The sequence below is a fragment of the Oryctolagus cuniculus genome, chromosome 13, assembly GCF_051225735.1.
Source record: "Oryctolagus cuniculus isolate XC-2025 breed Fujian yellow rabbit chromosome 13, ASM5122573v1, whole genome shotgun sequence".
Lineage (NCBI taxonomy): Eukaryota > Metazoa > Chordata > Mammalia > Lagomorpha > Leporidae > Oryctolagus > Oryctolagus cuniculus.
Window position 1 is genome coordinate 98,602,370 of NC_142879.1, and position 1,153,433 is coordinate 99,755,802.

The following is a 1,153,433-nucleotide window of genomic DNA, read 5'->3' on the forward strand; positions in this document are numbered from 1 at the left end:
ATTTCTGTTGTTAACTTTGAAATTACAGACAAACACTGATTGCTGCCAGTGGATTAGTGTCAGCAGTGGGTAGGACAGGAATCTTGATGATCGTGTATGTTCTGTTCAGTGTTAGCACAATGGGGGCGCATCTATCTCAGTCCACTTTGTCACCCTCTGGAGCAGTGGCATAAGTTTAAATTCGAGCCCTCAGGCAAATGTTCAGAAAGAGCTCCAGTGGTAACAAACTCTACTCCCAACCTCCCATCAGGGCCAGAAGTAGGGCAAGTGCCCCAGGGTTTACCCCAGGGCATGAAAGCTTTGTGAGGGGAGAAGAACAATAATCTTAAAATGAAAAGATTATGCAAAAATTTCCAGTCTCCTTGCTCTGCAGCTTCATTTCTGGGTATACTTGCTGGCCGCTGGAGATCAGGTCTTCCTGCCCAAAGTGTAACGTGCTGACCAGCAGCATGGGCATAGTAAGAAATGTAGGACCTCAGGGCCAGCACTGTGGCGTAGCGGGGCTGAGGTCCTGCATTTATTTATTTATTTATTTATTTTTAAAGATTTATTTATTTGAAAGGTAGAGTTACAGAGAAGCAGAGAGAGAAAGAGCTGTCTTCCATCCACCAGTCCACTCCCCAAATGGCTGCAACGCCAGAGCTAGGCTGATCTGAAGCCAGGAGCCAGGAGCTTCTTCCAGGTCTCCCACATGGGTGCAGAGGCCTAAGGACTTGGGCCATCTTCTACTGCTTTCCCAGGTCATTAGCAGAGAGCTGGATCAGAAGTGGAGCAGCTGGGACTCTAACCGGTGCCCACATAGGATGCTGGCACTGCAGGCAGAGGGTTAGCCTACTACTCCACTGCGCCAGCACCAAGGGCATGGATACCTTAACCACTAGGCTAAATGCCCATTTTCCAACTCACCTTCTCGATTTGATCAGGCAGCTCTAGGCTCTGCCTTCTTAGAATAATGCCATGGCTTGCCAAGATGTGCTTTCTGCAGCCCTGAACTGCTTGGGTAATATTTCCTGTTCCAAATAAGGGAAAGCACCTTTTTTTAACAAAACATCTATACATAATATCAAGAACTTTTATACAGTGATACTACCTGGCAATCCCTGTTCTACTTTTTAAAAAAATGAATAAGTTGAGAAAAAAAGATGAATAACTTGGCCTGAGGAAAAAAAGCAATCTTCTGAAGTTCAGAGATGGCCGATGGCCGTTTGTCCACTGATGAACACCCACCCAAATCACAGGTGCCAGGTGCACACACACACATGCCCTCCAGCCACGCACAATTCTGACAGATCTCCCCTGCCTCAGTGGCACAGGAACAGGAACACGTTCGCCGTTCGGCCATCTGTCCAACCCCTTCCATCTCTCCCAGCCATTCCTGTCTGGTCCCAGCTGCCTTCACCTCTCACCAGACAGGCTGGTTTCTTTAGAACATGAATCACATCCTACTCGCACTCAAATGCCCCATAGCACATGTAACTCTGAGGATCCTGCAGTGTATTCTAGAAGGTTCTGGGAAGCCTAGCCTTGATTTTTTTTTTTAAATCAGGGCTCCTGTATTTTTAAAATTTTATTTTGTTTGAGATAGAGAAAAGAGAGAAGCACATGTTCCTGTCCATTGGTTCACTTCCCAAATGCCGATAATGACCTGGGCTGGGTCAGGCTGAGACCAGGACTCTCCACATGGAGGGAAGAAACACAATTACTTGAGCCATCACCCCTGCCTCCCAGGGGCTTCATTAGCAGGAAGCCGGAGTCAGGAGCAGAGCCAGGACTTGAACCCAGCCCTCTGATGTGGGATTCAGGCATCTTGAACAGTGTTCTAACCACTAGGCGAAACACCCACTCCTCCCTCCAGTCTTTGACCACTCTCTGTGTCCAGACACATGCCCAGCTTGTCCCTGTACAGGCCCTAGCAGTCCTGCCCTCCAACAAATGCCTCTAACTCCACATCTTCACCGTATACTCCCAGCTTTATTTACACATGGCTTGCAGTTACTGCTCTTTTGTTTATTTTCAGTGGCAGGGCTCAGTCACTCCAGAGTTCTCTGTGACTATTTGTTAAATGAGTGCATTAATTTTAAATCCTATATTTCAGTTACTTCCAAAGCAACTGGGTTCTGGATTCCAAACGGTGTCCCCTTGCAGGATGAGAGCCCCTGGAGTTTTTTTGTTTTGTTTTGTTTTGTTTTTGCCTCTGGGTGCCACATGTTGCCCACGACGTGTTGAACAGCCTGGGGTTTGCTAAGTGCAGAAACTTACACTTGTCTATACAATTAAATCTTGTCAGAAGCAGCTTCTGCATTGTCAGTGTCATCTCCCTGAGTGTGTCACCCAAAGCATGATCCTGCCTCTCAGTCTGAGCTGCCTGAATGTGAGGGTGTTCTCACCTTGCATGACTTGGAAGAGTCACAGTAACAGCTGAGCAGGCCCAGAGGGTCTGAGTGAACCACAGGTCTGCAGTCAGTGCTAGCCGGCTGCATCCTATCCTTTTGTCCCGCCACCACCCTCCAGTACAAATAGGACAGCATAGGCTATGTATTTTTTCAGTTCCTAGTAGCCATATATATATATATATATATATATATATATTTTTTTTTTGGACAGGCAGAGTTAGAGAGAGAGAGAAAGGTCTTCCTTCCATTGGTTCACCCCCCAAATGGCCGCTACTGCCGGCGCACTGTGCCGATCCAAAGCCAGGAAATCCAAAGCCTAAGAAATTAGGTGTATCCCTTTAGGTTTCAGTTTCCACATTCATCATATAGATACAATACCTTCTTTTCTTTTCTTTCTTTCTTTCTTTCTTTCTTTCTTTCTTTCTTTCTTTCTTTCTTTCTTTCTTTCTTTCTCTCTTTCTCTCTTTCTCTCTTTCTCTCTTTCTCTCTTTCTCTCTCTCTCTCTCTTTCTTTCTCTTTCTCTCTTTCTTTCTTTCTCTCTCTCTTTCTCTCTTTCTTTCTCTCTCTCTTCCTTTCTTCCTTTCTTTCTTCCTTTCTTCCTTTCTTTCTTTCTTCCTTCCTTCCTTTCTTTCTTTCTTCCTTTCTTCCTTCCTTCCTTCCTTCCTTCCTTTCTTTCTTTCTCTCTTTCTCTCTCTCTCTTTCTCTCTTTCTCTCTCTCTCTCTTTCTCTCTCTCTCTTTTTCTCTTTCTCTCTTTCTCTCTTTCTCTCTTTCTCTCTTTCTTTCTTTCTTTTTTGACAGGCAGAGTTAGACAGTGAGAGAGACAGAGAGAAAAGTCTTCCTTCCATTGGTTCACTCTCCAAATGATCGCTACTTGCCAGAACTACGCCTATCCGAAGCCAGGAGCCAGGTGCTTCCTCCTGGTCTTCCATGCGGGTGCAGGGGCCCAAGCACTTGAGCCATCCTCCACTGAACTCCCGGGCCACAGCAGAGAGCTGGACTGGAAGAGGAGCTACCAGGACAGAACCAGCGCCCCAACCGGGACTAGAACCCGGGGTGCAGGCTCCACAGGCGGAGGATTAGCCTAGTGAGCCGCAGCGCCGGCCAGTAGCCCCATTTTTTAAAAAAAGATTTTATTCATTTATTTGAGAGGTAGAGTTACAGACAGTGAGAGGGAGAGACAGAGAGAAAGGTCTTCCTTCCATTGATTCACTCCCTAAATGGCTGCAACGGCCAGGAGTCAGGTGCTTCTTCCAGGTCTCCCACGTGGGTGCAAGGGCCCAAGCACTTGGAACATCTTCTGCTTTCCCAGGCTACAGCAGAGAGCTGGATTGGAAGAGGAGCAGCCAGGACTAGAACCGGCACCCAATGGGATGCTGCACCACAGGCAGAGGATTAACTTACTGCGCCATGGCACCGGCTCCCCTAGTAGCCACATTTAATAAGCAAAATCAAACAGGTAAAATTAATTCTAACAAAATATTTGTATTAGAACCACTTTAACATCATTTTAATATGTAATTAGTATAAAATTATTAACCAGCTACTTCATAGTTTTTGTTCTTGGCATAAAGGCTTGGAAATCTGGGGTGTGTTTTACAAGGACAGTCTGTGATTGGCAGCTCTGGTGCTTGCACCGCTGGATCGAGTCCACCACTGCTGTCTTATCCACACCCCCATTCTGTCGCTCCCCCTCTTCGTGGAGGAGCAACACTAAGCCCTGCCTAGGCTTCATATCCGAGTCACGGCACCATTATGTCGCTCCCCCTCTTCGTGGAGGAACGACACAGGACCCTGCACTGTTCTTTCGTCTGCTCGGCCCTCCCCGGGTTTGCTGCTGGTTCTTCCCGGGTTGGCTACTGTCCCTTCCACCTCCGTGGAAGGGCAGTTCCCCCTGGCCACATTCCCCACTTCCGCAGGGGAGCGGCACACCGCCGGCCGGCTTTCTCGGGGGCTGCACGGGTTCCCTTAGATGTTCCCCATAGATGTTCTCGTGCATGCCGTCTCTCTCCTCCTTTATAGTCCTCCTCCGCCAATCCCAACTTGGCTGCCCACACACCGAGTACGCTGCTCTCCAATCAGGAGCAAGTCCTACAGTTTATTGGTTGAACTGGAGGCAGCTGTGCGGAAGCTGTTTACTTCTCTCCCAGCGCCATATTGTGGGAGAGCAGATGCATAGAATAAGTCTTAATTCCAGTAACTCAGTCTAGTCCGGATTGCTCCCCACACCATTCAGCCTTGCTGTTCCCAGAGTCTGCTGTTCCCAACCCCCTTCCAGGTGTGGCCTTCCTCACCTCTCCTGTTCACACCTGCTGTTGCTGAAGAATTCTGCCTCTGGGGCTCTGGCATTCCTTACCTGCAACCCATTTGTGCGCACAGGTGGCCCCTGGAGCCTGTTCTGGAGAGCAGAGGCTGAGGCAAAGGCCTGGCCAATTCACAAGCGGCAAGGGACCCCAACAGGGTTAGAGGTGGGTTCTGAGGGTGGCTCCAGCCTGCAGACTGTGAGCTGATGAGCACCATCAAGCTCTGTTCCTTCCTCCGTCTGCATGCAGCACAGCCCCCTGGATACCTGGGCTGGCAGCCAGCGGAACATGCCCTACTGGCATGGGCGAGGGTCCCCAGAACTGGCATGTGAGGCGGAGCCCTAGGTGACCAGGGTTCACTGGCAGGGGGCCAGCTTCGGCAGTGCTGCACAGCCATGGGGCACCCTGCCTCCATTTCTCCCCATTCCAGGTAGCTTCCACTTGGAGCTGATTCCTTTTGGGAGCTCCCCAGCCGACTTCTTTAAACACTGCAAAGGATGCTTTCATCATTATTTTGAAAAACTCCGAGAAAAAAAAGTTTGGTGCCTAGCACATAGCTCTTTCCCCAATTGCTTCAAAGGTACCTTTTTATTGTTTGTGTCTTCAGATCCAGAGCCACAAGCCCTGTTTGGTTGTTGTATCTCTGAAGGCTCTTTTGATCTAGAGTTTTGCCTCCTGTGGTTCCCAGGTTTTTGTTTGTTGTTGTTGTTGTTGTTTCCATTGACTTGAAGAAATTGGGCCAATTATCCTGCATGGACTGTTCCACCTTCTAGATTTATCTCCTGATAAGGTATGTAGAGCATTTTTTTTTTTTTTTAAGCCAGGAGCCAGGAGCTTCTTCCAGGTCTCCCACGAGGTTGCAGGGCCCAAGGACTTGAGTCATCGTCCACTGCTTTCCCAGGCCAGAGCAGAGAGGTGGATCAGAAGTGGAGCAGCTGGGTCTGGAACCGGTGCCCACATGGGATGCCAGCACTTTAGGCCAGGGCGTTAACCCGCTACACCACAGCGCCGGCCCTGAGAATACATTATTATTGTTGTAAGTCCCCAGGTTTAGAGTAATTTGTTATGCAGTGCTGTTGTTGGAGTTCTGAACAGTGGGATTTCCTTATAGTGTTGTCTGTTTCTACACCCCCTTGTTACTTCTAAACTAATGGCAGATGTAAAGATTTGATCAATTTCCATGCAGTGTGGGGGTGGGGCCAGCTGGGCATGTGGAGAAGTGATTGAGGCAGTGCATTGGCAGGACTCCAGGGTGACAGGAGACCCTGCAGCAAAAAAGATCATGAACCATCCTTGTGAGATCTTGTTTGAAATCCAAAAGCCTGGTCTAGCCGTTCAGATGCTGGTTAAAACTCTCAGGTCCCACATTGGAGTGCCCGTGTTTAATTCCTGACTCCACTCCTGACTCCCATTTCCTGCTGATGGAGACACTGGGAGTCAGTATTCAAATAGTTGGGTGGGAGATGTGGATTGTGTTCCCTGTTTCAGCCTTGACCCAGCCCCCACTATTGTGGGTATTTGAGAAGGTGAACCAGCAGACGGGAATTCTGTCTCTTTGCTTCCCAATTTCATAAAAATAAATTTAAGAAGTAAAATCTGAGGTCTGTTATTTTAAATCCATTGTTTTTGGTTCGTGTTAGTTGATGTGTATGTGCCTTTTTAATGAACTCTTAGTCATTAAAGGGTGCGTAGGATTTTCCTTGTTTTATTCTGTTATAAACATTTAAAATGTACATTCTTTGTGAATGTATTACATTTATTATTACATTTAGTATTAATACATGTAATTTTTTTTGACAGGCGGATTTAGATAGAGAGAGAGAGACAGAGAGAAAGGTCTTCCTTTCCATTGGTTCATCCCCAAAATGGCCGCTACAGCTGGCGCTGCGCTGATCCGAAGCCAGAAGCCAGATGGCTCCTCCTCATCTCCCAGGTGAGTTCAGGGCCCAAGCACTTGGGCCATCCTCCACTGCACTCCTGGGCCACAGCAGAGAGCTGGACTGGAAGAGGAGCAACCGGGACAGAGTCCGCCACCCCAACCGGGACTAGAACCCAGGGTGCCAGTGCCGCAGGCTGAGGATTAGCCAAGTGAGCCATGGTGCCAGCCTAATACATGTAATATTAATCATTATTATACTTAATGATTACCTGTTCCAGTGAATCGATGTCCCATGGCTTATTAATCATTCTCCTATATTTCAAAGTTTTGGTTATATCAAATTTTCTACAACTTAGATAATGCTGCAAAGCATATCTTCACATGTGGGCATTCGTTCTGGTGTTGTGTGATGCAGTGCCTGTGTCCAGTTGTATTTTTAGGGTGTTTTTACACTGTTGTGAGGTATAAAGCCACCTTTCCAAGTCTCTGCAAGTATGTCTGTGAACAATATTGTGCATTTCTTTTGGAATGGTCACTCACATTACATATATATGCATGTGTATAAATTAAGTGTGCTTTAAGAGTCCTTGACTCTTTCTCTCCTGGATTACCAGTGAGTGCAAGTATTTTTCATGTGTTTGTTCTTTTTATTTTCTTTTGTATGAAATACTTGTCCCAAGTTTTCACCCTCTTAATCAGTTGGGATCTTATTATTGGCCTTATGGGTGTACATGATTTCTGGCTCCACTGTGGCAAGCAAGCATCCTGATTTGCTCAGGACTGGGGTGGTAAGGTTGAAATGTTCAATTGAGGAATTGGAAAAAATCCCAGCATGCAGCTGTGCCTTGAACTAGCCCTTCCTGGAAGTCCATTCTATCAGTTCTCCCTGTGGCAGATTCCTGCCTCCCACTGGGTTCTGGTTCCGTGTCACTTCCTCAGGGGACGTCTTGCCCTTAGGTAACCCAGAGCCGTCTCTCCGTGTCTGCTGCTTTTCTAGGATGCTCGTTATGTTTTCCTTGCTGCAGCTTTCAATATCTGAATTTGTGTTTATTTGTTTTACTGGTTTGCTTTCCTCCTCTGGAATATAAGCCACATGGAACAGAGACAGGTCGCTCAGTTGCTGGTGTACGGACTTCCTCCAGAGTCTGACTCCAGAGGTAAATTGGGTCAGCCAATGCTGACGCTTTCCTATGTGTGGATTGGGACACTTCGAGCTGCTCACATTAGACAGTCAGGACTTGGCAGGCTAGACCAGGACTCCTCTGCACACACTGCCGAATAGCCATTTTACTATGTGACACTAGTGCCCCCTTGTTGACTATATACATTAAAGAGATGACCATGAAAAATAACATTTGTTAAGTAGATAGCAATGCCAAGCACTTTTCCAAAAATATTTTAGACAGATTATCTTAATTTATCTAAGAACCCTGTGAGACAGATGGAATTATTAGCCCCATTGTACAGACATAGAAACTGAGGCGTGTGAAAGTGAAGGTGATTTCCAAGTTAGATTGGCACCGTCAGAATCTGAATCTGAGCACACATCTCTGGAGTTTCATCCAACCTTGCTGCTTTTGTGAGCCACGTCGACAGTTCTGCCAAACCTGCACTGATCAGAGACTCTCTCAGGAACTGAGAAGTCTTGAAAGTAGTCAATCATTTCTCCTCACACGCTTGTTTCTTTCTGTGTGATCATGCACATCTGTGTCAGTGAAGGAGTATGGTTTTCTTAGATGGAATTTTCTCAACTTGCTTTCTAATCAACATCATCCAAGTATAATTTACATACAATACAATCCGCTCATTTAATGTAGATGTCCATGAAATTTGATGAGTTATTCACATAGGTAGCTACTGCCACAGTGAAGCTGCAGACCACTTCCATTGATCCAGAAAGATCCCTCGGACCTCTTCTAGGGCAAACTCCTTGAGCAGCCACTCATCTGCTTTTTGTCAGTGTAGATGACATTTATCTCTTCTAGAGTTTGGTATCAAGGGACTCAGAACACTGTGTACACCCAATGAGTCTGGCTTCTTTTGCTCAAATGTTATTTTTGAGACTGTCATGTTGTTGGATGTCTCAGTCGCTCATTTCTTTTTACCGATGTATAGCATTCTGTTTTACGGCCATACCACAGAGCTTTTATCTGTAAATGGATGGACAGTTGAGTTATTTCCAATTTGGAGTCCTCATTAGCAAAGCTGTTATGAACTTTACTCTTCACGTGGATGCACATTTAATTCCTCTCCAGTAAATCCTCACCATTGGAATTTGTGGGTCAAATGAAAAGTATGTATTTAACTTTATAAGACTCTGCTAAACTGATTACCAAATGACTATAGCATTCCCAACAAAAATACCTGGGAGGCCAGCGCTGCGGCTCACTAGGCTAATCCTCTGCCTGCGGCGCAGGCACCCTGGGTTCTAGTCCTGGTTGGGGCGCCGGATTCTGTCCTGGTTGCTCCTCTTCCAGTCCAGCTCTCTGCTGTGGCCAGGGAGTGCAGTGGAGGATGGCCCAAGTGCTTGGGATCTGCATCCGCATGGAAGACCAGGAGGAAGCACCTGGCTCTGGGCTTCAGATCAGCAGCCGCAACATGCCAGCCATAGCAGCCACTTGCGGGGGTGAGCCAACGGAAAAAGGAAGACCTTTCTCTCTGTCTCTCTCTCTTACTTACTGTCTTGACTCTGCCTGTCAAAAAAAAACAAAAAACAAAACAAAAACAAAAACAAAAACAAAACCACCTGCGAGTTCCAGTTGCTCCACATACTCATTAACACTTACTATTGTCAGTCTTTTAATTTTAAGCTGTCTAGTTGTGCTGTTTAGTTGTTCTGTAGTTTTATCTCATTGTGGTTTTAATTTGCATGATGTTAATTGTTTTTCTGGTGTTTACTGACAATTTGCTTATTTTAAGAGCATCTTTCTAAGTATTTTCCCATCTTAAAAAATTTTGTTGTTTTATCATTGAGTTATAGAAGTTGTTTATATATTCTAGGTACATATCCATTGTCAGATACATTCATATGTATTGGATATTTTCTCCTACTTTGGGAGAGCGAGAGCATCCATCCACTGGTTCACTCCCCAAATGGCCATAATGGCCAGGTCTGGGCCAGGCTGAAGCCAGGAGCCAGGAGCTACTTCTGAATCTCCCATGTGGATGCAGGGACCCAAGAACTTGGGCCAGCCTCTGCTTTCCCAGGCTGGGAGCTGGATTGGAAGTGGAGCAGGGGCTGGCACAGTGGTGCAGTGGGTTAAAGCCCTGGCCTGAAGTGCCGGCATCCCATATGGGTGCTGGTTCCAGTCCCTGCTGCTCCTCTTCTGATTCAGCTCTCTGTTATGGCCTGGGAAAGCAGTAGAAGATGGTCCAAGTCCTTGGGCCCCTGCACTCATGTGGGAGACCCAGAAGAGGCTCCTGGCTTCAGATTGGCGCAGCTCCGGCCATTGTGGCCATCTGGGGAGTGAACCAGTGGGTGGAGGACCTCTCTCTCTGTCTCTCCCTCTCTCTGTAATTCAAATAAATAACTAAATCTCTTTAAAAAAAAAAAAAAAGGAAGTGGAGCATCTGGGACTCGAGCTGGCACCCATATGGAATACAGCACTGCAGGACGTGGCTTAACCCACTGTGCCACAGTGCTGGCCCCTCATTTTCTTAATAGAGTATTTCAAAATGCAGGAGTCTTCATTTTGAAGATCAGTTTATCTTTCTTTAGAAAAGGAATTTGTGCTTTCCATGCATATTTATTCTTTTTAAAATATTTATTTATTTATTTATTTTTGACAGGCAGAATTAGACAGTGAGAGGGAGAGACAGAGAGAAAGGTCTTCCTTTTTCCATTGGTTCACCCCCCAAGTGGCCACTACAGCTGGTGTGTTGCGGCTGGCACACTGCGCCAATCTGAACCCAGAAGCCAGGCACCTCCTCCTTGTCTCCCATGTCGGTTGAGGGCCCAAGCACCTGGGCCATCCTCCACTGCCTTCCTGGGCCACAGCAGAGAGCTGGACTGGAAGAGGAGCAACCAGGACAGAATCTGGTGCCCTGACCGGGACTAGAACCCAGGGTGCCAGCGCTGCAGGTGGAGGATTAGCCTAGTGAGCCGTGGCACCGGCCGTTTATTTATTTATTTATTTATTTATTTATTTATTTATTTATTTATTTATGAGAGAGCGAGAAAGAAACAGAGAATGAGAGAGAGAATATCTCATTTACTGGTTCACTTGCAAAGATGCTTGCCACATCCAGAGCTGGGCCAAGTCCAGGAGCTGGGAATGTAATCTGTGTCTCCCACATGGGTGACAATAACCTAACCACTCGGGACATCACCACTGCCTCCCAGAGTCTGTATTAGTCGAAAGCTGGAGTCAGGACCCAGAACCCGGCACTGAACTCAGGCACTCCCATGTGTGACAGGGGCATCTCAGCAGGGAACTTGATGGCTAGGCCAAATGCCTATTCTTTCATGTGTATTTCCTTTGACTACTTTCAAGATTTAGTTTTTTATGGGGTCAGCGTTGTAGTGGGAAAAGTCTCCGTCTGTGAAGCCAGCGTCCCATATGAGGGCCGGTTTGAGTCCCAGCTGTTCCACTTCCGATCTGCCTCCCTACTGATGAGCCTGGGGAAGCAGCAGAGGATGGCCCAAGTGCCTGGACCCCTGCATCCAAGTGGGAGTCCCAGACGAAGCTCCTGGCTCCTGGCTTTGGCCTGGCCCAGCTCCGGCTGTTATGGTAGAGCAGCCGGGAGTTGAACCAGTGCCCACATGGGGTGCTGATGTCACAGGTGATGGCTTTACCTGCTACACCACAATGCTGGCCCTTTATTTCTTGTTTCTCTCTTCATTATGTTATGTGTTCCATTATAATCTTGAGCATATTGCACATATTTACAGTGACTATTATATTTTTCTGTGTGATGATTCTATTAACTCTCATTTCTAGGTATATTTGTGTTGGCTGATTTTTCTCCTGACTAATATTTCACATTTTCTTGCTTTTTTGCATGTCTAGTCAATTTTTTATTAAATGCCAACCCATCTGACTTTTAGATCATCAAACTCTAGATTTGATTATGCTCTATTAAAAGGAATTGCAGTTATTTTCAGTCCTATTAGGTCATTTCACATCTTTTTTTAAGCTATTTTAACCAGGCCAAAATTAGTGTTTCCTAGAGGACTAGTTTAAGCTCATTGCTAAGGTAATCTACTGATTACTCATGTACTCAGCAAAGTCTCTCCACCGAGCTGCAGAGAATACAAATACTTCTGTCCCTTCCTGAGTTCCTAAAATTGCTCTACTTGTAACTCACCAATACTTTTTCTTTCCTTGGAATTATTATTTTTTTTAATCTTGAGAGTTTTGCCCTGATCATGAGGAAATGGTTTTCAACCAAAGACTCCAGAGAACACCTAGGCGTGTAGATCTGAGCTCTTGGCCTACAGTTCTCTGCTTTACAGATTCTTGCTGCCTCAGTCTTCCCCAGACTCCAGTCTCTGCCTTCTCAACCCAACTAAACTGCTTGGCCCTATTTTCTCCACCTGTGTCAAGATCACATGTTGCCTTCAGGTTTCCTTTAGATTCCTGGAAGGCCTTGTCTCCAGTGTTTCCCTTCTCCCAGAGATCACAGTGCTGCGGTCTCTTGTCTGATACCTGTTAAAAAAAAAAAAAAAAACAGACTTTGTGCACCATGGACATTTTGCAGATGGTTTGTTAAATATATTATGCTTCTCTACCTGTTTTAGCAGGCCGACAATTCTGGGCACTGTTGCTCCCACACAGCCAGGAGAGAAGTCAGCTTTCTTTTCTTTTTCAAAAAGCAGCTGTATGGAGATAATAATTCACATATCATACAATCTGATAGTTCTTTAATTTTTTAAAATAAAAACATTGAAATAAATGGAAAAAATAGTTCTTGTTTGGATCTCAGAGTTCTGCAACCATCACCACCATCAGTTCTAGAATAGTGTTATCACATAAAAAAGAAACTCCCTAACTGTTAGCAGTTCGTTCCCATTTCCGTGCTGGACCCGCCTCTTCCTCCGTCACAGCCCCTCCTCCGGCATTGACATCGCTGCTTTGTCTCAGTGTATTTGCCTCTTCTGGCTGCATTTTAAAATACCCCTCCTCCTAAATAACTGCAGTGATACATACGTCACCATCATCTCCTCCATCCTTTCCTCTCCCCTAAACACCCATACCTTTGGTAACCATAACTTAACTTTCTACATCTGTAAGGTCAACTTTTAAAGAGTCCATATGAATGATGTCATGCAGTGTATGTCTTTCTGTGCCGGACTTGCTTCCTTAACATAATGTTTTCCAGGTTTATCCATGTTGTAGCAGATGATAAGATTTCATTCTTTGTTTTATGCATGAATAGTCTTCCATTCCACATTTTCTTTATCTATTCATTCTTTAATGGCCATTTATGATGATTCCATTTCCTGGCTAGTTTGCATAGCACTGCAGTACCTATGAGTACAGGTATCTCATGGATCTAATGATTTCATTTCCACTGGATATTTACCCAGTAGAAGGAGCTCTGGGTCATGTGATAGTTCCACTATTGATTTTTTTGGGGAAAGCCCTGTGCTGTTTTCCATAATGGCTGTACTAATTTACATTCCAGTCAAAAGTGTGAAAAGGTTTCCTTTTCTCCACATCCTTGCCAAAACTCATTTTCTTTTAATTTTTGTTGATGGCCGTTCTCACAGGAGTGAGGTAATATCTTATTATGCCTTTGATTTGCATTTCCCTGATGATTAGGGGATATTGAACATTCTGTCATGTACCTATTGGCCATTTGTATGTTTTCTTTAGAAAAATGCCTAGTTTGGTATTTTGCCCATTGTTTAATTTGCTTATTTGTTTTTTTGCTACTGAGTTTTTGGGATTCCTTGTAAATTTTGGACATCATTTTCTTATCAGATATACAAGTATAGTTTGAAAATGTTTTCTCTCACTGTGTAGGTCATCTCCTCACTTTGTTGGTTGCCTTCTTTGTTGTGCAGAAACTTTTTACTTTCATGTGACACACTTTGTTTTTCCTTTTGTTGCCTTTGCTTTTGAGGTCATATTAAAAAATTATTGCTCAGACCAATGTCATGCTGCATTTCTCCTTTGTGTTCAGACCTTCTGTGTAAGTCTTTAATCCATTTTGAGTTTGTTTTTGCATGTGATGAGAGAGAAGGATCTGACTTCATACTCTTATATGTGGACACAGTTTTTCCAATATCACTTATTGAAAAGGCAGAGCTTTTCCTAGTATCTGTTCTTGGATCTTTGTTGAAAATCAGCTGACTGTAAATGCCTGAAGTTGTTTATGGCTCTCTATTCCGTTCCGGTCTATGATCTGTTTTCATGACAATATCATGTATGGCTTTATAGTATATTTTGAAGTTAGATAGTATGATAATTCCAGTTTTGTTTTGTATTCTCCAAATTGCTTTGCCCACTGGGGGTCTTTTGTGACCCTATACAAATTTTATAGTGTTTTTACTATTTCTGTGAGGAATGCCTTGCATTGAATCTACATATATTTGGGTAGTATGGACATTTTAACATTACTTCTACCAATCCATGAACAAGACATTACCATTTACTTTTTTTTTTTTTTTTTTTTTGGACAGGCAGAGTGGACAGTGAGAGAGAGAGAGAGAGAAAGGTCTTCCTTTACTGTTGGTTCACCCTCCAATGGCCGCGGCACCGGCCACCATTTACTTTTGTTTTCTTCAATTTCTTTCATCCCTGTTTTCTAGTTTTCAGTGTAGAAATTTTTTACCTCCTTAGTTAAATTTATTCCTAGGTATTTTTTTGGTAGTTGTTGAAAATAGGCTTCCATGGCCGGCACCACGGCTCACTTGGCTAATCCTCCGCCTGTGGTGCCAGCACCCCGGGTTCTAGTCCTGGTTGGGGTGTCAGATTCTGTCCCGGTTGCCCCTCTTCCAGGCCAGCTCTCTGCTGTGGCCCGGGAGTGCAGAGGAGGATGGCCCAAGTGCTTAGGCCCTGCACTCATATGGGAGACCAGGAGAAGCACCTGGCTCCTGGCTTCGGATCGATGCGGTGTGCCAGCCGCAGCGTGCCAGCTGTAGCAGCCATTTGCGGGGAGTAAACCAATGGAAAAGAAAGACCTTTCTCTCTGTCTCTCTCTCTCACTGTCTAGCTCTGCCTGTCAAAAAAAAAAAAAAAAAAAAAAAAAAAAAAAAAAAAAAAAGAAGCTTCCTTGATTTCATTTTCAGATAATTCATTATCAGCATATCGAAATACTAGTGGTTTTAGTATGTTGATTTTGTATCCTGTGATCTTATTGAATCTGTGTACTGGTTCTAACAGGTTTTAATGGAATGTTCAGAGTTTTCTATACATAAGATCACGTCACCAGCAAACAGGGACAATTTAACTCCTTCCTTTCCAACCTGAATGACTTTCATTTCTTAAACCTGAGTGCTCAGGCTAGGACTTCTAGTACTACGTTCAATATAAGTGGTGAAGGTTGGAAGCCTTGTCTTGTCCATATCTTAGAGAAAATGCTTTCAGTTTTTCTGCATTCAGTATGAGGTTAGCTATGAGTTTGTCATATGTAGTCTTTTAAAAAAGATTTATTTATTTATTTGAAAGAGTTACACGGAGAGAAGAGAGGCAGAGAGAAAGAGGTCTTCCATCTGCTGGTTCACTCTCCAATTGGCTGCAATGGCTGGAGCTGTGCTGATCCGAAGCTAGGAGCCAGGAGCTTCTTCTACGTCTCCCATGTGGGTTCAGGGTCCATGGAGGCCCTCTTCTACTGCGCCCATATGGGATGCCAGCACTGCAGGTGGCAGCTTTACTCACTACGCCAGAGTTGGCCCCCACATATAGTCTTTATTCTGTTGTGTATATTATACCTAATTTGTTGAAAATCTTTATTATGAGGGAAAGTTGAATTTTTTTTCAAATTTTTTTCTACATCTGTATAAATGGTCATATGATTTTTGTCCTTCATTCTGTTAAAGAGATAAATTCAGTTTTTTATTTGCATATATTGAACCATCCTTGCTTCCCTAGAATGAATCCTGCTTCCTCATCATGGATGGTCATTTTGATGTGCTGTTGAATTTGGTTTGTGTCGCTCCCCGTCTTCGTGGAGGAACGACACAGGACCCTGCGCTGTTCTTTTGTCTGCTCGGCCCTCCCCGGGTTTGCTGCTGGTTCTTCCCGGGTTGGCTACCATCCCTTCCACCTCCGTGGAAGGGCGGTTCCCCCTGCCACTTTCCCCACTTCCGCGGGGGAGCGGCACACCGCCGGCCGGCTCTCTCGGGGGCTGCTCAGATGTTCCTCAGGTGTTCCTCGTGCATGTTGTCTCTCTCCTCCTTTATAGTCCTCTTCCACCAATCCCAGCTCTGCTACCCACACGCCGAGTACGCTGCTCTCCTCCAATCAGGAGTAGGTCCTACAGTTTATTGGTTGAACTGGAGGCAGCTGTGTAGAAGCTGTTTTTACTCCTCTCCCAGCGCCATATTGTGGGAGAGCAGATGTATAGAATAAGTCTTAATTCCAGTAACTTAGTCTAGTCCGAGTTGCTCCCAGTTGCTCCCCACAGGTTTGCTGATGTTTTGTTGAGAATTTTTACATCTATGTTCATCAGGAAAATAGGCCTGTGGTTCTCTTTTTTCTTTTCTCTTTCTTTTCTTTTTTTTTTTTCTTTTGTTGTTGTGTCCTTATGCAGTTTTGGTAACAAGGTAATTCAGGTCTCATGGAATGAGCTTGAAAGAATTACCTGCTCTTCAGTTTTTTTGGAATAGGTTGTGAAAATTTGATATCAGTTTTTTTTTATAACTGGCAGAATTCAGCAGTGAAGCTATCAGATCGAAGAATTTTCTTAGATGGAAGACACTTTTTAAATTTAAGGATTTTTAACTTGATTTGAGGGGCAGAGAGAGGGAAGGAGAGAGAATGTGAGCTTCCATCCACTGGTTCACTTCTCTAATGTCCACAGTAGCCCCCAGTTGGGGCAAAAGCTGGGAGCCTAGGACTCAAACCAGTTATCCCATGTGATTTTGTAGGAACCCAGTTATTTGAACTATCACTACTGCTTCCCAGGAAGCTGGAGTCAGGAGTGGAATCGGGTGTCAAATCTGGTGCTCCTAGGATGATGTGGGAATCCTAGCTGGTGCCTTAATTGCTAGGCCAAATGTCAACCTCTAAGAAAAATGTCTCTAATAGAGAAACCGTTCAGTCTGCTCATGATTGGCCTATTCATTTTTTCTATTTCTTCAAAATTCAACCTTGATAGGTTGTACCTGTCCAGTGATTTATTTGTAGAATTTCTAATGTGTTGTCATATGATTGTTCATAATGGCCTTTTATCATCCTTTATATTGCTATGGTAGTAGTTGTAATGTCTTCCTTTTCATCTCTAGTTTTGAGTATTTTTTTTTCATTGTCTTTAAAAAAAAAAAAAAAGAAAAGACATGTATTTATTTGAAAGGCAGAGTGACACAGAGAAAGACAGAAAGAAGTCTTTCATCCACTGGCTCACTCTCCTAATGGCTGGGCCAGGCTAAAGCCAGGACCCAGGAACTCCATCTAGGTCTCCCACGTGGGTGGCAGGGGCCCAAGTATTTGGACCATCTGACGCTGCTTTCCCAGGCCCTTTAGCAGGGAGCTGGATCAGAAACAAAGCAACTGGGAAATGAACCCGTGCCCCGATGTGGAATTCCAGCATTGCAAGTGGAAGCTTAGCCCACTATGTTGCGGTGCCAGCCCCACGATTCTCTTTTAAAAATCATAATTCTTCATTTCATTGATCTTTTCTATTTTGTAAAAGTCTCTATTTTGTTCATTTCTGCTCTGATCGCTTTTACTTTTTTCTTTCTACTAATTTTGAGTTTAGTTTGTTCTTTCTTCCCCTAGTATCTGAAGGTGCAATGTTAGGATGTTTATTTGAGATCTTTCTTCTTTTTGATATAGGTGTTCATTGTAGCAAACTTCTTTTTTATGGCCTCTTTTGCTGTGTCCCATGTATTTTGGTATTTTGTGCTTCTGTTTCTGTTTTCATTTATCTCAAGAAAGTTTCTACTTACCTTTTTAAATTTCATTGTTGGCCCATGGGTTGTTCAGGAGCATGTTGTTTAATTTTCACGTATTTTTGAAGTTTCCAAAGTCCCTATTATTTTTGATTTCTAGTTGTATAGCATTGTGGTCTGAAAATATACTTGATAGTATTTTGATTTTAAATTTGTTAAGACTTCTTTTGTGTTTAACCTATGTCATATCCTGGAGATAGCTCCAGGTGCAATTGAGAAGAATGTATATTCTATAGCTATTGGGTAAATAGTCTACTAATGCCCGTCAGACCCATTTAGTATGATTGCAGTTTAAATCCAATGTTTCCTTGTTTATTATCTGTCTATTGCTGAGAGTGGGGTGTTAAAGTCCCCAACCTTATTGTATGACAATTTATCTGTACTTTTAGGCCTATTTATATTTGCTTTATATGCTTAGATACTTCAGTGTTGGGTGCATATATATTTATAATTGCTATATCCTCTTACTGACTTGTTTCCTTTATCATTATGTAGTGACATTTTTGTCTCTTTTTACAATTTTAGACCTAAATTTTATTTTATTTGATGTATGTATAATTACCCAGCTTGCTTTTTGTTTTCATTTAGATATGCAATTTTTCTCCATTCTTTGACTTTCAGTATATATAGTGGGTCTTGTTTTTTTAAGGTTTATTTATTTATTTGAAAGTCAGAGTTACACAGAGACAAAAGGAGAGACAGACAGAGAGAGAGAGCTGGAGCTGCGCTGATCCGAAGCCAGGAGCTTCTTCTGGGTCTCCCATGAGGGTGCAGGGGCCCAAGGATTTGGGCCCTCTTCTACTGCTTTCCCAGGCCATTGCAGAGAGCTGGATCAGAAGTGGAGCAGCCGGGACTCAAACCGGCAACCATATGGGATGCTGGCACTGCAGGTGGCAGCTTTACCTGCTACACCACAGTGCCAGCCCCTTGGTCTTATTTTGAGAGACAGAGTTCTTATCTGCTAGTTTATTTCCTAAATGCCCACGAGCTGTGCACTGAGAACTCAGCTACTTGAGCCATCACCTGCTATCTCCTAAGGTGCATGGTAGCAGAAAGCTGGAATCAGGAGCTGTGCCAGGACTCAAATCTAAGTACTTGGATATGGGTTTTCTGAGAAGTGACATCTTAACCATTAGGCCAACTAACTGCCACATGGGTCTTGTTGTTGTTGTTGTTGTTTAATCTATTTAACCATTCTGTGTCCTTTAATTGGAGAATTTAATCCACTTTTGGTCAAGGTAATCACAGATAGGTAAGAACTTGCTACTGCTATTTTGTTATCGTTTTGTAGATTCTTTCTCCCTTTCTTCTTCTCTTACTGTCTTCCTTCATGGTTAAGTGATTTTCTCTAGTAGTGTGTTTGATTCTTTAAGTTTTACTTTTAGTGTATCTATTTTAGATTTTTATTTCTTTGTGCTTAGCATGAGGCTCACAAAAAAACCTTAATGACAACTTTTATTGCATTAAAAAACCCCGATGCTTTAACTTCTTTGCCCCTTCACATTTTGAATTATTGTTACAATTTACATTTCTATATTGCATTTCTCTTAGAATACCATTGTAATGAATTATTTTAATAGGTTTCTCTTTTTATATTCATACTAAAGATGTAAGTGGCTTACATGCCATGATGATATCTTGAACTTGGAGTATTCTGAACTTGACTGTGTATGCACTTACTTTTATCAGTGTTTTATACCTTCAGATATTTCCATGTTACTCATCAGCATGAAGAATTTACTTCAGCTTTTCCTTTATAGGACAGAGCTGGGTCTCCCATGTGGTAGCAGGGCGTTAAGTAGTTGGGCCATCCTCCACTGCTTTCCTAGGGGCATTAGCAGGGAGCTAGATCTGAAGTACAGCAACAGGGACTCAAATCAATGCTTTTATGGGATGCCAGTATTGTAGGCAGTGGCTTAACCTGCTGTGCCACAGATGCCAGCCCTCTCTTAAAGTCTTTGGTGTGTCCATTTTTATTTAACTGGTTTTGTTGTTGAATTGTAGGAGTTCTTTATATATTTTGGATGTTAACTGCTTATCAGATATATAATTTGTGAATATTTTCTCCCTTTCCATGAGTTGCCTTTTCACTTTGTTGATTTTGTCTTTTGATACACATAAATTTTTCATTTAACTTAGTCTAGTTTATCTACTTAAAATAGATAAAAACCTGTTTAAGAAACAGGCCTGGTTTTTTGTTGTTGCCTGTCCTTTTGAAGTCATATGTAAGAAATCATTGCCAAATTCAATGTGATGAAACCTTTCTCTGATGTTTTCTTTGAAGAGTTTTATAGTTTTATTTCTTATGGTCAGATCCATTTCAAATTAATTTTTGTATATGCTGAAAATTAAGGAGCCATTGTCATTCTTTTACATGTGGATATCCAGTTTTCCTAACATCATTTGTTTGTTGCAAAGATTATTCCCACTATTTAATGATACTAGCATGCTTTTTGAAAAGTACTTGACAATATCTGTGAGTGCTTATACCTAGGTTCTCTTTCCTGTTGATCTGTATGTCTGTCTTATGTCAGTATCACATTGTTTCGATTACTGTAGATTTATACTAGGCTTTGAAATCAGAAATCTCCAACTGCTTCCTTCTTTTCCAAGATTGTTTTAGTTAGTGAAGAATCCTTTGAGACTCTGAATTTTAGGATGATTTTTTCTGTTTCTTCCTTAGTTGTTATTGGAATTTTAATAGGGATTTACAGTGAGCTTGTAGTGGAATGTAAATCCAAGTCCAGGTTGGGATCCAAGTCATTTTGTGTCAATACTTTTAGTTGTTGTAGATCTTAGAGAAATGATTTGGGGAATTTTACTCCCTAGAAGTCCTTTTTTGTGTCATTCTGTGTTCATTTCAAATATGAAAGCTCCTGAGGAATATCTGCAGTTTGGAGGCTGTGCACATTGTTTGTCTTGGGAAACTGCATTTTCTGTAACCTTACAATGCAGTTGGGAGATTTGTAGCCTCTGGTAACAAAATAACTTGAAGACTTTTATCTAGTCCTCTCACATCAAGCCTGCATGCAATAAGTTGATGACTCTTACAGATTCAGTTTTGGAAAGTGCATGCATCAAATTATTATTTATACTCTTTAACATGTAAAGGAGTCTCCTTTCCATTCCAAATTTACTGAGATTTTCTCATGAATGGGTATTGAGTTTTACCAAATGCTTTTTTATTTATTGAGATAATCTTAGGCAATTTCTCTTGTTTAATTTATAAAGGTGGTAAATTACATTAATTGATTATGTAAAGTCAGTTTACAGTCAGCGCATATTTAACTTATTTATAGTAGGTGATCTTTCTTTTGCAGCATTGGGTCATGTCACTAAAATTTTATTTACTATTTTATTTCTATGTTCATAAATGATGAGGTGGCTGATCTTCAAGGATGAACCGTTTCTTCCAGTACTTATGCTTTTTCTTTCCCAACCCCTACCCCATGAACCTGGGCTGTTCCTGTTACTAAGCTTAACCTTTGGGATGCAGCAGGGTTAGGGCTGTGCTGTTTCTGAGCAGAAGCCTTAGAAAGGCCTGGAATCTTCATCTTTCTCTCTTTGGGGAACTGCCGGCCGCCTTGCAACAAGTCTTGCTACCCTACTGCGGAATCACAGAAAGCCTGCATGGTGCAGTAGAAATTCTGAGGCCTTGTGGAGAGAGGGAGAGGGAGGGGGAGAGAGATTGATTGATTCAGTCATCCGTGCATCTTAGCTGAGTTAATCTTACAACTGTCACCACCAAGCACCACATATATTATGGAACCATCTTGGAATTCCAGCCTGATTGGCTGTAGCCTCAGCTAACTTCACATCAAATGGAACAAATACCCAGGTGGATCCAATCCATCAGAATAATGAGAGATACTAATTTTTTTAAAAAATATATTTATTTATTTATTTGAAAGGCAGAGTTACAGAGAGGCAAAGGCAGGAAGAGAGAGAAGTCCTCCATCCACTGATCCACTCCCCAAATGGCTATAACAGCCAGAGCTGGGCTGACTTGAAGCCAGTAACTTGAATTTTTTTTCTGGGTTCCCATGTGGGTGCAGGAGCCCAAGCATTTGGTCCATCTTCCACTGCTCCCTCCGGGCACATTAGCAGGAAGCTGGATTGGAAGTGGAGCAGCTGGGACTTGACCCAGCACCCAGATGGGGATGCCTGCACTGTGGACTGCAGCTTTACTTGCCACACCACAGCTCTGGCTCCATTAAATGATTTTTTTAAGCCATTGAGTTTTGGAGTAATTTGTTATGCTTCACCCTAAAACCCAACCACTTTTCTTGTCTGGGTTTTTTATCAAAATTAAATCAGCTTTAAAAAATAAGTTAACAATGTTCCCCTTTTTTCCTATTTCTTTGAAGAGTTATGTGAGCTTGGAATTAACTGTTGTTTGTATGTTTAGTTGAACTTGCCTGAAAACCTTCCTGGTTCTGGTATTCCCTTTGTGGGAACATTTTAAGAGTTGATTTTATTTCTTGATGGATTAAACTAGTAGTTCTCATGCTGAGCTCCGAGGCTTCTCCGTATGTTGCAGTAAACTCGCAGGGTATGTGTGGCAAGATTACTTGCAATTTTAGACGGAAACACACTCATCCCTGATGTCTGTTGGGCACGACATGCACTTCTAACTTGAAGAAGTTCATGGTTTCAACATTAGGTCATATTCCTTTCATTGACATATCTTTAAGAAGCCAGTTTTAATGTGGGTGTGCTGACCAAAAGCATGCAGAAATTAATGTGGAACAGGAAATGAGGGTTGCAGTGATCAATATGATTCTATGGCTTGAGAGCTATGTAATACTCAATGATCCACATACCCCGGAAGTCAGAGATATCACTTTCTTCTTTCAATTTGTATTTTTTTCCTCAAATGACTCAAATTATTAGGACATAATATATGCTTTCTGTTTGTTGTCTATCTGCTAGAGGTTTATGAATCTTAGTATTCTTTGACAAAACAGATTTTGGCTGTTTCCACGGTACCACAGCATTTATTTTTATACTTTCTGCTGGTTTTTCAGTATTTCCTTAGAGCAGCAGGTGCTTGGGCCTGCCTTTGCTACTATTTTGCTGATGTCACTCTTGAGCTTTCTTTGGATAGACTATGCATGATATATCTTTTCCCATTCTTTTACCTTTCATCACTATATTGAAGCTGATTTCTCCTTATATGGCAGCACATAATTAGGTCATTTTTATGTATTTAAACAATCCCTGTCTTTAAATGTCATGTTTAGATGATTTGCATTTAATGTAATTATTGATACTGTTGGATTTGGAGCCACGATTTTATGAGCTGTTTTCTGCCTGTTCCCTGTTTGTTATTCTTTGGGCCCCTTTTCCTGCTTTATCTCATTGTTAGTTAAAGACTTTTAGTGTTCTGTTTTCATGTGTCTATTGTGATTTTTTTTTTTTACTCTTCATGTAGCTTGTTTACTGATTTTTGTTTCTTTTTTTGTTTGTTTGTTTTTGGAATGCTCTAGCTACTAAAATAGTCTAGCTCCATCACTATTTTACCACATTAGGTAGAATACAAAAACTTCATCACCACATAGATCCCTGTATTCCCTAACCCTTTATTTTTATCTTACTATGTCTACATACGTTGAAAAAACTCAATTGTCATTGTTGTTTTCAATTGTCAAACATATCTTAAAGAGCTAAAATTAGTCTGTTATAGTTACCCGGAACTTTCAAGCTTCTTTGTTATCATTTTCCTCCTCTTTAAAGAATACCCTTTAGCATTTCTTTTGGAGTAGGTCTGTTGGCAATAAATTATCTCAGTTTTGCTTTATTTGAGAACGTCTCTCATCTTCATTCCAGAAGGATATTTTTCATTGGATATAGAGTTCTGGGCTGACAGTCTTTTCCTTTCAGCACATTAAATATGTTCTATTTCCTTCTGGCTTCCCTGGTTTCTGCTGAGAAATCCACAGGCATTTGAATCCTTGCTCTGATGCATTACATCATCTCACTCTGGTTGCTTCCAAAGCTCTTTCTTGTCTTTATTTTTCAGCTGTTTAATTATGATGTGGCTGAGTCTGTATCTATCATAGCTGAGGTTCACTGAACATCTTAAACCTCAAAAGACACTGAGATTTAGATCTTTTGTCAAATGGAGATTCTCAGCCATCATTTCTTTAAATACTGGGTTGTTTTTTGTTTTTTGTTTTTTTTTTCTTCTGCATCATACTCTTTCTTCTCCCCTTCTAGGACTCTGGTGGCATGAATGTTAAACATTATAATGTTATCTCACTGGTCTCTGAAACTTTTTCATTTTGCTTTTTTCCAGCCTTTTTCTTGCTGTTGTTGATCAGGCAATTTCTATTGATCCTTTATGAAATTCATCGTCTCTTTCTCTCATCTCCATTCCTTTGCTGAGTGTATCCATTGAGTTTTCAATTTTTCTGTAGTTATATTTGTCAGTTATAAATTTTTTACTTGGTTTTTGTCAGGAGAGGCAGTCTCCTTCATGCAGGCTTGTGACTCTCTTTTGGCTGTGTAAGAATAGACCTTGGGCCTGGAACACTTTCTTTCAAAAAGATGGAGCCCACACAGCCTGTGCCAACTTCATCTAAACCTTGTGTGAGAATATCTTTCCTTGTTTTAAGCTCTGTGTGTGCTACTTTGTTCTGTGTAAGACTGCACATCAGTAGCTCTCAGGATGCTCCAACCCTAGTCTTCAGTATTTCAGACTTCAAGGGTGGAGGGGAGAGGAGCTTCTATGGGGAGACAAGAGGGGTGCGCCCAAGCCAGTTGCCCTGCATTGGCTGCTGGGTGGACCAGCTAGCCATAGGGAACTGATGCATACTCTGTCTGTTCTCTGTGTGAGTAAAAGCCTTGTTCCACCCAGTGCTTACCTGTGTTGCATCTTCTCGGGCAGCTCCAAGACCACGATGCAGGGGGCAACACTGCTTGGAGTTCTATTCCCGGTGGCTGGCACTGTGATGAGCTTAGCTTCCGCAGAGCTGGAATCCTCCCATGGGTGCTGATAACTAGTACATGGTGTTATGCTTAACAGTTTTCATTTATCTCTCCTATTCCTTTGCTGGGATATTCTACCTCTTCACTAATTTCACGAGCTTTCATCCTTCCTGGAGCATTCTCACAACTATTGGCTTAAATTATTGTGAGCTAACACTCGTTTCATCTCAGCATTACTATCTATTCATTATCTCTTTCCATGGAATTTAAAGGTTTTTTTCTTTTTTTAAGATTCATCTATTTGTCAGTCAGAGTCACAGAGAGAGAGAGAAAGAGAGAGGGAGATCTCTTTAGTGATATTTGAAATTCTTTTCTTCCACAGTGTGCCTGTTATTATTTATTTTTCAGAGACTTCAATTAGCTCCTTCATGCATTACCTTGGGTTTTTTAAAAACTGTGCTTAATGGGACAGACAAGATGGAGAGCGTTGCATCAGAACAGGAACCTAGGCTATGGCCCTCTGCAGGAGAAGAGGGTGGTCTCCACACGATCAAGTTTCCTTGTAATTTTTTGCTTGTTGGAAGAACTTGAAGAAGGACAAAAAGCACTTGGCGATGGTACCATTAGCTGGGAATTCCCAGATGAGGAGGATGTGATACTTACAAGGGGGACAGATGTGATTATTGGGCCACCAAGGACAAATTATGGAAACGGAACATACAGCCTAAAAGTGGAATGTGGACCTAAATACCCAGAAGCTCTTCCATCAGTTAGATTTGTAACAGAAACATATGACTGGGCTAAACAATTCCAGTGGAACAGTGGATGCATGGAGCAAGCCAATATTAGCAAAATGACAAAACTGATACAGCATTGAAGTTATGCTTCATGAGGTAAGGTGTCTCATGATGTCCAAAGAAAATATGAAGATCTTACAACCACCTGAAGGACAAACCCCCAGAAACTACTTTTAATGGATCTCAAACTGGCCTTAAATCAACAACCTACTCATATTAATGTCTGGAATAATTGCACAATGCAGGGCCAGCGCTGCGGCTCACTAGGCTAATCCTCCGCCTTGCGGCGCCTGCACACCAGGTTCTAGTCCTGGTCGGGGCGCCGAATTCTGTCCCGGTTGCCCCTCTTCCAGGCCAGCTCTCTGCTGTGGCCAGGGAGTGCAGTGGAGGATGGCCCAAGTGCTTGGGCCCTGCACCCCATGGGAGACCAGGAGAAGTACCTGGCTCCTGCCATTGGATCAGCGCGGTGCGCCGGCCGCAGCGGCCATTGGAGGGGAACCAATGGCAAAAAGAAGACCTTTCTCTCTGTCTCTCTCTCTCACTGTCCACTCTGCCTGTCCAAAAAAAAAAAAAAATAGCACAATGCAGAATACCCACACAGTCAGCAAAGAATTCCAACTGGCACACGTGACCCGGATATCTGTAAGAATATATGTTATATATGTATACTCATTATGTTTGCAGGTAGTAGGAGAAAAAAATGTAGCACAACTTTTCTTTCTCTTGTTGAGGCACTGTCATTTAAACATAAACCTGGGGTGCTCCAAATAGGATTCAGATTTATTTACATGATGCAAGTATGGCAAGATGTCTCCCATGGCAGTAGAAATGTGTGTTTCTGAAAAGTAAAAATCTCAGGGCTGGCACTGTGGTGTAGTGGGTGAAGCTATCACTTGCAGTGCTGACATCCCATATGGGTGGGATGCTCCACTTCTGATATAGCTCCCTGCTGTGGCCTGGGAAACCAGTGGAAGGTGGCCTGAATCCTTGCCCCCCCATCTCTCTCTCTCTCTCTCTCTCTCTTTCTCTTTCTCTTTCTCTTTCTCTCTCTCTGCCTTCTGTAACTCTGACTTTCAAATAAATAAATAAATCTTTTTAAAAAATCCCAGGAAGGACAAACAGTAAACAATAATGGCATGCTTTATCCATCTTGCTTCAGGAAAGAGCTGCAGTTGAAATTGTTCAAAGTATTGTCACAAATTGTGTTAAATTTTGGTGTGGGTACTGACTAGTAGTATAAAAATATGTTCAGGTTTTTTTGTTTTGTGTGGTTTTTTTTTTTTTTTTTTGGCCAGGCAGAGTTAGACAGTGAGAGAGAAACACAGAGAGAGTTATAGACAGTGAGAGACAGAGAGAAAGGTCTGCCTTCCATTGGTTTACTCCCCTAATGGCCACCACAGCCAGCGCTGTGCCAGTCCAAAGCCAGGAGCCGGGTACTTCCTCGCAGTCTCCCATGCGGGTGCAGGGCCCAATCACTTGGGCCATCTTCCACTGTCCTCCCAGGCCACAGCAGAGAGCTGGACTGGAAGAGGAGCAACTGGGACAGAATCTGGTGCCCCAACCGGGACTAGAACCCAGGGTGCCGGCACCGCAGGTGGAGGATTAGCCAAGTGAGCCACTGCGCTAGCCCAGGGTTGTTTTGATACTTGTATTTAAAATAAAAAAAAAAAAAAGCTGGGGTTGATGAATTTCTTCCAAAAGCTGTTCCTGTGTTGTAATAGACATGGTAAATATTTGTTTAAAGTCTTTGTTTAATAAACCATGCAGTTAAGCACTAAATAAAGTCAACAGAAAAGGAAACGGGTATATAGATATGTGGTTTTGAGATAAAAGTCTTAAAATATAAATAAAATTTGTAAATTGTCTTTGAGAGGAAAAAAAAAAGAACAGGAATCTTTATTCTACATCCTTACCTTCTCACAGCCCAGTTACAATAATATTTGAATATTCATATAAAATGTAGAAACTTTGGGGCCAGCGCTGTGCCACAATGAGTTAAGCCATGGCCTGCAGTCTTGGCTGCTCCATTTCCAATCCAGCTCCCTGCTGATGTTCCTGGGAAAGCAGTGGAAGATGGCCCAAGTGCTTGGGCCCCGGAACCCATGTGGGAGATGTGGAAGAAGCTCCTGGTTCTTGGTTTAGGACTGGCCTACCTCCAGTCGTTGTGGCCATTTGGGGAGTGAAACCAGGGGATGGAAGATCTCTCTCTGTCCCTTTTTCTTTCTGTTACTCTGCCTTTCAAATAAGTAAATACATATTTTTAAAAATGTAGAAACCTTACAACTGTATATGTCTGTGTTTCTCTTGTCCTTCATCCTTTATGCTATAGTTGCTAAAAATCTTTTGTTTACAAATACTATGAATTTTATGATATTAATCTAGTGTTTACTTTTTATAGTAATAGGCAGTATAAAGAAATCAAGGACAATTAAAGCCAAAAAATCTTTTGCATTAAGCCAAATATTTACCATTTCTTATGCTCTTCACTTCTGAAGGTTCACATTTTCATCTGATATTAACTTTCATTTTGAAGAACTTCCTTTAGCATTTCTTTTGTCAGTTAGCTACTGACAAATTATTTTCTTTTATATGAAAATATATGTATTTTGCCTTGATTTGTTAAGATTGTTTTTACCACTTGTCATAGGACTCCAAATCCCATTAAGCTTGTTAGTAAAAATACCGTCTTAATTGTTAAAGTGATCATATTAAATGTTAAAGTGAACATATAGAAAGGATTAAGTGTCAAAGTGATCATATAAATAGGATCAAGTGCCTGGTAATAATAATAGATAGAATTTAAAAGGAGAGAATGTTCCAACATGGAAGCAGTCCACACAGCAGACTCATAGAATGACAATCGCTTCAAGTAACACTCTGACCTCAGAATCAGCCATTAAAGCTTCAGTCTGGGTGAAAAACCCGTGACAGCATTTCAGGCATGGAAACCCAAGATATTGTGGCAAAAAATGTTCTATATGAAGGACCTCTGTGAGTGAGACCCCAGCGAAAAGATGTGGCCAAGGAGGAGAGAACTTCCATTTTTTGCTTATGGCCTTGTCCAAATACTGATGGAGTTTGTGGACTCAAAAGGCTGCCATAGCCTAGGCAGCTCATGTCAAGAGCCTCAGGTGGTCACTGACATCGTACATAAGAATGTTAATTGTTAAATTAACAACAGGAGTCACGGTGCACTAACTCTCCATGCAGGACCTTTGTCCTCAATGAGTTGTATTATGAGAATTAACTGTAAAACTAGTTCTCAAACAAGCTGTGGTGTGTGTGTGTGTGTGTGTGTGTGTGTGTACAAATTGTTGAAATCTTTACTTGGTGTGGAGTTGCTCTTCTGTGTACAAAGTTAATTGAAAATGAATCTTAATGGCGAATGGGACTGGCAAGGGGAGAGGGAGGATGAGAAGAGTGGGAATGTGGGTGGGAGGCTGGATGTGGTAGAAAGAGTAACTATATTCCTAAAGTTGTACTTTTGAAATTTGTTTTCCTTAAAAAATAAATAAAAAATAATAACTTAGAAAAAAAAAGATTGTTTTTACCAAATAGGGAACTCTGGGTTGACAGGTTTTGTTTTGTTTTGTTTTGTAACTTTAAAGATGTTATGCTTCTCTCTTCTGGTTTCATTCAGATCTGATGTAAAAATCAGCCAATAGCTAAACTGATCTTCCCCTCTATGTAGTGTGTTGCATTTCTGTTGTTATTGTCAAGATTCTCTCTTTAGACTTGGCCATCAGCAGTTTGGCAGTTTATGATAGACCTCAGCATGTTCTTTGTGTTTGTAAAACATAGTACTTGCTGAAAATCTTTTTTTCCCCTGAAAGGCCTCACATATTTATTACTGAACCAACCCACTTGTCAAAGCCCCAGTCAAACATGCCCACCTGTCCAGATGATGGTGACATCTTCAGCTTGATATGGTTAAGAAGATAGTGACCTTGATACAGCATGGATACATGTGTCATCCATCTCAAGTGCAATTCCTTTTAGTCCCGGCTTGGTTCTTCTCCAATGTCTCCTCTTGTAAGTTATACCCGATTTTATTATCAGTTTTCATCTGAATCCATGGGGGAATGGGAGATTTTGTTTTTGTTTTCTTGACAAGAATCTCTTGATTCTGAAGGTCTTGTGAGAAAACATGGTGAGGAAAGTTAGGTGTACCCACCAGTCTGGCGGAGAGAGGGAGAAAGGAGGGAACAGATTGAAGGATGCATTTAGAAGCTGAGCATCTTGAATCCATAAATTGACACCTTTTTGAAGATTTCAGGAAAATTTCAGTCACTATTTCTTTAAATCCCTTTTCCCCCTCCTTTTTGGATTATAGTTATACTTGCAAGGGGTATTCAAAAGTTCATGGAAAATTCACATTACTGCTTGTTCAACAAAGATGAACAAAAAGTTCATGGAATATGAACTTTTTGAAGACCTGTCATGTCGTATTACCTTACAGATCCCTAAAATTTTATCTTTGTTTTATTCAATCTTCGCACTCTCCTCTTTTCATTGTGTGAATTCTATTGATCAACCATCGAGTTTTATTTACTCTTTCTTCTGCCCTCTCCACTTGACCACTAAACCCATTCAGCAAATTTTTCTTTCATAAATTAAAGTTTTATTTCCAGAAATTTCTTTTGTTTCCCTCTTTCTTTCACTCATTTCTATTTCTCCCTAAACATGTATTATTTTACTTCACTGAGTTCAGTTACAGTGGCTACTTTGACATCCTTGCCTGTTCCTTCCAACATCTGGTTCATCTCAAACTTTATATTCATTTGTCTTCTTTTCTCTAGAGGACAAATTCCATTTTCTGGGGTTTTGTGTTTTCGTATGAGTGTGAGGTAATTTTGGACATCCTGGACATTAAAAATGTTAAATTGTGGGAGACCAGGAAGAAGCACCTGGCTCCTGGCTTTGGATCAGCACAGTGCCGGCCGTAGCAGCCATTTTGGGGAGTGAACCAATGGAAGGAAGACCTTTCTCTCTGTCTCTTTCACTGTCTATAACTCTACTTGTCAAAAAAAAAAAGTTAAGTTGTGAAGAACTGGGATTCTGTTTTTTGGTTTGGTTTGGTTTTGTATGTTGTTTCTTGGTTTCAGCAGCAGTGACCTTGGATAGGCAATGACCTTGAGTCTCAGTTCATTTCTTCTCTCTTGATCAAATCTTCTTTGAGTCAGTCCCACATAAGTGTAGTTCAAAGACCAGCCAGAGAGGATCTGGGGAATCCTTCTCTTATTTTCTGTTCTGGGATTTCATGTGTGGGTGTGTGTGTGAAATTTCCCTGGATTCTGTTTCTAGTCATGCAAGACATGAATGATGCTTCCCCAACAGCACCCTTCGGGTCCTCTGTGCCATACTTGCTGCATCTGGCTCACCTAAAAGCTGCCAGGCCAGTCACTTGGTCTGCACAAGTGTCTTCCTCTGAATGTGGACTCCCCAGGCTATGCATGTGAGTACCATCCCATTCTCTTATACCCAGAAGGAGTTGCTTTTAGCATCATGCCTGAATTTTATGGTTCTTTTCTGCTTGAGTGTTGGTTTGCTAGGTTCTTATTAGTCATTATCAGAAACTAAAGACCTTCTTCATCTCATTATAAAAAGGCTTTGGATTTCTGTCACATTTGCTATTCGTCTTTTTCATTAAATTTTCAACAATGTTTTATATTTTTAGATCCTGCCAACAAAGATAGTAAGCTTGTTCTCTCTTTCTCCCCCTCTTTCAGTATTTTCAAATTAATCATCATTGAGCCGGCGCCGTGGCTCAATAGGCTAATCCTCCACCTTGCGGCGCCGGCACACCGGGTTCTAGTCCCGGTTGGGGCGCCGGATTCTGTCCCGGTTGCCCCTCTTCCAGGCCAGCTCTCTGCTATGGCCAGGGAGTGCAGTGGAGGATGGCCCAGGTGCTTGGGCCCTGCACCCCATGGGAGACCAGGAAAAGCACCTGGATCCTGGCTCCTGCCATCGGATCAGCGCGGTGCGCCGGCTGCAGCGGCGGCCATTGGAGGGTGAACCAACGGCAAAGGAAGACCTTTCTCTGTCTCTCTCTCTCACTGTCCACTCTGCCTGTCAAAAAAAAAAAAAAAAAAAAAAAAAAATTAATCATCATTGCCAGTATAAAGGTATGCTACTGAATTTTAAAAATTCTTCCTGTCATTTATGCCCCCATGTTACTAAAATTTTATTTTAATTATTTTGAGATCTTTTTTGTTTCCAGAGGGAAAAATATACCTCTGTATAGTGATTGTACCTTATTATTTTTATTTCCCTTCATGCTGGAATATCCCATATTTGCTTTCTACTTTTCATTGAAAATTCAAAAATTCAACTTCTCTACAACTGACCTCATATACCTCTCCCAAGGTCAGGCCATGACTTCCCTAAAAATTAAATGAATAGTTTGAAAGGGGCCTTTTAGAATAGAGAGGAATTAAGGCTCATTTTTCTCTTTTCCAACTTTACCAATTTGTTTAAAATTACCAAAAAGAACATATCCAAATACAATGTCTTGGAAGAGGTTTTAGGTAAAACAGTAAGCTCTGGTTTGTTAGAAACAGTCATGAAAGTAGAAGGGGTAGATTAACTTCTAGTGTTAGTTTTTTTGTTGTTGTTAAAGGCAGAGTACACTCTGGGGAAAAAAAAAAAACTAAATGAAAGATCTCTGCAAGTGAGATCCCAGTGGAAAGAATGGGTCATCAAAGAAGGAGGTACCTTTCTCTGAAGGGAGGAGAGAACTTCCACTTTGACCATGGCCTTGTCTAAATATGATCAGAGTCAGTGAACTCAGGGGGCTTCCATAGCCTTGGCAGCTCATGACAAGAGCCTAGGGTGATTACTGAGGCCATAAACAAGAGTGTCAATTTGTTAAGTCAACAATAGGAGTCACTGTGCACTTACTCCTCATGTAGGATCTTTGTCCTTAGTGTGCTGTACATTGAGATTTAATGCTATAACTAGTACTCAAACAGTATTTTTCACTTTATGTTTCTGTGTGGGAGCAAACTGTTGAAATATTTACTTAATGTATGCTAAACTGATCTTCTGTATATAAAGAGAAACGAAAATGAATCTTGATGTGAATGGAAGGGGAGAGGGAGTAGGAAAGGGGAGGGTTGCGGGTGGGAGGGACGTTATGGGGGGGAAGAAAAAAATAAAATTGGAAATGATAATAAAAAAAAGGCAGAGTTGAGCAAATTTTTAAAAAAATTCTATAGTAAAAGTGCAGTGAGAAAAATTAATTTTTTGGTTGAAATGATGAAGTGCAGAATTAAATTACATAGATAAGTCATGTCAACATTTGCCCTTGGAATATCCAGAAAATTGAGTACAAAATGAGGATGTTTTTTCAAAATTTTATTTAAGTTATGCAAGTTTCATGTATTTCATATTTACAGATTTAGGAACATAGCGATACTTCCCACTCTACCTTCCCTCCTGCCCACATGCTAACCTTTCTTCCTCCTTCCTTTCTTACCATTCATACTCTTAATTTTTACAAAGATCTGTTTTCAGTTTACTTAATGATCATAAAGTTAACCCTATAATACGTAAAAGAGTTCAACAAAGAGTAAGAAGAAAAAAAAACACTGTTTCTCATCAGAAGAGACAAGGGCTATAAAAAGCCATTGAATATAAAAATGTCCATTTCACTTCAATACATTATATTTTAGGTACTCCATTAGTTCCTTGAATCAGAGAAAACATGGTATCTGTCTTTTTGGGACTGGCTTATTTCACAGAGTATAATGGCTTCCAGTTGTAAAAGACAGATTTCGTTTTTTTTACAGCTGAGTAGTACTCCACAGTGTATATATCCCATAATTCCTTTATGCAGTCATTAGCTGATGGACTTGTAGGTTGATTGCTAATATAACATCTTAGCTATTGTGAATTCTGCTGTAAGGAACATGGGAGTATAGATAACTCATATGCTGATTTCTTTTGGTTTGGACAAATTCCCAGGAATGGGATGGTTGTATCATACCATATCATATCATATGATACCTCTATGCTGTCTTCCAAAGTGGCTACATAGGCTGGCGCCATGGCTCACTTGGCTAATACTCCTCCTGTGGCACCAGCACCCCGGGTTCTAGTCCCGATTGGGGCACCGGTTCTGTCCCAGTTGCTACTCTTCCAGTCCAGCTTTCTGCTGTGGCCCAGGAAGGCAGTGGAGGATGGCCCAAGTGCCTGGGCCCTGCACCCACATGGAAGACCAGGAGGAAGTACTTGGCTCCTGGCTTTGGATTGGCGCAGCGTGCCAGCTGTAGTGGCCATTTGGGGGGTGAACCAATGGAAAAGGGAGACCTTTCTCTTGTCTCTCTCTCTCACTGTCTAACTCTGCCTGTCAAAAAAAATCCAAAGTGGCTACATGACTTTACATTCCCATCAAAAGGAAATTAGGGTATTTTCTTCCCCACATCCTCACCAGCATTTATTGTTTGTTGATTTCTGCATGAGAGCCATTCTAACTGGAGTGAGGTGAAACCTTACTGTGATTTTGATTTGCATTTCCCTGATGGCTAGTGATTCTGAACATTTTTTCAAGTGTTTATTGGACATTTGAATGTCCTCTCTTGAAAAATGCCTGTTCAAGTCCTTTGCCCATTTCTCAACTGGACTGTTTGTTTTATTGTAGTTGAATTTCTTGAGATAGTTGTAGATTCTAGATATTAATCCATTATCAGTTGCATTGTTTGCAAATATTTTCTCCCATTCTGTCAGTTGCCTCTTTACTTTGTTGAGTGTTTCTTTTGCAGTACAGAAGCTTCTCAATTTGATGTAATCCCATTTGTTAATTTTGTCCTTGATTGCTTGTGTTTCTGGGGATTATTCCAAGAAGTCTTTGCCTATACTAATGTCTTGCAGAGTTTCCCCAGTGAGCTATAGTAATTTGATGGTATCAGATCATAGATTTAGGTCTTTGATCCATTTTGAGTGGATTTTTGTGTAAGCTGTAAGGTAGAGGTATAATTTCATACTTCTGCCTGTGGAGATTCAGTTTTTCTGCACCACTTGTTGAAGAGACTGTCCTTGCTCCAGAGATTGGTTTTAGCAGCTTTATCAAAGATAATTTGGTTGTAAATGTGTGGATTCATTTGTGGAGTTTCCATTATGCTCCATTGGTCTATGCATCTGTTTTTTGCCAGTACCAGGCTGTTTTGATTATAATGGCCTTGTAGTGTTTCTTGAAATCCGGTATTGTGATGCCACCAGCTTTGTTTTTTATGGCATAAGATTGCTTTAGCTATTTGGGGTCTCTTGTGTTTCTGTATGAATTTAAGCATCATAAGAAGAATGTCATTGGTATTTTGATTAGAACCACATTGAATCTATAAATAGCTTTTGGTAGGATGGACATTTTGATGATATTGATTCTTCCAATCCATGAACACAGAATATTTTATGCATTTTTTTGTGTCTTCTTCTACTTTTTTCTTTAATGTTCTTAATTTTCATCATACAGATATTTAATTCTTTTTGCAGCTATTGTGAACAGGATTGATCTTAAAACTTTTTTTCTCAGCCATGGCATTGCCTCTGTATACAAAGGTTATTGATTTTTATGTGTTGATTTTATATCCTGTCGCTTTACCAAACTCCTCTATAAGTTCCAATAGTCTCAGTGGAGTCTTTTGGATTCCCCTATAATAAAATCATGTCATCTGCAAATAGATAGTTTGACTTTCTCCTTCCCAATTTGTATCCCTTTGATTTCTTTTTCTTGCCTAATAGCTCTGGCTAAAACTTCAAGGACTATATTAAATAGCAATGGTGAGAGTGGGCATCCTTGTCTGGTTCCGAATCTTAGGGAAAATGCTTCCAGCTTTTCCACATTCAATAGGATGCTGGCCATGGGTTTGTCATAAATTGCCTTGATTGTGTTGAAGAATGTTCCTTGTTTACCCAGTTTGCTTAAAGTTTTCATCATGAAAGGATGTTGTGTGTTTTTTTAAGAGATTTATTTATTTATTTGAAAGTCAGAATTACACAGAGAGAGAAGGAGATGCAGAGAGAGAGAGAGAGAGAGAGGTCTTCCATCCTCTGGATCACTCTCTAATTGGCCACAATGGCCAGAGCTATACTAATCCAAAGCCAGGAGCCAGGAACCTCCTCCAGGTCTCCCATACAGTTGCAGAGGCCCAAGGACTTGGGCCATCTTCCACTGCTTTCCCAGGCCATAGCAGAGAGCTGGATTGGAAGTGGAGCAATCAGGATTGAATGGGTGCCCATATGGGATGATGGCACTGCAGGCAGCAGCTTTACCAGCTATGCCACAGCACCAGCCCCCGGATGTTATTTTTTATCAAATGCTTTCTCTGTATCCATTGAGATAACCATATGATTTCTTCAGTTTGTTAATGTGATGTATCACGTTGATTGATTTGTGAATATTGAACGATCCCTGCATACTAGAGATAAATCCCACTTGGTCTGTGTGAATGATCTTTCTGATGTGTTGTTGGATTCAATTAGCTAATATTTTGTTGAGGATTTTTCAACTATGTTCATCCAGAATATTGGTATATAGGTCTCTTCACTTTTGTATCTTTTTCTGGGTTGGGAATTAAGGTGATGCTGGCTTCATAGAAGGAGTTTGGGAGGATTCCCTCTCATTCAATTGTTTTGAGTAGCTTAAAATGAATTGGAATTAGTTCTCCTTTAAATTTCTGGTAGAATTCATTAGTGAAGTTGACAGAACAAGGGCTTTTCTTTGTTGGGAGGGTCTTTATTACTGACTCAATTTCCATCCTGGTTATTGGTCTGTTTAGGTTTTCTATGTCTTTACGGCTCAAGTTAGGTAGGTTGCATGTGTTCAGGAATCTATCCATTTCTTCTGGATTTTCTGATTTGTTAGCATACAGCTCTTTGTAATAATTCCTGATGATTCTTTTTATTTCTGTGATGTCTGTTATACTTCCTTTTTTATCTCTGATTTTTTTTTATTTTAGTCTTCCTCTCTTTTTTTGGTTAGTTGGGACAGTGGTATTTCAATTTTGTTTATTTTTTTCAAAAAAAAAGCTCATAATTTTGCTAATCTTTTATATTGTTTTTTGGTTTCAATTTGTTGATTTCTTCTCTAATTTTAATTATTTCTTTTCTTCTACTGGTTTTAAGTTTGGTTTGCTATTGTTTTTCTAGGTCCTTGAGATACATTGATAGCTCATTTATTTGATGCCTTTCTAATTTCTTGGTGTAGACACCAATTGCTATAAACTTTCCTCTTTTTTTTAAAAATTTGACAGGTAGAGTTATAGACAGTGAGAGAGAGAGAGAGACAGAGAAAAAGGTCTTCCTTCCCTTGGTTCACTCCCCAAAGGGCCGCTATAGCCAGTGCTGTGCCGATCCAAAGCCAGGAGCCAGGTTCTTATTCCTGGTCTCCCATGTGGGTGTAGGGGCCTAAGCACTTGGGCCATCCTCCAGTGGCCTCCTGGGCCACAGCAGAAAGCTGGACTGGAAGAGGGGCAGCCAGGACTAGAACCTGGCACCCATATGGGATGCTGGTGCTACAGGTAGAGGATTAACCAAGTGAGCCATGGCGCCGGCCCCAAACTTTCCCTTAACACTGCTTTTTCTGTATCCCGTAAGTTTTGATATGTTTCGTTGTCATCTTCATTTGCCTCTAGAAATTTTTTGATTTATCTTTTGATTTCTTCTATGACCCACTGTTCATTCAGAAGTATGTTGTTCAGTCTCCATGTGTTTGCATATGTTCTAGAGATTCTTGAGTTGTTGATTTCCAGCTTCATTCCATGCAGTCTGAGAAGATGCATGATATGATTTTAATTCTTTTGAATTTACTGAGACTTGTTTTATGGCCTAGCATGTGGTCGATCCTAGAGAAAGTTCCATGCACTGTTAAGAAGAATGTGTATTCTGCAACTGTAGGATGAAAACTTCTGTAGATATATGTTAGATCCATTTGATCTATATTGTCAATTAATTCTGTTATTTCCTTGCTGATTTTCTGTCTGGTTGATCTTCCCATCTCTGAAAATGGATATTTTCAAATATGTATCTAATTTGAAAAGCAGGGCAAGAGTCGGGTGTCTTTCATATGCTGGTTCACTTTCCATTTACCTACAGGAGCTGGATGCCCAATCCAGGTCTTCAATGTGGATGGCAAGGACCCAAGTACTTGAGCCATCATCTGCTGCTTCTCAGGGTACGTATCAACAGGAAGCTGAATTGTAAGCAGTATGGGGACTAGTACCCAGGGACTCCAACAGAGGATTCAGGTATCTCAACCACTGTGCCAGATGACTGCCCCAGATCCCACTTGTTAATATTGAGAATTTAGATTCAATGTATGTGGGCTAGCGGTGTGGCATTGCAGTTTAAACTGCTGTCTGTAATGCCAGCATCCCATAGGCACCAGTTCCAGTCCCAGCTGCTCCATTTATGATCCAGCTCTCTGCTGATGTGCCTGGAAAAGCAGCAGAAGAAGAACCAAGTGCTTGGGCCCCTGTACCCATGTGAGAGACCCAGAGGAAACTCCTGGCTTATGGCTTTGGCCTGGCCCAGCTTTGGCAGTTGTAGCCACTTGGAGAGTGAACCAGCTGGTGGAAGACATCTACCTTCCACCCTTCCTCCCTCCCTCTCTCTCTCTAATTTTTTTTCAAATAAATTAATCTTTAAAAAAAGAGTCCACTTTTATTAAAAAAAGATTCAATGTATGAATTTTGAGGGACACATTAAGACCATAGCACAGCATTCAGAAGAAAGTACATGATATAAATTGATATGGAAATGTTTATTATATCTTAAGAAAAAAATTCACCAAGCAGTATATGCAGTATGTACATAATAGCATTCTGTTTACTAAATTACAAATGTAAAAGTACAGAAAAGATCTGGAAGGATAGACATCAATCAGTTTTTAGTTTCTGAGAAGTTCTATTTAAGGGAGTAACTTTATTTTCGTGTGTGTACAATTAGCATTTAATAATGACTATGAATTACTATTATAATTTAACACAAATAGAAAAATCACAAATGTTAGCAAGACTATGGAGTAATTTGAACCCTCATGAACTGCTGCTTCGAATGAGAAATGGGATGGCCTCTTTTATTTTATTTTTTTTTATTTTGAAGTCAACATGATTTTATTTCATCACAATAGATTTTGACTTCACAGTGGTGCTTATGACATCACAATTGATTAGGACATTATAGTGTTAGGCTTTTGATATCACACTGGTGGTTTGCTACATTCCAATAAATTATAACATCAAAGAGGTCTTTTTTTTTTTTTTTTTTGACAGGCAGAGTGGACAGTGAGAGAGAGAGACAGAGAGAAAGGTCTTCCTTTTGCCGTTGGTTCACCCTCCAATGGCTGCCGCGGCCGGCACGCTGCGGCCAGCACACCACGCTGATCCGATGACAGGAGCCAGGTACTTATCCTGGTCTCCCATGGGGTGCAGGGCCCAAGCACTTGGGCCATCCTCCACTGCACTCCCTGGCCACAGCAGAGAGCTGGCCTGGAAGAGGGGCAACCGGGACAGAATCCAGCGCCCCGACTGGGACTAGAACCCGGTGTGCCGGCACCGCAAGGTGGAGGATTAGCCTATTGAGCCACGGCACCTGCCAATCAAAGAGGTCTTTACATCACAAATCGTCATGACATAACAATGGTAGCATAATGATATCACAATGGATTTTTACAACATCACAATAGACTTTGAGATAACAATCATTTTTAAGATGATGTCACAATTAATTTTACAATCATAATGGTTGTTTATGAGATGACAACTGATTATGACATAATTATGGTTGCTTATGACAACAAAATGATTTTATAACATCACAATTAACTATGAAATCACAGTGGTTATTTATGACATCACAATAGATTATGGTATAACAATTTAATGAGTGCATGATTGATTATGACATCACAATTTAAATATATGACACAGTGGGGAATTATGAGATCACAGTATTTTTTTATGTCATCAAAATAATTATTGTGACATCAAAATTGTGATGTCACAGTAGTAGCTTCATGATATCACAATGATTTTTTTAATATTCTTTTTTTTTTTTTTTTTTTGACAGGCAGAGTGGACAGTGAGAGAGAGAGAAAGGTCTTCCTTTGCCGTTGGTTCACCCTCCAATGGCCACCGCGGCCGGCACGCTGCGGCCGGCGCACCATGCTGATCCGAAGCCAGGAGCCAGGTACTTATCCTGGTCTCCCATGGGGTGCAGGGCCCAAGCACTTGGGCCATCCTCCACTGCACTCCCTGGCCACAGCAGAGAGCTGGCCTGGAAGAGGGGCAACTGGGACAGAATCCGGCGCCCCAACCGGGACTAGAACCTGGTGTGCCGGTGCCGCAAGGCGGAGGATTATCCTAGTGAGCTGCGGCGCCGGCTCACAATGATTTTTAGCTTATAATGTTGGATTATGAAATCACAATGGTTTCATGATAACATAATTCTATATAATAATTATTCTGGCTCTAAAACATATTGTCCATGTAACAATGGGCTACTTCTTTTGTGTGTCTATGATAAACTAAAGGTAAACATACATGATTCAGTTATAATTGCTATACCAAATGCCCAACCATATCCCATTTCCACTTATTTTCCCTGATTATCTGCTTTTCTCTTTAGCATTCTCTAATATTAATGTTTGTTAATTATATTAAATCATAGTTGTTACTAATAGTAAGTATGTCCTTATTTAACATGCTTGTTGTCCATCTCTCCATTGACTAGAATGAAAATTCCACAAAAAGATGGACTTTGTTCATTGGTCTATCGTTAGGACTTAGAATGGTGCATGGCAACACGCTGGCACTGAGTCTCTATTGGTTAAGAGAATGAGGCCATCATACAGTGACTTAAGAGGAGATAGAGTCTATATGCTACCAGACTTGTGCTGATACTACAGGCAAAGGGGCTTAACTGAATAACCCAGTTTTATTGTCATTTTAAAAATAAGTTACATTTCCTTCTATCTCAGAGCCTTACCATATACTCTGTGTTCAGAAATCTGTTCTCATCTCTGCCCAAATCCAGTCTCATCCTTCAAAGCCTCGACAGCCTATCACCTCTTCCTGGGTACTCTTGCTCTCCAGACTTGCTAAGACTTCGGCTTTTTACTTTTACGGCCCCTGAATTCTTAATGACACTCATTACAATTATCATTCAGTAACTAGTAAGTTATTTAGTCAGTTTTTGTACATCTTTCATTCCGTTGTCTCTAGAAACTAGTGCAGAATCTCATACATATGGTTGCTGAAATGATGGTACTGAAGGGAATAGCAAATGAATACAGTGACCCCACATTTGAAGCTTGTGCATTGGAAGAGATGTGGAATATGCACATAAACAGCCATCCTCCATGCATGTGGATGATGAGGCCAAGAGCAAACTTTTCACTTACATTGTTGGCTGTGTTGAAGTGGATGATCTCGTTGGCCATGATCCTAATGTGAGAGTTTGTAATGAGAGTGGCCACTTTAAAGTACAATGAGGAGAGAAAAACAAGGACAATCAGAATAATTCAGAGAACCCTGCTTTTCTTATTTTTCTCAATGGAAAAGACCTCTTATAAATTTATTAAATAAATCATGGAGGCCAGCGCCGCGGCTCATTAGGTAATCCTCCGCCTGCGGCGCCGGCACCCCGGGTTCTAGTCCCAGTCGGGGCGCCAGATTCTGTCCCGGTTGCTCCTCTTCCAGTCCAGCTCTCTGCTGTGGCCCGGGAAGGCAGTGGAAGATGGCCCAAGTGCTTGGGCCCTGCACCTGCATGGGAGACCAAGAGGAAGCACCTGGCTCCTGGTTTTGGATTGGCGCAGCGCGCCAGCCATAGCAGCCATTTGAGGGGTGAACCAACAGAAGGAAGACCTCTCTCTCTCTCTCTCTCTCTCTCACTGTCTAACTCTGCCTGTCAAAATAAATAAATAAATAAATAAATAAATAAATAAATCATGGAAGCTCTGCTGTTACTAGTTTTGTGGCTCTGAAGTTTTCTTTGATAATGGACTTATTACTCATGGCTGGTAGTTTGCTCAGAGCTACAAAGAAAGAAAAATGTTAACCATTTATTAGCATCAAGACACTGAAATTCAAGAGGAGGTCACATATCTGGAAACCAGGAGAAATAATCTGCAGTAAGTGTTGAGACAACCTAAGTAAATGGGGCAGTGTAGTAATAAAAGCTCCAAGAGTTTTTGAAAGCCCTGGAAAGGGGCCAAACGTCTTCTTTAGTCAGTGATGAACACACAACAACCCCCTATTGCAGGAGTCTCTTGAAGCAATTATAGATACTTAATCAAGAAAAATAAATGACCTACAATCTAGTTTTGGTGAAATCTAGAGTGAGATGAATCTGATCCTCAAAGTAGCAAGCACACAGCAAATTCGCACTCTGTGCAGAGTCTATACTGAAAACCCAATATGTACTGCTTAATCCCTCAGAGGCTTTGCAGGTTAGGGACTACCATCAACCCATATTGTATGTGGTAGCACTGAGATTCTTTTTAACAATTCATTTCTTGAAAGGCAGAGTTACGTGATGCAGAGACAGTGAGAGGAGAGAGAGAGAGAGGGAGAGAGAGAGAATCTTCTATCTGCTGGTTCACTTCCAAAATGGCTGAAACAGCCAGGGTTGGGCTGATCTGAAGCCAAGAGCCAGGAGCTTCTTTTGGGTCTCTGATGTGGGTGTTGCGGCCAAGTACTTGGGCCATATTCCACTACTTTTCCAGGGGATGGCCTCTTTTAAAGACAGTCTTGTGCTCCCTCAAAAAAATTAAGCATAGAATTAACATATAATCCAGCAATTCCACCTCTAGGGTGCATATCCAGAAGGATTGGAAACAGGGTCTTTAGATACTTAGACACTGAGTTTCCAAACATCATTATTTGTAATAGCTGAAATTAGGTGCAACCTAAGTGCTCACTGATAGATGAACAGATGAACAACACAAAAGTATAAGCATACAACAGGCTGGTGTCCAGCCCTCAACAGGAAGAAATCTGGACACATGGATGAACCTTGAGGACAGTACGCTCAGTGAACTAAAACAATTACAGGACAAATACTGTAGGAATTCACTTATATAAGAGACTTACAACAGTTTAATTCATGGGGACAAAGTAGAAGATTGTTACCAGGAACTGGGAGGCATGAGGAGGTAGGCGAGAAATGAGGAGATAGTGTTTAATGGATCAAGAATCTCCATTTTGCAAGATGAAAATGTAGGGAGAGGGATGATAGTGATGGTTGTACAGCAGTGCAAACGTACTTAATGCTACAGAATGTACACGTAAAAGTGGCTAAGATCGTAAATTCTGGGCTGTGCATATTTTATCACAACAGCAAAAACTTAAAAGAATAGCCAATGGAAATAAAAGTGATGGATCTTCATTGTAAAATGAACGCAAACACTATGAAAGTGTATCAAGTCAGAATCAAGATGTTCTGGTCCTCCTAAGTCTTCCCTCCCATAATTCACTGGCAGATGAGATCAACCCAAAGTTAATCCTGTCAGGTTTTCTCGTGTGTTCACATGCATGTAGACACACACACACACACACAATTTTTTGTTTTACAGAAAAATGAGGTTGTATTATATACTATGTGTCTATTTGTGTTCATTTCCTGATATACCATAGGTATTTTCTTCCTGTCTCAGACTAAGTGTCCATTTAAATTATTTTCTGAACAAGTCACTAGTCAGGCCTCAATCTCAAGGTGTCCTTCTTGGAGAGACTAGTGTTGTGTCCAACACATAATAGGTAGTGTGGTATGCTGAATCAGTGGGAAACATGTCCTTGGAGGCAAAATGAAAACCCTGCTGTATGTTTAAAAGCTTCTTTACAAGTTAGTCACTCTTAGGGGCAGGCAATGTTGTAGGTTAAGGCACTACTTGGCCTGCCCACATCCCACACTGGAATGCCTGCGATGCAGTCCCACCTCTGCTTCTGATCCAGCTGCCTGCTAATGCACCTGCGAAACGTGGAAGATGGCCCAAGTACTTGGGTTCCTGACACCCACTTGAGAGAGAGCCCCAGGTGGAGTTCCTGGCTCCTGGCTTTGCCCTGGTCTAGCCCTAGCTATTGGCATTTAGGGAGTGAACCAACAGATGGAAGATCTCTCTCCATGTCTTTCTCTCTCCCTCTGCCACTGTCTTTTAAATAAATAAACTGTTTGATAAAGTTACTTAAGACATGTCCGGCACCGCCACTCACTAGGCTAATCCTCCGACTGCAGCGCTGGCACCCCGGGTTCTAGTCCCGGTTGGGGTGCCGGTTCTGTCCCGGTTGCTCCTCTTCCAGTCCAGCTCTCTGCTGTGGCCCAGGAAGGCAGTGGAGGATGGCCCAAGTGCTTGGGCCCTGCACCCGCATGGGAGACCAAGAGGAGGCATCTGGCTCCTGGCTTCAGATAGGTGCAGCGCGCCAGCCGTGGTGGCTATTTGGGGGGTGAACCAATGGAAAAGGAAGACCTTTCTCTCTCTCTCTCTCTCTCTCTCTCTCTAACTCTGCCTGTAAAAAAAAAAAATGTTACTTAAGACAGATGGTTCATAAGCACCGCATTTAGATATTTAGATTCTCGACATAAAAATCAAACCTTATTCTGGAAGGATTCATTTCCCTTGGGGACCCCGCCCCCACCTGCCAAGGCTCCCTTTTGTTGATCAGTGGCTATGCAGAGAGGGTAGCCTAGGGAACTGAAACCTGGAAATCCTCACTCTCTTGCGGGTCTGGGTGCTGAGAGAGTTTTCAACTTTGGAAAAACTACTGTATTTCCATTTTTCTGCCTTGGATGGATAATAGCAACTCTTTCTGAGGAGCTTCCCAGTGCACAGCTGAGAGCCTCGCACACTGCATTTCGTGTCTTTGTCCACCTGGCTCCTTCCTGTCCCTGCATTTCTTCTCCACTCCTGTGTCTCTTCTTTTCTTTCTTTTTTTAAATTTATTTATTTGACAGATAGAATTAGACAATGAGGGAGAGAGACAGAGAGAAAGGTCTTCCTTCCGTGGTTCACCCCCCCAAATGGTGGCTACGGCTGGTGCTGTGCCAATCCGAAGCCAGGAGCCAGGTGCTTCCTCCTGATCTCCCTTGCAGGTGCAGGGCCCAAGGACTTGGCCATCCTCCACTGCCTTCCCGGGCCACAGCAGAGAGCTGGGCTGGAAGAGGAGCAACCGGGACTAGAACTTGGGATGCTGGCGCCACAGCTGGAGGATTAACCAAGTGAGCCACGGCGCCGGTCCTGTGTCTCTTCTTGTCTCCTTCTCTGTCTCCTCTCAGGCCTCTGACAGGAGGTGGTCCCAGGGGTCTTCAGGTGTTTATTACAGGTGAGGATGCATGGTCAGAATCAGAGTGTGCTCATCCCCGGCTGGCCCTCTGCCTGCTGGAGCCAGAGCCTTCACCCTCCCAGCTTCGCCTGGGGCTGCTCCTTCCCCTCTGGCTTCTGGCCTGGGCTCAGCATTGGAGAGAAGTGGAAGGGAAGGGGGCAGGACATTCGCTTTCACTTCCTCGGCTAAAGCACAGCTGTCAGTGGAGGGGGGGGGCCTCCCTTAAAGCTACAGCTCTCATGCTTCTCTCTCATCCCACTACTGTGTGTGTATATGTGTGTGTGTGTGTGCCTGCCTGCCTGCCTATCTGACTCCACTACCTCTTGCCTCTTTAGGCCCAGGATGGCTACAGGTCTCTCTATTTTTTTCCAAAGAAATCTTTTATATAATGAGTACAAATTTCGTAAGTACAACTTTAGGAATATAGTGATTCTTTCCACCATACCCACCCTCCCTCTCCCACTTCTACCCCAACTCCTCTTCCTTCTCGCATTCACAGTTCCATTTCCTATTAAGGAAAAAACAAAACAAAGCAAAACTGTTCCTCAACAGTCAAGAGGAACAGTGTTCAACTCATTGTTTCTTTGTCAAAGTATCAATTTCACATCTACAGATTTCCTTTTAGGTGCTCTACTAGGTATCACAGATCAGGGAGAACATATGGTATTTGTCCTGTTGGGACTGGCTTATTTCACTAAGAATGATGTTTTCCAGATTCATCCATTTAGTTGCAAATGACCAGATTTCTTTCATTTTTTTTTTTTTTACCACTGTATAGTATTCCATAGAGTACATATCCCATAATTTCTTTATCCAGTCTTCAGTTGATGGGCATTTAGGTTGATTCCATGTCTTAGCTGTTGTGAATTAAGCTGCAGTAAACATGGAGGTGCAGATAACTCTTTTATTTGTTGATTTCATTTCCCTTGGGTAAATTCCCAGGAATGGGTCATACGGTGGGTCTATATTCAGATTTCTGAGGTATCTCCAAACTGATTTCCATAGTGGTTTTACCGGTATACATTCCCACCAACTGTGGATTAGGATACCTTTTCCCCCACATCCTCACCAGCATTTGTTGTTTGTTGATTTCTGTATGAAAGCCATTCTTACTGGAGTGAGATGAAACCTCATGGTGGTTTTGATTTGCATTTCCCTGATTGCTAGTGATTCTGAGCATTTTTTCATGTGTCTGTTGGCCATTTGGATTTCCTCTCTTGAGAAGTGTCTGTTTAAGTCCTTTGCCCATTTCTTAACTGGGTCGTTTTGTGTTGTAGATTTTCTTGATTTTATATATTCTGGTTATTAGTCCTTTATCAGTTGCATTTTTTGCAAATAATTTCTCCCATTTTATTGGTTGCCTGTTCACTTTACTGACTGTTCCTTTTGCAGTACAGAAGCTTCTCAATTTGATGTAATCCCATTTGTTAATTTTGGCTTTCATCGCCTATGCCTCTGGAGTCATTTCCAAGAAAGCTTTGCCCATACAAATGTCTTGCAGGGTTTCCCCAATGCTCTCTAATAATTTGATGGTATCATCATCCATTTTGAATGGATTCTTGTGTAAGGTTTAAGATAGGGATCCTGCTTCATACTTCTGCATGTGGAAATCCAGTTTTCCCAACACCATTTGTTGAAGAGACTGTCCTTGCTCCAGGGATTGGTTTTAGCTCCTTGCTCAAATATAAGTTGGTTGTAGATGCTTGGATTGATTTCTGGTGTTTCTATTCTGTTCCATTGGTCTATCCATCTGCTTTTGTAACAGTACCAGGCTGTTTTGATTATAAATGCCTTGTAGTATGTCTTGAAATCTGGCATTGTGATTCTTCCGGCTTTGTTTTTGTTTTATAAGATTGCTTTAGCTATTCAAGGTCTCCTGTGTTTCCATATAAATTTCAGTATCATTTTGTCTACAAATGAGAAGAATGTCTTTGGTATTTTGATTGGTATAGCATTCATTCAGCCTGTCTGTGTCTTTTAACTGGAGAGTTGAGGCTATTTACATTCAAGGTGACTAATGATAAGTAATGACTTTGCCCTACCATTTTTCCATAAATATTCCCATTTTTTACTTTGGATTTCCTTTGTATTTTTCCTGGGAGATTTACTTTCTTTACCATCTTCTGTAGTGATGACCATGTTTCTGTGTGTAGCACATTCTTAAGCATCTTCTGAAGGGCTGGACAGGTGGTGACAAATTCTTTCAGTTTGTTTGTCATGGGAGGTCTTTATTTCACCTTCACTCAAAAATGAGAGCTTTGCAGGGTATAGTATACAGGGTTGACAGGTTTTTTTTTTTTGCTGTTGTTTTGTTTTTGTTTGTTTGTTTGTTTGTTTTTTGGACAGGCAGAGTAGACAGTGAGAGAGACAGAGAGAAAGGTCTTCCTTTGCCATTGGTTCAGCCTCCAATGGCCGCCGCGGCCAGTGCACTGCTGCCGGCGCACCGCGCTGATCCGATGGCAGGAGCCAGGAGCCAGATGCTTTTCCTGGTCTCCCATGGGGTGCAGGGCCCAAGCACCTGGGCCATCCTCCACTGCACTCCCTGGCCACAACAGAGAGCTGGCCTGGAAGAGGGGCAACCAGGACAGAATCCGGCGCCCCAACCAGGACTAGAACCCCGTGTGCCAGCGCCGCAAGGTGGAGGATTAGCCTAGTGAGCCGCAGCACCGGCCTGACAGTTTTTTTTTTTTCTTAAGACTTGTAATATACCTTGCCATTCTTTCCTAGCCTATAGGATTTCTGATGAGAAGTCAGCTGTGAGTCTAATTGGAGATTGTCTAAAAGTAATCTGGCGTTTCTCTCGTGCACATTTTAGAATCTTTATGCTTTACTGTAGAGAGTTTGATTATAATGTGTTGTGATGAAGATCTTTTCTGCTCATGTCTATTAGGGGTTCTATGTTCTTCCTGTACTTGGATGTCCCTTTCCATCTCCAAATTGGGGAAATTTTCTGTTATTATTTCACTAAAAAGGCCTTCTAATCCTTTCTCTTTTTCCATGCCTTCAGAAACTCCTAGAACCTGTATGTTTGGCTGTTTGATAGTATCCTGTAGATTCCCAACAGTGTTTTTTAGTTTTCTAATTTCTTCTTCTTGTGTTTGGTCTGACTGTATTATTTCCTGTGCTTTGTCTTATAAATTGGATATTCTTTCTTCTGCTTCATCGATTCTGTTGTTAAGGCTTTCCACTGCATTTTTTATTTGTTCTGTTGAATTCTTCATTTCCAAGATTTCGTTTTCTTTCATGTCATGTATGGATTTCATTAGTTACTGATTACTTCTGAGTAATCCTATGATCAATTTTTCGAATTCCATTTCTTGCATTTCTTCAATCTCATCATCTTCTCAATCTTGTATTGAGGTGTTGTGTTCTTTTGGGCATGTCATTTTGTCTTCCTTATTCTTGTTTCTTGAATTGGTGTGTTTGTTATTCAGTATTTGTGGAGATACTCATTGGTTTTTCTTTGTTTTTTCCACTGTGGCAGCTTTTATCTTTGGAATACATCTGAGTGCATTAGTGGTGTCTGCTTTCAGGGAATATCTATAGGTGTGTTGTGAGTGAGGCCAGGGAGTTGTGTTCAGTGCTCCAGGGTGAAGGGTGTATCTGAGGTGACACACCCAAGTTTGGTGTGGTAAATGTTCTTCTTTTTTTTTTTTAATCAGAGGGGAGGTTTCTTTTTGTCTATAGGCGTAGACTCGGTTGAGCTCCTCTCCTCAAAAAATACCACTGCCTGGGCACTAGACTCAGTGAGTCTATTATTTGTCCACTCTGCCACAAGGACCACACAAAGCTGTCTGTGCAGTCCTCAGTGAAGCTCAGGTTCCCCAGCAGTGTCCCTCACCAGGTAACCAGGGAGCCCTGATCATGTGGAGCCTCCCACAGTGACTGCCCAGAGTCCCAGCCACACCCTGAGTCCTCCCTTGCAGCCTCAGTGTTTTCACGGTTCCAGCACACAAGCCTCCCACAGTCACAAGCACCCAGCCCCTGTCTGTTCTCCCCACCAGACTCAGGAGTCTCCGCTTGGCTGGTTGCTGGGTGCGGCCATGAGCTGGCGCCGCTGCTCTTATGTATGTCCAAAATGGTGTCTGCTCTCTGTTAGCTTGTTACAGGATCCTTTGCAGGGTGATCCGGGAGAGAGAAAACATGCCCCCTTTGTTTTTTCTCCTCTAGTTTGGTGGGTACACTATCCCACACCGGGCTCCAAGCCAGGTTCCCTCTAGGCTCTTCCTGTATCTTTTTTACCAGTGACTTGAGTTGCTGCTGTCTGGTCTCACCCCACTCTCTAAGGCTGGTGCAGAGGCTCTCGGCTGCTGGGGTCCAGTGTTGTGCGTGTCCTCGCCCTCACATAGGTCCACTCTGTTCCTCCAATTTGTGTAGTTTCCTCTGCTGTTTTCTCCCTCTTTCCTGAGACTGTACTCTCTACTTTTTAAAAAAATATCTTCTCCTAGACTCAGTCAGCAAGCTCCCTCCCTCCTCCGCGATGTTAATCCAGTTCCACAGCTCTATTTTTTGCCACTCCTTATCTCACTGCTCCTGGTTTGCCACCCTCAACACCACACCCTAAGCCGGCCACCTGCTACTCCTTCACCTGGGTGGGATGCCCACATTTTACAAGAACCCTGATGGTCAACCACCTGTCCACAGGTTACAAAGCTACCTGTACAGGGTGGCCTGCAGGGCAAGATTTGCTTGGATGGGTTAGCGGAGGGAGCTCCTAGGAGCAGGTCCTCGGGGAGAGACAGAGATGAACACTGAACCAAGGCCTCCCAGAGCTGTCAGTCTCCAGCCCTCTCAGCAGCTGGAAACTCAGGGCATCTGAGTACCCCTCCTTGCATGTGATCTGCAATCACCTCTCAGCATGCATGTGAAAGTCTGGCCTCTTGGGTTGAGCCTATAACCCATGTTCCCCTTGGTACTACCATTTCTCTGAGCAAATGCAAAGTCTAGCAAACTTCTTAGCAAATTCGGCAGTATACCTACTACAAGTTGGTGACTGTTTCCTCTGTTGTGAGCACTTTCAAAAGATGATTTTTTTTTTCCTGGTAGTGCTGTGGTGTAGGGGGTAAAGCTGCTGCCTGCAGCACCAGCATCCCATATGGGTGCCGGTTCAAGCCCAGGCTGCTCCACTTCTAATGCAGCTCCCTGCTACTGGCCTGGGAAAGCTGTGGAAGATGGTTCAAATCCTTGGGCCCCTGCACCCACATGGGAAACCCAAAAGAAACTCCTGGCTCCTGGCTTCTAATCGGCCCCGCTCCAGCTGTTGCAGCCATTTGGGGAGTGAACCAGCAGATGGAAGTCCTCTCTCTCTGCCTCTACCTCTCTGTAAGTCTGGCTTTCAAATAAATAAACAAATCTTAAAAAAAAAAAGATTATTTTTCCTAACGTTTCACCCATGTATATGTGCTGTGTTCATCCAGGCTTATTAGAGCATTTGTAGTGGAGGAACAGTCATAATGATGACAGACAAGCCTCAAAACTGCTTGAAAACAGCCGTCTTCCACCAATAGGAAAGGTTGTCAACTTGGGATAAAACTACGCAAGAGTCTACTGTCCAGCCCCGGGGCACATCAGAACCTTGATCAAGCAGTTATTTGACAGTTATTGAACTGAGCTGTGATGGGCCCATCCCTGGATGCTGCCCAGTAAATTTAGAAGCCAATATAAATTATGTACTTAGTACTCATTTTCTCTGCCCCAGGACAAACGTCTGGTTGTTTTATTTTTTTTTTTCTTTAGAAAAGTGATTAAGTTTTTCCCGAGTGGGTTTCAAGTCTGGTATTTTGTAATTGACTTGCTATATCCGATTCTTGGATGTACCTGCTGCCTCTGCTATGTCTGGGCTCCTTGTGGGGTCTTTGCGTGTGTCAGCCGCCTGCAGCCCAGAATCCTCATTGAAGCACAGCTCTCAGCTGTGTCCAGACCACAGAGGACACCCTGAGGAATGCCAGGTGCTTCATCCCCTAAGCAGAAGCCGGGGTGAGCATACAGCTCAGGGAGAAGCAGACAGAGACTCTGCCCCATAGCCTGACTCCAGGCTTGTGGGAAAAGACACAGGCATCCTTCCACAAGAGAACCCTGTGTGGCCCTTCTTTTGCTTTGGTATCCCCCATAGAATTCTTACCACCACAGCAATGGATCCCTGATGGCAAACCTCTGAAGCAGAGACGTAGGACTGAGTTAATTTCCTGTGTGACAGCTTAGCAACCATCATGTTTCTATAACTTCATTTCAGCGCAGGTCACGCAGGTTTTGTTGCTCTTTATCTGACACTGAGATAATGGAGGGATATCTTCGCCCATTAGACATAACCAATTTGAGTGATGGTTTCACTGTCTTGGAATTGGGGTATCTTGCCCTTTGGCCTTATGCCATCCTGGGACACTCCCCTGTACCTTTTCTCAGAGGTCTTAGGAGCATGATTGCACTCTCTTCTTTCCCCCTCATCTCTCCCGCTATGTCTTCCTCTTCCACCAATAAGCTGCCCACGTAGAAATGGACACAGTCATGAGCATAATTGAGCTTTTCCACAAGCCCAAAAAACCCCAGCAGTAGGTACCTGTTTTTATAGCATAACACAGTTTGTTTGCACCGTCTCTTCCTTACAGAGTGAGTGTTTGATACTGGTACTAGGGACGCAGGAGTGGACTATGTAGGGCAGGCATTTTCCTCAGCAGTTACAGGACCACCCAGAAGTGCTATGAGAGTGTTTTTCAGAGACCAAAAGGTTGAGTGAGGAGATAGAAGAAAATCAAGCTGTCAGTCATAGTCAGAATACATATACTTTAGGTAGTAGCCAACATGATTAGCCTGGACACTTACACTAAGGGACCAAGAGAGATCCCACAGGAGAAGTGTCCTTGTTATGAGATAAGGCTATCCAGAGAGCTGACAGGGAAGGCCGAGCAGGGGATGGGGGACTCCATGGTCAGCTGAGGAGGACGAGGCCTCAGCCGGATGGGGTAGCTCTATAGTAACTTCCCCTGGGAAGTCCTGTACAAAGTGGCCGAAGCCTGTGCCACCCATTAGCCACCTTGGTGGTACTCCTGTCCTCCTCAGGACCAAGAACGTCCATCACCATATGGGCCATTTAACCACTTTGAGTCCCTGCATCCAACATCATTGGGATCAGCAATTAAAGCCAAGAATCCTAATGCACATCAAATATAATTTGCAATCTTCATTCTTTTAAGTGGAACGATAAAGAACTGGCAAGTAGCGCCACGGCTCACTTGGCTAATCCTCTGCCTGTGGTGCCGGCACCCCAGGTTCTAGTCCTGGTTGGGACACCGGGTACTTGTCCCGGTTGCTCCTCTTCCAGTCCAGCTCTCTGTTGTGGCCTGGGAGGGCAGTGGAGGATGGCCCAAGTGCTTGGGCTCCTGCACCCACATGGGAGACCAGGAGGAAGCACCTGGCTCCTGGTTTAGGATCGGCACAGTGCCAGCCATAGCGGCCATTAGGGGAGTGAACCAATGGAAGGAAGACCTTTCTCTCAGTCTGTCACTGTCTATAACTCTCTCTCTGTCTCTTTCTCTCACTGTCTAACTCTGCCTTGTCTCAAAAAAAAAAAAAAAAACTGGCAAGTTCTCTCTCTCTTCCTCTCTTTCTGTAATTCTGTCTTTCAAAAATAAATATATAAATCCTTAAAAAAAAAAAAGGAGGAGATGGCTTTGTCATGTAGCAGATAAAGTTGCTGCTCGTGGCACTGGCATCCCATATGGGCACTGGTTTGTGTCCTGGCTGCTCCACTTCTGGTCAGCTCCCTGCTAGTCTGCTAGTGGCCTAGGAAAAGCAGCAGAAGATGGCCCAAGTGCTTGGGACCCTGCACCCACATAGGGGACCCAAAAGAAATTTCTGGCTCCTGGCTTCAGCCTGGCCCAGCCCTGGCTATTGAGGCCATTTGGGGAGTGAACCAACAGATGTAAGATCTCTCTCTCTCATTCCCTCTCTCTCTCTTCCTCTCTGTGCAACTCTGACTTTCAAATAAATAAATAAATCTTAAAAAAAAAAAAAAGAAATGGGCAATTTTTTTCTCCAAAGGTCCAGATAAACTTTTTGGCTTTTTAGGTGGTATAATCTGTGTTGCACTTATTTAACTCTGCCATTGTCATGCAAAATAGCCATGGTAATACATCAATTAATGATATGGTTATGTTCCAATAAAACTTTATTTACAGAAATGGGTGGCAGGCCAGATCTGTGTCAGGTTTGCTGATGCCTTGGTGAATCTATTAGTAATTTAACAGCTACTTGTTCCACAGTGTTTCACTGAGTTTTGAAGAAACAAAGCTTCCATTCTGCCAGCAGATGACATCTCTGGTGTTTTGGTTTAGGCTTTCGGGTTTTTTGTTTGTTTAGTTGCTTAGTTCTTTTTTTTTTTTTTTTTTAAGATTTGTTCATTTTATTTGAAAGGTAGAGTTACAGAGAGGGAGGGCGGGGGAAGAGAGAGACAGATCTTCCACCCACTGATTCACATCCCAAATGGCTGCAACAGCCAGGGCAAGGCCAAGCTGAGCCAGGATCCTGAAACTCCATCAGGGCCTCCCACATCGGTGCAGTGGCCCAGACACTTAGACCGTCTTCTACTGTTTGCCCAGGTACTTTAGCAGGGAGCTGGGTGGGAAGTGGAGCAGCCAGGACTCGAACCAGTGCCCATATGAAGTGCTGCTGTTTCAGGCAGTGGCCTAACCTGCAATACCACTGCACCTGCCCCTGCTTAATTCTTCCTGTACCCCACATCTGACCTGTCAGCAAATCCTGTTGACCTTGACTGTGAATGAAGAGCCTGCAGTCTTCCCAAGAGTCTTCCCCCCACTCCCATCCCCCTTGCCTGCATTCCTGTGGTGGCTCCTGCTGGGTTCCACCCAGCGACCACAGGCTCCTTTCCAAATATGAATCAGCTCCTGTCACTTGAGGCTAAGGTTGTCAACTTCCACCCAGGGCATCTCACTCAGCTGTAAGCCAATACCCTCTGGGGATCAACCTCCCCACCCCCATACCAGCCTTGCTGTGGCCTGTCCTGGACCTTGAGCTGCAATGACTGACAGTTTTCATTCCCCTGCCTTGGTGTGTGCTGGTCCTTGGGTGAAAACATGTCTCCACTGGCTATGAGATCTCCACCCTTATTTCTTTCTCCGTCACCAGAGACCTTGCCTGCCACCCTAGGGGAGCAATCCCACCCTGTCTTTATTGCTCATGGACATCATCATTAACAGGCTTCCATCTTTTGTGTTTGCACCCACAGCCAAGTACTAGTCTGCTAGGGCTGCTGGGAGGCTTACACACAGGAATTCGCAGTCCCTGGAAGTCCAAGGTCACGGCATTGGCAAGGTTGGTTCCTTCTGAGGCTGTGAGGTAGGATCTGTTCCCTGTGTGTCTCCCAGCTTCTGATGAGCTGGTAGCAGTCTTTAACACTCCTTGGTTTAAAGACTCAATGTGTCTATCTCTGCCTCCATCTTCATGTGACATTCTCTGTGTGACTGGGTCTAAATTCCTCCTTTTGTGGGGACATCAGTCTTGTTGGATTAGGCCACTCTTCTCCAGTATGACCTCATCCAAACTAAACACATCTGCAGTGCCCTGTTTCCAATTAAAGTCACACTCAGAGGTACTAGGGAATGAATTTGATATGGGACCCGATTCAATTTATAGCATTCCCCAGCCTGGAAGTCCACATGAGTGCAGGGGCCCAAGGACTTCTACCATCATCTGCTACCTACCCAAATGCATTAGCAGAAACCTGGATTGGAAGTGAGACTTGAACCAGTGCTCCTAAATGGAATGCCAGTGTCTTAAGTGGTGGCTTAATCTACCATGTCACAACAGTGGTCCCCTTCTGATCTTTAACCCATGTAAGTGCAAATCCCATGGGGTCAGGGATTTCATATGACTTATTCTCGATCCGCATAACTGGAAGAATGTGTGGTACACCATAGGCATCAGTGAATATTTGTTGAATAAATGAACTCTTCATTCTCATAATTCCTCTGTTTTTTGTACTTGTTTAGTTAAATGGCATAAATGCAACAGTGAAGTACACTGACCTGAGCAGATTTGGGAGCCAACAGAACCAATCATAAGTGTTCGGTGAGCTGGTGAGCAGGGCGAGCTTGACCCCTGGTCTCCAGAGCTGTGGGTGAGTGCCAGCCAGGAAGCCTTGCAGAGGATCAGAGAGCAGGCTTAGCTGAAGAAGCTGGCCACGTGGAGGCTGGATGCAAAGGCGCAGTGTAGATGTCGCTTTCATCTTGCTGCATGCCCTTGCTGGGTGAAGAAGGTTACAAATAGGGGAGGGAGGACAGCGCACGGAAGCTGTGCTTAGAGAACCACAGCTGTCTGCGGTTATCTTCAGTTGTGCCTTTGATCAGCTTTGAGGCAGAAAGAGACTTAACGCTGAATGAGAGGTTAGATTTTTCATTTGAATTTTGCATTTCAAACCCACTGCAGGCTTGGAGGATGAACATTATGGTAAGTCCGGGGAATGGCTGGAGTCCAGAATGGCTGGGGCGGGTCTGATTGCTGAGGGTGGAGGTGATAAAGGTGAGAAGAGGGGGCAAGGTGGACCAGGACCAGTCACGGGCATTCCGTCAGCAGCTGTCGCGTGTTCGGGAACATGAGCTTGCTGCTAACAAGCGGATGGGCTTGACCACTGTATCCGTCACCTGTAGATGGTTGGGAGCAGGGGGAGACAGGTGCCTGAAGGAAGAATGGGGAGCTTGCCAGCGCATGAAGGAGAGCATGGCACACTCAACTGAGAATCTGAGACCAGCTTGATAAACAGGCTGTTTACAAAGATGACCGGACAGAGCAGCAGCTTGGGGTGAAGAAAGAGCAGAGTCTGGGAGCAGAGGGGGAGCACAGGTGAATCTGGAGAGATCTGCATGCCAAGAGCTGTGATCTTTGGTGGACAGAGACAAACCTCGGCCTCCTAGCGGAGAGCAAGCCCAAGAGCGGCCTCCCCCTCCTTCCTCTGAGACGTGCAGGGACTGGTTGGTCCTGTCCTGGTGGGCTAACATCCAGGGGCACAAGCAGGAGAGGAAGAGTAGAGTGAATATTTAGGAGTCAACTGAAATGGAAGTCATGGGCAGATGAGTTGCTGAGGGTTTGAGTTGCTGAGGAACAGAGTCAGGCGGAGACGCAGGAGGTGGTTGGACGCAGGACTCTGCACCTGCTGGAAGAGTTCAGGCTGAGAATCTAGATATGAACCCATGCTACTGCCTATGTGTAAGGTAAAAGCGAGATGTCACAGTTTCAAGAATAAAATGTAGAGAAACATGTAATCATTTAATGGTTAGGGCAGTAGGACTCTGAGAGAGAAAAACCTAAGACGTGGGTTAGAAATCAGAAGGGGCCACTGTTGTAACATGATGGATTAATCCCACACACACACTGGCATCCCATATAGGAGCACCTGTTCAAGTCCCGCTTCCAATCCAGCTTCCTGCTAATGGACTGGGGTAGATAGCAGATGATGGCCCCTGCCACTCACGTGGAGTTCCAGGATCCTGGCTTCAGCCTAGCCCAGCCCTGGCTGCTGTAGCCATCTGGGAAATGAATCAACAGGTGGAAAATCTTTCTGCCTGTCTCTCCCCCACCCCTCTGTCATTCTGCCTTTCAAATAGATAAATCAATAGTATATTTTTGAAAGATTTATTTATTTATTTGAGAGGCAGAGAAAGAGAGAGATCTTCCACCTGCTGTTCACTCCTCAAATGGCAGCAATGGCCAGGGCTGGGCCAGGCCTAAACCAGGGACATCATCCTGGTCTCCCACATGGATGTCAGGGGCCCTAGTACCTAGGTCATCTTCTACTACCTTTGCAGGTACATTAGCAGGGAGCTGGATCAGAAGTGGAGCAGCCAGGACTCAAACTGGCACTCCGTTCTGGGATGCAGGAATCACAAGCAGCAGCGTAACTCACTGCACCACAATGCCAGTGCAATAGTATTAAACATTGCACAGAGGTAAAGGGAACCAGGACTAATGATGCCAAGGCTTGGCAGTGACCCGAGTGGGAACTCAGGAGGGGAAAAGATAAAAATAGAAGCAGCCAAGTGTAGACGACTTTGATCAGCACCAATCTCAGATCCCAACCAGCCGTAGTCAGCTTCTCAATTGCCTAATGGCAGTGAACAATCCAAGGCTCTTTTTTTAAAAAAAAATTTTAATTTTTATTTTACTTGAAGGACAGAGAGACAGATAGATAGAGATCTTCCATATGCTAGTTTATTCCCCAAGTGTCTGCAATAGCCAGGGCTAGGTCAAAGCCAAAGCCTAAATTTAATTGAATCCCAGAATGCAATTGGGTTTCCCACATGGGTGACAGGGACCCAAGTATATGAGCCATCATCTGTGTTCTCTCAGCCTGTGCATTTTAAGGAAGCTGGATGGAAAGCAAAGTAGCCAGGAATTGGACCTGACACTCTTATATGGCTGCAGGCATCCCAAGTACCCACATAATCACTGTACCACCTGCGCACCTCAATCCAAGGCTCTAAATTATGAAGGAAGGAGGGAAGGAAGGGAAGGAGGGAGGGAGGAAGTAAGGAAGACCAGTTCAACCCATCTAAAAGGACAAAGCTAGCTGGCGCCGCAGCTCAATAGGCTAATCCTCCACCTGTGTCGCCGGCACACCGGGTTCTAGTCCCGGTCGGGGCGCCGGATTCTGTCCCGGTTGCCTTCCTTCCAGGCCAGCTCTCTGCTGTGGCCAGGGAGTGCAGTGGAGGATGGCCCAAGTCCTTGGGCCCTGCACCCCACGGGAGACCTGGATAAGTACCTGGCTCCTGCCATCAGATCGGCGTGGTGCACCGGCCGCGGTGGCCATTGGAAGGTGAACCAACGGCAAAAAGGAAGACCTTTCTCTCTGTCTCTCTCTCTCTCACTGTCCACTCTGCCTGTCAAAAAAAAAAAAAAAAAAAAAAAGGACAAAAGGACAAAGCTGAGTTCAGGTTTGTGAATTCTGTCCCCCCACCCCCACCCCCCCAAAAAAGGGAAAACACACATATACATGTTAGACTTGTTTGGTTGGAGCATTTGGAGCTTTTTATTTAAGGCCATAATTGAGTGTGATCAGTCAAGTCTGCCTGGACATCTGCTCTTGGAGTCTCAGTGTTTGAGAGCTAAGCCTTTAGACGGCTGGTGAAACAAGAGGACCAGAAAAGCAAAGGATTCACGAGCGTGTGGCCAAAGGAAGTACTGTGCACGTGACTCCTTTTAGACTTGTTCCTTGAATGGAGTGGAGGTGGGGGATCCCTTGGACATTCTTCCTCCTCAAGCTCAACAGCCCTGGTCTGCCCACCGTCGACTGTGAGCCTTATTGCTGTTGGGATGTCTTTACCCTCCTTGGAACATACGCTGGAAATCTACAGTCCTGCCTTATTCTTCCTCTTCTACATCCTGCACTACTTCTGTGGACCATAACTACCATTTCTTCTCTTTCTTCTTCTTCTTCTTCTTTTTTTTTAAGATTTAGTTTATTTATTTGAAAGACAGAGTTAGAAAAAGAGAGAATCTTCCATCTGCTGGTTCACTCCCCAGATGGCTGCAACAGTCAGGGCTGAGCCAGACCCAAGCAAGGACCCAGCAGCTTCTTCTGAGTCTCCCATGTGGGTGGCAGGGCCCCAAGCAGTTGGGCCATCTTTCCACTGCTTTCCTAGGCCATTATCAGGGAGCTGGATTGGAAGTAGAGTAGCCGGGACTCAAACCGGTGCCCATGTGGGATGCTGGTGTCACAGGCGGCAGCTTAACCTGCTATGCCACAGTGTCAGTATCCCATTTCTTCTCTTGAAACATCCTTAAAGGAATCCCTTTCTTTCTGTTCCTCTTGTCTCCTGGCTAGATTCCTCCAGAAAACCCCTCCTGGCTCACCCTTGTGCGCTGGCTTCTTATTCTGATTTACTGTGTACACCAGTGGCAGAGACATTGTCCAAACGGCCTTGCTCTTCTTTGCTTGCTCTCTCGGTGAAAAAACAGAAGCTTTCTTTTCGTTTCAGAAGCTTCTTGTTTCATCCTGCCCGGCGTGCAAGATTTTCTAGTAAACCTCCATCCACCAAGGCTTTCCAGACTGTGCAAGGCAGGGTTTGTTTTCACTCTGTTCCTTTCCTTAGGTCATCCTCTGTGCTTGTTTCACTTGTCTCTGTCTTGCACCCCAGGATTTCTGCCTTCCACGTGTAGTTGGATCTTGTATCTCCTGAAGCCCTGATGAGTTACTTAGCCTGATATTGGCCTGTCTTCTGCCTGACATTCCTTTTACAACACCTGGCAGCTCACCGTTCCTTAACTGTTTTCGTACATTGGTTTGTCTCCCCAGAAAGATGGATAGCTCTCTGATATTAGTGATCACATATCACGTCTTTCTTATTTATCACAATGCTATGTGCCTACACGTTAGTATTTGCTTCATTTGTTTTGAGGTGGATGGTTCTGAGTGGGATTTTTTCCTAAGTCACCACACATATCAGTTAGTCTGGATGGTTGGGGGCAGATGTCCTTCAATAATTACGGCCCTGCTTAATTTGCATTTTCTACCTTTTTAAAGTCTACAACATGAATAAATCCCAAATGAAGCCAGCCAAAGTGTTGGTTGAAACCATCTTGTAGGCAAATCAACGTTTGCTTTCATTTTTATTTTTTAATGTCTTTTAAATGAAATTCCCTACATTGCATTGAGACGTTCAACAGAAGGAACACTTGGAAAATCACGACAGGACAACCTAGACAACAACAGATTCTTCAATATGGAAAAATGAGCCCAGGAATCCAGGAGATCCTCCTAGGCAGGGCTCTGAAAATTCTGATATGTGATTCAAAATATTGTTCCTACTTCCTTCAGGTCCCACCCTGGACAGAGGTACAGTTCTGTAAACTTTAAAACCCAATAAAAGTATTCTTCAGACTCAAAAACGTTTCAAGTCCCATGTAATTGTTGCCTAAGACAGGAGCAAACAGACTTGTACAGCCAGGTAGCTTTTCAAGATCAAGGAGCGTGATTTGGACTCAGTCACCATGTGACCACGAAGCAGTGAGTCAGAACCAAACACAGAAGACTGTTGGAGGGAGGAGGCAGGTTTTTAAAAACCATGATCAAATATTTGCAGACTTAAGTGCCGTGGGCCCATCTCTCTGCTAGAAGCCGTGGAAGTCCAAACAGCCCGTTAATTCCTGGTTAATTCCCAGAGGAAGTTACCTTTTCTGGAGACATTTTGAATAATGTTCACCAAATGTTAATAGGGTTCATTTCTGTATAGTGCAATTTGGGATGAGATTACTTTTTTAAAATGTTGCTTTTCACATGCAAGTGTTAAATGTGCATGTGTCACTTTTTGAAATGCGTGTGTATTACTTTAAAAAAAACTGACAAACTTCTTACCTTAAAATTCTGTAAGATATAGAGGGTTTTTTTTTAAAAAAAAGCAGACTTTAAATTATGAGGAAATATTCTGGCTTTTTATTTATCCTTAAAATTTGAGCAGGCCACATATTGAAGTTTTCATCTCCATTTCTTGTCGCTTAAAGGATATAAGAATGTGGGTAAAGAATGACTCTCTTATTTCATGGGCTCTGAGATGGCTATACCTATAAGGCATGCTATTATCTTACAAATCACAAATAAAGGGAAAATGCTGCCAATTGAACTATGACAAGTTTTCATTTTAAGATGTACTGAATTTCAGAAAAGTTTAAATGTTTTTTAAAAGCTATTTCGAATCAGAGAAGTATGTCAGATTTTGCAGATCAGAGTAAAACGTGTTTCACCGTCTTTGGATACCCCTTCTGCATAGCACAATACCTTGTATAGACAGGCTTTCAAAGTGTTCATTTACATCAAAGAGTTTAATGAACTTGTGGCAAACAAGTGACTTAAAATCCAACATCCAACTATGATTAATTGTTATGTATTGAATGATATCTAATAACTTTAACAAATGAAAAAACAGCTTATATGGACAAAAGTGTGACTGTTTTTTTTTTCTTTTTTTTTTTTTTGACAGGCAGAGTGGACAGTGAGAGAGACAGAGAGAAAGGTCTTCCTTTTTGCCGTTGGTTCACCCTCCAATGGCCCCCGCGGTGCACTGCGCTGATTCGATGGCAGGAGCCAGGTGCTTCTCCTGGTCTCCCATGGGGTGCAGGGCCCAAGCACTTGGGCCATCTTCCACTGCACTCCGTGGCCTCAGCAGAGAGCTGGCCTGGAAGAGGGGCAACCGGGACAGAATCTGGCGCCCCGACCGGGACTAGAACCTGGTGTGCCGGTGCCGCAAGGCAGAGGATTAGCCTAGTGAGCTGCAGCGCCGGCCATGACTGTTTCTTTCATGAGTATTTTTTTTTTCTTTTCTTAAGCATTTCTTTTTTTTAATTTTTAAAAAATTTTTTTGACAGGCAGAGTTAGAGAGCGAGACGGAGAGAAAGGTCTTCCTTTTCCGTTGGTTCACCCCCCAAGTGGCCGCTATGGCCGGCGTGTTGCGGCTGGCGCACTGCACTGATCTGAAGCCAGGAGCCAGGTGCTTCCTCCTGGTCTCCCATGCAGGTGCAGGGCCCAAGGACCTGGGCCATCCTCCACTGCCTTCCCGGGCCACAGCAAAAAGCTGGACTGGAAGAGGAGCAACCGGGACAGAATCTGGTGCCCCAACAGGGACTAGAACCCGGTGTGCTGGCGCCACAGGTGGAGGATTAACCTATTGAGCCGTGGCACCGGCCTCAAGCATTTCTGCAACATTCTGATTTTTAAAATGCATGAGTGTATGTGTAAGATTATATAGTTGACTGTTATACATGAAATTTCACATATTTTGAGCAACTTCCATATTAATAAAATTGTTCATATATATAATTTGGATGATCTTATCTCATTACATTTTATGAACATAGCATAACAGCTTTAAAAATTACTCTTTGCTGAGAGGATATATGAAGTCTCCATTTCTTTTCTCAGAATAGGTATTTACAAGACAGGTCATTGATTTCCCTTATGGAAGACTCCTAGAATATCATCCTGGACTTCTACAGAATGGCATTTTAGCACTTAGCTTACTAGACACAACTGGTTTATAAAATACTACGTGTTACAACCAGGAAATAACTGGCTTATGGAATACGTACTGTAAAGCTGTGAAACGGAGTGTTCAAACAGAATAGGAAGATGTTCATTTCTGCACATTGTAAGATTTCTTTCAAAAATAAAGAGAAGAATTTTTATTAGATGCTCTTCTTACATTGAGGTCAATTCCTTCCTTTCTGTAAGGGTCTACCATGCACAAAGCATGTTTCATGGTGAAAAAACCGAGAAGAGGAGGCTGCGGGTTTAATATTCATTACAGCGAAACAGCAACGCCAGCCATGTGATTGCTCCCAGTTGTGCCCCCTGTGAGCACAAGGGGACGTCATTCAGAGTCCACCCTGACCTGTCTGCAGAGGCACCTAATTCTTTCCTGTTTCCCCTCTTCTCTCACACTGTGACACGTGACTGGTTTTCTTCTAATTTCAAAGAGAGGTCAAGGGATATGAATCACAGGAAGAACGTGGTCAGAGCATGAAGACGTGAATACAGATAATCATGTGGGGTTTTTGGATGTGTGTGCAAATGTTGGTATGGAGGTAGAAAGTTGATTTTCTTGAAGTTTTTTTTAATGGGGAGAGAAATATTGTTAAGGGACTGATAATCTCTTACTATTTAAGTACTTCACATGAAATGAATTGCGTTTCAGTCCGTCAGTTTGGTGTTGATGGAGAAAATACTGAGGAGGAGGGAGGAATGCTCAAAAACCTGGGTCTTTTAAAAATTATTTGTTTGTTTATTTATGTGAGAGACAAACGCAGAGAGCTCTGCCATCCACTGTTTGACTCCCTGAATTTTTTTTAAGATTTTTTTAGGATTTGTTTATTTATTTGAAAGAGTTACACAGAGAGAGAAGAAGAGGCAGAGAGAGAGAGAGAGAGAGAGAGAGAGAGAGGTCTTCCATCTGCTGGTTCACTCCCCAATTGGCCATAAAGGCTGGAGCTGGGCCAATCCCAAACCAGGAGCCAGGAGCTTCTTCCAGATCTCCCACACAGGTGCAGGGGCCCAAGGATTTGGGCCATCTGCTACTGCTTTCCCAGGCTATAGCGGAGAGCTGGATTGGAAGTGGGGCAGCCGGGTCTCGAACCGGCGCCCATAGGGGATGCCGGTACTGCAGGCGGCGGCTTTACCTGCTTCGCCACAATGCCGGCCCCCTCCCTGAATTCTCGCAACAGCTGGGGCTGGACCAGGCAGAAGCTAGGAATGTGGAACTCAGTCCAGGTCTCTCACATGTTTGGCAGGGACACAAGTCCTTGAGCCATCATCTCCTGCCTCCCAAGGTGCACATTAGCAGGAAGCTAGAGTCAGGAGCAGAGCCAGTACTTAAACCCTGGGCACTCTGATACGGAAGGTGGGTGGCTCAGGCAATGATTCAACCGCTGCACCACACAGCCACCCCAGAAACCTGTTTTTTCAAATGCACTGATTCTGATCTTGATGTCAGGCATAAATGTGACTGTAAGTATGTAGGCACTGCTCTATAGTAGGGAGATTATCTAGTGTTCAGTCTTTGAATTCCAGAAGTAGCTTCATATTTCTCAACCCGCAAGGTTGATTCTTCCAATGACATTTCCCTCAGGTGTCTAGTAAGTTTTAGAAATTTTGCCTTTCAAGTGGCCCCCTCAGCGGTTTTCAGTTCACATTAGCATATAAAATGTGAGAAGTTCTTTAGTCATAAGAAAATTACTCAGCTTTGTTTGAGCTAGCTCATTCAAGGATAGTTAACATCAGAACCACTTTTTTTTTTTTGCTAAGTAGAGTTATACACAGCTCTTGGTACACTCCTTGAGAAGAACTGCTTTACCCTGAAACATATTTTTTAAAGATTTATTTATTTATTTATTTATTTGAAAGAGTTACACAGAGAGAGAAGTAGAAACCGAGAGAGAGAGGTCTTCCATCCACTGGTTCACTCCCTAATTGGCCGCAGTGGCCGGAACTGGGTCGATCCAGGAGCTTCTTCTGGTCTCCCATATGGGTGCAGGGGCCCAAGGAGTTGGGCCATCTTCTGCTGCTTTCCCAGGCCACAGCAGAGAGCTGGATCAGAAGTGGAGCAGCTGGGTCCCAAACTGGTGCCCATATGGGATGCCGACACTACAGGCCGTAGCTTTACTGGCTAAGCCACAGCACCCCTACCCCAACATATTAAAAACAGTATAAAAGGCTCTGGAATCAGACCTCGACCTTACCTTTGTACTTCACTCCTTTAGGTCTCAATTGTCTCCTTTGTATAAGGGGAATAACATTTTCTGTCTCGTGGATTATATGAGGATAATTCAAAGTATCTACATAATGCCAAGAACTGTGGCTGCCAAAGGACAGTGATCATTCAGTAGATTTTAGACCCCTGATTGATCTACATTCCTTTCTCCAAACCCAAGACTTTGGTTCTGAAACTATACATCCTGATATTTTAGTTCTAGAAACCACAGGCCAGCATCATAACCTAGAGACAAACTTTCCATGTATTGCAGTGTGTTTTTCTGTTGCTAACGGCACAATACCACAGACTGGGTAAGTTATAATTTTGGCTCATAGTGCTTCTCAGAGGGTAAGGAACCACGTTTGTTGATGGCATTCTTGCTGGAAGAATCCTGAAGTAGCACAGGGCACCACGTGGCAAGAGACCGAGCATATGGGCCCGGGTGTCTCCTCTGGTATCTCTCCCTCTTCTTACACAGCCACAAGTTTTCAATTGCAGGGTTCCATCCTGATGACCTCATCTAATCCTAATCCCCTCCTCATAGCCCCACTTCTAAATGTCCTGTCTGGATGTCAGTGCCTCCTAATGGGGGTTAGACTCCAACATGAGCCTCTGGGGACAAAACCATACTGAAGCCATGGCACTGTTGGGGTACACCCAACTCTACACCCAACTCTGCACATTGGCGTACACCCCTTCTCTCATTGTAAGTTCCTGGGGCATGTAATTGGTGGCCCTGTGTCTCCTTCCAAACTTAGCACTTAGGTTCTGGCCACTGGGTTGTGAAATTACTACTCAGCTATGCAGAGCTTGGACCAAAAAGTCACCTTGTCCAACTTTGGTGCCCAGAACTCATTTGCTATCGTAGAAAACTAAGGATGTTTGTTGAAATATGGCATAATTTAAATTCTGTGGGAGAGCCGTTGATAATCATGATGAAAATACTGAATAAAGATCAGAGAAACTCTGCCTTGGTCAGCCAATTATACATGGATTGGTTGTTATGGCATCTTTGTGGAAAAAAAAAAAAACACAAAAAAACAAAACAAAACAAAACAAAACAAAAAAACAAGAACAAAGCTGGCACCTTTGTCCTGGCTTTATGTAAGATGTCAACCAGCAAGGGAGCCTTATACTGTATCTATCAATGGTATGTTCCCATCCTTTTTCTTGCAGTGTTTATTATACAGTGCTTGAACTTTGTTTATGATGTGAAGTATTTATGCTATTTAATTAAGCTAAAGCAATTTTAGCTTAATTTTCACTGGAAGTTTAACAAATATTTAAGCTGATGAAAAAGTCAAAATATAAAATTTGGGAGTACTTTCTGGGCAGTTAAGGAAGGCAAGCTTGTCAGAGAAATTGCAAAGTTAATTTTATCCCAAGTGTGGCACAGTTAAAAATAGAAACCAACTTGTGACTTTATTCTGATATATAGTTCTCAGAATGCCCTAAGCTGAGCCATCCATAGTTGCATGCTCTCTGTGGGACATGGTGCCACCGGCCCCCAGTGGCTTACACCAGTGGAATCCGACGAAAACAGACAGGAAGGGCAGCCTTGAAGGGCAAAAGGTACAACAGCCACGTGAGAGAGACCCATGGGCTCGGCTTGTGTGGGGTGAGGTGCCCATGAACCAGGCAATCCTCTCTCTTGCTTCTCCATTCTCCACACACTCCCATATCAGCACCTGTAGAGCCTAGAAAAGCAGAGAACCCACGAAGAGCTCCATCATTCTCTATGTCCGCAAGTCACATCTGGCATGCTTTTCTTATCACAAGGAAATGAAAAATGTAAACTCCTAGGAAAAATCACCTATGGCAGCCCTAAAAAGCCAGAAACTGCACAACAAAATCCTGTAATAGGAGAGGTAGAAGAAGGAAACTTACAGATCATCTAGTGTGTGAGTTCCTGGTCCTGGCTACACCGGAGCAACACCCAAGGAGCCCAGAAAGGAATCTAGAACCCAACCCAGATCAATCATGTTACAGTCTCTGGGGCTGATTTTGTGTTTGAAGAACCCTCCAAGTGATTCTAATGTGTACTCAGGGTTGAGAACTACTGGAAAAAACTCAATTCCATGTTATAAATGCAAATGAGAGAATAGAAGCCAAAAGTATATGGTTTACCCAAAGCCATGAAACTACTTCATTTTTTTTTTTTACCTACAAAAAGGCAATTTCATGGAGCTCATTCAAATATAAAATAATTAGAGCCATATCCCAACTCAAGCATTCTTCCCACTAAGTTAAATGTGATTTTTGTATAATGTTGTTCAAAGCAGATATGGGATCAGTTTTTTTTAAAAAGATTTATTTATTTATTTGAAAGCCAGAGTTATGCAGAGAGAGAAGGATAAAGAGAGAGAGAGAGAGAGAGAGAGAGAGGTCTTCCATCTGCTGGTTCACTCCCCAATTGGCCAGAATGGCCGGAGCTGGGCCAATCTAAAGCCAGGAGCTGGGAGCTTTTTCCAAGTCTCCCATACAGGTGCAGGGGCCCAAGGAGTTGGGCCATCTTCTACTGCCTTCCCAGGTCATAGTAGAGAGCTGGATTGGAAGAGGAGCAGCCAGGACTAGAACCAGCACCCATATGGGATGCCGGCACTGCAGGTGGAGGCCTTACCCACTATGCCACAGCACCGGCCTGGGATCAGTTCTTCCATTTTTAACTGGAACACAGTATCAAAACCCATTTTGCAAAAGCATATCTTGAGGCCGGCTCAATAGGCTAATCCTCTGCCTGCGGCGCCGGCACCCCGGGTTCTAGTCCTGGTTGGAGCGCCGGATTCTGTCCCGGTTGCTCCTCTTCCAGTCCAGCTCTCTGCTGTGGCCCAGGAGTGCAGTGGAGGATGGCCCAAGTCCTTGGGCCCTGCACCCACATGGGAGACCAGGAGAAGCACCTGGCTCCTGGCTTCAGATCAGCGCAGTGCGCCGGCTGCGTTGCGCTGGCCACAGCGGCCATTTAGGGGGTGAACCAACGGAAAAGGAAGACCTTTCCCTCTCTCTCTCTCTCTCACTGTCTACTCTGTCAAAAAAAAACAAAAAACAAACAAACAAAAGCCCTGTATTTGTGCACTTGAAGATGCATCACAAGGTTAAAGAAATTTAAATTCATCATGTAAGGCCATTAAAAAAACAAACAAACAAACAAATAAATGCAACTTCTATGTATATAGCCACAGGGGTTGAGGGAGCACAAACCAGGAAGGTCATTTTAATTACAGATAATAATCATTCTTACTGTTTAATGACTCTTATATTGTTTCAATTTGTATGGCATTGTTTCAGTTCCCTCATAACACAACACTTCATTGTAGAAAAAAATGCTTTCTTGAAAAGTTCATAGGTAACGCTCACTTTAATAATGGGTGGAATCATGGATTGTGCAAAATTAGCTCTGAAGTCCTGTTTGGCACTTGGGCCCTAAATTGAGGAAAGAGTTCTGATGAGCTAGCTCTCTTTTCCACACACTGTCTGGTTAGGGGTCTATTACCCTTTTATTTATTTATTTATTATTTTTGGACAGGCAGAGTTAGAGAGAGACAGAGAGAAAGGTCTTCCTTTTTCCGTTGGTTCACCCCCTAAATGGCTGCCATGTCTGGCACTGCACCAATCCAAAGCCAGGAGCCAGGTGCCTCCTCCTGGTCTCCCATGCAGGTGCAGGGCCCAGGCACTTGGGCCATCCTCCACTGCACTCCCGGGCCACAGCAGAGAGCTGGACTGGAAGAGGAGCAACCGGGACGGAATCCCGTTGTATTTCAATAGGCACATTTAGGGTTTTTGGTATGAGTTCACGTAATGAGAGTGGCTCTTGGTGATTTTTCTTGTTTCTTCTGTTGTGTCATTCTTTTTTCTTTCAGTATTACACTTAAATCTGTCTGACCGAGGAATAAGTTAATAAGCAGTCTCTGTTCCGAATTGACACTCAAAAAGGAGGGCCAGAGAGGTTCATGTATAGGATAAGGAAATAAGATGATCAAAAACAAAAGCAACAAAACAGTAAGTCTCTTCACTTTTCCAGTGAAAGATCATTTAAAGAACAAGATATCAAAATATTTTTAAATTGTCTCAGTTCAATAACATACCTGCTCCTCATCAAACTTGTAAGACATTTGATAAAGAGTAATTTTAGTCTTTTTAAAAAAAAGACTTATTTATTTCTTTGAAAGAGTTACACAGAGAAGGAGAGGCAGAGAGAGAGAGAGAGAGAGTTCTTCCATCCGCTGGTTCACTCCCCAGTTGGCTACAGTGGCTGGAGCTGCACCCATCTGAAACCAGGAGCTAGGAGCTTCTTCAGGTCTCCCACGTGGGTGCAGGGCCCCAAGGACTTGGGCCATCTTCTACTGCTTTCCCAGGCCATAGCAGAGAGCTGGATCAGAAGTGGAACAGCCGGGACTCGAACTAATGCCCATATGGGATGCAGGCACTACAGCAGGCCCCTCATTTTAATCTTAACAGCACATTAATGCAGATACTTGGCAAATCTAAGCCAAATGCATTTCTTGTGTGATGCTATTGAACAAAGGAGGGGGCAGGGCTCAGGTGAAGGCTGCCACTCCAATTCCATTGAATAATAAAGAAATGATATTTCACCCAGAATGGGACCTACTCGGCTTTGCCTCAGAGCAAGAAAATATTTCAGCACAGCTTTGGATGCAGTGCATCTACCAAGTTTCTCAGGGTCAAACAGAGACGGCGATCAGTCCGTTGAATTCCAGGGGACGGGGCCTGTGGTGTGGCATCCGTGCCTGTTGTAACGATGGATAGAGGGAAAGGTGGCTCTCCAGGAGCTTGCCCATGCCAACCGGAAGACGGGAGCATCGTCAGAATGCAATACGGCGAACAATGTGCTCCTGCAGAGCAAAGTGGTGTTGCAAATGCCCTCTAGGATCTTCAGAAGAAATTATCCGTCACCCATGGAACGTGTTTTCTAATGCCATGACCTGTACTTGGTCCAGTAGGCCCCTCCTGTGGGGTCACCTGCTATGGCTCCACACTCATTGCCTGCATTGGCTTTCTTTTTTTTTTCAGGGTTTTTTGTTTGTTTGTTTGTTTTTGTTTTTGTTTTTTGTTTTTGTTTTTGTTTTTTTTTTTTTGACAGGCAGAGTGGACAGTGAGAGAGAGAGACAGAGAGAAAGGTCTTCCTTTTGCCGTTGGTTCACCCTCCAATGGCCGCCGTGGCCAGCACACTGCGTTGATCCGAAGCCCAGAGCCAGGTGCTTCTCCTGGTCTCCCATGCGGGTGCAGGGCCCAAGCACTTGGGCCATCCTCCACTGCCCTCCCAGGCCATAGCAGAGAGCTGGACTGGAAGAGGAGCAACCGGGACAGAATCCGGCGCCCCGACCGGGACCAGAACCTGGTGTGCCGGCAAGTGGAGGATTAGCCTATTGAGCTGCGGTGCCGGCCTGCATTGGCTTTCAATCTCAGACGGTGCATCTCCTTCAGCACCTCTGTGCCCACTTTCTGTGGCGTGGCAGCTGCGGGTTGTTGGGTAAATGGCATCAGGAATATTTCCAGTTGGCCCTCCGCGGGTTGCTAGGAAAAACAGTCAGAGCTGATCATGGGTAGTCTTGTACCGGTTTGGAAGTTCTAATTTTAAACTGCTTCCCAGGGACACAGGAGCTACAGGGCCAACACAAATACACCTGTGTAGCCTGGGTGCTCCAGCCCCATGGATGCTGTTCCAGGGGTAGATATTTCAGGCTGGGGACTTTTTTGTGTCAAATTTCCCAGAAAATTACAATGAAGCGTCTTAGTCTAACCAGAGCAGTATGTGACAACCTTTCTCTGTGCAGTAGAATCAGCTTTTTCAGGAAAAGGCCTTGTGGGATACTGACAGTTTCTAGTGAGCTACAGTGTCCATGGCCCCGTGCCCGGGTGGATCCCCTACCACGACAGGGACACAGTTCGCAGGAAACAGCGCACTTGATGCAGGTGTGGGGTCTACTCATTCATCTCGGGATCTCGAATCCAGCTTCTGTGTGCAGGGGGGGTCCTGGCCAGTTTTCTGGAGGCCAGAGACCCACCCAGCAGCCAGTCCCATGTCAGACACGTGAATGAGGCCACAGGGGGCATCCAGCCACACCTGTGTCTGAAGGGACTAAGTGACCACCGAAGAACTGCCCAGCAATGTGGATCAGCGGAAAGTACAGAATCTCGAGCGTGGAAGTTGGTCGTCTCAGCCCACTCGATTTTGGGGTGGTCGTTACGTGGGAGCAGATATAGATTCAGGTATCTTTTTCTAATTGCACATAGGTACTAAGTGGGCTAGCAGTGGCCATGTCCATAAGGTTGTCACTTAGGAGCCCTTGGAATAAAAATTTGGCAGCTAAAACCATGCCTGGAAAACCTGTGCTAGTTAAATGTTTTGCCTCACCGAAATTTCTAGCATTTGAAATCTGTGGCTGGCGACACAGTCCCTAAAATGGACAGCGTCTCACAGTGGAAGCGCTAAGCACCCCCTGTCCATCTGGCCGTCAGCCTGCCGGCACCCGTGCCACAGCAGGTGTGTGCGCAAGCCTGCGTCAACCGAGCCTCCACTCGATACTGGCACAATTCTAAAGCTTTCCTTGGCTCTGTATACGTTAAGGGTGATTAGTTGGGTTGATCTAGTTCACTTATCAGCTCTGGGTTGGTTTTTTTTTTTTTTTTTTTCATTCTAGACTGAATTTTGTTTTCCCCGTCTGTTCAGATGTTTCTCCCCAAAAGTAAACATTTCAATTCCACCTGGTTTTTTTTTTTTTTCGTAACTGAACAAGAAACAGCCACATTTGTGCCATTGAGGGTTTTATTTATTCATTCAGTCCTTCTTCCCGCTCCAATTCTTACATTAATTTGGTCCACCTGGGTGGGAGCCTTTCTCCTTGGTGCCTTTATGTTCCTGGTTGATGGTGTCAGCTGTTCTCAAACGTCTGTGATTACTGGACGTGGGCACTCCTTTGACTGCCTAGCCCCCTGCAACAGCCCGGTCTCACACCCCACCTGTCCTCACCGAGCGCACACGGTGTTTGAGCCACGTCTGCTTCTGGAGGACAGCCAGGAGGTTTAAAATAACTTCCTTATCATGTCTGTAGATCTAAAGTAGGAAAAATAAATGCAAGGGCAGGCCCGGACGAGCACGTTAGAGCTAGTATGTGCACCTGTCTCTCAGGATGGCGAAGGCGTGTGCAGCGTGCGGCGGGATCACTGGGAGGCTAGGTTGCTGCAGGCTCACGCACACACCTGCTGTGGCATGGGCACCGGTGGGCTGATGGCCAGACGGACAGAGGACGCTTAGCACTTCCGCCGTGAGACGCTGTCCACAGTCTGCCAGCCACAGCAATGGTGGGAGCCAGACTGAGTCGCCCTCAGTTCGCCTCTCCTGCATCCAGGCTGTAGCAGTCGGGAACAATAAATACTTAGCAAATGAATGAGTGAGCAGGTGAGTTGGAATGCATGGTGGGAGAATGTTCTCTGAGTCACAGAGGACAGGGCAGGAGGGACACACTAATCCGGAGTCAGCGTCTACACCGCATTCGCCCCAAAGCAGCATGCGTGGAGCATCCCTAGACGCGAAGGCTGGATTTGTCTCTTTCAGGCCTCCTGCAGCCCCGATGTCTTGGTAGAATGTGCCGAAGCTGCGGTGGATACTTTGTCCTTTTTGCTGGAACTCTCTTGATGGAATTTGCAGACTTAATGTTAGTGTTGGCGACCTTGCTCTTTTGATTCAGTATCAGTTAAAATATGCCACGGTGTCTAGCGGATCACACACAGATGGTGTTTTCACTGCCACAGCACGAAAGGTGAGAGGCACGCGACAGAAGGCGGGAGACTAAAAGGCCACGGAAGCCTGTGGCAATCGGGATTTCCGGAGTGGCCAGCAGGGGGCGACGGCCGGGCAGGGTGAGAACGCCCCGCAGGAGCTCTGGTGACAAGGAAGCTGAGTGGCTTTTGTCCATGGCACTGCAGATCTCAACTAGAATTTTTCTTTTGGAGTAGTAGGTCTTCCAGACTATCGTGCCACTATGCAGATACCCATTGAAGGAGGTCAGTACTCTCCCAGGAATCTGTTAAGTAGAATATTTATGTCCCCAAAAGGCAATTGATTGTCATGAGCCTTCCGACAAGGACCCTAGTGGGCAGCCCCTGGAAGTCCCCCGGACCCGAACAGATCAGAAAGGGTTTGTTTCGCCAATGCAAATCTAGTTAAAACTTTAGTCCTGGGGGCACTGTTTGGCCTGGCAGTTAGGAGACACATGTGGGGTGGCTGCATGCCATATTACAGAGCCTGGTTTCCACTTCTGGCTCTGCTCCAAAGTCCAGCTTCCTGCTAATGTGCGGCCTGGGAGGCGGCAGGTGATGGCTCTAGTAGTTGGGTTTCTGCCGCCCATGTAAGGACACCTGGATTGGGTTCCTGGCTTCCAGCCTTGACCTGGCCCAGCCCGTGCCACTTTGGGTATTTGGCAAGTGAAACCAGCTGGTGGGAGTGTTCTCTCTCTCTCTTCTCTCTCTCTCTCTCTCTCTCTAACAAATTAATAAATAAATTATTTTAAAAACTCTTTTATTTGATTCTGTCCACAGTCCCTTATGATATGTTCACCACCCCTGGCCCTGCATGAGAACTGATCTCATTTTGCCAGAGTTTCTGAAAGAACTAGACAAGCCTTCTATTCCTAAGGATGTGGAGATGTTTAAATATAAGGAAAATACACCAGCATTTTTTTTTCTTTTTTTTTTTGGACAGGCAGAGTGGACAGTGAGAGAGAGAGAGAGAGAGAAAGGTCTTCCTTTTGCCGTTGGTTCACCCTCCAATGGTCGCCGCGGCCGGCACGCTGCGGCCGGTGCATCGCGCTGATCCGATGGCAAGAGCCAGGTACTTCTCCTGGTCTCCCATGGGGTGCAGGGCCCAAGCACTCGGGCCATCCTCCATTGCACTCCCTGGCCACAGCAGAGAGCTGGCCTGGAAGAGGGGCAACTGGGACAGAATCCGGTGCCCCGACTGGGACTAGAACCCGGTGTGCCAGTGCCACAAGGCGGAGGATTAGCCTAGTGAGCCGCAGCGCTGGCCAGCATTTTCACTTTAATCTTCTGAACCTAGATTTTAAAAAGACAGGGAAATTATTTTCTTACTTACCCCATGGATTTGTAAATAGAACTTACATTAAGATTGAATTTCATCTACAAATTTTAAAAGAACAAAACACTCAACATGAATTCACCCTAGATTGATGTGAGGTGATCATTTAAACTCAAAATGGTATGGGGGGGTGCTGGCTAGCAGTTAATATGCTTGCATCCCATATCCCCACTTTGGTTCCAGATACCAACTTCCTGTTATTTAACTCACGTTCTGGGGGGCATCACATGATGTGTTCCTGTCACCCCTGTGGGAGATCCAAGTTCCTGTTCTGGCTTCAGGCTGTTCCAGCCTTGCCTATTGTGGGCGTTTCCAGAGTGAACCAGTGGATGGGCAATCTCTCTCTCTCTCAAATAAATCAACATAAGTTAAGACTGGCCTTTGTTGAGTTGGTAAATGACCTGATTGTGACTCTGAGCTCTGCCCAAGGTGACAGGACTGGGCCTGCTTGAATTTACTTGTTGCATGGCTTGCTCAGGCCAGTGTTGTAGCATGGCCTTGGACACATGCATCCTGGAGAACCAGATATGCAGATAAATGTTGTTGGTGACGCATCTCACAAGAAGCAGAGGCACTGTCATTTTCTTTTTTTTTTTTTCAGCTTTTATTTAATAAATATAAATTTCCAAAGTACAAATTTTGAATTATAGCAGCTTTTCCTCCCATAACCTCCCTCCCACCCACAACCATCCCATCTCCCACTCCCTCTCCCATCCCATTCTTCATCAAGATTCATTTTCAATTATCTTTATATACAGAAGATCAACTTAGTGAATATTAAGTAAAGATTTCAACAGTTTACACCCACACAGAAACACAAGTGTAGAGTAGTGTTTGAGTAGCAATTTTACCGTTAATTTCCATAGTACAACACATTAAGGACAGAGATCCTACATGGGGAGCAGGTGCACAGTGACTCCCGTTGTTGATTTAACAATTGACACTCTTATTTATGATGTCAGTAATCACCCGAGGCTTTTGTCATGAACTGCCAAGGCTATGGAAGCCTCTTGAGTTCGCCAACTCCGATCTTATTTAGACAAGGCCAGAGTCAAGGTGGAAGTTCTCTCCTCCCGTCAGAGAAAGGTACTTCCTTCTTTGATGGCCCATTCTTTCCGCTGGGATCTCACTCACAGAGATTTTTCATTTAGATTTTTTTTTTTTTTTTTTTTTTTTTTTTGCCATAGTGTCCTGGCTTTCCATGCCTGCAAAAATCATGGGCACTGTCGTTTTCACTGCCACATCCCGAGAGATCACAATGACATCCAACAAACAGTAAACACTCATTGAACTGTGCTGAGCATATGAATGAAGTCACGAGAAAATGAGTAAGTGTTACACTGGTCTGGGACGTAGAAGCCCTGGCTTCAAGTTTCTGGTGTGCTACGTGCTGACTGTATGATCTTTGCTCCAAGGCAAGTGAGTACCACCTGACATGCTATACCATATTAGGGTCTTTGAAAAACTCACAAAAAAATGCATGGACTTCAAAAAATGTTGCCAAAGGGTATGGACCAGTAGCTGAGAGAGCATGGCCACGCCTCCCCAACGTGGCAACAGTCACTGCTCAGCTCCTGTAGAAGAGGCCGTCAGCAGAACCTCTTCCCACCCAGCTGTCTCCCTTGTGTTTGAGCGTAAGCCCCCAGTAAACCTCGTGTGGGTTGCACATTAGCCGCTGGCCAAGTTGTACTGCTAGGGAGTCTGAGAAGCGGGGGTCCGCATCACTGCAATCTAAGCTCCATAAGGGAAGTGACTTTATTTTGTGCATTGCTGAGTCACCAGGCCCGACACATCACAGGAGAGACTCAGTAAATGTTTACTTACTGGATGAGGGCCAGCGCCGTGGCTCACTTGGTTAATCCTCTGCCTGCGGTGCCGGCATCCCATATGGGCGCCGGGTTCTAATCCCGGTCGGGGTGCCGGATTCTGTCCTGGTTGCTCCTCTTCTAGTCCAGCTCTCTGCTGTGGCCCTGGAGGGCACTGGAGGATGAGCCCCTGCACCCGCATGGGAGACCGGGAGGAGGTACCTGGCTCCTGGATTCGGATTGGCGCAGCGCCAGCCGTGGTGGCCATTTAGGGAGTGAATCAATGGAAGAAAGACCTTTCTCTCTGTCTCTCTCTCTCTCTCTCTCTCTCTCTCTCTCTCACTCACTGTCTATAACTCTACCTGTCAAATAAAAAAATAATAAAAAATACATGTTTGCTGGATGAATACAGTGGATGAGTCTTGGTCATTTCCTCTCATTTCCTTGTGCCTTGGTTTTCACATTTGGACCAGATTTATAGATGGTTGTCGTGAGGCATTAGGGAAACGTTATTAATAGCAGTGTCCCAAGTTAATGATAGTTAACAGGTGGAGGAAGAAAAGAATGGACCATGGGAATACTGCCAAATTTCCAGCAGTCACAGGCATTTCAGAGAATACTACATGCAAATAGGGAAAAAGCTCAACCTGCATCATCTTCTAATTTCCTCGGCAGTCAGTTGCTTTTATGGAGGTCACTTTCATCAGACTGGTCGGACTATGGTTCTCCTCATTGCCTGAATCTTACGTAAGCAAATGTGCACCTGACACCAGCATTTGTGATGTCTTTGCCGCTCTATTCCTTGTTTTGGCTGATGGCAAGCTGTTGGCTTCCCTGCTGGGGCCATGCTTAACCCACGCTCAGCCCACACAGTCCTGGTGGAATCTGTTTTACCACTGTTACTTAGTGCACGGAGTGCAGACGGCAACACTTTACCTGCACCACCGGACCTGTGCCATGTGATCAGCTCCGACCAAATCTAAGCCAGAGGGAAGGCACTGTATATCAATGGCAAGGGCTTGAGGCGAGAATCAGCCTCTCTTCCTGGATTCCAGAATGAAGTGAGACTCGAGAGATGGAGATAAGCCACAAGTGATGACTTCGTTGAGTTTCTGAGTCACACTTACCCTGAAGCTACCAGCACTGCTAGGCTTTTCCATTTTGTGAAGCAGTCAGTTCTCATTTCCTGGACTCTGGTTTCAGAATGCAAGCAGAAACAGGCAGAAAGCCTAGCGCACAAGGATGCTCATCAGGGAAGGTTTATAATAGCAAGAAACTGAAGCCAAGAAAAGCAAATCACCATGTAGCCATTAATCACGGGTTGAGGGCGGACATCTAAGAGGGTAGTTAACACACAGGTCAGAGGCTGGCACTATGGTGCAGCAGGTTAAAGCCCCAGCTGCAATGCCGCCATCCCATATAGGCACAAGTTCAAGTCCCAGCCACTCCACTTCTGATCCAGCTCCCTGCTAATGCGCCTGGGAAAGCAACAGAAGATGGCCTAAGTGCTTGGGCCCCTGCACGCATATGGGAGACCCAGAAGAATCTTCTGGCTCCTGACTTCGGCCTGGCCCAACCCCAGTCATTGCAGCCATTTGGGGGAGTGAACCAGCTGATGGAAGACTTCTCTCTTTTTCTACCTCTGTCAGTAACTGCCTTTCAAATAAATAAATCTTTAAAAAAAAAAAAAAAGACATGGGTTAGGATGCCCACTTCCTGAATCAGAATGCCTGATGTTAATGCCCAGCTCTGCTCCTGATGACTTCCTGCCGATGCAAACCCTAGCGAGCCCAAGTGGTCAGGTTCCTTCATGCACATGGAACACTTGGTTTGGGTCTCCAGTCCCTGGCTTCAGCCTTAGTTGTGGGCATTTAGGGAGATCCCAGTGGGCAGGTTCTCCAACACCTCTCTCTCTCTCTCTCTCTCTCTCTCTCTTTCCCAAGAGAAAAATGAATAGATAATATGCTGCACAAAACTATTTAATGACTTGGACAAATAGTTCCAATATATCATTTTGGGTTTATTTCATCTTTGGTCCATTTATTTTTTTAATGTAGTTATATTTATTTGAAAGAGTTACAGAGAGAGGTAGAGACAGAGAGAGAGAGAGAGAGAGAGGTCTTCCATCCGCTGGTTCACTCCCCAAATGGCTGCAACAGCTGGGGCTGAGCAGATCTGAAGTCAGGAGCCAGGAGCCTCTTCCACATCCCCAGGGACACAAGGACTTGGTTCATCTTCTAGTGCTTTCTCAGCCCATAGCAGAGAGCTGGATCGGAAGTGGAGCAGCCGGGACTAGAACTGGTGCCCATACGGGATGCTGGCACTTCAAGCACTCAGCGCCGACCCCCTTTGGTCTATTTAAATGTTAGTATTTGCTCAGAAGAAATAGCTTGGTTCTTCCCTGCAATATAAATATCTTTAAATTTTTCCAGCTTTATTGTAGTATAATTGGCTAATAAAGATAAAATATATTTACTGTCTATAGCATGATATGTTGATATATGTAGACATTGTGAAGTGATCACCACAAACAAGCTTACTAACCTGTCCATCACCTCACATAGTTATCTTTGTGTGTGCTTGTGTACATCTGTCTGTGGTGAGAACATTTAACACATTTCAAGTATGCAATATGTATGTATATATATTTAAATTTTATTTATTTATTTGAGAGGTAGAGTTTCAAACAGTGAGAGGGAGAGACAGAGGGCAAGGTCTTCCGCCTGTTGGTTTACTCCCCAAATGTCTGCAACGCCTGGAGCTGGGCCAATCCAAAACCAAGAGCCAGGTACTTCTTCCTAGTCTCCCATGTGGGTGCCGGGACCCAAGGACTTGGGCCATCTTCCACTGCTTTCCCAGGCCACAGCAGAGAGCTGGATTGGAACAAGAGCAGCCGGGACTAGAACTGGTACCCATATGGAATGCCAGTGCCACAGACGGAGGATTAACCTACTGCGCCACGGCACTGGTCCCTGCAATATATATTGTCAGCTATAGTCTTGATGATGTTTATTATATCCCCAAAAGTTATTAATCTTATAACTGAAAATTTGTATTCCTTGACCAACATCTCCCCACTTCCCCCAGCCCCTGGCCACTACCATTCTAATTCTACTCCCTGTTTCTTTGAGTTCAATTTTTTCAATAAAATGTATTTATTTATTTGAAAGGCAGAGATAGAGAAAGAAGAAGAGAAAGAGAGATCCTCCATGTGCTGGTTCACTCCCCAAATGGTCTCAATGGCCAGGGCTGGGCCAGGCCAAAGTCAGAATCCAGGAGCTTCATCCATGTCTTCCACGTAGGTACAGGGGCCCAAACACTTGAGCCATCGTCTGCTGCTTTCCCCAAGTGCACTAGCAGGGAGCTCGATTAAAAGTGGAGCAGCTGATGGCCGGCGCCGCGGCTCACTAGGCTAATCCTCCGCCTAGCGGTGCCAGCACACCGGGTTCTAGTCCCGGTTGGGGCGCCGGATTCTGTCCCGGTTGCCCCTCTTCCAGGCCAGCTCTCTGTGGCCAGGGAGTGCAGTGGAGGATGGCCCAGGTGCTTGGGCCCTGCACCCGCATGGGAGACCAGGAAAAGCACCTGGCTCCTGGCTCCTGCCATCGGATCAGCGTGGTGCGCAGGCCGCAGTGTGCCGGCCACGGCGGCCATTGGAGGGTGAACCAACGGCAAAAGGAAGACCTTTCTCTCTGTCTCTCTCTCACTGTCCACTCTGCCTGTCAAAAAAAAAAAAAAAAAAAAAGTGGAGCAGCTGAGGCCGGCGCCGCAGCTCACTAGGCTAATCCTCCACCTTGCGGCGCCAGCACTCCGGGTTCTAGTCCCGGTTGGGGCACCAGATTCTGTCCCGGTTGCCCCTCTTCCAGGCCAGCTCTCTGCTGTGGCCAGGGAGTGCAGTGGAGGATGGCCCAAGTGCTTGGGTCCTGCACCCCATGGGAGACCAGGATAAGTACCTGGCTCCTGCCATCGGATCAGCGCGGTGCGCAGGCCGCAGTGTGCCGGCCACGGCGGCCATTGGAGGGTGAACCAACGGCAAAAGGAAGACCTTTCTCTCTGTCTCTCTCTCTCTCACTGTCCACTCTGCTTGTCAAAAAAAAAAAAAAAGTGGAGCAGCTGAGACTTGAACTGGTGCCCATAGGAGATGCCAGTGCTGCAGGTGGCAGCTTAACCTACCGTGTTACAACGCTGATGCCTTGAGTCCAAATTTTTAAGAGTACACCTGTAAGAGAGATCATGCAGTATTTGTCTTTCTCCACATGCCTTTTTTTCACGTGGTATAATTCCTCCCAGTCTTATCCACATTGTTGTAATTGGCAAGATTTTCTTCTTTTTCGTGGCCATACAACATTCTAGTATTCCTATATCTCATATATTTATCCATTCATTTAGGTTGATTCCATCCCTTGGCTACTGTGCGTAGTGCTGCAGTAAACATGGCGTTCAGCCATCTCTTCAACATCCTGACTGCATTTCCTTTGGCTGTGCATCTAGAAGTGGGATCCCTGGATTTTGTGAGGCACCTCCATACTGTATTTCACCATGATTGAGTCAGTGTACATCCCCACGATAGTACACACTGCTTCTGTTTTCACTGAATCCTCACCAACACTTGCTAGCTCTTGTCTGTTTTGATAATCACCATTCTAACAAGCTTCCGGTGGTATCTCACTGTGGATTTGATTTGCATCTCTCTGAGAGTCAGTGGTATTCAGCATTTGTATGACTTCTTTGAAGAAATATCTGCCCAGGTCCTTTGCTCATTTTTTAAATTGAACTGTTTTATGGCTACTGAGTTGTATGAACTCTTTTTACATAACAGGATTTCAAAAGTTTTTTGGAAAATGCAATTAAAAGATGTTTATTTTGGTGCCAAAAATTCTTTGAAATCCATTCATAGTATTTTCATAATGCGCTTTTTTCCCATGAACTTTTTGAAGACTGTCGTATGGACGTTAACCTCTTATCATTTATGTAGTCTGCAAATATTTTCTCCTATTCTGTAGGCTGCCTTTTCCCTTGTCGATTCCCTTGCTGTGAGGAAGCTTTACAGTTTGCTGCAGTCCCACTTACTTATTGTGTTTGTGTTACTTGTTACATTATGAAAACAGCGTGTTACTGAACAACTATAATTTACACAATGATGTAAGTCTTCAAATGAAAGGTCTATAGTGATCCATGCTTAACTCCTACTCACAGCCAGACTAAATAGGAGTAAGTGTTTCTTACAGATTGGTCCCTAGCAAGCTGGATACGGGGGGCCGGTGGTATCATACACTCACCGTAAGGTAGCGATCCTGAGGGAGATTATCTTTAAAATGTTGTTTTGATAAGATTTTCTTAACTTTTATTTTGGAAAACATGAAGAAACAAACAGAAATAGAAACATCATATTTTTAAAAGATTTTTTTATTTTATTTATTTGATAGGTAAAGTTACAGACAGTGAGAGGGAGAGACAGAGAGAAGGGTCTTCCTTCCATTGGTTCACCCCCCAAAATAGCCACAACAGCCAGAGCTACACCAATCTAAAGCCAGGAGCCAGGAGCTTCTCCAGGTCTCCCATGCAGGTGCAGGGGCCCAAGCACTTGGGCCATCTTCTACTGCCTTCCCAGGCCACAGCAGAGAGCTGGACTGGAAGAGCAGCAGCCAGGACTAGAACCAGCACCCATATGGGATGCAGGCACTGCAGGCGGAGGATTAATCTACTGTGCCATGGCGCTGGGCCTGAAACATCATATTTGTATGTCTATTTTTCATACATTTGAATAACTAACAACATTTATTAAACTTTGGTTACATCAGAAGGTATTCATTTTTATTTTTATTTTTTTTTTATTTTTTTGACAGGCAGAGTGGACAGTGAGAGAGAGAGAGACAGAGAGAAAGGTCTTCCTTTTGCCGTTGGTTCACCCTCCAATCGGCCGGCGCACCGCGCTGATCCGATGGCAGGAGCCAGGAGCCAGGTGCTTTTTCCTGGTCTCCCATGGGAGGCAGGGCCCAAGCACCTGGGCCATCCTCCACTGCACTCCCTGGCCACAGCAGAGAGCTGGCCTGGAAGAGGGGCAACCGGGACAGAATCCGGCACCCCGACCGGGACTAGAACCCGGTGTGCCGGCGCCGCTAGGCGGAGGATTAGCCTAGTGAGCCGCGGCGCCGGCTACATCAGAAGGTATTCAATAAGTACGTTCAATGTGTGGAAGATGCTTTAAAATCATTTGGGGAGGCAAAGGTTCTTCTTTCTGTGGTATATTATTTGTGGTAAAATCTGGAAAGCAGTCATTTTGATTAAAAACAATATTTTTTCTTTTATCAAAATTTATTGAGCATTTACTATGTGCTGATGCAGTTACACTTGAACTTACTCTGGGCAAGAATTTGACCTCGTGGTTAAGTTGCCCTCACCACATGACAGAATTCCTGGGTTCAGAACCCGCCTATTACTGTGGGTTCCAGGTGCCTGCTACCGCAGACCCTGGGAGGAAGCTCAAGTGGGAGAGCTGGATTGAGCTCCTGGCTCCTGATCTCAGCCTTGGCCCAGCCTTCATTGCTACAGGCATCTGGGTAGTGAATGAGCAGAAAGGAGCTGTCAGTCTGTCTATATCTCTGTGTCTCTGTCTCACAAACAATTTTATTTTAAGATTTATTTTATTTGTTTGAAATATAGAGTTACAGAGAGAGAGAGAGAGAGGTCTTCCATCTGCTGGTTCACTCCCCAAATGATGGCAACAACCAGAGCTGAGCTGATCTGAATCCCAGAGCCAGGAGCCTCCTCTGGGTCTCCCAAATGGGTGCAGGGACCCAAGGACTTGGGCCATCTTCTGCTGCTTTCCCAGGCCTTAGCAGAGAGCTGGATTGGAAGTGGAGCAGCCAGGACCTGAACCGGCGCCCATATGGGATGCCAGTGCTTCAGGCCAGGGCTTTAACCTGCTGCGCCACAGCGCCAGCTCCAAATAATTTTTTAAAATTACTTGATTCCAAATGCCTAATCTTGTAGTCCCATGAATTGTCAGTATGAAGTCAGTCTCAAGCAATAACTTTAATTCTGGTTTTCTTTTTTTCCTACTTCTGTCTCTGTCTCTTTTTATTTATGCAAAATGCCTTCTCAACACTAAAATTGTGGCACTGAGAAGGGAATATTTAAGAGAATTTTATTTCTGACCACACTGAAAAGTTTAATTCATGGCCGGCCCCGTGGCTCACTGGGTTAATCCTCCATCTTTGGTGCCGGTATCCCATGTGGGCACCAGGTTCTGGTCCCGGTTGCTCCTCTTGCGGTCTGTCTCTCTGCTGTGGCCCGGGAGTGCAGTGGAGATGGCCCTGGTGCTTGGGTGCCTGCACCTGCATGGGAGACCAGGCGGAGGCACCTGACTCCTGGCTTCGGATCGGCGCAACACCAGCCATGGCGGCCATTTGGGGGGCGAGCTGGTGAAGGGAAAACCTCTCTCTCTCTCTCTCTCTCTCTCTCACTGTCTAACCCTATCTGTCAAATTAAAAAAAAAGTTTAATTCACTCTTTTTTTTGGTATTAAAATAATTATGGCCCTTACATAGCAGTTCAGAGAACTGGTTGAATCCTCCATAAAGTCTCTGGGTAAAGATAATCTTGTACAGGACCTGTGGATCCTGGCGCCGTGAGCGTCCAGGGTGTTGTGGACCTCCACATCCTATTGTCTACTTACACAGAACACAACCAACCTATACCGGGAGGCTTCACAGACCAATAGTTCACCTTCCGAAAGACTTTTCCATAATACTACAGTCCTCGATGTATGCAAGCTATCTTCTCCCTGGACAGTTCTTTCCTTAAACTTATTTATGACAAGTGTTCACCAGATGACGTCATGCTTTCTGTAACCTTGGTGCAGTGATCTCCATTAGAATGCACAAGCAGGTTACACACGCCAAAAGTAGGTGTGTCCAGAGTCCAACCAACACATAAAAGGAGTAGTGTTTCGATTTGCAGGATCCACTGCCTATTATTTAGGGAATACCTTTCCTGCCTTTTGTTCTTGTTGGTAACGTGTAATACTCGTACACATGTTTTTGTGGGATTCAGTGCAGTATTTCAACATGTATACACCATGTAAACTCATCAAATCAGGTAATTAGCATTTTCATTCCCTTTTTTTTTTTTTAAGGTTTATTTTATTTACTTGAAAGTCAGAGTGACACAGAGAGAGGAGAGGCAGAGAAAGAGAGAGAGAGAGAGGTGTCTTCCATCTACTGGTTCACTCTCCAGTTGGCCGCAACATCTGGAGCTGCGCCAATCTGAAGCCAGGAGCCAGGAGCTTCTTCCTGGTCTCCCATGTGGGTGCAGGGGCCCAAGCACTTGGGGCATCTTCTACTGCTATCCCAGGCCATAGAAGAGAGCTGGATCAGAAGAGGAGCAGCCGGGACTAGAACTGGTGCCCACATGGGATGCCGGTGCTTCAGGCCAGGATGTTAACCCACTGCGCCACAGCGCCGGCCCCATAATTAGCATTTTCATATTTTCTTTATATTTGGAGCCTATCTGCTTCTCTCTTTCAGTTGCCTTTTTTTTTTAAGATTTGTTTATTTATTTGAGAGGCAGAGTTGCAGACAGAGAGAGGGAGAGACAGAGGGCAAGGTCTTCCCTCTGTTGGTTCACTCCCCAAAGGGCCGCAACAGCTGGAGCTGGGCCAACCCAAAGCCAGGAGCCAGGAGCTTCTTCTGGGTCTCCCACACGGGTGCAGGGGCCCAAGCACTTGGACCATCTTCCACTGCTTTCCCAGACCATTAGCAAGGAGCTCAGAAGTGGAGCAACCAGGACTCAAACTGGTGCCTTTCTGGGATGCCAGCACCAGAGGCCACAACATTGGCCCCTCTTGCAGTTCTTTGTGTTGCACAAAATCCATTATTGTGAGCTGGAGTTGCCCCACTGTAGTATGGAACATTAGAATTTATTCCTGTTGTTTTTTGGTACCCATTATCCAATCTTCCTCTATGTTCCTCTCCTTCCACCCTTCCCAGCCTCTAGTATTGACTATTCTAAGTTCTTATTGGCTTTTTAAAAAAAAAAATCCACAAATGAGAGAGAACATACAGTATTTCTGTGTCTGGCTTATTTCACTTGCCATAATGACTTCCCATTCCATCCACCTACTGCAAATGTCAGGATTGCATTCTTTTTCATGGCTGAATAATATTCCATCATGTATCTATACTTCGTTTTCTTTATACATTTAGTAATTAACAGGCACGTAGGTTGATTCCAGATCTTGGCTGTTGTGAATACTGGTGCAACAAACATGGAAATGCAGAGATCTCTTTAATATGCTGACTTCATTTCCTTTGGATATATACCCAGAAGTGGGATAGCTAGGTCATATCATCAGTCTATTTTTAGTTTCCGGAGGAACCTTTATCCTGTTTTCTACAATGGTTGTACTAACTTGCATTTGCACCAACAGTGTGTAAGAGCTCCATTTCTCCCCGTCCTTACTAGCACTTGTTATTTTTGAATTCTTGATAATAGCCATTCTAGCTGGACTGAGATATCGCTGTAGTTTTCATTTGCATGACCCTGATGGCTAGTGATACTGCGCATTTTTTTCATATATTTGGTGGCCATTTGTATTTCTTCTTTTGAGAAATGTCTGACATTTTTTAAGTAATAATGACTTTGGATTCAGAAGGAAGAAAGCATATAGTCTTTCATCATGGAAAAAACTCTACCTGGAGTTTTGCAGGAAAATGGAACAAAAATTCAGAAACTTTGTCTTTTTTTATTCAAAGAACACTGAAAATTGCAAATGTTACAGACACTAAACCTCAGAAATTGAAAAGAGATAAAATTTACTGGCATACGGATGAAGGCCAGGCATAGCTGGAATTTTATTTCTCCTTGTAAGCACATGAGCATATGCCCAATCGTAGATTTTGCTGCTACGTTTGATTTATTCGACAATGTTCCTGATTCCTATTCTATTACCCTTAGATGTACACCTTGAAGATGTTTAAGATTTTTTTCTAAAGTCAGAGAGACACACATACACACAAAAAAACCCTAAGCTTTCAATTTTGATTAATTTAAATAAAGATATTAAGACACTTGTTTATGTAAAAAATTGTTAAAATATGAGCTTGTTTTATCCCTGTGGTCTATCTGATTGGAATGCATGTATGAATTGTGACATTGCACCTCCCTGTAGGACATTGCTGTGAAGGAGTTAGTTTGGCTCGAATAGGCAAAGATAGATTTCAGAGAGTGGATTTGACATGACCAACAAGGATAGCTGATGATTCTCCTAGCTGGTAGTGTTGCTAGGCTAAATCTTCCTGCTGAAATAAAATGACGACAAGAAAAAGACTGCATTTGGGAGGGAAGATGCCATGAAAGCCTTAGGGTAATGTGGGTAAAACCCTTGCTGCGACACTGGCATCCCATATGAGCTGCAGTTCGTGTCCCAGGTGCTCCACTTACAATCTGGCCCCTGCTAATGCACCTGGGAAAGCAGTAGAAGATGGCCCAAGTGCTTGGACCCTTGCACCCCCATGGGAAACCCAGAGGAAGCTCCTGGTTCCTGGATTCAGATCACCCCAGCTCTGGCCATTGCAGTCAACTGGGGAGTGAACCAACGCATAGAAGGTCTCTCTTCTCTCTCTCTCTCTCTCTCTCTCTCTCTCTCTCTGTTTCTGCAACTCTGCCTTTCAAATAAATAAATAAATCTTTAAAAATAATAATAAAAAAAAGCTGTCACTCGCTGAAAGCCCTTGGTGTGTGGGGTGAAGAGATACAGGCAGCAAGGCAGGGCCATGTCAGCACAGGGCTTCCTTTGTGGCCTGGCCCCTGGGAACTCTCAAGCAAGAGGCCTTAGAATGAACCACGTAGGAGAAGGAATGGAGGCTCCTTGAGATGCCGTGGCTGGAGGCCAACCCAGTCAGAATTTGCTCCATTCTTACCATTGTGAAGCATTGTAGCAATAACTCACACTATCTATAGTAAATGAAGGAACGCATCGTGACTTGTGATAGCAGACTAGCACAACCTTGATCCAAACGCCAGTTCAGGACGCTGCCAGAAAAGGAAAATTATAGGCTAATCTCTCTCTCTGTTGACATTCTAAACAAAGCATCACCAAATTGAAGTCAGTAATAGGAGGAAAAACACCTCATTACCAAGTTGGAAGTATTCTCAGAGCAGGTTTAGCATTAGAATAACAATCAGTGTAATTCATTACACTAACATGTTAAATGAGAAATGTAATATCACCTTAGTAGTTTTATACAAAGCATTTGATGGAGTTCAGTATTCATTACATTTTTTAAAGATTTATTTCTTTCTTTCAAAAGCAGAGTTAGAGAGGAAGAGGAAGAGGGACAGAGAGAGATCTTCCATCTGCTGGTTCACTCCCCAAATGGCAGCAACAGCCTGGGCTGGGCCAGGCCAAAGCCAGGAGCCAGGAGCTTCTTCTGGGTCACCCCACATGGCTGGCAGGGGCCCAAACAGTTGGGCCATCTTCTGCTGTTTGCCCAGGCCATTAGCAGGGAGCAGCTGGGACATGAACCCAGCGCCCATATGGGATGCTGGTGTTGCAAGCATTGGCTTAACCCTCTATGCCACAGCGTTGGCCCCTCAGAATTTTTTGAAAAAAGCAAACACTTGTTAGTAAGCTAAGAATGGAGCAAGGGCTTCCTCAATCTATTAAAGAATGGATACACAAGACTGATAGCAACAGCATGCTCGATGGTGAAATGTTGAAAATCTGCCTTTGAGGTGAAAACAAAACAAGGCTTTCAGCTAGCACCACTTCTATCCAGAGTGTGTATCAGAGTTTCCAGACAGTGCAGTAATAAAAAGAAACAAAAGTGATAAAGTTTATAAAGGAATACATGAAACTTTCACTATCTATAGATTATTGTGCATCTAGAAAAACCAAAGCAATTGGTAAGTCACCTTTGAAAGGTTAAGAGATATAAGATAAATAGACTAAAAATTGCATTTCTGTATTCAAGCAAGAAACAATAAACATTTTGAAAATATATTTTTACAGTAGCATCAAAAAGCGTCAGGAATTAGCGGACACAGTGCTACCAGATAGATACTTCCCATTGACTGAGTGATTCCAAACAGCCTCAATTACACTGCTGAAGAATGCTCGGAGGTTAGCACTGTCATCCAAGTTCCTCCCAAACTGAGCAATTCTACTTAGCTTCAATCACACTTCCAACAGGTGTGTGTGTGTGTGTGTGTGTGTTTACTGGAACTTAATTAGCTGTCTCTAGGACATCCATGGACTTGTAAAGTACCATGAGTAGCCAAAATACTGTGAATAAGCTAGGAGAATTAACTGTGCTAATATCAAGCCATATTCTAAAGCTGCATAGCTACGATGCACTATCAATAGACTGGTGGAACAACTGAATAAATAAGAAACCTAGAAAGAAATTCCTTTGCCTATATAATTTATGGCCATTCAGGTTTGCACTGCAGGCCAGTAGAATAACAACGGATGTTTTTCAATAGGCAGTATATTGGAACCATTGACCAACGAGACAGAAAATAGAAGAAAATAAACTCCTTCCTCACAATACATCCAAAAATCAGTAATAGACTAAACACCAAGAAGTAAATTCCAACATCTGGAACCAAATTTTGTGTCAAACTCAGTTTATTTTCTTTTCTCTTAAGAATGTGTTTTATTTCCTTGGTTCTTCATGTGTTTGATAACTTTAAAAAGGGATTTATTTATGCATGCATTTGAGAGACAGAGTTCCCAGCTGCTGGTTCACTCCCCAACACCTGCAATGGCTGAGGCTGGGCCAAGGCTGAAGCCAGGAGCAGGGAACTCAATCCAGGTCTGATGCGAAGGGGGCAGGGACCCAATCACTTGAGCTATTACTGCTGCTTCCCAGAGTCTGCAGGAACCTGCCATCAGGATCCAGAGCTGGGCATCAAGTCTAGGTTCCCCAATGTGGGATGTGAGTATTTTAATCAGTATCTTAGTCTCTAAGCTCACCCTTGGACATTTTGAATAGCTTCGTCATCATTAGACAACGAATCTGTGGTGTTACGGATTCTGTTCTTTCCTGGATGCTTGTGTTTTAGCAGGAGTTTCATTGGCTGGACTTGAACTGCAAACTGTCGCTTGAGTGGCAATCAGTCTGTTCAGATCTTCTGTCTTCAGCAGGGTGACTGAGCCTGTCGCATGTATGCGTGATTCAGGGACGAGCCAGTTATGAAGGTAGAATTTAGAGACCTGTTCTCTGACTTTTGCAGTTGTAGGATTTTCCCAGACTTCAGGCTTGGTACACATTCCTGGCTCCCCTTTTCTGGTTTCCCATGCCAACAACTACTGCACATCATTTTTTAAAAAGATTTATTTATTTATTTGAAAGAGTTACACATAGAGAGAAGGAGAGGCAGAGAGAGAGAGAGAGAGAGAGAGAGAGAGAGAGGTTTTCCATCCACTGGTTCACTCCTCAAATGGCCCAAACTGCTGGAGCTGAGCTAATCCGAAGCCAGGAGCCAGGAGCTTCTTCCAGGTCTCCCACATGGGTGCAGGGGCCCAAGGACTTGGATCATCTTCTCCTGCTCTCCCAGGCCATAGCAGAGAACTGGATCAGAAGTGGAGCAGCCAGGACTTGAACCAGTGGAGCAGCCCATATGGGATGCCGGCACTGCAGGCAGCGGCCTTACCCACTACACCATAGCGCCGGCCCCTGCACATCATTTAACATGGGTTCTCCTCCCACTCATCACTGTGCTTGCTGTGTGGACTGTACTTGGTGTCAGACAAAAAGACCTGAAAACAGAGACGTCTTATGTATCTTGCTCTCCGCCACTGCCAAAGAACAGCAGCTCCCATCAGAGTTTGCTTCATTCATTTACTCGGCAGTTCCTGGAGGCAGCTTCTTCTTGTCCCCCCCCACACACACCTTTTTTTGTAACCTCAGTGTTATAGTTGTTTTCTGCAGAGGGTGGTAGAGTTTCCAGCAGAGCCTTAGCCCATAATTACCAGAAGCAGAAAACATAAAGACCTAAATGTGAAAGTATTTCAGAGGTGAGAGGGAAAGATTTGTCAAACAAGATACAGCACCAACCATAAAAAGAAAAGACTTCTAAATTTAACACATTAAAATTAAGAAATGGATTCATTAGAACACACATAAGAAGAATGAGAAGCTGGACTATGGAAAAACTATTTGCAAAAGGCTTAGTATCTAGAATATGTAAAGGACTTCTACAAGTCAATGAGACCAAAAGCCAAAACGCACAATAGAAAATGAGCTGGGGCCAATACTGTGATGTAATGGGTGTAGCCCCAGCCTGTGGACACCAGTTCAAGACCTAGCTGCTCCACTTCTGATCCAGCTGCCGGCTAGTGACCTGGGGAAAGCAGCAAAATATGGCCCAAGTGCCTGGACCCCTGTACCCATGTGGGAGACCCAGAAGAAGCTCCTGGCTCCTGGCTCCTGCCTTTGGCCTGGTTCAGTCCCAGCCATTGTGGCCATTTGGGGAAAGAACCAGCACATGGAAGATCTCTCTCTCATTCTCTCTCTCTCTCTCTCTCTCTCTCTCTCTGTGTGTGTGTGTGTGCCTTTCAAATAAATAAATAAATCTTTAAAAAAAGAAAAAAGAAACTGAACCAAAAGACTTGAACAAGTATATCACAAAAAAAAAGGTGATCCAAAGGCTAAGAAACGTGATGGTGTTTATCAGCAGGCACAGAAGTATAAAATACAACCACAGGGATAACGTGAAGATACCCTTACCCTGCCATGATACCAATACAATGTAAAATTTGTCACCATCAGCTGCTAACAAGGGTGCAGAACGTCAGGAACTTTCATGCAGTGCCAAAGGGCTCATTATTGGTGCAAACGTTCTTCGTTCTTCGGGAACAGCTCAGCATTTTCTAATCAAGTTGAAGATAACCATACCCTGCTATTCAGAATTCCTACCCTAGGGCAATACCTCAGAGATACGACTCTCTCTGTGCCTGAAGGTGTAAGTACAAGCACGTTTACAGTGGCATTATTTACAGCATCCCCAGATTGGAAGCCACCCAGAATGCACACCAATAATCAAATGGGCACATAAGCTGAGATATATTTATCCATGGAATTCTCTTTGGCAGTGAACATAAATGAATGCCAGATACACACAGCAGCATGGATGAATCTTACAAACGTAATGTTAAAGGGGAGAGGCAAATCCCCAAAGAATACATACAGTGTGATTCGATTTACGTCCAGTTTGAACACAGGCAAAGCTAAAGTGTATATCCTAGGGAGGCACACACAGATTGTAAAACCATAAAGAAAAGAGAGGCAATGATCACTTAAAACGTCAGCTACCCTTTGGGGAATGGTTTGGGGTTGGGAAGAGACAAATGGGGATTTGTAATGTCCTCTTTCCTGTTCCGGGTAGTGGTCACAAGATGTTAGATTTGCCATATTGATGGACTTGCATATGGAATCTTTTGTGCATATTTGTGAATGTCACCATTACACATATGGCAAGAAAGAGATAACTGTGTCTTAGTGTTAAAATCAACAAAAGCAACACATTTTTTCTTTTTTTTTTTTATTTTTTGACAGGCAGAGTGGACAGTGAGAGAGACAGAGAGAAAGGTCTTCCTTTTGCCGTTGGTTCACCCTCCAATGGCCACTGCAGCCGGCACGCTGTGGCGAAGCCAGGAGCCAGGTGCTTCTCCTGGTCTCCCATGCGGGTGCAGGGCCCAAGCACTTGGGCCATCCTCCACTGCACTCCCTGGCCACAGCAGAGAGCTGGCCTGGAAGAGGGGCAACCGGGACAGAATCCGGCACTCCAACCGGGACTAGATCCCGGTGTGCTGGCGCCGCAAGGCGCAGGATTAGCCTATTGAGCCGTGGCCCAAAAGCAACACTTTTAAGTATGTTAATTTGAAAGTGATAGACAAGAGGAATATTTGCAAACCCTTGCCTTTGTTCTTCTGGTCCATAGAATCTCAAAAGCTAAAGGTAACTGTAAGACACAGCCCTGAGCAAGCAGAGAGAGGAAGTTGCTTCTAGCAGAGGCTTTTCTTTGCAAGAAAATCCAAGTCCTTATATTCTTCCTCCTTTATACAGTTCCTTTTCTTCCAGTTGTAAATGTAGAGCTTAAGAGAGAGTCTACTGGGCTAAGAATGGCAAATTGGCAAGAAGGGGGTCTCTGAGCCCTGATGCCATGGCTGGGATGATGGGCTGGCCGCGTGCTTCTACCCAGAGGCTTCCTATTGGATCAGAGAAGAAAATAATATCGTTTATTGTTGAGTTTCAGTTTAGATCAGCTATTACTTGGACAATGGCCTAGAATGGTCTGAATTATAGTTGCAGCTTTGCAGTTTAACACTGCAATTTTAATGTTGAGCAAGACATTGAATTGTGATGGTCCTTATTTTTATTTTTTAAAATCCATCCATTAGTTGGTTCAGAAAATCTCTGAGGTTTATTCCAGCCTAGAGTTCTGGTTCTGTAACCATGATGACTTCCCTGCACTTACTGGGAAGAGGGCTGTGTAGCAGCTTAGGAGACTTGGTGACAAGCAATTCAGGCATGGTGATGCCTACACTTCTATTATCTCGATTCCGTGAACTATTTAAACAAAACAGCAATAAAAACCAACTATGATCTGGAGACCTATAAAACAACACTTTTTAGTTTTTAAAGTGCATGTATTCAGGGAGAAGAATATATTTTAATAGCTATTGAGCTGGATTCCTGCAGAGCCCAAGCTATTCTCTTGGTAATAAGTTAGGCATTTTTAGAAACTACATTAACTCCTACGGTCCATAATCCAGAGCAAATGGAGATAGCAACTTAGAACTTTTGCATGATCGACTGAATCCGTTTCAGTCCCCTTCTCTCAACTGTCCATTAAATGGTGGGAGTCTCCAGGCTTCACTTTTTGATCCACTCAATCTCATTCCACGTGATCAAGCAGCGCAACTTCATCCATTCCCCCAAGCTTTTAGTTACCTCTTATGTGTTAATTAATCTTAAATATTCATCTCTAGTGCTTAGTGTCCTGCTGAGTTGTGGATTTCTGTATCTAATAATCAACTGAAACTTTAGTCATCTCATTTTTTAATTTTTTTTTTTTTTTTGACAGGCAGAGTGGACAGTGAGAGAGAGAGACAGAGAGAAAGGTCTTCCTTTGCCGTTGGTTCACCCTCCAATGGCCGCCGCGGTCAGCGCGCTGCGGCCGGCGCACCGCGCTGATCCGAAGCCAGGAGCCAGGTGCTTCTCCTGGTCTCCCATGGGGTGCAGGGCCCAAGCACTTGGGCCATCCTCCACTGCACTCCCTGGCCACAGCAGAGAGCTGGCCTGGAAGAGGGGCAACCGGGACAGAATCCGGCGCCCCGACCGGGACTAGAACCCGGTGTGCCGGCGCCGCTAGGCGGATTAGCCTAGTGAGCCACGGCGCCGGCCTTCAGTCATCTCAAATGTCACATGTTTCCAGTTGAACTTGGTATCTTGTCTCAGAAACGTGCTTCACCCCTGTCTTCCATGTCTTGGTGATGAGCATCATTCCTTGTCCGAGGAAGAGCCATAGTGTCCAAAGCTGGTTGACCCCAGGGCTTTCGTGTTAACTTGTCAACCAACGGAAGGGAATCAGCATCTCAAAGAGAACCACAGTTCGAGTGAAAATCCTGAACGCATTCAGGGCTAATGCAGGGAAAACAAGACCTCCCATTAGAGCTGGTGAGCAGGTGTAGGGCACAAAGCCAAGCGTCAGGTAGTAGCTGAGGGAAACAACTTTAATGGAAGAGGGAAGGAAGAAGGGCTATGGATGCTGCCACCACCAGCAGCTGCATTGTGACAGCTCACAGAATCCCTTCCCTAACGTGCTGTGCCCTCTAACCCCTCTGTGATGCTGTGCATATTTCATACTCTTCATGGCGCATCCATATGTTTTATTGTGTCCAGTAAGTTCTTCTAATTATTTAAGATTCAGCTCAAAGATTCTCTCGGCTATGAATTGCTACCTAGTCTAACCTCTAGGGGCCGGCGCTGTGGCCAGGTAGGTAAAGCCTCTGCCTGTGGTGCTGGCATCCCATACGGGCACAGGTTCGAGTTCCGGCTGCTCCACTTCCAATCTCCCTCCCTGCCAATGTGCCTGGGAAAGCAGTGGAGGATGGCCTAAGTGCTTGGGCCCCTGCATCCTTATGGAAGGCCTGGAAGAACCTCTTGGCTCCTGGCTTCAGGGTGGCCCAGCTCTGCCCCATTACAGCCAGCTGGGAAGTGAACCAGCAGATGGAAGGCCTCTCTATCTCTTCCTTTCTCTGTAATTCTGCTTCTCAAATAAATAATAAATAAATCTTTTTTTAAAAAAAAGTTTATAAAAAAAAAGAATTTCTACCTAATTAGACAGTCACTTCCTCTACTCTGCATCCATCTTGTATCTGACTTCTTTATTTGAAGGCCTCAGATTTTTTTTTTTAATTTTAAAAATGTATTTGAAAAGCAGAGGAGGAAAAAATAGAGACAGAGAGAATACCCAGTCACTGGTTCATTCCCCAAATCCCACAGTGGTTGATATTGGGCTGGAGTTGGGTTGGGACTAGAGCCAGGACCTATGCGGAGGTAGGGAGCCAACCACCTGAGCCATCACCACTGCCTCTGTATTGGCCAAAACTGGAGTCAGGAGCCAGGGCTAGGAATCTAACTCAGGCAATCCCATGTGGAACAAAGTTATCTTAACTGCTAGTCTAAATACCTTCCCTCTCACATTTGTTAGTGTATGTTTCTATTTTTTAGTGCATGTAAGTTTTATTTTAATACAATTAATGTTTTTTAAAAAAGTCTGAAGTTAAATAATAGCTTGTGGTTTCCAGAAATAGCAGGTTGGATTAGTCAGATTAACTCTCCAGTTAAAAATAATAAGAAGAGGCTGGTGCTGTGGCGTCATAGGCTAAGCCTCTGCCTGCAGCACTGGCATCCTATATAGGCACCCGTTCGTGCCTGGTTGCTATTCTTTCCATCCAGCTTCTGCTTGTGGCCTAGGAAAGCAATGGAAGATGGCCCAAGTGCTGGTGCCCCTGCACCCATATAGGAGATCTCTAAGAAGTTCCTGGCTCTTGGTTTCAGATTGGCCCAGCTCCGGTGGTTGTGGCCATTTGGGGAGTGAACCAGTAGATGGAAGGTTTCTCTCTCTCTCTCTCTCTCTCTCTGTGTGTGTGTGTGTGTGTCTACCTCTCTCTGCCTGAAACTCTAACTTTCAAATAAATAAAATATTTTTAAAAAATGTTATATTATGTAGTTTTTACAACAAGTTTAGAAGAATCAAATATAAGAGAGGCAGGCATTTGATCTGCAGGTTAAGATGTGAGTTGGATGCTCACATGCCACACTGAGTGCCCAAGTTCAAGTCCTGTCTCCATTCCTGATTCCAGTGTCCTGCCAATGTGCACCTTGGGAGGCAACAGGTGATGGCCCAGGTGTCTGGGTCCCTGCCACCCATTTGAGAGATGTGGATTGGGTTCCCAGTTCCCTGCTTTGGCCTGAACCACCCCTGGCCATTGGGGCAAATGTTAAAGTTTAGAATTTGCCTTGGCAGGACCCAGAGCTGGGAATCAAACCCAAGTATTCTAACATGAGATGTAGGCGTCTTAACTGCAAGACTAAATGTCTGCTCCTAAAGGGAATTTTAAAAGAGATTCTCAAAATAAGTGATTGCAGATTGAAGTTTGAAATAGAAAAAACAACAATAAAAAGAGAAATAAGTATACAGGTAAATGTAAGTGAACATTGCCAAATACAATAATGAACAATAATATTTAGAGAGGTCTAGAAAGGAGAGAAGATTCGTAGCATGTAAATGGAGTTTAAGTATTCTAAGTCCTTATGTTAAAGAATAGAGATTTTGATTGCCTTTTTATTTTGTCAATTCAACCTTTGATGTAATTTGAAAGTAACCAACGAAATAAGATATTTAGGTTGTAGTAGAGGAAAACAAATTGATTATAAGGAATTCTAAGCCAATTAGAACATCATAAAGGAGAAAAAAAGATAAAGTCAAAGCAAAACAAGGAATTACAAAACATGAGAGTATATTTGAAATTAAATATCTTAATAATCGCAGTATGTAAATGTAAATGGGTTAAAACTTTTCTTTTTAAGAAGAGGGAGCACAATGGCCGGCGCTGTGGCTCAAGAGGCTAATCTTCCACCTGCGGCGCCAGCACCCCGGGTTCTAGTCCCATTCGGGGCACCGGATTCTGTCCCGGTTGCTCCTCTACCAGTCCAGCTCTCTGCTGGGGCCCGGGAAGGCTGTGGAGGATGGCCCAAGTGCTTGGGCCCTGCACCAGCATGAGAGACCAGGAAGAAGCACCTGGCTCTTGGCTTCAGATCAGCGCAGTGTGCTGGCCGCAGCGGCCGTTGAGGGGTGAACCAACGGAAAAGGAAGACCTTTCTCTCAATCTCTCTCTCTCACTGTCCACTCTGCCTGTCAAAAAAAAAAAAAAAAAAAAAAAAAGAGGGAGCACTTCAATTTTAAAAACTTCAACTATATATATTGTGAGGATATAAGAATAATTGTAAAAGGATTAGAAAAGTATACTATTGTATTTGTAACAGATATTTGGTTTAGATTAACACTGTTCAAAATAGGCTGTAAGGCAAAAAGAAGACATAAGGAAGAACATTTCATGATTATTAAAACTTGAATTTATCATGAATATATGATTATCTAAATTTATATGTGCCTCATAAAAATAGCTCCAAAATATTTAAAGCAAAAACTTGATAGCACTATGAGGAGAACTAGACATTCACAGTTATAGAGGTAAATTTTAGGGTACCCACCTCAGTGGTTGATAGAAATGATCAGAGCAGGAAAAGTCATTTGAAATATAAATGAATGAACAATGAACAGTCAGATTGATGAATATCTTTTGAGCACTGTAACTAACTGCATAAAAGACATGCTTTCTTTTTTTTGGATATTAAGTTCTATAACATCTTTTTTTTCTTTTTTTCCTTTTACTTAATAAATATAAATTTCCAAAGTACAACTTTTGGATTACAGTGGCCTTTTCCCCCCATAACCTCCCTCCCACCAGCAACTATCCCATCTCCCACTCCCTCTCCCATTCCATTCACATCAAGATTCATTTTCGTTTCTCTTTATATACAGAAGATCAATTTAGTATATACTAAGTAAAGATTTCAACAGTTTACACCCACACAGAAACACAAAGTGTAAAGTACTGTTTGAGTACTAGTTATACCGTTAATTCACATAGTATAACACATTAAGCAAAGAGATCCTACATGGGGAGTAAGTGCACAGTAACTCCTGTTGTTGATTTAACAATTGAAACTCTTGTTTATGGTGTCAGTAATCACCCTAGGCTCTTGTCATGAGTTGCCAAGGCTATGGAAGCCTTTTGAGTTCGCCAACTCCAATCTTATTTAGACAAGGCCATAGTCAAAGTGGAAGTTCTCTCCTCCCTTCAGAGAAAGATACCTCCTTCTTTGCCGGCCCATTCTTTCCGCTGGGATCTCACTCACAGACATCTTTCTTTTTTTTTTTTTTTTTTTTTTTTTTGCCAGAGTGTCTTGGTTTTCCATGCCTGAAATACTCTCATGGGCTTTTTAGCTGGATCCGAATGCCTTAAGGGCTGATTCTGCGGCCAGAGTGCTGTTTAGGACATCTGCCATTCTATGAGTCTGCTGTGTATCCCACTTCCCATGTTGTATCATTCTCTCCTTTTTAATTCTATCAATTAGTATTAGCAGACACTAGTCTTGTTTATATGATCCCTTTGACTCTTAATCCTATCATTATGATCAATTATGAACTGAAACTGATCACTTTGACTAGTGAGATGGTATTGGTACATGCCACCTTGATGGGATTGAATTGGCACGTTTTTTTGTTTGTTTTGTTTTGTTTTGTTTTGTTTTTGACAGGCAGAGTGGATAGTGAGAGAGAGAGACAGAGAGAAAGGTCTTCCTTTTCCGTTGGTTCACCCTCCAATGGCTGCCACGGCTGGCGCACCGCGCTGATCCGAAGGCAGGAGCCAGGTGCTTCTCCTGGTCTCCCATGGGGCTGGCACCTTTCTAACTCTACCGTTTGGGTCAAGTCCGATTGAGCATGTGCCAAACTGTACATCTCCTCCCTCTCTTATTCCCACTTTTATATTTAACAGGGATCACTTTTCAGTTAAATTTAAACACCTCAGAATACTTGTGTGTTAATGAAAGAGTTCAACCAATAGTATTAAGTAGAACAAAAAAAATACTGAAAGAGATAAAGTATTAAATTGTACATCAACAGTCGGGACAAGGGCTGATCAAGTCAGTTTCTCATAGTGTCCATTTCACTTCAACAGGTTTCCTTTTTGGTGTTTGGTTAGTTGTCACCAATCAGGGAGAACATATATTTGTCCCTTTGGGACTGGTTTAATTCACTCAGCATGATGTTTTCCAGATTTCTCCATTTTGTTGCAAATGACCAGATTTCATTTTTTTTTTACTGGTGTATAGTATTCTATAGAAAGACATGCTTTCTAATACACACAGAGCATTTACAAACATGACTACAAAGCAAGAATTAAACATTTCAGGGGCCTGCGCTGTGGCAGCTCTCTGCTATGGTCTGGGAAAGCAGTGAAGGATGGCCCAAGTCCTTGGGCCCCTGCACCTGCATGGGAGACGCAGAAGAAGCTCCTGGCTCCTGGCTTCAGAGTGGCGCAGACCAGCCATTGTGGCCGGTTGGGGGGTGAACCAGCAGATGGAAGACCTCTCTCTCTCTGCCTCTTCTTCTCTTTTTGTAACTCTTTCAAAGAAACAAATAAATCTTAAAAAAAAGCATTTCAAAGGATTTAAGTAATGTTCTTCTCTGACCATAATATAATTAAGGAAAAACTCAACAAAAAAGATGGTGGAAAATTCTCATATCTTTTGAAATGAGAACCATTCTACGTAAGTCAAATATGAAATAGTAAATTATAATGAAAATTAAATTTTCAGCTGAATATTAAAATGCTACACACTAAAACTATAAATGAATCCAAAGAAATGAACAGAGTAAAATGTATAGTTTTGTATCCATATATTTACAATTAATAAACTTAATGGTCATCATAGAAATTACCCCAAACAAGGAAGAATAAAGTAAATAATAAAGATAGGAGCAGTCAGTTAATGAAATAAAAACAAGCATACAATAGGAAAGACTGAGATAGACAAAAGTTTATTCTTCAATAGCACAAACAAAATTGGCAACAACCTCTTGTGAAATTGATCAAAAATAGAAGATACAAATACCAATACTGGAATCAAAAAGAGGATTTCATTGTAGATGCCTCATCCCTGAACATATTTGAAAAAAAAAGTATGAATGTATAGATATGGAAATGTAGATGAAACAGGCAAATTTTTAGGGAAGTATGCCAAGACACGTTCAAGAAGAAGCAGAAAACTATAAGAGTCCAAGAAAGATTTAGGGATGTAAATCAGGTAGTATATGTCTTTCCTTATGGGAAAAATCCAGACCCAGCTGTCTTCACAAGCTAACTATTTCAAACATTCAGGGAAGAAACAATTCCATAATTAACAAACTCTTCCAGACAACACACACACACACACAAAAAGAAACACTTTGCAACTCATTTTAAGAAACAGTAAAATTTTAATATCAGGGACAAATGAGAAAGGGATATTTCAGGTTCATTTCATCTACTAATGTGGATGCAAAAATATTCGAGGCCACCACTGTGGCATAACAGGTTAAGCCATATGGGTGCTGGTTCAAGTCCCCCACTATTCCATTTCTGATCCAGCTCCCTGCTAATGGGCCTAGGAAAGCAGCAGAAAAAGGCCCAAGTGCTTGCGCCGCTGACACCCATGTGGGAGACCTGGATGAAGTTCCTGACTCCTGGCTTCAGTCTGGCCAACCCCTGGCCATTTGGGGAGTGAACCAGTAGATGGAAGATTTCTCTCTCTCTCTCTCTTCCTAATAGCTTTGCCTTTCAAATAAAAAAAGTAAGTCAAATCTTTAAAAAAGATGTTTTAATATAGTAAAGCTCCATCATAGTAAAATCCATTGTACAAATACATGTCCCATTATTTTGAAGTACATACATGGTCAATTCAAACTGGAACAGTTCATCAACAATTCTGGGTGTATGGCTTTAGAATTTCAAACATGCCCTAGTCCCTGTAATCATTTTATTGCTATGGATTTTTTTTTCATGTTTTTCTTTTCTTTTTCCTCCCTCATCTTTACTTTATGTCATTTTGTTGTTGTTAAAGTTTGACTTATGTAGGCCAGCGCCGCGGCTCACTAGGCTAATCCTTCACCTGCGGCACTGGCACCCTGGGTTCTAATCCCAGTTGGAGAGCCGGTTCTGTCCTGGTTGCTCCTATTCCAGTCCAGCTCTCTGCTGTGGCCTGGGAAGGCAGTGGAAGATGGCCCAAGTGCTTGGGCCCTGCACCTGCAGGGGAGAGACCAGGAGAAGGACCTGGCTCCTGGCTTCAGATCAGCACAGCACCCTAGCCGTAGCGGCCATTGGGGGGGTGAACCAATGGAAGGAAGACCTTTCTCTCTGTCTCTCTGTCTCTCTGTCTCTGTCTCTCTCTCAGTCTAACTCTGCCTGTCAAAAAAAAAAAAAAAGAAAGAAAGAAATAGTTGATTATCACTAGCTACTACTCCTTTCCCCTGTACAACCTTCAAAGAGGTTAAGCATGCTAATCAACTTTTTAAGAAAGGATAGGCAAAATTTCCAAGTTATTTGGTGGGGGTTATTGATGAGTTGTACTCTATAGAGCAACCAAATTTATCAATCTGTTGAAAGGATGATACATTTTGGCTAAGTCTGATTTATCCCAGGAATGCACAATTGGTTTAACATTTTAAAAAATCAGTTAATGTCATTTTTCACATTAGCTGGTTCATATGCGAATATTATATGTTCATCTTAGTAGATCTAGGAAGTGCATTTGATAAAATTCAATGTTGGGCTTAACAACTGTTAGTAAGCCCCAGCTTTTTAAATCAATTAACGAGGTGCTACCAGAGATTATAATACCTGCCATACTTGACAAGCAGTGGAAAATCTTTCCTTTGAGATGATGGACAAGAAGATGCCTTCGAGAAGGTCCTGGCTACTACAATAAGGAAGAAAAATCCAGACGCTTAGGTTTGAAAATGAACAAATCAAGCTATTATTTTTTTAAGATTAATTTATTTGAAAGGCAGAGAGGCAGAAGCAGAGGCAGAGGCAGAGAGAGCGAGAGCGAGAGCGAGAGAGAGAGAGAGAGAGAGGTCTTCCATCCGCTGGTTCACTCCCCAGAGAGCTGCAACGCCCGGAGCTGCGCCCATCCAAAGCCAGAAGCCAGGAGCTTCTTCTGGGTCTCCCACGAGGGTGCAGAGACCCAAGGACTTGAGCCATCTTCTACTGCTTTCCCAGGCCATAGCAGAGAGCTGGAACAGAAGTAGAGCCATCAGGACTCAAACCGGCTCCCACATGGGATGCCAGCACTGCAGACAGAGGCTTTACCACCACAGCGTTGGCCCCTCAAGCTATTATATTTTTTACAGACAAAATAATTACATATATATCAAATAGAAAACAATGAACAGATAAATTATTAGAATTAATAAGAAAGCCTATTGTTTACTAAGATCAAAATCAGTATAAAATTCTATCGTTTCTATTTAAGAGTAACAAATAAACGATGCTATTTTTAAATCTATTGAGGCAGGTGTTTGGCTTAGTGGTTAAGATGCTGGTTAGGAAGCTGGTGTTGTGGAGTACTGGGTAAAGCCACTGCCTGCAATGCTGGCCTCCCATGTGGGTGCCAGTTCACCTCCCAGCTGCTCCCCTTCTGATCCTGCTCCCTACTAACAGCCTCGGAAAGCAACAATGGAAGATGGCCTAAGTGCTTGGGCCCCTGCCACCCATATGGGAGACTCAGATGAAGCTCCTGGCTCCTGGCTTCAGCTTAGCTCAGCCATGGCCATTACGGCCACTTGGGAAGTGAGCCAGCAGATGGAAGACTTTTCTTTCTATCTCTCCCTCTTTCTGTTTACCTCTAACTTTCAAATAAATAAATAAATCTCGAAAAGAAAAAGGATGTTGGTTAGGACACCTGACTCCCATATGGGGATCCCAGGGTTCAATACTCGTCTATGACTCTTGATTCCAGTTTCCTGCTCATCTGGAACCTGTGAGGGAACAGTGATGGCTCAAGTACTTGGTTTCTTGCTATGCTCTGGAAAACCTGGATTGAGTTCCCAGTTTCTGGCTTTGGCCTACCCAGACTTGGTCATGTGGGCATTTTTTGGGGGTGGGAAAAGGGGGAGAACTAGTGAATGGGATCTCTCTCTCTCTCTCTCTTTCTGTTACCTTGTATCTTTCTCTCTGTCTCTCAAAAAATAAAATTAAAATATACCATTTGCAATAACATTAAAATAATAGAACAGATATAAAAGAATGATGTGAAAGCTGTTTATGAGGACGATTCTAATACTTTTGTGTAATACATTTTGAATCCCTAAATAAATGGACAAATTGCAACGTCGTGGAGATTCAAAGTGCAAAGAGATCATTAATGTCTATCTTCATTTTTAGATTTAATGCAATGTCACTCAAAACTCCAAGAGAGAAATAGATGTGTAGGGCAGTGGTTAGATACTGCTTGGAAAGCGTGAATTCTCTAACGGAGTGCCTGAGTTCAAGTCTTGCCTCCACTTCGGATTCTAGCTTTCTGCTGATACACACCCTGGGAGACATCAGTGACAGCTCAAGTATCCGGGGTCCTTGCCACCGTGCGGGAGACCTTGATTGAGTTCTGAAGTCCTGGTTTCAGCCTGACCCTTTCTGGCTGTGGAAGGCATCTGGGGAGTAAAGCAGCAGATGGGAGATCTCTCTTGCTCTGTCTCTGTCTCTCCACTTTCAATAAATGAATAAATAAATACGTTTTTAAAGATCCCAATAGGTGCTTATCCAGTAGAGACACATGACAGGGTCATTTGAAATATACAAAAAGTCTGGTGAAGACTTGCAATGCATTAAAGCAGAGGAATACCGAGGGAGGAGAGGAAGGAAGGCATTGGGTAGATTTTGTTGTATAAAATGTTGATGTGTTATAAAGCTGTATTCATCAATGTCATGTAATAATGGTTCAGAAACAGATGAGTGAAAAACACTGGAGAGCTGCACGTATGTACACACTAACGTATGATGTAGCAAGCAGTTCAGAACAGTGCAGGAAAGATTCTCTTAAACAGGATATCATATATGTATATGATAATACATCATTGTATATCACATGATTATATTTAATTGTATTTTTCCTATAATAGGCCAAATCTGGAAGCAACTCAAATGTCTATCCACAGTAGAACGGTAGGATGGGTAAATGAACACTAATATACTCATTCAGTAGGTATCTACTAGGGCTAATGTTTGGTGCATTGGTTAAGATGCTACTTAGGTAGCCCACATCCCATATCTGAGTGCCTGTGTTTGAGTCATGGGTCCACTCTTGGTTCTAGCTTCCTGCTGATGCACACCCTGGGAAGCAGCAGGTGATGGTTCAAGTAGTTAAGATCACGTCACCCGGGCCGGCGCTGTGGTTCACTTGGTTAATCCTCCGCCTGTGGCGCCGGCATCCCATATGGGCACCTGGTTCTAGTCTCGGTTGCTCTTCTTCCAATCCAGCTCTCTGCTGTGGCCTGGGAAGGCAGTGGAGGATGGCCCAAGTGCTTGGGTCCCTGTACCCCCATGGGAGACCAGGAGGAAGCACCTGGTTCCTGGCTTCGGACTGGCGCACCACTGGCCGTAGCGGCCATTTGTGTGGTGAACCAATGGAAGGAAGACCTTTCTCTCTCTCTCTCTCTCTCTCTCTCTCTCTCTCTCACTGTCTAACTCTATCTTTCAAATAAAAAAAAAAAAAAGATCACGTCACCCACATGAGACATCCATATTGAATTCCCAGTTCCTGGCTTTTGCCTGGCCCAGACCTGGATATTGTGGGCATTTGGGGAGTGAGCCAGCAGATGAGAGATCTTTCTATCTGTCTCTCTGTCTATCTCTTCTCTGTCTCTCTGCTTTTCATGTAAAACTTCAAAAAATATTTCTTTGGGAAAAAAAGTACACTGAATGAAATAACATGGATGAATCTATCAACCGAAAAGCGAGAAGAAAAAAGATATAAAAATTATACTGTCAGTATAATTTCAATTGCATGTAAAGTTCAAGAGTAGATAAAGTTAATCCATATTTTAGAGAAATATATGCAATGATAAGAAAGGCAAGAATATAATTACCAGATACATCAGAAAAAATGGTCAGGTCTGGTGTTGTTCAAGTCCTGGCTGCTCCACTTCCCATCCAGCTCTCTGCTATGGCCTGGGAAAGCAGCAGCAGATGACTCAAGTAGTTGGGCCCCTGCACTCACATGGGAGACCCAGAAGAAGCTCAACAGCTGTGGCTGTTGAGGCCATTTGGGGAGTGAACCAGCAGATGGAAGATTTTCTCTCTCCCCCTCTCTCTCTCTATTTCTCTTTCTCTCTCTCTCTCTCCTCTCTCTCTCTCTCTGCTTCTCTGTAACTCTGTCTTTCAAATAAATAAATAAATCTTAAAAAAGAAAATGGTCTATTTTGCTATAAATGAGGGTGTTACAGTCAGGAAGGATTGTATGAAGGACAGTTGTTTGAAAATAGTGTTCAATTTCTTGACTTTATCCATACTTGAATTTCTGTTTGCCAAATGCTACTGTTATAATTTGCAATAGAAATGTTTTTTGTAAATAGTGTAATTAGGCTCCCAATGAAAATTAATTTTTATGACCTCACTGAGAGTTAGTTGGATTTCTAGTTATTTGTTAAATGCAAAAACATTTATGTACATTTTTTCACAATAAGAAACCTATAATTGTATAATTAGACTTCCAAAGAAAAACACCAATCACCAGACCTATCCTATTCCATTTACTATAGGCAGACACAGTTAGTGTTTCTGGTGTTTCTTTTGGTGTTTTATCTCCATATTTCTACACAGTAAGTTTATCGTGCTGTCTTTATTTTTCAGCATTAGATACTGTTTGACTATCTACACTCCCAAGATGAGGACTTCGTCAAAGAAGGATATACTTTTTTCTGAAGGAGGAGAGAACTTTCACTTTGATTATGGCCCTGTCTAAAAACCATCAGAGTTTGTGCACTCAAAAGGCCTCTGTAGCCTTGGCAGCTCATGTCAAGAGCCTCTGGTGATCACTGACATCATAAATAGGGCCGGCGCGGCGGCTCACTAGGCTAATCCTCCGCCTTGTGGTGCCGACACACCAGGTTCTAGTCCCGGTCGGGGCGCCGGATTCTGTCCCGGTTGCCCCTCTTCCAGGCCAGCTCTCTGCTGTGGCCAGGGAGTGCAGTGGAGGATGGCCCAAGTGCTTGGGGCCTGCACCCCATGTGAGACCAGGATAAGCACCTGGCTCCTGCCATCGGATCAGCGCGGTGCGGCAAAAGGAAGACCTTTCTCTCTGTCTCTCTCTCTCACTGTCCACTCTGCCTGTCAAAAAAAAAAAAAAGAGTGTCAGTTGGTAAATCAACAACTGTCACTGTGCACTTGCTCCCAATGTTGGACCTCTGTCCTTAATGAGGTGTACTATGAAAATTAACAGTAAAACTTGTCTTCAAACTGTACTTTACACTTTGTGTGTCTGTGTGGGTACAAACTGTTGGAATCTCTACTTAGTATAGAGTTGGTCTTCTGTATCTAAAGTCACTTAAAAATGAATCTTAATGGAAAATGGAATAGGAGAGGGAGTGGGAGGTGGGATGGCAGTGGGGGTGGGAGAAACACTATATCCCTAAAAGCTGCACATATGAAATTTGTATTCATTAAATTAAAACCTTCATAAAAAAAGATGAGGCCTTAGCTTTCTAATTTACCCTTTTCTAAGTTCTCATTCATACATTTTTTAAAAAGATTTATTTATTTGAAAGTCAGAGTTACACGGAGAGAGAAGGAGAGGCAGAGAGAGAGAGAGAGAGAGAGAGAGAGAGGTCCTCCATCTACTGGTTCACTCCCCAGTTGGCTGCGCCGATCTGAAGCCAGGAACCAGGAGCTTCTTCTGGGTCTCCCACATGGGTGCAGGGGCTCAAGGACTTGGGCCATCTTCTACTGCTTTCCCAGGCTGTAGCAGAGAGCTGGATTGGAAGTGGAGCAGCTGGAACTCAAACCGGCTCCCATATGGGATATGCCGGCACTGCAGATGGCAGCTTTATCCACTACGCCACAGTGCCAGCCCCTCATTCATACATTTTATTCTATTCTTCCCCAGCTATATGTTTCTTGTTTATGTCAATTATTTTTTTAAAGATTTATTTATTTGAAAGGCAGAGTTACAGAGAGAGAGAGAGGTCTTCCATCCATCAGTTCACTCCCCAGATGGCCGCAACAGCCGGAGCTGCACTGATCTGAAGCCAGGAGCCAGGAGCTTCTTCCGGGTCTCCCTAGCATTTGGGCCATCTTCTACTGCCTTCCCAGGCCATAGCAGAGAGCTGGATCAGAAGAACAGCAGCTGGGATTCCAACCTGTGGCTATATGATATGCCAGCACTGCTGGTGGTGATTTACCAGCTACGCCACAGTGCCAGCCCCTGGATGCCTTTCTGCCTCATTGTCTCCAAACGGCTCAATGGATACTGTCCCATGACATCTCCACACCGCTGCAGACACACAGTTGTGCCCAGGCACTCTGTACCTCTGCTTTCTATGTCTCTTTGCACATATGGCCTTGGATTTATTATCTTGTCATAGGAGGAGGAGGGTGTGAGCTCTGTGCTGACAGTGGGTCACTTAAAAATTTTTATTTCTTTGAGCCGGCACTGCGGCTCACTTGGCTAATCCTCCACCTGCGGCGCTGGCACCGTGGGTTCTAGTCCCGGTTGGGGCACCGGTTCTGTCACGGCTGCTCCTCTTCCAGTCCAGCTCTCTGCTGTGGCCCGGGAAGGCAGTGGAGGATGGCCCAAGTGCTTAGGCCTTGCACCCCATGGGAGACCAGGAGGAAGCACCAGGCTCCTGGCTTCAGATGGGCACAGCACGCCAGCCGTAGTGGCCATTTGGGAGGTGAACCAATGGAAGGAAGACCTTTCCCTTTGTCTCTCTCTCTCACTGTCTAACTCTGCCTGTCAAAAAAATTTTTTTTATTTCTTTGATAAATAGAGAGAATGAGAGAATTCCTGTCTGCTAGTTGACTCCTCAAACATTTGCAAGAGCTCAGCCAAAAAAGCCATTCATACTCAAACAAATTCAACTCTAATCGCCTTTTACTATGTCAGTTCTATCACTTTGATTTTTCTTTCTTGGAGACATCCATCCAGAATTTCTCATTCTTTTTCTCTAATCTGGACTAGTATTTCCATGACTGTGCTTATTAAAATAGTTTTGATAGGTTTCTACCTCCAATGTGGTAGTAGTCAGAGATGCTGGACCTGAACTTAGGCAGTGGAGAAACCTAGGAATAGAGTTGAAATCTCAAGAAAGATCAAACCTTAAGAGTAACTTACACTACAGAGTAAGGATCATGTCATAATTCAAGTTCTAAACTGAAATACATCCACGCTAACAAAGACTAAGATCAAGGTTGACAAGACCAAAAGTCGATACTGATGATTAAACTGTCTGCCAGAACTAACTCAACACCCCATAAAGGAAGAAAGGATCTTCTCTGCCTGCAACACATGCCCAGCATATGATAAAAACATTACGAGATATGCAAAGACATGGGAAAATATGAGCCATGGTCAAGAGAAAATGCAGTTTAAGGAGCTTCACCCCTCTATGACCTTGACAATGGAGTTAGCAATGAAGCTCTTGCTAGTAACAGTTACAAACAGACATATTTACAGCTGCTTGAAGAGATGGCCACAATAAGTGAAAGGGAAACTCTAAGAACCAAAGGAAATTATCAAGTTGAAGGGTGTAATATATGAAGCGAAAATTAATAGGATGGACTTCACCATGAGTTGGAGATGTTAGCAGATGGGATCAACGAACCATTGAGAATGAGAAACAGAACAATATTGGGAGAAAAGAAAAAAAAACCTGAACAGAGACTTACTGTCTTGTAGGACAATATTAATCAGTCCAACATCAGTGTAAGAGTAGTCCAGAAGAGAGGAAAAAGAATGCAGCAGAGTAAATTGGTTATAAGAATAGCTGGTGGGGGCCAGTGCTATGGTGTAGCAGGTAAAGCTGCCACCTATAGTGCTGGCATCCCATATGGGCACTGATTCAAGTCCCGGCTTCTCTATTTCTGATCTAGCTCTCTGCTGTGACCTGTGAAAGCGGGGGAAGATGGCCCAAGTCCATGGGCCCCTGCACCTGTGTGGGAGACTGGGAAGAAGCTCCTGGCTCCTGGCTTTTTATTGACCATCTGGGGAGTGAACCATTAGATGGAAGACCTCTCTCTCTCTCTCTCTTTCTGCCTTTCTGTAACTCTGCCTTTCAAATAAATAAATAAATAAATATTTTTAAAAGTTTAAAAATAGAATTAAGGCCGGCGCCGCGGCTCACTAGGCTAATCCTCCGCCTAGCGGCGCCGGCACACCGGGTTCTAGTCCCGGTCGGGGCGCCGGATTCTGTCCCGGTTGCCCCTCTTCCAGGCCAGCCTTCTGCTGTGGCCAGGGAGTGCAGTGGAGGATGGCCCAGGTGCTTGGGCCCTGCACCCCATGGGAGACCAGGAAAAGCACCTGGCTCCTGGCTCCTGCCATCGGATCAGCGCGGTGCGCCGGCCGCAGCGCGCCGGCCGCGGCGGCCATTGGAGGGTGAACCAACGGCAAAAAGGAAGACCTTTCTCTCTGTCTCTCTCTCTCACTGTCCACTCTGCCTGTCAAAAAAAAAAAAAAATAGAATTAAAAGCTTGTTAAAAAAATAGCTGATGGAGTAGGGTTTGTGGTACAGCAGCTAAGTCATCACTTGGGACACCCATATCACATAGTGGGGTGCCTGAGATTTAGTCTTTCCTGTTCTGGGTGCAGTACATAATGGCTCTGGTATGTGGGTCCCTGCCACCCACATGGGAGTCCTGGATTGAGTTCTAGGTTCCTGGCTAAAGTCTGGCCTAGCCCCAGCTGTTGTAGGCATTTGGAGAGTGAACCAGCAGACTGTCTCTCTCTCACTTGCTTGCTCTGCCTTTCAAATAAATGGGAATAAATAAATTTTTAAGATTTGTTTATTGATTTGAAAGGTAGAGTTACAGAGAGAGGGAGAGAGAGAGTCAGAGAGAGAGAGATCTTCTATCGCCAGTTCACTCCCCAAATTGCTGCAACAGGTGGAGCTGAGCCATTCTAAAGCCAGGGGACAGGAGCTTCCTCCTGGTCTCCCACGTGGGTACAGGGGCTCAAGCACTTTGGCCATCTTCAGCTGCTTTCCCAGGAATATTAGCAGGGAGCTGGATCAGAAGTGGAGCAGCCAAGACTCAAATCAGCACCCATATGGGATGCCAGCACTGCAGGCTGCAGCTTAACGTGCTACGCCACAGCATCGGCCCCAGTAAATAATTTCTTAAAGATTTCAAATAGCTGAAAATTACTCAAATTCCATGCAAAAACAGCTCAGAAAACCCTATTCCAGATAAAAACAAAGAAAACAGCACTCAGGTATGTCATGGACAAATTGTTAAACCAAAGATAAAGCAAAGATGTTGAAAGCAGCCAATGGAAATGGCAATAATGTGTAAGTGAGCAATGATGCAAATTATGGTTGATTTCTTCTCAGAAACAGTGGGGGCCAGAATATAACAGGACAAGATGTTATTTTATTTGTAAAGATTTATTTGTTTGAAAGGCAAAGTGATGGGGGAGAGAGCTTCTATCACCTGTTCACTCCCTAAATGCCCACAACAGCTAGGGCTCAGCCAGACAGTAGCCAGGAGCTGTGAACTCCATCTGGGTTTCACACATGGGTGGCAAGAAACCAAGAACTTGGGCCAACATTCACTGCCTTTCGGGTGCATTAGCAGGAAGCTGAATTGGAAGCTAAGTAGCCAGGATTCAAACTGGCACTTTGATATGGGTTGTTGGCATCCCAAGTGCTAGCTTACCCCACTGGACCACTACACCTGCCTGGAACAGGAATTTGAAATTCTGAAAGAAAAAAAATTATCAACCCAGAATTCTAAATCCAGCAAGAACTCATTTAAAATTGAAGATATGGTAAAGATATTTCATTGCCAGCATAATTGTACTACAGTAATTCTAAGAGAAGTTCTTCATGGCCTTAAATAGAAATTTGCATCTGTATGAATGAATAAAGAGTATCAAAGACAGTAAATAGAAAGGACTATGCTTTTAATTTTTCTCCTAATTTTTAAAAAGACTTATGACTGCGAGCCGGCACTGTGGTATAGTAGGCTAAGCCCCCCTTACAGCACCAGCATCTCATACAGGTGCCAGTTTGTGTCCCAGCTGCTCCTCTTCTTATCCAGCTCTCTGCTAAGGCCTGGGAAAGCAGTAGAAGATGGCCCAAGTCCTTGAGCCCCTGCACCCACATGGGAGACCTGGAGGAAGCTCCTGGCTCCTGGTTTCAGATCGGCACAGCTCCAGCTATTGCAGCCTTTTGCGGAGTGAACCAGCAGGTGGGAAATGTCTCTCTCTCTGCCTCTGCTTCCCTGTAACTCTGCCTTTCAAATAAATAAATAAATCTTAAAAAAAAAAAAAAAAAGAATGCCTGGAATAGAGAGATGGGGGACAGAGAGAGAGAGAGAGAAAACCACTCCCATTTGCTGGTTCACTTGCCAAATGCCCACAACAGCCAGGACTGGACCAGACTGAAGTTGGGAGCTAAGAACACAATCCAAGTCTCCCAAGTGGGTGGCAGGAACCTCTGTACATGAGCCATTACCTGCTGCCTCCAAGATTGGTCATTGGCAAGAAGCTGAACTTGGGAGCACAGCCAGGACTCAAACCCAGATAGTCTGATACAGGATGTGGGAGTCCCAGTCTGGCATCTTAACCACTAGGCCAAATGTCTGCCTATGCCCTTTGTTATTTCTTGATGTTCAGAAAACAAAATGTTTATCAAAATTTGTTTTTTTCCCATATCAATATCTGTCATTGGTTAAGTTGTGTCTCTTAAAAGAGGCTGTGTTAAAACCCTAAGCCCCAGTCGCTCAGAGTGCAACTTTGTTTAGAAATAGGGTCTTTGCAAGTGTAGCCAGGCTAGGATGAAGTCGATATGGTAGGCCCTGATCCAGTAAGACTGGTGTCCTTACACAAAGCGGAGATCAGGAGACAGGCGCAGATGGAGGGAAGACAGTGCAGTGTCTAAGAGCGGCAGTGTGACAATGGACTCAGACTGCAGGGATGCATCCACAGGCTAAGAACTGCCAAGGATGGCAGAAGTTTCCCAGGCACTAAGAAGAGACAAGGGAGGATTCATTTCTAGCACTGTCAGGAACAGCATGGCTCTGCTGACACCTTGATTGCAGACTTCTGGCCCCAGGATGAGACAATAAGTTCCTTTGTTTAAAGCTACCCAGTCGGTGGCACTTTATGTCAGCCCTGGGAGTCTAATACAGTATCTAATTTGCACTGCAACATTTAAAAACAGCATTTTAGGGGAGCAGGTGTTTGACCTACAGTTAAGACACTTGCGTCCCAGATTGCAGGGCCGGGCTTCAATTCCCAGCTCCAACTGCTGACTCCAGCTTCCCACCAGTGCAGACTCCGGGAGGCAGCAGTGATGGCTCAGCTGGATGGGTCTCTACCATCCCTGAGGGAGACTTGGATTGAGTTCCTGGCCCTAGCCCCAGCCATTGTGGGAATTTGGGGAGTGAACTACCAGTGGAAGCTTTCTTTCTTTGTCTCACAAATAAACAAAAAAAATTTTTTTTTGACAGGCAGAGTGGACAGTGAGAGAGAGAAACAGAGAGAAAGGTCTTCCTTTGCCGTTGGTTCACCCTCCAATGGCCGCCACTGCCGGCGCGCTGCGGCCGGCGCACCGCGCTGATCCGATGGCAGGAGCCAGGAGCCAGGTGCTTTTCCTGGGAGAGACTGTGTCTTTGACGTTGGTGTTGTATGAAAGGCCAAGAGGCAAGGCTTTTGCCTTCGTGCATTGAGAAAGGGCACTGGGGGGACAGGGGATGGCAACCCCAGGGGTTCTGAGGCACCAAGTTACCGCTCAGCCAGGGGCAAGATGGGAAGCTACAGAAGAGCGGAGAGCCAGGCACATCCCACAGAGGCCTTGCTTACAGAGCGTGACACAATGGGCCTGCGCTCTCTTCCACCCAAGGTCTTCACAAGTGACACCTAAGGGAAGAAACACAAGCTGGGCAACATCTGGTTAAACAGAGAGCAGCTGAATCCGCAGCTGCTCAGGGAGACCCCACATTGTACACTTGCGGTGGCGAGAAATTAGACACGCGTGAGGGAACTATTTTACAGCAGACATTTTGGAAAATATGTGCAACCTTACAGACTAACGATTCACTAGGTATGTCTAAAGCAAAGGCCAGACCATAAAGGACTTCCATGAGGCACTCACCTGCTCTGTTTACCGTTGGATCTCTTGCTTGGGCTGCCAGCCCTATGTGAGTGTCAGTTCCTGGAAGTTAGAAAGAACACTCAGCATCTAGCTCACTGCTGTGTACCAACAGCTTTGCAAAACTTATAGGAGTGCCTCGGCTCACTAGGCTAATCCTCTGCCTTGCGGCGCCGGCACACCAGGTTCTAGTCCCGGTCAGGGCGCCGGATTCTGTCCCGGTTGCCCCTCTTCCAGGCCAGCTCTCTGCTGTGGCCAGGGAGTGCAGTGGAGGATGGCCCAAGTGCTTGGGCCCTGCACGCCACGTGAGACCAGGAAAAGCACCTGGCTCCTGCCTTCGGATCAGCGCGGTGCGCCGGCTGCAGCGCGCCAGCCGCGGCGGCCATTGGAGGGTGAACCAACGGCAAAGGAAGACCTTTCTCTCTCTCTCTCTCTCTCTCTCTCTCTCTCTCTCTCACTGTCCACTCTGCCTGTCAAACAAACAAACAAACAAAAAAAAAACTTTATACGAATGACTGGATGCTGTCTAAATTCTTCATGAGTCCGTGCAAAGCAAGGGAAGTCATTTTGAGTAATTCTTTGATTTAATTAAATACGGAAAAGATTAGCATATAAAATGAACCAGAAAACAATTAGATCTAACTTTCTCCCCCTAGATAATACAGATGCCTAGCTTTCTGCGATACTGTTTGCCCAGACAGACTTCCTGGTGGAAGTACGCAACTAACTGCCAAGTGCAGCTTCCCACATGGTGAAGTTGGAGTTGATGCATTGCTCTCCTGGGGTCTGAGCCTGGCTGGGTGCACCTGACCTTAACTGCTGGCAGTGCAGCTGCTCACAGCTCCTAACAACCTGCTTTCTTGGTGGGATGAGCTGATGGGAAGGCCACCCCAATCAATGACCAACTGATACAATGACCAAAAGGCTGTCTGCCTTGTCTCAAGGGCTGACAACGCTGTGGTGCCCAGATGCTATATAGCCAACAGCTGCAGGCTTTGGATCAGGTCATGGTGGTGGTCTGCTCTTTGTCCTTCTCTGCCTTGTTGTCTCCACTAACTTAGAGTTTTTCTGTCACAGCACACCCCCAATAAAGCATAGGTCCCTGGGCCCCTGATTCAGGCCCCATATCTTGGGAACACGACCTAAGGCATTATCCACTCACATGACTATGAACCTGACAAGGACCTGAGACACAGGCACCTCCTAGAGCAAAACCTCCACCGTAACTGGAATCTGGATATTCTGTGATTGCCCATTAGTTCATCCTCCCCACCCAGTCCTGTTCTCAAAGGAAGAAGTTTTTTCCTCTGGTTGTGGGTGGTGATAGCTGGGCAACCCTGGCTCTCTGGTCACTGAGACTTTCTCAGAGGAGTGTAATCTCCTTGGTGGATGGTATACACGTCGCCATCTCTACTTTGACTTACTTTTGTTGGGTATGGATATGAGATAGTACAGATGACTAAAAACATTGTGCTTAGTTAACTTTACAGTAACTAGATTCTGCATTTGATGCAATTTAGGAGTGGGCTTTTACCTGGCATAACAAAAGCCATTTAAGAATTGCTTTACTTCGTGTGTTATGTTTTTTCTGTTTTGAAGGGATTAGGTCAATTTTGATTCATTTATTATTTTTTGTAAAGATTTATTTATTTACTTGAAAGAGTTACACAGAGAGAGAAGGAGAGGCAGAGGGAGAGAGAGAGAGAGGGAGAGAGAGGTCTTCCATCCACTGGTTCACTCCCCAGTTGGCCGCAACAGCCAGAGCTGTGCCGATCTGAAGCCAGGAGCCAGGAGCTTCTTCTGGGTCTCCCACATGGGTGCAGGGGCCCAAGGATTTGGGCCATTTTTTACTGCTTTCCCAGGCCATAGCAGAGAGCTGGATTGGAAGTGGAGCAGCTAGGACTTGAACTGGTTCCCATATGGCATGCCGGCACTGCAAACGGTGGCCTTACCCACTATGCCACAGCGCCGGCCCCATATTGTGTTTTTCATACTGTGGGTTTTTGATGGCAAGATTTTACCCTTCTACTTCAAAAGCTTATGTGTCATTTGTCTCAGCCATTACTTGGTATGAGCTCTGTGAATGACAATTAATTTTAATAATAGCTTAATTAAGCCAGACATTAATAAATCATAATTGGCAAAGGAAATATGCTGCAAAAATATTACAGCATCTGAGACTAAATAGGAATAATTTTTGGAAAATTTCCTATTCTGGGCTATCCATGTCACCATTTGCATAAGTGATTAAGAATTCACTAAAGTTATTCGAGCTATAATTCTATTATTGACAGTTGCATATTGATTTGTAATAACATATACAACCAAATACTTAGGCAATTAAAAGATCTTTTTATGAAGCAGAAAGACATCTGCTGGTTTACTCTCCCCCTCCCCCCCAATGCCCACTATGGCTGGGATTGGGCAGGGAGAAAAGCCAGGGTCTGGGAATGCAAACCAGGTCTCCCACATGGGTGGCAGGAACCCAATGACTTGAGCTATCAACTGCTGCCTTCTAGCCTCTGCACTGGTAGGAAACTGGAGCCAGGGACTGGAGCTGGAACTCAAGCCCAGGGACCCTGATGTGAGATGCAAGTGTTTTGACTGCCAGGCTAAACACCCATTCCCCTTCAGTAACTCGCCCAAGGTAAATTTCACAACTTATTTTTCCATCAGAACATTTTTGAATGACAGCTGAATTCTCAGTATTTCCATCAAAGGCATAGAAAAGCAACTTAATTGTACTGTGGGATTATTTCTTGTTCTGTTTTGTTACCCTACTCGTTCTTAGGTGAATAGGCTGCATGGCTTGTTACTTCCTAAAGAAGACAGTGACCAAAGCAGAAATGAAAGTGTGCATTTGGTTCACCAAACTTAACTACATCCGCATTATTTAGTTAATAGTATACTGGTGGAGAAAACAGTGTGCTACAAATGTTCATGATCTCTAGGACGCATAGACAACTTTCATGCAAGAGTCTCAAGCTGCTTCCTAAATGCTAGTTAATTAAACCCAGCGTTGTCAGATGATTCTTGTCACTTTTGTGTTTTCTTTAAACCCAATAGTCTGCCCAAACTGAATTTCTGATAAGATGAGAAGAAAAATGAAACAACCACAAAACACAAGTTGCCAGGCATAATTCCACATGGAAACTGCAGTTTAGGAAGATTTTTGTCACAACAGGATTATAAGCTGTCACCCTGCCCCCTGTAAGATTCGTAATTACCCGGAGAGCTCCAGCCACAGGATTTTATAGTCAAAGCTTCCTAGCGACTTGGGAAAAGGTAAAAATTCACAAAATTGGGACATACAGGCAAGAGCACAGCCTGAACAAATTGTGCATTAATCTGATCAGGAATGAAATAATCAACTCTTATCAGCAGTAAGACTTTAGTAAAGGTGCAACTGTGAGATACACTTCTGCAAAGGGAGCGATTACCTAAGAGCTTTGCGTTTCCTTCCTGTTAGTTATCTCATGAATAAATAACCCCCTCTGCCTGGCACTGATACCTTTAGCATACTCTGATTGAGCACATTCCTTTCCTACTGTCTTCCTCCTGCAAACAGATTTTCTGAAATCTAGAGCCCAGTTACACACCCATAATTAATTTTTCACTCATTGCAATAGGCTTAGAATGCAATAATGAAAAAAAAAAAAAAAACAGAAAAAAGGAAAGAAAAAAAAAGAGGCGAGATCCTGTAAAGCAAGAAATGGAAATGGGTACTCAAGTACTTGCTGGTGTGTTGACTCATTAATTGTTCAAAACACTGCCTTCAAGACTTGTCTAGGTAAACCTGTGGAGTCGGAACGACAGCTACCAGTGCCCCATTTTAGTGTCTGCTGGACATTTTAGAGAGCCTGCTGACTCCATCCTCCCTAGGTGTTCTCCTTCCTTGTGGCCACCTAACTGTTCTGTATGGTGGCTCAGACCCTGGAACTTCATTATGTAAAGGCTGGCTTGTCGGATAAATTATACCATGCTATTGTGTTAGTAAATGGTGATGGGGTGGGGGCAGTGCCGTGGCATAGTAGGCTAAGCCATATTGGTGCCGGTTCGAGTCCCAGCTGATCCAATTCCAATCCAGCTCCCTGCTCAAGCCTGGGAAAGCAGAAGATGGCCTAAGTGCTTGGGCCCCTGCATCCACGTGGGAGATTTGGAAATCACTGCCTCCTGGCTTTGGATCGGCTCAGCTGTCTCTGTTGCAGCCATTTGGGGAGTGAATCAGATGGAAGATCTCTCTTTCTGTCTCTCCCTCTCTATGTCTGTAACTCTGCCTCTCAAATAAATAAATAAATCTTTTAAAAAAATGCCGATGGTTGTGTAGCCTCCTGCCCAGTGACAGTCACAAGTTTTGACAGTGGTTTTTCTGAGGATAACTGACCACAGTTCAAACACGTGACTTTGATCTCAGAAGGCAATCTCAGGGCCTTTGGCAGAGTGTTTGAAGCCAACAGTCCTGCCTGTCTATTTGATTCATTCTAATAAACATCTATTGGACATCTTCATGCCTGTCGTGACACAGATTTGAACCAGGCTTTTGGAGTTAGAGACACGCACATTTTGTGAGGTCAGTTATGAGCGGAGCCAAATGAGATGAGCAAATCAGCCTGGCCTGCACTTTGAGAAACACTACGCTGTTTATTCTGTCCTCTGACACAAAGGGAGAACTAAAAGATAAGCCGGCTGCCAGATAAGTCACGGTATAAATTACTAATCCCAGGCAAAACAGGTAGATAGAGGGGTGTGTAATTCCAGAGGTAGGAATCTTCCCAGCCAGGAGATTAAGGATGGCTTTCACAGAAGACATGGTGTTTGGCCTGGAACTGGACTGGGTGATGTTGGATATGTGGCCGTCTTAGGTTGTGGGGAGCCGGGGAAGCGACAGGAAAGGACCACGTTGGCAACACACAGACCCAAGTACGTGGGGACCCTCCGCGATGGCTGAGAATTCGTCAAGTGCCAGAAGGGCTATGAGGAAGCAGAGCAGAGTATAAAGTAGGGAAGAGGTTTTGTGACGGGCTGTGACACTTTGGGTGTTAAAAGAGTTCTTTCACGTTGAGACACGGTTGCTGTGGATTGTAGAGCAACAGGACCGTTACGGATTCAAAGTGATTCTTCAGGACAAGAGTGTTCCAGGAGCTGTTGAGAGGGAAGATTGGAAAGGTGTTCTGCAGGTCTGACTAGAGAGCAGCTGTGGGACGGACACGGAGGCGATGGATGCAGAGGGGGTGGGGAAGAAATGCTGCAGGCAGAAGTTATTGAAACCCGGTAACAGGCACTTCTCAAAGCAAGGATACCCAGGACAAAGGGGATGCTAGCCTCAGAAATAACAAACAGGGTGAGAGGACTGTTAGGTAGATGAGTTTGATTCTGGACAAATCTACCACTAGGCTAGATTTCAGGGTAAGAATGTCCATCAGACAATTGGAAATGCTAGCCTACAGCTAAGGGAGTCATGTGTATTTTGTAGGTACACAAACGCCTGCTGAAATAAAGAGACACCAGCTCAAATTCTAAGTATATAGTCTATGGGTTTAATGCAAAATACAAGTCTTCTTTAGGGCCAACACCCATTATATTATCAAACATATATGATCAAGACCCATCCAGTTATTAAAAATGGGATACATGAGGCTGGCGCTGTGGTATAGCAGGTGAAGCTGCCTTCTGCAGTGCTGGTTCGAGTCCTGGCTGCTCCCCTTCCAACCCAGCTCCCTCTAATGCACCTGGGAAAGCAGTGGAAGATGGTCCAAGTGCTTGGGCCCCTGCACCCACATGGGAGACCCAGATGAAGCTTTTGGCTTCTGGCTTTGGCCTGGCTCAGCCCTGACTGTTGCAGCCATTTGGGGAGTGAATCAGCAGATGGAAGATCAACCTCTCTCTCTCTTTCTCTGCATCTGTCTCTCCTCTGTAACTCTTTCAATTAAATAAATAAATCTTTAAAAAAGGAATGCAGGGGCCAGTACTGTCGCGTAGCAGATAAAGCCTCTGCCTCCAGTGCTGGCACCCCCTATGGGCACTGGTTTGAGTCCCGGCTGCTCCTCTTCCAATCCAGCTCTCTTTTTTTTGGCCTGGGAAAGCAGTGGAGGATGGCCCAAGTCCTTTGTGCCCCTGCACCCACGTGGGAAGCCCAGAAGAAGCTCCTGGCTCTTGGTTTAGGATTGGCCTAGCTCCGGCTGTTGCGGCCATTTGGGGAGTGAACCAGCAGTTTGAAGACCTCTATTTCCCTGTCTCTCCATCTCTCTCTGTAGCTCTGCCCTTCAAATAAACAAATACATCTTTAAAAAAGAGGAATGTATGTTTTTATTTTCGACATTATCCTGCCCTAAACTGACTTGATGCCATTTATAGTTTGAAGTGTCTGGTGCTACTTTTCTATCATGACATAAACCCAGGGCTGTGTTATTGGAGACTGGCATTTGAATCCTGAGTCTACCACATTTTATTTCTCAAAAGGTCTTTCATTTGTAACGTGAAGCGGCTGGGCAGATCGTCTGAAGGGCTCTCTAAGTTGGTGATGGGTTTGTTATGAAAAAGGGAGAGATGTGACTATCAGTGTTCTTCACATTTGAGCATAATCTTAAACATATAAAACACAACACCACTCACCAGGTTCAGCAGCACGCAGAGGATAAAGCACCAGGACCTCGGGGTTCAGGTTTTTCAAGCTGATCATTGTTGGTTGCCCACTTCTGTCTCCCAGTTACTCTCTGGAGAAGACAGATCGCGATGACCTGCCGGGCCCTGGACAAGTAGCTAGGTTTGCACTGTAGCCAAGTCCGTGGGAAGTACAAAGATGAATATGGCTTGGCCTTTGCCCTCAAGGAGCTTACACTCAGGGAGTAAGAGAAGGGAGACAAACAAAATGCCAACCAGGATAAGGACAATGAGTGGGAGGAGCACAAAAAGAGAGGGGAGAGATTTTTCCAGGGCTTGTATTAGGGATAGTCAAGGAGCCCAGGAGCAGGGGGTGAGGCAGCCACCCCAGGAGGAAGACGCATCATGAGTGCTGAGCGACCAGGGGTAGCAGCAGGTCCTAGACACCTGAGCATGGAAGAGAAAGGCTTCACCATAAGGTGGAACAGCCTCCAGTCTCAGGCTGAGCTGTGGGATTTGTATTCAATTGACAACGCAGTAGAGAACGTTGCCCGTATTTGAAAGGCGCGTGACTGAGGACTGGCCACAGGGTCCAGTGGGTGATGTGCTGATGGGAGTTGGGGTGGGTAGGACCAGCTGGGAGGTCTTTAGGAAGCCTTAGCATGAGGGAGTGCTGAACTGGGAAGAAGTTACAGGAATGAAAGGAAGCCAGATGATCAAGGTTTTGTGTGGCAGAGCTCAGAGAACAGGGATGTGTGAAGATGAAAGATGGGGACACACAGGGAACTCCATCACCATCTCAAACCTACCACCAAATGAAGGACCTTCGAGAAATAAAACATCATAGAATCAGGATTCAAATCCCAGCCTCCAAGGCAAAGCCCAGGGTTTGTGTCATTACAGCTGCATGGGACTGCACACTCTAAACAATAAACAGTATCAAGCCATTTAAGGGAATGGTGGCAGTTACTGGAAGCAGGTGGACATTGAACGTCAGGAAAGGAAGCCGCCTTCGTTTTGGGTTTGTGGAGCTTAGGGAGCTGGGCGGGGCCAGGTAAGCAAGGTTGCTGAGTGGACAGCTGGAGATGTAAAATCTCCCTCAGTGCTCAAGCCTGCAGATCGAGATTGGGAATCAACCATGCGGAGGTGACCTTGATAGCACACGAGCTAATAACCCAACAAGGGGAAAAACAGAGAGCCAAAGCGACCAGGAGGTTGGGATCAGAGAGTTATTATGGCTGGGACGTTGGGGAGGAAGATGACCTGTCCAGGAAGACAGCAGCCACCCCAGTGTGGGAAAAGAGCTGGCTACCTGGGACAGTGCACTCCGGGACAGAGGTGCCATGCACAGATCAGGTTTCCCAGTGGTCTCCTCAACCGCCCCTCTTCACAGAGGGGAAGCAGAGCCCAGGCAAGAGGCACGGAGCAGCTCAAGGTCATACGCTAGTCGGTTCCAGGTATGGAATTAGAAGCTCGCAGCATAGGCAGCCCATGCTGTCTTGTATCTCCCCTTCTAAAAGTATTCATTAAAAAAAAAAAAAATCAGCCCTCCAACAGCCAGAGCACTTGAAGTTTTAACTGGGGCTCCAGGAGGTATTCTATGCGTCAAGCCAGAGGGAGACCAGGCATTGGGGCTGGGCCGCAAGGGCCCTACCGGACCCGGAGAGATCCCGCCGTTCGGGACCCAAGCCCGGGTCCGCGCAGCCCTGCTTGGCTCCGCGCGTGTGCTGCCCGCCAGGGGACCACCGCGGCCCCGCGCCCTCCCCAGCGCGCCCCCGGGAGCGCGCGCTGCACCCGCGCGCCCCCGTGCCGGCGCGCGCCCTGCACCCGCCCCCGGCGCGCGCCCCCTGTTGTCACGAGCGCGCGCAGCGGCGCTCCCGCCGGGCAGGGCGGCCGCGGAGGAGCGAGCAGTGGCCGTGACCGCGGCGGCCGCAGCGCCAGGAGCCCGCGGAGCGCGGGCTGAGCGGGCCGAGGCCCGCGTGGGGGCGCGCGGAGCGGGCGCGAGGCCGCCTTTGCGGGGCCGCGCCGAGGAGGCGCCTAGGGGAGGAGGAGAAATCCCTGCGCGCCCGCCGCCGCCGCCGCCACCACCGCCGCCGCCGCCGCCTCCTGGCCGCCCGCGCCCGCGCCCGCCGCCTCCTTCTCGGTGCGGTTCCACTGGGCGCGAGGAGCGGCCGCCGAGACCTCCGCCTGCGAACAAAGAGGAGGCCGGCAGGGCGGAGGCGTCTGCGGCGAGCATGGCGGACCGCAGCCTGGAAGGCATGGCTCTGCCCCTGGAGGTGAGGGCCCGCCTGGCCGAGCTGGAGCTGGAGCTGTCGGAAGGTAACCAGGCCCCCGCCCCGCTCCTCTGCCCCGGCCCTAGCGCCCGCGCCCCGCGCTCGGGCGGCGGGCTGTGCCGTGCTGTCACCACCTGGGAGGGCCCGGGCCGCCGGTGGGGGGACGCCTGGGGGCGGGGGGCGCGCGGGGCCTGGGGGCGGGGGCGGCGGCGACCGGGCCCGGGGTTGGGGGAGGCGGCCGGCGGCGTGGTCCCCGAGGCCGGGCCGGGTGCGTGTGCGCCGCGGCCCCCGCCCTCCCGGCTCCGGCTTGGCGTTGTGCAGCCGCGATCCCCCCTGCGCGCTGCGGCGGGGCCTCGGCGCGCAGCGTTAGCACGCAAGATGGAGCAACCTTTAGGGCCGGGAGCGAACGGCCTTGCCGTGAAGAAGTGTGCGTTCTGCCCTCCTGGAGATCCGCGCGTCCTTGATGCTGCAGCGGCGCGGTGCGCTGCCGCCGCCGCCGCCGCCGCCGCCGCGTTCGCTGACTGGGGACGGCCTGATGGTGCCGGCTGGCCTGGTTTTCCTGCGAAACTTGTCGTTGGACTTTGGAGATTTCGTTCCCCGGGGTCCCCCGGGCAGCCTGGCTTGCCGGCGGCCCCGGCGTGGCCAGAGGAAGATAGTACTACTATTGTTCGCGTGTGTTGTGGTGGGATCGTGGAACGTCCTCCCTCAGGCCCGGGGCTTGTGCCTCGCTTCCACCGCGATCCTGTGTGGAATTGGCTGCCTTGATTTCCTGGAGTGTTATCTACGCTTTCTTCTCTGGAGATCATGTGCTCAACTGTCATTAAGTTTGAGGTCGGGTTTTGCTAGGTCTTCCCCCTCAACCCCCCCCCCCCCAAAAAAAAAGCCCTTTAAAGTTCCACAATGTTCAATGTTTCATTTATTTTAGCAGTCACCCTGGAGAGGCCACTCGTAGCCCGTGTGGGGATGGAATGGGTGGGGATAGGCCGACCCCTCTTGAAATTATATTTGGAGCAGTTTAGCATGAACTTTTTTTTTTTTTTTTTTGTAACGGTTTCATCAGGGCTGTTGGCCAGAAAGTGAATTCGTTCGTGCCAGTTTTTCATCAGCAGGGAGGAGCTGATGCCGACTTTATGTTTGCCTTTTGAACACTTTTCCGAGTGTGGGGTCAGCGGCCCATTCCGATGCCCGCGCCCTGAAAATGTTCCCATTTCGAATTTGGCGTGATTCAGCCCGGGGAAACAGGCCGGTAGGAGGAGGAAAAACGAATCCTCTCTGAATTCTCGGCGCCTGTCACCCTCCTGACTCCTGGAAGACCCTGCTGAGGGCATTGCTAAAGGCAGGAGATAGGTGCGCGGTTCAGCTGGGAACAATATTCAGGTTTACCGGGGTAGGCAAAGTGTGCAGCCAGGGCAGGTCGTTTGCAGGGCTAGAGTGACTGCTAGAAACCCTCGGCTCTGGTAATCTGATTTTGCCAGCCTTCAGGTACACATTTCTCCTCCCCTGTGTGGATTTTCTCCGTGGCTTCACCTGGCCCTCTAGCTCTGTTTTCTTTTACAGCATCCCGCCATTCATGCCCTGTCTTACAAACAGGCCCCCTGCTCTGTGTGCACCATAGCCCGGTGAAGTGGCCGTACCCCACCTGTGCTGGCAGAGCACAGGTCTCAGCTCGCTGGGGTGCAGCCCCCTCCCAGTCAGGGAGCTGCCTCCTGTTTCTTCAGAGACACTGCTGATGCCTGGGAATGCTCAGCTTGACTGCACACCCCCCCACCCCCCACCCCACACACCCTCCCCTCCACGCCAGGAGAGACTTGCCTTTTTTGGTGACAATACTCACCTGTCATCTTGCAGTGGCTCTAGGAGGGTGAGCGCTAAGTTCTCACCTGCCGGAGGGCTGGCTGCAAGATCACTTTTGACTAAGATATACTGAGCCTGATTCCTCTGAACACTGTGTGTTGGTACAGCTTTTTTTTTTTTTTTTTTTTTTTTTAAGATTTAATGAGTTTCTTATTGAGTGACTGGGCAGAGAGGGTGTGTATGTGTTCGCACGCAGGAAGCTCCTATGTTTTTGTGTGTAAACCTTGCTGAGACCTGACCTACACATTTAATAATAAAAAAAAATCAAAGAGTTGTTGTGTTGCTGTGATCAGCTCCTGTCATCCCCTTCCTGCCGCCCCTCCCCTTTGCTCCCCCCACCCAGTTTTCATTAGCTCTGCCATCTTGGACTTCCTTATGGAGCGTGGTTTTGTCTGTGTTGAGTTTATAGAGCTGTGCTTTAAGATCATCTGGAATTTTATGTCTTGTAAATACATAGAGTTGTTTTACTAGTTTTAATTAGATGAATTAAGTTGTTTTCCAGGGTGGCTTAATAGGACCCCCTCCCCCCCCCAATGGAGAGATCAAAAATATCACTGTCTCTTTATATTGTGGAACTTTAAAAAAAAAAAAAGAAAACATTTTACCAACACATCTACTTTCAAAGCAAAAACTTAAAACAACTTTTCATGCTGAATTATCTCAGGGTATTGCTTTCACATTTACTCTTCAATCAAAATTTATATGGAGGAAATTCTTTAAGTTGGCTGTCATCATTTTATTAAAATATCAGGAAATATCACAAAAACATATGTGGGCTTTCCAGGGCTCTGTTCCTACCAAGGAGGATGGAAAAGAAATTCCATTTTAAGCACATAATGTAGACTGGGCAAAAAAAGAGTAGAATATTTTCTTAAAGTTCCTATGAAGGCTGCCAGTCTTTAATGCATTGTATATTACCTACATTTCGAAGCGCTGGTCCAGTGTTGGTTTTCACTGTGCACGGGGTGCTGTCTTGTAGACTAATGTTGTTTTTATTTTATGGGGGCCCTTGTTAGTTGGTAACAGCTGCAGAACTCCCAAGTTCTTATCTTCCCGCTCTACTTTCTCCTGCCTTCTCCCTGCTCCTCGGTGTTACCAGTGCGTCCTGCTGCCCTCTCGCTGGGGGACGTGAAGCCTCCGTCGTTTTGGAGAGCTACCCTGTCAGCAAGCTGCCCCAGCTTTCTGTGGGCAGTGGTGGCAGGCAGCCTGGGGGCCACAGGTCCGGATAACTGCAGCTGTGCGCCAGGGGCTGCCGGTCCGCACGTGAGCGAGCAGGACGCCACACCAGCATTTGGCAAGAGCAACAGTGGGGGCTCCTTTCTGCCACCCCTTCTCTGGCCTGCGTTCTTGTTTCATGCAATCACACATTGTTCCTTTTGGCTTTAAAGAACCTGAAAGCACGCATCATCTGGCTTAAGGGAAAATTTTACCTGGGCACATGAAGCCAGTTTGAGAGGAAGCAGGGAACTTCCCAAGGAGGACAGCTTCATGTTGCCTGGAATGGAAAAATGAGCTTCTTGGTTAACTGAGCATTTACTTCTTGGGCTGTGCCTGCACTGCACACACTGGACTTGAATCTACAGAAGGAGCTGCTTCCCAGTCTTTCAGGAGTGCAAAATGGTTTTGGTTTATTTATTTATTTATTTTTGCAGAAGGAATGCGTTTTTTTTTTTTTTAATCTATGCCATGTTTTGCATCTTGTGGCTTTTTAATTGTTAGTATGTCCACGAGTTTCTTCGTGCTGATTAGAGTCTCTGAGTCTATGCTCTGCTTTGCTGGTTAATTTACCAGAGTGCTTCACCAATATGTTGTATTGTACAGTGATCTTCAGAAAGTTCATGGACAATACATATTATAAAAAAACTGCACGGATTTCAGATTTTTTTTTGCACCACAGTAAACTTTTAATTTCATTTTTCATGAACTTTTTGGAACACTTTGTATAACAGTCCAACTCAGTGTTTTCTCGGTGACTATGAAACTGGTAGAGGAAAGCTCACTGAAATGCCAGTTCTCTGTGTTTGTCAAAGAGCCACTGCTTTACATTTTTTTTTAAATGTGGGTTAGGCCGTGACTTGCAGCGCTGGCATCCTGTATGGGTACTGGTTCAAGTCCCAGCTGCTCCACTTCTGATCTAGCTCCCTGATTGTGGCCTGGGAAAAGCAGTGGAAGATGGCCCAAGTGCTTGGCCCCCTGCAACCATGTGGGAAACCCGGAGAAAGATCTTGGCTTTGGATAGACCCAGCCCTGGTCATTGTGGCCATTTGGGGAGTAAACCAGTGTTGGAAGATCTGTCTCTCTCTCTCTGTCTAAGTCTGCCTTTCAAATAAAAAATAAATAAATCTTAAAAAATGTATGTTATATAAAAATTTTTATGTGAGCAGTTTATTTGCATTTTGTATATTACTGTTACCAAAGAGAGAAATCTTAAAGAGATGGCCAATTGGAAGGTTTGTAGAGTATTTTTTTTTTTTTAAATAAGATTCATTTATTTATTTGGAAGTCAGAGTTAGAGAGAGAGAGAGAGAGAGAGATCCATGTTCCATCTGCTAGTTCATTCCCCAGATGGTTACAACAGCTGGGCCTGGGTCAGGCTGAGAAACCAGGGGCCAGCAGCTTCATTTGGGTCTCCCACATGGGTAGCAGGTACCCAAGCACCTGGTCCGTCTTCCACTGCTTTTCCCAGGCCATTAGCAGGGAGCTGGATCAGAAGTGGAGCAGCCAGGACTTGAACTGGCGGCGCCCCTACGGGATGCTGGCGTTGCAGGTGGTGGCTTTTCCTGCTATGCCACAAGGCCAGCCCCCGTTTGTGGACTTTGAGAGTGGTGTTTCAGGCTGTTGAGCTCAGTAGATACACTTTGCTCTGGGACCTGAATTCTGTCTGCCTACCCCCTCCTCATCCTCTGGTCTCGTTGGAGGTGCTGCTGCAGAGTGCCCATCTGTGCCAGAGCTCCAGCCTCGTGGCCACCTTTGAAGGTGTGCTGAGAGGAGACTCAGCTCTCTCTCTACTGCCACCTAAACTTTGTGCACATTATTTTCTTCGAAAGGTAATTAGTTTACTCTGGAAAACAAATGTGTGAACAACTCTTTCTTTCCAGAGTCTCATTGATAATTTGTTGTGCTTGGAGGAGGGAGCAGCAGAGACAGGAAAATAATATCCGTGATGTAACATTAAGCTACTCCATTGGAGTCGGGCCTCAAACTTACCGAAACGTGCAAACTTTGTTATGTCCATCTGAAAGCTGTCAGAGATAGCTGTATGTGTGGTGGTGGATGAAATGGAATAATTGGCATGATAAATTTAAAATATTGTTACCTGCATTAAAAAAAACCACATACATCAAGTGGCAGCGTTGATGTTTGTGTTTTTACATATATAGACTTTAAAGAGTTCTTCAGAGTTATAGCAGTAGCTGGATTTGAATGTTTCTTTCTAGGTTAAGAATTTTAGATGTCAAATTTAGCTGGGAAGCTAGGAAAGCAAATACACACCCACACACACACTAACACCCACCCCCCCACACACACACTAACACCCACCCCCACACACATACTAACACTGACACCCACACACACACATACTCACTCACACACAAACACTCATGGCCAGATGTGTAAGATCGCTCCAAATGCTAATAAGGTATTTACAGTGCTACAGTCATGGTGCTTGGATCTGAACTTTATGAGGTTAAAGCTCTCCCAAGGTTCTCAATTTTGTTTCATGCTGGACCCACTAGTTTTATATTCTTGTTATGGTTTGGAGGCTACAGGCTGTGGGATGTTATGAGTCACTTTTTGCCTTCCTCCTCCCAGCCTTTTTCAAATGGGTTCTCTTTTTTTAGAACTGATTTTTTTTTAAAGCAGTGATTTATGGGATGAGTTGTAGCATTCTTCTGAATTGCAAAGAGAACATATTGAATTATCTTAGTTTTGATGTCATATATATCAACTGACTCACTAGTTCAAATCCTAGTCATATTATTCAGATCATTTCTAGTTCTTATAATTACGCAGGCACCATAAAAAAAGGGAAACTCCTGGTTGGTGTTGTTTGACTTAGTTTTGGCAAGCTGATTTTTTTTTTTTTTTTTTTAATCCGGGGGCTAGGGGACATTTCCTGTTTTGTAAGGTGATTGATCACTCAATCACCTTTTGAGTGATGTGATCAGTTTCCAACCACTTCTTATTGTTTGGTGCTCTTCCCACATTCCACTTTCCTTTCTGTAAACCTGTTTTCAACGTTGCTGGCTTTCATTGCCCTTCTTTTATGATTTTTATTGTGTGCCATGCAAGGTTACCTACTATTGTTGCCAGTGTTCTGTTCTTTCTTGTTGAGGGCCCAAAACCTTGTCACCTCTCAAAAGAAGTAATTGCATCCATTTGTTCGTGAAGATAATAGTGCCCATAAAGAGGAGACTCTAATTGGGAATTCCAGCTGGTAAAGGGGTAGGAAGATAGGGGTGACATGCTGAAGAGGTGAGCGTTAACTCTTCTGAGCATATACCTACCTTCTTTTCTTTCTTCTTTCTTCAGTGTCTAATTGGGGGATTAATTTTAGTAAGGCCTCCAGACAACGTAGGAAAATGCTAAGATACTGAGCTGTAAAATTTTAAATTACAGTAAGCAGTCTGTTTTTGTGAGGGGTTGCCATCTAGGTTCCTTGGATGTCTTGGATTGTTACATGGGCTGTCTGTGTTGTGAGTTATGAATTGAGAGAATTCTTTCCTTGAAGAGCTTTATACAATAGATAGGAAAAATCAGGTATGGAAGGATTCTGTGAATGATAGTGGGTTGAACAGATTTTTTCTTCAGGCTGCTGGATTTAAGTCTCGGTTGTTGCTGTTGTTGTTTATTAGCTTGGAAAGCTGTTTTGTGTCCTGGATTAAAAGGTTGAAATCTGTGGGCCTGACCCACACTATTTGCATCAGCACCAGACAGGGGACTCCTTCCATATTTATGCATGTGCACATTGAATTTTTTAAAAAAATAGGAATTGTGTGGTTAGTTAGATCACATTTTTATCTGTATTTTATTTATTGGAGAAATACTATGACATTAAAATTGTAAAATGCTAAATTATAGATGAACATAGTTCCTCTTCCATTCTAGTCTTTGTAATTTTGAAGTAATCTGAATCATGATGTTTTGCATTCCTTTAGCCTCAGTCTGATTTTTTTTTAATTAAAAATTTTTATTTATTGAGAGGCAGAGCAAGGAGGTGGAGAGATCACTCCCATCGGCTGGTTCCCTTCCCAGATGCTCACAACAGCTGCGGCTGGGTCAGGACAAAGCCAGAGACCTGTAACACAATCTGGGACTTGTAAGTGGTTGGCAGTGACCCAACCACTCGAGTCTCATTTCCTGCTGCCTTCCAGGGCACACATTAGCAGGAAGCTGGACTGGGAGATTGAACCCAGGTACTGCCGTGTGAGATGTGTCTCAAGAGGCATTGTGACCACTGCACCAGCTCCTGCCTTTGCTGTCATTTGTAATTGTTGGACTGATAATATTGCAGTTTACAAGTCCACAGTCATTCCTTGTTGAGTTTTCTTCCTTCTACTCTGAAGTTTGGTTTTTGGCTGGTAGTTTTAATACAGTTTTAAACAGGGCCTTATTTAAAGGCCTGTTATCTAGATTTACGATCCTTGGAGTCTCCCCCTCTGCTTGCAGTTAAACCACAATGAAAATCTACTTGATTTTGAGAATGTCGTGACTCCGCTCTGGTTAATTTGTGTTGCAGATTCAAGGCTGGAAGGCCTCATTGGAGACATCCATCAGCTTTCTCAGCTTAGGGTGCTGAGTGTTGTTGGAGAGAGTGGGAGGGGAATTGAAACCTTTGTGCTCCAGGTTGACTGTCTCATTGTGAAGTGCTGATCGCTCCAGATATGGGATTATCTGAAGCACCATGCTTTCAAGCTCGCAGTTGGAGAATCAGCAAAGATCAGAGTGGATGACTTTATTATATTATTTATTCATTTAACAAGCATTTACACAAACCCAGTCTGTGCTATGAGAGCTTACAGAGTGGCCAACCGGTGGTGGCTGTGTGAGCAGAGCCCTTGACCCCTTGGGTTCCTGTTGGATTCTTGGCTCCTGGTAGGTGCCCAGTAAGCAGTGGGCAGAAGTCCAGAGGCACAGTTAGTGAGCAAGGGCCACTTCAGCAGCACCATTCCTGGGTTCTGAGCCTTTGGTTGAGGAGGGAGGTGTTCATGGGGCTGACTTCTCTTCTGGATACTGGTTCTGTACAGAGAGACACTGTATTTCCACAATCACTGGAGTGGAGTTCATCGAACAAGTAAAGCCTTAGAGACAGGAAAGTCTCACTCCCTGGAGTTTCTGTGGTCACTTCTCCTACATTGCCCAATACAGTCAATCTTTTTTTTTTAATATTTATTTATTTGAAAGCCAGAGTACAGTGAGGGAGGGAGGGAAGAAAGGGGAGAGAGAGAGAGAGAGAGAGAGAAAGAGAGAGAGAGAGACCTTCTGCCTTCTATCTGTTGGTTCATTCTCCAGGTGGCTGCAATGGCCAGGGCTGGGCCAGCCTGAGGCCAGGAACCAGCAGCTACTTGTGGATGATCCCACTTGGTTGGTAGGATCCCAAGCACTTGGGCCATCTGCCTCTGCATTCCCAGGTCATTAGTAGGCAGCTGGATTGGAAGTGGAGCAGCCAGGACATGAACCAGTGCCCATATGGGATGTGGCATTTCAGGCAGTGGCTTTACCTGCTTACGTCACAGTGCTGGCCCCACAGCCAGTCTTCCATCTCAGGAGTTTTTGGATTTGTTTCTGGTTGCTCTTTTGCATTGACATGGGGTCACATTTTTAACCTTGTTGTTCCAGGAAATATATCACCATACATTTTAGATTTCCATTTTGTTTATTCCCTTTCTCACCAAGCTGACATTCACTTCCCTGCCTTGGATGTACCCTGATGGTCTCAGTAAAGAAGTAACGAGAGGCCCAGGAGACTTTGTAGGTTCGTTCACCTGAAATAAAAATGGAAAAGTGAAATTGTGTTACTGAACGTGCTGGAAGATCCTGAGTCTCTTCGCAGGAGCAGAATACTACAGAACGGACTTGTGTTCTCCCTCTTGTAGATACAGCATGGCTGGTTATGTCAGTGTTCAGGTTGCTCACGTGTTGTCAGAAGGTGGCTGGCTCATTAATTCCTACATCAGGGTTTCCAGCACAGCTAGGAGCAGTTGCAGGGCCTGAGGTGTCAGGTGGAACCCTTTAGTTGGCCGGATGTTCTAGGAAGGCCAGGTTCACTTAGGGGCCGTTAGTATGCGGGGCTAGGTTTTTAGTGTACTGGGACGTCACAGTCCACAGACCCATTTGTACATCATGGTTGCTTCTCTGGGTCTTTCTCTAATTCCCTCTCGGAGGAGTTCGTGCCTGGCTCCTGCGACCAGCCTGGGCCGCAGCCCTGGGCCTGTCTCCTGAGGAGCCTCTTTCTGGTGTCAGCAGAGTTCATCCAGGGTCAGCGGGTCTGTCCCAGCTGCAGCCCCCTCGGCTGCCCAGTGCTGTTAGTAAGACCTGCCTTCAGCCTCGGAGGTCCTGTCACAGCCCTGCTTGGGAAAGATCCACTTGCACCTTTCCCCTTGGTGTTGCTGTCAGCTGGGGCCGAGCTCCACTTCTCCTTACCTCTGTCTGTGTTGGGGATTTGAGGGGACAGCGACCATCCTGCAGATCCTAGTAGAGGAGGCAAGTGGGAGAGAGCAGCTTTCCAAGGATCGGGCCTGGGTCTGGGGGCAGGAGGTTGACTGTCACCGGGTTTCATAGGAAATCTTAATCTTTTGGGGCAGGAGGCACTGCTGTTTGTTCTTGGTTCTGTTTAGTCTTTGTAGTTTCTGGGAAAAATGATTCTCCATGAGGTTCCAGGAATTACCTCTGTACAGGAAAAGAGTGACCTCTCTCGAAGCTTCCCTGTTGCTAAGCAGAGTGATTGTAGTCAGTTTTTAAGCAGCCACCGATCACTTATGAAGCAATCAATTTTTCATTCTTTTATGTAGAGTGCTTTTATTCCAAGTTAAGTGCCCCTGCTATTTAATAGTGGTCTCCAGTTCTTGCAGGGATTGGGGCCGTATTTAATGGACGTGAACCTTGCTCATCTATGCCCCTGCCCCAGAGACCTAGAGTCTTAGTAGGAGTAGATAGTGCATCAGTGGGACTTTAAAATCCAGTGTTATACAATGCTGTGAACAGAGACTGTTATCTCTGTCCATCGTGTAACCAGAGTTCTACCTGGTGTAACAGTTAACTTAATGACCACCCATTACTGGTACAAAATGCTGTGAAGATACTTAAGAAAAGAGTAGTCTGAAAAAGATACTGTATTTTCACAACTACAGTTTGCTTATTAAAGTCAGAATTGTGACTCTTTTAAGTTACACTGTTTTTTTTTAGATCCTTGACAGGGAGCTATTTGTTATAATTGTGAAGGTAATCTAATGAGTAGAGAATATTGTTAGAACATATATATTGTCCTTTTCTTTACATGAAAGGAAAAAAAATGTTAGTCCAGGTAAATGTTGGCAGGAATGATCATATTTCAAGTAGATAAGATTTTGGTTCAGCATGTACTTGTCCTGGGGAGAGTGTCTCAAGAAATATTCAAGAGCATGTGTCTTTTTAAAATTTTATTTATTTATTTATTTATTTGAGAGGCAGCATTACAGAGAGAAAGAGACAGAGAGAAAGGTCTTCCATCTGCTGGTTCACCCCCAAAATGTTCACAATGTCCAGAGCTGAGCCGATCCGAAGCCAGAAGCCAGGAGCTGCTTCCGGGTGTCCCATGCATGTGCAGGGGCCCAAGTACGTGGGCATCTTCGACTGCTTTCCCAAGCCATAGCAGAGAGCTGGATTGAAAGAGGAGCAGCTGGGGTACGAACCTGTGCCCATATAGGATGCTGGTGCCTCAGATGGAGGCTTAACCTACTCTGCCACAGCACCGGCCCCGAGTACCTGCTTTTATTCTGACTCATTTCCCCCACATAACCTTATCCTTGATCATTCCTATTTGCCCCAGAATTTTGAATCCGTGTATCTGAGATGTTAATTATGTGTGTGTGTGTTTGTGTGTGTGTGTACGCACTTGTATGGGTATGAGTGTGCCTTTTCTCTTTAATATGGGCTATTTGAATGTTGTTAGGCAGTAACAACTTCTCACTTCCTCAGTTGGAAAATATTAATAAAGACAGTTATGTGAGTTTCAGGAACCCCTGAAGATTTTCCTATTATGTTAAATAAATTCTGAAACAGATAACTTTCTGTATTATGTCTTTACATTGAATTTTATTTGTTTTTTAAGATTTTATTTATTTACTTGAGAGGTAGAGTTAGAGAGAGAGAGATTTTCTGTCTGTTGGTTCACTCCCCAAATGGCCGCAATGGCTGGAGCTGGACGGATCTGAAGCTAGGGACCAGGAGCTTCTTCTGGGTCTCCCATGTGGGTAGAGGGTCCCAAGGACTTGGGCCATCTTCTACTGCTTTCCCAGGCCATTAGCAGAGAGCTGGATTGGAAGAGGAGCAGCTGGAACTCAAACCAGTGCCCATATGGGATGCCAGCCCCGAAGGCAGATGCTTAACACACTACGCCGGCCTCAGACTTTCTTTTTGAGTGGTGTGATTGCCTCCCACATGATAGTTTAAATGTAAAATGTGGAATACTGATTTTGTCTTCAGTTCAGTTTTGCCTATTTGTGATTACACCTGTTCTATAAGCTGTGCATACTGCTCAATCTTGTCCTGGTTGGCATTGTGGTTATCAGAGTTAAGGGAAACAATCTATTTGCTGGTTTTAAGTATTTTAAATCCAAAGTTGCAACAGCCAGGACTGGACCAGGCTGAAGCAGGGAGCTGAGAATTCAACCCAGGTTTCCTACATGGGTGACAGGAACCCAGTTACTTGCACTGCAATTTCTGCCTCCCAGGGTCTGCATTAACAGGAAGCTGAATTGGGAATGGATCCAGATATCAAACCCAGGCATGCCAGTGTGGGATGCAGGTGTGCTAACTGGCATCTTAATTGCTAGACCAAACACCTGTCTACACGCCCACACACCTTTTTTTTATTTTATTTTGAGCAAGACCCCTCTAAACTTTCAGTTACCTAAGTGTCATCAGTTTTGTGGACTATTTGTAGAGACATTTGAGCTTTTTTTTCCTTGGGTTGTGGCTGGTCTTTGCCTGGCCGGGTCACCCCCTCAGTAGTATGTGCTTTAGCTTAGGGAGCCTGTTTCAGCTGTGTTAGATGCTAGATAGTTAGGACCAAGAAATTGCACATTGCCTTCTCAGTAGTCTTGTGTGTTGGTCATGTGTTGTTGTTGTTTTTAAATATTTATTTATTTATTTGAAAGGCAGAGTTACAGGGAGGCAGAGGCAGAGAGAGAGAGGTCTTCTATCTGCTGGTTCACTCCCCAGATGGCCACAACGGCCAGAGCAGATCTGAAGCCAGGAGCCAGGAGCTTCTTCTGGGTCTCCCATGCGGGTGCAGGGGCCCAAGGACTTTGGCCATCTTCTACTTCTTTCGCAGGCTATAGCAGAGAGCTGGATTGGAAGTAGAGCAGCAGGACTAGAACCGGCGCCCATATGGGATGCTGGCACTGCAGGTGGCAGCTTTAACCTGCTGCGCCACAGTGCCAGCTCCGCTGGTTGTGTTTTATTCTTGTGAGTGACTCTGAGGACCCTGGCCTCTGTTTGGGAGTGCCCCACGCCACGGTGGGTTTGACATGTAAAGTTTTTTGTGTTAACTACTCTAATTCATGGGACGGGTAATAAAGATGCTTTTGTCTGAACAGTGCTTGAAAATTAGGACATGCCAGCAACTTGGGTATGGGATGACCCTGTGGATAAAAAGCACTCAGCTTTTGTCATGCCTTAAAAACTCTGCTTCTCCATTTTTCTATTTTACACTTAGAATTTCTGCAGTTTGTTCCAGGAGATATTTCCTTAGAGCGTAAGTTAGCAGTAGAAACGCTCTCTAGAGATTTAATGGGATAAGTTTGCAATATTATGTTTTGGTTTCTATTTGTTTAATATCAAATCTAGTGAGCTTTTCAGTAGCTGAACATGTTCCCTTCATGTTGCTATGTCTTTAGGTGGAAGTGTCCTTGTATGTGTGTGCATACAGATATGCACACATACCCTTAATTAGCACAAAAACATTTGATTACAGTTTATTTGATTAGGTAGAGATGGCTTTCACCCTGTGAGAACTTTTGAATTATCTCTTTTCTTTAAGCATTTATTTCATTAGTAGTTTTATGAATGAGGCTCTCTGTTAGCCACCGTGGGAGTGATGACAACCTGTTTTATAATCCGGAAGGAACTAATACACAGTGTGTGATAGATAGATTCAGTATTGATAGCACAAACGAATAATTGAGTTGGCCCTACTGCAAGTCAGTGTGGAATTAGGTGCCAAATGAGTGGTCTCAGCAAGAAGTGCTCTGAGTTTAGAAGAAGGAACAGCTGGGACCTCTTGGACTGTGGCTGCATGGACTGCAGAGCTGCAGAGTCAAGGTGTGGGGAGCTCGGGATCAGAGGCTGGGGAGCTGGGTGCTGGAGGGCCTGGGGGTGACCAGAGATAGTGATGTCTTGGGGTCGACTGTGTCTGGATGAGGCTGTCCTCCAGGTCTCTGGGCTGCTCCTGCTTCTGGCATCCAGGGTGTTGACCCTGGTGAACCATTGCACTTGGGCCTGGGTGTGTCCTTTCCTGTTTCTCGAAGACACATATACATGATTTGAGACATTACTATTCTTTTTTTAATCTTCATGTATGTTCTGTCCGATGTAGTTGTTGGATAATTTTCAACATTGCTTTTAAATAAAAATTTCGCTCTCTGAATATGACTCTTGAACCTTGGGGATGACTGTGTGTAGCCTTCTCATTTTCTGAGCAAGTTTATGGGGACACAGGGAGGTGTCAGTGGCTGTACCAGTGCAGCCTACCACGCCCTAAGGCAGACTCTACTTTCTTTCTTTCTTTCTTTTTTTTTTTTTTGATTTTATTTATTTATTTGAGAGGTAGAGTTACAGACAGTGAGAGAGACAGAGAGAAAGGTCTTCCGTCTGTTGGTTCACTCTCTAAATGGCTGCAACGACCAGAGCTGCACTGATCTGAAGCCAGGAGCCAGGAGCTTCTTCTGGGTCTCCCACGTGGGTGCAGGGGCCCAAGGACTTGGGCCATCTTCTACTGCTTTCCCAGGCCATAGCAGAGAGCTGGATTGGAAGAGGGGCAGCCGGGACTAGAACCGGCGCCCACATGGGATGCCGGAACTGCAGGTGGAGGTTAAACCTGTGCCATGGCACTGGTCCCCGGCCCCGCAAACTCTACTTTCTAACAAGTGCTGTGAGTACTGCAGCAAATAAACCAGAAACAAAACCTAAAGGTGCTCTATTCAGTATTTTAAATGCATGTGCCTGTGTGTTGCGTGCATATGTGTGTTGTGCATGTGTTGCACATGTTGTATGCATATGTGTTTTACGTGTTGGGTGTGTGTATTATGTATGTGTCATGTGAGCCTGTGTTGTATGTAATTTGTGTGAAACAAGTTGTGTGTGAATTGTGCTGGGTGTGTTTTTGTGAGTTGTATGTTGTGTGTGCTGTGCGTTTTGCAAATTGAGTCTTCCACGGATGTGTGTTTTATACATGCATGTGTAAATTGTGTGTAGTGTGTGTGTGTGTGTCGTCAGTGTGAGAGAGAACGGAGCATCCACATGAGTGTGAATCATGAATTACAGATCATCTTGAGCCAGTGAGTCCTCCTGAGAATTGGGAACAGCAGGTGGGTTTGGTCAGCATCCCTGAAGACCCTGCTGGCCCCCAGATGATTCCCATGGCCCTCAGTTCTGCGTCTGGCCTTCGTGGCCCACTCAGTGCTGCGTTTTACGTTGTCTGCAGATCCGTCGTGGAGCTTTGGCTGTGCTGTCTCCTTGTCTGATTTCAAGGAGCTTCGTCCCCTTCTATCCTTGAGCATCGACCCTCGCTTTGAACTTAGAAGGGAACTTAATGTTCTCTCTTACGCTGCACACTTGTAACTTTATGTTTTTTGTTTTTAAAAGATCTATGTTTTATTTATTGGAAAGGCAGAATTAGAGAAAGAGAAATGGGGGAGAGAGAGAGATTCTATGCACTGGGTTACTCCCCAGATAGCTGCAATGGCTGGAGCTGGGCCAGCCTAAAACCATGTGCCAGGAGCTTCCCTCAGGTATCCCATGTGGGTGCAGGGGCCCAAGTATGTGCGTCATCTTCCACTGCTTTCCTAGGCCATCAGCTGGAAGCTGGATCCGAAGTGGAGCAGCTGGGACTTGAACCGGTGCCCATATGGGATGCTGGTGCTGCAGGTGGTGGCTTTACCTGCTGCACCACAGCCCCAGCCCCAGGGCTTCACTCAGGGAAACCCTCTCAGGGACAGGGATCCCCTACTCCGCATCTCAGTGCCTGCCCTTCGTACCTCCCTCCTCTCCTTCAGTAACTTTAATAGGTCTGTAGCTTTATTACTGCGTGGAACGCTTCAACCTGCAGTTATGCAGCTGGTGAAGCAAACTCTGATATCTAAGATCAGAGGAGATCCCCTTTGGTCTGCGTGCTTTACAGTGAGAAGGAGAATGCTTCTTCCAGGTCACAGTGATCCTATGTCTTCTCCGTGGTGTTGCTGTGAATTTGTGGTGCAATCAGAAGATTGCGTGCTGAGTCAGTAGCCCCTGCCTGGTGTGGCCTGGGGGGTCTGTGCGTGGCGACAGGATGGCTGTGGGGCTGGTTCTGACAGTTCTTCTGTGAGCTGTCAGGTGAGGTAATAGTTGAGAGACCTCTGTGTCTGTTCGTCTGCCCATCCATCTGTCTCAGGCATCCTTGCCTGCTTAGCCTCTGATCCACTCTTGTGTTCCCGCCTGTACCTACAGCTCCCCTCCTCTGCTGTCTGTGGTAAACCTGGCCCACTTCCTCTGCTACAGTCTTGCCTGTCTGCCAAGCTCTGGCTTAATTCTCACCTGAGAGTCCTTTGTTCCCCCTGCTGGGGATATCTGCCTTTTTTTTTTTTTTTTTTAAATAGATTTATTTGTTCATTTGAAAGTCAGTTACAGAGAGAGAGGAGACAGAGACAAAGAGAGGTCTTCCATCTGCTGGTTCACTCCCCAAACGGCTGCAGTGGCCAGGGCTGAGCCTGCCTGAAGCCAGGAGCCAGGAGCTCCATCCAGGTCTCGCACGTGGGTGGTAGTGACCCAAGTGCTTGAGCCATCATCTGCTGCCTCCCAGTGTGTGCATCAGCAGCGAGCTGGCATCTGGAGTGGAGCTGGGTCTCGAACCCAGGCACTCCTACATGGAATGCAAGTGGCTGCTGTGCCAAGTGCCCACCCTGCAAACAGCATTCTCTCTCTCTCCTCTCTCTCTCTCTCTCTCTTTTTTTTTTTTTTTTTTTTTTTTGTGACAGGCAGAATTAGACAGTGAGAGAGAGAGACAGAGAGAAAGGTCTTCCTTTTCCGTTGGTTCACCCCCCAAGTGGCCGCTACAGCCAGTGCGTTGCGCTGATCCAAAGTCAGGAGCCAGGTGCTTCTCCTGGTCTCCCATGGGGTGCGGGGCCCAAGCACCTGGGCCATCCTCCACTGCCTTCCCGGGCCACAGCAGAGAGCTGGACTGGAAGAGGGGCAACCGGGACAGAATCCGGTGCCCCAACCGGGACTAGAACCCGGTGTGCCGGCACCACAGGTGGAGGATTAGTCTAGTGAGCCGTGGCGCCCGCCAAACAGCATTCTCATTGAGAAACTTGTTTGTAGCACAATACAATGTAAAAAAAAAGTTTGAATACACATGAATGTGTAAGCTATGACTGGTGGTTGCCTTTTGGAGAGTGATGTTAGTAGTGAGAACATTTACTGTTTGCCATTGACAAATTTCTATATTTTGTGTTTTCTTTTTTTTTTTTTTTGGACAGGCAGAGTGGACAGTGAGAGAGAGAAACAGAGAGAAAGGTCTTCCTTTGCCGTTGGTTCACCCTCCAATGGCCGCCGCGGCCGGCGCGCTGCGGCCGGCGCACCGCGCTGATCCGATGGCAGGAGCCAGGAGCCAGGTGCTTTTCCTGGTCTCCCATGGGGTGCAGGGCCCAAGCACTTGGGCTATCCTCCACTGCACTCCTGGGCCACAGCAGAGAGCTGGCCTGGAAGAGGGGCAACCGGGACAGAATCCGGCGCCCCGACCGGGACTAGAACCCGGTGTGCCGGCGCCGCTAGGCGGAGGATTAGCCTAGTGAGCCGCGGCGCCGGCTTGTTTTTTCTTTTTTTTAAGTAAAGAACCTTTATGTTCCAGGACAAAAATTATGATTTATGGTATAGAGTCTTCTGACATGATAACAATAATGAAAATTTTGTCAATATAAACTCACACAACTGTTGGTCACTACAAATCAAAGTTGCCATTGAAACTTAAGCAGACCTTGTTTTCTTCCATGACAAAAGGCAATCTGTGCTCCTTCCTGTTTTCCCTGTGGAACCCTTTCCTGTAGCCCTGGGTGCTCAGTTTCTGGCTGCTTTGCAGTTTGGCCTCTTCTCGGGGGTGTCCTGGAATAGTTCTTGGGAAGCTACGTCTGTCTTGTGCCCACGGGAGCCCAAGGGCTCTGATCACACACCTTGATGAAAGTACCTTGCACCTGGCCCCCGGCCCATGTCCAGACTCAACTGGCTATTTCAGCACACATGGCCAGCAGTCCCGGGCACACCCCAGCTGTGACCCATGTTAAGCCTATTCCGTTGCTACTGCCCCTGCTATTCTGTGCCTGTTGGCAGGTACTCAAGCCTCATTTAACTTCACTGTATTTTACCACCAGTTCCAGAAGCCTTGCCACTTACTGTGATCGCCCGAGGAATGGATCCACAGGTGTGGTTTTGCTGGCCCTACGTCAGGTCTCCAGAATTTCAGGCTCAGGGCGATTCCAGTGCAGCTGGCCAGCCTATGGGAGCCAGTGGCTTCTCCACTGTTTTTGAGTTAGTCATGTATTCACGTCACTGTATCTGAGTAGAAAAAAAGCAGGCAAGACAATTCTGGCTTCATCTTGGGTCTGCTACTCCCCAGCTCTGTGAACTTGGCTGAACCGCTAATCTCTCTTGTTTTTCCCTGGAGATTGTGAGCATTTTTGGGGATAGAGGGGTGGTTTCTTTTGCTTCTTTTTCCAGTTTTCCTGGTAGGTACTAAAGGAATGAAAAGGACAGTTTGAAGAGCATTAAGGTTTAGAATCATGTAGGTTATGTGAACTTCTGTTATTTCAAGTAAATAGCCCTACTCCCCCTCTAATGCAGTGGAGAAAGAACTCTAATAACTGTTCTTCCTTTCTCCATTAGAGCCGCACGTCAGGGTGGAAAACACTAGTTAAGTGCTACTTTTCTGCCAGCATTCTGGATAACAGTGGCGTACTTAAATGTTAAAGCTCTGTATGCATGCAGAGGTACAGACTTTGATCATCGATGAAGGGAGGGAAAAACAAAGTGCTGCTTTGAGTGATTTCTAACCTGGTTACTTACCTTGTATCAGCAGATCATTTGCAGGGGCAGGTGAATTCTCTGCAAGACTTACGGCATGTTCCTGCTGTTAGATCCTGTAGGAGAGACGCCTGGCTCTTGTTTTTATTTTGATTTTATTACCTTCACCTCCTTCACTTGATTGATGGGGTTCTCTTTTGGAAAGCCGCTGAAGAGGAAAGTGGTGTAAGATCCTTCTTGGGGTTTCTGCAGTTTAAGATGTGGCTCTGAGGTTTCTGTGAGTCAGCATTTCATATGAGAGCGGTGGACCAGGACTACATCCCAGTCAAATTGTGCCTTGTCACCTGGTGCCGAACATGTAGATTCTCCAAGACTTTTGTTAGAGCAAATCCAGAAGCTCCAAAAACACTGTGTGTGTTGTTTTTCTTTTGAAATCTACACAACTCACATACAGTACTTGGAGTTTAAGTAGTGTTTTTATGTGAAGCTTTCTGGAATCATTAAAAATATGTTCCATACTAAATACTAGATATTGTAATTATTGGAATCGTCTGATTGAAATTCTCGCTTTAAATTACATAATTATTTGTTACTTATTCTCCCCTCCTTTTTTTAGTTAAAATTGTGCTACCTAGAACTGTGCACAGTGCTAATGATGGACAGCATTTAGTTATAGACTGAAGTTAGTAATGAAAAATGGTCACACGTTTAATGCATACACTTGTGTTTTATAAGTCATATGAAGTAAAAAATAAATATTGAGAAGACTCATTTCTCATAACTACAGAGAGTTATGATCTTTTTTTTTTTTTTTTGTATTCCGGAAACCTGAATCTTCAAAGCTCTGTATGTCTTTTTCAAGGTCAACTCCAATGAATATATCTACCCTTCACCGGCCTGAGGGCAGTGAGTACAGGTACTGGATTAATGTTTTTGGGATTTGCTTGTCATGATTCAACTAATTATTATTAGTTGATAATTAATACATTGAGTTTTATGAAAATTCTAGCAGGAATCTGTGAGACCTCTGTTTTGCTATTACAAATTATAATGTGTGTTAAATTAGGAATTTTTTTAAAAAGATTTATTTTATTTATTTGAAGAGTTACAGAGAGAGGCAGAGACAGAGAGAGAGGCCCTCCATCCATTGGTTCACTCCCCAGATGGCCACAACGGCCGGTGCTGTGCTGATCCGAAGCCAGGAGCCAGGGGCTTCCTCCAGGCCTCCCATGTGGGTGCAGGGGCCCAAGGACTTGGGCCATCTCCCACTGTTTTCCCAGGCCGCACAGAGAGCTGGATCGGAAGAGGAGCAGCCGGGACTAGAACTGGTGCCCATATGGGATGCTGGCACCTCAGGCCAGGGCTTTAACCCGCTGTGCCACAGTGCTGGCCCCTTAAATTAGGAATTTTAATTCTTCTGTCCTAATATTTTGCAGTTTTTTTTTTTTTTTTTTAACAGGTAGAGTGGACAGTGAGAGAGAGACAGAGAGAAAGGTCTTCCTTTGCCGTTGGTTCACCCTCCAATGGCCGCCGTGGCCGGCGCGCTGCGGCCGGCGCACCGCGCTGATGCGAAGGCAGGAGCCAGGTGCTTCTCCTGGTCTCCCATGGGGTGCAGGGCCCAAGCACTTGGGCCATCCTCCACTGCACTCCCTGGCCACAGCAGAGAGCTGGCCTGGAAGAGGGGCAACTGGGACAGAATCCGGCACCCTGACCGGGACTAGAACCCAGAGTGCCGGCGCCGCTAGGTGGAGGATTAATCTATTGAGCCGCGGCGCCGGCCAGTGTATTTTTATATGTATATTTGATATATTAAAATTATCTTATGCATTAATATCTTAGAACATTAAAAATATTTTAGAATATATATTTTTTAAAATTTCAAAAGGAACATAAAAATTGGGGTACATAGATTTAAAAAAATTTTTTAATCTATTTATTTGAGAAATAGAATTACAGAGAGAGGGAGAGACAGAGAGAAAGGTCTTCCATCTGCTGGTCCACTCCCCAAATGGCCACAATAGCTGGAGCTGGGCCTATCCGAAGCCAAGAGACAGGAGCTTCTTCCAGGTCTCCCATGTGGGTGCAGGGGCCCAAGCACTTGAGCCATCTTTCAATACTTTCCAAGGCACATTAGCAGGGAGCTGGATTGGAAGAGGAGCAGCTAGGACAAGAACTGGTGCCCATATGGGATGCTGGCGCCACTGGTGGAGGCTTAGCTCACTATGGGCCCCAACTTTTTTTTTAATTTTTGGTACATAGATTTTAAAAAGTCATTTGTGATCTTACAGTTCTAATGTAGTATCAATATATTTTATTTTTCCATAGGATTTTAAAGATGGTTAATCCAGAAGTATAGCAATGATAATGTTAATGCCATCTAGTTTATAACATAGTTTTGTTTATTAAAAAAAATTTTTTTGACAGGCAGAGTTAGAGAGAGAGAGAGACAAAGTTCTTCCTTCCGTTGGTTCACCCCCCAAATGGCCACCACGGCTGGCACTGTGCTGATCTGAAGGCAGGAGCCAGGTGCTTCCTCCTGGTCTCCCATGTGGGTGCAGGGCCCAAGCACTTGGGCCATCCTCCACTGCCTTCATGGGCCACAGCAGAGAGCTGGACTGGAAGAGGAGCAACCAGGACAGAACTGGCTCTCCAACTGGGATTAGAACCCAGGGTGCCAGCGCCGCAGGCGAAGGATTAGCCTAGTGAGCCACAGCGCCGGCCTATAACATAGTTTTACATCTATCATTGTATTGGGTGGTCCATTAACCACATAAGACAGATGGTGTTAGAATAAGTGAGGTTCAAGTTTAGATGTCTCCTTCGGGTCTCAGTGGTGGTGGACATGGAGCAGAGTCCACCCCAGGGCTAGTGATGCTGGAACATAGCAGCATTGATAATTTCAAGTCAAAAATTCCCAAAACTTTAGTGCATCTCCCCAAAACATCCCTTCTGTTCTTCCTGCTGGAGCAAAATAAAGTTAGTAGGTCCCTATATTGTGTCTCATAGAGATTTGCCTATTGCAAGGAACTGTATTTTGCAAAAAAGGTAGACAGAAGTTGACAGGTGAAGATGCCTGTGAGTTTGTTGCAATCATAAAAGGATACTTGTCTGAATCAGGATTTGTCACCTCAGTGCATCGACTTGTTGGACCCAGGAATCCCTGGAGGTGAGGGGGAGTCCTGAGCTTTGTAGGATGGCAGTGTCGTTGTCTTCCACCCTTCAGATGCCATTAGCACCCCTCACTCCCGGCAGAATCTGAAAATCCACCCCAGACAGAAGAAGCCTACCGCTCGAGGTGATGTTGTGAGGTTTGCACATCTTGGTGAACAGTCTTTATGTTTTGAAAATCTAGTTGTAATCATAGTGTCGCATAACTGGACAGCAGTCTTTGGGCAGATGGGCTTCCAGAACTGTGTCTTGGCCTGTCCGTTTATCTTGCCCAGGCCTCAATGTATACAAAACACTGCTTTTCAGAAGCGACAGCTTCTTGACGCATGGATCCTGAAGTCTCTGTGTAGCTATGCTGCATGTGTTCTGAAGTGCTTCTGCCATCTGTGTACCAAGAGGAGGCCGTAGTGTTCATTCTGCCGCAGATGCAGGACTATGGAAATTTCTCTGATGTTCCATGAAGAGTTAAAGGGAGGCAGATTCTGAGCTCTCCCATTGTAAAGACTCTCCCCCCCACCCCGGCCTCCCCACAACCTTTTAGTTAGGGAACTGTCTCTGCTGACATCTCTGCCCACGCCCGTTCTCTCTCTGAGGGACAGAGAATGGCAGACACTGGCCTTGCGTAAGAGCCTCCAAAGCTGTTATTAAGTTCCCTCTTGGCCTTTACTTTCCTAAACCAATTCCAGTCTATCAAAGCCTTTCCTTTCAGGTCTTTCTATTCATTTAGTCAGCGTAGTTGCCTTCTGGATGTAGAATTACAACAAAAACGCAACCCATGCTGGGTAGGGGTTGCCCCAGAATCCTCTCCCTGGCAGGCTACTGCCTCTTAGAGAGCAGTGTTGCCTGGTTTTGCTCTCTGTCTATCCCTGTAAGGTTTAGAATTTTTAAAAATTTTCCCTAGATAGTAGAAACCCTTTTGCCGGATGTGATCAGAAACATAATGTTCCGTAACTAGAAGAGGCTGGAGTTAGGAATCCTAAACGAAATCCATACCTCACCAGAAAGCATGGAAATGAACATTCAGCAGGCAGTTGATGTTGGGCCGAGGCATTTTCTGAGTGTGGTTCTGCCATTGTGGTTCTGAGTGTGATCGGCTGTAGCATCATTCTTGCCTGTTCTGCAGCATAGCATATTGCCTATAGCTCCCAGCAGTTTTGATTTTTCTAGAAGAGAATAAGCAATCAACGCGAGAAACAGTCGTGGTTTAGAGTCTTAGGTTTAAGTGTTTTTGTTATTTCCGCTAATATTTTTTTAAAGATTTATTTGCTTATTTGAAAGTCAGAGTTATACAGAGAGAGGAGAGGCAGAGAGAGAGAGAGAGATCTTCCATCCGCTGGTTCACTCCCCAAAAGGCCACTACAGCTGAAGCTGTGCTGATCCGAAGCCAGGAGCCATGAAGTTCTTCCAGGTCTCTCACATGGGTGCAGGGGCCCAAGGACTTGGGCCATCTTCTACTGCTTTCCCAGGCCATAGCAGAGAGCAGGATCAGAAGTGGAGCAGCTGGGGCTTGAACTGGTGCCTATATGGGATGCTTTCTCTGCAGGCGGCGGCCCCTCCCCTAATATTTTTATTATTATTTCGCCCACTCCTAATTTGACACCAAAAAAAATTTTTAAACTAAAAATAACAAAAATGTTGTCTTCTATCAGATCTTTGCAAAGCCTTCCATTTAGTTTTCGTAGAATCAGTTTCTCCTTTTGGAGTCCTACTTTATTGATTCAAGTAACATGTAGCAAGTACAAATGGCATAAACAGATTTAGGCACAAACACAACTGTTGCATGACCAACAGACAGTTCAGCTGGTGAGAGCAGAAGCTCGCAGGGTCACCAGCTGAGGGACTTCAGCTTGCTGAGGCATGTGTTCGTGGCTGAATGGAAGGAATGGAGTCCCTTGCTCATCGGGTGAGGAATCTTGGGAAGGCAGCGTCCAGCTGACCTGGACTCTAATGGGGCCACTCTAGTGGGTCTAATGGACTCACTCTAATGGGTCTTAACTTGGTTTTGCAGCATTTCGTATTTTTTGACAATGGCACAAAATGATCCAGAAAGTTATTTTTAAAAATATTTTTATTTATTTATTTGGAAGGCATACACTCCCATCTGCTGGTTTATTTGCCACATACCTGCAACAGCCAGGGCTGGGCTGGGACTGAAGCCAATAGCTAGGAACTCAGTCCAGGTGGGAAATCCAATTACTTGAGCTGTCAATTACTTGAGCTGCTGCCTCCTCCTGTGGGTTGCAGAGGCAGGAAGCTGGAGCCAGGAGCTGCTGGTGGGTATTAAACCTAGGTCTCTTATGTGGAATGTGGTCATCTTAACCGTCAGGCTAATATCTTCCCCAAGAAAGTTAATTTTTAAGAATATATGCTCACGATTTGGAAAATATATAGATGTTTCATGCAGCAATTTCAGAAGGAGTAGGGGCCTGTGGGTGAATGCAGATATGATGCTTTTATTTTTATTTTTTTAAAGATTTATTTATTTATTTGAAAGAGTTACACAGAGAGAGGAGAGGCAGAGACAGAGAGAGAGATCTTCCATCCGATAGTTCACTCTCCAGTTGACTGCAACGGCCAGAACTGTGCTGATCCGAAGCCAGGAGCCAGGAGCTTCTTCCGGGTCTCCCACATGGGTGCAGGGGGCCCAAGGATTTGGGCCATTTTCTACTGCTTTCCCAGGCCATAGCAGAGAGCTGGATCAGAAGTAGAGCAGCTGGGTCTTGAACTGGTGCCATTTGGGATGTGGGCGCTTCAGGCCAGGGCATTAACGCACTGCGCCACAGTACCGGCCGCCATGATGCTTTTAATCTCTTTAAATTTTCATTTTATTTGAAAGGTAGAGAGACACAAAGAAAGAGATACAGAAAGATCTGTATGTTCCCCAAATGCCCACAATAGTGTGGGCTGGACCAGGCTGAAACTAGGGCCTGGAACTCAGTCTGGGTCTCCCATGTGAGTGGCAGGGGCCCACAGACTTGAACCATCACCTGCTTCCTCTAAGGATGCATTTATTTTTTTATTTTTATTTATTTATTTATTTATTTATTTGACAGGCAGAGTGGACAGTGAGAGAGAGAGACAGAGAGAAAGGTCTTCCTTTGCCGTTGGTTCACCCTCCAATGGCCGCTGTGCCGGTGCGCTGTGGCCGGCGCACCACGCTGATCCGATGGCAGGAGCCAGGTACTTCTCCTGGTCTCCCATGTGGGTGCAGGGCCCAAGTACTTGGGCCAAAGGATGCATTTTTTGCAGGAAGCTGGATCTGAAGTAGAGGAGCTGGGACTTGAACCAGGCACTGCAATCTGGGATACAGGTGTTCCAGGTGGCAACTTCACTGCTGTGCCAAATGCCACCCTTCCTCCCTTCCCTTACAATCTCTTTGGGCAGGTAAAGTACTTGTGTATGAGAGGGCTTTCAAAAAGTTCAAAGGGTGCATTATGGAAAACCTGTTCGTGGTTTCAAATTTTTCACCAAGAAAAAGCTTTTAATTGTATTTTCCTTGAGCTTTTTGGAAGTACCCCTGTATATCTGCTAGCGTGGGGCCAGGATGTAGGTGTTCTTATTGCCAGTTTGAAGGAGCCCAGGAGGGTTTTTGGAGAGAACCTGGAGATGGTCCATGCCGTGCTGCTGACAGTATGTGTAGTATGCCGTGGCACCAGGAGAGACCTGGACACTGTCTCTGAGGCTGGATACTTGAGTCACGGCAAAAGGAACAAAAAGAAGGAAGCAAGTCAATTGAGAGAGGAAAGTTAAAAACCTGGAAGAGGGGAGTGAAGTTTTGAATCTGCACAGCTGAGGTTAGTGGTGGTGGTGCTCGTTGTTGGAAATCAGGAGGAGGAACAAGGCTGGGATGATGATGATTTGTTTTTTTTTTTTAATTTATTTGAGAGCCAGAGAGAGCAAGCGAGAGAATGAGCACTCCCCATCTGCTGGTTCATTCCCCAAATATCTGCAATAACCAGGGCTGGGCCAGGCCAAAGTCAGGAGCTGGGGACTCAGTCTGGGTCTCCCATGTGGCTGGCAGGGACCCAAGAACTTGAACCATCATCTGCTGCATTCCAGGGTACACAAGCAGGAAGCTGGAGTGGAAGGTGGAGCTGGGACTTGAACTCAGGGCCTCCATTATGGGATGTGGGTATTGCCAACAGAGTCTTCTGTGCCTAACACCTGCCGCCTATTTTTACTCATGAATTGGTTATTATTCTAAGTTCACTGAGTTCTTTGTAGCTTGAAGAAAGTTCCAAAGGGCCCTTAAATTCAGAGGATGCCTTGTGCTTTTCAGAGCATCCTGTTACTTAGATTTTGGTTTATTGTTGATGACTGATTCTTAGCATTTCCTTTGTTGAAGTCTGTGAGAGAGCCTCAACCAGCATTGGAATCCCCACAGTGTCTCTTGGAAGAGAGTGCAACCCCGTGGATCACTCCCATGCTGTCTGGAGGGAGGATACTGTACTGGAGATGTATCAATATGGTTTGGAGTATGTAATTCCCAAGTTGTAACATTCCATGTATACATAAAGTATATGTGTATTTTTGCATGTGCATGTATCTCCATGTATGCATATAATTGTTTTGATGTTTCATACCTAGTTGATACCCAGATAGTAAATTATACTTGCCATACTGAGCCAGCAAACTACAATAGAAAACAACACGTGTCACACTCTCAGATTGTGCGATTGCATTTTCCGTGTTTGCTCCTACTTTGGTGAAGGATAATTGAACCTTCTGCCTTTAGTCCCATATATTTGTCTGTTCCCCTCTGCTGGTAACAACAAATGTAAATTCCAAAAAAATTCACAAAGCCAACCTCAAACCCCCCCCCCCCCAAGTCCCACAGTGCTCCAAATGAAAATAGGAAAGTAGGGGGAGGAAGAGAGTCAGTTTTTGGGAGAGGAGCATTGTTTAGTCCTCTGTGAACAATGCGTGAGCCCTTTTAGGCCTTCCGCAAGGCCCCTTGCTGGGAGGTAGCTGGGCTTAGGATGAGAAGTTTTGCAATGTAGAAGGTATCAACACCTCAAGGAACAGAAAATCGTGGACTGTTTGCAAATGATTAATTGTTGTAACTGTGCTCATTACTATAATTATATGGAAGTTGATGAGGAGTGTTGTTGAAGGAACAAAAAAAAAAAAAAAGGAAAGCTTTTGAAGAACTTTGGGGATATAACTTATGTTCTGATTCCCGGATTTTTGCCTGAAATGCCACTTTTATTTTTGGTTAGGTGTTTTTAGCACTTGTGCTACGGCATTTGGAGCACTATATATTTTTGTGTGTGTGTGTGTGATGTTAGCTGTGAAAGTGTTTAAAATTAGATTCCTAGAAATTAGGTTATAGGAGCTCTTGGCCACACTGCATAGGTTATGTTTTGAGCACCTCGTAGTGGAATCCTGTTGTGAGCATTCCTAGATTGTGTGAGAACATCCTATTCATGATGTCGTAAGAATGTCGTTTGTTTTGTTTGTAAGCCTGAAGTCCAAAGACTTTGTAGAATATAGCTCTCGCTTATGAATAAGCTTTCGTGCGCTTAGGACATGCAAGCAGATATATGTTTGGAAAATTATCCTGCTGTCCTTTGTCTCTAGTTTACTACTCTGTCTATTTCGTCTTCCTGCACAATGACTTCCTGCAGTAAGGAATGCAGGAGGAGAATCTTTGTTTTATACACAGAGAAGGGAGTGAGGCTGAGCGATCTACTCCGATTACATCTGTCAGTTTCTGCTGTGAGAGGGAACCCAGGTCTCTTGACTTTTTGTTTTGAGCATTTCCAAAAGGAATCTCTGGTTCATTCTACTGTGGTATTATTTCTGAAGGCTGTTTCTTTGCCTTCACTTTTGACATCTGTGATTTCGTTTCCAAGATGATGAAAGGGTAGTGAAAAGGGCATGGAAAGAAAAGGCAGGAAGGGAAGAAATTATCTCATGATTTCAGTCAGAAGGAAATCATTCAGACAGAAAAAAAACCTCACAAGTGGGTCAGATCCCAGGAAGCAGGATTGAGTAAGTGGCACCATGTTACACAGCCTTCTTTTACATTATTGTTGTTACCAGGGTAACCGAAAGAATGAGTATTTTTTGTCTTGAGGTCAAGTACGTATCTTTGCTGACGCTGACTATAATTAGCAGAACTTGTTCAATTCAGGTTTGAGGCACCAGTCAAAGCCTTCGTGTTTGTGTGCGGCACATGTGTTAGAGCACGAGTGTATGATTGTGAATGTGTGCATATGTGTTTGTCTCATTGGAATTGAAGAAATGTGCAGTGAAGCAGGCATACTAATTTCAAGAAGGTACATTTGGGGGATATCACTACTTTTTGTAGAATTGAATGATGTAGGCCTCTTCTGAGAAGGGTGTGTGTGTGTCTATGTGTGTGTGTATGCATGAATGTGTATTTGTGTGAAGATTTATGTGTGCATGTGTATGAATGTGTGGATGTGTATATGCACACAAACATACCTGTAGGCATGTGTGTTTGTATTATGTGTGTGCATGCTTGTTATGTATGACTAAATATGAATGTGTATGTATATATTATGCATATACTTTATGTGACTGTGTCCATGTGTGAATGTATGTATTATGTATCTATGTATGTATGTATGTGTCTGTGTGTGCATTGTGTTTGTGTCCATTATATATGCCTATGTGTTTATGAGGATTTTTGTGTTATGTGTTTATGAATATATGTGATTGTATGTATGTATGTGTTTATATATGTGTGTACTTTATCTCTGCGCATTTGTGTATATACAAGTGTGTGTAACTGTGCACTTGCATGTTTGTGCGTGTTGGATCTGTGCAGTTCTCATTGGGTGAAGTACATTACTAGCTAATCTGTGTGTGACCCTCTAGTTGTCCTCTCAAAGAGTGGGAAGAATTCTAAATATTCTGGGGTTGGTGCTATGGTGTAGTAGGTTAAGCTTCTGCCTTTTGCTCTAGCATCCCATATGGGTGCCAGTTTAAGTCCTGGCTGCTCCACTTCCTCTCCAGCTCCTTGCTAATGACTTGGGAAAGCAGTGGAGGATGGCCCAAGTGCTTGGGCCACTGCATGCATGTGGGAGACCTGGAGGAAGCTCCTGGTTCCTACCTTTGGGTAGGCCCAGCTCAAGCTGTGTGGCCATTTTGGGGGTGAACCAGCAGATGGAAGACCTCTCTTTCTATCTCTCTCTCTAACTCTGCCTCTCAAATAAATAAATAAATCTTTAAAAAAAAAAGAATTATTCTAGCCGTTAGGTGAATGTGCCTGAAGTTATGTAAAATCTTTATATAGCATAGTGGTTAAATATATTTTAAATGAGTCCAGAGGTGTAGCAATAATATAATAGTAATAGCATCAATGCCTCCTTGTTACAGGCTTTGTAAACTGTCTCTTGGGCTGATGTTTTCTTATGCTGACATAATTGCAGCAGGTCCTGGTGATACTTGCCAGAAGGTCTGGTTAATGATTCGTATTTCTAATCACAAACATGCAGTTTGAACTTTTCTGGACCTAGAGAGCGTTGCCAACACTGCCCATTTCATCCAGACCTGGGACAGCTGTTGCTAAAATTTTGCAGCATTTACTTCAGTTAGTGACCAGAAATTGCTAAAGACTTCTTAGAAAAAAAAAAGCCCCCAGAAGCCATATAGAATTATATAGGTAATGGCATTGATTACAATCAAATGTATATTTATATAGGGCATAATACATACCACGTTTAATTACTTGATAAAAGCTTAGAAAAATATTGTGAAAGTATCATTGACTGTACTCATGAGTATTACAGTATAGTGGAAACAGCATAGCATTGTATAGTATAGAATAGTATAGTATAGAATAGAATGGTATAGTTATTCTATGGTATGGAACTGAACAAATAGTATAGTGTTATAAAGTAGGGGGCCAGGGGCTGGCGCCATGGCTCACTTGGTTAATCCTCTGCCTGCAGCACTGGCATCCCATATGGGCGCCGGGTTCTAGTCTCAGTTGCTCCTCTTCAGTCCAGCTCTCTGCTGTGGCCTGGGAAGGCAGTGGAAGATGGCCCAAGTCCTTGGGCCCCTGCACTGCATAGGAGACCAGGAGGAAGCACCTGGCTCCTGGCTTTGGATTGGTGCAGCTCTGGCCATGGCAGCCATTTGGGGGGTGAACCAACGGCATGAAGACCTTTCTCTTTGTCTCTCTCTCTCTCTCTCTCTCACTGTCTAACTCTATATATCAAATAAATAAAATAAAATAAAAAATAAAGTAGGGGCCAGTGCTGTGGTACAGTGGGCTAAATCTCTGCCCTGTGCCCATATGGGCATTGATTCTAGTCCCGGCTGCTCCTCTTCTGATCCAGCTCTCTGCTATAGCCTGGGAAGGCAGTGGAAGATGGCCCAAGTACTTGGGCCTCTGCACCCCTGTGGGAGACCCGGAAGGAGCTCCTGGCTCCTGATTTGGGATCTGCGCAGCTCCAGTTGTTGTGGCCATTTGGAGAGTGAACCAGAGGATGGAAGACCTTTATCTCTGTCTCTTCCTCTCTCTGTAACTCTACCTTTCAAATAGATAAATAAAATCTTAAAAAAAAAAAGAGTATAGAATAGGGTTATAAATAAGGTCTTCAAAAAGTTAGTTAAAAATGTGTATTATTAAAAAATGATGCTTAGAATTTTGCACCAAAATAAACTTATCTTTTAATTCCATTTTCTCACAAAGTTTTTAAGGTTACCCTCATAGAAAATAAAATGGACAGTGTATGTATAATATAGTGTTGTGAGCCCTTGATATTTCTTTGATTTACTGAGGATCCAGAGGTTGTTTCTAAGGGGACTTATTTACTTCTTAGAGAGCATTTGATGGTCCCTATTTACTTGGTAATATTCTGTGTGGCAGTCTATGTATTCTAGGTAGAACAAAACAAAACACATATTTTCAAAGATTATTTGAAAGTCAAAATTACACACACACACACTCACACACACAGAGAAAGAGCCAGGGGTGGTGGGGGAGATCAATTTAACATCTGGTTCACTCCCCAGATGGCCTCATTGGCTGGGGTTGGGCCAGACTGAAGCCAGGAGCCAGGAGCTTCATCTAGGTCTTCCACATGGTTGGCAGGGGTCCAAGTACTTGAGCCGTCTTCTGCTTTTCCCAGACCATTAGCTAGGAGCTGGATTGGAGATGGAGCAGCTGGGACTTGAACCGTCACCCACAAGGGATGCTGGTGTTGCAGGTGCAGCTTTACCCACTACGCCACAACGCTGACCCACAAAGCAAAATATTTTGTGTAGACAGCTGGTTCTTGCCTGGCGTATATCAGATTATCAGTGGATTTTAGGTCTTGTTAATACTCTAATTGCTTCTCTTTTACAGTGCTTTTTCTCTTGGAAAAAAGATACAGTAAAAGTATTAGCACAAACTGATTAAAGTCAGAGGCTTTTCATGAACTGGGTTCTGATTTTCACAGAAGTAGAAAGCAAGCCTGCTGTCATTCAGGCTCTCCTTCACGTGCTGAAACTGTAAATGGTTTCACCTGGCTGGCTGACTGTGGAAGAGGACTTCCTGTTTCCTCCTCTTGTCTCCCGCTCTTTCGTCTGGCGGTCTGCTCAGAGAGCCCCTGCCTTCATTGTCAGCAAAGGGCCTGTGAGCGTGAGATCTGGACAGCAGCTATGGAGGATGAAAGGGCTGCCTGCTCGGACAGCTCCTGGGTTGCACCTGATAAGGAGAGATGCTGCTGCTGCTGCTGCTGCTGCTGCTGCTGCTGCTGCTGCTGCTTCTGGTTTGCAGCTGAGGTTTCCGAAGTGGGATTCTCCCTTCGTGCTAACCGCCTTGGCCGTGCACGCTGCAGTACCGACATTTCCTTAGTGGGGCTGGCTGGAGCCTCCTGAGGGGCACAGCGGGTGAGAAGCATAGAATCAGGCACTCGAGAGAAGGCCCTCGTGGGGTTGCCATTTGCAGCCTGCCTCCCAGTCTGAAGAGATCTGTCTCCAGGGCATCTGTTCATCCAGACAAGATCAGCAAAGAGCGTCCCTTCCAGTTGAGAAGTTGGAGCAACTCTTCTGAGTTATTTCTGGCTTCATCCTTCCTCTGAAGTCCTTTACAAAGTGAACCTTGGTTTCTCAAGTCTCGAGAATTAACATCCGGGGCCAGTGCTATAGGGTAGTAGGTAAATCTGCTGCCTGCAGTGCCAGCATCCCATATAGGTGCTGGTTCAAGTCCCGGCTGCTCCACTTCCAGTGCAGCTCTCTGCTATGGCCCACGTTCTTGGGCCCCCTGCACCCTCCTGGGAGACCTGGAAGAAGTTCCTGGCTCCTGGTTTTGGATTGTCGCTGCTCCGGCCGTTGCAGCAATTGGGGAGTGAACCAGCGGATGGCAGACCTCTCTCTCTCTGCTTTTTCTTCTCTCTCTCTAACTCTGACTTTCAAATAAATAAATAAATAAATAAGTAAATCTTAAAAGCAAAAAAAAGTGCCGCCTTTGAAAAAGAGAGAGAGAGTTAACGTCCAACAACAGTTCAGCGGCCCTTCTCAGGTGCTGGCATGCCATGCACAATTTAGGAGCCCTCAGTGGTTAGGAGGTCAAAGCAGTCGGCAGGTCCTTTGTTCTCCATCCCTTTGGTAGACTTTTTCTTATCTAAGAAAATGTATTGTGTTAACGTTAGTGAATCAGGGGATTTTAATGCGAGAGTTAATCACGACTTGTTTCAGAGCGCCACAGATGATTGGTCTAGCAAGCTCAAGAATCAGACTTGTGGTGCAGTTGTTGCAAAACATTGCTTGTGAACACTTAACAGATAATCAACTGCGTCACTGCAGTGGGCTCTAAAGAACCGGAAGTACGTGTGCTTTGCTTAGTACAGCCCCACTTGTCCTGAAAAGGCCCACCCCCTTCGTGACTAAGAGACCTCAGGGCACAGAATGTCCTTGGTTTCGGTTGCTCTTCTAATTGTCATTATGCAAGTTAGATCTTGATGCAAGATTTGGAACCTCTGGAAGGCAGGAATTGTGTGACTCTTCCATTCTGTCTTGCACAGTGCCCAGGGCAGCGCTAGGCAGTCAGAATTTTGGATAGCATTACGATTTTGTGGATGCCTTTTCCTCTGTCCCCATGCAGCTGTCTCTGTGGAGTGCCCTAGCGCTGGCTTGTGCATGGGGCCTGGGACAAAGAAGCACTCAGGCGAGGGTGTGGCTGAGGCTACTGGAAATTTTTGAGAAGCCTTTCGCCTTAGTCAAGATCCTGGCCTCTCAGACTCAGCCCCCTTCCCATAAGGTGATTGTCTAAGGCGGCTGGTTTCCCTGACCTTGATTAAGATGGCACTTGTGCATTTCAGATGCTACCCTTTCTTTTCTATTGGCCTGGAACTGTTAAGTCATTAGTTAGTAGGGAGAGCTGTGTGCCAAGATGTTCTGATAACATAAGCTTTTTTCAGATCATGTTCCCTGAAAACTTGTGTGCAGCTGGAATCGTCCATTTGAGAAAGTCCATCTTCCCCATAGCACCTCCCTGTGCTGTGGGAACTCAGGCTGCGTTGCGTGTGCATAGGGCTCCTGCGTGAGACAGATGTGTTACAGCAATGAGATTTATTAAGAAACCTTTAAAGAAGTTAGTTGTCAAGTACCTTGTGGATTTTTAAGAAACCATCAGGGCTTCCGAGGATGTTCATTGCTGTTAGGATACTTTTGGTCATTTCCTGGGTTTATCCAGTCAGCATATTTTCGGGCAGACTCCTATTAATGGTTGATGGACAGGAGCCCAGTCACATAGACTGTTAACTATCATGTCTCCGTCTCTACCGTCATCCCCAAAGCCCAACTAGGCCATGCTGCCAAGCTTTTCTACTTCGCAGTCCTCTGCCAGGGCTGCTGCTCAAACTCAACCACCATGTCTGACGTTCTTCCATAGGAAAACGCACTCCCGTTCCAGCTGGCTCCTGGGAAGGGACTCCTGAGCCTGGATTGCTCAGGTGGCCTGGATCGGTGCTCAGAGTCATGTCCACACACACCCAGGGAGAGTCCCTCTGAAGCTCCTCTGAGGATGGGGAACTCTTAGACCTTGGGGCTACCTGGAGGGACTTTCTCCTCTTTGTTAAATTAAGGAGGCCAGCGGGAATCAGGTGACTGATCTGTACCAGCAGGGTTAGGACAGTGGCACCTGCCTGCTCCTGGCACCTGCTGGAGCAGCCCTGGCTTGGATCTTGGCTTCCTCACCTCTCAACCTATCAGTCAACAGATGTACTGGAAATCAGCATAATTGTCTGGTATACAGTTAGAGAAACTGCAGCAATGTATCAAGGATGGTATTAAAATAAATCCATTGAATTTGTTCATGAAATGACATGAGTCATACACATTGCTAAGTAGCTGGCGTGGTATGGGTATTTGACTCATAAGAACATTAAGGATTTTCAGATCTTAAGGACATTAAGAATTTTCTTGGGAAATTTTTGGTCTCCAGTCATCCAGATGCTGTCCTTTATCCACACATGAGTGATTTTAAATACAAGGAAACATGAATGAGAGTACACCCTGAGTCTGGAAATATTTAGTATGGAGCAGGGATGCCAAAGCCATACTCCCAGCTCACCAATGGAAGACCTTCCCGGAGAGTGGAATTGTGGTATCATGGCAACGTTGTTTTGGATATTCATCCGGAACAGTAGGAGAGGATTAATCATTTATATTGGAAGAAAAAAAAATTGCATGGCCACAAAATGGAAATGATTGATTGACTGTGTTCTTGCTGAAAAAGCCCAATATCCCAGGGTTTTTAACTGGTCTGTAAATCAACCTCATGTCAACGTGCAGTCTGGAGCATGGAAGCAGGGGTGTCCCCACATCCTCGGAGAGGGAGGGATTGACCTCTCCCCTGGTCCACTTTGCCTGCTGTCTGCAGATCAGAATGACAGATGAAGGCAGCTACGCTGAGTGAGCAGGGACATCGTGAGGAACAGTGACCCACAGGCACAGGAAGGATGTTCTGGCTCCCTTGAGGTTTTCTCTTGGCCATGAAAGATGTGAATGTAGCACTGAATATCTGCCCCCCCGCCCCCTCTACTTAGGGAAGTGCACACACCTACCCTATTCTGTAACTGTTGGTTGTTCAGGATTTCCAGGGACAACTGTGATTCTCTGGGATTACTCAGGCTTGGCAAGGAGATTTCCATGACTCTTTGGGCCGTGCACCAAGCACTGTTAGTTAACAACATGGAGCCGTGATCTTCTGTGTAATCGTCAAGGATTCGAAGCACCTAGAGACATGTTCACAATTCAGCAGTGCTGGAAATTGTGTGACGGACTATGATGGAGCTATTCAAGAAAGGAAGAGCCAGGGTCAGTCTGCTGACATGGAGAAGTGAAGTGCACAAGGAAGTAAAGAAATGGGACAAAAAAGCTTCATTTCCCCTGATGCTGTTACTGTTAATAGTACTCCCTACGCTTGTGGAAGGGCAGAAAATAATCCAGAAAGAGGCTGAAATATTTTTTTAATTAATTAATTTAGTTGAAAGGCAGAGTTGTATGCGCACACACACACACACACAGAGAGAGGTCTTCTATCTGCTGGTTCAGTCCCCAAATGGTTGCAGCTGCTGGGGCTGGGCTGATCTGAGACTTCTTCCAGGTCTCCCACATGGGTGCAGGGGCCCAAGCACTTGGGTCATCTTCCACTGCTTTCCTAGGTGCATCATCAGGGAGCTGGATCAGAAGCGGAGCAGCTGGGATTAGAACTCGCACCCATATGGGATGCTGGTGTCACAGGCACAGCGCTGACCTCCGCTAAAAGATTTTTTTTGTAGCATTAACCTTGAGAAATGGGATGAGTGGGAAGTAGAAAGAGGTACTTATATGTTATTTCTAAACTACTTTATTTTGTAAACCAAATGATTAAAATTAAGCTTGGGGTTTAGGTTTAGCTAAGCTGTGGTCACAAGTAGAATCCAGTATGTCATGGAGTTAGCCTGAAGCGGTTTTTATTTTTAAAATTTATTTGTTTTTATTCATTTAGTACACACACACAGAAAGAGAGAGAGAGAGGAAGGGAGGGAGAGAGAGAGAGATCTTCCATCTGTTGGTTCGTTGTCACAGTGCCTTCAATAGCTGGGACTGGGGCTAGGGCGAGAGCAAAGCCAGGAGCCCGGAACGCAATCTGGTGTCCCAGGTGGTTGACCGGTATCCAAGTAATGGAGGCATCACTTACTGCTTCCCCAGGGTGTGCAGCAGCAGGAAGCTAGAATTGAAAGCAGAGCGAGGACTTCAACCCAGGCTTTCCCAAATGGGATGGCAGGAGTCTCAAGTGGAGTTGATCCCAAATAAGACAGGCTGGTGAAAGGTCCGCGTGTGGGCGGCTGAGACGGACCCTGTTGGCAGCTGTGAGTCCTCAGCAAGTGGCTTTGGAGGACAGCTTAGGAAATGGATGGTGGCAGGGAGTCGGGCGGGTCTCTGGGCTGCTCGAGGGCTGTGGACCTCAGGCCTCCATCTCCGTCACTGCGGGGCTGAGAAGAGTGGTCAGGCTGTTTGCCAGGATGAAGACAAAAGTGTATTTTGGCCGGCGCCGTGGCTCAATAGGCTAATCCTCCGCCTTGCAGTGCTGGCACACCGGGTTCTAGTCCCGGTTGCCCCTCTTCCAGGCCAGCTCTCTGCTGTGGCCCGGGAAGGCAGTGGAGGGTGGCCCAAGTCCTTGGGCCCTGCACCCCATGGGAGACCAGGAGAAGCACCTGGCTCCTGCCATCGGATCAGCGCGGTGCGCCGGCTGCAGTGCGCCAGCCGCGGCGGCCATTGGAGGGTGAACCAACAGCAAAGGAAGACCTTTCTCTCTGTCTCTCTCACTGTCCACTCTGCCTGTCAAAAAAAAAAAAAAAAAAAAAAAAAAAGTAGTGTATTTTGACCCACAGCTGGCGGAGGTCTTCACCTTGGGTGACGTGTAGTGCACTGACTCAATGCAGTAGATGCTGTTCTAATTTTGAATTTTGTTCATTGCATTTTCTGTGCTGGACACTCAGAGACACTGCTGTCCTGGCTGGGTTGGAATGAGTGTCAATTGTGTACTTCAGAAGCAGATTATAATTTTTTTCCCTGAGTTTCTCTTTACACATTCTCTTTCATTACACTCTCACTGCCAATGAGGGCAGATTACCTGGGTGTGGAGTTAGTGGCTCACACGCTCCTGCTGCCTTAGTGGGCAGGCTTTGTTCTGTGTCAAAGATGCTCTTTGGAATAAGGAGAAATTTTTAAAGCGACTTATTTATTTGAATGTCAGAGAAAGAGAGAAAGAGATTGATTTTTCCCATCCGCTGGTTCACTCCCTGAATGCCCACATACCTCCAGGACTGGGCCAGCCCTAAGCCATGTGGGTAGCAGGGACTCAAGTACTTGGGCCATCATTTGTCGCCTTCTCAGGCACATTAGCAGGAGCTCAGTCAGAAGCAGAGCAGCTGGGACTTGAAACCAGCACTCGGGTATGGGATGCAGGCATCCCAAGTGGCTTAACTCGCTTCACCACAACTCCCAGCCAAGGATATGAATTCACTTAGATTTTAGAAGTTTATGTTGTATATCAGGGAAGCATCCTTAAAAACTATACTGAAAGGCACTGAAGCAAAATTAAAGAAATTCTGAATTTTTTTTTCCTGTATAACACCTTCAGTGTGGCTACTTAGGTAATTTTCTTTTTAAGAATTTATTTGAAAAACAGAGTTACAGAGAGAGGTAGAGCCAGAGAGAGAGAAAGAGGTCTTCCATTTCGCCGGTTCACTTCCCAAATGACCACAACAGCCAGAGCTGAGCTGATCTGAAGGCAGGAGCCAGGAGCTTCTTCCAGGTCTCCCACGTGGGTGCAGGGGCCCAAGGACTTGGGCCATCTTCCACTGCTTTCCCAGGCCATAGCAGAGAGCTGGATTGGAAGAGGAGCAATGAGGACTTGAACCAGTGCCCATATGAGATGCTGGCAGGGCAGGCTGGGGCTTTAACCCTTTGTGCCATAGCACCGGCCCCATATAATTTTGATTGTCACGCATGCATTCTACCGTATCTTCTGTCGTTTGTACTTAACCTATTTATTTATTCAGCCCAAGTTTGATTGTTCCACCAAGTTTGGAGGTGCTGGAGGATCTCTGCTCTACAGATCCCCTGTTACTGGGGGAAGCAGACCCAAAACTAAACCCCAAGGCATACTCAGTGATGCCATGCAGGTGCTGATGGGGGAGGGGCTGCGGGGGGCAGGAGCAGGGTGCAGGTGAAGCTGAGTGTGAAGAAGGGACAGCTGACCCAGGGAAGAGGGAACTGCAGGGACTCAGGGAGAGGAGCTGGAGGGGGTGGGGTGGGGACGGAACCGAAGGAGGGGTTGCAAAGACACTGAAGAGGGGAAGGCCGGAACCCTGGCCCCTGCAGGCAGTGGCTCTGGACCCTTGGAGAGAAACATGGGAACTGGCAGTCATACAGCTTCAGGTTTGTTCATAAGCACATCTGTGACTGTAGAGGGGCCTCAGAAATTGTAGGGGGGCTGTTGCATTATGGGGCAGGCATTCCACAAGTGGGGCCAAGGCAGAAGGCTTGAGGTGTGCTGCAGCACCGTTGCGCCTGCAGGCCGGTGTGTCCTGAGGATGTCTGGATTCCGTGTGTACACTGGCAGGGTTTCTGGTTGCAAATTACAGAAAAATCAGCCTGAACTAAATTAATGCAGGGAAAAATAGTGTAAAAATGGGGGCTTAGCCCAGAGCCCCTGGAGGCCTTGCAGATGCCTGGGTTCCTTGTATGGTGCTGTGCCTGGTTCTGCCCCAGGCCCTCTGCCTCTGTGGAACTGCTCTCTTGGGCTCCACCCTCATGGAAGGCGCAGGTCCCGCCCTGCAGTTCCCTGCTCACCTGGGGACTGACTCACTCTCTTGGCTGTGCGCCCACAATTTTAGGGAAAGGACGGTAGTGAGCACCCCCAGGGCAGGTTCCTGCTGGGCCAGGGGCTGTGACAGTGAAGGGTAAAGAGAACACATGGTAGAAGCGGCTACTGGGACCGGAGGCTCTCTGGGAGGATGACCCCCAAATGTGTCGTCGCTGCCTGCCACCTACAGGGACTGCTGTCTCACAGGGAACAGGAAAGGGCCCTGCCTCACTCTGGGATTGGCAGGGACCCTCCAGGGGGACTCAGCGTGGGATGTAGAAGTGGGGGTCTCTCCTCCATCCTGGAACTTTGTAGCTAGCACCTCCCAGGTGCAAGTGGAAGACTGGAAAGTGCTCCCCCAATAAGGAAATGTCAGCCGGCCTAGAGGGCATTAGTGGACGTGCACTTCGGACAACTAGTACTGCACTTCCTTTTCCTTCTTGGTGTGTTACTCAAGGGCCCTGAGCAATGAAAGCAGTGAGGGTGGGTGGTGCGAGTGATCGCCTCCAGGGCAATCCGACTTGTTTAATGTAGGAAAGGCGTTGAGTCTCTTACCTCAAATAAAAAGCTCAATACTTTTTCTAGCAGAAAGAACATGTCCTTTACTTAAATAGAGGATCATTTGGCAAGTGATTTGGGAAATGGGATTAAGCTAAAAAGAAATTAATTTCATTTTAAAGCACTCTGAACATGATATTTGAGTTAATTATTCACCGAGAATTTGAATAGTATGTATGTACAGTGTTCTGACCTCTGATTTCCCTTTAATTCACAGCATTTGCTACAACATGACAAAACTCTAAATTGTAGAATTACTGGATAATGAAAGGAAAGGCAAAGTTGGTTCTCCACTATTTTGTTTCAGGGACTTAGGTTGTTTTATAGTTATTGAATTTCTTTCCATTTCCCATAAGAAAAAGTATTTTTTTATCAGATATGAAGTTACCTGGAAATTAGTAAAAATACATGAAACAGACTCTGAAGTGCATATATTTTTAGCCAAAAAGTATTAAATTACCAGTGTTAAGTATTTGCCCAGTTTCCCCTCTGTCCTTGCCTACCTGTACTATTGGTGCTCATGTTCACATTTGCTCATGAAAAGAAGAAATAATAATTTTTGTAAGTCTTAATGCGATTGTTTTTAACCTAAGGATTCGGCCATGAAAGTGAGTTGGTCTATGAGAAGATTCTGGGTGTGCCCTCTCCCTGTTGAAGTCATAGGTATAATTACCATAATTTTGACTGTAAAATAATTTGACAGTGTAACAGAAATACTGGAGTCCTATAAAAATTTGCTTGCCGCTGGTGCCACGGTTCACTAGGCTAATCTCCGCCTGTGGCGCCGGCACCCCGGGTTCTAGTCCCGGTTGGGGCGCCGGTTCTGTTCCGGTTGCTCCTCTTCCGGTCCAGCTCTGCTGTGGCCCAGGAGTGCAGTGGAGGATGGCCCAGGTCCTTGGGCCCTGCACTCACGTGGGAGACCAGGAGGAAGCACCTGGCTCCTGACTTCGGATCGGCGTAGTGGCCACTTAGGGAGTGAACCAACAGAAAAGGAAGACCTTTCTCTCTGTCTCTCTCTCTCACTATCTCTGCCTGTCAAAAAAAAAAAAAAAAATCTGCTTGCATGTTTGTTTTTCTGTTGCTCAGCTTAACGTGATCAGTTAACGCACCATGAATTGTCTTGTTGTTAGAGTAATTGTTATAAGCGTTACCGTATGTCATAACCAAGTATTCTAAAATTAATTTAACAGCAAAGTAAAGATAAAATTGTATACATTTTTTTCGTAGTGAGGGTTGCTTTTCTCTTAGAACTTCTACCCATGCTTTAAGGCAGTTCAGTGACACGCCCAGATGGATGCAGACCCCCTAGTCCCTGTGGAGTTAGAGTTGGGTGGTGTCTCTGCCTGTCTTGCCATTTGGTTTTTCCAGGTGGCCTCACATTTTCTAGGTTGTGGTGGGGGGCTAAGGGAGTGCGGGGGTCAGTAAAAGAAGAAGGAAGACAGGTGTGGTGTGGCGTCCCTGCAGAACAGTGTTAGGTGAAGAGAGGCTGGAGTGTGGGCCACGGTTTGCTGGAGGTTCCCCCATCTTGCAGAGTGCTCGGAACAAAACAGCTGCTGATTAAGCTTTTACACCTCACCTTTCCAAAAAGTATTTGCGTCAGAATGAATGCTAAGTTTTTTTAATTTAAAAAATAATTACACTTTATGCTGGTTGTTTTAGGGGAAGAAAACCCTAGTTGATTTAAACAGTAAATCAGAAAAAGGGGTGAGAGACTGAGGGCTTAAGTGCTGGTGGTTGCCAGTGGTTCCTAAACTGCTGTTAGTTTTATTTTTCTCATTAAAAAAGTGATGTCTTTGTTAAATATCAGGAAATAGAAGGAAAGCCATTCAGAGATAAACACTATCAACCTACTGATGTACTTCCTCTCACTGTTTTTGTGATCTGTTTTTTAAATGGTATGAAATCTGATGGATATGTAATTCCTGGTAATGACTTTAAAAGCACTTTTATTGTTAGAAATGGTATGTGTGCATTTTGGAAGGCTTGTTTAAAATATTTATTTGAGAGGGAGAGCGCGCTCTCATCTGCTGGTTCACTCCCCAAATGCCTGTAAAAGCAAAGGCTGGGCCAGGACAAAACCAAGAGCCTGGAACTCAGCCCAGGGCTCCCACACGGGTGGCAGGGACTCAAGTACTTGAGGCATCACTGCTGCCTCCAACAGTGTGCATCAGCGGGAATCTAGATTGGGCAACAGAGGCTGGACTTGGGGATACCAGCATCCCAAGCTCCAAACACCTGTGCCCATTGTGGAAATGTTAGATAACATGTTTTGTTTAAAAATGAGCTCCACTACCACAGTCAGTTTATTAATATTTGTGTAATTGTTCTGAATATTTTTATGTACTTTTATAAATAGCAAAAAACCATAATTTTATAAAAAATATTTTTTGGTGTTGAAAATGGAGCAGACGGGAGGCAACAGGGTTCTGGCTAAGGGAGGCCACTTCCTGCCCATGTTTGAGTGTATCTCACAGTGTGGTCAGCTGACTCCTCCTCACCTGAGAGGAACACTTTTTTGTTTTTTTAAAGATTTAATTATTTCTTTGAAAGTCAGAGTTACAGAGAGGGAGAGGCACCTAGTGAGAGATTTTCCATCTGCTGGTTCATTCCCCAAATGCTTGCAACGGCCAGGGCTGGGCCAGGCCAAAGCCAGGAGCCTGGAACCTCTACATGGTGGCAGGGGTCCAAGCACTTGGGCCATTTTCTGCAAAGCATTAGCAGGGAGCTGGATCAGAAGTGGAGCAGCCGGGACTCAATCTGCAGCTCATGTGGAATGCTAGTGTCGCAGACAGTGGCTTAACCCACTACACCACAACGCCGGCCCAGCAAGGGTCACTTAAAAATCGTTTTACACCATGCCTCCTGCACTGTTTATTCTTAGCTTTGATTTCCGTTTCAATTAGAGTACATACTTCGGTAAATGTTTCAAGGGGGGAACTTTGCTATATCTGTGCTGACTTTCTGCTGCTTTCAAATAGGACAGCTCCAGTGATATATGTCAACTTTTCCTTCAGAATACCGTGGATGTTGGTCCTTTACATTTTGGGGTTCAGTGTTGTTGGGGAGAAATCTAAAGACAGCGTGATTGGGGGCCGGCGCTGTGGTGCAGCCAGTTAATGCCCTGGCTTGAAGCGCCGGCATCCCATATGGGTGCCGGTTCTAGTCCCGGCTGCTCCTCTTCCAATCCAGATCCCTGCTATGGCCTGGGAAAGCAATGGAAGATGGTTCAAGTCCTTGGGCCTCTGCACCCACGTGGGAGACCTGGAAGAAGCTCCTGGCTCCTGGCTTTGGATCAGCGCAGCTCTGGTCATTGCGGCCATCTCGGGGGTGAACCAGCGGATGGAAGATCTACCTCTCTGTCTCTACTCTGTAACTCTGTCTTTCAAATTAATAAAATAAATCTTTAAAAAAAAATAAAGACATTGTCAGGAAATCATTGGATTCTAATTTCCTTTAAAAAAACGTGATTTTTGTTTCATAGTAGGAAAATTATATTTTCTTGGGAAAAAAACTAAAGTAAAACACATAGAACTGAAAAAATGATATTTTCTTCCTGCATATTTTAAGATTTTTTTTTCTCTGCCTTTGTTTTCATAATAAAAACAATGTTCAGCTTCATCTGGATTTGGTCTTTTTTTCCCCCCACTGTTTTGTCTGGAGCATCATGACCATTGCTTATTCAGATCTTTAATCCTGTATTTAGTTTCCTTGCAGTCTTTTTCTATCTTATCTGTCTCCATTCTAATCTCATTGTTATTTAAAAATGTTATGCTGGCTTTGTAATGTGGTCTTTGTTCTTGTTCAGGGACACCCTGGTTGTGTGATGGACACCTAGTTGTGTGGCGCCAGAATTTTCTGGCTGGGCGGTGTGTCTGAGACTTTGCAGGTTGTATTTCTCTCTGCTTCTGCAAGTGTCTTTGAGAAGTGTGAGCCCTTCATGAGGGTTGCCAAGCAGATGGTGTCTTAACTGGACCTTCTGCCTAAACCCCTGAGGTGGGAGAAGTCCAGTGGACTGAGGTGGGTTGTGCTGTGTCAGTGTTGCCCACCAGCCCTCACAGGAAGCCTGTCTGGAGCCCACGGGTAGGTTTGGCGATGAGGATTGTTTCCGTCTTGAACGTACATCTTGAATGTTATCCGAGGACTGGTTATAGGCTTTTCAACAACCAGTTTCTGTCTTCGTAGAGACAACCTGCTAACACAGAACTGCGGGGTGGCCGTCTCTGAGGGGTGGGGATGCCTCTGCCGGAGTCCACGCCCTTCCCTTGCACCTTGCACAGCTTGCACAGCGCTGGGCTGCCCTGCCTTTGTCTTGCCCTGTGGCTGCCCCAGGCTTTGTTCTTCTCAGGTGCTCCTCGGGCTTTTCCGCTCAGCCTTAGCGTGTTTATTTGTCTTTTCTCCTTTTAAATAATGAATGAGCTTATAGACTCCCGATCTTTTAAACTGCTTTATCTTTTTAAAACAGCCATAGCTCCCTGAGCACTTTGTGTCTCTCTGTGAATCACTGATTTTTCACTGCTGCTTGAGCAGAGGTGGAATCCCAGGGTTCGGATGGTGGTAAGAAGAGAGGGGTATGGGTTTTTCCATTTTTCTCACCTCTTCCGTGTACTTCTCCTGTAAGTGTATTCCTAGCCCTTCTGTTCAGTTCTTTCCGCTTCTTTAGCCTTACTCCACCTTCAAGTGGGACATTCTACTCATATTTCCCCCCAATTTAAAAGCATGCCGTAGGATTTAATAAACAAATCTATTAAACTGGAATCCTTTTAAAAACTAGAGGGTGGGGGGAACCTTAGGAAGTAATGATGTATGTAACCTTACGAATCATCCAGGATTCATTCTTTCTAAAGTTTACTGATGGCTAGGCATTGGATGACTGGGTTATATATTTCCTGAGTAGGGTGGACTTGATGAAAGGGTACAGATGAAGGCCAGATCCCTCCCTAATTTGATGTTCTGTGATTAGAATAATAAAATCGCTTTTTTAAAAAAGATTTATTTATTTGAAAGTCAGAGTTACATAGAGAGAGAAGGAGAGGCAGAGAGAAAGGTCTTCCATCAGCTGGTTCACTCCCCAGGTGGCCACAACAGCCAGAGCTGTGCCGATCTGAAACCAGGAGCCAGGAGCTTCTTTGGGGTCTCCCATGTAGGTGCAGGGCCCAAACACTTGGGCCATCTTCTACTGCTTTTCCAGGCCATGGCAGAAAGCTGAATCAGACGTGGAGCAGACGGGACTCGGCGCTCATGTGGGAGTCCAGCACAGCAGATGGCAGCTTTATCTGCTTCGCCACAGTGCCGGCCCCTAGTAATAAAATCTCTTTCACAAGTTAGGCTAAAGGTGTTTTGAGTTCACCACACTGCTGTGTTGTACGTGGTGTAGTAACGTGCACTGGGCTGCAACTGTGCTGCACTCCATGGGCCCCTACATTTGATTTGTCCTTAAAAAAAAGAATCCTGCTTCCCCCTGGAGACCCTTGTGGTGGATCTAGAAGTGGAGTTGACATACATTCGTGTTGCATCCCTTTTTTGTATTAGCCTCTTTCGAACACCAGCTGTAGTTTATAGAAGAATTAAGGGCTGAGATGAGTATGTCGTCCTAGGCTGTGGGGACGTGGGGTTCTCTGTGTGATCTCAGGTGTAAGTGTGGATGCCCTGTATTGTGGTAGCTATGGGCATGGGGTAAGTTGTGTGCAGAGCCCTAGCAGTGGTACAAGCCCTTGAGTTTTGACCTTTCAAGCTATTATTCTAAACCAAATTTATTGAATTTAAAAGTGCTTAAATTTTGTTTATGTATTTTCAAGGTAAATACAGAGAGAGAGAGAGAGAGAGAGAGAGAGAGAGAGAGAAAGAGATAAGAGATAGCTTCCATCTGCTTACTCACTCCCTGTCGCTCCCCCTCTTCGTGGAGGAACGACACAGGACCCTGCGCTGTTCTTTCGTCTGCTCGGCCCTCCCCGGGTTTGCTGCTGGTTCTTCCCGGGTTGGCTACTATCCCTTCCACCTCCGTGGAAGGGCAGTTCCCCCTGGCCGCATTCCCCACTTCCGCAGGGGAGCGGCACACCGCCGGCCGGTTCTCTCGGGGGCTGCACGGGTTCCCTTAGATGTTCCCCATAGATGTTCCCGGTGCATGCCGTCTCTCTCCTCCTTTATAGTCCTCCTCCGCCAATCCCAACTCGGCTGAGTACGCTGCTCTCCAATCAGGAGCAAGTCCTACAGTTAATTGGTTGAACTGGAGGCAGCTGTGCGGAAGCTGTTTACTTCTCTCCCAGCGCCATATTGTGGGAGAGCAGATGCATAGAATAAGTCCTAATTCGAGCAACTTAGTCTAGTCCGGATTGCTCCCCACAGATCCCCCTTTTTTATTTTTTGGCGTTGATACGCGCCTGTCTTCGGTGTCCCGCAGCACACACTCTGCTGTACTTGCTAGAGTTGCCACAGGCTCTTACAAGTCCTATCAATCAGGAAAACCGAATCCGGGTCCTCTCTTCGCCATTGTGAGGAGGTTTTTAGGCGCTGATGCGTGCCTGTGTTCGGTGCCCTGCAGCGCATGCTCTGCTCTGCTAGAACTGCCTGCAGGTGTTTACAAAACCTATCAGGCAAACCGAATCCAAGCCTTCTCATTGCCGTATTGTGGGGGAGACTTATTAGTGTTGGTTTGTGCCTATCTTCGGTGACCTGCAGCTCATACTCTGGTCGAGCTTTGCTGGCGCTTACCGCCTTAAATCAGGCAGACCGAATCCAAGCCTCCTAATTGTTGCATTGTTGAGGGGAGGCCTTATTTTTCTCTATTTCTCTATCTCCGGGCATTTCTATTTCTCCCATTTTACTTCTGTCTGCCAACATTCCTATTTCTCTTTTACTTCTAAACTTCTGTTTCTCTTATCCCCGCAGCTTCCCGGCACCTCGCCCCGCCGGCGGGTTCCCGGCTCTGCGCCGCTTCAGCCAGCGCGCCTCTCTCATCTGCGCAGCTTCCCGGCTTTGCGCGCTCCGCGGTCTTCACGCTTAACCCTTTCGCGTCTGAACCACGGCCTACGCCAGCGTTCCCTATCTATTCACGCCCCGTGCTTTCTCTGCACGCGGCGGCTTCCGCGAGTAACACAGCGTAGCTTGCGTCTCCACCACTAGCATTCAATCCAAGTTCCCCGGGCTAGCCTGGCGAATTCAACCCAGCGTACGTCTCCGCCCCACGATTTGGCTTCCCGTCCTTTGCTCCCCGGGCTAATCAGACGGATCCCAATCTGGCTTGCGTCTCAGCTTCTGGTTTTAACTTTTCGCCCCCTATTCCCGGGCTAACTTGAGAATCCCAAAGTGGCTTTCGTTTCCGCCTTGGCCTGCCCCCCGCGGCTTCAATTTCCCTAACAGTTTTCTCTACCCGGTATGTTTCCCCAAACTTTCCTCCAACGATATTCCTCCCTCATTTCTCCTGGCCTCTCCCCACAGTCCGCGTCCGAGTCTGTTTGTTCTAGCTTTCACTTTCGCTTTCGACCTTAGAGATTTCTCCCAGCTTCCCCCCGTAGTCCGTATCCGAGTCTATGCCTAGGCTTTCAATAGCTTCTTCCGGCACCTTTTTCGTCCGGCTTTTCCCTAGGCTATTTGCTAGTCTCTCTCTCCGATATTTTCCCAGTTCTTCCCGTTTCTTCCCTCCTAAGTTTCATATCCGTCCTAAGTTTCCTATCCGAGCTAGGTTTCCTATCCGAGTCACGGCACCACTATGTCGCTCCCCCTCTTCATGGGGGAACGACACTAAACCCTGCCTAGGCTTCATATCCGAGTCACGGCACCATTATGTCGCTCCCCCTCTTCGTGGAGGAACGACACAGGACCCTGCGCTGTTCTTTCGTCTGCTCGGCCCTCCCCGGGTTTGCTGCTGGTTCTTCCCGGGTTGGCTACTATCCCTTCCACCTCCGTGGAAGGGCAGTTCCCCCTGGCCGCATTCCCCACTTCCGCAGGGGAGCGGCACACCGCCGGCCGGTTCTCTCGGGGGCTGCACGGGTTCCCTTAGATGTTCCCCATAGATGTTCCCGGTGCATGCCGTCTCTCTCCTCCTTTATAGTCCTCCTCCGCCAATCCCAACTCGGCTGAGTACGCTGCTCTCCAATCAGGAGCAAGTCCTACAGTTAATTGGTTGAACTGGAGGCAGCTGTGCGGAAGCTGTTTACTTCTCTCCCAGCGCCATATTGTGGGAGAGCAGATGCATAGAATAAGTCCTAATTCGAGCAACTTAGTCTAGTCCGGATTGCTCCCCACAACTCCCTAAATGCTCACAACAACCAGGAAGCCAGGACTGGGTCAGGCTGAAGCCAGGAGCCTCAGTGTGGGTCTCCCATGTCGGGTGGGTGGCAGAGATCCAATTAAAGCAGCACCTGCCACCTCCCCGGGTATACAGCAGGAAATTGGATTGGCTGTTGAGTAGCCAGGACTCAAACCAGGCACTCTGAAATTTCAGGGATCCAACTGTCCAAAGTGGCAACTTGACCGCTGTGCTAAATGCCCACCCCTGCAAACCAGACTTAGGAGCAAGAGGTTAAAGTAAGAATGGCATTTATAGATGGTTGTGTTGGCCATCGTGCTAGGAATATAAAGTGCGGATTTGTTTTACCCTGACTGGTGACGAGTGGAAATTTTGTCAGTTGGTCAGCAGCAAGAGAGAAGAGGCTTTCTGATGTGTGCTGGTAGGAAGGGGTGTTCGTCTTCAGGATGAGTCGGATCCAAATTATGAATGGAAACCATAAGTGCAGTGAAAATGATAAATGAGCTACAGTCCTAAGCAGTGGCAGAGCAAGTTATCGTACCTGGTCTTTGTTAGGGGTGCTCTGGGCGCCTTCATGTAGGCGGCTTTACCCTCTACACCACAGCGTCGGCCCCGTGAGTGCACTTCTTTCTCCTTTGAAGGGCACTCTAGGGACAGAATCAAGCCCCTGACAGCCTAGGGAAAAGGCATCAGCATTGAGTCTGTGTGGCATGTCTGCCTCTAGTTCTTCTGTGCGTGCCGTGTGCCCTGTCAGTTGTGGGAACACTCAGGCATCTGCTGCACCCGTGGGGCAGGGGAGCACCTAGCCTTGCGGTACACCTGCTGGCAGATTCGTGGAACCATATGCACACACTGGCTCACAGGTGCAGTGTGAAAGAACTGCAGGGCACCCGGCAGATGCCGTAAGGTTAGCGGAAGCAATGAACGGAAGCTCAGCAGAGGAAGTATTAACTCGACACATTTGGAAGGAGCTTTCAGCAGCATCACTGGATAATGCCTTGAGTCGGCTTCCTCTCTGATATCCAAACCAAATTCCAGTGACGCCACATATTTGTGTGTGACCTTGGATAAGGCTGTACATTTATTAGGGCCTTGACGTAACCTGTAAAAGAGGCACAGTGTTTCAGAGAGGCAGTGCACCGGAAAACATGCTGTAAACTATTAAGTCAGATGAAAACGTTGAGTTGTGATTAATGAAGCAAAATGCTCCCGAGGCAGGCTTGCCCTGAGTTTACCAACACTGGATGTGAGCTTTATAAACCTGCCAGGAAGTGCTTCCAAAGTGACTTGTGTGTGTGTGTGCATTTCTATGGAAACCACTCAGGTGTTGCTAACATTGAGAGCGGAGGCGATATTCTTACTGTACTCAGCAAATCCCATCGTGTGCATTGCATGCTGGGCGTCCACTGGACTCCCATCGTACTTGGAACTATTAGGATATAAAGTCATTATAAGGAGGTTGGGCCAGTTTTTTTCTTTTTCTTTTTGATGATGAATAGAATAGCAAAGCATAGCAGTCAGTCGGTTGCCTGGGACATTTCTCTGTTTCAAGGTGTTGAGTTTTCCCAGCATTGCTTTTAGCAGTTGGGGGGGTGGGGTGGGTGGGTGGGTGTGTGAAGCTTGAGGAAACACAAGCTTTTCTGCAGTGAGAAGCAGACCTTTTAGACTCGCAACCCTGTAACGTTAGCAGCATTAGAATCATTATTTATCTTTGTAACATAAATGGGATAGTTAGGCCAAAGTGGATCTTCAGCTCTCTCTTTTTAGGGAGGCGAGACTTCTGTCACATAGGCAGGTGATGCCCTAGAAACACACATTAAACTGAATGCAGGGAGGCTTGTTTCAGAACAAGACGGGTAGGCTTCAAGTTTTGCCTTTCTGAGACATGCTAGGGAAGCCAGGGAGGGCACCGCTATCTTTGTGTTTGCCCCTGGTAGCTGTGTGTTTGTATTGAGGACGTTTGGGCCTAGAGAGCGAATCAGAACCTGCATGGTAGGAGATGGTGCGTCAGCTGGCGCTGTTTCCCCCACGTGAGCAGGCCTGTGATTTTACAACACACGTACTTCGGAGACTTCAGATTTTCTGTTGTCCTGAGTGCGTGGAATAAATACCAGGAATGTTCAAATGCCTGTGACTCTGAGACAAGAATGTCACTGTGTACATTTTATTACCAAAACGGGATGTAAGAGGAGACAAGCAGGAGGTTCTTGACCAGAGAAGGCCCTTTTCTTGTAAATCACAATCAAACTTTGTCAGGTTTTAGGTGATACTGCTTAAGGTGACGTTCATTTTAATGTCTTGTAAGTACTGTGTTTCAGGAATTTAAATATTTAGGCGAGATTGTCACCTGATTGAATCGGCACCATAATTTCACTCTTTGTAAAGTCTTTCGGTTTCCCACTAGAATTGTTTACCTTTTCTTGAGTTAACTAAGGCAAACCCTGCTGTCTGTGAAGCAGCAGCTGTACAGTTAGGGTCCCAAACTAAATAGAATTCTCTTCTTTTCCTAAGCTTTCAAGATTCATTTATTCACCAAAGATGTTTTGAGCGTCCTCCATCCTGGTTGTCCAGTCGTGTTCATACATAGAGCTCTGAAATAATGCATTTTGGGTCACGCTCAGAGGTCACTAACTTTTGCAGAGTTTCAGTTTTGCTAATACACATTTTCTCAGACTTGGAGTTCTGGCGATGTGTGGCCCTTCCTCACCTACTGTGTGGACCTGTCTGGGGGCTGTGTCCCGAGGGTGTCACGGAATAGAGAAAGGGCTATTAGGTAACCAGTCCTTCCACATTTCTGTTGGGAAGGATTAATCCTTGGGCAAAGGTCTGGGTATTTTTCAGTAGATTAATTGTTGTGTCCTAGTTGAATCTCCCTTGGTGTGAAGCTTTGGGAAAGATAGAGCAAGTGAATTAGAACAGTGGTATTGGCCTTCCTGGTGGTGAAACACGAGAACAAGAATTTTACAATCAGCCATACAGACAAGGCACACTCAGCAAGTCTTGGATAAAGCGCTGGATGTTTTGCCCTTTTGTGTGAGTTTGTTTCTCTGTAGGCCTCTTTCTCGTCAGTTTTATCTCGAGACTTCGTAGAAGCAGAAGTAGCATCTATGGTTCGGTGGATGGGCTTTGCCAGCAGTGGTACTGTCTGTGGTCTGAACGCATGTGTCCGTCCCAAAGTGCTCAGCTGAAATCCCAAGGCCCGGATGGAGTGGGGCCGCTGGGAGGCGAGCAGGTCAGTGAAAGTGGAGCCCCCGCCACCGTGAGTGGGGTTTGTGCCCTCATAAAGGAGACCCCAGGGGACCGCTCTGACCTTTGATGTTGAGGACACAGAGGTGCCCTTGCCACAACACCACATCTGCTGGTGCCTTGACCTTGGATTTACCGGTTTCTGGAGGCAGTGAGAAAGGCATTTCTGTCATTTATGAGCCCCCCAGCCTATGCTGTTTTGTTGTAGCAACCCAAATGTACTAGCACAGGTAATGACTTTTGTGTCATACTTCAGATACCCGGTAGGAATATGCCACTGTCTCAGCAAATGGGAACCCATCTGGAATCATCTGACCCTGTTCTCATCACCTGTTTTTGAAACTTGGCGCTCTGTTAGATCGACAGCAGATATGAAAAATTAGGGGGAGAAGTAGCCCTGGGGGAAAGCTGAGACCCTTTTGTAGACCAGGTTGGAGTGTGGATAAATGGAGTCCTTGGAGAAGGAAGCCTGCAGGGATCCTGCTTGTCTACAGGCCAGCACTCATCAAGAGGAGTCGCGGTGGCTTTAGCACTTTCTCTTCCAGGCAAGCCCTAAGAGAAGAAAATAGTTACCAAATCTAAGCAGAAACTCAGTTAGTGCTGCAGGAAAGGAATCTGGAGAAAAACAGCTGTTAAGCTTGGGAAAGCTGTAGATGGTAACGCCAGTAGCAGTGGGTGGCCCACATTGGAGTGCCTGAGTTTGATTGTTGGCCTTGGCCCCAGACCCTGGCCCTCGTGCAGACCCTGAGAGCAGTGGTGGTAGCTCAAGTGATTAGGTTCCTGTCTCCACGTGGGAGGGGTGCTTTGAGTTCCTAGCTTCTAATTTCTGCCCTGGCTGGCATTTGGGGAACGAACCATTGAATGGGAGCTAGTGTGTGCTCTCTCTTCCTCTGCCTCTCAAATAAGTAAATAAAATAAAAGAGAATACATAAAATTTTGTAAATCATCAAATGTATGAGAATACTTCACAATGGTTGTGGAAAAATAGAATTTAAATACAAATTTTGGTATAAAAATCTTAGGAGACTGGTACTGTGGCATAGTGGGTTAAGCCTCTGCCTGCGGTGCTGGCATCCCACATAGGTGCTGGTTTGAGTCCTGGCTGTTCTGCTTCCTGTCCAGCTCCCTGCCAGTGGCCTAGGAAAGTAGTGGAAGATGGCTCAAGTGCTTGGGCCCCTGCACCTGCGTGGGAGTCCCAGACGCTCCTGGCTCCTGGCTTTAGATTGGCTTAGCTCTAGCCATTACAACCATTTGAAGACTGAGCCAGCAGGTGGAAGACCTCTCTTTCTGTAACTCTGCCTCTTAAATAAATAAATATTTTTAAAAATTTGAAATAGCTTTTTCATAATACATACTTCTCATGAAGTTTTTGAAGGTCCCTTATTCATATTCATGGATTTTAGACCCATTTTCCATGAACTATTTGAAGTGTCCTATAAGTCTTACTAATATAATGCAGTCACCTTATTACATAATGGGTTTCCACAACAGTAGTTACCTAAGGGCAAAAGTTATTGCTAAGTTTTATGTGTGTGTCTCAATAATGGTTATTACTGACTGTATCACATTGATGAAGTAAGAGGTCACAAGTAAAAAGACAAACCCTTAAGTTAAGAAAAACGCAGGAGGAAGGAGTGTTTATTGACAGAGGCATGACAGCTGGTAAAGGGAGAGGATGTGGGCCAAGAAGAAAAACAGCGTTTTGTGAACTCAGTGTAGTGGCTGATTCAGGCGAGGGTCTTCCCCAGATGCTGCAATGACAGAGGATGGTGGGCAGGGCCTGGCGTCTGCGTTCTGCCAATCCTCAGCCTGCCTGCCTGTTGCTCACCAGTTGAGAGGGGATGGTATCCCTTCACAATGGAGGGGTTTGGTGCTCGCGCTCTTAGCCAGTGTCAGATTCGGGCAGTCTGGTGCTGCCGTGGTGGCCACATCGGCGTGGCTTGGTGTGAAGCCAGCTGGCTTGGCCTGTGTGTGTGTGTAACAGCTCCCAGGCTTCTCTCACTAGCCATTTCTGACGGCGTCCAGGGGCTCCTTAGAGGGGGCAGGTGCCGCACTTTCTGTACTGAAGAATGGTCATAGGGCTGGGCATAGGTGTAAGCATTCGTTCACCAGCCACTTGCCTGCGAAGTCTTCGTGCTCGAAAGTGACAGTATTCAATTGAGCCTGTAGACTTAAGCTTCCTGTTTACAGGGAATTAGGTGGAAAGAGAAACAACTTAATGACACCCTGAGAAAATCGACAAATCTAAAATAAGGAGTGTTCTGCAAGACAGCTGACTGGGACTCTTGATGAAGTGAAGATCCTGGGGCTGGTGTCGTGGTGTAGCAGGTTAAGCTACTGCCTGCATTGCCTATATACCATATGGGTGCTGGTTTGAGTCCCAGCTGTTCCACTTCCAATCCAGCTCTCTGCTATGGCCTGGGAAAGCAGCGGAGGACGGCCCAAGTGCTTGGGCCCTTGCACCCATGTAGGAGACCCTGAAGAAGGTCCTGGCAGCTGGCTTTGGATTGGCCCAGTTCTCGCTATTGCAGCCACTTAGGGGAGTGAACGAGAGGATAGAAGACCTCTCTCTTTCTCTACCTCTCTCTGTAATTCTGTTTTTCTAATAAATAAAATAAATCTTTAAAAAAAAAAAACGGTGAAGATGAAAAAAGAAGAAGTGAGTTGTGTGGAGACTATAGGGAGCTGTTGTCGATGGAAAGAGAATCCCACATGATTGGATTGATTTGGAGAAGAACAGCTAAAAACACATTCTGGGGAGGGTTTGGCTGATTTGCATACGCAAAAGACAATGCTAATATGAAATCGCTTCTGTCTTTTGTGTGATGATGGTCTTGTGGTTATGCTGGAGCCTTGTCCTCGAAACATGTGACTTGGGGGGGGGGCAGGTGTCAGGAGTCTGCCTCTCACTCGTGAGTGATTGGGGGAGAGAAGATAGATAGAGAGGGAGAGCGCTGTTGGATCTAAGTGGAGAAAATTTATGTATTCATTTGTAATGGTCTTTCAGCTTTTTAGTATATATGGACATTTTCATAGTAGCAGTTGAGAGAAAAATAAATAAAAAAATTAGAAAAAAAGGAGTTACTATTCAGCTGTACCTTTTGGATTAATATGCAAACAGTTGCTGTGATGTGGCCCCCACCCTCTCTGTGCTGCTCTTCCCCCTCTCCCTGGCTTCAGTGACTGTTTGTTTTCCCAGCAGCTGCGGCCCATGCTGTGCAGTGGGTTCCTGCCTTGGTGTCATGAACATCCCAGAAACTGGGCTGTCCAGCCATGCCGTCCTGACTCGGACTCCCAGGCCCGGATTGGCTCCTGTGCTGCTTTCTTCTCTTCTCTCTTCTCTCTCTCTTCTCTCTTCTCTCTCTTCTCTTCTCTCTTCTTTTCTTGATTTTATTTATTTGAAAGGCAGAGTTACAGAGAGGCAGAGGCAGAGAGAGAGAGGTCCACTGGTTCACTCCCCAGATGGCCGCAACAGCTGGAGCTTTGCTGATGCAAAGCCAGGAGCTAGGAGCTTCCTCTGGGTCTCCCATGTGGATGCCTGCAGGGGCCCAAGGACTTAAGCCATCTTCTGCTTTCCCAGGCCATCATGGAGAGCTGGATTGGAAGTAGAGCAGCCGGGACGCAGGTGGTGGCCTTACCTGCTATGCCACAGCGCTGGCCCCCCTGTGCTGTTTTCTTCTGGTACAAAACGCTGGCAGCTCCCCTGTCCCCAAGCCCTGGGTCTTTGCACAGGGTCCAGCTGTCCTCCATGTGCCATCTCGACAACTCGCCGTGTTTCTCAGCCTGTAAGGGGAGGCACAGGGACTGCCCAGTAGCCGGTATGTGATGCTGTAACATTTATTTTGTACTTCAATGAGTTCCACAGCTTATAGTTCCCTTATATTAATAGCTTGGACATAAATAGCTGAGAAGTTCAGCTATACTGACTTATAGGTGGATATACCAGAATGTTCTTTTGTTGTCTTTGTTGCTGTCGCCGGATCTTTCTTACACCAAATCAGGAAGACTCACAAATTCTGTTTGTTTGTTCAGCTTTAGTGACTGAAAAATAAGTGAATGTCATCTGCAATCTCCTTTGCCTAGTAGGGCTGAGGTCTGTAAAACCCACTGTTTTGGATCCCGGCAGTTTGCGGCAGTTGCGCAACAACTGGGGACTGCTGTCAAGGTTAATTGCCCTTTAAGACTGTGCTGGGGCAGGTGTTTAGCTCAGTCCCAGCTTGGAGTCTGGTTCCCTTCCCTGCCCGGGATTCGGATTCTGTCTTTCTGCTAACATTGAACCCTGGTGCTCGGGTCCCTGCCACCGTGTGGGAGACCTGGAATGAGCTGCAGGCATTTGAGGCATGGACGAGCAGATGGAAGTGCGGGCTCTCTCTCTCACTCTCTCGCTCGCTTGCACTCCATCTCAAATAATTTAAAATACAAAATAAGGGCCGGCGCCGCGGCTCACTAGGCTAATCCTCCGCCTAGCGGCGCCGGCACACCGGGTTCTAGTCCCGGTCGGGGCGCCGGATTCTGTCCCGGTTGCCCCTCTTCCAGGCCAGCCCTCTGCTGTGGCCAGGGAGTGCAGTGGAGGATGGCCCAGGTGCTTGGGCCCTGCACCCCATGGGAGACCAGGAAAAGCACCTGGCTCCTGGCTCCTGCCATCGGATCAGCGCGGTGCGCCGGCCGCAGCGCGCCGGCCGCGGCGGCCATTGGAGGGTGAACCAACGGCAAAGGAAGACCTTTCTCTCTGTCTCTCTCTCTCACTGTCCACTCTGCCTGTCAAAAAAAAAAAAAAAAAAAGAAATAAAATACAAAATAAAAAAGAGTTTCAGGATTAATCCATAAGCTAGAGTCAGGATAAGTGACAAGTTTACGTAAATCTGGCTTGTTCATGATCATACCTCTGTGTCGATTTAAATTCTGAAGAATTTGGGGCCAACTAGAAATGAAGACTCACGGGTGTGGGCCACTGAGGACAGGATTTTGATCTAATTTTCATTACGTGATGTAATGAAATTCAAGATCAGTTCTTTGGAAGGGTGATGTAAAAGTGTTATATGATGTAATGAAAATTAGGTCAAAATTGTTAAGTAGCGGCCTGCATTTGAACTAAGAGTTTAGTGTTGACATCCTCTACTGCTGAAGGGACTGAGCTGGCGTCCCCGGGTAGAGAGGGAGGGGAACCACGCTCAGGAAAAGCCCTCCTTCTCCAGTGTCACTGTGCGCCTGGAGGCGCTGATGCTCACTGTCAGGACCGCCCTAAGGCATGGTTGCTGCAGCTGTTGGGGACAGGCAACAGGTTTAACCAGAACAAACCACCATGAAACCCTGACTAATAAAATGCTTTTTCCCCCCTCTCTCTTTGCTAGCAGTGTGAACTCTGGCTATCATAAAGACAACAATTTATGCAGAACTTAATATTTTTATTCATGTTTTCCCTCATAAAATGAAAGAAGAGAGAGACCGAGAACGAGAGAGCCAAAGAGAGAGGGAGTTCTCATTCTTTGTTTCACTCCCCACATCCTGTAACAGCCAGGGCTAGACCACACTGAAGCCAGGAGCCAGGAACTTCACCCACGTCTCCTCTATGAGTGACAGGAGCCCATATACTTGAAGCCGTCATCTGCTGCCTCCCGGGGTGTGAATCAGCAGGAAACTGGATCCCAAGAGGAGTGAGACTTGAACCCAAGCACTGTGACATAGAATGCAGGCATCCTAAGTGGTATCTTGAGCCACTGCACCAAGTACCTGCCCCTGGAGAATCTTTTTTAGGGGGAAAAAAAAGGAGAGGGTGCTAAAGCTATCCCTGTCTTTATTTTGGGAATTGAATGCATTTCCCCTGATGGATGCACAGATTTTCTGTGATTTCCCACCATGTACTAGTTCCCCTGCCATGTGTGGGGTAAGGGTCCCCTGACAGAAAATCATGGTGAAATTGCTCCAGTAATTTTAGAGACTGTACTTTCTGGTACCTCGGTGGGATAGTGAGTTTTTCTTCTCTGTGTTTTTGAGTCAGTTTTCTCTATCTACCCTGTCAGTAAGTGCAGTCTTTGTATCGTGTGCAGGGAGCAGTCCACCCATGGGACATTTTGTTCCTTGGAGCTCAGTTTGGAGGTGGCTTGTGATGGCATCTGGCTTAGATGGTGGCTCCTGCCACTTGTCAGTTCAGTGGCTTTGGGGAGGTTACTTGGCTCATGTGGGTGCCAATCTCTTCAGGTGGGTGGTGACAATGCAGGGGTACTCAAAACATTCCATGGAAAACTGGAATTAAAGGATTTTGATGCAAAAAAAATTTTTTTGAAATCCATGCAGTTTTTTTAATAGTATACATTTTTTGTGAACTTTTTTTTCTTGACAGGCAGAGCTAGACAGTGAGAGAGAGAGAGACAGAGATAAAGGTCTTCCTTTTCTGTTGGTTCACCCCCCAAATGGCTGCCACGTCTGGCGTGTGTGCTGATCTGAAGCCAGGAGCCAGGTGCTTCCTCCTGGTCTCCCATGCGGGTGCAGGGCCCAAGGACCTGGGCCATCCTCCACTGCCCTCCCGGGCCACAGCAGAGAGCTGGACTGGAAGAGGAGCAACCGGGACTAGAACCTGGGGTGCCGGTGCCGCAGGCGGAGGATTAGCCAAGTGAGCCTCGGTGCCGGTCTTTGTGAACTTTTTGAAGACCGTTTTGTTTGGATGGATTTTAAATTGTTTTGCACCAAACCAAGCCTATCTTTTATATCCATTTTCCATGAACCTTTTGAAGTTCCCTCATCTAAGCACTTATTAGGATCATTATGAGGGTGGGAGGCAGGGCAGTGTATGCACAGTCTGGTGCATTCCACGTTAGCTTACAGGGGTGGGCAACGTCCAGCCTGTAGGATATTGAAATCATTTGATCTGGCCCTGCCAAGGCAACCATAGACAGGACTCAACATTCAACAAATCTATAGCAGTCTAATTTTTAAGCTGATGATTTTTGTATGGCCTGCAAATGATATGAATATCCAAGTGGCCCTTGGCAGAATAAGGGTTCCCCACCCCAGCATGAAAGCTGGGCCCAGTGGACTTCCTGGCGTGCGTTGCTTCTGTGGGCATTGTCAGGATGTGGTTCTTCCAGGTCCAGAGGCACGTGGTGCCTGGAGCAAGTGCCTCAGTACTCTCTTCACCTTGGGCTCGGCTGCCTAATCTATGGATAGTTGGTGATGGGGAGTGCGGATTCGAACTCTTTTCCTGGGGCATGTGCTCACTGTGATGGCTGTGTTCTGCCGCTTGTGGCTGTCCTCACTCAGCCCATTTGGCCCATTTTTAACTTCTGCTTCCGAGCAGTGTTCCACCGTTACTAAGGAGATGAACAGCATGAGTACCTTTATGCCCCGGGCCGTGAGTCCAGCTGTTACCATAAGGCACGCAGCTGGGATTGTGCAGAGATGCGCGAGACCACCAGCTTGTACTGCCCTCATCCTTCCCAGCTACATCAACACCTTGGTGCTCAGAATGTGGGAAAATGTGCTTCTTCTGCTAGCCAGAGGAGACAAGCCCTGTGTTCTCACGGTTTCATGAATGAAGGGTTTATTGAGAAGAGTGGTTTTGGAATGCATGTCCTCTAGACATCAGGGTTTGTCTGGGGCCAAGTCCTGGTTTTATATGCATGGCAGAAATCACTGTGTGTTGTTTAGCCCACGGAGCATAGAACCAGGCAAGAGAGGTCTTGTTGGATTGAGTTGAATAGTATCTCTGTTGCCTCCCACTGGTTTAGTTCTGATGGGAAGAAATGGAGAAACTCTTGTCATGTTGAGAATGGCGATGAGGCAGGTTTCAAATAGCCGAGCTCAAGCAAGTCCCATTACTTGCCGCCATGGGTTCTCACAATCGCCTGGAAATCACTGGGGTCAATTCTCAAGCTAAGCAGGGCTGGGTAGTTTCCACAGCTCCTCAGCGGGTTCTGACGCGAAGCAGGTGTTGAGAAGCCCTTCTGAAGGCAGCTCAGTGTTTGGGTAAAAGTCAAAACTGCCGCATCCAGGGTGAGCATTACTTTTCATCAGGCTACCAGTATGCAGGTTTGCAAGGAGCCTGATTAGCTCACAGACAGGCCGTCTGGATTTAACTCTTAACTTTTGGGTAACCTTTGAAGAACAGGATTGAGGAGAGGCGGATGGAGGGAATAAGAGGCCGTGGTCTTTGCATGAGAACATGCGTCTGTCCCACTCCACAGGCTCTTGTCTCTGGAGCTGTTAGGTCAGAGTCCTTCTCACGATGCATGCACATCCTTTCAAAGCCCCTGCCTGTGGGTCTCCTCCTCTCACCAGGCGGTAAATGCCCGGCACTTGCTTTTGGGGAAAGAGCTTTGAAAAGCTCATCCAAGAACTCAGGGCTCAGTGTTGTGCTTCGTAAGGGAGGATCCAGCGTGGGGGAAGAGGCTGCCCTGCTTGGGATTAAGGTAAATAAATAGTCGTGGATGTCCCTACTCTTGCCGAGGTCACTGACCCTGGAGGGGAAGAAAGGAAGGTGTTAACAGTGGCCATCAGCCACCTGCTCCACTTATACAGTACTGTTTTTCCTTTGTACTCAATGTTTGGATCCTCGACTATAAAGAGCGTCCCAGGTTTTATTTGGAAAGGGGTACAAAGGCTAGCGAAGTAATCATTGTGGCCTAAACATTGAAGAACTGTGCAGGAAGGTAGAGGCTACTGAAATGCAAGGTGTTTTAAACTAAAGTATTAGAAATAGTTTATTTTATTATTTTTTTTTTTTATTTTTTTGACAGAGTTAGACAATGAGAGAGAGAGAGACAGAGATAAAGGTCTTCCTTTTCTGTTGGTTCACCCCCTAAGTGGCTGCTGCGCCGATCCAAAGCCAGGAATCAAGTGCTTCCTCCTGGTCTCCCATGCGGGTGCAGGGCCCAAGCACTTGGGCCATCCTCCACTGCACTCCTGGGCCACAGCAGAGAGCTGGCCTGGAAGAGGAGCAGCCAGGACAGAACCTGACGCTCCAACCGGGACTAGAAGCCAGGGTGCCGGTGCTGCAGGCAGAGGATTAGCCTAGTTAGCTGCGGCGCCAGCCAGAAATACTTTATTTTAAAAAAAGCCTCTAAAATTTTTTGAAAAAGTCTCCAAAATGTTCTAAAACTTAACAGTACTTTTAAAAAAGTGAAGTCACTTGTAAATGAGATCTGCCCTGCATGGGAGGGTTTCGTTCTTGCCTCTTCAGTGGCCTCTGTGCAGAAACAGTTTCAAGTCCAGCTGAAGGGATGGTTCTGAGCCGTCCAGCATGGTGATGATGGATAATTGTGGGCCCAGAGTCACTTGGGATCTGAATCGGGGCCCTGTGCCTGCATGGTTTTGAGTTACATTGCTGGTCTACATGCACCTTCCTGAGAAGATGGGCACATCTCATTCTCTCTGTCCTCTCACACCTGCTCTCATCCTGGCCTGCTGCCAATTATAGAAGAGGAAATACTAAATATTTTATGGTCCATGTCTACCTTTTGTTAAACCTGATTCTTTGTTGCCTTAGAGACTGCCTGATCTCTTTTCTGATTTTCACTGTTCTTTAATTAAATCACTGTGATTTATATATATATATATATATATATATATATACACTTCAGTCTCCATTCTGTTCTCTAATACATGGTATCCTCAGCTCAAAAATTAAAAGTAACCTTTGATCATATTTAATAGCTTCTAAAGTTCTCAGAAGTTTATTGGCATGCTGGGTGCTGAACATTGGTGGTGCATTTTATGGAAAATTACATTCTAGATAAGAGTATTAAAGTGAAGATAGATGCTTTGAATTTATTAATGGGTCTGTGTGAAAAATATGAGAATGCCTTCCCTTGACTTCATATTTGTACAATATGAAAATGTTGAAGTGCCAAGCTGTATTTTGCAGACACTGACTAGGACTGCATTATGAGGGTCTCTAAATGAAAGGGCTACTCCTTTCTGAAATTTTAGATATTTTTAAAAGGGTTGGCTGGAGAGGGAGTACTTGGCACTGAATGAGTATTTGATAAAAGAATTGAACCAATATAAAAATAGTTTTAGGTCATTTTGGGAGGTGAACCAACGAAAAGAAGACCTTTCTCTGTCTCTTTCTCTCACTGTCTAACTCTGCCTGTCAAAAAAAATAGTTTTAAAAAATGTTAAGCATATCCATTGAAGAATCCTCTTGCAGGAGCTTTGACACCTGGAGCTGCTAAGTACTGACTGTCCTGTCTGTCTCCTAGTTCTGTTATTGCCACAAAATGGCACAGTTAAGTATTGATATTTGTAGTTAGCTATGTATTGTACGTGATCACAAGTGTCACCGTACAATTGAGTGCCTGCAGATGATATATTCTTAGGTAATTTAATTAAAATGGATAGTGCTACAAAAACTGTAATGGTCCCAAGGGACTGATGAAAGCCTGGGAAAATGAAAGACTCAGGAATATTCTGGCTAGCTTTGGTAGAAGGAATGTCACCTTCCTCTAATAGATGGGAAATGCAGTGTAGTATCAAAACAAATGGTACTTTAAAAATTGAGTTAATATTTAAAAGAATTTCATTTATGTGAATGACCCGATTTAATTTTATTTAAATTAAAATAATACTGTTTGAAATCATTTTAGTTTTGTGAGTTATAGGAATTATTTGAGTGAATAAACCAAGTTAGCATTGATATTTGGAATCCTCTCAAGGGCTGGGGGAGAATAGATATGCTTCTCATTCTGTCATTCCCACCTCCGTTTCCCCAGGGTTTAGCAGAAAGTTCCCGCCTGAGGAACCTGCAGCTCACTGAGACGTTAGAGGGAGCTTGCCAAGACAGCTGTGCCCTGCCCAGTCCCACTGCCATGCTAACTCCTATGCCCCCTGTGGTTCTGCAGAGTTCTGAAAGCCAGGTCCTGGCTAGGCCTGGGCCTGTGTAGGGACAGCTTTGGGGAGGTCTGAGAGCAGCTTGCATGTGGCCAGGCCTGGGAGTCCTGCCCTGGATTCTGCTGCTGCTGGGTGTCTTTTCTGGTTGTAAATAAGACTGTGCCTGTACCAAAGAGTAACAAGAGAACTCAGAGCCTGTTAGCACTGCATTCCTGGTCTGAACAGAATCAAAGCAGTGGTGTTAATTATTCATGGTGCCATTTTATCTGTTGTCTTACTCTTTTGTAATTACCAGAGTCTATACAATTAACCTTTCATTTAAAGTACTGAACATTAAGTAAGGGAATAATTGTAACTATTTTAAAAAGTGTATGGAAGAATTTAAAAATCTGTAGAAATGAAACTGCCTTTTTCTGTTCCATAGTGATATAAATATGTGTGTATATGTGTGTGCTGGCAGTGTTCCAGATGGTGATGGTCATACAGTTTTTTTTTTTTTGTTTGTTTGTTTGTTTTTTTTTGTTTTGTTTTTTTTGACAGGCAGAATTAGACAGAGAGAGAGAGAGAGAGACAGAGATAAAGGTCTTCCTTTTCCATTGGTTCACCCCCCAAATGGTCGCTACGGCCAGTGCACTTGTGCTGATCCAAAGCCAGGAGCCAGGTGCTTCTCCTGGTCTCCCATGTAGCTGCAGGGCCCAAGGACTTGGGCCATCCTCCACTGCCCTCCCGGGCCACAGCAGAGAGCTGGACTGGAAGAGGAGCAACCGGGACAGAATCTGGCGCCCCAACCGGGACTAGAACCTGGGAAGCCGGCGCCGCAGGCGGAGGATTAGCCAAATGAGCCGCAGTGCCGGCCGGTCATACAGTTTTATTAGCCTGGTGTTGTGCTCCTTGGGTTAGTGATGGGGGCTGAGTCCATATCTTTGTTTTCTGACACAGATTCCTAGAGCGGGAAGTGAGCTTCGAGGTGACTTAGCACAAGTGTGTTCTTTCCCTGGTGAGGAAGCAAATCGTCTTCAGCCTAAGCAGCCCCTGAGGTGTTGCGTGAGGGGAACAGGTGCCAACCGTGTGTGATACAAAGCCTGGGGTGTGCACTGGACTCGGTCAGGGGTAGACACCAGGCTGCTGCCTGCCATTCAGGTCTCTTTCTGATACACTGCACATTGTGAAGCATGTCCCCCAGGAAAGGGACTGCGGGGTGGTCTTGCCGTAGGTGAACAGCGATTTCTTTTTTTTTTTTTTTTTTTTTTTTTTAATTTTACTTGAAAGAGTTACACAGAGAGAGGAGAGGTGGGGGGTGGGGGGTCTTCTATCCTATGGTTCAGTCCCCAGTTGGTTGCAATGGCTGGGGCTGCGCCGATCCGAAGCCAGGAGCCAGGAGCTTCCTCCAGGTCTCCCATGGGGGTGCAGGGGCCCAAGCACTTGGGCCATCCTCTACTGCTTTCCCAGGCCATAGCAGAGAGCTGGACAGGAAATGGAGCAACCGGGTCTTGAACCAGCGCCCATATGGGATGCGGGTGCTTCAGGCCAGGGCGTTAACACATTGTGCCACAGCGCTGGCCTGGGTAAGCAGTGATTTCATTCACAACCCTGTCACCCCTTCCCCGTTTCTGTCATCACTCGGACTTCAGGACACTCCCTGGTCTTTCTTCAACGTCTGTCACAGAGCCTCACGTTTTGGTGACCTTCAAGCTGTGTCCAGTAATGAGATCAAGTCCAAAGGATGGTGCAGTACCTGCTTCATGCGGCTGATTTCACAGACAGGACTGACCTGTTTTCCACGTGCTGGACACGAGCTGCATCCTTCAAGGCCATTTTTAAGTACCCATCTTCCATGTGTGCCACATTAGATCCCAGATTCGCCTGTGCAGGGGAGACGCTGTGGCGTGCAGAGGACAGAAAGGGAACCATCTTCAGCGTCAGGTCTCCATCTCCCACTTCCTGTTTCTGTAGCACTGTGCCTAGGCGGACTTGATGCCTGCCAAGGAACCTCCTGAGAATAGAGCCCATGGAGTCGAGAACCCAGGCTTTGGAAACTGACCTTTCTGTTCTGTGGGTCTTTGCTGTCTGGTGCTGACTGTTCACCGCAGCTGCAAGTGGCAAACCCATTGGCTTCTTGTAACCCAGTGTCTCCCTTAACCAATTTCTTGCTTATTTGAGAGGCAGAGACAGACAGCAGTGGCAGGAGGTTGGGCGGGGGCTGCAGCTGTGAGCTGCAGACTCCATTCAGGAGTTGGAGTTGGGTCTCCAACTCAGCTATGCTGATGTGGGATGTGAGCATCTTAACTGCTAGGCTAAATGCCTGCCCCTCCCTCAGCCAGCTGGTCCTCTCCACCTCCACCCCTGCCATCATGGCTCCAGCCCTCCAGATGGAAGTGACTGAGAATGGGGTGCTTAGCAATGTTAGCAGACTTGTGGTTGCTAAGACTGGGGCTAGAGGTCCCACCTGCATCTCACGGGGAGAGATGGGGGTGCTGCTGTCCACCCTGACCCCGCCTCCCCCGCCACGGCAAGTGACTTGCCTTTTAATAGCGCCCAGCTTGAGAATAGCACCCAGCAAGCAAATTGTTGATGCCTGCTTGAAAAGGCAATCGCTAATTACATCCTTTGCTTTCTCTGGCAGGGTCTGCCCTTCTCCCTTTTGCTGGCTCATGTTTTTCCATCTCTTGACAGCATCTCCTGCAGCACGGCCTCTCCTCACCTTCCCTCTCCCGTGTTGTGTTGTGCTCCGCGGCCTGGGCTTGTCCCTACAGAGCGGGAGCCTGGGAGGATGGAGTGGTTCCCGTTCGTGTCTTTTTCTCCTCTCAGGACCTGGCACAGTGCCCTTTGCCTGACAGAGGTCTCGGGTTAATTGTCAGCAAGACAGCAGGCCCTAGATGGCTAAAAACAATGGTTTTGGGGGACATTTAGAAAAATAACTGTGTAAAAACTTTGAGGCTGGTGCAGGCAGGTGTCTGGGTTGACAGCCACAGGCTGAAATGAAGAAGTAAATACCAGCCTTTGAGTGGACCCACGGGGGCCACCGTTGGCTCATTTATGTAACACCACCTTATCTTGTCATTTTGGATACCGTTTCAGCCTGGAAAGAGAGATTAGCGTGTGGTTAGATCATTAGTTTGGATCCCAGCTGGTCCTTTTCATTGCAGTTTCCTGCAGTTACTAAAAATTTCTGTGCCTCAGTTTCCCCGCTGGTTGCATAGGAATAATATTAATTTTGAAGGCTACACTGGCTTACAGCATGGGAAATGCTTAGAACGTTAGTGGAATATTGTTCTTGATTCTGTTAATAACTTTTTAAAAAAAAAACATTTTATTTATTTGAGAGGTAGAGTTAGAGACAGTGAGAGGGAGGGACAGAGAGAAAGGTCTTCCTTCTGTTGGTTCACTCCCCAAATGGCCGCAATGGCCAGACCTGCGCCGATCCAAAGCCAGGAGCCAGGTGCTTCTTCCCAGTCTCCCATATGGGTTCAGGGGCCCAAGCACTTGGGTCATCCTTCTACAGCTTTCCTGGGCCATAGCAGAGAGCTGGAAAGGAAGAGGAGCAGCTGGGACTAGAACTGAACACCCCTATGGGATGCCAGAACTGCAGGTGGAGGATTAACCTACTAAGCCGTGGTGCTGGGCCCCGTTAATAACTTTTAAACATTCTGATTCTGCATTTTAGTATCTGAATACTTTTTTTTTATAAAGATGTATTTATTTGAAAGAATGAGTGAGTGAGATAGAGAGAGGAGAGACAGATTTTTTTTTTTAAGATTTATTTTTTATTTATTTGAAAGAGTTACAGAGAGAGGTAGACACAGAGAGAGAGGTTCACTCCCCGGTTGGCTGCAACGGCTGGAGCTGTGCCAATCCGAAGCCAGAAGCCAGGAGCTTCTTCTGGGTCTTCCATGTGGGTGCAGTGGCCCAAGAACTTGGGCCATCTTCTACTGCTTTTTCAGGCCATAGCAGAGAGCTGGATTGGAAAAGGAGCAGCCGGGACAAACTGATGCCCATATGGGATGCCGGTGCTTCAGACCAAGGCTTTAACCGCTGCGCCACAGCACCGGCCCCAAGACAGATCTTTCATCTCCCCAAATGGTTGCAATGGCCAGGGCTGGGCCCGGAGTCAGGAGCTCCATCTGGGTCTCCCACATGGGAGGAGGAAAGCCGCATCCCAGGGTGTGGGGTGAGCAGCAGGAGTATGGAAGCTGGGAGAGCTTTAGCTCATCTTGAGGACTGTCCACCTCTGAACTCCTGTTGCCCATAAGGCGAAGGGATTTTTACATAAGCCACAAGGAGCTTTTCTCTTCCAGCTGCACGAAATCCTGGTACAATGAGTGACCTAATTACACCTGCCCTGAGTGACAGGGAAGACACAGCTGGGAGGAAAGGGATGCATTTTTCCTTGCAATGGTTGCTGGTGGTAATTTAACTGGTCTGGTCACAAATGTCCAGGGCTCTAGTGAAGAGTTTGGGCATAGAAGGCCTGGATTTTAATTCTGTGTTTTACTGTTTGGGTAACCTTACTCCATTCTGTCCCATGTGAGTTTCCGTTTCTCCAAAGGTGGGGATCAACCAAGTGGTCTTGGGGGCCTTGTTCAGCTTTGGTATTTCCTCTCCATGTCCCGTGTCCCATCCAGAATATATTTGGGTGCCTCCGAACATCTTTAGATGAATGCTGTCATTTGATGGGCTCATGGTGAAAAGGAAAGGAAAAACAAAGCGTAAGGAGGGAGACAGGGGACCAGAAAGGGAGGTGAGATGAGGAGAGAGGCGGAGGAGAGAAGGAGCAGCCATTTCTGCAGGTGCTGTTGATTGGGATGGGGCAGCATCCCCACGACCTCGATCCCTGTCACCTGATGGCAGGTGAAATTTTGTCCCTGGAGTCTCACTGCTGGCTGCAGGTCCTGGTGGGGCTCCCTCCCTAGCTTCACATCATTGTCTGTGGACCTTGGGATGATTTTCTTGGTGTATCCTTGTCTCCGTTTGCGCATAATTGTATCTGTGTGACAGAGTGGTTACGGATTGTGTGCAGAGCACTTAACGCGATATTTAGCACATCAGCAGTTGGTGAGTGATTATTATTATTATCATTATTTTGACAGGCAGAGTTAGACAGTGAGAGAGAGAGAGAGAGAGATAAAGGTCTTTCTTTTCCATTGGTTCACCCCCCAAATGGCTGCTATGGCTGGCGTGCTGCGCCGATCCGAAGCCAGGAGCCAGGTGCTTCCTCCTGGTCTCTCATGCGGGTGCAGGGCCCAAGCACTTGGGCCACCCTCCACTGTACTCCCGGGCCACAACAGAGAGCTAGACTGGAAGAGGAGCAACTGGGACAGAATCTGGTGCCCCAACCGGGACTAGAACCTGGGGTGCTGGCGCCGCAGGCAGAGGATTAGCCAAGTGAGCCACGGCGCCAGCTGGTGAGTGATTATTAATATGTATTTTGACATGATTGAAATGTTTAATGTGATTGAAATTTTGGAGGAGCATTTCGTGGCAGTGGTGGTTCCTTATTTATTTATTCATAGCTTATTAGCTGGCTTTACATTTCTAAGAAGTTTTTAAAAGTTTGTGAGCTGTCAAGTACTTTGCCATATATCTCATCAGTTGCATTTATGTTTTCCAGCTTATGAAAATCTCTTTTGACCTTCAATTTGGGAAATAAAACCTCGGTGCCCCTTTTTCAAGGGACTTTAATGATCATCATGACAGTTTTATTCCACTACTTTCTCTAATGCAATGTTCTCCAGTATCTTTAGTTCTTTTAAATCAAGGGTTGCCATTTAAAAATAAATTTTGTAATATTACAGTTTCAGGTTAATTTCTTTAATTTTTTTTGGTCTGTGTTTTAGGCAGTGGTTCCTCATTTGTAAGAGGTCAGAAAAATGCAAGGCAATTTTGAGAAGAGGTGGTGTTTGTGTTTATTTGGAAATAGTAAGAGCTTGTATCCTGGCAGCCTGATTGGAAATGAACAAGCGTGAGACCTTGGTGGCTTATTTTTTGCAGATGTAGGAGTCTTATTTTTTTTCTTTTTCTCCCCAAACCTTCTCATTGTTGCTCATCACTGTGCTGTCTCTCCTGAGCAACAGGGAAGCTGTGCTGAGTGGCATTTGACAGCGTTAGAATGGCTTTTCCTGATGTGGCCGCAGAACGTGCTCCACATCACTGAGCCCCGCGTTTTTTAATCGCTCTTCACAATGGAGCAGAAAGTGTAAGCCTGTTATTAGAGTGATGCTAGCTAAGAAAGCTCTCGGAGCAGGGTTTAATTTAGGAACCAGCTCCTACGAATTGCTCATTTTTAGGGTGCATGTAAATTTTACATGATTTTTTTTTTCCCCTGCACTGAAGCTAGTGTGTGACTAGCTCTTAGTCATTGTCATGGGACCTAATGTTGATTTGACTAGAACTGGCAGAGGGAGGAATGCTGCTTGGAGTCCTTGCCAAGCAGTTCACGAGGCTAGCTGGTGGATGGATAATGAAGGGTTTGTTGTCCGTCGGTTGCAGTTGAGCTGAAGCTGTGTGGTGACTGTTAGCACAGTGACCAAGTGAAGAAATGCCTGTAATTTAAGGTGCCGTGTTGTTGTTTTCCTACTGACATCAGGTACCTGGCCCTAAAGTGCAGGGGACTATCTAGCAAGGGTACAACTCAAGGTAATCTTTCCTGGGCATCTGATTGAAGATGATACAGAGCTGCTGCTTCTGATGGCACATGCTCTTTGAAACCGCAGGTGGGTGGGGCCTGGGTGCTCCCAGGGGGGTGCTCCCGGGAATTTCCAGGATGTTGGAGCGTGCTTAGGGCTTAATTGTTCTCTATGCCCTTGTAATTGTTTCCTCCCCTGTGTTCCCGTGGCAACCTGCATGTACGGCCATATTAGCAGCTTTAGTGCTGTTTCCTGCATTTTCGGTGCCCCCTAGGCGAGCACTTGATGAGGGTTTGTGTTTGAGCCAGTTGTCCCCAACATTGTTCAGTAAAGCCTTTTCGAGCGAGTAGCTTGCTTAGCTATGCGCTGATATACTTACAGTATTTATAAACAGGCCATATCAAGGCTTGGCAGGCTGGATGCTCTGCTGCTTTCATGGCTAACTCCAGAGACAGTCCTGTTGAGAGACTTGCCGTCGGAGTCCTGGAGATGCGTTGGCATGCCTCCCTCGCATTCTTGCTGGCTGGCAGGAACGCCATGCTTGGTGCTGCTCGGGGTGAATGCCAAGTCACTCGAGGGTGCTCTGCTTTTCTATTCATCCACCAGAAAAATCCAATTACATTCACATTTAATAGACTAGTTCTCTGTGCTTTTTTGACTGTAGTACACTCCAAATAGGAAAAAAACACACACACACACAAAACCTTGAGTTTCCAAGTGGAGTTGAGTAGGCAAGTTGGAGTCTTTTCGGTTGTGACATTGTGTTTGTGGTCTGCACTTTCCTGTGGGTGCCCCATCACGTGTATGCATGCTTTCATTTGTTCTTTACAGCCGCTGGGCTGCACAGAGCAGAGCTGTCTCCATTATACAGAAGTGAGGGCGTGACTTCAGTTTTTGGACTCATAAGCTAGGTGTTCCCATTGCATCGCACTGACTCTGGGATTGGTGAGAATGAGCATAACCAATACAAATCAATACCCTCAAGGAGCTTTAGGAAAGCATGCATTTCTTGGGGCTGGCGCTGTGGCATAGCGGATAAAGCTGCGGCCTGCAGTGCCGGCAGTGTCCCGGCTGCTCCACTTCTGATCCAGCTCTCTGCTATGGCCTGGGAAAGCAGTGGAAGACAGCCCAGGTCCTTGGGCTCCTGCAAACGTGTGGGAGACCTGGAAGAAGCTCCTGGTTCCTGGTTTTGGATAGGCGCAGCTCTGGCTGTCGTGGCCTCTGCCTCTCCTCTCTATGTGCAACTCTGACTTTCAAGTAAATAAATAAATCTTAGAAAAAAAAAAAGGCATGCATTACCCAAAACATTTTCAAACAAGTAAAAAAAAAAAAAAAAAAGCAAATAGGGGCTGGCACTGTGGTGTAGTGGGTAAAGCCACTGCCTGCAGTGCCAGCATTCCATATGGCCGCCAGTTCTAGTCCCGGCTGCTCCACTTCCAATCCAGCTCTTTGCTATGGCCTGGGAAAGCAGTAGAAGATGGCCCAAGTCTTTGGGCCCCTGTACCTGTGTAGGAGTCCTGGAAGAAGCTCCTGGCTCCTGGCTTTGGATTGGCACAGCTCTGGCGTTGTGGCCAGTTGGGGAATGAACCAGCAGAGGGAAGACCTCTCTCTCTCTCTCTCTCTGCCTCTTCTTCTCTCTTTGTGTAACTGTGACTCTCAAATAAATACATCTTTTAAAAAAAAGCAAATAAAGTTTTCTTATTACCAAGTAATCTCAACTGTAAATTATTTGGCAAAAGACAAGTAATCAAGCACGTGATGTAACCTCTACTGATATGAGGGAACTTCAAAAAGGTTGTATAAAATAGACTTTGAAGATCAGTGGGATGCCGTCACTGCAGGTGGAGGCTTAGCCTACTATCCCATAGCGCTGGACCTAGTAAGATTTAAAAACAAAACAAATAAACCAAAAAACTTCCGTATTTGTGTGCCTTAAAGGCGGCATTCAGAGGTTCCTCCCCTCCCCTTGCTATCTCAACATCCATTTCTGCATCTCCTGCTTCCTGAAGGGATCTGGGTTTCACACCATGGTTTAAGCTGTCTGTCACTGCTTCCTGAGGGTGGGTTCCGTATAGAACAGCTGTTCAGTTCTCCAGCCATGGGGTCACTGAAGAGTAAGCTGACACATTCCTGTCTATGGCTGAATTATCCCAGGTCACTGAAGCTTTTACTTTGTGATTTTGGTGACCAAGAAAATTAAACTCGAGGTGTGATTCTTGAAGTCCTTTTCAAATCAGGATTCTGGTATTAATGATAATGTGAATATTCCATTGACTTGTTAACTTGGTGATTTATAGACACCCCAGGTACTTTATGACCTTGCTGTTCAACTTAGCAATCCTGGCCTCTCCTGGGAGCTGGTTAGGTGCACACAGTCTGCTGGAGAGAGGACAGCTCCTGTACTTCTTTCTTGCATACTCTGGGGTTAGGTCATAGCACAAATTCACTCACATGGGTGATGACTAACGTAGCAAAGGATTCAAACACAACTCTAATGGCTTTGTCTTCTCGGTCTTGTCTTTAAACATCATCCTGCAAAGTAAACAAAATGAAAACTCAAAGGATTTTTTAATGATTATGCATATCCTCTGTTACTTACAATAGGTTTCTCATGGGAGCAGTCTGAGGACCCACCACACACAGTCGCTTGAACCTTCTTGCCATTGAAGCTGCTTTGGACATTATTAACAAGGGATGTGGAAGCAAATTCCAGGATGCCCAGCTGCACAGCCTGACGTCTTGTGCCTCGTGTTCTCTGGCCTCCTCTTTCTGTCTTCTGCATGGCCTGTTATCTTCCTTCCAGTCTTAAGGTGTTCTCACTGCAGTTCTGGGTCTGACTTATTCCAGTCCCATGCTCCCATGCGCAGTTTCTTAGGAAAACTGCAAGATTCTGCTTGGACTTTATGTCCTGAAAACTACTTTTTTTTTTTTTGACAGGCAGAGTGGACAGTGAGGGAGAGAGACAGAGAGAAAGGTCTTCCTTTGCCGTTGGTTCACCCTCCAATGGCCGCCGCGGCCGGCGCGCTGCGGCCGGTGCACCGCGCTGATCCGATGGCAGGAGCCAGGAGCCAGGTGCTTTTCCTGGTCTCCCATGGGGTGCAGGGCCCAAGCACCTGGGCCATCCTCCACTGCACTCCTGGGCCACAGCAGAGAGCTGGCCTGGAAGAGGGGCAACCGGGACAGAATCCGGAGCCCCGACCGGGACTAGAACCCAGTGTGCCGGCACCGCTAGGCAGAGGATTAGCCTAGTGAGCCGCGGCGCTGGCCATTTTTTTTTAAACTTGGTGAAGCTTTCACAGAGAACCCCAACTGCATCCACTGCTCAGGACAGAAAGATGTCAGTGCCGGTCTTGTCTTTTGTTGTCCTCTGTTATTATCTCCTGTGTTGTTTGAATTCTTCACGTATTTGTGCTTTCTCTTTTCAGCTACTTTGTAAATCCCCTTGGAGTAAAATTGCAGTATTCCATACCTGTTGGAATGCCTCCTTTCAGTCCATTGCATATTTTTGCTTTGCAGTTTAGCTTTGGAATAAAGAAAACATATATTTCAGTATCATAACCATTGGGTTAAAGTTGGGTAATGATCTTAAAATTTTTCATGAAATTGCATTACAGAATTTAATGTGAGCACATTTAAACTTGAGGTCTAATTCATTATCTTTGTATCCCATCAAACCTAGTGTTTTAACACAGCTCTTAGTCAAGGAGCTCTTTTTTTAAAGATTTTTTTTAAAAGAATTATTTTATTTATTTGAAAGACAGAGTTACAGAGAGAGGTAGAGCCAGAAAGAGAGGGCTTTCATTCTGCTGGTTCACTCCCCAAATGACTGCAATGGCCAGAGCTGAGCTGATCTGAAGCCAGGAGCCTGGAGCTTCTGCCAGGTCCCCCACGCAGGTGCGGGAGCCCAAGGACCCGGGCCATCTTCCACTGCTTTCCCAGGCCATAGCAGAGAGCTTGATTGGAAGTGGAGCATCCAGGACTTGAACTGGCGCCCATCTGGGATGCCGGCACTGCAGGCTGGAGGGTTAACCCGGTGTGCCACAGCGCCAGCCCTGAGGAGTTTTTTGTTAATCAGTTATTTAATTTAAACTGAGCTTTAACATCTCACCCAGATTTAGAAGCTAGTAACTGAGCAAGTGGCATGTAAAGCAGTTTTGTCTTATTATGCTAAGAAGTATTCTAAACATCATAATTCCAAGTCAGTATTGGTGTTCAGTCAAATGGACCTCAAGTATAGAGTTGTTGGATTACCGCTAGAAGCATTGTTTGTTTTTTTATTTTTATTTTTTCACTGCTGGAAAGTTGTCTTTGTCTTTCTGACTGTCAGGAGGAGGAGGAGGAGGGGAGATGCTTCAGGAATCTTAATGCTTGGTTGTAGCCAGAATCAACAGCAGCTGCTTAATGACCACAGCAGATGTGTCAGGAAGGCATTACGAATAGTAAAACCCTAAAGTGATGTCTTTTCTTAAAGTATCATAAAGAAAGTTGGAGGACATGCAGAGCTGACATAGGGTATCTGTTCTTAGACAATCCTTTGGTTTCATGTATTTGTTGTACTTTTTTTTGATTGAAAGAAAATTAAATTATGCTCAAGTATATCATTAAGAAGACAACTAGGCTATAGTGTTTAAAAAATGAACAAACCCCCAAAGCAAAACATTGTTTGTTCTTAGGCCTTTCCGGATCAGAAGTCCTATGTTTTAGGTTATGAACTAATGATATCCTTTTGGGGAACTGTGCCAACCTATTATTGTTTTATAATAACAACAACAAAGGAAAGAAAACATTTATTAGGCGCTCTGTGCTCAGCACCGTGGTGTGAGCTTTTCATGCGTTATCTTATTTCTGCTTCTGAAGCAGGTGTCATTGTTATCCAGGTTGAGAGAGAATTGAGAGTTGAGGCTACCTGGGGATAAATAAGTTGCCAGGATCACAGAAGTGGCTGTTACTGATCACGTGGTAAGGAGTGGAGCAAAGGCGTGTTCTCGGTTCCCTATCGTAGTCTTCCTTTTCCCATTTGTGACTCTTGGTCTGGCAGCTACTCTGACAGACTCTATGTGTGTGTCCACCCGTGCTATTTCCTGAATAGTTAAAAAGTGATGCATTTTGCCAGATGGCCTTGCTCTAGTTTTGCATTCTGTCCATGGCCCTCAGGCCTTTGTGCCTCTCAAGTCACCCTTAACTGAACCTGAGTTTCTTGAATTTGAAGATTCTTCTTCTGAAAGTACTTTGGCCTCCTCAGAACCAAACATCAGAACTAATTAACTGAAAACAACAAGAATGGTCACAGAGGACAAACAGAAACACTAGCATAATTTGCCAATGTGGCTAGAGTGCTCAAACCATTAGAAGAGCCAAATTGGTTCAATAGAAGACACATTCATTCAAAATTTCAAACAAATAAACAGTGTTTGCAGTGTTGCAGTTTTATTGTTAAACCTTCAAATACTTGATGCCTTATGCTCTGCTTGCTTGATAACTAGTGTTAAGAATCTCTGCTGATCAAAAGTAGTAACCCTCAAAATTCAGTTCTGATATGAGACTCATAACAACACAGGAAAATATAATTTTTTACATTTTTAATGATTTTTCTTGTTGAGATTTCTTTTTGTGATATTTTCACATATCCCCCCATATATCCTCGTCACTTTGAGTATCTTTTCATACTAAAGAGGTTTTATTCTCATTTTGGAGAAACTGGTGGCCAAGTTTACATGAGTGGTCTCTTTTTTTTTTTTTTTTTTAATTAATTTATTTGAGAGGTTGAATTTCAGACAGTGACAGTGAGAGACAGCTAGAAAGGTCTTCCATCTGCTGGCTCACTCCCCAAACGGCCACAACAGCTGGAGCTGTGCTGATCTGAAGCCAGGAGCCAGGAGCTTCTTCCAGGTCTCCCATGCAGGTGCAGGGGCCCAAACACTTGGGTCATCTTCTACTGCTTTCCCAGGCCATAGCAGAGAGCTGGATTGGAAGAGGAGCAGCTGGGTCTCAAACCGGTGCCCACATGGAATGCCAGCACAGCAGGCAAAGGATTAACCCACTGCACCACAGTGCCAGCCCCTCTGAGTGGCCTTCTCTTAAATACAAAGATGCTGTAGCCCCCTCTCTCCATACCTTGTGCTCCCCTACAGAGGCTCCCTATAAGTAGGTTTTTGAAAATTGAGACCTTCCATAAGGTTTTCTTTAAGTTCAATAGAAGTTTGATGTAGAGGAGCAGACAACAGACCTTTACTTCAAGGTGCTTGTGAAGTAGTTAGTTAAAAAGCACACTTAACAAATCTGGCAAGTTTCTCATTGGCCTTTCAGATATTACTACTCCCGTAAGATAGATGGGAGGAAAAAACCTGCATAAAATTTAATGAAACACAAAAACGTTTAACTGTTTGGTATTATAAATTACACAGTAGAAAAGACACTCAACCCGATCAGCTGGTCAAGTCCTCATGTAAATATGTTTTAGCCATGTGTGGCCCTGATAAGGAAGAGCCCTGATATATAACTGTGATCCAAAATATTTTCAGTGGAGCTACACCCAGGTTGTGCAAGCAAATCTATTTAATTGGGCTCCGTGAAGGTGATTTATTTAAAGCAGTAATGTTTACTCTGGAAGGGGGTGGGGTCCACAGTGTAAACGCAGAGGGAGATTATTAGTTTGGTGATGGGGTTATTCTTGGTGTTGCTCATCTGCCATGTCCGTTTAAACTGCTTTGATCCCATTAGTGAGTAGGTGACTCTGCCGATACCGAAACTGCCATTTTTGTCCAGTGTCACCTGGCAGCTGCAGGACCTGGGCCAGGCCAGGTACTTGGGTCCACCTAGAGTCCGCTGGAGGGGTGAACCTACTTTCCGGGATGGCCATGGATCATGCCTGGTGTTAGATCTCAGCAGGTGGCTTGGACCAATGCTTGTTATTTGTTGAATGATTCACAGGCAGGCAGGTTCCCAGTGAAGGTCATTGCATGGGCAGTGTTGGTGCAGGACCACAGCTGTTGTGTTGAGTGCCCCCCCCCCCCCCCGTAAGTGAAATCTAGTTAAAGTAAAATCGATGGGAATTCGCAACAGGGGCTTGTGAAAAGGGATTGGGAGGGAGGTAGAGGTTGGCTCTGACGCAGAGCCAGCCTACCAGTGTTTTTGTTGAGTGTGAGGGAAGTGGGAGGCTGAAAAGAACCTGAGGGACCTGTGACTGTGGAAGGGGTGGGGGGTGGGGATCCACACAAAGACTCCACCGCCATTGCCGGCTTTGAAAGGGGGCGGGGGTGGATGCTAGGAACCCAGCACAGAATGCAAGCTGGCAGAGGCAAGGGATTCTTCCCAGGAGCCTCCAGAAGAATTGGCTCTGCCAACACCTCGACGTTAGTCCTGTGAGAGCCATCTTAGACTTTGAGTTTCTAGAGTCGTAAGGTAACAGTTTGCTGTCGTTGAAGACACTCAAGTTTGCAGTGATTCCTTACAGGACCGACAGAGAAGATACGCTGAGGTACACGTACCGCAGTGACCCTTGCCTACCAGTTTAATGGGGCACGGTAAACAGCATAGTCAGGTTTTCTGGTGACTGCGTGACTTTATGTGTTTTTTATTTCCTGTATAACTGGAGATATGGGGTGTTACAGAAGGGAGCGGTCACTGCAGTTCTGATTTTATTCTATTTCATGATTTAAAAAAAAGGGCTACAGTGAGAATATGGTCAGAGTTGAAATGAGCTTTTTGAATTCTGAATTGTGAAAAGGGAAATATTTTGATGTGTGTTACCCCCTCTTTGCATATGTACCCGTCCCTTTAGATTTTCTTAAGCTCTGAAACAAGTGAGAAGCCAAGGCAAACTTTTATGAAGGCAAATGTTTCTGGGCAGTGGTGTGGCCTCGGCTGGGATGCAGCTCGGTGGGCAGTTTGGCGGCTCTGTGCCCAGCAAAGCACGTTAGGGTTGTGCCTCCTAATGGGTTTGTATATGCAGTGGTTCTTAGGAAGCCATGGGCTGTTTACTGCTCATCATTATCTGTAAGAGGTTTCCTTGCCCCACTGATGATCTAGTCCGTGGTTGCAGTGTCTGAAGCCCAAGTCTTTTAACGTGGTCACATAAAAGCCAAGGTCACATGGAGTGATGGTTGAAAAATTAATCAGTGGTCATTGGCTATCAATGCATATCACTTACAGTTACAGCTCTGGAGTCCAGTATATTGTTCTGTGACCTGTTATCACCTGTGCTGTGGACGCTGAGAGGATATTTTAAATGTTGGGTGGAAGCCTGTGTGCCTGGCCACTGGGCATCTCAGGGCTCCATGTGACATGTGAGCAGCAGCTGTGCATTTGAGAAATGTGGGTAGGTCAGCACATTTAGCCAGAGGCCCAGTGTGGGATCCGGTGAGGGGTCTGGGACGAGGCCACCTCAGCGGTAAGGACTCCAGCTTCTGTTCAGCAAATGTACTTTTGCCCCTACCAGCCTGCAAGTGTGCCAGGACTTTTGCTTTAGTCGCCTAATGCCAAGAAGAAACGCATTTCTCAAAAAGATCCTCGTAACTCACATTAGTGAACATTTTGAATACCTAGAATATTTGTAAGAAAATGTTTTTAATTAAAATGCATGAAACCTTTCTTCATCTGGTGCATTGGTGACTTATAGTTGAAGGGAGCTGTTAGGTGTTTGTTTCACTTGTGAATTTTTAGCATTTTATGCACAAAATAAATGCCAATAGCTTTATGAAACAGATCACCTGAGATGGAAGAATCATAGAATGGGACACGCTGAGTCCAGAGTCTAGACGTGTGAGTAAGGTGCACAGTTCTTTGTACTGTTGGAGTTTGAGAGACAGGATTCAGTAGGTTTCTGTTTTTTTAAAAGATTTATTTTATTTATTTATTTATAAGTCATAGATTGAGAGAGAGAGAGAGAGAGAGATCTTCCATCTCTGGTTCACTCTTCAAATGGCTGCAATGACCAGAGCTGAGCCAGTCTGAAGCCAGGGGCTTCCTCTGGGTCTCCCACATGGGTGCAGGGACCCAAAGACTTGGGGGCCATCCTTCACTGCTTTCCCAGGCACATTAGCAGGGAGCTGGATCAGAAGTGGAGCATCTGGGACTTGAGCTGGCACCCGTATGGGATGCTGGTGCTGCAGATGGCAGCTTTACGTACTATACCACAGCGTTGGCCCCCTAATCTACTAAGTGATATGTGTGCAGCGCCTGAAAGCAAAATGAACGTCTTTAAAAATGGTATTAGTGCACTGAGAACGAACAGACAAGTTCCCGGGGTGGGTGGGGACGCCGGGGAGCAGGTAGCAAGGGAACACTTTTCCTAAAAGGATGATACCTGGGCTGCTTTCAATAAGAGAATTGTGAGTAGCAATGGGTGCCCCAGTGAGAGAGTGGCTGGCTTCAACAACAAAGCCAACTCAGCAAAGTTCTCAGTGGTAGCAGACTGGCAGCACACCATCTTGTTGGAGCACTGTGGGTGCGGTGGAGGAGAGCTTGGGGAGGGGTGGAGTGGGTGTCATCTATGTCCCACAGCTAGGATTTTATTTATTTATTTATTTATTTATTTAGTACTTAAAGGTTTATTTATTTATTTATTTGAAAGGCAGGGTTACAGCAAGAGAGGGAGAAGCAGAGAGAGAGTAGAGAGGGGAAGGGGGACAGAGGGAGGGAGGGAGGGAGAGGGAGAGAGAGATTTTCCACCTGCTAGCTTACTCCCCAAATGGCCACAATGGCCAGGGCTAGACCATGCTGAGACCAAGAGCTTCATCCAAGTCTCCCACATGGGTTCAGGGACCCAAGCACTAGGGCCTTCCTCTGCTGCTTTCCCAGGTGCATTATCAAGGAGCTGGATCAGAAATGGAGCAGCTGGAACATGAACTGGCAACCATATGGAATGCTGGCATTGCAGCAGTGACTTAAACCTCTGTGCCATAATGCTGGCCCCTTGGATTTTATTCTGATGGTGTGTGTTTGTGTGTGTGTGTGTGTGTTGAAGTGACACAGATTTGTCTATGAGTTCTCAGTGTGTACTCAACACCGTAGCATGGGCTGCACATCTCAGTTCCCCGGCAGCCACATGAGGTTGGTTCTATTATTATTCCCATTTGACCTTTGAGAAAACGAAGGGGAGCTTTTTTTAAAAAAAGATTTATTTGTTTATTTGTAAGGCAGAGTTACAGAGAGAGAGAAATGGAGGGGGAGAGAAAGAGATATCTTCCATCTGTGGTTCATTCCTCAAACGGCCCCAAAAGCTGGAGCTGGGCTGGGCCAAATCCAGGACGCAGGAGCTGCCTCTGGGCCTTCCACGTAGGTGCTGGGCCCACAAACATTTGAGACGTCTTATACTGCTTAAGTATGAAAATTTTTTTGTTTGAGATTTATTTATTTGAAAGGCAGTTACAGAGAGATGGACAGAGATCTTCCATCAGCTGGTTCACTCTCCAAATGTCAACAATGGCCAGAGCTGCACTGGTCTGAGACCAGGAGCCAAGAGCTTCTTCTGGGGTTTCCCACATGGGTTCAGGGGCCCAAATACCTGGGCCATTCTCCGCTGCTTTCCCAGGTGTGTTAGCAGGGAGCTGCATTGGAAGTGGAGCAGCCAGGACTCAAACCAGCACCCATATGGGATGCCTGTGCTGCAAGTGGCAGCATAACCCACTACAACACAACGCTGGCCCCTCAGTCTGAATATTTTGAAGGTGCTGTAGAGATGTTGACTTGACCTCATGGTGAACCACTACTTCCTGGGTGGGAATTCATGACTGCTGAATACTTAGTGTGGTAGACAAAGTTCTCTCTCTCTCTTTTAAAGATTTATTTATTTGAAAGAGCTACAGGGAGGGACGGAGGGGGAGAGAGAGAGAAAGAGAGAGAGAGAGAGATCTTCCATCTACTGATTCACTCTCAAAATGGCCATAGTGGTTAAAGCTGGACCAGGCTGAAGCCAGGAGCCAAGAGTTTCATCCAGGTCTCCCACGTGGTTGCAGGGGCCTAAGTACTTGGGCCATCTTCTACTGCTTTCCCAGGAGCATTAGCAGGGAGTCAGGACAGGAACTGGTGCCCATCCAAGATATCGACGCTGCAGATGGCGGTTTTACCTATGCCACAACCCTGGCCCCTTGTGAACATTTTAAAGCATTGTTGTTGGTTTTTTTTTTTTTTTTTGGCAAGGAGCCCAAGCCTTCAGGCCGTCTTCCACTGCTTTTCTCAGGCCATATAGCAGGGAGCTGGGTCAGAAATGGAGCAACCAGGACTCAAACTGATGGACATATGGGATGCCAGCATTGCAGGCAGCGGCTATACCTGCTGTGCCGCACCTCCAGCCCCCACAGTACCCTCCTTGCGATGACCTGCGTGCTGTGTGAGGACCCTTGAGCATGGCCAGCTTGTTTCTTTGCCAGGGATTTGCTTCCTGGTCCCAAGTTCCAGTACGTTGTACGGCTTTATCCTGCTCAGTGAGGTTGCCAGCAGAACCCTTGGTGTGTCTCACTGCATGGGAGTGAGGAGAGACACGGATATACTCAGGAGAAATATAGGTGAAGGTTCTAGGCAGAAAAGTTCATAGTGGAAAAGAAAATCTTTTATGAGGGAAGCAAATTAATTTGCATTTGACTGAAGATATTGTCACTGCTTGAATAATTGGTTTGTTTGTGAAATCAATCCCACGAACAATATATATGGATTAGTTGGAGTTTTCGTCTGTGTTAGTCTGTAATGTAAATAGGAGCTATTATTGCAGCCCAAATTAGCTTTAGATTTTTCATCCTGTTGTAGTCCAAATTACAAACTACTGCTCGATAATTTAATTGATAAAATTGTTAGAAATTCTGTACTTGTTTCGGAGCCCAGAGTAAAGAGAATGGAATCTCTTCAGTTAGTCTCAAGCGTGTAATTGAGGTGGTACGCCGGAGGGGCGGGGAGACAGACACAAGCCTGAGTGCTTCCATGCAAGTACAAGGACTGCTTTCTGCCTTTCCAAGCAGTAGCCGGGGTGAAGTGAGAAGAAAAGGATGCCAACTGCACAGTAACACTGCAACGCTAAGTTTCTTACCTGTGTCCCGAACAGCTCAGTCTACAACATGATGAGGCTGAGTCAGTGCAACCTACTTGCAAGCCAAAAAATAAGTCGCTTAGAAATAAAATAGCTGATGACGTTTGGGCCGTAGGTCGTATTTCGTCTCCGTAGAGCTCTTTTGGGTGATTTGCCGTGAGTCACTGGTTCCCTTGCTTGAAGGGTAGTGGGTATAATCGGATACATTAGAATGATGCAGATTTTAAACAACAAAGCCAAGGCCCTGGTTTCAAATGGCTACCCTTAGACGGGTGTGTGTGCTGCCTCAGCGCCGGTGTGTCATCGTCCCTGGGGAAAATCTGCTGGTGACATCGGATTGGATGAGTCAGAAGTTCTAGTGAGGGGGCAGACACTTGACGCAGTGGTTAAGTTGCTGCTTGGGATGCCTGCATCCCAAGTTTGAGGCTCCACTCCCTATCCAGCTTCCTGCTAATGCTCACACTGGGTGGCAGCAGCTCTTGTCTCCAGTAGTTCAGTTCCTTCCACATTGAGTTCCAGGCTCCTGGCTTTGTTCTGGCCCAGCCCTGACTGTTATAGGAATTTGGTAAGTGACTAGCATGGAAGATTCTCTCTCGCTCTCTTTCTGCCTTTCACATAATAAATTAACCAATAAAAAAGGTCTAGTGAGAAATGAGCTAAGGAAACACTTCTTAAAAGCTGTATGTCCTGTAGCATCCCAAGTAAATCAACACTTTTAAAAAAAGATTTATTTATTTATTTATTTAAGAGGCAGAGTTACAGACAGAGGAGAAATAGAGAGAGAGGTCTTCCATCTTCTGGTTCACTTCCCAAGTGGCTGCAATGGCTGGAGCTGGGCTGATCTGAAGCCAGGAGCCAGGAGATTCTTCTGAGTCTCCCATGTGGGTGCAGAGGCCCAAGGACTCGGGCCATCCTCCACTGACTTCAGGCCGTTAGCAGGGAGCTGGGTTGGAAGTAGAGCAGCCGAGACTGGAACCAGTGCCCATATAGAATGCCAGCACCACAGGCGGAGGCTTAACCTAACATATCATAGCGCCAGCCCATAAATCAAACATTTTATACACATCGTGTGATTATGCATGTCTTAGAGAATCGAAGCTGGGTAAGTCAGCATCTTTAGCTCTCTTATATTTGTAGATAGATGGCTGTAGATGACTTTGATCCCTCAGTGATGAAAGTTTGAATTTAATGTATCTGAGGAGTCAGAACCGCTCAGTGGCCCATTTCTCCAGTGTAGACAACACGGCTGCTACAGATGCTCTCTGTCTTGCAGATATCAGGCCTTGCAGAAGTGACCATGGTGGTACTTCGAGATTGGAATGAAGACAAACCATTTGATTCCTTCAACAGCTATGCAAGTGATTACTCCTGAAAGGGAAAGCGTATGGAGTGTAGAGATTGCTGGTTTTGTCACCTGGATTTTGGCAGAAGCAGCAGCACGAAGGAGCCCACCTAAGAGCGACTCAGTGTTTATGATTTCACAATAAAATTTCCATTCATATTTCATTGAGGAGCAGAAGATGTGTCAAAGAAATTGTCTCTGTCATTCCTCTTTTGCAAAGGATGAGCAACTGATTGTGTATGGATCAGGCACAGTGTAGCAGGTGCTTTGGTTATATCATTGCCCATCCTGCGACCTGTTCAGGTGGACACTGTCACTCACTGTTCAGCTGAAGAAGCTGAGAGGGGACACAGACGGTGCCTGCGCTCTAGGGTTGGGAGTCACAGCCACTCTGGCTCCAGGGACTGAGTTCTCAATTGCACTGCTGCCAGAATGATACTTGTTATGTTGAATTAGTTGGAAGACCTTAGAGAGGTTTGGGGTATCTACTTCCCACACTTCCTCCATAGAGCTGTGATGTCCAGTATAGGAGCCAACAGCCATGGGCTACTCTAATTTATGTAAGTTTTTATTCTAAATAGATTTGAAAAGTTTATAAATTAAAAACTAAATCATGCAGTCACAATAGCCATGTTTCAGGCGCCCAGCCAGAGGTGGCTGTCGGTTTCTGCATTAGGCAGAGTGGATTGGGACATTTTCATCATTGCAAGAAGCTGGTTGGACAGCTCTGCCCAGGGGTAGAGTGCTTTGGCAGAAGATCCATGTGGGGGCCCCTCAGGGGCTTTGTTGGCTGGGAAAGGGCTTGGTGCACTGGCCTGTGCCTCGTGGCTCTGCTTGCACCTCAGTCATGCAGGTCACAGTGGATTCCTCCTGGGACAGAGCCAGCACTGGTAGGCCTTGGACATTGTGTGTTGAGAGCAAAGTGATGTGGCCAGGGCCAGGGGCAGGGGCAGCAGGAGCTCTGTGTGTGCTCCATTGGCCAGGCTTCATATCAGTGAGTCTCCAGGGAAGACCTGAGCTCATCACCCATGCCTTTTTTTTTTTTTTTTTTTTTTTTTGACAGGCAGAGTGGACAGTGAGAGAGAGAGAGAGAGAGACAGAGAGAAAGGTCTTCGTTTTTTCCATTGGTTCACCCCCCAATGGCTGCTGCGGCCGGTGCACCGTGCTGATCTGAAGCCAGGAGCCAGGTGCTTCTCCTGGTCTCCCATGCGGGTGCAGGGCTATAGCTGAGAGCTGGACAGGAAGAGGGGTGACCAGGACAGAATCCGGCGCCCTGACCGGTCCTAGAACCCAGTGTGCCAGCGCCACAGGCGGAGGATTAGCCTATTGAGCCACGGCGCTGGCCTCATTACCCATGCTTTTGCACAGAAGGCACAACGGAGTTTCTTGTATGGATCATCCAATTGGAATAGAAAGTGTGGCTCAGCTTTGACTCGTAGCCAAGTGGGGGAACTAAAAGCTGTCCATATTATCTGTATGGCCGAAAGAAAGTGTTGTTGCTAACCGGAATTCAGATGTATATCCATTTTTGAATGAGAGTGTCTGTGGATGGCTGCTGCATTAGCTTTTCTTGTCCCTAGTGACTGTCAGAGTGCTCTAGATGACTCAGAGTGATGACCTGGAATGCAGTCACTGGGTTTGGATGACCCGGGTTGCTGGGCCACCTACGTATGGGGGAAAGTCCCTGAGTGTCTTGGACTGGAGGAAGGCAGAGAGTTGGCTTTGGTAACATTTTGGGTTGGGAGGGAGAGGGTCTGGAGCACAGGTGCTGTGCTTCTCCAGTCATAATGGGCGACAGTCTTCAAAGGATCAGTGGTAGGGGCTCTGTGCCTCCTCCCATCTCAGGAAGGTGGGCTGGAGCCCTGAGGAGTGGGTGTGCCATGGGGAGGAACCTGTTGAAAACCATACCCAGGCAACAGTTCCCCTGTCTAAAGTCCATTCTTACTAGGAATCTCTGCCATTGCAATTCAGCAGCAAATTGTGCAATTGGTCTAATTACCTGCTGTTAAGTTTCCATCCCAATTATCATGAATTAGAAACAGTGATAATTATTAAGAGAGGTAAGGAATAAAAGATATCCAGGGTGGGAACTGATGCAGTTGTTGGCCTGGTCAAGTCTTGCCAAGAATATAAAACCAGTGGAACAATTTTAGGTGCCTTGACTTTCCTCCAAATCGGATTCCTTAGCTGGCTCATGTTCCCTCAGCTGCCACAGTTCCTCCTGGGTCTGGCAGGCACATTCCAGGCATTCACAGCTCGACTGAGATGCCAGAGTGTGCTTATTATTTATAGAAAATAACACCATATTGTTGTGTGTTTGAACTGACATTTTATAGGTGTGGAAGCTCAGGCTGAGGGCAGCCACACCCTTTGGTTGTCTGTACATTCTTCTTGAGTGATTGGCAAACGATTTCCGCAGGATAGAACCACACTGGTGCTTCCAGAAGTGCATGGAAGGGGAGAGAAGTTCATTCTCTCACCCTGTATCTGGCAGGAGAAAGTGAAAATCTCTGCCCTGGTGGGTCTGGGCACTGCTGGAGGAAGAGACTAACGAGGAGGTTCCTTGCTCCCAGCACAGGCTCTTTTGTCTGAACTGGCCTATTTGACATGATGGTACAACGTACAAATGACAGCATGTCCTTCCTCCCCTCTCCCTTGGGCTCCGGGTTTGGAGCAGGTGGGCTGTCTGGGGAGCTGGCAGCCTCCTGTAGGGGAATTGTTTCATCATTTCACTTGCTAAATACACTCCACTTTCTCCCCAGCTTTTCAGCAGGGTCCCACATTGAGATACGCCCATCTAGGAACGGGGTGCTCTCACACTGAATGTCCGTTCCTGGCTCAAATTGAGCAGAACTCTGAAGTGACAAGTTTAAAGACCTTTCTTTGAATTGGCTTTAGGAAATACATAGGCGTGACGCTTGTCAGTCACACACTTGTATGAGTTTGAGGATCACCTGTGTTATAACGCAGCTTCCTGGGCCTCATTCACAGAAGTTCTGATTCTGGAGCTCTAGGACGTGGGTCCGAGAATGTGTGTGTTTAACAAGCTTCCCGGGCAGGTGCTGTGATGTAGTAGGTCAAGCCTCTGCTGGAGGTGCCAGCATCCCACATGGCTGCTCCTCTTCCAATCCAGCTTTCTGCTGATGGCCTAGGAAAGCAGTGGAAGATGGCCCAAGTGCTTGGGCACCTGCATCCACGTGGGAGATCAGGAAGAAGCTCCTGGCTTTTTGCTTCAGACAGGCCCAGCTCTGGCCTTTGCAGCCATTTGGGGAGTGAACCAGTGGATGGAAGACCTTTTTTTCTGTCTCTCTTTGTCTCTATCTGTAACTCTACCCCTCAAATAAATAAATAAATAAAACTTTAAACAAAAACCAAGCTCCCAGCAGACTGACGCTCTCCTTTAAGTGGTTCTTTCCACACCATTCTTTCGTTGGCTTGAGGTGCACACCCATTTTTTAACTTTTTAAAAATTTTTATTTATTTATTTATTTTATTTATTTGACAGATAGAGTTACACAGTGAGAGAGAGAGACAGAGAGAAAGGTCTTCCTTCCATTGGTTCACCCCCCAAATGGCCGCTACAGCCGGAGCTATGCTGATCCGAAGCCAGGAGTCAGGTGCTTCTCCTGGTCTCCCATGGGGTGCAGGGCCCAAGCACCTGGACCTTCCTCCACTGCCCTCCTGGGCCACAGCAGAGAGCTGGACTGGAAGAGGAGCAACCTGGACTAGAACCCAGCGCCCACATGGGATGCCGGCGCCACAGGCGGAGGATTAACCAACTGAGCCACGGTGCCGGCCGCCATCCATTTTTTTTAAATTCTTAGGGAACAAAAATTAGAAATCTCTTATGAATTCTTAAAATTTCCTGGTTGAAAATTTTGTTCACAGCAATGTCCTCTGTAAAACCAGAGCTAACGTTACTCATAGATGAGGCGATCACCCTGCAACTCTTCTTATAACCATCCAAAGGCACAGATCTATGAGCCTATTTTCTGTGGCAGCCTTTTTCATAGGTGTAGAAAGTTTTATTTTGAGGAAGACCAAGGAAAGTATGTGGCCCAAATGCATCGCACCTGCAGTCAACTCAAACCGTACATCCGCTGGGAAAGGATGAGATGATTGTTTTAAAATAATTTGTTTTAATACTGAACCAACAAGTGAGACTGTACTTTCCCAGGAACTGTGCTGCTAGTCTAATGTGAACCAATGTTTGTTGACTTTGAAAAAGAGGATGTGAGGCTGGCGCCGCGGCTCACTAGGCTAATCCTCCGCCTTGTGGCGCCGGCACACCAGGTTCTAGTCCCGGTCGGGCACCAGATTCTGTCCCGGTTGCCCCTCTTCCAGGCCAGCTCTCTGCTGTGGCCAGGGAGTGCAGTGGAGGATGGCCCAAGTGCTTGGGCCCCGCACCCCATGGGAGACCAGGAGAAGCACCTGGCTCCTGCCATCGGATCAGCACAGTGCGCCGGTTGCAGCACACCGGCCGTGGCGGCTATTGGAGGGTGAACCAACGGCAAAAGGAAGACCTTTCTCTCTGTCTCTCTCACTGTCCACTCTGTCTGTCAAAAAATAAAAAAAAAAAAAAAAGAAAAAAGAAAAAAAGGATGCGGAATTCTGTGGAGCAGACTATGTCTGAAGCAATGATCAATGTATAAAATTATGATCTTTATTGAGGAGGTGTAGAATTTTTTTCTCTGCAGAACTGACAGGATTAATAAATCTTTGAAAGATCCTACCCTTATGTGAGCAATTACCAGAGCTCCTTAGAGCTCCTGTTGTTGTCTTGGGCCTTTTCAAAGCATAGAGGAATATAAGATGCAGATGGAAGAATTCATATTTCGTGCATCTCTGCCCTTTTGAAATCAAAATTCAAAAAAAAATTGCTTTAATGTCTTATTTCAAGGTTTGTTTTTTTTTTTGTTTTTTTTTTTTTTAAGTAATTTGAGAAAGAGAAACGCAGAAAGGCAGAAAGAGAGAGAGAAAGTGCATGCTCATCTGTTGGTTTACTCCCCAAATACCTGCAGGGTGCGGGGAGGTGACAAACCCCAGAGCTGGGAACTCTGTCCAGGTCTCCCACATGGGTGGCAGGGGCTCACTTACTTCAGCCATTACCACTGCCACTCAGGGCGTCACTGCCTTGTGTGGAAGCTGAAAGTCAAACCCAGGCACTCCAGTATGGGATGCTGGCTAAGCTAACATGTTACTTAACCACTAAGCCAAATGCCTGCCCTTGAAGTTTTTCAGTTATCTAATAACTGAGTCTCTGCCAGGCCATTCTTGAAGAGTTTCTTCCCATTTTCATATCCTCTTTAAAGATACAGTTAATGTATTGAATTAAAAATTACCTCTTTTCATCTTACGATATTTGATGTTTTATGAAAAGTTAATTAGACAAAATGGGTTACTCTTGGTTGAGGCTGATGTAATAGGTTGCTTATTGAAAAAAAAAATCCATGTCTAAAAGTCCTCAAAAGGCTCATTCGGGCAGGGATTTGGACACTGGCTTAATGTCCCAGTACAAATTATAGTTACGAGGGCCACTCGGCCTGTTAGGTCTAGGATGTGTGATGTCATGCAGATGTTTGTGTTTCAGCAACCTCTGGACAGAATATGAATAATAGTCTAGCTAGTATTTGCTGTGTGTGTGCCAATGGGCTGTGCTGTATGCTAAGAGCTGGTGATTCCCACATAAAGAAGAAACAAGAATCCCTGGCCCTTTGGTGCTTGCTTTTTAATTGTTTTTTCCTGGGTGCGTGTGTGTAAAGTAGAAAGCATAATGTGTTTGTGGAGCGTAAGTGAAAGGGAGTGCTCACTTTTTCTACTGATAAGTCCAAGAAAGCTTTGCCAAGAGAAAATTTTAAAAATTGCTGATGAGATAAGGCTCTTGGCAATGAACGTATTTCTGACACACTTCTTGAGAATGATCGTTGGTGATAAATATGATGGACAGATACAGTTTGCCGGAGGTGGGAAAGGTAGATACCCTGGGAACAGCCTTAGGCACTATGGATAGCTCCTAAAAAACAAAACAAAACAGAAACTCTGGGATTTGATGTTTGCTGAGTCCTGAGGCCCTTTCTTCTCACCTACATGTGCATCTCAGCCAATTGCATTGCTGGTTTTCTACTGAAGAGTGTTAGCCACTCTTGTACTGGCTCAGGCCAAATAACCTCCAAGCTTCCTTTCTACACAGTACAGATCCAGAAGGAGCAGAATAGGCAGTTTGATCTCTGTCTTAAGTTCTTACACCAGCCAGCTGGACCAGGTGAGGTCTCGGTGAAAGGGGAAAACTGTCTCACGTGAGAACCTAGCGTGCAGTCCGAGCGTTCCTCCCTTTGATCATGTTTCTAACCTGGTTATCAATGTCATCATCAGTTCATGTTTTTGATATCTGAGAGGTGATAGGTTTTATTTTCTAGAAAGTAAAAGAACAACAGATTGTCCTGTTAAAAGCTCTGAACTGTAGATCTCACTGTTTGAAAGAGTAGTTCTTTGGGACAGAAATTAATTTCCTTGTTTCAAAGATAAAAGGACAACTTATGTTGTTCCTGAATGGAGTCCATTATTAAACCTTAAGAAGTGGTTTTGCAAAGATGCTGTCGGTATGCAATATATTAAGGAGACTGCTCTTGACCTCCAGTTTTAAAACCGTTGGCCTTGATGGAATATGTTGTTAATATGTAAAATCTGCTTCAATATTGCTTGCTAAATTGTAAGTGAATATAAAGGCAAATCTGATCCTTTCATCTCAATGATAGTTTTGCAAAGGAGAAGTTCCTGGATACCTGAAGAACAACCTTCAGCCAGTTTCTTCTGGCTTCTACCAAAAAGTTACCTTGTTGCTCCCAGAATCTACTTCGGGAAAGTTCCTGGAAGGAGAGCCTAGGTAGCAGTGCTTGGATAGTGACTTAGATTTAGGTGGAAATTGTTACATAGTTCATACAGATGTTTGTCTCAGTATTTTTTGTTACATTTAGTACAGCGAGTCATGAAGGCTACATGGGTTCTTGCCGTGTGCTCTCTGATGCAATTCTAGTTGTGTTTATGACTGTTGGCAAAGAATGGTGACAAAAGAACGGTGCTTAAAATCCACAGGCTATTTTTCTCTTTTGAATATAGTGTTAAGATTTTTAGAGGAGCAAGTTAACCATTCTTTTAATAGATACTGTGCTGCGCTTTGAGTTAATTAGTACATTAATTGCATCACTATAATGAGAACCATACGAAACTATTTACTTCTGTATAAGATCTTTCATATGATGAGCTTATTTGTGATGTTACATAAAATCTTTCATCCTGTAAGAAGCATACACAGGGACCAGGCATTGTGGCATATAAGCTAAGCCTCTGTCTGTGGGTGCTAGTTCAAGTCCTGCTCTGCTCCACTTCCGTTCCAGCTCTCTACTATGGCCTGGGAAAGCAGTGGAAGATGGCTCAAGTGCTTGGGCCCCTGCACCCATGTGTGAGACCCCAAGGAACATCCTGGCTCCTGGCTTCAAATCGGCCCAGCTCCAACCGTTGGGGAGTGAACCAGCGGATGGAATACCTTTCTCTGTGTGTCTCCCTCCCTCTGTCTGTAACTGTGCCTCTCAAATAAATAAATAAATCTTTAAAAAACCAAACTGAACAAAGTAGATTTAAAAAAGGAAAAATAACATAAAAAAGAAGCATTTATAGTGGTTTGAAGGAGAGGTTTATCTGCAGAAAGTCTATTCTGAATGGCCACAATTGTATACAATTACTAACATATTTTTTAGATGATCTCTGTATGTGGTGGTCATGGAAGGGAGAAATAGTCAAGATGATATCAGATACACTGTTGGACATTCATGCATTTTCTAGTGAAAATGCCATGAGACTACACTAGAAGATTTGAGTTTTAACAGTGTTATTAGCTGGGAGCCTCGGCTGCCTGCTTAGTAACACCCAAACCAGGGGGATGTAGTAACATTGTTCTTTTCTTTCTTTTTTTCTTTTTTTTAAGATTTATTTGAAAGGCAGAGAGAGAGAGAGAATCTTCCATCCAGTAGTTCACTGTCCAATTTCAACAGCCAAAGCTAGTCCAGACTGAATCCAGGAGCCAAGAGCTTCATCCACGTAGGTGCAGGGAACCAAGTACTTGGGGCATCTTCTGTTGCTTTCCTAGGTGCATTAGCAGGGAGCTGGGTCAGAAGTGGAGCAGTGAGACTCAGACCTATGTCCATATGGGATCCTGGTCTTGGAGCTGGCAGCTTTACTTACTATGCCACAACACCAGATCCAGCATTATTAATTGCATTATTATTATTATTATTATTTTGACAGGCAGAGTTATACAGTGAAAGAGAGAGAGACAGAAAGGTCTTCCTTTCCATTGGTTCACACACACACACACACACACCCCACCCAGTGGCCACTACAGCCGGCGTGCTGCGTCAATCCGAAGCCAGGAGCCAGGTGCTTCCTCCTGGTCTCTCATGCAGATGCAGGGCCCAAGGACTTGGGCCATCCTCCACTGCCTTCCCAAGCCACAGCAGAGAGCTGGACTGGAAGAGGAGCAACTGGGACAGAATCTGGCACCCCAACCAGGACTAGAACCCGGGGTGCTGGCGCCGCAGGTAGAGGATTAGTCTAGTGAGCCGCGGCGCCGGCCCCAGCCTATTAATTGTATTATTGATTCATGTTTCATAGTGACAGTGGCGTGAGCAACTTGGTAACCTGTTTTGGCTTTGGATGCATAGACTGTTAAGAATCTAATCTTGCATAACATCTTTTTTATTTTTTCTTTATCCCTTTTGAGGGTGATAAATTGTTCTTGCCTGAGAAGAGGTAGCCAAAGTCTCTGTTGATGACAGTGGCCATATCGTTATCCCTAAAAGTAGAGACAGTCTTATGTGATATTATAGAGGCGTATGATTGTGAAAAATAACCTTCAGGTATGATTTGCAAACCCATCAGGGATTGTCAGGGATAGTTCCTGGCATAGATGAGCAAGTGTCACTGACTTTTACATGTGTTCTCCCATGAACCTCTCTGTGGTTTTAGCACATCAGATCAGCTGCTTTCTTAGGACAGAATGGTCAAGTGGGTTAGCAATGAATTACTCCTGTGCTTAAGGGTTGTACATATGTTTGCATTATCTTTTTTTTAAAGAAATATTTATTTTTATTTATTTGAAAGAGTTACAGAGAGAGGTAGAGACACAGCAAGAGAGAGAGAGGTCTTCCATCCACTGGTTCACTCCCAGATGGCCGGAGTGGCTGGAGCTGAGCCGATCCAAAGGAAGGAGCCAGGAGATTCTTCCAGGTCTACCACATGGGTGCAGGGGCCCAAGGACTTGGGCCATCCTCTACTGCTTTCCCAGGCCAGAGCAGAAAGCTGGATCATAAGAGGAGCAGCTGGGACTAGAACTGGCGCCCATATTGGATGTCAGAGCTTTAACCCACTGTGCCACAGCACCAGCCCCTGCATTATCTTTTTTTTTTTTTTAATAATTTTTTTATTTGACAGGTAGAGTTGTAGACAGTGAGAGAGAGAGGCAGAGAGAAATGTCTTCCTTCCATTGGTTCACTCCCCAAACGGCTGCCATGGCCGGCGCTGCGCCGATCTGAAGCCAGGAGCCGGGTGCTTCCTCCTGGTCTCCCATGAGGGATTGGAAGTGGAGCAGCCAGGACTTGAACCATATGGGGCACCGGCACAGCAGGCGGCTGCTTTACCTGGTACTCCACAGTGCCGGCCCCTACATTATCTTTTAAAAGGCCCTATATCTATAAAGTCTTCGAAGCACAGCCACCTGGAACAAAGGAGAAATGAAGAAACTTTTAAAAATGATTTATTTATTTATGTGAAAGAGTTACAGAGACTCAGAGGGAGAGACAGAGAGAGAGAGGGAGATCTTCCATCTACTGATTCACTCCCCAAAGCCAGCAGCTTCTTCCAGGTCTCCCACAGCGGTGCAGGGGCCCAAGGACTTGGGCCATCCTCCATTGCTTTTCTAGGTCATTAGCAGGGAGCTGGATCAGAAGTGAAGCAGCTGGAACTCAGAAGTGCATGCCAGTGCTGCAGGTGGCTGCTTTACCTGCTATGGCACAGTGCTAATCCCCAGCACCTGCCCTTGAAGAAAAGAATTTTTAGAGCTTTTTTTCGGGCCGGTGCCAAGGCTCACTTGGCTAATCCTCCGCCTGCGGCGCCAGCATCCCATATGGGCCCCGGTTCTAGTCCCGGTGGCTCCTCTTCCAGTCCAGCTCTCTGCTCTGGCCCTGGAGGGCAGTGGAGGATGGCCCAAGTCCTTGGGCCCTGCACCCGTGTGGGAGACCAGGAGGAAGCACCTGCCTCCTGGCTTTGGATCGGCGTAGCGCCGGCTGTAGTGGCTATTTGGGGGGGTGAACCAACGGAAGGAAGACCTATCTCTTTGTCTGTCTCTCTCACTGTCTATACCTCTACCTGTCAAATAAATTTTAAAAAAAGAATTTTTAGAGCTTTCAGAATCTTAATAGACTTAAGAGCTTTTCTTCCTCGTTGAACGGAAGAACAGAACTGGTGACAAATGGAACATTGAGTGCACCTGCTGCATCCCTCAGCGCTGTACCTGGAGGGAGAAGGCCACACACACTAATCTGTCATAAATAGTTACCTTGGGTTGTAACTTGTATATTGGGTGGTAGTTTAGTTCTGGCATCTGCATGAGAATGGGGGTTGAGCTGTGTGGGAGGGAGGTGTGTATCTTGGTTGCCTGACAAATAATGAGAAACCACAGTTTCCGATTCCTTAGCCTGAGTCACTGTGATAAAGCTCTTTGCCAAAGTCAAAGCAAAATACAATGTGTCAATCAGGGATCCCTCAAATATGCACGTGTGTGTGTGATCTTGGGATGACCGTACTTTTGCTCAGAGTACAGAAGCATTGTTCTTTAAATGCTGGTTTTTTTTGTTTGTTTTTTAAATTTTCGGTGGGGAAGTTAAAAGGAGTGAGATCATCTTGCTAAGTAATGAGAATTCCAATTCCACGAAGGCAATTATGGCAGGAGAAGAGTGCTGCTTGCCTTGAACTACAGTGGCCACAGCTGGTCTCCTGCTGCCCCTCCTGAGTCACCGTGGATGGCGCACGCTGAGAGTCTGAATGGCTTCCTGTGGGAGCAGACTGAGCTTGTTAGCTGAGGAGTGCTGGCTGCTGCTGCTGTTAGCACCCTCAACACCCAGGGCTGCGATAGGGCTGCTCTGCCATGTCATGCTCCGCTGTGTTTCCCCAGGATTCCTTCTGAAGACACAAGTTAGAAACCAGAAACCAACCGGGTTGGTTAGTTTATCTGTTGGTTCTCTTCTCTCCTCCCCTCCCCTCCTCTCCTCTCCTTCCTCCTTCCTTCCTTTTTTATTTTTAAAGATTTATTTATTTGAAAGGTTGAGGGAGGTCTTCCATCCACTGGTTCACTCCCTAAATGGCCCCAATAGCTAGAGCTGTGCTGATCTGGAGCCAGGAGCTTCTTCCAGGTCTCCCATGTGGCTGCAGGGGAACAAGGACTTGGGCCATCTTCTGCTTTCCCAGGCCACAGCAGAGAGCTGGATCAGAAGTGGCGCAGCTGGGTGCCCTATGGGATGCCAGCACTGCAGGTGGCGGCTTTTACCCACTATGCCACAGCGCCAGCCCCTGTTGGTACTTCCTGATGTCTGCCTCTGTGGCAGTCTCCTGAAAGATGATGTTGGTTGGACAGGATTGCAGTGTGACTTTGGGCCATGAATCTGTTGTAGAAACTGGAAGTTTCACAAATGGGACCTTTTGAGATGGGCCCAGCAGGAGTGGTGGGTAGGTGCATCCTTGCAGAAGCTGCTGGAGTCAATAGGGCTTAAAAGGACTATTAAGCAGCCATTCTGTGTTTTTGTTCCAGTTCTCTAGAGTCTCCTACAAGTGATTTCTTTTTGTTGTGTTTGATACAGTACACATTCCCTTTCAATGGCCATACATCACCTTCTAAGTGGTTTTCTTGTGTGCAGTAAGTAGTACTATGATAGAAATTTGTAAGAGAGCATTTTTTTGCACAATCATTGTTATATCCTAGGCTGGATAAGATGAAATGCAAACATTGGTCAGTAAAGCAGGTTTGAAAGGGGACCTATTTCCAAATCAGAGGTGTGAAAATGAAATAAAACACCTGCATGCTTTAGAAGTGTTCTGCATGGTAAATGAGAAATCTGATTTTTTTTTACACCTTCATAACTCAAATTTGAAATGGGCTAATGAAATTGTATGAAGTCTATTTTCAGGGAAGAATTTATCTCAAGGACAATCTTGTATAAAAGCTTATTTGATCTTATCTGTGTAGAACTCCCCCCTGCCCTTTGGTAAAGAATTTAGTCTTTTTTTTTTTTTTTTTTTTAAGAATTTAGTCTTATTAGATCTAGTAGTGGAATCCTGAGTGACAGATTGAAAGGAGGATGAGGGTGGCTGACAGTGTGGCATAGCGGGTAAAGCCACGCTTGCAGTGCCAGTGTCCCATGTGGGTGTTGGTTCGAGTCCCAGCTGCTCCACTTCTGATCCAGCTCTCTGCTATGGCCTGGGGAAGCAGTAGAAGATGGCCCGAGTCCTTGGGCCCCTGCTCTCACGTGGGACCCCAGAAGAAGCTCCTGGCTCCTGGCTTTGGATTGGCACAGCTCTGGCTGTTGAGGCCAATTGGGGAGTGAACCAGTGGATGGAAGACCTCTCTCTCTCTGCTTCTCCTTTTCTCTCTGTGTGACTCTGACTTTCAAATCAAGAAATAAATCTTTAAAAAAAAAAGAAAGCAGGATGAGGAAATCCCGGAATCTGTAGTGAAACCTAAAATCTGTTGTGAAATTAACAGGTCTGGATTTTCACAATCTTCTAATATTTTTCCAGTACCCCACAGTTGAAGACAATACGTAGATGTCGAGTTGAGCTGCCCAGATTCCCCGTGTTAAGAGAACATCACTGGGTCTTGAAAGCGCTCCTTTCTGAGCCCAGGTGACTGATGCTATTGGAATTAACAGCTCTCTGCAGCCTTGGCAGAAACTACAGCTTCATTAACGTCAACATTGTAGCTACATTGTAGCTATGATACTTGGTACTACAGAAATAGGGAATTCAGACTGTATTCTATAAATATTAGGAGTGCAGCAGTATCCTTCAGTGTTTAACTCTTTCATATTGTCTTGAAACACTTTCATTGTTGATGGCTTTGGATTTACCTGCCTGTGGTAGATTTTTTTCCCCCTAGAAATTGGCCCTTTCCAGCATCCTTAAACTCATAATTTTTGAGAGTCTGGTGTCTGAAAAGTACTAAGCCAGTCATTAGTAAGAATGGCTTGGTCGTTAAGTGAAAGTTTGTTTTCCCTTTCCTCCAAATTTTGGTTTGATTATTTAGCAGGGATCATAAGTCTTTTTTCTGCCAAGGGCCTTGTGGATATTTGTAACATCATTCATGGGCCGTGTGAAATTATCAACTTAAAATTAGCCTGCTATAGATTTATTGATTTTAATCCTGCCTGTGGCTGCCTTGGCAGGGACAGACCAAATGATTTTGCAGATCCTAGATGGCCCATGGGCTGGATGGTCCCAACCCATACCAGCTGGTCAAGAGAAAATCATGCATATCTACATCGTAGACAAACCCTCTAAATTAAATATTTCTTGTTTTTCTTTAATACACCTCTTAGTTCACATGGGACTTGTGAATCATTCTGATATTTAAAGAAAAAGCAGGCAGGCATTTGCTGCAGCAGTTTAGATGCTAGTTGGGGTGTGTATATCCCATATTGGGAGGGCCCGGGTTCGGGTCCTGGCTCTGCTTCTGATTCTAGTTTCCTGCTAATGTGCACCCCAGGAGGCAGTGGTAATGGTTCAAAGAGCTGGGTTCCTGCCACACATTTGGTAGACCCAGCTTTATATCTGGGTTCAGACCAGGCTGTTAGGGCTGTTAAGGGAGTGACAGTGGGTGGAAGCTCTCCCTCTGTATCTCTAATGAAAAATAAATAAAAATGTAAGGATATAAATTTATATAGTCGAGGATTTTTTTTAATAAGATTTAGTTGAAGTACTTAAATTTGACAGCTCCTAGGATTTGACTTAAAATGTCAGAGTGTGTAGCGTGTGTGCACATCTGTGTGTTTTCTATAGCACTGATCTCAGCTCTGAAATGTATTAGGTACTCAATATTTTTTTTGAGGGCTAATTTTTAAGTCATATTGTTTGACATCACTTTGATTTTATTGTGATTAAAAGAGTTGTAAAGTGATGTGATATTTGGGCCCTAAATTTAAAGACAGAATTATTTACAGATATCCTGTTAAATAACTTTTGTTTATTGGTATTTGTAGTTGGCAGAATAATGGCCCCCAGAGATGTCCATGTCCTGATTGTCCTAATCCCTAGAACCTGTGAACAAGTTACCTTATAAGGGAAAAGAAAGTTTGTAGATGTGTCTACACTAAGCATCTTGAGATGGGAAGAGGATCCTTTGGATTGGATTATTCGGGTGGGGATGATGTAATTACAAGGGTCTGCATGTAGGAGGAGGAGGATCAGAGACAGAAGGAGGTATGAGGACAGAAGCAGATAGGAGGTGCTGCGGGGCCTGGAACCAAGGCACGTGGTGGCCTCTAGCAGCTGCAAGAAGACCAGGAAACACATTCTCTCTGGGTGTCTCCAGAAAGGAAGCAGCCTGCCGACTCCCTGGCTTCGGCCAGGTCAGGCATCTCACCTCCAGTAATGTAAAGGGAAGGGATTCTGTGTTTGAAGCCATTACCTTTGTGACAGTGTATCACAGCAGCAATAAAAAATTAATCTGGTGTTTCTGTTATTTACCTCTCAGTCTTTTAAAGATGACTATAATCTGTCAGTGTTTGGTGTGCCTTAAATTATGAGACCATTTCTAGGAAACAATAGATATTTAAACTATGGTACAAAAGAAAATTGGACATATGTGTATCTTCTGTGGGTCCATTATTTAGGTCATTGGAAAAATTGGTTCCAGTCCCAGTGTGGTCTTGATGAGTAACACTGTACCTCATGTACTAGTTCACAGCTTGGGGGCAGGGTTAGTCTTAAGCATTCTTTGGTAGGACCACAAAATAAAGCGCATCAGAGGTAGAAGTTGTAGATGAACATTATTCAATATTTGGGTAGGTATTAGGATACAGAATCTGCCCACTTTACTATGTGAAACAGTAAAATTGGTAAAATTGAATAATTTGCTTGTTCTTTCCTGTTTTATATACTTTGTAATAGAGTTCACATAGAGGTCATACACTGACATGTCAGAACTTAAAATATGAAAATCCAGCATTTTCCCAAGAAAATCGGTGGCAGTATGGTATTCTTGGGGCTGGTTTTATTGTGTTTTGTTTTACAGGATGTAGGGCAAGTTCTTGTCTAATTGTCACTGAGCTAAAAATGGTTAAGCAGCAAACACTATTAACTGTCTTAACAGCCCATTTGATGGGTGTTGTCACGGTTGTTTTAGAGATGGAGGGTGAATCTCGGACCCACGCGTGTCACGATGCTGTCCAGCTCCAGTTACCCGCTGCACCAGCTACTCCTTAACTGTAGGTCTGTGCCGCGACCAGGCCCTGTTCCTGCAAATAAGGATCTGTGCTTTGGTCTTTGTAAGACCGCCTTTCCATCCTCTGGGGAATTCTCACTACTTTATTTTATATCATTGAGGTGTTCTGGCCCATTGAGAAATAGTGATTAATGATGTAATCTTGCTGTCTCTGTCCATTCAGGCTGCTGTGACAAAATACCGCAGAGTGGATGGCTGATAAGGAGCAGAAATTTATTGCTTGGTTCTGGAGACTGGGGTGTCCAGGATCGAGGCACCAGCAGATGTAGTGTCTGGTGAGGGACTGTTGCTCAGGGATGACTTCCTGCTGCTGCTTCCTTAGATGGCAGAAGAGCAAAAGTGCCTAAATGCCCCTCTATCAGGATGCTTATAAAGCAGTCTCCAAGGTGGAGCCTCCTGAAGGCTCTCCCCCTTAATACGGTCAGGTGGAGAGTTATGTTTCAACCAAAATTTTGGAGGACAAGCATTCGGACCGCAGCAGTTACTGTGCTGCAGTATTAGGGCTTTTATGATTTTATTACTGCTGCAGAACCATGTCTGTCTTGTCTGCATTCACTATGAAAGGATTATAAAAGGGGCTCGCACTGTGACATAGTGGGTTAAGCCGGTGCCATCTACAGCACCAGCATCATCCCATATGGGCACGGGTTCGCATCCCGACTGCTCCACTTCCCAGCCAGCTCCTGCCGATGTGCCTGGGAAGGCAGTGGAAGGTGGCCCAAGTGCTTGGGGCCTGTCGCCCATGTGGGAGACCCGGAAGACGCTCCTGGCTTCAGATCGGCCCAGCTCCAGCCATTGCAGCCATTTGGAGAGTGAACCAGTGGATAGAAGTGTGCGTGCTCTCTCTCAATCTGTGTCACCTTCTCTCTCTGTCTCTCTCTCTACCCCCCCCCCCCGCTCCCCGCAACTCTGCCTTTCAAATAAATGAAAATAAAAAAAAAATTTTTTTAAAGGAAGATCCAAGCACTTTGTATGAATTAGAGTTAGGTGCAAGAAGCAGAAACCCTTCCGGAAATGTTAGCAGGAGAAACTTGCCACAAGGATTTAAGAACTAACAACCTTAGCACACTGTAGAAGTGCACTCCACGTCAGCAAAACCTTGACGTTTTGATGATGTCGAGCTTTCCCCCAAGCCCTGTGGTTGTGCAAAACTGTGCTGGTTAAAAAAATCCGCTCCCTTGGCTGGCTGCGAAGAGCTTTCTTCCCCATGTGGCTTGGTTAAGACTCCTGAATGAGCCAGTGACGTAAGACAGAACCGGACACAGACCCTCCAAATGCCCATTCTTGCCTCCTACGTGATGAGAGGAACTGCTCGCTCCCGTTGACCAAGCAGAACAAAATATCTGTTAACTAGACTTCGGTTCAGCTTCTCCCGAGAGCAGGTGTCCTCAGGCTCATAACAGCTCTGATTGGTTCCATCAGCCACCCTTTCATCCCACTTCTGGCTCCTTCTCTCATTGCTGACTCCTCTGTATAAAAGAAAAAAACCTCTTAACCTTGAGACGCTTGCAGAGTTTCTGGTCAGAGTCTCAGTCCCCAGTCCTCCCCGCACCTTGCAATCATCCTTCTGAATAAATTTTCTTCTTACCAAGTTTGGATTTGCCTTGTGTGTGTGATTTTTTTTTTATTTATCTATTTTTTATTTTTTATTTTTTTGGACAGGCAGAGTGGACAGAGAGAGAGAGACAGAGAGAAAGGTCTTCCTTTGCCATTGGTTCACCCTCCAATGGCCACTGCGGCCGGCGCGCTGCGGCCGGCGCACCGCGCTGATCTGAAGGCAGGAGCCAGGTGCTTCTCCTGGTCTCCCATGGGGTGCAGGGCCGAAGGACTTGGGCCATCCTCCACTGCACTGCCTGGCCACAGCAGAGAGCTGGCCTGGAAGAGGGGCAACTGGGACAGAATTCGGTGCCCCGACCTGGACTAGAACCTGGTGTGCCGGCGCCGCAAGGCGGAGGATTAGCCTAATGAGCCTCGGCGCTGGCGGATTTACCTTTTACTTCATACCTTGCTTTCCGTGGAGACAGCTGGAGCAGGCAGGGGAGAATTCTCTTCCACGGGTGAGTCTGCATTCCAGACTGTTGGACTGCAGTGTGCACCCTCCTGCCACAGGAGTCTGGGAATGCGTTTTTAGTTTCCCAGCTTCAGGTGGAATTGAGGTGGAGTCAGCCAACCCACTTCATCTGTCTGGAACCATAAACTGCTGTGGCTCTAAACACGGTAATTTCTGTGTGAGATTGCAGAAAGGAAACCACACATTCGGAGTATTGCTATTTTTCTCATATTCATTTTGACATCTAAAATGGGAATGGTGATTTTTTTTTTCAAGCATGGATTATTTCATTCCTGAAACCTTCACTAAACCAGATCCAGGCAGCCTTCTGGGAGCCATGTGTTCCGATGGTTATTGCTCCCAGGGTCAACACAGCCCCTCGCGGAGTGATTTCAGGGTGAAGGGACAGCTCAAGCCCCTGGGTTAAGGGCTATTCAGGTGCCGTTTGTTCCTATTTAACAGGCCCTGCTGGAGGCTTGAGGATCAGCCCGCTACTAAGGACTGGGCTGCGGCTCCCACTGCTGGGGCAATCACTAAGTGACCTTCAGCTGCTCTTTCAGAAGCTTCTAAGTGGAAATAAGACTGATGCAAAACAAAGACCAATTTCTTAAAAATAAAAAAAAAAAGTGGGTAATGTTGAAAGAAAGCCAACCTTTTGGTTTCCTTTTTTGTTGAACCAAACAAGGAAGTCAATAACATAAAATAAAGTGGTGAATTCGTTTTGGGGGACAGCAGGAAGATTGAAGCATCTTCCAGCCATGTATGATTTCTTGCATCACTGTATAACATGCCATACATTTTGGCAAGGCTGGTTCCCAAAGACCAGTGCATCATACAGGGTCACACCTGGGCTAGGGTTAGTGTTTTTGGCAAACATGATTTCATTTTAATTATCCAGCTTTGTTGTGGAAAGGGCTTTGACCAGGAGTTTTCATGCTGTGGTGACTTAGTTATGAAATCGTCTTAACTTTCTGCCCGTTAGTGTTTGCTTTTCAGTAATACTCTTTGTTCCTCGGATCCCACTGAATAGTTGGAAGAGCAGCACGCGACACCATATGGGGCCAGTGCTGTGGCGGAGCAAGTTAGGCCGACACCAGCATCCCATGTTGGAGTGGCAGCTGGTTCGAGGCCTGGATACTCTGCTTCCAATTTAATTCCCTGCTCATGTGGCTGGGAAACAGTGGATGGCGTCCCAAGTAATGTGTGTATGTGTGTGTGTCTCCTCTCTCTGTCTCTGTCACTCTGCCTTTCAAGTGAATAGATAAGCCTAAAAAAAATAAAATGAGATATCGTATATGAAAATACCTCTAGGATATGCAGAGCTGTTAACTTCTTGACAATGGCACAGTCGTGACCATCAGAGAGTGCTGTCTCCTCTGTTTTGCGCCACCTCTGTTTTCTCTTTCCTAGGTTTTGGGCCATTCTCTCATTAGCAACACTGTTTCTTCGATCGGGAGGGGTGATGCCCCTTAAAAACTATTTCAGCATCAGTTTGCTAAAACCTCCACATGTTTAATATTCTTGCACATGTTATAAAATTGGAGTGCTCTCTGATCATTCTGTAACTGTTTAAATCTGTAGTCCACTTTGAATACTGGCTGTATACAAATATTCCTATTTGATTTACTAAGGAACAAAACATACTGGAGTTAAACATGTTACACAACCAGCGCCATAAAGTCCGTATCATTGGTTGAGATCTTTAGTGCTTGAGTTAACTCTGACATAAGGTAACAGGTGGGCGCCATTTGCAATATATAGTCCCAGTTTTGTCCTGTTGCCCATAGCAGCCTGTTATCCATCTTTGGGCAACAAATTACAGATTTGTTGAGGCTTGTTCTTCCTCATTCTTGGTTTCACTGCCACCATTGTCTCCACCTCTGACCTCATAATCTAATGCTTTATTCATTCAGCGCCCCCCTCCCCCCCAAATATGTTGAGATGACTGAAGATCTGAGTCAGGAAGCCTGTGCCAGGTAAGCCGTGGCTGCTAGGGTCTGAAGTGGTGGCTATGAGCGCACAGCACAGCCAAGGTGAGCTGCAGGCTGTCGCTGACCGCGGCTGAGACCTTGTGTGTGCCAGGCACCTGCTCTCCTCCACACACATTGTCCAGTGCCATCCTACGGCTTTGCCATACCAGATGCTAGATCACTGCTGTGTTTCAAAGGAAGACATTGTGATCCAAGAGGAAGTGCCTTAGGCAAGTGCCCGCGGCCCCTAAGGGACAGAATCAGGAGCGGTGTTGGCTGGCGTTCAGCTGGGCTCACCGCCTCTGAGATTCACATGGAAGAGTACTGGGGTTGTGGTTTTTCTTAGTGAGTACTTCATCTGGATTGTCTCTCTTCCTAGGCAAGCCCGAGTCCACCTGTAGCAGTTCTGATGGTCACAATCAAATGTTTTTAGTTTTGTGAGGGAAGTGCTAAAAGCTCATGGAAAAGCAGAACTAAAACATAAGTTCATTTTTGGTGCAGGGAACTTAAATGTATGCACAAAATTTTTTTTTTTTTAATTTATTTGACAGATAGAGTTCTAGACAGTGAGAGAGAGAGAGACAGAGAGAAAGGTCTTCTTTCCGTTGGTTCACCCCCCAAATGGCCGCTACGGCCGGCACTGCGCCGATCTGAAGCCAGGAGCCAGGTGCCTCCTCCTGGTCTCCCATGCGAGTGCAGGGACCCAAGCACTTGGGCCATCCTCCACTGCCTTCCCGGGCCACAGCAGAGAGCTGGACAGGAAGAGGAGCAACTGGGACTAGAACCTGGCACCCTGCACAAGTTTTTTGATACCCATTTTCCACAAATATTTTGAAGATGCTTTGTATTACTCCACTTAGTGCTTCTAGTTCTGGGCCTTGCACTACAGGGCCACTGTGAATCCATCGGCATGCACTTGGTAACAAACAGGTGTCTACTTTGGAACCCCCCTGCATAAGGAAACGTGGCCTGGAGTGAAACTCAGGCTAAATCACAGCCACGCTTGCCCCTTGGGCTGGACACCCGGCCAGCACAAAGGCATGTGGCCGCCCTCTGGTAGGATGTCTCTTCTGAAAATGCTTCTCCTGAGCATTTGTTCTCTGCATAGTCTGTGTGGGTGACGGGACGAGCTTCCATCCGTTTCCTGCCGTGAACAGAGACGCAGTAATGCAAGTCAGCAGCACTGGTCTCTAACATTGCATGCTTGCTTGGAAAAAAAAATGTTTTAATCATGCTTTAAAAATACAGCCTCTTCCTCTCTTCTCAAAAACCAGATGACAGCCATATTTACATCTGGAGTCCTAAGAACATGGTTCATCTCTTCAGGAGAAGAATATGATTTGTGTGTGTGTGTGTGTGTGTGTGTGTGTGTAGGCGCATGCATTCCTCTCTGTACTAATCTTGCCCAGTCACTGCATTTTAAAATATTACTGAAAAATTTAAGAATGTAATTGACATAACTTTACAGCTCTAGCTCCTAAGGAAAATTCTGGAAAAGCTTAGAGAGCACCTAATGGCAAAAGGTGCTTATTTCTATTAGAGGCCCACGTTTGTGTTTTACAGATAGGCAAAGCATTTCTAAACTGTTAAGTTCTTCAACCTGATTTGGGTGGAATCAAAACCTAGATGTGTTGAAATTGGCCGGCAGATTTTGTTACATACTGGTGGTAAGGGGACAGTGGTTGAAGAAAAAAAAATTTTTTTTTTGAGATCTATTTATTTACTTGAAAGGCAGAGTTACAGAGAGACAAGGGCTGGGAGTGGTGGTGGTGGTGGGGGAATCACCATCTGCTGGTTCACTGCACCAGTGGCCGCAGTGGCCAGGGCTGGGCCAGGCCAAAGCCAGGAGCCAGCAGCTTCTTCCTGGTACCCCATGTGGTTGCAGGGACCCAAGCACTTGGGGCCATATTCAGCTGCTTTTACCAGGCATGTTAGCAGGGAACTGGATGGGAAGTGGAGCAGCCAGGACATGAACCGGTGCCCATATGGAATGCTGGCATTGCAGGCAGCGGCTTTACCCACTACACCACAATGCTGGTCTAAAAATAACTTCTTACCTGATGAATACTCATCCTTTTTCTACCTTTGGTTGGTGGGTGCTTGGCTCTTAGTCGGCTTTTGTTTCCTGGGAAAAGACAAAGACAGAATATTCAGCTGATCCACACTATGGTATCTTTTCCCTATCCTGTTAAAACATATTTTCTGTGGGTTCTGAAAACATAAGCCAAATGTTTCTTGACATCTTCTTGTCTGTTCACATAAGTGCCATTTAACAAAAACTGTATTGTAGCTGTTGAAGCTGAATACTCCTTGTATTATAAGCAGATAGAGCTAATTAAGAGTATAATATTTTGTAGGAAGAACTCAATAAGAATGATTTTAGCCATTTCTCTGAAATGATATAACCATTTAATTGTTAAATGTATCAAAGGGATAAAGGAACTAGATCACCCCACCCCAGTGAAAATCTAAATAGTTGAGGCTGAATTCCTTTGGTCTCCTTTTGGAAATGAGCTTTGAGTACTGAGTAAACTGTGTTTAGGTTAATTTCTCAAAGTTTCTCACTATTAACCTGTAATTTTTAGTTTGTGTTTCATGCTAATATCTAAGTGTATTGTAAATCTCCTGAGTTTCATAATCTGTTGTATGCATGAATGCCATGTGATATGAGAAAAGACAAGGCTATCTGGGCTGTAATTTGGGTTTGCCCTTAATTTGCAAAGGAGCTCAGGGCTCAGTGGTTCCACAGGACTCATCTGCCCAGTTAGAAGGCTGGGTTAGGGCACCTGGAGGGTTCCTTTGGTCTCTTAAAATTTTGCCCTTTTGGGGTTAACTTTTTATATATATATATTTTTTTTATTTGAAAGTCAGAGTTACAGAGAGAGAGAGAGATATCTTCCATCCGCTGGTTCACTCTCCAGATGGCCACAATGGCTGCAGCCATGCCGATCCAAAGCCAGGAGCCAGGAGCTTCCTCCAGGTCTCCCATGTGGGTGCAGGGGCCCAAGGAGTTGGACCGTCCTCTACTGCTTTCCCAGGCCATAGCAGAGAACTGGATCTGAAGTGGAGCAGCTGGGTTTCGAATCAGCACCCATATGGGAACTGCAGGTGGCGGCTTAACCCACTATGCCACAGTGCCAGCCCCCAGGGGTTAACATTTAATCAGTGTCTTTGATGACAGTGCCTTTGGGTCACTGACCTGCTAATGAAGAGCTGGCTGTATGGCCAGTTGATGAGGAGTGGCCTGCAGGTTGTATTACTTCCTTTAATTGTAAAGCCAGTAGAACTTTTTTCTTGACCTGTGAAAGTTCCTTTTCGTTTTATCATGATTTTTTTTTTCGTTGCTAGATTGCCTGCTGGACTTATTTCTAAATATTTTATAGCTACTAAGAGAACTGTGCTCAAATTAGATGACATTTGCTTGACTTGCTTTAACCTTTGTTTCTACTGGGTATTTTGTTGAAGTGGAACATTCTGGTGAGTCCCTAGCCCATCTTCTGTGCATGGTTGAATCACTGTTTCATTGAAAAGTGGCTTCTGTTGGGATTGGAGGATGTGAGACGCTGCTATCTGCCCCGAACTAGGGGAAGAGGGACTGGTAGCATCCTCCCGCAGAGGGGAAGTTGGGGTTTCTGACTCTCTGAACGTGAGCACCAGGAAGGGGACTGTGGTTTGTGCAGCCTGTTCTGAGAAGGGCTGACTTCCTATTTTACTTCTGGGTCCTGGTTTCCACACGGTTCTTTGCTGCCTAGTTCATGAAGCAGGGATGATGGAATTAATGCACAGGGACCTACATTTGTGCCAGTTAGGCTATGATGCAGAAACTTCATTGGCGTTGGAAGGTGTACCTTGAAGAGAGCCCGTGAGCTCTCCCCTACTTTAAACAGCAAGCAAATATTTGTGGGCTTTTACCGGTGATATTTTAAAGCAGTCTTACAAATTTAGTGGTGGCGTTGAACCAAAAGAAGATTCTCTTTGTTGTTCTCAAACCCAAGCCTTTTTGTTTAAAAAGCTAACTGTGCTGACGGTGTGGATTTTCTTTGATGCCCCATGCTGGCTTTGAAGAATGATGGACTTCATCAGGGAGGGTGTGTGTGGGGAAGGATCTCTTGGTGGCTGGAACGGGGCTGTGAGGTACTGGGCAGGAGAAGGAAGAAGGGCCTGGGAGCAGGTGTGTTCTGTGGACACTTTGTGCCCATGGTGTCTTGAGTGTGATTTTTGATTTCTTTCCCACAGGAAATGCATATCACAATTTGGTATGTTTTGTAGGAGTAGCCATTGGGATTGAGGTAGAGAATGTCCATATTTGTGATTCCTGATTGACTGAACCCTTGAAAGACAGACTTGTGTCCAATCCTAGGCTTCTCCTGGAGAGGTGGGAAGGTGTGTGCCTTACTGCCCTAAGGACTGGGAAGAGGAGACCTCCGCACAGAAGCAGAGGGTGGAAGCATTCACTGCCGTGAACAGATGCCGCTCTGCACCGGTTCCCCTCTCCTCCTTGTTTTCCTCTTAGGAATACACTGCCCGCTTCTGCATTGACTTAACCTTGGCTTCCTTGGCTCCTTGTCTGGAGAACTTCATAGAACATTCCTCATGGATGGGCTCTGAGAGTGGACCAGTCTTGTTGCTGAGAGTCCAGCAGCCAGGACCTGAGTGTCGTCTCTAGCAGTTTTTATCAGAGGACAGTAAATGCTAGCATGAAGCCAAGCCTTTACTTATACCCTATCAGATTGTAGTAGTGTGTTCTGGTGAGAACCATGGGGTTGAGGGGAAGGGTACTGTGGCAGTTGAAGAACAGTACCTGTGGGGACAGGTGGAAGCATAGTGACCCCAGACAGGTGGGGTATGTCCTGGACCTTAGGGATCATGGGACCAGCTCAAACGCAGTCCTTACTCTTAGTTTCTTCCATGTTTTTATATATAGAAGGGGATGAAATTGGGGTTAGTCATTACCTTATGGGTATAAGTTCTGTCTTCATGTAGTCCCAGCTGTTGTCAGTAATACTATTTATACTCTTCTAACCTTAGGCTTATTTGGTATAAAAATATGAAGGGACAGAAATAGTTCAAGGGCATTTAAAGACTTACATAATCATCAATAGGCCTATTTTTATGATTTCACATGTATTACAAGCAAATAATGAAACACTTAAATTATTTCAGAACCTGTTATATTCACCCTACCGAGTAACAGGTTCTGGTGTGCTGTTCAGTGTGGTGACAACAGCTCATGATAAAGTATTATTATATTCTGTGTAAAGAACTGGTAGGCTGCAAACACAGAAGATAAGGAATCGGAAAGGCTAATTGCCTTGTATAATCAGTTTACACTATGTGCCTTGGAATAGTCTGTACCCCTCACAACGATTACATGCCAATCCCAAAATCTAAAAATAGGAAGAAAAGTTTCAGAAAACCTTTCATTTTCTCTCTCTCTCTCTCTCTCTCTCTCTCTCTCTCTCTCTCTCTCTTTTTTGGTGAGCAACATTGATGGATTCAACACTCTTACCTTGATGCCTTTAACCTCAGTGGGTGTCTTCACACATGCCTCTGTTGAGTGTCCTGCTCCTGACTGGAGTGTGTTTCCTGGCTCCTTTGTGCCTAGAATTGTGTGTGTGGAATGGGGATGAGCGGTCCAGGGCACCAGGGTCTTGGGACTAGAAGGAAACTCGAAGACCACTTTCCAAGTGACCTTTCTTCAAGGAGATAATTTATGCATGTGGAATAATATTTGTGAGTTCCATTGGTCAGAGTTCTTTAGAGAAACAGAAGAAGTAGGAGATACGTACATATATGGAATGAAATGATTGTCAGGTGTTGGCTCATGTGACGGAGAGTGAGCAGTCCCATGATCTGCCATCTGCGAGCTGGAGAAGCGGGAAGGTGTAGGTCGAAGGCCTGAGGACCAGAGAGCCGACGGTATAGATTCCAGGCCGAGTGCGGCCTCACTGAAGGCAGGGGAAAGGTAACATCCCAGCCCAGTGGTCAGCAGAGAAAGGGAAGCCGCTTCTCAAAGGATGGTGCCCTCACACCCTGGGTGGGGCAGTCTGCTTTAGTCCATCCATGGGTTGCAATGCTAACCTCTGCTGCCCCAGAAACAGTGTTTGACCAGCTCACTGGCCATCTTAGGGCCTAATCAAGTTGATACATGAAATTAGCCATGAAGCGTTGCTGTCAGCTTGTGTGTGTTTGTGTGTGTGTGCGTGTTGTCTCTGCACGTTTCCAGGGAGTGCTCTTGTCTCCTCTGTTAGTTGATAAATTTGTTCTTATGTGTCTTTATCACATGCTGGTGGTGATTGATTGATTGATGGTAGTTGGCATAGGTGGACAAGACAGCTACCAACAAAGAAAGCCTTATTTTACAGTCACTCAAGCAGGTTCTGTGAAGCCAGCTGCACCTCTAATGGGATTCCTTAATGGTGATTTAGTTCAGAATTTGTCCATTTCCTGAAGGGTTTACTCTTCCTTCCTGTCTTTACATCTCCTCAAGTTCTGTATTTTTAATAGTTGGATAAACATAGAATAAATAGAATGCAGTGTATGTTGATAAGGAGGAAAAGTCAGTACAGTACCCACTCTTATATCATCATAACGGACTTGTTACATGCTATGTTTGTATATTGAAGTTCATTTAAAAATACAAGACTATTCTATTTGTGGCCCTTCAGGCTCCATAACCCATCCCTTGAATCTTACAGAATGCTTTCAGGGGTGGGGGGAGGAGTGACTGTCTCTGTTGACAGCAAAACTGAGGACCAGATCTTTGGTGCGTGTCTGAGCCCTAGCAATAACTGGTGACCAGTTGAGGCTTAGCACCCTGGGCACTTAGAGTTCCTCTCTGTGTCCCTTCCCTCATAAGATCTTCCATTCTCATTGTAAGTTTATAAAGAGCGGTCCCTCCTTTATCTAGAATTGATGTTAACTGAAGGTAGAAACAATTGTTTTCGGTCTCATAATTACCATATCACAAATAATATGTACTTAATAGCTTGTGTCTTGCCTCATTCTACATGGAATCCAGGGTGGATGAGACATTATTTCCTTCTTTGAGTTTTCTTGGTATAATATGGATGTATGTTCTATTAATGTATATTCTTTTCAATGTATAAAGTCCTGGTGAATAAAAGTGGGTTAATGCTTCAGTAGCAAATTACTGATCTGGAAACATTATGATTTCAGCCTTCATGCTTTAGTTCACAAAAGTTCATGGTCATATTTTAGTCAGTTCAGTCATAGGAAACTGCCAATATTTAATTGTTTTTGATCTACCAAATGGCAATTTCATATGATTTAACCTAACGCGTGAAACTGATAATTAAAAACAAAAAAGGCTTCCGTAAATGGAGAAAATCAGAACCCATGAAAAAAATTGAAGTTTTCTGTAGTGGTACTGTAAGTAACAAATAAAACTGTGGGGCACTAATTTTACAGTATCCCCCCCCCCCTTTTAAGGTTTATTTATTTCTTTGAAATGCAGAGAGAGATGCAAAGAGATCTTCCATCTGTGGGACTCCCCAAATGGCCACAAGAAACCAGGAGCCTGGAACTCCATCTGGTTCTCCCATGTTGGTGGCAGGGGCCCAAGCACTACGTCCGTCTTCTACTGCTTTCCTGGGCATGTTAGCAGGGAGCCGGCTGGGGAGTGGAGCACCTGGGGCCCCAGACTGGCACTCATGGAAGGCCAGTGTCGCAGAAGCTGGCTTAACCAGCTGCCCCACAGCACCAGCCCCTCCTTTTAAGACTAGTAGATAAAAGAGAAGATCATGTTTAATTCAGTTCAGTATATTTGTTCATCTGTTCTCTGGTGTCAAAGTTGATTTACCTAACAAGTAATGGACTATTTAGGATCCTCTATGTTCTAGGTCCCTTCATTCCACTCCCTATACTCCTCCTTTGCTAGTGAGAGGAACTGCCATTTTATTTCATTACCAAAGCACATGTGGTGTGTGCGTACTGTTGGGGCTGATGGTTGATAAGGAAGTTCTCTCTGCTGAGGTGAGGACACATTCTTTTTGCTCCCAGCTTCTGTGTTTGCTCGTCTACATGGAGTTAAGGACTTCTTTTTTTTTTTTTTTTTTTTGACAGGCAGAGTGGACAGTGAGAGAGAGAGAGAGACAGAGAGAAAGGTCTTCCTTTTGCTTTGGTTTACCCTCCAATGGCTGCCATGGCCGGTGCGCTGCGGCTGTTGCGCTGTGGCTGGCGCGCTGCGGCCGGTGCACCGCGCTGATCCGAAGGCAGGAGCCAGGTGCTTATCCTGGTCTCCCATGGGGTGCAGGGCCCAAGCACCTGGGCCATCCTCCACTGCACTCCCTGGCCACAGCAGAGAGCTGGCCTGGAAGAGGGGCAACCGGGACAGAATCCGGTGCCCCGACCCGGACTAGAACCCGGTGTGCCGGCGCCGCAAGGTGGAGGATTAGCCTAGTGAGCCGCAGCGCTGGCCTATAAGGACTTCTTAATACAGTAACAAAACACTTGTTTCTTATTACATGTATGCTAAAATAACAAATGCTTCATTCTACCTAGTTTACTTGCTGCATTTTTTTGTTTTTGTTTTTGTTTTTAAATTCAGATTTAGATTTATTTATTCATTTATTTGAAAGTCAAGGAGGGAATGAGGGAGCTCTTCCATCTGCTGCTTCACTCCCCAGATGCCCACAACATCCAAGGCCAGGCCAGGCCAAGGCCAGGAACTTGATCCAGGTCTCTCCCATGAGTAACAGGGACCCAAGTACCTGGGCCAGCATCTGCTTCCTCCCAGGTGCACAGCAGCAAGCCTGGGAACAGCTGAGTCAACCCTAGGAAAGGCGAAGTCCTGGGCTTTAACCTGGCCTTCCCAGCAGCTTGTAGTGCAGCATCAGCTAACAGGTGCTTATAAAACAAGGGAGTGAAATGACAGATTTCCTAAGGTCTGCCGAGTTATTATATGACATGAAAGCAGCAGCAAGAGAGAGGTGACTGGCAGCCGTCAGAGCACACTGAGTGTTTTAAATCGCCATAGCAAGCTTCATGCCTGTCTTTGTGGATGGAGGCCCTGAGGTCATGGCTTGCAGTGGTTGTTGACAGGTGCAATGAAAACATTCATGGCATTTGTCTTGAGCAGCCAGGCTTCCACCTGGGACAGTGTTCCGGTTCGTGGTATAGGCTCACCCACGAGGAGCTGCTATTTTCTTACTCGGCCAGAAGTAAAAGGCCAAACTCTAGCACTGTCTTCCCCTGGGATATTCCACAACCCAAAGGCATCCTTAGTGTAGGAGACCGCTGCAGCCAGGGCCAGCCCCGAGTCACATCCAGTCTGGGGCCAGATGTTGTGGCCCTGTGTGTGCTGCAGGAGGAGCTTCATCCTGGTTTTTCCTGGACTTTGGGTGGCAGGAGGTGGGGGGATCATAGCATTATGAAAGCCATTTGCTCATTATTCATAGCCCCACTGTTTTAGTTGCACACTGAGTTTCTGTCGCTGATAAACACACTAAGTAGGAAATTCATGGTGAAGGCTCAGGGCACAATAAACAATTATAATTTGTATGACATCTGCATTCAGAGTCTGCTGCTTTGAGTTGAAGACTGAGTTTCCAGGTTTTTTTTTTTCTTTCAAAATGTTTTTTGTTTTCCTTTAATTACTATTTATTTTGAGATTCAAATTCTTTATTTGAAAGGCAGAGTAACAGAGAGATCAGTCTTCCATAGACAGGTTCACTCCCCCAAACGACTGCAGCAGCCTGGCCTGTTGAAGTCAGGAGCTTCATCCAGGTCTCCCATGTGGGTGGCAGGTGCTCAAGCACTTGGGCCATCTCCCACTGCTTTCCTGGGTGCATTAGCAGGGAGCTGGATGGGAAGTGGAGCAGCTGGGACTCAAACCAGTGCCTGAATGGGATGTTGGCATCACAGGAGGCAGCTTAACCTGCTACACCACAACACCAGCCCCTGTTTTTCTCTCTTGAGTAATATTAGAACAGTAACTACTCAATAGCTTGAAAATCTGGGCTTTGTTCCACCAAGCTAGGGGTAGAACCAATGAAAGTGCAAATGGTTTTGCTTTTGGATGTTTAGGTTGAGTGCAAAAGGACCCTCCTTCCTTCTTCCAGGGAATCCTTTGCCTACGTCAAGGACTAATTTGCAGAGGAAGTAAGGAGCAAGAGCTGTCTAGACCTGCACAATAAGGGAATTGGGGGTGCACAGGGTTTATTCCAGGGGTCAGCATTCAAGGGACCCTCCTGCAAAGCACAAGTGTAGTTTCTGTTACTCATTGGGCCTAGAACCCATCCATATCTCGAGCTTGCCGTTTCTTTGCCATGGTCCTGCCTGTGTTGCAAGTGCATGGGTGGCCAGTATGTCGTCATTTAGGGGCTCTCTGCTCCTGGGCTTGGGTGTGTCACATGATGAGGGTAGGGTGACCCCCAGCACCGGTAGCCACACCCAGGCAATAACTGTTGGCATTTTCACTAACGATTTCCTAAGATGCCGTGAAAAGCAGGGACCCACATGTGTTCCTGAACAGCCAGCTTCTTTCCTGCCTGAATCACGGGTTGTCTTAGGAAGAGACTCTGAGACCCGTAGGCCTGTTGGCACTCCGTGTACCTGCTGGCACTGAGCATGGGTAATTGCTAATATTAGTTCTGAAAAGTCACCTAAGAGTGAGTCAGGCTTACTAAACTCACCCTGATAGCTGGCTTTCTCTGAAGATGGAGCTCAGTGCTGTCAGCCTGGCCTCTGGTTTCCCCATTTCTTTTTCTGTCTGGGGAGAGAGGGAGGTCACAGGCCTTGCTCCTCTTTTGGTAACTCTCTTGATGGAGGACAGAGAAGTCTGGACCAGGTTCCTGCCTTACCCTACCAACTGGGGACGTCCGTTTCCTCAGGGGAAGCCTTTCAGACAGTCACAGCGGGAACTCACCAGGCAGGAACCCAGAACTGGTCTTGACGCTCCCTGACCAGAGTCCCCCATAGGCCCTCTTCCCTGAAAGCCCCCTACACATCGTGGTGGTGGTGGGGGTAGAGTTCAGTAGCCAGTGCCCTGTTAGCCCCAGGACCATTCACAGGGAAGGCCTGTATACCTTCTCCCCAGGCCTCTCTCTGCAGCCCCCAGGAATCAGATTCTTGGAAGTAGAGTGATTGACATGCCCAAGGGGAAAATCTCTCTGGTCCTTCCAGGTTACTCCATGGCGAAGCCCAGGGGGCCCAAGGTGATTACTTGCTGCAGTGTCAGGTAGTGACCTAAAAAGGGTAGGGTTCAGATCCTGCTCTACTACTCAGTGTTTCGATGATCTTCAGGAGACACTGCATCGTTTAGAACTTACGTTTTTATTTTTTTTTTTATTTTTTACTTATTTATTTTTTTACTCTGGGAGCAGTCTCACCTGACTTTGGCTAGGGGTGTGGAGAAGAGCTGGAGGGTTGTCATTGTGAGGCAGCAGCACACAGAAGGACTGGAGAATAATACTCCATGCCTTCCAGTGACCTTACGTTTTAAGTATAAAGCGGGAAGGTTTCACGTGATGATGTGCAGTATCTGTTAGCTTATTTTTCCCTTCACACACGTGCTTTGGATGCGAGAAATCTGCAGAACTCACCGTGATTAGAAAGGCCTCTGACATGTGTGAGAACATTGCTTGTAAAGGTTGGCCTACTTCATAATCTCTCTGCTTTGCACTCAGTCCATCTCTGGCATATTCCGCTATAAAAATGCAACAGGGCTTTTTTTTTTTTTTTTTTTTTTTTGCACAAGTTATGTCACTGTATGCAATCAGCGATTCTGTCATCAGATTCTGTGCAGAGACTTGCAGACATATCTAGGACTACTTGGTGAAAATGAACTAAGGAAAACCACGAACAACCCTTAAGGTGGTTAGCATTGATTCCTGAGGGCAGTTGTTCTGCTGTGATTGGAGTCATTAATAAATAAAGCGTGCTGGACTCCTGCCGGAGGTTTGAATTTCAGAGGCCCCTGAACTGCAGCAGGAAGAAGGCGCTGGTGTGCACATTTATTACAATGAATGGCATCCTTTGGAAAACAGTCCCTGAGTCCCCTTTATGTGCCAGGTCGACCTTGCCAGTTTGAGTGACAATCAGGTCTCTAATGGATTTCACCATATCGTGGGGAACCAGATGTAGACAACAAAGCCTAGTGTAGTAATTAGTAAGAATGGAAGTAACTGGGGCTGGTGTTGTGGTGTTGGGGTTAAGCCACCATCTGCAACGCTGGCATCCCATATGGACAGCAGTTTGTGTCCCGGCTGCTCCACTTTTTTTTGCCCCCAAAGAAACCTTTTATTTAAGAAGTACAAATTTCCCAATTACAACTTTAGGAATATAGTGATTCTTCCCACCATACCCACCCTCACACTCCCACTCCTACCCCACCTCCTCCTCCTTCTCCCATTCCGAATCCCATTCTCCTTTAAGATTCATTTTCAGTTAACTTTATACTCAGAAGACCAACTCTATACTAAGTAAAGATTTCAACAGTTTGCACACACACAGAAACACACACACACACACAAAACCTGTTTGAGAACAAGTTTTACAGTTAATTCTCATAATACAACTCATTGAGGACAGAGGTCCTGCGTGGAAAGTAAGTGCATAAGTGACTCCTGTTCTTAACAATTAATGCTCTTACATATGACGTCAGTGATCACCCAAGGCTCTTGATATGAGCTGCCAACGCTATGGAAGCCTTTTTAATCCATAGTCTCTGTCTGTATTTAGACAAGGCCATAAGAAAAGTGGAAGTTCTCTCCTCCCTTTAGAGAAAAATGCATCCTTCTTTGATGGCTACTTCTTTCCACTGGGGCCTCACTCACAGAGATCCTTCATTTAGGTTTGGTTGTTGTTGTTGTTGTTGTTGTTTTTGCCACAGTGTCTGGGCTTTCCATGCCTGAAATGCTCTCATAGGATTTTCAGGTAGACTAGAATGTAATAAGGGCTGATTCTGAGGTCAGCATGCTATTTAAAGGATTGTCATTCTATGAGTCTGCTGTGTGGACTGCTTCCCAATTTGAAACATTCTCTCCTTTTTAATTCTATCTATTATTATTACCAGACACTTGATCTTATTTATATTATCACTTTAACACTTAATCTTATCTATACAATCACTTTAACAATTTAAATGGCATTTTTCCACCCAGCTTAATGGAATTTGGGGTCCCATGGCAAGTTTTTAAACTGTACCCTTAGAAGTAAGTCCATAGGAGTGTATGCAGAACCATACAGCTTTATAGTTACAAACTTCCTCCTTCCTTTCTTATTCCTACTCTTATTTTTTACTGAGATCTACTTTCAATTGATTTTTATACACATATGATTAACTCTATATTAAGTAGGTAGTTCAACAAATAGTATGAAGAAGAAAAAAAAAAACTGTTCCTCGACAGTCAAGACAAGGGCTATTCAAATCATTGCTTCTCAAAGTGTCAGTTTCACTTCTCCAGATTTCCTTTTAGGTGCTCTACCAGTTATCACAGATAGGGAGAACATATGGTATTTGTCCCTCTGGGACTGGTTTATTTCACAAGTATGATGTTTTCCAGTTTCATCCATTTTGTTGCAAATGACTAAATATCGTATTCTTTTAAGCAACTGTGTAGTATTCCATAGAGTACATATTCCATGATTTCTTTATCCTGTCTTTGGTTGATGGGCGTTTGGCTTGATTCTGTGTCTTAGCTATTGTGAATTGAGCTGCAATAAACATGGGGGTGCAGATAACTTTTTTATATGCTGATTTCATTTCCTTTGGGTAAATTCCCAGGAGTGGGATGGCTGGGTCATTTGGTAGGTCCATATTCAGATTTCTGAGATATCTCCAAACTGTCTTCCATAGTGGCTTTGCCAATTTACATTACCATTAACAGGGGATTAGGGGACCATTGTCTCCACATCCTTGCCAGCATTTGTTGCTTGTTGATTTCTCTATGTAAGCCATTCTAACTGGGGTGAGGTGAAACCTCACTGTGGTTTTGATTTGCATTTCCCTCATAGCTAGTGATCCTGAACATTTTTTCATGTGTCTGTTGGCCATTTGGATTTCCTCTTTTGAAAAATGTCTGTTTAAGTCATTTGCCCATTTCTGAACTGAGTTGTTTTGTTTTTGTGGAGTTTCCTGATCTCTTTATAGATTCTGGTTATTAATCCTTTATCAGTTGCATTGGTTACAAATATTTTCTCCCATTCTGCTGGTTGCCTCTTCACTTTGCTGAGTGTTTCTTTTGCAGTACAGAAGTTTCTCAATCTGATGTAATCCTACTTGTTTATTTTGGCTTTGATTGCCTGTGCCTCTGGGGTCCTTTCCAAGAAATCTTTGCCTGTGCCAATATCTTGCAGGATTTCTCAATGTTCTCTAATAAATTGATGGTATCAGGTCATAGATTTAGGTCTTTAATCCATTTTGAATGGGTTTTTGTGTAAGGTATAAGGGGTCCTGCTTCATACTTCTGCATGTGGAAATCCGGTTTTCCCAGCACTGTTTGTTGAAGAGACCATCCTTGCCTCCAGGGATTGGTTTTAGCTCCTTAGCAAATGTAAGTTGGTTGTAGATGCTTGGATTGCTTTCTGGTGTTCCTCTTCTGTTCCATTGGTCTATCCATCTGTTTCTGTACCAGTACCAGACTGTTTTGATTATAACTACCCTGTAGTATATTCTGAAATCTGGTATTGTGATGCCTCCGGCTCTGTTTTTATTGTACAAGAATGCTTTAGCTATTCGAGGTCTCCTATGCCTCCATATGAATTTCAGCATTGTTTTTTCTAGATCTGCGAAGAATGTCTTTGGTATTTTGATTGGTGTCACATTGAATCTGTAAATTGCTTTTGGGAGAATTGACATTTTGATGACATTGATTCTTCCAATCCATGAACATGGGATATTTTTCCATTTTTTGTATCTCCTTCTATTTCTTTGTTAGTGTTTTGTAATTCTCATTGTAGAGATCTTTGACATCCTTGGTTAAATTTATTCCAAGGTATTTGATTTTTTTTTGAGGCTATTGAGAAAGGGATTGATCTTAGAAGTTCTTTCTCAGCTGTGGCATTGTCTGTGTATACAAAGGCTGTTGATTTTTGTGCATTGATCTTATATCCTGCTACTTTACCAAATTCTTCTATGAGTTCCTGTAGTCTCTTGGTGGAATCTTTTGAATCCTCTATGTATAGAATCATGCCATCTGCAAATACAGGTAGCTTGACTTCCTCCTTACAAATTTGTATCCCTTTGATTTCTTTTTCTTGCCTAATGGCTTTGGCTAAAACTTCCAGGACTATATTGAATAGCAATGGTGAGAGTGGGCATCCCTGTGTGGTACCAGATCTCAGTGGGAATGCTTCCAACTTTTCCCTGTTCAATAGAATGCTGGCCATGTGGTTGTCATAAATTGCCTTGATTGTATTGAGGAATGTTCCTCCTATACCCAATTTGCTTAGAGTTTTCATCATGCAAGGGTGTTGTCTTTTGTCAAATGCTTTCTCTGCATCTATTCAGATAATCATATTTCTTCTGCAGTTTGTTAATGTGGTGTATCACATTGATTGATTTGTGAATGTTGAATCATCCCTCCGTACCAAGGATAAATCCCACTTGGTCTGGGTGGATGATCTTTCTCATATGTTGTTGGATTCCATTGGTGAGAATTTTATTGAGGATTTTGGGGTCTGTGTTCATCAGGGAAATTGGTTTGTAGTTTTCTTTCTCTGTTGTGCCTTTTTCAGGTTTGGGAATTAAGGTGATGCTGGCTTCATAGAATTTGGGAGGATTTCCTTTCCTTCAATTGTTTTGAATAACTTGAGACCAATTGGAGTTAGTTCTTCTTTAATGTCTGGTAGAATTCATCAGTGAATCCATCCGGTCCTGGGCTTCTTTGTTGGGAGGGCCTTTATTACTGACTCAGTCCCGGCACACAAACCCCGACATCATGAGCACCCAGCCCCCTGTCCTCTTCTGATCCAGCTACTTGATTCACTGGGAAAGCAGGGGAAGATGGCCCAAGTGGTTGGGCCCCTGACACCCATGTGGAAGACCCAGAAAAAGCTCCTGGCTCCTGGCTTTGGCCCAGCCCCTGCTATTTCCACCATTTAGGGAGTGAAACAGCAGATGGAGATCTCTCTCACCCTCTTCTCTGTCTGTAATTCTGCCTTTCAAGTGAATGAATGAATGAATGAATGATTTAAAAAAAAAAGAAAGAAAAGGAATAATGGAAATAATAAGAATCAGTTTTTAGTTATCCGGCGCTTAATGGATTCAGGAAGTTTGGCTAAGTATTATAACTGTTGTCTCTCCCTAATCCCTCAAATCTGTGTGGAAACTAGACAAGGAAACTGAAATGTGGAGAAGTTAGGGACCTTGCCTAGAGCATCCATAGCAGAGCTGGGATCTGAGCTTTCTTCATTCTAGCCCTGGGTAAGAAGGGAAGCACCGAAAAGGTGCTTCTGATTTTGCTGGAGGAGGTTAGAGATCAGGCTTCCTTCCACAAGGAAGTGGTCCTGAGCTGCCTCCACAGGAAGGAGAGTTAGGTGGTCCCCAAGTGGGCAGAGTAGGACAGCACAGCCTGGAGCCCTGAGGAGAGAGCAGGTGCATAATGCCTGGGGGGTGATGGAGACTGGGGGCATCAAGGGTGAAATGTAAAAGCAGGTGGGTTTTATCCTGTAAGTGGGGAGCCGTTTAATTACCATAATTAAGATCATGCTGGGAAAAGAGACATAAATCAGCACTCTCTGGGGCAAACACGTTCTTAATATTCACCTTGAATGTGTTGTCTTTGGGCTTCAAAGATAGACATGTAGGCATTATCAGACTAGACCTGAGCTCTAGACAAGGATGAGATGACCCAGAGAGAGCTCCGTTACGTGAGCAGAGGGCAGGAGATCCTGGAATTGGCACAAAAGGAAAAGGGCAGAGACCCTGTTCACTTTGCTGAACCACAATGCAAAGCTTCCTTACTTGCTGCTGTTGGATTTGTAGTTACATATGAGGCAGGCACAGCTAATTTTCAGTTGTGATTCTGCCTAGCTTAATTGGAAACTACTTATCCATAAGATTTATTCTCAACCTCATCAAAACAACAGTTGGAGTCGGTGCCGCGGCTCACTAGGCTAATCCTCCGCCTTGCGGCGCCCGCACACCAGGTTCTAGTCCTGGTCAGGGCGCCGGATTCTGTCCCGGTTGCCCCTCTATCCAGGCCAGCTCTCTGCTGGGGCCAGGGAGTGCAGTGGAGGATGGCCCAGGTGCTTGGGCCCTGCACCCCATGGGAGACCAGGAGAAGCACCTGGCTCCTGCCTTCAGATCGGTGCGGTGCGCCGGCCGCGGCGGCCATTGGAAGGTGAACCAACGGCAAAAAGGAAGACCTTTCTCTCTGTCTCTCTCTCACTGTCCACTCTGCCTGTAAAAAAAAAAAACAACAACAACAACAGTTGGGAGCAAAGCTTCAGATTTTAAGAATTTTTACAGTTGCAATTTGCAAATAACTTTAAAATTATGTTTAGGCATTCTTTGCTTTTTTCTTAGATGTAGTCCTAAGCAGAGTTGCTAATGGTAATTTTTAAATCCTAGCATTAGCTATATGCTTTTTCAGCAAGTACCTACAATATATGAATTGTCTCATCAGTTCTATTAATGCATTTGAAATATGAATTTATCTTAGTTGATAGCTGTAGCTCTTGTTTATTTGGTATTCTCTATTGTAGATTGTTTCATTTTGTGAACATACCACAGTCCATCCATTTTCTTACTGGCATTTGGATTATTTTGGGGGAGGAGTATCTAGTGATCTATTTGTAGAGGCTAAGAACATTGTGATATGGTAATATTATGGTAATATTATCTGCCACCAATGTCAACTCTGATTATTGCCATATGAAAACTGCTGTATTTTATTAAGACATTGTATTTAACAAATGAGTGGAGAGCCTAAAGTCATGCGGAAGTCACCTCACATCTTAAAGTTTTTAAACTTCTGTCCATTCTGTGTTATTTATACAGAAATCTGAGAATGTAAAGTTAGACATTTCAAGCAGAGAGAAGTGCATTGTATTACTCCACAAATGTTCTTACATTACCATTGTGCTCTTCACTTCACATGTAAATTATCTTTGAGTATTATTCTCTAGCTCTGTTTCTTTTTAAATTATTTAATTATTTTATTTATTCAGTGAAAAGATACACAGGAAAGTGGCTTTATTTAGGGGAGAAAGAAGTTTCAAAGCACAAGCTGGGTCCATTCCAGGCAGAGAGCAGGCCAGGAGCCACGTGGAGCAGTGTACAGGCAGGAAAGCAGAGGCAGAGAGAACAAGGGGAGGGGCCCACCGTGCTCCAGGCCTTTTATTCACTTCCAAAGGGGAGTGGTTATGTAGTCTGATTGGCAGGTGGATGTGCAGGTGGGGTCAGGTAGGGACATGAGAACACACAGGGGTCATGGGGGAGGGCGTGGTCTTCCAGCTCACAAATCTAATCAATTTAATCCTATCTGCCTGCCCATATCATTCCACCCTCAGAGATTTCAGACCTTAATCTTAAGGGATGCTAAAGGATGTAGAATCATATCTTCTCTGGCTGCTCCTGCTTATCAGGGGGTGTAGGCCCTGCCTGTCCTGGGTCTGGAAGTCTCTTTCCATCTCATCTAATGAATTCACATTATGAGCTGGAGTACTCTCAGTCACTGCCAATGGCCGTGTCTGCTGCATGGTCACTTACTCTCAGAAGTCATTGAGTTCTGACACGTAAGTTTGTCAGTTAGCATCAGCAAAACTGGAACAAAACCAGTTGCAAGTGGTGTGCTCTTTAAGATGGAAAGAACATATCTTACAGACTCTTAGGTAGTGGGTGGCTATAGGTTACCCTTACGCAGATTATAAAGCCATTTAGCCTGATCTAGCTGTGTTTTAAGAATTAAACAATGAAACGAAAAGATTTACTGCACGAAGAGAGTATTCACTGGTGAAGACAATTTCCAACAAGCACATTGCTGCTGTTTGCTGTTAGTGTCGAGCTTCTCCATGATGCCTCTGTGGGCACTGGATGACTTGCTCGCCGTCCACAGAGGTTCCCTTTCATGTGTAGGCCTTGTGAACACAGGAGTGGCTTTGAGAAAGGTCCCTGTTTCATCATCTGGAAGAGGAGAGTAATGAAACCGGGTTGAAAAGCTAGAGGGGAGGCGTGGCTTACAAATCATACAGATAATGGAAAAGTGCATGCATCGTCGGCGACAAGCAGAGCTAACTGCTTCATTTTTAGTGATCAAATAAGTAGAATGCACTCAGGTTTGCAGTATTGATCTTGACAGGTGCAGTCATGGGAACTGGTGCTCCACCCACCTTGAACCTCAGAGAGGATTGTAAGGCCTACCGTTGGAGGGCGGAGTGGAGATTCTGGGACCAAGGGTGTGGTCGTTGTGTGCTGTGAAGAAGGGGGTTCTGCAGTGGGGATGCTCCTGGACTCTGCTGCGGCTCTTCCGGCGCTGGATGTGTGTTGAGACTTTATAACCTGTTCCTCAGGTGTGTGCAGATGAGTGCAGATGTGGGGGTGGCATGAGGGGTGCGGTCACTGAACCTCCAGAGTGTGGGGCAGGGGAGCAGCAGCACACCAAAGGCAGGGAGCACCCTGCTCCCGGAACACGGGGAGCTGCCCATACAACACCTTCCCCGTGAGCATTCCCGATGGTAGAGCCGGAGACAGAGCACAGGGGCAGCGGGTGTTCTGCTGCCCTCCCCCGCTCTAGGATTCCAGTGGTGAGGGGTGTCTGGGCTCACTCACAGGGTGAACTGGGGTGCTGTGTCTTCACTTATGAGGTTCTGAGGCGTGGGCCTGACCAGGTCCCTGGTCCCTGCCACCACAATGAGAGTTTGCTCCATTAAATTGATTAAGGAGGTCAGATTTGTTTTTAAGTTAAAGGTGTTCGAAAGGAATGTGCACAATAAGCACTTGGTATTTTCCCCCCTTCTACCATTTCTTTTGTCCAGTTTATCGACTCCATGTGAAAAGCCAGTCCCTATTAACTTGTGTTCACACCTGGTATTTCCCTCCCCAGAAATAGTTCTCTGTCACTCTTGGCTATTTACAAAAATTTAATCCTCCCAAGAATGAGAAAGTGCTGTTCTTAGACACTATGCACAGCATGTTAGAGTGCTGGTTTGGGGATTGTGTTATTTTACCTCATGCCTGAAAAGCTACCCTAGGACCATACCTGAAGTCTTTGCTATCTGAAAGAATTTTATGAGTTTGTTTTAGACCATTTGAGAGAGAAGGAAAAATTTGCATGGAGAAGAGTTTGAGAAATGTGGATACAGGGTCATTAATTTGTTGGAATAAGTATATATAATTTTCTGTGATGGCTGGTATGTTTGTTGTAAGAACCAATCATGTTACCTGGAGCAGGTTTTCTTAGTGTGGTCAGCATACCTGTCTGTGCTGTTTCATGGTGGGGGAAGTTAGAATTGCAGGAAACAGAAGTATCTGGAACAGGTGATACATTTTGGAGTTCATACTGGGAATGGATCCCCTCTCCTAAACATTTCATCCCGACACTGCAAGTTGTCTGCGTCTCATTTAGTAGAGTTTCTGGATTCCTTTTGCTACTTTTGAATCAGTTCTACCTATTTGAAAGGCAGAGAGAGAGAGAGATCTCCCATCTGCTTGTTGGCTCCCCAGATGACCCACAGACAGCTGAGGCTGGACCAGGTGTAAGCTGGGAACTGGGAACTCAATCCTGGTCCCCCACAGGGGGGCAGGAACCCAGCGCTTGAGCCATCAGCTGCTGCCTCCCATCTTGCACATCAGCAGGAGGCTGAATCCGGACTAGGCACGCCCATGGGGAACGCAGGCGGCCGAACACCTCCTCTCCCCCTCCTCCTTTTCTATTTTTCTATTTTTAATATGGTTTTTAGTGTCTGACGGAAAAGAGATGGAGAATCAGAACCATGCAGGTCACTGGTGCTGAGTGTTAGAGCAGGAACAGACTGTAACCTCTCTAGGCTGTGTTTCTGCTCTGCTCTGATGTAATCAAGACGTGATAGTTCTTAATTAAAAAGCGAGGCCGGCGACACGGCTCACTTGCCTAATCCTCCATCTGCGGCGCTGGCACCCCGGGTTCTAGACCTGGTTGGGGCGCCGGATTCTGTCCCGGTTGCTCCTCTTCCAGTCCAGCTCTCTGCTGTGGCCCGGGAAGGCAGTGGAGGATGGCCTGGGTCCTTGGACCCTGCACCCACATGGGAGACCAGGAGAAGCACCTGGCTCCTGCCTTCAGATTGGCGCAGAGTGCCGGCCGCAGCTGTACTGGCCATGGTGGCCATTTGGGGAGTGAACCAACAGAAGGAAGACCTTTCTCTCTGTCTCTTTCTCTCTCTCTCACTGTCCGACTCTGCCTGTCAAAAAAAAAAAAAAAAAAATGAATGGATCAGATTTGTGTTGTGGACAAAATGACAGATTTTAAAGGAGAAATCCACTGCAGAAGAATTAACAACAGCATCCTCTACTGCACTCGGGTTGAAAGGAGCAGGAGGACCTCGTGTCCCCGGGGTCCTTAGCAGGAGATTATTTTCGTGGGTGTTCCCAGTTTCTGCCTTTCCAGAGTGGCTGTGTTTTTAAGAGCCTGTATTTTGAGTTCACCGCGTACTCCACTTGAGGCAGTGCGCTACTTTAACCTCTTGTTGTTTTGTGCTTCACCTCCAATAATGCCTTACCTCTGTGGCTCTTGTCCCGTTGTTTGAACCCTCTTCGTAAATGGACTTGGGAGTTCATCTGGATGGAGACTTTCACGTGGTAGGACCCAGCCCTGGAATACCCTTATTTAAAATCAGATGATAACCCAAGACATTTTATGTTTTGCATACTTAATTTTTCTAGAAAATTACACATTAGTTCAAGCCTGTCATTTGGATCTCCTGATTGTGGTTGCAAAGACTTCTACTCTTCTTGACTTCTTCCTCCTCCTTTTCCTCCTCCTCCTCTTCTTTTTCTTTCTCCCCCTCCCCCTTCTTTTATTATTGGTGTTGAAAAGGAGCTTTTTTTTTTTTTTTTGGTGAGAAATTAGCATGAGGGTGTGGGAAAGGTTGCCAGGCCCACCCCCTGCATCTCAAAAAACTCTAAAATATGTAGAATCCATCGAGAGGAAACAGCACTGTATTTATAACTAGATGTAAAGTGGAACTGGAATTCATAATTTTTTTCTTGAGTCTTAGTTGAATTGGAAGACAGTATGTTAAAAGCTAATTTTACAGCATGAATTTTAATGATTTTATTTATTACTTGAAAGAGGGGAAAGGAGGGGGAGAAAGAGAGAGCGATTGTTCTTCTATGTGCTGGTTAATTCTTCAAAAGCCTGGGCTGGGCCAGGTTGGATCCAGGAGCCTGAAACTCAATCTGGGTCTTGCACATGGGTAGCAAGGACCCGACAACTTGAGTCATCACCTGCTGCCTTCCAGGATGAGCATTAACAGGATTCTAGAATTGAAAGCAGAGCTGGAATTGTACCCAGGCACTGATATGGGGATGTCTTAACCTCTGTGCCAAAAGACCATCTCTTAAAAAAAATCATTTTAAACAGCAGTACTAATTCTAAGAAATGTTACCCTAAAGTACTTTTTTGAAAAAAAAAAAAGTTTTCCTTAATTTTCTACTTTTATTTTTGTTTATTTATTAATTTGAGAGAAAATAAGTACTCTCAACTGCTAGTTCCGTTTCCGAATGCCTGCTAAGGCCCTGGCTGGGCGCTGAAGCTGGGGGTGGGGACCTCAGTATGGGGGCTGCAGGGCTGCCTCATAGGTGCTCAGTGTCTCCACGCCTTGTGCCGCCATCTCCTGCCTCTCAGAGTGCACACCTGTAGGAAGCAGGGGTCAGGAGTGGGGCCCAGGCCCTGTGATCCAGGATGCGCTTGTTCCAGCAGCGGTCCTCAACGTGTCTTGATGTGGCAAGTTGCTGACTTGAAGAGTCGGAAGTGAACGCGGGTATGGGGCAGGCCGGAAAAAGAGGCGGATGACCCTGTGGTCTGGCGTATTAAACGTAACGTTGAACCAGAAGGCGCTCTCCTCAGCAAACTCAAAATGGGCCGTCAGCCTCAGAGGAGCCCGTGGCTCTGTGCTGGAGGAGGGGGCCACATGTGATGCTCTGGTCCTTGCCCGTGGGGCAGTCTGAGTGCTGGTCCACTTGATAAGGAGGCCAAGTCCTTCTTTGGGGCGGGGGCTGGGGGAGCTTCAGGCCAGCAGCTTGAAGAATATGGGGTTCTGAGACAGATTCTCGGTATCGTCAGCGTACTGACCACGTCCTTGGCAGTGAGCAAGTTTGTTTTGACCCACAAATCATTTTGCCTGGATTCACCTACTAGAAGGATTTCCGGCCTCTCTGTACTTGAAGGCATCCAGACGGGGACTTGGAAGTACATTTCTCTGGTGCACTTGTGCTGCGGACAGCTCTTTACCGCAACACTGAGTTCGGCTGGACTTGTACCCAACCTTACATTCCAGGCCCCCTTCCTCACCGGGGTCAGCAGGTGCAGGAGCTTGTTAAGAGAGACAGAGCCTTGTGTCGTGCCTGACAGCATCTTTGTTTCACGAGATCATTAGGCACACCTTAAGGCCTGAGCAGCAGTGACTGACTCAAGAAATTCTCAAGACTCAGACCTGGTCCTTAGTCCATCCATCCTCAGTCTACCCGGCTGGTGCCGAGGGTCTTGGGGGGTTAGTGGGAGTAGGCTCAAGGGGGAAGGGTCTGCCACACTTCATTATTTATTGGTCAAGAGTTTAAGGATAGTTAGGATCAGTGAATTTTACTGAATGGTAAGGTTTTTGCCTGTCTGCCTGCCTGCCTTCCAACCATGACATAGATTTCACGTAGAGTAACATTGCTCCTGATGGGCCCAGTAGTGAATTCGTCCTCTCCCTGTAATCATCCCATGAGGTAGTGACTTATTCTCTCTTTACTGATGAGTTCCTCAAAGCACAGAAAGTTTAGCATCAAAGTCAAGATCACCAGGGACCCAAGCAGTCTCCCGTAGCTTTAGAATTTGCATCTTAACCATCCCACAAAGTACTTTTGGAAAGTGTAAGATTTGCCTTTTCTGGCTTCTAGGCAGCATTTTACAGTTGGTGACATAGGACCAAGACTTAGCTGTTTAATGAATGAGACAGCAGCATCCTTGGAGAGCCAAACTGTTCAGTGGAACTGCCATTGATCAGATATCAAATAAGAGTAAGTGTAAAAATTCTGCTGAACAGGTGAGTTTTGTGACTCACCAGGAATTCTAAAATAGTATGTTTTTTTTGTGTGTAGCGGAAAGTTTATTTGTAAAAATCTGTTTACTAGTATGTAAACAGGAACAGGTTTCTTGGAGCCATCAAAGTAAATGAGTTGCAATTGCGCAATCAGGGCCTCCCTGGTTCCACACGTGTGAGTGAATTCTGGTGTCGGTCTGGGGGTGGCCTGTTTGTTGGAAGTCTGCTTGGCTCTGTCAGTGATCGAATGCAATTGTTTGTGGAGCTGGTCTGTGTCCGACCTCAACGGTGTGATTCAGTGTGGTGGTGCTGAGGGTGGTTCCTTGGGAGGCCCTCCAGCAAGGCCCCTCACAGCAGGTCTGGAACACTCATGCTGAGTAAGAATTTCACCACGATAGATAACGCGTAATCCTCGTAGTCCTGGTTTCACGGGACCCGTGCATCTTTGCACTGGAATCTCTTGCCAGTTTAGATCAGTTTGAAAGGAAATTCCGAGTTGTGCCTGTGTAAATCGTCTTGGAACCCCACTTTCAGGTATGGTGGACGCTTTCTGTGCTTTCATTTTCTTTGCCTGTTAAAAAGAGGCTTTGTGGCCAGCGCCGCGGCTCACTAGGCTAATCCTCCACCTGCGGCGCCGGCACCTCGGGTTCTAGTCCCGGTCGGGGTGCCGGATTCTGTCCCGGTTGCCCCTCTTCCAGGCCAGCTCTCTGCTTTGGCCCGGGAGGGCAGTGGAGGATGGCCCAAGTACTTGGGCCCTGCACCCAATGGGAGACCAGGATAAGCACCTGGCTTCTGGCTTCGGATCAGCGCGGTGTGCCGGCTGCAGTGCCCATTGTTGGTGAACCAACGGCAAAAGGAAGACCTTTCTCCCTGTCTCTCTCACTGTCCGACTCTGCCTGTCAAAAATAAAAAATAAAATAAAAAAGAGAGAGAGAGTCTTTGCACAGCCTGGTTGTTCTTTCTCTTCCAGAGAAATTTGGAAAATCTGAGAATTAATTAGGTGGCCATTTTGAATTGCAGACATGATGGTGACAAGGCCCCAGGTGACTAGGGAGGATGCCAAGACCTCGACCTTCTGTTCTAACCCCAGTCCTTGGGCTTAGTGCCTCAGCCATTCCTGGAGCAGCAGGGCCATTTCTAGGCTGAGGTTCCTGCTTTTTATCTTATTACCCGACTTTCTGTTGAGTATGAAATTTCCTTGAGGCCTATGGGGATGCTTGAAGAGGCTTTGCTTCCTGGCTGGGCAAATTGCCTTTTCCCTTTTATAGCCAGGGCAGTCAAAAATACTTACTGCAAAACCGAGAGAGGAAGGGAGATTTCCCCCTAGCCTCAAGATTTAATACGCCGGTGAAATGCATTTAAGTGTAAAGTTCATTCTTTAAGGGCCAGCTTCTTTTCTTTTTAATCATCTTTGAGTCATGCAGCTAGTATTTTGATAATTACACATCTGATATTTACTCCATATTCCTTAGTTTTGAATGTTACTCTTCCCACGTGGCACCTCGGACTGGCCTTTGGATGAACCACTGTAGGAATTAGCATACTGCTGGCTTTGCAGTTTCTAGCTCAACCAGTCTTCAGGTCTCTGTGTAAATTGTACCCAGGATTGTTCCCCCGGCTCAACCTGAGTCAACTGTGTCGGATTTGCTGCCTGAGCTGTGGTTCCTGGGGATAAAGAAGGCTGTCATTCCTGGTTCTGTAGAATTATCTACTCTGGGATTATTAAAAATAAATGCAACTGAGAGGCATTTGAGTGCTAGTTACTGAACATAATTTATGCTCACATTCTTCAGAAACACTTCTGCTAAGATGATGCGGCCCCCACTGTATTCTTCAGGGCGTGCCTTTTGGTTCTGTTTACAGATAGACCAGAAGTTTCTTTACCTGAGGATTTTGTTCTCAGGCTTGTTCCGAATTTCCTTATTGTCTCAAGTCCCAAGAGCATGCTGTGGGTCATCCTTGATCTTCCCAGGCTCTCTATACCCTGGAGCCTTTCCTTGTACTCTGGTCTGCAGGTGTTGGGCCTGAACACCTGTAGAATTTATCCTCGGAGCCCCCACATTTCATTTCTTACCCTGTGTCTACTCACCTGAGCCATACTCTGCCTTCTCTGTTGGGTTAGCTGGCTGCGACTGCTTTGTCTGTGTTTTGCAGCAACAATATTTTGGGGAGAAAGTGGATTCTTTCTAAATGTTGCCAGATGACTGTATGAGCAACTAACAGACAAGAGGCTAAGTGTGGGGGTGGATCTCAAGGTGACTGCTGGCCGCCTGGGGTCTAGCATTCCTGGAGGAACCCCGTCTTGGAGGATTGCAATGTGCTCTGAAGATGCATAACCCTGGTGTGCTCACCAGCTTGCATTAGGGTGGGTTTGGATGTCACTAACATGGTCTGCCATAGGGCATTGCTGCCACCAGCTCTGCCTCCACAAAGGATGGTTTGCAATGCGTTGGACAGCAGTAAACACCTCGAAGGCCTCTGGGGAGTAGCTGTTGTTAACATGTCTCCACGAGCCAGGCCGAATGGTCATCCGTGTCATCATGTTCTCCATGACAGCCTCTCTGATCATTTAGCTCCTTCTGGCAGCCACTGGACATCGATGAGTCCACGTGGTGGGCCAGATTCTGCCCCTTGCACTCCATCTCCAACTGTACTGGTACAGACACAGCCACCAACCTGTTCTTCAGGAGCGTGTGGGCACAGGGCGGGCATGGAGGATTCCTCCCTGGAGCCTGGAGCTTTGCATTACCACTCTTCAAGGAGATACACTTTAATGTAAATTGCATTTGAGGTCCTGGTTCAGCCCCTGTAATTTTGATGTTCTGCCATTTAGTGCTGGAAAGAATTGCGCAAAGCCATAGAGCGAGAGAGCCGTCAGCATGGGGAGGTGAATAGTCCATTGCACTCTGTCCTTGTTGCAGGTGAGATCAATCATGTTCTTGTTTCTTTCACCGCCAGCTGCATCAGGCATCCTACAGATGAGGCCCAGTACCTTTTATTTTCTTTGTGGTAGGAAATGTTGTGTTTTCGTTCGCCACATGGCATTATGCAGTTGAGTGTGGGTGAGAACAGGCTTGCGCCTCCTGCTTCTGCCTTGCCTGGTTGCTAGGTGACCCAGATACCTGCCGCTGGTGCTTGGCCCTCCTCCTCCCCACTCCTTGTTCTGCACTGACACGTAGCCCACCGTATTTGGGCAGAAGACAGCTGCAAGGGAGAGGGAAGTGTTTGATTCAGGCTTCCTCCTTCCACTTGGATCTTTAAGCTATTTTTCCACCCTGGAGTTATAGAAATAGCCTTTTGTGTATTGCGAGCCCCTCCCTCCAGCTAAAGGCCGCTGTGCTTTCAGGGGTTCAGAAATGTAACTTAACTCATCTCCAATGTAAAGTGTATTATTAAATTTTAATGTTTAAATTGATGGCCTTTATTTGATTTTTTTTTCTCTTGATTGATTTTTTTTCTTTCCCCCATAAGACATTGAAGCATTTGAAGGGAGAAAGCTAGACACAGTCCCCATTCCCGAGGATCGAAGTGAATTCTGAAAGCCACTCCTGTAGGCAATAAAATGATCAGGGAGCCATTATTACAGTTCCGCCTGTCAACATAAAGCATGCACGCCTCCTGGGGGCAGGGGCGGGCAGAGAGGGAAGTAAACCCTAATGCGCTTGCTCCTCACTCTTGATGAGAAAGTGGAAGCGTCAGTGAGTCAGCTGCCCAAGCTCCCTGCTCTGCGTTCTTTCCCCCTTCCCTATCCAGCTTCTGCAGCCCCCTAGATAGAAGCTCTTCTGTTGGCTTCTCAGGGCTCAGGGCTCGTGTCTGTTGGAGTCCCGAACCCCTGGTCCTCTGTTGTGGCATGTCTGGGCGCACCTCCGCGGTCCCAGTTGCAGCACTTGGTATATGGGGTCAGAAGGGAGAGTTGGACCCACTGGTGCACAGCCTTCATGTGGGAATCAGCCAGGAGCTGATCCACCTAGAAATGAACCAGGGAGTGGTTCTTGTGCTTAGCTCTGGAGCCCTTCAGCTCGTAACCAGACCCTGGGATGTCTAGAGCCTTTCCCGAGAGACCCCCAACAGCCTGTACCTGGGACAGTCGTTCCATTTCCATTTCACATCCTTCTGACTGCACACGATTGCCAGGTTTACCCAGAGTTAGACATTATTGGGTATAAGCTGGTTATTTGTTGGACTTAAAGTGGATATTGGCACCTGTGGCGAGCAGAACGCCGTAGGTAGGCAGGACACGGAGCTCTGATCCTGAGCAGGCAGCTCACCAGCTCAGAGCCTTGTGGCAGAAGACAGCCATGTTTTCAATGCTTGTAGATCTTGTGGGTCAAGAATTTGTTATACAGGGACATTGGAGATGGTAGGTTTCGGCTCAGTGATTTCGGGGACTTCAGGTGCAAAAACTGGAAGGGTGTGGAGTCTTTTTGGTCACTTGTTTGCTACCTGAGTTGTGCCTGTCCTGCAGCTTCTCCATAGTGCTTGGGCTTCTTTATGTCATGGTGGCCTCAGGATGGTGGTACTACTCCTTGGCATCTCAGGGGCTCCAAGGGCCAAGGCTCTGGTCCCAAAAGGAAGAAGCTGCAATTTATAGTCTGGCCTCAAAAGGTGTGTAGGTTCCCTTCCACCCAAGTTGTCCCAAGGCCACCGTGAATCTAGGTTTGGGAATGCACTAGTAGAAAATTTGCAGCTGATTTTAAATGGTTCCCTTGAGGGTTCTGTTACTCTGGTTTGGTAAAGTATATATTTCTTTTCTATTTTTTAAAATATTTATTTAATTATTTGAAAGAGGTACACAGAGAGAGAGGAGAGGCACAGAGAGAGAGGAGAGGCACAGAGAGAGAGAAAGAGAGAGAGAGAGAGAGGTCTTCCATCCAATGGTTCACTCCCCAATTGGCTGCAACGGCTGGAGCTGCGCCGATTTGGGCCCAGATTTTGTGAACTAACATAGTAACTTGCAGGTTTTTGTCTAGTAGAGATGCAGGTGATTTCTGTTCATGGCAAACATACTCTCAAGATCTTCGCGCCCCTGTAGGACATTAACCTGTCTTGTATTTAACTTAGACATCTTGTGCCGTCATCATTCCCAGATTCCTTAAAGAAGTTCTCCAGTGTTCTTTGAACCAGCTGTACCACCTGTTGGCTTCTCATGACTGCGTCGGACACATTTCTGACACATGTTCATCCCATATCTTTGTGTGAGAGCTGTGTTTTTAGATTTCTGAAGATTGTTCTTTGATAAGTAGATCACACAAGTATTTGGGAAACAGCTCTTCTATTTCTGTTTTTCTTGAACTGGACTGTTAATGCTGATGTTGGATAGATGGGAGGTAAAGATTTTCTGTCGAGTCTGGAGGAAGCAGAGGAGAATCTACTTTCATGCTCCTGTTGGCTGATTTTTAGACAGAGTTGCTTGTTATCTTAGGCCTGTGAGTTTCCAGTGCCATCATTGGTTGCTTTCATTGGCCTCCAATGACAGGTAGGTAGCCATAAACTTTGGGTGGGAAGCCTAGGAAACCATTGGGGTGTGCTGTTATCAAAAGGGTCTGAAGTCATTTTGGAAGCAGTGAAAATACCATAAAAGCGTAAATTAGTATCAGGAATCAACCACCCACTCGGTACTAACTACACGAACTACAACCCTGCGTGGGCCTGTGTAGTAGGATGTATATTAAATAAGCAGTCTTAAATCAGAGAGCAGTCACAGGCAGTGTTGAATAACTGCTCTGCTAAGCACAGCCTTGGGCCAAGGAGGCGCAAATGCAGAGAAAGTCCCCGGTAACCTTCACAAGACTGCCTCGAAGACTGAGAAATATGTCGCACGATTGTAAATGATGTGAGGAGCCTTCAGAAAGTTTCCTGCAAATGCCTCTCAGGAATTCTTCACACCCAAACAAGCATCTTTCAGTTCTGTTTTCCACGGACAGTTTGAAGTATTGTTGACCATATGGAACAGTGTGAGACGCACGAGACGTTGTTTGCTGGGTGAACAGAGCTGACGGGGTTTAAGGGCTTCTGTGAACCAGTGGATGGGAAGTGGGCTGTCTCTGTGAGGTTCACCATGAGGGACACCTCCGGTCTGAACAGCCAGACTGACCTGCAGAAAGGCGAATTGAAGAAATTCTACCGCTGTCTGAATTATGGTGACGGATGGTGATTAATTCATGCACAAATACTGCCTCTGGTAGAATTTAAAGAATAGTTTTGTGAAGTACAGAAAACAATAAGGAGAGGAGACTTTGCTCTTATTTTCTAGGAGCGTTCTACACGGTTTTTCATTTCAATTCTTTCGAGCCCAGTAAATCGTTAATGGCATCGAGTCTTCCTACTCTGATGAGTGGAGGTGATGCTGTAGTCGAGAGAGCCAGAGGATTTGCTCAGAACCAGGTTCACCGCACATGGTAGGGAATCTCCCTCCGCAGAAAGCTTGAGGAATGTTTATTTCCTCGACCTTGTGCTACAACTGCAAAGCTAAAAGTAGATGAAGGCCTCCCAGTATGTGGCTGTGAGACCCTTCAGGCACTTGTTGAAGAAGGAAGCGACAGACTGTTGAGGCGCTATTCACAAGACGCCTGAGCAAAGTCACGCGTGGAGGTGTGATTCGTGCCTACCAGGTGCTTCTTGGGAGTTTCTGACACCACTGGGCCACAGGCAGAGTTGTCAGTTTCTTAGATTCCTGTAGTTCATTCAGGAAAACAGTTTTTGCTTTAGATTGCAAGGTCTCCGAGACACATGTTCAAGTAGGTATTTATCAGGGTATTCTGATAAATAATCATTTGCCTATGGAGAGTACCGGATTGTGCCAGACTGGCCATAAAGAATGTCCGTTTGATTTGTTTTATAGCTTCTGTATTTTTAGGAGCATGGTAACTCCTTTGTTTTTTGTACTTATTGACTAAGGTGTAATAAAGTAAGGCGGTAGCAGGAAAACTCTTCAGTTAAAAAATATCCCTTTATAAAATCATCAAGTCCGTGTTGTATTGATTTCACTTGGAATTCGTTAGATCTGTCAGAAAGTGAAGGGAAATAGTTTCCCGAATTGGGCCAGCAGACGTCATATAAAATGGTAATTACAATGACAGAGTTTTCAGCTTTTTAAAAATCCTGGGCTAAAGCAGGATGCAAAGGCGGAGCAGCGCATCCTTCCAGGCTGCCGTCCGTGGTGTGGCACTGCGTGTGAGGAAGCGGGAGCACTTGGGGTCTGGAGCCCCATCCCTGACACCTGACATGCAGCAAATCCATGCGAGGAAGTTGATTGCGTCTGTTGAGTGTAATCTGTTAATAAGCCTGTTGACCCACACATGAAACGGGGTTGATGTCACGTGAGCGTCACAGGGACCCTCGGTTCTAGTCTAAAAGGAACCCCCCCCCCCCCCCGTCACCATCCCTACTAGGTGCAGTGATTTGTCACCGTTGACCAGAAAAATTCCTGGAGCTTAATTCAAAATGTTTGTTTAAGGTGCCTTAGCCCCCCCTTTTTGAACTCTGTGTTTTGTCTGCTTTAACAACAACTATCAAAAGATGAATGCTGAATTTCCTAAGTTGCTTTATTCACGGGGACAAAGAAATGTACAGCTAAAGCTTAATTTCGTTTTCCTTAAATAACTTACAGGTGTGTTACATCCTAAACTGTAGCTCATTAGGATAGGAATTCTATGGAATGGCTTTGTTGTGTCAGTTACCTAGTGAAAGCTAGGTTACATTTCACCCAGTCTTTGCGGGTATCCTCAATCCCCTTATGCTGTTCCTTCGATTTTATGTGGCCTGTGGGGTTTTTTTCTTTTTCTTGAATAGAGAAAACCTGTGTGCCAGCCGAGGCTTTCCGAAAGGATAACGTGGCGCGGAGTTTAAGGGGCTTTGGTGGGTGATTTCCTTAGAGGTGTTTGCATTTTCAGGTGTTACTGCTACATGAGGTGGCCAGGGTTCGTCTGTCGGCTTTTGTAGGTGCCACAGAGGAGGAGGTAGGAGGGGGCCAGCTGGCGGATATTTGTCCCTGAAGACTCGAAAATAGGTGGGAAACCAGCTTTACAGAAATGCGCTTACCACTGTTAGGTGTTATTTTCTGGAACATCTCTTTTCAGTACAGCAAAGTGCATTTATGCTGATGTCTACTAATGTGTCTTGCACAGAGTAAAAACACTCTTCTTGCATATTTTAAGATGAATAGATTTATGAATATCAAGCGTGGTGTGCTTAGCTCGAGTTTTGCCCTCCTAAATAATGGAACAGAATCTATAATGTAGCCAGCCGTGAGTTCAGCAACCAGCCAGGCTTACAGAGAGCTTACCTGCTGTGAACTCCCGTACCTTGCTTGTATTCACTCCCTTCATTTAAACCCATCTGCTAGTGTCTGGTTAAGTTGACGGTCTTACTTCATTTTGTGTCACAATAACAAAATAAATAAGGGTGGAATGCTTTGTAAAGAAAATAAGTTTATATTGGTTCCCAGTTCCGAAGGCTAGATTAGATCGGACAGCCACATCTGGTGAGTCTCCACTGTGTCATAACATGGCAGATGGCGTTCATATATTGGGAGCACATACAGATCACGTGACCGAGGAACACACGAGGCCGTGGAAGAACCAGGCCCTGTCATTGGTGACTGAACCCAGTCCTGCCAGACCGGCATTAATCCCAACATGAGCACAGTCATGGTCCAGGCACTTCCAGGTGGGCTCCATCTCTTAGAGGTCCTAACACCTTTCTGTGCCCTTAAACTGGGGACCAGGCTTCTGGCACATGAACTTCGGGGCACAAAACAGATCCAAGCCCTAGATAGCATTGCCTTTGTGATTTGCTATTTCTCTTCCTACATTCGCCTTTAATAGAATATGAGGATGGTTTTGATTTCACATACTTTGTAGAAAAGGAAATGCATATCTGGAAGTTTTCTTATTATACATTGAAAAATAAACTTGTATGAAATATTTCTGTGTAAACACCCTCAGTATACACAAAGCTTCCTACCTCCACCCCAAGACACATTTACACAGTGATGTTTTATGTTGATGTTAGATCTGTATCATCAAAACTATAAAATCGTAGTTGGCCAATGACTCTTTTTTTTTTCCTTTTTTTTTTTTTTAAGATTATCTATTTACTTGAGAGGTAGAGTGAGAAACGGAGAGACAGAAAGAAAGGTCTTTCACACACTGGTTCACTCCTCAAATGGCTGCAATGGCTGGAGATGGAACAGTCTGAAGCCAGGAGCTTCTTCCTGGTCTCCCATGAGGGTGCAGGAGCCCAAAGCACTTGGGCCATCTTCTCCTGCTTTCCCAGGCCATAGCACAGAGCTGGATGAGAAGAGGAGCAGCTGAGATTCAAACTGGCGCCCATATGGGATGCCGGCTGTACAGGTGGAAGCTTAGCCCACTGTTCCACTCAATATTTTTTTAAAATCTAGAAATAAAATAATGAACCTATTGCTCGGACAATTTGTAAAACTTGATTTAAAAGTTTTGATGTATGTAATGATAACAATTTCTTTTTTAAAAAGATAAAAAACTAGTGGTACAAAGATCTGTTTACTAGGACTCTCAGAAAATTTTTAAATTAAATACGAGTAATTATCTAATTGTTGCACTTTGTTTTCATTAGTATACTGCTTCATTGAGTTCTCCTTAATTATTTGTACTTTTTCTGATTACTAGCTTAATTGCTAGGGAATTAAGAAAAACTTTGGAAATATGTGTTCCATCGTTATATGTTCCCCTTTTAATCACCAAACAGGGAAATAAGTTTTTTCCTAATGAAGTATAAGGGACCATTCTTTTATTCTACTACAACTTTCCTTTTCCATTGTTTATAGAACTCTGTACAAGTTCAATCCCTACTGTCATCTGCCTGTTATAAAGCAGCAGTAGCTTGTTCTCAAGATTGGTGGTGATGTTTCTGTATATTGTACCTTAGAGAAAAACCTCCAGGAAATTTCTAGCCAAGACCTTGCGGTGTCATAAGTCCCAATTACAGTTGTCTCCACAGGTTGCTTTGTTTCTACCTTACTGAGGTAGAACTCTCCCTGTGTGAAGATCTGCGTTCAGCTGATGGTTTCAAGTTCATGTGTTAGATTTTTCTTTATAATACATTAAGCATGAATCTGGTTGATTAAGAGTTTTTTTTTTTTTTTATCACATTAAAAGTTCCTTTGTGATGCATTTAAATACGGACTTCATTTTATAGCTCAATTTTTCATGACTCGTTTCATAACTTAACATTGAATTACTTCTGAAAGCATGTTTGAAAAAATCTAATAATTTTTTTTTATTATTGTTGAGTTTGCTTGCTAAGCCCAAAGGCAATTGTTGATTATTGTGATGCATTTTTAGGCCATGGACAGAAGCAGGAACTAGTCCTTTATTTAATGATCAAGGCTTCTTTGTGAAGTAAGTGTTCTGATTGACATCCTGGACTTCAGGAGTACCAGCGAACCTGTAGCCTCTGCAAGTCCTGGCTGTGTCAGCTGTGCCAAGTTGGGGTTCTGTGCCTCTCCCAGGGTGGCAGTGAGAGCACAGTGACTGAGCTGTCCCTGTGTGAGCTGTGCTTCCTGCAGGTGGGCTACATGTGGGGAAGGAGCTTCAAGACAGACTGCAGGTAACCAGTGTCAGGGTAATTTTGTTAAAGGTTGGATTTCCACCACTTCCCTCTACTGTGAGTGAGCTGCTGGTGTTAACATTGTAGCAGACGTCTGCAACCTCCCTACAGGCCTGGCCAGATGGCTAGAGGGGTTTTCCCTGCTGGGCTGAGTCACTGATGGCCACAACTGGGCCAGGGGCTCGGGACTGCTCTTGGATCTTGTGAGTTCTCCCAGAAACATCAGCCTGTTGGTTTGCACCTTACGACAGACTGGTGGTGTTTTATGGAAATAATAGCAACGCACACTGCACGAACCCTAAACCAACTTCTGTCTTCTCTGGTGGAGAGTTCGGGGCCTCGGGACTGGGCTGGATTGTCAGTTGAGGGGATTACAAGCCCAGGGGAATCTCTCCCAGCCTCAGCATGGTTTACTGTGAGGAACAGAGATGGCTTAGGAGATGGATAATAAATACCTAAGTGAAGCCTGACTTGTGATCACAGCTCCCCCTGGGTGTTAGATGCTACTGGACTTCAATCTCTCCTTGTGTCTTTGTGACTTGATGGGAGTAATAGAGTGGGAAAATGTGAAGCTTGAGGGTGAGAGTCGGCAGTTTGTTGCTTGGGGTGTGTGTATAGCTATGTGTATGGTATGAGTGTCTTACTGTGTAAGCACATGTGTCTGAGATGAAGATATGCAGTTGGTGAAGGGGTGAGAATATAAGTATGTGTGTGGTGTATGTATGTGTGCACATGTAAGTTTGTGATGGGCATATTGTGCACATGTGATTGTATGTCTAAATATTGTGTGCTGTATGTGCACACATGCTTGTACATGGAAGTATTGCATGTGGTGTGTGTAAGTGTACATGTATGACGGTGTGTAAATGTGTGCATGAGTATATATGTAAGTATGTGTGTGGTATGTGTATGTGCACACATGTGTGGGAGGCAAGGGTCCAAGTACTTGAGCCATCATAGGCTGTCTCCCAAGATGCCATCAGCAGGAAGCTGAATGGGAAGCAGAGCAGCTGAGATATGAACCAGCATCCAGTATGGGACACAGAGGAGATCAGTTTGTAAGTTCCTTTGAGTTAGTCTTAAAAACAATAGGAGGCTGGCTCCGCGGCTCAGTAAGCTAATCCTCCGCCTTGCGGCGCCGGCACACCGGGTTCTAGTCCCGGTCGGGGCGCCGGATTCTGTCCCGGTTGTCCCTCTTCCAGACCAGCTCTTTGCTGTGGCCCGGGAGTGCAGTGGAGGATGGCCCAAGTGCTTGGGCCCTGCACCCCATGGGAGACCAGGAGAAGTACCTGGCTCCTGCCATCGGATCGGCGCGGTGCGCTGGTAGCAGCGCGCTGGCCGCGGCGGCCATTGGAGGGTGAACCAACGGCAAAGGAAGACCTTTCTCTCTGTCTCTCTCTCTCTCGCTGTCCACTCTGCCTGTCAAAAAAAAAAAAAAAAAAAAAAAAAAAAAGGAAGGTACCAGTATGACATAAGAAGATTTCTGACATATCACAAATATCTTTTGAAAAGTGTAATTTTTTTGGTAAACAAAACTTTACCACAGACCATTTTGCTACATACAATTAAAAACATCTATGACATTTTGTGAGTTGCTGTATTTTCACAAATATCACTATTTGGACATCTTGTAGATTTACAAAATGGTTTTAGGGATCACTTATTTGATGCATAAAATGTGACACACATAGAAATGCACAATCATATTTCCTCCAAAGGAACACTCATCCATGAGAAACACACAAAAAGAATAGTTGTATTAAAAATATATCTAAAAACACTGTTTCCTTCTGAAAATGAAATACATGTGAAACATTTTTTGCTTATTTAAAAAAATACTTACTTTATTTATTTGAGAGGCAGAGTTACAGAGAGAGAGGTAGAGGCAGAGAGAGAGACAGATTTTCCATCCACTGGTTCACTCCTCAAATGGCTGCAATGTCCAGAGCTGGGCAGATCCGAAGCCGGGAGCCAAGAGCTTCTTCCAAGTCTCCCAAGTGGGTGCAGGGGTCCAAGCACTTGGGCCATCTTTCACTGCTTTCCCACGTGCATTAGCAGGGTGCTGGATCGGAAGTGGAGCAACCCAGTGTTCTTATGGGATGCCAGCATTGCAGGCCGGGGCTTTACCTGCTGTTCCATAGTGCCAGCCCTGAAACACACACTTTGTGTAGATGTTTTCATGTTTTCAAGGTGCACCAAACAGGATCTATTAAAAATCTAAGAACAAGAGGCAGGAGTTAACAATGGCTACACCACCACCTGTAGTGATGCGTCTGATAAGTGCCCCAAGAGCCTTGAAAACCTGTACATTCTCCAGTTGGATCATTGTACTCTATTTTTAACCATAAGGAAGTCACCTACAATGTAAAACGTATATTTTATTATGTACTGTTGAGATAAGCAAAATGTTCACTGTGTTATCAAGTAGCACACCTATAACAGAGGAGTGGTAATGGAAAAAACCATAGCTATCCTTAATATATATATATATATATATTTGACAGGCAGAGTGGACAGTGAGAGCGAGAGAGACAGAGAAAAAGGTCTTCCTTTTGCTGTTGGTTCACCCTCCAATGGCCGCCGCGGCTGCTGTGCTGCGGCCGGCACACCGCGCTGATCCGATGGCAGGAGCCAGGTGCTTCTCCTGGTCTCCCATGGGGTGCAGGGCCCAAGCACTTGGGCCATCCTCCACTGCACTCCCTGGCCACAGCAGAGAGCTGGCCTGGAAGAGGGGCAACCGGGACAGAATCCGGTGCCCCGACCGGGACTAGAACCCGGTGTGCCGGCACCGCAAGGTGGAGGATTAGCCTAGTGAGCCGCGGCGCCGGCCAGCTATCCTTAATATTAAGACATACCAAACTTTGGGAAGAAATCACACCCTAAGACTTTAGGAGGAAGGACAGTGTCATCTTTTTTTTCCCCAGTTTTAAGGAAGACAAAAATTTGAAAGAAACGATTTAGTATTTATAAAGTACATTTTTTTTTTTGTGGCAAGTGATGAAATCACTCCTCTGAAATTACTCCTGTCCTAAGAGCAGTGTTCATAACTTCACCCAGATCAGCTCTTCAAATACATGCTGTCTTCCCAGCAACCCATCTGAATTAGGTAAGAAAGCCAAGTCACTCTTACTCATATCAACCCAAATTAAACAATTCATTCATGGAGAGACATTTATATCTCATGAGTCACATGCACTAAAATTAAGTACATGAACTAAACTTAGGCACAGAAAATACAAACTGATTTTAGCAGTGGGTTATGGCCATTTCAATGGCGTGTCACTGAACGCACACAGGAGGGCTGGCATTGTGCCGCAGTGGGTTATGCCGCTGCTTCCAACACCAGCATCCTGTATTAGGGCATCCGTTTGAGTCTTGGCTGCTCTGCTTCAAATCCAGCTCCCTGCTAATGTACCTGGAAAGCTGTGGCTCCAGCCACCCACATGGGAGACCAGGATGAATTCTTGGCTCCTGGGTTTGGACTGGCCCAGCCTGGATCATTGTGGCCATTTGTGGAGTGAACCAGTCAATGGAAGATCTCTTTCTCTGTCTCTCCCTCTCTTTTGATCACACTCTTTTCACATAAATAAAAAATCTTTTAAAAAAGAAAGCACATAGGAATGCTAAAGAATTCACCATTAGGAGAAAGTATTTACTAAGTATTAATTTGAGAATAACAAAGAAAAGATTTATATGAAATTAATTCCCTCCAGGAGCTTATTTAGTATCCATGCCACAGTAACAGGAAATTCGCTCTTCTACATAAGGTTTCTTTACTGAAAGAGTAAAGATCCTCTTTAAATGGCAAATTCTTCTAGTGAATCTTAATTATTTATTTTATGTGAAAAACAGTCAGAGAACTCCCGTCATTTGTTCACTGCCCAAATGCCCACAACTGGGGCTCAGTCAAGCCCATGCCAGGAGCCAAGAACTCAGTCCAGGTCTCCATATGGGTGGCAGGGAACCAAGTACTTGAGCCATCACCTGCTGTCTCCCAGGACTTAAATCCAGGCATTCCAGTATGGGATGTAGGTTTTCCAAGTAGTGTCTTATCTGTTATTCCAAGTGTCTGCCCTACTCCAGTGAATTAAATAAAATTCAATATACACAGAAAACTCATCATAGGTTAGGAAAGAGTACAAGCTCAGAGGCTAAGAGCATATGCTATGGAGCGGCAGATGGGCCAGAAACCATGTCTGCTGCTGCTTAACAGGTAGTCTTGGATAAATTTATTCATCTCTAAGCCTCTCTTTATGTGTAAGCAAAATGGGAATAACATTATTCACTCTGGTGAGCTTCTCTTGAGATGGAGTTTAAATACATGCAAAATGCTTAGCTCACTCCTAACCCATTGTGAGCCTCCCTTAAGTGGGACAGTTTCTACTCTTACTGTTGTTATGATGATTAACAGGAAAACACCGGATGCAGAAACCAACAGGACATGAGACTTAGCAAAGCCAAAATGTATCTTGTTTATTATCCCCTCGCCCCCAGCAAATAGCTAAAGATATTGAAAAGTATTATCATGAGACAAAAACATAGCCTCTCTAAGGACCTGTATTGATGACCATAGCTAGATTCTTCTTTAGCAAGGGGACACTCAGATGTCACCTGTCATCAGGACTCAGAAGGAGAAGGGCTTTGAGAGAGACAAGAGATTTAATGGAACCAAAGTGTGAAGACCAGGGTGCCGCTGCTGGCTGAGCTGCTGCCTTTTATTTGTGACCTCATTAAAATTGTTCACCTCTGGTACTCAGTATACATCCTAGGAAGAAGTACCTAAATCCCCAATTTCCTCCAGCACTGATTTTGTGGCCATTTCCTTTGAAAATTTTATTATATTTATTTGAAAGGTAGAGTTAAAGGGACAGAGAAGGAGAGAGACAGAGAGAGAGAAAAGTCTTCCATCTGCTGGTTCACTCCCCAAATGGCTGAAACAGCCAGGGCTGAACCAGGAGCCAGGAGTTTTTTCCACATCTCTCCCATGTGGAGGCAGAGACCCAAGCACATGGACCATTTTCCACTGCTTTCCCAGGCACATTAGCAGGGAGCTGGATTAGAAGTGGAGCAGCCGGGGCTGGAACCAGCGCCCCGATGGGTTGCTGGTGTCGCAGGTGGTGGCTTTACCTGCTACGCCACAGCTCCGGCCTCAAGCGCTCTAGTTGCCACTGGTGCAGAGACACTGTTTTTAAATCCTGTTCACTACACACCCATATAACTATCAACAAAAAATAAGCTCTTCAGACAGGAAAAGGAAAGATGAAAACTACATGAACCCCGCCCTGCTCAACAGGCATTTTATTCATTCAGTGAGAAAGCTATGGTAGTCCTCAAAACAGTCACCATTGCGCATGTCCTTTGGAAATATGTCAGCAGACCAGGAACATCTTTACCTGTCATCTGTTTTTTCAGGATGTCAGCTGACAGTTTCCAAAGAATCTCAGAGCCTGCAACCTGACCTTCACCCAAACACATCACTGTTCCCGTGGAATGAGTCTTGGACACTTACCAAGCAGTGAGAAACAAGTTTAGCTGTCTCACTCCACAGTTAAAAACAAAAGTGGACTTTTCTAAGCTCAGTTCATTCAGAAATCTCCCTGAGCTTGTTCCAATAAGCACACCACTGCATCTCGCTGTCCCTCTAGGATGGCAAGGCGTGCCCTTCTGACTGTCCCCTAGCTGAAGACAGAGTTTGAGCTGACACAGTGCCTTTCTTAGTTCTCTATTAGATCTGCTAGATTCATTTAGGAGGTGGTAGCTTAATCCGCTGCATCAAAATGCCAGTCCCGTAGTGGTTTTTTTTAAATAGAATTTTCCATCTTTGAATTGGATCTGGTCCTGTGGTCAGAGGAGCTCTACCAGTTTCCTCCATGCCAGTGAGGGTAGCAGCATCTCTCTCTCTCTTGGGCTGACCTGAAGAGTTTGTAGATGTCTGGGTTAGAAGATCAACCATGTACTTCTCTTGAAGTCATTGTGAAAATAGACACTTTAATAGCCTTATGCGAACCAAGATGTTAGAAGCTCTTTGTACTCAGACTGCACCTGGAGCAGCTAAACTGGAGAAGGTTAAATTTAAAAAGGTGGTGAAGTTGAGGGCTCCTAAAAGACGAGGAAGTGCTGTGGGGACTGGGGATAGGTTTAGCCCACAGTTTAATGACTACAGATTCAGGCACTGAATCTGTCCTCTATGTAGTTTTGCTGCGTATTCACTTACTCATTCCTGCATATTAATTTCATTCATAGCTTCAAATAAGGAATAATGGAGTCCAGTTTGAATGAATACAATTTAAGTTTACCACAAAGACATTAAAATCATTTTGTGTAGATCTTCCAGATGCTTGCATTTTCATTCCTACTATTTGCCAGAGATTTTTTTTTTTTAAATTTCTTTGAAAAACAGAGTTACAGAGAGAGGTAGAGACAGAGAGAGAGGTCTTCCATCCGCTGATTCACTCCCCAGATGTACGCAATGGCCAGAGCTGTGCTGATCCGAAGCCAGGAGTCAGGAGCTTCTTCTGGGTCTCCCACATGGCTGCAGGGGCCCAAGGGCTTGGGCCATCTTCTACTGCTTTTCCAGGCCATAGCAGAGAGCTGGATTGGAAGTGGAGCAGCCGGGACTAGAACTGGCGCCCATATGGGATGCCGGCGCTTGAGGCCAAAGCTTTAAACCCACTACACCACAGCGCCGGCCCCCAGAGATTTTAAAATATTGTAATTAAAAATTCTCTTAAATAACTAAGTACGATTTTGATCACCAGCTTTCAAGTTTGATTAATAGTTTTCTTTAGGCCGGCGCCGCGGCTCACTAGGCTAATCCTCCGCCTAGCGGCGCCGGCACACCGGGTTCTAGTCCCGGTTGGGGCGCCGGATTCTGTCCCGGTTGCCCCTCTTCCAGGCCAGCTCTCTGCTGTGGCCAGGGAGTGCAGTGGAGGATGGCCCAGGTGCTTGGGCCCTGCACCCCATGGGAGACCAGGAAAAGCACCTGGCTCCTGGCTCCTGCCATCGGATCAGCGCGGTGCGCCGGCCGCAGCGCGCCGGCCGCAGCGCGCCAGCCGCGGCGGCCATTGGAGGGTGAACCAACGGCAAAGGAAGACCTTTCTCTCTGTCTCTCTCTCTCACTGTCCACTCTGCCTGTCAAAAAAAAAAAAAAAAAAAAAAAAAAAAAAAAATAGTTTTCTTTAGGTAAATTTTCTTACATTTTGTATTTGCATGAACTTATTTATGTCTGTAGATGACTTTGTGTCTTTTTCAACAGTGACCACTTTTTTTTTTTTTTTTTTTTTTGGACAGGCAGAGTGGACAGTGAGAGAGAGAGACAGAGAGAAAGGTCTTCCTTTGCCGTTGGTTCCCCTCCAATGGCCACCGCGGCCGGTGCGCTGCGGCCGGCGCACCGCGCTGATCCGATGGCAGGAGCCAGGAGCCAGGTGCTTTTCCTGGTCTCCCATGGGGTGCAGGGCCCAAGCACTTGGGCCATCCTCCACTGCACTCCCTGGCCACAGCAGAGAGCTAGCCTGGAAGAGGGGCAACCAGGACAGAATCCGGCGCCCTGACCGGGACTAGAACCCTGTGTGCTGGCGCCACAAGGCAGAGGATTAGCCTAGTGAGCCGTGGCGCCGGCTAACAGTGACCACTTTTTAGTGATAATTTTATGTATAGCGTACTGCTGACATAAATAATTTTCTCATGTAGAAACTTTTTTTTAAATGTATAGACACATGGAACATTTCTCATTTCTCAGCTAATTCAGGAAAAGAGAAAACAGAAAGATAATAGCACAAATGCCATTATCACAAAACTTATTTTGGTGGGTGCCTGAGTGGCAGACATGTATTTTGTCATGGAGAGCTCTACTCGGCATTGATCACATCCTGTTAGTGGTAGCTACTGAAAAAGTTGACTATAAACCTCTTCCTGGGACATGGGTCCTGTTTCACCAGAAAAATTCAGACTAGCCTGACCGAGAATTCTGTAATTGAAGCACTTTAGCTAGAGTTGTATTAAACAAGAAGCTTTGTCTCCAAAATCAAAGTTGAGGACAAGTCCCTTTCCTAGTTTTTGGAAAGAGCAGTTTGTCACTTAAGCTGTTATGTGTATGGGTTTAGTTGTTATGACAAGTTCATTGTCAAGGCAGATTTTTTTTTTAAGGAAAAATGGTTGTACATGCCCCACTGTGGTTTTATCATTGGCTATATCCATGAAGATGAGTTTTACAACTCTGAGTTGTAGTTTGGGGGGAAAAATCACATATGTAGAATGGAGGGTACTTCTGTGGCATGTTGTGGGGCAGTGTTATTCATAGCCCGGTCAGGGTCTCCATGTGTGCATGCTGCGTGTGTGCATGTACTGGGTGTCTGTGTACTGGATGAGTCTTCATATATACAGTGAAACTGCAGAAAATTTATGGGAAAGTGGTTTTTTTCATAGTCAGCATTTTCCATGTAAATTTTGAAGACCCTTTGTATATGTGTATGTATATGTATAGGTACACTATTTGTATATAAGTGTGTACCCTGGATGTACACTTTGTGTTTATCCATCTTATATATAGATGAAAATATACTCATATATACATAGGATATGCATGCTTATGCACATACACTACATGTACGGTATATAGATAGCTGTGTCCGCTGTACAGTAACAGTAATAAGGCTCTGGCAGGTTCCAGTGTCATAGCCCCTGGCTAGTACTGGAGAGTAATGGGCGACAACAGTTGTTCTTTGAAGTTTGGGTTATCATTGGACCTTTGCAATAGTGCGGAGACCAATCATTTCACTGATGCGTGAGTGTGTGTTTGTGTGTTCATTTAATCAACATAGCAGCGCTATGTCGTGGGTTTCCTCCCCAGGTGAGCGAGTAAACTGATACTTAATAGTGACTAGGGAACTTGTGCAAGGGACAGAAACTAAAGTAATATTAATGTCACATTGGCTGTCTTATTCTTATTTTCCTTTAGGAAATAAACTTTTATTTATTATCACCTAGTGAAGTTGCCATCCCTTAGGAAACACCTGTTCATTCTTCTCCTGTTTCTCTTACTTCATAGTTACTCAGTATCTTTGGTTACTGTGTTGTGAAAATCCGTCTACTGGCAATATGAACAGTTCCAAATAAATACAGTATCATACTGTGTTAACATTGCCAATGATATTTATTTTCAGGTATTATTTCCAAGGCTAAGAAAGAAAATAAGAAGGATGAAAGAAGAGTAGAGATCTTTTAAGTAAAAACAGCAAACGTTTCCAAATTTGGGGTTTCAGAATAAGATAACTCACATCTCAGATTATTTATTTGTCTACTTACTCTGGAGTCTTTTAGTTAGTGCTTGCAGTTTTCCATTTCTTGAGTAATTTCACTTTTGATGGAACATTGCTAAACTTTTCTAGTTTTTTTTTTTTTTTTTTTTTTTTTTTTTTTTTTTTTTGACAGGCAGAGTTAGACAATGAGAAAGAGAGAGACAGAGAGAAAGGTCTTCCTTTTCCGTTGGTTCACCCCCCAAGTGGCCGCTACAGCGGAGCTATGCCATTCCGAAGCCAGGAGCCAGGTGCTTCCTCCTGGTCTCCCATGCGGGTGCAGGGCCCAAGCACCTGGGCCATCCTCCACTGCCTTCCCGGGCCACAGCAGAGAGCTGGACTGGAAGAGGAGCGACCGGGACAGAACCGGCGCCCCGACCGGGACTAGAACCCGGTGTGCCGGCGCCACAGGAGGAAGATTAGCCTAGTGAGCCGTGGCGCCGGCCAACTTTTCTAGTTTTTTACAACTAGAGTCCATCACACAGGTGAATGTCAGATTTTCTCCTGGAGAAGCCAGAGTTGCTTGTTCTCTTTTGAACAGGCATTTTTGTGGTTCTCTCCTCTTAAATAGTTAAAACAACAACAACAAAAACCTCTGGGTTTAGTGTCAGTCAAATTCAACTTAATGCTTTATCATACATTTCTAACCAGTGTTCACAGATTTTTACCTTGTCATTATGGCCATTTAATTTTTCACATTAAAAAGGAAATCTTCATTCTAGGTGGATTCCAGTACCTAGAAAGCAGAAGGTTTATTTCATATATTTTATAAGCAACAGGACTGATGATGGGGCTGCCTACACCTGCATGTGGTTCCTTATTCCTTTGACAAACATTCATAGAGTTCTTAGTAAGTGCTAAGCGAGTACCTGCTCAAAGTACAGAGCTGAATGCTTGTGTACATAAGATCACAGTGAACGAAAAAATATATAGATCAGGTACCACCTCATGAACTTTGTATTTTAAATAAATGGAATGTGGACATCAACTAGAGACTAGCTTCTCAGTGACTTTTTTTTTTTTTTTTTTTTTTTTGACAGGCAGAGTGGACAGTGAGAGAGAGAGACAGAGAGAAAGGTCTTCCTTTTGCCGTTGGTTCACCCTCCAATGGCCGCCGCGGCTGGCGCGCTGCGCTGATCCGATGGCAGGAGCCAGGAGCCAGGTGCTTCTCCTGGTCTCCCATGGGGTGCAGGGCCCAAGCACCTGGGCCATCCTCCACTGCACTCCCGGGCCACAGCAGAGAGCTGGTCTGGAAGAGGGGCAACCGGGACAGAATCCGGCGCCCCGACCGGGACTAGAACCCGGTGTGCCGGCGCCGCTAGGTGGAGGATTAGCCTAGTGAGCCGCGGCGCCGGCCAGTGACTTTCTTTTTTTAAAAAATGTATTTATTTGAAAGAGTTTCACAGAGAGAGAAGGAGAGGCAGAGAGAGAGAGGGAGAGGGGGAGAGAGAGAGGTCTTCCATCTGCTGGTTCACTCCCCAATTAGCCACAATGGCCGGAACTGTGCCAGTCTGAAGCCAGGAGCCAGGAGCTTTCTTCTGGATCTCCCACGCGGGTTCAGGGGCCCAAAGACTTGGGCCATCTTCTACTGCTTTCCTAGGCCGTAGTAGAGAGCTGGATTGGAAGTAGAGCAGCTGGGACTCAAACCGGCACCCACATGGGATGCTGGCACTGCAGGCAGCGGCTTTACCTGCTATGCCACAGTGCCAGCCCCCTCGGTGACTTTCTGTTCTAATATATTTGCTATTATTTAATCTCGATTATAGTATCCGGTTTTATTAAGCTGGGAAAAAAAAAAACTGAAATGAACATTTCTTTCCTTCCTACATGCCAAGTACTATGCCGTGTAATTTACGCGCCAGCTCATTTAATTCTCATAGCAGACTCTGAAGCGGGCATTGTTACCACGGGAACTGCAGAGGAGGAAGCTGAGGTTTAGTGGGCGGGGCTTGGTGCACAGTCCTGACCCTCTCATGGTGTAAGGCCAGGCCTGTCTTGCTGATTGTGCTGCGAACCACTTCCTAAAGTCACCTTTCCAACACACACACACACACACACACACAAAATCATCCAAAGCCAGCCATGATTAAACCACACTTTGGTGTTAAGTGTTTTTAATTGGTGGTGAGTCATCATTTACTTTACAGCTTTGTGACGGGTCGTGATCATAAAATAAAAGCTGTCTTCACCATGGAGCCCCATGGAAGTCCCAGGAAGCAAGGCTGTGTCATGAACGTTTATCGGCTATTTAACATTCTGCTAGGTGCTAACATATCTGGAACAGATAGAAGCTTGGCTGACAAACTCATAGCATTTGAAATGTACGTCAGTATTTTCTTGGGCAAACGTGGATTTTTTTTTTTTTTTTTTTTGAGTCGACACGCCAATGGCAGCAGGCCACAGGCTTCTTGAACAGCATTGGAAATAGGCACAGTCAGCTTCCAAAAATTGCAACGGAGGTGGCGAGGGTGTATAGCAGAAATGCAGTCATTAATACGTTAGAAGTGCTGACTCAGCTCTTACGGTGCTAGAGGACGGAGCAAAAAAAGATTGTACCCCATTGTCGCTGATTTCTGAAAACGACCCTCAGTTGAGCTCTCCATGGCCCTGAGGGCCAGCTCGAAGCCGCCACTTGCTCTAGTGCTGCTCTGTGAGGCTGAGCCAGTCCCCCTCACCCCCACATCAGCCTGGCTTTGCCTGCAGCTATGAGATGACAAGTGTGCCTTAGACTCAGAGAAAGCTTTGACAGCTGCCTTTGCCCCATCTCACCGTTATTATCTGTGCGCCTTGCTCTTCTGGGAACAGTTCTGCTGTCCAAGCCTAGCCCGTCTTCCCATCTCATCTCAGGTTTCCTGCATGGAAAGTATGTACTGTTTTCCAGCTTTTGATGGTGCTGACCTAAATATTTGCACAGACTGCCTGTGCCGGTGGAAAGGAGACACTTCGCAGCTGTAAAAGATTGGTCTCCTTGAAGGAGCGCTCACTCATTTAAATTGCCACAGTCCTTTCTTAATGTCATTTGTTCCCCCAGAGACTAACATGAAGTCTACACTAGTGTAGCTCTACTCCATTACTTCTCTCTTCCTATTTTTGTCATAAAAATAATACATTACAGGAGCAGGCCGTGTGGCACAATGAGTTCAACTAAGCTGTCACTTGGGATGCCCACTTTCCGTAATGGCGTGCTTGGCTGGAGCCCACTGCTCTGCTTCGGATCCAGCTCCCTGCTAATGCACCTGGGAGGCCGCAGATGTTGGCTCACACTCTTGAGTCCCTGCCTCCCGTCTCCTGGCTTCAGTGTGATCCAGCCCCAACTATTGTGGACACTTGGGAGACTGAACCAGGAGATAGAGTATCTGTGTGTGTGTGTGTGTGTGTGTGTGTGTGTGTCCTTCTCTCTCTCTTTCTTTTTTATTTTATTTTATTTTATTTTATTTATTTTTTTGACAGGCAGGAGTGGACAGTGAGAGAGAGAGACAGAGAGAAAGGTCTTCCTTTGCCGTTGGTTCACCCTCCAATGGCCGCCGCGGCCAGCGCGCTGCTACCAGCGCACCGCGCCGATCCGATGGCAGGAGCCAGGTACTTATCCTGGTCTCCCATGGGGTGCAGGGCCCAAGCACTTGGGCCATCCTCCACTGCACTCCCTGGCCACAACAGAGAGCTGGCCTGGAAGAGGGGCAACCGGGACAGAATCCGGTGCCCCAACCGGGACTAGAACCCGGTGTGCCGGCGCCGCAAGGCGGAGGATTAGCCTAGTGAGCCGTGGTGCCGGCCTCTCTCTTTCAAATAAATAAACCTTTTAAAAATCATATAAAAGTGGCCGGTGCCACGGCTCACTTGGCTAATCCTCTGCCTGCGGCCGCCAACACCCCAGATTCTAGTCCCAGTTGAGGCGCCAGATTCTGTCCCGGTTGCTCCTCTTCCTGTCCAGCTCTGTGCTGTGGCCCTGGAGGGCAGTGGAGGATGGCCCAAGTGCTTGGGTCCTGCACCTGCATGGGAGACTGGGAGGGGGCACCTGGCTCCTGGGTTTGGATCGGCGTAGCTCCGGCCGTAGCGGCCATTTGAGGGGTGAACCAAAGGAAGGAAGACCTTTCTCTCTGTCTCTCTCTCTCTCTCATTGTCTAACTCTGCCTGTCAAAAAATAAATAAATTAATTAATTATATAAAAGTAACCGTGCCCTTCTCCCTCCCTTTTTCATAATGCTGCCTTGACCAGCTCAAAGAAATTTGTTCACAGTTAGTGCTAATTATTGCTTGTATTTGAAAATATCAGTTAATATATATGACCCACAAAGTGAATTTAAGTTTTCATGAAAGCAACCAGAAAGGGTTTTGTTCATTAAGTGTTCTATGTGTACATTAAGAAATTATACTTGCAATAATCTTTGGTGTCATCTGAGAAATTAGCATTTGTAACATTATCTCCTAGAGTGGGGTTTGTATATATGTATGTGTGTGCTGGTGGTGGTGGTTTGCTTTTTTGGACAAGGTGAAGTTGAAAACATTACAATACTAGATGGGGTGGATCCTTTTACTTTATTTCTATTTCCCTTCGAGGCAAACTGACAGCCAGAACCGATTTATGAGCAGCCAGCAGCAAGCCAGTTCTTTCCTGGGTCTTCCTCCATGGAGCCCATTTTCAGTTTGGTGGTGAACACAAAGAATTGGAACACAAAGACATGAGCTTCGGTCGCTCTGTGACTAATACAGTAGTATGCAGCTGACGTGGTGGTCTATTCCAAGGTTCATGTTGATGTCCAGGATCCAGTATCAGAGAGGCAGAGCCTTTTGAGAAGTCACCTGGGCATGGAGTATCCAGGCTCTGTCTTGGAGGAGAGAGTCACCCTCAGCAGACACCCACTCTACTGGCGTTTTGATCTTGGACTGCAAAGCTTCCAAGACTGAGAGAAGCACCTGTTGTTTATTAATTACCCCACCCTAAAAGCATTTTGGAAAAGCTACCCAAATAGACTAAGCTGCCAAATACATTTTAATAGAGGGATTGTGATAAGCATGTGTGTGTGTTTGTGTGTGTATACATTGCATACTAAAAGACATAACCGAGCCATGAGGCTTCTACTTTGCCTGCACAGAACTTCTGGTGTCATAGCAAATTTAAGATATCTGTAGCCTTGAGTATTTGGGGAAAAAATGATTATACTCTGTGTTGTTTTGAGAGCCTGTGTCAACAATTTTTGGTTATCTCAAAAGTTTGTGCATATTAAGAACTTAATAAGGTTAATACTGGGGCAGATTGTTTTTCCAAAAAATTAAGTTTGTGAAAAGAATGTGTTGGTTTCCCTAATCCAGAAGACAAAACAAATGTTAGCAGTCCTGTCTGGAATGTAGCCCGTCAGGATGCCCTGCCACAGTTACTCATACATTTCTTTTTTTTTCCTGTTTCTCACTTACCAAGGTTGAGTTTAGGTCAGGGTGCTTTAGTTTGTCACATATCATGTGAGGCTGTCACCTGAAAAACCGTTTTCTACCTCACTGCAACTGCTATTTGAAATATTGTTTTTTCAGCATAGTCTACTGAATTTTTATTCGTGTTTGTATAAAATAATGGGATGGTGTTTTCTTCCTTTTTTTTTTTTAATGTGCTGTGAAATTTTCTGAGAACTTTCTGGAAGACCTTTAGAAAAAGGAATAAAATGCCCACAGTGAGGGAAAGTGCTGTCCAGAGGGCCAGGCATAATGAGTTCAAAAACCAAAAGCTTGAGCAAATTTTATAAAAAGTCTTGTTGCTTTTGTTATGTCCACAGTATTACTTTGGTAGGAATTTAAGATGGCTGCTGTTAAGAATAACACATAGTATTTTATTCTTAGCATTTCAGTTGTGATTTTTAGATGTGTGAAAACTCTTAACAGTTTCGTTCTCTGATGAATGACTCTGCATAGTCACAAAATAATTAGAGTGCCTACAAAACTCAGAAGCACTTAGTCATTTTTTTGAAAAAAATTTTGTGTGTGAACTTCCTACTGCTCTTGCTAGAGAAGTGCAAATTTAATATTGTTTTAGTCTTAATTGTATTCAGATTCTGTTCATTTATCATCTTGTTCCATCAGTATACTTTTTTTAAAAAAGGTTTATTTATGTATTTGAAAGTCAGAGTCGCAGAGTGGGAGGGTGGGTGGGAGGAAGAGGTCTTCCACCTGGTGATTCGCACCCAAATGGCTGCACCAGTAAGGGCTGGGCCAGGCTAAAACTAGGAGCTGGAAGCTTCATTGGGGTCTCCCACATGGGTGATAGGGCCCCAAATGAGCCATCTTATGCTGCTATTCCAGGTGCATTAGCAGGGAGCTGGATTGGAAGTGGAGCAGCCAGGACACGAAACCAGCACTGTGCTGCACTGCCACCCCTGGTATCTTGTTTTTAAAGTCTGTATACTTCTCTTGGGCAAGATTCTTGAATACCAAATTGGAATGATTTTCCATATTCCCTGGATATGAGTTACATAACTTGGACTCTTGAAATAATATGCTACCTTTGACAACAAAAAGCAGTACAGCACAAGAATTCACTTAAATTACTAACATTTATGTGCTCTGTGGTACTTTTTTCCTGGAAAGAAAGTACTACCTTTGACTTATTGGTCGATTGAATTGTTAACTGAAAGTGCTTTTATGTTACTGCCTTACTCAGGAGTTGGGTTGTGCCGTTCGTTTGTAGAAAATTCAGGGGGCCTGGAACACCTTGAATGGGTGCTCTCTGTGCTGAGAGATTTAGCTGCTTACTTATTCTAACAGTGGAGAAAGTAGGTTCCTGGCCACTGTGTTCTTTGGAGATTTACCCGGTACAACCTCCCCACTAAGTAGCCATTCTCTCACCTGCATCTGCACATTTAAACCTGGCCTGTAGGTCTATAGTTTTGATGTTTATGAGGGAAAAGTACGTCTATGATCATCAGATGAATGGAATTTATTCTAAAGAGTGCTCACTCGCTCTGGTTTCAGTACTTGGGGGATTTTGTCTGTGGCAGTCTGTAAATCCATTCCCCTTTTACCAAGTTTAGTTTACGAAGTGTTTACTTGTTGAAATTGTGTACACTATATCCGTTTAAACTCACAATTCTTCATGGATGTGTTACTTACCAAAAATGTGGCAAATAACAGGAAAATTATTTTCCTGTTATTAAATTCTCTGTAGGAAATCGGCAATGCTGTGCTTTTGGAAGGGTATGGAAGAAACACGGAGAAAGCATTATCTGTAATAGACTGGCCAGCTCTGAGCAAACCTCTGAGCCAGCTGGAACGGGCACCCAAAGGTAAAAGGGTAACACTTTGTCCTGGAAGTTAGGGTGCCGAGTTAAGTATAGCATAACGGCCAAAAATAAATTAGAAAGAAAGAAAGAAAGAAGAGAGAGGCAGAGAAAGCAGTGATGGTTAACAAATATGAACAGACTATTTGGGGTGTGTTAGCAGTTGTGGCTCACAAACTGTGTGATACCTTGACCCCCTTTGACACTGGAAACTCTGGTGTAGAAGGAAGAGAGGTTCTTCCGGGCTCTAGCTCTCTCTGGAGCAGTGAGTCCCTACCACTCCCACTAGGAAACCATGATCAAAGACTGTTGTTGTTTTTTTAAAGATTTATATATTTTTGAAAGGTAGATTTACAGAGAGGCAGAGACAGAGAGAAGTCTTTATCCGCTGGTTCACTCCCCAAATGGCTGCAATGGCTGGAGCTGCGCTGATCCAAAGCTAGGAGTCAAGAGCTTCTTCCATGTCGCTCCCCGTCTTCGTGGAGGAACGACACAGGACCCTGCGCTGTTCTTTCGTCTGCTCGGCCCTCCCCGGGTTTGCTGCTGGTTCTTCCCGGGTTGGCTACTATCCCTTCCACCTCCGTGGAAGGGCAGTTCCCCCTGGCCGCATTCCCCACTTCCGCAGGGGAGCGGCACACCGCCGGCCGGCTCTTCTCGGGGGCTGCACGGGTTCCCTTAGATGTTCCCCATAGATGTTCCCGGTGCATGCCGTCTCTCTCCTCCTTTATAGTCCTCCTCCGCCAATCCCAACTCGGCTGCCCACACGCCGAGTACGCTGCTCTCCAATCAGGAGCAAGTCCTACAGTTAATTGGTTGAACTGGAGGCAGCTGTGCGGAAGCTGTTTACTTCTCTCCCAGCGCCATATTGTGGGAGAGCAGATGCATAGAATAAGTCCTAATTCCAGCAACTCAGTCTAGTCCGGTTTGCTCCCCACACTTCCAGGTCTCCCACGTGGGTGCAGGGGCCCAAGGACTTGGGCCAACTTCCACTGCTTTCCCAGGCCATAGCAGAGAGCTGGATCAGATGTGGGGCAGCCAGGACTCAAACCGGCACCCATATGTGATCAAAGACAGTTAACTAAAACACAGGTCCCTGAAGGGTTCCTTTCATAGAACAAAAACATTTTTAGAACCCCAGGGTTGATTGTTGCCTTTTTTTTTTTTTTTTTTACTATAACACTGCTACAATATTGCAAAGATAAAACCGGGTATATATTCCAGAATGCTTATAGTTCCTCTGTAACTAGAGATGCAAAGCTGCTTGAATTAAATAACTATATAATCTGTGAAATTCAGATTAACATTGATTTAAATGTTTTGCGAAAATTGCACAGTTGCTTGTATCATGAACATGGTGCTTACCATCATGGGCCTTGGAAAGCTCAGTCATCAAGCCAGTCATCTGTACTGGAAATTGTGTGAAGCTTATGAGGCCAGTTTGCTGGGACATCCTGGCGTTCGCTCAGCCATATGCTTCCCTTGGGAACCACCTCTGTCTTACCATCACTAGCATTGCTGCCAGCCATGCAGTGTGTACAGCACATAGATGTGGAGCTGGGAGGGCCGTGGGTGGTTCCATGGTCGTCATCCAGATAGCCAAAAACATGTTTATTAATTTTTTAAGAATAACCATTGTGATGAAAACACAAAATGAAAGGGAGGAAAAAAAAAAACCAAAAAACCTCTCAGTGACTTGTGAAGTTCTCATCGCAGGAAAAGTAAGGAACAGAAAGATGACACAGAATGGGAGAGCAAGGAAAAGAAGAGAGAGTGGAGGAGAGGACGGGGGAAGGGAAATGAAATCAATGGAGAGAAGTAAAAGATTGAGGAAAGAGATTTTTGTGTTGGGAACAGAAAATGCTGATTAATATGGTGCCGTTGAGAATTGCGGCAGGTGTGTCGAACCTACCCCTCTACCAAAGACCCAGGTAAATGACAGATCTTAAGGGGAATTGGAAGGGGGCGCGTTGCTGGTTGTCATTTGCCATTCGTCGGTGGGAGACTCTTACAGAGTTTGGACATGTACAAAGCTGAAGAGGCTGTTGTCACAGTTGCCATTTTTAATGTCAGTCTGGAAAGAACTCTCTTTAGTGTTCTATTTTTTTTTTTTAATTTTGTGATATTATCGTCATTTAGTTGAGTGGTTTCACCATGGAGATGTTAGGCATTACAAACATTGGTGTTATTTCACAGAGCGAGCAGCCACTTTTGGATCCATGAGCTGGTGGAAAAACCCCTGTCTTGTGTTATGTTCGGCTCCAGCCGGCACAGCAGCCTGGCAGAGAGCAGAGCCACAGCCTCGTGGGGGAGCTGTGAAGCACACGTCTTTGTGGCACAGGTGCATTATGAGTGTCCTGTACTGAAACAAGAAGAGCCTCTTATCATGGAACGCTCAATGAGGAGTCGTATGTTTGTTTGTATTACAACGCAGTCAATGTAGTTTTCAATGACTATGGAAATTTAATTTGTAATTAATACCGAAACCCTGTGCTCTGTTGTTTCTCTTTGAATGGAAGTGCTTTGATGATAAGAATTCAGCAGCTAACTGGCTGCCTCGTTATGTGCAAGGCTGGGCAGGGTATGGAAGTATGGGGACAGATCCCTACTGGTAGAACAGAGACGTGTTACTTCTAGGGGTTTTAGAGAGGCGTTTTGTTGTAGTGTCTGAACTTGGCATTGAAAGAGGAAGTTTGGATAGGTAAAAAGAAGGGTACTTTTTCTGGGCTGTGGGAAAATGTAGGTTGTGGCAACAATTCAGGGTGGCCTGAGGATGAGGCTCAAGTTGGTGAAGAACTGACCTTAAGATTAGGGGGACTACAGGGCAATGGGTGACCACTGGGAAACTGTTGTCAGAATGACATTTATAGAGTTTGTGATTGTGCCGTGCTGGGCAATGTTTAAAACTCAGTTTCCCTGTCTATACAATGAGCCTAATAAAAACACACGTGGTGAAGATGGAAGTGCTGCATGGGGAGTCACCCTTTCTCCATGTCCTGGCACATCACCAGCCGAGTCAGCAGCAGCCACTGGTGGCAGCAGTAGGTTGGATGAACAGTGCAGCCAGATGGGGCGGTGGGATTCATTGGGTACTGAAGGGCTCGGGCGTCCAGAGTCAGAAGGGGCTAAGAGGCTGTTGACACAGTGCAGGGATGAGTTGCTCAGACCCTGAATCAAAGGTGGAGATGCAGAGAAGGTGCTGATGAGAGAAACATGGGTAGGCTGCCCAAACGTGACACATGGATGTAGGATGATAAAGAAGCAGAAAGAAGCCCAAACTGCAGCAGCGTTTGAAGTCTGGAAGAATGGTGCTAGGGTAGAGCTGTTGACTAGGTGAACACGGCCTTGTCTGTTTCTGGCTATTGACTTCCATAGCCTGTGTTCCCGGGCAGAGCCTCTGGCCTCATCTCTCATGCCGTGGGCTTCCTCACTGCTTCCAGGACAGGAGGCCTGGCATGTGGACACCACACACAGAGCAGAGACTATGTCTCCCAGTCCTGATGGCCCGACTGGTTAAAATGATGAATAAGCCCCCCCACATTATTTTTGCAGCGACAGCTAAGTAAACCTGAGGAGCAATGGTGCCATGGTTTGATTTGGTTTGGTTTCGGTAGTGAAGCTGTCGTATCACTGAGTGTTAGTGCCAATTCAACACGTCGCTTTGTGAGGCCAGCACATGTTCCGTTCGTTGTTTTGCGCTTGACACAGGAAAGCAAATCAGTTACTCTGTCGTCCTTGGTCGTTATGTATCTCAGATGGCATCCCTGGCTGGCTGAGTTACCTTTCTTGTTTTGACTTTTATGAAAATCAAATGGCTTTTCAGAACACGATGGTGTATCTCCATTGAGAAGGGTTCCCCCCTACCCCCACCCATCCACTGAGTTTGTTAAGGAGTGTACGCCACAGGTCTTAATGTTCCTGGCATGTTAAACAGTCAAATGATGATATCTTACAGAAAACACTCCAAATGGTAAGTGTTTTATTCTTTGTGGGCCACATGGCTCTCTGGTATATAGTTTTCTTTTTCCAAACTGTCAGAAATGTCAGAATGACTGGCTGTTGTGGGGAGCAATCCGGACTGGACTAAGTTACTGGAATTAGGACTTATTCTATGCATCTGCTCTCCTACAATATGGCGCTGGGAGAGAAGAAAACAGCTTCTACACAGCTGCCTCCAGTTCAGCCAATAAACTGTAGGACTTGCTCCTGATTGGAGGAGAGCAGCGTACTCGGCGTGTGGGCAGCCGAGTTAGGATTGGCGGAGGAGGACTATAAAGGAGGAGAGAGACGGCATGCACCAGGAACATCTAAGAGGAACATCTAAGGGGAACATCTAAGGGGAACACCTGTGCAGCCCCCGAGAGAGCCGGCCGGCGGTGTGCCGCTCCCCTGCGGAAGTGGGGAAAGTGGCCAGGGGGAACCGCCCTTCCACGGAGGTGGAAGGGACAGTAGCCAACCCGGGAAGAACCAGCAGCAAACCCGGGGAGGGCCGAGCAGACGAAAGAACAGCGCAGGGTCCTGTGTCGTTCCTCCACGAAGAGGGGGAGCGACATAATGGTGCCGTGACTCGGATAGGAAACCTAGGACGGATAGGAAACCTAGGAGGGAAGAAATGGGAAGAAATGGGAAAATATCGGAGAGAGAGACTAGCAAACAGCCTAGGGAAATGCCGGATGAAAAAGGTGCCGGAAGAAGCTATTGAAAGCCTAGGCATAGACTCAGATACGGACTACAGGGGGAAGCTGGGAGAAATCTCTAAGGTCGAAAGCGAAAGTGAAAGCTAGAACAAACAGACTTGGATACGGACTGTGGGGAGAGGCCAGGAGAAATGAGGGAGGAGTATTGTTGGAGGAAAGCTTGGGGAAACATACCGGGTAGAGAAAAATGTTAGGGAAATTGAAGCTGCTGGGGCAGGCCGAGGTGGAGATGAAAGCCACTTTGGGATTCTCAAGTTAGCCCGGGAATAGGGGGTGAAAAGTTAAAACCAGAAGCGGAAACGTAAGCCAGGTTGGGATCCGTCTGATTAGCCCGGGGAGCAAAGGACGGGAAGCCAGATCGTGGGGCGGAAACGTGAGCTGGGTTGAATTCGCCAGGTTAGCCCGGGGAACTTAGATTGAATGCTAGTGGCGGAGACGTAAGCTACGCTGTGTGACTCGCGGAGGCTGCCGCGCGCAGAGAGAGCGTGCGGGGCACAAGTAGATAGGGAACGCTGGGCTAGTGCGAGACCGCGGAGTGTGCGCGCGAAGCTGAGCCGCGCAGAGCCGCGAAGCCGCGCAGATAAGAGAAGCGAGCTGAAGCGGCTCAGCCGGGAAGCCGCCGAGAAGCAGCCTCGGGGCGGGCGCCGGGAAGCCGCGGGGATAAGAGAAACAGAAGTTTAGAAGTAAAATGAGAGAAATAGGAATGTTGGCAGACAGAAGTAAAATGGGAGAAATAGGAATGCCCGGAGATAGAGAAATAGAGAAATAGAAAGGCCTCCCCACAATACTGCAATGAGAAGGCTTGGATTCGGTCTGCCTGATTAGTGAGGCGATGAGCACCTGCGGGCGGCTAGCAGCTTATGCACCGCAGGTCACCGAAGACGGGCACGTTATTAACATCAATAGTCTCCCCACAATACCGCAATGAGAGAGCTTGGATTCGGTCTGCCTGATTAGTAAGGCAGTAAGCACCAGCGGGCAGCTCGACCAGAGTGTGAGCTGCAGGTCACCGAAGACAGGCACGTTATCAACACCAATAAGTCACCCCACAACATGGCAATGAGAGAGCTTGGATTCGGTCTGCCTGATTAAGGCGGTAAGCACCAGCAGGCGGCTCGACCAGAGTATGAGCCGCAGGTCACCGAAGACAGGCACGCATCAGCGCCTAAAAACCTCCTCACAACATGGCGAAGAGAGGACCTGGATTCGGTTTGCCTGATTGATAGGACTTGTAAGAACCTGTGGCAACTCTAGCAAGCAGAGCAGAGTGTGTGCCACGGGGCACCGAAGACAGGCGCGTATCAACGCCAAAAATAAAAAGAAAGGGGGATCTGTGGGGAGCAATCCGGACTGGACTAAGTTACTGGAATTAAGACTTATTCTATGCATCTGCTCTCCTACAATATGGCGCTGGGAGAGAAGAAAACAGCTTCTACACAGCTGCCTCCAGTTCAGCCAATAAACTGTAGGACTTGCTCCTGATTGGAGGAGAGCAGCGTACTCGGCGTGTGGGCAGCCGAGTTAGGATTGGCGGAGGAGGACTATAAAGGAGGAGAGAGACGGCATGCACCAGGAACATCTAAGAGGAACATCTAAGGGGAACATCTAAGGGGAACACCTGTGCAGCCCCCAAGAGAGCCGGCCAGTGGTGTGCCGCTCCCCTGCGGAAGTGGGGAAAGTGGCCAGGGGGAACCGCCCTTCCACGGAGGTGGAAGGGACAGTAGCCAACCCGGGAAGAACCAGCAGCAAACCCGGGGAGGGCCGAGCAGACGAAAGAACAGCGCAGGGTCCTGTGTCGTTCCTCCACGAAGAGGGGGAGAGACAGGCTGTGACTTGAGGACCGTAGTTTGAAGGCCGTTGGCTCGGTCTCCCCCATAAGTTTGATCTTTGGAGCGGGAGTCCTCTGCTTCGTTACTTCAGCTAAGAGGTCGGCTTCATGCTGAACTTCACTTTGGAAATATTAAAACATCTTCTCTTTCTGCATAGCCTGGCGTCTCTCAGCACAGCACACGTGCCAGGGCTGCCCGTTTTTATACTGTCGCAAGCCAGATACAATTCAGACTCTGCCTTTGTATTTTGCTATTGTGGCTTCTCTAGAGACTGGTTCTCCGAGATGGGCACAGTCGCATACATTCGCAGAAGGGATTCTGGTAGATCCACTGCCATTGTAAGATCAAAGAAGTGCTTACTTTCCCCAAGCCTGTCACTAAGATTTAGCTTCTGTTGCCTTTCCACCTACTAATCTTGTGTGACTGGGTCACCCTTTTGCACCCACCTGGATCTGTGAGACTTGAAAAACAGACGGCCTCCTTCCCATTGAGAGCTTCAGCTGGGATTCCTGAGCCAATTGTTGTACTTGCTGTTCTTGAGCATTCTGAAGAAACTAGAAACCAAAAACTGCAGGTACTTTGTTTCTCTTCTTCTTCCCGCAGGATGTGGAAGTTATTTAAAGTATAAATACTTTGTTGACTTTTCTGCCTCCCCTGGACTGCCCCACCCTGGACTGCTATCTGCAGCCCCTCTGGAGGGCAGTCCTTTTTGCTGAGCTCCTGTCTGTGTGTCTGCATCCTGCCCCCTACACCAGGGGTCCTCACATTCCCCATAGCAGTGGCATCCCAGTGTGCAGAGAGCTATCCGAAGCCTGTCTGACCTCACAGCAAGACCTCTTGGCTCCCCATTCAAGAACTATCCTGACTCTGTCCATCAGGATTATGAAGCTAGTCACCAGTCACATCGGAAGCTCAGTGGTGAAGTGGATTGTCCAGGGTAGACCTTTAGTAGTGGAAAAATCTAGGATCCGAGTCACATGCCCTGAACCTCCATCAAAACTCTGTTCTCTGTATTGTGGTGATTGATGCTCAAGGCTTGCAGGCCAAGCAGAAAATAATTTGCCAGAAATAGCCAGATGATTTAGGATTTATTTTTGGGGGTGGGGTGGGGGGCTTAAGAGCATCAACAACCTATTTAATTATCTGCCAGGTTTATTCCCTTTGTGTGAGTGTTATCAGAAACATAATCACCTGAGGGCCTGTTGGCCATGACCTTGGGCCAGGGGTTGGAGCTCAAATAAGTGTATTTCTAACAAGTTCTCAAGTGACGCAGGTCTAGGCCCTTGTAGCTCAGTGTGTGTCGTGACTTAGCATGTTTCCGTTTTTTTAGAAGGAACTTCTGTCTTCGCAAATAAGTGAATCCATCACAGAGACAGAGATTTAAACCAGGGGAACATCAGTTCCAGGATTGCTGTGGCATCCTTTAGTGGCTTATGGAATAGAATTTCCTGAGACCTGATGCAGAGACGAGAATACTTGTGGTGGGAGAGAGGCCCAGTGTGTTTGTCTCCTTGGACTTTGTGGGCACAGTTCCCTGTAAAGCTGTCATCCACGTCGCTGTTTAGTACAGTGTAACCTGGGGCCATCTGTTAAATGGGCATGGCTGTGTAAGCGGGATTAAGTGTCATGGGTCCCTGCGGGATTCGTGTTGGGATCCCTCAGAGGGGCTGGTTGTGTCTTTATAAACTTTGCCTCCGCTGATGAGATCCTCAGGGATTCTGAGCCGGTAGTGGTGTGAAGAAAGGCCCGTCTTTGCTGTGCGGCTGCTGGCTTATGGAACCTCACAGCTGCATGAGGACAGAGGATGCCAGCGTCCCGGCTGCCCAACCCCAGCTTTCTGAATGTGTAAACTTCGAAGTCTGCCTGAACTGGGAGTGTAGCGAGGATGCCAGGATGTTAGTACTATCTATTTTTGGTGTGCTGTTTATGAGAAAAGAAAGGCAACCATCATGACCGTAAAGGGTTCGCCTCTTGCTGGCTAGGAGTTCCTGTATCATATGGAAAGATAAATAATAGGGTGGCCTTGTGAAAAGTGATTTATGCAGTTTCACCGTAAATGAGTTAAATGAAAGAGTGTGTAAGAACTGCTGACTAGACTTCTTAAGAAATGGTAGTTATTGCTATAATTTTAACATAGGCAAAACTGCATCAGTTCTTTAGCATAGCTGAAATAACTACTAGTGCATTGTTTTGGCTAAGAATTTTATAAGACAGCCCTGAAAGAAGGCATTGATTTAAGAAGCTTCGGGACCTTCCAACGTGTTCCAATTTTGAAATAGGTGTTTGTTTTCTGACGTGGTTTGGAATCTGTTCACCCTACAATTTCAAAGGTATCAGAACACAGCTCTTCCTGTGCAGGAGTGCAGGGCAGTACACAATGTAGGAGAGCAGAGGAAGTTCCAGGCACCTGTAAGACATCAAAGCAAAGACATGTTCTCCACCAAATGAGGGTTCCCCCTCACCCGAGATATTAGCTAAGTTGTAATCAGTAGTATTTTCCTCATTCAGATTCAGCAATATTTTTATTAAGTTAATAAACTATTACATGCTTGCAAGCAGCGTGCCAAGTTGGAGAGAGTCTAATTCATAGGTTTATGTTTTGTTTGTTTTTGCTATTGTTTGCTTAGCCAATGCAACCCTATTTGTAAGCATGCTTCTATTCTAGACTTTTGAGTAACTCTGCAAGTTTGGAATTAAGTGCTTTTGATGATACGCTGTTAGAAACGAAACTTAACATGTGGCAAATGGAAAAAGCATAGTTTTAGATCTTATTACTTTAGCACATGTGAATGCCATGGCTTTCAATTCTACTAGGTGTAGCTGGACTAGTATTCTGTGGAAAATACTTTCTTGTAAAATGGGAAAAGCTCATGCATTCCTGTGTACGTTGGGCGAAAAGGAACCAAGGTGGAAAAGAGCTTCGGGGTTGGAGATAGCTGAGGACCAGTGAGGTTTGAGTGAGACGGGGATTTTTTGAAAGTCTGAGTAGTGTTGCATGCCAGGGTGTGTTTGTGGCCTGTGTCACTCCTCTGGAACTGAGGTGATGTTTTTTGGGTTTTTAGGAGCACTGTGCTTCCTCCAGTGAATTAAAGCCTTTGGAAGGGCAGTACTCTTTCCTTGTACCTAAAGACACATGTAAATGTACAGCGCTGTGCATTGAGAGCCTGCGCCTCCTCTGAGCAGGGATAATAACATCCTCATGCAAGCAGCAGATGGTGGCTTGGCACTTTCTTCTTTGAGCAGGAGAGAAATTTGTGGTAGGAAAGGGGACCAAAAGAAGTCTTACCCTCTGCTATTCATCCTTGAGAAAAAGGCTTTGTTTGGTTTTGCAGTGGAAAATTGAGCTCCCTGAGTTCCAATGCAGTTTCGTTTGAAAAGGGTGAAGTGGATGGCCCAAAACAAAACAAAAGAGGTTTCCATTGTTCGCATCTTCCAGGAAGTCAGGATGGAAAAATGTTTGTTTTCTAATCTCTATCCACATGTTGTGTGGTTTTTTGTATGACAGATGTCAAAAGCAAATGGTTAGCTGCAGCCAAAGGTGCCTAAATAACAGCTACTTTTTTTGCATGGCACCTACTATATGTCAGGTGTTCTGTGTACCTTGGATATATGCGCGCGTGTGATCTTCATAAACATCAGATGAGGGAAGGACTGTTATTACTCTGTGGTACCAGGTGCAGGAACTGAGGCTAAACGGGTACTTGAGAAAGATTACAAAGCTAAGTGGCAGAGCTAGGTTTTGAACACAGGCACTTTGGCTTCTGAATTGATGGCCTTAACCCTTATGCTATGCTGTGTCTTAATTTGTTGTGTGAATCTTCAGCTTTTAGCCATGATGGAGCAGCAGAAACCGCATCTACCTGTGTACTTGATGCTCCTAAAATGTTGGAGGAAATACGTGAAACAGTGGTTTCTAAGGCTTTGAGCAGCAGTCAGTGGGGGACTGTGAGCTGAGAGAGAAACAGATGAGGGGAGCTCTACGGCGACCCCCTTGGGTGTGTGCAGGAAGGCGGAGTCCAGCCCCGTGGAATCAGTGATGGAGCTCACAGTCCAGGAGGACGAAGGAGCTGACTGTGATGAGTTCCAAAGGAGCCAGGGAAGTTCACATTGGCACTGTTGCTTCAGTAGCATGTAAAGGATCAAATATTTTCCACCACATATATGTTGGTAAATAATGTGATGGGTACAGCAGACCTTAACCGCTTGATATTTCCAAAAGCTCTACAAATCTTCTCAACAAAGTCTTTGTTGTTGTTGTTGTTGTTCCATGCCTTTTACCATGATTCATTACAGAGACAAAAGTGGATTCCACATCAGGTTGCATGGAGTTAGGTTTTCTCCACTTTGAAAGTGTCCTGTATGGCTGGTCCACTCAGACTGTCCATTGAGGTGCTTCTTCAGTTCATTGATGTGAGCCCTCACTCCTCCGCTGAACACCGGCCTGGCAGTGTTGGAATTGCTGGCTCATCAGGAACCGAGGAAAACCCAAAATCATTTGGCTTGTTTCTCAATTGACCGTTGAACAGCCTGGTCCTCTGAACTCTTCAAGCATTCATTCTCACTGAAAGGCCAATAATCTTTAAAAAGTTTATTTTCCTCTGCACACCCCCTGCTAGCTGCTGCCCTCATACAATTTAATTAACAGCGGCTAATGGCTTTCCTTGCTTGGCTAACAAATGTACCTCTGAAACGTTAGCTGCAATCTCATTTTCATGTTTCTGAATTCTGCTGTAACGAAATAGGCAATTAAAAAATTTTTTTTCTGACCTTTGTAAGTAGGGAATATTGTGCTGAGAGCTTCATTTGGCATGCTGATATACCGTGTGCACAGATGGTAACATCACTGTGTGAGAACATAATGCACGCCCCTCCAAATCAATAACTAATTCATATTCCGCTGTGCTTAAAAGTGGGTGTTTGGAGTCCTCCCTTCTCTTTCCGTGCTCCAGACATGGTACATTTAAATAAAATCCTCGGCAGTGGACACTTGCCCATCACTCAGAATGCTGTCATGATAAAACCACTTCACCATAGGCCGGCGCCGCAGCTCACTAGGCTAATCCTCCGCCTAGCGGCGCCGGCACACCGGGTTCTAGTCCCGGTCGGGGAGCCGGATTCTGTCCCGGTTGCCCCTCTTCCAGGCCAGCCCTCTGCTCTGGCCAGGGAGTGCAGTGGAGGATGGCCCAGGTGCTTGGGCCCTGCACCCCACGGGAGACCAGGAAAAGCACCTGGCTCCTGGCTCCTGCCATCGGATCAGCGCGGTGCGCCGGCCGCAGCGCGCCGGCCGCGGCGGCCATTGGAGGGTGAACCAACGGCAAAAGGAAGACCTTTCTCTCTGTCTCTCTCTCTCTGTCCACTCTGCCTGTCAAAATTAAAAAAAAAAAAAAAAAAAAAAAAAAAAAAAAAAAAAACCCACTTCACCATGATTTTTATTTTATTTTATTTTATTTATTTATTTATTTTTTTGTGAGGCAAGACACCATGAGGCGCCTAGTGTCTGTTGACAGCTGATCAGCCCTGCCCTTGTGTGTGAAAACAGCTGTAGACATAGTGTGAGCATGGCTGTACTTCAGTGAAGATTCATTTATGGACATGGGAATTTGAATTTCCTATCATTTTCACAGACCATGAAATATTCTTCTGGTTGTTTCTTTCCATCATTAAAAAATATAAAAAACTATTCTTTGCTTATGAACCATATGAAGCCAGGAGGTTTTGTTCCATAGGCTGCCGTAGTTCACCGATCCTTGACTTACATTAATTTTGAGAAAGTCAATTTTAACCTGACTCGTGGAGTCCTTTTTTTTTTTTTCCTGGAGATTGATCATACCCAGTTTGGTAAATTCTTTTACATTTTTTTAAAGATTTATTTATTTATTATTTGAAAGTCAGAGGTACACAGAGAGAGAGAGAGAGAGAGAGAGAGAGAGAGAGGTCTTCCATCCGCTGGTTCACTCCCCAATTGGCTGCAATGCCCGGAGCTGCGCTGATACGAAGCAAGGAGCCAGGAGCTTCTTCTGGGTCTCCCACGTGGGTGCAGGGGCCCAAGCACTTGGGCCATCTTCTACTGCTTTCCAGGCCATAGCAGAGAGCTGGATTGGAAGTGGAGCAGCTGGGTCTTGAACTGGCACCCATATGGGATGCTAGCACTGCAGGCCAGGGTGTTAACCTGCTGTGCCACAGCGCTGACCCCAAATTCTTTTAATCTTGAGGTTTGTGTAAAATGTAGTTACCGCTGGCACAAGGGATGTTTTTGTTCAGATTAGGAAGATGTTACCATTATCATTGTTATTACCATAAAGGAACAAACACACAAACAGGTACAGTTTTCAGTCTTGATGAATACGGCAGTACTCTTCTGTGACCAGGAAAGAAAATACCGCCCACAACCAGACCTTAGAATGGTGTGAATACCCAAAGCCTGCCTCCAGGAGCTACCAGAAGGACGGCCTGCGAATACTGGGTAACCTGTGTCTTAACATACAGCACGGCCTGCAAGTCAGCATTCCACAGGCATCTACCGACACTGAAGTGATTCTGCAGACATGGATACAGTGCTTAGAGTGATGTTCCAGATAGGGCCCAGGGAGCCTGGTGAGCAGCCACAGGAGCACAGGGGAAGAAAACCCTGGGAGGTCAGACTCCTGCAGGTGACATCTGGAGAATTCTGCCAGGCAGGAGGCCTCTCAAGGCCATGTGCCAGTCGGTGTTCAGGCATGCATATGGAACTGTATTTATCGCGTGTAAGCCGTCAGCCTTGCAGTGTGAGTGTTCGAGTCGCTTCCAGGGCCCTTGCCTGTCACTGCTAATTCTGGCCCTGTAAATGCTCTAGATTCTCTGTGATAAGTGCATGAGGGTACTTCAGAAGGTTCGCCTAGAATGGAATTAAAAGATCAGTTATTTGGGTGCTAAAAACTTGTGGAGCCCCTGAGTAGTTCTTCCACAAGGTTTTTGAAGGCCCGTGTGGTCCCTGTCCATGCGTACTTCTCAGTTTCAGGATATTTCAGGGTGGGCCAGTTACTGATGGAAATGAAACGCCGGTTGAAGGAAAGAGAATGCAATTTATTAGTTTACAGTGAGGGAGAAATTTTTTTAAGATTTATTTTATTTATTTGAAAGAGAGAGGGAGAGAAAGAGAGAGCAAGAGAAAGAGAGAGGTCTTCCATCTACTGGTTTACTTCACAAATGACTGCAACAGTCAGAGCTGAGCTGATTCAAAGCAAGGAGCCAGGAGCTTCTTCCCGGTCTCCCACGCAGGTGCAGGGGCCCAAGGACTTGAGCCCTCTTCTACTGCTTTCCCAGGCCATAGCAGAGAGCTGGATCGGAAGTGGAGCAGCCAGGACTCAATCCGGTGCCCATGTGGGATGCAGGAGCCGCAGACTGGGGCTTTAACCCGCTGCGCCACAGTGCCAGCCCAAAAGAAAACTTTAAAACTCCTCACAAGACCCTATTAAAAATGTTTAGGGAATGTTTACTGTGAAAATTTAAACAGCATTTAAAATGGAAGACATTTTAACTTGGAAATCCTCTGGGGAATGTCAGTTAAGAATCATGGCGGTGAGTATGCCTATGCATATATGTAAAAGCAACAACAACAAAAGAAAGTGAGCAACTGTTAGAAACTGAAATTGTTGGTCTTGGCACTGTGGCACAGTAGGTTAATCCTCTGCCTGTGTTACCGGTTTCCTATATGGTTGCCGGTTCTAATCCTGACTGCTCCACTTCCAGTCCTGCTCCCTGCTATGGTCTGGGAAAAACAGTGGAAGATGGCCCGAGTCCTTGGGCCCCTGTACCCACGTGGGGGACCTGGAAGAAGTGCCTGGCTCCTGGCTTCAGATTGGCCCAGCTCTTGCCTTTGCAGCCATTTGGGGAGTAAACCAACAGAAGGAAGACCTTTCTCTCTGTCCCTCTCACTGTCTGTAACTCTGCCTCGCAAATAAATAAATAAAATATTTAAAAAAAGAAATTGTTTTCTCTTTAGTTGAGACTCTTTTTGTAGGTTGAACTCTTCATGATTCAAGATACGTGAAACTGAAATTATTTAAAAAATGACAATTAGCATTTTTCTTGACAAAGATGTTTCTAAATAGTGAGCCCTAATTCTTCTTGAAATAATAAATCATTTACACAAATGTCCATTTCCAACGTTGTCAAGAACATTTCTCCAGTGAGCTTGGTTTCTCAGACGAAGTATTTTAAAGTTTATCTTGTTGCTGATTGGGGCGCCTTGGTGTGCTTTGAAAAACATGATATTGGTGCCTCGATTTGTTTGGGAAAGCTGAAAAGGCTTGTGAGTAACAGAAGTTGTAGGAAATTTCTTGCAGTAGAACCTTACGCAATTTTCTGAAAAAAGTGCCCTTCTGAAAGTATACTTTCAGCTTATTGATTATTTTAGAACTGCAATCATCTTGATTCTCCGGCTGGCTTCTCTGCCTGCAGTCCATTAAAAGCGGCAATCAGAAGAAGCCCAGGAGCTTGGCAGGTGAGGCAGGCATCCAGCCAGCCCCACGAGTGCCGCGCACGGACACGTGGCTTCCGCGCTGGCAGTCTTGTGCAGAAGATGTTCCTAGATGACCTCTGGGAGAGACACAATTAGTCTCTAAAAGGGAAGAAGTTGGTTAATTTCATTAGTATTTGCTTTCCCCATAGTTAAAACCCTGGTGTGTGGATTCTCTTCTTCTCTCCGGATTGAGGAGTCTTTGGTTTCCAGCAGAAAAACCATAGAAGGCACCAAAAGCAAGGTGCTGTGGTCACTGAATTAAAAAGATCGCCTCCTAGGGAGGTGGACTTCAAGTCTGATGCCCCCCTCCCCTTGCAAATAACAAAAAATAAAAAATAAAAAAATATTGGTGCTATCTGTGGGAAAAGGCCCCTTGGGAAACTTGGCCAAAGCCCAGTTTCAGGTAAGAGGCCCGCCTGCTACCACACAGATCACCAATTCAGAATCATCCCTGTGTTCTGAGTGCTCCACGTGATCTGCAGACAGATTTTGGGAGAAGCAAAAGAAGGAAAAAGTGTGTGACGTTGATCAAGTCAGGGAGCTTTCTTAATGAGATCGTGAATTCAGAAACTGCTGGAGGCGCAGGTCTACCTGTGGGTGACGCGGAGCATAGATAGGGTGTGGGAGAGATCCTTGGAGGTCGGAATCCCCTGTGGCCAGAGACCGAGCCGCCGTCCTGTTGCGTGGGGCGGTTGGTACCTCCTGTTCATCGTGAGCCTCTTTCCCTTCCAAGTACATGAACACAACTGAGAAAAAAAAATTACCAGTGTGGTAATTAATATTTTCTCAAATTAGCTGAGCGTTTTGGGAAGTCAGTGAGTTTTCAAGTATGTTAATTACTGAGTTTATCGGCAAACAGAAAAAAAGTGTATTTTGAAAGCAACCTGAGAAGCAGTGGCATGGTACACGCTGATTAAGGGACCAGGGCTGGCAGCTCACCTCTGCCTGCCCTTGGTGGGTCGTGAGCAGATCCTATGAAGGTCTACACTGCGGGTTTCTGCTACCTGAATGGAACACAGAGGTGGGACTGGGGAAGTGGAGGAGACGGCTTGTTGAAGCCACTTGTGGCAGAAGTTATGAACTTACCCTGATTGGAAACCTCAGTTGGGAGGTGGAGCTACTCTTGGTTTCTAAAACTGCAAGAGGCGTCACTATAAGAACAATACACAGCTGTGGCTGTTTTTAATATTAAAGAAGTTTTCACCCAGCTGTGTTATGGGGCATCGAGGCTCTGGGGCATTAGCTTCTGTTTTGGGCTAGTATGTTCTTTCCTAGAGTAAAACAGATATGAAGAATTCCTGTGGCTGACGGTGGGTATTTTTAAATAGAAGAGGAAGGACTTGCTTTGGGTTTCCTACTGCCCTCACCTGCTGCCTCCCCATAAAGACGGCATTCTAGGCCAAGGCTCCTTTCCCAAGTAAACCATCTTTTCTAGTGTGTGTAGTCCAGAATCAAGGGCCCGATCAGTTTTTTCAATATTAAAGGTATTCCTTTAAGACACTTAACTATTTCACTTTTAGTTAGCACATTGATGCAAACACACAATGCCCGTTAAAGCTCCCCCCAGGACTTGTTTGTAAACCACTGTTGTGGCCCTGCTGTTTGGCTTGGCCTCTATAGAGGAGGATGTTGAAGCATGGGAGAGGTTCGGCAATCCTCCAGGGCCACCCTGAAGACACCTGGCACATCAGGGTCTCGTCTTCACACCACATCACAGGTTAGGCAGCATTGTTACACAGCCTGCTCTTTCCACTGGCCGAGTGCATTCCCTGACATGCTTCAGCATTCTGTTCCAATGATGCCTCAGCTAGCGAAAAATGAGTATCCCGGATAGATTGATGTGGGTCCCCATCTTTGAACTGCAGTAAAATTCTGTGCTCAAAATGCCCTTGGAGAAGTTCAGAACCTCACAGCTAGACCTGGGCATCTTGCTGAACAGACGTGTGTACTATGAAACATCTGATGTCTGCAATGTTAACTTATACCTCATCAGGAACACGCTTTGTTGGAGGCCTTGGGTTCCTACCGAGGAAAGGCCATGGCGAGTCCATGGTGGTTTGTTTATTGGCAGAGGGACTGAACAGAGGCCAGTCCCTGTGCTCTTGGCGAGACTGTTCCTGTCCACCTGGCCCTGCCATCGCCTCTGCCCTGGTGTCTGAATTGAATGTTTGTCTTTAAATTCCATCACCTCAGAGTTTGTCTTGAGTACGTCATGCAAACTGGCTGCCCCCAGGTACCACCCAACCTTAACTCTCAGCAGTTACATGTCTGATTTTGACTTTGACTCTTTGCACTCCTTTCTTTCTAGTGCTTTCCTCCTGCTGGAATGGCAGCTCCTTAGGATGTGGGACTTTGTCTTGTCTACACTGTAAACAGGGTCTGATTCACAGGAAGTGTTCGCTAAATATTTATGATTATTTGTTAGTAAAGAAAGGTTGTGCTGGTTATCGAGAGCTAAGGCTTTTGTCTTAGGCTCCCCTGTTTTCATGGCACTTGAAATCCAATCGTGAGCCAAGGATTCTTTAATGGAGGTGTGTCTTTGTATATGTTATGCGTGTGAGTGTATGTAAAAAGAATACCCACTTTTGGGAAAATGTAATTGTTGGAAAGATAGGAAAAAACTTGTTTTATGGGGAAAAGTGCCTTATAGACCCTCTCTGCAAAGGATACCAGAAGGAACACTGAAAACAAGTGTTTCCCCAAAACTCCAAACACTGAGAATGTTGGAATTAAGTATAGAAAGCAGTACAAGAATCTTCATATAAAGATTCACAAAACAGTAATTCATTCCCCATTTCTAAAGAGCTGGAGAATGAGATTAATTTATCTCACAGATTCACATTGGTCACTTCTCATGGTCATTCATTGACAAATGGTTGAGTTTCCGTGTAGACGTTTGTCATATCAGTTGATGTTACTTTTTTTTTAAAAGATGTATTTATTTACTTGAAAGTCGAGTTACACAGAGAGAAAAGGAGAGTCAGAGAGAGAGAGAGAGAGAGGTCTTCTATCTGCTAGTTCATTCCCCAGATGGCTGCAATGGCCGGAGCTGTGCTGATCCGAAGCCAGGAGCTTCTTCTGGGTCTCCACGCAGGTGCAGGGGCCCAAGGACTTTGGCCATCTTCCACTGCTTTCCCAGGCCACAGCAGAGAGCTGGATCAGAAGTGGAGCAGCCGGGATTTGAGCCAGTGCCTATATGGGATGCCGGCACTGCAGGCAGCGACTTTACCTCCTGTGCCACAGCGACGGCCCCAGTTGCTGTTACTTTAAGTTGAGCAGAGTGTGCCGAGAATCCCCAATGCCCGGGCCTGTGTATAAGTCCGTCACTTATATCTGACCAAGCATCGTTATAGCTGGAGGTGCAGGTGTCACACTTGCTGGTCAGGCCACGGTTTATGACCACAGGCAAAAGTGTCCTTTACACGCAGGCTGAGGAAGGTAATGGGTGAGCAAGGTGTCCAGGTTCAAGGGCGAGAGACATTGCCCTGTGTGGTTTTGCAGCTCTCCTTCACTGCCATTCCAAGAACCGATTGCCTCTAAATGTTCGCAGGTGTTAGTGTTAACCAGTATGTAGCCCCTATTTGCTGACCTCCTGTTAAATTTGCTGCATGAGTCTGAATCCAGGCTCCTCTCACCAGCCTCTCCCCCACCCCCACCTGCCCATGTAGCACCGCTCTTTCTCAGAGGAGCCCAAGATTACACGGAACACCAATGGGATTTGCCACTGTGAAGGAGGTGGCAGAAGTTCTGTTTCTTTAATTAAATAGAGACCGAGAATACCACAGACTCATTACTGTATTAATGCAGTAATTTACGGGAGCAGAAAAATGTCTTCCTGTACACATTTCTGAATGATTAGAGATGATTAGGTTTCGGGGTTGACTTTCTAAAATTCCAAGAGGCAGGAGTGGTTCAGCTACTGACAGATGTGACTCATTTCGTTCCAAGGGAAGAGTAGGAAATGGCACGGGCTTTGAGTCGGCTGTGTGACCTGGGGGAGTTGCTCTCTGGGAGCCTATTTGTTGATCTAGACAATGAGAGTAAGTAATTCCTTCCTCAGCAGGCTTGGCATACACTCATCAAGTGCTTAGTTGTTTTTTTTTTATTATTACAGTTAATACTTTGGAGTTAGTGTAGCTGGCAACAACCTGTGTATTCTTTACAATGTATAAATGATTACATGAGGGAAACTCTGAGATCAGCATGTTGCCCTAATCCACAAGATGGTAGGCACTTAGCTCCTCTCTTGAAGCAACTTTGTCACTTTAATTCTGGCGTGTGCCAGCAAGTCTCAGAACTGTGTGTGAGGTTAACTCTCACTTGTCTTTTTTTTTTTTTTTTAAGATTTTATTTATTTATTTGAGAGGTAAAGCTACAGATACAGAGAGGGAGGGAGAGACAGAGAAAGGTCTTCCATCTGCTGGTTTCACTCCCCAAATGGCCACAGTGGCTGGACACTGGCCAATCTGAAGCCAGGAGCTTCTTCTGGGTCCTCCAAGTAGGTGCAGGGGCCCAAGCACTTGGGTCATTTTCCGCTGCTTTCCCAGGCCATAAACAGAGAGCTGGATGGGAAAAGGAACAGCCGGATTTGAACTGGCACCCATATGCTATGCCAGTGCAGCAGGCAGAGGTTGATTCTGCTACACCACAGTGCCAGCCCGCTCTCCCTTGTCTTAATGGGAGAGAGATGTGGCTGCGTCACTAGGGAGCATTCTCTCCTGTCTCTCTATACTTTGGATGCTCTCCAGTGCTCATGCTCTCGCTCTTTCTCTCTCTCTCTCTTCCTTCTTCTCCTTCCATCTCTCCAGCAGAGGCCCAAACTGATAAATCCCAGCTGGGCCTTTGTAACACTTGGCTGGAAAAACAGGAGGGAAAGGGGCCCGGTTACTACAGAAATACAGAGAATGGAAACAGAATGGGAGCTACTTTTGCATCTTACTTTTTATTTTAACCTAAGTACAAAAGGCAAGTGTCAAAACAAAATTAATGTTAATTACTGTACGTAGTACTCGGAGTCCGTCTGCGACTCCTTTCAGAGTTCCAGTGGTTTCAAGTGTCTTGGCCTGGGCCCACTGGTATTTCTGGCTGCTCAACTACCCAACATTTAGAAGCACTACAGGATGCTTAAAGGAAACATTGAGTTAAAAACTACCTGGTAAAAAATTCAAGAATGATGTTTTTAACAATCTTTTTTATGTTTACCCATAGACAAATATTTTTTTAAAATATTTTTATTATTCATTTATTTGAAAGTCAGAGTTAGAAAGAGAGAGATACCTTTCATATGCTGGTTCACTCCTCAGATAGCTACAGTAGCCAAGGCTGGGCCAAGCCAAAGCTCAGAGCTTCTTTCAGGTCTCCTACATGGGTACAGGAGCCCAATGCCTTGGACCATCTTCCGCTGCTTTCCTCGGTGCATTAACAGGGAGCTGGATCAGAAGTGGAGCAGTTGGGACTTGAACCGGCACCCATGTGGATGCTGGCATCTCAGGCGGAGTCTTTACTGGCTACACCACAACACCTGCCCCGACAAGTCTCAATTTATAAATACTCATGACTGCTATCCATGCTGGATGCCTGAAGAAGGCACAGTCTATTCTAACAGAGGGCAGCCATTGTGCCGAGAGGCAGGTAGAGGAGAGGTTGGCAATTATAATGAATGATGGTATGCAGCGTATGGGCCCAAAATAGTCCTGGCGGTGGTGGGGCCAAGATCCTTCTCAGTGGAGGGACTCCCAGTTCTGCATGATGTCTTGTGATAGGGGTTGTACATCACTCAGGAGTCTTGAGTGTGCCCTGAGAAGTTGCAACTTCACCTGAGTACAGTGGGCCCTCTTATTTGTGAAAATACAAATAAAAATGGGTAAAGAAGGAAACACAAACCTGCAAACTATGCACCTAAATGTTAGGAAACTGGCGCAGTTGGCCACATGGTCCAGCTACCTGAGCCAGGCTCCACCCCCATCCTAATGGGATTGGCTGCTCCTGCTTCCCTGCCCGCCCTCAGGCAAAGTTTTAAAAGGGCCTGTTCCTGAATACGTGCTCTCTCGGTCCTTCTCTCCTGCTCTCTCTCTCGGTTCCTCTCTCCAGCCTCCCGCTCTGGTCTCTTGGTTCTTGGCTCCTCTCTCTTGGCCCCTTCTCTCCTGCTCTCTCTCGGTTCCTCTCTCTAGCCTCCTCCTCTGGTCTCTTGGCTCTGCTCTCCTCTCCCCTCTTCTCTGCTCTATCTTCTCTCCTTGCTAGCTCCTCTCTGTTTCTCTCTTATATTCTCTTTTCTCCCTTTTTTCCTTCGCCGCCCCTTCACTCCGGTCTGTAGGTTGTTCCCCAATAAACCCTCTCCCTTACTCCGGTGTCCGGTGTGCTTTGCGACGGCTAACATTAAGATATAACACTAAATATAATAATATTTTAGTGTATTTAAACATATACCTGCACATTACCTATTCATATCCCTCCCTTTATTGGATCATATGTTGTATTTTGCATATCGCTTTTTTTCCTTGCTTATAATGTGAGCTTGGATTTTTCTGTGGAGAAAAGGAACTCTGGCAGCCTTTGAGGTATGAGGGAGGTGCTGAACTGCCAGAGCACAGATTCTGAGCGAAACCAGCGTGGTGGGCAGAGGCAGACCGTGCACAGTCTGGGGTCTCCCTCATGGGTTGGTTATCTCTCTCTCTCTCTCTCTCTCTCTCTCTCTTTTTTTTTGTGACAGGCAGAGTTAGACAGTGAGAGAGAGAGAGAGAGACAGAGGAAAGGTCTTCCTTCCGTTGGTTTATCCCCCAAATGGCTGCTACGGCTGGCACGCTGTGCCAATCCAAAGCCAGGAGCCAGGTGTTTCCTCCTGGTCTCCCATGGGGTGCAGGGCCCAAGGACTTGGGCCTTCCTCCACTGTACTCCCGGGCCACAGCAGAGAGCTGGACTGGAAGAGGAGCAACCAGGACAAAACCGGCGCCCCAACCGGGACTAGAACCTGGGGTGCCGGTGCTGCAGGCAGAGGATTAGCCAAGTGAGCCACGGCGCCAGCCGGTTATCTCTTGCTGTATAACAGATGGCTCCAAAACTTAGTGGACTTCAGACAGCATACACTTCCTGCCCTATGGGTCACAATTTCAGAAGTGGTTCTAGTGCAGAGTGTGTGTGTGTGTGTGTGTGTGTGTGTTGTGTTGTGATTTAAAAGCAAGATTTATTAGAGCCAAAGACCTCTAGCCAGAGTGGCACAGAGTGGGGCTCCAAGAGAGGGAAAACCGGAAGGGGCAGGTGGTACTGGTATTTTTAAGTACAATTTTGGGTGAGAAGAAAACTTATCAGCTTGACATTCAGTTATAAAGCCAGGATAAAATCCATCAAAAGACCTGATTTGCAATCTTTTATCCTATCTGGCTTGCTCATGATAAAACAAAAAAGCCATCAGAATGGTGGGATACCTAATTTGCTTTATTGTAAACTGGGGTGGGGGGAGCCCAGAAGGAATTGCCACTCCCTGGCTATTTTCTTGATAACATTGGAGATTCCCAAGGAAGTAGAGCAGGCACTTTTGATCTTGCTAAAGATAACTTTGGGCCGAAGAAAGCCTTTTGAACCCTCAGTTTCCACTGGGATGAACCTGACTGCCTATTAGCCTGGCTGACTCCTCACATTCCCTCCCCCAGAAGAATGGATCCTAACTTCTGTTAGGGGAACTGGTCAGTGACAGCTCTGGCTTCTTCACGCTGAGTAGGGGTGGAGTCAAGACAGGTTTCCAGCAGGAGGGGGCTTCTCAAGGGAAAGGCAGTACCAGGTTGCAGACTGTTTCCATCCAAGGTTTCATGTGCACAGCCATCTAGAATTTCACTGTTTCAGGTCTGGAGAAAATGAAGCTAACAAGCAGGTTAAATTCACAGGGTCTAAAACAAAGGACAGTCATTCTTAGAGTGCCTAAGAAAGGAGCTGTCTAAACCATGCAGAAGCTTTCCCATTGAGAGGCAAATAGAAACTGACAGGAGGGGCCTAATAATAATCAGATGGGGTTTATTTATTTATTTTGAAGATTTTATTTGTTTTATTTGAGAGAGTTACAGTGAGAGGGAGAGACAGAGAGAAAGGTCTTCCTTCCGTTGGTTCACTCCCCAAATGACCGCAGTGGCTGGAGCTGTGCCAATCTGAAGTCAGGAGCCAAGGCTCTTCTTCCTGGTCTCCCACGTGGGTGCAGGGGCCCAAGCACTTGGGCCATCTTCTACTGCTTTCCCAGGCCATAGCAGAGAGCTGGACAGGAAGAGGGGCAGCCAGGACTAGAACCGCCACCCATACGGGATGCCGGCGCTGCAGGCAGAGGATTAACCTACTATGCCACGGCTCCGGCCCCAGTCAGATGGGGTTTAAAGCCTGACCAGGAATGAGGCCCAGAATTATCTATCTCTTCACCTGGGGTACCAGAAAAGACATCATAAGGGAGGTGTAAGCCCCCTTAGGAAAGGCACCCTGTTGACTTCCATTACCCAGCTGGACTGGGAGGAGAGCTGGCTTGAATAGAAGGCAGTTGGCATCTCTAACAGGAAATTTGCAGTTCTGCCTGCAATGTTACTGACCCTACTTGGCTGTCCCCTCAACAGCCGTGGTTACTTCGGAAGCCCGGCTGAGTGAAGGGCTTTTCCGCTTAGAGCCAGCAAGGTCCGTGGCTCTGACCTGGGAGTCCTTGACTCCAGGCCAGGTCTGTTTCCAGTGACACAGCTCTTGGCAGGCATAGCTGCCAGGGCTCTGCATAAGCTGACTTCTGCTGAAGCCATGGCTTTCCACATCGAAAACCAATGCCTTTTATGGTGGACTGGCCGGTTGGGTCTCCCTGAAGGCAGATCACTCTGTAAAATAGCCATTAGTTAGCCCGCCACCTATGTTTACATGGCTTCTGCTATCTGGCTTGCTCCTCCTCTTCCTGGTCTTTGGAAAAGCAGACCAAAGGAAGCCTGTAAGAGGATGCCAGTCAAGAGGGTGCTCAGGTTCCATCTCTGATCTTTGGTGGCCTAAGCTAGAATCTGCAGTCACAGACATGTTCTGCTAGTGGTTTTTTTGTGAGGTAGACAGTGCCCATGAGGAAAGCTATGCCCTCACTTTAGCATCAAACATGATGACCACCTTATCTGTAAAAGTTGAAGTCATTAGTAAAATTTTCTCTCCCTTCATTTGGTTTGGAGGGTCACTTACTGTCAATAACTTAATATCAAATGAAAACTTAGCAAGCAGTGTTAACTGTTAAATAACTTATGAAAACATTTACTGCAAGGTCCAATGCCTTCTATAAATTTCAAGACAAGAGTGCATGTTTTGGGAACATTGCTTAAATATCTAACTTAAGTGTAACTTGTTTGGCCGTGTGTGTGTGTGTGTGTGAATGTGCGAATGTACGCGCACGTGTGTGTATGTATTTTAAAGAGAGGAAGAGGGAGAGGCAGAGACAGAGGGGAGAGAGAGAGAGAGAGAAAGAGAGAGAGAGAGAGAGAGAAAGTCTTCCATCCTCTGGTTTACTCCCCAAATGGCTGTAATAGCCAGGGCTGGGCCAGACTAAAGCCAGGAGCCAGGAGCGACTTCTGGGTTTCCCAGGTGGGTGCAGGGGCCAAGCACCTGGGCCGCCATCTGCTTTCCCAAGTGCATTAGCAGGGAGCTGGATTGTAAGTGGAGCAGCCGGGACTCAAACTGGCGCCCGTATGGAATGCAGACAGTGGCTTCACCTGCTGAGCCGCAGCACCATTCCCTGAGAGTGTCTTGAGTTTCAGGGAAGGTGCCAGTCAGGTTCATGGCTATTTGAAGCCTCAGCTGGGCAGGAGGTTCTTTTCTGACTATTGGCAGAAGGTGCACTCACATGGTGGGGGTGGGTGGGTGGGGGCTTGGTTCTTTGCCACCCCAGCATCTTGGAAGGGCTGCTGGATGTGTCCTTACCACAGAGCAGCTGGCTTTCTTCAGAGATGGAGAATGTTAGAGCTAGACTGCTCTAACCTCACAGAGGTGACTGTATTCTGTTGGTCACACTGGCCAGCCCTGACTGCCAGGTGGGAGAGACCCCGAGGTGGGGTGAATACGGGATGGGGATCACCTTGGAACCGGCTCCCATAGTGCGTGAAGAATTTGTACATGATCTTGAAGATAAGCCCCAGTGTGTTCTACATAGGAAAATGACAGTCCGTCACATGGGGAATGAGGAGGGAGGCTACCGCTGGATGTGGGATTGGGCAGTACTGTGTAAGAGCACTCCAGGAGAGGTGAGAGGCTGCGACTGGGCCTGGGGCACGTGGGTGGGATGCTGGGCTTGTCTGCAAAGTCCTTGTTCTAGACCGACTTGGTGCTGATTCAAATGGTGGGCACTTCAGGGTAACTTAGTAGCACATGCATTTCTTTTGGGTATTCTGAGTTTTGTCTTATGTTTTGTTAACAGGGCTGTTTTTGATGAAGAGGTTTTGGGGGATTAGTTGGGGGCTTTCTAGGGACCTTGTTGAGATTCTCTGATGACCTGAAGTGTATGTGTCCACCGGGACCAGTTGATGGGCAGGCTGGTGGCTTCCGCGTGGAAAGGGGTTTGGCGACACCACTGGAATGAGCTGTTCTGGGTGGGAAGAGTTCAGAGGCAGCACCTTAGACACTTCCTGGCGGAGGCATGCCGCAGCTGCCTGGTCGGAAGGAGCTTACGCTCGGGGAATGTGACGATCTGGCTGCAACACCAAGAACGAATGTCAGAGTCCCTGAGGTGGCGCTGTGGAGCTGCCAGAGGGGCCGCCGGCAGAGGAGCAACAGGCACGTGGGGGGTGGGGGTGTGCAGGAGGGAAGCTGAGTGGACACCAGAGACCCTCTCCCCTCCCAAAGCCAGACACTCGCACCTGTGCCCTGCGTTGATGGCAGAAAGCTGAGGTGTCACTAGACTAGGGGACAGAGACTGATGGCAGGGACCCATCACGCTCAGTGACATCTCACTTCCATGCTTGCTTCTTTAATCATTTTGTGTGCTGAGGAAAAACAACTGGGAATTGAAAACAATGTAACGGAGTAGAAACAAGAAATAGGAACGAATGTGGGACAGTTGCAATGAGAAGGATGAAACACCTCACATCTTGTCGGCAAGGGTGTGATGGATGCCGAGTAGGTGCTGCCGATGCCAGTGGTGGCCGTGACGCAGGGAAGCCCCAGCCCTGGGAGGAGAGCACGTGCACAGCTCAGCTCGGCAGTGACTGCACGGCGAAGCCCTGCGTGACGCCAGCAGTGTGGGTTCTGAAGCCGTTCCATCGCTCCAGTCGGTCGTCGTGAGCTGTGACGTTTCCTGTTTGGCAAATGCCCGTTGTGCATACTGGTTTCCAGCGGCGAGTCGGAGGGAGGGTTTGCTGGCTTGCCAAGTCACCTTTCTTTCTGGATGAACTCTCAGACCTCCCCGTGGCCTTCCGGGGTTTTTATTTCAGTAATTTTTTCCTGTAATGGAAGCCCCTTTAGGCTGCCCTCCTCCAGCTTATCCAGGGATGAGAGACTCTAAGCGGTAACTTAATTACCAGCCAGTGTCTAGGTGTAAGATTTCCCAGAACTTACATGAGAACCCAGATTAGAACAGTAACAGTGTTTGTGAGACCAGATTGGGAAAAGCACTTCGAAATGAGCGTTTGGAGAAGGAAGAGGAATTGGTATGGTGAACATGACAATCTCACTCTCCAGTTAGACTTGGGAAATGAGTGTGGGGAGAGTGTAGACATCGGGGGCGGCAGCCTGAAGGCAGTGTGGGGAGAGGCATCCTCCCCCCTTTGCCTTGTTGATGGTTCCTGTTTCCTCACATCTTTTTCTTGGACTGATTTTGCCTGCCTCTCTCACTTGCTGCTAGTGGACACTGGTTTGTCTCTGCACACCTGGCAGATGCTGACTTGGGCTGTAGCTGGGTGCATCCTTGTTGTCCTTCGCTTGATGTTTATGCTTTTTTACACACAACCCCTGCATTTGGCCCGCAGGGAGGTGGCTCCTGGCTGGTGGCTTTCCCAGCACATGGCCCTGGAGCATGGCAGGAGAAGGTGACATACTCCGGGCTTTGCCACCATGCGGGGTGGCGTGTTTGGGGTGGTTGTGCTTGGTGTGGTACTGGAATAATCTCTCTCGAGTTCCCTCGTAATCAGATCTTGAAGACAGGAAAAGGCATATTAAAACACTCTGACAGTTCAATCCTTCTATTTTGGGTTCTGTACAGGTGCACAGTCTTTTCAGTTTCCTGGAAGGAAATTTCACTGTTCTCAGTGGCGCTAAGAGCCAAAACTCACACTGTGGCCAAAAGCGGGAAGGAACGTGGATCTGAGGAGTGGGGCGGGCCAAACGCGGACCCTCCCTGGGCTGAGTTTCCTGTCTTTGGTTGTGGCAGGCAGTCAGTCTGTCCTCATCTAGCAGGGCCTTCTAACAACATCAGCCCCCTGGGCAATGCTAAGGCCAGGCTCCCTGTGTGCCTTCCTCTTTTCTAAACCTATTTGGCCAAGGCAGCCAAAAAGTCCCGGCCACCTGCAGCCTGAGTCACTTCACTAACCAGGATGGTGCAAGCCCTCTTGGGATTAGCTTAGTGGTGAACAGAATCAGCTCATTGAACTACTGATTGGGCCAAACCATTTCCTAAGCAATAGGGGACAGTGTCTTAACAAAACACAGCTGAGAAGAACAGCAGCCCATGAATCAAATTAATAGTTAGTACGTGGTCATCAGCAATAGCCGAGAGCTTGGCTGGCCGTGCCTGCAGCAGAGCGCTGAGTTTCTGTCTCACCTATGCTGTGACCTGGGCAGATCCCTGAACTTCTCTGGGGACCCCGTCATCTCATATGTGAAAATGAAGGTTTTGGTTCAAACATTAATTTACAACCTTCCGGACTGATTCACCATTAGGTAATCTATTTTTTAAAGATATATTTATTTATTTGAAAGTCAGAGTTACACAGAGAGAGGAGAGGCAGAGAGAGAGAGAGAGGTCTTCCATCCATTGGTTCACTCCCCAATTGGCCGCAACAGCCGGAGCTGTGCTGATCTGAAGCCAGAAGCCAGGAGCTTCCTCTGGGTCTCCCACATGGGTGCAGGGGCCCAAAGACTTGGGCCATCTTCTAATGCTTTCCCAGGCCATAGCAGAGAGCTGGATTGGAAGTGGAGCAGCTGGGTCTCGAACCGGCTCCCATATGGGACGCCAGCACTTCAGGCCAGGGTGTTAAGCCGCTGCGCTACAGCTCCGGCCCCCTAGGTAATCTATTAAAGAGCCTTGTACCAGTGGAACCTATGGGGAAGATGCCTTTGCCTTTCACTAGACATTTATGAACAGTCTAATTCTCTGTCAGATATTCTGCTAGATGCTAAAAATAAATGAGACAGTCCGTTGTTCAGAGAGTTCCTGTCTACAGTTCCTGAGAAATTGGCGGGAGAGGACAGTCATATTTTCAAGCACTTGACATATGAGGAAACTTGAAACTGTTCATGGAAAAATGGAATTAAAGATTAGTTTAGGGCTGGGTGTTTGGCCTCACTGTCTGTATGCCACTTGAGACACTGCATCCCACAATAGAGTGCCTGGGTTGAGGTCTCGGCTCTGCTCTTGATTCTAGCTTGCTGCTGCTGTGCACCCCAGGACACAGAGGTGAGGGGGCCAATGATTGGGTCCCTACCACCCATGGGGGAGATGTGTATTGAGTTTCTGGCTACTGGCTTCAGTCTGGGTCCATCCCAGTTGTTGTGGGTATTTGGAGAATGAACCAGAAGATGGGGGATCTGTCTCTTTGACTCTCTGTCAGCTCGTCAACTTAACAAAAATGCTTTTAAAAGATAAATTTATTTTAGTACCAGAAACATGGAAATCAATGCAGTTTTTATTTATTTATTTTGAAGAGTTATTAGAGTTATTTATTTACTGGAAAGTCAGAGTTACACAGAGAGAGGAGGAGAGGCACGCAGGTGCAGGGCCCCAAGCACTTGGACCATCCTCCACTGCTTTCCCAGACCATAGCAGAGAGCTGGATCGAAAGTGGAGCAGCCAAGACTCAAACCGGTGCCCAAATGGGATGCCGGCACCGCACGCTACGGCTTTACCAGCTGCGCCACAGCGCCAGCCCTCATCAATGCAGTTTTTAAAAACAGCACACATTCATTCGTAGTGAACCTACATCTCCACGCATGACTGCCGCAGAGGGCTTGCTCTTTAATTAGGGAGGCAAGTGTGAGAAGTCACTGAAAGAGAAAAGTGCACTGGGACCCCGAGATAACAGCAGTGTTGCCGAGCAGCATGTGGCTGATGGCTTGTGTTACAGAACCAGGGACTGCCGTGCCGGCTATTAGAATTGCCGAAGGGACTGACTTTCATATCAGCTATTGCTTGGGCCCCAAGAGCTACTGAATGAGAATCTTGGGAGGTCCAGCCTGGAAGTGTGCATTTAAGAAGAAGGAGGGTGATTTTGATCTGCCACTTTGGGAGCCACAGATGCAAAGGAGATGAATAAATAAATGACTTGGAGCAGAGGAGGGGCGAGGCAGGAAATACTTGGATGTAAAAATGCATTACCGCTTTGGGGGAAGTCCAATTGTAATTCTTACTAGGGAGAAGAAGTTTATTGGTTTCTTTCCCTCAGAATTGCCAGCTTATATCAGAGAAGGGTTGAGAGATTTCTGTCTAAACTGTACCAGTGTGTACCACCAAATAGGCCACAAGCAGGGACTGGAAAACCAGAGCATGCAGGCTTTTTATGCAGTATTTTGTTGTCCTTATTAAAGAATCTTCGTCATTAGATCTCCACGCATGACAGCACTTCGGTGGAAAAAAATGACAAAGTTGAAATGTGCTTAAAGCAGGAAGTCCTACCTTGCACTTTCTTGGGAAAGGTGAACCTCTGGCCCTCTGTGGGTTTATTTGCTGAAACATTCTTCTCGGGTGGAGCAGCCCTCAACAGTGTGAAGTCTTTCCCCTGGATTGGGCACTTCACTGACTTGGTGGACAGAGCTGGGGCTCAGGCCATTCACAGCCTTGGAGGATGTGAGGGGCATGGAGCAATGCTTGGGCCGAGTAAGCCCCCAGGCAGGTTGATGCTCAGACTGGGCTGAGCTAGGAACTGGCATTGAGCTGACTCTCTCCTCCTGTCCGCCTTGGGGACTGGGACTTGTGGCTTCATTCCAGCCCTTCCCTGCTTTGTAGGGCGCTCTGATGTCACTCACATTTCCAGGGTTTCCTTAGCTGAAAGTGAGAACCCTCAGCCCGCATTGCAGTCTCATGGAGAGGGTTGAAAAACTGAAATGAATTGTGGACCTGACAAATCTCTGTAGGCCGTCATTGCTATAGGCATACAGATAAACTCTGTAGCCTCCCTGGAACGCCTTCCTGTGATATCTGTCTGCTCCAGTCCTTTTCTCCGGGCTCCTGGGGCTCTGTGCTCAGACTTTTCCCTCCTGGGAAGGCCCCTCCATGGTGAGGTGTATGTTAACCAACTAAATTGGAAGTCTCTCTGCCCTCCTTCCCTGCTGTGCTGTCTTCATGATGCTGGCCATGTATGTATTTTTTTTTTTTTTAAGATTTATTTATTTATTTGGAAGTCAGAGTTATACAGAGAGAAGGAGAGGCAGAGAGAGAGGTCTTCCATCTGCTGGTTCACTCCCCAATTGGCTGCAACAGCTGGAGCTACGCCGATCAGAGCCAGGAGCCAGGAGCCTCTTCGGGGTCTACCATGCAGGTGCAGGGGCCCAAGGACCTAGGCTATCTTCTACTGCTTTCCCAGGCTGTAGCAGAGAGCTGGATTGGAAGTAGAGCAGCCGGGTCTCGAACCAGCACCCATATGGGGTGCCGGCACTGCAGGTGGCTGCTTTACCTGCTATGTCACAGCGCCGGCCCCAGAATGTATGTATTTTACTCCTTTTGTATGATGTCCTCCCGCCCAGCTGGATCAGCTGCATGAAGGCAGAGATTTGGGTCTCTCGAGTTCTCTGCTGCCTTTCTAGCAGCTAGGTAAGGCTTGGCACATAATAGGTGTTCAGTAAACCATAGGGCATGAGTAGGTGTGTGAACGACTGTCAGGGAATCCACCCCCCACCCCTGTCACCTGCCCTGTGTGTGGTCCCTGTCCATCACGGGGCAGCATTGAAGTTCTCACCTCTAAGATGGGTCAGCGGATGCTGTGGCAGGTGCTCAGGCCAGCAGGTGTGTGGGAAGAAGGCTCAGAGAAACTCGTCACACTGCGAACCGTGAAGGTAGATGGTGAGTCACCTGTAGGTCAAAGGTGACTGTCAGCTGAACACATCCTAACACAGACTACGCACGTCCATGTTCCTCATCAGGTGAGCTCATCTAGAAGAAAAAGAAAAGTGACAGCCCTCATCGCTGGCCCTCCCAAGACCTGAGATGACATCTGACATACTGGAGAGGAGGGGCAGCGAGCGGGAGAGCATGCTTGCATTAGCCAGAGAGAGGAGAGTCACCTCTGAAATGTAGCTGTTTTGTGAAACAGCAGGTGGATGCTTTAAAGCCAAGTGTCAGAACGGAGGAAGGACAATTGTGAAGGATTTGCACATGTGGCAATGGTAACCTGGAACAGGTTCCAGCATGTTTAGGGCTAGGAGAAATCGCCACCCAGGCAACCTTGGTAGATTCACCAAAACTCACTTTTTTTTTTTTTTTTAATTTATTTGAAAGAGTTACAGAGGTAGACACAGAGAGAGGAGTCTTCCATCTGCTAGTTCACTCCCAAAATGGCCACAATGGCTGGAGCTTGGCTCATCTGAAGCCAGGAACTAGGAGCCTCCTCCAGGTCTCCTACATGGGTGCAGGGGTCCAAGGACTTGGGTCAGGGCCATCTTCTTCTGTTTTCCCAGGCCACAGCAGGGAGCTGGATCACAAGTGGAGCATCTGGGACTTGAACCGGTGCCTAAATGGGATGCCGGCACTGCAGATGGCAGCTTTACTCCCCATGCTACAGAGCTGGCCCCCTGAACTCATTTTATGAAGCCCATACGCAGTAAGCATGGGTTGTGGCTGCTTCCCCACTCTCTTTGGCCTTGAGCTCCTTTTCTTGCTCCAGTTCCTTTATCTGCAAAGTAACAAAAATTGCACCGATCTTTTGGTTTGTTTTGCAGATTGATTACAAGAGAAATACAATGCTCTCGTTCCAACCAAGCAAACGTAGTGGAGCCATGAGTAAGACAGAAGTTAGATGGAAGGAGCTTCTGTGTGATTGAGCTTACTTGTGTGCCCTGGACCAGGTCCATAGGCAGTATTTAAGTGAACTCTCTCAACTTGTCACTCTCAGGAGGGAGGAGTCTCAGGTCAATTCTTCCCAGATGTGTAACAACAATGATCTGGCCCCAGAATTGACTGACTCCCTTCTGGGCCTTCTCTTCAACAAGCTTGGTCCCTTCTTCAGCCTCCGCCTGAGTGTATGCATACTTTCTTGGTCAGGCAAAGCATGCAGGGTGTCACAGCTTTAAAATACGAAGGTGCAGGCCGGCGCCGCGGCTCAATAGGATAATCCTCCACCTAGCGGCACTGGCACACCGGGTTCTAGTCCCGGTCATGGTGCCGGATTCTGTCCCAGTTGCCCCTCTTCCAGGACGGCTCTCTGCTGTGGCCAGGGAGTGCCGTGGAGGATGGCCCAAGTGCTAGGGCCCTGCACCCCATGGGAGACCAGGAGAAGCACCTGGCTCCTGCCTTCGGATCAGCGCGGTGCGCTGGCCATTGGAGGGTGAACCAATGGCAAAGGAAGACCTTTCTCTCTGTCTCTCTCTCTCAGTATCCACTCTGCCTGTAAAAAAAAAAAAAAAAAAACACGAGAAGGTGCTCCGTGTGTGTGTTGAAAAACGTGGGCTCTGATTTTGTGGTTCTGGGATGAGCCTGGCTTCCCACATCCTGGACAAGCTTCCAGGCAACCTTGGTGCCATTCTGTCCTGGAGCAAGGAACTGTCTCTGGGAGAAAGTGAGGAAAGGGAAGGGCTCTTAAGATGTGGTGTTGCGCAGAAGGTGGCCTGGTGATTCTGTTTATCTAGAAAATGAGGACCCAGATGCACAAATCACTGGTGAGTTACAAGAACTCAGTGCCCGTCAGATGCATCTGTGCTGGAGAGTGATGGGAACCCTGGGTATTCAGGCAGTGCTGGTTGTGGTGTTGGGGAGCAGCTGTCACTGTTGACTGGTTCTTCTCTTGACTGCTCTCAGGAAATCCAACAGAAATGATGTTCAGGTTTTTAAAACAAATCAACTGAATCAGGAGTCTCTGAGGCTGAAGCTTCCACATGGATAGCTCTTCTGGGCAGCTGAGGCTAAGCACCATTGTCACCCAGTTCTCCTTAATTCCTTAATTATCTCATTCCTCACCTCTTATCTGCAGAGATTAGGCAGGGCTGTTGGCAACCAAAGCCTCCAGGCAGGGTGGCTTGGCCAGCAGCAAGGTTTATTTCCTTCTGGCTCTCTGATCATCCTGTGTTCTCAACATCTTACCCCTGAGCCGGGCCTGGGCCAGACATCCCCAGAAGTGGCATTTCCTGGTTGTGCTCCAAAACTTTGTTCCATGGTCAAGAAGGCGGGGGCATGTGATTTTGTTCTGAGACCCAGTGCCGAGAGGCTGGGGAGTCTGTGAGGGGACAGTCAGTGACCACTTCCACCCGGCAGGCTTCTCATGCAGGAGGGTGGTGGAGGCAGGGGCGGGGGCAGGTCAGAATAAGCAGAGGTGAATGAATGGTTGCTGTCAGTCCATCTCTGGAGTGGTATTTGCAGCACAAGTGGACCTTTACTACCCACTGTGGTCCTAAGGCGGCCTGGAGCTTCCCCACAAATCTGCCCTTGTTTTTCTTCTTGTGGAATTCTGCCTACAGACAGAGAAGGTGTTCCTCCTGGTCACTTCACTTCGCACCTGTTCTGCTGTCCTGACAGACGGCTTGACAAAGTCCGGTGTAGGAACTCGAATGGCATCCGATCCTCAGAGCCCCCGGTCCAGGAAATGGGCCGCGCTGCTCCCCGAGGACTTTGAGAAGAGAAGCTGCTTGCAGTTTGCTCAGTGAGCGCTGATTTCTTCTGACAGGCTTTGTAGGGAGATGGCTCTCCTGGGATCTGTAAGTCATCTGTGCTGCAAGGTGCTTCGGTTATGAAACATCTTCCCTCCACTTCCCGTTATGAAACATCTTCCCTCCACTTCCCGTCACGTCCCGCATGGAGCCTCCCGCGGGTCGTGCTTCAAGGCAGCACTTCGTGTTGGGGAGGCAGAGCTGGCGTAGGGAGTGAGCATCAGCATGGAAAGGAGGAGACAACCGACTGGAGTAACGGCAGCATTCGCCGAGCCGGGTCGTGGAAGAATTTTCTAAAATGTTGTTTATTGCGTTAGTCTGGGGCGTTTGACTCGGAATCCTGCGGGGCAGACACTGTAAATCCTAAAATAAGCTTAACTAGCAAGTAGAATGATCATGACAATGCACAATGGCCGCTTAGAATGGCAGCCAGAAATTGCCGTCACTCTGTTGGCTTTGCTGACCCGGAAGTGAAACCTTAAGGGCTCTCCGGGCTTCCGGTGGAGTCAGCCCTTGACCAGCATACCCGCCATGTTGCAGTGGAGGACTGTACCCTCAGCGATGTTCTACTTGGTCCGCTTCGAGGCCCTGGGGGCCCTACTGCCCTGTTTCCTTCCGAGTTGGGATGGGTAGGACCCAGGATCTGGAAGAGACCACAGATGCTCATCAGCCTGACAGGTGGTCCTTCAGCTTGTTTTTGACTCCCGGAACCAGGGCAGTTCTCCCTGGCGCGTGGCCTCCGCCTGGAACTTCTCCGCCCTGCCCTTAGAGCCAGCACAGATGATCCCCGCTCGTCTTATCCTGCCCTTCCACGGCCCTCCCCTCTCCAGACCCACTCCAACTTGTTGGCCCGCTCAGCCCCTGGCATTGATTCCCGGTGCGCTGCCATTTCAGTGTGTCTTCAGGCTAAAGTTCTGGGAGGCATGCTAGCTATAGATGAGCCTGTACAGTACCTGCATGCTTGCCGTCATTTGTTTTCCCCTCAGAATGCCGATTGAGGACACCGTCTGGAGAGGGAGGTATGGAGTGTGCGGCGCCCCAGGCAGACTGCTCGGGCAGCCTCAGCCCCAGATGCTGTGACTCTTGGGCCCCAGGGTCCTCTTGGGTACAGCGGGATCACCAATCAGAGTATCGCGAGGATTAGATGAAGCCCTTCTAACAGTCCCTGACACATACCACGTTAACTGAGCATCCATATGCCGTGGTCATTAAACCTAACAGTTTGCAAGTCTGAAGTCCTTTATGTCAATCACAGAATAAGCCTCACATCAGGCCTTTATTCTTACTACTGTAAATCTGTCTCATTTCAAGCCCCTTAGTGTAAATATAAATAGACTCTGTTCCAGCTGCGGCGTCAAAGAGCAGAGAATGCTGGATGGTTTTGCCTTCAAGAAAGAGAGAGAGAGAGAGAGAGAGAGAAAACTCTCATCTGCTGGCTCCATCCCCAAATACCTGTAATGGCTGAGACTGGGCCAGCCCGAAGCAGGAACTCAGGAACTCAGTGTAGATCTTCCACGTGGGTGGCAGAGACCCCAACCACTTGAGCCCTGACTGCTGCCTCCCAGGGTCTGCATTAGCCAGAAGCCGGAGTCAGCAGCTGGAGCCAGGTATCAAACCCACATCCTGGGATGTGGGCGTCTTAACCAATAACTGCTAGAACTAAACCACACACTTCACAGGGACAGTTGCAAAGGAATTTATTATCAAGCAGAAATCTGAAGTAGAAAAGCAACAAAACTGTTGAAGAGTATTTTTTGAGGATTAAATATGTTCAGATAAACCAAGTGAACATACATCTGAAAGTTTTGCCAGTAGTATCTGTGGATGCTGTTGTTGCTGACAATTCAGAGGATAAGGAATTCTGAACAATGAGCGAACACAGTCACCATCCTTAAGACATAGAAAAACTTATTGTAGATGATTTATGGGATGATCAACTTTATCTTTAAGCCCCAGAAAAGCTCTAAGAAATTTTAAACAATCTATATTTTTTCAAACCTAACAGGTCTTTTTTTTTTTTTTTAAGATTTGTTTGCAAGACAAAGTTAGAGAGAGACATTGAGGCACAGAGAGAGAGAGAGAGAGAGAGAAATCGTCCATCTGCTGGTTCACTCCCTAAATGACTGCAACAGCCAGAGCTGGGCCGATCCAAAGCCAGGAGCTAGGAGCTTCTTCTGCATCTCCCACGTGGGTTCAGGAGCCCAAGCACCTGGGCCATCTTCTGCTGCATTCCCAGGTGCATTAGCAGGGAGGTGGCTCGTAAGTGGAGTGACTGGGATTTGAACCAGTGCCCATATGGCATGCTGGGGCTGTAGGCCAGGGCTTTAACCTGCTGTGCCACATCGCTGGCCCCCAAACAATCTGTTTTTAAATGCAGATTTTAAATGGGACATTGTGAACAGCCATAATCTTGGGAAAACTAAATCAGTCCTGATAAATTTAATTTCCTTCTGTGATAAAGTGAATGCCCCTATGCACAAAGAGATAAAATCCACCCAGTCTTTGTTGTGACTTCTGATAGCACCTGCAGTGACACGCTCATCACCAGATAGGGGTAGGGGTTAGATAACATCTGTGCAGGACACTGATTGGAACCATTGTGCATGGGCAGAGGAGCCAGAGCTGCAGGAGCCTCATCCCCAGTGGGTCCCGCTGACCTGTGTACCCAGTGGTCTGTGCCAAGGCCACCCTGAAACTTCAGATGTTGGCCCTATTCTTTACAGGTACATCTGTAATTACTTAAAGGAACTCATGATGACCTTCCTTTTGAGCTTGTGCAGTATACATTCCACTTAGAGCCCTGGCTTGGAAATCGACTCTTTGTTAACTAAAGGCTACCTTAAATTAAGCTGGTTATTGGTTGTTTAACTGCTGGTGGTCAAGTGGTATCCTAACGGTGCTCTTCAGTTGGGAGGCTTGAAGGAGCTAATGTACGTAGAGCATTTAGAGTAGTGCTTGGTGTGCAGAAAGCTACGTTCAGCTGCCGCTGCTAATGGTCTAGTTGGCCAAACCAGGCCTGTTACTCAAAGACTGTTCAGAGTTTTGGTATACCAGATACAGAAGATGTCACAGATAACACGGGATTAGTGACGTCAGAGCCCTGTGTTTCAAAAAAGGTGAAAACACTTTGGACTAGGGTGGAAGGAATGACTGCTATGAACTGGACTTTAAAGGGGCCGGCGTTGTGGTGTAGTGGGTAAAGCGGCTGCCTGCAACACCAGCATCCCAAATGGGGGCCATTTCTGCTCCCTGCTTATGGCATGGGAAAATCAGTGGAAGGTGGACCAAGTGCTTGGGCTTCTGCCACCCACATGGGAGACCTGGAGGAAGCTCCTGGCTTCGGCCTGGCTCTACCTTGGCCGTTGGGGCCACTTGAGTGAACCAGTGGATGGAAGGCTCCTCTCCCTGCAAACCCTCCACCCCTGCCCTGTAACTCTGACTTTGAAATAAATAAGACTTTTTTTTTTTTTTTAAGAGATTTTCATTAAAGGGTAAGTGAAGTCACTAGGCAGGGGTGGTATGAGCAGAGGGGCTCATTTGCCCTGTTCTGTGGACTGTCCCAGCAGGGGTTGAGGGGGCTTAGTGGGAGTAATTTAATTTGCCTATGTTGCTGCTAGTGCCCATGCAGTAGGCTGAAGACTGAATGTTGAGTGACCGGTTCAAATTAGTGTGCCGTGGACAGTTCTGCATGCAAACATCATCTTTTTTCTTTTTTTCCCTCTAATTTTAGAGATCAAAATAATTACCATGGGAGCTTGTTAAGGCCTCACCTTCAGAATGCTTTTATTGAACAGGTCGGAGGCAAGTCCTAGGAATCTGCCACTTCAAAACCTTCCGGGTGGTTCCATGTCATAAGCGGCTGGTCCCTCGACTACTCTGTGAGGGTGCTGCTTTTTGGGACCACCTGGATTTCCCAAAGGTGGCCCTCCCGCCTTCTCCCTGTCTCTTTCCTTTCCTAACTGCCTCCCCTGGCTGGGCCAACCCAGTCAGCCTCCATTGTATCTTGCATGCTGGGAGTAATCCTGCAGGGGGCTGGGTGTGCACGGTCACCTAGAAGAAGAGTTGGGCTGGAGGCCTTTACTGTCAAAAGGCTCCAATATTTCCATACTCTTTGCACTTGTAACAAAATTAAGCTCTTTGATTTTTTTTTTTTTGATGTACTGCTTTGTCCTTATTGATTTATATAAAATTGGTGGTCAAGGGAAAAAACCACTCTGGAAAACACGATGCTGCCCTTTAACCTAAAAACTGATTTTAAACAAGAAAAAACAAAATAGAACAAAAAACAACCCAACGGCCTCTGAAGAACAACTGAACTCTTCTCATGGAAGGAGTCAGGAGTGGTCTAGATGGTGCCAGCTAATAAAATGTCCCTGGAAATACCTGAATATCACATGGCTAAAGAAGTTGTGGTTTCCATTTTGTAGGTCAAGCATTTTTAAGGTAGTATTCCTTGTTGAATGTTGAATTTGTTGGTTGTAATTCACATGCATTTTTTTAATGCCTAGTTTCTTTTTGGTCTAAATGCATATATTAAGTATGATCCCGGGATATTTGTGTACAGTTCCTTCTTGACACCCTTGTACCTCTGAGTCCCATAATCTAAAAGCAAAGGCCAAAGTATTTATCTTCCTGAGCCAGAGAGAGCACACTGCTTGTGTGGCGAGGAAATGGGCTGTGTGTAGCACTCACTCCTGGTGAAGGGGTCCAGGTGACAGGAGATGCCAGTGCCAGTGGCTCCCTCACGCTGCAGGGTGGTTCTGTCCCCCTGGGCAAGGCAGCGGCGCGTCGTGCAGGTCCTGGTCAGGAGTGCGGACACTGTTCTCTGAGCAGGCGGCCTGGCCCTGGAGCTTGGCGCCTTTTCTGTGTCAGCACAGCGCCTGCCTCCCCATAGGCTGTGCCTCCCCTGTGTTTCCCCACGTTTCAGGAGTCACTTCCCTGGAACGTGATTCTTGGTGGCACCTGCTGTCCTGGCTTCTAAAACACACCTTTTTATCCTTCTCTTTTAAGAGAGAGAGAGAAAGGGAGTCAATTTCCAGCCACTATTTCACTCCACCACATACCCACAGCCACTGGAGCTGGGCTGAGGCAGGCCAAAGGTGGGAACCAGGAACTCCATCCAGCTTTCTCATGTGGGTGGTGGGGACCCAACACTTGAGCAGAACATGCAGCATCCCATGATACACACTAGCAGGAAGCTGGGATCAGGGCGGAGCCGGACTCGGTTCCAAGAACTCCCGTATGGGTTGTGGATGTGGGAACTGGTGTCTTTAACCACCATGCCAAATGTCCACCCCCAGAAGCCTACAGTATTTACTGAAAGACTGAATACCCAGTGTGGGTAATGGATACTATAGTTTCACCAAAAGGCTTGTATTTCTGTCATGAGGTAGCAAGGGTCCATGCCTGGCTCTGGGCATCCTGGGTTCTGGAACCATCTCTGAGACCCCAGTCTGACGTGCCCTCTGTTCCTTACTTGGAAACTGGAGAACCAAAAAGAGACAGGGACAATGGGCCTTCACCCTTCCTTCCCTGTTTTTCAAGAAGTCTGGGGAGCACATGGTCCCACTCCCTTCAGCTATTCACAATTGAAAGTTGCACAAATTATTCAAATGATTTTATAACTTGGAGCCTCTCCTGACAGTGATGCATTTTATGTAAACAGCACGTAGAAAGTGATTTAGCGGCCGGCGCCGCGGCTCACTAGGCTAATCCTCCACCTAGCGGCGCCGGCACACCGGGTTCTAGTCCCGGTTGGGGCGCCGGATTCTGTCCCGGTTGCCCCTCTTCCAGGCCAGCCCTCTGCTGTGGCCAGGGAGTGCAGTGGAGGATGGCCCAGGTGCTTGGGCCCTGCACCCCATGGGAGACCAGGAAAAGCACCTGGCTCCTGGCTCCTGCCATCGGATCAGCGCGGTGCGCCGGCCGCAGCGCGCCGGCCGCGGTGGCCATTGGAGGGTGAACCAACGGCAAAAGGAAGACCTTTCTCTCTCTGTCTCTCTCTCTCACTGTCCACTCTGCCTGTCAAAAAAAAAAAAAAAAAAAAAAAAAAAAAAGAAAGTGATTTAGCAAAATCCAGACAGCAAGGAGTATTGCTAGAGAAAATGTTACTTTCTTTTTAGGAAACATTTCTTACCTGCCACAGGTAGAAATCATAGACTTGTCTTCATTTTAGGATCCTTTATAATTAACCCTTTGAGGTTCTCTCTTTTTTTTTTTTTTAAAAAAATATTTATTTGAAAGAGTTACACAGAGAAAGGAGAGGCAGAGAGAAAGAGAGAGAGAGAGAGCTTTCATCCACTGGTTCACTCCCCAATTGGCCACAACGGCCGGAGCTGTGCCGATCCAAAGCCAGGAGCCAAGAGCTGCTTCCTGGTCTCCCACGTGGGTGCAGGGGCCCAAGGACTTGGGCCATCTTCTCTTGCTTTCCCAGGCCATAGCAGAGAGCTGGATCAGAAGTAGAGCAGCTGGGATGCCAGCGCTTCAGGCCAGGGCATTAACACACTGCACCACAGTGCCGGCCCCCCTTTGAGGTTCTCTAGCATTTAACATTGTTTCGTGCTTGGGAGTGTATATTCTCTACGGTTTATATTTATTGAAGGCATGGACTATAATCTTCCTCATCGATTCCATAGTTACTCAGTGCATGCATGGTACTCAAAAGATGCTTGTTTGAATGAGCTAATGAAAAACATAAGTGACTACCTGAAGTGGTATGTGAATCTTAAATGTATTATGTCGAACCATAACTTTTTCAGTTCAGACTTACGCAGTCCTCTGAATAACCTGGACTTTTGCACAGGATGGGTGAAGAATTGCACAACTGATGTGAATCATTGTGTGGCTCTAGATTCGCTGAATAGGTGACAGAACGTAGTAGCAGCGTCTGCACTGTTAAAAATCAGTATCCATTTGAGTTTTTGTCATAAACACGCAAAGTACTGTTTCGCAGGTGGTTCCTTTATGGGACTTCAAATGCCCGAAGAGAGGTGGCAGCTCCTGTGCCTGGTGCCCCAGCCTCACAGAAGGGCTTTGAGGGTGTGGCTGTGGGGCTTGGTATTCCGTGGAGACATCCCTGACTGGGCTTGCCTTGACTGAGGAGAAGGAATGGAGATCAAAGAAGGAATGATCAGAAAGGCTGCTGCTAGCAGTGAGCCCCTGGCTAAACTTGGATCCCAACTGTGCTGCAAAGGTGGGCTTCCTACTTATGGCAGTTTAAAAACAGCTGTGGTCCCGGTTGTCGTCTATGGAACAAAGGCTCGACCCGTGGGGCTTCTGCGATGTACAGATTCCAAGATTTTTTTCCCCCCACTTCTTAATAGCTAGAATCTGGGCTACTGTGGGATGTTTTGTCACCTTTTTCAGAGTTACATTTAAGGGATAAAGTAGCCCAAATAGAATTCTTTATTTTTGAATACTTAATACATTTAGCATGTAAGAATACTTTAATCCTTAATCTATAGAATAATAAGGAAGAATCCCCACCCCGTTCTGTTTCCAAAGCAAAAGCATAAACAACCTTTCACTTGGCAAGGACTTCACTACGTTTCTAAAAAGCCTGCAAGCACTCTTCCTAAAATAGATCCATCTGCTCCTTTGCATAGATCCTATTAAAATCCCTAGCTAAATTTCCATCTTGATATGACAGATTGTAGCATTTTTTTTCCACTGGAACTTGATGATGCTTTCCTTTTAAATATCGAACAGAAAGTATGGACAGTAAATCTCGAGAATTAGTTCTAACTCCTGGGCCTTACAGAGCCGCATTGACAGTCTCCATCAGTTTGAACAGATGTATGGCCCTTTAGCTGTATTGCACCACTGAACCGGGATCATCAAAGACTTCCTGCCCACTTCTCCAACACTGTAGTGCAAGTGGCAGCCGTTATCTGAGCAGATTAGAGAGGGCTTTCCTGCTAATTCCTGGGTGTAGCCATTCTCAGGTCACAATAGCTACAGCCACGTCTCCGAGGACTACCTGGTGGGAAGTCACAGCAGCACACACTAGGACGGGTGCTGCTCTAGTGTATAATGAACCTGGAAGATGCCGCGGCCTGTTGAGGTGAGCCCCCAGCCTGGGGCTGAAGAATCAGAGCAGAGCTATTAGGAAAGGCAGAAGGCGAGAGCTTTGGGCTTAGTTCTATTTCCATGTGTGCAGAAGTTGGTTACATGTACTTGACCTTCTTTGTAGGCTATCTGTACAGCTGTCAGGATCTTGAATCTGTTAATATTAGTTGCTGAGTGTTGTGCTATGTCGCTCCCCCTCTTCGTGGAGGAACGACACTAAACCCTGCCTAGGTTTCCTATCCAAGTCATGGCACCATTATGTCGCTCCCCCTCTTCATGGAGGAACGACACTAAACCCTGCCTAGGCTTCATATCCGAGTCACGGCACCATTATGTCGCTCCCCATCTTCGTGGAGGAACGACACAGGACCCTGCGTTGTTCTTTTGCCTGCTCGGCCCTTCGCGGGTTTGCTGCTGGTTCTTCCCGGGTTGGCTACTGACCCTTCCACCTCCGTGGAAGGGCGGTTCCCCCTGCCACTTTCCCCACTTCCGCGGGGGAGCGGCATACCGCCGGCCGGCTCTCTCGGGGGCTGCACAGGTGTTCCATCAGATAGATGTTCCTCGTGCATGTTTGTCTCTCTCCTCCTTTATAGTCCTCTTCCACCAATCCCAACTCTGCTACCCACACGCCGAGTACGCTGCTCTCCTCCAATCAGGAGCAGGTCCTACAGTTTATTGGTTGAACTGGAGGCAGCTGTGTAGAAGCTGTTTCCTCCTCTCCCAGCGCCATATTGTGGGAGAGCAGATGCATAGAATAAGTCTTAATTCCAGTAACTTAGTCTAGTCCAAGTTGGTCCAAGTTGCTCCCAGTTGCTCCCCACAGTGCTACATTAAAAAAAAAAAAAAATCACTCCCTTTTCTCTGTATCCCAGGGAAGATGGACATGAAACTGAACTTCAGTAAGGCAACCAGCATTTTGAATGTGACAGAAAAGTTTCAGAGTCACGGTGAACACTGAGTAGGGGTTCTGGTTTCCTTTGTAAGAACATGGGGGCTCAGCAAATATTCCGGGCTGAGTATCCTGGTTCATCACGTGGTATGGGTCTTCATTGTCCTTTAAAGGTTTTCTGTTTGGGAGCCTGGCGAGTTTGCTTACGGGGAATGTGTATTGGTGCCTTGCCACAACTCAGCCCAATAGGCCTTCTTCATCTGGAGAAGTTGGCAAAGGAGCCTGGAATCCTTCCTTAGGACACCAAGCTCCCTTGGTGGTTCTTCTTGGAGGGCAGCCTAGCTGGGTGCAGATGTGAAATGCAAAGCCTTGGCCGCAGTTTGCTGTGTGACGTCCTCTGCTGTGGTTTGTCCTGGGCGAGAGAGAAAGTGGGTGCTACATCTGGTGGTGAGTCCAGGCAGTGAGCCCTTGGTGTCCTGGCCCTACCCATGTCTAATACATGATCCTCAGAGTACTCCCAGGGTAGCCCAGCCTGTCCTCCAGCAAGGTGTCTCAGCCACTGCCACGTGCGGGCAGGGAGGGTTTGACCTTGAGAAGAGTCAAAGGTCATGTGAAGGTTGACAGTTGAGGGAAGACCTGGAAAGAGGTGGGGAGGGAGCCTGTGGGTTTCTGGGGCAGAGGAAACAGCTGTATCTTGGCCATAACTGCCAGCAAGGGTGGAGGAGATCACAGAGCATGGTGGAAGCCATGGTTGGTGGACTCCGATCTGCCAGGCTGTACTGCCCCCGGCTCTTGGAACTAACAAGGCCTGGGATTGGAGTGGGGAATGAGAGTGACCATAGGTCTTGCTTGTCTACCTTCTCCATTGCTGCCATGTGTCCTAAGGATGTTTATTCATTGCAACCCTGGCAATTATCCCAAAATGTAAAAATTGTAGGGGGAGGGGATTAGGGGTTTCGTTTTATGTTTGAGGTTTCTGCATCCTTTTAGTATGGATCCAAATGGAGAATCTGTGTGGTTGTTTGTACAGGGAAGCAAAGACTCTCTTTCTTTTTTTTTTTCATTTTAAGATTTATTTATTTATTTGAAAGTCAGAGAGAGAATGAGAGACAGAAAGAGAGGTCTTCCATCTGCTGGTTCACTCCCCAATTGGCTGCAACGGCCAGAGCTGCGCCGATCCGAAGCCAGGAGCCAGGAGCCTCCTCCGGGTCTCTCATGCAGTTGCAGGAGCCCAAGAACTTGGGTCATCTACTGCTTTACCAGGCCATAGTAGAGAGCTGGATCAGAAGGGAATAGCTGGGACCTGAACTAGTGCCCACATGGGATGCTGGCACCGCAGGCTGTGGCTTTACCCACTACAACAAGACTTTCAAAAGAAACTAATACAGATCTGATTGCTGTAACAGCACAGATATTTTTAAATGGGTGAACACTAACATACTCAGTAACTGAAATAAAACAGTAGTGGCTTCTTTACAGAGCTGCTGAGGTTATTTAGAGCTGTCCATAGAACCTTCTACAGTGGTGGAAAGTTGTGTCTGTGCTGACCTCTTAGGTGGGTGGCCACTAGCCAGCCATGTGGTTGTTAAGCACTTGATTAGTGCAAACAAGCAACTGACTTAATTTTATTTAATTAAATCTAAATATCAGGGCCAGCGCTGTGGCACAGCAGGTTGAAGCCCCAGCCTGCAGTGCTGGCATCCCTTATGGGCACCAGTTCGAGTCCTGGCTACTCCACTTCCAATCCAGCTCTTTACTATGGCCTGGTAAAGCAGTAGAAAATGGCCGAAGTCCTTGGGACCCTGCACCATCATGGGAGACATGGAGGAAGTTCCTAGCTCCTGGCTTCAGATCAGCTCAGCTCAGCTACTGGCTATTGCGGTCATCTGGGGAGTGAACCAGTGGATGGAAGACCTCTCTTTCTGGCTCTACCTCTCTCTGTAACTCTTTCAAATAAATAAAATAAATATTAAAAAAAAACATAAATTTAAATAGCTACATGTTGCTCGTGGCTATAGTATGGAGCAGCATGGTTCTATGCACTAATCCTTCTGTGTGGATTATTCTCAAGTATATTAAGTCAGGTGATGTGGGCTCTTTTTTTTTTTTAAAGATTTATTTAGGCCGGCGCCGAAGCTCACTAGACTAATCCTCCGCCTAGCAGCGCAGGCACGCCAGGTTCTAGTCCTGGTTGGGGCGCCGGATTCTGTCCCGGTTGCCCCTCTTCCAGGCCAGCTCTCTGCTGTGGCCCGGGAGTGCAGTGGAGGATGGCCCAAGTGCTTGGGCCCTGCACCCGCATGGGAGACCAGGAGAAGCACCTGGCTCCTGGCTTCGGATCAGCGGGATGCGCCAGCTGCGGCGGCCATTGGAGGGTGAACCAACGGCAAAAGGAAGACCTTTCTCTCTGTCTCTCTCTCTCACTGTCCACTCTGCCTGTCAAAAAAAAAAAAAAAAGATTTATTTATTTGACAGAGTTACAGAGAAGGAGAAGCAGAGAAAGAGAGAGAGAGAGAGAGAGGGAGGGAGGGAGGGAGGGAGGGAGGGAAGATCTTCCATCTGCTGGTTCACTCCCCAAATGGCCGCAATGGCCAGGGCTGGGCAGGTCGAAGCCAGGGGCCAGGAGCTTCCTCTGGGTTTCCCACATGGATACAAGGGCCTAAGGACTTTGGCCATCTTCTGCTGCTTTCTCAGGTGCATTAGCAGGGAGCTGGATTGAAAGTGGAGCAGCCAAGAGTTGAACCGGCGCCTGTAGGGGTTGCTGGCACTGCAGATGGCAGTTTAACCTGCTGTGCCACAGCACCAGTGCCCCCCCTCCGCCCCGCCCTACCCTCCTTTAAGGCAGTGCTTGTCCTGTTGGTGTTGTTGCTACAAGAAGGGTCCTGCCATCTATGTGAGGCAGCAGTGACTGAGGTCCGCCCATGCATTGCATGGAGTAGCGCTTTGTGTTCCTTACGAATAGTTTATAGGTATACATCAGGACTGCTATAATTTCAGGGCAAGGTGTGAATATAAAGAGCAGATGGTGGGGTAGCCTCAGGTGTCCTCCCTGCCTGCCAACCAGTCACCACCAGTGCAGGGCCCGCCTCCTCACTGCAGACCCTCGGGGCTTCCCGGCCGAGGACTGCTCCTCTTCAAGCCTGCCATCAGCCATGTTCCAGGATAGTCCGTCAGTATTTGAGCACAGCTGGTGTGTGTTGCCTCCTCTTCAGGGGCTTCAGAGCGTCATTTCAGGTTTGTTCATTGCATTTTCCTCTTTAGACACTGTGTCTTGCCCATCTACTAGCCTAGATAGCCGATTGTTTAAAGTGGAGCCTGCGTCTCCACACGAGTATGTGTGTATCAGGTACCGTAAGGGGTGGCACTTGGTCCTTGGGGGGTGAAAAAACATAGCTGGAACAATGAATGCACCCCCTAAAGGGCCAGGACATATAAAAAGGTGCACAGCTTGTGTGTGGTATTCATATTTCCAGGTGATTGGGGATAACTAGGGAAAAAAAGAACTAAAAGGCTCTTGGAAGGTAGGGGGGCATTCTTGAAATTCTGCACACAACGTAGCAGGTGAATGAGTCAGGTAGAGGGGAAGTTTGGATTTCAGAGATGGCTGAAGCGGAGGCTTTGTAGGTCTTCCTCCATGAGTTTGTTGTTCCCTACAGAGTGGGAACTAAAATTGAACAATTTTTGTTAAGTCTGTGAACTAAATAAAATCTACTTTGTCTCTCCCCTCTATTCACATCACAGTGGGAGTTGGTCTAGGTGAACTGTAAGAATCTTTTTATTTATATTATTTTTTTAAAAGATGTATTTATTTCTTTGAAAGAGTTATGGGGTGAGGTGGTGGTGGGGGGACAGAGAAAAGGCATGCTTCCATCCATTGGTTCACTCCCCAAATGACCACAATGGCCAGGGCAGGGCCAGGCCAAAGCCAGGAGCTTCATCCTGGACTCCTGTGTGTGGGTACAGAGGCCCAACACTTGGGCCATTGTCTGCTGCTTAGCAGGGAGCTGGATGGGAAGTGGAGCAGCCGGGACACAAACCGGTACCCATATGGGATGGTAGCATTACAGGTGGTAGTTTTACCTACTGCGTCACAACGGCGGCCCCTATTTCTAATCTTCAATGGTTTTTCCTTTGCTTGTTTTTTTATCTTTCTGGAGATGAATTGGGCTGCTCTGTTTTTTTTTTTTTCCTGCCAATGTACTGTTCTTTGGTCTCGGAAGTGAGCTATATTTGTACTGTGCTTTAAATGTACACAATGGATCCAAATTGCTACTTTTCTTTAAAGCGTGGTGTAACATTTTAATTAAAATGTCACCCATAAATCAGGCTCCGGTGAGTCTCCTGGTCTACTCACTTGTCCTAATTCTGCAGTCTGGGGGGTTCTGGAGGACAGCCACTGTGATTTCCCTTCCTGAAAGCCCTCCTCAAGCTCTTGTTCAACTGCTCTTCTTGGGAGTGTGGAGGAGGTTCCGTGTCTTCCTGTTTTGTGTTCATGAATGGGTCTCACAGACTGTACATTTCCCAGGACACGGCTTCCTTCCTTCCAGCAGCTGGTTCCCGGGACTTCTCCGGACAGAGTGTTAAACTGCTTAGACACAAGGAGTGCCTCGCTCTCTCTCCCAACCTCCAGGGTCTTTCCTGCTCTGGGACACAGACTCTTAGGCGTGGATGGAAATGAAATGTCCTTCTGAGAGTAAGTGTAAGCACCCCTGGGGTAGAAGGGAGGAAGCCTGGCCACATCACTGCCTTGCTTTTCTTGGGTCCTGGTCACAGTCCAGCGAGGCAACATGTGTGAAAGCACTTTGTAAACCACTGAGTGTCAAAGCCCTTCGCAAAGTTTGATTGTTACACCATAATAGTTCTGAAAGCCAGACTAAGGTTTTAGGTCAGGAGTGAGTTTGAGGTGTATTTGAAGGAAGAACATTCTATAGGTAGAAATGAAAGACAAGTCAAGAGTACGGAATTAAGATGGGGCTCCTTAAGGGATGGTGGGTGTGGCAGAAGCATGGTGTAGGAGTGGAAGTACCAGTGGGAAAGGTAGGTGGGGTTAAGATCCCTACTCAGCAGAGGGGTGCAGAGACTGCTACCACCTCCCAGGCCTCCCCATTCCTCCCTTCTTCCTTAATAAGAACCCTGAATATTTCTTGGGCACCTTGTTGTCTGGCCACAGAATAGCATTCCATTCCCTTGTGTCACCTTGCAGCTTGCCCTGTGACCCAGTGACCCAGATTTCGCTGAGTAAGCAGAGGTGTCATTTGCTGGCCCTGGGAGGCTTCCCACCCTATGAGCACCTGTGAGCACTTGCTGTTCCTCTGGCTGGAAATCTGTGCTCACCATCCCGACCCTAGGACTAAGGGGCTCTCCCAGAGATGGAAGGGCGAGCTGGGCGGAGCTCAGGTCCTCTGAGACTCAATGGCACCTCGCTAGTTTCACGTATGAACCAGAAAATAGACATGTTTTGTTGAAGCCGTTTGAATTTTTTTCTGTTTTGATTCAGTGAAGCAGGACTTAGGAGATCCAGGTCGTAAAACAAAATGAATTTGAAATCAGCCATGAACTGAGTTAGTGAAGAGCTTGTTAATTAAAGAATTTTGAGGACAGAATTTGAAAGTTACGCTAATCGCAGCTGGTAGGAGGGGAAATCTTCAGCTTCACCTTTTAGGAAGGAACAGGAGTGATGAGCAGATCTTAGGGATTTGCAGCTAATCCAGCATGCATTGGTGCTAAAATCCCAAGCAGCCTGCTCTACAAGATACAGAATTCTCTCAGAACTCTCGGTTAAAACATTTGTGTGTATAGATAGAATTATTTTTATTGATAGGTCACGGGTCATTCACAGCTTTTATCTGGAGGACCATTACCTGGAAGAGAGTCCATTGATTCTTTTCTTCAATTGAAAAGATGGGCCTTGATGGTTTATTGTTTTCAGTAAGTCTGGATGTAAAAAGAAATACTTTTTGGTTTTCTACTGTATTCGTTGGAGCTGAAAGTTGAAATAATGAAAAATACAGGTGTGGAAATAATGGAAAATACAGGTGTGGTCGTGGCGTGCTTTCTACTTTGCTGGCTCCACATCTTTGGGGCCCAGCTCTGCTTTATCGCATTCAGACAGGCGCTCTGTGTGCCTGGGTCCCCTGGCCCCTTGCAGGAGGCCGCTGATGTCATGAACTGGTATTAGAATTGTAAGATACTTGCCTTCCTCCCTGTGGAGGATTTTGACACTGATGCCATTTCAAACAGTGGTGAGCAACACTGCTGGCCTGACTCTCCATGGTAGCACTTAACTCTGCTGATTGTTCCTTACCCTCCTCAGCATCACAGACGCATGGGAAAAAAGAGACCCCAATTCACCTGCAAATACTCCTGATAAAATACCAAAGCATGAATTTCATGAAATCTTAATACTTAGGTACACCTCTTTGTAACATTCCAACAAATGTGAATTTTGTGTGGGGTGCTGCTACCAAATACTGAGCTATGATGATCACCCAAAGTAAAAGTACTTGTGCATTTGTTTGCACACTGAGCTGAACTAGCCACTCTTCCATGCAACAGGCTTTTTTATTTCAGTGACTTAGAAACTGGCTGTTCACACTTAGGTGTTCTGCATGTGCTCGGGGCCCCCTGCCATTCACACGAGGGACTTGGATGGAGTTCCATGCTTCCTGAGTTCAGCTTGGCCCAGTCCCAGCCGTTGCAGCCATCTGGGGAGTGAACCAGCAGCTGGAAGGTCTCTTTCTCTCTCCCCCATCTCCCGCCTTCCTTCCCTCCCTCTGTCTCCCTCTCTCTTGGTCACTTTGCCTTCAAATAAATAAATAAATCTAAAATAATAAGGGGCCGGTGCTGTGGTGCAGCCAGTTGAGCAGCCATGTGCAGTGCTGGCATCCCATATGGTTGCCGGTTCAAGTCCCAGCTTATTTGCAAATTATGTATCTGATAAGAAAACTTACATAGTTAAAAATGTATAAGGGATTTGAGTAGACATTTGTCATAAGTTTGCAAATTGATTGATAACAGAGCCACTGGAATAGTTAAAGTATTGGACAATGACAAGTGTTGTCAGGGATATGGAGGAACTGGAATCTTTATACAACACTGGTGGTAATGTGATACGGTACAGTTCTTTTGGAAAACTTCGGCAGTTCCTCCAAGAGTTAAAAATAGGACAACTTTACTCCCAAGCCTATAGCCACAAAAAGCATTTTTTTAAAAAAATCATAGACAGATCTTCATAGTGAAGGCTTTCATAATAACTGAAAAATGGAAACTGAATGTCCATCAATAGAATGGATAAAAGAAGGTGGTATCCATGCAGTGGAATACCACTTGGCCATAAAAATGAGGGACTTCCCACTCCAGTGTGAATGAACCTTGCAAACATGTGAAGTCAAGGAGGGTAGAACAGTCACATTCTGTTCCCATGGAATGTCCAGAAAAGGCAAATCCATGGAGGTAGTAGATTAGTGGTTACCAGGGCACTAGCCAGGGAAGAGCTCTTTTTTTTTTTTTTTTTAAGATTTATTTATTTATTTGAAAGAGTTACACAGAGAGAGAAGGAGAGGCAGAGAGAGAGAGAGGTCTTCCATCTGATGGTTCACTCCCCAATTGGCTGCAACGGCTGAAGCTGTGCTGATCCAAAGCCAGGAGCCTCCTCTGAGTCTGCCACGTGGGTGCAGGGGCCTAAGGACTTGGGCCATCCTCCACTGCCCTCAGGCCATAGCAGAGAGCCGAATCGGAAGTGGATCAGCCAGGTCTGGAAGCGGTGCCCATATGGGATGCTGGCGCTTCAGGCCAGGGCATTGACCCACTGCGCCAGAGCGCCGGCCCCAGGGGAAGAACTCTTAATGGTAAAACATTACTCTTTGAAGTAGTGAAAATATTTTGGGGATTAGGCAGTACTAATGGTTGTACAATTCTCAGAATGTACTAAGAACACTGCATGGTACTCTTAAGGGTGGGCAGGAGATTTTTTGGCTTGTAAGTAGTACATTAAGATGTTAAAGAACTTCTTTAACGAATTTAGAATATGAGGGTACTTGAAAAGTTTGTGGAAAAATAAAATGGAAAGATGTTGACTTTGGTGCAAAAAATTGAAACCACACATCACTTTTTTTTTTTTTTCTTTTTTGGACAGGCAGAGTGGACAGTGAGAGAGAGAGACAGAGAGAAAGGTCTTCCTTTTGCCGTTGGTTCACCCTCCAATGGCCGCCACGGCCGGTGCTCTACGGCCGGCACACCAAAGGCAGGAGCCAGGTGCCTCTCCTGGTCTGCCATGGGGTGCAGGGCCCAAGCTCCTGGGCCATCCTCCAATGCACTCCCGGACCACAGCAGAGAGCTGGCCTGGAAGAGGGGCATCCGGGACAGAATCTGGTGCCCCGACCGGGACTAGAACCTGGTGTGCCGGTGCTGCTAGGCGGAGGATTAGCCTAGTGAGCCGCGGCGCCGGCCATCACTTTTTCATAATACACATTGTCCACGAATTTCGTCCTGACACCCTTGCGTGAAAGATACTGCATCCGAAATGTGTCTAATTCGTGTGGCTAAAAATCTTCATAGGGTCTTCTACAGCCTTTGAGCTATTAGGTACAGGGAGCCATACTCCTGCTGTATGTGATAGCTCGCATTATTGATTTGTATTTCTCTTAACAACCACACACAGGGAAAACCAAAACATAAATACCAACTGAATACTATGTGAAAGCAAATTCTTTTGCCCAGATGGTCTTCAGTGGTGCAGCAGGAGATGCAGTCATAGCACATTAATTGCATCTCCACGGCAACAGGAGTTTGGCCCATTTAATCACTCGGAGCTTCCTGTGATGGCTCCTAAGTGGGTTCCCATCTCTGTGTGGTGTCTGTGGGTATCCTGTCTCCTGAAATAAGTAAGAGCACCCACACAGTTGCCCACTGAGAAAGATCCATGAAGCTGATGAAGAGCGGGCAAGTAGGGAACCTGCCTCCCAAGAGCCACGCACAGGCGATGTTTTATTGAGAACAGCTTGGGCGACAGAGCACGATCTTTGAGCAGACTGGCAAGGCCTACACGTCTAACACGTGTTCATTTGGGTCTGTGCACTTAGTTACTGGTGCTACTAAAACCATGCATGTTAATGTTGCTGTCAGGATTGTCAGTCCGCACGTACTGGACGTGACAAAAATAGCTCACAGAGTTTGCCCTTTGCTTGATGTGGCGTCTCCCTAAGTGTGGCAGAGCGAGAGTCTGGTGTTCTGATGCTGAGGCTGGTTCTGTGAGGCAGAAGCAAAATACTCTTTCCAAAAAAGAAAAAAAAATAAATAAAAGATGGTATTTGATTATCTGTGCTCTTAAGACAGAAGTAGAACACCCTCCCCCAATCAAATTGGTTTTCAAAAGGCATTGCACTTTGCAGCTTGTTGCTTCCTTTTAATCACAACATTAAAATCGTTTTTCATTTCCTGAGCTTGGTGTGGGACTGGCAGGTGTGTGATTCTCAAAATGCTACAGAGCAGGCTGATGAGCCTCTGCCTCGCTTCCATGCTGTCCATTTGTGGAGCTGGTTTTCCCCTGGGATCTGAAGTCGGGACGCTGGAGCAGTGAGCCACCTTTCTGTGCTGTGCAGCTCAATGAGAAGAGAAGGAGGGTCCATCGGCAGGTGCAGCATCCATCATCACTTCACACGTCGAAAGTCTCAAGGTTGATGTTGCCATCATGGGCTGATAGCCCCGGAGGTTAAGTCGTTCGCCTGATGTCACACAGATAGGAAGTGGCAGTGGTAGGATTTGAAATTCAGGACCAGCTGTGACTTGAGCTTTTCAGTAAGGTGTGGACTAGATAAGTGAATTGGACATAATCAGCCTGGGTGACAAGAGCAGGGCTGGTCCAGGTGGAACTTGGCCAAGCACCGAGCATTTACGGGGTGACAGAGGAAAGAGAAGAGCCCCTGGAGTGGAGGAAGGTGAGTGGTTGGTAGTGGTGGGCGGGTGATAGGTAGCCACACGGCACCGCCAGAACCCGGGGGAGATGGCCTTTCGTGCCTTTCCTGAGAGGGTGAGCCAGGCTCCCACCAATCGAAGACTGGGGTTGCCCTGTGGTAAACTAGCCTGATGCACTGTAAGTCTTCAGGTATACCTCTAGGCAAGCTGCCCCCAGGTGCTGGAGCTGCTGTGTCAGCATATGACCCACAGGGAGAATTCAAGGCTAAAGAAACTGTAAGTCAGTACACACGGGACAGGGTCAAGCACATCTCTGCTTGATTTGAGAGAAGGGCTACTTTTGCACCTAGGTCTCTCTAAGTAGTTGGGAGTCCCAGAGGGGAGGGGGTGGGGAGAGACACAGTGGCTCCTGACCACAGCAGTACTCCTACAGTCACTGGTGTCATTTATGCCACTCTGGCAGAGAACAGCTAGGGCCAGTGTGAGTGTCAGTGAGGATGGTCTGATGCAGGGCTCAGGGATACTAAGTGATGTGTATTCAGTGTCTCCTCACCGTCATCATCCAAGTGTCTTGTGAGCATTGGGTATCTTTTTTTTTTCAAGATTGTATTTTATTTATTTGAGAAGTAGAGTTCTACATAGTGAGAGGGAGAGACAGAGAGAGAGAAATGTCTTCCATCAACTGGTTCACTCCCCAAATGGCCACAACAGGTCGGAGCTACGCTGATCCGAAGCCAGGAGCCAGGAGCTCCTCTGGGTCTCCTATGCAGGTGCAGGGGCCCAAGGGTTTGGGCCATCTTCTGCTGCTTTCACAGGCCATAGCAGAGAGCTGGATCAGAAGTGGAGCAGCCGAGACTCGAACTGGTACCCACATGGGATGCCAGCACTGTAGGCGGTGGCTTTACCTGCTATGTCACAGCGCTGGCCCTGCCACGTGTCCACTTCTAAGTGTACAAGTCGCTGGCATTAGGCACATTCACACGGTGCTGCAGCCATCAGCACCATCCTTCTTCAAAACATTTTCATCTTCCCAAACAGAAACTCAGTACCCATTAAACAGTAACTCCCTGCCTCCTACCCAAGCTTTTCAGCAAGAGAAGGACGGGAGTGGGGCCGGGGCACAGTGGACGACTCAGGGAAAACCAGCTTTAGGTCTGAAGAAGTGTTTTAGGTTTTGGTCTCAAGTTTCCAGTGGAAAGCAGCTGTTGAAGATGCAGGAAGGCAGGAATCTCTGCAGATCCCCGAAGAGCTCAGAATCTGTTGGGCTGGCCGGCTCTCCTGGTGTGAACAAGACACGTGTGCTCCAGTCTGTGTCCAAGGCACGCACAGGAGGATGCTGTGGCACACCCTAAGCTTGTTCTCCTGGCGAGTTTCCTTTCCTGCAAGTACATGAGGTTTGCTGATTAACCTCCAGTGTTTAAGAGACTTAGAATTTGGACATTCCTTTGTGGGTTCTTAGAGCACACTCTTTTAAAATTTTATTTGTATTTATTTGAAAGACAGCACAAGAGCAAGAGCTATCTTCCACTCCCCAAACACCCACAACAGTCATGGCTGGGCCAGGAGCCGGAAACTCCAGCTGAGTCTCCCACATGGGTGGCAGGGACCCAAGTACTTGAGCAGGTTGCACATGAGCAGGAAGCTGGATTGGAAACGGAGGTGGGACTTGATCCCAGGCACTCCCGTACAGGAAGCAGGGTTCCCAAGGAGCCTCTTAACCTGCTGTGCCACAACACCTGCCCCTTTCACGTCTCTATTTGTTCTCATATAGTCTCATAAATATGAAATGCATTGTTTCCTTTTTATTCTGCTAATGTCACATGTTGCAGTAACAGGAGCTGGTACTTTATTTGATTTACAGTTATAACGCAGGCTGCCAGACAGCAAAAATAAAGGGATAAAGGGGAAAGTGTTCCTGTATGCTTTGGAATGTGGAGTTTGTTTCTGAGCTACCTGTTGTTGTTTTAAGCATTTTAGTACTTAGGATTTTTATACCATAATGTGTTTTACATTGTGATTAGCTTGAAAATCATGTTTGTGTGTGTTTTAGATCTGCTTTATCCTGTTACCCTATAATACAGGTGGTTTTCAAAACCCATTGCTTATTTTACTTCAGGAAAGTGGAAAATAGCTCTTACAGGATGAGTGTGATTTCTGTATGAATTTAGTCTTAAAAATCGATTTGTACTTGATAAATTCATTGGGATGGTTGGGCAAGAAGATGAGACTGTGTCAAGTCTCAGGACCAGGAAGGAGTTCCAAATGTACGTGTGATGAAAAGTAACTTCTTAATAAAGCATGGAGGTGGCTGTGATGGAGACCCGTCCTCCTGCTGTTTCTGGCTTTCCTAGACTCTGCCTTGCCTCCTTCCTCCACCACAAGAGGTTTCATGGTGATGGGAATCTACTGGATTGGGGGCCACTGAGGAGGGGAGGTACTGAAGCGTTGAGAGCTCTTTAGGGTTACCAGAATGTACAACAGCTGATTGTAGTAACAGTCACTTATTTCTTGTTCTTTTAGTAACAACATTGCATATATATATATAATTTATTTATTTGAGGGGCAGATTTATAGACAGAATGAGGGAGAGACAGAGCAAAAGATCCTCCATCCACTGATTCACTCCCCCAAATGGCTGCAACAGCTAGAGCTGAGCTGATCTGAAGCCAGAAGCCAGGTGCTTTCTCAGAGGCCCAAGCACTTGGGCCATCTTCCACTGCTTTCCAGGCCATAGCAGAGAGCTGGATAGGAAGAGACGCACAGCTGGGACTTGAACCGGCACCCATATGGGAAAATGTGCTGCAGGCAGAGGCTTAGCTTACTAAGCCACAGCGCCAGCCCAACAGCCTTGCTTTTTTTTTATTTTTTATTTTTTTGACAGGCAGAGTGGACAGTGAGAGAGAGAGACAGAGAGAAAGGTTGTCCTTTGCCGTTTGTTCACCCTCCAATGGCCGCTGCGGCCGGCGGCCTGGAAGAGGGGCAACCCGGACTAGAACCCGGTGTGCCGGCGCCACAAGGCGGAGGATTAGCCTAGTGAGCCGCAGAGCCGGCCCCTTGCTTTTAAGCTTTCTTCACCACCCTCATTCCCCCACCTCCTCAGGTAGCCTCCTTGGCCTTGCACACACTTGAGAGCCATTTGCCTGCCCCTCCTTGATTTTCCCCTTTGTCTGGCCTCACGTTCTGCTAAGAGCAGCAGTTGTGAAATGGGCACTCAGTGCTTCTCCTGTAAATAAAGCAAGAACGCTAACCATTTGGAATTGTTTGTCCCCAGGAGTTGGGAAAGTTGTTTTGAACCAAGCCCACAGCCAGTGAGCAAGGAACGAAGTCCTTCCTGGATGCCACTTGATATCTGAGAAATGCATTGGTCCTAACACCTTTTAATCTATTGTCACATGTCATATCTAATCATTGGGAGCAGGGTTACACGGTGGAATAAAATACCATGCCCAGTAGCAAGTCCCGAAACGTTCTGGGCTGTCACTTGGCTGAACTGACGTAGCCAGTCAGAGCTGGCCATGACTCCCAACTTGTAAGACCTGACAGCTCGTGGCATTGTCTGCACAGCTTGGGCAATAGTGACATGCAATTCGTATCATTGAGAGTAGGTAGATAGTTGGAGGGGTGGGAGTAGGGGGCAGCCAGGATAAGGGCTGCTCCCATGCAGTCATGGGTGAGGAATTTACTTAGCAAAGAAGTGTAGCTTACTTAATCTATAGAAGTTATATTGACACTGAAATGCGATGATTTTGAGCAGCACTTGTCTTGATTATTGAGGAACAGTTATTTTTTCATTTTTCCATAGTATTTGTTGAGCTCTGTACTTAGTATAGGGTTAATCTTAGGAGTATAAAGTTAGTTGAAAATAGATCTTTATATAAAATAAGAATGGGAATAGGAGAGGGAGGAGGAAGAAGGGTGGGAGGGAGGGAGGGCAGGGTAGGAAGAATTATTGTGTTTCTAAGTTTGTATATATGAAATGCATGAAGTTTATATACCTTAAATGTTTCTAGGTAAAAATAAAAGAATAGCTTAACAGGAAGGAGAGTTTATCGATTTAAATAATTATAGGGTAGATGTGTGGTGTTCAGCAGGTAAGCTGCCGCTTGGGACACCCACTTCTTAAATCAGAGTTCCTGGATTTGAATCCTGGCTCTAATCTCTGTTCCAGCTTTCTGCTGAGATGCACCCTAGGAGGCAGCTCAAGTGACCGGGTCCTGTTGCCCATGCAATAGTCCTGGGCTGAGTGCCCACCCTGGCTTTGGCCTGACCCAGCCTAAATTATTGTGGGCACTTGAGAAATGAACCAGTGGATGGGAAAGCTCTGTCTCTTTGCCTTTTGAATAAGTCAATAAATAAATTGAAATAATTATACTACAAGTCTTAAATTATGTAGTTTAGGAATTTAAGTGAGTGGCCCCAGGCTATGTGACTAATTAATGGAAGAAATGGTGAAACCAAATACTGACTCCTTATCACTCTTCCTACCCTGGCACACCCCTTGTCATTTTCTTATAATCAGTGTTTACCATCTTTTGCCTTTTTCCTGCTTTTTCTATCATCTGCCTTTTGGAGTTTGTAGGCGGCCTCTTTGTTAATTAAGCATCATTCAGATATTGTGAAAGCTGCTGTCTATTTTGGGAAATCACTTTCAGGTTAAAACCCTAAAAGGAAACAAGGAAGACAACATGTAAACAATGAGTGTGGTGGTTTGTTATTATTTAATTGTGACAGTATTAAAGGCATGCGCAGCCTGTGGCTTAGAGGCGTTACCTCTTAAATTCTGTAACTTGGAATCAAAGAGAAATGACGTCTTTTTAAAATTATTTTTTAAATATTTATTTATTTGAGAGGTAGAGTTATAGACAGTGTGAGAGAGACAGAGAAAGGTCTTCCTTCCATTGGTTCACTCCCCAAATGGCCGCCATGGCCGGCGCTGCGCCAGTCCGGAGCCAGGAGCTAGGTGCTTCTTCCTGGTCTTCCATGTGGGTGCAGGGGCCCAAAGACTTGGGCCATCTTCTACTGCTTTTCTAGGCCACAGCAGAGAGCTGGATGGGAAGAGGAGCAACTGGGACTAGAACCGGTGTCCCTATGGGATGCCAGTGCTGTAGGTGGAAGATTAACCTACTGTACCATGGCGCCGGCCCCAGAAATGAAGTCTTATTCAAATTGCATTACCTATAAACACCTACTCTGTAAATGCTCAGTACACTGAGTGTGTTGTATGGCAGTGAGACAAGTGTGGGAACCAGCTCTGTATTCCATCTCTGCTATGTACTCGTCTTACAATGCCGTGCTTCAGTTCCTGTCTGTAAAATGGGCATAGTCAGCCTCAACAAGTAACCAGAGTTGAATTGGTGGGGTTGGATTGATCCTCTCTGTACTCTCGCAGAGCTCCAAATCTCGTTAGATTTTAGGGTGACTTGTGTAGTGCAAATCCTGGTTTATGTCTAGGATTCCAAGCTGCTCGTGGTGAAGAGGTATCCATGTGATTAGTTAAACTTGCACATCTCAGAAACTGTTGGTCATGTTCTCATTCCCATTATCTCTGTTGTCTGAGGTTTATATTCATTGGGACAGACAGACACATAGGCAGTGTAATAAGAGTCCGAGTTTCCTCTCTGCCTGGGCATAGGCACAGTCTGTGTAGCTCTGCCTTTGAGCACCTGGGGTTGACACGAGGCCTTGCTTTTGTGGATCCACATGCATGCCACGGGGCCAAAGCATGTGCCTCTGCATGAGGACATCTCAGGAGCTGAGATCAACTCGGAGAGCAGTGAGTGCCACAGACCCACTGCTGCAAAAGCTGACAGCACGTGCTTCCGTGTGATAATTTGTTAATGCCTGTGCTACCTGTCCATGCAACACCTTCTGACTCAAAGTATAGTTGTACGGCAAATATATACAGTATGTCTCCAGTAAAAGTCGTATATTACCAAGGTAATAACTACAGTGGCTTTTCACAGTTAATTGGGTGAAGTTAACCAATACATTGTTGATGCAATTAAATTGTTGGGGTATATGAGTGTTTTAATCTATTAATTATTTATGGCACTATTAGGACAGAATGAGGTTACTGTAACAGACTTTCTCATATGGTAGCTTTTAAAAAACAAAGTATTTTTCTTTTTCGTGTTAACTATTCAGGTAGAAAATTCCAGGCTGGTGATTCCTTAAGGTTATCCAGGGAACCAGGTTCCTTGCTTCTGAGTCATCGCCCTGCACCTGCTATGGCACTGATGTGCTTCTCTGTGGTTGAAGTTGGGTAGCTGTGTTGCAGCTGATGGGAAGAGGGAAGAGAGAGCTTAGGGGAAGTGGCCATCATTTACTTCACTGACCAAATCTACCAGAAGCGGGCTGGTAATAAAGTAGCACCATGTGTATTCGAAGATAAGGACAATAGATTTTTGGTGAACCAGTGGCAGCATCCACCACAGCTGGCATAGTGAATGGGAATGAGAAGAAATGTGGGGGCCAGCGCTGTGGTGTAGCGGTTACAGCCGCCACCTGCAGTGCCAGCATCCCAGGTGGGTGCCGGTTCTAGTCCCGGCTGCTGCACTTCTGATCCAGCTCTCTGCTGTGGCCTGGGAAAGCAGTAGAAGATGGCCCAGGTCCTTGGGCCCCTGCACTCACGTGGGAGACCCGGAAGTAGCTCCTGGCTTCAGATCAACACAGCTCTGGCTATTGCGGCCAGTTGGGGAGTGAACCAGCAGATGGAAGACTCTCTCTGCCTCTCCTCTCTCTGTGAAACACTGACTTTCAAATAAATAAATAAATCTTCAAAAGAAAAAGGTTGATTAGCTTATTAAATATTACCTTTCTCTTCTAAAGCAGATATATTTTTCTTGCTCATTTTTTTTTCTGCTTTAAAGATGAGATCCACTGGCCACCACTGCGGCTCACTAGGCTAATCCTCCGCCTTGCGGCTCCGGCACACCAGGTTCTAGTCCCGGTCGGGGCACCAGATTCTGTCCCGGTTGCCCCTCTTCCAGGCCAGCTCTCTGCTGTGGCCCGGGAGTGCAGTAGAGGATGGCCCAAGTGCTTGGGCCCTGCACCCCATGGGAGACCAGGAGAAGCACCTGGCTCCTGGCTTCAGATCAGCGCAATGCGCTGGCCGCAGCACACCAGCCGTGGCGCCCATTGGATGGTGAACCAATAGCAAAGGAAGACCTTTCTCTCGGTCTCTCTCTTTCTCACTGCCCACTCTGCCTGTCAAAAAAAAAAAAAAAAAAAAAGATGAGATCCACTGTTCTCAGGCTGACCATCCTATTCAGCTCATATTTATTGTTCAGTGCACAGTTGTGCCAGTTTTCAAAATGCCACGAAGTGACGTGCATTTTTCATAATCCGTTTAATCATTGCATTTTACACGTTTGTAACTGTATATCTCTGTGGGTATTTGGCAATCTATATAATATTTATAACAGTGTTCTACTCTGTGGCAATTACTTCCCACAGACCCTTGCTGCTGTTTGCATTTTGAGGGATGTAAGTAGAAAGAATAAAATGCAACAGCATTTCTTTTTGCTCTAGTTTTGCAATTTACTGCCCCCAGAGGCACATGGTAATGGCTGAGATTACAAAGCTTACTAAAAAGCAGTGGCAAGCATCAGAGAGATTTCTGGATAATTCTGGCCGATTCTCAGTGTTCACTGGCTAATGTGTGCAGCAAGGCAACATACCAAGGACCCTGGAAGAAGAAGGATTAGGAGGCCAGGGCTGGCACTTTCACAGGTAACATTCTGTTAGGAAGAAGAGATGGATGCTTAGAAGGTTGATGAACATAATCTGATCTGTCCTTCTTACCAAAGTTCAGAAGTCATTGTGAACTGAGTTAGGAACTAGGCAAAAGCCCTGAAGACGTTAGAGAATCAGGGCCAGGCAGAGATGGTCGAGGGCTGCAGAAGCCCCAAGGATTGGACTTAAGGAGCAGCAGAGCCACCACCAAGTGACATGGTGATTTACTCTTTTCAGGACACCTGTCATCCCACTGGATGATTAAACTCGTACATACTACATTTAATTCATACTACGGCCCTCTGTGCTTAACTTAGTTCCTGCCTTCCAAGGTACAGACATAGCCTAAGTTTATAATTTTTAAAAAGATAGGCTCTGATGAAGGCACTTGTTCCATACTGCCACAGCTGGATAGGGTTGGAGCTAGGTCTGACTCCCCAGCCAGCCCTCCCCCACCGTCATGTCACTGTGTGATTTGGGGAGGGACTAGTGGATGAATCCTGTTGTCAAAGCATGACAGAGACTTACAAGGAGGAGAGTGGAGAAAGGAAGAGACACAAAACATTGGAAAATTAATTTCAGTTTGGTTTTAGTGTTTAGGTTTTGACGTAGCCCACAAATGCCTTTTGGAAATGGAGAAAGGGTTGGTGGCGTAAGTATAGATGGATTCCTGAGTATAGAGAATCCGCAGTGTGTTTTCATTTCAAATCCATTATATGAGGCAGTCTTTTGCAAAAGAACACAGTACCATCTGTAAAAACATTGTAAAGCTAATTTTAACACTTTTTAAAAAATATTAACGCTGTGATTTTTAGTTTTTTAGTTGGGTGGAGTATGTGATGGAAAAATGATGGGTATATTAATACTAATACAGCTGTTGAATCTTGGTTCTGGACTGTAGGTGGGCAGTTGTAGTTGTATGAAAGAGAAACAGATTTTCAGAGGTACAAAAATAAAACTTGGGTAATGTATTTGGCATATGAACACCATATACGTATTTTTATACTACGTAATACATTTTTACTTACATAACTTTATACTTTATATCTGTATCTATTTTATGGATTTGGTATAAAAACAAATGTTGTACAGCATTTTCTCTGCCTGCAACCACTCCGAACTTTCCAAATGGAAGCCAAATTGTTGTGGGTTGAAGGGGATAAGTGGGAACTATTACCCTTTCTGTGAAAGGGGAGCTGTGCCTGTTCCCTCTTTGCATTTTCTTTCTGTTTGACAGTCCCAAGTCCCATTGATTCCGTTTCAGGTAAATGCTTTCTCTGACAGAATTATTTAAGTTTTGCATTCCCTCTCCCTTCATTCTGTTCGTAAAATAAACAGAAGACAAAAGATGGCAGTAGGCAGTTAAGTGAAGTTGAAGTTCCCTGTTCTGCAGTTACAATAGGGGTGGGGTGGGGGCAGGGGGAGGAGGTGACCTCACAGCCTCCCTTTACCTTATCAGAGCCTCTGGGCAGAGCTCACCAGGGGCTTCCTGGAAATGTAGATTCCTGGCCACAGATCTTTTGGGTCAGCATTCGGGCTGGGGTGAAGTGCTGGATTTACCACCTTCCAGGCAGTGAGTGGTGCACAAGTTTGAGAATCGTGGAACTACACAAAACACTGCAACCCTTGAGTCCGGTTTCCTCCTCAGAATACCTACTGCCTGCTCCTTGTGAGGATTAAACCTGGAAAATACAGAGCTGGTACGGGTGCCATCCTAAGTGTTCAGTGTTAGCTTTGTTTTCCTTTCTTTCTTGTAAAAGCTTAGTTTTTAAAAAAGATTCTTTTTTTTTTTATTTGACAGTTACAGACAGAGAGTTACAGACAGTGAGAGAGACAGAGAGAAAGGTCTTCCTTCCGTTGGTTCACCCCACAAATGGCCGCAATGGCCGGAGCTACGCTGACCTGAAGCCAGGAGCCAGGTGCCTCCACCTGGTCTCCCCTGCGGGTGCAGGGCCCAAGCACTTGGGCCATCCTCCACTGCCCTCCCAGGCCACAGCAGAGAGCTGGACTGGAAGAGGAGCAACTGGGACTAGAACCAACCCGACGCCCATATAGGATGCGGGCGCCACAGGTGGAGGATTAAACTGGTGCACCATGGCGCTGACCCCTACAAAAGATTCTTATAAGCATATAAAATCATTCATATCTGCGGGTTACTTTGTGATGGTTCCTTGTGTGTATACATCTCTTTAAAGTGAATTCATCCAAAATCCTGTCTTCTAGAGCCTTTTTTATCCCTTTCTTTTTCAACCTACACAACACTTTTAGTGTCTGTTACTGTTTCTCTGCCCTAAGTAGGCAGACAAGTTGCTCCTTTTTGTTTATAGATGAAGCAACTTGCAAAGTCCTATACCATGATCAAGATCTTCAAAAAGTTCCCTCTCCTCCTGGTTTTCCTGAAATGCTTTTAGTCTGCCTGAGACACAGTGTAGACTTTGCAGTGTTTTGTTGAGTCATTAGTATCTCAAATCCATCACAAACAGTTCTTCTCATTCTGAGGTAGGTTGAGTTAGCCTTTGTAGTCCTGAGGGATTTTATCTGAAGTTATAAAAATTTCCATCAAAAACTGCATTCTAAATAGCTTTGAACATTTACAGTTTGTTTGTTGGAAATTCCCTAAGTCAAATTCTGTCTTAAGTTGAGGTTTTAGGAGCTTTAGAAATTCTGGAAATATAAATTGAAAATGTAGCAAAATTCAATTAGGTGGGGTTTTAAATTTGTTATAAAACAGTTTATTTACCAGTGAGATATTACACTGTGGATTTTAAGGGTCGTAGCTTATTAATACTGCTTTTCTGTAGGTTAGGTTTGTTTCTCTTTGATAGAGATGCCAATCATATTTATTCCGCACAACTTAAAGATACCTGAAATACCTTAAACGTAAATTAGCACAGAGTGGCCTTATTCAGAATATCATGGATCAATTCTTGATCTTCTGACCTTCCTAATGTGATTTTGTCTTAAACATTATATCTAGACCACCTTAATTGCACTGAACACTTGTTCTTGAATATAGAGAAATAGACAATATTATGCTTTGAAGTATTGGAGTCCTTTAATAGTTTTTCCCAGTCTGTTTCTGTTTGAAAAACTGAACTCACTAGTGCTTGAAATAATTAGATATTATTGTTGCATATCTTCAAGTTGGCAACTTACAGAATTTCTACGTGAATGTGATTATTTAAAGTGGAAATTGAAAGGGAAGACTGTAGAACATCTTTAAGATTAAGTTCTGACACTTCAGGTTGTTTTGTTGGTGATAATTTTAAATTTTACATCTCCAAATAGAATTTGAGGATAGTAGTTTGCTTCAGAGATCTTTTTTTTTTTAGTGACTCAGATTTGCAATCTTCCATTTATTTAATTTAATTTCATTTAATTTAATTTTCTTTACTTCTAGCCATATATATATTTGTTTATGGTGTTGTGATTTTACTTTATGACATGATGGTAGGCTTTCTGTTTCATTTTTTTTTTTAATTTGTTTATTTGAAAGAGTTAGAGAGAGAGATATCTTCATCCACTGGTTCACTCCACAAAATGGCCACAGCTGCCAGCACTGGGCCATGCTGAAGCCAAGAGCTTCTTCCATGTGTCCCACATGGGTGGCAGAGGCCCAAGAACTTGGGCCGGCCGGCGCCACGGCTCAATAGGCTTATCCTCCGCCTAGTGGCACTGGCACACCGGGTTCTAGACCTGGTCGGGGCGCCGGATTCTGTCCCGGTTGCCCCTCTTCCAGGCCAGCTCTCTGCTGTGGCCCGGGAGTGCAGTGGAGGATGGCCCAGGTGCTTGGGCCCTGCACCCGCATGGGAGACCAGGAGAAGCACCTGGCTTTTGCCTTCGGATCAGCACGGTGTGCTGGCCGCAGCGCATGGGCCATGGCGGCCATTGGAGGGTGAACCAACGGCAAAGGAAGACCTTTCTCTCTGTCTCTCTCTTTCTCACTGTCCACTCTGCCTGTAAAAAAAAAAAACAAAACAAAACAAAACAAAAAACAAACAAAAAAAAAACTTGGGCCATTTTTTGCTGCTTCCCCAGGCAGGAAGCTGGATTGGAAGTGGAACAGCAAGGACTTGGGCCAGAGCCCTTATGGGATTGCAGGTCGTAGCTTAACCTATTAACCATAATGTTGACACCTCATATTTGGTTTTTAATCCCTCTTCAACATCTGAGTAAGGACCATCGTGCACTGCTTCCTTCTACATTCTCGTTTTCACACAGCACCTTCCGCATTTAGAACAAAAGTTGCCTCTTCTGAAAGCGGTTGGATGCTGGGAATAGCAGGGCATCTGCAGGCTGCTATAGTGCCAGCATCCCTGGCCCTCAAGCCGCACCACCAGTTGCTTTAAGATGGAAGTTAGAGCTTGGCATTCATACTGAAGGGAGGCAGGGTGGGGTCAGAGCCCCAGTTTGGCGTGAGAATTGAGAATAAGACAAGAACAACCTGAGAGGGCCGCAGTCTCAGTGTATACGTGGTGGCCACAGGCCCCTTCACTGACCAACACTGACCCCATTGCCACTAACTCTTTGAGTTGAGTGAATCTCCTTGGCCCCCATTTCTCTGGCTTCTAACATTGTTCAGAGTTTCCTGGGGAAACAACCATGCAGACTTCAAAGCAATGACCCTTTTCTCATTCCAGCAATTGCCCTTTGGCTTCTTGATCAAAAGTCTCAGAGAATGAAAACGTTTGCCCCCAGTGAGTCTGGAATTACATTTTCCTGAGGCTCACCCAGGGATGCTTTGCCAAGAGCTAATAGGAGCTTGCCTCCAAGATGGAGGCTGAGTCTTGCCCAAGTCCAAGGTGGGAGCTTGGCGCAGGTTCTACCCCGAGAGGCACCCGAAAAGCCTTTCTATCCTAATAGATCGTCTTTGTGCAGGTTCTTCTATGGACCTAAGTTTGAAACTCATTCCACTGCTGGATCCTACAGCAAGAGCATGGAAACTCCAGACTGCCCTCCAAAGTGGCTGCCCTGTTCTGCATTTCCACCAGTAGTGAAGGAGAGTCCCACTAGGACAGCGCCCCTAAGCCCCACACTCTACCCACTCGCCCTGATCAGCCACTTCCAGGCGGCAAACTCGTCTACCTTGAATTTGCTGTCATTAGACATGTGTTAGGGACTTAGGATGGACCGGGTAAGATCAGCAAATCATGAAAAAGAGGGAGTCATGTTGGGATGGAGAACGGTGGTGAAGCTGTGGGAGCTGAAAAGCCCATATTCTATATAAAGACGTCTTTAAAAATTAGAACCTTCCTGCTTCTGGAGAGTGAGAGGACAAACTACAGACTGGGAGAAATGTTCGCCAAAAGCCTATCTGATGAAGCACTGTTACCCAATATATAAAGAACTCTTAAAACTCAACAACAGGCCGGCGCCGCGGCTCGCTAGGCTAATCCTCCGCCTAGCGGCGCCGGCACACCGGGTTCTAGTCCCGGTCGGGGCGCCGGATTCTGTCCCAGTTGCCCTCTTCCAGACTAGCTCTCTGCTGTGGCCAGGGAGTGCAGTGGAGGATGGCCCAGGTGCTTGGGCCCTGCACCCCATGGGAGACCAGGAAAAGCACCTGGCTCCTGGCTCCTGCCATCGGATCAGCGCGGTGCGCTGGCCGCAGCGCGCTGGCCGCGGCGGCCATTGGAGGGTGAACCAACGGCAAAAGGAAGACCTTTCTCTCTGTCTCTCTCTCTCACTGTCCACTCTGCCTGTCAAAAAAAAAAAAAAAAAAAAAAAAAAAAAAACCAAAAAAACTCAACAACAAAAAATGAACAACCCAGTTAAAAAATGGACATGAGACAAGAAACCTCACCAAACAAGACATAAAGGTAGCAAATGAGCACATCGAAAGATGCACCACGTCATGTGTCATCAGGAGAATGCAAATTAAGACAAGGAGATACTGCTGCACGGCTGTGACAATGGCTGAAATCCTGAACACTGGCAACGCCTAATGCTGGTGAGGATACGGAGCAACAGGAGCTGACCCTCATTTCTGGTGGGAGTGCAGAACGACACAGCTACTTTTGGAAGACAGTTTGGAGGTTCCGTACAACAGTAAACATATCTTTACCACATAATGCAGCAGCGTGTTTACACAAATGAGTTCAGAACCCCTGTCCACACGAAAACCTGCATGTGGATGTCAAAAGCAGCTCTTTTCATGATAGCCGAAACTTAGAAGCAACCAAGAAAAAGCCAAGATAAACTTTCTGTAGTTGAGTGGATAAGCCGGCTGGCACAATGAGGCAATGGAATATTACTCAGCACTAAAAGGAAGGATGGGGAGGAGTCTCAAATGCATACTCTTAAGATGAAGAATCCAGTTTGCAAAGGGCGCCTGCTGCGTAATTGCAGCTACAGTCCTGGCATTAATAGTAGTAAAAAGTGCTCAGAAATGCATTGTTAGCAAATTTCATCATTGTGCAAACATTGCGTTGTACTTACACAAGCTAAGATAGCTATGATGTTAATATAATATAATCTTTTTAAGACAGTGTGTTCACCTGTGTGGAAGGCAGGGTAATAAACACACACACACACACACACACACACACACACATGAGAGAGAGAGAGAGAGAGAGAGAGAGAGAGAGAGAGAGAGAGAGAGAGAGAGATTCCATCTGTTCATTCACTCTCCAAAAACCCAAAACAAAGGCCGGCATTTCATAGGGGTGAAGCCTCTGCCTACAACGCTGGGATCCCATATGGGTGTGGTGTGAGTCCTGGCTGCTCCATTTTCCATTCAGCTCCCTTCTAATGGCTTGGGAAAAGCAGTGGAAGTTGGTCCAAGTGTTTGCACCCCTACAACCCATGTGGGAGACCTGGATGAAGCTCCTGGCTGTTGGCTTCAGCTTGGCTTGGCCTGGCCCTATCCATTCCGGCCATTTGGAAAGTGAACCAGCAGATGGAGGATCTCGCTGTCTCCATCTCTCCCTGTCTCTTTATAACTCGAACTTCAAATAAATAAACAAATCTTTAAAAAATAAGCAAACACCCAAAACAACCAGGTGAGGAGTCTGGAACTCCATCTAGTTTTCCCATGTGGGTGCAGGAGCCCAAGTACTTGATCCATCTTCTGCCTCCCAGGATGCATCAGCAGAAAGGTGAATCGGAAATGGTGTAGCCAGGATTGAAACCAGCACTCCAGTACAGGATGCGGGTGTCCTAAGCAGTGGCTTAACCTGCTTTGTTACAGCACCTGCTGCTAGGCAGTATGAACTGGGACCACATTGTCTATGTGGTCTGTATTTGAGATGTCATTCTGTGACATGTGAGCACTTGCAATATTGGAGACAGTAAAAAGTAAAAGATTCACGGTTGTCAGGATTAGGAGTAGAGGGGGTTGAATGGGCAGAGCTCAGTATTTTAGGAGAATGAAACTGTTGTGGGGATTGGGACCCCCAAATGGCATTGTAGGGATCGAGAGCTCTGAGTGAGCTTAGACAGACTCCCAGGTACACTTAGTCCAGGTTTTTTGCCTTCTCATGTATAAGAATACGACTGGGAGACATAGAGAGAGGTAAGCAGAAGAGCAGGATTTATTGAAAAGCAAAGGTGCTCAGACATGAGTGTGAGCAGCCCCAGGAGGGAGACTTGCCCTCACCCAGGCCAGGACCATCCTTTTAATAAGAAAAGGAGTGATGCTTGGGGCAGGGTCTGATTGAGTGATTCAGAGGAGGTAGGGCTTGGGGTGGGGCTCTAGCACACATGGTGGTCTCCAGGAAGGCAGTGTGTGTGCCGGGCTGCAGCCTTGTTGAATTAGCCCAGAAGGTGATGGGATTAGGGCACTGCATGGAGTCGGGTGCTGGCAATCCTTAGATGCTTGTCCCTCCCTGACTCCCTGCCTAGGCCACATGAAGACTGCTCCGTAGGATACCCGTACGTGAAGTGTACACTACCGAGAGTGAACCCAGATACAAACTGTCCTTGGGTAACAAAGCTGAGTCCATTTTGGTTGACTGGGGGTAACAAACGCACTGCCCCGGTGGGCTGTGTTGATCACGGGGGAGACAGTGCAAGTGCTGATGCGGCCACACAACATTGCTGTGAACCTGAAAGAGCTTGACAAACCAAAGTCCGTTTAAAAAGGAAAACAAAAGCTGTAGTGTTGTCCAGATAAAAATCTGTCTGAGGCTGTGGCCCATGTTTTTGTGTCCAGGCTTTCTCTGTTAGAATGTATGGATCCAGTGCAGTGCGCCGGCCGCAGCGCGCCGCCCATGGTGGCCATTGGAGGGTGAACCAACGGCAAAAGGAAGACCTTTCTCTCTGTCTCTCTCTCTCACTGTCCACTCAGCCTGTCAAAAAATGAATAAATAAATAAAAATTTAAAAAAAAGAATGTATGGATCCAAAGTTTTCACAATTTGAAACTGAGCGTCAACTAAGGCACTAGAAGTTAATTACAGAGTCCGTGAGCTTGAGAGTTGGCAGGGCTGCTAAGATCAGGTTATCCTGACGACTTACCTTACAGGGGAAGTGACTTCCCGGGTCACTGAGCCAGGAGCAGAGCTGTGAGTGAGCATGAGAGCAGACACAGCGGAGGTGAAATCAGACCTCTGACTGCTTTGACCAGGCTTGGCAAGGATAATTTCTTAACCAGCTTTTCTTTAAGAAGCTAATCCATTCTTTGGCCCGAAGGGTTCCCTAGCACAATGAGGAACCATCAGGACTATCTCTGAGGAGGCTCTGTTTTTTTGGGGGGAGGTACCTTAAAAACAAAGACCCATTCATAAATCCTCCTGTTCAACATGCCTTGACTTAACTATTGGGAGGGCAGGACTCTTGTATTATAGGTTACACCGGCTGGATTTGTCGGTAAGCAGCAAGACATCATTCTGCACTGGTGTTCTACGTGCTGATGCTTTGTTAACCTTAAAATCACTTGTGCATATTTATTTCCTTGTAGAAATTGCAGTTTGGTTTGAAATATTCGTGAATATGTGAGGCAGGCATTTGGCGTAGCAGTTCAGCCACTGATGAGATGCCTGCACCCCATGTCAGACTGTTAGAGTTTAAGTCTTGGCTCTGCTGTCCATTTCAGCTTCCTTGTAATGCACACCCTGGGAACTAGCAGGTGATGGCTCAAGTATTTGGGTCTCTGCCACTCCTAGACTGAGTTCTTGGCTCCTGGCTTCAGCCTGGGCCAGCCTCTACTGTTTGGGGCATTTGGGGAATGAACCAGTGGGTAGGATTTCGCTCTCTCTCTCTCTGCCTTTCAAATAAAATGAAAAATTAAAAATTTTAAAAATTAAAATATTTTGAACATGCTGAAATTAAACTGTTGATGCATAAGCATTTGCATTACATCTGTGGAAGTACTTAAAGCTACAGGATTTATATTAATCCTTTCTTCTTTTTAAGATTTATTTATTGAGAGGTAGAGTTACAGAAAGAGAGAGAGAGAGAGAGAGAGGTCTTCCATGCACTGGTTCACTCCCCAAATGGCCGCAATGGCTGGAGCTGTGCTGAAATGAAACCAGAGACCAGGAGTCTCCCATGTGGGTGCAGGGGCCCAAGGACTTGGGCCATCTTCTATTGAATTCCTGGACCATAGCAGAGAGCTGGATTGGAAGAAGAGCAGCCAGGACACAAACCGGCACCTATATGGGATGCCGGCACTGCAGGCGGCAGCTTTATCCACTACACCACAGTGCTAGCCCCTCAAATAAATCAGTGTTAAAAACAGTTAATGTAGTCAACAGTGCCTGTCCCGTTAATACATAGTAATTATATTATGCTACACATACAGTCTTTAACAGGCAGATATATCAACAAACCACGTAAGTAGAATTAGTGCTGTGTTATCAGAAAAAGCAACATTTCAAAAAGTGCAGGTTTTGTGATTTTCCAGTTTTCTACTTAACTGCCTTGAGAAAGTTTGGCAGAAAACAGTTGAGGGCAGCGGAAAAGGAAGACCACTACATTGCCAAGATGTTGACCAGGCCAGACTTGGAGACCACAGGGGGGGTGTCGGGAAGCAGAGTGGCTGGTGGCAAGTGCAGCTGGCTGAGGATGCCAGGGGATGCCAGGAAAGGCCTCATGGGAGCCACTATAGTCTGAAAAGTGTTAACATATTTCTGGGGAACAAAGTACCGCATCCTCGCTCTTTACTTTGGGTTAGGCATGTTTATGTCAGAGTTTCTTCCTGCTCTCAGGAAGCCGCTGTGGTCGGGTAAACATTTTTGCAATGCAGAACTCAATTTGAAATTTTTTCCCCCTTCCTGTCTTAATCTCTAATTTCTGCAAGCATGTGCAAATCTCAGAAAAACGTGCATTACCGTTGTTTAATGCTGTGCATTGTTAATACTTAAAGATCCCATTTGATGTTTCCATTTCGCTTCTGACAGTTTGGTCAGTGTATCGCAAGACTTAAATGTCACAGGGGAATTCCCAGGGAATCAGCCCACTGTGAGGCTTTGCTAGATGCAGATCTGCGAAACCTGTTTGCTGCCTTAGCTTCCTCACCCTAGCAATCTTGATTCAGTAATCTTTGGGCCTGCTGAGATTCCACAGAGCCTTTTAAATTTGATTGCGTGACTTTTTTCATTTTGGTATTCCTTAATTCTGCAGATTCAGATTGGTGGAGGCAGGGTAGCATGTCCTCCGGGGTTCGTGAGCTTGATTTCTAGCCAGAAGCAGCACTCTTCTCTCTGAAGGGATCTTTCTACTTTCTATATTCCACTGCAACACTGAAGCAAGGTTGTTTTCAGGGAAGAAGCTACCATTGAAAGTACCTCCTCGCTTGCAGCAACTGAGTGGCTAAAAGTTCACATCCTTAGTGTCGGCATCTCTTCCTCTTCCCTCTGAAATAGCATCAGTGCGGCTGGGAGGGGACCTGGGATCTGTCTTCTCAGAGTTGTGCATACTTAACTGCATCATCACTTTGTAAATGGCACATGCAAAGAAAGAACGCTAAAAACAAGCGAGAGACTGTTTCTGGCCGTAGTTAACTCACAGTCACATACCTGGGAAGGTTGGATTTCTGAGGATTACTGAATCCTGACTCAAACCGGCTTTAACACTGAGGGTGATGTGTTGGGCCCCTTGGGTGACCATGCACACCTTCTGTCTAAAGTAGTGTCTTGATAGACTTGTGATGCCAGGTCGTGGCTGTCAGGCTTGTGCGGGAATTGAGGCCCCGTGGGGAGGAGGGATCACTGCTGTTTTGGTTCTTGCCACTTCCCCAGTCCCTTCACAGGTTGGAGCAGCCGGTGAGTCAGAACGTGGGGTTTCCGTGTTGAGTGGGAAGTGGTGGCTTGCTACAGTAAACATCTTTTGCTTATTGAGAAGATTTTATCAGGCAGGGAAGGGCAGTGGAACGTGTCAGTGCTCCAGGCTCGGAACTGACGGGTGACCAAGAAGGGGCAGAGAGGTTTCTAGTATGGCAAAGAGGACCCTCCCTTCAGTGCTGGGGGCACAACCCTCCGCAGCCCCGCAGCTCCACCCACGGTCAGAGTGACCTTGTGCTGACTCTCATAGCAAGTCCCTGTATCTTTTAGAAGTTAGAGAGAAAACAGATATTTTGCCTTTTTGTAATACTCCCTCAAACCCTCTGCTCCCTGCACCCAGACTGTTACAGCTTCCCGGTGTTGTGTTGCAAATGTAGAGTTTCATATGGATATGCAGGAATAGTGTGGTCCCTCCACCCTCAGAGTGCTTTTTTTTGCCAGGCAGAGTTAGACAGTGAGAGAGTTGTAGACAGTGAGAGACAGAGAGAAAGGTCTTCCTTCCGTTGGTTTACTCCCCTAATGTCCGCTAGGGCCGGTGCTGCACCAATCCGAAGCCAGGAGCCAGGTGCCTCCTCCTGGTCTCCCATGCTGGTGCAGGGTCCAAGCACTTGGGCCATCCTCCACTGCCCTCCCGGGCCACAGCAGAGAGCTGGACTGGAAGAGGGGCAACCGGGACTAGAACCTGGGGTGCTGGCACCGCAGGTGGAGGATTAGCCAAGTGAGCCATGGTGCCAGCCGAGTGTTTCTTTTCTTTAAAACTGCACTGAAGACATTTCCAGGTTTCCTTTTTGACATTTTCATGCCACCTGAATGGTGGAGGACACTCTCGCTTGTTGACAAGACACCAGGTAGAGTTGTGATGTCATTGGTGGAATACAAAAATATTGGTGTCATAGAAGTTGGGAGTACAGTGATGGCTATTGTGAGGATGGGAAGGAAGGGGATGGGGAAAGATTGACTAATAAGTACTAGGTTATAATTGGATAGGAATTAAGAAGTTCTGAGGTTCTGTTTGCACAGTAACGTAGCTTTAGATAATATACTATATATAACAGCTGGAAAGGGGCCGGCATTATAGTGTAGTGGGTAAAGCTGCTGCCTGCAATGCCAATATCCCACATGGGTACCCGTGTCCTGGCTGCTCCACTTCTGATCCAGCTTCCTGCTAATGGCCTGGGGAAAGCAGGGGAAGGTGGCCCAAGTGTTTGAGCTCCTGCCACCCACGTGGGAGACCTGGATGAAGCTTCTGGCTCCTGGCTTTGAACTGGCTCAGCCCTGGCCATTGCAGCCATTTTAGGAGTGAACTAGTGGATGGAAGATCTCTCTCTCTCTCTCTCTCTCTCTCTCTCTCTCTATATATATATATATATATATAATTTTTTTCAAATAAATAAATATTTTTTAAAAAGCTGGTGAAAATTTTTCACCGTAAAGAAATGATAAATGTTTGAAGAAATGGATGCATTTATCCTGATTTGAACATTATGCAGTTTATACAGGTATTGAAATATCACATATGTTATTCCATAAATACATACATTTTTATGTGTTAGTTAAAATGCACTGAGAATGGCTACTGCTCATTAGGGTTAATAAAGTGATCTATTGCCACATATAGGGGACATGTTGGGGTACTGTAATGTAGCTGTTTATACTATTTTTTAAATTGATTTTTTTTAAAGATTTATTTGTTTACTTGAAAGTCAGAGTTATACAGCGAGAGGAGGAGAGGCAGAGAGAGAGAACGAGGTCTTCTATCCGCTGGTTCACTCCCCAGTTGGCCGCAATAGCTGGAGCTGTGCCAATCTGAAACCAGGAGCCAGCCAGAAGCCTCCTCTGGGTCTCCCTCGCAGGTGCAGGGGCCTTGGGCCATCCTCAACTGCTTTCTCAGGCCATAGTAGAGAGCCGAATCAGAAGTAGAGCAGCCAGGATTCAAACCAGTGCCCATATGGGATGCCGGCCCTGCAGATTGGGGCTTTTACCTGCTGCACCGTAGTGCCGGCTCCTATAAGTTGTTAATCAGACAGGACCATGTCTCTGGTGGTAACAGGTGTGTTGGGAGGATTGATTTCCTGAGGCTGATGGAAAATGAGGAGTGGCATTCACTGTAATCATTTAAAAAGTCACAGTCTGGGTATAACCAGTGTTCAGATGTGGGAGAAGTGAGCTGTGTCCTCGTGGGAGCTTTCCGAGGGAGGGTAACAGACAAGTGTGGAGGCGGGTCATGGAGGGCAGTGGCCAGGGAGCCCGGGGCTGGTGTGGGTGGAAAGGAAGCTGCCCGTCAGCTCCCCTTCCTTTTTATCTTTCGCTTAACCTCTTTGAAATGGGAACGTGGTATCGTAACTGGCGGTATGTTTTTGTTCCTAGTGTCAGATAACTTAATGCTGTGTCTGGTACTTGACACAGTTCACAGAGCAGATTCGAGTAATTAAGGGAAAAGAAACGGCTTGGAGAGGTGAGGACTTCCATGATAGGAGTCTGGTAGTGGAGGCAGCAGGTGCACAGTCTGGCAGCACGTAGGTGCGCTGTCAGAGTCTGGCACCAGACTATGTTCAGGACATCAGTTACCTCCACCGTGCCACTGTCTTAAAGTCCCCACGGTGAAGAAGAGCCTCAGATAGGGTGAATTATTATTTTTAATAACCATTCCTGGAGAGTGTTCTAGACAGTTCTCTCTCTACATGGGAGAAAGCCCTGGACCTGGGAAATTGGGTCTGTTTTGAGCTTTGCTTGAAGACTTAGGTTCCATGCAGGGTGGAAATTTCTGCATCTGTTTGGATATAGGCTGTTGGGTCTTGGCTGGGGGTTTACCTGAGATCCAGGTGTGGTTTGGGCTGGGCTCAGTGTGTGATAGGTAGAGGCATCTTCCTGGAGGAACTCCGGTGGTACCTCGGTCAAGAGTTGCTGTGTTATCTGTGCACCTCCCATGGTTCTCTTAGACTCTTAGATGTGGCAGTTAAATGTGGCTTCAGGTCGGCGCCACAGCTCAGTAGGCTAATCCTCTGCCTGCGGCGCCGGCACCCCGGGTTTTAGTCCCGGTCAGGGCACCGGATTCTGTCCTGGTTGCTCCTCTTCCAGTCCAGCTCTCTGTTGTGGCCTGGGAAGGCAGTGGAGGATGGCCCAAGTGCTTGGGCCCTGCACCCACAATGGGAGACCAGGAGAAGCACCTGGCTCCTGGCTTTGGATCAGCGCCGTGCGCCGGCCGCAGCGGCCATTGGAGGGTGAACCAACGGCAAAGGAAGACCTTTCTCTCTGTCTCTCTCACTGTCTAACTGCCTGTCAAAAATAAATGTGGCTTCCATGTTAAGGATAGAGGCCATATGCCATCAACTCAGTGACCCACAGTACTGCTTGAGTGTCTTTCCAGGAAAACATTTGTCTTGGGGGGCAGTGGATATAGCTTCCATGGGCGGAAAATAACCGGGTAGCCAAAGTTTCCATTTTTTGTCTCGGTTGCCTGAAAACCTGAAGCCACAGTCACTTCCTCACTGGACAAATTGCCCATCTGAAGTGCCTCTGCTCTTTCTGATTCTGCTGTTTCTCTTCTGTTGAGATGCTCAATCCGTATCATTTGTGTTGATGTCAAATTTAAATTTGCTTCTTCTTTTTTTGAATTGATAAGCTTGTGTTGTTTACTTAACCAAAAATTAAGGGTATCCTGTTTGAGCAGGCAGAATATAACAAGGATGGAGAAGATACTGTTTCCCATTGCTCAGTAATGCACCTGTTTCCCATGTCCTATCCTTTTCTCTTAACTTGCATGTAGTGAATGTTACAGCGTTTTTCACTGACTAATAGTTTGAGGTCATTAAAGATACACATAATTTCAACAGGAACATGATTAGTAATCTGGGGATGCACAGCTGATTTTAAATGGGATTAGGGACAGGTATTGAGTGAGTTATCCCTGGTACTTGCACATGCGAAAGATGAGTCCTATTGTTACAAAATTGTTGGATTTCCCTCATCCTCTGTTCATTCAAATTAAATATTTTTTTAATCTTTTTTTTTTTTGACAGGCAGAGTGGATAGTGAGAGAGAGAGACAGAGAGAAAGGTCTTCCTTTTTTCCGTTGGTTCACCCTCCAATGGCTGCCACTGCTGGCACACTGCGGCTGGTGCACCACGCTGATCCGATGGCAGGAGCCAGGTGCTTCTCCTGGTCTCCCATGCGGGTGCAGGGCCCAAGCACTTGGGCCATCCTCCACTGCACTCGCGGGCCACAGCAGAGGGCTGGCCTGGAAGAGGGACAACCGGGACAGAATCCGGCACCCTGACCGGGACTAGAACCCGGTGTGCTGGCGCCGCTAGGTGGACGATTAGCCTATTGAGCTGTGGCGCCAGCCAAATATTTTTTTTAAGATTTATTTATTTGAGAGGTAGAGTTACAGACACAGAGGGGAGAGGGAGATAGAGAGAGAGGTCTTCCATCTGCTGGCTCACTCTCCAAGTGGCTGCAATGGCCGGAGCTGGGCTGATCTGAAGATAGGATTCAAGAGCTTCTTTTGGGCCTCCCATGTGGGTGCAGGGATCCAGGCATTTGGGCCATCTTCCAGTGCCTTCCCAGGCATGAGCAGAGAGCTGAATCTGAAGAGGAGCAGCTGGGATACGAGCGGCGCCCATATGGGATGCTGGTGCCACCGTTGGAGGCTTAGCCTACTATGCCACAGCGCTGGCCCCTAAGTTAAATCTATTAAAGAGCTCACAAAGACAGCCAGATAAAACCTGACATTGGCCCCACGTGGGGCCCAGAACCCAACTTGCTCTGCCTCCTCTGGGCTCCCTGAAACAACTGTGGAGACTTGGCCTTTCTTCCATGGCTTCCCTCACTTGGATACCAGCTAAAATCACTTTGATGTCCATGTCTCCCATCTTCCATTCTTCTCAGTTGTCACTCAAACCACTTCTAAGGAAGGTCAGTCTAACTGTGGGTTCTTAGCCTCGCAAGACTTGAACACCTGTCTTAAACCTGTCAGCCCCTTCAGGCCTCCCTGGATGATGGCGGGAATCCCACCCTCCTCCTTCCATAAGTCCTCCCACCGCCCTCCTGTCACAGGCAGGCCAGGGAGCAGAAGGGGAAATGGACCCGAGCCCAGTGCTTTCAGGATAACTGCCCATTCTCCTTCGGACCTTACAAGTGAATGCTGTTCTGCTGGCTTGGCTATTTCCTGAGGTTCCCCCTCCCCCTCCTTCAAGTTAAGGAATCTGGGGCCAGCGCTGTGGCTCACTTGGTTAATCCTCCGCCTGCAGCGCCAGCATCCCATATGGGCACCAGGTTCTAGTCCCAGTTGCTCCTCTTCCAGTCCAGCTCTCTGCTGTGGCCCGGGAGGGCAGTGGAGGATGGCCCAAGTGCTTGGGCCCTGCTCCTGCATGGGAGACCAGGAAGAAGCACCTGGCTCCTGGCTTCGGATTGGCGCAGCGCCGGCCGTAGCTGCCATTGGGGAGTGAACCAACGGAAGGAAGACCTTTCTCTCTGTCTCTCTCTCTCGCTGTCTATAACTCTGTCAAATAAAACGCACGCGCGCGCACACACACACACACACAAAGTCAAGGAATCTAGTTTTGAGTATCAATAAATTATTAACATCGTAGCTTTTACAGCTGAACTCAACCTTTGTGGCCAGTGAATTTTGTTTTGGTCCAGTGCTAGTAGATCCTGAGGGCTTTCTTTCTAGCAGTGTTAACTGTGCACCATAGTGTATAGAGAAGAGAGTGAAGCTTTATCTGTTGTGTTGGAATCAGATGATAACCACCCCAGTGTAATTTCTGCAAGGATTTTTATAGATTTTTTTTGAAGTGCCACATTCTTATTTTTAGATACTTGACATCTTTAAAAGCTGCTTTCACATAGCAAAAATTAGCTTGAGCTTGAAAATCAGTCTTGAAGTACACGAGAGGAGACAGATATACCCTCAGCTGAGTAAATAATAACCATGCATATGTTAAAAATAGCAGCCAAAAGTTACCAGAAATAGCATCCTGGTTTGCACTTTATGTCCATTTATGGGTATTCTTTCCTATTAAGATTTTGAAAGAGTTTTGTGATTATTTTATGGAGAAATTACTGTTAAAACTCAGCTGCATTTATGACACTTTAAAAAAACTAATTGGATTACATTATTTGTTCATTTTTCTGGAGGCATTTTGCATAGTTACATAATTAATGTTTATTTCTTAGTCAGGAATCAATCCATTTTTCCCTCCCGGAACAGAAACTTGAAATACTCCCTCACATTGAATGATACCTCACTATGTGATTATCAATTTGTGAATGTGAGAACAAGCTTTCTTGTATCTTTTGGATAATTCTTGCTTATTAATGATAATCCTAGATGTTAGTTATGAGCCACTTCTTTTCTTAAAAATCAGTATTTGTGTGTGCACCAGGTAATAACTGAATGTGCATGTGAAAAAAATGAAACTATATGTAGTTGATATAAAAAGATGTGTAAGAGTCCCATTTTGGTTTTGCTCCCACTGTGGTTGCTTAGCTACAGAAATGAGGTCGTTGCAGACACTAAGAATCCTATCCCCTTCACTTCCACGGTCGGGCAGAGGAGCCTAAGATTCCCATAGACTCCTCAGTATCAGGTCCAGAGGAGTAGGTGATAAATGTGTGTGAGTGTTGACGTGCACTACATGGGAGTCCTCCAAACTCACTCCCAGGCTGCCAGGAATACGTAGCCAGGCCAGTTGCACAAAGAACACATCATCATAGGAACGAAGAAGAGGAAATCAACGGGGAGCAATAGAGAAGTGAGGGTTGGTGTTAGCCATGAGAATGAGAGCAGAGGGGAAACGCTTTAATCCAGTCGCTGTGTCCTGGAGTCCTGGAAGTGAACTGTTGTCTGGAGGGGACTTGGTCAGCCTCATTGTGAGACCCCCAGATGGCCCGGAGGAGCTGCCTCAGGAGTTGAGAACTCTGTAGCCATTAACAGCGACTACGCTGTGGGATGCCGTAAAGCTTCCGTGCAAGGATGGGAGAGATGCTCAGAGCTGTGCCTGACCCGGTGCCAGCAGTGTGTTAGCCGTGGCTCCCGCTGCGGTGATTGCTGAGTGCCATCCCATTGAGGACACTGGCTTCTTTTTTTTTACTTACTTGGGCTGCAGGTGTGTGTTCCGATGCCAATTCAGATGTAGTGAGCATGCAGTGCAAGGTAACTCTTTATGAAGGAACTTCCTGACCCTTTTCTGCAAAAACACTCTCCTACTTAGCAGATCTGAATAGAGCAAAACTTAGGGAAATGATGTAGCTCAGCAGTGTTGGCAGGTTTCTGTGGTGGAGATCAAACACGCATCACTGGGAGTGAATGAGAGAAACGGAACCTCCTGTTGGCTCCGATGTGGCTAATATTGTTATATACGCCCACCTGTGGAAAACAGGCATTGCTGGGGAACTGGCTCATCTTTCTGCTTGCTGATTGTGTGTAGGCAATCTCAGGGTTGCTGCATAATCTGCATCTGAGCTTGTATGCTTTTCAAGTACTTGGCTTTCCTGCTCCAGGGATCAGGGTAAAGGGGCACTTACCCGCCGCTTCTGGACAGGTGAGAGGAGGAGGGAAGCCCCGTCTTCACCGTCAGTGTCTGCAAATGCCTTTTTGTATAAGATTTTTTTTTTTTAACTTGGAAGATCTGATTGGGTCATTTTACTCATGTAGATTGTACAAATTGCCATACGGATGAATTGGCCAGATAGAATCATGAGTTCACGTGGAGTTTTGGTCTGTTGGGCTTTTCTGTAAAGAATAATATAAATATGTGCATGAATGCTGAACATCGCAGGTGGTGGTTATATATCTGCTTTTCTTTTTCTCCTTAAATTTAGTGACACTGACCTTCTGTTAAGGTGTGAAAGGCCTAGTACTGTCTACAGAGAGCTACAAGCCTCAACATGCACTAATTTTGCTGGTTTTTCTTTATGTTGAAAGCTCTCCATCCATATCTGTTGCTTCTAATAAGTACAATATAGTTAATTGGAGACTTTCATTTTCCATGAGAATCATATGCAAACATACAACATACCAACAAATAAACCAGTTTTAGAAAACCAATCTTTGAGCTTCCATGAGGTACAAAAAACTTAATTTTCAAAGTTTAACATTTTTTATTATAAGTCATTACTTCAGTGAAGGCCTGTAAGTCATTAACTCAGTAGCTTAAGTTTGCATGTATGTCTTTCATCTAAAATTGATCATAGGTTCTAAAATCTAGGGTTAAAACGTAATATCATTTTAGGTATATTACCTCTGGAGGAAAAATAGCCTATAACATAAAGTATTAGATACTTAAAATCATAGGACTGCTTTTATTTAAAAAAAAAGAGATTTATTTATTTACTTATTAAGCAGAGTTGGGGTGGAAGGCGGAGAGAGAGAGAGATTCCATCCCCTGGTTCACTCCCCAAATGGCCACAATGGCCAGGGCTGGGCCAGGCTGAAGCCAGGAGCTGGGAGATTTCTTCCAGGTCTCCCATATGGGTGACAAGGGCCCAGGGACTTGATCCATCTTTTGCTGCCTTCCCAGGCGCATTAGCAGGTAGCTGGATCAGAAGTTGAACAGCCGGGACTACAACTGGTGCCCGTATGGGATGCTCGCACGGCAGTGCCGGCCCCCATTTCAAGTCCACATGGTTGGAGTATCACTGCAGATAAGTGTGCATGAGTATGTTAAATTGCTGTGTGCTTTTCTCCCTTTGGTTAAACATCATAGATATCAACACTTTCCTATAAAGAGTTTGTTTTACAGCCCTTGTCTCTTCCATTGAGGAACAGTGTTTTTTTTCCTTCATACTATCTGTTGAACCTTTTCACCTGGTGTAGGGTTAACTACATTACATGAACATTAAGTAAGCTGAAAACAAATCTTTGTGAAAATTAAGAGTGGGAATGTGAGGGGTAGGAGGCAGAAGGGTTGGAGTGTGGGTGGTAGGGAGAAGTAGGGGAAGTATCACTGTGTTCCTAAATCTGTATATATGAAATACATGAAACTTGCATAACTTAAATAAAATTTTTAAAAAATCCAAGAGTTAAGGGTATTTTTAATATAAAGCATTTTTTTCTTCAGCTTTCTGAAAGGCCTTTTTTAACCTTGCAAATGTAGTTTGATTTAATAATATCCGTCTAAGACAAAAACAAAATAGAAAAAGAAACAAAAAGCACTAAATATTTGTGGGCTGCATTTTTAAATTTCCAGTACACTCTGCCTCAGAAAGGCAAACGTTTACAAACAGAAAGTGCACACGGACCCATTAAGTGCACTGGGCAAAAGAGGACTGTGGGGAAAAGCAATCTGTGGGTTATCCTTGTGCATCCAGCATCCTAATGGATGTGATCCTTGGGCGATCACACTTTGACGGTGGGGCCCAGGAGGAAGCTCGGGAATGCTGGACAGGCATGTCCACTGCCCCTTAGTCAGCAGGCCAAGGAATACCTGTAGTTAAACGTAGAAATACTAAAAAGACATTCACTCTATATTTCTGTGGCACAGAGGATAAAACTAGGTTTAATTGGATCTTTAAAAAAAATTTAATACTGTGGCCGGCGCTGCAGTCACTAGGCTAATCCTCCGCCTGTGGCGCCAGCACCTTGGGTTCTAGTCCTGGTTGGGGCGCCGGATTCTGTCCCGGTTGCTCCTCTTCCAGTCCAGCTCTCTGCTGTGGCCCAGGAGTGCAGTGGAGGATGGCCCAAGTACTTGGGCCCTTCACCGGTATGGGAGACCAGGAAGAAGCACCTGGCTCCTGGCTTTGGATCGGCACAGCCATCCACAGCACACTGGCCATAGTGGCCATTTGGGGGGTGAACCAATGGCAAAGGAAGACCTTTCTCTCTGTCTCTCTCTCTCACTGTCTAACTCTGCCTGTCAAAAAAAAATTTAATAATTGTAGTGAATAATACATCCTCAAATATGTATTATATTTTAAATTGTAAAACAGTTATGTATGCTCCTATCTGTGTCTCCAATCTGATACTCTGCATGGAGGCTGAAATGGTATAATTATGATTTTAATGAGGTGACAGCCTGGAGAAGACCAACGCCTTGGAGAAGGTAACTCACCTGGTAAGAGGCTAAACAAGCATCAGGATCTGTCCTCCCATTCTGCTTCTTTAAGTCTTTGTGAAACAGGGACATTAAGAACTTACAAAAGGTATGATTTTAAAAGAGCAAATTCCATGGGGTTTTGTTTTATTTTACTTTTCTGTATTTTAGCAGCATTGTAGGATAAAGCAGTAGTTTCACAGTGTTTTGGAAACAATGTTGCTGGCTGGTTTATATCAGATCTAATAGTAAGGTTCTTAAGGTACAGAATTCTTCCTTAAAAAATAAGGACACTTGCATTCTCCCATGTAATTCTTTATTAAATGTGCCCACAACCAGCTCAACAGCCGAAGCAGTTACAAATGTGAACACAATCTACTTAGGGAGGAGCACTTTGTAGGCAGCAAAGCAGGAGATGAATATCCTTAATGATTTCCTGACATTAGATAAGGCTCTGCTGCCTCTTGCTCTCTACTACACCCTGGTGGCTAACTGAGTAACCACTTCACTAAAAGATGAGCGGAGTGCATACCGGGCCAGGCAGATGCGTTTGTTCTCCAAACCTTGGATTTCAGAAGTGTGTGTGTGTGTGTGTGTGTGTGTGTGTGTATGTGTGTAGATTAGTAGTAAATATTTAAATGTACTGAAACCTCTTAGAGCAAGTTGATGTCTGAAAATGTGCCTAGAAGGCTGCTAGATTTAACTATGCTACAATTAAAATCCAGGAGAAAAATAGTAGGTTCTGATGAAGTAGTTATAAAGGGAACAGAAAAATGAGGACTAAGGGATACCCTGCTCATTCTCCTGCACCATCTCAGAGTTATCAGAGTGCAGACATTGAGTGAAGGTAGCTACCATTGGTCTTTATCAAAACTGTGATCAGGCAGCCATAAAGCCGATAGGAAATAACGATGCAGAAATGAAATCCATAGCTCTATGGAGACGTGTGAAAGCATCCAGCTGTTATGAAAATCATATTAAGATATACTTGCTTGCTTTCTCATTGGTGATTTTTTTTTACCTTTTTCTTCTGGATTTTTATCAGCATTGCAATTTTGAGTTTCTGTTCTATTTATCTTTATCGCTCAACCAGCTTTACTGTCGAAAGTATCAGCCATCACTTAACTTTGATGCTCCAGTGATTTCATTGTGGTGCATTGCCAAGCCTGCTTAGCATGATTGGAAAGCAAAGTAGAAAGAAAGCTCAGAAAACCAGTGAGAAGACCCTGCAAGAGGGAAATGGCATTGTTCTTCCCACCTATGGCAGTGTACGTTTGTTTAGGAAAGAAGAAAGTGAAGTAAAATTAGTCATTGTAAAAAAGGAAAACAAAACCAGTCCTTGGCAGACTCTGGAATCCAGAGCAAACGAGGCCACCCTCATAGACTTGTGCTTCTGTTGAACAAAGCCATGTATGCATAGTAAGGGTGAAGTGGATCCTTAAGCTCTAGGTAGGTAAGGATTCATGAAATAATAGTTGTCATTGTCTTAAAGACCCCCCACCCAAGAAAGCAAATGCCACAGGTAAAGCCATCTGCTGGGTGTTGCTGCACGTTAAAGTGGTAACTTGACTTTAGACTTGGGTGGTGCATTGCAGATCCCTGCTCCATGGAAGGTTCCTGAAAGCTGAGCTGCAGCCTGTGCCCTGCTGGTTGTGCAGTCAGGGGTTACTGCCTGAGGAAGCTCTTTCCCTCCAGCCCTTTAGCGTGCGCAGCAGGAAATGCTGCTGGAAGACCTGCCTGAGGCACACTGTGCAGCCGACGTGCCTCCTTAAGACTAAAATGATGGCGTTTGTTAGCTGTTTTCCCAGGTCCTCCACTCACCATTCTTTAGACCTTTTTTTTTTTTTTTTTAACTGATATCTACTAAACCTTTAATCCCACAGTTGCAGAATACATATTCTTTTCATTGGTAAATGGAACCTTCTCTAGGATAGACCACACACCAGACCATAAAGCAAGTTTAGACCTTCTTAATAAAGGGCCCCCGTTCTACCCATTCCTGCCCCCAGCCACCCTTGGTGCTGCATTTCAAATTCCTTCTCCTGTCAGCCTGTCTGCCTCATCCCCTTAGCTCAGATCACTGATTGCTACTTCATGTGATGACCTGCTACGGTAGGTCGTGGTCAGTCAGAAGTTAATGTGACTCTTCTTGGTAGCAAGCTACCTGGGTCGCACCTGTTTTTGTGCACAGTACCCTCACTCAAGAAGGGGTCTGATGCAGGCAATCTGTAAAGAAACTTTAACCCGAATCTTTAACCCGAATCTGCTCAGACTCTCCCACCACCCTGCCACAGTGAGAGCTTTAGTTGGTGCATAATAGATGGTGTGTTTAAAAGATTTATTTATTTGAAAGGCAGAGTTAGAGAGAGAGAGATGGAGACAGAGAGAGAGACAGACAGACACTGAGAGAATCTTCCATCCACTGGTTCACTCCCCAAATGGCCATTATGGCTGGAGCTGGGCCCATCTGAATCCATGATCCAAGAGCTTCTTCCAGGTCTCCCATGTGGGTACAGGGGCCCAAGCACGTAGTCCATCTTCCACTGCTTTCCCATGCACATTATCAGGGAGCTGGGTTGGAAGTAGAGCAGCTGGGACACGAACCAGCACCCATTTGGGATGCTGGTGCTACAGGCAGCAGGCCCCAGTAAATGGTGTTTAAATTGAATGGACTGCATGTCTGCCTTGTGCAGGACCTGTCCTTTTTTTTTTTTTTTTTTTGACAGGCGGAGTTAGAGAGAGAGAGAGAGAGAGAGACAGAAAGGTCTTCCTTTTTCCGTTGGCTCACCCCCCAAGTGGCCACTACTGCCGACACGTTGCGGCCAGTGCACTGCACCAATCCGAAGCCAGGAGCCAGGTGCTTCCTCCTGGTCTCCCATGCAGGTGCAGGGCCCAAGGACCTGGGCTGTCCTCCACTGCACTCCTGAACCACAGCAGAGAGCTGGACTGGAAGAGGAGTAACCGGGACAGAATCTGGCGCCCCGACTGAGACTAGAACCTGGGGTGCCAGCACCACAGGCAGAGGATTAGCCTAGCGAACTGCAGCGCCCGGCACAGGCCCTGTCTTGACAGATGAGATTCCTGAAGGATATCCTTCCTTCATTCTTTGAACGAAATGGGACTTCTCCCTAAATAGTGGAACCCACCAGTAAGGCAGAAATGGAAAGGGAAGGATCAGGTGGGGAGGTAGATAGGGAACAACACAGCAATAGCTATGCTTTATTGTGGGCTCATTCTATGCCAGGAACACATTCACTACAGCCTCTGTGGAGATGTGCCTTGGGGTCTTGCCCCAGAGTCCACGCAGTAAGTCTAGGTATCAGCAGAGATCTGCACAGGCGGGGTCTTCCCTGTGAATGTGTGCCCCTTCTCAGGCTTCTCTCATCCGGGTGAGGGGTGTATGTTCCGCCGTGCCTGCCTCCCAGATTCCTGAGGGTAGAGGAAGGTCCTGTCTGCAAACTTTGCTGCATGGACTCCCTGAGTCATCCGGCAAGTATGGAAACAGACTATGTTTGGTTTGAGTTTCCACCTCCAGAGGCCAACTCCTCTCCACAAACTGTGTTGGTGGCTGATGCTCAGCCTGCTGTTTTTGTATCAGGAACCATAGCAATGCGGGGAGGAGCTTGACAGGACTCGGGCTGATTCCAAGCGGCCCCGTGGACTCGCTTCTGAGCTTGAATAAGCTCCATCTCTGCACTGCATGTCAGTTTTGTCATCTATAAGACAGTACATCGGCCGGCGCCGCGGCTCTCTAGGCTAATCCTCCGCCTTGCGGCGCTGGCACACCGGGTTCTAGTCCCGGTTGGGGCACCGGATTCTGTCCCGGTTGCCTCTCTTCCAGGCCAGCTCTCTGCTGTGGCCAGGGAGTGCAGTGGAGGATGGCCCAAGTGCTTGGGCCCTGTACCCCATGGGAGACCAGGAGAAGCACCTGGCTCCTGCCATCGGATCAGCGCAGTGCGCCAGCCGCGGCGGCCATTGGAGGGTGAACCAATGGCAAAGGAAGACCTTTTTCTGTCTCTCTCTCTCTCACTGCCCACTCTGCCTGTCAAAAAAAAAAAAAAAAAAAAGACAGTACATCATCACTTCAAGCTGAGGATTTCAATGTGTGTGGGAATGCCTGGCCCATAGAAAATGCTCAGGCATTCTGAGTTTTCCTGCAACTTTTTCTCTGCTACACGCTTGCTGAATCATTATCTGTGGGGACCTCCTGGTAAATTCACAAAGCCAGGCAGCATTGGTTGCCTCCTGGTTTTATGGTCAAGCATCATAGTGTCCTTGCTGGGACTGATCGCTGGTTGTCTTTTGCGTGCTTATGAGACTTTTTTTCCCCAGTACTTCTTAAAATGAACTTGTCCAGAGTATGGGGAGATTGGGTTCAGAGTTTCTAGCAAGGAGAGGTTCAAATTAGAGGGTGTATTTACTCCACTGAGAGGTACCCAGACGAGACATTGAAGACACACAGTGGTCCTGGGAGTCCTGTCCCCTGCAAAGCTACGGGCATTAGGAAATGGCTCTCCAGCGTGGTTGTTGGTGTGGAGCAGCATTTTCAAGTGGCGTCTTCTCGAAGTCATACATGTAATCTCTTATCTCTGGCTAACTTCCTCCATTGCTTTTCTGTCTTTCAAGAAAGTACACCCAGTACAACCTGCATGCAGGATTACACTTCTGTATCACAAAGCAGTAAAACCCGACTGACTATTCATTTTGTATATGTTGACCCTTGCTAACTGGTAGAATAATGCAAGCTATGCAAGATGGACCTGGTTCTTCCTGGACATGGTTTGCAGTCGGGATAAGAGCACTGTTGTCTCCAACATATGGACTTAAATTTTAAGTATAATCTTATTATGCATCACACAGAACTGCCAGCCGTTCATCTGTCCGTATGCCTATTGAGTAGGTAAGTGAGAAGCCTATGTACCTAGGCCTTGATTGGACCCGTGAATGAGCTTTTCTGTAAAGAGCTTAAGGGATCACAGGGAATTCGAAACGAGACACCATAACAGAAACAACACAGCAATAGCTATGCTTTATTGTGGGCTCATTCTATGCCAGATGCCACTCTGAGTAGGTCCCTATTAGTTGAGTACTCTTAGGATTATCCTCCTTTTATTTACTAGAATGTTGAGGCTTAGGGACATTAACGACAGGAGAAAAGAAGAAAGGTATGGAGCAGGGAGCACGAGGACACATGTGTAGGAAGTGGCAGAGTTGATGTTGGGGCCAGGAGCTCTGACCCCAAGTTCCTAGCTCTCAGCGTGTGGCATGCAGTAGGTACTTGAGTGGCAGGACTTGACTGTAGAGACAATTCAGACTGTGTGTTCTGGAGTGGTCGAGAGGGAGGAGGGGTGTGGAAAGCTTGTATCCCAGGTATGAACTGAGGGTTTCCTGTGGCTCATGAACTCATCTGAGCTTCTGGGACTCTGTTTCTAGCCAGTAAGTATGATGCACCCTTCGGTGAGTACTTTGCATGGGCGTGAGCAGCCACCGGTGGCAGAATCAGAGTGCTGCAGGTGGTACGTGTTATCTTCACACACAAGCACAGGTTGGCTTGCGGTTATGCCCATTTTGGTGCAGACTAACTCCCTCCAGGAAGAATAATACTGCTAATGCAGAGCTTTTCTGGGGAGCTCTGTTGACACTCCCCATGCCCAGCGTTCCCAGGCTAAGCTCTGGGGCTCTGACACTGCTCACTGAACAGAGGCTCCTGGAGTGGGGGAGCTGGACACCTGCTGCACTTGATAAGAGCTGTCTCAATGGTGTGTGTACTTGGCCCCAGGGGATGCGGGATGTGAAGGTATGTGCACACCTCTGTGAAAACAGTGCTTGATCCGTGCCTTCTCCTGTCCATTCAGGTGACTACCTCTTCTAGTCCCTCTTCATATTTAAGGTTAAATACCATTGTGAGCCTGTTTCGCGATTGGTGTCCCCTGCCCATGCGTTGGTAGAAGCGCTGGACTCAAGCAACTCCATTCTGCGTCACAGTTATAGGCTGGACTTAAACTATAGGAGGCATGCACACATCAGCAGCTGCGCGGCTCCAGAGACCAGGGTGAGCGGACAGGCCAGGCACCGTTACAAGTTCTGGAGCACAAATCCTAGAGGGAATACCCCCATGGACACCAAGCCAGTGTGCTGTCCCGCTGTGGGGGGAATTCCGTAAGTGTGGGTACCTCTTTAATAGTGGTATTACCCACAGCAGGTTTGTTGGTATGGGAAGGGACCAGCCCCAGGCTTGCACACAGTGTGGGTGCTCTAACAGGGCCATCTGCATTCTAGACCTGAGGGGTCTCTCCCCTAATTGCAATCTTGTTGAAACTGCAGGGCTCTGAGCGTGCTAAAGGGCAGTAGCAGGAAAACAGAATTCCAACCCCACTTCACCACTCTGTTTGGGATGATCAGTGTCACTGTGTTTCCATGGACCTGGCCCAGCTTCCCAGTAGGTGACCATATGAGGCTCAGTGATTACCAGTTTCTCCCATTGTCAAAGATCCTTGTTTCTGGGCCTGTTCCACCTTCAGACGATAGACTCCACAAATGCTGGAGTTCACTACTTTTATAAGCTAAATCAAGGCTTATTTTTTTTTTAATCAATAGAACAAAGAATTCATGGGAATACTTTCATTTTCATATGAAATACATTTCCATATTTTTAAAAGTTAATTTTAGCATAGTTTTAGACTTCGATTGTGAAGATTAGTACCGAGAATTCCATACACCTCACACTCAGTTTTTCCTGTTGTTAACATCTTAAATCAGTGTGATACACTTGTCTCAGAATTAATGAACCAAAATCAATGCATTATAAACTGCAGATCTGCTTCATTCACACTGCCTTGGTTTCTTCATGTCTCTTTCCTTTCTCAGGACCCCACATGACATTAGTCATCAAGTCTCTCTGGGCCGCGGCAATTTCTCAGACTTCCCTTGTTTTGATGACCTTGACCGTTTTGAAGAGTACGTGCCAGATGTTTTCTGGAATGGCCCTTCATTGAAGCTGCCTAATGTTTTATTCATGATTACACTTGCACTGTGGGTTTTGGGAGGAAGACCACAGAGGAGGAGGTCAAGTGCCTTCCTCGTCAACCCAGCTCATCACTGCTGGTGCTGACCTTGACCACCTGCTGAAGGTCATGTTCACTGGGCTTCTGCTCTTACAGTACTGCTTCATCCCTTGCATGCTGCACTCTTACAAAGATAGGATCCAGCCCCTGAGTTCCTATGCATTTACCCAGCTGATTACAAACTTAAATCCACAAAAAAAATACCTGCAGGTTTATTTATAAACATGAAAACACTGACCATGGTGTCCTTCGGTAAGTGAATGGATAAAATGTGCTACATCCACGTAGTAATGAGTGTTCTAATCATACAGAAACGCTGGACGAATCTTAAATGAATGTTGCCCATTCATTTACGGCTCCAAACTCTATGATTATGACATTCCAGGAAAGGCAAAACCATAGAGGCTGTAAATAGATCAGTGTATTTCCATTTTTTAAAATGGCCTTTTCTTTCACTCTGAATATTGTATTATGAATCTTAAGCCTGATTGGGTATGCAGAGAGCTGTTGAGGACCGGAAGAAACTGCAACTGAATTATCAAAAAGGGCAATTTTGTCTGTGGGATATGGTTTGGGGAATACAATTAACCTTAAACTCAGAATAAGATTATCAGATTCTCAGTTTTCCTATTCCCAGAGAATTATCCTTTTTAAGAGCCATGAAAGACTCTACTCTCTGTTTTGTCTCATTCCTATAAGTCTTTATCAGATATTCTAACAGCTAAAATCACATTCAAACACTCATTACCATCTCCCCAAAAACCTTCACAACTTTACAAACATAGATACCTCGGTGTCTCATTTCTCATCCATGTCACAGCTCAACCTGCATCTTTTCCTTAAATTTGATTCAGGCGCAGTATGTAGGAGGTTGATCCTAGCACAAGCGTTCCATCTAGACTTGGAAGGGGAACTCCTGTGGGTTGCCAGATCCGCAGCCTCAGACAGGTGTCCCATAGGCGTGGAGCGTACAGTGTGGTTGGGAGCTGGTGTGAAATGGCTCCTTGTGCCTGTAGACACGTGCGCGCAGGTACAGACATACCTGTTGATGTGTAGGGCTTGCAGGAGGAAATGTTGTTGTCTGGTTTATTTGTGAAGGAAGGGACTCAGCACTGGTGATGACATTACCCAGGGATCATACCTCGCCTTATAAAATTGTAATGGCACAGTGCAAGTGAGTCTGCCTGCCAACTGCGCAAATCCCCATCACAACAGCCCAGGGTGGGGCTGGGGTGTGGAGTGCAAATGTGGGTCCATGGAGGTCTGACATCCCAGTGCTGGAGGTCAGGGTGACAGGTGAGGTTTGTCCTGGGAGAGGAGATGGCAGCAGAGAGTGGCCAAACTTGATGTCTCGAGTTTGTGTAACTCTGGGGAGAGTGGTCCTAACTCCTCTACTCATTCCATACAGTTGCCACTTTGTCAACCGGAAGTGAGCATGCTAGTCACAGGAAGTTGTGTGGAAAATTTGCATTTTAGGCAATAAGGTGAAGGAAAAGATGGATGTGGATTTAGGGTGAGAATAGAGGGGACTCGCAATAGAGAAATTGGTCAGCGTTGGGTGTGGGGATGGGCAGCAGTGTGTGCCTGGGCATCGCATACAGTGGAACTCCAGGGTCACTCGTGAGGATCACTTGCATTTGGAGAGTTGAATGGAGGAGTAATACATTCTGAATGGAATTTACAAAGAGGGGTATTTCAAAAGTATTGCCTTTGAACATCCCATTTCCTGTTGAGTGCGGCTCTCAGATGGTGCTCAAGTACTGTTCACCTGCTGGGCCTCCACTGCCCATGCTTGGAGACTGTGCTCTGGAGCCACCACAGGTGGCTGTGACTCTAAGGAGCCCAAATGCCCTGAGCCTTAGTGTCCTGTACTGTGGGTTAACAACACTGACCTGGCAGGGTTGCTGTCAGATTAATGGACGCACACCTACGATGTCTGGCTCTCAGTAAGCGGGAGCTGGGAGTTTGTTAACATGTCCAGTGAATGTCTGTGGAGTTAATTGTGGTTGACATTCAGCCTTTATCACTGAACGTGTTTCGAGTGTTTGTTATCGAATAGCATGGTTTCTGTCCTTAACCTCTTCTGGTCTTAGTTTGCTTGTCCATAAAATGAGAGTGGAAATAGTATCTCCTGTGTAGTATTGTCTGGAAAATGAAATTACTTCGTTCATTCAAAGTGTTTATTAAAGTGCCCAGCAATATATAAGTAGTAGCAATTATATCACTCCATAGCCTTTAGTGTATTAGAAAAAAACCTTGCACATTAAACATCCAGTTTTTTCAAAGTTGAAGTAAATATTCAGTTCTTTCATGGATCTGACATACATTTCATTTGCAAATTATTAAAACAAAAACTTGACTCAAGCACTTCTGGGAAATCTTGACTTCATAGCGACTCAGAGCCCTTGGTTGGGATGAGATTAAACTGTGTTTGAGCCCTCCCTCATTCACACTCGCAAGTACCATAAGGGCTTACTGTGAGAATCACAGAAAATAACCTAGAGCCTGCTCTAAAAAGTTGCAGTGGTTATTTTATACAGAGGCTACATCGGGACAGGACAGAAGTTCAAGGTCCCAGGAGAATTTTACACAGCAGCCAGTTGAGCCTAAAGCGCTCATGGGTATATTTGATCGAACCTCCCAAGGGAACTACAGAAATTTCAGATGGTTAGGATTTTGTTAAAGATAATTACTTTTGGATAATGTTCATAATCCTAGCTGCTGCCACCCACCCCCCTCCCCCAAAAAGTCTTGTGTTTTCAATGGTGTAGTATAAACGCTCCCATGGAATTCTGGGAGGCAGTCAGCCTGTGTGTGCCCATGTGGACCAGTGATTCTCATCCTGTTCGTCCTGAGACCTCTGCCTCATCCAATGGGTAGGAGGGACTAGGTGGAGCTGGCACACTGACCATATTGATGACGATGTGTCTCTTGGCCAAGATGCTTGGCCAAGATGCCAAGATGGCTGAGGGACATAGTCTCCCCATGAGCTTGGGAGAAAGAGAAGATGGGTTTGTGATCAGTTAGTCCATGTCTGCCCCAAGCTCGGAGGAGTCTGGAAATGAACCTGCCTGAGGCCATCTGTGGTTTAGTAAAAATAAGAGAAGTGAAGGCATTGTGGTTTTTTTGTGTGTGTGTGGCCTTAAGGTTGGTGATTGTTAGGGCTAGATGAGGAGGGGAGTTGGGGTTAATGGACTTTCTTTAATTTGTTTTGAACATTTATTTATTTCTTTGAAAGGCAGAGTTACAGCGAGGCAGAAGCAGAGAGAGAGAGAGAGGCCTTCCATCCATTGGTTCACTCCCTAAATAGCCACAACTGTTGGAGCTGGGCTCAAGTGTTTGGGTCCCTGCCCCCCAACATGGGAGACCTGGATGGAGTTCCAGGCTCTTGGCTTTGCCCTGGCCCGGCTCCGGCTATTGTGGGCATTTTGGGGAGTGAACTGGCACATGGAGACTCTCAGTCTCTGTCTCTCTCTGCCTTTCAAGCAGATGAAAATAAACAAACCTTTAAAAAGAGAAATTGGGTTAGAAATGCAATTGTGTGGAACATACATAAAATGTTTTGGAAAGATACAAAGGAAAGTCATTGTGCAAAGAAGTGTTGAGCTCTGCATACAAGTCATAGTCCCAAATCGGTGTGACCGCGTTCTCCTTGAACTTCTTTGTGAATAGAATGCCTTCAGAAATATGCTTTTAAATAATGTATATATCTAGAAGTGTGTCTGAGGTGGAGGGTCGGGGAGGGGAGAGGGGTCCTCCTGGGGCCTGGCCAGTTGTCTGGTTACTGGATGGTGTGTGTCCACTGCTGAGCCTGTTTAACCCCATGGTGTGAAATGACTAGTCCCCCTCTCAAGTTTACCTTCCTTCTTCATGTCCTAAAACACTGCTGTTTCCCAGTGTTGGAATTACACAAAAGTTACGGGGCTAGGTCAACAAAGTGCTTTAATAAAGTGTGGGTTAAATTTTTCGTTGTTTCCACCCTTTTCTTGTAAAAGTGATTGGCTTCTACCCCGACTGGTTAAGTGTTAGCCTGATTTTCCCATGAGACAGACTTTATTTGTAATACATATTTCATGAGAGAATTTTTGCATGGTTATACATTTCGTAAGTGTCTTCCTATACATTACCAAGAGGCTGATAAATATGCATGATCCAGACAGTCATTTTTTTTCTGAAGGTTTCAAATTTAGGTGCACAGAGACACACACATGCATCTGCAGATACATGCATTCACCCACATGCATATGCACACAGCTTTTTCCTCCTAGGATTTTATACTTCTTTTAATTTTAGTAGCAAACTTGATCAAACGCTGCTGCGCTCCAACATGGGGGCTGAAAACTATTTTAGCCTCGCGTTCCTCTGAAGATATCATTGAGCTTGTCTGCTTTTTGTAAATCTGTTAGTTATGTTAGCATAATGTGAAACCCCACATTCAGGAGATAAAGGAGGTTTGAGTGCAGGCTGGCGTGTCATCCGTGATTCTCTATCCAGCTGTTTTCCAACAAGCCTAGAGTTGATGTAAATGTGTCTTCCAGTGGTAATGAGTGTGGGAAGTGTGCTGAAGTGTGCAAAATGCAATGTACTGCAAGGTGATTCTGTGAGCACTAGTAGCTCAGGCATGCCTACCTGGCATTGTCTAGATGGTACAAATCTGTTTCTTTAAAAAGATTTATTTATTTATTTGAAAGTCAGAGTTACACAGAGAGAGGAGAGAGAGAGAGAGAGAGAGAGAGAGAGAGAGAGAGAGAGAGAGAGAGAAAGGTCTTCCATCCGCTGGTTCACTCCCCAATTGGCTGCAATGGCCGGAGTTGCACTGATCTGAAGTCAGGAGCCAGGAGCCTCTTCTGGGTCTCCCATGCAGGTTCAGGGGCCCAAGCACTTGGGCCATCCTCCACTGCTTTCCCAGACCACAGCAGAGAGCTGGATCAGAAGTGGAGCAGTGGGGACTTGAATTGGCAGTGGATTTACCCCCAGCTACACCACAGTGCCGGCTCCACAATCTGTTTATTTTTTTCACCTGTGTCCCCAATCATCTCCTGCCAGTATGCTCACTTGTCACAGATACTCAGCCCCCTTACTCAAAAAAAAAAAAAAAAAAAGTCTGTCATTCCTTGTGACCCTGCAAGATGGAGGCCTCCTGTTTTGCAACGTTGTACTTGCTCTTGCTTCCCTTAGCAGTGTCTCTCGGGCTCCCAAGATGCCTCACGTTTTGTGGCTACATATTCTTCAGGAGAGACTAAAGGAGTTGATGGAGTGTTACTAGTTCCTTATTTATGAGATGCCAACCATGAGTCATTTCCGTAAGAAGTTTGGAGTTGGTATTGCTCATCAAACATGCTGCTAACCATGTCACCAGTTTTCTTCGACTGAGATAAACATAGTTCTAGGAAGGCAACTGGGCTGTATTGGCGTGGGTATGGATGCATGTCACCAAAATACGACTCCCTGGTGGGCAGGCATTGGAACCCTTGGGGCCTCATGAATCAGGCTTACTGTGTGTTTGCTCAGTGCATGAATTATTAAGCCTAGCCCTGAACATTCGCATGAACGCAACAAAAGAAATACATGAAAAGTGGCTTGAGTAGTAAGAAATGGAAGGCTAAAGAGCTTCCTTGTTTGTTTTGCACAGTACTATTTGAAGTCGGTGCTATTTGAGCCGTGAGGGTTTGCCGTACAATAAAAGGTATAATGTAAATGTGCATATAAGGTGTGATGTTTTAATAGTTCGGTTGTTCCCTGTTTTAAATGTGAATCTGAAAAGGACCAGGTTAGCTGTCACTTTTTGTTGCTCAGCTTCTTAAGCACTCTTGAAAATAAGATGTACTAAATCATTTAGTGGCAAAGTGGCACAACACAAGATACCAGGGAAAAATCTGCCCTCATTCTCTTATTAATAATTTAATCACATACTTTTTCTTCAAGTTTTTTTTTCCCTCTGCATTGGCATTCCATAGCATCAGGATCCCATTTTTAATTTACCTTTTGTTAACTTGATATTAATGTGGTGATGATATAGTAGTAATGATATAGATCTAAAGGCCAAATCATTTGCTGTATTTTCACCCACAACAGGTAAAGGTTAATCATGTTTGGGATTGTTCTGTGGATACAACCAGGGGTCATGAGATCTGGGCCTGGCCAACCTTTTGCCCAAGTGCCCCACAGAGACTTTGAAGCCATCCCAGCCTAGAAGGACCACCTTCCTGTGTGGGGGGAGCAGACTTTCTTGGAGTGGCAGAGGCCCTCTTGCATGATAGCTACGCTTCTGTGTCTTCCAGTGCAGCCCGTGTACTGCACAAAACACTGGGGTCCACTTGTGCCCAGCAGTGATTTCATAGTGATTGAGACCGTGAAGGCCTTTAGCCCAAGGGAATGTTGGCGACAAATCATCTTTGTTGCTCTCGTCCTCTCTGGACAGGTAGGCAGTTGGGTTGAAGGCTGTGAAGGAGCAGAATCCATCCAGCCATAAGAGGAACAGTGAGGGCATCTCTATGGCATTAGCTCTTGGTTCACAAAATTTGACCAATTTTATCATCCCAAAATAAAAAAGAGCTGGCTTTTTAATATATCTATTTTTTATTTTTATTTTTCAAAGATTTATTTATTTGAAAGGCAGAGTTAGAGGCAGAGAGAGGTAGAGAGAAAGAGAGAGAGGGGTCTTCCATCCGCTGTTTCACTCCCCAGATGGCTGCAACAACTGGAGCTGCACCCATCCGAAGCCAGGAGCCAGGAGCTTCTTCTGGGTCTCCAACACAGGTGCAGGGGCCCAAGGATCTGCACCATCTTCCACTGCTTTCCCAGGCCATAGCAGAGAGCTGGATCAGAAGTGGAGCAGCCGGGACTCAGACCGGCACTGATACAGGATGCCGGTAATACAGAGCAGTGGCTTTACCCGCTATGCCACAGCACCAGCCCTGGCTTTTTAATTTAAATGTGATTAGAAATCTGGAATTTAATCCTTTTTTAGTAGAGTACTTTATTTCTTTGAAAGCCATAGAGACAGACAAATGGGCAGAGGGTTCTCCCATCCAGGTGCACTCCCCAAATGTCTGCAACACTCAAGGTTCCCAGGGTTGGGCCTGGTCAAAGCCAGGAGCTGGGAACTCAAACTGGGTCTCCCACACTGGTGACTGGGGCCCAGCGTGCCAAGATACGCATTAGCAGGAAGCTGGAATTGGGAGCAGAGCCAGGACTGAAACCCAGGCAGCATCATAACCACTGTTACCAAATGCCTGCCCCCCTGGCATTTCATTCTTGAGTGAAATAATCACTACTGGAAATGTACCTGTGATTAAGAATTGAAATAAAAAATAGTTGAAATTTGGGAAAAGTCCCAATAAGGGGTTTCCACAAAAAGTCTTATACAGTGTTGCAAAGTGTATCAGGTGTAGGACTTGGATGGAAAATGTAGAGGGGCGGGAGGGATAGGTGACTCTTTCTTGAAATACTTTAAAATTGTGTAAGAAAGCACACCTACGTCTGTGCACAGAAGTCCATCAGATGTGACCCAGTTTTCAGTACAGCAGTTAGGTTAACAGCCACATAATTACTTACAAATTTTCTGTAATTTTCACCTCCTGGATGGTCAGGTGGCTGCAAATCAAAAGATGCATAACGTTCTGCCATCGTGTCCTGCTGACTTTCAGAATGTGTGTGCCCTAGCCCTTGGTTCCATTTCTGTTTCTCCCTCATAGTTTCCTAAATGAATCGCTAGTAAATTGACCCTTTTTGCCATGTCCAGTGCTGTGAATTGTATTGTGCTTATTTGCAAACCATTTAGCCACTCTATTGAAGTGTCTGTTCAAGTCTTTGCCAAGTCCTTAATTGGAATGTTTGTTTTGTTTTGTGGGGTATGTGCTTTGAAAATATTTTTTTTCCCTAGTTGGGAGCTTGGTTTTTATTCTCTTAACAGTGCCTTTTGGCAGAACCAATTTTTTAAATTTTGTAATTTTTTTTTTTTGCTTTTAGGATTCATATTTAGTGTCATATTGTTTCCTAGTTTTATGTTTTACAGTTAAGCCTGCTATTCATTTCAAGTTAAGTTTTGTACAAGATGTGAGGTTTAGGTCGAGGTTTTTTTGTTTGTTTGTTTTTGCTTTATGGGTTTCTAGTTTTCTAGCAGCAGGTTGAATAGATTGTTCTTTTGCTGTTTAATTCACTTTGTTCCTTTGTCAAAAAACAATCAGCCATATTTGTGTGTGTGTGTGTGTGTGTGTGTGTCCTTCTGGGCTTTGTTCCATTTATCTATCCCTTTGTCAATGTCACCGTGTTTTGTTTATTGTAGCTTTATAGTAAATCTTAAAATCAAGCAGTGTGATTTCTCCAGCTTTGTTCCTCTTCAGACAAAAATTTGAAAATTTCTTTTTTTATAACTTTAAAAATCAACTTGTCTGTATGAACAATAACAAAAAGCCCTGCAGGGTCTGTACTGGAATTGTGTTTAATCTGTACATCAATTTGGAGAGAATTTTCCTCTTCATACCGTTTCTCGTACTCCTATGTCTCTCAAGTTATAAAGGCCTTTCACTTCTTCCATCTATAGTTTTCAGCTTGTAGTTATGTTTTAGTGTTAGTACATGTTTTGTGAGATTTACACCTAAGTATTCATTTTTTTCCACGTGGTTGCTGTTTTTTGAGTTTGATCCCAAATATACATCACTAATATATAGAAATATGATCTGACTTTGCAAAACTCAGCTATTAAATCAAAAGATTAATTTGTCCCTTGGGTTTCACTATGACTCATTTTTCTCTAATTTTACTTTCTAATTTCTTTGATTTCTCCTCTACATCATCTTTTTCCTTTTACTTGCTTTGAGTTTAAGATAGAAACTTAGGTTGTACACTGGAGATCTTTCTAATTGCTGCTTTGGTTGCATTTCCCAGATTTTGGTTTTGATTTTTGTTCTGTTGAAAATCTTTTTTTTTTTTTTAATTTTCTTTGAGAGCTCATGGCAGTTTAATATAGTTTGACCAAATTTATTGTACCTAGTGATGAAGATTAAAATTCATGTAGATTTACTTACTGTTTTTCTGTGGTAATATTTTCACATTCTGGGGGCCAACGCCATGGCACAGTAGATTAATTCTCCATCTGCTGTGCCAGCATCCCATATGGGTGCTGGTTCTAGTCCTGGCTGCTCTTCTTCCAGTCCAACTTTCTGCTGTGGCTTGGGAAAGCAGTAGTAGATGGCCCAAGTGCTTGGGCCCCTGCATCCGTGTGGGAGACCCAGAAGAAGCTCTTGGCTCCTGGCTTTGGAGCCAGCTCTAGCTATTTTGGCCATTTGGGGAGTGAACCAGCAGATGGAAGACCTTTCTCTTTGTCTCTCCCTCTCACTGTCTGTAATTCTATCCTCTCAAATGAATAAAATCCTTAAAATTTTTTTTCATATTCTGTAGCTTGACTGGGAAATAATAATAAAAGAGCTTAACAAGACATGATTGGTACATGGTATATTGATGATGTAAACATGATTAATATGTGGAAATTCGAATTTAAGTTCCATGAAAGCACGTAAGTTTTGTGTTTTATATTCTGGTATGACCAGTGCTTGGAATAGTGCTTGGCAATTCATTCAGTATTCTTGAATGAATAAATACCATGTATATGTTCTAGGGCACTGGTGCTTTTAAATGAAATATACTTTAGCTTCCATTTTTATTTTTTTCTATGCTCTGGTTCCTCTGTTTATCTGAAGCGCTTTATAATATGACCACATTTTTTCAAGCTGTTTTTGTTCTTTTATTTAGGCTTTGATTACTGGTTATTTTTTTCTAACTTGAAAGAAGTTTTTCACTCCATTGTCTCTATAATTCGGATATACAGTGCCAATGCATGCTTCGCAGCAAATATTAAACAATTACCTTTAAGCATATTTGTATTCACATGCCCAGCAGAGAGGGAGGTCTGTTGGTAATTCCTACTAATGAAGCGTCACTGAATACAGGACTGTGTATGTTATGTCGTACTTGCCTTGTAAATAAAATGTTTTATTAATCATTTACGCTTGATGGAGGTTGGGTAGAATCTTTAGCAAGTTAACGTTTGTGGTGCCGTGGTCACTGCTATCTAGTTAGGTAGCGGGTTCATCACAGTTTTACTAAGGGCACATTTTGTTCCAGGAATCGTCCCTCTGTTTTACTCCCCGCAGTCCGAGTTCTTTCATCCTGGCCCTCCTCATGGCACACTGGAGTTTCTCCGCTGTGTGCCTTAGCAGTGCTGTTCGCCCCATCTCAGCCACGGCCTCTCCTGTTCCTGCACCATGCATGCTGCTACTCTTTAAAGACAGGATTCTCTCCCTTCCTGATCTCTCTTTGTCTTTCCACAGTCTCCTCTCCTCCCAGGAGACTGCCCCCCTGCACCTGTCCTCACTTGAGGGTGCACTGAGATTTTGCTGACCTGTGTCTGGTGATCTTGTTGTGCAAATGAGTACATGAGGGCCAGGGAGGTGGTGACCTGGCCAGACTCACAGACCCTGGAACCTTGGAACCCTGCCCAAGTTGGAAGGAACATTTCAAGGCTTTTCTTTGACTTAAAGCTAAAACCATAATCCAAGAAAGAAAAGATCAGTTGGTCTTAGCAAAAAATAATTTTTTAAAGATTTATGTATTTCTTTGAAAGGCAGAGATACGTAGAAAGAGAGGGAGAGGGAAAGGGAGGGAGAGAGAGAAAGAGAAGGGAAGGGGGGAGAGAGAGAGAGAGAGAGAGGTCTTCCATTCTCTGGTTCACTCCTCAAATGGCCACAACAGCCAGGGCTGGGCCAAGATGGAGCCAGGAGCCTCTTTCAGGTCTCCCACGTGGATCCAGGGGCCCAAGTATGTGGGCCATCTTTTGCAGCTTTCCCAGGCTCATTAGTAGGGAGCTGGATCAGAAGTGGAGAAACTGGGACTCAAACCAGTGCCTATGTGGGATGCAGGCACTGCAGGCAGAGGCTTAACCTTCTATGCCGCAGCGCCGGCCCCTGGTCTTCATCAAAATTAAAACTTCCACTCTCTGCAAGTAGGAGGATGGAAAACCAGCTACAGAGAAATCTTTGCAACCCATGTATTCAACAAAAGACTTGTACATGTATATACTACATAAAGAAATCTCAAATCTTAATGATGTTAAAAATTTAAATTGTAGGTGGATATAAGACGTGTGCAGCCATTTCACCAAAGTGGATATACTTTTGGAAAATAAACACATGAAAATATGTTTAACCTTATTAGTTATTGAAAAAGTAAATTAAAACCACTTTGAACTACCAGTAATGCAACTATCAGAATGGCTAAAGTGAAAAGTAGTAATGACACCAGATGCGGACAAGGTAGCAGAGAAACTGGATCACTCATATGCTCATGGTTGAGAGTGCTTTCAGCAATTCCTTTTAAAATGAAAGATGATCCGAGCTGAGAAGCAAAAATTTCACTCCTGGACATTTATTCCAGAGAAATGAAAATGAACTTTCACATAGACAGTTCTACACACATGCTCATAGCAACTTGATTCATAATAACACCCAACTGGAAACCTCACCAGATGTCCTTCGGTGGGGAGTGGTCGGGCAGACTGTGCTGCAGCCATGGTGTGGAATGCACCTCAGCAGTGGAAAGGCAGAATTTGGTCCCCACTGCAGCTTGCGTGAACCTCCAGGAAGTGGGGCTGAGTCAACCAGCAGTCTCAGTGGGATGCATGCTGCAGGATTCCTCTCATATTCCGTGTTTATGCAATAACATAATTAGAGGGATGGGGAGAACAGATTGGTGGTTGCTTGGGACTAGGAATGGGTGTGTACCTATGAAAGGATGATTTAAGGGAGTCTTAGTACAGTTGAATATCCTGATTGTGATGTTGGTTACATGAAGTTCCGCATGGGAGTAAATTGCATAAAACTACACACACCATAGACACAGGCACACACTACATACTTGCATGCCACACAGATACATGTTCACAAACACAGCACATGTACATACACACCATACGTGTACACACACACAAGTGTGTGGGCAAGGATACTTCAGAAACTTCATGGAAAATAGCATTATAAGATCAGTTTATTTTGGTACAAAAAGTTTTAAATCATTGCACATGAGGGGTCTTCAAAGAATTCATGAAAATATGGTACAAGAAATCTATGCACGATTTCAAAAATGTTTTACTCTGCAGTAAGTTTACCTTACAATTTCTCTTTTCAAATCCCTGTGTATAAAATGAGAAAATCCAAGTAGGCTCTTGTGTGGCACCAATGTCAGTTTTCTCCTTTGGGTGCTTACGATGTTAACCCTGGGAAGGCTGAGGGAATGATACATGCTGTACGTTGTTTGGTAACTTCATGTGCATCTCGAATTCATTTGGACAAGGCTGTGGAAGCTTCAGGAGCTGCTTGGCCCAAAGAGCTGCTCTTGTTGGTAGCTGTTCCCCAGGGATCTGAGAGAAATGGACCCGTGGCCCACGTGGAGGTGGCATTCTGAGACTTACAGGTGACTGGCTCCTAGTCTTCACCAGGCTGTGTGCTGCTGCTGGCGTGGGGGCTGGGCTCCTCTCCCCTTCTGCTCAACATTGCTGTGACTGCCCCAGAAGCTGCCCCTCCTGCTCGAAGTAGTAGGATCCCTGAGAGCCAGGCTGTTGTAGTTTGTTTAGAACTTTCAGGTTTGTGGTCAGTTGGCTGAGGTCCTTGAGGACTTTGCTTGGAATCTGTGACACTCCTTCCCATATAGTCTCTATTTATTGTGTAATGATTATAAAAACAAGACCAGCATAGCAGTTATATAAATGACATGATTAAGATCCAGAGTTAAAAATTCTAGCTTTGGCTACCAGTCTATAGCACCACCTCTTTCCTCAGCTGTGTTGGGCTTTCTTTACCAATGAATGCAAATTGTGCTCGCATTCAAGGTGTGCAGTGTGATGTTCTAATACGTGTATATGTTGTGAAATGGTAACCAAGTCAAGCTTATCAACATATCCATTGTCTCTCACAGTTAGCTTTGTGTGTGTGCACCTGATGAGAAGCTTGTAGTGTACCATGCAGTAGGTCTCCATGCTGTTTGCTTATGCCTCCAGAGCTTATTTATCTGAACTTTATTATCAGCATTTTAACGTCTTCCTTCAGTCTCCAGAGCTTGTGCCCTTTAACCAGCATCTCTCCATTTAACCTCAGTCCCTGATCTCTAATAACCGCTGTTCTTTCTCTGTTTCTTTGAGCCTGACTGCTTTAACTTTTACCTAGAAATGAGACCTTGGAATATCCGCCTGTCTGTGTATGACTTTTCACCCTGTGTAATGTCATCCAAATCCATCCACGTTGTCGCCCGTGGCAGGACTTCCTTGTTCGGGTTGAATAATGCTCCACTGTATATACATACCACATTTTCTTTATCTACTGCTGGGCACTTAATCTCTTTTGGTGTTTTGGCGGTTGTTAATCATGCCACAGTGAACATGGAGCGCAGATAGCTAGCTCTTCAACACCCCAATTGAATTTCCTTAGATGTATACCCAAAGGTGGATTTTTTTTTGGGCCATGTGGTACTTCTATTTTTAGTTTTGTGAGTAACCTCCAGGCTTACATGACCTTCATGACCTTACATAAGGGCTATACTAATTTACACTCCCACCAACAGACCACAAAGGATTCTTTCCATCCTCATCAGGCCTCATGGAATAGGTTGCCCAGTCACTCACGGTTCCTCTGACACAGGCACGGACGATCTGATAGCTTGTTAGAGCATCTTCCTCTGAGTTTTCCTTTCTGGTCCTACCTTCAGACTGTTGAGGCAGCCTCTTGGATTGCTTTGACTTTTGGGTGCTTTGATTTAAAAGGGAAAGGGTGGGTGTTTGGTGCAGTGGCCACGGAGACACCTGCATCCCATATCCGAGAGCCTAGGTTTGAGCCTCAGCTCTGCTCCTTGAATCCAGTTTCTTGTCCGTGTACAGCCTGGGAGGCAGCAGATGCCTGTGTGGGCATTTGAGGAGTGGACAAGCAGATGGATGACCTCTCTGTGACATTCTGCGCTTCAAATAAATTATAAGAAATGAAGTTATTTTTAAAAAAGCAGAACTATAATCTTCCATTGTACATTAGAAACAAAAACCACAGATGACCTGACTCCTGTCTCACCCTTTCTCTTGCCTCTGGAGGAAAGCGTTCGAGTGGGAAGGAGAGACACTTGCTTTATAGGATTCATGAGCTCTGGGGGACAGGAGGTCCAAGAAAAGCCACAAAGGAAGGGCCAACCCAACCTGGATTCTACTGTCCATCTTAATTTCTGAAATTCTAACTAGCAATAATGAAAGATGGGTTCCAGTGTCCTTATTGAGCCTCTCCCCACTTGCCTTCCGATTCTACAGCAAGGGTGCTTGACCCCTGCAGTGTCTCCTGGGAGCCTCATGTCATCTCCTTGTTATCCAAACCCTGTCAATTACCTTGAGAGGAAGGGGAGGTCCACATTTGTACAGCAGGACAGAAAAAACCACCTCAAACTTTCGAAGCACCTCTATAACCTGTTCAGCATGCTCTCACAGAATTCTAAAATCTTCAGAAATTCTAGTAGAATTCTTAAGATTTGGGGGAGGAGCTTTTTTTTTTTTTTTAACCAAGGGTGATCACCTGATCCTTTAATATTAGAAGCTTATGACCCCACAAAAATGAACTTCTATTGGTCTCCTGTTCTTTTCATGCTTTTGTTTATAATTGGTTGGCCTGCTGGAGTTCTTGACATACTCAAGAGAAAAGCTTCCAGGGACGTCTAAAAATATTTTATAAAATAGAGTAAAACTTAAAGTGATCTGGGACCTCAGTAGCTTTTAATACAGTATCACATCTAAAAATCTAGTTTTTTTTCTTTCCATTTTGTGCCTCTACATGTTTTGGGACATGAGCACGTGCAAAATGAAACAGAGATACATACAGCAATAAAGATAATGACCTTTATTAAGGCAAAATGTGCTCAGTTGTGAAATGCGATTCATAGTGGCCTTCTGAAGGTGGTAGCTCCAGGTTCAGGAAGAACTTGCAGGCTCTGGGACAAGTGTGGTCTTAATCCTAAAAGCAGTGGGGAGAAAGAAAGCCCTCGAAATGTTCTCGGTAGAGAGGCTGTACAGTCACCCTTCTGTTTTTGCCAGTGATCTTTCTGGCTGCTGTGTGTGCAGGTGGACAGGGTGGTTGGTAGCCTGCGGGTTCCGGAGCTCTGGATAGGCTATTTGAACAGTGCAGGGAGCCGTTGGCTTTGGGATCAGGTGATCACACTGGAAGAAAAGCACCTGGACTAAAAGGATGCGATTTTGAGTTGCTGTGGAATTTCTGATGTTGGATATTCTTCCTGCGGCTCATCTCCCAGAGGGAGCTATTCCAACAGCCCCTTCTGGCTGTGCAGAACGCCCTGCCACTTACTGCTTTGCCAATCTACCCGGCAGGTATGTTTTCACAAGTCTTTCTGTCCTACTCAAAGGTCTGTTGAAAGTTCTAATAGGTATCAGATACTGTTTAAGCTCTTGCAGAATTTTTTAAGACATATTTTCTCGCGTGCTTTGTGTTTTCTAAGCCATTTCACATGGTGTGTTTTCAACTGTGGGAGAAGGTGGACAGCTGTTACCAGCTACATTTTATCCATGAGAAAAATGAGACTCAGACTAGGTAGCTGGCCCATCCAGGGCACTGAGCTGTGTTCTTTTTGCTTGGATGAGAAGAGACCCCAGGCCTGCCTATTCTTACCCTGCAAAGTCTGTGTGAATCGTGCAGGCAAGAGCTGCTACAGGAATTATAGTTTCTTTCTAGGGAAAGGAAAAACTGATCACAGAGCTCAAATACGAATCTCCAGCACATGCCCAAGGAGAGTGGCTTCAAGGGGGCTCCCTAAGCCTTATAAAGCGATCAGCTTAGGAGAGCAATGTTGGGAAGGCTCCTGACAGCCATAAAATTCCAAACATGGAAATGATTGCTTTGTTACATAAAGCATTCGTTCCAGCATTAAATAATAAAATAAACTCCTGACACCAGGAATGGAAACCATCACTGTTAAACTGGTTTGTTTACTCTGAGCTAATCCCAGCCATGGCAGTCGCTCTGTGGCGCACACGGTGCATCTTTGAGGACCACATGGCTTCCAGACACCCACAGCACTGGGTGACTCTGCACAAATTTCATTTGGGTCCGTGTCTACCAACCTGGGCCCAGCCTAAGATGGCGAAAGAGGAGCCCAAGGTGTCGTCTTTTGTCATCTTTACTTTTGCATTTGCTGTGTCACTTTGGCTTCATTTCCCTGAGACTCAGGTTTTTGTGCCAAAGCTGTGGACGGCAATGTAAGGAAGAAAAATATTTTTTTTCCATTTTGTTAAGAAAAGAATGCTCCCTTCTGTTTCCTAGGTATTGTTCAACCTCACTCTAATGTTTGCGCTAAGTGTTTTTTTGTTTTGTTTTGTTTTGTTTTGTTTTGTTTTGTTTTGTTTTGTTTTTTTCTTGACAGGCAGAGTTAGAGAGAGAAAGACAGAGAGAAAGGTCTTCCTTCCGTTGGTTCACCGAACTACAGCCGGTGCTGTGCCGATCCGAAGTCAGGAGCCAGGTGCTTCCTCCTGGTCTCCCATGTGGGTGCAGGGCCCAAGTACTTGGGCCATCCTCCACTGCCTTCCTGGGCCACAGCAGAGAGCTGGACTGGAAGAGGAGCAACCGGGACAGAATCCGGCGCCCCAACCGGGACTAGAACCTGGGGTGCTGGTGCTGCAGGTGGAGGATTAGCCTAGTGAGCCGCGGTGCTAGCCAGTTACACTAAGTTTTGTACTTTCCCAGTACCTTTCTTTTCTTTGTGACAGACCATACAACGATTTTAATTTCTACTGCTGGAATTTTAAGTTTTAAGGAACTGACTTGTCTTCCAATAGTTCTATAAATAGAAGTGTTCATACAGTAGAAAGTGTTTCAAAAGATCACTTTTATTTTCTCCTCACTGAGGTTATAATGTCAGCATTTGCTTTTCCATCACACGTTCTTACTCCTAAAATGAAAAGGAATTCAGTACATGAGTATTTTGAGTACTGAAGCATGGAAAATATGCAATTTGGAATTTTATGTGGAAAACACTCCTGCGAGGGATTCTGTGATTCAAGTCTTGGCATTAACAGCTACTTCTGGGGAGCAGAATCCTCTGTGCAGTGCATCTGAGATGCTCCTATGGATTGGAGTTGATTTCTAAATACCCTTGAATGATATTCCCTTAGCTTCCAGGTTCAAAGAATACTAACTCACGTGCTGTGAACCCTGGCTTGTGCCTTGTGGAGTAATAAACATGGAGACTTGCTAATGGAGAAGTGCCTCCTCTCTCTTTGTAGCCTTTATACGTTAGTTTACATTGTTTCGTGGTGAAGACTGTGTACCTATTACAGATCTACCATGAGGAGGAGAGAAAAGAAGCAGCCAAGTGATCATTCAGCCTGAACTGATAGAAAATGAAGGAGAAACATTATGCACTTGCTGTGTTTCCATAGTGATACCATGGCATTGAGGATAGGTCAAAACTTAGAAACCCAGATGGTGTTATGGGAGGAAAATACCCATGTAAAGTCAACCAGCTACTGTTCATCCATCCATCCATCCATCCTATCCTACCTATCTACCATCTGTATCTAACACCTGTCAGTCATCTGTCTGTCCATCTGTTATCCACCTATCATGAGTCTGTCATCTATAACATCTTTCTGTATCTGCCATCTATTATTTACCTATCATCCATGCTTACCTACCAGTTTTCTCTAGCTATCATCTATGTGTCTTTAAGCTTTTATTAGTGCAAAAAAAATCATTGGTTGTTTCAGAAAAGGCAGGACAGAAAGGCTTCCTACTAGAAAGCTTGCTTATAAATAGTGACAGTGAGAGTTTGTCATAGCCTGTTGGACCTCTGTCAGATGCTAAAGTAGTACTAGAGTTAAAAATAGACGGATTTTCTCTATGAACAAGAAGTGGTAGCAAAAGTATTTTTTTTTTGCCTTGATGATTTGGGAGCCTGAATGGACCTAGTTCCAGTACTACAGGCCTTGAGCCCTTCCTGGTGACGTACAAGTGGAGCTGTAGTATTATACACTCTTACTAACCGAACCACACTGTGAATTTTCCTGCTGTTTCCACCTGCTCATAGTATTGGCTGTGCATTTGCCTTCATTGTCATTGCCTCTTGTGTTCTGTCATTGATTTTTTTTTAAATTTATTTGACAGGTAGAAATATAGACAGTGAAAGAGAGAGACAGAGAGAAAGATCTTCCTTCCATTGGTTCATTCCCCAAATGGCCGCTACGGCCTGTGCTGAGCCAATCCGAAGCCAGGAGCCAGGTGCTCTCCTGGTCTCCCATGCAGGTGCAGGGCCCAAGCAACTGGGCCATCCTCCACTGCCTTCCCGGGCCACAGCAGAGAGCTGGCCTGGAAGGGGGGCAACCAGGACTAGAACCGGTGCCCATGGGATGCTGGCACCACAGGCAGAGGATTAACCAAGTGAGCCATGGTGCCAGCCCCCTGTCATTGATTTCTAAGTATCTCTGTGTCAGGGATGGATACTTAATGTTCATTGCTAGTTTGTGTGAGTGGATTCAACAACGTACAGTCCCTGATCTATAAAGTAACAGGTGATAGGACCTAGTTCTGTAGGACCAAGTCCCTCTTGCAAAGGCTTCAAGGATAGGCCACATATGTACCAGGGTACTTTAGAAAGCTTTGGAAAAACAGAATTAAAAGATGAGTTTATTTGGGTGCCAGACAACTTAAAAGTCCACGCCTAGCAGAGGTAGGTATTCGGGAAGATTTATGGAAATGTATTATGCAAAAGCTACGTATGAATTTCAAAGCTTCATGCACCGAAATAAACTCATCTTTTAATTCCATTTTCAGCAGACTTTTAAAAGTGTCCTCATATGTTACAAAAATAAACCACAACCACTCATCCAAGGCACCCCTATGATTTTAGAGAGTTGCTTGCTGTGGGAACTTGAAGCCTGCAGTTGTCCAGGCAGGGCAGGGTCCTGGGCTGGTCTTGAGAAGAGAGCATCAGAAGCAGGTTAGAGAACTGGGTGGCATGCCTAGGGGTGAGACGACAGGAGCAAAGCCAGGGCAGGCCATGCTGCCCCCTCTGGACAGACTGTACCAGTGTTGCCGGCAGTGGAGGATTCTAGGTGTGGTTTTAATAGGAAAAAAAAGCTTTTGAGTTAATCTGTGGTGCTGGGTAAGTACTATTTGGGCTACAGTTTCTCACCTATAAAATCCATTGTTATAAGAATGAAAGAGCTGATGCCATTTGGGAGAACTTTTTTCTAAAGGGCCAAATAGGTAGTTTTGGCTTTTCAGGGGACACAGGCTGCTCTAGCACTCCAAGGGAACAGGCTATGAGCCAGTATAACTCGTAAATGAAAGTAGACTGGAGGCTCCTTTTGGCTTGCCTGGTTTAGTTTGCTGACCCCCGGATTCCAGCAAAGTATGCAGTGTGTGGAAATAAGTATCTCCCTTTCCCTACTACTAGTTTTTAGAGAGTTGGAGAGCTTGGCATTTCTTAAAAGGCTTTTCTGAAGGTTTTCTATGTGCAGATTGTTGAGTGAACACATTTGAGTAATCAAGTCAAATAAAATGCCTGCTTTAACGTATCAAGTTATCTTCCTTTTTTTTTTTAAGATTTATTTATTTGAAAGGCAGAACTACATATACAGAGAGATCTTGCATCCACTGGTTCACTTCCCCAAATGGCCCCACTTGCCACTGCTGGACTGGGCAAAGCCAGGAGCTTCGTCCTGGTCTCCCACGTGGGTGCAGCATCCTAAGGACTCAGGCCATTTTCCGATGCTGTCCCAGACGCACTGGCAGGGAGGTGGATCAGAAGTGGAGCAGCCGGGACTGGGACCGGTGCCCATGAGGGGTGCCAGCAGCACAGGTGGTGGTAGCTTTACCAGCTCTGTCACAGTGCTGGCCCCCCAAGTCATCTTATGTCCCCTCTTCTCTGAGCTTTAGGTCTGAGTCTGTGAGGGGAGGAACTTGACATCCTGTTAGGACAACATGAACATCTTCCGCCTGGAGACAAGAGTTCTGGGATCTGAGACCATAGTTATTCTCTTTTAAGCTTAAGATCTTAATCATCTGAGCTTTTCAAAGGAAGGTAGAGTCCAAGATCCTTTGCTTTGAAGCTGGCCCACCCTGAAAATTGGTAGAAGACCACCACCTCCACCCCCACCCCCACCCCCACCCCGTATCTGTACTTACGTGCTCAAGTCAACACAACCTGAGCTGAACTTTCAGCGCATAACAAAATGTGAGATGAGGCTGGAGCTTCCTGGGGCTGTGGCTTAATTATAGAATTGTGCAAAGCCCAAGAAGAATGGAATGGCCAGCAGAGCGGGCTAGCAGGGGCCACCTGAGTGTTTCCCGAGGCTAGCATCACCTCTTGCCATGAGGCCGAAGTGGGGGCGCCCATGTACTGTGGCTCCCCAGAGGCAGCCTTCCTTCCTGGCCCCTGGCCCTGTTCTCTGTCTTAGATTTTCTTCTCTGGGGCAGCAGGCTGTGGTTTCGAATTTTTACAGCGTGAGCACGAGACAGAAATGGATGGAGCAGCAGCAGCACAGTTAACATGACCACTCGCTTCCTCAGTGGCTCTGTTGTTTTCCAAGGCTTAGGGGGAAACCATATGGTGAAGGGCCCTAAATCAGGGCAGCTTGGGGAGCTCGGAGCAGTTGCCTTGCACGGAGTCCCAAGAGGGCCCAGTGAATGGGACTGGGGAAGTCGTTTCTGTATCGCCACAGTGATCTACCCTTTCTATAAGGGGAGCTGAGAGCTTGTGGCAGCCGGAACCTGCCGCAGTCCCTCTGGTACTTGGGTCCTTTTCATCTCAAGTCTGCCCTGAAGCAGATCCGAGACTCCCCATGGAGCCCGGCCCCTTGGATTGATGGGCGTGGACTTCCACCAATGACTTGACAGATCCTGTGGGCTTCAGGGACTTTGTCTCTTCTAAACATTGATTTTATCCCGTTTCCTCAAAGCCAGACAGTCTCTCTTTTTGGTGGCACAAGTGTGGTGGTCTACAGAGAGAAACTGAAAGGGATCAAATGAGAAAGTAGACTTCATGGGCAGCAAGTTAATGCAACAACTTACTCCCTTGTTTTCCCCAAAAGCAGTAACAACAACAACAACAACAACAACAACAAAAATCCCAGCACATGTGGAGGTTTTTTGTTGAAAATTTGGATGTGCTTTTCAAATTGGGATTCAATGTGGCATCTCTAGGAAGTAACAAAACAGTTTCAATGGTTAGCAGCTACAATCACTACCATTGAGTAAAATGCACCACAAATATAATAGCTGGCCTGAGGCTTCCTATTTGTAGAAATAAATAAAAATTTAAAAAGATTCCTCTGATGGACAGTAGCTAACATATATTGAGCATCAAAAAATGTTTATCAGCTGGATATGGACTACAAACTGTGTCTTTCTGTTTATGGTTTCATGTTTGCAAACGGACCCGTCATTGTTGTGGGGGGCAGATGAGAGTAAGTACAGTGAACTTGTCAGTTCATGGAATGAGCCTTCAGATGCAGAGGGGCACCTGCGATGGTGAGCTGCCATCACTGGAAGCAGCAAGTCCACCCATTTGTTTATTGCAACACAGTAAATTTTCATTTGTTTGTGCTGTTTTAATTTTATAAAATGAAACTTGAATTGTTAGCTCTTTGAGAAATGATGGCTTGGTCAGAATGTTAGCAATAAATAAATAAATAAATTTAACATATTCCAAAAAGATTCAAGGGCAAAATCAGTATTCAGTGTACGGGCACATCTAATTGGAGAAAGCTGTTGCCTGTTAATGAAGATTATTTTGTCCCATACACGTTGTGGCTTAGCATATAGGAAAAAATGTAAACAAAGCTTTGAGCTCCCTTGTCTTCTGTATGTGAATTTGGTCATTAACATTCGAATTCTTGTGGGAATGATAAGAACCTTTCTCATAGGTTCTGGAGTTCAAGAGGCTTCCCCTCACCCCCAGTATTCTTTTGTTTTGTTGAATGATTTATTTGGTCCTAGTCATTGATTTTTTCAAACATATCACAGCAGTTTAAAGCCCTTGTGAGTGACAAGTCTGCTTTAAAAAGAAAAAAAAAATCTCATTAATGGAAGAACATGCCCAACAGTAATGGTGTTGACCAGCTATGGCCAGCTCAGACAGGTGCACACTCCATTGCTGATGAAGTTAACAAGAGCCCTTATAGACTGGGAAGGCTGCCTGCACCAGCAGAGGGGAACAAGATGGCAGGAATATAATTCCTTTTTTTTTTTTGACAGGCAGAGTTAGAGAGAGAGAGAGAAAGGTCTTCCTTCCATTGGTTCACCCCCCAAATGGCCGCTACGGCTGGAACTGCGCCGATCCAAAGCCAGAAGCCAGGTGCTTCCTCCTGGTCTCCCATGCTGGTGCAGGGGCCCAAGCACTTGGGCCATCCTCCACTGCCCTCCCGGGCCACAGCAGAGAGCTGGACTGGAAGAGGAGGAGCAGCTGGGACCAGAACCTGGCGCCCATATGGGATGCCGGCACCTCAGGCGGAAGATTAGTCAAGTGAGCCACGGTGCCAGCCCAGGCATGTAACTCTGTATCAGGTCAGGGCTGACACCAAGCAAGGAGGGACCAGTGATGAGCTTGCGATGAGCAAATGAGTTTTAAGTAACTCAAGTGCTGTGCTGTGTGGTTTCTTTACTTGAAGGGAGGGGAAGAAGTAAAGGTGAGCAGTGTACAATGTTTTCTTTTTGAATTCTGAGACAGTTGTAACTGGACGTCCTAGACTCCATTGAATGAGCAATTCTGTACATTCAAACCATTCTTAGTTGCTTTTTTTTTTCTTTCTCTTGCAGGTGATATCACACAGAAAGGATATGAAAAGAAGAGGTCAAAATTAATTGGAGCCTACCTTCCCCAGCCTCCGAGTATGTAAACCGTGATGAGTAGCATAAATCATGTAGCTTTAAGTTAACTGTGCCATGCAAGAGAATCAACCGAGGGCACCGTCTTTCTTAATCTTGAATTGGCATCAACTCTATCTCCTTAAGTGTGTATGCTCCACACATCTAATTCCTTTGTATGATCACACACATATTTTGTGAATACCGAAGGCACATCAGAGGTTTTATAAATGTGCCTAATAAATGTCATAGAGATCAACAGTCTGTCAATTCCTTTGAAATGTTATGGCTGCAAAATATCAGAACATTTGTTATTTAAACAAGTTTTCGGTTTACTGAGCTAATTATTGCTATTGATTATGGTTTAAATTAATGCAGCGTTTTTGTGCATGTCCTGGAGTACCAGATCGAAAAATATAGAAAAGTATAATGATTTCCTGCCTGGGATTCTGAAGTCGTAAAGGTTGGTTGTGTTTGGAGATGTGGTGAAACCTGTGTTATTAACTCTTAAAAAAAGTTTGAAGCCTGCTTCCTTCCAGCAGTTTTAAAAGGGCCTATCCGTAGAATCTCTTTGCACTTGAGCTGGAATCTGTAAATTTAAGGAACAAGAAAACGGTTGTCACCCTGGAGTTCCAACACCTGAATTCCAGTGTCTGCTCAGTTCAGTTCAAAGGATGACCTTGAAATCCTCTAGGCTTGAGGAATGGCTCAAAGCTAATGCAAGGTGTTTTGTTTTGTTTTTTTTTTCTCCTCAAGAACAGAGTGGCAATGCAAGTTTTGAAAGCTAGAACTGAACTCCACAGTTTTCATTGCTGAAACAGAATTTTACAAGGTTTCAGTCTGCAGCGTCCACACCTGCGTGGACCACAGTTCTGTCTTCCGGTTCCTCCCTGTGGTTCTGAGGCCTCCAGCTGTGTTCTGTTAGCCAGTGGAGCTCATTGTGCCAGGAAACGCAGCGTGTGCCTTGAGTTTCTTCTCTAGCTGTGATTTCGTTTCGGTGTTTTCGGACTGCCTTTTGTGTGTGATTTTTTTTTTCCTCGCTTGGTTCTGCAGAAAGTTGCCGTAACGGGGCCGTGGGTGTGCAGGCCTGACTTAGCCCAAAGGCCAGATTGATGAAAAGGAAGAGAATGGAAATGGCTTGGCTGGAAGCTCCTAGGCGGACGGAGCACGTGTTGTGGGCAGTGCTTACACGGTGGCCCGCCTTTGCTTCTCCTTCCCCAGGGCCGTCCTAGCGGCCCCGGCCCTCGGTGCATGCCTGCCTGCAGGTGAATTCTGCCATCCTGCAGGAAGGCTGACGGGCCGGCTGTAGGCCCCTGCCTTTGTCGGAGTCATAGCGGTCGTGCCTTAACCAAAGTGAAACAGAAGCAGCTCCTCGCTTTCCCGACAGGACGGTCCTCGGGGGTCGGCGCTGGCTCTGGGGGCCGTCGGTGGTCCCCTTGGTGGTCTGTGTGCTGTTCTGCATGGGGTCGGCAGCTCTGCTCAGCGCTGTAACAAATTTAAAAAAAACTAAAGTCTGAATTAATTAGTTTTTTTTCAACTTGTTACAGCAGCGAATGGAGCTGCCGTGGTTCGCTGTAGACTGCAGCACGGCGAAGGAGCGCCGAGGAGAACGTTCCGCGCTGCCCACGTCGGCGTGTGCGACATCCGAGACGCCGCGGCCAGGGAGCGGGCGGCCAGCGCCGCGGGGAACCGGCCTCTGTTTTACTTTCGTTTCGGTGAGCGCTGCTTTGCAGAAGAGAGAGCGAGCAAACCTCGGAAGACTGGCCACCCACCGCCCCGCCAGTCCGCGTAGAGGTGGGGCGAGGCCCCGGGGGACCTACAGGGGACCCTTGTCCAGGCGGCGGCGGCCCAGGCGCTCCCGAACCCCAGACCTCAGTGACTCGGGGCCCAGCTCGCTGTGCGTTGCTTTTGCTAAAACGGAATGTTCTTGCCTTCACAACCCTGTGGCTTGTTGGAACACTGCTTATAAAACGCTGTGGGAGGACGCATGCGTGACAGCTCAGGAAACTTGCTCTCACAATGGTTGGTCTTCTGCTAACTCGTGTCTCATAGCCCAAGATCCAGGCAAAGAAGGAATTGCTGCGTCTTGAACCCCCTGAGGTCTGCTAAAGACCGTGGCGACTCAGAGGTCTAGTATGAGCCCGGTCCAAAGGACAAAAGCACAGGGTTCTGGGGTAGAAAAGTCAAAGCAGTCAATCCCAGAGTGTGTTCTCAGGCGGCGCTCCTACTCGAAAGATCGGGATCACACTGCTGAGCAGTGGTTCACATGCGAGGCGTTCGGGAGGCAGCAAAGATTTCCATAGAACAAGAAAATGACGGTTTGTAGTTGTGTCCTTAGGTTCCCATTCAGGGAGATAACAGGAAACAGTAACCAAGAGACAGACTTCAGTATCACCGCTGGCCGCTGGGGGTCTCCCAAGGAGGTGTGGGAGGCATGGTCTCAGAAGCTTCTCCCAGCATCTGTCCCGCTGGTGAGCTGCCCCGCGGCTGTCAGTGCCTTGCCGGGAAAGGATGGAGGGCTGAGGAGCCCGCGACAGAGGCAGATGTGTGCTCTGAAGTCCATCTCAGAATTTCTGGTCACAGAAGTCACAGGAACAGAACCTACCTGGGAATGTAGGTCCCCTGAGCTCTGGGATACACCTCCTCCCCTGCTGTTCCCCGAAAGAAGAACCCACAGTCCAGTTCTGCATGGTATCAGGTCAGGACTGCATATTCCAAGGCCAGTGCACTTAATTCTAAGCTAGTGTTGTGGTTTTTACCAGTAATCTTTCTCTTTTAAAGAGTTATTTGGGGGCCGGCACTATGGCATAGTGGGTAAAGCCGCTGCCTGCAGTGCCCGTGTCCCATATGGTTCAGGACCTGGCTGCTGCTCCACTTCTGATCCAGCTCTCTGCTATGGCCTGGGAAAGCAGTGGAAGATGGCCCAAGTCCTTGGGCCCCTGCACCCACATGGGAGACCTGGAAGGAGCTGAGAGCTGGACTGGAAGAGGAGCAACCAGGACAGAAAACAGCGCCCCAACCAGGACTAGAACCTGGAGTGCCGGTGCCGCAGGCAGAGGATTAGCCTAGTGAACCGTGGCACCAGCCTCTACCTTTCAAATAAATAAATAAATCTTTAAAATAGTTACTTATTTGAAAGGCAAAGAGAGAGAGACAGAAATCTTCCATCTGCTGCTTTGCTCCCCAGGTCTAGGCCAGGCGGAAGCCAGGAGCCAGGAACTCCATCCTGCTCTGCCACATGAATGTATTGTAAAGGCCCAGACACTTGGGCCATCCTCCACTGCCTTCCCAGGCACATTAGCAGGAAGCAGGATTGGAAGTGGAGCAGCCAGGACTTGAGAGGCATTTCTGTATGGGATGCCAGCATCACAAGTTTTGGCCTAAGTCCCGTCCACCACAGTGCCAGCCCTGATCTTTATTTCTGAGAAGTTGCCATTGGTTATTCATTAATGGCAGCTTTATTCTCTGGAAAACACATGTTTCTTTTCTTTTCTGTTCTTTTCTTTTCCCTTTCTTTCTTTCTCTCTCTCTCTCTCTCTCTTTCTCTCTTTCTTTCTTTCCCTCTTTCTTTCTTTCTTTCTTTCTTTCTTTCTCTCTCTCTCTCTCTCTCTCTCTCCCCCCCCCTCCCTCCCCCCTCCCTCCCCCCCTTTCTTTCTTTCTTTCTGTCTGTCTTAAGATTTTTAGATTTTTTGAGAGATAGAGTTACAGACAGTGAGAGGGAGAACCAGAGAGAAAGATCTTCTGTCCACTGGTTTACTTCCCATATAGCGGCAACACCCGTAGCTGGGCTAATCCAAAGCCAGGAGCCAGGAGCTTCTTCCGGGTCTCCCACACAGGTGCAAGAGCCCAAGCACTTGGGCCATCTTCCACTGCTTTCTCAGGCCATAGCAGAGAGCTGGATCAGAAGAGGAGCAGCCGGGAATCGGACTGGCGCCCGTATGGGATTAACCTACTGTGCCACAGTACTGGCCCTTGCATATTTCTAATGCAGAGATTTTTCTTTACTGGCCTGATTTGGTAAACATGAGATCTGTATGAAAAATATATTGTTTTTCTATTTTAATCATCCCTATGCAAACATACAGTTTCCAGTAAGGGGTTTGTGTTTTGATGAACTTGGCTTTTTGACATTTTTATTTACCATAGAAAATATTAAAATTTCTGTAGGAAAGTATTGTAAAAATATTTCTAAGGTGTTGGGGGATACATGAGTATAAATTAGAATGGCATTTTGCAAAAGCTGATGGCTCAGGCTTGAGCTGCCAAGGAGTGGCCCCTTCCTGGGGGTGGGGACAATCAGGACAGTGTCATCTGCTGGCTTTTCACAGTAGCTCAGGGAGTAAGTGCTGTTATAGAGTGACTGGTAGTGACTCAGATGCCAAAGGAGCATACGTTGTCTTGGGCGAATGCTTTACTGCTGTGTTTTTTTTTTTTTTTTTTTTTTTTTTTTTTTGTTTTGTTTTGTTTTTTTACAGGCAGAGTGGACAGAGAGAGAGAGAGAGAGAAAGAGAAAGGTCTTCCTTTTGCCGTTGGTTCACCCTCCAGTGGCCACTGCGGCCGGCGCACCATGCCTATCCGAAAGCAGGAGCCAGGTGCTTCTCCTGGTCTCCCATGGGGTGCAGGGCCCAAGCACTTGGGTCATCCTCCACTGCACTCCCGGGCCACAGCAGAGAGCTGGCCTGGAAGAGGGGCAACCGGGACAGAATCCGGCACCCCGACCGGGACTAGAACCTGGTGTGCCGGTGCCGCAAGGCGGAGGATTAGCTTAGTGAGCCGTGACGCCGGCGTACTGCTGTGGTTTTGATACCCTTTGAGAGTGTCCCTGAAGGGTTCATATGTTAGGAGCTTGGTCCTCAGGGTGGTGATGTGGGGAAGTAATGTGACCTGTAAGAGGTGAAGCCAAATGGGAGGTGAGTAGTTCCCTACGAGTTCTGTCCTAGGAAGGGACTAGCATAGTTTTCATGGGACCCTAGCTCCCTCAAGAGATTACAAAAAAGCAACACTCGGGGCAGGTGTTTGGCCTAGCAGTTAAAGCCATCCCTTGAGCCATCTGCATTCCATGTTGCGGTGCCTGGGTTGGAGTCCCACTTGCAGCTTCCTGCCAGTGCACAGCTTGAGAGGTAGCAGGGTGGTTCAAGTAGTTGAGTTTCTGCGGCCTACGTGGGAGACCTGAATCAAGTTTCTAGCTTCCAGCAGTGGTCTGATCCAGCCCCGGCTGTAACAGACTTTTGGGAAGTGACCCAGTGGGTGGAGCGCTCGCTCTCTCTCTCTCTCTCTTAAATTCTTTTTTTTTTTTTTTTTTTTGACAGGCAGAGTGGACAGTGAGAGAGAGAGAGACAGAAAGAAAGGTCTTCCTTTTGCCGTTGGTTCACCCTCCAGTGGCCGCCGCGGCTGGCACGCTGCAGCCAGCGCACCGCACTGATCCGATGCCAGGAGCCAGGTACTTATCCTGGTCTCCCATGGGGTGCAGGGCCGAAGGACTTGGGCCATCCTCCACTGCACTCCCTGGCCACAGCAGAGAGCTGGCCTGGAAGAGGGGCAACCGGGACGGAATCTGGCGCCCCGACCGGGACTAGAACCTGGTGTGCCGGCACCGCAAGGCGGAGGATTAGCCTAGTGAGCCGTGGCGCCGGCCCTTTCTTTTTCTTTTTTTTTTTTTTTTTAATTCTTAAACTAAACTAAATTAAAGACTATGTCTTTATTGTTTAAAACACTAAAGAACAAGGGTGGCCCCTCCTTGCCCTCTGTCTTCCTGGTCTCTCCTCCTCACCTGCTCTTCCCATACTCAGTTCCCCGTGGTTTGCAGCCATGGGGGCCCCACCAGAGCTGTGCAGGTGTTTCAAAATTCTGAGCTCTTTTTTTTTTTTTTTGAAAGCTTTTATTGAATAAATATAAATTTCATAGGTACAGCTTTTGACATACAGCAGTTCTTACCCCCATACCCGTCCTCCCACCCCCACTCCTGTCCCACCTCCTACTCCCTCTCACATCCCATTCTTCATTAAAATTAATTTTTAATTATCTTTATATACAGAAGATCAGCTCTATACTAAGTAAAGATTTCAACAGTTTGCACCCACACTGACACACGAAGTATAGAGTACTGTCTGAAGACTAGTTTTGCCGTTAATTCTCTTAGTACAACACATTAAGGACAGAAGTCCTTCACGGGGAGCAAGTGCACAGTGACTCCTGTTGTTGATTTAACAATTGACATCAGTGATCACCTGCGGCTCTTGTCATGAGCTGCCCAGGCTATGGAAGCCTTTTCTTTTCTTCAGACATACCTAGCCTCAAGTATTTTGATGTGACAACAGAAGATGGACTTACACACTTCACTAAGTTAGACGAGGAGGGCTATGCAGGAGCGATGGGGAACTAAGAAAAGTACATATTTTATGAAGAGAGGGTTCAGAAGGAATATGTTGAAAATAATTTTCAAAGAGAAAATAGTACTTTGGGGAACTTATGCATTGGCTGCTTGCCCTCTTGCAGGTTTTTTTTTTTTTTCTTTTTTGGAGGGTCTATGTAGTGTTTCATTCAAAAATCTTCCTTCATTAATCACTAGCCCCATTAAGCTTGTAAAAATAGAACATAAAATCTACCATCTAGCTCCGCTCCCTTCAGGGATATCTTAATAACATAGTGTCAGCCTCGATAGTGCGTCTCCACTGCTTCTATGTCACAGGCCGTGGCAGTGGAAAGTAGTAAAATTTCACTGTTAACCATAAATAGCAAAGCTCTCCTTGCCCAAATATAGTCCTCCTTTCTCAGAGCATGTGTATTAGCTGCATACGACGTTGTAGGTGATCCTCCCTGAAGTGCATCGCAGCCCTGAGCGACTAATGTAGATGCAGTACTCTCCTCCAAGCTCAGCCTGCTTTGTCTTCCACTGCCAGGCAGCTTTATGCTCAGTGACAAGTTATAAAAAATTGGCTGTGGCTGAGATCTCGGTGAATTTGGCCAGTAAGAGCCAGTTGTCAGGTCTGCCTGTCTTCTCGACCTACTGCTCCCTGGCGCCCACCTGGACAGCTTCCCTCAGAGAAGAGACTGCTCCTGGTTAACAGCTCACACCTGTTGCCATTGGAGACCACACGTGCCCCTCTCCCCACACTGGAGCGTAGATTTCATTTGGCGCTGGCCAGGCCCTGACTCTTACCCCGGCCCTGGCCTTTTCTCAGCCCCTACAGCTTTTCGTGCAGCTGAGTTCCCCGGCAAGTTCACGCTGTCTTCCATGTTAGGAATTGCACAGGGGCTGTGTTCCTTGCCTTGCACCTAGGTATTGTTGAAAGCTCAGGCCAAATGCCACTTCCTTGAGATTTTTCTCCTCTGATCCCTCCAGAGAGGCCCAGGTTCCACCCTTAATGCCACAGTTGTGGCTGGATGGATGTCAATGATTATTCAGTGTTCCACTTCCGCCCCCGTTGCGGTTGGATGCCAGCTGTCTGAGGACCCCTAGTCTCCCACACACAGCCAGAGGGCGTTCAACAGAAATTTGCTGAATGGGTGCATCGGTCGACAGGGAGGCACTGTGTCTACTTGTGTTCCTGACAGGCAGGTGGGTGGCAGCCTGGTTAGGTAATTTGCACAAGTTCGAGGTGGCAGAATGGGGCAGTGGCTCACTTTTCCTGAGCCCTGAGTTACCACCTCCAGTCTCCTACTCACTGGGCCTACATCACGTAGGATATGAGCAGCAAGACTACCAAGAGTAGAACAATCAGAGAATGAATCCCACTGAAGGTAAATGCCAGGCTACAGTGCAGCAGTTTAGTTCTGTGTTATGCAAACAAAACTAATGTTGCTTCAGGTATCTCCTCTCTGTGCCCATCAGCTCATTTTTATCGCTGATATGGATAGATTTAAATGACAACTGATACGAAGTGTCAAAGGATAACATGATTTTTAATCTCAGTGTGTTCCAGTCAGCCGAATCTTAGTATTATTCTAGAACTCAGCTTGAGAATTCTAGTATCTGATGCTATAACCGAAAACGAGCTGTTCTGGCCTGAATTCCATTCCTTGAAGTGACTCGCTTTGGCCACTTCAAGTTACTGGTACAGAGAGAGCTTCACCTGAAACGTGCTTGCAGATTGTCCCGCTAAGATTGGATGATTGTGAAGGAGAGTACTGCCCACAGCTGATAGAGCTAAGCGTTTGTGATGTCTGCATGTTGGTCGCATGTGAAATGCAAAACGTTCTTATTTTAAAAGATACAGACTTGAGCCAGAGCAGGTAGGTGTTGGACCAAACCAGTGAAGATGCTGGTTTGGAAACCCATGATCCACATTGGGGCACCTGTGTTTGATTCTTGTCTCTAACTCCTGAGTCCAGTTTCCTGCGAATGCACACCCTGGGAGACAGTGGTGATAGATGGAGTAGCTGGGTCCCTGCCAACCCTGTGAGAGACTTGGATTGAGTTTCCAGCTTCAGCTTCTTCAGCTCCTGGCTCCTGTGGGGTTTGGAAAAGTGAGCCAGGGTCTGGGAGCTTGCTGTCCGTCTGCGTATCTCTCTGCATCTCGAATTATAAAGGAAATTTTGTTTTGAAAAGTAGATCAAATGGCATTTTGCCCCATTATCTTTAGAAAATAAAGCTCACAGGCACTGGCCTGTGTATGTGACTGCTGTCGATCTGTTCTGAGTTTTCATGTTAACAGCTACGTACTTCTGCAGTAGCAGATACACCAGTTTGATTAAGATGTAAGGTCACATTTCAGAAGAGAAGAAATATGAGTACTTAGGTTGGTATTGCCTGTTCGTGGCTGAGAATACATTCTTTCCAGATTGAATTTCTAGAGGATGTGAACTTCCATCAACAAAGGGTAAATTACCTGTCTCCCAGATAAACCATGTATGCCAGATAAACCACGCATGCTCATCTGCTCTTAATTATCTAATACATAGTCTTCTGTCCCAGGCATCTGTTGGTTTGATCAGGTGAACTTCCTTCTATTTTTAGTGGCATTTAACGACAGGTTCCTCATCTCATATGTCAGCTGGTAAGAAGAAACAGAACTGAATCCACTTCTCTGTGATGTGTCTGGAGTGTGAGCAGAGCTGGGTGTGAAGACCTGCTAGGGAGGATGGTGTCTATTTCAGAGCTGGCTCATATATATTTCTGTGAAAAATCTGTGAGGTACAAGAAAAAACATAGAAATGTGAAGTTCCAGCCCTAATGATGAACTTGGCATCTTATCCAGTGGGTCTAAACCAACAGTGAGGACAGTGGATTCAGATGTAAATGTCAGACTCACTCAAGTTCCAGATGGTTTTACATTGTCCAATTTATAATTCGTGAGTTTTTCACTGAATTAAAATACTACTATAGGAAAATTATTAAGCAAATTTATAGTGATTTATGACACATGTCGCCAAAAGATGAGATGAATGACAATAATGAAAGAATTGAGTTCATTTGGTTGGAGTAGATGCTAAAGTGCTTATGATTTGTTTTTACTCTATTTTGTGGCATTCTCATTGAGTCAGTAAAAAGCGAATGTGATTTTTTTTTCTGTACATTCAACAGTACTGTTTATTTCCTGGCAATGTTTTTGATTGCGTTTATTTTTGAAATAAGTGCCAGTATATGAATAAGGTAGTATAATTAGACACTATAAAATATTGGGACAGCATTCAAAATCTGCTTTTGGAGGTACTTGAAATATGGGGGAAAAAATCCCCAGAAATTAAACAAAGTGTCTAAAGCAGGTAGTAAGTGCTAGCCACGTGGTTAAGCTGCCACAGGATCCTAAGTTCCAAGCACATTGTACACTTGCTCTTACGAGCAAGGGAACAGGCCAGAAGACACTGGAGTTACTATGAGTGTCCCCACCCCTCAGTGTTTATGGAAATTGAGGCTTATCTTAAATTCCATGTACTTTTCTGTTTTTTTTTTTAATTATCAATAATTGTACCTATTTATGGCTTCACTCTGATATTCAGTATATGAATATGGTGTATAGCAATCATAGCAGGGCAGTCAGCATTTTCCCTTCTTTGACTTGACTTTATGATTGGAGGCATGGGGAATGTACTGTGTTGTGGAAACTAGGAACTTTCTTCTTCAGACTTTGATTGGTACCCATTATCCAAACTCCCTTTGTCTCCTTCTGCCCCTCACAGTCTCTAATAATCATCATTCTGTGTTCATTGAGAGACTTTTTTCTTCCCCTTTTTTAGTTAAAACTTTAAAATATAAAGGACAACAACATGTGCTATTTGTCTTTCTGTGTCTGGCTTGTTTGATTTAACACGATGTCCTCTGGTTCCATCCATTTTGCTGCAAGTGACAGAATTTGATTTGAATAATATCCCATTGTGTGTATATATACCACATTTTCTTTATCCATTCATCCAATGATAGATACTTGGTTGCTTCCATATCTTGAGTATTGGAAACAGTGCTGCTATAAACATGGTGGAGCAGGTATCTCTTAGATGTGGTAATTTTGTCTTTTGCTTACATACCTATAGTGAAATTGCTGGGTTATGACAGTTGTATGTGTAGTTTTATAAGAAATCTCTGTACTGTTTTCCACAGTGGTTGCACTGATTTTTGTTCTCACCAGCAGTGTATGAAAGTTCCCCTTTTCTCCACATCCTTGCCAATATTTACTTCCTGTCTTTTGAGAATAGCCGTTCTAACAGCAGTGAAATAATAATTCATTGCAGTTTTGATTTGCATTTCCCTGGTAACTAGTGATATTGAGCATTTTTAGATAATATTTTTTCTCTGTTTGTATTTCTTCTTTTGAAAGCTACCTATTCAGATCCTTTGCCCGTTTCTTAACTGGAATGATTGGTTTATTGATGTTGAGGTTTTTTTTTGTTTCTGATATATTCTGAATATTAATCCTGTGTTGGATAAGCAGCTTGCAAATGTTTTTTTTCCTACTCTGTGCATGTCTCTTCACTGTATTTATTGTTTCCTTTGCTGTGCAGAAGCTTTTCATTTCTTGCAATCCTACTTGTGTAGTTTTATTTTTGCTTGATTGCGCTTTTGGGGTCTTACTCAAAAACTCATCGCCTAGACCAGTGTCTTGAAGTTTTTCCCCTATGTTTTCTTCTAGTAATTCCATAGAGTCAGGTCTTGCATTACGGCCTTTGATCCTCTTGAGTGGATTTTTGTATATGGTGTATATATGTGTATCCACTTTTGTCAACACCACTTACTGCAAAGACTATCTCCAGTGTATCTTCTTGGCCCCTTTGCCAACAATCAATTATCTGTACGTGCGTGGATTAATCTGCGGGCTGGCTATTCTGTCCCATTGATCTGTATGTGAGCTTTTATGCCAGTCCCATATGGTTTTCATTACTAGAGCTTTGAAGTCCAGTATTGTGATGCCCCTGGCTTTTTTCCCCCTCTTAGGATTACTTTGGCTATCCTGGGTCTTTGGTGGTTTCATATGAGTTTTAGGATTTTTTGAATTATGCACAGAATCTCATTGATATTTTCATAGTAATTGCCTCAAACCTGTGGATTGCTTTAGGTAGTGTGGGCATTTTGATGATATTTTTCCAGTGAATGAACAATGAACATCTTTCCATTTTTTTGTGTCATTGATGATTTCTTTCATCAGTGTTTTATAATTTTCATGGTAGAAATGTTTCACATCTTTGGTTACATTTATCACTAATTATTTAATTTTTTTGTAACTTTGTACTTTTATAGAATGTTTTTATCCACATATCCTTCATGTTTTCTTTTAAAATTCTCGTATCTTACAAACCAAAATTTTCAGTGTGTTTCTCTTCCTATTTGAATTTAGAAATCTTAATTTCTTCTTCTTCTTTTTTTTAAAGATTTATATATTTATTTGAAAGTCAGAGTTACACAGAGAGAGGAGAGGCGGAGAGAGAGAGAGGTCTTCCATCCACTTGCTCACTCCCCAGATGGCCGCAATGGCTGGAGCAGTGCTGATCTGAAGCCAGGAGCCAGAAGCTTCTTCTGGGTCTCCTACACAGGTGCAGGGGCCCAATGACTTGGGCCATCTTCTACTGCTATCCCAGGTCATAGCAGAGAGCTAGATGGGAAGTGGAGCAGCCGGGACTCGAACCGGCGCCCATATGGAATACCGGCGCTTCAGGCTAGGGTGTTAACCCACTGCGCCACAGCGCCAACCCCAATTTCTTTAAACATTTATTTATTGATTGATTTTTTGAGAAAGAGAGCTATCTTCCATCTGCTGGTTCACTCCCCAGATCACCAAAGCAAGGAGCCAGGAGCTTCTTCCATGTCTCCCACCTGGGTGGCAGGGACCCAAACACTTGGCCATCTTCTGTTGCTTTTGCCACAAGGAGCTACATCAGAAGTGGAGCAGTCAGGACAAGAACCAGCACCCACATGGGGTGCCAGTGTTGCAAGTGGCAGTCTTACCTGCTATGCTAAAAAGGTGGCCCCCAGAAATCTTAATTTTTTTAAAGTACATTTAATACCCTGAATAATGAAATGTTGTCTGTCCTTCCCTTTTCTGACCTGTAGTGCGTGCTTCATTGTGTTAGAGGTGGGTGGATGGCCCTCCTGTGCCTTAGTCTTACAGTTAACAGGAAGATTAGTGTGCTGCCTAGTGTCTGTTTCACCTCTGAGCATTAATAAACTGCTCAACTTCATCTGAAATTGGTGAATTGTTGAGATGATGAAACTATATTGTTAGACATTTGCTCTGGGGAATTCTTAATTCTGCTGAAAGTAGACAATTTCTGATAAGAAAGACTCATTTTTCTGTTTCCTTTCCCTTGGACGTAAGCAGATTTTCACATCTGGATGGAGGAAGAGCACCTGAAGATGGGAGAATAATGGTGGGAGGGGCAAAAATGAGGGACTCTGGGATCTTTCCAGTTGAGTTGGTTGTGCAGACACAAGTGGAAGATAGAGCAGGAAAGGAAGTGGGGGCTGAGGGATCTTCAGTTCAGATGGAGGAGTGTAAGGCTTTGCTCTGCAATTCACAGGCAAAGGAATAAAATTCGGCAAGGCTTGCTTGGAGTAAGTAGGAAGAACAACCGTAGGCACGGAGTGGAGGCAGTTGAAGCCGTAGCATCCCAGCTGCAGATGACATGGCGACCACGAAGAGGAGCCACGTTAGTTTATTAAGCCTCAGGGCAGACAGTAGGGCAGGGGAGGAGACGGGAGAGGCAGTTTGCGAGTTTCGAGATGTGGTGCGTTTGACAGCTGTGTGCATGACCTAGGCAGTCATGGAGGGGAGTGAGCTCAGTGCAGGGGCTGCGCACTGTGCCTTCTCGCTTTCTGTGCTGACTTGCTTGTGCACCTGGGATCCCCTGCATGTCTTTTTGGGAATTGGATTTGTGGTCTCATTGTAATTCTGAGGAAGATAAAAATCTCACTGGCATCATCGCAATTACATTGAAGTCATCTGTCTTCCCCATGAGCCTTGAAAAAAAAAATGGCCCATTGATTGAGAAAGATCTCCTGAGCCTGTCTGTGGGCTGGGGACCGTGTTGCCACTCTTGCTCTTTTATGGACAGGCAGAGTTAGACAGTGAGAGAGAGAGACAGAGAGAAAGGTTTTCCTTCCGTTGGTTCACCCCCCAAATGACCGCTACGGCCGGCACTATACCGATCCAAAGCTAGGAGCCAGGTGCTTCCTCCTGGTCTCCCATGCAGGTGCAGGGCCCAAGCACTTGGGCCATCCTCCACTGTCTTCCCGGGCCACAGCAGAGAGCTGGACTGGAAGAGGAGCAACCGGGACAGAATCTGGCACCCCAACCAGAACTAGAACCTGGGATGCCGGCGCCGCAGGCGGAGGATTAGCCAAGTAAGCCATGGCGCCGGCTGCCACTCTTGCTCTTAACGTGTGTCTCTTTAATAAGAATCCCATCCGACGTAAATCTGTGTCAGATGACCTCAAAAGCGTTTGGATGTTGCGTCATTCCTGGCCAACAACCTAAAATAGTGGTGGTTTCCATATTTTAAGAATGCTGGTGACTAGATAACAAACTGTTGTAATAGGATTGCACAAATGCCTCATCACAGCTTCAAGGTGTAAGCTGGATTTTCTTTGTGTCATGAATAATGATCGTGGATGTAAGTGCTGGACACCACCAGAGGCAGCAGCAGTACGTGGCTGAACAAAACACAGCTCCAGGCCTTACATCATGTTTGGGGAGCAAGGCAGCGGGGGCACCTAGAGTACAGTGTGCTCTGGAGCCAGGTGACCGGGAATGTCTTGTCATAAAGAAAAAGGCAATGACAAGTGGATGTTTGAACACCACTCCAGAGTGGCGCAGGCTGCCTGAGCTCAGATTCCACTTCTGTGCCTATGTTCCCTCATCATTAAAGTGATGGAAGGGCCAGTGCTGGGGCATAGCAGGTAAAGTTCCCACCTACAGTGCCAGCATCCCACATGGGTACTGGTTCATGTCCCAGCTGCTCCACTTCCAATCCAGCTCCTTGATAATGCACCTGTGAAAACAGTGTTTGGGCCATCTTGCCCCCACATAGGAGACCCAGATGGAGTTTCAGGCTCCTAATTTTCACCCTGAACCAGACTCAGCCATTGCAGCTATTTGGGGAGTGAACCAGTGCATGGAAAATCAGTCAATCAATCTCTCTCTCTCTCTCTCTCTCTAACTCTGCCTTTCAAATAAATAGACAAATCTTTTTTTAAAGCTAATAAAAATACTGTGATGGAAATAATATTTCCTATATCATGGTCAACAAAGGAATAATTATGAAGTACTTAGACCAGTGCTGTTAGGCACCAGTTGTTATTTCTGTCTAGAGAGGGAAATGGAACCTTAGGAAGGTGAAGAAACTTGTCCAAGGTCGCAGGTAGTACTGGAGTCAGAACTCCGTCTCAGAGTCTCTGGTTCCGGAGCACAAGATCTCTCCATGGTGCTGTTTTGCCTCTCACTTCACATAGAACCTGGAACTAATTTTGTGCCTAGCACTTGGCCAGCACATAAATGCCTGATAAATGTTCGTAGGAGAATGGATTCAGCCTGGACCCTTGTCATGTTTTTGTCTGAGAAGAATTAGTGTTTTTGTCCTCCTGTGTGTCGTGTGCTTGGGTACAGTCACCCTGTCTCTGCTGGGACTCCTTCCTTCCCAGTGGGCACACGAGCCTTTCTTAACCTTCCCGTAACTTCTACTGTGGGGCTTCTGGTCTTCCTGGGGCTCTAGTAGGAGGGGCTTTCAATGTTTAGACATATTTATGAATGGGAGCAGTCAGCAATAGTGAATCTGAAGCTGTATGATGGTGTGTATTACTTATTATTCATCTGTCCCACCATAGTATTTTTTTTTTAAATTTTATTTGACAGTAGAGATATAGACAGTGAGAGAGAGAGAGAGACAGAGAGAAAGGTCTTCCTTCCATTGGTTCACTCCCCAAATGGTCGCCACGACTGGCACTGTGCCGACCTGAAGCCAGGAGCCAGGTGCTTCCTCCTGGTCTCCCATGCAGGAGCAGGGGCCCAAGGACTTGGGCCATCCTTCACTGCCCTCCTGGCCAGCCATAGTATTTAGTCAGTTCCTGTTGTGATGGTCCAGCAGAGTGATCTCTCAGTTAGCCCAAGTCCTTCAGTGTTGACCAGTTACATTCTAGCCCAGAGCTGCCTGTCCATCTGATGGGGGCATTTTTATTGTCAAGACCTGCCTCTGAAGCCAGCTCAGAGCTCCTTCAGAATGAGGTCAGATGAAGATGGACAAAGGAAATGTGCCAACATTCCAGTTTCTTTTACCTTCTTATTGCTTAGTGACCTATTGAAGCTGTTGTCCTTTCGACTAGTTTTATTCACTCATTAAAAGCTACTGTTGTAAACTGTGCATTCTACCTATGGGAGTAAATATCCATGATGTTTGTGTACAAAACTGGCTGAGGACAGACCGAGGAGGTCCATGTACCCGGCAGGCAGCAGCCTACTCCTCCATGCTGCAGCATCTGGGGACATCAAAAGGAGGTTTAAGGTTGAAAGTAATTCCAGGAAGCTTATTTAAATGAGCTAGATAGGTAATAGAACTGTTACTGAAAGCCTAGCATTGAAAAAAAATCAACCTGGGGCTGGCACCTGCCGTGCTGGCATTCCATATGGGCATTGGTTCAAGTCCCAGCTGCTCCACTTCCAATCCAGCTCTCTGCAGTGGCCTGGGAAAGCAGTGGAACATGGCCCAAGTCCTTGGGCTCCTGCACTCGCATGGGAGAACTGGAAGAGGCTCCTGGATCTTGGCTTTGGATTGAGCCCAGCTCCAGCCATTGCAGCTATTTGGGGAGTGAACCAGCACATGGAAGACTTCCTCTCTGTAACTCTGCATTTCAAATAAATAAGTAAATCTTTAAAAAAAAAAAAAAAGATTAGTGAAACTTGGCAGTGTGAAAATATACATTTACCTCGGCTTCTTCCCAAACTGCTCTAAAAGGTCCCTAAATATAAGGTATAAATCCATGGGATAAGAGAATTTGAGTAATATTGTCAAGTGTTTAGGATACATTAAGTAAAGGAACTGGTGTTATATTACTTAGTAAAAAGTAGAGAAAACCTGTATGTCAACATACTGAAGAAAGCCGTGGATGCCACCCTACTCAGAACTGAACGAAAGGGCATCTAAGGAAGCACATGACCACATATCCCACCCTTCTCCCAGACAGGTTTATCCCCTAGAGAAATGAAATCAGAGGGGCTCCTGATAGGGGGACACCAGGCAGCACAGAAACAGGGACTCTAAACGAGAGCACGACAGTGGAGAGTGGAAACAGCCCAGCCCCCGCGCGGTGTACTTGCCCATGTGAGTCTCAAGGCAGGAGCCAGGGAATCTCATCCTTGGGCGAATGGGCAGCCCAGATAAGAGACCCACTGGGAGGAGCTGTGGTGGTGCACGGCCACAGGAAGGAAAAAGTAGCTTGCAGCTCCTTCAACAGGAATGAAAAAGATATTGTCCCTGCTGACACTGGAGAAAAGAAACAGATACTACGGAAAGATTACTGCATCAAACTTATTTTCATTTAACTTCTCAACAGTAATTGAAAACAATGGCAATGAATAAAAATGATTTCATCTAGAGTTTGATGTCTAGGTGAACAACCCATTCTTATTAGGTAGAAAGACATTTTCAGCCCTGCAGGGCCTCCAAATATTGCTTCCTATTCATCCTAAGTACTCTTAGAAACCATGTAAGGCCTTTTTTTAAATAAAGGTTTTATCTATCTTTCTGTCTGTCCGTCTGTCTATCTATCTATGTATCTATATCTATTTGAGAGGGAGAGTTACAGAGATAGAGAGAAAGCGAAGGAGAGACAGAGAAAGGTCTTCCACCCGCTGGTTCGCTGGAACACTCCTCAAGTGGCCACAAAAGCCAGAGCTGGGTGGATCCAAAGCCGGGAGCTTCCTAGGGGTCTCCCACGTGGGTTCAGGGGCCCAAGCATTTGGGCCATCTTCTACGGCCTTCCCAGGTGCCTTAGCAGAGAGCTGGATGGGAAAAGGAGCAGCCAGGACACGAACCAGTGCCCACATGGGATGCTGTTGCTACAGGTGGAGGCTTAGCCTACCATGCTACAATGCCAGCCCCAGGGCACTTCTTAAAGATAGTAAACGTGAGGAATAAGTGACCTCGTGCAATACAAAACAAAAGGAAGTCTCAGCAGGAAGAGCATCGTACATGGCAATTATGTAGCAGCTCTGGGGACCAAGGTTAGGGAAGGACAGGGCATGCCTAGAACTTGAAGGAAAACTAGAATTGTTCTAAAACATTATTGCCAGTTGTCAGTGTTTGATCATGAAGCGAAAAACGTGGGGAAAAGATTTTTTTGGTTGTGGTGGCAGTATTTTGGAAGGTTTAACAATAAGTACTTGTAAACCAAGCTAAATGAAAAAATCCAAATATTCACTCCGGAATCATCAGAAAGTATCAGAGAGAAGGCTGTTCATAACATACTGCTGTCTCTGTAGAAACCAGTCTCTCTACCTTATCCTGATAGCAGGGATAGTGATGACTGCTGGTGTCAGGGAGCCTGCCTTGTACTGTCTGAAAAGCACAGCTCAAGAAGTAGGCTTATAAGTGTATTTGCATAAGTAGGTGTGTGAATACCGGGCCAGAACTATTTTTCCTTTCTTATTTTTTATATTTGTATTTATTCGAAAGGCAGAACTGCAAGAATACGTGTGCACGTGTGTGTGTGTGTGTGTGTGTGTACAAAGAGAAAGAAAGAGGGAGTATACATACTCTTGCTTCCATTTTCTGGCTTACTCCCCAAATACCCTCAACAGCTGATACTGGGCTGGACTGAATCCAGGAGTCTGGAACTCATTCCGAGTCCCCTACATGGATGGTGGTGGATCCAAGTACTTGAGCCATCACCTTTGGCATCCCAAGACATGTATTATCAGAAATGGAGGTGGGATTTGAACCCTTGAACTCTGGTATGGGATGTGGGCCTCCTGAGTGGTGGCTTAACCACTGTACCATAGCGCCTGCCCCCTCTTCTATTGCTCATACACGATTTTTTTAAAATAAAAAAATTATATTTATTTGAAAGAGGGATAGATAAAGGGAGAAAGAGAGACATCTTTCATCTAGATCACTCCCCAAATGTTTGCAACGTCCTGGGGAGGCCAGGCCAAAGCCAGTAACCTGGAACTCCAGCCACGTCTCCCATGTGGGTAGCAGGGACCCAAGTACCAAGAGGTCTTCATCCAGTGCCTCCCAGATGCATCAGCAGGAAGCTGAGCCAGAAATACTGAGTAGCCAGAACTCGAGCAAGGCACTCCAATAAAGCATGCAGACATTCCAAGCAGTGACTCGACCACTGTGCCACAGTACCTCCCCCACAGATTTAATATTATCCTTTGACTTATAAAGTGTGAGTATGTTTGGTATAAAAGGTAATTTTTAAAGACAATACCCGGAAGAGGTTTGATATCTTTGATATCTTTACATCCTTCCCTGGTGACTTCCATATGCTTGGTGCATAAAGAACTCAGAGCCTAACAATGTGGGTGCAGCATCAAAAGTTGTTCCGAAATCATCAGAATAACAGGAATATTAAATCCAAAGAACCAATAGTTAACTCTCTTGGGAGCCCATCATTGAAAACCAGGGACTAAATGTTGTTTCGTTAGCTTAAAATTCTTACATCTGGCTTATTATTAATCAGATATCACTCTGCTTTTTCTGAATAAGCAACAAGTATAATGGTTCATGGTCGTTGTTCAGCAGTTGCATTTGAACTGCAATGAATAAATCTTTCCCATAGTCCTTAGATCTACATAGATTGCTTTTCCTGCTGCTCTGTTATCTTAGTATAATTGATACTGTGATTGGCAGATTTACGTGAGCACTTGGACCAGTTCCCACTAAATCATTTTCCTGTATTAACATTTCTGGTAACTGATTGAAGCCATATTCCAATAAATTTAAAATAGTTAACATCAAATAGAGTAAGTTTTCAGAGAGTCTATGATTTGGAGTAAACAAGGCTGTTAGTTTATCCTACATGTTGTTTGCCTGAGTTATACTGTAAACTTATCCTGTAGGGTTTATGGTAAACTTAAAATACATGATAAGCATACCTTTCAGTGTCCTCCACAGTTTGCAGGACCTGTAGATTTGTTATATGAACAGAATCCTAATTAGTCTCTATGTCTTGGCTTCAGTGTTCTGATGTAGAGATTTGTGATGTGAGGGCGCACCTGCTGCTACTTCTGCAGGCTGCTGTGTGCAGGCAGAAATGCCCTTCCCAGGACTGGCGGCCCCTAGCCTTCTGCCCCTGCCTTGGTGCTTCTCTGCTGGTCACCGGCTGTGGTACCCTGCTCCCAGCCCAGTTCCCCAGGAGGCTGCAGCTTTTCTTTGGGAATGCAACAAGCCAGGGCTTGATGCCAGCAAAGGGTTTGCTGCACAGAATCAACTAACTCCTGCGACTGATTGAAGCATCTCTCTCACCTGGCTGTTTTCCCTCCCATCCAGGGCTGGACCAGGCTCTGCCTCAGGAGCGCCGGGCTCCCGTCACTCCTTCCTCCGCCTCTCGCTATCACCGCCGACGATCCTCAGGGTCACGAGATGAGCGCTATCGCTCAGGTAAGGCGCCAGATGGGGACGTGAGACTGGGGATGTTGTCGGTCTGTCACTTTGAAAGAGCAGGTGCGTGTTCCTGGCAGCTGCAGGAGGCAGGAGCACAGTTTATTTGGGCTTCCCACGACGACAGCATCCTGTCTTGCACACAGATTTATTCTCTAGAGAGACATTAACATCTCGGAAATAGTAACTCGTTTATATTTTTAACAACAGGATTGTCCATTATTCAGACTTTCATAATTATTTAAGTAATTAAAAATCAGGAGCCAAATTTTTCTGGTTTTTTTTTTGATGATTCTGTTAAATTTGTTTTATTTTGTATGAACACCATGTGTATTTTTTTTTTCTTTTTTAACCTCATTGATTTCTGTTCCTCAGTACATTTTCAAAGGAGAAACACAGCCCTTAAAACTTGGGTGTGTCCTGTGTTTATTTTTTCTTTGTTTATTCTGTTTTACTGCAGTGGTTGCCTGGACTTAGCCAACTTAAGTTTTTTTCATTTGTTTTTGCAACAGAGAACTTATAGTATAATTAATATTTTAATTACCTTTTTTGAGAGACTTTTTCCTAACATGTAGATTAAAATTACTTTTTTCTGCTTCCCTAACTGCGTGTTTCTAAAGAAAATTATCTCTAAGTTTTGTTGCTGTTGTTGCTGTAACTGTAATACCTGGTGAGGGCACATGTAGATAGCTGATGGTAACGAGCTGAATTACATTTGTATGCCACTTAATTTTTTTCAAAGCAGTTTTCACAAGCATTCTCATTCAATTTTCATGGTAAGCAGTATAGTTATTATATACTGTGGTTATAACTAACAATATTGTTAATGTTATTAATGTTAACATTGTTCCTTGTGGCAGTTAATATAATTCTTATTATTATTAACAGTAGTGACAGAAAAATATTAACGGGGCAGAAAAGGAAACTAGGCTAAGAGAGATAGAGTAACTCACCCGATGTGTAGCAGCAGTCAGGAAGATCCTGTGAGTCGCACAGAATCATGTCTAAGGAATCTTCCATGGACGAGACTTACGTGGGAAACTCCCAAGCACAACTTCTGAAGTGGCTCTGTGTGCCTTTCCTGAGCTGGATAGCAGCTTTTGAGGCATCCCTGCTACAGAGTAGAAGAACAGATTGGAGAACCTTAAGAAAATGCTAACTGCTGTTGTCTCCAGCGTTCCTCCTGCCTTCTCAGCAGTTCTCAGGAGGCCAAATGCAAAGGTGTGAGGGTGGGATGCAGGAGGAATTTTGTCCCCGTATGTGGCCTCTGCTATTGCAGAATTATTCTGACACCTCGCACATATCAGGAGCTCTTGTTCGTTTTGGTGTTTCACGGACCCCTCTGGACTAACTGGTAGAGTGAGGGTATCCATATGTGTGCTGTAAAATGTCTCCATTTACTTCCTTGTCTTAAGGCTGGTACACTGGCATCTTATCTGTGTATACACACAAACGCACACGTCTTTGGTGCATTAGTATCTTAAGTTTCCACAGAAACTAAGTGTTCTTATTTTTTCTATAGGTAAGAACATTTTGAAGGTCAGGGAGAGGGAGAGTATGTGATTGCTAATGCCTTCACAATGAGTAACTTGTCAAAATATGGGCAGATATAGCTTTGGCTCTGTAGCATGGCCTCTTATGACATAAGAAGTTATCTATGCCAATTTCTGAAATTTCTGAACTCTCACTTTCTGTGTTAAATGTATTTTTAAATTCAGATGAAGACGTATCTGTAGCAGTCTGTTTGCTGTGTTATAGATCTTTCTTTGCAGTGTTGAAGAAGGATTGATTAAATCTGTTTGTCGGTGTGGCTCTGGGGTGTAGACTTTCAGGTCCTCCTAGGTATGCCAGGAGCAGTTTTCTGTGATGGGTTGTGATCAGCTCACATATTTCTTTGTAAAGTCCCTGAGAGAGAATAACACAGCAGAAGATGGTGCTCTCTCGAGTACATTTCCAAGTCACCCAAGGACCTCACCTCTTCAAGGGCGGAGAGATGTAGGGAGAGAAACACACGTGAAGAGTGAAGGCTGAGGGGGGAAACCGAGGCGGCTGCAGGAGACAGACTTTTCAACAGCTCAGAGAAATGCTGGGGCCCAGTCTTGCTGCAGGCCTCCTCCCACCCTGTGCTAGCCACTGTTCATTTCTCATTAGTGACGTCATGAGGTGGGGAAACAGCTTTGTGTAAATGCTGCAGTTAGTGGCTTTTCTAACTAGAACTCCAGACTTGGACTTCTCCCCCGCTGTTATGGGTGATGCTGCAGCCATATGGGCTCCTCTAAGCACAATATAACCACTGTTCCAGACTGTCTCTTTTCCTCCCCTCTCCGTTTTCCTCTAACTAGGTGTCACTTCCTGTTCACATGCGGACATCAGCCCTTCCCCGTTGGCCAGAGCTAAGCTTCCCTGATAGTGGCTACCTTTGGCCCTCCTGTGGTTCAGCCCTGTGCTCACTGAGGAGCTCAGCCCCCTGCACTTCCCACACAGGTGTCTGGAGGTCCTTGTGAGCGTCAGCACCCAAGGGGTCTGGGCTGTTCCAGAAGAGGCCACGTGAAACTGTCTTCACAGGCGTGCTCTCCACCAGGAACCGAGAGAGCTACTGGAAAGTGACGGGTGGTAGGACTCAGCCCCCAGAAGCTCACAGCCTGAGGGAGGAGTCAGACAGGCTACAGGATGTGCAGCATGTGTTAGTGGCTGCGCACAGACTCCCCCTGGGCCTCTGGGTAGTCCCTTGTCGGCACAGCAGTAGTCATTTCTGCTCGGCTGCTGGGCCTCAGTACCTCCCATTTCACTCAGAATGAGGACCCACCTTCATGTGCACGTGACGTGTCGACCCTTGATCTCCCTGAGCCATCTGCCACCTGCCTCCCGCTCTGTAGCCACACTGCTTTCCCAGTGTTCTCTGAGCACACAAAAGGCACATTGCCACTGTAGGCTCTTTATGCTGGTGGTTCCTTCTCCCTAGGATATATTTTCCTCATATGTATGCTTTACTGTCCCTTCCCCCCCCCTTTTTTTTTTTAATCAAGTTTTTGCTAAGGTATTACTGGCTCTGTGAGGTACTGCCTGACTACCCAGTTAAATTGTAAAACATTATGCCATCTTGTACAGATTCCCTTCCCTATCCTGATTTATTGCCTCCATAGCAGTTATCATTGCCTAACATTCCATCAGTTTATCAGTGTGTCTATTCGTTTATCATTCTACCTATCTACCCACCTATTAATCATCATCTATTTATCTACCTATGGTATCCATCTGTCCATCTGTTAGTCACCTACCTACCTATAAATCATCCATTTCTCTGTGTTAGTCATCCATTATCCATCTATCATCCATCTACCTATCCATCAATCATTTACCTACCAATATACTTATCTGTTATCCTCCTCCTATAAGAGTACAAGGTCTAAAAAGGCAAGGATAGCTATTTTATTCATTCATGTATATCAGGCACCTAAAATACCACCTGGCTTCTTCTTCTTCTTCTTCTTTTTTTTTTTTTTTTGAAGGAGTGAATATTAAAAGACATAGCACATTTGGTGAAGGGCAGAAAATTAGGTGGGAGTGGCCAGATTATAAAATACCTTGTGCACCAGTGCTTGGGAATTCAGACCTAATCCTGAGTTCCACCTGAAGATTGCAGGCAATGGCACATAGTTGTTAGCTTAGAGTTTAAAGACTGCTTCAGGAGTGTTACGGAGCACAGATTGGAAAGGGACGCATCTGGAAGACCCCGAATGCCTGCTGAAGTCACTGCATGTTGACATGATGCAAGTGACCACCAGCAAGATCTGAGGTGTGTTTATAAGATACAGTGGAGCCTCCTGAATCTGGAAGGCTCCAAAATCCAAAACTTGCTGACTGCCAGTATGGCTGCACAGGTATTAAGTCCCACACGTGACCACACATGACAGTGCACTAAAACTACCAGATGAAATTACTAACAGCTGTTTGTGTAAGGTGTATATAAATGGAAACAAATTTCATGTTTAGACTGGGATTCCCATCCTCAGGATAGCTTATTTGTATATGCAGAGACTCCAAAATTTGATACATTTCTGATCCCAGATATTTTAGATGAGTCTACTCAACCTGTAATAGCAGCAGGACCTAGAGGCTGGGTTAACATAATGATACGGAAATCAAGGGGGACTTCGTGATATCCAAGTTAAAGACCTGCATGGTGGCCGGCGCCGTGGCTCACTAGGCTAATCCTCCACCTTGCGGCGCCAGCACACCGGGTTCTAGTCTCGGTCGGGGCACCAGATTCTGTCCCAGTTGCCCCTCTTCCAGGCCAGCTCTCTGCTGTGGCCAGGGAGTGCAGTGGAGGATGGCCCAAGTGCTTGGGCCCTGCACCCCATGGGAGACCAGGAGAAGCACCTGGCTCCTGCCATCGGATCAGCGCAATGCGCCGACCACAGCACGCTGGCCGTGGCGGCCATTGGAGAGTGAACCAATGGCAAAAGGAAGACCTTTCTCTCTGTCTCTGTCTCTCTCTCACTGTCCACTCCGCCTGTCAAAAATAAAAATAAATAAATAAATAAATAAATAAATAAAGACCTGCATGGGTGACAGGCTCTGATTGTGCACCTACTTCTGTGCCTGCAGAGAATTCAGGTTCCTGTTTGTAGATTAAAGATGGTGAGATTTGCCTCAGCCGTTCACTTACTATGAGAATTACATAGGCGTTTCTTGAAATGTCATGTGAAACCTAATGAAAAATGCTGTTATTCTGGTGTGCTATTTTAGTTTCTAAGAATTTTGTGCTCTTCTCCATTTATAATAAATAATGACTGATTGGAAATCGTATTTCAAATGACTTTTCCTTACACTTGTGAGATCTCAATTGGGCCTCCCACTTCCTAGAAAGATCACGAAGCATATGTCACAGCAGCTACCTGAATGGAACATGACAGGAGTGTGTGTATCATTTCAGGAGTTACTTTGGTCATCTTCACTTCCTACTGTAACCTCTGTTTCCTGTTACAGGAACCTTCTCATGAGCTTGCTTAATTTAGATGTCTTACTGACATAATTTACTTTCTCTTAGAGTATATGCTTGTATGTGGTTTAAAAGTGAGGTACATGAGATATGAAGACCTTATTTTAATCTCCTGCCAATGTTTGCATTCCAGATCTTCTGGCTTATTTTCTCCTGAGCCAACAGGAAAGACTTAAGACATTAAGACTTAACACTTAAGAAAAGGACTGTGGCGCCTCTGGAAATCTGGCTCTCTAAAACTCTTTGAGCATTTGTCTTGCAGTAGCTACTTCGATTGTTTCAGTGACCAAATTATATTGGCCAAAAAGGAATCCTATTATCTGTTAGATAATTGACCTAATTAATAGTCAACCTTGTCAGCCATGTAGTGTCACAGTGAATCTCTCCTGGCCACATTTTTCCATTTTGTTTCTAAACTGATGACCTTACATAGTAATGAACTTTCGCTACAATACTTTTTAACAGTATACACTTCTCTTCTTAAGCAGCTTTTGTTCGAACTTTAATTTGGTGTGGAAAGCTAAATGAATGAACAGGCACTTACTGAACACCTAGGATATATCACAGGCTGTGTTAGGCACTTACTGTCTTTACTTGATAAAGTCAAAATTAGAACTTAAATTCTAGTTATTTTTTAGTTTTCCCCCAGGAGGCCCTAGGAAAGAAAACCTTGAGGTTTGTGTTATATTCTTTCCAATCAGGACAGACAGTGACAACAAACAATGTTATAATCAAAATGTGGCAAACTGTTTCATACTATGGTTGCATTGGTTTCATCTTTTTATGAGCCGAGCAATAGTTTTTAAAGCCACGCTTCTTGGTTTGTATGACTCATGGACAACAGTAACAACTCTGACCTCAACTTCGTCCTCCTTTGCAGTAGAATGTAACAGGCCATTATGTTCCTTCAGCAAACCTCAAGCAGTGCAGTGACTCCTGTGGGAACCTGAAACTCCTTCCTGGAAGTCTATGAGACTCAGACTATTTTCTGACCAGCATTTTCATTGTATTGGTCTTTTTTAAAATTTTTCATTCTCACTCTTTCAGGAATGTCAGTGGAGTCTCCCAGAGGCTACAGGATGCATGTTGGAAGTATTGCTCTGTCGTCCAGTGCAGCCTGTGGTTGGGAAGTCTGTTTTATAGTGTTCTTCAGTTTACTTTCCAAATATGTCAAATATCAAAATACTGACCCCAGTAGTGAAAGCTTTTTAGGATTTCAGCAACTTTTTAGGAGCTTAGTGTGTTCTTTGGGGCAGAAAACTTTGAGAATCATTGTTTAAGTGTTGTCTTTTGAGAAAATGGAGAAAAAGATATGAAGGATCTTTTAAAAGTTCATGGAAAAAGTGCATTATGAAAAAACTTTGCATAAATTCCAAAAACTTTTTGTGCCAAAATAAACTCATCCTGACTTGTTACAACATGTCTGAGCAGATCTCATTAGATGCCATAAGGAAAGTCAACCCTGAGTCTGAAGCAGAGCCCCTGCACAATAATATGAGTCCTTTTAAAATGGAAGTAAGGTATAAACATCAAATTTGTGGTGACACTTGAGTAGAAAAATGGTGAAGTCATTGATGTCTTCTGAAAAGTTTATGTGAACAATACCCTAAAGGGGGCAGCAGTTTGCAAGTAGGTGACTGAATTTAAGAAGGCATCGTTGGCCGGCGCCGCGGCTCACTAGGCTAATCCTCCGCCTTGCGGCGCCAGCACACCGGGTTCTAGTCCCGGTCGGGGCGCCAGATTCTGTCCCGGTTGCCCCTCTTCCAGGCCAGCTCTCTGCTGTGGCCCGGGAGTGCAGTGGAGGATGACCCAAGTCCTTGGGCCCTGCACCCCATGGGAGACCAGGAAAAGCACCTGGCTCCTGCCATCGGATCAGCGCGGTGCTCTGGCTGCAGTGCGCCAGCCGCGGCGGCCATTGGAGAGTAAACCAACGGCAAAAGGAAGACCTTTCTCTCTGTGTCTCTCTCTCTCACTGTCCACTCTGCCTGTCAAAGAAAAAAAAAAAAAAAGAAGGTATCGTGTTGGAGATGAAGCTCCATCATATCACTTTGTAGGGAGAATGCTCATCCTGTCCGTGCCCGACCTGAGGAAGACTGAAGCAAAAACAATAGCACCATAGACATCTCAGTTCAAAGCACAAAATTCTAACTGAAAAATTAAAGTGGGGCAGACTTTGTGCTTAATGGATAACAAGTTGGTTGCACCTGCGTCAGCTGTAGACAAGCGGAGAGTTTGCAGTGGTAATTTCCAGTAAGTCACATCAAAACTCCGAAAGCGTTTTTGGGGGAAGATTTGTAATGGGAGACGAAGCACGGCGTTGCCAGTTTAATTCTGGTCTTGTAGGTGAAGCGCTGTCAAAGCAATGGCCACCAAGAGGTGGATCCTGTCCTTTCCAGGCAGAAGTAAACCCAGTCAAGAGCAAATGTCGTGGCAACAGTTTTCTGCGATGCGCAAGACATTTCGCTTGATGACGTTCTGGAGGAGCAAAGAATAATAACATCTACTGCTTATGAAATTATTTTGAGAAGGGTACCCAAAGCTCAAGTAGATAAATATCACAGGAGAGCCTCACCAGAGAGGCCTTGTTCGCTCTGACAGTGCTCTTGCTCATTCCTTTCATCAAATAAGGGTGATTCTGTGAGAGCTTCTGTGGGAAATCATCAGGCCTCACCTTACGATTCTGAGTTGGCTCCTTCTTTTCCTTTCTTTATCTTAAAAAAAAAAAAAAAAAAAAAAGGTCTTTAAAGAGGCACCTGTCTTTCTTCAGTTAAAATAAAACTGCCCATGATGTTAAAGGTACACACAAGTGCGTATGACAGCTTTATTCATAATTACTGAAATTGAAAGCAACCAAGATGTTTTTAACAAGTGAGTGTATAAATTATGGAATAACATGTCAGTGAAATGCTATTAGTCATCAAAGAGAAATAAATTAACAAACTATGAGAAGACGTGGAAGAAAGTTGAATGTCTGTTGCGAGTGAAAGAAGCCAGTGTGAAAGGCTAGATACTGAATTATTTCAACTACTGTGGCACTGTGGAGAGAGTAGAACATTCAGTGTTTACCAGGGGTTCACAGGTGGCTGGAGATAAATAGATGACAGGATTTTTAGGGTGGTGAAACTGCTCCGTGCGATATTCTAATGGGTGTTTGATATCATCATGCAGTTTTCAGATGCATGTGATCTGATAACAGAAGGGAACTCTAATATAAACCGTGAACTTTACCTTTTTAAGATTTATTTATTTTAAAGACAGTGACGGAGAGAAGGATAGAAGGAGGTGGGTGAAGGAGGGAGGGAAAGAAAATGTGAGAGAGGCAGGGGGAGACATTGATGGATTTTCAATCCTCTCACTCCCTTGCCAAATGCCTGTACTAGCCAACGTTGGGTCAAACTGAAGTCAGCAGGCAGGAACTCCATCCACAGCTCCAACTTGGGTGTCAGGAACCCATGTATTTGGGCCATCATCCGCGTCTCCTAGGTGCATTAGGAGGAAGCTGCATTGGAAGTGCCAAGAAGCTAGGACGTAAACCAGGCATGTGAATATACGGAGTGTGGGCATCCCAAGTGGCGTCTTAAGCAGTTGCGCCACAACACCCACCCCTATAATTTAATTATTGATAATGTATCAATATTGCCTCATCAGTTGTAAGAAATGTATCATACTAGCTGGGATAAATGTGTGCATATAGATGAGGAGATGTAGGGGGAAACTTAACCTTCCACTGTTTTGTTTTTCGTAAACTGAAAGTGCCCTGAATGATTTTGTTAAGTTAAATTAAAAGAAATGAATCTAGGCAATCAGCCAATATGATTCTTTGAACATTATGTTGAAAAACCTCAAAATGATGAAGAAAAACAGAAGAACAAATTATGTAAAGAGTTAAAAATGGGACATTAGTACAGATGAATCAAATGAAAAAAGCTAATCACAGTGCTGTGAGTAACCATATGCTGTTAAATTTGAACACATAATGAGATGGAAAAATTATTGATTTTGAAACTTAAAGACTGGAAACCTTGAGTAATCATTTGACCATTAAATAAATATATACCATCACTAACAATTTTCTCACAGTGAGTAGACAGCATCTGCAAAACAGGAGAAAATATTTATAAACTATGTATCTGATAAGGGACTGATAACCAGAATATATCAGGAATTCAAAAATAATAAACACTACTATAAACAACAAAAACTAAAAACAAATAATCCAACTTCAAATCAACACATATAAACAGACATTTTTTTGTTTGTTTTTATTTTTTATAGAAAACTTTTATTTAATAAATATAAATTTCATAAGTACAACTTTTGGATTATAGCAGTTCTTCCCCTCTTACCCACCCTTCCACCCCCAAACCATCCCACCTCCTACTCCCTCTCCCATCCCATTCTTCATTAAGATTCATTTTTAATTATCTTTATATACAGACTACCAACTCTATACTAAGTAAAGATTTTAACAGTTTGCACACACATGGACACACTAAGTATAAAGTACTATGAAGAAGAGTTTTACCATTAATTCTCAAAGTACAACACTAAGGATAGAGGTCCTACATGGGGAGCAAGTGCACAGAGACTCTTGTTGTTGATTTAACATATGACACTCTTATTTGTGGTGTCAGTGATCACCTGAGGCTCTTGTCATGAGCTGCCAATGCTATTGAAATCTCTTGAGTCCACAAACTCTGACATTATTTAGACCAGGCGATAATCAAAGTGGAAGTTCTCTGTTCAGAGAAAAGTACCTCCTTCTTTGATGGTCCCTTCTTTCCACCGGGATCTCACTCACAGAGATCTTTCATATAAGTCCCTTTTTGCCACGATGTCTTGGCTTTCCATGCCTGAAATGCTCTCATGGGCTTTTGAGCCATATATGAATGCCTTAAGGGCTCATTCTGAGGCCAGAGTGCTAAACAGACATTTCTTAAAGGAAGATGGACAACAGGCATATGAGAAAATATTCAACATTACTCATCAGGGGAATGCAAATTAGAACATATGTGAGATGTCAGCTCACTCCAGTTAGATTGGCTGTTATCACAAAAAATAGCAAGTGTTGGTGAGAATGTGGAAGAAGGAAACCCTTCGAGATCCAAGATGGTGGAGTAGGGAAAAGATATGCCAATTTTTTTTCATGGCAAGATAACAGAAGAAAAACAGAAGAACTGCATTCCTAGGGGACAGCTGGAGACAGGTTTGTAGTGGAAATTCTGTAGAAATAAGAGAGACACTGTGGAGCAGTGGGGACAGTAGTTGGTGACATTCCGTCCTCTTGGATTGGGGTGAAAGGAACCTGGAGCAGCCCATGTCACTGGGGCATTGCCTGAGTGAAAACCTCACAGACCCTGCTGACTTTGAATCTGGCCTAGAGCACAGCTGGGGACAGGATGCCCACCTGACCCCGTGAAGGGAGAGACAGTGCTTTCCTCCCATCTCCCCACAAGGGCACCCAGTAGGGAGGAAGTGAGTAGAGGCTGCTGTGGGCCGTGTGACGGGGGGATTGTATCAGAGGGATAAATCCCACTGGCTTTGAGACTTTGTGGAGGGTTGGCGGCGGGGGTAGGGTGCCCACTTAGGCCTATGAGGCACTCCCTTCCCTTACTATATCAAGGATCCCAGACTCAGCGTGGCAGAGCACCAACCAACTTCTGCTGGGTGGGCAGCTGGCTCTGGGAATGCTGTAGCTTTCTTCATGGTGGTGGTGGGGTGTTACAGAGCTGAGACTAGATCCCCTACTTCCTGCGACCATAGGAGCCCTGCATGCTCTGAGTGTGTGATGAGGTGTGGGATGTGGCTGGGTCTTTGGGCAATCACTGTGTCTGGTTTCAGAGGCTCAGAGTTCCCTGAGCGCCTGGGATGTGTCATTGCAGAGGGCTCCATGCTCACATTGAGGATTGGAGAGATCCTTTGTGGGGTTGGTGTGCCTGAGTGGGTAGGGTGTGTGGCCACCTGGGCTTACTCTGTGAAGTTGGTGCACCTTGGCAGAGAGGGGGTGAGGCTGTGATAATGCCAGCTAACCCAGTCATACCCCAGCTGCCACCACACTGACAGCAGAGGAGATTTATCACCACAGACTTGGGTGTCACCTTGGACTCTTGCTTCAACAAACAGTGACTGGAACTCACTGGCTTCACCCAGCACACACCTATGGGTATCCACTCCACTAAGTCTTAGAGGTATATTACAAAGATAAAAGCCATCAGAGGAGGAATCCAACAAGTGTTTCCACAAATGCCAAAAAAATAAACATAAACATAGAAATACAAGAAACATGAACAAGGAAGACAACATGACTTCTCCAGAGAAACACAACACTTCAATGTTAGAATGTGAAGCTTAAGATATTGATGAAATGCATGAAAAGCAATGAAAAAGAATGACCCTAAGATTATTTAAAAAAAAAAAAGAAAAACAAATACATGAGTTAAAGAAATCCATACATGACATGGATGAAAAAAATTCTGCCAGGAGATAGAGATATTGAAGAGAAATCAAATATTAGAAATAGAGAATTCAGTATGTCAAATAAAAAATATAGTGGAAAGCCTTAGTAACAGATTTGGTTGCTCAGAAGAAAGAATATCTGAGCTGGAAGGTAAATCTTTGCAAATATCTCAGTCAGACCAAAAAATAATAAGACGACGACGAAATTAGAGAAATTCAAAATAGTGTTTTGAGTTTATGGGATACTCTCAAACGACCTAACATACATGTCTTGGGAGTGTCTGAGGTGTGCAAAGAGAGACTGGATTAGAAGGCCTTTTTAGTGCAATAGTAGCAGAAAACTTGCATAATAAAAATGGGGACATCCAAGTATAGGGAATGCATAGAAATCCTAACACATGACTAGGAAAGATCTTCACCACAACACATTATAGTCAGACTTTCCACAGTAAAACATAAAGAAAAGACTCTAAAATGTACACTGGAGAAATGCCAGATTACCTTCACAGGATCTTCAGTTAGACTCACAGCTGATTTCTCATCATAAACCCTACAGGATAGGAAAGGATAGAGAGACATAGTCCATTTTAGATCCTGTGAATTTAAACTGTTTATTAGATTCATTTTCTCCAGACTTAGGAAAGTAAAATTGCAGGTGGCCATGCACATGAAACCTCCGATGGAAGCAGTTTCTGCAAGCAGGCACTGCCTCCCTCTGAGAAGCCACCTCCTGCTTAGAAGTCATCTCCTGCTGGAACCCTGTCTTGACCCCCTTCCCAGAGGCCCCTTTTCAGCACGGAGCAGCCAGAGCGATCATCGTCCAGTCACCCCTACAGATGTTAGGGTACATGTGTGTTAAGGAGGGGATGTGAGGAGTCAGATGGGTTAATAGGTAGTCAGGGTGGTCCCAATGGAATTTGGGGTGTAAAACATCTGCTTTCTTCCCCACAAAGGTTATCTTTATCAAGAACAAAATGTCTGCCCTCCTCCCTTAGGAACCTCCAAATTTACCATGGGGCATGGTGATTGTATCTTCCTGAGCTCGGCTTATTGTGAAAACAAGTTACCAACCACCCTTCTAGATGGTTTTTTTGTTTTATCATGAGCAAGCCAGATAGGATAAAGGATTGTAAATCAGGTCCTTTGGGTTTTATCCCTGCCTGGTATCTGAATGCCATTCTGATTATCAAGTTTTTCCCTTTGAAATCATACTTTAAAACCCCCATGCTACAAGGTTCTTTGGGTTCTTTCCTATCTTGGACGCCCCCCACCCCACCTTCATGCTGCTGTGGCTGGAGGTCTTTGACTCTAATAAATCTTTATATATATATATATATATATATATATATATATATATATTGCTGGCAGCATCACAATATCTGACTTCAAGACTTATTACAGGGTAGTTACAATCAAAATTTCTTGGTACTAACACAGGAATAGACATGTAGACCAGTGGAACAGACTAGAAACCCCAGAAATGAATCCAAATATTTGTAACCAACTAATCTTACAAATGAACTAAAATCACTCTCTGGAGAAAGGACATTCTGCAATAAATGGTGCTGGGAAAATTGTGGACTTTGCAGGCAGAAATATGAAACAAGACCCCCCCAACACCCCACCTTACACTCTATACAAAAATCACCTCATAATGCATCAATGATCAAAACCTAACACCTTAAACCATCAAATTACTAGAGGAAGATAGAGGAAACACTTGAAGACATTGGCAAAGGCAAAGACTTCTTGGATAAGACCCCAGAAGCACAGGCAATAAAGGCAGAAGTAGACAAATAGGATTACATCAAGCTAAGAAGCTTCTGCACAGCACAAGAAGCACTCAACACAATAAAAAGGCGTCCAATGGAATGGGAGAAAATGTTTGCAAATTATACATCTGATACAGGATTAATATCAAGGAACTACAATGAGCTCAAAAAACTCAACAACAAAGCAACCAATCCAGTTAAGACATGGGTTAAAAATATTAACAGGCATTTTTCAAAGGATGAAATACAAATGGGCAAAGACGCATGAAAAGATACTCAAGATAACTAGCCATCATGGAAATGCAAATATAAACCATGATGAAGTTTCACTTCATTCCAGTTAGAATGACTGTCATTCAAAAATCAAGAAATAACAACTGTTAATGAGGAAAAAGATACTCTAGTACACTGTTAGTACAGCCATTGTGGAAGATGAAATTGTGGTATAGATACATGATAGAATACTACTCAGCCATTAAAAATATGAAATCTTGTCTTTTGAAATAAAATGGATGCAACTGGAGACCATTATGCTTAGTGCAATAAGCCAGTCCCCAAAAGACAAATCATATGTTTTCCCTGATTTGTGGTAACTAATACACACAGTACAAAAAATATAGTGTATATGAGCGAAATTGACATTTCAAGATTTTTTTTTTGTTTTTTTGTTTTTTTTTTTTTTTTTTTTTTTTTTTGACAGGCAGAGTGGACAGTGAGAGAGAGAGAGACAGAGAGAAAGGTCTTCCTTTGCCGTTGGTTCACCCTCTAATGGCCGCCGCGGCTGGCGCGCTGCGGCCGGCGCACCGCGCTGATCCGATGGCAAGAGCCAGGTGCTTCTCCTGGTCTCCCATGGGGTGCAGGGCCCAAGCACTTGGGCCATCCTCCACTGCACTCCCTGGCCACAGCAGAGAGCTGGCCTGGAAGAGGGGCAACCGGGACAGAATCCGGCGCCCTGACTGGGACTAGAACCCGGTGTGCTGGCGCCGCAAGGCAGAGGATTAGCCTGGTGAGCCACGGCGCCGGCCAACATTTCAAGATTTGATTGTTGTTTACAGCCATCAATATACTCTTTAGGATCAATGATTTTTCTACTTACTACTTGTTGAACTCCTTGGTGAAGGAGTAAGCTTGTGATTCTAAAGAAAATTAAAAGTATGTCATTGTAAAAATTAAAAGACAAAGAAAAGAGGGAGGAAGGGTATGGTGGGAAGTATCATTATGGTCTTAAAACTGTATATATGAAATAAAAAAAAAAGTTATTGCAAAAGTTAAAGGAAAGGGAAGGAAGAGGGGGTTGGTGTGGTAGAAGAAGGGAGGCAAGTATGGTTACCTTAGAATTCTATCTATGAAATACATGGATTCCCTTATCTTTATAGTAATAAAAAATTTTAAATGAAAAATAAAACCAAAACCAGGAAACCCTCACACACTATTGGGAGTGTTAATTAGTATAGTCATTGTGGAAAACTGAATGAAAGTTCTTCAAAACAAAAACAAAACCCAACCACAAGTAGAATTATTTTAAGATCCAGCAATACTGTGGCCAGCACTGTGGTGTAGCAGGTAGAGCTGCTGGCTGCAGTCCTGGCTGCTCCACTTTTTTTTTTTTTAAGCTTTTTTTAAATGAATGCAATTTTCATAGGTACAATTTTAGGAATATAGTAGTTCTTTCCCATACTAGCCCTCCCACTCCCACTCCCATCCCACCTTCTACACTCTCTCCCATCCCATTCTTCATTAAGATTCATTTTTAATGAGCTATATACAGAAGACCAACTCTATACTAAGTAAAGATTTCAACAGTTTGTGCGCACACACACACACACACACACTGATCCAGCTGTCTGCTATGGCCTGGGAAAGCAGTGGAAGATGGCCCAAATCCTTGGGCCCCTGCAGCTACGTGGGAGACCCAGAAGAAGCTCCTGGCTCCTGACTTTGAATGGGCATGGCTCTAGCTGTTGGGGCCAACTGGGGAGTGAACCAGCAGATGGAAGACCTCTCTCTCTGTCTCTCTGTCTGTCTCCTCCCCGCCGCCTCTCCTTCTCCCTGTGTGTAACTCTTGACTTTCAAATAAATAAATAATTCTTAATAATAAAAAAGTCCAGCAATGCCATTATTGTGTATATATATCCAAGGGTAAAGAAATCATTTCATCAGAGATGCCTGCGTGCCCATGTTTATAGTGCCACAGTAGCCAAGACATGATGAGAGGTACTTTGTGGCTCTGTAGCTACCAGTACTGTAATTAAAAGGAACACCAAAAAGAAAATTTGATTGCAAAAGTGGGAAAACAGAGCATGTAAGAAGTTCCACGTTGGTGTTCAGTGTCTAATGACCTCACTGGCTTTAGCAGAGGTGGTGAAGTTAATAAAGTAGGAACATCAGTTGCTACCAGATGAGAGTTGTCACACGTCATTAATAATTGGATGGGATTGAAATACCCACTTTCTCCCAGGTTTTCTGCTTGTCACTGCTCGTCACAAACCCTTCCTGATGGTCCTTTCCCAAACCCACCATGGGATAAGATGTCCATCTTCTGCCCTCGCATGCCTTTTGTCCTTAACACATTCTGTTAATCTTGTTAGTTCCCTGTTCCACATGCCCAAAACAAGCTCTCAGAGAGGTCGGACTAGGTACGTAGTAGGTGATCGGTAAGTAATTGAACACAGTCGTCTATCAGAGTCTGTTTTTCCCTGCTCTACCCTTCCCCCTCAGTGAGCGTGGATGGTCCTGTATTTTGAAGATAAAGATGGCAGAAATCGGAATTCCAGGAAGTTTGTTGCACTGAACCTTTTGGAGAGTGTGGGGGGTTTCTTCCAAGCTTGGCTTTTTAATGTCTTCTTCCTCAAACTCATGTTATATTAGGGAGTAGGATATTATGATTTAACAGTTAAAGGATATTTGCATTTACTACATGCCAGGATCTTCCCCGAGTCCCTTAAATATATTAATTGATTTAATCCTCGGAGCTACCCCTAGGACAGGTACTCTTTATTTTTCCGAATTTGCCCCTAAAGGAACTGAAGCCCAAGGTCTCAGAATTATTCAGACTTAAACCCATGGAATCCAGCTGTGGAACCTGTGATCTTAATTGTTGTACTGTCACAGAGCAAAGATTGTTCTTTGAAGAACTTTTCTCTTCTGTTGATTTACTGTTGCCTTTGAAATTGGGAAGCTGTCCCTTCGCTGTCCAGATATTTGTATGTAGGAAGGCACTTCAAAACGCTTGCAGGTAAAATAGAATTAAGAATTTTTTTTTTTTGGTACAAAAATCTTCTGAAATCTGTGCATAGGTTGTACATAATATATGAACTTTTTGAGAACTCTTTTTATGCATAGAATTCAAAATTATTTGGCACCAAAATATACTTTTTAAAAAAGATTTATTTATTTGAAAGGCAAGGTGATTGAGCTTCCATCCACTGGTTTATTCCCCCAATACCCTTAACAGCCAGGGCTGAGCCAGTCTGAAGGCAGGAGCCAGGAACTCCAGCTGAGTCTCCCTATGGATTGTGGGAAATCAAGTTCTTGGAACTTAAGCAGTCATCCACTGGTTAACAGGGAGCTGAATTGCAAGTGGAGGAGCAGGGACTCAAACTGGCATTCCAGTTGAGGATGTGGCAGGTTAGCCTGCTATTCCACAACAGCTGCACCTGTGCCTAAAGTAAACTTTTTTTTTTTTTTTTTGGACAGGCAGAGTGGACAGTGAGAGAGAGACAGAGAGAAAGGTCTTCCTTTTTTCCGTTGGTTCACCCCATAAGTGGCCGCTATGGCTGGTGTATTGCGGCTGGCGCGCTGTGCTGATCCGAAGCCAGGAGCTAGGTGCTTCCTCCTGGTCTCCCATGTGGGTGCAGGGCCCAAGGACTTGGGCCATCCTCCTCTGCTTTCCCAGGCCACAGCAGAGAGCTGGACTGGAAGAGGAGCAACCGGGACAGATTCCGGCGCCCCAACCAGGACTAGAACCCAGGGTGCCGGCACCACAGGCAGAGGATCAGCCTAGTGAACCGTGGCGCTGGCCCTAAGTAAACTTTTAATTCTATTTCCCATGAACCTTTTGAAATATCCTCAAGTTACTAATTGTGTAATATTGTGAACTCGGAGAATAGCATGAGTTCTAAGAACTGTATTGTGGCTTTATTACTTTAGGATAGAGAAGGGAGGAAGCACTAGCTTTTCTTGAGATTGAAATCCATAGATATGCATAATACTCTAGAATATTAATAGCAGTAGTGATATTAGCATAAAGGGTGGACTTTTATACCAAGCTTTTCTCTAAGGGGCTGAATTTCTAATTCTTCATACTTTTACCCCCTAAATGTCCCATACTGCAGCACAATAGTTTTTCCCAGAGTGAAGCAAGTTGCAGTCTATTTAAAGAAACAAAAAAAGATAGTAAAGGTTGCTATTCAGAATGTTAAAAGCTCACATCTGCCCACAAGCTTATCTAGAATTTTAGTGTAGGGAGTAAAAATGATGGGATTCCCATGAAGAGAGAGGAATTTGATTGTCTTTGGACTTTTATCTTCAGGGTGCTAAACAGGGACCCCGGGTAACCAGCATAGTCGATGCGCAGAGGTCTGAGCATGGCTGCCTTGTCTTCCTTACTGCTTTGTGGATGTGATGTTTGTAGGTTAACCCTGTGGCCTGTGAAGCCACTTTGGCAGAGTGTGTGTGCTCCACGGAGCATCTACTTCGATGATTCATGCTATTAGTGCCAAGTGGACCAAGTGGGATCAGTCAGTAATCTAAGTCCTTTGCTCTTTTTCAGTTTTACACACTCAGTGTAATAAAATTGTTGCTTCAAAATTATTAATAAAAGTAGATATTATTATTGAGTGCTTGTTATGTGATAGATACCTAGTGGTTTGCTTTGTTTATTTTATTCTACCTGATTTTGCTAATGCTGTAATATTGTTTCCCATTTCCAGATGAAGAAAGTAAGGCTTATGGGAATTTCAAAAATCATTTATTCTTTTTTTTAGATTTATTTTATTTATTTGAAAAGTTACACAGAGAGAGGAGGAGAGGCAGAGAGAGAGAGAGAGAGAGAGAGAGGTCTTCCATTCACTGGTTCATTCCCCAATTGGCCACAATGGCTGATACTGTACCAGTTCGAAGCCAGGAGCCAGGAGCTTCTTCCAGGTCTCTCACATGGGTGCAGGGCCCCAAGGACTTGGGCCATCTTCTACTGCTTTCCCAGGCCACAGCAGAGAGCTGGATCAGAAGTGGCTGGGACTCAAACCAGTGCCCATATGGGATGCTGGCACTGCAGACAACAGCTCCACCCTCTACACCACAGCGCTGGCCCCTAAAAAAAAATCATTTATTTATTTATTTTTTTTTTTTTTAAAAGCAAGAGGCAGTTTTATTTCATTTGCGCAAATGGGCCCTCTGCTGCCGCATGCAGCGGGAAAGAGAGGAGCCCCGTGCCCTGATTACACGCAATATTTAAAGCGAAAAACCACACAATTATTATAAATTAATATTCTACTTGGTGTAAATAGCTCATTGGATAGTTCTCAGCAATTGACCTAATATGGCAGTTTGATTATTGTTAATATAGCTAGCTGGTGTCAGAGCCAGGATTCTGATACCAGAGCCTGGACTCTTATTCCACTATTACGTTGTTTATTCATAAATACAAAAGACATGGTGTGTTGCTGCACCCCTTGCTGTCAGTAAGACAGAATCTCAGCTCACAGAACTAAGTGGAAAGAAAACTTCTCAGTGTTTTCTGGTGGAGGCAACAAACCCTAGAGAAACTGTCAGAAGCCTGAGTATGAAGGGGCTCAGTCTTTCATTCCAGCTGAAAGAGAGGAGACTGAACCACCCACAGTGGTTGTTACAGAAAGAGGCATTTGCAGGAAATGGAGATGTATGAGAACTGTCTACATCAAGGTTGAGCTCTGGTGTTAAACCTATACAAAGCCCTCGCAAGAAGAGATGAGGACCGTCTGATGTGCTAAATGATTTGTTGTCATTTGCATTGCTGTTTTGAATTCTCCTGAAGAACTATCTCTTAGCATATCAATTTGTTTACCTCTGTAGGAAGCACCTAACAAACTTTTTACTAGCAGGTACGTTTATTTGCTTACATGAAACTGGTCTTCAATAAATCCTCTCTCTTAATAAGTGAATTAGAATGAAAGGCCTAAAGAGAATAATGCATAAATTATAGCAGAGAGGAAGGAGAGACACATGAGTTAATTGGTGTCATCAAGTATGCCACCATCAGTTTATTGCGCTCAGCCCCAAATGCACCTTTGACTGCCTTCTGTGAGGACAGTGGATCTGAGCCCACTTTTGCTTCATCCAGCTGTGAGATCCGAGGACGGCAGAGACGTTTCAGAGCAGGTTTTACTTCTTGGTCCTGGTGTTCCTTGCGTGCAGGTCCCTGCAGGCTGTGCAGCTTCGAAAGCTCCAGCATTGCCTGACATTCATGCCTACACGGCTTTGTAGCATGCCGCCAATGAGACCCCGCCCTGCCCCCTTTGACGTCTTCTTGTTATGTTCATGCATTGTTGCTCAATAACAATAGAAAAGAACCATTGATTTTCCTATAAAACTGGAGGTGCAACTGTAGAACAAAACTGTTCTCTCTGATAAGTTTTATCTTTTTAAGTCATTTGTATTTCAGGCATTCGTTGGAATTCTTGACATCATCTGAGTGTCTCTGGTGGGATAAGTGAATCTTGTTGGTACTGGGTGGACTCTGTGGCATCTCATTATGAAGAGATCACGGCATTCACATATATGTTGGCTTTGTCAACCTCGTCCATGCCTTCACGCAGATGAGATATTTCTCTTTGTCATTTCTGTTTCATGGTCTCTCATCTAGTTTCTAATTCACATGGCTGAATGAAAACTGCATCTAGGCCATTTGTAATTAAGGTTATGTGGGACACTTAGTCAAGTGCTTTAATGAGTTTCTGATCTGTCACAGCTGCCAAATTTCATTCATAGACTCATTTTCTAAAAATGATGCTGGGTGTTTAACCAAAGATTTGTTTTGGAGCAGCCTAGTTGCCCATGTTACCATATTTTCTTAAGTTCTTATGTGCTCTTTTAGAATTGGTCTTGGTTTTCAGCTAAGAACAATAAACTTTCATTCTTCTTGGCTAGTACTCTCTTTTCCAATCCTACATGAGAAAGGGCTCTCAGGTTGGACAAGGCCCTTCCCTCTGACCTGTAGGGATTGGTTCTGGGAGAATACATGTTTCCTCATTATTCAACATTATTATTTTACTAGAGCTGCTATATTCTTTACTTACACACACACACACACACACACATATATATGCCTCCATGCACATATATGTGTGAGAACCAGTCTGGCATTTGTGCTAGTGGTTAAAAGTCTATCTATTTGCCCCAGTTGAAATAAACATTTCCTTTGTTTGTTGTTCCAGACCAATCAGAAATACTTGCAATTCTCAGCATGTTTCTTTTTTTCTCCTGAGAAGCTATTCCCAGGGAGGAGGTTTGTTTTTCTGAAGTTCTTGACTGAATATCATTCACATTGGGGTATCTGGCAAAAGACATAACCATGGGTGCTATGGCTGCTTGTATGAGGAGCCATGGCTCTCACTGCCATTAGCAGACAGCTGGTCACTAACAAATGTGCATTCCTCTGAAACATAATCCTTGGTGTCATTTCTGCACATTGTCAGTTTTCTTCTCAGTGTCCTCATCCTTTCTTCCAGCCAAAAGATTTCTGGCAAAAGCAGAAAGTGTAGGCCAAGTGAGGAACAAAAGGAAGTGGGCATGACTGACATCAGTTTGTGTTAGAATTGAGCTGTTGCAATTTTTTTTAAAAAGATTTACTTATTTTATTTGAAAGACAGAGTTACAGAAAGGGGGAGAGAGAGAGAGATCTTCCATCTGCTGGTTCACTCCCCAGATGGCCACAACAGCTGGAACTGTACCGATCTGAAGCCAGGAGCTTCTTCTGAGTCTCCCATGTGGGTGCAGGGGCCCAGGGACTTGGGCCATCTTCCACTGCTTTCCCAGTCCATAGCAGAGAGCTGGACCGGAAATGGAGCAGCCAGGACTCAAACCGGAACCCATATGGGATGCTGGCACTGAAGGTGGCGGCTTTACCTGCTACGCTGCAGTGCCGGGCCCGAGAAGTTGCAGTTTGTATGTAAACTTCTTAAATTGTAAAAGTGAATCATGCAACCCAATTCATGACTGGTAATGTCTACATGGAACTTCTTTTCTTTTGGACCCACATCACAGAAGTAGTTTAAATGCAGTGGGCAGTGGACTTCAAACTTTGAAAAATGTTGATGAAATCAAACAACTCTGGTGTGCAGTTTGCCGCCGATCTTTCCACTTACGGTTGTGAGATTCCCATTCCTCATTCCACTTGGTTTCTCCCAAAACCCTTTCAGTCATCCCTTAAGACAGCAGAATCTCACGATGATGTAGTGTTCTCTTTTTTTTTTTTTTTTTTTGGACAGGCAGAGTTAGAGAGAGACAGAAATTTTCTTTTTTTTTTTTTTAAGATTTATTTATTTACTTGAAAGGCAGAGAGAGATAGGTCTTCCATCTGCTGGTTCACTCTCCAGTTGGCTGCAATGGCTGGAGCTATGCCGGTCTGAAGCAAGGAGCCTCCTCCAGGTCTCCCATACAGGTGCAGGAGCCCAAGGACTTGGGCCATCTTCTAATGCTTTCCCAGGCCACAGCAGGGAGCTGGATGGGAAGTGGAGCAGCCGGGACTTGAACCAGTGCCCATGTGGGATGCCAGCAGTGCAGGCAGCAGCTTTACCCACTACCCCACTGCACTGGCCCCTCAAATTTTCCAATTAGAAAAATCATACCTTGACTTTCTTACTCCTCAGCCCAAGGGAAGCCACATAACCACTTTCTCTAAGAGTACCAGAGCACTGTGATTTAGCAACAGATAGTAGTACATGTAAAAATGTGTATTGTATGTGTGTGTGTGTAAGTACATGTCATGCCTTTCATAGGGTCCTTGACAGCAGCAGTACTTAAAAACAAATTTTGGGGGCTGGCGTTATGGATAAAGCTGCAGCCTGTGACATGGGCATCCCATATGGGTGCAGGTTCAAGTCCCGGCTGCTCCACTTCCCAACCAGCACCATGCTAGTAGCCCTGGGAAAAGCAGTGAGGATGGCTCTAGTGTTTTATTTTTCAGTGATTTGATGTTTCTCCATGTGAAAGAATGTACATGAATCTCCACAATAGATTTTTATAACAGCCAAAAATCTGGAAACAATAGAAATATGTATAAACTGAAGAAAAATGAGCAAATGATGATATTTTCATACATTGTACTAGTTCTCCTCAAGGAGAACCTACAAAGTACTGACACAGGTGAAAATATGTTATATTGAGCAAACAGAAGGAGTAAACTCTAGCATGGAGACTCTGTTCATAGAGTCTGTATTTTTGTTGACAGTTGGTATTGACTGGAATGGGACATTTTGTAACTTTGAGGTGATACATTCACAAGAGAATAGCTCAAAAAGTTCATGGAAAATGCATATTATGAGAAAGCTATGCCTAGATTTCAGTTTTTAATTCCATTTTCCACATTTTTTTTTTGAGGCATCCTGTATATCTTGATTGGAGTAGCAGTTCCTCAAGTATATCTTTACCAAAAATTAACAGATGGTCTTCAAATACGAATGTGTCACTGTGTGTCTGTGTTATGCATTTCTCTCCCAACTAGAAAAAAAAAGTCACAAATTTATATTGATTTCTACTTAATGTATTTATTTTTTAAATGGTATTAGTTAGAAGTTCTAAAATTACTTTATTTTCTAGGCTTGGGCAAATAAGTTTAATAAGTCAGTATATACATGGAGATTTCTCTCTTGGATAAGACAGAAATGTGGGACCATTAAGAACTAGAATGAATCTTATGGTGTTGCGTTGAAATAGGAGTCATCAGTATGAACTTGTGCTCTCTCGCAAATAGGAATAGAAGTGCTATAGATATGTGTCTGTGTGTATGTGTCTATGAGTGGATAGGGGTTTATGTTCTGTTTGCTGGCAGGGCCTGGTACCAGGGACAGTGAGCCCACACAGTGCCCAGATCCTGGTTGTAAACACCATTCTCTATGAAAAGAGTCTTGTCTCCTGATTTCAAGGTTGGGGTAGGGAAAGCACAAGATGATCTGGGACATTGTGTTGTTAACAGAAGCTAAGAAAATGCTTTAAAAACAGTGGAGACCTGTCACAAGAACATAAAGGCTGTCTTGAAGAGAATCATATATGTCGAATTTGGGACCATCGGAACCTGAAATTAAAAGTGATAAGTGTGAATTACCACCCATTAAATAGCACTCTGTGAATATACGTGTGTGGGCTGGGAAGGGGAAACAGAGGTAGAAGATCTGTTTTTAAACAGATATAGTTCTGTTGGTTTATAAAGAGTGATGAAGTTAGGAAATCATCAGTGGATGTGAAAACTAGTAGGTGAAAAGCATAATATGAAGAACTTCAGAAACTCATGGAAAAATGAAATTAAATAATTTTATTTTGATGCAAAAATTTGAGACCCTTGTATACAAGGGGTCTTCAAAAGAATATATAGAAAATGCATATTATGAAAATGAAGCACGAATTTCAAGATATTTTTCCAACACAATAAACTTTTCATTTCATTTCCTATGAACTTTTGGAAGTCCCCTTATGCATAGTGTCACTGTATATGCTAAATTGGTTCTTAATGGCAGTTGGAAAGGAGGCATTTTTACTTTGGGAGAATTTGACAGGAACCACCTTAACCGAGCAGTCAAAGTTGACATCACCGATACACATAGACTTCCATGGTTGCCCTGCTAAAATGCATATCTGAGTCTAATCATAGGCCAGCGCCGCGGCTCACTAGGCTAATCCTCTTCCTGCAGCACCGGCACCCCGGGTTCTATTCCCAGTTGGGGCGCTGGTCCTGTCCCAGTTGCTCCTCTTCCAGTCCAGCTCTCTGCTGTGGCCCGGGAAGGCAGTGGAGGATGGCCCAGGTCCTTGGGCCCTGCACCCGCATGGGGGACCAGGAGTAAGTACCTGGCTCCTGGCTTCAGACTGGCGCAGTGTGCTGGCCGTGGCGGCCATTTGAGGGGTGAACCAACAGAAAAAGGAAGACCTTTCTCTCTGTCTCTCTATCTCACTGTCTAACTCTGTCTATCAAAAAAAAACCAAAGAGTATAATCACAAAGAAACATCAAAAACCTGTATTGGTCAAATTGTAAAATAACTGGCCTATATTTTTAAAAATTTTCCAATTTGGGCGTCTGGCATTGTGGCACAGTGGTTTAAGCTACCACCTTCCATGCCAGCATCCCGTATTGGCACTAGTTTGTGTTCCCACTGCTCCACTCCTGATCGAGTTCCCTGCTAATAGCCTGGGAAAGGCAATAGAAGAGGACTTATGTGTTTGGGCCCCTGCCACCTACATGGGAAAGCTCCTGGCTCCTGGCTATGGCCTGGGCTAGTCCTGGTTGTTGCAGCCATTTAGGGAGTATACCAGAAGGTGGCAGACAGATCTCTCTCTCTCTCTCTCTCTCTCTCTCTCTCTCTCATCCTCTGTTTCCCTGTAACTTTGCTTTCAAATAAATACATACATAAATATTTAAAATTTCCAACTTTAACTTATAGATGTGAAAGCCCAGAAACTACTTAAGGTTCTATGGTCCTGGACTGAATCATGGATAAGGAAGACAAAATAACTGTAAGGGAAGTTCCTGGAACCATTGACACTCTTGGTGGAATATGGAATTTGTATCAGATAAAAATCCCATTGTAAGATTTCCTGATTTTTTGAGGAAAATTTGTTACTTAAGAAAGCCCTTGTTTTTATTAAATATCTTGAAATATTTTGGTATAGAGAAGCTCATGATATCTGAAGTTTGTTTTCATTACATTCAGGAGAACTACATGGAGAAGGAGGGATGGAAGGAGAGAGAGAGACCATGAATAGTGGGGTAAAATGCAAATGGCTGAATCTGAATTCTTGTGGATTTCCTGTAATTTTGAAATTATATACAAAAAGTTTCAAAAGACAAATGTTCCCAGTGGAAAGTGCTTGACTTATGGAAAACTAATGTACTCCCTCACCTAAGTTATGAGCTGTTCAGTTTAGTCCCTGAGTGCAGGTTAGACAGTTACTACTTTGAAAAAATGACCAGAAGACTAGGTTCTGGTCTCACGATACTCCGAGCCTGTCTGAGGAGAAAAGAAATCATGCGTAGAACATCTGCACAGACCCCACAATGCCATGCATGAATTGTAGGCAAACTATAATAATGATGTGAGACTTGGGTTAGCAGATGTTTACTGTGAAGGGGCGGAGAGTAAGTGTTTTCAGCTTTCTGGGCTCCATACTGTCTTCCACAGTGGCTGCACTAGTTTACATTCCCACCAACAGTGGATTAGGTTACATTTTCCCCACATCCTCACCAGCATTTGTTGTTTGTTGATTTCTGTATGAGATCTTTTCTAATGGGGGTGAGGTGAAACCACACTTTGGCTTAGATTTGCATTTCTCTGATGGCTAGTGATTCTGAGCATTTTTTCAAGTGTCTTTTGGGCATTTGCATTTCCTCTTTTGAAAAATGCATGTTCAGGCCAGTGCCGCAGCTCACTAGGCTAATCCTCTGCCTGCGGCACCAGCACACCGGGTTCTAGTCCCAGTCAGGGCGCCGGATTCTGTCCCAGTTGCCCCTCTTCCAGGCCAGCTCTCTGCTGTGGCCCAGAAGTGCAGTGGAGGATGGCCCAAGTCCTTGGGCCCTGCACCCGCATAGGAGACCAGGAGAAGCACCTGCTCCTGGCTTCGGATCAGCGCAATGTACCAGCCACACTGCACTGGCCATGGCGGCCATTGGAGGGCGAACCAACGGCAAAGGAAGACCTTTCTCTCTTTCTCTCTCTCTCACTGTCCATTCTGCCTGTCAAAAAAAAAATTTAAAAAAAAAATGCATGTTCAAGTACTTTGCCCATTTCTTAACTGGATTGTTTTGTGGTTGTTGAATTTCTAAAACTCTTTATAAATTCTGGATATTAACCCTTGTTCAGTTGCATGGTTTGCAGATATTTTCTCCCATTCTGTCAGTTGCCTCTTCACTTTGCTGAGTGTTTCTTTTGCAGTGCAGCAGCTTCTCAGCTTGAAGTAATCTCATTTGTCAATTTCTATTTTGATTGCCTGGCGTATGGGGTCTTTTCCAAGAACTCTTTGCCTATGCCAATGTCTTGCATGGTTTTCCCAATGTTCTCTAGTAATTTGATGGTATCTGGTCATAGATTTAGGTCTTTGATCCATTTTGAGTGGAATTTTGTGTGAGGTGTAAGGTAGGGGTCTTTTTCATACTTCTACACTTGGAGATCCAGTTTTCCTACCACCATTTGTTGAAGAGACTGCCCTTGCTCAAGGGGTTGATTTTAGCTCCTTTGTCAAAGATTAGTTGGTTGTAGATGCATGGGTTGATTTCTGCCATTTCTATTCCGTACAAATTGGTCTACCCATCTGTTTTTGTGCGAGTACCAGGCTGTTTTGATTATAATTGCCCTGTAGTATGTCTTGAAATCTGGTATTATAATACCTCCATCTTTGTTTTTGTTGTAAAAGATTACTTTAGCTATTCAGGATCTCGTTTCCATATGAATTTTAGCATCATTTTTTTTTCTAGATCTGAGAAGAATGTCATTGGTATTTTGATTGGGATCACATTGAATATGTAAATTGCTTTGTGTAGCATGGGCATTTTGATGATATTGGTTCTTCCAATCCATGAACATGGAAGGTTTTTCCTCTTTTTTTATGTTTTCTTCTACTTCTTTCTTTAATTCTTGTAATTTTCATCATAGAGATGTTTGACTTCCTTGGTTAAGTTTATTACAAAGTATTTAAATTTTTTTTAGCTATTGTAAATGGGATTGATCTTAAAAGGTCTTTCTCAGCCATGGTATTGTCTATGTATGCAAACAATCTCATCCCAACACACCTATTCAACTTTACTCTGATAGGGTGACAGTAGCCATAGACTATATACACCTGGATGGTGCACCTGTTTTCCAATAATGTTACATACAGAAAAGAGAAGGAGGCTCAGTTTGGTCCATGAGCGGCTGAGTCCTGCTCTGAAGGGTTGCCTGGGATTCCATGGCAGCAGCTGGCAAAGCTCTGGTTCAAGTTTTAGAGACCATCTGGTGAAGGTGCTCTTTATGTCTGGAGGTTTGCAAAAGTCCCCAACAGAAGGGTTAGAGAATAATGATGGCGAGGGCCTTGAGGCACTTGCAGCCAGGTTCCAAGTCTAGCAGTGTTGCTCACCAATTTCATAACCCTCTATTTCCTCACTCATAAAATGGGAATGATGATTCTGCCTCCTTAGAGCAGCTTAGAGTGTCTGACAGTCAGACAGGGTTGTCCTGTCTGGACGGTGGCTTCTAGCTGGTTTCCCAGCTTCTGAGGTCTCTGCAGCTGTCGGAATGATCTAAGGAAAACGAGGTCAGTGTGTGTTTTTAACCCTTGCTTGATATCCACCGCGCTTTCCTGTTGTACTTAGTGTAGATTCCAGATTACTTGCGCTGCCTGTAAAATCTGCATTCTGCTGAGTCTGTCTCCTCAGCCACGAGCCGTCTCTCAGAATGACTGTTTTTGTGGGTGATGTTTTCACAGTTGAGGGCCTTGCATTCAGTTATTGCTGTGTCTTGGAGTTCCTCATCTGGACAGTCAGTGGGTAGTTCATTGTTAGTATTCACACTTCATGTTAAGTGACCTCTTCCCTGGCTCCTCAACAGCTCCTCGGTGCATCTCTGTAGCACCTTGTTTCAATTCTCTGCCCAGTGGGTCTATTGTCTGGTGTGCCGCATGAAACCCAGTGTCTGTAGACCTTGGTAGACCTTGCCATGACCACTGTATCCCACCCCTTAGGATGCTATCTTAGAGAGTAGCCTACATATGTGCAAAGTTAGTACAGTGGGTTAATGTCCATAAAATGCCTACCATGTGCCCAGCCCCGTAAGTGAGTACTTGGTAAGTGTAAGCTGTGACTATTACCAGTGACTTGGAAAGGATACACATTTCCCTCAGCATGGCATTGGAGTAGATCACGAGGCTCAACAAGTGACCTGAAGAGAGATATCCAAAGATCAAGGTCCATTCACCCCAAGAGAAGAATCACAGACTAATTTTCAGCTGATATGTGATTATTTCTATAGATTCTATAGTAATAAAAATAAATAATTAAAAGTCTACAAGTGAATTTTCATGGCTCTTCAGTGGAGCTTTTAAAATAGCAAGTCTAACCTTTTCTTTCCTTGCCCACCCATCCATTTCTCAGAACAGGTGGCGAGGTGAGCGGTGCCTCCGGGATGGCGAGAAAGGGAAACAGCCCGGGCCTCCAGGCTCTCAGCAGACGCCCTCAGTAACTGAGCTCTCTCTCTCTGTTCCAGATGTCCATACAGAAGCTGTTCAGGCAGCTCTGGCCAAACACAAAGAAAGGAAGATGGCAGTGCCTATGCCTTCGAAACGCAGGTCCCTGGTCGTGCAGACCTCGATGGATGCGTACACACCTCCAGGTGAGCCAGCAGCTTACGTGCTGTACTTCGTCCTCTTCCACACGATTAGCCTCGTGCTGGAACTGATTGGCTACCAGCCCAGCTAATCAGTCATTTTAAAAAAATACAGATGTTTGATTTTAAGTTGACACGTAGTAATTGGACACTGTTATGTGGGGCATTGTGACATTTCAGAACCTGTATGCAGCGTGTAACGTCGGATCGGGGTAAATGGTGTATCTGTCATCAAGTGTTGTTTCTTCATGTTGGGAGCATTTAAAATCCCCTGCATTAGCTATGTCCTCAGTTAATTCTTGTTGATCATAGTTATCCTACCGTGCTATATAGGACACGTATTGCTGCTGTCCACTGCAGCCCCATATCCTGCATCCATTGTCTTTCCTCTCTCGCTACCTCCTGCCCTGCCCATGTCCTTCCCACCCTCCGATAACCGCTGTTGCACTGTGTACTTCTGTATGATCAGCATCTTAGCTTCCACATATAGGTGATAACACGGTGTTCGTCTTTATGTGCCTGACTGACTTCATTGAACACAATGTCCTTCACCTCTGCCCATTCTACTGCAGGTGGCAAAATTCCATTCTTTTTACGGCTGAATAATATTCCATTGAAGACTGCAGTCCTTCTAGCTTTCTAAATAATGGTGCTGTAATTGAGATTTTGTGCACCAGAACTACAGAAACAGTACAGGAATTAAACTAGGCAGGAAAATTAGCATCATTATGTCTGTATCAGTATAAATAGGTATTATAGCCTTTTCATCAAGACTCAGAAATACACATTTTTAAAGGCTTAAAAAACTTTGTGTATGTACTTATTCCTATAGAAAAAAAAGTTTGTACGTCTATAGTTCTAATTGAAGCTGGAGGAAAATTTTCTTCTGCTTACACTGGTTTATAAAATAAATATAAATATGCTTTAAAAATATAAATATAGACTTATATAATACAAATTATAATTTATAATATAAATGTGCTGTATTTATAATATAGACATATTTATAATGTTATAAATATGCTGCTTTATAATGTAAATATGCTACATTGCTGTATTGTTTAAGAAAGCATGTGAATTGAACTTTGCCTGCAAAGTACCACATCATATTTTAATTTCTACAGGCTATCGGTCTCTGTCACAACAACCCAACCCTGGCATTTTAGTGTGAAAGTGGCCAATGGCAATATGTCAGTTAATGGGTTTGGCTGTGTACCAATAAAGCTTTATTAACAAAATAGACAATAAACTGGGTTTGTTCCACAGGCCTGTTTATCCCTGGTCTACATGACTTGAGGTAGTATCCTGTTTATTTTTTCATTACATAATCCTGCTTTTATTTAATCTTTCAACTTCTATAATTATGCAAATTCTGTTTTTTTTCCTGCCCAAATAATTATAAACTATATCTCACAACCTTCAAAATCAAAGTGGATCAGAAAGTTATTTGGGTTATCTGAGACATGAGGGATTGATCCTACCTGATAGATTCCTGTGATGTTGGTTCCATCATTATGCCTGTCATTGTTACAAGTCTGTCATTTTTAAATCTTAACTACCTTACATAATGCTTTGAACAGTTTTAAATGCTAGAAAAATGTAAGATGTGGTAACAATAGTTGAATATATTCAACACTCCTTGGAGTATTTTATGTCTTGAAGGTTAACTCTGAGTGTTGGCAAGCAGTGAGGGTATTAGGACCTGCTTCAAATCAGAGATGTGGCCAAGTATCCATCAATATTTCAGTCAACTCAGTTATTGAAGCATATGTTCCTTTAAATGTGAGAGTACTAAGTGTTCTAGGATAGACGTTAAATAGTATATACTTTTGTTTGGGGTTAAGTTTTGGATTTTTTTTTACAGGCAGTGTAAAGAAATATTCCTTATATAAAGAATGCAGTCATCTAGTAGGCAAGGGAATCCTTTTACTAATTCGCTTATTTAGTCTCCTTTCCTTATGCTTAGCCCCAAAACATAATTGGGGTCAATTTTTTAAAAAATCTAATATGCTTGTTCTTGTTTCTTTAGTTTATGGTTATAGTTTACATCATATATGACGTGGAAAAAATTTATTTGGTATGTATTTGTTTAACAAACAAAATGAACGTAACAAAGATAATAATGGCGCTTAAAATATTTTTAGCTGTTTTTTGGAACTAGACTGTTGTGGGGGAATGGGCATTCTTCCAAACCATGTGTTATAAGAGAAAGCAAGTTTAGATTGCAAGAAGCAATGTGATTGTTCATGTATGTGCTCACTGCTCATATTGAATCAACTCATTGAGAAATCTTACTGTATCATAATGACACATAATAAAAGACAGACCTTTCATGATGACAAAAACCTCGTTGTACAAACAGTTTCGCTAAATCTAAGAGAACGTTACTGGAAATGTTAGTAATGGTGAAATATTTGCATTTAATTATTTAACTAGCATTTTCATGTATGCCGTACGTCATATTTTGTACACCATAATGAGGAGCCCTAGTGATAATTTTGTGCTTAGCAGCAGTGTGCGTATTTATTACTGTATTTGAACAAAATATTGGGTTCGTTTTCTCTCTACTATTATCCTTGGTTGCTAGAACTCATCTGAAGTTAATATTCTCTGCATGAAATGATTGATTGTTGACTAGTGTCATAGTTTCTGGAAAAGATCAAATTGTGTGTTGCTTGTCTTCCATTTCCCTTAGGCCTTTACAAATAAAAACATAGGTGTGATTTGCCAAGACTACTGCTTCTTGCTATAGTGAAACAAGTAGTTTCCAACTAACCCACCCATTATAAACAACTATCCAGTTGCATGAAGCAAGTGAGACAGTAATTTTTAGGCTGTGGACCATAACTGATGCAGGAGTACATCTGAGAGCAGGTGTATGAGGTGAACCCATAGGCCGCAATTTCTGTGCCTTCAGACGTAAGCAAGCTGGGTGCAGAGCAGAGCCCAGCCATCCTCCCAGTTTGAAGAAGCAGACATGAATGGAGCTTTCCCACACATTCAGACTAACAGAGAATTAATGCAGGCATGTTCAAGGCAAGATGATAGCGGCAATCACATTGCCTCCTACAGCAAGAATCGGAAGACTTTTGAGAATGATTATCCACAGTGTGTAGTATTCAGTAACTAATCACTAGATATCCAGAGAGACAGAAAGTATAATCTGTGGGCAAGGAAAAAAAAGAGCTCTCAATGGAAAATCAATGTAAGTTGGTCTCCACCGTGCCATCAGCAGTCACTCAGCACATGTGTTCAGCACATGAAATGCGACTGGTCTCACTTGAATTTGCTCTGAGTGTGAAATGCCAATTAATGAGCACTTTTCATTCATTGTTATATTTTATATGTTGAATGGATTACAAAAAATATGAAAAATTCAAGAGGCAGAGAGAGACAGCTTCCTCCCCAAACGCCCACCATGGCTAGAGCTGAGAACACAATTTAGGTCTCCCACATGGGTTGCCAGGATCCACCTGGAGCCATCATGTACTGCCTCTCCAGGGTCTAAATTAGCAGGAAGCTGGAAATTGAACCTAAATAGTCCAAGATGGTGTGTAGGTATCTTAAGTGGATTATGAATATTCTGGCTAAAAAAAGTTACTGAAATTAGTTATACCTGCTTATGTATAATTAATACATTTTGTATTTTTAATGTTTCTACTTAAAGGCTGAAAATTATACGGCTCTCATGTTTCTTTTGAAAAGCACTGGTATTTGATATAGAAGCCAGTTTTTAAGTCTGCAGTTACAGATTATTCAGGGAATCAAATAAAAGTATGCCACAGAACTAGAGGAGAGTATTATTTCAGTGTTTGAGCCGAGCAGACAAAGGGACACATTTTTTAAAATAATGGAGATAAGGGAGTTTCAGGTTCCACACATAAGGAGCTCAGAAGTCACCACTCCATCTGAGCAAAGAGTAAGCTGAACAGACTGAGAAGTCCACAGCTCTTCTCAGATCCTTAAGAGAAAGCTACCCTGAGAACTGGGGAGACAGACGGGTAGGAATGGTGAGTTACAGCATACACGGGAGCCGGCGCCGTGGCTCACTAGGCTAATCCTCCGCCTTGCACACCGGCACACCGGGTTCTAGTCCTGGTCAGGGCGCTGGATTCTGTCCCGGTTGCCCCTCTTCCAGGCCAGCTCTCTGCTGTGGCCAGGGAGTGCAGTGGAGGATGGCCCAAGTGCTTGGGCCCTGCACCCCATGGGAGACCAGGATAAGTACCTGGCTCCTGCCATTGGATTAGTGCGGTGCACCAGCCACAGCACGCCGGCCGCAGCGGCCATTGGAGGGTGAACCAACGGCAAAGGAAGACCTTTCTCTCTGTCTCTCTCTCTCACTGTCCACTCTGCCTGTCAGGAAAACACACACACACACACACATGGGCACCAGAGCAGGATTAGGGAACCCTGAACTGCCACTGACAAATGACCAGAGGCTGGGTCTGGACAAATCCGAGAATGCAAAACCTCTAGGGGGTCCCACACAGTTTAGAGAGCTTTACCTGAGAAACTCAGCCAAGTTCCCAAAGCAAACACCAGAGAGAAACTCTCCCATAACTTTGTGCAAGGCACATGGAAATGGAGTTTTTTTTTTTTTTTTTCTTAATAGACCTGAACACAAGTCTTAATTAGATGTGCCCTCAGGAAAAACCAGTTAACCACAGACTAACCTGCTGAGATTTTTTTTTTCCAGAGCCAAACTAAAAGGGAAAACCCGACTGCAGCCCCTCCCAGCCTAGCTCTGCTGTTTAAAGGGAAGGAGAAAACACTCAGACATTCATACATCATTAGCACATCAATAGTCAAACTAGTTTTTTTAAAAAAAAATATTACAAGGCATACTAAAGGCAAAAAAAAAAAATGTTTAGAGAAACTGAGTAAGAGTCTGAACCAGACATGGCAAGGTTAGAGTTATCAGGGAATTTTTGAACATCTATGATTAATATGCCGTGGACTCTAAAGGATAAAGTGGGAAAGATTCAAGAACAAATGAGCAGTGTAAGCCAAGATGAAAATCTTAAAACCGAAAGGAGGCCAGCGCTGCGGCTCACTTTGCTAATCCTCTGCCTGCGGCGCCGGCACCCCGGGTTCTAGTCCCAGTTGGGGCACCAGATTCTGTCCCGATTGCTCCTCTTCCAGTCCAGCTCTCTGCTGTGGCCCGGGAAGGCAGTGGAAGATGACCCAAGTGCTTGGGCCCCTCCTTGGAGACCAGGAGGAGGCACCTGGCTCCTGGCTTCGGATAAGCACAGCGCCAGCCATAGCGGCCATTTGGAGGGTGAACCAATGGAAGGAAGACCTTTCTCTCTGTGTCTCTCTCTCTCACTCTGCCTGTCAAAAAAAAACAAAACAAAACAAAACAAAACAAAAAAAAAAAACACACTCTGGAGATCAGAACAACTGTAATAAAAGTGAAGAATGCCTTGGTGGGCTAGTGAGTAGACTGGACATAGACAAGGAAAAAATCTACGTCACAGCACTGGCCCCTCTCTTCTGTCCTTTTTATCACTGCTGTCATTCACGTCACTTATAGATAAGCACATATGTATGTGTATGTATGATACAGTCATAAGCATATGTAATCAGTATATGGTTGCTATTATTTTGAATAAACTGTTATGTTTCATCTATTAATAACTTATTTTTCCTTCCCTTAGTCCTTCTTTGATACTCCTCCTTTTTTAAAAAATAGATTTATTTATGTGAAAGGCAGAGTTACACAGAGAGAGAAAGAGAGAGAGAGATCTTCCATCCACTGGTTCACTCTTCAAATGGCCACAACAGCCAAGACTGAGCCAGGCTGAAGCTAGGAGCCAGGAGCTTCATCTGGGTGTCTCGCATGGGTGCAGAGAAGCACCTGCGCCATCCTCTGCTGCTTTCTCAGGACATTAGCAGGGAGCTGGATCAGAAGTGGAGCAGCCAGGACTCAAACCAATGCCCATATAGGATGCTGCTGCTGCAGGCTGAGGCTTTAACCTGCTGAGCCACAGTACCGGCCCCTGTTCCTCCTTTCTTTATGCAGAAATTAGCTTCTGATCTCATAATGTCTTTATTTAAAAAAAAAAAAAAAACACCAAATCTTTGCAAGGTGTATCTGCTAACAAATACCTTCAATTTTTGTTTGAGAAAACCACTACCTGCAGTGCCAGCATCCCATATGGGCGCCGATTCATATCCTGGCTGTTTCACTTCTCATCCAGCTCTCTGCTATGGCCTGGGAAAAAAGTAGAGGAGGCCCAGGTGCTTGGGCCCCAGCACCCACGTGGGAGACCCAGAAGAGGCTCCTGGCTCCTGGCTTCAGATCGGCACAGCTGCGGCCATTGCGGCCAGTTAGGGAGTGAACCAGCAGATGTCCCTGTCTGTCTGTGACTCTGCCTCTCAAAGAAATAAATAAATCTAAAACAAACAAACAAACAAAGACAGATGAGAGAATTGTCATTATTTTGTTATAAGGTACTTGCATTATCCATGAAGCAGTATTGTGTCATTTGGGTTATTTGAAAACTCATATTGCAAACTATAGAGAAACCACTTGAAAAAGTACGTATATGTTTGTGTGTATGTATAAATAGATATATTTTATATATGCTCATGTATATATGAGATGGGAGATAGGCAGTATCTAATAAAATATTCAGTTAGGATCAGAGTAGCAGAAATAGTGTGAAAGAGAAGTAAAGAACAAGACCACAAATAGAAAACAGTAACAAAGAAACCGTGGTAGATACTAATCCAGATATGTTAATCCTTTTCTGCACTGATGTACTAAATACCTATCAAAAGACAGTCTGTCAGAGTGAATATTATAAGACAAGACCCAACTCTGTTGTCTGAAGTAAACAGACTTTAAGCATTCATGTGGGTCAGCAGAGGAGGGGATGGGGAATGGACCTGCTGACACTAAGAGAGACAGTGTGAGCCGCTCTGTTAATTTTAGACAAGAAAAATCATCAGCGGTAAAGAAGATCATTACATAAGAAAGTATTCCAAGAAGGAAGGCTTAGTATTCCTTGATGTGTGAGTACTTGACACCAGCATTAAAAGACAGATAGAACTTCAAGGAGGAATAGACCATCCACTATTCTATTTGTAGTTGAAGACTTCAATACTCCTGTCTCAGACGTTAACCAATTCAGGGATGGACACATGGTCTAGCAATGAAGGTGCTGGTTGCACACTTGTTTCCAACATTGGAGCACCTGGCTTCAGTTTCCAGCTCTGGCTCCGGAACCTAGTGTCCTTCTAATGCGGACTCTGGAAAGCGGTGGCAAAGTAGGTGGGTTCCCGCCATCCTTGGGGAGACCTGGTTTGAGTTTCCAGCTCCTTCCCTTGGTTCGGCCTAGCCCCAATTGTTGCAAGTGTTTGAGGAGTGAACGAGTGGATGGATACTCTTACCTCTTACTGTCTCTATCTCAAATTTTTACAAAGCAAGTGGACCAATCCTGTGGGCAGAAAATCTATAAAGTCAAACTGAATTCAGCAATACTGTCAATCAACTGAGTGTAATTGTCATCTATAGACTGTTCTTCCACCAGTAGCAGATCCACATTCTTCTCAAGCGTACAAGGAACATTTATCAAGACAGACCACAGCCTGGGCTGTGAGACACGTCACCTTACTACATTGAAGAATAGGAATCAAATAAGTATGTTCCCAACCACAGTGGAATTAAAATAGAAACCAGTAACAGAAAGGTAACTGGAGAATACCATAACATTAGGAGATTAGACAACAAACTTATAAATAAAACATTAATCAAAGAAGATATCTTGAGAAAATTTCAAAATATTGTGAACTAACTGAAAAGGTGATCACAACTAATCAAGACTTAAGAGATACAGGAAAAAAGAAAGATCTAAAATCAGTAAACTTAAATCGTAGGAAACCAGAAAACAGAAGAGCAAATTAAGACCTGGCTCACTTGGTTAATCGTCCAGCTGCAGCCCCGGCATCCCATATGGGTGCCGGGTTCTAGTCCCGGCTGCTCCTCTTCCAGTCCAGCTCTCTGCTGTGGCCCGGGAAGGCAGTGGAGGATGGCCAAGTGCTTGGGCCCTGCACCTGCATGGGAGACCAGGAGAAGCACCTGGCTCCTGGCTGTGGATCAGCGCAGCGCCAGCAGTGGCGGCCATTTAGGGGGTGAACCAATGGGAAGAAGACCTTTCTCTCTGTCTCTCTCTCTCACTGTCTGTAACTCTACATGTCTAATTAAAAAAAAAAAAGACCTAAATAAACAGAAGAAAAGAAATAGTGAGAGCAGAAGTCAATCAATTGAAAAATGACCATCAATAGAGAAAATCATATGTAGGTGTATCCATGTCTCACAGCCTTAAGTCTGAACATATAAAATGTGTAAATTTTATATTTGTATGTTACATTTTTGTATAAATTGTGTAAGTTATGTAGAAAGGACAAATTGGGAAAAAAGAATTTTCAGACACCTAGTATTATTGCTTTTCTAATGAATTTCTAACAACTTCCAAAAAGCTCTTAGACAGCCACGGTCATATGAAGGTGATAGAACAGTAGAGTAAATATTCCTTACTATTATTGTTGTGTTAAAAATGATTCCCATTTCTTAAGATTGCCAGTATTCTTATTCTTTGCAATAAATGTTCTAGAGTTGCTCACACGCCTTATTCCTTCTGGCATCTGAAATAATGCACATATAGGTAGGGTCCTGCCATTCTTGCACTGAAGTTAAATAACCAGTGTACCAGTAATTAATTCTTAAGACCCAGGCTGCTAAGTAAAAGAGTTATTAAATATTTTATTAATAAAAAAACCCTGATGTGTATTTATCTCAACCCATGATGTTCAGTTTTCACGGAGAGAAAAATCATGAAACAATTCAGAAATTCTTATAAGAAATGAGTTCTGTAGACCTAAGTAGTTTGAGCACAAAATGTACTGTAGTATAGACTTAGTATCTGCCCCCAAAGGAGAGGCTAAGAGTGAGGGTTGCTACGAAGGTGGCACCTGTTCATTATTAGGTGCAGTTTTTCTATACCGTTTCTTCATCGATATCTTGACCTTTGAAGAGATCAGATAAGTGTCCTCACACTGAACTCTATAAAAATAAACTTCAACTCAGCAGAAACATTTAGGACTAGCAAGGGCTAAACACAATCATGCCTTGAAACACTTGAGAGTATCACATGCAGGTAGCACCTTGGAAAATGCCGCCTCATCTTGTCACTCAGTGGATAAATGTGGAGGAATCATGTTACTTCCCAGTCTGTTAGGTAGAGGAAATCAGTGCATGTCTTTGTCTAAGATTATAACGTCAAAGTAAGTATTTTACCCAATACTTATTTAAGGTGCTCTAGTTGAAGCGTTCATCATACTAAGAATGGTACAAAGTGGTATAACTTCTCAAAAGTGTTTAATAAAGGTAAGTGGTCATTAAGTGTGGGGGAAGTACATGTTGGCAGTGTTTGGAGAGGCACTGAGATGGGTGTTTTCTTGTTGCAGTAGACAAATCTCATCTCTTTCTACATGCAGATACCTCTTCTGGTTCAGAAGATGAAGGCTCGGTACAAGGAGATTCCCAGGGTACCCCCACCTCCAGCCAAGGCAGCATCAACATGGAGCACTGGATCAGCCAAGCCATCCACGGCTCCACCACGTCTACCACCTCTTCTTCTTCCACCCAGAGCGGGGGCAGTGGGGCTGCCCACAGGCTAGCAGACGTCATGGCCCAGACACACATAGGTGGGTGCACTTGGCAGGCTGCGTTTCTGTGTGCGTTTCCCTTATCCTGATGTTCTCCCCACACTGTTTGCATCCTGGCTATGGAATCCATCCCATCGAGAGAACACAGAGCTCTTGGGTGCTTTGGTTTGACTATTTCTGGACTGTTGCTTTACTGATTTTCACCACCTCAGTCTCTGTAAAGGTAAAAATCTCCAGCGCTTTCTGTTCACCAAAGAATGCATTCTCCTTCATTAGGGAAATCTGCTTACATGCATTCTTCTCAGTTGTGCACCTGATGAAATTGTGATAGTACTGGTGAACGGTGGGAAATTTTAACGTGGAACTGCCGTTACTTTGGGAATCATTTAAGGAATCCGGGAGGCTTCATTCTCTGCTGTTGTCTGCTATAGCTGTTCAGATTTCTTCTGGGGCCTTCAAGCGGTTTTGTGTATAGATTCTTCAAGGATGGAGACGCTGTGTATTAGAGGAAGCTCACATTAGGAAGCATTGCCCTGAGACACTTGAGAAAGCAGGTGAATTATTAGAGGCAAAGGGGCAGCGTGTGTTGGTTGAGCCGTATAAAAAGTGCGTGATACATTACGTGTTCTGCTTCCACTTGGGCTCTGTGTATCCATCACTCATCAGGCCCTGGCTGATGGAGGAGAGAAGTTAGATATCCAGATCTGCTCTGATGTATTTTTAGCTGTGGATTAAGATTTTTAAACAGTGTTCAGTAAAAGTTCTTCATCAACTAAACTGCTTGCCTGGAATATGGCTGAGAGTGGTCTTTCTATTAAAATAGCAGTGTGGAGGAAGGATGATTTGAGAAGGCCACCACAGGCGGTCTTGCCACTGACTGTGGAGCCTGGGAGACAGGTACAGACCCTCCCAGCCATATCTGAGCTGTTATAGGAAAACCTCCTGTCTGACCATCTTCAGAATGGGTAAGAATAAGGAGTGCAGTAAGTACACCACAAACAGATAATCCCAAGTGTAGAATTCTAGGACATTAATTACTTGGCAGTCCAAAGAGTTTCAAACTGACATTTGAGATCTGCGCCCCATTAGCACTCGCGGAATGCAGAAGTTAAAAGCATCGACCTTTTTCATGTCCAAAGCAAGACCATTTGTCTGCTGTCCGGAGGACTGCCTCTGCTCTGTTTTCCTGTTAATTACTGCTGGCATCTTGAAGTCATTTCTCCTTGCTTGAGTTTGTTATTGGGGGGGGGGGGGTAGAAGGGGGACTTTAAAAATGATTTCTTTGTATCTCCCAGAACTAGCATGAGTAAAAGGGAGAATATAGGCATATTATTCCAGACTTTTTGGAGGAATACTCCAATGAAAGATGGCAGTTATAAAATTTTAGTTTAACACCTTTTCAGGAGCAGGTTTAGTGGTTGATGTGAGCTAACCACCTCTATTTGAAATCAAAGTAAATTAAAAAACTGACCTGAAATATAAGACCATTAAATATTTTTATAAAATGAAAATCCCTCTTAGGTGTGTTGCAAGAACCCGGGATAGTAGCCGAGGCTCCCTCAGCTTTCTCTGGCACCTAGACTGAGATTTCAGACAGCACCTGTGCACTTGGAAGGATTCATATTCTCTGATTTTATTCACTTCTAAGGAAATGCTTAGGACCTTGTCAAGAGAAACACATATTTCTGACCAAATTAATCACAACTTTTGATTTTCCCTTGGTGAGTTTACACTTGGAATGCTGGAGGAAATTATAGCATGGAGAATTAAATGTATCCAAACTATAAAAGATTGCATTACTCATGTACATCAGGACTTAGTGTAACCTAAATATAGCTCTCAAGTGTGTGACATTTCAGTAATGGCACAAAGACAAGTTCCTAGACTATCTGGGAATTTTCTGTTAGCATAGATTTATTTTTTGAAGAAAGCAGTGGTAGCATAATGCAACTTGACAAGAAAAGAATTAAAGATTCCCGTGGCAAAACAAAAGAAGTCAAGTCAGAGAACTGGCAGCACTTGACCTTTTGTCGAGATCATCAAAAGCAACAAGAAAATAACATGAGGGTGTGTGTGCAATTATTTCAAGGAATTCCAGGCAAAAAAACCCTGAGTTGCATTTGCTGATCCCTCTAGCTGATGCACGTGAGTGGAGCTTGTAGACACTTCTTTTCCCCAGAGAGAGGGAAATGCCAAGGGTCACAGACATACAGAGTCTGTCACAAGGTGAGCCGTTCTTCTACTTCCTCGTTGAGGTCAATTCTCAAGTCCTTTGTGGGTGTTTCTACAAATTGAATTACGCCAGCAATTAAGGAGGAACATCTCACATGTATCTCAGTAGTCAAGCAGGTTTAGCATAGGACACAAAATCCCATTCCATTTTCTTCTTGCTTTTTATCTTACTTTGCTTGCTGTCTGTCTTGCAAGACGTGAGGTATGATTTACTCATATTTAAGAGTACTGAGCGTGAAGCCGCATCGTGAGGATGCCAGGACTAAGATTGTGTACATTGGTAATTCAAGAATATCAGACCTGCCGTTACGCTAATTCTGTGCATCGCAAGTAGGATAATGAATAGGGTGCATGCGTTTTAGGCCTTCGCTCCACAGTATGAGCCTGAATGATTGTTGATCGTTATTAGAAAGTATTTATTCAGGGACTGGCACTGTGGCACAGTGTGTTAAGCCTCCACCTGCCACGCTGGCATCCCTTATGGGCACTGGTTCATATCCTGGCTGCTCCTCTTTTGATCCAGCTCTTTGCTCTGCCCTGGGAAAGCAGTAAAAGAGGGCCCAAGTGCTTGGGCCCCTGCATCCAAGCAAGAGACTCAAGAAGCTCCTGGCTTCAGATCAGCCTAACTCTGGCCATTGCAGTGAACCAACGGATGGAAGACCTTTCTTTCTGTCTCTCCCTCTCTCTGTCTCTGTAACTCTCTCAAATAAAAATAAAAATTCTTAAAAAAAAAGAAAATATTTATTAAGAGCCTTTGTGTACTTAAATTTCTCCAATTAGAAAAGGGACTAACACTTAAATATTTATCAATTTCAAAAGTAAAGGAGCATAATTTATAAGAACAAGTAGATTTGATGGGATGATTTTAAGCTTTAGGAGATATATTTGTGTGGCTTGTGCTTTGGCAGTAATAGGTTAAGCCTCCACTTGTGGTACCGGCACCCCATATGGGTGCCATTTCAAGTCCCGGCTGCTCCACTTCCCATCCAGCTCCCTGCTAATGGCCAGGTTGGCCCAGCCCTAGCTGTTGTGCTCACCTGGGGAGTGAACCAGTAGATGGAAGACCTCTCTCTCTGTCTTTCCCTCTCTCTGTAACTCTGCCTCTATAATAAATAAATATTTAAAAAGAGAGAGAGATTTGTAAAAAAAAAAATTAAGAATAATATAGGCATTATTTAGCTAAGTAAAAATGGGACATTGAAGAGAAACTCTATTCATAAATGTCTAGTGTAAGAAATAACAGCAGGACAGATATCATTGGTGTATACTCTGAATCAAACTTTTTAAGAACTTAGAAATATTTTTACATAAAGCACTCTATTTTTTAGCTTCAGATGTAATGTTAGTCTGTGTGACGTGACAGCATTGTCACAGGGGTTCATCAGCACATTTTGGAAGGTACGTTTTCCTTAACCAGGTATTCAAAGAAATTAATTGCCATTTCCAGAGTATTTTACAGTTCAATTGACAAGAATAGTGTTTTCAGTATGTGCTGTTTCTGGGAGTAAACAAATTCTCATCACACGTCCTGCATTTGTCCCTGCAGACAAGATGGGAAATCAGAAGACCATCATACGCCCCCTGGAGATGAATGCATGATGCGTACTTGCTACAGAATTAGCTGGAGCTTGGCAGTTGTACATTTTGATTTTAGATTTTGCTTAATAGGGAATTTATCCAGACATTGTGATAAATTATCCTAATTTATGTCTGTGTAATCATCCCAAGTATCAGAGAATTCTTTTATAATCTCTCTATTGATACTTTTCAAATATTTATAAACAGCCTTAAAATATCACATACATAATCGAAGATGGCGATGTTGGCCAAACCTTCTGGCTTGGGACTGGGATCTTTGCCGCTTCCCCAGCTGGGGTGTTCTTGCAGCCAGAGCTTTCTAATTTCAGAGCTGGTCAGCACATTTTTCCTGTAAAGGGCCAAAGAGTAAATATTTTGGGTGTCATGGGCCATGCAAATGCCCTTGCAGCTACTTAGCTCTTCTGTGGAACAACAAAAGTAGCTGTAGACAATACAAAAACAAATGGGAAGGCCAATGTGCCTATAATGAAAGTTTATGTATTAAAACAGTTGTTAGGCAAAATGCCACCCATCATGTGCCAACCCCTGTTTGAGAGCTTTAAACCATATTAGTGAAAAGCCAAGCAGAGGGGGAACAGGATCATGCCTTCGATAAGGCCAGGCAGAACGGGGACTGCTGGCAATGCGTGTTTCGCGTGGCTTGTTTGAGTCATTCAGCACCAAGACAAGCCTGGCTTGCAAGATGGGTGACCTCCTTAGCCGTTCTGACCGAGTCCTAGTGCTGCCTTCTGATCTGCCTCCAGCATAGTAGTTTGTAATTAAACTGAGATCTGCAGAAATACACTCTCTGAAACTGAGCTAACGTCGCCAGTTTCCCCACAGCGGCCATTAGGTGTCTTTGACACGTGGTTCCTCTCCAGCTCACTGTCTTCATGTCCTTCTCCACGTTTGCTTTTCTGGAGAACACGCATTCTTCCCAAGGCTTGTGCTTTCATCTTCAACCCCGCCCCCCCTTTTTAAGATTTATTTATTTATCTGAAAGACAAAGAGAGAGGGAGACATTGATCTTCTATCCACAGGTTGACTCCCCAGTTAGTGACAACAGCTGGGGTTGGGTCAGGCCAAAGCCAGGAGCCAGGAGCTTCATCAGGGTCTCCCATGTGGGTACAGAGACCCAAGCACTTGGGTCATCCTCTCAGGCTTTCCCAGGCACATAAGTAGGGAGCCAAGTCAGAAGTGGAGCAGCCAGGACTCGAACTGGCACTGTGGGCGGTGGCTTAACGCACTACACCACAGAGCTGGTCCCCTCATCTTCCTTCCTCATCCCTAATGCTTGTCTGCATCTGACACTCCCCAGGTGAGGTACTGCAGGCTCAGGTGCTGTCACCCTGTCATTTCCTCCTGCCCCCCACTCCCAGTCTCCTCTGCCCCTTCAAATCTGCTCTGCTCCCAGGGGCTTCTCCTCCCTACACGCGCTGCTTCCACGGGTCAAGAGACCACCTTATCTTCCACGACTGCTCATCTACATAGCCCGCCATGACAGCTTTCACCAGCTCAGCAGACCTCTGTTTTCTATTAACAAGGCCCCTCCTACTCCCAGGAACCTCAGCTGTCTTTGACTGCTTCTTGGCCCCATGTTCTATCAGTGTCCAAGCCCTGGCATCCAGCTGGCTCCCAGCCATCACTGGACCCGAGACTTTTCTTTCTCAGGACTCTTACAGTCTCTTCAGTCATTTCTCTCTTTTCCACACTGTCCTACTGCTTATTGTCCCGTGAGTATTGAGGTACTGGCTCGGTCCCTGTCTCTTTTTCCCAGAAATGCAACTCGGAGTTTTCACCTTTCAAACTGATACTGTGTATTTGGATTTTATACTTAGAGCAGTATTTTGCCCCCAAGGTGTCTGAACCCTTCACTCACTCTGAACTTCATTCTGCAAGAGGTTGATGCTTGGATTTTCCAAGAACTCATTGAGTCCTCTCTTACACCTTAATGTTCATAAGAGCAGTGCGTCTACTCATTTCCATGTATTTTTCCAATATTTATTTGCATTGAACTCAAAGTACTAACAGTGTTTACACCTGTATGGTTTTGAGTCTCACAGATATCTTTCTTAGGGCTCTTTACAGGTCACAGAAAACCAGAAAGGAACCATTCCCATCCACCACCACCCTGCACAAAGGGAGCCTAAACCCTATAATAATCTATGTTATTACCATTTGCTTGCAACATCAGGGTACTGTGACATTTATGACTTACTTCCCTCAACCACAGCGAGGAGTAATAGTAGTCTTGTTTTGCAGATGAGAAAACCATAACTTAGGTTCTAATTTGAGTCTGCTGCCCAAGGGCAATCGGCTATCCCGGGAAGGATTGAGGAGGAAGTTCCAGGAGCTTCTTCTCTTTCCCTTCTTTCCATTTGGCCATCTTTATTACAAAACAGAAAAGCTCCTTTTCGGGCAAAAGGACCATCAAATTTTGCAAAAACACGGAAGATGTTAGCCTCTGTCCCATCTCAGCCTCGCAGAATCTTTGGCATGTACTTCATGGTACATGAATTACCATGTGCTTCATGGTCATTGGAGCCTTTCATTGTGAAATTGAATTTGTGGGTTTAAAAAATCGAGGAGCTGTTGTCCAAAGTTAATGATTTCTGTTCTGGTATTAGAACGTACTTCCTGAGATTTATCGTAGCAGTCAGCTTGATGGAAATCTGTGGCATAAACGTAAGAGCACAGTTCCAGATCTGAGAAACCACACAACGCTGTGAATGTTAACCCTGACTTGTCGAACCTTCACTGAGAGAAATATTTGTCTGTAGAACCACAGAGACCTTTCTCTTGGTTTGAGTTTACAAAAGAACTAACTGCCTATTTGAAAAGCAACTATGAATCATGATTGCCAGTGTTTTACACACACACACACACACACACACAGTGGAAAAAATCCATCTGTGGCAGAAGACAGCATGAAACTTTGTGTATTGTCATTTGTTTGAAGATCTATGTTTTTTTTAAACCAAATGTATATATCTAGATAAATCCTTATTTATGTCGTTTATCTCTTGTTTGAGATGCGAGTTACAGCTGCGCTCCATTGCAGCCAGTGGAAGCAGACAGCACTCTTGTGGAGCTGAGAAGCAAACTCTTGTCTTCCGATTAGTTGCCAAGGGAAGACGGTAGTGGTGCAGTAAGCACTCAAGCCACTGGGTCTGCAGCCTCTGCCCGAGGCGGGAACACACACTCGGATGCTCTCACTCCGCACATCACTCGAGATTTCTTCCACCCTGAGCCTTCCTTCATCTCAAGTGTGTCTGATGGAGTTGTGAGGCGGACAGGATGGTTTACACTTGCCAGAAGCCAGTCCTAGTCAGGCTGAGCGTATGTCATTCTGCTGAATGGCTTGGGTCTGAGTTCCTTGGCCATTTTGTCGCCTGCCTTGTGTTAATTGTTGAACCTTTGAGGGAAGCGTTGCGTTCAGCACACCAGAGCAGTCTGTTCTGGGCAAGGTGGCACATTCTGCCCCTTCGCTTTGTTCACCTCCACCTTCTCGTTGGGATATCTGGCTTTTTGTCCCTTCAGAGGGCACAGTCTCTCATCCTCCGGGAAAGAGCAGCTGAGCAGACGAGATGGGCTGAGGGGCCTGTCTCAGAGGCACCCTCCTTTCAGGCAGACCCATTTTTTCTTCCTCATTCTCGGTACACAGCAGTGGTTGAGTTAACTTCTGGAAGCTAGAGATGGAATGTTCTTCATGTATGAAAAGTTGCGTTCCTTTGAGAGCTTTATTCATTATCCATTGTCAATTAGTGAACCACAAGCACATTGCTCGTGATGTAATAAAACCAGATTTTTTTTTTTTTTACTTCTCTTCATTTAGAAGTTATTTGGGCTGAGAAATAATTAACATGGTCTACAAATGGGATCTATCACCACTGACCCCATGGGGCCACCAGTCGTACAGTTAGAATTAAAGAAGGCTGCTTTCTTGGCTTGTGTTAGAACCAAACATTTTATCTGGACTTGTCAAGTATTATATTATCCATTCACTCTTGGTGCAGAGATGATGTAGGCTGGGTATACTTTGGCTTTAGCACACTAATAGGACATTTTGTAACTGTCTCCAGTAGGGAGCTAGAATTAGCAGGTAGTTATAAGCAGTAAATAATTAGGAAGGAGTTTCATTGAGGAAGTAAGGGAATCACCCAGGCGCGTTCAATAGGGAAGTCCAACAAGTATCCTGAAACTGGCTATGGCCAGGAAACAGGTGTTTATATGGATGCACTGTGTTGGCATTGAATGGCAGACTGGAAAACCCATACGCGGTGAGGGTGGATGTCATGATGTAAGGTGGAAACGCCTAGTGCTGATGGAGTCACAGCGGCTTACAGATACTGCCATGAAAGTGGGTGCATTCAACTACCTAATCTTCCTATTGTGCACATCTTGAAGTCCAGATCAGAGCAGCACATGCCAGCTGCTGGGAGTAATAGTGATGCCAGGGGAAATAAGACAGAGCCCTCCCTACGGGGAAGCTCCTGAACTGTTGGGAAAGCAAAGGTAAAGGTATTCCAGATAGCTCTAGGGGCGGGATTCACAGAAGTAACCCCTGACGTGTGGCTCTTGATAGTGAAAGTTCCAAGACACTGATGTAAAGAATAGTTGGCAGTCTTGCTCACAAGATACAAACCCCGTGATGAGAACCCTCAGTCTTCAAAACATTCCTGGTGCATGTGGACTTCTTGGCCTCACGCCTGGAGCTCATGGACGTTTTAGACCTTGAACCTACACTTTGACCCGAGTCCACTGTTTCTTATCCATCAACAGTGTTTCTTGAGTGTCAGCTTTGTATAAAATTCCTTCTCATACTCCTTCACAAGACTCCTGAGAGTCTTGATTTCTGTCAAAGTGAAATAGGACGGAGTGTATCACTACAGCTGCAGAATCTCTCTGGCTTCCTGGCAGAAGCCAGCTGCTGAGTTGATGATCCCACAGTGATAGCATATACAAGGAGTCTGCAAAGCAGAGGGAACGGAGCTGACATAAATAAACTTAGGAAACACCTTGAAGTCACCCGGCTGTCCCTGTTCCCATTTTTTAGTCACACAGATGTATTGGAATTATTATTTTTTCCACCATCAAAGTAGGAACACTGCCCAATGCAAGGATTGATTGGAAATCCCCAAGTACCGCCTTGAGTACACGTGAATCTGAAAGGCATCAAAGTGCAGTGAGCTCAGCTTTTACCTGTCTTTGTTTGAGGTAGCTAATTCCCCCTTTTGTTCATCATGCGTGAGCATCTATTGGGTTTTCATCTGAGAGGTAAGGCCCTGAGGCGATGCAGTTTCAGAGAATTCAATGATGTCTGAAACATGCCTTGCGAAAGTACAGATGGAGTGCGATGCAAAAGATAAATGCAGGGTCTGAAATGGTAAGGAAGCAATTTGAGGGGCCAGCGCCGTGGCTCACTTGGTTAATCCTCCGCCTGCAGCGCTGGCATCCCACATGGGCGCCGGATTCTGTCCCGGTTGCCCCTCTTCCAGGCCAGCTCTCTGCTGTGGCCTGGGAGTGCAGTGGAGGATGGTCCAAGTGCTTGGGCCCTGCACCCGCATGGGAGACCAGGAGAAGCACCTGGCTCCTGGTTTCGGATCGGCGTAGCTCTGGCCATAGCGGCCATTTTGGGGGTGAACCAACGGGAGGAAGACCTTTCTCTCTGTCTTTCTCCCTCACTGTCTAACTCTGCCTGTCAAATAAATTAAAAAAAAAAAAAGGCAATTTGAATGCTTCACTTGGTTCCCTCTCCTGCTTACTCTGGCAATGTGGTCATGCTTCCTCCATCCCTGACACTCAGGGGTCTGCTTCCTTGGTCCCCTCCCGGACACAGGCGCTCCTTGTCTGGGCTGAGATCTAAAACACTGCCCATGAGCGTGCTACTGTGTGAGAGTTGTCCCAACAACGCACCACAGACGGGATGGCTCACGCCCAGACCTTTATTGTCTGCAGCTTTGGAAGCTGGCATCCAAGATCAGAGTGAGCAGGGTTCATTTCTCTGAGGCCTCCTGAGCTAGGAGACGGCTGTCTTCTCCCTGTGTCTTCATATGGTCCTCCCTCTGTGCATCTGTGTCCCAGTCTCCTCTTATGACAGCTCAGTCACAGTAGATGGCAGCCCACCCCATAAGCGTCATTTTACTTTAATACCTGCTTAAAGACCCTATTTCCAGGCGGATGCTTTAGCGTAGCAGGTTAAGCCTCTGCCTGCAACTGCAGCATCCCATGGGGCGGTGGTTTGAGTCCTGGCTGCTGCACTTCTGATCGAGCTGAATGTGCCTGGGAAAGCAGTGGAAGATGGCCCATGTGCTTGGGCCCCCACTTCCACACGGGAGACCCTGAAAAGCTCCTGGCTTCAGATAGGCTCAGTTCCAGCCATTGCTGCCCATGTGGAGAGTGAACCACCAATGGAAGATCTTTCTGTCTCTCTCCATCTGAAACTCTGACTTTGAAATAAATAATCTGCAAAAAATAAATAAATGAATAAATAAATAAATCTTTTTATCCATTTTTTTGTTAAGACTCTATCTCCAAATAGAGTTAAACACTGAGGTACTGCAGTTTGGGGCTTCAACATACAAATCTTGGAAGACACGATTCAGCCCATAACAGGACATATACTTTTAGGAAGGGGAGATGGGGAGTGGGACGCTCACCTTGCTGTTGACCAGTCTTTTCGGGGGCCAGTGCCACTTGTTACACTTTACAAAAGCATTGTAGCATCCAGACCCGGTTCGTTACAGGGCCCACTGCTCGTTGTGTGTTCATCTCACACAACACACTGGTGCTTCACATTTCTTCCTCCAGCAAATATTTGTGTGCCTGATGATAATGGAGTTGAGTGTTTTATATATTTCTTTACCTAATTCCCACCTTACCCACATAAAGTTACGTATTGTTGTGTCCATTTTACAGGACAGGAAACTGAAGTGTAGAAAAATTCAGTTATGGAACTGGTCCCAGGTGGCTTGGGTAGAAGCAGTGGGCCCGGGGACTGTTTGGTGGTCCAGGTCTCATACCTAATCACATTGCATCCTGGGTCAGCATGCCCCGGAACCCAAGGCTCCTGGGGCAGTGCAGGCAAATCTGGGTGAATTGATCACCCTGGACTGCCATGTTGGAAACTCAGCCAGGAACACGGATTAATCCTCACTCAGCCATCAGTCTTACCCAGGTAGGAGTGCATACTATACATAAGCTCATTTCTTGAGACAGCTATGTATTCACGTATTCCATATTTGTGAATTTACCTACTTAAAGAATTTATTGGTAACCTCCAAGTCAATACAGTCATTCTCTGGACACACAAAAGACCTTGAAAAATTTGAGTTATCCAACACACATTTCTACCTAAAGTCAAGCAAGATTGCAGCAATTATTGTTCCTATTTGGTGGAACAAATAGAAGGCACAAAAGAGGTTAAGATACTTTGTAAGAGCTCTCAGAATTTGCAGAACTGGCATTCAAGTCCCAGGTTGCCTGGCTCCAGCATTGAGCACTTACTGCCGCCGCTACGGCAGATGAGAAGATTTGCTCTTTTCTCCATAGACTATTGGAGAACATTGTTGTGGTTCAGATGCGGTTACAACTGGGTGACATGACTCCTGTGTTGTAGTCATGCATCAAGTATTTGCGTTGTTCTGTTTGGAACACTGTAAACCACCTCTGAGCTCATCGTTGTCCTGAGAGTTTTGTGGCAGACTGCTTCACAGTACTCTTACCATCTGATGGTGTATAAAAGAATGACTGCCAGGGGCTGTCACTGTGGCGTGGTGAGTAAGCCTCCACCTGCAACGCTGGCATCCCTTATGGGCTCCAGTTCGAGTCCTGGCTGCTCTACTTCTGATCCAGCTTCCTGCTTGTACACTTGGGAAAGCAGCAGAAGATGGCCCAAGTGCTTGGGCCCCTGCACTCTCATGGGAGACCCAGATGAAGCTCCTGGCTCCTAGCTTCAGTCTGGCCCAGCCTTGACCATTGTGGCCTTTTGGGGAGTGAACCAGCAGGTGGAAGATGGAACTTTCTCCCTCTGTCCCTCTCCCTTCCTCCTTCTCTCGCTCCCTCCTTCTCTTTCTGTATTTCTGCCTTCCAAATAAATAAATGCATCTTTTTAAAAAAAAAAAATAAGAATGAGTTGTCAGGTCTCTTCCTCGGTGGTGGTATTTTTCAGGCCCTGTCATGTACTTAGCTTCAGAATAACTGTCAGTGTGCATCAAAAAATCTTGTACTGTACTTCTTTTCAGAAAATCATTCTGCACCTCCTGATGTAACCACTTACACCTCGGAACACTCGATCCAAGTAGAAAGACCGCAGGGCTCAACCACGTCCCGGACAGCACCAAAGTATGGCAATGCTGAGCTCATGGAGACTGGGGATGGTACGTCTGAAAGATTCTTTCCTTTTCTGTAAGCATTTTCTAACCTCGCCTCCCTGCGCCCGTAGTCCTTTCACTGAGTCGCATGCATCGGATTCTTTCTGAACCTCCCGTAGAAGGTGGCCTAACTACAAGAAAGAAAAAAATGTTCAAGTTGGCCTAGAGTTATTCCTCATCGAAGAAAAAAAATGCAAATGTTGCAGAAATTCAGTCATGAAAAGAAAACTATTTTATAAGGAACTGATGTTTTCGCTAATGAATAATTAATGTTGATTCAGTAATTAAGAAATTAGAGAACATGTGCCAAGGCCAGGAGCCGGTTACTTAGAAGACAAGATGAGGTTAAATGTAAAAGAGAATATTTGACAGATCCAGGCTAGTATCCTGCCTTCAACCAATAGAAGAGAGCCTTTTTGGTGGGGGTGGGTCTGTGTTAGGCAAAAATATCGGTGATTTGATAAAATGCATTGGTGGAAAGGTTTTTCCTATATTCTCTGTATCCTTATCCTTGGTATGTTCTGAATGCAGTGGCTGTTTCTCTTAGCCAATGAGAAGCACCTTGACTCTAGTAAGAACTTTACACTCTGTTCTGCTTTCCTCAAATCTCTGTCCTTCCTTGGATCATAAAAGATAGAAGAGAATATCGCAATAAAATGTTTAAAAATGCCCCTTCTGGTGAAAAGTGGACAGAGAGCCTTGGTCTACCGCTCCTCTGGCTGCGTTCATGTTCTGTGGCACCTGTGTGGTTCCTGGTTGCAGAGGAAGGCCTGGTCTCAGTCGCTGACAGGTTGCACCCCCTCGTCATCATGGGCAAACCCCAAATGGCACCTGTGCATGAGCGATGCAGTTAATATCAACATTTGAGAGCCTCACGAGTGACCCAGTTATCATGTTATCTAGTCAGTTCTTAAACGGATGCCGTGTTCTTTGCTGTAAGTAGTATGTTATAAAGTGGCACTGATTTTTATCAGTCCACATAGATAAATACGTGCTAGTACTGTTGCACAGAAAGCTTGTATTTGGAGACTTTGCAATGGCTTGCTTCTGGAACCCATTGCCTAAGTGGTCTCAAGGACACATAGAAGGGCTTGGCCTTTGTTAGGGGAGGATGGGCTGTGATGTGCTGGTTACACAGCCCGAGCTCCTTGCTCACCAGATTGGTTTGGCCAGCGAAGAGTATCGAGAGGGAGTTGTACCCTACACACCAGAGAGAGCTCCTGGGTGAGACTTGCCAGCATGGTGTGCTCGTGGCCTCCGTGAGGCGCAGCGCTGGGGGTCTTAGGAGAGGCAGACTCAGGGAGGGACTGACTGCACCATCAGCTGCCTGACCTCTTAGAGAGAGGGAGGCCTGAGACCATACGAAGGAGGCGACGAGCCCTTGAGGATGACAGATTCTAAGAAGTAGAGGTGGGGCCGACGCCGCGGCTCAATAGGCTAATCCTCTGCCTGCGGCGCCAGCACACCAGGTTCTAGTCCCGGTCGGGGCGCCGGATTCTGTCCAGTTGGCCCTCTTCCAGGCCAGCTCTCTGCTGTGGCCAGGGAGTGCAGTGGAGGATGGCCCAGGTGCTTGGGCCCTGCACCTGCATGGGAGACCAGAAGTACCTGGCTCCTGGCTTCAGATCAGCGTGGTGCGCCGGCTGCAGCGGCCATTGTGGGGTGAACCAATGGAAGGAAGACCTTTCTCTCTGTCTCTCTCTCTCACTGTCCACTCTGCCTGTCAAAAAATAAAAATAAAAAATAAATAAAATAAAATAAAAAGAAGTAGAGGTGGGTTCAGGGCCTGCGTGTGAGCCCAGGCCTCTTCTTGACCTAAGCAGCAGAACCGTGCCCTCCTAATGGGGTGAACGAGAATCGTTTCTGCCCCAGAAAAGGCTCACTTCCTGTCTCACTGCTCAGCCAGCAGCAGCTTTACTTGGACCGTGAGCCTGCCTGCCTGCCGCGTGGGATGTTCTTCCTTTACAAAGCCTTCCTCTCTTGGGCCTTTGAGGCGAGTCACAGTCTTAAAGGACCCTGACGTGTAGGGCACAGCCCTGGAGACTCAACAGTGATCTCTCACCTCAGGCCATTTCTCTGTGGTTTTGCACACTGACGCTCACTTCAGTTCATCCACGCAGTGGTTCCTTTTTTTTTTTTTTTCTTTTTTTTTTTTCAGGAGTACCAGTAAGTAGCCGGGTATCAGCAAAAATTCAGCAGCTTGTTAATACCCTCAAACGACCTAAACGGCCACCTTTACGAGAATTCTTTGTGGATGACTTTGAAGAATTGTTGGAAGGTAAAAGAAAAGAAAACGCTTTTCTACCTGTTTCTTTCAGATTTCCAATGGTCCCATAAACAATAGACATATTTTTTCTACATTATTTCCACATTCTGGTTGGTATGAGGTTTTTTTCTCTATTTTTAAGAACAGTAACCTAGGCATTCACAAAATGATGGTGATCTAGATGATAGTGTAGGTGCTGTACCCGAGTGGCCAGGTTCCGGGTGCACCAAGCGCTGGCACAGTTGGATAGATCTCTAGAACTTACTGTCACTCTTGCTAGAATTGTGACTTTGTTCTAGGAGCCAGGTCTCTTTTTTTATTTAGACTCTGCAAGATGATAAAAATGCAAGTAAGCTACATAAAACCTGAGCTCCCAATAAAGCAGTTCTTGGGGAATGAGCTTCTAGCAAAGCATGTAAACTACACATGATGGAATGAGTCTGCTCCCCACCTTCTCCCGCCACCCTTTACAGTTGCAGCTGGTGTCTGAACCCCTGCGTGTATGTGAGCTTTTTAATACAAATGACGTAAAGTTGAAACAAAAAAGATCTGCTTGTTATATCAAATCCAAACTGTTTTTTTCTTGTTTGTTAAATCACAACTAAGACAAGGTTGATATCATAGCCAGCAGGTGGAAATTGTCTGGCATAAGCTATGAGATAAAAACCTTTTCCAGAAAAGGGGGAGGGGAACAAGTCGTGTCTCACTTATCTAACTGAAGAATTAGAAAGATTGTATCTTCTTGAATTTACTTTGGCTTTGCTGAAGAAAAATCTTCAGTGCTCTTGTTAGAGTAGTTGTTGCACATTTACATCTCAGTATTTAAGGGCAAGATATAATGGAACAGAATTTCAGCACTGTGGATTCCATAATTACGAATGTATACTGGGAATTTTAAACATGGATGTTTATATCCTAGACTCTAGGCAGGGTACAATGTGGGTTGTACACTTGTTGTCAGTTTACAAATGTACTCAGGTCTTCCTTATTTCTGCATTCCCATATTGCTTTGGAAATTATAAGAATTAAGCATTTTTATGACTTCCTTGAAGCTAGTCCGTAGATCACAGCCCTAGTATGTTTTCTAGTATGTTCTAGAAAAAACATACTTTCTGTCCACTAATAACTTTGTATCTTAAGTAGAAATCTAGCTTCCTTATAGAGAATAAAAGTAGTAAACATGCTAATATGGATGTACTTTCCTTGGAAATCTTTTGTACTCGATTGTATTCAGTTCAACAACCAGATCCGAACCAACCAAAGCCAGAGGGAGCGCAGATGCTGGCCATGCGTGGGGAGCAGCTGGGAGTGGTCACCAACTGGCCACCGTCGTTAGAAGCTGCGCTGCAGCGGTGGGGAACCATCTCTCCAAAGGCCCCCTGCCTCACCACCATGGACACGAACGGGAAGCCCCTGTACATCCTCACTTACGGTAATTCTCTAAGGCTTGGGCTTCTTTCTTTGGCTTATTTCTCTATGTAACATCACCATCTGCACCAAAGAACTATCTTTTAGGATATTGATTTATGTTTTGGGCTGCCTTATGGTACAGAAATAAATGGAATCAAAGGGAGAGTTATTTATTTTTATTTTTAAAATTTTTTAGTTAAAACCAGAAGTGGATGCTTAAAGCACTACACTAATGGTTAAACTCTGGTGAGATGTTAGGTTCTAACTCATGAATATATATATATAGGATTTTCGTCAAATCTGTGCTTTCAATGAGAATTGGTAGTTCAAGAATAGGTGTCTGAATTCTTTGATATGGGTTTGGATTGTAATACTGGAAAATGCAGTCCACCACCCTGCATTTGAAGTCCGAAAAGAGTCAGATCTGGCCCAGTGGGTAAGACGCAGCTTGGGATACCCATATCAGAGTGCCTGGGTTCAAGAGCCAGCTCTGCCCCTGCCTCCCAATGCCTGCTGTTGGGTACCCTGGGAGACAGCAGGCAATGGCTCTGGTATTGGGTCACTGCCACCCACGTGGAAGATGTGAATTGAGTTCCTGACTCCTGGCCTTGGGCCCTTGCCCAGCCTCTGCTCTTGGGGACATTTGGGGAGTGATCCAACAGATGGAAGCTATCTCTGTCTCTGTGTCTGTCTGTCTGTCTCTGGGCCTCTCTGAAAACTAAATAAGTAAATAAATCCCTAAGATATAAAATACCTCAACTCTAGGGGCAGTTATCGTGGCATAGTAAGCTGCTGTGACACCTGCAACCCTATCAGAGTACCTGCAGTTGAATCCCACTTCCTCCTCTGCTTCCAGTCCAGCTTCCTGCTAATGCCAGCCTGGGAGGCAGCCAGATGATGGCTGGAGGACTGAGTCCCTGCCACTCACATCTCAGCCCCAGCTGAGACTCCTGGCATTGGCCTCACCCATCTCCAGCTGTTGAGATCATCTGGGGCTGAATCAATGGATGGAAGATCTCTCTCTTTCCCTCTCTCTTTGTTAGCCTGCCCTTCAAAGAAACAAAATGAATAAATAAACATTTAAAAAATTACCTAAAGTATAAAATTTTGGAGAACAATTTTTAAAAATTCTTTTAAAAGAATTATTTACATTTTTGAAAGTTATTTATTTTGAAAGCCAGAGTTATAGAGAGAGAGAGAGAGGGAGAGATAGCAAGCTTCCATCCGCTGGTTTGCTCCCCAGAAGACCGCAATGGCCAGCACTGGGCAGGCTGAAGCCAGGAGCCTGGGGCCTCATCCAGATGTGCCATGTGGGTGACGGCGACCTGAGCACTTGGACCATCTGCTGCTTCTCTCAGGCTATGAGCAGGGAGCTGGATTGTAAGTGAGGTCTCTGGGACACAGATTGGCACCCATATGTGATGCTGGCATCATAGGCACTGGCTTAACCTGCCTATTCAAGCTCCTTTTATTTATATTTTATGAAAGGGATTTTATTTTAGAAATTTAAAAACACAACAGAACTCTTCCTAGACTGCTCTACATGATAAAATGGGCAGCAGTGACACATAGTTTTGCGATTATAAACACTCATGTATGTTAACAATCACATAGGTGTCATAAGCACACAAACTGTGTGTGACATAGTAGGGTTAAATCTTCTTCGCCTGTGAAGCTAGCATCCCATATGAGCCCTGGTTCAAGTTCCAGCTGCTCTACTTCCAGCTCAGCTCCCTGCTAATGTGCCTGGGAAAGCAGTAGAAGATGGCTCAAGTGCTTGGGCCCCTGCACCCATGTGGGAGACCTAGAAGAAGCTCCTGGCTCCTGGCTTCAGCCTGGCCCAGCCAGCCCTGACCGTTGCAGCCGTTTGGAAGAATGAATCAGCAGATGGAAAATATTTCTCTCCTTCCTCCTCCTCCTCCTCCTTTCTAATTCTGCCTTTCAAATAAATTTTTAAAAACCAAATCTTAAAAAAAAAAAAAAGCACCCAAGTCACATTCATAGTGAAATAGATCAGAAAGCAACATGGCATGAACATATCAGTGTGGTGGGTAATTGCGCACCCAGCTCTGTCACTGTGGCCATCTGGAGTGCTGTTACCAAACAGCCTAAGCCTTTGAGTGAGATCAGTCCAACCAGATGGATCACCAACCCCATGTACTGTGTCCAGAGAGCCCAGATCACAATAAATGTTGTCGTTCATGAATGTGCCATGTGCAAAACAGACATCTCTGCTTTCATTAAGGAAGTGTCAATGTTTTCACGTACGCACAAAGTTTTCCCAAAATCAGATTTGGGGAAAAAAATGCACAAAATGGATCAGAGCTCTCCAAAACATTTTTCTACAATTTTATACCCTCCAGTATTGGGAATGATGCTAAGATAAAACACATAGCGTGGCGAATCATAAGAAGTCGTGCTGACTCAGTGATGGGGACAGGGCCCTGAGACAGCCTGAGGCCACAGAAGGAAACTCCCCCACCCCAGCTCTCGGGCAGGTTTGCTTTCCATGCTGGTGCTCCCCCGCAGAGGGCAGATCTTCTCCACCCTGTCCATTCAGATGCACACACTCCTTTCCTCCCGAAACACCCTCACAGACACATCTAGACCTGCCCTAAGAGGTTTCCAGGTGTTAGTTCTGCCTAATGTGATACGGCTCTGTCTGCATATGCCCTGAAACATGCTAATCCTTTCTCCAGAATGCAGCTTTATACTCCCTCTCTTACATGATCTCCCCCCCCGCAAAAGGAATTAAAAATTTTAGAATTCTAACTTTCAGGATTTCAGCATTTGAGATTTTAATCGTCTGGGGTTCTGAAGTTTTGAGATTTTTAGACTTTAAGTGATTTTATTGTTTCAGAATTTCAACGTTCAGCATGACGCCATGGGGCTTGTGTCTTTTGGGACTGTCATCACCTCCTCTTTGAGGACATGTTTTGCATGAAAAAATCTGAACCCAAGTTTTTTAAAAAGATTTGCTTTATTTATTTGAAAGGCAGAGTTACAGAGAAAGAGGGGAAAATGGAGATATCTTCCATCTGCTGGTCCCTTCACTAAGTGGGTGCAATGGCCAGGTCTGGGCCAGGGCAAAGCCAGGAGCTTGGAACTCCTTCCAGGCCTCCCGGGTGGTTGCAGGGGCCCTGGCACTTGGCCATCTTCTACTGCTATGCCAGGCACATTAGCAGGGAGCTGTATTGGAAGCGGAGCAGCCAGGACAGGAATTGGCACCCATATGGGGTGCTTTACCCCCTGCCCCACAATGCCGGCCCTTCGCTTTTTCAGAAGGCAAGGATAACAAGCTCTCCCTTAATTCTGGATGCAATACAGTTTATGCAGTCTTGAAACGTTTTGCAAATCGTTGACTGTACCACAGAGATGCCTTTTCTTGGCTCCAAAGATAAGAGATTGCGACAGACAAATTGTTGGGTTATTTTCACATTATCTGCTTGAGCTTTGGGGGGAAAAAACCAGCTTAATAATTAAAGACTGGAATTACTCATATTATCTTTGTGTGAGGGTAGATTGCTTTTTTTTAACTTTTAATTGGGGGGGGGGAGGGAGTGTAAAACACACACACACACACACACTTTTCTGACTCCAGTTGGGAAAGCCATCCACGTGAACCATAGAGGTCAAGAGCAAGAGGTTAAAGCAGTATACCTGAAATCATTGCCTCTTCACAGAAACCAGCCAGCATCCATTAGGATACATAAGCATGTACCATGCGTTGGCACAGTACTAAAGGCTAGGAAATCAAAGATGACTAAAACACAGGCAGCCTAAAATCTCAGTTGGAAGAACAGCACCTCTCTACTGATGGAATGTTGGAGTGGTGCTGTTTTTTCCCTTTCCTTCCAAGGTTAAGGTGAATTTAAGGTGTTAGACACAGACTGAATACTGCAAAGGAAAAATGAGATTCATCAAAGCTGCATGCCCACCACTGAGGCATTTCAACTGCTGCTTTCAAATCATCCATATTTTATTGTATTTTCATCTCCTTAGTCCTATGGGGATCAGTCCTGGTTTCTACTCATTAAAGAAACATAAAGAAGCAATGCATTTCCCAATGCAAGATTGTAATTTAAAGAATATAAAATGAAAGTGTTGAGCGACACAATGAGCCATGTGGAAAAGTATTACCTGTGTGGAAACAACAAAATAGATGAACCAATGATTGAATATTCCTGAGAAAATTTAGGACGAAGCCTATTGAATGAGACTTGTGTTAATACTGAGTACTGAAGTCTGCTCAAAGGATTATACTATTTAAAGTCTCGTAGTTTCCTTTCAACCCAAAATTTAACTTCCTGCCAAGCCCTGGAGTAGCAGAATTCCCAGCTGAGAAATTTAGGATCTTTAATAGAAAATACACATGACAAAAAAAAAAAAAAAAAAACCACTGTGAATAAATCTAGGAACGATCGTATGATTGTGTTGGAAATGGAAAGCGGACTCAAGAGTATGCATGGAATTTCATAAATTCATAAAAATTGTGCATTTCCATTAATTTCCTTTTATCATATCTTAACTGGCAGAAGTTTTCAATGACAGTTTCTGTCGCTGCCCTGGTTTTAGGGAGATACCTGTAAATTCACGTTGCCTCATTGCAAGGTACTTCTCGTACTAGGTGCATCCTTTTCTCTTACTCTCTTTTTCTAAATTTACGACTTTGTTTTTATTCCGGATGTTTCCAGGAATTTAGATGTTTGAGCTAGGAAAACACTGGGCAGTGTTTGTATAACTTTTTTACATTGTTGCTGGTGCGTAACTGAATCTCACTTGGCAGTTCCAGGGCCGGGCTCCATGGGCTCCTTGTGTGCTGCCCTTTGTGGATGCCCTGCCTCCCTCCTCCCCAGCTACCCCCTCGGCACAGTTGCCTTGTCCCCATTCAGATTCAAAGGAAACCAGAGCTAATATGGAACAAAGTAGTGCTTGGACCACTTTCACGTCTCCTTTATGAGTCAGTCAAGGAACTCCTGTGTGTCTAATTTGCATCAGCAGTTTATTTTTTTCTGTATGATCAATACACGTTAGGTATGTTTCGAGAGTTTTGCCAAACGTCAGCTTTGCACTTTCCAGATTCTCTATTATAAACCACCATTTTAAGAATTTGTTAAGATTCTCAGATGAAAATGAAGTTGAAACTTTACAAATTGGCAAAGTGCTAACTGAATTTAATTAGTTTGTTCATTTTACAGCACATCGATTTTTTTTTCTCAGTTAAAACAAAATTTTTGGTAGTTGTTCAGCTCTAATAGTTTCCTAATATTCCTCACATTAGAGAGATCTGAAGGTAAAAAAAAAAAAAGGTTTTCTTTAGGGAAACAACACTCTCTAAGTTATTTCTGATGACATAATGACAATTCATAGGGGACGAAAGAAAGCTCCATAGGAAAAAAAAAAAAAAAACTCCAAAGAAAATATCAAATGGTCATGAAGCAGCCTGACATGAAGACTGCAGTATTGAGAATGAGGAGTTGTAAAGAAATGAACTTCATCTACTGAGAGAGGACGGCTCATGTCCCTTCCCTGTTTTAGTGACTGATGGTAGCTGTGCTGATAATAACCTGTGACAACTGCCAGCTCCCTCCATCATAAAGCAAGAGATAGGCTAAGTTTGGGCATGTTTTTCCCTTCATTTTTTCTCTCCTTTGAAGGACGTCTGCTTTCTCTGCTTTCGCTTTATTTCCAGGTTCTGTTCTTGCCCATCTGTTCCCTTTTTTCTTGATGGTCCTTAATTAGTTATTTGCAGATCACATATGCTAGAAGTCAAATGGACACATATTGCAGGCTTTCATTTGGAAAAGTAATACTCTTGTATACTTTAATGTGCACATACGTACATTACTGAAAATGCATGTGTGTAATAGACCAGTTACTTGTGTGTTTATAATTTGTGTTGATAGGTAAACTGTGGACAAGAAGTATGAAGGTTGCTTACAACATTCTGCATAAATTAGGTACAAAGCAAGAACCTATGGTACGGCCTGGAGATAGGGTAAGTGCAGTTTAAATTATTGGATCTGCAAAATACTCGGAGTAGCCATATGTGGACAAGATACCTGCTGTTTTAAACTTCCAGAGTTCAGTTTCTCTTCCTCTCCTGCTCTGGCCCTCACTGTATAAGACTTTCCTCATAGTTGCTGTGACCAAGGAGCAATTATATGCAGCGCCATCATTTAATCTTTGTAACAACTCAGTGAGCCACACTGTAGTATTTCTTTCATTGAATGCACACAGAGACTCAGGCCTATGGAAGGTAAGTACCATATCAAATGAAGGCATGTAACTGGTAAGGGGCATAACCAGCATTCGTATCCATTCAATGCCCAGATTCCCAACCACCATCAGATATTATCTCCTCGGTGGAAGCACACCTGTGTCCTCTACCCAGGCAGATAGGACAATAATACTTGTATTTGGGATGTTTTTGTATGTTAGTGAAACAAACTGTCTTGGCAGCAAAGTACTGATACTGTCACCTAATATACATAAAATTGTTAACTCAAATTGAACACTATATCTCAACATAAGATCTAAAATTGGGGGCTGGTGCCTAGCACAGTAGGTTAATCCTTTGCTTGTGGTGCCAGTATCCCATATTGGTGCCAGTTCTATTCCTGGCTGCTCCTCTTCTAATCCAGCTCTCTGCTAAAGCCTGGGAAAGCAGAGGAAGATGGCCCAAGTGCCTGGGCTCCTGCACCCATGTGGGAGACCCAGAAGAAACTCCTGGCTCCTGCCTTCAGATCAGCGCAGCTCTGGCTGTTGGGGCCATTTGGGAAGTGAACCAAGGGAAGGAAGACTTTTCTCTCTGTCTCTCCCTCTCACTGTCTGTAACTCTACCTTTCAAATAAATAAATAAATCTTTAATAAAAAAGATCTAAAATTGTAAAACTCTTAGAAGAAAACATAAAGAAAAAGCTTCATGAAATTGGATTGAGGAGTGATTTCTTCAAAATAACACTAAAAATCACAGGAAACAAAGGAAAAAATAAATAGGACTCAATCAAAATTTTAAAATTCTTTACATCAAATGGCACTGTCAACAGTGAAAGGCAATCTATAGACTGAGATAAAATGCTTGCAAATCATATATTTGGTAACAGATTATTAATATCCATAATATGTAAGGAATTCCTGCAATTATAATTCAACAACAAAAGACCCCAAAACCAAAAAAAAAAACCTGTTCAAAAATGACCAAAAATTTGAATTGATATTTCTCCAAAGATTGAGAAATGGCCCAGAAGCACTTGACAAGATTCTCATTATCACTAATCACAGCAAACGCAAGTCAGAACCACAGTGAAATGCCTCCCCACACCAGGAAGGACGACTATATCAAAACACGGAAATCAGCAAGTGTTGTCAAGGCTGTGGAGAAATTAGAACCTTTGTGCTTTGCTGGTGGGAATATAAAAATGGATTCAACTACAGTAGAAAACAGTCAAGTGGCTTCTCAAAAAAAAAAGTCAGAATGAATGTTTGATTCAGCAACCTGACTTTTGGATATATATCAAAAATAAATAAAAGCAGAGTCTCAAATGGTATTTATGGACACAAGTTCATAGCAGCAGGATTCACAAAAGCTGAAAGGTGGAAGCAGCCCAAATGACTATTGATAGATGGTAAAAATGTGGTGTGTGTATGTATATATATTCAATGGAATGTTATTTAGTCTTTAAAAGCAAGGAAATCCTGATACATACCACATGGGTGAAGCTTGGAGATACCACGCTGAGTAAAATGAACTAGACACATAGCAGTACATATTGTAGAATTCCACTTACATGAGGTACCTAAAGTAGTGAAATTCACAGAGACAGAAATAACAGTGGTGACCGCCGGGGGCTGGGGGCAGGCAGAGTTGGGAGTTACTGTTTAATGGGGACACATTTTCAGTTTGTGACAATGAAAGTTGTAGAGATAGCTGATGGTGATAGTTGCACATAGTGTGATTATACTTAATGCTACTGAACTATAAACTTTTTTTTTTTTTTTGACAGGCAGAGTGGATAGTGAGAGAGAGAGACAGAGAGAAAGATCTTCCTTTTGCTGTTGGTTCACCCTCCAATGGCCGCTGCGGCCAGTGCGCTGTGGCCAGCCCACCAGGCTGATCCAAAGGCAGGAGCCAGGTGCTTCTCCTGGTCTCCCATGGAGTGCAGGGCCCAAGCACTTGGGCCATCCTCCACTGCCTTCCCGGGCCACAGCGGAGAGCTGGCCTGGAAGAGGGGCAACTGGGACAGAATCCAGCGCCCCGACCGGGACTAGAACCCAGTGTGCCAGCGCCGCTAGGTGGAGGATTAGCCTATTGAGCCGCAGCGCCGGCCTGAACTATAAACTTAAAATGAATTACAGAGTTAATATGCATTTTATGACAATAAAGAAAAGTCAATTGTAATAAAATCTCTCTCTTATCCATCATTTGGTTCATAGTCTTAACAGTTTTTCTTTAAATTCTTTCCTTATGTGGCCTCCAGATTCTGTGCAGTAATAACTACAAAATAATCCTTCTGGGTTCAGCTAAGCTGTCAGTAGGAATGTGGGGGCACAGGAATGCAGTGACAATACATGTCAAGAGTTTACACACACACACATACACACACACACTAGGGGTTTGTTTAGCTTGCAGGGGGGTGGTGACTACTTTTCTAAATTTTTCCTTAAAGACTGCCCATGTGGCTAGCATCTGGCACATGTGTGTGAATATAAGCATGCATAATTATAGTGATCAGTTGATAATAACCTTCTCTTGGAATAAACAGATTTCTTTGTCTGCTTTGAGAATAATTTTTCAACAAAATATAATTTTCCCCAGAATAATGATTGCATCCTAGCATAAAAATTATGGACTCTTTTCCTGTGGGTAACTGTGCCAGTACAGTTTGAATGAAGTATCTTCTTGGGCTTTAGAAACAGTGTTTATAATTCCTGAGCTAAACTGTTTTCAGGATATTGTAGTAGGAGCCATGAAGGATACAACGTTTCATCACACATGCAGCCTGCTTTTAAGAAGTTTGCAATATTAAAAAAAATTACTTGATAATTAGCTTTTATATGAGTTATAAAGACCTCCAAAAGGGACAGTAAAGATACAATTTAATTCCTTAGAAAGGAAAGAGTTCTTTTTCCTTTGGTGTAGGGGAACATATGAAAACTGAGAAGTGTTTCAGGGAGGAAAAAGTAAGCCTGTTTTTCTCAGGTACCAGGAAATAGTGTGAAAAGGAGCTAAGGGGAGACCTCTCATCTGTGGTGTACAAGAGGAAGAACAGACCATTCTCCTGGACAGTACAGCTGGGTATACAAGGAAGAAGTTGAGGATCAGTTTAACATGCAAGGCCCTCATACAGTTCAGGAGTCTTATTATTCAGTCTGGGAATAATTAGGTACAGTGAAATGTCCAAAGAATACATAGAGAAGTCAATGGAAGTAAACTAGGTTTGTAGCAAAGTAAGCATTTTCATATTTGAATAGCATTGCACTGGAATCACCCAGGAGATAACAGTAACACAGGTTTTATGACTGATTCAAGTATTAAAAGAAAACTTAGTGAAAATGATGTAAGTACCAACTTCTCCTCAAAAGAAGATACCAAAAAGTATGTTTTTATTCTAAAAAAAAGTTTGGACGTTTGATCCTTTTCTAATCATTAATTTTTTATTGTTGAGAGCATGCATGCATAGCGTTAAATTCTGCTTTTATTCATTTTACTTTGTAACACTTCACCATATTTCTGTACAACTACAACTGCACAAGATTTTATAATATGGCATTATCAGCATGAACTTGAAATAGTGACAAGCTGGAGGGAGTTTTCAGTCCTGGATGAAGTAGATTTGCAGTTGAGCAAACGTACTAAGAACCGGGATGGGAGCCAGAACTGACTCACTCTTCAGAAAGGATCGATCCACAGCCTGGCTCTGGGAATGTCACTTATCTTCTTTATCCTAGTTGTTTGCCCATGGTGAAGACTTCTGCCTCCTAAGTTAATATTCTAGGACAGATAATTCAGTTTTAGAACCTTATGAATGAGTGCAACCATTGGTTTTTGACTGAACTTCAGTGCCTTCCACATTTTAAAATGCAGTCTGATCAGTTTCCTCAAACTTTTTGATCTACTTCAGCAAAAGAAGTTGTGCATCCGCGGTGACCTGGAAGCCTTGCAGACTCCTAACTGAATATTGTTTCTTCACCAGATAGAGATCTGAAAAGCAGGCTGTCAGCGCTTAGCCTGCCAAACTAAGGCTAATGCAAACTTCAGACGGTTGTTAACTATAACGGGCTGTGGTTTTATATTCATACACATACAAATAAACCATCTTATTCCTTTTCTTATTTAGCTGAGTTTGGTAAATTGCAAGAATGCCATATTGAAAAGAAATCTTCATATCTAAAAGTTAATTGTGTTTCCACCAGCTGGCCTATGTTGCTAAATTGCTGGCATGACCAAATTTAGGGTATGACCTGTTCCCTTCTCAACTACCATTGGAAACCTTTTGTGCCAAATAGATGACTTTGATATTGAGACAACTACATTCTCTTACCTATGCATGATGAAGCTAATAATTTAGGGTGCTGTATTTTTTAATATTTACTTTGTTTATTTGAAAGTCTGAGTGACACAGAGGGAGATAAAGAGAGAGAGAAAGAAAGATCTCCCATCCACTGGTTCACTCCCCAGATGGCCACAATGGCCAGGATTGGGCCCTGCTGAATCCAAGAAATTCTTCTGGGTCTCTCATGTGGGTAGCAGGAACCCAAGCATTTGGGCTGTCTTCCGTTGCTTCTCCCAGGCCATTAGCAGGGAGCTGGATTAGAAGTAGGGCAACCAGAAACCAAACTGGCACCTTTGGGATCACTGGCAGTGGCTTAACCCATTACACCACAACTATGGCCCATAATTTAGTATGTTTTAAACAAGATTCCAGAGTGAGGCACTGGAAACATGATGTATGCATGCAAAATCATAGGATTCTTGTGCTTGTGAAAGCGTAGCTAAGCTTAACAGTCCATAAGGAAGCAAAGCGCTAGTGTTGCAGAACGATACGAGAGGAACTCAGGAGAAAGTAGATGCAGAGTCCTGTAGAACATAGTGGGAATCCAGAAATCAATTGTCTCTTAAAACTGTGTCATAAAAGAAGCTTTCGAAGACCTGAGAATAGGAAGGATTGCTTAGGCCTGTTAGATTAGCTGGAACCAGGCTGCAGACACAGTCAGTCATTATGAGATGATGTTCCGGTTCACTGGACCATGTGAGAGATGCTCCTGTAAGACTGTATCATCTAGTGGCATCGGAGGTGTCTTAGTCTGTGACGTTTGCACAGTGATAGAATCACCTAATGATCACATTTCTCAGGATGCACTCTCATTGCTTAGCAAGGCATCATTGTACTAAAAGAAAAAGTCTAGATTAATTTAAAACTTCACCAGTTTCACTGACCAGAGTAAGTTGGATAAAATATTTGTTAGCTGAGAGGTGATAACGTAAAGGAAAATTGACACATTCACATAAAATGTCACCTCTCTGCATCAGTAAAAACACATTAAAATAGAAAATACCAATCAAGAAGTCTTTCATTAAGTAAACTGAAAATGGATCTTTGTAAAAATTAAGAGTGAGAATGGGAGAGGGAGGAGGAAGAAGGGTTGGATGGGCGGAAGGGAGGGTAGGGTGGGAAGTATCAGTATGTTCCTAAATCTGTATGTATGAAATACATGAAACTTGCATAACGTAAATGAATTTTTTTAAAAAGTCTTTGCATAAAAAATGAGTTAATATTATTATATATATTAAGAATTCAGATTTTAGGGAACTTCGCAAAATGCTAACAGATAAATAGTGAAGGAAATGAAAAATAGTTCTTCAAGGAATAGTAATTACAACAAGATCACATGGAAAATTGCTTCTTATTAGCATGCACCATAGTGTTGAGGACTACCAGAAAATACATTTAGAAATCAGAACACCAATTATTTGATATGTGTCAAATGATGGTATTGTACATTAACTGCACTTTTAGAACTCCGTGATTATTACCCACAAATTCAGTTCCTGAGAGTGGCTGGGCGAGCCAGAGGGTAGATAGACAGGTGGGAACCATGTACAGGCAGATCCTCATCGACAGTCTGTTAACAGCAGGCGGCCAACACAGGTGCACGTGCAGCTACCAATTCTCCCGCCATCGGTACTAATGATCTGTACGTCACTGCTGGTTAAGACTCACGGACACGTGCAGTGTGTCACACACCACGTTAAGCTCTGTAAGTCCATTCTTGCATTCGACCTTCACCCAAGCACGAAATCATGAAAGGTCCTCACAAAGTTTGTGCAAAGTGCTTATTATGAGGAAAACTGTGCAGTATTCCAGACATTTTTTTAACATCAAAACAGACTTATCTCTTAATTCTACTTTTCCATGATATCTTTAGAGTCTCCTTTTCAGATAAGAAAACCAAAGCTTAGGCTAAAATTATGCATACGATCTCAAAGCAAAAAACTGATACGGGATCTATAGTGAGGTCTGTGGAGTCTGGCTTCTAGACTGTTCCCGCAGCTAATGAAGAATTAATTGTGCAACCATTTAGTGAAGAATTGATTATACAACCATGTAACTACAGTTGTATGTATGTATGGAGAAACAGAGCGAGGTGTATTCAGAAAGCATAATGAACCTGGTGAGAAACAAAATACACCATAGTTGCCTTTACATCAAAACTGAGTATGCGGATTTAGAAGATAGTGTGTACAAAATCAGGGTGTTTGCGTTCTGGTGACACTACCACAAGTGACTGTTGTTAATGTTTGCCTTTAATGTGAATTTAAAAGTGATTATTTATTAAAGCACACATCTCGCTAAAATACATCTTTACGCTTGGAACCTAGTTTTTATTCGTTCTTATTTAGAATTTTACTCCTGCTGTCAGTGGAAGGTTGATCCGTTCATGATATTTAAAAGGTAGCCCCTACAAGCTCCTACTGAATGTTTCCCTTCCTCTCTGTCCGCCCCGTCCGTCCAGGTGGCGCTGGTGTTCCCTAACAACGACCCAGCTGCGTTCATGGTGGCCTTCTACGGCTGCCTGCTGGCTGAAGTGGTTCCCGTGCCCATCGAAGTCCCACTCACGAGAAAGGTAAGACTTGTGACTCCTTAAAGCCCGTTAGAGGAAAACCAGCAGGCTCAGTCGCAGCTGAACGTGCTATTATTAGCGAAGAATGTGCAGATGGCAGTTATTAAAATGGCTTTTCATCTCAGCTGGATATGGATCAAGAGGTGCTGAAACTCCGCACTGGTTTTTCTCAGTTAGCTCTGCAAAGGGAAACGTTATTAACACACACAGCATGGCTTAACCGTAGGATGCACACCTTCCCAGAGGTGGCGCTTGAGTTCATCCTGCCCCAGAACATTGCCAGATAATCTCACTCAATGAAGGAGTGTCTCGTCTCTTGTCATCAAATATGCTAGAAATCTGGGTAACTGATAATTTTAAATATATATATATATGTATATATTTTGCACTGTAGCTTAGCTTTTGTTCAAATGTCTGGACATTATAAAATCCCAGGTTTGTCTGTGACTTGTCAGATCTTTTTCTGTACTTAAGATAAATAATGCTATTATAATTATGGTTTAGTCCAGTGTAAAGAAATTAATATTGTACATACACCATACATTAACGTAAATGTCTTTGTGTGTATGTGTATACACACACATATATATAATTTGTTCATCTATAATAAGGGGTTATAGTAACTTTAAGAAAGAAATATAAAGGGAGAAGTCTCTAATGGAGTTACTATTGCTGATTACTGGGGAAAGATGGTCTGAGACTAGAAAGGCGGTGTTGCCACCAGCCAAGAGGAGGGATGACAGAGAGCCACGCCGATGGCCTGCCTTGGACCCACCCTGAAGTTATCCAGGCTTCCTTTGGTACACCTTCAGTGAGGAACCTGGGCGGGATACCTCCTGGAGCTCCAGGACGCAGCGACTGCGTGTCACTCAGGCTGTCCAGTCTCCAGTTGGTCCTCAGGGCTACTCTGACACTAACATGTATTGGCTCTGTGTTTAAGAGAAACCTGCCGCTGCCTCTCAGACCGCAGCGTGGACAACTCTGTTTCCTGGGCTTGTGCAAGTTGTATGATGGCATTTCAGCTCTCATCCTCCAATGGGATACAGGGAACATGGGCTCCTTCTGAAAATGGAGAGGAGAGAGGATTCCTAGTTGAATTTCCCATGTGTGAAACCAAGGGGTCCCATCCTGGGCTTCCTTCCTTGTGCAGGTTCCAGGCAGGGCCGTGGGTGACCTCTGAAGGGGAGAGATTCCTGGATAGCCCCTGACCTCAGAGCTCACTCAGGCAGGGGTGGGAGCCGTGCTGCTTCTCTGCCTGACGGAGAGCCATGGTGGATGCAGGAGTAGCAGCCAGCCCTCCAGGTGTGCATTAGAGGCCAGGAAAGTGCTTCCTTGTCCCCCTGAGCTCTGTGTGGGGTACAGAAAAATAGAGCCATTTGGGGATTTACTAAGGATCTCAGCCACGCCCTCCTAAGGTGATCTTCCAGCAAAAGAGTCAACGCTGGCCTTGACATTTAATTATACATATATATATATATAAACATATATACCTATATGCATGTATGCATATGTAATAAAAACTGTGTGTGTTAGATATGCATAATATAGTTACATGCCTCCTCTTTAGTTGATGTTTCCCTGGGTAAGTGGGTAGAGACTCCATGGGAATTTAAACAAAACAAAACAAAACAGACCCTACTCCAAGACTGTGAGTTCCAGGCTCAAAAACCTCTGTTTCCTAGGCAGTGGTTTACTGGCGATGGAGAAACTGGTGCACTAATGGGCCTGTGGAGACTGGATCTCAGCCAAACCCATGCCAAAACATCACTGTCGTCGTTAGCGGTGACTCTTCTCCTCACTACACGTTCACCTTAGATTTTTCCATTTTAAACATTTAGCCTGCTGGGCCCCAAACTGGAGCACATTTGCATAGGGAAAGCATTTGAATGAAGCGGCCAGGGAGGTGGTTTTCCCAAAGCATGGTCTGCCACATTCTGGCGGGTGGAAACAGAGCAGGAAAACAGCCCCAGGTGGTCATCTGAGGGCCAGGAGGCATTTCACTGCAGCACGTTCTACAGGTACTTTCTTTCTTTCTTTCTTTTTTGTTTTGTTTTTTTTTGTTTGTTTGTTTGTTTTTTTGTTTTTTTTTTTTGTTTTGTTTTGTTTTTGTTTTTTTGTAACAGGCAGAGTGGACAGTGAGAGAGAGAGACAGAGAGAAAGGTCTTCCTTTGCCGTTGGTTCACCCTCCAATGGCCGCCGCGGCTGCCATTGAAGGCAGGAGCCAGGTACTTTTCCTGGTCTCCCATGGGGTGCAGGGCCCAAGCACTTGGGCCATCCTCCACTGCACTCCCTGGCCACAACAGCGAGCTGGCCTGGAAGAGGGGCAACCGGGACAGAATCCGGTGCCCCAACCGGGACTAGAACCCGGGGTGCCGGCGCTGCAGACGGAGGATTAGCCTATTGAGGTGTGGCGCTGGCCACTGCAGGTACTTTCAAATCATGAGGAGCCTGTGGCATCCTCTCTCCTAGAGAACAGAAGCTGTTTAAGTGTGCGAGGAACCTTTGTAAGGGTGTGCAGAAAGAAACTACAGCAGCAGTAATGGAAGGAAGGGGAAAGCCATATTCTGTCCCGCAAGGTCCCAGCGGTCCCCCTTGGCTGAGGGGATCCTGTGTGCCTGATGCCTGGGGCAAGGTTGGCCTGGGATATGTGACATCTCCGAGGGCACTGTGGTTGGCGGGTGGGCAGCACAGTCGAAGGAGTACAGAATGGCATCGTCACCTGGGGCTGAGATTTCTCACAAGCTGGGAAGCCAGCTGTCCTGGACCTTACACTCCAGCCGTCCCCTCCCCAGGATTCAAGTGGTTGGGCCTTACTCGCTGGCCGTGGTGTTTTTTTGTTTTGTTTTTAATTTATTTGACAGACAGAGTTAGACAGTGAGAGAGAGAGACAGAGAGAAAGGTCTTCCTCCCGTTGGTTCACCCCCCAAATGGCTGCTATGGCCGGAGCTACCCCAATCCGAAGCCAGGAGCCAGGTGCTTCCTCCTGGTCTCCCATGCGGGTGCAGGAGCCCAAGCATCTGGGCCATCCTCCACTGCCCTCCCGGGCCACAGCAGAGAGCTGGACTGGAAGAGGAGGAAGCACCTGGCTCCTGGCTTGGGATTGGCGTAGCTCCGGCCAGAGTAGCCATTTGGGGGTGAACCAACGGGAGGAAGACCTTTCTCTCTCTCTCTCTCTCGCTCGCTATCTAACTCTATCTGTCAAATAAATAAAAATAAAAAATCTGTGCTAAAGCAATCACATATCAGAATTATAGGGAAGTGCCAAATAATTTCAGCAAAGCAGAGAGATCCTCCCCAAGAGACAGAATCTCTCAGGTCTAAAAACACTGTGGCTTTTGTTAAACAGTGGTTTTTTTTTTTAATTGACAAATCATAATTATATATAATTAAGCAGAGAGTGTGAATCTTTCATATGTGTGTACCATCTAGAATGATGGAACCCAGCTGATTAGCATATCCATCATCTGGGTTAACTGTCATTTTTTTTTTTTTTGGTGAGACATTTGAAATGTACCCTTAGTTATTTTGAAATGTATTTGAGTTTGTGGAAAAATGGTGTTAAAAGCTATTTTGTCATAAAAACATCTTGAAATCCATGCATAAAGGAGTCTTCAGTACATTTTTTGGGAAATGCATGGGTTTCAAAAGTTTGTGCACCAAAATAAACTTCTGGTTCCATTGTCCACGGACTTTTTGATGCACCCTCACATAATCCATGTTTATTGAATGCAGTCACCCTGCAGTGCAGTAGACCTCAGCAGTGGTCCTCCTGTTTATCTGAAATTCATACCCTTCAACCAACAACCCTGCACTCCTTCCAACCCCACCCACTCCCTCAGCCTCAGTAGCAACCACTTTACTTCCAAACCTAAGACATCAGCTTTCTTAGATTCCACGAAGTAAGAGCACACGATCTTTGTCACTCTGTGCCTGACTTAGGTTGCTTAGTGTGAGGTCGTCCAGGTCCATCCATCCTGTGACAAATGACAGGATTTCCTTTTTAAGGCCGAACAGTACTTCATTGTGTATATGCATTGTGTTTTCTGTATCCATCCCATTGATGGACACTGCAGTTGACTCTGTATCTTTGCTGTTACAAATACTGCTGCCTCGAACGTGGGAGTATGGCTATTTCTTTCCCATGCCAACTCTAATTTCTTGGCATATATACCCAGCACTTGGATTGCCGGGTCAGGTGGTGATTCTGGTTTTGTGGGGAGCTTCTCCACCGTTTTCCACAATGGCTACACTAATTTTTACAATACCACCAACAGTATACGAGGAGTCCCTTTTTCCACGTCCTTGTCAACACTTCCATCTTTCTGATAAAAACCATTCGAAAATGTGTGACGTGGTATGTCATTGTGGTTTTAATTTGCATTTCCATAATAATTAATGATGCTGAGTAGTTGTGTTTTTCCTTAATACTTGTTGGCCATTTTTTATGTCTTCCCTTGAGAAATGAGACTTTAGAATACAGTAGTTTACTGATCTTAGATAACTTATTTTTTGCTGGAAGGGTCTGTCGACAGACGGAATTCAGAGTGGGATAAGGTGAGCATGTAAGTGTGGGTGAGGACGTAAGATCACCCCTGATGTTTCTGCTGTCTCCACCTTCCACAGCCTCTAGAATTGTGTTCAGTTAAAGGCCCTAATGAGAACCGAAGTTTCTGAATCCTAAATGTTGCTTAATGAACCTAACGATGTGATTTAGTTCCCACGTACATTTATTTATTCTCAAATTCTTGAGGAGAGAGGAACAAGTTTTTTTTAATATAAGGAATTTTTTATCTTTTAAAAGTATGTGTGTGAAAGGCAGAGAAACAGAGAGAACTCCCATCTGCTGATACTGTGAACCCTTACTTGTCTGCATCTGCATCAGGCCAAAACCAGGAAGCCAGAAACACGGTGTACTTAACAGGAATTGAATCGCTCCAGCCACCACCTGCTGCATCCCTGGAGTTAGGAGCCAGAGCTGGGATTCAAACCCAGGCGCGATAGTGTGGGTTACAGGAATCTCTACCACTAGGCTAAATGCCTGCTCAATCACTTAAAGGATTTATAGTAGGAGAAATTGGTGTTGCTTGGATTATTGGGTTGGGCAGGGGGATGAGAGAGAGAGAGCTAATCATGCATGTGTTGAACAGGACTTAGGTGGTCCCTGTGGATCCAGAAAACACCTGTCACCATTTCTTAAGGTGACTAAACCTGTCCTTAACACCCACACCTATCAGAAGAGTGCATTTGTCACCCTGAAAGGTAGGCTGGGCCAGAGTTTTCCTCGCAGGTCCCAAGACTGTGGCACAAGGGAGTCAGGATGGAAAGTGAGGTAGGTACAGAGAACCAGCCAGGCTGTCAGGGTAGGGGGTTGGAGGGTATGTGTTCTGAGGATAACAAGATAGAGCTGGTCATCCAGTGGAGTTAGAGACCCCCAAGCCTGAGCTTTCTGCTAAACTCAGACAGCAGGTCAGCCACAGGAAGTCAGCAGTACCTGAGCGGTTCTGTCTGCAGGAAAAAAACCATGGATTGCTTCTCTAGGACTCTAACAGGTTGTTCATTTGTTTTCAAGTATCCTACTAAAGTGAAATTTGTTGCATATTTATGATGTTACATGAATAGTTACATGATTCTTCCTCCAGAGCCAGTTTGGTAGACAAAATTGGTAGAGAGCTAGAGACCATGGGAACCAGAAGGGGAGGGGGAGTTGAGGACCTCGTTACTTGTTACTTGAGGAGGTGTTAAGAAGGAAATGAGGGGACTGCTCCAGGGAGGATATCCTTTCAGCTAATGGAAGTATCTGTACATAAACTGCCATAAGGGATGCATCTTCCCATGTACGTAAGTGTGGAAATGCGCACGTTTCTGTGCCTACTCATGTGTGAATGTCGGTGTACACGTGTGTGCTTATGTATGCACGTATATCTCATGTGCGTGTGTCACGTGTGTATGCATGTACACATGCTTGTGTGCACATGTGTGAGTGATGATAGCTGGTCGATGAGGCCAAATGACTTGAACATTGAAAATTGTTGACACTCGTCCATGGGCACGTGGGATTTCTTTCTCCTTTTCTCTTTGAAGTTTTCCATTATAAGTACATGTTTAAATGGCAAAATAGGTTAATTAACCATTATATCTTGGCATTGCTAAGGAAAAGTTCCTGTGTCACTTTCCTTGGTTACATGACCATAATCATCTTTTAAACGCATCTGTCCACGGTGTATTTTGCATTGATTCTGCAAAGTAGTGCATTTATGATCCATTTCTCCATTACATCTTTCCATTATTGTCTTATACCATCTATTGTGAGAGTTCACAGCCTATTGATTTGGCAACACCACAAATCCAAATTGAGCTCATGGGAGGTGATTATGTTAGGATTGTTCAGGAGAGAACCCTTTTGTGAATGACTGGTAGTTTTGACTGAAAGACCTGGGGGAGGAGTTAGGTGAATGGTGATCGAGTGTCATATCCATTCTGGATATGTGATAACCCAAGAAGTTACTGCTAGAGAGACTTTATACAAGAAGTTTTCCGCAAAGTAGCATAATCAGACTTGAATGAGGGTACATCAGAAAATTGTAGAAAAAATGCAATTAAAGTGTACATTGATTCTGGTGTGGAAAATTTGGACGTCCACGTGTCATGTTTCATGGTAAACTTGTTACAGACTCTTTTGTATACGCTGGATAAAGAACATCAGTGAGAGAAAGGTTTCTGCTGGGATTTGCAGTAGCTTTCTGAAGCGCCAAGAATGAATCACTAATGAGACTTTAGTAGTTGAATTGATCATTGGTGGTCCTTGGTGTACGATACCTCAAAGGAGACAGGGGTGGCACAAGCATGCCCCCAGCCACTTTTTGCTGAGAAGGAACCTGCATGCTGGAAATAGAAGTGACCCTTCATGGGAAAGCATATGGAAAATGATGTTGAGGTCAGAGTTTGTGTCCCAGGAGAGTTTATTTTATTCATGTTCTCTTGAGATGTAGCAACTGTTTCCCTGACATAGCCTCTAGCACAGCCATACAGAGGCAGATATTGCCTTTCCAAGGACGAGACTGAGACCCGGGGGACTATGGGAGACCGTTGCCACTAGCATGGGCATAGCTCTTCGCGTCGAGGCAAGCGTGCTCAGGGTGCTGTCCACATGTCCCCGAGGGTGTGTGAGTGCGTGTGTAGATAATGTCTCCTGGTGGGGCCCATACCGACACAGGTTTTCAGCGTCAGAGGAGGCAAGAGCTACTCCAAGAGCACTGATGAAAGTAGACACAGGACCCACCCTGAAGAGCTGGCGACTGAGCCCCCAGGAGGGACAAAAGAGGAGGCGCAGGTGTGAGGGCCACACTCACACCAACTGCAGCCTCGTCTCCGTAGTCCCTCTTCTTCCTGCGTGGCTTCTATCCTATTGTTCTCTGGATTGAATCATGTGCAGATATCAAGACAGGGTTCAGGGGGAGCTGAGGCTCCAGCTGGCCAGCAGCCCCCTGTTCAGTGTTAGGCCCTCTTGTCAGTGTCTCTGTGGAGACCTGTACACCGCTGTGAGTAACTGACCCCAGCCGCTCCTCATTGTGTAGACAGGTGCGGTGTGTGCCTCCTGTCTCAACCCAGTGCTTCCCCGCTCAGCAAAGAGCTGGCCTCCTGCTGCTAAGCTGCCGGCCTCCCTCACCTCTGCAGAGTAGCTACATTTGCTAACAGCATGTTCAGGTTCACAGTGCAATACCTGATGATGGCTCAACTTGAAAACGCATTGTTGGAGAGTAGAATGCCACATGGAAGTCCCCAGAAAGAGTTCAGTCCCCATCTCCCAAGCCTCAGACCTCTTGTCCCCTTGCAGCGTTGCACTGAGTATGTAGGTTTGTTCGTTGGACTTAAATGCCTAAAAACTGTTATAATTTTTGGAGTTTTAACACTGCTTAATTTAGCCAAGGGCAAGCACTGCACTTCCTATGGTTTTCCTTTAACAAGCCATGGACTGGCAGACCAGCTGGGCCTTCTGGTCTACCCACAGCTCCCGAGATGTGCATGGGTTCACACTCTGGGTTCCTGCAGGGCCATCTGGGAAATAAAGAGATGACTCATTCACTACAACATAGTATTTTTTATTTTTAAGTTCTAGGAATTCTAGCTACTTTAAGGCTTTCATTTTATTTTCTGAATCAAACTATTGCAAAGCAGCCCTGCTGGTGTGACTGGTGGGAGGAAAGGAAGTGCTATGAGCTAGCTTGGCAGCTCGTCTGTCATCTTGTGGCGGGGCCCTGGGTGTACTGGGTGATAAAGCTCGCATTGGCTGTCCAGTTCCCGTGGCCGCTTCAGCCCAGGAGAGCCCCAGCTGCAGTATCTACTCAGAGGCGACATTCCAGAATCCATGGTGGCAGCTTGGACGCTTCCTGTCCTTCGCGTCTTCAGAGCTGCTGTCCTCCAGGGGTGGCCCATTTTCTTATGTGTCAGGTACTTCGTTGAGTGAACACACTGAGAGTAATGAAGAGGTAGTAGGGACTTCATCAACCCCTGCTTCTTTGGTCTTTGAGCGCGTTAAGTCTGTGCACTTGGTATTAGTGTATCAGGTACAAAGTGTTTTCCTGGACATTTTCTGTTCATCACAGAAAAATAAGTATGCCTTATAGTTTGCTGAATTGGAGGGAAATTTAATAACCTCCTTGTAATGAGACCTACTGCGTGCCAGCCACCTGCTTGTAAGCCCTATACACACGTTCTTCTAACTTACCCCTTGCTACCCGCCTATGAGATGGCTGTTCCTTTTTACCCCCATTTTGCAGGTCAGGAAACTGAGGCCAAGCAGGCTAACTAATGGTAACACAGCTAGCAAGCAGCCCTGAATTGCTAGTTGTTCAAGAAGAGAGAAGGGGCTTGGGGAGGTTAGTTCTTGTCCCCAATACCTAAGGCTAGGCAGTGTCTCTGCCAGCGACTGAGCAGTCTCTTGAGTTCTTAACTCTTCTCTCTTCTTTTTCACCCTCTCTCAGGATGCAGGAAGCCAGCAGATAGGTTTCTTGCTTGGAAGCTGTGGAGTTACTGTAGCCTTGACTAGCGATGCTTGTCATAAAGGACTACCAAAAAGCCCAACAGGAGAGATCCCACAGTTTAAAGGTACGACAAAGAGTGAGCCTTGAGAGCTGGCTTCCTTCTCCTGAGGCCTTTCTGTTGGAAGACTGGCTCTTTCTTCACTTCTGGGGGGGCCGTGCATCAGGTCCAAGAAGCAGGTCTTTTCACTTGTTAATGTCTCCGCTGATGCACCCCAGGCTCGCAGCCTGTGGGGTGAATTGAGTGCTCCTTTGTTGGTATTGCTTTGGACTTGATGGAATACAGAAGCATCAGAAATTCGGTCCAGGCTGAAGTGTGGTTTGCAAGCGAGCCACTAGAGAGAAAGTTCCTACAGACCTGTTTTCTGGGTAATCCTTACTTAACGGGAATTTGTCATTTATTTCCAAGGCTGGCCAAAGCTACTGTGGTTTGTCACAGAGTCAAAACATCTCTCTAAACCTCCTCGAGACTGGTTCCCACACATTAAAGATGCAAATAACGACACTGCTTATATTGAGGTGAGTCAGACATGGTCTCCTGCCAGACCCGGGTGTGTATCTGGGGGATTCACGTGCATTTCTGGGAGTTCCTAACTAGCTAGCTCGAAAGGCCGGACGTGGCCCAGGGTTTTGCCCCTCAGAACCACTTTTATGTGCGTTTTCTGTCTCCTCTCAGTATAAGACATGCAAGGACGGAAGCGTGCTAGGTGTGACTGTCACGAGGATCGCACTGCTGACACACTGCCAGGCGCTCACACAGGCGTGTGGCTACACGGAAGGTGAGACCAGCCCCCTCCACTGAAACCGGGACTCTGGGGGACCTTGGTTCTGCGTGATGCCACCTAATGGAGAGACCAGGCTGTGCTATTCCTACTAGGAGAATCTTGTTACGTTCCAGCCCAGCTCGGTTTCATGGTCGTGAATTAGTGCATTATCCCCAGCTGCCATAATAAAGGCCCAGGGCCTGGGAGGCTGAAACAAGGGCCGTTTACCTCCGTGGCGCTCTGGAAGCTCTGGGTATCTTGGATGAGGGCTCCTGCAGGCTGGGGTCATGCATGATGAGCTGCCCTTCCTGGCTTGCATGCGGTCACCTTCTTTATCCCACACAGCCTTTTCCCAGTGTGTGCTCAGGGAGACTGGGGGTTCTCACGTCCTTGTTCTAAGGATGCAAACCCTCACTGAACATTAATTGCCGCCTTAAGGGTCCTGTCTCCGAATACAGTCACCTTGCAGGGGTTAGAGCTTCGCTGTATGGATTCAGGTTGAGGGCACGTGCTCTGGGTCACAGTGGTTAATGCCAAGGCTGGTCATCCCCAGCTGCACGTGAGTATGACTTAGGAAGCTTTTTTAAAAAGAAAAAAAAAAAATGCCCCTGCTTTATCCTGTCCCTGCCAGCACTGAATTGGACACAGAAAATGTTAAAGCAAATTCCCTTTAAGACTCCTGGCTTCTTGTCCATGTGGGGACCTGAGGGAGCCATTAGTGGCATATGCCATTCTACTTTAGGATAAAACACTCTTCCATTTTTCCAGTTTCTGTCCTTTCCGCTCCCTTGTCTTTGGCTCCCTTTTTAAGGAAGATGCATCTGCCTCATGGAATATTCTGATAAATGTTTAGTCCGTGGGCATTTTCACACTTGGGGACACATCACCTCTGATCCTCAGTACCCTGTTTGTCACAACCTCCTGACCTGTGTTCCTTGCCCTAACGAAGTCCCAGGGCTGATGTTTGCCTGAGCATGCTTATCTTGAAAGTCCATCTGTATTCTTTGAAAGAGGAGCAAGGGACATGATCTTAAGCCTGGGGTTGAACATCATCAGAAGGAACATGTGCAAACACAGCGTGTGGCACTAACAAATGCCCAGGGCAGTGAGCAGCAGCAGGGTTGGTGCCCATGTATGTAGGTGTGACTTCAAAATAACTTCAGTAAGGCTGGCAGCCAGCTCTATAGATTGGCTTCCAGGTTCCATTGTAATAACTTTTTAATCGTATATTTTTAATGTGCTCTGTCGTGCACACAAATGCCCTTGCCCCCTTATCATTCGGACACCACCCTTCAAGACCTCTAATGGAGCAGCAGAGGCCCCTGTTGACCAAGAACTGTCTTCCTGCTGCAAATGCTAGACACGCCTCCTTTTCCTGGGAAACACACCAAGGGGGAGTGAAAGTTTTAAAAAATAATAATAATAAAGAAAACAGCAGGGAAAGGGAAAGAAATCTAAAAGGAAAAGGAATAAGACATTTGTTAAGTGATGGTATGTAGATCTGTCTCTGTTACTTTATGTGTCAGAATATTCTAGAAACACTCACCAAAGCCTGGCCAGCACCTCTATATAGACCTGACTGGAAGCTGCAGAACTTCTACAAAGAGAGAGTGAAATGATGATTTACCGAGCTCCACTGTGTCCCAGTGAAGTGATGTCGGATTTTCCTTACACTGTGATTTGTGCTACTCTGCTATGACTAAAAATCTGTTGACTTTTTTTTTTTTTTTTTTTTTGGTATAGCTGAAACCATTGTGAATGTATTGGATTTCAAGAAGGACGTGGGGCTGTGGCATGGCATCCTAACAGTAAGTGAGGCTCTTTCCTCCCCTTGCCTTGCTGGTTCTGTGCGTACGTGAATGAGTTTAATATCAGAGTTCCACTATGACGTCTATAAGTATCAGCTCGGATTCTCCTTCTCTGTATACCTGCCTCCTTGTTTACCGCTGGTGTGTGGGTCTGTTCGTTGATTTCAGAGCGTCATGAACATGATGCACGTCATCAGTATCCCGTACTCGCTAATGAAAGTGAACCCCCTGTCCTGGATCCAGAAAGTCTGCCAGTATAAAGGTTGGTCTCCACCATGACTCCTGGTGACAAATGAAACATTACCCGCCACCCCCCATTAATTGGGATTTCAGTTTCAGACAGTCTTACAGCGGCATATGTTAACTTACTTCTGCTTCTCTTTTTAGCCAAAGTGGCTTGTGTGAAATCCAGGGATATGCATTGGGCATTAGTAGCACACAGAGATCAAAGAGATATCAACCTCTCCTCTCTCCGAATGTTAATTGTGGCAGATGGAGCAAATCCGTGTAAGTGAAGGGTCTGTTGCCAACTTGAGACAGGCAGACTGTGGAGGTCCATTCTTTGTGCTCTGAGTTTTCCTTCTCTAATCTTTATCTCAGCTAATGAGTTGGCTCAAAATAACATTACTCACCCTAGCTTACTGGAATGGCGTGATGGTTCAGAACAAAGCTTTTACAGGTGCACAGCCCTGGGTTGGGGGATATCCTGATTTTACAGAGGATCGTACATTTTTAATCCTTCTTTCCTCGTCTGTAAAATGGTGCCTGAGATGGAAAGTTTTATGGGATGAAATGAAGTAATAGCTCGGTATGATCAAGAAATATCAGCTATTTTGTGATCTATGTATAGTTTTGTTGATCAGCAAGTTAATGTGTCATTATCAAATCATGTGATAAAAAGAGAATAAATTAGCCCTTTCACAGAATATTATTTATGTTCCTTGAGAAATGTTTTAGTCAGCTCAGAATAACAACTCAGCTCGCTTGTTCTTTTGACAAGAGTATATAAAGCCAGAGGCAAAGTAAATGAATGAAAGTGAATGAGATGATGTTTCTGATGACATTTGTAAGCCTGCAGTGTATGTATTTGTAATTTCAACCAGCAGTTACTTTCCTGGTGTCTGATAAGCCAAAGCAGGCCTCTAAGAAGATAGCTTGGTTTTATGAATGGCTCTTTCATTTATAAAATAATCCCATTATTCAGGAGCTAATGAACAACTGTTTATGACTCATAACTCCACAGAAAAACAACTTGCCTAAAGCAAGGTAGATTAGTGTTTGAAAATAGTTTGGCTTCCAAGTAGTAGTTTGATCTCATCATTCAGCCATAACAGAGGGATGTTTTCTTCATTTAGTGATGTTTATATTTCTTTAACTTGGAACTTGCAAACTGCAAATACTGGGACAGGTCTCAGAAAAGCCATTAAAGTAATTTCATCAATCAACGGAAGACTCTTAAATGTAGAATTTGCATTTTTTAGATTATGGAGTTCTGTGAGTTTGTCATCTTTCGCTGTAACATAAATAATAAATTGTGTTAAATGACATATATTTCCATGCTGCTGAACTCCATTCGTGTCTAAATCCTAACTTCAGAACTGTTTTATGAAATCAGTCACGGTGTTGCAGCTGTCTGATTATTGTCCCTCTTTCACTCTAGGGTCTATTTCTTCTTGCGATGCATTTCTCAACGTCTTCCAAAGCAAAGGCCTTCGGCAGGAGGTCATCTGTCCTTGTGCCAGCTCGCCAGAGGCCCTGACTGTGGCCATCCGGAGGTACGGGGTTGCATCCGTTAAAATAGATGGCCTAGAGAGCGTTCCTGTTAATCAGCCAACAGAGAGCTGGAAATCCTAACTGTTAGGCTTAGTGTGAGAGTGAAAACATGACTTAACCTTTCAAAGTTGAGCCTGTTTCTCTCTTACGTGCAAGAGTGGGTTCTTTTGAATAGTCTGGATTCATTGGTTAGAGAAATACTTCTCATGCTAGAAAGTTTCACTGTGATTCCTAAATGGGACTTTGTCTAATGGTACAAGGAGCAGTAATTTCTCATCTTGGTAGGTTACTCAAATTTTCGTTTACTTTTATTTTTTCTTATTATTTAATTTTCATGTTTAATTTTTATTTTTTGTTCATAGAGCAAATGTTGGATGATGGGAGGTTTTTATAATCAGCTGTGTGACCTTTGATACGTAATTTTTGTTGTGATCCTCAATTTCTGCCCTCTGAAATGCTGTGCTTTTAAAACACTGGTCTCTTAGCTTTTGAGCAGCTAGATGGTGCGAGAAACAGCTCTCAGGTCTGTGATAACCAGATGTCCTACAGTCTGGCATCGGGTTTCCTGGGGTGGCTTTTGCTGGGGTCAGCGTTACTCCAAACATACCTGATCCATAGTTCTTGGGAAGGACGTAGTTGTGGGGGTGTGCGAAGCATTCTGCCGGAATGAAAAGATGAGCAGCGTTCAGCACAGTCAGTAGTCACAAAAATAGGTACTAGAAAGGCCTTTCTGATCATCGTCAGCCGGAACTGGCAGTCCTGTTCCCTTCAGCTCTCGGGTAGCAACTCTAACGCACGAAACAAAGGTGTGCATCATCTGGTTATTTGAGACTTATAACACAACTTGTTTTCCATGTCACTGACTTCAGCATCTAATCACATTTTGTGTAGCACAGATGTATTCCATTGTAAGGAGGCATGACGTGGAAAAGCCTTGTACAGAGTTCTGCTCTGTGTTCCTGAAGGATGGCGCTTTCCGAAACTATTCACCAGAAGGATTTCCCTAAATAAGAAAACTGATCTTTTGGATGTTTGTTAATGGAATATTAATTAGATTGCCTGACTAGCAGGCTGAGAAATTGAGAGACTTTAAAGTATCAGAAACCACTTTTAATTTGGACTAAGCCAGAAATTAAAAGCATCACATCGTTTAAATTGATTTTAAGTTGATGATGAAAAATGGTACCATTAGCCCAGCATCTAATCTTCATTTTTCAAAAGGACCATACTGTTACCCTAATAAAAGGAGGCTGTCTGTGAATGATCTTCTGACATCCATGTTTGGCCTTGGAGTTTTATCAGCCCTGGTTGTATTAGCAGATTTACTATCACAAGTGTGTTCTTATGAGTTTTAAGTTAGGCCTAATTTGAGCACCTAAGAGCAGATACCAAGAATCTGGAACCCCAGGAAGCTAACTCTGGGGACTTGAGTGTCAGGAGTCCAGGTCTGAGACCCGCCTGGCCAGCGGTTGGACATATGACCCTAAGCAAGGCACTTACTGGGTAGGGCCTGAATTTCTTCTACCAAAAAAATGAGGGGATTAGATTCAGGAATCTCCAAATTCCCATCCCCCTGAATATGTGTACAATCCCACAGCTGTGCTAATTAGTACTGGTGCCACAGATAATTCGCAAAATAAGCAAAAACCCGTGCTGAAAACCCAGAGTTCCTGTGATCAAACGATTCACTCATTTGCTTTTCCTGAAAATATGCTATCTGAGGCCAATAAGGCAAGCAGCACGGATTCTGTCGGAGTCAACTTACAAAGGGAAAAGGGACAAGCAGAGAATTTGTGATATCCTCCCTTTAAAAAAATTTTTTTTTAAGAAAAACCACTTCAGTTAAAAGATTAAAAATTCAGGTCCAATCATCAGCGAATTCAGTGGCAGCTAGTGACTGAGTGTGTCTGGCGTGGGCTGAGAGACTCAAGCATAAAAGCAGCAGACAAGCCGGTGCCGCGGCTCATGAGGCTAATCCTCCGCCTTGCGGCGCCGGCACACCAGGTTCCAGTCCCGGTCGGGGCGCCGGATTCTGTCCCGGTTGCCCCTCTTCCAGGCCAGCTCTCTGCTGTGGCCCGGGAGTACAATGGAGGATGGCCCAAGTGCTTGGGCCCTGCACCCCATGGGAGACCAGGAGAAGCACCTGGCTCCTGCCATCGGATCAGCGCAGTGCGCCACCCGCAGCGCGCCAGCCGTGGTGGCCATTGGAGGGTGAACCAACAGCAAAGGAAGACCTTTCTCTCTGTCTCTCTCTCTCTCACTGTCCACTCTGCCTTTTAAAAAAATAAAAAAAAAAAAAAGCAGCAGACAAATCTGATCCGCATGGGAGTAAGTATGTGTAGTTTGAGTCCATAAAATCATACATGAACTTGGAATGGTAGTTTCATATTTTCATTGAAGGCATAACCCTCCCTTTCAGGAATAGGCTGGTTGTGTTGAACTTCTTCCAGAGATTGAAATTACTGTCAGGCAAGGGTATTAAATGTGTTATTTGTATCATAGCTGATAAACTGACTTTTGCACAGAGTACCTTCTGCAGGGAGACCCTCAGCGTGCATCTGCTCATCCTCTGGCTTCCTTCACTCTTGACCACAACCTGGTGCCCACTGTTGCACCCCAGAGCTATCATCAGTTGCTTCCCAAATGACCAGCAGGAAAACCAGGCACGAGGGTGGAAAAAGTAGACACAAATAACCAGAACCCTTGCCAAGAACCTCCTATGTTCTGACCTGTTAGCGTGGGTGACCATAAATGAACGAAACCTAGTTCAGGGTGGTGAGTCAGTCATCATAGGCCTGAGATGTCGTAAAGGTCATTGCCAGAAAGGGACCTCACTCATTGGTCTCAGACTACACGTTTGTTTTTATGACCGAGTGTTTTTAAATAGTGTTAACCAGGCAGAAAATGAAATATGAGCTCTCCATGGCAGAATTCTTGCCAAGTGGCTTCATTGGAAAAGTCCTACCTCGCTTGTGTAAATTCAGCTTGCTTTTTCTTTTTTTTCTGAAGTTGAACTGTCTTTAACAATAATGGGCTGAGATTGGAAAGATTTGTGAGTGGGAGAATCGAGGTGTCGGTCTATATATGGCCACTTCAGAAAGTTTGTGGGAAAACGAAATTAAAAGATGATGCAGACTTACCATGAACTTGGCCTTACTCATGTATTCCTGAGCTGGTTTTACTTCAGACATTGCATGATCCTCAAAAATGTAATTTGTCTACTTGGTGGTCAGCTAGCACTTGGCTTTTCTTGTATTTTACAACTGGGTCCGCTCTTGGACTCCTGTCAGTCAAGTTCATAGCCGTGGTTACCACAGGATCTTCCCCAAATATGCCAGGCTGCGCTTGCCTCTTGCTTCCTGGGTGCTTGGAGACTGGCATCACAGGGAGTTAGAGTAGCCGGAAACAGTTACTATCATAATCTCTCTAGATTTAAAATACCCACAGAAAGGAGAAAATAGTGTGTAAGTATAAAAATATAATTCTAAGTATGTAATGTAATAGTGTAACTTCTTACCAGGATACCAATTCTCATCCAGGCACGTAGATTCCACAGTACACATTGTCCTGTGGTCTCTGGAAGTGGAGTAAAAGATTAGACCCAATCCTTGTGTTCAGTGAGCATGTGGAGTGATTACGAAGTAACAACTCAAGCTATCTTGTGCACATTTCAGATAATATTACTGCTTACTTGATTGTCTCAAATGAAGGAAAATCATCTAAAGGTTTTGCAAAACCAGTTTCTGCCAGCAAGCTGGGACTACATTGCTTCCACTAAAAATCCAATTGATAGAATTTTTTTTATCAATGATTTGGCTTCATTTTTTTTTTCAGAGTCACATGGAATTTTGTTGAGTGACTACAGAATGAGAACAGTGAAGTGGCATCTTAGGAAGTTGCCGCACATGTTCTCCTTTAGGAATCCTTGTATTTCCCTTCTTGGTTATCAAGGCTGTGCCTCTACCACTTGGCTTCCCTCTCACCCAGATATGTGCAGCTTAGAGAGGGAGGGCCTGCCTCCCTTCCATTGCTCCTGATCACACTGTCCACGTCTGACCACCATAGTCCAAGGCAGGGCCTCCTCAGTGCTGGGGCCTTTCCCTAAAACTCTGCCCAGAGTCCCTTCTTGTTGTTCCCAACAGAAGTGGAAATCTGCTAGAAGATTGTGGTTGCATGTGAGCCCCAACGATCCGATAGAGCCCCATACCTATGGCCCTTTGCAGCATTTCCATAACCATCACAGAACAGGAAAATGAACAGAGGTGCGTTTTATCAGCCAGTCTTGTCTTCAAGAGCATTTGATTAAGAAAAATATATGAGGAGCCTTCAAAAAGTGCACAGAAAATGTGTATCATGAAAAAATCATGCATGGATTTCTTAAATTTCTGCACAAAAGTGAACTTTGAATTCCATGTTTCCATGAAGTTCTTTTGTATATGGAGCTCAGACCTGGTAGGAAGCTACAGAATATCAAGCAGCCAGTCTCCCTTCCCCCACAGCTCCTCTGTGTGCATGCCCAGGTAACATTCTTCATGGGAAGTATACGCCATCTCCCCTTGGGCTCTCACAGGTTGGAGAAGTGTCCTCTGCAGTGGTCTCTGCCCCATTAAGGGATGTGCCATAGCTTTCTTGTTCTTTCCTTTTCCCTGTCTGCCTCTCTCTCTCTTGTTCCCTATTTTTGTTTTTTTCATTTATTCAGCAAACTTTTTTTTTTTTTTTTTTTGTCTACTTCTCAAGTTTACCAGGCCTGGTCTGTAGACAGACAGTGAGAAAAGAGCGTATCAGCGGTCCATGAGATACAGGAAAAGATAAAATTTGATACCAATAAAATTTTACCTCTTGGTTTTGCTAGGTAAAAAAAAAGAGTAGGATCCCCTCTTTTTGTGTGTGAAATTTCCTTGGAGTACATCCACACCCCTGTGCTGACAAGTTGCCTATAGTACAGAAACCCATGTGGCCCACAAGGCCAAGTATATTTCTTTTCTGGCCCTCTCTTGGGAACGTTTGCCTAATGCTTCCAAACCAAAAAAGTGAACTATCTTAATTTAAAACTCCTAGCTCTAAGTGCTGCTGTCAGATTCTGAATAAACTGGAGAAAGTCCATTTCTTTCCTCATATGCCATTGATCAGAAGGCAAGATGGTTTAATGGTAGATACCTCTTTCAGTGAAAAAGCAAATACCATACAATCAAAAGGCGTGGCAGTCACATAAAGAAATGCGTCTCTTTCAGTTTTGTGAACCCGTGGTCTGTAATGTTAGCTCCGAAGCTTGTTTTTCAAGCTCCGAGGGAATGTTCTTTCCTTGTTGGCTCATCTGAGCATTTCTCGGTATGTCTGTTCCTAAATCTAGCTACTTTTTCTCCTAGAGGAATCAAAGTTTACCCAGCCATATCCTGTCTTCATCTCTGTCCTCATTCCCTCCCTGTCCTGTGCCTCTGCCTAATCTTTTAAACATCTAAAGGCATGGACGTTGGCTATTCGCTGAAGTCTAGACGTATTGATGAGACATAAACCTACCTAAGATGACCTTGGCCTACTTACCACAGGACTCCTGCAGCCACATCTCACCTATTCTGTGAGAGTAAACTCCGGTCCCTACCTGTTAACGCATCCTGTGTGTCCCAAGGCCACATTTGATGTCAGTTAATGATCACATCACTACTTCCATTTTGCACCTGCATAAAATAAGGAAAGACCCTAAAAAAAAATATACAGGCAATGGACCAGTTTGGTTGTGTGTTTTTTTTTTTTTTTTTTTTTTTTTTTTTTTTTTTTTGGACAGGCAGAGTGGACAGTGAGAGAGACAGAGACAGAGAGAAAGGTCTTCCTTTTGCCGTTGGTTCACCCTCAATTGCCGCTGCAGCCGGCGCGCTGCGGCCAGCACACTGCGCTGATCCGATGGCAGGAGCCAGGTACTTCTCCTGGTCTCCCATGGGGTGCAGGGCCCAAGCACTTGGGCCATCCTCCACTGCACTCCCTGGCCACAGCAGAGAGCTGGCCTGGAAGAGGGACAACCGGGACAGAATCCGGCACCCCGACCGGGACTAGAACCCAGTGTGCTGGCACCGCTAGGTGGAGGATTAGCCTAGTGAGCCACGGCGCCAGCCCGGACCAGTTCTAATTCCAAGCCATGGTTGTTGACTTTGTGGTTTGGGTCTGACAGTTCAAGGATTCATAATCTTAACAGTCTGAAGCTTTCTGAACATTGACTTGATGCCACCAGTGGAAAATTCTACACCTGACCTCATGTGATGGATTATAGACAAAATATAGACGTATAACATGGTTTATTCAGCCTTCCCGAGGGAAGAAAGCTCTCCCAAGCCCCCTTTAGCTGGGATATCTTTTCTGTGTACAGTTTTCCCCAGATAATCATACCCACAAAAGGTAATGGAAAGGCATGTGTGCAGGCCAGCTGCATCAACAGCAGGTCACCCACAGTACCACACTTGGGGCCAAGACCTTCACGTATTACTACTTTGGTTTTTGCTGATCCTTTAATATGTGGTATTGCCAATATGCCTATGGGTGCATAAGAAAAAGAAGAAGCATTTATGTTCATCTGTAACACAGAAAGTCAAGCTATTGGAGAACGTGGATAGTAGCAAAAGTATGGAAACATCTCACAGAACACTATGCTATGGGAATGACCACCCCATGTGATCTGGAGAGACAGAAAGATAAACTGTTGAAGTTCCATATTGAAAATGATGAACAGAAGGTAACAAAAATTAGAAACTGCATAAATACATGGTTATAACAATGAAGGTCATAACCATGTCTTCAAAGAATGTTGTACAGAATACATGCCCTTCACGGTGCACTGATCATGAAGTAAGCTAAGACCTAGCCTGATGAACTGAAAACCCAAGAGAACCATGACTATCCAACAGGCTAGTGGCAGAAATTTTACACAAAGACATGGCAATGCATTTTATAGATCTGGTAATAGTGCCTGCTGACCCCAAAACAGTAGAGAAATATATTAACAAGTTTGTTGTGATCATTACTTAGGATGAAATGTCACTGTTGTGGGCATGCAGCTCCAGAAATGACACTGGCTGTAGTTGATGAGACTGCCCGTGGCAGTTGTTAATGCCAAGTTCAGAATAACTGCCAGGGCATGCTCTTGTAGCAGGCACATGGAAGAATCAACTGGCGGTGATAGGCAAAAAGCTTGTGTCCTTGCTTCTTTAAACTAGTGAATTTCATGATAGGACATTATTCTGGTAACAAAAAGGCAGGGGTCACCAAGGACATCTTTTTTGATTGGCCTCACAATTTTGTAGCAGTGGCTCATACTCACTTTGAGAAAGCTGAACTGGCTGCTGACTGCAAGATTGGTTATTCCTTGACTACTGTCCTGCCCATTCTCCAGCTGACATCCTTATCAAAAACATGTATGCTGTGTATTTTCTCCCAAGTGTGACTTCATTAATTCAGCCACACTACTAGGATGTCCTTAAATCAATGAGGAGTAAATACAGAAGCACTTCAGCAAATGGCATGAAGAGAGGCACGGATGTAGGAGGTTTTCAAAAAGGAGTTTAGCAAGAAGGATGCTATCCATATACGCTGCCGCCAGTGCTTGGAACACAGTGACAAAAGACACATTTGTTCAGTGAATATGATCAGCCAGGTAGTGACTGATTCCATGGGTAAACTGAGAAAAACATAAAATCTGGAATCTTTACACATGTCAAGGAGTCGATCAGTAAACTGGAAGAGGTGGATTTTGAAGTTTTTTTACATCAGTAAAGAGCCTCCAGTTGTGGATTCATTGACCACTGACCACTGACAAAGGGGTTCTGAGTCACGGGTTCCATGCTGACGCACATGCTGAAGATGATGTTGTTAACACGGCAAGAGAAAGTGCCCGTAGACAGCATGGTGAACGTGTGTGATGGGCTTATTGAAGGACTACAGCAACATGCATTCATAACAGAGCAGGCACAAAACAAAGGGGCTTCTAAGACAAAACCGCTGTTAATGGGCGGATGACTCTGGAGGAAACCTGGATTCCCACCAGGTGTCCTCCCCTGCCCTTCCTGAGTCAGTCCAGAATCCTTGATGACCCCTTACTCAGTGGCAGGACCTGCACAAGGCCCTTTGCGTCCTGCCCTGCTTGCCTCCTGAATGCCTGACAAGCCTCCGCCCATTCTCTGCTCCTCCCTCTGTCTGGAGTACCCCCTCCACCAGATGGCCAGCACGTCCCCTGTCATGGCCGTGCACCTGAGCCACCCATTGGAAAATGCAGTGCACTTGGGGCCACGTTGTAGTGCAGTAGGTTGAGCTGCTGCCTGTGAAGCTGGCATCCCTGTTGGAGTGCCGGTTTGAGTCCCAGCAGCTCTTTTGATCCAGCTTCCTGCTAGTGTGCTTGGGAAAGCAGTGGATGGTGACCCAAGTGCTTAGGTTTCTGCCACCCATTTGGAGAACCTTAATGGAGTCCCTGGCTCCTGGCTGTTGCAGCCATTTGGGAAGTGAACTGGTAGATGGAGGTCCTCTCTCTCTCTCTCTCTCGCTCATCCGGAGAAAGTGGTGATGAGAGAGAATGTGAGCGAGCAGGTGGAGGTCTTTGGCAGCAACCTGAGGTGGATTCTCAGTGATGCTCCAAGTGGCAGGGGACAAAGACCTCATTCCATTCCGGAGCAGTGAACTCTGGAGTGAACCGATGCAGGAAGCCTGCTTCCAGGCAGACTTTCCAGGGCAGTGTGTGCACATTTTCTGTATTGTTACATGCACAACTATGGAGAAACTGACCACAGCACAGGCCAAAATAATGAGGGTGCATCACTAGGCTAATCCTCCGCCTTGCGGCGCCGGCACACCGGGTTCTAGTCCCGGTTGGGGCGCCGGATTCTGTCCCAGTTGCCCCTCTTCCAGGCCAGCTCTCTGCTGTGGCCAGGGAGTGCAGTGGAGGATGGCCCAAGTGCTTGGGCCCTGCACCCCATGGGAGACCAGGAGAAGCACCTGGCTCCTGCCATTGGATCAGCGTGGTGCGCCGGCCCAGCCCGCCAGCCGCCGCGGCCATTGGAGGGTGAACCAATGGCAAAGGAAGACCTTTCTCTCTGTCTCTCTCTCTCTCACTGTCCACTCTGCCTGTCAAAAAAAAAAAAAAAAATGAGGGTGCGACGTGTCTTCCACCATCTCGCCTGGCTTGGTAGGCATGGACGTTGATGTCCCCACCACAGTCTGCGGTCAGGAGGAATGGTCACTCGGGTTGCAGCTCGCCTCCCGTCAGCCCCTCCCCAGGACCACTTACTTCCCTGGGCCTCTCAAATGTGCCAGGTTTCTGATTGACATCATCTGTCAGATTCAAGAACAAACTGAGGGACAGAAAAGGGTAAAGTTACAATGTGAATATCCTAAGCTGAATTAGGAGTAACAGTGTGATGGAACTTACAAATAGCACTTAACTCAAGGCTTCCTGTTGTATTGGTTTCCTTGGGTCTTGATCACATTCCTGTCTTAGCAAGACAGGTGCTATCTCTTTATTTAACTATTACTTATATTTAAATTGTTGAATGCTGGGGGTTCCATGAAAAGATAATTTTTATAATTAACTATTACACTTTGATTCTCTAAGTGCCTGGAGGTGACTTAAGGTGACAACTCTTTCAGTGGTGAATATCTTTAGGAGAGAAAGGAATGCTAGTCTTTAATTTAGAATCTATTGTTTCATTGTCTATATTTGTGTCCATTTTCTTGTAAATTTGATAACAGCTGGCACACTTGCATTTTTATCAACTTACTCTTCTTGGGGTTGTTTTCTTTAATATGCAAATATAAGAAAAATTTTCCTGTATGCTGGTGTTTCATGTGAATTACTATGTTCCACAGAAAGGTTGGGACAAATTCTCATTTTTGGAAAATGAGCCAATGCATGTAAACTCATATTATGTTTTATCTTACGTGCTTACTTTGTTCCTGACACATACTTGAAGACTTGAGGTGCAGTTTTAATGCATAAGAAATCAAAGGCCAGAATATTAAGTCAAAAAATATAACTTCAGTGTATTCTATAAAGGTGTTTTAAATGGGAATCTGAGGAAGCTATTTTGCAGATTTTGGTGTAAACAAACAAAAAAAATGGATGTTTTCTTAAATGACCTTGTAAAGTCTAATGTGGGAGGCATTATAACTCTTGTTTTATTTTCCACTTAGAATTTTTACAGGGAAAAAGCCCACAAGTGTTTGGGTGTTAAATTTTGCTATTCTGTTGCAGAGAGTGGCCTATAGGAGATGAGTTACCCCTCATTTGAAAGGTTTGAGAATTGACATTTCCGTCACATTGTGAAGCATTCGTGTGCCGTGTTTTAATAACCTTCCAGGGACAGTTTGTTCTGCCCTGATAATGAAAACGAGATTGAACTTCCAGTAAACAGCTCAGTGCCGTCGATCGCTTGCTTGGCTTCCAGTCTACTTAATTAAAAAAATGATAGTCAATTATCTCTGGTAATCAGTGAAGATAAAATTGCGGATGCATTTGTTCACTATTTGTGGACCTTTAGCCCTTTCTAGAACATCTATCACTTTGTGGTTCTCTGTTAGATTCCCCAGCTGCATCTACATTTTTTTTTTCTATGTGAAAGCTACTCAGATGGCCTGGGGGCTTGGACCATGGTTGCCATAGAGCTGTGCATAGACACCTGTGCCCATGAATGAAGCTTCCCAGGCGGTTTAGGGTCAGGTCCATCTGCAGCACCAGGCTTGATGGGGTGGTGCCCATGGCCTTGAGGTTTATTACTACCCTAACATCACTTCTCTTGAAAGCAACACAGAATGCTTCTCTCACCAAAGAGACTGCATTGGAAAAGCAGTCAGTGAAGCCACCAGGATCCCACTTGATAAATGGGCAGCATGCAGAGGTACTTCCACTGTACCTCTGGGGTACAGTGGGCACACTGGGGACTGTGGGGAGCAGATTGGCGTGGGGAGTAGGCTGGGGCACAAGGCTTCGGGGAGAGTGTGTCTTCTAGCTGTGCAGCGGAGACTTCTAGAGGCAGGTCCTTGTTAGGGCTAGCCCCGTCAGCATTGCCCTCAGAAAAGAACCTTTCTCCAAAACAGAATAACCAGTGTTTGTTGTAGGATGTTTGAGGGTTTTTTTTTTTAAGAACATGAATCAGAGAACTTGATGAGCAGGGTTGAGAGACACACCCATCTTCGTATGTGTCCTTCAAGCATGTCTGTGTGCATGTCCACCTCCTTGTGGGTCAGCCAGGTGGTGGCAAGAAGCTACGCATGCAGTTCCGAGGTGAAGTCTGCTCTGACTTCCTATGTAATCTCTGTTTTCACGCAGTGCTGTGATTTAGGGATGTCCCCGAGAATTCTTGCATTAGAAACCTAATCCCCAGAATAGCCAAGGCCTTTGAGAGGTAAATTAGCAATAGATACGGTCAGTAGGGTGCACCCTCCAGATAGCATGCATGGCTTTATGAGAAGAGGAAGGGAGATTCCGGCTAGCATGCCTGCTATGTGGGCACTGATGCCCACTGCCAGGACGTGCAGCAGGAAGCCCCTCCCCGAGGCGCTGGCTCCGTAGTGGTGGACTTCCCAGCCTCCGGAATCCCGAGCTCAGTGAACTCTGCTCTCCGTGAAGTACCCAGTCTGTAATATTCAGTTACAGCAACAGAAAACCGACCAAGACAGCAAGCATTTGCAGGGCTTTTTTTTTTTTTTTTTTTTTTTTCCTGTTCAAAACTGTCACCCCTGCGTAATAGTCTCGGTGTTTCCTTTTTCTGTCAAGACTAGTTGTAGAATGGGGACTATTGCAGAAATAATGTATCTGTTATGCCTAAACTCATCAGTAAATTTACAGAAAGTGGGAAAATTAAAAAATGATACCAAGCAGCTATTTTCTGGTTTCAAGAAGCCCCTGGTTTGCCTAATATTTAAGACTGTTTTCATCTCTAGAATACATGATGGAATGGATTTTTCTAAAGCTACATTGTGATAGTGCACTAAAATATTTTTTGGCTTTTAAAATAGTACCTTTTAAATTAAGTATTTCAGTAACATAGATGCTTTAGCAATGAATTGGTAATAAGTTTATAAAATAATAATAATTAAATTGGTAATTCCAGAGAATAACAAAGATACCACCTTGTCACCACAATCATTTTACGTTTCTTGGAAGTTCCTAACAAAGGAATTAGAAATCTGAGAGAAAACCAAGCGAAAAGACATCCAAAGGGAGAAACTACACTATCAAATGCCCATATGGTATTGAAATTAAATGTTTTTTTTTTTACTTTTTAATTTTAATTTTAATTAATTTCTAACAGATTCAGTATGATTTGTAGATACAAGTCTGAGAATGTAATGATGTTCCCCTCCTCCCTCCCTTTCTTGCCCCTCTTTCCTTCTACCTTTCTGTCATTTTTAGTTTTTGAGATAACATTTTAAATTTACATTATAGTAAAAAGGCTTACTACTTCATTGAATAAGAAATTAACTAGTAAGAAGCAAAAAGACCTTAGTTCAGTGGGTATATAGACAACATCTGTAAACAATAATAAAAAGTATAAATGACCATTTCACCCGTATCCAGTTTTTTTGTCAATTAATAATTCACAATTTCTTTCAAGAAATAGAACCAATGACAATGTGACATCTGAATATTTCCCATGTGGTTATAAGATAACAATTCGTTTAGATAGTAAGCCATTTCCTCTCAACAGTTCATTCACAGGAATAATTTTAAGCAGATTGTAATGCAAATAATTAAATATTACATTTTTTTACTTTATTATTTAACACAGATCAGGAAAATATATATTTGTTGTTGGGGGACTAGCTTATTTAACCAAGTATAATGGTTTCCAGGTATATCCATTTTGTTGTAAAAGACAAGATTCTGTCCTTTGTTACAGCTGAGTAATATTCCACAGTGTTTGTATACCACATTTTGTTTATCAGTTGATGAGCATCAGTGTTAATTCCATATCTCAGCTATTGTGAATTGAGCCACAATTAACATATGGGTACAAACAACTCTTTCATATGCTAATTTCACTTGGTTTGAGTAAATTCCCAGGAGTGGGATGGCTGAGTCTTATGGTAGATCTATTTTCAGCTTTCTGAGGAATATTCATACTGTCTTCCACAATGGCTGTACAAGTCTGCATTCCCACCAACACTGGTTTAGGGAATATTTTCCCCACATCCTCCTCAGCATTTATTGTTTGTTGACTTCTGTATGAGAGCCATTCTCACTGGAGTGAGGTGAAATTCATTGTGGTTTTCATTTGCATTTCCCTGATGGCTAGTGATCCTGAGCATTTTGTCACATGTCTGTTGGCAATTTCAATTTCCTCTTTTGAAAAAATGCCTGGGCCGGCGCTACAGCTCACTAGGCTAATCCTCCGCCTGTGGCGCCGGCATCTGGGTTCTAGACCCAGTTGGGGTGCCAGATTCTGTCCCTGTTGCTCCTCTTCCAGTCCAGCTCTCTGCTGTGGCCTGGGAAGGCAGTGGAGGATGGCCCAGGTCCTTGGGCCCCTGCACCCGCATGGGAAAGCAGGAGAAGCACCTGGCTCCTGGCTTCGGGTTGGCACAGCGCGCCGGCCATAGCGGCCATTTGGGGAGTGAACCAATGGAAGGAAGATCTTTCTCTGTGTCTCTCTCTCACTGTCTAACTCTGCCTGTCAAAAAAAAAAAAAAAAAAAAAAGAAAAGAAAGAAAAAATGCCTGTTCAAGTCCTTTGCCCGTTTCTTAACTGGATTGTTTTGTTGTTGTTGAGTTTCTTGAGCTCTTTATAGATTCTGGATGTTAATCCTTTATCAGTTGAATAGTTTACAGTTAATTTCTCCTGTTCAGTCATTTGCCTTATCACTTTGCTGAATATTTCTTTGTCAGTGCAAAAGCTTCTTATCTTGATGTAAGAGTAATCGCATTAGTTTATTTTTGCTTCTGTTTTCTATGCTTCTGAGATCTTTTCCAAGAAGTCTTTGCCTATTCCAATGTCTTGCAGAGTTTCCCCAATGTTCTCCTATAGTGATTTAGTGGTATCAGGTGGTAGATTTAGAACCTTGATCTATTTTGAGTAGATTTTTCTGTAAAGTTTAAGATAGGGATCTTGTTTCGTACTCTGCACGTGGAGATCAAATTTTCCCATCACCATTTGTTGAAGAGACTGATTTTACCTCCTTACAACCAAAGATTTGTTGATTGTAGATGTGTGGATTGATTTCTGAGGATTCTATTCTGTTCCCATAAATTTAATATGTTATATTGACCTCTTCATTCATTTTCAGGAATTTTTTTATTTCTTATGTGACCCACTGTTCATTCAAGAGTGTGTTGTTCAGTCTCCGTGTGTTTATATATTTTCTAGAGATTCTTGAGTTGTTAATTTCCAGCTTCATTCCATTGTGTTCAGAAAAGATACATGATATGATTTCAATTTTTTTGAATTTGCTGAGACTAGCTTTATAACCTAGCATACGGTCTATCCTAAACAGAGTTCTATACAGTGATGAGAAGAATGTGTGTTCTTTGACTGTGGGATGAAATGTTCTGTGGATATCAGTTAGGTCCATTTGGTCCATAGTATAGATTAGCTCTGTTGTTTATTTTTTGATTTTCTGTTTAGTTGACCTGTCCATTGCTGAAAGTGGAGTGTTGAAGTTTCCCATTACTATTCTATTGGAGTTTATGTCTCCTTTTATATTCATTAACATTTTTTTTTTATTTTTGACAGAGTGGACAGTGAGAGAGAGAGACAGAGAGAAAGGTCTTCCTTTTGCCGTTGGTTCACCCTCCAATGGCCTCCGCGGTCGGCGCGCTGTGGCCGGCACACCGCACTGATCCGATGGCAGGAGCCAGGTGCTTCTCCTGGTCTCCCATGGGGTGCAGGGCCCAAGGACTTGGGCCATCCTCCACTGCACTCCCTGGCCACAGCAGAGAGCTGGCCTGGAAGAGGGGCAACCAGGACAGAATCCGGTGCCCTGACCGGGACTAGAACCCAGTGTGCCGGCACCGCAAGGTGGAGGACTAGAACCCAGTGTGCCGGCACCGCAAGGTGGAGGATTAGCCTATTGAGCCACGGCGCCGGCTCATTAACATTTGTTTAAAATAGCCAAGTGCCTTGGCATTGAGTGCATATACATTTATTATAGTTACATCTTTCTGTCGAATTAATGCCTTGATCATTACACAATGCCCTTCTTTGTCTCTTCTAACAGTTTTTGTGTTAAAGTCTATTTTGTCTGATCTCAGGGTGGCTATACCTGCTCATTTTTTACTTTCTGATAACATGGAATAGTTTTTTTTCTATCCTTTCACTTTCAGTCAATGTGTATCTTTGATGGTGAAGTGTGTGGTTTTTTTTATCAGCCAGTCTGTATCTTTTAATTAGAGAATTTAGGCCATTTACATTCAAGGTACTACTGAAAAGTAGCAACTTGTCCTTGCCATTTTTTCATAAATATTCCTATTGGTTGCTTTGGATTTCCTCTCTAATAGGAGGTTTTCTGCTTTCATATTCTTTCATAAGGGTGACTATCTTTCTGTGTTTCTCTGTGTAGCACATCCTTAAGCATCATTTGTAATGCTTCATGAGTGGTGCCAAATTCTTTCAATTTCTGTTTGTTATGGAAGATCTTTATTTCACCTTCATTTATAAATGAGAGAGCTTTACAGGGTACAGTTCTGGATTGACATTTTTTTTCTTTTTAACTTGGCTGTGTCTCTCCATTCTCTCCTAGCCTGTAGGGTTTCTGATGAAAAATCAGATGTCAGTCTAATTGGAGATCTTCTGAAGGTAATCTGGCATTTCTCTCATGCACATTTTAAAATCTTTTCTTTATGTTTTACTGTTGAAGGTTTGACTACAATATGTCATGTTGAAGACCTTCTCTGGTCAAGTCTATTAGGAGTTATATGTGCCTCATGTGCTTGGACATCTCTTTCTCCAAATTAGGGAAGTTTTCTATAATTATTTCACTTACTAGGCCTTCTAATATACTCTCTCTTTACACACCTTCACTAACACCTGTGTGTTGGGTCTCTTGATTTTACCCCATGAATCTCCAACACTGTTTTTAATCTGTCTAATTTCCTTCTTCTCCTTCCTTCTTCCTCCTTCTTCCTCCTCCTCCCTTCCTTCCTCCTCGTTCCTTCTTCTTCATTCTTCCTCCACCTTCCCTTCTCCTCCCCTTCTCCTCCTTCCTTCTTTTTCCTTCTTCTTCTTCCTCCTTCCTCCTTCTTCCTCCTCCTTCTTTCTTCTTCCTTCTTCCTCCTTCTTCCTTCTTCCTCCCCCTTCCTTCCTCCTCCTCCTCCTTCCTTCCTCCTCCTTCTTTCTTCTTCCTTCTTCCTCCTTCTTCCTTCTTCCTCCTCCTTCCTTCCTCTTCCTCCTTCCTTCCTCCTCCTTCTTTCTTCTTCTCCCTTCTTTTTCCAAAGATATGTCTTCTAGCTTATATATTATTTCTTCTGCCTCATCAAGCCTGTTGTTAAGAATTTCCACTGTATTTTTATTTGATACATTGAATTCTTCATATCTAGTATTTCAGTTTGATTTCTCTTCAAATATCTTAATCTCACAGGGAAATTTTTCATCCATCTTATGAAGGGATTTCTTTAATCATTAATATGCTTGTCTTTGCTTCTGAGTAATCCTGTGATCATTCTTTTGAATTCCTTCTCAGGCATTCCATCAATCTGTCTTCACACTCTGATGTTGATGCATTGTTATGTTCTTTTGGGGGGAGTCATGTTTTCTTCCTTATTCTTGTTTCTTCTATTTCTGGGTTTATTTTTAGACATTCATGGAAACACTTACTGGTTTTCCCCACTGTTGGATTTTATCTTAAACTGCACCTCTGTGGCTTAGTGGAGTGTCTGCTCCTTCAGTGAATATTCAGAGGCGTGTTCTGTATGTGGCCAGTGAGCTGTAGTCAGTGCTAAAGGGTGGGAGGAGAATCCAGGGTGACACCTGAGTTGGGCATGGTAGGTCTCCTGTTTTGTCTGCAGGATGGAGTGTGTGATCACTTCTGTTGGTGTAATCATAGCCTCACCTCCTCTCTTCTAAGGTTGATCAACGCCTGGGTTTAGCCCACAGTGGGAACAACCCTCAGCCATGCTGGTGCATGAACCACACAAAGGATCTGTATAGTCTTCAGTGTGAACACCGAACCCTCTGCAGAGACCCATCTCAAGCAGTCAGGGTGCTCTGAGCCCCTGACACCAAATACAGTATTTGCCCAGAAACCCAGCTACACCCACACCCTATCATTCAATCACAATGTTCCCACACTCACACTGTGCAAGGCTCCCATAGTCATGGGGAGCCTCTCTACCTGTGAGGCTGCCCAGTCCATGGAGAGAGCAAGGTTGTTTCCAGAGCCAGCTGCCTGTGGGTTCTTTGTCTTGATGGTTTCAGCTCTTGAACCTCTGATTCGTCGAGAGGATGGGGGCACCTTGCAATCCTAAGTAGGTCCTCAGCTCTCTGTCAGCCCTCCCATCCAGACTCAAAGTCAAAGGGAAACATGGATTTTTCCTTCTGCTAAAATCCCCTGGTCACACACACGAGATCTGCCACAGCCTTTACCTGTGTCAAGATGGCATTTCTCCCCTCCAGTTGCCAGGCACCCTTGTGGGAGGGTGGGGAGAAAGAAACATGTTTTACCTTTACTGGATTAGGTGGGTACCCTGCCCACTGCTAGGGCTCCTGGCCGCACTCAAAGTCAGCGCGGTCCACAAGGCTCTGCTTCAGGCAGTATCACCAGTGGCACGGGCTGCTGCGTCTGCTCTCACCTCCTGCTCAGAACCAGGCATCTCATCCAGTTCCTGGTGCAGAAGTTGTGGATGGTGTCCCCACTCGCTACTGCACATGTGTGCTTTCCACATGGTTCCTCTCCTTTCTGTAGAATTTCCCCTGCAAACTTCTCTCCAGTTCTCCCCCAGGCATGCCCTTCCTCTGCTTTTTATTTTCTGCTATCTTCTTCCAGTCAGGATCAGTATGACTTTTCCCTATTCAGCCATCTTGGGATTTCCTACTATTTTTAAAGAAGGAGAGACAGAGAGATGGAGATATTCCATCTGCTGATTCACTCCCCAGATGGCCTCAAATCACTTACTTACTTACTTACTTATTTATTTGAAAATCTGAATTACAGAGGAAGAGAGAGAGAGAGAGAGAGAGGCCTTCCATCTGCTGGTTCACTCCCCGAATGGCTGCAATGACCAGAGCTGAGCTGATCAGGAGCCAGGAGCTTCTTCTGGGTCTCCCACGTGGGTTCAGGGGCCCAAGGACTTGGGCCATTTTCTACTGCTTTCCCAGGCCATAGCAGAGAGCTGGATGGGAAGTGGAGCAGCCGGGACTCTAACCAACTCCTATATGGGATGCTGGCACCACAGGTGGCGGCTTTACCTGCTACTCCACAGCACCAGCCCCCCAAATCACTCTTAAAGTCTTCTTATCTGTAATCTCATCTTAGCTGGTTCCACACTTATGTTCTGTGTATTCCCTTAAGCTTTCTCTCCTTTGAAGTGAAATTAAGTGATTTCTGCCTGCAACAACAACCTGTGCCCCAAAGTAAAAGAAAAAAAAAAATAGGCCAGCGCCACAGCTCAATAGGCTAATCCTCTGCCTGCGGCACTGGCTTACCGGGTTCTAGTCCCGGTCGGGGCACCGGATTCTGTCCCGATTGCTCCTCTTCCAGTCCAGCTCTCTGCTGTGGTCCGGGAGGGCAGTGGAGGATGGCCCAAGTGCTTGGGCCTCTGCACCCGCGTGGGAGACCAGGAGAAGCACCTGGCTCCTGCCTTCGGATCTGGGCGGTGCGCCAGCCACAGTGGCCATTGGAGGGTGAACCAACGGAAAAGGAAGGCCTTTCTCTCTGTCTCTCTCTCACTGTCCACTCTGCCTGTCAAAAAAAAAAAAAAAAAAGTTAACACCAGTCCATGAATAGAAGTGAAATTTTTAAGAACAATTTTAAGGGGCTGGCGCCAAGGCTCACTTGGCTAATCCTCCACCTGTGGTGCCAGCATCCCATATGGGCTCCGGGTTCTAGTCCCACTTGCTCCTCTTCCAGTCCAGCTCTCTGCTGTGGCCTGGGAGGGCAGTGGAGGATGGCCCAAGTGCTTGGGCCTCTTCACCTGCATGGGAGAGCAGGAAGAAGCACCTGGTTCCTGGCTTCGGATCGGCATGGCGCCGGCCTTAGTGGCCATTTAGGGAGTGAACCAACGGAAGGAAGACCTTTCTCTCTGCCTCTCCTTTCTCTCTGTCTCTCTCTCTCTCTCACTGTCTGTAACTCTACCTGCCAAATTAAAAAAAAAAAATCAGAAGAGGGTATATCTCTTAAAAAAAAATTTTAAGTGCTCAATAAAGTGAGACTCAGAGATTTGTAATCTCATTTTTTTAAAAAAGACATTTATTTTTTGAAAGGCAGAGTTACATAGAGGCAGAGAGAGAGGTCTTCCAGTGACTGGATGGCTGCAACCACTGGAGCTGGGCCGATCCAAAGCCAGGAGCTTCTTCCGGGGTCTCCCACATGGGTGTAGGACCCCAAGGGCTTGGGCCATCTTCCACTGCTCTCCCAGGCTATGGCAGAGAGCTGGATCAGAAGTGGGGCAGCCAGGACTAACTGGCACCCATTTGAGATGCCGGCACTGCAGGCGGCAGCTTTACCCACTACACCACAGCGCCAGGCCCCTGTAATATCATTTTTAAAACATAACAACATAGAATACATTGTAATGATCGAGATTTTGGACAAAACTTCTTTAATCACTGAAGAGTTTAGAGATGAAAAGCGTGTAAAGGAGGGCAGCCTTGAATTATCACTGAAGCACAAAGCACCTGTATTATCCTGGTTCAGTGGTCCTGACCTCTTGCATTTAGGAGTATATTCTGTTCTGTAGGGACAAGTTTGTGTGGGCCAAGCCTGAGGTGCACAGAGGAGAGAGCTAAGGAGGTGGCCTAACCCTCTGCCTTACACCAGCCGAAACTGGCCCTTTGGGCTCCTACCCAGAACTTTCCACTGGACATGAAATGGGAGCCTTGCAAATGACAAACTTGCAAACAACTCATGTGGTCTTACCCATTTTCATTTTTGCTACCAAAATATATTTAAGTTTCTACAAGTAGATTTATCAAGAAAGAAATTCAAAACCTATGCACTGAACTTGGTAAGCAGGAAGGTAATATTGGTAGAAATTTCACTCTCTGTATTACATAGCTCTTAAAAGGAGTGCTTTGAGGGGCCGGCACTGTGGTTTAGTGGGTAAAGCTGCTGCCTGCAGTGCCAGCATCCCATATGGGCACCAGTTCAAATCCCAGCTGCTTCACTTCAGATCTCTGCTATGGGCTAAGAAAGCAGTAGAAGATGGCCCAAGTCCTTGGGCCCCTGCACTCTCATGGGAGACCCGGAGGAAGCTCCTGGCTCCTGGCGCAGCTCTGGCCATTGCGGCCAATTGGGGAGTGAACCAGTGGATGGTTCATGTCATGGCGGCTATGCCATGACACCAGCCCTGGGTTCTTTGGCTTTTAAGTGGACATGTATTTCTCTTATCAGAGAGAAAGGAGCAAATGACGTCAAATGAACTAATATCTCGTTCAGTATATTGGGGTGTGCTGTTTTTACCTGGTGTCTTTCTCTCTTGAATATCATGGCTTGAGTGTAGCTGCGTGTTGCGTTTCGAAAGTCTGTATCACAAGAAACATCCCGGCAGGGTCCATCCGCATTGTTCACTGAATTTCTCCATGTGCTGCAGGAATGTGCCCGAAGCTAACTGTTAGTTCTGTTAAAATAAGCATAGAACCTCAGCTTCCTTCCATTCTTCACCAGGCTAGTACTATTAATTTACAGAGGCCCTTTTACTGCTCTAAAAGAGTAGCCCAAGGAAGAAGGAAGAATCATGGGGATCCTCTTCATTGTGGGTCTGGTTGTTTATTCGCCCCCCGAAACCTCATTTACATTTGCCTAAAGGAAAAGACTTTTGGTCGTGGACCGTGACCAGACACCACAACAGCTGAGCCACTGACCTAGAAATTCTCCTCCTTTCCATCTCTCTGGTCACCAGTTCAGAAGTGGAGGCTCTTCCTCTCTGTCTCTCTCAGCTGATTGCCTTGTAACTTGTCACTGATTTCTTCGGACATCAAATGTATTTTGCCCCAGAAGCAGTGTTAGGCCGGAGGGTTTTTTGGTACTGCGTGCAGTGCTGTGTCCATGGGAGGATGCTGCTGACCTCCAAGAAGAGGGCCCTGTTGTGTTCCTTCTCTCTATCTCGAGTCAAGTGCTATGGTTCGCCAGTGGGTTTCAGATTTTTCCCTGCTGGGTTCCTGTCCCAGCTGTTCGTATGCTCACTGCATAACCTGAGCACTACTTGGGCTTCTGAAATGCAGATAATAGGAGTACCCACATCATCGGCCTATGAGAGCGTTAAATGGGCTCACATACAGTAAATAACGAAAAATATGGCTAGTCTACAGGAAGAATTCAACAAATATTAGCCACTGTTGTTAATAATAGCATTGCTACAATAATACTGTATGCATTGTCTGTAGTGATCAATTATATAGAAACACTGTAATTAGTAGTAGAGATGGAGGAAGAGGAGAGTATAGATACCTACAACTCAAAGCCTGTGCCTTCCAAATGTACCTTTGTCCCTAAACTGAGAATCCCTGATTGTGTATCGCCCATGGAAGACGAGAAGCCTTTGTTTCCCCTATGTACAAAAGGATTCAGTGAATGACAAGTGGCACTGTGATTTGCAAATGTGTTGAGGTTACACTGTGAAACCCTGGAAGTGGAAATCATCCCAACTACCTGTTGTTTACTGGATTTATTTTGTGTCCCTGTACGTTGAGTCCAGCCAGGCTGGGCGTGCTGTCCGTGGAAGCAAACCGTAGGCGTGTTCATTGAAGTTTCTCCTCGCTGCTGCTTCAGGTGTTACACAGCAAGATTAGCTAACAGCCTGTTGAGTGCTTGACAGAGGAAGGACATGCCTTCACACACAAATGGTGGCACACACTGTTGGACTGAAGCCCTTTGTCATCGAGCGTGTTCCTCATGAGGCTGTAAATATTGTCATATTTAATCTCCTTTTCGCACTCTATCTCCGCACTATCATACACCGCTGCATATTTTTCCCCTTCCTGGACATTGCTACGATGACTGTGTAACTCCTGTTCTTTGTGAGACACGTGGGCTTGCATCAGCCTGAGTATAGCATTGCATCTTGGACCCATATCTGGAAGCTGACAAAAGATTTTCCATTTGCTAGGTCACTCCCCCGAATACCTGCAATAGCTGGGGCTAGGCCAGGCTGAAGGAGCCTGGAACTCTACCCAGGAAATACTTGAGCCCTCACCTGCCGCCTCCCAGCGTGCACATTAGCAAGAAGCTGGGCTGGAAGTGGAGGCACGTCTCAAACCCATGCAGAGCAGTGTGGGCCGCAGGTGTCTGGACCCTGCAGTGGCTTACTGCTGTGTCGCAGCACACGCCCTTTTTTAGGGTTTCTGCCTCTTTTGTTCTCTTTCCAGGTGTGTATTTCCTCAAAACATGTCCGGTTGGATAAAGGTTGAATTAAATAATCACACAGTGCTGTTACTGAATGCTGTTTACCAGTTGAGACAAATGAATGCATTGCCATTTGTAGGTAACACAGTCTACATACGTGTGTATATACGGATACTGAAACACACAAAGATCTCCAGGTATACTGGTGAAAAGAGCAGTTCAGAAAACCATGCATGTTGTGATTCAGATTTTCTTTGAAAATTGTTTACATATGCATATATCGTATCTGTTACTGCACATTACAGCATCTGTACCTTTACATATAAATGTGTTGGTAGTGGTGACCTGCGGGGCTGGGAGTAGGATTGGGTAATGGAACATCAACAAGGGCTTTCCCTTTTCTCTGTCAGCGGTTGCCTTGTTCTTAAGAATGGGATCATTCATAGCATGGGCTTTTAGATTTTTGTGGAAAGAAAACTGCCGCTAACTGAGACATGCTGAGTGTGCCCCAGGGCTGGAGGCAGGGAGTTTTGGGATGTCAGGGAGGGAGACATATGGTATTATGGTCTGGCCATTTCGCTGTGCTCTGGGTCCATATTCTACCAAGCCCCACCACTCATTTGGGCAACTAAGTTAACATTTGTACACTTGAGCTTTGTAGTCCGAGGATGGGGGAATATAGTACTTGCGTATGTTCGTTGTGAGTTTTATGTAGGTCCATGTGTGTAGGAGTTCAGGCACAGGAAGACCACGAGCTGAGCATTCGCTTTGTCATCTGGAGGGAGGAGGCCGTCTGCAGCTCCAGCTCCTGCAGACTAGTTAAGGGTAGACCCAGGAATGCCATTGTATATGGAGATGGGGCCATGAGGCTGCCCGCTGTGGGAACGCACGTGCTTCTCTCTCTGCCTTTTGACACATGATTTGCAAATCGGCAAGGAAAAGAACACAGGAGTCAGAGTGTTCTCTGACTAGCCAAGGAATCTTTCATATATAGGTGTATAGTGGTAGGTCAAATCAATACACGAGTAGTGCCATTGATTTAGCTTTTAAGGGAAGATATTCAAGCTTGTAACTAGGGTTTATAAACATAGTTGAGAATTTCTGATAGCAGCTTATAACATTAGGTTTTTTCTTTTTCTTTTTTCTTTTTTTTTTTTTTTTGACAGGCAGAGTTAGTCAGTGAGAGAGAGACAGAGAGAAAGGTCTTCCTTCTGTTGGTTCACTCCCCAAATAGCCACTATGGCCAGTGTATTGCACCAGCGCGCTGCACCGATCTGAAGCCAGGAGCCAGGTGCTTCTCCTGGTCTCCCATGCGGGTGCAGGGCCCAAGCACTTGGGCCATCTTCCACTGCTTTCCCGGGCCACAGCAGAGAGCTGGACTGGAAGAGGAGTAACCAGGACAGAACCCAGCACCCCAACCGGGACCAGAACCCAGGGTGCCAGCTCCGCAGGCAGAGAATTAGCCTAGTGAGCCATGGCGCTGGCCATAATGTTAGGTTTTTAATCATTACATTCTTTAATGTTGCTTTTCATTAACTATTACTGGACATAGAATAGAGGATCCGGCCATCAAGACAAACTATGCATATTGGGTCTTAAAAAAACTTTATCCTCCAGCGTTCTCTGTTGTAGATTTCCTGTCACTGTATACCAATACTCCGAATCTTCCTGTGCTTGGAATGACCCCTCATGACTACACCAGCATTTTGCTGGCAAGTGGCTTTTTAAAATGCAAATAAGTGTACTTTTAGTTTTTATTACTAAGACAGTGTATGGGTCTCCAGGGTCATTGTAACACAGCACCACCAACAGGTGCATCACTGCAGTCTGCCTCCCCATGTGCGTGTGGCATTGTCCCTGCTGCTCTGTCTGTCTTTTCTTTCTTCTGTCTCTTCTCGTAAGGACGCCCGTAATTGGGTTTCGAGTTCTCCCTAATCCAGCATGACCTCATCTTAACTTGGTTATTATCTGTGAAGACCCTGTTTCCAAATACGTTCACGGATGCAGGGGTTATCTCTTAGGGGACCACAGTTCAGCTCACAACAGATAGTGCAGCTCATCGTTTCTGACTTTGAATCTTTGTGTAGCACGGTGCTGGGCTGAAGAGACAGGAACCCTGAGAACCCCTCTATTTTTTTTCAAAGTTTTGATTTCTTGGGGTCTTTGGAAAAGAAGAGGCCTGGAGAACAAATATACATCCCAGTGCTCTGAGCTCATCATGTCCAGGTAGTTTAATGTGGGTTTTATTATTTAGGCAGACTTTATTAAAAAAAAATACCAATCTGGTTAACACTACCCCTTTTAATCTTACAGATAGAACAATTATGTTTTCAGACCTTTTTTAAACAAAATACCAGTTAATTGATTCAAATGATATTCTTTTGCAAATTTTTAACTTTTTCGCTGCCCAATTTATGTGTTTAGGATCATTATAAACTTAACGTATTTGAAACAAAAAAGTTAGATTTATAGTCTTTCATATATTAAAACTATGTTAAAGATTTTTAAGTGGAAAACTATAAAATGTCATTATATGTATAATAATATAAATTAATGTTTATTTCAGTCATATCTCTCACTTAGGTACACACTGAAGAATGCTTAGTTCAGGGGTAAGATCCATGATCTTGGAAATATTTTAGTTTATTCTCCAATTTAGTTAGCAGATATTTATTGCTAGATGTTATTCTAAGGGCAATGAAAAGCACTAAAACAGCCTGCTCACAAGAAAGTTAGTCTGAAAGAGGAGGCCTCAGATGTAGTCAGATGGTCTGTACTTGGCAGATAGGTGATGAGATGTCCCCATAATTGGTCAAACGCCTGGAGATGATGAGGGAGAGAACCATATGGATGTCTGCTGGAAGGACATTCCAGGACAGCATGGCCAACAAACTGAGATGCACAGTCCAACTTTCAGGTCTTAGAAGCAGCATTCAAGTTTGTTTTATCTGGAGTTACTAAAACAAATATAATGTTGGCCTGAGTTGGGATCTTTCCCTTAGCTCCACGTTGGCTGGGTCTGGTTGAGAACCAGTGGCAAAGCCCCAAGGTGGGAGTGAATGGGGTACTCCAGGACAAGGGGAGGGCAGAGGTTCAAAGGCAGGGCAGGGCGAGACCACGGGTGCTGGTGGGCAGCAAGGGAGACAGACTGGGAGCACAGCAGTCTCTTGAAGGCTGTGTATCTAAACCCCGCATCTTCAGAATCACAAAGCATTTTACAGCCTGTCTTGGCAGCCAGAAAGTATAGCAGCACATGACCCTTACTGTAGATTTTTATTTTAGATTTATTTTTTATTTATTTGAAAGAATTACAGAGAGAGGTAGAGAGAGAGAGAGAGGTCTTCCGTCCACTGGTTCACTCCCCAGATGGCTGCAACAGCTGGAGCTGAGCTGATCCAAAGTTAGGAGCCAGGAGCCTCTTCTGGGTCTCCCCTGTGGGTGCAGGGGCCCAAGGACTTGGGCCGTCTTCTACAGCTTTCCCAAACCATAGCAGAGAGCTGGATTGGAAGAGGAGCAGCCGGAAGTAGAACCAGCACCAGTGGTATGCCGGTGCTTCCGGCCAGAGCTTTAACCCGCTGTGCCACAGTGGTGGCTCTTGTAGATTCTTAGATATCAAATTGAACATAAGCCTAGACAGTATGAATCAGAACAGAGGCTGGGCAGTCAGGATTTCTGCCATTGCTATTTGCTGGTCTTGTGTAGGTTCTTCGGTTCTTCATGATGTTACTTTCCTTTTGCAGCCATTTGCAAAACCAGAATCCCAACCCTTGCAGAGAACAGGAGTTAAAGGTTGGGGTGAGGAGAATCAGTCAGTCCCAGCGGGTGTTCCTACAGGCGGGGGCAGGATGGCAGAGGAGCATTGTCTCCACTGTTCTGGGGGTTTTGTAAATATCCCGGCCACTCTGGGGTAGAATCACCAGAGCAATGAGGATTCTTTAGTGCAGGAACCAGGGGCAGCAGCAGCCTGGTAGTCGGAGGCACCTCTGGCCCTGACTGTGGTTGCCTGTCTGTGTATGTAATGCCTGTCAACTGACGTGCACATCTGTAGTCAGCGTGCCTTGTCTGGCTGTACGTATTCACAGCAGAACTGCTCTTACAGGCCGACAGATGACAGCAACCAGCCCCCGGGCCGGGGCGTGCTCTCTATGCACGGGCTGACCTACGGCGTCATCCGTGTGGACTCGGAAGAGAAGCTGTCGGTGCTCACGGTGCAGGATGTCGGCCTCGTGATGCCTGGAGGTGAGTGCGGAGCAAGGGCAGCAGACGCCGTGGGGTTTAAAGTGAGCACTCCTAGTGCTGGCCTGGGAGTCGCAGCCAGTTAGGAGATGATGCTTCCAACATCGCATCACTGTTTCTCTCTGCCTGCGTATCACCATGTGCCACTGGTGTGAGCTCTCAGACTGAGCCCTCGGCGTCTCATCCTCTGAAGTCTCCATCAAGTGTCGGTGTTTAAGGCCATGCTTCCACTCCTGATAAGAGAAAACCACGCGCATTCACAAAGATGAGGAAGGGTGTCTTTGTACACTGGGACCCTAGGATCACCTTCCTTATGACAGCATTGTGGGCCAGCTCTGTGTCCCTCCTGGGGCCTGGACTGACTGCTCCTAGAACCCAGAGGGCCAGCTCCCTGTCCGTCATTGTGGCACCTCAACCAAAGCTGGGTCACTAGTTTTCCCAAAGGCATCAAAGGCTTTTCACAAACGTGTGAATACCAGGAGCATGAGCCTGTAGAATTAGAGAAGTTTGCTTGTAGCAGTCAAAGGGCCCCAACTTCCCACATAGTGCACTTGGTTGGACACCTCTGGGCACCCACGCACAGGACTCCAGGTTGCTGCCTCATTTGCAGAATGTTCTTCCCTCTTCTGCATCCCACAGGACCATGTATGTCAGCATTTTAACTCCTTGATCTCTGTCTGCCAGAATGGAAGCAGGGCTCCTTCTCACGCAACACCCTATCCATCATCTGTATCTCCTTCCTCTGAACTCCTCAGTGCCCTGGAGTACGGTCTTGCTCATGGAGTAAGATAGCCCCAGCCCCATGTGAACAGCTCTAGTTATCTCCAAACAACACTTGGAGCGCCCTAGCTTATGACAGGATCTTAGCTTATGACACAATGCAGTACTGAGATGGTGTCTCGTGGACAGAAAGCCCTCCTTCCCAGGTGGAATCCCACAGCGTGGACTTCTCACGGTTCCCCTCCACTGCGGTGTGTGCTGGGCTAGGCTTCTCCAGAGGGTACCTTGCCTCCCTCCTTGCCCTGGTTAGGGCATGAAAGAAATCAAGGCAGACTTGGCATTCGCAGTCCTCAATACCCCTCTAATTCTAACTTTACCTTAATGAGTGTTTCTGTTCCTCCTTTTCCTCCTGGAAACTGTCCCTTCACTGTCCCAGCAACTTTGTTTCCCCTTTCCAGTGCTTCCAATTTCTGGATGTCCCAGGCCTATTGCAAGCTTCCCAGCTTCAGCCAGGCCACTTTGGCTGCATTTCTCAAATAAATAATAGATCCATACCATTATATGTCAGTTAAACATTTTTTTTCCTTAAGTTTCTAAAAAATTATAAGCCCTATGGTGAAAACTTCAAAAGATTTCGTATTCACAGTGGAAGAACCTCCACCCTCTGGAGGCCTCCCCGAGAATCCCCAGGGCTCCTTGCAGGAGCACTCCAAAGGCCTTGGAACCTCACATGCCCCTGTGCGTGTGTGCAAGGTTATGCATTGCCTTTCTTGGGTTCTGACTTTGTTCATGTCATAATAGAGTTCTGTATTCATCTTCATGTGTTCTTTTTTTTATTAAAAAATTAGATTTCTTGATTTGAAAGGCAGAGTTACAGAGAGGGGGAGATCATCTTTCCTCCACTAGTTCACTCTCCAAATGGCTGCAAAAGCCAGGGCTGGGCAAGGCCAAAGTCAGGAGCCAGGAACTCCGTCCGGGTCTTCCACATGGGTGGCAGGGACCTAAACACATGGATCATTTTCCACTGCTTTTCCCAGGCATTAGCAGGGAGCTGGATGGGAAGTGGAGCAGCCAGGACCCAAACCAGCATCCATATGGGATGACAATGTCATAGGTGGTATCATAACTCGCTACACCACAACGCCAGCCCCCAGAGCGTTCCATCATAAAGTCCACTTGTTAGCGCATAAAGAGCTTACTCACTCTTTTTTCAGGCAGCATCACATTGTTGGACCACATAATTAACTCAGACTTTCTCTGTGTGAGTGACTTTCACTCTCTTGATGCTGCAGTCTGACACCATGAATGACATCATGCGTGCTTCAGTTTGGGCAGGTGTGGCGAGGACCTCAGAGAAAGCTCTAGAAATGGCATCTCTGTCTCAAAGGGAACCTGCACACAGTTGGGATAGTACTGAACTGTCTTTCAGGAGATTCTGTAAGGGTTTGTTCTCCTGCCAGTGGTGAATGACAGATCCACTTTCTCCACACCCTTTCCCCAATGTGTTACCAATTTTTTTTTATTTTTATCAGTCTGATGATGAAGAATATTTCAGTATCATTTTATCATGAATCTTTCTTACTTTGAGGCTCAATTCATCCTGACTGCAGTAATTCCTTCTCTTAGGCACTGTATGTCCAAGTCAGGGGCTGGCTGGTAGTCCTTTCTGAACAGTTCACCTGGAACTAAATACACCGCATCTAAAGCTGTAGGCTCCCAGTGTCCCGGGCAGATTTCTGTTTACGGTGGTGGCTTGTGGTAGATGCAGGTGTGCAAAGCATCCACGTGTTTGTGGCCAAAGCTAGTGAGAGTTCAGCCACGTTCAATTATGTGCTGAAACACTCAACCAGCATCCTCTGAGGGACTCACTTTAAAGGGAATTTTAAATCAAGGATTAAAATTTCCACCGGACATCTGAGGTTTGGCCGCCACTGTCAATTTTGAGAAGCTTTGTATTTTTGCTTGTTAATTTGCAGTGTTCCAGTAGCATCCTGGAAGCTGTTCTCATCTTGCTTGAGGATAGGTGTGCGGCAAAATAACCCTTTTATTCTGAGTGTCAGCTCTACAACCTAAGTGGCAGTCAGTGTTGTTCCCTTTAAATATGATTTACACACAAAAATTAGAGCAATTGAAATGTTTTACTGATGTCCCAACTATGACGTTGTATAGTTTGCCAGTACGTGACAAATCACGACTCCTTTTTAGGAACGTGAGTACCTGATGACAACCCTCATGTGTGGTTTTGCTGCAGATACCATTTCTATGCCTTTAAGTCTTCAGTCATATGACTGTATTGGTTCATTCGCCTTCTGCTTTGGCTCTCCCTCCCCAATCTCTCTCTCATGCTGTGCTTTCCTGTTTCGCTCTTAGCCATCATGTGTTCAGTGAAACCCGATGGGATTCCTCAGCTGTGCAGAACAGATGAAATTGGGGAGCTGTGTGTGTGCGCCGTTGCCACGGGTACATCGTATTACGGCCTCTCCGGCATGACCAAGAACACCTTTGAGGTAGGTTGATGGAGAGTCCTTTGCCATGAACTCTTTTCCACTGTTTCATCTCCACACTGCTTATTGCCTTCTTCATAGAAATAGACATGAAACCTAAGATGATAATCTCTCAGTAAATTATTCATAATAGTTAAAGTGGTTGCTCTTTCTCCCACTGTTTTTATTGCTGTTGATACATTGGGTTTAGATGCATTTTTCTGACCTTACATCCAAACGTCAAAAAGAATGAGCACTCTTTCTTAAAAATAGGCTGGTCCCAGCTGATAGGTGAGCAAGGGAAAAACATGTGCACATGCATGAGAACAAGTGGCCACCTCTTCGTGGCCTTTCTGCCTTGTGGCCAAGTGTGACTCTATGAGAACACGAAGAAATTTGTACGTTAAATCATCTCAGTGGCATAAGCATGTGTGTGTGTGTGTTGAGTGGTCTGCAGACCAGCACAGCTTGTGTTTATGCGGGTGTGTGGTGCGGGTGTTTATAGCGTGTGTGTATGAAGCACAGTGAGCAGAGACATTAAGAGGTTAAATCATGGGCTCAGTTGGTCAGTGGTGCTTTGCAGAGTTCTCAGAACCTTGTACCAAGTGATGCTTTGACTTAGGAATCGCACAATATTTGATTAAGTTACACATAAGAAAGTTTATATTATTTGGGGATGTGTTTCTTTTTATTTTTTTTTTTAAGATTTATTTATTTATTTGAGAGTCAGAGTTGCAGAGAGAGAGAGAGAGAGAGGTCTTCCTTCCATTGGTTCACTCTCCAATTGGCCACAATGCCTGGAGCTGTGCCAATCCGAAGGCAGGAGCCAAGGGCTTCTTCTGGGTCTCCCACACGGGTACAGGGACCCAAGGACTTGGGCCATCGTCTACTGCTTTCCCAGGCCAAGTCTCGAACCAGCGCCCATTTGGGATGCTGCTGCTTCAGGCCAGGGTGTTAACCCACTGCGCCACAGCACCGGCCCCAGGGGATGTCTTTATTTTTTTTTTTAAAGATTTTATTTATTTATTTGACAGGCAGAGTTACAGTGAGAGAGAGAGACAGAGAGAAAGGTCTTCCATCCACTGGTTCACTCCCCAAGTAGCTGCAACGGCTGGAGCTGCGCCAATCGGAAGCCAGGAGCCAGGAGCTTTCTCCCAGTCTCCCATACGGGTGTAGGGGCCCAAGTACTTGGGCCATCTTCTACTGCTTTCCCAGGCCACAGCAGAGAGCTGGACTGGAAGAGGAGCAGCCAAGAATAGAACCGGCACCCATATGGGATGCTGGTGCCGCAGGCAGAGGATTAACCTAGTGCACCACGGCGCTGGCCCTGGGGATGTGTTTATTAAAACAGATATGTTATGGTGCCTGTTCAGGGTGGCTTTGTTGAATTGAATTAAGGTGTCTAAAATAGCCCTTGAAATGAGCTAGATACAGTGCAAATAAAACCTTATCTCCTTCTTGATGTGTTTTATCTACAGAGTTGAAAGAAAGAGATTTAGAGTTTGACCTCATTTGGCTTCTTTCTGTATACTTGACTTTTTCAGCATAGTTCCAATAAGAAAAGTAACAGCTTGATGAAGAGGGATCAGTTACTTTACAGCTCACCTATGCTGTTTACGATGTGCTTCGATTCTTTATCACTTTTGGGGTACGGTTTTTATTAGAAAAATACTCAGGAGTTCAGAAGCCAGCATGGGGCTCCTGCGCATCCCCCAAAGGTTCTGCTAAGGGTAAGGTGGGTGGGAGGGGAAGTGCTGTCCTATGTCTGAAGACTGCCTGCTGACACCTGTTAGCGCCACCTGCCCTGCTCTGTCGAGGTCACCGAGCCTAAGAGGCAAAGCAAAGCTCAGGGACAATTCATTCCTTTGTTCTAGAGAAGCGGTTAGGATTAAAGGCGATGACTACCATGTAAGAGGTGGGCCTGATAAGTCTCATGTTTCCACCAGGTGTTCCCCATGACAAGTTCCGGGGCTCCCATCAGCGAATACCCGTTCATAAGGACAGGCTTGCTGGGGTTTGTCGGTCCTGGGGGGCTTGTCTTCGTGGTGGGGAAGATGGACGGCCTGATGGTGGTCAGTGGGCGCAGACACAACGCTGATGACATCGTGGCAACAGCCCTGGCCGTGGAGCCCATGAAGTTCGTCTACAGGGGGAGGTTAGTTGCTCTCATCTGAAAATTAAGGGTACACTGTTCTGCAGAGAACATATTTTTTTTTTATATTCTTACGGGGAGTTTACAAGTTGCATAAATATCTTAAATTCAGTGACCCCTGAGATTTGATCAAGTTCAGAGTCCCCAGAATTTTCCAGAAATCTCCTGAGCCCCATAAATACATGGTCATTAATTTTTCCTCTAACTAAATAAAAATATCCATTTGAAAAACTTACACGTATTAAGTGACAGCACAAGATTGTCAAATGTTTGTCTTGGTTTAGATCAGAAGGACCCAATGGTGACCATCGAGTCACAGGTTTGCATAGAAATGTGGGTGCTCAGTTGCTTCTTGAATTTCCCACAACCTTCTTCCTCCTCCTTCCCGACCTTCCCTGGCACATAGTAGATGCTAAGCAAACACTAAATTAGACCCCAGAGCTAAACACCAATCACTAAACACTAAATTAGACATGTCATCAACTGCTTTAGCATCTTTTCCAATTAGCCAATGAAGAAGGAGAAAGTTTATAGTTGGATGTAAAATTGCCATCTTTCAATTATTTTTAAAACCACTACCTGTCTCTAAAAGGGATATCCTGGAGGTTTTGAGTGGCCGCAGTTCTGTGCTAACCACATTTGTACTGATTTGGAGACTATTACTGCCCAGATGCGAACTCAAGACGTGAATGGTGTGGTTCTCCACGTCTCAGCACTTCTGATAATTATACACTCACTCCTCCTGTCCGTACTAAAAGGTGTAAACCATGTCACCAAACCCCACAGGCACTGTGTACAGCCTTCTAGGGAAATGTGGGTAACTGCATCTGCAGCATCGCTAGGCGTCTCCCCCTGGCCCCTACAAAGCTATTGTTACATTAATAATAAGTGGGTGGGGCCGGCGCTGTGGCTCACTAGGCTAATCCTCCGCCTTACGGCGCCGGCACACCGGGTTCTAGTCCCGGTCAGGGCGCCGGATTCTGTCCCGGTTGCCCCTCTTCCAGGCCAGCTCTCTGCTGTGGCCTGGGAAGGCAGTGAAGGATGACCCAAGTCTTTGGGCCCTGCACCCCATGGGAGACCAGGAGAAGCACCTGGCTCCTGCCTTCGGATCAGCGCAGTGCGCCGGCCGCAGCGGCCATTGGGGGGTGAACCAACGGCAAAAGGAAGACCTTTCTCTCTGTCTCTCTCTCTCACTGTCCACTCTTCCTGTCAAAAATAAATAAATAAATAAATAAATAAACAAACAAAAAATAGTAAGTGGGTGGGAATGTGGAATTGCAATTTGTTTTTTGGAGTAGCATTAGAGCTGCAATGTTATTAAAGATGGTGTTGAAATTCCTCGCTGCCGCAGGAGGTCTTTGCGAGAGCATCTGCACCATGTACTCATTCCGTGTTCCTCTCTGTCCCCAACAGGATAGCTGTGTTCTCAGTAACCGTCCTTCACGACGAGAGGATCGTGATTGTGGCCGAGCAGAGGCCAGACTCCACGGAGGAAGACAGCTTCCAGTGGATGAGCAGGGTGCTCCAGGTCACTCCACGTTGCCGCTCTACCTTTCCGTCCTTGGCTCCGTCCCAGCTGCCCTTCTCTATTGCTAGGATGATGACTTGGCCCTTAGCGGCTGCAGCTTTGTGTGCATGGCACTGCTCCATTTACTTGAAAATCACACCAGGCGTCCCAGAAGCTAGTTAGCCTGATCCAGGGTGGGGATTAGGACTTTGCAAAGCTGGTTCCTGCCATTCGCACTGGGGCGGTCACAAATAAAATACTTTGTTATCAACTCGGGCATTAGTCTTCTGTCCTCCAAATTTGCTTTTTCGTTGTTTATGGTCTTTGACAGGCCCTGTGTAAAATTTCTTAGCTTGGTGAGTTCAGTCAGAGAACCCTGGAGTGGGCTTTTGGCCCGCAGTTAAGATGCCACTTGGGATGCGCGCATCCTGCATTCGATTGCCTTGATTTGAATCCCAGCCCCTACCCTGGTTCCAGGTTCCTGCTAATGTGTGCCCCCGGGAGTCAGCAGGTCTGACTCAAATAGTTGGATGAGCGTCACCCACATAGGGGACCTGGACTGAGTTCCCGTCTCCCACCTTGGACCTGAGCCAGCTCTGACTGTTGCAGGAATTTGGGGGAGCAAACCAATAGAGGGAAACTCTCTCTCTCTCTCTCTCTCTCTTCTTCTCAAATTAATGTAAAAAATAAATACTTACCACAAATAAATAAATGAGTGAAATTTTAAAAGCCACATTTCTCTTGCCTTGGCACTTTCATTTCAGGAAAATTGCTCATCCCACACACACTTCTGTGTATCACAGACAGTATTTTGTGTATATAACTATTTGTTAGATAAGTGTACTGCATTTAATTCCAAGTATAACAATGATCTCTTTTTTTCTTTTTAACTTTCCAGGCAATTGACAGTATACATCAAGTTGGAGTTTATTGTCTGGCCTTGGTGCCCGCAAATACCCTCCCCAAAACCCCGCTTGGTGGGATCCATTTGTCAGAAACAAAGCAGCTTTTTCTGGAGGGCTCCCTGCATCCGTGCAATGTCCTGATGTGCCCCCACACTTGCGTCACAAACTTGCCTAAGCCTCGGCAGAAGCAACCAGGTAGGTCTGACTGTACCGCACAGTGTGTGCCTGGTCTCAGGTGGATTCTCTCCGACTGTGCATTCTTGGGTACCATGCTCAGCGGGAGGCTGCACACAGGCGATCTTTGGCCTGTTCTTGTCACTCAGTCCCAGAGAGTAAAGTAACCGAGTCATCAGAAAAGGTGCGTTTCTACCCAAGGGTGGGTGGAATGTAGCGTCTCTGTAGGGATGGCCATATCCATGCAGGGCTAGGCCAGTGGAGGACCTGTCGGTGGTAGGAGAGGCCTAGAGTTCTTGGTGGGACATCAGGCACTTGATGTAGATTAGATTTTGCACGGCCAACAGCTCAGTGGACTTTGGCAAGGCCAAAACTCCTTATATAAAGATTGAAATCATACATCCTTATGTGTCTCATGAGGTTAAGTTAGGAATCAAAGCAGAGAATACTCCTACATGGGAAAGCACTTTGAGTCATTTAAAGAATTCTACAAATTTATTTGTGACATTGTTGTAATGCGTAAAAAATTTGACTAATGCTTTGTAGTGTGGGAACATCATTATCCACTAACTAAGCGAATTATAATGTCTAAATCAGTCATGCTTCTAGGATTACACGTAGTTATCAGCCAAAGAGAATTCGTTGCAAGAAAGCTCTGGATCAGGACGTAGGTACTCTTCTGCCACTGTAGTAACAGAGGGTCCTAGTGCTGATAAAGCAGACCTCAGCAACATGTATGAGCCAGAACCAAATCAGACCAGGGTAATGGAATGGTAACATACAGTGTGTTGGGTCCACGAGCCACTCTCTTGGTGTGTTTCAGCTGATGGCATTCTCCTGGAACCCATGAAGTCAATGCTCTTGTCTCTGTCATTACAGATGAGCAAAGTGAGTCTTGAACAGATTCAGGAAGTTATCTAAGCAGACACATCTAGGATGCGTTACAGTCAGAATCCAAACCCAGGGGGCACTGCGCTCCTAAGAGCTGTTACATCGCCTCCCTCACCCAGTTTTTTTTTTTAAGACCTCCCTTCCTCCCTCCCTCCCTCCTTCCCTTCCTTCCTTCCTTTCTCTTCCTTCCTTCCTTCCTTCCTTCCTTCCTTCCTTCCTTCCTTCCTTTCTTTCTTTCTTTCACAGAGTTAGACAGTGAGAGAGAGAGAGACAGAGAGAAAGGTCTTCCTTCCATTGGTTCACCCCCAAAATGGCCACCACAGCCGGTGTGCGCTGATCTGGAGCCAGGTGCTTCCTCCTGGTCTCCCATGGGGTGCAGGGCCCAAGCACTTGGGCCATCCTCCACTGCCATCCCGGGCCACAGCAGAGAGCTGGACTGGAAGAGGAGCAACCGGGATTAGAACCCGGTGCCCATATGGGATGCCGGTGCCACAGGCTGAGGATTAACCAAGTGAGCCACACCACTGGCCCCTTTTTAAAGATTTTTAATTTTTTTTTATTTATTTGAGAAGTAGAGTTACAGACGGGGAGAGGGAGAGGGAGAGGGGGAGAGAGAGAGAGAGAGAATGGTCCTCCATCGCTGGTTCACACTCCAAATGGCTGCAATGGCCAGAGCTGCCCCAGTCCGAATCCAGGAGCTAGGAATTTCCTCCCAGTCTCCCACACAGGTGCAGGGGCCCAAGCACCTGGGCCATCCTTTACTGCTTTCCTAGGCCATAGCAGAGAGCTGGATTGGAAGAGGAGCAGCTGGGATGAGAACTGGCGCCCATATGAGATGCCAGTGCCGCAGGTGGAGGATTAACCACTTCGCCACACTGCCAACCCCTCACACAATTTTTAAAACTTCGCATCTGTGTGGTGCCATCTGATAAAGAATAGCAATATGGTGCAGACTTTATAAAAAGTCCACCTTGAGATTGCTGGATTTCTTTTTTTTTTTTTCTGAAGATTTATTATTTATTTGAAAGGTGGAGTTACAGAGAGAGAGAGATCAATCTTCCATCCGCTGGTACACTCCCCAAATGGCCACAATGCCCAGGGCTGCACCAGGCCAAAGCCAGGAACCAGGAGCTTCTTCCAGGTCTTCCAGATGGGTGTAAGGGCCCAAGCACCTAGGCCATTGTCTGCTGCTTTCCTAAGCACATTAGCCTGGGAAGCTAGATCAGAAGTGGAGCTGCCAGGACTCGAACTGGCGCCCATATGAGATGCCCATGCTGCAGGTGGCAGGTTAACCTGTTACACCATAGTGCCACCCCTCCCCTTTTTTTTAAGATTTATGTTATTATTTGTTTGGAAGGCAGAATTACAGGGAGAGGGAGAGACGACAGAGGGTTGTTGGCTTTTCTTAACTCAGCTTGTCCATGGGTGTAGTGTGATTTCTAGTAAACCTACACACCAGTTCAGAAAATCTCATCTAGGAGTCTCTGCGGGTGTGCCAGGGCCGTGGTGTACTAGGAATACTCCCTGCTCCTCTCTAGTAAGTAGGAGAGGTATAATGGGTGAGCCATCTCTAGTTCAAAGGCCAGGATGCTGATGCTTACAGAAGAAAAGTGTTAACCCCGAGCATATTAGCAGACAAAAGATTGAATTCAGGTCTTCTGACTAAACCCCTGGCTTTTATTCTTTCTACAACTCTCGGTGTGTAAGTTACCCAACTGGGTGCTTTGTTCTCTCTTACTCTATTATAAGCTACTTCCATCAAAGAATGCAGGAGGGCATTGTTTTCAATTTTCTAGACACATTAGATTGACATTTGTTGTTGCTATTACATTTGTTACCTATTCCTGTCACGTAAATCATTTTCTCATGTCCTAGATTTGCTTAACTGATATTCTTCCTCCTTTTCTTTTTGTCCTCTCATCTCCATTTTCTTCTCCAAATCCCTGGTTTATACGATGGCTATAGTAAAATGTGCCGTTGGCAGCTGACCAGAGTATCCATTTCTCAAAATTCTATGGACACGGTGCCGTCATTTGATGAGCCACTGAAAACACAAAGCTTCAGTAGCAGGAAAGTGGCACGTCTCATAATATCCCAGAACACAAATAGCACTGGGAAGGATGCCATGGCAGTTGTTCTGACCAGATGTGTTTTCCCTGTTACAGTGACATTTGTGATGGTCCCAGGACTCAGCAGGGTGTGCTCAGTGTAGAGCTAGATCTGCCCCTCAAGTGCTGGGGTTTTTTCATTATCAGAAGCTCCTGACCTGGTTGAGCCCACGGAATGGGTGGTCTCACGTCCAGGTCCTGACAGTTGAGTCATCTGTGAAGACAAGATCCAGAACAAGTATTTATCATGGGGAGAATCATTTGCGAATACATGATACTCTTATGATTTCATAGCTCTATGATTCCATATATTCCACGATTTCTGATACTGTATGATTTCTTGTGTGGCTGATGACTTTTTAAAAAGAAGAGATCTAAAGTATGCATATTCTGAAATCTAAATTTAAAATCTAAATCTAAATTTAAATCTCTAAAATCCAAATTTGAAAAGAAATTGAAGTATACATGTGTATGTATATATATGTGTGTGTGTGTGTGTATATATATATCCCATCTGTTTTTATCAGATTGAGAGATAATGTAATTCTGTATCCTCAAAAAATGTTTTGAACATAAGATGGCCATTAAGCTGAACACCTTTCTTTTGCCAGTATACTTTCCTAGCTCTGCTTCTGGCCTGCAAGACACTGAGAGGACATTGCCCCAGGCCTCAGTTTCTAAATATGTAATAAGACCAAGTTATTTCCTTTTTATTTTATGTATTTATTTTATGTATTTCAAAGAGTCGCAGAAAGAGAAGGAGAGAGAGAGAGAGACACAGAGAGAGAGAGAAAGAAATTTTCCATTGCTGGTTCATTCCCCAAATGCTCAAAATGGCCAGGGTTAGGCCAGGCCAAAGCCAGGAGCTAGGAACTTCTTCTGGGCCTCCCAAGTGGGTGCAGGAGCCCAAGTACCTGGGCCATCCTCCACTGCTTTCTCAGGTGCATTAGCAAGGAGGTGGATCAGAAGCGGAGCAGCCAGGACTGGGACTGTCACCCAATTGGTGATGGCTTTACCTGCTTCACCAGAATGCCAGCCCCAGACTAGATGATGTCAAAGGCCCCTTGGAAGAAACACTTAAAATGGCTCTAAGAGGGTTATTTGGCACAGCAGTTAACACACTGCTTGGGACATCCACATTCCATATCTGAGTACCTGGTTTGAGTCTCAGCTCCTCCACTTCCAATCCAACTTCCTGCTAATGCACACTCTGGGAGCAACAATAATTGCTCAAGTACTCAGGTCCTTACCACCTACGTGGGAGACCTGGACTATGGCTGGTGCGGGCATTTCAGATTAAAGATCTCTGTTTCTCTGTCTCTGTCTCTCAAAAAAAAAATAACAACCAAAAAATAATTTTTTAAAAGACTCTGAATAAGTGCCCATCATTGGCAGCCAAAGCAAATGTTCATCAAGACCATTTATGTGCAACAGTGATGTTAGACCCTGGGAACAGAGTCTGGAAAATTCAGATGATTTATAGACAACTGAATTGCCTTTTCCTCCTGGAAGACTTTGTATTTACTCAGTTAGCAACAGAGTGCTCTGTGAGAGCACCTTAATTGAGCACCAAACTGTTAAAAGCCCTGTGGCCCAGCCTGGGAGCTAGCAGCAGTACTGTTAAGAGCTGTACAAACTGGCACAGTTTCACAGCTTTGAGGATTTTATCAGAGGAGCGCGAGGAGGCAGCTCAGGGAGAGCCCACAGGGACCCCGTCCCACGGGAGGACAGTGCTGTCCCTCAGTCAGGATTGTGACTGGCTGCTCTCTTTGAGATAAAGCTTCTGTCCCCGTCCCCTGCGTAGGAACTTGATAGCGCCAGAGACCATGTTGCTGACTTGCAGTCAGATGAGTCTAAAAATGAGAGCAAGTGAAGGGAATGGATGTGAATTTCAATGTGGACGTGGTGGCACGTCCCACCTTCATATTTTCAAACTGTGAGACAGTGACTTACGGGAGGGGTGTTTCATACACGCCCACCTCCCTTCAGTAGGGAGGGGGCGTGATCATCAGGTCTTGGTAAGGACAGATTTTGTAAATGAGGTGGGTGTTTCCTGGCAACAGTCAGGAAAGCCAGGGTCATTAAGTCTGTGTGGGGGTGGGAGAGAAGGTCCCCAAATTTGCTTTCACGGATTGCAAGCAGAAGTAATCATTCGTAAGGGAAGACCTGAGTGAGTGGCAAGACAAGCACCGAAGGAGGCTCTGTGAAATCTCTGTCTCTCACTGTCTAACTCTGCCTGTCAAAAAAAAAAAAAAAAAAAAAAACAAAAAAAACAAAAAAAAAAAAGAAGAAGAAGAAGAAGAAGAAGAAAGAAAACCTGGTACCCTCCCAAAGTCCTGCTTTCCCTACCCTGGTTTGAATTCTTAGAATTACAGAGAAGCCTTTAGACCGGCGTAGGCCAGTTTCCAAATTGGTTTCCTAGAAGGCTCATCCTGCCCAGCCCTCCGTCACCAAGAAGAACATTAAGGTCCTTCATCAGCCGATGCTAAAGATAGAAGCCGAGTGGCTGCTAGGCAAGGATGCAGACTCAGAGGGTGTTTTCATTATCTTGCAGAAGCAATTAACTCCCATGTTGCAACTGTGGCAGCCGCTCTCTGCATTCCAGCTTACAGTCCACGGCCGGGTGGCCGTTCTGTGTTGTTCAATGGGAAAACACGATTCCTTTTCCATAGCTGCTGTGTCAGAACTGACAGGAGCAGTGCAGTCTGCCCACAACCATCACATGTGAGAACTCAACAGTGATACAGTTGAGTGCGTAAGGCTTATTCCTGCAATGACCCAGGCTCCGGTGCAAGGCTCCTACAAGCTGCCTAACACCTGAGCACTGACTGGCAGGAGTCCAGGGATCTGTGTAATAGGCTCTTCTCTTCCAAATTTTAATCCCGTCTTGAAGCCTTCTCCCACATCATGGTAAGTTTTGTGTTTTATGGCAAACAAGTTCAGGACGACAGCTGTGAATCCAAAGAGAAGAAGAAAGGTTCCCCTTCTCACTCGGTCACCTAAATGATGCCCGGTGCTGGGCTGCCTCCTACTGTGATTCTTCATTTCATTGTTTACTCAGGGCAGCCAGGATGATGTAAGGGCAGCTGTCATAGGAACTGGTCCATGATAAGCTTTGTTTCTGTGCTACCACTCTTCAACCTGTAGCTTAAACCTTTGATAATTTTTCTCATGTATTTCGTGATCAATTTGTTTAACTGCAGACACAGCTCTTCATATGTAATAAATAATGCAGCATATACTCTGATCTATAAATATGTAGCTTGACCTCCCTCAAAAGTTCAATAAGATATTGACTTCATCATTGCTTTCAGCTTATATTTGATCAAACTAAGGAATAAACACAAACTGATAATGTCCTGTGTTATTTTACAAAGCAGTTCTTTTGATAAACTTGCTCAGTCTCCCTCCCACCTCTTCCACCCTCCTCGACAGACCCCCCCCACACACATACACACACACACACACAAGGATATTCTCATGAAACTTTTTTCCTATAAAATCTGGGTATCTTGATTTATAAGTATGGGTTTAATGAAAAAATGTGAATGACAGTGTTTTAAGGAACCCAGAGGACATGTAGGGTTCCCAGCAGTGAGAAATTCCAAGAGTTTCTTTGGTCCTCTTAGAAAATTTCTTTCATAAAAGGAAAAGCTATCCGAGTGGATCGTACCTGCTTTTCTCTTGCTGTATGTTTCCGTAAACTAGGGAAAGGGCATTGGCAACTGAGTCAGTAGCATTTAAAATCTACAATATTTTGTTCATGGTCAGTTCTCATTTTGTGTAAAAACACGAGAGGACAAGATAAGACATAGTCCAGAAGTCTTTACTTAGCAACACAAAATGCAAGCTTTTGAATTCCACTATTTGTCTTCTCCATCATTTTTCATGCATCTGCAGATATGTCACTGGGGTCATACTCCCTGGAAAATCAGATCATTGGCCTTGGAGGTATACTTGGGGAATTTGGTGTATGATGGAAACGTTTCCACATAAGCCCTAGTCATGTCTTAGTTATATTTGCCGTCATTATCATTTTAGTGATCTCTTTGAATAGTGTTCTAATTCAGGTCAGGTCTTCCAGCGGGTTTTCCTAGAGGAAGCTCTTTATGAAAATCAGAAGTCATTCTAGGGGACTGGGTTTTTGTCTCCTCCTGTGCATAACTTTGTTTCTTCCCAGAAATCGGCCCTGCCTCTGTGATGGTGGGAAACCTGGTGTCTGGAAAGAGGATCGCCCAAGCTAGTGGCAGAGACCTGGGTCAGATAGAAGACAATGATCAGGCCCGGAAGGTAAGAACGGAGGTGCCAATCCCAGGTCCAGTCCTCTTGTCTTAGCAAGCAGAGCTGAGTGAGTGCACCCTGCTTTTCCACTTTGCGGGTTCAATGCACTAAGCTTGCATCTTTGATGAGCTTACTGTCCTGCTGCCCTCTTGGTCCTACAAGAGACATCCATATGGTTTTATAAGGGAAATCTGTTTATTAGTGGATCTGATGTTTTAGAAAATGTCACAGTTGCACAGAAATGATTGATGGATGTCATCTCCCAAGACTGGGAGGACTAAGGAAAAAGTTTGGGAATCCTCATGCCCCTAACCATTTCTTTCTAATTATTCCTACCAGCACTGATTGTCAGCTCCCACTGCCTGACAGTGATCTTACTAGAAGACATCATCCCTTAATGTTGGGAACACAAGAAACCATCAGTTCAAATCCAAGGTTCAGGAGTCAGACCTCCTTAACCACAGCTTTAGGAGCTCCAGAAGAAATGCTCAAGCTTAGTGTGCCCACAGATGTCACTCATCTGGTCATGTGTAGCTGTGACTCCCCACCATAACCATTTACCCTTGGCAGCACATAGGGTTCACCAAAAGAGGTCTCATTTCACACAGCCAAAAGGAAATGTAACCATATCAGCCATTTAAAATATCACCAATTTAGTAGCCCTTGATCACCATGCACCTCCCCACCCCAACTTCCATAGTACATTTCTCTCAATAAAAGGCATTTAGGGTTATACACAGAATATTCTGTATACAGACATGAAATAAGGCTGTCTTTCTTACTACAGACTGAATCGATACCATGCATATAGTCTGCATAATTTGCAATGCACTTCAATGACATCAGGGAATTGCCATTTAAACACATAAGTTCAATAAAGCCATTTAAGAAGAAGAGGAAGGTGGGGGCCTGTTTCTCTCATTGTAGCCTGTGGACATAAACATTACATCTTCTGGAAGCTGTAAGAGAAAGGATTTTCCTTATCAGCTCCCACTACTTGTCAGGGGAAAAGTTCTCCCATCCGTGGGCAGACTTTCAGAAAACTTCCCTAACCAGGGGTACAACACCAACCCTCTGTCTTATGGGTGCAGTGAATTCTAAATCACTGTAGAAGAAAAGTTATAAGCCCTTCCGTGTTCTGTGGATTGTGTGTTTGTCAGAGATTTTCCTAGAAATGAATGTTCTCATTTCACGGTGGAGAAGCATGCTGTTTGAAGACTCCACACAGGTTCTATGGGTTTAGTCATCGAGATAGCCCCAACCCGGACTCCAGGGGCCTGATCCTAACCCTGTGTTCTGTTCCAGTTCCTGTTTCTCTCGGAGGTGTTGCAGTGGAGAGCTCAGACCACACCAGATCACGTGCTCTACACGCTGCTCAACTGTCGGGTGAGGCTCGCTGGTTACCTGCTGGGGACACACCTGTTCCTGGGGGAATCTTGCTGCTTTATAGTATTCCTGCTTTAACCCTTTCACTTCAGTCCTGAAACTCCTTTTACTTACTTATTTTTTGCTATTTTGACTATTGAGACTTTCTCATTTTAGGATTGCTTTACATCATAATGGCTCGTTCATGTGCATTATATCCATATATTGGAGATATTATCTTCAATGGAGAACAATTATAGAGCTATCATTTATTTATATTTTTCATTTGATTACAAAATTACTTTTTTATAAATAAGTACAGACTCAAGGATGAAAATCTTTTTCATTGTATAAGTGTAATTAATACATTTTCATTTCATAAGTGTAATTTATAATTTCCATTTCACATTAGAAAACCAGCTCATCATATTATGAAACTATGGTTTCATAATAGTCCCTAGGGTTAAGGCCTTGAGTATGTAGGCACATATTTCTAAAAGTAAAATTAAATGCAAAAGTTTTAATATGATTATTAACTTTGCCATGGAAATAAGGCTTGAAAAATAGATTTAAAATCTAGCTCTTGGTAAATAGAATCAAGTGTTCAAAACGTTATGGCTGTTTAGAGTTGCTAAATACCAAAGTCCTACAGTAGGTGAATTTACCTCTTGCCATTTGAAGAATCAAGACAAATGAAATGCCGACGACTTAGCTAAATGATCCCTGAGTCCCTAGCTTGGGTTCCTGTTCTGAGACCGTGGGTTAGCTCATGGGAGTGGCCTGTGAACTTCCTCCATCTACTCATGAGGTCCTGAGTGAGCGCTGAGTTGATCCCAGTGGTTGGTTTAACTGAATCTACTGAAGCCCATTTCTCAGGATGAATCTCTAGAAACAGGAAAGCTCATTTCCCCCAGATCCTTTTTGGCCCCCGTGTTTGCTGGGGCCCCTTCCCCTCCGTGCAGCCTCCCCGCACTGACAGTCCACGCTGCCTCTCGTGCTCACAGCCCTGCAGTAGCAGAGACTCAGTGTCTGAGGATCCGTGGTTACCATGAGCCCCCGTCTGGAATGTCTGCCTCCCAGTTCTCACCTCTCTTTTTCCCTGACGCCTTCTCCAGCCAATGAATACAGATCCAGCCCTGTTTTCCAAACAGAGGTGTCCACCCAGTTTACCCCCCTGGACTTCTGTGGCCCTGTCCAAATTTCCCTTTAATCTCCTCTTCTCTGACTTTCTTTATCCTCTCTATGCAGGGTTTCACCTGTAAACTAGCAACTTTTTTTTCCCTTCTTTCCGGTGGTTCTCTAGAGACTTGCAAATCATCTCGAAAGTGATGACCTACATATTATAACTGTGCCCTGCCTCCTATGCCCCTTCTCTGATCTCTTCAGCAAAGTGTGCCTTCTTCCCTTAATTTCCTTACCATGTCTGTGGGGTTTATATCCTCTGTGGGTTTATATCCTCTGTAAACCCCACACACACATTGCCCCCAGATGTGTAGGGTCTGTGACTATCCTATGTCCAAACAGTCTGGAGGTCTAAATGAGTCACTTCAAAGTAGGAGACCCCCTACATGCCCAAAAATTCAAAAATGTCTTCACAGACAGCATGTCCCACCAGTAGGTGGAAAATAGATTCTGGCCATGTCTAATTGAGGGGAGATCCCTCAGCTTGTTCCCTGGAGTGAAGCCAGAGCACTTGAGCGATTTTAGTCCTTTGCTGTAGCTGGACCCAAGGTCTTCTGCATAAACGTGTTTCCTGGAAACAACTCATGTGCTTAAAAGGGGCTTCCCTAGGACCAACAGCAACAACACATGAAATGGGCTGACTTGGAGGGCTCAAAGCCCTGAATACACTTACTCGAGGTTAGCATGTAGAATGCAGGTGCAAGGACACCCTTTCCTTCTAGGTGGGCTCTGCTGTTGCCTGGGGCGGTCTCCCCATGGAAGCGGTTCCTTCCTGAGCTCTCTGAAGGGTCACAACATCACTTTTGTTACTCTCCTAAAGTGATTAGATCCAAGCACCTGTGTTCATTGTTGCCTTTGTGCTGCTTCCCATGTACACCTGTGACAAATGTTCAACCTGGACTTTAGGTCAACAACATAATTTTTGTGGTTGGTCCACTATAATTTCCAGCTAGATTAACTTCCACATTCAACACTGTCTGATAGAATTAGAATGGGAGCTATGTGTACAATATGTTTTCTTTTTTGTTTGTTTGTTTGCTTAAGATTTATTTATTTATTTAAAAGTTGGAGTTACACAGAGAGAGAAGGAGAGACAGAGAGAGAGAGAGGTTTTCCATCTACTGGTTCACTCCCTAATTGGCCACAACAGCCGGAGCGATGCCTATCTGAAGCCAGGAGCCAGGAACCTCCTCTGGGTCTCCCATGTGGGTGCAGGGGCCCAAGGACTTGGGCCATCTTCTACTGCTTTCCCAGGCCATAGCAGAGAGCTGGATTGGAAGTGGAGCAGCCAGGACTAGAACTGGGCCCATACAGGATGCCAGCACTGCAGGCGGCGGCTTTACCCACTACGCCACAGCGCTTGCCCCACAATATGTTTTCTAAAAGCAATATTTTAAAAACAAGCAGATGGGGCCATACGGGCACCGGTTTGAGTCCCAGCTGCTCCACTTCCAATCCAGCTCTCTTTTATGGCCTGGGAAAGCAGTAGAAGATAGCCCAAGTCCTTGGGCCCCTGCACCCATGTAGGAGACCTGGAAGAAGCTCCCGACTCCTGGCTTCGGATTGGCATAGCTCCGGCTGTTGTGACCAGCTAATCCTCTGCCTACGGCGCGGGCACACCGGGTTCTAGTTCTAGTTGGGGCGCTGGATTCTGTCCCGATTGCTCCTCTTCCAGGCCAGCTCTCTGCTGTGGACCGGGAAGGCAGTGGAGGATGGCCCAAGTGCTTGGGCCCTGCACCCACATGGGAGACCAGGAGGAAGCACCTGGCTCCTGGCTTTGGATCGGTGCAGCGCGCAGCTGCAACGCTCCAGCCATAGCGGCCACCTGGGGTTGGTGAACCAATAGAAAAAGGAAGACCTTTCTCTCTGTCTCTCTCTCTCACTGTCTAACTCTTCCTGTCCAAAAAAAAAAAAAAAAAGTATGAACAGTACTTCCAGCATTTATTTATTTGTGTGCCCTTGTCTGCTGCTGACATAGTAAATGGGAATGACAGTTGTGCAAGTAGGAAGCATGTTACAGTAGGCATAAGGGATATAGTTCCTTAGAAATAGTGGGCGACTCACCTTCTTGAACATTCATTGCATATTAAAGAGTATCTTTTAAACTATATCTACATATATTTATTTATTTACTTATTGGAAAGGTAGAGGGAAAGAGAGATCTCCTGTTCACTGATTCACCCCTTAAATGGCCAAAACCACCGGGGCTGGGCAAGGCTGAATCTAGGAGCCAGGGACTCCATCCAGGTCTCCCACATAAGTACCAAGGACCCAAGTACTTGGGCCAGTATCTGTTGCCTTCCCGGCATATTAGCAGAAAGCTGGATTGGACTCAAAGCAGCCCTCTGATATGGGATGCTGGTGTTGCAAGCAGTGTGCTAATTCACTCCAGCACAACACTGGCCCCAAAGAGCATCTTAAAAAAAAGCCCCCGGCCGGCGCCGTAGCTCACTAGGCTAATCCTCCGCCTTGCGGCGCCGGCACACCTGGTTCTAGTCCCGGTCGGGGCACCGGATTCTGTCCCGGTTGCCCCTCTTCCAGGCCAGCTCTCTGCTGTGGCCAGGGAGTGCAGTGGAGGATGGCCCAGGTGCTTGGGCCCTGCACCCCATGGGAGACCAGGAGAAGCACCTGGCTCCTGCCATCGGATCAGCGCGGTGCGCCAGCCGCAGTGCGCTGGCCACTGCAGCCATTGGAGGGTGAACCAACGGCAAAGGAAGACCTTTCTCTCTGTCTCTCTCTCTCTCACTGTCCACTCTGCCTGTCAAAAAATTAAAAAAAAAAAAAAAAGCCCCCACACTTTTGATTTTTTTTTTTGCTTACATTAACTTCTTTAGAATTTTAAAAATTAACTTGAGCTTTTTCTTTACTCCTCACTGTATTTGGTGGTGATGGCTATTTGGTTTAATGTAAAACTTTTAAAATGGCGCTGACTTTACTTTTGGTGGCACTGAAATTTGTTTTCTTCAGAGTGAGAGTTAGCTGGTGCACTTAGCTGTGTTGCCATTTAGTCATCATGACCCCCAAGGTTCCTTTTAGGAAAAGTCAGCCCTCATCTCTCTATTGAAATAATGTTACCCACGACCTTCTTGTTAGGCAGTGAGTTTCAGTGTGGAAACCTCAGTGTTTTCCATGAGTGTCGATAAGCAGTCCAGAGAACAGTGGCTGCTACTTGAGGACAAATGACTGTTTTCTGGAACCACTCACCTTGAACATTCCGTGTTTTTTCTTAGCAAGTACTTGGGAAAGTAAAATGCATAACTGGAAATCTGAGATAAAAGGTTGGTAAAAAGTCTGGTGGGGTGGGGGAGGGAGCATCTAGCTTAGAGGACAGAATGCTGCTTAAGGTGCCCACATCCCACATTGTGGTACTTGGGTTCAGTAAATGGCCCTGGCCCCTGATTCCCACTTGCTCCCAGTGCAGACCCTGGAAGGCAGTAGTGATGGCTCAAGTAATTGGGTTCCTGCTAGATAGATAAGTAGGTAGGTAGACGGACAGACGGACAGACGGACTGGCAGGTAGTACTGAGCAGAGTCCAGATGTGACCTGTGTCACGTGTAGGCCCAGTGTATGAGTCATGTCACATTCCACCTTGCATGCTGGGGGAAGGAGACAAAGGGAAATGTACTGAACATGGAGGCGGAGTGGCGTTTGGTGCTGAGTCACCCCTCGGAGCGCTGCCACTGGGGTGCAATGCGAAACCTGAATCTCAGCTTGCAGCTCGAACTCTGCACACCAGTCTGTGCCCTGAACACCTCACCCCACACAGCGTGATTGCAGCAGTCAAGAGAAGCCATTGTCGGTTCCGCGTGTCCCTTCCGTGCAGGAAAACCACCCATCTGGTGGTCACCCAGCCACGGAGGACAAGCCACTGTGTCAAACTGACTGTGAAGGAGCGTGCCTCTTCCCAGCAGAGGAGTGTTGAGGATGATTTTGATTTATTTCAAATCAAATGAACGCACTGACTTCACCACTGCCCTGCCCCGTTATCATAAGTGGGCCTGGAAGCTTGCTGTTCGTTTCGTATGAACCCCTAAGAGGTCAAACAGAGTGCACGCAGTCTGAGACACACTCCTGGCTGCCAGCTGGTGAGTCGTCCCAGCCTCTCAAATCTCACGACCCGAATAAGTGTGCACATCAGAGGTGCTGTCATCGACAGGAGAGCGAAGTGACACGGGCTTGACTCCAACTCGCAGAGGACAGGGAAGACATCAGCTCCAGAAACTGTGCCAGCCATACCAGGCATGCTGCCTGCTTAAGACAGGCCCACGGGACCAGTGGGCGAGGGGGGGGGCAAGGAAAGCCCACGTCACAGGAAGTCCCGATCCGTGCCGCCAGCCCCCTGCCGGAACATCCTGCCACCCAGAGGAGCACCCATTTTCCATGATGCTCGAGTTCTTGTGACAAGAGCAGCACACTCCAGTGTCGAGGGTAGACTTGGGGTCACGCCACCTCCATAGCTGTGGGGATCGACCTGGTCCCTGTGGGCCCCACCATCAGCTGGGCTGTGCATCTTTGTCCCACATTCACTTTGAAAGGCCGAATAGAGGCTGGAGCCAAAGAACGTGTCTGCTGTGGTTTGTAGAAGCAGGAGCAGCCCCTGTGAGGTGATGCTCAGAGGAATGGTCTCATCTCTCAGGCACCAGACTCATGGTTGGACTGCCCCAACTCCAGTCTCGTATGAGTTTCTGCCTTTTACCAACCCATCTTTGCCGCATTTACCGTCTGGCTCTTCCGCTTTCCACGTCTGTAAAATCAGTAAGTGTGTGATGAGAAGGTTGGATTCAGAGACGTGTAAGCTAAACCTCTCCTCCACCGGGGAATCCGGTCTCAGCATCGCTGCTAAGAGTCCCAAGACTGGCTTGCTGATTGCCTGGGCAGCCTCTCCCGAGCTGGGCCCTCTGCTGCCCTGGCTTACCTCAGGGTGCCTGTCAAAGACACTGCCTTGGGCCTGGCACTGTGGTGTAGTGAGTTAAGCCACCACTCCTTATAGGAGCTGGTTCAAGTCCCAGCTGCTCCACTTCCAATCCAGCTCCCTACTAATGCACCTGGGAAAACAGTAGAAGATGGCCCATGTCCTTGGGCCCCTTCACCCACCGGGGGAGACCCAGAAGAAGCTCCTGGCTCCTGGCTTCGGATCGGTCCAGCTCCTGCTACTGGGGAGTGAGCTTGTAGATGGAAGATCTCTCTGACACTCTCTCTCTCTCTCTCTCTCTCTCCCCCTTTCAAATAAATAAATAAATCTTAAAAAAAAAAAAAAAAGACATTGCCTTTGCCTCCCAGACCTGGCTGTGATAACCAGTTGTTTTGGGTAAAAGACTGATGCTGGTGTTCACATCTAGATGCATTATAGAATGTTCTATCCCACCCAACCTACGTCTCTCCTGCCCAACCTGTGTGCATGTGTTCCTGACATGGGGCATTTGAGAAAGGAATTCTGATGTATTTTTTTCTGACATCGTCCCTCTGTAACCACAAAGGCTGTAATCGCTTGGAAAAGCCCTCTACCCTGTTAATCACTTAAAGATTTGCTTGTAAAGAAGCATATTTTAGAATAGTGACAGATAACTGTTCCTATCTGGTAATGATGCATAATTCTAGCGTAGCCTTCAGAAAAACTCCTTGTAGTTCACGGTTTACTCATGCTTTCCGTCGCAGCTTGGCCAATGAATCCCCTACGATTTTGGTATTTCTAAGTACCTATCTTGCTATCGATCCGATTTTGACAGCCCTTCTTTTTAGGGTATGTTTCAGTCCAAATGTGTTCTGCGTTTGTTTTTACATATGGTAAAAGACTACAAGAAAATATATTTGGTAATTTTTTTCTTTATATTTTTTGCTTGCCTTTTTTTTACTTTTGCCTTTTGCCTTTTGGCCTTGATTCTTGCTGTCTCTCTTAGTAAACACAATGCTGGTTTGGTGCCGTACTTTTTATGTAGTTGAAAGAAAAGAAGACTGACTTCTACTGGTATCAGGAATTTTTTTTGGTGGTGGGAGAGATGATGAAAATGTTCCAACATTGATTGTGGTAATGGTTGCACAATATTGTGAATATGCTAAGAATCCTGGTTTCTATATATTAAGCACAATGTGTGATACATGAGCTATATCTCAATATAGCTGTTATGTCCAAAGAATGTTTCCCAACCGTTTGTTCTCGTGATACTCAGGGGACGATAGCAAACTCACTGACGTGTGTCCAGCTGCATAAACGAGCTGAAAAGATAGCGGTGATGCTCATGGAAAGAGGACATCTGCAGGATGGCGACCACGTCGCTTTGGTCTACCCGCCAGGTAGAGTGGGGCTGAGCTGGCTCCCGGGAGGTGGCCAAATGGGCACCTGTGTAAAGAGGCCATGGGCTGCACCTGTTTGCCATGGAGTAAGAGTGACTGCCTCATTGCCAGACTTCGCCACTGTATCCAGTTAGCTTCTACCTGGGTTCATTTGGGTCTAGTCAGTGCCACCCACAAGGACAAGCCACACATTTTGTTATTTTAGAGGCTTACATAATGAGATATTTACAAAGACTTTTATATCTAAATTTATTAGCTTACAGAGGTAGTTCCCTTTAACAGTAGCAAAGATGTAACTACTCGGTGCTTAAGAATTGAGTGGTTCCTTAGAGAAATGATGCAGAAATTACTTCTGAGCTGCTTTGTTATCTCGTGCCTAAAAGAAAAGGCCCAGTACAAGTTACCACCAGGCTTCCCAGCACCCACACGGGTGAAGGAGTCAGTTAAGATTTAATTGTTTGCATGACCATCTAGCTTCTCCCAGACTAGCACTGATGCCGCCCGGGATGGCAGCCATTGAACAGTTGGGTCTGTTTCAAATGAGTATTTTTGTTTGTTTGTTTGTTTCCTCTTGTAGGGATAGACCTCATCGCAGCATTTTATGGTTGTCTGTATGCGGGCTGTGTGCCAATAACTGTCCGTCCTCCACACCCTCAAAACATTGCAACGACGCTGCCCACTGTCAAGATGATTGTGGAGGTAAAGACACCTGGAGGTGCCCCAGCACATCCCCTGCCTCGGATCTGAGAGTTGAGGGTGTGGATCCCAGACTCCGGAGCCTCAAGGGCTCTTGCTGGCCAAAGGAATACACCTGTGTCCAGAATCAAAGCAGTAGGACCGAAAGTGCTCATGTCTGCCTTCAGGGCGCCTCGTTCTGGAAGCAAGAGTGAAACTCATGGTAGCAGTCACTACAGCGCCCTAGAGAAAGCGGCTCCCTATGGAAGCCACTTCTACCACTGCTGAAGACTGCCCTGCCTAGCCCAGCTAAGCAAAACCAACCACTTTTTTTTCCTCCTAAAAAGTCACATGTTTCCTGTTCATTTTGAAACTATACATTTGTCTTAACCGTTTTAAACCTGGACAGATGTTAAGAGTATCATGATACATATTTCCTCCTTTGGAGGATGAACCACAAAGAGCAGAACAGGTGTGGGCCAGAGAATACCCTGGTCAGTGTTTCACCTGTGAGTACTCTCATAGTGATGCTGTACTGTTTCTGTGATGGTTACTTCTGCTAGAAAGTATCTGTGATGTGTATTCAGACACGTGACACTTTGAGCAGAGCAGAGCTAAGACTGGAAGCAGTTAGTTTCAGTGATGTTGGCTGAGTGTGTTCCTAACACTGTGGACACTGCTCAGCTCCAGGGGCTGCAGGTGTCGGGTACTTTGCCTCCTGTACTTTGCCTGTTGCTTCCATGAGCGGAGCCCTGGCTATCATACATCACAAGAAGTGGCGCTCTGAGTTGTCTGATTTGCCCGTGAGGGCCACCTGGTTTCGCCGTGTATAACGAGCCTTAGCCTCGTGTGTAATAAGCACTCCTTGAAGCATTTCATTCCTGGTTTGTATTCCTTCCCTGCATCCTTTCTTCTGTGGCCCTCAGGTGAGTCGCTCTGCCTGTCTGATGACAACCCAGCTGATCTGCAAACTGCTACGGTCCAGAGAGGCGGCGGCAGCTGTAGATGTCAGGACATGGCCCCTTATCCTGGACACAGGTCAGTCCTTGGCTAAGACAGGTGCATTTGCTGATTTCCTGGTTTTTAGTCATATCAGACGGGCTTACCGCTTTGTTTTGCTTTCCAGACGATTTGCCAAAGAAGCGGCCTGCCCAGATCTACAAACCTTCTAACCCCGACACACTAGCTTACCTTGATTTTAGTGTGTCCACAACTGGGATGCTAGCCGGCGTAAAGGTGAGAGGCGGAGTCTGTGGAATGTGCAGGCTGATGACGTGTCGGTTACAGGCCATGTGGTGACTGTCCCCTTTGTTCTTGTGCCTAATAACGGCACTCTGATAAAGCATGGAGGGGTGCAGATGGGTTTCGTTCAAACTGTTAACATGTGCAGTGTTTTCAGTAGCTAACTTTCCAAACGTTCCAGCTTCCTTTTATGGAAACCGCTTCACCAGCCCGCAGCAGAGTAACTGCATGTGTTTTCCTTTCTCGCCTTGGGTCTCAAATCCTGATTCTATGTTGTAAAGATTTGCACAATATAGCCTCTTGCGGGGCTGGCGGTGCTGGGGGTGGGGGGCTCCATTGTAACTTGTCAGATTGCTGCTCAGTGAAGCTGCAGTGATGTTTTGCCCTATCAGAGAATGGATCTGCCAACGTGTCACCCAGAATCAAAACCCTCGCAGCTCAGACATGTCCTTGGTCAGGTACTACACAAAACTGAACCATGGAAGGCGCTCTCTCTCTCTCTCTCCACTTTATTTACCTCATTTAGTGTTCACACTCCAACTACTCTTTACTAGAATTTGAGATGGTATACCAAACTAATTACAATAGGAAATAAATTAATTTTTCAAAAGCTTATGAAAAGAAATACTTTTAGACCAAGGTGAATTAGATACTATGGTACTGGAGTTAGCTTTCCAGCCTCCTACTGTTACAGCCAAAATGGAAACACATACCCTTGATTATACCATATGCATGCCCCACAGAAGTATGAGCTATAATATTAAATCTGTCTCAAGAAATATATTTCTGGGGTGAGTATTTGGCACAGTGGTGAGGATGCCACTTGGGATGCCAGCATTCCCTGTCAAAGTGCCTGGATTTGAGCCCCAGCTTTGCTTCTGATTCCAACTTCCTGCTAATGTTCACCTTAGAAGGCAACAGGTGGTGGCTCGAGTACCTGGGTCCCAGCCACCCATGTGGGAGACGTGGGTTGAGTTCGAGCCTCTGGCTTTGGCCTGGCACAGTCACAGCTGTTGTGGGCATTTGATGTAGATGTGAGATCTCTCTGTCTGGATTTGTCTTTTTCTGTCTCTGCCTTTCAAATTAAAAAAATAATTAGAAAATAGGAAACAAATTTATGAAACAAAGATAGTGTGATATGACTTTTCCTGATGCTTCTATTTTATCTACATTGTGTACCCCCACAAAATCCAGAGGTGGGTAACTAGATGTCCTCTTGAACTTACATAAAAGTTCTTTTTAAAACATCTAACCACTTGATTTATATGATAAACACCACCTGAGGTTAAAAAAAGGTGATGTCAATTAATGAAAAATCCCTATGCTTTAAGAACTGAGAAACATAGAATAGAATTGAAATTGTCTGGTTTTTGCCCTCTTCCTTGTGGAAATCCCTTCTACTTTGTGAGCTCGTTGGTTGCAGAGGTGGCCATTTTTCTCAGAATGAAATTTTTCCTTCATTTCAGCTTTTGCACAAAAATGGCTTCGAGTGTTTAACTAACTCCCATAAAAGTTGAGAGAGTGCAATAGACTGTTTTCTCCATAATGGTTGCTGTACACATCTGATGTTATATGAAAGCCATGAGTGTATGTTTATATGTTTAATTTACATTTACAGTTTCACCCATTGAAAACTGTGGGTTTGAATTCCAAAGACTCCTTCACAGATCCCAATAGTTGTTCTGGATAAGCAAGGAGGTCAGGTAGAGGGCACACAGCATTCCACAGTCCCGATCAATCACCGTATGGATTTTCCCAAAGGATGTTTTAGAACTCCCGGTGGCTGTCCTCTCCACCAAGGAGTCTTCCAGGATCTTCCCTGCACTCTCAGGTGGTGTCCAGCCAGGAAGTGGATACCTTAATTTTAAGATCACTGCCATGGCAGGTAGGCCTGCCCAGGATAGTCACACCACACATTCCCAGAATGCATAAGTGCACCTCGTCTCTAGTTCTTCTCATCTCTAGTAGATATGTGTCTACTCTCAGTATCTCTTAGTGCAGAATGTTAGAGTCTGCCACTTGGGGCTTTTGGAAAACTATAAGAAGTGGGAGTTTTTCTCATGTAGGTTCAAGAGAGGCATTCCAACTTGGGCTCTTTGGTTTATGGTGTTGGCAGTTCCAAGATTTTAATGAGCTTAGAGATAGAGTATTTAACTTTCTTAGTTCCATTTTTCTTTTTTATTCCCCCATAGATTAATTTTTAAACTTCAGATTAACATGTTAAAAATGCAGAAAGCTTCATAGATTTGTATGTCATCCTTGTGCAGGAGCCAGACTATTCTCTGTATTGTTTAATTTTAGTATATGTGCTGCCAAAGTGAGCACTTAATTCTCTTTCACTTGCCTTTTTCCATTCTTCTTTCTCTCTTCTCTCCATAATTGGTGCTATAGAATGTCTTGATTTTTGTATATAAGCCATGAGTATGTGTTTATACATAGTAAGCACTTAATATACTAGCATTTGCTAAGCTGGACTGAAGCACTCAATTTTCCACCTTAAAATAATGCCCTGCACAGAGTGCTGATGTGAATAAGAGGATAAATTTGGTAGGCAGGGTTTTTACTAACTCTTGATCCAGAGAGCCAGGACGTTGGAGGAATGTTTTATAAATCCTGCCTAATTTCTCCTTTTTAAGTAAATATTGTGGTTTTAAAATCAAGTTAAAAAGAATTAGTCATGTTTTATGAATCCAGTAAAATATCCATGCAACTTTGTCCTGGGCAGAATGTCTAACAGTGACCCAACATTTTACAACCAGAGCTTCCCTTACCCCCAGTTTCTCTCCTCTCCTTTCTTATAGTAATGAATAACTGGGAAACTGAGCATTTGTCTCATTTTCCTGCTTACTACAGTGCTGCATTGCTCTGTGCTGGCCCTCTTTGTAGGTTAGCCCTGAGTGAGATGCTATTTTGGATTACCTTATCACATGTTTTAAAACCATGAAACAGGCCGGCGCCGCGGCTCACTAGGCTAATCCTCCGCCTAGCGGCGCCGGCACACCAGGTTCTAGTCCCGGTTGGGGCGCCGGATTCTGTCCCGGTTGCCCCTCTTCCAGGCCAGCTCTCTGCTGTGGCCTGGGAGTGCAGTGGAGGATGGCCCAGGTGCTTGGGCCCTGCACCCCATGGGAGACCAGGAGAAGCACCTGGCTCCTGGCTCCTGCCATCGGATCAGCGTGGTGCGCCGGCCGCAGCGCGCCGGCCGCGGCGGCCATTGGAGGGTGAACCAACGGCAAAGGAAGACCTTTCTCTCTGTCTCTCTCTCTCACTGTCCACTCTGCCTGTCAAAAAAAAAAAAAAAAAAAAAAAAAAAAAACCATGAAACTTAGCACAGTTTTCCATGCTTCTTTCTCCCCTCTTTTTCTCTTAGGTTTCGTTGGCTAGAATGTTTTTGTTAATAGGACTGATTTTGTTGTTCATATTTCACAGTGTTTCTAAAGAGTTCACATTGTATACTAACTATAGTGGGACTATGGGAGTGGTAGAGGGGAGATAATAGGTCTCGGCTGTAGCCTTGATTGGGGTGGAGTGAGATAGAGTTTTGACTGCCATCTTATAGCGCAGTGCCATATCATGCAAAGGACAACACAGGGCTGGTATAAGGAGGCCTTGCTTCTAAGTCCAGCTCTAACTTACGTGCCCATCAGCAAATCCTTCAATGCCCCTGAGCCTCCCTTTGCTAATCATGAAGAATGGGGGTGATTTTTCCAGCCCGTGTTAACTGGCTGCCTATTGCATGGTACGTCCTAGAGACGTCACAGGAAGAAGGCACAGCAGAAACAGGCCTGAACTGTGATATCTTCTCCCACCTAATTACAGGTTGTTGGGGGGGGGGGGGGGTCAAAGAAGAACCCCTGTATGTATCATCGGCTGTTCAAATGCAGATACTGCTCATTCTGTTGCTGCAGTTATTAGATCTTGGGGAGCCAGAAAGTCGTGAATGCTGTTCACTCCTTGAACACAGGAAGACTGCTGAGAACATCAACAGCTCACTCTCCCCTCACGCTGCATAACCCGAGCTTGACTACTGGTTGTCCCCAGCCCTAGAAGCATCTTTCAGACGTGTGGCGTTAGGTACCGCACGTTTAGCGCAGCCTCGTTACCTTACTGACCCTGCACTCAGCACAGCTTCGCTGCTTCCCCGATGTCTTCCCGCATCAGGAACCCTGCACTGAAGGAAGCCTGTCTGTCTTGCAGATGTCTCACGCAGCCACCAGTGCCTTTTGCCGTTCTATTAAGCTGCAGTGTGAGCTTTACCCCTCTAGAGAAGTGGCCATCTGCCTGGACCCCTACTGTGGACTGGGATTTGTCCTCTGGTGCCTCTGCAGGTGAGATTCTTCTTTAGTGACTTTTGTTTAGGGAAAAAGGCAGTGGGTGGGGGTAGGGGGAGGATTATGGGAGCACCCTCTTTTCTAGACGTTTGGCCCTACCAGACACCCCGAGCTGTGCCAGCTCCAGTGGAGGTGTGGCCTGCACTTGAGTGGCAGCAACCCAGTCTGTGTGCCTCTCCCTGCAGACCCGGCTGTTAGGGGCAGAACAACAAGTGCTTGTGGCATTTCCCTCTCCGCAGCGTCTCCGACGTTTTGAAAGATCTTACAGAGATACTGGCTTCTAAGGCTGTCCTGAGAAGTTCTCTGTTTGGGACTTTTATTTCTCACAGTCCAAAGTGCCTTTAAAACCTGGCAATCAGGTCCGGCCTGGAATTCTTGTTGAATCAGTGGATGTTATAAGCTCTTGGCTCCTTCCGCCTTTTCCCCAACACTTCCCTGGAGGAGGCCATTGAGCTGGGGATGTGTGAGAGCAAGCTCCAGAGGGCAGAGCGTACCTTTGTGTGTGCAAACTGCTCTCCACCCGGCAGCCAGCGCCACGCCTGGCTAGCAGCAAGCGCATGGCTTATGGAATGAATGAAACATGGGGTAGACGGGTGTTTCTTTTCTTTCTCCTGATTACACATGCATGTTCATTGCAGAAATTTTAGAAAATACATAAAGTAATACAAAGAAGAAAATAAAGCCATTAATTATCATACTACCTAATAAATGATGATTCCAGTAAGTATCCACTATTAGCATGGTATATAGCCTTTCAGAGTTTATTTCTTCAAGTGGCATAGTGTTTTTATGAATATTATTGTACATATTTATATAAAATATGCTGTAATAAGCCAGTGCTTCATGTGTATCAGCAATTTATCAATTTTGTTTCATCTATCCATCTACTTTTTTCCTTCCTTTTTTTACAAATGGAGCATTTTGAAGCAAACACAAATATCCTAAGACTTTCCCATAAATCTTTAAGAGTGTATACAGTTTTATAAATAAATATGCATTAATATATCTATAACACCAAGAAGCTACAGAATGAAGCTGGCTATAAATTTTCTTAACAGTCTATGGTGGAAATTTTCTTGTCTTTAAAACTCTCCTCTAACGAAACCACATTTAAAATAGTCACAATATTTAATAGTTTTAGACTGGATTAAAATGCAAGTGTGTATTTTTGGAAAACAGTGTCACTCTAGTTAGGACAGTAAAACTTTTGGAGAAAACAGGAATAGAACTGAATCACTGTTATGGTTAACGACTTCTCTTCAGTACAAGTATAATTGCATCATAACTTTTATTTCCTTGGGAAACAGCTCAGAACATTTTCCAACAGTTGAACCAAAGTGCCCTGAGACATAGGTGCCCAGCATGGCAGGGAAGCCGAAGCCCAGCCCAAACCACCGCCTGTATCAGAGGCTAAGTGCACTCGTACCAATATAGGCAAAGCCAATGAATGCAAGACTTCTGCTTCCCAAGCCTGACTCCCCAGGAAACCCACAGAGAAGCTTGTTGAAGGAAAAGTACATTCTCAGTGTGAATCACTAAAACACAGCAGCTTGAAGGGGTCATCCAGGTTGCACTCAGCCTGTATTTCAGAAACATCTTTCCCTCAAATCCATTCAGAAGTCACAGCATCACAGCATTCCCACGATCGCCTCTGCAGTCATAACCAAATGTACAGCGACTATAAACCTCTTTATTTTCTGAAATCCTCCGAAGAAAGAGATCCCAATGGTTTTGCTTCTAAAACATCACACACACACACACACACACACCCGTCTCTTGGGTCTTTGAGGTACAATCACTAATATGAAGGCTAAAAATACAGTTATCATCACAGCACTATTCTAGAACATTCCCAACACCCTAAAGTAATTCCTGTCTATTTTGTCAATCTCATTTCCAACCCTACCCCCAGCCAACCAGTATTCTACGTCTTGCCCTTTTAGAGTTGCCTTTTTGCTATTTCCTATAACACAATCACATAATATTGTGAGCCTGGCCTCTTTCACTTTGTGTAATACCTCTGATGTTCACTGACATTTTAGTAGTGCTTCCTTGTGTAGATATGACAAATACTGTTTGCCCATGCACCCACTGGCAGACATCTGGATTGCTTCCTTGTGACCATGGTTCCTGGGAACAATCACATCACGTCTTTGTGTGGACACACATTTCCTTTCCTGTTGGGGGATGACAGGATGGAAGCGAAGGGCCACACAGTAAAAATGCTTCTCCAGATTACATTTCTATCAACAGCGTAGGAGAATTCCAGTTCGTCCACATTCTGGATTACTGTTGTTTTGTGATGCAACTTTGGAGTCAGGTAATATGAGCCTCCCAGCTTCATGATTTGGTCTGTTTGGTTATAGCTGCTCTAGTGAGTGAAGAGTAGTAACCCACTGCGGTTTTGATTTGTGTTTCCATAATGAACACTGGACATCTTTTCATGAGGTTATTGGCCATTTGTATGGTTTCCTTGGATGAAATGTCCATTTAAATATCTTGTCCATCTTTAAATTACATTGCTCATCTTCTCACTGTTTGAGTTTTAAGAGTTTCTTATACTTCTAATTAGAAGAACTACACAAGATATCTGATTTTCAAATGTCTTTTTTTCCCACACTGTGGTTTGTCGGTTCACTTTCTTAATCGCCTTTTGATATGCAAAAGTCACAAGTTTTGTTTAAGTTCAATTTATTAATATTTCATTTATGTATTATACCTTTGGAGTTGCACTTAAGAATTTTGCCTAACTCAAGACTACAAAGAATGCATGTTTTCTCCTGAATTTTCAATCTTACATTGAGACCCCTAATCTTACATTGAGACCCCTAATCTTAATTCACACATTTAGATGTAAAGGTTTAATCTTTCTGAATGTAGATGTCAAATTTTCTCAGCATCATTAATTGAGAAGATTATCTCTTCTTCATTGAAATACTTTGGTATCTTTGTTAAAAAAAAATCAATTGGTCATAAATACAAGATTTGTTTCTGGATTCTCAATTCTGTTTCAGGCATGAATCAGTATATTTCCCTACCAGTACCACATACAGCCTGGTTATTGTAGCTTATGGTCATTTTTAAGATAAGGAAGTGGGAGCAGGTATTCTCCAGTTTTGTTACTCTGTGTCAAAATTCTTTTGGCTATTATGAGTCCTTTATATTTATTTTAGGATCATGTTACTGATTTCTACCAATTTAAAAAAAAAAGCCTGCTGAGATTCTGAAAAGGATTCTATTGGATCTACTTACCACTTTGGGGAGAGGTCCCATCTCAATAATACTGAATATTCCAAGCTATGAAAACAGATTGACACAGTTTTTAAAAACATGCAGTATGGCTGTCGCCGTGGCTCACTAGGCCAATCCTCCACCTGTGGCGCCGGCACCCCGGGTTCTAGTCCCGGTTGGGGCACTGGGTTCTGTCCCGGTTGGTCCTCTTCCAGTCAAGCTCTCTGCTGTGGCCTGGGAAGGCAGTGGAGGATGGCCCAAGTGCCTGGGCCCTGCACCCACATGGGAAACCAGGAGGAAGCACCTGGCTCCTGGCTTCGGATCAGCACTGTGTGCCAGCCGCAGCAGCCATTTGGGGGGTGAACCAACAGAAGGAAGACCTTTCTCTTTGTCTCTCTCTCTCACTAACTCTGCCTTTAAAAAAATAAATAAATAAATAAAATTTTAAAAACATGCAGTATTATATTAAAAATATTTTGAGTGGCCGGTGTTGTGACATAGCGGGTTAAGCCTCTGCCTGCGATGCCAGCATTCCATGTGGGTGCCAGTTCAAGTCCTGGCTGCTCCACTTCTGATCCAGCTCCCTGCTAATGCCCCTGAGAGGGCAGCACAGGATTCCCCAGGTGCTTGGGCCCCTGCACCCATGTGGGAAACCTGGAGGAAGCTCTGGGCTCCTGGTTTCGGCCTGGCCCACCTCAGGCCATTGCAACCATTTGGGGAGTGAACCAGTGGGTGGCAGATAACTCTCTGTTTCTCCTCATCTCTAACTATTCCTTTATGAAAAAAAATTTGAAATAATTCCATTATAGCAATGATTCTCTGATAAATAATCTATTTTTTAAAGATTTATTTATATTTTTGAAAGGCAGAGTTACAAAGAGGCAGAGGCAGAGAAAGAAAGAGGTCTTCCATCTGCTGGTTCACTCCCTAGATGGCTTGCAACTGCTGGAGCTGCACTGATCTGAAGCCAGGAGCCATGTGCTTGTTCTGGGTCTCCCACGCAGGTGCAGGGGCCCAAGGACTAGGGCCATCTTCTGCTGCTTTCCCAGGCCATAGCAGAGAGCTGGATTGGAAGTAGAGCAGCTAGGACTCAAACTGGTGCCCATATGGGATGCTGGCAATGCAGGCAGCGGCTTTATCCGCTATGCCACAGCACCCGCCCCTAAATAATCTATTTTACATATGAAGGGAATGTTAGGGTGAAGATATACAAAAAATTATTTGGATTTTTAAAAAACTTCCCTACCATCACAAAGCTATAGAAAAGCTGTAAATATTTTCAAAGTGACTTTTGTTTTTTGGTCCTGAATCATTTGACAGTGAGTCACCAACCTGACAACCCATCAATTCCAAATATTTCAGGGGACAGTTCCAGCAAGCAAGTTATATTTTCATACAAAAAAACAAAAACAAAAAAAACAAAACAATTAAATCCGTCAAAATCAGAAAACCGGTAACATTTCCTCCATCCATGCTCTGACCCTATTCAAGTTTTGCCAGTTGTCCCCATCACATCTTTTATACAAAAGGGATCCCGCTCAGACCTGCACACTGCATCCGAGCTCTCATCGCTTGGGCTCCTCCCCCTGAATCTGGTAGGCCAGCTCTGGAAAGATCACGGGCAGTGGAGTTCTCAAGGGTCACTCGACACAGGCGTCTGGTGTTTGCTGAGGATTGCATCCAGGTGGAGCGTCTTGGGCAGGGACATCAGAGGAGCCGTGGTCGTGTTCTCTTCATGCAGCCCGGCCAGCGATGCTGGCTCTGCACCGTTACTGAGGATATCTGACCTCAGCGCTTGTCTATGAAGTTTTTCTTTTCTCCTTTATGATTAAGAACTATTTCGGGCCCGGCGCCACAGCTCAATAGGCTAATCCTCCGCCTTGCGGCACCGGCACACCGGGTTCTAGTCCCGGTCGGGGCGCCGGATTCTGTCCCAGTTGACCCTCTTCCAGGCCAGCTCTCTGCTGTGGCCCAGGAGTGCAGTGGAGGATGGCCCAAGTGCTTGGGTCCTGCACCCCATGGGAGACCAGGAGAAGCACCTGGCTCCTGCCATCAGATCAGCGCGGTGCGCCGGCCGCGGTGCGCCGGCCGCAGTGCGCCGGCCGCGGCAGCCATTGGAGGGTGAACCAACGGCAAAGGAAGACCTTTCTCTCTGTCTCTCTCTCTCTCATTGTCCACTCTGCCTGTCAAAAAAATAAAAAATAAATAATAAAAAATTTAAAAAAGAACTATTTCGGAGTGGCGCCATGGCACAGTAGGTTAATCCTCTGCCTGCAGCATTGGCATCCCAGATGGGCACCAGTTCTAGTCCCGGCTGCTCCTCTTCCAGTCCAGCTCTCTGCTATGGGCTGGGAAAGCAGTAGAAGATGGCCCAAGTCCTTAGGCCCCTGCACCTGCATGACGATCTGGAGGAAGCTCCTGGCTCCTTGCTTTGGATCAACGCTCCAGCCATTGCGGCCATTTGGGGAGTGAACCAATGGAATCTCTGTCTCTCTCTGTGTCTCTCTCTCTGTCTGTCTCTCTCTCTCTGTGTCTCTCTCTCACTGTCTGTAACTCTACCTCTTGAATAAATAAAATCTTTTAAAAATTAAATTAAAAAAGAGCTATTTAATGGCTGGCTGCTATACAAATCCTTGTCCCTCATCAAGCTTTCCATTTTCTCGTATAATTATACCTGATAATTTCCTTTTTTTAATTCAAAATGCTATTTTGATGCACAATTTTCCTCTTCTGGCCAGTGGGAGTCCTTTCAACAAGGTCCCATTTGACATTCGTGTACAGATCTGTGCCAGTTCTGAGTCCCGTCGTCCCTCAAAGGAGCCTGCACTAAATGAACGAATACGATATGTCCCCCCGAACTCACACAGGAGTTGAGTCTTTCGCTAATGCTGCTAAGAGGGTGGAAGCTTAATACATGATATTCAGAGGAGGCCTTTAGGAAGTGATTAGGACTAGATAAGGTGTTAAGGTGAAATCCTCATGACCTTTATAGTGGTGGCTAAAAGACAGACAGATGGACACACGCCAGAGGCATACACATGTGCTCCCTGCCTCTTGCATTATCTTGGAACTCTGCCAGCCACCTGCTGGGGTCCCTGGATCTTACTATGAGCCAAAATAAACCCTTTTTCTTTATAAAGTAGCAGCCAGCTTCAGGTATTCATTACAGTAGCACAAAAGGTGACTAATACAGGCCTCTAGTTCATCTGAGAGGAAACTGATATTTAATAGCCAAGATAGGGATGCCAGGCATGCTCACTGCTACTCGGATTTGGCTGCTTCCTGTCCTTTTGTGAACAGAGTAGGGAGTGTGTGTGCATGCATTCGTTCATGCATACAAGCAGCACACACATGCTCCATTCTTTTGAAAATTCACACTTATTTTTAACACTCCTGTATGAAGTCAATCTCCCTCCACTGTTGCCTGCCCTCTACACTGCCTCTCCTTGCCTGGCTGCCCTATGTGGATGCTCTCCTCCTCCTGCCTGGCCTCTGATACAGCAGACTGGCTGCTCTAGAACTGTGATGTCTTCCACGCCCTCCTCGTGCACTTGCTTGCACGGCTTTAAGAGGGGTTGATCCCTCCTTAAACTCTATACCTTCAGTGCGTCTCCGGCCCTGCCACAGTCCCACATCTACAGAATTGCATGATAGGGACATTTTTAGTATTTTTAGCCTTCATATTAGTGATTGTACCTCAAAGACCTAAGAGAGGGGTGTGTGTGTGTGTGTGTGTGATGTTTTGGAAGCAAAACCATTGGGATCTCTTTCTTCGGAGGATTTCAGAAAATAAAGAGGTTTATAGTCGCTGTACATTTGGTTATGACTGCAGAGGCGATCGTGGGAATGCTGTGATGCTGTGACTTCTGAATGGATTTGCGGGAAAGATGTTTCTGAAATACAGGCTGAGTGCAACCTGGATGACCCCATCAAGCTGCTGTGTTTTAGTGATTCACACTGAGAATGTACTTTTCCTTCAACAAGCTTCTCTGTGGGTTTCCTGGGGAGTCAGGCTTGGGAAGCCTATGGAAGCGGAAGTCTTCCATTCTGCAGGCTTATGATAATTCATTTAAATCTACGCTTAAAGTGAATGACTTAGAGTATACAAAGTATACCTCTACAGAAATGGTGGCACTTAGAAATACATGTGTCATTGGGATACCCAGAATGTGTAGTGAGAGCTTGCTGGTGAAGCACCACAGCCATGGAACCCTCAGGGTGACGTTTGGCTGTGTTGCGCATTTTCTGGATAGTTTCCAACTCCATATTTTGTTGGGTTGGTAGTGTGAAGCCCCTGAATTAGTAATATGCAAATCTATATTAGGTGCCAAAATGTCTTTTTTATTTATTGTGTTCATTTTAAGACCTAAGCTACAGCAGGTCAGTTTCCAGAAATTCATGGAAAATAATTTCTTCAGTGCAAGCAGTCTGCTCTTAAGTGGATTTGTTTTGTTCATGAGTATATTTAGCACCAGTGCCCCAAAAAAGTAATATGGACCATTAAGTGCAGCAGTTCATCAGAATTTATTGGATTGCACAAGGAAAGGGCAAGTAGAAAATTCAAGAGGTTTTTGGTTTGTCTTCTATTGCCAGGATTTATTGACTTCTTCATAACGTTACCTCCTTAGTTATGGGGTTGAGGAGAGAAGTGAAACTGTACTTAATTTTCACAGCTGTGCTTGAAATTTCTCTTGTCTGGACCCAACCCCTTTCCAGTGCTAACACTTCTGACCAAGCAGATCATGAATTCATCTTGTTGGATAATCTCAAGAATGCTAGTGTGGGTTATTCGTGTTGAATTTTCTTCAGTTTGGGTCTCTTTATGAGAACATCTAAGAAGCAGTCATGGGAACAGTATGGAACTGATTGTCATGATCATGTTTGGTACCTGACACTGAAAATATGAAGTGTGTAGTGTGAAGTCGCTGTTTTAATTCGAGCTGCAATAAAAGGCATACAGGAAACTCTAATTAAAGCCTTATTGTTAACTCTGATTCATGATCCGGTTGAATAGCATTTGGTGTTAACATAAGCACTGTGTTCTGTCACATCTCAGAGTGGGTAGTTAAGGTATAATGTGTAGGCTCGTTAGATCTTGGACTTTTTACCTGATGTGTGACCCCGTTTGGGGCCCCTTAGATTCTCCTAATGTCCATTCAGCAGAGGTAAGTTTTCCATGGTTTTTATTTCTTCCTGCTCAGTGCTGCCTAGAGGTTTCCAACTGGAGTCGGCACATTAGCTAATAAGAAACAATCTAGGCCGGTGCCGTGGCTCAATAGGCTAATCCTCCACCTAGCGGCGCCAGCACACCCGGTTCTAGTCCTGGTCGGGGCGCCGGATTCTGTCCCGGTTGCCCCTCTTCCAGGCCAGCTCTCTGCTATGGCCCAGGAGTGCAGTGGAGGATGGCCTAAGTGCTTGGGCCCTGCACCCCATGGGAGACCAGGAGAAGCACCTGGCTCCCGGCTTTGGATCAGCGCAATGCGCCGGCCACAGCGCCGCAGCGGCCATTGGAGGGTGAACCAACGGGAAAGGAAGACCTTTCTCTCTGTCTCTCTCTCTCACTGTCCACTCTGCCTGTCAAAAAAGAAAGAAAGAAAGAGAGAAAGAGAGAAAGAGAGAAAGGGAAAGGAAGGAAAGGAAGAAGAAACAATCTAAGTCAAAGTAGAGTTCATGGGCGATTATGGAGTGCTGTGTTGTGGCAGTGAGACTGAAAATAGTAACAGCAACTACTAGCAAGGAGAGATACTGCCCATCATAGGAAAAAGGCTGGGATAGGATCCACTGGTGAAGGTCCTAGTGGGAGATGGGAGAGTAGGGTTATGTGTCTCAGCTGTGACAGATCCTGGAAATAAGACTGGTCTACAAAACCTGTTGCATAGGACCTGTGGGGAGACAGCGGAGGAGGTGTAAGGCATCCACCAACCTATGCTGTTGGAGCCAAGGAGATGGGACTTTTCTTTCAAACCCTAAGTGGATGGTTCTGGGGAACTTCTCTTTTCTTTTTTTTTGTAAAGATTTAATTATTTGGCAGAATTGAGAGAGAGAGCAAGAGAGATCTTCCATCCACTAGTTCACTCTCCAAATGGTTTCAACAGCCAGAGCTGCTCCAGGCCAATGCCAGGAGCTAGGAACTCCATCCAGCTCAACCTTGTAGATGGCAGGGGCCCAAATACTTGGGCCACCTTCCACTGCTTTCTCAGGCATGCTAGCAGGGAGTTGGATTGGAAGTAGAGCAGCCAGGACTTGAACTGGTCCTTTGATATGGGCTGCTGGCACCACAGGCAGTGGCTTAACCCTCTGTGCCACAAAAGTGGCCCCTTGGAAGGTTATTTTAAGAATAATGAGTGATGGGGCTGGCACTGTGGCACAGTGGGTAAAGCTGCCACCTGCAGTGCCAGCCTCCCATATGGGCACCAGTTCGAGTCCTGGGTGCTCCACTTCTGATCCAGCTCTCTGCAATGGCCTGGGAAAGCAAGAAGATGGCCCAAGTGCTTGGGCCCCTGCACCTGCGTGGGAGACCCAGAACAAGCACCTGGCTCCTGGCTTTGGATCAGCTTAGCTCTGGCCATTGAGGCCAGTTGGGGAGTGACTAGCGGATGGAAGACCTCTCTCTCTCTCTCTGCCTCTCTTTCTCTCTCTCTGTTTAACTCTGACTTTCAAATAAATACATAAATCTTAAAAAAATAATAATGAGTGGTAAACGTTAAACGTGAGAAACATGTTGGAAAATTCTTTTTGGGTTGGCTTTCTAAATCAGAGAGAGAGAGGGGGACACTGATTTTAAAGAACCTTGGATTTGGATAAAAGAACATCTGAATGAAAGTTTAGTTTCACAAAATCCAAGAGCTGGGTACAAAAGTTTAGTTTGTTAGGATGTTACTTGTAATAAGTATTTGAAAGTCTTTAGGTGCGCCAAATATATGAATATATGTAATACCATTGAATCTCTAACCTCATTGTAAAATGGTTTTTGGAATTTTTTATTTACATGTAATATTTGTATACATATTTATGAGGTACTGCGGCTATCTACATAAGGTGTAATGATCAAATTAGGGTAATTAGCATTTCCATCCCCTCAGACATTAAAGTATTTCTAAGGGTTGGGAACCTTCAGATTCTTCCACAGTTTGAAATATATCACAGATTGTTGTAGACTGGTTACATTGCTGGGCTTTAGAATTCCACACTAATTCCTTCTATCTAACCTCTCTCCATTCCTCCTTTCCCTACCCTTTCCAGTCCCTAGTGACTACTATTCCAGTCTCTTCTATGAGATCAGTTTTTTCCTTTCCACAAATGAGTTTGAACATGTCCTCCTCCAGTTCATCCACATTGATGCAGCTGACAGGATGTCATTCTCTTCATGGGAGAATAGTAGTCCATTGTGTATATGTTCCACATTATCCATTCACCCAAGACGATTCCACATCTTGGCTGTTGTGAATAGTGCTGCAGTAAACATGGGAGCACAGATGTCCCTGTGATGTAGTGATTTCCTTTCCTTTGAATATATGCCAGGAGTGGTATTGCTAGATCATATGATAGTTTGGTTTTCAGGGTTTTTTTTTTTTTAAAGGAATCTCATTGTTTTCCACAATGGCTGTACTATTAACAGTCCTACCAACAGTATATAAGAGTTCCCTTTTCTCTACGTCTTCATCAGCATTTGTTATTTTTGTCTCTTTGATAATAGCCATTCTGAGCAGGGTGAGGTGGTATCTCATTATGGTTTTGATTTGCAGCTCCCTGGTGATTAGTGACATGGAGCATTTTTCATATATTTGTTGATAATTTGTCTTTTTAAAGAATTTTTATTCATATCCTATGCCCATTTGAAAATTGGATTGTTTAATTTTTTGCTGTTGAATTGTTGAGCTAGCTTTATGTATCCTGAATATTAGTACCTTGTCAAATGCATAGTTTGAAAATATTTCCTCCCATTTTGCTGGTCGGCTTTTCACTCTGTTTTTCTGCGTGGAAGATTCTTAGTTTGGTAAAATGTCATCTATTTTCACTCTCACTGCCTGTTCTTTGGGGGGCCTCATCCAAAAGATCTTTGTTTATACACAGTACTGAAGTGCTTCACCTATGTTTCTTCTGGTTTCAAAATTTTAGGACTTTTGAGCCAACTTTTGTGTATGGTGAAAAGTAGGAATATAATTGGATCTGACAGCCAGTTTTCACAGCACCATTTACTGAAATGATTGTCCTTTCTCCAGTGTATTTTATTGATGACTTTGTCAAAAATCAGTTGGCAGCATTTATATGGACTGGTTTCTCCATTCTCTACTCTGTTCCAGTTGGTCTGTAAGTCTGTTTTTATGCCAGCACCATGCTGTTTTGGCCACTGGAGCTTTGTGGTATATTTTGAAGTCAGGTATTGTGATGCTTATCTACCCAGTCTCCAGACCCCCAAGGATTACTCTTGGTCTTCTCTGTTTTCTATTCTGAAAAACATCATTGGTATTTGATTATGATTGCACTGAATCTGTAGATCACTTTGAGTAATGTGTTCATTTTAATGATATTAATTCTCTAATCCATAATAAAATAAATAAAATTTATTTTATTTTTATTGGTATAAAAGTGCTACCTTTTTATATATTGTATCCTGTAACTTATAAAGTGATCTTTGCTGACCTAATTTTCCCAAGACAAATATTAATTAAAAAAACTTTAAAATTGAATGTTATAATTTTGAAGTTGATTTTGATATGGTAATTATAAAAGTAGCTTGTAGATTTCCATAGGGAATGCAAATTAAGTGAGATGTTGCTTCATAGCCACTACAATGGCTATCATCAAAAACTTGGAAAATAGCAAATGTTGGCAATCATGTGGAAAAATTTGGAACTTGTACACATGCCAGTGGTTAAATGGTGAAGCTGCCATAGAACACAGTTTGATGAGTCCTCAAAAAGTTAACCACAAAGTTATCATATACAGCAGTACTTCTACTCCTAGGAGTATACTCCCCCCAAAAAACCGATAAGAGGTACTCAAATAATGATACAGTATTCATTGAGCTTTATTCACAGTTGGCAAAGGTGGAAACCAGCAAAGTGTCCACCAGTGGATGAGTGGATAAAAAGTGACATACACATAACAGTTATTATCTAGCCATAAAATGACAGAAAATTCTGACACATGCTACAGTGCAGATGAGCCTCAAAAATAGTTTGCTAAGTGAAATATGACAGACAGAAAAGGACAAATACTCTGTGGTTGCACTTATATGAGATGCCTAGAGTAGGCAGATTCATGGAGACAGAAACAGATTGGAGAGTTCCCAGGGGTGGAGTAGAAAAGAATGGGTAATTACTGCTAAATGGCCATGGAGTTTCAGTTGAGGGTGAAGAACAAGTTTTGGAAGTAGGTAGAGGTGATGGTTGCACATCACTGGGAGCGTCATTAATGCCACCACAATTTACATTTAGAAATTGTAAAAATGGTAAATTGTATATGATCTTTGTTATACCACAATAAAACTTTAAATATTAAGACAAAAATAGCTTATTTATGACAGTAATGATTTGAGGGCTGATATTTCTCTCTGTGTCTCCCGCTCTCTCTCTCTCTCATACACACACACACACAAATTCTGTGACCAACTTCTTAGTTTCAAATGATTAAACCCGTTGAAAAGGCCACAGAAAAGGTCAGTGTTTGTTAAATTTCCTTTTAATAAAGGAAACTCTAATATAGAAAAATAAAGGGAGAAATAGAAACTTACCCCCAAAATGTCCTCTGTCACAGTCCTTTAATAATTTTCCATGGCCTTCACCACGGCTCACTAGGCTAATCCTCCACCTAGCAGCGCTGGCACACGAGGTTCTAGTCCCGGTCGGGGCGCCGGATTCTGTCCCAGTTGCCCCTCTTCCAGGCCAGCTCTCTGCTGTGGCCCGGGAGTGCAGTGGAGGATGGCCCAAGTGCTTGGGCCCTGCACCTGCATGGGAGACCAGGAAAAGCACCTGGCTCCTGGCTTCGGATCAGCGTGGTGCACCGGCCGCAGCACACCAGCCACAGCGGCCATTGGAGGGTGAAACAACAGAAAAGGAAGACCTTTCTCTCTGTCTCTCTCTCACTGTCCACTCTGCCTGTCAAAAAAAAAAAAAAAAAAAGGAATTTTTAAAAATAAGATTGGCCACATTAAAGAAAAATTGGCTTTAGTATTGTAACACATCAGTTACTGAGGCCCCATGTCCTATTTCATGAATGAAATTTTGTGTAGCTGGAAAATTCCTTTTATTTAAACATCTCAGCTGTTTTATTATAATAGATGGTATCAATGTTGACAGAATAGTAAACAAAAAATTAAAACCTTCATTTAAAATACAATTTGGGCAAATATTTCATTATTTTAATCCTACACTTATTCCACGAATTGATGAGGAACTGAAGTATTTTAGAGTGCTTCAAAACGTCCATGGCCAAGTAGGAAGTTTGTTGTGGGACAGAATCTTTTTGATGTCCATGCCTGATGTTTTTCATAGTGTGCAATCTACCTTGAACTTTTCGAAGGCTCTTTGTGTAATACCACTTTTTCTTGTTCCTCGCAATATGCTCCGTCGTTATAAAGGTAAAAACTAAAGAATGTTTATACTTGCCTTAGTTCTTCTGTTTGGTGATTGCTTGCATCCTATCAAAGTAAAAATCCAAACTTAAAAAAGACCGACGACCTTGGGCGCTTAGAATTTTCTTCCACTTAACTCTGCACCACAGTGGCCTAACCTTTTTCTTAAAAGGCCATTTCATACGATTTTCGGCTCTGCAGTCTCTGTCCCAACCACTGAGCTCAAAGCTACTGGGTGGGGATGGCGGTCACGTGCCAACAGCACCTCCTTCGCAGCAACTGGCAGATCCGTGCTCGGCTGCTTCCGCAGGTGCATCGCCGCTTGCCGCGCTGGCCCCACGCAGGCGCGCCGGTCCCATCCGGGTCTTTTCACCAAAACGTGACGGCCGTGGAAAGACGGCCCGGCTTGCTGAGGCAGCAGCTCTGAGAGAAGCTGTGTGCGCCCAGTGGCCAAACCGGAAGCGACTAATCCCCGGAGTCCTGGTGCTTTCCAGAATGCGGTCATGAACGCGATTTCATTCTCTGTAGACACCTGGTCTCCTCACTCCCTCCTGCCAAATGACAAAACCGCCCCTCCGCTGTTTCTCCTGGGTCCTCGTGGCGCCGTCCGTGGCCCAGCGCGCGCTGACAGCCGCTTGTGTCTCCGCAGCGTGTACTCGGGGCACCAGTCCATTCTGATCCCCCCGTCGGAGCTGGAAAGCAACCCTGCCCTGTGGCTGCTCGCCGTGAGTCAGTATAAAGTCCGGGACACGTTTTGCTCGTACTCCGTGATGGAGCTGTGTACCAAGGGGCTGGGCTCGCAAACGGAATCCCTCAAGGTAAGCGGCCGCGGGCCCTCACCTGTCCTCACCGTGTCCTGTGTCACCCCGTGTCCTGTGACGGTGCCTCCCTGGAGCTGCTCGCCGCAGCGGGCCGAGGTCCCCGCTGTTCCCACGCGAGAACGTGCTTCGCCATGAGTGTGTGCCCCTACTAGGTCTGCTCAAAAGATCCTAAATCTGGCCAGTGCCGCGGCTCACTAGGCTAATCTACTCTGCCTGTGGCGCCGGCACCCCGGGTTCTAGTCCCGGTCGGGGCGCCGGATTCTGTCCCGGTCACTCCTCTTCCAGTCCAGCTCTCTGCTGTGGCCCGGGAGTGCAGTGGAGGATGGCCCAAGTGCTTGGGCCCTGCACCCCATGGGAGACCAGGAGAAGCACCTGGCTCCTGGCTTTGGGGGTGAACCAACGGAAGGAAGACCTCTCTCACTGTCTAACTCTGCCTGTAAAAAAAAAAAAAAAAAATGCATTCAAACACTTCTTCTCCAAACCTTGTCCTTTGGTTGTTTTATCTAGCAAATTCTTTTTCCTATGCATGATAGTCACCATTATTTCTTGCCATTGATTAAAATACGTTTGTAATAGCATACTGAATGAGTGTATGTTTTTCCCCAACATTCTGGAATGAGTTAATCAATGCCATGGGCACAGATCTGAAAATGAAGAGTGTATTACATTTTCTGTTGTGTATATGGGCTTTCAAGGGAAAGAGGCTTGGTTACACAAAGCTAAAAAAACTTGATGAAGGCTGACCCAGTGGCACTGTCATCATTTCCAGGCACGAGGACTGGACTTGTCCCGAGTAAGGACCTGTGTTGTTGTGGCAGAAGAACGGCCGCGAATAGCCCTCACACAGTCATTCTCAAAATTGTTCAAAGACCTGGGCCTCCATCCACGGGCTGTAAGCACCTCATTTGGCTGTAGAGTGAACCTGGCGATTTGCTTGCAGGTGAGTTTCGTTGATCGCAATAAGCAGCTGAGTCAAAAAGAGTAAACAGTGTATTTACCCTTGCTGACGGTTAGCTGCAGCTAGGAGAATATCTCAAAAACAAATGCATGTGATTGGGGCACACTTTTTTCTTTTCCTTTTTAAATTATGGTCTGCATTGGTATCCATTATCCATAGTTAACATTCAGAGCACTTGCTGTGTCTTGGAACGTTTTAATTTTTGTGACAGAGCAGTTTGCCCAGACCTGTACAGTCAGACTTTTAGTAAATACTAGAAGACTGTTTCACCGTGGGCAGACATCCCATCTCTTAAAACACCTAACTCATGAGCATGGACAGTCCCTTCCATTGGAGGAGTCACACTGTGTGAGCAGGTTGGGGAGGCGGCTGCTGTCGTGGTGGTCCGTGGTAATACACAGCCAGCATTTCTGTGAGCTGGGTTGAAGTGAGGGAGCTCTCCCAACATAGATGTGCATTCTTTTTTTTTTTTTTTCCCTTACATCTCATATGACCATCTTCAGTTTTTTTTTTTTTCCCTTGTTTTGAATTTCTAAAATGCACCAATCAGCTGAGAGCGCCATGCTGGTTCGGGCTGTGGAAAGGAGGGAAAGGGAACACACAGGAATGCCCTCCCCGGAGCCCTTCCTCCGATTCCACCCAAAGCCAGCCGGCCCCAGGCAGAACTGCAGAGCTGGTGGTGTGAACACACGGAAGGAATCGAAGCTTTGCTCACACCAAGTGCTGGGAAGGTGCAGGGCTAGCAGGCCTCACCTTCCTCTGCCCCTCTGCCCCTCTGCCCCTCTTCCCCTCACACCCTTTCCGTGCCATCCTAAAGATGCGTGTTTCCGGCAGCTATTTGAGTGAGCCTCGGAAGGCTCCTGGTCTGGTTTCATCCAGATCTGGAGGGTGGCCTCAGCACCTGTGTCTGAGGCAGGAACCTCCTGTCCTCCCATGTGACAAGTCTCTGAAGCGATCATTGCAGGAAGCACACCTACAAAAAGGTTTTCCTAGGACCTGTCCTCCTCGTTGAATTTCATTCTTTTTTAAAAAGCTATAAACTACCAGATTCTATCAAAGGTCAAGTAAACCTTATGCTATAATTAAAATTAATTCCTCTGCCTAAAGAATTGCATTGTTTGTCTTACCAAACTAGTTCTTTAAGTATTGACATTTTATTTTCCCTATTCACATTTATCTGCTCATAAATGTTTGTAGCCATTTCTTCCATTAGGATGGGAAATATAGAAATCCCTTCCTTAGCTAAATTCAGCAATAACAGATGTAACCCCGACATAGACTGCCTGGTAAAGAACAAATCAGGAATTTATGAGAGAGAGAGAGAGGATCATAGTGATGCTTGCTTGTCTGTTTTTTCTTCTAAAATGTTGAGGGGACTGAAGGAAGAAGAGCAGAGAATTAATTCCATGTTAACTCTTAGCTCTCATCCACTGCAGCAGGTGACAAAGTTTTGCAGGTGACGAAGTCCTACAGTGCTTGATCAGACAAAACAAAAATCCTGTAGCTACACAGGGAAAGAGTACGCACATTTATTAATCATTCATTCACTTAATGCTTTATTTATTTCCATTCCCGTAGGTCCAAAATGTTTAAGATACTTTATAAACTAAAAGGAGCTCATACACTATAAAGGAAGCAGGAGAAGGTAAATGACACTAAAATTTGGATAAAAAATAAATAAAAAGGAAGGTGACAGAAAAGCAAGGGTAGGAAAGTGACACAGAATCAGGAATGGAGTTATCCGAGAGCTGTTTGCCTCAAAGAACATGAAATAGGAGTTCTGGCATCGCTGTGTCCTCAGCACCCAGAACCATAACGACATGTGATGGCTTTTTGACAAATAAATAGGTGTTATAAGAATGTTGAGCAAATGAAATTTGACATTCTTCATAGGAAATAGTAATGTATTTTTATGAAAAAACAATCCCATCTGTGTAACCAGTAATTCAGAAGTTAATACTCCTGATTACAGGTCATGCTGGTATTTTGCAATCTTGGCAACATTTTAATGATTTTTGTACATTTTCCATTTTTGTCTGCTTGTGTACTTTATTCCCAACTCACTTTCAGCTACAAGTTCCTTTTATGAATGGTTGTATTGGAAAATAGTTGGAAATATCAAGCTGTCTAGTAAAAATAAATTAACTAATATACATCCACAAAAGAATGCAGATCCTCAGCCCTGGCCAGGACCCTTGGGGCACTTCAGAATTAAGTATTTTGGCCTATTGAAAGGTGACACAGTGTATATGGCATATATGATGTCGCATCCCAGTAAGCAGTGCTGACAGACGTCTGTGTCTGAAAGGGTGATAGATGCAGGGCACTAAGAAACCTTATGTCAGCCTGGGTCAGATTTACTGCAAGTAAATTCAAAACACGTGTCTTGCCCTCATTGGACATTTCTCATAGTCCATGAGACAGGCAGTAAACATTAAGGATTTTTTTGTTAGGAAGTAGATAAAACATTCTTAGTAAAAATAAATAGAGTAGGGGCCAGCACCGTGGCTCACTAGGTTAATCCTCTGCCTGCGACGTCGGCATCCCATATGGGTGCCAGGTTCTAGTCCCGGTTGCTCCTCTTCCAGTCCAGCTCTCTGCTATGGCCTGGGAAAGCAGTGGAAGATGGCCCAAGTACTTGGGCCCCTGCACCCACATGGGAGACCAGGAGGAAGCACCTGGCTCCTGGCTTCGGTTCGGCACAGCGCCGGCCGTAGCAGCCATTTGGGGGATGAATCAACAGAAGGAAGACCTTTCTCTCTGTCTGTCTCTCTCACTGTCTAACTCTATCTGTCAGATAGATAGATAGATAGAGTAACAAGCCCCATTTGCAGTGAAGTACTGGAACTGTGCCAAAGTTCAGGTTAAAGTGGAAGGAAGTAAGCCTGTGGACAGACCTGGTCAGTGAAAGCACTCATTTTGTATTAATTTTTGCAAAATTAAAAAAAAAATGCGATGTTACCAAACAAGCAAAACAAATGTAGTCCAAAATCTTACGGACAGAAATCGCCTATTACATTTCTATAGAACCTGACACATAATAAATGTGAAATAGGAATAAGTAATATGAAATGTTTCTACATTTTACATAAATTGGATTTCTTTCTTCTTTTTAACAAAAGAATATTTATTTTCAAAAACAAAATCATAAAATACAGGCCAACTAGTAAGTAACTAATAACACTGTAAATCCATCTTCCCAGAGGTGATTATCATTCATCACTTAATATAAAAAACTATAATCACAAAAAGCTAAATTTCAAACGGGAGCACTGAATTTACCAATATGTGTGAAATTGGGAAGTGGGAGTATTTATTTTCAATGGATTCATTGTTCTCTCATGAGATTGTCTTCAGTTTGACTCCAGCACTCTGGCTTGCTAGAACAAGGGAAGAGTTCTTATCTGTATGGTAGGCAGATAACTAAACAGAGAGCGCTGTCCCAACAAGAAATGGAGCCTCACCCTGGGGTTTCAGGAGCTCACAAAGCAAATGTCCTTGTGGACAGTTTTCTGCAGAGTTAATCATATCACTTTCAAAAGGACTTCCTGGTCTTTGAGGAAGGCTGAGTTACTCAGTTTACAGGATTTGCTTCTTGCAGCGTTCAAAGGCCTTAGCAATGCTAATGTGCACTGTTATCTGCAAGCTGGAAGTCCTGTGTGGCTTTGGCAATCCCAACCTGACATAGTGATAGGTACTTTTTTTTTATTTTATTTTTTAAATATTTAATTATTTTGAAAGAGTTAGAGAGGGAGAGACAGAGACAGAGATCTTCCATCCACTGGTTGACTCCCAAGATAGCCCCAGTGACTAGAGCTGGGCCAGGCTGAAGCCAGGAGCCAAGAGTTTCATCCAGGTCTCCCATGTGGGTTGTAGGGACCCAAGTAATTGGGCCATCATCCACTGCTTTTCCTAAGCCGTTAGCAGGGAGCTGGATCAGAAATGGAGCAGCCAGGACATGAACCAGCACCCACATAGAATGCTGGCATTACAGGCAGTGGCTTTACCCTCTATACCACAACATGGCCCCTGGATAAGGAATTTTTAAAAAAGGATTTCCTGAGGCCAGCACTGTGGCCTAGCAGGTAAAGCTGCCGCCTGCAGTGCCAGCATCCCATATGGGCACCAGTTCGTGTCCCGGCTGCTCCACTTCTGATCTAGATGGGAAAGCAGTAGAAGATGACCCAAGTCCTTGTGCCCCTGCACCTGTGTGGGAGACCCGGAAGAAGCTCCTGGCTCCTGGCTTTGGACCAGCACAGCTCCTGCCATTATGGTCATCTGGGGAGTGAACCAGTGGATGGAAAACCTCTCTCTCTCTTTCTCTCTCTCTCCTTTGCCTCTCCTTCTCTCTGTGTAACTCTGACTTTCAAGTAAACAAATACATTTTTTTTAAAAAAAAGGATTTTCTTAATTTATTTGAAATAAATTAAGTGACATTGGCATAGTGACATTGACACAGAAAGAGAGCTCTTCCATCCACTGGGTTACTCCCCAAATGGCCTCCATGGTCCAGGGCTGGGCCAGGCTGAAGCCTTTTTGCCAGGAACTCCATCTAGGTCTCCCATATGAGTGGCAGGGTTTCAAGTACTTGGGCCATCTTCTGCTGCCTTCCCAGGTCTGTTAGCAGGGAGCTGGATTGGAAGCAGAGTAGCTGGGACCCAAACGCGGGCTCTAATAGGGGATGCCAGCACTGCAGGCTATAGCATAACCCTGCCTACCCCAATGATAAACACTTTTAAGAACATCTTTGATATATGAAATTTTAAAGTTGTACCGAGATAAATTAGGGATTTGTCTTTAGTTTGCAAAACCAGCCTTCATCTCTGCCCATCACAGGCTCAAGTGTTTCCCATGCCCCTTTGGAGAACGTTAGGCTAAACCACTTTCTTTTTTTTTTTTTCTTATATATTTTTATTTATTTGACAGATAGAGCTAGACAGTGAGAGAGACAGAGAGAAAGGTCTTCCTTCTGTTGGTTCACCTTCCAAATGACCGCTACGGCCGGCGCTGTGCCGAACCGAAGCCAGGAGCCAGGTACTTCCTCCTGGTCTCCCATGTGGGTGCAGGGGCCCAAGGACCTGGGCCATCCTCCACTGCACTCCCAGGCCACAGCAGAGCACTAGACTGGAAGAGGAGCAACCAGGACAGAACCCGGCACCCATATGGGATGCCGACGCTGCAGGCGGAGGATTAACCAAATGAGCCACTAAACCCCTTTCTTGATCATGAGGTTCTCCCAGGACTTCACTTCCTGACACCTGTACCACCATCTTCACAGGGCACAGACTCGCTGCTCCTTGGAAGTCTTTTCTGATCCTTCCAGCTATGAGTAATTTCTGTCCTCCATGTTCCCATGGTGCCTAGGTTCTCCCACTTACTGCACACTTCCTAGCACATCTTATACTTGCATCAGTATGTTCTGTCCCTTCCCCTCTGTTACTAGCTGTGCTAAAGAACACAGATTTTTAAAAAAGATTTATTTATTAATTTGAGAGGCAGAATTACAGAGAGAAGGAGAGACAGAAAAGGCCTCCGTCTACTGTTTCACTCCCCAAATTGCTGCAACAGCTAGAGCTGAGCTGATAAGCCAGAAGCTAGAAATTTCTTCCAGGTCTCCCACGCAGGTGCAGGGGCCCAATCACTTGGGCCATCTGTTGCTGCTTTCCCAGGCCATAGCAGAGAGCTGGGTTGCAAGAGGAGACATGAACTGGCACCCATAAGGGAAGCCAGCGCCACAGGCAGAGGCTTAGCCCACTAAGCTGGGTGCCTGGAGAACAGGTTTTTTTAAAAATGTATTTATTAGTTATTTATTTGAAAGTCAGAGTTACACAGCAAGAGAAGAGGCAGAGAGAGAGGTCTTCCATCCAATGGTTCACTCCCCAGACGGCCGCAATAGCCGGAGCTGCACCGATCTGAAACCAGGAGCCAGAAACTTCTTCCAGGTCTCCCATGTGGGTGTGGGAGCCCAAGGACTTGGGCCATCTTCTACTGCTTTCCCAGGCCATAGCAGAGAGCTGGATTGGAAGTGGAGCAGCCAGGTCTCAAACCGGTGCCCATATAGGATGCCGGCGCTTCAGGCCAAGGCGTTAACCCGCTGCACCACAGCACCAGCCCCAAGAACACAGTTTTACTAAGGACTCACTGCCCATTATTTGGGTACAGTCTAGTCTCCTGTTTTTTTTTTTTTGTTTGTTTGTTTTTTTTTTAAACAACAACAACAACAACTAGATGGCACTCCTGAGTTTTCCCTGAAAGGAAGCCGAGGTGTGCGCCTCCACCAGATAACACCTGGTGTCCTCATTTGTAACTCGCGCTGCAAATGAGAATGGAGAGTTTACTGCTCTTCCGCTTTCAGTAGCCTTTTCATCTCAAACAGGAAGTCCAAGGCTGTGCCTCCAGGAAAAAAGACCTCCATACTCAAAGAAGAAAAACATTAGTACACTCTCTGACAAATACATTGAACCTTTTTATTTATTTATTTGAAAGTCGGAGTTACACAGAGAGAGAAGGAGAGGCAGAGAGAGAGAGAGAGAGAGAGAGAGAGAGGTCTTCCATCTGCTGGTTCACTCCCCAGATGGCCACAATGGCAGGAGCTGGGCCCGTCTGAAGCCAGGAGCCAGGAGCTTCTTCTGGGTCTTCCACGTGGGTGCAGGGGCCCAAGGACTTGGGCCATCTTCTACTGCTTTCCCAGGCCATAGAAGAGAGCTAGATCAGAAGTAGAGCAGCCGGGACACGAACCAGCGCCCATATGGGATGCCAGAGCTTCAGGCCAGGGTGTTAACCCGCTGTGCCACAGTGCCGGCCCTAATACATTGGACCTTATGAGTTAGATAGCTTCTTGTTAAGATCCTCCCACATTCTTTGAGGGTTTAGTTGTTTATTTTTTAAAAATTTTATTTAATCATGCATTTCCTATATACATATTCAGGAACATAATTTTAAGTTGAGAGAAATAAAAACCCAATGAACTTTCTTAGTTTAACAGAATTTAGGAAAAAAAAAAACAGAAATAAATTTAGAAGCATGATTGAGCCCGTTGTTAGGAATGACATTTTCCAGAACTTTACCTGCAAAATTTAATTTAAAACAATTTCCAGTGGATGAACTTGCAACAAAAGTGGGCACCAGAGAGATCAAGTGAGAATGGGTGTGATGAATTAGCTTTCACATAAATTTGTTGGAACTTTACTATTGCAAATGGTGTTTGTTTATTTACCTTCTTTGGAAAAGTTACTTCCCACAGATATAGTTAACTCTTCACAAATCTATGTGGGAGGTCTTTGGCTGGAAAGTTGGCATCCTCTTTCCAACAATGTGGGAGAAGGGACATATGACGTCTCCTGTTTTCCTAAAATGACCTCTGTTGTTTCCTTATTAGGAAGAAACCAAACCAGGAAATTCAGACTTTATAATAAGAAAAATAATGACTTATCTGAAAAGGAAACTTTAATATAAATAGCTTTGTGGAATTAAATCCATAGTAACAGTGCTAGTCTACTTTCAATCATGTCAACTCACATGATGAAAGAGAGATAGAGCCACCCAAGTGACAGAAGTGTGACGCACGGATCGCTGAAAAGCAAAAAATATAGACGGCCCAGAGAGGGATATAAATCCTAAATAATAATCAGAAATTTATAATAAGATTGTCATTGATTTGAGCTTTTAATTTGCTTGTCCCCTTTTCCTCCCACACTGCCTTTAGATGAGGGAAGGAAAAAATAAATACAGGTGCTAGCAGGGGTCTCCTGTGCTCCAGGAATGAGTCACATTCAGATGAAAGGTCAGTCCTGCCTCTCCGGCTGCTGTGCATCGTCTCAGACACTGAATGCTGCTATTGAGATCATGGAAACTGCACCCAGTCATCCAGGAAAGCAGGCAGCATTCTGATTGATACGCAGCAGGAGCCTCCTTTGGCAATTTAAATTAAAAAAAAAAAAAAAAAAGAATTCATTAAGATATCCTTGGGTGGCTCTCAGAATCTCCAAGGGAGCTGGAGGGCCAGGAGCGCCTTGTGCACAGCTGTGTTCTTCTGAGGCCACCACACTTGTATGTCTGCTGCACTGACTTGTTCCTAGACACAAGCTTCCCCATCAGCGTGCCCCCCCCCCCCCCCACACGCACTGCTTTTCAGATGCCTTCGCTGCCAAGAGCAGGAGCTCAGCTTCTTCCTGCCATGAATGGATGCGGCTGGTTGGCAGAGGCTCAGTTATCTGCCCCACCTTCCTTTTCAGGAAGGCAGAGGAGGAGAGCATCTCAGATCCTTAGGAACTCTGTATCCAACCAGGATTAAAAAGTAGAAGAGTTCCTCCCAAATATAGACAAAGACGACTCAGATGCTTGGTTACCAAAAAAAAAAAAAAAAAAAAGATGGCTACTTCATGAAGCCCATTCCTCTGGCTGACATCAATATATGCTTCCAGTCCTTTTTTTTTAAGATTGCTTTTATTTATTTAAAAGGCAGAATTAGAATGCCGCCATCCACTGATTTACTCCCCAAATGGCCACAGTAGCCAAGACTGGGACTCCATCTGGGTCTCCCACGTCAACGGCAGGGGCCTGAACACGTGGGTCATCTGCTGCTGCTTTCCCAGGCGCATTAGCAGGGAGCTGGATCAGAAGTAGAGCAGCTGGGAGTCACATTGGCCCTCATGTAGGATGCACAGGCAGTTTAACCCCATTGTGCCACAACTCCAGCTCCATGCTCCCACTCTTAAACATCTTACTCAATACAAAACCACCATCGCCTAGATTTAATTTTTATAATCCCTGCTGCACTCACTCACCCTCTGTCCAAAAGAGAAGAAAGCCAAGGTCACTGTGACCAGTTTTTTTCTCAGTGACTTCTGCTCACCCTCTGGTCCCATCATGATACTCTGTAACCTGTAGACAAAATTGTAACCTTCACTACCATGAACAGATTCATAAAATTGAGGGATAAAGGGAAAGTGAAGAAGATGAACATTAAACAGTCATCAACACTTTTGGATGCCTAATCTGTGCTAGCCACTGGGAGTTACTGCACTGAACAAATAGTTCTGGATCTGCCAGTTGGTAAATGTGTCTTACCATGTGTCTGTCAGATATGCTGGAATAACCATAGGAAGAATTCAGGTACCCGTAGGTTATGATGAGATGTTCGCTGATGTAACATCTCTTTACCGCCCAGCAGGCCTCTACTAAATGCAGTGTATTTGCCTTCCCAAAACTAGGGTGTTAAACAGCAGAGTGAAGGAGCCTTGGGGCAGGACTGGCAAGAAAAGAGAACCCTGCAAGCTGGCAGCCAAGCTGTAAAGAGATCTGTGGTTTGGAAGGCTAGATTCTAGGCTGTGAAGCACGGCGGTATCAGTGCTCAGCTCCCAGGCCCTGATCCTGCCCATCTGCACGTAAAGGCAGCATGGTATTGAATCTAACCAAAGCTGCAACAAACCGGGCCAAGTTCAGCCAACTGGGAGTTTACATAGACTGCCCCCCTCCTCAGACTGACGATCTGACAAGTTGGGTGGGCCTTTTTCTGAGAGCGTCACTTAGCCTCTAGTGTTGTTTTAAACAACACTGTTTGCTATACATTCAAACATAAAAAGACACACAAAGGCATGAGAAAGTCTGATACATGCAGTTGCAAAAGGAAATGGTCGACAGGCGTCGTTAGAGTCAGTGAGTTGCAATTATCAGAGACTGATAGCTGTATAGGTATGTTCAAGAATCTAGTGAAGGTATACCATGTGTATGAAGAACTAGGAGATAGGACAGAAAAATAAAAACTATAAAATGCAGGGGCCGGCACTGTGGCATAGCGAGTAAAGCCACTGCCTGCAGCACTGGCCTCCCATATGGGCACTGGTTCAAGTCCCAGCTGCTCCACTTCCAATACTCCCAGAAGATGGCCTGGTGAAGCAGTAGAAGATGGCCCAAGTCCTTGGGCCCCTGCACGTGCATGAGAAACCTGGAAAAGGCTTCTGTCTGTGGCTTCAGATCAGCACAGCTGTGGCCAGTTGGGGAGTGAACCAGTGTATGGAAGACCTCTCTCTCTTTCTGCCTCTGCTTCTCTCTCTGACTTTCAAATAACTCTGACTTTCAAATAAATAAATAAATCTTTAAAAAAAATAAATTATAAAATGCAAAAAGGAAGTGCTAGAAATGAAAACTTCAGTATCAGAAATAAAAATTTCACTATGGTTTTAATAGCTGACTATTATTTAATAGCTGATACAGAAGAGGAGAAGGTTATTGGTCAATGAGAGCTGTGAGGCATCACCAGATGGTCTACAATGCATGCAGTAGGAGTCCCAGAAGCAAAGAGTGAGAGAAAATGGGGCAGCAGAACATTTGAAGACATCACAGTCAAGACTGATTTATTGGCTGGCACCGCGGCTCAATAGGCTAATCCTCCGCCTGGGGCGCCAGATTCTGTCCCGGTTGCTCCTCTTCCAGGCCAACTCTCTGCTGTGGCCTGGGAGTGCAGTGGAGGATGGCCCAAGTGCTTGGGCCCTGCAACCCATGGGAGACCAGGATAAGTACCTGGCTCCTGGCTTCGGATCAGCACCAGCTGCAGCACACCGGCCGCAGCGGCCATTGGAGGGTGAACCAACAGTAAAGGAAGACCTTTCTCTTTGTCTCTCTCTCTCACTGTCCACTCTGCCTGTCAAAAAAAAAAAAAAAAAAAAGAGAGAGAGAGAGATTGACTTATCAACCCACAGGTTCAGGAACCTCAGTGAACTATAAGAAAGCTTCAAGTACTTTAATAAACGTGTAATTGGAATTCTGTATTCAGTAGAACTATGGACAGACGGGGCCTAAAGCTCAGAGACTCCCAACATAACTTGAAGGGAACTACTCTACTGCTCATCTTAATTAAATTCCTTGAAGCCATTAATGCAGAGAACATCTAAATGCAGTCAGATAAGAAATGAGGCAAGCAGGCAGGCAGCGAACACGTCTTTACTGAAAGAATAGTGGGATCCACCTGCCAGTGCCTACTCGGTGGAGATACCTTTGGGTAAAAAGGCTAAACAAACACTTTGCTAACCACACTAAGGCTGTATCATCGGCAGAGAAATACTAAAGGAAATCCTATGGGCAGAAAGAAAACAATAGCAAATTAAAGCCCAAGAATAGCTGGAACTGATCTGTGGTTCTAGAAGTCACAGAGGGGCTGGCACTATGGCATAGCAGGTGAAGCCTCCGCCTGTGGTGCTGGCATCCCATATGGGTGCTGGTTTGTGTCCCAGCTGCTCCACTTCCAATGCAGCTCTCTGCTCTGGCCTGGGAAAACAATAGAAGATGACCCCAGTGCTTGGGCCCCTGCACCCACGTGGGAGACCTGGAAGACACTCCTGGCTCCTGGCTTCACATCAGCCCAGCTCCATCCATTGCAGCCATTTGGAGAGTGAACCAGTGAATGGAAGATCTGTCTCTGACTCTGCCTATCAAATAAATAAACAAATTTAAAAAATAAAAAGTCAGAGTTTTACTGTCTCAGAGAAAAAGAAGTTGATTGGCCTTCTAAGGTGAAGACAACTTTTTTTATGTCTTTGGCATGGTGGTTACAGTATATACAATTGTCAAAATTTATGTAATTGAACACTTAAAAACCACCCATCTTATTGTGTATAGCTGGCACCTGAATTTTGAAATTTTTGAAAGTTCACTGTTAATACAGAGGTTTGCTGGAAGGGCCAGAACACCCGGCCTGGGGTCCTGCAGGCGGGCGCACTCCTCAAAATGCCGCTGCTGAAGTTGCCAACGTCAAGCCATGGCATCCATGCCCACTACCCAGTGTGAGACCCGAGGCTTCCCCACCTGCTACTGCCTTGTGGCCCCAGGAACTCAGTTCTGTGGAGAAGGATTCGTTTTTGAATTTGCGATCAAAGGCATCTGAGTGGTGGTACCCAGGTGGTAAAATCCCCAAGGAAAAGTCAGTGTGTGGCGCTCAGTGCCTTTGTAGTGGGAGGCTTTCCCCACTTCTCAGGAAGACTGCCAATACAGGGTTTCCCCATCACAGGAAGGCCTAAGGAGAATGACAGTTACCCATCCTTCCTGGCAAGAGGCTCCCCGGGGAGTCTCCATGACAGCTCTCAAACTTGCCAAAAGGACCAGTGCGGGTTTCAGGTGGCACGCCTGTTTTTTAATGAAAATTCTCTCCAACCATATTTATAATACTAGAAGTTAAGCTGAGGGATTTTAAACTATTAATCATTTAAAAACAATAGCAAGCCAATTACATATTAATATAAGTAGCATATTTTATGACAACTAAGCATATTTTCCAACATAAAAAAAGAAACAGGACAGAACATTGTTTTGTATTTTTGTAAATATGTCTGGCTTAGTAACAAAAAAAATTGGATTTTTTCATGTCTGCTCCTGCATTCTGTTGCTGTATCTTGCCCTGACTTAAATATGGGAGGAAATACTGTCTTATATGGACACATAGCTAGGAAATAATAGAATATTTTAGTGGTCTTTTTTTAGATAATTGAGATTTTGGCTGTCTTATACCACACGGAAATTCAACAAATGATAGTTTTTTATGGTTAGTTGTACTTGGTTCACTAAAATCCATTTATGTGTATTGTACTTTGAATCTTTCACCCATGCATAATTTTGTAATGTCCTATGTTGGTCACTGAGTGGCAAATTTCATTGTATACCTCAAAAAAATCACATCCATCATTATTGCTTCCAACCTCATCAGGAAAGTTTTTCTGTATTGGGAGGTTGTCCATGCACACAGCGATGGAGAAAAATTTTCACAGATGCTGACTTTTCTCAGAAACCTGAATTTTATTAGCAACACATACTTCAGTTTTCCTTTTCTTAGTGCAACAGGCTCACTTCATTCCTTTACTAGAAAATGTTCACAAAATACTCATGTCTGAATATCGGTTTGTCACTCATTCTTGGAAGTAAAAATGGAGTTGCATTTAAAAGCAGCACATTAGGCTTGTAGCGTAGTCCCAGGTGTGCGTTTTGTGAGGTAAACATCAGCAGAAGTGCTTCATTATGTTTCCCATTCATCACAGAATGTTAAGAAGTCTGTCATCAAAACTTAATCAAGTTAATCCTTTTGACTGCTTTAAAGGCATTCATAAGGGAAGCTCATTTTTTGTTGTTATTTACAGTTGCATGGCAGCAACAGACATGCCACTGCTACAATTTGGCTTCAATGCCTTGGTTCATGCTAGAGCACCTCTGTACACACTACTGCTATATCAAATGTCAGGACAACATAAAAGGTAACTGAACATTCTAGAAGAAGTATGAATGTGGTTTTGCTTTCATGGATCTCAGGGACTCCAGAGGTCTGTGGGCCGCTTTTGAGAACCTCTGTTTTAAGCAGGAACATGGGAAGGAAGGAAGGGAGGAATAGCAAAATCAAGTAACAAACAAGATGAGCAGAACCTGAAGGAGTTTAGGGGCTGCTTGCTTCTTTGATGCTCTTAAAGAAGTCTTGCACTTTGGGACAGCTCTTGAAATTTTTTTAATTGGTTCATTCCTCGAAGTTCCTGTAATAGCCTGGGTTGGTCCTGGCCAAAGCCAGGAGCTAGAAACTCAATCCAGGTCTCTCACAGGAACCCAGTCTCTTGAATGATCATTGCTGCCTTCCAAGGTCTGCACTGGTAGAATCAGGAACCGAGTCTGAAACCTAAGCACTTCCATATAGGAAGTGGACATCTTAATTGCTAGGTCAATTACCTGTTCCAACCTTCTCCAATTTTTTTAAAAAGATTTATTTATTTATTTGAAAGTCAGAGTTACACACTGAGAGAAGGAAAGACAGAAAAAAGTCTCCCATCCTCTGGTTCACTCCTCAACTGGCTGCAATGGCCGGAACTGCACTGATACAAAGCCGGGAGCCAGGAGCTTCCTCCTGGTCTCCCACGAAGGTGCAGTGGGCCATCCTCCACTGCCTTCCCAGGGCATAGCAGAGAGCTGGATTGGAAGTGGAGCAGCCAGCTGGGTCTTGAACCGGTGCCCAAATGGGATGCTGGCACTGCAGGCGGCGGCTTTTACCCACTACACCACAGCACCAGCCCCTCTCCAATTTTTTTAACTGTCATTCTACATGACAGAAATCAGAGCTCCTTGGCCACATCAAACTGTTCACAGAAATATTGAATTAAAAGATACTTCTCGTTGCAAAAACTTGTGGAAATCCTTGCAAGTTTTTCATAATATGCACTTTTTGCCAGCTTTTGGAAGACCCTTCAAAACCATGTGAGTGATAGGAGTTTGACCAGGCCAAATGCAGGAGCTGGAAACTCAATCTGGATCTCCTTTATTGGTAGCAGAGACCCAACTGTTTGAGCCTTCCCTTGCAGCTTGCCAGGGTGTATATGAGCTGGAAGCTGGAATTGGTAGCATAGCCAGGATCTCAAACAGGACACTGTGATATAGGATGTGAGGGTCCCAAGTGGGACTGTAGGCCAAACACCACCCTATTTTGGTTACTTTTAAACAATCAGATGTGTGCATTTACTGCCCAAATGAACTCAGATCAAAGGGCCATCCTCCTCATAATCTCGTCTGTTTAAACATCTGTTTCAGCCATGAGATTGTGCATTATATATTATATAATCATATATTTATAGTATATGTAAATACATAAATAAGTAATACTTATATAAAATATGTATCATACCTGTGTATATAAGGAGTAAGGAAGCTATTGGATTGTTGAGGCTAGATAAATACTGGGTCAGGACAGTAAAGGGACATGGAGCCCAGACCCTGTACCCAGCAGAAAACACACTCATTTAGGGGAAGTGCATCCCTCCCCCTTCAGAGAATCCATTACCTTGGCTTCCCTTACCCTTCTTACCTCTTGAAAGACATGTTGGGCTTCTTTTAATAGCAGTAGGTTTTACTGGGATTTGATACCCAGGAAGAAGAGTTAACCCCATTCACACTGCCCAAATCGGCGCTAGTGTGGGGTCCCTTTCTCCCTTATTCTAGAGGATGTGTTTAGTGCCTACTCTGTGCTGTAAGCTGTGGGCAGCCTCCAAGGAGACAGAAACCATGACCAACCGCCCCCAGCCTGGTCCTTGTTTGCAAATGACCGTGCCCAGCTGTGGCAGGTGCTGTGCTCCAACACAGGGACGAGTGAGGGCTGACAAGACAGAGCCTTCCAACCAGGGAAGCCGTGAGGGTGAAGACTGGGGCCAGAGGGGCTGGAAAAGGGAAAGGAAGAGCTTGGCTGGAACAAGGGAGAGGCCGACCCAGAGCCCCTACTTACACACGCACTGTCTTCCCAGGACCACTGGGAATGCATTATGGGGGCTGCGGCAGAGGCAGGTTGTAGTTAGTTAACATTCTGAAAAGCTCCCTACAGTACCTTGTTAAAGCTCCTGTAAGCCTGTTACATTTCCATAACTTTCACAGTGCCATGTGAATAGAGAAATTCTTTGGGCATTTGGGCTGCAAAAAAGTAGTCAACGTTTGTGGTATTTTCCTTTTTTAAAAAAAAAATTATTTAAGATATATAAATTTCATGTATTTCAAATATACAGTTTTAGGAACATAGTGGTACTTCCCACCCTACCATCCCTCCCACCCACATTTCTATCCTTCTTCCTCCTCTCTCTCCTGTTCCCACCCTTAATTTTTACAAAGATCTATTTTCAGTATACTTTATACTCATAAGATTAATCCAACAGTAAGTAAAGAGTTCAACAGATAGTAAGAAGAAAAAAAAAAAACCACTCTTCCTCAACAGTAGAGATAAGGGCTGGAAACAATCATCTAATCTCAAAATGTCAATTTCACTCTAGTACATCACATTTTAGGTGCACTATTAGTCACCACAGATCAGGGAAAACATATAGTATCTGTCTTTTTGGGAATGGCTTACTTCACTAAGTATAATGGTTTCCACTTGCATCCATTTTGTTGGAAAAGACAGGATTTCAATTTTTTATAGCTGTGTTGGTATTTTCCTTTTTAATCTGAGCAGTGTGGCTCTCATGGAGACAACAGAAGCTGCTGCTGGATTCTTGAAACATCTAGTGGATCAGATAAACACAATATCATGGCTTTGGAATTGTCTCCTTTTTTTTTTTTAAAGATTTTATTATTTACTTATTTGAAAGGCAGAGTTACAGAGAGGAAGAGGCAGAAAGAGAGAGATCTGAAGCCATGAGCCAGAAGCTTCTTCCAGGTCTCCCATGTGGGTGCAGGGGCCCAAGGACCTGGGCTATCTTCTGCTGTGTTCTCAGGCCATAGCAGAGAGCTGGATCGAAACTGGAGTAGCCAGGACTCAAACTGGCGCCCATATTGCACACCGGCACTGCAGGCTGGGGCTTTAACCCATTGCACCACAATGCCAGTCCCTGGAATTCTCTTAATTTTTCACATTTCTACCGATTTTATTCCTGGGTGCTCCTAACTAGATTGTGCTAATAGCACAATAGTAAAATCAGCAGTCAGCTGAAAAGTTCAGTGAGTTTTTGAGTTTGTGCGCTGATATTTGAGATGTGCGTCTGTGTATCAGCAGTCGAGCTGTCACTGCAACTCATTTGTTCACACAACACATAGTTGACACAATTCTTTTATAGGAATGAGAAATTGACATTTGGTACATACAACATTGTTGGTATACAGTTTTAAAGCAAACCCTCTTTGATTTACATAACTTGCCACTTCAAAAAAATGTTTTTATTTTGTTCCAGAATAAGCGTTAGCTGGGATAGATAACTTTGTTAAGTATGTGATGATCTTTAAAATACTTAGGGACATTTGTATGCACTAGGGATGCCAGGGGAACAGTGGTTTGCATTCTTTGGTAATGTGAAGATTTTTTTTTATTGTTAAATACACATGCCTTGATATATATCTTACATTTCAGACTTTGTCAGGGTCTTCGGAACTTGGAAACATCTGTTTTTAGCCCTTTGTTGCCTTCCTCACCTATTCTTTTATTATTGCATAGGCCAACGTAGCACCACACAGTTCCTCCTGCACACATGCACAAGAAAGGAATGGACCCAGAAATACATGTTTTCTTTCTGAGATACTGCCTTGAGCCATTACAGCAAAATTTGTGAATGAGGGTAATTTGGGGTGAATATTGGCTTATTTTTATTCCAAGTAATATTTAGGTTTCAAGGAATAATGAAGAAAGGCAATTATTAAATCACTGCATTCAACTTTAATATATCCAGTTTTCCTTAAGAAAACCTTTATTAGGCCAATTGTTTTCCTCTTGTCCTGCCTCAGGTTTGTAAAGATTAGGATGCTGAGAGAGAGCAGCACCCACAATTGGCTAAGTGAAGGGAGTAACAAAAGAATAGAGATCTTGTCCTTGTAGAAATCGTGAACCATTGCTTATTTTTAGACTGAGCTCCACTTTTGAGTGGTGACAGTTTTTCAACCTGGCTTCGTCTCTTAACCAAATTGCAGCTCAAAACCAGTTGTGAGGCCGGCGCCGCGGCTCACTAGGCTAATCCTCCACCTAGCGGCGCCGGCACACCGGGTTCTAGTCCCGGTTGGGGCGCTGGATTCTGTCCCAGTTGCCCCTCTTCCAGGCCAGCTCTCTGCTATGGCCAGGGAGTGCAGTGGAGGATGGCCCAAGTGCTTGGGCCCTGCACCCCATGGGAGACCAGGAGAAGTACCTGGCTCCTGCCATCGGATCAGCGCGGTGCGCCGGCCACAGCGCACTGGCCACGGCGGCCATTGGAGTGTGAACCAACGGCAAAGGAAGACCTTTCTCTCTGTCTCTCTCTCTCACTGTCCACTCTGCCTGTCAAAAAAAAAAAAAAAAAAAGAAAACCAGTTGTGAACTCCTGTAGTATCCAGTATCTAATATCCAGCTGCTGCTCTCTCTAGTATCTGCCTGATAATTGGCATCGTAAGGAGTATGAGTTGCTGACAGCCTGTAGACACAAAGAACGACTGTGTGGCAACCCAAGTGCTTATGGAAAATCACCTACTTTTTGTCCTTTTCTGGAATATTTGGAAAAGGAAATATTTTGGAAAAGGAAATATTTGGAAAAGGAAAATGAGTTGCATCCTAGAATTTTGCCTGAGGTGCTCAGCATGGTTTTCCCACCATGCTGATTTAGTAGAGGTAGCCGGCAGGTATCAAAATAATGGAAGGTGATGAGAAGAAGGCGGAAGTTGACTGTTAGCAAGTGGGAGCAGTAAGTATGATGGCTGACGCAGGATGCTCACTGGCGTGGAAATTCCTTGTTGGGCTACTGAGCCAGACTTTCTAAGAGCCCAGTCATCCTTCATGCTTCAAATGCACTTTACCTCTTTATCAATTAATAGCCCTAGATAGGCTAATTTTAGATCTAAGAACTTCCAGGCTCCCTTTCATTTTTGTGATCAGAAACTTGGTACATTTTCAGCAAAGGCACAGTCCACAGCTATAGCCCATGAAATCATTGCTGTCCGCTCATCCCAGAGAGAAGCAGACTCAGAGCACTGTAAAATTAAAATGTCGTGTAATACCATCTACCTTCTGTATTTAAAAAAAAAAAAAAGTAGCTTTATGTGTCCATGGTTAGTCATCTATTACTCTCTTCTGTTGCCCTGTGGATATGTTGACATCTTTTAAAAATTTATTTTAGTCTTTAATGGTACAGTGATTAATTTTAAAGTTTCCATATTTGACATTGTTTTTGATCTTTTTACTTTGTTCCCTGCTTTCTGCACTCTCCTCCCTAACCCTCCCTCTTCTTCATCCCATTTTTAATTGTCGGGTTGTTTTGTTTATGTATCCGTGTACGTGTTGTTTATTTTGATTTTCTGTTGGTCTGGTGTTCTCTCCTTTCTTGTCACTCCCACCCTCCTGCCGCTGTAGCCCCACAGGCTGTGGACACTGGCCGAGCAGGTAGGGGACTTTTCTGTTCATCACAGCAGCACCGCCCGCCCTCCCACCTTGCCCACTTCCTGCAGTGGCACAGACTGAAGCCGAGGGCAGAGACGGAGGGTCCGTAGACTCTTGTGATCGGGGGTATGGATGACTCCGAGTAACATCACTGCTCAGGTCTCTGTGACAGATGCCATGTTGCCATTGTACATGATCAGTGACTCCTCTGCCAGCTTGGATTCATCTCCCTTTTACATCATTTTCCACTGATTTTAGTGACCTGTTTTCAGATTTTTTTTAAATTCATTCTTGATGGTTGTGTATTTTGCCTTACTCAAAACATCGAACCAGTCAGCACTAGTCTGTAACACAGACCAAATAGTCTCAGGTAGTTGAGAATGTTCTTTGCATATCACTGTGAGCCCGCACCCGGGAGCTAATTTATATGTGCTGTTCTTTTTCCCTAACTGGGTAATGAACTATCAAAGACCAGGATTACTGTGTAGTGTAGTGTGTTTTAATAAAGTTATCTTTACTTTTATTTTTTCTTCTACTTAACACACCTTTGGTGCAAAATTGGGATTCTCTCTTGAAGAGCTTTAGTGTAGATCTTCCAATAAATTCTACAGGGTTCTGGGTCCGCCCCCCCACCCCCCGAAAATTTGTCAGTTCCATCTATATCCAAACAAGTGTTCTGTTGCTTTCCTAAGATGTGTATGCGAGATGTTGGTTCGGCATGTTGCCTTCATAATGTTACACTGACAGAGCTCACTGGTCGGAAGTTAGCACAGCGCAGTTTTGAAGTGATTTATGGTGCCAGCCTAACATTTCTGGCCCTGTCAGATGACTCAGACGACACAATTGTGCCCGCTCGGCTGGTATGATACCGCCTCCTTGACTTGTGCCCTGGACAAAAATAACTTCCCGAGATGTGGAGAATGAAGACACAAATAGAACGGACAAGAACCAAGTCGTCCTCTTCTCTCTCCTGGTTGAATCTGTCAGCTCATGTCACAAGTCCACTTCAGCATCTTGAGCTCTAAAAATACTCCCTTATGGACGCATGTAGCAAGAATTTCTAGAAGAAGATGCTTCATGCCCTTGACAGCCTGCTTTTGCCATCTAGCCATTCTCTTGGCAGTTTGGCCTTGTTGTATTTGGCAAGAACTTGTGGCATGTTTCTTTGCATTCTTATCTTATATATATATGAGAGATATAGATATAGACATAGATATAGATATAGATATGGCTAGGAGTCAAGCTATATGAACATCGAGTGTTATCCTAATAAGATGTTCCTTTTGGAATTTAGGTTATCAAATAAAGTTGACAGTTAACTTAGAGAGGTACAGTTTTTATGCTTGGGCTTTTTTATTTTATTTTATTTTATTTTTTTCAGTTTAAGAGTTTACCAGAGAAATGTTTGCCAGCTAGCTAGTAGCAAGCACAGACCCCAGTTTGCTTCTACCCACACTGGAGTTAACTGTGCCGTGTTGTTGCTTACAGGGGACCTCAGGACCTGACCCAACCACTGTCTATGTTGATATGAGAGCCCTGCGGCACGACAGGTACAGTATACTGCTTTTTTCCAATTTGTTTGGTTTTGTTACCCAATATACAGGTACCTACCTAGAAGAAGTGTTGATCTGCTCCAAGTATAATTATCTTTTTTTTTTTAAGACTTATTTATTTGAAAGGCAGGGTTGGAGAGACACAGAGAGAGATCTTCCATCTGCTGGTTCACTCACCAAATGGTTGCAAGAGTCAGGGCTGGGCCAGGCCAAAGGCCAAGAGCCTGGAACTCCACCCAGGTCTCCCACATGGTTGGCTGGGGCCCAGGCACTTGGGCTAGCTTCTGCTGCTTTCCCAGGCATATTAGCAAGGAGCTGGATTGGAAGCAGAGCAGCTGGGACTCAACTGGTGCTCATATGGGATGTCAGCATCAAAGTCAGCAGCTTAACCCACTGCACCAAAATGCCAGTCCAGAAGTAGAATTATCTTATGAATAACAGCATGGTGGAGTTTGGCAGAGCTGTTCCAGCTTTGCAAATGGAAACTTTGCTGGGCTGTAGCAGTCCTGTGATCTACATTTCTCTACCTAACATTCTTTTTTCTTTTTAAAGATGTATTGATTTATTTGAAAGTCAGAGTTACACAGAGAGAGGAGAGGCAGAGAGAGAGAGAGAGAAAGAGAGGTCTTCCATCCGATGGTTCACTCCCCAGACAGCTGCAATGGCTGAAGCTTTGCTGATCCGAAGCCAGGAGCCAGGAGCTTCTTCCAGGTCTCCCATGTGGGTGCAGGGACCCAAGGACTTGAGCCATCCTCCACTGCTCTCCCGGGCCATAGCAAAGAGCTGGATAGGAAGTGGAGCAGCCGGGTCTCAAACCGGTGCCCATATGGGATGCCGGCGCTTCAGGCCAGGGTGTTAACCCACTGTACCACAGCGCTGGCCCCTCCCTACCTAACATTCTAACCAGGGGTGGGACACCTGTCTTCTACCAAGAGCTGTTTGGACATTTATAGCATCATTCACAGGCCGTACAAAATTACCAACTTAAAAATCAGTCCACTATAGATTTATTCAAATCTGAGTCCTGCCTGCAGTTGCCTTGGCGGGTCCAGACCAAATGATGTCATGGGTCTTGTATGGCCCACTGACCAGATGTTCCCCAGCCATCTAACCATAAAGCAGGAATAGTGAGTCAGACGCCATTTTGCACCTCAAGAAATAACATTCTCAGGCAGACCACACCACTGCCTGCAGTGCCGACATGAGTCCTGGCTGTTCCACTTCCAGTCCAGCTCCTGGAAAGGCAGAGGAAGATGGCCCAAGTACTTGGGCCCTGCCATCCATGTGGAAGACAAAATGGATCCAAGATCCTAGCTTCAGCCTGGTCCAACACCAGCCATTGTAGCCACCTGGAGAGTAAACCAGTGAATGGAATATTTCCACCTCTCTCTGTCTCTCTCTAACTCGGCCTTTCATTTAAATAAATCTTAAAAAAATAAAAATAACAACCTCTCCGCATTTCTTTACGTGAACTAAAATTTTATGTGAATGACTTTACGGGGAATTTTAAAGGTAGCAGTGAAGTTACCTGTTCTGTGTGGCTTCCTCAGGAGCCCTGAGCAAGGGTGAACAGTGGTGAGTGTGAGGATGTCTCAGGACAGGAAGGGCTGAAGGTGGGGTGAGCTGAGAAGGGGTTTCTGGCCCAACAAGGAAGACCTAATGAGATGCCCAAGAAGGAACAAAGAGTTATCATTTTTACTAACTTTGCCTATTTGCAATAGGTCATTTTTTTTTTCGGTGATTACGCAGATGCCCTTCCATTGCTGTTTACGTGTCACACATACCCTGACGTTGGCGTCTTCTTTCCTAAATTATTAGGTTTTCAGTGCTGTGCCAGGTACTGTGCTACTTCCTCTGTATTTTTCCATTCACTCCTCTATTGCCACATGTCACTGTGTAAACATAAGAGCAAACAGAGTGAGAGTGGCCATGTGGTTAGTAGGTGGGAGATGTGGAGGCCCCAGCCCCGAATGATGGAATATGCTGTTCAGTGGTAGGACCTGAAACTTTCCCTGCTTGTGAGTGTGTTGGGGTGGACGGTGGAGGCCAAGGAGGAACCTGGGATCTGCCAGCCAGCCTGGGCAGTCACCACTCACCCACCAGAAGTTCTCATCCGGATACTCGTGCTGCCCCGCCTCGGGCCCATCTGACAGTGTCTTGGAGGTGGTCCTGCTGGCATGTAACTGGTAGAGACCAAGGATTCCGCTAGGCATCCTGCAGTGTGTGGGACAGCAAATGATCAAAATGCCAGTAATGCCAAAAAGGAAGCCAGGCGGAGGCCTAACCTTGCCACGCTTGTGGGTTGCCTGCCTGCCAGCTCTTGAGTTAGTCTCTACTGTTCAAGATAGCTACTGTCGGACAGTACAGAATCACAGAGCCCCTCATGAGATGGCTGGCGGCCAAAGAGGAGGACTGCCCCTGAGATTACCAGCTACAGGGTCCCAAAGTCCCGTCTGGAACATCTTCAGAATTCAGAAACTTAGTTATAGAGAGATGCAAAGGAACTTACTTTGGACCATGCCATTTTCCAACTAATAACGTATGGGCATGAAAAGAGTACTTGTTTTTTGAGTAGCATTCATGCAGTCCTGTCTGTGGCCTGGCCTTCCAGATACGCGACAGGTAAATATGCTAAGGCAGCAAGGATAACAGCTGCTGGCCTTGGAGACATAACACCTCTTCTTGTGTTATGAGTACCTGGAAATGAGAGAAGCTTATGACCTACCACTTTGACAGTCCTCAGGGTAGAAACTCTGCCTGTTGAGAAAATGTCTGGTTTAGAAAGAGTGAAATGACACTGAAGCCAGTCTAGTGCATGATAATAAAGCTAAAAGTTCAGCAGTCAGTTCAATATCATGTGCCAGAAAGAATGGGAGGCCCAAGCCCTGGGATAGGCCTCCTGTGTGAGTCACCATTTCTTCGCCCTTGACCAAGTCAATAATCTTTCCAGGTGACAGTTTTATCCTAATTCCTAAGATAATTTATAAGAATACTTTCCCCCTGACTAGGCTACTAGCTCATTATTTAAAAAAGAATACCCAAAATGGAAGTGGAAGTGCTTTGTGAACTAGAAACAGCTATGCATTTGTGTACTGTTACACATAAGTGTCAGGAATTCCATTGATCACGAAAATTAACATACTGTTAACTCTTTTTCAAGTGATCAGAGAAGCTCTTCCGGCCACCACCATCCAGGCCACACACCCCGTACCTTGTTCTCTTATTTGTCCTTTGGCTTCATCACGGCGAGGTCTCCCCAGGCTCAAATTCTCAGCTCTCTCCTCTGTCAGAGGAGAGCTTGTCAGGCAACAGAGTGTCTTTGCAAGACTTCCACTGTCGTTCTCCTCTTTGGGGTCTAACTTAGGAAAATGAGGAGCAGAGCTCCACTCTGGGTCTTTAGCAACAATCTTCCCATCCAGGTTCTGCTGGGAGCCCTTCCCAGAGAGCGCACTCCCTGGTCTGCAGCCAGGAGACAGCACCTGCTCCACCTCCTCTGCTGCCATGCGGTCCACTGTGCCCACCTCTCCCCAGTGCCCCCACACTAGGAGATGCTGCTTTCCTGGCCACGCTCCTGGGCTCACTCTCACTTTTTCACTGCCTTTCACATCCATCCCACAAGGATGCGTGGTTACAGACCCAGCCAGAAAGGTCGTGGAGGAGGAGGCGTGCCACCCCAACAGAGGGGAGGCAGCTGCTGATCCATGGCTAGCAACTTGCAGGCAGTGAAACAGAATCGCTGCTGAAAACGTTGACCCTGTTTCTTTCTTGTTTCTATTCCTATAAAAGTGAGGTGATTGTTTTCTCACTAGAAATATATCAGAGTCTAGCATAAGGATTAATTACTTTTCCTATTGCTTGAATGACTTATTCACACAGGAGCCCCAAGGCACCTGCCCAGCTCTCACTCAATTATCCTGGTGAAGGCTAACTTATCAGTCAGTGTATACTTGTCGCTCCCCCTCTTCGTGGAGGAGCAACACTGAACCCTGCGCTGTTCTTTCGTCTGCTCGGCCTTCCCCGGGTTTGCTGCTGGTTCTTCCCGGGTTGGCTACTATCCCTTCCACCTCCGTGGAAGGGCAGTTCCCCCTGGCCGCATTCCCCACTTCCGCAGGGGAGCGGCACACCGCCGGCCGGTTCTCTCGGGGGCTGCACGGGTTCCCTTAGATGTTCCCCATAGATGTTCCTGGTGCATGCCGTTTCTCTCCTCCTTTATAGTCCTCCTCCGCCAATCCCAACTCGGCTGCCCACACGCCGAGTACGCTGCTCTCCAATCAGGAGCAAGTCCTACAGTTTATTAGTTGAACTGGAGGCAGCTGCGCGGAAGCTGTTCTCTCCCAGCGCCATATTGTGGGAGAGCAGATGCATAGAATAAGTCTTAATTCGAGTAACTTAGTCTAGTCCGGATTGCTCCCCACAATACTTCTTCCTCAAGGAGCAGAGAGGAAATGTGCCTGTGTGTGTGCATGTGTGTGCTCACAGGAGAGACACATGACAGAGGACAGCAGCACAATGGAAGCAGCGAGCAGATGGGTTCATTGACCTTTCCTGCTTGGTCTTCTGCCTTGGTTTGTTTTTTGTTTTTGTTTTTGTTTTGCAAAGTATTAAGGTTTTACTGGGGATAGGGCATCCATCAGAATGGAAGGGACAGAGAGAGTGCTCAGTCACTCAGATTGGGAGAAAGCAAGGTTACATCATTTTTAATACCAGGGTGATTCCTGAAATTGCATTGTTTGAGACCTGGTGATCTGCATTTGTAGCAGGTGGCCCTGGGGAACATTTCTGCATAGCATCATCAGAACACTCATTTTCCCACAATCCCAGGATAGATTGAGGTCCCACAAGCTAAGGGAAAAAATGAGGAAATTATTTTGAGAAAACTTGAAAATGACTCTATTCAGTTTTATACTGGTCTTTATGTTTACCTCGAATTCATAGTCTGTTAGTCATATCCAATTTGATCTTTCCGTATGCACTTGAATTTTTCAAAGTGCCTAGGAAAGAAAATAAAGCATCTCTGCATTGTTTTAAGATATATTTATTTGAAAGGCAGAGTGACAGAGAGGGAGGGAAAAATAGAAAGAAATATTCCATCTGCTGGTTCATTCTCCGCCCCCTCTACCACACCCCACCCCCTGCAAATGGCAACAGTGGCCTAGATTGTGCCCTCCTGAGGCTAGCAGCCGGGAACTCTATGGATTTCCCACAAAGCAGTGATCCCAAGTACTTGGGCCATCACCTACTGTGTTTGTAAAGAACTGGATTGGAAGTAGAGCAACCAGGACCTGAACCTGATATGGGATGCCAGCATTGCAAGCAGTAATTTAACCCACTGTGCCCAATACTAGCCCACTTTTTGCATTTAAAGAAATAGTTTTAGGGGCTGGTATTGTGGTGTAGGGCTTAAGCCTCCACCTGCAGCACCAGCATCCCATGTGGGCACAAGTTCGAGTCCCTGCTATACTTCCATTGCAGCTCTCTGCTATGGCCAGGGAAAGCAGCAGAAGTGGCCCAGGTGCTTGGGCCTTGCACCCATGTGGGAGACCCAGAAGAAACTCCTGGCTTCAGTCTGGCCCAGCTCCCGCTGTTGTGGTTGTGGCCATTTGGGAAGTGGAACTAGAGGATGGAAGATCTGTGTGTGTGTCTGTGTCTGTGTCTGTGTCTGTCTTTCCCTCTGTCTCTGTAACTCTGCCTTTCAAATAGAGTAAATAAATGTTTAAAAAAAAAAAAAAACAAAGACTTTTAGCAATTTGTCACACAATGTTAGTGTAAAAGCTTAGAATGAAAACTACTTGGCCTCCTCAGTGCTTACAACCTGAAGTTGTGGTTAAAGGGTATTATTAGAAAAAACGTGGATACTAAATTTCTGGTCAGTGGGTGGCAAAGTATCAAGATCCAAAGAGAAGTGAGCATAGAACAAACCCTGTCAATAGATTTGTGATTTAATCAGCAATAGAACAGGGTGGACAGAATGGAGATGAAGACGACGCAACTAGCCAGGAGACCACTACTAGGTCAGCTCCTGGTGTGTGTGTGTGTTACATATTCATATGTGAGTTTATGCACATTTGTGTATGTGTGTTGTGTATGTGCATGAGTCTGAGGGTTTGTGCATGTCCTTATGTTGCCTTTAAGTGTGCCATTTTGTCTATGTGCATACATATTTAAGAGTTGCATGTATGTTGTGAGAGTGCACATGAACATGTGTGTTAAATGTGTATACAAGTATGCACATGCATATGGGCATCTGTGTTCCATGTGTTGCAAGTGTTTGCACGGTAGGTGTTATATAAGCTGCTTATGTATTGAGAATGTGTGCTCATGTCTGCTTTTGTGTACAGGAGTGAATTTGCACATATGTACTCATTTTGTGTGCACTCTGCATGTGAGAGTTTGCACACATGTGGGATGTCGCTCCCCCTCTTCATGGAGGAACGACACTAAGCCCTGCCTAGGCTTCATATCCGAGTCACGGCACCATTATGTCGCTCCCCGTCTTCATGGGGGAACGACACAGGACCCTGCGCTGTTCTTTTGTCTGCTCGGCCCTCCCCGGGTTTGCTGCTGGTTCTTCCCGGGTTGGCTACTATCCCTTCCACCTCCGTGGAAGGGCAGTTCCCCCTGGCCGCATTCCCCACTTCCGCAGGGGAGCGGCACACCGCCGGCCGGGTCTCTCGGGGGCTGCACGGGTTCCCTTAGATGTTCCCCATAGATGTTCCAGGTGCGTGCCGTCTCTCTCCTCCTTTATAGTCCTCTTCCGCCAATCCCAACTCGGCTGAGTACGCTGCTCTCCAATCAGGAGCAAGTCCTACAGTTAATTGGTTGAACTGGAGGCAGCTGTGCGGAAGCCGTTTACTTCTCTCCCAGCGCCATATTGTGGGAGAGCAGATGCATAGAATAAGTCTTAATTCGAGCAACAGTCTAGTCCGGATTGCTCCCCACAGATCCCCCTTTCTTTTTATTTTTTAGCGTTGATACGCGCCTGTCTTCGGTGTCCCGCGGCACACACTCTGCTCTACTTGCTAGCGTTGCCACAGGCTCTTACAAGTCCTATCAATCAGGAAAACCGAATCCGGGTCCTCTCTTCGCCATTGTGAGGAGGTTTTTAGGCGCTGATGCGTGCCTGTGTTCGGTGCCCTGCAGCGCATGCTCTGCTCTGCTAGAACTGCCTGCAGGTGTTTACAAAACCTATCAGGCAAACCGAATCCAAGCCTTCTCATTGCCGTATTGTGGGGGAGACTTATTAGTGTTGGTTCGTGCCTATCTTCGGTGACCTGCAGCTCATACTCTGGTCGAGCTTTGCTGGCGCTTACCGCCTTAATTCAGGCAGACCGAATCCAAGCTTAATATTGTTGCATTGTGGGGAAGCTTTACTGATGTTAATTCGTGCCTGTCTTCGGTGACCTGCGGCTAGCCACCCAGGTACTCATCGCCTCACTAATCGGGCAGACCGAATCCAAGCCTTCTAATTGGCATGTTGAGGGGAGGCCTCATTTTTCTCTATTTCTCTATCTCCGGGCATTTCTATTTCTCCCATTTCACTTCTATCTTCCAGCATTCCCATTTCTCTTTTACTTCACTTCCAAACTTCTGTTTCTCTTATCCCTGCGGCTTTCCGGCACCTCGCCCCGCCGGCGGGTTCCCGGCTCTGCGCCGCTTCAGCCCGCGCGCCTCTCTGCGCGGCTTCCCGGCTTTGCGCGGTCCGCGGTCTCCACGCTTAACCCTTTCGCGTCTGAACCACGGCCTACGCCAGCGTTCCCTATCTATTCACGCCCCGTGCTCTCTCTGCACGCGGCGGCTTCCGCGAGTAACACAGCGTAGCTTGCGTCTCCACCACTAGCATTCAATCCAAGTTCCCCGGGCTAGCCTGGCGAATTCAACCCAGCGTACGTCTCCGCCCCACGATCTGGCTTCCCGTCCTTTGCTCCCCGGGCTAATCAGACGGATCCCAATCTGGCTTGCGTCTCAGCTTCTGGTTTCAACTTTTCGCCCCCTATTCCCGGGCTAACTTGAGAACCCCAAAGTGGCTTTCGTCTCCGCCTCGGCCTGCCCCCCGCGGCTTCAATTTCCCTAACATTTTTCTCTACCCGGTATGTTTCCCCAAGCTTTCCTCCAACGATATTCCTCCCTCATTTCTCCTGGCCTCTCCCCACAGTCCGCGTCCGAATCTGTTTGTTCTAGCTTTCACTTTCGCTTTCGACCTTAGAGATTTCTCCCAGCTTCCCCCCGTAGTCCGAATCCGAGTCTATGCCTAGGCTTTCAATAGCTTCTTCCGGCTCCTTTTTCGTCCGGCTTTTCCCTAGGCTGTTTGCTAGTCTCTCTCTCCGGTAATTTCCCAGTTCTTCCCGTTTCTTCCCTCCTAAGTTTCCTATCCGAGTCAGGTTTCCTATCCGAACTAGGTTTCCTATCCGAGTCACGGCACCATTATGTCGCTCCCCCTCTTCATGGAGGAACGACACTAAGCCCTGCCTAGGCTTCATATCCGAGTCACGGCACCATTATGTCGCTCCCCGTCTTCATGGGGGAACGACACAGGACCCTGCGCTGTTCTTTTGTCTGCTCGGCCCTCCCCGGGTTTGCTGCTGGTTCTTCCCGGGTTGGCTACTATCCCTTCCACCTCCGTGGAAGGGCAGTTCCCCCTGGCCGCATTCCCCACTTCCGCAGGGGAGCGGCACACCGCCGGCCGGGTCTCTCGGGGGCTGCACGGGTTCCCTTAGATGTTCCCCATAGATGTTCCAGGTGCGTGCCGTCTCTCTCCTCCTTTATAGTCCTCTTCCGCCAATCCCAACTCGGCTGAGTACGCTGCTCTCCAATCAGGAGCAAGTCCTACAGTTAATTGGTTGAACTGGAGGCAGCTGTGCGGAAGCCGTTTACTTCTCTCCCAGCGCCATATTGTGGGAGAGCAGATGCATAGAATAAGTCTTAATTCGAGCAACAGTCTAGTCCGGATTGCTCCCCACAGTGGGATATATGTTGTAATTTTGTGTGTATGTGTGTGTACCATGTGAGTGGTATGAGTGAGGGTTTTCAAATGTATATATGCATGAATGTGTGAGTTTGTGTAAATGCGAGTGTACTGCTAGTATTGCACGTTATGTTGTGTGTGTGCACTTGTGTGCACATGCAGATGTGAGTTTGTGCCAGGCTTTTGTAATGCATGTGTGTGGCAGTACATGTGTGTGTAAGTGCACATGAAAAGGACCCCTGGGAGAGTGCAAGGGTTCTGCAGCTGCGCTTGGTCGGCTCAGCATGGGCCGAGGTCTTAGAAGACAGGCAGCTGCGCCTTCAGGGGAGCTCATGCCTCTTCACTGAATGCTTCTGTCCCAGCCTCTAATTCTGTCCCGCACAGTCCCCGGGTTACTGTCCCAGCAAGTTCGCACAGCTGGTCTCGGTGCTCTGTATTGTGTAGGAGCCTCCACCTGACTCCCTGCGTCCCTTATGGACCCGAGCTGAGCCTCAGGCAGTCTCTCTGACTATGATAAGTCTAACAGGTGCTGTGAGGTTAGGTGAGGCTTAAGACCCAGTTCCTGGGCTCAGTTCTCCCACTTTCTGACTGTGTGAATCTGCACATGTTGCTCTCTTCATGCTTAACTTTGCCTGCCTGTAAAATGATCACAAGAGTGCCTAATCATAGAGCTGTCACAGGACTCCCAGTCAAATCCATATTAAATACTTAGGATGATAGTGACAAATTTTAAGTCCCAGTATGTGTTCATTGTATAATTATGCATTTCTATACACCTAAATTGCATGTGTATACTTACACATAGTCATTCCCTGGTGTCTGTAGGGGGTGGGTTCCAGGATCCCCAGGTCCCTTATATCAAATTTGCATATAACCTACACACTTACTGTAGATAATCTGTTGATTGCTTATTACACAAAATATCATTGTGCTGTGTAAATAGTTGCCACACTGTTGTTTAGGGCATAATGATTTTGATCTTTTAAATTTATTTTTTTAGATTTATTTATTTATTTGAAAGTCAGAGTTACACAGAGATAGGAGAGGCACAGAGAGAGAGAGGTCTTCCATCTGCTGGTTCACTCCCCAAATGGCCACAATGGCTGGAGCTGGGCTAGACTGAAGCCAGGAGCCAGGAGCTTTTTCTAGGTCTCCAACATGTTTGCAGGGGCCCAAACACTTGGGCCATCTTATGTGGCTTTGGCAGGCACATCCACAGGGAAGTGGTTTGAAAGTGGAGCAGCCGGGACTCGAACTGGTGCCCACATGGGATGCCAGCATCATAGTCCTGGTCCCAGAATAATGCTTTTAAAAGTCTGTACGCGTTCAGCACAGATGTAATTTTTTTCAAATATATTTGTTTGCTTGGTTGACTCTGCGCATGTGGGGCCCTTGGATTTAGAGGACTGTTTACTTTTTCTTCTTTTTTATTAGTATGTGTTTTCCTCCTTTATTTCTGTTCTTTCTTCCGACATGAACACAATCTTTTAATTCACTGTTTAGCCCTACTTACTAGTTAGCATGTAATGAGAGGATCAAGAATGTCATATGCTTTTTGTGATTTCCTTAAATAGTGCTTAATGAAGTATACTTGGAAATCAAACCACACTACCAAGAGAGGAAACTGAACAAAAAAGAATTTGCATTATACTTAATGTTTCTTGTATTGTTATTGGGACTCTCCAGACAGGCCAAAACCTTCCATGGAGATGAGTTCCCAGTCCTTGGTTTGGCTTCCATCTTCCATTAGTGCCTGATAAAAATACATACTAGTTCTTGGGTTCCTTCCCTTTAAAAATCACTTGGGCTGGGTGCATGCGAAAGAAGAAAGCTACAGCTGGAGAACCGTGGCACACCCAGAGCAGATGGGTACGTGGCTGAGCCCGCCTTCCGAGGAGACCCCTGCCTTGTTCCCACAAGTGGGCTCCGCAGCCCAGACCCTATGTCAGAGAACCTAGGAGGTGGAAGAGGCGGGCTTTTTGCTGTAATGTTTTTCTCTTTGCTTTATAAAATTCTATCCAGTAGCCCTTAGAACTGTGCACCTGCTTGAAGCCCATTGATGCTTTTGCTCTTTAAATCTCATTCTCCCTTCATGTCCTCTAACACACTGTCCTATCCGTGTGACCCTAAGGGTTTCAGGGCCTCAGTTTGTCTCTTAGATACATCTGAGAATTACAGAAACAGACATCCAGCCCCTGCCCTCTGTAGGAATCCCCCTGCAGTCACGGGGATGTGTAACAGATGTCACAGAGTGGTGGCACACCTCAGCCTCACTTGACTTTATTCGCAGGTGCACACTGAAGTCATGCATCATATCACCTGTTTCCTCCCTGTCATTTCATGGAATGGCAAGTTAAAGAATAAAAGAGGGGGCGTCTCAATATTTTTATGCGTCACTGTGTTTCGTAATTGTGTGCTGCCATTTTCTGCTATAAGGACCAAAGAATGAACAGGCTGAGAATCAAAATGCAGAGGATTGTAAATAAATTTGCCTTTGAGGCCTTAGGGATGCACAAGAAGCAGCCAACAGTTTATCCTACTCTTTGCCCCTGAGAAATGAATGGGCCTGTTGTTTGGATCTCAGGTGACACGGATTAGGGTGAACACTGAGAAATCTACAAAGTCCTAAAGCCTGGATCGAACCTGGCCATGTGGGTCCTAGATGAAGACAGGACGAAGAGAGGACTCCTCACGGGGTGTCCTCTACATACCTGTTAGTGGTGTGTCCTCACAGGAAGGGGAGAGGAGAGAGAGGGACTGAGAGGAGAGTCCGGATTTGGAGAGGGAGAAGAGGAGAAGAATATGTTATATTTGTAATTTCACAAGCAAAAAGGCGCAGAGTGTGCGTTTGCGACACCATTTGTACAATGCTGTTACGCTAGACAAAAGTACTGTGTCTCACTACTCATTTGTAGGGCGATTGGTCCCTTTTTTATTTCCTTTAGTTTGTATTTAATTGATTTGAAAGAGAGAGATTTCCTCTTTTCCAGTCCACTCCTCAAATGTCTGCTCCAGCCAGGACTGGGCCAGGCTGAAACTGGGGACCAGGAACTCCATCCGGGTCTTCCATGTGAGTGATGTGAGTGGCAGGGACCCGAGCACTGGAGCTGTTCATTACCTCCTGCAGCCCAGGAAGAACATTAATTTCCTCTTCCTTTTTGGGGATTTTTAAAAATGGTTGTTCAAGCCGGCGCCGCGGCTCACTAGGCTAATCCTCCACCTAGTGGCGCCGGCACACCGGGTTCTAGTCCCGGTTGGGGCGCCGGATTCTGTCCCGGTTGCCCCTCTTCCAGGCCAGCTCTCTGCTGTGGCCCGGGAGTGCAGTGGAGGATGGCCCAGGTGCTTGGGCCCTGCACCCCATGGGAGACCAGGAGAAGCACCTGGCTCCTGCCATCGGATCAGCGCGGTGCGCCGGCTGCAGCACGCCGGCCGCAGTGGCCATTGGAGGGTGAACCAACGGCAAAGGAAGACCTTTCTCTCTCTCTCTCTCACTGTCCACTCTGCCTGTCAAAAAAAAAAAAAAAAAAAAATGGTTGTTCAGGTGGTAGTAATATAATGGTATGTTTTCATTGCTTCAGGTTATTTTTGGAAAAAACTCGAAGTTAATGAAAAGTTCTGGCTGTTTTTGTAGCAGCACATCCCTAACCACCAACCGTGGCAAGCTGTTGGCAGCTCAGTCGGACACGAGGGGATGGTTCTGGGTCCTGGCCGTTCCTCTCGCCTGTGTGACGCCACGTGGCCAGCACTGACAACAGTACTGGTCCAGTCCCACTAGTTGTTGAGATGGAAGGTACACAGGATGTTCACCTTTCAGGTCGTGAGTGAGTGACTGTCGGGGACCTGCGGTGCTGACGGCAGTGTGGGTGGGCAGCATGCGAGCTCCCTGTGCCCTCCCTTGCCCACCTGCCCCATGGTGCTCCCCACATTCTGTGTGTGTGACTTCCCGTGGCTCCATGTTGGATAATTCTGAAGTGAGCATATCATTATAATGGGCAGCTGGATCGTGTGTCAGCACTCTGGTGGTGGTGTTCACCTGTTAGTAAGTCTACAGAGCCAGTATTAGGGATGCCTGCTCCTCCGGTGGCCATGCGGGGGACCAGCCAACAGCAGGGTCTCAGGGACATGGCAGATGTGCTCATCCCCCTTTTCACAGTCTCAGACATGACAGTTTGCCCCACTAACGAGACACTGGGAGGAAGAAGCCCCTGTAGCTTCACAGGTTCACATGGGATGTGGGTGGAGGACCATAGAATGTGGCTCTGCTCAGACAATTTATGACAAAACCCTGCGTGTGAGCAGCACTTTCCCACCCAGTCCTGGAAGGACAGGTGGTGAGTGTAGGAAGCTTCCATGAGGAATGCATTCTTTCGAGAAAGACCTGGTAAAATATCTGAGTCGCTCCCACCCTCAGCTTGCTCTGACAGCTCCTCAGGGCTGCAGCCTAAAGACTCAGCACATCCAATGAAGCCAGGTGCTAAATTCGAGTCTGTTCGACAGTAGTCGAGGACAGAGCATGAGGTTTTGTAATTCATGGCCAGTCTCCTTCCTGTCAACTTCCTGTGTATCTTCTTTGCTAGTAGAAGGGTAAACTTCCAGCCCACTAAACAGCCCAGGTTTTAAACGAAGCAGAGCATTTTCCCCAAAGTCTGGATTTGTTTCTGAGTCGATGAAGAACATGGAAGGCTACAGGCCAGACTGGAAGACTTCCTGTAGACACTGAGACAGGGAGCTTGTGGTCTCCATGGGAGAAGCGTGTGTACTGCTGAAGGCCACACGTGGTGTAAAGGAGGTTTGTGCCCCGGGAAGGAGCGGAGCATGCATCTCCCTGGAGCTGATTCAAGCAGTGCTGAAGCACATTGGAGAGAAGGGCAGGAAATTCCAGTTCCTGAGCTGATCGAATGGCTCCTGAACTGTCTGAAACAGACCCCTCAGCATTACCTCAGTGGCAGGTGCCCACCATGAAAGGGGGTTTCTTAGACTGCCACCTTGGCCCAGTCACCTGGGAAGACTTCTGCTGCTTGGCTCAGTGTTACTCGGCCGTTCAATACATGCTTCCTGCAGGATAGAGCTGGCCTTGCTGGAGAGGGAAGCCACGTTTGTCTTTGGGGCCTGTACTCTTCCCTCCTTCGTGGAGCCTCTCCCACCACTCACTCTGGCTCCTGGAGATCACAGGCGGGGCCCTGCCTGCCCACCCTCCAGCCGGTGGGCCTCTTTCTGGTCCAGTCACTAGCTTTGGTTTTGACTTTCAGCATCTAGATCAAGTTGAGCAAGTGACAGTAACAGATGTATAGCCATGGGCAAAGCTCTTCATGTTCATAGCTTGTCGAGTTTGCAGAGGAAATCAGTGTGCTGCCCCCCAGCTGGAGAGAGCAGAGCTGAGCACAGCGTGGTCCTGGGTGTGAACTCGGAGCCCACAGTCACGGTGTAAGGTACTTCTGTTCACAGTGGTGACAGATTACCCTGTGTCCAGTTATTTCTATGAGTTCTTCATATATTAAGGAAATCTGCCCTTTGATAGGCATGTTTCAAATACATCCCTCAGTTCTTTGGGGAGCTACTTGGGTATCTTTTGTCCTTACATAAGGGGTACTTTTTGTTCTTTTTGGCTTGTGGATCTTTTTGTTCTTCATGTAAATGGATGAATTTTTTAAAGAGTTATTTATTTGAAAGAATTACTCAGAGAGAGAAATAGAGAGAGAGAGAGAGAGATCTTCCATCAGCTGGTTCACTCTACAAATGGCCACAATGGCTGGAGCTAGGCCAGACCGAAGGCAGGAGGAAGGAGCTTCTTCAGGGTGCAGGGGCCCAAGCACTTGGGCATTCCTCCGCTGCTTTCCTAGGCACATTAGCAAGAAGCTGATTCAGAAGTGGAGCAGGGTGGCCGGCGCTGTGGTGTAGTGGGTAAAAGCCACCGCCTGCAGTTCTGACATCCTATATGGGCGCCAGCTTGAGACACCCAGCTGCTCCACTTCTGATCCAGCTCTCTGCTATGGCTTGGGAAAACTGTAGAAAATGGCCCAAGTCATTGGGCTTCTGCACCTGCATGGGAGACCAGGAAGAAGCTCCTGGCTCCTGGCTTCGGATCAGCACAGCTCCAGCTGTTGTGGCCAATTGGGGAGTGAACCAGTGGATGGAAGACCTCTCTCTTTCTCTGCCTCTCCTCTATCTGTGTAACTCTGACTTTCAAATAAATAAATAAATTTTTTAAAAAAGAGAGAGAAGTGGAGCAGGGGGCGGCACTGTGGCACAGCAGGTTAAAGCCCTGGTCCGTAGCACCAGCATCCCATGTGGGTGCCGGTTCGAGTCCCGGCTGCTCCACTTCTGATCCAGCTCTCTGCTTTGGCCTGGGAGAGCAGTAGAAGATGGCCCAAGTGCTCGGGACTCTGCACCCATGTGGGAGACCAAAAAGAAGCTCCTGGCTCCTGGCTTCTGATCAGCCAAGCTCTGGCCATTGCGGTCATCTGGGGAGTGAACCAGTGAATGGAAGACCTCTCTCTCTGGCTCTGCCTCTCTCTGTAACTCTGTCTTTCAAATAAATAAAATAAATCTTTTTTTAAAAAAGAACAAGAAGAAGTGGAGTAGCCAGAACTCGAACCAACATCCATATGGGATGCCTACACTTCAGATTACGGCTTAAACTGCTACACCACAGCACCGACCCTAAATGAAGGAATGTTTATACAGCCTTTGCCAACAGAATTGTAGGCTTTTTCCCTCAAGATGAGCCATCTCAGATCAGACTCTGAGATGAGACCACCATCTCTCTTCCTGTCTGGAGCTGAAGCAGGCAGGGGCCTTGGCCAGCAAGCACATGGCCAGGAGCACCTTACCTGTCCTGTTTCCTCCCTGCTCCTGTAGTGCTGGGTACCCATTAAGACAGAGACCTGCAGGGACCAGAGAGAAGGAAAAATCTGCCACCCAGTCTGGGGAAGCTTGCCCATCCTTTTCTTATCTCAATTACCCTAGCTTCATAAATGACCGCAGGTTGCCCTATTTGAAGCCAGCTCAGTAATGGTTCAGCTGCCAGATGCATCTGGCTCCATGTCCCACAGGGGCCACTCATGATAGGAAATAGAAGTTGACTGTGGAGTGACAGTAGAATGGAGAAGAGGTGCCTAAAACAACCTGGCTTGTGGCGAACAGATTTGCCCCTGGGCCTGGACTTCACAGGACTCGGGGCCTCAGGGTGCTGAGACCAGGCGGTCCCAACCCTCTCTCATTCTTTCCCCTCTGCCTCCCTCTTCTTGAGATTCCCCTCTTCTACTCCCCTGCTCCTTAACCCACTCATAATTCTTCCCACCTGTTTGGCTTCAGGCTTATGCTTTCTCCCTCTATGGCAAACTACCAGTTTCTGGAATCCATGTTAACCAGGCAGCCATTGGATCCAGGCTGATTCACTTTATGTGACTGTTGAAATCCTGGTGACAGCCTGAGCCTCCCAGCTCAGCTAAGAATAGGCATCATTACAATACATAGACATTCCCTGCTAGGGAATCTTACCTATTGAAAGGTGCCAGCTTCTGGGGTTGAACCGCCACTTGGAATGTCTGCATCCCATTTTAGAGTGCGTGGGTTTGATTCCTGGCTCTGTTCCCCGCTCCAGCTTCCTGCTGGTGTGTACCCTGGGAGGCAGCAGGCAATTGGTCAAGTAGTTGAGTCCCTGCCTTCTTCATGGGGAGACACAGATTGAGTTCCTGGCTCCCGGCTTCAACTTGGCCCAGCCCTGGCTGTTGAAGGCATGTGGAGGGTGAACCTGCAGGTAGTGGAGCACACACACTCTCTCTCTCTGTTCTGCTTCTCTCTTCCTTTCAATGAAATATAAGTAAAAGTGCCAGTTTCTGAATGTGTGTCACCCCTTGATGACTTTCCATGAGAAGAACATACTTGTGTCATCACCGATTCTAAGTAGCATTCTAATGGTAAATTTTCATAGTAACACAACTTAAACTAGCATGATGCCACCTTGGCCCTAAAGAATCTTTAGTTTTTCATAAATCTGTATCAGTGTAGGCAGTAACTTCTTTTTTTTTTAAGATTTATTTTTATTATTTATTTGAAAGAGTTACACAGAGAGAGGAGAGGCAGAGAGAGAGAGGTCTTCCATTCGCTGGTTCACTCCCCAATTGGCTGCAATGGCCAGAGCTGCGCCGATCCGAAGCCAGGAGCCTGGAGTTTCTTCTGGGTCTCCTGTGCAAGTGCAAGGGCCCAAGGACTTGGGCCATCCTCTGATGCTCTCCCAGGCTATAGCAGAGAGCTGGATAGGAAATGGAGCAGCCAGGACTCGATTGGGTGCCCATATGGGATGCTGGCACTGCAGGCAGCGGCTTTACCCACTGCACCACAGCGCTGGCCCCTGCAGTAAATTTTTTTTTTCTTTTAAGAAGTTGGGCCATCTTTACTGCTTTCCCAGGCCATAGCAGAGAGCTGGATCGAAGAGGAGCAGCCGGGACTCGAACCGGCCCCCTAGTAACTTCTTTTGAAGGACATTCACCCATGCCCCCAGAACTGCTGTTTCCAGATCATTTGTTCCAGGTGTGGCGCAGGCCCATTCTGTGTTCTGTAGTCTTCAGGCATTGGAGCAGCTCCTCTTTCACTTTATTTTCCTTAAATAAAAATAGCCTTGAGGGGCCGGTGCTGTAGCCCAGTGGGTTAATGCCCTGGCCTGAAGTGCCAGCATCCCATATGTGTGCCGGTTCAAGTCCTGGCTGCTCCACTTCCCATCCAGCTCTCTGCTGTGGCCTGGGAAAGCAGTGGAGGATGGCCCAAGTCCTTGGGCTCCTGCAGCTGTGTAGGAAACCTGGAAGAAGCTCCTGGCTCCTGGCTTTGGATCGTTGCAGCTCCGGCCAATGCAGCCAATTGGGGAGTGAACCATCAGATGGAAGACCTCACTCTGCCTCTCCTCTCTCTGTGTAACTCTTATTTTCAAATAACTAAATAAATCTTAAAAAAAAAAAATAGCCTTGAGGCCAGCATTGTGGCATAGCAGGTAAAGAGGCCTCACTTGTTATGCCTGTATCGGAACCCCAGTTCAAATCCAGGCTACTCTGCTTCCAATTCAACTTCCTGCTAATGCTCCTGGGAAGGCAGCAGATGATGACCCAACTCACGGGCCCCTGACACCCGTGTGGGAGACCAGAATGAGGTTCCTGGCTCCAGGCTTCAGCCTGGTCTAGCCTCAACTGTTGCGGCCATCTGGGGGGTAAACCAGCAGATTGAAGATGTCTCTCTTTCTCTCTCTCTCTCTCTCTCTCTCTTCTCTCTTCTCTCTTCTCTCTTCTCTCTTCTCTCTCTCTCTCTAATAAATGAATCTTTGAAAAAAGTAAAAATTGCCCTTTAGATTAATGAACAACATCATAGTTCTCTAATTACATGGGAGAAATGAAAATCAGCCGTGAAGACAACAGGATATTAAGAACAGTACCCCTGGGAAGGACTAATTATAGCCATTTCTGCCTATGACCAGCAGTTCTTAAAATTAAATTACATGCTGGGGCCCGTGCTGTGGCATAGTGGGTAAAGCCACTGCCTTCAGTGCTGGCATCCCATTTGGGCGCTGGTTCGAGTCCTGGCTGCTCCACTTCTCATCCAGCTCTCTGCTATGGCTTGGGATATAGCATCAGAAGATGGCCCAAGTCCTTGGGCCCCTGTACCTGTGGGAGACCTGGAAGAAGCTCCTGGCTCCTGGCTTCAGATCAGTGCAGTTCCAGCCATTGCAGCCAATTGGGGAGTGAACCAGCAGATGGAAGACCTCTCTCTCTGCCTCTCCTCTCTATGTGTAACTCTTTCAAATAAATAAATAAATCTTTTTTTTTATAAGGTTTTTTTTTTTTTTTTTGACAGGCAGAGTGGACAGTGAGAGAGAGAGACAGAGAGAAAGGTCTTCCTTTGCCGTTGGTTCACCCTCCAATGACCTCCAAGCTGATCCGAAGGCAGGAGTCAGGTGCTTATCCTGGTCTCCAATGGGGTGCAGGGCCCAAGCACTTGGGCCATCCTCCACTGCACTCCCTGGCCACAGCAGAGAGCTGGCCTGGAAGAGGGGCATCCGGGACAGAATCCGGCACCCCGACCAGGACTAGAACCCGATGTGCCGGCGCCGCAAGGCGGAGGATTAGCCTAGTGAGCCACGGCGCCGGCCTAAATAAATAAATAAATCTTTAAACAAACAAATTAAATTACCTGCTCCTAGGGAAGCAGCGGCAGATGGCCCAAGCCCGTGGGCCCCTTCCACCCATATGGGAGACTCGGAAGAAGCTCCTGGCCACTGCTGCCATCTGGGGAATGAACCAGCACATGGAATATCTCTTGTCTGTCTCTCTTCTCTCTGTAACTCTTTCCAATAAGTAAAATTAGACAAAAAAAGGGACCACTGAGTATTTTTTAGGTTAAGAACAGTTTCTCTTCTGAATGGCAGGTTTGCTGTGGGAGCTGGCAGTGCTCTCTGGGCTTGGCTCAGGCACACTCAGGTGAAGAGGTCAGTTCTGGGTGGTGCGCACTTGGGCTCTGCCCTCCCAAGTGTGCGTTTGTCCCATATGTAAGCAGAACTGGGGGTTCTTCAGGACCAAATGTCTCCATTGTAGGCAGTTAGCAGCTCTTTTAAGGATATCATTTAATCTTTTTATTTTTTTCCTCCTTTTTGGCAAATGCTAGGTTGCATCATGGTTACTTGAAAGGCAGAATTGTTTTTCCAGTTGATTTGCAGACTCGGCAAAGGCGACTTCATCTCCTTCCTCTGGGGCCTGTGTTGATGGGTTCTCCCAGCAGTAAAGGCACTGTACCGCCTTTACCATGCTGTCTCTGACTTCCTCCTTCATTGCTGGCTAACAGTTGCTGTTCCCTGGCAGCTTGCCAAGCACGTGGCCACGTGCTGAATAAGACAGAAGTGAGCACAGGGGAACCGCCGTCACTCATGTCTCTGTTTCTGTTTGCAGAGTCCGTTTGGTAGAACGAGGATCGCCTCATAGCTTGCCCTTGATGGAATCGGGGAAAGTAAGTACTGAAAGTAGAAAGACGCACTACTGCAGGAGTTTGCAGTGTATGGACTTTGAAAGTTTGAGAACTGTATTTTGCAGAATATTTTTGTTCCCAAAAAGTATTTTGAAGATAATATATCAGAACTAAGTTTGACCATAAGTGCAGAAACACAGAGTAATTGTATTCTAAAAAATTTAGATGTTTTATTTCTCATGTGAAATCATGGAAGAGGCATGTATTACCCTGTAAAACCACCATGGCCGTGCCCTCTGTCTTGTTCTGCTCTTATTGGCCTCCTTTTCCACATAGCACAGGGGCCAAGATGGCTACCCCAGCCCCAGCCATCATTTTCACATTCCAGTCATCAGGAGGAGAAACCAAGACAGAGGGAGGAGACAAAGCCCTCCAGCCATAAAGAAAGTTCCCGGATGCTGTCTCACACTTAAATATCACTGACCAGCATGTAGTCATTTGGTCACACCTAGCTAAAGGGAGATTTGGAACCTATTACATTGATTCTGAACTCCATGGTCCTAGCTAAAAATCGTGGTACCTGTTACTATAGAAGTAGGCAATGATCAGTTATCAGTGGACAGCTGGTAGTTTGTGCTACAGGAGTTTTTTATTTATTCGTTTGTTTATTTTTACTAGAACTGGAGGATAAGAAACATTTAACATAAAGCCCTTTGCTGTTTCCTCCTGGGCCTTCACTGTCAGATCCCCTCTCTGCTTGGCCTGACTCTGAAAGCATCTTGTGTTCCTTCTGGGCCTTTCGCTGCCTGTGCCTGCGCGCACGCAGGTCAGAGTGCTTCCTCAGGCTGGTTCTCACGGCAGCAAGTGCTCCCCACCCAGCCCGGCGCCACCTGGCGGCTGCTCGTCAGCTGTGGAAACCACACTTCCAACTTGAGGCACAGCATCGCTGTTCAGAGAAATCTGGTGTTTTCACCACCAGGCGTTTTCCTAATCCCAGCCATAGGAGTGTGACAGACACAGGCTGCACACAAGATTCTGAACATGCACTTTTGACTCTTTGCCATATGTGATCCCAGTGGGATGGGGACATTTCCATTAAGAAGGAAATGCGTAATATTGATGGCCATTCTAATAGAACATGTTTACCTGCAGGAAAAAAGTTTGGGTTGAAATACAGTTTCCATTGAAAATCCAATGGAGAAGTAGACATCAGTACAGATATTCCTAGCAGAGGCCACACAACCATGCCAGCAGTTGACACACAGCCTTTTACTCCTGGCCACCACAAAAGCAGCTTCCTACTAAATCAGTTTGCCAGAAGCATTGTGGGTTATCTTTGCATCTACCCTCACTGCTGCAGGCTTCATTCTGTGACATCCTTAGTGCAGTCACTGTAAGCATCACCCTTCACTTGTGCCCATGTGTCGTGCTGTGAGGTGTGTTCACACTTAGAGTAAACAAGAATTCATTGAAATAACAGGAAGATCTTTTTTGGCAAGTGTCAGGCTGTGTCATGTGTTATATCGTTTATCAAGTGTTTGAACAAAATTATTTGTTAGTGACTTTTAGCAGATTTTTTCCGAGCATTATTGAAATATGATGGACAATTGAAAGTCTTAACTTTAAGGTCACTTTAACATATGATATATTACTGTGGTAATAATTATGATGAAAATGAAATTGGTATGCAGTAATTTTAGAACAATACACAATTCTCAGGTATGGAATTTTGATTTAATGTCGCACCTTTCAAAAGGAAATAGGAGCAAGGCATAAAGACAAGGTTGAGGTTGATTTGTGAGTGATTTCTCCCTAGTTTTCTTTCCAATAACAAAGGTTTTCTCCTCCCCCAAATAGATACTTCCAGGGGTTCGGATCATAATTGCCAATCCGGAAACAAAAGGACCACTGGGGGACTCACACCTTGGAGAGGTGAGTTACAGAGTGGTCTCTGTATGACGAGACCTCCAAGACAAGCATTCTTCACATTCATAGATCCTCGGCACAGCACTCAGTTTAAGTTGCATAAGCCATGGTTGGCTGGGAGATAAGTCAAGATCAGCTTGACTGCTTAAATGCCTCCGTGAAAGGAAATATGATAGATTATCTTCAGAAAATTCAGAAAAGAGACAATGTAGGGGTATACAGACTGCATACCCTGACTTTGGATCCCTCAAATTTGTTTTCCTCCTGCTTGCCTTCATTACTGAGAAGTCACCAGGAAATGACAGAGAAACCTACAAAGGGAGTAACAGTGGAGTTAGAATTGTAGCAACATCAATAAATGGTAACAAGCAGAAAAGACAAATGACAATTACGTGTTTATTTCAGATGGGAAGGCAAAGGATAGTGCCTTCCACTTTTGCTTCATTGTATCTGCGATGCAGCCCCACCTTGGGTGGATCTTAGCTCCTCCCACTTTGCCCCCAAGCTCTGCAGGCTGGATGGGGCTGGAGAAAAACACCTTCTGCAGTGCCCCACCTAGGTCTGAATTCTTTTTCTTTCTTTTATTTTTAAAGATTTTATTTATTTATTTGAGAGGTAGACTTATAGAGAGGGAGAGACAGAGAGATAGGTCTTCCATCTGCTGGTTCACTCCCCAGATGGCCGCAACAGCCAGAGGTGAGCCAATCTGAAGCCAGGAACCAGGAGCTTCATCCATGTCTCCCACGTGGGTGACAGGTGCCCAAGGACTTGGGCCATCTTCTGCTTTGCCCAGGCCATTGGCAAGGAGCTGGATCGGACGTGGAGCAGCCAGGTCTTGAACTAGTACCCATATGGGTCACCAGTGTCGCGGGAGGCCTTACCTGCTATGCCACGATGCCAGCCTCCTAAGTCTGAATTCTTATCCACTGATCTTGGGCTTCTTTGCCGCTGGGCAGCCCTGCGTCAAATTTCTTGCCTGTCTTCCTTTCTCTTCACTCTACTCTTCACTTGCTTCTTCCACTGAGGAAGCAGAGGGTATCAGAAAAGGCGACAGCTTGAGTCGCATTCTCCTTGTCTGGTGCCAACACTTTTACCTTCACTCCTGTTATCCCACCTAAGCGCAAACCCACCATGTGCACCGGAGGGAACCCCCTCTGGCCCAGCCAGAGCTGGCTTTTGCCCCTCCCCCTGAATCTCAATCATGTGAGGATCATAACTGAGATGGTACTGCTCTACTCTGCTCCTAGTTGAGAGAACTTACTAGAAATGAAACTGGAATGTGGATGCTGCTTCTTGGGGCACCTGTAGAGGGCACCTACAACTCCTGCCTTTGGCGCTGGTTCTGAACAACTCATGCTAGGGCCCAGGGAGGGCTGATATCAGATCCCTTGTCCCTCAGGGCTACCAAAACTGGTGGAATTCACAAGTTCATAGTTTTGTTGGGAATGCACCTCTCCCTGCCTTTATTGAGGTATAACTACCAAAGTTATATAAATCAAGACGTGCAATATGATGCTTTTGTGGAAGTATATATTGTGGAGTGATTTACCAAAATCAAGTTAGGTCACATACCCATCACTTCATAATTAAATGTGTTGTGTGTGTGTGGTGAGAACATCTTAGGACATACTCTCGGGAAATTTCAAGTTAGTTAACAACTACAGTCAGCATGTTATACATTATATCCCCAGAACTTACTCGTCTTATAACAGGTTTGTACCCTTTGAGTAACATTCTCCAAGCTCCCTCTCTCTTCACCAGCTCCTGCGGCCATTGTACTCTGTCTCCTATGAGATAACTTCGTGGATTCCACCTATAAGGGAAAGCATGCAGCGTCTGTCTCTGTACTTAGTTCACTTGGCACATCATGTCCTTGATGTCAGATGTGTCAGCATTTCCTGATGTTTTTAAGCTTGAAAAACATTCCATTGTCTCAACAAGGACAGCGTTTGTGTGGGAAAATAGAGACCATTTATCTTTTCCCTCCTTTGATGATATACCTTCTTTCTTTGTTTTACTCTTTTGTTTTTCAGCGGGTCTTTATTGAGTGCCTGCTGTTGCCAGGCTCTGCTTGGGGGGGAGTGGGGAGGGTTTCAGGGGTAGACAAGGCAGAGCTTCTGACTTGAAGGAACTTGAGCATTTAGCACTGTCTTTTGCAGTCCATGGGATTAGTAACACTCATAAAGGATGACAACAGCCAGTCTCAGATTACTCTAAGCTCTCCAGAGTCTCAGAGATCCTACCCTTGATCCTCGTGCAGACAAAACTGCATGAGGCCTTTGGAATTTTATTGCCTTAACGATTTCCATTAGTTGTCTCCATGGTTCTGTATGATCTCCATGGTCATCACTTTGGGTCAACCTCGTCTTTGCTTACCTATCTCCCCACATGTCGGGCCTTCAGCCATTTTTATTTCCCATTTTCTGATGTTACGTACCCATCTCCCATCTCTGTTGCTTTGTGTTGTTTTATTTCCATTTGTTTCCAGACATACACTGACTGGTTAAAAGGGTTCCGGAAAAGCAATCTCAAAATCCTTTTGTCATGTTTTCCCAATTACTCTTCAAAAACATTGGGGAAAAGTACAAGGAAACTATTGCAACTTGGTTCACGGATGTGTTTGTTTTTAGAAGCTATTTTTAAATCTTAATCTGCTTTATTCAAATTTCCAACAGATGGATGGCTTGGCCATAAACTTGGTATAGTGCCTTCATTTCGGCAAACTCTGTGGGTGTCTGTGTGTTTCCCCAGAGACCTGGGTAAGATTAGCGCCGTCTTCTGTGTTCAGTCCAAGGAAACTTTTAACACCACCGCGTGCAGCTGATGAATTAGACGAGCAATTTTAGCCTCACTTCCCTGGAGATGGTCTCGAGTGAGCTCGCTCACTGCCATATTTTGCTCCTTTGCAGATTTGGGTTCACAGCGCCCACAATGCCAGTGGTTATTTTACTATTTATGGAGACGAATCCCTCCAATCGGATCATTTCAACTCAAGATTAAGTTTTGGAGACACACAGACCATCTGGGCGCGAACAGGCTACTTGGGATTCCTGCGGAGAACTGAGCTCACAGATGCAAATGGAGGTGAGTTCTGGCTGAAGGCCCCCACCAAGAGGGAACAGAGAGACAGAGACGTGTACACAGGCTGAGCTCTGAGATAGCCAGAGCCAGGAGGACGCCTGTATGCTTGCTGCGTGCAGACTCAAAGCAGCCGAGGTTAAAAGGAAGGCAAAATGCAGAGAGATCTGGGTTTAACTTCGCTGTACCGAGTCCCATGTGACTTTGAGCAGACAGAGCCCTTGAGGCCTTGGCAAGTGTGTGCTGGTCCACAGCGGCTACTAGGTCCTCACTGGGTACTGAGTCCCTTAGCTGCACGTGATTAATATGCGATCACAGATTTGACAGCGCACAGCCGTCTGTCCAAGAAAGGATCGACTTCTCCCAGATGTACAGATTTAGGGACAGGACAGGACAAGTGACAGAGGGGATGTCTTGACCACCAGCCTCTGGGGAGATGGCATTCTCATGAGCGCCCCTGCCTGCAGCAGCCCTCCCTCTGCCAAGCAACCCCGAGAAACAGGAAACAGTGACCCCGTTTCTTTGAATCATTTTAAAAAAGGAAGACGGGACCAGTGTTCATCACGGAGAGGCTCAGGCTGCCACCAACAATGCCAGTGTGCCGTAGTTTGAGTCCTGGGTGCTCCACCAATCAAGTTCCCTACTAACGCACCTGGCCCCAAGGACTTGAGTTCCTGCCACCCACGTGGGCGACCCAGGTAGAGTTCCTTGCTCCTGGCTGTTGCAGCCCTTTGGGAAAGAAACCAGTGAAAGGAAGTTGCCTCTCTCTCAGGTACTCACTTTCTGCCTTTCAGATAAATAAATCTTTTTTTTTGTCAGGCAGAGTGGACAGTGAGAGAGACAGAGAAAGGTCTTCCTTTTGCCATTGGTTCACCCTCCAATGGCCGCCGTGGCCGGCGCACTGTGGCCGGCGCACCGCGCTGATCCGAAGCCAGGAGCCAGGTGCTTCTCCTGGTCTCCCATGGGGGGCAGGGCCCAAGCACTTGGGCCATCCTCCACTGCACTCCCGGGCCACAGCAGAGAGCTGGCCTGGAAGAGGGGCAACCGGGACAGAATCCGGCGCCCCGACCAGGACTAGAACCCGGTGTGCCGGCACCGCAAGGGAGAGGATTAGCCTGTTGAGCCACTGCGCCGGCCAATAAATCTTTTTAAAAAGAGGAAAAAAAAAAAAAAAAAAAAAGACCTGACGTGCATTGCTGTGAAGCTCACCCACATTTTTGTTCCCAAACAGAGCGCCACGATGCCCTGTATGTGGTAGGGGCACTGGATGAAGCCATGGAGCTGCGGGGGATGAGGTATCACCCCATAGACATCGAGACCTCGGTCATCAGGGCCCACAAAAGCGTCACAGAATGGTAAGTGGTGTGGCCTGGCCGTGGGTGCTGTACGCGAGGCAGGAGTAGGATGTCTGAGGCCTTGGCAGGAGCAGCCGCGCGGCCCAGCGGAGAAGAGCGCTTTGGTAAGATGGGCAGTGCCGTGCGATGGAGCATTTGACGGTAAACCTGGTGTCCGGGGTTAAGAGCAGCAAGCACTCCCACATACAACCAGAGTGTCATGCGCCGCTTGAAAATGGTGAACTTTCATTGCTGTAAGAACTCCTCTTAGCATTTCCCAGGGAGCCCAGTTGTCATCTCCACATTTTTAACTTCTAAGCATGCGATGGGGAAAAAGTTCACTCCCCGTGCATTGTAGGCACGGAAATTGCTTTGTGACTGTCAGCTCGGGAACGGTATGAGTCCCAAGCTACGAGATGGGAGGACAGCAGCAACACGGCCAGGCCTTGCCAGAGATGATTTCAAAGGAAGAACTGCGAGAATTAACCCCGAGTAGAGAATAACCGAGTGCCCACACGTGCTCCCTACCACGGAGGGACCCCGGGAGAGGCCGTCCTGGACCCTCCCTGGAAGCTGGGACTTGGCCTTCATCTCTGGCAGCATCGGTCACGGTGCCAGTGCCCCCTGAGCAAGAGCAGGTGTTCACGGTCACGCCCCCACCAGTGTCCTCGGTGTTGGGGAGCCGGCTGGCGGCTGAAGTGTGGCAGGTTCAGGGCTTCCTCATACCCGCTCAGTGCCTTTATGTTTCTTTCAAGAAAAAAAAAATATAAAAAGTGACTCAAAGCTATCAAAGCTTTAGATGTGTTTGTTCACTTAAAAACAAGCAAGCTGCGTCCTGCGGGCACGGGGGTCCCCGAGCTGTCGGAAGCCTTAACCGCCCAGGTCTGCAAGCCAGCATTAGAAAGTTCACGCATTAGTTAAAGGTAACGCACTGGGTTGATGCTTCCACCAACTGAGCAGACTGAATACTGCAGTGCTCTTCCCGCTGTGCAACACAAGAGGTCAGGTGAAACCCTTGTGGGTGAATTGCCCGTGTGGGCTGACCATCGCTGGGTCACAGCCATGCCCTCCTGGCTGCTTCCGGCTTGGCTGAGAGCGTGGACCCGGGGCGCTTCTCCTCACATTCCCCCTTTGCCTACCGCAAAGGGCACCAACACAGACGCAGGCCCGGCCTGGCACAGCAGGACGAGCCCATAAGGCCTGGCCCTGTGCCACCATTGTCCCCTCAGCACATACGGCACCTGCGCCACCGTCAGGCAGGGCCACAGATGAGGGAGGGATGGGCTAGCAGCACCTGCAGCCGCCACACGCACACCCTGAGCAGGGAGTTGCTGGCGCAGGGCGCTCTGAGGGTAGAGGCCATGCACGGTGCGCTCCGTGGAGCTGGTGACCAGGGATGTCGGATCTCCCGCTGCCTCCGGGAGGCTGGAGCCGCACCACAGACTCCCCTCTCAGCAGGTGCCACACTCGTCCTCTCTTCTCTTGCAGCGCCGTGTTCACCTGGACAAATTTGCTGGTGGTTGTGGTTGAGCTGGACGGGTCAGAACAGGAGGCCTTGGACCTGGTTCCCTTGGTGACCAACGTGGTCCTGGAGGAGCACTACCTGATCGTGGGCGTGGTGGTGGTGGTGGACATCGGGGTCATCCCCATCAACTCGCGGGGGGAGAAGCAGCGCATGCACCTGCGGGACGGCTTCCTGGCCGACCAGCTGGACCCCATCTACGTGGCCTACAACATGTAGCCTCGCGTCTCTGGCTTCCGTGGACCTTTCTGGAGGCGGGAACCGTTTGCTCGGTGTCCGGCGGAACACGCGGCCCCGCGAGGGCCACGTTTCGCCCGAAGGGAGCCTCGCGCGGCGGGACGGGAAGGGGACGAGGACGACTTCTCAGAGCAGTCGCGATTGGCATGGAGATGAAATGTGAACTGACCACTGAATTCGCTCAGAAGGACTTCGGATTATACTGCCTTCAGTTTGTTGGAAAAGCTCATTTCAAAAACTTTCTTTTCTTTTTTTTTTTTAACTATTGGATAATAAGTGCTTTCTTCGTAAATGTGGTATTTTGTTAAGCCGAAATAGCAATTAAAAAAAATATTCTGCCCTCCTGATGGGTTCTTTTAAACAATTTATGTAGTGTGACAAAAAAATTGTTTTCTCTGTTTTAATGTGTCATGAAATCTTAATGACATGGATCTGTTACTAATTTAAGCCATTGCTAGAACTCATCCTTTTAGGAAAGTTTATTGAGGTACGAGAAAACCTTCCAAATAGCACCTTCCAATTAGATTTTAGCAGCTTTCTTTGTCAGAAATGTGCTGAAGAAACAAAGCCTAATATACGGCCTTTGAGGTTAGCATAGAATGAGAAGAAATTATAAATAAGGTGTATTTCGGCAATTATCTTGCAAATATCTTTGTACTAAACTAAAAAGATAAAATAAGTTAACTTCCTCAATATGTAATTATGTACAAAATGTTTAATTTATTTTGATCTCTTTAGAAGTATAAAAGAGAAAAACATTCAAGAATATTAAAGTCTTGTAATGTTTGCTAATATAAAAAAAGTGTTGTATTATCTTGCGTGGATAGTATCACAACAAATATATATATATGAAATATAAATTCACTAATGAAAAAGGAGATTTTAAAGTTTAAATGCAGAGCTTGTCACTTGCATGGTGCGTCCTCCACTGTACTCACATACACTTTGCTGTTGCGAGCAATCCCGGATCGCCAGGGAGCCCCGTCTCAACGTTTCTTCTAGAACCAGAGGCCAGCAAGTGAAGTTATTGCCATCTCAAAGATGGCGAAGGAATTTAAAGCGAAATGTGCACTATTTTTTTTTTCTTTTGGTGGGGACAACAGTTGAATGCGTTTGTTCCAGCATGTGCTGACAACACTGAGGGGGGCTTTAGGTTGGCAGAAATAGCACTGTTTAGTTAGCCGCGAGAATTTGTTGTACACTTTCAGCCTTTTTGTTAGTGTCATCTCTCTGGGGTCCTCGGTGGGAAGAGCCATGATGCTCTGTGGTCGTTTGCACTGGGTGGCACCGGTTGCCCTCCGTCGGCCCCTCCGTGCAGAGTGGACAGAATGTCCGGTAGGACTTGAAGGGACAAGACTCCCCTAAGTGGTGTCCCCTTGTCTTTACGCCCAACTTACTCTGGGGGAACTCCTGGTCTTTGGGGTTTCCTAGCGTGGCCATGAGCAAAAACCCCGCCCATGGGGATTCCCAGCAGACCCCCAGCTGAGGCGCGAGGCCTCCCGGCAGTCGTTTGCTCACCTGCGGGCTGTGCTACGGCCGCCTCACACGCCTTTTGGTTTGCCAAGCACGTCTGTGTGTTGCCGTGAGCTGGCCTGTCTGGATCCACCCAAGAAGCAGGTGTCAGCAATCCCAGAGGAATCACGTCAGTACTGCCCCAGTATGATCCTGCAGTGCCTCTCAGTACTAGGTCTGCACCACTAAGACTGTGGGGTTTTTATTATTATTATTAATTTCTTTGCAGGCAGTATCTTTGTCTGCCTTGGTGACCAGCCAGCAGTAAGCCCCTTGCTAAAAGAGAATTCAGTTTGACTTCCGAGATCCGAGGCTGATTGTTGCAAAAAGATTTTAGGTGACACATGTTTTTAGATTTCTAAATTTGTCTGCCTATGGTGCATCCTCCCATCTCTACAAAGCATTTGATCTTACACTGTTGTTGGACTCCATTGCTCGTGTGTATTTCTCTACACGCCTCAGCCACACATTCCTACAGTCTTCTGCTTCCTGAGGGCAGAGAGCACCACAGGAACACACAGGAACAGAGGGCACTTTGGCACACACACCTACGTTGCTTAAGGGCAAGGGGGCTTCAGGGAAGATCCCGATGGTGAGACACAGTCGCAGTGCAGGGCAGCTGGCGAGGTCCAGCGGACAGCCGGAAGCAAGACAAATTCAGATGACACTTCAAACACAACTTCTAACTCTCACCGTATCAACTTGACATTCAAGGCGGGGTGTGGGGGGTGGGCGCTGCAGTGCAGGTGTGAGCTCCGTCTCTCCTGCGTCCTGTCATCTCTGATGGTAGAGTTTAGGCTCAAAAGAGTTGGTGGGCTGGGATCGAAGCGTAGTTGTGCAAGAAAAAGAAAAGGAGACACTGACGTACCACCAGTTTCAGCAATAAAGAGGGATCGTTCTGTATTAGCAATTGTACTGTAGATAAATCACTCATGAGAATGTAAAAACTGTTTGTCTTGTGACCTTGTGCTTTTGAAGTCAGACAAAACCGTGTAATCAACTTGCAGGAACAGAGGGTACAACAGTGAACATTGAAACACAGACCTAATCAAACAGGAGCAGGTTCCTCATGGTGCTTGTTTATTATATATATATTTAACCCTGCTTGACACTTTACCCGAGGGAAACCGTCCCTGTTATCAGTTGAATGTTAGCAGCGTTATTTCAGAGTGTGGTGACTGGTTAGAGAAACTCAGATGCTCAACCAATCACAGTTTCAAACAAAATTTTTATGTGCAAAGGACAGCAACCTTCTTGTATGTTAAACCACCAGTACGCTTTGTACATCTGTGATAACGCCTGTTTTATATTCAAATGAACAAATAAAAGCTTTTATTTTTGTTGCTCTGAAAATGGCAGTTTCTTAATTGGTACCCTGGAAAACAAAAAACAAAAAAACAAAAAAAAATAATAAAAACAAAAAAAAAGGCCTGGGACACCTTCAGTCCCAGGAAGGAAACGACTCCTACAGGGAAATGTACCTGACTCTGTTTACATGATTTGTGGCATAACTTAGTACAGATGATCATACTTTGGACAATGTTTAAATTTTGATGTGGGCATTTATTGCTAAAAATAATTCCTATGGCAACAAATGTTTTGTGAAATGTTTTTTTAATTCTTTTAAATATATCTAAATATATTTGTTCACATTTTGCTGCAAGTGTACAGATTATTGGTCACTCTTTTTTTGGGACAGATGGCAGACATGAGTCCTGTGTGCAAACTCTTCGTGTTAGCGCTATCCCAGGAAACCTCAGCGTGGCAGGAAGTCGTGCTGTTTGACTATTGCAGCCCGAATTCTCTTTATTTTATTTTATTTTATTTTATTTTATTTTATTTTATTTGACTAAGCAAAAGCTTTGTCTTTCACCCAAGCTTTGAGAATTCTTACAGTCTTGTCGTTTGGAAAGCAGGCTAACCGACCTTCAGTCTAATAACCATAAAAAGGCAAATGTTTATAAACATAAAAATCAATGGAACTCCAGTCTGCACGTGGCCCATCAGGTTTAGCCTAAGTGCCTTGGTATTAGAACTCCCCTAGCCTCAGCTGTCCTCAGGCCTATGCCACGCTGACTGCGGGCCAATGCTTTGCGTGTGTGAAACGTGGTGTGAGAACCACCTGGCTCCATCAGCGTAAACAGAATATTGCAAGGAAGGGGTGCTTCCTCACGGGCCCCAGTTTCTCCGCTGGCAGCCCCCACCGCCATGACTGGTCAGATACAAACAAGGTAACCAAGAGATCAGGCTCACGCGAGTGAGTGCACGCATGTCCAAGCGCATTCAAGCACTTTTGTGTATGAATGTAGAATTTTCCATGGTGATGTTGTATTCTACATCCTCCACAGCCTCTAATACAAGACGTTGAGTTCTTGCAACATAATCAGTAGTCGCGTGGATGGCTGGTCCAGTATTGCTCTGACTTACGACTCCTCTGGGACGTCTCAGCTTACTGGGATTGGGGTGTCTGTCTGCCTGGACAAAAGCAGAGCTTGTGTCTTTGGAGGGACGTTCCTGGAGAAGAGGGTCATTCCCTAACAGCCACATCTGCTGTGACTACGCCTTCCAAGTAGGACTTGCAGTCCCGACTGACACGTTAACATTTGATTTTCTACCGTATCCCAGAAGGTCATGCCTGGGACCCTGCCGGGCCTGAGTTACCTCTCTTCAGACTAAGGGCTTCAGCTGGTGGCAGCTTTGCTTCCCTGAGACGGGCACATGGTGCTCAAGCCTTCTAAATTCTGTCGCTACCTCTTCGTGTTCTTTTTGTAGTCATTAAGGTTAATTCTATAAACAAAGTAACTGAGCAAAACTTGTCTGATACGTTAGCAGGTGATTGGAATTGGTTCTCATGCTAAGGTGGCCTCGTCTCTGTGCGGGCATCTGTGGATAGTTGACATGACCAGCTCACCCTGGCTTGTTTGGGAAGCCTAGCGATGCTCCAACTCCGCACACCCCAAACCCACTCCTAACTTCCCTCCTTCCCTAGCGCTAAACTGAAACTCAAACTTTCCCAGGTAGAGTCGGTTTGTATTGGTCTCTTCACTGTGGTCAGTTGCACCCCATTTTGAACTGGTGTTCACAGCGGACATAGGAAGAGACAGCAAGCTTTTGTCACTGCTTCAGAGACTTTTTTTAAAAAGATTTTTAAAAAATTTATTTGACAGAGTTACAGACAGTGAGAGAGAGAGAGAGAGAGAGTGAGAGAGAGAGAGAGAGAGAGAGAGAAAGGTCTTCCTTCCATTGGTTCACTCCCTAAATGGCTGCAATGGCCTGAGCTGCACTGATCCGAAGCCAGGAGCCAGGTGCTTCTCCTGGTCTCCCATGCGGGTGCAGGGGCCAAACACCTGTGCCATCCTCCACTGTACTCCAGGCCACAGCAGAGAGCTGGACAGGAAGAGGAGCAACCAGGACTAGAACCAGCGCCCATATCGTACGCCGGCACCACAGGTGGAGGATTAACCTAGGGTGCCATGGCGCTGGCCCCGAGACTTTGGTTTTTGAACTGTACCAGCTATCTGGGGACATAACTTTTTTTTTTTTTTTTTTTGACAGGCAGAGTGGACAGTGAGAGAGAGAGACAGAGAGAAAGGTCTTCCTTTTGCCGTTGGTTCACCCTCCAATGGCCACCGCGGCTGGCGCGCTGTGGCCGGCACACTGCGCTGATCCGATGGCAGGAGCCAGGTGCTTCTCCTGGTCTCCCATGGGGTGCAGGGCCCAAGCACCTGGGCCATCCTCCACTGCACTCCCTGGCCACAGCAGAGAGCTGGCCTGGAAGAGGGGCAACCGGGACAGAATCGGGCTCCCCGACCGGGACTAGAACCCGGTGTGCCAGCGCTGCAAGGTGGAGGATTAGCCTAGTGAGCCGCAGCGCCGGCCTGGGGACATAACTTCTACACACCAGGAAAGGAAGGATCAAGAAGGCAGAGGTAAAGCACCTGAGGAAGTTCGCTCACACAGCATGGTGTGGAGGATGGGGGTGTAGAATGACCTGTGAGATGGTAAGGTGGGAAGAAAGAATGCAGTGTTTTGGAGGAGCTGGTTCCCACTGCTTGGGGGTACGGAGGAGGGACCATCTCACTTCAGTCTGTATCGCTTGCTCTTGGTGTGACACTGGCTTGTGGGAGCTCTCTCTGAGCTTGTCCAGCTCCCCCTAGATGAGTTACTGGGGAATGGCGCAGATTTTCTCTGCATGCCCTCCGCAAAGCCTGGCATTCGGCGAGCTCTTCAAAGGGCTTCTGTAGACCTCTTCAAGGACAAGTAGAACCACATGTTTCCATGAAGGAGGAGCTCAGAACCCTTCTGGTGGCAGGCGGTGGGCTGGGAAATAGGAGAACTAGAAATATGATGGACCTCATTTTTATAATCCAGAAGATGCTGATAAATCCTTCCAGCTACCAAGATTTTGGTCGTCAAAGGTGTTAGTTATAATAACCTGTAGTTTGTTCTTAAAGGTCCTTATGATTTGACAAATGACTGGAAATAACAGAAAGGCGATAAAGGATGGAAAGGGGAAAAGAGTTAGAAATAAATGATGGCGCTCGTGAACACATAATTTATTCACAAGATAACAGCATTGGCCGGCGCCGCGGCTCACTAGGCTAATCCTCTGCCTTTCGGTGCTGGCACACCGGGTTCTAGTCCCGGTTGGGGCGCCGGATTCTGTCCCGGTTGCCCCTCTTCCAGGCCAGCTCTCTGCTGTGGCCTGGGAGTGCAGTGGAGGATGGCCCAAGTGCTTGGACCCTGCACCCCATGGGAGACCAGGAGAAGCACCTGGCTCCTGCCATCGGATCAGCGCAGTGCACCGGCCGCAGTGTGCCAGCCGCGGTGGCCATTGGTTTGTGAACCAACGGCAAAGGAAGACCTTTCTCTCTGTCTCTCTCTCTCTCACTGTCCACTCTGCCTGTCAAAAAAAAAATGTAACAGCATATTAGAAATACTCACAAAGTGATAAATTTATAGAAATTGAAAGTATAAAGCAGAGGCTGGTACTGTGGTGTAGCGGGCAAAGCTGCCACCTGCAGTGCTGGCATCCCATATGGGCACCGGTTCGAGTCCCAGATGCTCCTTTTCCAATCCAACTCTCTGCTGTGGTCTGGGAAACATCAGAAGGTGGCCCAAGTCCTTGGGCCCCTGCACCGGCATGGGAGACCCAGCAGAAGCTCCTGGCTCCTGGCTTCAGATCGGTGCAGCTCCGGCTTTTGCAACCAGTTGGGAAGTGAACCATCAGATGGAAGACCTCTCTCTCTCTCTCTCTCTCTCTTTCTCTCTCTCTCTCTCTCTCTCTCTCTCTCTGTGTGTGTGTGTTTATTTGACTTTCAAATAAATAAATAAATCTAAAAAGGGGGGAGGGGGGGCGGAGTATAGGCCGGACATCAAGATGATTGGGGCCTCTGTAATTCATCCATTGCATGTTTGGGAGAGAACAGAATGCAAAGAGAAGCATCTCAAATTTGCTACCATGTAAAGTCCCAGAGCCAGATCCCATCAAATAGAGAACCGCCGAGACCGAGGCATGCCGGGGCCTGTACTCTCGCCAAGCCTTGGGAGAGTATCTTCCAGGGATCTTCTTATGAGAAGTCTTACTCTTGTACTCCATCACAGGCAGGGACTAGAATCTGAGCCATTTACAGATGTACAGTAAATGGTGCCAGAATGCTTATTTCATAAAAGATCTGAGCACCCATTCTGAAGATCACCTTTGTTCCAGGAGTGGATCAGAGACTGAGTGGAGCATCCAAGAGAGGGCGTGGCTCAGGCTCAAAAACAGACATAACTGGAAATGGCATCAGGCAACCTCAGGATCCCACTGGATTGCCATGGGAGACGGCCTCCTCATCCTATACAGAACACTGATGGGAAACTCACAACTTGCTCTTTTGTTGTTGTTGTTCCCAAGGATTTGGAAACAGAATCTGAGAAGCAAAAGAGACTGTTTACTTAATGTGAGACTGAACTTGCTTCTAGAATATTCTGAATGATCTGACTTCTACACCAACAACCCACTGCCCACCTGAGTACCAGGGACTCAGGCCCAGACGAAGCAGCCACAGACCCCTAAAGAACCACAGTTCATGGCCCTCCTGGTCATTCACCTTCAAGTCCAGGAAGACTGTGAGAAATAGGGTATGGACATTTTATGCAAGTGGCTGAAGAAGGTTTGGAAGGCTTTGTCACGATGGCCTGTGGTGGCCACACAACACTTTAAAAAAAAGATTTATTTATTTATTTGAAAGGCAGAATCACACAGAGAGAAGGAGAGGCAGAGAGAGAGAGAGAGAGAGGTCCTCCATCTGCTGGTTCACTCCCCAGATGACCACAACGGCTGGAGCTGCACCAATCCAAAGCCAGGAGCCAGGAGCTTCTTCTGGGTCTCCCACGTCCGGGCAGGGGCCCAAGGACTTGGGCCATCCTCCACTGCTTTCCCAGGCCATAGCAGAGAGCTGGATCGAAAGAGGAGTAGCCGGGACTAGAACTGGTGCCCATAAGGGATGCCAGCACTGCAGGCAGCGGCTTTACCCCTATGCCACAGCGCTGGTGCCACACAACACTGTCAGTCACAGCCCAAGCTGGTGTTTTCAGAGCCCGCTGCTGGCTACAGAACACATCTTAGCCTGCTGTCTCGGCAGCTCCGCCTCTGAGGCCCCGGGGTGCCTCCGTCTCGGCGGTTCTCTATTTGATGGGATCCGGCTCTGGCACTGAGAATATTCTTTTCATGGTAGCAAAATGGAGATAATTTTCTTCGCACAGTAAATGTGCTGTACATCATTTACTTCCTGTCTCTGAGGAGCCTTGGGAGACCCCTGTGGGCCAAGGCCATTGTACTGGACTCTGTCTAGTGGGTGGCCACTTGGCTCGCTATTCACCACAAGATAAGAGGTAGTGGCTTCAGGGGAGGAAATGAGCTGAAATGAGCTTAAAAAATCTTTGGAAATTCCATGTGCATTCAAGCAAAATTGGTGATGCCTGAGTAAACCCTTTTATGTTAGTCCATGTTTGAGTCTGTCTCTCATCCTGGTTCCAAATTCCATCGCAGCACAAAACTGCATCATCTGAAGTCTCTCCAGCTCATGTTTGAGTCAGTGTTATTAAGTCATCTCCTACTATCATCAAATAGGGGACCCCAAGCACTTGGGCCACCCTCTGCTGCTTTTCCCAGGCCATTAGCAGGCAGCTGGATTGGAAGAGGAGCAGCCGGGACACGAACCTGCGGTTGTACGGGATGCTGGCGCAGCAGATGGTGCCTTAACCCAGAGCGCCACAGCACCGGCCCCGAGACCGATCCTCGTAACAGTTCTTTCCGTATGTAAGACAGAGTTGTTAGCACAGCGGAATCTCCAGAACTTGTTCATTGGGCATCAGCAACTCCCCTCCCACCAGTCGGTGACAGTGCTACTCTCTGACTCTGTGAGTGTGACTATTTTAGATCCCGCACGGCAGTGAGATTTTGTAGTATTTGCCCATCTGTGGCTGATTTCCTTCACTGAGCCTGGTATCCTGGAAAGACAGCCTCCACGCCTACCCCGACATATGGCACTTTGGCTTGAAGATCAAACAGCGGACCCCTGAGAACACAGGAGAAAACCTCGCACGTGAAAAACGCCGAGGGGGAAAGAAACACCATTCAGTGCGAGTCTTGGATTAGACCTCGTTTTTAAACAACCTGCCTTTTCTTTGGTCTCCTCAAATAGTTTAAGCTGCTCTTCCGCAATTGCCTCTCTGTCCTACTATAAAAGCCTTTAGATGTTGCCTGTTCTTTGGGGTTTTATTCTCTTATGAAGGCTCCTCTGTGTGTGTGTGTATGTGTGTGTGTGTGTAAAGATTTAGTTTTTATTTACTTGAAAGAGTTACAGAGAGAGGTAGAGACAGAGAGAGAGGTCTTCCATCTGCTGGTTTACTCCCTAAAAGACCGAAATGGCCAGAGCTGAGCCAATCCAAAGCCAGGAGCCAGGAGCTTCTTCCCAGTCTCCCACATGGGTGCAGGGACCCAAGGACTTGGGCCATCTTCCACTGCTTTCCCAGGCCATAGCAGAGAGCTGGATTGGAAGTGGAGCAGCTGGGACTCAAACTTGCGCCCATAAGGGATGCTGGCACTGAAGGCAGCGGCTTTAACCAGGTGAGCTACAGTGCCGGCCCCTCCTGTGTTATTAAAACTTGTGTACATTTATCTGCTGGCCTTCTATTCATCTGTCTTACGTCAGTTTAATTCTAAATTGCCTTCTCCAAATCTTTAAAGTGTATCCGTGTTGTCACTATTACATGACTGCCTTCTTTTGAAACTGAAGAAGATTTCACTTTACGTATATACTGCATTTTCTTTCTCCATTCATGCACTGGTAGACATTTAGGTGATTTCTTTCATTTTTTAAAAAGATTTATTTATTTATTTGAAAGGCAGAGTGAAGAGAGAGAAGGAGAGACAGAGAGAGAAAGATCTTCCATCCGCTGGTTCACTCCCCAAATGGCCACAGCAACAGGTGCTAAGTCAGGCCGAAGCCAGGAGCCAGGAACTTCTTCCGGGTCTCCCACCTGGGTGCAGGGGCCCAAGGACTTGAGCCGTCTTCCACTGCCTTCTCAGGCTCATCAGTGGGAAGCTGGATCGGAAATGGAGCAGCCGGGATTCAAACTGGTACCCATATGGCATACTGACTCTGCAAGCCACAGCTTTACATGCTGTGCCACAGCGCCGGCTATTTCTACAGCTTGGAAATACTTCTTCTATTCCTTCCTTCATCCTTTCTTGCAGGTTCTTAATTGTTCTCATTGTCCCTGTCCAGCCCAAGACATCTAAGAATAAGGAACAGCCACAAAACAGACACAGCTGAGTGGCTGCGGGCTCCAGGGAGAGTGTGTACCCACCCCACCCCCGGGACCAGGACGAAGAAGATACATCCCTCACAGGTGTGGAAGGAAGATGTCCCCTCAGCCCACACCAGGACTGAAGTGAGAGAACATCACCCAGCAAGTCCAGTGGAAGAAGAGCAAGCTAGGGGTCTCAGGCCCCAGACAGGAGCTGTGCGCACGGACAGAGAAGAAACCAGATCTGAGCCAGGCTCCAGCCCTCTTGGGTCTGCATGAACTGAGAGGTACATTGGCCTGACCCTACCAAAGAGGTCACTGAGGGAGGACCCTTTTCTGGGATTCTGAAAGCCTCCCTACACGGGCTGGTGTTGTGACGCAGAGGGTAAAGCCACCAGTATCCCATATGGGTGCCGGTTCAAGTCCCGGCTGCTACACTTCCAATCCAGCTCCCTGCTCATGTGCCTGGGAGAGCAGCGGAGAATGGCCCAGGCCTTTGGACCCCTGACACCCACAGGGGAAGACCTAGGTAAAGCTGCTGACTTTGGTCTGGCCCTGCCCCAGCCATTGCAACTATTTGGGGGGGGGGGGTGAACCAATAGATGGAAGATCTCTCTCCCTCTCTTTCAAATAAAATTAATTAATTAAAAGAATTCCAATGTTATAGAAGCCTAGCAGCATTTTTCTCTCTCCAGGGGCCCCTCTAGTTGGATTTGTGTGAGTCCACTTTTTGTTAGTTTAACTAAAATACCTGAGATCTTTGGGAAAGAAAAAGTTCATTTCAGCTCACAGCTTGGAGATTACAGCACAGGATCAAGTGGCAGCATAGGCTGGTATCTGTGGAGACCGGAGAGAGAGAGAGAGAGAGAGAGAGAGACAGAGACAGAGACAGAGAGACAGAGAGAGAGAGGCCAAACTCGAACTTGAATAATAATCAACCTTCTTGCAAGTACCACCCTCCGAGGGCACACCCTCCCAATGACATCCCACCGGCCCCGCCTCTCAGGTGCTGTCATTAAACCAAATCTCCACCCTTAATCCATCAACCATGAACATGAAGACATCAGAGTTTGAATAGTGGCATGCGTTTTAGGGAGACGAATCTTGCCATACCCAAAACAGATACAAATATCTGTATCTTCTAGTATTTTTTTTTCAATGTTCAGTTTCCTTTAATGACCCCCATCTCCCTGAAGGACAGGTGCAGGCAGCTAGGCGATGGCAAGAGGCAGTCACTCGAAGACCTTGCCCTGATTGAAGGCTTTGCCTACATGCTGAAAGGCCCCCTCCCAGGTAAAGTACTCTCGAACCAGCGTCTGGGTTTCCTCGCTGCTTGGATCCAGTTTCCTCCACATATACGACTCGTAGTCCACCTGCCAATCTGGACTCAGCGGAAAGGCAAGCTCTTGGCCTCGGAAGACCCAGATCCCAGAAATGGAGCTGCTATTGTTGGTTCCAAAGAGGATGACACTGGCAAAGGCATTCTTCCTCAGCTTACCCAACCGCTGGAACATTCCAGTGATGAGGTTGCAACTCATGAAAGTCTGCGTGAGCTCTTCAGTACTCAGCATACCACAAAGACCAGCCATCCTTGTCAAAGTGCTCCCAAAAATATGGCAGCACCACAGAGAGAGTGTCCTCATTGGAGTACTTGCACTTAAACTCATCCAACACAAAGGTACTTTTGGGCAGGTGGGCAAAGGGGTCCTTTGCCTTGGGCTCAGCAGCCAGTGCCTGCTCGCATTCGTCCATCTCTTCCTCAGGAGCTGGGGCAGCTGCCTTTTTCTCCTCTTTCTGCTCAGCCTGGGGCTTCTGCTTCTCCTCCCGTGAGCCTTTCTCTTTCCGTGGAGTGTCCTTTTTAGGCTGGCTCTCTGCAAACTTTTTAGCATCAAACTGGGCCATCTTCTCACACAGTTTCACCTCCCCCAAGACAGCCCGAAACTGGGGTTGATTCATGCAGGGGAGGAACCAGCAGTTGGTATTCGGAAAAGCCTGGCAGAAAGAAGGTTCCAAGACCTGTTTATAGAGCCACAAAAGGGTGCAGACAACTGTGATGTCAGCCAGTGTCACTCGCTCGCCCACCAGGAAAGTCCTCGTCTTCAGGTGAGCATCCAGCAGCCCCAGAATCCACCTCACCTCTTCCTTTGCATTCTCAGTGGCCTGCTTGTTGTGATGCATGATGCCCAAGGTGGGGAACACCCAAGTGCTGGCTGGGGGCACTATGTCACTATCGGCAAAGCTCACCCACTGCACCATCTGGGCGGCCGCCTCTGGAGTACTTCCCCACAGCTCCTCATTGCTCACATAGTAGGCAATGGCGTTGCTCTCAAACACACAGAATCCATCATCACCTTCAAAAGCTGGAACCTTGCCAGCAGGGAATTTGCGGAGAAATTCAGGGGTTCGGTTGGTCTGGCCGAAGTGGAAGTGGGGGGGGGGTGCGGAGAGCACGCTGACCTGAGCCCCGCTGTACTGAGCAGCGATGAGGGCCTTAAAGGCCCTCCAGTTTTCAGGGTATGTGTACAGGGTCCCGGCCGCCATGGTGATTCCGCAGAGAAAGCTGTATCTTCTAGTATTAAACATGATTTCCCTCAGTCTCTTAACTTCTTGCTTTCACTAGTCCATTTTCCAAGAACACACACTCCTCTCCCCACCTTCACTTCTTGGTCTACGTTTTTGTGCCTCCCGGCCTTGTCTGCTGCTATCTGTGTACCACGATCCCCGAGTGCGTCTCGTGCCGTCGCCCTCATTCCCTCTCCCTGTTGCCTGCATTATTCATGTCCAGTCTGGCGCTAGCTCCCTGCATGCTCAACACTACAGACCCCTCCAGCCAAGCCTTTGGCTTTTCTTCCATAACTTCCGCCTGGTAATTTTATAAGCAATGACAGCACACTTTACGACATTGGGGTAGGTAGTGATTTCCTGGATAAGACCTCCAAAATACGGGCACTAAAAGCAAAACAAGTTGGGATTATGCACAGCAGAGGAAGCAATCAGTAGGGCGAAGCCACATCCAAAAGAGTGGGAGAAAATATTTGCAAATTATTTCTCTGACAAAGGATTAATATCCAGCACATGTAATAAACTTAAAAAACTAGTTGTCAGAATGGCTACTATCAAAAAGAAAGTAACAAATCCTGGCCAGGATGTGGAGAAACTGTTATGCATTGTTTTGGGGGATATAAATAAGTACAGCCACTATGTAAACAGTCGGGAGATTTCTTAGAAAGCTAGAAATAGAATCGCCATATGATCCAGCAACTGCCCCCCACTGGGTATCTATTCAAAAAGCATACAATCATTGTATCCGAGACATTTGCCCCACCCTTTTTATGGCAGCAGTGTTCACAATAGCCAAGATGTGGAACCAACCAAGGGGTTCATCATCAGATCAATGGATAAGGAAATTTGATATAAATGCACAGTGGAATACCATTGAGCCATAAAAAAGCATGAATTCTATAATTTGCAACAAAATGGATGGAACTTGCGGATATCATGGTAAGTGAAATGAGCCAGACACAGACAAATACTGCATTTCTCCCTTATATATGGGAGCTTAAAAAAATCCTGAACACGGCCGGCGCCGCGGCTCACTAGGCTAATCCTCCGCCTAGCGGCGCCGGCACACCGGGTTCTAGTCCCGGTCGGGGCGCTGGATTCTGTCCCGGTTGCCCCTCTTCCAGGCCAGCCCTCTGCTGTGGCCAGGGAGTGCAGTGGAGGATGGCTCAAGTTCTTGGGCCCTGCACCTGCATGGGAGACCAGGAAAAGCACCTGGCTCCTGGCTCCTGCCATCAGATCAGCATGGTGCACCGGCCGCAGCGCGCCGGCCGCGGCGGCCATTGGAGGGTGAACCAACAGCAAAGGAAGACCTTTCTCTCTGTCTCTCTCTCTCTCACTGTCCACTCTGCCTGTCAAAAAAAAAAAAAATCCTGAACACAATAATGATTACTAGAAGCTAGGAAGTCAGGTGAGGGAATATAGAGGGAGTTTAGGAAAAAAATTTTTTTTTGCAGTGATAAGAAATTGCTGCTACTCTCCAGGAACAAGGCTGAAGAGAAGAGCCAAAGAGGGGTGAATGGTTCATTAATTGCGATAAATACAAGATGTTAAAAGGAGGCAAAGCTGAGTGGTCCATTGTGACAAACATACTATATCTTAACATATATAAACAAGTACGTTAATAATAGGGGAAGCTGGTTTTGGGGGATATGAGGATTGTTTGTACTACTTCACAATTTTTGTTTTGTAAATCTAAAACTTCTGAAAATTTTTATTATTATTTTTAAAGATTTTATTTATTTGAAAGAGTACAGAGAGAGAGAGAGAGAGACGTCTTCCATCTGCTGGTTCACTCCCCAACTGGCCACAATGGCTAGAGCTGTGCCGATCCAGAGCCAGGAGCTTCTTTTGGGTCTCCCACACGAGTACAGGGGCAAAAGCACTTGGGCCCTCTTCTACTGCTTTCTCAGGCCACAGCAGAGAGCTGGATTGGAAGAGGAGCAGCTGGGACTAGAACCGACGCCCATATGGGATGCCTGTGCTGCAGGTGGAGGATTAACCTACTGAGCCATAGCGCCAGCCCCTGCAATTTATTTTTTTTAAAAATGACATTCACCATAGAAATATAAAGGACATAAATAAATCATCCAAAATATATGGTTCCTTTCTCTTCTGCGGCTCACCCCAGCTCAGCTTTCAAGATTCGATTCAGCCTTTCCTGACGACTTCGCCTGCCAAGAGCTTCTGCTCTCTCTGCATCCTATAGTCCTGCATTCTTCCCTCAGTGCACCCAATCCTAGTTTGCAACTAGAAAGTTATGTTTTTTCCATTGGTATGCTGATAGGAAATGTCTGTTCTGCTCATTATTTTATTTTAAAGATTTATCTAAAAGATTTACTTGAAAGGCAGAGTTAGAGAGAGGAGAGGCAGAGAGAGAGAGGTCTTCCATCCACTTGTTCACTCCCCCAGTTGGCTGCAATGGCTGGAGCTGTGCTGATCCGAAGCCAGGAGCCAGGAGCTTCTTCAGGGTCTCCCATGCGGGTGCAAGGGCCCAAGGACTTGAGCCATCTTCCACTGCTTTCCCAGGCCGTAGCAGAGAGCTGGATCGGAAGTGGAGCAGCTGGGACTTGAACTGGTGCCCATATGGGATGCAGGCACTGCAGGCAGCAGCTTTACCCACCACGCCACAGTGCCGGCCCCACTCATTATTTTATACTCAGCACCCAACACAGATGCTGTAGGAGCTTAACTATGTTTCATTTCAATGAATAAGCTGAGTGACAATTTGTCTGTCTGCTAAACTTCCTTAGCATTTTTTCTCCCATCTTTGGCTGTTCCACTTGGCCTTGTTCCTGGAGAGTAGGGGTTGTCTCCCTACCACTGCAAAACTTTATTAAGCCATCTGCAGTCTGCAAAGGACTGTGGGAGAGGAGACATTATGTTAACACTCTATATGGCTTTGATCAGCTCTGGGTCTGTTCCTCTCTCCAGTATGAGATTAAGGGGGCCAGCGCTGTGGTGTAGAAGGTAAAGCCCCCACCTGCAGTGCCGGCATTCCATGTTGGTGGCAGTTCAAGTCCTGTCTGCTCTTCTTCCAATCCAGCTCTCTGCTATGGCCTGGGAAGGCAGTAGAAGATGGCTCAAGTCCTTGGCCTCTGCACCCATGTGGGAGACCCAGAAGCAGCTCCTGGCTCTTGGCTTTGGATTGGTGCAGCTCCAGCCGATGCAGCCAGTTGGGGAGAGAACCAGTAGATAGAAGACCTCTCTCTCTCTCTGCATCTCCTCTTTCTGTGTAACTCTTTCAAATAAATAAATAAATCTTTAAAAAAAAGATTAAGGAGTTGGACTAAACTAAGGTTCTCGAATTACCTTCTAAAATCAGGGTACTTGGGGGGGCGTCCCTCTTCAGGGCTGTGTAATTGAAATTGTTGGTGTAGAACACCTTGACTAGATGAGACTGAAATAGACTTATGGCTTACCTTCAAGGTGGCTCAAATTCTGCCAAGAACTCCCTCCTTTACCCCCAGCTCCTAGCTACTGTGCAAGCTATTATGTTTGCTTTGTGAATAACTAGTGGAGGTACAACACTGATAGGGTCTTGTTTTTAGGTTGCTCTTTCACTCACATGTGAATGAGTGTGACCATATAAGGGGAGAAAGCATAAAATACGTACTGGGTTTTGAAGAGGTAGTACAACACTAGAATTTTTACAGACCAGCGTTGTAGTGCAGGAAGTTAAGCAGCTGCCTGCAATGCTGGCATTCCATATGTGCACTGGTTCGTGTCCCAGCTGCTCCACTTGCAATCCAACTCCCTGTTAATGGCCTGAGAAAAACAGCGGAGGGTGGCTCAAGTGTTTGGGCCCCTGCTGCCCATATGGGAGACCAGGGTGAAGCTCCTAGCTCTTGGCTTTCTCTTGGCCCAGGCCTCAAATTCTGGCTACTTGAGGGTATGAACCGGCAGATGAAAGATCTCTGTCTCTCTGTGTAACTCTTTTCAAATAAATAATCTGTTAAAAGCTGAGGAATAATTTTACATGAATTACATATTGAAATGGAGCAGTTATACTATTAACATTCATTTCACCTACTTTTTTAATGTGGCCATTAGAAAATTTAGTTACATGCCTTTCATTATATATATATTTAAAAATTTTTTTAAATTTACTTGACAAGTAGAGATAGAGACAGTAGAGAGAAAGAGAAAGGTCTTCCTTCCATTGGTTCACCCCCCAAATGACCACTACGGCTGGCACTGCGCCGATCTGAAGCCAGGAGTCAGGTGCTTCCTCCTGGTCTCCCACATGGGTGCAGGGGCCCAAGTACTTGGGCCATCCTCCACTGCCCTCCCAGGCCACAGCAGAGAGCTGGACTGGAAGAGGAACAATTGGGACTAGAACCCGGCACCCATATGGGATGCCGGCGCTGCAGATGGAAGATTAACCAAGTGAGCCACGGCGCCGGCCTCTCGTCTTTTAGCAGCATTGCTTTGTTTATGATTTAGTGCACTAGTACTCCATGTTTTGTGACTTTACAAGCTTTCAGATCTTGCCTCTCAAGTGTGGTCTCTGAGCAGCAGCACTGTCACCGGAAGTTTATGAGAAATGAGACTCACCAGCCCCACCCACCTCAGACGCACACTGCCAGTCTGCATTTTAGCTAGGTCCTGAGACGATGTGCGTGCAAGTTTGTCAGGCTTGATCTCGATTACTGTAGCAGACCTCCATTTTTTCCCTACCATGTTTTAACTTCACTGGACCTACTGCATCACACACTTAACAAGATAGTCCAGAGGATTCTGGGCTCTAGGAATCCATAGAACGTTCTGGGCATATTCTGTGGAAGGGCTCATTGAATTTATTTTCCTATTACTAAAGCATTAGTTCTCAAAGGAACAGCACTTGAAGACTTGTTAGCAATGTATCTGCTGGGAAGTGGGTCCAGTGATGTTTTAGTGAAGCCCGATTGGTGATCCTGACATCAAAAGCCGGAAAATGACTGAGAGACCGAAGGCGAAGGAAGCTCCTCTCAGCTTGTTAGCACAGTCTGAATAATGAGCTTAGCGTTGCCCTGAACTGACTGGCATCACGTGAACTATAGAGCAAGCAAGGGAAAGATGCCAGACTGGATTTTACATGTACTGAATTTGATGACACTAATTTCAAACGTTTATCGAGGAGTTTTCTATGTGTGTATTCGGCCCAGCAGAAAGATTAAGAAAATGGGCGCTACAACCAAATCTGAATTTGAGACCCAGCTCTGCTTCTTGCCGATCAACAGGTTTGTACAAGTTGTTTAATCTTTCTAAATTTATCTGTCTACACCTATCTTGAGTAACCAGATCAAGGTTGTCACTTTGCTGTATTAAAATCTTTCTTTGTTAAAGGATCTCTCCCATACGACTATTTCTTTAATACCCCAAAGTGGAAAATTGCTTTTTATTCTGATTCCCTTGTTTCACTAATTCAATCTGATCTGACTCCAATTACACAAGTGATACGGTTACTTCACTGACTTGTTCACACCTCATCTCCCTACCTTCATTTCACTTGGTTCAATGACTGTTTTCAGTGATATTCATGTAGATATGAATCTGACTTGTCAGTTTAAACACGTTATTTGAAAACACTTTTAGAATACCATTCTAGTAACTTTCAAATCCATGATTTGAGAGGTAGATGCAGAAGAGATCAAGAGCAAGTGAGCTGCCATGTGTTCCCATACACTGGTTCAGGGGCCAGGGGCCCCAAGAACTCAATCTCGATTTCCCATGTGGGTGGCAGAACCAAATACTTGAGCCATCATTGCTGCCTCACAGGGGCTGCGGAGTTAGAGGCCACAGCTCGGTATAGAGCCAAAGCACTCCAATGTGGGCAGCAAGCACTTACCAGTATCTTACCTTCTCACCTAAAGACTCGCCTCACACAATTCTGAGGAAGGTCTAGAATCACAGCTGGTGTTTCAGGGAAGATTTTAAAATACAGATGGGTAAGACTGTTGCTTAGAAAACTAAACCTAGCAAAACAAGGACAACATGAGGGTGAATATACTACGACTGTTGGAAACTTTAGAAGTCTATAATAACTTGGACTTTAGGTGTAATCCATCCGATTCCAGCTGTAACATACATTCAACATGAATGAGGAAAACCTGATAGTGTGCCAAGTGCTGGTGCTAAAACCTGGTAATGGTATACTAATGCCTGGCTACCATACCAACAAGTAAACAAAAAGAGCAGAAGATAAAATTCACTGATTTCCAACTAAGAATCTGTTCAGTTCTGAATAGTAAAGTTCTTTAGGCTGATATACAATAGATAATGTAATAGTCATTCTCTCCTTTTAAAATGACAGTCTTTCTGAGAACTGGTGAAAGTGGATTACATTTAAATGTTTAAGTCAATTAATTATGTTTAAAACACTAGTTCTATATAGTCACCAATGAATGACTCATACTGTATGATTGACATTTAGATACAGCTGTGTTGTGTGTCCTACAGGGGACTGGACTAAATCAACAATTTATTACAGCCAGTCTTTTTTTTTTTTAAATACATTTATTAACCAATGTTAACACATTAAATGAATCTATATATTGCTAGTCAGAGCAGCTTACAAAATGCCAGAATGCATCATAGAACTGGACAGCCACAATGAATAATTACAATGTGCATAGTGGCTAAGCTCAACACCTTGATATAGCTTTATGATTTGCAGAAAAATTTTAATGATTCCTAAAACAATCAATTGTAATTTTACCTAAAACTTTTACAAAACCAGGCCACAATCTCTTTTTTTTAATTTTGTTTTTTTTTTTTTTTTTTAAACACACAGTTTTCACGCTGTAGTAACTTGGAAATGTGCAACCGTGTCAACAGAGACAAAAAAGCCAAAGTAACACGAATCTCACTTTCATGCAGCTATCAGTTAAATATTACATACTCTGGAATGATTTTACACCAAAAATATTTCCACAATAACTTGCTCTCATAGGGGTGGATCGAAGTTTTAAAACTTGAAAAATAATCAAAGAAGGTTAAGTGTTCTTGGTTATGACATTTCTATCAGTGCCACGAACCGTGGCAACAGTGACTAATTACACAGCAACACAGAGGGAACAATGATGCCCAGTTACTGCATAATTTAGGTACATTGTATGAAATGGGGCTACTGGGTAGTTTGTACAAAATATTGTGCACCATTTGGCAGTAGTTTGTCAATTAACTTGTGTCACCACCATCTGCAACAGCATCAAGATTAGATGGATATTTCACAGAAGACTTAGTTCAGTTACATTTTTCTTTAGAGTGACCCTGACAAACCTGGAGAAAACTTTTTAAAAGGCTTTTCTCCTGATTCTTTCACTTCCATTTTGAGTAATTGCTTCAATAAATATCAAAGGTCTAAATAAATATTTACAAATTATTTCTCTAACCTCAAAAAATACCTAAATGATAAATGGGAATTTGACTTGGTCTAAGATCAGTCTTTGAAAAAAAACAAAAACAAAAACAAAAACAAAAAACAAAACATAAATGGTGAGATACTTTTAAAGAAAAGTAATTTAAGTTCTCCTGGCTGCATTTTATATATCTATGTATAAAAAAATCATTATTCAACTATCGATCCATTCCTATTGGTAATGCTTCTTAACCCAGACATTCCGCAAGATACAGACTTTTTACAAATCACGGCATCTTTAGTACAAGAAAATTAACATGCATTATTCTCCACTCTGTGTACAGTGATGGAGCTCACTAGGAGGGAATGACCCATGACCACAAACATAACGGCTTCTGTGAAACTTAAGTGCTTTCTGTCCTTTCAGTATTAACTTATAATACACGAGGTGACACCAGATAATAGGCAGTTAGATGATATTTGGGAAGGGAAGGGAAGCATTAAAGAAATTTGTATGCCTCATCTATAATTTCATGTATGGATAAAGGTAGTTTTTGGCTTTTTATTTTTTGTTATTTATTCATTACAAGCACTCATGTTAGGACAAAGATGAAATGTGCAAACTTTAAAATTTAAATATTCATTTTCTCTAAGATCCAGCTCAGTAAAAGATTACCCCAGTTCCCTGCAATTTTAAACTACAAGATCAAAGCTAATAATTTGTTATAAAAGTTATATATTGAAAAGAAATAATGAAAAACACAATTGGGAAATATTTAAGAAAAAATACGCAGGACTAGCCCTGCTGTGTCAACCCTGTTCCCTAAATTCAATCATATACCCACTGGCATAACCAATAGATAATGCCTTTGAACAGTAAATTAAGCTGAACAAAACCAGCTCAACAAGGTTAAGAAATAAACGTCACGTCAAGGTAGTATGTTTTATTTCTGAAACAGTTCTGTAGTTCTTACATTCAGATCTATTCGAAATGTTTCTTTGTTAAACTCACTTATATTCACCTGTTGTTTTTTTAAAGATCTTTTGTTTAAAGGTTAAAATCTCTGTAAAACCTAAAAATGCTTTAAAATTTGCTGAAAATGCAACAAATTCTCAATTAAAATTTATTTAAAATAATACCCTCCACTGATGTTACTTTTACCCCCTGAAAAACTCTGGAGGAGCATTAACAAAAGATTTAAACTACTGTGCAAAATTTCTTCACGAAAAGTGTTTAAAGGCTGGTGCAAAATGGGAAGCAAATTCTAAACAATTTTGGCTTCTTGGAAACAAAAACCGCTCTGTCTGAGAAGAGTAATCATTGGGGTGACTCTCCAGGAAGGACCAGCTTCATCTTTTCCGGCGACAGGTGCGCTTGTGCTCCGCATGCCAGTGCTCCTGCTGACACTTGATTGAGCAGTAGGACGTGTTCCAGCAACAGTGGTACATGGCCTCCTCTTCACAGTTGTAGCACTGTGAAGAAAAAGGAGCAATTTTTTTTTAAGACTTGGAATTGCATAAGTAAGAAACTGTTTAAAACTGCAGACTCTAGATTGTGCTGTTAAGATTTTTTCTGGCTCAATCTTAAAACTAATAAAACTATCTGGCTGTCAGGAAACTCAAGTTCACATGTAGTAGATAACACATCCATTTTTTTTTTTTATTTTGCCATGACTACAGAATCATTCTCATCAACATACAAACATCAACTGTTTCCTTTTTCTTAAAAAACAAAACAAAACAAAACAAAACAAAAAAACCTCTTGTCTGCAAATTCCTTCCCAGTGACCACTCTCTTTCTCTGTTCCCCTACAATTTCCCTGAAAGAATCACCTCAACTTGCTATTTGTTTTCTTACCGTTATTTCATGCATCTACTGCAGAATTTCACTTCAACTACTCCAATACATATGCTGTTATGACCTCAAATCTAGTGATCAAGTCTCAGTATCCATCTCTATTTGGCGAAGTCTGAAGCTATTTCTGACTGTCACACTCTGGGAGAGAAGGTGCTGCTGATGGGTGGAAGCCTGGGAGGCTGCTAAACATCCCACAAAATGCCCTGCACAAGACCCCTCTTCTTTTTTTTAATTTAATTTAATTAATTAATTAATTAATTTATTTATTTGACAGGCAGAGTGGACAGTGAAAGAGAGAGACAGAGAGAAAGGTCTTCCTTTGCCGTTGGTTCACCCTCCAATGGCCGCCGCGGCCGGCGCACCACGCTGATCCAAAGGCAGGAGCCAGGTGCTTCTCCTGGTCTCCAATGGGGTGCAGGGCCCAAGCACTTGGGCCATCCTCCACTGCACTCCCGGGCCACAGCAGAGAGCTGGCCTGGAAGAGGGGCAACTGGGACAGAATCCGGCGACCCGACTGGGACTAGAACCCAGTGTGCCGGCGCCGCAAGGCGGAGGATTAGCCCAGTGAGCCGCGGCGCCGGCAAGACCCCTCTTCTGACACTCAATGTTCTGGCCCGTACACAGCACTCGGGTTATACTACTGGGATACAGGAGAAGAAAACAGTGAACAGTTCAAGCTGGGTGGTAAAACAACAATGTAAGGAATAGCAATGGAAAGGAAGATGAGAGACTGAGTTTCGGATATAAACAACACTTGTCAATAGGTTAGTATACATCTGTGAATGCTTCAAAAAGTTTGTGGAAATGCAATTAAAAAAACATATTTAGATAGTGCAAAAAATTCAAATCCAGGCCTAGTTTTTCATAATACATATTTTCCTTGGACTTTCTGAGGTACCCCTGGGTGCAAGCTATATAAATAGAAACATACATACTGATAACTGATGTCGATCTGATGGGCAGTGAGTCCAGGAGGGAGGACTGAGGGAGTCCAGTTTACATTTGGGACCTAAAAATTCTACACTCTAATTTCTTTCTCAGTTATATACTTTATGCTTCATTTATTAAAATTAACTTTTGAAGTGTTTTTTTTGTGTGTGATCGTCTGCCATTACGACTTTAGTACAATTACTGTTACAGGTTGAAGGAGAAAGCCAATGCCACCAACTGCTCGTGTGACTTTGAACAAAGCCTGTTACCATCTTTCTTAGTTGCCTCATCTTTAAATTCCATCCATCCCTTCTCCTGTTTCTTCAGTGTCCCATTAATTTGTGCATTCATCTGTTTTGCATTCCTTCTTTTCTTTGTAGATATATTTAAAAGATATTTCTCATGACTGTGTTTCAAAATCAGTACCAATTTTTTGGCATCTGATATATCTACATGCTTCCTTTCCCAACATTGTTTTCTTTCTTCCAATAATGTAAGACAGAAGAACCTGATGAGAAGAAAAAGCTTAAGATTTGGAGACTAAAGAAAATGAGTTCTAGCTCTACCAAACAGGTTTTTAGCTACTGCTTAACTCTGTAGGCTAAAATTCCTCATCTAAAAGAGTGGGGATGAAAATACCAATGTTACCTTTAACAAATGATAAAATGCTGATAAATGCAGCATTATGATTCTTTCTGAGAGCCTTTCCACTTTCTTGGTTCTTAATAAATGTACAGGGATTTTCTTATAAATCTGGTATCCACTTGCTAGCCTTGACATGTCTCTACCTGAGGACAAAATCGTTATAGACAGGATCGTTGGGCATACTGTGCCTATTATATCTTGAGAACACCTTAATTCCTATGTAGTGACACTTATTTCATTACTTACCATTTTTCCTACCAAGTTTTCTTCATATTTATATGCTGTTTCCTTTTTCCTTCTTTCCAAATTTTTATTGCAATTTTTAAAATGTTTAATTCTTTCATGAAAAGTTTACATGTATTTAAAGAATCTCTTTAAATAATGTAGGGTAGATAAAATGAAGGATTAAAAGTTATTATAAAACTTTATATAGAAATTCTTAGAATCAAAACCAAGTTATGACCACTCAGGAGCACAACATTTTCCCCCACCAAATAACTAAGCATTTTGGAGTCTGTCAGAAGAGTACATGGTTCTCGTATATTCAGAAGCTCCTACTCTAGGCGGGAGGATGAGATTTACAAATAAAACCTAATGACATACTAGTCAGGTTTAAGAGTGTAGTTGGAAACCAATGAGATGTTATTACTATAAAGTAAAAATCATCAATTTCACTAAAAGAATCTAATGTATAAATGTTACGTGCAGGGAAATCTGAAAATCTTTAATGCATGCATTATTGTGATACTTATATTTATAATTTCACAATCTGGATTTTAACTATTTTAAGTCCTCAAGTAAAAGCCAGGGTCATCCAACTGGATGGATGGAGAAATTATATAAATTGTACATAAACATGTTATGAAGTAAAGTACATGGGCATTTTAAAAAGTTCATGGAAAATCTCAATTATGAAAAAGCTATACATAAATTTCAATTTTTTCATTAGAATACACATTTTAATTCTATATTTTTCCACAAATTTTTAAAAGCACTTTTCTGTTATAATCTCAATTTAACAAAGTAATCCTGACAAGTAGTGAGTAGTGGGGTCCTGGGGTTAAGAGATTACAGGACTTCAAATAAAAATTTTTGAATTAACTAAGGATGATAATTGTACAACAGATCTTATTTCAGGAATAGTTTTTATATACGTCTCCTATACTGCTCTGAATTGAACTTCATCATACCTGTGGTGTATTTTCAGAAATGATTTTTTTTTTTTTTTTGACAGGCAGAGTGGACAGTGAGAGACAGACAGAGAGAAAGGTCTTCCTTTACTGTTGGTTCACCCTCCAATGGCCACTGAGGCTGATGTGCTGCAGCCGGTGCACTGCGCTGATCCGAAGCCAGGAGCCAGGTGCTTCTCCTGGTCTCCCATATGGGTGCAGGGCCCAAGCACTTGGGCCATCCTCCACTGCACTCCTGGGCCACAGCAGAGAGCTGGACTGGAAGAGGAGCAACCGGAACAGAATCTGGGGCCCCAACAGGGCCTAGAACCCGGTGTGCCGGTGCTGCAGGCAGAGGATTAGCCTAGTGAGCTGCGGCGCCAGCCAGAAATGAGATTCTAAAAAAAAATACTGGTGAAGAAGAGCAAGATGGCAGCTGAGTATGTGTTCCAATGATTATCTCCTACCCTGAGACACCAACAGCTTTTTGAACAGCTATTCACACACCAAGTCACCTAGACACGAGCTACAGAAGCCTACTAAGAGAACAAAGTGCCTGGTTTTTCTATAAAAACGAAATACACATTGAAAAAGGCAGGAAGGAGAGAGTTGCCCACGACATCGTTCTCCCAGATCCAAGTAGCACAGCATGGAGAGAGATGCCTCACCTCCTCTTGGGGGAGGCAGAGGGAATTAAGTCCAGACCTCAGACCTGAAACCCAGTACTAAGCCTGCTCTAGCAAACCTCAGCTAAACCTTGGTATCTTCCTTAGCCAGGCAGCCAAGGGACCACTTCGACCTTAGGGCTTTGTTTTATAGCTCAATGCCAGTCCTACAGCGGTGAGACAGCACAAGACACAAGACCAAAGGCCTCTAGCATGAGACCAGTGCCAGCAGGTGGGAGAAACTTGTGCCTTGGTGGGAGATTTGTTTCAGCATACATCACTGCCAGCACTGCACAAGCCTGGCATGCACCTCGACTGCACAGGACTCGCTGTGTTAACTGGGAGACTTGGGTGCCACCCAGATTAGTGTCAGCCTGGACAGCCAAGTGACCGCCTCCACCGCTTCTCCCCCAGCCTCAGGCAGCAAGAAAACTTCAACCACAGGGGAGGAGGACAGGAAAGTGAGCTCATGGCTCTGCCCTGAAGGGCAGTGCCAGTCTCACTGCAGCTAAGACCCCACACAGAGGCTCCTATTCCACAGCCAGTCCTCACAGACAGAGCCTCAAGACCTGCACCTTGATAGGAAAGATAAATATTTTGGCCTACAGCTCTCCCAGCCTTGCAGAAGGCAGGCATCACCATAGACAGGAGTGTCAATTTGTAAAGTCAACAACAGGAGTCACTGTGCACTTACTCCTCAGGTAGGATCTCTGTCCTTAATGTGCTGTACATTGAGATTTAATGCTATAACGAGTACTCAAACAGTATATTTCACTTTGTGTTTCTATGGGGGTGCAAACTGTTGAAATCTTTACTTAATGTATACTAAACTGATCTTCTGTAAAAAAAAAAAAAAAAAAGAAAGAAATTATCAATTCCCAACTTGACACTCACTGGGATTAAACATGACAATAGGTCTGATCTGGTTTCATCATCATTTAAAAAATCATCTATTATTTTTCACTTTATGTTTCTGTGTGGGAACAAACTGTTGAAATCTTTACTTAATGTATGCTAAACTGATCTTCTGTATATAAAGAGAATCGAAAATGAATCTTGATGTGAATGGAAGGGGAGAGGGAATGGGAAAGGGGAGGGTTGCGGGTGGGAGGGAAGTTATGGGGGGGAAGCCATTGTAATCCATAAGCTGTACTTTGGAAATTTATATTCATTAAATAAAAGTTAAAAAAAAAAAAAAAAAGGCAGGCATCAGTAAAACAGCATAGAGCCAAGTGGCTAGAGATTCAGGTTCAGCCCAGGTGGCCAAGAGACTGCCTTCACCAATCCTCCTCCAACCTTGAGCAGACAGCAAGTAGCAAGAATCTAATCCACTGTGGGGCAGGGTACCAAATGAGCAAAGGACTATATCTTGGAACATAGTGCAGGGCTGATAGAACAACACCAGGTAGATCTTAATAGTTTTTGTCCCTATACCGGCACATATGAACAAAATCCCTGGACCTGCCCCAGTGCTAAGTGGAAACCCCACCTGAAGATACAGACTTCCAAGTACATGAGGTCCACAGGACCCCAAAGAGCCATGGTTAGGAAATCTCCTCACTATGATACTTACAAAAAACAACATGTTTTAGGATGAATGATGGGTCACTGAAGAAATCAAAAGGCAAATTTAAAAATTTCTTGAAACCAATGAAAATGGAAACACAACAAATCAAAACTTGTGGGATACAGTAAAAGCAGTGTTAAGAAGGAAGTTTATAGCAATAAATGGCTACATCAAAAAAAAAAAAAGACCACCACAAAAACAACCTAATGATGCATCTCAAGGACCTAGAAAAGTAAGAACAAACCAAAACCAAAGTTAGCAGAAGGAAAGAAATAATCGAGCAGAGCAGAAATAAAATAGAAAATGAAGAAAGTCAATGAAATCAAGAGTTGGTTTTTTGAAAAGATAAGCAAAATCCATAAACATTTAGCTAGACTAACAAACAAGAAAGTCGAAGTAAGGGATGAGAAAGTAGATTATTACGATTGATACCACAGAAATACAAGGGATCATTAGGGACTATTATGAACAACTTTATGCCAACAAACTGGAAAACCCAAAGAAATGGATAAATTTATGGACACATGTAACTTACCAAAGGCAATCTATGCAGACAAAAAACCTGATCAGACAAGCAATAAGAAAAGAGACTGAATCAGCTATAAAAAGTCTGCTGATAAAGAAGTCCAGGACCACATGGCTTTATTACTGAAACACACCAAATTTTTTGAGGAAGAACTTAGAACAATTTTTCTCAAACTATTCCAAAAAACTGAAAACAGGAAATCCTTCCAAACTCATTCTGTAATCCCAGAATTACCTTGACTCCAAAACCAGACAAGAACACAATCAAAAAAAGAAAATTATAGACAAATATCCCTGATGAAAATACCCGCAAAAATTCTCAATACAATACTATCAAATTGAATCCAAGAGCACATCAAAAAAATCATTCACCACGACCAAGTGGGATTTCTCTCAGAGTTGCCAAGGATGGTTCAGCATATACAAATCAATAGCTATACCACAGCACACCAAAACAATGCAAGATGAAAGTCAGATGGTCAGCTGGCGCTGCAGCTCACTAGGCTAATCCTCCGCCTGTGGCGCGGCACTCCAGGTTCTAGTCCTGGTTGGGGCACCAGATTCTGTCCCGGTTGCTCCTCTTCCAGTCCAGCTCTCTGCTGTGGCCCGGGAGTGCAGTGGAGGATGGCCCAAGTGCTTGGGCCCTGCACCCCATGGGAGACCAAGAGGAAGCACCTGGCTCCTGGCTTTGGATCGGTGCAGCATGCCGGCCATAGTGGCCATCTGGGGGGTGAACCAACGGAAAAGGAAGACCTTTCTCTCTGTCTGTCTCTCTCACTATCTAACTCTGCCTGTCAGGAAAAAAAAAAGAAAAGTCAGATGGTCATCTTAATAGAGGCAGAAAAAGCATTCAATACAATTTTTTTTTTTTTTGACAGGCAGAGTGGACAGTGAGAGAGAGAGACAGAGAGAAAGGTCTTCCTTTGCCGTTGGTTCACCCTCCAATGGCCGCCGCGGCTGGCGCGCTGCAGCCGGCGCACCGCGCTGATCCGATGGCAGAAGCCAGGTGCTTTTCCTGGTCTCCCATGGGGTGCAGGGCCCAAGCACTTGGGCCATCCTCCACTGCACTCCCTGGCCACAGCAGAGAGCTGGCCTGGAAGAGGGGCAACCGGGACAGAATCCGGTGCCCCGACCAGGACTAGAACTCGGTGTGCCGGCGCTGCAAGACGGAGGATTAGCCTATTGAGCCGCGGCACTGGCGCATTCAATAAAATTTAACAGTCATTCATTCAAATTAGGTATAGAAGGATCACACACCAACATGATAAAGGCTATCCACAGCTAACACCATATTGGGTAGGGAAAAGCTGAAAGCATTTTCTGTAAGGTGTGGAATGACAAATCATGTGCAGTCTCATCACTCTTATCTGACACAGTACTGGAAGTTCCAGCCAGAGCCAGTAGGCAAGAGAAAGAAAGAAATGAGGCCGGTGCTGTGGCACAGCAGGGTAACGCCCTGTCCTGAAGTGCCGGCACCCCATATGGGCACCGGTTCGACCCAGTTGCTCCACTTCCCATCCAGCTCTCTGCTATGGCTTGGGAAGGCAGTGGAAGATGGCCCAAATCCTTGGGCCCAGGCACCCCTGTGGGAAACTGGGAAGAAGCTACTGGCTCCTGGCTTTGGATCAACGCAGCTCCAGCCTTTGAGGCCATCTGGAGAGTGAACCAGTAGATGGAAGACCTCTCTCTCTCTGTGCCTCTCCTCTCTGTGTAGCTCTGACTAGCAAATAAATCAATAAATCTTTGAAAAAAAAAAAAAAAAAGAAAGAAAAAGATATACAAATAGGAAAGGAGGAAGTCAAATTATCCCAGTTTGCAGATGAAATTATTCTATATAGAGAGAAACCTAAAGACTCCAAAAAAGACTATTATAATTGATAAACCAATTCAGAAAAGGTGCAGCATACAAAATCAACAACCAAAATCAGTAACATTTTTATACCAGTAACAGTCACTGAGAAAGAAATTTTAAGAGAAATCCCATTTAGTGTAATTGCCAAAATAAGTAAGTTGGCAGTGCCAGCATTGTGCCATAAAGAGTTAAACTGCCACCTGTGACACCAGCATCCTGTATGGGTACCAGTTCTTGTCATGGCTATTCCACTCAGATCTAGTTCCCTGCTAATGGCCTGAGAAAAGCTGTGGAAGATGGCCCAAGTGGCCTGTTACCCACGTGGGAGACCTGGTTGAAGCTCCTGCCTCCAGGCTTCAGCCTGGCCCAGTGTTGGTGGCTGTGGTCACCTGGGGGAGTGAACCAGTATGGAAGATCTCTCTCTCTCTCCCCCTCTCTTTCTCTAACTCTGATTTTCAAAACAAAGAAATAAATCTTAAAAAAAAAAAGTTAGAGGCTGGCACCGCGGCTCACTAGGCTAATCCTCCACCTGTGGCACCGGCACCCTGGGTTCTAGTCCCAGTTGGGGCACCGGTTCTGTCCCGGTTGCTCCTTTTCCAGTTCAGCTCTCTGCTGTGGCCTGGGAAGGCAGCGGAGGATGGCCCAAGTGCTTGGGCCCTGCACCCGCATGGGAGACCAGGAGGAAGCACCTGGTTCCTGGCTTCGGATTGGCACAGCACGCCAGCCACAGCAGCCATTGTGGGGTGAACCAACGGAAAAAGGAAGACGTTTCTCTCTGTCTCTCTCTCTAACTCTGCCTGTCAAAAAAAAAAAAAAAAGTTAGAATAAACTTAACCAACAATATTAAAGACCTCTACCATTTCAAAGTTTTAAATTAAAAGTTTTGAACACAAATAAAGGAAATTGAGGAAAACAAAAAATGTAAAGACCTCCCATGTTCACGCTCATAGTACCCAATATCATTTACAGACTCAATGCATGCCCCATTCAAAATACCAATGACATTCTTGAGAGAAACAGAAAAAAAATCCTAAAATTTGTATGGAAGACAAAAACCTTGTATAGCCAAAGTGATCTTGAACAAATCAACAATAACAAAGATCTAGAAACAGGATACCTGATTTTAAGGCAAACTACAAACAGCTTGGTATTGGCATAAAAACAGACACACAAACGACAGCACAGAGATTGCAGAATAAATCCATGTATCTACAGCCAACTGAATCCCCACAAAGACACCAAAATCTATCTGGAGATATAACAACCTCTTCAATAATTAGGTGCTGGAAAAGCTGAATAGCCATATGCAGAAAATTGAAACTTGATTCCCCCAACTCCAAACCCTACAGAAACATCAACTCAACATGGATCAAAGATCTAAATGTAAGACTAGAAACGGTGAAACTAACAGAAGAAAACATAGGGGATATATTTCAAAGCATCAGTATAGACATGGTTTTTAAGGTAAGACCCCCTAAAGCACAGGCAACAAAAAAGCACAATTAAACAAATGAGATTATAATAAACTAAGAAGCTTCTGTACAGGAATAAAACAACTGAAAGAGTGAAGATATAATCGACATATGCATCTGACAAAGGAATAATATCCAGAACATATGAAGAACTCAAGATTCAAAAACAACAACAAACCCCACGAAAATCCAGTTAAGAAATGTGGGTAAGAAATGGACAAAGGAACTGATAGGCATTTCTTACAAAAAACAATCAACCAATCTATGAAGAAATGTTCAATAGCACTAGTTGCAAGGTAAATGTAAATCTAAACTGCTATGAGACATCATCTCACTCCAGACAGGATGGCTACTATCAAAATAACAAGAGTAATGACAAACACTAGCAAGGATATGGAAAAAGGGAACATATATATGCTGTCGATGGGGATGTAAATTAGGATAACCAATCAGTATGGAGGTTCCTCAGAAAACCAAAACTCTACCACATGACCCAGCTATCCCAGATCTGGGTATACATATGAAGGGAATAAACTTAGCCTATCAAAGAGACACCTGCAGTCCCATGTCCACTGTAGCAACATTCATAACAGCCAAGATAGATAGAAAATCAACCTACAGACAATTTGGGACATGCTCAAGCTGACTTGCCCCAAATGGTAGAGTTAGAAACGTGCCAGGGGATTCCAATTCAATCCCATCAAGGTGGCATGTACCAATGCCATCTCACTAGTCCAAGTGATCAATTTTTGTTCACAATTGATCATAACGAAAGGACTAAGAGTCAAAGGGATCACATAAACAAGTCTAGTGCCTGCTAATACTAACCGATAGAATAAAAAAGGGGAGAATGATCCAACATGGGAAGCGAGATACACAGCAGACTCGTAGAATGGCGGATGTCCTAAACAGCACTCTGGCCTCAGAATCAGCCCTAAAGGCATTCGGATCCAGCTGAAAAGCCCATGAGAGTACTTCAGGCATGGAAAGCCCAGACACTCTGGCAAAAAAAAGGACCTAAATGAAGGATCTCTGTGAGTGAGATCCCAGTGGAAAGAACAGGTCTTCAAAGAAGGAGGTACCTTTCTCTGAAGGGAGGAGAGAACCTCCACTTTGACTATGACCTTGTCTAAATAAGATAAGAGTCGGTGAACTCAAAAGGCTTCCACAGCCTTGGAAACTCATGACTGGAGCATAGGGAGATTACTGATGCCATAAACAGGAGTGTCATTTTGTTAAGTCAACAACAGGAGTCACTGTGCACTTACTCCTCATGTAGGATCTCTGTCCTTAATGAGCTGCTGTACATTGTGATTTAATGCTACAACGAGTACTCAAACAGTATTTTTCACTTTGTGTTTCTATGTGGGTGCAAACTGTTGAAATCTTTACTTAATGTATACTAAACTGATCTGTATATAAGAAAATTGAAAATGAATCTTGATAAGAATGGAAGGGGAGAGAGAGCGGGAAAAGGGAGGGTTGCGGGTGGGAGGGAAGTCATGGGGGTGGGGGGGAGCCAATGTAATCCATAAGCTGTATTTTGGAAATCTATATTCACTAAATAAGTTAAAAAAAAAAACAAAACAAAAGAAAATCAACCTACAGATCTGTAGATGGACGACAGATAAGGCCAATGTGGCACATATACACAATGGAGTAGTATTCAGTTGTAAAAAAGAATGAAATTCTGACATCTGTGTCAAAATGGATGAACTGGAAGTTATTACATTAAGCCAGATAGAGAAAGACAAATACCACATATTCTCTCTCATAGAAGTTAAAAAAAAAGTCAATCTGAACTTAGAACAGTCAATACCAGGAGATAGGATTGGATAATGAACACCAAATAGAGTTATAAGCTCTAGTATTTCATAGCACAGTGGGGCAACTACAGTTCACACAATACATCACTATGTAAAGGACTGAAGAGAGGACCTGCAGGTGTAGCTATAAAGAAACGCTAGCTTCGTGATCTGATCATTTTACATTTAAATATGTGTGTGTGTATGTGTCTTAAAACTCTGCACTACACCCCATAAAAATGTATAAGCATTACATGTTAATAAAAATTTTTAAAAATATTGATATTTACCCACTGCTTTTTCTTGGTCTGAGAAATTAGTTGTTTGTGCTGTGTTGCTAGCTTCTTGATTTCTTCTACAAATTCTTCTTTACACTTTTCCTTTACTTGCTTACATTTTCTGTCCATCTCACCCTGCATGTTGGCTACAGCTTTATTTACAGCTTGTCTTTTTTCTTCTTCCATTTCAGAACGCAGCTGAAATGAAGTTAACCCACAGTACATCAGCTCACAATTTATACAGACCATCTAAACTGAACCCAAAACTTAATAAATACATAGTTTCTACTTAAGTGGTCCTTTTTCTATTTTTCATCAAAACATACAAAAAATTTAGAAGATAAAAGTACCATTATTAATTAAAATGTTTCAAAGATAGTGGTTTTATTATATTCCCAGTTTTGAAAACTTGTTACCCCACTGATGCATAAGTAAAAGAAGCTAAACCACTACAGAAAAGGCCCAGGTTGTAGAAGGAGGCACCTGTGTGAAGACTAGCTTTACCTTTTCTAGAGCTTCTCGGACAACTCTCTCAGTTTCCCGTTTGTGGTCAGATTTCATCCGGTCTTTAAAGTCATTGAAAATTTTGGTGTACTTGTCGTGGCACATACTCTGACAGACTCCATCACTGGTGGTCTGGGTGCTTCGATGCAGCATCCTTGGTGAAGAGGCACTTAACTTCTTGGTCTGAGTTGACACTGAGACTTTTTCAATTGGCTGAGGCATTGTGGGAATTTCCTGGCTGGAACTTACAGCTTCAGTTTCAGGCTCTGGTTCCTAAAGGGTAAGAAATGTGTTTAGATGCAAACAAAGCAGTAAAATTCACTAGTTCAAGAACAGCTTCATAGAGCTTCAAAAAATTTGTAGACAATAAAACTATAAGTGTATTTTGGTGCATAAATTCTAAAATCCATGCATTTTTTTTCTTAACACACATTTTCCACATCTTTTTGAAGACTTCTTGTATTAGGATAAAAATACAGCGATATCCTCATATATACATTGCCATGTAATAAACTGCCACTAAAAAGCATATGATTAGGAAGCTAAGTGTAATTTATCATTGTTAAATATAAATGAATAAATAAATCTCTCCCAAATCAATGAAAGAGTGAAATAAGCCATGCAATTAATAGCTAACTTAATTCTTAACAGAAGGTTCAATAATAATTTCATTACATAGTAATACTAATTTTGTTTTTAAAATAGACCAGACTGAAATAAAAATCATTAACTTAATTCACCTCTTGGAATAGATTCATTAACAGATTTCCTAAAATCCTAAACCACTTCTCACTGAATATGTGTTTGGGATGTTCCCAGATTTACATAGCATTAAAACATGCACAGCTTACATAATTTCAAATTGCTGGGTTCAATCATAGTCTCCTCCAGTTTTGAAACATAGGCATAATTCATTTGTTGGAGAAATGCTTTGCTTTTAATAATGCTATGAAAAATATGAGTGTCCAGGAAATGCACAACATACCCTTCCCACTTAGCCAAATTTTGGTCAGTAGTTTCTTAGTTAAGGTGGAGACTTTGAGCATGTGTGTGTAACGCTAGCAGCAATAGTTAAGAACAGGAAAAGTCAGAAGACTGGGTTCAAACTTGATGGATATTATTTGACTGATGACAACTGAATTTCACAAGTATCTACTAGGAGCAGTTATCTTGACCATAAATTCAAAGTATTTCCTGTTTCAATTGCCACCTGAAAATTCCAAGGTGGGCAACTTACTTCCTTTTTGGGCTCCACACTTTGATTACGTCGTCCTTTCTTTGCTCTTGGTTCTTGAGTGACCTTCAGCTGTGGGCATTATAAAAGCAATATCATATTATTCCAGACACTAGGAAAATTTCTCTGCTGAAAATACTTACAGCCGACCCACAGGTGAGGAAAAATTATTTCTTTTGCCATTAACTCCTTCTATCCACTCAGTTATCACTTAATGTTACTTACAGATTCTGGTAACTGATGGCTTGAAAGAGCTAATGTACCTGCAATAATGAGCAGAGTATTTACACTCTTCACACTGATAGGGTCAGGCTCAAGGTCATTGATCATGTGTCTATTTAGTTGAATTAGTTTTGGTTTACTTGTGCAGAACATTTCACAAATGTTTATAAGAAAGGGAAAAAAATCAAAATCTGTTCATTACAGTGAGGAGTGTACACTGAGATATTCACATTGAAAAATAATAATTAACTGGGTAATTCCTAACTGAGACACCACTCACTTGTTCGTTACTGGTAGAGGAAATACTGGATTCTGCCTCTTCCTCGCCTCGGTCCTCATTCTTAGATTTCCAAAATCTTCCTTCACGAAGGAAACGCTGGTGCAGCTCAAGTTCATCACAGGCCTTTTTCCAACCCATACTGCGCTTAACGTGCAGCCGATGAATGTTGACTGTGATATCCTGAATGTTTTCAGAAGGAATCCAGGCCCTTATGAAAATTTAAAGGTACACTTAGAAATATCCAAAATGGTAGGAAAGGTGTTACTTGTACTTAGTTAACTCATTATAAAGTATGACTTGCTGCAACTATTAATCTATTAAGACTGTTAGTTAATGCTTAAATAAACTCTGACCAAGTACAAAATATGTGAGATACTTTTTTCACAGTCATCAAAGCAAAGTTCTCAGAACTGGAGTAAGTCACAAATACTTCTTAACTGTTCACTATTTTCTTTAGGCAGTTCAATTTGTCACAGATAATAAATCTACAAATGTTTTATGTCAAACAATGGAAGGCACTACAAAGAATACAAAAATGAAAGGCTTTTAATGATTTTATTTTTGCTTGGCAGCTAGAAGAGTTGTTGCCCATGTTAAGGTAAATTAATAAACAGAGGGTAGAAGCCAATGAGTTTTCAGATCTTCTGGTTATTAGGATAACACTACCTATACTACCTCTGCTTTCAGTGACTTAAACTTTTGTCAGAAAAAAATGAATAAAGAATTCTAATCCAATGCAACAGGAAGTAAGGTATTCTATGGTGCTGTGGAAAGAAAGGCAATCATTTAGTTTTGGGTGATCAGAAAGTTTTATTTGGGCTTCATCATACAAGCTAAGATCAGAGAAAATGAGAGATTCTAGGCATAGGGAATATCACCAGTAAAGTAAGAAATTGGAAGGATATGTGAGAAATATTTGTTCTAGAGCACAGAGTACAAGCGGAGATGTGGCACTGTGAACACACAGAGATTTTGTTCTTCTCAGCCTTCTGTTATAAATATCTAAGATGTCACAATTTTTGTTCTTGGGTGGTAATTACAGAGCTCTAGAATATGAGGCCTAAGACCATTTTGAAGGACTTTCTTAGAGAATTGTGGACCCAAGTGCCTTAGCCACCAATAAATATTTCTAACTGGCTTGTACAGGTAAGGTAAGCAGATTTTATTAAACAAAATTGTTAGACGCTAACAATAGCTGAAACTGTTAAATCTGAACTTTCATAACACTATTTGTACATACTTTAAAAATATATCAGTAATTCTCATCTGGCATAAATGTGGTGTTCAACCATACCAAAATATACTCCATTTTGAAAAACTAAACTTTAACAGAGTACAATAAAATTACGGAAGAGCTCAATGCCATTAGTTCTTGAATTAATATTATATTTATTCTTTCAGTCAACAAATATTTATTGTATTCTTATTATGTATTAGGCGACTAATAAAAGTATTTTATCCACATTACAAAAGCAGATTACTTTTGAGAGAGGAGTCTGGAATCAGAAGATTTGACTTCCTGGAATGACTTCATAAACTTATGAGAGTGTTATTTCCCTTTAACTTATCTACTTAATGAATTGATTCATATATCCCTAAATTAACTCTCAACTCAGTTCATAACACACCTCTAGAGGGGATGATGCTGTGATCACACCAGCTGACCCAAATATACCCTCCCTCCTGTGGATGATACAAGAGATCCACCACCCCAAACTTGGGTGTCACCCTGGACTCTTGCCTGACCCAGGAGCATCAGCCAGCTCTCCCTGTCCCTACCCAGTACTCCCTTCTGGATTTTCACTGATGGAGAAGATAACTCCACTAGGCCAAAGAGGCATATTTCAAAGATAAAAGCTAACAGGAGAAGACCAACAAGTGTTTCCACAAATGGTTAAAAATAAACACAGAAATATAAGAAACACAAACAAGGAAGACAATATTGATTCCAATATTAGAACGTAAGGATAAAAGGATTAATGAAATGCCTGAAAAGAAATTCAAAAGGATGATCAAAAGACAACTCAAAAAGAGAAAGGCAAATATATGAGTTAAAGAAATCCATATTTGACATAGATGAAAAATTCTGCTGGGAGATAAGGATATTTAACAGAAATCAAACTGAAATACTAGAAATGGAGAATTTAGTATGTCAGATAGAAAATATAGCGGAATGCCTTAATAACAGATGTGGTGAAGCAGAAGACAAAATATCTGGGCTGTAAGACAAATCCTTGGAAATATCTCTTAGTCAGACCCTGCCCACCTCCCCCCAAGAAACACGAAGAAAAAATAAAAAAACTGAGCATAGTATTTGAGATTTATGGGATACTATCAAATGACAAAACGCATATGTCTTGGGAGTTCCTGAAGGTGTGTAAAGAGAGAATGGATTAGAAGGTCTATTCAGTGAAATAACAGCAGAAAACTTTCCTAATTTGGAGAAAGATCAGGACCGCTAAGTATAGGATGCACATAGAACTACTAATAGCCACGGTTGGAAAAGATCTTATCATGACATGTTATAGTCAAATGTTCAACAGTAAAACATAATAAAACAAAGATTCTAAAACACGCACAAGAGAATGCCAGATTACCTTCAGAGGATCCCCAACAGGTGATTTCTCATCAGAAACCCTACAGGGTAGGAGAGAATGGAGAGAACAAGTCCTAAAAGAAGCTGTCAACCCAGAATATTGTACCAAGCAAAGCTCTCGCTTATAAAAGTAGGTGAAATAAAGACCTTCCTAAACAAATAGAAATTGAAAGAATTTGTCACCACTCATAAAGCCTTACAAATGATGCTTAAGGATATAATACACACAGAGACATAGAAAGTCATTATCACGAAAGAATGTGAAGACAGGAAATCTAGTAAAAAAGGCACAAAGGAAATCCAAGCAAACAATAGGAATATTTATGGAAAAATGGCAGGCCATGTTGCTCTTTATCATCAGTAAAATCTTGAATGTTTAAGTGGCCTAAAATCCCCAATTAAAATATACAGACCGACTGAGTGGATTAAAAAACAAGATCCATCTATTTGCTGCCTGCAAGAAACACGCCTCACAAACAGAGATACACCCAAGACTGAAAGTAAAAGAACGGAAAAAGATATTTCATGCTAATGGGAAGCAGAAATGAGCAGCAGTAGGCATCCTAACATCAAATAAAGTAGACCTTAAAAAAATCTGTCGAACAATATAAAAAAGGGCATTAGGTAATGAAAAGGGATCAATTAAACAAGAAGTGATGACTGAATATGAATGTGTATCTAATGCTAGCATGCCTATTTAAACCACGTTAAAGGATCTTAAGGGAGACATAGACTCCAATACAATAATAATGGAAGGCATCAATACTCCATTACTGGGGCCAAGGCCGGCACTGTGGCATAGCAGATAAAGCCGCCGCCTACAGTGCTGGCACCCCATATGGGTGCTGGTTCGAGTCCTGGCTGCTCCACTTCCAATTCCGATTCAGCTTTCTGCTATGGCCTGGGAAAGCAGCAGCAGATGGCCCAATTCCTTGGGCCCCTGCACTCGAGAGGGAGACCTGGAAGAAGCTCCTGGCTTCAGATTGGCACAGCTCCAGTCATTGTGGCCAACTGGGGAAGTGACTTCTCTCTCTCTCTCTCTCTCCTCTCTCTGTGTAACTCTTTCAAATAAACAAATAAATCTTAAAAAAAAAAATACTCCACTATCATCAATGGACTAAACAAGCAGACAAAAAAATCAACCGAGCTAATCTACACTATGGATCAAGTCGATCTAATTGATATGTACAGAACATTTCATAACACAGCTGCAGAATACACATTCTTTTCTCTGGGATAGACCATATGCTATTCTATAAAGCAAGTGTGAACAAACTGGAAAAAACAAACAAATCATACCATGTATTTTTTCTGACCACAATGGAATGAAGCTGGAAATTAACAACTTAAGAATCTCTAGAAAATATGCAAACATGGGAACTGAACAATATGCTCCTGAATGAACAGTGGGACACAGAGGAAATCAAAAGGGAAATAAAAAAATTCCTAGAAACAAAAGATGACAATACAACATATCAAAACCTATGGAATACAGCAAAAGCAGTGTTGAGGAAAGTTTACAGCAATTAGTGCCCATATCAAAAAAAATGGAAAGGCATCAAATAAATGATCTAAGAATGCATCTCAGGACCTAGAAAAACAAGAACAAACCAAACCTCAAATTACTAGAAGGAACGAAATGATTAAAATTAGAGAATAATCAAAATTGAAACCAAAAAAGTGACATAAAAGATCAATGAAATGAAGAGCTGGCTTTTTGAAAAAATAAGCAAAACTTACACAACACTGGCCAACTAACTACACAAAAAAACAAAAACTAATAAAATCAGAAATTAAAAAAAGGTGTTAAGAATTATTATAAACAGCTTAAATGCCAACAAATTGTAAAATCTAGAAGAAATGCATAGATTTTTGGATACATACCATCTACCAAAATTGAGTCATGAAGGCACAGAAAATCTAAACAAACCAATAACTAAGATGGAATTTCAATCAGTAATAAAGGTCTTCCCAAAAATGAAAAGCCCGGGGCTAGATGGCTTCACTGCTGAATTCTACCAAACATTTAAAGAAGAACTAATTCTAATTCTTCTCAAACTATTCAAACAATTGAAAGGGAGGGAATACTCCCAAATTCCTTCTATGAGGCTAGCATCACCTTAATTCCAAAATCAGAAAAAGATACATGAAAGAGAACTATAGATCAATTTCACTGATGAACACAGCTGCAAAAATCCTCAACATAATACCAGCTAATTAAATCCAACCACACATCAGAAAGATCATTCACCCAGACCAAGTGGGATTTATCCCTGGTATGCAGGGATGGTTCAACATATGCAAATTAATAAGTGTGAAATATCACATTAAAAAACTGAAAAACAAAAACCAAATGATTATCTCAATAGATGCAGAGAAACATCTGATAAAATACAACACCTTTCATGATAAAAAACTTAAACAAATTGGGTACAGAAGGAACATTCTTCAACATGATCAAGGAAATATGTAACAAACCCACTGTCAGCATCTTACTGAATGGAGTAAAACTGGAAGCATTTCCACTAAGATCTGGAACCAGACAAGGATGCCCACTTTTACCATTACTATTTAATATAGTTCTTTAAGTTTTAGCTAGAGCCATTAGGCAAGAAAAAGAAATTAAACTGGAAAGCAGGAAATCAAATTATCCCTGATTACAGATGACATGAGTCTATATATGGGGGAACCAAAAGACTCTACTATGAGACAATTGGAATTCACCAGAGAGTTTGGTAAAGTTGCAGGATACAATATCAATATACAAAAACTAATAGCCTTCTTATACCCAAACACTGTATGGCTCAGAATTCTTTTTTAAGATTTATTTATTTATTTGAAAGTCAGAATTACACAGAGAGAGAGGAGGGGCAGAGAGAGAGGTCTTCCATCCGATGGTTCACTCCCTAGATGGCTGCAATGGCAGGAGCTGCGCTGATCTGAAGCCAGGAGACAGGAGCTTCCTCCGGGTCTCCCATGTGGGTGCAGGGGCCCAAGGCCTTGGACCATCTTCTTCTTCTTCTTTTTTTTTTTTTTTTTTTTTTTTTTACAGGCAGAGTTAGTGAGAGAGAGAGACAGACAGAAAGGTCTTCCTTCCATTGGTTCACTGGCCACTACAGCCAGTGTGCTGCGCCGATCCAAAGCCAGGAGCCAGGTGCTTCCTCCTGGTCTCCCATGCAGGTGCAGGGCCCAAGCACCTGGGCCATCCTCCACTGCCTTCCTGGGCCACAGCAGAGAGCTGGACTAGAAGAGGAGCAACCGGGACAGAATCCGGCGCCCTGACCAGAACTAGAACCCGGTGTGCCAGCGCCGCAGGCAGAGGATTAGCCTAGTGAGCTGTGGTGCCAGCCTCATCTGCTGCTGCTATCCCAGGCCATAGCAGAGAGTTGGATTGGAAGTGGAGCAGCCAGGACTTGAACTAGCACCCATATGAGATGCCGGTGCTTCAGGGCAGGGGGTTAACCTGCTGCACCTCAGTGCCGGCCCCTCAGAAAGAATTTTTAAGGGCAGTATCATTCACAATAGCTACAAAAAAGTTTACTATCTTGGTTAATAAATTTAATGTAGGATGTGAAAGATATCTAGTTAACCAGGGATGTGAAGGGGCACTACAGTGAAAATTACAAAACATTAAAGAAAGAAATAGAAGATACAAGAAAATGGAAGAAGCTTCATGTTCATGGATTAGAAGAATTAATATCATCAAAATGTCCATATTACCCAAAGCAATTTAGAGATTCAATGGGATCCCAATGAAAATACCAAGGATATTCTTCTCAGATATAGAAAAAACAATGCTAAAATTCATACAGACATGATACCTTGAATAGTTAAAGCAATCAAACAAAAGTAAAGCAGGAGGTTTCATGATACTAGATTTCAAGACATACGACATGACAGTTATGATGAAAATAGCCTGGTACTGGCACAAAAATAGACATGTAGACCAACAGAATAGAACTGAACCCCAGATGTTAATCTACATAGCTACAACCAACTAATATTTGATAAATGAGCTAAAATCAATCCCTGCTTTGAAAAGGAAAGTGTATTCAACAAATGATGTTGGGAAAATTCGATCTATACATGCAGAAGTATGAAACAAGACCCCTACCTTATACCTTATACAAAAATCAACTCACAGGGGCCAGCGCTGTGGCGCAGTGGGTTAACGCCCTGGCTGAAGTGCCGGCATCCCATATAGGTGCCGGTTCTAGTCCCAGCTGCTCCTCTTCCGATCTAGCTCTCTGCTATGGCCTGGGAAAGCAGTACAAAAAGCAGTACAAGATGGCCCAAGTCCCTGGGCCCCTGCACCTGCGTGGGAGACCAGGAAGAGGCTCCTGGCTCCTGGCTTTGGAACGGTGCAGCTCCTGCCACCGCGGCCTTCTGGGAAGTGAACCATCGGATGGAAGACCTCTCTCTCTCTGCCTCTCCTTTCTCTGTGTAACTCTGACTTTCAAATATATAAATCTTTTAAAAAAAATCAACTCACAATGGATCAAGGATCTAAATCTATGACCTGATACCAACAAATTACTAGAGGAAGACATTGGGGAAACTCTGAAAGACACTGGCATAGGCAAAGACTTCTTGGAAAAGATCCCTGAAACACAGACAATAAAAGCAGAAACACACAAATGAGATTACATCAAGCTAAGAAGCTTTTACAGTGTAAAGTAAAAACTCAACGAAGTGAAGAAACAACTGACATAATGGGAGAAAGCATTTGCAAACTATGCAACTAATTAAGTGTTAATATCCAGGATTTATAGAGCTCAAGAAACTCAACAACAATAAAACAACTAATCCAGTCAAGAAATGGGCAGGGGACTTGAACAGGCATTTTTCAAAGGATGAAATACAAATGGTCAACAGTCACATGAAGATATGTTCAACATCACTATCCATCAGGGAAATGCAAAAAAAAACCAAAAAACAACAACAACAACAAAAAAAACCACAACAGATCACTTCACCCCAATTAGAAAGGCTATTATCCAAAAATCAAAACAATAATAATGCTGGTGAGGATGTGGGGACAAAGGTACCCTAATCCACTGTTGGTGGGAATGTAAACTCATACAATCATTATGGAACACAGTATGGAGATTTCTCAGAAATATGGAAATACATCTACCATATGTGCCAGCAATCCTACTCCTTGGAATTTATCCCAATGAAAAGAAATGAGCATGTGAAAAACTTATTTGTACCCCCTTGTTTACTGTACCTCAGTTCACAACAGCTAAGGTATGGAATCAACCCAGATGTCCATCAACTGGATGACTGGACAAAGAAAATGTGATATATACCCATTCTGGAATACTACTCAGCTGTAAAAAAAGAATAAAATCCTGCTTTTGCAACAAAATAAATGCAACTGGAAACCATCATGATTAGTGAAATAAGCCAGTCCCCAAAAGACAAATATTGTGTTTTCTGATATGTAGTAGTTAATATATAATACAAAAAATGTATAGAAACAAAATGGACACCTTGTGATCTGACTGTTGGTTTTTAGCCCTTGTTTATATTCCTGTGGAACTGTGGTCTTTCTACTTCTTACTTGTTGAATATTATGGTTAGTGGTGCATTAAGGCTGTGATTATAGAGTGGACTGAAATTGTTTTTGCAGAAATTAAAGGAAAAAGAGGAAGATAGGAGGAGAACTGAAGGAGGAAAAAGGTGTGGGAGAAAAGTATGGTTATTTTCTTAGGGTTATACCTGTGAAACACATGAAATCTGTTCTCTTTGTATTAATAAAAATTTTTTTAAGAATCTCCATTACTATAGATAATCAGATTCCAGTTTAAAAAATATCTCTAGGTACACTTTCTGATGTATAAAATAATAACAGTAAAAAGGAAGCAAACACACACCTCAAACACACATCTTGATTTCTTAGCCTGGCCCAAAACATCCTCTACCTATTTGCAACAAAAAAGATTCAGCCTCTTTAATAAGACAGTCAGAGCTTGTCAGCTATTGTATTCCTCCCTGGCAGGCAAAATCTTGCAAAGCCTACCAAAATCCCACTAAAGCAGCAATCATGGTAAATGCAATCAAAGTTAATATTTGTCCTGGAGATTTACAATGTGATCAGAGTACAGGAAGGAGCAGTTTATTCTGTTTGAGTGTGTAGAAGGGACTAGTCCCAAACCATTTATTTGTTTAAAATTTTTTTCACCCACATATCTGTGATATGATGGCTATCAAAGGAATATTTATGATATTAAAATCTAAAAAAAGGGGCTCAACAGCCATATGCTTCTGGTACACGATATGATGTATAAGTAATTAAAAATTTGTGATTATAATTTTATAAAGTTCACTTTCAATTAGTCAAATATTTTACCTTTTTTTTTTTTTTAAATAATGTGAGAGTCAGAAACACAGAGAGAGACAGACAGCAAAAGAGCTCTCACACACTAGTTCACTCCCCACATGCCGACAAACGTTTGGGCTGGGCTGAAGCCATGAACTCAGTCCAGGTCTCCCACATGGGTGGCAGGGGCCCAGTTACTTGAGGAATCACCACTGCCTTCAAGCATCAGCATTAGCAGAAAGCTGCAGTCAGGAGCCAGACCTGGGTACTGAACCTAGACAGATTCAAGTATTACATAGGCATCTTCATCAAGATGGAATCAAATATTCTAACATGATAGAATAGATTTTTAAAGTATGTTCTACCCAATAACTGACTTCAAATAGTGTATGAACATAGCATATCTATGAAAAGCAAAGAAAATGACACCCAGCAGTCTAGAAGTGTTCCATGAATTCTTCTAGGAAATAAACTTAAGTGGACTGAGAAATCTTTGGAAATTTAATTTTATGTCTTAATATTCTCCTCAGGTGACACACCTACTCTAAGGACTCAAGTAGGTTAGCTCAAACATTCTTTAAAAAAAAAAAAAACCACTTTCTGTATAGTATACTTTTTTTTTTTTTATCTTTTTTAATTTTTTGACAGGCAGAGTGGACAGTGAGAGAGAGAGAGAGAAAGGTCTTCCTTTGCCGTTGGTTCACCCTCCAATGGCTGCCGTGCTGCGGCTGGCGCACCGCGCTGATCCGAAGGCAGGAGCCAGGTGTTTCTCCTGGTCTCCCATGCGGGTGCAGGGCCCAAGCACTTGGGCCATCCTCCATTGCACTCCCTGGCCACAGCAGAGAGCTGGCCTGGAAGAGCGGCAACCAGGACAGGATCTGGCGCCCCGACCGGGTCTGTATAGTATACTTAAGGACACTGAAACAACAGTGACACCATTATAGTATTATGAAATGGATGCATTCTGAGGCCTCTACACTACTACTTTATCTCAGCACTAACATGTTCAACAGCATTGGATAGTAAAAATGTCCTGTTTAGTGAACAGTATCTGAAAAATACCTGGAAATATAATTTACAGAAACCATTGTTTCTGCTGCATAGTTATGTGCTGATTTTCTTCCCAATGAAAATAAACTTCACACTTTCTCTGAAGAAAAAAATCAACAGATTTTCCTAAGGATTTCTTCAGTGGCACAGTTATGACCATGGCACATGAGTTTGTGAATTACCTCTGGTGATGGTGGCCAAAGAAGCGAACGTCGACTTGATTGTCCTCTTTCTGCATGACTTTGGCTGGCCAAAACCCAAAACCTTTCATTTTAGCCCAAACCAGCTCATGATTAGGTATCTGGAAATAAAACATTTTACTATGTCATAAAGTATTAAATTCAAGTATACTATTAATATTGAACTGCATAGTAAAATAGAATCCATTATTATGAAAATCAAATGTTTTTTCTGGGATCAGTTTTACCTTCAAGAAAAATACCAAAAAAATTCCTATTTGCATAAGAATAACAATATGAACCTTATTTCAGAAAAAGGAGGAACTAGAATGAGGCAGCCTCATAAGCAAAAGGCCCTGTGGAACACTGGTGGCAAGAAGAACACCCTAACTTTGCTTCAACAGTATTGTCTAGGAACAAACAGATCAGTTTCACCTGGGAATTTCTTAGAAATAGAGTTTTAAGTGCTACACAGACCTACTGTATCAGAGCCCTCTATTTTAGCAAGATCCTCAAGGGACAGATATGTACAGTAATATCTCAGAAGAATGGCTTCTCTAATGTGGTCTCTGAAGCTGCTGTCACTGGGGCTGCCTCTCTAGAACAACTCAAATACTATTTCAGTGTTCTTCCCCATTTTAGGGGAAATGCAAGCTATAGACAAACGCAAAGCCTTAGAGTTCATATCAAATAATAAAAAGAAAGCAAAAATTCAATTTAATATCAATGTTTAAACTTAAGTATCTGATTTTAAAGTCAGAAATGGATAATCCCAGATATTTTCCCCATGTTTCAACTGCTTATTGTCACTAAAACTACATATACTCTGATATAAAGAAAAGTAGTTAGGGAGGATTATAATCTTTAAGCAACTGAAAATAACATTAGGATAGTACATTATACATTTAATAGTTAAAAAACAAAAATCATAAAATCTCACATACACAAGGATAGCAAAACCAATTGTCAGGACGTGCATTTGACAAATAGAAGCAATTCTTGCAAAGCTGTAGTTCATCCAGCTGAAAAAGAAAAGCAGCTACTTTAGCTCACATAAAATATACATGTACATTAAACTGTATAAAATGCATTCACATAAATTAGTATTCTCAGAATATGTACATAGTCTTAACCTTTGTTTCTTATATAATCACTTATACCTAAACTTAAAATTTTCAGTAAGTAATACTAGAAGATCCTTCAACTTCCTGCATGAAACACCTTCATGATCTCAGAATACACTTTAAATAAAAGAAGTTCTTTACAAGGCTTGGCACAGTCTGATTCTGCTTTGCTCTCATTTCACTGGCTAGTTAGTACTCGGATTAAATAGTACTTCCACAGAAATGTTTTCCTGGGGCAAGCATTTGGTCTAGCAGTTAAGACACCTATGTTCTGTTTCTGGGTGTCTGGGTTCAATGCCCAGGTCTGGCTCCTGATTCCAACTTCCTGCTAATGTAGACCTTAGGAGGAAGCAGTGGCAGCTTAAGGTTCTTGCCATCCCCGTGGGAGACCAGGATTGAGTCTCCCTTTGGCTTGGACCAAAGCAAGTCCACTGAGGGCATTTGGCTCTGGAGTGACACCAGACAGGAACTCTCTCAAATCAAAAAGTAAAAAAGAAAGCTGCTTCTGATTAGTTGATATAAAATATCAGCTAACAACAACAGTAGTCCTCACTTTGACTTATTCTCCATTTAGTCCCTTGCCTTTTTAAACAACATTCTTTTACTACGTGGAAAGAAACATATTTCATCTCTTTCTTTTCTTTTTTCCAGTCTGCCTCTTCAGACTATAACTCCATGAGCAAGAAGTCTGTACCCTGATCACCATTATTCTTTCCATTTAACACTGCATTCAATAAATGTTTGTTGAATGAATGAAAAATGAATAAAAAAGTCAAATTTGAAATGAATGCAAGAAAAAAATCCATTTTATAAAAATTGAGCAACTTCTGTAAAAATATAGTTACAGATGTTTTAAATACGAAAGACTACAAAAATACTTTGTAAAATTTCTATTTCATTTATTTTATAAACATGAACTTTGTTTTCCCATCTATGTAATCAGGCAGGAATTCAGATCTGAATCCTTCTTTTGAAGAGGATAATATTTACTGAATGTTTGCCAGTGCATTATCTAATAGAATAGCTCCTGAGGCTAGTTCTAAGCTTCTGTGTAGATGTTACTTAATAATTAAATTTAATTCTCAAGGTCTCTTTTTGAACACTTTTGCCAAGAACCTTGTTCTCCAATTGCATTATACCCAATATGTATCAAACATGAAAATAACATTACATTTAAAGGAAATGACATAATTAAAGAGTAGACATAAGAGTGGAATCCTGAAATAAATAAATCTGGGTTATAGCAAGAGTTCAATTATTAGGAAGGGATAGTACCTCATGACACGTGTCTTTATATAGCATCCTTGCAATGTCAGCTTGCTCACTGTCTGCTGTAATTAAAGATAGACATTACCTATAAACAAAAATCTATCAAAATTAATATTCTCATTTTATTTTCTTTTAGTTTGGTAAGGGGGGAAATACACTATTAAACCAATGTGTTATTTTAAAGTTCAGTCACCAACGTAAAATTTTATGAGCAGCTTTTATTTTACTTCCAACACAACCATTAACTCTCTACGTATATATACTGATCCTTCCCTTTGAATGATAAGATATTAATGAAGAAACAATTAGAATTAACGTGCTTATGAGAAGCTCCTCAGCTAAGACAAATATATATAAAACAATAAAGAATAATTATATTTTCATCATTTAATATACTACAATTTTAAGGTTGGGCAATTAATTCTATAAAATAAAGCACCAAATATCCTTAAATTTAAACTCTGACATCATTTACTCATTAAGATATTAATTTTGGGGATGTAATTTTTTTTTTTTGACAGGCAGAGTTAGACTGAGAGAGAGAGAGACAGAGAGAAAGGTCTTCCTTCGATTGGTTCACCTCCCAGATGGCTGCTACAGTCAGCGCGCTGCGCTGATCCGAAGCCAGGAGCCAGGTGCTTCTCCTGGTCTCCCATGCGGGTGCAGGGCCCAGGGACTTGGGCCATCCTCCACTGCCTTCCTGGGCCACAGCTGGACTGGAAGGGGAGCAACTGGGACAGAATCCAGCGCCCCAACTGGAACTAGAACCTGGGGTGCCAGCACCGCAGGTGGAGGATTAGCCTAGTGAGCTGCGGCGCCAGCCAGGGAGGTAATGTTTTATAAAAGATATTTCTCAACATGGAATATAAACAATATTTTGTTTAAATTGCACACAAGGAGTCTGTGTCATGGCACAGTGAGTTAAGCCACTGCTTGCAACACTAGCTTCCCACATGAGCACTGACTGGAGTCCTGACTGCTCCACTTCCAATCCAGCTCCCTACTAAAGTGTCTAGAAAAGCAGTGGAAGATGGCCCAAGTGCTCGGGCCCCTACCACCCATGTGGTAGACCCAGATGGAGCTTAAAGGCTTTCGGTTTCGGCCTGGCCCAGCCCTGGCCATTTGGGGCCATTTGGGGAGTGAACCAGTGGATGGAAGCATTCTCTCTGTCTTTTCCCCTCTCTCTTTTACTTCTGCCTTTCAAATAAAGAAAATAAATCTTTTAAAAATGCACACACACACACACACACACACAAACCAAAAAATATTCAACCTCCATAGAAAATCACTGTGTTGTGGAGAAGCAGTTGAGCATCAGCTTTGAACTCTTCATAACTTCGGTATTTTCCTTCATTCACTTTCTGTAGAAAGCAAAAAATAAAATAGTTACCAGTGAAAATATTTGTCTGGATTATGTTTACAGGATTAAAGTATGGGACATAGCAGTTTTTCTAGGACAACATTAAGATGACTACTTTTGTCCTATAGTACTGACAGAGAAAGTGCATAAAAGAAACCAACAACTCCACTCTTTAATATTGCAGTACAATGAAGCGTGGCTGATCAGATAGCCTGCAGCCACAATGTACTACATTACTGTAACAAGTGCATACTGTGGAATATTTCATTTTGTAATAATGATGAAAGCTGCCACTAGGCCTTATAAATAATGAATGCTTTGGTCAGTGTGGTTGATCAGATACTAACCAGACACTTAGCATTTTTTTTTTTGACAGAGTGGACAGTGAGAGAGAGAGACAGAGAGAAAGGTCTTCCTTTTCCATTGGTTCAGCCCCGAATGGCCACTGTGGCCGGTGCACTGCACTGATCCGAAGGCAGGAGCCAGGTGCTTCTCCTGGTCTCCCATGCAGGTGCAGGGCCTAAGCACTTGGGCCATCCTCCACTGCCTTGCCGGGCCACAGCAGAGAGCTGGCCTGGAAAAGGGGCAACCGGGAAAGAATCCGGCGCCCCGACCGGGACTAGAACCCAGTGTGCTTTCGCCGCTAGGTGGAGGATTAGCCTATTGAGCCGTGGCGCCGGTGCAGTTTACTTTCAGTTGAAATCTTCCACAACTCAGTTCAATTGCTATCTCTTCCAAGACTTCCTTAGATTCTCTCAGTTGGAGTTAACTGCTTCCAGTGTGGCATCAACAGTCACATGGGTTGTTTACAAATATTATCTAATTTCAAATCTGAATTTCTGAGTATATTGGGCTAGGGCCAAACTGGGACTATTTAAGAGCTCACTCAGGAGATGGAAAATACACAAGGATAAGAATAACTTCCCCACAGCACTACCAAAGCACCTTGTTTCCAGTTTTGCACTTAATCATGGTATTTTGATATTTTGGTCTGTATTGTAAAAGTTTACAAACATAAAAACCATGTCTTCATATTCATTTTCCTTACAGAAGTTTTGTTCATAGTCAGCACTTGCTAAGCACAAGGCCAAGCCACCACTAACCCAGCTAGTGTCAACCCAGGTCTACATAGATCAGATGGGACCATTAGAGAGATGACAATCTAGGAAGCCTTCCCTGATGAGATAGCAATTGAGTCTTGGAAGACTAAAAGAAAGGAAATTTCATGAAGAAAGATGAGCATAAGAAAGGGTGGCTGGGTTCTTAAATATGCTGTGCAGGGGCAGGTGTCAAGGCAAAGCTGCCAGTTGGGATGCCTGCATCCCACATTCTAGCCACTGCACTTGTGATCCAGCTTCTTGTTAATGCGCCTGGGAAGACAGCAGATAATGGCCCAAGTATTAAGATACCTGCCACCCATACTGGAGACCTGGATAGAGTTCTGGGATCCTGGCTTTGGCTTAGCTCAGCTCCAATTGCTACAGCAATTTAGGGAATGAACCAACCAATGGATGCTCTCCCTTTCCATGTCTCTGATCTCTATTTATAGCTCTCGCTGTCAAATAATAAATAATTAAAACTTCAAAATATTCTTTACAGTTTAGGAGACAGGGTTATACAATCTGAAGACTAAAAACATGTTTTTATTGGATTTTGTTGTAATTTGTAATTGTATGTTAACAAACTCATTAGCAGTCCTCTGCTATAATAAACAGAACTAAGTTTAAGACTAATTCAGTTTTCTAGTCAATTTTAAATTTGTTCATTTTGTTGTTGACCAACATTCTAGATTAGTTCTCTAAGTTTTTCTTGAGACAAACTCCAAACTACTACTGCAAAACAGGAAAAATTTTGTCCAAAAATGGGTTCTTTACATATGAAACATTAAATTGTCCAGGATATAAAACATGAGTTCTTCAGGGAAGTAGTATGAAGAAGCTATTGATTGTTTACAACCAAGACTTTCAAAAATGATACCTAACTTGTATTAAGTATGTACATGAAATTTACAATACGTAGTAACTGTTCACTTATAGTTATGCCTTTTTGGTTTTAGTAAGAAATTGGAGAAAGTGGATTCCCAAGAATGAACAGCAACCTGAATCACTGTTTATCTAGCTATGTTATTGTATACCCTGATAATTTAGAACATGTATTTGAAGTAGAAATAAAATAAGCCAACTTTACCTCTTGTATGGTGGGAACATCAACAGCTGAATGTACCAGCCTCCTGTACATTGGATGCTTATTGTCCTTCCCCTTTTTATTAAGATCAATAGCCTAAAAAGTAGTCAGATACACCAGTTTTAAATGTAGCTAAAGGCAGGTAAAACATCCATTTCTAAAACTCAAAGTATTATCTACCTTTAAAGAGAAATCTTACATAAAGTACTTTAAAATCTAACAGAGAAATGTATATAAACCAGATAGTTTTCTGTGTCATTCCTGAAGATTTTGACAGAAAGAACAGCTATTTGGAAAATTTTGTTTCATTTTAAACAGTAATCATCAATGAAAATGTTCATTCTGATAGATGAAATTAAAAAATGTAAATGATTCTAATCTAATGCAACTTTTTTTTTTAACAGAAAAACCTAAATAGGCTATTATAGAACAATTTAGTTCAAAAACAATGGTTTCCACATTTCATATTGCTATATTCATATTTGTTACTTCTCAGTTAATAATCCTGAAAGAATGACCAAGGGTAAGATATGTTTGGGGAGATTTTTAAAAACACCCTCAGCAGGACTCACCCTCTCTTTCATGCGGGAGACAATGAATCTCAAGTATGTGCCCATCTCCTGTTTGTTTGTATTCTTTTTCTTAATGCTCTGTTAAAAAAAAGATGTCAAATATAAAATCTGATCATTTACATGTTTATATTCATGTAAAACACATATGTAAGATTACAGCATGCAAATATTTATTAAAAGATACGCTATTTCCAACATACTTGCTAAAGAAAACTCTGCTCTCTGCGTGACAGAAATATTTAATGTCACAAGGTGAGAACTGAAAAAATATTATGTTGTACTTGACATAAAACTATATTTCTTCTCTTCTTGATGTTTTAAAGCTTCAAACAATCTTCAGAAAAAAGAAATATGATTATATATTGGAAAATCACTTGTTTTACTAAAATTTTGATGGTTAAAGTAATTTTAGGAATATTTTCAATTAGCAATTAAATAGTGAATTTCAAAGCAACATTCTTCATTAAAAAGGTTATTTAGAAATCTATGCACACTAACATATCTATTTAAAAGTGTTACAGAGCAACTCAGTAATAACTCCAATTTCTGTTATTCTGGCCTACTAGCTAATTGCATTTTTCAATTTATTGTTCAGGAAAATCTAACTTCACACAAAGGAAAAAAAAACACAGGATTCTATGTTTTATGTTATTTCTAGACAGCTAGGAAATAGGACTGAAGTTCCTGTTTACCTAATCAAGGCCAAGACATTACAAAAGTCTGAAGAATGCAAAGGCCCAATTTCTGGACAACTGAATATAATCAGAGTATTCTCCAGGGGAACTGAGTAGATCTGGCCACTAGTATTAATGGATGCTTTTACATGTTGACTAGATTATGATTCTTTGCTCAGTGACACAATTCCTCCTGAAAGAACTTTATATACAAGAAATCATTTTAATATGCTAGTAAAAACAGTAGAAGAAAGAGCAACTATTCCTCATATGACAGAATTTCTAGCTAGGGATTAAGCAAACTGATTTGTATCTATAGAACATTAAAACATCTGAATAAAAGGTAGGGAAAGCATTTTATTACTTACAAAGTGAATCTTAACTGTTTCATTTTTAAGGTGTTATCTTCCTTCCATTTCTACTTCTTGCCTGAATTTTTCAGCAATGCACACACTAGTTTTATTTTTGTCTTATTCAGCTTCATCACCCATGCATACAGCTTCTAAATTTATGACAATTTTAAAATGTTTTTTCTCAAACCTGGCCATGTATCACAGAAATGGGTGAATTTCTATGAAATACACTTGGGCTTCACCCTAAGCATCTGGGTTGGAATTTCTGGGGGTAGTACATGTGCTCTATATCTGTTCATTTATTTGTTTAATTCCTCTGGTGGTTATGATACATGGCCAAGAATGAGTTACCAACAGATGGAGTCTGAAACACAACAAAATTTCCTGAATCCCAGGTTTATAATCTTTGGAAGAGAGAGATTCTCTTTTTCAAACAGGAAGAAATAGATGCAACAGAATTTCAAATGAGTAACACAGGCACAAGAAAAGAAAAACAAAGATCCAATTCAAATAGCTTATATGCACAGTATTTAGCCACAAGCACCAAACAACTTTAAAACAAACATTGAGGGCTGGTCTATGGTGCAGCAGGTTAAAGCCCTGGCCTGCAGTGCTGGAATCCCAAATGTGTGCCAGTTCAAGTCCCAGCTGTCTCACTTTTGATCCAGTTCTCTGCTATAGCCTGAGAAAGCAGTAGAATATGGCCCAAATCCTTGGGCCCCTGCACACATGTGGGAGACCCAGATGAAGCTCCTGGCTCCTGGATTCAGATCAACTCAGCTCTGGCTGTTGCAGTCATTTGGGGAGTGAACCATTGGATGGAAGACCTCTCTCTCTCTGGCTCTACCTATCTCTGTAACTCTTTCAAATGAATAAAATAAATCTTAAACAAAACAAAACAAAACAAAACAAAACAAAACACTGAGCTCTAATAGGTTTGTTTCTGCAATGGCCTAGATTAGCAATTCATTTTTTAAGTTAAAAACATTTTACTTTTGAAACAGAAACTGTATGTACTTAGGGTACATATAACATGTTTTCAAATACATCTACAGTGTAGGATGGCTAAATTGAACTAATTAAAGGTGTGTGTTATCTCACGTACTTGATCATTTCTGTCATGGTAAAGACACTAAATCAGTTTCATTTTTAGCAAGATGTCCCAGTGATTCTAATACAAACATGAGAATTATTAGCTGGTCACTCCTATGTGTCAGCCTACAATAGTGGCTGACACAGGAGCTCTCAGTGGATTTGAAACACAGTTACTGAAGCTTTGGGACAAATGTCTTTACAAGTAGCATGGACATCCTTCAATGCACTGCTCTCTACACTAAATAAGAGTCTGGTAAAATGTTAGAGGAAACAGAAAGCAATAACAAAGTCAAGGACAGGTGCTTTTTTCTCAGCATTTAGAAAACCTATCTTCCTTTTTAAAAAAGATGGGAGAATAAAAACAAATCCTTTTAGCTATGTGTCCTACTACCATGCTATGTCTAAAATATTTTGTGAATACTATTAAAACTGATTTCAAATATCAGTCTCATTAGATGGTGAATTTGTACAAATTCAGATGTAACAGCAATATCTAGCAGGTTAGATATCTTGTATACTGTACCATCAATGGGGTTATAGTTTTTTTAATATGTAATATATTATTCAATATATATTACAAATATATATATTCAATATATAATATATTATTACAAAACCCTATGTAATGCTGAAATTAATATTAATGTTCACTAAATATTGTCCCCAGCCCTTCTGGCAATTAAGCAGGATGGGAAAAACTCTGCTCTCTAGACCTTCTTTTGAATAATTCAACCTTAAGTGGAATAATCACAGAGGGCTAAGCTCTAGGCTGTCTGTGGTCACTTGACCAGTGACAAACTAGAATGTGCCTGAGCACTACTGACTGACCTCACCATATCCAGTAGAAAAGCTCTATGCTCCAGTCCCAAGGCTGCTGTGCACTGTAATTATGCATAAGAATATGTTTTCCTTCCTGTTCTCTAAACATAAACCAATGAAGTACTTCACTCTGTTATCTTGCCTCTAAGTTCTCTTGTTTTTAGAGCCTTAGAAAATAAAGCCATCCAGTGTTTATGGGCAAAAATATTGCATTGCTAGAATCAAATTTAGTATCACTACAGTTAAAAGATCCTAACTAGACTATTCTATCTTTGAAACAACAAATATTCAAGCACTTTGAAGCAGTTATGGAAACCCCTACTTCACTTTGGTTAAGTTTTGTAGTTTGTGTACAAACTTGTTGATATAATTATCCAGTTTAAATAAAAGTTTATATTCAATCCCTATACTCTTTCAATACAGAATCTACACAAACTGTGGATACTACATGCTCTTATAAACTTTGGCTTCACCTCTTTAAATATTTCTAGATGAATGGCTAATTTATTGTTAACCAAGAGTAGTGATGTTTACTTTTGGGATGACTGAACACAGCTCATGCCAACAGTATTAAATTCAGAAAACAGTTTAATAAAGAATAAAAACCTGACTTTATATTCTGTTCAAATTTGCTTAGAGGTAGTAGAGGTAGGTTGCTAGAGTATCTCTTTTCCAAGTGCAATGAAAGGTAGGCATCTGAGCCTGGAAAAATGACTCCTTCAGTGAAGGGTGAAAGGAAACTTGGCTGACTGGGTAAGACTCACCCCCATTCTTCTCAGCTCTATCTGATGCAAACTACCCAGAATGCTTTCAATGTATTACCTTCACATATACTACTCTGGGAAAATCTTGACTTCATTTAGCCCTGTGCTCTTCAGATTGAGATATTTTACACCTGTGTGTTTATTACATTAGAACCACCCATGGAGCCTTTCAAACAGCACCAATGTCTGTAAATATAAAGTCCTAAAACAGGCAAAAGTTATCTACAATGGAGAATAATCTGATCAACGGTGATCTGGGGAGAAGAGCATGGCAGTGGGTACCATCGCAGGGACAATAGTGGTGAGTTTTCTATGGCTCAATGGGATTGGGATTACACTAGTGTATGCCTTTGTCTATTGCTCAGATGGTACACTGAACATTTGTGTATACCACTGCAAAGTAGATTTTACCTTAAAGTAAAAAAGCCTTCAAGGCATGGGTGTCACTTCCAGAGATTCTGATTGAGGGTTGAAGCGTACGTATTCATAGTTGATAAAAATCCTTCAGTTTTCCTGATATGCAGTCCTGAGAAGCACTACCTCAACTTTAGAAAACACTCTGCTTAAAGAAACATGTGCAGGCATACGTTGGGACAACAGTTCAAATGTTAACTTTTGCTGCTGTATTCAAAGCATAAAGTTGTATATCTTGAAAAGCTTTTTTTGAAAGTGATTTCAAAGTTAATCTGCATTATTTAAAAGTCCTCAGCATATCTGGCATGGTCTCAATCTGCTTACTTACACAAAAAGAAATATTATATATGCCAAAATTGCTGTGGTAGTTGTGTTTTCAGTGTTTATTGGCTCTTTTCAGTTACCAAAGTGAGAAACTACAATGATTTTGGCTATATGAAAGGATGGACCAAAAGAAATTTTACAAACAGGATTATTTTTGCTGAAAGCTTCCATGTGCCCTTGTGTATTTATTTTTTAATTATTTCCCAATATGTCTTTTCAAGTGACAAATAAAAGACTCTCCTCCAGACATTACGGGGCCATTCTCAAGAAATCATATGCCCGCTCACACATTACTTGACAATGGCATGGTGGTCCTGGACCTCCCACCACCCAAGGCTGGGCCACAGTGGCTCACAGATTCTGCTTCCCAGATGCAAAGGCTCAGGAGCTTTCCTGGTGAACTGACACCAACATGAGAGGATCCTTAAAGAAACAGAATCCCTCATTTGTAAGAACATAACATTTGCTATGACATTCTCTCATATTTGATAAACTATACTTCCAGTTATAATTTAAATTTAGTATTTCACAAAAGAAATCAAGTGTTTTACCTTCTGTCATAGGGCTGTGATTTCTGAGGTTACAGATTGTAGAGATGCCTTATTGGCATTCATAGAAAAGTGTTTCAGCTGGTGTCTGTCAGCCAAACCAAGATATTTAAAATACTTTGAATAAAAGCTACTGTACCTAACAGAATTATAGGAGTAGCTTCTAAGATAAACATTATTTTGCTTATAATATAACTAAGCAAACAGTTTCTGACAACAAGGTTAGTGCATCATAAAAATAGCGCTCCATTATATCTGCAGATTGCTTCAGATTTAGTTCTTTCACAGGCTTACACGAATTGTATCTATCCTCTACAATGTAGGCCTCAGCATCCTTCTGTAAAGGCCTTTGTACCAGTGTTAGGTCAGAATCCACCAAAATAAGGCCTAGTAAGTAGTGGTACCTGTTCATATTACCTGGTAGCATATGAGAATGTCTTTGGTCATCATCTACAAATGAAAAGAACTTCCCATTACACAGCAAACTTGCTGCAACTTTTAATGTGACAATCATCATATAGCTGAAGCTATATATATGAAGCACATATATTTGTGCAAGACATCTACTGAAGTAAGATATTCTTAAGTTATAGATAACTGAGCAAGTTGCCCTCCTTACTTTAGAAAAAAAATAGAAAATTTTATACATGTTCTTAAGCAAAGGATTCTCAAGACAATGACAAGTAACTGTTTGGCCATTTCAAATCAGATGGTTCCAGGTAGACACAACAAAGTCTGAGTCTAGGAGCTCAGTCACCCTCAGTGCCATAAGCGTTCTTGGCTGGAAGTCTCAGAGATTGTTCATCCTGTTTATCGATAGCAGACTACTAATGAAGCCCACAGATCATTATCTGAAGGAACATTCAGGACCATTATTTGAAAGAACACTTAGAACTAAATGCCTTTACTGGTCTGAAATTTTCAATTCTTCCTCTAGACCCAGTTTTTACATTTTGGCAGAGAATAAACTAGTGCAAGTCTCTATTATTTCAAGGCAATGAGTATTCCAAAGAAAGAAGTTCAAAATCAGAAATTCAGATATCTTTCATCAGTTTAATATATTTATGTTGCTACAGTTCACCTCATTCAAGCCCCCCACCTCTGACTAAACACAAGGGTTTCAAACTCTGAGGATTCCCAATCTCCAAATGTTTCCTCCACAACAGACTAGACTAGAGGTCAACAAGCTTTTCCTGTAAAGGACTAAGCTGATTGCTTTAAGCTTTGCATCTTTGGTCTCTGTCTCAACTGCTTACCTCTTCTGTTATAGAAAGAAAGTAGTCATAAATAAATACTCATTATATTCATATGGCTGTGTTTGAATAAAACTTTTGGGTATTGAAGTTTGTGTTTTTATTATTTTCACAAGTCACAAAATATTATCCTCTCTGATTTTCTTCAACAATTGAGAAACGTAAAACCCCTTCTTAGTTCACAGGCGGTACAAAACCACAGGTTAATCCCTGGACTAGAATAAGGAGTGTCCAATATAGTCTACTTCAGTTCTTTTTGAACAACCTTATACACTATCTGGCTCACGAAAAATGTTTGATAAACATTGGTTGAATTATATGGACAGTATCTATTACTAACTAACTAATCCATTACTATTACTATTAGCTTCTCTGCCTACTAGGAAAACTGTACCACAAACTTGAATTAAAAAAATATGAAGATACTTCCAAAATTAGTAGTTCACACCCAAGTGTGTGTTAGCATATTTCAACCAATATAGATAGTTTTGTTTACTTTTGATGCGTGAATCATTAAAAGCTAAATACCAGTCATTGACTTCTAACAATCCATAACAGTGTCACCAACAGCTCACTTAAATGTTAGAGAACATATAATCATCTGTGGTAGTTCCTGGAAATGTAGATTCCTGATCCTGATCCCCAGAGATTGTCTGGGGTGGGATCCTGGAGGCTTTGTGTGGGAAAAAAAAAAAAAAAATCACTCCAGATACTTTGGTACAAGTGGCCTCTGAATTTTATTTGGAAAAAACCTTATCTGCATATAAATTTACAGTATCACTTTAGGAAACAAGAAGGCCCAAGATCTCCTTTATAATTGTAATCATAGAACATAAGAATAAAAATGAAATTAATCTGCAAAAACTGTGTATGTTGTTAGGGATGTCAAGAAGCTCTGCAGTATCCTCAAGATCCACCTGTAACAATGCCATCACAAAGAATTCTGAAGAAACCCCAGTGTCTGAGGCTTTAAAAGTAAAGGTGGTCTAGCCGAAGAGGTGTTGAATGGCCCAATCCTATCACTTCTCCCTTGAAACCACGGGAACTCATGTAGCCCATCAATGAAAATCACTCTGTAGAACTATTTCCTAAAAATATACTTATGTTCACTCTTTTTTACTCCCAGTACTGACACACTGAAATCAAATCTAATCTACAATATCAGAAGAGCAGAACATCACACCTATTGCTGGCATTAATAGCAGAAAACCTGACCTGCCCAGTTTTGCATGTAAACCAATCCAGCAACAAGTTATTTACACTCAAGTTCCTGACAATATATTTTTAAACTTACTTTAAAAGAATTTAAGTTTAAAAGCCTCCTGTAAGTTGTCATAGATATTCTTGTTGTATACTGGCAAATGAGACTTCACTAACGTGCCACCTCCACGGTCAAAAATGTTAATTTTGCAGAATAACTAAAGCACAGTATTTCAAAATTTATTCATCCAGGTTTATCTAGTAACACTGAATGCTATTACAGTTATAAATCACTTCTTTCATCTCCAAGGAATGTTAAGTATTAACTGAGATAAGAAATCAGATGGCAGGGCCAGCACTGTGGCACAGTGGGTTAAGCCACCATCTGCAGCATTGGCATCTCATATGTATGGGTGCTGGTTGCTTTACTTCCAATCCAGCTCCCTGCTAATGTGGCTGGGAAAGCAGCAGAAGATGGCCCAAGTGCGTGGGCCCCTGCACGCACATGGGAGACCCAGATGAGGCTTGAGGCTCCTGGCTTCTGGCTTTGGCCTGGCTCACCTCTGACCGTTGTCGCTACTGGGGGAGAGAACCAGTGGATGGAAGATTTCGATATCTCTCTCTCTCTCTCTCTTCAACTCTTTCAAATAAATAAGTAATCTTCAAAAAGTGGGAAACAATGAGGTGATATGAGCAGCTGTGCAGCATCCAGTCTAACATAAATTAACAACTATTGAAACAGGTTTTTAAAGTAATTTTACAGTCACAAAACAGACTACAATTATAAAAACATCAGTATTTTAAAATCCACTTTGGTCACACATTCACTAAGAAATTGCCAAAATAATATTAGCTACAGAGATAAAGGAGTCATGCATGTCAGAAATTTTATTATTCAGCATTAATGCACTTTTGGAGGTAACTTCAGGCCCCTTTGTGACTTGGCCGTCAGATTTGGGAATAAAAGAGGAAGTCAGAAAAATTCTATGAAACACAAGATTTGTACCTAAGGCTCTTTCCCCATCCTGTACAAATCTTTCAAGAATAAGATGGAAAAGGCAGAGGCAGAATGTGTAGAATTTCCATTGCTTTTTGAAAGTAGCTTCTATGTTTGCTTTAGTAACAAGGGCAGGCATACAGTTGTTCTTTGCATAGAAGGGCTCATACTCAGCCCCTATCTTCCTATCTACCTCTGACTCCTTCAAATCCTCACTCGTGCATTTTGCATTATAGAGACAACAGGAGGAAACTGTACTTAGTTCATATGTTCAATTCAATACTGGAAACACTAATAAACTTCCTGTTATGTAAATTAAGTTGTGATCATCCTGATAAAGGAATCAACTGGACTTCTTACATCTCATGCCCTTGGAGATAAAAGATAAATTTCAATTAAGATTCTAAATAAGTCACCAGAAAATATATCACTAAGACAAAATACATTGCTACCCAAAACCGAAAAGATTTCATGCCCATATCTGGGCCCTCCCTTTTTTTTAACCATCATATTCTTAAATTCATAATGGAAAGGCAATATAGTAAACAGATGAACTTTTTATTTATTGCTTAGGTGGGATAAAAGGAATTTATAGAGATTAGATAACACTACATAGTAGTTTATAATCTTAGAACCTATATCCAGTTTTTAAAAATCATCTGGCTTTATCAATGTTTCCATTACGTTTTCCTCCGGTTCAGCTTGTAATGAACAACAAAGCTGCTTTATAAAAGCAGCTAGTGGGGCTGGAGCCTTGGGTCACTTGGTTAATCCTCTGCCTGTGGTGCCGGCATCCCACATGGGTGCCGGGTTCAAGTCCCAGATGCTCCTCTTCCAGTCCAGCTCACTGCTGTGGCCCGGGAGGGCAGTGGAGGATGGCCCAAGTGCTTGGGTCCCTACACCCACATGGGAGACCAGGAGGAAGCACCTGGCTCCTGGTTTTGGATCGATGTAGCGCCAGCCAGAGCAGTCATTTGGGAAGTGAACGAACGGAAGGAAGACCTTTCTCTCTCTCTCTCACTGTCTATAACTCTAGCTGTCAAATTAAAAAAAAAAAGCATCTGGTTTAGACAGAAATTCTTAAAATTAATTTTCTCTTTGATTAGAGAACTTAAATAAATTATAAAGCTGTTTAAAAATATAAAATTTTTAATGTTCATTACTGACTTCAATATTACATATGGCCACCATTTAAAAAAAGAACAGCTTATACTTTTATTTCATTAGAAAATCACCTAGAAATTATGATTAGAAATGATTAGAAAATCATTCTAGATTTGTTAATATGTATATTGAAAGCAAAGGTATTTAGTTTGGGGTGAGAATATTAACAAACTTCCCACATTAACAAAAGAAGACAGACCAGAAAGCAACAGCATTCATAGTAGTTCCATAGTAGATATATAATGAAGGAATTTATATTCAACCAATTTTCATTTAATATTTTGGTACCATTTCATTCTAAACATTAAGTGAACATTTTTTCTACCTTTGCAATAAAAAAAAGTATACTGCTTACATCCAAAAGCATGAAACTGAATTCAGAAGTAAACATCCATCTATAGTTTCAGAGATAGCCTTCATCACATTTTTTTTCTTTAGCTTCGTCAAAAACAAAAAGTCACAGTGTAGGGGCCAGTGGTGTGGTGTAGTAGCCTAAGCCTCCACCCACAGCGCCAGCATCCCATATGGGTATTGGTTTGGTTCCCTGCTGCTCCTCTTCTGATCTAGCTCCCTGCTATGACCTGGAAAAGCAGCAGCAGATGGCCCAAGTCCTTTCTGAAGGTAGCTTTTACATTTGCTTTAGTAACAAAGGCAGGTATACAGTTGTTCTTTGCTTAGAGGGGCTCATACTCAGCCCCTATCTTCCTATCTATGGGCCCCTGCACCCATGTGGGAGACCCAGAAGAAGCTCCTGGTTCCTGGCTTCAGATCAGCCCAGCTCAGGCCGCTGCAGCCATTTTGGGAGTGAACCAGAAGATGGAAGACCTATTTGTCTCTCCCTCTGTAACTCAGCCTCTCAAATACATAAATCTTTAAAAAGACCTTTAAAAAAAATCTTAAAAAAAAAAGTCACAGTGTAAATGCCTCAAACATAACTTACTCTGAACTAAGTCAACACTGATAAGCCAGTAGGTACTAAACTGATAGAAGTCTAGACAGACTCCTAATGGTAAGTTTTAGTAAACTAGTTAAGTTCCCTCATTTTTAATATCTGCCTAATGTGTAAACTATAATCCATGTGAAAAAAAGGTACATGAGGCTTAACATCCAACTTTAAAAGTTCAGTTGTAATGTTTTCTACACATCTAATTTAAAGTATTGTTTCCTGCAAAATATGTATCTTCACTTGAAATATTTTTAAAAGAAGCTATAATAGGGAAATTTTAGGAACAGGTCCTATCAGTGTGTAAGTACTGCTAAGCAGCTCTATTCCTCAGAATAGCAGATACATAAGAGTCAAGAACAGGAGCCAGATAGTCAAGTGCCACAAATCTGGGAGTATTCTTAGGTTAGATGTATAATCAGAGTATTTTGAAGCTATTAATAAAATTCTCTCACACTGATTCTTCCTTATTTTTTATCTACATTTTCTTATGATTTTGCAGTTTATTAGTGTGCTAAATTAATTCATCATTGTATTTGTGCATTAACAAAAGTTTTAAAATTTGTTAGCCTTAACAAGAGAAAAATGCAACCTGAAATATTCCTGGGGGATGAAAATTTTCTAGTTTTTAAAGACACTGAATACTTGTCCCTATCTATTAGCTTGAATAAGTTACTTTTTCTTTTGTGACTTAAATTGATCTTTGCACACAATAACTATCTCATAAATGGCATCTAAAGTGATTCAAAGTTTGTTGTATGATATAAAGAACAGTAATATAAAATTACAAAATTTTAAAAGAAAACAAAATTTTAAAAGAGATTCTAGTGGAGCACTGTTGCATTTGAGAGGCTCAAATGTGGTGAAAAAAGTAGATCACGCAGTGTTCCCATTTACTCACTTTATATATTATGACTCACATACTATCAACCACACTGTGAAGTTCATCTTAGACCATCTAGCACCCATAAAGGCTACATCCCAATGACACATATAAAACTTACATATATAAAACCTTTATTTATCTGAATTTAAATGGGAACAATAACATGAATCTGTAACTCATATAAGTTACGAAAATCAAATTCATTTATGTGAAGAGCATGTACATATTAAATGAGGATGGACAAAACAGGGATCTACTTTCAAACTATATCTCCAAATTGCTAACCTGGAAAGTATCAATTATTTTGTCTGTAAATCTATACTTCACTTGTTTTGCTATGTACTTGTCCACATTAAGTTAACTTTTTTACAAGGTTTTAGATTCTGAACAATTGCAATGCTGTCAGATATAACAAGCACTAACCTATGCAGACCAGTGCTTGTTACACAATCTGCTGTGTACATTAGGGAGAGAAAGGGCTTGAGGGAACAACTGTTTCAGAATTCTCCCAAAACACAACCACAGCTTGTCAGGGAGACACGTGCAATACCACCCTCATAAGGTCAACATTTTATAGCAAAAGATGTTTACCTTGGAGTAGGGTAGGTATTAGAGTATGAATGATCTAAAACTGTACTAACACTGTAGCTACAAGCTGAAGGTGGGACACTGAAATTCAGTTCCTCAGTTCACAAGCCACATTCAAGGGCTCAACAGACACATGTGGCAGTGTCTGATACTTGAAAATGCACAATCATTTCTAACACTACGAAAAGAACCTTACACAGCATTGCACTGAAAGGCAATGCGATGCCACCCTAGCAGGTGGTCCTGAGGTGTCTTATGACAGACCACTTTGCTTTCAATTGTATTAAGTTTTTTTTTTCTACTAGCTATAACTCAAACAATATCACAGTGTCACTGTCATGCTTTTAGATCAGCAAGTATGCAGTACACATATGAGCTCATACACACAAACCCACATACATACCTACACACACACATACACACATGCACAGAGCATATATGCACACACAGAGGCTTGATTCTAACCAGGATACCAAAGAACAAAATGTGTAATTTGGAAACTGAAGTAAAATAAAATGAAACAAAATTTCATCCTATCAATGCTGTAGAGAAAAATTTTCACATGCTGTTGGCATAGATGGGTATAATCTTCTAAAGGCCAGTTTGCAGATTTTATCAAAAATTTAAATGTGCATCCTATGCTTTAATTTTTACAATTCAACTTCAAGTGAACTTCTCCTGCAAAAGATGGTAAGATAGAATTACAGATATATACAAATTGTCTTTCTTTTAAAAAAATGATGGATGCTATCTGTGTTTTAAAGATTGTTCCTTTCGGGGCTGCTGCTGTGGCTCACTTGGTTAATCCTCTGCCTGTGGTGCCGGCATCCCATATGGGCGCTGGATTCTAGTCCCATCTGATGCTCCTCTTCCAGTCTAGCTCTCTGCTGTGGCCCAGGAGGGCAGTGGAGGATGGCCCAAGTGTCTGGGTCCTTGTACCCACATGGGAGACCAGGAAGAAGCACCTGGTTCCTGGCTTCACTCAGCGCAGCGCTGGCAGTAGCTGCCATTTTGGAAGTGAACCAATGGAAGGAAGACTTTCTCTCTCTCTCTCTCTCTCACTGTCTATAACTCTGTCAAATTAAAAAAAAAAAAAAAGATTGTTTCTATAAATAAAGCTGTGTAAGTGATTTTTCAAAAGGGTATGATTTTGTAATTTTTGTGGGAAAACGCATGCTTAACACAGGAAAATAAGCTTCAAATAAATTAAAAAAACAAACTTCAGTCATGTGGATAAGTAACAGTAAGACTCTTCCTCAGATGTTCAAAATGAAAGATGATTTTTGTATTTTTTTAAGATTTCATTTATTTATTTGGGAGGTAGAGTTACAGAGAGAGAGGGAAAGATAAAGGGAAAGGTCTTCCACCCAATTGTTTGCTCCCCAAATGGCATAATGGCCGGAGATGGGCCTTTCTGAAGGCAGGAGCCAGGAGCTTCTTCTAGCTCTCCCACGTGGGTGCAGGGACCAAAGAACAGGGGCCACACTCTGCTGCTTTTCCAGACCATAGCAGAGAACTGGATCAGAAGAGGAGAAGCCAGGGCATGAACTGGCACCCATAATGGGATGCCAACACCACAGGAATGCCAGAGCTCTGGCCCTGGAGGATGATTGTTGACATATGAATACAAACATCATTTATGACAGAGATTTTCAGCAAATAGTAGAAATGATACAAATGTGCATCAAGGGCATTTGTTTAAATTATGGCCTACCCTGTTAAATTTTAATATGGGAGCTGTATTATCTGCTGGCACTGCAGGTTATGTCTCCGCCTATGCCACTGGCATCCTAAATGGGCACCAGTTTGAGTCCCAGCTGCTCTACTTCCTATCCAGCTCCCTACTAATGCACCTGGGTAAGCAGAAGATGGCCCAAGTCCCACCCAGGAGGGAAATCTGGAAGAAGCTCCTGGTTCCTGGCTTTGGTCTGGTCCAGTTCTGGCTGTTGAGGCCATCTGGGGAGTCCAACAAGTGGATGGATGCTCATGCTCTCAATTTCTACCTCTCTCTGCAACTCTGCTTTTCAAATAAAAACGAAATCTTAACATTATAATATAAACAAGATATCTGGGACACTTATTAAGTGGAAGCAAAATAGCTACAAATAATAATGTATGTAAAACTATAGAGACACAGATAAAGTTGATACAAACACATATACAAAAGGAAAAATCTAAATATTTACCTACTGTGTGTAGGATTTCTGAGAATTTTTTATACTCTTCTCCATTATTTCATTGTTTTACAGAGGAATGTTTATTTTTTAAATCACTTCTCTATTTAAATTAATGAGAGCTCTCAATAACAAGAATATGAAAGGATATTATTCAAAGTTTTTTCAAAGCAAACTCTTAATATATTTGCAAGCTATTTTTCAATAGCAATCTACTACTGTGTCCATAATGTAAAAGTTTCCATTTTAAAAAAAGGCAGACATTCTGAAGAAATATCCTTAGAGTTATAAGAATTCTTCCTTTTAAGAGGCAAAGATTCTCATTTTTATTAGTCTGCATATCAGTAAATGAGTTGCAATATATAGGATTCTTGATATAAAAATTGGTAAAATTATATTTAATTAGAAAAATGCCTATTAGCACTTTCAAGATATTTCACAAATAATCAGATATATTGGATAATCTGTGTGAAATGAATTAAATTATTCTCAGAAACTGAACAGTGCAAGGCAAAGAATTTGTATAAGAATGAATAGTTTTCTGAACACTACAAAATATTAGAAATGGCCTACTTTAATCTTCAATGTTAGGTGGTAAGGACTATCTTTCAACTACTACTTTTACTTATATTTTCAAAATTTGGCTCTGGCATCTTACCTGAAAAATTCTTTACTGGTATATCTAGTTAATTCTTTGCAAACATTAATTTAAAAGCAAAAGAACACAGAGTAGAAAGTTATGCTGATTTAGGGCTGGCGCCACGGCTCACTAGGCTAATCCTCTGCCTTGCGGCGCCGGCACACCGGGTTCTAGTCCCAGTCGGGGCACTGGATTCTGTCCCGGTTGCCCCTCTTCCAGGCCATCTCTCTGCTGTGGCCAGGGAGTGCAGTGGAGGATGGCCCAAGTGCTTGGGCCCTGCACCCCATGCGAGACCAGGATAAGTACCTGGCTCCTGCCATCGGATCAGCGCAGTGCACCGGCTGCAGTGGCCACTGGAGGGTGAACCAATGGCAAAGGAAGACCTTTCTCTCTGTCTCTCTCTCTCACTGTCCACTCTGCCTGTTAAAAAAAAAAAAAAAAAAAAAAAGTAAAGTTATGCTGATTTAGAACCATAGTTCTTCAGCTTTCATCTATATACTCTAAGTAATTTTTATATCTGATCAGTCACTCCTCTTAGATTATTAAAAACAACTTTACTCAAAGTTTTGTCACCTTGTTTTAGGAAATAAATGGACCTGGGGCCGGCGCTGTGGCTCAGTGGTGCAGTGGGTTAATGCCCTGGCCTGAAGTGCTGGCATCCCATATGGGCGCTGGTTCCACTTCCGATCCAGCTCTCTGCTATGGCCTGGGAAGGCAGTACAAGATGGCCCAAGTCCTTGGGCCCCTGCACTCATGTGGGAGACCTGGAACAAGCTCCTGGCTCCAGATTGGCGCAGTTCTGGCCATTTTGGCCAACTGGGGAGTGAACCACCGGATGGAAGACCTCCCTCTCTCTCTCTCTCTCTCTCTGCCTCTCTTCTCTCTGTGTAACTCTCACTTTCAAATAAATAAATAAATCTTAAAAAAAAAATGGACCTAAAACTTTTCCTTAAAGATATAAAACTCCACTAGAATTTCAAGGTTATCACCCTTTCTCTGAGTAAAGAAAATTTTAGCACTTACTTTTTTTGAACCTAACCATTAAGACAATAGAATGTGTCTAACAAAGAAGTAATTATTCTTTTGGAAGTTTTTAAGAAAAAGATAAAACTTCCTGTACTTTGCAAGAAAATAGGTTTTGTGAGCCTTACCACAGAGTATCTCACAGACCATAAGACAGATGCATTATTTAAGATTTTGTACTGACTTACAGCATCATTTAAATAAGCATAATTATATATTTATATTATATTTAAAATTTAGGTTAACAAGGTAAAAAGAAAGCCAATGAAGAGGGAGAAAAAAAGGATAAGGTGATCATGTTTCTGGTGAGCCGGTAACAAATGGAAAATATTTTTAAAATTTCATCCAATAAGTAAACAGTATACCAAATAAAAATCTGGAATCAGACAACTTGACAGAATATTCTAATAAAAAAGTATTGCACATTTTTGTTAAAAGTGTAATTGTACAACTTACATTCTTGATAAAAAATATGAAATACCTACAATGAAGTTTAAATTACCCTCAAAAATCCTGCTTGAAAATTTTTTATTATGTAAATAAGACTTAAATCCTAATATGGAAAAGCTATGGCTAGGGCCTGGCACCATGCCGCAGTGGATTAATCTAACTCCACCTACGGTGCTGGCATTCCATATAGGTGCCAGTTCTAGTCCTGGATGCTCTTCTTCCATTCAGCTCTCTGCTATGGCCAGGAAAAGCAGTAGAAGATGGCCCAAATGCTTGGGTCCCTGCACTGGCATAGGAGACAAGGAAAAAGCACCCAGCTCCTGGCTTCAGATCAGCAAAGCTCTGGCCATTGCAGTCATCTGGAGAGTGAACCAATGGAAGGAAGACCTTTTTCTCTGTCTCTCCCTCTCTCTGTCTGTAACTACCTCTCAAATAAATAAATAAAATTTAAAAAAAAGAAAAAGCTATCACTATAAAGACACAAGTATGCCTAGAATTGCATTTCCTAATATCTGTGTCCATATTACAAACCCTAATTCAATCAATGACACTGCTGCTTTTTTCTCTTTTACATTTCTAGTACCTACTAATTTTGTACTTAATATCTCACTTTTTTACTTCTCTTAGTGTAAATTATACCAGAAGAGATATGTATTTGCTCTAAAATACACAAACCAAATACACAAGAGAATAAAATATGAATATTAATAGAGCTCATTTGCTCACAATTATGAGTACTCAGACAGCACTTATAGATAGAGACCTACAACTTTGGGCTTCATATTAATATATCTAGACTTGGGGATTTATCACTGCTTAACTGACATTTACAAATTTTACTGATATAATCATTAACCATTTTTTAAACACTACTCCAACTGTTTTCTGCCTGCCTATTAAATATGTACAGTACTGTTGGAAAGATTAAGTATACTTAGATGATACAAAGTGAAATTAATAAGGGACTACAATGTATCCTGTATTTTGCTTATCATTCTAGCAGAAAATTTTTGATGCCAAAGAAGGGAATAATTACGAATACAAAATTTTTCTGGAACACTAAATGAATATTTAAATTTCTCAAGTTCTTTAAAACATTTTCACAAACTAAACTCATAAGTAATTTGGACAACTTGCTTGGCTCCAAATAAGGAAGTTGATAATATCAACTACAAAACAGTAGAGGTTGCATTCAAATAATTCCTTCAATGCCATATGCAATGTAGCATTTATTCATTGCACATCACTCATATACACACAGACACACCACATTCTGCATCCAACAATCACAGCAAGTATATTCTTCAGTGGGGTAAATGAAGAAAAACAACTGTAGAAAGTACCTATTTTATCTACTGGACAAACTCATTTTGCTTTAAATAAAGTAATCATGATTCTTTATACACAACTGTCCCATCCCCCAACCCACCAAATAAAGTATAACCAAATAATAAACTAACTCATGATATGACAAAATAAAGGCAACATTCCTTGTATATAAAATGGAAAATAGATAAAAATGTTTCCAACACTGTGCCTTTTGCTAATCGTGTTTTCTGAATGGCATAAATTGTGCAATACATTATAAAGTACTTATTGAACAAATCTTAGTGTGGCATATTATTTCTGACTTCCAGAGGCTATCCATTAAAGCAGTCACACATTCCAGAGGCAGGTATGAAGTAGGGAAGAGGATATATATTTATACAATTAAAACTTTCTAGAATCCACATCCTGAAATATGGAATGTGTTCTGTGATATCCATTTATGAGTGCTCTGTGTTCATTCACCATTTCAGCAGATAACCCCCACCCTCCAGTAATTTATCCATTCACCTGGCAAGACCACCTGGGATATCTTTGTGAAGCTATTAATTAAGATAAACCCTCTGACCAGCACATGAAAGCTCATAGGTACTCACCCTGCAAACTGGGCACTGCCAGTGACTACTGCTGTCTCTAAGCCTGAACTCATCAGACAAACACTTGGAATGATACACACGAAAACACAGGTCACATATCAACACCTCTCCAGGCAAATGGCATTCAAAACAATACCAGTCATGATTTTCTGTTTCCCAGTCCTACAAAAAATACAAAATAATTTCGTATGACAGTTTGTCAGTATCTGCAATGACTAAGAACAAAATTGAAACTAAACTCCATCAGAAGTTAGGCATTATAAACAATTTTAGACATTTCCTGTGTTAAAACAAGAGGGAAAACAACTACAGATTGATTTCTTTAAATTTTAAATTCTTTCCTAAACAGTATTAATTCAGAAAATCTTTAAGGTGATCTGATAGCAAAACCAATCCAAAATGAAGTAAGTCCAAAGCCTACTGCAGTTCTAATATTATCTTTCACTTTGAAATATAATCTAAGAAATAATTTTTCCAGTAAATTGAGCACCCCAAACCAACCTATAGCTTAATATTTCAAGTAAACAAACCTTTCTTTTGTCATAGTTTTTAAAAATACTATAGGTACATGGCACCTATGGGAGCAGAATAAATGGTGATGCTCACTGATTCTTATCTTCTCATGCATGGTATTGGATGCTTTATTGAAAATAACCATCAGTCAAAATGTCCATGTTCTGATAGGCCAAATATTCAGTCTGTTTAATTTGGAAACAAACTGAAAATGTGAAACTAAAGGTTGAATCACACTGTTCAAAGGAGATAACCATGGGGGAAGGGAAGTAGGTTTATTTCCTGATTGTAGCTGTTCCTAAAAGTTAAAAAGAACATGAAGACAGGTACACAGGTGTTCCTCAACATGTTCTTATTTATAACACATTTTTTGTACAGCCCATACTATTCAAGTATAAACAAGAAGATTGGTAGAAGTTCTCTTAGTTTAGAACTAGTTCTTTAGAAACATCACTCAGCTTTTATTAAAGCACAGTTACATAAAGAGTGATGGATTGAATTTCAACCTTCCTTTATAGATATGTTAACCAAAAGAACAAAGATAAAACCCATAGGTTGTAGGGATCCTGTGGGATCCTGTATTCCCAAACCTGTGCTCCAGTGAGGATTCTGCATTCTAAACATGGGCCTTGCCATCAGGATCCTTTTTTGTAAATCATCCACCCTGTTCCAGGGTGAAGATTTTTCACTTTCTCTGATGAAAATATTCTCCTAATAAACGCTTTTTTATAACACTCACTTGAGTAAGCAGTAACTTCTTTAGAAATGAGGTTCAAATGTATTGCTTAACTGTGCCACTATTAACTCCTTCAAAAAGGAAGGGTTTCACTAAGGTTTCAAAATTCACATCTTCTAACCCACATCCAGAGTCATGGCAAAAGCACAGCAGTAAATCCTGGAAAACATAAACTTTCTGCTTTCCTTTTTATTAAGAAATTGGTGGTCTTTTATTGACCAAAGTAATAGGGGAAAAGACATGACCATTTTTTAGTCATTTGCTACACATGTACATACTCTGCAAACTCACTTTGGTGGAAAAATATCACTTAGACTGTCATCATAAAACAATGATTTTACACAAAACTGATTGTACACAGAAAAAAATCTATTCAAAAAGTTTGGCACAGTGGCACCATATAGACACGATATGTGTGGTGCTTGGCTACATTCAGTCATTGGTCCATCTACTTCAGATAGTTCATATATGTTATATTTTAGTTATTTTAATTTTTTAACCAAAATGTTCCAGCATAAATTACATTTCAAAGGATATGACACCTGTTCCATATTTAATGAACAGAACTCCAAGTTTAAAAAAATTACAGGATATTTTCTTCAAAGCTATTTAGAATCATCTTAAGGATTTTAGTGGCTTCTATCTATTCATTAACAATAGAAACTGCCATCTTTTATCACTTGAAATTTTTACATTAATTCACCTTCATGTGATGCTCCACTGTGTGATGGTAGTTAGCAAGTTTATTAAGAAAGAGAGGTAAGAACATATCTTCAGCCTCTCCATGCTACTCCCTACATCTTTCCATCCCTACCATACCCCTAACCCTACCCCTACCCTACCCCCATCCATCCATGAAATGAAGATGAAAATGATTTGCCTTTGACTATGTGTTTAATTCTAGGTCTATTTTTCAAAGCAATTATAGAAAAGAAAGTGTAATTCAAATAATATAAAAGTTGAGAAAAACTTGGCTAAATGTTTATATAATGGCATATAACTATCTCCATTATCCAATATAAAAGTAGGGCTAGGAAAAGAAGTGCTGTTCATTCTTTTATTCATGGCAACAGCTGTTCAGAAAATAGAAAACATGCAAAAGTCAAGCTCGAAATCACTACATTCTGAATCCAGGAATGTTATTCTGAGATATAAATGATATAGGCAAGTTTACCATTGGCCCAGTTGTCTACAACTTTTCCTATTAAAAACAAAACCCATTATATAGTACTTTTGACTAATATTTAATATGTATGCCAATTAGCTACATTTACATTTATACTGGATTTTACCAAATGTAATCAGCTAATCTATTACAGCCTGATTAACTGCATATGTAAACTGCTACTTCAAAACCAGAAAGCATTTTAAAAAGCAAATCTACTAGCACAAAATTCAAAACCAGAAGCAATATAAAGATAGTATAGTTTTAACAAACAATTCTAGCAAGAATGCACTAAGCTAGCCTAAAAGTAAGATAGAATTATAATACTGAAAAACAAACAAACCAAAAAAAAAAAAAAAGCCCAAAAAATTCAGCAGAATTAAAGTAAAATAACATAGTGCAAAATTAGTTCACCTTGTTTGGGGTTGCTGTCCGGGAGAAAGGCTGCATACTGTAGGCCTTTCAAAATAAAAACAAAATAATCTTGGTCTCTCTACTACAACTTTGCTCAATATCAGGCAATACACAGAGCTAAAGGGATTTCACATTTCATTTGCTATATGACTTATACTATTTTGAAGACATTAACTGATAATCTATCAATGTGCTAATCATTAACATGCAAACTTACTTATTACCTGTTACAAAAGAAACTTTTCACACTAACACAAAAGCTACAAATGGACACAGAGAAAATTTGCCCCCAGAACTTATGTGAAACCTATGATAACAGAAGAAAAATATTTTACTAACAGGCAAATTTGGTGTCATTATAAATTTGTACAATACCATAAATATGTCTTACTGATCTGAAACTAGTTCACATTAGATCTTTTAAAACTTGTTGTGATGAATGCAAGTGTGGTGAACTCAATACCTCACCATAGTGTGAAATTTATACAGGCTGTCCTCAGAACCTAGTAGAAAAAATTCCACCATCTAGCAGCAGCCTATTGATCTAAGTCTCTGTCATCCATATAGCATTTGGTTAAGACTCTGGAGCCATACTGGTTCAAATCTTGGCTCCGGCACTCACGGCTGTGTAATCTTGGGCAGAATGCTTAGCTTCTCTGTGTGTCATTTTCTATCTGTAAAATGAACAGAATGATAGTACCTAGTTTATAGGGTTTTTATAAGAATCAAATGAATTAATATGTATATAATACTTAGATGAGTACCTGGCACAACATGCGCGCTCAGGAAGTGTTAGTGAGTGTTAAGAATAGTGCAAAAAACAGGAACTGATCAAGTCACAAAATGATATAGCATGCTTATATATGTATGTGCATTTATTTTCCAGGCACATTAAAATTCATCACCACATTTCACTTTCACATTTCTGTAAGCTGTATAAATCAAGAAATATTATGAAGGTTAATTTAGAGGCAAAAATGAAGCACAAAAAGAGAGTTGTGCAGTTAGGCAGCAACAGAGGTGCCTGGAAGAACTCTTGGAACAAAGTGTTCCAAATCACAATTTCCCCCACCAATAATTCAACAGCAATTTTAACTTTTAAAGTAACTTCCTATTTTCACTTAAGGAACAGATAACCATTACACTACCAGTATAATATTTTAATGTAAACAGAATATAAAATTCTCTATACTTCTAAGCTTAGTATAATTCTGCTAACGATTCAGTTAATCAAAGGTAAGAATTTGATAGTGTCATAATTCCAGTAATTTTAAATTTTATTTCCTTTTACAACAAAAATATGACTACATTGCCCAGTGAAACAGAATTTACACAGAAGAAAGGAAAAAAGAAGAGAATTCACACACATACACACACACATACACACACAATCAGTGAGAAGAGTACAATAGGATAGTATGATCCAAAAATATTCTATTGAGTACAATGGAAATTATTAAACTGAAGAATAATTTCTGAATTGACAATAGTACAGTTGAAATGTACATAAAACTATATAATATATTTGGTTTCTAACTAGTAATAATCACAGATACTTTACTTAGCAAATAAATTATTATATTTTTGTAACTGAAACAGAGAATGGACATTTGGAAGGAATGTGTACTTCTGTATAGAATTAACATAAATAGAACCAAATATATTTCACATTTAAAACTATCAACCATATTCAAACGGCATCAAGTTTTACACTAAGGTATTTAAAACATCTGGCTCATTAACTTGACAACTACAATTACAAGAAAAAGGTAAAAGGTAAAGATCTAAACTTTAAAATCTTGTTACTCTACTATGCAATATTTATGAAAGAGGACTGGAAGAGTTAAGCTCATCTGAATTTAATGAGGGCTATCTTAATGATTTCTTGAGCAGTAAGTAAGCAACTTCTTGCCATGGCTGTTTATGGTATGATTTCTGAAGAATAAGGCTACAAATTCCAATATTATCTAAAAGATGAGAACTTAGCTAAATTTCAAGAAATACAACCCACAACTTCTTTTACACTGGACGTTTTGAGTAGGGAGAAGCAGAAGATGACAGGGAAGAAAGTATCTATTTTGTTCATCTGTAAATTAGGATCCAAGACCAGTTATCGATAATATGTCATTATCTTTAAGAAACCACAAAGTATATATTTTCATTAATAATACTTTTCTAAAAGGTATCAAAAATTTAAATGACATGAAGTAATAAATATAGAATTCTACCCTTTCATTTAAAAGGTATCTCTTAGGCCTATTTAAAAGTAATATAAAATCCTGCTCTTAAGGCAGTACAAACCACATTATATAAAAAGAAAAGACTCAAAGCAGGATGTCAGGGCAAGACCTGGTAAGTACCTTACTAGTCAAGAATTTAACCTATAAAAGATAAACTTCTATTTACTTAAAGAAAAGCTACTAAATATCAAACTTAACTCTACCTAGCAAATGGCAATAGTTTGCCCAAAAAATATGATTTTCATGTTCTGAGAATAAAGGAGAAAAAGAGCTGTGAAGAAATATGGGGCCGGCGCCATGGTGTAGCAGGTAAAGACACTGCCTGAAGTGCTGGCATCCCATATGGAAACCAGTTCGAGTCCCGGCTGCTCCAGTTCTGATCAAGCTCTCTGCTAAGACCAGGGAAAGCAGTAGAAGATAAGCCCAAGTGCTTGGACCTGTGCACCCACATAGGAGACCCAGAAGAAGCACCAGGCTCTTGGCTTCAGACCGGCATAGCTCCGGCCTTTGCAGCCATCTGGAAAGTGAACCAGCAGATGGAAGACCTCTCTCTCTGTCTCTGCCTCTCTATAATTCAGTCTTTGAAATAAATAAATTAATTAAAAATATGGACTGAATACAGCTATCTATGTATATTTCTTTAGAGCAAGCAAATAATGAGCCCTTGGGAACATATAGAATTAAAAAAAATTATGAAACAAACAACTAAATGGTCAGAAATCACACAATTTTACTCTGTTCCTGGCCTAATGACCTTTAACCAACATCATATGAAAACCACTTTTAGATAAATTATTTGGGCTCTATGAGTGAATGTTACTGTCATGCCAAGCAAATCTGATGATCATAAACAATTTACGAGAGTGGTCCCCAGGGTTAAATAAGTTTGCCATTCAAAAAACTGATTGGTACAAATATTTTTCCCTTGTTTATTCATTAATATTGAAGCAAACCATTTTAAATTGGAGTGGCCTGACTTTATTACTTTTTTTCATTCTCCCATCTCATATAGACACATGTAAAATATCACTGGGGTTATTTGGCCTAGCAGTTAAGATGTCATTTGGAGGGCCAGCACTGTGGCATAGCATGTAAAGCCACCACCTGCAGTGCTGGCATCCCATATGGGTGCCAGTTCAAGTCCAGGCTGCTCCACTTCCAATCTAGCTTTTTGCTATGGCCTGGGAAAGCAGTAGAAGACGGCCCAAGTCCTTGGGCCCCTGCACCCACGTGGGAGACCCGGAAGAAGCTCCTGGCTTCAGACCTCTCTGTCTCTCCTCTCTCTGTTTAACTTTGACTTTCAAATAAATAAATAAATCTTTAAAAAAAATGTCATTTGGGAATGCTACATTTCCTATCAGAGTACCAGCTTTACCCCCGAAACCAGCTTTTTTTTTTTTTTTTTCCCCATCTCTTCTTCTTTTCTTTTGACAGATAAGAGAGAGCTCCCATTCTCTGGTTCATTCCCAAAATGCTCACCATGGCCAGGACTGGCCAAGACAAAAGCCAGATCCCAGATCTCAATTCAAATCTCCCACATGAGTAGCAGGAACTCAATTACTTCGACTATCATCACTGCCTCCCAGGGCTCACATCAGCCAGAAGCTTGAGTCAGGAGCTCTTGGTGGCTACAAGATTCCAGGCACTCTAGATATCTTAACCACTAGGTCAACTCCCCCCCCCCCCCCCCCCGCCCAGCTTCCTGTTAATGCATACTCTGTGAGGCAGTAGCGATGACTCAAATAGCTGGGTTCCTGTAACCCCTGTGGGAGACCTGGACTGAGTTCCCAGCTCCCAGCTCCCAGCTTCAGTCTGGCTCAGACCAGGGTCATTGCAGGCATTTGAAGAATGAACAAAGCAGATGATCTCTGTTATCTTTCGGCCTCTCAAGTGAAAATACATAAAAATTTTAAAAAAGAAATTACCTTGAAGATGTTAATAATTAATTTTACCACAGCTTTTCCACATGAATTATCACTCACAAAGGGGTTACAATGGTAGTTGAAATCAGCATCACAAAATGTCTAAAAATTGCGGCCGACATTGTGATACAGCCAGTAAAGCTGTGGCCTATGATGCCCGCATCCCATGTGGGTGCTGGTTTGTGTTCCCGCTGCCTCGCTTCCAATCCAGCTCCATGTTAATGGCCTGGGAAAAGCAGTAGAAGATGGCCCAAGTGTTTGGGCCCTTGCAACCCATGTGGGAGACCTGAATGAATCACCTGGCTCCTGGTTTTAGCCTGGTCCAGCCCTGGCCATTGCAGCCATCTGCAGACAGAACTAGCAGGTGGAACATCTTTCTCTCTCTGTCTCTCTGCAACTTTTTCAAATAAATAAGTAAATCTTTTTTATAGAAAGTCCAAAAATCATTCTAGTTTAGTATAAAAAAATCTCAGTATCATGGTGGCCAGTGCCTTTGCCTTATACAGGTTTCTTCATAGACAGATTACATATAATTATATTCTCATCTACTACAGTTAAGATTTCAATATATGATTGCTCTATTTATTAAAAATACCCCAAATATGCTTATTTTTCAATTATTTCAAGGACAGTCATTGGACAAAAAGTAGCAGATGTGAAATTAAAATACAATACCAAAAAACTCTTTTTTAAAGTAAACTATATTCTTGTGTACCTTTTATTTTACAACATAACTGTGGAAATTAAGATAAGTAGACCACAGTATCTTTGCTAGCACAAAATATCTCGTGAGATATAACTTGCAGGGCTTATCAAGAAAAGTAACTTTTCCCCCTATTGTGAGGCTATACTATTTTAAGAAGTAATAGAAGGAAAAGAGATATACTGCCTACTTAAATGAGAAAACTGACTATAAAGAATACCAGTACCTTTGAATTATTTAAATAAATAAATAAATATATATAAGCACTGTAACAAGTAACTAAAAACATTCTAGACTTTTCCTTTTCAAGGACCTATATATACATACATATGTATATATACAAATACACCCACACACATACACACACACACAACAGACACACACTTGCTTTTTTTTCCTTAACTGACTCTAAGTCTGAAAGGCAACCAGGTAAACAATAACATACATCTTTCAACTGAAAATCTCAAGTTTTTAAAGACACTGAAGTAATTCACACTATATACAAGGTGCTCAAACTATAAAGGAGGGGTCTCAAACCAAATGCTGGCAGTCACTAGTCACAAAATACCTTTGAGTAAATAAGGTGACCAGACACTCTTACTATATACTTACTTTATTAAACTAAGACACTTTACAACTGTTCGCTTGAGAGCTGTTAAATAAAATATCTAATGTCTCTGATGTGAATGGTGCTTCCTAAGTTGTTCAGTTCACAATCTGCACCACCATTAAGCCATAGCCTGCATGCACAGGCCATACAGTTAATACACATTCACAAAAGCAGCCAGTGTAAGATGTCTGTACTATGCCAAGAGGGATATAGTTAATTTACATCCTTCAAGAGTATTATTAAGCCTGGAAAACAGTAGCAGGTAGACAGCCACTGAATAGCCAGGTGGTATACCATTTAAGGTAATGAAACAGACATATGGTTAATCTCATTACTTTATACAACAATCCAGTGCTTTAAAGGAAAATGTCTTTATAGGCAATGTCTTTGAGGACATAGGTTGAAAAGTAAAAAGATGCTGGTAACTGTATTGTTCACACAGTTAGTAAGAAACTTGTGTTTCTACTACACTATATTTCAAGAATTTGTCTTGTTTTAAACATTTCTTAAAGTTTTATTATTCTTTTAATTGACAAATAATAATTATACATATTTATAGGGTACAAAGTGATGCATACATGTATATACCGTAGAATGATTAAGTCAGGCTAATTAAAAATCCATCACCTCACTTATCTTTTCTCTGAGGTAAGAACTTTTAAAAACCATTCTTCTGGTTAGTTTGAAATGTACAATACCCTATTATTAAGTTCAGGCACCTTGATGTGTAATAGATCACCATTAAGCATATTAGTTCACTTGTCAAAAAATTTGTTGAGTACATGAGCTATATGTTTTATATGATGTTCCTTAAAACAATCAAATAAAACAGATATTAATATGCCCATATTACAGCTGACTACTAAAGAGGCTAAGAAATTTCCTTAAGGTCAGTAAAATAAAATGCTTCAAATGGAATGGAAATCCTTGTTTACTATATTAGAACCTAATCATTCTATACACTGTTACCTCTGATTTCTAAGCATTTATTTATTTTGTAACTTAGACACAATTTTGATATTTACTTTCATTTATAGGATATATGCATGTTTGGTATAAAACATGTTTTTGAATAAGAACCAATCATGGTGCTGTGGCACAGACATTTAAGCCACCACCAATGATGCTAGCATCCCATGAGTGCCTTTTTGTGTCCAGGCTCCTCCACTCTGATCCAGCTCCCTGCTGATGGCCTGGGAAAACAGCTGAGGATGGCCCAAGTGCTTGGGCCTCTGCATCCATGTGGGGAGCAACCCGGACTAGACTAAGTTACTGGAATTAAGACTTATTCTATGCATCTGCTCTCCCACAATATGGCGCTGGGAGAGGAGAAAACAGCTTCTACGCAGCTGCCTCTTGCCAACTTGAGTGATGACCTCCAGGAGCTGATCCTGCTCCTGATTGGAGGAGAGCAGCGTACTCGGCGTGTGGGCAGCCGAGTTGGGATTGGCGGAAGAGGACTATAAAGGAGGAGAGAGACGGCATGCACCAGGAACATCTAAGAGGAACAGCTGTGCAGCCCCCGAGAGAGCCGGCCAGCGGTGTGCCGCTCCCCTGCGGAAGTGGGGAATGTGGCAGGGGGAACCGCCCTTCCACGGAGGTGGAAGGGTCGGTAGCCAACCCGGGAAGAACCAGCAGCAAACCCGGGGAGGGCCGAGCAGACAGAAAGAACAGCGCAGGGTCCTGTGTCGTTCCTCCACGAAGAGGGGGAGCGACACATCCATGTTCGGGGACATGGATGAAGCTCCTGGCACTGGCCTGGCCAGCCCAGCTGTTGCAGCCCATCTGGAGAGTAAACCTGCAGGTGGAATATTTCTCTCTCTCTTTCTCTCTTTGTTTCTCCCTGTAACTCTGTCTTTCAAATAAATAAAATATATCTTGAAAAAAAAAAAAAAAAGAACCAATCAGAACCTATATTCTGGTGTTTGACTTCCAACTATATATATATATATATATATATATATATATATATATATATAAAGAAATCCAAATTAAAAAAAAAAGAAATGGATGATTCTAAAAATATATGCCATATGGACATCAAAAATAAAAAAACAGAATGTATCACCTAATGCATTGGGGAACATTTAAGCTAATTAACTGCTTGTTAAATTAAACAAACAAACTACAATTTAATGAGGAAGAAAACATGGAAAATCACAAACCTAAAAAGGGAAATAAAATCACTTTTATGAAAAAGTGTACACATGACTCACAAGCCAAGCTCCTGTAAATTAAACTGTACCTGTTTTGTTATTATATAATCTTAGAAATTCTCTGTATAATATTCTTTACTAAATCTGTAAGTTTCTAAGTGTTTTGGGATACAAAATTTTTTTATGATCTTGATTCTTTTGAGTATATAATGTGCTAGCAGATACTAATGCCTGTCCTTTAAATGTCTGATACAGATAAATTTAAATCATTCGACACTATTTTTACTATGTCTTGACAACCAGTTTCTTCACTGGAAACACAGCTTTACAAACTTTCTGTAAGGAAACTCAACAGAAAAATGCTTCTGATGTAAACACTGTCACTTAACTTTTTAAGAATGCTTCCAGGGCCGGCGCCGCGGCTCACTAGGCTAATCCTCCGCCTTGTGGTGCCGGCACACCGGGTTCCAGTCCCGGTCGGGGCGCCGGATTCTGTCCCGGTTGCCCCTCTTCCAGGCCAGCTCTCTGCTGTGGCCAGGGAGTGCAGTGGAGGATGGCCCAAGTGCTTGGGCCCTGCACCCCATGGGAGACCAGGATAAGTACCTGGCTCCTGCCATCGGATCAGCGCGGTGCGCCGGCCACAGTGCGTCAGCCACGGCGGCCATTGGAGGGTGAACCAACGGCAAAAGGAAGACCTTTCTCTCTGTCTCTCTCTCTCACTGTCTACTCTGCCTGTAAAAAAAAAAAAAAAGAAAAAAAAAGAAAAAAAAAAAAGAATGCTTCCAGTGCACAAACCAGGTGATATCAGTGAAAGCAAAATTTTTCCTCCCATATTTTCTGTTTGTGGAAAGTGTGAATTCCTTCTTGAAGCTCTGAAGATAGAATAAACTGACAAAAACAGTGTTAAAACTGAACAGCCTGAGGTGGGTAGTTAGCCTAGTGCTGAAGACATCCACATCTGACAACTAGGTTTGATTCCCAGCTGGCTTCTGACTCCAACATCCCATCAGTGCAGACCCTGGGAGGGTGCAGTGACCACTCAAATGACTGAGTCCCATCCATGTGGGAAGCCTGGACTATGTTTCCAGGTACCACTTTCGGCCCTGGCCCAGCCCCAGTAACTGTGGGCATGGCATGGAGGGAGTCAACCATCATGTGGGAGCTCTCTCTCTCTCTCTCTCCTCCTCTCAAATAAACAAACTTCTAATTGAACAAGTTTTCTAGGTATATAACATCATAGCTGCTTCTGTGAAACAGCTCCCCACAGAAACGGTGCTGGTTAATTTACTGCTCTCAGACAGCTTAGTATGTTTATGGACTCATCTACTCTAGGACCGCAAAGGAAGTAAATTCAAAGTTTTGAGTAAATTATTCTGCAAAGAACCAGTTTTAAGATTGTTATTTTTATAATTTTAGGTTTTAGAGAATTCATGATAAAACACTCTCAAAAGACCCTATAGTTAAATCCATTCTTTTCAAAATGAAAAAAATTTTAACATATGCTATACTAAAAGTTAACATCTTAAATGATGCTCCTTTGTAAAATTTAGACTTGTTAATCAAGATACTAAAATATCGATAAAATAAGGTAGCAGGACTGAAATACTACATGAGACCAATTTGTACCTAAGAAAAAAGGTACTTCTATATGTGCCTCTGAGTGTAAAGATATACTGAAAGAAAAGCAAAAGACATCTCTATTTAAAGAAAACTCAGGGGCTAGCATTGCAGTATAGTGAGTAACGCTGACATCTGTAACACCAGCATCCCATATGGGGGCCAGTTCAGAGCCCCAGTTCTGCACTTCCAATCCAGCTCCCTGCTCATGGCCTGGGAAAAGTCGCAGAATGGCCCAAGTATTTGAGCTCCTGCCACTCACACAGGAGAAATGGAAAAAGCTCCTGGCTTCTGGCTTCAGCTTAACCCAGCCCTGGCTATTGTAGCCACATGGGGAATGAAACAGCAGGTGGAAAACCGCCTCCCCTCCGTGTGTGTGTGTGTGTGTGTGTGTGGCTCCCTCTCTGTGTTAACTCTTTCTAATAAATAAATAATTATTAAAAAAAGAGTCAAACAAAGAACCAGGTTAAAAATATAATTAACCTTCTGTTTTTCCTGTTTGATTTCTGTTCCAGTGCATAACACTTGCAGCAATCCTTCATCAATGAAAACATTGTCCAGGGGAATCTGACATTTGGGATCTGCGAAACCTGTCGGAAAATTCCTACTGAAATATGGCTGTAGGATCTTATGCCATCCAACCCGAAGTGTGACTATTACTTTAAAAAGACAATGTATCCCTTTCAGTCATCTAGATGACATTAACATTAACCTGAACTGAACCATTTTTAAACTAGTATTTACTAAATAAAACACTTAGGAATGTCATTAATAGTGTGTATATAAAAAGAGTTATTGCTTATTTTTTAGATTTAAGGTAATACAGGCAAAATAAGTAAGCACTTTATAGAAGTTATCTCCTAAAGAACCAGTAAAGAAATTATCCATCTTATCGATTTAGAGCCTTAATGTTGCTAAAAACACTAAAATGAAATAGCTACATTTCTTAAAATGATTTTCCTACAGGTTGTATCTAAAATAATGAAAATAACTGACCCTGCATCTCTAAATTAATCAAATGAAACATACTTACAATCTCATCTCCTGGCAACCAATATCCTTCTTGCTCAATACCAGCTTTTGAACCTTTGCAGCCCACTGTTAGAGTTTCGACAATAAGACCATCTTTCACAGCTAAGCTCAGCTGACGGGTGGTCTCTTTTGGATGCATACCGTGGACTCGAGACATATACCTGAATATAGAGGAAAAACGAATTTATAAATTCCTTAGTGCTGAAAATGGAAATTAATAAGAAAAAGGGGGTAATTTGTTTTATTATGATTTTTATTAATGAAAGTTCTGAATACTTAACTGTTCCAATTATATTTCAAACCTAAATTCTATTCTACATAGAGTAATATTTGTTCAAAAACAGTCAGTCCCAAACCAGCAAACACAAATCACTTAAAAGATTTCAACCATTCCACTGAGTTTTAGTGTCTGGAGGTATTACCACCAACTTCTATTCTTCAGGTTCTAAAATTAGAATTCTGTAACCCCCAAACATAGAATCTCAGAATCACAAAATTTTTTTCTAATACTTTTACTCAAAACTTAAGAAAATGACACCAGAGAAAAAGAACTACCTAAGTGTTTTTCACCATATGAGCATAAGGAAAAATGGACACATGCTCTGGTCAGCAAGGCAAAAAAGTACATTTTAACAAAATATACTTTGGACTGAGTCACCAAAAGATATGGTTTCTTTTATGTTTCCAAGGGACAAAATGAAATATTTCAAACATACCATGGATCACAGAGAACAACAGTAGAGATTCTTGTATTCATCAATTACATTTAACTCCTGTTACCATAAAAGAAGCATTATAAATACAGTTGAATTTTGGTCATTTTCAATTCCCCTCCCTACAAACCTCAACACTGATATCTCCAACTACTAGGCTTCCAAAAGCTCTTAAGATACAGAGAAAAAGGGGACCAGCACTGTGCTGTAGTAGGGTAAGCATCCATCTGCAGCGCTGGCATCCCAAACAGGTGCTGGTTCAAGTCCTGGCTGTTCCACTTCCAATCTAGCTACTTGCTGATGACCTGGGAAAGCAGAAGATGGCCCAAGTGTTGTGCCCCGGCACCCACATAGGAGAACCAGAAGCAGCTCCTGGCTTCATTCAGATGGGCCCAGCTCTGGCCATCAAGGCATTTTGGAGAATGAACCAGCCTTTCTCTCTGTCTCTCCCTCTTTTTCTCTGTAACTCTGCCTCTCAATTAAATAAATAAATCTTAAAAAAGATACCCAGATGAAAACATATTGTGAGTTAAATGAGACATATTAGACTTCTCCAGAAAACAAGTTTCATCAAGTCTTCAAGGAAATAAAGTAGGATAAAGAATTTGAGATCCCATTAGTCTATCACTCAAGTATCAACACAACAAATAATTCTGAAAATACAAAATGCCAGCATCGAAAGTCCTGATAAACTCAGAAGATGAATTTTCAGAATAAATCCCAATCAAAGCACTAGTAATAAGCATTTGTGTTTTCAGTACATGGAAGATACCTTTTTCTGTTTAGGAAATATATTTTCATATGTAAATATATTTTCATATGTAAAGGTCAGAACTCACAAAAATAATCGATTACAGATCGGAAAGTGGAGAAAGAAGATGGATAAAAGAAAAATGTGCTAATTTCATTACTGTTCACAGTACAAACCTAATTTTAAAAACTATATTAGAATTAAGCATACTACTTATTTATCATATAATCCTTAAAACGAAAATGTTTCCAAATTATCTGAAAAAAATTCATATAAAACACATTATACAATGAAACATAACAAAAGAAAATCTAAGGGCCGGGCATTGTAGCACCGTGGCTTAAGCCATCGCCTGCAACCTGCACCACATATGCACACCAATTCAAGTCCTGGTTGCTACACTTCTGATGCTTCTTGCTAATGCATCTGGATGGGCATCAGAGGACAGCCTGAGGATTTTTAGCTCTGCCACACTTATGGGAGACCCAGATGGAATTCCAGACTCCTGCCTTCACTGTGGCCTTGTAGGGAGTGAACCAGGGGGTGGAAGATCTCCATCTCTCCCTCTAACTCTGCCTTTCAAACAAATAAACAAATCTTTCTAAAAAAAAAAAAAAAAAGAAGAAGAAGGAAAAATAGAGAACATATTAAATATGAGAAGGCCAAAAACAATTATGTTTGTCTTCTTAAATAAACACAAAACGGCTAAACTCAACAAATAAAAAAATATAAAGAATAACTCAGATTGAGAATCACGGGCAAAGACAAATACAATCTAAATGAAGCAGGGATTAAGACTGGATTGAAAATATATATATATAAAACGGCTAAAGTACTTGAGTCTGTGCCACTCACATGAGAGACCAAGATTGAGTTTCTGGCTCCTAGCTATGGGCTTCTGAGATGTCCAGTACTGGCTATTGAAGGCCTCTGTGGAATAAACTAGCAGATGCAAGAACTCTGTCTCCCTGTCTCTCTCGGAAAAATATTTACAAATGGGGCATGTGTATAATGTTAAAACTATAAGAAATAAGGGACAAATACAGAATTATGAGATTTTAATTTCCTCATCTCAGTTCACAAATAAATCTGTGAGGCAAAAAAAGTAAGTAGATATAGAAGATCTAACTAGTAAGACAGGGCTAGTTGATTTATTGTAAATTCAAAGTACCTTCAAAAGGCCCAAGGAACATTGGTAAAGATAACAAAACTGCCACAATGATGATCTTAATAAATTCCAAAAGTAAAAGACCTTAGATAATCACAGTGAAAGTAAGCCAAATATGAATAGCAAAAGCAGAAAACTCATAAACAACCATTTCATCAAAAAGTTTACCTAAAAATTTCTAAGATATAGGGAAAATTATTACAAAAGTTAAAGCAGTGCTAATTAAAAAAATAATACAATGAACTATTAATCAAGAGTTCCTTGTTAAGAAAAAGTGTCATTAGCTAAATCATCAACAGTAAAGACACAAAGCAATCACAGAAACTAAGAAATGTCTGTAGGCATATATCATATGTAAAATTGAAATTAGCATAAACAATTTGTTTCATACAAAAAAGCAAGATGGCTACTAGTATCTTCTAAGAAAATATGACCAAAATTTGACCACACAAAAAAACAGAATACTTAATAAGGTCAATTTCCCAAGAAATAAAGAGGTTGACAAAGTGCTTCCCTAGGAAAAACCAGCTAGCACCTATGCTTAAATCAACTGTCAAACTTTCAGTGACCAGATAACTCCAGCATGATTTACACTCTTCTAGTGCATAATACAGGAAAGCAAGGAATTGTGTATATAATAACAAAATCCTAAAAATGGCACAGAAAAAGAAAATTAGGCACAGGTGTTTGGTACACAGTTAATACAGCACTAGGGACAACAATATCCTATATGGCAGTGTCTATTTTCAAGTCCCAGCTCCATCGATTCCAGCTTCCTGCTGATGTGCACCCTGGGAAGTAGTAGGTGAACACTTAAGAGTTGAACTCCAACAACCCACGTTGAAGACTTAGATTGAGTTTTAGGATTCTGGCTTTGGCCTGGCAGCACCCCAGCTGTTGCCAGCATTTGGGGAGTAAACTAGAACGAAGATCATTGCCTTTAATATAATTAACTAGTAACTTAAAAGAAAAACATAGAAAAGGTAGCTTTCACAGGAGTGAAATATGGTCTACTATTCAATATAAATTAATAAATACTAATACATTAATATGTTGAAATATCAGAACACTATATCAAGTTTAATTCCAGGAATGAAATGAAGACTTAAGAAATCTAAAAATATAGGGGCCAGCCTCTTGGCATAGTGGTTTAAGCTGCTGCCCTCAATGCCAATATCCCATATGTGTGCCTGGGAAAGCAGCAGAGGAAAGCCTAAGTGTTTGGGCCCCTACTACCCATGTTGGAGACACAGAAGAACCTTCTGGCTCCTGGCTTCGGCATGGTCCAGCCCTGACCACTGTGGTCACTTGAAAAATGAAATAGCAGATGAAAGATATCTGTCTCTCCCTCTTTCTAGCTCGTTCAACTAAATAAGTAAGTAAATAAATAAATAAATCTAAAATATATATGGCTATATACATATAAGATGTATAAAAACTATATATAACTCAGTTCATCCCACTTGCAGAAAAAACAAACAAACAAAAAATTCTGTTAATCTTGATATTTACTAAAATTCAACAAGCAGCCCCTAACAAAACAAGACTGAGTAAATATTTTTTTTTTGATGTATTTGACAGAAATAGAGGTAGAGAGACAGAGAGAAAGGTCTTCCTTCCATTGGTTCACCCACCAAATGGCTGCTACAGCCGGTGCTGTGCCGATCCGAAGCCAGGAGCCAGGTGCTTCCTCCTGGTCTCCCATGGGGTGCAGGCGCCCAGGCACTTGGGCCATCCTCCACTGCCTTCCTGGGCCACAGCAGAGAGCTGGACTGGAAGAGGAGTAACCGGGACCAGAACCTGGCGCCCATATGGGATGCAGGCGCCACAGGCGGAGGATTAACCAAGTGAGCCACGGTGCCGGCCAAGTAAATACTTCTTAATCATAAATATTCAGACATGTATTGCTATCAATTTTCTTTACCACTCCGCAAATGTTAACCACACAGATGAAATAGGTATAAAAGGTGGTAAGGATGAAAACAATCATCATTTGCAATCTGCAAATCTAGAAACCATAAAACAATCAGCTCATGTGCTATTTTTAAATAAACAATTCAATCAACAACTTGGGGGAAAATTAACAGTAAAATTAACAACACTTTATATATACATCTAAAAACCAGTTAGATTTAAAAGACCTCTATTGCTTACATCAGCAACAAGAAAAACAAAATTCCTCGCAATAAATAGAAGATGTGGCAAAATCTGAACAAAGAAAATTCTGAAATGCTATGATGCGAAATATGAACACATGGGAATTATATGTGTTTTCTTTGGGGGGGGGGCAACAAACCAGCAAAATGAAGTTCCAACTTATTGTTGGAGAACACTGTTTCATACATGCATCAAACAGGACAAAATAAATAAACAGCAACTTCACAGAACAAAAAGGATAAGGGGTAAATCAAAATTTTATCTTTAGTCTTACCCGTCTCCTACAAACCAAATACAGCACAGCTAACCACATATACGAAGTTTCTAGGGAGCCTGGAATAACCTTTGTTATAATTTTCGCGTTTTTTACAAGTTTTTTTTTCCTCCTGGGGGCACAGAATGACCACGGTCACACAACGAGAAGCGGGCGGAGAACCCGCCGCAGGCCGCCTTGACCGAGATTAAGGACGGCCAACCGCTGCCGCGCACACAAACACAACACGTAAATCGAAAGCACAAATAAATCCTCCTCTTAAAAGTACTCTTATTTTTCCAAAAGCGCAAAACCTTTCAGGTTTCGGTTCTCTGTCCTTCACGCTCTGCGGAACACTCGACCCTCCGGCGCCGAGGCAGGGCGAAGGCGTCGCCGGTCGCGGGGGGCGGGCTTCTGGGCGGAAGCTGACGCGGTTCCCGCCCCCCGACAGGAAGTGGAGCCCTTTTTCCCAGTCTGGCGGTGCCTTTCCTGGCTAGTCAGTTGGGTGATAACTTCTGTAGCCGCCTCAGCCGCCTCACCTACGTCTCCACATCTTCCTGCTCTACCTTCTTCATCTACCGCGTCCCTCACTAGCAGTCATTAGCAGGGGCATCGCTTCCGTCCTCTGCCTCCTCCGCAACTTCCTCCTCCTCTAAGTTGTCGGGGGTGATCTTAGCTGGCGTCCGCAGCCACGTGTGACGGTGGCTTTCCCACGCCAGTGATCCGGCGCCAGCGCTAAGGCTAGGGGCTCCACCGAGGCGGATGTGTGGGATGAACAGTGCAGCAGAGCAGCCGGTGGGGCAGGAATTCTGACAAAGATGGCATTTTGCAAGTGTTCTTGGAAATACTGATTAATTAATGTATGCCATGGAGACAAGAAAAAATAATGATGGTACACTACTTTAGTCTGCACCTCTAAATTTTAGATCACGTTTAAATATGAAAAACAAAATCACAAAATTATTAGAACAAAAACACTGGACAGTTTCTCACACTGATGGTGAGAAGAAACCCTGAAGGCATTGTAGGACTCAATTTCAAACACAAAAAACAAAACCTGAAGTTAAAGTACACATGACAAGCTGGCAGATTCATCTACATATCGCAAAACACCTAACAAGTGCTACAGATTCCTAATATAGAAGGAACTCCTGCTTATACAGATTGAGTATCCATTATCTGAAATGTTTGGAATCAGAAGGATTCCATTCTGAAATTTTTTGGATTTCAAAATATTTGCATAGACACAATGAGGTATCTTGGGAATGAGACCATGGTCTAAATATGAAATTCATGTGCTGCGATACCAAGAAACTTCAAAATGTCCGTATTTTAAAACTTCATGTCCGGGCCGGCGCTGGCTCACTAGGCTAATCCTCTGCAGCGCCGGCACACCGGGTTCTAGTCCTGGTTGGGGCGCCGGATTCTGTCCCGGTTGCCCCTCTTCCAGGCCAGCTCTCTGCTGTGGCCCGGGAGTGCAGTGGAGGATGGCCCAGGTGCTTGGGCCCTGCACCCCATGGGAGACCAGGATAAGTACCTGGCTCCTGCCATCGGATCAGTGCCGTACGCCGGCCACAGCGCGCCAGCCACGGCGGCCATTGGAGGGTGAACCAACGGCAAAAGGAAGACCTTTCTCTCTGTCTCTCTCTCTCACTGTCCACTCTGCCTGTAAAAAAAAAAAAAAAAAAAACAACCAACCAACCAACCAAACAAAAAAACCTTTATGTTCACTCTGCTCCGCCGCTCACTTTGCTAGTCCTCCGCCTGTGGCGCTGGCACTCAGGGTACTAGTCCCAGTTGCTCCTCTTCCAGGCCAGCTCTCTGCTGTGGCCCGGGAGTGCAGTGGAGGATGGCCCAAGTGCTTGGGCCCTGCACCCGCATGGGAGACCAGGAGAAGCACCTGGCTCCTGGCTTCGGATTGGCGCAGTGCGCCGGCGGTGGCGGCCCTTTGCGGGGTGAACCACTGGAAGGAAGACCTTTCTCTGTCTCTCTCTCTCTCACTAACTCTGCCTGTCCAACAAAACAAACAAACAAACAAACAAAAAACCTTTATGTTCCCGAAGAAGTGAATAGGTGGCTTGTTTTCACAGCATAGCCTCACCAATTCTGCCTATCAGAAACAGGTGTGGAGCTGTTACACAGTTTGAGTATCCTTTATTTGAAATGCTTGAGTCCAGACATTTTTCAGATTTTAGATTTTTCCAGATTCTAGAATATTTCCATATATATATAATGAGATATCTTGATGATGGGATTCAAATCTAAACACAAGGTTTATACATACTTTATACACATAGCCTGAATGTAATATTATTAAATATTTTAGTGAGCCTGTATTTTGACTGCAACTTGTCACATGGGGTCAAGTGTGAAACTTCCACTTGTAGTATACTGGCATTCCAAAATTTCAGACTTTGGAGTATATGTATTTTGGATTAGAGAAGCTAAACCTGTAGTAATATATTTTGTATCTGTGAGATTCATAAATACACAAAGACTTATAATCCATACTTCATTGGGAAGCACATCACTCGTGGAACCTGAATTAGTACTCCTTCTGTGGAGAACAATTTGATACTATTTGCCAAAAATAGAAATGTACTAGCCTTTAATCCAACAATTCTACTGCTAAGGACTGGCACTGTGGCATTGTGGGTGAAGCCGCCACCTGCAGCACCAGCATCCTACATGGGTTACAGTCCTGGCTGCTGTACTTCTGATTCAGCTCCCTGCTCATGCACCTGGGAAAGCAGTGGGAAATAGCCCAAGGCCTTGGGCCCCTGCACCACGTGGGAGACCCAGGAGAAGCTCATGGCTCCTGGCTTTGGCCTGGCCTATCCCTGCAATTGTGGCCATTTGAGGAGTGAACCAGCAGATGGATGACCTCTCTCTCTGTAACTCCACCTTTCAAATAAATACAAATCTTTTCTTTAAAAAATGAATTTATCCTTTAATTAGACGTGTCAAAATAATATATGTACAAAAATGGAAAATCATTTTAGCATCGTTGGCAGCAAGAAAATATTAGAAGCCATCTAAATAAAACTCTGGAGAACTATTCTGGTTAAATAATTTGTAACATGAAGCTATTTTAACAAGTTAATGGAAATTGGAATTAAAATACAAGTTTATTTTGGTTCAATTTTTAAAAATCCATGCATACAAGTACAACCACACCAAGGCTTATTATATAGACTTCATAAGAAGGAAAATGGTATTATAGGTGTTAAGCTGACACATGCTGTAAGATATGTTTCCAAAAAAATCAGGGTAGAAGATGCTATTTCTTAAAAACACTGCATAGCTATATTTGTATATGTACTGAAGAGTTCCAGAGATATATTCTTTCCAGAAGCAATGAAAAGAGTGGCCCATGGGGCCAGGAATAGGTGGAAAATATTTTAACATTTAAGCTTATTTTGGTGCAAAAATTTGAAAAACCCATAGTTCTTCAAAATATGCAGTTTGCATACTTTTAAAGGCTTCTCCTATTAACTAAAAATATGCTTATTTCAAAAAAGCAGCTATCCGGGCAGGCATTTGGCACAGTAGTTTAGACACAGCTTGGGATACCTACATCCCACAGTGGAGTACCTGGGTTAGAGTATGGGCTCCACTCCCCATTCTAGCTTCTTACTAATGTGCAACCTGAGAAGCAGGGTGAGGGCTCAAGTACTTGGAACACACATAGGAGATGTGGATTTATGTCCCAGCTCCTGGTTTTGGCCTGACCTGGGCATTTAGGGAGTAAATCAAGGGATGGGAGGTCTCTTTCTGGTTCCCTCACTCTGCTTTCAAATAAAATTAAAAAAATAAAAAATAAAATTAAAAATTATCTACCATTTATCATCCCTCCAGCAACATATGAAAAGTTCCTTTTTCCCACACAAGCTTGCTAACCTTGGGCAGTTCTTCCTTTGCAAACTCATCATAGCTTTTCTTGGTCATTCATTCACCCATAGTGACTTGGGATCAGTTTGCTAACACCCATGAAAATACTTAAGGAGAAGAAATACAACACAATACAGTCTTTCTCCTGATGACCTTGGTACGTCTGCTCATTTAGTTACATAATCTTCTATGTCTTTAATACAGTGTCAGGATTTTTCTCCATAAAATCCTTGCCTACCTATTGGGCTTTTCTTAGATAGTGCTTATGTTTCTTTTGAAAAAAGGATTTTCTTTAATACAGTATTTTCTGGTTGGTCATTTCTGTTGAGCAACATTATTAAACTCTCATTTGTTGTAAGTCTGTATGTAAAGTCTATTGAACTTGGATGTTCTTATCAATCTAATTATGCCTTCTAGTAAAATACACACCGTAGGTAGCAACAGTGGGTATATTTCTATTTTAGACTTTGCTACTTGAAGATGGTTAATGGTAGATATATTTTATCAATATAAATTGGCAAATATAAATACAAACACAATGCTTGCTATAGGATTTTTTTTTTTTTTTTTGACAGGCAGAGTGGACAGTGAGAGAGAGAGAGACGGAGAAAGGTCTTCCTTTGCTGTTGGTTCTCCCTCCAATGGCCGCTGAGGCTGGCACGCTGCGGCCGGCGCACCGCGCTGATCCAATAGCAGGAGCCAGGTACTTCTCCTGGTCTCCCATGGGGTGCAGGGCCCAAGCACCTGGGGCATCCTCCACTGCACTCCCTGGCCACAGCAGAGAGCTGGCCTGGAAGAGGGGCAACCGGGACAGAATCCAGCGCCCCGACCGGGACTAGAACCCGGTGTGCCGGCGCCGCAGGCGGAGGATTGGCCTAGTGAGCCACGGTGCCGGCTGCTATAGGATTTTGATAAATATATCTTTTACTGACAATACTCCTTCGCAGACCAAGCTTGCTGGTTCATTTAAACAAAAATATAATTACATTTTATTGGCCGGTGCCACGGCTCACTTGGCTAATCCTCTGCCTGCGGCGCCAGTACCCTAGGTTCTAGTCCCAGTTGGGGCGCCGGGTTCTGTCCCCGTTGCTCCTCTTCCAGTCCAGCTCTCTGCTGTGGCTCAGGAAGGCAGTGGAGGATGGCCCAAGTGCTTGGGCCCTGCACCCTCATGGGAGACCAGGAGGAAGCACCTGGCTCCTGGCTTTGGATCGAGGCAGCCCGCCAGCTGTAGCAGCCATTTGGGAGGTGAACCACTGGAAGGAAGACCTTTCTCTCTGTCTCTCTGTCTAACTCTGCCTGTCAAAAAAAAAAAAAGACATTTTCTTATTTCCTAATATTTAAAAATTTTTTTTTATTTTTAAAGATTTATTTAATTATTTAAAAGGCAGAGTTACATAAAGGCAGAGGCAGAAAGAAAGAGAGGTGTTCCATTTGCTGGTTCACTCCCCAGATGACCACATTGGCTGGAGTTGAGCTGACCTGAAGCCAGGAGCCAGCAGATTCTTCTGGGTCTCCTATGTGGGTGCAGGGGCCCCAGGATTTGGGCCATCTTCTGCTGATTTCCCAGGCCATAGCAGAGAAGCTGGATTGGAAGTGGAGCAGCCAGGGACTCAAACCGTGGCCCAAATACCAGCCACAGTGCCGGGCCCCCAAATTTATTTAATTAAGTTAGTTGAAAGACACACACACAAGTTAATTGAAAGACATGCACATACACAAATCACTCAGCCACTAGTTCATGGCCATAACAGCAGTGGCCAGTACAGGCCAAAGGCAAGACTTTAGAAGTCAATCCAGAACTCCCACATGGATAGTAGGAAGCCAAATACTTCAGCCATCACTAGCTACCTCAGGGAACCTGATATTAGGAGGAGAGCCAGAACTCAAACCCAGGCACTCCACTATAGGACACAGGCTTCCCAAGTGTTAACCACTGCACCAAATGTCTACCCCTCCTTGATCTTTTTTAATCTAAATGCTTTCTTCACACAAATGGTCTTCTTACTGGCTATTTGCTTAAACGACTTTAGAGCATGAATTAAGACACAATAAAAGAAGAGTTTTACTTTCTCTTTAGTAATAACACTGGACTCAATTTTCTTAGTTCAAAGACAACTGAAGTCACTTCAAGCAATATATTCTGGTTATCTTGGTCTCTGAGGACGTCAAAGATGTATATTGAAGAGCAGGGGATAAGGATCAGAACAGTGTGGCTGAAGGAATACTCCCAACTAGAATGTAAGAACAGCAGTGATGCTGAAAACGAATGAAAAGGGAGTGCTTCCTGAGAATATTGATCCCCCCTAAGAATACAGTAAGTGATTTTATGTATTCTTTCCCTACTTACTCTCCTGTTCTTTAAAAAAAAAAAAAAAAAAAAAAAGGCCGGTGCCACGGCTCAATAGGCTAACGGCACCAGCACCCTGGGTTCTAGTCCCAATTGGGGCACCGGATTCTGTCCTGGTTGCTCCTCTTCCAGGCCAGCTCTCTGCTATGGCCCGGGAGTGCAGTGGAGGATGTCCCAGGTCCTTGGGCCCTGCACCAGCATGGGAGACCAGGAGAAGCAGCTGGCTTCTAGCTTCGGATCAGCGGTGCGCTGGCCACGGCAGCCATTGGAGGGTGAACCAACGGCAAAAGGAAGACCTTTCTCTCTGTCTCTCTCTCTCTCACTGTCCACTCTGCCTGTCAAAAAAAAAAAAAAAAAGGTTGCTATGTTCTTAAGAGGCTGATTCCCATTTGTTTTTCTTAAAAAGTAAAGATAAAGGTTACCCTGACTCAGATCTTTGTAAATATTGAATAATAAAGGAAAAACGTGATCCCACTGAGTATTATGGGCCAAGTATATGACAAGACTTAAGACTGTCTTGAATTAATTATAAATAAATTCTGAAGGTTGAATGATTTATATGATACCTCAAATATACTAATAGATCCCAATTGATTCTTCACTTTTTTAAATCATCAAATACCCAGGCAGAGGGCTTCAAGTAAAAATACTTGTGTTAATAATTCTAGAGACAGGTACTCCTGGACTCCCATTTTCATATAAGCTATTTAACCCATCACAAGGACTTTTTCTTCTGCCAACAAGGAGGTAAAAACAGCCCTCTGCACTTGAGACCTATTTACAGTGGACTTCTAGTCTGCCACTTTAATTTCACTTAAATACACTAAGTCATGGAATGGTGTGTAAATGTCTTTGCATTTTTAAAACAATTTTCTTTTTTCTCACATTCTACCCATTTCCATTCCTGTAATCTTCCTAACATCTGAAGTCCTAGAGTCGTCCTCTCTTTCCCAGGATACTCTTTCCAATTGCTGCTAAGCACTGAAGTGCATCCAAGCAACAGGTTGTAAAACCCTCCGTTGTTTCACCTCCTCTGAGATAATTCTGCATGTCCCAAGATGCACTCTCATGCACACACACTCACTCATTGTCTCTCTTTTTCTCTCAGCCACCCCACCTCCATACACAGAATTAATGGTAACCGCCCATGTGCCAATGTTTACTTAACTTGGCTACTAAAAAAAAACCTCATGAGTCATATTTCCTGAAAATAATTCTCTATCCTTAAATCTTCTAACAAGAATTAAATCTGAGAAACTTCTGGCATGTAGTTAGAAATGGATATATTGGAAGATGAGCACACTGATGAAAACATGGGCTCATGATGTGAAAGAATGAACCTCCACACAGCAGTGATAGGCTTCCTGCTAACTAAAACATGTAAGGACTATCTGTAATGTCCTCTCGTCCCCTTGCCAGCATTTTCACAGCATTCATGAAGTCTAGAGGTCTGAGAGAATTTTACAATTTTGATGGTAATAAAAAAATTATTTTAAGTGTATTCTGGGTAATCTGGACAAACACCTTATAAGTCTGTCCTGCCTTACAATCTCAGTACAACAACTGGCCCAGTGAAATGCTTGAGGCTGATCAAAAGACTTGTGAAAATAACAGAATCATAAAATTCAAAACAGAAATATAAGTGAACACTGATGTAATCTATTAATGCTAAAATACTTTCTGAGAATCAAAGCTATCGTAGTGACAGAAGGAGAAAATATAAAATATCTAACTACACAAAATGTCTGACTGGAAAAGAACTTGCTAATGACATACACACCAGAAGCCCATTTGTTTACAGCCTCTGGAACAATTACCACTAACTTCCTTTCTGCAAATTAAAAGTAAATAAAATGGAAAAACATTTACAACAAATATGATTCAAAGCTTATGCCCTTAAAACATAAAAGTAAAATAAGAAAACTATTTTCTGCTGTTATATTAGCAAAATATTTAAAATTATTATTCTTAGTTCTGGCTAAGAAAGTTCTTATTATGCAAACACCATGCATGGATCTCCAAAACTTTTTTACACCATACTATATTTGTCTTTTAATTCCATTTTGCATGAACTGATTGAAGTGTTCTTGCACATCAAGATAGCCACCTAAACCCATGGTTATGCAAAGTCCATTCTGAAAAGCAGTTCAGCATTATATAACAGCCTTACAAATCATTCTATCTTGACAATAATTCCACTTCTAAGGAAATCATTTGGGATAAAGAAAATGCTTTAAGTGGAAAAACGTTCCCCACATCATGAAGTTTCATACAGAAAGGCTTTAAATGTAATAGTAAAATAAGATATGGTATATCCATTCAGAATTCTATGCAGCTAATAAAATTACTGTTTTAAAAAACATAATGGTATGAGAAAATGTTCATGTTACAATATGGAGAAGGTTAAGATTTAAAGTTATTTACATGCATACATATCTACACATACAAACAGAGCAGGACATTGTGTTCTGCTACCATTAAAGGTTGTTTAGTTTATTCAGCTCAGTCCTTCCACTGAGAACTAGGACTCCCTCACCCACCCCCCCCAAAAAAATCCTGAAGCATAGTTCATTTCATTTAGGGTCATCTTCCAATTCTGGAAGAAGCAACTGAAAGGATCAGAAGTCAATCAACTTCACAGGACCAGGGAGACAAAAATTGTAATGCAGGCACTCCAAAAAGGGAGAGATGATAAAAACCCACATACTTTAGCTAGAGATTAGTCCATTTAGACATTACAGTCCAGCTCTAAGTCATGTCAATTCCTGATTAGACTAAGGTAAGCTGAAATTGGTGGTACACCAGACATTACCCAAGATCTTCTACATGTTTCTATCTATGTGTCTGTCCAATCTGTATTTCAGAGACATCTGGGAATAATTACAAAAGACATAAAGGATTTGAGAGAACAAGGAATATACAAGTTAATTTTTTATTTGTTTTCAAGTCCTGGGATTGAGTATAATAATCTTCCTTCTTTAGTTCTCATTCTATAAATACTATGCACAGAACTCTTTATTCTTCACAGGAAAAAAAAAAAACAAAGCAGAGGTAAAATTTCTTGCATTCATATCATTTTCCTAATTACAGCTTAATCATAACTGCTGAGTCTTAGTTTTTCTCATTTTTAAGCCAATAAAAATAATTGTGTTCACTGAATAGAAAACTACTTTGAAGATTTGATGGCGATTAATAAAAAAACTCTTCTCCATTAATTTTCATTAAATAATAAAGGCATTACAAAAATTTTTCTTCAGAAAATATAACTCCAAATGTCATACTATAACTACCTTTGATTTTGACCACTATTATACATGCAATGTCTTTAATTAAAATTAGCAAAGAAAAACTTTAAGTTATTTTAAACTAGGTGGAGAATAAGACATCATTTTTAAAACAGGTCAGGTTTTCATTTGGGGAAACAAGTATTCTTCCTGTGACACCTAGCACTACTTATATATAGTTCACACAGCTTCTGTTTTATAAAAGGGGAATATTTCAAATTCAAACTCTTAATTTCATTAATGAAGTATACAACTTACAGAGTGTTTCAATGTTTTTACATTATTAAATTAGAAGTATCTCAAAAAAGTTTATTGATTTTTATAAGACCTTATGAGTTTATTACCATGATACAGCTAATAAAAATGACAAATCTGTGTAATGATGCAAAAAGTACCATTGGTTCAAAACTAAAGTATTTGCCTCGTATCAGAAACGGAAATATATTATTAGGTTTATGGTCGATTTACTTTTTGGTTGGAAAAAAAGGATTCAATCAAGAGTATATTGTTTGGCCGGCGCCGCGGCTCACTAGGCTAATCCTCTGCCTTGCGGCGCCGGCACACCGGGTTCTAGTCCCGGTTGGGGCGCCGGATTCTGTCCCGGTTGCCCCTCTTCAAGGCCAGCTCTCTGCTGTGGCCAGGGAGTGCAGTGGAGGATGGCCCAAGTGCTTGGGCCCTGCACCCCATGGGAGACCAGGAAAAGCACCTGGCTCCTGGCTCCTGGCTCCTGCCATCGGATCAGCGCGGTGCGCTGGCCGCAGCGCCGGCCTCGGCGGCCATTGGAGGGTGAACCACCGGCAAAAGGAAGACCTTTCTCTCTGTCTCTCTCTCTCTCACTGTCCACTCTGCCTGTCAAAAAAAAAAAAAAAAAAAAAAAAAAAAAAGAGTATATTGTTTGACATATACTTTATTATGTAACAAGAACATTTTAATTAAAATTGCCCCTGAAATCTAAACCAGAGAACTCAAGACATAGGACCAGGAGCCGGGGTTCTAAGGTAGTGGATAAAGTTGCCACCTGCAGCACTGGCATCTCAAATGGGCACCAGTTCCTGTTTGGTTGCTCCACTTGGGATCTAACTCCCTGCTAATGGCCTGGGAAAAAAAGTAGTCAAGGTGGCCCAAGTGCTTGTGCCCCTGCTAGCCAAAGCACAGCCCTGTCTGTTGCAGCCATGTGGGGAGTGAACCAGCAGACAGAAGATCTCTCTCTCTCTCTCTGACTTTCAAATAAATAAGTCTTAAAAAAAGACACAGGACTACTGCCATCTAACTTGAGCTTTCCAACAACCAGAAAATGGTAAACTTTCTGAAAATCCTAGGAGCTTCTTTATGGTCTTAGTTGTACCAGAAATAGCTATGGGGGTGGGCATTTGGCACAAGGGTTAAGACCCAAATTGGGAGGTCCATATCCCATATCAGATTCTGCCTCCAATTCTAGCTTCATGCTAATGTGCTCCCTGGGAGCTAGCAGGTTACAGCTCAGGTACTTGGATCCCTGCCACACACATGAGAGACCTGGACTGAGTTCCTGCCTACTAGCTTCAGCCTAGTCCAGCTGCTGTCAGCACCTGTGGATTAAAGATTACTTCTGGCCGGTGCTGTGGCTCACTTAGCTAGTTCTCCGCCTGTGGCACCTGCACCCCAGGTTCTAGTCCTGGTTGGGGCGCCGGTTCTGTCCCAGTTGTTCCTCTTCCAGTCCAGCTCTCTGCTATGGCCCGGGAGGGTCACAGGATGGCCCAGGTTCTTGGACCCTGTAACCACATGGGAGACTGGGAGGAGGCACCTAGCTCCTGGCTTCAGATCAGCACAGCACACCGGCCGTGGCGGCCATTGGAGGGTGAACCAACGGCAAAAGGAAGACCTTTCTCTCTGTCTCTCTCTCTCACTGCCTAACTCTGCCTGTCAAAAAAAAAAAAAAAAAAGATTGCTTTTTCTCTCTCAGTAAATCTGCCTTTCAGATAAATAATTAATTTTTTAAAAAAGATAATATACATTAAAAAAAAACTATACATGAATTGTAAAATATTTTGAAATATTCAAGCTGGATTGGAATTGCAGCAACCAGGACTGGTAAAAGCACTCCAACGTGGGATGCCGGCACCGCAAGCAGTGGTTTAGCCTGCTGTGTCACAATATGGGCCCCAATGATGTGTATTTAGAAGATTTCTTGTATTAGCTTTACTCCTGATTCTGTTTAAATCCTAAACTTCATTTTTTCTTTTCCTCATTCTTCTCATTTCCATGTAATACAAATTACCTTCCCGTATTTTACATATTTTTTTCAAGTGTTCCCCAAATGCTTTTGAAACAGATGCAGATTTAATAAAATAAGCAAAGTCTATTTATTTATTTTAAAGACTTTATTTATTTATTTGACAGGTAGAGTTAGACAGTGAGAGAGAGACAGAGAGAAAGGTCTTCCTTCCGTTGGTTCACTCTCCAAATGGCCGCAACGGCTGGAGCTGTGCTGATCCGAAGCCAGGAGCCAGGAGCTTCTTCCTGGTCTCCTATATGGGTGCAGGGCCCAAGCACTTGGGTCATCTTCCACTGCTATCCCAGGCCACAGCAGAGAGCTGGACTGGAAGAGGAGCAACCGGGACTAGAACCGGTACCCATTTGGGATGCCAGCGCCACAGGCGGAGGATTAACCTAGTGCCCCATGGCGCCGGCCTCGTAAGTCTATTTATTTGATATGCATACACGAATGCAAAGCAGATGTACACACGCACACAAATTAAATGCTGTCCATTCTTTCTCCTTGATGCAAAGAGGAAAGATGTCTTCTTGACTGTTTGGTTTACTGTTTGGTTTACCAGCAGAATGCTTCAATCTTACCCCAGTTACAGACATTCTCTTTTCTTCTTTTTTCCATTCTCCAGTAATTGAAAATATGAATTAATATATATCATAATGAAATCAAGTGTTTACAATCTTATGTTAAAACTGAATTCTATTATTGAAAATATTTTTCCTTTTTATATATATTTTCTGGCCCTAAGTCAAATCTAACTTTATTTTCTACAGTGCTCAGCATATAATTAGTACACAATCTATTTCAACAGATCTGTAAGAGAAAATTTCAATGATTAGCAAATTCTATGATGTATAACCTACTAATTTTTTGTATAGATTCTTTCAAAAATGAGTAACTGAAAATAGTAGGCTTTTTCAAAACATCAATTTCTATATTCTTTTCAAATCATGACAACTTTTTTAATCTTCTACTTTTCACTTATAAAGTCTTTTTTATTTATTTGAAAAGCACAGCACAGAGAGCTTGCACGTATGAGAGAGAGAGAGAAAGAGAGAGAGAGAGAGAGAGAAAGGAGAGAGAGAGAGAATGATCTTCCCTTTGTTGGTTCACTCCACAAATGACTGCAACAGCCAGGTCTGGGCCAGGCTAAAACAGGACCCAGGAGCCTGGAAATTTATCTTGGTCTCCCACATGGGGCCCAAGTCCTTGCATTATTTTTCACTGCCTTCTAAGGCACATTAGCAGGAAGTTGGGTCAGAAATGGAGTAGCAGGGACTCGAACAAGCACTCTGATATGGGATGCTGGCATTGTAAATGGCAATTTAATCTGTTGCATCACAATTATTTTTAAACTCAGATATAAAAATGGTTACAATATAAAAATGGTTACAGATATAAAAATGGTACTTTTTATCTAGTTTATTGGAGAAAAATAATTGAAAATAAAATAACTATGCCGTCTTTTTTCAATTTTATGTAAAATTCATCTTTATAACAACAGAATTCTATTCAGAAATAATATTTAGCAGAATGCACTTTCCATAGTAGTAACAGGAATATTCACAGACATACAGCATATAAATAATGCTATTTTCATGTAAGACCATTTTTCAGTCTGATGATCTGGCATAGAATATTCTTCAGTGAAAGAAAAGAGAAATAACTTAAAAGAAAACAATTAACTTAAAGAATGATTATCACTGACTTGTTCACTTAAAACATAGTGGAATGAGTTGTCAATATGCCTGAATGTGATTCAGATATACATATCTGGACATACAAGGCAGGTTTCCCTGACAGTAAACTATGATTAGAAAAAGCCTAGTAATTAATCCTCATTTCCACGTTCAACTCACCCTACCCTTCTTTATCAACTATTTCCCCAACAAATTTTTATACCTCCCAATTACTTCGTTTTTAGTGTTTTTTTAAACACAATTTATTTTATTTATTTGAAAAGCAGAGTTACACAGGGGGCCGGAGGAGGGGAGTCTTCCATCCACTGGTTCACTCCCCAAATGGCACCAAAGGCCAGGGCTGGCCAGGCTGAAGGCAAGAGCCAGGAACTCCTTTTGGATCTCCCACATGCATGAAGGGGCCCAATACTTGAGCCATCCTCCACTGCTTTCCCAGCTGCATTAGCATGAAGCTGGATTGGAAGTGGAACATCCACGACTCGAACTGGTGCCCATATGGGATGCTGGTCCTGAAGGTGGCAGCTTAACCTGCTATGCCACGATGCCAGCCCCTTCTTTTAGTGTTTAAATGAAGAATTTATATACACAAATGCAATAGGCATTTGGTCTAGCTGTTGGGATGCCCACATTCCATACTGGAGTGCCCAGGTTTGAGTTCTGACTCCACTCCTCTGCTAATGCCGATCCTAGGATCCTAGGAGGCAGAAGTAATGGCATAACTAGCTGGGTCCCTACCATTCATGTGGAGACAGGGATGGTGCTCCTGGCTCCCGACATTGGTCTGGCCCACCTGTGGCCACTGCTAGCATTTGGGGAGTGAACCAGTGGATAGGAGATCTCTATCTCTCTCAAATAAATTGGAAATTAAAAATTACATACATAATGATGTATTAAAAATATTTACCTAGTGTGAAAAAGAAAACAAACACCAGTTAATCCACTTTTAGAGAAGGGATCAATTCTGACAGACGCTCACTGGATGTACCCATCCTTGTGGCATGTACCACCACTAGTTTCCAGTTTTCTGAACTTTGTGTGATCCATTTCCCCTTCTTTGTCTTCATTTTGCCCTGTGTATATACACTCCTTAAAAACCATTTTAAGTATTTAGTGTTGCCAGTTTTTAAAATTTACAGAAATGGAACCATTCTGCATGTATTCTTTTGTAATCTGTTTCCTTTCCTCATTGGTATGCGTTTGAAATTAATCCATATTGAACTGTGAAGCTATCTTTATTTTTACTGCAGTATAATAGTCTGTTATATGAATATACAACTATCCATTCTACTCTTGATGATCATTTCTGGTGCTTCTTGATTCTGACATTGGTATTACAATTTCTATAGCTTATTTATCTTGTAAAATGTGATTTCATATATCTATTATTTTAATTTTACTCACAAGTATATCAAGTGTTCACTCCCTACAGTTTTCATGTCAGAGCTTTCATTTGTGATCTTTTTTTCCTGCCTGATGTGAATCATTAAGGATTTCTTTACTCTTGAATTCTGTCTAACAAGCTCTTAATTTCAACCTCCTCCTTGAAAGGTAAACATGTCTAGGCTGTTAGTTTCTCTTACTAAACATTGAAGCCATTATTCCACAGCCATTTGAATTCCAGCACTGCAGTTAAAAAGTCAGTTTTGATTCTAACTATGACACCTGCGTAATAGCTTTATTTAGAAAAAAATCAATGGTTCCATTTAAGATTTTTTCCTTCCCTTTATTAAATTCTCTAATTTTCACCATCATATGGCTCAGTGTTCTAGATGTTTTTAATTTTTTCTATATCGAGCTTCCTAGATCTGAATATTGGTATGTTTTAATAATTCTAGAGAAATTTTAGTTGATACCTGTAACTACTGATTCTCATTCCCTTCATTCTTTCCTTCTATAACCACACATATACAGATCCATCAGTGAACTTGTATGCAGAATCTATCAACTGCATTATAAAACTTTAGTTATAGTAGTGAAATAAAGAAACTCAATAAAACATAGGCAAAGAACTGGAATGGATGATTTGTGGAAGAGTCACGGTCAATAATCAAATTAAAAGATGCTTAGTATCTTTACTCATGAGGGATTTGAACCATGATGAGATTCTACCACAAATCCACTGAAATTGGAAAGAAATGTAGAGAACTGGAATTCTCTTACTTTGCTAGTGGACTTATAACAACAATTTTGCCATTTCTAATAAAGTTAAGCATACAGTTATTATGTGGCCTATCAATTTTACTGAAACCAATGCCTATATTTGTAAATGAAAGCACATTATAGCTTGTCACAACATGCATCAAATGGAAAAAAAATACATTCCAGCAGGTGAATGGATTTTAAATTGTTGTATATGCACACAATAGAGTACAATTTAGCAATAAAAAGAAATGAACTATCAGTATACTTTAGCAAGTGAATCTCACAATTTGAGACCAAGAATAGTTATCAATAGAAAAGGATGTACAGGCTAAGTATCCCTTTTCCAAAATGCTTGGGAAGAGAAATGCTTTAGACTTTGGGGGGTTAGGGAGATTCTGGAATATTTCTAGGGACTTTACCAGTTGACCATGCCCCTTTGAAAATCTAAAATCCAAAATGCTCAGAAATCTGAAACTTTTTTAACACATCTGACATGACACAAAAAGTTCTGAATTTTGGAACATTTTGAAATTTTGGATTAAAGATGCAATATACTATGTAACTTTATATACATAAAACTCTAAAACCAGTAAACTCATCACTGTGACAAGAAACAAATCAGTGACACCTGGAGCTTAGAGTCAGAGTAGATTGACCACAAAGGACAGAGAACATTTCTGGGTGGTGAAAACTTTCCATATCTCGATTAAGATAGTGTTTACACAGGGGAATTAATATACAAAGGATGGAAGGAAAATAATTTCTTCAGGAAAAGAAAGCTCATTAAAAGCACAAATATTAGAATTACACTAATTCTATTAAACATTTCAAACTTTCTATGGGAAGGACTAACTCACTGCAGGAAAAGAGCTAATATTCACCTAGCAATCAACCAATATTGCTAGACTGTTGAATGAATGGCATATGCTAATCACTAATTCAGGTGTTTGGAATACGCCCATACACAAAAGAGATCCTTATACAAAAACAAAACAAAACAAAACAAAAACTGCATCATGGGAGGAAAAGGTTACAGGAACAAAAGATTGGCAAAAAATGGCACTGCTAGTAAACAAATGATATGGTAGGCTAGGGGGCTCCTAAAACATGTCCCCTGTCCCACAGAGGTTTTGATTCTCAAATTTAAAGACTTTTTAAAAATTTAATTGAGGGGCCTGTGTTGTGGCTCAGCGGGTTAATGCTCCAGCCTGAGGCGCCGGCATCCCATATGAGCGCCAGTTCTAGTCCCGGCTGCTCCTCTTCCAATCCAGCTCTCTGCTACGGCCTGGGAAAGCAGTAGAAGATGGCCCACCCACGTCCTTAGGCCCCTGCACCCACGTGGGAGATCTGGAAGAAGCTCCTGGCTTCGGATTGGTGGAGCTCCGGCTGTTGCAGCCATCTGGGGAGTGAACCATCGGACAGAAGATCTCTCTGCCTTTCCTCTCTCGGTAACTCTGACTTTCAAATAAATAAATAAGTCTTTAAAAAATTTTAATTGAAAGGCAGACAGACACACACACACACACACACACACACACACAGATCCCATGTGTTTATTTTCAGAGTAACCCAGGGTGGGAGAGATCTTTCATCTATTGACTCACCCCTCAAAACAGCTGGGGCTGAGCCAGATTGAAGGGAGGAGCTGGGGGCTCAATGCCAGGTCTCCATGCTGGTAACAGGAAACCATCACAGGCTGCCTCCCATGGGGACCATTAGCAGAAAGCTGGGGTCAGAACTGAGGCAGGACTTGAACCCAGGCCCTCCAAGATGGGGTGCGGGCCTCCCGAGTGGAGTCTTAACCACTGTGCCAAGTGCCCATCGGCCAGGCTTAAATTCTGAGAAATAGTGCAGACTCACACTAGAGAGAAAACAAACTAGGTCCCTGCCTACCATGTAGAACAAAACCATAGACAGATTAAAGAACTGATTGTGAACAGTAAAATTACAAAGTTAGTAAAAGAAAATACAGGGAAAATTCTTGTGGTCCTTTTAAGAAGGGTTTCCTAGGTAAAATTTAAAAACGCAAAAACAGTAAGCTGAACAAATATAACTTGATCAAATCCACATCAAAAATTCCTAATGAACAAATAACACTATGGAAAAAATTAATACACAGATTACTGAATAAGAACAGATGTTTAAAAAACATAAGAGTCCTTGGGGTCAGCATTGTGGCATAGTGGATGAAGCTGCTGCCTATGACGTGGCCATCAGATCTAGGCACCAGTACATTTCCTGGCTGCTCCACTTCTGATCCAGCTCCCTGCTAATGCCCTAAAAAATCAGCAGAGGATGGCCCAAGTATCTGGGATCCTGCCACCCACATGGGAGACCTAGAAGAAGCTCCCGTCTACTGGCTTTGGCCTAACTATTGTTGCCATCTGGGGAGTGAACCAGCAGATGAAGATTGATCTCTCTCCCTCTTTTTTTTTTTTTTTTTTTTTGACAAGCAGAGTTAGACAGTGAGAGAAAGAGACAGAGAGAAAGGTCTTCCTTCCGTTGGTTCACCCCCCAAATGGCTGCTACGGCTGGCGCGCTGCACTGATCCAAAGCCAGGAGCCAGGTGATTCCTCCTGGTCTCCCATATGGGTGCAGGGCCCAAGCACTTGGGTCATCCTCCACTGCCTTCCCGGGCCACAGCAGAGAGCTGGACTGGAAGAGGAGCAACCAGGACAGAATCCGGTGCCCCAACTGGGTCTAGAACCCAGGGTGCCGGCGCCGCAGGCGGAGGACTAGCCAAGTGAGCCACAGTGCCAGCCTTTCTCTTTTTCTCGCTGTCTCTTTATCTGTGATTTTCAAATAAAATAAATCCTTAAAAACATATAATAAAAAAGCATAGATTCGGGCTGGCACCGTGGCTCACTTGGTTAATCCCCTGCCTGCAGCACCGGCATCCCATTTGGGCACCGGGTTCTAGTCCTCGTTGCTCCTCTTCCAGTCCAGCTCTCTGCTGTGGCCTGGGAAGGCAGTGGAGGTCTCTCTCTCTGTCTATAACTCTACCTGATAAAATAAATAAATAAATAAAAGCATAGATTCCCTACAGAAATAACATCAAGAACAACAAATGTTTCTGCAAATCAACAGAAAAAGGTAAAAACTGCAATAGAAAGTAAACAGATAGTAACAGACACCCACAGAAAATGAAGCCTAAAACCTATGAGAAGACCAAGAGTGCCTACACTACACTTATTAACAAAGACAAAAAGGTTAATCAATACATCCATTTAGGTGATAAAATTTGGGCAACTGAAAGTTAAGTATATCCAGATACATAGGAAAATAAAAGTTGCTCATAGCCTTAACAAGCATAGATGGAGAAAGCCTTTCTTGAAAGCTTAGTCAAATTAAAGTCATGTATATCCTACAATTAAGGTGGAATTCTCTTTCTGGATATATGTAGATAGACAGATTATACAATATAGAAATAGATACACACATACACACACACCAACAAATTCCTCATAAAAAAAGAAAAACTGCTAGTTGTTGTAGGAAAAAGTTGAATCAGTGCATAGTTATTTATGACAAAAGAAAATTAGAGAGCCTGAGTGTCCATTGTAAGAAAATAATTCAGTTATAATGCAAGGAGATGTGGCATATGGTCAAAAAACTGAAAACACCCATGTTATCCTAGAATATAACAAAGAGCATGATGACTTAAAAAGGCAAATGACACCATTCACCCATAGGGTTATAGTAAGAGCTAAACAAGGCAATGAAGGTAAAGTGCCCAGTCAGTACCTTGCAGTTAGTAAGTTCTAAGTAAATGATTCCCGGTACTTAGTATAGTTGCACGTAACTTTCACCACATCATAACTGACTATTTGTATAACTGGAACACTTAGAGTTACTTAAGAGATGACACAGCACCAACATGAAAGCAGAGTAGTGGAACACACATATGGCCTCTAAAACCAGAGATCTTAGTTCTAACACCAGCTCTACAACTTACTACCTGTACGACCCTAAGCCAGTTACTTAATTTCTCTGCTTCTCTTTTTGGATATCCATAAAACAAAATTAATAAAGTTGACCCTATGTGGTTGTTTTTAGACTAAACAAGATAATAGAAGTAAAGCTTATAGTAAATGTTTATCTTACCTTCCCTCCCAGGTACACTGTGGTTTAGTCTCATCAGATGGAATATCATACTAATATAATTTATGCATATACATTTATAACTATTATAAGTGCACATGTATAATTTACAGTGACCTTACAGCAATACACAGAAAGGCTAAATAATACTAAGAAAACAAATATGCATATGAAAAATAGTTGGAAAAGAATGAAAATGAGTACCTCATTTGAATTTTGGTAGAGAAATTATATGTGCTTATTTTTCTGTTATCTATTTTCCAAATGTCTTATAATTTAGTTATGTTGCTTTGATAACTAAAACAAAATATTTAAAAACAATTATGTTCTGCAATACGGAGAACAAATGTGTTATTGTAAAACTACAATGAATAAAATGTAAAAAAATCAAAACTTAAACAATATCTTTTTGATCTTTCATCAGCAAACTTATTTAAGATTGACGACATATGAATTACATGTGTATATGCACTATACACGTATATAAAGTATTTATATATTTATTATATATAACACATAAGACATATATAGTATATATACACACATGTATGTACGTGTACATATATATTTATTACTAGAGAGCTGAGAAAAAGAGAATCAGGAATGTTTATAATAAGGAATATATTAAAATCTCAAAAGAAATGATTCTTGAGTTGTATCCTAAAAGAATGGATATGATCTTGTCCATTAATAATACAAAAATGGAAAATAACAAAAACATAGTGTGCCCAGGTGACAGAGAAACATTTCATTAAACGGGAATGAGTGGGAAGAAGCCAGGTATAAAATCAAGAAAGAAATGTTAGGATTTAATTTTCAAATGCTTTGAACAAATACCCTACTTATGTATTTGGCCTTTATGAACGACAGACATAAAATTTAGAAAAAAAAAAACGAATACACTGTGAGGCTGAGAAGACAATCACAAAAGGGATCCAGGAAGGCATCCCGCAGTGTGGGAAACAGTGGCTCTGGCTGAGAGCCCAGGGGGAATCTGAGTGTGCAGGAGCAGGAGGTGATGCAGAGAAGGCCAGGGGAGCCACACCTCCGCACAGGCAAGAGAAAAAGGCTGACAACAGTGAAGCAATCTGATAAAGAATGTTTCGCACGTGTCCTTCACGGGCAAGAGTAAAAGGGTTTGAAACAATGAAGGCACTTGATAACATCATTTTTGCAACATATCTCTGACAGCAATCATGGGAAGAAACAGACTAGCAGGACCTGGGGCTAAAAGAACAGGTGGGAAAGTACAAAGGGGGAAATTTGGGCCAGGACAAGGAAAAGGAGATGACAGTCTTAAAATACATTTCAAAAGACCATTCAATCCAGCTGGGGAAGAAGAAAAATGAGTACATTTTACTTTTACCATTTCTTTATTTAAAAATAATATTTTCTATCCCCCCAGCTATATGATAAAAGTTTTACTACTAACATTAAAGGCCCTCCTTGCCTGCTTTGCCTTTTTATCCACCGTCCTGTAACATCCTGCACTTCTGCTTGAGCTAGAGTCTATGCTGCAACTCTTCTCTGCCTTCACAGGGCCTTCCAAACTCGCACAGTGATTCCCTCCTCAAAGAAGGCTTAACGTGTTATCAGTACACTGCCATCACGTGGCACTGAACCATACTACCGTTCTATTCTTTAGTGGAAATTTATACTGTTATGTGCCTTGTCAGTATGTTTCCTTTATAGAACTGCAAAGAAATTTCACATTTAATCCAAGGCACAATGAGTGTCATAAGAACTAAGCACAATGGCAAAATCTCACTATGGACTGTGGTCATTCAGAATCAGTTACCTCTGTAAGGCTGCTATTATGAAAAATAATAATGACAGGGATAAGGTGTATTTGCCAATCTAATCAATATATGATAATCCATAAAGACTGAAATGAGAATATGGTGAATCATTCTGCAAAGAATCCATGGGATTACATAAACGGTACAATGTCAACTAGTAGGTTTTAAAACTGACTTACTCCAAAGATATTACTTTGTTAATGGCTGTTTTTCTCCTGTCCAAAAATTTTATGAGGGTATAGAAACTGACAGAGAAGCAGAGCAAAATTTAATTGCAATAAATACCTACTAGAAATTGGGTTTCATAAAGTTAATTTGTAACAAAGAAACAAAGAATCCATACCTACTTGTAACTTCAATGGCAACCTACATACAAAGAGGACTTACAGTTTAGGTTTTTGTGTATCTGTAGTAACAAGGCGAATTCCAGGAGAACTCAGAAATTTCAATGCCAAACATGTCACAAGAGATCAGAGGTCACATTTTCTAACTGAGATTTGACCCTAAAGTAAGCAATACATGCAATTAATTGAAGCCCTAATCTGAAACATTAACTTCAATGGGACTAGTCTAGCAATCCAGTGTAGACTAATCACAATGCTAATCACAATGTAATCACCTCCAGAAACACAAAATCAAAGTTACTCAACATGGGAAAAAAACAAACAACTACTTCAGTTGTTTTTCCCAGTAAGTGATTTAGAATAAACTGGCTTCCCCCAATCACAGCATCCATCCAATAATGCTAGTGCAGACTAGTAAAAAATCTATACTTATTTCAAAAGCATGCCTTTAAACTATGTCAGAACTATTACTTAGAATAATTACAGCCCCCAAATACCACATTATAATTATCAAAATTAGATGTGAATAATTTGCTTGGATTAAAGAGGAAAAGGAAGTAATAAATGTAACTCATTTGTTATTGGATAATAAAATACAGATGATAGGCACAGGTGTTTTGTCTAGTGGTTAAGACTATGCTTGGAAGTTAGACAATATCAACATATTTGTTCGACTTAATTTTATTACAAAGATAAGGGCAGTATTATCAGTCCCAAGGAGCAAAATTAATTATCAGGATCCGAGACTTCACTGCTTTAAAAAGCTGCGAGTTCTACCTGTGGAATTCCTTTGTACAACCTCAGCATGAGTCTTACTATGCTAAGGACCCTGTGTTTGAAGAGGATATTGCTGTTGATTCTGATGTCTAGTGTTACATACACACGTGAAAAAAGTTCCTCTACTAAAAAGGATTTTTAAAATTGCTTTTAGCTCTGGGCTTGGACTTTAGAAAGGTATGCCTACAGATTGCAAGAAAATTATAACCCACTATTTCAAAACACAGAAAAGACATTAAGAAAATTGTAGAAGACATGAAAACTCTACAGAATTAGATAAACTCAAAACTTAGAAAACACTTGAAAGTCACTTTAGAAGTGAAGTCTAAACTGGAAGGTATGCAAGAGTGAATCACAGTAGATAATGTCATAAACAAAATTGCAGAGAAAGAAACTATTAAAAAGAAAAATGATAAAAAGAGTTCAACAGAAAATTTCAAATGCAAAAGACAGGAAAAGAAGATCCAACATACTAGAGGCCCCCAAATAATAAAAACTAAACAAGATGTTTTCACACGTGGTCTTCAAAACATTCATGGAAAATGAATATTGTCTTTTTTTTTTAAAGCTATTTATGTATTTATTTATTTGAAAGGAAGAGCGAGAGTGAGAGTGTGTGCACGCATGGCAGAGAGAGGTCTCTTCCATCTGCTGCTTCATTTTCCAAATGGCTGCAACAGCCAGGTCAGGGCCAGGCCAAAGCCAACAGCCAGAAGCCCAAATACTTGGGCCAGCTCTGTTGTCCTCCCAGGGGCATTAGCAGGAAGCTGGATTGGAAGTAGACCAATAGGGACTTAAATTGGCACTCTAATTAGATGCTGGTGTCACAAGTGGCAGCTTAACCTGCTGTGCCACAACACCAGACCAGAATATATTTAATTCCATTTTCAACAAACTTTCTGAAGTACTCTCATAAATAATAATGAAAATTTAACTACATATGTGGTATATATTTTTCAGTAAAATTTTATTCTTTTATATATTAGATAAAATAACTGAGTAACTATATGTTATTCTAAAATTTTATCATTCATAACCTTGAGAATCATGATTCTCACTATGTCAGAAAACAGATAAAGATGTTAGATTGGAATAGTTAAGGAAAGCCCAGTAGCCATAAATTAAAAAGTAAAATATCAATATGAATTTATGAGGGATTTTTATCTTTTAAAAGCATGTTGACTGCCTAGCTTTGTGTACTCAAAGAAAGAAAGACCAACCTAGCAGTGCTATTGAAATGCAATTTCAAAATGAAAAGAAGCCAGAGCCCATGGAGAAATCAGAGGTTCTAATTCCAGGGCAAGATATGTACAAAACTAGCCTGAAAAATCTTGTCATATGAGAAAGAAGGAAGAAACTTTAGGGGCCAAGATTCAGAGGATTTTTCAACAATGAAAAAATTAGAGCACCATGAGGGTCATTCAAGCCAACTATGGACTGCCAACTATGCACGAATAGAATTCCAAGTTCTACTTTTTAAAACACTACTTGGTCATCAGTAGAGCATGCTGTTTAGAAAGCTAGTAAACAAGGAGAAAGAATTAAACACATATTCTTATTCTTATCACAATAAGAAACAATCAACAGTATATGCCTCCTGATAAATATATTATCACCTATGAAATAACCTGGCTGCCAATGCTAAGCCTTTTTATGCAACTATTACTTTCCATGAAATACAGAGCAGCCATTAATAGGTTAAATTAAACATACAGGGCTGTGATTAGCAAAAGCCAGGCTACAGGAAACCACCAGAACAAATGACCCAGTTCCTTCAATAAATAAATCCCAAAGAAAACCATCAACAAGAAAAGATGACTGAGAGAACTATAGAAGAACAGAAACAAGCAGAACCAAGCCACAGAGAGAAGTAACTTAGAGTGTTTGGGATATACTAGTTTCATGCAGGACAAACTGTGTTGCCTTTATTATTATTTTTTTTTTTAGAATGTAGCCACTCAAAGGCAAAATACCAAATGAAACTTATGACTACATACGCATTCTTGACAACAGCTCTATTACAGTCTTCAGTAACTTAAGATAACTTTCAGTTTAAAAGATGTCTCTATGTTCAGACTTAACTGAAATTAAGCAAGCAACCAGATTTCAAATTAATCTAAGGCTTGAAAAGTATTTACCTATAAGGAGTGCAGAACAAGAATATTCTGCTTTAGAGCTAACAATGTGACTTTCTATCATGGTCTATTGCTACTTCCTGACCAGAGTCAAGGTTAACAAGCCAGGGAATTAACATTCACCAAGGACCAAAGACTCTAGTTAGACAATTCTCTAGACAGTTCCTTTTGGAGCTAAATTTCTAACAGGGAAATAAATACAAATGTGATTAATGTTATGAAAACATATAGGATTCTCTCAAGTGAGCCACTGTAAGTAACAGGAATATGGAGTAACTCTCCGATGAGATGAGGCAGACGAAAAAATGGAAATTCATCTTAAGCACTTAACCTCTGATTCTCCCTCTTTCCGTCTCTCTGTCTCCTTCACCTCCCAACTTCTTTCTTTGCCCTCTTCCTTCTCTCTCTCTCTCCTCCTTTCCTTCCTTTCTTTCCATCTTCAGATGAAGCTAATAAAATCAAGAATAATAAATAAGAAAATAATCAAATAAAAAATCAATATTTAGTAGGCAAATACATTTTTTGTATTTAATTTAAAAACTATGGATCCCAAAACCTGAAGAAAAATATACCTTGACACGATTTAAGGTTACACTGATGAAGAAAAGAGAAAAAAGAACGCTTATCCACAATCTTTACTATAGAATGAGAAGAGAAATGCAATCATGTTAACCTCTGTCCTTTACTACAGTTGAAAATACATGTACATGTATACACACAGCCATTGCGCTAATCCACCAGAAACCTGCACCATTACTGGAGAAGTTCATCCTCTTAGTCCCGCAGTAGCAGATGGTTACACCCTAACATTAGCACTCACACTGGAAGATTCTGACGGCTTCTTAGAGATTTTTACCTAAAGCTTCTAAGAAAGATGTCACATATCAGAAAGACACAATACTCTGAAGAAGTGAAATAGTTCAGTAAAGCCCACAGGATTTTGATCTTAAAAATCACATTCAAAGAACACTATCTTATTCAACACTCTGCTGTAAATAGTTCTGATATATAAAAATTGTATTTTTAAAAAGTCTCACCCGTGAGAAAATACTTAATGCCATTTCTTCTTTGAGATTTTATGAAAACAGTTTCTAATGATCTCCTTATAATTTATATGTATTTAGTTACTATGCCTCAAATTATCTGCTTTATTTAAAAATATAATTAAGGTAATACATTGATTACTTTTATATTCCACACAGTGATATTTATTTTTTATCTATTTTATTTCGTTTTGTTTTCTATGGGAACTAAGAGTTGTACTTAGCCAACTTAAAAGTATACAAAAGATGAGCGTACAGTTAGAACAGCTTAGGGGGCTGGTGGTGTGGTGTAGTGAGTAAAGCCACCGCCTTCAGCAATGGCATCCCATATGGGCACCTGTTCAAGTCCTGGTCACTCTACTTCCATTCCAGCTCTCTGCTATGGCCTGGGAAAGCAGTAGAAGATGGCCCAAGTCCTTGGGCCCCTGCACCTAAGTGGGAGACTGGGAAGAAGCTCCTGGCTCCTGGCTTCAGATTGGTGCAGGCCATCTGGCCATTGTAGCCAACTGGGGAGTGAACGAGTAGATCGAAGACTCTCTCTCTCTCCTCCTCTCTGCCTCTCCTTCTCTCTGTGTAAGCCTTTCAAATAAATAAATAAATCTTTAAAAAAAGTGAACAGCTTTCAGCCTCATCCCTTTCTCTATCTGCTGTTCCTTTGCTCTTAAGTTTCCTTTATCATCTTCACAAGGAAACAAGGAAGAGACAGAAACACAGGGAACTAAATTGTGTTACTTGTTTTTAAAAGCCAAAACCAAAGGCATTTAAGCAATAAGCTTTTATACATTATCTGTCCTCTACTTTGACAGAAACATCTAAAGAATGTAGAAGGAATATGTATAAAGAAATCTGTCTAAATGAACAACAACAAAAATCATCCACTTTAAAAAAGGATAAATTGTTTACTCTTTTAAAAATACAGAGCGGCCAGCTTTGTGGCACAACTGTTTAGGTGGCCACATGTGATGCCCATGTCTCATCTCAGAATGCTGGTAAGTGCCAGCTACTCCAGTTCTGGTCCAACCCCCTGCTGATGCACTTGGGAAGCAGCGGGTAATGGCCCATTAACTTCAGCTCCTGCCACCCACTTGAGACAACTCCTAGCTCCTGGCTTCAGCCTCACCCTGCCCCAGCTATTGCAGTCATTTAGGGAGTGAACTTATGTTTGGAGATCTCTCTCTTTCTCTCTAACACTCTGCCTCTCAAACAAATCCTTTAAAAGTAAAAATAAAAACATAGAGAAGGGCGGTTAAGGTGCTGGTTGTAATACCCATGCCTCAGAATGCCCGGCATCAAGTTCCAGGGTCAAGTGCCAGCCCTACTCCTGATTCCGTCCTCCTGCTAATGCCTCCTGGGCGTGGCTCAAGTCGTTGGGTCCATGCCACCCATACAGAAGATGGACTGAGTTTCTGGTTCCTGGCTCTTCCCTGGCCTAGTCCTAGCCACTGCAGGCATTTTGGGAATGAACCACAGATGGGAACATTTTCTCTCAAACAAACAAATAAACAAAATCAATAATTTTAAAAGCCCCAGAGATGGGGCTGGCACAGTGGGTAAAGCCGCCACCTGCAGTGCTAGCATTCCATATGGTGCCCGTTCAAGTTCCAGCTGCTCCACTTCTGATCCAACTCTCTGCTATGGCCTGGGAAAGTAGTGGAAGAAGGCCCAAGTCCTTGAGCTCCTGCAGCTATGTAGGAGACCTGGAGGAAGCTCCTGGCTCCTGAATTCTGAATGGCACAGCTCCAGCCATTGCGGCCAACTTGGAAGTGAACCAGCGGATGGAAGACCTCTCTCTCTCTCTCTCTCTCTGCATCTCCTCTCTCTCTGTGTAACTCTGACTTTCAAGTAAATAAATAAATCTTTAAAAAAAAAATCCCCAGAGAAACACACATAATAAAACAAAGGCAATTTTTTTTTTTTTTTTGACAGGCAGAGTGGACAGTGAGAGAGACACAGAGAGAAAGGTCTTCCTTTACTGTTGGTTCACCATCCAAAGGCCGCCGCGGCCGGCGCACTGTGTTGATCCGAACCCAGGAGCCAGGTGCTTTTCCTGGTCTCCCATGCGGGTGCAGGGCCCAAGCACTTGGGCCATCCTCCACTGCACTCCCGGGCCACAGCAGAGAGCTGGCCTGGAAGAGGGGCAACCGGGACAGAATCCGGCACCCCAACCAGGACTAGAACCCGAGGTGCTGGCACTGCAGGCGGAGGATTAGCCTACTGAGCCGCGGTGCCGGCACAAAGGCAATTTCATAACTGAATACTCCCTTGTGACTAGTATACAGCATGTAAACCGAGGAGTTATCAAGCAATTTGATGTTGTTCTTTTCTGAATTTGTTTATGAAAATAAAGAGCATCAGAAACTAGAGACAAAAAGAATTTTCCTTCTTTTAAATGGAATGTTTACTTGATAGAGTTTCAAAAATATAAGATGAAACTGTTAAAAAAATTTTTCTTCAGAGGGTTATGAACTAGTGGGATAGTGTTTAATACATATACCACACTAGCCCCACATTAAATCAAGTAATGGCTGGTGTTGTGACAAAGCAAGTTTGGCCACCGCCTATGACACCTGCAACCCACACTGGGGCACGGATTCAAGTCCTGGCTGCTCTGCTTCCAATCCACCTCCCTGCTGATAAGCATGGGAAAGCACCAGATGGTGGCCCAAGCACTTGGTCCCCTGCCACACACATGGGAGACAGAGGCACACTGTAGGTTCCTGGCTTTAGCCTGGCTCAGCCCTGGCTGTTGTAACCATTTGTGGAGTGAACAAACAGCTGGAAGATCTCTCTCTCTCTCTCTCTCAATCTCTTTGCCTTCAAACAAATAAATCTCTAAAAAGGTAATGAACAAATAATTCTTCAGTTTCATTACAAAAATAGCAACTGATTAACCAAAATCCTTTTAAAAGAGATTTAAAGTCTCCAAGTGTTAAAAATTCTTGATAGCTAATAAGCAATTATAAATAGTATATATTTATGTTTCACTTATAATATTTTTTTTTTTTTTTTTTTTTTTTTTTTTTTTTTTTATTTTTGACAGGCAGAGTGGACAGTGAGAGAGAGAGAGACAGAGAGAAAGGTCTTCCTTTGCCGTTGGTTCACCCTCCAATGGCCGCCGCGGTTGGCGCGCTGCGGCCGGCGCACCGCGCTGATCCGATGGCAGGAGCCAGGAGCCAGGTGCTTTTCCTGGTCTCCCATGGGGTGCAGGGCCCAAGCACCTGGGCCATCCTCCACTGCACTCCCGGGCCACAGCAGAGGGCTGGCCTGGAAGAGGGGCAACCGGGACAGAATCCGGCGCCCCAACCGGGACTAGAACCCGGTGTGCCGGCGCCGCTAGGCGGAGGATTAGCCTAGTGAGCCGCGGCGCCGGCCCTCACTTATAATATTTTTATAGAAATTATGAATAAATACAGGTTACTTCTGTATGTTGCTGTGTTTGTTTTCTCAACACACTGTATTTCTACAAGACAAAAAAGGGACTTCAGCTCTTTCTAACACATGTAGGCTACCAGAAAAGACAGGCATTTTGGAGAGCCTTACAAGAAATATTATAGGATATTTTTGCTTTACTTACTTTGTAATACGGTCAATATTGGCGATTTGCTTCTGGTTCCTTATGATCTCAATGGCTGCCCAAAGATGCTGGATAGCTTTTGTATCCGCCTGTCGTCTTTTTGTTAAGCGTGCCATGACCTGTTTACTTCTTTAGCTGTAGTGACAGACAAAAACATGAAGAAAACAACAGATTACAAAATGAGTTGGCAACATAGTAACATTTTCAGCTTCTCTTAACTATTAACTGCACTAATGCAGGCTGTAGTACTGCCAATTTTTTATTGTTGACCATTCATTTCACCAGTTATTTCATAAAAATTATCATTATTCCATTACTTTGTAAAGAATGACATCCTAACAACCATAAAGTTAAAAAAAGAGGTCTTCCCAAGAAAGACAAGTGGCAATCTTATACCAGTTTAGATATGTAGATATCTTTTTAAGTTTTATCCTAAAGCATAGAAATATTACAAGATAAGCTTCATTTTTTTAAATGTAATTTGACCAATACAAAATAGAATGTGTATGTTCTCTGTACTTTGGAGTATTATAGTCATGGCATGAGAAATGAAATGATTGAGGGCCAGCGCCGTGGCTCAATAGGCTAATCCTCCACCTTGAAGTGCCGGCACACTGGGTTCTAGTCCCAGTCGGGGTGCCGGATTCTGTCCCGGTTGCCTCTCTTCCAGGCCAGCTCTCTGCTATGGCCTGGGAGTGCAGTGGAGGATGACCCAAGTCCTTGGGCCGTGCACCCGCATGGAAGGGAGACCAGGAGAAGCACCTGGCTCCTGGCTTCGGATCAGCGCGATGCACCGGCCACGGCGGCCATTGGAGGGTGAACCAATGGCAAAAGGAAGACCTTTCTCTCTGTCTCTCTCTCTCACTGTCCACTCTGCCTGTCAAAAAAAAAAAAAAAATGATTAAGTTTATAAATAAAAAACATTTCAAAAAATAAAACAGTTACTCCTGACATTTACTTCTCGCATGAGATGTGAAAGGCTGAGGGTAGTGCACTAGATGATCAGGAACAATCAATAGCTTGGATTAGGTGTTTCAAGGTATATATTACATTATTAGGCAGTAACATTTGTATTCTATTCAAATTTCAATATCCTGGATGAACTAAAGAAAATAGCCACCGCATCTCCATCTAATTTTCCAGCTGTCTCCTGGCAAGACTGACGAAAATTACAGGGGATTGCAGCCTGTCTGACTACAGATGGGATTATGGGAAGAGCATGGATTCTGTCTGTTAGGAATGCTGTAGGCCTATTAAATCTTCACCATGGACTTCGTCTTTAATCATGAATCCTGGCGTTGGTGAACCAATGCAACATATAATCTCTTAAATCACACAGCTTATGATGTTAGTTTAAAATCTAGGCCCTTAAATATAAAGTGAACATGAAACCTTCTCAGTTTGCAGAAATCTCCTGGACCTCTCCTTTCCTATGTTCTTTTTTTTTTTTTTTTTTTTTTTTTTTTTTTTTTAATTTTTGACAGGCAGAGTGGACAGTGAGAGAGAGAGACAGAGAGAGAAAGGTCTTCCTTTGCCGTTGGTTCACCCTCCAATGGCCGCCGCTGCAGCCGGCGCACCGCGCTGATCTGATGGCAGGAGCCAGGATCCAGGTGCTTTTCCTGGTCTCCCATGGGGTGCAGGGCCCAAGCACCTGGGCCATCCTCCACTGCACTCCCTGGCCATAGCAGAGAGCTGGCCTGGAAGAGGGGCAACCGGGACAGAATCCGGCGCCCCAACCGGGACTAGAACCCGGTGTGCCGGCGCCGCAAGGTGGAGGATTAGCCTATTGAGCCACGGCGCCGGCTATTTCCTATGTTCTAAGGAAAGAGACCGAGCAATGGAAACTCATTCTTAGCACTCGTCTTTGTCCCAAGACTGGCCAGGAGACTTACAGGAATCTCTGTCCTCTCTGCATGTCTGCACGGCCCTCTCAGTGCTCGCTCCGCCTCTGACAGCCTTAAGGAGAACCTGAGGGGGTCCTCAGAGCCTAGGTGGAGCAGGCTGGCCTCAGTCAGGCTCCTAGACTAGATGCTTTTCAGAATGACACTGGTCACAGGATGTGATATTGTGTAAATGTATTCTTAGTATCCTATTTTTTTCCCATCATTACTTCTAATCACTACAAAACTTGCTCAGGAGAATTACTTAAAAAAAAAAAAAAATACCATGTGGGAGACTAGATGGAGTTCCAGGCTCCAGGCTTTGGCCTGGCCCAAAGTCAGGCCATTGCAGACATTTGGGGAATGAACCAGCAGATGGAAGATCTCTCTCTTTCTCTCTCCCCAGGTGTGTGTTTGTCTCCCTCTATTTCTTTCAAATAAATGAATAAATGTGTACAGGAAAAAGAAAATAATAATAATAATGCCAGCATTTACATTTTAAAGAGGACTTAAGGGTCCAGCCTTGTGGCACAGTGGGTTAAGCTACCACCTGCAGAGCCAGCCTTCAGGGGAGTGAACCAGTGGAGGGAAGATTTCTCTGACTGACTCTTCTCTGTGTGTGTGTGTATGTGTGTGTGTCTTCCTCTCTCTGTAACTTTGCCTTTCAAATAAATAGATATATCTTTAAAAAAAAAAAAAAAAAAAAGAAAGAAAAGAGGGCTTAGGGTCCTAGGATGTGGCATAGCAGTAAAGCCACTGTTTGCAGCACCAGCATCCCATAGGGGTGCCAGTTCTAGTTCTGGCTGCTCCATTTCTGACCCAGCTTCCTGCTAATGTGCCTGGGAAAGCAGTGGAAGATGGCCCAAATCTTTAGGCCCCTGTACCCATATGGGAGACCTGGATGAAGCTCCTGGCTTCAACCTGGCCCAGCCCTGGCCATTGCAGCCATTTGGGGAATAAACCAGCAGAGGGAACACCTTTCTCTTTCTCTGACTCTGCCTCTCCCTCTCTGTAACTACGACTTTCAAATAAAGTAAGTAAGTTTTTATTTTTAAAGGGGACTTAAGTAAAATCAGTGGTTCCATATGCACTATAGACATACTACTAAGGTTAAAAGATTATAATCACAAGTTATGAATATTTTTGTTTCAGAAAGTAATCAGTTTAACATGTACAGAAACTTCTCAGGAGAGCCAGCCTTCAGAATTAGATAAACCTTATAATAAGGAAATTGTTGGCAAAATACAAAATGTTCTAAGGTGACATCTAATGGTGAACTGCAATAATACAACTCAAACTGAAGATTATTCAAATTCTCAGATAAAACAACAAAATTTCAGTAAGTTATTATATACTTTAAACAAATACAGTTGTTCATTTTGTATAAAGCACTACGTTTAAAGTATTTAAAAATGTATAAATGGTGATCTTCCCAGAAAATAACCTAGAACTGGTAAAGTTTGACATATACATGGAACAATACTACACTTCAAGAGAAGAGATATAAAGTTGAAATCAAAGATGTCTGAGATTATAGTTTCTGTCAGTGAAGTCACAGAACATATTTATACCTCACAACAAAGGGAAACCATGAAGGGATGATTACCGGTTGTAAGAGCTCAAGTAGAACAGTACAAAGAACGTAAGAAGAAGACAATCCCAAATAAAGTAAATATAAGAAAGTTTGTGACGTACCATAAAAGTGCCAAAACAACCTGACTTATTTTTAAAGTACAAATTCTTCTTTCTTATGAAATATAAATTCTTTCATTCACTGAACATAAATTTCATGCATGTTTGTTATATACCAGGTATTCCTCTACTCTAGGGATACAACAAATAAAACAGGCAACATTCCTTCTTTCAACTAGCAAATATGATTAAGAATGTGACTAAATATAAGCAAAACAATTTGAGTGTTCATCAATAAGGTCTTAGCAAAAAAGTTCCTTAGATCCCATGCACAGATAGTTGGCCATTTAAGACCCACTTTGATTGAACTCTTTGGTCTGTTCTTACCAGAACATGTATGACTAGTGAACTGTATTACTCACAATTCTCAAATATGCCTCAACCTTCACACTTCTATCCCACTGCTTAAGCAGTTTAGCTCTCTCTGCCTGAAACGATCTTACTGTGCCCTTACTAATTATTAAAAATTTTCCTATCCTTTCTAGAACAATGCAATCTTCTCTGACCAATCTTTTCTTCTGAAATCAAATGAAAGCAAACTCAACTGTCTTTTGTATGCCAATGATGTGTTTATATTTTTTAATAGATTTCTTGTTCAAATAATTAAAAATTCCTCAAAATAGTTATTTTTCTTTACAAAGGACACTTCACATATATTTTTACAGTATCTTCGAAAATCCCTAGAATAGTTTGGAACATATTAAACTTCAAATATAATATAATGAAATTCAACTTTCCCAGCTATGTTATGTAGATAACAAAATCCCAGAGTGAGCCTTTATTTATGCTTTATCAAAGACTGAGACATTATTAAGAATGAGAAGACTGACTATAGAAATCATTAATACAGTCCCCAATCTTTTTTTTGTCCCAATATATCTGAAGAATATAACAAAATCCTTTTAGTACAAGCAGCTCCCCTAGGAAGTGAGTCTCAAGAGGCCTATAGTACAGAGTAAAAGGGGCTGGCTCTGTGGCACAGCAGGTCAAGCTGCTGCTTGGAATGCCTACATCCCATATCAGAATACCTGCCGTCAAGATCTGCCTCTCTGCCTTACAATCCAGCTTCCTGCTAATGAGCCTGGAAGGCAGCAAGTAATGGTTCAAGTACCTGAGTCTCTGCCACCCAGCTGGAGACCTGGCTTTGGCCTGGGCCAGCTCTGGCTCTCAAGGGCATTTGGGGAATGTACCAGCAGATGGAAGATCTCTGTCTCTGTCTCTCTCTTTCTCTGCCTTTCAATAGATAAACATTAAAAAATAAAAAACACCACAGAAAACTTCTAAGTAACTCTAATAGATGCCCTGGTGATATTCTCTATCCCTACAAATCCAGATTTACTACAATCCCCTCAATCTAAAGAAATGTTCTTGTTTTAATCACATCACTTCTACACACAGACCAAAAACAGGGAAGGGAAGAGAAGAATAAAGAAGAAAACAAGTCAGGAAAAGCTTACAAATAAGCAAAACTAAACAATGCATTGCTTAGTAATATATATGTGTGTGAAAACTGTATTGTAATGCTAGGAATGATAAACATAAAAGTAGAGAAAACGGGGGAAAGGCTGAAGAAGCAGGGAAGAGAGATGAAAGAACAAAGAGAATAAACAGCATCAAGTACGTTCTTATTCTTACTGTTGGTGGTGGGTTCAGGTTTTTCTAAATTATTATCATGTTGCATAAAATAGTTTCAAATATTTACATGGAGTACTGCATAAAATTTAAAAATCCCACTGTTTCACCATGCATTTTATTATCACTAAGTGCAAAGTTTCACAAGGCTACTAGCAATTATAAATTATTTTTTATTATCCATTCATACCATTTTCCCATTTACATATTATTTGTTTCATATATTAAGGGTATTCATTAAAGTGTTTCTTTTTGTCTTTTAAAAACACTTAATAAAATTATACTAAGGGACTGCCATTGTGCTCAGCAGGTTGTCATTGCCTATAACACCCATATCAGAGTGCCAGCTTGTGTTCTGGCACAAATCTTTTGGACCCCTGCAACGCATGTGGGAAATCAGAATGGAGTTTCTGGCTCCTGGATTCATCTCAGTCCAGACCTAGCTTTGTGGCTGTCTAGGGAGTGAAACAGCAGACAGAAGATAATGTTCTCTTTTTCTCTTTCTGTCACTCTGCCTCTCAAGTAAATAATCTTCAAAAAAAATCTTAAAGAAATTATATTGGAATCTATTTATGTATTCCTTTATGACTGCTTTTGTGATTACTAGTCCCTACATTCAGATGATAAAATATTCCATCGTATTTTCTTCTAATAATTTTAAAATTTTAAATAACTTTTTAATTAATCTGGAACTATTAATTATAAACTTTAAACTTCAGAGCAGTTTTATGGTCATTGCAAAACTGAGCAGAAAACAGTTTCAATTTATTTCCTATCCCCCATACAGGCATAACATTCCCCACTATTATAATCTCTCACCAGAGTAGATTTTTTTAAATAAAAAGAATAAATCCATTATTATGACCCGAAGTCCATAATTTACTATTGGTGTTGTATACAGGTTTTTTAAACTTTATTTAAGTTATACACTTTTCATATATTTCATATATACAGATTTAGGAACACCGTGGCTCTTCCCCTTCTCCCCTCCCTCCTGTCCATGCTCCAACACTTCCTCCCCCTTCCTCTCAGATTCCCACTGTTAATTTTTACAAAGATCTTGGAAAAAATGATGCTGAAATTCATATGGAGACACAGGAGACCTCAAATAGCTAAAGCAATCTTGTACAACAAAAACAAAGCTGGAGGCATCACAATACCAGATTTCAGGACATACTACAGGTCAGTTATAATCAAAACAGCATGGTACTGGTACAGAAACAGATGGATAGACCAATGGAACAGAATAGAAACACCAGAAATCAACCCAAGCATCTACAGCCAACTTATATTTGATCAAGGATCTAAAACCAATTCCTGGAGCAAGGACAGTCTATTTAACAAATGGTGCTGGGAAAACTGGATCTCCACATGCAGAAGCATGAAGCAAAACCCCTACCTTACACCTTACACAAAAATCCATTCAACATGGATTAAAGATCTATATCTACAACCCGACACCATCAAATTATTAGAGAACATTGGAGAAACCCTGCAAGACGCAGGCACAGGCAAAGACTTCTTGTAAAAGACTCCGGAGGCACAGTCAGTCAAAACCAAAATTAACAATTGGGATTACATCACTGAGAAGTTTCTTTACTGCAAAAGAAACAGTCAGGAAAGTGAAGAGGTAACCAACAGAAAGGGAAAAAATATTTGCAAACTATGCAACCGATAATGGAATAATAACCAGAATCTACAAAGAGATCAAGAAATGCCACAACAACAAAACAAACAACCCACTTAAGAGATGGCCCAAGGACCTCAATAGACATTTTTCAAAAGAGGAAATTCAAATGGCCAACAGGCACATGAAAAAATGTTCAGGATCACTAGCCATCAGGGAAATGCAAATCAAAACCATAATGAGGTTTCACCTCACCCCAGTTAGAATGGCTTACATACAGAAATCTACCAACAACAGATGCTGATGAGGATGTGGGGAAAAAGGGACACTAATCCACAGTTGGTGGGAATGCAAACTGGTCAAGCCACTATGGAAGTCAGTCTGGAGATTCCTCAGAAACCTGAACATAGCCCTACCATACAAATAAGCCATCCCACTCCTTGGAATTTACCCAAAGGAAATTAAATTGGCAAATAAAAGAGCTGTCTGCACCTCAATTTTTTTTGCAGCTCAATTCACAAAAGCTAAGACATGGAATCAACTTAAATGCCCATCCACAGAAAACCGGATAAAGAAATTATGGGATATATACTCTATAGAATACTATACAGCAGTAAAACAAATGAAATCCGGTCATTTGCAACAAAATGGAGAAATCTGGAAAACATCATGCTGAGTGAAACAAGCCAGTCCCAAAGAGGCAAATATCATATGTTCTCCCTGATCGATGACAAATACCTGAGCACCTAAAAGGAAATCTGTTGAAGTGAAATGGACACTATGAGAAACGGTGACTTGATCAGCCCTTATCCCAACTGTCGAGGAGCAACTTACCATTTTATTCCTTTTAGTGTTTCTTTTGTTCTACTTAATACCATCGGTTGAACTCTGTAATTAACACACAATTATTCTTAGGTGTTCAAATTTAACTGAAAAGTGATCCCTGTTAAATATAAGAGTGAGAATTAGAGAAAGAGGAGATGTACAGTTCAGCACATGCTCAATCAGACTTACCACTAATGGTAGAGCTAGAAACGCACCAGGGGATTCCAATTCAATCCCATCAAGGTGGCATGTACCAATGCCATCTTACTTGTTAAAGTGATCAGTTTAAGTTCATAATTGATCAAAAAGATAGGATTAACTGTCAAAGGGATTACATAAATAAGACCAGTGTCTGCAAATAATTGATAGACTTAAAAAGGAGAGAATAATCCTACATGGGAAGCAGGATAAACAGAGCAGACTCATAGAATGGCAGATGTCCTAAACAGCACTCTGGCCTCAGAATCAGCCCTTAAGGCATTCGGATCTGGCTAAAAAGTCCATGAGAGTTTTGCAGGCATGGAAAGCCAAGACATTGTGGGGAAAAAAAAAAAAAAAAAAAAAAAAAAAAGAAAAGATCACCTAAATGAAAGATCTCTGTGAGTTAGATCCCAGCAGAAAGAATGGGCCATCAAAGAAGGAGGTACCTTTCTCTGAAGGGAGGAGAGAACTTCCACTTTGAATATGGCCTTGTCTAAACAAGATCGGCATTGGTGACCTCAAGAGGCTTCCATAGCCTTGGCAGCTAATGACAACAGCCTCGGGTGATTACTGAGGTCACAAATAAGAGTGTCAATTGTTAAATCAACAACGGGAGTCACTGTGCGCCTGCTCCCCATGTAGGACCTCTGCCCTTAATGTGTTGTACTATGAGAATTAATGGTAAAACTATTACTCAAACAGTACTCTATACTTTGTGTGTCTTTATGGGTGTAGTCTGTTGAAATCTTTACTTAGTATATACTAAGTTGATCTTCTGTATATAAAGATAATTGAAAATGAATCTTGATGAATGGGATGGGAGTGGGAGATAGGATGGTTGTGGGTGGGAGGGAGGTTATGGGGGGAAAAGCTGCTATAATTCAAAAGTTGTACTTTGGAAATTTATATTTATTAAAGTTGAAAAAGTTTTTACAAAGATCTATTTTCAGTATACTTGGTAATCCTATAGTTGACCCCACTCTCAATAAAATAATTCAACAAACAGTATGAAGAGAAAAAATAAAACAAACAAAAGCAAAACCACTGTTCCTCGACAGAAGAGACAAGGGCTATAAATAATCATGGAATCTCAAAATGTGTTATTTCATTCCAATGCATTACATTTCAGGTACTCTATTAGTTAACCTGGATCAGGGAAAACATGAGATACCTGTCTTTTGGGGACTGGCTTATTTCATTAAGTATAATGGATTGTAAGTATATGCAAATGTAGTTTCACTGCCTGAAAAATTATTGTTCATCCTACTCAGCCCTCCCTCCTCTGCAACACCTGATCTTTTCACTGTCTGCACAGTTATACGTTCCCCAGAATGTCATATAGCTGGAATCGTATAGTTTATGACTTTTTAGATTGGCTTCAGATGTGTGGCACAGCTGTTAAGTCACCTCTTGTGGCAGTGGCATCCCATGTAGGAATGCTTGATTCATGTCCCAGATACTCCACTTCTGATCCAGCTTCCTGCTAATTCACACCATGGGAGGCACAAGATCATGGCTCAGGTACTTATTCCTGCCACCCACATGGGAGACTATGGTGGAGTTCTGGGCTCCTGGCTGTTGCCTGGTCCAGCCCCAGTGAATGCAGGTATTTGGGGAGCGAACCAGTAGATGGAAGATTGCTCTTCATCTGTCTCTGTCTGGTTTTCAAATAAAATGAAAATAAATAAAAATGTTTTAAAAATATCATTCCATTGGCTAGATATAAGAGTTTATGTAATTACTCACTTACTGAGGAACGTCTCAGTTATAAGTTGCATATAAGTTCTGGCGATTAGGAATGAAGATGCTATAAACATCCATGTGCAGGGTTTTGTGTAGTCAGAAGTTTTCAATTCACTTGATTCACCAAGGAATGTGATTATTCTATTGTACAGTTATGAGGCTGTTAGTTTTGTTAGAAACTGCCATACTACTGAACTTCCCCTCTATCAGGTTTTTCCAACACCCCAAATTCAAAAATGCCGAAGTGTTACTACATTCTTTTTCTGAAACTTTCCCTGTCTTAGGCTCTAATAATAGGTCTGACCATTTTTTTTTTAAGCTCCTGCTTTTAGGACATGGGCAGAGGGAACTGAGAACAGAAAGCTGCATGTTATTGGACATATGCAGAAGAAGGAAAACCTAACCAGCAGAATCAAAGAAACAACAGCACCACTGGGACTTAAATATCCCAGAACCCTTTCAGAAGTGTGAGGTCCACTGAACACGGAATTCCAGAAATAAAAGTCCATTTTACTATACTAGCCTAATTCCTTGCCCCTCAGAACTTGCCTCACCTTTCTGTATACTGGCTTTCTCCCTACGTGATCTCTAAAAACTTTCCCCAAACACCTGATCTGGGAGTCAGATTTGAACATTAGGCTGACTCCTCACTTGGCTACCCTGTCAAAAAAATTCTCTCTGCAAAAGACTATAGTTTCAGCATTTTGACCTTCTGATATGCACAGGCAGGTGGGCTCATCTTTGTTCAAAAACACTGGGCTTCCAAAGTGGACATATTAGCCAGCAATGAATTAAAGTTCTCATTGCTCCACATCCTTGCCAGTACTTGATGTTGTCTGTATGGTTTGGATTTTTGCCACTCTAACAGGCTTGTAGTGATATTTCATTGATGTTTTAACTTCCAATTCCCTAATGATATGATGTTAAGCTCATTTCAAACAGAAAATGCGGGCTGGCCGGCATTGTGGTGTAGCAACCTAAGCTGACAACTGCAAGGCCAGCATCTTGTAGCAGAGTACCGTTTCAAATCCCAGCTGCTGTGCTTCTAATCCAGCTCCAGGATAATGTGCCTGTGAAAGCAGTGAAGGATAACACAAGGACTTGGTTCCCTGCCACCCATGTGGGAGTCCTGGGTAAAACTCTGGGTTCTGGCTTCAGCCTGGACCAGTCTCAGCCATTATGGCCATTTGGGAAGTGAACCCAGTGGAAGGAAGAGATCCCTCTCTCTGTCTCACTCTGTGTGTGTGTGTGTGTGTGTGTGTGTGGTCATTCACCTCTTCAAATAAATAGATAAATATTTTCTAACAACCAGAAAAACAACCAGTAAATACATAAACTTGCAAACTTTAAAAACTCTTTATTCACAGAAAAGACTCTCATAAGCAAGAATGTCATCTTCAAACCAAAAAGACAATGTTAGTAACTATTCATTTCTGTAGGGATACAGAAATCAAACCACTGGCACTGTGAAGTTGCTTGATAGACTGTATAACCTAACCAATCCTATCTATCACAGAAATTTTAAGGAGATGAAAAACAGATTGGATACCCTTTATCTGAAATGCTTGGGACTAGAAGTATTTTAGATATTGGATTTTTTTTCATATTCTGGAAAATCTGCATATACATAATGAGATATCCAGTGGTGGGTTTCCAAGTCTGATGTTCATATTCACTGGTGTTTCATATATACCTTAAACAAATAATCTGATGGTAATTTTATATAATTTTTTTTTTATTGAGCCTATGATCTGACTGCAACCCCCTCACATCAGGTCAGGCACAGAATTTTCTACTTGTGCATCACATCAGCATCCAAAAGTTTAGCATTCTATAACATTTTGGACCCAACTTAGGAAAGAAAAAATAAATAAAATAAAATAAAGCGTTAGCCCCACCAAAGGGAAAACCAATGCAAAGACCATACTGAGAAAGAACTTAGCATGTCTGAGAGACAGAAAAGACAGTGGTTGGAATGTAGTAAATTAAGAGAGCTAGGATCAAAAGAGGCAGAGAGGTGTAGCAAGATCAAATTGTACAGGATCTAAAGCTCATGGTAAGCAGTCTGAAATTCCATCTAGTGACACAGCAATGGACATGATTTAAGCTGAGGTGGAGTAAGAGAGGTAATTGGGTATTAAATAAAAATTAAATAAAATTAAATAAAATTAAGTCACCTCTTGTGGCAGTGGCATCCCATGTAGGAATGCTTGATTCATGTCCCAGATACTCCACTTCTGATCCAGCTTCCTGCTAATTCACACCATAGGAGGCACAATAAAATTAAAAAAAATTAAATAAAAATTAAATAAAAAGCTGCATAATGAATTGTAAATAGTTGGTAGTCCCCATCTACAGCCAAATTCTAGATGCCTGATCTCAGGCTCAAGCAAGACTAAATAATCTGGGATTAGGCTGCTGCTGGCATCCTGTATTAGTGCCACTTCAAGTCCAGGCTGCTTGGTTTCTGATCCAACTTCTTGCCGATGTGCCAGGAAGCAGCAGCAGCAGCAGATGACCTAAGTACTTGGGTCCCTAACACCCATATGGGAGACCAGGATGGAATTTCTCATTCCTGGCTTTGGCCTAGATCAGACCTGCTGTTGTGGCGATTTGGAGAGTGAACCTTTCTCTCCCTCTCCCTCCATGTCACTCTATTTTTCAAATAAATAAATCTTTAAACCATCAATTAAAAGAAGAGAGAAAAAGGCCACATCAAGCAAACAGAAAAGGGTCATGGATGGGGGAATAGGGAGGAACTCAGAAAATGTAGGAATAGTAAATATTTTCAAAATAAATACAACTAATATCTATAGAAGAATGAGGAATGGAATTATACCTATAATGCATAAACAGGAAACTATAAACATGAATATTCAGGAAATTTTAAAATATGATAAAGAAAAAATTCAATTAAAAGGTTAAAGTTGAGGCGATCTCCCACAAACAGAACAAAAAGAGAAAAAGCACACAATGGGAGGCAATAGAAAAAACCATATATGATACAATATCTGAATGAGTAACCAGAGTTGCAAAAAGAGAAAACTCGGGGGGAGAGGTGAGTAAATTAATTCAAAAAAAGTATATAGCTTTGAAAAAGAAAGCATTTGAAGGGAAGGAAGGTCAAAGTACATCAACTCCCTATGTCAAAACACTGGAGGTAAAAAGGAGGGCTTAGACACTTCAAAAGTGGTGGTGGTTGGTGGTAGGGGTACTCTGACATATCTGGTAAAGCCACCACTGACAATGCCAGCATCCCATATGGGCTCCAGTTTGTGTCCCAGGTGCTCCACTTCCAATTCAGCTCCCTGCTAATGGCCTTAGAAAACAGCAGAGGATGGCCCAAGTCCTTGGGCCCCATGTACCCACATGGGAGACCCAGAAGAAATTCCTGGCTCCTGGCTTCAGCCTGGCCCAGCCCTGGCTGTTGCAGTCATCTGAGAAATAAACCAGTGACTAGAAGATTGGTCTACTTCTCTCTCTCTCTCTCTCTCTTTCTCTCTCTCTCCCGCTATCTCTCGGTAACTCTTTCAAACAAACAAATAATTATTTTTAAAGTGGTAGATGCTGGGGCCAGTATTGTGGCGTAGTGGGTAAAGCCACCACCTGCAGTGCCAGAATCCCATATGGGAGCCAGTTGGAGTCCCTGCTGCTCCACTTCCAATCCAGCTCTCTGCTATGGCCTGGGAAAGCAGGAGAGGGCCTTGGGCCCCTGCATCCACATGGGAGCCCCGGGAAGAAGCTCCTGGCTCCAGATCGCGCAGCTCCAGCCGTTGCGGCCATTTGGGGAGTAAACCAACATATGGAAAACCTCTCTCTCTCTTTCTCTCTCCCTCTCCTTCTCTGTGTAACTCTGACTTCCAAATAAATAAATAATAATAATAATAAAGTGGTGGAGGCTGAAGGGTAATTATAAAACAAAGGGGCTTCAGAATTTTCAGCAGCAACATAAAAACTAAGAAATCACGTGAGAAGATTTATTTATTTGAAGGTCAGAGCTACACAGAGAGAGAAAAAGACAGGGAGAGGGAGATTTTTCCATGTGGGTGGCAGGGGTCCAAACACTTGGCCATCTTCTGCTTTCCCAGGCCATTAGCAGGAAGTGGATTAGAAGTGGAGCAACTGGGACATGAACCAGCACCCATATGGAATGTCGGTGTTACAGGAGGTGGCTTTACCCACCATGCCACAATGCCAGCCCTGAAAAAGTTTTCAACCTAAATTTCAATTTACCTAAGCTATCAGCTAGTGAAGGCTAACTAAAGACTTTTTCTTAAAAAAAGGTGAGGTTATTTTAGTGTAGAAAATTATTAAATCCATGCATAGTTTTTTCAAGATTTATATTTTCCATCAGCTTTTTGAAGACCCTTTATACATTGCTGCTAATATCAAACTGTTATCTCTCAGATCAATTATGAATAAGAAAAATAAGGGTGTTTCTTTTCCTCCCCCTTAAAATTTAGATTTTAGTAAGCATTCATATATGAAGTGTTGACAATTAAGCAGAAAAGAAAATCTATGACCCTGAAAGACAAGAGATAATTAAAACTTCAAGAGGCATAATGCTCCTTCCCATGCTAAAAATTATAAAATAGGGGCCAGTGCTGTGGAATGGTAGGCTAAGCCTCTGCCTGTAGTGCTGGTTCGTATGCCGGTTACTCCTCTTCTGATCCAGCTCTGCTTATGGCCTGGGAAAACAGTGGAAGACAGCCAAAGAGCTTCAGTCCCTGCACCCGTGTGGAAGATCCAGAAGTTGTTCCTGGCTCCTGTCTTTGGAATGTCCCAGTTCCAGCCATTGCAGCCATTTGAGGAGTGAACCAACAGACGGAAGACCTTTCTGTCTCTCCCTCTCTCTGTAACTCTGTCTCTCAAATAAATAAATTTTTTAAAATGACAAAATAATCCTTGATAGCATCTTGATTTTGATACATTTACAAAGAAAAGAGTCATGAATTAAAACTTAGAACAATTTCCCCTCCAGTAACATAAAAATTATCACAAAATCATTCATACAGTGTCATAGCAAAAACTGGAAAACAGATGTCTGCAATGGCTAGGGCTGGGCTAGGCTGAAGCCAGGAACCAGAAGCTTCAACCAGGTCTCCTGTGTGGGTGCAGGTGCCCAAGGACTTGGGTCATCTTCTGCTGCTTTCCCAGGTTCATCAGTAGAAGCTGGATTGGAAGTGGAGCAGCCAGGACTCAAACCAGCACCCATATGGGATGCTGGCACTGCAGATGGCAGTTTAACGCACTGCACCACGACTCTGACTACAGAAAAGCACTTTTTGACTGTATTTTTAATTTGGCTCTTATTCTACGTTTTCATTAAATAAGTACTCTGAATCATGACCTGGATATTTATCAAAGCTCAGACTAAACAATCAGAATTCCTCTGCTCCACAAATATTTTCTCTCTCAAATTAATAAAATCCACAGTTTACTTCCAAATCTAAGGTTTTTATATTATTGAAGGTTAGGGAAGTAGTTGTTTTGTTTTTACCTAAATGAGGACCTCTAAGCTGAATATAGCCTATTTGAAATTGGATAGAAAAGAAAGGATATAATCTATTCATCTGATATATTTATTAATCAGATAAACAGAAGAAAAAAGATTTTCCATCCATAATTTAGCTACATGACTGATGTAAGCAAAATACTAAAATACAGTAATGCCTGATTTCTCCTAATTTTGAAAAAATGATGTAGTATGAACTTTCCAAATAAGCATTAAAAATGTCTTAAAATAATGTGATTAAAATTGAACATACACTGGAAATGTCCATATGTGCTTTAAACAGTTTATCGTAAGACAGTTTTTAACACTCTGGGGTCATCATGCGCAGCAGTACAGGGCTACCTGCTGAGGTACACAGGAGCTGCCTGTCTCCTACACCAAGGTCTCTCAACCCTGCAGCTATTTGAGACCACGTGACTCTCAGCTATGGGGCCATCCTGTGCTTCGTAGGGTGTTGAGCAGCAACTGTGGCTGCCACTTAATTATGTTTGTGATGACTTCACAGAGCTTAACTATGAAAAATGAGACTGTAATTATAATAAAACAATGCCATCTTCACATTTTTTAATGTTTAAATAGCTACCTTCATAACATTATCAAATAAAGATTCTGTAGCACCAGACAAACTTAACATGGTACATGGGATCCAGTTCACTGGAATTTTATAGGCCACTATAAAGGATTTGAGGCATTAAGGGCAACAGGAGGTCACTGAAGAATTTCTGGTAGAGGAGAGTGATGAGACTCCCAACAGCCATTCAGTCTGTCCTAACTCGGTCATTTTGTCTTCCCTTTCTGTTGATAACAGGTTCAGCAGGTGTCACGTGACTAAAGGGGACAGAAGTGTGTTATGTATATCTTTATGATAGGTTTTATAGTTCCTAAAAAATGGTCTCTTTGTGATGCCCAAAACTGATAGGGTCATCTTGCAACCTTGAGGGGGAAAACTTTACAATAAGCTGATGCTACAAAGGAAAGCTGCTGTCATATTACCTGGAGTCTGTCCTATCCCTGCACTTCCAATTCATAAGAAAGTAAGTTTGTGTCATGCCTGATGACAGTGTGAGTCAAAGTCTTCCATAGGCTGCAGCTGAAATCATCTTAGTGAACACAATATACCATGTTGATGGCAACTGACATCATGAACAGGAATGAGACTCTGGAGGGAGACAGAAAATAAAGGAAGACTAGGAGTCCCAGGGCTGGGTGGGAAGGCCCTTCACATTTAATTCTAGGTGGTAGAAGAGGGGCTGGCAAATGCAGAGGCAGCCAAAAGCAGACGAGGGTGGTGGTGTCACAGAAACAGAAAAAAAGAGCATTTCAGGAAGGAATGGCAAATTGCTGCTCAAAGGCCAAGCAAAATGAGAACCCTGCAGCTTAGAGATCATGGGGGACTTTCTTTGGAACAGTTTCCAGAGTTTAATGGTGGCAGAACCTGGACTGGTATAGTTTGAGAAATTAATGAAGAAGTAGAGAAAACAAGAAAAAGTGATGCTCCAGAAAGGAGAGAGACTCTGAAAGGAAAAGAGACGAAACTAACAAAGCACAGTGAAAAAACCAGAGCAACGTGCCTGAAGTTCAGAAAAGACTTGTCGTTGTCTTTGTTTGGTTTGGGTTTTGCTTGTTGGGTGCGTTTATTTTGTAATGATGGGAAATGTCTGCATATTAGTGGATGCAAATGGGAGGGAGACAGAAGAGGATGAAAGTAAAATAGGTGAGAAGGTTCTGGTGGAAATGTCCCACAGAACACACGTGAGAAGAAAGACAAAAGCAGACAATGGTCAGTGGCAGGTGTGTCCTCCAGCGGTGTAAAGTATGCTGCTTTCCAATTATGGATTCTCTCTCCTAAAAAAACAGGCCAGAGTGGACTTCAACAGAGGATGGGGAGAAAGGTGGGAGGGATACAAAAAACAGTTTAAGGCAATCATTATGGAAGGTATGTGTAGGGTAATAAGCTAATCGGAGAAATAAAGGACTGTCCACGGCCACACCGCTGTGAATATGCCCAATCTCATCTGATCTCAGAAGAAATAAAGAACAATTGAGAGCCCAGAGGACCATACATGTTTGTTTCCAAGAACCTACAATGGTATCAATCAGATCCATAATTTCTTTCCACCAGGCTACAAGGAGACTGTTAAATTACCCCCACAACCTGGGTTTTGCCAACACTGTACAGGTACTACAAAAAAAGGGGATAATTCTTTCTTCTTTTTTTTAAGATTTATTTATTTATTGAAAGGCAGAATTATAGAGGGAGGGAGAGACACAGAAATTGTGCATCAGTTGGTTCACACACAAATAGTCGCAATGGTCACAGCTGGGCCAGGCCAAAACCAGGAGCCAGGAGCTTCTTCCAGGTCTCCCAAGTAGCATGCAGAGGCCCAAATGCTTGTGCCACCTTCTGCTGCTTTCCCAGGGCATTAGCAGGGATCTAGATTGAAAGTGGAGCAGCCGGGCCTAGAACTGGCAACCATGTGGGATGGTGGGCTGCAGGCCACAGCACCAGCTGCAGAGGGGGCTAATTCTTTTTAGCTAACTATGCATTCATATGATCCACTTCACATTCAGCACATCACTGAGTTTTTTTTTTTTTTTTTTTTTTTTTTTTTTAATTTGACAGGTAGAGCTAGACAGTGTGAGAGAGAGACAGAGAGAAAGGTCTTCCTTCCATTAGTTCACTCCCCAAATGGCTGCTATGGTCAGTGCTGCGCCAATCCGAAGCCAGGAGCCAGGTGCTTCTTCCTGGTCTCCCATGCGTGTGTAGGGACCCAAGCATTTGGGCCATCCTCCACTGCCCTCCCGGGCCACAGCACAGAGCTGGACTGGAAGAGGAGCATCAGATGGGACTAGAACCTAGCGCCCATATGGGATGCCAGCGCTGCAGGTGGAGGATTAACCAAGTGAGCCACGGCGCCAGCCGCAATCACTGAGTATTTTTAAAGAAGTTTTAAAACTTGGAGTTTGCAGATCAAGGAACAAGGAACATAAGATAATCACAGAGGTAAAGCTTAAATAACAGAAGGCAAATTTTAAATGAGGTCCAAGTTAAACAGAAGGATCAGCACACTGTGGCTGACAGTCCCAAGATGGAGAACACAAACCATGACAGGAACTTCCAATGCCAACAAACTTTAAATACTGGGCTGGTTATTTAATACACTGGTGCTAACTGGGCATTAAACATTTGTTTGAAAGAATAAACAGAATGAGCAGCTGAAGTAAAAGCTTTAATTAGGGATATGGTGAGAGATAAGATTAAACTGTTACTCCAAGAACAGACTCTATAATGTCCTGAATGGCAGGATTATAAACCCAGAGGGAAGGAAAATGAATGCCAAAAGTCTGAAGAGTCACCTCCTTTACTCCTGTTAGCAGGTTGCAGTCCACAGGGCAGGGAAGGCAAACCCACAAGCAGCCTCTGGTCGGCGTTGAAGACAGAGATCAAAGATTTGGAGAGTCCAATGTTCAATTCAGCTTTTGTTTTTTTGGAACCAAAATGTTGTCACGGTCAGTTATTTTCTATTAATCAGATTTTAGATCCTCTTCTCCTTCTATTACAATTATTTAGGATCAGTCTATGAAATGATACCTCAACTTAAGAACAAATAGTGCCACTAACAGAATCAACTAACAATTTTCATACTGTTTAAGTTCAAATTCTGTAAGAATAGTCTTCTAAAAATTCAATTGTGAGAGCAGCAGCTAAATGTATCTATATATAAGATGGGGAAAATTATGTATATTTGTGTATATTACGTACATTTGTGTATATTTCAGAAATATGACATTCTTTAAAAACATAGTCAGAACCATAGTCAGGTACAAAGTGAAAAGATACTAATACCAAAGGAAACCAACTATAGAGGAGACTGCTATGCAGCCAGAAGACAGGAACACTGCTTGGACCCTGCCGACCACTTCAACAACAGTTAGCCCCAGAACCTGTGCTCGTCATTCCCTAAAACTCTTCATTCCTGGTCCTTCACACCACATCTAACATGTACCTCGACTTTGAGGAAATCGGTGGAGGATTATGAATATTACATTCAAGAGAAATTAGAGAAGCCTGTAATTTACCAGGAATTGCCTAGATCCTGGGGTCTCTGTGAAGCCTCATGCTTGTGTGAAAAATAGTTACTGAGGAAAGAATGCAGGTACTGACCAGTCACGGTTGGCATGAGTGAGTCTTAGAGTTCACGGACTTCCTCCCAGAGCCAGAGAAGTCAGCCATACTCTTTTGACACTTCACTCAAAGACTGAATCTGCTCCTGTGGATGGCCATCCCTTTGGGACAACCTGCAAATGGAATTGGCACGCCCAACCTGGAGGAATATTTAGAATCACCTAAAGTCAACATAAAGGCCTGGGATAAAGAACCAGAGAGCTAGACAGAGGCCAAAATTTTTTCTCAAGTGGTCTCACTGTAGAATGCAGATGTAACATCAAGAAGGTCGGTCTGTCTACACTCCAAGAGAACAGTGGTTTTTCTATGTACCACTTGTTGAATTCTTTATTTGGTGGAGGACTAAGCTTGTGATTGTAAAGTAAATTCCAAGTATGTTACTGCAAAAATTAAAAGGAAAATAAGGAAGGAGGAGAGAGGATGGAAGCCGGGGAGGGTAGGGTGGAAAGTATCATTATCATGAAGTTTGTTCCTTTTACATAAATTCAAAAAAAAAAAAAAAAAAAAAAAGAAAGAAGGAAGAAGGAAGAAGAAGGTTGGTCTGCCTATGGAAAGATATCTGAGTTTTCTGCTACTTATCAGGATTATGGGGATTACATAGTTTACTACAGGATAGACAAGAACACTGAGTTGCTGCTTTTTTAGTCCAATTATTGCAATAGCCAAACATTCTAACTGGATAGCACCCTATCTCCTCAATATCATTTATCTCGATATATAATAAGCAGTAACCTGTGGTTGTAGCTCTATGATTCTGAGGCATCGGGGAACATAAACCAACCTTTGATAGGCATCTTCCCCCATCTAATAAATAGGTAAAAAGGAAAATTTGAAGAGCCTGAAAAGATGTACATTTATTTTTCAAGTTGTTTTATTGCTTTATTTAAGAAACTTCTTGGAATGGCCGGCACCGTGGCTCACTTGGTTAATCCTCCACCTGCAGTGCCAGCATCCCATATGGGCATCGGGTTCTAGTCCTTGCTGCCCCTCTTCCAGTCCAGCTCTCTGTTGTGGCCTGGGAGTGCAGTAGAGGATGGCCCAAGTGCTTGGGCCCCTGCACCTGCATGGGAGACCAGGAGAAGCACCTGGCTCCTGGCTTTGGATCGGCGTAGTACCAGCTGTAGCGGCCATTTGGGAGGGGTGAACCAATGGAAGGAAGACCTTTCTCTCTGTCTCTCTCTCTCACTGTCTAGCTCTACCTGTCAAATTAAAAAAAATAAAAACTTAATGGAGATATAAATATCGATATTTATATCTAGTAAAGAGAAACAGAGAGCTGGAGATGAAGAGAGATCTTCCATCCACTGGTTTATTCCCCAAATGCATATAACAGTTGGGACTAACCCAGGGGTGAAGCCAGAGCCAGGAATTCAATTCAGGTTTCCCATGTGGGTGGCAGGATCCAACTATTGGAAACATCATCCGCTGCTTCACAGGGTACACATTAGCAGGAAGCTAGAATCAGAAGCAGAGCTGAGGCTCAAATATGGGCACCCTGATATGTGATGTGGGTGTCCCAAGTGGCATCTTCACTGCTGTGGGAAACACCTCCCATGGATCTGATTATTGAAAGAGAATTTCTGAGGCTCAGAGCTACGGGACCAGAGTGCACAATTACCTACAAGCTACTCCAAAAATCTTTAAAAAGAAAGCACATATACCACTGCCTACTTAAATAAATAAAGATTTCAAACCTGAAAAGATTAAAAAAACTGGGGAACTTCAAAATATTAATGCTCAGACCTACCCAAGAAATTCTAATTCAATATTTTTTAAGAGAAAAAAATAATTCAAATGCTTGCTTCTCATTACTGAGAAACAAAATATTAAATCACTCCTGGTTCATAATGTGAATTTTGTTACACTGTCATCTAAATTATCTAAATAAACCAAAAATATATTTAAAAGAACAATTAAGGTCCAGATACCAGTGGAACTCAGGGTTGCATTAGGACAATTCTCATTACCATTTGTTTGCAATGCACAAATGAACTGAGAGAAAGCTAACATTTAAATTGGACTACTGGTTGTACATCTTTCAATTCACAAGAAAGTAACTAGGACTCAAACTAGTCTTATTTTAATAAACCTAAAATAAAGTTTAACTTTCAAGTGATTCAAATGGTAGAGCTTTTACCTGAAACAATCCAACATGAATATGGATCAGAAGTGAAAGATTTCTCAAGGTTATATATGCAGAGTGGTAAAACACGAACACTTTCCAAAATAAAAGAAGCCAGGTATTTCTATTTTAAATTATATTAAATTTAATATTTCTAAGCATGGAAAAAGACTTCTAAATTATAAATGCAGTAGAAAATAAGTTACCTTAGACTTTATAATCTCTATAATCCTAAAAGACAACATCTCTGATGGTAAAATAAGCCCCCTACCAAATCCATTCAAGACCGTTCTCTATAAACCTCAATAGCAACTCCAAATACATTTTTTTTTTTTAATTCAGGAGACAAAGAGACACACGCACACACACAAAGAGAGATGAGCACCATCCACTGGTTCACTACCCAAATGCATTCAACCGTCAGGCCAAAGCCAGGAGCCAGGACTTTAATCCAAGCCTCCTATATGGGTGGCAAGGACCCACATACTTGAGCCATAACCTGCTACGTCCCAGGGTCTACACTGCCAGGAACCTGGAATACAGAGTGGGAGCCAAGAAATAAACCCAGGCATGCCATGGTGGGATACAGGCATCTTAGCTGGAGCCCTAATCTCCTGCCCCCAGTCTCATTTTTTTTCAATCCAAGAATTGGGCAAACTAGGTATGTTTGTGATTAATTGGGGAAGCACTCTGTGCAAAATTCAATTGAAAACTAAGGACCTGTTCTCTCAAACATAAAGACCTGTTCTCTCAAAGAGCATTTCTCAGATACCGTTCTGAGACAGAAAAATAATCAATAAGCAAATAAATCAAGAATATACAAAAACAAAAAACTAAAAACATTCATAAGAGCATTCAAGTTGAGAGAACTTCTCCATGACTAGCCTTCATTAAAAATCTTTCTACAGGGGTCAGCATTGTGGCACAGCAGGTAAAGCCACCTCCTGCGATGCTGGCAATCTATATGGGTACCTGTTCAAGTCCCAGCTGCTCAACTTCCAATATAGTTCCCTGCTAATGCTCCTGGGAAAGCAGCAAAAGATGGCCAAAGTGCTTGGGCCTCTGCACCCACATGGGAGACCTGGATCAGACTCCTGGCTTCACTCTAGCCCAGCCCTAGGTGTTGCAGCCATTTGGGGAGTGAACCACCAAATAGAAGATCTCTCTCTGTCTCCCCCCCACACACACTGTAACTCTGCCTTTCAAATAAATGAAATAAATCTTAAAAAATCTTTCCACAGCTCGTGAATACAAGAAATCTATAATCAATGTCCCATTACAACATGACTACTGGTGACCGTCAGGATGATCTGAATCTGTGAATGCTACAACTCGATGCACTTCTCTATCATGTAATAAAATAGCAGCATTTTAGGTGACAGTACATATCCTACAGAATTTTGAAGCCTTAGCACTTAAAGCAGCTTTCAAGAAATTACTTATTTCAATCCAAATTGAACTTATCCATCAGAGGGAATGCTACAAGATTCCTTAAGACAACGACTGGTTCTCGGCATTGGCCTGGGCCAGACCTGGATGTTGTGGCCATCTGAGGAGTGAATTAGCAGATGGTAGATCTCTCCCTCTCCCTCTCTCCCCCTCCCTCCCTCCCTCCCTCCCTCTCTTCAATCTCTCTCTTTTACTCTGATCTCTCCCTCTCTCTTCACTCAGTCTCTTTCATATAAATATGTAAATAAATCTTTATAAAGTTTGTGTATGCCTTTGTTTTGTGTTCACATGATAAATATTTAAACTAAGAAAGAAAATCCTTAGTTCTTTAAGTTATGCTTCTTGACAAACCGGATGAAAAAAAAATAAAAACATTAAAAATTTTAAATGTTTCTAACCTTCTCGTCTAAGAACTGACATGAAAAACATAATACATGTTTGTATTTACATAATTACACGTTTGGTATTTAATAATAAAGCTCAACTGGCCAGCACCGTGGCTCACTTGGCTAATCCTCCACCTGCAGGGCCGGCACTCCGGGTTCTAGTCCCAGTTGGGGTGCCGGATTCTGTCCCGGCTGCTCCTCTTCCAGTCCAGCTCTCTGCTGTGGCCCGAGAGGGCAGTGGAGGATGGCCCAAGTGCTTGGGCCCTGCACCTGCATGGGATACCAGGAGGAAGCACCTGGCTCCTGGCTTCGAATCAGCAAAGCGCGCTGGCTGTAGCAGCCATTTGGGGGTGAATCAACGGAAAAAGGAAGACCTTTTTCTCTTTCTCTCACACTAACTCTGCCTGTCAAAAACAAAACAAAACAAAACAAAAACACAAAAATAATAATAGAGCTCAACTTTTCAACAGAACATAATAAAAATTACTAATCGATGTTGTTTTAAAAAACCATGAAATGGTTAAAATAGTAAGATCTCAAAGTTACAAATCAGAATAAATTTGAAATCATTAGTGTGAAGATCTCACAAGTGGGGCTAGTTGTAGCTGCCTGTGATGCCAGCATCCCATAGAGTGCTGGTTGGAGTCCAGGTTACTAGCCTCCTGCTCATGTGTCAGGGAAGGCAGCAGAAAATGGCTCAACTACTTGGGTCCCTGCCACCAGCAAGAGAGACTGCATGGAGTTCTGGGCTGCTGGTTGGTCTAGCCTTGGCTATTGTGGCCATCTGCTCAGTGGACCAGCTGATGGACTGACTCACTCTCTTCTCCCTCCACCTTCCCCACTCCATAGCTCTGCCTTTCAAAGAAATGAATCTAAAAAAAAAAAAACAAAAACAAAAAACAAACAAACAAAAACAAAAAAACTCACGAGTAATCTTAACTCCAATACAATGTACCTTAACTCACAGTTTGTTCCTACACTTATTTCCCCCATTTCATTTTATTATTTGTGCTTCAGTACCTGTTACTATAAACTATGAACTCTATGATGGCAAGAACAGTCTTATCTTGCTATCTTGTTCATCTCAATGCATAACAAGTATCTGGAACATTATGGCATTTTAATAAATAACAACATATTAGTAAACTGGATCAAGATATAAAAATTGCACAAAACTCTACAATATACAATGTATTTAACGTAATCATAAACATTATGAAGTTGGACAATAATAGCATATATTTAAAGTGAAACTAGCTTACTACAAAAATATTGTTTAGCTTGCAAAAATAAAAATACTGTGTGTCCAAGTTTTCAACTGACCATGTTTTCCAACTAATGTTTAAGGTATGATCTGAATATATATATTCTGCAATCTCTGAAGAACAAACATAAAAGAATCTACATCAGTACGGCTAAAGTTGATAGAAAATTGAATTACAAGATAAATTTAGTGGGGTGCAAAAAATATTGAAATCCAGGCATACAAAAGACCTTCAAAAAGTTCACAGAAATTGTGTATTAAAAACAAACCGGTGCATGGATTTCACAAAATTTTTGTATCAAAATAAACTTATCTTTTGCTTCCATTTTCCACAAAAGTTTTAAGAATCTTCATTTATGGTCCGTTAAAAACTTTATATAATAGTATGCCATTATCTTTGTCATTTCTTTTTCTGTATTTTATATTAAGTGAAAGAAACTGTTAGCCACTTATCAGGCAAATACTATGAGCATTTAATGATATTACCAAACTTTCAGGACATTTGCCTTAGACACAATGTGAGCTGTAAGTGTACAATGAGTTAACAGTGAGACCAAATCACTTAAGTGCACACAGTGTATTTTGATTGTGCTCCGATCAAAAACATTTTAAAAGCTCTTATCTTGTATATTATTGTGAGAATAATTTCCAAATTACTAAATTTCCCTTTTAAAGAAACTGAGTTAAAAATCAGAAAACTATTCTTGAGTAGTTTCTATTCTCCCAAAAATGAAAGATTAACTAAATGTCTAACTAAATTAGATTACATATTAAGCTGAGCTAAATAAATCTATTTGTGAAATTCCTCTGCAAAAATCTTTAAGGCTATTTGCAATTGTAATTATAATAAATCAAATAGCATTTTCAAAATGCAAACTAACTTTTTAAGAATATTCTAAGTGAAAAATCAGTATCAGCAAACAACCTCAAAACTAAAGTACCTTTCCTTAATGCATAACTCATTTCTGCATGTTTAAAAACAATAGCTAAGCCATGATTATTCAAAAAGACTATTTACTGCATACTTAGATTTGAATTTTTGCCTCACTTATATCATCTTCACTTGTATCATTTATCTCTTGTCCCAGGATATGCTCAAATTTTTATGTTATATAGGTCACATTCTCTCTTAAAACATCTAATTTTCCACTTCTCTATAGTTTACATGTATATGTGCTGGAATGGGACAGAACTGTATATGGATGCTACAAGGAAGTGAACCTTCCATAATTAAAAGGAAGACTGTTGTGCAGTCCAGATGGTAACATGTGGGAGGTGTTTAAAGGTGGGATAGTGGATGTAAATTCCTGTGAACAGTGGCTGAGGCATGGCAAACATAACTTATATATATTAGTACCATGGTATTCATTTATGTAATAAAATTGTAGATAACAGAACATCAAGACATCTTGGAGAAAAAAATCCCAGGTCACTAATGTCTACACAGAATTATTCTACCCAAGCAGCTTTACATTTGTTTTTGTAAAAAGAACTAAAAAAACCCAAAAAACTTGTCAATGACACTGCAAGAAGTTAACTGAAAGTTACAAAGTACTTCAAAAACTTCATAGAAAATGGAATTAAGAGTATTTTGGTGTAAAAAACTGTGAAACCCCTTCATACTCATATTAGAGATACAAGAAGAAAGTGAATTCAGTTGTTTACTTTTTACTTCTTGTTAAAATACCCCCCAATCGCTGGTTTGAGTCCCAGCTGCTCCACTTCCAATCCAGCTCTGTGCTGTGGTCTGGGAAAGCAGCAAAAAATGGCCCAAGTCCTTGGGCCCTTGTACCCTCCTGGGAGACCTGGAAGAAGTTCCTGGCACCTAGCTTCAGATTTGCTCAGCTCTGGCCATTGCGGTCATCTGGGGTGTGAACCAGTGGATGAAAGACTTTCTCTCTCTCTCTCTCTCTCTCTCTCTCTACCTCTCTCTGTAACTCTGGCTTTCAAATAAATAAAATTTAAGAAGTAAATAAATAAAATAAAATCCCCCCCAAAATTGGCAAGGGATTAGTTTCCACGATGATGAAAAGAAAAGGTTCTTTTTTATTCAGAGAGATTCTCTTTATCTAGAAAGCCTATCTGTGTTGAGCAAATATAAAACATAAAACCTGAAGCAGTTACAGATAGGAGACAAATGTGGAAAAACAAAAAACATTAAAGCCAGTAAGAGCTAATTAAGCCAATAGTTAAGAACTCACATGCTGCATATTTCAGTTCTACATATTATTCATCAAAGATTATGAAGTAATAATAAAAACATTCTTAAAATCATTTCAGGTGAACAAGCCCTATGAAGTGTAACAAATGCCTATTTTCCATGGGAAAAAAACAGAGATTCAGAGGCATGTTCTGACAGTTAAACACAAACTAGTTAAAAAAAAAAAAGCCACATCATATGTGAGCATGCCATAGTGTAACTTCAGATCTTTATGCCTTTCCATATTAAACAATTCTCAGGACAGAAAATATCATCTTTCTTAAACCCTAGATCACTTAAGATTAGAATTTCACTGAGAAGACAAGATGGCCTCAACCAGAAAATCATATGGAAACTGACACTATCAGTCAAGGATCTATAGTTTTCCTACAGCAACTAGAAAATAATGCATTGTAAAAAGCTCAACTTGTGTTAACCTTTCCTTGTCATGCTTATCATGAGCCATGCACTATTTCAAATGCTTTAACAGACTCTCTGATCCTTACAATAACCCTAGGAGGTCAGTGCAATTACTATCATCCTGTTTTAACATACAGAAACTGATAGTAACTACGGCAAGTGTAACTAACTTGCCAGAGGCTACTTTGCTACTGAATGACAGAGGAGAGACTCAAATCCAAGCCACTGGGCTGCAATGTCTGTGCTCTCCATCATTTTGATGACAAAAAACAAAAACAAAACAAAACAAAAAAACACAAAACAACAACAGCAACAAAACACAAACTAGTCATCCCGGAACAAAACGTAATGTTAAATCCGAGTTAAGGTTTCAAACAGGGAAAGGTATTTATCATAAGGTTAAGTCTTACTACTGTCCATTTTCACCATCTTTTGTTAAAGATGGATCCTCTAAGCTTTAATGTATGATGTTCTTCATATAGAATTTAGTTGAAAGACAAGTAAAGTAACAAACTCTGAAACTAGGGGCTTAGGGCTTTAAGTAAGCAATGTTAGAGCAACATCCAATCTGTCTAGGACAAATATTAAAACTCTTCCTTAGCTCCAATTAGTGCCTAGGTTAAGGTATGCCAAAGAGTAGGATTTCCTCTATTATACATTAAGTGAACAACTCGGACAACAAAGGGGTTACTGAAGGGTGCCAGTTCAACATGCCATTCACTGGTATATGCAAGATGTTACCCACTAAAGCACCAACACGATGCTACCCTGGGAATATTGAATAGCAGCTAAGTTTTATCAGTTAAATTGATTTTTCACTGTAAAGTTGGAAGCCTTTACTTGTATTTAAACATCTTGCAAATAGTCACTGCAGAAATAAGTTGCCCCACTTATACAATGTAAAAGGGAGATTCAGTTTTGAAATGAACAATATCTATTCCAAAAAAAGGAGCACATAAAGTACAGAAATCCTCTTAATTATCGAGTTAAACAAGAAAAACATGTTGGTTCTGTCATGATGATATCTTCCCATATCTTCTGATCTTTGATCCGCTAGTCTGCTCATCTTGGAAAGCAAGGTCAACCAAAATAATGACTCCACTGGAACCAGCAACAGTTTGTCAAAGATAAGGAAAACAAAACAAAAAAACTATGCCTGCACAGAAGTTAGAATTTTATCTCCTGCTTGGACAAATTACACACTCAGACAAATCACAAGGATGACGCTGCCTACCAGACAGCACTCAAACTTCCAAAGCACAACCAACGCTACTAGCTCTCTGAGAACGTCCAATCACTAATTAGACCCCCAAATCTGAAGAGGTTATGCCTGTCCTAACTACTAAGCTAGAACTAGCATATGCCTCGGTTTAAAAGGAGGAGGATGGACGAGGAGGAGCAAGGGGAGGAGGCGGCGGCAGCCTGAGCATCCCCCCTCCCCCATTAGTTTATTTTATCTTTCAACATAGATTATTCCCCAAAACCTTCTAGCCTCCACATGACACTGCTTACTACTATGGGACTTAGAATGCCCGAGGAACAGTGAAGACCCAGGAGCGAAACCCTCAAGGAGAGATGGTACCTACCCACCTAATCCTCCCGCCCTGAGTTCACCTGAACATCACCTCCGTGCACACGGGGCACGCATGACACCAGGTACTCTGCATGCATCAGCAGGACGGACTCCGGGTACTACGTGCACACCAGCTACGGGCCCTTGGGGTACTACTGCACGCACAGCTTTTAAGTGTTCAGGATGCTGAATTCATTGCATATGACACCAGACACTGTGCACACACTGCATAGCCCTGAGATGGCCTGCACACCATACAGCACACCAAACACCAAGCCACACTGGAAACCCCGAATACTGTAAAAACTATGTGCGTTCTGTACATGCCACCGGGTACTGCATACACAGTGCCACAAGGATACTATGTAAACACATACTCTGCTGTGACTCGCTATTACGTACACCAGGTGCTATGTACACACCTCGCTCCACACCAGGCACTCTGCACACCACACATGCGACCACGCAGAGGGCACCAAGTACCGTAGACACACCGTTTATGACACCAGGCCGGACAGGGCAGCGGGTCCCGCGGACTCATCGCAAGCGCCCCTCGGCCCGGCCCAGTGGAGAAGCGAGTGGGGAGATCGCGCAAGGGAAAGTTCAGGTCCCGCCGCGCCGCGCGCAGGAAGCCCCCTCGTCCCAGCCGCGTCCAGAGCAGCTTCGCGCCCGAGCTCAGGGTGGGAGAGCGGCAGCGGACCCCACAAGGATGGACCAGAGGCCCTGAAGAACCTGTTGAGGCAGCGATGGCCTCGCCGCCGGTCGCCCGCAGCCCCGGGCAAACAGATGGATCCCTGCCTCGGGCCTCCGGGCCTGCTCTATCCCGCGCTCCATCGCTCGTACACACACGACGCACTGCGAAGACCAACGCTGCCCCTCCGCCTCCACACGCCCGGAGCCCAGCCGACCTGCACCGCGTACGGGCCCCGGAGGCCGGGCCTGGCGGGCGGCGCGGGGCCTGGCGGGCAGCGCTCACGCGACTCCGCGGCTTCTTGGCCCGGGCAGGCCCCGCGCGGTCCTCCGAGGCCTCCGTCCCCAGGTCTCTTCGGCGGCCGCGGCCGGGCGAGGGGGCGGCGGGCGGATGGGACGCGCCAGCCCCGCAGGCCCCGACGTCCCCCCAGCCGCAGGCCCCGCAGGCCCGCCCGCCGCCCACAAAGCTCTCGGGGCAGCCTGGAGCCGAGGCCGCGCCCGGGGCAGGCTCCACAGCACGGGCCGCACCATCGTCACGGACGCCCTCGCCCTCCCCTCCGCCGCCGGCCGTCCCGCCGCCCCGCCGACGCCGAGCTTTCCCCACCATTATGCTCCGGCTCCGCCGCCGCCGCCGCCGCCGCGCCCGGCCCTCCCCTCCGGTGCCGCCTCCTTCCCGCCGCCCGGCGCCTCTCGGGCCTGAGCCGGCTACGGGCGCGGGGGGCGGGGGGGACGCTCAGGCCGCCTCCTCCTCCACCTCCTCCTCCTCCTCCTCCTCCTCCTCCTCCTCCCGGGCGGCCTCCTCCCTCCTCCCAGGCTCCCCCCGCCGCGGGCTCCGCGCGAAGGGCTCGGGGATCGAGGGTCGCCATGTTTGTAATTCTCCACCACAGAAAACACCGCTGGCGCGCCTGGGCGAATGCAGGCGAGGCGACCGGGGCGTTGTGTGCGGGGTGAGGGCCGGGAGGGCACGGAGGTTTCGCCGCCCGCACTTACTGTGTCTCCTCGCCGAGCGGCGGGCCTGCGGGACTGCAGCTGGGTGGGAGCGGGGCTGGAGGGGCCGGGGGCCCTGAAGGTGTCAGAGAGGGACCGGAGCGGAGTTGGTGCGGGGCCTGAAGAGGCTGCAGCGAGGTCGGTGCGGGGCGGGAGCGGCCGCGGGCGGTGGGAACTTGGGCGCAGCTGCCCGGGAAAGTTGGCGTTTCTGCGAGGCCAGGGCCGCGACTCACGTGGCGATGCTGTGCGGGGCTGCCGCTCGGCCCCACCGGCCCCTCGGCCTGCCCGCCCGCGGCCCCTCTCCGGCTCCCGCAGAGTTGATTGTGTCTGGTGGAGGCTCGCTGGGCCGGCCGGGGGGCAGCACGGCCTGGACCGGGAAGCGCACGGGGGGCTCTAGCGGCGGGCGCCGGACTTGCGCACCCAGCCGGGCTGGTGGCCGCCTCCCGCCCCAAGGCCTGGAGCCCCTGCACTTCAGCTCCTACCTTCCCTCTGTCTTGTCTTGCGCGCCTCTATCCGAAATTTGTTTCAGCATATTCGGATGGAGCCACACACATGCACTCCCTTAGCAAGACGCACGTGAAAGCTACGTAGGTGCAGGCGCGCACCGAGAGCTGAGGCGCGAGGGGATCATTGTTAGGCTGGGGCCATTCCCGGGCAGTGGCCCTGTGTGTGCACGCGGGACCAACCAGTTTCACGTTTTCCGTGGCCCCAAGGCGCAAAGGGATTGCGAGACATTAATTCCTACATGATCAAAATTGGTAAGGTGGGTTTCATAGTTTGTCAATCCCGTTATCGAAAAGAATGGCAGGAAGATGCTGAATTTGTCCTTCCCGGTCCGCGCCCAGTAGGACGCAAAAAGATCTGGACCACAGATTGTGATCTGTTTGGGAAGAACACTACAAATTTGTGTGAGGAAAAGTAGGTTGTCTTTTGTAGTTACTCTACGCCTAACCAAGGGTGATCTCTTAAAATATGTGGTTGGAGAAAGTCTCAGCTCTAAGGGCAGTTTTAGATTTAGGAATTGTCCCCAGTGACCTTCGTCTGGTAGGAGTTTGGAAGGAAGACATGTCAGCCAGAATTTCTTCCTGCCTTTCTCATTGTCTATATGTACCTGAGACTCTTCGGAAAGAAACTGTCCCATTGACAGCCCTGGTTCTGATCTGTCCAAGTTTTGAATTATCTCAACATAACAAAACAATTTGAGTTCATTTTAAGGACAAATACATGGCATTAGCCCCACAGTAGTGTCGGTAGGAAAATCAACCCTATCTGAGTCGAATGCTGGTGCAGAGTTCCAGCAATGAATCGCTTCATGTGAATCACCTTGTTTTTGGTTTGAAGTTTGTTACTTCATCTTCTATATTACACAGAGGCCACCCAAGACAGCATCCTGGTTGTATAAAGGAAAGTTTGTTTCAGGAAACAAGTGGCTGCACAACTCATTTCCTCAATTACACTTTCTAGGAATCATTTTCACTCTTATACACAGAAACCATCTCTCAGTCTACCTAACATAAGTTAGACTGGTCTTGCCTAGAATGTAAACTTTGGTTTTATTTTTACCTTTAGATAGCTTAATTGACCTCATTTGTCCCTCAGCTGTGTAGATTCGTGTATGGGGATCTGGGGGCCCAATGGGTGGAGGTTGAAGACCAACTTGGCTTAGGTCCACATAACACAAGTCATGCCATGAATTTATCTAGCAGATTTTGGAAACGGGGCAAAAGGCTAAGGTGGCGAGAGAAAAGGGATGTGTATGGGACACGAGGAATAGTTTGCATAAACCCAGACCATGCTTCCAAAACTCAATGCTGCCTAAGGACACCCTCTCCCAGGAATGACCCTCCCAATCTGTCCTAAGTCCTACCCAACACTGTCGATACTTAATCTACTTGATCTACTTGATCAGCACATCACTTTCAAGATTTCTACCTTAAGAAATGTTACATAAATGAAGAAGGCACAGAGGATTTAGCAAATCAAAGTGGAAAATTTATCTTCTGGAAAATAAATTAGGGTAACCAAAGATAATGGTAATATACTGTATATTCTTTAAAAAACAACTAGAACAAAGGACTGTCAATGTTTTCACCATAGTGAAATGTTAAAGGTGTGAAGAAATATGTTTACCCTGATTGGCCATTATACAGTATAGACATACATAGAAATGTCACAAAGTATCCTATAAATGTGTACAAAATAACTCAGAAAAATAAAAAAAAGAGCCTGGCACTGTGGCATAGTAGGTTAAGCCTCTGCTTGTGGCACCAGCATCCAGAATGGGTGCTGGGTCGTGTCCCTGCTCCTCTTCTGATCCAGCTCTCTCCTTATGGCTTGGGAAAGCAGTGGAAGATGGCCCAAGTGCTTGGGCCGCTGCACCTGCGTGGGAGACTGGAAGCAAGCTCCAGGCTCCTGGCTTCAGCTCAGCTCAGCTCTGGTATTGTGGCCATTTGGAGAGTAAACCAGGAAGACCTTTCTCTGTTTCCTACTCTCTGTAACACTACCTCGCAAATAAATAAATAAAACTTTAAAAATAGATAAAAAATTATATCCTTACTTTATACTTTTTAAAAATCCAAACAACTTAAATAATTTAATTATCAAAAGGGGATTTTTTTTTCCCCAAAAGCCTGACAACATGCAGAGGAATGTATTGAAGATTGAGGGTGGAGAAAATATCCCAAGTCCTAAAGCAATGGAGAAAAAAATGTTAAGTTGCTGAAGTCCCACGTTAGAGTACCTGGATTCAATTCTCAGCGGTGGCTTCTGACTGCAGCTTCTTGCTAAGGCAGATCCTCAGAGCGGCAATGGTGGTTCAAGTAACTGAATTCCTTCTACTCATCTGGGAGACCTGGATTATGAGCCTAGGAGCCCCCGCCCAGCCCAAGCATTTGGGGAGTGAACCAGCATATAGAAACTCTCTCCCAGTGTGTGTTTCTGTGTCTGTCTGCCTCTCGAATAAAATAAAAACTGTAAAAACTGCTACATTTGACTGAAATTTTATGAATCCTGTATATCAAAAACAAGTATAGTGTTACTTTAAAATATACCTATAAGAATTTCATTCTAGTACACTTCCACTTTCTTCACGTAGTGTTATTTCTTAGGACTGGTATCGGCAGGGCCACATAGAGTTAGTGTAATTGGAGTCTCTTGTTTTCACAGTGTTCATGAGTTGCTGTTATGTAACATGCATTGGTGCATGTTTTTATTTATTTTGCTGTTGCTGTTCTATTTTGTGTTTTGCATTAAAGGTTGAGTTATATAAACATTGAGTGTTGGGTGTATGCTTTGAGAACATAGTATTTTTTATTAAATTTATATTTATTTTTATTTGAAAGGGACAGAGACACAGAGTTTGATCTTCCATCCCCTGGTTCACTCCCCATAACACCTGCTGCTGCAACAGTGTGCAGTAGCAGAAAGCTTGAAGGGCAAGCTGAGCTGAGACTGGGTGTGGAATATGGGCATCCCGAGGGGCATCTTAACCACTACACCAAATGTCCATACCTACAACATAGTCCTAAGTGTACAGTGTAGAATTGCTGTGAAAAGCTTTTGGAGTACAGATGAACAGATATTATAGAGAAATTGTTGAACAGGAAGTGATATGGTTACTAATGTAAGCTAAAGAAATAAACAGGTCTGTCCCAGAGGGACTTGGTGTTATACACTTATGAGGACTCAGTAACACACAGTATCTTTTTCTTCTTTAAAGTAATAGTAACATTTTAAAATTATAAGAATTTTTTTTCAGTAACAAATTACTTTTTTAAAAAGAAAAGATTCATTTATTTATTTGAAAGGGTTACACACAGGGAGAAAGAGAGGCAGAGAGAGAGAGAGAGGTCTTCCATCTGATGGTTCACTCCCCAACTGGCAGCAACGGCTGGAGCTGGGCCAATCCAAAGCCAGAAGCCAGGAGCTTCTTGAAGTCTCCCACGCAGGTGCAGGGGCCCAAGGATTTGGGCCCTCTTCTGCTTTCCCAGGCCATAGCAGAGAGTTGGGTCGGAAGTGGAGCAGCCAGGTCTCAAACAGGTGCCCATATGGGATGCCAGCATGGTAGGCGGCGGCTCTACCCACTACACCACAGAGCCAGCCCCACAAATTACACTTCAAAGGTGTCAAAGACTGTAAAGTAAAATTAAAAGGCAAGCTAAGAAATATTTATGGAAAAAGTAATCACTAGGGTACTAGTCTTTAAAAAAATTCTAGTATAGCTCCTTTTTAAACTTTTCTTTTTTTACTTACTCATTTGAAAGAGAGAGACAATTGTCCAATGATTACTTCCCAAATGCCCACAATGGCCAGGACTGGGGAACCAATCCCAGCCACCAACATGGGCAGCAAGAACCCGGTTGCTTCACCATGTGTGCTCCCTCCCGGTGTATCTGTATGCATTTGCAGGAAGCTGGATTTGAGCAGCAGAGGCAGGCAGGAAACCCACACTGATCTGGGACACAGGCATCCTAACTAGATGTTTTACCGCTAGACCAAATGTCCATCCTAGGACACTTGTCATAAAATGTGAAAAGCTATGTCATGTCATTAAGACAAATACCAAAAGTCTCCCTGACTGCAAGCAAAGGCCACAATTAATTTATAACAACATAAAGCACTGATAAATGCAGTTATTCTAATTTACTAGTCATAAATGATAATAAAACATGAGACTGCACCTCTTCAAATGGCAGAATTGTTTTTCAATGATAATGGCATTGAGGGTAAGCTAAATGGACACTCTTATACAATAGGTATAAATTGAATTTGTATAAACACACATGAACTACCTTAAAGTTTAAAATACTTTCTATCTTCAACCTAAAAAGTCCAAAAAAAAAAAAAAAAAACACCTCATCCTGAAGATATCATCTGAAGGACTAGTGCCTAAGCTGATGGCATCTCATATGAGTCCCCAGCTTGTCCATTTCAGAACCAGCTCCTTGCTTTTGGGTATGGGAGAGCAGTGGAAGATGGCTCAAGTACTTGGGCTCCTGGCACCCCCATGGGAGACCCGGATGGAGTTCCTGGCTCCTGGCTCCATCCTGATCCAGCCCTAGTGGTGCAGTCATTTGGGAAGTGAACCAGTGGATGGACAATCTCTCTGTCTCTCCCTCTTTGTCTCTCTGTAACTCTGACTTTCAAATCAATAAATCTTAAAAAAAAAGATACCATCTGAAATACAAGCAAAAATGTATAAATGTCTATGTTGCTCCCCTATTCAAAAGCAGCCTTCAACAATTTTCTCCTTCATTTTATTTTTTTTAAAGATTCATTTTAGTTATTTGAAAGACAGAATTAGAGAAGCAGAGACAGAGAAGTCTTCCATCTGCTGGTGCACTCCCCAGAGGGCCGTAATGGCTGGGGCAGTGCCAATCTGAAGCCAGAAGCCAGGAGCTTCTTCTGGGTCTCCCACGCGGGTGCAGGGGCCCAAGGATTTGGGCCATCCTCCACCACTTTCCCAGGCCATAGCAGAGAGCTGGATTGGAAGAGGAGCAGCCGGGACTAGAACCGGTGCCCATACGGGATGCTGGCACTTCAGGCCAGGGCGTTAACCCACTGTGCCAGAGCGCTGGCCCCCTCCTTCATTTTAAATAAAGTCCAGGCCTTCTTACTTGACTCAACAAGGACCAGCGTCACCTGGTCCCACTTACCTCCTCCCTTTAACTTCAGTCCACACTGGCCATGTTGCATCTCAGCATAGTACAGTGCAGGGTTTGCTCCTGCCTGGAAAGTCCTCCGCCATTTCTCCAGGGCTCTTCCTACTCAGCCTTCAGGTATCTGTTCAAGTATCACTTTTCACAAACCCTCAGGAGTCCCAGTCTGTATCAGGCCCTCCCTGCGTTTTTCTCCATAACAAGATATAATCTGGAAAGCAGCCATGTTTGTCTTAGGGTTTCTAGACTGATGAGAGGTTTTGTCCTTCGTGGCATAGTTAGACACCCAACACATACTAATGAAATGAAAAAGTGCCACAGGTGAGTGTGATCTCATCTGAAAGCAAAGCACTGTCATAATTTTAGTGCTCTGCTTTAAAATGACACAGTAGCCTTGGCCCTGTCACTCAGGTATTGTAGTCTTTCTTAATGCATATTAATTAAAAACTACATGTTAATTGGATCATGTCGTACTCAGGTTAATAACTCAGGGCTGTGGAGAAAACGATCTTGTTATGCAGGTGTACCAAGCCCCAGGAGGAGCGGTATAACATTCTCTCTTGCCATGGATGTGTAGCTATACATAAAAGAGGCGTGTATTACTGGGATAACATTTTTGAAGCTCACGGAAGTTCTTTTCTCCTTTGCACTTGCATGTACATGATGTCTCTAGTGAGCTAAAGGCCTCAGTGTGCCATGAAGGACAACAGGAATGACACAATGCTATCTGAAGGGGTACAGCTGTTTAGTGACACTTGAGACACCCACATCCCATATCTGAGTGTCCGTCTGAGACTCAGTTCTACTTCCAATCCCAGCTTCCTGCCTGTGTGCACCTTAAGCAGCAGCAGGTGATGGCTCAAGTACTTGGGTCCCAGTTACCCACAAAGGAAACCTGGACTGAGTTCAGGGCTCCTGGCTTCAGACTGGCTCAGTGCTAGATATGGGCATTTGACGAGTGAACCAGCTAATGGAGTATCTGTCTCTTTTTCCTTTTGTTTTTAAAAAAATTTAAGTTTTTATAATGTATATATGAGGATACATTAAAAAGTTCTTGGAAAATGGAATTTGAAAATAAATGTAGGGGCTGGTGCTGTGGCATAGTGGGTAAGACCGCCACCTGTAGTACTAGCATCCCATGTGGGCGCCCATTTGGATCCCACTCCACTTCCTATCCAGCTCTCTGATATGGCCCAGGAAGGCAGTGGAAGATGGCCCAAGTCCTTGGGCTCCTGCACCCATGTGGGAAGCCCAGAGGAGACTCCTGGCTCCTGGCTTTGGATCGACACAGCTCCAGCTGTTGCAGCCATCTGAGGAGTGGACCAGCAGATGGAGGAATTCTCTCTCTCTGGCTTTACATCTCTCTCTAACTCTGTCTTTCAAATAAATAAAATAATTTTTAAAAATTTGCATTACTGTAAAAAGGCTCAATACTTCGCCAAATAGTAAGTTTAACAAATGAAAAGCAAAAAGACCCTAAATTAGTGGGAATATAGACAGCAGCTATACACAATAATTGAATGGAAAAATTACCATTTCACCCATATACAGTAAATTTTACTGTAATCACAGATCATTAAAACTATAGTAGTATAACATTCTTAACCAATGGCTTCCTAAGGGTATAAAACAAAGTCTTACAAAATTATATGTTTAGCAATACTGATACACATAGACATTTCTTTTTTTTTTTTTTTAAGATTTATTTAGGGGTCGGCACCGTGGCTCACTTGGTTAATCCTCCACGTGCAGCGCCAGCATCCCATATGGGTGCTGGGTTCTAGTCCTGGTTGATCCTCTTCCAGTCCAGCTCTCTGCTATGGCCCAGGAGGGCAGTGGAGGATGGCCCAGGTGCTTGTGTGCCTGCACCTGCATGGGAGACTAAGAAGAAGCACCTGGCTCCTGGCCATCTGGGGAGTGAACCAATGGAAGGAAGACCTTTCTCCCTGTCTCTCTCTCTCTCTCACTGTCTATTCCTGTCAAATAAATAAAAAATATTTATTTATTTATTTATTTATTTGAAAGTCAGAGTTACACAGAGAGAGGAAAGGCAGAGAGAGAGAGAGAGAGAGAGAGGTCTTCCATCCGAGCTTCTTCTGGGTCTCCCATGCAGGTGCAGGGGCCAAGGACCTGGGCCATCTTCCACTGCTTTCCCAGGCCATAGCAGATAGCTGGATTGGAAGTGGAGCAGCCGGGTCTTGAACCAGCACCCATATGGGATGCCGGCGCTTTAGGCCAGGGCGTTAACCTGCTGCACCACAGTGCAGCCCCACATAGGCATTTCTTTTTTTTTATTTTTTTTTATTTTTTTATTTTTTTGACAGGCAGAGTGGACAGTGAGAGAGAGAGACAGAGAGAAAGGTCTTCCTTTGCCGTTGGTTCACCCTCCAATGGCCGCCGCGGCTGGCGCGCTGCGGCCGGCGCATCGCGCTGATCCGATGCCAGGAGCCAGGAGCCAGGTGCTTCTCCCGGTCTCCCCATGGGGTGCAGGGCCCAAGCACCTGGGCCATCCTCCACTGCACTCCCTGGCCACAGCAGAGAGCTGACCTGGAAGAGGGGCAACCGGGACAGAATCCGGTGCCCTGACCGGGACTAGAACCCGGTGTGCCGGCACCGCTAGGCGGAGGATTAGCCTAGTGAGCCGCGGCGCCGGCCTCTTTTTCCTTTTCTTTGTGTGTTTGTGTGTGAGTGTGTTGTGTTAAATTTTAACTCCCACCTATAAGGGAGAACATGCAGTATTTGTCTTTCTAGGTCCAGCTTATTCCACTCAACAAGATTTCTGTTTTATTTATTTGAAAGGTAGAACTACAGAAAAACAGAGGGGGAGAGAGAGAGAGAGAGAGAGAGAGAGAAATTCCCAAGTTCCTCCAACAGGAAGGGCTGGGCCAGACCAAAGCCAGGATCCTGGAACTCTAACCGGGTTTCCTACATGAGTGGCAGGGATCCAATACTTGAGCCCTCATCTGCTGCCTCCCAGGGTCTACATTAGCAAGAAGCTTGGTCAGAAACAGAGCTTAGGCAATGTCTTAATCATTGTGCCACAAGGCCCACCCCCCAAATAGGAAACTCTAATCTGCAGCAATACAATAGCTTTGTTGAGAGAGAATGTTTGTTATTTTTTCTCCATTTGTAACATGTTTAGAATCACATCTGGCTTGGAAACCAGTAAACTTGGCCACCAAGGGAGGGAGATTGGAGATAAAGTTGTATAAGGGAGGAAACCTGAGGTGTGTAAATGCCTAGGGGCCAGGCACTTTCCCCCAAATATTGGGCACTAAAGTAGACACTCAGAAACACTTGATTGGCCCAGAGTCCTGAAGAGCTGATTTCCCAGCCTTGTCCTGTCCCTCAGTCGTCTGACTCCTCTTTCCTTTACAACATGACACATACAGCAATTTCCCACCTGGCAGGTGGACATCTCCAACACTGGCAGCACCCATGGAGAGGGTCAAGTTGCTGCAGCAGGTGCATCACGCCAGTAATTAAATCACTGCAGACAAGCAATACAAGGGCATTATAGACAGTGGTTTGTATCCCCAGGAGTCCTGTCCCTCTGGCCTGGTAACCTGGCCAACGTCATCAGATACCTCCCCACCCAGGCTCTCAACTTTGCATTCAAGGATAGATACAAGGGGCTGGTGCTGTGGAGTAGTGGGTAAAGCCGCCGTCTGCGACACCAGCATCAGATATGGATGCTAGCTCAAGTCCCAGCTGCTACATTTCTGATCCAGCTACCTGCTAATGCACCTGGGAAAGCAAAGGGAAATGGCTCAGGTACTTGGGTCCCTGCACCCACGTGGGAGACCCAGAAGAAGCTCCTGGATCCTGGCTTCAGACGGGTGCAGCTTCAGCTGTTGGGGCCATTTGAAGGGTGATACAGATCGATCTCTTTCTCTCTGTAACTGCCTTTCAAATAAATATATTTTTTTATTATTTTTTTTATTTTTGACAGGCAGAGTGGATAGAGAGAGAGAGAGAGAGAGAGAGAGAGGTCTTCCTTTTTGCCGTTGGTTCACCCTCCAATGGCCACCGCGGCCGGCGCCTGTGGCTGGCGCATCGCACTGATCCGAAGCCAGGAGCCAGGTGCTTCTCCTGGTCTCCCATGGGGTGCAGGGCCCAAGCACTTGGGCCATCCTCCACTGCAGAGAGCTGTCCTGGAAGAGGGGCAACCGGGACAGAATCCGGAGCCCTGACCGGGACTAGAATCCGGTGTGCCGGCGCCGCAAGGCGGAGGATTAGCCTATTGAGCCGAGGTGCCAGCCCAAATAAATATATCTTAAACAACAACAACAAATAGATAAAACCAGATCATCCTGGGTGGTGTAGACAAGAGGACCCAATTTTGGCAGTACTTTGCAAGGAATCTGGCAGCCAGTGGTTTGTGTTTTGTGTATCCTCTTGATTTTGCCAGTACATGTTTAGCAGTTCACATAGATAAAACTGGAGCTGAAAGGAATTCAAAGCCCTCAGTGACTGCCTCTTTAAGATATACAAATCTGAAGGGATTAAGGGCTTGTGGCAAGGCTTTAATGTGTCTGTGCAGGGTATTATCATCTACCAATCTGCCTACTTTGGTATCTATGAGACTGCAAAAGGAATGCTTCCAGATCCCCAGAACACTCAGGTTTTCATCAGCTGGATGATTGTACAGTCTGTCCCTGCCATTCCTGGGTTAATTTCCTAACCATTTGGTACTGTTCACTGGCACATGATGATGCAGTTAGGGTGTAAAAGAACTGGTAGCATGTTCACAAGGCATGCTTGACCTCTGGAGGAAAACTGCTCGTGCTGAAGGAAGCAAAGCTTTTTTTTTCAAGGGTGCATGGTCCCAGAGGCATGGGCGGTGCTTTTGTGCTTACCTTATATAATGAAATCAAAAGTGCATGTAAGTTATTCCCTAGTTTTTTTCCCCTGTGAACAGCCATGTTGTATTATATAATCTTGAGCATTCTTGACACTCTGGCCTGTTTATCAAAGGCAACTATGTAACGTTTGAAAACAGAAAGCAAGAATCTTCTTCTGACTAGTTGTTTCTTAAAGTCATTTCTATGATGATGGTGGTGGTGGTGGTGGTGGGACAATTATATTTTTTATTTCAGTCACTCCTGATAAATAATAATGAATTTGAAAAAATAAAAATACATATAATAAAAATTTATGAGTTAATGAATGAACTTCATCATGATGCTTCTCTGTAGTATCAAGAGAACCAAATAGGAACAAGGTAGAAATCAAACAATAAAAGCTTAATCAAAAAGGAATGTATGGGCCGGTGCTGTGGCGTAGCAGTTAAAGCCACTGCCTGCAATGCCTGGATCCCATATAGGCAATGGTTCAAGTCCCAGCTGCTCCACTTCTGATCTAGCTCTCTACTATGGCCTGGGAAAGCAGAAGGCGGCTCAAGTCCTTGGGCCCCTGCACCTGTATGACCTTTATCTCTCTCTCTGCCTCTGTAATTCTGCCTTTCAAATAAATAAATAAATCTTAAAAAAAAGGATTTCATAAGATTATACAATTTTCTTTATGCCTTTAACCTCTCACTAAATGTTTCTATAGTCTGGTGTTTGAATAGGAATGTGGCTTGTCACTATCTCCTCCAATATGAAATTAGAATTTTGACATAAAAGTTACTAGGTAACAAGTTTATTTAGTATTGCTTAGTTCTAATCCCCTGTGTATAATTTTAAAATGATGGTTTAAATTATTTATTTATGTATATGTATTCGAAAGGTGTAGAAAACAGAAACAGAGACAGACATAGTGAGACAGAAATCGCTTCCAACGGCTTCATTCTCCAAGCGCTCAAAACAGCCAGGGCTGGGCAAGTTCAAAGTTAGAAGCCTGAAACTCAATCTGGGTCTCCTACATGTGTGTCATGGACCCAAGTACTTCATCCATTACCCCTCCTCCCAGGGTGCACATTAGTAGGAAGCTGGAAGTGGAGGCAGAGATGGAACACAAACCTAGACGCTCGGATATGGCATTCGGGCATCTTAAGAGGCATCTGAACTGCTGTACAAATATGCCCATCCCAGAAGTATTATGTTTCTGAAACTAGAAAGTTGAGATCCGAACTTTTGTTTTTAAGATTTATTTGAAAGGCAGAGGTACAGAGAGAGAAGATGGGATGGCGGGGGGTGGTGGTGGTGGTGATGGAGATAAATCTTTCTCTGGTTCACTCCCCAAATGGCTGCAACGGCTGGGTCTGGGCCATCCAAAGCTAGGAGCCAGGAGCTTCTCCCAGTTCTCCCATGCGGGTGTAGGGGCCCAATCACTTGAGCTATCCTCCACTGCTATCCAAGGCACATTAGCAAGGAGCTGGATCAGAATCAGAGCAGCCGGAACTCGAACCAGATGCCTACACTTCAGGCAAAGGCTTAACCTTCTACAATACAGCGCTGGCCCGAGATCCAAATTTTTGATAGCAATTACCATTCACTGATGTTGCCACAGTCTGAAGGAGGCAGTGTGCATGTTTTGATTTTTTCTTTATGAAATCTTACAGTAAAAATAAGAGATCTATTTCCACTTAAGGTGTAATTCCTCCACTGCCCAAATAGCTACTGTTGGCGGTATAGCAACCAAGAAGCTGAGATAACCAGGCTTACAGCACCTGTGGGCTTAGTAACCACACTCCAGAACTTCTATTAAAAATGTGTTTATTTATTTTAAAGGCAGATTGAAGGGCCAGCATTGTGGTGCAGTGGATTAAGCCAATGCCTGCAATGCCAGCATCCCATATTAGTGCTAGTTTGTTTCCTGGCTGCTACAGTTCTTATCCTCTTTCTCTGCTAATGGCCTGGGAAAAATCAAAGGAAGATGGTCCAAGTGTTTGGGCCCCTGCGCTCATGTAAGAGACCTGGCCTGGCTGAAGCTCCTGGCTCCTGGCTTCGGCCTGGCCCAGCCCTGGCTGTTGTGACCATCTGGGGAGTGAACCAGCAGATACAAGATAGAAGATTCATTCATGAATCTCTCTCTCTCTCTCTCTCTCTCTGACTTTCAAATACATAAACAAATCTTTAAAAAAGAGTGACAGAGATGCAAGGAGACACACACACACACACACACACACAAATATTCCATTTACTAGTTTAGTCCCCAAATGCCTTGAATGGATAGCCAGGTTGGGCCAAACTGAAGCCAGGAGCCAGGAACTCCACCCAGCCCTCCAACATGGGTGGCCAGAAACCAGATACTTGAGCCATCTTCTGCTGTGCCACAGGGCATTAGCAAGAAGCTGGATTGGAAGCAAAGTAGAGTACCTGTGGATACAGGATGCAGGGCATCCTAAGCAGAGCTTCTCCCACTGTGCTGCAAAGCCCACCTCTCCAGGTCTTTTTCAGTGCTCCATATATGTGGCTCACAGAACCCAGGTTTCTGTCTGTGAATGCCCAACCAGGTTAATAGGTTTCAGAACACTTGCAAAATAACCATCATACACGATATATGTGTGGTTTATTTCATCTTTTTAGAACAAGGTGATGTAAAAGGATTATTTGTGTATTTGTATGCCTTTTCCCCATCAACACTGGGATCCTAGCATTTCCCTGTCTCTCTTCTTTGGCATAAATTATGAGAAAGTACATGGACTTTGTTTGGCATTAAAACACCCCAAATTCCAAGTCAATGTGAGACCAGGAAGTAATTTCACTTTTTTAAAAAAAATTCTAGATTAGCATGCAATACTTTCAATACTTCCACATTTTTGGAGGGGAACAATGCAATTCTCCAACAAATACACGTAGCTTCAAATGACCCTATCAGGCAACCAACCCTTCCATTTCCTTATCTCTCCTTTGTGTTTGGAGTCTACCAGCTGCTCTCTTACAGTTCATTATGCAGAATATTACACATCAATGTGGGCCAGTGGTCACGCCCATTGTGCTCTAGAGCATCAGGAGGTGCTACATCCACCTTACTGTGTTTCAGCACCCATCATCCAACCTCTCTAGTCCCGTCCTCTGCCCTTCTCAGCTCGTAGTAATCACTTCTTTACATTTGGATTGAATAGATACACATGTATATAAATTATTATTAACTTCCACATATGAGAGAGCACGCAGTATTTGTTTTCTGTGTCTGGCTTATTTCACCCTTTTTGAATCTCAGTCTTCCTATTCATCAGGAGCAAGGATTTTGGAAAGATTGCTTGGACTGATGTCTTTTTTTTTTTTTTAAGATTTTGTTTCTTTGAGACGTAGAGTTACAGACAGAGAGAGGGAGAGATGGAGAGAAAAATCTTTCGTCCACTGGTTCACTCCCACAAATGGCCACAACAGCCAGAGCTGGGCTGATCTGAAGCCTGGAGCTAGGAGCTTCGTCCAGGTCTCCCATGCAGGTGCAGGGGCCCAAACACTTGGGCCGTTTTCTACTGCTTTCACAAGCCATAGCAGAGAACCAGTGCCCATATGGGATGCCAGCACCACAGGCGGAGGCTTAGTGTATGTACTATACTACAGTGCTGGCCCCTTAACTCCAACACTTTGTAGCTATTGAATTTTTTTTAATTTATTCATTTATTTGAAAGAGAGAGAAGGAGAGAGAGAGAGAGAGAGGTCCTTCATGCGCCAATTCACTCCCCAATTGGCTGCAACGGCCAGAGCTGTGCCGATCTGAAGCCAGGAGCCAGGTGCTTCTTCCAGGTCTCCCACATGTGTGAAGGGTCCCAAGGACTTGGACCATCTTCTACTGCTTTCCCAGGCCATATAGCAGGGAGCTGGATAGGAAGTGGAGCAGCCAGGACTTGAACCAGCGCCCATATGGGATGTTGGCACTGCAGGCGGCAGCTTTTACCTGCTATGCCACAGCGCCGGCCCCAGCTAATGAATTTTGACAAGTTATTTATCAGCCTGTTGTCTCATTTTCCCCATATGTAAAGTGAGAGTAATACTATTATCCTATTTCACAGGGCTATTGTGTGGATTAAATGAGAACATGCATGCATCTTTCTTATAATACTTGCCTGATCTGAATAACTGTTCAGTGTTAACAGCTACTGTTATTATCGTTTGCAAAATGGTAACCATGGATATTGAGTGAGCCTATGATGTGAAATGCCTGACACAAAAGGAGCTTCCCTTTTATAACAGCCTGAAGTCAGGCACAGGTGAGCATAAAGTGAGGACACCTGAGAATACCAGGATGCACAGTGATTGATGACAGGTGCATCTCATGACCAACAGCATTTACTTATTTATTTGAAAGGCAGAAGTACTCAGATAGACAGACAGACAGACAGACATAGATCTTTCATCCACTGGTTATCTCCCCAAATGGCCACAACAACTGGGGCTGAGCCAGGCTGAAGCCCGGAACCTGGAAATCCATCCAGGTCTCCCACGTAGGTGGCAGGGCTCCAACTACTTGGATCATCTTCCACTGCTTTCTCAGGCACGTTAGCAGGGAGAATAGGAAATGAAACAGCCAAAATATGAACAGGTGTTTACATAGGATGCCAGCATTGCAGGCAGTAGCCTAACCCCCTGCACCACAACACTGGTCCTATCCCTTGGCTTTTGAGAACTTAGGTCCACGTGACTTGTCATGATCTGGAGCAGAACAAATGTAAACATTTCAGCCTGCATTGACCCCTTTATGGTTTCAGAACTGCAGTTTTCACAGCCACTTCCTCAAGCATTGCCACTGACTAGTCATGTAACTTGACAACTTTTACTAGTTTCATTTCCCTCCTCTGCACATGAGATGAGGGACGTCTGCTAATTGCACTCGAATATTCCCATTGCGTCTATTACTCTGTGAACTCCACTGCTATACTGGCGTATTCCTGGTGATTTCGTTGTCCCTCCCCTATTCTAAGGTCCTTTGGAAAGGCTCTTGTATCAGATATTCTTTCTGGTTCTATGCACTCTTATTTCTTCTTGGCAGGCTTCCCTCCCTCTCCCTCCCTCCCTTCCTCCATCCCTCCTTCCTTCCTTCCCTTCTTGTGGTTGGTGGTTTAGTTTTAAAGCCCCTGTCACAACATGCTCTCTACCAGCATCATCCGACTGATGACTCAGGCAGAGAAACCCCTCACTTTGGTATGACAACAGGTACCCATTGTAAAACTTATTTAACATCTTGTCACTTTTTAGGAAGGGCAAAATGTAGTCAGATGCCGCATTATCATCACCTGAAGAATTTCGTGTTGTGAGTTTATGTTAGAATAACAAACATGTGTACGTGGTCATTTCATTAAAGTTCATACTCTCAGTAATATCACATCAACGTATCTGACCGCACAGGGCTTGAGCAGACCTTTTCAGTGTAGCATTTCACAGAAGTTTCTTTCTCATTGACACTTTTTTTTTTTAATCTCAAGTGAGAACCTGTGGGGGAATATATTGGGTTTCTTTCAAATCCAGGACAGTGGCATACTAGCCAATTTTTGTTCCCACAACTGTTTCCCTAAGACAAGTTACTCATGAAGGAAGCAAAAAAGTTTACTTTGGCTCCCAGTTCTAGAGGTTTATAATCTAAGGTCAGGTGGACTCCACTGGTTCACCTGTCTGGTGAGGCACTGGCAGAGCGTGTACTAAGGGAAGGATCATGAGGTGAGGGAGGAAGTAGGGAGAGAGAAGTTTGGAAGTGGAGCAGCCAGGACATGAACCAGTGCCCATATGGGATGCTGGCTCTGTAAGCAGTAGCTTTACCCTCTCCCCTTCAAATTCATCCTGGCCCAGCTTCAGCCATTGTGGCCAGTGACCCAGTGGATGGAAGACCTCTCTCTCTCTCTGCCTCTCTGTAACTCTGCCTTTCAAATAAATAAATCTTTAAAATTTAATATATTTTAATAATTAACATAAAACTAAAATTTATGCTATCTTTATGCATGTTTTAGTTTTGTAATACCAATGGAGTTGAGACAAATTTTAAAAAGTCTGAGGGGACTAAAGTAACAATTCTAAGTAAATACTTTGTAAGAAAGCTGTCTTTTAGAAGTGGCAAGATACAAAATATTTATTTGTGTCTTCATCTTTTCTTTATTTTTTGAAGGAAACTCTTATCTCATTAAATCGCCCAGTGGTAAGTCACTTAAAGAACCGAAGGCAAACATATAAAACATGCTCAAATCTCTCAGGGGAAATATTAGGAAGTAAAGATCTAGGGCCAAAACTGAAGTGAAAAGTGAATAAGCAGAGTGTGAACTTAAACTTTCTATGAAGTTATTACAATCCAGAAATAGTTCCTAAGTTATTTGCTTATTGTTTTTGCATTCACGGTTTAATTGGTTTCTTTGGCAGTGTGCGGTATCGAAGACAGTCAACAAGACAGCCCTACTTCCTTTTTTCTTTGAATTTAACTGCACTAAGAGCTTCTAACACAGGAAGCTCTGTGTCCTCGACTGCTGTGCACCCAAACTAGTACATTGCTTTCTGTGCCTGTGCCCCCAGCCTTCCAGCACTCTACCTCCTACAACTGGGGCTCTTTCTCCCTCCCTCCTCACTGTGGAAGCCCTTCATTAATTTTGCATATGCAATGTTATTCAGGCACTGATTGTGCCTTCCTATTGGTATTCATTTCTCTTCCTGTTCATATTTCAGAAACTCAGCCAGAATATGTGCAAAGAAAGGACAAAGAAAAAGTGAAACTGAACACATTTGCGGTTTTTTTTTTTTTTTAATTAAGCATCTTTCTTTTTAAAAGGACAGTTGCTGAAAGAGGTGGTCAACTCTAGGTTACAATTAGATTTCAGGATAATTTCAGAATTTCTTATGTATTTACTACTGTACTAATTGCTAATGATAAAATGTTTACATATTTTGGAAGTTTATTTTTATTTAAAAGACAAAACTTGGGGGGGTGGGAGAGAGAGAGAGGGAAAGAGAGAGCAAACGAGCAAGAGAGAATCTTCTTTTTGCTGATTCACTCCCTAAATGCCCTCAACAGACAACAGTTAGGTAGAACAGGCCAAAGCCAGGAGCAAGGAACTTCCTATCTATGTCACATGTGGGTGGCAGTGACCCAAGTACCGAAGCCATCACCTGCTGCCTTAGGGTGTGTGTTAGCAGAAAGCTGCATCTGAAGCAGAAGTAGGGCTTCATCCCAGCCACTCCCATACAGAACACAGGTGCCCCAAGAGGCAGCTTAGTCCTCTGTGCCGTAACACCCGTCCCTATAAAACCGCTTTACTGCCTAGACTTACCTTAAGCTTACCAATGATATCAACAATATGCTGTTTGTTTTAAATGGATCTGTTTCTGTGTTAACATTTAACCAAGGGTGTCTGAGGTACTTGGTTATTAAATGTTAAACACATTTTGAAATCCTTTAATGTAAACTGCATATTATGTCAATAAGATATTTTACACATATACACTAACAACATAGCTAAATAAATTACAATCTATTCATATGGTAAGACTGATATTAACAGTAAAAAAGTTGTTTCATTTAGCATTTTTCTATGTTAAATGAAAAATAGCATATATGCTATAGCAAATGATGACACCAGATAAACATAGACAAATGTATTAATAGAAAAAGACGATTAGGAAATACAAAACACCAAATATGTTAATATCTGGCAAATAAGACTAAATCATTAACTTTTCCTTTTAATATTTTTATTTTCTTGAGCATTTATACTCTTTAAACATGATGTTTGTTTATTTGAAAGTCAGAGAGAGAGAGTGAGTGAGTGAGTGAAAGAGAGAGAGAGATCTTTCATCCACTCCCCAAATGACCACATCAGCCAGGGCTTGGCCAGGCAGAAGCCAGGAGCCAGGAGCTTCATCCTGGTCTCCCACTTGGTGCAGGGGCCCAACTTGAGTCATCTGCTGCTGCTTTCCCAGGCTCATTAGCATCCTCTGGTTCACTTCCTGAATGGTCAAAATGGCCAGAGCTGGGCTGATTCAAAGCCAGGAGCTTCTTCCGGGTCTTCTACATGGGTACTGGGGCCCAAGGACTTGGGCCATCTTACACTGCTTTCCCAGTCATAGGCAGAGAGCTGGATCAGAAGAGCAGCCGGAACAGGAACTGGTGCCCATATGGGATGCCGGCGCCGCAAGCAGTGGCTTAACCTACTATGCCACAGCACCAGCCCCAATATTACAGTATCTAAGATTTTCTTTTTCATTCTCTGCCTTCAGCTTTGTGATAGTTGTAATTAGACAGTTATGTTCCCATGCAAATTTATAGTTAAGAAGACATTAGAGTACTTTCCATTGATGCCTTTAGAGCTGGTTTGGAAGTGGAGCAGCCAGGCCATGAACCAGCGACCATATGGGATGCTGGCTCTGCAGGCAGTAGCTTTACCCTCTATGCAACAACCCTGGCACCAGAGCATGTATACTTTTAACAGTTATCTTTTTTAAAAGTTCCAAAAGTAGGGCGAGCACTGTGGCGCAGCAGGTTAAAGCCCTGGCCTGGAGCGCCGGCATCCCATATAGGTGCCAGTTCTAGTCCTGGCTGCTCCTCTTCCAATCCAGCTCTCTGCTATGGCATGGCATAGCCGTAGAAGAAGGCCCAAGTCCTTGGGCCCCTGCACCCATGTAGGAGACCAGAAGAAACTTCTGGCTCCTGGCTTTGGATCGGCACAGCTCCAGCCATTGCGGCCATCTGGGGAGTGAACCAGCAGATGGATGACCTCTCTGTAACTCTGTCTTTCAAATAAATAAAACAAAAAAGTTCTGAAAGTTAAATATTTACTTTTGTTATACATATAAATTTAAATGATGTTCATTTAGTAATGGGACTCTCCTCAAAAGTAACATAAAAGGCAGTTAAATACTTTAATACATTTAATACAATTAAAATCTCTTTGAATACATTGTTCTGCTAACTAAGAAACAACTCTACTGGTGAGATAGTATCAAAGTAATGCCATTTTAACAGATCAAGGAAATTGAGTATTGACATCTTCATATGTTTCTTTCTCTCTTTTTTTTTTTTTTAAATTCCTACGTTTCCACCTAACAGCATGGTCTTCAGATTCTGAGAAAAATGAAAGTAACAGTGAAGCCAGACATAAAAATGCTCTTCAGGAAAATGGTAATCCAATAGAATAAATGGGGGTCCAATCAGAAGAAAGTGCTCAAGATTGTGTTTCATGTAAATTTGCTTTCCAATACAACTTCTGGAAGTCAGATCATTATTTTGCATTGAAAATTAAAAGGAGGTTGAACTCATATGCCTACAAAGCTGAGAAACTCTTCCTATGATGATGAGGAGGTACAGTTAGAAAGTTGATTTCCTGGGGACAGCATTGAGGCACAATGGGTTAAGCCACTGCCTACAGTGCTGGCATCCCATATGAGCACCTGTTTGAATCCCAGCAGCTCCACTTCCAATCCAGTGCCCCGGTAACATGCCTGGGAAGGCAGCAGAAGATGGCCCAACTGCTTGGGCCCTTGTACCCATGTGGGAGACCCAGAAGCAGCTCTGGGCTCATGGCTTCGGCCTAGCCCAGCTCAGGTTGATAAGCCAATTTGGAGAGTGAATCAGGAGATGGAAGATCTCTGTCTTTCCCCCCTCTCTCTGTAACTCTGCTTTGCAAATAAATAAAAATACATCTTTCTTAAAAAGTTGATTTCCTCTAATAAATTCCCTTTGTGAAATCTCTTGCACAATAAGGACTTACCTTCATGAAACTGAAATATTGGAGTCACTACGTAGCAGTAACTGTGCTCCTTATACAGTAGTAGCTCATTTAATCCACAACAATGGATATGGCTCACATTTTACTCATGAGTAAACTGAGGTTTTGAAAGATAAAATATCTTGTTTAATCTAAGAACTGACAAATGATGTAATTTAGATTTGAGTCCAGAATTACCTCCTGAGATAGCCTGAAGTCTGGTATTTCTATCACCACTTCATATATATATCAGTCCATCATTCCAGATCAATACCTCAAGTAAGAATACAGAGTTTTAAAGAAATACCCTTTTAATGATACACAAAGACAAACCTCCCTGTCTCCTATTAAAATTTGTATTATGTGCATCAGAACAAAAGAAAATAAATTAAGTGCACATTCATTAACAAAGGCTTTCAGATACCTGAAAACTCCAAATAGGCAGAGAGAGAGAGAGAAGCCAAATACTGTTTTCAGATGAGCCACTCTGATTTTTCTTTTCTTTTTATTTATTTGAGGGCAAGCAGAAGTGCTCCTATCAGCTGGTTCACTTTCGAAATGCCCGCAGTTGGCTGAGGCCAGGTGGGACAAGGCCAGAAACACAATCCGGGTCTCCCATGTGAGTGGGTGAGTGGCAGGAGTCAATTACTTGGGTCAGGAGCCAGAAGAGGGCATCCGACCCAGCCATGGCTACATGGAACATGGGCATCTTAAGCAACAGCTTAACGTGATGCCAAAGACCCACCCCTCAGTTGAATGCTTTGAAAGATGGGGGAAATGTTCTAGACAAGCAACTATGATTCCAGAGAAAACATAACACATCCCTTCCCTGACCCTTGAACTAGAGAACCTGAGAGTGTCATTGGTGGCTGCTGTATACAAGGGATCTTCAAAAGGTTCATGGACAATACACACTAACATAAAAGTATGTTTGGATTCCAACATTTTCTTCATCGAAGTGAATTTATGGTTTAGTTCCATTTTTCTGTATGCTTTCTGAAGTACTGTCATAGGAGACAACACCTTAAGAGAAAGATGAGCCCTGGAGAGATCCATGTGTACTTAACCTCACTGGGTTGAATGAAGCTGACTTCATTGAGGATGGATGGCAGAAAGAGACCCCTGAGGCAAAGCCCTGTGAGATCTCTAGACAGAATAGGAGTCAACAAAGGAGACCAAGAGGCTGGCTTGTGATGACAGAGGAAAACTGCTTCCGAGTGACGTCATAGAAACACAGGACAATGTTTGACCATTGAGCCTGATTGCTTATGCCAGGGATAGAGAACCTTTTGTCTACCAAGGGCCATTTGGATATGTATAACATCACTCACAGGCCTTACAAAATTATCAATATAAAAATCAGATTCTTAAAAAAATATTTATTTATTTATTTATTTGAAAGAGAGAGAGAGAGAGAGAGAGAGTGAATGAGAGAGATCCTCCACCTGCTGGTTCACTCCCCAAATGGCCACAACTGCCAGGGCTGGGCCAGGCCAAAGTCAGGAGCCAGGAGCCTCTTCCAGGTCTCCGATGTGGGTGCAGGGGCCCAAGCACCTGGACCAGCCTCCACTTCCCTCCCAGGCACACCAGCAGGGAGCAGGATCTGAAGTGGAGCAGCCAGGAAATGAACCAGCTTCCATATGGGATGCCCGTGCTGCAGGTGGTGGCCTAACCCACTATGCCCCAAAATTAGATTTACTGAATTTCAAGTCCTGCCTGCAATTGCCTTGGCAGAGCCAAACCAAATGATTTTAGCCTGCGGGCTGGGTGTTCCCCACCCCTGGCTTATGCTAAAAGTGGATGAGAGGTCAAATTGATGGCAGATGGGTCATTTGGACCTTACCGGTGCCTTTCACATGAGCATTTTCACTGTTGGAGTGAGGTGAAGCCTAAATGGTGTTACAATACTGAGTAGTCACCTTACTTCAGAAGAGAAATATGAAAGAACAATTTTCATGTTGCTGAATGATCTTTGACAACAGGGTGGCAAGGTTATAAAGAAATGTTCTGAAAAAAGGAGACTCAAGATTCTATTCCTGATCCTTTAAGTCAAGATTTTGTTATTCTGTCATGAAGACAGTAAAATGAAAGTAACATCCCATTTATTTTGTAGCTCTACTATCCAATTTTGTTTTATTAATCTGTTACCCTCCATTAATTTGAACAATGGAAATGGATGTCTCGGTCCACTTACATAAGTACGACAGCAATGCCAATGTACTAAATTTATTGAACTACATATATATAGTTTTTTTTTCACAAGTTCTATATATATAAGGTAACATGTAGACAAAAGCACTTGATAAAATGTGTATTTTTATATTCATAAACTTATCTTAAACATCTCTCAGGGCAAAAAAAGGGCTTTATTTTTAGAGTCCTGAATATTACAAAGCACGGAGAAAAATCAGAGAGGTGGTAAAAATACCAAGGTGTTCAGACTCAAGAATGCAATATCTGGGGACTGCCACCTGTGGTGCCAGCATCCCATATGGATTCTGGCACATGTCCTGGCTGCTCATCTTCCAACCCACCTCTCTGCTTATGGCCTGGGACGGCATTGGAGGATGGCCAAAAGGATGCTTGGGCCCCTGCACCTGCGTGGGAGACCCGGAGGAAGCTCTTGGCTCCTGGCTTCACCTTGGCCTAGCCCGGGCCGTTGTGGCCAATTTGGGGAATGAACTAGTGGGTAGAGGATTTTTTCTGTCCTTTTATCTGATGGCAACTCTGCCTTTCAAATACATAAATAAAATCTTTAAAAAATGTAATATCTGAGTTTATTACTAACATGGATATTTATAACTGAAATTACAATTAAGTTCCCACCATGTACCTTTGTTGTGTGAGGATAAACAAAGTAGGTGTGTATGTATCATATACCAGGTTCCAAATAAATAGCACCTTGGGATTATCTGGCTTCTACTAAGTGCATAATAATGATTTATTCATTTGACAAGATGATTAAGTGGGCAAAATGACATTATGTATTACTTTTTATTAAATCACAATTTTTCCCCTTCCATATATCAACCTACAAAGTACACAAGGATCTTGGGGAGAGACTAACACGACAACGGAAAACCTTCTAGTGTTTACGTAAGAGTTAGGTCCCAGATGTTTACAAAGGACATAAAAATTTCCAGAAAACAAATTGTTTAGAGAGAGAGTGTGTGTGTGTCATTAATTTATAATTTTACCAAAACAAGACTGAAATTTAATAGATGATTTCGTTGTTTACTCGCTCTCATTCTCCCCAGCTGTTTTCCATTAGAAAACATTCCACGAGTGGGATGCGAAGGAGGAGGGGTTTGTAAGGGGCCAGTGCAAGCCTGGTGTGCAGTGCTTTTTGGAAAGAGTGTGAGAACATGGGAGCTGGGGTTGCACATGACTCCACCCAGGTCCAGTACAAGGAGAAGGACCAGAGCCCACCTCTTGGGACCGCCTCCAGGGAACCCTGCTGATAGTATCCTCTTATACAACAGGTTTCCTATAAACCTGTGCAAGAAAATTAACAAATGAAGCCTGTGACTGTAGAGAAAATTGAAATGATGTCATTGCAAAGATTAAAGGGAAAAAAGAAAGGAGGGAGGGGGGATTGAGGGAAGGAGGGAAGTATGATTACCTTAGAATTATACATCAAATCTGGTCTCTCTATAGTAATAACAATTAAACATAAATAACAATATACCTAAAACAAAATTGCATGTTGCATCTTCCATGTAAAATGCAAAAGAACAGAGATGCTTTTTTTGAAGGTGCTTTCTGGTTTGTCTATCCTTTGCTATAGCACGGGCCTATTCACGTGTGTAATTCCACCTTATTCAAGACCACATCACTGTACTACAGATGCAAAAGCCCAGTGGAACCTGACCAAGATAAGGGATCTGGTTCCATGGTCACTGCTGCTTCTCTGGCCACTGTTTTCAGTCCTTCCCACACAACCAGATTCCCAGTCTGAATAAATTTGATCACCACACCACCATGGATAAAGGGGTTCCACTGAGATCCAAGTTGCCACTCCCAGCTCTTGGTGTCGGATGGCTTTCTTTATGGTGCCAGCAACTTTATCCTCTTTTGGACTGATGGTATTTCGGTCTCTGTGTTCAGAGATAACGTACATGTCTGTCCATTTTTTAACTAGAAAATATATGTGCTACTTTTTTTAAAAAAGGGCCAACATTTAAAATCCATGTAAGAGTTTCTAGGAAGCATCTAAAAAGCACTTTAAGAAAACTGCAGGCTGGCGCCGCGGCTCACTAGGCTAATCCTCTGCCTTGTGGCGCCGGCACACTGGGTTCTAGTCCTGGTCGGGGCGCAGGATTCTGTCCCAGTTGCCCCTCTTCCAGGCCAGCTCTCTGCTGTGGCCCGGGAGTGCAGTGGAGGATGGCCCAAGTACTTGAGGCCCTGCACCCCATGGGAGACCAGGATAAGTACCTGGCTCCTGGCTTCGGATCAGTGCGGTGCACCGGCCGCGGCGGCCATTGGAGGGTGAACCAACGGCAAAGGAAGACCATTCTCTTTGTCTCTCTCTCTCTCATTGTCCACTCTGCCTGTCCAAAAAAACAAAACAAAACAAAACAAAAACAAACACTGCAGTTCCTATTTTACACGATTAGTAAAGTTCAATGGATAATTGATGACTTGTTTGTTTCCTGCCTGTTTCACTGGCAAAAGTACAGCAATTGGTCTTAGCACTCATATAAAAAATGTGTTAGTGTAACATATCATCAAAATTTTAAATTGCAATGAAGTCACATGTTTCTATATAGGTTTTAAAATAAAACAACCTTTTTGCTATAAAATAATAATTCTAATAATGGAATTTAGAATACTTAAATTAGAAAATAGCATGTGTGATATACTTTTTTTTTTTTTTTTTTTTTTACAGGCAGAGTGGACAGTGAGAGAGAGAGACAGAGAGAAAGGTCTTCCTTTGCCATTGGTTCAGCCTCCAATGGCCGCCGCGGCCGGCGCGCTGCGGCCGGCACACTGCGCTGATCCAAAGGCAGAAGCCAGGTGATTCTCCTAGTCTCCCATGGGGTGCAGGGCCCAAGCACTTGGGCCAACCTCCACTGCACTCCCGGGCCACAGCAGAGAGCTGGCCTGGAAGAGGGGCAACCGGGACAGAATCCGGTGCCCCGACCGGGACTAGAACCCGGTGTGCTGGCGCCGCAAGGCGGAGGATTAGCCTAGTGAGCCGTGGCGCTGGCCGATATACTTCTTTTTTAAAGATTTATTTTCATTTATTTGAAAGAGAGTTACAGAGAGAGGTAGAGACAGAGAGAGAGAGAGAGGTCTTCCCTCTGCTGGTTTACTCCCCAGATAGCCACAATGGCCAGAGCTGAGCTGATCTGAAGCCAGGAGTCAGGAGCCTCTTATGGGTCTCCCATGTAGGTGCAGGGGCCCAAAGACTTGGGCCATCTTCTGCTGATTTCCCAGGCCACAGCAGAGAGCTGGAATGGAAGAGGAGCAGCCAGGACTAGAACCAGCGCCCATATAGAATGCCGGCACTGCAGGCCGAGGCTTTAACTCGCTGTACCACAATGCTGGCCCCATGATAGACTTTCAAAACTAATATAAGGCTTAGGCAGTGTGTTTGACTATTTCAGAAAGGTAAAGGACTCCCCCACCACACACACACCTACCCAACCCCACGAACCTAGTACAGTCAGGAAACCCCAGTTCGTCTTTTACAACATTTCTTGATAGGAAAGCCCCAATGTCAAACTCCTCACATGGAATCAGGGTTAGTTTCTAAAATGTTGACAATGCAATGACAAGAAATAGCAATAAACTCCCACATATGAGCTGACTCTATTCTGAAAAGGAATCTTACTCTTCACCCGAAGTGAGGGAAGAGGCTGCAGCATTTTCTTTTTAAAAGATTTATTTATTTGAAAATCAGTGTTAGAGAGAGAGAGAGAGAAGGAAAGACAGAGAGAGAGAGAGAGAGAGAGAGAGAAAGAGAGAGAGAGGTCTTCCATCCACTGGTTCACTCCCCAATTGGCCTCAATGGCCAGAACTGTGCTGATCTGAAGCCAGGAGCCAGGAGCTTCTTCCGGGTCTCCCACATGGGTGCAGGGGCTCAAGCACTTGGGCCATCTTCTACTGCTTTCCCAGGCCATAGCAGAGAGCTGGACCAGAAGTGGAGCAACTGGAACTCAAATAGGTGCAGCTTTACTGCTACACCACAGCGCTGGCCCCAAGGCTGCAGTATTTTAAGAGTTGTTGATGGCTGCCAATTGCCTGCAGCTTCACCCTCATCCTCATCCGAGGTTCTCCTTTGGTAAGATTTTGATAGATGGCGTTAAGAAGTGTGAGGGCAGAAGAGATTCCATGGAGGGCCAGTGAACCCTGTCTTCTCACCTGAAGGTGCTAAATGCACATGCAGGGATCACCTACAATCCCTGCACTAGGCAGTCACTCCGCCAGGATGCAATAGGCAATGCACACAAAAGGAGAGCTGGGAAGTTTGCTCTGCTCAAATATCTTCTTGTCCAGTAAGGTCTCTCGGAAAGAAATAACGAGTGTGCTTGTTATGTGTGCAGATACGCGAGTAAAGTTTGAGTTCTTCCTTTGAAAGAAATTGCTCTTAAAGGAGAGTTTGGCAAATCTGCCTAGCCCTGGAAATAGATTTAATAATGGACTCTGTGAAAATGAGGGAATAAAGGCCTTGCATAGATAGCACACTAGGAGTTTCTGCTCCCAGAAGGCACTACCTCCACATACTGTAAAGAATGCTCTCTTGATTCCCTGCGGGTCTTGGTTACGTGGGCTCCAATTGTAACCATTCAACAAAACTCCTTGTATAGCTGGCCCATGTCTTTATGCCTGGCTGGAGGGAATAATAACCCTATAGCTATGCCACCTGCTGTGTGGTTGCTGGGAGAGTAGATTAGCTATGCCTGTTTTGATTTCAAGTGAACAGACCCCTGGCAAGCCAGGTGGCCAAAATAGTTGCTTAGGTGGCAAGACTGCCACATTCATAGACTTGGTGGTTCATCCTTACAAATACCCTGCACTTGAATGGCACTAAGCTTTCTTCTCTACAAAATGTACAGATACAAGATCAGTTTTGTTTGCCTGCCTTTCTTGTTCCTATTCTTATTCCCCCTCAGCCATTCCCTCCTTCCTTTTTTCTTTTGAAAGAATGTTAAGAATATAAGGATATCTCAGCACGTCTTCTATCTTCAGGAAAAATTAGACCAATCCGCTTACACACATTGTCTACATTAGGAAGTCCGAAAACAGTGAAACCAGCCAGCTCTGAATTTTGTGCTCGATATATTACTCATGAGCAAAGTATTTGCCTGAAGTATTTTACCCAGCTGCTCTCTGATTTTCTCCAGCAGGAATAAATACAATGTCAGAACGAATTGGTGGACAGTGTATATTCAGGTATTGAAAGGGTGTGTGGTGCCTGTCCACTTCCTGAAGTGGGAGAATCCAGTACTAAAGATCCTGAGAGCAATAGGGAGGAGTCAGTCCCCCAGGGGCAGTGGGTTGAGAGAACCTAGACTGTGGCGAAGGAATTTCCCACTTGGTCTCCTGTGTGTACAGCAGTTTCTCTTCAAGGTGAGATTTGTATATTTAGAGATCCATGAAGGTGTCATGGAAGAAGAGAATAATTTTTGAAATAAGTATATTGCAAGGAAGCACATTTTTACAAAATTAGCAACGGTGATTAGTAAAACCAAATTATTGACAGAAATTAATAGTAAGGATAGCTAAAATTCGTAAAGTACTGTTTCCAGTGAATAACAACTAATTAGTTTCTTCTGTGCCAGAGGCTGGGGGTAAGGGTGAAATGTGGATTTCTTTTATGTCCATTTTTCTTTTTCACGATTTCTCTCGTTATATGCACTTTTTTTCTCCCATGACTTTTCCCAAGGTTTATATGACTGATTCTTATGTATTCTCTTGGGTATTTTCTTCTCTTAGTTAAAGCCAATCAGCAATTATGGCTCTGTAGTTTTTTTCTCTGCAGCTTAATCTTTTCTGTGTGTGAAGTGACATAGGCTTGGGCATTTGCCAATAAATACAGACTTCCACTGAAGTTTGCCTTCATTCACCTATAAAAACATACACACAGACATGTACACAAATATAAGCTCTTAGGGGGAATTTATTATTTAAATAAACTGATGAGGTTTTTTTTTTAATTCAAGGAATACTTTTGTAGTGAAAATACACATCTCTAGTTTATCTGGAAGCAGAATGAAAATAAATGCAATCTTCTAGCCCAGCCGCAAATCATTCTTTACAAAATGATTACAAATTCTATATCAATTCCTTTAAAACAGGCGCATTTTCTCTATGCTGTGTTTTAGTGCATACAGATTCGTCTCCTCTAGATCCTAAAGGCTTCAAAAGAAGCATATTTTTATCCCTTCTTTCTTTTCCAAAATTGTTCTGCCAATCTGAGCCTGCAGAGCAGCCTTTTAAAAAATGATCCTTTATTCGTCATGCGGAGATCTTTGAGGAGTCATAGTTTATTGATGTCTTGTCTTACAAGAGTCCAGAGATGTTTCAGAGAGTGTCAAAATGTAAAATTAAAGTATCTTCCAATTTTCCATTTTTATTTTTCCGTATTTTCCTGTTATAACTAGCTTTTCATGCCTTCACAGTTCAGAATCAGTTGTGGAAAAATCACTGAACAGGGATAGGCAATTGGCCTACCGGTTAAGATGCTGGTTAAGATGCCTATGTCTCACATTGGAGTACCTGGGTTTGATCCTGGGTCCAGTTCCTGACTCCAGCTTCCTGCTGAGGCAGACCCTGGGAAGCAACAGTGAGGGCTCAAGTGACTGGGTGCCTGCCACCCCTGTAAAAGACCTTGGTTTAGTTCCTGGCTCCCAGCTTCAGACTCGGCCCAGCATTTAGGGAATGAATTGGCAGATGGGAGCGCTCTCTCTCTGAGTGTGTCCCACTGATTCTCAAATACATTAAAATAAAGTCGCGGAACATTCTGTCTACTGGAATCTGCCTGGACTCCATCTTCCATGTGAGAGCAAGGCATTGTAATTCAGTTGTTCTGACGGAGCTGAGCTCAGCTCTGTGGAAGACAAGTAGGGCTTCTTTCAGACTGAAAGTGAGAAAGCCATTTGTTGCTTCCCAAATTATGAGATTAAACTGGTAAAAATACAGCATATCAACACAGTGATGAAATACAGTCACTGAACTTACCTCCCCTCTATTACACTGCCCAGGTACTTGTTTCCTCCTTTCTTGGTGCTTTGTCCTGTAAGCAGCAATGCTCAAGAGAACTCTCTGGGATAACAGAAATGGACTGTATCTGCCCTGTACAATGTAACAGCCACCACCAGTCTCATGAGACTGTTCAGCACTTGACATACAACCAGTTCAACTGATGAGCCAAAATTTTCATTGTATTTCATTTAAATTTTAATTGCGCCGCTGGCTACTATACAGGATAGAATAGCCTTAGAGTTAGTTGTTGCCGGTGGCTGGTTAAAGAAATATTTGTTATTATCAGATACAGCTTTTGAAGGATTATAATTCTTCTCCCACAACAATACTCTAAACAACTATAATGTAAAAACATTTTACAATTAATCTTTCTGTAGTTTAATAATGATATAGATTTAAGAATTTATTTTATTTTATTTTATTTATTTGAAAGGCAGAATTAGAGAGAGAGGTAGAGGCAGAGAGAGGTCTTCCATCTGCTGGTTTACTCCCCAAGTTGCTTCAATGTCTGGGACTGGGCCAGGCTGAAGCCAGGAGCCAGGAGCTTCTTCTCGGTCTCCCACGAGGGTGCAGGGGCCCAAGCCCTTGGGCTATCTTCTAATGCTTTCCCAGGTGCATTAGCAAGAAGCTGGAGCAAAAGTGGAGCAGACAGGACTCAACCTAGGGCCCATATGGGATGCTGGCATTGTAGGCTAGGGCTTTAACCTACTGCACCACAGCACTGGCCCCAGATTTAAGAATTTCAAGGGGCTGGGGCTGTGCATTTTCTCCCCACAACCTTCACTTTACCTAAGGTTTTCCTCTGATAGTTTCTTCTGTTCCCCGCCTCCCCCCCCCCCCCCCCACAACCAATTCAGACGCCAAACTGATAGCCAAATCTCTCTGTCTCTACCTCTGTAACTCTGCCTTTCAAATAAATAAATAAAAAAATTCTTAATTGATAGAGAAAAGAAAGTATCAGAGGAAACCTTAGGTAAAAGTGAAGGCTGTGGAGAGAAAATGGCACTTGTTGTTTTAGCCACTCCTCCCGGAAGGCCACCTGACCCCAAAGGAGTTCTCTGGGAACTCTGCCATTGAAACCCACAGGGAATCCCCCAGGCAACAAAGGCATGCCTGGGATGCTGAAAGTAGTACATATGTGGGGCCAAGGAGCCGGACTATCAATGGTCTGTCCACTTTAATAATCCCAGCTGCGTTCCAAGAACTTAGAAGTCTTTTCTCTCATGGGAAAGGGATCAGAACTGCCTGCCTGCTGTAAAAATCTCAATGTGTTCTGTTCCTCCTGAGTTTTTCTTCTCTCTCTCGTTTAAAGATCTATGTTCTGTTTCTTTTGTCCATTGCTTTGCTTTGTTATAAAACATTTTTTCCCCCAATGGAGAAAATCTTGAGGATAAAAGAACTGAGAATTTTATCTTAAGGGCTTCTGTGTCACTGTTAAGTTTCTAAGTATTCTTTATTTCTCAGTGAATACCTTAATTGGTAAAAGGAGATTTCCTAGAAGTGTGTTTTAAGATCTATGATAATATCCCAAGTTTCATGCACACAAAATAAAGAAAATTTTAGAGGTAATATGAAAGACTTACTATGGAAAATTGAAATTAGCTAACTAGAGTTATTCATATTTATTTAGATTATTTACTCACAGTTACACATACACAGAGAAGGGAAGCAGAGAGAGAGAGAGAGAGGAGAGAGAGGTCTTCCATCGGCTGGTTTATTCCCCAGATGGCTGCAATGGCCAGAGCTGCACAGATCTGAAGCCAGGAGCCAAGAGCTTCCTCCAGGTCTCCCATGTGGGTGCAGGGGCCCAAGGACTTGGGCCATCCTCCACTGTTTTCCCAGGCCATAGCAGAGAGCTGGATCGGAAGTGGAGCGGCCAGGACTTGAACAGGCGCCTATATGAGATGCCAGCACTGCAGGCAGCGGCTCTACATGCTATGCCACAGCACCAGTCCCCTTCTTCGTTAAAGGCTTATTTACTTTTTAGTTACACAGAGAGAATTAGAGAGAAAAAGAGAGAGATGAGAGAGAGAGAGAGAGAGACAGAGAGAGAAGTCTTCCATCCACTGGGTCACTGGCCACAACGGCTGAGGCTGGGCCAGGATGAATTTGGAGGGGACACAATTCAGGCCACAGCACTCATGAATTCACTATTCGTTATGATGGGCTTGTCTAAGAATGTTCTTAGTATAGCATCATTAAATCTTAGTAATCATCATTAATCTTAGTATATCATCATTAAAATTCCATGATTACTCCATTGCTCAAACAGTGAAACTTTGTTAGAGATTTATAAAGATTTGAAAAAGAAAGTTTGAATATCTCAGCAATAAAAATAGAAAAATCCCTAATAAAACTGGTTATAATAAACACATAAACATGTAAGTACTACAAGTATTTATTCATTATATAGAATCTAGTTCTATTCATTAATCAATTTTATTGTTGACCAAGAAAAAATTGTTAACTATTTTCTTTAAAGTAACTATTTGACTCAGAAAGCTTTGCTTTTATGATAGACAAAGCATTATTATAAAACAAAGTCCACAATTAAACAAGCCCAGCCCATTTTCTGACCAGGAAGCTAAATCCTGCAGGTTATTTTGAGAAGTATTAGCTTTCTTTGCCATAAAGACTTATTACTTATTTTTTTTTAACTTTTTATTTAAGGCATACATTACTATTTATATTCCACATCTATATCATGTGTGTAACTATTATGTATCAGAATGGAATCTTGCTGCTAAATTTGTTGGGTTGACATCTACTGCTGCCTTCCCAGGCACAGTAGCTGGCAACTGGATTGGAAGCAGAGTAGCGGAGACAGACAGCATCAAAGGCCCCACCTCTTCACACTGTTAGTTCGAAGGTTAAATTTCCCCCACATGGCCTCTAGGAGACAACGTTCAAACCATAGCACACACCTGAAAGGTATAATGAATGTGTCTTTCCCACTCCCAGGCTCCACATGTCTACCTCTTGATTCAAAGGTAACTACTCTTGCTAATTTTTGTTTCATGTATCATTGATGGTCTTTCCTGATTTATCACATAGATTTCTCATCATCCTCCTGCTGTTAAGTGGATGCATATGATTTCATTGTACAGATATACTACAGTCTTATCAACTAGTACCTTTTTTTTTTTCTTGGTCTATTTTCTGTTGCTATTACAGAGGCTGATGTCCTGGGGGTGGGGTGTCACCTGGCTGTAGCATAACATGGGAGAGAAACAGAGACCTTGCTGTATGCAGAAGGGAGAGATGGCATTGTGAGAAAGCAAGAGAGGTTCAGGGGACAAGCTTGCTCTTTTTATAACAATCTACTCTCACAGCAACTAGCCAGCATCCAGCAAGAAACAGTTCTCAAAGACCTATTACCTTCCACTAGCACTCCCCTCTTAAACATTATGATATGAGCATATGACCCTTGGTTTCTCAGCTTGACCTGTCTGGTGGTATAGGCCCTGTTTGACAGTTCCAGCCATGCTGTGTGGCAGTGCGACCTGCCGACAGCTGCAGCCTTCTCCTGTATGACTGCCAGACCGGCTGGGGAGACAGTTGTCTTCACCACTCCTTTTGTGTGCACAACACAAACTCTTCCAGTTCAGTTTTCTGTGCACCACCAAGTGCCCCCTACCCCCACCCTAATCCATGCAGAAGTTCTACAATGTTGCAAGCTTATTTCCAGCTGGAAATATCCAATAGGGCTGCAAGATATATCCCTGCAGTGACCTTTGGGTCATTATAATAAAATTACCATGGGGAATACTTCCCCTCCCATCATATACCTGATGCCATGACAAATTCCTGTATTTCCAGAAAAGGCACAGACATGGGTGTTCCTCAAGCCCTGCCCCAAACTCCACTCCACCTTGAATACTCAATTGAGTTCCACTCCAGACACCAGCCCCTGTGTCTTCCCATGGTATAAAAGCACGGTTGGAAACTTTTTGAGGGTTTTTTTTTTGGTTGTTGTTGTGTTTTAAATCTTTTTATGTTTTGGCTTTTTGTTTATTCTCTTTCTCTTGAGCTGGTCTGACTCATTTCTTCAGTGTGTAGTTTTGCTTTAAATAAACCCTGCTTTCCTGTACCCTCACATGTAGAGGGAAAAACCTGGGATGGAGTTCAGCTGGGGGCCCTATTGCCCACAACCATTACAATACCCCGATACTGGAGGCCAAGCTCCTGCACAGGAAACTTTATGGGACACCAACAGTAACCAAATCATAGCAGCCTTATATGGATATTTGGGTAGGTTTTTTTTTTTTTTTAACTGATAGAGTTAGACAGTGAGAGAGACAGAGAGAAAGGTCTTCCTTCCATTGGTTCACCCCTCCCAAATGGCCACTATGGCTGGAACTGCGCCTATCCAAAGCCAGGAGCCAGGTGCTTCCTGCTGGTCTCCCATGCTGGTGCAGGACCCAAGCACTTGGGCCATCCTCCACTGCCCTCTCGGGCCACAGCAGGGAGCTGGACTGGAAGAGGAGCAGCCGGGACTAGAACCCGGTGCCCTAATGGGATGCCGGCACCGCAGGCCTGAAGGATTAGCCAAGTGAGCCATGGCGCTGACCCCTGGGTAGTTTCTAAGAGTTGCTAAAATAATGAATGCTGTCCTTAGTAGCCTTACATATACATTATTTTGTACACATGCAAATATATCTATATGATGAATTTGTAGAAATGCAGTGGCTAGATTAATGGGTATATGCACCTATCATTTTTGAAGAACTTGCTTAATGTCCTTCTTATGGGGTGAACCAATTACACAACCTCTAGAATTACATGAGACTGTTTGCCTCCAGAATATACATTTAGTTGAAAAAAATTATATTAATATACTATCTTGTACTTAGTACTCAGTGAATATTTGCTTAATTAAGTCATTAATATATAATCAAATATCTACATTTTTTTTTTATTTTTTTTATTTTTGACAGGCAGAGTGGACAGTGAGAGAGAGAGACAGAGAGAGAAAGGTCTTCCTTTTGCCGTTGGTTCACCCTCCAATGGCCGCCGCTGCAGCCGGCGCACCGTGCTGATCCGATGGCAGGAGCCAGGATCCAGGTGCTTTTCCTGGTCTCCCATGGGGTGCAGGGCCCAAGCACCTGGGCCATCCTCCACTGCACTCCCTGGCCATAGCAGAGAGCTGGCCTGGAAGAGGGGCAACCGGGACAGAATCCGGCGCCCCGATCGGGACTAGAACCCGGTGTGCTGGCGCCGCAAGGTGGAGGATTAGCCTATTGAGCCACGGCGCCGGCCCAAATATCTACATTTTAAAACATTCTGTTAGTGTTTTTTAGAATATTCATTTACTTATTTGAAAGAGTTACATAGAGATGGAGAGGCAGAGAAAGAGGCAGAGACGGAAAGAGGTAAACAGGGAGAGAGGGAGGAAGGGAAAGAGAGAGAGAGAGGTCTTCCTTCCACTGGTTCACTCCCCAGATGGCTGCAATGGCTGGAGCTGTGCTGATCCAAAGCCAGGAGCCAGGAGCTTCTTCCAGGTCTCCCACGGAGGTGCAGGGGCCCAAGCAACTGGGCCATCTTCTACTGCCTCCCCAGGCCATAGCAGAGTGCTGGGTTGGAAGTAGAGCAGCCATGACTTGAACCAGCACCCATGTGAGATGCTGGCACTGCAGGCAGCGGCTTTACCTATTACACCAATGCTGCTGGCCCCCATTTTGTTACTATTGTTTGAAATATATATATTAATATTATATTTAATGAAATACACATATAGATATATATTGATAACCAATCCATTCATTCATTTATTCACAAATGTTTATAGTGCTCCCATTGTATGCCTAGGACTGGAACAGCAATGTAGACAAGACATGAGTAAAAAAGGTACATATGAGGAAAACTGATATAAAATACAAAGGTACCAAAATGTGGATTAGAGGGACCAGCCCATTTGAGAAAGTGACTTTTGACTTGAGACTTAACAAGTAAGAGGAACCAGTCATACAAATAGTTTGGAGGAGAACATTCTAGGCAGAGGGAACAGCAGTGTTTAGGGAGGACATATCTGGAGCTAGAGGTTAGAGAGGAAGGTGAGAAACAGATCAGGTCTCCGAGTCCTGGTGAAGATTCAAATGTCAGATTTTAAGAATTGTATTTGAAAGGCAGAGAGACATAGGCAGGGAGGTAGAAGGGGGACAGAGAGAGGGGAAGGGGGAGGGGGAGGGAGGGGAGGGAGGGAGAGAGAGAGAGAGAGAGAGAGGAAAGAGATCTTCTACCTGCTGGTTCACTCCCTAAATGCCTCCAACAACAAAGGCAGGAGCAGACAGAAGTCCAACCAAATCTCCCACATGGGTAGCAGGAGCAGACAGAAGTCCAACCAAATCTCCCACATGGGTAGCAGGGACCCAAGTACTTAAGAACACACATGCATCTCCCAGGGTTTTGGGCATTAGCAGGAAGCTTAGTTTGAACTGAGTGAGCTGGGAGTTGAAATAGGCACTCATCTATTAGATGGGATGTGGTTATTCCAAGGGTTGCTTTAATGCTGCACCAAATGTCTGGCAGAATTTTAACTTGAACCATTATATAATATGATTTACCTTCTACAATGTCATTCTGGTGGCTGATGGGAGGAATTATCAACAGGGACACAGGGGGCTGGTTGGGGAGCCATTGCAGCAGATAGAATGATGTTCCAGGTTAGAGACCTGGAAAAATTTGATGCGAGTTGCTGATGTAGTGGCTTTGGTGACAACAGGAAATAAAAACAGTCATTGAGGATAATTTTTAAGTCTTGGGCTTAAACCAACTGGGTGGTTGATAGTGGAAAGACTGTAGGGATTCTTAGAACTGAAGGTTCCAGTGTGTACATGTCACATTTGAGGTTACTATGAGACACCCAAGGGGAGCGTCTAGAAGTTTAGGTACACGAATTTAGAACTCAGTGGTGGAAGTCTGAGATGCACATGGAACTCCCAGTGTACGGGAGGCAAGAGCATGCAAGGACTGGATACGATCACTTAGCAAGATTATGTAGAAGGAAGACAGGAGGAACGCTCAAAAACAAGCAATAAACAAACAAACAATGCACAATGCTCCCCAGCATCTGTAAATCCTCCAGCATGCTCATAGGTTTGCCTGTTTTAGGCCTGTTTTTGAGATGCACAAAATAACTTATTTGCTTCCTCAGTATGTTTTTCTGCCTTTTATATGAGGGTTCTTCAAAGAAATTTGTCAGAGAACTTGTTTAAGTAGAGCTGCTTTTGTATAACTAATCTTGAGGTGTTGACAAGATCGATTTGGTGACAGAAATACTGGTTAGAATTAGATATTAGGTGACAGAGAGGGTCCAGGGGTGCAAAGGTGAGAAGTGTTCAGAACAGGGACAAAGGAGCAAAGGAAGCCGTGAGACCAGGAAAGGTAGTATGTTATGGCACTTGTGGGTTTTTCATTCAAACGGGAACTTCTGAGAACAAAATATTTAGTTCTGGGATTCCCACTTTCTTTTCCCAATGAAGAAACACTTTGTTTTCCTTTAATAAGTCACACTTATTATCTGGGTGAAGGTCTTTCACAGAGCAGCTACTCCATACTGCAGAGTTTATATCCCAGTAGATTCAATTTTCAAACAAGATATCCAGAGGCAGTGTCTGTAGTATTTTATTTTAGATTAAATGCTGCATAACATATACTAATATTTCCTTTACTCCACTAATACTATGATTCTATTAAAGAAGATGATGAAAAACTGTTAAATAGTTGGGCCTGGTTTGTTTTAGAAAACTTTAAAATGATTTTTAACTCAATTCCATTTCCTATGGTTTTCTGTTATGCACTAGTCCATTGAATGTAAAATGAATTCCAAATAATATAAGCAAAATGTTCTCTTTTTGCTTTTAATTGATACCATATTTGTGTTATTTTTTAAAAGGCATTTGCTATTTCCTAGTTTTAATAATTTAAAATATAACTGGGGCCGGTGCTGCGGCTCAATAGGCTAATCCTCCGCCTGCGGTGCCGGCACACCGGGTTCTAGTCCCAGTTGCCCCTCTTCCAGGCCAGCTCTCTGCTGTGGCCCTGGAGTGCAGTGGAGGATGGCCCAAGTGCTTGGGCCCTGTACCCCATAGTTCAAATCATTTACTTTGGCAAAGATTCTTTGCTTGGGCAAAGCTTGTTCATGCTTCTGAGTCTTCTGGAAGGCCCATCTGTGCACTTCCTCATGAAATCCAGTTTTAGCGAAGAACTCTGCTAAGTCTGCTTAGCAAGAACCACCCCCCTATCCTCACCCTCAATATCTGATTACCCTGGATACCTGATCAGGTTCCTCATTGGCCACTGTCCCTGGGTGTTGTCAGATCAGCCTGGCCTGTTTTCAGCAAGAATCTCGTTAGGTCAGTTTGAAGAGGATCCTCTTACGTCTAAGGGCTCCTCTTAATAGTTTCCATCCACTGACACCCCCACCCCCACCCTGCCCTGCCCTCTGGCTAGGAATTCCCTCTGGTCTCTGCTATATTCAGCACTGAGTCCAATCTCTACCCACTGCAACAAGATACCCTCGAAGTGGATCCTACATCTGTGGCGGGAATCATGACTAAAGGTTTTGTGTTTTTTTTTTTTTTTTTTTTTTTTTTTTTTTTTTTTTTTTACTACACTTTAACAGTATAGTATGCTTTATCATGGAATAACTTTTCTTTAACAATCTAGAACTAATCAATATGAAGGGCAACCGGGACAGAATCTGGCGCCCCAACCGGGACTAGAACCCGGTGTGCCAGCGCCGCTAGGCGGAGGATTAGCCTAGTGAGCCGCGGCACCGGCCTTCCCTCACACCTTACACATTTGTATGTGTAAACATTTCCTAAGACTTCCCTTTCCCATTTTGGATAATTAATGTGTGTGTGTGTGTGTGTGTGAATGTATTTAAGTCAAGATGCCAATTATCCCCAATAAAATGTCCTATCTAATTATAAGATTTTTATTATTATTATTTTTTATTTATCTTTCACTGAGAATATTCCCAAGACTTAGTTTTAACTTACGGTTACTTCTCTAGAATGGTGGAGGTGTCTATCTGTCCTTCCATATAGCTTTCCACTTCACATTTGGGGAGTGAACCAGCAGATGGAAACCTCCTCTCTCAGTCTCTCCCTCCTTCTCTCTCTAACTCTGCCTTTCACACAAATAAAATAAAATAAAATTTTAAAAAGCTGCTTGTAAGATTAGTTCTCAGCACAAACATAGTTTTTGATTCATATGTTATGGCTAAGCATCTTTGGCAACATGCATGCTGTAACTCTCTTGTTCTATGTACACCAAGTATTCAAGAACTTCCCTACTGGTCACAAGATAACAGATGAAATTGTATCCCTGGTGCCCACCCTCTTTTCTGAACCCTGGCAATAATGTGACCACTGACAGTAGTCTTTCCATAGAACTTCACAAAGTGAGTAGTACATTATTTTCCTTTTTATGGCCTTGGAAAACTGAATGTCAACCTTTTCTTTCTCTGGATTTCATGCTAAGGAGCTAGCAGTCATTTTAAATTAAGCATTATAGGAAGCTATGAATAGATAGCTCAAAATGGTTATTCTGTGTGCCGTGTAAAAATACCATTGCTTTTTGAATCACGTCCATGTAATACCTGAAGTAAAGAGGCATGACTTCACAGAAAGTACATAAACATAAACAAACAGATACTTCCCTCACACTTTTTTTTTTTTTTTTTGACAGGCAGAGTGGACAGTGAGAGAGAGAGACAGAGAGAAAGGTCTTCCTTTGCCGTTGGTTCACCCTCCAATGGCCGCCGCGGCCGGCGCACTGCGGCCGGCGCACCGCGCTGATCCGATGGCAGGAGCCAGGAGCCAGGTGCTTTTCCTGGTCTCCCATGGGGTGCAGGGCCCAAGCACCTGGGCCATCCTCCACTGCACTCCCTGGCCACAGCAGAGAGCTGGCCTGGAAGAGGGGCAACCGGGACAGAATCCGGCGCCCCAACCGGGACTAGAACCCAGTGTGCCGGCGCCGCTAGGCGGAGGATTAGCCTAGTGAGCCGCGGCACCGGCCTTCCCTCACACTTTTGTCTCAGTCATCTACAAAGGCCATCAACTGTTTTATGGCCATTAAGCCTTTTTTTTTAAGATTTATTTATTTATTTGAAAGAATTACACACACACACACACAGAGAGAGAGAGAGAGAGAGAGAGAGAGAGGTCTTCCATCCATTGGTTCACTCCCCAGTTGGCTGCAGTGGCTGGAGCTGTGCTGATCCAAAGTCAGGAGCCAGGAGCTTCCTCCAGGTCTCCCAAGTGGGTGCAGGGGTCCAAGGACTTGGGCCATCTTCTACTGCTTTCCAGCAGAGAGCTGAATTGGAAGTGGAGCAGCCAGGACTCAAACCGGTGCCCATATGGGATGCCGGCACTGCAGCCAGCAACTTTACCTGCTATGCCACAGTGCCAGCCCCAGCCATTAAGTCTTGCTCAAATTAAGTTTGCTGTATCAAAATATCTAGGCAAGGTTTTTTTAATGTGGACACATTCTACATAAAGCATCTATTTTTTTTTCATTAGCTTATTCACTGTGCCCTACGTTTCGTATTTACTATTTTACAGAGACAAATAAGATACTGGATATGCCTTTGAGAATGTGTAAACTCAACATCAAAATAGACATATAAATGTATAATTTTAATGTGCTAAGTAAAATTGTGTTGTGGGTTCATAAAGTGTATGTCTTCTTGCACTGATGCATCAATTTACTGTCTTACAATTTCACAGTTGTCATCCACTCTGCCCCACAAACAACTTTTTATAAGTTAACATTCATCTGAGAAGTTTGGAAAATTACGTAGAAAGATCTAATAAAAATGTGCTGTAGATCTAAACACACATTTCTCCAAAGAGGATATCCAATTGGGCAACAGGCACTTGAATAAATGCTCAATATCATGAATCATCAGGGAAATTCAAATCAAAACTACAATGAGATATCACTTCATTCCAGTTAGACTGGGTAATAGCAAAAAAGACAAAAATTAGCAAGTGTTGGTGAGGATTAGATAAAAGGGGAACATACCTATTCCCTGTTGGTGGGAACATAAAGTTCAGCCATTATGGAAAACAGTATGGTGTTTCCTCAGAAAGCTAAAAACAGAGCTATCATATAACACAGTGGTCTACAAAAAACATTTGCACCCCCGTGTTTACTACAGCCCTCTTCACAATAGCCAAGCAAAGGAAACATCTAAGCAGCCATCCACTGTTGAATGGATGAAGAAAATGTGGTAGGTGTATACAATACTGTTCAGCTGTGAGGCATGATGAACTACTGTCCTTCACAACAACGTGGATGGAATTAGAGGTGTTACGTGAAATAAGCGAAGCACAAAATGACAAGTAGCCCAAGATCTCATGCACACATGTGGCATCTGAGACAAAAGAGGTGACCTCACAGAAGTTAAAAGTAAAATGATGGTTATCAGAGATTGAGGAGGAAAATCTGAAGGAGAGGTGAGAAAAAGTTGATTAATTGGTACTAGGTTATATCTATCTATCAGAAATTCTATATCATGATATTTATAATGTTAATGTACTATATGTTTCCATAGAAACAGAAAAAATCCTGCAATATAAAATTTTGAATGTCATCACCATAAATAATTATATATAAGGAGACAGAAATATTTACCATGATTGGATACTATACAGTCTATGTACATGTATTCAAACAGCATTTGACACTCATAAATAATTATAACTTATGTATGTTTGTTAAACTTAAAAAATAAAATAAAATAAAATAAAATAAAATAAAATAAAATAACATAAAATACAGGGCCAGGCACAACCAAGAGGTTAAGTCACTACTTGGGACACTTGCATTTAACACCAGAGTGCTAGTTTGAGTCTAAGCTGCTTCACTTACAATCTAGCCTTCTGCTAGTGCATCCTGGGAGGCAGCAGATGATGGCTCAAGTGTGTGGGTCCCTGCCACCCAGGTGGGAGACCCAGGTGGAATTCTGGGCTCCTGGCTTTGGTGCAGCCCAAGCCTGGGGGTTGTGGGTATTTGGGGAGTGAACTAGCAGATGGAAGATCTCTGTCTCTCTCTCACTTTGCCTTTCAGGTAGAGAAAAATAAATATATAAACATTTTGACAGAATATAAGAAATACAATTAGATAGTTTGTATGACTGACAATAACTCAGAAATTGCTTTTGAGGATATTCTACATCTAAAATTGGAATAGTTCTGTTTTTTAATTATTTTAATTCTACTGACCTGTGAGCAACTGATTTGTTTTTTTTATGTAGACATATCACAGGTTTTTTTTTTTTTTTTTTTTGCCAGGCAGAGCCAGACAGTAAGAAAGAGGGACACAGAGAGAGCGATAGACAGTGAAAGAGAGACAGAGAGAAAGGTCTTCCTTCCGTTGGTTCACTCCCCCAATGGCCACCACGGCCGGCGCTGTGCAGATCTGAAGCCAGGAGCCAGCCGCTTCCTCCCATTCTCCCATGCGGGTGCAGGGCCCAAGCACCTGGGTCATCCTCCACTGCCTTCCCGGGCCACAGCAGAGAGCTGGACTGGAAGAGGGGCAGCTGGGACTAGAGTCCGGTGCCCCAACCAGGACCAGAACCTGGGGTGCCAGCGCTGCAAGCTGTGAGTGAGCCATGGCGCTGCCACAGGTTTTTTTCAAATTACTAGGTTTACACAAATATATATCTTCCTTTCGTATTTTGAATTGAAATGATGTAAATATTTCCAAGTAATTAATGGGAGATATGTTTTCATTTCAAGATTAAGAGATTGTTAATTATGGAAGCAGCAATTAAAATGGAATTTTCAGTGAAAGTTTTCAGCAAAAAATTATTTTCTCATGATGTTGAGCATATAATGCTTTGAAGAGTGGTGTGGAAAGGTAACTAAAGGCAGCCTGAAATTTAAGAAATATTTATTCTGTATAAATCAGATCATGCAATTCTCTTCTTTTTGTTAATTTTGACAGGGAAACATGTTTCCTCTCCTATTAGCTTAACATTTTAATATTATTATAAAAATTTTTTCAGTAGATTTCCATAGAACTAGGATTTTCTCTGGCTTTAACATATAGAGAGCCTTAAGACACAGTTGGGGGCTGGTACTGCGGCTCACTAGGCTAATCCTCTGCCTAGCGGCGCCGGCACACCGGGTTCTAGTCCCGGTTGGGGCGCCGGATTCTGTCCCGGTTGCCCCTCTTCCAGGCCAGCTCTCTGCTGTGGCCAGGGAGTGCAGTGGAGGATGGCCCAAGTGCTTGGGCCCTGCACCCCATGGGAGACCAGGATAAGTACCTGGCTCCTCCCATCGGATCAGCGTGGTGCGCCGGCCACGGCGGCTATTGGAGGGTGAACCAATGGTAAAGGAAGACCCTTCTCTCTGTCTCTCTCTCTCACTGTCCACTCTGCCTGTCAAAAAAAAAAAAAAAAAAAAAAAAAAAAAGACACAGTTGGATTATTCTCTTTGCCAGGGCACAGATAGGATGAACAATGTTTCCAAAATATCAGTAATTTACTCAGTTGGTCTGCCAATTCTCCATTATTATTTAGTTATTTAACAAAATCCTGTACCATGCATCTCCAAAAGGATGTGTTGTGTGTGTGTATGTTCTTAACGTTCTTTTTGATTCAAGTTGGTGGTGGATAATGAAAAATTGAGCTAGTTGTAGGATCGTATACTCTAACGTTCTATAACTTTACTTTCTAAATTTCTTTTGTGCACTTAAAAGTCTGAGTGATAGAGAGGGAGGGACAGAGAGAGAAAGGGATCTTTCATCCACTGGTTCACTCCCCAAACGACTGGCCAAGGCTGGGCCAAGAGCCAGGAACTCCATCTGGGTATCCCGTGTGGTTTAACCAGGGCACAGGCTCTTGGGCCACCTTCTGCCTTCCCAGGTGCATTGGCAGGGAGCTGGATAGGAAACAGAGCAGCCGGAACTCAAATCAGGACTCTGATAGGGCATGCTAGTTGCAGGTGGTGGCTTAACTTGCTGCACCACAATGCTGGCTCCGAAAGTTTTATGACTTTCTTTGCTCTGGGCTTATTTTATCTTGGGAGGTAAGACCGGAAACTGCGGGGAGCAGTTCTGATTGGCCTAGAAGAAAAGCTCTCCTTTCTGGTGACTTTCAGAACCTCTGGCCCTCCAGACTGTCCCTCACAGGAGTGGGGACTTCCTTCAGTGTGCCGATTGTTCATGGTGGGCTTGTGGATCCGTTTCCAACTCTGAATAAAGCCTCTTTAATCATCTGGTTACTTTTCATTCCTCAAGAAGCTGTTCATTCTCTGCTTATTCTGGACTCCACCCCAGGAGTTTTATATGTAGAGGATCTGATCTAAGTATCTAAACCAAGATTTGCAATGAACATTTGATGAGCCGTAAACATGGCAATCATAAGTGCATATCCTAATTATATTCCATACATGTGATTGTGATTCATGGATCAATGCTATTAATGGATGCTCTTTTATTTATCTGAAAAGGAGAGTTACAGAGAGGAGAGAGAGAGGGTTAGAGAGAGAGAGACAGAGTGAGTCTTCCATCCGCTGGTTCACTCCCCAAACAGCTGCAATGGCCGGAACTGGGCTGATCCAACCGGGATGTTCCAGGAGTCAAGAACTTCGTCTGGGTCTCCCACGTGGGTGCAGGGGCCCAGGGACTTGGGCCATCTTCCACTGCTTTCCCAGGCCATCAACAGAGAGCCCAGAAGTGGAGCAGCCAGGACTCAAGCTGGTGCCCATATGGGATGCTGACCCTGCAGGTGGCAGATTTACCCACTGTGGCACAGTGCAGGCCCCAATAGATGCTTTTCAAAAGCTGTGAAAATTGTGTCTTCAAGGGGTTCATAATCCACCTGAGGAGTGAATACTGAAGGCAAGCATTCTGGTGTGGCATAGGGAAGTATTGATTTAAGTAAAAATTGACTCAAAGTTCCAGAAAAGAAAGCACTCATATGATCTGAGTTTACTAAATTATGGAAAAAGAGCCTGGCAAAGAAGAGCATTAAAAAGTTAATATGAGGGTCCAGCGCTGTGGCTCAGCGGGTTAATGCCCTGGCCTGAACCTCCAGCATCCCATATGGGTGCCAGTTCAAGACCCGGCTACTCCACTTCCAATCCAGCACTCTGCTATGGCCTAGGAAAGCAGTAGAAGATGGCCCAAGTCCTTGGGCCCCTGCACCCACATGGGAGACCTGGAAGAAACTCCTTGCTCCTGGCTTCGGATCGGTGCAGCTTCAGCCATTGTGGCTAATTGGTGAGTGAACTAGCAGATGGTCTCTCTCTGCCTCTCCTCTCTGTGTAACCCTTTCAAATAAATAAATAAATCTTTTAAAAATTAGTATGATTTATTACAAGTCTTTCTCAGGAGACAGAGAAATTGAGAATTATAGAATGAAGAAGAAACTACCAAAAACAATATACCGAAGGCTTCTTGGAAAGGCAGAAAACTTAGAAGTAGCTTCTTTAATCCTTATTCCTTAGCTTATGGAAGACATTGGTCTAACAAACTTGGTTTGGCATGGATAACATGAAGGGAAGAGGTGACGGGGAATGTGAATGTGAATGATCAGTAGCTCCCCCACAGAGGTCATTATCCTAAACTGCTGTTAGATATGCAGTCTTGCAGGTTTGCTTCTAAACTGACTTAGCTCCTACATGATAGATGTGAATGCCTCTATGCCTGCTCCTCTTGGTGTGGAGCCCAGTGAAAGTCTGGTGACTACATTCTAGAGTACAGCAGACAGTACCATATCAGAGTGCTGTAATACTTGCCTATGACCACCTTTCAAATACTCCTGATTTCGAAAGTGTGGGCATTCCTGTTTGAATTCCAACATTTTTAAGGCTACAGATGATCAAGATGTTTCAGAGAATAAAAGCCAAATTATTTTAGGGTATATTGATCTGTCAAATTCTGTTTTAACAAACATCACTGCTACATTAAAGACATTTTCTATAGTGAAGTGTCTTTCTCAAATTTATCTGCAATAGACACTTAGGAATCTATAGAGGGCTGGCGCCACGGCTCACTAGGCTAATCCTCCGCCTGTGGCACCGGCACAGCCGGTTCTGGCCCAGTCGGGGCACCGGATTCTGTCCCGGTTGCCCCTCTTCCAGGCCAGCTCTCTGCTGTGGCCAGGGAGTGCAGTGGAGGATGGCCCAAGTCCTTGGGCCCTGTACCCCATGGGAGACCAGGAGAAGCACCTGGCTCCTGCCATCGGATCAGCACGGTGCGCCGGCCGCGGCGGCCATTGGAGGGCGAACCAAAGGCAAAGGAAGACCTTTCTCTCTCACTGTCCACTCTGTCAAAAAAAAAAAAAAAAAAAAAAAAAAAATTCTATAGAGAAGCCAGCCAGCCTTGTGCTTTGAAAGGGAAAGCACTATTGAATTTGGTTAATAAGACACTGGATCATGTTTTTGAAGAACCTACTGAAAATGAAGAAATTTGTCTTCTTTCTAGATTTATGTTAACAAAAGAATGCACCTGGGGGCAGGTGCTGTGGTGCAGCGGGTTAGCGCTCTGGCCTGAAGCACCAGCATCCCACGTGGGCATCAGTTCAAGACCTGGCTGCTCCACTTCCTATCCAACTCGCTGCTATGGCCTGGGAAAGCAGTACAATATGGCCCAAGTCCTTGGGCCTCTGCACCCACGTGGGAGACCCGGAGGAGGCCCCTAGCTTCCGATTGGCGCAGCTCCAACCACTGCAGCCAATTGGGGAGTGAATCATTAGATGGAAGACCTCTTTCTCTGCCTCTCCTCTGTGTAACTCTTTCAAATAAATAAATAAATCTTAAAAAAAAAAAATAAAAAGAACGCTTTGGTTGAGTAGGAAGACTATCCTTATCCTTATTACTTTACTACTGCTTTATTGCTGAATAACAGACTTTTCATCTTAAAAAAAGTAATTATCTTGATACCAGAGATATCAACTTTGCAGATGGCACAGAAATGTGAATTTGGGACACAATTCACAGGGTGAAGGCAAAATTTGGAGCCTTTTGGTGTGTGATGAATTCTTTTTAAAAATTAAAAAAATAGATAATTGCTAAGCTCTTCTTCTTAATATGTAGAAACATGAAGCTTGAGTGACACTTGGGTTGTGTAAAATCTTATTTGTCCTCTTGTAGGGTCACATAATTTGGGTACATAATAGACTCAATGTCCATTCATTTTGTGTAAATACCAGGATTTTTCTCATTATCATTCTGTATTTTTTTCTAACCTAAGAAACTGACTCAAATCCAACACTTTTGTCCACATCATTCCCATTAAAATTAAAAACAACAAGTAAAAATGCTAGGAAATATGGAAATTAGAGCATTAAAAACTGAAATTTACTAGTGTCACTAATCATTATGAAACATTTAGTATGAAACATTGCATTAGTAGTACTAAGTTTTTACATGACTAAAAAGATGTTCATATAAAATTTAAAGATTTCATATAACGCTATTTTTATCTTTTTTGGCAATACTGTATATTAACCTGTCACAATCCAAAAATTCATGACAGATCATGACTAGAAAAGGATGCTAATATTATTTTACACATTACAGCCATTTTTCTATGCTGAGAACATTAAAGCTTGATAAAATATTAGAGTTTGGTAAAATATACAATGAGAGCTGAAAGTGTTTGCTTTAGATTTTAGTCTTCTTGCTCAAAAGAGCATTTTATTTTTTTCTCATTTAAGAAATAATTTTGGATTCGATCTGTGTGAGAAAGTCTGAGGAATGTAGTCAGCAGAACTTCCAGGAGTTGCTAATCCAAATATAAAAATACTAGCAGTTTAGCTGAATGGACATTACTGATCAGGCTTACAATGCTCTACTCATGAGTTCCAGATCATCTGAGATCACTTACCAATAAGAAGACGATAAGACAGAGTCTAAGCTTTTCCCAATTATCCCAGCTTTGTTAACTTTTTGAGTTGTCTTAAGGATGTCTTGTTTACCAATCTCAGTTCACAAAAGAAGAACCTAAAGGTTAACCCACGCCTACCGGCTTTTAGTCTAATGTTTTCCCCATGCTGGCTTTAAAGAATCACATCTAAATACACTAATTTTGTTTATAAATGATTTTGACCATGGCTGAGAAACTAACAAGCATACTGAAAAGTGTTGATGTTAATGATTTTCCAGGAAATTCTCATAAGTCAATTCACTGCTTTAAGGCCAGCATGTCTTTTATTTATAGCACAATATCTTCACTTTAAAAATTATGCTTTTCCGCAAAAAATATTTGAGTCAATGTCCCTTAGTTAAGAAATCACTAAGTAAGGGCTAAGAGTCCAAATCCAAATCTTAATAATCTTTATCTTGATGTCTTAAGATTTTCTTTCAAGAATTAATTGTGTATCAGCACATAAAAAAATTATGACTAATGCAGAAGAAGGTCTGGTTAGAGTTTGATAAAATTCTTAGGAAGAAAATGTATGTGAGAGAGTTGGGGGAAGAGATGTGGGGGTGAAAACATAATTATCATCTGAATCAACTTGTTTTCTTTTGAAAAATTCACAGAATGAATCCTATAGTTAGCTATTCCTCTTTGCTTAGGGAAAACTCGAGGGTCTCCTAAAACTGGGGTTCTCTGACGACTGAGACCCTAAATCCTTTGTTTCAGAAATTGCTTCTGTGAGACCATCTTTTGGAGACTGACACGACTGCTGGCACCCTGTTCTACTTCTGCCCATGGGAATTAATGAGGCAATGCTGGTGCAATGTCACAGAGAATACAGATTGCTTGCTAGCAACACGCACACTGCAATCCTGCCCGCTATGTGTCAGAGGAAACCAAAAATCTTCACGGTAGGAGTAGTACCCCACAGATATGATGAACTGTTGGCTAAAGGGCTGTCAGTTAACTGCCAGGCTCAGAGCTACGCTCAGAGTTACATACACCTAGGACTGGAGCTGAAAGGGCAGGCACTGGAGTGTGCCTAAGAAGGTATATGGGACATGGGTAGTAAAGCAAACTGAAGAGCAATGTTGTAATCAAAAGCAAGGTTGTTTCTTTTACGATCTCTGTAAACCCTGAGCATTTTGTGTTTCCATACTAATTTATATCTGTTACTCCGATGGACTTGATATACTTACTGCATAGAGATGCCAAAGTAAAAACAATTTTAACAATTGGATGCCTACTTTGTGCTTGATGGTGTATTAACACTATCACATGAGTTCTGGTGCTCCATTTTAGAGGAGACAATTAGGCACAGAAAATGTAAATAACTTACCCAGAGTGGCATAGCTAGAAAGCATCAGAGCCAAGAGGTAATCCAGGCTATCTGACTCCAATCCAGCACCTGCTGGACAATATGTTTATACTCAACTTGCAGTTACTAGAAGTCAGCCAGGCACACATCAGCACCTACTTTTCTGTTTTGAGTTAGCTCATGGAGAAGATTTAACAGAGAGACTGCAGACAATGGACATGCAAGGATGCTTTAATTAACTCTCCAATCAGTGTGGCTATCCCACGTCCATGATTAAGACGGGGCACTCCCTAAACGGCCTCCATGACCAAAAATTCTGAGGCTCATTTTGGAAAAGATTGTGTCCTAAGGTACTGCTCAAGGAAGATGATCAAGATTCACAGAAAGGCCTAAAGTCAAATTGTTTATTGAGTGTTCATTAGATGTCCATCTCTCTCCTGGGACCTTTCATTAGAGCAATGAACAAAGAGAAAGTTATCTGGAAGTGAGAAGAGAAGCATGCGAGCGAATAGGTAAGCTAATTTGAGATAACAGCGATTGATGTGAGGCAATACAGTACACTGGATTCATAGGTGACTGGGGTTGGAGCTGTGTGAGTACATGAAGTAAGGTGACAGTAAAGCACACCGCAGAAATTAGTATCACATAATAGCAAATAGTGGAGACCAGTCTGCACTTCGACACCTTCTAGTCCTGTTGTCATGACTTTCCATTAATTTGTAATGATACTCTTTCAGATGTAAGATATTTGCCTCGATAAGTTAAAATCTTCTTGGATGGTTTTTCTGTAAGTAGCTAATGCACAAAGGAGATGTTTCATAGGAAAACAATTTGTGAACTATAAACCCTATGCATATGTGAACTGCTAAAAATGCTGCCTTTCTTCCAGGACTTTCATTGTTGTCCTTCTGCTTTAAAGTCAAGACTACTGCTTCTACTTGCATTATGGCATCCAGTCATAAAGGAGGAATGATTTTGCCTCTAGGCAGTGGCATTATTTTCTAGTAGCAAAACTACTCCTTTAATCAGTTGGGTTGTGATTTCAGAATGGGGATATTATTTGGTTTCTGTGCATTTTAATTAGTGCACTATGCATATGATAAGTATTTATTCACAGTGACCAAATACTAGACAGACATTTCTCAAAATGTTATTAACTCCAGGTCATCTTACAGTATTATAAAAGAGTGTACTTTATCCACAATGGAACAATATATTCGCATCCTCCAAGATCTTTCTTAAGCTAATTGGTGGCATTCAACTGTTCAATAGTCTGACACATCCTGATTCTACTGCTTGGCTTTCATCCCAAAAGGAAATTACAGTATTTATCAAGTTTGATTTTCACTGGCATTAAGTTGTAAAATTCAAGGAACTTAGAAAACTTCTTCCTGGAAGACTATAACACTGGAATAGCTACTGGAAATCCATATTCTCTTGTGTTACAAGATTTTGATAATGGCTAAAAAAAAAAAAGAGTGCACATAATAACTCCAAATTTTTCTGTCATTCCTGTCTAACCTAGGAGGAAAACCAAACCAAACCACACCCAAACAAAACAAAACAAGCACTCATGAATTCCACCACCCAGAGGCACAATCTCACTAAAAGACTCAGATCTAACTCAGACCTAATTATTTGTTTCTAGACTGTTTTCCTCTCCCTAAACCTTACCACTACATTAATAGGTCTCTGTATAATAAAAGCAAAATACAATGGAAGCAATGGTGCATCTCAGATACTACTTAAGAAGAGGTTTCTAAGAAAACCCAAAGACAACAGGGGAGACCAGGTAAGGATACCAGAAAATTTTAGGCACCAATACCTATAGCTACAACAAATAGTGAACAGCTTAGCTCCTCTCATATTAGACACATTTACCTCAGTTCTTTTTGCCCATTAAATCATGGTCAACTTTTAATGAAAAATGACTAAATATAAGCGAAGACAAAAAATAGCTTGAAGATAAAGAGGAAGCATCAGACCAGACTCAGACATGGTAGGTATTATCAGGTCAGGAATTAAAAACAATTATGATAGTTTGGTAAGGGCCCTATTGGAGAAAATGCACACCATGCAAAAACCTGAGTAATGTGATGAGAAAGAAACTTTAAATATCAAAAGGAAATGCTAGAAATCAAATCACTGTAACAGACATGAAGAAGGCCTTTGATGATCTCATCAACAGAAAAGACAGAGGCAAGTTAGGAATCAGCGAGCTTGAAGAAGTGTTAATAAAAACTTCTACAATAGAAACACAAAAAAGACTGAAGTATGACAAAGACAGAGCATAATACCCAAGATAAAACAAGAAAGTGTTAACACATGTATAATGGGAATATCAGAAGGAGAAGAGAGCAAAAAACAAAGGAAATATTTAAAGATCATTGGTTAAAATTAGCTGGGAAATGACAATCTGCGATGCAACGATTTTGAACAGCCCTTGTCTTGACTGTCTTTTTACAAGGTCTTCCATCATACTGGATTACTGACATACCCTGCACCAGCATGACCTTGTGTTAACAAATTATATCAGCAGTGACTCTCCCAGATGACATTCACAGAAGGTTAGGACTTCAACACATAAATTTGGAGTGATGCAATTAAATCCATAATAGATATCCAATCACAGATCCAGGAAGCACAGAGAACACGAAACAGGATAAACACCCCAAAATCTAAGCCTATGTACATCGTAAGAGGGTCAAAAACAAAGAAAAAATCTTGAAGGAAACCAGAGGAATAAAACACCTCATCTATAGAATATAAAGGAAAAGAATTACACTGGATTTTTTTTTCAGATACCATGAAGCAAGAGTGGATCAAAATATCTAGTAGTAAGGAAAAGTACTGCCAAATGAGATTTTTTAATACGCAACAGAGTTCTCCTTCTGAAATGAAAACCTTTCTTAAACAAAATTTGTGGTATCTCTAGTAGTCCTGCCTTGCAAGAAATATTTAAAGAAGTTCTTGAGAGAAGGAATACTTGATGCATCAGATGTATTTATGTGGAAAGACCTGAGAGAAAGAATAAAAAGAAGTCTTATTTTTATTATTGATTAATCCGATAGTTTTATGTAATAATAGTAAATATATTCAGAAATACACATATTATAGCTCATGGACAAGTGACATGAATCTATGTGGTATCAGACGGTAGAGATGAATTTGAGAACTCTGTTATAACATATTTGTACTACCTGCAAAGTGATAGAATGGTACACGCACCACCAGAGAAGTGACAGAGTCCTATTCTTTTTTAAAATTTTTATTTATTTATTTATTTTTTGACAAGCAGAGTGGACAGTGAGAGAGAAAGAGAGAAAGGTCTTCCTTTACCGTTGGTTCAGCCTCCTATGGCCACCATGGCTGGCGCACTGCAACCTGTGCACCATGCTAATCTGAAGCCAGGAGCCAGGTGCTTCTCCTGGTCTCTCATGCGGGTGCAGGGCCCAAGCACCTGGGCCATCCTCCACTGCACTCCCTGGCCACAGCAGAGAGCTGGCCTGGAAGAGGGGCAACCGGGACAGAATCCGGTGCCCCGACTGGGACTAGAACCTGGTGTGCCGGCGCCAGTAGGCGGAGGATTAGCCTAGTGAGCTGCGGCACTGGCCCTATTCTTTTAATCAATAAATTGCCACATTTAATCCCTCCTGCAGTGCCCTGTGAAAGGGTCACAGTAACAGTTATATAACTGTATGAAGGTATGATTCTTGATACAGAATCAAAAGTTATTTGCAATTTCCTTTTCTACAATGGCAATACTAAAATGTACTTTTCTCCCAGTGAGAATGAAAACCCAGTGTTCATTAAATTGAACTTAAATCAGAATTCCTGGTCTGAATTAGACTTTAAATCATACTGTAAACATATACATTTGATAAAATTTATTGATCACCATCCAATTATTCCAAAAGGTTCTTTTGTGTTTTTCTAATTCCTCTTTGCTCAATTCACTGCCAGAAGTATCCCAAATTCCAGAATTCTTTCCAGTCTTTTTCTTAGGTGATTTGTGCTTTGATTTTTAGGCTTCCCCCGCTCAGCATCTGATTCTGGACAGTCAGACTTACGTCTCCTCTTCGCGTTTTTTTTGACATCTTATCACTTCTCTCAGACTCAGTGCTGGAAGAACATTCTGAAGCTGAATGAGACTCTGACCACTGTCTTTTTTCCCCTTTGAATGGCTGTCATCATCATCTGAATCTAGCCCTGACCAAGAGGGGGAAAGTTTTCTATGATGGTTTTTCTGTTAGGATGTTTCTTGGTCTTTGAATGATGATGCTGACATTCCTGCTCAAGCACATTCATAAAATATTTAAATAATCTCTTTATTTCAGACTCTAGATTATATCCACAAATGCTGGCTCTTTTACACAGCTCTCCAGGATAGCTTCCCAGAAAGCATCCAACTCTATGCAAGGAGTAGCTTGTTTCACATACTCTTAAATGCAGCTTATTTTAATTTATCTTTGGAGTCTCTGTTGTATCTCTTTCACATTCATGGGCTTCTGCCTTTTCTAATAAACTATTGGAAACTAACTTGATATTCCTGCATCTAACATAGCTGATCTTTTAAGCTGAACTAATTATTGCCACAAGATCTTCAAAAGTAGTATTCACTTCAACTGCAAGTCCTTTATCCCTTAGAATGTTCTTTATTATCTTTTTCTCATGATGAATCTATGGCTTAAGATCTTCAACATAAAACTTGAAAGGATCAAGTGCAGTGGATCCAGGCTGACCAAGCATATTGGTCAATCTAATGGCAGAACTAATAGTCGGGTTTAATTGCATCCAAGATAGGATAGAATATAGTTGTCCATGTTCATGCAATGCAATTCATCTAAAAATAGCTGAAAAGGTACCCTATTTTTATGTTGTCAACTTCTCTCTGTGAACTCCTCTGTTTTCTTCTTCTCCCTCTTCTAAAGCCCACATGTAGTCTTCAAAGCAAATTAATGCACCTTCCTTGTCCATGTTCCATAACTCCCTGTCTTCTGCAAAGTTGAGATTATCCATCAGAAACTGCTGTGCTTCAGACCAAGCAGAAGAATATGCTACATTAGCCATGTCGTTGAGTATGTTTGTTAAGGCTTCTCAATTCCTTTTTTATATCTGTTTTGATTACTCCTTTCCATTTTTTTATTTTGAAATACAAAACATCCTCATAGATTTCAAGACAGTCACATTCTGATACTGCATCCCAGACTTCCATCTCTCCAAACAGGGGCTCTGCTTTTTGGTGTCTGGTTGTAGAAGTCTTTTTGTCATGATTTTCAAGGAAATGCTGAAATGATTCCTCATCCTTTTTGTATTTCGATCTTGCTTGTCCTTCCTCTTTTTCTATTTGGAATTTATAGGCATTAATGGCAAGCTTTTTTAATTTAATTTTTATTTATAAAAAGGAAATATTTCATATATGCATTTTTAAAAAAATGATTATTACATTATATTGTTGCTCTAATATTTTTAAAGGATATTTTAATTTGCATAATTATTTTAAAAAATATTTTATTTATTATTTATTTAAAAGGTGGAATTAGAGAGGCAGAGGCAGAGGCAGAGAGAGAGAGAGAAAGAAAGTCTTCCATCTGCAGGTACACTCCCCAAATGGCCACAACGGCCAGAGCTGGGTGGATCTGATGCCAGGAGCCAGGAGCTTCTTGTGGATCTCCCACGTGGGTGCAGTGGCACAAGGACTTGGGCCAACCTCTTCTGCTTTCCCAGGCTATAGCAGAGAGCTGGATTAGAAGAGGAGCAGCTGGAACTAGAACTCGTGCCCATATGGGATGCCGGCACTGCAGGTGGCAGCTTTACCTGCTACACCACAGCGCCAGTCCCCACTTATACAGTTTTAAGAGCATAATGCTACTTCCCATCCTACCTTCCTTCCTTCCTCCCTCCTTCTATTCTTACTTTTCTTTTTTTTTTTTTTACAACGACACAGATTTGATTTTGTTTATAATCACAAGCATAACCCACTACTAAATAAAGAATTCTCCATGTAGTAAGTAGATAAACCACTGTTCCTTGAGGCCGGCACTGTGGGGCAGTGGGTTAAAAGCCCTAGCCTGCAGTGCTGGCATCCTATATGGGCGCTGGTTCGAGTCCCGGCTTCTTCTCTTCTGATCCAGCTCTATTACAGCCTGGGAAAGCAGTAGAAGACAGCTCAACTCCTTAGGCCGCTGCACCTGTGTGGGAAACCTGAAGAAGCTCCTGGTTCCTGGCTTAGGATCAGCTCATCTCTGGCCTTTGCGGTTATTTGGAGAGTGAACCAGTGGAATATGGAAGACCTCTCTCTCTCTCTCTCTGGTTCTACCTCTCTATTTCAAACAAATAAAAATAAATCTTTAAAAAAATAAACCACTGTTTCTCAAACAGTATAAACAGCAAATCTCAGAAAGTGAATTTTACTCATATACAAGACATTTTTCGTACTATATATATTAGATACCACAAATCATGTTCCCCCCATATGAATTTAGGAAAAAAAAGAAGAAAGGTTTGTGTGCATCAGTATTACCGCAAAGACAGCTTTGTAAAACTTTTATAACTTTGTGAAACCATTAGTTAACAATCTTATAGTACCACAGTTTTAATGATCTGTAATTACTTTAAAATTTACTGCATAAGGGCGAAATGATCATTTTTCTATTCCATTATTGTTTACAGTCATTGTCAATATTCTCGCTAAACTGGTGTCATTTTTATTTTTACTTGTTAAACTTATTTGTTAAAGTATTAAGCCTTTTTACTGTAATTTAATTTGAAAATTGGCTCTCTCAAAAACTAAACCAAGGACAAAGAAAAGGGAGAAGGAAACAGTGCAAGAGAATAAGGTGGAGGGAGGAAGGGACTATCATTAAGTTCTTACAACTGTGTCTACAAAGCACACTGAGTCTGTGACACACTAATTAAATTAAAAGAAAATACAAAAAAAACCCCGATGTACATTAATGTGTTCCCTACATCACTGCTTACCTATTTGCTAAAAAGAAATGCAAAGACTCAATATAGAACTAAGAAAATGAGGTACATTAAATAAATAACAGATACAGAAACATTAACTATAAACAGTATGGTACATAAAAAAAAACTACATATGATGGATCCGGCGTGGCCATGCACTAGGTTAATCCTCCGCCTGCGGCACCAGCATCTCATATGGGCACCGGGTTCTAGTCCCGGCTGAACCTCTTCCAGTCCAGCTCTCTGCTGTGGCCCGGGAGGGCAGTGGAGGATGGCCCAAGTGCTTGGGCCCCTGCACCCTCATGGGAGACCAGGAAGAAGCACCTGGCTCCTGGCCTCGGATCGGCATAGCTGCGGCCATGGCGGCCATTTGGGAGGGGTGAACCAATGGAGGGAAGCCCTTTCTCTCAGTCTGTCTGTCTCACTGTCTGTAACTCTACCTGTCAAATAAATAAAAAAAAATCTTTAAAAAAAACTACACATGATGTCACAAGAAAAAAACTTTGAAACACAGGTTAACATGCCAATTAAAGTCACCTCACTCCACACTACAAGTACTTGGATTAAGTATCCACATCCAGCTCCTGACTCTAGCTTCCTATTAATGTGGACCTATAAGGCAGTTGTGATAGCTCAAGAAATCAAGTACCTGTTTCTGGCTCCTGAGCTTCCTGTATTGTGGACCTGGAGAGAAATGGTTATGGCTCAAGTATTTGGGCACCCATCACCCGTGTGGGAAACATGGAATGAGTTCCCAACTCCTCAACTCAGCCGTCTCAGGACCAGCAGGTGTGGGAATTAGGAAGTGAACCAACAGGTGGGAGTCCTCTTTATATCTGTTTCTTGCATTTTGTGTGTGTGTGTGTGTGTGTGCTCAGGCATGTATCAATATCTGCTTCTGAAATACATTTTCAATATAAATATCACATTTTTGAAAAATTGTTAACTTTATTGATTTGAAAGGCAAAGAGAGCCCTCCTATCTACTCCCTCACACCTCAAATGCCTGCAAACAGCTAGGACTTGGTCAGGATGAAGCTAGGAGCAAGGAACTCAGTCTCTCCTGTAGCTGACAGGGACCCAGATACTTTTGCCATCACCTGATGTCTCCCAGAAGACACACTGCCAGAAAAGCTAGAACTGGAGATGGATCCAGAATTCAAATCCTGGCACTGTAACACAAGACACAGACATCCCAAGGACTGACTTAACTCCCACACCAAATGTGTGCCCCCAAGAAAGCTTTTAGCACTGATGAATGACACCCAAAGGCTGTTAAAAAGCCTAAAGCTACTATTAGGTGATCTTTCAAAACTAAAGGAAAACTTCCTTGGATTTTTTTGCATATCTTCCTTTCCCTTCATTTAGCATATTCTAACAATTATGACAAGTTTTCCTCTCCAATCTCTTCATTTGTAATGCCTATCTGAAGTTCGGTCCTGATTTCATAATATGAGTACAGGCAAAAAAAAAAAATCCTTTTTCACTGGTTAATATTAATATATGTCTGCTTAGTAACAATTCATGTCAACATAAATGAACAGTAAATGACAATAGAAATAACCAAAAAACCCTTGATAATCTTAAATTTTCTCTCCACATTAGTCACATGAAAAAATTAAAGAAACTCAAACTCTGTGACAATAGGGAAAATCCTCCACACTATAAATCATCTAAGACAAAAATATTTCAAATACATCTGCCTATCCCATCAATTTAAAAATATTCTAGAATGCACTGGTAATTGTTCCTTTTAATTTATTAAAACCAAAGTAATAGTTTTTATTGGAAATGACAAAAAACAAATAGTTAAAATACATAAAATATACCACCAGACGACATTTTGTCCCAGCAGGAATACAGGAGTGCCCAGCCACTCTATCAGGGTGCAGCCCATCATCTGTGTGCCGGCTGCTGCTCCCCAGACCCTCCAGGAATAGTGAGGGCCCTGTCAGACACTGGGGTTGCAACCTGAAATGGATGTTCACTCCTGCCACAACCTGTAGCCACAGTCTCATCGGCACCCAAAGCACAAAGCCAGCTAAATGCTGTGGACCACAACCTCCAGGCAAGAGAGGCTGGTCCTGGCACACCCGCCATCTGGCTCTCCATCTGCACTGCCAACACCTGGACGCTCTCAACCCAGCACGACCAGGATCACCAACTCTGGAAGCCGGTGGTTCCAGATGATGCAGGAAACTCACTGCTAGCAGGCAGCCTGTCCCCAGGTGAAACGCTGTGGACAACTAGCACCCAAAGAATATTGACCCCTCACCCTCCCTTTCCTCTTGGACGCCATGATGCAAAGGCAGGGGGAGGGGAGCATCTCTGTGTGCAGGCCATGAAAACCCGAGACGCCCACCGGCTCCAAGGGGACCTGCACCCCACACTTCCCTGCCCGTGGCCTGAGGCTTCTTTGCCACTGCCTCTCCACTACTGCCTGCTTCTCTGCACTACCCAACACATTGCCACAGTCAACGCCACCTCCGAACTGCACGTCCCTGCCCACGATGCCCCATGCTCCACCAATGCAGACTCCCCTTTCCCAGCCTGCAATGCCTCACACTTCCAAGGCACCGCTGCTGCTGCCGCCGCCCAGGAGGAACTACACTTCAGCGCCGCTGCCCCTCATCTCACCAGCTCCCCCGCCACCTGGTGACCCTAGCTGCCCTCTGTGTTGCTGCCGCCACCATAGACTTACACCTCCCTGCCTAGGAAGCCCCACGCTTCACCGAGGCAGACTTAGAGCCATGCTTCCCCACCAATGACGCCGACGCTTCACCAAAACCACGCCACGGGTCACTGCCACCACCTACTTTACCCCTGCTGCTCAAAGTGTCCCTGTCGCCGACCACCCCATGCTTCGCGGAGTCACTGCTGCCTCATCCTTCCTCTCCGCTGCCCACCGCTGAACTGCGCTTCCCTGCCCTTGATGCTCCACGCGACGCTGATGCCCACACCCACATCGCTACCCACCTGGACACTGAGGCTGCCACCTCTGCCGGCCAACACGGAACTGAGCAAAGCTGCCGCCACGGCCTGGATCCTGCCGCTGAAGACTTCTGCTCCCCTGCCTGCCCAGAATGCCGCAATCCTCACCGACACCAACACCGAGCCACGCTTCCCCACCCAGGACGCCGGATGCTTCCCCACTGCCCACCTCACTGCCACTGTGCTGCTACTCGTTGCTGTCATGGATGCAGATCTGCGCTGCCTCGCAGACGGCCACAGATATGCAGTCGCCACTGCTGCCCCGTCCTTCCTCTCCGCTGCCCGCCGCGGAACTGTGCTTCCCTGCACACGACACCCCATGCAAGGCTGACGCTGACGCCTCCAAGGCCTCTGCTACCGACACTGAAGCCCCTGCCACCAACACTGAAGCCCCTGCCGGAGGACACACACCTGCGGCCCCTGTCGCCCCTTGGTTCCCCACTGCTGCCAGACAGGCAGCCACCGCCAAAGTCTTCTGCTTCCCCGCCACCACCACTGCCTGCTTAGCCACTGCTGGCCAACGTGTCACCACTGCCACCAGTACACACCTGCTCTTCCTGGCTGACCGCCCAACGCTTCCCAAGTTGTTGCCGCCGCATCCTTCTCACCGTGGCCGGCCACTGAACTGCGCTTCCCCGCCGGTTCTGCCGATACTACCAACGCCAAGGCCTCATGCAGGCAGACGTCCCACAGGCACCCATGCTGAAGCCTAGGCTGCATGGGACGCCACTCCCACGCTGACCTGCCTGAGGCCGCAGCCAGCCCAGGTGTTCTCTAACTTTCTTAGCAGGCCAGTGCTTCACTGCTGGCCCTCTGAGCGGCCACGAACTCGGGACTGCTGGGCAGACTCCACTCTCCTTACTCCTTACAGGGCGTCAACAGGTGAGTAGACCTGGCCGTGGGGAAGGGGAGGGACACCTGAGCCGGGGGTAGAGCGGGCAGGGAAGTGGAAGTCTCTCTCACCAAGCGGAGTGGGGGACCGGGGAGCCCCAACGTCACTGACGGTACATACCTGCATTCCTTCACTGACCGCCAGACACTTCCCCAGAGTCCCCGCTACCGCCACTGCATCCTCCTCTGCTCCCCGCAGACGAACTGCGCACCCTGCTCTCCCACGACGCCCCATGCTACCCCGACGCTGCCAGCCGTTGCCAGCATTTGGGGAGTAAACCGGAATAGCAACTTAAAAGAAAAAAATAGAAAAAGTTTTCCACAGGAGTACTAAAATATGGTCTACTATTAAATATAAATTAATAAATACTAATACATTAATATGTTCAAATATCAGAACTCTATACCAAGTTTAACTCCAGGAATTAAAGGAAGACTTGAGAAATCTAAAAGTATATGGGGCCAGCCTTTTGTCATAGCAGTTTAAGCTGCTGCTTCAATGCTGATATCCCGTATGTGTGCTGGCTCCCATCTACTCCCGTGCCAATTCAGCTCCCTGCTGATGGCCGGGGAAAGCAGCAGAGGGAGGCCTACGTGCTTGGGCCCCTGCGACCAACGTGGGAGACACAGAAGAACCTTCTGGCTCTTGGCTTCGGCCTGGCCCAGCCCTGGCCACTGGGGTCACTTGGGGAATGAACTGGCAGATGAAAGATCTCTGTCTCTCCCTCTAACTCTTTCAAATAAATAAACAAACCTAAAATATATATAACTATATATATATAATGTATAAAAACTATATATAACTCAGCTCACCCCATTTACAGATAAAAAAAAAAACAAAAAAAGATCATTAAAATATGTTAATGTTGATATTTGCTAAAATTCAACAAGCAACCCCTAACAAAATAAGACCGAGTAAATACCTCTTTAATCAGAAATATTCAAAGACATATATGACTATCACTTTTCTTTAACACTCTGCAAATATTAAAGTTGCCAAGTGTTAAAAATTCTTGATAGCTTAACTAGTACTCAAACAGTATTTTACACTTTATGATCTGTGTGGGTGCAAACCGGTGAAATCTTTACTTAATTTATACTAAATTGATCTTCTGTATATAAAGAGAATTGAAAATAAATCTTGATGTGAATGGAATGGGAGAGGGAGGGAGCGGGAGATGGGAGGGTTGCGGGTGGGAGGGAAGTTATGGGGGTGGGGGGAAGCCATTGTAATCTATAAGCTGTACTTTGGAAATTTATATTTACTAAATAAAAGTTAAAAAAAGAAAAAATTCTTGATAGCTAATAAGCAATTATAAATAGTACTTACAGTATTTTTATAAAAAGTGAATAAATACAGGTTACTTATGTATATTGCTGTGTTTGTTTTCTGAACAACAGTGTATTTCTACAAGACAAAAAAGTGACTTAGCTCTAACACGTGTAGGCTACCAGAAAAGACAGGCATTTGGAGAGCCTTACATGAAATATTACAGGATATTTTTGCTTTACTTACTTTGTAACACGGTCAATGCTGGCCATTTGCTTCTGGTTCCTTTTGATCTCAATGGCTGCCCTAAGATGCTGGATAGCTTTTGTATCCGCATGTTGTCTTTTTGTTAAGTGTGCCATGACCTGTTTACTTCTTTAGCTGTAGTGACAGACAAAAACACCAGGAAAAGAACACCGATTACGAGATGAATTGGTAACATAGTAACAAGTATGTTAATAGCAGCCCTCAACTTGTATATTCATTGTCTATCTTCACTAGGACATAGCTGGTATTCAACAACACAATTCATTCAGGGTCACAATACTTAAAATGTCAAAAGAAAGGACTCAAGTACAAAAACCACTGTATTTCTCTCAGAATTATCAGATAATAGTTTACTGAAACAACATACTTAAATTAGAAAGATTCATATTTAGGGGCTGGCGCTGTGGCACAGCAGGTAAAGCCACCACCTACAGTGCTGGCATCCCATAAGGGCACCCGTTCAAGTCCCGGCTCCTCCGCTTCCAATCCGGCTCTCTGCTATGGCCTGTGAAGACAGTCAAACATGGCCTGGGTCCTTGGGCCCTTGTACCCATATGGGAGACCCGGCAGAAGCTCCTAGCTTCAGATCAGCGCAAATATTGTGGCCATCTGGGGAGTGAACCAGCAGATGGAAGATCTCCTTCTCTCTGCTCTGCCCCTCTGTAACTGCCTTTCAAATAAATACTTCTTTTTTAAAAAATGATATATATTTAAGACGTGGCAGACAAGAATGCTAACATGAATTTTAACTTCAATGCTTCAATGAAGGTGCTTGCATCTCTACGCAGCAGCTGCTTCAATCAAAGAGGTCAGGCCCACATATATGATTGTAGAGTTGCTACCATAGATCAAATCTTCATTATTTTATACGTATGTTACTAAAAGCAAGGAAATCATAAGTTATTCCCTGCAATCAATTTCCATGTGTGGTTTCCACTCATTAAAACACCATTAAACGTAACTGCTGTCAGGGACACACATATTTACTACTCTCCAAGGTTATCATTTTCTGAAATCTTGGCGTACCTACATTTGACAACTGAAATATAATACTTTGAGGACACAGGCATCAGCCTCTCAAATCTAAGTTGTACCCAAAAAAAGGACAGCCCCAACTGTTTCGATTTCATTAGGACAAGAAAGGCATCCACATTCACCTTGGAATCATATATTTGGCCAAAATGTTCAGTGGGGGAACTCTTTTCTTTTTTTATTAAATTATTTTTAAAACCTTAACTGATTCCTTTTTTCCACTTTTTAACCTTTTTTTAATGAAAGAAACCTTGAAAATCATTATAATGATAGACTACAGCAGTAAAGTCCTTGGCACATTACTGAGTTAGTAACTACAGGATGAAAACCTAAGGAACTAATTCCTTATAGGCATTCACTAAGGGGAGAAAAAGGGGAACCATCCTCTTTGCAGCGGTTAGCCAAACAGTTAAGAGACTAGGAAGAGGCCTGTGTAGGTCCAATAAGAGAGTGCCTGGGTTTAACTCTGGGTTTCATCCTGGGATTCCAGCTTACTACAAACATGGTTCCAGTGAGGCAGCTGATGCCGACTCCAGTAGTTCTCTCACAGCTGCCCACTTGGAAGACCTGAACTGTGCTTCAGGGCCTTGGTTCCCAGCTTCAGCCTGGTCATGTTCCAGGAGCTGTAGGAATACTGGGATTGATCCATCTATGGTATCTGTTCTTGTTTGAACTGGCACATGCCTGTTTCTCTTCTTTCTCTTTTGAATTATATTTAAGATAGAAGAAAAACCATTCCCTTCTCTGTTTTAACATCAACTAGTGCTTATTTTAAAAAATCACACACACACACACAAACATAAGAGACCATACCTGCTGGTGGTCATGGTCTCTCGGGAGCCGATGAGGCTATGTGCCTCGCTGATGGGAGAGGTGGTGTGTTGCTGGAGATGCCACCATACACGGCTACAGGGCGCTGAGAAGGTGGACATGGCTGGGAGGCCACTGCTGACCTCGGCTCCATGTGGCTAGTAGTCCACAGGATCCTAGTACATGCTACCAAATGCACTGTGGCCTCAAAACCCATCACCACTGCCCATCCAGAGGGGCAGGCGGATGAGCTCCCATCCAGCATGGGCCTGAAACCATCCTGGTCTGAGGGGCTCTGGAGCTCCAAGGAAGGGTGCAGGCTGGCCAGTAGAAGGCTGCAGAGCAGGTGCTACAGGGAGTCTCGGCAGATGGGTAGGCACAGGCATCCCTGCCTCAGTCATCACCTAAGCTGGGGTGGGGGTGGGGGGTACGATGAGGAAGGGAGAACAAGTAGAATCTTCTGGACATTCTTGGGCTGTGGGCCCAGTGGCCACCTGAGGCTCTGCCCCAAGGGTTGCCGGGTTAGGAGGCATTGTACTGGGTCCTGCCCTTGATGTCTGAGAAGGACAATGGCCCGGGGCTGTGGAGGGCCAGCTCACCTGTCAGGCACCTGACCTGAGTCAAGCCACCAAAAGCCGTGTCTCTCCAGAAGGTGGGGTACCCGCCCCACTGGCCGCCCTTGCCTCCAAGTCCGGGTCCAGGTCCCAGGAATGTGAACCAAAAAATGCTGCTTGGGACTCACTGAAATGGGTCTTTTACTGTAGCTCAGGCCGGGGTCAAAGGAGGAAGTGTTCCGGTTGCCAGCGTCCCAGGAGCTTGAGCCAGGCCAGTCCTCCGGATCTGCTCCTCTGAGCTGTGTGCCGGCCAAGGAGACAGGCCAGCCCTTTCCACTGGCCACGGGCAGCAGGAACATCATGCTGAACTCCAGGAGGTCACTGAGCTCCTTGTCCGAGCCCATGGGTGCTATTATCTGGGGCTGTTTCATTCTCCAGTGGTTGCAGCCAGTGCAGAGACTAGGGCAGGCTCCTTAGACCTGCAGGGCATTGTTGGGCTCCCAGCTCCCAGAGTGCAGTGGCATGTAGCAGGGCCTCCCAGGACAAAGTGGCATCGCAGCTGAGCCCCCAAGAGTCACACGTGGGCAGCAGGGCCAGGGCCTCTTCCCCCATGGGCCAGCCGGGATGCTGTGCCAGTGGTGGCCACTACCTTGCATCAGGTCCATCCAGCTCCAACCTGCTGAGCCCGCGGCCACTGACACTGCTTCAGATTCCTGGTGTTTGAGCAGCCGCGAGCCACCTACCCAGGCCAGTCTAGCCTGTGCTTCTATGTCAAAAAGTAAATAACAAAACCTGTCCCCAATACAATGCCACACAGTACTTCTCCTCAGGTTTTCTACAAGGAGTTAATATCCAGACTATACAATTATCTCAAAAAACCCAGGGCTCAAAACAAAAACAAAAAAACAAAAACAAACCACCAATTTTTAATCTAGGCTGAAGAACTTAACATAGTCATCGCAAAAGAAGACATGCACATGTCCAATAGTTACATGAAAAAATTCTCCACATCATTAATCAACAGAAAAATGCAAGTTAAAACCAGAATAAGATTATCATCTCACTCCAAGTAGAATGACAATCATGAAAAAGACTAAAAATAACAAAGGGTGGCATGGATTTCAAGACAGGTGAAATTTTTAGTGTTTTGTGGGAAGGCAAATTAGCACAACCATTATGGAAAATAGTATGGGAGTCTCTCTAACAAAACAGAACTGAGCAAAATCCCGCAGTTCCATTACTGGGTCTATGTCCAAAGGATATGACATCAGTGCATCAAAAGGATGTCTCCATTCTATGTTCATGGCAGTGCTACTCACAACAGCTGAAATATGGAATCGGCCTATGACTGTGATTCAGCAACTGGATGTACACAGTGTGATATATCCACAAAGGACACCAAGCAATGAAATGCCACCCAGAACATAATTAAATAATTGTGAAGAGTGAAGAGCATCCATGCCTCCAGATGGCCATTCCTCAAGAATATTTTACGTACATTTGGAAGTAGAATAAATTAGGTAAGATTGTCTCCACTTTCATATGCAAATGTAATTTTAGCTAAATTTTTAAAAAATTTAAGTGAGCATTATCATTAAGTCTTAATGCTAACATTGAGTAAAATAGGAATAAATATGGCTTACACCGGAAAATCACTTACTGTGTGATAGAAGCACCAAAACCATTTGTAAATTCAGTCTGCATAAGCTGGAAAGAAGGAGTAATACAGGAGGCCTGTGATAGATTCCTCATGCCTTCATTTAATAATAGATTCCTAACATCTCATCATCAACCCCTTCTTCGATGGAAATCCAAGTAGGAAAAAATGTTAAATTGGAAATTCTGGGGCCAGCGATGTGGCATGGTTGGTAGGGTCACCAACCGCGGTGCCGGCATCCCATATGGGTGCTGGTTTGAGTCCTGGTTGCTTCACTTCCGATCCAGCTCTCTGCTATGGCCTGGGAGAGCAGAAGAGGATGGTCCAAGTCCTTGGGTCCCTACACCCACCTGAGAGACCTGAGGGAAGCTCCTGGCTCCAGACAGATGCAGTTCCAGCTGTTGTGGCCATTTGGAGAGTGAACCAGCAGATGGAAGACTTCTCTCTTTCTCTGCCTCTGCCCCTCTGTAACTCTGTCTTTCAAATAAATTAATTAATAAATATTAGAAACAAAGCCTGAAATTCTTATTCTCCATTATATTCATAGTCTTTTTGCCTTACAAAGCCTACTGTTTGAGTTATCCTATTAGGCATGTGTGTGTCATCTCCCTGAAATTGAGTATAAGCCAACCTACTTGAGGATTAAGGTCAACTCTCCACAGACCATACCTTCCATTTTCTAAACCACATACAAATTTCAACATTAACATACTTTCAAATATACAATGGCTACCCTTAATTCAAGCAAGCTAACAGTATATACATTATGCACCTCTCAATGCATACTAACCTCTGTATCTACAGTTTCAAAGTTACCACACTAGCTTACATATAATTTTGTGACATCAGGGCCATAGCTAAAAAATCTCAAGGTGTTTTAATAATTTAAGTAAATATTTATCTTTGCCCTTAATATGCTTTCTTTCAAATGCTTCTACAACAGGTAAACCTTTAAAAGGGACTCTATGCCAATGGTTTTCATTCTATTTCAAATTGTATCCACAGGGTAAAACTCCAAATGAGATACATTTTCTATCCCAGCAGCAGAGTCTAGAACTGTTCTGTATAAAGTAAGTGAAGTAAATGTTTGCCAGCAGTGAGTGGAAATCTGTGACAGATAACAATGTAGACCAGACAAACCAGAATGAGCAAGAATGGCATGGCAAAACTCTTGGTAGTTTGTCAAGACAACCTAAAATCAGTGCTACAAATGAGGCATAGTGGGTCTATGTTACTTAGCTGCAGCAGGAAGAGTCTTCATGACTGTCACCCAAGGTTACTGCACTTTTTGAGAAAGAAAGATGCAGTTTCAAAATCAGAGCCATTAATCTACGTTTTCTCCAAGTGAAATACCATGTTGACATTTTAGACCCTAACATTATTTAGTTACACAATTCTGACATCAAACACCATGAGGTTTGATTTGAATTTAATGCATGACCGCATTCCTTAATTGAGTCATTTAAGCACATACTCGGGCCTATCATGTCACTACCTTTAGCAGGCAAGAGAGATTCAAAGAGAAATCTGACACGTGGTCCTTGCCCAAAATGCTTACTTTGCAGTACACTGAAAAAGCGTGGAGGCAAATTCAATGCTCTCTGTTAACTGATGCTCTTGAAAATTGTGTTTTTAATTAAGAGTGCTATTTTGAATCTCATGCATGATGTAGCTCACCCACATCCATTCTTAGTTTCATTACTTAGAACTATGTAGTCTAAACAGGTCTGTTTGTCCTCAGTTTTTAAAAAAATGATCCATATCTCCTCCCATACTTCCTTAAAAAAAATCAAAACAACTTCTCCAAAGGCTTGTTGATATTCACTATATACAGCAGTATCCCGTGAACAAGTCCTGAAGGCAGCTTGTGCAGAATAAACAATCCATGGGGGAGCAAACACATCTGACTTCCCCTCAGAAACCACACAAGGAAAAACTGAGTGGAGAAAACTATTTTAAGCATGGAGAGAAAAACTACCAAACTGAAATTTGGTATCCTGAAACTTGTCTTTCTAAAGTGAAGAAGAAATAACTGTTTGGCAGGCAAAAATTGTACATTTTGTTGCCAGAAGACTATCTTGCGAGAAATGCGAACAGTTTTCCGGAGAGGAAGAAAATCATATAGGTCAGAAACTTGGATCTACATAAAAAGGAAGAACGTGAGAGAAGAAAAGAAAAATAGCAGTAAAATATAAATTTTACTTTTCTTATTCTTAATTTACTAATGGGATTTCTGAAAATAATGATAGCAACACATCAGATTATATATGATTTTTATATATATATATACACAATACATACACAAAATGGCATACATAATATTCATATATATTCATATTTACATATTACATGTGTATATATTTTTCTATCACATCAAGGAAAATATGCATGAGGGTGGAAGGAATGGGGGGAGATAACAGAATATTCTGTTATTACGAGGCATTCACAGTATCCAGGAAGCAGAATATTTGAAAATGGACTGAGATTAGCTGTAAATGCCTGTTGCAAACTCAAGGGCAACTACTAAACAAACAACATTGAAAATGTTACAAAATGGAGCAGGCATAGAGTCCAGTGGTTGGGAAACAAGCATCCTGAATACCTGAGTTTAATCCTTGCCTGCAGCTCCTGAATCTGATCTCTCTCTCTCTCTCTCTTTTTAAAAATGATTTATTTGGAAAGAGGGGTGGGGGGGAGACCGGGAGAGGGGGAGAGAGGGAGAGATGGGGGGAGAGAGAGAGAGAGAGAGAGAGAGAGAGAGAGACATTCCATCGCTGGTTCTTCCATCTGCTGGTGAGGCGGAGGCTGAGGCTGGGCTGCAGAGTCTGAAGGGAAGTATGTCTAATGAGGTGGAACAGATGTAAATGAGGGCAATATGAAGGCCAAGGAGAGGGAGGCCAGGACGGAAGCCTACAAGGTGGTTGAGTCTGGTGTAGTGCACCGCAGGGAAGGTGAGGCCATGAAAGAAGAGCTGGCAGGTGAGGCACAAGTGGAGGACTCAAAGGAGGGTAAGGCTGCAGTGGAGAAACAGGACAATAAGACTGGTGTGGGGGGCTAGGAGGGATGTGAGGCTATCATGGAGGTCCACAGGAAAGGCTTCTGTTGAGAACCACAGTGAAGGCTAGGCTTAGGTGGATGACTATAGAGAGGGTAGAAACTGGACAGAAGACCAGAGAGAAAGTGATCCTTAGGTGGTGGATCACCAGAAGGGTTATTCCAGGCATGAGCCACAAAAGGAAGGTGAGGACAGTGTCAAGGAATAGAAAGAATGCGAGGCTGGCATAGAGAATGAGGAGGGTGAGGGTGGCATTGATGATGAGGAGGAGGGAGAGGGTGGCACTGAGGATGAGAAGGAAGTTGGAAGTCACAGTGGCATACAAGCAGTGCAAAGCCAGGATGGAGGCCCACAAGAAAGATGAAGCTGGGGTAGAGCACCACAGGAAAGGTGAAGTTATGGCAGATTTGGTGGATGAAACCCTTGTGAAGGGCTAGAAGAGTGAGGCTACAGTGGACCAACAGAAGGAGAGTAAGAATGGGGTGGCACGGAGGACCAGGGGGAAGGTGAGGCTGGTACTGAGGACCAGGGGAGGGGGAGGCTGGTGTGCAGGGCCAGGAGAGTGAGGGTTGGCTGCAGGGTCAGAAGGAAAGTGATTCTAGTATGGCAGCCAGAAGGAAGCTGAACCCAGTGTGAATTACAAAGGTGGGAGGCCAGGATGTAGGCCCCACAGAGAGGTCGAGGCTGGTGTAGAGTACCACAGACAGGTTGAGGATACGGTAGAAAACTGTAAGGATGAAAATAATGTGGAAGTCTAGAAGAAGGGTGCAGTTGTAGCGGGGAAACAAGGGAAATGCAACGGAGGTGGAAGATGAGGATAAGGTGTGGTTGTTTTTGTGGACCAGAGGTAGAGTGAGGCTGCCCTTCACAAGAGAGTGAGGCTGGTGTGCAGGACCAACTGGGATGATGAGGCTAGTATGGAGGCGGGGAGGAAAGTGAGTCCGATGTCGTGGGCCAGAAGGAATGGGAGGCTATATAGAGTGGACGGAGTGGGAGGCAAGTATGTAGGCCCTCAAGCAGGTTGAAGCTAACATAGAGTAGGAGGGATGGTGGTGCAATGGTGGAAGACTGCATGGATGAGGGTCCAGTAGATGACTAGAATGTAAGGCTGCATGGAGAAAACAGAGGGAGAATGAAGGCATACACAGATTACAACATTTTTAATGACATATGAGAATAAGCGATGCAGTTGGGAACCAAACTCTGGATTGAAATCCAAATTCCATACATGACCAAGCACCACTTTTGATTTAATTTCCTGCTGATGCACACAGGGAGGCAGTAGATCAAGTTGACTCAGTTATCTGGTTCCCTTCCACCAACGTGGGAGGCTTGGATTGAGTTCCCTGCTCCTAGTTTTGGCCCAGCCCAGCCCCAGCAGTTGCAGGCAGTTGAGCAGTGAAGCAGCAGGAAAGGAACTCTGTTGGGATTACCTTACCAAGCAGGTCTGACCGAAGTGATTTTCCCAAAAGATCCCCAATGTTTTGGAAATGGACCTGATAGGAGCTGGCACTATGGCGTGGTGGGTTAAGCCGCAGCCCACAATGCCAGCATCCCCTGTGAGCACAGGTTCGAGTCTAATGCTCCACTTCATTCCAGCTCCCTGCTAATCTGTCTGTGAAGGCAGTCGATGAGGGCCTAAGTGCCCGGGTACATGCACCACTTTGGGAGACCCGAATGCATTTCCAGTTCCAGGCTTCCGCCTCTGGCCTGGCCTAACCCCTTCCATTGTGGCCATTTGGGGAGTGAAATAGCAGATGGAAGATCTCCGTGTCAACTCTGCCTTTCAAACAAACAAATCTTTAATAAAATGGACCTACAAGACCCTGTGTTCCCTGGGACCAAAAATTTCATGATAGGCCAGTTTCAGTATTTCCCGATACCGATCAGCAAGTAAGTGGTATGTATGTTGAGGAAGTATTTCGTTCTATTTAATCACCTCCTTCCTGAGTTTTTCATTAACAAAGATTTATATTGTATCCTTCTAATAATACAAATAAATGGGAGTTTTGAGCCAGCAGCAACTTAGATGTTGCCAAATCAGTACTTACAAATGCTTGTGCCTCTAGCATTCACTTATCTGAGTTTGACTGCTACTGGCTTTAATTCCTTTGATTGCTTCTTATTTGGGTGGAGTACCATCTTACTATGAAGCAGAACAACTGATAATTATGTAAAACATGAAGTTATAAAGGCTGTCTAGCAGTTGAATAGTTATTTTACAGGCATAAATGATCCTAAGGCTTCTAAGGCAGCAAGACAGCTGCCACCTGGGCCTCTCCTAATACTGGCTCTATGGGGATCCAGCTATGGTGTAAGAAATCACACCTACTGCCCATGTGGTGAGGAAGCAGAAGTGAGCCAAGTAGGGACACCACCTGGAGGAAGAAATGGTTACCTTCTCCCAACTTTCAGCAGCCTCCTGATGAAGGTACCATCAGCCCAGCAACCACCAGACTATATACACAACGACTCCAAGTAAGAACCTCCCAGCCTTCCCCCAAATAGTGGGAAATTAGGAAGTACCATTTAAACCACAACGTTTGGGATGACTTGTTACACCGGATTAGACAATTGAAACAAATTTCTTTCTGCACCTAGGACTGCACTGTGTTTCAGTATAGAACCATCTAATTAACTGTGTTTAATGCTAGGCCTGGGGCGAATTCTGTGTTTCAATGAAGCTGACAGATGTTTATGAGCACATACTATGTGCTAGGCACTTCTAACACCCTGTTGAACAAAACAAAATGTTCTGCCTTCTCAGAGAGCTTATGTTCCAACAAGGTTTAAAACAATTAGAAATACAAGAGTACTCCCAAGTTTGTGGAAAATGACATTTACATATTTACTTTGGTGCAATTTTTTTTCACATTTTGAAATCTAATGCATGATTCTGGTTTCATTCCTGAGCAATTCACCTTTTTGATAATCAGTTTTGGAATATGACTTGAGCTTAAATTACATCTTTTTCTTAACTGATTCTCTTGGGCGTTGATGTATTGCTGTTGGTGATGACATTTTGATTCAAACTTCTATCTTGACTCTCCTGGTTGTTCCTGATCAGGTCATCACTTGGGGCAACTTGCAGGTGCTATTTATTTTTTAAATACATGCACGTGAACTTCAGAAAGCTCATGGAAAATCCCCTCATGAAAAACCCTTGCCAACAGACAACATGGAAGGGTTATTCCGTAACAGATGGGGATGCTTGCTGTCTGTCAATTCTACTTTCTTGGAGGATATAAATTATGGACCTGAGAAACAATCTTCTGATCACTTAGCTCAATCTTCCTTTTGAACCTTGCATTCTTGAGATCTACTTCCATATTGCTTTCCAAACACCAATTTATCAGCATTCCCTGGGCCATTACTAGTGCACATTTCGTGTGAAAATGAGATGAACAATCAATAACAGAAAGTAGATTCTGTCTGATGCTGGACAAATCTGAGTGGATCTGGAGGTGTGGTTCAGAGGGGTAAGCAGCATTTGGGACACCAGCTTCCCATATGGGACTTATGGTTTTGAATCCTGGCTCTTCGGCTTCTGATTCAGCACCCTGCTAAAGCGCCTAGGAGGGCAGAAGACAACCCCAGTCCTTGGACTCCTGCCACCCATGTGGGAGATCTGGAATGGGTCCCTGGCTTGTAGCTTTGGCCTGGCCATTGTGGCCATCCAGCGAGTGAATCTGTGGATAAAAAATCTTTATCTATTATTCTCTCTCTCTCTCTCTCTCTCACGCACACACACACACACATACACACACACACACGCACACACAAATTCAAGAAACCATTCCCGGGGCCTGTGCTGTGGCAAAACTGCTAAAGCCGCTGCCTGCAGTGCTGGCATCCCAAATGGGTGCTGGTTTGAGTTCGGGCTGCCCCACTTCCTATCCAGCTCTATGCTATGACTTGGGAAAGCAGTAGAAGATGGCCAAAATCCTTGGGCCCCTGCATCCACGTGGGATACCAGAAGAAGCTTTGGATCCTGGCTTTGGACCGGCACAGCTCTGGTCATTGCAACCCTTTGGAGAATGAACCAGTGTTCTCACTCTCTCTGCCTCTCTGAAACCCTACCTTTCAAATAAATAAATATTTAACAACAACAACAAAGAAGCCATTCTTCAGGCATGCCCCCACATATAGCCTCATAGGAGGAATTACAAAAACAGTTACAAACACTTACCCAAACACAAAAACAGGACATATAAAGCTTTGTAAGGGAGAACTGAATCCTAGTACATTAGAAAGTTTATTGCACTTGAAAGAAAAGTGCAGATCAAGTAAAAGTCGATATAAAAGCTTTCTATTACATATTTGTTATAGAAAGACTTGGACCAATGGGCAGAGATCTCTGTGTCATCCAAAGATGTGAATATGGAAAGGTTTTCTCAATTAAGGCGTTCCGAGATAAAAAGAAAATGATCATTGCAAAAAGCCATAAAATTAGATTTAACAAAAGTAGATCTGGGCTAAATAGGAGACAAGTTAAAACCAAAATTACATTTAGGCTTGGATAAAAAAATGACAACTCTGCATGAGCATCTATGCAGTATGAACAAAATATCAAAGCTTAAAAATTTACATGCTGGGCCGGCCCCGCGGCTCACTAGGCTAATCCTCCGCCTTGCGGCGCCGGCACACCAGGTTCTAGTCCCAGTTGGGGTGCCGGATTCTGTCCCGGTTGCCCCTCTTCCAGGCCAGCTCTCTGCTGTGGCCTGGGAGTGCAGTGGAGGATGGCCCAGGTGCTTGGGCCCTGCACCCCATGGGAGACCAGGAAAAGCACCTGGCTCCTGGCTCCTGCCATCAGATCAGCGCGGTGCGCCGGCCACAGCGCGCCGGCCGCGGAGGCCATTGGAGGGTGAACCAACGGCAAAGGAAGACCTTTCTCTCTGTCTCTCTCTCTCACTGTCGACTCTGCCTGTCAAAAAAAAAAAAAAAATTTACATGCTGGCATATATAAACCTAGTCCAGATCAAATTAAATGGGACATTTGGAGGGCTAAAATATTTAATTTTTTTAAATTTTTTTTTTATTTTTGACAGGCAGAGTGGACACTGAGCGAGAGAGACAGAGAGAAAGGTCTTCCTTTGCCGTTGGTTCACACTCCAATGGCCACCGCGGCCGGCGCACCGCACTGATCCGATGGCAGGAGCCAGGAGCCAAGTGCTTTTCCTGGTCTCCCATGGGGTGCAGGGCCCAAGCACCTGGGCCATCCTCCACTGCACTCCCTGGCCACAGCAGAGAGCTGGCCTGGAAGAGGGGCAACCGGGACAAAATCCGGCACCCCGACCAGGATTAGAACCCGGTGTGCTGGCGCCGCTAGGCGGAGGATTACCCTAGTGAGCCGCGGCACCGGCCTGGAGGGCTAAAATATTAACTTAATTCACATACATTGTGTTTAAATTCCATGCAAAACCTAAGTCATTAATCCTAGATTTTTACAAAGGGACAGTTCGTGAATGAACATTTAGTAGCCTTTATCAAGTCAGTTCTCGTGATAACAGATTCAGGTACTTGTGTACTCAGCCTTAAACACAAATGGTTTTGATTAATTCCAAGGAGCAAGAGACAGCAGGAACAGAAACCAGCACAAAACCTAGAGAAGGCAGAAGGTCACAGAGAACCCTACTCCTTTCGACTTATCTCACTCTACATTCCTACTTCCCTAGCCATCCCACACCAGAATGCATCTCCCCACAATCAACAGGCAGATACTTCTATGAACCTGCAAACTGTCTGCATAACAGCTCCTCACGTGGGCTAGCATTGAGGCACAGCAGAGTAACCACGGCCTGTGATGCCAGCATCCCAGAAGGGCACTGGTTCAAGTTCCAGCTTTTCCACTGCTGATCCAGCCTCCAGTTAATGCGCCCAGCAAGGCAGCAGACGTCTCAACAGTTGAGCCCTACAACCAACACGGAAGACCTCAGCGGAGTTCCAGGCTCATAGCTTTTGCTCTGGCGAGCCCTGGCAATGGCAATCATTTAGGGAGTGAACCAGTGGATGGAAGACCCCAGGCCCCCGTCACTCTGTCACTATCTGTACTGTGCCTTTATGTCTTTTAAAGAAATAAAAGCAAAAACCCAGTTTTCAAAAGTCAACCATTAAGTGCAAAAAATTTTATTCATCACTTTGCATCCTACCCAAAACACCCCAGAGAAACATAATTTTACTAGTATTAGTCTGCTTTTTGACTATCAGGCACACACAGACACACACACACACACAGACTACAAAACAGGCCAGAAGCTTGCAGAAGCTGCCCAGTGTCAGGTTGTTTCTGACATAGTTTCGTACAAACTTTGAAGTAAAGACTGAACAGAACGTCTCGTGCTAACCGTAAGGAAAAGGGTGCAGAGCAGTGCCTCCTCACACGGGGCACTTAATGTAAGGAAAAGGGTGCAGATCAACAGCAGTCAGAATAAAAACACTCACAGACAGACAATTTAGTCAAAGAAAAGAAACTCCCAGAGTTGGACAAACTGCCAGTGAGCACAGACCGAACACGTGGCAGAGGGCCCGTACCACAGTAGGAAGGGCCTTTTTATATCTTAGGTGGGCTCAGGGCGGGTGTGGGTGGCAGTGGGTGGAGATGAGTGTCTTTATACAAGTTCTTCAAGTTTGGCCTCCTGGTTTCCAAACCTGGGGAAGAATGCAGGTGGTGGGGGGAAGAACAATATGATGTGAGACGAAACTGGTCTCTTGAAAGAAGGCATGAGCAACCAGAGCTTTTTTTAAAACGGCTGAGGCGTCTGTCCTTGTTCCATCAATCCTGATTTTGAGTACAGATAAAGAGGTGGGGCGCCGGTTTCCTTCTGGCTACTTCCTGCTGATATGGGGCGTAGACGAGGAGCAGGGTATCTATACACTGGATCGGACTGACTGGAAAAGGAGAGAGCAAGCAGCCTTGTGTTGCTCCTGCAGTCAAACCCTCCTGTAAGGGGTTTTCAAACATGTTAGTTGTACCTGGTAGGAATGGCAGCAAATGATTACGAGGATAAAAAGACAAATCGGAAACACTGTGCATGGTGGGAGCGAAGCCCAAATGAGGACAATGGGGGATACAGGAAAGCAAGAGTCCTGTCCAGTTCATGCGAAGACAGGTTTATGCCTGACCGCTCCGTTTTGTGTAGGATGTCTAACAAGCACATTAGATACACAGAGTGTAAACCACAGGACAGAGTCATTGTTACAGGATCCAAGAAAGGAGGCAGTTTTCCCATTGAGATGCAAACGGAAACTGACAGAAGGGGTTCAGTAATAATCAGGTGTGTTCTGAGGCATGGCCAAGCAAACTGTGAGATCCAGACCTGTGTGTCTCTTCACATGGAGCCCTGGATGAGACATAGTAAGGGAGGTGTGAGCCTCCTTGGGGAAGACACCCCGTTGACTTCCACCACCTTGCTGGCCGGGGAGGAGGGCTGGCCTGAATAGGAGGTTAGTATCGAATAGGTGGCATCTGCCTTGATTAGTACTGACCCTAGGCTGTTCTCCTGATGGCGGTGGTTACTTGGGGAGCTGAGCAGAGGGAAAGGCTTTTTAGCCTGGGGCCAACAGGGTCTGCGGTTCTGACCCAGGAGTCCTTCAACCCCGAGGGCACTTCCGCTTCCAGTGGCCTGGCTCTTGTCAGAGCCGACAGGGCTCTTCATGACAGCTACTTGCCCAATGTCCTGACTCCTCATTTCCTAAACACGTGCCATTCAGGGATGGACTGGCCTTGTTGGGTCTCCTTGATGGCAGATCACGGTGTAAAGCGGCCATTAACTGGCCTGCCACCTATCCTTACATTGCTCCTGCTGCCTCACTCGCTCCTCTTTCTCCTGGTCTCTGTTGAAGCAGAACACAGAAGCAGCCTTTAGGAATGTCAGCCAAGGGGCGCTCAATCCCGTGCCTAATCTCTGGTGGCCTGAGCTGGAAATCTACAGTCACAGGCATGTTACAACAATTTTCTTCCTGTGAGGTAAGATGATGCCAATGAGGACAGCTATGTCCTTCTATGTAAGATCAAAACATTAAGACTACCCTATCCAAACTGTCTAATACAAGGTCCAAAGATCAAACTGTACACCCTGATGGGGAGTTCTGCAGAATACAATCAGTTTCCCATCTTGAAGAGACTGGAGAAATGAGGGAACAAGTCAGGCTTTCCAGATTGCTTACTGACTGTCAGTAACTTAAAATCCAGTGAAAACTGAGCAAACAATTTTAGCTGTCAAATAACTTATGAAAACATTTACCGAAAGGTCCAATGCCTTCAACCAATTTTAAGAGTGCATATAGCTGGAAATACTTCTCAAATGTCTAACACAAGTGTAACCCAACTGAAACAGAGAGCTGTTAATATATTTTCCCATGAAGACATACAATACGTGCATACATATGACACAGTACAGGAGAGAACGACAAAACATTGCATCTCTCTAGCACAGAGACTTTTGTCTGCCACTAGACAAGGGAGGGGAAAAGATGGAAGACAACTAGGCCTGGAGCATTCTTTGGAATAAAGTTGCTCAGGACTTACCCCTGCTTCTCAGTTTCTTTTTTTTTTTTTTTGACAGCTCTGCAAAATATATTATTAGAGATGGCTGGAGCAGAGGTTCTGTCTCTCTGCAAGAGAGAACTTAGATGTGAGAGGAGCAGTGTGAGATGCAGCTCCATTACATTACGTTTTAGGCTTTTTGGGTTCATAGGAGGTAGAGAAGACTATTTTAGTTAAGACAGAGAGGAGGGACTGTAAAGAGAGCAGGGGCTGAGCTTGTGGGACAGAGGGTGGAGTGTGGGAGTGTGGGTGGTGGTGCTGACGTCAGGCTTCATTGCATCTGAGCAGCAGGCAGAGTCCTTTCTTAAGCTCTTGTTGGGGGAGGTGCTGAGCACCACACGGACCCCGACAGGTGGGCAGAAGTGAGAAAGGCTCCTAGTTGGAGTTGACAGTACATTGTCTTTGGAGCTTGGCATGTCTCAGGTGCAGAGCTTTCCAGAGCAATACACACTCTGCTAGCCTTTACACTCTTTCTACATCCAGGGGGAGGGACTGGACTGGCAGAGGAGACTGGAGGGGAGAGGTCAGGAAGAGAGGAAAGAGGCAGTGTTGGCTGCCGGTGACAGGAGTGGGGAAGAGCCAGACAGGGGACAAGGGTAAGGAGAGGGTCATGGTCCCGAGGCTGCAGCATCCCCGAGAGAACAGTGGAAGGGAAAGTCGAGGGTGCGAGGGGAGATTCCAAGTGTTTCTCTGGTTTGTGGGCTTGGAATGAGAAGAGCTGACCTCAGAGGAGGATTAATGAAGGGGAAACGGGTGGGTCGGCCAGACAGGAATCACCAGAGGGATGCTTGGGAGGACCTGGGGTGAGCAGAGAGGAGGGTCACACTCCTGTTCCAGGATCTCAGAGAGGATGGTATGAGGGAGGGGCGGAGAGCTTACAGAGAGTTTTAGCTCCCTCAGGAAGAGCAGGAGAAAGAGAATTCAGGGGAGAAGAGGCTGGAAGGCTGGTCACTTTCCTTGTTGGCAGTGGAGAGGGAAAAGGAGGCACTAGAGAAAGAGGGGGAATGGAGTGAGCAAAGGCCTGTGTTCCTGAGAGGCCAGCTTATCAGGTGGTGGAGAAAGGAGGGGTGGGCAGGCTGATGATTTAAGGGGCCGCTCCAGGCCTTCTTCCTTCATGAGAAATCAGAGTGAGGAAAGTTGACCCCAATGGAGGAAAAAGGCTTGGAATAGGGGCTTCTGACCATTTGCCTTTTCTCTGTGTGAAGTTATTAAAATCTTGGAGAATTTTGAGACAAAAAAAAAAAAAAAAAAAAACAAACAACAAAACACCAAATTCGTGCTGAGGTGGAATAATAGCTTTGCTTTTGTCTCCCCCTTCAGGCCCAGCTTGTGCAAGTCTTTTCAGAGGCAGGCCAGAAGGGAGTTGAAATTTGGAGCCCATGGATTAAGCAAACTATGGTCTGAGGGAAGAGGTTCTTGTAGCAGGGCTTCCCTGGGGAAGAATCACCTTAACCGAGAACTTCAGTCCTGAGTCCTCTAAGAGGAGACAGCGACAGAAACCAACTAAACACCCAGGCCCTCCGAGGGGGGATGAACTGGTCACGAGCATCGCCCCAGCAGGCATGCGGTCAGAGTGACCTCTCTTACAATCTCATGGGCTGAGAACTAGGTCCGATGTGGGCATGTGATGATGAGATCAGGCAAAGGCTCTGGCTGTGAATTCGCTCAAAATGAGAAGTGCAAGCATGAGTGAGAAAATGTTCTGAATAGGGTCTTCCAGGTCAGAAGGGAAAAAGGAGATTGTAGGAAAGAGAAGGTTAGGGGCGGGTGGAGACACTAAAAAGGGGAAGAATTTGTCCAGATGAAGGGTGGGGTGGGAAGTCACAGCTCTCACCCAGAGAATACAAGAGTGGCAGACTGGGGCAAGATGCCAGCCCCTCTCTCTACTTCTCACACGGGGCAGCAAACATAAGCAAAAGGGTGCAGATCACAGAAAAGACAGAATACGAACTCACAGCCAGACAAAGCTTATCCAAAGAAAATAAATCCACAGAGATGGGTGACCAAATGCCAGCATGTGCGCGTGTGCACGTGGGTGCACACACACACACACACACTATACACCAGGGTGCCCAATTGGCTGGGCCTTTTTTATATCTTAGGTGCACTAGCGGTGGGGGGGCAGTAAACAGAGGTGAACTTCTCCATTCAAGTTTTTCAAGTTTGGCCCCCTGGCTTCCAAACATGGGGCAGAGTGCAGGGGGTGGGGTGGAGAACACCACGTTGTGAGACTATACTGGTCCCCTGAAAGAAGGTAAGGGTAACAGATACCTAAAATGGCTGAGGCTTCCGTCCTTGTTCCATCACTACCTACCTATGTCAAACATACACACACTGAATGTCTTGCTAACAGCAGCAGAATCGTCTCTGCTGTCAAGCATTAGTTCTACTGCTGGGCATTAGATGGCTTGGCCCCAGGATATTAACTCGACTACTTAATGCAGATGCAAATCACACTGTTTGTGGGTCTAGGCAGATGATGGTGAAGAAAACTAAGATAGGTATCCAAGCCAGGTATACGGCATGTATGGCAGTGATCCAACCTCACCCAGGATATGGGAGTGGAACCAGAAGTTGCAAAACAGGCATTCCAACATTGGGTGCCAGTGTCCCAAGTAATAACAAATGATTCTTCCTTGACACTGTACATCCAGTTGAATAAATCTAGTAATTTATGGCATTAATGACCAAGCATTTACTTAACTGCTTAAAAATATTATATATACAGGATTTCAGTCAAATCTGTAACACTCACAAAAAATATATACAAAAACTCAGGAGGGTGCCCAGTGTCATCAAAGTACAGGTACTCGAACTTAAACCCAACTAAAAGACTACTTCACATATTAGTTAAGGGTAAAGGTGGGTATTACTATTCCCTGAACGCTAAAAGTACTCCTGGTCAGTCCTCTCAGACTGACACTGTCAACATCAACTTTATGCTGATCCACTATGTAAATACTAACTACAGGTGTATAAAACAAGTTTTATAAAGTGATCTGGAAAGGTTTTATACAACCCTAGTACTTCATGGCATAAAAATTTCCTCCTATGGAAAAGTAGCAACTGACTCAATGACTGGATTTGAGGTGATTTTATTTTTCCTCCATTCCCTGTATTGTCTAAGTCTTCTATAGTGAATGTGCACTTACAGAGAATAAAATGAAAATGAGCTGCACTCTGTAGCTCACGGTCCCAGCAATCCCGACCTTGCTTTGCATAAACAGAGTACAGCAGAAATCGGGCACATCAAACTGTCTTTATAGAACTACCAGGGAGTGGCGAATCTAGATAGTACACTCCAGAACTGCACTGTCCCAGCCAGTGGCCACTACCAATCATGGGTGACATGCTGGACACACTACATGTGACGAGTCCAAGCTGAAATGGGCTGTAAATGCAAAATATGCATTGGATTTTAAACACTTTGGTCCAAAAAAAAGTAAAGAAACCCCTTAACAGTTTTCAGCATATCAATTAAATGCTGAAATGATAGTACTTTGGGTATATTAGACTAAAAAACCACTGAAGTTGATTTCACATCATTTTCAGATCAGGATACTAGAAGTGAACACGCAGTTTGCACTAATTCATATTTTCACTGTAAAGTGCTGCTCTAGGACAAAATTATTCAAGTAGAGCCAGCAGCATGGCCATCAGTTGGGATCCTGTTCAGAGGCAGATCTTTGGGCCCCAGCCCCGAAGTGCTAAGCAGAATATGCATTTTAACAAGACCCCCGTTTGTTCAATATACACATTGAATACTGAGAAGCACTGTTAAAGAAAACCTGTATTTTCCCTACGCGTGACAACCTCACTTTTTTAAAATTTATCTATTTATTAAAATGCTACAACGGGTCATGACAATTGTAGACAACAAGAACATAAGGTGGATAAAAAATGCAAAAACAAATTTCATTACCATTACCAGTTTTGGTGGAGTTTCTATTCCACAGAAGATAACAAATTAAAAATAACCATCCAGTTCCACTACGAATGCTTGTCTTTAAAAATGCAACTTTGTGCAAAAACAACTGGTGTATCATGGATTTTCAAACCAACCTATTAATGCACCAGGAACGTATCATAGTGTCTGTGCAAAACTGCCAGTATCAGTAGAAAAAAACACTGATAAAACAATTAAAATACCATAGAGTGTCTACTGAGCCACAAGATGTTAGGAAAATCTAAAGGTGTCCACTTAAAAGTTTACCAAAATAAGAAACTTAGAGAATACTAAAAATATACAAGAAACATTTCAATCTGAAATGTAGCACGCAGAGAAAAAACAGCAAATGGCAAAATTAGTGTAAAATTAGTGCACAAGAATACTGTGCTGATACAGACAACGGACTCATTTAGAGGAAGAAGCTGCTGTTCTCATCTCCAAAGTCCTTTCCTGTATTCCACTGCACCTGACGATTCTACAGAGATGCATTACTCAAAACTAAAACAAGCAGTTACTCACGTTCCCATGTTTCTGACTGATTATAATTCAATAAAATTCTGACTGATTCTAATTTAATAAAAGGAATTGAGCCCACAGGAAACTGAAAAAAGGTTTGATTCTCTCTGCTCCACACTCCCACTTAGTTATCTGCCACACAAGAGAATTTATACAGAGAATCTGTTACTTATTCACAAGACTATACCAAAACATCCTTATGTGTGATTAACCTCCAAAAATGTGAATTCCTGAAGAGCTACTAGTGGAAGTGGGGTACATAGGGCCTCAAAGATTTGCTGAATAAACAACAACAAGCCTGTGAGCTCACACAGTGAAAGAAAATTTTTTCTGATTAAATTAAGTATAGGGCATGCTGGCCTCCTTCTTTTAAATGACATAAAAATACAGTTAGTTTGAAGAACAGGTGATGGTAAATCAGATTTTTTTTTATTTTTCAAATGCTGTTTGTATATACTCTGTATTTCTCTCCCATTTTACACTGTCAAGAACTAAGGTATAGACAAAGAACTATAAGTTACATATAGGCATTAATACTAAAAGTATACAAATACTCAGTCACTTTGAAAAAATCATCTCATGTCCAAGAAAATACAGAACAGACCCAACATGGCTGAATACGGTTTAGCAACGACAACATGTTGCGGCCATCTGGGGAGCGAACCAGGGAAAGGGAAGACCTTTCTCTCAGTCTCTCCCTCTCACTATCTGTAACTCTACCTCTCAAATAAATAAAATCCTTAAAGAAAATTCATATGGAAGCACAAAAGGCCACACATAGTTGGAGCAACCTAGAGTAAGAAAGCCCAACCTGCATGAATCATAATACTCGGTTTCAAAGCATTCTACAAAGTTACAGTTATTAAAACAGCTTAGTAATGCATAAAATCCAATGTGTAGCTCAATGGAACAGAAGAGAGAGCCCAGAATTTAATCCACATACAGATAGCCAGCTGACTTCTGACAAAAGTGCTCAGACCACACAGTGGAGTTAAGGATAATATTTTCAAAATGGCGCTGGCAAAACTGGATGCATATACGTAGAAGAACAAAAGTAGATCTGTATCTCTCTTCACATACAAAAATCAACTGAAGATACATCAAAGACCCAATTTAAGACCTGGCATTATGGACATTATGAGGTTGCTGGACGAAAACATAAGGGAAACACTCAAAGACGTTGGTGTAGGAACAACTTCTTGGATGGGAACCCTGAAGCTCAGGCAACAAAAGTAAAACTAAGGAAATAGGACTATATCGAACTCGGAAACAAAGGACGTGACAATTCGAGTGGAGAGACATCCAGCAGAATGGAAAAAATAGTTGCAAACCATCTATCTGCCAAGGATTAATATCCCAAATATATATGCAACTTAAAAAAAGTCAACAACAACAACAAAATCAATCCAGTTCAGGAATGGAAAAGGACTTCAACAGACAATTCTCAGAAAGAAGAAATACAAATGGCAAGCGAACATACGGCAAAATGCTCAACATCTCCAGGCTTCAGGGAAATGCAAATCAAAACCACAATGAGATATCTCCTCACCCCCATTAGAATGGCTGAAATCCAAACAACAGAGTAACAAATGCTGCAACGGATGTGGGGGGAAAAGGAACACTTAGACACTGCTGGGAGGAATCTCAGGGAATCAAACAGAAAGAAATGTTTGTGTGTATCAGTACTGCTGCAAATACAGTTTGTCAAACTTTGTTTTATGCCTTTGTGAAACTGATGGTTAAGAATGTTATCCTACCACATTTTAATGATCTATAATTACTGAAAGATTTACCACATAGGGATGAAACAATCATTTTTCTATTCAATTACTGTTTGCAGTCATTGTCTATAGTCTCACTAAACTGGTATAATTTTGTTTTTTACTCATTAAACTTAGCTAGTAAAGTATTAAGCCTTTTGACTGCAATGTAATTTGAAAATTGGCTCAAAATCTAAACCAAAGACAGAAAAAGGAGAAGGAAACACAGTGGAAAGGAGAAAGGGGGAGGGAAGAAGGCAATATCATTGTGTTCTTACAGTTGTGTCTACAAAGCACACTGAGTCTGCTAAACACTAATTAAAAGAAAAGAAATACACAGAAAACCAATGCACGTTAATTTGTTCCCCACAACACTGCTTATCCATTTGCCAAACTGCAAACGATCAATATAGAACTAAGAAAATAAGGTACATTCGATAAATACCAATTATTGAAATGTATTAACTATCAACAGAATATGTTAAGAAAAACTACATATAACATCACAAAACCTCACATAGTACATAAGATGTGTGTACACATGAAAAAGATGAAGATTATTTGCAGAGAAAGAAATGTATGAAGGAAATGAAATTAAAACACGTTGTAAATTCTTAACTTCCTTTTAAAGCTGTTAAATAAACTGTAATGATTTTTAGAATTCAGAGGGGCAAGGATTTGAAATCTTGGTTACCAAGCCAATTAAGGTCACCTGCATTCCATCCTTGAAGTACCCAGGTTCAGTATCCACCTCCGGCTCCTGACTCTAGTGGATTCCTATTAACGTGGATGGAGAAGGCAGTTGTGACGGCTCAAGAAATCGGGTACCTGTTTCTGGCTCCTGAGTCTAGCTTCCTGTAATGTGGACCTGGAGGGCAGCGGATAGGACCCAGGTTTTTGGATACCCATCACCCTTGCTGGAAACACGGAATGAGTTCTCCAACCCTCAACTCTGCCAGGCTCTGGCCCAGTAGTTGTGGGAATTAGAAAGTCAACCAGCAGATGAGAACCCTCTTTATGTCTGTTTCCTGCACTGTGTGTGTGTGTGTGTGTGTGCATGTGCATGTACCTGCATGGGTATGAGTATCTGCCCCTGAAATAAATCTTAAGAATAGATAAAGATCACCCACTTTTCAAGAATTTTAACTTTATATTTAAGAGGCAAAGAGACGGAGCTCTCCCATTTACTCCCTCACTCCTTAAATGCCTGCAGCAGCTACGACTGGTCAGGCTGAAGTTAGGAGGCAGGAACTCAGTCTCCCATGTAGCTGACAAGTACCCAGACACTTTTGCCATCACCTGATATCTCCCCAGGACACACATTAGCGGGAAAGCTGGAATTGGAAATGGATCCAGAATTCAAATCCGGGCACTGGGACACAGGGCACTGACATCCCAAGGAGAAACTTAGCTCCCACATCATATGTGCGCCCCCAAGAATCTGACAAACGACACCCAAAGGCTGTTAGCCTAAAGCTAGTGTAAGGGGCACTTTCAAAGCTAGAGGAAACTCCCTTGCAACCGACTGCCTATCTTCCTTTCCCTTCATGTTGGATAATATGACTTATGACCAGTTTTCCTCCCCAACCTGTTCATCTGTAGTGCCTACCTGATGCTGACGCCACTGCCATCTCAAGCCGCCACTGCCGCCGGCCTCTCTCTTCCGCTGCCCAATGCAGAGCCCCCACCGCCGGCTGCTTCGCTGCTGCCCATGGCGTCAGCACCGCCACTCCCACCTGCTTCCTCGCCGGCCACTCACACTCCTGACCGCCAGACTCTGCACCAAAATGGCCCCGCCGCTGCCATGCCTGCCCAGGAACTGCGCTGTCCAAAGTAGGACGCCCCCCTGACGCCCACGCCGACACCCACCGCTTCCTGGTTCTCCTGGTCCTCCTCCACTGCTGCCGCCAGCGAAGACTGAGGCTTCCCGCCTAGGAAGCCCAGGCTTCAGTTAGGCCGGGGCAGAGCCGCCCTTCCCCGCCCAGGACGCCCGACACGGAGCCGCCACCGCCGCTTCTATCCCGCCACCCCATACAGTCACTGCCGCTGCCCAGCGCTACACCAACACCGTCCCCAACCACCTCTGCTTCCTTGATGACCACCGTCGTCTCGACCTCTTAGAAAACACTACGGTCGCCACTGCATCCTTCCTCGCCGCCACCCGCTGAAGAACTGAGCCGCCCCACCCATGACATTCCACACAACGACGACCTTACAGGCACACGCTGACCCAGACTCCGCACATGACGCTACAACGCTGACGGTGACCTCAACGCCGCTATGTACGCTGACGGTGACCTTATGCCGCATAGAACGCTGCGTCAGGGTAATCGTCAGGGTAATTGTCAGCGTCCGTAGCGTCGGGTCACGTGGAATGACGAAGGAGGATGTAGCGGCAGCGATAGCAACTCTTCTGAGACCCCGAGACTCATCGGAGGTGAGCGAGGAAGCCCCCACCAGAGAAGACTGAGGCTTCCCACCCAGGAAGCCCAGGCTTCAGTTATGCCGGGGCAGAGCCGCCCTTCCCCGGCCAGGATGCCCGACACGGAGCCGCCACCGCTGCCTCTATCCGTGCCACCCCTCACAGTCGCTGCTGCTGCTGCCTAAGCCTAAACCACAACAGTTCCGACTTACCTGCGCTTCCTCGCTGATCGCCAACGGCTGCTGGACGTTTCATAGAGTCGCCACCGCCCCAGCTGCATCCTTCCTCGCCGCTGCCCGCAGAGGAACTGAGCCGCCCCACCCACGACGTTCATGTTACCCGGACGCTCCGACGCTGACGCTGACCCCGACGCTGCGTCGAATGCGGCGTCGGAGTTAGCGTCAGCTGAGCATAGGGGCCACGTAAACGTCGTGGGCGGGGCGGCTCAGTTCTTCCGCGGGCGGCGGTGAGGAAGGATGGAGCGGCGACCATAGCGATTCTTCTAGGAAACCGAGAAGTCGGCGGTCAGTGAGGAAGCAGAGGCAGGTGGGGCCGGTGTTGGTGCAGGCCTGGGCAGCGGCGGTGAAGGAGGCGGCGGAAGCGAGGGTGAGGGGTGGCGGGATAGAGGCGGCGGTGGCGGCTCCGTGTCGGGCGTCCTGGGCGGAGAAGGGCGGCTCTGCCCTGGCCTAACTGAAGCTTAGGCTTCCTAGGTGGGAAGTCTCAGTCTTCTCTGGTGGGAGAAGCGGCCAGAACCAGGAGAACCAGGAAGCGGTGGGTGTCGGCGTGGGCGTCAGTGGGACGTCCTACTTTGGACAGCACAGTTCGTGGGCAGACAGCGGCGGCGAGGAAAGAGGCGGCGGGACCATCCTGGTGCAGAGTCCGGGGGTCAGGAGCATCAGTGGCCAGCGAGGAAGCAGGTAGGAGTGGCGGTGCTGACGCCATGGGCAGCAGCGAAGCAGCCGGCGGCGAGGGCTCTGCGTTGGGCAGCGGAAGAGAGAGGCCGGCAGTGGCGGCTTGAGATGGCAGTGGCGTCAGCATCAGGAAGGCACTACAGATGAACAGGTTGGGGAGGAAAACTGGTCATAAGTCATATTATCCAACATGAAGGGGAAGGAAGATAGGCAGTCGGTTGCAAGGGAGTTTCCTCTAGCTTTGAAAGTGCCCCTTACACTAGCTTTAGGCTAACAGCCTTTGGGTGTCGTTTGTCAGATTCTTGGGGGCGCACATATGATGTGGGAGTTAAGTTTCTCCCTGGGATGTCTGTGCCCTGTGTCCCAGTGCCCGGATTTGAATTCTGGATCCATTTCCAGTTCTAGCTTTCCCGCTAATGTGTGTCCTGGGGAGACATCAGGTGATGGCAAAAGTGTCTGGGTACTTGTCAGCTACATGGGAGACTGAGATCCTGGCTCCTAACTTCAGCCTGACCAGTCGTAGCTGCTGCAGGCATTTAAGGAGTGAGGGAGTAAATGGGAGAGCTCCGTCTCTTTGCCTCTTAAATATAAAGTTAAAATTCTTGAAAAGTGGGTGATCTTTATCTATTCTTAAGATTTATTTCAGGGGCAGATACTCATACCCATGCAGGTACATGCACATGCACACACACACACACACACACAGTGCAGGAAACAGACATAAAGAGGGTTCTCATCTGCTGGTTGACTTTCTAATTCCCACAACTACTGGGCCAGAGCCTGGCAGAGTTGAGGGTTGGAGAACTCATTCCGTGTTTCCAGCAAGGGTGATGGGTATCCAAAAACCTGGGTCCTATCCGCTGCCCTCCAGGTCCACATTACAGGAAGCTAGACTCAGGAGCCAGAAACAGGTACCCGATTTCTTGAGCCGTCACAACTGCCTTCTCCATCCACGTTAATAGGAATCCACTAGAGTCAGGAGCCGGAGGTGGATACTGAACCTGGGTACTTCAAGGATGGAATGCAGGTGACCTTAATTGGCTTGGTAACCAAGATTTCAAATCCTTGCCCCTCTGAATTCTAAAAATCATTACAGTTTATTTAACAGCTTTAAAAGGAAGTTAAGAATTTACAACGTGTTTTAATTTCATTTCCTTCATACATTTCTTTCTCTGCAAATAATCTTCATCTTTTTCATGTGTACACACATCTTATGTACTATGTGAGGTTTTGTGATGTTATATGTAGTTTTTCTTAACATATTCTGTTGATAGTTAATACATTTCAATAATTGGTATTTATCGAATGTACCTTATTTTCTTAGTTCTATATTGATCGTTTGCAGTTTGGCAAATGGATAAGCAGTGTTGTGGGGAACAAATTAACGTGCATTGGTTTTCTGTGTATTTCTTTTCTTTTAATTAGTGTTTAGCAGACTCAGTGTGCTTTGTAGACACAACTGTAAGAACACAATGATATTGCCTTCTTCCCTCCCCCTTTCTCCTTTCCACTGTGTTTCCTTCTCCTTTTTCTTTCTGTCTTTGGTTTAGATTTTGAGCCAATTTTCAAATTACATTGCAGTAAAAAGCCTTAATACTTTACTAGATAGGTTTAATGAGTAAAAAACAAAATTATACCAGTTTAGTGAGACAATAGACAAAGACTGTAAACAGTAATTGAATAGAAAAATGATTGTTTCATCCCTATGTGGTAAATCTTTCAGTAATTATAGATCATTAAAATGTGGTAGGATAACATTCTTAACCATCAGTTTCACAAAGGCATAAAACAAAGTTTGACAAACTGTATTTGCAGCAGTACTGATACACACAAACATTTCTTTCTGTTTGATTCCCTGAGATTCCTCCCAGCAGTGTCTAAGTGTTCCTTTTCCCCCCACATCCGTTGCAGCATTTGTTACTCTGTTGTTTGGATTTCAGCCATTCTAATGGGGGTGAGGAGATATCTCATTGTGGTTTTGATTTGCATTTCCCTGAAGCCTGGAGATGTTGAGCATTTTGCCGTATGTTCGCTTGCCATTTGTATTTCTTCTTTCTGAGAATTGTCTGTTGAAGTCCTTTTCCATTCCTGAACTGGATTGATTTTGTTGTTGTTGTTGACTTTTTTTAAGTTGCATATATATTTGGGATATTAATCCTTGGCAGATAGATGGTTTGCAACTATTTTTTCCATTCTGCTGGATGTCTCTCCACTCGAATTGTCACGTCCTTTGTTTCCGAGTTCGATATAGTCCTATTTCCTTAGTTTTACTTTTGTTGCCTGAGCTTCAGGGTTCCCATCCAAGAAGTTGTTCCTACACCAACGTCTTTGAGTGTTTCCCTTATGTTTTCGTCCAGCAACCTCATAATGTCCATAATGCCAGGTCTTAAATTGGGTCTTTGATGTATCTTCAGTTGATTTTTGTATGTGAAGAGAGATACAGATCTACTTTTGTTCTTCTACGTATATGCATCCAGTTTTGCCAGCGCCATTTTGAAAATATTATCCTTAACTCCACTGTGTGGTCTGAGCACTTTTGTCAGAAGTCAGCTGGCTATCTGTATGTGGATTAAATTCTGGGCTCTCTCTTCTGTTCCATTGAGCTACACATTGGATTTTATGCATTACTAAGCTGTTTTAATAACTGTAACTTTGTAGAATGCTTTGAAACCGAGTATTATGATTCATGCAGGTTGGGCTTTCTTACTCTAGGTTGCTCCAACTATGTGTGGCCTTTTGTGCTTCCATATGAATTTTCTTTAAGGATTTTATTTATTTGAGAGGTAGAGTTACAGATAGTGAGAGGGAGAGACTGAGAGAAAGGTCTTCCCTTTCCCTGGTTCGCTCCCCAGATGGCCGCAACATGTTGTCGTTGCTAAACCGTATTCAGCCATGTTGGGTCTGTTCTATATTTTCTTGGACATGAGATGATTTTTTCAAAGTGACTGAGTATTTGTATACTTTTAGTATTAATGCCTATATGTAACTTATAGTTCTTTGTCTATACCTTAGTTCTTGACAGTGTAAAATGGGAGAGAAATACAGAGTATATACAAACAGCATTTGAAAAATAAAAAAAAATCTGATTTACCATCACCTGTTCTTCAAACTAACTATATTTTTTATTTCATTTAAAAGAAGGAGGCCAGCATGCCCTATACTTAATTTAATCAGATAACTGATTGGCGACAACTAACTGAGCACCAAAGGGGAAACTTGTTGAAATGAAATGGACACTATGAGAAACAGTGACTTGATCAGCTCTTGTCCTGACGGTTGATGTACAATGTAACACTTTATCCATTTTAGTATTTTTTTTGTTCTAGTACCATTGGTTGAACTCTGTAATTAACACACAATTATTCTTAGGTGTTTAAATTTTAACTGAAAAGTGATCCCTGTTAGGAATTTGGAAAACATTATGTTGAGTGAAATAAGCCAATCCCAAAGGGACAAATACCACTTGTTCCCCTGATAGGTGACAACTAACTGAGCACCAAAAAGGAAACCTGTTAAAGTGAAATGAACACTATGAGAAATGGTGACTTGATCAGCCCTTACCCTGACTGTTGATGAGCAGCTTAATATGTTATCCCTCTTAGTATTTTTTGTATTTGTTCTACTTAATACTTTTGGTTGAATACTGTAATCAATACACAATTCTTCTTAAGTGCTGAAACTGAACTGAAAAGTGATTGCTGTTAAATATAAGAGTGGGAATAAGAGAGGGAAGAGATGTGCAATTCAGGACATGCTCAAGCTGACTTACCTCAAAGAGTAGAGTTAGAAACATACCAGGGGATTCGAATTCAATCCCATCGAGGTGGCATGTACCAATGCCATCTCACTAGTCCCAGTGGTCAATTTGTGTTCACAATTGATCATAATGATAGGACTAAGAACCAAAGGGATCACATAAACAAGAATAGTGTCTGCAAATACTAGCTGATAGAATCAAAAAGGGAGAGAATGATCCAACATGGGAAGTGAGATACACAGCAGACCCATAGATGGCAAATGTCCTAATAGCACTTTGGCCTCATAATCAGCCCTTAAGGCATGTGGATCCGGCTGAAATGCCCATGAGAGTATTTCAGGCATGGAAAGTCAAAACACTCTGGGAGGAAAAAAAAAAAAAACTAAATGAAAGATCTCCATGAGTGAGATCCCAGTGGAAAGAATGGGTCATCAAAGAAGGAGGTACCTTTCTCTGAAGGGAGGAGAGAACTTCCACTTTGACCATGGCCTTGTCTAAAAATGATCAGAGTCAGTGAACTCAGGGAGCTTCCATAGCCTTTGCAACTCATGACAAGAGCCTAGGTTGATTACTGATGCCATAAACAAGAGTGTCAATTTGTTAAGTCAACAACAGGAGTCACTGTGCACTTACTCCTCATCTAGGATCTTTGTCCTTAGTGTGCTGTACATTGAGATTTAATTCTATAACTAGTACTCAAACAGTATTTTTCACTTTATGTTTCTCTGTGGGAGCAAACTGTTGAAATCTTTATTAATGTATGCTAAACTGATCTTCTGTATATAAAGAGAATCGAAAATGAATCTTGATGTGAATGGAAGGGGAGAGGGAGTGGATAAGGGGAGGGTTGTGGGTTGGAGGGACGCTATGGGGGGGAAGCCATTGTAATAAATATTCTGTACTTTGGAAATTTATATTCATTAAATAAAAGATAAAAAAGAAAAAAAAGGAAATTTAACCAAAAAAATTTAATCAAAAAAATTTTCTTTCACTGTGTGAGCTCACAGGCTTGTTGTTGTTTTTCAGCAAATCTTTGAGGGCCTATGTACCCCACTTCCACTAGTAGCTCTTCAGGAATTCACATTTTTGGAGGTTAATCACACATAAGGATGTTTTGGTATAGTCTTGTGAATAAGTAACAGATTCTCTGTATAAATTCTCTTGTGTGGCAGATAACTAAGTGGGAGTGTGGAGCAGAGAGAATCAAACCTTTTTTCAGTTTCCTGTGGGCTCAATTCCTTTTATTAAATTAGAATCAGTCAGAATTTTATTGAATTATAATCAGTCAGAAACATGGGAACGTGAGTAACTGCTTGTTTTAGTTTTGAGTAATGCATCTCTGTAGAATCGTCAGGTGCAGTGGAATACAGGAAAGGACTTTGGAGATGAGAACAGCAGCTTCTTCCTCTAAATGAGTCCGTTGTCTGTATCAGCACAGTATTCTTGTGCACTAATTTTACACTAATTTTGCCATTTGCTGTTTTTTCTCTGCGTGCTACATTTCAGATTGAAATGTTTCTTGTATATTTTTAGTATTCTCTAAGTTTCTTATTTTGGTAAACTTTTAAGTGGACACCTTTAGATTTTCCTAACATCTTGTGGCTCAGTAGACACTCTATGGTATTTTAATTGTTTTATCAGTGTTTTTTTCTACTGATACTGGCAGTTTTGCACAGACACTATGATACGTTCCTGGTGCATTAATAGGTTGGTTTGAAAATCCATGATACACCAGTTGTTTTTGCACAAAGTTGCATTTTTAAAGACAAGCATTCGTAGTGGAACTGGATGGTTATTTTTAATTTGTTATCTTCTGTGGAATAGAAACTCCACCAAAACTGGTAATGGTAATGAAATTTGTTTTTGCATTTTTTATCCACCTTATGTTCTTGTTGTCTACAATTGTCATGACCCGTTGTAGCATTTTAATAAATAGATAAATTTTAAAAAAGTGAGGTTGTCACGCGTAGGGAAAATACAGGTTTTCTTTAACAGTGCTTCTCAGTATTCAATGTGTATATTGAACAAACGGGGGTCTTGTTAAAATGCATATTCTGCTTAGCACTTCGGGGCTGGGGCCCAAAGATCTGCCTCTGAACAGGATCCCAACTGATGGCCATGCTGCTGGCTCTACTTGAATAATTTTGTCCTAGAGCAGCACTTTACAGTGAAAATATGAATTAGTGCAAACTGCGTGTTCACTTCTAGTATCCTGATCTGAAAATGATGTGAAATCAACTTCAGTGGTTTTTTAGTCTAATATACCCAAAGTACTATCATTTCAGCATTTAATTGATATGCTGAAAACTGTTAAGGGGTTTCTTTACTTTTTTTTGGACCAAAGTGTTTAAAATCCAATGCATATTTTGCATTTACAGCCCATTTCAGCTTGGACTCGTCACATGTAGTGTGTCCAGCATGTCACCCATGATTGGTAGTGGCCACTGGCTGGGACAGTGCAGTTCTGGAGTGTACTATCTAGATTCGCCACTCCCTGGTAGTTCTATAAAGACAGTTTGATGTGCCCGATTTCTGCTGTACTCTGTTTATGCAAAGCAAGGTCGGGATTGCTGGGACCGTGAGCTACAGAGTGCAGCTCATTTTCATTTTATTCTCTGTAAGTGCACATTCACTATAGAAGACTTAGACAATACAGGGAATGGAGGAAAAATAAAATCACCTCAAATCCAGTCATTGAGTCAGTTGCTACTTTTCCATAGGAGGAAATTTTTATGCCATGAAGTACTAGGGTTGTATAAAACCTTTCCAGATCACTTTATAAAACTTGTTTTATACACCTGTAGTTAGTATTTACATAGTGGATCAGCATAAAGTTGATGTTGACAGTGTCAGTCTGAGAGGACTGACCAGGAGTACTTTTAGCGTTCAGGGAATAGTAATACCCACCTTTACCCTTAACTAATATGTGAAGTAGTCTTTTAGTTGGGTTTAAGTTCGAGTACCTGTACTTTGATGACACTGGGCACCCTCCTGAGTTTTTGTATATATTTTTTGTGAGTGTTACAGATTTGACTGAAATCCTGTATATATAATATTTTAAAGCAGTTAAGTAAATGCTTGGTCATTAATGCCATAAATTACTAGATTTATTCAACTGGATGTACAGTGTCAAGGAAGAATCATTTGTTATTACTTGGGACACTGGCACCCAATGTTGGAATGCCTGTTTTGCAACTTCTGGTTCCACTCCCATATCCTGGGTGAGGTTGGATCACTGCCATACATGCCGTATACCTGGGTTGGATACCTATCTTAGTTTTCTTCACCATCATCTGCCTAGACCCACAAACAGTGTGATTTGCATCTGCATTAAGTAGTCGAGTTAATATCCTGGGGCCAAGCCATCTAATGCCCAGCAGTAGAACTAATGCTTGACAGCAGAGACGATTCTGCTGCTGTTAGCAAGACATTCAGTGTGTGTATGTTTGACATAGGTAGGTAGTGATGGAACAAGGACGGAAGCCTCAGCCATTTTAGGTATCTGTTACCCTTACCTTCTTTCAGGGGACCAGTATAGTCTCACAACGTGGTGTTCTCCACCCCACCCCCTGCACTCTGCCCCATGTTTGGAAGCCAGGGGGCCAAACTTGAAAAACTTGAATGGAGAAGTTCACCTCTGTTTACTGCCCCCCCACCGCTAGTGCACCTAAGATATAAAAAAGGCCCAGCCAATTGGGCACCCTGGTGTATAGTGTGTGTGTGTGTGTGTGCACCCACGTGCACACGCGCACATGCTGGCATTTGGTCACCCATCTCTGTGGATTTATTTTCTTTGGATAAGCTTTGTCTGGCTGTGAGTTCGTATTCTGTCTTTTCTGTGATCTGCACCCTTTTGCTTATGTTTGCTGCCCCGTGTGAGAAGTAGAGAGAGGGGCTGGCATCTTGCCCCAGTCTGCCACTCTTGTATTCTCTGGGTGAGAGCTGTGACTTCCCACCCCACCCTTCATCTGGACAAATTCTTCCCCTTTTTAGTGTCTCCACCCGCCCCTAACCTTCTCTTTCCTACAATCTCCTTTTTCCCTTCTGACCTGGAAGACCCTATTCAGAACATTTTCTCACTCATGCTTGCACTTCTCATTTTGAGCGAATTCACAGCCAGAGCCTTTGCCTGATCTCATCATCACATGCCCACGTCGGACCTAGTTCTCAGCCCATCAGATTGTAAGAGAGGTCACTCTGACCGCATGCCTGCTGGGGCGATGCTTGTGAGCAGTTCATCCGCCCTCGGAGGGCCTGGGTGTTTAGTTGGTTTCTGTCGCTGTCTCCTCTTAGAGGACTCAGGACTGAAGTTCTCGGTTAAGGTGATTCTTCCCCAGGGAAGCCCTGCTACAAGAACCTCTTCCCTCAGACCATAGTTTGCTTAATCCATGGGCTCCAAATTTCAACTCCCTTCTGGCCTGCCTCTGAAAAGACTTGCACAAGCTGGGCCTGAAGGGGGAGACAAAAGCAAAGCTATTATTCCACCTCGGCAAAAATTTGTGTTTTTTTTTGTCTCAAAATTCTCCAAGATTTTAATAACTTCACACAGAGAAAAGGCAAATGGTCGGAAGCCCCTATTCCAAGCCTTTTTCCTCCATTGGGGTCAACTTTCCTCACTCTGATTTCTCATGAAGGAAGAAGGCCTGGAGCGGCCCCTTAAATCATCAGCCTGCCCACCCCTCCTTTCTCCACCACCTGATAAGCTGGCCTCTCAGGAACACAGGCCTTTGCTCACTCCATTCCCCCTCTTTCTCTAGTGCCTCCTTTTCCCTCTCCACTGCCAACAAGGAAAGTGACCAGCCTTCCAGCCTCTTCTCCCCTGAATTCTCTTTCTCCTGCTCTTCCTGAGGGAGCTAAAACTCTCTGTAAGCTCTCCGCCCCTCCCTCATACCATCCTCTCTGAGATCCTGGAACAGGAGTGTGACCCTCCTCTCTGTCCACCCCAGGCTCCTCCCAAGCATCCATCTGGTGATTCCTGTCTGGCCGACCCACCCGATTCCCCTTCATTAATCCTCCTCTGAGGTCAGCTCTTCTCATTCCAAGCCCACAAACCAGAGAAACACTTGGAATCTCCCCTCGCACCCTCGACTTTCCCTTCCACTGTTCTCTCGGGGATGCTGCAGCCTCGGGACCATGACCCTCTCCTTACCCTTGTCCCCTGTCTGGCTCTTCCCCACTCCTGTCACCGGCAGCCAACACTGCCTCTTTCCTCTCTTCCTGACCTCTCCCCTCCAGTCTCCTCTGCCAGTCCAGTCCCTCCCCCTGGATGTAGAAAGATAGTGTAAAGGCTAGCAGAGTGTGTATTGCTCTGGAAAGCTCTGCACCTGAGACATGCCAAGCTCCAAAGACAATGTACTGTCAACTCCAACTAGGAGCCTTTCTCACTTCTGCCCACCTGTCGGGGTCCGTGTGGTGCTCAGCACCTCCCCCAACAAGAGCTTAAGAAAGGACTCTGCCTGCTGCTCAGATGCAATGAAACCTGACATCAGCACCACCACCCACACTCCCACACTCCACCCTCTGTCCCACAAGCTCAGCCCCTGCTCTCTTTACAGTCCCCCCTCTCTGTCCTAACTAAAATAGTCTTCTCTACCTCCTATGAACCCAAAAAGCCTAAAACGTAATGTAATGGAGCTGCATCTCACACTGCTCCTCTCACATCTAAGTTCTCTCTTGCAGAGAGACAGAACCTCTGCTCCAGCCATCTCTAATAGTATATTTTGCAGAGCTGTCAAAAAAAAAAAAAAAAAAAAAACCTGAGAGCAGGGGTAAGTCCTGAGCAACTTTATTCCAAAGAATGCTCCAGGCCTAGTTGTCTTCCATCTTTTCCCCTCCCTTGTCTAGTGGCAGACAAAAGTCTCTGTGCTAGAGAGATGCAATGTTTTGTCGTTCTCTCCTGTACTGTGTCATATGTATGCACGTATTGTATGTCTTCATGGGAAAATTTATTAACAGCTCTCTGTTTCAGTTGGGTTACACTTGTGTTAGACATTTGAGAAGTATTTCCAGCTATATGCACTCTTAAAATTGGTTGAAGGCATTGGACCTTTCGGTAAATGTTTTCATAAGTTATTTGACAGCTAAAATTGTTTGCTCAGTTTTCACTGGATTTTAAGTTACTGACAGTCAGTAAGCAATCTGGAAAGCCTGACTTGTTCCCTCATTTCTCCAGTCTCTTCAAGATGGGAAACTGATTGTATTCTGCAGAACTCCCCATCAGGGTGTACAGTTTGATCTTTGGACCTTGTATTAGACAGTTTGGATAGGGTAGTCTTAATGTTTTGATCTTACATAGAAGGACATAGCTGTCCTCATTGGCATCGTCTTACCTCACAGGAAAAAAATTGTAACATGCCTGTGACTGTAGACTCCAGCTCAGGCCACCAGAGATTAGGCACGGGATTGAGCACCCCTTGGCTGACATTCCTAAAGGCTGCTTCTGTGTTCTGCTTCAACAGAGACCAGGAGAAAGAGGAGCGAGTGAGGCAGCAGGAGCAATGTAAGGATAGGTGGCAGGCCAGTTAATGGCCGCTTTACACCGTGATCTGCCATCAAGGAGACCCAACAAGGCCAGTCCATCCCTGAATGGCACGTGTTTAGGAAATGAGGAGTCAGGGCATTGGGCAAGTAGCTGTCATGAAGAGCCCTGTCGGCTCTGACAAGAGCCAGGCCACTGGATGCTGAAGTGCCCTCGGGGTTGAAGGACTCCTGTTGGCCCCAGGCCTAAAAGCCTTTCCCTCTGCTCAGCTCCCCAAGTAACCACCGCCATCAGGAGGACAGCCTAGGGTCAGTACTAATCAAGGCAGACGCCACCTATTCGATACTAACCTCCTATTCAGGCCAGCCCTCCTCCCCGGCCAGCAAGGTGGTGGAAGTCAACGGGGTGTCTTCCCCAAGGAGGCTCACACCTCCCTTACTATGTCTCATCCAGGGCTCCATGTGAAGAGACACACAGGTCTGGACCTCACAGATTGCTTGGCCATGCCTCAGAACACACCTGATTATTACTGAACCCCTTCTGTCAGTTTCCGTTTGCATCTCAATGGGAAAACTGCCTCCTTTCTTGGATCCTGTAACAATGACTCTGTCCTGTGGTTTACACTCTGTGTATCTAATCTGCTTGTTAGACACCCTACACAAAACGGAGCGGTCAGGCATAAACCTGTCTTCGCATGAACTGGACAGGACTCTTGCTTTCCTGTATCCCCCATTGTCCTCATTTGGGCTTCGCTCCCACCATGCACAGTGTTTCCGATTTGTCTTTTTATCCTCGTAATCATTTGCTGCCATTCCTACCAGGTACAACTAACATGTTTCAAAACCCCTTACAGGAGGGTTTGACTGCAGGAGCAACACAAGGCTGCTTGCTCTCTCCTTTTCCAGTCAATCCGATCCAGTGTATAGATACCCTGCTCCTCGTCTCGTCTACGCCCCATATCAGCAGGAAGTAGCCAGAAGGAAACCGGCACCCCACCTCTTTATCTGTACTCAAAATCAGGATTGATGGAACAAGGACAGACGCCTCAGCCATTTTAAAAAAGCTCTGGTTGCTCATGCCTTCTTTCAAGAGACCAGTTTCGTCTCATATCCTATTGTTTTTCCCCCACCTCCTGCATTCTTCCCCAGGTTTGGAAGCCAGGAGGCCAAACTTGAAGAACTTGTATAGAGGCACTCATCTCCACCCACTGCCATCCACACCCACCCTGAGCCCACCTAAGATATAAAAAGGCCCTTCCTACTGTGGTCCGGGCCCTCTGCCACGTGTTCGGTCTGTGCTCGCTGTCAGTTTGTCCACTTCTGGGAGTTTCTTTTCTTTGGCTAAATTCAATCTGTCTGTGAGTCTTTTTATTCTGACTGCTGTTGATCTGTACTAGTTTCCTTACATTTGGTGCCCCGTGTGAGGAGGTACTGCTCTGCACCCCTTTTCCTTACAGTTAGCACGAGATGTTCTGTTCAGTCTTTACTTCAAAGTTTGTACGAAACTATGTCAGAAACAACCTGACACTTGGCAGCTTCTGCAAGGTTCTGGCCTGTTCTGTAGTCTGTGTGTGTGTCTGTGTGTGGCTGATAGTCAAAAAGCAGACTAACGCTAGTAAAATTATGTTTCTCTGGGGTGTTTTGGGTAGGATGCAAAGTGATGAATAAAATTTTTTGCACTTAATGGTTGACTTTTGAAAACTGTTTTTTTTTTTTTTGCTTTTATTTCTTTAAAAGACATAAAGGCACAGTACAGATAGTGACAGAGTGACGGGGGCCTGGGGTCTTCCATCCACTGGTTCACTCCCTAAATGAATGCCATTGCCAGGGCTTGCCAGAGCAAAAGCTGTGAGCCTGGAACTCCGCTGAGGTCTTCCGTGTTGGTGGGAGGGATCCACTATTGAGACATCTGCTGCCTTGCTGGGCGCATTAGCTGGAGGCTGGATCAGCAGTGGAACAGCTGGAACTGGAACCAGTGCCCTTCTGGGATGCTGGCATCACAGGCCGTGGTTACTCTGCTGTGCCTCAGTGCTAGCCCAAGTGAGGAGCAGTTATGCAGACAGTTTGCAGGTTCATAGAAGTATCTGCCTGTTGATTGTGGGGAGATGCATTCTGGTGTGGGATGGCTAAGGAAGTAGGAATGTAGAGTGAGATAAGTCGAAAGGAGTAGGGTTCTCTCTGACCTTCTGCCTTCTCTAGGTTTTGTGCTGGTTTCTGTTCCTGCTGTCTCTTGCTCCTTGGAATTAATCAAAACCATTTGTGTTTAAGGCTGAATACACAAGTACCTGAATCTGTTATCACGAGACACTGACTTGATAAAGGCTACTAAGTGTTCATTCACGAACTGTCCCTTTGTAAAACTCTAGGATTAATGACTTAGGTTTTGCATGGTATTTAAACACAATGTATGTGAATTAAGTTAATATTTTAGCCCTCCAAATGTCCCATTTAATTTGATCTGGACTAGTTTTTATATGCCAGCATGTAAATTTTTAAGCTTTGATATTTTGTTCATACTGCATAGATGCTCATGCAGAGTTGTCATTTTTATATCCAAGCCTAAATGTAGTTTTGGTTTTAATTTGTCTCCTATTTAGCCCAGATCTACTTTTGTTAAATCTAATTTTATGGCTTTCTGCAATGATCATTTTTTTTATCTCTGAAGGCCTTAATTGAGAAAACCTTTCCATATTCACATCTTTGGATGACACAGAGATCTCTGCCCATTGGTCCAAGTCTTTCTATAACAAATATGTAATAGAAAGCTTTTATATTGACTTTTACTTGATCTGCACTTTTCTTTTTTTTTTTTTAACTTTTTTTTAATGAATATAAATTTCCAAAGTACAGAATATGGATTACAATGGCTTCCTCCCCATAACGTCCCTCCCACCCGCAATCATCCCCTTTTCCACTCCCTCTCCCCTTCCGTTCACATCAAGATTCATTTTGGATTCTCTTTATATACAGAAGATCAGTTTAGCATACATTAAGTAAAGATTTCAATGTTTGCTCCCACACAGAAACATAAATGAAAAATACTGCTTGAGTACTAGTTATAGCATTAAATCTCAATGTACAGCACACTAAGGATAAGGATCCTAGATGAGGAGTAAGTGCACAGTGACTCCTGTTGTTGACTTAACAAATTGACACTCTTGTTTATGGCCTCAGTAATCACCCTAGGCTCTTGTCATGAGCTGCCAAGGCTATGGAAGCCCCCCGAGTTCACTGTCTCTGATCATATTTAGACAAGGCCATGGTCAAAGTGGAAGTTCTCTCCTCCCTTCAGAGAAAGGTACCTCCTTCTTTGATGACCCATTCTTTCCACTGGGATCTCACTCACGGAGATATTACATTTAGGTTTTTTTTTTTTTACCCCCAGAGTGTCTTGGCTTTCCATGCCTGAAATACTCTCATGGGCATTTCAGCCGGATCCGCATGCCTTAAGTGCTGATTATGAGGCCAGAGTGCTGTTAGGACATTTGCCATTCTATGGGTCTGCTGTGTATCTCACTTCCCATGTTGGATCATTGTCTCCCTTTTTTATTCTATCAGCTAGTATTTGCAGACACTATTCTTGTTTATGTGATCCCTTTGGTTCTTAGTCCTATCATTATGATCAATTGTGAACAGAATTTAACCCCGGGGCTAGTGAGATGGCATTGGTACATGCCACCTCGATGGGACTGAATTGGAATCCCCTGGTATGTTTCTAACTCTACCGTTTGAGGTAAGTCAGCTTGAGCATGTCCTGAATTGCACATCTCTTCCCTCTCTTATTCCCGCTCTCATATTTTACAGCGGTCACTTTTCAGTTAAGTTTTAGCACTTAAGAATAACTGTATATTGATTACAGTTTTCAACCAAAAGTATTAAGTAGAACAAATACAAAAAATACTAAGAGGGATAACATATTAAGCTGCTCATCAACAGTCAGGGTAAGGGCTGATCAGGTCACCATTTCTCATAGTGTTCATTTCACTTTAACAGGTTTCCTTTTTGGTGCTCAGTTAGTTGTCACCTATCAGGGGAACAAGTGGTATTTGTCCCTTTGGGATTGGCTTATTTCACTCAACATAATGTTTTCTAAATTCCTAACAGGGATCACTTTTCAGTTAAAATTTAAACACCTAAGAATAATTGTGTGTTAATTACAGAGTTCAACCAATGGTACTAGAACAAAAAAAATACTAAAATGGATAAAGTGTTACATTGTACATCAACCGTCAGGACAAGAGCTGATCAAGTCACTGTTTCTCATAGTGTCCATTTCATTTCAACAAGTTTCCCCTTTGGTGCTCAGTTAGTTGTCTCCGATCAGGGAGAACATATGATATTTGTCCCTTTGGGACTGGCTTAATTCACTCAGCATGATGTTTTCCAAATCCCTCCATCTTGTTGCAAATGACTGGGTTTCATTGTTTTTGACTGCTGTATAGTATTCTATAGAGTACATGTCCCATAATTTCTTTATCCAGTCTACTGTTGATGGGCATTTGGGTTGGTTCCAGGTCTTAGCTATTGTGAATTGAGCTGCAATAAACATTAATGTGCAGACAGCTTTTTTGTTTGCCAGTTTAATTTCCTTTGGGTAAATTCCAAGGAGTGGGATGGCTGGGTTGAATGGTAGGGTTATATTCAGGTTTCTGAGGAATCTCCAGACTGACTTCCATAGTGGCTTGACCAGTTTGCATTCCCACCAACAGTGGGTTAGTGTCCCCTTTTCCCCACATCCTCTCCAGCATCTATTGTTGGTAGATTTCTGAATGTGAGCCATTCTCACTGGGGTGAGGTGAAACCTCATTGTGGTTTTGATTTGCATTTCCCTGATTGCTAGTGATCTTGAACATTTTTTCATGTGTCTGTTGGCCATTTGGATTTCCTCTTTTGAAAAATGTCGATTGAGGTCCTTGGCCCATCTCTTAAGTGGGTTGTTTGTTTTGATGTTGTGGAGTTTCTTTATTTCTTTGTAGATTCTGGTTATCAACCCTTTATCAGTTGCATAGTTTGTAAATATATTTTCCCGTCTGTCGGTTGTCTCTTCACTTTCCTGACTGTTTCTTTTGCAGTACAGAAACTTCTCAATTTGATGCAATCCCAAATGTCAATTTTGGCTTTAACTGCCTGTGCTTCTGCGGTGTTTTCCAAGAAGTCATTGCCGGTACCGATATCTTACAGGGTTTTTCCAGTGCTCTCTAATAATTTGATGGTGTCGGGTCTTAGATTTAAGTCTTTAATCCATGTTGAGTGGATTTTTGTGTAAGGTGAAAGGTAGGGGTCTTGCTTCATGATTCTGCACGTGGAAATCCAATTTTCCCAGCACCATTTATTGAATAGACTGTCCTTACTCCAGGGATTGGTTTTGGATCCTTATCAAATATGAGTTGGCTGTAGATGTTTGAATTGATTTCTGGTGTTTCAATTCTGTTCCATTGGTCTATCCATCTGTTTCTGTACCAGTACCATGCTGTTTTGATTACAACTGCCCTGTAGTATGTCCTGAAATCTGGTATTGTGATGCCCCCGGCTTTGTTTTTGTTGTACAAGATTGCTTTAGCTATTCGAGGTCTCTTGTGCCTCCATATAAATTTCAGCTCATTTTTTCCAGATCTGAGAAGAAGGTCTTCGGTATCTTGATTGGTATTGCATTGAATCTATAAATTGCTTTTGGGAGAATGGACATTTTGATGATATTGATTCTTCCAATCCATGTGCATGGAAGATTTTTCCATTTTTTGGTATCCTCTTCTATTTCTTTCTTTAAGGTTTTGTAATTTTCATCATAGAGATCTTTAACGTCCTTGGTTAAGTTTATTCCAAGGTATTTGATTGTTTTTGTAGCTATTGTGAATGGGATTGATCTTAGAAGTTCTTCCTCAGCCATGGCATTGTCTGTGTATACAAAGGCTGTTGATTTTTGTGCATTGATTTTATACCCTGCTACTTTGCCAAACTCTTCTATGAGTTCCAATAGTCTCTTAGTAGAGTTCTTTGGGTCCCCTAAATAAAGAATCATATCATCTGCAAAGAGGGATAGTTTGAGTTCTTCCTTCCCAATTTGTATCCCTTTAATTTCTTTTTCTTGCCTAATAGCTCTGGCTAGAACTTCCAGGACTATATTGAATAGCAGTGGTGAGAGTGGGCATCCCTGTCTGGTACCAGATCTCAGTGGAAATGCTTCCAACTTTTCCCCTTTCAATAGGATGCTGGCCGTGGGTTTTTCATAGATTGCTTTGATTGTATTGAGGAATGTTCCTTCCAAACCCAGTTTGCTTAGAGTTTTCATCATGAAAGGGTGTTGTATTTTATCAAATGCTTTCTCGGCGTCTATTGAGATAATCATGTGGTTTTTCTTCTGCAGTCTGTTAATGTGGTGTATCACATTGATTGTTTTGCCCACATGAAACCATCCCTGCATACCAGGGATAAATCCCACTTGGTCTGGGTGGATGATCTTTCTGATGTGTTGTTGCATTCTATTGGCCAGAATTTTATTGAGGTTTTTTGCATCTATGTTCATCAGGGATATTGGTCTGTAATTCTCTTTCAATGCTGCATCTTTTTCCGGCTTAGGAATTAAGGTGATGCTGGATTCATAGAAAGAATTTGGGAGGACTCCCTCTTTTTCGATTGTTCAGAATAGTTTGAGAAGAATTGGAGTCAGTTCTTCTTTAAATGTCTGGTAGAATTCAGCAGTGAATCCATCTGGTCCTGGGCTTTTCTTTGTTGGGAGGGCCTTTATTACTGTTTCAATTTCTGTCTCAGTTATGGGTCTATTTAGGTTTTCTATGTCTTCCTGGTTCAATTGAGGTAGGTTGCATGTGTCCAGGAATCTATCCATTTCTGATAGATTTCCCTGTTTGCTGGCATACAAGTCCTTGTAGTAATTTCTGATGATTCTTTTTACTTCTGTGGTGTCTGTTGTTACGTTTCCTTTTTCATCTCTGATTTTATTGATTTGGGTCTTTTCTTTTTTTAGTTAGTTGGGCCAATGGGGTGTCAATTTTGTTTATTTTTTCAAAAAACCAACTCCTCGTTTGGCTGATTTTTTGTAATTTTTTTTAGATTCAATCCTGTTGATTTCTTCTCTGACTTTAATTATTTCTCTCTCCTACTAGATTTGGGTCTGGTTTGCTGTAGGTTTTCTAGATCCTTGAGGTGAATTGAAAGCTCATCTATTTGGTGCCTTTCCAATTTCTTGATGTAGGCACCTATGGATATAAACTTTCCTCTTAACACTGCTTTTGCTGCGTCCCATAAGTTTTGGTATGTTGTACTGTTATCCTCATTTACTTCCAGAAAATTTTTGATTTCTCTTTTAATTTCTTCTATGACCCATTGTTCATTCAGGAGCATGTTGTTCAATCTCCATGTGTTTGCGTATGCTCTAGGGATTCCTGAGTTGCTAATTTCCAACTTCAGTCCTTTATGGTCTGAGAAGCTGCATGGTATGATTCTAATTCTTTTGAATTTGCTGAGACTTGCTTTATGGCCTAGTATGTGGTCAATCCTAGAGAAGGTTCCATGTACTGCTGAGAAGAATGTAAAATCTTTAGCTGTAGGATTGAAAGTTCTGTAGATATCTGTTAGATCCATTTGGGCTATAGTGTCGTTTAAATCTACTGTCTCCTTGTTGATCTTCTGTCCTGTTGATCTTTCTATTTCTAAGTGGAGTATTGAAATCCCCCAGTATTACTGTATTGGGGTCTAAGTCTCCCTTTAAGTCCCTTAACAAATCTTTTAGATAGACCGGTGCCCTGTAGTTAGGTGCATATACATTGATAATTGTTATATCTTCCTGTTGAATTGATCCCTTAAACATTATATAGTGTCGCTCTTTGTCTCTCTTAACAGTTTTTGTGTAAAGTTTATGTTGTCCGATATTAAGATGGCTACGCCCGCCCTTTTTTCATTTCTGTTGGCATGGTATATCTTTTTCCAGCCTTTCACTTTCAGTCTGTATGCATCTTTGTTGGAAAGATGTGTTTCTTGTAAGCAGCAAATAGATGGGTTTTGTTCCTTAACCCAATCAGCCAATCGGTGTCTTTTAACTGGACAGTTCAGGCCATTCACGTTCAATGTGACTAATGATAAGTGGTAACTTTGCCCTGCCATTTGCCAAAGATAAGTTCTAATATATGCTTTGAATTCCCTGTGATCTTTTGCTGTGAGGTTTCCTTCCTTTACCTTCTTTCATATTGATGACCGTGTTTCTGTGTTTCTGTGTGTAACACATCTTTAAGCATGTTTTGCAGGGCTGGACGAGTGGCGCCAAATTCTTTCAATTTCTGTTTGTTATGAAAAGTCTTTATTTCACCTTCATTCACAAATGATAGCTTTGCAGGATATAATATTCTGGGCTGGCAGTTTTTCTCTCTTAGTACCTGGGCTATATCTCGCCATTCCCTCCTAGCTTGTAGGGTTTCTGATGAGAAGTCAGCTGTGAGTCTGATTGGAGATCCTCTGAGAGTAATCTGACATTTCTCTCTTGCACATTTTAGGAACTTTTCTTTATGTTTCACTGTGGAGAGTTTAATTACAACATGTCGTGGTGAGGATCTCTTTTGGTCGTGTTTATTAGGGGTTCTGTGAGCTTCCTGTACTAGGATTTCTCTGTCCTTCTCCAAACCTGGGAAGTTTTCTGCTAATATCTCACTAAAAAGGCCTTCTAATCCTTTCTCCCTCTCCATGCCTTCAGGAACTCCTAAAACCCGAATGTTGGGTTTTTTAATAGTATCTTGAAGATTCCTGACAATATGTTTTAGATTTCTAATTTCCTCTTCTTTTCTTTGGTCTGACTGTATCCTTTCCTGTTCTCTGTCTTCTAAGTCCGATATTCTCTCTTCTGCTTCACCCATTCTGTTTGTAAGGCTCTCTGTTGTGTTTTTCATTTGATCTATTGAATTCTTCACTTCGTTAAGATTTCTCGTCACTATCACAGTTTCCTGTTATACTAGTTGTTTCATTTCATTTTGATTCCTCCTTAATATTTCATTTTCATGAGAGAGATTTTCTATCTTGTCCATTAAGGATTTCTGTAGTTCAAGAATTTGTTTTTGAGAACTTCTTAATGTTCTTATCAATTTTTTGAGATCTGCTTCTTGCATTTCTTCTATCTCATCATCTTCATAATCTTGAATTGGGGTGTCTTTTTCATTTGGGGGCGTCATGGTGACTTCCTTGTTTTTATTACCTCGGTTTTTGCGTTTGTTATTTGGCATATTGGAGATATTTGGTTTCTTCACTGTGGTGCTTTTTCTTGTTATACTATGACTCTAGATTAAGTGGACTGTCTGTTTTTGATGGAGCCTTAGAGGCTTGAGATGGGTGTGGCCTGAGAGCTCTGTTTGGTGTGCCAAAGGTGACACTCCCAGGTTAGGCGTGGTAGATCTCTCTGTCTCTCTCTTTCTTTTTTTTGATTCAAAAGGGAAGTAATTCCGCACAGCTGAACGAAGTTGGAGGTAGTTAGCAGGCAAATGACATACCCACAGGAGTCAGAGATTGGAAGCTCTTTCCCAAGGACCACACAGGGAATCTGTTCTGCCCTCAGAGTGGGCTCAAATTCTCCTTCAGTCTCCAACTGGGTTGCCAAAGTTTCGGAATTGTAGCGTCTCTGGAGTGGACTCACGTGAATTCCGTGAGTTCTCTCCCCTACCGTCTCTTTTTTCACAGTCTCAGTTCAGTAGCACCACAAATTTACTAGGTCCTAATCTCCTGTTAATTCGCCCCACCCAGAGTCAGGTTTTTCTGCTAGGCTCAGGGCTGATGCAGACCTGAGGTCACTCTGCTTATGACATATTTCCAAGATGGCGCCTGCTCTTTGTCTTGCTCGCCCTTGAGAGGTGAGCGGAGAGAGAGAAACCCATGTCAGTACCAGTCACTTTTTTTTTTCTCTCTCTCTCTCTCTTCTAGTTAGCCTGGTGAACTTCCCCCCCCCCCCCCGGGGTTCGTTCCCTCTAGTCTCCTCTCTCCGCTTGCCTGCCGGTGTCTCGGGCTATTGAGGTTCGGCTCACCTCGTGTTCCAGCGCTGGTGTGTTGAGTCTGCCACTGGTGTCCCGAACTGTGGGCTCCCACGCTCTCCACGCAGGTCCACTGTGAATCACGCGTTCCAGAAGAGTTTCTTCTGCTGTTTCCTCCCCTACTCTTCCTTGAACCTGCAGTGTCTCCACTTCTATTAAACTGTCTCTCCCAGGACTATCAGTGTGCTCCCTTCCTATTCCGCCATCTTGCCTCCTCCCCCCCAATCTGCACTTTTCTTTCAAGTACTATAAACTTTCTAATGTACTAGGATTCAGTTCTCCCTTACAAAGCTTTATATGTCCTGTTTTTGTGTTTGGGTTAAGTGTTTGTAACTGTTTTTGTAATTCCTTGTCTGAGGCTATATGTGGGGACATGCCTCAAGAATGGCCTCTTTGTTGTTGTTGTACAATATTTATTTATTTGAAAGGTAGGGTTACAGAGAGGCAGAGAGAGTGAGAACACTGGTTCATTCTCCAAAAGGTTGCAATGACCAGAGCTGTGCTGGTCCAAAGCCAGGATCCAGAGCTGCTTCTGGTCTCCCACGTAGATGCAGTGGCCCAAGGATTTTGGCCATCTTCTACTGCTTTCTCAAGTCATAGCATAAGAGCTGGATAGGAAGTGGGGCAGCCGGGACTCAACCAGCACTGTGGGATGCCATGTGGGATGCCAGCACTGCAGGCGGTGACTTTAGCAGTTTTGCCACAGCACAGGCCCCGGGAATGGTTTCTTGAATTTGTGTGTGTGTGTGTGTGTGTGTGTGTGTGTTTGAGTTTGTGTGTGTGAGAGAGAGAGAGAGAGGGAATAATAGATAAAGATTTTTTATCCACAGATTCACTCCCTGGATGACCACAGTAGTCAGGCCAGAGCTATGAGCCAGGGACTCATTCCAGATCTCCCACATGGGTGGAAGGAGTCCAATGACTGGGGTTGTCTTCTGCCCTCCTAGGCGCTTTAGCAGGGAGCTGAATCAGAAGCCGAAGAGCCAGGATTCAAAACCATAAGTCCCATATGGGAAGCTGGTGTCCCAAATGCTGCTTACCCCTCTGAACCACACCTCCAGATCCACTCAGATTTGTCCAGCATCAGACAGAATCTACTTTCTGTTATTGATCGTTAATCTCATTTTCACACGAAATGTGCACTAGTAATGGCCCAGGGAATGCTGATAGATTGAGCCAAGGGATCAGAAGATTGTTTCTCAGGTCCATAATTTATATCCTCCAAGAAAGTAGAATTAGCAGACAACAAGTATCCCCATCTGTTACGGAATAACCCTTCCATGTTGTCTGTTGGCAAGGGTTTTTCATGAGGGGATTTTCCATGAGCTTTCTGAAGTTCACGTGCATGCATTTTAAAAATAAATAGCACCTGCAAGTTGCCCCAAGTGATGACCTGATTGGGAACAACCAGGAGAGTCAAGATGTAAGTTTGAATCAAAATGTCATCACCAGCAGCAATACATCAACGCCCAAGAGAATCAGTTAAGAAAAAGACGTAATTTAAGCTCAAGTCGTATTCAAAACGGATTATCAAAAAGGTGAATTGCTCAGGAATGAAACCAGAAGCATGCAGTAGATTTCAAAATGTGAAAAAAAATTGCACCAAAGTAAATATGTAAATGTCATTTTCCACAAACTTGGGAGTACTCTTGTATTTCTAATTGTTTTAAACCTTGTTGGAACATAAGCTCTCTGAGAAGGCAGAACATTTTGTTTTGTTCAACAGGGTGTTAGAAGTGCCTAGCACATAGTATGTGCTCATAAACATCTGTCAGCTTCATTGAAACACAGAATTCGCCCCAGGCCTAGCGTTAAACACAGTTAATTAATGGTTCTATACTGAAACACAGTGCAGTCCTAGGTGCAGAAAGAAATTTGTTTCAATTGTCTAATCCCGTGTAACAAGTCATCCCAAACGTTGTGGTTTAAATGGTACTTCCTAATTTCCCACTATTTGGGGGAAGGCTGGGAGGTTCTTACTTGGAGTCTTTGTGTGTATAGTCTGGTGGTTGCTGGGCTGATGGTTCCTTCATCAGGAGGCTGTTGAAAGCTGGGAGAAGGTAACCATTTCTTCCTCCAGGTGGTGTCCCTACTTGGCTCACTTCCTCACCACATGGGCAGTAGGTGTGATTTCTTACACTGTAGCTGGATCCCCATAGAGCCAGTGTTAGGAGAGGCCCAGGTGGCAGCTGTCTTGCTGTCTTAGAAGCCTTAGGTCATTTATGCATGTTCCAGGAAGGAAAGAATTCTTCTACTCACAGGATAATAAACTCATGATGTTAGAGACAAAGTGACCTTCTGAACAGAATGCCATGGAAAATATGGAGCGCATAGTACTGACCGGTAATTAGGATTAAGAACGGTGTGTCTGGTTAGATTGCCCTGGGCAAGTCCCGACTTCACCCATACACCAGTTGTCTTCGACACATTTTGGCCATTTCAGGTATAATTTCTCATCCATAATAATGAATCAGCCCATTCAAATTGCATCATTAGGTTCTTCTGCCATTCGGCATGTTCTGGTGGGAAATTTTGAGACTCTTTGTAGAAGGAACATGAAAACTGATATAATCAAACTAATTAATTGTATTTGGAATATTGTATTTCTAGTCATTGTGGCCACTAATTGGCTTTTTAAAAGCGGAATGGACCAGTGATTGGTTGGTCTAAGTTTTAGGAATGTAGGGAGGTGATCCTTCTTGTCTTTGGCCTTGGCTGCACACATTATGGTGCAAAAAGGCTGCAGAATCATCCCATCACTGACTTACTTGAAGTTTACTATTAGATAAATTTATTACAGATCATTCCCTCCTGATGTTTAAACGCTAGAAGTGTACTCATCAGTGAGCCTGAAGAAAATTCTGCTTCTCTACAGTGAATTCTGCTACCACTCCACATTCATCCTGTTAGCCATCTGATGCAATGTTGAATGGGTTTTCTGAATCAATGCCAGTTTCTTGGAAGCCAAACCATGTAAAGGCTTTCAAAGTTAGAACTTGTACCTGCTGTTCTTATGAAGCCAGGTTCCATTGGTTGGCTTCTGGATATGCGAAAGTGAAGAATGTGGAGATTGTTTTTGGGACCATTTCCTAATCTTATGCTGAAGCATCAGTTCTGTTTGTACTAAGGTTATTTCAGGTAGTAATAGATCTGCCTTCTCTTCACTTAACTTGATCTTAGACAGCAAGGCATTCTGATTATGGAGTGTTACTTTGTTGTTTTTTTCTTTTTTCTTATTATCTCTACATTCTTCTGTAATAACAGAGTGTCAGAGGAGGCTCACCGAAATAAAAACCAAAGGACTGTTTTCATTTTCTGATACTACCACGTAAGTCATCTGTTCACCTAACCACCTTTTTCTTGGCATATTATGAGGGAAACGTGAAAGGTTTTAAAAAAATCATCAGAGCATTCAAGTACAAGTCATTTTTAACAATGGCAAGGGGATAGATATTGTTGTTTTCCAGTTTTGAAGAAGTTAGAGTTCCAAAATGTTTAAGTTGTGCTGGGGATATTATAGGAGATGTACACTATTCTGCGCCTGGTCATGAATGTTTTTCAAACCAAGGAAGTGATTTCTATTCCTCTTGCCTCATTCTTTTAAATGTTGTAGTTGTTTTCAGTGTTTCTCAGTGAATGTTCTTATTCCCAACTCCCCATACGTTCCACCCAGTATCCATGTTGACCCACATTTTTTGCCTTTAAAGAGACTTACCGTCAAGGAGGATGAGCAGAGCAGAGTCATTGTTGTGGCCAGATTCATGAGGAGTGGTAGGAATCTAAGTGACAATTGTGTACACACAGTCCACTATACGCTTTGCGTACAGTATTTCCAATGTGGAATTAAGAGCATTACAGTCTTTCAATAGAATACAACCAAAGTACTGTGATACAGTTGTCTCTATTCACATGTGGGAACTTACTCAAAGAAGTGGTAGAAAAATCTGACTGCAGGGTGTTAGTGTAGGCTTTGAAAGGAACAATCACAGTCATTTCGGTGTTGCTGAGGTGAAGAGTACTTGTGAGACTACGCAGCATTTAGAATCAGTATTTTATAAAACTTGGTAATTCCAATTTCTAGAGAAAGACGCGATGCTGGAGTCATGCAAGTGTTACATTTTCGTTGTCCGTTCATGGAGATGTGCAGGGAACCAGGAGCCTGAAAAGAGTGATGGTCTCTCTAAGATCCTTCGGTGGGGCAACCAAACCTTGTTTCATAATGGAGACAACTGCGAAGGACAGCTTCTGATCCCCCAAATTTCATGTCATGGGGCTTCTTATTCATGTCAGTCATGAACTCTGGGAAGTGATAACAATCCCAGTTGTTGAGTAAAAGGCCTATGAACGTGATACAGATTTGGGAAAGCTGAGAATTTGTTTTGAAGTTGAGATTAAGAATGGACTCTGTGTATATCAGACATTTCGTGCTTTTTTTTTTTTTTTTTTTTGACAGGCAGAGTGGACAGTGAGAGAGAGAGACAGAGAGAAAGGTCTTCCTTTGCCGTTGGTTCACCCTCCAATGGCCGCCGCGGCCGGTGCGCTGCGGCCAGCGCACCGCGCTGATCTGATGGCAGGAGCAAGGAGCCAGGTGCTTTTCCTGGTCTCCCATGGGGTGCAGGGCCCAAGCACCTGGGCCATCCTCCACTGCACTCCCTGGCCACAGCAGAGAGCTGGCCTGGAAGAGGGGCAACCGGGACAGAATCCGGCGCCCCAACCGGGACTAGAACCCGGTGTGCCGGCGCCGCTAGGAGGAGGATTAGCCTAGTGAGCCGCGGTGCCGGCCCTCGTGATTTGTTTTTAAAAACAGAATAGTTAATGTGTTTGTGGGAGTAGATAGCACGTGAGGATTCAAACTCGATAACATGCGTTAGATATTTTTGTAAAAGCTCCTTTGGTTTTAGATGTTTTTGTAAAAGCTGCTTGGGTTTTCAGTCATTTACTGTATTTCACTGCCTTTTCACTCCTGTAAATTAACTATTCAACTGCTAGACAGCCTTTGTAACTTCATGTTTTACATAATTATCAGTTGTTCTGCTTCATAGTAAGATGGTACTCCACCCAAATAAGAAGCAATCAAAGGAATTAAAGCCAGTAGCAGTCAAATTCACATAAGTAAATGCTAGAGGTGCAAGGATTTGTAAGTACTGATTTGGCAACATCTAAGTTGCTGCTGCCACAAAACTCCCATTTATTTGTATTATTAGAAGGATACAATATAAATCTTTGTTAATGAAAAACTCAGGAAGGAGGTGATTAAATAGAACGAAATACTTCCTCAACGTACATACCACTTACTTGCTGATCGGTATCGGGAAATACTGAAACTGGCCTATCGTGAAATTTTTGGTCCCAGGGAACACAGGGTCTTGTAGGTCCATTTTATTAAAGACTTGTTTGTTGGAAAGGCAGAGTTGACACGGGGATCTTCCATCTGCTATTTCACTCCCCAAATGGCCACAATGGAAAGGCCAGGCCAGAGGCGGAAGCCTGGAACTGCATTCGGGTCTCCCAAAGTGGTGCATGTACCCAGGCACTTAGGCCCTCATCAACTGCCTTCACAGGCAGATTAGCAGGGAGCTGGAATGAAGTGGAGCATTAGACTCGAACCTGTGCTCACAGGGGATGCTGGCATTGTGGGCTGTGGCTTAACCCACCAAGCCATAGTGCCAGCTCCTATCAGGTCCATTTCCAAAACATTGGGGATCTTTTGGGAAAATCACTTCGGTCAGACCTGCTTGGTAAGGTAATCCCAACAGAGTTCCTTTCCTGCTGCTTCACTGCTCAACTGCCTGCAACTGCTGGGGCTGGGCCAGGCCAAAACTAGGAGCTGGGAACTCAATCCAAGCCTCCCACGTTGGTGGAAGGGAACCAGATGATTGAGTCAACATCTACTGCCTCCGTGTGTGTGCATTAGCAGGAAATTGAATCAAAAGTGGTGCTTGGTCATGTATGGAATTTGGATTTCAATCCAGAGTTTGGTTCCCAACTGCATCGCTTACTCTCATATGTCATTAAAGATGTTGGAATCTGTGTATGCCTTCATTCTCCCTCTGTTTTCTCCATTGCAGCCTTACATTCTAGTCATCTACCGGACCCTCATCCACCCAGTCTTCCACCAATGCACCACCATCCCTCCTACTCTATGTTAGCTTCAACCTGCTTGAGGGCCTACATACTTGCCTCCCACTCTGTCCTCTCTATATATCTTCCCATTCCTTCTGGCCCACCACATAGGACTCAACTTTCCTCCCTACATCCATACGAGCATCATCATCCCAGTTGGTCCTGCACACCAGCCTCACCCTCTTGTGAAGGGCAGCCTCACTCTACCTCTGGTCCACACAAACAACCTCCCCTCATCCTCATCTGCCACCTCCGTTGCATTTCCCTTGTTTCCCCGCCACAAATGCACCCTTCTTCTAGACTTCCACATCCGTTTCATCCTTCCAGTTTTCTACCGTATCCTCAACCTGTCTGTGGTACTCTACACCAGCCTCGACCTCTTTGTGGGGCCTATATCCTGGCCTCCCACCCTTTGTAATTCACACTGGGTTCAGCTTCCTTCTGGCTGCCATACTAGAATCACTTTCCTTCTGACCCTGCAGCCAACCCTCACTCTCCTGGCCCTGCACACCAGCCTCACCCTCCCCTGGTCCTCAGTACCAGCCTCACCTTCCCCCTGGTCCTCCATGCCACCCCGTTCTTACTCTCCTTCTGTTGGTCCACTGTAGCCTCACTCTTCTAGCCCTTCACAAGGGTTTCATCCACCAAATCTGCCATAACTTCACCTTTCCTGTGGTGCTCTACCCCAGCTTCATCTTTCTTGTGGGCCTCCATCCTGGCTTTGCACTGCTTGTATGCCACTGTGACTTCCAACTTCCTTCTCATCCTCAGTGCCACCCTCTCCCTCCTCCTCAGCAATGCCACCCTCACCCTCCTCATTCTCTATGCCAGCCTCGCATTCTTTCTATTCCTTGACACTGTCCTCACCTTCCTTTTGTGGCTCATGCCTGGAATAACCCTTCTGGTGATCCACCACCTAAGGATAACTTTCTCTCTGGTCTTCTGTCCAGTTTCTACCCTCTCTATAGTCATCCACCTAAGCCTAGCCTTCACTGTGGTTCTCAACAGAAGCCTTTCCTGTGGACCTCCATGATAGCCTCACGTCCCTCCTAGTCCTCCACACCAGTCTTATTGTCCTGTTTCTCCACTGCAGCCTTACCCTCCTTTGAGTCCTCCACTTGTGCCTCACCTGCCAACTCTTCTATCATGGCCTCACCTTCCCTGCGGTGCACTATACCAGACTCAACCACCTTGTAGGCTTCCGTGCTGGCCTCCCTCTCCTTGGCCTCCATATTGCCCTCATTTACATCTGTTCCACCTCATTAGACATACTTTCCTTCAGACTCTGCAGCCCAGCCTCAGCCTCCGCCTCACCAGCAGATGGAAGAACCAGCAATGGAATGTCTCTCTCTCTCTGTCTCTCTGTCTCTCTGTCTCTCTGTCTCTCTCTCTCCCTCTCTCCCTCCATCCCTCTTTTCCTCTCTCTCCCTCCTACCCCTCTTTCCAAATAAATCATTTTTAAAAAGAGAGAGAGAGAGAGAGATCAGATTCAGGAGCTGCAGGCAAGGATTAAACTCAGGTATTCAGGATGCTTGTTCCCAACCACTGGACTCTATGCCTGCTCCATTTTGTAACATTTTCAGTGTTGTTTGTTTAGTAGTTGCCCTTGAGTTTGCAACATGCATTTACAGCTAATCTCAGTCTATTTTCAAATATTCTGCTTCCTGGATACTGTGAATGCCTCGTAATAACAGAATATTCTGTTATCTCCCCCCATTCCTTCCACCCTCATGCATATTTTCCTTGAGGTGATAGAAAAATACATACACATGTAATATGTAAATATGAATATATATGAATATTACATATGACATTTTTGTGTATGTATTGCATATATATATATCTTAAAATCATATATAATCTGATGTGTTGCTATCATTATTTTCAGCAATCCCATAAGTAAATTAACAATAAGGAAAGTAAAATTTATATTTTACTGCTATTTTTCTTTTCTTCTCTCATATTCTTCCTTTTTATGTAGATCCAAGTTTCTGACCTATATGATTTTCTTCCTCTCCAGAAAACTGTTCGCATTTCTTGCAAGATAGTCTTCTGGCAACAAAATGTACAATTTTTGCCTGCCAAACATTTATTTCTTCTTCACTTTAGAAAGACAAGTTTCAGGATACCAAATTTCAGTTTGGTAGTTTTTTCTCTCCATGCTTAAAATAGTTTTCTCCACTCAGTTTTTCCTTGTGTGGTTTCTGAGGGGAAGTCAGATGTGTTTGCTCCCCCATGGATTGTTTATTCTGCGCAAGCTGCATTCAGCACTTGTTCACGGGATACTGCTGTGTATAGTGAGTATCAACAAGCCTTTGGAGAAGTTGTTTTTGTTTTTGTTTTTAAGGAAGTATGGGAGGAATTATGGATCATTTTTTAAAAAACTGAGGACAAACAGACCTGTTTAGACTACATACTTCTAAGTAATGAAACTAAGAATGGATGTGGGTGAGCCACATCATGCATGAGATTTAAAATAGCACTCTTAATTAAAAACACAATTTTCAAGAGCATCGGTTAACAGAGAGCATTGAATTTGCCTCCACGCTTTTTCAGTGTACTGCAAAGTAAGCATTTTGGGCAAGGACCACGTGTCAGATTTCTCTTTGAATCTCTCTTGCCTGCTAAAGGTAGTGACATGATAGGCCCGAGTATGTGCTTAAATGACTCAATTAAGGAATGCGGTCATGCATTAAATTCAAATCAAACCTCATGGTGTTTGATGTCAGAATTGTGTAACTAAATAACATTAGATTCTAAAATATCAACATGGTATTTCACTTGGAGAAAACGTAGATTAATGGCTCTGATTTTGAAACTGCGTCTTTCTTTCTCAAAAAGTGCAGTAAACCTTGGGTGACAGTCATGAAGACTCTTCCTGCTGCAGCTAAGAAACGTAGACCCACTATGCCTCATTTGTAGCACTGATTTTAGGTTGTCTTGACAAACTACCAAGAGTTTTGCCATACCATTCTTGCTCGTTCTGGTGTGTCTGGTCTATATTGATATCTGTCACAGATTTCCACTCACTACTGGCAAACATTTACTTCACTTACTTTATACAGAACAGTTCCAGACTCTGCTGCTGGGATAGAAAATATATCTCATTTGGAGTTTTACCCTGAAGATACAATTTGAAATAGAATGAAAACCATTGGCATAGAGTCCCTTTTAAAGGTTTACCTGTTGTAGAAGCATTTGAAAGAAAGCATATTAAGGGCAAAGATAAATATTTACTTAAATTATTAAAACATCTTGAGATTTTTTAGCTATGGCCCTGATGTCACAAAATTATATGTAAGCTAGTGTGGTAACTTTGAAACCATAGATACAGAGGTTAGTATTCATTGAGAGGTACGTAATGTATATACTGTTAGCTTGCTTGAATTAAGGGTAGCCATTGTATATTTGAAAGTACGTTAATGTTGAAATTTGTATGTGGTTTAGAAAATGGAAGGTATGGTCTGTGGAGACTTGGCCTTAATCCTCAAGTAGGTTGGCTTGTACTCAATTTCAGGGAGACGACACACACATGCCTAATAGGATAACTCAAACAGTAGGCTTTGTAAGGCAAAAAGACTATGAATATAATGGAGATTAAGAATTTCAGGCTTGTTTCTAATATTTATTAATTAATTTATTTGAAAGGCAGAGTTAGAGAGAGGCAGAGGCAGAGAAAGAGAGAAGTCTTCCATCTGCTGGTTCACTCTCCAAATGGCCACAACAGCTGGAACTGCATCTATCTGGAGCCAGGAGCTTCCCTCAGGTCTCTCAGGTGGGTGTAGGGACCCAAGGACTTGGACCATCCTCTTCTGCTCTCCCAGGCCATAGCAGAGAGCTGGATCGGAAGTGAAGCAACCAGGACTCAAACCAGCACCCATATGGGATGCCGGCACCGCGGATGGTGGCCCTACCAACTATGCCACATCACTGGCCCCAGAATTTCCAATTTAACATTTTTTCCTACTTGCATTTCCATTGAAGAAGGGGTTGATAATGAGATGTTAGGAATCTATTATTAAATGAAGGCATGAGGAATCTATCACAGCCCTCCTGCATTACTCCTTCTTTCCAGCTTATGCAGACTGAATTTACAAATGGTTTTGGTGCTTCTATCACACAGTAAGTGATTTTTCCAATGTAAGCCATATTTATTCCCATGTTACTCAATGTTAGCATTAAGACTTAATGATAATGCTCACTTAAATTTTTTAAAAATTTAGCTAAAATTACATTTGCATATGAAAGTGGAGACAATCTTACCTAATTTATTCTACTTCCAAATATACGTAAAATATTCTTGAGGAATGGCCATCTGGAAGTGTTGATGCTCTTCACTCTTCACAATTATTTAATTATGTTCTGGGTGGCATTTCATTGCTTGGTGTCCTTTGTGGATATATCACACTGTGTACATCCCGTTGCTGAATCACAGTCATAGGCCGATTCCATATTTCAGCTGTTGTGAGTAGCACTGCCATGAACATAGAATGGAGACATCCTTTTGATGGGAGCCAGCACACATACGGGATATCGGCATTGAAGCAGCAGCTTAAACTGCTATGACAAAAGGCTGGCCCCATATACTTTTAGATTTCTAAAGTCTTCGTTTAATTCCTGTAATTAAACTTGGTATAGAGTTCTGATATTTGAACATATTAATGTATTAGTATTTATTAATTTACATTTAATAGTAGACCATATTTTAGTAATCCTGTGGAAAACTTTTTCTTTCTTTTTTTTTTTTTTTTTTTTTTGACAGGCAGAGTGGACAGTGAGAGAGAGAGAGACAGAGAGAAAGGTCTTCCTTTTGCCGTTGGTTCACCCTCCAATGGCCTCCGCGGCTGGTGCGCTGCGGCCGGCGCACCGCGCTGATCCGATGGCAAGAGCCAGGAGCCAGGTGCTTTTCCTGGTCTCCCATGGGGTGCAGGGCCCAAGCACCTGGGCCATCCTCCACTGCACTCCCTGGCCACAGCAGAGAGCTGGCCTGGAAGAGGGGCAACCGGGACAGAATCCGGCGCCCCAACCGGGACTAGAACCCGGTGTGCCGGCGCCGCTAGGCGGAGGATTAGCCTAGTGAGCCGCGGCGCCGGCCTGGAAAACTTTTTCTATTTTTTTCTTTTAAGTTGCTATTCCGGTTTACTCCCCAAATGCTGGCAATGGCTGGCAGCGTCGGGGTAGCATGGGGCGTCGTGGGAGAGCAGGGTGCGCAGTTCGTCTGCGGGCAGCCGAGGAGAAGGATGCAGTGGCGGTAGCGGGGACTCTGGGGAAGTGTCGGCGGTCAGTGAAGAAATGCAGGTATGTACCGTCAGTGATGTTGGGGCTCCCCGGTCCCCCACTCCCCTTGGTGAGTGAGACTTCCACTTCCTTGTCCGCTGGACCCCCGGCTCAGGTGTCCCTCCCCATCCCCACGGCCAGGTCCACTCACCGTTTGTTGACGCCCCATAAGGAATAAGGAGAGTGGAGTCTGCCCAGCAGTCCCAAGTTCGCGGCCGCTCAGAGGGCCAGCGGCGAAGCACTGGCCTGCTAAGAAAGTTAGAGAAAACCTGGGCTGGCTGCGGCCTCAGGCAGGTCAGCGTGGGAGCGGCGTCCCATGCAGCCTAGGCTTCAGCATGGGTGCCTGTGGGACATCTGCCTGCATGAGGCCTTGGCGTTGGTAGTATCGGCAGAACCGGCGGGGAAGCGCAGTTCAGTGGCCGGCCACGGAGACGAAGGATGCAGCAGCGACAACTTGGGAAGCATTGGGTGGTTGGCCAGGAAGAGCAGGTGTGTACTGGTGGCAGTGGTGACACGTTGGCCAGCAATGGCTAAGCAGGCAGTGGTGGTGGTGTAGAAGCGTCAGGGGCAGGGAAGCAGAAGACTTCTTTGGTGGCTGCCTGTCTGGCAACAGTGGGGAGCCAAGGGGCGGCAGGGGCCGCAGGTCTGTGTCCTCCGGCAGGGGCTACAATGTTGGTGGCAGGGGCTTCAGTGTCGGTAGCAGAGGCCTCAGAGGCATCAGCGTCAGCCTTGCATGGGGCGTCATGTGCTGGGAAGCACAGTTCCGCAGCGGGCAGCGGAGAGGAAGGACGGGGCAGCAGTGGCTCCGCGAAGCATGGGGTGGTCGGCGACAGGGACACTTTGAGCAGCCGGGGTAAAGTGGGTGGTGGCAGTGACCCATGGGGTGGTTTTGGTGAAGCGTCGGCATCATTGGTGGGGAAGCATGGCTCTAAGTCTGCCTCGGTGAAGCGTGGGGCTTCCTAGGCAGGGAGGTGTAAGTCTATGGTGGCGGCAGCAACACAGAGGGCAGCTAGGGTCACCAGGTGGTGGGGGAGCTGGTGAGATGAGGGGCAGCGGCGCTGAAGTGTAGTTCCTCCTGGGCGGCGGCACAGCGGTGCCTTGGAAGTGTGAGGCGTTGCAGGCTGGGAAAGGGGAGTCTGCGTTGGTGGAGCGTGGGGCATCGTGGGCAGGGACGTGCAGTTCGGAGGTGGCGTTGACTGTGGCAATGTGTTGGGTAGCGCAGAGAAGCAGGCAGCAGTGGAGAGGCAGTGGCGAAGAAGCCTCAGGCCACGAGCAGGGAAGTGTGGGGTGCAGGTCCCCTTGGAGCCGGTGGGCCTCTCGGGTCTTCATGGCCTGCACACAGAGATGCTCCCCATACCCCTGCCTTTGCATCATGGCGTCCAGAAGAAAGGGAGGGTGAGGGGTCAATATTCTTTGGGTGCTAGTTGTTCACAGCCACTGTCTGGCAGTCAGCTTTTCACCTGGGGACAGGCTGCCTGCTAGCAGTGAGTTCCCTGCATCTTCTGGGAACCGCCGGCTTCCAGAGTTGGTGATCCTGGTCGTGCTGGGTTGAGAGCGTCCAGGTGTTGGCAGTGCGGATGGAGAGCCAGATGGCGGGTGTGCCAGGACCAGCCTCCCTTGCCTGGAGGTTGTGGCCCACAGCCTTTATCTGGCTTTGTGATTTGGGTGCCAATGAGACTGTGGCTACAGGTTGTGGCAGGAGTGAACATCCATTTCAGGTTGCAACCCCAGTGTCTGACAGGGCCCTCACTATTCCTGGAGGGTCTGGGGAGCAGCAGCCGGCACACAGACGATGGGCTGCACCCTGGGAGAGTGGCTGGGCACTCCTGTATTCCTGCTAGGACAAAATGTTGTCCGCCGGTATTTTTTATGTATTTTAATTATTTATTTTTTGTTGTTTCAATAAAAACTCTTACTTTGGTTTTAATAAATTAAAAGGAACAATTACCATGCATTCTAGAATATTTTTAAATTGATGGGATAGGCAGATGTATTTGAAATATTTTTGTCTTAGATTTATAGTGTGGAGGATTTTCCCTATTGTCACAGAGTTTGAGTTTCTTTAATTTTTTTTTTATGTGACTGATGTGGAGAGAAAATTTAAGATTATCAAGTGTTTTTTTTTTTTGGTTATTGATGTTGTCATTTCCTATTTATTTCTGTTGACATGAATTGTTACTAAGCAGACATATATTAATATTAACCAGTGAAAAAGGATTTTTATTTTTTTGCCTCTACTCATATTATGAAATCAGGACCGGACTTCAGTTAGGCATTACAAATGAAGAGATTGGAGAGGAAAACTTGTCATAATTGTTAGAATATGCTAAATGAAGGGAAAGGAAGATATGCAAAAAAATCCAAGGGAGTTTTCCTTTAGTTTTGAAAGATCACCTAATAGTAGCTTTAGGCTTTTTAACAGCCTTTGGGTGTCATTTGTCAGTGCTAAAAGCTTTCTTGGGGGCACACATTTGGTGTGGGAGTTAAGTCAGTCCTTGGGATGTCTGTGTCTTGTGTTACAGTGCCAGGATTTGAATTCTGGATCCATCTCCAATTCCAAGTTTTCTGGTAATGTGTGTTCTGGGAGACATCAGGTGATGGCAAAACTATCTGGGTCCCTGTCAGCTACAGGAGAGACTGAGTTCCTTGCTCCTAGCTTCATTCTGACCAAGTCCTAGCTGTTTGCAGGCATTTGAGGTGTGAGGGAGTAGATAGGAGGGCTCTCTTTGCCTTTCAAGTCAATAAAGTTAACCTTTTTTCAAAAATGTGATTTTTATATTAAAAATTTATTTCAGAAGCAGATACTGATACATGCCTGCACACACACACACACACACACAAAATGCAAGAAACAGATATAAAGAGGACTCCTACCTGTTGGTTCACTTCCTAATTCCCACACCTACTGGTCCTGAGACTGGCTGAGTTGAGGAATTGGAAACTCATTCCATGTTTCCCACACGGGTGATGGGTGCCCAAATACTTGAGCCATAACTATTTCTCTCCAGGTCCACAATACAGGAAGCTAGAGTCAGGAGTCAGAAACAGGTACTCGGTTTCTTGAGCTATCACAACTGCCTTATAGGTCCACATTAATAGGAAGCTAGAGTCAGGAGCTGGATGTGGATACTTAACCCAAGTATTTGTAGTGTGGAGTGAGGTGACTTTAATTGGCATGTTAACCTAGGTTTCAAAGTTTTTTTCTTGTGACATCATGTGTAGTTTTTTTTTTTTTAATCAGGCCTTAAGGCATTTGGATATGGCTGAAGAGCCCATGAGAGTATTTTAGGCATGGAAAGCCAAGACACTCTGGGGGAAAAAAAAAGACCTAAATGAAAGGTCTCTGGGAGTGAGATCCCACTGGAAAGAACGGGGCCATCAAAGAAGGAGGTACCTTTCTCGAAGGGAGGAGAGAACTTCCACTTTGACTATGACCCTGTCGGAATAAGATCGAAGTCGGCGAACTCAAAAGGCTTCCATAGCCTTGGCAACTCTTGACTAAAGCCTAGGGAGATTACTGAGGCCATAAACAAGAGTGTCAAATTGTTAAGTCAACAACAGGAGTCACTGCGTACTTACTTCTCATGTGGGATCTGTCCTTAGTGTGTTGTCCAATGTGAAGTAATGCTATAACTAGTACTGAAACAGTATTTTACACTTTGTGTTTCTGTGTGGGTGCAAACTGATGAAATCTTTACTTAATATATACTGAATTGATCTTCTGTATATAAAGATAATTGAAAATGAATCTTTTTTTTTTTAATTTTTTGACAGGCAGAGTGGACAGTGAGAGAGAGAAACAGAGAGAAAGGTCTTCCTTTGCCGTTGGTTCACCCTCCAATGGCTGCCGCGGCCGGCGCACTGCGGCCGGCGCACCGCGCTGATCCGATGGCAGGAGCCAGGAGCCAGGTGCTTCTCCTGGTCTCCCATGGGGTGCAGGGCCCAAGCACTTGGGCCATCCTCCACTGCACTCCCTGGCCACAGCAGAGGGCTGGCCTGGAAGAGGGGCAACCGGGACAGAATCCGGCGCCCCAACCGGGACTAGAACCCGGTGTGCCGGCGCCGCTAGGCGGAGGATTAGCCTAGTGAGCCGCGGCGCCGGCCCTGAAAATGAATCTTGATGTGAATGGAATGGGAGAGGGAGGGGGAGATGGGAGGGGTGCGAGTGGGAGGGAAATTATGGGGGGGGAAGCCATTGTAATCCATAAACTGTACTTTGAAAATTTATATTTACTGGGAGGAGGCAAGATGGCGGAATAGGAAGGGAGCACACTGTTAGTCCGGGGAGAGACAGTTTAATAAAAGTGGAGATACTGCAGGTTCAAGGAAGAGTAGGGGAGGAAACAGCAGAAGAAACTCTTCCGGAATGAGTGATTCACAGTGGACCTGCGTGGAGAGCGTGGGAGCCCACAGTTCGGGACACCAGCGGCAGACGCAACACACCACCGCTGGAACGCGAGGTGAGCCAAACCTCAATAGCCCGAGACACCGGCAGGCAGGTGGAAAGAGGAGACTGGAGGGAACGATCCTGGGGGGGGGGTGAAGTTCACCAGGCTAAATAGAAGAGAGAGAGAGAGAGAGAGAGAGAGAGAAAGTGACTGATACGGACACGGGTTTCTCTCTCTCCGCTCACCTCTCAAAGGCGAGCAAGACAAAGAGCAGGCGCCACCTTGGACATACATCATAAGCAGAGCGACCTCAGGTGTGCACTGGCCGAGCGTAGCAGAAAAACCTGACTCTGGGCGGGGTGAATTAACAGGAGATTAGGACCTAGTAAATTTGTGGTGCTACTGAACTGAGACTGTGAAAAAAGAGACGGTGGGGGAGAGAACTCACGGAATTCACGTGAGTCCTCTCCAGAGACGCTACAATTCTGTAACTTTGGCAACCCAGTGGGAGACTGAAGGAGAATTTGAGCCCACTCTGAGGGCAGAACAGATTCCCTGTGTGGTCCTTGGGAAAGAGCTTCCGATCTCTGGCTCCTGTGGGTATATCATTTGCCTGCTAACTACCTCCAACTTCGTTCAGCTGTGCGGAATTACTTCCCTTTTGAATCAAAAAAAGAAAGAGAGAGAGAGAGAGATCTACCACGCCTAACCTGGGAGTGTCACCATTGGCACACCAAACAGAGCTCTCAGGCCACACCCATCTCAAGCCTCTAAGGCTCCATCAAAAACAGACAGTCCACTTAATCTAGAGTCATAGTATAACAAGAAACAGCACCACAGTGAAGAAACCAAATATCTCCAATATGCCAAATAACAAACGCAAAAACCGAGGTAATAAAAACAAGGAAGTCACTATGACGCCCCCAATTCAAGATTATGAAGATGATGAGATAGAAGAAATGCAAGAAGCAGATCTCAAAAAATTGATAAGAATATTAAGAAGTTCTCAAAAACAAATTCTTGAACTACAGAAATCCTTAATGGACAAGATAGAAAATCTCTCTCATGAAAATGAAATATTAAGGAGGAATCAAAATGAAATGAAACAACTAGTATAACAGAAAACTGTGATAGTGACAAGAAATCGTAATGAAGTGAAGAATTCAATAGATCAAATGAAAAACACATTTGAGAGACTTACAAACAGAATGGGTGAAGCAGAAGAGAGAATATCGGACTTAGAAGACAGAGAACAGGAAAGGATACAGTCAGACCAAAGAAAAGAAGAGGAAATTAGAAATCTAAAACATATTGTCAGGAATCTGCAGGATACTATTAAAAAACCAACATTTGGGTTCTAGGAGTTCCTGAAGGCATGGAGAGGGAGAAAGGATTAGAAGGCCTTTTTAGTGAGATATTAGCAGAAAATTTCCCAGGTTTAGAGAAGGACAGAGACATCCTAGTACAGGAAGCTCATAGAACCCCTAATAAACACGACCAAAAGAGATCCTCACCACGACACGTTGTAATTAAACTCTCCACAGTGAAACATAAAGAAAAGATCGTAAAATGTGCAAGAGAGAAACGTCAGATTACTCTCAGAGGATCTCCAATCAGACTCACAGCTGACTTCTCATCAGAAACCCTACAAGCTAGGAGGGAATGGTGAGATATAGCAGGTACTAAGAGAGAAAAACTGCCAGCCCAGAATATTATATCCTGCAAAGCTATCATTTGTGAATGAAGGTGAAATAAAGACTTTTCATAGCAAACAGAAATTGAAAGAATTTGTTGCCACTCGTCCAGCCCTGCAAAAGATGCTTAAAGATGTGTTGCACACAGAAACACAGAAACACGGTCATCAATATGAAAGAAGGTAAAGGAAGGAAACCTCACAGCAAAAGATCACAGGGAATTCAAAGCATATATTAGAACTTATCTTTGGCAAATGGCAGGGCAAAGTTACCACTTATCAATAGGCACATTGAACGTTAATGGCCTGAACTGTCCAGTTAAAAGACACCGATTGGCTGATTGGGTTAAGGAACAAAACCCATCTATTTGCTGCTTACAAGAAACACATCTTTCCAACAAAGATGCATACAGACTGAAAGTGAAAGGCTGGAAAAAGATATACCATGCCAACAGAAATGAAAAAAGGGCGGGCGTAGCCATCTTAATATCGGACAACATAAACTTTACACAAAAACTGTTAAGAGAGACAAAGAGCGACACTATATAATGTTTAAGGCATCAATTCAACAGGAAGATATAACAATTATCAATGTATATGCACCTAACTACAGGGCACCGGTCTATCTAAAAGATTCGTTAAGGGACTTAAAGGGAGACTTAGACCCCAATACAGTAGTACTGGGGGATTTCAATACTCCACTCAGAAATAGAAAGATCAACAGGACAGAAGATCAACAAGGAGACAGTAGATTTAAACGACACTATAGCCCAAATGGATCTAACAGATATCTACAGAACTTTCAATCCTACAGCTAAAGATTTTACATTCTTCTCAGCAGTACATGGAACCTTCTCTAGGATTGACCACATACTAGGCCATAAAGCAAGTCTCAGCAAATTCAAAAGAATTAGAATCATACCATGCAGCTTCTCAGACCATAAAGGAATGAAGTTGGAAATTAGCAACTCAGGAATCCCTAGAGCATACGCAAACACATGGAGATTGAACAACATGCTCCTGAATGAACAATGGGTCATAGAAGAAATTAAAAGAGAAATCAAAAATTTTCTGGAAGTAAATGAGGATAACAGTACAACATACCAAAACTTATGGGACGCAGCAAAAGCAGTGTTAAGAGGAAAGTTTATATCCATAGGTGCCTACATCAAGAAATTGGAAAGGCACCAAATAGGTGAGCTCACTTTACCTCAAGGATTTAGAAAACCTACAGCAAACCAGACCCAAATCTAGTAGGAGAAGAAAAATAATTAAAATCAGAGAAGAAATCAACAGGATTCAATAAAAAAAATTACAAAAAATCAGCCAAATGAGGAGCTGGTTTTTTGAAAAAATAAACAAAATTGACACCCCATTGGCCCAGCTAACTAAAAAAAGAAGAGAAAAGACCCAAATCAATAAAACAGAGATGAAAAAGGAAACATAGCAGCAGACACCACAGAAATAAAAGAATCATCAGAAATTACTACAAGGACTTGTATGCCAGCAAACAGGGAAATCTATCAGAAATGGATAGATTCCTGGACACATGCAATCTACCTCAATTGAACCAGGAAGACATAGAAAACCTAAACAGACCCATAACTGAGACAGAAATTGAAACAGTAATAAAGGCCCTCCCAACAAAGAAAAGCCCAGGACCAGATGGATTCACTGCTGAATTCTACCAGACATTTAAAGAAGAACTGACTCCAATTCTTCTCAAACTATTCTGAACAATTGAAAAAGAGGGAGTCCTCCCAAATTCTTTCTATGAAGCCAGCATCACCTTAATTCCTAAGCCGGAAAAAGATGCAGCATTGAAAGAGAACTACAGACCAATATCCCTGATGAACATAGATGCAAAAAACCTCAATAAAATTCTGGCCAATAGAATGCAACAACACATCAGAAAGATCATCCACCCAGACCAAGTGGGATTTATCCCCGGTATGCAGGGATGGTTTCATGTGTGCAAAACAATCAATGTGATACACCACATTAACAGACTGCAGAAGAAAAACCACATGATTATCTCAATAGACGCCGAGAAAGCAGTTGATAAAATACAACACCCTTTCATGATGAAAACTCTAAGCAAACTGGGTTTGGAAGGAACATTCCTCAATACAATCAAAACAATCTATGAAAAACCCACGGCCAACATCCTATTGAATGGGGAAAAGTTGGAAGCATTTCCACTGAGATCTGGTACCAGACAGGGATGCCCACTCTCACCACTGCTATTCAATATAGTCCTGGAAGTTCTAGCCAGAGCTATTAGGCAAGAAAAAGAAATTAAAGGGATACAAATTGGGAAGGAAGAACTCAAACTATCCCTCTTTGCAGATGATATGATTCTTTATTTAGGGGACCCAAAGAACTCTACTAAGAGACTATTGGAACTCATAGAAGAGTTTGGCAAAGTAGCAGGGTATAAAATCAATGCACAAAAATCAACAGCCTTTGTATACACAGGCAATGCCATGGCTGAGGAAGAACTTCTAAGATCAATCCCATTCACAATAGCTACAAAAGCAATCAAATACCTTGGAATAAACTTAACCAAGGACGTTAAAGATCTCTACGATGAAAATTACAAAACCTTAAAGAAAGAAATAGAAGAGGATACCAAGAAATGGAAAAATCTTCCATGCTCATGGATTGGAAGAATCAATATCATCAAAATGTCCATTCTCCCAAAAGCAATTTATAGATTCAATGCAATACCAATCAAGATACCGAAGACCTTCTTCTCAGATCTGGAAAAAATGATGCTGAAATTCATATGGAAACACAGGAGACCTCGAATAGCTAAAGCAATCTTGTACAACAAAAACAAAGCTGGAGGCATCACAATACCAGATTTCAGGACATACTACAGGGCAGTTGTAATCAAAACAGCATGGTACTGGTACAGAAACAGATGAATAGACCAATGTAACAGAATTGAAACACCAGAAATCAATCCAAATATATACAGCCAATTCATATTTCATCAAGGATCCAAAACCAATCCCTGGAGTAAGGACAGTCTATTCAATAAATGGTGCTGGGAAAATTGGATTTCCATGTGCAGAATCATGAAGCAAGACCCCTACCTTTCACCTTACACAACAATCCACTCAACATGGATTAAAGACTTAAATCTAAGACCCGACACCATGAAATTATTAGAGAGCATTGGAAAATCCCTGCAAGATACAGGTACCGGCAAAGACTTCTTGGAAAAGAACCCAGAAGCACAGGCAGTCAAAGCCAAAATCAACTGTTGGGATTGCATCAAATTGAGAAGTTTCTGTACTGCAAAAGAAACAGTCAGGAAAGTGAAGAGACAACCGACAGAATGGGAAAATATATTTGCAAACTATGCAACCGATAAAGGGTCGATAACCAGAATCTACAAAGAAATCAAGAAACTCCACAACATCAAAACAAACAACCCACTTAAGAGATGGGCCAAGGACCTCAACAGACATTTTTCAAAAGAGGAAATCCAAATGGCCAACAGACACATGAAAAAATGTTCAAGATCACTAGCAATCAGGGAAATGCAAATCAAAACCACAATGAGGTTTCACCTCACCCCAGTGAAAATGGCTCACATTCAGAAATATACCAACAACAGATGCTGGCGAGGATGTGGGGGAAAAGGGACACTAACCCACTGTTGGTGGGAATGCAAACTGGTCAAGCCACTATGGAAGTCAGTCTGGAGATTCCTCAGAAACCTGAATATATCCCTACCATTCAACCCAGCCATCCCACTCCTTGGAATTTACCCAAAGGAAATTAAACTGGCAAACAAAAAAGCAGTCTGCACATTAATGTTTATTGCAGCTCAATTCACAATAGCTAAGACCTGGAACCAACCCAAATGCCCATCAACAGTAGACTGGATAAAGAAATTATGGGACATGTACTCTACAGAATACTATACAGCAGTCAAAAACAACGAAACCCAGTCATTTGCAACAAGATGGAGGAATTTGGAAAACATCATGCTGAGTGAATTAAGCCAGTACCAAAGGGACAAATATCATATGTTCTCCCTGATTGGCGACAACTAACTGAGCACCAAAGGGGAAACTTGTTGAAACGAAATGGACACTATGAGAAACAGTGACTTGATCAGCTCTTGTCCTGACGGTTGATGTACAATGTAATACTTTATCCATTTTAGTATTTTTTTTTTGTTCTAGTACCATTGGTTGAACTCTGTAATTAACACACAATTATTCTTAGGTGTTTAAATTTTAACTGAAAAGTGATCCCTGTTAGGAATTTGGAAAACATTATGTTGAGTGAAATAAGCCAATCCCAAAGGGACAAATACCACTTGTTCCCCTGATAGGTGACAACTAACTGAGCACCTAAAAGGAAACTTGTTAAAGTGAAATGAACACTATGAGAAACGGTGACTTGATCAGCCTTCACCCTGACTGTTGATGAGCAGCTTAATATGTTATCCCTCTTAGTATTTTTTGTATTTGTTCTACTTAATACTTTTGGTTGAATACTGTAATCAATACACAGTTATTCTTAAGTGCTGAAACTTAACTGAAAAGTGATCGCTGTAAAATATAAGAGTGGGAATAAGAGAGGGAAGAGATGTGCAGTTCGGGACATGCTCAAGCTGACTTACCTCAAACGGTAGAGTTAGAAACATACCAGGGGATTCCAATTCAGTCCCATCAAGGTGGCATGTACCAATGCCATCACACTTGTCCCAGTGATCAATTTCAGTTCACAGTTGATCATAATGATATGACTGAGAACCAAAGGGATCACATAAACAAGACTAGTGTCTGCAAATACTAGCTGATAGAATAAAAAAGGGAGAGAATGATCCAACATGGGAAGTGAGATACACAGCAGACCCATAGAATGGCAGATGTCCTAAACAGCACTCTGGCCTCATAATCAGCCCTTAAGGCATGCGGATCGGACTGAAATGCCCATGAGAGTATTTCAGGCATGGAAAGCCAAGACACTCTGGCAAAAAAAAAAAAAAAAAAAAAAACCTAAATGAAAGATCTCCACGAGTGAGATCCCAGTGGAAAGAATGGGTCATCAAAGAAGGAGGTACCTTTCTCTGAATGGAGGAGAGAACTTCCACTTTGACCATGGTCTTGTCTAAAAATGATCAGAGTCAGTGAACTCAGGGTGCTTCCATAGCCTTGGCAGCTCATGACAAGAGCCTAGGTTGATTACTGATGCCATAAACAAGAGTGTCAATTTGTTAAGTCAACAACAGGAGTCACTGTGCACTTACTCCTCATGTAGGATCTTTGTCCTTAGTGTGCTGTACATTGAGATTTAATGCTATAATTAGTACTCAAACAGTATTTTTCACTTTATGTTTCTGTGTGGGAGCAAACTGTTGAAATCTTTACTTAATGTATGCTAAACTGATCTTCTGTATATAAAGAGAATCGAAAATGAATCTTGATGTGAATGGAAGGGGAGAGGGAGTGGGAAAGGGGAGGGTTGCGGGTGGGAGGGACGTTATGGGGGGGAAGTCATTCTAATCCATAAGGTGTACTTTGGAAATTTATATTCATTAAATAAAAGTTTAAAAAATAAAAGAAAAAAAAAGAAAGTTTATATTTACTAAATAAAAAAATAATTAAAATCTTTTAAAATTAAAAAAACGATTGTTATTCATTTATTTGACAGGTAGAGTTACAGACAGTGAGATAGAGAGAAAAGGCTTCCTTCCATTGGTTCACTCCCCCGATGGCTTCCATGGCCGGAGCTATGCTGATCCGAAGCCAGGAATCAGGTACTTCTTCCAGGTCTCCCATGTAGGTGCAGGGGTTCAAGCACTTGGGCCATCCTCCACTGCACTCCCGGGCCACAGCAGAGAGCTGGACTGGAAGAGGGGCAGCCGGGATTAGAACCCGGTGCCTATATGGGATGCTGGTGCCGCAGGCAGAGGATTAACCTAGTGCACCGCCGCTCCGGCCCCAGCATATGTCGTCTTTTTTTTTTATGTACCATACTGTTCATAGTTAATATGTTATGTATCTGTTATTTACTTAATGTACCTCATTTTCTTATTCTCTATTGAGTGTCTGCATTTCTTTTTTGCAAATAGGTAAGCAGTGATGTAGGGAACATCGTTTTTCTTTGTATTTTCTTTTAATTTTAATTAGTGTGTCACAGGCTCAGTGTGCTTTGTAGAGAGAGTTGTAAGAGCTTAATGATAGTCCCTTCTGCCCTCCACCTTACTCTCTTGCACTGTGTTTCCTTCTCCCTTTTCTTTGTCCTTGGTTTAGTTTTTGAGAGAGCCAATTTTCAAATTAAATTACAGTAAAAAGGCTTAATACTTTAACAAATAAGTTTAACATGTAAAAAGCAAAATGATACCAGTTTAATGAGAATATTGACAATGACTGTAAACAATAATTGAATAGAAAAATGATCATTTCGCCCTTATGCAGTAAATTTTAAAGTAATTACAGATCATTAAATCTGTGGTACTGTAAGATTCTTAACTATTGGTTTCACAAAGTTATAAAAGTTTTACAATGCTGTCTTTGCAGTAATACTGATGCACACAAACCTTTCTTCTTTTTTTTTCCCCTAAATTCATATCAGGGGGAACATGTGGTATTTGTCTTTCTGGGTCCAGATTATTTCACTCAACATGATGACATGATGTGCTCCAGCTCTGTCCATTTTGCTGCAAATAGTAGAATTTCATTCATTTTATGGCTCGGTAAGATTCCATTGTGTATGTATACCACATTTTTTTTTTACCCATTCATCTAATGATGGACACCTTTGTGAGTTCCAGATTTTGGCTGTTGTGAACAGTGCTGCTAAAAATACGATGCATGTATCTCTTGGATAGTTTGTGTTCAAGTATTTTGGTATATACACAGTACTGTGATGTGGAAAATCTATTTCTGGTTTTAAAAACACATCTCTGCTGGCGCCATGGCTCAATAGGCTAATCCTCCGCCTAGCGGCACTGGCACACCAGGTACTAGTCCCGGTCGGGGCGCCGGATTCTGTCCCGATTGGCCCTCTTCCAGGCCAGCTCTCTGCTGTGGCCAGGGCCAGGGAGTGCAGTGGAGGATGGCCCAAGTGTTTGGGCCCTGCACCCCATGGGAGACCAGGAGAAGCACCTGGCTCCTGGCTTCAGATCAGCGTGGTTCACATGCCGCAGCGCGGCGGCCGTGGTGGCCATTGGAGGGTGAACCAATGGTAAAGGAAGACCTTTCTCTGTCTCTCTCACTGTCCACCTCTGCCTGTCAAAAAAAAAAAAAAAACATTCATCTCATCTCTACATTGTTTTCCACAATGGCTAAACTAATTAAGATTTCTCCCAGCAGTGTTTAAGTGTTCTTTTTTCACCATATCCTTGTCAGCATTTGTTACTCTGTGTTTTGGATTTTATCTATTCTGTTATGGGTGAGGAGATATGTCATTGTCTAGAGCTGAGCATTTTATTTCATATATTTGTTGGCTATTTGCATTTTACACTGGCACTGCGGCTCAGTAGGCTAATCCTCCTTTTCAAGAACTGCCTGTAAACCCTTTTCCCTTTCTGAATTGAATTGATGTTGTTTTTGACCTTTTAAGTTGCTGATATATTCAGGATGTTAATCCTTTGTCAGATAGATGCTTTGCAAATATTTTTTTTTGTGTGGTCTTTTGGATGTCTGTCCACTCCTATCATTTTCTTTGCTTCTGAGTTTGATACAGTTGCACTTGCTTAATTTTGCTTGTTGCCTGAGCTGTGGGGATCCTGTCCATGAAGGTGTTCCCTATACTGATGTCGTTGAGTGTTTCCCTTACATTTTCTTTTAGCAACTTCAAAATATCAGGGCTTAAATTAGGTCTTTGATCTATGTTTGGTTGATTCTTGTATGTGGTGAGAGATATGGATATAATGTCATTCTTCTATGTACATGCATCCAGTTTTGACAGCTCCATTTTTGAGGATATTATCATTAACTCCACTGTGTGATCAGAGCACTTTGGTTGTAAGTCAGTTGGCTATATGTATGTGTATGTATTTGATCCCCATTATTGATGCATATGAGACTAACATTTAGATAATGACTTATCTGTCATCTAGCTATAAAGTGTTATGGTTATTGAATGTGAAATGTGAGAAACTTCTTATTTTCCAGAATCACATATTCATGAGTTTGCCTCTGCTTCTTGAGATACGGAAACTTGTCTTGATCTATTTCAGGGAGCACTTTCACTTTTTTTTTTGACAGACAGAGTGGACAGTGAGAGAGAGAGAGAGAGAGAGAGAGAGAGAGAAAGGTCTTCTTTTGCCGTTGGTTCACCCTCCAATGGCCACTGCGGCTGGCTTGCTGCGGCCGGCGCATCGCGCTGATCCGAAGGCAGAAGTCAGGTGCTTCTCCTGGTCTCCCATGCAGGTACAGGGCGCAAGGACTTGGGCCATCCTCCACTGCACTCCCGGGCCATAGCAGAGAGCTGGCCTGGAAGAGGGGCAACCGGGACAGAATCCGGCGCCCCGATTGGGAGTAGAACCAGGTGTGCTGGCGCCGCAAGGCAGAGGATTAGCCTATTGAGCCACGGCGCCGGCCTCACTTTTTTTAATTGTAAAAGCACTGGGGGGAAAGAATAGCTTAGTGCAGAGGGGAAACAGCTTTCCTTTCTGTTATGAAACCCCCACAGGGTAAGGTCCTCTGAATGTGGCTGTATGATGTAAAATCCAGGTGGTAAAGACAGTAGATGGCACATTGCCTGTCTTTGTATTCTTATTTCTACCAAACAGGTTACTGAATATGTTGGGTAGTAAAGAGTGGATGGGAATAAACGCAGCAAATTAACAGGTGCCCACTTTATTATTTTACACAATTTTAAATGAATTTTAAGATGATAAATGACGCAGAATATATACTTAAATAGCATGTAATGTTAAAGCTAAAGTAGAAAAATATTTATTGACAAATTCATCACAATTAAACAAAATATCAAATAATAAAATGAAAGAAAACCATTCTTTTTGTGGCATGAAATAGTAACAACAATCTTCAGTATCAAGCTTTCACTAAAATGTGAAGACGAGAGGCTCAGCAGCATTGAAGTGGAAGTATCAGAAATGCTGTGTGAGTGTGCCGCTCCTGCTGGTGACAGTGATGATGGTGGATTCATCCCACAGAGAAAGCATAGACATCCTGAAAAGAAGCAGTTGCCTATTAAGGAGGATGGAGAATATTGAGTAAGTCAATAGCAACATTTAACAGTAACTGTGATATTGGTCCGCAAAAGTATTTCTACTGTAGCAGAATATTCATGATTAACAAATGTTGTACTTCTGCTAAAAATCTTATGTGGTGTTTTGTAATGAGAAAAATACAAGTTAACAAAAAATTGACATCCAATTTTTCAAAACCTATTGACAAGTATTTAGTTTAGAAACTAATAACCAGTTGGAAAATGGTTGTGTTTTTGGGCTTTGTTCCCATTGCCTGAGTGCTCCAATATCAGATCCACAAAATGGTCCTAATGTTGCTGAGGCATGATTGCCCAGCATATTCCTGTATTTCTGGAAACATTTCTGTGTATTGAGAAAGCCTATCAGAATCAAGCCATTATCCTTCACTATCTGTATCAGTGATGCAGATGGCTCATTGGTTTTCTTGTTGCATTTTTTTCTTAAAGCCTCTTTTCATCAATTCTTAACACAGCAGACTCCTTAAAATATAATTAAGATTATGTGATTCCTCTGCTCAAAACCTTGTACCTGCCTCTCATCTCATCATTCAGTATGCAGTGTCAAAGTTCTTCCTCATGCCTACAAGGCAATACATGATCTGACTTTCTCTCTCTGACTGAAACGTTTGGTTTCTATCTCCTTCACTCTGCTCCATCTGCACTGAATGCACCATTTCTTAAACACTCTAGACATCCTGTACTTGAAGCTTTTCCTTCAGATATCCTCTTGATTGTTTCTTGCCATTTCTGTAGATTTATTTACATAGTATTTCCATATCTAAGTGTAAGAATCCTTGATACATTATTTTAAAAAGACTGATGAATAATTGTCTTTTTTTTTCTTTATTTGACAGAGTTAGACAGTGAGAGAGACAGAGAGAAAGGTCTTCCTTCCGTTGGTTTACCCTCCCAAATGGCCAGCACGGCCGGTGCCGCGCTGATCTGAAGTCAGGAGCCAGGTGCCTCTTCCTGGTCTCCCATGCGGGTGCAGGGGCCCAAGCACTTCGGCCATCCTCCTTGCCTTCCTGGGCCACAGCAGGGAGCTAGACCAGAAGAGGAGCAACCGGGACTAGAACCCTGTGCCCATATAGGATGCTGGCACCACAGGTGGAGGATTAACTTAGTGCGCCACAGTGCTGGTCGCTGTCTTTTTCTTTCTTTCTTTTTCTTTTTTTTAAAAGAAGATTTATGGGGGCTGGCGCCATGGTGCACTAGGTTAATCCTCTGCCTGCAGCACCAGCATCCCATATGGGCACCGGGTTCTAGTCGTGGTTGTTCCTCTTCCAGTCCAGCTCTCTGCTGTGGCCTGGGAGGGCAGTGGAGGATGGCCCAAGTGATTGGGCCCCTGCACCTGCATAGGAGACCAGGAAGACGCACATGGTTTTGGATCGGAGTAGCTCCGGCCATTTGGGGGGTTAACCATTGGATGGAAGACCTTTCTCTCTGTCTCTGTCTCTCTCTCTCTCTCTATCTCTGTAACTCTGTCAAATAAAAAAATAAACAAATAAAATAAAAAAATTATGTATTTGAGAGACCGAGTTACCAACAGAGAGAGGGAGAGTCAGAGAGTTCGGTCTTCCATCTGCTGGTTCACTCCCCAAATGGCTGCAAATGGCAGGAGCTGGTCTGATTGAAGCTAGGAGCCAGGAGCTTCTTTTGGGTCTCCCGTGTGGGTACAGCAGTCCAAGTACTTTGTCCATCTTCCACTGCTTTCCCAGACACATTAGCAGGGAGCTAGATGGGAAGTGGAACAGCAGAGAATCAAACCAGTCCCCTAATGGGATGCTGGCACAACAGGTAGAGGCTTAACCTACTACACCACAGTGCTGGCCCCAATGAATAATTGTCTTTTTTTTTTTTTTTGACAGGCAGAGTGGACAGTGAGAGAGAGAGACAGAGAGAAAGGTCTTCCTTTGCCGTTGGTTCACCCCGCAATGGCCACCGCGGTCGGCGTGCTGTGGCCAGCGCACCGCGCTCATCCGATGGCAGGAGCCAGGTACTTACCCTGGTCTCCCATGGGGTGCAGGGCCCAAGCACTTGGGCCATCCTCCACTGCACTCCCTGGCCACAGCAGAGAGCTGGCCTGGAAGAGGGCCAATCGGGACAGAATCCGGCGCCCCGACCGGGACTAGAACCCGGTGTGCTGGCGCCGCTAGGTGGAGGATTAGCCTAGTGAGCTGCGGCGCCGGCCGTCTTTTGGACATCAATTGATGTATAGTTTTATGGTTGGAATTGGCTCATTCAGAACTGGCTTAGCACCATGGTGGTTTTACATTTTTTTTATTTTACTCATTTCAAAGGCAGAGTCATAGAGAGAGGCAGAGACAGAAAGAGGTCTCCCATCTACTGGTTTACTCCTCAAATGGCTGCAACAGCCAGAGCTGAGCCGATCTGAAGCCAGGAGCCAGGAGCTTTTTCGGGTCTTCCATACTAGTGCAGGGGCCCGAGGACTTGGGCCATTTTCCACTGCTTTCCCAGGCACAGTAGCAGGGAGCTGGAATGGAAGTGGAGCAGCCGGGATTAGAATTGGCACCTCTATGGGATGGGCACTGCACCACAGTGCCAGTCCTAGTTTTACTTTTTAATTGTTGAATTTTTTATTTAGTGGGGCCATTAAGTCTTGGAACATAATATATGTAAAATGTTATCTATAAAATAAAAAATTAAAGAAATAAGTAGTTTAGATATAGAATCTTTCTAATTTTTTTTTTTTGACAGGCAGAGTGGACAATGAGAGAGAGACAGAGAGAAAGGTCTTCCTTTGCCGTTGGTTCAGCCTCCAATGGCCACTGCGGCCTGCACGTTGCGGCCAGCGCAGTGCGCTGATCCGAAGCCAGGAGCCAGGTGCTTCTCCTGGTCTCCCATGCGAGTGCAGGGCCCAAGGACTTGGGCCATCCTCCACTGCACTCCTTGGCCACAGCAGAGAGCTGGCCTGGAAGAGGGCCAATCGGGACAGAATCCGGCGCCCCGACCGGGACTAGAACCCGGTGTGCTGGCGCCGCTAGGTGGAGGATTAGCCTAGTGAGCTGCGGCGCCGGCCGTCTTTTGGACATCAATTGATGTATAGTTTTATGGTTGGAATTGGCTCATTCAGAACTGGCTTAGCACCATGGTGGTTTTACATTTTTTTTATTTTACTCATTTCAAAGGCAGAGTCATAGAGAGAGGCAGAGACAGAAAGAGGTCTCCCATCTACTGGTTTACTCCTCAAATGGCTGCAACAGCCAGAGCTGAGCCGATCTGAAGCCAGGAGCCAGGAGCTTTTTCGGGTCTTCCATACTAGTGCAGGGGCCCGAGGACTTGGGCCATTTTCCACTGCTTTCCCAGGCACAGTAGCAGGGAGCTGGAATGGAAGTGGAGCAGCCGGGATTAGAATTGGCACCTCTATGGGATGGGCACTGCACCACAGTGCCAGTCCTAGTTTTACTTTTTAATTGTTGAATTTTTTATTTAGTGGGGCCATTAAGTCTTGGAACATAATATATGTAAAATGTTATCTATAAAATAAAAAATTAAAGAAATAAGTAGTTTAGATATAGAATCTTTCTAATTTTTTTTTTTTTTGACAGGCAGAGTGGACAATGAGAGAGAGACAGAGAGAAAGGTCTTCCTTTGCCGTTGGTTCAGCCTCCAATGGCCACTGCGGCCTGCACGTTGCGGCCAGCGCAGTGCGCTGATCCGAAGCCAGGAGCCAGGTGCTTCTCCTGGTCTCCCATGCGAGTGCAGGGCCCAAGCACCTGGGCCATCCTCCACTGCACTCCTTGGCCACAGCAGAGAGCTGGCCTGGAAGAGGGGCAACCGGGACAGAAACCGGCGCCCTGACCGGGACTAGAACCTGGTGTGTTGGTGCCGCAGGCAGAGGATTAGCCTATTGAGCCATGGTGCTGGCCCGAATCTTTTTAATTTTTTTTATTTGAGATACATAAAGAGAGAGACTTTATACAGCAAATATGCAGGGACATTTTGAATTGTTTGCATACTTCCTAGGAATTTATGGGCACAAAACTTTCTCTTGTGAAATATGAAATCCTTTTAAATCATATGGCAAGTTCTTTAATGTTATTACTTCTAATAATTAACTATATTCTAGCAAATTATAATTTTAATGGTGGTATGGTAGTGCATCCTATGGAAATTTGATTTTTATAAATTTGAATGTTGGATTATTTTAATTTTTAGTATTATAAAAAATGCTGCAACAAACATTGTGTAAATATTTCTTTTTACATTTTTTGACAAGACATTATATTTGCAGTGAAACTGGTACAGCAAGAATTTCTTTCTTGTTTTTTTTTTTTTTATTTTTAGCTCCCACATAAAAGGGAGAACATGCAGTATTTATCTTTTGGTGTTGGTTTATTTCTCTCAACATGATGTCCTCCAGTTGTAACCATTTTGATGCAAAGATAGAACTTCATTATTTTTCTATCTGAATAATAATCCATTGTGTGTGTGTATGTATCACATTTTCTTCATCTATTTTTCTGATGACAGATACCTTGGTTGGTTCCATTCGTACCTTTTGTGAACAGTGCTGCCCTAAATAATGTTGGTACAGGTATTTATTTGATACAATGTGTTCATGACTTGGGTATATGCCCAGTGGTGGGATTGCTGGGTCATATGGCAAATCTATTTCTAGGTTTTTATGATATTGCTAGTTTTACAGTTTTTGCACTAATTTGCATTCCACAGTGTATAAGAGTTCCCCTTTCTCCATATCCTCACCAGAATTTGTTACTCTTTGTCTTGTGGAAAATAGCTGTTCTATCAGGGGTGAGGTAATATGTTATTGTGGTTTTGATTTGCATTTCCCTGATGCCTGATAATTTTGAACATTGTTTCTCATATTTGTTTGCCATTTTTGTTTCTTCTTTTGAGAACTTTCTGGTGATGTCCTTCTTTTGCCCATTTCTTTATTGAATTTTTTTTTATATCCTGGATAGGTAGCTTACAGATATTTCCCATTGTTTTGGGTGTCTCTTCACTCTGTTTTTTCTTTCAGTTGATCTACAGAAGCTTCTCAGTTTGATATAATCCCATTTTTCTAGTTTTGGTTTTATTGCCTGTGGTTTGGGGGTCATATGCAAGAAAAATGTTTCTTTACATGTTCAAGTATTTTACATTGAAAAAAATGCTTCAATATATAATTATTGTGTTAAATTCTAAGAAGCTTTTAAAACATCTGACTAATGTTTCTAAATGGCTCTCAAAATTAATATTAATTTATAATTCCACCAGAACATGTGATATCTGTTTTTTCCCAACCTAGAATGGTTTTTGACTCCTATTGGTTTATTCTTAACATATATGGAGTGAAAATAAGAGGGGACGTGATTACTGATTAGTTTTCCAAAATCTTTTTATGTATAGAAAAAACAACTTCTATTGTATTTTTAATAATTACATGTATGTTTATAAATCATAACTTATTAGTGATTAGTTAACTGTCTTTCCTAATTGATGGTAATTAGGACTATGCAAAGAAAAGGCAATTTTTAACTTTTAATTTTACTGGATAATTTCAAAATTGCTTTTGTATAATACTTATCAGAGTTACTGATAACAAATTTACCATTTATCGAAGTGTTCTTTCAAGCATATCTGTCTTTTGAAGAAGAGATTGAAGTGAGACATAAGAAACATAATAATTACAAAGAAAAATATTTGATATAAAAATGTATTAGAATATATAAGCTTCATAATAGGAGCCAAATTACAAAATGAGCATTCTCTTTTCTAACAAAATGAATACTAAGATAAGGATTTTTACCTTAAGAATAAGAGAACAGATGAGTCAACAACAAGAGTCACTGTGCACTTACTCCCCATGTGGGAATCCATGTCCTTAATGTGTTGTACAATGTGAATTAATGCTATAACTAATACTCAAACAGTACGTTACACTTTGTATTTCTGTGTGGGTGCAAACTGTTGACATCTTCACTTAATATATACTAAATTGATCTTCTGTATATAAAATGGTTCTTCTGTATATAAAATTCATTGAAAATGAATCTTGGCCAGCGCCGTGGCTCAATAGGCTAATCCTCCGCCTGCAGTGCCGGCACACCGGGTTCTAGTCCCGGTAGGGGCACCCACCGGATTCTGTCCCGGTTGCCCCTCTTCCAGGCCAGCTCTCTGCTGTGGCCAGGGAGTGCAGTGGAGGATGGCCCAAGTCCTTGGGCCCTGCACCTGCATGGGAGACCAGGAGAAGCACCTGGCTCCTGGCTTCAGATCAGCATGGTGTGCTGGCCGCTGCACACTGGCTGCAGCGTCCATTGGAGGGTGAACCAACGGTAAAGGAAGACCTTTCTCCCTGTCTCTCTCACTATCTGCTCTGCCTGTCAAAAAAAAATAATCTTGATGTGAATGGAATGGGAAAGGGAACGGGAGAGGGGAGGGTTGCGGGTGGGAGGGAAGTTACGGGGCCGGGGAGGGGGGACACTGTAATCCAAAAGCTGTACTTTGGAAATTTATATTTCTTAAATAAAAGTTAAAATAAAAAATAAGGGTAAAAAAGAATAAGAGAACAGAATAAATGCTGATGTGTTCTATGAAAAAACTAGGGAACAGTTAGGGAGAATCAAGGAGCTATATTGCAGAGAAGTAGAGATGAACAAACATCTTGAACAGACGGTTAGCACAATAAAAACAGAATTGAGGACTTTGAAAAATGATTTGAATCAGGTAAATTAATTGTTGCTAAAAATTTACATTTCTAAATTTAATCATTACTAAGTATTATGTTGCCTTCATTTCATCTATATATATTATATATAATGTATATGTTAGCAATCTAAAATTTATTTTAAAAATAAATTATGGTATGTTTTCTAAAATTATTCATTGTAGAGCTTGGCACCTACTGGTACTCAGTGCATGTTTTCTCTATAAAGCAATGAAAGGTGAATTGAGTTCAATCATTCACATAAAGCTTGATTTAGCCATGTTTATATTAAAATTCAGGCTAAATAGCTGTGAAATTATAATAAAATTACTTAAATGTCTTGTGAAGAAACTTTATTTTACAGTTTCATCTCTGCCTGAATTTGAGAACTGTTTTTGCTATTTGATGACTTTAGCTGTGATTCATGAAATTTTTTGTTAATTTTTAAAAATATTTTATTTATTAATTTGAGAGGTAGGGTTACAGAAAGTGAGAGGGAGAGACCGAGAGAGAGGTCTTCCTTCCATTGGTTCACTCCCCAAATGGCTGCAACAGCCAGAGTTATGCCAGTCCAAAGCCGGGAGCCAGGAGCTTCATCCAGGTCTCCCACATGGTTGCAAGGACCCAAGGACCTGGGCCATCTTCTACTGCTTTCCCGGGCCACAGCAAAGAGCTGGATGGGAAGTGGAGCAGCTGGGACTAGAACTGAAACCCATATGGGATGCCAGTGTTGCAGGTGGAGGATTAACCTACTGTGCCACCGCACTGGCTCCATGAAATTAAAAATTAATTATTTCCTGTAAGATACAGGCCCTGGAGCTTTGGTAGGTTGGTTCCTCTTAACAGAATTTTTTAAAAATTGTCACTCTTAAATAAGCCGTTAAACTATTTTTCCTGAAAGCCATGACATGACCAACTTATGAAATATGTCTTTACGTGAGAGAACAGGAAAACAATCCCCAGAGTTCTCTCTCAAGCCAAGAGAATGCAAAAAAACTGCAAGATGAAATGCAACTGATTCACCTTTGCCAAAAAAAAAGGAGGTAGACATTCCACCAAAGGAAGAGAATTATGAGGTATTTTTCTTTATTTGTTGTCAAATATGCATGTGTATGTTTTCATATGTGTATAGATCTATACAACCGCTTGCATCATGGAACATATAGGGCACTTTTAATCCAAATATGTATATATTTTGTAGAAATAGTGGTGGTGGTGACATTTTCAGCCAGTTTGGTAATGTCATGTTAATTCAACTGTGCTTGTCTGTGACTCTGATAGTGGTATTTGCTATGTCCTCTGGGATCCTTGTTCTTTGCAAAAGAAATGACCTGAATTTGCTGCTGGCTACTTTTCTTAGCTTGCTTCCTCTCCATAAAACCTTCAAGGTTCAGACATCTCTGTCTACTCATAATTATTTCTGTCTGTTTTAATGCAAGCTGCAAAAATGTATTTCATTTAGTTTTTTAAATTCATTTTTAAAATTTTATTTTAGGTATACAAAATTATTGTATTCCAGGTACACAGATTTAGGAACATACTGATGCTTCCCACCTACCCTCCCTTCTGCTCATGCCTCCACCATTCCATCTCCTTCCTTTCCTATTCCCTCTCTTAACTTGTGTACTGATCTACTTTCAGTCTATTTATACTCAAAATATTTACCGTACACTAAGAGTTCAACAAATAGCAAGAAGATAAAAAAAAAAACACTCTTCCTAGTAGTAGAGAGCTGTTAGTAATCATCAATGGTCAGATATCAATTTTCACTCCCATATATTACATTTTTGGTATTTGTCTTTTGGGGACTGACATATTTCACTAATTAGAATGGTTTACATTTGAACCCATTTTGTTGCAAAACACAGTATTTTGTTTCTTTTTAAGGCTGAGTAGTATATTCCATGGTATGTGTGTGTGTGTGTGTGTGTGTGTATGTATGTGTGTATATATATACACATATACATATGTATATATATACATATTCTTTACCCATTCATCAGGTGATGAACATCTGGTTAGATTCCATATCTTAGCTATTGTGAATTGAACTGCAATAAACATGAGGGTACAGATAAATCTTTCATATGCTGATTTCATTTCCCTCAGGCAAATTCCTAGTAATGGGATTGCTGGGTCTTATGGCAGATCTATTTTTCAGGTTTCTAAGGTATCTCCACACTGACTTCCACAATGGCTGTACTAGTTTGCATTCCCACCAAAAGTGGATTAGGGTATCTTTTCCCTTACATCCTCACCAGCATGTGCTTGTTTATTTTTCAAGCTCATGAAACATTTTATTGTACATAATAAAAGTGGTATTTTTTAAAAAAAATTTCCAGGCCAAATCTGCAGGAATACATGAGGAATGGATTCCACTGAAGTATAATTAGCAATACTTTATGGAATGGATCATTGATCCACTCCACTTCTCATAGTAAATACAAATGTTCACTATAGACTTGAAATTCCTATAACATAAGTAATTCTATTCTTTAAAACTGGAATGGCATACCATATGTAATCTCAGCTTTTCTAATTTACAACCATTAAGAATTACAGTATATCCAAATAATGCATTTTAAAATCGTATATGACTCATTAGTAAGAGATTTTTCTACTCAATAAATAGGAAAATTTGAATTTTAATATTACATTGAATTTCATCACTTTTCAAGAAAAAAACTGAGAGTCATAAGTTCAGGATTTTTTTATAAACAAATACTGACAGCAGTATTTTAATAACAGAAAATTATAAAAAAATACAAATATGTAGCAAAAGGATAAATATCTAATCTATTCTTAAAATGGAATAGCCTACAAAACTAAAATGAATACACTATGGCCGCATGCAATAATGCACAAGTCTTTAAAATGTTGAGTGAAGCAGGACACAATTCATGATGTATGTTCATATATAAAACATGCAAAAAACTACTTTATGACATTATAAGCCAGGGAAGTGGTAATCTTTGGAGGAAAAGCTAGCTACTCTTTATTACACAGAGTACAATGAAGAAGAGTTCAGAGATATTTTCTTTCTTTTCAAGAGAGACTGATGCTTATAACCACTTTATAATTTGCCTCTGCATGTATTTTTTAATAAAGTATGAATTAAAACTTTAAAAAATAGTTCATAGCTGGTAAGAGTTCTCTAACAATGATTACACCCATTTCATACACTAGTAAACAGTAGTTATGTAATATGGTACTTAATAATCAGGATTATGTTTGTGATTAAAATTACATAAACATGTAAAACATGCTTTCTTTAAGAAACCCTAAAAGTTAAAAATAACTTTGGAATAATTCACAAAGTAATCAAATAATTTACTGCATTTCCATCTTTTCTGCTTTATGAGTTCTCTGATGGAAAATGACATTTACCTTATAAAGAAAGAACTTACACACTCACTGCAAACTTCTCACCTGTGTGAGTTCTCTGCTGTACAATGAGATTCGTCTTCTAGTGGAAGCACTTTCCACATTCATTACATTTATATGGTTTCTCTCCCATGTCTGTTCTTTGATGATGAATGAGATATGACTTCCTACTAAAAACTTTCCCACTTTGAGGACATTCATAGGATTTCTGCCCTGTGTGTATTTTCTGATGTACAGTGAGGATTGCTTTCTGGCAAAAGAACTTCCCACATACATTACAGATACAGAGTTTCTCCCCTATGTGAATTCTCTGATGTAGAATGAGATTTGTCCTCTGACTGAATGACTTCCCACGTTCATTACATTCATATGTTTTTTCCCCTGTATGAGTTCTGTGGTGATCAGTGAGGTATGACTTCATTATAAAGGCCTTCCTACACTGAGGACATTCATAAGATTTCTCTCCTGTGTGTGGTCTCTGGTGTGCTACAAGGGTTGTCTTTTGGCAGAGACTTTCCACATTCATTACTAATGTAAGGTTTCTCCTCATTAAGAGTTTTCTCATGAAGAGCAAGGGTTGTCTTTTGGGAGAAGGATTTCCCATATTCATTACAAATATATGGCTTCTCCCCTGTATGAGTTCTCTTTTGGACAGTAAGCTTTGCCTTTTGGTGAAAGGACTTCCCACATTCTTTACGAATTTTGAGTTTCTCCTCAGTGTGAATCCCCTGATGTAGAGATAGTGTGGTCTTCATTGCTTTCATACGGTTTCTCTTCTGTATTCTCTGACTGAGGTGTGACTTCAATCTGAAGGCATTCCTACATTAGGAACATTCATATGCTATCTCCTCTGTATGTGTTCTCTGGTGATCAGTGAGGGCTGTCTTTAAATGGAAAGACTTACCACATTCACTACAAAGGGTTTCTCTCTTGTGTGAGTTCTTTGGTGATCAATGAGATATTACTTCCTTCTAAATGCATTTCCACATTGATGGCACTGATAAGGGTTTTCCTCTGTGGAAATTCCCTGATGTAGAATCAATACTGACTTCCTGCAAAGGATTTCCCATATTCAGAGCATTATTATTTTTAATATTAGTTGCTCTTCTCTTTTTATTGTACACAGATGAGCTTTTCCCCTCTGTATGCTCTGCCATGTGTAATTGTAATTAAGCCTCCCGTTTTAAGGAATTATTTCTCACTGCATCATGTCCAAATGACTGACTGGAGTTCTCGTCTTCTGATACTGTATAAGCCCTTCATTATGACTGAAAGCCCTGACACTTTGATTATTGGATTTGACTTGAGGATCAATTTTCTCTTGCTTTGTACTGAGGGGTGATTTCCCATGTCCATTATACTCACTGAGTCTCTTTCTTGCTGGACTTAGATTACTGATGATCGATTTTGAAACACTTTCCAAAATCTTTCCATGAATATCATTCAGGAGGTAAGATTTTTGAATTATCAGAATTTTTGCCTAGAGTGATTGACTTTGACTTTTTTTTTTTTTTTGACAGGCAGAGTGGACAGTGAGAGAGAGAGACAGAGAGAAAGGTCTTCCTTTGCCGTTGGTTCACCCTCCAATGGCCGCCGCGGCCGGCGCGCTGCGGCCGGCGCACCGCGCTGATCCGATGGCAGGAGCCAGGAGCCAGGTGCTTTTCCTGGTCTCCCATGGGGTGCAGGGCCCAAGCACCTGGGCCATCCTCCACTGCACTCCCTGGCCACAGCAGAGGGCTGGCCTGGAAGAGGGGCAACCGGGACAGAATCCGGCGCCCCGACCGGGACTAGAACCCGGTGTGCCGGCGCCGCTAGGCGGAGGATTAGCCTAGTGAGCCGCGGCACCGGCCTGACTTTGACTTTTCATATATGTTACTCTTCTCTTTAATTGGTTTCTTATAGTCGATGCATACAATTGATCTAGAATATTTATCGTTATGTTCCTTGAATTTCACTGAAAAGTCTTTGGTTTTCTGGTTCTCTTCTAAAGTGTGACCTACAAATGGTGTCCATGGCTCTTCTCCTCATTCCAATTTGAGGATCATTCAGACTTGGTCGTGTGACACTGCACAGAGATGAAGTGCCAATAGTTTTCCAACATGATGTCCATGTAAAGAGTCTGCTGAGCAGGAACTAGGTGCTGCCACTCTTCTTGAGTAAAGTCCACAGTCACACCTTTGAATGACACTCATCCCTGTTCCATGGTTTTGAGGTTTTCAAGAGATTACCAGTCTTTTCTTTGGGCTCCTCTTTAGAAAAGGGGTGGTTCCTGAGCACTCGATGAGGATTCCATGGATGGAGGCTGCCTGGATTGCCTGGGATCCTCTCCAACTGGGACAAATAAGACCCACCAGTGTGTGGGGGCCACAACATGCTTACAGGAAGAACTGAGGAGGCAACTGGAGAAGTTTCCCGCAACAGCTGTCTCAGAAGAGATGACTTACACTAAATTATAATGTTACCAGTCTTGTTAGCCTCCTCTTGTCCTTGACTTTTGTCTTGTCTTCCCTTTCCATTTTCCCTATCCATCTGAGCTGGAGATAACCCACCTTTGGCCAAGTGTCAGCAGCCTGAACCTGTGTACTCTTGTGTGGACAGTAATTGTGGGTTCAGAATTATATGTATTACAGTTTGCCTTGTTATAACACATTGGTGCCTTTATGATAAAAATAACTCAGGGACACGTGAAATTCAAGCTAATTTACATAGCTGTCACAAGAAAAAAAACCACTAAATTTCTGAAGTATTATTTTCATTTAATTTCAGAATCTTAAAACAGAATTCGACCTTGGCATTGTTTAGCAAAAGTTTAGTTAAACACTAAGTTGGCTAAATAACCTTCTTGAAAGGTTTAAACACAATGGATAGAGAAAAATGCTTTCCCTCTAATCATCTTAAAGAAATGGAAGAGGTGAGGGAGAAGGCAAATGATTTCTGCAGCAGTATATATGGCTAAATCCATCAACCACCTTAAACTAGAATTTTTATTATTGACCTCATTTAAGAATAATTGTGCAAATATAAAAAATTGCCCATTTTCTAAACTGAAAACAATTGTAAAGTTACAGTAAAATATTTTTGAAACACCTTAAAAATTGATAACCATGAACTTCATTTTAAGAAAGGCCTAACAGAAGTAAATACAAAACAGAAAGTAAACTCCATTTTGTTGCACATGACCAGATCCTGTTTTCTTTACTGCTGTGTAGTATTCCATGGTGTACTTATCCCATGATTTCTTTATTCAGTCTTCAGTTGATAGGAATTTGGGTTGATTCCATGTTTATTCTACTGTGAATTGAGCTGTGGTAAACATGGAGGTAAAGATAGCTCTTTCGTATGCTGATTTTATTTTCTTGGATAAATTCCCTGGAGTGGGATGGCTGGGTCATATGGTATCTCTATATTCTTGTTTTTGAGATATCTCCATACTGTCTTCCATACTGATTTTATCAGTTTACATTCCCACCAACAGTGGGTAAGAGTATCTTTTCCCCTACATCCCCACCAGCATGTATTGTTTGTTGGTTTCTATGTGAAAGCCATTCTGATTGGGGTGAAGTGAAACCTCATTGTGGTTTTGATTTGCAATTCCCTGATGACTAGTGATCATGAGCATTTATTCATGTGTCTGTTGGCCATTTGGATTTCCTCTTTTGAAAAATGTTTAAGTCCTTTTCTTATTTCTTAACTAGGTTGTTTGTCTTGTAGTTGTGGAGTTTCTTGGTCTCTTTACATATCTGGTTATTAACCCTTTATCAGTTGTGTATTGTTAAATAAACAGCAGGAGTCACTTTGTGCTAACTTCCCATGCAGGACATCTGTCCTCAAAGAGTTGTATTATGAAACTTAACAATAAAGCTTGTTCTCAAAGAATTCATTTTAGCATCTTAAGTGGAGGATATTCTATGTCACACAAATTATAGTTATGTCTAAGTGCTCACAAAAGATGTATCATTCCTAGCTTCCTCTTTAAAGATAATTAAGTTTCAAAAAAAGTGAAATTACCATTGAGATGCAATGATTTTGAACAGCCCTTATCTGGACTGTTGAGGAACAGCTTTTGATCTTATTTTTTAGGCTTTTTTTGTTTTTAGATTTTTGTTTGTTTTGATTTTTTTCTCTCTTTTTATCCCTCAAACAAAGTGTTGAACTCTATACTTAGAACAGAGTTAATCTTCTGTGTATGAAGTTAAATTAAAATCTTAGTAAAAGAACAGACTGGGAATAAGAGAGGGAAGGGGATGTGGGGTAGGTGTATGGGTAGAAGGGTGGGTATGATGGGAAGAATTACTATGTTCCTAAAGTTGTACTTAGGAAATGTGTGCAAATAAAAAAGAGCCATAATCCACTCAATTTTTTTAAAAAAGTAAATTAAACCCATTTTTAATCCTTTCTGAAATGAAAAGTAGTGATTGACTAGCTAAGCTATGTGCTGTAATCAAACTGTTTAACTACAGTGATTTTAAATGGCAACAGCCCATCTGACTGGGCAGCTTGGCAGTTCTGAATACTTTTGCAAAAATTTCCTTTTTTAAATGCAAAAGACACTGAAGTGTGAAGTGGCCATGCAGTGTTCATCTGTGAATCCTCCATCTCTTTGCCAATCTTGTAGCTAAGGATCTTGTTCCAATCAATCTTACTGCATGTAACTGGCAACTGCATGCAACTGGCTTTGAAAGTAGTGTGACATTATCTGATGATTCACTCACAGCAGTCTAGTATTCATTTCTAACAGTTTATATATTTTTTGTAAGTTATTTTTCTATTTGTGCCTCATTAGATTCATTGGGGAATAGATCTTTATGACTAACTAGCTGAACAATACCATCTTCATAGTGAGGAACCTGAATTGTCAAGATACAAACGACCTGAATAATTGAAGGTGTGACTGAAAGCTTCCTCTCTGATCTCCAGGGGCCATTCCAAAAGTTTTTTGCTTCAAACTGATGGTTTTCTATGCATGCAATAATGGTTTGCTGTCCATCTATCTTTTTACTCTATACAGTGCAGACCCCCTTTGGATCATGTTCTTTTTTTTTTTAACTTTTATTTAATGAATATAAATTTCCAAAGTACAGCTTATGGATTACAACGGCTTCCCCCCCATATCGTCTCTCCCACCCGCATCCCTCCCCTTTCCCACCCCCTCTCCCCTTCCATTCACATGAGGATTCATTTTCGATTCTCTTTATCTACAGAAGATGAGTTTAGCATACATTAAGTAAAGATTTCAACAGTTTGCTCCCACACAAACATAAAGTGAAAAATAATAGATGATTTTTTAAATGATGATGAAATCAGATCAGACCTATTGTCATGTTTAATCCCAGTGAGAGTCAAGTTGGGAATTGATAATTTCTTCTTCTTTTTTTTTTTTTTTTACAGAAGATCAGTTTTTTTTTTTTTTTGACAGGCAGAGTGGACAGTGAGAGAGAGAGAGACAGAGAGAAAGGTCTTCCTTTGCCGTTGGTTCACCCTCCAATGGCTGCCGCGGCCGGCACGCTTCGGCCGGCGCACCGCGCTGATCCGATGGCAGGAGCCAGGAGCCAGGTGCTTTTCCTGGTCTCCCATGGGGTGCAGGGCCCAAGCACCTGGGCCATCCTCCACTGCACTCCCGGGCCACAGCAGAGAGCTGGCCTGGAAGAGGGGCAACCGGGACAGGATCCGGCGCCCTGACCGGGACTAGAACTCGGTGTGCCGGCGCCGCAAGGCGGAGGATTAGCCTAGTGAGCCGCGGCGCCGGCCTGGATCATGTTCTTTTACATAAGCACAAAGATCCGTTTCTGCTGACCTTCTCCCTGATCAATCACATTTTCTGCTTCTTGGATCTCGGATCAGTTACTCACTTTCTAAAGTGACCAAATTTGAAACAAAGTCTGTTTATGTATACAAAGTCTGTTATCAATATGTTGGATTTAGTCATCTCACCAAACATTTTCATTTACAGCATTTTTGGTTAAACATTTATATTACTAGAGTCCTTTTCATATCCATGAAGAAATGTAGAATTCCAGAGCAACTGAATTATGATATAAATCTTAATATGTATTCTAGATTTTGGATTAACATTGGATTGCCTTTTTTTCTGATCTTCATAACGTTCAATTTTTATGGGAGTAAACAGATGCAGGTTATACTATTCACATGCATGTGTTGCTCCTTTGCTGAGAACATTATAATTATGAATCAGTAACTTAACATCATTAAATACCTCATTAAATTCTCCAGGAGGGGAATGGATGATGAATTTTGCTGCTCTAAGCACTGTCTCCCATCAAACAACCGCTCCTCTAGATCTTCCATCCAACATTTATTGTTTCTTTATTTCTGTATGGGAGCCATTCTAACTGGGTGAGGTGAAACCTCATTATGGTTTTTATTTGCGTTTCCTTGATGGCTAGTGATCCTGAGCATTTTTTTCATGTGTCCGTTGGCCATTTGAATTTCCCTTTTGAAAAATGCCTGTGAGAGTCTTTTGCCCATATCTTTACTCGATTGTTTGTTTTGTTGTTGTTGAGTTTTTGAGCTCTTTATAGAGTCTGAATATTAATCCTTTATCAGTGTCATAGTTCATAAATACTTTATACCATTCTGTCAACTGGTTCTCAGCTTGCTGAAGTTTCTTTTCCAGTTCAGAAGCTTCTCAGCTTCATGTAATCTGATTTGTAAACTTTGGCATTGATTGCCTGGGCATGTGGGGTCTATTCCAAGAAGTTTTTGCCTATGCCAGTGTCTTTCAGAATTTTCACTATATTCTCCTCTAGTTATTGGATGTTCTCAGGTCATAGATTTATATCCTTACCCATTTTGTGTTGATTTTTGTAGAAGATGTAAGGTAGAGATCTTGTTTCATGGTTCTGCATGCAGAGATCCAATATTCCCAGCATCATTTGTTGAAGAGACTGTCCTTACTTCAGGGATTGTTTTTAGCTCCTTTGTCAACAATTACTTGGTTGTACATATGTGGATTGATTTCTGGAGTTTCTATTCTTCACTTGATCTTAGCTAAAAGGCTGAGAAGTGATGGAGTTTATATTCTTGTCCATTGGTCTACATGTCTATTTCTATGACGTAAATTTGGCCTTTAGACAAATGGCTCTATGACCTCTACAAAGGTATAATCTCTCTGACCCTTTACTACATTCTTGCGTGACATTAGATAGTTGAAATAAGTTGGTGATTTTTATACCTTTCAAAATTGTTTTGAAGAATCAAGCTTTTTGAAAAAAGTTGCATGAGACCAGATTACGCAAACTGATGAAAGTAGAGGTGTGTGACTAAAAGAGGACTGAGGCTCTAAAACTGGCTTCCTTATGCCTTCAACTTGCAGTGTCCTCTATGGAAACTTAGACTTCTGTAGAACCTCAGTGAAAACTGGGAGAATCCTTGTAATCAGCAAAAATTCTCTGGGACATTATTACATTGTTTTCCAGTTTAGAATTGCCTCATTTAAAAAATGCTAATTTATTTGAAAAGCAGTTACATACAGGTGGGTAAAATAGCAATGAAGATAGACATTTCACAGCTGCTGGTTCACTCATAAAATATCCATGGCAGCTGAGAGTGAACCCCATCAAAACCAGAAGCCAAAAATTCCATCTAGGTCTCCCATGTGGGTGACAAGCACCCAAGGATTTGAATGATCATCTGATGCCACCCAGAGTACACATTAGGAGGAAGCTGGGTTCAAAAGTGTTGCTAGGAATAGAACGTATCCACTGCAACATGGGTTGCACATGTCCCAAGTGGTATCTTAACCACTGTGCCTAACACTTGCATCTGAAAGATACATCTAAGTACTCATCTAACATCTGCTGGTTTTCCCTCATCAGTAGGGCTAAATCACCCTAACCTCCTCCTTTCCAAGACAAAGCCAGAGATAGCCTCAACACTCAGGGCTCTTTTCCTAAGCTATTCCCTTTCTGGAATAGTTTCCTCCCATGCCCTGACTGTCCTTTGAATGGCGGAGCTTCGGTGTCTTACCTGGAATCTCTTTCTCAGAGACAGTTGACCTCAGCTGTCATTGATATAAAGTATTTCAGGGTCAGAGGCGGGCTGGAGAATTTATATAGGGGAAGGCTGCTCCAGGGGTGGATTAGCGGCAATTCCTTCTACTCTGTATTATTAATATAAGAAATAGAAGAAAAAAGTGAACTCTGCTTAAATTTGTTTACCAAAGCTGTTCTTCAGTACAAGGCATGCAATTTTTCAAGCAGTGTATTCTACTTTTCACCTTGTAAAATTTACATTTACAAATAGTTTTGTGAGTGAGGCATAAAAGCGTAAGATCTATTAACATAGGAAGGACACTTTTAGGAAAAGAATTTTTAGGGGGAAAGGTAACATCATACTGGTAACAGAAAATGTGATTCACACTTTACATAGTTTTCATGTGATACATTCTTTGAGTAAGGCTTTCCCTTCCATCTGGCACTGATTTTTAACTTTCATAATACCTAGCTTGCTCATTTCCCTATTTTTCATTTCTATAAAGCTTTTCCATAAAGCTCTTTTCACAGAAACATTATGAAAAATTCCCTCAAAATATTGAAGAAGTTGCCAGTCGAAAGCATTTGTCATCACACCTAAATCTTGAAAAACATTGGATATCATACTGTCCTTATTACTGTCCTTAAGCAACACAGGGCTATTTTAGGCCCTGTTTGGGGCATTTAATGAGATATTATATTTTCCCATTTATTTCTTTGAAAGGCAGAGTGACAGGGATATAGAGAGCTCCTGTATTCAATCTATTCTATCCAATTCTGTTCTGTTTAATCCCCAAATGCCTGAAATAGTCAGGGCTGGACCAGGATAAAACCAGGATCCAGAAACTTCATCAGATGTTAGATGCCTAAAGATTTGAGCCGTCATCAGCTGCCTCACCAGGCAGATTAACACTAAACTATACTATATGCACAGTAGCAAGGATTCAAACTGACATTTCAGTATGGGATAACAACAACTCAAGTGGTAGTTTAACCCATGGTGCCACCACACAGATCCCAGGATATCATTACTTTTAAAAGCTTCAGTAAAAACACCCTAGATGAAAACACTTGACATACAGTGTGAAATATTCCCACAATTCATAATTAAGTAAATAGAACTAATTAGCCAAGCGATTGAAACATTGGTCCTAACTTCTGAGGAGAAATCAAAGTTATAATTACAGAGCTACATCTTTTTCCTTATTTATAACCTAGGTAGTCATGAATCATGAACTAACTTGAACAATAGCTGTTAACCTGTATTTAACATTTTTCCAGCAAATATTATGACTATTTGTGTCCATAAGAATAAATATTGGCTCTTAGAACAGATAGTATGGCATATTCATTTAATATTTTGCCAGTAGAATTTTCTCCTGACATCCTGAGAGTATCATTTCCTCTATGCATGTACTTAAGATTCTGTGCTGAAAACTGAATATAGAATATATTGTGTTTTTAGTTTTAATTATTTTTATTCTATTTAAAGCAGAAAGAGAGAGGGCCAGAGAGAGACAGAGATCTTCCATCTGCTGGCTCTCTCCCCAGATGTCCACAACAGACAGGGCTCAGCTAGGCTGAAACTAGGACACAGAACTCAATCTCCCATGCAGGCAGTAAAGCCTCGAGTTCTTGAGTCATTTTCTGTCTTCCCAGGGTGTGCGTTACCAGTAGTGGAAAGATGACCCGAACCAGGTTCTTGGATTCAGATGCACTAAAACTTGCTCTTATTAAACTTTAAATTTTTAATTTTCTACAAGTGGATTCTAGAAAATTCAATTTAAGGGAAAATAAAGTGACAAAATTCACTTAATTTTATAAAGGACAGATTTTTCCTAAGAATACCCAAAAAGTTCATTTAGTATAAACCATGACTTGATATTTTAACCTTCTACTGCTAAGATGAAGCAGCACACTTCTAAAATAATGTATTATCAACCGCCTTATACTAATTGTACTTTATATTAGATTAGTGAAATAGCATTACACAAAACTGCTGTCTATTAGGTAATCTTAAAATCATCAAGAATTTTGTTAGATGTAATTTTTGTATTAAGCCGTCTTCAAGTTGGGTCTATAAGGCCTCATTTTCTAAGTAATGCATGAGTTGCATAATGATGTATCCTATTGACTGTAAATGGGATAAATAACATTTCACTTACTTCAGATGCTAGAGGAGATACAAATTTAAATAGAGAACTAGATGAGGTATATTGCTATAATTTGTTAATTGAATTTGGATGAATTGTCTTCTGAAATCAAATATATATTGGAAGTAACAGCACTTTCCATTGCTTGGTTAATAGAAATGGCATGAAATATGTTTCCTTGATGAATCTAATGAAATATGTGAAAACATATACATGATAATGAAGAATATATCAATTTTTAATTTAGTCATCACATTCCATAGCTTTTGAAAAATCTCAGAGCCTATGCATCTCTTATTTCTGAATGGATACTTTTGCATCTCTGTGGTACTGCCAGCCCACACAGTACAATTCAAAGAACACAACAGCACTATCAGCTTCTCAGGTTATGGGAGAGATACCAAGCCCCAGACTCCCAATCACCCATGAATATTTAGGCAGCTACATTTCATGAAGCTGTGATTGGCTGGTGACCTCTGGACATTTACTTTAACAGTGGTTTATCTTTTCCTCATAGGAAGAACTCCAAATTCCTTAACATGGAATAAAAACATTTAAGTCACTTTGGCTCTTGTCAGTCCAAACTAGACTCTAGAATTCCATCCATTTTCTTCCTTACCTCTAGCTTTTTGCAAATCTTATGTTTCTCCCTCTTTCTGATACACATTTTCAATGTCCTCTTGGTGTAAAATTACATGATTCTTGAACCAAATTTCCCATAATATTGGTACAAAATTAGGACACATGGCCCTTCTGTGTGTTGTAGCAATAAACTATTTTATTCCTTTATTCCTGTCATCCCATCTATGACTCAGAATGGAAATGACCTGTTTGTGCTGTTGGGTTTGTTTATGATTATTGATGGATGGACTGTCCTCCTCATTACTTACCACATGTTTGCTGAACAAATGAAAACCAAGAGTTCCAAGTCTTAACACAATGATAACTAATTGCATACATAACTATGGGCAAACTGTGTATAGTAGCGATTTTGTTTTGTAGTCATAGTCATACCTATATATTTTTTCTTAACCGTGTTAGGGTTCTCAAACTTTAAAATACTGATTTAGACTTCATTAACTGTGAAGTCTTCCAGATAAAAAACAGAATTATTATTATTTCTTCTTTTCAGGCATTGATGAACTGGAATCTGAAGCTTATCAACTACTCCTTTCACATATAATGAGAAGTCAAATCTAAATCATTATCTAGTGCTGAAAATGCAAGAATGTGTAAATATTTAAAATAAAAATTATATAATCTGGAGATAAATGTTCCTGATTATACTTTTTACATAATACTTTAGATTTTTCTACTAAATATATGATTGTGAAAATTCTCTTTAAAAGAAAACACTTTTGAATTATGTGTACTTGATCAAAAAATCCAGCTTTCTAAAATACTTATTTGGAAAGATGAAAGACAGGGAAAAAGTGAGAGAGAAAGGGAGGGGAAAGACAGTACTCCCTCCCACTGGTACACTGATCCTTGGGGCAAAGTCAGTTGCCAGAAACTCAGTTCAAGTCTGTCACTTGGGTGGCAGAGATCTCAACAACTTAAATGCATAGCCCCTGCCTCCCACAATGCACTTGTCACAGGAAGCTGGAATCAGGATTACAGCTGAGACTCAACCTAAACTTCTCCAATATGGATGGCAGACATTCCAAGTGTTGTCATAACTGCTGTATCCAATGCTGGGTTTTGGCGTTGATATGCGCCTGTCTTCGGTGCCCCGTGGCACACACTCTGCTCTGCTTGCTAGAGTTGCCCACAGGTGCTTACAAGTCCTATCAATCAGGCAAACCGAATCCGGGTCCTCTCTTCGCCATGTTGTGAGGAGGTTTTTAGGCGCTGATGCGTGCCTGTGTTCAGTGCCCTGCAGCACATGCTCTACTCTGCTAGAACTGCTTGCAGGTGCTTACCACCTCCCTAATCAGGCAGACCGAATCCAAGCTCTCTCATTGCCGTGCTGTGGGGAGGCCTTACTTTTCTCTATTTCTCTATCTCCGGGCATTCCTATTTCTCCTATTTCTTCTTTCTGCCAGCATTCCTATTTCTCTCATTTTACTTCTAAACTTCCCTCGGCTTCTCTTATCCCCGTGGTTTCCCGGCGCCCGCCCCAAGGCTGCTTCTCGGCACCTTGCCCCGCGGCAGCTTCACGGCTCTGCACGCGCACTCCACGGTCTCCGCGCCCCTTCGCGCCTGCACCACGGCCTCGCACTAGCCCCGTGTTCCCTATCTATTCACGCCCCGTGCTCTCTCTGCACGCGGCGGCTTCCGCGAATCACACAGCGTAGCTCACGTTTCCGCCACTAGCATTCAATCCAAGTTCCCCGGACTAACCTGGCGAATTCCAACCTGGCGGCCCAAGTCTCTGCCTCTGGTTCCAGATCTTCGCCTTTTGCTCCCCGGGCTGACTTGAAGAATTCCAAGATGGCTTCCGTCTCCGCCTCAGCCTGCACTCGCGGCTTCATCCTCCCTAACATTTTTCTCTACCCGGTATGTTTCCCTAAGTTTTCTTCCAACAATATTCCTCCCTCATTTCTCCTGGCCTCTCCCCACAGTCCGTATCCAAGTCTAAGTTTCTTATAGGTTTCACTTTCACTTTCAACCTGCAGTCCGTATCTGAGTCTTAGTTTCTTCTTGCTTTCACTTTAAATCCTAACTTCTTTCCCACAGTCCATATCCGAGTCTATGCCTAGGCTTTCGATAGCTTCTTCCGGCACCTTTTCTGTCCGGCTTTTCCCTAGGCTCTTTGCTAGTCTCTCTCTCCGGTATTTTCCACTTCTTCCCGTTTCTTCCCTCCTAGGTTTCCTATCCGAGTCACGGCACCATTATGTCGCTCCCCGTCTTCGTGGAGGAACGACACAGGACCCTGCGCTGTTCTTTCGTCTGCTCGGCCCTCCCCGGGTTTGCTGCTGGTTCTTCCTGGGTTGGCTACCGTCCCTTCCACCTCCGTGGAAGGGCGGTTCCCCCTGCCACATTCCCCACTTCCGCGGGGGAGCGGCACACCACCAGCCGGCTCTCTCGGGGGCTGCACAGGTGTTCCCTCTTAGATGTTCCCCCTAGATGTTCCTGGTGCATGTTGTCTCTCTCCTCCTTTATAGTCCTCTTCCACCAATCCCAACTCTGCTACCCACACGCCGAGTACGCTGCTCTCCTCCAATCAGGAGCAGGTCCTGCTGTTTATTGGTTGAACTGGAGGCAGCTGTGTAGAAGCTGTTTCTCCCTTCTCAGCGCCATGTTGTGGGAGAGCAGATGCATAGAATAAGTCTTAATTCCAGTAACTTAGTCTAGTCCGAGTTGCTCCCCACAGCTGGGCCCTATATAGCATTTGAAAACTTTTCTGAGGATCTGTAAGTTACTCTTGAGGAGGTTTTGCAAATGCAAACCAGTGATACTAATAGACCCAGTGTGTCCATATGCCAGCTGTTAAACTGTACCCAAATTGGTATTGATAATTTAGTAGTTAATTGTGACTTGTTTGTATTTGTAAATTTTTGTCATTATAAACAAACCTAAATATTTAGAAAGATATCTTTTTGGTACACCAGTGCTGTGGCTATGATCAATGTTTGGATATATTGCAAACATTATAATATCCCCAAACTTACAGAATTTCAATTTTATGCACTGATGCTAATAGAGCTTTCTTTACAGGGAAATTATGTTTACCTAAGCTTTTCATGTTTTCTGTTTGTTTATTTTTTATTAACTTTTTAGAAACAATCTCTTTTAAAAGATTTATTTATTTGAAAGAGTTACAGAGAGGCAGAGGCAGAGGCAGAGAGAGAGGTCTTCCATCCACTGGTTCATTCCCCAAATGGCCACAACAGCCAGAGCTGAGCTGATTTGAAGCCAGGAGACAAGCGCTTCTTCTGAGTCTCCCATGCAGGTTCAGGGTCCCAAGCACTTGGGCCATTTCTACTGCTTTCCCAGGCCATAGCAGAGAGCTGGATTGGAAGTGGAGTAGCCAAGACTCAATCTGGCACCCAAATGGGATGCTGGCACAGCAGGCATCAACTTTACCTGCTTTGCCACAGAGCCAGGCCTGGAAACAATCTTAAAATTAGAGAAAAGTTCCTAATTCTAGTATAAAGAATTTCTCAACCTGAAACATTTAAGAATAAGCTGTTGAGGACATTAGACGATCACCACTGATTACTTTCAGGTTTCTTTTCTACAAGTGAAAACCTTGTGTATACATATAATACAACCTTCCTAATCAGAAAAGTTACCACTCATACATTCTATCATTCAATCCTTAGATTCTTTTCAAGTGTTGCTACTTAACTCTGGGTACTTTTTATGACCAAAGGATCCCATTCAAATTCAGTGTGTTGGCATAGTGTTTCAGTTTGGAATATGAATGTTTGAGAGGCACAGAGAAATATCTGGTTAAATTAGCATTTGGGAGTATTTGGACAAGCCAAAGTAATCAAATTAATCAGTTGAAAATAAAGCTTTGATTTTCGAATGAAACTGAACTGAGTTGCAAGATGCGATGTTGTAACACCAGGCAGAATTTCCTAGTGGGCGAAAGAATCTGCAAGAGTTGGCCAGGGTTGGGGCTTTGCATGTGTGTTTTCTCCACCTGTCTCATAGTAGCAGGTTGGGAAAGTCCAGCAACTCCAGTAAATTCGGTTTTGGGGCTTCTTTCTACTGCACACTGTCTCTACTGCAGCAGACCTTTTCCAAGAAAAGATTGAAAAGCCTTCGCTCCTGAAATTCCTGTCTTTCTCATTTCTCTAAAAAGTATTTATACGAGTTCCTTATATGTGTTTTATCATTTGTGGTCATAATATATGAGACACCATTCCTTTTTATCCTTTTTTAAAAAAAATTTAAGATGGGCCGGCACCGCGACTCACTCGGCTAATCCTCCGCCTTGCGGTGCTGGCACACCGGGTTCTAGTCTCGGTCGGGGCACCGGATTCTGTCCCAGTTGCCCCTCTTCCAGGCTAGCTCTCTGCTGTGGCCCGGGAGTGCAGTGGAGGATGGCCCAGGTGCTTGGGCCCTGCACCCCATGGGAGACCAGGAGAAGCACCTGGCTCCTGCCTTTGGATCAGCACGGTGCGCCGGCTGCAGTGCTCCGGCCGCGGCGGCCATTGGAGGGTGAACCAACGGCAAAGGAAGACCTTTTTCTCTGTCTCTCTCTCTCACTGTCCACTCTGCATGTCCAAAAAAAAAATTTAAGGTGAAAAAATTTCACATATTTTGTGTATACAGATTTAAGAGCGTGGTAATAGTACCCACCCAATCCTCTGTCCTGCCCATGTTCCCACTCTCCCACTTTTTTTTCTTAATTTTCTTTTAATGTTTAAAGTGATCTACTTTCAGTTTATTTTATATTCGTTAGGTTAGCCATACACTAAGTAAATAATTCAACACATAGAAGAAATAAACAGTATTCATCAAAGGTACAATCATCGAATCAACGAATTTCCAAATGTCAATTTTACTCATATACTTACATTTATGATACCCTATTAGTTACCACAGATTAGGGAACACAGGGTATTTATCTTTTTGGGACTGCCTTATTTCACTAAATGTAATGTTTTCCAGTTACATCCATTTTATAGCATAAGATGGGATTTCATAATTTTTTATACATGAGTAGTATTCCACATTATATAAATATACCACAGTTTCTTTATCCAGTCATCAGGTGATGGACATCTGGGTTGATTCCATATCTTAGCTAGTGTGAATTGAGGTGTAATAAACATGGGTGTACAGATAACTCTTTCACAAGCTGAGTTCATTTTGTTTGGGTAAATTCCCAGGAGTGAGATCGCTGGAGCATATGGTAGATCTATTTTCAGGACTCTGAGGCATCTCTGTAATGTTCTCCAGTGGCTATAGTCATTTATACTAACACCAGTAGTGGATTAGGGTACCCTTTTCACCATATACTCAGCAGCATTTAATGTTTGTTGATTTGTGTATGATAGCCATTCTAAGTAGGGTGAAGTGAAACCTCAATGTGGCTTTGATTTGCATTTCCGTGATAGCTATTTTATATGTGTCTGTTGGCCATTTGAGTTTCCTCTTTTGAAAAATGCCTCTTCAGGCCCTTCACCCTTTGCTTAACTGGATTGTTTGTTTTATTGTGATTGAGATTCTTGAGCTCTTTATAGATTATGGATATTAATCCTTTATCAGTTTCAGAGTTTGAAAATATTTTCTCCCCTTCTGTTGGTTTCCTCTTCACTTTGTTGGCTGTTCCCTTTGCAGTGCAAAACCTTAGCTTAAAGTAATCAAATTTGTCTATTTTTTTTTGATTTCCTGTGCTTCTGGGGTCTTTCCCACATCAGTGTCTTGCAGTTTCCCCAGTATTCTTCTCTAGTAATTTGAAGTTATCAGGTCATGGATTTAGATCTTTGATCCACTTTGAATTGATTGTTATAAAAGGTGTAAGGTAAGGGTTTGTTTCACATTCCACATGTGGAGATCCAATTTTCCCAGCACCATTTGTTGAAGAGACTGTCTGTACTTTCTTCAGGTATTGATTCTAGCTCCTTTGTCAAAGATTAGTTGGATGTAAATGTGTGGATTGTTTTCCAAAATTTCTATTCTGTTCCATTGGTCTACATGATTATTTTTGTGCCAGTACAAAGCTGTTTTGATTACAATTGCCCCGTAGTATGTCTTGAAATCTGGTATTGTGATTCCTCTGGGTTTGTCTTTGTTGCTTAAGATTTCTTTAGCTTTTGGGATCTCTTGTGTTTCCATATGAATTTTAGCATTTTATTTCTAGATCTGAGAAGAATGTCATTGGCATTTTGATTGGGATTGCATGAATCTGCAAATTGCTTTTGGTAGTATCGACATTTTGATGATGTTGATTATACCAAACCATGAACATGGATGATTTTTTCCCATTTTTAAGGTCTTCTTCTATTTCCTTTTTAATGTTTTGTAATTTTCATCAAAGAGCTCTTTGGTTAAATTTATTCCAAGGTATTTATTTTTTGTAGTTTTGTGAATGAGATTGACCTTACAAGTTTTTTTTTCTCAGCCATGGCATTTTCTAGTATTCATAGGCTATTGATTTTTCTGTGTTAATATTATATCCTCCAACATTTCCAAGCTATCTTATGAATGTCAGTAGTGTCTTAGTGGAATCTTTTGGTTCCCCTATAGATTTCCATCATCTGCAAACAAGGATAATTTGAGTTTGTCCTTTCCAGTTGATTCCTTTGATTTCTATTTTTGCCTACTCGTTCTGCCAGAAACTTCAACTGTATTGAATAGCATTCGTGAAAGCAGGCACCCTTGTCTGGTTCGAGACCTTAGTGGAAAAAGCTCCAACTTTTCCCCATTCAATATGTAGCTTGCTCTGGGTTTGTCATAAATTGCCTTGATTTTGTTGAGAACCGTTCCTTCTATATGCAATTTGCTTAAAGTTTTCATTATGAAAGGATGTTGTATTTTATCTAATCCTTTCCCTGTACCTATTGAGATCAACACATGGTTATTATTCTTCAGTTTGTTAATGTGATGTAACACATTTATTGATTTGTATTTGTTGAACCATCCCTGCATACCTCAGATAAATCCCACTGGTTCAGGTGGATAATGTTTCTGTTGTGTTGTTGGATTTGATTAGCTAGTATTTTGTTGAGGATTTTTGCATTAATGTTCGTCAGTGATATTTGTCTCTACTCCCTGTTTGTTGTGTCTTCTGGTTTTGGAATTAAGGTGATGTTGACCTCATAAATAGTTTGGGAGTATTCCCACCCTTTGAAATGCTTTGAATAACTTGAGAAGAATTGGAATTAGTTATTTTTTAAAAATTTGGTAGAATTCACATATGAAGCCATACATTCATTGGCTTTTCTTTTTTGAAAGATCTTTACTACTGATTCAATATCCATCTTGGTTATTAGTCCATTTAGTTTTTCTGTGTCTTCATGACTCCATATTGTTATTTTTTGTTTCAATTTTACATATTTCTTCTCTACTTTTAATTATTTCTTTCCTCCTACTAATTTTAGTTTGGCTTGTTGTTGTTTTTCTAGGTCCTTGAGATGTGCTGATAGCTCATTTATTTAATGCTTTTCTAATTTCTTGATGTAGCCACTAACTGCTGTAAACTTCTGTCTTAACACTGTCTTTGCTGTTACATGTTTTGATATGGTTTACTGACATACTCATTCATTTACAGTAACTGTTTAATTTCTTTTTTGATTTGTTATGTGATCCACTGTTCAACAAGGAATGTGTTATTCAGTCTGCATGTGTTTGCATATTTTCAAGAAATCTTTATTGTCTTCAGGAAAGAGGCATGATATGGTTTCATCTTTTTAATTTGCTGAGATTTGCTTTATGGCTTATCATATGATCTCTCCTGGAGAGAATTATATGTACTGATGAGAACAGTGTGTATTCTGCAACTGTGGGCTGACAGGTTCTGTAGATATCAGTTAGGTCCATCTGATCCACAGTGTAGATTAGTTATGTTATTTCTTTGTTGGTTTTCTGTCTGGTGATCTGTGCATTTATGAAAGTGGGTAGTTGAATTGCCCTGTTACTATTGTATTGGAGTCTACATCAGCCTTTAGATCAATTAACATTTGTATTAGCCAGGTGCCCTGGTAGTTTAGTGCATATATCTATCTTCCTGTTAAATTCACCCTTTAATCATTATTCAATACCCTTCTTTGTCTCTTTTAAGAGTTTTTGTGTTAAAGTCTATTTTGTCTGATACTAGTATACACACACCTGTTAGATTTTGCTTTCTGTTAGCATGGAGTATCTTTTTCCATACTTTAACTTTCATTTTGTGTGTATCTTTTTTTTAAAGATTTATTTATTCACTTGAAAGTTAGAGTTACACACACACACACAAACACACACACACACGGGGTGGGGGGGGGCCTTCCATCCGATGGTTCACTCCCCAGTTGGCCACAACAGCCGGAACTGTGCCAATCTGAAGCCAAGAGCCAGGAGCTTTCTTCCAGGTCTCCCTCACGGGTTCAGGGGCCCAAGGACTTAGGCCATCTTCCACTTCTTTCCCAGGCCACAGCAGAGAGCTGGATTGAAAGTGGAGCAGCTGAGCCGGCGCCTCGGCTCACTAGGCTAATCCTCCGCCTTGCGGCGCCGGCACACTGGGTTCTAGTCCCGGTTGGGGCGCCGGATTCTGTCCTGGTTGCCCCTCTTCCAGGCCAGCTCTCTGCTGTGGCCAGGGAGTGCAGTGGAGGATGGCCCAAGTGCTTGGGCCCTGCACCCCATGGGAGACCAGGAAAAAGCACCTGGCTCCTGGCTCCTGCCATCGGATCAGTGCGGTGCGCCGGCCACAGCGCGGCGGCCATTGGAGGGTGAACCAACGGCAAAGGAAGACCTTTCTCTCTGTCTCTCTCTCTCACTGTCCACTCTGCCTGTCCAAAAAAAAAAAAAAAAAGTGGATCAGCTGGGTCTCGAACCAGTGCCCATATGGGATGCCGGCGCTTCAGGCCAGGGTGTTAACTCACTGCACCACAGCACCAGCTCCATGTATATCTTTTTTTTTTTTTAACAAAAATTCATTTATTTATATGAAAGGCAGAATTACAGAGAGGTAGAGGCAGAGAGAGATAGAGAGGTCGTCTATCCTCTGGTTCACTTCCCAGATGACTGCAATGTGCAGAGATGAGCCCAACCAAAGCTAAGAGCCAGGAGATTCTTCTGGGTCTCTCACGTGCTTTTAGGGGCCCAAGGACTTGGGTCGTCTTCTACTGCTTTCCCAGGCCATAGCAGAGAGCTGAATTTGAAGTGGAGGAGCCAGGACTCGAACCAATACCCATATTGGATGGCAGCACTACAGACGGTGGTATTACCTGCTATTAAACAATGCCAGCCCCTTGTGTGTATCTGTGGTGTCTGGTCTTGTTTTTTAATCCATTCAACTAATCTGTACTTGTTAATTGGAGAATGGACCATTTACATTCAAGGTTACTATAAAGAAGTAACGACTTGGCCCTTCCATTTTCCCATAAGTGTTCATATTATTTGCTTTGGATTTCCTAGGAGATTTTCTGCCTTCACATTCATTCATACATAATGATAACTAGCTGTGTTTCTGTATGTGGCATATCTTTAAGCATCACTTATAAGGCTGGACAAGTGGTGACAAACTTGCAATTTCTGTTTGTTAAGGAAGGTTTTTATTTCAACTTAATTCACAAATGAGAACTTTGCAAAGTACTATGTTCTGGGCTGAGAGGTTTTTTTTTTCTTTTTTTGTCTTAAGACTTGGACTATCTCTCCAGTCTCCCCTAGCCTGTAACCTTTCTGGTGAGAAATCAGCTGTGAGTTGACTGGAAATCCTCTGAAAATGATCTGGCATTTCCCTCGTGCACATTTTAGAATCTTTTCTTTGTTTTACTTTTGAAAGTTTGCAATGTGTCATGATGAAGTTCTGTTCTTTTTTATCTTCCTCTTTTTTTGTTTTATTTAAGTTATACAAGTTTCATATATATTTAATATATACAGATTTAGGATCATAGTGGGACACCCTGCCCATCTGCCCTCCTACCCACATTCCAACCTTTCCTCCACCTCCCTCTTAGATTCCCTGATCATGTCTATTAGGATTTCTATGTGATCCTTATACTGGGATGTCCCTTTCTTTGTTCAAATTAAGGAAGTTTTCTGTTATTATTTAACTGAATTTGCCTTCTCATTCATTCTCTTTCCACACATTCAGGAACTCCTACGACCTATATGTCGATTAGTTTGATAGTATCCCATAAATCTTGACCACTTTTTAATTTATCTAATTTATTCTTTTTTTTGGTCTGATATTTTCTGTGATTTTTCATCTAGCTCAGATATTCTTTCTTCTGCTTCACTAAGTCTGTTATTAATAGTTTCCTCTGTATTTTTATTTGAAATGTTGAACACTTCATTTCTAATATTTTAATTTAATTTTGCTTTAAAATCTCAATCCCATGGGAAAATTTTCCATCCATATCATGTATGGATTTTGTTTACTCATGAATTTGCTTCTTATTGCTTCTGAATAATCCTATGATCATTCTTTTGAATTCCATTTCAGGCATTTCCTCAATCTCTTGGTCTTCACATTCTCATATTGAAGTGTTGTTACGTTCCATTTGGCGGAGTCATGTTATCTTTGTTATTCTTGTTTCTTGAATTTATGCCTAAGTTTTCATGCATTTGTGGAATTACTTGTTGGTTTTCTCCTCTGATACATTGTATGTGTGAATTATGCCTCTGTGGCTTAATGTAATGTCTGCTATTTCAATGAAAACCCAGAAGCATGTGCTTGGTGTGGCCAGGGAGTTCTACTCAGTGCTCAGGGTGAAGTGAGACTCCAGGGTGACACCCACGTTGGGTGTGGTAGATCTCCATTGACGCAATGACAGCCTCACCTCCTGTCATCCAAAGTGATCAACGCTCAGGGTTAGCCCCCAGTGTATACACCCCTCATCCATGGTGGCACATGACCCACACAAAAGATATGTGCAGTCCTCACTGTGACCAGGGGACCCTTTGCAATGAACTACCTCAGGTGATCAGGGAGCTCTGATGTGAGACACAGGGATTGCCCAGAGAATCAGCTATACCTCACACCGTATCATGCAGTCACCAAATTCACACAATCACAGCACTCAAGGTCCTCATAACCACAGGGTTCAGAAGATATGCTCAGCCCTGGAGCTTGCCCCTTCCACAGAGAGTGCGGATGCAAGAAGTTCGCAGAGCCAGCTATTTGTGGGTGCTTTACCTTGGCAGTTTGGGCCCCAGAGCTTGTGATATATTGAGAGGATAGAAGTACCTCACAATCCTACGTGGGTGTCCAGCACCTTGTTAAACCCTCAGCAAGACTCCTAGTCAGTGGGGGAACACAGTATTTTCTCTCTGCTAAAATCCCCTTGTTACAGGCCCACACAAGAACCACCACAGCCTCTGCTGTGTCAAAATGGCACTTTCTCATGGACATCACTGTGGTTTAGTCGCTTAAATCAATCTGCAGGGCTCACATCTGATATCCGCTCCAATTCAAATACTAGCTAGTCCACTTCTGACCCAGCTCCCTGCTAATGCTCTGGGAAAGCAGTAGAGGATGGCCTAAGTGCTTGGGCCCTTGCCCGTATATTGGAGACCCAGAGGAAGCTCTGGACTCTCAGCTTTGGCTTGGTCCAATCCTGGCCATTCTCACCATTGGAAGTGAAACAGCAGATGGAAGATCTCTTTCTCTCTCTCTCTCTGTCTCTCCCTCTGTGGCTTTCAAATAAATACATCTGTTTTTAAAAAAATGGTATCTTCTCTCCATCAGCTGCTGGGTGTCTTTGTTGGGAGATGAGAAAGAAACCTGCTCAATTGGCTGGATTAAGTGGCTACCCTCTCCCCTGCACTCTCCAGGCTGGAATCACAGAAATGTGGTCTGAAAGGCTCTCCCTCTGACAATATCACAAGTGGCATGGGCTGCCACAGAATGCTCTTACCTCACACCCCAAAGCTGTCATCTCCTCTAGCTCCTACCTGTGGGTATCGTGTGTGGTGTCCATGCTTGTTGCTACCCACCCGCGGCTTCCACATTGCTTCATAGCCTCTTCCTTCTGTAGCATGTCCACCACAAACTTCCCTCCAGCTCTCCCCGGGAATGCACTTCCTCTGTTTGTCTTCTACTATTTCCCCTTGGTCAAAAATAGCACATCTTTCCCCTATTCATCCATCTTGGAATCTCCCCCATGACACACCATTCCATTTGCTAAATTAGTTGGAGAAATTGATTTTACCAGAAAGATTCAGAAGTAATGGAGCATTATATTCTAGTGAAAAGTTTAGACATAGAATCCTTAAACTTCAGAGAATCAGTGAGGTTGCAACTCATATCCATAGCCAGAGACAGAATTAGAGGGCTACAAGTCCTAGCATTTCTGTGGCCTGTTTAACTTTGGTTGTTTGATTTAGCAACCTGTGCCTGGGCAAGAGAGGAAAACACCCAATATATTTACCTCCCCCTAGTTAAAAATATATTTGTTTGCTTTGTCTCTAATTACTGAAATATGTTCTCTTACACAGGCATGGTATTTTTCTGAATGATTTGTTATCATATTTTTATACTTCTTTCCCCTCAAGGTCTCCAAAAAATGACCTAGTTGATAACAGTGTCTCTTGTGTTCAGCTTATTGTCTGATTTGAAAGGAGTGAGGAGCTTTGTCAAAGGTGTCAACGATGGCCAGCAGGGGGCACCAGAACATCCACCTGTGCAAATCCTGCTCTACTGTGTGGACCACATCACTTTTCCAAAAGTCAAGATCTCAGATAGCCAGCTTGAGTGGAGATTACAGCCAAATAGAATGGCTTGCTCCCGAAGATTTGTGAGTTCCATATTTTCTTCATGAATTCATCTAAAGTCTAGCGGACTTGTTGGCATTTTTGTCGTTCATGTCCCAAGCATGTCCCCCTGCTGACAATATCAGTTTTGAGAAAGAAGGGTCCAGGAAAGAAAAAGGCCAAGTAGATAACCCTGAATTTCCTAAAGCTGCTTTCACAGTCACTTTCTGGTTTTTTGGTAAGATTTATTTGTTTAGGCCGGCGCCACCGCTCACTAGGCTAATCCTCCGCCTAGCGGCGCTGGCACACCGGGTTCTAGTCCCGGTCGGGGCGCCGGATTCTGTCCCGGTTGCCCCTCTTCCAGGCCAGCTCTCTGCTGTGGCCCGGGAGTGCAGTGGAGGATGGCCCAGGTGCTTGGGCCCTGCACCCCATGGGAGACCAGGAAAAGCACCTGGCTCCTGGCTCCTGCCATCGGATCAGCGCGGTGCGCCGGCCGCGGTGGCCATTGGAGGGTGAACCAACGGCAAAGGAAGACCTTTCTCTCTCTATCTCTCTCTCTCACTGTCCACTCTGCCTGTCAAAAAAAAAAAAAGATTTATTTGTTCATTCAAAAGGCAGAGTTACCTAGAGAAAGGGAGAAAGATCTTCCATCTGCTGATTTACTCTTCAAATGGTCACAATGGCCAGGGCTGGGCCAGGCTGAAGCCAGGAGCTTCATCTGGGTATCCTACATATGTGAAGGGGCCTAAGTACTTAGGCCATCCTCTGCTGCTGTCCCTGGTAGATTATCAGGTTGTTGGAGCATAAGTGAAGCACCAGGTTTGAACCATTATCCATGTAGGATTTTGGTTTGCAGATGGGGTCTTAACCTGCTATACCACAACACCAATCCCCACTGTTAATTGACTGAGTGAGAATTGGCAAGATTGTTAATGTCACTGCAGTTCTCGGTGTGAGTGTGTGCAGGTATTTTATTCAAGACCCAAGTAGTGTTGATACTAAGAGATCCGTCATTTTGCCCTGTCATGTCTGGTTTGCTTTAGTAATAACCTCTCATTCTTTAATCAATTTTACTAAACAAGATATTGCATAAAATAGAGGATGGAGAGAGAGAAAGGGGGCATGGAGAAACCTGCTTGGTGATGAAACTGGTATTCTCCTGTAGCTTTGTGTGGAATGGGAACTTCAGCACAAGGTCACATAAACACAGGCAGGGAGGTGAATGGGCAATTAATTGTCAGCTGCACTACTTGTTTTCATGGCTTAGAAACTCATGCCATGGGGCTCACTGGGTTGCAGTCAGTTAAGAAGCCACTTGCGATGCCAGCATCCTGTATCAGAGTGCTTGTTTGAGTCCTCACTATCTCTCTTCTCATTGAGTTTCCTGCTAATGTGCTTGGGTAAGCAGCAGAAGGCGGCACAAATCCTGGGACCCCTACCACCCATGTGGGACACACAGATGGAGATCCTGGCTTCTGGTTTTGGTCTGACTCAGCCCTGGTTATAAGCTGTTTGGGCAGTGTACCAGTGGATGGAAGAACCTCCCTCTCCCTCTTTTCTCCCTCTCCCTCTCCTTGTCTCACCTTTCTTTGTCACTCTGCCTTTTAAATGAATAAATAAATCTGAAAAAGACCCTCATGCCTTGCTTAGTAAAAATGACAGATAGCTGACCTTTTTCTGTCACTGGTAAATGTTCTGTGGCACTTTATGGAACCTATGCATTTTATAGCTTTTCTAAGTCTCTCCTTTGCAACTGGCCTGTTACCTTGATGGATTTTATGTATGGGCACCTAGCTGAATGTCCAACAAATATACCCTTCAATGCATGCTATATGATCCCCATATGGACACAGATGTATGCCACAGCAAAATGGTCCACCCTTGGGATCAGTGCTTTGAAGAGATGCTGTGGCAGGAGGCAGACTCCTGGCTGTTTGGGAAGGCCCTTCTTGTCATGGCTGTCTGGATAAGCTCTTAAGATCAAGGACCCTTGGCCACCACAGATACTTCTCAAGGGTAAAGAGGATCAAGGGCAGGACTTTCTAATGTGGCAGGGCCAGGGAAGCAGCCTGGTTGGATCTAGTGGGATTTTGGATGTATTATGAAGAAATGGTGTGGATTCAGTCTTCTATAAGGCTCTTGAGATAAGATTCTCCACATGCCAATATCTGGAGAAATAGGGAGTAGATACCTGTTAGTTGCTATTTGACTGGAGCATAGAATACTCTAACCAAATAGATACCTAATGCAGCTATATGTTTTAAGGGATCTTAGCAAGGTACTCTATGTATATGCACACTGAGTCTTATGGAGCCATCCTGTGACCTTGCAAACTCATCCATACTGAAGACTGCTTTAACACTGACTAGAGTTTCCAGGCTGAGGCTCCCAGATTCCTTTTGCCCAGGCTTACATCCTCCTTCTATAATGCTAGCTCTTACTGTTCCAAAGGGAAGTAATAAGGTGGCTTCCCTGGGCCTTTGATTCCATGTTGGTCTGTATTCATGTGCCACCATAACAAAGTAGTACCAGAGATGGTAGCTTAAAAACAGAAACTGATTTTGCCTAGAAGTCCAAGATCAAGGTTTTAGCAGGGCTAGTTACTTCTGAGGGCTCTTGGAAAAAGGCCTGCACCAGGCCTCTCTCCTTGTCCTACAGTTGGCCATCTCCCTGTGTCTCCACACTGGCTTCCTACTCTGCAAATCTCTGAATCCAAACCTCATTCTTTAATAAGAACACTCATGTTACAATTGTGCTCACCTTAACTTATAAATAATTGCATTTGCAATGACTCTGTTTTCAATTACAGTGACATTCAGAGGCCTGGATGGTTAGGACATCAACATATGAATTTGCTGCTGGGCACAACTCAACCAGTGATGTTCCATGAAAGAAACTACCGAAAAGGAAAAAGACCAAAGCAAGATTTCTAAGTGGTGGGATTTAGAAAGAAGGGAAGAGATGTACCTTAGGACATTAGCTACAAGCTTGTAAGTTCTCTCTCTCTCTCTCTCACACACAAGGCTCTACCCCCAAGTCACACTGTTATACACCCCGGTGGGAAGTAGGCTAAAAGAGGGAGCCACTCGCTAGCTGGTGGTTTAAATATGACTCTGTTATAGGTGAGGATGCTCCCTGACCCCACTTATTTCTTAGAAAACAAGAATGTGAGCGTCATTCATCAAGCAAATATAGATAGGAGGCTGCTACATACCAAGTCCTTCTCCATCAAATATGCTGCCCTAATGGAACTTGCTTTCTAGTGGCAGAAGCCAGAAATAAGCAATAAACATAATAAACAAATGATAGATTCGTAAGTACAAAAAGAAGAGAGTGTATGGATTGTGCAGTTGTAGTTGGAGAAAGACCAACCTGAGGGGGTCAGATGTGAGCAAAAACTTGAAGGTGAGAGGGAGTTGGTCTTGGCCGGGGCATGGGAGGAGCCTTTGCCAGCTGCAACAGAGAGCAGCAGCTTCAGAAGGCCTCTGTGGCTAGAGGGAAGTGAGCAAGGAGGGGAGGTGCAGGAAAGGAGGTCAAAATGTGATGGGAGAAGGGTCACGTCGATCATTGTGGACTTGGCTTTAGCTGGGTGTGTTGGAGCAGGGTTTTGAGCTAAGCAGCAACATGTTGTGTGACATGCTTGCGAAGGCTCACCTTGGGTGGTCTGGAGGACAGACTCCAGATGGTGAGGGTGAAAGCAAGAAAACAGTGGAGAGGCAGTTACAGCATTGCAGAGGAGTGGTGCCATGGTTTGGTGCCAAATGGCAGCAGTGGAGGTGGTTCTTTGCTTGAACTGGTCATCCTTACCACAGTTTCTTACTTCCAAGGCATTGAACCAAAATTGCCTGAGTGCATCCTCCTTCATGAATGCTTTGTTCTGGCCCTCAACCAAGATCTGACTCATACTATCTAAAGTGAGTTACTGTGGTTTTCCCTTCTAGTCACTGCTGAAGAGCCATCTGTCCATTCCAAAGTTGAAGTTGTACCAGGGGTAGCATTCTTTTTACAATATTGCAGGAGTACTTAAGGGAATCCCATTTCATTCCTAACCTAAGATGAGGCAGTTGTAAGCTCCTGGGTTAACTCAATGATACTGTATTTTTGCTGTTATCAACCATTTTGTCACATAAAACTTTCTTGTAGGCACTATTCCTAATGCATGGCTCCTGAGCTATGGACAAGAAAGTTTCCATTGTGCACACGTGTGTTGTTGTGGCAGTGCTTGGTCTCCGCATTGTGTGAGATTGTTGGAACATCAAAAATTAGTCTTCTCACACCTATGCCAGTTCTATGATTCAGACTTCTAGTTCCTTTAATATGAGACTGGGCCAGCGCCACAGCTCACTAGGCTAATCCTCCGCCTTGCGGCGCCAGCACACCGGGTTCTAGTCCCATTCGGGGTGCCGGATTCTGTCCCGGTTGCCCCTCTTCCAGGCCAGCCCTCTGCTGTGGCCAGGGAGTGCAGTGGAGGATGGCCCAAGTGCTTGGGCCCTGCACCCCATGGGAGACCAGGAGAAGCAACTGGCTCCTGCCATCAGATCAGCGCGGTGCGCCGGCCGCAGCGTGCTGGCCGGCCATTGGAGAGTGAACCAACGGCAAAGGAAGACCTTTCTCTCTGTCTCTCTCTCTCACTGTCCACTCTGCTGTCCACTCTGCCTGTCAAAAAAAAAAAAAGAGTATGAGACTGGAGGGATTGCATGCTCTGTAAGATTCTAGCAGATGTTTATGTAGCATTGTGTGCCTGTATGCACTCAGGATTATTGTACATATTCAAATACTTCCTATAGGGGAAGGATGGGAACACGAGACAAGTTGATGTTCCCAGTTTAAAAATCTAGTGGTAGAGCTTGGAGATTTTTTAAAAAGCTATTTATTTATTTGAAAGAGTTATGGTGAGAGAGAGACACAGAGATATTCCATTGGTGGTTCACACCCCAAATGGCCAAAATGCCTGGGGTTGGGACAGGCTGAATCTAGGAGCCAGAAGCTCTGTACAGGTCTCTCAACTTTTGTGGAAGGGGCCCAAGCACTTGGGCCATCTTCCACTGCTTTTCTCAGGGCATTAGCGTGGAGCTGGATTGGAAGTTTTAGGAGCCCGGACACAAACCAGTGCCTATATGGAATGTTGGCATCAGATTTGGTGGCTTTACCCACTACACCAAAATGCTGGCACTGAGTTTGAAGAATTCTTGGGAGATCATGGTCCTGCTGGATTCTGGTAGTTATTGGAGGATTATTCTCACATGAGTTCACGTTCTTGCTGCTTGGAAGCTGAGGTCTGAGGACATGGTGTGGACAGGGCTGGGACCTTCTGAGGCCTTGCACCTCCACAGGTACATACTGGCTCTCACTGTGTCTCCACCTGCTCATCCCCTGTGTGTGTCTGTGTCAGAATGTCCTCTGCTTCTGGGACAGAAGCCACACCGCCTTAGGAATCACCCACGGCCTCACGTTGAGTGTCTCCAAGTGCAGTCACCTTCCGGGGTACTGGGGATTAGGAGACATGTCTCAGGGAGTGACAGTATGTGACTCTTGCTGTTTTATGGCTCAGATCATCCCACGTTGGCCTAGGCTTCCTCTGCATCAGCTCTGGTGCCCCTCCTCAGGCCCCCTTCAACTGTGGGCATTTTCTCTCTGGTCCCAGGCTGTTCCTGTCCCTTCTCTAGCCCTAACATCATCATTTCCCCAAAGAATCCTCACTGCTTCCATTGGATGGTGGGAGCTGCCTCCCTTGGGGCAAGTCTGTGATCTGGGGGTGCTGGCATCTGTGAGGGAGCAGAGGAGCGGGGCTTGAATTTTTTCTTCCCAAAGAAACCTTTTATTTAATGAATACAAATTTTGTAAGTACAACTTCAGGAATATTATGATTCTTACCCTCATACTTACTCTCCCACTCCCAACCCTCCTCTTCCTCCCTCTCCCATTCCCAGTCCCATTCTCAGTTAAGAAAAAAAGCCAATAAACTATTCCTTGAATATGGCACAGGGGGCTGGCACTGTGGTGTAGCAGGTAAAACCACCACCTGCAGTTCCAGCATCCCCTATGGGTGCCAGTTCGAGTCCCAGCTGTTCCACTTCTGATCCAGCTCTCTGCTATGGCCTGGGAAAGCAGCAGAAGATGGTTTGGGTCCTTGGGTCCTTGCTTCCACGTGGGAGACCCAGAGGAAGCTCCTGGCTTAGGACTGGCACAGCTCTAGCCATTGTGGCCAATTGGGAAGTGAACCAGCAGATGGAAGACCTCGCTCTCTCTCTCTCTCTCTCCAGACTCTCCCTCTCCTTCTCTCTCTCTGTAACTCTGACTTTTAAGTAAATAAATAAGTCTTTTAAAAAAAGTGACACAGTATTAGAACCAAATTCTCAATATAAAAATCACAAGCAATTTGACCTTTGCCCCTAATATTGCTGTTCATTATCATAAACTATATGGATGGAAAGTAGCATTTCATTCACCTTTTAAATTAAATTCTTTTTCTCACCAGAGGCACTAAATACTGTTTCCTATGTCCATGGATCACTTGTATACCTACAAACACATACATATCCCAATTTAAAATTAAGTTCAGTGTTTTACTGTTTTGCACTGGCCCCAGAAGCCAGTGGAGTGGCAGCACCAGGTCGAGGCTGCCCCCTGCCTGTCACCTCCCTGCAACCATGTGCCTGAGCCCAGGGGATAGGGGCACATGTGGCCCATGGGTCGAGCCTCACCAGGGCCCAAGCCACCTGGAGACACAGCCCACTATCTCCTGAGCCCAGGGGAAAGCTGTGGGGCTGCCCTGCTGGGAGGGGGCGGCTGTGCTCCCTGGGGGGCGCCCTCCTTCCCACTTCCTGGCCCTCCTGCTGCCTAGTTCTGCTGAGTCCAGGCCGCAGGAGAAAGTGGTGCAAGAAGCACTGCCCGGCGTTGGGGCGTCCTCCATGGCCCGGAGGATGGAGTCTTGGCCAACCAGGAGTGAGAGCAAGGGCCGCCTCGGAGGGGGAGGGGCTTCTGGGCGGAGTCTGGAGGAAGAGGAAGGAATGTCCGGGAGCGGAAGGGGCGGGGCTTAGCCTGGTGCACATGCGCGGCAGTTGTTGGGCGACAGTTACTGTGAGCCGAGAGGTTGTAAACCGCGAAGCTCCTCCGTTGCATGGTGGCTAGACTGCCACATTTCTTCCTATTTTGCTGCAGAGGTGGCTGAAAGCCCCTGACAGCCTTGCTTATGGAGAAATTTTTCTCCTGGTCTGTTAGCAAGCTTGCGAGAAAGCGCGCTCGGACGGTTACGGAGTTCGAGAAAAAGCGCTTGAAGATGCGGCCGCATTTTGGATACCGCCTGCTCTACTGGGAGCTTGGTGCCATTCACAGAGCTGCCAGCGCGGGCAATGTGGCCGCAGTGGAGAAAATGCTGATTTGCAGAAGAAGCGGTGTAGATGACGTGGACCACAAGAGCAGGTACTGGAGGGTGGGTAGCAGGGCCCAGTGCGGGAAGCCCTCGCCCCAGGCTCCCCTGCTTGCTTCCCTGGACACCAGTCCATGTTTATGTACACAAGTCCAGATCCACGTTGTGATACACATGATCAAAAAGATAACAAGAAAATTTCCATAATCTCTCAACCCCTGGGTTAAAGTCTGAGTAAACCCAATACCCGTTTGATGTCAGTTCACACCTGCGTGTACATGGGATTGTAGAAGGAAACCTTGGCATGAGAGAACTCATGTTTACCAAAAAGTGAGCTTTAATTTTATCAGTCTTACATGCGCCAAACAAAAATATCAAAGTTTAAAAATTTCGAGTTACACATTCTACTTGTCATTTACTGCTCTGCTAACACTCATTTGTAATGTAGCAAATAATGAGGTGCTGTTTTTGATGTAAACGTGCTGTTTTTAGAAATTAATCAGGTTTCTGACAGTTGAAAGGGCAAATGCATTGGAAATCCAAAAACATAATATGAAACAAAGATTTAGAACTTGATACTGGTAACATTTAATATTCATAAGAAAACACGGTTTACTTATGCATGAAATACTTCTTAACGGAGGAAAACTAGATTTTTATAACACAAAGCTACATTTCTGGTAGAGTTAAAAGTTGTAAATAAACAATGTGAGAAAAATTTCAGAAGAAAACAAAAAATGTGAAGCAATAAATTTTTTAGTGGCCAAAGACTTGATGAAGACTGAAGTCGAAAGCAAACATCCTGGGGTGAACAGTTCAGCACAGTGGGTGAAGTCACTGCTTTTGGATGCTGGTGTCTCATAGCTGAGTACAGGTTGGAGTCCTGCCCACTTTGCTCCTGATCTGACCCCATAGCTTTTGCCAGGCCTGTCCTTGGCTGTTGTGGGCATTTGGGGAGTGAATCAGTTAACGGCAGCTCTTTGTACCTTTCCTCCTCTCTCTTTCACTCTGCCTTTTAAATAAGCAGTTTTTAAGGAATTACTCTGAATATTTGCTTAGGAAATAAAATAAAACTTCCTGTGTATCTGGATGAAAATAACAAAACAAAACAATATATCTTCAAAACATTTTTACAACAAGTATATTTCAGGTGAAAAAAATGGATCTTCATTTTACAGAAATCTGTGCAAAGCAGGAAAACAACACTGAACTTAATTTTAAATTTGGATATGTATGTGTTGTAGGTATACAAGTGATCCATGGACATAGGAAACAGTATTTAGTGCCTCTGGTGAGAAAAAGAATTTAATTTGAAAGATGAATGAATGCTACTTTCCATCCATATAGTTTATGATAATGAATAGCAATTTTAGGGGCAAAGGTCAAATTGCTTGTGACTTTTTATATTGAGAATTTGGTTCTAAGTACTATGTCACTTTTTTTAAAGACTTATTTATTTACTTGAAAGAGTTACAGAGAGAGAGGAGAGGGAGAGGGGGAGGGAGGGAGGTAGGGAGAGAGAGAGAGGTTTTCCATCTGCTGGTTCACTTCCCAATTGGCCACAATGGCTAGAGCTGTGCCAGTCCTAAAGCAGGAGCCAGGAGCTTCCTGTGGGTCTCCCACGTGGAAGCAGGGACCAACGAACCCAAACCATCTTCTGCTGCTTTCCCAGGCCATAGCAGAGAGCTGGATCAGAAGTACAGCTGGGACTCGAACTGGCACCCATAGGGGATGCTGGAACTGCAGGTGGTGGTTTTACCTGCTACACCACAGTGCCAGCCCCCTGTGTCATATTTGAAAAATGCATATGCCCTCCACCCTTCAATTTCATTCTATTTATTTATTTATTTTTTTGACAGGCAGAGTGGACAGTGAGAGAGAGAGAGACAGAGAGAAAGGTCTTCCTTTGCCGTTGGTTCACCCTCCAATGGCCGCCGCGGCCGGTGCGCTGCGGCCGGCGCACCGCGCTGATCCGATGGCAGGAGCCAGGAGCCAGGTGCTTTTCCTGGTCTCCCATGGGGTGCAGGGCCCAAGCACCTGGGCCATCCTCCACTGCACTCCCTGGCCACAGCAGAGGGCTGGCCTGGAAGAGGGGCAACCGGGACAGGATCCGGCGCCCCGACCGGGACTAGAACCCGGTGTGCTGGCGCCGCTAGGCGGAGGATTAGCCTAGTGAGCCGCGGCGCCAGCCCAATTTCATTCTTTTAAAATAACTTTCAGAAGTAGGCATGCCATTTGTTTCTCTTATTAGCGCTTAAAATGGGCATATGTTAAAAAGAACCTACATAATGGACCTATAAATTATGGCGCATTGATAGATTGCTTTGATAGGTGACCATTAAAGGTGGAGTGTCCCACAGATGCATGTGGAAATACAAATATGTAGGCAGTCTGTATAACAAGTGAGAAAAGTGTTTGTTTATACATACACACAAATTGTGGACTGTGTTAGCCAACAAAATGTGATTAAAATTGTTACTTATAGGTATTTGAATTCTTGTGAAATTTTCTTTATCTTGTCATTTCCAGAGTGATTGGATGTAGACACTCTAGTTAAATTTTTAATATTATTGAGATTAAAGAATTACTTTGTTTTTAAACATGTTTGTAATGTTAGCTGTCTCTTCCAAACTATAGAACTTTCAGAAACTAATATTTAATGCCAATCATATGGCTGGAGTTGCCATAAATGTGTTTTTATAAGCTATTTTGCACTTATTGTTAGGCACCATGGATTGTGTGATCAATAGGTATCAATGAGCCATTTTTTCTGTTTTATAAAAACGCTTTATATAAAGATAACACACTTCATGTATTTCATATATACAATGTGAAGAACATAATGGTACTTCCCACCCTATCCTCCCTCCTTGCCTGAATCCCACCCTCTCTCCTACTTTCTTATTTTTCTTTTAATTTTTACAATGACCAAGTTTCACTTTACTTTGTAATCACAAGCTTAACCTTCCACTAAATAAAGAATTCAATAAGTAGTAAGTGGAAAAACAATGTTTTCTCAGGAGTATAGATAAGGGCTATATGCAATCAAATCTGAAAATGTCGATTTCACTCATCTGCATATTTTGTACTCTGTATGTTAGTTACCACAAATCCAGGAAAATGTTTTAGTTGCTTGTTGGGACTGGTGTATTTCCCTAAGCTTAATGATCTCCAATTGCAAATTGTTGTGAAAGACAGGGTTTCATTTTTTATGGTTAAATAGTATTCCATCATGGTTACATAGCACACATTATGCGGTCATCAGTTTATGTACATCTGGGTTGATTCCATATCTTAGCTATTGTGAGTTGAGCTACTATAAACATTGGGTTACAGATAACTCTTACATATGCTTACTTTACTTCCTTTGGGTAAATTCTCTGGAGTGGAATAGCTGGGTCATATCGCAGACCTATTTTTAAATTTTTTTTCCTACTCTCTTCCATAATAGTTATGCTAATTTACGTTCCCATCAACAGTGTATTCGGGTACCTTTTCCCCACACTCTCATGAGCATTTTTTATGTTTTTTGATTTTTGGATGAACACAATTCTAACTAGGGTGAGTGTGGAATTCATTGGCATTTCCCTGATGCCTAGTGATCCTGAGCATTTTTTCATGTGTTTGTTGTCCATTTGTATTTCATGCTTTGAAAAATGTCTGTTAAATCTTCTGCCCACTTCTTAACTGTATTTTCTGTTTTGTTGTTGTTGAGTTTCTTGAACTTCGTGTGTATTTTGGATGTTATTCCTTTATCCAATGTATAGTTTGCAGTGTTTTCTCCCACTCTGTTGATTGCCTCTTTACTTTGTTGAGTGTTTTCTTCACTGTGGAGAAGCTTCTTATCTTGATTTAACTCCATTTGTCTTTTTTTGCCTTTATTCCCTGTGCTTCTGATGTCTAATCCAAGAAGTCCCTGACTATGCCAATGAATTATGGTGTTTCCCCTATGCTTTTTTCTAATCATTGTATGGTTCTGAGTCCTAGGTTTAGATCCCTGAACCATTGAGTTTTTTTTTTTGTAAAAGCTAAAAAGTATGGATCTTGTTTCCTACTTCCGCATGCAGAGATCGAATTTCCGCAGCACCAGTTGATGAAGAGACTGTCCTTTCCCCAGGGAGTGATTGTAGCACATTTGTCAAAGATCAGTTGATGGTAGATGCATAGATGAATTTCTAAGATCTCTAATCTCTTCCATTGGTCCAAATGTCTATATCACTTTATTCCAAAACCAGGATAAAAAGTTAACAACCAAGAAAGACAGCTATAGACCAGTGTCACTGATTAACACAGATAAAAATCCTTAACAAATTCTAGCTAATGGAATCCAACAACACATCTAATAAAATCCTTCACCCAGATGAAATGGGATTTATCCCTGATGTACACAGACATTTTGACATATACAGATTAATAAATCTGCTACATCAGCTTAAGAAATCAAAGAACAAAACCATAGAACCATTGAATTATCTCAATAGATGCTAAATTTTTAAATGCTGCCAATTACAGTGGGAAAAGTAATGAATTATGATAAGCAGCACTTCAATGTGAGAAATGATAAAGTGAGAGGCATTGAGCATATTCAGAGTCAGTGAATTATAATATTTTCTCTAATGCTTCAAGGATATATGGAAAGTCAGGATAATTATATTATCTTACTCAATTAAAGTGCTGTTTTTAAGTCGTGGTATTAGTATAAGCAGCACTTCAATGTGAGAAATGATAAAGTGAGAGGCATTGAGCATATTCAGAGTCAGTGAATTATAATATTTTCTCTAATGCTTCAAGGATATATGGAAAGTCAGGATAATTATATTATCTTACTCAATTAAAATGCTGTTTTTAAGTCGTGGTATTAGTAATGACTGCGTCTGACAATTACTGAGCTGTTAGTTGTGTCAGCAACCGTTCTAAATATTTTACATAGATTTTCATTGAAGCATCACAATGGTAAACTGAGACAACTACTCTTTTTCTCCCCATTCTTTTAATCAGGAAATTGAGATACTCAAAGTCCTAGTCATAACTTAAAATAGGATTTAACCAAGCTGTGGTTAATGTAATGATCATGTTATTTTTCTTTAATAGGCTTCTCTTTCATTAGTTTAGTGACAAGAAGAGATGATAAAGTTCTTTGTTCATCAGAAAAGTATTTGTTTTGAGGGCAGGGGAATATGCTATTTTATTCTTACGATTACATGAGAAATGGCCTGTTTTGTGATTGTGCAATCTAATTTCCTATAGGACCGCTCTGCACTGGGCCTGTGCAAAAGGCCACCAAGACGTGGTAGCTTTCCTCATAAGCCAAAGATGTCTACTTGATCCGCAAGATAAAAGGGCTGCAACACCGCTGATAAAGGTATTTAGTGCTCGACCATTCCAGTATAGGAAGGGCTTGGTTTATATACTTAGAATAAAAATGAATTTATCTTATTTATATATGACTAACTGGTGAAACCATTGGGATGGGGAGTTTTTCTTTGAATTTCTAGAAGTTACAATTTATGATTGGTGTATTACTGGCAGGCTGTACAGTGTCCCGCTGAGAACTGTGCTACACTCTTACTGGATCATGGGGCTGATCCAAATATTGAGGATGAAATTGGCAACACTGCTCTCCACTATGTGGCCTACGGAGAAAATATAAGAATGGCCGAAAAGCTGCTTTCCAGCAATGCAGATATCGAAAAGAAAAATAAGGTATGGATCATCTAACTTAATGTTTAGACTATTGGAAATACATTTTTAAAAGATTGACATGTATAGAAGCAGTTTCTCATATTTGGGAGTACCAGCTGCATCGAATGAAGATATTTTATGAAAACTGTCCCAGATTTAAGTTTAAATATTGATACCATTGCAGAAATACTGGAAAGGACAGACTGAGAGGCATTTATGGCCAGTATTTATGAAAGCACTGAATTTGTTAAAGGTCAGACATATTTTCAAGGATATTTTCCCAGTTACTTTTTTCTAAGCGGTGCAAAAACAGGAGAAGTCCAATTTTGTCTTGACAAAGGCTTTTGCTTAAAACTCAAGAAGAAAGCATGTTGTAGTAAACAGAAATATGGCTGTTGCTGTCCATTTCCTAAATAAGTTTATTTATATAAAAGTTACCTTAGAGTGTCAAGGGTTAACTGGGAAACTTTGCAAGAGAAAAGGATAGAAGAATGAAACATTTGTAAATTAGGTAATTGAGGGAAAATACGGAGATGGGATTTTTGATTTGTTTTTGTTGAGTTTTGTGTAGACCAAGTATTCTTTGATTGAAAGTATAATAACTTGTACTTTCATTAATATCATTAATAAGTTGTAAGTTTGCTTTGGGGAACCATATTTGGAGTGACTAGGTGGTGATGAATGTAGAAAACAAGAGGGAAGAACAAATGATTGACATTTTATTATGGTAGGAAGAGCTGCTGAGGAAAAGTGTCTAAACTCAGCTCTCAAATAGAGAATGTCTTTGTGGGAAAGTAGAAGAAAAGGATCCTACAAATAAATCTAAGTTGGACTTTGAGTTTACTGTTAGTTGATTTATTCCTACTCAAGAAAAATGAAATGGGATGTTCAGTGTGTGTGTCTCTTACTCATTCCTCGTTTTGGTCAAGTCTCCAAATGATGTGTGTGAGAGGAGAGATGGAAGTGGTGGTTGTCTGCTGCACCAGTTCTCGGCTGGAGTTGTATATCAGAATGACCTGGAAAAACTTACAAGTCTAGTTAGTCTCTCCAAGAGTATTTTATTTCAGTAAATCTTACTACGTCTTTACATGTATACTTAAAAACCTATCTCTGAGAGTCTGACAAAACCCTTGTTAAGAACCACCAAACTGTTAATTGTAATGTGTAAGTTCTTAGGTCTCAAAAACTATTAAGAATCTTGAGAAGAGTTGGAGTTTGATGGATGCTACATTCGAACAATACTAACCTCTGATTTTATCTGTCTTTCTTTTCCTTTGTAGTTATAAATTCAAAGAGATAATACTAATAATTCTCAGCCTACAGAATAACACTTACGGATAGTTTTACAAAGAAATGTATATTGCAAGCAGGGCTTTCTGGTTAGAATTATAGCAAATTATGAACCTTTTTCCTCATTGAAGCTTTATGATACACAATCAAATCTTGTTGTGTTGAATTCATGGAGTGCTGACACATAATCACTATGGCAGACTTAAAATTGAAAGCCATGGTAGTGTTAAGAATATTTGGATGGACATTCTTTTAATAGTTCAGTTTCAACATTCCTATATCTCAAATATCCATTTGACTAAAACCTGTCAGATTTAAATACAAATGGATGGTTATTTAACTGTTGGAAAATAGTATATTGGGTGTGCCCTGTTGACTACATAGTGGGCCTGATCTTTCTTTTTGTGAATTAGGTGATGCTAAGAAAAGTGAAGATATTACATGTTAATACCTGCTTTATACAAAATCATTTGGAAATGCATTGCCAGCTGATACAAAGACTCAAAGGAATCGACTGAACATGGTGCAGAGATGTGTGTAGTTTGCCTCTGTAAATTGTTTCAAAATACAAAATTTGGGAGACTGATGCACACCTCTGACTGTCAGGATTATCTGAAGGATTCCAATCAGGGATCCTTGAGCTCAGATTACTGAGTTGTATGCTGTACAGAAGGTTTCCTATTTTTAAAGGGCAGATACCCTCCAGTTTGCTTCTCTCCCCACCTAGGGGAACACAGGATGCATGGCTTTGTTATATTTCTCAAACAGATGATCATGACATTTTTCTGTTGGTGGACAGTATATAATTTGTGCAAAAGTAAATGTTCTTGGAAATATGTATTGAGAAACACTATTTTTGAGACAATAATTTAGGTCATCAGTTGAATAAGAATGCTTGAAATATTAACTACTATGTCTTAGGGTTTAGGGCTACAGAGGTAAAACATGTAGCCCTTGCCTTCCAGAGGACCTTGTGTTTTTATTGTGTGCAATCAAATAATTGTAATATTCCATGGTGAGTGTTTTGATGGAAGCAGTGAACCCTGGAATGCAATTGTTTGGAGTGAGTCTTGGTGATGAGTAGGTTCCATGCAATGAGGCAATGGAGAGGAGAGTTTTAAGAGGAATGTGCAGTACATGTGGAAGCACAGGGTGGGAAGAAAGAGCCTCCTTTAATTTACCTTCTACATTTGATGTCCGAGTTTGCATTGTCATCTGAAATATGTTCAGTTCTGTTGAGAAATATGTAATAATGTGAATTGTGAATCATTTTTTACAGACTGGCCTCACACCACTGTTAGTGGCTATTCAACAAAACCAAGAAACTATGGTCAAATTTTTAATATTACAGAATGCAGATGTTTTTGCAGTTGATAATCTAAACAGGTAAATTATTTCATTCTATATTTTAAACTCAGTGATGTTTATCAGTTATACAGTGATTCAAGTCAGAAATATGAAATAAAATGTTAGTATATTATTGAGATACAATGAAAAGTAACAATAAAAATCTATCTGGTAGGAAAGCAATTATGCATACTGGCCAACACAAGGAGCTACATAGGAATGGTCATATTCTCTTATGATAGTGACTGATATATTTTAATAGTAATCTGATTTTTGGTTGTATAGTCTGATATTAATGAAAGGTTATTCATTTTAGTTTTACTGTTTTAATAAATATGAGTCACTATTGAGCTTCTTAAACATTCTGTAATATTTTTAAAATTTTTCCACCGACGGAGGGAAGACCTTTCTCTCTGTCTCTTTCTCACTGTCCAACTCTGTCAAATAAATAAATAAATAATCTTAAAGAAATCTTTTTTTCCTACGTACTCTACTTTTTTTTTTTTTTTTGACAGGCAGAGTGGACAGTGAGAGAGAGAGACAGAGAGAAAGGTCTTCCTTTGCCGTTGGTTCACCCTCTAATGGCCACAGGCGCAAGGCGCTGATCCAAAGCCAGGAGCCAGGTGCTTCTCCTGGTCTCCCATGGGGTGCAGGGCCCAAGCACTTGGGCCATCCTCCACTGCACTCCCTGGCCACAGTAGAGAGCTGGCCTGGAAGAGGGGCAACCGGGACAGAATCTAGCGCCCACATACTCTACTTTTAAAAATGCTGTAGTATACATAAATAGGAATTGAAAATCATTTTGTCTTTTTGCTGACTTTTTTTTTGTTAATTTCTTTCTTCAAAGTATATTGATGTTAAGTTATACTTAAGCGACTGTAGGTGGTTATTAGCAGATAGTATGATTTTATCGTTTTTTTCATTCTGCTTTATTTTGATATTTGATATTTTTAAAAGCATGGTTTTTAAAAAATTCTATGAGAGAGAGATTAGAGAAACACACAGAGAGAGAATTAGAACTCTCTCACTTCAGTTTCACTCCTCAAATGCCTGCAACAGTTCAGGCTGGGCCAGATTGAAACTTGGAGCTAAGAATGCAATAAAGACTTTCATGTAGTTGCAGGAATCTAATTATCTAAGCTGAATATAACTAATGTCTTCCGGGGTCTGTATTAGTAGGAGGCTACACATAGAAGATGAATCTGGGAGTCAAACCAGGTAGTCTGATATGGGAAGGGGACTTCTTAATTGGTGTCATAATACCAAGATTAAATGCCTGATCCTTATAATTTTATTTGTAATTAGTATGGGAAGAGGGAAGAAATGTATTTACTTAGATAAGCTTTTCCTTTGATGATGACAAATAATAAATGAGAAAGAGAAAAGACATATAACACAAGGCTTAATTCTCAGATGTCCAACCTGTTGGGTGTGCAACCTTGGGAACATTAACTATTAAATCGAACCTGAAGTGAAAGTGGGATAGTAATGTATCCTGTCTTTCAGATGTAGTTGTATATAATGTCATATATAAAATGTAATTCAGTAGCTGACACGTGGTTGTCACCATTGCTAACTGAAACTGCTGTGACTATTATTGCCATATAATATAAGAGCTTTATGCTTTCAGATAGCTTTTACTTACCTGACTGGGATATATTTAATATTTAAAACTGGGGAAGTAAGAGTGAATTCTTCACTTAAAACTGCCTGGTTTAAACAAGTGATCTCAATGGTGTTACTATCCCTTAAAGACTTCAAATTAGTAACTTCTATGGAATACCCCAGTTAGACAAGAGGCTTTATTTTGTTTCTTTCTCTTTAACCCTGGAGATAATTTCTGGAGATCAGCATTTGATATTCCAAGATGCTTATGTCCATTAATACAAGTAAATGATCACATATACATAGGCAAGATATTAACTTGGTAAAATAGAGCCACTCAGCTGTTTGAGTAGCCTCATTGAAGTTTTTAATGAAGTTCTCTTTCTGTTATTTTAGAACATCCCTCATGTTTGCGGGACGGTATAGTACGGAAAACATAGTACACATGCTTCTTGAACTAGGGGTTGATGTGCTTTCTGAAGACATTGCTGGACATTCTGCTAGGGATTATGCTCTTCAAAAACGTAATATGTAAGTGTTTACACTAACATTGTAATCAACATGAAGTTGAGGTGTAAGTAATTCATGTTTTCAGATGACTTAGCTCTCACAGTTTTTGGAATGGCAGTGAGTCCCTTTACTTCAACAGTCAGAAACTAAACAGAGGGGCAGGTGCTGTGATGTAGAGGGTAAAGCTGCCACCTGAAGTGTTGGCATCCCATATGGGCGCCAGTTTGATTCCTGGCTGCTCCACTTCCGATCCAGTTCTCTGCTATGGCCTGGGAAAGCAGTAGAAGATGGCCCAAGTCCTTGGGCCCCTGCACCCGCATGAGAATCCCAGAAGAAGCTCCTGGATCCTGGCTTCAAATCGGTGCAGCTCTGGCCATTGCAGCCAACTGGGGAGTGAACTATCAGATGAAGCCCTCTCTTCCTTCTCCTCCCTCTCCCCCTCCCCCTCCCCCTCTTCCTCCTCCTCCCTCTCCCCCTCCCACCTCCTCCTCCTAGTGCTTCTCCTGTCTCTGTGTAACTCTGACTTTCAAGTAAAATAAATCTTTAAAACAAAAAGAAACCAAAGAGAAAGGTTGGCTAGTTAGAAGTACAGATGGGTACAAATTCTTTATCTCAGAGATTTGAAGGTCTTTATCCCTGCGACTGCCCACATTATCCATATCATTTCAAATACAACCCCTGCCATGACCCTCCAAACAGTGTCACACCTTCCTAGTTCTACTTAGTTGGTTAGGCCTTCAGTGTCCAGATTAGCAGGAAATTTCATATTTTGTCCTGGGAGCTGCCTCTTAAATTCTTTTTCTTGAGTTTTACAAGAAGCCAGGAAGTTCCATAAGCCTGACAAGGCAATCTTCCTTCATCAGAGAGATAAGGTTCTCAAGGCAATCTTCCTTCATCAGAGAGATGGGGTTCTAATAATTCTTATTTTTTATTGCTTCCTTTGTTACCAGGATTCTTTTACTGATCCAGATCCCCAGTCTTCGTGGTGATGTGCACTTATATCCTGAGATTAAAATGTCTATTTGTTGACTGACATATGCCTATATACTCAGTCACTGTCCACAAAGTATTAACACCCCACTCTGGCTTCCTAGGTTTTGGCATGTATGTAGCCGAAAATAGGCTATTTATGAGAACCTCAGGTGGCATCTACTTCTTAGCCTTAAACCTTCATGACGTGTTCTTTATAAGGTTCTTGACTTTGCTAGTAGTTTCTACTTGGTACCATTCTGTTGTCAGACAAATTCAGATAATGTAGGAAAAGATGAGAGTTTATTTAATGTTTTGCACCAGATATGTACCCTAAGGCTTCTTTATAGTCTGGGCACATATGTTCTTGGTTTGTGGAATGTCCCATGTATGTTTCTGTGCTCCAGAGTATGTGTTGGACCTAAGGTGATTTGTTTGCTGTAATAGTGAAGATGGAAATCTAAATTATGTGCATTTTATATCAGATTTTCAAAGTAGTTTTAAATTCTGCCTCACAACAAGCCATTCTTGAGAATTCTCTGAATCTAAAGTATGTTATATGGATTTAAGTGAGCTAAGCCCCATGCATAACTTCTCAGAAACCATGTAATAAAGTGCAGTTTGATCTTCCAAGTTAGGTGGAGTTGAACAGGGACGTTAAGCATCATACTAGCAAATATCAACTGGTGCAGAGTTTGAATCCTTGAAAGGAATAGTAATAGTCTGCCCCAGTACTTGACAGCTCTTAGTTTTGTACCCTTAGTGTGAATGATCACATCAATTATGTTACCTAACTTAGTGAAGTGATATATTTACAAATGCATGTAGCTGCAATATGTTAAGTAGATGAGGTATCTATGGTTACAGCTGTATGGAGTAACTAATAGCCAGAATGAGAAACTAATGACATTTCCTGTAGCCTGAACAGTGAAAAAACACACTACAGGTTTTCTTTGGGATTCCAAAATAGTTTCAGTAGTAAATTTCAAGAACAAAGTATTCCATTGCTTGATTTCATTGAGCATTTATATATTTTATATATTAACGCATTAAATCATTAAATTTCTATAACTACTAGTGAAGACATAGGAAAATCCTTACTCTTTAGAAGAGTTTGAGGTTAAAACAAGTGACTTGCCCATACCTGTTGGCTACAGAGCTGAGTCTTCTGAGTTTATGATACCTTATTATGTCCTGCTAATTTTAGTTAATTTATTGAGTTATACCACCTTTAATTCAGGACTTCTTCACCTTACTGTTTTTCATCTTAACAATAAGTTTAAGAAAATTATATTGTAGAACATATAATTATGAAGTGCGTTGGCATAATGTAAGTTCTGGTACTAACTTTGAACTATCAGAAATATTCTAAGGATTTGATACATTTGATAGTTGTCCTTATCAATACTGAAACAATTTTATTCATTCTTATACATAGGCAAAATTACCAACTCATTTCGTTGTTTCGAGAAAATGCTGCACTTGAGAAGATTGTAAATACAAATCCAGGTAAAACTTCTCCAGCTAGTCCCAACATAGGAAAAAAAATATAAACATAAGAAGTAGTTGATCACAGAAGAGCAGTTACAGATAAGTCAATGATTAATTATATGTGTGTTTTTCTTAATCTTTCTTAGGAATCAAGTATTTAGAAATTTTAGAGGTTTATTGTAGGATATTTATAATCTGAAGCACTATTATTTGAAGAAAATCACTAATTGTGGCCCTTTATCTCTTTGTGGCATTTGTGTAATTTAGAAAAAGATACATATCTGTATATGTGTGTGTGTGTGTGTGTATGTCTGTGTCTGAGAGGCATGGAGACTTACAGAACAAAGCTGCCATCTACCAATTTGTCCTCCAAATGCTCACAATGGCCTCGTTTGGATGGAAGCCATAGACAGGAGTCAGGAACTCCATCTAGGTCTTCCACGTGCTTGGGAGGAGCTTGATTACTTGAGCCTCACTGCCTCTGTGAGTTTGCACAGGCAGCAAACTGAAGTCAGAACATGGAGTTGGTAATCAAACTCAGCTACTCACACATGGTTACATGGCCAAGAACTTGGGACATCTATTGCTGATTTCCTAGACCCGTTAACAGGAAGCTGGATTGGAAGTGGAGCAGCCAAGACTTGGACTGGAAACCATGAGGGAGGCCAGCACTGTAGGCCGTGACTTTATCTGCTGTGACATAGCACTGGGACCCTACAATCTTTTATACTTATTCTATTAGTGATACAATTGTCTCTCAGTTGGATTACAGTCTTTGTATAGAGCATATGTTTTCCATATCATCTTAATTAATTGTATTATTCACTTTACATTGATAAATTCAAAGTAGCAGAAGTAAGGTTCCATAATGGCTATCAATGATGTAGTTAATAATCACTCTGCTATAACTTGTAAGTATGATCAAAAGCATCTTTTCTTTTAATTTTTATTTTCAGTTTATGTGAAATGTAGAGATGCAGAGCTATAGATAGCCAGTAGAGAGTGTTATTTCCTTCTCTGATAATTTCTCCCTAAATTCCGGCAATATCTGGGCTGGGCCAGACAAAAGCAGGACTCAGATGGGTCACAAAGACCCAATTGCTTAAGCCATAACCTCCTGCCTCTCAGGGTACGCTGAGAGCTCAGTTTGAAAGCAAAGCTGAGACCCAAACCCAGGCACTCCAGTATGATGTGAGCATCTAAGAAGCATCATAACTTCTGTGTCAAACACCTGGCTCCAAAGCTGTAATTTTTAACAATGTACTATATATTATAACATTCTATATTATTCTATCATTGATTTAATTTAAAATGTATTTACTTTTCTTTAATAGATGATGAGCATTCTAAAGAATATAGAAAAAGGTAGGGTTTAATGATTTTTAAAACCATTTGTTAACTAATGGAAAGCAAAGAAATGCATTATGTATTCTCCTCTGGGCTGGATGGATATTGTGTACTTAACATTTGTTGCTTGTCATAATTGTCCAACCAGTTTTCAATGTATGTGTTAATGTAGTTTATTTCCTACTATTTAGGCAACTATAGTGCTGAGGGGTTGATTGATTGGCCTATGAACCTGTAGTAAAATAATTAACTGACCCATATCAGCCTGCCTTACTCCCAAATGGATTCTCTTACCCTTTAGCATGGATGGATACAGACTTATACAATAGTGGCATCAAGATACAGGTCCAATTCAGATAAATTCTGAATTTACAATGGCTAATATATGGAATCAAACTAGATGCTCATCAACTGATGAATCAATAAAGAAATCCTGCCATATATATATATATGTGTGTGTGTATATATATGTATATGAATATATATATATCTTCCATCCATGGTTCATCCCCAAATAGCTGCAATGGCTGGAGCTGAGCTAATCCAAAGCCAGGAATGAGGAGCTTCTTCCTGGCTCTCACATGAGTGCAGGGACCCAAGGACTTGGGCTATTTTCCGTTGCTTTCCCAGGCCATAAGCAGACAGTTGGAAAGAGTAGCTGCAACATGAACCAGTGCCCAACGGGATGCTTGCACCACAGGTGGATTTTTAGAGTCACTGGGAAGAGTCCATATCAGATAAGACTGTAATGCTATATCATCTACTTCATGGTCCCCCACACTCAGAGGGGTAGGTAATCTAGTCTCCCTTGAGCACTAGGGGCCTGGAGGTGGATGATCTGCAAAGAACTTGGTCCAGGGCAGATGTCCTCTCATGCCCACCTCTTCTTTCCATTTTCTGATGTCTCTCCCTGGTATGTATTTGGTAAGAGGGGGATAGGATTAGCTGATAAACCCTACAGAGCTACGTGTGTCTTGCTGTGGCAAGATGACTGAGCCTCAATGTAGCTTGTTTTTTAGAAGAGGGAAGTAGTGCCTACAATTGTATGTTTGGGCCGGTGCTGCGGCTCACTAGGCTAATCCTCCGCCTTGCGGCGCTGGCACCCTGGGTTCTAGTCCCGGTTGGGGTGCCGGATTCTGTCCCGGTTGCCCCTCTTCCAGGCCAGCTCTCTGCTGTGGCCAGGGAGTGCAGTGGAGGATGGCCCAAGTGCTTGGGCCCTGCACCCCATGGGAGACCAGGAGAAGCACCTGGCTCCTGCCATCGGATCAGCGCGGTGCGCCGGCCGCAGCGTGCCGGCCGCGGCGGCCATTGGAGGGTGAACCAATGGCAAAGGAAGACCTTTCTCTCTGTCTCTCTCTCTCACTGTCCACTCTGCCTGTCAAAAAATAAAAAAAATAATAAAAGAAAATAAAAAAATACAGTTGTATGTTTGAGTCCACTCTTTTCTCAGGGTTCTGTGCTTTGTAGGTTTAATACGTTAATGTTTGAAGTTGTATGTGTTTGTAAGCTTTTTGTTACTTACAGAAAAAATATCTGTTGGCTAACATACAGAGGAATAGGATTTATTTTGGCATAAAGTTTTGAGATTCACAGTCCAAGAACAGGTGGCAGCATGATGAGGATGTTGGTTGGTGGAATGAATACAAAGGGAGAATAACACGGTGCACCCAGCAGCAGAGAGAACAGTTGTATAGTTCACTGCTCTCATGAGAACTTCATTCACAATACAAGCCCCCGGTGACCTAAAGACCTCCTTTAGGCCCAACACCTAGACATCATAGTTGCATTGTTTCTACTTTTAATCCATTGACCATTACCATTTATCCATTAAATAAGACTTTGCAATCTAGCCACAAATACATGGGCCTTTTGTTGATATCTGAACTCTTATCCAAACCACATCACTGTGCTTGACACCAGAAGAGTTATTTGGGGTTAGGAGCTCATAGGAGGCAAGATATTTAGATACCATTAACAGAAACAAAAGTACAGGTACCATGACTCTTCTCAGCAGCGTCTCCCTTCTAAGTACATAAGCACCTATAGTCTTACTGGTTTACGTTTACCTGAATGAGGAAACAGCAACACTTATTTGGGAAAATCACTGAACATCTTAATATTTCTGAGAAGGGCATTTCCAACAACAACCTACACATTTGTTCTGTGATGTATATATCTTTAGCTTTCAAATATTTCAGATGGTTCTAGGGATTCTTGGTATTATTTTAAGGTGCTGGAAACAACAGGCCTTTTAAAGTGATTTCTGTGCTGAAGAATTAAGATTGCATTTTGGCATGACACAGCCTGGTCTATAAACTGAAAGCAGGCAGTGTAAGATAAGTTATATACCTTTCTCGCTTACCATAGGTGACAGTGTTCATTGCCTTGAGGTAATGAAATGTATGGCAGCCACGGATGAAATTTGCATAAGCATCTTCAGGGTGAACAAGTTGTAAAGTTTCTGCTAGTATATTGATGTTCACAGATTTTTTATGGGATGTATTATCTTCACCAAATATTTCAGTGGGGTGAGAGTAGTGTAGGCAGAAATAGATGATGAAAAGTTTTTCTAAAACAAGAGTCAAATTTTCATTGTACCAAAAAATACCATTTAGCAGAAGTTTAGTTGATGTTTCCCCTGATTTTTTATAGAAAATATTTAACTATTTTTCTTATATATTTTTGTGCACAAGGCTTTTGGAAATACCTGATGTTAATCATGAACTGCTTATATCATATGAGAAAGGCCTCAATTCATTTGCCAAGGTAAAATGCTCTATTATGGAATTAATTTTCTTGCTCCGAGTTTTTGTTGACTCTATGTCTACTCCCACTTTAACGTACTGCAGTAAGTGCCTTCCGTGGACATATTCTTCTTTTCCTAGGACAGTGCCTATGCTTTGATTTACAGAATAAATGTCTTAGTGAGTGAATGGGTGGTGGGACAACTGAGTGAACATGCTTGCTGAGGTTGTGTTTTTTTTTCCTATAGAAAGACTTAATTCCAGGACATACAACTGCCATCATTCACAGTGCACCAGAAGAGCAACCCAATAACGACAGAATAACTCGTGTTCATGGAGTCCATGAAGATAACAAATGTGGTAAGTGGATCAAAATTTCTTTTGTAAATTTTAAAATTGAACATTTTTTAACATTTGATATATTATATATGTGCACTTATATACATTTTTCTCAAAAACAGTAATATTAATGTAAGAAAAATGTGGGATTCATCACAATGCTAACAGTGAGGAAAGAAGGATGTATTGATGAAATCCATTAAAGACAATATGATTATAGACCAAATAATACGGTATCCATGCACTTTTTGTACTTTCTATAGCTTCCATATATAAAACATGTGAGATTTGGTTTTGTGTGACTGGCTTATTTCTCTAGGATAGTGATTTCCAGTTCCATCCAGTGTATGAAAACCTTCTATTTAAATGTTATTGTATGAAGTTTAATGTGAAGCCATAAATATGCTACCCAATGTATTTTATTGTTTTTTTTTTAATATCTTTCTTCATAGGACCAAATTCTTCTTCCTAAAACTTCGTCAACCCTTTGGAATTCTTTCTTGCTGTTACTTTTACATATTGTTGAATTACTCATGGAGATGTGTGTGTGTGTGTGTGTGTGTGTGTGTATTTATATTTGCTCTAATGAGGCTTTAATGTATGTACATTTACTGGAACATTTTGAGGAAGAAAAGCACAACAAGAAAATTTGCTTTTCTCAGGACTGAATCATAGAGTAAATCTATGGGGATAACCACATGATGGCATGGCATAGAAATAGTAGAACAGATCAATTTAATGACTAGAAAATCCAGAGTTAAATTAAAATATAAATTAGCATATTTTTTAAATTGATAAATGGAACTTTATTTCAGATGGTTCTAGGGATTCTTGGTATTATTTTAGGGTGCTGGAAACAACAGGCCTTTTAAAGTGATTTCTATGCTGAAGAATTAAGATTGCATTTTGGCATGACACAGCTTGGTCTATAAACTGAAAGCAGGCAGTGTAAGATAAGTTATATACCTTTCTACCTTACCGTAAGTGACAGTGTTCATTCCCTTAAGGTAACAAAATGTATGACAGCCACGGATGAGATTTGCATAAGCATCTTCAGGGTGAACAAGTTGTAAAGACCAGTTATTCTCAGTTTCTGCAAGTATATTGATGTTCATGAAAAGTGAATAGTGATAAGAAACAAAATTTTAGTTCTTCCAATATACCACCAAGGGTATAATAAATAACCTGGAAAGAATATTTGTATAAGATATATTTCAACAAAGACACAGCTATTATCCAAACCGTTTAGAGAACTCTTAAAGCTAAATTTAAAAAATACCAAACAGGCTTAAAAATAGGAAAAATAGCGGAACAAACACCTTCCTATGGAAGATAAACAGATGGCAAGTGAACTGAAGAAGTGATTCTGAACATCATGAACTGCTAGGGATTTCAAAACAGTGACAACAGTGATTGCAGATAAGGAAATAGAGCAATAGGGATACTCATTCATTGCTCTTCCATATGCAAAATAGTATAGCCACTCTGGAAGATAATCTATGGCCATACACCCTGAATGCGCCTGATCCCATCTGTGTATGTGTATTTAGAATTCATAATAACGTTTATTATCAGATCTATGACTACCTCTTATAGAAATGGTGTTTACTTTAGGAGCAGAAGATGAAGCTAAAGAATCAACTTCAGACCCTGAGGTACTGTCTCTTGTTATGATATTTTAAATATAAGCACTAAGTGATGTTCAAATCTAGAATGGAGTGCTTGTTTCTTCTGTCTTTTTAAAAATAGGCAGAAGACAGAGCCCTGAAGCTGTGCCCAGCAATTCAGCCGTATAGGCAGGGACCTGCTGTCTGCCCTGTAAAGCAGCCTGGCTCTGGCTGTGGGCAGGGGCAGGTGGCAGGTGGAATCTGGGGACTGCTGGTAGCATCAGGGGTACTTGCTGTTCCCAAGACAGAATAAGGGATAGCCGCAGTGTTGCTGCAACCACTTGGGTCTGGGGATTTGGAAAGAGGCAAAATGGAGTCTTTCTTTTTCTTTCTTTTTTTTTTTTTTTTTTTTTGACAGGCAGAGTGGACAGTGAGAGAGAGAGACAGAGAGAAAGGTCTTCCTTTGCCATTGGTTCACCCTCCAATGGCCGCCGCGGCCGGCGTGCTGCGGCCGGCGCACCGTGCTGATCCGATGGCAGGAGCCAGGAGCCAGGTGCTTTTCCTGGTCTCCCATGGGGTGCAGGGCCCAAGGACTTGGGCCATCCTCCACTGCACTCCCTGGCCACAGCAGAGGGCTGGCCTGGAACAGGGGCAACCAGGACAGAATCCGGCGCCCCAACCGGGACTAGAACCCGGTGTGCCGGCGCCGCAAGGCAGAGCATTAGCCTAGTGAGCCGCGGCACTGGCAAAATGGAGTCTTTCTTAGGGCAAAGAAGGCCCTCAGACACAGTCAGCTTTCTAGGTAAATGAAAACCGAGGACGGTGGAATTCTGTAGTTAGGGCCACTGCTCTGCCATAATGGTGGGAATCTTAGAGGCTTCTGCTTACTTTCCTCAGCGAGATAGAGTCCCCCTGGCCATAACACCAGCGTAGGAGCTACAGTATACTTTGTTCTTGCCTCTCTCTGTACTGGCTCTCTGAGCCTATTGCCATTTAGAGTTGTCCTTACTTCCTTACCAAAGATTTCCTTCAGTCAGTCTCTTAGACACCGGGTGTTTCCTTTGCTGTGCTGGTTCTTCCCAGCGGTGGAGGTGAGTGCAGGGCCTCTGTATGCAGCTTTTTTTTCCTCTCTTCTCTCTCTCAGACCTCATCATACTAAGCATTAGAAATGAGCAAGCCTCACACCATGAGACAGCCATAATCATGGTGATATTTATATTGTCACTTGTGGAAAACATAATGTGAAATGAATGTCACATTTTAGGAGCTAAAACATGACTCCCTATTTATCTCTTTGTAGAGATTTTTATAACTTTGAAGATATTGCCTAGTTGGAAAAGAGTTGCATATGTACCTTACACATGTATTTGCTTACTGTTGTTTGAACATTACACAAAGGAAAGATTTCCTGACTACGTTGCCATTTGACTCAACCCATAGTAAAAGTTCTGAGAAAAAAAAATGGTTGGAGTACTCAGGTCCTAGCATTGGTGTGGCTGAGCCCTGGCCCTTACAGGCTTTTGGAGAGTGAATTAGCAAATGGCACCTCTGCAGGCCTACTTCTCTGTGCCACTCTATTTCATTTTCTCTTCTTCCTGCTTCCTTCTGTCTCCTTATTTTTTGTGAGAAACTGAGATAATTTTTAAAATACAAAAGGAATAGTCTGGCAGCTCAACCTGCTTAATCAGAGTACTGACTCTCAGGACTTTGTTTTGTGACATTTAAAGCAATCAAGGCTTTTGAAAAACAGTCCTCCTGTAGCCTCTTATATTTTTTCACAGAACTATATTTTTAACAGATTTGAAAAATGCTTATTACCATAAACTCCAGAAGCACATATTCTCACTATAGTAAGAAATGTATGTAATATTTCAATTTATAAATTAAAATTTTATTTTAAATTCTTGAAACAAATGTAGAAATATGAAATTTTGTATGCTGCAAACGTATGTAGAAATATGTAATTGAAAAATTAAATCTCATAGGTTCTGCCTTTTTATTTTCGTTTTCCAAATTTCAGAATTCAGTTTATGTTTACATTATTTGCTTATATTATTTTAATGTTTTACAAATATTTATTTATATGTATTTTCTTATTATATGCTTTTTCTGAGTGATTTTGTCTATTCCCATTTCTTTTGAAAAATTTTTAGTGACTAAATATGACACATTTATGGGTCACAGTATTGTATTTCAGTGCATTATATATATATGACTATATATTTGTCTACTCCCATTTCTTTTCAAAATTCTTGAGTGACTAAATATGACACATTTAAGGGCCACAGTGTGGTATTTCAATACATGTATATTATGTGTACTGAGCAAAACAGGATGACTAAGATTTTTCATTCCTTCGTGTTACTTTATGATTGCAGGTTTGAGGATTCTTCTGTTTGCTCATGCAGTGTGTGTTAGGTTATTGTAAAACATAATTCCCTCACAACTTTGTTCTTGCCTCTCTCTGTACTGGCTCTCTGAGCCTATTGCCATTTAGAGTTGTCCTTACTTCCTTACCAAAGATTTCCTTCAGTCAGTCTCTTAGACACGGGCGTTTCCTTTGCTGTGCTGGTTCTTCCCAGCGATGGAGGTGAGTGCAGTAGGAAGTCATTCCTTCAATGTAACTCTGGTTTCTTACCCCTATTTCAAATTTTCTCTATCCCCCATAACCTCCCACCCTCTACTTTTTGTTTTGTGTTCAATGTTAGTTTTTTTTTTCCTTTGACACAATGTGGTTTCTAAGTTCTCTGTGTGCATCAAATCTCGTATTGCCTAACTGAAGACATTTTCGTACATTGTGTATTTCCTGCCAGAGTGATCCCTTAAACATATTTGTAATCATGTAGTTCAACTGCTTATTGAGTAGATTTCCATTCCAGTAGGGGAGAATTCACATTCCAGCATGACCATTGGTTTGGTCCTTAGGTCTTAAATCTGCCGTACATCACTAAACCCCATTCTACTAAGGACGTTCTCATTGTAGCTCCATATCTGGGGCTGCTAATTTGCCTTGTTTATTGCTATACAATATTTTGCCTCATCTGTGCTGTATACAATGCCTTCATGTCTTACTTTTGATTTCATTTGATCTGCGTTTCAAAATGTAGCCCCAAATAAACAATATTTGCTGACCTTCCAAGATTAACTCGAGGATACACTTCTCTGCCTATTCTTCTACTATATATACTTCAACGATGCAAACAGTGATTTATACTTTTCTGTTCTATTTTCCCATGTCTACCTCTAACTGAACATGGGGTAGAATCTGCTCTTTGTGTATATGCTTAGATTTTTCAAGGACTGGGCCTATGACTTGATACACATAGTAAATCCTGTCTCACTGAATGAGTAGCTGAGGGGTTGAGAAATTGGATATATGTGTTGAATTTGTATTTTATTGTTCTGTAGGAAGGAACGTCAACTATAGCGGGTAAGAAGAGTAAAAAACGTTTTTTCATCACTCAAGTTGCTCCACAACAGCCAATTAATAAACATGGGCTGGACTCTGATCACGCATTGGACAAAGATAACAAACGTAGTGAGTGCATATCTATCAAAACTTACTATTAAAATACAATGAAGAGAAATGAGTAGCTCTGAATTGGATATCCATGTATGTTGAGGGTTTTCTTTGGCTTTTTTTAATATAACCAACTTCTTCCTGAAACAGCTTCAACCCTCTGAAATTCATCCTTACTATTCCTTTTATTTCATTGAAATATTCATTTCATTGCAATATTCATGAGTGGAGAGAGACACGCCTTTATGTAAATTGTTTCCATGTGAATAAATGTTCTCACTAGTTGATCTGTTACTGCATTTGTAGGTAAGGAGTCTACCTCCCAAAGAGATCCTGAAGACAACAACTCACCAAGGAATTCGAAGGTAGTGTGTCTTCTTGTGATTTGCAAATACCTGATTTCAGTGATGTTAAAACAAAACTGGTGTTTGCTTGAAGGTATAAAGTTACTTGAGAGACAGCTACTTACATAAGACAGGCAGATAAACATTTTCGCTATCTTGAGAAGGGGTGGTGTGATATCTCTTTGAGGCACTGATATGCATTTCCCTGGTGGTTGGTGATGTTGAACATACTGTCATATTGATTGCCATTTCTATCTCTTATTTGGAGACAGGTCTGTTGAGGTGCTGTGTCCATTTCTGAGCTAGATTTGGTGTTTGTTCATATATTCTTGACGATATTTCTTATCTGGGGGAGAGTGGGATACCTAGTACCTATGTAATACAAGCTTCCCCTTACTTATCTGAAGCTACGTAAAGGAGAGGTTTTGAGGCTGTCTTGACATTCGCTTCAGCCAACTCTCTTGCCTTTAGAACCTAGGAAAGAAGAATTAGGAGCTAAACTCTTGGCCCAGTGGTGAAGAAGTCAGATGAGCTATCTACCTCACACCTCGGATGGCTTTCTGTCCTTATTTTGTACCCAATTCTAACTCTCGGCCAGAAATTAAGCAGTATTTCCTGACCTTCCAAGACTGAATTGAGGATTCTCTTTTCTGCCTTTTCTTCAACTGTATTGACTTCAGTGGCAGAAATAGTGGTTTATACTTTCCTGTTGTATTTTCCCATGTCTACCTCTAACTGAACATGGGGTACAATCTGCTCTTTGTGTATATGCTTAGATTTTTCAAGGACTGGGCCTATGACTTGATACCCATAGTAAATCCTGTCTCACTGAATGAGTAGCTGAGGGGTTGAGAAATTGGATATATGTGTTGAATTTGTATTTTATTGTTCTGTAGGCAGGAACGTCAGCTGTAGCGGGTAAGAAGAGTAAAAAACGTTTTTTCATCGCTCAAGTTGCTCCACAACAGCCAATTAATGAATATGCGTTCAACTATGATCGTGGATTGGACAATGGTAACATGGGTAGTGAGTGCCTATCCTTCGAAACTTAATATTAAAATACAATGAAGAGAAATGAGTAGCTCTGAATTGGGTATCCATGTATGTTGAGGGTTTTCTTTGGCTTTTTTTAATATAACCAACTTCTTCCTGAAACAGCTTCAACCCTCTGAAATTCATCCTTACTATTCCTTTTATTTCATTGAAATATTCGTTTCATTGCAATATTCATGAGTGGAGAGAGACACGCCTTTATGTAAATTGTTTCCATGTGAATAAATGTTCTCACTAGTTAATCTGTTACTGCATTTGTAGGTAAGGAGTCTACCTCCCAAAGAGATCCTGAAGACAACAACTCACCAAGGAATTCGAAGGTAGTGTGTCTTCTTGTGAGTTGGAAATATCTGATTTCAGTGATGTTAAAACAAAATTGGTGTTTGCTTGAAGGTATAAAGTTACTTGAGAGACAGCTACTTACATAAGACAGGCAGATAAACATTTTCGCTATCTTGAGAAGGGGTGGTGTGATATCTCTTTGAGGCATTGATATGCATTTCCCTGGTGGATGGTGATGTTGAACATACTGTCATATTGATTGCCATTTCTATCTCTTATTTCGAGACAGGTCTGTTGAGGTGCTGTGTCCATTTCTGAGCTAGATTTGGTGTTTGTTCATATATTCTTGACGATATTTCTTATCTGGGAGAGAGTGGGATACCCAGTACCTATGTAATACAAGCTTCCCCTTACTTATCTGAAGCTACGTAAAGGAGAGGTTTTGAGGCTGTCTTGACATTCGCTTCAGCCAACTCTCTTGCCTTTAGAACCTAGGAAAGAAGAATTAGGAGCTAAACTCTTGGCCCAGTGGTGAAGAAGTCAGATGAGCTATCTACCTCACACCTCGGATGGCTTTCTGTCCTTATTTTGTACCCAATTCTAACTCTCGGCCAGAAATTAAGCAGTATTTCCTGACCTTCCAAGACTGAATTGAGGATTCTCTTTTCTGCCTTTTCTTCAACTGTATTGACTTCAGTGGCAGAAATAGTGGTTTATACTTTCCTGTTGTATTTTCCCATGTCTACCTCTAACTGAACATGGGGTACAATCTGCTCTTTGTGTATATGCTTAGATTTTTCAAGGACTGGGCCTATGACTTGATACCCATAGTAAATCCTGTCTCACTGAATGAGTAGCTGAGGGGTTGAGAAATTGGATATATGTGTTGAATTTGTATTTTATTGTTCTGTAGGCAGGAACGTCAGCTGTAGCGGGTAAGAAGAGTAAAAAACGTTTTTTCATCGCTCAAGTTGCTCCACAACAGCCAATTATGAACTCTGATCACGGATTGGACAAAGATAACAAACGTAGTGAGTGCATATCTATCAAAACTTATTATAAAAATACAATGAAGAGAAATGAGTAGCTCTGAATTGGATATTCATTTATTTTGAGGGTATTCTTTGGCTTTTTTTAATATAACCAACTTCTTCCTGAAACAGCTTCAACCCTCTGAAATTCATCCTTACTATTCCTTTTATTTCATTGAAATATTCATTTCATTGCAATATTCATGAATGGAGAGAGACACGCCTTTATGTAAATTGTTTCCATGTGAATAAATGTTCTCACTAGTTGATCTGTTACTGCATTTGTAGGTAAGGAGTCTACCTCCCAAAGAGATCCTGAAGACAACAACTCACCAAGGAATTCGAAGGTAGTGTGTCTTCTTGTGAGTTGGAAATATCTGATTTCAGTGATGTTAAAGCAAAATTGGTGTTTGCTTGAAGGTATAAAGTTACTTGAGAGACAGCTACTTACATAAGACAGGCAGATAAACATTTTCACTATCTTGAGAAGGGGTGGTGTGATATCTCTTTGAGGCACTGATATGCATTTCCCTGGTGGATGGTGATGTTGAACATACTGTCATATTGATTGCCATTTCTATCTCTTATTTCGAGACAGGTCTGTTGAGGTGCTGTGTCCATTTCTGAGCTAGATTTGGTGTTTGTTCATATATTCTTGACGATATTTCTTATCTGGGGGAGAGTGGGATACCTAGTACCTATGTAATACAAGCTTCCCCTTACTTATCTGAAGCTACGTAAAGGAGAGGTTTTGAGGCTGTCTTGACATTCGCTTCAGCCAACTCTCTTGCCTTTAGAACCTAGGAAAGAAGAATTAGGAGCTAAACTCTTGGCCCAGTGGTGAAGAAGTCAGATGAGCTATCTACCTCACACCTCGGATGGCTTTCTGTCCTTATTTTGTACCCAATTCTAACTCTCGGCCAGAAATTAAGCAGTATTTCCTGACCTTCCAAGACTGAATTGAGGATTCTCTTTTCTGCCTTTTCTTCAACTGTATTGACTTCAGTGGCAGAAATAGTGGTTTATACTTTCCTGTTGTATTTTCCCATGTCTACCTCTAACTGAACATGGGGTACAATCTGCTCTTTGTGTATATGCTTAGATTTTTCAAGGACTGGGCCTATGACTTGATACCCATAGTAAATCCTGTCTCACTGAATGAGTAGCTGAGGGGTTGAGAAATTGGATATATGTGTTGAATTTGTATTTTATTGTTCTGTAGGCAGGAACGTCAGCTGTAGCGGGTAAGAAGAGTAAAAAACATTTTTTCATCGCTCAAGTTGCTCCACAACAGCCAATTATGAACTCTGATCACGGATTGGACAAAGATAACAAACGTAGTGAGTGCATATCTATCAAAACTTATTATAAAAATACAATGAAGAGAAATGAGTAGCTCTGAATTGGATATTCATTTATTTTGAGGGTATTCTTTGGCTTTTTTTAATATAACCAACTTCTTCCTGAAACAGCTTCAACCCTCTGAAATTCATCCTTACTATTCCTTTTATTTCATTGAAATATTCATTTCATTGCAATATTCATGAATGGAGAGAGACACGCCTTTATGTAAATTGTTTCCATGTGAATAAATGTTCTCACTAGTTGATCTGTTACTGCATTTGTAGGTAAGGAGTCTACCTCCCAAAGAGATCCTGAAGACAACAACTCACCAAGGAATTCGAAGGTAGTGTGTCTTCTTGTGAGTTGGAAATATCTGATTTCAGTGATGTTAAAGCAAAATTGGTGTTAGCTTGAAGGTATAAAGTTACTTGAGAGACAGCTACTTACATAAGACAGGCAGATAAACATTTTCACTATCTTGAGAAGGGGTGGTGTGATATCTCTTTGAGGCACTGATATGCATTTCCCTGGTGGATGGTGATGTTGAACATACTGTCATATTGATTGCCATTTCTATCTCTTATTTCGAGACAGGTCTGTTGAGGTGCTGTGTCCATTTCTGAGCTAGATTTGGTGTTTGTTCATATATTCTTGACGATATTTCTTATCTGGGGGAGAGTGGGATACCTAGTACCTATGTAATACAAGCTTCCCCTTACTTATCTGAAGCTACGTAAAGGAGAGGTTTTGAGGCTGTCTTGACATTCGCTTCAGCCAACTCTCTTGTCTTTAGAACCTAGGAAAAAAGAATTAGGAGCTAAACTCTTGGCCCAGTGGTGAAGAAGTCAGATGAGCTATCTACCTCACACCTCGGATGGCTTTCTGTCCTTATTTTGTACCCAATTCTAACTCTCGGCCAGAAATCAAGCAGTATTTCCTGACCTTGCAAGACTGAATTGAGGATTCTTTTTTCTGCCTTTTCTTCAATTGTATTGACTTCAGTGGCAGAAATAGTGGTTTATACTTTCCTGTTGTATTTTCCCATGTCTACCTCTAGCTAAACATGGGGTAGAATCTGCTCTTTGTTTATATGCTCAACTGAAAGAACGTGGGGGTAGAATCTGCTCTTTGTGTATATGCTTAACTGAGTATGGGGTAGAATCTGCTCTTTGTTTATATGCTCAACCTTTGCAAGGACTGTTCCTGTGACATGACACACATAGTAAATCCTGTCTCCCTGAATGAGTGGCTGAGGGGTTGAGAACTTGGGTGTATTTGTTGAATTTGTATTTTATCTTCCTGTAGGAAGGAATGTCAACCTTAGCGAGTAAGAAGGGCTTAAAAGATATCGCCATCACTCAAGTTGCTCCACAACAGCCAATTAATGAATATGCGTTCAACTATGATCGTGGATTGGACAATGGTAACATGGGTAGTGAGTGCCTATCCTTCGAAACTTAATATTAAAATACAATGAAGAGAAATGAGTAGCTCTAAATTGGATATCCATTTATTTTGAGGGTTTTCTTTGGCTTTTTTTAATATAACCAACTTCTTCCTGAAACAGCTTCAACCCTCTGAAATTCATCCTTACTATTCCTTTTATTTCATTGAAATATTCATTTCATTGCAATATTCATGAATGGAGAGAGACACGCCTTTATGTAAATTGTTTCCATGTGAATAAATGTTCTCACTAGTTGATCTGTTACTGCATTTGTAGGTAAGGAGTCTACCTCCCAAAGAGATCCTGAAGACAACAACTCACCAAGGAATTCGAAGGTAGTGTGTCTTCTTGTGAGTTGGAAATATCTGATTTCAGTGATGTTAAAACAAAATTGGTGTTAGCTTGAAGGTATAAAGTTACTTGAGAGACAGCTACTTACATAAGACAGGCAGATAAACATTTTCGCTATCTTGAGAAGGGGTGGTGTGATATCTCTTTGAGGCACTGATATGCATTTCCCTGGTGGATGGTGATGTTGAACATACTGTCATATTGATTGCCATTTCTATCTCTTATTTCGAGACAGGTCTGTTGAGGTGCTGTGTCCATTTCTGAGCTAGATTTGGTGTTTGTTCATATATTCTTGACGATATTTCTTATCTGGGAGAGAGTGGGATACCTAGTACCTATGTAATACAAGCTTCCCCTTACTTATCTGAAGCTACGTAAAGGAGAGGTTTTGAGGCTGTCTTGACATTCGCTTCAGCCAACTCTCTTGCCTTTAGAACCTAGGAAAGAAGAATTAGGAGCTAAACTCTTGGCCCAGTGGTGAAGAAGTCAGATGAGCTATCTACCTCACACCTCGGATGGCTTTCTGTCCTTATTTTGTACCCAATTCTAACTCTCGGCCAGAAATCAAGCAGTATTTCCTGACCTTCCAAGACTGAATGGAGGATTCTTTTTTCTGCCTTTTCTTCAATTGTATTGACTTCAGTGGCAGAAATAGTGGTTTATACTTTCCTGTTGTATTTTCCCATGTCTACCTCTAGCTAAACATGGGGTAGAATCTGCTCTTTGTTTATATGCTCAACTGAAAGAACGTGGGGGTAGAATCTGCTCTTTGTGTATATGCTTAACTGAGTATGGGGTAGAATCTGCTCTTTGTTTATATGCTCAACCTTTGCAAGGACTGTTCCTGTGACATGACACACATAGTAAATCCTGTCTCCCTGAATGAGTGGCTGAGGGGTTGAGAACTTGGGTGTATTTGTTGAATTTGTATTTTATCTTCCTGTAGGAAGGAATGTCAACCTTAGCGAGTAAGAAGGGCTTAAAAGATATCGCCATCACTCAAGTTGCTCCACAACAGCCAATTAATGAATATGCGTTCAACTATGATCGTGGATTGGACAATGGTAACATGGGTAGTGAGTGCCTATCCTTCGAAACTTAATATTAAAATACAATGAAGAGAAATGAGTAGCTCTAAATTGGATATCCATTTATTTTGAGGGTTTTCTTTGGCTTTTTTTAATATAACCAACTTCTTCCTGAAACAGCTTCAACCCTCTGAAATTCATCCTTACTATTCCTTTTATTTCATTGAAATATTCGTTTCATTGCAATATTCATGAGTGGAGAGAGACACGCCTTTATGTAAATTGTTTCCATGTGAATAAATGTTCTCACTAGTTGATCTGTTACTGCATTTGTAGGTAAGGAGTCTACCTCCCAAAGAGATCCTGAAGACAACAACTCACCAAGGAATTCGAAGGTAGTGTGTCTTCTTGTGAGTTGGAAATATCTGATTTCAGTGATGTTAAAACAAAATTGGTGTTTGCTTGAAGGTATAAAGTTACTTGAGAGACAGCTACTTACATAAGACAGGCAGATAAACATTTTCGCTATCTTGAGAAGGGGTGGTGTGATATCTCTTTGAGGCATTGATATGCATTTCCCTGGTGGATGGTGATGTTGAACATACTGTCATATTGATTGCCATTTCTATCTCTTATTTCGAGACAGGTCTGTTGAGGTGCTGTGTCCATTTCTGAGCTAGATTTGTTGTTTGTTCATATATTCTTGACGATATTTCTTATCTGGGAGAGAGTGGGATACCTAGTACCTATGTAATACAAGCTTCCCCTTACTTATCTGAAGCTACGTAAAGGAGAGGTTTTGAGGCTGTCTTGACATTCGCTTCAGCCAACTCTCTTGCCTTTAGAACCTAGGAAAAAAGAATTAGGAGCTAAACTCTTGGCCCAGTGGTGAAGAAGTCAGATGAGCTATCTACCTCACACCTAGGATGGCTTCTGTCCTTTTCCTGTGCCTGATTCTAACTTTCAGCCAGGAGGCACCCTGTCAGGCTTCCATGGATTAATAATTCATTCTTTGCTACCCATTGGGAGAAATTGAGTCCCCAGCTCCTGATTTTACAAAATGCTAGACTGGACTTTGCAGAAATATGAATAATGAAACCCTCTCTAGGATTCTGTCTGATCTCTCACTTTCGCTCTCCCTCTGATTCTGTCGTCTATGTTTATACTTCTGTTGATGTCTGTATCTATATCTGTGTCTATATGTCTATGTCTATGACTATTTCTATGGCTAGGTCTAGGTCTATGTCTGTGGATCTATAACCCCTCTCCCCTTTTCTTATTATGTACTTTTAGTTTTGAAGGCTCAAAAATGTAATTAACTAAAAAAACAAGGAAACCAGATTGAACTTAATGCTGAATGGTTTTGGATATCTATCTGAAATCATCGTGGTACAGAAAAGGATTCTTCATTACTCTGGCATCTCCTTGGCACTTCTGACCTTGAAAATGTTTAGATGTATGTTTTACCATCTCCTATTTCAGTATCTCCAATAGATTGCATTGACATAAGTCTTTTCTGAAATTTACGACTGCATGTTACAGCAACATCATAGAACTACATAGAAAAAGAGTTACAGTTTAGATCTCTGATAAAATCATTGATAATTGTCATTTTCCATGAGAAACTCATGATAGTTTGCCCCTTTTTTTCACTTCCAAAATATCAGGATTTAGTCTATGATTACAAAAATTTGCTTATACAATTTTAGCTTATTGTATTCATTTATCTTTTAGACCAGCCATCATTTCCTAGAGTGTTTTTTTTTTTTTTTTTTTGCTCCTGTACCGCAAGTCTTCTTCTAGATATGACTTCTAAGACTCCGGAGGCTCTCAAATCTGAGAAATGCTTCAGAGAATGCATTGCATGCATCTGAACATCCTGCCAGATTGGCCTTTCTAAATTATATTCATGACTAGAGTATTGAGCCATGATTCTATGGAGTCTTGTACAGAAAAGTGTTCAGATTGTAGCATACCACATGCCAGTTGCAGCTTGACCCTGATTCTCTACAGTAACTCTATCCCAGTCCCACACAATGTGTTGTAATGTTACCTTCTTACTTTCTTACCCTCATTTGTCGTGTTGTTTTCTGTCTCATCATTCTGTTCCTGCAGCCTCTCTCAGAAGAGCCTACACACAATCCCCCTGTACTTTGTGTACTTTAAATATACGGCTGTGGCCTTGTCCTGTTTTGTAAACTGTCACGGCTGAACTGAAGCTTCTGTAATTCCAGCTTCTTCTGTAACCTCTTCATTTATCATGTCAGTAGTAGAATCAGTGAATCTTAATTTCCTTTTCATTGTTTTCCTCTATATGTATATATACCCCAATGGAAGCCTAGAGTAGAATGCGCCTCTGTGTACATGCCTGTCTTCGTTAGGTGGTGCCTATGATTTGATAGACACAGTAAATGTTTGTCTTAGTGAGTAGTTGAGTAATTGAATGTGTATGTGTGCTAAATTTGTGGTTCCTTGTTTTCTATAGGAGGAATCCTCTGCAGAACCTCTAAAGAGGGAAGAAGGTATTGCCCCACTTAACCAATTTCTAGGCATGCAAGTTAGTAGAGACTGATCCCCTGGGGTAGTAGAAGCGGTCCTTGAGTGTATGTATGTTCTTCTTTTTCAACGTTACTGCTAAATGAAACATCAATGTTGTGTTAAATGAAATCCTACATCCATTTTATTTTACCTTTGTTTTGGGAGTTTTGTTTTGTTTTGCTTTAATATTTCTGACATTTTCCCTAAAACTGCTCAGTCCTCTAAAGCACCTTCTCAGTATTACCTTTGGCTTCTCCAGTTACTTATGAGTGGAGAGAGAGATGAATTGCGTGTGTCTGTACATTTCATAAATATTCTTCTTAGTCGATCGCTTACTACATTTTGTAGTTGCAGTGCCTATCTCCGGAATAAGTGATGAAGCTGTAGAATCACCGTGGGATTCTGAGGTACTTGTCCATGCAAGGTTTCAATGACATTAAGACATAAAAGTGGTGTGTGTTTCTTCAGCCTTTTGAATGTTTTTATACATTTTTTTTAGCTTTAAGATTCAACAGGTTCTTTTACATTTTGCCACAGTCACATCTTATGTATATATTACAGGTATACATGTATGCACTCTTTTTTTGAAAATGGATAATAATGTTACCTAATGAGGTATTCATTGATCATTTTGTGAAGCAGAGGAATATATTGTTGTGTAATACAATAACTCAGTGTCACAATACTTCTAATTATATATATCAGATCATATGATAGCCACACAACTTTGTGCTCTCTATAAATTTACTTTTACAAATAAATGAAAACGTAGTATTTGTGTTTCTGGGTGGCTTACTTCACTTAGAATAATGATCTCCAGTTCCATGTTTTGCTCCAAATATCAGTAATTCATAGTTTATGGCTGAGTGATAGTTCAGCATGTAACATTGTGCAGTCATTAGTTGATGGAGCTCAAAGGCTGACTTCATCCCTTTACTACTGTGACTTGTGCTACTCTTAACATGAGAATGCAGGTACCAGTCTCATATGCTGTTTTGCTTTCTTTGGATGCATTCCCGAGTGTTGGAGAACTGGGTCACATGGTAGATCCATTTTTCGTTTTCTACAGAATCTCTGTGTTGTTTTCCTTAACGGCTATACCGATTTGTGTTCCTACCACTACTGAATTTGGCTACACCACTTCAGCAGCTTTTGTTATTCTTTGATTTTGGCTAACAGCTGTTCTTACTGGAGAGAAGTGATACCTCATTATGTTGTTTATTTGCTTTTCCCTGAGCATGTTTTCATGTGTCTGTTGACCATTTGTATTTCGTCCTTTGAATAATACCTGTTCTTTCCTGTACCTGTTTCTTCCTGAGATTGTTTGCTTTGTTGTTGTTAAGTTTCCTGAGCTCTTTATACCCTCTGAAAATGAGTTAATAGAATAGAAGATAAATTAGATGCACAGCTTCCTTTGATAGGCAGACTCTTCTTAGCTTGATTCAGTCCTGTCTGCCTGTTTGTGTTTTTAGCACCAGTGCTTTGAGAGTCTTATCCAAAAAGTATTTGCCTAGGCCAATGCCTCACAGCATTTCTCTTAGGTTTTCCTGTAGTACCTTGATACCCTCAGGTATTAAGTTTAGTTCCTTGATCCATTTTGAATTGAGTTTTTGTATATGCTGAAAGCTGTGGGTCTTGTTTCAAGTCAGCCTTTACTGTAGCTTATTTTTTTTTACCTCATGGTAGAAGTGATGAATTATATGCTCCTATTCTTTGTTTTCCTATGTATCTGCTCCCACTTAGCATAGGGTAGAAAATACCTCTGTTTATATATTTATCTTTCTGGAGGAAATGTGCCTAGGAATTGACAAGCAGATTAAATTGTATCTTAGTGATGGAGCCACTGATTGTTTGCTGAGTTTCTGGATTGCTTGTTTTGCTTTAGTATTTATTAATTAGTTAATTAATTAATTTTTGGCATAGGAAGAAACATCAAGTGGAAAGGGTGAAGGTCGTGCTGCCACTGGAGGTGTCCCAGAAGGAGATATTCTGGATTATTTCCTGTCATGTAGTTGGGCAAGGATAGCCAAAGAGGTCAGTATATTTTAATGAATCACGGTATCATTGCTGCTGTTGAAACTGGGAAGTGTAGGTCCCATTATGACATTCATTTCCTTTTGCATTTTCTTTAGCTTTATGTATATGCTAAGTATCTCCCTATTACAATAGTTTCTACATTCTGCACTTTATTGCCACTACTGTCATTTTATTGCAATATTCCTGAATGGTGGTAGATTGTGGATTTACCTATAAACTTCATAGAAATACATGTTCTCATTCAAGGGGCTGTGATTAGGTTTTGTAAATCCAGTGGCTACCTCCAGATCAGAAGATGAACGTCTGGAATCCACTTCCAAATCTGCGCTATTGCCTTTTACTTTCTTGTGACTTTGAAATGTGAGCATTAATTGATGCTGAGATGTGTAAAGGTGTAGTTGCTCCTTTTTTGCCTTTTAAAAATTATTTCAAATGCAGAGAGAAAGATAAGAAAATGCGTGTGCAGACACACACAGACAGTATACCGGCCAGATGCCTGCCAGGCCTATTCCAGGTGAAAGGAGTCAGAAACTAAACCCAGGCCTCCCATGGGAGCCAGGGACACAACAGCTTAAGTCACTACCTATTTCTTCCTTGCATATGCCTCAGTAAGATGCGAGGGAGAGAAGCAGGAATCAATAAAGGAACCCTGAAATACTGTATGCTGTTGTCCCACTTAGCATCCGAGCCACTGTAGCAAGTGACTACAAAGAGGAAGGTTTGAGTTTCCTTTCTCACGCCTGCCCTGTATGATTTATTTCCATCATAAAGTTAGTAATGCATTGTAAACAGTGCACTGCCACGTTAGAGAAGATCTACACATGTGTGTGAGTCCGTTGGTGTAGTTAAACGTAGACAATAATAAAGTAGGCCTGAGAGAGATAAGGAATCAGTTTTGGTTTGGAAACTAGCTATATCTTGAAAATTAAAAGTTTATTTTAGCTCCACCAATGTGAATAACATTATTTTGTGATATCTAATGCCACCTGTTCATCTGAATGAGATTTTGAGAGAAATATTTGGACTGCCATTTCTATGTGCTTAGAATTCCAAATAAAAGCATAATGAATCAAAATGCCATTATTAATCAGAAGTAATGGCATTTCAGCATGAGGTAAAACATGAGTAATCATTCATTTTTCTTTTGGGAAAATAAAGCCTGTTTAAATGGTGTCTTTAATAAACACAGGCTATCTTGGAAAATTTAATGAATTCAACATGTTTATGACAGATATGTTAGTACTAGCGTAACTATAAATATTCTTCTACATTGACCAAATGGTGAATGAGAAAGATGGAGCCCATTGCTGCCGAGCTCCGATTCCAGCATGCCATAGGCATTCATGGTTTGGTCTTGGATACATGCTGCACCTGTCTCTCTCAGTTTCAATAATATGTTGGCCATTTTACTTCCTTACTTTATTAACCCTCATTTGCCATGTTTTGCCTCCTCCTTTTGTTCACACTGCTCTGTTTAGAAGGCCCATCATGCTTTGCCCCTGCATTTTCTCTGCCGTACTAAATGTGTTCCTAACCCTACAGACTTTGCTGAGTTTTCAAAGTCATGCTGAAGATTCTGTCATCCTACCCTCATTGTAATTTACTGACTGCGATAGTTGAAAATGAGGAATTCTGGTTTTCTGTTCTTTGTTCGACAGAGGTCAATTTGCCCCTAGTCTACAGGATAGAATCTGTCTTCTTTCCTTATATTTAGCTCATTGTTTGAGCGCACCTATTGCTTCCCAAGCACAGCAAACGTCTTCCTGTTTGGCTGAGCACGTGAATGAATGTTTGCTGAATTTGTGGCATTATTTCTTTCTGTAGAGAAAAGCGTCAATGGCATCAAGTGGAGATACTGAAAAGGATGTGGCTGTCAGTCTAAGTGCCCAAGAGCATGCAAAGGACACATTATCTGGTATTGCTGGAGTGCCAGAAGACAAAACTATTGGTCAGTATCTATCAGTGAAACACTGTTTAAGTACTAATGTCTCAACTGAAATGATTTCCATTATTTTGATGATTTTTCTTTTGCTATTTGTTTATATGTCCAACTCAACCTGGTTTAAAGTGCTGATTGAACAACCAGAAATTCTTTTTTTTTAATTTATGTTTTTATCAGAAAGAGATAGAGAGAGGGAGAGGTGGAGTCAGAGGCATAGAGGCAGAGTGTGTGTGTGTGAGAGAGAGAGAAAGAGGAGAGTGTGTGCAAGAGAGACAGAGAGAGAGAGAGAGGTCTTGCATCTGCTGGAGAGAGAGAGAGGTCTTGCATCTGCTGGTTCACTCCCCAAATGGCCACAATGGGCAGGACTGGGTCAGGCCAAAGCCAGGATCCAGAAGCGTCATCTGGGTCTCCCATGTGTGTGCAAGGGGCCAAAGACTCAGGCTATCTTGTATTGCTTACCCAGGTACATTAGCAGAGAGCTGGATCAGAAGTGGGGCCACTGGAACTTGCACCCATAGCCATATGGTATGCCATTGCTGAATTGCCGTGGCTTTACCTGCTATGCCACAGCACTGGCCCTCTAGCTGAAATTCTTTATTGCTGTTACTTTAATTTTAGTATATTATTGATGAACTCAGCTGAATGCGTAATTTTTAAAAGCAACAGTTGGGGCTGGCGATGTGGTGTAGTGGGTAAAGCCCCCGCCTGCAGTGCTGGCATCTCATATGGGCACTGGTTCAAGTGCCAGCTGTTCTACTTCCCATCCAGATATCTGCTATGGCCTGGGAAAGTAGAAGATGATGCAAGACCTTGGGCCACTGCACCCACATGCCCACATGCCCACATTGGAGACCCATAAGAAGCTCCTGGCTCCTGTTGCAGATTGGCATAGCTCTTGCTGTTGCAGCCAATAGGCAGTGAACCAGTGGATGGAAGACTTCTCTCTCTCTCTCTCTCTCTCTCTCTCTCTCTCTCGGTGTAACTCTTTCAAATAAATTAAAATATATTTAAAAAAAAAGCAACGGTTGACAAATGTTCTCATGAGTACAACTCTGCCTATGTTTTATAGATATGCCTGGCTTCAGACCAGATGATGAGCCTTTAAAATACTCCTTAAAGTCTGAGGTACTGTCCCTTGTTTTCTTGTGACTTTTATATGTGAGTATTATATTAATCGATGGTAAAATATAGAAAAGAGTTCTTGTTTTTTCTGCCACCACTTTATCAAGAGAGATAGTAAAGACGTAAGTGAGGCAGACACCGAGAGATCACCTGCCAAATGTTTGTGACGCCGTGAACAGAGCCAGGCCAAATGCAGATGTCAGGAGTTCGAAACTCAACCCAGGTGTCCCTCATGGGTGTCTGGGGCCCAAGAGCTTGAGACATCATTGACTCCCTCCATGATTGCACGTTTGCAGGAAGCTGGGTTCCTGCACAGGGGTCGGTAATGGAACCCTGGAATTTTTCATATTGCATGCTGGTGTCCTGCACAGCATGAGCCGTTGGGGGAGGGGACTACTGAGTACTGGGGTGGCTCTTCTTTTTCATCTGTGTGCATAGACTCTCTGATTTCTTTGTTTTCATCAAACAATTAGTAATGCATTATGTTGTAACCATTGCCCTGCTACTTTAGTAGTCTTCTACAGTTCTACTTGACTTATTTAGTGTGACAATTGTAGCATAATTCAAAACACATAAATAGGACCTGGGTAATATAAAGAAGTAAATTTGCTCTGCAAATTATATTTATCAACAACAACAAAAAAACAGAATTGTTTTAGAATGTAACACCAGACATCTGATTCCAGTATATCTATAGATGTCTTGTCATGCTGATGAGATTTTTAGATACCAAAATTGATGTGTTATTTCCACAACTTGCAAGTTGAAAACCTAATACCTGTGTTTCAGTGCATTCTTAACATCTTCGGAATAGCAGCTGAGATACGCAGGTAGTAACATTTAGAGCAAGGTATAACATGCGAAGTAGTAAATTTGTGGGAGGACAACCACTTTGGTGGTGTTTTCATAAATAGAGATAATTAGAATTGGATGAATTTGGACTATCCTTTTGGTAAATATGTACATACTAACATAAGTTAAAATGTTTTTTCTTACTGTGACAACAAGAGAGTGAGGTAGCTATGTTCAGAGCTCTTAGGTTTAAGCAGTATAGTGGTATCACTAACTTTATTTAAGTCATAGCACATATTAGTATGTTGCACTGTCACTTTTAGCTACAGTACGTTGGAAAGATGATATAGCCTTTTGGCATGCCATATACCACATTCATAAAATATGCCAGTATTTAATGCCCACGTAGGTGTAATGAGCATCTGTGGTAGCCAATGTAAAAAAAAAAAAACAAAAACAGTAAACTCTAAAATATGCATAGAAGCTAAAGCAAAGATATCACTGAAGCATTCAGTGACTTGCTTTAGTATATGTGTGTTTTTTAAGCTGAGAGGCTTCTTTTGAGACAGGTCTGTTGAGGTGCTGTGTCCATTTCTGAACTAGATTTGTTGTTTGTTCATATATTCTTGACGATATTTCTTATCTGGGAGAGAGTGGGATACCTAGTACCTATGTAATACAAGCTTCCCCTTACTTATCTGAAGCTACGTAAAGGAGAGGTTTTGAGGCTGTCTTGACATTCGCTTCAGCCAACTCTGTTGCCCTTAGAACCTAGGAAAGAAGAATTAGGAGCTAAACTCTTGGCCCTTTGGTGAAGAAGTCAGATGAGCTACATACTTCACACCTCAGATGGCTTTCTGTCCTTATTTGGTACCCATTTCTAACTCTCGGCCAGAAATTAAGCAGTATTTCCTGACCTTCCAAGACTGAATTGAGGATTCTCTTTTCTGCCTTTTCTTCAACTGTATTGACTTCAGTGGCAGAAATAGTGGTTTATACTTTCCTGTTGTATTTTCCCATGTCTACCTCTAACTGAACATGGGGTAGAATCTGCTCTTTGTGTTTATGCTTAGATTTTTCAGGGACTGGGCCTGTGATTGATACACATAGTAAATCCTGTCTCAATGAATGAGTAGCTGAGGGGTTGAGAAATTGGATATATGTGTTGAATTTGTGTTTTATCGTTCTGTAGGAAGGAACGTCAGCTGTAGCGGGTAAGAAGAGTAAAAAACGTTTTTTCATCGCTCAAGTTGCTCCACAACAGCCAACTATGAACTCTGATCACGGATTGGACAAAGATAACAAACGTAGTGAGTGCATATCTATCAAAACTTACTATTGAAATACAATGAACAGAAATGAGTAGCTCTGAATTGGATATCCATTTATTTTGAGGGTTTTCTTTGGTTTTGTTTTAATATAACCAACTTCTTCCTGAAACAGCTTCAACCCTCTGAAATTCATCCTTACTATTCCTTTTATTTCATTGAAATATTCATTTCATTGCAATATTCATGAGTGGAGAGAGACACGCCTTTATGTAAATTGTTTCCATGTGAATAAATGTTCTCACTAGTTGATCTATTACTACATTTGTAGATAAGGAGTCTACCTCCCAAAGAGATCCTGAAGACAGCCAATCACCAAGGAATTCGAAGGTAGTGTGTCTTCTTGTGATTTGGAAATACCTGATTTCAGTGATGTTAAAACAAAATTGGTGTTTGCTTGAAGGTACAAAGTTACTTGAGAGACAACTACTTACATAAGACAGGCAGAGAAACATTTTAGCTATCTTGAGAAGGGGTGGTGTGATATCTCTTTGAGGCACTGATATGCATTTCCCTGGTGGATGGTGATGTTGAACATACTTTTATGTTCATTGCCATTTGTGTCTCTTACTTTGAGAATGGTCTGTTGGAGTGCTGTGCCCATTTCTGTAATCTCAGCTCCCGGGTTCGGCACCATCTGTAAGGTGTCCAGCGCGTAACAGATCTTCCCAGGCAGATGAATCAATTAATTTACAGGCTTTTGTTGGGGTTCCGCTCCTGGGCGAGGTTCCCTGGTCCCAACAGAGCAACAGAGTGGGGGCCAGGGGAAGTTGCTCGTCGGATTGGGAGAGCTCCTTTTATAGATTCAGGGCATGGGACTAAAAGTTTGAGGTGGGTCTGATTGTCATTGGTTGAGCTTTAGGCACCCGCAGGGACCTTGACAAGGACTTTCTTACCCGGAAGTAGGCCTCTCCATTCCCGGAAGTGTAGGCCTTCCTTCCATGTGGATCCCAAAGCTATCATCCCTACCTTTTGATGATAGGAAAGGGGGCGATGATGAGTCTCTCTGGCTACTTCCTGCTGACTGGGGACGTCATCTACAGGGGCCCGTTGGGGGTTTCTTGGGGCTCCGCAGGGACAGGCATGTATGGATGGAGAAGCATCTGGTTGACTGCTTGCTGAAGGCCTTGGTTCATTCCATTATAACCTGCTGTAAACATTTAAACAGACACTGTAGTACACAAGTCAGGGTGAGAATAGCAACCAGTGATACTAAGAGTGGCATTAACCAGGTAATGAGAGGATTTCATAAAGGAGAGGAAATGAGGGGCGTCTCTGGACCCTTGTGTGGATTGTTTGATGGGCGTGGTTTAAATCTGATCCCAGCCAAGACCAGGAAAAAGGCCACTCAACTTTTGCAGGTAGTGGGGTTTGTCTGTAGAGAAATTCTGAATAATCATACAACAGTAAGTGGGAGAGGACCATCAGTACACACAGTTGCTTCTTCAAATATACTTGAGAATATTTCTTATCTGAGAAAGAGTGGGATACCTATGTAATACAAGCTTCCCCTTACTTATCTGAAGCTACGTATAGGAGAGGTTTTGAGGCTGTCTTGACATTCGCTTCAGCCAACTCTCTTGCCTTTCCAACCTAGGAAAAAGAATTAGGAGCTAAACTCTTGGCCCAGTGGTGAAGAAGTCAGATGAGCTATCTACCTCACACCTAGCATGGCTTCTGTCTTTTTCCTGTGCCTGATTCTAACTTTCAGCCAGGAGGCCCCCTGACAGGCTTCCATGGATTAATAATTCATTCTTTGCTACCCATTGGGAGAAATTGAGTCCCCTGCTCCTGATTTTACAAAATGCTAGACTGGACTTTGCAGAAATATGAATAATGAAACCCTCTCTAGGATTCTGTCTGATCTCTCACTTTTGCTCTCCCTCTGATTCTGTTGTCTATGTTTATACTTTTGTTGATGTCTGTATCTATATCTGTGTCTATATGTCTATGTCTATGACTATTTCTATGGCTAGGTCTAGGTCTATGTCTATGGATCTATAACCCCCCTCCCCTTTTCTTATTACGTACTTTTAGTTTTGAAGGCTCAAAAATGTAATTAACTAAAAAACAAGGAAACCAGATTGAACTTAATGCTGAACGGTTTTGGATATCTATCTGAAATCTTCGTGGTACAGAAAAGGATTCTTCATTACTCTGGCATCTCCTTGGCACTTCTAACCTTGAAAATGTTTAGATGTTTGTTTTACCATCTCCTATTTCAGTATCTCCAATAGGTTGCATTGACATAAGTCTTTTCTGAAATTTACGACTGCATGTTACAGCAACATGACAGAACTACATAGAAAAAGAGTTACAGTTTAGATCCTTGATAAAATGATTGATAATTGTCATTTTCCATGAGAAACTCATGATAGTTTGCCCCTTTTTTTCACTTCCAAAATATCAGGATTTAGTCCATGATTACAAAAATTTGCTTATACAATTTTAGCTTATTGTATTCATTTATCTTTTTGACAAGCCATCATTACCTAGAGTGATTTTTTTTCTGCTCCTGTACCATAAGTCTTCTTCTAGATGTGACTGCTAAGTCTCCGGAGGCTCTCAAATCTGAGAAATGCTTCAGAGAATGCATTGCATGCATCTGAACATCCTGCCAGATTGGCCTTTCTAAATTATATTCATGACTAGAGTATTGAGCCATGATTCTATGGAGTCTTGTACAGAAAAGTGTTCAGATTGTAGCATACCACATGCCAGTTGCAGCTTGACCCTGATTCTCTACAGTAACTCTATCCCAGTCCCAAGCAATGTGTTGTAATTTTACCTTCTTACTCTCTTACCCTCATTTGTCGTGTTGTTTTCTGTCTCATCATTCTGTTCCTGCAGCCTCTCTCAGAAGACCCTACACACAATCCCCCTGTACTTTGTGTACTTTAAATATACGGCTGTGGCCTTGTACTGTTTTGTAAACTGTCACGGCTAAACTGAAGCTTCTGTAATTCCAGCTTCTTCTGTAACTTCTTCATTTATCACGTCAGTAGTAGAATCAGTGAATCTTAATTTCCTTTTCATTGTTTTCCTCTGTATGTATATACCCCAATGGAAGCCTAGAGTAGAATGCGCCTCTGTGTACATGCCTGTCTTCGTTAGGTGGTGCCTATGATTTGATAGACACAGTAAATGTTTGTCTTAGTGAGTAGTTGAGTAATTGAATGTGTATGTGTGCTAAATTTGTGGTTCCTTGTTTTCTATAGGAGGAATCCTCTGCAGAACCTCTAAAGAGGGAAGAAGGTATTGCCCCACTTAACCAATTTCTAGGCATGCAAGTTAGTAGAGACTGATCCCCTGGGGTAGTAGAAGCGGTCCTTGAGTGTATGTATGTTCTTCTTTTTCAACGTTACTGCTAAATGAAACATCAACGTTGTGTTAAATGAAATCCTACATCCATTTTATTTTACCTTTGTTTTGGGAGTTTTGTTTTGTTTTGCTTTAATATTTCTGACATTTTCCCTAAAACTGCTCAGTCCTCTAAAGCACCTTCTCAGTATTACCTTTGGCTTCTCCAGTTACTTATGAGTGGAGAGAGAGATGAATTGCGTGTGTCTGTACATTTCATAAATATTCTTCTTAGTCGATCGCTTACTACATTTTGTAGTTGCAGTGCCTATCTCCGGAATAAGTGATGAAGCTGTAGAATCACCGTGGGATTCTGAGGTACTTGTCCATGCAAGGTTTCAATGACATTAAGACATAAAAGTGGTGTGTGTTTCTTCAGCCTTTTGAATGTTTTTATACATTTTTTTAGCTTTAACAGGTTTTTTTACATTTTGCCACAGTCACATCTTATGTATATATTACAGGTATACATGTATGCACTCTTTTCTTGAAAATGGATAATAATGTTACCTAATGAGGTATTCGTTGATCATTATGTGAGGAAAGAGGAATATATTGTTGTGTAATACAATAACTCAGTGTCACAATACTTCTAATTATATATATCAGATCATATGATAGCCACACAACTTTGTACTCTCTATAAATTTACTTTTACAAATAAATGAAAACGTAGTATTTGTGTTTCTGGGTGGCTTACTTCACTTAGAATAATGATCTCCAGTTCCATGTTTTGCTCCAAATATCAGTAATTCATAGTTTATGGCTGAGTGATAGTTCAGCATGTAACATTGTGCAGTCATTAGTTGATGGAGCTCAAAGGCTGACTTCCTCCCTTTACTACGGTGACTTGTGCTACTCTTAATATGAGAATGCAGGTACCAGTCTCATATGCTGTTTCGCTTTCTTTGGATGCATTCCCGAGTGTTGGAGAACTGGGTCACATGGTAGATCCATTTTTCGTTTTCTACAGAATCTCTGTGTTGTTTTCCTTAACGGCTATACTGATTTGTGTTCCTACCACTACTGAATTTGGCTACACCACTTCAGCAGCTTTTGTTATTCTTTGATTTTGGCTAACAGCTGTTCTTACTGGAGAGAAGTGATACCTCATTATGTTGTTTATTTGCTTTTCCCTGAGCATGTTTTCATGTGTCTGTTGACCATTTGTATTTCGTCCTTTGAAAAATACCTGTTCTTTCCTGTACCTGTTTCTTCCTGAGATCGTTTGCTTTGTTGTTGTTAAGTTTCCTGAGCTCTTTATACCCTCTGAAAATGAGTTAATAGAATAGAAGATAAATTAGATGCACAGCTTCCTTTGATAGGCAGACTCTTCTTAGCTTGATTCAGTCCTGTCTGCCTGTTTGTGTTTTTAGCACCAGTGCTTTGAGAGTCTTATCCAAAAAGTATTTGCCTAGGCCAATGCCTCACAGCATTTCTCTTAGGTTTTCCTGTAGTACCTTGATACCCTCAGGTATTAAGTTTAGTTCCTTGATCCGTTTTGAATTGAGTTTTTGTATATGCTGAAAGCTGTGGGTCTTGTTTCAAGTCAGCCTTTACTGTAGCTTATTTTTTTTTACCTCAGTGGTAGAAGTGGTGAATTATATGCTCCTATTCTTTGTTTTCCTATGTATCTGCTCCCACTTAGCATAGGGTAGAAAATACCTCTGTTTTTATATTTATCTTTCTGGAGGAAATGTGCCTAGGAATTGACAAGCAGATTAAACTGTATCTTAGTGATGGAGCCACTGATTGTTTGCTGAATTTCTGGATTGCTTGTTTTGCTTTAGTATTTATTAATTAGTTAATTAATTTTGGGCTTAGGAAGAAACATCAAGTGGAAAGGGTGAAGGTCGTGCTGCCACTGGAGGTGTCCCAGAAGGAGATATTCTGGATTATTTCCTGTCATGTAGTTGGGCAAGGATAGCCAAAGAGGTCAGTATATTTTAATGAATCACGGTATCATTGCTGCTGTTGAAACTGGGAAGTGTAGGTCCCATTTTGACATTCATTTCCTTTTGCATTTTCTTTAGCTTTATGTATATGCTACGTATCTCCCTATTACAATAGTTTCTACATTCTGCACTTTATTGCCACTACTGTCATTTTATTGCAATATTCCTGAATGGTGGTAGATTGTGGATTTACCTATAAACTTCATAGAAATACATGTTGTCATTCAAGGGGCTGTGATTATGTTTTGTAAATCCAGTGGCTACCTCCCGATCAGAAGATGAACGTCTGGAATCCACTTCCAAATCTGCGCTATTGCCTTTTATTTTCTTGTGACTTTGAAATGTGAGCATTAATTGATGCTGAGATATGTAAAGGTGTGGTTGCTCCTTTTTTGCCTTTTAAAAATTATTTCAAATGCAGAGAGAAAGATAAGAAAATGCGTGTGCAGACACACACAGACAGTATACCGGCCAGATGCCTGCCAGGCCTATTCCAGGTGAAAGGAGTCAGAAACTAAACCCAGGCCTCCCATGAGAGCCAGGGACACAACAGCTTGAGTCACTACCTATTTCTTCCTTGCATATGCCTCAGTAAGATGCGAGGGAGAGAAGCAGGAATCAGTAAAGGAACCCTGAAATATTGTATGCTGTTGTCCCACTTAGCATCCGAGCCACTGTGGCAAGTGACTACAAAGAGGAAGGTTTGAGTTTCCTTTCTCACGCCTGCCCTGTATGGTTTATTTCCATCATAAAGTTAGTAATGCATTGTAAACAGTGCACTGCCACGTTAGAGAAGATCTACACATGTGTGTGAGTCCGTTGGTGTAGTTAAACGTAGACAATAATAAAGTAGGCCTGAGAGAGATAAGGAATCAGTTTTGGTTTGGAAACTAGCTATATCTTGAAAATTAAAAGTTTATTTTAGCTCCACCAATGTGAATAACATTATTTTGTGATATCTAATGCCACCTGTTCATCTGAATGAGATTTTGAGAGAAATATTTGGACTGCCATTTCTATGTGCTTAGAATTCCAAATAAAAGCATAATGAATCAAAATGCCATTATTAATCAGAAGTAATGGCATTTCAGCATGAGGTAAAACATGAGTAATCATTCATTTTTCTTTTGGGAAAATAAAGCCTGTTTAAATGGTGTCTTTAATAAACACAGGCTATCTTGGAAAATTTAATGAATTCAACATGTTTATGACAGATATGTTAGTACTAGCGTAACTATAAATATTCTTCTACATTGACCAAATGGTGAATGAGAAAGATGGAGCCCATTGCTGCCGAGCTCCGATTCCAGCATGCCATAGGCATTCATGGTTTGGTCTTGGATACATGCTGCACCTGTCTCTCTCAGTTTCAATAATATGTTGGCCATTTTACTTCCTTACTTTATTAACCCTCATTTGCCATGTTTTGCCTCCTCCTTTTGTTCACACTGCTCTGTTTAGAAGGCCCATCATGCTTTGCCCCTGCATTTTCTCTGCCGTACTAAATGTGTTCCTAACCCTACAGACTTTCCTGAGTTTTCAAAGTCATGCTGAAGATTCTGTCATCCTACCCTCATTGTAATTTACTGACTGCGATAGTTGAAAATGAGGAATTTTGGTTTTCTGTTCTTTGTTCGACATAGGTCAATTTGCCCCTAGTCTACAGGATAGAATCTGTCTTCTTCCTTATATTTAGCTCATTGTTTGAGGGCGCCTATTGCTTCCCAAGCACAGCAAACGTCTTCCTGTTTGTCTGAGCACGTGAGTGAATGTTTGCTGAATTTGTGGCATTATTTCTTTCTGTAGAGAAAAGCGTCAATGGCATCAAGTGGAGATACTGAAAAGGATGTGGCTGTCAGTCTAAGTGCCCAAGAGCATGCAAAGGACACATTATCTGGTATTGCTGGAGTGCCAGAAGACAAAGCTATTGGTCAGTATCTATCAATGAAACACTGTTTAAGTACTAATGTCTCAACTGAAATGATTTCCATTATTTTGATGATTTTTCTTTTGCTATTTGTTTCTATGTCCAGCTCAACCTGGTTTAAAGTGCTGATTGAACAACCAGAAATTCTTTTTTTTTAATTTATGTTTTTATCAGAAAGAGATACAGAGAGGGAGAGGTGGATTCAGAGGCATAGAGGCAGAGTGTGTGTGTGTGTGAGAGAGAGAGAGAAAGAGAGAGAGTGTGTGCGAGAGAGAGAGAGAGAGGTCTTGCATCTGCTGGTTCACTTCCCAAATGGCCACAATGGGCAGGACTGGGTCAGGCCAAAGCCAGGATCCAGAAGCGTCATCTGGGTCTCCCATGTGTGTGCAAGGGGCCAAAGACTCAGGCTATCTTGTATTGCTTACCCAGGTACATTAGCAGAGAGCTGGATCAGAAGTGGGGCCACTGGAACTTGCACCTGTAGCCATATGGTATGCCATTGCTGAATTGCCGTGGCTTTACCTGCTATGCCACAGCACTGGCCCTCTAGCTGAAATTCTTTATTGCTGTTACTTTAATTTTAGTATATTATTGATGAACTCAGCTGAATGCGTAAATTTTTAAAAGCAACAGTTGGGGCTGGCGATGTGGTGTAGTGGGTAAAGCCCCCGCCTGCAGTGCTGGCATCTCATATGGGCACTGGTTCAAGTGCCAGCTGTTCTACTTCCCATCCAGATATCTGCTATGGCCTGGGAAAGTAGAAGATGATGCAAGACCTTGGGCCACTGCACCCACATGCCCACATGCCCACATTGGAGACCCATAAGAAGCTCCTGGCTCCTGTTGCAGATTGGCATAGCTCTTGCTGTTGCAGCCAGTAGGGAGTGAACCAGTGGATGGAAGACCTCTCTCTCTCCCTCTCTCTCTCCCCCTCTCTTGGTGTAACTCTTTCAAATAAATTAAAATATATTAAAAAAAAAAGGCAACGGTTGACAAATGTTCTCATGAGTACAACTCTGCCTATGTTTTATAGATATGCCTGGCTTCAGACCAGATGATGAGCCTTTAAAACACTCCTTAAAGTCTGAGGTACTGTCCCTTGTTTTCTTGTGACTTTTATATGTGAGTATTATATTAATCGATGGTAAAATATAGAAAAGAGTGCTTGTTTTTTCTGCCACCACTTTATCAAGAGAGATAGTAAAGACACAAGTGAGGCAGACACCGAGAGATCACCTGCCAAATGTTTGTGACGCCATGAACAGAGCCAGGCCAAATGAAGATGTCAGGAGTTTGAAACTCAACCCAGGTGTCCCTCATGGGTGTCTGGGGCCCAAGAGGTTGAGACATCATTGACTCGCTCCCTGATTGCACGTTTGCAGGAAGCTGGGTTCCTGCACAGGGGTCGGTAATGGAACCCTGGAGTTTTTCGTATTGCATGCTGGTGTCCTGCACAGCATGAGCCACTGGGGCAGGGGCCTACTGAGTACTGGGGTGGCTCTTCTTTTTCATCTGTGTGCATAGACTCTCTGATTTCTTTGTTTTCATCAAACAATTAGTAATGCATTATGTTGTAACCATTGCCCTGCTACTTTAGTAGTCTTCTACAGTTCTACATGACTTATTTAGTGTGACAATTGTAGCATACTTCAAAACACATAAATAGGACCTGGGTAATATAAAGAAGTAAATTTGCTCTGCAAATTATATTTATCAACAAGAACAAAAAAAAAATTGTTTTAGAATGTAACACCAGACATCTGATTCCAGTATATCTATAGATGTCTTGTCATGCTGATGAGATTTTTAGATACCAAAATTGATGTGTTATTTCCACAACTTGCAAGTTGAAAACCTAATACCTGTGTTTCAGTGCATTCTTAACATCTTCGGAATAGCAGCTGAGATACGCAGGTAGTAACATTTAGAGCAAGGTATACATGCGAAGTAGTAAATTTGTGGGAGGACAACCACTTTGGTGGTGTTTTATAGAGATAAATAGAATTGGATGAATTTGGACTATCCTTTTGGTAAATATGTACATACTAACATAAGTTAAAATGTTTTTTCTTACTGTGACAACAAGAGAGTGAGGTAGCTATGTTCAGAGCTCTTAGGTTTAAGCAGTATAGTGGTATCACTAACTTTATTTAAGTCATAGCACATATTAGTATGTTGCACTGTCATTTTAGCTACAGTACGTTGGAAAGATGATATAGCCTTTTGGCATGCCATATACCACATTCATAAAATATGCCAGTATTTAATGCCCACGTAGGTGTAATGAGAATCTGTGGTAGCCAATGTAAAAAAAAAAAAAACAACAGTAAACTCTAAAATATGCATACAAGCTAAAGCAAAGATATCACTGAAGCATTCAGTGACTTCCTTTAGGATATGTGTGTTTTTTTAAGCTGAGAGGCTTCTTTTGAGACAGGTCTGTTGAGGTGCTGTGTCCATTTCTGAACTAGATTTGTTGTTTGTTCATATATTCTTGACGATATTTCTTATCTGGGAGAGAGTGGGATACCTAGTACCTATGTAATACAAGCTTCCCCTTACTTATCTGAAGCTACGTAAAGGAGAGGTTTTGAGGCTGTCTTGACATTCGCTTCAGCCAACTCTCTTGCCTTTACAACCTAGGAAAAAAGAATTAGGAGCTAAACTCTTGGCCCAGTGGTGAAGAAGTCAGATGAGCTATCTACCTCACACCTTGGATGGCTTTCTGTCCTTATTTGGTACCCATTTCTAACTCTCGGCCAGAAATTAAGCAGTATTTCCTGACCTTCCAAGACTGAATGGAGGATTCTTTTTTCTGCCTTTTCTTCAACTGTATTGACTTCAGTGGCAGAAATAGTGGTTTATACTTTCCTGTTGTATTTTCCCATGTCTACCTCTAGCTGAACATGGGGTAGAATCTGCTGTTTGTTTATATGCTTAGATTTTTCAAGGACTGGGCCTATGACTTGATACACATAGTAAATCCTGTCTCACTGAATGAGTAGCTGAGGGGTTGAGAAATTGGATATATGTGTTGAATTTGCATTTTATTGTTCTGTAGGAAGGAACATCAGCTGTAGCGGGTAAGAAGAGTAAAAAATGTTTTTTCATCACTCAAGTTGCTCCACAACAGCCAATTAATAAATATGGGATGGACTCTGATCACGGATTGGACAAAGATAACAAACGTGGTGAGTGCATATCTATCAAAACTTACTATTAAAATACAATGAACAGAAATGAGTAGCTCTGAATTGGGTATCCATGTATGTTGAGGGTTTTCTTTGGCTTTTTTTAATATAACCAACTTCTTCCTGAAACAGCTTCAACCCTCTGAAATTCATCCTTACTATTCCTTTTATTTCATTGAAATATTCATTTCATTGCAATATTCATGAGTGGAGACAGACACGCCTTTATGTAAATTATTTCCATGTGAATAAATGTTCTCACTAGTTGATCTATTACTGCATTTGTAGGTAAGGAGTCTACCTTCCAAAGAGATCCTGAAGACAGCCACTCACCAAGGAATTCGAAGGTAGTGTGTCTTCTTGTGATTTGGAAATACCTGATTTCAGTCTTGTTAAAACAAAATTGGTGTTTGCTTGAAGCCAGGGCAGCTAGTTTTAAAATCATTTAATATTATTATCTGTTTGAAGAAGCTGTGAAGACAAATAGACTTCACAATTACAATGATAACTATGGTATCCATATCTTCTGGAGTCTCTCTATATCTTTTTAGTGTTTTAGGCTCCATAGAGCTCATGGAATTCTAAGAGTATAATGATGTGCCTTTGTCCTCCATCCCTCTCCTTCTGTGCCTCCCACCCTGCTTCCTCTCACTTTACCCCTTCTCTGCTTCACTTTGAGTTTATGTCCTTGATCTACATTACATTCCATGGCTCCTGTAAATACTTGGTTCTTCAAGTTAAAAGCAAAAAAAGGCCTAGTAAAGTAGGAATATAGACAAGGCCAAAGACAATAATGAAATGGAAAAAGGACTATTTCACTTATCTGCAATAAATTTCAAAGTAATCCCAGATCATTGAATCTATAGTAGCATAATATTCTTAACCACGAGCTTGACAAAGGTATAAAACAAAGCTTATCAAGACAACATTTGCAGCAGTATCGAAACACACAAGCATTTCTGCCTTATTTGCCTTTTCATCTTCATTTTTCGATTTAAGCTGCCTCTTTTAAGGGAAAACATGAGATACTTGTTTTTCTGCGTCCAGCTTCTTTTCCCCCACATCATACCCTCCAGTTGCATTCATTTTGCTGCAAATGGCAGAATTTCATTCTTTCAAATGACTGAATACTATTACATTGGATACCTGTGCTGCACTTTTTCTGTTCATTCATCTTTAGAAGTGCGCTTTGATTCCTCTTTTTGCTTTTATGAACAGTGCAGCTATAATATGGTGGTGCACAGATATCCTTGATACAGTGCTTTCCTGTCTTTAGGTGTATAAGCAGAAGTGGGATTGCTAGATCATATGGCATTTTTTAAACTTTTATTTAGTAAATATAAATTTCCAAAGTACAGTTTATGGATTACAAGGGCTTTTTCCCCCCAATAACTTCCCTCCCACCTGCAACCCTCCCATCTCCTGCTTTCTCTCCCATTCCATTCACGTCAAGAATCATTTTCAATTATCTTTATATAGAGAAGATTGATTTAGTATATATTAAGTAAAGATTTCATCATTTTGATTTAGCTGTGTTTTGATAAACATAAGACATTTTAAATGTAAAATACTGAGTAACTTCATGCTAGCAATATTCATAACCACATAAGTATTAATAATGGTGATGTTCATAGTGGCAACTGGAAATGAGATAGGATTTGCTTTCTGACTTGAGCAGTTGCTTCATACTGATTTCTGTGACTTCACTGAAGTCCTAAGACTTGTTAATATGCTGGCCTTTCCCTGGTAATGGAGTCTTGTGAAAAGTGATATAAGTCATTTGAATCCCAGTGGCCACACCTGAATGATTGATATCTAACTTTTAGGCAGTACAATAAAATAACGTGGCAAGAAATAGGCAAACATGATGCAAACAGTGAAATACATACAGAATGAAGAAAAAAGCATCCAGTGATGTCAGTTACTTATGTTTGCAAGTAGACTTTTTAAAATCTGAAGTCCAGTGTGACTCAGTGGCAGTGTCATGAAAAAACTGAGAAATTTGATTTGGCATGAAATGTTTAGTCTTATTACTGCATCATTACTATATTTCCTATGTTAATATAGTGACGGGGCCATTCAGGCCTTTCTGGAGATATTTTGAATGTTTTAAAATGAATAATTATTTTTGTTTTGTGCCTAATATAAGCTTGAATTTTAGACAGTGAATATATTAAAAGGGCTACTTCTGTCATGGTTAGAATGTCATAGCAAGCAGCAATCCACGATAATTTGTTATCCACCCTTCATATAAATCTAGCAGAGAATGTGGGGCTGCAAAATATTCAGGGGATTTTCCATAAGGTTAAAGGTGGAACGTGGTGTAGAATTCTGTATTCAGAGATTTTTTTTCTTTGGAATGTGACTATGCCACTGCCAAGTAAAGGAAGAGTTGGGGCCATCCCTGTGAATGTGCAGGAGGAGGTCATCCTGAATAGAGAAGAACCTAAAGCACAGAAGAGTATGGTTCTTGATTCTCTTTTTAAACATTTATTTGAGAAACCAAGAGGCAGAGAGAGATGAAAGGCAAACCCACAGAGCTATCACATACAAATTTACTCTCCAAATCTCTGGTATGATTGGGACAAGACCCAACCAAAGCCAGTAGCTAAGTTCTCAAAACTCCATCCAGGTCTCCCTGTCAGGGGCCTAACTGCTTGAGACATCACCTCATGCCTTTCTAAGTCTGTATTAGCTGGAAATTTTTAATGAGATTCATTCTATTATTTGAAAGGCAGAATGACAGATAAAGATGGAGAGATGGAGGGATGAAAGAATTGAGCGACAAAGAGTTCTTCCATCCACTAATTGACTCCCCAAATGGCTACAGCAGCTAGGGCTGGGCCAGGCTGAAGCCAGGAGCCCAAAGCTCTAGCCAGGTCTCAAATTTTGGTGACAGTAGACAAAATACTTGTGCCATTCTTCTGCTGCTTTCCCAGTTGCATGGGCAGGAGGTAGATTAGGAGAATAACAGTTGGGGCTCAAACTGACATTCCAGTATGGAACTATGAGATGCTGCATTGCCAGTGGCAGATTCACGTATTGCACCACACACCAGCCACAGCAGGATTTTTAAGGTTTACTTATTTATTTCCAAGTCATAGATACAGAGAAAGGGAGAGACAGTGAGAAAGACTACTTCCTTTCACTGGCACACTCAACAAGTGGTCACAATGTCAGGGCTAAGCCAGGCCAAAGAAAGAGCTTCATCTGGTTCTCCTAGGTAGGTGGCAGGGGCCCAAACATAAGGGCCTTCTTCCATTACTTTTCAAAGGCCATTTGCAGGGCACTGGATCAGAAGTCTAACAGCATAATTATGAACTGAGGCCCACCTGGGGTGCCAACATAGCAGTCAGCAGCTTTACCCATTTGCCACAATTTTGGCCTTCCCAACAGGATTTTTAATACCATATCCAAAACCAGAAATGGAATCCAGGCACTGACATAGTGTATTCAGGTGCTCTATTAGTGTCTGAGACACTATGACAAATAGCTGCGAATGGTATGACTTGATGTCTCTTTCTCACCTCTGTGTGTTCCTATTAGAATTATTTCCTTACATTTTCATCATGTGATGAGTATTTTCCTGATGCACTAGTGCACTGTGACAATTCTCTACATGACTAATTTAATGCAGCCAGTACAGTACAGTTCAAAACATAAGGCCTAATTAACACAAGTAATTAGGAATTAGTTTCCAAAATTTAGCTAAAATGTATGGTTTTATCACAGTGCAATTTATGCCAAATGTCTGGTTCTATGGTAGCTACAAGGATGACTAATCATCCTAATGTGCTTTTGAAAAGGAACTGTTTTATCTGTGGGTTTTCACAGTTTGGAACTCACAAATCAATACCTGACACTTCAAATCATCATTATTTTTTTTTTTTGACAGGCAGAGTGGACAGTGAGAGAGAGACAGAGAGAAAGGTCTTCTTTTGCCGTTGGTTCACCCTCCAGTGGCCGGCGTGGCCAGCGCGCTGTTGCTGGCGCATTGCGCTGATCCGAAGCCAGGAGCCAGGCGCTTTTCCTGGTCTCCCATGCGGGTGCAGGGCCCAAGGACTTGGGCCATCCTCCACTGCACTCCCGGGCCATAGCAGAGAGCTGGCCTGGAAGAGGGGCAACCGGGACAGAATCCGGCGCCCCGACCGGGACTAGAACCCGGAGTGCCGGCGCTGCAGGTGGAGGATTAGCCTATTGAGCCATGTCACCGGCCCTCAAATCATCATTATTATATTTGTATTGTCAATTGTCAATCTGTAAAGAATATTTCAGTGAAGGGGAAACGTGGAGAATATAAAAATGTTAGATTATAGCAATAAGATTTTGGATAAGTGGGGGCCTTTAAATAAAAACCATTTTGAACTGAAATTGATCACTTGGACTAGTGAGATGGCATTGGTACATACCACCTTGATGGGATTGTATTGGGATCCCCTGGCATGATTCTAACTCCACCATTTGGGGCAAGTCTGATTGAGCATGTCCCAAATTGTACATCTCCTCCCTCTCTTATTCCCACTCTTGTATTTAACGGGGATCACTTTCCAGTTAAAATTTAAACACCTAAGAATAATTGTGTGTTAATCACAGAGTTCAACCAATGGTACTAGAACAAAACAAAGAGAAAATACTAAAATGGATAAAGTATTACATTGTACATCAACAGTCAGGACAAGAGCTGATCAAGTCACTGTTTCTCATAGTGTCCATTTCACTTCAACAGGTTTCCCCTTTGGTGCTCAGTTAGTTGTCGCCGATCAGGGAGAACATATGATATTTGTCCCTTTGGGACTGGCTTAATTCACTCAGCATGATGTTTTCCAGATTCCTCCGTCTTGTTGCAAATGACCAGATTTCGTTGTTTTTGACTGCTGTATAGTATTCTATAGAGTACATGTCCCATAATTTCTTTATCCAGTCTACTGTTGATGGGCATTTGGGTTGGTTCCAGGTTTTAGCTATTGTGAATTGAGCTGCAATAAACATTAATGTGCAGACAGCTTTTTTGTTTGCCAATTTAATTTCCTTTGGGTAAATTCCAAGGAGTGGGATGGCTGGGTTGAATGGTAGGGTTATATTCAGGTCTAAGAGTCAAAGGGATCACACAAACAAGACTAGTGTCTGCTAATACTAACTGATAGAATCAAAAAGGGAGAGAATGATCCATCATGGGAAGCAGGATACACAGCAGACTCACAGAATGGCAGATGTCCTAAACAGCACTCTGGCCTCAGAATCAGCCCTTAAGGCATTCAGATCTGGCTGAAGAGCCCATGAGAGTATTTTAGGCATGGAAAGCCAAAACACCCTGGAAAAAAAAAGAGAAGACCTAAATGGAAGATCTCTGCGAGTGAGATCCCAGTGGAAAGAACAGGGCCATCAAAGAAGGAGAACTTCCACTTTGACTATGACCCTGTTGGAATAAGATCGAAGTTGGCGAACTCAAAAGGCTTCCATAGCCTTGGCAACTCATGACTAGAGCCTAGGGAGATTACTGACGCCATAAAGAGTGTCAAATTGTTAAGTCAACAACAGGAGTCACTGTGTACTTACTTCTCATGTGGGATCTGTCCTTAGTGTGTTGTCCAATGTGAAGTAATGCTATAACTAGTACTGAAACAGTATTTTACAATTTGTGTTGCTGTGTGGGTGCAAACTGATGAAATTTTTACTTAATTTATACTAAATTGATCTTCAGTATATAAAGATAATTGAAAATGAATCTTGATGTCAATGGAAGGGGAGAGGGAGCGGGAGATGGGAGGGGTGTGAGTGCAAGGGAAATTATGGGGGGGAACCCATTGTAATCCATTAACTGTACTTTGGAAATTTATATTTACTAAATAAAAATAACATAAAAAAACAATTTTGAAATTAAAATTCCCCCAGATTGAGTGCTGTGGCATAGTAGGCTGAGCCTCCACCTCCGGTGTCAGCATCCCATATGGGCACTTGTTTGAGACCCAGATGCTCCTCTTCTAATCCATCTCTCTGCTATAGCGTTGGGAAACAGTAGACAATGGCCCAAGTGCTTGGGCTCTATACCTACATAGGAGACTGTGCAGAAGCTCTTGGCTCCTGGCTTCTGGTCAGCCCAGCACCAATCATTGTGGGCATCTGGGGAGTGAAACAGCATATGGAAGACCTTTCTCTCTGTCTCTCATCCTATCTGTAACTCTGCTTCTCAAATAAGTGAATAAGATCTTTATTAAAAAAAAGAAAAGAAAATGTCTTGATTACTTTTATGGCAGCAATGTTAGTCATTACATACATATAAAATTGTGTTTTCTATGGTGACGGCTGGACAGTGAGTGAAAACAAGCCTAAGTTCTTAGGTTTGAACAGCTGCTGCCTTGGGGTCAGGCATTTCACTAAGTTATAAGCCATACTCTTATGCTGATCTATAAGTTACTATCTATCTTGCCTTAAAAATAAAGATATAAGCTATTTGTGTGTTACCACATTTAGGAAAATGGTACCAACATTTACCTCAGTTATGTGTACTGAGCAAATATATTTAAATCTGATTTTTTTTTCCTTAGCATAGAAGTGGGAGTTGATTTTGGAATTCCTTAGTCAGAGAAAACCTTTCTGAATGTAACTATGATGCTGCCAACGAACGGATGAGATGGAATCATGTGTGTGAAAGTCTAGGATTAGAATATTCTGGGCAGAAAACTAGTGGGTCTCATTTTTTATCATTTGGTTGTTATAGTTGGGTATTAGCAAAACTTTAAAGTGGGACAACCATAATTGCAGCCATTGTTATGTGATCAGTTTAATAAAGAAAATGTGAAAATAAGTGCCTGGCATGTTTTAATGTTACTTATTTTCACTTATTTGAGTGGCAAACCAACAGAGAGATCTTCAGTGCAATGATTTACTGCACAAATACTTGAAACATTCAGGACTGGGCAGGTTCTATCTAGGAGTTTGGTATTTGGTGGACCCTCCGCAGGGTTGGCAGGGACTCATGTATATAAGCCATACCTGCCTCGCAGCATGCACATGATCTAGAATCTGGAGTACGAATATAGTAGGTTAGGCACTACTCTATGGGATGCCAGTGTCCCCAGGAACAGCTTACCCTGTCAAATTGCTCCCCCTAGTCTGGCACAGTTTAGAAGCTAAACACCTATTATAGTTTATATCTTTTCCTTAAGGCTTTTTGTACCTTGTTGAAGATATTGACACAAAAGGCAGACACAGAGATAACACAGATAGATACCTACTCACATGCCAGTTGAGACACGCAGAACTCTCTTGGGTCCTATAGGTCAATCCCTATGTGTGCCTGCAACTCCAGGAACATAACCTCGTTGAAGCTGAGATACAGGAACTGGAAACTCAGTTCCAGTCTCCCATGTGGATGGCTAGAACTTAAGTACTTGAGTCACCACCAACTGCCTCACTCTGCCCACATTTGTAGGAAGCTAGATTTCTGAGCTGGAGCCTAGACTTAAGCCCAGGCACTCTCACATCAGACATAATCCTTTAGACTTAGCTTCTTCACCATTTGACCAACCACTTGCAAAGAGACTGTTTCCCCTTTCTTTCTCTCTTTAGTGCATACCTATAAGGAATTAGTTCCTCACATTTCCCCATCCCATGAGTAATTCAACTATGTGCTAAGTACTTTACAGCTGTGTAAACTCAAGGTTTCTTTCATAAATCCAGTACCATGCAGTGAAAAAGAAAGGTTTAGGTATCACAAGGAATTTGTTGAGTTTTAAGAATAATCTTTTCTAAGAAAAAGAATATTTCCACTCTACCAGTGACCAAATATATGAATACTAACTACCTTGGAACTTTTTCTAATTCAGGGATGATTTCTTTTGGAAATTTTCTATAGGAATATAGTAACTTTATACTTGAGGCCTTTCTGGTAATATTTTAATTGACACTTTAAATAAATTTTGTTGGTGAGTTCCAACTATGTGGTAGGGCAGTTAGGCACTGACTTTACAGGTTTGGGCTACTTCTCTTATGGTTGGAACAGAAAATCAAGGTAACAAGCACTAACAGTTACCTCTAAATGCCTCATAAAAAGTAATGAGAGACTGTTGAATAGAGATATTGAGGGTGTCTGTGCTTCGTGTTGGAATGGTTTGTATGGTGGAATTCTGTAGGCAGAGGGAAAAAATAGGGCTACTGATTTGATGCTGCCCAGCATAAGAATGAGAATGTACATTTGCTCTGAATGTCTAGAAGGAGGACATTATGGACAGAAAGATTAGTGGATCACCTCTGTTTATTATTTTATTCTTCACTTCCAGAAATTAGCAAGATGCAGGTAGTGGACTAACCATCACCCTCAATCTTTTTTTAATATGTTATTGTGTGTAGAAAATAAATGATGCAAATGAGTGTCAGACACATGTTAGAAGCTGAAGCAGAAAAATACGCTTATTCTTATTAAAGCTTACAGTACAATCTTCACAGTATTTCTTTCTTTCAATGAGTTGCATACTAATACAGGTTTTTGCATACTGTTACGAAGCATAACATAAAGGAAAATTTTACTTACTCTCCTGCTATTTCATTCAAACCATCTTCACGTGTTTAAACATTGTATTAAATAATATTTAGGACAGGAATTCTGCCTAGCATTTAAGAGCTCAGTTGGGATTCTGGCAGCCTACATCTTAGTACCTGGGTTAATGTCTTAATTCCAAATCCAGCTTCCAACTAATGTGCATCCCTGTAAGCAATGGGTCTAAGCTAATGTAATTGTGTTCTTGCCATCCACATCAGAGACTGGGACTGAGTTCTTGGCTCTCAGCTTTGGTGTGGCCCATGGCTGACAAGTGGTGGCATTTGGAGACAGAGCCAGTGAACTGATATACTCCCTAGCCTGTCTGTCTCTTTCTCTCTTTTTCTCTCCGTGTTATATTTTTCTTTCTCTGTATTTCTTGACCTGTCAAATAAGTAAATAAAAAGAAAACTTAGCATTTCTAAACCACTGTGTATGTAAATGTACAGCTTCTGAGATGTTCTGTTTATACTCAGTATGGCATACTTTGAAGTTTCTTATGTTTAGAATGTTAAGACAAAACCTAGAAATTGTTCATGTGTTTAACTCTGTATTATAACACTACAATTTTTCAATGTGTTTTTCTGGTTTGTCTTCTTTATTTTATTGGGGAATACAATGCAGAGTTGACTTTTTGAGTTAGTTTGTAGCTAAAATATGTTATTAGTATCATAAGTTATTGTTCCTCTGAACCTCCATGCTGCATTTATAGAATCAGTAACATGAAACTCAAAGTTAGGCCTGATCTTGAGAATTTGTATAAAACATGCTGATCTTATTTTTGCCTTTATAAAGTGGAACTCTTTAGAAAGTGGAAAATTGAGATTCTTTTAGAACATTGTTGGGAAGTGTATGCAACTCATTATTGGCATTAACTTTAATAGACTATTTCTACAAATTCTTGGAAGGAATCCATTAATCAATCAATGGCAGCAGATGCAAAAGGAAAAGATATGAATGAACCACTGGAAGGTAAGAACTGTAGTTTTTAAAGCCAGTTGACAGATGTTTATCTAAGACATGAATATTGATGTATACCAATAGCTGAAGAAAGTTGTGTATTAAATGCATAGTAAGGAAAAGATAAATGAGAGTGGTAAGCTGTGTATTGTGTCACTAGTTAGCAATGCATTAAATTGTGAGTGCCCCAGAGGAGCTGAAGTATTAGCTCCATTTCAGGATAACCTACAATCAGAATAAAGTCAGGGAATGAGGATTCAGAATGAGGGAGAGCCCCCATTCTGAGGGCTGAGGTGATATCTCATGGTAATTTTCTCATTGCATTTTCCTAATGGCTAGTAATATTAAGTATTATATATATTTATGTGTGTGTGTGTGTGTGTGTGTGTATTGACTATTTGTATTTCTTCTTTTGAGAACTGTCCATTCATGTCCTTTGCCCATCTCCATGTATTTCTGAATGTTCTATTGTTCTTCTGGTTGACTTGTCATTTCATTACTTGGTAATTTTAGTCTTTTTAAATGAAATTAGAATGGGGAAAAGGGTGAAATAAAATTAACTGCCTGAGAAAAAGCCCATTAAACCATGACATCTTATGCCATTTAAATTTGGGGGATGTGGCAGGGATGAACTTAAGGCTACATTCCAGAAAGGGGAGTTAAGGAAAAGGAATATATAAGGAAGCTTTGTAAAGACTAGAACTTCTTAAACTTAAGAATCTCTGGGGACCTTATTCAGCATGCACATTTTGTTTCCTTAAATGTGGGATTCTGCATTTTCATCACGATCCCTGGTGAGCTTTAGGGTTATATGTTTCCCTTCAGAGATATTTGAAAGAAGGACCTTGGGAGAAGTATTCAAGAACTAAAAGGATAGAGGGAGAGTATTTTTTGTTTTTATTTCTCAGCATGTTCCTATCCAGAGGATGAAAGGGGAGGAAGAAAGGAAGGAAGGAAGGAAGGAAGGAAGGAAGGAAGGAAGGAAGGAAGGAAGGAAGGAAAGAGGGAGGGAGGGAGGGAGGGAAGGAGGGAGGAAGGGATGGAGGGAGGGAAGTGAGTGGAGATAAGTAAAGGAGAGGAGAGGAGAGTGGGGGAGGGGAGAGAGAGAGGAGAGGGAAGGTGAGGAGAGGGGAGGGGAGGCAAAGAAGGGGGAGGAGAGGGAAGGAGAGGGGAGGGGAAGAGATGAGAGGGAAGGGGAGGGGAAGAAGGGGGAGGAGAGGGAAGGGGAGGGGAAGAAGGGGGAGGAGAGGGAAGGAGAGGGGAGGGGAAGAGAGGTGAGGGAAGGGGAGGGGAAGAGAGGAGAGGAGAGGGAGAAATTGGAAACAGGAATGAGAGGAAAGAAGGAAGCCAAGAAGGAGTAAAGTTTGAGAGGCTCTGGGGAAGGCAAGGAGAGTTGAAGGGAGGTTGAAATAGAAGTTAGAACTGTAAATTGTAGCGATAAATGGGAAAATAAGTGGTGTGGATAGTCCCTAAAATTAATGGTAAGGCGAAGAATCCAGAGCACAGATCCAGAGATTACTTTTGATAAGGAGGGATGATTCTGAAGAGGGAAGAAGAGAGAATGAAGTGAACCTGGTAAATTTAGAGTTACTAATGAGGAAACATGAGAATATTCACTTCAGATGCCTTCTGTATGTTCACATTTAAACACATTAGGTTATTGCTGCTCCAGAGATTACCAAAAACAGGATGGTGTGCTGGTATTGCAGCCACTCATTTGAACTTCATTTAATTCTAAAGCACTAGTGATATAAATTGCATGGATGCTATTTAAATGAGAAAAAATTTGAATACTGAATCATTGGCTTATCTTATAGCTAAATTTTTTATAAAGTAGTTTCACAAAATTAAAGTTAGCATACTATGCTAGAATAAATGTGTTTTGGAAACAAGATATCATAGACTTCATTCCTTCAATACCAGAATTTTTCAGTAAATATTGCATTGATTTAGAATAAAAAGTGATATTAATAATTCTCTGGCAGCTTAGTGAATTTATTCTTTTTGATGACTAGGTTTCTGTGTCAAAAGCATATTATATGCAATTACTTATATATGTTCTATGTACCTTCTTGAATCAGGGGATAAAATCTTTAAGACATCTAACTAGGGCTAGGCACTGTGGGACTGTAGGTTAAGCCACCTGTTGGGATGCCTGTATTCCATGTTCGGGTGCCACACTTAAGGTTCATCCTCCTGAAAAACTGCCTGGGAAGCAGTGGATGATGGACCCAAGTACTTGAGATTCTGCAACACTTGTGTGAGAGCTGGAAGGCAATCCAGTCTCCTAGCTTCCACTTGATTTTTTTTAAAATTTATTTATTTATTTGAAAGAGTTACACAGAGAAGGAGATGCACAGAGAGAGAGAGAGAGAGAAAGAGAAAGATAAGTCTTCCATCTACTGGTTTACTCCCCAAATAGCCACAAAAGCCGGAGCTGAGCTGATCTGAAGTCAGGAACCAGGAGCTTCTTCTTCTGGGTCTCCCAAGTGGGTGCAGGGGCCCAAGGACTTGGGCCATCTTCTACTGCTTTCCCAAGCCACAGCAGAGAGTTGGTTTGGAAGGGGAGAAGCCGGGTCTCAAACTGGTGCCTATATGGGATGCCGGCATAGCAGGCAGCTGATTTACCTGCTACACCACAGTGCCGACCCCTCCATTTGATGTTGCCATGGCTTTTGTGGGCATTTGAAGAGTAGATGGAAGATATTTCTCTATCTCTCTCATCTATCTTCTTCCGTCTTTCAGATAAATAAGTAAAATCTTTCAAAGCTAAACTAGAGGAGGAAAGAAATGTACACAAACCAGTAGTCCTCATAATTATAGAAAACTGTGACTATGTGTTACTATCTAAAGCCAAGTATATAAACCAATTGATGAGGTCAGACCACTTTCTCTGCTAAGAAATGAATTATATATTCATCTTTCATCACAACTGTACGCTTCCAAAATACAGGAGACACCGAAAAACGATTGTAGCACAATAGAATAAATGATTCTGATGTGTACAGTAAAGGTATGCTGTCACATTCGACCATCAGCTTTCTCACTTAGACTCTCATGGTCATGATTTGTTCCTTTGATTAAAGATCACATTTGTCCCCAGTACTCAGCATGCTCACTTTGGCATATGGGTACCTTTTTGCTTAATTAACAGTCATACTTTTTGAGACATTGTCATACGTTTTGAAATCTTAGTGGCGTGTTTTATTAAACCCATAGGTCTATTTTGTTGAATTTTATTTGATTTTTTATTTTTATTTTTATTAAAAATTATTATATATGTTTATGGAATTCAGTGTGACATTTCATTATATGTATACAACATATCTTGATGAGATCAGGGTAATTGGCATGTTCTTTTCTTTCACATGATATTATTAAAGCTTGGTACTCCTTTTATTTCATTGTAAGATAGGTTACTGTGATATAGTTGCTCAACTATGCTGTGTAATACTAGGAACTTATTTTTGATAGAACTCTGGTTTGTATGTTTTTATATATACTTCTATCTTGCATGTTGTTTTCCTAGCACCCCAAATATAAACCGCTTCCCCCAAACCTACAGTAATCATTTCCATAGCCACACATGTGGACTTAGCGCAATGCTAAACCTGCACCATATATTGTTGGCCTTGTCATATTTACATATAATTGACTGTATATCTCTTTTGCTTTTTAGAGTTTGCTAAGGGATCCACTGAATTGACGGTAATAACGTTTACATTTTTGTCTTGAATATTCTCAATAGCTGGTAATAATGTGTATTTTACATTTTTCTCTAATTAAATACATATTATATGAAATATGCATTGTTAACTATCTTGTTTCAAAACTCCTTCAGCCTCGTCTGGAAGCAATACATCCTTTTTGGGCAACATCAGTGGGAATGAATGAAGTACAAACATGCAGACAAGGTAATTTTGCAGTACAAATGTTATCTGGAAAGAAACACAGTATTTGAAATGCCTTCAATCTTCATTCTAAAAATTATTTTTGTCTGCAGATTTGATAAAAGGTTTTGACACAAATAATGCAGATATCATTTTCAGATTCATGTCTGAAAAAAATATATTTCTCATCTAGAGACTGTAACCTTTAACTGAGATGCTAAAAAATACCTTTCATTTTTTGATACCCTGAAGTGCCTAGTTTAAAATTCCTATCTTTTATTAGGATTGACATAAGTTAATTAAGATATTAAAATTTTAATGGTTTAAAATGTCATAGAATTCTGATCTTTACCTAAATTGGAACATTATTCCTAAATTTCATTTGTTTTAATTGTTCCATCCTAGTGATGTTCTGATTAGCATACTCTCATTTGTGTGTGTGTGTGATTACAGAGAACAGAGACAATACTTAATCATTTTAAAGCACAGAAGAGGAACTGCAATCTCAAAATAGTTAATAAGATTTGGAATTTTCCCAAAGAATAAATATTTGAAGTGACTGGTATGCTAATAATGATCTAATCTGATCATTATACATTGTATAATACAATACACATATGGAAACAACATATTCTATGCCACAATGATGTGTCAATATAGAATAAAAATATATACTTTAAATTTTCTTTAAGAACTGATTTAGTGTCCCCAAATAATTTAATTGTAAATTAGAACTCTTAAACATTCTCATCTTAGGGTTCTTTTTACCATTAAAATCCTTGTGAGTATTTGGAGATCCTTTACTTAGTGGACTGCTCTGTTCATAGTTAGTTTATTAGATATGAAAACTGGGAAAATTAAGTACAAGCATGCAGAGTCCTACATTCCAATATCCATGACCCATTAACTGTTACAACTAATAGTATTTATGGCATATCTCTCTGAAAAAGTTGATTCTGCACTTTTAAGAGAATGGATTGAAAATTGCAATTAACACCTAAAATTATTTGATTGGATTTTTTGGCACCTGAACATACGAACTTGGATCAGAATTTAGAATTACTACTTGAAACCCTTTGTAGTCTTACCCAAATGTTAATGCAGTCCCTGGTGATGGAATCACCTTTAAAGTTTTATTTCTTCTGAATATAACCCTACCACACGACCCAGCCATCCCATTCCTCAGAATTTACCCAAGAGAAATTAAATTGGCAAATAAAAAAGCTATCTGTACCTCAAAGTTAATTGTGCTCATTCACAATAACGAAGACATGGAATCAACCTAAATGCCCATGAACAGAAGACTGGATAGATAAATTATGAAATACGTACTCTATGGAATAATACACAGTGGTAAAAAATGAAATCTGGTCATTTGCAACAAAATGGAGTAATCTGGAAAATATTATGCTGAGTGAAATAAGCCAGTACCAAAGGGAAAAATATCATATGTCCCTGATCTGTGACAACTAACTGAGCACTTAAAAGGAAACCTGTAAAAGTGAAACTGACACAAGAAGCAATGACTTGATCAACCTTTGTCCTGACTATCGAGGAACAGCTTACTATTTTATTCTCTTTAATATTTTCTTTTTCTACTTAATACCATTGGTTGAACTCTTTACTTAATACACAGTTATTCTTAGGTGTTTAAATGCAATTGAAAATTGACTTCTGTTAAAAATAAGAGTGGGAATAATTTAGGGAGGAGATGTACAGTTTGGCACATGATCCCTCGGACTTACTCCTAAAGGGTAAAGCTAAAATCTTGCCATGGGACTCCAAATCCCATTAAGTTCACAGGTACCAATGCTATCTTACTAGTTAAAGTGTTTAAGTTTAACTAGTTTAAGTTCATATTTGATAATAAAGATAGGATTAAGTGTCAAAGGGATCACATAAATAATATGTGTCTGCTAATAATAATTGATAGAATTAAAAAGGAGAGAACACTCCAACACGGGAAGTGGGATACAGAGCAGATTCATAGAATGGCAGATGCCCTAACATGGGAAGCAGGATACACAGCAGATTCATAGAATGCAGATGCCCTAAACAGCACTCTGGCCTCAGAATCAGCCCTTAAGGTATTTGGATCTGGCTAAAAAGTCCATGAGAGTATTTCAGGCACTGAAAGCCAAGACACTGGCAAAAAATGACCTAAATGAAAGATCTCCGTGAGTGAGATCCCAGTGGAAAGAACGACCCATCAACGAAGGAGATACCTTTCTCTGAGGGTGGGAAAGAACTTCCACTTTGACTATGGCCTTATCTAAATAATGTCAGAGTTTGTGGACTCAAGAGGCTTCCATAGCCTTGGCGGCTCATGACAAGAGCCTCAGGTGATCACTAACATCATAAATAAGAGTGTCAATTGTTAAATCAAGAACAGCAGTCACTGTGTACTTGCTCCCCTTGTAGGACGTCTGTCCTTACTGTGTTGTACTATGAGAATTAATGGTGAAACTAGTCTTCAAACAGTACTTTATACTTTGTGTGTCTGTGTGGGTACAAACTGTTGAAATCTTTACTCAGTATAGAGTTGATCTTCTATATATAAAGATAATTAAAAATAAATCTTAATAAAGAATAGGATGGGACAGGGAGTAGGAAATGGGATGGTTGCAAGTGGGAGGGAAGTTATGGGGGGAAGAACCACTATCATCCAAAAGTTGTATTTAAAAATTTATATTTATTAAATAATAGCATTCTATAACAATTTTTTCTGTTTTTCTGATTTTGTTCTAGACTTGTCTTAAAATATTTAAATATGATAGTTTATCTTTTATCAAAATGATAAAAATATTTCAGATAAATACCAGTTAGAGCATTCTGAGATTCTGTGTACTTTGCTTCTATATTGGAACTAAACTAATTTTTAATTAATGCATTTGTATATGTTAATCTTATTTGTATTATTTTCATTCTTATGGTTGAAAAAATAACTTTTAAGTTTTTCAGACTGTGATTCTGCCCCCAGCTGCCTACTAGTTTGATTATCCTTTGATTCTCAGTAATAAGAGGTGTCAAAGATATACAAATTTGACAATTGATGATACATAACTGTTTTATTAACTCTGTGACCAAAAATCCATCAATATCCATAGAATCTCATGGACAGATAAAAGTAATAGCTGAGGAAATCAGAGCACAGAATTTAACCCTGGAGCACTTCTGTGTGACTGCATAATTTCATAGTGTGACTTTCAAACATCATTTTGTTCCAGGGTTCACTTTTGGATTACTCCTCTTATGCCACCTAAAGTCAACAGGATATAATTCAGAAAATCATTTTTATTCTTGAGCTCGAGTTCACATATAAACAATAGAGACAAGAGTGTAGATAATTTTGTGTGGGCTGGTATTTAGCATAAACTTCTGAGTGGGTTACATGATTATATTTAGTACACAGGAAGATATCTGCTGTCTCCTCAAGTTGTTTGCTGATAATTTGGAAGTCAGAGGTATTTCTTAAAGAATTAAATATTCAATGAAAGATTAAGCTTAAGCTTTCGATTGATAAAGTAAGTTATTTGCTATTTTTTAAGATTGTAGCTTTCCTCTCACTGATAATTAACATATTTAAGTGGAAATATAGATCTGTAAGGGACACTAGAGTTACCTGTGTAAATGCCAAAAAAATATTAAACAAAATATCACTAATTGGATTAGACCCTGGATATGTGCCTCACCTCAGTGGCCCAGAAAACATTTTGGACTTGTGGCTTACCCAAACTAAACAATTGAAGCATGTGATTCAAATAATAAAGTCTAGTGTTTTGTAGTTACAGGCAGAATCAAGTTAAAACCAATACCAAAACATCTCAAGAGGCATTTCCTTCCTCACTGCAATACTAATCAATATAAAAGCACAGAACTTGAATTAAAAAATGTCAAGTCTTCTCCAACAAATAATGACATTAAAACAACACCCAAGGAAGAACAAGAATGGCTTGATGGAAGTAAAAATAAGCAGGTATGTAAAAATATAAACTTCTGATTTCATATTTTTGTGTGTAGCATAGCATATACCAATCAAAATGACTTTCCATACCAGATATTTATATATATGTATATAATATATGTAGGTGTGTATATATGTATCAAAAGATCATAATTTAATGCTTAATTAAAAACATGTTAACTGCTTATTAGACAAAATCTTAGAAGCTGTTGTATCATATAGCTAATCATTTTCTTGAAAGAGGCAAACAATTCTAGATATGGTGTTCAATAACATTTTTAAAAACCTATTACACAGGCCGGCACCATGTCTCACTTGGCTAATCCTCCGCCTGTGGCGCCAGAATCCCATATGGGCCCTGGGTTCTAGTCCCAGCTGCTCCTCTTCCAGTCCAGCTCTCTGCTGTGGCCCGGGAAGGCAGTGGAGGATGGCCCAAGTCCTTGGGCCCTCCACCCACATGGGAGACCAGGAGGAAGCACCTGGCTCCTGGCTTCGGATCAGCGTAGCACTGGCTGAGGCGGCCGTTTGGGGAGTGAACCAGTCGAAGGAAGACTTTTCTCTCTGTCTCTCCCTCTCCCTGTCTATAACTCTACCTGTCAAAAAAAAATTAAAAAAAAAAGAAATTATTTGTTGTTCTCCCTCACATAGGGACAAAACATCAAAATGAAGTACTGCAGCAAAATATGTGTAGATTTAAGAATGAGGTAGGATAAGATGGACATTTGTCATGGTCATTAAGACACCACTTGGGATACTAACATTCCATATCACAGTTCCAGGCTTTATGTCCAAGTGCTGCTCCAGTTCTGTCTTCCAGTAATGCATACCCTGGAAAGCAGGTGATGGCTCAAGTACTTGTTTCTCTCACGTTCCTGTGAGAGATGTACCTTTAGGTTCCCAGCTTCTGGCCTTTGCCTGGCCTAGTCATGCTTATTGTGGGTAGTTTTAGAGAACCAGCAGAGTTTGTCTCTTTCTCTCCCCCTCTCCCTCTCTCTCCCTCTCTCTGACTTTCCAATACATTAAAGTAGATTTTAAAAAGAATGAGGTAGTCTCATTACAAGTAGTTTCTGGCCTTGGTGAAAAGTTTAACTTGTAAAATACAGAGAGGTTCCCTTGCTGATACTCTACTATTTGCCTGTGTCAATTACCTGATCCATTGTGATTTTCTACCTAGAAAAAGCTTATGTACACAATGATGTTGCTCTCTAAATTACAGTTAAAAAAATCTTCATAGTTTTTATTATTTAATTCTTCCCAGTGACCTTTAACCTGGGCAAATAATTTAACTGAATACTCTATGACTTTCTGAACCAGAATAAGATAAAGATTTTTAAAAAAATTTTAATAAGCCCTAGCCATTTTGATTGGATTAACAATAAATTACAGTTATTTATTTTTTAAAGATTCAATTATTTATTTGAAAAGCAGAGTTTTGGAAGAGGGAGGAGGGAGATATGGGAGAAGGGAGGGAGGGAGAGAGAGAGGAAGAGAGAGAGCACGAGCAAGAGTGAGCTTTAATCAACTGTTTCACTCCACAATTGGCCACCTTGGCCAGGACTGCGCTAGACCTAAATCAGGAGCCAGAAACTTCATCTGAGTCCCTTATGCGGGTTCAGGAAACCAACTACTTGGATCATCTTGTGTGAATTGTATTGATTACATATTAAAATATGAATATGTGGGATCCGGTGAGCATACCGTGGGAAGGAACCATTGTTTGAGAGTGAATATTAGCATGTACCTGGCCTTGAGTGTTGTGAAACATATTACAAGCATAGTGAGTCTGTTTATTGTGCCTTGTCTATTGTACAACTTTATCTGATTCAGTTAAAGTATATGGTACTTTGTGTTCCAACATGACTGTTTTAAAGATTTTTTAAACACTTACATACACTTTCATGTAACTTTTATGCTTACACAAGTATTTCTGGTGAATTAGACTTTTATAAGTATCATAAACCACCACCAGAAGTTCAATGTTTGTCTCTAAATTAGGATGCTACATTCTGGAGTACTTACAGTTTTATAGGTATGTAAAAATCTACAGATATCCTCTTATAGGTAAGGGTAGATAAAGCCTCTCTTCACGCTCCTCACCCTGAAGGCATTGGAGTATTTTGACAAAGTCACACTGCTCATTTCTGTGATTAATTTGGTTATTTTCTCTGGTAATGTATATGATTCAGTGTTATAGAATGTGTGTTTTCTGTTAGTGCCATAAAATGCTAGGAAAAGCCACTCTGTGTACTTTGTCTGAATCATTTAACCTTTTGAAGTTTTATTCCCATTATCAGTAGATAATGGGGCCAGAACACTTAATTACTTCATGCCTTCTGTCTATGAAATTATATGCTTAGTGACTGTAAAATGAGGGAAGCTTATTTTTCAGTATCTCTCACTAACAATTCATGACATTCCCTCTTCTTTTGAGGTGTGGCAAACTTGGATGGATATATTTTAGTGAGCATGTATTTCTTTTCTGAATATCAAATATCCCAGGATCTAAAGGGACAAATATTGCTGGAAACGTAGTTTTTTTTTTAAATTAAGATTTACTTTATTTATTTGAAAGACAGAGTTACAGAGAGAGGTAAAGACAAAGAGAGAGGTCTTCCATCCTCTGATTCACTCCCCAGATGGCCACAATGGCTGGAGCTGCACTGATCCGAAGCTAGGAGCCAGGAGCTTCTTCTGGGCTTCCTACGTGGGTGCAGGGGCCAGGGACACAGCACCGGCCTGGCAACATAGTTTTCTAAAGCTTTGTTTTACACCTTTGTGAACCCAATGGTTAAGAATGTTATACTATTAAAGTTTTAATGATCTGTGAATACTTTAAAAGTTATTGTCTATGGAAAAAATAATTATAAAAGCAATGAGAGAAAAAATAGCTTAGAGCACAGAGGGGAAGCCTCCTTGCTGTTACTAGAGACCTGCATCGTCAAGTCCTGTAAATCTGGATGGTTACTAAAAAATCCAGGTGACAATGACAGAAAGTGACATATTTTACGTGTTTCTCTTATTGCTTCCATACAGGTTAATAAACATATTAGATAGTGAAATGTGGATAGAAATAAAAGCATAAAATGAGGAAGTACCATCTTTGATATTTTGGAGAATTTTCAAAATTTTTAAATTCAGAAATGAAGCAGAATGCACCAAAATTTCCATGAGCTGTAATGCTGAAACTAAAGTCTATAACATGCAGCACAAATGCATTTCATTGACTAGAATTCATGGCGAGTGTCTTAGGTACAGTAATCACTTTGAACTTCCATGAAATACATCTTCCTCCTCAACAGTTCTTGGATAAAAAATACGTTAAACATGAGTATCTTGGACAATTAATTCCTAAGCCAGTATCAACAATCTTAAAATTTTTGTTATTTTGAAGAGCAAACCAGTTAAAAAGAATTTTAGATCCTCCCATCAGGGTGATTCCTAGCAAATCAGGCCTTTGTTAACCTAGTGGATTTTTGGTCCCTTTAATTGTGTTCTTTCTCTAGTTATATCAGACTCTGGCTTGGTTCTTCATTTCTGTGTGAAGCACTTAAACAGAAGTTGTTGCTTATGATGTGTGGCATATTCATATGCCACTGCTTGTCCTGTTTTCTTAGAGACTGCTGTGTTTTTCACTGTATACATTTGGCACTATGCTCATAAGCTTTCCTTCATAAAATAGAAAAAAATGGGCTCATTTTGCATAATAGCTAATCTTTTTATCCAATAATGTTGTAAGGAAATTTCTTGAATTCTAAATGTTGGTCTTTCTAGATTTTTTAAAAATTGGTGTTTCCAGGATTAAAGTTTATTACAATGTAGTTAAGTTATAGGGTTGTCTTTCTCTGTTACTTTCAAATAAATAAATAAATATTTTTTTAACTTTTATTTAATGAATATAAATTTCCAAAGTACGATTTATGGATTACAATGGCTTCCCCCCATAACGTCCCTCCCACCCACAACCCTCCCCTTTCCCACTCCCTCTCCCCTTCCATTCACATCAAGATTCATTTTCGATTATCTTAATATACAGAAGATCAGCTTAGTATACATTAAGTAAGGATTTCAACAGTTTGCTCCCACACAGAAACATAAAGTGAAAAATAATAGATGATTTTTTTTAAATGATGATGAAATCAGATCAGACCTATTGTCATGTTTAATCCCAGTGAGAGTCAAGTTGGGAGTTGATAATTTCTTTTTTTTTTTTTTTTACAGAGGATCAGTTTAGTATACATTAAGTAAAGATTTCAACAGTTTGCACCCTCATAGAAACACAAAGTGAAATATACTGTTTGAGTACTCGTTATAGCATTAAATCTCAATGCACAGCACATTAAGGACAGAGATCCTACATGAGGAGTAAGTGCACAGTGACTCCTGTTGTTGACTTTACCAATTGACACTCCTGTCTATGGCATCAGTAATCTCCCTATGGTCCAGTCATGAGTTTCCAAGGCTATGGAAGCCCTCTGAGTTCTCCGATTCTTATCTTGTTTAGACAAGGTCATAGTCAAAGTGGAGGTTCTCTCCTCCCTTCAGAGAAAGGTACCTCCTTCTTTGAAGACCTGTTCTTTCCACTGGGATCTCACTCACAGAGATCTTTTGCCAGAGTGTCTTGGCTTTCCATGCCTGAAATACTCTCATGGGCTTTTCAGCCAGATCCGAATGCCTTTAGGGCTGATTCTGAGGCCAGAGTGCTATTTAGGACATCTGCCATTCTATGAGTCTGCTGAGTATCTCACTTCCCCTGTTGGATCACTCTCCCCTTTATTCTATCGGTTAGTGTTAGCAGGTACTAGACTTTTTTATGTGCTCCCTTTGACTCTTAGTCCTTTCATTATGATCAATTGTGAACTGAAATTGATCACTTGGACTAGTGAGATGGCATTGGTACATGCCACCTTGATGGGATTGAATTGGAACTGACATTACATAGTGGGTAAAGCTGCCACCTTTGATGCCAGCATCCCACTTGGTGACAGTTCATAATCTGGCTTCTTACTTCCAATCTGACTCCCTGATAATGGCGTGAGGAAGACAGTGGAGGAAGACCCAATGTTTGGCCCCCTACTACTGATCTGGGAGTCCTGGATGCAGTTCCTGACACTTGACTTCAGCCTTGCCCAGTGTTTGCCATTGCAGCCATCTGGGGAAGGAACCAACAGATGAAAGTGCTCTCTCTCTCTTTCTCTCTTATATGTAAATAAATATTTAAGAAGTGTAGGGTTATTTATCATAACCCTACCTGAACATGAACACCATGGGAGACCAGGAGAAGCACCTGGCTCCTGCCTTTGGATCAGCGCGGTGCGCCAGCCACGGCAGCCATTGGAGGGTGAACCAATGGCAAAAGGAAGACCTTTCTCTCGTTCTCTGTCTCTCACTGTCCACTCTGCCTGTCAAAAAAAATAATAATATCAATAATACCAGAAATTTACATTAGCATTTTAAGACCATTGTAGGATTCTAGCACACTGTCTATTGCCTGTGGTGTATTGTAAGAGCTAATTATTGGAGGTGAATTGTTTCTCTTTCTCCAGTTTCCATTGTTGATTTATTGCAGAATTGTAACATGTGTAATATCCAAAGTATTATTGATAAACTTTTTCCAACCAGTAGCAGGATGTTCAAAATTTTTTTCTGTCACTGTAGTAGAAAACAGTGTATGTAAAACATTTATGTAGCAATAAGTGTGCTACATAAAATGAATAATAAATGAACACAAAAATGTTTATATTTATGTACTAACAGCGATTTTAATATGAAACTTTCATTAAAGTTTGAAGAAAAAGGGCAGCGTTGCCAAAGTATGGAAATGGAAGTGTTAAGAAACTTGCATGAAAGTGCTGCTCCTCCTGAGGACAGTGATGGTTGTGGACTAAATCAGCAGAGACAGAGTGGGGACCTTGACAACCAGCAATCTGCCACTAAGAAGAGTGAAGAATATTATTCGTAAGTCTATAGCAATATTTAACATTAGGTGATGTGATTTTTATTGTGCTATAAAGCCACTTCTAATTGGGTTATTATCTATGATTAACATATTTTTACTAAGGATTTTATTCCATGCTTTGGAATTAGAAATATATCAAGAAACAAATAATATTTGCAAACCATACTGCTAAGTATTTGTTTAAAAGTTAATAGTTGGCAAATGTGAGGGAAAAGTTATTATCTACTGTTGGTAAATACAAGTATATGACTCTTTGAAGGGTAGCTTAAGAGCACATGTCAAAATTTGAAATAAACCATTCTTTGCCCTTGTAGCAACTTCACTCTGGGATTAGATCTGACAAGATAGCATAGTATGGTCTATTGTACCCTACTACACCCATAAGTTAATGACATTTATGATGTATTGTCATCATCTATTATGTAAGATGTAATAGGACAATTAGTGTTAAGGATGTAAAACACATATGATGAAGATATTTATACAAATATGTTGCAGGGCCAGTGACATGCACTCTTCCTATATGAAGGTGGTCTGAGTCCATACTTCTCTGCTTCCTATCTACCTTCCTTTATTTTATTTTTTTATTTTTATTTTTTTGACAGGCAGAATGGACAGTGAGAGAGAGACAGAGAGAAAGGTCTTCCTTTTCTGTTGTTTCACCCTCCAATGGCCGCTGTGGCTGGTGCGCTGTGGCTGGTGCACCGCGCTGGTCCGAAGGCAGGAGCCAGGGCTTCTCCTGGTCTTCCATGGGGTGCAGGGCCCAAGCACTTGGGCCATCCTCCACTGCACTCCCTGGCCACAGCAGAGAGCTGGACTGGAAGAGGAACAATGGGACAGAATCCGGCGCCCTGACCGGAACTAGAACCCTGTGTGCTGGCGCCGCAGATGGAGGATTAGCCCATTGAGCCGCGGCGCCGGCCCCTATCTACCTTCCTAAGAGTGTATCTCATGGGAGGCAGTAGATGGTGGCTCCAGTACTTGGGTGTCCACACCCACTTAAAGAGACCTGGGTGGAAATTCAGACCCTTGGGGATTCTTGCCCAGTCCTGGCTGTCCTGGGTATTTGTGAATGAAACAGCAGATGGAAAATCTTTCTTAATATGTTAGTCTATCTAGATGTGTTTCTCTGCCTTCCAAATAAAATGAAAATAGGTTAATAAAACATGTTGCCTATGTACATATGTATATGACATTTACAATAACATTGTTTATCAAAAATTTAGAATCAGTCTAAATACCAATCAAAATAGAAATAAATTGTCATACCAATAAAAGAACACAATATGCAACCATTTTTAAAAATGAGGTTTTATCTATAGTACACTGCTTTTTCACAACTAGAGAATATTTAATGTGACTAGTTTGGTGATGCATCTTAAGCATATTTTATTAAAATACCATATCTGCTGAGTTGCAAAAGGGGAGTCCATGGGACACTTGTACTTCTTATAACCAATACCTATTTTATTTTTGAGTTTTGATCCCAATTTGAGCCTAAATATTAAAATATAGAATCTATAAAATAATTTGAGCATTATTGGGTATTTGCATACTGTGGTCCATATTCCTTATAAGCATTTCAGTTTGTTAGGTAAACCTTCTCAAATGCGTCAAAGGATGTTTGATCTGCTAAAGCAGGAGATGTAAACTTTTTCTGTAAAGAACCAGATAATGAATATTTTAGGCTTTTTGCATCAGAAGGTCTCTATAGTTGTGGTGCGAAATCCTCCATAGACTATAAGGTAATTAGTGTGGCTTAATATCACTAAAACTTTATGAACAGTACTAGGAAAGATTCAGCTGGATTTATTCTTGGGCACGGTTTTACTGAACCTATGCCAAAACATTGGTACTGCTAATGCAATAAATCTTCCTTTAGAAGATGGACTACAGGCTAAAGAATGTTTCAGAATGTATCATACTGTATTTTTCAGGAGTGACATCAAATAGAGCTTACAAAAACTCTAGTGTGGAGCTGGTGCAGTGGCATACAACTTAAACTTCCACCTGCAGTGTTGTCATCCCATATTGGGTGCCAGTTCAAATCCTGGCTGCTCTTCTTCTGATCCTGCTCTGTACTAACTTGCCTGGTAAAGCAGCCAAAGATGGCCCAGGTGCACGGGACCCTGCACCCATGTGGGAGACATGGAAGAATCTCCTGCCTCCTGGCTTTTAAGCAACCCAAAAGTCGCCCTTGAAAAATTTAGATTTTCAATATTATCAGCAGAATAATAATATTCAGTTATATAATACCTAATGAGGAACTTTTCAGGGAATTCACTTCCTTAAGTTTATGAATTATTTACTGCTTTGATCAGAACATTTTTAGTTCCAACAACTTTAGAGAATCACAAATATTCCCTAAAACCATTATGCGAGGATTGAAAAATTCAGTTAAACATGGAGAAAAATAGATCTTCAATGATCATGGCCTTAGCAGTGATCTCCTTGGGAGAACTGTCTCTATTCCCTGACTCAAATTGACTTTCTCTTCACTCTTGGACTCACTCCAGTTGTTTACATTCCCACAACCCCTCCAAAACAGGTTTTCTCTGGATTGCCACTGATTTTTAATCTATGTTGTAGTACTTTCCAAGGTCTCCTTTTCTTTTCATTAAATATTCCTTCCCTCCTTCCTTCCTTCCCTCCTTCTTCCCTTTCCCCTTCCCCCCTTCCTTCCCTCCCTCCCTCCCTTCTCTCTCTCTCTTTCTTTCTTTTTTCTCTATTTTTCTCTTTTTTTCTCTTTCTCTCTCTCTCTCTCTTTTTCTAGTTAGAGGGACAGAGAAAGAGATACAGAGAGATCTTGCATCCACTGGTTTGCTCCCCAAATGGCAGCAATGGCTGGACCTGGGCCAGCCTGAAGCCAGGCATTTGTTTCAGGTCTCTCATATGGTTGCATGAGCCCAAAAACTTGGACAGTCCTCCACTGATTTCCCAGGCACCTTAGCAGGGAGCTGAATTGGAAGCAGAGAAATCAGGACTCGAACTGGCCCATATGGGATGGTGGCACTTCATATGGTGGCTTAACCCTCTGTGGCAAAGTGCTGTCACAGGCTCTCATTTTAATTAACCACTCAAAATATTTGATCCTTTGAGGGTAAAACATCTTTAAAAAATTCTCTTCAAATAATACATTTTGTCAATATAGTTTGAAACAATAGGAAAATAACAATTACTTATGGTGTTATATTTGTGGACAGACTATTTTAGGACAAGCTAAACATATTTGGGCATTAAGTCTCAGGTTAGATTTTGTAACATTTTATTATGTCTGTAGAACACTTTTCCTTCAAGATCATTTCTTGACTTGGCTTTCAGGGTATAATTCTCAACCAATCTCTTTCTGTTTCTTTTCTACTCCATCCTGTGTTGTTTCCCTTGTTTCTCTCATCTTCTACTTTTAAAACATGGATATTTCCCAAGGCTGTCTTTGATCTTTTTTCTCATGGTTTCACTATCTTGTTTATGCAAATGAATTATGAATTTTTAACTGCAACTTAGATCTCTCTCCTTAATTCCATATTTTAGATAATAACCTGCCTACTCAACACTTCTCTTTGGTCATTTATTCAGTATTTAAAATTTAGCCTAGTGCTGTGCTAATGATGTTCTTGTTCATAGCAGCCCCTCATATAGTTTTTCCTACTTCAGCGAATGGCAACTCTTTCATCTGTTCTACCAACAGCCTTGGAGCATTCTTAGACCTCAGCCTTTATGTGACAGCACATGTTGTCAAGTATACCTTCACAATATGTCCAGAAGCTAGATACATCATATCCAAGTCAGCATCAGCTGCTGTCTAATTAGTTTGTAGATTCCTCAGTGATTTTCTTGTTTATTTTTTCATAAATCCTCTTTTCATTAAATTTTAACACAGGGGATCTCTTAAAGTCAGATTATGTCATTTTTTTCTACTTAAAACCTGGTGATTTCATTTGAATTCACATACTAAACTTCTTTCTAATGCCTACAAGGCAATACATGTTGTGACCTCACTCCTCCTTATCGCTGTGATTTCAATTTGTGATTTTCCATCTCCTTCATTCTACTTATGCTACAGAAATTTTCACTATTCCTTAAACATACCTGGGCTCCTTCTGTGTTTGAAGATTCTTCCTTAGATGTCCACCTGGCTGATTCCTTTCCTTCCTTCAATTTTTTTCTTCCTAAGCAAGATCTTCTTTGGCCTTCTAATATGTCCACACCTCCCTTAAACATGGAAAACATCATTTCTCTGCTTTTGTTCTCTACCTCTAACATACTGTATTTTGTTTTTATATAGCTTGTTCATTGCTAATGTTTTTGCTTTACTCTTTTGTGTTGGATTTTGTCTTTTCACTGCCATATCTTTTGTACATAGAAGAGGCCCTAACATGCATGCAATGAGCAGCTACTCAATAATTTTTTATTACTTGAGTGAATGCAGCTTATCCTTCGAGTTTTTTTAGACATTAGAATAATACTCACTTAAAATTGATTTTATCTGGGTTCATTCTATTTATTTTAGTTGGCAATTATATACATTTATAATCTTTCGACTCTAGTAGTCTACATTTATGTGTGTATGTATATATGTTTTATTATATATACATATATGTTTTATTATACCTTATATAATAAAATATAATATCCTGGAAATCAACAGATGATGGCTCCAGTACTTGGGTCCATGCACCCAGGCAGGAAACAATGATTGATTTCTGGACTCCTGACTTCACCCTGGCCCAGAGGATAAGTGATCCCTCTCCCTTCTTCTGCTCCTTCCTCCCTCCCTCCTCCTACTCCATCAGCCTCTCTGCCTGTCAAAGTAAATTAAAAAATTAAATGTTAAATTTTCATCTAAGGTTGGCATTATTATATTTCACAAAAAAGCAAAAATATAGCACAATTATAACTGCTACTTCCAAACCTGAATATTATGCATACAGACTGTGGACCTCTATATTTTAGTGTAGCATTCAAAATTAGTGTAGGCCTCATCTCTCAATGATAGATTTAGGTATTTTATATTTTTCTTGCAAATTCCAAAGAAATATATCAGATATCATATGCCTACTCTTTGCACATTCTGTAAATAAAATGGTTTTCATCCACATTTTTCCCTCATGAGTTCTTTTTCCTTTTTTTTTTTTTTTAACCTCCTTTGTAAAGCTTTCCTGTGCTCAGATATCAGTTTCCAATATCAACACTTTTTTATTTAAGAGTCTGAAACAGGGGCTGGCACTCTGGTGTAGCTACTGAAGCCGTTGCCTGAGGTGCTGGCATCATATATGGGTGCTGATTTGAATCTCGGCTGCTCTACTTCTGATCCAGCTCTCTGCTATGGCATGGGAAGGCAGTAGAAGATGGCCCAAGTCCTTGGGTCCCTGCACTTGTGTGGGAGACCTGGAATCAGCTTCTGGCTCCTGGGTTCAGATCAGCCTAGCTCTCACCATTGCAGCCATTTGGGGAATGAATCAGTGGATGGAAGACTTCTCTCTCTCTGCCTCTCTGTAACTCTGCCTTTCAAATAATAAATAAATAAATATTTTTAAAAAAGAATCTGAAGCAGTCAGAGATAACTCCCCTCTTCTAATACACCCCATAAATTCCCTCAGTGGCCAGAACTGAGCCAGGCTTAAGCCCATAGTCAGCAACCCAAACCATGTCTTGCATACAAGTGGCAGGGATTAAACTACTTGGACCAATCTTCTAGTGTTTCCCAGTATATTATAAAGCTGGAATTAATAGTGAATCCAGGATTCAAATCCAGGCACTTTGATATGGGACAAGAATGTCTTACCCTGTATGTTTATATATGTATAAACATATATATATATATGTTTATATACACATATATAAAGATTTATTATTAAAGGGCAGAGTTACAGAGTGACAGAGAAAGGGAGACAGAGAGCGGTCTTCCATCTGCTGGTTCACTCCTCAAATGGCCACAATGGCTAGAGCTGCACTGATTTGAAACCAGGAGCCAGGAATTTCCTTCGGGTTTCCAAGGAGGTACACAGGCCCAAAGACTTGGTCCATCTTCCGCTTCCTTCCCAGAGCACAGCAGAGAGCTGGATCAGAAGTGGAGCAGCAGGGACTCAAATTGGCACCCATATGGGATGCCAACACTGCAGGCAGTGCTCTTCCCACTATGCCACAGCGCCAGCCCCCTGCTTATTAACGAATAGGTGAAACACCACCCTCCCAATATCAACCCTTCCATATTACCTTATATCATAATTGTGTTTTTACCTGTTTTCCAAAGAAGATATAACAAGGTGTGTTCAGTAAGTGTATAAAATGCATGTTATAAAAATTATTCAGCCTGGCCAGCGCCGCGGCTCACTAGGCTAATCCTCCGCCTTGCAGCACCGGCACACGGGGTTCTAGTCCCGGTCGGGGCACCGGATTCTGTCCCGGTTGCCCCTCTTCCAGACCAGCTCTCTGCTGTGGCCAGGGAGTGTAGTGGAGGATGGCCCAAGTACTTGGGCCCTGCACTCCATGGGGGACCAGGATAAGTACCTGGCTCCTGCCATCAGATCAGCGCAGTGCGCCGGCCGCAGCGCGCTGTCCACGGCGGCCATTGGAGGGTGAACCAACGGCAAAGGAAGACCTTTCTCTCTGTCTCTTTCTCTCTCACTGTCCACTCTGCCTGTCAAAAAAAAATTATTCATCCTGGATTTCAAAGTTTTTGTATCAAAACTACTTTTCACCCAATTTTCATGTAATTTTTTAAATTTCCTGTACACCTTTCTTTACATGTAGTTATCACTTCCTATCTTTTTGAGTTAGTAAATGAATTAAGTTGGGGAAGAATAAGAATTTTGTCAAAATTGTGCTTCTTTAATCTTTCCCAGTAGAGTAAAAAACATTGCCATTTTAATGATCTTTTTAAAATAGCTGCCCTGCCTTGCATATAAAGGAAATAAAAAATGAAAATGAAAAAGTGACTTCCATGGAGTATGGGATTAGACCAGTGTTTGAGAATGGCTTTTCACTCACTAGAAGTCTACTGCAAGTGATTTATGACAACAATCTGAGTGAGCTCGATCGTCTTAAAAGGTAAAATCTATGAATTCTTTAGTTTCCAGTGAAGCAATGTTAACGGTGACTACTTTTACTGAAAATAGGAAAGAATAGTGTAATCTACAAGCCAAACAAGAGAATACTCAACTATATCAATACTGCAGTAAGGTTAAGATACTTGACAAAAAAATGTGGCAGTCAAGGGGATTTTCTTTTATTTTAACATAGAAGCTTTTAGTCCATCTATACTACTAGAAATGATGTAGCAGAACGCATAGTGAATTTAATTTTATGCACATATCTAGGTATAACAATGCTTGGTGCTTTAAATTATCTGTAGAACTTCAATTCATGTATATTTTATGGTAGAAGATGGTTCATTCAGAATTGGCTCAGAAATGGAACATCTGTTTTTGAAGACTTTAACTTTTTTCATTTTGATTTATTTAAGGAATACAAACATGCATCATGTATACAAATTCAGGAACATAGTAATTCTTCCTACCTTATATTCCACCCATAATCCCACCATTCTTCCTCCTTCCTCTCCTCTTTCTATTCTTATTTTTAACAAATTTCTATTTTCAGTTAACTTTATACACACAAGGTTAACCATACACTAAGTGAAGAGTTCAACAAATAGTATGAAGAACAACAACAAAAAACACTGCTCCTCAGTACTCAAGACGAGCTGTTCAAAATCATCACATCTCAAAATGTCAATTTCATCCCAGTAGATTACATTTTACATACTCTATTAGTTATGACAGATCAGAAAGAACACAGGTATTTGTCTTTTTTGGGATAGGCTTTTTACTCTAAGTAATCGTTTCTAGTTACATCCATTTTGTAACAAAAGAAATTATTTCATTTTACCCCAGTATATTATTCCATAGTGTATTTATAGCATAATTTCTCTACCCAGTCTTCAGTTGATGGACATCTTGGTTCATTTCATATGAGCTGTAATAAACATGGTGTACAGGTTATTCTCTCATTTGCCAGTATCTTTACATTTGGGTAAATTCCCAGGAGTGGGATGGCTGGATCATATGGTAGGTCTATATTGAGATTTCTGAAGTATCTCCATGCTATCTTCTACAGCAGGTGCACCAGTTTACATTCCCACCAACAGTGGATTAGGGTACCTTTACCCCCACATCCTTGTGAACATTTATTGTTGTTGATTTCTGTATGAGAGCCATTCTAACTGGAGTGAAACTCATTGTGGTTTTGATTTGCATTTCACTGATTCTTTAAAACTTTTTTAACCCAATAAATTGTAGCCATGGGCCGGCACCATGGCTTACAGGCTAATCCTCCACCTGGCGGCGCCGGCACACCGGGTTCTAGTCCTGGTCGGGGTGCCGGATTCTGTCCCGGTTGCCCCTCTTCCAGGCCAGCTCTCTGCTTTGGCCAGGGAGTGTAGTGGAGGATGGCCCAAGTGCTTGGGCCCTGCACCCCATGGGAGACCAGGAGAAGCACCTGGCTCTTGGCTTCGGATCAGCGCGGCGCGCTGCCCACAGCGCGCCAGCCACGGCGGCCATTGGAGGGTGAACCAACGGCAAAAGAAGACCTTTCTCTATGTCTCTCCCTCTCACTGTCCACTCTGCCTGTCAAAAAAAATAAATAAAATAAATTGTAGCCATGAATGCCTGACTCTACTGGGTCAGTACTGTCCTTCATACTAATTTTTATTCCTTCATACTATTTGTTGAACTCTTTAACTAGTATAAGGTTAATCTTATGTGTTTGTTAACTGAAAATAGATATTTGTGAAAAATAAGAATGGAAAGAGTATGGGGAAGAGGAAGACAAGTGGGAGTATGGGTGGGATGGAGGGTGGGTAGAATCACTATGTTCCTAAATATGTATGTATGGAATCCATGAAATTTATGGTCCTCAAATAAATCAAAATGAAGAATGTTAAGCATTTTTTCAAGTGCCTGTTGCCCATTTGAATTCCCACTCTTGAAAAATGCCTGTTAAAGTCCTTTGCCCATTTCTTAACTGGATTTTTTGTTTTGTTGTGATTGAGTTTCTTGAGCTCTTTATAAACTGTGGATATTAATCTTTTATCAGTTGCATAATTTGCAAATATTTCTCTCAATCTGTCAGAGCTTCTTCACTTTGCTGAGTGTTACATTTTAAGTACAGAAGCTTCCCTGTTTGATGCAATCCCGGTTGTCAGTTTTGGCTTTGATTGCCTGTGCTTTTCTGGGGTCTTTTCGAAGAAATCTTTGTCTATGCCAATATACTATGGAGTTTCCTCAATGTTATTTATTAATTTGATGGGATTGAGACATAGATTTAGCTCCTGATCCATTTTGAGTGGAATTTTGTGTAAAGTGTAGAGTAGGGGTCTTATTTCATATTTCTGCATGAGGAGATCCAGTTTCCCCAACACCATTTGTTGAAGAGACTGTTCTTTCTTCAGGGATTGATTTTATCTTCTTTGTCAAAAGTAAGCTCATTGTAGATGCATGGATTGATTTCTGGAGTTTCTATTCTATGCCATTGGTCTATACATCTGTTTTTGTGCCAGCACCAATGTGTTTATATTATATCTGCCCTATAGTATATCTTGAGGTCTGGTATTGTGATGCCTCCAGCTTTTTTTTATTGTTTAACATTGCTTTAGCTATTCAGGGTCTCTAGTGTTTCCTTATGTATTTTAGCATCATTCTTTTTAAATTTGAGAAAAATCTGATGGGTATTTTGATTAGGAATGAATTGAATCTGTAAATTGCTTTTGGTAGTACAGACATTTTCATGATTTTGATTCTTCCAAACCATGAACATCGAAGATTTTTCTACTTTTTATGTCTTCTTCTATTTCACTTTCTAATGTTTTGTAATTTTCATCATAGAAATCTTTGACATCCTTGGTTAAATTTATTTGAAGGTATGAATTTTTGTAGCTGTTATGGCATTGTCTATGTATAGATCAGCTATTGATTTGATTTTTGTGTGTTAATTTGATATTCTGCCACTTTACCAAACTCTTTTATGAGTTTCAGTAGTCTCTTAGTGGAGTCTTTTGCATCCCCTAAATATGAAAGCATGTCATCTGCAAATTGGAATAGTTTGACTTCTTCCTTCCCAATTTGTATTCCTTTGGTTTTATTTTCTTGCCTAGTGGCTCTGGCTAAAACTTCCATGATTATATGGAATGACAGTGGTAAGAGTTGGGCATTCCTGTCTGGTTCCAGATCTTAGGGGGAATGCCTCCAGTTTCTACTCATTCAATAAGGTGCTCACTGTGGGTTTGTCATAATTTGTCTTGATTGTATTGATGAGTGTTGCTTCTATACTCAGTTCACTTAAGATTTTCATCATGAAAGGATGCTATATCTTATATGCTTTTTCTAAATCTGTTGAGATAATAATGTGTTTTTTCTTCAATTTGTTAATGTGTTGTATCACATTGATTGGTTTGCAAATGTTGAACCATACCTGCATACCAGGGATAAAGCCTACTTGGTCTGGGTGAATGATCTTTCTGATGTGTTGTTGGATTCAATGAGCTGGTATTTTGTGGAGGATTTTTCATCTTTGACCATCCGAGATATTCTGGGATTTTACAGGGTAGAAACTTCTTACTCTTAGGACGTGTGAAATTCACAAGAATTGCAAATAATGTACAAGTTCTTAAGTGTGAATGCTTGTAATAATTAAATACAACTTCTTCAGATTGTAATCTTAGTTACATAGAAGCACACCATATAGAAGTTTCATGATTTGTTTTGAACATTGTATTTTGAGTTTATATTTTGTTGTATTATAAGTCATGCTGCAACAAACATCTTCTATATAAACATTTCTTTATATTCCAAGTGCTTGACTTTGAATAAATACTTCAATATGGATTTTATGGCTAAATTTGAGGAAACCTTTTTAAATGCTTGGTTAATATTTCTAAATTTTTGTCAAGAAAGTACATAAGCTTATACTTCCATCAACAGATATATAGTTGACAGTTTTTTTTAACCTTTGAAGACTTTGAAATTTACTTATTTTAACATGCATGGGATGACAGAAAACTGGAAAGTAATCTCTGATTAGTTTCTTGAACATTTCTCTTTTTTACATGCAAAAATTCGTTTCATGTTCTATGTTGAAAGCACGTAGCACCCTTGCTTAATTAACAATGTCATTTTTTGAAATTGTTTATGAAATTTTAATAATCATTAAGTTGAAAATACTACCAAAAATATCAATTATATGAAGTGACACATATACTCTTTACCCTTGGATGATATTAATCAGTAGCTGTGTGTATCATGTAAAAGACATGTATAAATTATAGGCTGTCTTACACTCTAAATAATTTTTAAGGATACGTGTAATATTTGATAAAGTTGAAATTGTAGTTCTAATAACTATATAAAGGTGTTTATAAAAAAATAATTCATTAAGGGCCAGAACTGTTGCATAGTAAGTTAAGCCTCTGCCTGTAGTACCAGCATTCTGTATGGGTACTGGTCCAAGTCCTGGGTGCTCCACTTCTGATCTAGCTGCCTGCTTAAGGCCTAAGAAAGCATTAGAAGGTGCCAAGTGCTTGGGGCTCTGCACCCCACATGGGAGATAAGGAAGAAGTTCCTGGCTTCTCCCTTCATATCCTCTGAGCTCCTGCTGTTGTGGCCATTTGGAGAGTAAACCAGCAGATGGAAGACCTCTCTGTGTGTCTCTTCTCTGTATATATCACTTTGCCTCTCAAATAAATGCATAAATCTTTTTTTAAAAAATTCATTAAAGATTGGTTAATTCTAAATTACCTTTCCTAATGGAGATGTAAATATGAATGGATGAGGAAGAGGTAATTTTCAACTCATAACTCTACTGGATAATTTCGAAATTCCTTTCTTGATAACAGTTATCAGTTGCAAGTAACAGAATCTTATCAATTATCAGAATGTAATTTCTGATAACAAAGATTTATTTATTTATTTGAAAGAGTGAGAGAGAGCGAGCGAGTGAGCGAGCTGCTGGTTCACTGTGGGTGGCCTCAATGGCCAGGATTGAGCCAGGCTGAAGCCAGGAGCTAGGAGCTTCTTCTAGGTCTCCCAGGTAGGTGGCAGCAGAGATTGAAATACTTGAGTCACCTTGTGCTGCTTTCCCAGGCCATTAGCAAGGAGCTAGATAGGAAGTACATCTGCTGGGAGAGGAACCTGTGACCACACGGGGTGTTAGTATCACAGGCGGTAGCTTGACACACTACACAATACCAATCTCAAGAATGTGCTATTTTTTTGTTTTGTTTTAAGAATGTGCTTTCACAGCTAACTTTCAACTCTGTCCTTTGAAGAAGAGATTTAAATGAAATGTTATAAGAAGATATTTGAGAACATAAATTTTATTAGAGTGTATAAGCTGCATGGTAGTATAAGATTATAAAATGAATCTTTTAATTTCTAATAAAATGAATTTTGAAACAAGCATGTTTTTACCTAAAACAAGAAAAAGAGACCAATACTGATATATTGTGTAAAAAAACTAGGGAACAGTTAAGAAGAAAAGAAAAGCAATATCATAAAGAAGAAATGAAACAACTTGAAGTGACACATAGAACACTAGAAATGGATGCGAGAACTTCAAAAAACAATTTGACCCAGGTAAGTTAATCTTTGATAAAATTTTTATGTTTCTGACTTGAATCACTGTTACATATAATGTCCTCCTCATTCAAGATATATACATAAATATATATATACACACACATACCTAAACAGGTGTGTATGCACACAGACACACAGATGTGTAATCTTTATTTAAAGCAACCCAAAAATTATTCTGAAGATGAATTATGACATATATTGCTGGAGTTATTGCTTGTGAGTCTTGGTACATGATGGTGCTTAGTACATATTTTCTAAAGAAAGCAGTGCATATTGAGTTGCATTTAATAACTAACATGAAGATTGATTTAGACATTTTATGTTAAAATTCAGGCTAAATAGCTGTGAATTATAATAAAGTTAGGTAAATTATAAAGAAATTTATTTTAAATCATCGGCTTTTATTTAAGGATTTTTTAAATTATTTGGTGAATTTAGCTGTAACTTATACAATTAAATTTAAGTAGTTCATGTGAGATACGTGTCTTGATTCTTTAATAGTTTGCTTTCTTTGAACAGATTTTGTTAATAGGCATGTTTGGAGGCTTTCCTATTGTAGAATCTATTAGAAAATGTATTTAAGTAATTCTAATGCAGTTTTGAGATGCTAAATTAATGTAACAGTTTTTCCTGTGGCATTAACTGATATGTAAATGTTGCCAAAGAAATTTGCCTACAATTCAGCAATAAGATGAATGTCAACACAGTTGAAAATCACAGTGGCAATCTCCAGTAGTGTTTAGAATTGGAATTTGCCTACTGACATTAGTCATAGATTATCATTTATGATGTGAAACTGACTTGAGCATAACATTGTTGTTTTACAACCAGACATTTCCAGTTGGTTTGGTGAGTTTTGAGAATCTAAATACTAAATTTTATTTTTAGAAAGATTAGTGCTCTGTCGTTAAGTGCTAATGCTATTAGAATGAAATTTTCCAAAACATATCACCTAATGGAGAATAAAACCTAGACATGCATGGTAGAATATGTTTGCTTTGATGATGGTGGGTTTTTTGCATACATTTTCTGTGGTAAATCCCTGAGACATAATCAAGTCCTACTGCCTATCCTTTGTTTCTTCTGCCTATTTGAAGGTAATTTTTTTTTTCATTTAAAATTTTTAATCTCTCTTGCTATTGTGAATATATCTGATTTACAATTTCCAGTGGCATACATTTTTGTTTTGTCTTTTTTTAACTTTTATTTAATGAATATAAATTTCCAAAGTACGATTTATGGATTACAATGGCTTGCCCCCCATACCGTCCCTCCCACCCACAACCTTCCCCTTGCCCACTCCCTCTCCCCTTCCATTCACATCAAGATTCATTTTCGATTATCTTAATATACAGAAGATCAGCTTAGTATACATTAAGTAAGGATTTCAACAGTTTGCTCCCACACAGAAACATAAAGTGAAAAATAATAGATGATTTTTTTTAAATGATGATGAAATCAGATCAGACCTATTGTCATGTTTAATCCCAGTGAGAGTCAAGTTGGGAGTTGATAATTTCTTTTTTTTTTTTTTCTTTTTTTTTTTTTTTTTACAGAGGATCAGTTTAGTATACATTAAGTAAAGATTTCAACAGTTTGCACCCCCATAGAAACACAAAGTGAAATATATTGTTTGAGTACTCGTTATAGCATTAAATCTCAATGCACAGCACATTAAGGACAGAGATCCTACATGAGGAGTAAGTGCACAGTGACTCCTGTTGTTGACTTTACCAATTGACACTCCTGTCTATGGCATCAGTAATCTCCCTATGGTCCAGTCATGAGTTTCCAAGGCTATGGAAGCCCTCTGAGTTCTCCGACTCTTATCTTGTTTAGACAAGGTCATAGTCAAAGTGGAGGTTCTCTCCTCCCTTCAGAGAAAGGTACCTCCTTCTTTGAAGACCTGTTCTTTCCACTGAGATCTCACTCACAGAGATCTTTTGCCAGAGTGTCTTGGCTTTCCATGCCTGAAATACTCTCATGGGCTTTTCAGCCAGATCCGAATGCCTTTAGGGCTGATTCTGAGGCCAGAGTGCTATTTAGGACATCTGCCATTCTATGAGTCTGCTGAGTATCTCACTTCCCCTGTTGGATCACTCTCCCCTTTATTTATTCTATCGGTTAGTGTTAGCAGGTACTAGACTTGTTTATGTGCTCCCTTTGACTCTTAGTCCTTTCATTATGATCAATTGCGAACTGAAATTGATCACTTGGACTAGTGAGATGGCATTGGTACATGCCACCTTGATGGGATTAAATTGGAGTCCCCTGGTATGTTTCTAACTCTACCATTTGGGGCAAGTCAGCTTGAGCATGTCCCAAATTATATATCTCTTCCCTCTCTTATTCCTACTCTTATGTTTAACAGGGATCACATTTCAGTTAAATTTCAACACTTAAGAATAACTGTGTATTAATTACAGAATTAAACCAGTCATATTAAATAGAACAGACAAAAAAAACTACTAAGAGGGATAATGTATTAAGTTGTTCATTAACAGTCAGGGCTATGCTGAATAAGTCACCGTTTCCCATAGTGTCCATTCCACTTCAACAGGCTTCCTTTTTGGTGTTCAGTCAGTTGTCACCGATCAGGGCGAACATATGGTATTTGTCCCTTTGGGACTGGCTTATTTCACTCAGCATGATGTGTTCCAGATTCCTCCATTTTGTTGCAAGTGACTGGATTTCGTTGTTTCTTACTGCGGTATAGTATTCTAAAGAGTACATATCCCATAATTTCTTTATCCAGTCTACCGTTGATGGGCATTTAGGTTGGTTCCAGGTCTTAGCTATTGTGAATTGAGCTGCAATAAACATTGGGTTGCAGACCGCTTTTTTGTTTGCCAATTTAAATTCCTTTGGGTAAATTCCAAGGAGTGGGATGGCTGGGTCGAACGGTAGGGTTATCTTCAGGTTTCTGAGGGATCTCCAGACTGACTTCCATAGTGGCTTGACCAGGTTGCATTCCCACCAACAGTGGGTTAGTGTCCCTTTTTCCCCACATCCTCGCCAGCATCTGTTGTTGGTAGATTTCTTAATGTGAGCCATTCTAACCGGGGTGAGGTGGAACCTCATTGTGGTTTTGATTTGCATTTCCCTGATTGCTAATGACCTTGAACATTTTTTCATGTGCCTGTTGGCCATTTGGATGTCCTCTTTTGAAAAATGTCTATTGAAGTCCTTGGCCCATCTCTTAAGTGGGTTGTTGGTTTTGTTTTTGTGGAGTTTCTTGATCTCTTTGTAGATTCTGGTTATTAACCCTTTATCTGTTGCATAGTTTGCAAATATTTTTTCCCATTCTGTCGGTTGTCTCTTCACTCTCCTGACTGTTTCTTTTGCAGTACAGAAACTTCTCAATTTGATGCAATCCCAATAGTTGATTTTGGCTTTGACTGCCTGTGCCTCCCGGGTCTTTTCCAGAAATTCTTTGCCTGTGCCAATATCTTGAAGGGTTTCTCCAGTGTTCTCTAGTAACTTGATGGTGTCAGGTCGTAGATTTAGGTCTTTAATCCATGTTGAGTGGATTTTTGTGTAAGGTGTAAGGTAGGGGTCTTGCTTCATGCTTCTGCACGTGGAAATCCAATTTTCCCATCACCATTTATTGAATAGACTGTCCTTGCTCCAGGAATTGGTTTTAGATCCTTGATCAAATATAAGTTGGCTGTAGATGTTTGGGTTGATTTCTGGTGTTTCAATTCTGTTCCATTGGTCTATCCATCTGTTTCTGTACCAGTACCATGCTCTTTTGATTACAACTGCCCTGTAGTATGTCCTGAAATCTGGTATTGTGATGCCTCCGGCTTTGTTTTTGTTGTACAAGATTGCTTTAGCTATTCGAGGTCTCTTGTGCCTCCATATGAATTTCAGCACCAATTTTTCCAGATCTGAGAAGAAGGTCTTCGGTATCTTGATTGGTATTGCATTGCATTTATAAATTGCTTTTGGGAGAATGGACATTGTGATGCTATTGATTCTTCCAATCCATGAGCATGGAAGATTTTTCCATTTCTTGGTATCCTTTTCTATTTCTTTCTTTAAGGTTTTGTAATTTTCATCGTAGAGATCTTTAACATCCTTGGTTAAGTTTATTCCAAGGTATTTGATTGTTTTTGTAGCTATTGTGAATGGGATTGATCTTAGAAGTTCTTCCTCAGCCATGGCATTGTCTGTGTATACAAAGGCTGTTGATTTTTGTGCATTGATTTTATACCCTGCTACTTTGCCAAAATCTTCTATGAGTTCCAATAGTCTCTTAGTAGAGTTCTTTGGGTCCCCTAAATAATCATGTCATCTACAAAGAGGGATAGTTTGAGTTCTTCCTTCCCAATTTGTATCCCTTTAATTTCTTTTTCTTGCCTAATAGCTCTGGCTAGAACCTCCAGAACTATATTGAATAGCAGTGGTGAGAGTGGACATCCCTGTCTGGTACCAGATCTCAGTGGAAATGCTTCCAACTTTTCCCCATTCAATAGGATGTTGGCTGTGGGTTTTTCATAGATTGCTTTGATTGTATTGAGGAATGTTCCTTCCAAACCCAGTTTGCTTAGAGTTTTCATTATGAACGGGTGTTGTATTTTATCAAATGCTTTCTCTGCATCTATTGAGATAATCATATGGTTTTTCTTCTGCAGTCTGTTAATGTGGTGTATCACATTGATTGTCTTGCACACATTAAACCATCCCTGCATACCAGGGATAAATCCCACTTGGTCTGGGTGGATGATCTTTCTGATGTGTTGTTGCATTCTATTGGCGAGAATTTTATTGAGGATTTTTGCATCTATGTTCATCAGGGATATTGGTCTGTAATTCACTTTCAGTGCTGCATCTTTTTCCGGCTTAGGAATTAAGGTGATGCTGGCTTCACAGAAAGAATTTGGGAGGATTCCCTCTTCTTCGATTGTTCTGAATAGTTTGAGAAGAATTGGAGTTAGTTCTTCTTTAAATGTCTGATAGAATTCAGCAATGAATCCATCTGGTCCTGGGCTTTTCTTTGTTGTGAGGGCCTTTATTACTGTTTCAATTTCTGTCTCAGTTATGGGTCTGTTTAGGTTTTCGATGTCTTCCTGGTTCTATTTAGGTAGGTTGCATGTGTCCAGGAATCTATCCATTTCTGATAGGTTTCCTTGTTTGCTGGCATACAAGTCCTTGTAGTAATTTCTGATGATTCTTTTTATTTCTGTGGTGTCTGTTGTTACATTTCCTTTTTCATCTCTGATTTTATTGATTTGGGTCTTTTCTCTTCTTTTTTTAGTTAGTTGGGCCAATGGGGTGTCAATTTTGTTTATTTTTTCAAAAACCAGCTCCTCGTTTGGCTGATTTTTGGAATGTTTTTCTTGATTCAATCCTGTTGATTTCTTCTCTGATTTTAATTATTTCTCTTCTCCTACTAGATTTGGGTCTGGTTTGCTGTAGGTTTTCTAGATCCTTGAGGTGAATAGAAAGCTCATCTATTTGGTGCCTTTCCAATTTCTTGATGTAGGCACCTATTGATATAAACTTTCCTCTTAACACTGCTTTTGCTGCGTCCCATAAGTTTTGGTATGTTGTGCTGTTATCCTCATTTACTTCCAGAAAGTTTTTGATTTCTCTTTTGATTTCTTCTATGACCCATTGTTCATTCAGGAGCATGTTGTTCAATCTCCATGTGTTTGCATATGCTCTAGGGATTCCTGAGTTTTTCATTTCCAGCTTCATTCCTTTATGGTCTGAGAAGCTGCATGGTATGATTCTAATTCTTTTGAATTTGCTGAGACTTGCTTTATGGCCTAGTATGTGGTCAGTCCTAGAGAAGGTTCCATGTACTGCTGAGAAGAATGTAAAAATCTTTAGCTGTAGGATTGAAAGTTCCGTATATATCTGTTAGATCCATTTGGGCTATAGTGTCGTTTAAATCTACTGTATCCTTGTTGATCTTCTGTCCTATTGATCTATTTCTGAGAGTGGAGTATTGAAGTCCCCCAGTACTATTGTATTGGGGTCTAAGTCTCCCTTTAAGTCCGTTAACAAATCTTTTAGATAAACCGGTGCCCTGTAGTTAGGTGCATATACATTGATAATTGTTATATCTTCCTGTTGAATTGATCCCTTAATCATTATGTAGTGTCCCTCTTTGTCTCTCTTAACGGTTTTTGTGGTAAAGTTTATGGTGTCTGATATTAAGATGGCTACGCCTGCTCTTTTTTCATTTCTGTTGGCATGGTATATCTTTTTCCAGCCTTTCACTTTCAGTCTGTATGGATCTTTGTTGGAAATATGTGTTTCTTGTAAGCAGCAAATAGATGGGTTTTGTTCCTTAACCCAATCAGCCAATCGGTGTCTTTTAACTGGACAGTTCAGGGCATTCACGTTCAATGTGACTAATGATAAGTGGTAACTTTGCCCTGCCATTTGCCAAAGATAAGTTCCAATATATGCTTTGAATTCCCTGTGATCTTTTGTTGTGAGCTTTCCTTCCTTGGTTTCCTTCCTTTACCTTCTTTCATATTGATGACCGTGTTTCTGTGTTTCTGTGTGTAACACATCTTTAAGCATCTTTTGCAGGGCTGGACGAGTGGCAACAAATTCTTTCAATTTCTGTTTGTTATGAAAAGTCTTTATTTCACCTTCATTCACAAATGATAGCTTTGCAGGATATAATATTCTGGGCTGGCAGTTGTTCTCTCTTAGTACCTGGGCTATATCTCGCCATTCCCTCCTAGCTTGTAGAGTTTCTGATGAGAAGTCAGCTGTGAGTCTGATTGGAGATCCTCTGAGAGTAATCTGACATTTCTCTCTTGCACATTTTAGGATCTTTTCTTTATGTTTCACTGTGGAGAGTTTAATTACAACGTGTCGTGGTGAGGATCTCTTTTGGTCGTGTTTATTAGGGGTTCTGTGGGCTTCCTGTACTAGGATTTCTCTGTCCTTCTCCAAACCTGGGAAATTTTCTGCTAATATCTCACTAAAAAGGCCTTCTAATCCTTTCTCCCTCTCCATGCCTTCAGGAACTCCTAGAACCCGAATGTTGGGTTTTTTAATAGTATCCTGAAGATTCCCGACAATATGTTTTAGATTTCTAATTTCCTCGTCTTTTCTTTGGTCTGACTGTATCCTTTCCTGTTCTCTGTCTTCTAAGTCCGATATTCTCTCTTCTGCTTCTCCCATTCTGTTTGTAAGGCTCTCTATTGTGTTTTTCATTTGATCTATTGAATTCTTCACTTCAGTCACTATCCCAGTTTCCTGTTGTACTAGTTGTTTTGTTTCATTTTGATTCCTCCTTAATATTTCATTTTCACAAGAGAGATTTTCTATCTTGTCCATTAAGGATTTCTGTAGTTCAAGAATTTGTTTTTGAGAACTTCTTAATGTTCTTATCCATTTTTTGAGATCTGCTTCTTGCATTTCTTCTGTGTCATCATCTTCATAATCTTGAATTGGGGTGTCTTTTTCATTTGAGGGCTTCATGGTGACTTCCTTGTTTTTATTACCTTGGTTTTTGCGTTTGTTATTTGGCATATTGGAGATATTTGGTTTCTTCACTGTGGTGCTTTTTCTTTTTTTTTTTTTTTTTTTTTTTTTGACAGGCAGAGTGGACAGTGAGAGAGAGAGACAGAGAGAGAAAGGTCTTCCTTTTTGCCGCTGGTTCACCCTCCAATGGCCGCCGCTGCAGCCGGCGCACCGCGCTGATCCTGGCAGGAGCCAGGAGCCAGGTGCTTTTCCTGGTCTCCCATGGGGTGCAGGGCCCAAGCACCTGGGCCATCCTCCACTGCACTCCCTGGCCATAGCAGAGAGCTGGCCTGGAAGAGGGGCAACCGGGACAGAATCCGGCGCCCCAACCGGGACTAGAACCCGGTGTGCCGGCGCCGCAAGGTGGAGGATTAGCCTATTGAGCCACGGCGCCGGCTTGTGGTGCTTTTTCTTGTTATACTATGACTCTAGATTAAGTGGACTATCTGTTTTTGATGGAGCCTTAGGGCTTGAGATGGGTGTGGCCTGAGAGCTCTGTTTGGTGTGCCAAAGGTGACACTCCCAGGTTGGGTGTGGTAAACCTCTCTCTCTCTCTCTCTCTCTCTTTTTTTTTTTGATTCAAAAGGGAAGTTATTCTGCACAGCTGAACGAAGTTGGAGGTAGTTAGCAGGCAAATGATATACCCACAGGAGCCAGAGATTGGAAGCTCTTTCCCAAGGACCACACAGGGAATCTGTTCGGCCCTCAGAGTGGGCTCAAATTCTCCTTCAGTCTCCCACTGGGTTGCCAAAGTTACGGAATTGTAGCGTCTCTGGAGAGTGCTCACGTGAATTCCGTGAGTTCTCTCCCCCACCGTCTCTTTTTTCACAGTCTCAGTTCAGTAGCACCACAAATTTACTAGGTCCTAATCTCCTGTTAATTTGCCCCGCCCAGAGTCAGGTTTTTCTGCTAGGCTCAGGGCCGGTGCAGACCTGAGGTCGCTCTGCTTATGACGTATGTCCAAGATGGCGCCTGCTCTTTGTCTTGCTCGCCCTTGAGAGGTGAGCGGAGAGAGAGAAACCCTTGTCCGTACCAGTCACCTTTTTTTTTTTTTCCTCCCCCCCCCCCCCACGGGGGTCGTTCCCTCTAGTCTCCTCTCTCCGCTTGCCTGCCTGTGCCTCGGGCTATTGAGGTTCAGCTCACCTCGTGTTCCAGCGCTGGTGTGTTGAGTCTGCCGCTGGTGTTCCGAACTGTGGGCTCCCACGCTCTCCACGCAGGTCCGCTCCCCTTCCAGCGCCAATGTGTGGACTCGGAGCCCTGGACGTCCCAAGTCTCCCCACTGTTGTCTGTGTGGCACGCACTCCCCTTCAAGCACTGGCGCGTAGAGCCTGCGGCTTGCGCAGCTCGGTCCCGCGGCTCGGCTTCCGCGCAGTGGGCGACCTTGTTCTCCCAGTAGGTCCTCTGATTCATGACCACTCAATCCAGAAGGGTTTCCTCTGCAATATTTTCCTGGTTCTTTTTTCTGAGGCTACCGTAACTCCCCTTTTATTAAACTAAATTTTCCCGGACTATCGGTGCGCACCCTCACTATTCCGCCATCTTGGCTCCCTCCACTTTCTGCATTTTTGATATTAGCCATTCTAACAGGTGTGATGTTCATTGTAGCTTTGATTTTCAATTCTCTGATGGCTGGTGATATTATTTATTGACTATTTGTGTTTCTTCCTTGAAGAACTGCATTCAGTTACTTCACTCATCTTTTAACTGGATTGTTTTGTTGCTGTTCTTGTTATTGAATTTTTTATATTATGGATATTAATCTTTGGTTGGGTAAGTAGCTTCCAAATATTTTCTTCCATTCTGTAGGATGTTTTTCATTCTGTTGATTGATTGCCTCCTTGGTTGTGAAGATGTTTCTGTATTTGATATAACCCAATTTGTCTACTTTCCTTGTTGCTCTTAGAGTCATCTCCAAAAAATATTTGTCTATACTAATTACAGATTTTAAGACCATGATGAAGTCAAGGGAATTATTCATGCTTAAAGGGAGTATTTTGAAATTGATGTTCTATTAAGTGGATTACCTTGAAAGTTCATTTTAGAATTTGATGATGAGTGATAAGATATCTCATAATACTTTTCCTCTGTAGATTTTTCTGTATTCTAGTTGGTACTATTTGAATTCATGCCAGTTCTATTTAAATGTAAAACTATTTCACTCTCAATTTATGTATTCTTATGACTTAATTCTTTAACAGCAGCTCCTTTATATTAAGTTCAGATTTGGTACAAATATGGTGAATTTTACCATATTTGAATCAATTTTCTCTCAGGTATTTATGATTTTCTTAATTTAAGCATTTTAGCAAAGAATTTGGTTATTATTTTCATTTCAGGGCCCACCACAAATATAATTGTAACTGTCTGTGGTTACAATAGATTCCCATTTTCAGTTTCATGAGAGCTAGCCAATTTCATGAAAAGCAGTTGTGGGGAGAATAGGCAAGAGGGTTATAGGAGCTGAGATCAGGAAAGAAGGTGGAGATGAGGCCAGCTAGGCCTTGAATGTCATTGAAATTTTAGTGCTGTTCTGAGATAGGAATCTCTTGGAAGGATTTAAGTAGAGGATTGAAAGTGAGAGAATCTCTGATTTTATTTTGGTCTATAATGCAAATGAGGGAAATTGTTCAACACTGTAGAAATTACTAGCTTCAGTTATGAAGTATGTTGTCTATGGAATATGTATCACTTTTATGCCATCATGAGTCTGAAAAATTGAAGAGAAACAATCACAAGTCTGTTTGTGACCATTTGTATGTAACTTAGAAGTAAATATTAAGACAATTTGATCATAAAATGATTTATAAAATAGTAATATAAATGTGTTCTCAAGAAGTGGTGAACCACCTTCATCAATGGGCTGATAACAAAAAGCACATCCTGTATCAGAGCAGTGACAGGAGGCTGTAAGAAGTTACTGCTTTAAGTCAGCAGATGAAATAAAGTATATAAAGAAGATATTAAGGGAAACCCAAAGACAAGTATATATGAAAATTAGCATGTCAATGAATTCTATACTGGTTAAAGAATGTGCACTAGAATAAAAATCACAGTGAACGTAATTTTAAAAAAAAATTTTATTATAATTAAGACAATTTTGTCAATATGATAACTTCTTACACCATCTTATTCTGCCATTTTTCTTATACTTAAATTCTTTCTAAAGATAGTATTTATATTTGAGAATGTTGCAGATTTTGCACTAGTCCTCCTAAAAGTTGAGAGACTTTATCATCTACATATTGCCATTCAACTTCAAAACTTTTTGCACCAAAATTGACTTATCTTTAAGATCATTTCCCACAAACTCTTTTTTTTTTGACAGGCAGAGTAGACAGAGAGAGACAGAGAGAGAAAGGTCTTCCTTTGCCGTTGGTTCACCCTCCAATGGCCGCCGCGGCCAGCGCACTGCGGCTGGCGCACCGCACTGATCCGATGGCAGGAGCCAGGAGCCAGGTGCTTTTCCTGGTCTCCCATGGGGTGCAGGGCCCAAGCACTTGGGCCATCCTCCACTGCACTCCCTGGCCACAGCAGAGAGCTGGCCTGGAAGAGGGGCAACCGGGGCAGAATCCGGCACCCCAACCGGGACTAGAACCCGGTGTGCCGGGCCGCTAGGCGGAGGATTAGCCTAGTGAGCCGCGGCGCCGGCCCCCACAAACTCTTAAAGATTTATTGTATTTTACTTGAAAGTCAGAGTTACACAGAGAGAGGAGATGAAAGAGAGAGAGAGAGAGAGAGGGAGAGGGAGAGGGGGAGAGAGAGAGAGAGAGAGGTAGTCTATCCGGTGGTTCACTCCCCAATTGGCTGCAACGGCTGGAGCTGCATTGATCTGAAGCCAGGAGCTATGAACTTCCTCCAAGTCTCCCGCATGGGTGCAGGGACCCAAGGACTTGGGCCATCCTCTACTGCTTTCCCAGGCCACAGCAGAGAGCTGCACAGGAAGTGGAGCAGCCGGGTCTGGAACCGGCGCCCATATGGGATACCAGCACTTCAGGCCAGGGCATTAACCCACTGCGCCACAGTGCCGGACCTTCCACAAACTTTAAAAAATGCTGTTTTGAACACTCTTATCTGTATAGTTCATGTAACACCATAGAGCTCACCTATCCAAATAAGTGTAGCTCTGTGTCCTTAGTATATTCCCAGAGTTGGATAACCAGCACCACAATCAATTTTAGAACAGCTTTTAACATCCTGAGAGAAAACCTTCTATAATTCACCCATCCTGCCTTTAGCTCCTATCTCTTCCCTAGTCCTTAGGCAACCAAACATGTACGTTTAGTGTCTCATGATTTGCCTGATGTGGATATTTCATTTAAATAAGGTCATTCCTACAATATGCAGCCCTTTATGACTGATTTCTTTCACTTAACATTTCCAAGGTCAATTCATGGTATAGAATCTATCAATACTTCTTATTATTTTTCAAATAATATTGTACTGTGCAGAATACAGTTCTTTGTAGGAATTATTCATTCATCAGTTGATAAACATTTCATCAGTTGATAGAACACTGTTTCCATTTTTTGACTATTATTAACGCTATTGCTATGAACATTCATTTCCAAGTTTTAATGTATGGAATATGCTTTTTACTTCTCTGCCTGTGGACGTCAGCAAAGTGAGTGTCTCTGGCCAGTTTCCCCCCCTTCCTCCTTTTTCACACTGCTGTTTTAGTTTCTGTTGATCTGTACTCATTGTATTCAGACCCTACTCCAGAGGTCCTTTCACTGATGGGATGTTCTGTGTTCTCATTGATTTTTCTCTTTTCAGTACTTGTCATCTAGTTTATGGAGAATAATGTGGCCTTTAAGTTTATATTGCTTTTACTTATCTGCATAATAGATAATTTGTCTACGGTGACAGTTGTGCTGTAAATTTGCCTAAGTGGACATATGTGATATAAATGTGTAGATTGAAAATGTTACAGTTGGACAGTTAAGTTAAAATTAAGTACTTTATGCCATTCCATCTGTGTTCCTTGAGACACTGACAGGAACATTATGAGTGTATGAATGAATGAATGAATGAATGAAGCTTTTCTTCTAAACACATTTTAGGCAATTAAGTACAATATTCAAATACTTAATCCTATTTCTGGAGAATTGTTCTATAAAATACTAATGCTCTACTCACTGGGAGAATATAAAATCTGAAGTTTGCTTCCCTTTATTACATAGCCAGAGCTGGGACTCATAGCTTTACAGCTCTTTACCAGTGGAAAAGCCATACATTTTCTTACACACCAAACCATGGAGCATCACTCTATCCTCAGATTGCTTGCTAGAGCAACCTGAGAATGAAGAGTGATTTGGGAAATTTGATTTAGCTATAGAGTCTGGTCTTTTCATTAGTACATTTAGGCCAATTTTTATGGCCATGTAAGATATGTGCTACTCAAATTCGGAGTCCTGTTTGTATTGTATTTCATTATTATTGCCCACTGAGTTTACAGAAAAAAGTAACTTTTAAATTATAAGTTGCATAAAGGATGGGTGGCTAATAAAATTAATGAAAGCTTTATAATGAGCTGGCAATGTATTCTGGGCCTCATGCTCCTAGTTTGCTACCACTTTGGTATGAAGGATTCAGTACCACTTTATAAGAGATCACTTCTATTGCTACGCTCCCCTTCCCAAATATGTCATTTTATTCAAACATGAATTCAATAATAATAATGCTATTGAAATATTTCCCTGACTATGTGACACATCTTCTTTGAAGTTCTTTACATATACCTTTAATTTAATACCTCCCACTTTCAAGTGAAGTAGACACTATTATTTCCATTGTACAGGTGAAGAACTAACACAGGGCAAATGAATTTGCTGAAGGTCACACAGATAGTGGAGCCAGAATCCAGGCACTCTGGCTTCATTGTTGGTGTGGCCACTGAAAAATTCCATTAAACATTTGTTGTCTATAACATCATGTTAATTTTTATGATCTCTGGGATACCAATGGTCATTTGCACATATGAATATTTAAAATTATAGTTGATTTCATAGTACTTGGATTTCAAAATTATAGCTATTTTCCATAAGGTAATCTTCCATTCCTTTAACTGGCCAATATTGTAAATCTGAGAATTTTTCTGATAGAACATAATCAAAACCAAGTCTACTCCTGTGTCATTTTCTTGAGCAGAAGACTATAAACTTTCTGTAATGGCCCAGACAGTTCTGTTTTAGATTTGAGGTCATAGCATCCCTGTTGGCACAACTCAACTTTGAAGTTATAGCATAAATGTAGTCATGAATAAGATGAAAAGGAAGAGTCATTGCTATGTTCTAATGAAATTTTAGTCATAAATCCAGGTACTTCCCAGATTCATACCAGATACTGGTAAATATCATGTTTTTTTTTTATTCTTTGTTGTAGTTTCAAGAATCAGAAGATGAACAAAAGGCGGTGGTACAAAACACTGAGAAAATTCAAGATCATCTGGAAAAGTACAATTCAAACAACCATTCAAAATAACTCGAGTCTTTCTAAAGCATATATGCTATGTACTATGAGAATTATATCATTTTAAACATAAATACATCTGAGTAAAGCATGGAAAACTTTTAGCATTAAACTATTTTGAAATGCATAGCTTTTGCACATTATCCCTAAATTTTGTGCATTATTGACAAAGCAACATAGAATAATGATATATTTGCCAAGAAATTGACTTCAAATTTCTAGAATTTGCATAATAACACTTTCAGATATTTATTCTGAAATATATTTTCTTAAATTGATCTGTGAGAATCATTAATTTAAAATATGTATTTTAGGCATGATCAGGAAAATCGTGAGTTGAAAGATACAATACTAAAGCAAGCAAGGGAAATTAAAAATCTTCAGGAAATCCTTTTCAGACTAATTTCAGTAAGTCAATCATTCACCTTTTGTCTACTATGTATAAGGCTACTATGGGAATTGATAATAACTATCTCTTGGAGTCCCTGCTAATTGTTAATATATTTTGGCATGCCAAGAAATGACAGCAGCGATGCAATCTAGAATTCTGAATTTTTCATAATCTAAAGCAGTGAGATTTTAAGACTAAATTATTGTGATGTTGTAAGTTATATTTCCTTTTTTTAAAGATTTATTTATTTATTTGCAAGTCAGAGTTACACTGAGAGAGGAGAGGCAGAGTGAGAGGTCTTCCATCCGGTGGTTCACTCCCCAGATGGCCGCAAAGGCTGGAGCTGCGCCAATCTGAAGCCAGGAGCCAGGAGCTTCTTTTGGGTCTTCCACACAGGTGCAAGGGCCCAAGGACTTGGTCCATCTTCTGCTGCTTTCCCAGGCCATAGCAGAGAGCTGGATCAGAAGAGGAGCAGCCGGGTCTTGAACCAGCACCCATATGGAATGCCAGCGCTTCAGGCCAGGGTGTTAACCTGCTGTGCCACAGCGCAGCCCCAAGTTATATTTCTTTTATTAAAAGATTTATTTGAAAGGCAGAGATACACACACACACACACACACACACAGAGTGAGAGGGGGGGAGAGAGAGCGAGCGAGCGAGCGAGCAAGCAAGCTTCATCTGTTGATTCACTCCCCAAAAGAATACAACTAGGGCTGGACCAGGCTGAAGCCTCTAACCAAGAACCAGGAGCTTTATCCAGGTCTCCCACATGGGTGTACGTGCCCAAGCTCTCATGCCATCCTCCTCTGCTTTCCCAGAAGCCTTATCAGGGATCTGGATCATAAGAGGGGTGGATGGGACTCAAACTGGTACCCATAAGGGATCCAGCAGTGTAGGCATCAGCTTAACCCACTATGTGACAACATTAACCTCATAAACTGTATTTCTTAACAAGAATGGATACTAGGCCTTTGAGTGGACTTTTTAACCCCAAGAAATATGTTTTTCTCTTTGTATTTTAAAATGAAAGAAATATCATGGGATATATAGCAATGACTATTCCTGCAGGGCCTTGTAAAGTTACCTAATGCCCTGAGCACTGCAGATTAAGAAATCAACTTTTTCCCCATTAATCTATATCAGCCTTTATTTTGACTTAGGTCAGTCTCAGAAAAGATGGCTGTGTAGTCTAGGATCCTAATTTATTGATGAATAGTCAATGCTTTACAACTATTTATAACAAAAACAGTATTCCCTTATCCTTCATGTTTTCCTTTAGTAGGGTATAAGGTCACAAGATTGTATGAAGCACTAATATGGAACAATGAAGTAGTTGTTTCTACTAATTAATTGTCTTCAGGCACAATAGCTAGAGTGCAGTTGCATTATACAGATTCACATGCTTGTTTGGTTTAGAACATTTGTGGTGTTTGATCTCTCGGATGTCTTAGGAAAATTGAAGGATTGTTTTTCCCTAGACCTGTAAGAACTCAGTTCTATACATGTGAAATGAAAGCATATTGGTAAGGGGACTTTTTCTTTTTTAAGATTTTATTTATTTGAAAATCAGAAATAGAGAAAGAGAAGGAGGGAGGGAGAGAGAGAGAGAGAGAGAGAGAGAGAGAGAGAGAGAACTCTTCCATCCACTGGTTTACTTCCCAAATGGGTACAATGGCCAAGGTTGGGCCAGGCCAAACCCAGGAACCAGGAGCTGCTTCTATATCTCCCATGTGGATGTAGGGGTCCAAGTACTTTATCCATCTTCTGCTGCTTTCCTAGGTGCATTAGCAGGAAGCTGGATTGGAATTGAAGCCCCTTGGTCCTGAACCAGCACCTATATGGGATGTCAGTACTGCAGATGGAGGCTTAACCTTCTCTGCCACAGTGCCAGTTCCTATGGGACTTTTTAAAATGCCACAAGGCATCCCTTTATAAAATTGTACAGAAATATGTTAAGCAATTAGACATTCAAAAATTGGTTGTAGTACCTAATAGCTGTTGAGCTGCTTCAAAGTAAGGAGAGGTTTCCTGTACATTCCTGTATAAATGTTAGAAAATGTCATTGAATTATTAGTTATTTTGAAATCTACCCTATAAATCAAAAGTTTAATAAGAAACAGTTTTCATCCAACTCATTGGAACGTAAGTTTTCCAGAAAGTTCTCATCCCATGAGTCCCTCTACCAGAGAATACCCAAGTTGAGATATTTCATTGACACAGCTGTGGAGCAGTGGATCTGAACTGGGATAGAGGCAGAGTCTGGTTGACTCCAATTGACCTACTTGAGTGTACATCTGAACGGAGCTTCAGGAGACTCAGAAGCTCAGAAGGTCATATCTGTGGAAGAGGAAATCATTCAAAAGAAAGTGGAGAAATCCATGACTTGACTTTGTGAAAGCTTTGCATTAAAAAAGAAAATCAAGTGTGTATCCAAGATGACTGAGTAATGAGTAGCCTCACTAATGTCGGTCACAGTAACAGTCACAGTAACTGGAACAAAGGAGCCTGTCATTCTCAGGGCAATGAAATTCCTGTGGAGAAGTGGCAGAACACAGACTCCTTGAGGCAGTTAGGGGAGAGAACAGATACACCACTGTCATCAGTGACTGCCACCGGACATCCCTTGCATCTGTGTGACTGACTTCTGGTTGGGAAACACTGTCTTGCTGGGATAAGATAGGAAGAAGATGCTGTGGCTCCCACTGTGAGCAGCCCTAGCCATGGGAGAATTTCACAGTCTCCACTGACTTCAAGTCCAGTCCAGGGATCTGACTGGGATCTGAGTGACTAAGTTGCTCTGAAAAGGGAAGGCACATTGCCCCCTTCCATTTGCACAAGGGAAAAGCAGTGTTAGGAGGGAAATCTATAGCATTAAATGTCCATATTTTTTTAAAAAGGTCTCAAAATGTGTTCTAAGTATGCATCTTAGAGATTTAGAATATCAAGAACAAACCAGACATTAGCAGGAGGCAATAAATAAGAATCAGAGCAGAAATAAATGAAGTTGAAGCAAAAAACAATATTAACTATTAACAGAACAAAAAGGTATGTTTTTTGAGTAGATAAATCTTTAGCCAAACTACCAAAATTACAAAAAAAAAAAAAAAAAAAAACCTCAAGTAAATAACATTAGAGGTGAAAAAGTAGATGTTAAAGCTGATACTATTGAAATACAAAGGCTCATAAGAAACTGCTTTGGGGCTGGTGTTGTGACACAGCAAGTTAATGTGTGGCCTGCAATGTTGGCACCCCATGAATAGCAGTATCAATCCTAACTGCTCTACTTCCAATCCAGGTTCTTGCTAACGCACTTGGGGAAGCAGTGGAAGGTGGCCCAGTTTAATGGGCCACTGTCACCCGTATGTGAGACTTGGGTAGAGTTCCTGGCTCCTGGCCTCCACCTGGTCCTGGGTTGACTTTGTGGAACCATTTTTGGAGTGAAGCAGCAGATGGAAGATCTCTCCCTCTATGAGCAACTGTATGCTAACAAATTGGAAAACCTCAAAGAAATGGGTTAATTCCCAGATACAGAAAGCCTAAACAGATCCTTAAGAAGCAATGAAATTGAAAGATTAATCAAAAGTCTGCTATCAAGGAAAAGTTCAAAACCTGATAGATTTACTATTGAATTCTGCAATACATTTAAAGTGAGACTAACTCCAATACTTTTCAAACTATTCCAAAATATTGAACAGGATGTAGTTGCCAAACCCTTTTTGAGATCAGCATCATACTGATTCCAAAACTGAACAGAGACACAACATGAAAAGACTACTACAGACCTATTATCCTTGATGAATATAAATGCAAAAATTCTCGACAACATACTAGCAAAGTGAATCCAACACTACATCAAAAAGATTGTATGTCACAATCAAGTGGAATTTTTCCTAGAAATGAAAGAGTGGTTCAGCATTCATAAGTCAATAAACAAATAATATCAACAGAATGAAGAACAAAAACCATTTAGTCATCACAGCGAAAGCATTTGATAAGATTCAGCATCCTTACATAAAAATGTAAGTTAGCTATAGATGCAACCATACCTAAAAATATTAAAGCTATATATGATAAATCAACTCTCAGTATATCATACTGAATGGGGAGAAGTTGAAAACTTTTCCCATCATATCTGGAACAAGACAAGTTTGAGTACTTTCACTCTTATTCAATATAGTGTTGGAAAAATTAGCAAGAGCAATTAGGAGAAAGAAAGGACATCATAATTAGAAAGGAATAAGTCAAAATATCCGTATTTCCAAATGACTTGTACGTTGGAAAACCTAAACAATCCACCACAAAGCTGTTAGAACTGATCAAACAACTCAGTAAAGTTGAAGATACCCAAAATCAAGATACATAAAACTAGCTTTTTTACATGCCAGTAGTAGAACTCACTGAAAGATAAGTCAAGAAAGAAATCCCACTTACAATAACCAACCTCAAATAGTAGGAGTAAATTTAACCAAAATAATTAATTAACATGAAAATTACAGAATGCTAATGAAAGAAGTTATCAGGGACACAAGAAAATGCAAAGATGGAAGATTTAACATCATTGAAATGTTTATACTCCAGGCGGCACTGGCACACGGGTTCTAGTCCCGGTCAAGGCGCTGGGTTCTGTCCCGGTTGCCCCTCTTCCAGGCCAGCTCTCTGCTGTGGCCTGGGAGTGCAGTGGAGGATGGCCCAGGTGCTTGGGCCCTGCACCCCATGGGAGACCAGGAGAAGCACCTGGCTCCTGCCATCGGATCAGTGCGGTGCGCCGGCCGCAGCGCACCGGCCACGGCAGCCATTGGAGGGTGAACCAACGGCAAAAGGAAGACCTTTCTCTCTGTCTCTCTCACTGTCCACTCTGCCTGTCAAAAAAAAAAAAAAAAAAAAAGGAATGGTTATACTGCCTAAAGCAAGCTACAGATTTGATTTGGGGAATTTTACCAAATCTACATTGGATTTAATTCTGTCATTGGCATTTATGATGTAGTTTGAACATTTTTACAAATAATTTGCTTTTTATTTTTATTTCAAGGATGAGTTCCTATCAATGGGTATAATTTCTCCAGTACAAAGATAATTGTAGCTGTCTGTGGATTGTTAATTTGGCATTGGATTCCTGTTTTCAGGGACATGAAAGCTGGCAGAGTTCATGATTCACAGTTGTGAGAGCAAAGGAGAGAGTTGTAGGTGCTGAGGTCAGGAGGAAGCTAGAAGCAATATTTGCATAGGGCCTAAGAAGCTATTGGAAATTACTTTTTTAAAAAATTAGAAATCTGTTCAAAGGATTTGAGCGAAGAATTGACTGTGTGAGGAATTCTGATGTTACTAAAAAGAGGAAAATAGTTCAACACTGTAGAATTATACCAGCTCTAGATACTAGATACGCATTGCTCTGTGATACTTCAGTAGGTTGTTAAGTGTTGCAGATTTATCAGGACAGAGATAGAGAACTGAGTGTTGGCTAATACATTACTGATTGTGCAGGGAGATAACACCTTGTGTCTTACCTGATTTCAATAATTAATAAAAATGTGTACAATTGAGGAAAAGAAGGTGAAGTGATATATGTGGTGATATTACCTAAAGTACAGATGCTGCTTGTCATTTGATATGGTGATTCCCTGGTAATCTCATTGCTAAATTGAAAATGCAAGTCAATAAAGTGTGTAACACACTGGACTTCCTCAATATGCTAGCTTAGTGGCACGTTACACTCTAGAGTGTTCTTCATTTGTCCTTGTGTTTGTGTGGTTGACGGGGAGCTACAAATCACTACTGCTGGCTAGCATCCTGAGAGAAAATAGTGTGGCATATTGCTAGTTCAGGAAAAGGTCAGAATTCAAAGTATGTGTCCTATGGGAATGTTTATCACTTAATTGCCTTCCTAAAGTTGAAAAATTGTAAGTGAAGCCATCACAAAAATCAGACCAGTTGTATGTATCTTTGAATGAAACATAACCATTATTTAACAATAAAGTGACTTATAACATGGTAACATGCATATCTTATCAGGTAGATATGAAACACCTGCAGCAGCAACAGGATTACATTGAGAAAAGGCAATGTAAATCAGAGGCATCGCTGAGAGATATGGCACAGTTTTACCTTAAGTTAAACAGCAAGATGCAGGATATAATGAACAAGTTAGATGAAATCGTCAGAAAAGTATGTATGATATCTAGCATGTCAATAAGAATTCTAGAGCTTAGAGTTTCCAGATACAAATATCATAAGACCCTGCTTTATTTGAATATGAAAATCTTGGCACAATTTTATCATTATGCACTTACTTCTTAAACTCTGACATCCACTATTTATTGTTATATTCTTTATTAAAATAATACTGTTAAAAACTTGAGGAATATATATCATTTTTCACAGAAAATGCACATTTTTCTCAATATTTTCAGTGATATCAATTGTCATGATAAAACAAGGCAGATTGAATCAGAGGATAAAATTTAGCAGAATTCTCAAAAAATACATTTCTTGTTTCACTTATGTGAATGGATACAAAACCTATGTTTATTGATCCTGTGTATTTCAGAATAAATTTTCAAAATACTTTATACTATGCTAAAATGCACATTTTAAAATATTTTACAGTCTAATTGAAAACCCTGTTTATCATTCACATATATGTTATTTATACACATTATAAGTGTGTATAATATATGTTATCTATACACATAATAAATGTCCGTCTTTATGCATGGAATATTCATATCATGTGTAGTCTGTACTTCCAAAATTTAAAATTAAGAAAATTATTAATATCCTGCCGTTGGAGTTTTAAAAACTGATTTATTGTGATATAGTGGTGCTTCACAAACTTCTGGGGATATGTGCAGCATGTATAAGGTATGAATTGAATTCACACATTTTACCTTGAAACTGACATCTCTTAAGCCTACTTTTTGCACAAATGTTTTTATGACTGCTCATGTATTTCACCTATGTAGACTTCAACCATTCAGATTAGTAAAATTCAATATCCATAATAGGTTCCCAAAGTGGGATAATCATCACCATAATCAGTTTTCAAATATTTCAGTCACCATAAAGTAAAACTCTGTGTCACTTATGCATCACTCCTTCAGTCCTTTTTTCTTCCTTTTTCCTACAAAAAGGAAGTGTTTTTTCTCCAGATTTGCCTGCTATGAATGTTTCATATACATAGAGTCCTACAGTATGTGGCCCTTTATGACTGGCTTTTTTCACTTAGTATACTAATTTCAGGATCCATCCATGGCATAACATTTATCAATACTTCTTTTTATTATTAAATAACATTTTATTATCTAACAGAGTATAGGTCTGCTGTACAAATTGTCTGCTCATCAATGCATGGACATGTAGAATGTTCCCACTGCATGCTGCCATGGACATTCATTTCCAAGTTATTGTATGGACACATTCAATTATTTCATTGGATTTAATCCAACTTGGAGTTAATTGGGCCTGTTTTCTCATTTCTCCACCATTCTTCATGCTATCCTGTCTTTGTTTCTGTTCACCTAAACATATTTATCCAGACCCAGCCCCAAATTTCCCTTTTGTCAATAAGCTTTTCCTTCTGTCACATTTTGACCTTACACTTTTCAATATTTGTCATCTAGTTTTTATGGAACAGCATAGACCTTACTTTTAAACTGCTTTTATTTTTATTCATGGGAAATAATCTTGTCTGAATATAAATTTTCCTCAGGGGATTTTATCTGACATGGATGCCACCTATCTTTGTGTTGATTGAAAATATTTTAGCTTATCAATTGTTAGACTAAAAGTATAAACAATTTATATCATTTCAGAAATTTATTCTTTTTGAACATGTATTTATTTATTTGAAAGGAAAATTCAGATAGAGGGAGAAGCTGAAAGAAAAAGAGATTTTCTCCAACTGTTGTTTTAATCACCAACTTTCCACATTTGTTGGGGCTGGCCAGGTCAAAGCAAGGAGCATGGAACTCTATGCAGGTCTCTACGTGGGTGGCATAGGCCTAAACACTTGGGCCGTCCTCTGCTGTTTTCCCTGTCAATTAGCAGTGAGCTGGGTCAGAAGAGGACCAGCGAGGGCTGGAATGCCAGCATCACAGAGGCAGCTTAGCCCACTGTGCCACAATGCTGACCTGCTGAATTTTCTTCTTTGAGGCATTGACATAAGCATCATGAATAAAGCTTTAAGGTGAAGCTTTTAAAGTTTTTAAAGTTGTCCTTTAAGCAACAAATTATAAAATCAAAACACTTGATTGCTGTAGAGGAGAACTTATCTATCAAAAACTCAGTCTATACTCAGTAAGAAAAAAAAAAAACTATTTTCTTTCATGAACTAGCCAGAACTGGGATTTATTGTTTTATAGCTCTTTTTTCTGCTGGCTACAGATTCACTAATAGGCCCAAATGTGTACTGTTAGGCTATCTACAGAGTGCTTGTAGGGCAGCATAAGAATGAATTGATTTTGGAAACTTCATTTAGCCACTGATTCCAATATTTTCAGGTCTGTTCTTTGAGTCTGTGTCTTACAGTCTGCAAGGTATGTGCTACTCAATCTAGGAATCCTGTTTCCATTATCATTACCCAGGAAGTAGTGCAGAGAGTAAGTGATCAGTAAATTATAAGATGAAAAAACACTGGTGGCTATTGAAATCACTGACAATTTTATGCAGTACTGGGGAAGTAGTCTGGCCGCCTTCTTCCCCATTGGGAAAATAGCAGAAGATGGCCCAAGTGCTTTTAAATTGTGAAATCAAGGGTTAAGTGTAATTTGTATAAAAGACCACTTTCATTTTCATGCCACCTTTTTGAAATGTCAAAAATTTTTCAAAATATGAAATGAGTAAGAACAATTCTTGACCAGATCATATTATTTTAGTTATTGGACCGAGTGATGTCTGTTGGCAAGTCAGCTTTGCAGTTACAGCATGAATGTTGCCATGAACAATATGCAAATGAAGAAGTGTTGTGATTTCCAATAAAATTTTAATGGCAAACCAGGTAGTGAGCAGTTTGTACCAGGTGCTGGTAATTTTTTTAATCCTTTGTTTCAGTTCCAAGTATCAGAAAATCTACACCAAGGAGTGGTAGAAAATGTAAAGAAGACACAAGATTATCTTGAACACTACATTTCAAGGTACTATGCAAACTAGCTTGAGTCCTTATAAAGCACAGTAGCCATGGACAACAAGAAACAGGCCATACTTTTCAAATTTTAAGAATTTACACAATATTGCCTTCTGATGCTTAGTCAGAAATTATGTGTATGCTTAGATTGATGGGTGAAAATATTTTCCATGTACATTGTAGGCTTCAATCTGAAATTTTGGAAATGAAAGATATCGTCAAACTGCATGCTGGCAGTATTGAAGAGCTGCAGAAAAATCTGATAAGACCAAGTTCAGTAAGTCAGTCTCTTAACCTCTGTCACACTGAGAAGGTGTTTCTGTATCTTTGCTAGGAGATTGGGAAAATATTTTGCCTAATAAGACAAGTCTCATTGATAAGTATATTTTCTGTATTTATACAGATACTATTTGCTACTACCAATGCAAATCTGCTAACCCTTGTAGAAGGAATGGACTGAACTCATAAAATTGTTTAAGTAGTCAGATTACATTTTAAAATTCTAATTGTGTTACATTAGAAAATAATATTTTGTTTACAGTGGATCTTTTATATCCTTTGATCAGTTGATGGACATTTCCATGATTTCTACCTTTGGTCTACTGTGAGTAGTGTTGCGATGGTCATGGTTGTAGAAATGTCACATGGAGTCCCTAGTAATATTTACAGTACCTTTTGAAGTGTGAATAAAGTCAAGTGATGACATGGTATGGAATTCTGAATCTCTGGTTAAAATCTAAACTCTTCATTGGGATTTAATAATAAATTTATTTGAGAGTGTAAGTTGTATTCCTTATCCAGAATGGATACATGCTTTTTCACCACAAGGAATGTTACATCTTTGGGTTCTTAAAAGCAAATAGGTGTCATTGGTTATCTAGAAATGACTACTCTGGCGTTATGGCCTTACAGAGTTTCATAATGCTCTGAACACTGCAGGTTCAGAAACGAACTTTTACCTGTTAGTCTACGTTCATCAGCCTTTATAAGGACTTAGTTCAGTCTCTTAAAAGATAGATGTGTAATCCAGGATTCCAACTGATGGATAGTGAATACCATATAAAAATTTATCAAGTAAAACAGGATTACCCTGTCTTTCATGTCCTTCTTCATAAAAATTACTCTCACAAGATTACATGTAAACACTTATATGGAAGAATGAGATTGTGGATTTTACCAATTAGTTTCTTTAAGTGACAATAGAGTGCTGTTGCATTGTGCAGGTATTTATATCTACAGAACAAGAACATTTGTGTTGACCATTTTTATGAATTAGGAAACATTGAAACATTCTTTTACTCTAGACTTCCAGTAAATTAGTTCAAACTATGTCCATGACAGGGTGTTGATGATGGATTTTTGTGGATAAGAATGCCAGATGTCCCTTTACCTTAATTGTCATACAGAAATATGAGAAGGAATTCAACGTTCAAAACTTTGTTGCAGTGCCAAATAGCTATGGAGTTTGTTAAAGATGAAGGATTTCTTATAAATTCTTGGAGGAATTAGTTAGGAATATGTCATAGAATTATTTGTCAGTTGGAAATCTTGGTATCAAATGTTTAATAAGAGTTGGTTCTACCCACTCAATCAGTAGCCACTAAAGTTTTCCAGAATGCTCTCATTAAATGATTTTTCTAACCAGAGAATTAGGAATGTGTTACTTCGACTCTTTGTATTTCTAAAAGGACATATCGAGAAATGACTACTCCAGCACTGTCTTACATAGTGACAGAGCATTCTAAGCACTGCTGGTTCAGAAACAGACTTTTCTCTGGTAGTCTGTGTTCATCAATATGTATAAAAACTTAGTTCAGTTTTACAAAATATTGAAATATGATCCATGGATTCCAATTTATAGGTGGATAATGAATACTGTATAACTATGTACAAGAGAAACAGGGTTATCATTCATGTCTTTATGTCATAAAACTTGTGATCACAAGACTGCATGTAAACACTGATAACTGAGCAATGAGGTCACTGATTTTACTAATTAGTTTCCTTAAGTGACGATGAATAGATGGCAGTTAAATTATACAGATCCTGTTATCTGCAGATGAAGAACATTTATATTGACTGCTCATGTTCACAAATTAGGAAACACTGAAAGATTATTTTTTTCTAGATCTATAAAAATTAGTTCAAAATAGATGACATGACAGTATGTTGATAATGGGTCTTTTGTAGATAAGAATGCCAAGAGATGTCTACTTTATTACCATACAAAAATATGTTAAGGAGTTCAACATTCAAAGTTAGATGCAGTACCCAATAAGTTGAGTTTGTTCAAATAATGAAAACATTCTTCTAAATTCTTGGAAAAATTAGTAATTTATCATGGAAAAAAAGAAATATTATCATTTTAAAATTTATTCCAGGAATCAACTGTTTAATAAGTTTCTTACCCACTCAATCAGTGGCCCCTAAAGTTTTCCAGAATGTTCTCATTTCATGTATTCTCTACCAGAGAGTTAGGATATTATTTCATGGACACCATTTTGTAGTAAAAAGTATGAATTGGGAACTATTCATAGCTCTGCATGACTCCAATTGATATAGTTGAATGTACATCTGACAGAACTTCAGAAGACTGCCTTAGGATCATAGCTGTATGCAAGAGGGAAGTACTCAAAAGAAAGCAGAGACAGACTATAATCTGAAAGTTTTGCAATAGAAAAGAAAAGCAAAATGTTTATGCTGGCCAAATTCATAACACTGAGAGTGGTCCCAAATCAGAAAATAACACTATCCTCAAAGACATGCACGTAAGAATCAGCATAGAATATAGAGGATTAGCTGTCTACAATAGTGATCCACATTAAAGAAGTATTTATGAGCATGTATAAGAATAGGGAGGGAGCACACTGATAGTCTGGGAAAAGATAGTTTAATAAAAGTGGAGATACTGTAGTTTCATGGAAGAGTTAGGGAAAAAACTGCAAAGGAAACTCTTCTGGAACTAGTGGGACATGGTGGACCTATGTGGAGGGCACGGGCACCCACAGCTCGGGACCCCAGCCACTGAGTCTAGGCAACAGCGCTGGAAAGGGAGGTGAGGCAAAACCTCAGTAGCCAGAGACAGGCAGGAAAGCAGCAGGAAGAGCCTAGAGGGAACGAGGCTTGAAGCCCCATGGGGGAAAGTTCACCAGGCTAACTAGAGGAGAGAAAAAAAAAATAAAAGGGACTGGTATGGACACGATTCTTTCTCTCCACTGACCTTACAAAGGTGAGCAAGTCAAAGAGCAGGCGCCATTTTGGATATACATAAAAGCTGCGCCACCTCAGGGCTGCGCCCGCCCTCAGCCAGACAAAAAACTTGATTCTGGTGGGGAGAAATAACAGGAAGTTAAGACCTAGTGAATGTGTGGAGCTTATGAACTGGCACTGTGAAAAAAAAAACTGAGGGTGTGTGAGAAAACAGAATGCCTGAGATGTGAGTACTCAGTGGGAGACGCCACAAACTCAGTAACCTTGGCAACCCGGTGGGAGATTGCAAGGGAATCTGAGCTTACACTGAGGACTGCACAGATCCTTTGTGTGGTCCTTGGGACAGAGCACATGAATATTATACCCACAGGGGCTAGTGCTCACTGATTGCCTTCAAAAATAGCTCAGCTGTGCATAATTACTTCCCTTCTGAATAAGAGAGAGAGAGAGAGAGAAGATTTACCACACCAAACCTGGGTGTGTCCACCTTTGGCACACCCTTAAACCTTAAGAACTGAACAGAGCTCTCTGGCCACACCCATCACAAGCCTCTAAAGATCCACCAAAAGCAGACAGTCCACTTAATCTAGAGTCATAGTATAATGAGAAAAGCCACCACAGGGATGGGAGAGGGAGCGGGAGATGGGATGGTTGCGGGTGGAAGGGTGATTATGGGGTGGGGGGAAGCCGCTATAATCTGTAATTTCTTTTACACTGCCATAAATGTTGAATAGTGATACATGTATTGTTGTGCCTGAGCGAGTGCTGACAGAGGAGCGCCACACACTGAAAAAGTTTTTAAAGTCCTTTATTGCCGGCGGCCGAGAGTGGGTTCATACCCCAAAGAACTCTCAACCCCGAGGCCCAAAGCTACAGGGTTTATAAAGGCAAAAACTGCAAAATCGGGAGGGGGAATACATGGTTGCTAAGATCAAAAGAGAGTACATAGTTACTGGGGTCAAGATAACCTAAGACCTAAGTGAAATTAATATCCATTATAATCTTGACAATACCAGTTACAATCTTAACAATTATCAATTATGATCTTGACATTAATCCAATTATTAGTTTTAATTATATGTAAGATATAGACAAATCACATCTTTATCATTAACCCAGGTGCAACCTTTCTACTTTCAAGCTTGAGCAATCATGCTAGGGGGTTTCTGTGCTCTGCCAAGGGTGATGTAGTGCACTGACTGCTATTGTCCGACTATTTGAGATCATAGTTTCAGACCAGAGTTTCATGGGGGGGGTGCTTTCCCAGAATGCAGTCTCAAGGGACTCCAAAATGGAGTCCCTAGTGTCAAGGTGCTACTTCAGTATGATTCTGAATTTCAACTATAATCCTAACTCTTCAGTGAGTACTTGAGGATGAATTATGTTGATACTATGAATTTTATTCCTAATCAAGAATGGATACGAAATTATTGTGGGAGCTTTATTTTCACCATGGAATATACTTCCTCTGGATTTTTAAAAGAAATAGTTGTAAGAGAAAAGATAAAAATGACTACTATGTGGCCAGCTCAGTAGGCTAATCCTCCACCTGTGGCGCCAACACACCAGATTCTAGTCCCCGTCGGGGTGCCAGATTCTGTCCCGGTTGTCCTTCTTCCAAGCCAGCTCTCTGCTGTGGCCCTGGAGTGCAGTGGAGGATGGCCCAAGTGCTTGGGCCCTGTACCCGCATGGGAGACCAGGATAAGCACCTGGCTCCTGCCATCAGATCAGCCTGGTGCACCGGCCGCAGTGACCGGCTGCGATGGCCATTGGAGGGTGAACCAGTGGCAAAGGAAGACCTTTCTATCTTATCTCTCTCACTGTGCACTCTGCCTGTCAAAAAAAAAATTAAAAATATATGGCTTTGCAGAGTGACATAGTGCTACCACGACAGCATGTATAAAAACAAGCTTTTCCCCTACTGTGCTCATCAACCTTTACACAGGCGTACTTTATTCAGTTCATATCAGTGTACAATGGCTATTAAGCTTGTTCATAATTCTTGAGGTATTTTCTGTAAATTCTTGTAGCAATGACTTAGGAATATGGCATAGAATTATTAGTCACTTTCAAGGGTACCCTCTCTGTCAAAAGTATAATAATCAATGGCATTTGACCAACTCAATAGCAACTAATTTTCCAGAAGGTTCTCATCTCACGAATGGAGATTCTCATCTACCAGAGAGTAATTGGGTTGATATATTTTATGGACATAACTTGGAAGAGAAGAATTTGGATTGGGAAATAGAGATATCTGACTCATGCCTCCAAATAATATAGTTAGGTTTATGTCTGAAGAGAATCTCAACAGACTGCTAAAGTTGTATCTATGGCAGAGGGGATTCCAACGAAAATGGAAGTGACCCATAATTTGATGCCTGTGAAAAGTCTTGCATTAGAAAAGAATTTCAACATGAAGTATGCTGGTCAACATCCTAACATATCTAGTATCAATATTAGAAACCAACACTAGGATCAAAGACACACCCTTTAGAATCATTAGCAAATGTACTAGACTAGTAGTCTGCAAAGGTAATCCCCATCAGGTAACGGTTTATGTGGGTATAGTTGAAGATTTAACCTATGAGAAATGAAAGAGAAGTAAGAAATGGCCTGAGCGATGAAGTGAGGCCTAGACACTCATAGAAAACTGGCACAAACACCAGTGCTAAAGATAGCGGTTGCTATTTTGAAAATAAAAAATGAAACAAAGACTTAAACATGTCAGATGCCTTCAGACTAGAGGGTGGTTGCAGCTTAAAGGACCTAGGGAGGAGTAAGGATGGAAACCAAAAGGACTCCAAAGAGACTGTGAGTGGAAGCCTGAGGGCCCTTGAAGACATTTACAGGGAAGAGTATAGATTAAGCAACTTCAGGTGAAGCATTGAGACTTAAGGAACTTTTGAGACAGACTTAGAAATGGAATACGAAGAGTGGTTGAGTAGAATCCAGCAGTCACTGCATTTAGAAGTGAAGTGGGCTTATAGGAGCCAAGAGAAAGTTCTAATCACTAATTGCTACTGCTGCTGTGGATGAAAGCAGTGGAAGCACTAAACAAAGCATGCTGGATATGTCTCAAAAATATTGCATTGAATTGTACCCTTGGAAAACATATTTAGGGCCAGGGAGTTGCACAGTCATCTGTGTGACCCCACAATTATCTGTGTATCACATAGGACAGTACAGAAAAAAAAACGCACAAGAATCAAATATGGTAAATGTTTGTATTTTATAGAAAAGGTAAACTTTGTTTAAAGTTAGGTCATTAATGTCAAAGGAAAAAAATGAAACTTCTAAACACGGTTAAGAAATGATCTTGTTTATCTCATCCTGAAATCAGGTGAAGATGAAATATGTAGTAAGAATCAAATGTGAATTTTTCCAAAAATCCTATTAGTAGCATTTGATTTAATTAAACCTTGAATATCTTGAATATTCAAGTTTTTGGACAAACATTCCTTGCATATTCTGTAACTCTTAAGATCCTTAAGGTGATGTTGAGGTACCACCTTAAGATTTTATGAGGCCTTGACAATATGTGATGGTCTCAGTCTTTGTGTCATCTTTAGACCACATTTGCCTGGTAGCACTCTGCATTTTATTTTTTCCCAGAAACCACTCATGTAGAATCACGCAGAGATTTGGTATGTGGGGATGTCGTAATTCAGATAGATACTTGAGCCCAGTAAGTTGTAGTTCCTTTATATTTGTTAGTCATCTTTTAGCTTTGCCTCTGAAATCAATTTTACTGTCAGCTGTTGTGTAACAAGAGGCCCCTTTCTTCTAGGCTTTGGAATCATTTTCTCTTTGAAGTCTTCCCTGTAAATGTCTTCAAGGGCCCTCAGGCTTCCACTCACAGTCTCTTTGGAGTCCTTTTGGTTTCCATCCTTACTCCTCCCTAGGTCCTTTAAGCTGCAACCACCCTCTAGTCTGAAGGCATCTGACATGTTTAAGTCTTTGTTTCATTTTTTATTTTCAAAATAGCAACCTGTGGGGAGCAACTCAGACTAGACTGTTACTCAAATTAAGACTTATTCCATGCATCTGCTCTCCCACAATATGGCGCTGGGAGAGGAGGAAACAGCTTCTACACAGCTGCCTCCAGTTCAACCAATAAACAGCAGGACCTGCTCCTGATTGGAGGAGAGCAGCATACTCGGCGTGTGGGTAGCAGAGTTGGGATTGATGGAAGAGGACTATAAAGGAGGAGAGAGACGGCATGCAGGAGGAACACCTGAGGAACATCTGAGCAGCCCCCGAGAGAGCCGGCCGGTGGTGTGCCGCTCCCCCACGGAAGTGGGGAAAGTGGCATGGGGAACCGCCCTTCCATGGAGGTGGAAGGGACGGTAGCCAACCCGGGAAGAACCAGCAGCAAACCCGGGGAGGGCCGAGCAGACAAAAGAACAGCGCAGGGTCCTATGTCGTTCCTCCACGAAGAGGGGGAGCGACATAATGGTGCTGTGACTCGGATAGGAAGCCTAGGCAGGGTTCAGTGTCGCTCCTCCGTGAAGAGGGGGAGCGACAGCAACCCCTATCTTTAGCATTGGTGTTTGTGCCAGTTTTCTATGAGTGTCTAGCAACCTACCTGAGAATCTCTTTGGGAAAGTTGTTTGGCCTAGACGTTAAGATGCTCACATCTCGTATAGCAGAATCTTAGTTTGATTTCTGGCTTTGGCATCCGAGGCCAGCATTCTGCCACTACAGGCCCTGGGAGGCACAGAAGGTGTTTCAAGGTACAGCTCCATGCCACCTACGTGGGACCACTGTAATGAGTTCCGAGTTCCACTCTCCAGGCCTGGCATTGGGAGATTTGGCTAGTGGATGTAGAAGCTACCTTCTGCCACAGACTTTCTGTCCCTCTGCCATAAAAAAGATCACTTATGGGGCTGGTACTGTGGTGCAGTGGGTTAAAGCCCAAAACTGCAGCACCAGCATTCTATATGGGTGCCGGTTTGAGCCCGGGCTACTCTGCTTCCAATCCAGCTCTCTGTTAATGCTCTTTGGGAAATAGCAGAGGACAGTCCAAGGCTGTGGGTCCCTGCATCCATGTGGGAAACCTGGAAGAAGCTCCTGGCTCCTGGCTTCAGATTGACTCAGCTCCAGCTATTGCAGCCATCTGGAGAGTGAACTAGTGGATGGAAGACCTGTCTCTATATATCTCTATCTCTCTGTGTAACTCTGTTTTCCAAATAGATAAAATAAATTTAAAAAATGATTTACTCTCTCAATATATTCTTCTTTCAGAATCTACAATTTAAGCAAGGCATAAACGTCACTCAACTGGGGATGATTTGAAGCTGGGGCTACAACCATCCAAAAGTTGTTTGTCCACCTAATTGCATTGAACTGGGCTTTTGGCTGCGCATTTAACTGCATTTAACTTTGGAAGTCTATGTGATGATGTGCCTTGTTGCTTGGGGTCCTTTATAAATTTTACCAGAAAAATAAAAATGGAAGCTGAATCACATTTTCTGACCTAGCAAAACTCACTCAGCATCAGTGAAATAGTCTAAGTACTAGCAACCGATTATTATGGTCTGCTCATATTCAGGAGAGGGAACTTCATGGAAGAAATGCCAAAGTATTACAGACATGCTACTATAAATCTGAAACATTACTCACTTAGTAAAAGTAATTTGATAATGGCTTTATCTAAAAGAAATTCATTATTCCCAACTCAGTAGCGTTGAAGTCCTATCGAGTTTTTGTTGTTGCTGCTCTGTATGCTCTATTTTGTAAAAAGCTTCTAAAGATGATAAAACAGTATTAGTAAGTCATATTCATTCCCAAAACTATACACATCATGCTCCTAGTGTTTTATGCTATGAGATGTAATTGTCTCAATCCCAAGGAAAAAGTGCAATTTGGAAGATGTACAGTGTTCAATTTTAAGTTGTTAATTTGATTCTAATTTTCTTGTATAATGATATTACATTAGTAGCAACACACAACTGATTCAGTTTTAGTTATAATTGTTTACTTCAGGGGATATGGAAGTTAAATATTTTAATCTTCTTTTTCATATCTTTAAAATATTCCCTGTGTCACTTCGTCAAAATTGGAGGAAATAAATATACAGATAGAAATGATTTGAAAATGTATATTTTAAATTTCCTTTAGTTGCAGACATCGGAACACACCAGAAAGAAAGCTGCTCAGGAAGAATCTGACAAAGAACTGGAGAAACCCAGGCAACTCCACGTACAAGTGGGAGAAACCTTAACCTGCAACCTGAATAAGTAAGTCAAGTCCCAGAATCACAGAAAATAACTGATGTTCATTAATTTGACTCTGAGGCATAGTTTTTAGTGAGACAGTTTCCTGAAATTAGTATGAAGTGAACCTAACTAGACAAAATAATTCTACAAATTAAGGAATAATTTTGAAAAATAAATGCTCTTATTTTTTAGCACAGAAAAATGTACATAAAAGTTAGGTGCATGTGTTTGGGGGAACATGACAACTTAAACCCACAGGGCTGCCTACTGCTACTACTCCCACTACCGCTACTGCTGCTACTTGTGGTGCTTCTGTAAGTCTTGACACAACCTGGCACTTGTTCAGTTATCTTCCCTTGACTGTGATCATTGGTAATACTTCAGGAGGGTGTCTTGAAACCAACTCTTCTTTGCAGTTTTCCTCCTCTTCTTGAGAAAGAAAGACGAATGTGGAAAGGAGGGGAAGTATAACTCACAGGCTGGTTAGCATTCTACCTCGGGCATTCTGGGGGACTATGTCTGTAGAAGACAGAAAGGGCAAGGCCCACCCCCTCTGATGCCTTCCAAACAGTGTTAGGAATGGATTGCCTCTGGAGTGGCTTTAGTTCCTTTGGTAACCAACAACTTTGTCATTCTCTCCTAGAATTTGGTGCTCTGAAATGTCTCAATGTGGGAAAAGCTTATTTTTCCCTCTAGGAAGTTGGTTAAATGTGTGAAATGCACAGGGTTATTGATAGCAAGTGCTTGAAAATGCCTTTAGGAGATGGTGTTTTAAATCTAAACTGATTTACTCAACAGAAATATGTCTCTTCTTTTGCAATGAAAATGGGTGCGACTGGAAAACATTAAGCTTAGTGAAATAAGCCAGTCCCAAAAAGATAAATATCCTGCTTATCTCACATGTGGTAATTTATATAGAATTCCAAAAAAAAAAAAAAAGCATAGAGAAGAAGTGAACATCTTGTCATTCAGTTGTTTTTAACTCTTTCTTTATCTTCCTGTGAAACTGTGGTCTCTCTACTTTTTACTTGTTAAATACTATGGTTTCTGGTGAATTAAGCCTGTTATTCTAGAGTGGATTAAATTATGTTTTTGTGGGGGACAGCACTGTGGTGCAGCGGCTTAAACCCAGGGCTGCAGGGCTGGCATCCTATATGGGTGCCGATTCGAGCCCCAGCTGCTCCACTTCCAATTCAGCTCCCTGCTATTGCTCCTGGGAAAGCAGCGGAGGAAGGCCCAAGTCCTTGAGCCCCTACACCCACGTGGAAGACATGGAGGAAGCTTCTGGCTCCTGGCTTTAGATCGGCCCAGCTCTCTCCATTGGGGTTATTTGGGTAATGAACCAGCGGATGGAAGACCTCCCTCTCTCTGTGTCTCTACCACTCTCTGTAATTCTTTGAAATAAATAAAATGAATCTTTTGAAAAACTAAAATTTTGTTTTTGCTAAAAGTGTAAAAAAGTAATGAAGAGAGGAGATGGTTTGTGGGAGAGCAGGAAGGAGTGAAATACATTTATCTCCTTAGAATTTTGCTTATGAAATACATGACATCTGTTCTCTTTACATTAATAAAAAAGGATAAAATATTGTTATAAAATTATAAAATGTTTATATAATTATAAAATTATAAAATATTCAGCATGCACAATATGATGCTTTCACATATTTGTATATAGTTAAATGGTCATTATAAGCAAGAAAATCATCCTGTATCTAAGCTAACACAGCTACCATTTAAATATGAGTATATCAAGTGGCATCAAGGAACTTTAAGTAGAACCTCCCAGAAAGGAGCATTACCTGATTAGCTATATATCATTAATAACCATTTCTCTCCCTCTGCCTTTGTGTGAACCAGTTGTTTACAACCCACTAGAAATATGTTTTGTTAATTTTGAGCAATTTGAAAACATCGGTTGCATACAGTAGGTATGCCCTGACACATTTTTAGTGTTAAAATACTTTTATTAAATGGGACAGTCCATTTATGCTTACAGCCTTTTTAAAGATAAACCATTAGTAAGTGGAAAAAATGACATACTAAGCATTTGTCTTGCAATTTTCACAGGGCGCATGAGGAATTAACAGTGGTCAGAACTGAATTTCTTCAGGAGACAGAGAGGAATGAACCTTTACCCAGCACTAGTACCATGAGGCCTGCTGTACCGTCATCCAGTGTTGGGAATGTTCGTGGTGATTTAATGTGCAAAGGAAACCATGTCCCACAAAGCAAGTTAAGAATTCCTACCTCACAGCTACAGCTTTCACATAACTGCACACTGGACTGCTCGTACATGGTTAGATATGTTGTCTTTTTTCCTTTGGGTTTTAGATTGATGATATAATCATTTTTGATTTGGCGAAATACTGATTATGACTGAGTGATAAATGCTAATTTTCACAATTGTCTTCATCAGATAGAAAGGAAATAAGTGTATGACTTTTCACTTCATAGAATAAATGGAACCAAATGAGCACATTTTAAATTTCTTAAAAGCTGCATTTATGTTAGCTTTTAGAAACTGAATATCTTTCCCTATAACTAAAGGTATAGTTTGGAATACGTTGGCTTATTTTCCAACTGAATTTGCACTGACTGTGGTTCAAGGCATTTGTTAATGTTTTGTTGCAACATCCAGGTTTTTTTGTTTATTCTTTTTTTAACTTTTATTTAATAAATATAAATTTCCAAAGTACAGCTTATGGATTACAATGTCTTTTTCCCCCTCATAACTTCCCTCCCACCCACTACCCTTCCATCTCCTGCTCCCTCTCCCCTTCCATTCACATCAAGATTCATTTTCAATTCTCTTTATACACAGAACATCAATTTAGTATATATTAAGTAAAGATTTCAACACTTTGCACCCACACAGAAACAAAAAGTGTAAAGTACTGTTTGAGTACTAGTTACAGCATTAATTCACATTGAACAACACATTAAGGACAGAGATTCTACATGAGGAGTAAGTGCACAGTGACTCTTGTTGTTGACTTAACAAATTGACACTCTTGTTTATGGCATCAGTAATCACCCTAGGCTTTGTCATGAGTTGCCAAAGCTATGGAAGCATTTTGAGTTTGACGACTCCGATCTTATTTAGACAAGGTCATAGTCAAAGTGGAAGTTCTCTCCTCCCTTCAGAGAAAGGTACCTCCTTCTTTGATGGCCCATTCTTTCCAGTGGGATCTCACTCGCAGAGATCTTTCTTTCTTTTTTTCTTTTTTTTTTTTTTTGCCAGAGTGTCTTGGGTTTCCATGCCTAAAATACTCTCATGGGCTCTTCAGCCAGATCCAAATGCCTTAAGGGCTGATTCTGAGGCCAGAGTGCTGTTTAGGACATCTGCCATTCTGTGAGTCTGCTGTGTATCCTGCTTCCCATGTTGAATTGTTCTCTCCCTTCTTAATTCTATCAGTTAATATTAGCAGACACTAGTCTTCTTTATGTGATCTTTTTGACTCTTAGACCTATCATTCAATTTTTCTACCTCTTGAATTAGAAATGTGATCCAAACATTTCATCACAAATGGATGCTTTTTAAAGAAATCCAGTATAAGTGCTTTTTTGTGAAGTATGTAAACCTGTAATAATAAAAAGATTAACTTTTTAAGTTTTTTGCAGTTTCTTCCATTAAAAAGGAAAATCCTCATTTGCTAATAATGCATTGCCATGCTAATGCTTGTAAAATATTTCTATAGCTGAGAAATGGCTTATCAGTTTTGTGACTTAAATCAAGATTTTGTTTCCATTTTAGAAATGAAATTATAGTATTTCTATCTTGTTATTGCTTGAATGATTGATAATGTATATGGCAATGAATCATATCTTGAAATAACAATTACCACCAAACTGAATTGACTATTTTCTTCCCACCAAGAATTCTGTACAAAGCTTCACAGTCCCATCTCAAATGAAATGAATTATTTTTATGTTGCTAGGCTTGATTCCAATGAAAAAGATGGTTAAATTATACACTTCTCCTATTAAAGGGGCATGCTCTTGGTCCTCTTTTTCTTACACCCTTGCCAATGATTTAAAGGCAAGCAGCACATCATTTTTTTAGAAAAAAAATTATTTAACAAATGTAAATTTTGAAACTACAACTTTTGGATTATAGCAGTTTTCCCCCCCATAACCACCCTCCCACCTGCAAACCATCCCATCTCCTACTCCCTCTCCCATCCCATTCTTCATTAAGATTCATTTTTAATTATCTTTATATACAGAAGATCAACTTAGTATAAGTAAAGATTTCAACAGATTCACCCACACAGATGCACAAAGAATAAAGAACTGTTTGAAGAATATTTTTACCATTAATTCTCATAGTATAACACATTAAAGACAGGGATGCTACATAAGTAAGTGCACAGTGACTCCTGTGTATCAGGAGTATATCAGGAGACAGAAGACCTCTCTGTCTCTCTAAGTCTTTTAAATAAGTCTTTTAAAGTTTTTAAGTCTTTTAAATAAAAAATGTTAAAAAATTTGTATCCTAGGTTTCACCGGATGATGCAGGATGTTGTTGCATGAATTCCAAAATTGAAATCCAGAATTTGAAGAAGGAATTAAGTGACCTCAGGAGACAAGTATGTTGAAATTTAATGTGTCAATAGAAATACTAAAGTTGATTATATATTGTAAGTTTTTGGATACAGTTTCACAAAACATAACATTTTCTATGTTCATTTTAATTAATTTAGTACGATTCTATTTTAATAATGCATTTAAACTCTCACTTTGCTATTTCCCTTAAAGTTAAATTTAAAAATTTAAAATATTATTTGCCCTTAAGAACTTGAAAATTATGCATTATTCCTCTTGAGCTGGCATATTTTATTTCCTTTGAAACAGTATTTATAGTGATACTTCTTACTGTCACGGTGAAGAAAGCCAGGTTTAATAAGAGTCTCGAGAGTGTTTAAGGAAATGCTGTAGAGACTTTTCATTGCTTATTTTCACTCTTGTGAATGGATACAGAGCTTATGTGTATTTATTTCATAGATTTAATAACTTGTACAGAAAGGCCATTATACTCTGCTCCAAAATATTTTCAGCTACTATAAGATCTATCTCAAATATAGACACTTGCTTCATTTTCCTTTAACTTCTTCATATAACAAAAGGATAGACCTATTCAAATCAACTGTGGTGTACACTCATGAGAATTAAAATTATCTGGATGATGACACTGGACTTTAGTGCATCAATTTATTGAGATAGAAAGGGGCTTACTAACATTCAAGTCTAATGTATACTCTGAAAAAAATGTTGGGCCAGCATTATGATGCAACAGGTTAAGCCATGGATAGTCACTCCAGCATCCCATGTTGGAGTGCCCATTTGCTCAGCTTCCTTCTTTTTTTTTTTTTTTTTTTTTTTTTGACAGGCAGAGTGGACAGTGAGAGAGAGAGACAGAGAGAAAGGTCTTCCTTTGCCATTGGTTCACCCTCCAATGGCCGCCGCGGCCGGTGTGCTGTGGCTGGTGCACCGCACTGATCCGAAGCCAGGAGCCAGGTGCTTCTCCTGGTCTCCCATGCAGATGCAGGGCCCAAGCACTTGGGCCATCCTCCACTGCACTCCCTGGCCACCGCAGAGAGCTGGCCTGGAAGAGGAGCAACCAGGACAGAATCTGGCGCCCCGACCGGGACTAGAACCCGGTGTGCTGGCACCGCAAGGTGGAGGATTAGCCTAGTGAGCCGTGGCGCCGGCCTCAGCTTCCCTCTAATCTACCTAGGAAGGCAGCAGATGATGGCTCCAGTGCTACCCATTTGGGAGACCTGGATGGAGTTTGTGACTCCTGGGTTCAATCTGGTCCAGCCCTGCCCGTCACAACCATGTTGGGAGTGAACGAGCAGATGGAAGATCTGTTTTCCCTTTCACTTTTTTGTTCTGCATTTTAGGTGCATTTATTTTAAAAACACGTTGGTTTAAAAAGTTTTACACCAAAATAACTTCTCTCTTGAACTCATTTTCCCATACAGTTATTACAGCACCCTCAAATATTTCACATACAATAAATTTCACATGTTTAAACTAATAAAATTCAATGTCCGATACTGTATTCCCAACATTGTATGACCATTACCACTGTAAACTTAGGCATATTTTTCACCATCAAAATAAGCCTTGTATAAGTTATCAATAACCACTTCAGTCCCTCTGTCTTCTCTAGTCCTAGGCAATCACTTTCTTCAGGTCTCTACAGATTTACCTGTTCTTGACAGTTCTTATAGATAGGGTGCTACAGTATATTTTTCTTGGTAACTGGCTTCTAGCAGGTAGCATAATAATTTCACAGTTGATTCATGTTGTGGCATGTATCAGAACTTCTTTCTATTTATTGTCAAATAATTTTTATTTTTTTAATTTATGTATTTGAGAGGTAGAGTTACAGACAGTGAGAAGGAGAGACAAAGATCTTCCTTCTGTTGCTTCATTCCCCATATTACATTCAACAGGAATGTATACATGAACAGAAGGAGGTGAATTGAAACATGTGGTGATATTTTTCAAAGTACAGATTACACCCTAATAAACTCATTGTTAAATTGAAAATATCCTCAGTGAAAAATGCACTTAATACACCTAGTCTTGCCAACATCCTCGCTTGTGATTGTGGTTGAGTGGGAGCTGTTTAACTGCTGCTGTTCAGTGTCATGGGAGAGCAGTGTCTGCATATCCCCAACTTGGGAAATGCTCCAAATTCAGAGTGTGTGTCCTAGAGAATGTGTATCACTTGTGCACAGTCATAAACATGAAAAATCAGAAGTCAGACTATCACAAGTATAGGCTATCACAAGTCTGTTATAGGCTGAGTGTACCTTGGAATTAAATGTTCCAGCTATGATTTAACAATAAAATTATAAAGGAGTGACAAAAATATCTTATAAGGTAGAGGTGAAACATTTTCAGTAGCAACTGGCTGACACCCTCAAAGATAATATCAGAGATTTACTGGAGCTCATAGTTCATTATTACCCTCTGTAAAAAGATGAGACAAAGGATGTAAGAACAAATGAAGTAAAATCAAAGATAAGCCCGTAAGATATTCAACATGTGGAAGAGAAATTCTGTAGCTGGATAAAGAATGTAACTTTTTATATGTGAATTTCAATAAATACAGCTTTTTAAAATTTTCTGTATCATTGCAGTACACTTTTGTCATTACAGTGAATTTATTTCTTAAATTTCTGTCATTCACTTGGCCCTTCTTGTAATTTCACTCTTTTTAAAATAATGCCCCTAGGAAAATTGAGGATTACATAGCATTTCTCATGGAAGTTGAGAGACATTTTGTTGTGTTAACAATATTGTAATATTATATTCCTATGGCTATGTGGAAACAAAACCTATTAAATCACAGAATAAAATGTAATGAAATGCTCCAAAAATTTTCTATTTTTTGAATGTATACCTAGCCTATGTATCTTTATTTCATATATTTCAGAATAAATTCTATAGAACAAATTCTATAGAAACTCCATTATACTCTTAGACAAAATTCATATGTTTTGATTAATTTACAATCTATTGGAAAAATTTGTCATACATGTTAGGCTATTCATGTATTCATATACAGATGTAAATACATCTGAACTAGAGAATTGTCTAGATCTTGCCACTATACTTTTTAAAATCAATGTGTTGAGATACAAGGGAGCTTCCTAAATGTACACTATGAAAAATATGCATTGGTTTAAAAAAGTTGCATGAAAATGAACTTATCTGTTAAGTCCATTATTTCCACAAACCTTTTAATGTAACCTCATATATTTTAAATAAGTTCATCCATTTAATTTAATAAAATTCACTGACCCTTAGGATATTTCCCAGAGTTATATGACCATCACAACTATCAACTTTAGCACATGCTTAGCAACCTAGAAAGAAACCTTATACCAGTTACCCATCGCCAATCAACTCCTCTATCTTCCCTAGTCCTGGGCAATCAAATTTTTCTCAGGTCTCCAAGGAGACATTTCATATAAATAGGGTCCTACAGTATGTAGTTCTTTATGACTGGCTTCTTGTATTTAGGTATTTTCTGGGTTCGCCTTGTTGTAGCTTGTGTTAGTACTTTTTTATTGTCAAATATTCTTGTATTATATAGTGCAATACTGTTCTGTTGTATAAATTATCCAGTTCATCAGTGGATTAACATTTAGGTGGTTTCTACTTTTTGACTATTATTAATGCTGCTTTGAGCATTCATTTGCGAGTAATTTTGTGAGAATTAGTGTTTTCCTCCTTGCCATTGGATTCTATCCATCTCTGGCTTAACTGTACCTGTTTTCCATCTCTCCACTTTTCTTTGTGCTGTCCACTCTTCCTTTTAGTTTCTGTTCATCTAACCTTGTTTATGCAGATCGAGGCCCAAATTTCCCTTTTTTTCAGTAAGCTTTTCATTCTGTGACATTTTTATCTCTTACAGGCATAACTGTTTCCAGTACTTGTCAGCTACTTTGTACATAGCAATGTAACCCTTAGTTTTACATAGCATTTTGTTTTTTTCATAGGAGATAATCTTCTCTAAATAGAAATGTAACTCAGAGGAAAATATCTGATGTGCATGTCACTTTTCCTTGTATATATTGAAGATAGTTTAGAAGACATTAAAATAAATACTTTATGCTGTATTAAAATGTATTTGTGAGACTTTGGCATATATTTTTCATATAAGTATTAGAAAATGCAATATAAAGTCAGTACTGTATTCATAGTACATTTTGTATATCTCTTTATCCATTGATAGATATTCTAGTTATATCTATCCTTTTGGGTACTCCAAATATATGTTATCTGAAAACTGGTGTGTGGCTATCTTTTGGTGTCCTTGCTTATATTGTTAATGTCTTTTACACTGCCATGAAAGTTGAGTAATGATACATGTATGATTCTGAATTCCAACTGTAATCCTAACTCTTCAGTGAGCCCTTGAGAATGAGTTATTTTGAGACTATAAATTTAATTCCTCATCAAGAATGGATACTAAATTATTGTGGAAGCTTTATTTTCACCATGGAATATACTTCCTCTGGATTTTTGTTTTTTTATTTTTTGATAGAGTGGACAGTGAGAGAGAGAGAGACATAGAGAAAGGTCTTCCTTTGCCGTTGGTTCACCCTCCAATGGCTGCCGCGGTCAGCGCGCTGCGGCCAGCACACCGCGCTGATCCAATGGCAGGAGCCAGGTGCTTCTCCTATCTCCCATGGGGTGCAGGGCTTAAGTACTTGGGCCATCCTCCACTGCACTCCCTGGCCACAGCAGAGAGCTGGCCTGGAAGAGGGGCAACCGGGACAGAATCTAGTGCCCCGACCGGGACTAGAGCCCAGTGTGCCGGCTCCGCAAGGCGGAGTATTAGCCTAGTGAGCTGCGGCGCCGGCCTTCTCTGGATTTTTAAAAGGAAATAGTTGTAAGAGAAAAGATAAAAATGACTACTATGACATGGTTTTGCAGAGTGACATAGTGCTACCACGACTGCATGTATAAAAACAAGCTTTTCCCCTACTGTGCTCATCAACCTTTACACAGGCATACTTTATTCAGTTCATATCAGTGTACAATGGCTATTAAGCTTGTTCATAATTCTTGAGGTATTTTCTGTAAATTCTTGTAGAAATGACTTAGGAATATGGCATAGAATTATTAGTCACTTTCAAGGGTACCCTCTGTCAAAAGTATAATAATCGATGGCATTTGACCAACTCAATAGCAACTAATTTTCCAGAAGGTTCTCATCTCACAAATGGAGGTTCTCATCTACCAGAGAGTAATTGGGTTGATATATTTTATGGACACAACTTGGAAGAGAATAATTGGATTGGGAAATAGAGATATCTGACTCAGGCCTCCAAGTAATATAGTTAGGTTTATGTCTGAAGAGAACCTCAACAGACTGCTAAAGTTGTATCTATGGCAGAGGGGATTCCAACGAAAATGGAAGTGACCCATAATTTGATGCCTGTGAAAAGTCTTGCATTAGAAAAGAATTTCAACATGAAGTATGCTGGTCAACATCCTAACATATCTAGTATCAATATTAGAAAACAACACTAGGATCAAAGACACACCCTTTAGAATCATTAGCAAATGTACTAGACTGGTAGTCTGCAAAGGTAATCCCCATCAGGTAATGGTTTGTGTGGGTGTAGTTGAAGATTTAACCTATGAGAAATGAAAGAGAAGTAAGAAATGGCCTGAGCGATGAAGTGAGGCCTAGGAGTATAGATTAAGCAACTTCAGGTGAAGCATTGAGACTTAAGGAACTTTTGAGACAGACTTAGAAATGGAATACAAAGAGTGGTTGAGTAGAATCCAGCAGTCACTGCATTTAGAAGTGAAGTGGGCTTATAGGAGCCAAGAGAAAGGTCTAATCACTAATTGCTACTGCTGCTGTGGATGAAAGCAGTGGAAAAACTAAACAAAGCATCCTGGATATGTCTCAAAAATATTGCATTGAATTATACCCTTGGAAAACATATTTAGGGCCAGGGAGTTGCACAGTCATCTATGTGACCCCACAATTATCTGTGTATCAGGCCATGCATTCACATAGGACAGTACAGAAAAAAAAAAAAAAAAAAAACAAGAATCAAACATGGTAAATGCTGGTATTTTATAGAAAAGGTAAACTTTGTTTAAAGTTAGGTCATTAATGTCAAAGGAAAAAAAAAGAAGCTTCTAAACACGGTTAAGAAATGATCTTGTTTATCTCATCCTGAAATCAGGTGAAGATGAAATATGTAGTAAGAATCAAATGTGAATTTTTCCAAAAATCCTATTAGTAGCATATGATTTAATTAAACCTGGAATATCTTGAATATTCAAGTTTTTGGACAAAAGTTTCTAGGGAATCTTTATAATGTAAAATATAACCACTCTTTCAAAAATAGCTGTTTATGGGCCAGCTACATTGCACAGTAATTAATCCTCTGCCTGCGGCACTGGCATCCCGTATGGGTGCTGGTTCTAGTCCTGGCTGCCCCTCTTCCAATCCAGCTCTCTGCTATAGCCTGGGAAAGCAGCAGAAGATGGCCCACGTGCTTCTGCCTCTGCATGCACATGGGAGACCTGGAAGAAGCACCTGGCTCCTGGCTTTGGATTGGCACAGCTCTGGTCATTGTGTCCATCTGGGGAGTGAACCAATGGAAGGCCTTTCTCTCTTGTCTCTCCCTCTCACTGTCTGTAACTCTACCTCTCAATTAAATAAATAAAATAATCTTTAAAAAATTTTTAGAAAATAAAAAGTTGCTGTTAAAAATAATTCATTAACAGTATTTGGGTTTTTTAAACTCTGTATTTGTTTTTCATTTTTACTAGAAAGACAGCAAGAGAGGGACAAGGTGAGGATGAGAGAGGGGGTGAGAAAGAGATCTTTCATTTATGGGTCCACTACTGAAATACCTACAGTAGCCTAGAGCTGGAGCCCAGAATTCAATCCAGTTCTACCATGTAGGTGCAGGATCCAAGCACTTGAGACATCATTTGCTGTTTCACTGAGTGTTCATTAGCAGGAATCTAGATTAGAATCCAAGTTGGCCAAACTCCATGCAGACATTCTGATTTGGGTTGCAGAAATCTCTAGTAGCATCATAGCCACCGTACCTCTATCTTTAATGAATGAATTTTGATAATTTGAAATCCACAAAAGATAGTGTTGAAAGTGTAAGTCAACCTGAACTCTTTTTTGGGAAGTCATTATTTTTGAAATCTGATTATTATCTGATTTTATAGAATATTACTCATTAACTCATGGGGAATAATACTATTAGAAAGAAGTCTATATTTTAAAAAATAATTTTCACATTTTCTTAAGTCTAAAGATGAACAGCAACACATAATGCTGCTTGCTGAGTTAAATCAAGCTCTGCAGGACAAACTGGATGAAGAGATGAAGAAAAGTGGTGATTTAGGAGACAAGATAACTCAGTAAGATTTTAGTATTTCAGGTTATATCAATTATTCTTTAATTAACTTATCTATAGTTTGACTATGTTAAAGCCTAAATACACATTTTCTTATGTTTTCATAATTGAACTGTACCCTGCAAAAGTTTACTTCTGAAACTCACAGAACCATCTGGAACCTTTTATATTTTTTGAATCCCAAAATATAACATTTTCTGTTTCATGATTTCATAAACAGTAATAACAATGCCCTGGCACATAATGTCAACTGAATTCTTCTTAATGTATCTTCAGCTTCTTTTTCTGGAGATACATTTGCTGTCTTTGATAATATTTCCATTTTTGGTAACGATCTTCTCTTAAACATCCAAATATTCAAATATTTAAAATATATCAGCATCATTCTTTCATAAAATTAAAATTTATATTTTTAGCTATAAAATATTTCATGAGATGTGCTAATTTTCTTTGTGTATCCCTCCAGGATATACTGTATATATACAGTATATATACACTGTATATACTGTATGCATTTAACTGTTTTAAATATATATGTGTACCTATTGCATGTATATGCACATGTATACATATTATATTTGATACATAAAAATGTATGACCTCTTCCAGGCCAGCTTTCTGCTGTGGTCCAGGAGTGCAGTGGAGGAAGGCCCAAGTGCTTGGGCACTGCACCCCATGGGAGACGAGGAGAAGCGCCTGGCTCCTGCCTTCGGATCAGCATGGTGCACCGGCTGCAGCGCACCAGCCGCGGCGGCCATTGGATGGTGAACCAACGGTAAAGGAAGACCTTTCTCTCTGTCTCTCTCTCTCACTGTCCACTCTGCCTGTCAAAAAAAAAGAGAAAACAAACTTCCAAGGTCAGAGGAGTCCTTTAATTCTTACCTCTCTCTATTTTTATTGCAAACTAGAAACTACTGGATTTTCTAATATAACCCTCTGAAAAAATGCAGCCTTCTGTGATTTTATTGGAGTTCATCCTATTAGACAATAAATATTCAGAAATACTGCCTTTTGAAAATTTGATTTTACCTGAGACAAAGAAGAAGTTAGGGGAGAGAGAGTGTGTGAGTGAGAGTAAGATAAAGAGCACACAAAACATTCCCATTCACTGGTTTACTCCTAAAATAACCAGATCTCATGTGAGGCCAAAGCTAAGAGCTGGGAACTCAAGCCAGGGGTCCCATGTGATTTATAGGAACCCAATTACTTGAGCCATCCCTGCTTCCTTCCAGTGCCTACATTGGCAGAATGGTAGACTCAGGAGCAATAGGCAAGAAAAAAACAAAAGCACTCTGATGCCCAGTCCCACGAATCTTTTTGACATAATCTCTTCACCTTGGGCTTCCAAAGGAGCCAGAATAGGACAGTATCGTGAATGTTCTTTAATTCCTAAGACCCATATGGTGATTTGAGGCACCACCTAAAGTTTTTCTGAAGTTTTATTGTCCCTTGTACAGTCATCATCTTTGCTTCATCTCTGGATCCTGTTTGCCTAGCAGCACTCTGGATTTGATTTTATTCCAGAAACCACCTTTTATTTTACTTTTTTTTTTTCACAATTGCATGGTGATTTGTTATGTGGAGATGCTGTAATTCACATATATGGATTTAGATACTTGAAGCCAATAAGTCATAGCTCCTTTAAATTTGGTAGTCTTCCTTTAGTTTCTCTCTCACATCAGTTTTACCTTCAGCTTCCTGAAGAATGGGCCCCTTGTCTTCCAGGTCTTGGTATCCTTTCTTGACAGTTCCTTCAAAACCTCAAGTTGCCACACAGTCTCTTTGATGTCCTTTTGGTTTTCATTCTTCCTCTTTTGTAGGCCCTTTCAGCTTCCACCTCCCTCTGGTCTGAAGACATTTAACCTATTGTAGTCTTTGTTTCAATTTCCTAAAGTTACAACTCCCTGTATCTAGTGTCACCATCTAGTGTATCTGGGGCACCACCTTCTGTTGCCCTCTCAGGCACATTTGTAGGGAGCTGAACCAGAAGCAGAACACCAAGGAGTTGAACCAGTGCTCCAGTATGGAATTCCAGCATCACAGCCAGCAGCTCAATATACTGTACACAATGCCAGCTTTGGTGTTGATAGTTGCTTTTTTTGGACCTTACCTGGGACATCAGTGGGAATATCAATATGTTGTTTCACTTTCTCGTCTTTGGGTGGCTAATTTCTAAGTCCGAGTTTGCTTGAGAGATTCAGGTGGAAGCAGCATCACATTTTACAGCCTAGCAAAAGTCACTCAGCATGTGTGCCCTATTCTGTTCACTAGATACACAGTGCTTTGTCCAGCTCACACTCAGGAGAGAAAATTTCATGGAAAAATTGTCAAAGGGTTTGTAGACATGCTCTAAATGTACTACTTTTAAGTATCAGTTAATGGTTTTATTTGAGGGAAATGACTCCTTCTCCACTCAGTACCAGGGAAACTCCATCAAGCTTTTCTCTTGCTATTGTTTAATATGTGCCCTTATTTTGTGGAAAACATCAAATGATGACAAGTCAGTTTCATTGACTGAAACATTTTCATTCACAAAAGTATACAAATCACATCATAAACTTTTATCCTCTGAATTGTGATTTCTCATTAACCTCAAGGGGAAAAATGGAATTTAGGAATTATAGTGTAGTTTTAGTTGCTTTAATTGCTATTCACTTTTAATCAATGCTTATATTCTTTGATAACTAATTTACATGAGTAGTAATGTAATAATGGTATTATTTTCATTATAATTCAAATTTCAGTCAATGTGTATTGAAGATAAATATTTTAAACTTTGGCTTGTTTTTTACTTTAAAATTTCTCTCAGAATCACTGATTCAAAACTAAAAGAAATAAATAAAAACATTAATATATTTTAATGATTTTTTAAATTACCTTTTTATTTTGCTTTAGAAAAAAGCATCATCTCAAAAAAGTTCCGAGTATCTAATGGAGAGTGATGACATTCCAAAAAGTATACAAAAAGAACACAGAATCCATGTTGGGATATCTACACTCTCCAAAATGAAAGCTCCTCAGGAAGCCATTTCTAAAGAATTGGAGGAATATAAGCAACTCCTTCTAGAGGGATTTGAAGCTTTGATAAGCAAACAAGATGAGATCATTCAGGGTGTAGAAGCTTTTTCAAAGCAAGTGAATGAGTAAGTCAAAACATAGAATCGCAGACAATAGCTTACATTCGCTAATTTGCCACTAAAGCATAATTCTTAGTGAAACAGATTCCTGAGATTAGTAAGGATATAATCTACCTAGACAAAGTGATTTTGGAAAATAATGTTAGTAAATGAAATTACCAGTAAATTTTTAGTGCAGAACAATTTATGTAAATGTTAACAACTCTGTTAAGTTCAAGATTACAACTTAAGTGTCTAGCATCTCTTCCTCCCCCTCCTCCACCTGTTGGTACAATATGGCACTTGTCTAGTTACCTTTCCTTTATTGTGATCATTGCTATTACCACCAAAGGACGCCTTGAGAAAGATTAAGAAAGAGAGGAAGGAAAGTATAGTGTCTGGAAGAAAGAAAGAGCAAGTCCCACCTTTGACGTCTTCCTAGCTGCTTTAGTTGTTGCTGAATACTTACTTGGCTATCTCATTCCCCACAGTCATTGTTGTTCTGAGTTATCTCTCAATGCCAAAAATCAAGCATTTGCTTAATTTCTCCCAAAAAGTGGGTGAAAAAAGCAGGGCTGTCAAAAGTAAGCACCTGAAAATGTCTTTGGTGGTATTCTAAATCTCTAACTTAGTTTTCTATCCTTTTTAAAAAGTTACTGTTTCATATATTTAAGTGGCAAAACATGATGTTTTCAAATATTTATATATTAGAAAATGTTTACTAGCATCAAAGAAATCAACATCCATTATATCAGAATTGTTATTTAAATAAAATATTTCTAATGGCATGCACAAGGATTTTTGAGAATAGAGCCTTTTGGGAGGAAGCAGATGTCACCGGATCAGTCATACAGCATTGAAAGGCATCCTTTTCCCTTGTACTGGGTTTGAGTCACGTTGTGAAATTTTCAACTTTAAAAATTAAAAGGCCTTAATTATACAGAAACTGTGCTCTGACACATTTTCAGTATTAAAACACTGTTTATTGTGCATGCCCATTGACTCTTTCTTTTAAAAAATGAAATTCATGTAAGAATTATTAAGGGGAAAATGAAATACTAAACATTGGTTCTTTCAATCTTCGCAGAGCTAATGAAGTGTTAGCAGAGGTCAGAACTAAAAATTTTCTCCTGGAGAAACAACAGACTGGAACATTAACCAAGTCTATTTCTACGCAAACTGTTTCTACGCAAACTTCGGTAGCGTCACTTAGCGTTGGAAATTGTGCTAATAGTTTCTGGCTCAGCAGAGATCTTACTCCACAACAAAACTTGGAGACTCCTACTTCAGCAACTCAGGCTTCACATCACAACACTGCAGAGTCTTTGGACACGGTTAGATATATTGCCTCTTTCCCCTTGGGTTTCAGGTTGTTCATATACTTCTTATTTTTAGTTTGTTGAAGTACTTAGTTTGATTGACATATGTATGCTAGTAATGGTTGTAATTATCCTCATTAATGTAGACATGAAACGCATGTTGCAGCTAATTTTTAAATATATATTTATTTATTTGAGAAGCAGAGATACAGACAGAGGGAGAGACAGAGAGATCTTCCATTTGCGATTCACTCCCCAAATGGGTGCAAAAGCTGGAGCCTAGCCAATCTGAAGTCAGAAACCAGTGGCTTTCTCCAAGTCTCCCATGCAGGTGCAGGGGTCCAAGTACCTTGACCATCTTCCACTGCTTTCCCAGGCAATAGCAGTGAGCTGGCTCAGAAGAGGGGCAATGGGGACAAGAACCAGCACCTGTATGGGATTTCAACACTGCAGGCAGAGGCTTAGTCCACTATGCCACAGAGCCATCCTCAATATTTTGCAACTATTTAATAAACTTAACAAATACAACTAAACTGACATATTTGCAAACATTTCAAAACTGCTTTAAGTTAGGTTTTGATAATTGAATATTTTTACCTAGTAATTAAAGATATACTTTGAGATCTGCTAATATATCTTTAACTTGATTTTCACTTGTGGTCCAAGACACTTTTAAGTTTTGTGCACCATCACATAATGCCTTCACCTATGATTTCACTATGACTGTTGTTAAAGCAAGGTTTCTCCATGTTCCTAACATTGAGCATTTTTTGAATCTCTCACCATTATATGAAGTTTAACCTTGCCACTTAACACACTTACAGTGATAATAAATGGCTACATGTATGTTTTTTGCTAAATTTTCATTCCAAACTGGAATTCTAATTTAATCCGAGCATGTTTTGGCCTGTGTATAAGTGATTCTATAATTTTATTATTTGTTATACAAATACATTATTATAAAATAACAAGAATGAAAATTAGCCTGAAAATTATCCACTGATTGGATAATTTGCATATAGAAATCTTTGTTGACCATTGAAATATAAAATATTGAGACCAGTTTTTATAGGGTAAAACTTATCTGCTTGTCAAGAAACTGCTTCCAAATTCTTTTCTCTGCAACAAAATACATGTATTTAATACTTGTAAAACTGTAAAAATATTTGCAAAATTATAAAAACAATGTAATTTATAAACTGGCAAGTATAATTTCCTCTGTATGTTAAAATAGTTATAATTCTATCTTGAACTACAACAGTTTAAATGGGCAAACTAACTTTTTATTTTGTTTAAACTCAGTACATATTTCCTACTTCTTAAAATATTTATGTGATGGACAGAATTATAGAGAGAGAAGAGAGGCAGAGATACAAATCAGTCTTCCATTCACTGGTTCACTCTTTGAATGACCACAATGGCTGGGGTTTGGCCAAGCTGAGGCCGGGAGCCAGGAGCTTCTTCCAGGTTTCCGACATGGGTGACAGCTTACAAACACTTGGACCATCTTCCACTGCTTTCCCAAGTGCATGAGCAGGGAGATAGACTGCATGGAAGCAGAGCAGTCAGGACTTGAACTCACACCCATATGGGATGCCAGAGCTGCAGGCAGCAGCTTAACTTGCTGTGCCACAGTGCCAGTCCCACATACTGATTTATAAAAGATTTGAGTTCTCCCTCAAATACAGCAGGATGTCAAAACTATAATTTCAACATACCAATAATCACTGAAAAACTATAGAGAGGTGTGCATATGTGCAGTGTTCATAGCTATGAAATTAATCTCTAAAAGACAATGCTGCATTATTTTCTGAGCAGCAATCTCAAGTATAATTTAGCCATAGCCTGTCAGTACATCATTACTGAGTGAGTACATTTGTTTCTGTATTTGATGTGCTTTGTTACTGCTATGGAGTTCACTTTCTGAAATATCCCTCCAACTCTTCTCCATCTTTCAAGTGTTATTTAAAAAGAATTTTCAGAAAGACTGCAAACTCAAGAGAGAAAAACACATTTCAATTTTGGTTTCATATTGATCTTTTTAGTAATTTTCTTGTTGGAATTGTTGACTTTTAGGTAGCAAGTGGCACTCCCTTTCCCTTTCTGAGTTCATTGGAATTGCAGCAGCCTGCACATAAATTGGTCATCTGACACTGGACTCAGGTGACCCAAGCAGCATTTTAAGCTCTGCACCAAATACCTGCCATGAAAGTGTCTTGTAAAAGGTCATCTAATATTTGAAAGTTTTCACTTGTGGGTATGAGCTGAACCACAACAACCTCCTACCAGTAAGGATGAAAACAGTATTCAACACTCAAGGCCCTTTGACTAATTGCTCTTTGAAGGGAAGATCCCTCCCTATACTCTGGATATTTGGTTTTACACTATGAGATTGTATATCAAAGGCAGTTGTCCTCAGCTGTCATATCTGGTGTAAAGCAGTAAAGAATGAAAGAAAACCTGGAGGAGAATTTTTGTAAAGGGAGGCCACTTCTACAAGTACCCATTACTTTAACATTCAGTTAGCCATCCATCCATCCATCCATCCATGCATCTATATATGTGAATGATAGCGCAACAGGGAGAGCAAGAAATCTTCCATCCAGTGATTCACTCCCTGAATGTTGACAACTGCCAGGATGGACCAGGCTGAATCAGGAGCCTGGAACTCCAACTGGGTCTCTAACAAGTGTAGCATAAACCCAGGCATCATTGCCACAATCTGCTGCCATCCAGGCACACCAATAAGAAGCTGGATTTGAATAATGGATGAAAGCTGATCCCTAGATACTCTGATGTCATCCTGTCACACCACAATGCCCACCATCCATGTATTCATTTTCCCCCCAATCCTGGGGTTTATTGATTGCATTAAAATTTCTAAAAATTTTAAGTGTTTTTTTTATTTTAACTTTTAATTAGTTTTTAACAGACTCATTTTACTTTGTACATGTAGTCCTAAGGACCTAATAACTTTCCCCTCCACCTTTACACTCTCCCCATCTCTCCCTCCCAAACTTTTTCCTCCCCCCCTTATTTTTAGTTTTTGAGATAACATTTCAAATTTACATTGCAGTACGAAGGCTTAACACTTCCCAGAATAAGAAGTTTAACAAGCAAAAAGCAAAAGACCCTAGTTTAGTGGGAAAAATAGACAATGGTATAAAAATAATGTACAATAAATTCTGAAGTAGTCACAGATCATTGAAACTAGAGTAATATAACACATTTAACCACTGGATTCACAAAGATATATAACAAAAGTTTACAAAACAGTCTTTTCAGTAATGCTAATACACATAGACATTTCTTTTTTCTTCTATTTTATTTTTAATTTTAGCCCCTACAAATAAAGGAGAGCATGCAGTATTTGTTTTTCTAGGTCTGGTTTATTTCAGTCATCATGATGTCCTCCAGTGGCATCCATTTGGCTTCAAGTGGTAGAATTTCCTTCTCTTCTTTATACCTGAATAATATCCCATTGTGTATATCTACCACATTTTCTTTATCCATTTTTCTGATGGTGGACACCTTCATTGATTCCCAATGTTGGCTCTTGTGAAGAGCTTCTATGAACATAATTATGAAGGTATCTCTTAATAGTATTCAAGTCTTTGAGATATACCCAATGTGGGATTGTTGGATCATATGGCAAATCTAGTTCTAGTTTGTTTTTTTTTTCAGATATCTCCACACTATTTTCCACAGTGGCTTCAGTAATTTATATTTCCAAAAATAGTGTTCTCCTTTCTCTACATCCTCACCAGTACTCGTTGCTCTCTGTTTTGGATTTTAGCCATTTTGACAGGGGTGAGGTGATAGCTCATTGTGGTTTTGATTTGCATTTCCCTGATGGCTTGGGATGCTGAGCCTGTTTTCACATATTTGTTGGCCATTTGTATTTCTTCTTTTGAGAACTGTCTATTAAAGTCCTTTGCCCATTTCTCAACTGGATTATTTATTATTGTTGAGTTTTTAAAGTTACTGATACATCTGGAATATTAATCCTTTGTCAGAAAAGTGATTTGCAAATATTTCCCCATTCTTTTGGATGTCTCTTCACTCTACTGATTATTTTCTTTGCTGTGCAAAAGCTGCTGAGTCTGATATAGCCCCATTTATTTAGTTCTGCTTTTGTTGGCTGTGCTTGGGGATCTTATCCAATAAGCCATCCCCTACAGCAGTGTCTTGGAGTGATTTTGCTATGTGTTCTTCCAGCAACTTCATAGTCTCAGGTCTAAAATTTAAGTCTTTTATCCAGCTTGAGTTTATTTTTGAATACGGTGATAGGTATGGATCTAATTTCATTCTTCTATACATATAAATCCAGTTTTGCTTGCACCATTTGTTCAAGAGACTATCCCTACTTCCACTGTTTGGTCTGAGCAATTTTGTCAAAAATCAGTTGGCTTGTATGTATGCAGATTGATTTCTGAGCTCTCTGGTCAGTTCCATCATTCTATGTATTGTTTTTTTTTTTACTTTTATTTAATGAATATAAATTTCCAAAGTACAGAATATGGATTACAATGGCTTTCCCCCCATAACTTCCCTCCCACCCCCAACCCTCCCCTTTGCTGCTCCCTCTCCCCTTCCATTCACATCAAGATTCATTTTCAATTCTCTTTATATTCAGAAGATCAATTTAGTATAAATTAAGTAAAGATTTCATCAGTTTGCACCCACACAGAAACACAAAGTATAAAGTACTGTTTGAGTACTAGTTATAGCATTAATTCACATTGAACAGCACATTAAGGACAGAGATCCTACATGAGGAGTAAGTGCACAGTGACTCCTGTTGTTGACTTAACAAATTGACACTCTTGTTTATGGCATCAGTAATCACCCTAGGCTCTTGTCATGAGTTGCCAAGGCTATGGAAGCCTTTTGACTTCACCGACTCTGATCATATTTAGACAAGGTCATAGTCAAAGTGGAAGTTCTCTCCTCCCTTCAGAGAAAGGTACCTCCTTCTTTGATGACCTGTTCTTTCCACTGGGATCTCACTCACAGAGATGTATTGGTTTTTATGCCAGTAATATGCTGCTTTGATCACTATAGCTTTGTAGTATGCTTTGAAGTCAGGTAGATGCCTCCAGCTTGACTTTGCTCATTCAGGATTGCTTTGGCTATTCTGGGTCTTTTGTGATTCCATAAAAGTTTTAGGATTACTTTTTCTAGTTTTGTAAAGAATGTCATTGGTAGTTTGATAGGGATTGCATTGAATCTGTAGATTGCTTATATAGAATGGACATTTTAATGATTTTAAATCTTTCTTTTCTTTTCTTTTTTCATTTTTTTAACTTTTATTTGATGAATATAAATTTCCAAAGTACAGAATATGGATTACAATGCCTTCCTCCCCATAACGTCCCTCCCACCCGCAATCATCCACTTTTTCACTCCCTCTCCCCTTCCATTCACATCAAGATTCATTTTCGATTCTCTTTATATACAGAAGATCAGTTTAGCATACATTAAGTAAAGATTTCAACAGTTTGCTCCCACACAGAAACACAAAGTATAAAGTACTGTTTGAGTACTAGTTATAGCATTAAATCTCAATGTACAGCACACTAAGGACAGAGATCCTACATGAGGAGTAAGTGCACAGTGACTCCTGTTGTTGACTTAACAAATTGACACTCTTGTTTATGGCATCAGTAATCACCCTAGGCTCTTGTCATGAGCTGCAAAGGTTATGGAAGCCCCCTGAGTTCACTGACTCTGATCTTATTTAGACAAGCAAACTTTCAAAGTGGAAGTTCTCTCCTCCCTTCAGAGAAAGGTACCTCCTTCTTTGATGACCCATTCTTTCCACTGGGATCTCACTCGTGGAGATATATCATTTAGGTTTTTTTTTTTTTCCCCAGAGTGTCTTGGCTTTCCATGCCTGAAATACTCTCATGGGCATTTCAGCTGGATCCGCATGCCTTAAGGGCTGATTATGAGGCCAGAGTGCTGTTAGGACATTTGCCATTCTATGGGTCTGCTGTGTATCTCATTTCCTATGTTGGATCATTCTCTCCCTTTTTTATTCTATCAGCTAGTATTTGCAGACACTATTCTTGTTTATGTGATCCCTTTGGTTCTTAGTCTATCATTAGGATCAATTGTGAACAGAAATTGATCACTGGGACTAGTGAGATGGCATTGGTACATGCCACCTCGATGGGATTGAATTCAAATCCCCTGGTATGTTTCTAACTCTACCGTTTGAGGTAAGTCAGCTTGAGCATGTCCCGAATTGCACATCTCTTCCCTCTCTTATTCCCACTCTTATATTTAACAGCGATCACTTTTCAGTTAAGTTTCAGCACTTAAGAAGAATTGTGTATTGATTATAGTATTCAACCAAAAGTATTAAGTAGAACAAACAAAAAAAATACTAAGAGGGATAACATATTAAGCTGCTCATCAACAGTCAGAGTGAGGGCTGATCAAGTCACCATTTCTCATAGTGTTCATTTCACTTTAACAGGTTTCCTTTTTGGTGCTCAGTTAGTTGTCACCTATCAAGGAGAACAAGTGGCATTTGTCCCTTTGGGATTGGCTTACTTCACTCAGCATAATGTTTTCCAAATTCCTAACAGGGATCACTTTTCAGTTAAATTTAGACACCTAAGAATAATTGTGTGTTAATTACAGAGTTCAACCAATGGTACTAGGACAAAAAAAAATACTAAAATGGATAAAGTATTACATTGTACATCAACCGTCAGGACAAGAGCTGATCAAGTCACTGTTTCTCATAGTGTCCATTTCACTTCAACAGGTTTCCCCTTTGGTGCTCAGTTAGTTGTCTCCGATCAGGGAGAACATATGATATTTGTCCCTTTGGGACTGGCTTAATTCACTCAGCATGATGTCCTTCTTGTTCCAAATGACTGGGTTTTGTTGTTTTTGACTGCTGTATAGTATTCTATAGAGTACATGTCCCATAATTTCTTTATCCAGTCTACTGTTGATGGGGATTTGGTTTGGTTCCATGTCTTAGCTATTGTGAATTGACCTGCAATAAACATTAATGTGCAGACTGCTTTTTTGTTTGCCAATTTGATTTCCTTTGGGAAAATTCCAAGGAGTGGGATGGCTGGGTTGAATGGTAGGGTTATTTTCAGGTTTCTGAGGAATCTCCAGACTGACTTCCATAGTGGCTTGACCAGTTTGCATTCCCACCAACAGTGGGTTAGCGTCCCTTTTTCCCCACATCCTCGCCAGCATCTATTGTTGGTAGATTTCTGAATGTGAGCCATTCTAACTGGGGTGAGGTGGAACCTCATTGTGGTTTTGATTTGCATTTCCCTGATTGCTAATGACCTTGAACATTTTTTCATGTGCCTGTTGGCCATTTGGATTTCCTCTTTTGAAAAATGTCTGTTGAGGTCCTTGGCCCATCTCTTAAGTGGGTTGTTTGTTTTGATGTTGTGGAGTTTCTTGATCTCTTTGTAGATTCTGGTGATCAACCCTTTATCAGTTGCATAGTTTGCAAATATATTTTGCCATTCTGTCAGTTGGCTCTTCTCTTTCCTGACTGTTTCTTTTTCCGTACAGAAACTTCTCAATTAGATGCAATCCCAAATGTTAATTTTGGCTTTGACTGCCTGTGCTTCTGGGGTGTTTTCCAAGAAGTCATTGCCGGTACCTATATCTTGCAGGGTTTTTCCAATGCTCTCTAATAATTTGATGGTGTCAGGTCATAGATTGAAGTCTTTAATCCATGTTGAGTGGATTTTTGTGTAAGGTGAAAGGTAGGGGTCTTGCTTCATGATTGTGCATGTGGAAATCCAATTTTCCCAGCACCATTTATTGAATAGACTGTCCTTATTCCAGGGATTGGTTTTGGATCCTTGATCAAATACAAGTTGGCTGTAGATATTTGGATTGATTTCTGGTGTTTCAATTCTGTTCCATTGGTCTACCCATCTGTTTCTGTACCAGTACCATGCTGTTTTGAATACAACTGCCCTGTAGAATGCCCTGAAAGCTGGTATTGTGATGCCTCCGGCTTTGTTTTTGTTGTACAAGATTGTTTTAGCTATTCGAGGTCTCCTGTGTCTCCATATGAATTTCAGCATCATTTTTTCCAGATCTGAGAAGAAGGTCTTTGGTATCTTGATTGGTATTGCATTGAATTTATAAATTGCTTTTGGGAGAATGGACATTTTGATGATATTGATTCTTCCAATCCATGAGCATGGAAGATTTTTCCATTTCTTGGTATCCTCTTCTATTTCTTTCTTTAAGGTTTTGTAATTCTCATCATAGAGATCCTTAACGTCCTTGGTTAAGTTTATTCCAAGGTATTTGATTGTTTTTGTAGCTATTGTGAATGGGATTGATCTTAGAAGTTCTTCCTCAGCCATGGCATTGCCTGTGTATACAAAGGCTGTTGATTTTTGTGCATTGATTTTATACCCTGCTACTTTGCCAAACTCTTCTATGAGTTCCAACAGGCTCTTAGTAGAGTTCTTTGGGTCCCCTAAATAAAGAATCATGTCATCTGCAAAGAGGGATAGTTTGAGTTCTTCCTTCCCAATTTGTATCCCTTTAATTTCTTTTTCTTGCCTAATAGCTCTGGCTAGAACCTCCAGAACTATATTGAATAGCAGTGGTGAGAGTGGGCATCCCTGTCTGGTCCCAGATCTCAGTGGAAATGCTTCCAACTTTTCCCCATTCAATAGGATGTTGGCCATGGGTTTTTCATAGATTGCTTTGATTGTATTGAGGAATGTTCCTTCCAAACCCAGTTTGCTTAGAGTTTTCATCATGAACGGGTGTTGTATTTTATCAAATGCTATCTCGGCGTCTATTGAGATAATCATATGGTTTTTCTTCTGCAGTCTGTTAATGTAGTGTATCACATTGATTGTTTTGCGCACATTAAACCATCCCTGCATACCAGGGATAAATCCCACTTGGTCTGGGTGGATGATCTTTCTGATGTGTTGTTGCATTCTATTGGCGAGAATTTTATTGAGGATTTTTGCATCTATGTTCATCAGGGATATTGGTCTGTAATTCTCTTTCAATGCTGCATCTTTTTCTGGCTTAGGAATTAAGGTGATGCTGGCTTCATAGAATTTGGGAGGACTCCCTCTTTTTCGATTATTCTGAATAGTTTGAGAAGAATTGGAGTTAGTTCTTCTTTAAATGTCTGGTAGAATTCAGCAGTGAATCCATCTGGTCCTGGGCTTTTCTTTGTTGGGAGGGCCTTTATTACTGTATCAATTTCTGTCTCAGTTATGGGTCTGTTTAGGTTTTCGATGTCTTCCTGGTTCAATTTAGGTAGGTTGCATGTGTCCAGGAATCTATCCATTTCTGATAGATTTCCCTGTTTGTTGGCATACAAGTCCTTGTAGTAATTTCTGATGATTCTTTTTATTTCTGTGGTGTCTGTTGTTATGTTTCCTTTTTCATCTCTGATTTTATTGATTTGGGTCTTTTCTTTTTTTGGTTAGTTGGGCCAATGGGGTGTCAATTTTGTTTATCTTTTCAAAAAACGAGCTCCTTGTTTGGCTTATTTTTTGTAATGTTTTTTTTTTATTGAATCCTGTTGATTTCTTCTCTGATTTTATGATTTTTCTTCTCCTACTAGATTTGGGTCTGGTTTGCTGTAGGTTTTCTAGATCCTTGAGGTGAATTGAAAGCTCATCTATTTGGTGCCTTTCCAATTTCTTGATGTAGGCATCTATTGATATAAACTTTCCTTTTAATACTGCTTTTTCTGCATCCCATAAGTTTTGGTATGTTGTGCTGTTATCCTCAGTTACTTCCAGAAAATTTTTGATTTCTCTTTTAATTTCTTCTATGACCCATTGTTCATTCAGGAGCATGTTGTTCAATCTCCATGTGTTTGCGTATGCTCTAGGGATTCCTGAGTTGCTAATTTCCAGCTTCATTCCTTTATGGTCTGAGAAGCTGCATGGTATGATTCTAATTCTTTTGAATTTGCTGAGACTTGCTTTATGGCCTAGTATGTGGTCAATCCTAGAGAAGGTTCCGTGTACTGCTGAGAAGAATGTAAAATCTTTAGCTGTAGGATTGAAAGTTCTGTAGATATCTGTTAGATCCATTTGGGCTATAGTGTCATTTAAATCTACTGTATCCTTGTTGATCTTCTGTCCTGTTGATCTGTCTATTTCTGAGAGTGGAGTATTGAAGTCCCCCAGTACTATTGTATTGGGGTCTAAGTCTCCCTTTAAGTCCCTTAACAAATCTTTTAGATAAACCGGTGCCCTGTAGTTAGGTGCATATACATTGATAATTGTTATATCTTCTTGTTGTATTGATCCCTTAATCATTATATAGTGTCCCTCTTTGTCTTTCTTAACAGTTTTTGTGGTAAAGTTTATGTTGTCCGATATTAAGATGGCTACGCCTGCTCATTTTTCATTTTGGTTGGCATGGTATATCTTTTTCCAGCCTTTCATTTTCAGTCTGTATGGATCTTTGTTGGAAAGATGTGTTTCTTGTAAGCAGCAAATAGATGGGTTTTGTTCCTTAACCCAATCAGCCAATCTGTGTCTTTTAACTGGACAGTTCAGGCCATTAATGTTCAATGTGACTATTGGTAAGTGGTAACTTTGCCCTGCCATTTGCCAAAGATAAGTTGTAATATATGCTTTGAATTCCCTGTGATCTTTTGCTGTGAGGTTTCCTTCCTTTACCTTCTTTCATATTGATGACCGTGTTTCTGTGTTTCTGTGTGCAACACATCTTTAAGCATCTTTTGCAGGGCTGGATGAGTGGCCACAAATTCTTTCAATTTCTGTTTGTTATGAAAAGTCTTTATTTCACCTTCATTCACAAATGATAGCTTTGCAGGATATAATATTCTGGGCTGGCAGTTTTTCTTTCTTAGTACCTGGGCTATATCTTGCCATTCCTTCCTAGCTTGTAGTGTTTCTGATGAGAAGTCAGCTGTGAGTCTGATTGGAGATCCTCTGAGAGTAATCTGACGTTTCTCTCTTGCACATTTTAGGATCTTTTCTTTATGTTTCACTGTGGAGAGTTTAATTACAACGTGTCGTGGTGAGGATCTCTTTTGGTCATGTTTATTAGGGGCTCTGTGAGCTTCCTGTACTAGGATTTCTCTGTCCTTCTCCAAACCTGGGAAATTTTCTGCTAATATCTCACTAAAAAGGCCTTCTAATCCTTTCTCCCTCTCCATGCCTTCAGGAACTCCTAGAACCCGAATGTTGGGTTTTTTAATAGTATCCTGCAGATTCCTGACAATATGTTTTAGATTTCTAATTTCCTCTTCTTTTCTTTGGTCTGACAATATCCTTTCTTGTTCTCTGTCTTCTAAGTCCGATATTCTCTCTTCTGCTTCTCCCATTCTGTTTGTAAGGCTCTCTATTGTGTTTTTCATTTGATCTATTGAATTCTTCACTTCATTATGATTTCTCGTCAGTATCACAGTTTCCTGTTGTACTAGTTGTTTCGTTTCATTTTGATTCCTCCTTAATATTTCATTTTCACGAGAGAGATTTTCTATCTTGTCCATTAAGGATTTCTGTAGTTCAAGAATTTGTTTTTGAGAACTTCTTAATGTTCTTATCCATTTTTTGAGATCTGCTTCTTGCATTTCTTCTAACTCATCATCTTCATAATCTTGAATTGGGGTGTCTTTTTCATTTGGGGGCGTCATGGTGACTTCCTTGTTTTTATTACCTCGGTTTTTGCGTTTGTTATTTGGCATATTGGAGATATTTGGTTTCTTCACTGTGGTGCTTTTTCTTGTTATACTATGACTCTAGATTAAGTGGACTGTCTGTTTTTGATGGAGCCTTAGAGGCTTGAGATGGGTGTGGCCTGAGAGCTCTGTTTGGTGTGCCAAAGGTGACACTCCCAGGTTAGGCGTGGTAGATCTCTCTCTCTCTCTCGCTCTCTCGCTCTCTCTCTCTCTCTTTCTTTCTTTTTTTGATTCAAAAGGGAAGTAATTCCCCACAGCTCACGTTCCAGTGCTGGTGTGTTGAGTCTGCCGCTGGTGTCCCGAACTGTGGGCTCCCACGCTCTCCATGCAGGTCCACTGTGAATCACGCATTCCGGAAGAGTTTCTTCTGCTGTTTCCTCCCCTACTCTTCCTTGAACCTGCAGTATCTCCACTTTTATTAAACTGTCTCTCCCCGGACTATCAGTGTGCTCCCTTCCTATTCTGCCATCTTGCCTCCCAACATATTCTGATTTTGAATCTTTCAATCCATGAGCAAGTGGTATCTTTCCATTTTTTTGCAGCCCTTAATGACCTCTTCTTCAATGTTTGAGACTTTTCATTGTATAAACCTTTCACTTCTTTGGTTCAATGTATTCCTAAACAGTTGATTTTTTGGTGCCTATTGTGAATGAAATTTCTTTTTTCTTTTTTGACAGTGAATAAAATTTCTTTCTTGATTTCTTTTTCTGTGAGTTCATCATTAACCTAGAAAAAGCACTTGATTTTGTATATTTATATTTTAACTAGCAACTTTACTGAATTGGTTTATCAATTCTAACAGCTTTTTGGTGGAGTGTTTAGGTTTGTCCACATAAATCATGTCATCTAAAAACACACATGATCTTGCTGAAATTGCTTTACAAAATGTTCTCTATAAAGTTACGGTTTCTTTAACATGAAAATAAGGAACTTTTCAAGAAGGACATCTCATTTTTCTATGTAAAACGTATACTATTAAATATTTTTGAGTGTAATATAAGATAATATCATCTATTATACATAGGAAATATATATATAGGAGAACTATTGAGGAAAATAATATTACATTGGTAGTTCCTTCATTCAAATTATGTAAGAATGTGATTTATACTTTATGTAATTTTTATTTATGATAACATAAGATTCTACCAGTAACTGTTCTTTCCAACATATTGTAGTGAGTTATTTTCCCCCCATATTCTACTTGGTGATGCTGTTGACACATTGTTCAATTTCTAAAGTTTGCCCTTCAGGATCTTGACACCTCAACTTTATGGGAAAGATGTTTTCAGATCATTGAAAAATATAGGAGTCAAGAAAATTTGCCTTCATGCCAGAATGAAGGTATTTATATTACTTTATCATGATCTCTATGAACTGTTTATTATGTCATGTGTAGGAGTATTTAAAGCCTGTTGGGATATTTTATTAGATAATAACTTTTATATAAAATATTTAAGTAAGAATATTCTAGAGACAGCTGCAATATATTTTGAAATGTTTCTTCACATTTCAAAATTAAGTGGGTAATTAGAATTAATAACTTCATAGAACTGTATTTGTGAATTGTATAAATGTGTTTATATTAAATAATTTTTTTAAATTATGATCAAACTTAAAAAACAAATGTTTCAAAATTTGACTACATTTTTACGACATTTATTTTAAAGGCAGAGATAGAGGGAGGGAGAGACAGAGAGGTCTTCATTTGATTATTCACTCCCCAAATGGACACAATGGACAGGGCTGGGCCTGGCCAAAGCCAGAGCCTGGAATTCCACCCAGGTCTCCCACATGGGTGTCAGGGGCCCAAACACTCGGGGCATCTTTTGCTGCTTTCCCAGGTGGATTATCAGAGAGCTGAAATCGGACTTGCCAGAAATGGTGGAGTTAGAAACATGCCAGGGGATTCCAATACAATCCCATCAAGGTGGCATGTACCAATGCCACCTCACTAGTCCCAGTGATCAATTTCAGTTCACAATTGATCACACTGATAGGTCTAAGAGTCAAAGGGATCACACAAACAAGACTAGTGTCTGCTAATACTAACTGGTAGAATCAAAAAGGGAGAGAATGATCCAACATGGGAAGCAGGATACACAGCAGACTCATAGAAGTGCAGATGTCCTAAACAGCACTCTGGCCTCAGAATCAGCCCTTAAGGCATTCGGATATGGCTGAAGAGCCTATGAGAGTATTTTAGGCATGGAAAGCCAAGACACTGTGGAAAAAAAAGACCTAAATGAAAGATCTCTGCGAGTGAGATCCCAGTAGAAAGAACAGGCCATCAAAGGAGGAGGTAGCTTTCTCTGAAGGGAGGAGAGAACTTCCACTTTGACTATGACCCTGTCAGAATAAGATCAAAGTCGGCAAAGCCAAAAGGCTTCCATGGCCTTGGAAACTCATGACTAGAGCCTAGGGAGATTACTGACGCCATAAATAAGAGTGTCACGTTGTTAAGTCAACAACAGGAGTCACTGTGTACTTACTTCTCATGTGGGATCTGTCCTTAGTTTGTTGTCCAATGTGAAGTAACGCTATAACTAGTACTGAAATAGCATTTTACACTTTGTGTTGCTGTGTGGGTGCAAACTGATGAAATCTTTACTTAATATATACTAAATCGACCTTCTGTATATGAAGAGAATTGAAAATGAATCTTGATGTGAATGGAATGGGAGAGGGAGTGGGAGATGGGAGGGGTGCGATGGGAGGGAAATTATGGGGGGGGGAAGCCATTGTAATCCATAAACTACTTTGGAAATTTATATTTACTAAATAAAAGTAAAAAAAAAAAGAAAGCGGAGCAGTCGATGCGTTAATATAGGATGCTGGCTTCAGAGAAGCTGCTTACCTTGCTGGTCTACAATGCATGCCCCAATGCTAACTTCCAAAAGAAATGAAAATTAAAGAGTTACACATTGGTTTCCTTATTTCTCATTCTAGAAAGTCATGCATCTAACAATTGAATTTGAAAATTAGTTCTCAAATTTTCTGAATACTCATGTCCATATGAATACAGTACTGTTGTGTTATAATATACACAAGATGTTTTTTTATCTAATATTTTCCCAGTAGAATTTTTACATGACATTATGACAATACCTCTTTCTTTACTTATTTGCTTAATATTCCATGATGAAAATACCATGGAATACTTTAAAATTTGTTTTTCTAGAAGTGGGTAATGGAAAATTCAGTTTATGGAAACACATGAAAGTGAAAAAGTCATCTTTTATAAAGTACAGAGTTGTTCTAGTTCATTCATTTATTGTAAAACCTGACTTGACTTGTTTTAACCTTTGTACTAATTAAATGCCACCCTTCTAAAATAATGTGTATGAAACAGATTAATGCTTAGTGTACTTTTTAATCATATTTTCCTATTAGGTTAACATAAAATCACTAGGAATTTTGTTTAATATATGTGACTGTTTTTCTATTTAAGCCATCTTCAAGTTTGGTCTAGTCTCTAAAAGAATTAAGGACCATATTTTTAACTGATAGTTTATTCCCGTGATAATATAACTAGTTTAACTTAAATATTATACATAAAATTTGCCTTGTTTCAGATGTGGAAAGCACAACACAATTTTAAGTAGCAAATGAGATGGAGGTATGTTGTCAAATTTTGTGAAAGCATTGATTTATGACAAACTGTAAGTAGCAAGTGGCATCCCTTTTTATTTTTGGTTCACTACTTTACATAAAGCTAATGAACTATGTGAACTATGTGAACATTATAATGAGGAATATATTTATTATATAGTCTTCATATCCCATAGCTTAGAAAATATCTCAAAAAGGTTTATGGGCCTCTCTTTTTCTGACTCTACACTTTGTATGCTCTTGCTGTCTCTGTGATACTGTCAGCCTACATACGAAAGCTGTTTTCAGAAGACAGTGGCATCATCAGCTTCTCAAGTGCATCGTAGTGACATAAGGGCCATCTCAAGTCCTTGTCATAGCCAGTCAAGCAATGACAGTACAAAGCAGCTGCTTGACAGTAGCACTTAACATCTGGGCTCATTTACTTTTACCCTCAAGAAAGTTTCCAAAATCCTTAGCAAGGAACAAAAGCACAACTCCGTTTGTTTGTCAAGACAAACCAGCCTACTTATGATACCACAAGTTCTCTTCCTGAGCTCTATCTCTTTGCATTCAGTCTGCTTTCCATCTATCAGGTATACTATTTCCTTGTACTGTGGATGTCGACTTCCATGCCACTGCCACTAAAAAAACCTACAGTAATGACATAAAATTAGAAACAATTTCTCTTCTGTGTGTGTGGTGATAGTGCCATAATTTATTCCTATCCCCATAGGGAAGTTGCCTCCTCATCTATATTTTTTAAAGATGTATTTATTTATTTAAAAGTTACAGTTCCACACAGAAAGGGAGGTAGAGAGAGAGAGAGAGAGAGAGAGAGAGAGAGAGAGGTCTTCCATCCACTGGTTCCCTCCCCAACTGGCCATAATGGCTGGAGCCAGGAGTTTCCTCTGGGTCTTCCCATGTTGGGTGCTGGGGCCCAAGGACTTGGGTCATCTTCTACTGCTTTCCCAGGCATAGTAGAGAGCTGGTTCAGAAGTGGAGCAGCTGGGACTTGAGCTGGTGCCCATATGGGATGTGGTGGCTTTACCCTCTCTGCCATAGTGCGGCCCCTTCATCTATATTTTTAGACATAGCATATGATTATTTAGAGATGGACAGTATTATCTTCATCTTTAATCACATTGTTAAGCTGAGGAAAGAATGAAAAAGAAGAAAAATACAGGATCACTGATATTTAACTCACAGTAATAATTCCATTGTGTAAATATAGACAAATTATATCTAAAGGTAATTTTGTACTTTAGTAATATATACAAATTTTTCTTGAAATTATCACCTTGTACTGATTTAAACAGTTAATTATGACATGTTTGATATTAAAAAATGGAATTCTTTCTTTTTTTCCAGCTACTGAGGAACTTAAAAAGTGACCTAGGAGCCAACAATGAGTCCAATTTAAGTCAACATGTCAAAAGAATATGTACACATTTTAAAGAAAAAATATGCTCTGAATTACAATTACTGACCACTGCTATGTAACACATTTACCATTTACTTATGCTTTATATTATAAAATTTTACTGACCACTGCTTATGTAACACACCTGTTATTTCTTTTTAAATATATTATGTGGGAAAATCCTCACTAACTGAAAACATTTAGTGTTATGTATCTACAATTGAAATTTTGTATTTCCAATTTATATTTTTTGAAAGACAGAGATAGTGGTAAGGGAGGGAGCAAGAAAAAGGGAAAGGGGAAAAGAGGGGGAAAACAGAGAGATCCCCCTTCCAATAGTACAGCACCCATATATCTGCAGTGAAATATAGGTGGGCTGTGCTGAAGCCAGGATCCAGGAATTCAGTTCAGGCATCCTACTTATGTGGCAAGGATCCAATTACTTGTTCTATCACTCGCCACTTCCCAGAGCACACATTATTGGAAGCTAGGAATCAGGATGGGAACCTGGTCTTGCTAGGGATTCCACCAGGGATGCAGGATATTTCAAACGGCATCTTAACTTCTGTTCCCAATGGCAGGCCAGTTGCAGCACATGAAACTGTTTGTTGGGATGTATAACTAACTTAGCACAGATTTTGCAAATGAAAACCAGTATGATTAACTTTTACAAACTCAGTTGTCCAAATGGTGGCCATTATACAGCACCCTGAAAACCAAGTTGAATGGAATACTTTAGTGGGATTAATTAAGGGCTTCTTTGAATTTGCCAATTTTTGCTACTACATACAAACCTAATGATTTGGATAGACATCATTTTGGTATACTGATACTCTGGCCAGTGTCAATATCATTGCTTGGATGCAATATAATTTTATAGTGCTACCAAAATTATGTAATTTTAACTTTAGGCATTGATTCATACACCTTCTTCATGGAGAAGTTATGTTTACCTATGGCTTTCTGTGTTTCCTTTTTAGTTTTTATTACCTTTTAGGAAACAATCTTAAAATTAAAAAAAAATTAAGTTTTAGTACAAATAATTTGCCCTCTTAAAGAAAGTGAGAGTCATCTGCTGACATTATGCCATCAGCTCTGACTACTTTGGAATATATTTCCTATAAGTAAGGACATACTAAATACAATAAAACACTCAGAATCACGAAGTTAACACTGTTCTGTGTATCCACAGATTCTTTTCCAGTTTTGTTACATGTCTTGTGATGTCCTTGATAATAAGAGAATCCCATTCAGATCCATGAATTTCTTTTAGTTGTTGCCTTTCTTAGATTTCTTCAGTCTGGAGGAGTTCCTTCCTTTTCTTTGACATTAATGACCATGGATCTTTTGAAGACTAAATTCCAATCATGCAGAATGTCCCTGATTGGATATTTTCTGATATTTCAGTATAATTCGGTTAGGATTATACAGTTTTTGTTAAGGGCATAACAGAAGGGATCCTGTGATCATTGCATACTGTCATGTAACCTACACTTTTGATTTCTCCCATTACTAGTGATGTTGCTGATGCTGTCTGTTGCATTTCTCCTCTGTAGTGTTCCTTTTTTACATTTCACTTAGTTTTAATCAGGTTTCATCATTTGAGACTAAATATCTGTTCTTTCTCAATTTTTTTATGATTCAATTTTTGTTTTTTTTACAAAACTTATATTTAATAAATATAAATTTTGAAAGTACAACTTTTGGGTTATAGCTGTTTCCCCCCCATAACCACCCTTCGATCCAAAGATCATCCCACCTGCTAGTCCCTCTCCCATCTCATTCTTCATTAAGATTATTTTTAATTATCTTTATATACAGAAGATCAACTTAGTATATACTAAGTAAAGATTTCAACAATTTGTACCCACACAAACACATAAAGTATAAAGTACTGTTTGAAGAATATTTTTACCATTAATTCTCATAGTACAACACATTAAACACAGAGATCCTACATGGGGAGTAAGTGCACAGGGACTCTTGTTTTTGATTTAACAATTGATATTCTTACATTTATGACATCAATAATAACCTGAGGCGCTTGTCATAAGCTGCCAAGGCTATGGAAGCCTCTTGAGTTCACAAACCCCGACCTTATTTAGACAAGACCATAATCAAAGTGGAAATTCTCCCCTCCCTTCAGAGAAAGGTACCTCCTTCTTTGATGGCCCATTGTTTCCGCAGGGATCTCACAGTGATCTTTCAGTTAGGTCATTTTTTGCCACAGTGTCTTGGCTTTCCATGCCTGAGAAACTATCATGAACTTTTTAGCCAGATCTGAATGCCTTAAGGGCTGATTCTGAGGCCAGAGTGCTGTTTAGGGCATTTGCCATTCTATGAGTCTGCTGTGTATACTGTATACTGCTTCCCATGTTGAGTCGTTCTCTCCTTTTTAATTCTATCAAGTATTATTAGCAGACACTGGTCTTATTTATGTCATCCCTTTGACACTTAATGCTATCTTTATGGTCAATTATGAACTTAAACTGATCACTTTAACTAGTAAGATGGCATTGGTACCTGCCAACTTAATGGGATTTGGAGTCCATAGCACGTTTTTAGCTTTACCTTTAGGGGTAAGTCCAAGTGAGCCTCTGCCGAACTGTACATCTCTTCCCTCTCTTATTGCCACTCTTATTTTTAACAGGGATAAACTTTCAGTTGGATTTAACTGCTAAGAATAATTGCTTGTTAAATAAAGGGATTGACCAATGGTATTAAGTAGAAAAATAAAATACAAAAAGAATAAAATAGTAAGTTTTTCCTTGACAGTAAGGACAGAGCTGATCAAATCACTGTTCCTCATAGTGTCAGTTTCACTTCCACCATTTTCGATGTAGGTGCTTGGTTAGTTGTCACAGATCAGGGAGAACATGATATTTGTCCCTTTGGGACTGGCTTAATTCACTCAGCATGATGTTTTCCAGATTCCTCCATTTTGTTGCAAATGACAGGATTTCATTTCTTTTATCGATGAGTAGTATTCTACAGAGTACATATCAAATGATTTCTTTATCCAGTCTACTGTTGATGGGCATTTGGGCTGATTCCATGTCTTAGCTATTGTGAATTGTGCTGCAGTAAACATTGAGGTGCAGAAAACTCTTTTATTTGCCAATTTAATTTCCTTTGGGTAAATTCCAAGGAGTGGGATGGCTGGGTTGTATGGTTGGGTTATATTCAGGTTTCTGAGGAATCTCCAGTCTGACTTCCGTAGTGGCTTTACCAGTTTGCATTCCCACCAACAGCGGGTTAGTGTCCCTTTTTCCCCAAATCCTCACCAGCATCTGTTGTTGGTAGATTTCTGTACATAAGCCATTCTATCTGGGGTGAGGTGAAACCTCATTGTGGTTTTGATTTGCATTTCCCTGATTGCTAGTGATCTTGAACATTTTTTCATTTGTCTGTTGGCTGTTTGGATTTCCTCTTTTGAAAAATATCTATTGAGGTCCTTGGCCCATCTCTTGAATGGAGTGATTGTTTCATTGTTGTGGTGTTTCTTGATCTCTTTGTGGATTCTGGTTATTAATTCTTTATTAGTTGCATAACTTGCAATTATTTTCTCACATTCTGTTGATTGCCTGTTCACTTTAATGACCTTTTCTTTCACAGTATAGAAACTTCTCAATTTGATGTAATCCCATTTGTTAATTTTGGCTTTGTCTACCTGTGCCTCTGGGGTCTTTTCCAAGAAGTCTTTGCTTGTGCCTATATCTTGCAGAGTTTCTCCAATGTTCTCTAATACTTTGATGGTTTCAGGTTGTGGTTTTGATCTTTAATCCATGTTGAGTGAATTTTTGTGTAAGGAGTAAGGTAGGGGTTTTGCCTCATACTTCTGCATGTGGAAATCCAGTTTCCCCAGCACCATTTGTTGAAGAGACTGTCCTTGCTCCAGGAATTGGTTTTAGCTGCTTGATCAAATATAAGTTGGTTGTAGATGTTTGGATTGATGTCTAGTATTTTTACTCTGTTCCATTGGCCTTGCCATCTGTTTCTGTATCAGTATCATGGTGTTTTGATTATAACTGCCCTGTAGTATGTCCTGAAATCTGGTATTGTGATGCCTCTGGCTCTGTTTTTGTTGTACAAGATTCTCTGGCTATTCGAGGTCTCCTGTGCCTCCATGTGAATTTCAGCATCATTTTTTCCAGATCTGAGAAGAAGGTCTTTGGTATTTTGATTGGTATTGCATTTAATCTAGAAATTGCTTTAGGAAGAATGGACATTTTGATTATATTGATTCTTCCAATCCATGAGCATGGAAGATTTCCCCACTTTTTGGTATCCTCTTCCCTTTCTTTAAAGTAATTCTCATCATAGACATCTTTGATATCCTTAGCTAAGTTTATTCCAAGGTATTTGCTTTTTTATTGTCACTATTTTGAATGAGATAGATAGAAGTTCTTTCTCAGCCATGGCATTGTCTGTATATAGAAAAGATGTTGATTTTTGTGCACTGATTTTATATCCTGCTACTTTGCCAAACTCTTCTATGAGTTCCAATAGTCTCTTAGAGGAATTCTTTGGATCCCCTAAATAAAGGATCATATTGTCTGCAAAGAGGGATAATTTTAATTCTTCCTTCCCAATTTGTATCCCTTTAATTTTTTTTTTATTGCCTAATGGCTCTGGCTAAAACTTCCAGTACTATATTGAATGGCAATGGTGAGAGTGGGCATCCCTGTCTGGTACCAGATCTCAGTGGAAATGCTTTTCCCCATATGATATCAGCCTTGGATTTTTCATAAATTACCTTGATTGTGTTGTGGAATGTTCCTTCTAAACCCAATTTGTTTAGAGTTTTCATCATGAAAGGGTGTTGTATTTTATCAGATGCTTTCTCTGCATCTATTGAGATAATCATACGGTTTTTCTTCTGTAGTTGGTTAATGTGGTGTATCATCTTGATTGATTTGCAAACGATGAACCATCCCTGCATACCAGGGATCAATCCCACTTGGTCTGGGTGGATGATCTTTCTGATTTGTTGGTGCATTCTATTAGCCAGAAATTTATTGAGGATTTTGGCCTCTATCCATCTGGGAAATTGGTCTGTAATTCTCTTGCCTGCATCTTTTTCAGGTTCAGGAATTAAGGTGACGCTGGTGTCATAGAAAGAATTTGGGAGGATTCCCTCTCTTTCAATTGTTTTAAATAGTTTGAGGACAATTGGAGTTAGTTCTTTAAATGTCTGGTAGAATTCAGCAGTGAATTCGTCTGGTCCTTGGCATTTCTTTGTAGGGAGGGCCTTTATTAATGATTCAATTTCTGACTTGCTTATGAGTCTGTTTAGGTTTTCTGTGTCTTCATAGTTCAATTTAGGTAGGTTGTATGTGTCCAGCAATCTATCCATTTCTGCTAGATTTCCCTGCTTGTTTGGCATACAACTCTTTGTAGTAATTTCTGATGACTCCTTATTTCTGTGGTGTCTGTTCTTACATTCCCCTTTTCATCTCTGATTTTATTTATGTGGGTCTTTTTTTAGTTAGTTGAGCCAATGGGGTGTCAATTTTGTTTATTTTTTCAAAAAAAAACAGCTCTTCATTTTGCTGATCTTTTGTAATTTTTTTGAATTCAATTCTTTTGATTTCCTCTCTAATTTTAATTATTTCTCTTCTACTAGTTTTGGGTCTGGTTTGCTGCAGTTTTTCTAGATCCTCGAGATGCATTGATAGCTCATTTATTTGGGGCCTTTCCAATTTCTTGATGTAGGCACCTATTGATATAAACTTTCCTCTTAACACTGCTTTTGCTGTATCCCATAAATTTTTATATGTTGTGTTGTTATCATTTACTTCCAGAAAGTTTTTGATTTCTCTTTTGATTTCTGTATGACCCACTGTTCATTCAGGAGCATGTTGTTCAGTCTCCATGTGTTTGCATATGCTCTAGAGATTCCTGAGTTGCTGATTTCTAGCTTTATTACATTCTGGTCTGAGAGACGCCTGTATGATTTTGATTCTTTTGAATTTGCTAAGACTTGCTTTATGGCCTATGGTAGGTTCTGTGTACTGCTGAGAAGAATTTATATTCTTTAAGTGCAGGATGAAAAGCTTTATACATATCTGTTAGATCCATTTGGTCTATATGTCAATTAAATCTACTGTTTCTTTGTTGATTTTCTGTCTGGTTGTTCTGTCTTGCTGAAAGTGAAGTATTGAAGTTCCCCCACTACTACTGTATTGGAGTCTTAGTCTCCTTTCAGTCTCTTAACATATCTTTTAAATATCCCAGTGCCCTGTAACTAGGTGCATAAATGTTTATAATAGTTACATCTTCCTGTTGGATTGATCCCTTAATCATTATAGTGTCCCTTTTTGTTTTCTTTTAACCATTTTGTTGTTAAAGTCTATTTTGTCTGATATTACGATGGGTATGCCAGCTCATTTTTCATTTTGGTTGGCATGGAATACCTTTTGCCAACCTTTCACTTTCAGTCTGTATGCACCTTTGTTGGAAAGATGTGTTTCTTGTAAGCTGCAAGTAGCTGGGTTTTGTTCCTTAATCCATTCAGCCAGTCTGCGAATTTTAACTGGAGAGTTGAGGCTATTTACATTCATTATGACTATTGGTAAGTAGTGACTTGCCCTGTCATTTTTCCAAAGATATTTCTAATATATATTTGAACTTCCTGTGATCTTTTACTGAGATATTTTTTTCCTTTACCTTCTTTTGTGTTGATGACAGTGTTTCTGTGTGTAGCACATGTTAAACATCGTTTGCAGGGCTGGACGAGTGGTGACAAATTCTTTCAATTTCTGTTTGCTATGAAAGGTCTTTATTTCACCTTCATTCCAAATGAGAGCTTTGCAGGATATAATATTCTGGGCTGGCAGTTTTTTCTCTTAGTGCTAGGGCTATATCTCACCATTCCCTCCTAGCCTGTAGGGTTTCTGATGAGAAGTCTGCTGTGAGTCTAATTGGAGATTCTCTGATGGTAATCTGGCATTACTCTCTTGCACATTTTAGAATCTTTTCTTTATGTTTCACTGTGGTGAGTTTGATTACAACGTGTCATGGAGAGTATCTGTCCTGGTCCTATCTATTGGGAATTCTGTGTGCTTCCTGTACTTGAGGTCTCTTTCTCCAAAGTTATGAAGGTTTCTACTAGTATCTCACTAAAAAGGCCTTCTAATCCTTTTTCTCTCTCCATGCCTTCAAGAAGTCCCAGAACCTGAATGTTGGGTTTTTTAATAGTATCCTGTAGATTCCCAATAATATTTTTTAGATTTCTAATTTCCTCTTCTTGTCTTTGGTTTGACTGTATAATTTGCTGTGCTCTGTCTTCTAAGTCTGATATTCTCTCTTCTGCCTCACTGATTCTGTTTTTAAGGCTCTCAACTGCATTTTTATTTGTTCTTCTGAATTCTTCATTTCATTTTGATTTCTCTTCAGTATCTCAATTCCATGTTCTATTGGATTCTTCATTTCATTTTGATTCTTCCAAAGATTTCATTTTCTTGAGAGAGATTTTCTTTCATGTCCTGCATGGATTTCAGTAGTTCATGCATTTGTTTTTGATTACTTCTAAATATTCTTATCATCAAGTTTTTGAGTTCCATTTCTTGCATTTCTTCTTTCTCATTGACTTCGTAATCTTGTATTGAAGTGTCATGTTCTTTTTTTTTTTTTTTTTTTTTTTTTTTTTTTTTTTTTTGGACAGGCAAAGTTAGACAGTGAGAGAGAGAGACACAGAGAAAATGATCTTCCTTCCATTGGTTCATCCCCCCAAATGGCCACTATGGCCAGCATGTTGCACCGATTCGAAGTCAGGAGCCAGGTGCTTCCTCCTGTTCTCCTATGTGGTTGCAGGGCCTAAGCACTTGGGCCATCCTCCACTGCCTTTCTGGGCCACAGCAGAGAGCTGGACTGGAAGAGGAGCATCTGGGACAGAACCAGCACCCCAACCAGGACTAGAACCCGAAGTGCCAGTGCCGCAGGTGGAGGATTAGCCTAGTGAGCCACGGCACTGGCCAAGTGTCATGTTCTTTTGGGAGTATCATATTGTCTTCCTTATTGTTTCTTGGATTTTTCCAATTGTGGTTTGGCATTTGTGGAGATACTCATTGATTTCTTCTCCCCCCCCCCCCGCCCCACACTTCAGTGCCTTTTATTGTTTTACAATGACTTGGTAGATAATTGGACTGTCTGAATCTCTAGAGGCTTGTGGTGGGTGTGGCCAGAGATCTCCGTTCAGTTTTTCAAGATTGCATGCCTAAGGTGACACCCCCAGGTTTGGCATGGTAAATCTTCCCTCCCTTTTATTTTTCAATCAAATGGGAAGCAATTCTGCTCAGCTGAGCTCTTCTCCTCGATGGCAATCAGTGCCTGAGTGCTAGCACGATTGGGCATAATATTCATCTGCTCTGTTCCAAGGACCATGCAAAGGATCTCTGTAGTCCTCAGTATAAGTTCATATTCCCCTGCAATGTCTCTCCCGGGTAACCAGGGCTGTCTGAGCTTGTGCCATCTGCCAATGAGACTCAAAGTCTCAGCCACACCTTGAGTTCTCCCACACACCCTCAGGTTTTTTTTCCACAGTCCCAGTTCAGAAGCATCAGTCACAAGTTCCTAGCTGCCTGTTATTTCTCCCTACCAGAGTCTGGAGTCTCCACTCAGCTGATTGCTGGTTGCAGCCCAGAGCTGGCACAGCTGTTACATATGTCCAAAATGGCGCTGACTCTGTTGGCTCCTATGTCTTTGTAAGGTGATTCAAAACGTGTCTGTACTGTCCCTTTTATTTTTTATCTCTAGTTAGGCTAGTGTACTTTCCCCCACAGGGCTTCAAGCCTCATTCCCTCTAGGCCCTTCCTGCTGCTTTTTGGCCAGTGTCTCAGGCTACTGCAGTCTCACTTCACTTTCCAGTGCTGGTGCCTAGGCTCTCGGCTATTTGAATTCCAAGCTGTGGGTGCCCAAGCCCTCCATGTAGGTCCACTGTGTCCCTCTAATTACAGAAGAGTTTCCTCTGCCATTTTTTCCCCTAACTCTTCCCTTAGACTACACTAACACCACTTTTATTAAACTATCTTCCTCTGGGCTAGATCAGTAAGCTCCTCCCTATTCTGAAACCTTGGAACTGACTGACAAGCTTCCTTAATGCATATGGTCTCAGCGCAGCATTTTAAGAGCTCTCAAATTTTCTTTTTTTTAATTTTCAACATATTTTTTTACTTCTATCAGTATAAATCCATGTTTTTTTTTTCCCCAAGGGTTCTATATATTGACAGTTTGTTTCCTACCAGTTCCTGGAGGTATTTTATTTTATTTTATTTTTCTGCTCCTACTCCTAGAACAATAATGAGAAAAAGTGAATATTATAGGTATTAATGTATCATTGTTATTTCAAAGGAAAATAGTATATAGATGTTGTATTTGGTATTTTTGTTTTGTTTGATTTTTGTAGATAGTCTTAGTGAATTAGTGTTCTATTGCTGTATAACATCATCACAAAATTACTTTCTCAAAGTCACATGCAATTGTAATCTCATACTTTGTCTGAGTCCATTCCTAGAGGCTAGTCCCAGTTCTTGACCTTGAGGACTACCTCAGATCACTTTGTTCATTCAGGAAAGACAGTTTGTCACCTATGATTTTTAAATCAGGATAATCCAGTATAACCTACTTTTGTACTAACTTTTTTTAATTAATGATTTTGGGATTGTAAAACATCTGCAAAACTCTTCACAATTCCCATACTGTAATCATCAGAGGGAAGTCACAGATCATGCTCACACTCAGCAGAAGCTTACACAACTTGAGAATACTAAGAGACAGAAACGACTGTCCCCACACTCTCAAGTGTCCACCTCAGCTACATGGAGGAAGTTCCTTGATCACAGTAGTTTTTTAAATTCTTATCACAAGTGAAGGTTAAATGTTATAAGATGTTTATTTTGCATAAATGTAGATTTGTTTGAAAATAGAATTAGAGTTAAGCGAGGATGGCTAAGAAATGCATCTTTGATCATCTTCATGGAGTTTTAAAAATTTGTTATCCGAATTTCTGTTAATGGTGGCTGGAATCTCAAGGGTCTTAGGACTGAAATGTCTGAGGCTCTGAACACCTCTTTGCTTTACCCACAGCAGATTGGGAAAAAGAACAGTCTGTTTCTTTCACTCTGACACCAGTCAGCTTTTTGTGCTTTCTCAGTGATCAGTGGATTGTTAAAACTCATCCAGCTTTCTAGACTTCCTACAGTTTGAACTGAAGTGTGTTTATGTATGATACTAAAGGAAACACACAAGCCTGAAAATACCCTGTCTGGAAATAATGAGACCTTGGAGAGTCATTAATTAACTTCCTATTTTAATCTGTGGCATCTATGTAGCTTCTAAGTTCTTTTAAAGAAGATTTATTTATTATCTATTTAGAAGAGCCATAGCTCCTTGAAGTTCTTTCCCAACAAAGCTTAAATCTGTCAAGTCTGATTTGTAATCGATTACAAATATGACATGGACAGAAAGATACATAAGGAATTTAAAAATCAGTATTTGTATATCCTTAGTGTTTCAGCACATCTTCTCATAGCTTAATTCTTTTATTACAGCTGAAACTGAGACCCTAAATAATGTATTGAATTTTATATACCGTCAGACCCCTGTCTCTAGCCTTCCTTCCTTACATTGACTCGCTGAATTGAGGGACTTTTATAGCCAGCCCTGGAAGATTATAATCAGATAGCACCTTAATGACTGGAATAGACTCAAGGAGTTTCATTTAGGGGAATTTTAGGCCCAGAGCAAAAAGCACTGAAGCCCACTGGCCATCCAAACCCTGGTCTGAAGAGTTTGGCATTACTGACTAGTGAGGAACTTCAGCATGATCTGAGCCTGTAACTAGATGAGATAACCACTGTGACTCCAGCCAGCCCCTTATTGCCCAGCTGAAGAACACCATATGGCTGTCCCTATTCTACTCTCCTAATAGTCTGACTCCCACCTTCTTACAGCCTCCTTTTAAAAATTCCAAAACACCCTTATTCAGCACATTGGTAGTTCTGGAGTTAGAAGTCTTCTACCCCCTCACCTGTTGATAGACTGAATGGTATCTTTTCTTACCCTCACATCTTAATAGTATTTTGCCTGAGCACTGGGGACAGGAACCAAGAACTTTCAGAAATGGAAAATTTTGGCAAATGTGGCAGATATGCTCACACCCTTGTTGCTGCCAGGTGCCAATGGATAGATGGATAGAACAATTGGCTGTGGCAATGCACCAAGGTGTACCCACTCAAGCTGTTGGAGGAGGGAGAGGCCACTTCAGTTGGTGTTAACAGTCCCTACTTTTGAGGTTTTGCCTTCTGGGAGAAACAGGGACAATCCCAGCAGCTGCCAGAGCCACTTGCTGCCCTGAGGAAATTCATACATTATGTTCCATCTTTGTTTTTGTGGTTTCAAAAATATTTATGTTAAAGACAGAGTAAAAGAGAAAGAGAGAACTTCCATCTGATGATTCACTTTCCCAAATGGCTGAAAAGGCCAGGGCTGGACCAGGCCAAAGCTAAGGCCCTAGAACTCCACTGGCTCTCCCTTATGGGTGCAGAGGCCACTGTACGTGGGCCATCTGCTGCTGCTTTCACAGGACCATTAGTAGGGAGCTGAATCAGAAGTGTAACAAGACAGAACTTGAACTGCTGCTCATATGGGATGCCAGTGAAGATTAAAATTGTATATGTGCGGGTGTAAAAAGTTAAGCTTAAGCTTACAGGTTTAAACCTTCCTCGTGCAGCTGTGAAAATAAGACAGAGTAAAGTAGCACCTTGACAGTAGGGACTCCATTTGGAGTCCCTTGAGACTGCATTCTGGGAAAGCAACACCTCCTCCCCCCACCGTGAGACTCTGGTCTGAAACTATGATCTCAAATAGTCGGACAATATGCACTACATCACCCTTGGCAATGCACAAAAACCCCCTAGCATGATTGCTCAAGCTTAAAAATAAAAAGGTTACACCTGGGTTACCTGAGCTAATAATGAAAATGTGATTTGTCTATGTCTTAAGGTCATAGTTACTGATTGTAAGATATTAGCAACCGTGCATAGCAACCGTGTATTCCCCCCTTCCCGGTTTTTGCCTTTATAAACCCTAACCTTTGGTTATTCGGGGCTGCTCTGCTTTTGTATGATCAGGCAGCCCCAGCATGCTGGATAATCAATAAAGCTTCCCCGTGCTGTTTGCATAAGAGACGTCTCTTGGTGAGGTTTTTCGGGCGGTCGACCCTAACACCAGCATTGCAGGGGGCTGCTTGCGCCACTGTGCATCACTGCCAGCTGTACCACGGTTCTTTTAATCAGTTTTCCTTTCATCGTTTTGACCATCTTCTAGAATGTAGTTTAATTGCGGACTCTATTCCTTGGCTTTCAGGTCAGTTTCTGTATGCTCTTTTCCTCTCCAGTTCTGACTCTAGTATGACTGGACAGCAAATTTTTATCTTAAAATCCTAGATGACAGGATAACTTGATTCTATACTAGTGGTTTTACCCCTTGGTACCTGGCCAAGAAAACCATTTGTGTTTCACTAAGGTAATTTCTTGTGTTATTTGCTTTCTTTGTTTCTTTGCGTTATTTGTTTTCTTTGTTTCTCATTGTTTGCAAAGAGCTGAGTGTTAATAAGGAAGATTGCTTTGGGTGCTTACTCATCTCCCATTATTTGGTGATCACTGTAAGTATGACTACATCAAGTCTATAACTGATTAAATGACTCTAAGTGGGTGGATACTATTTCACAATGAAAAGTGTCCTTATTTTGAACAGTTACCTTGAGGGACTCCTTCCCATCACTGGCCCAGAGATTGAATAGGGACAGTTTCATAAACCTGTCAGATATGTTCTGAGACATTGTATCAGCAATTCTGATTCTTCCTAAAACCCTAAGCAATGTTCTTAAATACAGATTTCTTTTTTTTTTTTTTTAATTTTTTGACAGGCAGAGTGGACAGTGAGAGAGACAGAGAGAAAGGTCTTCCTTTGCCGTTGGTTCACCCTCCAATGGCCGCCTTGGCCAGCACGCTGCGGCCGGCACACCGCGCTGATCCGATGGCAGGAGCCAGGAGCCAGGTGCTTTTCCTGGTCTCCCATGGGGTGCAGGGCCCAAGCACCTGGGCCATCCTCCACTGCACTCCCTGGCCACAGCAGAGAGCTGGCCTGGAAGAGGGGCAACCGGGACAGAATCCGGCGCCCCAACCGGGACTAGAACCCGGTGTGCCGGCGCCGCTAGGCGGAGGATTAGCCTAGTGAGCCGCGGCGCCGGCCCTTAAATACAGATTTCTGACTGCTTTAAAATCAACGGAATAGGTAAGAATGTCCAAAACTTGGGGGGGAAATCCTGGAACACCTAGAAAGTGTATAATGTAAAACAGGACAAAAATTAATCAGACTAAATGAATTAATGACATCTGGGGATTTCCATCTTTCATTTAAAGTGTTGTTGGTTCTAATATTTCAATGTTTCACCTTCTAGGTTCAGGAAAACTGTTCCTGTGATTTCAGTGGTTTACTGTATTTTGGTAAAGTGTTGTTCTGTAACCTGCGAAGAAGTGTTTACTTTCCACTCCCTCCACGTAATTGCTCTAATCTTCAAAAATTTTTATAAATATGGTATATGTGGAGGGGGCAATGTGATTGTTTTCATGAATTCATCAGAATCTGTCCTCATAACAGAATATATTTAGAAACATTGACATATCTAAATCATGCATAAAATGCCTGGCTTGTAGGGTTTTCAGCCTTGCAGTGAGTAAATGGACTTCTCATATTTTAGCAGATCCAAAAACTTCAAAATACTAGACACTGTAGTTTTTAAAAAAATCTAGTTTGTCATAGATTTGCCTTTTAACTTGGAGAATTTTCCAAGTGTGAGATTACATGTCAAAGGAAATTTAGTTACTGTATTTAAGGCAAATAGCCAGTCAACAAACTATAACATACCTGCTTGTAGACTGTAACTCTGTTCATTGTTTTTAGACTGCTAACTTGGAGAGTTTTCTGGGTCTGAGACTAACATGGATACTCAACCTTTCATGCTGTACTTACATGAATTGTCAGTTATCATGTCTACTATTTGATTGTATCCCTATTCATTATTTTTAAGATGTCAACCTGATTTATCTTGCACTTGGTGTTTTCCTATTTGAGTTGTGTGCCTACTGCCTGTAAGAAGTCTACAGAAGTACAATTCTCAGCAGGATAATGCCTGGCACTTTGAGATGATTTGCACCTACAGAATAAACAAAACTAAGTTTAACAATGGACTCCAGGTAAATTTAGTTTTAGAGCCACTTGTTTAACCTCTCTGTTGCTCAAATTGGGACAAAATTGTTCTTTGAAATGCCTCCTGGTCATGACTTCCCTTCCAACATGGCACCAGATGAATAGCTGGGTCAAATCTAACTGGGCAATGAAGGATATGTAAAATTTAGCTGCAGGATGGCTGATCAGCATTGTGCCCCCCAAAAGATCATGATCACAAAGAGGAAATAAATATCAAGATGGAATCACGGGTTTTAATCCTAAACAAAATTAGGTTAAAACCAAGAGATTTTTAAGGGAGGGTCATTATGTGTGATTGCCTGCTAGTAACTGTCACAAAATACTCTGATAGAACTATACCCATTAAAGAGTACCCCAATTTCAAAAGAGAAATGCTAACTAGAAGTGATACCTGCCATCCTCACATAGAGTGCTAGATTCTATAGACAGCACCTACAGCACACACAGGGAGGTGTTGAGAAAGGGCTTTGACCTCTTTGTACATGAGAAGCAAGGATTAGGACTGGAAGGAATGACTCAAAATTTGGGGAAAATAAAATGACCAATGGTATACATTTCAAAAATGTGGACATTCCACCAAAGACTGGCTGTGGTGTCTGAGAATAACAGCCACTTGTGAAGTACTGCAGGAGACAGAGAGCTCACTTTTGGTCATCTCACCACAGTGCATACAGCTTACTATGTGCTGCCGCTTCTGTAACAATAAGGATCTTACTGCTTACTTCAGGCCCTATGGTAAAAACTAACCTGTACTATTTGATAACTGAAATGGTCCTGTAAAACTGCATCATATTTTAATCCATCCACCTTGCCCTCAGACTCCCCTGAGGAAACTATGTGACTGATTATAGGTCATGTAACAGATACGTCTGATTAGGCTGTATCTGACCAATATCCCCTTACAGGTTACAGATCGGGAATTCTTTGTGTATCAAAACAGCTTCACAGGACAGGACAATCAAGGGTTGGATATGAAGTAGGAACTCTCCCAGAAACTTCAGAATCAATAACACTACCACAAGGTATCTTAGCCCAGAAAGCTGAGCTCAAAGCACTCTCCCATCCCTTGCAGCTTAGAGGAAGCACAAGAATAAATATCCACAGCATTGAAAGGGGAGTATTGATGGCCTTGGCTGCACCTGGGTTAGCGATGATGTACTTGGGCCTCCTTTTTATTCAAAGAAAATAGAAAAACATACAGAAGTCTGCCAGTTTCCCAAACTTGCCTCGCAGTTACGTCTTCCACTGGTAGGATCTTATTATCTCTGTCCCACAGTTAGGAATGGGGACTGAATTTGGCACATTGAAGCCTTGGCCAATTATATTCAAAGTGTCATAAATGACAGAGCCAGAGGACTGTGCTTATTAAATAACAGAAGTTTCCTACTGAGGCAAGTAGTTCTCTAAAGCTACAGCTGCCTAGGGGGAAAACATGCCTCCCCTGAAACAGAATACTGTGTAGACATCATTGATAATTCCGCAACTATCTCCTTAGCTCACCAAGATAAACACACTCAGTTTGGTTATATGTTTTAATCTATGGCTCTCCTCCTGCTATGGGACTGAACAATTCTGGAGGAAAAATAATAATCTTTCTGGTTTTCATTACAGGGAGAGGAATGCTAGTGTGTCATCATTGTGGAATGAGGAGGCACCTGCAAGATAAAGCTGTGCAAAGATAAACTGGGCCAGAATCCATCATGGTTCACTTCACATGCAGCTGTCCATATTCTTTGATCCCCTATTCCTGATTCCTCCTTCCTTGTAGCCTCCTTTAAAATCCCCAAATCATCCTCTTTCAGCAGGGTGCCAAATACTGGGACAGAAGTATGCTATACTCTCATCTTCAACAGATTAAATTATCTATTTCTTTTATGCTTAAACTTGTGCTTTTTATTTTCAATCAGCTCTGGGAACAAGGAATGAGATTTTAGTAGCAACCACTTTGAGAATGTGGAAAGAACTTGAATTTTATAAGAAATAACCCAAGCTGGGATGTGGAGTTGTCCACAACTATGATTGTAAAGGCAGTGGTCCTAACAGTGCTATGCTGCCCAGTACACTGCCTGCACCCAGATAACATGCAGGCTATGCCTGCAAGGTCTTGGCTCTTTAGGAAACATAGAGACATAATGAGATTCATGGGTGATAGAAAACCACTGCAGACTCGGTTGGCTGGGGAAGTGATGGCAGAATGAGAACAGAGCAAACATGGGTGTTTTTATTTTTATTTTTTTTAAGATTTATTTTATTTGAAAGGCTAAGTTACAGAGGGAGAGGGATCAATGCAGATAGAGAGATCTTCCACCCACTGGTTCAATCCCCAAATGACTACAATGTCTAGAGCTGGACAAGGACAAACCAAGGATCTGGAAGCTTCTTCTGGATCTCCCCCGTGGGCACAAGTACCCAATAACTTGGGCCATCTTTTGAGCTTTTCCCAGGCATGGTAGCAGGGAGCAGGATTGAAAGTGGTACAGCTACTACTTGGACTGGTGCCCATATGGGATTCTGGTCTTGCAGGCAGCAGCCTAACCCATTATGCCAGAATGTTGGCCCCCAAACTTGGGGGAAAAATGCCCAGGATCACCTAGCCATCAGGGAAATGCAAATAAAAACCACAATGAGATTTTACCTCAAGCTAGTTAGAGTGGCTATAACTCAAAAATTTTAAAAAATGCAGTGAGGATGGGAGAAAAACATACATTAATGAACTGTTGTTGGCAATGTAAATAAATATAACTGTTATCAAAGAGTGTACAGACAATCCTCAGAAATCTGGAAATAGATATACCAATGAACAAGCCAGCCTACTCCTGGGAATTTACTCAAAGGGAATGAAATCAGCCAATGAAAGGGGTTTGATGCCCCCAGGTTTATAGAAGCTAAATTAGCAATGGCTAAGATATGGAATCAATGCAGATGTCCATCAACCAATAACTGGATAAATGAAATGTGGTAGATATACATTACAGAATAATACTCAGCCATAAAAAAGACTGAAACCCTATCTTTTGCAACACAATGAAAATTTGGGAAGTAATCAATGATGAGAGCATAAAGAAAAAGATCTTTTAGAATGTGGTAACATGTTTGTAACTAGACTGAGGGGAAAGAGGTATTGACGAAAGGTATGAAAAAGATAGTCGTATGGGATGTAACACACATGGAAAATTAAACAGACTAGGAGAGAATAGTCCAAGACTTAAGATAAAAAAAAAAAAACTCAGCTCAGAATACTGTACCCTACAAAGCTCTCATTTTGAATGAAGGTGAAAGAAACACCTTCCATAACAAACAGAGATTGAAAGAATTTGTCACCACTCATCTTACAAAAGATGCCTACAAAAGCCTTGCGAAAGATGCTTAAGGATGTGTTACACATAGGAACAAAGAAAGATAGTCATCGTTAGGCAAGAATGTGAAGGCAGAAAATCTGCCAATAAAAACAAAGGAAATGCAATGTAAAAAATAGGAACATTTATGGAAAAATGGTAGGGGCAAGTCATTATCAATAGTAACCATGAATTTAAATGGTGTTAACTCTCCAGTTTAGATACACATTGGCTGAATGGATTAAAAAATAATACCCATCTATTTGCTGCCTACAGGAAACATACCTCACCAACAAAGATACACACAGACAAAAAGTAAAAGGAAGAAAAGTATATCCCATGTTAACAAGGCAAAGAAGCACAGGTGTAGCCATCCTAATACTGGAAAAATACACTTTAACACAAAAACTATTAAAAGTGACAAAGAAAGGCACTATGTAATGATTAAAGGATCAATTCAACAGGAAGATATGACTATAGTATCCAAGTACAGGGTGTACCAGCTATTTAAAATAAATATGAATTAATATTAATAAAGAGACATAGACTTGAATACAGTACTAATGTATGATTTCAATACCTGTCAATACCTGTCTATAATCAATGCACAGATCAACTAGACAAAATCAACAAAACCAACAGTGCTAATTGATACTATGTTCCACATGGACCTAATTGATATCTACAGAACTGTTCAATCCACAGTTGCACAATACACATTCTTTCCATCAGTGTGTGGAACTTCCTCTAAAATATATTTGCATGTTTGGTTATAAAGCAAGTCTCAGCAAATTAAAAAATCATACCATGCGTCTTCTCTGATCACAATGGTTGGTTGTAGCAGGGGGCAATCTTTCCTCTGAGCACCCTGCAGAGATGGAGAAGCCATCTGTGTCTGTGTGTGCATCACCTCAGGAAGCTTTGTGCAGATTTCAGAAAGGAGAAGCAGTAGTTACCCTTGCTGAGGGACTTCGAGGTGGTGGGACTCATTGCTCCCTGTCACTCATGGTAGTCCCATGAGGAGTCTTTTGTGAAGCAACTGAAAGTACACAGAACATTCAAGAGTGCTTCCAGGAGGCAGTGGGCACAGGAAGAAGGAGCACTAAGGACCCTGAGCCCAGATAAGGATGCATTGACAATAGGACCACAACTGAAAGCCATGATATCATATTTGGGAAGCAATGGTTTCTTTGGGCAGGATACAAATTCTCAGGGTTTACTGAGTTCCTTTATCTGTGGTGTGGCTCCCTCAGGTTAGACATTTTTGAGACTTCTATTCACATATCATGGGATTCAATCCAACATCCAAGCATACTTCAAAAATTCCATGGAAAATGGAACTAAAAATAAGTATTGGCACAAAAATACTTGATTTTTACATACTTTTATTTATTGAAAAGTCAGATTTATGGAGAGAGAGAGAGAGATCATTGATCTGCTGGTCCACTCCCTAGATGGACTCAACAGCCAAGGCTCAGCCAGGCTGAAATCAGGAGCCAGAACTTCACTGGGTTCTCCCACCTGGGTGGAAGGGATTCACACACTTGGGCCATCTTCCACTGCTTTTCTGAGGACATGATCAGGGAGCTGGATCAGAAGTGTAACAGCCAGGATGTGAACTGGTGCCCATATGGAATGCCAGTGTTGCAGGTAGTAGCTTTACTTACTATACCACAAGGTGGTCTTGCAAAAAAAAAAGTTTGGAATCATTTTTTTTCAATCATACACATTTTCATAAATTTTTTGAAGATCGTTCATAGGCATGGGTTTTGAAAACCTTTGGCAGCTACATAAATTTATCTTTTAATTCCATTTTCCATGAGATGTGTGAAGTACCTTCCTATTTTGTTTTTAATTCTTCTAGACCAGTGATGCAAGACACAAGTAGAAGGCAACAAGCAAAGAGAATAAACTCTTTCAAATGGAAAAACATGGCAAAGTTGTAGCATATTTTAAAATCTAAATTGCTCCAAAGAAGACTTTAGTTGTGTACATTTTTGTGTTAATTTTATATGAATGCAGCTTTTGAGAGCCAAAGGGATTTCAAAATGTTAATGGAAAATGGAATTAAAACATGTTTATTTTGGTGCAAAATTTTTTGAAATCCATAGATATATGGGTTTTTAAAAGTTCATGAAAAAATGCATATGATAAAAGAACTGTGTGTGGATTTCCAAAGATTTTTTGCATCAAAAATAAAGTTAAAATCTAATTCCATTTTCCTAAAAACATGACTTTTTGGAACACCCTTGTATTTCAAGTTCTTGGGTGAATCTTTTAGGGTAAGGAGTTATGAAGTTTCATGTTGTGTCTAAAATCATTTTCTTAAAGTTATGAGAAGTTTGAATTCATAGGAAGGAATGAGCCTAGTCTCAGAGGTCCTGTGGGATGTCGAATCCAAAGAAGGCAGATGGCAGTCAGGGAGTTTTCTTTGAATTAATAGGAAGGGTACATGTGGACAGCTGAAGTCACTGCCTATCCCAGATGTGCACTGGTTACCAGATGAAAAGATCAAGCAAAATAGTTGGTTCTGCTTACTTGGTGAATATTTCTGTTCCATCTACATAAAAACCCACAGGCACAGACATCATCAGCATCATTCTACAGGTGCTCCGAGCTGCATTAAAATGTCAAAGCCCATATTCCTGATATCAGATTATGGGGTGCCATACAATATCACTATGTGCTTATTAATAAATTCCCAACATTAATAAGCCTGTGTGGGGCCAGTGCTGTGGCACAGTGGGTTAATGCCCTGGCCTGGGGTGCTGGCATCCCATGTGGGCGCCGGTTCAAGACCTGGCTACTTCACTTCCGATCTGGCTCTTTGCTATGGTCTGGGAAAGCAGTAGAGGGTCCTTGGGCCCCTGCACCTGCGTGAGAGACTCAGAAGAGGCTCCTGTCTTCAGATTGGCGCAGCTCCAGCTGTTGCGGCCAATTGGAGAGTGAACCATCAGATGGAGGACCTCTCTCTCTCTGCCTCTCCTTCCCTCTGTGTAACTCTGCCTTTCAAATAAATAAATACATCTTTAAAAAAATAAGCCTGTGTGGGTTTTGCCTAATATTCAGAGAAGAATTCTGACTACCAGCATAAATGAATGAGGCAGCATGATATGTTTTTAGACTTTTATTCAGTGGGAGAAATACATAGGAGAGTGAGGGCCCTATCTAAAAGAGAGAAATCTGGGTCCATACTGAGTATCAGGAGCCTGCCGCATGGCGGAGCATGTAGGCATTGGGCAGGTGGCTCAAATGCCATATGCCCTGGAGGCACAGGGGCAGCACAGGCTGCAATGGTAAAAGGCCAACAAGAATGGAAAAGGGCAAATGGGCTGGCACGCCATGTCCCAGGCTTTTAATTCACTTCCAAAGGGGAGTGGTTAATTTACCTGATTAGCCAGTGGGCACACAGGTGTAGCGAGGTAGGGGCATGCACCAGTTCACAAACCTGATCAATGTTATCCTGTATGCCTACCTACATCATCCCCAACTCAGGTTGTTCCAGGCCTCATCATTTGCCTATACCTGGAAAAGCCCAGCTGCCCCAGCCCTTGTCATGCTCTGTGGTAAAGCTGTTGGTCCTGGCCCCCTCAGGAGTACTCACTCTGGGGCTGGGTCTCTTGGTGGGGCTTTCCCACTTCTGTAACTTCCTTGCTCAGCAGTACTGCGGGAGCCTCTTCAAGCACAAAGCCTGGTAGACATGGGTTGCACTAACATTTTTTGCTTCCAGGCTCTGCTCCTAATAGGACCCCTTTGTGATGCTTCTGACTCCCAGAAAAGCTGGGGAACCCAGGAGCCAAAAGATCAGGTTCTTTGAGTTGAGCCTCTGTTGCTTTGTCAGCTGGCTTTTCTTGCCAGAAATCCAGTAGGCAGTCACTGCTGTACAGGACAAAGCAGGACATCATTGGAACCTTAAATCACCCTGTTCCTCTCAGGCCCTGTAAGAGGTGTAGGTTGGGAGCTGAAAGGTGGAGTAATGGTTACCCCAGGTGCTTGAAAGGGAGGTGGTGGAGAGAGGACTGAAAATAAAGATGCTGCCTTGTACTGTGTACAAGTACAACTGCATTTGTACCTTGTACACTTCCATTTTCATTTGCTCCTTGGGTAGTAGACACAGAAAAACACCACCTTCATGCATACACACAACTACTGAACTTAGAAACTGTGAGTACAATGCACCCTTTTAGTAATATCAATCTGTTTGCTTACTTATCTGTCACAGCCAATAAACCCCAGCAACAGGGAAGCTGCCAATGTACACTGTAGGAGGCAATAGGTGATTACTCAAGTACTTGACACCCACCTGAAAGACCTGGATTGAGTTATGGGCTTTTAGCTTTAACCTGGTCCCAGCCCTGGCTGTTCCAGGCATTTGGGGAGTGAACCAGGGGGTGAGATTGTTATGCCCAGTCCGATTATCCCCAAAGACCACCAAGGAGCCAACACCACTGTAAGACACACCAGAGTTTTATTGCAAGCTCAGGCCTGGACTCCCAACCATCACCGATGCAGCAGATCAGAATTGAGAGCCTGGACTCTTCAGTTAATATGGTTTTTATAGGGTTTTCAGAGACATTGTACACCATTACATTATACATTATAGCACCATTCAGCAAATTATCTCATTCTGCAGGAAATTCAAAGAGCATCTCTTAAAATTGATTAATGTATCTAGCAGTGGTATTGGACCTAGTAAAAGTGGTTGGATGGCTTTGAGGTTGATGCTTTTTAAATGATTGGCTAAAGTATAGGGTCCAGGCTGCTAGGGTGCATGTGCCAAACTGCAGGGTTTCAGGATGTTATCAATCACCTTAACTGCCTGAAAAGACACCTGGATTTTTAGGTATTGCCCTGCTATCTGCTGATTGGCTGTTGCTAGGGGGGGTTTATCACAAGGGGATTTTATTTTTCTTCTTTCAGGAGCTTTTGGCTTAGGGTTCAGGGCCCAACAGGCCCAAGTTACACGACGGAGGCCTAGTCTAAAAGCTGCACCTTGGTCCAGTCCCAATTTTTCTCAAGATCTCTCTCTCTCTCTCTCTCCCTCTCTCTCTCACTGTCTTCCAAAAAAAAAAAAAACCCAAATTAAAAGGGATTCTGATATTCCACAACTTTGCCATTAATTGGTGTTTCATTTAAAAGCAAATTACTGGGGTTGGTGTTGTGGCTCTCTGCCATGCTGGCATCCAATGTGGGTGGCTGGTTGACTTCTGATCCAGCTCCCTGCTAAAATAATTGGGAGACAGCTGAAGAGGGCCCAAGTGCTTGGGCTCCTGGCTCCCACATGGGAGACCCAGATGGGGTTCTTCAACTCTGGCTTCAGCCTGAGTCAGCCTCTTCTGCTGTGGCCAATCTCTCACTATAACTCTGCCTTTCTTTTTTTAAGATTCTTATTTATTTTACTTGAAAGTCAGAGTTACACACACAGAGAAGGAGAGGCAGAGAGAGAGGTCTTCTACCCACGGGTTCACTCCCCAATTGGTCGCAACAGCCAGAGCTGCAGAGATCTGAAGCTAGGAGTTTCTTTCAGTTCTCCAACACAGATGCAGGGCCCCAAGGGCTTTGGCCATCTTCTACTACTTTCCCAGGCCATAGCAGAGAGCTGGATAGGAAATGGAGCAGCCAGGACTCGAACCAGCTGTCATATGGGATGTTGGCACTGCAGGTGGTGGCTTTATCTGCTAGGCCACAGTGCTGGCCCCTCTGCCTTTCAAATAAACAAATCTTAAAAAATTGAATTGTCAATCTAATATTTCTGGAATGGCACATCTGTGTGGCACAGTTTGTGTTTCCCTTAGTGGTATTCATTTGTTCTCTACTTGATACAATATCCATTCATGTCTCTGTCTATTTGCTTGAGGGCTTCTTTGTCATTTTCTTAACTGTTTGGAGGAATTCTTTGTTGGGTACATGCACTGAAAACATGATCTCTCAGTTGCAGGTTTCTATTTTCACTCTCCTTCTCTGGGATCTTTGATTAAATAGTTCTCAATGTAGTGAAACTTACATGGGCAAGGTGGGAGCTCATGAGTGGACAAAGGAGCTGAGAAGTTGCCAGCTGCTTCCTTGCTGTAGGCATACACAGCTAAAATACCACCCCTTCCATGCTGACTCAGCACCTCCACTTTCCCATGATGTAACTGAGCCTCACTCCTCCAGCAGACAGAAGACATTTAGAAGATCACCACGTGCAGACATGGGGAAACCTTTCCAAAGGTCACCATGTACACCCCATGCCATCCAAACTCCCCCTGATTTGTACATTCATTAAGGGGAGACTGAATTTGGGTGAGAACAGTTCTCCCCAGAGAGGTTGCTCACAATCACCTTTGAGGATGTGCTGTCTCTTTAAATAAGTCCTCCTCTCACTCTTGAACTTTATCTGTATCTCTGAATTCATCTCTACTGAGATAAGTGCTTGGAAAAAAATTCAGCTTTTTTTCTCAGGCCAGCGAAAAGCAGTCAGAGATGAAGATGACTGAAGTACTTAGGCTCCTACATCAATATGCAAGACCTGGATGGAGTTTCTGGCTCTTGCATTTGGCCTGGCCCAATCCTGGTGATTGAGCCATTGTGACCATCTGGGAAGTGAACCAACAGATGGAAGATATCTCTCTCTCTCTCTCTCTCTCTCTCTGTGTGTGTGTGTGTGTGTGTGTGTGTGAGTGTGTGTGTGTAACTCTCACTTTCAAATGAGTCTTTTGGTTTTTTTTAAAGAAGATATTAGTTCAACAAGTACTCTCCTTCAATACAGAAATATATGCCCCTGGAAGTCAGGGAGATTTTTGTAAGCTATAATTCCTTAGGTGGAACAAAGTTTTTTTAAAGATTTATTTATTTATTTGAAGGGCAGAGTTACAGAGATGCAGAGACAGAGAGAGAATCTTCTATCCACTGGTTCACTCTCCAAATGGCCACAATGGCTGGAGCTGAGCCGATCTGAAGCCAGGAGCCAGGAACTCCTTCCTCATCTCCCCTGGTGGGTGCAGGGGCCCAAGCATTTGGCACATCTTCCACCACTTTCCCAGGCACATTAGCAGGGAGCTGGGTTGGAAGTGGAGCAGCTTGGACTCAAACCCATATGGACATCACAAACCAGACACTACAAAGTGTATTCTCTTAAACCATCTTTCAACAGGGATAGGAGAAATCAAATTGTATCCTACTGTGACACCAAAAGTGATGCCTGTTCACAGTACTACCTTTCCCTTTCCCTCTCCCTTTAAAGTGGACAGGAAGACAGGAAAAATAGATTTTTTTCCTTTAGTCTAAAAGTTATATGACTTCCAAGAATGCTTGGGTTGCTATTGTTTTGAAGTTTGGCTGCCTAAACACTTCCTTTGCTCCTCAAAGACTCACTTAGGTTTTCCTCAAAGCTCACAAGTTCTCAGGTGTGAAGAAGTCAGCAAGTTAATATTTGGCATCAGTCAGTCTCTCAGCTTCTGGAAAGATCTTGGAAACTAAGAATCATCTCCCACAATTCTCCCAGTACCTATGTCTGATGCAGAGTTGTGCTACAGGCTGGGGAGGAAGGGGAGGCAAGAGCAGAGGCAGGTGATTTCTAGAATGTCCTCTGGGCTCCTTGTGCTCCATGGCCTTCCCCCTCCTGGCTACCTGTCTGTGGCATCCTCCTGTCCCCCTCTGCTGGGGATCCCTCTCACCTCCTCCTGACTTTCTCTTTCCTTTCTGTGACACTCAGCATCTCAGTGCTCTTCTGCTTTGACTGAGAGTCCAAGGTCTAAGCAGGAGACAGAAACCACACCTGTGATTTTAACAGAGAACTTAATGAAAGAATTGCTGGAGTAGAGGTTTGGTGCAGCAGTTTAAGCCATTGCTCAAGACACCTGCATTTTACTCCAGAATGCCTGGGTTCCAGTCCCAGCACCACTTCTGATTCCAGCTCCCTGCTAATTGCACTCCAGAAGGCAGCAGGTGATGGCTCAAGTACCTGGGTTCCTGATACCCACTCTGGAGACCTGGATTGAGTTCTGGCTCCTGGCTTTGACCTGGCTCATCATTTGGGGAGGGGACAAGTGGATTGGGCAATCAGTCTGTCTCTGTCTTGCCTTCAAATATTAATTCACTGATTAAAAAATGTAAGCCTTTCCAACAAGAGCAAAGTTATTAGCTAGTAAGCAGGAGTGGCATAGCATACAGGAAGATGTCCCAGAGTAGGGGCCAGTGCAGTGATATAGCTGGTAAAGCTGTTGTCTGCAGTGTGGGCATGCCGTATGGGCTCCAGTTTGAGTCCTGGATGCCCTATGTCCAATCCAGCTCTCTTTTAAGACCCAGGAAAACAGTGGCAGATGGCCCAAGTCCTTGGAATCATGCACTCATCTTGGAGACCTGGAAGAAGTGCCAGGCTCTTGGTTTCAGATCAGCTCAGGTCTGGCCATTGTAGCCATTTGGGGAATGAACCAGTGGGTGGGAGACTTCTCTCTGTGTCTCTTCCTCTGCCTCTCTTTAACTCTGCTTTCAGATACATAAATAAACCTTTTTTAAAAAAAAGATACCCCAGAGTAGCCAATGCAGGGAACAGCCTTGCTGGAAAGCAAGCTAGAAGGAACCAGTGTCTTCTTCCTCTTCCAGCCCTGCGGTTTCCCCACCTCCACCTCTTCTGTGTGGAGCCTCACACCGAGCAGATGGCCAAGGAGCTGGTGATGCTTGCAAGGGTGGCCCCAGCTTTACAGAGCAGAGTACAGAAGGCATGGAGCAATGAGGTGGCAGCTGGGTAACTGGGCCCCTCTCACCACCAGCAGGTGCTCCTGCGACTGGGTCATGCGACCAGCCAGCAGCTATGGTGCTAAATCTCAGCCCCACAAAATTCCTCATGCCACCACCAGAGAGAAAGAAACTTCCACAATCTGAGTTGCGATTGAAAATACAAAGTCTCTTCTGTCCTGCCCACCATTCTGCCATGACTACCAGATCTGGCTTCCCTCAAGATGGTTTTCTCCTCCTAGTGTTAGAATGCCTGACTGTATCCTAGAAATGATTTCCCCCACCCTTTCTGCTCTGCCCCTACCTCCATAACAGACTTCCTGATGGGAGGGCCTTCTACCCTCTACCTGTTGTTCCTTCCTCTCCACAAGCCTTGCATCTTGTCTTTGTATTTTGTAATTCACATGTGCTTGGGTCAAGGGCATGTTTCAAATTGGATCGACAATAGGAGTCTTCACCTTAGAAAAGCATACGCAGATGCTGCTTTTGTACACAGTCCCTGTGATTCCTTGACACCCTCCACATCCTGGCTGTGGACCCTCCAGGGGCCAGCTATCTGGAGGGCATGGTCACTCTTGATCCAGACATCAAGATCCAAAAGTTCCCTGTCTTAATACAGCTGGCCCTGGATCACCAGCTACTGTGGAGGTTGGCTCATTCTTTGACAATGCTTTGTGTTCCTTAGATTGTTTCTTTATTATGCCAGAAATTGGTGGCTTTCACTTATTTAAGAATTGTTTCTTTGAGAGGCACAGAGAAAGACAGGAAACACACACAGATAGACTTGAGAGATCTCCCTTGCACTGCTTACTCTCCAAATGCCCACAATTGCTGGGGCTGGGCAGGGGCCAGAGCCAGAAACTGGCAATGCAATCTAGGTCAGCCATGTGGCTGACATGCACCCAACCACTTGAGTGACTACTGCATCTTACCAGGGTACACTTTAGCAAGAAGCTAGGATAGGTGGCAGAGTCAGGACTTGAACCCAGGTCCACTAATATTGGGGGTAGATATTTTAACCTGTTAGGAAGAACACCCAGCCTGGGTGGCTTTCACTGACCTATACATTCACGCATTGACATTTCAGTTCTCCAACTCTCATAAACACCGTGCGGAGGAATTATGTCTCTCCCTCTTTTCCTTTCTATGCATCACAGAGTATTTGCACTTAAAACTTTATTTATGTATGTATTTATTTATTTGAAGAGCAGAGTTACAGAGGGAGTGAGAGAGAGACTGAGAAAAAAGAGAGGGGAACTTAGAGGGAAAAGAGAGAGAGAGATATCTTCCATCTACTGGTTCACTCCTTAAATGGCCTCAGTGGCCCAAGATGGACTGATCTGAAGCCAGGAGCTTCTTCCTGGTCTCCCACATGGATGAAGGGGCCCATGAATTTGGGCCGTCTTCAGCTGCTTTCCCAGGTGCATTAGCAGAGAGCTGGATCAGAAGTGGGGCAGCTGGAAATCAAATTGGCATCCATATGGGATGCTGGCACTGCAGGCAGTGGTTTTACCTGCTAAGCCACAGTACCACCCCCCTAGTATCTGCCTTCCTAATACAATGCAAAAAATGGATTGGGAGAGAGTATGGAGGGAGCTAACTGCTCTAGCCTAGGGAGAAGATAGTTTAAAACATGTGGAGATAGTGTGGTCTCAGGGAAGATTTAGAGGGGGGAAATGGCAGAGGAAACTCTACCACAATTAGAGGGACATGGTAGACATATCTGGAGGGTGTGGTCACCCATGACTCAGGACTCCAAGAGCCGAGAGCCTACACACCAGAGCTGGAAAATGAGATGAGATGGGACTGCTGTAGCCTTGGCCACTGGTGAAAAAGCAAGGAGAGCTTAGAGGGAATGAGGCTTGAAGCCCCATGGGAGAAAGTGTAGCAGCCAAACTAGAGGAGAGAAAAATAATAAAAAATAACGGTATGGACACAGTTCTCTCTCTCCAATCACCTTACAAAGGCATACAAACCAATAGAGCAGGTGCCATTTTGGAAATACATACCAGCTGCGCCAGCTAGTGTCTGCTCCTGGCAATCAGCCAAGTGGAGACTCCTGACTCTAGTAGGGAGAAATAACAGGCAGCTAGGAGCCTGTGACTGTGTGAAGCTTCTGAACTGGGACTGTGAAAAAAACAGGGTGTGTGGGAGGACTCACAGTGTGGGTGGTACTTTGAGCAGTCTCAGTGGGAGATGCCACAAGCTCTGGTGGTCCTGGATACCTGGTGAGACAAAGTGCTGGGGAATTGGAACTTATACTGCGAACTGCATGGATGCTTTGTGTGGTCCTTGGGACAGAGCAGACAAATATTATACCAACTAGGGCTAGTGCTCAGGCACTGGTCTCTATGGAGAAGAGCTCAGCTGAGCAGAATATACATCCCTTCTAATTAAAAGGAGATAAAAGATTTATGACACCAAACCTGGGTGTGTCACCTTAGGCATACCTTAACCTTGGAGAACTGAACAGAGCTCTCTGGTCACACACTCTACAAGCCTCTAGAGATTCACTAAAAGCAGACAGTCCACTTATCTACAGAGTTATAGTAAAACAATAAAAGCTGCCACATCGGATAAAATAAAAGAAGAAGAAATCAATGAATATTCCCACAAATTCTGAACAACAAATGCAACAATCCAAGAAACAAGAATAAGAAAGACAGCAATACATTCACAAAGAACAGAACAATTCAATCCTACATATGAAGATAATGAGATAGAAGAAATACAAGAAATGGAACTCAAAAAATTGATCATAAGATTACATAGAAATAATCAAAATCAAACAAACTACTAAAATCCATACAGGACATGGAAGAAAATCTCTCGCATGAAATTGAAATCTTAACATGGAAAAAAAATTAACAATTCAATAGAACATGAAAGGGAGAGAACCATCCAACTTGGGAAGCAGGATACACAGCAGATTCATAGAATGGCAGATGTCCTAAACAGTCCTCTGGCCTCAGAATTAGCCCTTAAGGCATTTGGATCTGGAAGAAGAGCACATGAGCGTATTTAACGCATGGAAAGCCAAGACACTCTGGCAAAAAAAAAAAAAAAAAAAAAAAAAAAAAAAAAAAAAAAACCACAAAACCCTAAATGAAAGAAGGAGGTAACTTTCTCTGAAGGGAGGAGAGAACTTCCACTTTGACTACAACCTTGTCTTTGACTACAACCTTGTCTAAATAAGATTGGAGTCGGTGAACTCAAAAGGCTTGCATAGCCTTGGCAACTCATGATAAGAGCCTAGGGTGATTACTGATGCCATAAACAAGAGTGTGGATTGTTAAGTCAACAACAGGCGTCACTGTGCACTTACTCCTCATGTAGGATCTCTGTCCTTAATGTGCTGTACATCGTGATTTAATGTTATAACTAGTACTCAAACAGTATTTTACACTCTGTGTTTCTGTGTGGGTGCAAAATGTTGAAATCTTAATATATGCTAAATTAATCTTCTGTATATAAAGATAATTGAAAGTGAATCTTGATGTGAATGGAAGGGGAGAGGGAGTGGGATAGGGGAGGGTTGTGGGTGGGAGGGAAGTTATGGGGGGGGGGGAAGCCATTGTAATCCATGAGCTGTACTTTGGAAATTTATATTCATTAAATAAAAGTATATATATATATATATATATATATATATATATATATATATAAAGATCTTCTGGGGAAAGGAAAAAATAGAACATGAAATTGAGATATTGAAGAGAAATGAAAATTAAATGAAAAATTAAATAGAACAAATACAAATGCAATTGAAAGCCTTAAAAACAGAATCAGTGAGGCAGAAGAGAGAATATCGGACTTAGAAGATAGAACACAGCAAAGTATGCAGTCAAACCAAAGACAAGAAGAGGAAGTTAGAAATCTAAAGCATATTGTTGGGAATCTACAGGATACTATTAAAAATCCCAACATTCAGGTTCTAGGAGATCCTGAAGGCATGGTGAGAGAAAAGGATTAAAGACCTTTTTAATGAGATACTAGCAGAAAACTTCCCCAGTTTGGAGAATTAGACCTCAGAACAGGAAGCACACAGAACTCCCAGAGAAGCACACAGACTTGACCAAAGATCCTCACCATGACACATTGTAATCAAACTCACCACAGTAAAACATAAAGAGAAGATTCTAAAATGTGCAAGACAGAAATGCCAGATTACTTTCAGAGGATCTCCAATTAGATTCACAGCAGTCTTTTCATCAGAAACCCTGCAGGCTGAGAGAGAATGGTGTGATATAGCCCAAGTACTAAGAGAAAAAAACTGCCATCCAAGAATATTATATCCTGCAGAGCTCTCATATGCGTAGTTTTAGCTTTTACATTTTGGTCTGTAATCTACTTCAAATAAGTTATAACAAATAAATTATTAAATTATAATGTGCAGTTTAGAACATTGTTTCTTTCAAATTTTATTTTTATTTATTTTTAAGACAGGATAGAAGCAAGTGAGGTAGAGAAATGTTCCACCAGAAACGTACGACATATTTGATTTGGGCCAGGTTGAAACCAAGGGCCTAGAACTCCATCCAGGTATCCCAAAAGAGTGGCAGGGACTCAAGTACTTGGGCAGGGAAACAAAATTGGGTAAAACCAAGGAAATACACAGTGTGGGTTTTAGTTGATAATATATACATTTGCTTCATTAAGTATGGCAAACATGCTGCACTAAGTTCAGATGTTAATATTAGAGAAAACTGTAGGAGGATATGAGAACTTTGTACCATATTTGTGATTTTTATATGAACCCAGTCTAAAATGAAAACTTTATTTAAAGGAAGAAATCTAAGGACTATAATTTTCTTAAACATGTAAAAATTTCTTCTATTATGTGTAAGTCATTAGACACATAATATATGAAAATATTTTCCTTAAAAAACTTATAATTCCTTAAATACACTGATTCATAGTTTTTCAATGATAGAATAACATTTTAATATGGTTTAAAATATTTTGTTCATTTTCTTTCTCTTTAGTTTGTGTTTTTTATGTTTTTTTTTTTTCTGGTATCAAATCCAGGACCAAATATGTCATCTCTCCGCTCTTTGAAGATTAGGGACAACCTCATATCCCAAGCACACATTTCTAAAATTAAAATCCAATAGCTCAGATAAATTTAAATTCATAATCAATACACATTACTCCATCTTTCCCATATGATTTTATATGACCTGTCTGTAAAGTAAGCAGTTAAAGAGATTCTAGTTCTTCGTGTTAAGTCTTCTGTTAATTGGGAGCATGGTCTTGGAGGTCTCAGGTTTTTGACACTCTTCCCGATTATATAAACAAAGATAATAGAATTGAAAATTAAATATGGTTATCATTCTAATAAATTTAAGAAGAAGATATTTGGTGAGGAACATTCAGGTAATAAACACACAGGCAGTATCAATGTTAAGAATACTTCTTTTTAAACAATTAGTTGAGTGCAGGAGCTAGGGAAACGGATAATGAACCAATAACAATGATGATAATGTTTTCTCTTTGGAAAATAAAAGTCATGCAATAACATCAAAAATTTAGTTTTCTGAGTATCTCGGCATCTGGATTTGAATTTTAATTATGCATAAATGCAAGACTACAAATGAATACAGGCTTATTCCACATATCATCAGATTTGGTGCTGAAAATAAAAATAAATGATTTGTAATAACTGCTCAGAATAAATTATAATGCTCCAAATCTTTATTTTAAATCCTCCTTGAAACTGCAAAATGAGAAATCCTCTTCTATGCAACAAAAAAGTAATACTATCAATACCTTTAGGAGTATGCATATTTTTCTTGTTATATTTAGACATTGTTTTATTCTCCTTCACTTTATAAGACTAATAGGTTTCATTTAGGGATTCTTTCTGAGGGAAATCTTATATGAGATTAAGCCAATGTTGCAAATTTAAAACTCGAATTCAACAGTAGACAGACAAAAGTATTTGAATTTATATGGCTAATCCCTTGTATTTTTTAAAATATTTTATTTATTTATTTGAGAGGTAGAGTTACAGACAGTGAAAAGTAGAGTCAGAAAGGTCTTCCATCCACTGGTTCACTCCTCAGTTGGCCGCAATGGCTGGAACTGTGCTGATTCGAAGTCAGGAGCCAGGACTTTCTTCCAGGTCTCCCACTCAGGTACAGGGGCCCAAGGACTTGGGCCATCTTCTACTGCTTTCCCAGACCATAGCAGAGAGATGGATCAGAAAAGGAGCAGCCAGGACTAGAACCAGTGACCATTGGGATGCCAGCAGCACAGGTGGAGGATTAACTCACTGTGTCACAGTGCCAGCTCCTAATTCATTATATTTTAAAAAGTTTTAATTATTTGACAGGCAGAGTGACAAAGTGAAAATAAGAAAGAGATCTTCCCGCTGTTGGTTCATTCCCCATATTGCCACAACCACTGGGACTGGGTTAGGCTGAAGCCAGGAGTCAGGAACTCTACTCAGGTTTCCCACATGGTTGACAAGAACTTAAACACTTGATCCAACAATCCCTGCTTCTCAGCTGAATTAGCAGGGAGATAGACAGGAAGTAGAGTAGCCAGGTTGATCTGTCCATTCCATATGGGACATGGGAGTACCATGCAGCAGCTTAATCGAGTACCATGCAGCAGCTTAATCCACTATGACACATCACCTGCCTCTAATTCATGATATTTTGACAAACTGTATCTGTCTGCATGAATACAGCTCTGTTCCCTAAAATAGTATTATATCATCTTCAAGTGAAATTAAAATATCCTATGAATATATGTGTATGCTATGCTATGGTTACCCCAATGTGGAACACAGATCAGCATACCAATATCACAGTGATGTTACTATAAATCCAAACTCTTGATCTCTGCCTGGGCTGAAGCTCCAGGCACATTAAAGTTGGAGAAGCACAGTCATGTATAGCTACTGTAATTTGGAATAATACTTTTACTTGGTTGTGTGATATAAATTTCAAGCTTGAGTTTATTTTTGAATTGTTACTATTGCTATAATTCTTTTGTTTCATGGCTCTATGGTGATTCAGGAGTATTTCTCCACAATTGTTCTCTGCTTTGCCCCTGTTATGTCATGGCCCCCAAGAAGCCTGTTTCTGAGAAAAGCTAGAAGATAGAGAATTAAATGATTACTTTCCATGTTATTTAAATAAACAGTAAATTATTTGATTTTGTTTTAATTGTTTTATAAAAATTCCTTATCCCACTATTCCAGCAAAACTCCAAAACAATGATTTTGAAGGTAAGTAAATTTTATTCTACTGTATAGAGAATTTGAAACATGGAAAATGTTCTTGAAAAAAGTTTACAAAATCTAAAATATAAAGCAAAAGAATTTGTGAATTAATATTGGGCTCCAATACAAAGAGGCTGCACACGTAGTTAGTTGTGTTCTTTAAAAACCTTTGTTAAGATTTTAAATTGCTGTCAAGGGCAACATATTGTAAGAAGATTAAACTATGATCCATTTACCAAGTGCGACCGTGACAACAAAGATTAATTTAATCTGGGTTTTTACATATGAGTATTCAAATGGAATCTGAAGGAAGAGAAGTAGTTGATTTTGTCCATTTTTTAATGCAGATACTGTTCACCTTCTTCATTTCAGTAGTCACAATGAGCTGGTGGAATAAACAGTTATATCAATAACTTCAAATATGGGTCATGAGTGAAAGTTATTCTAAGATGTTTTAGGTTCTTTAGACATATGCTGGAATGATACATGACCATTGAAGCAGAGGTATGACATTTATCAGGGAAAATAAGTGTTAGCTCAGCAGAAATGGACATTTCTAGCTTCTTGTGTGAATGTCAAGCATAGTTGCAAATCACTTTTCATGTGGGTCCTTGTATCTTGGTCTTGGGCCTCAGCCCAGTATCAAATTAGTGGCTTACCTTTTATTCCCAAAATTAATATTCATGTCAGTCAGTAGCATGGTGGTGAAATTCATAGCAAGCTAGATGCTTCCAGAGCTGCAATAAACTAGCAGCATTCAGGAAATGAGGTTAGAGCTGGGAAGATGCACGATGTTGTGCAAGTGTCAGCCATCCCATTAACGTCAGGATCCCTGAGTACCATGACAGGTGGGCTCTGGCAGATCTCATCAGTAACACTAATCTCAGCTTTGAGCCTATTACCAAGATAATGCACCATGGTTGATATTTATTGGTGACACATCCATAGATACTCTGGATAACAAAATGCCCTACCCCTGTCCATCAGTGGTAGTTCTTTTATTTATTCTTTTTTGTCACATACCTATAATCTATCAGAATGCTACGTAAAACCCTTAATCTTCAGGCTCTGTCCAATACAGAAATGAAAAGTCCTCATAGTGTCTTATATTCATTAGTTCATCAGTAGCAATAAATCTTCATTTTGGTTGTTCTGCCCATCATATTTCCTTCTTTTCTCAATTGAAGTCTATGGAGCCAAATTATACACACACCATGAATATTTTTATCACTATGATTATTATTATTGAGAACTTATCATTGCCAAACACACAGTGAGCTCCAAGATCTTTATCCTTGATAGTTCCAGCAACTGAAATGCCATAGCATTATTGGTCGGTGCCATAAATTAAGCAATTATACCTTTTTTAAAACTTTTTTAAAGATGTATTCATTCATTTGAAAGGCAGAGTTACAGAGAGGCAGAGATGAGAGATGGGGGGGGGAAGGTTGGTCTTCCATCCACTGGTTCATTCCCCAAATGGCTGTAATGGCCAGAGCTGGGCCGATTCAAAGCCAGGACCCAGGAGCTTCTTCCAGGTCATACATGCCAGTGTGGGGACCCAAGGACTTGGGCCATCTTCTCCTGCTCTCCCAGGCCATAGCAGAGAGCTGGATAGGAAGTGGAGTAGCTGGGACTCGAACCAGTGCCCATATGGGGTGCAGGGACTGCAGGCAGTGGCTTTACCTGTTAAGGCACAGCACCTGCAGCAACTTTTCCTGCTATGCCACAGCACCAGTCCCCAAGCAATTATGTCATATATTATTATTATATATACATTAATAGTGACTCTTCAACTAAACTGTCAACTTAAAGTTAATGATTCTATGTCAGAAGCTCAGGATAAATATTGGGGGGTTCTTTCAAAATTTATGGTAAAACATATTTTATTGACAAAAGACCAAATAAATGCAAATAAGTACTTATACAGGGACAAAAACCAGCCTAACAATATTTACTGCTGGATCAAAGTTAGAGCCCCAATCATGCGCAAACATACAACTTTATTTCTCTTTAATCTCTTACATACACTTTCATCTGTCAATAGCAACAGATTAATTAATTAAAGGATAACTCAATAATTTTTCACTTAACTCTAAGCTAGCTTTAGATAATTGACCTGAATTTAATTGAAAGTTCAGACTCCATGCCAGGTTATTCTCCCTCCCCCTCCCTTTTTTTAAATTTCTTTCCCTAGCCTCTGCCTATTCCAGGAAGAACTAATCCATGTAACAGTATGAGAGGATTTCTTTATTTAGATGTCCAAACAATATATGCTAATATACTTTTGAAAGTAGGATTTGCTGAAAATCACCTCTTCACCAACATATATGGGGTATGATAGAGAGAATAATACTTTTCCCTGAATATATTATGTTTTCAAAAACACTATTTAGGTAATGCACGCTTATATCTATCAGGAAGATCATGCTGTTAACCAAAGAGCAGAATCCATAAGCAAAAAGTCAGAAGGGGTCTTAATTGAAATGAAAATTTAATTTCATTTTTTTAAACTTTTATTTAATGAATATAGATTTCCAAAGTACAGCTTATGGACTACATTGGCTCCCCCCCCCCCGATGACTTCCTTCCCACCCGCAACCCTCCCCTTTCCCGCTCTCTCTCCCCTGCATTTGAAAATTTAATTTCATTTTAAAAATATTGTTTATGAGGGCCAACACTGTGGCACAGCGGGTTAACACCCTGTGCCTATATGGGCACCAGTTCAAGACCCACCTGCTCCTCTTCTCATCTAGCTCTCTGCTATGGCCTGGGAAAGCAGTAGAAGATGGTCCAAGTCCTTGAGCCACTGCACCCATGTGGGAGACCTGGAAGAAGCTCCTGGCTCCTGGTTTCAGATCAGTGCAGCTTTGACCATTGCAGCCAATTGGGGAGTGAACCAATGGATTGACAACCTCGCTCTCTCTCTCTCTCTGCCTGTCCTCTCTGTGTAACTCTGACTTTCAAATAGATAAATAAATCATTTTTAAAATCTTTATTTACATAACTTGATCAATTGTAGTTTTGTTTGTTAGAAAAGTTGCTCTTAAAACGTGTAAAAAGATGGCCGGTGCCGCGGCTCAATAGGCTAATCCTCTGCCTTGTGGCACCGGCACACCGGGTTCTAGTCCAGGTCGGGGTGCCGGGTTCTTTCCCAGTTGCCTCTCTTCCAGGCCAGCTCTCTGCTGTGGCCAGGAAGTGCAGTGGAGGATGGCCCAGGTGCTTGGGCCCTGCACCCCATGGGAGACCAGGAGAACTCTCTCACTGTCCATTCTGCCTGTCAAAAAAGAAAAAAGAAAAAAAAGAAAAAGAAAAAAAAAAAGAAAAGCCAAACTCTTCAGCTCCCCCAGGCCTAAGCACCAATGTCCTCCAGGGGGCCACTCTCTCCTGTCCTGCCCCACCACGTGCTCTCACTGGAGAGCACTCCCATCACAGTTGATCTCTGCGAAGGAGCTATGAGCATGCATACCTGCCCCAGGACTACTGCCTGCGATTCCTAAATGGGTGAATTATATGGTGTAGGAGTTATAGCTCAACATCAAGAAGAAAGTAATTTAGGAAGGAAACTGATGAGCCTTGATTATTGTTTAGGTGTGAAATAATACTGGCAGGGAAAAACAAGTTGTGTTGTGTTTTGTATTTGATTACTCAGTGGGGCAGATGGGAGTGACATGAAACAGAAAATATACAAACCTTATATAAGGAGGTGACATATAAGGAGATGACAAGCTTAGAACAAATTTGATCAGCTGGAGATGAAGCCATATCACTGAAGCTCAAGAGCAACCCCTAGGCTGGAGAAGATACACTTGGAGCCAGAACCATTACAATGGGTCATTGAAATCATTGAAGCGGGCAAGAAAGGACCAGGCAGGAGTCTGAGGGCTTCTGGTGTGTAGAGTCTTGCATGGGGAGTGGAATCACCTAAAGGGAGACAATTTCTTGAGACAGCACATATAAAAAAGCAAAGTCATGTGTAACATGTGTCAACTAAAGCAAGACTTCCAGGTGGTGGAGTTTCATTAATGCGTTCAGAAAACCCAAGAATCAGGAGGGAAATGGAGGCCTTATAGAGAAAGCAATACATTTTCTTTCTTCAAGTGATGTCCATTTTTCCTAATTGTGTTATTTTAGAATGCTAAGTTTGCCCAAGTAAAACCAAAATAATTTCATGATATCATATATAAAAGAGATCCTTGGTCAAAATTGTCACTCAGTGCTAGCAAATTTCATTTGTCACACTGCTGCTATAAGCTTTTCAAATGAAAGATGGTATCTTTCTAAGGAGTCTATAAAGTTAATATTATTTTAAATCAGTGATTTCCTCTCAAGTCAATTTTCAGAAGGAGGTCAGTTTTTGTAAAATATTCTATTACTGGATATTTGAAAAAGTTTATATTCCTACTTAGTGTTCAGAGTAACTTCATTAATATTTACAACATGCTTCTTAGAATGTGCTTTTTCAAGAAAACTCACTGGGACTACTTGCCTTGGAAATTACCTGTTTTTCAAAAGTAGTATACCAAGAGAATAAGGTACCCTAATACACTGTTCGTGGAATGTAAACTAGTACTATCACTATCAAAGACAGTATAGCGATTCCTCAGACTCTTACAACTGGTTTACCCTAAAAGCTAGCTGTCCCATTCCTGGGAATTTATCCAAAGGAAATGAAATCAGCATAGGAAAGGTTATCTAAATTACCTGTACCCCAATATGTATAGCAGCTCAATTCATAATAGCTAAGATATTGAATCAGCCCAGTTATCCATCAACTGATGACTAGATAAAGAAAATGTGTGTGTATTTGAGTGTATATATATATATATATATATAGATGTATATATATGTGGCACATGCATAAATGTTGCATATATATGTAACTACTACTCAGGCATAAAAATGAATGAAACCCAACTATTGCAGCAAAAAGGCACAATTATACACAATTATGCTTAGTGAAATAATGCAATCCAAAAATGACCAATATATGTATTTTCTCTGATTTGTGTTCACCAATATATACAGTACAAAAATATAATGTACCTGATTGAAATTGACATCTTGAGATTTGATGATTGTTTATAGCCTTTTTCTATACTCTTAGGAACAGTGGTCTTTAATTCTTTAGTGGAGGATTAGCTTGTGGCTATAAAGTAAATTGAAAGTATGTCATTGCAAAAATCAAAAGAAAACAAGAAAGGAAGGAGAAGGGATGCAAAGGAAGGCATGACCATGGGAAGTATCATTATGCACTTAAAACTGTATATACGGACTTCAGAGGCAAGATGGCGGAATAGGAAGGGAGCACACTGATAGTCCAGGGAGAGATAGTTTAATAAAAGTGGAGATACTGCAGGTTCAAGGAAGAGTAGGGGAGGAAACAGCAGAAGAAACTCTTCCGGAACGCGTGACCTGCGTGGAGAGCGTGGGAGCCCACAGTTCGGGACACCAGCGGCAGACTCAACACACCAGCGCTGGAACGCGAGGTGAGCCGAACCTCAATAGCCCGAGACACCGGCAGGCAAGCGGAGAGAGGAGATTAGAGGGAACGACCCCCGGGGGGGGGGAATTTCACCAGGCTAACTGGAAGAGAGAGAGAGAAACAAAAAAAAAAAGGTGACTGGTACGGACACGGGTTTCTCTCTCTCCGCTCACCTCTCAAGGGTGAGCAAGACAAAGAGCAGGCACCATCTTGGAGATACGTCATAAGCAGAGCGACCTGAGGTCTGCACCATCCCTGAGCCTAGCAGAAAAACCTGACTCTGGGCGGGGCAAATTAACAGGAGATTAGGACCTAGTGAATTTGTGGTGCTACTGAACTGAGACTGTGAAAAAGAGACGGTGGGGGAGAGAACTCACGGAATTCACCTGAGTACTCTCCAGAGACGCTACAATTCTGTAACTTTGGCAACCCAGTGGGAGGCTGAAGGAGAATTTGAGCCCACTCTGAGGGCCGAACAGATTCCCTGTGTGGTCCTTGGGAAAGAGCTTCCGATCTCTGGCTCCTGTGGGTATATCATTTGCCTGCTAACTAACTCCAACTTCGTTCAGCTGTGCAGAATTACTTCCCTTTTGAATCAAAAAAAGAAAGAGAGAGAGAGAGAGATTTACCACGCCTAACCTGGGAGTGTCACCTTTGGCACACCAAACAGAGCTCTCAGGCCACACCCATCTCAAGCCCTAATGCTCCATCAAAAAAAGATAGTCCACTTAATCTAGAGTCATAGTATAACAAGAAGAAGCACCACAGTGAAGAAACCAAATATCTCCAATATGCCAAATAACAAACGCAAAAACCAAGGTAATAAAAACAAGGAAGTCACCATGACGCCCTCAAATGAAAAAGACACCCCAATTCAAGATTATAAAGATGATGACATAGAAGAAATGCAAGAAGCAGATCTCAAAAAATTGATAAGAACATTAAGAAGTTCTCAAAAACAAATTCTTGAACTACAGAAATCCTTAATGGACAAGATAGAAAATCTCTCTCGTGAAAATGAAATATTAAGGAGGAATCAAAATGAAACGAAACAATTAGTACAACAGGAAACTGTGATAGTGACTGAAGTGAAGAATTCAATAGATCAAATGAAAAACACAATAGAGAGCCTTACAAACAGAATGGGTGAAGCAGAAGAGAGAATATCGGACTTAGAAGACAGAGAACAGGAAAGGATACAGTCAGATCAAAGAAAAGAAGAGGAAATTAGAAATCTAAAACATATTGTCAGGAATCTTCAGGATACTATTAAAAAACCCAACATTCAGGTTCTAGGAGTTCCTGAAGGCATGGAGAGGGAGAAAGGATTAGAAGGCCTTTTTAGTGAGATATTAGCAGAAAATTTCCCAGGTTTGGAGAAGGACAGAGAAATCCTAGTACAGGAAGCTCACAGAACCCCTAATAAACACGACCAAAAGAGATCCTCACCACGACACGTTGTAATTAAACTCTCCACAGTGAAACATAAAGAAAAGATCCTAAAATGTGCAAGAGAGAAACGTCAGATTACTCTCAGAGGATCTCCAATCAGACTCACAGCTGACTTCTCATCAGAAACTCTACAAGCTAGGAGGGAATGGCGAGATATAGCCCAGGTACTAAGAGAGAAAAACTGCCAGCCCAGAATATTATATCCTGCAAAGCTATCATTTGTGAATGAAGGTGAAATAAAGACTTTTCATAGCAAACAGAAATTCAAAGAATTTGTCGCCACTCGTCCAGCCCTGCAACAGATGCTTAAAGATGTGTTTCACACAGAAACACAGAAACACGGTCATCAGTATGAAAGAAGATAAAGGAAGGAAACCTCACAGCAAAAGATCACAGGGAATTCAAAGCATATATTAGAACTTATCTTTGGCAAATGGCAGGGAAAAAGTTACCACTTTTCATTAGTCACATTGAACGTTAATGGCCTGAACTGTCCAGTTAAAAGACACCGATTGGGATTTGCTTCTTAACCTGATGCAATTTTAAATGATGCTTAATTTTGTTTTTAAATTTCAAATCCTAGCTCTTACCCATACATGGAACAACAATGAAATTGTACATGTAATTCGCCACTTTGCTACACTAACATTGTTCCAGGGGTACTTATGATGTACTTTTGAATTTTCTATACATGCAATAATGACATTTGCTAGCAGTTTTATGTCTTCCTTCCCAATATGTATGCATTTTGTATCCTTTCTTTGTGTTACTGCACTGTCTAGTAATTCCACCATAATATTGAAAAGTAGTGGTGAGAAAAAGACACTTCCCCCTTTCTCCAACTTAAGGGAAAACTGTCCAATTTCACTATTTAAGCTGGTTTTGGTAGATATTCTTTATCTAGATGAGGAATTTCTCTTCTGTTCCTTGTTTGCTCAGTTTTTTTATGCCAAATATCTTCTACAAAAGTTGATGTAATCATTTAACATTTTTGCAGTTTGTGTAGTATGTCCAATTTATTGATTTTTTTAAATGCTGACAGCCTTGCTTACGTGGGATAAATACCACTTGCTTGTACTACATAAAATTGTTGGATTTTACCTATTATTATTTTGCTTTCTATTTTTATTTTGCATCTTTGTTCATGTGAAATGTTTTTCTATAGTTTTCCTTTCTTAGAAGTTTAACAAGTTTTTTATTAAGGTAATGCTGATTTCACCAATTGAGTTATAAATTATTATCTACACTTCAGATCTCAAGAGGAAATGGTAGAGAGTTGTCCTTTTTTGTACTTGGAATGTATGGTAGAATTCAACTATGAGTTACCCTTGCCTGATATTTTCATTCCTTTTTTTTTGGTGGTGGTGGGAAGAAGTATGCATCTTTGATTCAATTCTTTTAAAGGAAATGGGCCTTGACTGATTATATTTCTTTTTGTGTAAGTATTGGCAATTTGTGTTTCAAGCAATTGTTCTGTTCATTTAAGTTATCAAATTTTTGTGCATAGTGATTTTAGTAGCCCCTTATTATCCTTAAGTTTCCATGGAACATTAATGTTCATTTCCAATGATGGCCACTCTTTGATTTCTGATACTGGTAATTTCTGTCTTTCTCTTTTCTTAATGAGCATGGAGAGAGGTTTATGAATTTGTTATTTCACTGAAGTATCTTTCGGTTTTGCTGATTTTCATATATTATTTTCCTATTTTTCAATATTATTCATTTATACTTCAATTTTCATTCCTTTTCTTTTTCATGCTTCAATTGTTCTTCTTGCTACAGTTTCTTAAAATTTATTATCTGGGAACATTCTTCATGTGTTTTGTGAACATTCACAGTTTCAGGTGTATTTTGTTGTCCAGACTGTCCATCCATGGAAGCTTGATCTTGTTGGACAAAGAATTCTGTAAATATTATTAGACCAAAGTAATTGATAAGGCTATTAAAGCCAAATTTATGCTTCTGGTTTTTTGCATTTTTGAACAGCCAATTAGTGGAAGATTGATGTTCCCAAATATAATAGTGGAACTTTCTCTCTCTCCTTGAAATTTTGTCAATTTTTAAAAAATATTTATTTATTTGAAAGTTAGGGTGTCTGGGTAGAGCAGGAGTGGGGAGAGACAGAGAGAGCACACGCGCGTGCTCAAGAGAGAGAGAGAGAAAGAGAGAGAGAAACAGAAAGAGAGAGAGATCTTCCATTCACTGTTTCACACTTGAAATGGCTGCAATACCTGGAGCTGGGCAGGCTTAAGCCAGGAATTCCATCCTGGTCAACCATGCAGCAGAAAGACAGAGAGATGGATTGAGAGGGGAGCATCTAGAATTCCAAACAGCACTCCAAAATGGAATACAGGTGTCCCAAGCAGTGGTGTACCCTGCTTTGCCAGAATGCCCACCCTCATTCTGTAGGTTTTTGAAGTGTATTTTGCAGTTCTGAATTTAGGTGTATACACAAATTTGCTATGTTTTAAAGCAATGGCTGCCTAATCATTAAGTAATCTTCCTATTTGTCTCTGATAATTTTCCTTGTTCTGAATTCCATTTATCTGAAATTAGTGTAGTACCTCCAGCTTTCTTTCAATTAGTTTTAACATATCTTTTGCTATCGCTTTATTTGAACTTGTCTGAATCAGTATATTTAGTGAATGTCCAAAAGACAAGAGGTAGCCGAATATTGTTATTATACTCACTTTGTCAATCTTTATCTTTTAATGAATATATTTAAACGATTCACATTTAAGCCTTTAAATAAGAAGATGGTTTTCATCCTATTTCACAATGGTTACTGTTCCTCTTCCCTGTCATAGCTAATAAATGATGTTTCTAAGCCCTCTACTGTGAAAAGTTGGTGGGATTCCTCAAGATAAAGCAAAGTATTGGATCCCTAAGTCCATGTTGCCTGGGAGTTTCCCATTCATGGTAGGAGTGGCCTCCAGCCACTGGGTAAAATTGCCTTCACACAAAGTTACCCTCTAAGTGCTTCAGCCAGGGCTCTGTTCCAGATAAGCAGGTCCCAGCTGTGATTCCAGCTTTACGACCTTTGATGATTCCTGGGTGCTCATTGCATTGTAACTGCAACTCCTTAGTGTGCCCAGAGAAGCTGTTGATATTTGTTTTGTTTAGCTTATTATTGTAGTAATGAGGAGAGTAATGACTTTCAAGTCTTTTCATTTCGGAAATGATACTTGAAAGAACTTCCACTTTGACTATGACATTGTCTAAATAAGATCGGCGTTGGAGCCTTGGGTGATTACTGACGCCATAAATAAGAGTGTCAATTGTTAAATCAACAACAGGAGTCACTGTGCATCTACTCCCCATGTAGGATCTCTGTCCTTAATGTGTTGTACTATGTGAATTAGCGGTATAACTAATACTCAAACAGTACTTTACACTTTGTGTTTCTGTGTGGGTGCAAACTGTTAAAAACCTTACTTAGTATATACTAAATTGATCTTCTGTATATAAAGATAATTAAAAATGAATTTTGATGTGAATGGGATGGGAGAGGGAGCGGGAGATGGGATGGTTGCGGGTGGGAGGGAGGTTATGGGGAGAAAAAGCTGCTATAATCTGTCGCTCCCCCTCTTCGTGGAGGAACGACACAGGACCCTGCGCTGTTCTTTCGTCTGCTCGGCCCTCCCCGGGTTTGCTGCTGGTTCTTCCCGGGTTGGCTACTATCCCTTCCACCTCCGTGGAAGGGCAGTTCCCCCTGGCCACATTCCCCACTTCCGCAGGGGAGTGGCACACCGCCGGCCGGCTCTTCTCGGGGGCTGCACAGGTGTTCCCCTTAGATGTTCCCCTTAGATGTTCCTGGTGCATGCCGTCTCTCTCCTCCTTTATAGTCCTCCTTCGCCAATCCTAACTCGGCTGCCCACACGCCAAGCACGCTGCTCTCCAATCAGGAGCAAGTCCTACAGTTTATTGGTTGAACTGGAGGCAGCTGTGCGGAAGCTGTTTACTTCTCTCCCAGCGCCATATTGTGGGAGAGCAGATGCATAGAATAAGTCTTAATTCCAGTAACTCAGTCCAGTCCGGGCTGCTCCCCACAGATCCCCCTTTCTTTTTATTTTTGGCGTTGATACGTGCCTGTCTTCGGTGTCCCGTGGCACACACTCTGCTCTACTTGCTAGAGTTGCCACAGGTTCTTACAAGTCCTATCAATCAGGCAAACCGAATCCGGGTCCTCTCTTCACCATGTTGTGAGGAGGTTTTTAGGCGCTGATGCGTGCCTGTGTTCGGTGACCTGCGGCTCATACTTTGGTCGAGCCGCCTGCTGGCGCTTACCGCCTTAATCAGGCAGACCGAATCCAAGCTTTCTCATTGCCGTATTGTGGGGGAGACTTATTAGTGTTGGTTCGTGCCTATCTTCGGTGACCTGCAGCTCATACTCTGGTCGAGCTGCTTGCTGGTGCTTACCGCCTTAATCAGGCAGACCGAGTCCAAGCCTCCTAACTGTTGTATTGTGGGGAAGCCTTACTGATGTTAATTCGTGCCTGTCTTCGGTGACCTGCGGCGCATAAGCTGCTAGCCGCCGCAGGTGCTCATCGTGCTCATCGCCTCACTTAATCAGGCAGACCGAATCCAAGCTTTCTTATTGCCATGTTGAGGGGAGGCCTTTCTATTTCTCTATTTCTCTATCTCCGGGCATTCCTATTTCTCCCATTCCACTTCTATCTTCCAGCATTCCTATTTCTCTCACTTTACTTCTAAAACTTCTGTTTCTCTTATCCCTGCAGCTTCCCGGTGCCTCGCCCTGCCGGCAGGCTCCGCCCCGAGGCTATTTCTCCGTGGCTTTCCGGCTGAGCCGCTTCAGCCCGCTTTGCGCGCACACTCCGCAGTCTCGCACTTAACCCTTTCACGTCTGAACCACGGCCTCGCGCCAGCCCCGTTCCCTATCTATTCACGCCCCGTGCTCTCTCTGCACGCGGCGGCTTCCGCGAGTCACACAGCGTAGCTTACGTGTCCGCCACTAGCATTCAATCTAAGTTCCCCGGGCTAGCCTGGCGAATTCAACCCAGCTTATGTCTCCGCCCCACGGTTTGGCTTCCCGTCCTTTGCTCCCCAGGCTAATCAGACGGATCCCAATCTGGCTTACGTTTCAGCTTCTGGTTTCAACTTTTCGCCCCCTATTCCCGGGCTAACTTGAGAATCCCAAAGTGGCTTTCGTGTCCGCCTTGGCCTGCCCCCCACGGCTTCAATTTCCCTAACATTTTTCTCTACCCGGTATGTTTCCCCAAGCTTTCCTCCAACAATATTCCTCCTTCATTTCTCCTGGCCTCTCCCCACAGTCCGTATCCGAGTCTGTTTGTTCTAGCTTTCACTTTTGCTTTCGACCTTAGAGATTTCTCCCAGCTTCCCCCCGTAGTCCGTATCTGAGTCTATGCCTAGGCTTTCAATAGCTTCTTCCGGCACCCTTTTCGTCCGGCTTTTCCCTAGGCTGTTTGCTAGTCTCTCTCTCCGGTATTTTCCCAGTTCTTCCCGTTTCTTCCCTCCTAAGTTTCATATCCGTCCTAGGTTTCCTATCCAAGCTAGGTTTCCTATCCGTCCTGGGTTTCCTATCCGAGCTAGGTTTCCTATCCGAGTCACGGCACCATTATGTCGCTCCCCCTCTTCGTGGAGGAACGACACAGGACCCTGCGCTGTTCTTTCGTCTGCTCGGCCCTCCCCGGGTTTGCTGCTGGTTCTTCCCGGGTTGGCTACTATCCCTTCCACCTCCGTGGAAGGGCAGTTCCCCCTGGCCACATTCCCCACTTCCGCAGGGGAGCGGCACACCGCCGGCCGGCTCTTCTCGGGGGCTGCACAGGTGTTCCACTTAGATGTTCCCCTTAGATGTTCCTGGTGCATGCCGTCTCTCTCCTCCTTTATAGTCCTCCTTCGCCAATCCTAACTCGGCTGCCCACACGCCGAGCACGCTGCTCTCCAATCAGGAGCAAGTCCTACAGTTTATTGGTTGAACTGGAGGCAGCTGTGCGGAAGCTGTTTACTTCTCTCCCAGTGCCATATTGTGGGAGAGCAGATGCATAGAATAAGTCTTAATTCCAGTAACTCAGTCCAGTCCGGGCTGCTCCCCACAATAATCCAAAAGCTGTACTTTGGAAATTTATATCTATTAAATAAAAGTTAAAAAAAGAAAAAAAACTGTATATACGAAGTACAAGAAATGCCCTCTTTATATAAATAAATGAATTTATTTTAAAAATAATCAAATTAAACATTTACTAAAACTTTTCCGAAGTATTTACTTGTTTTTGCTTCTAATCTCAGCCAATATTTAATTATTCAGGAGATGAGTATTTGTATGAACTTGAGTTCTGTATTGCTTTCTTCTTGTCCACTTGATGATTTTATTGTGTGTCAGTCCTTCTTCCATTAGAAAGGTCATGAAAGCGAAATTGAGGTAAGCTGAAACAGTTAGTTGAAAGCTGGCTTTACTCTGAGTGTGCAGTTTCCTGCCCATCGATATGTGCTAGTGCTTGCAGGGCAAGTTCTTTTTTTTTTTTTTTTTTTCTCCGTGTCCATGGGTTTTTACCTTTTTAAATAACCACTCCCTAAATGACCGCAACTCCACCCGGCCTGCGGGTCCATTGCACTCCCGGCTCCATCTGGCTGGCGCAGTGCTCTGGAAGCTCCTGGGAGACCACGCTGGCCCTCGTCCACGGACGGAGCTGGTGGCCAGTGAATTCCCAAAAAGCACCGGCCAGAGTCCAGGGATACAGCTGGTGCCTAATAAGCGTTTGGAGCGCTTCCCACCCCCGCAGGGAGCCCCGAGCGCGCGCGGGCGCTGCAGGGCGCGACCCTCTCCCTGCCCCGCGCCCTCTCCCCCAGACCCTCTCACGGCGGCGACTCAGTCCTGCCCCACAGAGACAGGAGCGCCAGGCCCAGCACCCTTACCAGCAGCAGCGGCGACGGCACGGAGAGGAGGAACGCCAACGCCATGCCGAGCACCACGCCGGCCCGAGCGTGAAGCCCAGGGCTCCGGACTGGACCTCGCCTCCGCCGCCTCCTCCGAGAAGTCCTCCGCCAAGGCCAAGGGCAGCGGGCCGGGTGGCCACAGCGCCCCAAGCGCCCCGGGGTCCCTGCTGGCCCCCAACAACGTCAAACAGATCATCCCGCAGCAGGGAAAGTTCCTGTTGGCGGTGGCCGCGGCGGCCAGGTCCTCGCTGGAGGGCTCCGGCGCAGGCCAGGCCGCGCGGCCGCCGCCCGCCCAGTCGCCCACGGGCGGGGACACGCGCGTGCTGGCCTTCCTCAGCTCCAAGTTCCTCAAATCGCCCGAGACCCCCCGGCGAGACCCGCAGCGCAGCCACTCCCCGCCCAAGGCCTTCCATGCCAGCAAGCTCTTCCCCTTTGGGGGCGCCCGGGCAGTTGCTGCGGCCAACGGGGCCAGAGGGCAGCAGGCCCGGTCGGAGGGGACCCCAGGCGGCGGCGGCGGCGGCGGTGGCTGCCGCCAGGCACAGAGGAGTGGGCAGGCGGAGGAGGCCTTGGCGGGGGAGCTGGAAGTCCCAAGGCCCGAGGACAAAGGCTCAGGTTGCAAGCTTTAACTCGGGGGCAGGGACGCCTGGCTGGCTTTGGGGGCGTGGAGTGGGGGCTGAAAGGGACAGAGGCGGCCTGGTGTCTGGCACCGGTTGGGGAAGTGGGTCCCTCGTGCGTGCGTGGAGTCCCGGTGGAAAAAACCTGCTCGGCCTCTCTCTCTGTGTCTCTCTCTCTGTCTCTCGTCTCTCTCTGTCTCTCGTCTCTCTCTGTCTCTCGTCTCTCTCTGTCTCTCTGTGTCTCTGTCTCTCTCTCTCTCTGTCTCTGTCTCTCTTTCTCCGGGTCCCTGGAGAGCCTGGAGCCCTGTGCCTGACCCTCCTCACCGCCCCCTCCTCACACTCCCGGAGGGATCTCCAAAACCCAGCCTCAGCCCCCACCCAGAGTGCCCGGAGAGGTGAAGGGGCCCATCAGACCTCACACCCAGCTCACTCTGGGAGGAATGGACGCCCGCCCCCCAGGTCTCTATGCAACCCCCCACCCCCTGCAGCCCAGGTGTTCCCGGAGGCATTCCTGGAAGTGGAGGCTGTGGTCGCCCAGCCAGGGAGCCCACGGGGCAGCTCAGAGACAGACCCCTGACCCCAACCTCAGCCCAGGGCGCCCCAGAGGGCAACCAGGGCCAGGCACACAGGTCAGAAGCGGGAGGGGCCAGTGCCCAGGGGCTGCCCCAAGACCCCTCCCCACCCCTCCCTGCCTGCCCCGTCTCTGATCAGAAGCAATGAGGCCTTCCATGTGCCTGCAGGGCGCCGGGGGGGGCGGGGGGGTGGAGCGGGTAGGGCGGCCAGCCCGGCGGCAGCCTTCCCGGAACGGCCCCTCTCGCCTCCACAGGGACAGCGCTGGCCCCTGCCCTGCGCGCCCGCCACAGCCAGAGCCCCTCGCGGCCGCCGCCGCCGCCAGTGCCGCTGCCCCGGCCCCCGACGCCGCCCGCCAGCTGCTGGCAGTGGGACAGGCAGTGGGGCTGCGGGGGCGCGAGGACGCCGCCTCTTGCCCGGCCCCGCCAGCCGCCTAGTGCCCGCTCTGCGTCCTGGCCGGGTCCCTGCCAGCCCTGCAGCCCCTGCCGGGGGACGCCAGTTTCTACAGCCTCCCGCCGCCGCCGCCCACCTCAGAGCTCCCGGGTCCCTGGCCGCAGGGCAAGTTCTGCCAGTAATCTATGGAGATCCTTTCTTCTGTAGGTGAAACCTGAAAGTTCTTGTGTAAAGACCATGCCTGACTCTGCTCTCTGTTTTATTCCTGAGTGTGTAATTCAGGAGACTTAAATAGATTCACACTGTGTAAAACCAGTGAGCAGAACTTTGCACACCCCTTCACTCAGTCTGTTTCTCCCTCCCTCTATCCTCTGGTTACCACTATTTTACTTCATGAATGTAGCTTCCCCAACTCCATTTACTTTAGAAGATACTAAAGTGTGTTTTGCACAAACAAAGGAGCCAGCCATAATCCTTGACTGTAATGTGCACTCTTCTCCATTACTGCTTTCTTCATCCTTTCATTCACTCAGTCCTTCAGGACAAGTGAGTTTAGGGTGTGGTTTCACTGGGGGAGAAGCTGTGTGGCACACGTTGGTTGTATGGACATTTCTGCTCTTTCCTATTTCATGCTTCCTTGCTTTAACTCCTGCTCCATGCTCTTCCCCATGGTCTGAGAATGACCACCCAATGGTTACATTAACTCACGCGTAATTTAAAAAAAAAAATTTTTCTCTACTCTAGAGCTTCAAGCCCTATTTTATGTTATAGCATAATCCAACATTCGGGATCCTATTTTGGGCCACGCCCCATTCCAGCAAGGACTGCCCTGCCCCAGCTTCTCTGGATATAACATGGGGAGTAGATCCCTCCAGCTAGGGCCAGGAAAGGGCCTCATGCATGTGGCAAACCCAAGAGGTGACTGCCTGATGAATTGAAGTCTCATGGATCAATCCTTTCTTTGAAAAGACCTTGGAAGGAGTCAAAAACTGCTTCCAGTATAAAGCAGATGCTCACGACCATAACTCTCACTGGCTGTGCACAACACACACACATACATGCACAAACACACAAATAGGGTAGTTTCATATCAGATAAAACATGTAGACCCATGTTGCCAATACCATGCAGCAATATACAGAGAATAATCTTTTCCTCATGTAAGTAACTTGGTTATTGTCTAGCTTATTATTTATATTACATTTGGTATTTATATTTTATTTTCAATTATTATAAACTACCACAAAATATAAAATTATCCATTTTATCATTTTGAAAGAATATGTCAAGAGGGTCAAGTTTATTGACACTGTGTGAAACCATTCTCCACATTATTATTATTACTACTATTATTTATTTTAAAAGATTTATCCATTTAAGAACTGGCCATCAAAGAAGGAGGTACCTTTCTCTGAAAGGAGGAGAGAACTTCCACTTTGACTATGACCTTGTCGAAATAAGATCAGAGTTGGCGAACTCAAGAGGCTTCCATAGCCTTGGCAACTCATGACTAGAGCCTAGGGTGATTACTGATGCCATAAACAAGAGTGTCAATTTGTTAAGTCAACAACAGGAGTCACTGTGCACTTACTCCCCATGTAGGATCTCTGTCTTCAATGTGTTGTACAATGTGAATTAATACTATAACTAGTACTCAAACAGTACTTTACACTTCGTGTTTCTGTGTGGGTGCAAACTGTTGAAATCTTTACTTAATATATACTAAATTGATCTTTTGTATATAAAGATAATTGAGAGTGAATCTTGATGGGAATGGAATGGGAGAGGGAGCAGGAGATGGGAGGGTAGCGGGTGGGAGGAAAGTTATGGGGGGAGAAAAGCCATTGTAATCCATAAGCTGTACTTTGGAAATTTACATTTATTAAAAAATTTTTTTAAAAGAAACTTAAAAAATAAACTACAAAGACATACTATTTTTTATGTATTGGATAAGCAGAGATCAAACAATTTGGCCACTGTGTTGGTGAAGATCTAAAAGGGGGGGGGGGTGTGCTGTGACTTAGTGGGTAAGGCCACCACCTGCAGTGCTGGCATCCCATATGGGTGCCGGTTTGAGTTCCGGTTGCTCCACTTCTGATCCAGCTCTCTGCTATGGCCTGGGAAAGTAACAGAAGATGGCCCAAATCCTTGGGCCGCTGGATCTGGAAGGCAGGCCTGGAAGAAGTTCATGGCTCCTGGCTTTGGATTGGCGCAGCTCTGGCTATTGTGGCCAACTGGGGAGTGAACCAGTGGATGAAAGGCCTCTCTCTCTCTGCTTCTCCTTCTCTCTGTGTGTAACTCTGACTTTCAAATAAATAAATAAATAAACCTTTTAAAAAAAACAATTAAATATACCCTGTTATTGTGGGCCTTATCTGCTTGTGGGTTTTTCAAGTTTATTTACACACATTCTAGAAGAAAAGTCTCAAGCAGGTGAAACAGATCCTTCTAAGAATGCCATTGGGTGAGTCGGGCAGGATGGGAGGGAGGCTTCCTCTTCCCTGGGTCACATTTGAGTCTGGTACTATGTGGACAGCTTACCCAGAGGAAACCTGTTCCCACAGCACAGTCCATGGCGAGGCTCTGAGAGGGACACGATGTGGATTAAGCCCTGGGAAACACTCTCCCAACACTCGACACACAGCAATCACTTTGCTCTCTGTGCTATGGCTACTGCTACTGCTTCAGTTGCTAGTATTACTTTTATATAACCTTAATGAAGACTGTATCACATACTCAGCGCCAACTGGTTATGTAGCTGGCAAACACGGCTCTAGGAGAAGTGTGAGTCTTTTAAGTAGTGAACATTCTGTATGAGGTTCTCACCCTTCCCTGAGGTCACTGTTCCAATATCCTCTCTCCAAGACGGCTGCTCCGACAGCCTCACTTAAAGACGCAGGACACAGCTTGCCTCTCTCCCTCTTCACTTTTCTCCTCGCACTTCCAACCTTCTGGCATTCTAAATGCTTCACTTGTTGTAATCTATCTCTTCACTAGGACATAAAAGATTTTGGTCAGGGGCTGATTCTGTGGTGCACTGGGTTAAAGCCCTTACCTGCTGTGCTGGTGTCCCATAAGAGCGTTGGCTTGAGTCCCAGCTGCTCCACTTGCAATCCAGCTCCCTTGTAATGCACCTGGGAAAGCAGTAGAGGATGGTCCAAGTCCTTGGGACCCTGCACCTCCATGGGAAACCCAGAAAAATTTCTAGCTCCTCGCTTCCATTTGGCTCAGCTCCATCTGTTGCGGCCAGCTGGGGACTGAACAACAGATAAAGACCTCTCCTTCTCCCTCTCCATGATTCTTTCAAATAAATAGAAATATTTTTGAAAGAAATATGTATTTATTTGAAAGGCAGAATTACAGAGAGGCAGAGGCAGAAATAGAGAGTGGTCTTCTATCCATGGGTTCACCCCCGAGGTGGCCCCAATGGCCAGAGCTGAGCCAATCCAAAGCCAGGATCCAGGATGTTCTGCCAGGTGTCCCACACAGGTGCAGGGGCCCAAGGACATGGGTCAGCTTCCACTGCTTTCCCAGGCCATAGCAGAGAGCTGGATCAGAAGTAGAGCAGCCAGGACTTGAACCCAAGCTCATATGGGATACCAACACTGCAGGCAGTGGCTTTACCCACTACACCAAAGGCCAGCCCCATGAAACAGACCTTTGAAAAACAGATTTTGGTCTGTTTTCTTCATTGCTATATCCCCTCTACCTATGGTGACAGGCACACAGGACAAGCTCAATCAGTATTTGTTGAATGAATGAATGAAACTTTGGCAATGGAGGTAACAGTCTGTCAGACCAAAGTCTTTAATAGTCTAAATAGGAATGGAATGTAAAATCTCATAGTTCACAATGTCCATGTGGCTGCCTTAAAAACCCATAATCACAATCCACCTGTGTAATGTGAATCTGGGCAAAGGCCCTTCATTTTGTTGGTTCAGGGTCTTTCTTCTTTTCTTTTTTTAAGATTTATTTATTTACTTGAGAGGCAGAGTTACTGAGAGAGAGACAGAGAGACAGAGTTCTTCCATCCACTTGTTCACTCCCCAAATGGCTGCAATGGCCAGAGCTGAGCTGATGGGAAACTAGGAACCAGAAGCTTCTTCCAGGTTTCCCATGTGGGTGAAGGGGCCCAAGGACTTGGACCATCCTCTGCTTCTTTCCCAGGTGCATCAGCAGGGAGCTGGATCTGGTGCCCACATGGGCTGCAGGTGCCATAGGTTACATACAATAACAATCAGTTATAATGAAGATTTAGTTCTCTTCCTAAAGAAACAGTCTTGTGTTTGAGCTATCATTTTAAGACATGCCAATACAGGGCCAGTGTTGTGGTGGAGTGGGTAAAGACATTGCCTGCAGCTCTGGCATCCCATATGCATGCTGGCTCATGTCCTGGCTGTTCCACTTCTGATACAATTTCCCAGTAATGGACTGGAAAAAGCAGTGGAAGGTGGCCCAAGTACTTGGGGCCATGTGTGAGACCTAGATGAAGCTCCTGACTTCAGCCTGGCCCAGCCCCTGCCACTGTAGCCATCTGGGGAGTGAACCAGCAGATGGAAGATCTCTCCCACTGTCTTTCTCTCTTTCTCCATCTCTGTCTCTCCTTCTCTCTGTGAAAATCTGACTTCCCATAAATAAATCCTTAAGAGACATCTTGGGCCGGTGCTGTGGTGTAGCAGGTTAAGTCACCACCTGCAGTTGTCAGTATCTCATATGGATGCCGGTTTGAGACCCAGGTGCTCCAAATCTGATCCAGCTCTCTGCTATGGCCTGGGAAGGCAGTAGAAGGTGGCCCAAGTTCTTGGGTCCCTGCACCCACGTGGGAGAGCTGGAAGAAGCTCATGGCTCTTTGGATCAGCATAGCTTGGGGAGTGAACCAGCAGATGCAAGACCTCTCTCTCTCTCTCTGTAACTCTGACTTTCAAATAAATTAATTTTTTTAAAAAGTTCGCAATGTATGATCTCTACCTTGCCCTTGCATGAGCTCTCTAACCCTGTTATAACACAGGATTTGCAGTTCCATGCTGTTCACAACTCTATGCCTTCACCTAGGTGGTGGATCTTCTGTGGGGTCCTCAGAGGTCACTTCTATTCTGTAGTCAGCTGCCCACTGATGGCCTCATGCTGGTTGGCAATTGGGATGGCAGGGTAACCAGACTTGGAGGCTCTCATCAGATAGGCTAACTCAGGCTTGCTTTCCTTGTGGCCTCAGGGTTCTGAAGAGTAGTTGGAGACAGCCAGCTCCAGTACCTAAGCGGTGTCTGAGACCCTGTTGGTTTCACCTTTAGTTGTGCCCCATTAGCCAAAAAAGTTACGTGGCCAAGACCAGAGTCAGTCTGGGATGGAACTACAAAGGCTGTGGATAGCAAAAGAGGCCTCCTGACTGTTTAGGTTTTTTGCTTTTTGCTTTTTTTTAAAATTTATTTGACAGGTAGAGTTATAGACAGTGGGAGAGAGAGACAGAGAGAAAGGTCTTCCCTCCATAGGTTCACTCCCCAAATGGCCACTACAGCCGGTGCTGTGCTGATCCGAAGCCAGAAGCCAGGTGCTTCTTCCTGGTCTACCATGTGGGTGCAGGATCCCAAGCACTTGGGCCATCTTCCACTGCTCTCCCAGGCCACAGCAGAGAGCTGGACTGGAAGAGGAGCAACCAGGACTAGAACCGGGCACCCATATGGGATGCTGGCACCACAGGAGGAGGATTAATGAAGTGAGCCACAGCTCTGGTGCCATGAACATCTCTGTTCATTCATTCATTCCACAAATTGTATGAATGAAGTTTTTCTGTAAGCAATGCCTAAGACAGGCAGTAAGGTAGAGGTTTTATCTCAATGCTTGGAATTCATGTTCTAAGGCAGTCAGAGCAAACCACAGAAGTCAGACAAGAATTCATGAAGGTCCCATCAGGCAGGATGGGCCTCAGAAGGCTTCTCTGCATTCTTCCCCACCTCTGCAGAAATCACAACCTCTTTACTCAGGATTACCTGTTAGCGACCTCTTCTCCATTAAGAAAAAAAAAAAATTTTGAATATTTGCAGTGTGTATATATGTCTTAAAATGTATAAGTGAAAAATTATTGTATTTCCTTGGTAAGCTACACAGCCAAGCATGGTATTATGTGCTAGCATTTCCACTATCTGAATGTCAAGGGTGAAATTTAGGAGCCGTTAGTCCTCAGTCCCTGAGCTGTTGACTTGTTCGCAGGAATCCATAGCTTCCAGAACTCCAAATTCATCCTTGCAAAACCTACATAGCCCCAAAGCCCAAATGAAAATCCCTTCAGAAATAGCTTTAGAAAGCTTCCCCATTCTATATTTGCCTCTTGCAATGTGGTGGAAACACCGCAATGCAAGCCCAGTCTTTCATAAAGACAGGGGTGAGGAATGGAGTTTGATCTTGTTTTTTTTCAGCAAAGGCACAAGAAGAAGTGCATCTGTGAATATTGTGTACTTTTATTCTATTCTGTGCACCAAAGTTATCTGGTACTGTTTCACCAATGATCTGTATTCAGGACCTGAAAGGAAATTGGCTGCGGAACAGTGAAAGTTTCCTTAAAAAATTAGATACAGATGATCACTTCCAAATGCAGTCGTGGAATTTTACAAGTGACATTATGATGATCAGCTTCCCAACAGACACCCGGCCTTTTATAAAATGCACATTATCTATGGCCAGCTTTATTACTGCTCCAGAACTGTTGAACTGGAATCGCCTACCTAGTTAAACTGAGAAATATTGGGTGAACTTGAACTATTTCAGGGACATGAATGACCAGAGAACGTATTTCATATAAACCTATTGTTTTCATCATGTGATGGTGAAATTATTTTTAAAATGTTGTGTCCTGAGTACATTAAGAATAAAAGGCATCAGGAAGTTGTCATATTCTTCACCAATCTCCTTTGCATTTCTGTGTAAACTGAGCAGTGTAAGCTATGGTTGGTGCTCAATGAAAACTTTGTGACAATTTTTTTCAATAAAGTGGCACACAAAGTGGCATCAGCTGACAGTTCTTTCTTTTAATATGTGTCTGCTGACATTTCAGATAAATTCTGCTTTACTGGGGCACAGCATGTTAAGTTGCCCTCCAGGATGCCAGCTTCTCATATGGGTGCTGGTTCAAGTCCTGGCTGCTCCACTTCTGATCCAACTCCCTGCTAATGTGCCTGGGAAAGCAGTGGAATATAGCTCAACTGCCTGGGCCCCTGACACCCAGACAGGAGACCTGGAATGAGTTCTGAGTGCCTGGCTGTGGCTTGCTCCAGCTCTGGACATTTTCTTAAAAGAGGAAAGCCTGTGGTTATGCCCAAATATAACAAAGTGTGTTTGTGTATGATGATGAATGACTCCTGCTCACATGCTGCCCTGTACAGCTACAAAACTGAGGAATTTACCAAGTCAGGCCCATGATGTTCAACATGAAAACAATTTTTATTCATGGTAACATATAAATTTCAATCAGTCAACCTTAACAATGGGACTTCTGATGTGTTCAAGCAACTTGAATGCAATAGGTCATGTCCAGGGCAGCCATGTTGTATCAATGTACCTAAGTTTAAAAAAAAAAGCAACATCTCCAATAAACATACATACATGTATATGCACACACACATGAATGGACAACTACAGCTATGGCCCATGGGCCAACAAAAATGTGTATTTATTGCTTATGACTCTAGCACAACAAATGTCATTGCATTCCTTCAACTATACTTTTTGAAATCCCCAAGTCTGAACAAAAGAAAAGAAAGTCCCACTGAATAACCACCCGCTTAGGTTCTGTGCTAAGTCAGTAGCATTGTGCAAACCATTCCAGTGGTTTTCAAGAGGGATACAAATAGGTTTGATTTGCTGCAGGGTTTAGTAAAGAGTCATAGTTTAATGGTACAGGACATACCAGAAAAGGCCTTGCCCATGGCCTTGGCCTACTGACTGGAGGTCAAGCACAAGGGCAAGCTCAGGGTATCTGGCTACTGGGGGAGAGGAGTCAGTCCCTGCTGGAACTTTCAGCTAAGCCATGAGCAGCACTTTCACCTCCTTTTTCCCCTGCCCCATGGCAGAGCCAAGAAATGTGGCATTCACTGTCACAGAGCAGGAGGAGACAAAGGCAAGTACAAGGGAGAAGCATATGCTAGAGATTAGAAAGGAAAGCTGTATATATCCCAGCCGGGGGGACAGCAATAACCTATAGATTACAAAATCAATGAAGGAATCCCTACCTGGCTTGGCTGCAATTCGGTCCTTCATACTCAGGTCTGTTGTGGAAGCTGAGCCAAAGCATTTCAAAAGCAGAAGACACCAAATTTCTAGGATTGGAAAAGACAAGCCTATGAAAACCAGCAGAGTCAGGTGGCAGCTGAGACACCAGATCAACTCTATACTAAGTAAAGATTTCAACAGTTTGCACGCACACAGACACACAAACTATAAAGACCTGTTTGAACTACTTTTACAGTTAATTCTCATAGTACAACTCATTAGGGACAGAGGTCCTTCATGGGGAGTAAGTACACAGGGACTCTTGTTGATTAACATTTGGCACTCTTATTTATGATGTCAGTGATCACCCGAGGCTCTTGTCATGAGCTGCCAAGGTGATGGGAGCCTTTTGAGTCCACATACTCTGACATTATTAAGACCAGGCCATAGCAAAGTGGAAGTTCTCTCCTCCCTTCAGGGAAAGGTACCTCCTTCTTTGATGGCCCCTCTTTCCACTGGGCTCTCCCTCACAGGGATCCTTCATGTATCTCATTTTTTGCCACAGTGTCTTGGCTTCCCATGCCTGAAATGCTCAGAGCACTTTTCTGCAGCATAATTTGCAGCCCTAGTGTCTCTGTATTTCCTCTTCTTGGGGCCCAGAAACCCAGGGCCATAAGTGGTAGGAAGGTACACATTAGTTTCTAGGCATACTTGGCACACACACCTGAGTGTGTGTGCACTCTTGAGTCCACTACCCGAGATGGGTAACCCCATGTTAGTTGACCTTTGGTGGTGGTGGTGGTGGTGTGTGTGTGTGTGTGTGTTTGTCAGTGGCTTCTTTACTCCCTGAAGTTCCCTCTTCTACACAGAATATTTACAAACTGGGATGGGTGCAGCAACTTTGCCACCAAACAAGAGGCCAGGGAGTGGGAGTGCTGCTGAGATGCAGTTCAGCACAGAGAGTGGTTCCTGAGGAGGGCCCAGGGCTGGTGAGGCCCATGCAGGTCCATGGCCACCTCCGGCCACTTGGTCAAGGGGGAGCCTGGCTGCTTGGTGGCCAGGAGCAGGCAGTTGCTGTGCTCTCTGACTCAGCCTGCAGCCTCTGATGGTGGTGCCTCTGTCTCTGCACCTCCTCCTCCGGGGCAGCCCTGTCAGCCTTCTTCTGTAGGTTCTCCTGCAGCTTCCTGAGCATGGACAGGTGCAACATCTTCTCTGACAGCCTCCCAGGCTCTCACCCAGCATCGACCTTTAGGTTCCCTTGAGGTGTCTACTCTCTGGGATGGGCTGTCCCTCCTGGACAGTGACTCCATGATGGAGTAGCAAGTAGAGGTGATCTCTGACTGAGACAGACTGCCACTCATCCCCCAGGGTCTCACTGCCTGTCTCCAACATGATCTTGCTGATGGAGCTCCTCAGGGACAAAGTTTGTGTCATGAAGGAGGACCTCAGCTCAGGGGCTGGGTCACCCTTGTCCTCCTGGACACCAGAGCCATGCTGTCAGGTGCCAGCAAGGAGACATCCCCCATCGAGCATGAGCCAGGCAGCTCTGGCTTTTGAGGATAGATGCTATCATCAAGAACAGAAAAATAATAATAGTGGTTAAGTTCACACAGCTAGAAAGCGATAGAGTTGGGATGTGAACTCAGGCTGTCTGGTTCCAGAGCTACCATGTCACACTGAAATACTGATAGTGGGGGCTGGCACTGTGGTGTCCTGATTTCTAGGAAAATGATAATACAGTTTGGATTGTTATTTTAGACTGGTTTCAATAGTGCTTTGTACTAGATCTGCCAAAGTATCTGTCCAGCTTGGTATCCTGTGAAAGTTTGTGATTTTCTTGTTAGACATTCTTATAGAGTGTTGTCTTTAAAATGAGATTGTCTCTTCTATATTGAAAGCATTTTTATGTTTTCTAATCTAAAACTATTTTCTTCCAGTTGTGCAATAAAGCTGAAGTAGCAAAAAATAAAATAAAATAAACAACCCTGTAGATACATAAGTCCCAGTTAAATAATAACTAAATTATTGAGAGATTCATAAACAACCCAAGGGAATTAACAAGAACTGATCATTTTGAAGATGGCACTGATTTTTCATTTCGCTTACACACTTGCAGTACAGGAATTATACAGCTACTGAAAATGATGGATCATCAGAAACATTATAAACAGCTATTAATAAATCCACATATTACCTGTCCAAGGAAGATATTCAGGTCCTTTTTCTAGTGCTTCTTCTCTCCTATACAAGGAGTTTCTATTTTGGTGATAATGATTAGCAGCCTGCAACATATCATGGAAGACAAATCAAATGTGTTATCACATGTGCAAAGTGATGGACCACAGCATTTCAGAGAATAATTTTGAAACACTAAGGACTGTTAGTGAAAAAAAGTACCCTGCAAAAGACCAGAGGATTACTTTTGGGGTTTCTCTGCTTTTGACATTTGCTTTACTCCACAATTTAACTTCAACTTTGGAAAACTATAAGTTTCCAACCTAAGTAGGAAAATCATTAATATAAAGTCTATTAGCTAAAATTAGATGGAATATTTTGATCAATAATACAAGCAGCAAGTTTCTGAGTGTTTAGAAAATAGAAATGAGAGTTATTTGGGTTTGTTAATATTAATATGTGTATTAATTTTTAACAAGGAGAAATTCAGGTTTTATTAAGAACATCATAAATGTGTGTATTAATATATACATTCAGTTAGCTGATATTTTTCATTTTAGAAACAGCAAATGGCTAAAACTTCATAAATTATTGATCATGCAGACTCTGAATATGGAAACCACTTATTGTGTATTGAGACTCTGAGCTTTAATCTGCTGCAGTCTTCATGGTACTTTTATACCTTAAGAATATTGTTCACGCTGATCACCACTTCAGCCCATTTGACAGAATCCAGTGCTGCGTCCTTCAAGACTTGCTCCTCGTGCTCCAGTAAACACTCACAGATAGTGTCTACTTGGGACACCTGAGGGGATAAACAGAAGCCAACCAACTTACAACAAAATTATGATGATGGGTCGCAACTACAACCACTCACTGTGTTTTACTCATTACACCAATATACCGAGTTACTTGTGAAAATAAATTTTAAAACCAAGTTATAATCTCCCAACTTCTAAAAGTTGGTGTGCACACACACAAAAAAAATTAAGGGGCTGGCACTATGGTGTAGTGCGTGAAGCTGCCGTCTGCAATGCTGGCATCCCACACGGGTGCCACTTTGAGTCCAGAGGTGCTGACACTGCAGGTGGTGGCTTCACCTGCTGCGCCACAGTGCTAGCCCCTTCTTAACCAGTGTCATAATCACATGGTTAAATGCCTCCCCCACCACGTAGATATTTCAATTGAACTGAAATATCTGTTTATAATAGCTATTAGTGCTCAATATAACCTTCTATCACTTGATTACAATTGACATAATTTTATTAGGTAAGATCCCCAAACTAATTACTGGATTATAATCATGACCCAAATTGAAACTTGCTAATTTTTCTTTGAAGAATTACCTGCTTTTCCAGGTGTAACAGAAATGTTTAGAAAAACAATTAGGAGGGACCGGCACTGTGGTGTAGTAGGTAAAGCTGCAGCCTGCAGTCCTGGCAAGCCATATGGGTGCCAGTTTGAGTCCTGGCTGCTCTACTTTTGATACAGCTCTGTGCTATGACCTGCAAAAGCAGTAGAAGATGACCCAAGTCCTTGGGCCCCTGCACCCATGTGGGGGGTCCGGAGGAAGCTCCTGGCTCCTGGCTTTGGATTGGCCCAGCTCCAGCCATGGCAGCCACCTGGGGAGTGAACCAGAGGATGGGAGACCTTTCTCTGTGTCTCTGCTTGTTACTCTGCCCTTCAAATAAATAAATAAATCTTAAAAAATTATTAAATAATCAACCATATGATTTCTTACTCTTCTATTTTTTGTCATTAACACATGAAGACAACGTGGCAAAAATGTTTTGAAAACTCTTGTTCACAGTTTCAGTCCTACAGTTAAACTTTCCCCCTTTATTTAATTTGAAAAGCACTGTAGCAGGTTAAGCCACCACCTGCAACACCAGCGTCCCATGCAAGCACTAGTTTGAATCCCTGCTTCTCTGCTTCCAATCCAGCCCCCAGCTAATGCACTTGGCAAACCAGCAGAAGATGACCTGATTGCTTGCCACAGTCCCCCCAGTGGGAGACCAGGATGGAGTTCCAAGCTCCTAGCTTCAGGCTGGCCCATCCCTGGCTGTAGCAGCTATTTGGGGAGTAAATCAATGGATGAAAGACTCTCTCTCTCTCTCTCTCTCTCTCTCTCTGTGTGTGTGTGTGTGTATCTTTGCCTTTCAAGTAAATATATCTTTAAAAAATGAATTTGTTGCCCCTCAAGGAGCTCACAAATTTGCTGAAAGAATAAGACATAAATGCATGCAAAATGTGGCCTAGATGAATTCATTTTCTCTTGTAAACCTTGCTCTTCCTTTAGTATTTTTGATCTTAGCCAAAGTTATCCTAATATCCCAAGCTAGAAACCTCCACATTTAGTTTGTAAAACTAAGTGCAAGAACTTTTTATATTGTTGACATGAAAAATGTAATGAACGTACAGAGGATATAGAAATCCAGAAAATACAAAAGCAAATAAAACAGCAAAACATTTGCTAGATTCTCTCATCACATGTGTATTCAGTGGTTTTAAATATAGTTAGACCTGCTTTTAGAAAGCCTTAGGAGGAACTGGCCCGCTTCCACACTGGAGGCAGAGTCAAGGTGCAGTCTGTACCCTCAGCTGATTCTGTACACTTTACAGTTGTGTACCATATGGTTTAGTGAACCACAAACTCTTATGATGGTGGCCCCATAAGCTGACATTGTAGTTTCTCAGTTTGTGTCAGTACACTCTATGATGTTTATACAACAATGAAATTATCTAACAAAAGATTTCTCAGAACATGTCCCTACTGTCAAGTGATGTATAACTGTACTTTATATCAGGGCTGCCAAATAAAAAGTATCTCCCTACATGCCCACCGATCACAAATCAATTTGAATTAACCATTTTTTCCTAAAATGTTAAGTTAACTCTTCAGAAATATAATTTTCTTAGGCCAGCGCTGTGGTGTAGCAAGTAAAGCCACCCCTGTGATGTTGGTATCCTATATGGGCACTGGTTTGGGCCCCGGCTGCTCCACTTCAGATCCAGTTCCCTGCTGTTGGCCTAGGAAAAGCAGCAGAAAATGGCCCAAGTACCATGGCCCGTGCCATCCATGTGGGAGACCTGGATGAAACTCCTGGCTCCTGACTCGGGCCTGGCCCAGCCCTGGCCATTATGGCCATTTGGGGAGTGAACCAACAGATGAAGATGTCTCTATCTCTCCATCTTTCTCTGTAACTCTGCATTTCAAATAAATATATAAATAAATCTTTCTTTTTTAATGTAATTTCCCATCTAGACAATGTGGACAAGCAGACAGAAAGGTAATAAAAAAAAGAAGCAAAGTTCCTTTTGTTGTATGCATGTTCTTTTTTTCTGGCACTGTGGTTATGCCATATGGGAGGACCTGGAGAGCTACACCCAAAGGAAGCTGAAGACTAGTAGTAAGCTTCAAGAGATGTGAAGACAAATGCTGATGTCAGGAGTTCTACATGTCAGCATTTTTTTATCGGGAGCATTCTTGGGAAAATCCAATCAGATGTTCAGTTATGCTGTATGTTATTCCTGAAGTATCACTGTGCTACTCATGAATCACATATTCAACCGATCATTCCCAGACCCTTTCTATTCTGTTAACTGGTAAGTGTACATACACTGCATTAACTACAACGCCATTTGTCCTTGGACCCAAATGCATAAAAAGGAACTAGGTAGACTCTTGCTGAATTCTTTCAAATCATGTCATTAATAATGTCTTAAAAAAACTTTGTTTTTACCATGAAAAATTATTTATGAATAAAGACCACAAGGGATCACTGTGTTCCTAAATCTGTACATATGACATACATGAAATTTGTATACTGTAAATCAAATTTTTAAAAAGTGACACAAAAATTGTAACAATTTGTTAGATCACAAGGTTCAAGTCCTGGCTGCTCCAGTTTTGATCCGGCTCTCTGCTGTGGCCTGGGAAAACAGTGGAGGATGGCCCAGGTGCTTGGGTCCCTGCAACTGCATGGGAGACCCAGAGGAGGCTCCTGCCTCTTGGCTTCAGATTGGCGCAGCTCCAGCAGTTGCAGCCAACTGGGGAGTGAGCCATCCGATGGAGGACTGCTCTCTCTTTCTCTGTCTCTCCTCTCTCTGTATAACTCTGACTTTCAAATTAATTAAAAAAAAATAATAAAGTGAAGTATATCGGGATTATGGGTGGAAGGCAGTGAAAGACTTCAATGAAGGGACAGTTTACAAGGGTGTAGGCAGAATTAGGGAGGGATCAGAGAGCAACACAGGGGGTCCATTATTACCCCTCTTACACTGAGGCCTCAGGGGGCAGTTACTAGTGGTGCAGTCACAGCAGCTAGCCAGGAGTTGTGGTTTTTGACAGAGGACACAGCACACATGCTGTGATGCAGGTGAGGGAGAAACTAGAATAACTACTCTGATCTCTGGCCATCTGCTGGAACCTCACATTTGTCTAACCTAGCAGGGAGCAGAGGGCATGGGTGCACTTGCAAGAAAACTATGGGGGCCAGCACTGTGGCATAGCAGGTGAAGCCACTGCCTGCAGTGCTGGCCTCCCATATGGGCACTGGTTTGAGTCCCAGCTGCTCCACTTCCAATCCAGCTCTCTGCTATGGCCTGGTAAAGCAGTAAGCTGTGTGGGAGACCTGGAAGAAAGGCCCAGCCCTGGCCATAGTGACCAACTGAGGAGTGAACCAGCAGATGGAACACCTCTTTCTCCCTCTCTCTCTGCCCATTACTCTGCTTTTCAAATAAATGAATAAATCTTTGAAGCCACATCAAGGGTAAAGGACCCATCTTGCCTCTCTAAAAATGATATCTGCAGGAGTCAGACTGGATAGAATCTCACACTCCCTCTTGTTCAAAGCAAGGGAGATGGCTGTGTTCACAAGGTTGGAAAGGTGAAGTGGTGGTTCTTGAGAACAATGGTGGCTGACAGCTTTTCAGCATGCTCACAAAGCAACAGTCGCGTGGCTATTGGCATCCTTCTCACTGGAAAAGTGCACAGATGTCCAAATAAGCCAACCTGGCAACAGACAAACACATCTTCTCAGAAAGCATTACAGTCACACACCAAAGCTGACAGCATTAGGGTAACATACATTCCACCAGATACAGGCTGGCATTCCAGTCACAACACACACACACACACACACACACACACTCTATCTCTCTCTCTCCTTAAAAATAGTGCAATGGCTCTTTACTGTCTATACCAATAAATTCTTCCAAGACTTTTGGGAGCTGGAAACTTAGCATCCCATATGAGTGCCAGTTCAAGTCATGGCTGCTCTACATCCAATACAACTCCCTGCTAATATGCTTTGGAAAGCATGGCCCTAGTGCTCCCCTGCCATTAACATAGGAAACTCAGATGGAGTTCCAGGCTTCTGGCTACAGCCTGGCCCAGCCCTGGCTATTGTAGCCATTTGGGGGAATGAACCAGCAGATGGAAGATCTCTCGGTCTAATTTTGTCTTTCAAATAAATAAATCTTAAAAAAATTAATGCAGAATGTGAGATTAAAAACAATCAAGTCACATCTGGATCTTCTAGAATTGTACCAGAAAGGTAGCCACCAGGTGTTGTGGTATAGCAGGCAGAGCGGCTGCCTGAAACACTGTTATCCCATATGGGTGCCAGTTGGAGTCTTAGCTGCTCTGCTTCCAATCCAGTTCATTGCTAGTGTGCCTGGGAAAGCAGTAGAAGGTGGCCCAGGTCCTTGGGTCCCTGCACCCATGTGAGAGATCTGGAAGAAGCTCCTGGCTTTGGACTGACCCAGCTCTGGCATTTATAGCCATTTGTGGATTGAACCAGAGAATGGAAGACACCTCTCTCTGTGTCTCTTTCTCTCTGTAAACTCTGCCTTTCAAATAAATAAATAAATCTTTTTAAAAAGTACCCACTATCCATACTAGCTATTTAAGTTTTTGTTTAAATCAAATAATTTTTAGTTTCTCAGTAGCTCTATCCACAAATAAGACTCAGTAGCCACATGTGGCTGGTAGCCACTACCATACTGGGCAACACAGATACAGAACATTCTCAGCATCTCAGAAAGTTCCAGACTGGGGAGTCCTTAACACAGAGGCATTCCTGGACTTGAAAAAAATAAGCCAAAATGGAAATAAAGAGGAGGGAATTTGGTGTAAAGACTTTGCTTGGGATGCCCACATTCTATATCAGAATTCCTGGCTCAAGTCCCGGTCCTGCTCCTGATTCTAGCACTGTGGGAAGCAGCAGGCAATGGCTCAAATGGATGTGCCATATCACCCACTCAGGAGAGCCAGATGAAATTCCAGGCTCCTGGTTTTAGCCTGGCCCAGCTCCAGCTGCTATGGGAATTTGGACAGTGAACTAGCTGATAAGAGCTATCTCCATGTCTGTCTCTTTTTCCCTTTTAAATAAATAAATAAATAAATTTTTAAGATTTGCTTATTTATTTGAGAGGTAGAGTAACAGAGAAGCAGAGGCAGAGACAGAGAGAGAGGTCTTCCATCCGATGGTTCACTCCCCAAATGGCCGCAATGGCTGGAACTACACCAATCTGAAGCCAGGAGCCAGGAGCTTCTTCTGGGTCTCCCATGTGGGTGCAGGGGCCCAAGGACTTGGACCATCTTCTGCTGCTTTTTCAGGCCATAGCAGAGAGCTGGATTAGAAGAGGAGCAGCCAGGACTAGAACTGGTGCTTAAGTGGGATGCCAGCCCCACAGGTAGGAGATTAGCCTATTGTGCCACAGTGCCGGCCCCAATAATATAAAATTTTAAAAAGGATTAAATTCCTTCATTTGCATTTGAAATATGTCTAGAAACCATTATTGATTATATACTTCTTTTCAAAGAAAAATATTAATGAGTATTTCATTCTGATACTGAAATATTTTAAATCCACATAAGAATATATCATGGTCTTAATATTTTTCACTATCTTTCTAATAATATAAAATCAACTTATGACAATCTAAGGGTTTACACAATGAAATCCTGTTTTTTAAAGAACTGGACTTAAAATACTGTGTTACCAAAAAATTTTTTTAGAAAGCTGAAAAGAACATTTCTGCTGAAATACATTATTTTTCTTCTTTTTATCTAATCTTCAATGCAGTCTTTATAGTTAGAGCAATAGGCCTCCAAACAGGCCTATTTTAAGTCAGCATAGAAAACACATCACCTCCCACATAAAAAAATCTCCTCAGTACAGAGAGGGGGTATTTCCTGTTACATTGAAGAGAGCTGACAATGTAGAGCACAAACATCAAGAGTCCCCACCTCCCTGTGCAGCAACCTGGACCCTTACTTGATGAATAAAGTCCATAAGGAAAGAATGGGCTTTCATCTTATCTTCCAGCTGGTGAAGAATAATCAGTGATGTGTCGCTGAACCCAGGTGCTTCTGCAAAAACAGAGTAACAAAACTGAAACCCCCAGCAGACTGGTCTCAGGATAATGACTGCTACTAAAATGAAACCTACCACGGGGCAGGTGACTGGCCCAGTGGTTAAGATGAGGTTCAGCCCTTCAGGCTTCCTGGTCTGGCTGAAAAGCCTGTGAGAGCATTTCAGGCATGGAAAGCCATGACAATGTGGCAAAAAAAAATGTTCTACATGAAGGATCTCTGTGAGACCCCAACGGAAAGAAGTGACCATCAAAGAAGGATACACTTTTCTCTGAAGGGAGGAGAGAACTTCCACTTTGTTAATGGCCTTGTCAAAAATGCTGACGGGGATTGTGGATTCAAAAGGCTTCCATAACCTAGGCAGCTCATGTCAAGAGCCTCAGGTGGTCACTGACATCATACATTAAGAGTGTTAACTGTTAAAGGAACAACAGGAGTCACTGGGCACTAACTCTCCATGCAGGAACTTTGTTCTCAATGAGTTGTATTATGAGAATTAAATGTGATACCTGTTCCCAGGTTTTGTGTGTGTGTGTGTGTGTGTCTGCATGTGTGCAAATTGTTGAAAGCTTTACTTGGTATAGAGTTGGTCTTCTGTGTACAAAGTTAATTGAAAATGAATCTTAATGGAGAATGGGACTGGGAAGAGGAGAAGGAGGAGGGCTCTGGGTCAGAGTTGGAGTGTGGATGGGAGGGTGGGTATGATAGGAAGAATAACTATATTCCTAAAGTTGTAGACAGGAAATTTGCATTCCTTAAAAATCAATTAATTTTTTAAAAAAAGAAAAAAAGACAAGGCTTAAGAGGCCCACACACCATACTTGAGCCCTAGCCCCGCTTCCAATTCTAGCTTCCTGCTAGTGCACACCCTGGAAAGCAGTGGTGATAGCTCAAGCACTTGGGTCCCTGCCACCATGGGAGACCCAGATTGAGTTCCTGGCTCCAGGCTTTGACTTGGCCCACTCTGGGCTATTGCAGGCAATTGGGGGAGTGAATCAGTGAATGAGAATTTTCCTTCTGTCTCTCTACTTTTCAATGGTAAAAATGATTATTTTTTAAAAGAAAATTTAAAAAGAATGGGAAAGTAGCAACCCCTCAACTAAATTATTTATAAAATTACCCAAGAATTCTAAAAATTCGGAGGAAAATTTTGGGAGTTTCATACAATTCCTATGCATTAATTCAAAATGAAGAACATGTTATTACTGGTTTAATCATTTATGTCATCCAAATTTAAAAACTCAGGAACAGTCAAAGGAAGGAGGTGAGTGCTGATGTCTTCTTCCTAAGTCTTGAGCAATGCTCAGAAAACTCACTAAGTAGTAGGATATCAGGGAGAGGAATGTCCTCAGGAACCCCCAGAGTATCCTCCCTGCTATAGTGGATGGAAGAGTAAGTTGGCAGTCACTAGAGACACTAACCTGCTACACCCCACTTCTACATACTGAGGTTTGCTTACTGCTACTCTCCTGAGAATGTACAACCTCTATCAGTCAAATATACTGATCATGCCAAAATTATCCTTAATAATTTAGGGGTAAATACATACCAAATGCTTTCTGAAACCACCAATTTAATTCCTTTTTTTAGGGATTTATTTATTTATTTGAAAGAGAGAGAGTGACTGACAGAGAGGGATCTCCCATCCACTGGTTCACTCCCCAAATGACCACAATGGCCAGGGTGAGGCCAGGAATTCAGGAGCTTCTTCTCTGTCTCCCATGTGGGTAGTAGGGGCCCAAGCACATAGGCACCTTCTGCCACTTTCCCAATGCAGTAGCAGGGAGCTGGATTGGAAGTGGTACAGCCAGGACAGGAACCTGTAGCCATATGGAATGCTGGCATTGCAGGCAGCAGTTTAACCTGCTACACAATTTCCTTTTAGAAAGAAAAATCTTGAGAAAGCTCAGTAATATGCCTCAGACAGAATATAAGGATTTGCTCCAATGTTCCCTCATAGTCTATAACCTAGGTCTGTTCTGAGGCCTCTTCAAAATCTTTACGAGAAAGATTGTAAAAATACTGAATTGGGGGCCGGCACTGTGGTGTAATAGATTAAGCCTCCACCTGCAGTGCTGGCATCCCATATGGGCCATGGTTTGTGTGCTGGCTGCTCCTCTTCCAATTCAACTCTCTGCTTATGACCTGGGAAAGCAATGGAAGATGGCCCAAGTGCTTGGGCCCCTGAACCCATGTGGGAGATCCGGAGGAAGCTTCTGGCTTCTGGCTTTGGATCAGCTCAGCTCCGGCCACTGTGGCCATTTGGGAATAAAGCAGCAGATGGAACACCTCACTATCTGTCTGTAACTCCAGCTCTCAAATAAATAAATACATTTTTAAAACAAAACAAAACTTAATTGCCAATCACTTGAGAAATTTTAAAATGTGCTTTGAGAGACACTTTTAATACAGACATTACATATTATAAAAATGGTTTTTATACAAACACAGAATATCCTTACCTTCTGGGACAGATTCAGCCCACCGTGGGTCAGAAGCTGGATAGTCACCCATCAGGTCTACGCTGATTTGGGTAAGAGCCCTGTCTAGTTCACAATCAGAATCCAGATTAGCGTGAGAGGAAAACAGCTCATCAACCGTCATCTGAGCATGACCGAAATCTTTTCTGAAATAGAATTGGAAAACAAAAATATTAAGGGAGGTAAAACATTTTCAAAACTAACTATGAGGGGAGGCTTTGGGGTGCAGCAGTTTAAGCTGCTCTGCCAGTTTGAGTCTCAGCTACTCTGTTTCCCATCCAGCTCCCTGATAATGCTCCTGGGAAGCAGCAGATCATAGCCCCATGTACTTGAGTCCCTGCCACATATGTGGGACTCTCAGATGGAGTTTCTGGCTTCCTGCTTTGGCCTGGCTCAGCCCAGCCCTCGCAGAAAGTGAATTTGGGGAGTGAACCAGTGGATGCAAGATGTCTGGCTATCACCTTGCCTTTCAAATAGATAAATAAATCTCTTAAACAAAAGACACTAACCACAAAAAATTGTGAAATTAAAGTCCCATGTATACATCTCAGCCTGAAGTGTTTTTATTTAAACTTTTTAATTAAAAGTGAGAAAAATATTATGTAACCACTGATTCAATAAATATATTCAGAATACCTATAGCTAAACACTGCACACAGAATGATAAACTAGATGTTAAGAAACAGACCTGAATGTCAGAAAATTTAAAAAGCAATGACAAGTATTGTGACAGGACAAGAACAGAGGACTATGGAACACAGCAATGTATCAGAGGGGCAAGACCTGCTGGAGGAAGAGATGGTCAATCCAAGCCCTAATGGGTAAGGAAGGGGTTAAACAAGTTGCAGAGAATATAGTGAGGGGTATGCAGATGCACAGAGCGTATTTCCATGTCTACTAGCAAGTAAGCCCGGATCTCTAGAGAGACCTGAAACCAATGGATAGGATGAAATCCTACAAGGAGGGAAGTATCTGGAAAGACAGCTTCCAGAACAACCAAGTAACGGACAGGTGAGCCCTTAAAAGAAGCGACTTCTAAACTGGTCAGAGACATCAGAGCACAACCAGATGTCAATGAACCAAAGGCAGATTAAACACAGTTCCCATGAAGGAATGAGATCAATTCAGAGGGGGTGGATTATAAAACCAGAGTAGACAAAGCCTTGTAAACCATATTACAGAGTTTGAACTTAATCCTTTTGACAACAGAAAGGCACCGAGGTGTCAGGATCTCTTCTAGCTTTCTAGACAATCGTGTTCACTGTGATATAGAGAGGTGACTAGATGGCCTATCAGACAAATGTGGTCTTATTTAGAAATAAGGTCTTTGTAAATGTAGTAAGTTAAGATAAGGGTTAAAATGGGCCCTGTCCAGTAACTGGTGCCCTTAGGCAACATGAAGACAACTACAGTGGGCAGAGGCCAAGTGACAGTGGAGACAGAAACTGGAGTGATTCATCTACAATGCCAGGAATGGGAAAGACCAGCAGCAACCACCAGCAGCTAGCAGAGGGGCAGGGAAGGGTTTTTCCCCAGAGCCTTGGAGGGAATGTAGCCTTGCTGATGTCTTGATTTTGGACTTCTGACCTCCAGACTATGAGCAAATACATTCTGTGGTTTGAAGATACCCCTTCTTTGGTGATTTGTTACAGCAGCCACTTATCTACAATGTCATTGACATTCTGAGATGCCACAAATCTGACAGAATTTTAATTAAAGAATAAATATGTAAAATAAGATAATCTAAATCTTTGCAGTGAGATTGAACCATGCAACAAGATTATAAAAATATTAAGTAAGATTTAACAAAACCCCATTTAATGGTACCCCTTCCTGACCAGAACTACCCTTAGGAAATTATTATGAGGCAGTTTCTGTCTTGTTTATGTTTGTTCATTTGTTAATTAATTTATTTATTTTCCAGTTCTGGAGAGGCAGAATCTCTCTCTCTTTCTCTCTCTTTCTTTCTCTCTCTCTCTCTCTCATACACACACACACACACACACACACTTTTAATCTGCTGGTTTACTAGGGCTGGGCCAAGCAGAAGGCAGGGGTACAGAGCCTGGAGCCTGGAACTCCACATGTTGTCACCTACATGAGCACCAGGGGCCCAAGCCATCTTCTGCTGCCTCCTGGGATCGAAAAGCAGAAAGCTGCTAGGTCTTGAACCAGCACTCCAATAAGGAATGTGGGTATCCCAAGCAGTGGCTTAACCCTCTTTGCCACAAGGCCCACTTTGGAGGCACAGTATTAAGCCTTTAAAAGCACTTTCAGTCTAACTGCTATCCCTGTTGTGACAGTGAGCCACTGTGCATCTGGTAGCACTGCTTGGGGTTCTGCATTCATAAGCTGAGGCTGAAAACTGAGGAAGCAAACAGAATAGGCTTCAAACCAAGTGTCTGCTGGATACACTAATGATTCTTCATCTTCATTCCAACTCCTTCCCCACTCAACATTGAGCAAAGGAAGAAATAGAATGCCAAAAACGTTCAGCAATTTGTTCAAAGTCTCACTCAGCTCAAATGTAAGGGGTAGAACAGTGGCTGGATTCAATTTTCCTGGGTGATCAATCATATATGAATTTATCACATCTCATAAAGACTGTTCCGGAATACATGGCATATAGAAAACATAACTAGGATCAACTAAAATCTGAATTCATCTCCCTTGAACACTTTCTCACTGTGGGCTCCACCCTTCAACTTGCTCTGACCAACTGCACACTAACAAATGTCACCCAAGCAGAGACCCAAGGGTACCTGTGCACTGAGGCTTGCTCCTGTGCCACTTCTAAACTCTGTGTTATGTAAACAAGCCCAAGGCACATGGCTGTTTTCTAGATGCTATATGTTCAGGGAGTTTTTATCTAGCTTCTCTGATCTCTGTGCTATAGGAGGCTAAGTCATTTGCTGTGAGGAATGCAAAAAAGAAATGAGAAGCTGGAAGAGATTAGAAAAGGGCTAAGGGGCCAGCGCTGTGGCAGTCAGTTAAGCTTCTGCCTGTGGTGCCAGCATCCCATGTGGGCCTTGGGTTGAGTGTTGGCTGCTCCTCTTCTAATCCAGCTCTCTGATATGGCCTGGGAAAGCAGCAGAAGATGGCCCAAGGACTTGGGCCCCTGAACCTGCGTGGGAGACCCAGAAGAAGCTCTTGGCTCCTGGCTTCAGATTGGTGCAGTTCCAGCCATTGCGGCCATTTGGGGAGTGAACCATCGGATGGAAGACCTCTCTCTCTCTCTCTCTGCCTATTCTCTCTCTGTGTAACTCTTTCAAATAAATAAATAAATCTTAAAAAGAATCTTAGATAACTGTTTTAATTAAAAAAAGTACTTATAAGGTGATGTGTCTGAAGTGAGGGTATTAATGTTACAGCATATGGAGAGGGTTAGTATGAACTGATTTATCATCATAAGAAAAATGGTTCACTGAAGAAAATCAAAGGTTTTATTTTGTATGTACCAGTGTTCATATGGTACAATGCCAACTTCATAAGAAACTTTCAACCTAACTAATTTCACAAAGAATTAAGTGTGAAAGCAGTTACTTTATAAACTTACTATGAGATCACTACTAGGAGACAAAATTCCAAAGAGAGAAGAAACCTTCGCTGGATGCCTGAGAGCATGCCTTGCCCTTGAGGCAGAATATGCTGATGAATCTTTCCTGAGCTTTCAGGGATCAACTGAATTAGTTGGCTTCCTGATGAGGACAAAATAAAACTTCCTCCCTGTGAACAACATCATGAGATTAGTTCAGTTATGCATCTAACAATAGGACAGAGTAACAACAAATGCTTTGATACAGAGAAAAATTATCTTCACCTGAAATAAATCTAAAGAATAATAAAAAAGAGCAATATCATTTTCTTAAAATAATGATACTCAGGAGTCCATCCATTCAAAATGAAAAGCTTTGTAGTAGAAAAAAGTTCACCATATATTTTTTAATTCTGACTTTTAAGTTATAGGCTCATAATATTGCATGTGCAACAAATTAAGTATGAGATTTTATGTCTTTGGTAAACCCACCGAGTAGATATTAGAAAAACATCCATCACAGTGCCTCAGAGGTTCAAGCTACTCTCACAAAATGTATCTGAAAGAAATGAACCCCACTGACTACCACCCAGCACTGCTAGCTGAGAGTCCTATGTGAAGAACCTCCTTTGTCTAAGTGTTAAGATTCTTGCATTCTTTTTCCTTAACTGTTTTTGATGGATCCCTGGTCTGAATGATCTGTTCAAAACCCTAGATGTGTATTCATTCAAATCTCACTTCCAAGTCAAAACACAATTTTCCAATCAATATAAGCAATATCCACCATACCTGCACTGCTTTTAGGAAATTGTAAGTCTTATCACCTCCCAAATCTACAAGAGTCTCTCTAGGTGTCTTCCCCAGCCAGGCTTAGCCAGTGATGGATAGATCCTTCTCTGGTGACAAACTCACAGTTCATTAGCTTATATGGATGGCATTTAGTCTTAGAGTTCAGTCAGCAAAATGATTTGCATTATGTTCATTAAAAAATGTCTCTGATTTTATTAAATGTAAATGATGTTTAAAAATTACTAATGGGAGGAAAGCCTTTTCTTTAATACACAAATGTGTATACATGCTTGGCATTTCATACTCTATGGAAATGCTAACCCATAAAGCCTGAAGCACATCACTACCCTCTACTGACTAGAAAATGAAGGTCAAAGGTAAGAACCCATTGATAGCCCTGTCTTCTATCTCCTTCAAGCTCTCTCAAGAATTGTTACCTTAGTCATAGGTGACAGAGAAATCTTCCAAATAATCAGTTTCTCTTTGCAGGCTAGACAAGCCCA

At 43.1% G+C, this 1,153,433-nt stretch overlaps 5 protein-coding genes, 5 long non-coding RNA genes, 1 other non-coding gene and 6 pseudogenes across 58 annotated transcripts; 8 read left to right on the forward strand and 9 right to left on the reverse strand.

The window, feature by feature from the left end:
* The first annotated feature begins 3,887 nt into the window (after positions 1-3,887).
* Positions 3,888-39,993, forward strand: LOC127488133 (uncharacterized). 7 transcript variants are annotated; one of them, XR_016219203.1, is made up of 7 exons: positions 3,888-4,669; positions 4,771-4,859; positions 5,125-5,274; positions 5,383-5,484; positions 6,495-6,627; positions 37,450-37,528; positions 37,725-37,950. It is a non-coding gene; the product is annotated as an uncharacterized LOC127488133 (long non-coding RNA). The 7 variants fall into 7 exon arrangements; XR_016219201.1 differs by lacking the exon at positions 37,725-37,950 and adding an exon at positions 39,424-39,993 and having other exon boundaries at positions 3,888-4,859; XR_016219200.1 differs by having other exon boundaries at positions 3,888-4,859.
* LOC149122789 (ubiquitin-conjugating enzyme E2 variant 2 pseudogene) lies at positions 25,014-25,848 on the forward strand (annotated as a pseudogene).
* Positions 39,994-119,784: 79,791 nt separating the features above from the next.
* DIP2C (DIP2 acetate--CoA ligase C (putative)) lies at positions 119,785-608,729 on the forward strand. Of its 4 annotated transcripts, XM_008249365.5 has the most exons (39): positions 119,785-120,234; positions 384,012-384,083; positions 385,607-385,774; positions 403,974-404,084; positions 432,735-432,860; positions 442,356-442,565; positions 454,580-454,714; positions 456,864-456,983; positions 458,206-458,403; positions 464,288-464,379; positions 471,399-471,509; positions 480,488-480,611; positions 480,954-481,063; positions 481,221-481,323; positions 483,052-483,116; positions 483,285-483,378; positions 483,504-483,623; positions 484,777-484,891; positions 511,449-511,588; positions 514,676-514,812; positions 516,735-516,943; positions 518,354-518,468; positions 519,346-519,547; positions 526,706-526,815; positions 528,112-528,192; positions 535,522-535,645; positions 536,223-536,344; positions 537,247-537,358; positions 537,447-537,556; positions 541,757-541,887; positions 556,347-556,515; positions 557,288-557,458; positions 576,282-576,311; positions 577,797-577,858; positions 597,752-597,809; positions 599,625-599,699; positions 602,603-602,777; positions 604,003-604,126; positions 605,594-608,729. In XM_008249365.5, the coding sequence occupies exons 1-39, from the start codon at positions 120,150-120,152 to the stop codon at positions 605,844-605,846; spliced, it is 4,869 nt and encodes a 1,622-aa protein (XP_008247587.1). In that variant the 5' UTR covers positions 119,785-120,149; the 3' UTR covers positions 605,847-608,729. The 4 variants fall into 4 exon arrangements, with proteins under 4 accessions (XP_008247587.1, XP_008247588.1, XP_008247590.1 ...); XM_008249366.5 differs by lacking the exon at positions 576,282-576,311 and having other exon boundaries at positions 120,010-120,234; XM_089311833.1 differs by lacking the exons at positions 119,785-120,234; positions 385,607-385,774 and adding an exon at positions 245,511-245,640.
* LOC138845035 (uncharacterized) lies at positions 187,815-201,533 on the forward strand. Its single transcript, XR_016219208.1, has 2 exons — positions 187,815-188,082; positions 201,288-201,533. It is a non-coding gene; the product is annotated as an uncharacterized LOC138845035 (long non-coding RNA).
* Positions 302,863-303,724, reverse strand: LOC149122790 (uncharacterized). The gene is made up of 3 exons (XR_016219207.1): positions 303,621-303,724; positions 303,357-303,469; positions 302,863-302,998 (listed from the first exon to the last, which is right to left on the reverse strand). It is a non-coding gene; the product is annotated as an uncharacterized LOC149122790 (long non-coding RNA).
* Positions 539,785-539,887, reverse strand: LOC127488134 (U6 spliceosomal RNA). Its single transcript, XR_007915581.3, has one exon. It is a non-coding gene; the product is annotated as a U6 spliceosomal RNA (small nuclear RNA).
* Positions 608,730-617,322: 8,593 nt separating the features above from the next.
* On the reverse strand, positions 617,323-618,740 carry LOC100358479 (elongation factor 1-gamma pseudogene; annotated as a pseudogene).
* A 6,472-nt stretch (positions 618,741-625,212) lies between these two features.
* ZMYND11 (zinc finger MYND-type containing 11) lies at positions 625,213-754,566 on the reverse strand. 38 transcript variants are annotated; one of them, XM_070056013.2, is made up of 17 exons: positions 753,520-753,570; positions 723,511-723,645; positions 716,025-716,140; positions 689,082-689,241; positions 678,801-678,845; positions 675,973-676,134; positions 657,742-657,819; positions 657,173-657,265; positions 654,899-654,986; positions 653,632-653,687; positions 652,177-652,254; positions 651,236-651,354; positions 641,083-641,290; positions 640,584-640,652; positions 639,347-639,619; positions 638,855-639,040; positions 625,213-627,549 (listed from the first exon to the last, which is right to left on the reverse strand). In XM_070056013.2, the coding sequence occupies exons 4-17, from the start codon at positions 689,235-689,237 to the stop codon at positions 627,427-627,429; spliced, it is 1,734 nt and encodes a 577-aa protein (XP_069912114.1). In that variant the 5' UTR covers positions 689,238-689,241; positions 716,025-716,140; positions 723,511-723,645; positions 753,520-753,570; the 3' UTR covers positions 625,213-627,426. The 38 variants fall into 38 exon arrangements, with proteins under 38 accessions (XP_069912114.1, XP_069912127.1, XP_069912128.1 ...); XM_070056026.2 differs by lacking the exon at positions 716,025-716,140 and adding an exon at positions 679,395-679,474 and having other exon boundaries at positions 753,520-753,556; XM_070056027.2 differs by lacking the exon at positions 716,025-716,140 and adding an exon at positions 679,264-679,474 and having other exon boundaries at positions 753,520-753,556.
* An 81-nt stretch (positions 754,567-754,647) lies between these two features.
* Positions 754,648-764,616, forward strand: LOC100357784 (ADP/ATP translocase 2 pseudogene; annotated as a pseudogene).
* Positions 764,617-806,429: 41,813 nt separating this feature from the next.
* Positions 806,430-811,809, reverse strand: LOC149122791 (pre-mRNA-processing factor 40 homolog A pseudogene; annotated as a pseudogene).
* Positions 811,810-814,877: 3,068 nt separating this feature from the next.
* Positions 814,878-839,608, reverse strand: LOC149122792 (uncharacterized). The gene is made up of 3 exons (XR_016219216.1): positions 839,442-839,608; positions 819,333-819,459; positions 814,878-815,043 (listed from the first exon to the last, which is right to left on the reverse strand). It is a non-coding gene; the product is annotated as an uncharacterized LOC149122792 (long non-coding RNA).
* A 56,171-nt stretch (positions 839,609-895,779) lies between these two features.
* On the reverse strand, positions 895,780-899,330 carry LOC149122793 (uncharacterized; annotated as a pseudogene).
* Positions 899,331-901,569: 2,239 nt separating this feature from the next.
* On the reverse strand, positions 901,570-905,724 carry LOC149122794 (F-actin-capping protein subunit alpha-2 pseudogene; annotated as a pseudogene).
* A 21,739-nt stretch (positions 905,725-927,463) lies between these two features.
* On the forward strand, positions 927,464-951,797 carry LOC149122795 (uncharacterized). Its single transcript, XM_089311272.1, has 13 exons — positions 927,464-928,003; positions 933,198-933,312; positions 933,480-933,653; positions 936,202-936,308; positions 938,271-938,405; positions 940,792-940,862; positions 942,179-942,209; positions 944,885-944,957; positions 945,184-945,295; positions 946,889-946,929; positions 950,290-950,419; positions 950,708-950,766; positions 951,642-951,797. Exons 1-13 carry the CDS (start codon positions 927,774-927,776, stop codon positions 951,795-951,797), a joined length of 1,434 nt encoding a protein of 477 aa, XP_089167398.1. The 5' UTR covers positions 927,464-927,773.
* Positions 951,798-956,174: 4,377 nt separating this feature from the next.
* Positions 956,175-965,141, forward strand: LOC149122796 (uncharacterized). The gene is made up of 8 exons (XM_089311926.1): positions 956,175-956,237; positions 957,200-957,317; positions 957,618-957,676; positions 959,767-959,803; positions 960,168-960,226; positions 961,743-961,853; positions 963,681-963,804; positions 964,868-965,141. Exons 2-8 carry the CDS (start codon positions 957,206-957,208, stop codon positions 964,945-964,947), a joined length of 582 nt encoding a protein of 193 aa, XP_089168052.1. The 5' UTR covers positions 956,175-956,237; positions 957,200-957,205; the 3' UTR covers positions 964,948-965,141.
* Positions 965,142-970,237: 5,096 nt separating this feature from the next.
* Positions 970,238-1,080,833, forward strand: LOC127489251 (uncharacterized). Of its 2 annotated transcripts, XM_089311843.1 has the most exons (29): positions 970,251-970,295; positions 970,660-970,718; positions 972,225-972,335; positions 974,162-974,285; positions 975,316-975,371; positions 977,344-977,473; positions 977,762-977,820; positions 986,894-986,981; positions 990,649-990,677; positions 990,811-990,883; positions 994,645-994,835; positions 1,000,606-1,000,778; positions 1,007,668-1,007,829; positions 1,013,294-1,013,408; positions 1,027,287-1,027,357; positions 1,027,688-1,027,781; positions 1,033,774-1,033,926; positions 1,036,810-1,036,892; positions 1,037,066-1,037,159; positions 1,046,213-1,046,331; positions 1,048,378-1,048,606; positions 1,050,810-1,050,899; positions 1,058,129-1,058,241; positions 1,058,847-1,059,012; positions 1,061,133-1,061,380; positions 1,062,441-1,062,687; positions 1,075,615-1,075,717; positions 1,077,949-1,077,992; positions 1,079,336-1,080,833. In XM_089311843.1, the coding sequence occupies exons 4-28, from the start codon at positions 974,174-974,176 to the stop codon at positions 1,077,972-1,077,974; spliced, it is 3,024 nt and encodes a 1,007-aa protein (XP_089167969.1). In that variant the 5' UTR covers positions 970,251-970,295; positions 970,660-970,718; positions 972,225-972,335; positions 974,162-974,173; the 3' UTR covers positions 1,077,975-1,077,992; positions 1,079,336-1,080,833. The 2 variants fall into 2 exon arrangements, with proteins under 2 accessions (XP_089167970.1, XP_089167969.1); XM_089311844.1 differs by having other exon boundaries at positions 970,238-970,718.
* A 35,798-nt stretch (positions 1,080,834-1,116,631) lies between these two features.
* Positions 1,116,632-1,119,260, reverse strand: LOC149122797 (uncharacterized). Its single transcript, XR_016219396.1, has 3 exons — positions 1,118,601-1,119,260; positions 1,117,989-1,118,091; positions 1,116,632-1,116,866 (listed from the first exon to the last, which is right to left on the reverse strand). It is a non-coding gene; the product is annotated as an uncharacterized LOC149122797 (long non-coding RNA).
* Between the last annotated feature and the right edge of the window lie 34,173 nt (positions 1,119,261-1,153,433).

Coding starts and splice junctions, on each gene's coding strand:
- ZMYND11 (XM_070056008.2), bottom strand. CDS start 723,626: ATGGCACGCTTAACAAAAAGACGACAGGCGGATACAAAAGCTATCCAG. Junction 678,846..689,081: donor GGTTGCCAGGAGATGAGATT/GTAAGTATGTTT, acceptor TTATTTTGAAAG/GCCTACAGTATGCAGCCTTT. Junction 657,266..657,741: donor TCTCCCGCATGAAAGAGAGG/GTGAGTCCTGCT, acceptor ACTACTTTTTAG/GCTATTGATCTTAATAAAAA.
- LOC149122795 (XM_089311272.1), top strand. CDS start 927,774: ATGGAGAAATTTTTCTCCTGGTCTGTTAGCAAGCTTGCGAGAAAGCGC. Junction 938,406..940,791: donor GCTCTTCAAAAACGTAATAT/GTAAGTGTTTAC, acceptor TCTTATACATAG/GCAAAATTACCAACTCATTT. Junction 950,420..950,707: donor GGACAAAGATAACAAACGTA/GTGAGTGCATAT, acceptor CTGCATTTGTAG/GTAAGGAGTCTACCTCCCAA.
- DIP2C (XM_008249365.5), top strand. CDS start 120,150: ATGGCGGACCGCAGCCTGGAAGGCATGGCTCTGCCCCTGGAGGTGAGG. Junction 432,861..442,355: donor GGATGCGTACACACCTCCAG/GTGAGCCAGCAG, acceptor TTCTACATGCAG/ATACCTCTTCTGGTTCAGAA. Junction 597,810..599,624: donor CCTTGATGGAATCGGGGAAA/GTAAGTACTGAA, acceptor TCCCCCAAATAG/ATACTTCCAGGGGTTCGGAT.
- LOC149122796 (XM_089311926.1), top strand. CDS start 957,206: ATGTCAACCTTAGCGAGTAAGAAGGGCTTAAAAGATATCGCCATCACT. Junction 957,677..959,766: donor ACTCACCAAGGAATTCGAAG/GTAGTGTGTCTT, acceptor TGTTTTCTATAG/GAGGAATCCTCTGCAGAACC. Junction 961,854..963,680: donor GGGCAAGGATAGCCAAAGAG/GTCAGTATATTT, acceptor TTCTTTCTGTAG/AGAAAAGCGTCAATGGCATC.
- LOC127489251 (XM_089311844.1), top strand. CDS start 974,174: ATGGCATCAAGTGGAGATACTGAAAAGGATGTGGCTGTCAGTCTAAGT. Junction 990,678..990,810: donor AGGGATCCACTGAATTGACG/GTAATAACGTTT, acceptor AAACTCCTTCAG/CCTCGTCTGGAAGCAATACA. Junction 1,046,332..1,048,377: donor TTAACCTGCAACCTGAATAA/GTAAGTCAAGTC, acceptor CAATTTTCACAG/GGCGCATGAGGAATTAACAG.